Source organism: Heterocephalus glaber, unplaced genomic scaffold (assembly GCF_053883595.1).
Source record: "Heterocephalus glaber isolate CG9 unplaced genomic scaffold, H.glaber_assembly_v1.0 deba00001497, whole genome shotgun sequence".
In the NCBI taxonomy this organism is placed as follows: domain Eukaryota; kingdom Metazoa; phylum Chordata; class Mammalia; order Rodentia; family Bathyergidae; genus Heterocephalus; species Heterocephalus glaber.
Genome location: NW_028258320.1, coordinates 68,267,175 through 69,384,789, shown reverse-complemented (window position 1 = coordinate 69,384,789; position 1,117,615 = coordinate 68,267,175). Strand labels below are relative to the sequence as shown.

Sequence of the window (1,117,615 nt, the reverse complement as noted above, 5' to 3'; positions counted from 1 at the left end):
ATTTCCTCCTCCTTAATAATTACTGCCCTACAGGAAGAAAGGTTTATACAAGTCTTTAGAAGAACTATTCATTCTAAGCATAATTTCTTAATATTTTTTCCATACATGTAAAAACCTCTTTTTTTTTTGCTGACATTTAAAACAGTTAGAATTTAGACTAATTCCATTCACTTGAGTATTTGCCCAAGTCCCTTAATTGGAAACTGGAAAAATTAAAGCAATATAAAGCACAACTGGAAAAAGAAAAATTAATTATTAATCTCAGCTACCCGAAGATTCTTTTCAGCCAGTATTATTCAAAATAGCTTTAGAGGGGCTGGGGGTTTAGCTCAGTGGTTTCTCCGCCTGCTGTGCAAGCACAAGGACCTGAGTTCGATCTCCGGTACCCGCCCCCGCCAAAAAAAGTGAGGCTGAAAATAGCTTTAGAAGGATATGTAGAGATATCTGGGTTGAAAAGATGGAGGAGTCAAGGTTTAGGCACCTGACAGTAGATACTACCCTCCATACCCCGAGCTACTTCAACAGAAAACTGTACTGCAGGAAGACATAATTGGATTCTCTAGTTAAAACTGGGTTCAGACTGCTGGGTTTTTAGTGTTTTGTCTAGGAAACTAGTAATTGCAGGAGAATTTAAAGAGAATTATAAAATATTGAAGATCTGCTAGACTAATTCTAAGATAAAAAGCTATACCCGCCCCCCAAATCAAAACAAGCAAGCAAAAGCACTGCATGCCAGTTTGATAGATACTGAAGGCTCCATAGAAAAAGTGGAATGTGTTTTAATTGGCCTTGGGCCAAAATAAGAAAGTTGTTGCCCATGGGCTACCTTGCGGAGACTGGTTTTTCACTCTCCTTGATATGTGCCCTGCAGCCCACCCAGGGAGACCCATCTAAGCCTGTTTCACACAGACTCCCTGCTATCATGGTTTGAGTGTTTTATACAGAGATTTTTCAGTTGTATTATTTCTACAGATGTACCAGAAGTAAGACACATCATCCAAAGGCAAAACAACAGTTTTGCTTACTCAAGAAATATTTATTGAGAACTTTCTCTGAAACGGGTGTTAAGGTGCTAGGAAAATGTTATTTCAGCCCTCAAAGACTTGGTGGCCACGCAATGTACAGTAGACCCTCAAGTTACAACCAGCCCGACATACCAACAACTTGGGTTAATTAGGTTAATGGAAGATTCATCTTCCTTCTTGTTATCTACAGCATGTACCCAGGTAAACATCCAGATATCAGCTATATTGACTTAAACCAACTTGAGTTACAACCAGCCCTCTGGAGCCAATTGAGTTCGTGAGTCAGGGGTCCACTGTATTTACACAAGGACATTACAATACACATTGTGTGGTCAATACTCTTAGAGAAACAGTGTGCAAGTAGTATGAGCATCAGGGGAGTCAGTCAGCCCAGCAAGAAATGAAACTTCTGCACCCTGCTTGCTTTTGCCACGCTGAACTATTTCACTTTGCTGATATTGGTATAAAGCACCAGCCCAAACAGTTGTGCTTGGGGGCCCTTATTTTCTCAGTTGGTGAACCGTAGTAGTTCACTGTTCTGAGTTAAACCAGCAGACCCCCAGAAACCTGAATGTTTTTGTGGGTTTCTGCTCTCACATCAGGAGGTGAGGGTGAGGGTGAGGGCTAGAAGGAAGACATCGTTTGATTTTTGTGGCTGTTAGTTCGTAATGGCATCCATGTTGTGATGAGCATTCATTTGCATGGTGAGCACACTATTAATTTTTCACAAAATATTTCACTCCGGTGACATGCAAAAGGTATTCAGGTTAGGATTCGAACCAGACAAGTACATATCCTGGGTCTGACACGCTACTCTTTTCAAGACTGCGAACTATAACCAGAATTGGAAGCTTGAAGAGGTAGATGTGGTTCATAAGAGAAGAACAAGCGACACTCCCAGCCCATGAGAGGGGAAGACAAGCAGAACCCCAGGCTGCGAGTGCCGCCAGCCTGTAATTTATGAGAAAGGAATCATAAAATCAATTTTATTGTAATGCAGAAAGATGAGATGACACACACATTCAGTGTACTCTGATAAAGCTCTGTTTCAAAGCCCCAAGGATGAGATTGATTTATGTAATAACATGAGAAATATATGCCTCATTCCATTCACAAGTAGAATGTAAATTGATTAAACTTCCCAAGAGAACAGAGATCTGAAGATTTCTAGAGGGAAACTAGCCATTCCTTAAACATTACTTGTCCTTGTTTAAAATATGCTTTTCTACTTGAATCTCTTTATCCTGTTGCTCTTACCAACAAGGTAGCAAGGCAGAACATTTATGGTTCTGTAGCCTTTGTTGGCTGCTTCAATGAGTGTTCTGTGATCTTTCATTTCATTCTGTTTTAGAAATGGTTAGAAAATGGATCATCTTTTTCTTAAGCTCTGTTGGTGTTTGGTTCCAACAGAAATGGAAGTTGAGATGAGAACACGTACTTTGACAATAGAAATATTACCTCAGTAGTCCACATGCCTTGGCCTCCTTGGCAATAATCAGGCTTCATCTTATAAAGTGTTTGTTTTCTGTAAGATAATGCAATGTAATACAGTTTCAAGTAAACCTTTCTCTGGAAACACTGTTGGCAAAAGCATATGTGACTCATTGGAATTCGGTTTCAAAACCACAGTCTAAAAATAAAAGCTAATAAAAGCAAATGTGTGTAGCATTTTCTGGTTGTTTTTCTTTGGAATTTGACATTGAAATAAAAATAATTCTGCACAAGTTTTAATGTTGGAGTATTTTCATGCACAGCATACTATAAATTGATATTCATTGAATTCTGAGTATTTCAAAGAGAAAGCTGATACACGTCTTAAGCATAGTGCTGCTCATTATTTTATTTCAATGGAAAGAAAAAAACTAGGAAAAAAAAAGACTAAGGAAGTTAATTAATTTGACATAGATAATTCTGGGCTGAGAACTGCAGTATCAACACCATTTTAAGACTGCTGCATTATTAGAAGTTCTTTGTCCTCATTTTACAGCTTGCTGTTGCTATGTTCTCTTGATACAAGACCACTGTATTTTGGCCATTCCTCCAGTGATCTGTTATCAATCACTCAACTACCATTAACTTCTTAGAACAAAACCCCTCACTGTTAGACTTATTTGATTAAAACAGTTAGGATAGGTGCAAATTCTCTTTTGTACTGATTCCTGGGTTATTTTTAGAAAGACCTTGAAAGTTTCTTGGCGCCTATCTTCTTTTATCTGCAAACTCTTCAGAATCTTCACATTGCCATGGAAGCTGATCCCTGCCTCCTAACAATGATTTTTTTAAAAAGACATTTTACAGAAGCAGCTGAGCTGCTCTCAGCACCTCTTTTCGTTAAACCTGTGACACCAAGAGGCCACTCCACTTACACAAAGGTAGGCTCTATTGTCCTGAAAGGACTTTCCTAAGTGAGCCTGCTTGGAGTGGAAGAAACTTTCTAATTAGGGACACAAAACACTGATTGAATGCTGTTGTCATAAACATTTAAGTCAGGTCCAAAATGGATTGTGTTGTCACAAGGATATCATAACATCATCCATGGTGTTCAACAAAGATTTACTGAGTCCTATGTAGCTCTGACAAGGGGAGAGATTCCCATCAAGTCCTTGTCTTGAGGTTTACCTTTCAAGGTAGAAGGGATAAGGCGTGTTTTGTGTGTGTTAAGCTACTGTTCTTCATTTCCAAATCCACTCTTCTCTGTTCTGCTTTGTGTTACTGAGCGAGAAGTCTACAAACAATTTTTGCTTACTAGTTGTCCGGCTACCAGCTTTGGCCAGTAGGGGACTCGGGGAAAAGAGGAATCAGGAGGAGAAAGGAAGAAACTTCCTTCCCTCCAGTTTGTCCCTACTGGGCGCATCTCAGCAGTGTGTTCACAGGGGTTGATTTAGCCTCCATATTCTTTGAGCTCCCCAGGACTCGCTGCCAGCCTCCCAAAGGCCCCTCGAGACCTGACTTCCAGCCTCCCAGGTGCTGCTTTCAAAACTGTGGGTCTGTAACCCTCGCCTCTCTGCCCTCAGCCCTGCTGGTGGCAGCTGCTTCCTGAGCTGTTTCTGAATGACCTCAGTGAATGACCTCTCACCCTCACTGAGCCCTCCAACACTGGTGGAATCAATTCCCAGGTTAAATTCCCTCTACTGAAATCTAACCTGTTGGCTCTTTCTGACGAACCCCTCTCCACGCCAGCGTCTTCCACAGCAGCCTCCAGGTTTGGGAAGAGAGATGCTGTAGTGCTTTTCCCAATTGCTAGCGCTCCCTTCACGGATGTTTTCTTAATATCTCACTGAAGAGATGGTCGCCTGGACCCCAGGCGATGTGGGTGGTATCTCTGCCATGCATAAACACATGTTCTTTATATTCCTAAATCTGCAGATTATTTCTCTACATTACCCCAGGAAATTCCATCTCAACTCATTGGATTTAGTGAAATCACATCTGTAAGTATGTACTTAGGTATATAAATGCATACATAAGAAAACTATTAGAGCTCCTTTCCAACTGGGTGGGCCAACGTTCAATCCATACTTCCTGATAAGTGCATCCAAGTCTATACAATTAAATTTTTGTAATATTTTATCCACCTCTGGTTCCATTCCCACAATAATGCTCAAATTTCTGCCTGTATAAGTTAGCAAGATATTGTCAGTCTTTTGTAGTATAACCTTATTTTTCCCAAGTCAGACTTTAATCCCCTGGAGGAAGCTGAGATCTGATCTTAATTATAGATCTGAAAGCCCAAAGCTCCCAGTGGCAGGGGCCTTATTTGAGTCTACCCAGATGTGACCCTCCAGAACTCCCAGGGTTCCACAGAATGCATTTTTGCATAAGAGTTTGGACTAGTCTAAGTTTGCATTGAGTTTTGTGATCTGTATAATTAAATGCTGGTCATGTTTTTATATGATATTTCCCTTGTGGCTAAAGAAATGAGATCAATTCAGGGTAGCCATAGAATGTCTCTGGTTCTGTTTTGAACTTGAACTTAACAGTTTAAGACCCTGCATTAGGAATTTCCTTTCTGAAAGCTCCTCCTTTGGTTGAGCCACCCCACATCCACTTAAAATTAAGGTAACCAAGGGATAGTGACAGTGCTTTTCTGCTGTTCTTTTCACTCTGTTTGTTTGAAAAACCATAATGGCCCACAGGGATGGTATGTTTCAGTAGACCTTGCACCTCAGTCAACCCCTATGATAATTGAGTCCCTCTGTGTCTGCATGCAGTGGAGTACTAATGCAGCATTTCCCACTGACAAAGGACTCAACCCAGCACATGAGGGCAAGGGTGTATCCAAACCCATCACTGAGGGTCTCTTTTCTGGTACCAAGCATTGTATCAGAGTTCAGTCAGAACAGAAACCATACAAAGTATCTCTGCAGAGGGAACCGGATATTGGAAGTCTGAATGAGAAAGTTAGTGTATCCCAGACCTAAAACTTACAGGAAGCACCACCACTTCTAAACCTGGGGAAATTCCAAGGGAAGAAGTTGACATTGTCAGTGCCTAGAAGGACAGGGAGGGTCCTGCAGAGCTGAAGCTCAGGCCTCGGAGGAGTTGCTGTCAGGACTGCGTCTGTGGCAGTTCTTGAAATTTCCTTATTCTTTTATGATTTTGACAGTTTTGAGGATATGGGTCAAACATTTTGCAGGACGCTGCTCTATTGGAATTTGGTGGTTTCCTCATTATTAGACTGGAATTGCAGATTTGAGGAGGAAGATCACAAAGTACCATTTTCTGGAATACTACTCTACCACAAATAAGGATAAATTTGAGTCATTTGTAGGAAAATGGTTGCACCTCGAGGCCATAATATTAAGTTAAATAAATCAGACACACAGCTTAAATATAACGTGATTTCTCTTATATGAGAAACTCAAAGAATAACTAAAGAGCAAAATAAGAAATAGATAATAGGAAATGGGGAGACAGCTCTTTTGTAAAAGGGAAGAGGACCAATAGATGTGGGGATGGGAGGGAGGTGAAAGAGATGAAAAAAGAAGTGAGATATGCTATGTGCCTGTAACCAGCTCCCCTTGAGGATGCAGTCACCATGCACTGCAAATATGTGCAAATAGATAAAGTGCCATTTTCATCCTATCGCATCACGTCAAAGGCATACTCAACATGGTGTTGACTTTGATCCCCCGGCTGAGGTAGTATCTGTGAGGTTTCTCTGTCATAAAGTTATCTTTTCCTCCTTCTTCCTTCCCATGCTGTCCTCTTGGAAGGCAAATCACTCACTGTCCATTTACTTCAGAAGTAGGTAGTTAATACTCTCCCTTCTTGAAAGCGGAGGACCCACATCCTCCAATTATTTGGGATTCTTTTGAAAGAAAAATTTGTGCCCCCGTTCATTATTTTATCCAATCATTTATATCAATATGGACTCATGGATATTTATTTTATTCTTTGAGTTATACTGCAGTACTGTTTTATTGATTTTATTACTCAAATTTTTCCAACTTTGTGCATGGGGAGCTCTTTTAGTTGGCCTCTGTGACTCTGTGACACACTCTTATAATTGTAGGGGGTGTGTGTGTGTGTGTGTGTTTGAACATTTCATTTCCTTCTTTCTAGAACTATAAGACACTTCAGGATCTTTTGGTATATTTCCTGCCCCAGTCCTACGGCCGTTTTAGAAATGGAATTCCACAGCAATGCATTGACTCAGCACCTGCTTTGGGTGCAGATAACCTAGGAAAGGCTGTTGGACTAAACGTATAGTACTTACAAGGTCTTTCCAGCCTGCACATTCTTCAGACATGCTAGTATGCCAGGATGCTACCACGGTAACAGAACCATGTAGAATGGGTGACAGGGCAGGAAGAGAAGAACATGTTTGGAAGCACGTATATCTGTGTTAGCAGAAGGGAAGCTGCTATAATCGCCAATATTAAAAGCTTGAGGGCTGGGGATTTAGCTCAGTGGTTTCGCTGCCTGCTGCGCAAGCTCAAGGACCTGAGTTTGATCCCTGGTACCCGCCCCCCCAAAAAGCTTGAACATGGCCGCACAAAAACTTTCATTTTATGGTTTCTGTTATCTCCAAAGGAGATGTGTACTGACAGGTTGAAAGAAGTTATTTACACCTGTGCCCTGTTACTTCTGTGTACTGTGAATGATTACTTTTTCTACAAATCCTATAATTAGCTCCAAGCTAGAACAATTATGTTGCATTATCTCTTTCATTTTAGAAATAATAACTTGCTAATGATAAGTACTTAAGATGAACAACAATTTTAATAATCTGTTTTGGCATTTCTTCATCTTGAAATCACTGAGACTCAAAAAGTGGAGGTAATTCAGGCCTCTCTAAGCTTCAGAGGCCCTTGTGTATAGATTTTTCATTTCTCCTGACAGAAATGGTTTGCTTACATCTGTACAGATGAGAACACAATTACTGTAAAAAAGGAGAACCAACGCAGGCTTTGCCCACTTGTCTTTGCTCAGCAAAGGGCAGCACTTGTGTATCTGAGGCTGCATCTTGAAAGCTTTCCCGTCTCAGAAGCTCGTTTGCATTAAACATGAGAAACAGGTAAGTGCTGTTGCCACAAGGAACTGGATGAGCTCAGCTCTGGGGCAGGAAGCACCCCGGGCTGGGAGGGCCTTGGCCAGCCAGGCAGTGCTGTGCTGTACGAAGACCGGTGTGGCTTTTGACTGCCAATGGGTCTGAATTATCAAAATTGCTTGCTTCTACTTAACATTGCCTGAGGAGTGTGGGGCATGGTTTGGCAGTGTGAGGGAAGAGAATCCTCTCCTCTGATAAGGAAAAGAAGAAACAGGAAGCAAGGATGTAGGAGAAGCAAGAAAGGAGAAACATGAAAAGATACAGCTGAATTGAGACAAGAGATCAAGGAGAGAAGACCAAAAGAGACCAGGGGCGACCCAGCCCCGGCCCTCCCAGCTAGCCAGGGCTGCACCCGGGCGATCCCACTTCCTGCTGTGGCTTCTGCAGCCTGTGGCCCGGTCGCTGGCTCCTGCCTCCTCCTCTTCTCTCTACTCACTTTTCCCTCTCTGTGTCCCCACCCCATTCCCAACACTTTCTTCAGGGAGCACAGAGTTCCCGAGGAGCTACGTGGACACAATACACAGTATGTCTTATCTCAGCCCTGATCCAACAATTGGCAGCCAGCCTAGGAATGAAGAATTTGACTTGTTCCTGGGACTTGCTCCTGCGTTCGGCTCCCCCACCCCATCCCCATATAGCATCACAGCCCAGGTTCCATCACAGCCCAGCTATGAAGTTTCGGGTGCCTGACGCCACCGCCCTGAGCCTGTTTCCCCACCTGTAAAATAGAGACGATACCATCCAATTCAGAGGATCGTTGTTAAGGACTCAGTGAAAGAATCCTAGTACCAAGGAGGCACTGCGTGAGGAGCAGGCCCCGGCCTGGGCCCGCCTCTCAGAACCCGCTCAGGCTCCTTCTGAATTGCAGGGATAGGGTTGGACCCTGCCAGCAGCTTTCTGGACAAGCTTCCCTGGTGGTTGTGATGGGCGAACAGATGTTCTTCACAGAGACTGGTCCCACTCCAGGTCCTGTACCATGGCCCATCATCCCCTCCACCCTGCTGCGGTTTCTCCTCACCTGCTCCCTTCCCCCCCGGCGCCCACCCGAGGGAGAGCACCAAGCGGGATCTCTTGCTATGTGTTTATTTACACTCCTTCCTTCCCCTATCCTGCAACTCTTGACATGATTTCTTTTCTACAAAGTTACTGGAAGGATTCTAGCTTAGTTCAGCATTCCCACTGTCAATAAGCAACTCTGCAGGTTTTATCAACAACTCTTATTTCTGACCATTAAGAACAAGCCCGGAAACTGTCCCGGGATTATGGTTCCCAGTCTTTTGCTGACATAGCAGGCAAGGGCAAACGTACAGTGAGCTCAAGGAGGCTTTCCAAGGGCAGGTTCACTCCCACCCAGTCACTGGCAAAAGGGGGACAGACGCCACCGCAGGCTCTGAGAAGCCTTTGTGCTTGTAGGTAGGAAAACAATGGGAAGCAAGGGGGAACCCAGGTTGCCAGTTACCAAGTGTCGCCACTGGGGGGCGATGTCTCCAAACATCTCTGTAGCACCAGCAGAGCCCAGGGTACCTTTCCAACTTGAGTTTCCAAATTCATTCACTTCATAGGGCAAATGGAAGGTATGAAGCACTGTGTGAAAGCCTGTGAACTACGGTTACATTGTGCTCAGACAATGAAATAACTGAACACAGAATTTTGCTTTCCATCAGTTTTACTAAGTCAGTGGTTTGCAATCTTGGCTGAAGATTAGGATTGCTTAAAACATGTCTAAAAACTAGCTGTCCCACAGCTTTTGCCCCACAAAAGGCCAGTTAAATTAGAATGTGGGAGATGGAGCAGGGACATTTAATATTTTTAAAGCTGTGCAGTAATTTTAATGTTCACCTTACAAAATTCTAGTTAATGCACAGGTAGCAGACATCAAGGTAAATTTACGATTTTTTATGATTAATTTTAGGCAGTTCTCTCATGGTTTCTCCCATAGCTTGGGAAATCACTAGTGATAATTTTAGAAGTGGAACTATTTAGCCTAGTTCTGAAAAGGATTGATGGAGAGCTACATGCAGCCATCTTTCCTCTGGAAACCCATATTCAAATAATATCTTTAGGAAACCAACAAATTATTAACATCTGTGTGAGTTTATCAGATATCAAAATAGCTAGAATTCTGAGAAAACTGAGGCTAGAGGAATTAAATTGTTAAGGGGGGAGAAAATATATACTCCCCCGACCTCTACTGTATATAGACTTTTCTTGAAAAGTCATAAAATATTAAAGACAAAATAAAATCATTTACAATTCTTCTACTAAGGTGAGATCTACATAATTTCTACTTATCTTTTTTACCTTAGTATTATAATATGAACATTTTCTTATGCTTTAAAAAATTCTTTAGAAGCATTATGAATGGCTGCCTAGAATGTATCAGTGCATCACAAATGCAACTACAGTAGAACCCGGGTCTTTTGTGCCCACACCTTACTGTATGCCTTGGTTTTATGTTTCTAGTAAAAGATAGCTGCCTACTGTCAGGTTTATACATCCTTTTTTAAGAGTCCTGGAAGACACAAGCTGGAATCTCTGGGACCCAATTACAAATCCCCAGGAACACAAAACAAAAATTTCCACCTCACAGGCCAAGCTTGGGCTGGCTGTCCACCCAGTTGTGGCTGGAAAAGTCACTCATAGAAGCTCCAGAGAGGCCACTTTCATAGCCTCGTGGATAAATGGTGGGGGTCAGGAAAGAGGGGGTTGCAAGAGAGGAGCCCAGTGTTCATGGGTGTCCTCTGTGGCCTGTCCTCCCTTCACTCTACACTTCTGCAGATGAGATTCCACATCACAAGCTGGACTTTCCTCAAAAGAGCTTAGAATGCAAATGAGGAAACATACCATGCACACCATTGGAAGTTAAATCATAGTAATATTTGCTATTTTTTAACTGAGCAGATATCATATACGCTAGGTTCTCTGTATTAATTATTTCAGCTACTCTTTAGAATCATTCTATGAGCAAGGTACCGAGATTCCATATTTACAGAGAAGAAGAGTGAGGCCGAGAGAGGTAAAGTGACAGCCGTCACATGGGCAAATCAGAATTTGAACTCATGAAGCCAGAATCCGTATTATTTCCACAAGGCCAGGCAATCGCCTATGATCCTCTGATCTTGATGGAGGAACAAACTACTGAAAGACTCTCTTAAAACAGGGCATTGTCTTTAAAGTGTCTTGAAAACTCCAGCCAATTCTTTAATCACTATTTCACCTCCTTCCCCGGGACTTGGACTGGGTATGACCCAGCCACATTAGACAAGGAGCTGATCTCAGTTATACCACAGCCAGACTAAAGCACAGGTAGAAAAATCTGCATGAAATGCTCACACACACACACACAATTCCAAGAAAGCTAATGATATAGGAAAAGTTGCCCCTGAATAAAGCATTTGGTAGCAGTTCTGAAATACATATCTGTAACTTCCTAGATCGGAATACAGCTTTCTGAGTCTCACACATACTTATTGAATCTCTGGAAAAGGGAATTTCCCCGCTCTGCAATAACAAGGGATGTTTGTTCGATTGTCTCATAAGGAACAGTGGGTATGGTTAACTACAGGGTTTGGTTTTGCAGAGTGAAAGGTTTATGCTTACCAGTTTAATTATGACACCGTTCGCATACCATATAATTCACCCACTTAAAATGCACAACTCAAGGTTTTAAGTTTATTCACAAGCTCTGTTTCCCTTACAACTAGAGCGTTTTCCTTACCCACCTCCCAAACAACTGGACTTTTAGCTCAGTGATTCTGGCACCTGCCTCATAAGTGCAAGGTCCTAAGTTCGATCTCCAGTACCGAAAAAAAAGGGACTTCAATTAGTCTTTACCCTCAAACCTTCTACCTCAACCCTTAACCTTTGACAGCCACAATTCTACTTCCTGAGTGAAGCTGGCACATTTGGGGGAAGAACTGATTTGCAGCAGGCAACAGAGAAAGACTGAGTACTCCACTCGTCTTCCCCAAGTAGCACTGGGCATCTCTGCTCTGAAAGTGTTGAGTACATCTTTAAGACTATTGGCTTAAAGCAAGCCAAATGTCCTGCCTTCTCAGGACTCGTGGGTCAGGCCCTGAATTATACCAAGCAGTCCTCAAGCACTGACAATCCAAGGGTAAGCTCATATCCAATTTTCTCAGGTCTAGGTAGGCAATTGAATCATCTGAGAAATTTGTTAGCAACACAGACTCCTGAGCCCCTTTCCAGGGAGACACAGAGTCCTGTAAATCCTGTACTCTACACAGGCCCCTCTGTACCAGAGGACTGGTATCTGATTTGTGTGCGTGTACTCTATCACTGAACTATATCCCAGGCTCCCCACCCCGTTTTGAGGGTTTTTTGAGACAAAGTCTGTGTACTCCAGGCTGGCCTTGAACTCACTGTGTAGCACAGGTGGCCTTGAATTCCTTGTAATCCTCCTGCCTGAGCCTCGAGTGTTGGGATTATAAATATGAACGACCACGCGTGGATCCAATTGAGAAAAGATCTCACTAAATTGGCTAGGAGGAACTTGGATTTGTGATTCTCCTGCCTCAGGTTCCCAAAGTGCTGAGATTACAGGCATGTGCCAAGGGAGTACTCCTAGGGTTTGTAGTATATGCAGGGCATTGACAGGCATTTGGGAATAGAAAAGACTGTTTCAGGAACAAGAAAAAAAGTTTGCTCTGCTCTTGCATTTCTAGGTCAATCCATCTTCCTGGCAGTAGCAGCAACAGGGATGTTGCTTCCTTACAGGGCCTTTCAATTACTAAATGGAAATTCCATTCTTACCGAAACCAAGGGAAACTTTCCAATATAAAAATAACAGAAACCTCTGGAAGCAATCGCAAGCAGCTGACCTGCTGGGCCTCACTTATTTGTTGGAGGGCAGCTTGGAGACTTCAAACAATCACTGTGCTTGACTAGTAAGGGGGCTTGATGAGGTAATGAGGTAAACAGGCCTCAAAGGTCTCCTCTGCTTCTCAACAACCCTTCCTGCCTCTAAAATTGATCTTTTCCCAGGGACCAGAAATACTTCCCTCAGTCAAGTCCCCTTTTATGCTTCTGATGTTCAGAAGCTTCTCAAAAAATACGGTTGAATGCTAGATCATGGCTTCCAAAAGCCTTCAAGGGGAAGCAAAATAAACTGGAACAATATTTGAAAAACAATCCCCGTTGTTCCTCACTTCACCAGGGGCCATGACACTGGTTGTGTCCTGGCTCCTCACCATCACCCTGTGAGGTAGACAGTGGTGTACTGGCTACATTTTACAGGTAAAGAGAGGAGATTCTGAGAAGTTAAGTGATTCGCGCCCAGTGACCAAGCTGGCTGATGGTAGACTCTTCCCGGACCTTGGTCGAAGATTTCCAAGCCCCTTGGCTTGCCATGTTGCCTGGCTGCTGTGAATATTTTAGAGAAGCTGGATGGGAGATGGGAAACTTCAGACATTTTTGTCTCAGCCTCTTAGCCACAGATGCTGGGTTTAGGGAGCCCCTAATTCCCTCTGATGGGGCCTCACTGCTGCAGAGCCTCCATGAGAAGGATGAGGGAGATCTCTGTATTTCAAGGATGGCTAGCCCTGCCCATTCTGGGGCCCTGCAGGGCCCTGCTAGAGTCTGACTCAAACACATATACACGCTGTCATACCTCCCCCCTCCCCAATTTCTCTCTCCTGGGAAAACCAAACATGACCTGGTTTCTTTGTAAGCCCAAGAAGCTAACCCACATCCAAGATCTTCCAGACCCCATCATTAAGTCGTCCTCATCAGAATGTGTGTGTGCTTTGCTCATTTGTAATGGCTTTGCTTTCATGAGGCTGCTTTTAGCTCTTTTTGTTTGGTTAGCACATGAGCAGCAAGCTAGGGCTCACTGACCTGAATCGGCCCTGAGAGCTGCTCTGTGCTTCTCTGCTCACCCTTAGGCAGATGCGATGCTCCAGTGCTTTTCCTGAGCTGCCTCAGCTGAACAGCAACTGCTCATCCCCTCCCAGCGCCGGGGAAGCTTCAGCAGCAGCCTCACGAGGCACCTTTGAGCGAGCGTGCGGAGGCCCAGCCCCCAGCCAGTCTGTTCTCACAGGACACGGGGAGTTTGAGTGCTCAGAGAGCCTACCAGGTGCATGCTCTTTGCCTGCAACCCTTCTTCCTATCCTCACAATAAACAGGCTGGGAGAGAGGAGGCAGACACGAAAGAAATTCCCGCTGGTGTAGTAAGGACTACAAAAGGCAAACGGGGTTCTGTAGTAGTTTGAAAGGAAGGTTTGGTCTGAGAATCAGTAAACACTGACTGAGCAAACCACATTGGGTAGGATCTAGAAGGGTGACTAAGGGTTAGTGAAGGTGTGAGGTAGGGAGGGGCAGGAGGAAGTATCAGGGTGGAGTAAGGTGGAGAAAAGACTTGGCACAGGGAGGATCATCCGGCAGCAGATGAAGGACACCAGACCAGCAAGATGTAGTTAGAGGATGAAGGAAGGGGGAGAATCAAGTCACTGGAAAAGAGGGCAGAGGCGAGGCTGGGGAGCCTTTGCAGGTGTGGCACTGGCCTGTAATCCCAGTATTCTGGGAAGCTGAGGCAGAAGGGTCATAGACTCAAGCTCAGCCTGGGCAATTTAACAACTGAGCAAGAGCCTGTCTCAAAAAGTTAAGACATTTTGTGTTATGACACTGTTAAACAATTCGTATAGATGTGACTTGGGATAGCAGACCCATATCACAGTCTTCCTATGTGGAAATATGCCGTGTTTCACACATCCATTTTCCAAGGAACTATGAGAATTGGCCAATTCTTAAAATGTGCAGTGACTCTACCAATTGTCCCAGCTCTCTTTGTATCTCTTGTATGTATCTTATCTTCCTGTCCACACTATAAATCTGTGATTTAAAGACACCACACTTGTAGAATAGCCTCTCTTCTCCCCAACACAAACTCCCTACAGCTCTAGTTATTTACTATTAGAGAAAATAATTTATTTTGAGAAGGGTAGCAAATGATAAGATGTCTGATTGGTTTATAATGGATAAAAATAATGGCAAGATTCCACCCAACTTAATATGATCAACAACAGATTTTCTCATAATGCAGGTCAAAACATGCTTCCTCCAGAAAGCGTACAACCACATAATGAAAAGATTTCCATCTTCTAAACCCAAAGATCTGACTACAGTCACATCACGTAAAGAGTAACATGTCTGTCTCACTGTGTAACATGGAAAAGTGAATTAATGACTTGTCCCATCATCAAAGTTGCCATGGGTTTGCATTGGGAGACTTTAGGTACTCACTTTGAATTAGTTTAAGAAAAAGTTCACTTATGTGATGGATCCTTTCTTGGGAGAAATGAAATATTCTCTGGACAAAATGTTGTTGGCAGGTAAAACTGAATTTGAGCCACTGATCCACCACTTACTAGTGCTAAGACCGGAAAAAAGAACTAAAAACTCTAAACCTTTCCCTCAGCTGAAAAAAAATTACCATTTAAGGATTTAACAAGAGTGTATATGAGGAACATAGCACACTGCCAAAGACTAAGTGCTTAATAAATATTACTCCCATTCATCTCTCCACTTGAATTAATCACTAGTATTAAATGATCCAAAATGGTAACTATGATTATCACCATTTTGATGATTTTTTTTTTTGGTAGTGGGGATCGAACTCAGGACCTTGTGCTTGCCAGACAGATGGTGGAACCACTGAGCTAAATTCCTGGTGCTATTTTTTTGGCGGGGGGATTGGTACTGGGGATTGAACTTGGGACCTTCCATTTGCAAGGCAGGCGGCAGAACCACTGAGCTAAATCCCTGGCCCCCCCTGGCCCTATTTTGATGATTTTTAAAATTTCCCTACAGGAATACCCCTAAGTGGGGCCTAGTGACACATGCCTCCCATCACTCTTAGAGGCTGAGGCAGGAATACTGCAAGTTGGAGTCCAACCTGGCAATTTAGAGAGAACTTGTCTAAAAAATAAAAAATATAAAAAAGTGCTGGAGGCACAGCTCAGTATGAAGACCTTGGATTCAATCCTCAGTATTGTGAGACAAAACAAAATGAAACAAAACACAAAAACAAGGCAAAAAAATAGCCACTGCTGAATGAATCCAATGACTTCTCTTACTAACTACTTTCTTGGGGGAAATAAATATGAAAAATGATGAACTTTTTTCTCTATTGTGTTGTGATTTTAACAACAGGAGTGTTCTTGCTTGTGGTACTCACCAGACTTTGAAAATTAGGAAATAAGAATTAATGAAGCTGGTATTGTTGTGCTGGTTCTGTCATTCTAAAAATCTTTATACCATCAAAGCCACGGTAGAACCAAGTCTCCAATGTGTGGTCCTGTCAGGGATGCAGCCACCATTTGCACCGTTTGTTCCCAATTGCAGTCCTGTGTATTCCACCATCCAGTTGTGCTCCATTAACTGATTGTACAAATGTATTTTTGAATCCCCTTTCAGGAATAATCAGTTTTTCTTCTGTGGCTATGGATATTGGAAAAGCAGTCTTTCCTTCAACCAGGGCCTGAATATACCCTGTGGAGAGTATACTCTCCACATGTAGAGAAATCACCAAGCTTTGCTAAACTGTCAGTGCCTCGGGAATCTCAAGGCTGTGTTCATCTTGAAAGTTTACTTGTCTTTATGGGCTGTTAAAGAAAACCTTCTGGGTAATACAAAAAGACAGCATGGATATCATCTCATTAAAGGGGCTGCACAAGTTGAGGATCACAAACTTCTTCGTGACAATGGCATTGTCTAGAGCACCTTGGCATCTTTTATTGTGTTTCTATTAATGCCTTGATGAATGTAACACCACCACCAAGGGGAGGGAGAGGAGGAGTGAGAAGAGGGGAAGGAGGGGGAGCTAAATGTATTAGATGCCTATAGATGCCAGACCTTACTCTAAGCATTTCAGATAACATAAATTATTTAATTTTCAAAACACTATGAGATGATTACTATTATTACCCCCACTTTACAGAGAGGGAAACTGAAACACTAAGAGGTTAACTGTTATCGCTTGTGTCTAGATGCCCCCCTAAAGCCTCATGCAATCATAGGTGGAGCTTTTCCTGAGGTGGCTGGATCCAGAGTGTGTGACAGTGGAATTGATTCATGGTGCAATGCCAGATTGAGGGCACTGGAAGTAAGGCTGTGAGTGCCACCCACTCTAAGAATCCTGGATAAGATATAAGGGACAGAAAGAGCTGTGGTCATCCCTTGTTGCTTTGCTGCCTTCTGCCCACCATGAACTGTTTCTCCTCTGCAGTGCCACCCTGCCTTGGAGCCAGCCAACTATAGGCTGAAACCTCTACAAACTGTGAGCTAAAAAAACTTTTCCTCCCTTAACTATGGGTATCAGGTATTTTGTCTCAGCAATGAGAAAAGTAACTAAGACATTAGCTAACCGGCAAAAGGTAAGCCCACTAGTTCCCAACCATTAGCAGTGCACTTTAAGTCTGTAACAATAGATGCTCACTTATTGATTAATTCAGATGTTCAGTTATTTTTATTTTGTCTTTATCTGTGAAATGTCCTTTAAAGTTTTCCTTGAAAAGAACATGCATTGAAAAGCAGCACCTTTCCAAGATTGCCCACAGTTGTGGCCATAAATAACACTTTACATTTTTACATTATAATTTCATTAACAATAAGTACCTGACATTTGATGATACTTACTATGGGCCTCATACCGTTCCAAGCACTTCACATATATTAAATCATTTAATTGTCACAAAAGCCCTGTGAAGTACATCTATTATTACTTCCATTTCAGATGGAGAAACTGAGGCACAGAAAGGCAAACAACTTGCCCAAGACTGCCTTGCTAGGATATAGTAGAGCCAGACATGGAATTTAGGCAGTATGGCTGCAAAGTCTGTATTCTCAGACTTTCATTATTTGAGAAAATTTAGCTCCATTTTTCTCTCCACATACTAAGCTATAGGGATTTACATGTAAATTAGTTATGTATTTTGCATCATTTGATGTGTGTATTGAAGGATCTAAATATTTATCAAATATTTACATATATGAGACCTTCAGAATGTAGCATTTATCTCCAAGCTGAAATTAGCAAGTCAACATATACACCACCATTTGATAAAGGGCTACAATAGGAATATGACAGCTACTGTCCATTTGCCATCTGTCCTCAAACTAGGAAACTAACCCAGGCTTTCTTGCCCTTTGACTTCTGGTTAGTGTAGTGTATGGGTGGATACTAGAAGCACAGAACAAGAGAAGAAAGTCAGAAGACTTATTCCCCAGCTCTGGGTATAACTTCTCTTGGATGACTCCTCTTCTGTGGAACCAGCTCTTTAGAGCTTGCCAATCTCCCAGCTGTCTCCCTTTACTCCTTCAGGCTGAGGGATAGGAGTGGGTTCCTTAACCCTTTGTGTGTACCTTCCTGTCTTGCAGGGCCCCTAAGTGACATAAGGAAAGGAACCTAACCTAGACTTCCTGGGAGAGGAGAGGATCCTCAGAAGTGACATCTGGAATGACTCCTAAAGGGTGATCAGGAATTTATCCAGTTTGGGGAAGTAGAGGTAGAAAAAATATTCTAGAAAGAGTAAATAGCAAGTGAAAAGATAAGACGGCTAGAGATACAGTCCCAGGCAGAGAAGCGTGACGAAGGTTAAGTGAGCAGTTTCTAAATCAGGAAGGTGGGATGCTGAGGAAACATTGTTGGGCTGCTTGGCATGTCCTCGCCCCTTCAAAGTCCTTATGAAGCATTTAGCAAACTCTAATGGTCTAGAGTGGAGTTCGGGGGAGCCGAATGAGATGAAGCGTTGGGTCTGATCTCAAGGAGAGCATGGGGTACTTAAGCAATGGGTTTGAGATGGCTCTGTCAGCCTTGATAGTTTATTTAGGCCACCCATCCCACTGCTACTGTGTGCTGGCTGCGCAGGTAGGTAATGGGTAAGGCCAACAAATTTCATTTAGGACAAATACTGAGGAGATGGAGAATCAACAGGGTTCAGAGGAAAAGAAGCCAGCACATTCTCCACAAGAAGGTTTATTCTGTCTCTATTTGCATAATCCTTAGTAAAACATACCTGAGTATAGGCAAATACTGTTTTCAAAATGACACTCAGTTTGGATGAGGAGGCGCGAAACAGGCACTTTCCTGCAATGTTTCTTCATTCTTGCCACCTGCTTGGTTATAGTTGTTAAGCACCACGTGGTTGGCATTCCATTGATTTCTCCCTGAAGACGCCATGCTCATTAGTTATCTGCACAGCTCCTGGTGGGTCAGGGCCCCCGGGCTTCCCCTTCTACACGTCTAGTCATTAAGGTAATTATGGCCACCTGGCTTCTGGTGCTTAAGCCGCTTCGCCACCAGTGCCGCATCATCCGTACAGGTGTTAACAAGCCAAACTCTGAAGCCATTTTCTTATCCTCTGCTCTGGTGTGCAGTGAAGGCACCACCGCAGGTGTTGGCAGTGTGGTGCCCCCACCCACACACTCTGATGGCCTGGAAAAATGTGTGCCCTCTCTGCTCCCCAAGGAAAGAACTCAGTGGACCTTCTAGCCTTGCACTGAATATCCACCTGAGCCCACCCACTTGGTTCGAGCATTCTCTCCTCTGGCACCCATCAGGGGAGCCCAGGCGCTCCCACTTTGTTCAGTGTTGGGCACTGCTTTGCCAGGTTTCCAAAAGCCACTCCCAGCGCAAGTTTACCTCATCTTTTGAGGCTCTCTCTGCTCTTTAGCTTCTTGACAGCCTATACTTCCAAAATTATTTGTGCAGTTTGACACTAGGTAAAGTCTTTGATTTGTATGAGTCTAATTTGACAATATAATTTGTATATATATATGGACTGTGAAAATATATGGAAAATAATACTGCCTAGATATTTAATGATAATGATATTAAGGAATTGCTGTAGGATTTTTTGGGGGGATGTGGTAGTATTATTGTTAGATTTTTAAAATAGATGCATTGCTAGATTTCTGGCTCAGTGGTAGAGCACTTGCCTAGCATGTGAAAGGGGTTCAATGCCCACTACTAAGATTTCTCTCTATGAATTTACTAAAAGTCTATATCTATGCCTACAGAAATATTGACTGATGAAATTATTTGTTATCTATGATTTGCTTTAAAATAATTCACAGTATAAGGAAACTGGGAGGTATAAAAGACAAAATAAGACTGATAATTATTGAAACTGGGTAATGTATTCATGGAGATTCATTATATCATTCTCTTCAATAGTGTATATAGAAGGTAAGACCTTTGAAAATGTTCATATAAAGAGATTTTTAAAACTCTAAAAATCAAATTTAAAACAAATAAGACAATGTAAACTATCACAAGAGTAAACGTGTAGTGGATTAACAGTCAATTTGGAACGCCCAGCTGAACTGACTCAGTGTGGTCTGAGCATGGAAGACACACCTGAGGACTGTTGCCAACGGCATAAAGAGAACTGGAGAGGAAGATTATATGCTGTTGATTTTCTAGGAGAAGCTTGCTGCGCATGGTTTTCCTGTTGCAAACTCAGCTGTTCTTGTCTGAGGAGGAGCTCGGGGCCTCGCTGTTGCTGGGAACGGCTGCTCTTCTCGTCAGGGGAGCTCTGGTCTTCACCGTGAGCGTCACTTCTTGGCTCCAGTGCAGATCCTCAGCCTGGTGGTACAGATTCTTCACCTCACCGGCGCAGGCTTTCTGGTTTCCACCACTGGCCTTTGGGCCTCCAGGTGGAGATCCTTGCTGCGGACTTGCACGAGACATTGCCGTGGGCTCTAGGCCACCGGCTGGATGCGTGGAGGACACTGCCTTGGACTCTAGGCCTTCAGCTGGGCTTGTGTGGGACATCGCTGTGGGATCCAGGCCCTTGGCTGGATTCCTTGGGTCTCTAGTATGGAGCTAATCTCTTGCACTCCTCTGCATTTGACTTTTTGGGTATTATAAAATAATCCTATAAAGTATGTGTCCTATATTAAATATATTCCCTTGCAAAGCCCTATCACAACATGTCTTACATTAAATAGTCTAATAACTACATTTGAAAATATAAGCCTGCCTACAGAAAAAGAGCATAGTTCATGAACAAAAGGTTAATAGAAGTTTAACAGCAACATTAGAAAGGTTTTCAACTTCCAATTTACTGAAATACAAATCAGCATAGTATTTTTATACAATTGGCAGAGTAAAAAAAAAAAGACTGTTTCAGAGGGTACAGAAAAAGCCTAAACAGCCTAAATTTGAGATAATAAACATGGTACATGTGAACATTTAGGTACACATATACATAATCATTGTTTACAATTTTTTTTTTTTGAGACAGGGTCTCACTATGCAGTTCAGGCTTGCCTTAAACTCACTATGTAGCCCAGGCTGGCCTGGAACTTGCAGCAATCCTCTTGCTTCGGCCTCCCAAATCCTGGGATCACAGGTGTGCACCACCATGCCTGGCTACAGTAACAAATTATAAATGATATAATATCATGTAAAAAAGGCAGGAAGATAAGCATGTATGAATAAACAAAAGGAGGAGGAAAAGAGACCTGAATATTCAACAATAAAAAAGTCAATACTTTGTGGCATTAAAAATAAATAAATTGTAGCATTGTAGTCAGATATAAACATGTTATCCAGGTTACTCAGCCATTACATGAGCCTATATGATGACATGGGAAGAGATGCACGGTAATTAATTAGATGAAAAAAGCAAACTGGGAGAGTACCACCAGAATTTTTTCATTTTTTCTTTTTGTACAGAAGTACAAAAACAACTAGAAGGATGAGGACTAAACATTACACAGGGACTGTGTAGGTTACGGATAATTTACTTTTCTCTATTTTATGTATCTGTATTTCCTAAATGTTCTGTAACAAACTTGTATTACTTTCACAAATTAAAAAAAAACATTTGTTGAATCCAGTGTACTAGGAATCTCTCCTAAAAAACAGATGTGCACGAAGATTTGTTAGAATGCTCATTGGAGCATTATTTATAAAAGTGGAAAATCGCAAATAATCAAATTATCTTGTAATGAGCAAATGATTAGGTAAATTGTAATACTGAAAATAAAAATTTTCCCCATATTCCTAGGGAAAGGTTGATTGTTCAGTAACTATGGTAACAAGTACCACTATAGTTGGATTTTAAACTCTGTATTAGTGTTTCTGGCTTCAGTGAACACATTACAGCAAGCCAACCAATCACTGACAGTCTGTCTGAAATTTATCCAATCAAGAACAGCATTAACCCAACAAGTAGTTGTCTAAATACCCACCAATCAGCAAAAGCTTCACTGGAGTAATCATGTTTCTATAGTTGATGTCTATCTATTTATGTCCCTGATATTTCTGCCAATCCCTGAAATCCATACTTCCCCAAACCAAACTCCCACATAAAATCACCAATCTGTTCTGCTCAGCAAGATTGTGCCTGACCAGCATAGCTCTCCCTTACTGTTGTAAGCAATAAATTTAGCTTTTATTTTGTGGTATTGTGTGTGTGTGTGTCCGTGTCCTTTACTACAATAAGTAAATTCAGGTATGTGTGTATGTCTATCTGCCTATCTATGTATACACACTCCAAGGACACATACATGTGTATAAAAGCATATTATGAAATGTTATGCATTTATTAAAATTTATGTTTTCAAACCCCATATAATAAGAAAAAGGGTTCAAAATATATTGTGTGAAAAGGCTAAATGTAAAATTGTATTATATTCTTAGAGAGAAATATACTAAAATGTTAAAACGTCTAGGTGGTGAAACTATAATTTTCATCTTCTGTTTTATTTTTTCTTATATTTTCCAAAGAAATCTGCAATGATCATTTATCATTTTTACAATGAGAGAAAACTGATTCTTTAAAAAAAAATGTAGTTTGGTATTATAGCACTAAACCAATTTATTTCAAATGCCATCTAAATAGTTTAGATCCTTTGAATAAGATTCTTTCATTGGCTCAGGCCATGATCTGAGCGGATCTAAAAAATATTGTGTATCTGTATGCCGGACACCAAATTAGACACGCATGAGACAGGAGATTAGTGCATGGCAAAGCTGGCTGGGGAAGTAGGCATGACCTTAAGTACAAAATTCCAGGACTCATTCACAGAACAGTTCTCAAAGCCTTGAATGTGGACTTCTCATGAGAACTGGAACAGGTGTTTGATAGGATGGCCCAGACCTGATGTCAGCCTAAGGGGTAGGTGATACAAAAAAATGACAGTCCACACTGAGCTTTTGCCACTGTGCTCTCTCTTGTATGGTGGCCCACCCTCATGCTGTAGGGTGCACTTCTTTTCACACCTTAACTTGGTCCAAACTCGCTCTGCAGAGCCTGTTTCTCTTCCTACTTTAATAAAACTTTGCTGCCATCTGTGCTTGTCTTGATCAATTCTCTGTTCAGGACAGAAAGAACTGAGAAACCACCTCCAGAAGGAGACTCCAGCACCCTAGAATCTGGTAACAGATACTAAGAAAGTAGTCCCACTTCAATAATGTAACACTTTCCTGAAAACTATGTGGAAAAGTACATTTTCCTAAATTGTACTGAGCATGGAAAATTATGCTCTTCCCTTCAAACACATTCAACTACTTATTATCAGCAAGAACCTCAATTTAGTAAAGGCAAGGCGTGAAGTATAGTTGTTTGTTAGGCAGGATTGGAAATAATGATCTATGAAACGTGCAACAATCAAAGTCTAGGAACAGCCTGGATTGGGTATTAGAGAGTGAAAAAATAAACTTTAATTTCTTTTGGCGTCTCTATTTTGAAGGGAGGAAGCTTTAGCTCCTTCTTTTAATAAAAATAGTGTCAGTGTCCTAATTGCATTTAATTAAGCCATATTTCTAGGGCTGAGAATGTGGAATGATGTACAGGAACCTGCTGTTCTCCATTTCTTAATTCATGCAAGCAGCTCGTAAATGGGGAAGAAATGGTGATTGACTATTGTGAACAGGCACAATAGTTAATCTTGTGTGAATAGGTAGTGGGAGGGGAATGTGTTTGTCTTGAGTTTGTTAGAAAGGTTTTCATGATCAAACACTGAAAGAGGATTTTCCCCATTTTCTTCCTGCTGACAATGCATCACTGGTAGTTTGACTTAATGCGGTTCTCAGATTTAATAAAATAGAAAAAGGCAGTGAGCCATTTCCCAAAATGACTTGAAAGAATGATTTAGCAAAAATAATTGAGGTTCAGACATTACCAGTATAAGGAACTCTGTATTCCCACCACCCCAGCCATGCCCAGTTGCTCTACATTTCCTGCTGATTTTAGTTTGCTTTGTTCTATTTTGCTTTTTGAGACAGTATCTGGCTGTGTTGCTCAGGATGCCCTTGAACTCAGTATGTAACCCAGAATGGCCTTGAACTTGCAGCAATCTTCCTGCCTCCACTTCCTGAGTGCTGGGATTACAGGCCTGTGCCACCACATCCACACCCAGCTCCTGCTGATTTTAGAATTCACTCCATTTGCTCCCCTGTGGCAGCAACTTATCCTAATAGAGGCCATTTTTCATAAGCCAAAAGGTGCTAAAGAATTAGTCAAAAATTCCCGTGGGTAAGCAGTAAATTGAGTCTGTACACTCCTTAAAAATGATACGTTGGCTTTGTGTAATCTGCTAACATTTACATGATGCTTTCATAAACCTTTAACCCATTCAATTCTTAGTTGAATCCTAACAATGGGAGACTAGTATCCTGGCTTTACAGGTGAGAAAACAGGCTCAGAATCCTTGGACGAGTTGGTACCACAGTGAGCCAATGGTAGAATTCAGACCCAGGTTTTATGTTCCATGTCTGGGCTCTATTCAGTCTACCATCTTTAAAGAAACAGAAAGGAGCATTCAGATCTGAGGTCGGAGGACCTAATTTCAGGATGCTGACTCTTGTTAGCAGGTGATGTGAGATACATCAATTCCCCTCTCCAGTTTTCTCACAGGAGAAACAAAGACAACACACCAGTTATCAATTTGTCATTATCCCTCAGGTCCAAATCCACCCTTCATTGCCCTGCCTGGTTATACTGCAGCTTACTGGAGATGGGACATTTTGGGTGACTGTGCCACTGAGGCAAGGAGGCTTGTTTTCTCCCTGGTTGCTTTGCCACTTTTGGGGTCCTCCATGAATTGATGCCCCTCTGCCACATGCCTCCCTGCCTTGGAGCCAGCCAATTCGGGACTGAAACCTCTACAAACTGTAAGCTAAATAAAACTTTCCTCTTTAACTTTGGGTGTTAGGTATTTCCTCTCAGCAATGAGATAAAAGTAACTAAGATAGTACCTAAGAACTAGAAAGTCATACAGAGCTTTTTCTCTTCCTTTCTCTTCCACCTTCCATAATTACATAGCTTTTAAAAGTTGGTTTTTGTTGATATTTAATTTTTAACTCTTATTTTTTAGGGGAGCACAATTTTGTCAGGGTTAGTGGAGACTCATCTGACTTCCTGTCACAGGGATAGGCACTACTCTCAGCCTAGACAATCAGAATGCGTCATCCCCCAGACTGGTCAAAGTACTCATCTCTCCGGCCACAGTGATGGATCCAGTTTGGCCACATGATCCAAGCTGGTTAAATAGAGTTCTTCTGAGACCTTTCTGTCACAGGTTTTCCGAGTCCTCTTCCCTCAGGAGGTTCCTAATTAGATTAATTAGATGTATATTGGATGTATTTTGGATTTCTGTGACCATCATGCATGAAGTATGGAAGAGAGCCAGTTTGAAAGATAAGGGAAGAAAAATAGCCTAATGACAATTTGAAGCCTTAGATTCAAAGCCTTAGGCCTTTTGCTGTAATTGCTTGATCCCTGGGATAATGCTTCAGGCTTGGGAACCTTCTCAGAATCTCCCTAAATTTGCTCTGCTGCCCCAAGGTCATATTATTTCTCTCTGGAACCAAAATTGCAAAAGGGAAGAGAACTTACGAGGAATGACTAGGGAGGATTTTTTAAAAATGTCCTTTGAAATTGTAAAGAAACTATTCTCATTAAAGAGGACTCTACAGTGAATTAGTTTTCTACTGTTGCTATGAACAACTCACAACAAACTTAGTGACTCGAAACAACACAAATGTATTTTTGGGCACTTCTCAGAGTCAGACTGACAGGAAGGTGAATGGCTGTGTTCTTCCTTGAGGCTCTAGAAGAAGATGTGCTTCCTGGCTATTTCCAGCTGCTAACAACTGGCCCACATTCCTTGGCTCATGGCCCCATTCCAGCAGTGGCACCATCTAACCTCTGCTTTCATATCACCTGTTCTTTTTGGATATTAACCTTTCTTCTTCCTACTTCTACAGTGCCTTGTGACTATATTGGACCCATCCAGTTTATCTAGAATAATCTCCCCGTCTCAAGTTCCTTAATTTAGTCACAAATACTAAAGTTCCTTTGCCACATAAAATGACAAATTCAGCTTCCAGGGATTGGGCTGCGGACATCTCTGTCGGGGTAGGAGTGTACTGTTTAGCCTACTCCATCAGTGTATTAATTTACTTCTTTTTGTTTGTTTTTTGTAGCTCAGGCTGGCCTTGAACTCTCAGCAATCCTCCTGCTTCAGTCTCCCAAGTACAGGGATTATAGCCGTGTGCCACCATGCCTGGCTTATTTACTTTTTTTGAAAAGCTATATTGCTCCCAAAATATTGCAACCACAATAATGAAAAAATTGAACTTATCTATCTAAAGGAAATACTCATTTTCTAAATATAAAGGCCTAATCATTTGTCATTCTCTTTTATATTGGGTGAGGAAAGACTGAAATTTCAAGCATATTTACTTTCTTTGAAGACTGGATAATATTTCAACTCTTCTTACAATATACTTATTTAAATTTGTATTTGCAGAGAAAAGTAAAATACAGACAAGGACAAAAAAAGAAAAACATTTGGGCAAGATCTAGAACATAATGTTGGCAAATTCAGAAGAAACTTCTAGTATTGCTTCAGAAAAGGAGGGGAAAAAAAAGCAGAACCATACCAAAAATATTTGCCCTTCTCATAAAATAGAACTTGAGTGAAAGGAAGGTATAGTCTATGACTGGGAGGATGATGAGGGCCAGAGAAAGTTTCTTCCATTTGGCTACGTTTCAAGCCAATACAAAGAAAGTATCTCTTAGAGCAAATGGCAAAGGGAATTGATTTTTAAATTACTTTTAAATCATGAAATCCCACAACTGCAATAGCATTTTGGGTAGTCATCAGGCAGTATACCAGGAACTTTGTTGAAGAAAAAAATCCAGGAAGACACATAATGAGAAGCACTAATAAATGCATGCCTCTGCTGTATTGAAGCTGACTATTCACCTTAGTAATTGAGTTTTCATCGTATAAAAAGATTATGATGGCAGAGCATTTCTTTAAAAAGTCCTCCCTGGGGGCCGGGGATTTAGCTCAGTGGTTTCACCGCCCGCTGCGCAAGCGCAAGGACCCAAGTTCGATCCTTGACACCAAAAAAAAAAAAAAAAAAAAAATCCTCTCTGGAAATACATTAGAAAATATGACATTTTGTAAATTGATAAGGCTACATCTATAAAGAGATGCCTGGCTGTGAGTAGACTTAAATATTTTCTGCAACTCTGAAGATTGGAAATGTTAAAAAATACCAGTTTAGGTCTGTAAGCGGTTGTGTTTTTCTCAAGGCATAGAGACTTGAATTCAATAAACATTTCTATTTATGTCAGTGTTCTTTCTTCATTAATGGTAACTGAATAATTTCTGGCTCACTTATTTGATAATCAGCCTGTCAAATCCCTACTGACAGAAATTTAATTCACCCAATGACAATTTTCCAAATAAATCTACAAATTTATCAGATTTACTGATTTATCAAAAACTTGTTTAAAAATCATTTTAATAATATTTCTTACTTTTCATAAATTAACTTTAAAATGTATTTCAAATAAGTGTGAAGTGGCTTATACAATCCTGCTCTTTATTAAATGCTAAAATTTTTATTTCTAATCAGGAAAGATTACCTGTATACATTCACTACCCATTTGCAGAAAGAATGTGAAAAGGGGCAATTTTTCAACTTAGTGGAAAGAATAACTGAAAAGGATTAGCCTAATGGACTGTATAATTACACCAGACTTGAATGTCCTCAGCCACAAACATAAAATTTTCAGGGGAAAAAATAAAAAAGGGTTAAAGATCCTAAAAAGTGTAAACCAGAGAAGTAGAAAAATGATCACATCACCTAACTAACTAGATATATGAATAGCAAAAGTAACATATGCTAACTTATTGCTTGAAAAAAATAGAGAAAATACCTTAAAAAGTGCTAAAATAGTAGAAAATTAGAAAATCACAGGTTAAAGCAAAATTTAAAGTAAGAAATCAGTGTAAACATAAAAATCCTCAAGAGGGCCAGGATTTAGCTCAGTGGTTCTGCCACTTGCCCCTCAAGCACAAGGACCCAAGTTCGATCCCCAGTACCAAAAAAAAAAAAAATTCCTCAAGAAACTATTAAGGTATTGGTTTCAGTTGATTTTTGATATTGGCTATGTTAAACAGAAGACTAAACCACTTTATAATCCATAGCCATCAATTAATCCAACCCTTCGTTAAGATGTTGCTATGAAGACATAATCAGAACCCATCAACAAAAACTTCACAGGAATCTTCAAAAGTTTTAAACTCTCACGTCTAGTTTGAGACGCTGCAAAATAAGATGACAAAATCCACTATCTGTTGCTCTAAACTTTATAAATAATTTTTTAAAAAAAGATTTTGGTCGATGTTTACCAAATTATTGGACAGATCATTTTTTGTCAGATCCCTAGACTCCCATGGTTGAATCTCTCAATGACTCCTCATTGCCCTTAGAAAACTTGGATCAGGGCCTGCCAGGTCCCCCACAGGAGGGCTCCTGTCCACTTCTCTCTTCCCCTCTCACTTTCAGTCATACATGCTGGCCCTTTTGATGTTCTGCAGTTCACTTCTGTTTTTTCTGGCTGTGTGATATTTGCTCTTGATAGTCTTTCTGCATGTGAGTCTTCTTTCACTTCTCATGACTTTTTTCTCATGTTTCAGCTCAATGCCATTTTCTCATGGTGCTTCTATGATCACCTGATGTAAAACGTCCTTGCCAGTCATACTGGCATGCACCTGTAGTTGCAGCTACTCAGGAGGCCAACGCAGGAGAAGGAGTGCTTAAACCCAGGAATTGGAGGCCTGCCTGGGAAACATAGAAAGACTCCTACCTTTAAAAAAAAAAAATCCACTACTGGAGTCTATTGGGTTTATTTACCATTTTGTTTTGTTTTGTTTTGAGACAGGGTCTCCCTATATAGTTCAGGCTGGCCTTAAACTCACTATGTGGCTCAGGCTGTCCTCGAACCCATGGCAATCCTCCTGGCTCCCAAGTGCAGGGATTATAGGCATGCACCACTACACCCAGCTGGGTTTGTTTGCCTTTGCTTGCTTTTAATCTATCTTTCTCAGTAGTAGGTCAGCTCTATGCCTTTTCCTGAACCACAACAGATACTATGTAAATATTTATCAAATGAATCAAAGGATAAATTTATCTTTGAGAACAGAATGCTCTTTAATTTTAAAAAGATCACTTGACTGGGTCTTTTAATAGTGAGAAAATGAAGGCAAAAGACTGTATCTACAATAGTCTTTTGAGACACTAAGTCTTCTGTTAGTTGTTCTTATCTATGTCCAAATGGACAGAAGGATCTCTAACAGGCTGTCTATGAAGACGTCATGTAAGAAAGACTCATCTTGCAAGAGTTGACACTGAAGACAAATCTGTGAGAGTGGAGGTGTGGGTCAGCATAAATCAATGAACAACCTTGGGAATTGTGTCTGCTTGTACACATCAATATCGTCTTTGGGAGGCTTGGATCCAAATGACACTTTAAAGACAGCAGCAGTAATCCCTAGAATCACCTCAGAGGAAGAGATGAAAAGTGGACCATTACTTTTGTAACCTGTGCCCCAGCAAACCTTTCCGACTATTTTCACTTTCCTGTGAACTTTTGTCATTGAAGAAAAGCTAATTAGAAGCCAGAAAGAGGTTAAAGTTCTCCCAAAGATAGGATTTCAAACAGAGGAGGGGGAAAAGTTTTACAATCTTGGTGATCAGAAGTGGTTTTGATAGCCATTAAGGCGACCTCAAGTTCACCTTCATGCAAGATTATGAGAAAACTGGTGTAAGCCTCAATCTATTTTTACTCAGTAAACTGAAAGAAAAAGGCAAAAGAATCTGGACACTGTGTTGCCTATCCCTGGGTAAATAAATAAGGAAGCTACTCTTTTTCCAAGGCTTATGTGGGCTTAATGATCCTGAAAACGTGAATTCAGAATTCAAAATACGCTTTTGTATATAATTGTTGCAAATTTTCCTCTGAAGTACTAGCTAGCTTAAATTAAAAGTCAATGAAAATGCATGTGGAGCACTGATTATAAAATATCATACCTATTATCATCATCTATTCAAAGATTTATTTTTTCTGGGGACTCTATGCCCGTGAGGATTGGTAAGGAAATATTGAGTCTTTGCCATTAACATTCTGCCTCAGATTGAGTACAGCTTTAAGGAGGAAAAAAAAATACAATTGTCATCTCAGTTTTTGCTGGCTGCTCTTTGTTAAAAGAAAGGAGGCTGCTTTAAGAACTGGCCTTAGAGAAGGGGGATTCAGAAGAGGAGGGAAGGAGGGAAGAGGGAGGGGGAAGGGAACTAAACAAAGAAACAAGCTGTATTGCATAGATGTACCCACTCCCCAAGGTGACTATAAACTGCATGAACTACAAATATGTACTAAAAAGAAAAGAATTGATTCCCAAAAGTTGAATTTGGCTTTCACTCTTCTGTTTCCCTGTTTGTTACCCCCATGTTCCTGAGAGATTGCAGTATCTTGTCCCAACAAGGTGGGCCCTTTTGCTGGGACCCCTACATTCCCTTTCTCTATTCCACCATAGTACACACTCGGCTCTTTGGAATAGGGAGAAACTTTTCAGTTCTTTAGTGTAGATGTCACTTTTGGCCATCAAGCCTTAGAAATAAGTTGCTCTCTGAGAGTTAAGCTCTACATGAATTCCTAATGGATCAGAGCAGAGATTCAGGAGTACCTTAAAGCTCTCAAATGGTTCCCCAGGCAGTAAGACTGGACATTAACCAGATGGAAGAGATGAATATATATCTTTAGAATGAGGATGGTGGTAGATTTGTTCAGCCAAGGATGGAAAGCACTTGTCAGAGATAGGGCATTGACCAAAGATGGCGGCCCTTCTGACTGCCTTCATTGTGGAGTTCTGTGCAGAAACCACCAAATGTCCAAGCTGTAAAACTGCCTCTTATTCCCACAGCTCCAGTATCTTCTATTCTCTCTAAGTAACCGACTGATAACTTGGCTTCCTATACTGATCAAGGGCAAACATTCTGCATTATGCATCAAATGAACACAAACATTCCAATTATTTTTCACATTAAAAATTTATAAGCAGGTACTGTGATTGTATGACAGTATGAGGTGAGCTACACAGATCCATCATTTCTAGAACCTCATGAAGTTTCAGAGGCTACCAGTTATAGAGGGGACACCCAAATGGGATCAGTCCACTGTGGTTCATTATGGGTGGTGGGTAGAGAAATTGTGGCAATAGATATCACATGATCTATAATTGAAGGAAATACAAACTGTATACTGTTAAGGGCTGAATTTTATCCCCTAAAATTATATGTCAAAGCCCTAGGCACTCTCCTTCCAGGATCTCAAGATGTGATCTTATTTGGAAAGAGGATCATTGTAGAAATAACTAGTTAAGCTAAAATTAGATCATATTGGAATAGTGTGGGCCCTTAATCCATGATTGGTCTCCTTATAAAAAGAGGGAAATTTGGACATAGATACAGACACAGACAGAAGATTGACATGTGAAGATGGAGATAAGATTGAAATGATGCTGCCACAAGTTAAGGAAAACTTGGGACTACTTGAAGCTAGAGGAGGCAGTGAGCAATCCTCCCCTATAGACTCAGAGGGCATGGTCCTTCTAACACCTTGATTTGGTGTTTTTAACCTCAAGAGACAGTTTCTGTTGCAAAATGCCACCCCTTTTTGGTCATTTGTTATTGCAGCCCTAGAAAGCTAATGCACATTCATAAGAAGAGATACATCCTGACTTCATATTCCACAGTGTTCTAGGAGAAAATAGTCCATTGGACTTAGGACTGTTCAAAATGAACAGTTGAGGGCATGAGGATTGGAGATGAGAGGTTGGTGAAGCCCTCTTAGTCTTTTGGGACTGCTATAACAAAATAGCTGAGGCTGGGTAGTGTACTATATAAACAACAGAAATGTATTGTTCACAGCCGTGGAGGATAGGAAGTCCAAGATCAAGATGCCAATAGAGCCAGTAGAGTCAATATTGTGTGTAGTAAGTTTTTTATTTTTATATTTGTGACTTAATAGAATGACAAATGTATTTTTGGTTAACAATAATATTGTACATTAATCCTGATGAAACTTAAAGAGAAGACAGACATTTCATAAACAATGCAAAAGGATTCAGAAGTTTTCACAGGATATCAGCAACCCAAAGGCACTGCAACCACTTTGCAAGAGGGAGGACCTAGTGACTCCTTGCTAAGGTGACCTAAAGCAATGATTCTCAAAGTGTGGTCCCAAGCCTGGAAGAAAGAGCAAATTCTTAGGCCCTGATGCAGAACAACTGCATTGGGCGCTGTGGGGCTGTGGGTCAGTAATCAGAGTTTGAACACTACTCTGAGTCAGTCTGATGAATGCTAAAGTTTGAGAACTACTGCTTAAAGTGGCACTCCAGTGACCAGAGAAGGTAACAGATCTGCCAAAGGAAGAAAGCTCTGTTCCTTCTCTTCTCAAGCAAGGAGGGAATCAGTTTCCCATGGCATCCTTGGTAAGCAGAACAGTGCCCCATCTCTTTTCTACTGCGAGCAAGCCTGAAATCTTGCCAAGAGTCCTAGGACACTGGGCTACATAAACCCTCCTCCTTCAGAGATCTTCCTCTCTCTTCCTCTCTGGGTCTTGGGAGAAGGGGAGCCAGGCATAAAGCTTGTCTGCGTTTCACCCACTTCCCTGTCAATTTGTGACTCTGGGTGAGAGGCCATGTAGTTAGGGGCAGAAGTTGCTTTCAACACCTTCTCTGGAACTAGAAAAATACTCCCTAACCCAGACTAGTACACTCCCCAAATCAGTACTTGGATTAGATTGAATAAAACCAGGTCTAGAGTTTCTTAAAGCTAAAGGAGACACTCAATGCACCCTAATTATACTATTTATCAAAGGAGGGGTCAGAGACCCAGAGAGCTGAGGTCTGAGGTTGTACAGTTTGTAAGGAACAGACAGACCTAATACCAGCCCCTGGGTCTGCCAACTCTACTTTTGAATTTTTGTGGCTCTGTTCAGTTCCATTCTCTTCCTCTTTCTAGGCCTCCCTAATTGCTCATCATTTTTGCTCTCCACATCTATGGAGTAGAACATGGGGAATCTGACTGCTCTGAATACTTTTACAATTTTGTACGAACAAATTAAAAGTATGCCACCCCAAATACAGTGTTTGACAAAATGACTATTTTGAATTACAGACACTTTAAAAAACAGCAGGTGCACAATATCGCTTTGAGCTTAAAAGCAAGAGAGGAAAGATGCTCTCCTTGTACCAAAAAGAACAGTATTCTTGTCACGAAGGACAGGAAGTTGAAGCTTAGGAAAATCTGTACAAATGAAGCTCATTAAAGCAAACCTTATCCTCCTTATTATTTCTCCATCCAATTAACTACCCTAGCCCAAGCCCCTTGGCCTTCTCACATTTCATGACTTGCTATTCCTTGTTAGGGAGGGACTCTAATGGTTTCTTGGGTCTTTATTTCTTTATGAGGGCTCCTAGGCCACATATAACTTTATTAAAATAAATTTATATGTTTGTCTCCTGTCGATCTATCTTATGTCAATATACTTCTCAGGCCCAGTTAGGACCCTAAGAGGATAGGAGTGGAATTTTGCCTCCCCTATAGTGCTGATCATAGAGGGAGGTGGGGGCTGTAGGAGGGGTGCATTGCTTGAGCCAAACCTGCATAGCTGGCCTGGCATTGCATCTGCCAGGAGAGCCCCTTTTACAAATTTGGAGGCCCTGCTGGGGAATCTCCTAGTACAGATGTCTGAGCTACACCTTAGACCAATTAAATCATAACCTCTTAGAAGGGGATTGCCTTTAATATTTATTTTTTTAAAGCTCATCAGATGACTCTAATGTGTAGCCAGAGTTGAGAACCACTGTTTGAAATTACTTCCAAGTTTCCTTTACCATACTTTTATTTAAATGTCTAATTTGAACCTTGTCATCAGAAGCAAGAGACACTGTAGATGTCCTCAATCATTCATGTTAATATAATCTGGCCATCACCAGAAAAAAAGCACTGTTTAATAAATTGCCATATCCACCTCTGTCTGAGATATTAATTCAATAGTGCATTTCAAAGGATCTTAAAAACAACATTTGTTTTAAAGATAAAGACTTTCCATTTCTATACCTAAAGATAACTAAAAGCTGAAAAATTAAGTTCTTTATTTTGCAAAGCACTGAGATGTGTGGTGAGATGGGGATCCTCTTCTCCTCTGCCTTTCTAGCCTTGGCCCGTTAGGAATTTCTAGGGCCGGGGATTTAGCTCAGTGGTTTTGCTGCCTGCTGCGCAAGCGCAAGGACCCGAATTCGATCCCCGGTACCAAAATAAATAAATAAATAAATAAATAAATAAATAAATAAATAAATAAATAAAGGAATTTCCAGGTTCTTAGAATTACTGGCTAAAGCTTCTGCCTCCTTTTGCTGGCTCCTTTTTGTGGAGTTTCCAGGAGAGTACTATTAAGCTGTTGGCACCCATCTTTTCTCAGCGAGCCTGTCCTGTCCACAGGGCACGCACATCCTTCGTGTTCTCGGGTGACAAACACGAGGACACGCCCCGTTCCCACCCCCGCAGAGGGCTCACCTGCAAGGCTGCGACTATCTGCGACAACTCAGGAGAGGAACAGGAAGCCTGACTTTGTGATAGCTTAAGCAGCTTGTTCTAGTCCAGCTTTACTAGCAAAGAATTTAATTTTTTTTTTTGGTACCGGGGATCAAACTCCGGTCCTTGCGCTTGCGCAGCAGGCGGCGAAACCACTGAGCTAAATCCCTGGCCTAAGAAGCTAATGTTTTGATCTCCATTTAACTTTTGGGCCATTTCTCAATGGATTCAGCAAAAGAGTATGGCTAATGAGCTCCTTACTTCCATAACAATTTAATCTGACCCGTCTGACCATCTTGTTTGTTGTGCTTCCATGAAAGCCATGTGGCAAAGCACTCCGTGTAACTCTACCTACCATGCTAGCTTTCGGTCAAATCAATTGGTTTTGGCTGAGAGCAATGAGGGCTGGATTAGCAGGGGCTGATTGTAGTCCTGCAGTGATGAGCTGGGGCTGATTAATTCAAGAGAATGCTTCTTTTGTAATGTTTTGTAGTGATACTAAGCTAAACATGTAAACATAGTTTAAATTGATTTATAGCTCTTTTGAATTGACAGAAATTAGTGTACTGTTTTGGCATGGGTTAGTTTTGGTAGAGTCCAGATTATATAGAAGTCTTTGTAATACTTCATAGTCAGATTTCCACATTATCTTGTTCTCTTGGAAAGAAATGGTTCTTTTCATTCTTGGAATAAGTCTAAGATACAGAAATTTTAGGTTTATTGACTGGATCACTTGATTTAAACTTTATTTTTTTACTGGGCTATTCCTATTAAATAAACTTTTACTGTATGTATAATCCTATAATCATTACTACCATGGAACTGAGATTACTCAATAGCTACAAAATTAGTAGAATATTTATGAAAATTTGTCCCCAAATCCATATGAGAATTTTAAAATAAATAAAATAATAAACTGAGATGACCTAGGTACATAAATATGTTGAATTAAAGATATTACCTTGATTCTAGGAGCTATACATAAGTATTTAAAATAATGACCCATCTTTATTCTTAAGAAACTCATGTAATATAAGGTTTTTCATCAGTAGTCTCAAGTTTGAATCTTATAATGAGGTTCAGTTTCTTAGGTTTTGAATTCTAAGAACTGTACTCTCAAGAAAATTATTTGATGCCCAGTAGCCCCCCTCCCCCCAAAAAAGTTTTTAGCTACAAAGAATTGATCAAAAGAAATTTCTGGGAAGAGACTATATTGACAGAAATTATGTAGTCAAAGATTTAAATTTATGAACAAAAGATTTTTTAATGTCCTCAGCCTACATGATTAATAATTTAGAGCCAAATTTAGGAGCCCTCCACCCAGGAAGAATTACGTTATCCAATTTCTGTTATCCTGAAGTGTAAGCAGCAAGTTCATTAAAAATTAATGAAGTAATCAGACAAATTCTATGACTATGCGCGAGCTTCTCATTAATGTTTCACTAGACAGCATTAAGAAAGACTAAATAGACTGCGCTAGATCTGGAAGTAATAAATGGACTTCAAAAGCAAAGCAACTTAATGACCTTCCAGTAAACACAGCCTTGAAACAGGAAAGAAAGAATTTAGAACCTATACTGTATAAAAGCTATACTATTTGCCTGTGTCTATAGTAGAAAAGCAAAACAGAGTATGATCAATTACCTGCTTAATTTGATGAATCAACAAGACGAGTTTAAATATTACTTGGAGCCTGGGATAATTGATTGGGCTGTCATTAACAGGTTAAAGTGCCCAATTCTCCCTTAACTAAGTATTGTTCAACTAGAGTGCAGTTTCTCAGTAGCAACACAGCTGGCATTTGGCCCTGGGTAAATCTCTGTTGCAGGAAACTGTCGTGAATATTGCAAAATGTTTAGCAGTATCTCTGCCCTCCACCCACTGGATGCCAATAACATAGCCCAGTTGGAACAACCAAAAATGTCTCCATACTCTGCCAAATGTCCCCTGACGTTTACACCCCAAGTTAGTGAAAGGAATCATGCCTGTTACATATAGAGAATTGTAATGCAACAGTCCCTTAGAAGCTGGACATAGCATTAAATGAAAGGATTAACTTGTACTTATTTGGTCAATTTAGACTTCATAGACAATTAAACTAGTTAATTCAGATCAAAATTTCTTCTCTGGGACTTAACTTACCAGGATTGGCATCTAACCTAACTCAACCAGCGGACAAACTAGTGGAGACATTAATTTTAACTTGAGGTTTCAAGCTTAGAAATACCTCAATGCAAAGGTCAGGTCCAAAACAACAGATGACTCAGCCCCATTAGCCTCACTGTACTTATTGAATCTTGTTGTGTATACACACACACACACACACACCTCCAAGGCCTCTTCCCACTGGATTCTGGTCATTTGGCTCTCATTCTGGGATCTACATCCTTCCTCCTCCTTTGCCTAAACAAGTCTGTTCCAGTTTGAGGTACAAATGATTTGATAAAGAAAAGCCATGTGCTTTAGAGCCAGATAAAGCTGTCCTTGACTCCAGGTTCCATGATTTACCAGTCCCTCATCAAGTGATTTTTAAAAAGGATCAATGATAATAGGACTGCCACGATTGCTGTGAGAATTCTATGAACTGGTTAGGAGGCTAATGACTCTGTTAGTAACAGATCCAACTACAATGCTAAGAAAGATGAGGCTTAGTTTCTCAAGTAAAATTCTACTGGAAGGCATTAGAATGAGCTGGCATGACTGCATCAGTAAGTCATCAGGGACCAGGGCCTTTCTAGATTTCTACTTTGCAATTTTGAGTGAGTTGTTCCATCCTGGAGGTTAACAGGTGGCTGCTGGACTTCCAGACATGATTTCTTCACTCTCAGCAAGTCTTAGTTACTTTTCTCTCATTGCTGAGACAAAATACCTGACACCCAAAATTAAAGAGGGAAAGTTTATTTGGCTTACAGCTCGTAGAGGTTTCAGTCCATAGTCAGGTGGCTCCAAGGCAGAGGGGCAAAAGGGCAACAGTTCACAGTGGCAGAAGACAGCAAAAGCAACAAAAGACCTTAACTGCATCTTTCTGCTCTTTTTATCCCATCCAGACTACCGAGATTAGGGCGGTGCCAAGCCAACCACTCACATGTAGTGATTTAGTAATCACATCACACATTCCAGATTCAACCACCTCTGAAAAAGAAAACCCCGCCCCATCCACATGATGAGGGGGTCATCTTTGGGGGGACATTTAAACACAAGCCATAACACAGCATGAAGAAAGCAAAACCCAAAGAGCACAGGAATGTTTTCAAAAGTGCTTCTTGAGGAGTACCACACACGTGAGAAAGGTTAGGCCATGTTGGTTTTAAGGCGGGTTCAGTTGCCTTCAACAACACCACAGTTTTATTAGTAAGAAGGAATGAATATTAGGCAGACACGAGCAGGCTGGTCACTTTGAGACTCTCATCTCCATTTGATCATGAGAATCCAAGAATTTACTTGACAGTATGAAAGTAGAGGGCCCTGATCCTATGATAATGCCATTTTTCTTGATGCTTCTTGAACTATATGTTCTGCTGCTGGTTGGCACCCATGTTTTGGGTGAGCACCAAGGATGCTGCCACAGATGTTTCCACTGGCCCAAGTTTGGTCTACAGGCTATGGGGCTGGAGGTTCAATCCCCATACAGGCATCAATGCGGGCATGTCATCAGACGGGCAGTCACCCCCAGAGTCCTGGGTAGGGATGGACCTCGTGCTTTGTAGAACTTGCCACCATGCCCTACCCCAATCTCCAGTCTCAAGTAATTTAATTCCCCTATTTGGATTCACTCTTCTTTCCCTCAATCTGCAGATACACCCTTTTCCCCAGTACAGGATAATCTAGTTCGGAAGCCCTTACGGCTGTAGGACGTGAAAAATCAGGTCAATTAGTTCTTCTTGGAGCTAAGGAAATTCAAGTCTCCAACATATACTGAGTTGCTTTATTTAGGGAAAGGGAGGGGACACATACAATACAATGCCCAATGTTATTAGGCAAAAAGGGATACCTGAACATTGACCAGTTAAGGTCCTTAGCAGTTTAAATGTAATAGCCAATAAAAATACATTTTCATCTATGTGAGAGAAATACCAATTATTTAATTAAATGTTAAATGTTAATGTTAAAATAACCAAGATTTTTTTTAACCTTTTTTCCCAAAGCCATTGTAAGGCTAAGGTGTTAGCACCAAAACTGCTCTTCAAATGGTAACTCCTTTAATTTTTCTACAACTGTAGAAATAGAAATGTTTCTGTCTGTGGATGTTAATGATTCATGTCTGCTCGAAGGCTTGTGTTTTGCTCTTTTGAAAGGAAATACTGTTTAAATAATGAGTAAGATTCATGGCATTTCCTAAGTATGTACTACTCAGGAGAACAGTGGGAAATCACTGTGTTTTTAAAAACCAAATATATGTAGGAAAAGTGCAGTATTCACTCACCATTTTTCCCTGCTCCCTTGACAACCTTCTTTCTTCCTTGGTAGCTCAGCTCTGATTTTGTTCAAGTATTTAACTCTAAACCAGTGGTTGTAATTTCACGACTCTTTCCAGTGATTGGTTTAAGTGTGGGCAAGTGAAGCCCAGAGTGTCTGCTGGGAGGACTTCAGGGAAGGTTTCTTCCTGGAAGGGACACAATGAAAACTTGTGCCTTCCAGTGTTTGGATGTTGCAATGTGAGAGCACCATGCAACCATGATGGGGTTTCTTTTGACCATAAAGAAAGATATTTTTATGTTGTGACTGGCTTAACAGAAAGAGAGATGGTACCTGAACCTTAATAGTGTCCTTGAGCTACTAAGGTAACCCAGAACCATCCTGATCTAGCTTTCAGGATAAAATATACTATACAAGCCACTTATTGTTGGGTATTCTGTTATTTGCAGCCAAAAGCATCTTTACTGTTAAATGACATAAGATTATTTGTTGTGGAAGAAGAGACTGTTACTCGCCTATACAAATACCTATTGTCCTCTTTTTAAAAAAATTATATTCTTGGTAGCAACTGACCATATTTCCCGGCTTCCTTTGAGACTTTGGCTCAACTAAGACACAAACAGAAATTGATCAGTATGGGTTTTGAGATTGCTCCCTGCAGATCACAAACTCAGCCAAGATGCTCTCTTTCCTCTTTCCTTTTTTCTGCCTGGAATATGGAAGTAAAGTGTGGCACTTCAGCTGTTCTATTTAATTCTAAGTAATTGCAGAGATGGAAGCCATAGACAAGAGAAGGTAGAACAAAGAGAAAGAAGGACCTTGAGTCTTCATTGACCATGGATCATCATACTGGGTTATTTCTGAACTTTTTCTTATTTAAGATACTATTCCTTGAGGGACAACCCGTTTTCTGGTCCCCTTTCTCTCTCCCTTAGACAGAATCTATCTTTCTCTCAAATTTTTCCTACTCTTAACCTCCATTGTTCCTAGAATTCTTTGATTTTAGAGAACATGAACTCAAAGTTTGAATATTTAGCAGGTTTGGGAGTTACATGTATTCCCCCTATATCATTTTGGAGGTTCCAGTGAGATTACTGGTCAGAGGGATTCAACTATTAAAACAACCATGGTTGGTAAGATACTATTCCTTGAGTTTACTGATATATGCAGCCAAGCCTAATCCTTACTGTCACAGCTGTTTAATGGCATTTAAAGTGATCTTATCTGGAAGAAATTAAGGTAGAAGCAGAAGTCTAATTTTTTTAGAAGACAGATTTTTTAAAAAATTCTTTTATTGGTACATTTTAGGTATACAATTCGTTTACATTTATCATTGGGTGTTTGTACCTGTACATGATGTATCTTAGTTCTTATTTTTTTCCCCATTACCTGTGCGGCCTTCACCTCCCTCCACCCTTGCCTATTTACATAGATTTCATTTCCATTTTTTTTTCTTTTCTCATAATTTTTCCTTTCCCTTCTAGAAGACAGATTTTTAAAAATTTAAAATCATCATTTACTTTTGAAAGAGTCGAATCATTTTTAATACTTCAATTTTTCCATAATTGTTCTTAAAGTATCTCTTGAAGCTGACTGAAAAAGCAGAAAATAATGTTAAGATATTTATAACTATGTTTCCTTGAATGCCCAGAAAGAGGCCATAAGAGGATCACTGAATGTATTTTCTCCACATATTTATTGAGCACATAAACATTAGAGGCATTAGGTACCCTGTGTGTGTGTGTTGTATTGTGTGAGTGTGTGAGACAAAGGAAAGGGAGAGGAAGAGGGGGAGAGAGACAGACAGACAGACAGACAGAAGATAAAGAGATGAAGACGCTACATTTATAGAACAAAAGGACTGTTACCTGGCAGAAGCTAGTATGAAAAAGATAAGATCAATTTTGCAAAAAAACAAAACTGAAAAATATTAATAATCTAGAATATAGACTGAAAGAAAATTAGCTAAAATGAGTTCTGAATCTCATATAGCTTTTATTTTCTTCATATGTTTTATATTCCCTATAGAGAACATGCAGATTTGAATCAGGAAAAAGTACTTTATAATTTTCTTTTTATTGTTTAAAAACTAATTATCGTAGGCCAAGAATTTGGAGCCAAAGCCCTCCACCCATTCTGTTTTTGTTTTTTTTATGGTACCGGGGATCTAACTCGTGACCTTGTGCTTCCGAGGCAGGTGTGGCCCCACTGAGCTAAATCTCCAGCTCCTCCTCCCATTCTGTCTTGGGAATTCTCAGCTTTGTGCAGTTCTCTCTCATGGCTCCTAAAATTCTTTGGTTGATCATAGTGGTTTTAGTTTCAGGATTGAACATATTAAAATACGGATTATAATGAAAGGTCAGTAATGCTTAGTCAGGAATGCCCGTGGGCTTTTTAAAAATCAAAATTCTTGGTTCCTGCTCTCAGAGACTCTGATTCATTATATTAGGCACATGACAAGACCACGTGAATTTTTTACTTCCCATGCAATGCTAAAGTGTACACTGGCCAACATCCCTTGATTTTGGCTGTTATCAGTTTTTTGAACCTTAGAATCAATGAAGACCCAAAGAGAAAGTTGGAGGGGAATGAAGAGAAGTAAAAGGACAATACCACCTAAAATTTAAGGGACGCATGAGGCAGTCAGCCTTGGAGAGAAGCACGAAAGTCTTCGATGTCACTCTTCTCCCAGGCCTTGCCTACAGATATTAGGAAGGAACGAACTGCATGACAATATATGCTTCATGTTGATATTCAGCTTACTGGGGAAATGAGCCAGCCAGCTCCAGGTCTCAGAGAGGTAGAAGGCAATGAGGAGAATGTACTTTGGATCTTCTGATGAAGCATGTGAAAACATCTTGAGTTTGTTTTGTCTTTGAATGTTTAAATCAAGACCAAAGGTCACTGGTAACACATCTATTCTAGACAGTCAAGTCGGGTAGACACATTCTAGGCAGGCAGGGATGGACTCTGAAGAAAGTCAGCTCAAAAGACAATTGTGGGGCTGGGGATTTAGCTCAGTGGTTCTGCCACCTGCCTCGAAAGTGCAAGGTCCTGGATACCAAAAAAAAGAAAGACAATCGTGGCCTGAGGCTCATTCACTGAAGGCCAGAATTCAAAAAAGAGGAAGGAACTACTACACTCACACACTTCCCCTAGGGATGAAGAGCAATGATGATCTCCTACATAGGCCCCTCAATCACCTTGGGTGGGGACCAAAACCGCTCTAGCTAGCCCCTTCCTTCCAGGAAAACCCTTGTTCATTCCATGTATGCTTGTTATGAGACTTGCTTTCCCATTTGATCCCACATTTAACCAATATTACTTCAGGGATTATACTTGTTGTAATCTTATTGGTTGACTCTACTTTTGTCCCACCTCATACCCACCTCATGATTTCCCATTGGATCAATAGTACCTAAGTGACTATACTTTTAATCTTATTAGTTGACTATAGTTTTTGTCTCACCTTGGACCTGCCTCACCTTGTGGCTTTGCTCAATAAAACATTCTTGAGAAGTGGAGTCAGCGAGTAACCCACTTTCAGGGCCCCCTTCTGTCTCTCTTAGAAGTTATCTTTCTCTCAGTAAATTCTTCTTTCTCTTAACCTCATTGTTCCTAGAATTCATTCTTCAATTTTTGAGAACATGAACTCGGTGTTTTGAACATCTAGCAGGTGGGAGTTATATTTCCCTTAAATTATTTGGAGGTCCTCATATCATATGCCCTATCTCACACCCAGAGCAGGTGATTTGGGTGTCTCCAGAATCAGTGAAAATTTGAGAGGTGAGTTTCTCCTTCACCACAAACTATCCAGCATTTGTTTTTGTTTTGTTGTTGTTGTTTTTGGTTCTTAATGGTGGCCATTCTTACCGGAGTAAGATGGAATTTGCATTTCTGTAATAGCTGAAGATCATGAACGTTTTATAAATTTGAGTCATTTATAGGAAAATGGATGCATCTTAAGATCATAAGGCTTAGTGAAACAAATCGGGCTCAGAAAGTTAGATATTGCATGGTTTCTCTTGTATGAGAAACCCAAAATATAAATTAAAGAGCAAAATGAAAGAGAGATGGTAGGAAACAGGGAAGTGGACTTCGTGGAGATGGGAAGGGGACCTGGGAAATGGAGGAGAAGCGAGGGTGGGCAAGGAAAGGGAAGTTAAAAATGAAAAAGCAATTAAAAGGTGAGTTGAACATAGGACACTGCTTTCTTAAACAATTTAAGGAACGCATTTGGAGCTCGTGAGAGTTTCAATACAGAGCTAAATTCTGTACCAAGGTTTTCCTAAATGAATGGCTCATTGTGAATGGTGTGAATATATGTGAGGGTAGGTCCTAATCCCTGTCTTTATTTATCATGGACAAAGGGAGGTAACTACAGGAGTTGTTTTTCTCTCTTATATCTTACCACAATAAAAGATCTATCACTGGCCCAAAATAACCAGTTGTTAAATCGACAATTTTTGAAAGCTCTACATTCCATTGTGTCCCAGTAATTTCTTCCTCAATTCTTAATTAGACTATTGCTACTTGACAAATGAGCATATTTTTATTGCAAGGAGAATGATAATAAGTCTTATAAATTTAAACCAGAAATCAAAGCCCTACTGAGTCAGGAGGAAATCAAGACTGTAAAATGTATTGCATTAATTTTCCCCTGGGTGGTCTGATTCTTCTAATGTCAGATTGTGGCTGCTATCTTGTCATAATGGGCTGAACTATGCAGATATGCAAGAAGAAACATTACATTGTACATCACTAAAGATACACATAGAATTGTGATGCTTACAAATGTTTAATGCATTGTATGGAAAAAGCCTTTATTAAATACATTAAGCTTATCAGAGTCTAGGAGTTAACCTCCTCCTAGAATTTGTTTAGAGAGATTTATCCAACTGAAGAATTAATGTTTAAAAACACACTGTTAAAGCACGCTAAAGAACTTCTAAATTCAATATGATGAAAATTAGAATTCCTTGTAGGAGGGAAGACTGATTCTTTAGTGCACTCGTAATCCTACACGTTTTCTTTTATGCATCCCTAGAAATAAAAGAGAATTATTTCAGAGAATAGTGGTCATTATCAATTCTATCCAGAGAAATAATTACCATACTAAGTATGCTTGCAGCATATTGTATTATTGCTGTTAGGTGAATACAACTTTAACCTTAGTAAAAACTGAAATCTTTCTCTTACTGGAAGTACCAAGTTAAGTACATATAACAAATCCTACAGAAAAGCTTTTTCATAAGTGTAAGAAATATTGAAAGTGACCAAATGTGATTCTTTCTTTGGAAGGACACAAAATATAGTTTCTCTGATAATTCTTCCCTCCAAAAGAAGAGCAAAGAAAAGGTTGCAGTCCTAAAATGAATTATTGAACACTAATACCCAATTATGGTTTTTATTGCTATAATAGGAAAAGGTCAAAGACCAATATCATTTCCTATCACCTCTGTGCCCAGTTAATAACTTTTGAGAAAAAAAAACCACACTTCCAAGAACACGTACCAAAATAACTGAAGTCATCTGCAACAAGAAATAGTACTCTTGTCATCTCCAGCAGCGATCCTGAGCAGTGGCAGGAGGGAAATAATCTTGCTTAGTCCATGCCGCCACTTGTGTCTGCAGAGCAAACTGGTCTCTGGCAGATAGACCTTCTGAACAAGGACACCTTACCAAAGTTTCAAATTAGAAATCACTGACAATTTAAATTTATTCTTAAAATACTGCTAAGTGTGCCTCTTTTTCAAGCCATAGGCAGTTTCCAGTTTTCAAGATAATACTTGTTCTACCTGCGCTTAACCAGATGTCCAACAGCGCCTGCCCTGTGCTTTGCCAACCTCACGTGTCACTGGGTATGTTGCTTGGTAACCACCACTGACTGACAGTTTGTCCAGTGGCTGCAGGCTGATATCCAAGGCCGAATGAAACACGATGAACCCAGTCTGATTCCTCACTGACAGTGAGCCAAGGAATTTGCCTCTCATCCATTCCAGTTTCTGCAAGTTGTAGTAAAGCGCTTTCTGAAACTCATTAAAGGGAGAAAGCCTTTGATTTACCACTGCTGCTGTTACCTTCTTTTCTCTTCCTTCCTTTTTTTAATACTCCCCTATCTTTTCTTGCCTTTTCTTCATATTTATACATATTTATGGTTGGGTACTGAACTAGGAGAAGGGGCATATATAAAAAACGATCCCCCTCCAACAACCTGCCTTGAAGGAACTCCTGTGAGTTACTGTGAGCTACTGTTTATAATGGCAGTTCCACCCATTGCACATTTTCTTCACTTGCAGTACACTCTACATGCCATTGCGCTTTCATTCATAACCTTCTTGGGTGGAAATCATTATGACCAATCTCTTTTACAGATTAGCAAAAAGGTTCAGAGTGGTTAAATTACTTGCCAAAGGTCGCACAGCTAGTAAATGACAGATTCCAGCCCAGGTCTGACTCCAAACCCTGTATTTGTTCCACAATAATATTTCATCCCTAGAAAGGAAAAGATTGAGCTCTAGGTTGGGTGATATTTACCGCCACACTAACAAGCCTCATTTTATTTTGTTTTTTGTGTTCTGAAGAAAGATTTCCAAGTTTGTGCCTCAGTTTGATTACTCTATATGCAAGTACACACTTGAAGCACATAAGGATATATAAAGCACAAAAAAGACCATGGTCTAGGTCACTCAGTACTACTTAAAGTGTGATCTACAGACCACTACCCGTCAGCGAACTGTGTGTTATTGCTCAGTGATGAGGTAAACAGAAATTGAGAACAAGCACTTGGGAACATTTATAGCAATTTAACAGAGTATAGCGATAATAAACAGCACAGCATTTGGGGATTTTTAAAATTTAATTTTTCTAGCAGTTCATTTTCATTGTATTTTAAAGAGTCTCAATCAACAATGGATTGGGCATTTAGAAAACATGTCTTTTACCATCAGTAGTTTGAGAAGCACTAGTTTGGGTCATTTGGATTATAAGTATGTGACATTTAAGTCATATTAATGTCACCACCATGAATTTCTAGTCATGCCACTGAGTCCCAGAATGGATCATTTCTCCTTCCTGGGCCTGTTACCACTGAACTTGTGAGCCTGGCCACTTTGGGAGTACACTTGGCCCAGAATACTCTAACAAAGAACTTAAAACAAAGCCCATATTCTCAGGAGTGTTTCATAAATGTTGAATGGACTGATTATTGACCAGTGACCCATGAGGGGGAAAAATGTTTCCTGAGTTTTAATTTACACTTCTCAGGAAAAAAGAAATTAAGTGTGGGCAAATTGGTGAATCTTCCAGTAACTCTGATCATAGGACTTAGAGACAAATGTTGAAGACAATTTATCCACTATATTGATTGAGACGTATGTCCTTTAGCCTATCATGGTGAAGTATTTCAGGGAATAACAAAGAGTGATAAGAGTCTCTCAGAGCTCTTCTCTGCACAGAGCACAAACCTATAATCTGGTACTTGGAAGAGACATCCAGGACAATTTATGTCCCCAGGAATCAGAATTGGCTTATTCACGACTTCTAAGGGAAGTCATGCATTTAAGGAGTCAATTATTGCAACTGGTGATAAAATGCTGCTGCTGGCCCTAAATGTTATTTTATGAAAGCTTTTAAATAATTCTTTCCTCAAACCCTGAGTGATAATGTATTTAAGATTTCAATTGCATGTGTCGTTTCTTTATTTCCAGAGCTGGGTCCTGGCTGTGAAAATATCTTCTGCTTAGAATGACACCTTAGCAGGAGTTGATAGGGATGATTTTCTGCTGATTGGTGACAAGCAGGAATCCTTCATGGAAAAATCTGAGGAAAGGAAGTACATGGCTGGCCCTGCCCCCTGAAAGCGGCCATGAAAGCACAGGACTGCTCTTTTATGTGTGACTAAAGAAGCTAACAGTATGACTCAGAGGCCAGGGGAGAACAAGCTCTGGGGATTTCTTCTTTCAGGCCCTGAAAATGGGAGGAAGATTAATGGCTGGCAAAGTCATACTGTGGCTTAGAATTCTTTTCAGAAAGGTTACAAAGGTGCACTGACAAACTCTGCGCGGTGGGGGAGATGAAGAAAGAGACTTTCAAAGCCATTTATTAGAAAAGAAAGTATCTCTCAGTGTTAGGACAGCTTGTCTACAAGTTCTTGCCTGGCATTCCTATCTGTTACTTGCTGGTGTGTGAACTAAATGTGTCTTCATGGTAATCAGTAAATAGGATTTATGCACAAGAAATATGTAAATATTACATACACAGGTTGAATGAAACAATCTGACTACAAACTCTGAAAAGAATCAAAGCTAAAACTTCAAATGTGAGCCTCTATTTGATGAACTGCACAAATGGCAACTTTGTCAATACCATAGTTAATAAATAAAAGATAAGATAAAGATAAAGTATGTGATATTTATTTCATAAAGTAGAGCAAGGGTCCCCAGTCCCCAGATCTGAGCTGCAGAGCAGGAGGCATGTGGTGGGGGAGGGAGAAGCTTCATCTATATTTACAGCCTCACAGTATCACCTGACTTCGCCCCTTCAGATCAGTGGTGGCATTAGATTCTCACCAGATCATGAACCCTACAGTGAATTGTGCATGCAAGGGTTCTAGGCTGCATGCTCTTATGGGACTCTAGTATAATAATAATAGAAATACAGTGCACAATAAATGTAATGCTCTTGAATCATTTCCAAACCAGCCCCCAGCACCCCCCCCATGCCTTGTAGACTTGCAGAACTGCTTCAAAAAGTGGCAGGAACAATGGAACAAGTGTGTTTGAATTGAGGGTATTTTGTGAGGAGTTAATGGCTATGTGTCTTTTACTGTAGTATTTTTTAAAATTTAAACATTCACTGTATTTTTAGATCCTATCTTGTAGATACAACAAAGAGAAAGAGATTTGTCTCCCTGGAATATTTATTATCAAAGATAAATTTGTCAAGTGGGACATACCCTTTAGCAGAATAAGCAAAAATAAATCAGTTCAGACATTGACTGGGCAGTCACAACTAGTTCACAAACCCAATATGAACTTTAATTTCCCGAGGTACAGATTAAGAAACATCAAAACTCCCAACACTGAGTCTGCATGTGATCTTCAATGAACTAAGAGAGCACTGTATTTTTTCCCACTCGGAACTCTGTGAAGTACAAGAAATTTTATTTCTGGGGAGAAGAATGATCAGGTGTTCAGGGTTAATGAGTACCTGTTCAAAGTAGGAGAGTAGGATAGAGTAAAGGGGAAATAGTAATATTCATTGTGGATGTCAGAAGTGGGTGTAAATCAGAGCTATGCCTACAGTTCCTATTATAAAGTCCTTGAAGTAATATACGTATAACATACTCTATACAATTCTGGTAAACGGTAAAAAGTAATTTTAGGATTCCTGTACAAGCTTTGCTTTTTTTAAAATGTGTTTGCATACTTAAGACTAACCACAAGAATCTAGAAACTTAGGCAGATATGCCTTGGCTCCAAAACTGAGAACATATTTTTATTTTCCAAATTAACTAAAACATTCAGATGTTTTTTCAACTGTGAAATAGATACTAAATCATGGACTAAGAGGAACATATTCAAACATTCTACATTCCCATATATGTATATACAGTGGTGCCTCAGTTCATGAATGCTTTTGTTGGCGAACAATTTGGTTTACAAACAAAAGCGTTTGGCAAAATTTTTTTTTGTTTGTGACCTCTACATTGGGTGACAAACATGATCGCGGCCATCCTTCCTGCTGAAGCACAAACATGGCCATCTTTTCCAGAATTGTGGAACAAATTACATTTGTGAATGCAGGTACCACTGGTACCACTGTGTACAGATATAGATATAGGTTTGGATAGATATAGATATTCCCATGGTACAGATTGTATATCCATATGTCTTCATTTAACAGTAAGTAAAATGTTAAAGTGGAAGATCATACTTTTCTAAATTCAATTAAGTAGTAATAGGGAAAGTTGAAGCCTTCAGGAGTTTTGAGATAATATATGAGAAGGATAAAGCTTTCTCTCTGTTAGCCTGCAGGCATAGTCCATGTTAAGTAAGAGGCTTTTCATTCAACCTTGTAATAGGAAGCATCCATCACCCCTGTCTCAGAGGCCAGCCTTAAACCTTCCTCAAGTGGAGAACATTATCAAACGTTTAAAGAAAACTGAAGTCAGAGAATGACATTTTCCTGGCTTATGATACTATAGATTAATCAATGAAGACAATTTATGCATTATCTTTGGAATGTGAATATAGAATGGTTTTAAATATTCTAACTCATCAGAGCCCACTTAAAAATAGACACTGATAGCACTTTCTCCGAGCTCTTTATAACAGTGACCCCATGTACACAGTGGTCCATACGAAAGTCGCTTTATGTGGCCATTGCCTAGCAAGGCAAAATAAACATTTGTTGTACAAATGAAGGAACAAGTGAATCTTAACATAAAAACAATCAGATGTACTGTGTTACTTTGGCAGTGTTAAAGACAACATTCGACTGGCTCGAGTAGTCTATTTGGTTGCATTTGTAACTTAACATATTTAAAATTTCATTACACCATAAATGTTTATATTATTAATGCAATTTAATACAATGTCAATATTTACAATTGTATATATCTGAGTGTTTACTGTCTTGAATGGTCCTAACATTGTGTACTTTGTGGGCATCAATTATGGCCTCTGAATGTTCTAAGAGAGTTTGCTCAAAAGGAAAAAAATTCAAGCAAGCTTATTTTATAAACTGTAAAATACCTTTACCACCCCAGATCTTTTTGTTTTATGTCCCCTCTTTTTTATCTCTTTGCTTTTTTTTGTTCTTTTTTTTGATACCGGGGATTGAACTCAGGACCCTGTGCTTGCCAGGTAGGTGCAGTGCCACTGAGTTAAATCCCTGGCCCTTTTGCTTTTTTGCTCTTTAACACTTTCACATTTGTTTTACTTGGAACTCTGAAGTCGGGAGAGGGAGGACATATTGCTTCTTTTTGTGTATTGATAGGAAAATATGTTGTATATTTTTTGATAAAAAAGTTGTGTGATCCAGCTAATGTTCTGGCAACTTAACTAGGTTTTACTGCCAATGAATCAGTTGAGATAGGAACATTAATTTAATTGAATGAACATACATTGGCAATACCATAAAGAACTATTAGTGACTCTTTGTGTATGTACGTGTGCACACATGTGTGTGGGGGGGTGGTAGTGGGAATTGAACCCCAGGCCTTTGCACTAAGCTACATTTCCCAAATGTTTTTAATTTTTTTGTTTTGTTTTAATGAAATAAAGTCTGGCTATGTAATTCAGACTGGCCTTGAACTACGTATCCTAGACTGGCCTCAAACTCCCAGTGATTCTCTTGCTTCAGCCTCCTGAGTGGTGGGATTACAGGTGTGCACCACCATGCCCCGCTAAAATGTTTTATTTTTAAAATAAGATCTTACTAAGTTGACCAGGCTGGGCTAGAACTTGTGATCTATCCTCTTGCCTGAGCTTCCCAGAGTGCTGGTATTCAGGTGTGCACCACCACACTTGGCTAATATTGGTGTATATGAATCTTTTTTTTTTTTTTTTTTTGGTACCGGGGATCGAACTCAGGACCTTGCACTTGTGAGGCCGGCCCTGGAACCACTGAGCTAAATCCCCGGCCCAAGGTGTACATGAATCTTAATGGAACAAATTGTCAAGAAAATGTGGATTGTGTGTGGCATATTTGGCAACCAAATCTAACTGCTACTTATCAATCGTTGGGCCTTCAGCAAGTTGCTTAATCTTTCTGGACCTCAACTTGCTCATCTTTACATGGTGATGATATTTCTCAGGGTAGTTATGAAACTGCATATGGTCTGAGGAGCTCTCTCTACAGAGGAGGTGGAGACTCAATGCTGTCTAGGTAGGTTCTTGACATATCATCACAGGAGAACATTGTAAGACAAATCAGTGTGAAGTGAAGCCCAGACAGATTATTAGACAAAGTCAGGAAGAAAGAGAAAATGGAGAAGTAAGAGAAATGAGGAACTGAAGGGGGCACAGCTGTGATGGAGCTCAGACTGGTCTGTTAATAGAGGAGCAAGGACAGTGTTTTTATGTAGTTGCTGAGGTGAGGTAGGGTCTGGTTGATCAATATCTCAGTTCTGGTTTTGCAAGGTGGCTCTGGAGAGGTCCCTTATCATTTGAGAAGGCACCAGGGTGACTGAAGGTTTAGGGCAATGACAGGAGACTTCTGGGTGCCCAGTGGTAGCTGTGATAAGTGTTTGCTGAATTAATAAACCCATTCTGGCTTTTTATGATTACCACTTCCTTTTTATATAACTACCTGAGTAGGAATTTATTCTAGAATCTTGCTGAGGCTTATTATTTGTAGGTCTCTGAATCTGCCTTCAATTCCTTTTGAAAACTGAAGTAATATTGAGACAAATTGCATCTTCTAGAGATTCTCCAGCAGTTATTCTCCATTATTCCTTCAAGATTTTGGCAGTGACTATAGGAGGATTTGGAAGATTTGGAGGGAGGCTCGGGTTCCAGTAACAGCTCATCCACTGTGCGGCAGTGGGTTAACCCAGCAAGCTTGGGTGGCTCAAATCCTGCACACCATAAAGAAGAGACTGGCCTGCTACCCACCTTTGGGAGACAGCTTTGAGCCCTTGGAATATCCTGGCTGATAAGAATGTTATTATCTGTCTCAGGACTTGGGCCACCACTGTATAAGTCTGAACTTTGGGGCTAGAGATGATAATAATACTTTCCTTACTGCAACCCCAGAACTCAAGTGGCTGACGCAGAAGGATTGCCATGCCTTTGCGGCCAGCTGGGCTATATAGTGAGTACAAGGCCAGCCTGAACTACATAGCCAGACTCTGTTCAAAAAAAAACAGGGAGAAGTTAAATGTCAGCACATGGAATATATTCAGCAAAAGTTTGCTCCTTAAATTACCTCTTTTGCAGGTTTTTATATGCCTCCCACCCCAAGGTGTAATTTTCTGGACCAGGAGCTGTAACGTCAATTAGTACAGGGAGAGGTCTTCTGACAGTCTTTTCACCTTGATGGACATGGTTCTCCTTTTAATCAATTTTTTGTCTTTCCCCTTCCACCCTGAGTGATTCTCCTTGATGGAGAAGACAGGCAAAAGAGTTTTGGGGAGTGGAGTGCTGTTGTAGCTCAGTGATACAGAGCCTGCCTAGCACTCATGAGGCCCTGGGGAGAAGAAAAGAGTGTCTGTCCTTTGTTATCCATCACTTTTATCTTACCTACCTTGTGCAGTAAAGCTTTCTTGATCTCGTCTTCAAAGTTTCTTTTTAAATCTCTGGAATTTTTTCCCATTCCCAAATAATCTGGTCTTACTCCTATGTGTTTATGATAATTTCTTGTATCAGTCTTTTTTTATATACCTTTCCTTCTTTTTTTGGTAAAGATGTTCTTTGCTTAATTTTAAGGTTTGTTTTATTGCGACTATTTTTCTTATTTACAAAAGGATTCTAATGGTCAAAATAAAAACCTTATAGATTTTTATAGTTTAAAAAGTAGCCCAAGACCTGAGTTGTATGGAGTATCCCACATCTGGAGCTGGAGGGTGGAAGGTTGATCTTTGACCTCTGCTGGGAGTCACGTGTGCTGACTGGGAGCATAAAGGCTGGAAAATTAATGCAAAACTTCATGATGGAGGTCAGCTTTGTAAAGAAGTTCTTAATGTGGGTAAAATACAGCAAATATAAACCATTATCAAAACCTAAAAAATGCGTAAAATGTTTACGGAAGACTGTGAAGGAGTCTTACCACATAATGTGTAGACCATGTGTCTATGAACTTGAAGTTTGTGCAAAATGTGGAAAGAAGACATTGTTATTCCGTTTAATAAACAACCAGAAAAGACAGGAAATACTGAAGATAATCAAAGATCCAATCATAGAAGAGCTGCAAAAGGAATGAAGCAATGAAGACTTAGATTTTGATGATTTAGATGATACAGGTGATAATCAAGCGGATTAATGTAATGCACATTAAAAGTCAGTCTAGGAATGTGAAATTCTGATCACTTTTTGCCTTTAACAGTGTCACAGAAAAAAAATACTGTTAAATCCCAATGAGGAAGTCAGAAAAAGCTATAGAAAATAGGCAAAAGTCACATGAACAATATGAATAGGCATGATATTTACATAATTATAAAACTTATCTAGAGTTGTCTCAAGAAAATTTTAAGTTGCATATACTGGGATACCTGCCAAAAAAGCAGACAAAATCAGGGTGTCCTGCTGCAGTTCATGGGAATTACTTAGAAGAATGTATTGCCTAATATCAAATTTAATAAGATTCAGAATTCGTGCTTGTATAAGTACCATCTAAGCCAGGTGTGGTGGCACATGCCTGTAATCCCAGAACCCAGGAAGCTGAGGCAGGAGGATTGCTGTGAGTTCAATGCCAGCCTGGGCTACATAGTGAGTTCAAGGCCAGCCTGAACTACACACCAAGATCCTGTCTCAAAAAACCAAAAAAACACACAACCTAATGTAAAACTAAGAGACATGATTCTAATAAGCTTTTAAAAATTAGTCCATGGAAAGTACCTTTTAATGATTGATCCTCAAGTATAAAAAGATCCACTCGGCCAAAGCCCCCTTGCTTAATGTTTACTTGTTACAAAGCAAAAAGGTTATTCTTTAAAAATAATGTTAATCAAACGCATAGCAATTTTTGTCAGTTTTTATGTTTTTCCTTTTGTGAAATATACATCCAAAAGTGCATACTATTTATATGTATAATTTAATAAGTAATTATAAAGGAAATGCCTAACATTTACACGTGGAGGAAGAAACCGCCCGCACCGGAAGCGCCCCGCCAGGCTCCCCGTCATCACCGGTTCATCCTTCTTCCCCAGTCTGCCCGGTGCCGAATTTTGATGATTATTTTCTTTATCATTTAGCACCCAAACTACTCCAAAGCAGTATACATTAGTTTTGGCTGATTTTTAACCCTTTCCTATTCTTTTATTTTGAACAATCTCAAACCTGAAGGAAAGTAGCAAAGTAGAATGAACCTTTTCATGCTCTTCACCTCAATTCCAGTTGTTAGCATTTTGGCATGTTTTCTTTAGAGCCCTATAGATGGGTATTTTATATGCTGAACTGTTTAAAGCATTGGTTTTGAAATTTATATGAACAGACTTATACTATGTATATTATTTTGTCTCTTTTTTCATTTTTATAAAGTTTGGGAGATTGATTCATTTTGCTATAAAAGCTGTATTTATTTTTTAAAAATGTAGGCCAAGGATTTAGATCAATGGCACCGCACCTGCCTCAAAAACACAAGGTCCTGAGTTCGATCCGTGGTACAAAAAAAAAAAGTAAACTTCCTAAAAGCTTATCTTTAAAGATCTCATGGTAATTTTCTTTGGACCTCTACACTCACAGCAGAGTTCCTTGTGCAACTAACCACTGATTTCTTGGATTATCTTACTACTTTCTTCTCCATTTAGAAAATTTTCAATGCCATAGACAAAAGGATTTTTTAGTTTTTAGCTCTCTCAAATTTTATGAAGAAATCATGAACAGATAGAACACATTTGTCTTATCTCTGAACTTTAAAAAAAGCATGCCTTTCTCAAGTTGTGATACAGGTTTGAGCATCCTCAGCTTTCTCTTCTTGGGTACTTGGAGCATCATTTTGTACTTCAGTTTAAAACAAAAGACTTGGATTACATGGTATCAAAGTTCTCTTCATGACATTGGTGTGAGGAAAGATTTTATGAACAAAACCCTCAGTTGCCCATGAACTAGCACAAACAATCAACAAGTGGGATCTCTTCTTATTAAAAAGCTTCTGCACAGCAAGAGAAACCACCAGCCGTGCGAAGAGACAACCCATAATGTGGGAAAAAATCTTCACCTGCTCTTCCTCAGACAAAGGTCTACTATCTCGAATCTATAAAGAACTTAAAAAGATCAGACCTCCCAAATGTAAAGACACAATCCAAAAATGGGCATCTGGAATGAACAGACATTTCTCAGACAAAGAAGTAGAAATAGCAAATAAACATATGAAAAAATATTCAACATCACTGGTCATTTGAGAGATGCAAATGAAAACAACACTGAGATTCCACCTCACTCCAGAAAGAATGGCTGCTATCATGAAATCAACCAATAACAAATGCTGGTGGGGCTGTGGGGAGAGAGGAACACTGCTCCACTGCTGGTGGGAGTGTAGACTGGTGCAAGCACTGCGGAAATCAGTACGGAGATACCTCAAAGAGCTAGGACTGGAAGTCCCATTTGACCCAGCTATTCCCCTGCTGGGTATCTTCCCCAAAGAATTAAAAGAATCATACCACAGTGATATATGTGGACCCATGTTCATAGCACCACAATTTGTAATAGCTAAAACTTGGAGGTAGCCCAATTGCCCATCAACTGGAGACTGGATAAAGAAAATGTTGTTTTTTAATAGAATGGAGTACTACTCAGCCATAAAGAATGAGAAGTTAGAGACATTTACAGCTAAATGGATGCACATTGAAGTGATACTCTTAAGTGAAATAAACAGGACACACATGTGTAAATACCGACTAGTTTCTCTAGTGTGAGAAACTGAAAGTGTAAATAAGGACTAAAAGGTATAATAGATAATGTGAAATAGGAAGAAAAGAGGCAAAGGGGAAGGGGAAGTGGGAGGGGTAGGGGACAGGAAAGAAGGGAATGGAATTAATATGAGAAAATGAAAAAATGGAAACAAAGTCTTTGTAAATAGGGAGGGCAGGGGAAGGGGGAAAATAAGAACCAAGAGAGATTATGTAAAGGTGCAAATTCCCACTGATGAATGTCATTATATTGTACACCTAAAATGTACCAATAAAATAATCTTTTTTAAAAAGTTCTCTTCATGCTCTACTACCTATGATTCTACCATCTCTATGAAGATGCGTGGGTGAACAAACGTTAGAGAAGATTGTAGCGAATAACTTTCCCAGGCTTACATGTCTGGCACATGGGTAGTTGAGGGCAGCAAGGAAGCTGGTCCAGAAAGTTGGAGTCTTGTTATATGACATTAGGTGATTTTATTCTCTTTGCCTCAGTTCCATACAAAATGAGAAAGGAATTTGAGGCCAAATGTGGAAAGTTACACTTAGAATCCACACCTATTATTTCATGTGTTCAACACTTCACTTTTTTGGGACCCAGCACTAACCTTCTGCCTTAGTCACTTTCTGGCCACTGAAACACAGTATCCAACAACTTAAAGGAGGAGAGGTTTATTTCCTCTCACAGTTTGTAGAGGCTTAAGTCCATGGTAGGCTGGCTACAAGACAAAATGGCATGGCAGAGGGGCATGGTGGAGGAGAGCCACTCATGGCATGGTGGACAGGAAGCAGAGTGAAGGTCGGAGTTGGGAAGGAGAATATACCCTCTTAGACCACGAGCCCAGTGTCCCACCTCTTCCAACCAAGCCCTACCTCCTAGCAGCACATTTAGGTATAAACTCATGAGTAGACAAATTCACCCATGAGTATCATGCTCTCGTGTTCTGATCACCTCCAAAAAGCCCTTCCTAAGAGCACATGAGGTTCTTTAGATATAAACCATAACAACTTTATGGAAATTTTTGGTTTCTTTTTTTTTTTTTTTTGTCCTGAGGATCAAACTTGGGTCCTTGCACTTTCGAAGCAGGCGCCGGAACCACTGAGCTAAATCTCTGGCCCTTTCATGGAAATTTTTATGGGATCTGTCATGTTTAGTCCTTCATTCATTCATTCATTCATTCAACAAATAATGACTGTCAAATCTGATACTATTTTAGATGCCATACATACTGCAATGAACAAAGCATCCTTATCCTCATGGAACCTATATTCTATGTATCGTGTCAGATGAGATATGCAATAGAGAAAAATGAAGCAGGCAAGTGAGGTGGTCAAGTGCTGTGTAGAGGGATAGAATGTATGAGGTACTATGTTCTACATGTGGTCAGAAGTGACTTGACTTAGAACACTTTTGGAACTAGATCAAAACAGGATAGTTTAAGCCAAAGAGGTGGAATGAGGATTAAGGGGAAAACCCTATTAGACGTCTTAGGTAAAATGGTGTTGACCCAGTAAATTAACAGAACCAGCCTGAATTTAGAGTTCTGAGCAGGACTTCGAGGAGTAACTCCAAAGGAGAGTGCACCAGGAGTTTATTGAACTGGGTTTTTATAGAGCGTTAGTGGGATGGGCTTAGGTGGGGTGGGGAAAGGAGGAGCATGAGATGGGGAAGCAAGAATAGCTGAATAGCAACAGCTGAGAGGCAACCTCGCAATGGCTGGGGTTTTGTTGTGAAACATCTGTATCCAGGTGCTCTGGGTCCTACCAGAGCGGGGGTGTGGGGAGTGAACAGGATGTGGGAGTCCGGCCGCGATTGTTCCCAGGACTCAGGCAGTTGTGAGCAGCCGCTCTAGGAACTCAGTGGCTGGGGGCAACGGAGAGTCAGACCTATCAAGAAGCAAGAGAGAATGAAAAAGACACGGGAGACCTCCACCCGCAGCGGCCATGAGGTGAGCAGCTTTCCTCTGCCCTGCCCTTCCGCCATGATGTTTCTGCTCTGGAGCCAGCCAAACACTGACTGAAATCTCCGAAACTCTAAGCAAAAACAAAACAAAACAAAATCAAAAATATCCTTTCTCGTACTAAGTTGATTTTCTCCAGTACTTGGTAATAGCAATGAAAATCTAACTAACACAACTGGGAAAGGCCCCTTTATTGGTTGTTGTTTAAGCTGGCAACCTCACATACAAGTCTCTGGCCAAGAGGAGAACACCTGTCCCCTTCATGGAAAGGGGAAAATCTTGAAGCAGGCTCAGATATCCACTAATCACGTGACAGGCTGATCTTTTCACCTGGTCTAGGTTTACAATAGACATGAGAATATGAGGCTTCCTTCTAGGAGTTTCAGCTTTCTACCCTACAAAACCTTCTCCAGAGATATTTTTTTGCTTGCTAAAAATTGTGGTGAAATATATACAACAGAAGACTTTTCCATTTTCACCATTTTAAGTATATATTACTATGGCATTAAGTACATTCCCATTGTTGTATATTCCAGATAAATATTCAATTTAAGTCTGGTATTCTGGTTGAAATACAGAAGGATAAAAAGACAGGGAGAAATAAATTCTATATTTATGATGATTGTTCTAACATGTATTTGTTACATGATTAGGGGCCAATTTAAATGGGATCCCCTAACTGATAATCATTAGGACAGTAAATGTTAATGTCCAAACGGATGAAGAGAAAAAGTAGCTGTAAGGAAAAGTGGGAAACAATGCAGATAAACTTATCTCACAATACAACACTATTTAATGCATCTGGAGTAAAAGTAAATGTAAATGGTGAAGAAGTTTTCACCGTTCTGCCTTTCCAACACTTGGGAGGCTGAGGAGGGGGTATTGCAGGAATTCGAGGCCAGCCCAAACTACAGAGTAAGACCTTGTCTTAAAACAAAACAAAACAAATCAACAACAACAACAATAACAAAACAAAACCCATTCTGCCTTGTGCCAGGATCAAAATAATGTTTTCAAATTTTGTGGAAGATTGTGTAACTTTTAGAATGTCTCAAATTTAAAATAGTATAATTTTATGAATTTTAATGATATTGTTGTGGTGGGGGTTGGTTTGTTTTTGTGTTTTGTTTTGTTTCGTTCCTGGGGATTGAGCCCAGAGGTACTCTACTATTGAGGTACATCTCCAGGTTATTTTAGTTTTTCATTTTGAGACAGGGTCTTGCCAAATTGCTTAGGCTGGTCTCAAACTTGCTCCCCTTCTGTCTGTCTCCTGAGCAACTAGGATTACAGATGTGTGCCCCACGGTGCTCAGCTCTATAATGCTTTTTGATATTCAAGCAATGTATACTAAGGAATGCAACCTACGGAAAAGTTGGTAGTAAAAAATCTTGGAATTGTTAAGAATTTCACGGGGGGCGATGGGGACCTGGAGAGGAAAAGGGGCAGGATGTGAGGCATCAAAATAAGCCCAAGTGATTTACCATCGGCTTAGCCAAGTTTCTTTCAGAAGTCTGAAGGTCTTGTATTCACTTATTCATTCCCAAGTATTTATTTAAGCACCCTTTCATGTATGTCATTTGAGATACAGCAGTAAGATACACAGGTCCCTTGCTTCAAATTTACATTGTAATTCTAACTGAGTTTACACTCAAGGGCGTTGTAATGCTAAGCCATGGTGTATCCAAGAGTAGGATAAATCAGATGAACCAATCTGATCTTCACAAGCTGCAGCAAAAATCAGCAAGGCACGTTAAGTTTTCTATTCTTGAATGTTAGGTCCTCTTAGTTCCAGAGGGCAGTGCGGTGGGATAAGAAAAGAGTCCCCTATCTAAAATATACAGACTTGCTGTTTGGATTCGGCAGTTTGGGACTGCAACTCCAAATTGCTCCTTTGGCACAGAACTACCTCTATGTAAGAAGTGAAGAGGATTACAGGTGAAAACCCAGTTCATCAGAACCCAGATACTGAACAGCAAACCCCGGCCTGTACGAGAATGCTATGGACTACAAATCCCATAAGCCCATGCGGCCGTACCCTTTCTATTCCTACAGGGGAAAAGGGGATGTATGGCGCACTCTTGTTGCGTCATCAGTGTGTGCCACCCCTGTAACAAGTCTAGGCTGCAAAAGCATGGCAGCTGCTGAGGCAACGTTACTGTCGCAGTCTTTGAAAACAGACAGAGCCCCAGGCTCTGAAACTGCAGAAACAGCCGCAACAGTGGCTAGGACATCTGTAGCAACGGCTGCGGCTGCGGCGATCGTGGCCGCTGCGAGAACCGGATCCGAAACCAGGGTCTCCAAGGCTGCTTTGGCTACTAAGCTGCTGTCACTCAGTGGCGTGTTCGCGGTGCACAAGCCCAAAGGGCCCACTTCAACCGAGCTGCTGAATCGGTTGAAGGAGAAGCTGCTGGCAGGTACTGCAGCCCGGGTGGGGACCTTAATTGAGTTCACAGCGTTGCAGTTTCTGCAGGCTTTACTAGTAAAATTATTTAGGTTATCAAAGGATCTCCAGAGTTTGGTCCTATCCTGTCTTGCCATTAACCTAATATAGGAAATATTTTCTTACCTTGTTATGTATCTGCTGGCATACTTTATATTTTTTAAAAATGCAAAACTAAATCATTCTGATGGAAGTCTGGTAACTATAATGGCCATAATACAAAATTAAATGTTTATTGGCAAATATGTACCTTCTTACATTTGTTTAATTCCAGTGTTATACATGCTCATTCTTTCCTAATATTTTGTAAGAATGGATCATACGAGGAATGTTGAAGCAAGGAGTTGCATTAAGGGTAAATTTAAAGACCCACCCCCTTCCCTGCCATAGGCTTGCTGTTTTTATTTAGCCTAATTTGTTAAACTATGGTTTTTTTTTTTTTTTTGATCCTCCAGGTAATTATTACCATTCTTTTCCTCAGACAAGTTTTTGACAGGATCAAAGCCATACCCTGGCCTTCTGGTTAATCTGCTTCCAAGAAGATTTTTTTTTTTGAAACATGGTTAAAGTAGATTGTTTCAAAGCTATTACTAGGCCATTTTCTGGAAATCCCTCATTGTGATGTTGGTATTCTTGTAACCCTACTGATTGACCTGTTCTGTGTTTTTGTTAGCTAGACTAGGGTTCCCCAAATGCCATTCTAACCAGCTGTCAGAATTACCTGGGAAAGTTCTTAAAGATGCCCACGTTCTGATGCTGGTCAGGCTTGATGAGCACTAATTAAAGCCATGGTCAGTGGTGATAGCCTTTAATAACATTCTTTGTCTTTTCTTACATTGTCATACTGTCATACTGTAATCCCCACTCTTCTTTGTTTAAATCCTTCAAGGCCTTAAAATATATTCATCCATAAATAGTTGGTTCAGTAGAGTGAATTTTTGAGGCCTTCATACTCTGAGGAGTACCAAGCTGAAAATACAAAGAATTCCCCAAAAGATTCCAATAAATTCATAAGTGAGACATCCATGAGGTATTATAAGTGAAAGGGGAAAGGTTTGAAACTTAAGCCTAACCTTAGAGGTTTATGTCAAAAGCCATGCTTATAGTTCCAAAGTACTCAATTTTGTCCTTAAGACAGGAATAAGAGAGAAGCCAGGATTGTGTCTTCTTTTTTAATCCAAATGCTTCAGAGGCTAAGAAGTAACTTAACTGTTACCTATTTCTTTTAGCTTCTTTAACGTATTGAGAGTTTTTATTAAGAGAGTAGGACAAGTAAACTTAGTTTGAGAAGCCAGTATACTTAGAAGTAGCCCTGTGTGAGATGTACTCCCAACAGAGGTAGGCTCGAGGTGCCAGGGTAGAACACTAGGAAGATATTTAGAAATAGAAAATTGAGGACTTTTGAAGCTAACTGTCAAAATTAACTTCTTTTCATTATTCTTTAACAGCTCACCACCACTAGGAATTTTCTAGAGTTTTTGTGGGTTAGCTTAGATATTTATTCATGATTACATTTTTCTTTTTTTTTTAGAAAATACATTGTTGCTTCTAGAGCACTAATTTTGAAATAGTATATACACATTTTTTTCTCTTTAGGGGATGTATGTATATTTTTAAATCCATGGTCATAGACTTAATATGTTAAGATTGTACAATAACTTTTGGTTTGAATATGTCCTATTTATGGAGATTCTACTTCATTTGTCTTGGTAATTATCTTTTTTTCATCCTGACTATTCTCATAGAAGCTGGAATGCCTTCTTCAGAATGGACCAAGAGGAAAAAACAGACTTTGAAAATTGGCCACGGAGGGACTCTAGACAGTGCAGCCGGAGGTGTTCTGGGTAAGAGATGTGAAGGAAATTTAACATTATTGCCCCTTAATGTCAGAAAGTCAAATTGGTTGGGTGTGGATTAAATTGAATAAAACCATGTCATTTTCAGTCTACTTTGGAATGTTTTAGTTCTACTGAATTTACAGTGCTATTTAAGCCCTTAAATGGTACAGAGTATACAAGGCCATTAGAAGTAGCAACTGTTATGTGTAGATGGAACTTTAAGAAAAGGTTTGTATATGGGCAGAACACAGTTATTATGGAAGGCCTAAAATTGCTTTCTTTAGAAAGGTCTGCTTACAAGGCTTGTTTTTGGCTGGCATCTGTGAACTTGGATTTTAGGAGTATTCCTGCTCTTTCCTGTCTTATAGAAGAGATTCTCTTCCTTGACTGTTTGCACACCTACTTTCCTTCTAGAAATTTGGAATTTTGCCTCACCGCATAGGCAGAGGGTGCCTATGTGGGTGACCATCCCCCAACTCTTCCTTCATCCCCCAATAGACTTTGGGCACTGCGTTTGCTGATGAGCTTCTTTAAGAGAAGCATTGCACACATTGCTGCTTTATTCATCGTTGCAGAGAGGAATAGGCTTAAGTATTTCACCTCATGGGAGGGACAGAAGCTTGTACATGGATTTCTCCATTGTCTTTTTCTCTGGTGACCCAGTGGTGTGTCTTTACTACATTAATAATAAATCTGAGCTGTTTATGAATACTTGAATGTGGGATGGTCACGGAAACTACTGAGAAGGTCTCTTTTGTCTGCCTATAGCTAATCAAATTTTTGAGATCAGCTCTATTGAGAAGGTGAACCTAATAGTTCTTGAGGAAAAGTTTTCTTTTGGGACCTATTAGGTGACCATTTCATTGCTTATGGAAGAAAAACTGACAAGACTTTATTAAGGGAAGAAAAATTATGTATCTGTTTTTATTCTGAAGTCTTTATGGACTGCTGAGGTTTTTCTGCAGAGGCTAGGGTGTGTTTCTGAAACTTTTTCTGTAACTACATCCATAGTCACAGAAATATATAGATTGGGTTTTTAAAGAGTTGATTGTAAACCATGATTTCATGATGTTCTAATGGGTTATGATTCATAGTTTGTAAAATACTGTGGTATCATCTTGAATCCATATTATTTCAACTAAAATCAGATACAAACAACAACAAACCCTAAGCTAGCCAAAAGAAATAAGTACTTATTTTTTTAAAAGAGAGGAATAAAATCAGTGGAGAACATAATTTCTTTTTTTTTTTTTTGGTACCTGGGATCGAACTCAGGTCCTTCCGCTTGCAAGACAGGCGGTGGAACCACTGAGCTAAATCCCCGGCCCTAAGGAGAACATAATTTCAAGAAAACTAGAAATAATGTATGATTTTACATTTCCTGAAATTACAGGTTTTGTTTAATTCATGTTGGCAAAAATACCTTTATTGCGGTAAAATAGAAAAAGTCACAAGGAAAGCTATTTTCCTACATGAGAGGACTTGGCTAGGCAGATCCTGACAACTGAAAACTAGTCTTTCTTTTACTAATGGTGACATTCATTAGGGCATTCATTAGTTGTATGCTTTAATCCTGAAAAGTATTAAAGCCTGTAAAGTAGGTGTTGTTATCCTCATTGTAAAGAAGAAATAAAGACTCAGAGAGATTAAGTAGCATGCCTGTTGCTGTAGAGTTAAAGAGGTAGCAAAGTCAGGGTTTCAGTGCAGATCTGCTCAGTGCCAAGGCCTCTGCCCTAGTGTGGGATGGTTGATATTTGGCACTCCTGCCTTTGCCCCCTTTGCCCACTACAGGAATTACCCATCAGTCACAGCACTGTTAGCATTGGTTCTGTAAGTGGCTTCATGATTCTCCTCAGCTTAACACTCTAGGTAGCCTCTGCCAGTTGATGGTCCTTGAATTTGTCCTAACCAATTCATTCAACTGCTTTCTAAGACACAACACAAGACAGCATGAGATCTGCTGCTTATTTAGGAACAGCCTAATTATATTAATTTCTGGTGGTTGGTCCTCATTGGTATGCAGCGATGTTCAAGGGATTAAATGGAATAGTTTATTTTCTACCCTCCAACAAGGGATCTCGTTGAAGCTTCTATTTTAGTATTAAGAAGGGGCTGAAATTTTTATATGTGAAAATCATATTGGAAAAAAATTTGCTTTTGGAGGCTTGTTTTGTCACAGGGACCTTTGTTCATATGTCAAATTTATTAATTTTTCTTTTATGTTTGTGGTTTCCAATGAGAAATAAAGTTGAAGTTATTTAGTCATAGAATAAGGAGTAATTTGTTGTCTAAATTAGCAGTTTTGGAAACTTATGAGTTGACTTTATTTTTATTGCATAGTAAAACACTAGACTCTCATCATATCCGTGTTTGTGTACTTGCTACTGACTGGTACACACATACTGACTTAACTATACACATTCTGGAAAAAAATCTCATAACCTCTCTGAATCTCAGTCTTTTCCTCTAAGCAGATAATATCTGCCTTAACTCTCAAAGGGTTATTAGAATCTTACACTTCACTTTGTGAAGTGCTTTCTAAAACTGGTGGTGGTCACCTTCTTGCAAAAATGGACTTGTGTGAAAATATAATTTTCTACATTTTAGGCTGTTTTTTTCTTTGTAATATTAAATGGTACAGATTTAAGAATTTAGCTATTTAGGAATATAATCTGAATTCAGGTTTATTATTCTGTACTATAACAAAATTACAAGAGGGCTTGAAAAATGTTTTAAAACACTGTGGTAGGTAAAATAATGCCCCCCTAAAGATGTCCACGTCCTCATCTCCAGAATCTGAATATGTTAGGTTACATCATAAGGAGGAATTAAGACTAGATAGAATTAATGTTGCTAATCAGCTGACAAAGACTTTTCCTAGAATTTCTAGGTGGGCCCAGTTAATCCCAAGAGTCTAAAGTAGAAGGAGCAGGCAGAACAGAGAGGTGTGGCAGTGGAAGCAGGAATTTCAGTGATGTGATTGCTGGCTTTGAAAAGAGAAGAGGATTGCACGCCAAAGAATGTGAATTAAAATCAAAATGGATCAAAGATCTAAACATTAAAACTAAAACATTAAACCTACTGGAAGATAAAATAGGTAAAACACTTGAAGACATAGGTGTAGGAAAAGATTTTTCTAAACAGAATTTCAACTACACAAGAAATAACACCAAGAATCAACAAATGGGATTATATCAGACTAAAAAGCTTCTTACAGCAAAAGAATCAGATAGAGGACTAATATCTAGGATATGCAAAGAATTCAAAAAAAATCAAATTGCCTAAAATTAAAGACCCAGTCCAGAAATGTGCAAGAGAAATGAAAAGACTTCACAGAGGAAGAAATACAAATAGTTAACAAATATATGAAAAAATGCTCAACATCTCTGGCCATTAGAGAAATGTGAATTAAAACAATGTTGGGATTCCATCTTACTCTGGAAAGAATGGCAATCATTAAGAAATCAAACAATAACAAATGCTGATGTGGCTGTGGTGAAAAGGAACCCTCCTTCATTGTTGTTGGGAATGCAAACTAGTACAACCATTATGGAAATCAATATGGAGATTTCTCAAAGAACCAAAATTAGAAATTCCATATAACCCAGCTATCACCCTGCTGGGTACCTTCCCCAGAGAGTTTAAGAGATCATACTACAGTGGTAACATGCATACCAATGTTTATAGTAGCACAACTCGTAATATCTAAATCCTAATAAAGGATGGATAGGTGTTATGGCTTGTGTCTAGAGGTCTCCCCCAAATTCGCTAATGTGCTCATAGGTGGGAGTTTTGGAAGGTGGCAGGATCTAGGGTGTGTGATTACTGAATTAGTCCACTGATTGGTCTAGTATAGTTTTAGATGTGGATAATGGGAAGCCCCATCCTGGGTGTGGGTGGCACCACCTAAAAGGCCGGTAGCTTGGAGGGAAAAAAGGAAGCAGCTTCTTCTGCTGCTTGCTGCTTGCTGCTTTGCTGTCTCCTGCCTGCTTGCCATGACTCTTTTGCCTCTGCCATGCACCCTGCCTTGGAGCCAGCTGATTATGGACTGAAACCACTACAAACTGAGCCAAAATAAACCATTCTTCCTTTAACTTTGGGTGTGAGGTATTTTGTCACAGCAATGAGACAAATAACTAAGACAGAAGGGGACAAGAGAATGCATCTCTTGCAGGGGAATAAGAGGGGTGAGGAGGAGGAAAGGGGAAATAAGTAGAATAAAGATATGCCATGTACAGGAACCTAATAACTTCAATTTATGGAAACATGCTAGAACATGAGCTAAGAATAATATCACCAAGAATGAAAAATGGGATAGGCAGTATTTTTTTCTTTGGTACCGAGTTTGGTATCGAACTCGAGACCTTGCACTTGCTAGACAGGTGGCAGAAGCACTGAGCTAAATCCCCAGCCCTGAAAAATGGGATAGGGAAATTAAAGGAGAGAGGAGGTAGGGAAGGGGAAGGGGATTAAAAAAAAAAAGCTGTAGTATGTGCATGTAACCGCTCTCCAAGATGATTGTAAACTGCATATACTACAAACATGTACTAACAAAATTACAAAAAAAAGGAAAAGAAAAAAGGAAAGAAAGTGAATTGGTCTCCAGAAATTGGAAAAGGCAAGAAAATTACCCTAAGGAGACTAATGAAGGATTCTCCCAAGGACCTCCAGGAAAGAACACAGCTATACCAACCTCTTAATTTTTTAAGAATTGATACCTAGTAGTTGTGTTAGTCTAGTCAAACCCATTTCAGACTTCAGGCCTCTAGAATTATAAGAAGTTTGTATTGTTTTAGGCCATTAAATCCATAGCTTGTTACTATATCCATAGTAAACCATTTTCCATAAATAACGAGATAGAAACAGAATTTGTACATACCACTTTAAAATATATTGCTTTTTTTCTAACTTCAAAGGTTATAAAGGAGAAAAATTTTGGAAATACAAAAAACAAAGTTGAAAATTTAAAATTAACCATTTTCCTGCCTTCCACCAAATAATCAGTTAACATTTTTGCTATATTTCCTCTTAGTTTTTATCTGTGCAAATTCTAAAAGTTCAGCTCTATTTCATGTATTTTTAAATCCTGTTTTTCTGCTTAACAGTACAACAAATATTTTTCATATCAATTAAAAAACTGTAAACATTATTTTAATGGCTATAGATAATAGTAAAAACACAATTTAACCATTTCCCTATTTGAGGTCACTGAGGTTATTGCTAGAGTTTCATTAATAGAACTGATTTTGTGGGAACATCTTTATTAATAGGACCTTCCCTGTGTTTTGGATTTTTAGGGTAGATGCCTAGAATTGGAAAGATGCAGGTCTTGAAAGATGATTAAGAAGGTGTGACAGAGTTAGAAAAACGACAGTAGAAACTGCTAACTGTAGAAAGCTTTGGAGATATGCGGAGAGTACTTTGGCCTGTCCTAAATTGTCCTAAAATGGCTCTCACAATAAACTGGTTTTATCTTTATGATTTGAGAATAGACTACTAGGGCATTGGATAGGTTTGGAGATAGTGGGTTTTTTGCAGAGAACATCTGAGCACAGAAAATTTGGAAGATAAAGAGAGTAGTCATTGTATGTTTACAAGGGAAGTACTCTTACTCATCCATCCTCTAAACTCTGCACTTTTGCAAACCATGTCTTTGCCCGTGTTTTTATTTTATCTTCACATGAACTGCTTATTTCCATTGTCACTTGTATTGACTTTTTAGGTTTGGCTGAAACACTGTCTTCAAAGTATGAAGGCTGCCTGCTTTCTTTTTTATGTTGCTAATATAAAACTTCATTCTGTTCTTTCAGTGTTTTGTTAAGATTCATCTCCCTGTTAGATTATAAACCACCGAACTGATTTATCCCAGAGCTTATTTATTTCTGTATTTATATAGTAATGCAATTTTGAAGATCAAATGGTAGGCAAAAAGCTAAGGAAAACTTCTGTCCAGGAATGTAAGATTCCTTTAGTTCTCTTTTTGTATTTTTTTAAATTCGAGTTTGTTTGTTTGTTTGTTTTGAGTTAGGGCCTCGCTATGTAGTTCAGGCTGGCTTTGAACTCACTATGTAGCCCAGGGCGGCTTTGAACTTGAGGCAATCCTCCTGTCTCAGCCTCCCAAGTGCTGGGATTTCAAGCATGTGCCAACACACTCAGCTGTTTTGGTTTGTGAGACAAGGTCTTGCCTGTGTAATTTAGACTGGACTTGAACTCATTCTGTAGCCCACCCTGGCCTCGAACTCACAGTGTTCCTCCTCTTGCATCAGCCTCCTGAGTGCTGGAATCACAGGCATGCACCACCGTGCCCATCTGTCCTTCAGTTTTCATTCAGTCTTCACCCTTGCAGGTTGGAGGGGTCGAAATGCCAAATAATTTTTCTGCGTTGGATTGCTGTAGTAGTCTTCCCCAAATTCAACTTTCACTAGTTACTTACCTTCCATGGGCCTTGATTTTCAGGACTACAAAGTGAGATGGTTAAGCTGGGTAACTGTAAGATAACTTCCTTTAAAGTTAATCATTCTGGATCATTTAATTAGCTCAGAAGTTGTCATCAATTCAACATTTCAGCTACGGTAGAGTTAAATACGTCCACCTGCTTTTAAGACACCCTCTTCTCTGGTTGATAAACCCACCGTGCTCATCCTTGTCTCTGACAATTTGTGCAGTTTGTTCCTTCCTTCAAACATGCTGCTCTTCTCTGTGTGTGTTCAAGTCCTGCCTAACTAATGAAGCATTCTCAGGCCTCAGCCCTTTATTCAGAGTGGTCCTCTTTTCGCCTCCTGCAGCAACTGTTCTCTCCATTTTGATGCTTAATCATGTGTCGTTATTTAACATTATTCACTCACTAATTTAGGTAGCACTGTTTGAGCACTATGATTTCCCTATGTTTCTTGACCCCCATGAGATTATAATCCCTTTCAAAGTCAGAAGATGTGTTTTTGCCTTCTTTGTTGTCCCATCGGAAATGTCCCTCTAGGGACCTGTGCATGGTACCTCTTCAGAGAATTTGATTGAGAATTTATTTGAATGAAATCAAATTGCACTGAGTCTTGGATGTTATTCTTACACAAATTTTGCCTCATCAGCAACAGTGTTAACGAGTTCTGTCATTTGAAGAGTATTTTACTCTTTTGAGTATACTGACGGCAGTTTTGGATCTTTGTCCTTAAACTAATATGACTCTGTTTAGGGACCGAGGATCGATGTGAGCGGATATCATAGAAGTCTTCTGGGTTCTGGAATAGACTTTATGAATGAGTTGGAACTTTAGCTGGGCTTTGAAGAGTTGGTACCATAGAGGGCCAGGGATTTAGCTCAGTGGTTCCAGTGCCTGCCTTGAAAGTGCAAGGTCCTGCGTTCTGTCCCCGGTACCAAAAACAAACAAACAAAAAAGAGTTGGTACCATAGAAATGGAAATCTCATTAAGGGTTGCTGGGGGCTTTGTAGTGTGAGAAATGGGGTTTGAGCTATAGTAATGATATGAACTAGAAGAGAAAGGGACAGGATATGGAACAGTGAGATTTACGGTGGGTTAGGGTGGTGGCAGTAGAAAGAAAGCCTTGAGTAAAGTAGCAGGGGAAATATAAAGGTACGACAGAGTTTGATTTGAATTTTAACTCTACCATGTATTAATTGTGAGATACTAGACAAAATTTAGTGTCTCTGTGCCTCAGTTTCCTTGTGTATAAAATAGGGATAATTATGTAACCTCAGGATTGCTATAAGGATTGAATTAGATTATAAATCTATAAATTAGATTGTAAATCTAATTTCACTCTGAAAAGCATTCAGTGAACTTGATACATGGTAAACTCACTGAGTGATATTTGCTATAAGTATTGATTTTGTTTTCAGTTTTACAATAATTTCTCCTTGTTTCCTCCAAATTCTGAATTGTGGGGTCATATTGTGTTCTTATATACAGTTGTATGTATCCATTGATGATCAATACTTCAATTCTTGTAAAAAAAATTGCCTACTATTAATAAATGATTAAATCCTGTCAACCTCATCTGGTAAAATATGATATTGTAAGGATAATGTTTGAAATTGAAGAGAAAGGTAGGCCTTTTTTTTTTTTTACAGTTTTACAGTTAGTTTGTTAAAGTACATTCTGGATATGGGTGTGCATATACACTATAATCCCAGCACTCTGCGAAGCTGAGGCAGAAGGGTCACAAGTTTGAGCCCAAGACCGGGTGACTTAATGGCTTAGGAAGACCCTGTGTCAAAATAAAAAATGTTTAATTTTAATTTTAATTTTTGGTACCAGGGATCAAACTTGGGTCCTTGCGCTTGCATAGCAGGCGGCCAAACCACTGAGTTAAATCCCTGGCCCAAAATAAAAAATGTTTAAAAGGCTGGAGATGCAGCTCAGCAAAGATTATAGATTCAGTCTCCACTGCTGAGGGAAAAGTCTCTAGACCATCATTTTTGCCTGTAATTTTTCTGTGCATTAGGTTGATTTGTTATGTTTCTCTTTTCTTGATTGTGTGCTGCTGGGCACTAATCATCTTTTAAATGGTTCATTAGCTATGATGATGGCTTTTGCTTCGTTTAATAATAAATTCTGTCAAGATTTCATCATACTATTTGAACATTTTTAATTATACCATGTATTTTTCACTGGTGCCCATATAAAACTCTAGTAAATACTTTGAGATTGTTCTAGAAAACTTCATTATCTTATTGGCTAGAGCGAGATTTCTTTCCTGTTTAATACTTTGAGATTGGAGAAAAATGTTCTTTCTCCCATTCCCTCTTTAGAATTTTTTTAGTTCCCTGGCAAGTTCAATTGATTGGAATAATAGGAACCCTTAAATTTTGTTAACTATATACTCTTTTCAACTTCACATTATATTGGCCAGAAAATTATGAACAAAACCTATAGATATTTTTTAAAGCTAGTTTTCAAAATAAAATGTCTTAATATTTTTCTCTTTGATTTGTAGTCATTGGAATTGGAAGGGGAACAAAAATGTTGACCAGTATGTTGTCAGGGTCCAAGGTAAGAATATTGGAATATTTTTATTTTTTCTTTAATGTTTTTCTTAATGACATTCTGATACTTTTTTTTTTTTTTTTTTTTGATACCGGGGATCGAACTTGGGTCCTTGCACCTGCTATGCAGGCGGTGAAACCACTGAGCTAAATCCCCGGCCCTTAATAACATTCTGTACATGTTGAATTTTATCAGTTAAAAAATAAATAATGTAAATTGCATGAACAAGTGTCTTTTCTCAGATCACAATGTCTGCAAACATATCTGAGGTTCAGATGTTGCAACTATAAATTAAAAAACCAATTAGACCTAAAGGAGCAAAAATTCAGCCATGTCCCTTGTTTTAAAAATGTAGACTTTTAAGATAGAATCAGATTTCTTAGATGAAAGTATAGGTTGTAAATTCTATTGGCTGATTTTTTAACTTTGAAATTTGTATAAAAACAGTACCATTTTGTAAACTATGCATTCTTAAGCAAAAAGATGCTTTGTTCCATGTTTATAAAATGTTTATTAAAGGGGCAGGGATTTAGCTCAGTGGTTCCGGTGCCTGCCTCGCAAGTGTAAGGTCCCGAGTTCGATGATCCCCGGTACCAAAAAAAAAAATGTTTATTAAAGAAAAGAGTAGGGGTACAATTCCCAATGAGAAATGTAATTGTGTTGTATACCTACAATGTACCAATAAAAGAACTTAATACAAAAAAAAAGAAAAGAAAAGAGTAGGACTTCTTTAAAATGATAAATTATAGGGCCAGGGAATTAGCTCAGTGTTTCCATCGCCCGGTATCCCCCCAAAAGATAAATTATATGCATCTATGAAAGTGGACTAGATACTAAAACACTTTTTCAGGGACTTGATCGGAGACAGAGGAGGGACTCCGAAGGCCAGAGAGGCCGGGAACCCGTAGACTACTTCCCACATTTGGTGCTGTGGAAGCAACAGGGAGATGGAAATCAGGGTGTCAAAGTGGTTAACCTCTCTGGGAAAATGATCAGTGTCCCTTCCAGCTCTAAAAGGGCTAACAGGATGTGTATTTTAATTAGCAGTTAGGCCCTGGTTATAATAGCCGGGTGAGGGACCAAAATGGCTGTGAAAGGAAGGTTAATATGCTGTAAATAGAGAAGAATTTTAACACGTTCCTAGACTAGTGCTCGCTTCGGCAGCACATATACTAAAAAATAAGTTCTTAGACTAAACTTCTTGTTTTAAAATCCTTGCGCCAAATGTGACATAAATAGTTGGTAAAGAATTTCCAGTTTGGGCCGGGGATTTAGCTCAGTGGTTTCGCCGCCTGCTGCGCAAGCGCCAAGGACCTGAGTTCGATCCCCGGTACCAAAAAAAAAAAGAGAAAAGAATTTACAGTTCGTTGAAGACTGATTGCTGCTTGTAAAATATAATTAAAATGTTAGGCAATGTGCAATTGCTAAGTAAATTCTGGACACCCTCATTTTCTGAGCCTGTCGGATTAATGGTTACTGACCCCAAGGGTCACAGTTTGAGTGGCAGTAGTCTAAGTTTTTCTCAAATTAAAATCCCTAGTTTTAAAATCCCAAAGGGCCTGAAAACCTATGCCTTTCTGTTGGAAGGGAACTTAGTGCCTTAGATAAATGAAGAATTTCACTGTGTCTGGTTTGTTATCTTCAAAATATTAGTGTTGAAAAGAATCACAGAATACAAAAATTGTGTTAGAATGGAAGCATTTGACTGTTTCCCCCAAAATTTATACATTGAGCTGAATGCCAACACACAGAGTTTATAATCTGTTTCTGGTACAAGTTTTGCCAGTTGCTTAATACTTGTTTCTTAACTCCAAAATATAAACTATGGTTATGCAATAGGGGAAAATGGATGGTTTTATTTTCTTGTTCACATTATTTGGTATTTTCTAAAATCTTTACAATAATCAAGTCACTTTTATATTAATAACTAAAGATATGTTTACATTAAGAAATTTGGTTAGTTTTTTTTTTCCCCAACACAAAATCTGTCTAATTCATTGAAATATGTGTTATTCACCACCCCCAATCCAAACCACAAGCATATACAACATACTCTATGTTGTTGAAACAACTTGTGAATTCCAGGCATATTTTCACAAATATGATGACTGAAAATATAAATACATCACTGGCTCTGGTTTAAATATTGTTACAAACCATTTTGCTCTTCTCCTAGGAAAGCTAAATGTCATATGGTGAAATGAGGGATCCTCAGATGGCTGTAACATAAATAGAATAACCCAGGTGTATCTTGTTACAGAAACCAAGTTCTTGGGTTTTTCACAGTTGAAACATATGCATCATTGTCTTGGTAACTGTATTTCTTATACTATTCAGGATAAGCCTGCCAGGTCTTTAAGGGAGAGGCAGTTTCTCTGGGCATAAAATCAGAAAGAAATTGCTTACAATACGGGACATTGAATAACAGGTGATGGTTCGCAAAAATGTTTTCCAGCAGATGTAGATCTACATAAGATGTAATTTAGATAAAATGATTCTGAGAAGTTAGGCTAATGTACCGTTGGCCTAACTTGGCCTAAGTACAGGGTATAGATTATCTAACAGAAGGCAAGTCTTTCTACATCTTCCCTAAATTATACTTTCTTTGAGTCTAATAGTCAGCCAAAGCTGGATAGCAGATGTTGTACTTTGAAGTAACAGTCTTTGATGAGGTGTTGGAGTGCTAGCTTTATTAGTTTTCGTATATTGATGATTAAAGTTGGTTACTTTATAGATGTTTTAGAAATCAGATAAATAGATATAAGAGTTGATGTACTTTTATGAAAACTTGAATCTAATTAGCATTGTCCCCGTATAGGCTACCCCCATATATGGAAGAAAGCCGTAGTGGTACCTGCAGGCAAAGGCAGAATTTCCTTAGAAAGCAGATTTATTATCACCACCAACAGATGAACAAGTATTATTGTTGGGGTATATAAAAATTTCTACCACGAATGTGTTCAAAGAACAGAAAGTTTCCCTAAGAACATTATAGCATTTTTTTAGGTGAACTGGTCCCGAGGCCTCTGAAGTGTGACTCAAATAATGCTCCTGTGAAACTCATGAAAATTTCAGCATTCTAATCAGTCTTCTCCAGACGCTAGTCCAATTTGTACCTTTTCTTTATTCTCTGTTATTGGCCACATATTTCATAAGAGCTATATTGAAAACTTTGCAGGCCTTATACTTAGGAACCATAAAGAGTATTTCTTCTTCTTTTTTTTGGTACCGGGGATCGATCTTAGGACCTTGCATTTGCAGGGCAGGCACAGTGCAACTGAACTAAATCCCCGGCCCAAAAGATATTTCTTCTTAATGAAGACATTCAAGGGGTTTAGTAGGTCTTTAAAAAGTATCCTCATCTAAATAATATGCTTCTTTTTACTTGTGAAAATTTGAGTCACAAAGTTTTAGAATCAAGCATCAGACAAAACAGTTGCTTATTTGAGATAGAAATTACTGCACACACTTCCTGTAATATAAACATTTTCCTTTCTCCTAAAGGTTACAGAAGCTGATTTGGTTGTAGAGATGTCTAGTAATATCTGCTGTGGGACTTAGGGAGTTTGAAGGTGAGTACAGAGTAGAGTAGTATTAGTGAGAAACCATAAGTCCTAAAGAACACACACTCAATGGAATAGTCTGTAGGTCTACAGTTTTATTATAGTGTAATTATGTTGCAATGAATATAGTAATAGAATTCAAAATTCTGAGGTATACATCCTGGAGAATAAACAACTCTAAAATCTCTCTGTAATTTAAGCCAGTGAAAAAAAATACTTTAGGGCCCATGGGATAAAAATGATGTGGCTATATGTGTACAGCTTCATTTCTTTTTTCTTCTATATCATATCTTTTTGATGGTGAAGCTTTGTTTTAGCTGGAGGATAACCTGTCTGGGGCAGGTTTTTCTAAGTAGTTTGTAGATAACTGAATATAATTGATGGTTAATTATTAGATGCCAGGACAGGGTAAAACTAGAAAACAGCTATGATTTAGAGAATCGTTGATTCACAAGGTCTTGAGGCTCTTTGGTGGTGGTGGAGGGATCACTGGAGTCAAAACTAGTATTTCTGTAGTTTTGCCTTTTTTTACTTTAAACTTCACAGATGTATAGTGAAGTTTTTCAGAGGATACCAAATGTGCAGTGACATCATTGCTGTGATGGGTGATGGAATGTGTACATATTAATGTTTTAAATATCTTTCAGTTTTAATTTCTAATATAGTAAATATTGACTGGTACACTGTATTCTTTTAAAAATCCATGCCATGATTTCTCAGTAAGTTTTAAGTGTGTATAGGGGTTCTGAAACCAAAATGCTTGAGAGCTGATGCTTTACATATTAGCTCCCTCCAAAATAATCCAAGATGTAGCCAAATACACAATAGCTGTGGAACCTGGAGTGATTTGAGAGTTGGCAGATACAATCTCGGTGTCCAAAATTAGGGTGAAATGTGAAGACTTTTATGCATAGAAACTGCTCCAGTGTCTTTATAATTCTATCAAGAAACTTTTATTAAACTGCTACCATGTTTCTATCTAGTAAGGAATACAATAGAACAATAATGCAAAATCCTGGTAATTTGAGAATGTAAGAATCAATATATAAGTTATACTTGGAAAACGTAGTCACATATGGGTAGTTATGTGTGAAACAGTATGTTATGAGAATTCGGTAAGATGAACTGCTGGTGACTGCCCTTATGTCTATTATCATCATTCTGCTCATTCCCCTCTGTGGGAGTTGTTTTATTGTTATCTCATCCCCTTACATTGTAACCTCCTGGACGCCTAAATGCACTTCTAGTTTATATCTGTGTGTCTTATGTGTGTCTCCTAAGTACCTAGAAGTACCTAGAAGAATTCTTTGTACATTCATAGTCCTTAAGAAACATAGTGGAATTTGTGGATTTGATACAGCCCTTAATTCTTTCTAGGTATGAAATTTGTCTTGAGCATCTATCTACTCTTGGCAGTGTTTGGGGAATGGGTGATTAGGAGTTGGGGTGGGTTTTACAGGGTGGCTTTTCTGGGGGGCGGGGGTGTTGAGACAGGGTCTCACTATGTAGTCCAGGCTGGTTTTGAACTCACTGTGCAGCCCAGGCTGGCCTCAAACTCATGGTGATCCTCCTTCCTCAGCCTCCTGAGTGCTAGGATTATAGTACAGGGTGGCTTTGAAAGGCGAAGATGGTTTTATTATTGGAATCTCCTGGGTTTTGATTCTCCTGGATGGCTATGCCAAAATGTTATTGGATAGCTCCTTCTAAAAGTGGCTTGCCAGTTAAATGTTACCAGGTTCTGGGTTGCTTGCCTGTCCTTTTGGAGTTAGTTTCCAGGTTCTTCTCTTCTTGAACAAAGAATTGAATGAAATAAGGAAAAAGCAGATGCAAAGTTTATTTGAAAAAGCAGAAGTGAAGAATGAGAGAAAAACTGGCTCTGCGGAGCAAGCTTGGGCCAAGTAAAAGAGGAAAAAGCAAGATAAAAGAACACCCGGGAGAAAGTGTGACAGACTGTCATGAAGAAAGCCGTGACAGCAAGCTCTTGGTGTTGTGTTCTCTTATACTGTCCAGATCTTGAGGAAGCCTGTGAGAACTCCTACATACAGGTCCAGAGAGGCAGTGCTGGGATCCCATGCCTCAGGCCCGTGTCAGGACTAGGCCATCCTATGGAAAAGCTGCAGGAGTTCTCTCGAGAAGTCCACATGCAGGGCTGTGGGAACTGTTCTGTGCCCGTGTTTGGGATCTTTTTTTTTCCCATTAACTTTATTGGTACAATTTCAGTATAAAATACACTTACATTCATCATTGGGATCTTGTACCATTACATGAGTCTCTTGGTTCTTATTTTTTTTTCCCCTTCCCTTGCCCTCCCTTCCCTATTTGCAAAGACCTTGTTTCCATTTTTTTTCCTCTTCTCATATTTTTTCCTTTCCCTTTTTTCCTTTCCCCTACCCCTCCCAATTCCCCTGCTCTTTTAGACCTTTTCTTCCTGTTACACAATATCAGTTATACATTTTTAAAATTACAATATTAAGATCTAGGAGACATTACCACAGATTTTACAGAATTTAAAAGGATATAGAAAGCATATTACAAAAATCTTTTTTGAAATAAATTTGACAACTTCTAAGAAGTACCTTGGAAGACAAATTAATGAAACTAACTCTGGAGGAAATATAAACTTTGAATAGCACCTATTAAAGAAAGTATATTCCTAGCTTGAAAACCTACCTACATGACAAAAGCAGGCTCATAAACATTTTAACTGATAAATTATATCAAACAATTAAAGCAGAAAAAAAAAAGGAACACTTCTCCCCTCATTTTAGGAACTCAACATTGTGCTAATCCTAAAACTGGATAAAGATAATAGAAGAAAAAAGTATGAACATAGATAGAAATTTGTTTAACAAAACAAACTATTGGAAGTCAGATCTGGCAGTATGTAGAAAGTGGTTTTGTTATAGGGATGGCAGTGTTGGTTCAGCATTGGAGGATCCACCCCCAAAAGTCATCATTTAAACAGAGGAAAGGAAAAAGCCATATGATCCTGTCACTAGTTGGAGAAAAAGTACTGGACTAAATTCTACAGCTGTTCATGGTAAAAGCTATCAGGAGACTAGAAGTAGAACAGAAACTTCTCAACAGATTAAATACATGTACTCCATACTTCCAGCAAGAATGCCTTATATAAATGGAGAAGATACAATGCTTTCTCCTCAAGGTGAGGAACAAGGGCAGATATGCTTACTCTTTATCTGTCCATTAAACTTTGAAACCTAGTCCCCACCAAAATAGTCTGGCAATAAAATGACACAACTAGGATAGGATTGGCACGGCAGAAGCAAAATCTTTATATGTAGATGAAATGATCATCTACAGAGAAAATACTAAGAAATCTCTAGGAGCCCCTAGAACTTGTACTTGAATTTAGCAGGATTAGAAAACACAAGGTATATCTAAAAATTCAGGTCTGTGTATACATGCTATAAATGAAGAATTGGATATTGAAATTTAAAAGTTATGTAGGAGTACAAAGGACCTAGAAAAGTTAAAAACAAAACCAAAAACTGTTGGAAGACGTTTAGGACCAAATTTTAAGACTTCTTCTAAAGCTACAGTAATCAAGGCAGTGTTGGTGTAAGGAAAGACATATAGATCATTGGAATAAAACAGAGAATCTAGAAATAGAACCACACATATATGGTCCACTGAGTTTTGAAAGATTATTTAACATTAGCATTTTATAGAATATAAACTCAATTAAAGAGCTGAGGAAGAGATAGTGTTTTCAGCAAATGGCACTAGAACACCTGGTATCCGTATATAAAAAATTAACCTCAACCCTTTTTTCCCATACATGAAAATAACTTGAAGGGATCTATGAACCTAAATAAGAAAGCCTAAAAGTATAAAACTTTAAGAAGAAATTATAAGGGAAAATATTTATGAATTCAGGATAGGCAAGAACTACCTAGGATACAAAAGACATGATGTATAAAAGAAAAAAACTGATAAATGAGATTCCATCAAAATGTAGAACTTTAAATGACATCATTAAAATGAAAAGTAGTCCTTAAACAGACCATATTTACAATGCATATAAACTATGACCAGAATATATAAAGAACTCTTAGAGCTCATTAATAGACAACCCAATTAAAATGTGGGCATAAGAAGATGATAAATAGCCAGTATAGCACAAGGAATGGTGTGCAACTCTAGAATCAGAAAAATATGAATCAGTACAATAACAAGATTGAATTTTACACTCATTAGGGAGATGAAGTTAAAAGTTTTACAAGCCTTGTCATGACTTTTTCTTTTTGTTGGATTCTCCCCCTTTGCATTTAATTTGTCACGCCCAATGGATTCATTCTGCTGGGTTTCCTGGGGTTGTGATCCTCATTGCCTTTTCCCAGGGTATTGTCTAAAATTTTTTGGAGTGCCGGTTTGGTATTCATGAAGTTCCTAAGGTGCTCTTTATCATGAAAGTATCTTATTTCTCCATCAATTTTGAAAGATAATTTTGCAGGGTACATCAATCTGGGTTGAAGGCTGTTTTCCTTGAGGGCTTGAAATACATCACTCCAAGCTCTTCTTGCCTTGAGAGTTTGCATTGAGAAGTGTGCTGTGATTCTGATGGGCTTTCCTTTGTATGTGATTTGTTTCTTTTCTCTAACTGCTTGTAGAATTTTGCTCTTCTGTCGGATTTCTGGAATCCTAACTATTATATGCCTATATGTAGATTTTTTTTGATTAAGGCTAGCTGGAGTCCTATATGCCTCACTTATCTGTATGTCAAGTTCTTTTCCCCTCCTTGGGAAGTTTTCTGCCATCACTTCTGTGAACAGTTTCTTTATGTCATCTGCACTCTCTCCTCTTTCTTCATTGACTCCAATCAGTCTTATGTTATTCTTCTTTGCATCGTGTAGCAGCTGCTGGATTGCTTTCTCATGTTCCCTTACAATTTTAAAGCAATTTTCCTTTTCCTGGTCACTAATTGCAATCTTATCTTCTATATGTGAAAGTCTATCCTCACATTGGTTCATTCTGCTATGCAGACTTTCGATGGAGTTTTAATTTCTTGGAAATCTGTTTGTATCTGTTTTATGGATTTCATTTGTTTCCTATGTTGGGATTCCATCATGTTCCTCAGATCCTCTATTTTTTTAACTGTGTCCTCTCTAGATTTATTAATCATGTCTTGCACCATGAGCAAAATGTTTGCTGTTATGTGAGTAATTATTTCTTATTTCATTTTTCCCAGATCCTCTTTTGTTGCCAGTTCAGAGAGTCCAGGTGGTTGAGTATCAGATTGTTCCATCTCGTTTCCCTTTGGGGTTCCTGTAGGTGATCTGGAAGTCTGTTTTTGAGGCTTGTTTATGTATTTTCTCATTTCCAGGGGGGTGGTGCTTCTGGCGCCCACGCGGCTCACCTTCTCTGCCCTAGGAGCATGGGATGACAGCGGGGGAACTTCCTTCTGGGTGCTGGGACCTGCTGAGCTTCTCTGCCCTAGGAGCCTGGGATGACAGCGGGGGAACTTCCTTCTGGGTGCTGGGACCTGCTGAGCTTCTCTGCCCTAGGAGCCTGGGATGACAGCAGGGGAGCCTCCTTCTGGGTGCTGGGACCAGCTGAGCTTCTCTGCCCTAGGAGCCTGGGATGGAGGTGGGGATCTTCCTTCCTGGTGCTGGGACCGGCTCACCTTCTCTGCCCTAGGAGCCTGGGATGGCAGTGGGGGAGCTCTGTGTTTGGGATCTTGAAATTGACATGTCATGCCTCCTTAGCCAGCCAGCTTTGTCCTGCCCTAATCTCCTGTCTCAGTTTGACTCGTAGAAAAGAAGGGGGCTTATAGCTATGAGAAGTAGCATGTGCCAAGGCACAGACAACCAAAGTCCACTGGGTACTTGGCAGGCTTGTTAAGACGCCTAGTTCAGATTTGTTGTTATGTAGCAGAACAGTGCAGATGCATTCAAGGGACAGTATACAGGATTGCACTTTTTTCTTGTATAGGTAGATAGACTCTTAAGGGGAAGAAAATCATAGAGAGCAATTTTTTGTTTTACTGTTTCTTATGGCAACTCTAACCAGATGAGTGAGTCACTCTAATTACTGTTACTATCAATTATTCTGCTCCTCTTGCTCCTTTTCCTCCTCTTCCTCCTCATCCTTTTCTGCCTTCTGTTCTTCCTCCTCCTCTCTCCACTCCCTTCTTCTTGTTCTTGTCTTCCTCCCCCCTCCCAAACTTCCCCTTATCCTTATCTTCATTTGATATAATAATGATAATGTATCAGTATCCATTGTTTACCAGACCCAGATAGTCTTCTAAACTCTTTGCCTCTTCTCCTGAGTCACTATTAATTTCCTCATTTTAATGCAAGGAACTGATGCTGGAACAGTTAGGATTAACTTAACCACCTCTACCCTTCTAGTGTAGAGCCAGAGTCAGACTCAGCCAGTTTGAGTTTGAGTGGGAACAGGAGTAGGGCATTATAGATGATGAGACAGAATGTTCAGCAACAAGAAACTAATTTTTATTGATCTTGATGAAATTTTTAAAAATTTACTTCTTATACATTGGACATTCCCTCCTATATTGTATCTGGTTTTTTTAAAATAACCTGAGTATGTAAAATAAAGGTGATTTTATCAAAGGCCTCAGGCTACTGTAAATGTCTGCATGTTTATGGGATTTAAAATTTTTAATATTTTTCTGATTATTGTCTCTGGTCCCTTCATTAGCTTAAATATCATTGTCATTAATAAATTTACATTTCTGAAAATTACATTGAGCTTTCTTTTTAAAAACTGCTCATATAAATACAGATTATTTTTAGTGGGAAATAATAGTCCATATGCTTTTATTATTTCTTTATGTGATGCTTCAAATGAAACTAGAATTTGACCAAAAGTGAGTATTTAAAGAATGCCTGTCAGGGCCGGGGATTTAGCTCAGTGGTTCCACCACCTGCCCCACAAGCAAAAGGACCCGAGTTTGATCTCTGGTACCAAAAAAAAAAAAAAAAGAATGCCTATCAGTGTTCCCTCAGGTGAGAAGATAGTCCTCTTACCTAAGAGTGATCTAATTCGTCATTTGTAGATAATAGTCATTTCTGAAAAGTGACTTTCGTTTTGGAAAGCTTTAATGTCACTTTCTCTCTTTTTGAGACAGGGTCTTGCTATGTAGTTCATGCTGGGCTTGACCTCACTATGTAGTCCACACTGGTCTCGATCTCATGACAGTCCTCCTGACTCAGCCTCTGGAGCACTGGGATTGCAGGCTTATGCTACCACGCCTGGCTAATTTCTCTTTATTGAGAAAACATGTGTAATAGTTAAGTGTGCTACTTCTGCTGTATTTGTTTTGCACATTTTCTACACATTTAGCTCTTGCTTAAATGTATGATTAGTTACTAAGACTGATCTTATCTCTCTACTCATAGGCATACAGTTGTCTCTGGTGTATGTGGAGGATTGGTTCCAAAGCCTCCACGGACACCAGAATCCACAAATCCTCAAGTCCCTTATAGAAAATGGCATAGTATTTGGATATAACTTAAATATATCCTCCTATATAGTGTACTTTAAGTCATCTCTAGATTACTTACAATACCAACTACATTGTATGTGCTGTGTAAATAGTTGTTATACTATTTTGTTTAGGAAACAATGACAAGAAAAGAAGCGTGCATGTATTCAGCACAGATGCAATTTTGGGGAACACTTTTAATCTTGTAGCTAGTTGGTTGGATTTATGGGTGCAGAACTTGTGGATACGGATTTAAAATTTTTCTTAAGAAACAAACTTCCCCATACAGAAGTGGTTTTAAAAATTTGTTTGCAATGACAATGTTTATAGGACCAAGGATTTAGCTCAGTAGTGCCACCACCTGCCTCGCAAGCACAAGGTCCTGAGTTCGATCCCCAGTACCAAAACAAAAAAAACCAATGAAACCCAATATGTTTACAAACTACAGTTATCAATAAAATCAGGTTTTTGTTTCTCATGTTGACCAGTGTGGGCAGTATGTGAATTGTTCAATTTACACACATGCTTCCTATTGATCAGAAACAAACAAATCAACACAACAGTTTTACTGTGTAACTTTTGCCTTCCTTTTGTATCAGGTTGGTAGTATTAGTATAATTCTGTTTAAACGTAAGGCATGTGTAACAGTTTTTTGTTAACTCATGGACTATTTTTGTTTGTTTCCTTTCTCTAGAGGTATATTGCCATTGGAGAACTGGGGAAAGCCACCGACACACAAGATTCTACAGGGAAAGTGACAGAAGAGAAACCCTATGGTATGAAATTCATCTAACGCAGTTCTTTCTAACATTTGCCAAAAGTTTCTGTGAAGGCATGACTTAAAAATAAAACTCTTACTTGGTATTTCCAGTGATTTTAGTTTTTAGTATATTTCTTTAGGTTAAGAAAATTGGAAATTATCACATTGTTATTGGTGTAAGTTTATGCATAAACACTTTTTATAATATTTTTCTATAATGAAGTTTTATAGTGTTCAGATTTATTTGTCCTTACCAAAAACATTTGTAGCTAGGTTTTAAAGTATTTTTCCCTAGTAAATGAGAAAGTAGAAATACTATCTTGCTAGATTTTACCTGTCTTGCCTTTTGAAAATAATTACTCTTCAGCTGTTGAAATAAATATACCAAGTTTAGTCCTTGAAAGCTTGTCATGTTCCCGTGCTTTTGGAGTAAAAAGATATGACAGAGGGAAAGCTAATTTTCTGAAGTAGAGCATAACTCACTAAGGCCTACCTTAATTTTTCTGCCATTCCTTCTTTGCTTGCTTTAAGAAAGGATAGATAAATAATTGGTCTCCTAGCAACTCTCACAGTGCTGCTGCTATTTATAATGCAGCCATTATAAATAGTCGGTCAGTTAACCTACATTATTATGTCACCAATTGTGAATTATTTGTTAGGCATTTTCCCCCATGCTTAATGTTATCTGTTCTTCATTTGGCCATAGGGAGTTTAGCATCTGGCTTCCCTATGTTTTTAGGTCAGTTATCCTTATTATATATTACTAATTGCCCCTGTAATGAGTTAGACCTTTTTCTTGTTCATAATAGCTTCACTTATACTGTTAACATTTATGTGTAGCTTAGTATCTTGCCCAATTAGTCAAGCAACATAAGGAAAAGATCACTGTTTCTAAGTCTTTTTTTTTTTTTTGTACTGGGGATCAAACTTGGGACCTTACATTTGCCAGGCAGGCAGCAGAACCACTGAGCTACATCCCCAGGCTGTTTCTAAGTCTTTTTAACAATGGGTGTTGAATTATCCTTGAAATTATTAATAGCACTAGCAAATAATAGCAGACCCTTATTTAATTGAAACCTAACTATAACCTTCAACCAGAAGGCTTTTAAGATTTAAGGGGCATAAGGCACTAAGAAGAGATTTCCAGAGTATACTAACATATAGTGGCAATATGTATGTAATTCAGGCTCGTATATCTTTATCTCCATTTGCCAAGTGTAAATAAGAGGAGAGACTGACATTCAGGGTAATGGTCATAGGATAGTATAGTTTAGGATGGGTTAGAGCTCCATGATGTGTAAAGAGGACTAGTCTAACCTAGGTTTAATCTCTAGCTCTGCCCTTTTCTAGCTTTATAACCTTAAAAATTACTTAATCTCTGTGTTTCAGTTTCTTCCTGTCCAAAATGATGATAATGTTACAGTGTTACTGTGAGGACTGACTGGAATAGAATGGCACTTGGGTTCTCGTAGATAAGTCATGAGGCTCTTGTAGTCTCGGCAGAGGTGGTAGTAACTTGGACCAAGGTGGGGGTGGGTGGAGACAGACATTTTCAGGTTAGAATAGAGGTTAGTAAGTAAAGGTGGTGAGATTTGTTGAGTGTTGATGAATGGATGGGAATAATGAGGAGTTGTCAGCCATAACCTAGGTTTTTTTAGGTTTTAAAACTGATTACACAGTGCTGTAATTCATGGAGTAAGAAATGCAAGAAGAGTATTCAGGCTGACCGAAATACTTAAGCATTAATACTAGCCTTATGCATTTGTGAATTTAAATAACTCCACTCTGTATTGGATAATTTGTAATTTTATTTACTTAAAGAAAGCCCAGTTTATTAAAATAATCTTATTATAATGTTATAATAAATCATAAAGAAACTAAGTAACTTTCTTCAGGCCCTGTACAAGAGAGCTTCATACAGGAATAGTGTTGGTAGTCTCAGAAAAATGAGAGCTCAGGCAGTTCTGCAAATTGGCAGGATTTTTCTCTGTGCTTTCAATAAATCATCATATATTCACTGACTATTGAATCGGCTGTCATAGGAGGCAAGGGGAAGATAAATGAAAGTAAGACCTAGCTTCGTACTCTTTAAGAACTTACTGTCTAGTGGAGAATTCTGGCCTAGGTTCTCAATGCTCAGAGAACTAATTCTGAGACCTGTGACATTTTGTATGCTTTTATTACTATCTTAAAATAAAATTCAGAAATACACTACATTACATACATATATTTTTTAAAGTCAATATAATACAGTAAATAAAATGTAAAGAATAGAGGTAATTTATAATGAATAGGTGTGCTGATAGGTAAATGTACAAGCATTGCTACACTAAAAGTCTTCATGAAGTAATCAGATGTTTACACTTACACATCAATTACTATGCATGCCACAGTGCAAGTCCGGACTGAGATAAGTATATAAATATCTCCGTACTAGGAAATTCAGTATATATGAAACTGGACCAAAAATACTCTGTGTTTAAATGTAAAATAGAATTAAATTCAAGCCTCAGGTAATTGTAAACAGGCTTCTCTTCTACATGACTGTCTGGCAGACTTCCAGAGGTCAGGCAGTAGCCAGGACAGTTCCTCCTTGTGTTTCTGATTGTTGTACAGCAGGATATCGAGCCTGACAGGCCCCCACTCATTAAAGACCACTGGTGCCACCGCCTCGCCCACTCATTGTAACAACACAAATGCAGTTCTTAATTGACCCTTGGAGAACGACTGACATTTAGGTAGAGAAGGAATCAGCAGTCAGTGGCAACTGAATATTCTTAAATTATTGTGTCCCAGCTTGACAAATATTATTTTTAGCAATCGTACCAGGTGACTGAAAGCTAGAGGAATAAGAAAAAGGAGTCGTTGGATTTGTAGGCTCCAAGTTCAAATCTTAGAAACAGAACCCTTCCTTTTATTCCCTGTCACAGCATCCTCAATTATTCATAGCATTTGTTACTATTCACAGATAATCTTTGTGTGTTAATTTATTAAGCTGTGGGGCTGAAACCATGTCTCTTTTGGTCCTTCCAGCATTCCTGGTGTATGTGGCATATAGAATAAAACAGTATGTGGATAAGTAAGGCAGGCCACAGAGGAATTCTCAGAGTAGAAGACTTCTTACTTTCTGCTGTTCTTTTCTTATTCACATCCAGGTGTTAAGTCTCTGGTACTGTCTCAGGTGTCTGAGGACACAGGGCTTCATTGTGCTCCTTTGAGCTCAGGACATGAGAGCCATGGCCCCCCAGGCTACAAGTGGGCCAAGTGTCTGGGAAGGCCTAACTTCTGCTATCGAGATAGTTTTTTCTACCTCTCTTGTGGCTTATTGTGAGGCAAACAACATAAAAGTGAAGCGTATCTCATGCTAATTGTTTATTCTAAACAGAAATGCTGAGATATGATGTTATCAAAGTCTTTTCAAATTGTCCTGGGAGATGGTATATCTAATGGAAATGTCCCCATCAGTCTGTGCGGTTTGGCTCGTGGGGCAGAAAGCTGAAGAGTTGATTGGTTCTCAAATTGTGGTTCAAACAAATAGAGTACATACTGTAAATAGGGCTAGGGTGTAGCTGGCTATCAGTTTTCTTATGGAGCCATTTGTTTGTGCTGAAACTTTTTTGTTATGAAGTATTACACAAGGAAAGTAAATAACAGATAAATTTATGGCTCAATGAATTATCACAAGGTTACTGCCCTAATCAAGAAATAGAAGATTCCTAGAGATTTCTCTTATACCACATCTGAGTCATTTTCCCTTCCTTCTTTTCCAAAGATAACTTCTGTTCTAACTTCTAAAAGTATGGTGAGGGTTCTTAAACAGTTACGTATGCTTTTCCGGTCTGGATTCTTCTGCATGTATTTTTGAGATTTATCCATAGTGTTATATCCCAAGCTTTCTTCTGTTGATAGAAATTTGGGTTGTTCCCAGTTTAAGATTTTATGAATAAAACTGCTATATATATTTTGTACCTATGTAGGCACATGTTCTCATTTCTGTTGGGTTTATACCCATGTGGTGTTTCAGTGCCATAGGATAGATGTATATTTAATTGTACTGGAAATTGTGAAATGATTTTCCAAAGTGGTTGCATAATTTTATTTTTCTGCTAACAGTGTTGGAATGGCTCTACATCCTTAGCAACATATCATATTGATATTGTTTTTAATTTTGGCTATTCTGGTGAGTGTGTACTGGTATTTAATTATGGTTTTAATTTGATTGCTAATGAGATTCAGCACTTTGTCATGTTTTTTTGGCTCATTAGTTATCATCTTTTGTGTGTTGTCTCTTCAGATTGCTTGTCTGCTTTTTTTCTTTCCTTTCTCTGTTAAGTTGCTTTGCTTTTTTACATCCATCCTTCTCTCCTCTGTGGATAGCCAGTTGGCCTTGCAATTTTCCCTACTATTCTGCATGACCTCCTTTGTCGCAGACCAAGCTCCATTCAGGTATATATTTGTTTAGAATCTGTTTTATGTCAGTCAGTTTGACTGTCCTAGCCTTAATACCAAACTGTCTTAACTGCTGTAGTTTTAGACTGAGTCTTGATATCTGGAAGAACAAATCTCCCTATCTTATTTCTTAAAGATTTTTTTGCTATAGATTTTCTTAGCTTCCTTATCTCAAACTACAGAAGTTATCTTCTATTCCTAATCTGCTGAGATTTTGTTTGTTTTTGAATCATAAGCACATGTTGAATTTTATCAAAAATTTTTTTGAATTTATTGATTTTTTTCTACTTATTCAAATCTTAACTAACTTTACATTTCTGGAATAGATCCAGCTTGGTTGTGATGTGCTATCCTTTATGTAAATTATTGGATTGGGTTTGCTAATATTTAGTTTAGAATTTTTCCATATATGTTTATGAGTGAGGTTATCCTGTATTTATTTTTCCTTTCTCTTAATATCATTGACTGGTTTTGATATCAAACTTATACTAACTTCATACAATGGTTGCAGAGTGTCTTAGTTACTTTCTCGTTGCTGGGACAAAATACCTGATACCCACAAGTTAAAGGAAAGGCTTATTTTAGCTCACACTTTGTTGAGGTTTCCGTCCGTAGTCAGCTGACTCCAAAGCAGGGCAGCATGGCAGAGGGGTGTTGCAGAGCAGAAACAGTCCGTGACATGGCAGACAGGAATCAGGAAGCAACAGCAGTGAGCTTCTCTTTCCCTTTTTATTCCATTCAGGCTACATGCCTATTGCCACTCACACCCAAGTTGGGTCTTCTATCTTCAGTAAATTCATCCAGCTACAACGAGAACCATACTAATCCTATGAGTGGACTTCCAGTTATCACACCCATAACCCATATTCACACACCCTAAATCCAGCTACCTCCAAAAAGCTCCACCTATGAGTGCCTGAGGCTTTGGGGGCACATGTAGATATAATCTATAATAGGGAGTGTTATCATTTTTTCCTATTCTTTGAAAAAATTTGTGTCTTATTTCTCTTTCTAATGTTTGATAGAATTTATGGATAGACTTCTCATCTAGAATTTTCTTTATTAAGGAAGTTTTTAAGCTAGCTATCAGATATCTTTTTTATTTTTTGTATTATTCTTGATAATTTTTCCTAGGAGTTTATCTTATTTCATCTAAAATGTCAAATGTAATTGGCTTAAAGTTGTTCATAATATTCCCTTACAATCTTTCTTTTTACTTTGAAATAACAGACTTAGAGAACAGTTACAAGAGTAGATAGAGCAAATAACTTTTCCTAAATCACCCACAAGCAGGGTTGACCATGATGTCCCACTACCATATGCCCCTGTGTTATCTCTTTTGAGTTAATTTTTTAATATGATCTCAGGTATGGATCTGAGTTATTTATTATTTTTTTAATGTATATTTGTATTAGTCAGTGCTTACAAGAGCTTTCAGGGCTGGAGCAAGGCCCCTCAAAAGACTGCATGTGCTCTGAGTACGATTTAATGCATGACACAGAAATTTACAAGATTGGCCTACAGTGGCCACCCACAGAGTCAAATGAAGAAGAGTGCAAAAGGTCTGTCTGTGCGCTAGAGATCTGAAGGATCCAGCCAAGGGCCTGGAGCCCACAGCAATGTCCCCTACGAATCCACATCAGGTGGCCGAAGGGTCTGCACAGGGAGGTCGAAGGGTCGGCGCTAGTTGCTAAAGAATCTGCTGAAAGCCAACAGACTACACCCAAGGTGAAAGGGAAGACCAGAGCTCCTCGGAAGAGAATAGCAGCCATCCTTGGCAAGGGCGAATAATGGAGCTCCTGCAAAGAGAGCAGCTCCTGTGAGGAAAATCAGCGGCACTGAAGCTCTTCCGAGGAAAATCCACTGAAATCCTTGCCTCCCATTCTCCTCTTTGTACCTTTCCAACAACAATCGTCCCTAAAGTGGGTCTTCCATGCCCAGAACCATGCATCTCAAGATTCTGCTCAAGTTGACAATTAATCACTTAACCACCACAGTATTAAATTATTTTATCACTGTTTTTAAAAAGACTATCCTTTTTCTAAATGTCTTGGAATCTCTTGTCAAAACCAGTTGTCCATACATGCACACCTTTATTTCTAGACCCTATTCTATTTGATCTATTTGGCTGTTTTTATGCTAGTATCACACTGTTTTATCACAGCTCTATAATAAGTCTGGAAATCAAAGGAGTGTTAGCTTTCCAACTTGTTATTTTTCATAGTTGTTTGTGCTCTTTGAAGTCCTTTGCATTTTCATATGGATTAACTTTGTCAGTTTGTATACATATACATATATATATGCATTCACATAGTCATCTGGGATTTTTGAAATTTAGTTTATTCTGCAGATCAATTTGGAGAGAACTGAGAATAATATTGAATCTTCCAACCCCATAAAACAAGATATGTCTCTCTATGATTTTAAATTTTTGATTTTTTGCAGCCATATATTTAGTGTTGTGTGTGTAGATTTTTTTTTCCTTTGTTTTTGAGACAGGATCTTGCTATGTAGTCAAGGCTGACTTTGAACCCTTAATCCTGTCTCAGCCTCCCAAGTGCTGGTACTACAGACGTGTGTGCAGATTTATATATGTTTTGTGTGTGTGAAATTGCTGAGTGCTTCATATTTTGATGCTTTTATAAATGGAATTTTCTACAGTTTAATGTCATTTTAATTTCACATTTTAATTTCATTAAATTGTTTATTGTTAGTATATAGAAGTGGAACTGATTTTTATATATTGATCTTGTGTTTATCAACCTTGTTAAACTTATTCTAGTTGCTTTTGTACATGTGGATTGATAGGCTGCATCTAAAATATTTGACTAAAAGTGTCTAAAGTTCTAAAACACTTGTATCAGACCTATCTCTTTTTCAAACATACATATATTTGGTCTAGATAAGGCCTACTGTCAAGGTGTAGCTTTTCTAGGTCTCTGTTGATAATATTGTTCAGCAAAGTTTCTTCATTATGCATCATTGAAATTCAAACATCTCCCACCTTTAGAAGAGCTTTGGTAGAAGGTATTTAATTGTGTACAGACTCACTGTATGTATGTGCAGTTTAGAATTAGACCTCAGGAAACCCCTATAAACATCTCTATCTGTGTAACTTCCTCCAAATCTGTCTGTATCTGCTCCCCAAATTCTGATCTCTGTTCAATCAGATCATTTTGCTTTGTTTAGAATTTCCCTTTTCCCCCGACAGGTAAGAAAACAATTACCTTCTTTGTTTCTCTTTTCTCAGTCCTTGCTTCCTCTTGTCCAGTGTCTAAAATGGGATGTGCAGTGTATTTTGCAGTTTTAACAGCTACTTATGGTGGCTAGACTTCTTCAGTGATAGTTACTGTATTATAGCTGCATATTGTTTCTGATTCCATCATACTGTTTTTATCTCCATAGTTCAGTTGAGTCCCAGGTGATTATGTTGTAATTTCACTGGAAGAATCAATACATTTTAAGCAAATAATGATTTGCAAATATTAATTTTATGAGAATGGCTTTAAAATTAATTTCAAATGAATGCTGTCATACTGACGTCTTATTAATTTACTAAACAAAGCATAATTATCTAGTTTCTACAACATTTGTGTCACACCTATCTTCTTTTACCAAATATACTTCTTTTGGCTAGTTACTGGTTATTCTTGCTGTGGAGATTTTATTCTACATTTCTTTTTAACTCCTTTGGAGGTAGAGACATTATTCTTACAGACAGTTATTATTGGGATTGGACTAATATCACATTGTAGATATAGCCAGTGTGCTTCACTACTTACTCATGTATCACAAGCTCAGCTTTTGTTATAAAATAAGTTGCTATGTAGGCTTTCTTTCTGGCAATTCAAACATCAGATGAATGATGGTGTACGTGACTTTTAAATGCCCTTCAACCTCGAGATTCTATTATTTAGCAAATTAAATTTCAGCAAGAATGTCTTAAGTGCCATCCGAATAGTATGCGTTATCTAAGAAGAAAAACTGCCTTTGCCTTTGAGAAGCTCAGAATTTCACTGGTGAGATAATGCCTTTAAATATTAAGAAAATATTATATATGATTAATTGCAGGATGAACAGCACATACCTTAAATGCTTGAGATGTAAAGTCAGAAAGAGACAGCTTGCAGAAGTATAATGAGAAAGAGCACATCGTCTTATGTGGGGGCTGTCAGTGAAAGAGTCACTAAAGCAGGACAAAGGACTGCACTTTTGCAGGATTGTCAATAAGGAGAGAAGCCTAGTAGAAGAAAGCTGTTTAGTCTTGTTTTAAAAATATTTGGCCAAGTTATGAACAACTGAAATTTTGTCAATGACATTTTTTTTAGAAAGTGCCTGCATGGTGGAAGAATTGGCCATCTAAATTTAAAAATCTCAGATTTACATAACTAAGGGGCTACCTAATATGTTAAGGTTGCAGTAGAGTAAAAACATTTCATGGGAAAATCTTCGCCCATATAATGCTACACATCTGTTTGGGAAACAGTATGAACAGACTGCCACTGAGATCTATGATTTGGGAGATGTTGAAGAAATTCTTTTGAGTTCTGTAGCTTTTCGCTATGTAGGTCTACTAGATTGTAGTCTTTTGTTTGTATTGGGCTTATAAGAATCAAGGTCACATTAAGGTTAAAACTGCCTTGCTGGGTTGATACTGAAATCAGGACACAGTATTTCTTATGTCCTTTCAATTCTTATGGTAGTGTTAGAACAGTAATTCAAAGCACACCGATTAATTTTTGTTTAATATTGTTCAAATAAAAACAAATGTACATATACTAGAAAAAAAATACTGCAAAATTATAAAAGTCATGTTATTTCTTTACTTTGACTGTGGCCTAAACAAGTTATGGGCTGTTTCTAAGATTTAGTTTATTATTGAATATGAAATATGCGTAAAGACTCATCTGTGAGTATGAAAATCCCAAATATTGAATTTATATGTCATAGTTTTGTTTTTAAAATTATGGATACTGTATCATTTTATTTGAAAGAGTACCAAACATTGAAAACATGACTAACATATTAAAAGCTTTATGTATTAGTATTGATTCAAATTTTCTAAAATGATTGCTTTGTTTTGTTTTTTTTGGTACCGAGGATTGAACTCGGGTCCTTGTGCTTGGGCAGCAGGCAGCAAAACCACTGAGCTAAATCTCCAGCCTCTAAAATTATTGTTTAAAAAATGCTTGTGTATATTCTTGCTCCACAATGGCTTATTTTTGAGGCTTACTGAGAATCTTCATTTAAAGAAGTGCAGCAGAGAAGGGATAGGGGAGACAGATAAGTATAACTTGGAGATAAAGTTGATTGTGAGTGCATAAAATTTATGCCATAACAGAATAGTTTTGAAATCTATCCGGTAAAACATAAAATGTGGATAATACTTAATCTTCAGTATCACTATAAATTATTTATAATATTTCATGCCTAGAGAAACTGAGAAAAGAATTTATGGGTATTATTTTTCTGCCTCATTTCTGATCACCCCATTACTATTCACTGCAGGACCATTCCTTTAGCTAATGTGGCATTTTCTTCAGGTCTTCTAAAGGCCATAGAACCCACTAACTGCACATATGATGATTGGATCATTTTTATTAGAGAAAAATTGAAGCAAAGGAAATTTAGTCTTAATAAATGATGATGTAAAATTTTCTTTCTCTTAGATAATTAGTGTAATTTATTCTTCTCAACAAGGTAGAATTTGGCCCGCAGGACATGCACTGCAATACATGCTTTATTGGAAAAAAAATTTTTTTTTAATGAATGTTCAGAGCTGTTGGTACTGTAAAAAATAGCATATGTACTTCTATGGTTGTTTTACTGTGTTTTGTTGTTGTTCACTTTGGCAGATAAAATAACACAAGAAGATATTGAAGGCATTCTACAGAAATTTACTGGGACTATAATGCAAGTACCCCCACTGTAAGTTCAAATATTTATTTGAATAAATGTTTAGTTTTATTTTCTACTGGTTAACATCACCATAATTAAAATAAAATGGACATCCTTTTGCTGTATGTTGAGGCGGGTTTTAAATCTGACAAAGTAAATGATGAAGTAAAAGTGAGCCTGCTTTGGACTGGATGTGAAGCTTCTGAATGTAGTAAGAGGTAATAGAATGCAGTCTCCTCTGTCCCTGGGTATTAGAACAGCTAGCATTTGTGCTACTCAGTTTTTTTCAGCTTTTATGATTCTGTCTACAGATATCGCGGCCGTTTGGGAGCTCAGAGATGGCACTTTTCCCAGAATTGCTGTGCTGGGTCTGTCAGGTGTCAGGCACATTCCCTTGGGACCCAGAATCTTTCTCTATGACAAATGAAACAGCTGAGAGTTATAACTTACTAAAAATATAAGTATATTGATTCTCCACTCATAGGAGTTCATTTGGACTATTGTAAGAAAATACAGTAAACTGGGTAGTTTATAACAGCAGAATTTTACTTCTCACAGTTTTGGGAGCTAAGTCCAAGATAAGGCACTGGCAGATTCAATTTCTGGTCAGGCACTCATAGATGGTGCCTTCTCATTGTGTCCTATCATGTTGGAAGGGGCAGGGGAACAAATAACGTGACCTAATCTCCTTCCAAAAGGCCCTACCTCCTGATAACATCATCTTGGTACTTAAGAGTCCAGTGTGTGAATTCAGAGGGTGACACAAACATTCAGAGCATAGCACTACTTAACCATACATGTATGTGCATTTCCACTAAAGGCAAATCACTTTCTTAAAAATAGTGGAATGGGTATAGGATGTGTCAGGATAAGCTTAGAATTTAGTATTTATTTTGTGTTTTAAAATCTTGGGGTGTGTGTGTGTGTGTGTGTGTGTGTGTGTGTGTGTGTGTTTTCAAGAACTTTGAACTACCTGTGAAGAAGTGTTTCTTCATGATTTTTCTCAAAAGCAAAGCTTTAAATATGTTAGCAAGACTGGCATAAACACTATTTTGGATCACTGTTAATCTAAATTAAACTTATTTACATTAATTTATGAGGACCATTTTTAGAATTTCTTTTTTGTGACTATCCAAGCATGTTGTGATATAATAAAATTTTATCACACAGAGCTAAGATCTATTAAGAATATTATTTGCTTATTAGTGTTTTAGAAACACTTTGATAACTTTTATATAAAAGTAAATTCATTATAATAGAAATGGTTTCAAGGAAATTTAGCTGAGATTATTATGACCAGAGATTACTACTAACTTCCTTGTGCCTCAATTTGGAATGAGGATTAGTGAAGAGCAAATATGAATAGCCATCTCTGGGAAGATGGTTTAAGACTAAAATTGACAACATTGCTTGTGGAGAGCCTGGATGGCTTTTATTACCCTCAAAGATATTTAGAAACTGTATCGCCATCAACACTGTGTGGTAGATTGGGAATGGGGGGGGAACTAGTTTTGGGGTTTTTTTTTTAAGAAGGGCTTTTAATTTAAAGGACTGCTTGTTACCCTTTCTTTTTATGTTGTCATCTGGAATTATTTCTCATTCTCTCTCAGTCTCCCTCAAACCTTCCTCTCTCATTCTCTCCCTCTCTCCTTTTGTTTTGCAAGCTATTCTGCATTAAAGAAAGATGGGCAGAGACTTTCAACTTTAATGAAGAGAGGCAAAGTAGTAGAGGCAAAACCTGCCAGGCCAGTTACGGTGTACAGTATCTCCCTTCAAAAATTCCAGCCGCCATTTTTCACATTAGGTAAGATGGGGAAATTTGAAATCATCTATATTTATGTAGACTTTTATTTTGTATTTGGCTAATGTTATGTAATTTTAATGGGTCCCTACCATATTGGAGATTTTTTCAAAAAGAAAAGGTATGATTTGATAACACATTTAATAAGATACCTATAGCCACATGGAGGTTTAGAAATGCCTTTCTAACTACCCTGAGTTTCTCATATGTTGTACACCACCTTACTATAAAGCTGGAAGTAATAATCTTAGATCTCTATGAAGAAGAATAGGTAAGCAGTATTTTTAAGAAGTATTTTTTAAAAATGTCTACAGATGGACTGATTTTTTTTTAACCCTTCTTTGTTAACTGCAAGTTAGTGTTAAAAATCATGAAAATGAGTAAGGCAGAAATGTATCGTTGGACATACGATCACTTTTCAATTTAGATTACCAATTTGACTATATAATCCAAATTTGAAATAAATTGAAAATCAAAATGCTTGTTTTGATTGTTTAAAAATTTTCTCTTCTTCCTGGCTGTAGAAAGTTGCAGCTAGGACCGGGGATTTAGCTCAGTGGTTCTGCTGCCTGCCTCACAAGTGCAAGGACTAGAGTTCAATCCCCGGTACCAAAAAAAAAAAAAGAAAGTTGCAGATGAAGGCTTGAACATAAGAACTATGAAGAGTGGGAGAGTGGGCCGGGGATTTAGCTCAGTGGTTCTGGCACCTGTCTTGCAAGCGCAAAGTCCTGAGTTCGATCCCCTGTACCAAAAAAAAGAACTATGAAGAATCAAAAGCTGTTGTTCTTAATTGACAGGCTCCATAAAATCCTACCCTTAATTTCAATGCATATCGAATAGGATTTCTTTTAGAAATACTTTCCCAGTACCTTTATTCCTAAGCTTCATTGTTTTTTCCTCTATTGGCATTATATTGTTTAATATGGATTAAATTTCTTCCGAATGTGGTTTTGTATAATTAGAAAAATAAGTCATGCCTCCTTTTCTTAAGTTTGCTGATTCTAAACTGTTGGATAGATAATGAAAAAACACATTGAAAAATGTTTTGCTCCATGAAAGTGTAACAGCTGGTTTGGGAGAATAGATTTTTTCTACAAAAGAAATAAAAACTTAAATTCTCTGACTGCATTTAAGCTATAAATATTTTGTTGACTAGAGAGTACAATAGGCCAAAAGAGCTGTTGAGCAAAGTCAAATATAATGTAAAAACGTTAGCATTCCTATATTTGATCCTAGTGCTCCTCTTTTATCTCAGCAGTGGCCCCCAACTGTGAGATGATGAAAAAAAATTAAAATCCCCAGGTGGCGAGTTTTGATTAATTCACCCAAATGGCTTTACAGGATTTCATAAGACTAGAAACAGCTAGAATATAGCCTTTTGTGTGGAAAGGGTGCTGGCTCTTTTCAGGATGTCTTGTTGATGAAAAAATAAATCAGGGCTGTGTTTTCAACCAATAAACTTCTGTAATGCTGTGTTAAGATGTTTTGATGTTCTGTCAGTTCTAGGATATTGTATAATTTTATTTCATGATTTTTTTCCAGGAATATTTGTAAGAACATTTCAATATGCTGAGCTCTCTCTGTCTCTAGTATAGTATCTCAGACATAATTCCTGTAACTGTGAAAGGGTTTTTTTTTTTGACTGTACAAATCTGTAAATATTTTTAAAACCTATAGCTCATAGTAGCAAAGCTCAGATTTTTAACCATTTAAACCCTAATAAATGAACAGGGTGTACCTATCTGAAAACAGATTTTTAACCTCTATAGCAAAACTGAGATTTCTAATTACTTAAAATCTATTAAATGAACAAGGCTGAGGTATTAAAGTGTATGACTTGCCAGTTAATTTAAAATGTGTTCATGAATTTCTGCTGTTTGCTTTTTCCACCATGACTTTTCAGTCTCACAAACACATATGCTACTGGATGAATAATTTATGTTTTAGCACATAAATATTTTATCACTCAATTGTTTGTATAGTGCATTTTTACATTTGTTTAGGGGCAGCATTTCTATGTAAAGTAGCTTTCATAGGAGGTTAGCGATTTACCATGTCACTGTTAACATTCCAGATATTGAATGTGGAGGAGGTTTTTATATCAGAAGCCTGGTCAGTGACATTGGCAAAGGTAAGCAGAAAAATGAATTATGAATTATCATTTAGAGAGTAATATTCCTTTTTGATGAGAAGAGGGAAATTTCTGTTTTTAATATTTCTGAGTACTGGCCTGAGGAACTGAACTCTTGTTGTTTTCAGCTTTGGAAGCATTGTTGGTTTATAGTGCACAATTATCAGTCTCAGCAGCTGTAGTAAGAGACTTGTAATGGTAAGGAAGAGAAGGAGGAACAGAAAAGGAAAACAAGAATAATGGATGTAAGGGACAACTCTTTCAAGTAAAAAACATTTTAACTTAAAGTCGTGTCAGAAAAAAAAAATCTACCCTTCTAAAAGTTATTTTCATTGATACAAATAAAAAAATTTAAAAACTGGTATTGCAGGGCTGGGGATTTAGCTCAGTGGTTCTGCTGCCTGCCTCGAAAGTGGCAGGTCCCAAGTTCAATTCCTGGTACAAGGGCTGGGGATTTAGCTCGGTAGTTCTGGCGCCTGCCTCACAAGCATAAGGTCCCGAGTTCGATCCCCGGTACCAAAAAAAAAAAAGTCACAATTCCTGGTACACGCCCCCCCCCCCCCAAAAAAAACCTGGTATTGCAAATAGCCAGAAAGTTGTGGTTCTGCTCTGCTCTTTCCTGGCAATCAGGACATGGGAAAGCTGATATTATCTCATCTGCTAAGTAAGGGTACTATTTACTTCATGGCGTTGCTTTTTGAGTTAAATAAGAAAAATGGGTACAAGTTCTTTGTAAACTTTAAAGCAGTTTATAAGTTATTAAATATTTTGCTGCATTTCAACTCAAGGCTCTTGGTTTTTGCATTATTTGCAGTTACTACAATATTGCAATGTGGTGTGGTTTTGAGAGGATTGAGTCTAATTCTGTCATTTCAGAACTTATGACTGAAATACTGAATCACTTGCCTTCTGGGTTTTTACCTCCTGTTGCTGTAGAGCTTGCTTCCTGTGCCAGCGTACTAGAGCTGACCCGAACGAAACAGGGGCCATTCACACTGGAGGAGCACGCCCTTCCAGAAGACAAGTGGACCATTGGTGACATTGCACGGTCTCTTGGACACTGCTCATCGCTTTTCCCAGACCAGCTGGCACTTAAAAAATCAAAACCTGAGGAGTCCAATAGGCAGAATTTGAGCTGTGAATTTAAAACGCTAAATGAGACAAAGGGAGAAGGTGATGTGATTAAGACATTTTGAGATTGGTCAGGAGGATCCTCATTTCCTGGTCGATAGTTGAATGAATCCTATATACAGATACAGAGTGACAAGCTGTGTGCGAGAGACAAATACTTTTTTTTCGGTATGAAGCAAACAAAATCCCTTACAGTTTCTGTAGCATGCAACTTATTTGCTATATACATTATCTGTGGCCTTGCAGTTGTTCAGTTTTTTGCTGTTCTATCAATTGTTCTTTAAAGATGTTTTTATGTTGTTAAAATATAAATTTGATTGATTCAGGAAAATTAGCTTTCTGAATTTGATATTGCTTCAGTCTTTTCCTGTGAAAAGGGTGAACAAGCTTTCTAATGAAAGAAAAATATGAGCTACATGTTTTCTTTAGTTTCACAAAAGCAGTCATAATTTAGTATTACTTTTATTTAGGTTTCTGAGTAGCTCCATTGTTTTGAAATTCTTCGACTATGAAATAACCATTATTGAATTCTTTTTTGTGTTTTAGAGAGTCTATTAGTACTAAAATATTTTGTTGATAAGACTGTACTTATCTAGTAATGGCTGCATTTAGATCTTGAAAATGAATAAAGTTTTATAATCAGTATTTTTAAATGAACCAAATTATCGTGCTACCCACTAGTGGGATATAAATAGAAGGACAAAAGTAATTAATTAATTTTATCTCTACCATTAGAACAGAAGACAGCTCCTTAGTGTTGTATTTTGGCAGCTATGAGGTATTTTCTTGGTGGTAATATTAACAGAGTAAACTACTTTGTACCAAATTCCTAAATAACATAATTTTTAAATTTTAAACTAAGAAATATATCTTAAAATTTTCTTTTCTTCATTCTTTAGCATTTATTTATATTTCTTTATAGGGCATTAGTGTGTGTGACATTGTTTCTTTGTTGTGTGCTCTTTCAAGTGACATTTCTAGACATGGAGATAGCTGCCTGTCATTTCCAGCTCATCTCTTCTGCTCTGAATATTTAACTGCAGAGATTCTCAAGTGTTTTCATTCAAATAGCTTCAGAAAGTTCTCCATCCCTCTTTCCTATAATTTTGAAAATGTAGTCACATTACACAATAGCACATTTCATGTCATGAGTGCTCCATATTTTAGTTAAGAGAATGTAATATATTACGCAGCTAGCCTATAGAAACACTCAAGTCCCTCTTCATTTACTCAAATGTAATTTCACAAGGAGGACTCATTTCAGTTTTTTTTTTGGTACTGGGGATCAAACTTGGGTCCTTGCACTTTCGAGGCAGGCAGGGGAACCACTGAGCTAAATCCCCGGCCCCTCAAATTTGATGAAATACAAGTTTTTAGATTTCTATGAATTGCCATTTTTAAGTGTGATTGCTTACAATCTATCTCAAAAATTTTAAAATATATAAGCCAAAGTGGCTTTATTTATGCTTGATCTAATATGAACTTAAGATAAAAAGTTAGATGTTTTGGTAGAGCGTTTTCAGCATAGTGACAGCATATTATAAATGAAAATATTAAAACTAATTCTTAGTATGAAATAGACAATGAGAAGAGAATTGATATCATGATATATTAACATAACATACCAAACACATAAATTTGTGAGTTGAAAGTTTATACTATTATATATTGTTAGTGCCCTGCATTTTATGTCAACCAAAGGTAACAGTGACTATCTCTGCCTATTGGAATGTTGCAAATTGAGGTATATCTTCTTTCATTACCAATTAAAGTCCAAATAGAGAAGTATTTAGGTTTTAGAACATAACTGAGGAACTTCTGCCCTTTTATCAACTTAAAAATTGATATGTCTAATTTGTAATAAGGAAGTGTAGCAATTATTTGAAAAGGCAAGTAACTGAAAATTTACCTATAGTCTTCACCATGTTAATGCACTAACTGTAGAATTTTAATTTTATAACACTGGTTTTCCCTTTTTTGTCCAAATAATTTGTCTTAAGGCATCTACTTTTTTATATTTGATATTGTCTTAACTATATTTAGTTTTTATAATGATTATTTTCTGCATACTATTTCATACTCATTTAAACCATTATTCTACTACTGAATACTTGAGTGGCTTTCAGTTTGATTGGATAAATTCTTGCAGGGGATAAAGTGAAATCACACTTCATCTTAGCCAAGAGGCCGAGAAGCAATGATGAAGTGAAATTATATGAACAGTTTTATGGTTTATGTTTGCCTTATTGCATTCCCAAAGAGTTGTAACATTTTACAGTGGTGCCATTGTGTGGGGATTTTATATGCTGTTGCTAATTAAGTATAAGACCAAAATCAAAGTTTCTTTAATTCATTTTTGTGTGATTCATCTATGTACTATTTTCATTTATACAAATAAGTGTCATAATAGTTTTTTATAATCTGTATGATCTATTTATGCAGTGAATGCTTGATAGAAGTATTCTTCATGGCTTTTAAAACAATTTTAGTTTTTTCATTTTTGCTATTGGTAGTTGCTTATTTTTTAATTCTTTTTTAGCACTGTCAGATGTGTTAGTATGAGTAGTTAAAACTTACTGAAACTTTAAAATATTCTTAACTCTTATATGAGCCAAAACTCACCGAGATGCTCTGAAAGGTTCAAGATTCATCCATAGAATAGATTAGTTTTCTCACAAGAGTCTGGTATTTAAGTGTCAGCATTTTTTCCCATTTTGTTAAGGAACTATCTGTGCCTTATATATTTTACACTTAAACTTTCATAACATAATAGGATTGTTTTACTTACAAGCTAAAGATAAATTAGAAATTCTTGAAAATGTTTCAACCTACAAATACCAAATCATATCATTTTAATACTTTTAAGTCTTTTATATTTCTGAGAAATATTGTCTTAATCTAAAAGTTGTCAAAAGTGGCCATAAAATTATTTTCGTTATACTCTTACAATCCAAGAGCATTAAAATTGTAGAAATTTGCTCTCCATACATTCAAAATTATAAACTATGAACAGAAGAAGAGCTAACTACATTTCCTTATACTGACTGGGTCTTTTCCTTAATACACACCTCTGAGTCATCATCAGAAATTATTCATAAAAGACTCCTTTCTATCAGATCTTCAGTATATTTTGTGTCCCTCTGACCAGTTTGAAATCTGTTTCAGACTTAGAATAGGCAGCTAGAGGTTCAGTTAGATGTGAATTGTTCTGTTTCAGAGGAAGAAAGTAATTTACCTTATATCATGATATATATAATAGGAAGAAATGTGATTCAGAAGCACTTTAAAATACTGAAACATTTATTAAATAGAGGAGGATAATAGGTACGAAGTCTAGGTACTGAAATGATTACAATGGTCTGGTACTTAAACTTTAAAGAGAAAAATTGTCTTGAAATTATTTCTTTTTTTAAGGTATGTGTGGGCAGCCCTAGTTTGCCCTAATTACTTATTAAATACCATTTGTTAAGCACCTGTTTATGACACTTGAATGAGCTGTGCTTTCATTTGTCAACTCTCAAATTAAATTCCATGAACCTTTACATTATTCTTGTAACCGTGATGCCAAATTCTTGTGCTCTTTTCATCGATTATTCTTAAAATATAGCATATTAACTTTTTTTTGTTTTTTTTTTTGTTTTTTTGATACTGGGGATTGAACTGAGGACCTTGCGCTTGCAAGGCAGGTGCTGTATTAAGATGGTTTTTATTCCTGTCATTAATCAGCTCTTTGATCCTAGATAAATCACTTAATCTTTGGGGGCCTTAGTTTTTTCATCTTCAAAACAAAGGAGACAGATCAGTTTGCCTCAAAGAATCTTTCCAGCAGTCAGGTACTATTCCAAATAGTATTTATTTATTTGTATTTATTCTTTTCAAGAGCTCATTCCTCATGAGCCCAAATTCTTATTTTGTTCATCAGTTCTGGAAAATTCTCATCCTTTGTTTATTTGCATAACATGTCTTTTCCAGCTAGTAGTCCTATTTATATCTTATCTTCACGTTTTATCCTATGTGTCTAACTACTCTTTCATATTTCCATCTTTTTATCCTTTAGTGCTGCATCCTGGGGAGTTTCCTTAAATCTTTTTTCCAAACAAAGAATTCCTTCTACTAATATCATTCACTGTTTAACAATCATATTTTTACTTCAGTGACTGTTGTTTTGTTTTTATTTCGGCTTCTGTATGTGTTATATTATCCTTTCATTAGGGTTTTAGTAAACACATTTTTAAAATTTTTTTTCACATTTAAAAAATTTTTATTGATGATTAATATACACACAGAAGGACCAGGGATTTAGCTTGCAAGCACAAGGTCCTGAGTTCAATGCCCTGGTACTGGGGGGAAAAATATATACACAGAAAATTGCTCATATCATAAATGTATAGCGTGATGAATTTTCACAAACCAAATGTGTATAACCAGCAGCCAAATCAAGAAACAGGATATTCCCAGCCCCTTTGAAGTTTTCTCTTTTCCTGTCACTAGCCACCCCACACCCACCTCATTGCCAAGGGTAATGTAGACTATTAGTTTTGCCTGCTTTTGTGCTTTATAGAAGTATAAAATATATACTTTTTTATGTCTGGCTTCTTTAGCTCAAAGTTATGTTTATGACGTTCTTTCATTTTGTTGATATCTTATAGCTCAGGCTTCTCTAACAATACCAAAGACTGGATGGCTTAATCACCAGACATTTACTTCTCAGAATGGTCAGGTTCTTTGGTGAAGGCTTACAGGTGATTACCTTCTCACTATGTCTTCACTGAAAGGGAAGTTCTGCTATTTGTTCAACTTCTAAACAGGGACACTAATCCCATCATGGGAGCTCTGGCCTCATGATTTCATCTAAACTTAATTTTTTTCATCCCCCTAACTCATCACATATTGGGTGCTGTGCTTCAACATATAAATTTTAGGTGGACACAAAAATTCAGTTCCTAACAGTTGCCTATGGTCAGGCCTTTCATTGTCATTGTTTAATATGCCACTGTGTTTAGTACTACCTCTGTGTATCAGGGTTCTTTAGAGGAACAGAGTCAATAGAAAGTATATGTAAGTATATGTAATTATACAAAGGTATTTATTAGGTAGGTTTACAGGATCAAAGGTGGGAGAATCCACAGTGGCCACCTGCATGCTGGTAAGCTGGAGGATCCACTAGCTGCTCAGCCCAAGGAGATGGAAACCCCAGAAGAGAGATCAAGATGGCAGCACCAGTCTAAACTTGAAGGGCTGCAAGCTCACTGGGAGTCTCTGGTGCAAGTCAGCACTGGAAGGCTGAGGAAACTGGAGACCAATGTGGAAAGTCCATGGCAGCAGAGGACGCACATACTCAAGAAGACTGGAACTCCTCAACAATAGGCACAAATCTTATCCTTTTATATTCTATCCAGGCTATAACAAGCCTCTTGGCTGATGCCACCCACAACCAGTCGTTCCCTTCAGTTTGCTGGCCCACCTGCCAGTCATCTACAGACATACCAGGAACTGCACTTTACTAATCTAGGTGTTTCTTCTCCGGTCAAGTTGATACATCATAGTGAACAGTCACATGCTTATTCATTTTAGTAAATGATGAGTACAGTATTTGACTAGCTTTCAATTTTAGTTCTATGAGCAGTGTAGTACTTGCCTCCTGGTAAAATATATGCACACATTCCTGTTGCATATTTTTAACAGTGGGATTTAGGTCATAGAGTATCCATATGTTAAGCTTTAGTAGATACTGGAGACAATTTTTCAAACTTACTATGCCAGCAGTATACCAGAATTCTAGTTGTTCCACATGCTCCTTAGCACTAAGTAATTTACATTTTCATCTCAGCCATTTAGGTGGATATTTAGTTTATCACAGTGTGGTTATAATAAGCTCTTCTCTGATTTCTTAAAGTTTTGGTTTCTTTTATGTTTATTTCTTGTCTGGCTATTTAATCTTAATCTGTTTAGTTTAATTGTTTTGGTTAATTCAATCTGAAATTTTGGGGGAGGAGGCTCTAATATTGTGGGTTGAATCTCTTAATTCTCTGCCAGAGTGAATCATGCTCTTTGTCTTATAAACTTGGATCATGAGTTAATTCAGTGAGACTTTATGGAGATCTTGTGTGCTTGGGTTAAGAGTGTCTTCCCAGAGGTTTGGGGATTGTTTCACTGTCCCAAGTCTTAAGTGTATTGGGTTTACAAATGTATATGGGATATAGTCCAAGACCACCTCTATTTTATAAGGTAAGTCTTTTTTTTTTTTTTGCTTAAATTCTTTTATTGGTACATTTTAGGTATACAATAATATATTTACATTTATCATTGGGTGCTTGTACCTGTACCTGATGTATCTTGGTTCTTATTTTTTCCCCATTACCTGTGTGCCCTTCACCCCTCCACCCTTCCCTATTTACATAGACTTCGTTTCCATTTTTTTTTCTTTTCTCATAATTTTTCCTTTCCATTCTTTCCTTTCCCCATCTCCTCCCACCACCCCTACCCCTTTGGACCTTTTCCTATTTCAAAGTATCAATTATTAGTTATTAATCTATAAGGTAAGTCTTTTTTTTATCTATAAGGTAAGTCTTAATAAATTTATAAAAATTTAAATCATATTTTGTCATGATTTGTTGGTCGGTTACCACAATGAAATTAAACCCATTAAAGAACTATGTTTGGACAATCCTCAAGTCCTTGAAAATTAATGGCAAACTTTTAAATAACTAATGGAGAGAAAGGGAGATATCACAATGGAAATTATTTTAAATTGAAAGTATTTTAAATTAAGTGTAAGAATTTATGAGCTGGAGCTGAAGCAGTGTTCAAAGAAAAACTGATAGCAGTAAGTGCTTACGTTTGAAAAAAGAAAGTGACCTAGCTTCTACTTAAAAACTTTGAAAAAGAGCAAATTAAACCTGAAACTAGCAGAGGAAAAAATAAATCAGAAAAATAGTAAAAAAAAATCAATGAAGGCAAAAACTGATCACTTGAAAAGATTGGTGAAATAAACATGATACAGATGACTAGTCAGGAATCAAAGAGGAGACATCATTATAGGTCTTCCAGACATTAATGGGATGGGAAATCCTGTGCACAGTGCAGTGTAACCCTTAAACCAAAACCAAACTGAGGTATTACAAGGAAGCCACAGCCAGTGTCTCACAGGTGCACTTGATAACACTCCTCAAAAATCTTAGAAAACCAAACCAAGCAATAATGAAGGGATAATACATGATGACTAGTAATGTTTAGCTTGGGAATGTAAGGTTAGTTCAAGATTCAGTAGTTGGGCCAGGGATTTAGCTCAGTGGTTCTGGCACCTGCCTTGAAAGTGCAAGGTCCCGAGTTCGATCCTCGGTACCAAAAAAAAAAAAAAAAGATTCAATAGTTGATGTAATTCACCATATTAGCAGACTATAAAGAAAAACTACATGATCATCTCAATAGATGTAGAAAAAGCACTTGACAGCAATCCATTCTTGAAAAAAAACTGAGTATTAGGAATTGAGTCATTAATTAGATAAAGAACATCTACAAAATATGCTATAGTTAACAATTTTCAATTTGCTCAGCCTAATAAAGGACTTAAAAAACAACCTATACCTATGAATATATTTGTTTTTAAAAAATATATTACCCTCAAGATCAAAAATAAGGAGATGTCTATTGTTGTCTGTCTTCCATCCAAATCTACTACTTCCATAGTCTACCCGAAGTAACAGTTCATTTCCCCCATCTCTCCTTGGATGGCTGTAATCCCAGCTCGTGGGAGGCTGAGGCAGGATGATAGCAGTGAGTTTAGGGCCAGCTTCGGCTACATAGTGAGACCTTGTCTCACAAAAAAAAAAAAAAAGGAAGCAGAGAGCTCCTTTAGGAATGAATGTGGTACACTAATGCAGAATTGAGGTCATAAAGTGTGAGCTAGAATATCATCACATAACGGATGTTTAAAGGGAAAATGCAAAGGAAAATTGATGGTATTCAGTTATTTACTAGATAATTGAGGGTCATGGAATTGGGAGGGGCATGTGATTAGCAATTATCATTTTTCTTGAATGAATCTGATTTTTATATGAGTAGCATTTTCTTAGGCATTGGGTAGCTGGCACAGTTGCCTGTGATAACGACTACCACCATGCATGTTTGTCTTTTAAGAGACCTGTGACCCCTTTGGAAAAGACCATGGCTAAATGTGTGACATGTAGGGGGTTTGTTGAAGTTAGTGTATAGTTAGAGCTTCCCAGTTACTATTGGAAGTACTAAATCATGCCAGTGGTTGTGAACAGGGGTTCTGATGTTACAGATTTTCTGAACTCTTGCTTATCATCGGCTATTAACATTAAGAAAGTTCACTTTTCTAAGCCCAGTTACCTCACTTGTGAGGTGAGGGTCATTAATTGCTTACTTTACAAAATTATGAAACCTAAATTAGTCATTCAGGTGAAGTACTTAGCATGACTCTTAGAACCTAGTAAACTGTGAGTAAATAATAAATAGAAGCAAATACCACATACCTGATTTATATGCAAGAAGAGAAAGATAAATCTGAAATTCTCATGGTTTATGGATTCAAATTATACATTTCAAAGATGTTTTATAAGATATTGTTTTGGTAAGAAGAGCTGAAGTGAAATAATTTCCCGACAGCAAAGATTAAATGGTGAAATAGGCTATTGATGCAAATAGAAAATGTCTTGAGAGAATGTAAATGTTCACCCTTTTCATAGTAAGGGTTCTACAGTGCATAAATTACCCCTGATACACACAGTTAAAATTAGTACAGCAATTCTCCCCTTATTTGAGGTTTTACATTTCACAGTTTCAGTTACCTGCAATCAACCTTGGTCTAAAAATATTAAATGGAAAAATCCCAGAAATAATTTATGTTTTAAATAACTATTATTACAGCATATTATTAAAATTATTTTATTGTATTATTTTTTTCTTACTGTGCCTGACTAGTGGGAAGGATAAAACACAAGCTTCAATGCCAAAAATAACGGGGAATAAAGCAGAAAACGACATTTCTTTCCTTTGTAATCAACATAATAAGGCTCCTCTGGTCTGGGACTAAGCATTCAGAGGAGTGGGCAGTGATTTAATTTGGGTGAGACTACAGTGGGAACACTGATTTGGTTCTGGACAGAGCAGGACTAGGGTTTAGAAACCATTTAGGTGAGGTTCAAAGAAAATCTGCAAAAATGACTAAGGGGCTGATGGGATTGATTTCTAAGGAAAGAGGAAAAGATGTGTGTAGTTCAGCTAAGCAATGATGAGAGCTCAACTAAATATACAAAAATATATGAAATGTGTAAACATTAGAAAGGGATATTAACTTCTTAACATGATACATGGAGGCACAATAGGCAGTAATAGGATGAAAACTTAAAATGAGCATAGAGAACATTTTCCTGATAATGGATCTATTAAGGCTGTCTGAGGCTTTCCCTAGAGAAGCAATAGAAATTTCAAGTGTTACGATTTTTAAAACTTTCTTGAGAACTAGGTGTAGATGATATTAGAGAAGAATTACTCATTTTGTCAGGTGTGATGATGGTGTGGTTATGTAAGAAAATGTCAGTTTTTTAGAGTTACATACTCAAATATTGACATAGAACAACATGATATAGGATTTTCTTTAAAATACAGTACAGAAAGAGAATGAAAGAAAGGGAAAAGAAGGAGGGCAAAAAGAAGAAAATGGGAAAAAGAGAAGGAAAAGGATTCATAAAGTAAGTGTGGCAAAATCTTGACCAGAGTGAATCTGAAGGAAGGTAATATGTGAGTGCATTTTTCTCTTCTGTCTACTTGTATGTCTGAAAATTTTCATAATAAAAAATTACAATTGTTAATTAGGATGTGTTATGTATGTGCACCAGTTCCACGCAAGAAACGTAACTATATATTATTTTGAAATGTAACTATATTTACCAAAAAAAAAAGAAAGAAAGAAAGGAAAGGGCATTAAAAGGTGGACAGGAGGGAGAGAGGGAAGGGATAGGGGATGAAAGGAGGAATTTTGATGTCTTATGTACATGTACTGACTCCACACAAGGAATGCAAACATTATGTACTATAAACATGTACTATTAAAAAGTCATATGAAATTTATTATTAAAAATATTTTTCCTGGGCCAGGGATTTAGCTCAGTGGTTTCGCTGCCTGCTACACAAGCGCAAAGACCCAAGTTCGATCCCCGGTACCAAAAAAAACCAAAAAAAAATATTTTTCCTGAATAAAACTCAGAGGTGTATTAATCCCTAGGCTGGCTCTATGACTAGAAAAGTCTTGCTGCCACAGAGGCAGACTTATGGTTGATCAGAACCCAGGAAGGTTTTTGTTGTGGCTGGCGTCTAGATGTCGCCCCCGAAGCCTCATGCAGTCTTTTTCGTGGTGACAGAATCTGGAATGTGTGAGTCTGGGATTAAGGGTGTGTGATCACTAAACCATTACAGTGAGTGGTTGGTTTGGCACCACCCTAATCCCGATAGTCTGGATGGGATAAAAGGGGCAGAAAGATGCTGTGAAGATCCCTTGCTGCTTTTGCGGTCTTCCGGTCTTGCGGTCTTCCGGTCTTCCGCCACCATGAACTGTTGCCCCTCCGCCACCCTGCCTTGGAGCCAGCTGATTATGGACTGAAACCTCAATGAACTGTAAGCCAAATGAACCTTTCCCTCTTTAACTTTGAGTGTTGGGTATTTTGTCTTAGCAATGAGAGAAAAGTAACTAACAGTAACTATCTTGCTCTGGAGATGTTGATTGGGCTCCGTTGAAGGGCTCTTTCTAACGCTATGGATAGAAATTCAAGAAAATTCTTAGAATAGTAGGTCTCTCATGGTAACTCCAGGAGGCGGAACTTCCAAGGTGAAAAGGTAAGGGCAAGGTGGTCGAACCATTACCACAGACCTCTCCTGGTCTCAAGTACTGGGTTCAAGGAAAATACCGACGATTGAGCAATGGCCTAAGGGTCTTTAGAATGACAAAAATGACTATTCTTTTGAAAGGAGAAACATTTTTTCATTTGTTGAGTTTGGAAAGCAAGAAAGGGCAATTCTCATCTCTCTCTCTCTCTCTCTCTCTCTCTCTCTCTCTCTCATTTTTTGTTTGGAGACAGGATCTCATTACGTTTTGCCAACTTGCATTCTTCCTTCCTTACCTAAACTAACAAAGTGCCTGGGATTACAGGCATATGGTACTATACTCAACTTCAAGTGAAAGTTTTTTTCTTTTCTTTCTTTTTTTTTCCAGGAAGAATTCAGCTAGAGGTATGGCTCAGTGGTAGAGCATTTGCCTAGCTTGCAGGAGGCCTGGGGTTTGATCTCTAGCACTACAGGGGGGAGAGGGTAAATTTAAAAAGTGAACTTCTCATCTTTAGCCTCTCTAGGAAGACCTCACCATACCTTCTTGCCTTGAATGTTTAGGGTAGGAAATTTAAAGACCTTTCAGAAGATACGGCTTAAATCTGTTGTTTTATTTGTTAGAGGACTATAAATATTTTATCTGAATTTTGCTGGTGGCAATCAAGCCTGAACACAAACTGATATATGAGGAGCTGTCATGTCTGAAATTTTCCAGAGTGCACAAGTAGGTCAGCAAATGGCAGTAGGAGTGAGGAGGAGTGAGGAGGGGTGAACTCTAACCACTGGAGCAGACTGAAAGGGAAAAAGAGTCTGAATGGTGGAAAAACCTGGTTGAACCTTTCCCATCAGAGACATGGTTCCTCTAGCCCTGCTCATTGTCTTGGGCCAGGCTGGCATCATCTCTTATCTGGGCTCTTGCCAAAGGTACCATTAAGCTTTCTAGTGTCTAGGCTCTTCCCTCCATCATTGTCATTCTCTGCCTCACCGCCAGAATGCTTGCTCTGAAACAGAACTGAAGTTTCATTCCCCTTCTTAAGCTCTTAGTACCTGCAGAATAAAGTGTGACATATATCTTGTTCTTGATTATACCCTGTGCTCCATGCCATGCCTGGTATATGGACATTCATTCTTCACTGAAGATCTGACTAGATGCATGTAACCCTGTAACTATCACTCTCCTGGCTGCTTCTCTCTGTGCATTTATGCCTACTTAACCTCTACCCAATGTGGCTTATCTCTCTTACCTACTCCCTTAGTCCATTTTGTGTTGCTATAACAAAATATCTGATGGTGTGTAATATATAAAGAAAAGAGCTCACAATTGAGAAGTCCTATTTGCATGGAAAAGGCATCTAATCAGCTCTGACTACATCACACCATGGTGGATAGCATCATGGTGGGAGCACATGTGAAAGGCAGAGATCAAATGGCAAGTGAGGAGGCAAGAGAGATTTGGGGGTGAGGCTTACTCTTTTTACAACTCACTCTCATGGGAACTTACTGGGGTCATTCTCTTGTGGTGATCCCTCCATTGACCCAATCACCTTCCAGTAGGCCCCAATTGTTAGTGATTTCACCACCTCAGTACCACTGCACAGATGACCAAGCTTCTAGTACATAGACTTTTGCATGGTGCTGTCAAACCATATCCAAACCAAAGCACCCATTCTGTGGTTTTTCAAGACTCAAAGTGTATAGTAATGAAGTGTTTTTTGATGGCCTAGTTAGAATTGATCCATTCTCAGCTGCCATGCTGTTTGAGAGCAAATGCTATGTCTGTGTCTTAGTTACTTTCTTATCACTGAGAGATGATACCCAACATCCACAGCTTAAAGGAGGAAAGGTTTATTTTGGCTCAAAGTTTGTAGAGGTTTCAGTCTATAGTAGGCTGTCTCCAAGCAGGACAGCATGGCAGAAGGGCATGGCAGAAAGAAACAGTCCATAGCATGGCAGACAGGAAGCAGAGGGGATCAAAGAGGAGGGAGGGAGATATACCCTTCCAGGTCACACCTCCATTGACTCACCTCCTCCAACAAGACTTCACCTCCTAAACCATATTTATCTAAAAACTCATCTGTGGATTAATCCTCTGCTGAGTATCACACCCTCACGATCCAATTACCTCCCTAAAGCCCCACCTATGAGCACATGATGCTTTAGGGAGACACCTAGATATAACCCATAACAGTTTGCATCTTTATTTCCCCAAGGCCTGTTCTCAACATTCCACATCATCAAATAAACTTTGGGACATTACAGATACCAGAAGCTATTGGGCCTTTGACAAGTTTGAGTGAGTGAATGAGGTGAGATGGGCTTCATTCAGGACACATATATTGTGTATTTAACTCTCCATGTTTCCTTTGGGTCAAGGTCAGCAGACTTCACTGAACCAGAGCAGCTGCTCTCCACATTAGATTTTAGCCTACCCCTGGTGCTTGAATGGTGAAACATTCCTCCAATTCAGTGTTTTAAGGAGAGGATGATGAATAATGTAGTGATACATGCTAGCAATATTTATTCCACTACCCTAAACTGCCTTTCAATTTTAAGAATCTATGAAAGAAACAAGATGATATATAACTTATTCTAATTTGTGGTAGCTTTGTTTGTTTGTTTCCATTTAAAGGAGGAAGTAGAATTAGACTGTTTGGTTTTCTTTTTCTTCAGTAAGAAGCATCTTAATATAACTAGTCTGGACATCTGTCCCATTTTCAAAAATTACAAGTTTCGATCATTGCTAAATTGTACAGATCCCAATCTGTCTGCTCTGCATACATTTGCATTTAAAAAGCAGAAGCAGGCTAAAAGTCTTTCTAATGCAATTCCCTAAATGCATGAAGTATTAGATTACCTTCCCCCTTTGGTTTATGCATTGCTAAGGGCTTAAAAGGATCATTGATTTGAATTATTTAATGTGTACAGCAGGTTGAGTTTCTTTTCTTTTTTTACAAAAAAAGAAACTTTCAGGGCTTTGCTTTAGTTTTTTATGTTAAATCTTTTTTTTTTTTCTTGGAAAATAAGAAGTTAGAGTAGTATTCACATAAGCGCCCAAGGTGCCAGATTTTCATTATGTTTTTAAAACATCTAGGAAATGTTTGATTGTAATGAAATGTTACTGCTGAAAATTGAGCTAAAATTGCTGGGCTAAAAATGTAGTTATAGCTACACATTACCCTAATGTAATCTTTTTCTTTTTGGGGGCCGATAGAGATGAAGAGACAGGGAGAGATTTAATCTACAATTTTAAAAAATTCTGAATTGTTGTTGCTAGTTTTGAAATTTAAGCTGGCTTTCACTTAAATTTAGTAAACAGCCCTAGACTTTAAAAGTTGAACATTTTCACTGAGTACTTTAAGTTTTAATTCTTATTTTTTGATAGCTTATTCTATTCCCATGGAGAAGCAGCTGTATCATGTCAGCAAAATTTGTGCTCTTAACATCTGGGTAAATGGGCTTATTTTAGTTTGTGTTCTGTTCAGAAAGCATGCCAAAAATGAAGACTTGTTTGTGATGTCTAGTATGACTTCCTATAATAACTCCACGGCTCTCATTTAATTCCTTTGACAGAACACTGTACAGATTTTAAACTATGAAAAGTCCTGTCCACTTAAAGCAGTCTTGGAATGTAAAAAGTTTAGGTGATGGAATTAATAATTTATATAATTTATCATCTACACTGCACTTTTGAGAGAGTCCTAAAATAATTGAGAGTTTAATTAATCTATAGCAGATAGAAACTGGAACCATCCAGGGCAAACCTTTCATTGTTGGCCTAACTCGAAAGCTTGCCACTAATACTGCTACTAATATTACTTTGGTATATTGCAAATTCTTCTGGAAATTCTGAGAAGTCATTGATATAGCTCTGTGCCAAAAAGAAATATGGCAGGAATTCTCTCATACTCAGGCAGTACAACATTTTCTTGGATTTGTAGCAGGTAAAAAGCATTTTACAAGACAAAGCAATTAGTACTAGATAAGGGGCAAAAACATGCTCTAATAATAAATCTGAAGAAGTTGACAAAGTTTTGTTATCGGCTAAACATCTTTCTTTTTTTTTGTTTTTGGTACCAGGGATTGAACTTGGGTCCTTGCGCTTGCGAGGCAGGCAGTAGAACCATCAAGCTAAATCCCCGGCCCAGCAAATACATTTTTGATGTATGCTGTGAGATGCAGCTACTGCCCTATTTTCACTTACACTAATTCCTTCTGAATCAGCACACCTTAAAAATAGCTGCAGCATCTCAAGTCCATGAGAATAACATATGTCACTTGCTATGCTTTTCTTTTTTCCTGAAGGTCTCTCCAGCAACTATTAGGGACCTAATATCCGTAAGGCAATGTACGTATGCGTACAAGGTGCCTCTGAGATACAAAGGAGAGAGAAGCTCTGCCTTTCAGACACTTCTCTATAACACAGGAGGAGACAAAACAAATAATAATTCAACACTACATAGGTAAGTGCCATCAAAAGGTGCATATATTAAAGCAAAATGGTAGATAGATAGTAGATAGTTATGACATTACTCCATAGTTTTCTGAGTGTTTGAAATATCTTACAATTTTTTAAAACTTAAAAAGGGATGTGAGAATTTAGAGACTGGGAAGTGACATCTGGTTGTAAGGGTCTGTGATGGTTTCATCTACCTTTCTCTGCAACATTAACTTTTACTGTGATTTTCCCTAAAAGCTCTCCCATGAAAAGAATCTTCTTCCATACCTATTCAGTGGTAGGCAGCAAAATGAACATTCGGTTGGTCCTCAGAATATTCGTGGTCATTTGCTGTATGGCCTTTGCTATGAAGATTGCTCTCTTTCCTCATCTTGCCTGTCTCATGTACATTGAGTTTTGGTACCTGGTTCCCAGTCCTCCCTTGCCCCTTGCCCAGAGAATCTGGTATGTGAATGCTGTTCATCTTTCTACTGCCACAATTCTAACCCAAGCCACAAATAGCTCTCAACTGAACTCTGCTGGGGGTTCCTTTCTCTCTGTGCAGGAGTTCACTGTCCATACCGCTGGCAGAAGTAAGTGAGACTGGGGGAGGCAAGCTTGGAAGTTCAGAGGGAAAGAAGACTGTCATGCCCACACGGTTTGAGCACTCAGTATGCAAGAGTTGGCTGCTGGTTGAGTCTGAGATTCAGGAGAGTGATGGGGGCTGAGAAGTTGAGATTCATCTGTGTGTTTGAATCCAGGGAGCAGGCTAAGATCATCATTCCAGGGAGAGTGGCTTCTGAGTCCTTGGTCAGTCAAAATTGGGCTTATGAGGTTAGAAAGAAGACTGGGGAGAATTAAGAGTCCTGGGAATCAAGGTTTGAAGTGTTTCCAGCAGAAGAGACTGGTCAAGATTGCTGAGGGAAGTAGGCAGATCAAAACAAAATATAGTTATTGAACCTAACACCTTGAATCTGTTAGAAGATTTAAAAAGAGCAATTTTAGGAGCACTTGAAATTATTTGCAAATTTGGTGTGTGCATTGTTCCAGGCAAAAGGACCAGGATTATGTCATTTAATTTCTAGAGCAACCTTATAGAGTAAGTACCATCATCCCCATCAGACAGATGAGGACCTGGAGACACAGGTATGAAGTAGTTTTCATGAAGTTACATAAGCTACTCAGTGCAGAGCTAGGATTTCAACCCAGGCAGTCTGACCTTGACAGCCCATGTTTTAATTCCTACAGGTGCTCACAGTAGATTGTAACAATGGGGGGCGGGGGGGGGGGGAGAGGAGGAGGAAAGAAAGGGGGAAGAATGAAATAAGGTGGCTTGGGGCTAGAGAATTAGGAGTTGTTACTGGGGAGTGAAAGTAAAGCTGTAATGGTGGGAGAGCTTGGGGAGGAGCGAGTCAGTGTATGGAAGAGACAGACCCATCACCAGCAGAAAAACAGAGAGAGGGGTGGCCAGGAATCAAACCTGTGAAAATCCTACAGATAGGGCCAGGTTTCTCAGACTTCCTCACATTTTCTTTGACAAACTCACATCCCTTTTGATGAACAAATTTCACCCACTTTATTTAATGGTATTGATAATCCAAGTCATATTGAACAATGTGACTGAAATCAAGGCAAGGAAACAAAGTGCTGCTTGGTTTTCAAACTCTATGCTCAGTATCGGATTCTAATATGACACCACACACACACCTCGGACTTGGCAGGTGGGAAGAGAAAGGTGAACAAAAGGAGCCACTAAAGAGAGAACCAATCAGAGACAGAGAAAGAATGGGATGAGACAACATCAGTGGAGTCCAGGAGGTAAAATGTGTCATCCCCGGCAGACAATGGTGGACACTTTTGGGTATGGCAGGGTTTGGGTTTTGGAAGGCTAATACTGTGTTTACCTGAGTAATAACATGCATACACAGTAAGAGTGTTACAAGCAGAAAACCTGGTGGAGGAACACATTATTGATCCTATAATGGAAAACAGAACAACAATCCCTAACCCTTAAATCCATTTCTTGCTTTCCTGAGAGAACTGATCATTAGAATTCAGCTGACCTTGAGGAAGGAAGGAGAAATCTCCACCGAAGCCAGGCTCATTTCCAGCTCTCAGTGGGAAACGCGATGCCATAACAGTTAACACTGAAACTCTTGAGCTTGGGCAGTAGTGGCTTTCCAACTTTTTTTCTGTTGCCTTTGAAATGCAAACATTTTTTCGATGGATCCTTTACTGCTGTGCCAGCACGGATGGAGCTAAGTGAAAGAGTTTGTTCCTCCACTGCACCACAGTTAGTCCCGATATCACTGCGCATGCAGATGGAAACGCACGGGGCTCCCGCAGGGATGGAACAGAGTGCAGTTTTGAAGAGATGCGATAATAGCCAGTTCTGTTTATCTTGTCTTAAACTCATGGGTAAAAAGAGGCAGCTGAACCCTTGTTTGGAAGGCATGACAATATAATCACATTTTTTCCGTGCATGTTTCTTACCTTGCCCTAATTTCATAGGTGAAATCAGATGTGTAGAACCAGCTTTGAAATTTTGCCCTGAAATCCAGAAAGGCTACACAGAGGAGCACTGGCCTTTTTACATACTGACTCCTTGGTGTGTTAAATCATTTAGAAGCTGGACATAAATGCTTCCCCAGCCTGAACAAGTGCAAGGAGGTGTCTTCTGAAGGGCATTCCAGGATTCCAAAGTGGAGAGCAAGTGGAAGGCCTAGGAGTCATAATAATAGTCATTATTATTATATTTTTATTGTTAACCTTGGATGTCGGGAGTTAATTATACCTCTCAGACCATGGCATTTTCGTTGGTATCTATCCCAGCCTCTGACCTTGTTTTGTGTATTTATCCCCCATCCTTGCTCACAATGCCCTGCCCCCACCACACACCCATAAGTAATTGTTGTAATATATTTAGTGTGGATTTATTTATTTGTATGTGTCCTTACAGATTGTATAAGTTTATATTATTAATTTAATCTAATGATACTGTGATATATCTTTCCCTTTCTTTTTTACTCACGTAGGATTTTAAGATCCAGGCTTGTTGCTACATATCTAGTCTGATTCTAGTAGCTGGGGGATACTGCGTGGTTCTTACCTCTTCATTAGGTGCTCACTATATTCCAAGTACTAAGTGCATTAGCTGCTGATTTCATTTGCTCTTATCAACAACCCGGGAATGTTGTTGTGTTTGACAGTGATCTCAAAACGGTGGAATAATTCAGAATTATAGAGAGGAATTTTTTAAAAGTTTCTATTCGCTTTCTGTAGGTGTGGCAAAACACCTGGGAAAAACAACTTAAAGGAGAAAAGATTTATTTTGGCTCATGGTTTCTGAGGTTTCAGTCCATAGTTGCTTGGCTCCATTGTTTCAGGACCTGTGAGGCAGAGCATCCTGGGCGAGAGGGCAATGGTGGAGGAGAGAGAGAGAAAGAGGGAGAAGGAGGAGGGGCTAGGGATAAAATATAGCCCCAAGGGCACACACCCAAGGAACCAGCTCCAGCTAGCCCCCCCCCCACCAGTTTCCCCCACTTCCCAATAGTGCCATCAGGTGGGGTCTAAGCTTTTAACACATGAGCCTTGAGAGACATTTAAGATCAAAAGCATAATAGAGTCGCATGGTAACCAGGAAGTTTCCAGTACACTGGGGCTGCTGCTTTAGTAGCTACTTAAGCTTTATTGCTTGCCTTGGTCTTTAAATAATGTTGTTTCATCTCAACTGCTTTTTGTTCCTCTGGCAGCCATTTTCCTTTAGGTAAAGTAGAAAATGATTCTTTAGAATTACCTAGTACCAAAAATAAAAATGCTAAAACAAGACATCAAGCATTGGTGCCCATTCTTTTGGAAGAATAAAGTTAAGGAAGTAAGGGCAGCCTTAGTGCCTCTGAGCATCAGAGCAAAAGCCACATCTTCAATGGCTCAACCAGTTGGATAAAGGGATAACTGGAAATTATCTCAGTTACTTCTTTACTCAGGTGGGAGAATGGATAGATGCTAGGATGTGTCACTGAGAGAAAAGGCTGAGGCTCTGACTGTGGCATCTATGTAAAAGTTAGTAGATTATGTAGAACAGTGTAAGGACATAGGTTAAAGATTGGCCGTTTATGTTTCTATCTCTACATGAATGTGGTAGAGTAAATCTGCTCTTTTTTAAAAAGAAATTTGTTACTAATTGGACTTAAAGTACTATATACAATAATGCCCAAATTATCCTCCATGAAAATGCCTTACACCTCAATATTTTGGGAGATTTTTAGCCATGTGTAACCAAAAAAAGATCTCACTTCAGTGTTGAAATACTTCAGAGAAGTATTTGATCATGTTTTCTCAGATTTTGTCATTTCTCAAGTCTTCATTTCTTCTTATTCTTTTTGAAAGTAGTATATTTAAGATTTTCAATAATCAATTATCCTTGGAAAATTCTCTGGTTCCTTTATTATTCCTTTCAAATTATGTTTAGTATAGCTTATATTGTTTTTTCAAATTAATTCGGGATTTAAAGCATATGCCTAATTTTTATTGACTAATCTTTGCTTCTTGTCATTGAGCTTCTGGTCTCATTACTTTGTAGGTCTATTGGCTATTCTACTAGAGAGGTTCTAACAGCCTTTTCCCAATAGGTCCTATTTTTTGACTGTGTGTCAGGAACAACAATCAATTGTTTTGATTCTTCACAGAGCAATATTTCACAGAGCAAACTGACTCTCAACTCCATTGATGGGTGAACTCTGGCAGCCACTTCTACCAGGAACCAAATGCCTTCCTCCATTCCTGGCTTCCTGCCTTTAGGGCTCTTGATCTCCAGAGCCTACTCTATGCTATGATGTCTGCCTCTTATTTTCTGTTGAAAAGGGAAAAACATGGAAGCCTCTTGCCTTGTTCTGAATAAAAACTAGTAAGAGGAAAAAAGGCTAAATATTGATAGCAAAAATGTAAGTATAAATTAGGCATTAAATTAGATATATAACTCGCAGTTAAAGGCTGATGGAGAGGAAAAGAAAAAAAAAAAACTAAGAGAAAAAATAATAACCCAAATGACCTATTGTTGGAAAACCAATATGAGAGAAAATAGATATTGTTCATGGTCATTTGTATTCCTATGAAATCAAACGTGTGGAGAAATCTGATCTGGTAATCTCTAAGTAAAGAGAGCAGTGGGTAAAACTGAAGGGAGGTTTAAAGAAATGCAAAACTGTAGCAGGCACTGTCTTCAGGAATGATTGCCCATCTCCTCCAACTGAGTGTTTAAAGCTCAATTTTAATATAACTAAGATTACAAAAGAATTGAGAAGACATAAGGAGAGAATGAAAGCAGGCAGTTCACTGGCAGAACACTCTGGATTTCTTACTACTAACTGCAAAATCACAGCTGTCTTAGAAAAGAAGAAATCTATTCTGTTAAAAGAGAAGCTTGCTACTATTTAAAATCTACTCCTAACCCATCTCCATCATTTTAAATCCTTCTGAGAGTTGTACGGAAAAGCATCCCAATCACAGGAAATGTTAAATCAAATTTCTGCTGTAGACAGAAATACAAAATAATAAAATGTATTATGAAGCTAAAATAATTAAATCAGAGCTAGTACACGAATAGACCAGTGGATCAATGAGACAGACAAGTCCAAGAATGTGGACTTGCAAATGCATAAAATAATTTAATATAAAATAAAATTGACAGTAAACTAGTAGGGGAAAATTGATCGTTAGGTAATTGGTATTGAGATAATCTGCTAGCCACTGAAGAAGAAATAAGCTTATTCCTTTTCTCATTTCTCACACTAAATAAATTAGAGATGGATAAAATATTTCTGTGCATACTAAATATATTTAAAACATTTTTAAAACACTATATGCTGGAACCAACCATGTCACTAATCAAATAAAAATGCAGATCTATAAGTCAAATACAGTTTTTTCAAGGTATTTTTATCTTAAAATAACTTTACTTTTTTACATTTTGCATTGATTTCTTGCAGGAACATTAACAAGGGTCTTGGTTTATCATCTGATGAATTCTGTTTTCCCAGATCAATGTAGGGGTCGCTCATATTTAAAAATAAGTGGCCCATTTCTTTGGCCTTGTTAAAGCTAAACCTTACAACTGAGGCACCAAGCACCTGGCTGTTCTTTAGGGAACTACCGTTAAAGTTGATCTCATTCTGACATTCATTAACACCAAACAGAATCACTAGACTATATCTGCATGGAGACTTTTATGATTAATTTTGCTTTTTGAACCAACATATACAGGAAGGTATGTATAGGTTATATGGAAATACTACACCATTTTATAGAAGTGATGTGAGCATCTGTGGATTTAGGTATCCAGAGTGGGTCCTAGAACCAGTCCCTCCGAGAGACAGCTGCATCAATTCATTTAATCCTCAGAGCAACCTGGTGAGGCAAGCACTGAGATCCTCTCAGCTTTACAGATAATGGGCCCAGAGAGACTGAACAACTGGCCAAACTTCATAGCAGGATTTGAACCTAAGCATTGGATCCAGAGCCCACGAAACATTGCTGCACAAAGTATGTGCACAGTTACTGTTGCCAGAATTGCATCACAAATCTAATTCTGCTTTTTCAGTAGAAAAGGTGAGAGAATGTGCCCAGAAGTCACTTTAACAAGCAAATCCCAAGGCAGAGAAAGACAGCTTCATGATGAACACAACCTACAGTACCTGTGTAGTGCATCTCACTTCATTCCAGGTAGCCTGGATTAGTCTGTTTTTCACCAAAGTGCCTGAGGGAGGCCAACTTTATAAGGAGAGAGGTTTATTTAACTCATTAGTTCTAGAGATTCCAAGGCCTGGCATTGGCTCAGCTCCGGAGAGGACCATCACGGCAGAATGATGTCACAGTGCCAGGAGCACTTGCAGGAGGAAGAGATCATTTCTCTAAATAGGAAGCCAGAGAAGCTGGATGGGACCAGGCTCAGAATTTAATAACAACCCCCACACAAGAACTGATAGAATTCCATGCCAGACACCTTACTCCCTTCTTAGTACACACCCTCAACTCACCTAAGGACCCCCCACTAGGCTCCACCTCTCACTGATCCACTTCCTGCCACCAGCACTCGGGACCAACTTTCCAGCACATAATCCCTGGGGGAACACACTCAAACACATCCAAATCGTGGCATGCCCATGCATTTATTATGCTCTAGTTGCTCACAGAATGAAAATGGCTGGTGTTCAGACTTTATTTTTTAGAACATTTTTAGATTTTGGGACAGATTGAGAATATAGTACAGAGAGTTTTCATCTATCTCACACACAGTTTCTGCAACTATTACAACAGTACACATAATACAAATAATGAGCCAATATTGATCCTATATTTAGATTTCCTTAGTTTTTACCTACTGTTATTTTTCTGTTCCAGGAACCCAGCTGGGATACCACATTAGATTGAGTTTTCATTCTCCACTGGTTCCCCTTGGCTAGCACTGAGTTCTAATCTACTTTATACAGAGCCTGAGGACGTTAGCATAGCTTCTTTGAAATTACAGCTCAATATTTTCAACCACTTGTACATATACCTTAATGTTATCATGGCTCTTAACAGTGCTTCAAGGTTATAAACGTCTCTGTTTTCTGTGTGACTGAAAGAACTGCTTAGCCTCTTGCCAGATGACTAATTTGGTACACATGAACATTCCTCCAAGTAAACCATAGTTCATGGGATTTCTTAAGCTGCAGCATTATATACAAAAATTACCTGATTTCAAGACTTATGTTCACATTTCAGGCACTCTTTTTTCACTATGTATCCAACTTTGAAAAGTAGGCTTTAATCATTCAAAATTTTCAACTTGACTAATTCTTTAAACATCAGTTTCCCTTCTATTGGCTTTTTTCTCTTTTCCTATTTGCCTATAAATATTCTTAGGATCCTCTTAGGCTTTAAAAAATGAAAGAAAAAGTTTATTATAATCTAGTTATCATCTGGTTCCCTTTTCAAAAGCCTGGCCTGCAAAAGTATCATTATTTCCTTAACCATCCTTTTGTATCTTAATCCAAGATAATCAGACCTCCTTCCTCACTATTTGACACTGATCTTTTGAAGGTAACTGATATATACCAAGCATAAGGAGCTGTTCTTGGTTCTTTTCCTTCTTATGCCCTTAAATTGACTGTGTGGGTTGTTCCCCTCCTTTGGAGTGCCTCTCACTTGGTATTTATGACATGAAAAGATGGTGGTTTTCTTTTACTTTTCTAAACATTCTGTTACCTTTTTAGCTTCCCCTCTGCCTCCCTTCCTCTCAGTGTCCTTGTTTCCCAGAATCTGCCTTACCTCATTGACTTTTCTGTCACCTTATATGTCTTTATTACATTATTACATGAGACTTTATTACATTGTTTTATCTGCCAATAACTCTGGTCTTTCTCTTAATTTCTAGTCTCCATTTCTAAGTGTCTCTAGACGTTTACAACTGAATATCTCTGCAATGTATTCAATTTGCTAATAGCACATGATCTTCCCACCCCCCCTCAGTTCCTCTTGATATTTTTTACTTCTGGTTATTTTTCCCACATATCTCCCAGGAACCCAGACTTGAAATCTTGAATTTTTCATCATAACCCTCTCTGTTGATTCACATAATCAATCAGTAGCAAGTGTTATTTATTATTCCTTGACAATACTTCTCTATATTTCTAGCTGTAGTATTACTGTTTAATTGGCAAATATTGACTGAATGTCTAACATTTAGCCAGTGCTTTTTAATTTCTGTTTTCCTGTCTCTGGTCTGTTCCTTGCCAGTTAACTCAACAGTGATGCCAGGTGTATCTCCTGAATATTCTATTCTAATTTTGTCATCTCCATGCTTAGAAACTTTTAATGGCTTCACTTTGCCTACTGCAAAATGTATTTAACAGAGTATGCTTTAGAGTCCTCAGGGTTCCATGGAACTCCTTAAAGGAACTGAAACTTATGAATAACACAGGAAGAAATAATTTTCTATCTCATTTAGCTATAGATGCTCTGCTCCCATTTTATAATTTTTAAAAACAAAGCTAAAAAAAGTTTTGAAAACTAATATTATAAACTTAACCTGGCATTTAATGCCATCTTCAACCAAACCTTAATTGACTTTCCAGCCTAATCTTCTATAAACTAACAACAGACAACTCATTTTTTAACCAACTAGACTACTAGTGTAGCAAAGTGGGAAAGCTCAGTGCTGCAGCCCAAGAGCTACAGCTCAAGTGTTATAGCTCAAGTGCTACAGCTACAGCAATTTGAAGACTTGAGAATCTGAAAGTTACTCAAAGAGATGGAGAAAAACCGTTACTAGCCAGCCGACTCAGAGGAGTTTGGCTACTTTGAATTCTGTGTGCCAAGAAGAAATGGGAGCAGCCTTATACAGAGATGTAGGGCACTGGGCCCACGTGCTGGGTGAGCATGCGCACAGACGGGAGGGTGGAGTTACAGAACACTCCTGAAGCACATACCAAGAGAGCATGGTCACAGAAGCAGAGGGGCAGAGTTAACAGAGCACTCTTGACACATCTGGTAGGAAAATCATGTAGCTCAGTTACAGAACATATCGATACATTGGGCAGGAGGACTGTGCAGCTCAAATGGTTACAGTTCTGGAATAAAACATTTTATGGAAAAATAAAAACATGGTGAGAGGCAAAGGCAAGGGCTTGCCCTATACATTATTGCTCCATCACTAGTTTCCTCCAGTGGAAATCAAGTATGCCACCCTGCTATGTATCTGCTCACCTCATTATCTCTTCCTACAGAGTCCTGCACTCATTTTCCCATGGTGAGTTCTAGCTCCAGCTTTAAAAAGCTACTTCACTGTGAGGCTGGGGCAGAAGGATTGCTGTGAGTTCAAGGCCATCCTGGGCTACATAGTGAGCTTGAAGCCAGACTGAACTTCCTTGTCTCAAAAAAAAAAAAAAGAAAAAAGAAAGAAAGCTACTTCAAATTTCACCACTTTCATTCAGTTTCAAGAAAAGCTTTCCTTTGTATGGAAGTCTATGAACTTGGTTTCATGAATTTTTTGGCACTTGTTGTATACTTACTTGATTTTATTACTTGTATCCGTTCCTCATATATTTGTAGACTCCTTCAAGGCAAAAATGATGCCCTAAAACATCTTTCTACCTTCCACCATACTAACATAATCCCTTATCTATGGAAAGCAGTGGATAGCCGTTTGTTGAGTAGATAACCAAATGTGCTTTCCTCTGATCTTGCCCTGGAGAGGCCACTGTGAGTTCCTGTTGAAAAAGAGAAAAAAAAAAATATATATATATATATATATATATATATATATAGTGTATATTTATGTCAAGGACATAAGAGAAAAGAATGAGGAATCATGAAAAGAAAAAGTGAAAGAACAATACTCACGGGGAAAAAAATCAGACTTTCTTACTTATCTATTCGTATCCAAGAAGGTAGAAAAGGTAAACAATAATTCTTTTCATGTCATCTTTACTTCACTTTTTTGTATCTTTTTTTTAATGGACTCACATAGGAGACATCAACTCATTCAGCCTTCCAGTATCCATGGAGATAATAAGGGCTGCTATGTTTATTATGGAGATAAGAAAACTTGTATCATAAACAATTAAACACGCACATATGGAAACAAATAGATCATAAACTGCCAGGTGCTAATTGTAGGAATTTCATTCCCACTTTTGTTACTCATCACCTTTTGTGACTCTCCCTACAAATAAGATCATTTTTCTGTACATAAAAAATCATATTGACTTCCCATTATCATTATTAGCATAGCCTTCTTTAAACCTTCCGTATACATTTGACAACATCAATGGTAGGTGTTCTTTGAGTACTTGTGAGTGAATATCACATAGCACCCATTTTAACACAGAAAACCACAGATTCCACCAAGGACCTAGCTGAAACAGGAGGCAGGAGTGCTAAGTACTGCAATGCTGATCTTTAGTGCTCGGGGGATGCAAGTGATGCCTTTAATCATAACCTTTGCTGACCTTTCTTTTTTGTGCATAGAGGGGTGCTACTGCACCCACATTGTGTGTATGTAATGTTGGACTATCAAGCATCCCTTGGCTATTTCCCAGCAGAACTTGTAGCTGATGACAAGCTGTTGTTGACAAAATGAATTCAATGAATTTTTCTGAATTCAGTTCTGCATGGAAACAGCTGACAAATTTCCACTCCTGTTGTGTGCCCCTTTTGCTCTTGGTTGATTTTGAGTAATAGCTTCATGTCTGTAAAAAGGAGATTTTATTTGAAGTCTATTCAGAGATTTGGTTCAACAAAGTGTACTATAGGTTGCAGAAAATCTCTTCTGAACCTTCTAATAATAGATTTTTCTCATTTATAATGTCTGAAACACTGTCCTTTACACCTAAGCATGTAAATAATTTTGTTTTTTGCTGTGTTCTGTTTGCCATTTTGACCTGCTTTTTCAACCTGGGATATAAATAGAAAAAAATCTCTCATTTTTCTAATTGCTTGAATTTGGTACTTGTCTTTCAGCAGGAAGTCCAATGTCTTGTTGAGATCTTCCTCTTCCTCTTCTCAGTCCAGTCTTTGTCCATAAGGTGTCAGTCTTGTTTCTAAATATCAGGAAGAGAAAGAACTGGAGTCATGCGATATCACTTATAGAAACTGGTCCTTGGTAAATCTGTGGCTTCTTGTTATTTTAGTCCATTCTGCTGCTATAACAAAATTACATAAACTGATAGTGTATAAACAATAGAAATTTATTTTTCACAGCTCTGGAACCCAGGAAGTTCCAGATTAATTCTCTAGCAGATTTGGCATCTGGTAATGGCTCATCTGCTCATAGATGAATGGCTTTGGGTTGTGTTCTCATATGAAAGAAAGGACAAGAAACCTCTCTGAGTGTCTTTATTAATGGCAATAGTCCCATTCATGAAAGCTCTTCCTTCGTAACCTAAACACCTCCCAAAGACCCCACCTCCTAATACAATCACCTTGGGATTAAGATTTCAACGTATGCATTTTTTAGGGGGAATCTATGTTTATAGAGTTCATTGCACTTGTTCACCCCATTTGATATTCCTGCTGAGCTAGGTCCCTTCTGAAGCTGCAGGTGTGTCTCATGTCTAACTTGCAAGTTATAGAAGGCATGATATTATAATATTTAACTATTGGTATGGCATAGACATTGAATGATCAGACTGAACTGCAGCCGTAAACTGGTAGAGCTGTATAAAGTACCAGCTCACTCTCAGTCTTGCACAATAGTCCTTTTGGTTTCTATGTCCATAGTCTACCCTTTCCCCCCAATACCCACACTGTGCCACAGTGGCTAAAGCTAGAAGAGCTCCATCCAGCCTATTCCACAGGCTACCCAGGATCTGCTCTCCTCAAGGATTGCGGCAGAGTGGGGTTACCACTGTAGACACCTTCTTTCTCCAAGCTATTTTATTTTTACTTTTATTAACTACAGGGTTATCTCAAATCTTAGGGAGTAGAGATGGTGCTTCTTCACTTTGAGAGGGAGATTTTTTTGCTTTGTTTTTGAAACAGGGTCTCACTCACTGTGTAGTTCAGGCTGGCCTTGAACTCACTATGTACCTCAGGCTGGCCTCAAAGTCATGGCGATCCTCCTGCCTCTGCCTCCGAAGTGCTGGGACTATAGGCATGTAACACCATGCCCGGTGAGAAGAAGACATTTAGTAGAATCCTAGGGTTGCTAGATAACAATCACCATGAACTAGGTGGCTTAAGGCAACAGACTTTCTCTCGTAGATTTAGAAGGCAGAAATCCAAATTCAAGGTGTTGGCAGGGCCATGCTCCCTCGGAAACCTGTCAGAGAATCCTTCCTTGCTTCTTAGCTTCTTCTTGTTCACTACCAATCATTGGTATTTCTTGCAATACTTCAGTCTCAGCCTCCATTGTCTCATGATATCCTCCCCTCTTGCGTCTCTCCTCCATTTCTAATAAATAAGCTTATATTGGCCAGTATGACCTCAACTCAATTAATTACATCTGCAATGACCTTATGTGTTAATGATCTTTCTGTCATAAAAAAAATACTGAGAAAACCAATTTAAAGGAGGAAAGATTTGTTTTGACTCACAATTTCAGAGGTTTCAGTCTAAGGTCAGCTGACTTCATTGCTTTGGGCCAGAGTCAAGGCAGAATTATCATGGTATCAGGAGCCTGAAGTGGAGCAGTGGCTGCTTACTTCATGGCAGAAAAGAAGCAAAGAGGAAGAGAGGAGAAAGGGGTTGGGTATGAGATATGTCCTTCCAGACCATGTCTCTACTGACCTACTTACTCCAACTAGGTCTCACCTCCTGTCGTTTCCTCCCCTTCCCAGTAGTTCACTAACTGTGAACTCATCAGTGCATTAATCCATTTGTAAAACCAGAGTCCTCACGATCCAGAAGTCCACTCCTGAACACTGCTGTATTGGAGACCGAGCCTTTAACACGTAAGCCCTTTAGGGAACATTCTAGATCCAAACTTATTTCCACATATGGTCACTATTATTATTTATATTTAGACACCCTGCTCCCAAGCCTCGTGTGCTCATGAGTGGAACTGTTGGCAGGTGATTGGATCGTGGGGGCATGATAACAATCAGTGGATTAGTCTACTGATGAGTTTATAGCTGACTTGCTGTTAGGAGGTGGAGTCTAATCAAAGAGGTGTGTTACTGGGCCTTGGAAGGGTTTATCTCTTCCCTACTCCTCCCTTCACACTCTCTCTGCTTTCCAGATCCCATGCCATGAGATGCTTTCCTCTGTCTTGGAGCCAGCCAACTATGAAAGCTTTGCAAACTGTGAGCCAAAGTAAAGCTCCCCTCCCTTAAATTGTTAGTGTTGGGTATTGTGTCCCAGGGACAAGGAAAGTAACTAAGTCAGTTATATTCTGAGATATTGGGAGGCTAGATTTCAGTTTATCTTTTAGGAAGGGATACAATTCAAACTATAATTGTCTCTGTACTCTTTATTAAGTAAGCCTCCTCTTCTGCCCAAAGCTCCTCTTGGATTGAGGCAGCTCTTATACCAAGATACAGAATATCTTGTCCTGTAACTTTAGCCTGGTATGATAGATTCCTACTTGCCCTGAATTTTCATAAGTCACATAGCCATGAAGGAAAATCATTATTAAGACAAAGATTTTCTCCAAGGAGACTGTCTACTGTTGCCAGTACAGAGGACTTACCTTGGGAGAAAACAGACAAACAAACAAGAAAACCATATCCCCTGTACATTTAGACTTGATTCTCCACGAAATGATTTGCTACACAAAGGCAGGGATTCTGTGCTCCCAGATCAAATGCCTGCTTTCCTGGCTCAATAGAATCTAGGAACGTCAATAGGTCTCTTTAATTTTGAATAAGGAAACTAGATTCAGCGAAATGCAGTGATTATCAGGTGACTCAAACAAATGGCATAATTGTGATTATGAATCTTCATCTGTTTGTAACTCTGACCATTAGACCAAGCTGAATTCCACTGCTCTTTCAAAATCCAACTACTTGTGAAAAACCTTCAACTTTAAAGACAGTGTTCTTTGTCTTCTCCAGACCATTGATCTAAGAAACTGAAGTTAAAATGAAATGATAAAAGGCTCAAATGAGAGCTGAAGGATTTGGATCTTATTAGAAAGGCAGGAAAGTTTTCTCTCTTTTTTTAAAGAGGAATGACCCCTTCGGTATTGGACTTTTGGAAAATTAGTCTGAGTGTGAAGTATATTCAAGTATGATAGAAGAGAATTAGGGGACCCATGAGGACGCCATTATGGAAGTCCAGGAAAGAGAACTACAGAATGAGACAAGGACATCTGCAAAAGTCAAGCATGGTTCCAAAGTTCGTGCTTTTAGAATATAATGCTTCTTGGGCTGGGGATTCAGTGGTTTCACCACCTGCCTCGCAAGCACAAGGTCCTGAGTTCGATCCCTGGTACCAAAAAGAAAACAGGACTCTATTCAGAATATAGTGCTTCTTTAAAAAGAAGAAACATACAGGGGCTGGCCTTGGGAGGGAAGGGGAATTCAATGATGAAGTCAAAGAATGTGATACCCTGGTGAGGTGTTCTGAAGGACAGGATCCCCTGAAAGTACATTCCTTTCAAAATGAAGTAACAGAGATTTTCAACTTTGTCTTTCTTTCTAATGCAAATCCTACACCACGTGCTGTGACAGCACATATAGCTTTCTAGCATGTTGAGATCCCCTCATTGACTAAGTAGCAGTCCACCCACTGCCGTGTGTCATGCTCAGTTTCAGGAGTGGGGGATAAAAAGGTGACAGATATCATCCTAGGTCTCAAAGTCGAAGTGATAATCTCATGACATAAGGGCTATGGCAGAGACAAATAGTGTGCTTGGGAGGTGGGTAGAAGGTGCTACGGTGAGGGTGTCCAGAGAGCCTCCTGGAGGCGACTCTGAGCTGGATTATGAAGGAGACCATGGAGCTGAGTTGAAGTGGGCAAGGGTTTTCCACACTAAGGTCTTAGCCAGAGCAGAGAGGAAGAGGTACAGAGACCTGGGAAAATGCATGTGGTTCAATAAAAGTGCGCAGCACAGGTGAGTGGAAGGTGAAAGGAGCAAATTTGGATCAGTGAACCATGATGAGAATGAAAAACTGCTCCAGTCAGAGGAAGACAGTCAGAGACCAGGAAGGAGGGGAGAGGATCAAAAATAGAAGTTCAATCTTAGACAACATAGTTTTTATGCCTGTTGGAATCATGAAAGAAGTTTCCTGTAGCCACCTCGATTTACAAGGAAGGAAGGAAGGAAGGAAGGAAAAAGAAAGAAAGAAAGAAGGAAAGAAAGAGAGGAGAAAGCAAGCAAGCCAGAAATCTTCAGTGATTTGCTCAAGGTCACATGGATAAGCTGGCATTAAAGGTTAATGTTCTTTCTATTGAGTTTTCCTGTCCCCTTGGGGTGGAAAACAGGCTCAGGAAAGCAAGGTGACTTACTCAAGTCACCGAGTCCACTAGCAGCAATGTCAGAGCTTTGGATTCTTAGGGCAGCACGCTTTCCTCCAGCCTGTAGGTCATGGAGGTGAATAACCTCTGAGAAACTGTGTAAACAGAGTTACAGTCATGGCATAGGTATGTATGCCTGTGATATAACTGACAGGGATCAAGATGAAGGTAAGGAAAAATGAAGAGCTTGAAAAACTCTGAGCCCAGACGGTGAGGAACACTATTAGCAAGGATGTTGGAAGTCCTCAAGAATAGCAACAGAAAAAAACACACCATGAGCCAGGGTCTAAAATCCTCCCAGAAGATGAGAAGGGGTTCCAGAGGTAGAAGAGGACGTTCAAGGAGAATGTGTATTATATGCAGGTGATATGAGAAAATCAGAAGCAGAGTCTGAAAGGGGTAGGAGAATCTGGGTCACCTAAGGTGTCCTGGGCTAAGATTTTAACTCAAGTAATCATAGAAGGCAATTAGAAATCACAGTAGAGGAAAGGTAGAACTCATTTGGACATTGAAAATGAGTGTAGGAGCTTTGCACCAGGGAAGTGTGAAAACTTTGGTTGCCTGGGCTTGTAAGCCCTGTGACATGATTGAGGTCTTCCTGTGTTCAGGCACTCGACTAAGTGCCTGAGAGCCTTTTCTGTTAACCCTCACCTGATTTTCCTGAAGCAGGTATAGTTATTCTCATTCCACAGATGGGGAAATGGCAGGATAGAGAGGTTAATGTAAATTTCTCATCGTGACAGCTCATGAATGGTAGAGCAAGGATTCTCATTTATCTTCGCCCCAGAGACTCAGCTTGTAACTCTTATGAAGAGCTGAGGTGATGGCAGCTACCAGCCACCAAGTAGGGCAGGGGCCAACTTCCTCTAAAGCTACTTCCTTAGCACGAGAAAGAGACCCTGTGGATTTGTGTCCCATCCTTGCATTGGTAGCTTAGGAGGAATAGGTTACATTGCTTAAGCTTACTGAAAAGATCTTTGCTTTTTTAGAGATGCTGTAATAAAAGTAATAGCAAAGGTACCGGTGATATTAGCACATCCAGAGTGTTCCTATGAAAACGTGAACCACATTCCGTCATTGCTGTCATTGTTCAAAACCACCCAGTGGTTTCCCAACTCACTGTAAAAGCTGATCTTCACAGTGGCCTGCCAGACTTTACCTTCTGGCCTTTACCTCATCTGCGATCCCAGCCTCACCCTGCATCAGCCACACTCTGGTCTCCTTGCTGGCTGCTTAACACACAGGTACACTCTCTTCCCTGGGAACAACCCAGCCCACAGCTTAACTCACTAATTCATTGGGCAGACATCCCAAAGAAGTCTTTTCTTTCTCCCATATGTGAAACTACACTCTCTGGTTCCTCTTTGCTACCATTCTAGCTATCTATTGCTAGTTATCTATGTGACCTTGAGCAAATCACTGGAAATTGCTGGCTGGCTGGTTTGCTTGCTTGCTTGCTCTTTCTTTCTTTCTTTCTCTTTCTTTCTTTCTTTCTTTCTTTCTTTCTTTCTTTCTTTCTTTCTTTCTTTCTTTCTTTCTTTCTTTCTTTCTTTCTTTCTTTTCTTTCTTTCCCTTCCTTCCTTCCTTCCTTCCTTCCTTCCTTCCTTGTAAATTGAGGTGGCTACAGGAAACTTCTTTGATGATTCCAACAGGCATAAAAACTACGTTGTCTAAGATTGAAATTCTATTTTTGATTCACAAAATGCAGAGGGTTAAAACACCAGCAATCGTTTTATTTCCATGGTCACTGAGGATCAGAAATTCTCTCAACTGAAAGGTTCTGGCTTTAGGATCTCTTGTGGGGTTACAGTTAAATGGTGGCTAGAAGGAGAACAATGCAGGGTTTTAGCAGCTGTAGCTGGCTGCGTGTGGTCTCTGGTCCTCCATGTGGCCTCTCCTCATGGGCTACTTTGAACTTCCTTGCAGCATGCTGGCCTCAGGACAGTGGGCTCTTTACACAGTGGCTTCACAGATGAGGATTCCCACAAGCAAAGCGGCAGCTGCAGTGTCTCATGTGACCTAGCTTTTGGAGTTCACGTAGCATCACATCTCATACTCTATTTTATTAGATAGTCATACACCCACCTAGTGTTGAGGGGTAAGAATGTTGGTCCCAGCTCTCAATCAGAGAAGGGTCACAGTCACATCGTGACAAGAGCCTGCTGGATGAGAGGTACAGTTGCCAGGTGAAAAGAAAACATTTGCCACCCCTGCTTCATTTCTCTGGAGGTATTTTCTATGTTGTTTGTCTTCTGCACGCAAATGCCGCCTGTTTTGTTCCCCCTTGTATCCCGAGAGCCTCCCATGTAGTGATATTCAATATAACTTGGTTGAATGAATGAGTGAACTTTGTCTTTTAATCCTAGCTATAGGTCTCTAAGTTTGATATTAATGTAATCATTTTACAGATGAGGGAAATAGAGCTGTGGAAGGCTTATAACTTATGCAGGATCCTAGGCTACAAAGTGGAAGAGCCAGGATTAAAACGTATGCCTGCCTTTTCCACTCTTCCAGGCTGCACCACTGAGGAGCCCCCCGCCCCGACTGCCGTCTGCCACCTCCACCCCTACGCGGAGAATCATGTTGGCCCAATCCACTAGCAAGCGAAATTCAATTTTTCCTCAGTTAGTTGCACTCAAGATGAAAGCAAAGCAATTGCATTTTAAATCTCCTTGTAGCAAATATTTCAGAGCACGTTCAGGGGTAACCATCACACTTGGAGTTTAGATCATTTTTCTGGTTTGTTACAAAAAGGCAATTAAATGAAAGGTTAGGCAGCTTTTCAAGTAGCCAACTCAAATTTGTGGCTTATTTTTTTGCCTTGCTGTCTTTATAGGCGTTTCACCAATATTTATCACTATTTCCCATAGGGGACCGATGGGTCTGTGGTATTTGAAATAATAAAGCCTCAGATCTGTGATATTTGAAATAATAAAGCCTCTCTACTGGCTCTTTAAAAGGCCTTGGTAAAATTGTGCCGTTAACATTCACTGTGCTTCATTTATGAGACCTGATTGCACTTATTTCCATATTCTTCACTGTTTTTCCAATGAGGATCTCACTTAATAATGTTTGAAGGCTAAAGACTTCAAAGCAGATTCTTTACCATTTTATCTTGAAAAATATTCAATATTTGTATAATTAAAGTGAAATCTTCTCGGAGAAAATGACACCTCAAATAATCTTAAATGTACCTCCAAGAAAAAAGCTGTCAAAATGACATTTAGTGGTAAAGTCACATTCTCTAAGGTCCTTGCTTTTCTCTCTGATTTCTTGTAATCTTTGAAGGTTATGTCATCGCTGACTTCAAATTGCTTTTTAAATTATTATGGCCTCTATAAATGTGAGTTCTAAGGGTAAGGGGATCTATTTTTTCCTTGCCCCAGATTTTGTCTACTGCAATGTTACTAAGGATTTTAAACAACAAAAGCTGAAAACAAAATCTTCCTTGACCCTGGGTTTCCTGCTAGCTAACATCCTATTTTTTTCTTTTGCACTAAAGGTTTAAAAGCATCCTTTATACCCTCTGTTTCCCTTTTCTCATCTGCTAAATTGTACAGCACAGATTAACAATACCGTTCAACTTAATTGGCAAATCTAAGGGAATTTGTGAAGTTCTCTCCCCACCCCCATTAACTTTATTGGTACATTTTAGGTATAAAATACAGTTACATTCATCATTGGGATCTTGTACCATTACATGAGTCTCTTGGTTCTTATTTTTTTCCTCTTCCCCTGCCCTCCCTTCACCCCCTCCATCCTTCCCTATTTGCAAAGACCTTGTTTCCATTTTTTTTCCTCTTCTCATATTTTTCCCTTCTCCTGCCCCTCCCAATTCCCCTGCTCTTTTAGACCTTTTCTTCCTGTTACACAATATCAGTTATACATTTTTTAAATTACAATATTAGGATCTAGGAGACATTACCACAGATTTTACAGAATTTAAAAGGATATAGAAAGCATATTACAAAAATCTTTTTTGAAATAAATTTGACAACTTCTAAGAAGTACCTTGGAAGACAAATTAATGAAACTCACTCTGGAGGAAATATAAACTTTGAATAGCACCTATTAAAGAAAGTATATTCCTAGCTTGAAAACCTACCTATATGACAAAAGCAGGCTCATAAACATTTTAACTGATAAATTATATCAAACAATTAAAGCAGAAAAAAGAAGGAACACTTCTCCCCTCATTTTAGGAACTCAACATTGTGCTAATCCTAAAACTGGATAAAGATAATAGAAGAAAAAAGTATGAACATACATAGAAATTTGTTTAACAAAACAAACTATTAGAAGGCAGATCTGGCAATATGTAGAAAGTGGTTTTGTTATAGGGATGGCAGTGTTGATTCAGCATTGGAAGATCCACCCCCAAAAGTCATCATTTAAACAGAGGAAAGGAAAAAGCCATATGATCCTGTCACTAGTTGGAGAAAGAGTATTGGACTAAATTCTACAGCTGTTCATGTTAAAAGCTATCAGGAGACTAGAAGTAGAACAGAAACTTCTCAACAGATTAAAGACATGTACTCCATACTTCCAGCGAGAATGCCTTATATAAATGGAGAAGATACAATGCTTTCTCCTTAAGGTGGGGAATAAGGGCAGATGTGCTTACTCTTTATCTGTCCATTAAACTTTGAAACCTAGTCCCCACCAAAATAGTCTGGCAATAAAATGACACAATTAGGATAGGATTGGCAAGGTAGAAGCAAAATCTTTCTATGTAGATGAAATGATCATCTACAGCGAAAATACTAAGAAATCTCTAGGAGCCCCTAGAACTTGTACTTGAATTTAGCAGGATTAGAAAACACAAGGTATATCTAAAAATTCAGGTCTGTGTATACTTGCTATAAATGAAGAATTGGATATTGAAATTTAGAAGTTATGTAGGAGTACAAAGGACCTAGAAAAGTTAAAAACAAAAACAAAAACTGTTGGAAGATGTTTAGTACCTAATTTTAAGACTTCTTCTAAAGCTACGGTAATTAAGGCAGTGTTGGTGTAAGGAAAGACATACAGATCATTTGAATAAAACAGAGAATCTAGAAATAGAACCACACATATATGGTCCACTGAGTTTTGAAAGATTATTTAACATTAGCATTTTATAGAATATAAACTCAATTAAAGAGCTGAGGAAGAGATAATGTTTTCAGCAAATGGCACTAGAACACCTGGTGTCCGTATATAAAAAATTAACCTCAACCCTTTTTTCCCATACGTGAAAATAACTTGAAGGGATCTATGAACCTAAATATGAAAGCCTAAAAGTATAAAACTTTAAGAAGAAATTATAAGGGAAAATATTTATGAATTCAGGGTAGGCAAGAACTACCTAGGATACAAAAGACATGATGTATAAAAGAAAAAAACTGATAAATGAGATTCCATCAAAATGTAGAACTTTAAATGACATCATTAAAATGAAAAGTAGTCCTTAAACAGACCATATTTACAATGCATATAACCTATGACCAGAATATATAAAGAACTCTTAGAGCTCATTAATAGACAACCCAATTAAAATGTGGGCATAAGAAGATGATAAATAGCCAGTATAGCACAAGGAATGGTGTGCAACTCTAGAATCAGAAAAATATGAATCAGTACAATAACAAGATTGAATTTTACACTCATTAGGGAGATGAAGTCAAAAGTTTTAAAAGCCTTGTCATGACTTTTTCTTTTTGCTGGATTCTTCCCCTTTGCGTTTAATTTGTCACTCCCAATGGATTCATTCTGCTGGCTTTCCTGGGGTTGTGATCCTCCTTGTCTTTTCCTAGGGTATTGTCTAAAATGTTTTGGAGTGCCGGCTTGGTATTCATAAAGTTCCTGAAGTGCTCTTTATCATGAAAGTATCTTATTTCTCCATCAATTTTGAAAGATAGTTTTGCAGGGTACATCAATCTGGGTTGAAGGCTGTTTTCCTTGAGGGCTTGAAATACATCACTCCAAGCTCTTCTTGCCTTGAGAGTTTGCATTGAGAAGTGTGCTGTGATTCTGATGGGCTTTCCTTTGTATGTGATTTGTTTCTTTTCTCTCACTGTTTGTAGAATTTTGCTCTTCTGTCGGATTTCTGGAATCCTAACTATTACATGCCTATGTGTAGATTTTTTTTTTTGATTAAAGCTAGCTGGAGTCCTATATGCCTCACTTATCTGTATGTCAAGTTCTTTTCCCCTCCTTGGGAAGTTTTCTGCCATCACTTCTGTGAACAGTTTCTTTATGTCATCTGCACTCTCTCCTCTTTCTTCATTGACTCCAATCAGTCTTATGTTATTCTTCTTTGCATCGTTTAGCAGTTGCTGGATTGATTTCTCGTGTTCCCTTACAATTTTGAAGCAATTTTTCTTTTCCTCCTCACTAATTGCAATCTTATCTTCTATATGTGAAAGTCTATCCTCACATTGGTTCATTCTGCTGCTCAGACTTTCGATGGAGTTTTTAATCTCTTGGAAATCTGTTTGTATCTGTTTTATGGATTTCATTTGTTTCCTATGTTGGGATTCCATCATGTTCCTCAGATCCTCTATTTTTTTCTCTGTGTCCTCTCTAGATTTATTAATCATGTCTTGCACCATGAGCAAAATCTTTGCTGTTATCTGAGTAATTATTTCTGATTTCATTTTTCCCAGATCCTCTTTTGTTGCCAGTTCAGAGAGTCCAGGTGGTTGAGTATCAGATTGTTCCATCTTGTTCCCTTTGGGGTTGCTGTAGGTGATCTGGAAGTCTGTTTTTGAGGCTTGTTTATGTATTTTCTCATTTCCAGGGGCTGGTGCTTCTGGCGCCCACGTGGCTCACCTTCTCTGCCCTAGGAGCTTGGGATGACAGCGGGGGAACTTCCTTCTGGGTGCTGGGACCAGCTGAGCTTCTCTGCCCTAGGAGCCTGGGATGGAGGCAGGGAGCTTCCTTCCTGGTGCTGGGACTGGCTCAGCTTCTCTGCCCACTGGATAGGGCTTTGGCCAAGGTCATTTACCTTTTCTGTGCCTTAGTTTCCCACTTGCCTCCTGCACCCGGGACCCCCCCTGGCCGCCACCACCAGGTACCCATGTCCTCCTACCGGGCTTCTTCCTCCACCGCTGCCACTGCTGCTGAAGTTCTCTTTTTAATTGGCCCCCTCCAGTCTACCTCCCCAGCCTTGGCATCATGCCTCTCACTTTGCACCTTCACCAGTGTTCAAGCATCCCCTTATCTTGGATGTCTTCTGAGTTAGTATCATAATTTACCCATCTTTGTACACAGGGCTTCCTGGGACTTCAATGGAGAGGGAAGCAGCTGGAAGTGTTGGAGGCCAGAACTAAGAGAATTGACCCATCTCCTGGCCTCAGATCTACAAAGCGGGAAGCTCATAGCTTGACACTTAAAATCCATAAAGTCTTGGACAACTTGTGCTGCACTTTGACCCATACCAGTCCATACATACAATCCAGTGTTTAACGAGACTTTCCAGGCAATGGCTATCTTCATTCAACAAAAATTGTCCAGGGGTCAGCTCTGTGTTGAACATTGTGCTAGGCACTGAGGCTACTAATATAATTAAGACATTGCAGTGTTCCTTAAATTGCTCAGTGGATATGTAGACAGATTGGTGACCTATAGGTGAACAGATAAGTGAAAATATAGGTATATAGATTAACAATGGTGTTCATATTGGCCATGGAGACAAATACCATTGACTTTGTTTAATCAGTTGTTCTTCTAAGGGTTTGATATAGGCTTGATTAGGTATTATATTGGAGAAGCGTGGTATTGCTTTCCACAATTAAGCATGTGAATAAATGAATGAAATGCATTAATAAATGCATTTTCCAAATAGCTGTTAAGCACAACTAGAAAACCTGGGAACTCTTAAATCCTTGCCATGCTGTATCCTCTTAAATCTTTTATTTTATGGTAACTTGCACATGTCCTTGCATCCACAAACACTAGTTTGTTTGTTTTTTCTTGGCTTCTTTATACTTCACATCCTTCCATTTCTAATTATTTACCCCCATCCATTAATTCTCCCACCCAGAGTGAAACAAAAATGGCAAAATATGTAATTAGGAAGAGCAGATTTTTGACAGGCAATATCGAGACGTGGAAAGAAATAGCCAAGACATATATGATAAATAACAACAAATCAGTAATTTTATACTATAACAACTTCCAACTGTACATTTTTACAAATATCAATATCAACCAGAAAATCTTATTGGCAATATTTTTGGATGTTTAAAAAAAGATTTTAATTTGAGAAAGGGCCCATTTGGGTCATTTAGATCCTCAGAACAGAAACTGCTCTGTTAATTCTGTTTCTTGACTTCAGGGTGGAGAAGAGACATGAATTCAATTAGCACTTTGGTGTTTTCTTTATCCTTCATTTCAGAAGAGGGCGTGCTTCACATGCACAGAGGTGTCAGGTCCCATCAAGAGAGGGGGAAACCATTTCTTGACTTTTAATTTTCTTCCAAAAACAGAAAGGCACCTATTTTGTTTCACTGTAATTAGTACAAGGGCTAGAGCACAACACAGGGAGCAGGTGGGAGCTTTGAAGACAGAGTGGCATAGCTCTCTATCATCTCTGGGCAGGACTTTCCCTTCCCTCCCCTGTGTCTATGCTGGAGGAAGTGGCTCAGGAAGGCAGCGACTGCCAAAGTCCTAGCCAGCTTATGCCAGATGGTAAGAAAAACAACATTCTCAGACTCTCCCACTTATTTCTACATCACAAATACAAAATTGATTATTTTAGTTGGAACTTAGAACAATTTTTATTTTTATTAGTACATGCTTGAATAATGATTACATTTATTGTGGGGCATTGGTACATATAATAACATCTCTCTCTTTTTTCTTCCCCTCCCCTCCTATCCCTACCTACTTCTTCCATGTCTTGGTCTCCTTCCTATTTGTAGAAGTTCTATTTCCATTTTTTTCTTTCAATTTTTTTCATCCCCTTTCTCTCCCCTCCCTAAAATTATTTTAGCATCAGTAGCAAGCTAAATTATAAAGCCAGCTACTTGAAAGTGCTGGAATAACTCTAGTTTACTAGCTCTTTTGGAGGAAGTGAGAATGGGTTGTGTCACTGCTGAATGCTCCCTCTACCAACAAACTCTTGTTTTCTGGTGAAGAAACTGAGGTGCACGGTGGTAAACTATCTTAACGAGGGTGAAATGACTTTGTGCTATTGGCCGTTTATTAAGCACTGAATTCACCATCCATTAATAAGTGTCTCCAATAAAAGGAGTTTCCCTGATGAACTGGTTCTAACTTGTCCTCTTCAAAGAGCCTGTGTCCCATACAACATCTAGAGACTTCTTTACCACCACGAGACAGCAGAGCCTAAAGTATGACATTCTGCAGTTCATGTCCCAGTAGCAGTAGTGTGTCTGAGCTTCAGAAGACCACTCCGTTTCTACATCTGCCCAGATGTTTAACCCATCTAATTCAGAAAGCACTTCGTCCTGGTAGATGGAATATGTACTTTGCATAAGGCCCTATGGAGAATCAGAAACGAATAAAATAATGAGATTACAGTATACCCCTGTGAAATTGCAGTTCAGAGTTTGCAGTTCAGTCGTTCGTGGATTTTTCCTTAAACCCTAATAATTGTTCCCAGAAACCCCTGCAATTTCATGGAAACTGCAATATCTTTTTCAATTGTTTCTTTTTCTGTTTTTTTTGGTACCAGGGATCGAACTCGTGTCCTTGTGCTTGCGCAGCAGGCAGCGAAACCAAGCTAAATCTCCGGCCCAATTGTTTCTTTTTTTGACAGGAGGTTTCCAAGTAGCCAATCCGAGAGCGTTATGCAGTTCTCCTTGCTGCTGATTGGCTGCTGTCCTGTAACCTATGCACCAGCACTCCTGCATCATAACAGGCTGCGGTACTGTGTGTAACTATCTCAAGTGTCTTCATTTGTGTTCCTCTTAAAGCCCTAAGATTCTTAAGATGCTGCCAAAATGCCCTGCACCTTCTAAGGCTTTATTAATACAGCATTTTATTTTATTAAATTAAATTATATAACTGGAGGAGACCAAGCATATTTAGAGTTTAAACTATTAAAATAGGCTTTTATAGGCATTTTTTCTGACCATATCTGAAATTTGTGGTTTTCACAGCTCACCAGTGCTCTTAGAATGTAACCCCCGCACATTTTGGGGGACCACTGTACACTGATCCCATAAATTATCACTTTGGAAAATAATTTTTTTAAGTGGGTAAGCTTGGGGTTTTTTTTTCAGGATGGAAGTCACACAGGGAAATGACTGCAGAGGCCTAGCTAACAGCATAGAGTGCTTCTGGTTGGAAACAAAACAGTTATGTCTGGGGTGGGGGAAGCTGTTTCCAGCTGGAATGTGCATATATGCCTGTTTTGGAGGGGGCAGCTGCTATTCATTTCCAGCTAATTGTGTCCTGATGAAGAAATGCAGGCCCAGTGTGGCTAATACTAAAGATTTCTCAGGAAAAGCCAGAAACCTCAATTTTTGTATAAAGTCTCTCAAATGTCTAAAAGGATTGCATAGGTCAAATGCTTCCAGCTCAGTTTGCATTCTCTCACTCAGCCAGAGCACAGGGCAGTCAAAGAGAATACTGCAAGGTGCCCTTCATGGTAATTCTTTTTCATTTCATTTCACACCTTCCTACTTCCTGCCTATCTTTAACCTTTCTTCTCCCCCTCCTCCACTCCAGCTTGTGATCAATGGACATTCAGGGCATCAGTTACTGGTTAAGTACAGATGACCTTGAGATACACTCCTTTTGTGGGAAGCACTCCAAAGTAGATTTTTAACATTAAACAAGAGAATATTTATAATTTTCTTTACTCAGGGAAGAACTATATTAGTTTTAGTCAATATTTCAAGGCTGAGATACATTGAGAGAGTTGTGTGCATTGCACAGTAAAGAATTCCATTTTGAAGTGAGTGAAAAAGCCTCAAAAGCACATGAAAATAACTGCCTGGAGGGTTGCATTAGTATTAAAACTGGGTTAGACAGGGCTGGGGATTTAGCTCAGTGGTTCCGCACCTGCCTTGCAAGGGAAAGGCCCCGAGTTCGATCCCTGGCACCAAAAAAAAACAACACAAAAACTGGGTTAGAAAGGGGACCCAATAGATTAGCTATTAAATGTCCTTCATATGACCTTCTCCCTCCTTCTTTAGGAGATAAGGTGAATGTACAATAAATAGTAGCCTGTTGTATTTAAAATATTGCCTCCTATACAAGCATCAGGACGTGCAAATCAAATACCAACCGTGGGAATGAGTGCATTGAGAATCAATGAGAGATGGGTAATAGGAAGAATAAATGAGTAAAAGGTAGGAGGAAGAAGATCTGGGGTTATCCACAAGAAAAAGCCAAAGCAGGGGAGCCAGTAGACCACAGCATGAGGTTGGAGGGCAGTATTACATGCCTGCTATGCTTTGACTGTGTCCACAAACATTCATGTGTTGGAAACTTAATCCCCAGTGCAGCAGTCCTGGATCTTTAAGAGATGATCATTAGGTCACAAGGGTTTATCATCATGGAAGATGGAGTTATGATGGGAATAGATTTTAAATAAAAGGATAATTTCAGCCTACTTTTCTCTTGTGTACACGTACTCTTGCCTTTCTGCCTTTTGCTGTGGAATGTCACAACAAGAAGGTGCCCACCAGATGCAGTTCCATGACCTGGCACTTCCTACTCTCTAAACTGTAATAAATAAACCTCCATTCTTTTTAAATTATCCAGTCTTGGACATTCTTTTTTTAACAGCGGAAAACAGTCTAAGACAATGTATTATTATGAGGGCTCACTTTGGAGTACAAAATAAGAAAGTAAATAAAAGCAATAGAGAACGATGGCTTCTGGGGAGATGGCACAGTGGTAAACAGCAACAAATTGACCCCTCTCAGATTCAGAACCCAAATACTGGAAAATAACAACTTGGGAAGGAAAAGCAGGAGAGAAGTGGATCCCCGGGATCCAGGAAGAATCTGAAGGGAAAATTGGAGCCCAGAGAGAAAGTGAAAAGGCAGACCACAATGCAAAAAAAGGAGATGGCCAACTGTACTTTCTCCCCAGACCCTGGGTCACAGTATGAGAGAGGAGGGGCAAATCTACAGAGACATAGTGAGGGCAGTTGAGTCCAGAGGCCTTCAGGGAGAAATGCACCAGTGGATGGAGTAGTAGATTCTGTGTGCTGCAACAGCTGCTGAGTGACTCCAGTCAAAGTGATTGCTGTCTCCTCTGGAGAGGATGCTTGCCAGAATGCCATTTTAGGGAGGAGCCAACTGAACCTGGGACTCAAAGCAGCCAAGGGTTGGCTTCATCTCAGGGCTCCCAGTGTTGAAACTACACAGTAAATGGGTGAGGGGCAATCATGGGAGACATCTAGGTTCAAGGAGCTATGGTCAGGCAGGTGAGAGACACCCAGAGTCCTGTAGGCTGGACAACTCAGGCTCCAACCCTACAAACACAGCCCAGGATCAGCCTCAACTTCTGTGGAGTTGAGAGCACCAGAATTGGCACCCCCACTCTATTCCTACTTCAGGCTTTCTAAGATTATCCAGCAATCTGCCCTAATCTTGCTGCAGGCTTACTGGAATTATCCAGCATGGATCTGGGCTCTATCTGCCTCCTTTTTCTACCAGTGACGGCAAAGACACCCCCTGAATTGGACACTACCACAAAACTGTAGACCCCAGAAAATAGTCACAGGCTTGAAGTCACAGAAAAATCTTTTTTCTTTGATTTTTTTTCTTGATTGTTTTTGTTTTTTCATGAGTGTGAACATTGTTTTCAGTATTTGTGTTTTGTGTTTTCCTTCTTTCTTTCCCTCTTGTCTTCTTCACCAGTTTCCCAAAGCTTAGTAATATTCCTTTGTCTTTTAAATTTGTCTCTAATCTCTTTCTCTTCTTTTATTTCTCTATTTTTCCCTTTTAAATTTTCTCCCCTAGGATACAGTCACTCTACTGAGAGAATATTTATTGTATATAATTTTCTGATTTGTTTTACATTTTGTTATATATATTTTATATGTATTTATTTATGCTTATATATTTATATATATTTTCATATATTTATATTATATAACTATAAATCTTGTACCTATAATTAAAGGTGACAACAGTTATCACAGTGTGTCATTTTCTGTGCTTGATGCTATTGTTATGATTGATTGTATTATCTTAGCCAAGGTGACACAGTTGTTGTGATCAGTTGTTGTTATGGCTTGTGTTTAGGTGTCCTCCCTAAGCCTCATGGAGTCATAGGTGGAGCTTTTTCAGAGGTGGCTGGATCTAGAGTGTGTGATTGATTCATGGTGCAATGCTAGGATTAAGGACACTAGGATTAAGGGTGGGTGATTACTGAATCAGTCCACTGATTAGTTTGGCACCCTAATCCCAGTAGCCTGGATACAATATAAGGGACAGAAAGAGGCTTGTCTTGTCACTTGCATGCTTTGCTACCTTCTGTCAGCCACAAACTGTTTCTCATCTGCAGTGCTTTTCTGTCACGCCACCCTGCCTTGGAGCCAGCCGACTATGGACTGAAACCTCTACAAACTGTGAGCCAAATAAACCTTTCCTCCTTTTAACTTTGGGTGTTGGGCTTTTTGTCTCAGCAATGAGAAAAGTAACTAACACAGTCGTTCTTTGTCATATGCCAATACCGAGATTCTCTGGGGTGGGGTGGGGGTGTGTGAGTCATAAATACAATAGACCAGTACCAAAGAATTGACTGACTACTAGGCCAAACAGGCAGCAACCTCTCATTCCTAATAAATTGAAAAGGCAGGATCTTGGGACAAAGTCAAAATCCAGGTACACTTAGAAGACATCTCTAAAAAGTCATTTCCTAGTGAGGTCTTAAACTAGCAATAAAACTACCTGCTGGGCCGGGGATTTAGCTCAGTGGTTTCACCACCTGTTGCACAAGCACAAGGACCCGAGTTCAATCCCCGGTACCAAAAAAAAAAAAAAAAAAAAAAAAAAGAGGATTGAAACTACCTGCCATACGCAATTTATAAGTATTAACACAGAAAACAAATAACAAAAATAGAAAATGAGAAAACATGGAAGCCAGATGCAATCCCAGACCTCCCATCCAAGGCAAATTCAGGGGGCATTGACATGGAAGAAATCAAAAGCCACCCAGCTGAACTTTCAGAAATCATAGGAGTGAAAGTAACAAAGCAGATAAATGAGTTTCTAGAAAAAGATGAGTCAGAAATAATGACCATAATGAAAGACGTGGTTAATGAATCTAGAGTAGATACATATAAAAAAAAAGAACAGCTTAAGATAATGATGGAAACCATAAATGCTCAACATAGGAAAGATCTGGATTCCATAGAACAGATTCAAACAGATATCTAGGAGATTATAGGTTAGTGATCATCAAATGAAAGGCTTTTTTTTCTAGTACTAGGGATTGAACTCAGGACCTTGTGCTTGCCAGGCAGACACAGCGCTACTGAGCTACATCCCTGGCCCTCAAATGAAAGACTTTAAAAATAGCAAGGGACTGTGAAAAGTCAATCCAACTGCTGCTAGATGATGCAAAGAAAAATAACATAAGATTGATAGGAATCAGTGAAAAATCAAAAGATACCACAAAGAATTTAAAAACATGTTCGCAGAAGTAATAGCCAAAAACTTTCCAAGCAAGAAAAAGAAATTGACTTACAGACGAATGAGGTATATAGAACTCCAATTAACCATGATCAGAAAAAACCTACACCAAGGCATGTAATAATCAAGATTCTAGAAATGAAACTTATGAAGAGAATATTAAAAGCTGTTAGAGAAAAGAAACAAATCACCTACAAAAGAAAACCCAACAGAATCACAGCAGACTTCTCAACACAAACCCTTGAGTCAAGGAGATCTTGGAATAAAGTATTTCAATCCCTGAAAGAAAACAACCTCCAACCCAGATTGATGTACCCCACAAAATTATTTTTCAAAATTGACGGAGAAATAAGATACTTCCGTAATAAAGAACATCTGAAGAAATTCATGACCAAAAACCCAGCACTCCAAAAAGTTCTGAAGGATATTCTAGAAAAAAGACAATGAAAACTAGAATTCCATGACTCCCAATAGAATGAATCCATCAGGCAAGGCAAGAAATTAAATAGAGGGGAAAGAAGGAAACCAAGAACAAGTAAATAATATGACAAGGATAACTCAATATATGTATCAAGTATAACCTTCAATGTAAATAGTCTCAATTCACCAATCAAAAGAAGTGGATTTGTAGAATGGATCAAGAAACAAGATTAACAATATGCTGCATACAAGAAACATATTTAACACAAAAACTTCATAGACTGAAAGTTAAAGGATGAAAAATCATACTCTATGTGCAGGAACCCAGAAAAAAGCAGGGTAGCTATTTTATTTTCTGACAAAGTACATTTCACACCAAGACTGATCAGAAGAGACAAAGAAGGTCACTACATATTTGTTAAGGGAACAGTTCAAGAGGAAGAGATAATCATAAATATATATGCACCAAATACCAATGCATGCAACTATTAATGGATAAACATTATGGATAAACAAACAACAAACATTAATGGATATGAAAAATCAGATAACCACTACTACAGTTGTAATGAGGGACCTCAATACCCCACTATCACAAATAGACAGATCAACTACAAAAAAGTCAACAAAGAACTATAAGAGCTGAAGCAAACCTTTTAATAAACAGACTTAGTAGATATCTACAGAGTGTTCTACCCAACAATAACAGAATATACATTCTTTTCAGCTGCACATGGGACTTTCTCTAAAGTAGACCACATACTAGCTCACAGAATATGCTCAAATGAATGCAGAGGAACTGAAATTATTCCTTAGATATTATCAGATTATAGTGCAATGAAATTGGAAATCAATGGCAAAAGAAACCACAAAAACTACATAAACAAATGGAAATTAAATAACACATTCCTGAACAATCAAGGAGCCACAGATAAATTAAAGAAGAAATTAGACATTTTGTACAATTCAACAATAATGCCAATACAACATACTGGAATTTATGGGATTAAATGAAAGCAGTCCTACAAGGGAATTCATAGCAGTGAATTCTCAAATCAGAAAAACAGATTGAGCTCAAATACATAACCTAATGTTGAACCTCAATGTTCTAAAAAAAAAGAAGAGCAAGTTAAACCCAAACTGCATATGAGGGAGGAAGTTAAAAAGATCAGAGCAGCAATTAATGCAATTGAGATTAAGAAAACAATACAAAGAATCAGTGAATCTAATAGAAAAGGCAAATAAATATATGAAAAAATGTTCAACATCACTGGTCATTCAAGAGATTCAAGTTAAAATAACACTGAGATTTCATCTCACTCCAGAAAGAATGGTTGTTATCAAGAAAGCAACCGACAACAAATGCTGGGAAGGCTGTGGGGAAAAAGGAACCCTTGTCCATTGTTGGTGGGAGTGTAAATTGATACAACCAATATGGAAATCAGTATGGAGATTCCTCAAAAAACTAAAACTAGCGGTTCCATTTGACCCAGCTATTTTTCTTCTTGGTATTTTCCCAAAAGAGTTGAAAGCATCATACCACAGCAATATATGAACACCCATGTTTACAGCAGCACAATTTGTAATAGCTAAATCTTGGAAACAGCCCAGACGCCCATCAATATATGAATGGATAAAGAAAATGTGGTTTTTGGATGCAATGGAGTACTACATTGTCATAAAGAAAGATAAACTGGAAACATTTTTAGGTAAATAAACGCACCTTGAGAACATAATTTTAAGTGAAATAAATCAGACACACATGTTTAAATATCACATTGCTTCTCTTGTGTGAGAAACTCAAAGAGTAAGGACCAAAATGGAGGATAGATATTGGAAAGTAGGAAGAAAATGTCCAAATGGGAAGTGGAATAAGGGAGGCTGATAAGAAGGGAAGGAATGGGGATAATGAAATAAAAAGGAATGGAAGGAAAACAACTGAAACCAAGTTTTATAAAGGGAGAAGGAAAGAAAGATTGAAGGGAAGGGAGGGGGATGGGAAAAAAGAATTAAGATATATTGTGTACAGGTACAAATACCCTATGATGAATGTGATCATTGTGTATGTCAGAAGTATACCAATAAAATTAATTTTTAAAAATAGGGAATGATGGGGAATCGTTATGTGCAAGAGAGGAGGGGTTATGACATGAATAGATGTAATATATGCAGTGTTGTACTTGACAATGGCTAATTAGTTCTGAGGGTGAGAGAAGCCTGGACCTGTAGCATTTGCTTATTTCCATGATGTAAACTCTCCAGCTGTAACTGGATTCAAGCTGAAAGCAGAGTTGGAAAGAGATGTGCACAAATGTGCCCTGGCTAGGTAGAAGGAAGGTGAAATCAACGAGGTCAAAGAGAATGCAAGGTCTTCAGGCACTTAAAGCCCGAGAGGTGATGAAGTCAAAGGAGTGGCTGTGTTGGGCTGGCTGGGTTAGATTGACCGCAGAAATCATCTGAGATTAGAAACCCATCTTCCCAATCTAGGAAGGTGACCAAAGAGGGAAGGGTGGAAATTAGAACCCATGGAAGCAAGTGTGACTTTGTGAGTGAGGTTAACACATGTTAGAGTGAGATATCACGTGATAGGTGGAAAATCATTCACAGTCAGTCATGGAAGACCTGTGCTGAGTATAAAGATGTATAGGACAACATTCTTATTTATTTAGTAGGGGAGACAAGGCCTGAATATAGATGTACTCTAGAATGCCTTGTGACTGGGACAGAGAATGTGTGTTAGAGATGAAAAGATGAGGCTCTTAATAGTCATTATGGATGCCATGTATCTGAGCCCTACAGTGTACCTAGCATTGTGTTCAGTGCTTTATCTGCATTCTATTTTATCTTTAGAACATCCATTCTACAGATGAGGAAACTGACTCCGAAAATTTACATAACTTATGCAAGGTCATACAACTGGCTGTGACAGAGTCAAACCTGGCACATGGGTCTTTCCAGCACCAAAACCCTGTCCCCTAACTATGGTACTATACTGCTTTCCCTAGAAGATAATACTGTGATGGAGATGAGGGACAGCATAATAAGAGATTTGGAATTTCTTTTTTGAAAAGATTATTCAGCTTGCATATTCCTAAAGAGTAAATTCATGTTTTAACAAATTTCCCTTGTGCTTGCATGTGACATGTATTTTTAGGATCTGTCCTTAGCAAGTGTATTTTTGTGTGCTTGGGTGGGAGAGTGGGAAAAGTTTCACAGAGCTGTTTAAACAGAATGCAGGGGGCATGGCAGAGACTGTAAAATCTCTCCCACCTAAGATCTTGGAAGAACCACAGAGACATATTCCCGATTTATTATTCTATGTACATCCCCGGATAAATGACTAGTTAAAAGTATCATTAAAGCATTTTAAACGACCTACTTCCAGCAGCGAACAAAATCATTTACTGTGTCAAGCCAACTGGCATTCCTGAGATTATAAAACCACAAAGTGAGGAAAACATTAAAACAGCTAAAGCAAAAATGATACACAATACAGAAAAGGAGAAAAATGCAGCTTTATTGTCTGCCTAGGCAGATGGCTGACCACTAGGAGGGCCTCAGTAATGTCCAGGTTAACTGGTTGCTGGGGTTTTCTGGCAAGGATGATTTAGACCTCAAGCTTCATCCACAGGATTCTGGCTTGTTCTGCTCTCTGCCTCCTCCATTAGATCCGGTGGTTGGTCTGAGCAGGCAATTGGAAAGAAAATGTTACCTTTACCTTAAAACGCTTTTCTGGAAATATGGACCTGAAAAGTAATTAAGGACTGGATTTCCTAGCAGCCTTTCTCTCCTGCATGTACAATTATCTGCAGATATAAAATTGCCTGCTTTGATAATTATACCCTCCAAATGAGGGGCAAGTGGCTAATTATGCCCACATGTGGCCGATTGCACTCTCCATTAGCCAATTATGCGCACAATTATTTGTGCACATAAATAATTGCACTCATGGAAAGTAGCAGCCCTCCTTTCAGATCCTCCTGCTTGGAGTGGCTGATGGAGTAATTGTCACACTGGAAATGTATTTGGTGGGGGGTGAAAGAGTATCAGATACCAGGAAATGCATAAGTGAGCAGAACTCACAGATGTGCGCTGCAGCAAATGGCAATAGGAGCCAAAGAGAGCAGGAAGGACCACGGGGCAGAGCCAGTCTGACATTAGGAAGCTGCTTTTCAGGTTGGCTGGGCTGCTCAGGTGCAGTGACCTTGGGCAGGTCATTAACCTTACTTCAGGGTCTCCTGCATACTCAATGAGGATGATGATAATATCCAATTTCCAGCACTATTGTGGGATGGATCAGACAATTCAAAAGGATCCAATCTCCTTCCAGTCACAGCGTTACATAAATATGAGGCATTATCATGTCAGCTGGCACATTTCCAACGGTGAAGGAATGGTAATTACCCTCAATAGCAAAGCAGGGGCACTAGTTTGGAGGGAGAGAGGACAACAAGAGGCTTGTCTTGTTTCCCCTGAGGAGAGACCAGAAAATGACCTATGATCATTCAGATTAATTCATTCAACAAACATCTATCAACTCTTACACTGTCCTGGGCATCTGGAAACATGACAAACAATTCGACCCTACCTTAGGAGACCCCTGGAATATTGGTCCAGGCCCCTGGCCAGGGGGTCAGCCTTGTACTCTGATCTGCTTCAATTAGCAAATGAAAGGAAGTTTCACCTCACATCTAGGAAACCTGGCCTGGATTTTCACAGTTAATTGCATTTTCAATGGTAGTGAATCTTACGGGTTAGGGTTATTTTTAGTAACCTCAGAACTGTGGTTTTAAGCACTACGCTAACCAGTGGTCCATGTCAGCATCAAGGGTGAGTCAGAGGCAAGGCTGAGGTGTCACTGTTCTTACCAGACTAGCAGTTTCCAAGGAGGCACCAGACTTTGATTTCCCTCCTCTAAATCAGCCCCCATGCCAGGCCCTTTCTGTCTCCCTCGCTCCACCACTTGCCTGTGCCTCCACCTCCCCTTTCACATATAGTAGAAGGAGGCTCTCTACTTCAACATGCAAAGAAAGGTGTCACAGAGGCAAGTATGTTAAATTAGTCATGAAAGACAAGGAGATGTTTGTTAGATGAATAGGACATCACGACGAGGGTCACATGACAGGAAGCCAAGGTATGAAATAGCCTGCTGCAGGGTTTAGAGCATGGACAAAACTAGACTTTGCCTGGGTTTAAATCCTGGCTGTGTGATGTTGGGCCAGTTACTTAACCTCTCTGTGCTTTTCCACACTCGTCTATGAAATGGAAATTATAATATACCTGCCTAATGAAGTTACTGTAAAAGTCAAATCAGTAAATATGTAAATGGAAGGATGTGGAATGATGACTAGCATATAGCAAACGTTGATTATTTTATTGCCCTTATTTTTATTACTTGAGAGAAAATACAGAAAAAGTTGCTCTAAGAGAAGCCGTATAAGTGTTTTATACATTTTAGCATTTTTAAAAAGCAAATACTTAGACCTTAGTGATTCTCATGTAGGAAGTTGGGCACTGCCCAGGCATCTTTACCTTCAGGAACGCCCCTTGCCTCCCATCTCAGAGGGTTCTGGTGCAAGCGATCTGAGGACCACACTTTGAGAACTGAATCACACGGACGTGGCTCTGACTGCATCTTACGTCTGCCCGGCATAGCTAACACTGGAAAAGAGGAGTTCACGGTCTTTTTGTCAAAGGTCTCTGCTGGGTTTGCTGCTTAGCATGTTGGCTGTGACAGTCAGTGACTTCCTTGACTCACTGCAGCAGCGTCCTTTGAAGTGTGGCTATTTTCATGGCCCTGGTCAGATGTGTATCTACTGAGCACGCTTAGCAGCTTCCTTCTCTAATTCTTCTGGTTTTTTAAGAGGCTACATTTTAGAAAATTAACATTTTTATTAAGAGATGAATCATACCTCTCTGATTCTGTAAATAAAACATCAGAAGCATTTGCACTTCGAGGACAAATTACCCAAACTAAATGCTCCCAGCTCCAGGAAATTCACAGCAATAGAAATGGAGCTGGATTTTGGCCACAGTGCAAACATATTGATCTGTTGGTGGATGCTCTGCAGTTTCCAAAGGGAACTAGTTGTGCTTGCTGTGCTTCAGTGCTTAAGGGAAGTGAGTCTTCAAAATGCTAGTTTTAAAAGCTGAGCTTCCTTAAATAAGAACATTCTAACTGTATCAAAAATTGAAACTGCCACTGGGTGACAAAGGGACCCAGCACACAAGGGTTATCATATACTTTTCTTCTCAGGTGACAAATGGGTGAGTGGACTTGTGTATCCCATAGCATCTCTCAGGGTCCAAATGCTAAAGCAATTGCTGAAAAGATGGCATGCCTATCAGATACTTTCAGAAGTATTTTTCGGCATTTAAAAAAATATCAATCATTTACAATAAAAATTGTTCCACTTTAATACTACTGAGAAAAGAAACTTGCTTTCTCCACATCTACATCTTGGTCTTCATGAAGACAAATTCCCCTGAATACCCACTAACACCTCATATATGCTGTCCCTTAGTCACACCCCTGAGGATGGCCCCTACCTGCTGCTGGAGGGCAGGTTTGGCTTCCAGCTGGAGAAGCACTGTTCTAGTCAAAATGTACATCCATGACTTTCAGATAAGAACATTGTGAGCTCTTCAGGGTAGGGGGAGGGACTGTACCTAAGAAGCTGGAACGTGGTGAGGATAATCATGAAGCTAAACTCTAGGTCCAGAGCCCAGAGAGCATCACACCTTGGAGGAGAATGGAGATAAGCTTAGGTTATGGGAGCTTCTCTGCCGGCCATAGCAGCCCGTTCCATGTGGTTTGCTCCAACTGTTGGAAAGTTCTCCACAAAGCAGTCACGGACCTTCAACCCATTCCTGCCATGATATGAAGGTTCTAAGATTACATGCCCTTGTTCCTCCTTGCTATAGTTTGGGTCTTAAATATCTCCCAAAGGCCCATATGTTAAAGGCGTGGCCACCAGCCTGTGCTCTGGGAGCGGGGTAGTGGTGTGGGGCCTTTAAGAGGTGGGGCCTACTGGGAGGAAGGTACTGGGTCACTGGGGGTATTGCCCTCCAAGGGAATTGTGGGTCTCTCTCTCTCTCTCTCTCCTTATTTATTTATTTATTTATTTTTAGTACATGTTTGCAGTCCATAATGTTTATATCCCTTGCGTGGAGTTGGTACACGAGCATTCATTTCTTTTTTTAATCCCCTTTCCCTCCCTTACCTCCTTCCATCTCTTGTCCCCTTCACATGTGAGAAAGATCTATCCTGCTTCCTAGTATCTGTTTTTGATTTTGCTTTGTATTTATACCTCTCTCTCTTTTTGCTTCCCAGCTGCCATAAGGTGAGCCCCGTCCTCTGCTGTGCTCCTGGCAAGATGTTCTGCCTCCCCACAGGGCCAAAAGCAGAGGAGCCAAGTGACTACACAATAAAACCTCTGGCAGCATGAGCCAAAATCAACCTTACCTCCCTAAAATCCAGTATCGTAGGGAATTTGTCACCGAGATGGGAAGGGCATTAACATACTTCCTTTTCTGCCACTTTCTGTCTTCCCTCCCTTCCCCTGACTACCAAATTCTAGTTTCACTGGCCTTTTCTCTGCGCCTAACCAACCTTGCCTTTCCTGCCTCCATTTCCTCTTTTTGGTACCAGGGATTGAACTCGGAACCTTGCAATTGCAGGGCAAGTGGTGGCACCACTGAGCCAAATCCCTGGCCGACCGCTGCCTCCCTTTCCTACACCTGCTGTTCCTCTTTCTCTGAGAGGGGCCCCAACCCCCTCACAAGTTGGCTTCTTCTCATCCCTCAGGACTCAGACATCTCTTCAAGTGACCTTTCCTAGTTCTCACTCTTGGCACCCTTTAAATTTGATTCACGACACTTTCCTTGATTTACAAGTATTTTAATTTCTTCACTGTACTGCTATTTGTGTACCAACTTTCTCCATGTCATTCGTCCACCACATGCCTTTGTGTACCAGTGATTTAAACTCAATTACTGTTTACTGGACCTGTTCCTCCAGATGACTATGCATAATTTTTGATTCACCCTGAGTTAGTGAATATATTATAATTGTATTATGGTATAAGAAGAGCAAGAATATTTGCTCACTTATTTTGACCCATTAATGTATATTGTGATTCAAAGTATGTATTTGGGGAATCTAATGTGCTGTGATTAAAAATATCCAACTCTTTTGGCCCACTCTCCTAGCTTGGGTGTGTTTGCCACAGGTGATATTCAGACTATTGGTTTCTAACACTGTGACTCCTCAGGGTTGGCAAGATGGGTTAGGATTCACCTGGTTTAAGATTTACCTATTTAAACTAGGCATGGAGGCACACGCCTATAATCCCAGCACTCTGGAGGCTGAGGCAGGAGGATCACCATGAGTTTGAGGCCATCCTGAACTACAAAGTAAGACCCAATCTCAGAAAACCAAAACCAAAACCACCACCACCACCCCAAAAAAGATTTACCTATTCACCTTTGATGCCCGTGGAACCAAAGTAGCCTGTTCCATCTTGCTTTGATCAGTTGGCCAGAGCTATCAGGAGCCAAGAGAAGTGGGTAGTGCTGCTGTGAACTCCTCGCAGAGAGACTGCCAAATAGCCACCAGACAGTGTTAATGACTTTTGATTTAGGTTTGGAAGGACCAGTCCTTTGGGCCACTTACTGCGCTGCATCATCCTCTTTGGAAAATGCTCTTCAAGTGACTGCTGAGCACACCTGGGAAATGAAGTGGTCACACTGCAATCTCACTACTCACTACTTAGGTGTGAGCTGCATTGTACTCATTACAGGGAGCACTCATTGATCCCATGCCTCCCTCTCCTACCTGCTTGCTTTCATCTTTGTCTCTGTCTCTTTCTCTACACAGACACACACACACACACACACACACACACACACACACACACACACACACACGCCCCTATTCATTGCCAACAGTCATGGAGTTGCCTCTCTATCTCTTGGAAAGAAACCTCACTCTGATGGAAACTGCTGACTAGCTTTGCTCTTAATCATAGAGACAATGCTTTATGCCTTTATCTGTCCTCTAAAAGAAGTCAAATAGAAAGGGTCCTGCCAGGGGCTGGCAAATCTGCAGTCTTTGATGCCCTCTCCCTCCCTCACAGCTTCTGAGGGAGACAGGGAGCCTTCTGGAGGTTGAGCAATGGAAAACCAGGGGCAGAGCCGCTCATAAGGAAAATGGGTGGAGAAACGTGTGTGGAAGCCATGATGGCTGCCCCGACTCTGAGGTGAAAGGTGTACCCCCCCCCCCCGCCCCGGCAACTGTCCTACCCTTAACTGCTCTTAAATGATGGCTTGGGAGAAGTTCAACAGAACATATTGCAGGTAGTGCAGGAAATTCCTAACGCTGAGACATTTCTCCTGCCTAGACACGAATGTACTCTTTTTTGGTGTTTTCTTTTCTTTTGAGACAAGGTTTCAGTATACAGTTAAGGCTGGCCTTGAGCTCACTGGTTGGGCTCAAGTTCACATTAATCCTCCTGCCTCAGCCTCTCACATGCCGGAATTACAGGTGTGTACCCGGTTAAGAATGTACTCTTGGCCCGGGGATTTAGCTCAGTGGTGCTGCTGCCTGCCTCGAAAGCACAAGGTTCTGAGTTCGATCCCTGGTACCAAAAAAAAAGAATGTACTCTTGACAGTGTTGAAAGAAAGGATGGCAGGTCACGCTGTGCTCCCAGAGGTGTCACAGACGGTAACACCTCTTGAGTACTCACCATGCACCAAGGATGCCAAGCACTATACAGTTTTGTGACATCCAGCGCTCACAGTCATCAGAAGGGAGTGTTCACAGAGCAAAGTCAATAGGAGATACGGGACTTGCGACCCCCTTTGGGCCCCTGCAAATGTAGTAACGTGTGTTGTCTCCTCCAAATCTTTATACTGCTACAGATCCTATTCATTCCTGAGGTATTCGTTGCAGAACCAAGTCATATGAGATAATAATGTAACAGGGTGCTAGACAGGACAGCACTCAGATGTGATATTCATTGAAGACTGGACTAAAATCTAGCTTTTCTACCATGGATTTATCCACAGGGCAGTAATGAATTACATTTCACCCAAAATGCTTCAATTGTATTTCTAAAGACAGAGATTGTTTACATCATTACCAATTTTCTACAACTAACAGTTACAGAAAGACGATAAAAAGCAGAGATAACGTAGAAGGGCACAGTGATGCACAAAATTCTCCGGACTTTTTTTCTCATTTCAAAGTCTTACATTTTTTTCCTGATAAGGGAATATCAGTGATTCTGTATGGGAGAAGTGGTACTAGAAAGATGGTTGGGGCCAGTTTTTAGGGTTATTAAATTTCACGCTGAAGTATATGGACACTTTTCTACATATCAATGACTTGCATTAAATTGGTAGTAGAGTGTATAAGAATACCTGTAGATCTTGATATAAATTCAAATTCCAAAGCCCAACTTCTCAAGGGCCTGACATAGTAAGTTTGAGATGAAGCCTGAAAATCTACAGTTGTATAAAAAGAAACCTAGCCGATTCTGATGCCATTTGGAGACACTGGTGGAAGTAAGAAAGACCAAGTGAACGTTTTCTTACTATGCAGCTGGCTCTGTTGGGAAAAAGGAAAGGAAACATGATTGGATATGAGAGAGAGTAAGATGGTCTTAAAAGACTGCAAACCAATAGCGACAAGTGGTAGTATTTCAGAGCTTAATGTGCTGGAGGATGCACTAAGCATTAAACGGGATGGGAGCCTGAACCCATCAGCAGTAGTGGATAATAAGAGGGGCCAGAATTAAAGTAGATTTTTCACTAGGTGCTCCTGTGTATATGCCTCTAGGCTGTTTCTGGGAATTCAGAGTCTGGTCCAGGCTCCTGACAGAGACAGGAGGCTTCCCAGTCCCAAAGCGTGGATGTGGGAACTTCCTGAATGCTACTTGGGCACATTGCAGATCACATCATAGTGCAGAGCTGAACAATGAAAAATACTCCAAGTTCCTCAACTCATAAAGCTGCTCATTATTTGGATGGGGTAGAGCACCCAAAATACAGTGAGCATCACTATTTTTAGTCATTCATGATATGAAAATTCTGGCAAAGTAAAGTTGATGGACCAGCCTTGAAGAAGGCAAAATGAGTACCCACCAGGAATAGTTGGTGTCTAAAAAGGAAGGCTAAGGGGGGAATAGTTAAGGTGGGCAAAGACTTTCGATAGATTTCCTCCAGTCATATTGCAATTAAAGATAATTAAATTACCACTTTAATTGGGGAAGCACTCCTGAGGCCCTGATTATTTGAAAACAAACTGCCTGCTAATTGTTAGTGTGCAAATATGATATACTGAATGTAAGCTATTTTAATAAAGCATCAATTTTCAAAAGCTATACTGTAGTAGGTTTCCAGGTCAGATTTCATAAACCGTAAAGAATAAATGCTGACTCATATTTTTTTGTGGTACCAGGAAATAGAAGAAAATGAGTCATTGAAACCAATAATTCAATTTCAGTTTGACTTTCCTCTATCTCCTAAGCTTTCACCTAAGCTGTTACCAGGTAACCACAGTGGTTGTCTTGCATCTCACTGTTCCTGTTCATTGTTTGCCTGACCCTCAATACAGAGTTCGCTTCTGTCAAATTAGAGTGGTTGCATAAAGCTAGGTGTGGTGGCACACACTTGTAATCCCATCGCTTGGGAGGTTGAGGCAGGAAGATTGCCAGGAGTTCAAGGCCAGAATGGGCTACATAGTGATTTCAAGGTCAGCCTGAAATACGTAATGAGACCCTGACTCAATAAACAAAATGAAGCAGTGTTGTATAATGGGTTCGGGGTGGGGGTGGGGGGGAAGAGTGGCTGTCCTAAGCTAGGATTTCTGAGGTCTAGGTTCTGAGTCTCTTGTTATTGTTAAAGCAGTGAATGACTTTCAGCAAGACACCTAATATCTATGAAGAATTGCAGGTTTGTCATCTCTCAGACGGAGTTGATAATTCCATCTCTATCTGGGGCCCACACTGAGAAAAAGATTATTATGACTGTAGTTATCTGAGAATCTCATGGAAAGATGTTTTATAAATGTTATAATTAATGTTATCATTAAGTATTGGTTTGATGCAGGTCTTATAAATATTAAAATCAGCAGAGTGTGAAGTCAGTTTTCCCTGAAGCCAAATTGAAATTTGAAAATGCAAGTTAGAAGGCCTATTTTGCATTATATGATTCCAGAGGTTTCACAACACAATCATATTTTTTCTACATGGACTATTGACAGCAAAATTTGACTTAAAATGTTTATTTACAGGAATGACTAGAAGCTCAAAAATAAACCTCAATAGGGCTGGGGATTTAGCTCAGTCGCAGTGCACCTGTCTCCCGAGCACACGGTCCTGAGTTTGTTCCCTGGTACCAATAAATAAATACATAAGCCCCAGTGAAAGTTTCTAAAATGTTTTTATCTAATAGTTCCCATAACAATTAAATTTTATATATAATATCAATCCATACAAAAGCTCAGAACTATATCTTATGTCAATCGATTAAAAAGAAGATATGTAAAATAAATAAATAAAAAGAAAATAATGTATACTTGGAAATATATACAACAGTGTTTACTTCTGGTTAGTTTAGAGGGGAGAATAAGCTTCTGCAGTGTGTTATGGGCAGGATAAGAACTAGGAGTCAGGACACCAGGTTTCCCAGGAAGCAATTATAGGCTGTGTGGCGCAGCTTGAGGCTATTCAAAGTGTGGTTCCTGGCCCAGTATCCTGGGTATCCCCAGGGAACTTGTTAGAAATGCAGATTTTTAGGGCCGGGATTTAGCTCAATGGTTTCACCACCTGCTGTGTAAGCTCAAGGACCCAAGTTCGATCCCCTTTACCAAAAAAACAAACAAATAAAATAAGAAATGCAGATTCTTGGGTCTGACCGTAAACCCACCAAATCAGAGTCCATAGGTTGTGGGGCCTTGAAATCTGTATTTTACAGGCTGTGGTTGTGATATGCTTGAGTTTGAGATGCACTGCATAGTTGATTCTGATTTAGACAGGCTTCCAAGGACATGACCTTCAGTAAGTCATGTAATTTCACCGAGTTCAGTTTCCCATTACTTCAAGTAGGCCCAGTAATATCTACTTCATAGGATTGCTTTGAGGATGAAACAAGACATCAGTGTCTCTTGACTACAGATTGACATTCAATAAATTGTACAGTTGCCATGTTTCTTTGTTCTGCCCCATACAAGATGGTTAACCATGACCAAGTAACTTAATTGTTCTATTTTGTTTCTTCATTTATAAAATGAGAATGATATCTATTATATTCAGTTTATGAGGTGGTTGTAAAAATCAGTTGAAAGTACACGCTGAAAGTTCTTCACACTCTATACAAGGACTATACACATGTAAGGGATTAATGAGATGAGGTTGATGGTTTAAGCATGAAGGGAGTAATAAAAGCCATTCTCATCTATGTCCATATGAAAACTGAAGAATATGCACATGGAAACAGGTATCTAAGGTAGGTGATCTACTCACCCAAACCAGTCCATGTCCACAGGCATTGGTCTTTCAGGGATGTATGGAAGCTGGCTGTACCAGCTCAGGATAGCCAATTGCTGAATCAGGAATCTTGTGAGCTGATTGTTAAATGATCATCATTTAAAATAAAATTATATAAACAAGCTTATAATAATAGTAGGTAAAATAAATAAAAGCATAAGTACCAAGCTTGCACACTCTTCCCCTCCTAATTATTTTACATTCTGTGCTTTTGAGATTATTTACATTGGTTGTAACCATTTGGTGGCATTACTGTGTAGCTATGTGCTTCTCTTCTCAACTTCTCATAGCCTAATGTTGAGATGTTAAGTTAGGAGCTTGAAATTGGCCTCAGTGGGTGTGCAAGTATTTGCACCATGAAGATTGGCCAATGTCACAATTCTAGCTCCCCCGCCCCCCAAAACTATCTGTTAATACCAACACACCACTTGTCTTTGTTCATTAACCAGAATCTGATTCTGACTCTAGACTTAGAAATCTGGATATATCAGCATGCTGAGAAAATCAGAATATCAATTTATTAATTTATAATGAAGAGAGTTGCTCCAGTGCAGAGCCAGTTATACATTGGAATGCTTGATGACAGACTACCGTGACAGGGAATATCCATTTCTACAATGGAGACCCCAGCTGCCAGAAGGAAGACATAGGCAAGTCCCTGTGCAAGACCACATTCTCTCTTTACTCTTAGGTGGTCACTGTCCATTTTGCTCAGAGACTCTGCCTTCACAGGATGAGTATAGTTAACTCTGCCCCTGTAATGTACTAATGGTCTTACCCTTCCTCGATGCATGCCAATGCCTGGTAGCCATTCTTTATCTTCAGGGTAGTATTTTTCAATGAGAAGTTTATAGATCCTATGGATCAGGATCATTTGGATGTATTTTAAAAATTCAAATGTTTCAGTCTTCTCCAGATCTATTAAATCAGAATCTCTATTGGTGGGATTCCAGAATCTTCATTTTAAACAAGTTACTAGGTGATTTCTTTACACATTGCAGAATGAGATCCACTGCTTGGAGGCTCTTTCGCACATTTCTTCTCAGTATAAAATACACTGACTTCCAGGTTTAACTACTGAAGCATCTGTATTTTTAAATTCCCAGTGCACTGTATTGTGGTTCCCCTGTATCACTCAAATATTAAATCATAAAGGATATTATGGACTGAATATTTATGTCCCCTCAAAATTCATATGTTGAAATATTAACTCCCAATGTGATAGTATTAAGAGGTGGGGACTTTGGGAAGTAATTAGGTCATGAGGATGGAGGCTTATTGAATGGGATAAGTGACCTTATAAAAGGACCTCAGAGAGGTTTTTTTTTTTTTTTTTTTTGGTACCGGGGATCGAACTCGGGACCTTGCACTTTCGAGGCAGGCACCGGAACCACTGAGCTAAATCTCCAGCCTGATCAGAGAGTTTTTTGACACATTTTCTCCTATGTAAAGTTGCAATGAGAAGTCAGTAGTGTATAGTCTAGAAGAGGCCCCTCCCCAAACCTGATCATGCTGGCACCTGATCTCAGACTTTCAACCTCCAGAACTGTGAAATAATACATTTTTATTGTTTATAAGCCACTCAGGCTCCCGTATCTTGTTATAGCAGCTCAAACCAACCAAGACAATGGACACTGTACCAAACACCGTGGCTACATTGATACACATTTACCCCTATTTAGGAAAACTAAGTTCTAATCCTGATTTCAGGCCAGTAGCCACCTCAAGCCAATAATCATTTTTTAAAATCTCTTTCATGAAGAGATTGCCCAAGTATCATTACTCCCAGTGATGAAACTAGAAGCACAGAAATGGAATTATGTAAATCTCAATGCACATGGATTGAAGTGTACGGGTTTGCAATCATCTCTAGGAAGCAAAAGGAATAAAATTTCGTGAGTAGAGATGGCGTACTTTCAGATTGAAAATCACTCAAGCTCAGTCTTAACATGGAGTCAATTTGATTCCAGGGAATATTTGGACATTTTTATTTGTTACAACTGAAGGGTGGGTAGATATGTAGGGTGGCAGGGATGCTGCTTAACATTGTGCAACAAAGAATTGTCTGGCTGAAAATGTCAATAGCGCCAAAGTTGAAAAACCCATTCTAGCTTTCTTCTGCCTTTCCACTCTAGTCAGTTGTTGCCCTTTCAGTATTAGGATTCATTTAGCAGTCTTTTGCCTCCAGCAGTCAGTGCAGAATTTTTAAAGGGCTGAATCAGTTTAATGTCACAAGAGAAGAATAAATTCATATGAAAGGATGGGTCATTTTGTTTAATGATAGTACATAGCAGGAACTCCATAAAATATATTTTTAATTAAATGGTGAGTAGATTAAAACATTAATTTCACATGTGTCTTAATAAATAACAGGAAGATGGCTCCTCATGTATATAACTTGTTCTTGTATTTTTCTGGAGTGGATCATCAACAGCAACTACATGGTTTTCCCTTTGAATGGATCCAAGAATAACACTCTTAACAAAGAAAGTAGAGTGGGTAGTATTTGCTGAAAATGTAATGCTAATAAAAGCCAGCCCTGAATCCAACCTACCAGATCTATTTAAAGAATTCAAAGAATGTCAGAAGAGCATGTGGCTTCAAGGTTAATGTGTAAGATTTACAGAAACTTGAATAATCACTATGACTAAAAAGAAAGTATGAACTCCCTGCATGGTTTTAAATTAGAATGACAGCCAAACCCAGTGAATTATAAAAACAGCTAATTTAACACATTTTCATATTTGCTTCTTGCTCCAACCAGCATGTAATCAATAATCCTTAAAGGAAAATAACAAAGAAGGGGAAGTTCTGAGCCAAATTTGCTTTGTTGTACACACTCAGGTCAAATGCCGAGTTTTCTGTCTGCAGATTGGGTGCTTGCATGGTTTAATAGCCACAAAAGATGAGAATAGAAAGAGAGGAGAATAATAATAGTTGTGAATGATCAGGGAGATTGGACGAAGCAGTTAAAACAACTACTAGATAAAGGATCCTTATAACTGCCATAAAGTCATTGGCTCTTAGAATTTTACAGCTGATATGATTTGAAATTAAAAACCCAAATTCATTCGTTTTCAACTAGGAAAATAGATGGCCAGAGAAGCTAAATATAAGAGCACAGACCACCCTAGTATGCAGACTCTTTAGCATAACATACAGAGCTTTTGATTTCAAAAGAATAATGAATTTTCCTTGGTATCACTTCTGGCTGTTTAGTGTGTTTGCCGGTCTGTCTAGTTTTGGATTTGTTTAAATATCTGTACCTTCCACTGTGCCATAATCTCCTCATTCATCCCCAGTCTTCAATGTCTTGAACTCTATAAATGTAGGATGAACAAAACTGAGTTGAACTGGTTTTCTGATTGCCGTCTGGTGCACTTTGAAACTGTCAATTTACTGGGAACTAGGATAGCATATGTGTCTTCAAAATTCTTTTTGTTGTTGTTGTTGGTCCTATGCTCTTTCCATAAATGTTATTAAAATCCAATACAATGTTATACTTGGACTGTTGTGATTAGATTTCTTAAAAGTGTCTCAGTGATCTTTATGCATCAAATTAAAAAAATTTTTAACACAACTGGATAAGGCTTGGAGATATGTAAGATCCCATGTGTATTTTGGTTATATGTGATTCAAACCCAAGATGACTTTAGCACTGAGCTATATCCCCCATCCCTTTTTTAGTTTCAGACAGGGTCTGGCTAATTTGCCTAGGCTGGCCTCAAATTTGCAATCCTCCTGCCTCAAGCTCCTGAGTAGCTGATTTTTTATTTTTTAAAATAACATTTTTCTTATTCTAATTCTTATTCATGTTAATTGCAGAAACCTTACAAAATAGTAGATACAGAAACAAAATTAAAATTATTCATAATTGTAACATACTTTTTTTTTTTTAACCCTACAGGAATAACCCTGGGTAAATCCTGGGAATGCCACATAGCAGTGAAGGTTAAAGTTGAGAGAAGCATAGTTGACAGGAATAATTCTGCAGATGACATAAATAGGATAAATGACTTGCCAATCTCACACAGCTAGGAAGGCTCTTGGGAGGATCTTAAAAGCTCCTTTCCAGTTTCCAGTAGAGTCAAGGAGGAAGTGCTAAAAATCTAACAATATCCCTCTAGATGGACATTTATTCCGTTACCACAATAAACCACACAGTAAGTCGCAAGAGGTATTTCATTCTCCTAAATATGTCTCTTCTGTATTTAGAATCTGATAAAGCCTCTATTAGAATTCATCTCTTTAAGAATAAAAGGAACTACAGCACTAAAGAGATTGTTGGAATAATCCATTAATTATATCCGTTAAGCTTCAGTTACAGCTAATAAGGAATATCACATGACCACAGTGTGTGCTTGTTCTGCACAATAAAGAACACGAGGAAAGATAAGATTGAGAACTAAAATGTCCTTCAGCAGCACCCTATAGGCAGTGATGATGAAAGTCATTAAAAGAAAAATTGATTGAGGTATTTTAGTAAACAAAAGAACTCTCCGCTTTCCCATCAGAAAGTGTATTGTTAATATAGTTTCGCTTAGCTTTCTGGAAGAAAATGTTTCTTCATGCTTCTCTCTTTAGCCTTATTCTTATCCTGTCACTTTTCAGACAAAAAAAAGAAAAGATTGAAAACGATGGTCCTATTTTATTTGCTTGAAATGAAACAGGCTGTTGCTTTGTGTTTGGAACAGTTTTACTCTTGGCCTTGATGTGCGTGTGAAAGGAAGACCATGTAATTGATGAGCTAGTCTCTAGGAAGCAGCAGATACAGTGTTAAGAAAACCAACAGGCATGAAAACAATAGTTGTTTGATAAAAGTAAATGATTTCTGCGGCTAATATGTCTTCAACATATTTTCTTTGATACTGACTTGCTTAGTATGACAACAGCAGAGCCATAGTGGTCTGTAGGCATTTCCTTTTGGATATTTTGCTTCTCAATATGGAATTCATCATCACTTGCCTTTGTATTACCTATGGGTTATACTGAGGATCTGTAATTTTTATTAAAATCTGGAGCATCAAATACCTGACATATATCTGAAGTCAGAGGGCTGAGCTAGAACATTGTTATGAACATCAATGTAAGATATTAAAGTGGCAGCTTTGTTTTGAATTGAAAACACTAAAAATGTTGTATTTCAAAATTCACGCCAGGCCACCATACAGGATTTTTAAAAATGTCTGTGTGAGATGAGAGAAAATCAGTATTACAACTCTTAAGTGTTTCACCCTTGATAAGAGTATAGATGGGTAGAAGACGGAAGTCAGGCAGATAATACAGTGTTTTGGGGAGAGGCATTGTTCTACTAGGAATGAGTCCCGCCCACTCTCATGGAGACAAGTAGGAAAGGCCTATCTTTTGCCTTCAGCACAGTTGGTAAGGGACCTCAACAAGACCACTCCAAGAGCTTAATTTGTGAAAACTGCTCATGCTTGCGGGCCATAATGATTCAGTTTCTAATTCCCAGCTAAGAAGGAGAGGCAGATTGAAAGTTTTGAAGGTGGAGTTGAGGAGATGGCCAACATTGAAAGGCATCATTATCTGTTGGCTTTGATTTCATCTAAGTGGGTGGTTACTGAAGGAACAAACACTAAGTAGGGGAGAGCTGCTCCAGGTACCTTCAGCACAGAACAAGGAATAAACAACTAACTAGAACCCGGATTCATGTTCCAGTGACTTCCTCTTTTAGCCTGGAGAACTCAGCTACTAAATAACCACCATGAGCACACCTGGCTAGTAAGATCGTTCATACTCCCTTTACCACTTTTTCAGCTTTACCCTCTCAGCCCAGGGTTGGTCAGAGTGAGAGAAAGAGTGAGAAAATAGATTTTCTTCCTTCCTAGACTTCTGGATTGTCTCTTGCCACAGGCCTGAGGGTAGGGGTAGAGAGACATGTTCCTTCTAAAGTTGAAATTTTAATGTTGTTTAACTCAAAACTTTTAGATTTTGACTATATTGTGTTACAGTATTTTAATTATTAAATCTATACCAGGTTTTGTAGCTTGAAGTGACAACAGAATGCTTTTTATTTTCGAAGAGCATCCTGAAAAGTTGAGGAGTCTGCCTGAGTGTTCATCCTCCAGGGCAGAGAATGAACTCTCAGAACAGAGGTGGGCACAGAGAGAGCCTTCATAAATTGGTATAATGCAGCGGGGTTATCTATGCATGCTCGTGGACCATGGCTTGTATGGAGGAGAGAGGAAGAGGGAAAGATTGTCTTGTATTTTTCCCATTCTTTCTTTGAGAAGAAAGACCACCTAGCATAAAAGTTGAATTCAAAACCCAATGGGTATATTTGCATCTTCAAAGCTAGAACATATCATTTAAGCACTGAATTATTACATAGTGTTCATTATTTTAAATGACAAGCTGGGGTTTTCTCTTTCTAATTTAACAAATTAATTTTCCTTGGAATATTTGGTTTACATTTCAAGACTGTAAGCTTTCATCATGAAAAGATGACAGCATTGAAGATTAAAGTGTGTGGTTCTTCTCAAGATATTCTTAGTCCTGCAAAGGAACTTATGCATATTTGGGCTTCCATCTTTCTTACAACCTGTATTTCTTGATGTTCTCTTTATATTCTGTAAGATTTTCTTAAAAAAAAAAAGATTCTGTGGTTGAAGGACATGTCAGAGCATAGAGGATACAGTTTTATATCAAAAGGAGTTTCATGACTTTTGAAGCTCATTTGATTTACGACACATCTTTTCCTCTTGGAAGTGTTAAATAGTTCTGCACAAAAAGGCTAGCAGTTTTTCTGTAAAATACAGTTTTTTTATCTCTTGCTGTAAAGAAACTGCGTACTGAAAAATGTGAATAACAACAGTCAGGAAACAGGGTTTTTTTTAAACTTCTATTTCAAGGCCCTCAAAGATTTATACCTAATGATGAGTATTTTTTCTCCTGAGATTGTTTCTTTTTTTCTCTTTTCTTTTCATGACACCAGGACCAATGTCTTTTTTAATTACATAAAGAAGAAAGAGGGATGCTATAGTTCCAGCTAGACATATGAAATCCTATAGTCCTTTCTTAAAAACTTTGTTTTGTAAAAGAGGCCCTTGTCTTTGGGCAAGGTAATTTGCTATTCACAGTTTCCTTGTCCTCATATTATTGCAGGGAAAATTGTAGAAATTTTAGAGATGGCTCTAGGCAATGTTTTCATCCCAGAATGTTTGGGGAGTTATAAAAACAAACAGATTACTGAACCTACATAAGAACCAATTGAGAAGTCATTACATTTAAACATAAGCAAAATTTCCTCTTGGATCATTAAGTTATAGAAGAATAGAAAGATTGCATTTGAGAGTCTGAGAAAGCTAGGCCACGTGTAAGTCAAACAAGTAAAATTCTACAATTCAGAAATACTGACAGCAGTTGAAATTAACAGAGGTCTTGCATTTCAAATGTCACAGAGGTAAGACAGCAGTAGCCATTTAAAAGGACAATAAATAGAAGGAATCAACAATTTAAAAGTAGAATGTGTTTTTTTTCATCTTCCTTATTCACATAAATTTTTGTTATTGGCAGTGGTGCTGGGGATTCAATACAGGGCCTCGTGTATGCTAAGCATGTACTCACTAAGCTACACATCCAGCATTACCTAAAAATTTTAAATGAGCAGGAAATGTTTGAAAGAAGGAGGGGCACATCACCCGCTTTCTCTCTTCATCTATTTCCTTCAAATCTATATATTTTCCTAAGATCGAGGCCACTATTTTGTATTGTTTATATCCCACAAAAGGAAGTCTAGGCAACCCAGTTCTACTCAGACCAAAGCCGTTGAGCATTCTGGTTCCTGCCTTCCAACTTGTTCTCAGCCTTTGGTTTTGGGCATTGTTTCTGCGCAAGTCTTCAGACCAATTTCGACTCATCAGGCCAGATTATTACTCTTCTTTCTTTTTTCTAACTGCTCTCAACCCCTGGCTCTCGGTTCCTGTTAAGAATTATCATGCCTCCTTCAGAACTACCTCTGAGCCCCAGACCTCTCTCTGGTTTGAGTTCATGGGGCAAGTGGCCTTATTAGGTGACTCTAAATCAGACAGAAGTACAGTCATTCACAAGGATTTAGGTGAATTTCCTTCTAATCTTTCCTGTATCTTTTTTCTTTCATAGGCACAACCACATATTCATATACTTATTTATTTGACTGTCCTGCCTTTTTACTTATAAGGGCATAATAAACATCTTATATAGTCTCTATAATTGTTATGTTTGAGACAATAAAATTCTAATTGATTTATAATAATTCATTTGGGCATTCTGCCTGTTCAGTACATACTTCTCGTTCCTTTAGGGAAATGCCATTCCTTCTTTAAAAGGGATCTGGATGGTGCTACTGATTACAGTGCCTTCACTCCTTGCTTTGCTTCACCCAGAAGTAAGCAGGGCCCAGGCTAGCTAGATCCAATCTCCAGATACCTGAAGCCTTGAGCACAGTATTACCCCATCCAAGGTTTGGATATTGAACAGAAGATGATAAGCTGGGTCATTCTAATACAGTACCTGCGTTAGAAAGGAAGACTGTCCGTGGAGGCCTTACTACTGAGACTCTTAGAAATAGACCCGGTTTTCATCTTGGCAGATGCCATTCATTCAAGGAACTATTCAATCTTTCCAATATTCTCTTTTGCTGAAGATAGTCAAAGTTGCTTTCTGTTTTTTGCAACCAAGAACAATTCTAAATGATAGGCTAGTTGCTAGGCATTTTGGTTATTTTTATTATTTTGAATGTTCCTGTGATAAATATCAAATACATGCTTGTGGGTATGGAAGTGGCTTTTTATATATTTTACATAATTTCCCCAAAGTGGAATTACTTAGTCAAAAAAGTATGAACATTTCTCTGATTCTTAATATAATTTGCCCAAATGCTTCTTAAGAGGATTATACCAATTTACATTTTATATTATATATTACAGAAAATACTGCTGAAAGTATTACAAAAATTTGCCTCTGTGCAGGAGGACCTTGTTATAGATGATATGTCTCAAGTACTTGAAGGAGGAACATAGAGTTTAACTTTAAAATAATTTTATTGAGTCATTTATGGGATCTTACAGAGTTATGGCCAAACATGCATTTATAGGTTGACACTAAACCTAGGTTAAATAAACAGATTGCTTATTCAACTGATTTAATAAATAGCTGACACTTAGTGAATATTTAATATATACTTGTTAGGACTGTTTCATTATTTAATCACCAACGTCCTCAAAATGATCATACCATTATTCCTATTTTATAGGTAAGGAAATAAGACTTGAAATTGGGGAGAGTTATACAAACAAAAAGACAACTGAACCTACAAGAGAACCAAGTGCGAAGTCATTACATTTAAGCGTAAACAAAATTTCCTCTTGGATCGCTAAGTTATAGAAGAATAGAAAGATTGTATTTGAGAGTCAGAGAAAGCTAAACCATGTCCCAAGGAAAGAAAGGACTATATCGAGGATAGAACCCAAAATGTACTTGGTTCTTAAATGATCTGTTTCTATAGAACTTGGGGCTGGAAAACCAGATTTGATTCTTGATTTCACCACTTGGTAAACATTTCACTCAACATCTTGGAATCTTTTTTCTAATGTATAAAACCATCAATATAATAACATCTGCTCTAGTTACCTCATAGAACTTTTCCAGGCACAAAGAGATAATGTGAGAAAATGCTATACAAATATAAAGCATGGTTATTTAGAGTAGTGACCGTCATTCATAAATATGTCAAACTGCTATTAGAGGTCATAAAGACTGTTGGAGCCTTGCAATGCCTAGTCCTCTTCTTTTGTTCTAAGTTTTGAAGCAATTGACATACATATACAAGTCAAATTCGTGAAAATGAAAATGTAGCAGAATTGAGGAATATGGCTTCCAAATATTTCAGGGGGCTTCTTATTACTTCATGACTGAATGAGGGGACATTTACCAGCCCAGCCACTGGCAGAGCTGGACACATTATCTCTCTCCTTCTGGGCTACCTCTCATTGAATGGTGGTGGAAGACAAAACTGGCTACTTCAAAGTTGGCAGCTAAATCCAAAAACAGGCACCAGAGCCACAGCAAGTTAGTTGCTCTTTTCTAAGAAAATGATTGATCACATAACTCATTCTGGACAAAACCAGTGGGGTGGCATGGATAAAGGGGAATTCTTGGAACTCTTTATGGGAATATGAGAATATGAAAATATGGGAGAATATGAGAATATGGAAGAATAAGGTTTTCTCTCAATAGTGAAAACTTACCATGTCTATTACTAATAAGAAATATCTTACAGTATTGTGGGAAGTCTTCTGCAACTTCCGCCTCCTGCTTGGTGGAGTATATTTATTTATTTATTTTGTACCAGGGATCGAACTCAGGACCTTGTGCTTGCAAGGCAGGCGGAACCACTGAGCCAAATCCCCAGCCCTAAACTGTTCTTTTAGAAAAAAAATTTTTTTCCTTTTCTATGAAATATAGCTCAAGGTCAGAAGCCATGCACACATTATTTGCTCTTTCTCATTATTACCTCTTTCACAATTTTTGGGTTGCTTGCTCTGTCTCTCCGGGATCTGTTCCAGGCCAAAGTACATGTGGGCCTTATTTGTGCCTGCGGAAGGGCATTAGGAGACAAGAGCTAATTGGAACTTTGTGATTAGCTGTCAGGGATGCCTGGGCCTGTCAATGGTGTTCAATAAAGCCGGAAGGCCAAGTGTTTCCTTCTGCATACTGATTACTAAATCAGATTTCTTGGAGCAGAAGGCTTTCTACCAGTCAATTTTAAAATATTACTCTCGATTCTGACATGGTCAAAATCCCTAGCTGGTCTTTAATCTGAGTCTGAAGAATTCTTGGTTATGACTGAGATTCTGCCATGATATTTTTGCCCTCAGTGTACACAGATTTTCCCCTGGTCTCTTAGATCCCTGCATCAGTTGGAGCTGATCAACCCTTTCTTTCCAGTCTTGAAGAGTGACAGGTACATATTCCATCAGGTTTAGAGGACCAGAAAACTTTTAAATTCTTTTCTCCTTACCCCCTGTTTGCTCCCTCATGGCTACCTTATTAAGTGCAGGTCATTAGTCTACAAGCCTATTATTATGATAACTATTGAGATCTTTTGGAGCTTTCCTTGTTCCTGTTCTCATGAAACTGTTGTTCAACTCTTGTGAGCTGCTTTTACATTAAATTCCTATTTTGCCTAAAGCTGGCCAGAGACCTTCTTATATCAAAGAACTAATAAAATACCAGCTTGCAATGACTTGTGCTGCTTTCAAATTTATGCAGGATTTCCTGTCTAATCCACCTACTAGTCTTCAAATTTTCTCCCTTTATTTGGGTAATTATCTGTTTGTGTACACATCTCATCTCCCAAATAGAATGTCATCTTCTGAAGACACGTTGGATCATGTTCTATCCTTCTATAGACACCATAAAGCACCTAGCAGTGAGTATCACAAAGGAAGTACATGGCAAATAGTTACTGATTGATTGTTCCATTTTCTCCTTCTTTATGCCCAGCTACTCCCCAGTCATTTCAAACATCTCTATAGAGGTACCAGAGAAAGCACTTAGCTTTACCCACAGCTATGATTCTATCCCTGTAGAGGCAAAAAGAGGACCCAGAGAGCAAATTTGAATCCTGCCCTGGTACCAGGCCCTTAGCCTTCTGATGCTCGTTGACTTGTGGGGCTACTCTTTGTTCATTTGTACCCCTGTCAGGGTCCCCATGAGGACCAAGTTCCTATAATAAAGGTGTTGGATACAGGAAGAAGTCACTATTTAACCATAGTGGGATAAGAACTGATTACTGGGCTGTGTGTTTATGATAAGCACCATCTTTATTTTTATGAGAAACAAAAAATTAAAAAATGAAAACTAGATTGCCATGTGTATTATTCAGAACTTTTGGATTACCAGCGACAGAGGCGCAATTCAAACCAACCTAAGTCAAAAAGGAAAGTGTACTGGCTCATGTAACCCACTCATGGGAGAGGTCAAGGTGGAAAAAGCTTCTCTGGGATTCTAGTGTGGGTCACCTGTCTGTCCCTGAGGTGGCGATGGTATTAGTGAGGTCTTAACAGAGGAAATGATGTATGTTGGGGTGAGGATAGGATTGAACAGACAAGGAAGCACAGGCGTCATCATACTATGCTAAGCAGTTTTTCTTGATATCTTCCTAAATTTTACAAATGCTTCCAATAAAGTAGAACAGAGGGAAGTGCAAAGAGGAACTGTACTACTCAGTGCTTGTACCTTGAGCTCAGGGCCTTTAACCAGCTCACTGCCTGTGCCTGAGGCAACAGGCGCCCTAAAAAATGTCTACAGGACTGTTGCCAAGCTGGGCCCCTCATACAGTTCTCTCTCTTCTTTGTTGCTTCACAGTAGAGATCATCCTCTTTTCCTGAGCTCCAAAAGTAGGACTGCCAGTTTTGCTCTTTGTCCTGCATGTGCCTTCAGATTATCCTAAACCAAATAAATTATAGTCTCTGAGCCATGCTCCCAGGGTTCTTTACCTTTTTAGTCCAAGTCAAGTACCCTTTGGAAAGGAAAGTCCTAGTTCACAATGACATTTTGTATTTTAGACACCTAACATAGTCTTCAAAAGATTTTCTTAGGGTACAGCATCGAGTTAACACCATTAATCTATCATGTCCCTAGAATTCATCTCACACTGTATCTATGGTTGGATGTGGTTTGTCCTCTCCAAAGCTCATGTTGAAGTTTGCTTGCCAATATAACAGTATTGAAATGTGGTGGAACCTTTCAGAGATGTTTGAATAATGGAAGTAGAGCCCTCATGAATTGTTTAATACTGTTCCCAGGGAATGAGCGAATTATCACAGGAGTACATTGTTATAGAATCTGCTCTTGTGCTTTTCTTACTTTGAGGTATTCATTTGCCCTTCTGCTTTTCTACTATGAAATGAAGCGGCAAAAATTCTCACCAGACACCAGCACCATACAGTTGGATTACCCAGTTCCAGAACTATGAGCTAAAAACTTCTTTCCTTTATAAATTTCACACTTTCTACTATTTTCTTATAGCATCAGAAAACAGCCTTAGATCTATTCAGTACAGCCTCAGAAGAGGAGCTAACCTCTTTTATGTGCCAAGCTTTCCTTCCTTCAGAAGTCAGCTGTATTTTCTGTTGATTCCACATGGGAATGCCATGCCTGAATCCTTGGACCATCAACTGAAGTGGTAAATCCTCCTGGCATACCCAGAAAGCACCTACCACTGGAACTCCAAAGCCTGTGATTATGAAAGAGAAATAAGAAAAGTGAGCTTTTCAGATAAACTTTCCTTTTTGTACAAGCCCCTTAATTTTACTGCATATTTATTTTTTAACCCAATGATAATTTGTGCAACTTTCCTATAAGTCATTTACACACAATTCCCTCTCATGCAACACTTGGTTTTGCTATTTCATTTCTATTCACGAGAGCTGTGCTTTTCAGGTGTAAATGTTTTATATGCTTTAAGGCTCTTGGCTTACATATAAAGGGGTATTAAACATACGATACAGAAGTCTTTTTGTCTACAATTCTCATATGTAATGAACTCACTGGATTGGCTGAAATAGACTGGTCTGTCAATTTCTGTGCTCACTTCTAGTAAGTCATTATTTAAGAAATAACAACAATGCTATCCATACAGTTAAAAGAACAGGCTGGCTTTGCCCAGTATAAAAATAAGACAAAAGGATCTGTGTGAGAGACAAACCATTTCTTCAATCAGGTCATTGAGATTTTATTAAAATGTACTTTTTTCTTTATGATGAGAACTATCTTATACCAGGGATTGAACTCAGGACCTCATGAGGCAGGTGTGGTGCCACTGAGCTAAATCCCCAGCTGATGAGGACTGTCTTGATTCATGTGTGCAGTGTTCACTTCTTTGGCCTTTGCACATACACAGAAAGGTGAGTTTGCCATCAAACCTCACCCAGCACAGGTATTTTGAGCTAAGTGTCCAGATGTGTTCTTAAAAACACCCTGGATTACATTTTAATCTTTTAGTGGACCAAAGGGGATAAACAAATCTCTCTTTGAGAACACCTCTTTCATCCTTGGGGAGGGAAGTGATCTGCTAGGTTTTACCTAGTAGTTACCTTTTCCAGTCCATAAAATGTTGTTCTAGCACCCAATACTGGTTAGCTGGTCTCTCACTTGTGCTCTATTTACTTACAAGGAATTCCACACTCAACTTTTTGCCTTCCAGGATACACTCAGTCTCATCCTAAAACTCTTCCAAGGAAAGAACTTGTATTCTTTGAAGAACTTCCCTGCCTTTACTCAGACTCATTCAATTGTTAATTCTGTCCTCAGACTGCAGAGGCTGCGAGGGCAAATGGGCTTTATCCCGCTCCATTTTCAGAGCAGGAAAAAAGCATTTGTGGCAAGTCTGACCTCACAGAGGCTCATTAATACCCAATGACTGTGAAGATCTTCTGTAGGCCACTTCTTTAAAAAGCATATACACACATGCACACACACTACCACAACACCACTCTCACAGCAGTTTGTGTGTCGCACCAGCTGTTTCCCTAGAAGGGATTATCCAGCATCCTCTCTAGACAGTGAGTGCAAAAGACTTGGGTTGAAAAAGTGCATTAGCTTTTGATTAATGATTGGACGAGGGCCAGTTAAATTTTTAAATCTGAATGAGCTTGCTGACTCAGCCTCCTCAGCAGCATAATGGACAGCCAGTCCTCAAAGCTTTCAATAAAAGGGTTTCTGGTAACTGATGTCTAGAGAAATGAGTTGAAATACAATTCACTGAACTATTCAGCTTTCATCTGAAACAGAATATGTAATTTTAGAATTCAACTGGTCTCTTGAAAATTTCAGGCAAAGTTAAATTTAAAGAAGCTAAGCTTAAATATTTTGAGGAAAGGAAACCTACAGTAGCTTTGTGACTATATCGCTTTACCCCTCTGAAGCCTGTATCTAATTATGTTTATTGCATTTTAAATGTAGCTGGAGTCACTGATCTGCTGATTACAAAGTCTGGACTGGTTTGTGGGAGGTTCTCAGGATATATCAAGATGAATTTGATTTGAATTTTATTTTTAACTGTGGGTCTTCTCTGATCTCCACTTTATCATTTTTGTCCTTTTTTTTCTTTTGCTAATAGGAACAAACTGACTTTGCAGAAATCTTCCCAGGAAGCCTGGCTGCAGAAAGACCCCTGAAGCTACCTTGATCTTAGAGACAGATTTATACCTCAGTATCATTGACTCTCAGCCTTTAGGCTACAGCCTGAGATGTAGCCACTGTCAAGCAATGACTCTAGAGGTGACCAGTACTCTCCTCTATATCTCATGAAAGAACATAAATTATATAGTTTAGCTTCCTTTTCCAGTCCAGTAATATCTTGTTCAGTTAACAGGATTCTAGTGGTACCTCCAAAAAGGAACAGCAAAATACTACTTTGCAAATGGGTGAGTTCCTTGCAGTCAACTCTGAGTTCTTGTATTAGGCTTCCTGATTAGATTATAAGCTCTTTGAAGGCAGCAACTATATCTTTTTCTCTCCCCTATTCTCTTCACCCACTTCTCCATCCCATAATTCCAATATCAGTTCTTTTTTTGAAATGTGTTGAAGACGCATTTGAGAGTGTCTTCCTGGTTCATAAAGCCCTCCATCCTCTTGAAATCAGCCCTACCTGCCACATATTATGTTCTACACATATTAGTATATATATGAGTCTTCCTGAGGCAATAGCTGGTTGGAACAGTGATAGACAACTGCCAAAAGTAGGACCATTCAAATTCATTCTCTCTCTCTCATTACAAATTGAGATTCAGAAATAGCTATTTAGTCTCTGCATGTGGCCAGAGTGTAACATATGAACTCAAAGTTATAGGGATACAATATTCTACCAAGTAGAGAGGGAAGCAAAGGAAGCAGTCTCCCACAGAGAAGCTTGATACCTTCTTGATTAATTCTGGACAGTTTAGAAGCGTGGATGCATTCTGTCCCAAAGCATCATAGTCCTCTTCTATAAACCTACAATAAATCCCTTCCCACTCCTTTGCATGTTAGTTTAAGTTGTCTTTTGTTCTTGAAACCTGAAGAGTTCTAACTGATTTAATATTTCTTTTATACAGAAACCAGAATGATGTTTATCAGGGGTTGAGAGGAGGAGGAAATGGGGAATTGTTTAGTGGTTATAGTTTCAGTCTTGCAAGATGAAAAAGTTTGGAGGGATTAGTTGCACACCAATGCAGATATACTTACCACTACTGAACTGTATGCTTACAAATGGTCAAGATGGTAAATTTTGTTACGTGTATTTTACCACAATTTAAAAAAAAATTTTAAATAGCTGTTATACTCAGCTTCTTTTTCTTCCTTACTCTGATAGCCCTCCTGCAAGCACAGATAATTTTAGTCACCAAACTGGTTTCCACTTCCTTTCCCTTGGAAACTGGTCCCTAGCAATCTATCCTGCATACATGGAACAGTTAATATTCCTAAAACAGCACTAAAACTTTCCGTTCTCCAACATACAAACCATGGGTACCCACTGAATTCAGGATCAAGTTTACACTCCCTAGCTTATCACATGGCATGCATCAGACTTTTCCAACCCTCTGGTCTAGTGATTCCTAGGAGGAAGTGAACCCTAGTCAGGTTGGCCACCCTTATCCTTGAAGTAGTACATACCCATGTTGCTTCCCCACTTTGGATACCTTCCTTCCCCTCATCATATCTTATCCCTCTTTCAAAGCCCAGTAAACATTAGTTCATCTTTCTGAACCATATATCCAACATCATTGATTTCTTTCCTCTGGGGAGTGATTCAACCACATGTTCACTATTTAGATGATGGTTGATAAATTTTCTCTTTCCCTATTCTCTTTTGGCCAGGGTTTTTTGGCTTCCAGCCTACTCTTTGCTTGTTTTGAACAGATAATACATCACCTTCCTTTCTGTCTAGCAAATGCTTTCTTAACCATCAAGTCTCCAGATAAAAAGCAAAATATAGGACTCCCTAACAGCCCTTCCCCTCGAAACTTTGACTGGCTTTGCATGGATAGCTAGACAGTATAGATGGTGACAAAAGTTTAAGGATGGGTGGGCTGATAACTCTTAGCTATAGTTTCTGAAATTATATTTTTGGGGACTATTTTGGTCAAATTTTCTCAATATTATGCCTCAGTTTCCTTATCTATGATATGGAAATACTAGGTTGTTATAGGAACTAAAGAATTTATTATATAATATGCTTAGCATAGTACTGAATAAATAGTAACAATAAATAAAAAATAATAACAATGAGCAGTACTGTTATTGTTGTTAGTAGTGTGAAGGCACTACTTAAACCAGGATCCATTATGAGTTACTTCAAGTTTATGAGCCTTTCCATGCTATATCCCAAAAGGATGGTTGATCAAGACGAAGACTATGTAGAGATGATTTATTACAGAGTTGGGGTCTGGAAATGAGTGCTATGTATCCAAGAGCTATGTGAGGAGACAGGAGGGAACTTAGAGCTCTGATTTAAAAGGGAACTCTGATTCACAAATTCACCCCAATTCAAACCATAAGAGGTTTTATTAGAAGGGTACTGGGTAACTGTAGGGACCATGGAATAAATCCCTGCTTCAGTCTTAAGGCTGGAGGCTTCTAAGTTCTGCAGAATTTTATACTCTCTTTCTGCAAACAGACTCATCTCCACAGTTGTAACGATAACCAACAACATTCATGAAGTTTCACCTTCCCAGTTTAGTGAGCAAAAAATGCCAAGTTTCTTTTTTTCCAGGTTCAAAATAAAAGTCCCAGAGCAGAACAATTATTGGCTGTGTCTGGGTAGCGTGTCCAACCCTGGAGATAGGACTTCAGAACGAGAATGAGAAGCTTCACAAGACACAAAAATGGAGCAAAGTAGGAACTAGTCAAACAAAAAACAAAGATTTTCACTGACCTTACGGAGTGTGGGTCTAGGAAACCATGGACTCAGAGCCAAGATGATCTAACATTTTTCTGTAGGCAGATGAAAACCTACATTCTCCTAGCTAAAAAAAATTTCTGTTCTTTGTGAAGGGTTTCCATGGAGAGGCTAGCTTTGTGGGAGAGTGGGAAGAAAACAACTCATATCACTTCTCACTGGGGCCCATCCTTATGGCTACTTTCATCCAGTTCTGCCCAACCTCAGAGTATTTCTTACTCCTGTGGCTTCTGTGCTTTTTCTTTTTCTGTGCATGCTGCTAATATTCCATCCTAAAAGCTCCTCTGTTAATAGGGAGATGAGTCAAGTGGGCAAGTTTGATTATGTGCTGATTTAACTCATCATAAACATATCCCAAGAAAAGAAAATGTTAGACACACTTAATAGCTCCAAATACAAAACATGAGTACAAACACCTCTTTAGCAAAGTACAGCTTTCTAGTTATCTATCGATGAATGGAACTGATTCTACTGGAACAGGCAAGGAAAGAACCTAGGGAAGAATAATATTTAATATTGTGGCAATGTCATTTTTGTGTGGATGACCATTGCAACAAAGAACGCAAGGGAATGGGATCAAGTTCTTCAGTGTAGTATTTAAACCGGGTATGATAGTTCATGCTTATAAACATAGCTACTCAGGGGCCTGAGGGAGGAGAACTGCAATGCAAGTTCAAGTCCATTCCAGGCAAGTTCAAGTCCAGCTACAACACACACACACAGTGCCTACATGTTTAGGGCTAAGGATTAAATAATGAAAGAAAGAAAGTGCATAGATTAAATATCCCTCACCTGAAATCCTTAGGACCAGAAGTGTTCTTAGATTTCTGATTTTTTTTTTCAGATTTGGAATATTTGCATATATATATATCTTTGGGATGGGAACTGAGTCTAAACAAAAAATTTATTTATGTTTCATATAAAGGTAATTTTGTGCAATATTTTAATGTATCTGCATGTTGACCATGAACTGTCATATGAGGTCAAGTGTGGAATTTCCACTTATAGTCTTGCTAGCATTCAAAAAGTTTTAGATTTTTGAGCATCATAAAGTTCATATATTCAGATTAGGGATGCTCAACCCATTTTGTTTTGTTTTGTTTTGGTACTGGGGATTGAACTCGGGACCTTGCACTTGCAAGGCAGGCGCTGGAACCGCTGAGCTAAATCCCCAGCCCATGTCAACCTGTACTAAAATCTCATTGACTACCTGTCTAGGCCTGTGTCTGCAATGCTGACATTAATTTGGAGACACTGGACATTGTACTTTCCTATTTGGCAAAGGTTTGATTCAGTTGGAGAGAAATAATAAGTCTTTTATAGTTCACAAAGCACTTTCCTATACAATATACTACTTTAATCCTCCTGGCTTTTTGAGGATCTATAATGCTCTTCCAGTTTCATAAAAGGAAAACTTGATCATAAGCCTAGGAACTTGCTGGTGAGTTTGGAAATCTGAGCACCAGTGGTTCGAAATTATAGTGCTCAGAAGCATTTGGCAAACTTCTAATATGCATGTTCCCATTTTCTATTTCCAAAGGATCTGATTGTGTTAGTTTGTGGAAGGAGCCAGGAAACTGAACTTTTATCATGCACTGAAGGGAATTTTTAAGGGTGTTATAGATTGGATTAGAACTGTCTGAGCTCATGTGTCCAAAAGTGGGGCTTTTGGGAGATGGTTGAATCATGAGGTAGCTAACCTCATGTTCATAGCTGTTAGGAGGGGGAACCTACTCAGAGGAAGTAAGTAACTGGGGATGTAGCCTGGAAGGCTGTATCTTGTCTCTGGGTCCTTCCTGCTCTCTGCTTCCTGGCTGCCATGGAGACAAGTGGCTCTCCTCTGCCATACCTCCCAACATGATGTTTCTGCCCTGCCACAGGCCTAAAAGCAATGGAGCCAGCTGACCATTGGCAGAAACCTCTGAAACCATGAAGCAAAATAAATCTTTCCTCCTTTAAGTTGTTTTTCTCAAGTATTTGCTCACAGTGATGAAAAGCTGACTAACACACATGTGGGCCACTGAATAGAGTCATGAAACATTGTTCTAGGCACTTGCTCATCTTTGGTGAGAAACTGAAGCATATAAACTGTGTAACCAAATTATTTAACCTTTCTGAGCCTCAATTTCCTCACCTGAAAAATGGATGATGATAATAATAAAAATAGCTAGGCTCTATGCCAAAAAAATTTGTATATTTTACCTCAATTGGACCACCCTATAACCCTAGGAGGTCAACGCTGTCATTGTCTTTAGGTGATAGAACTCAAACCCACATATTTTCCATTCCATCTCTTGCATAACGGCCAGGAAGATTAGAGGTAATTCATAGAAGTAGCCAGCACAAATTCCTGATTTTGAATGAATGGCAGCAACTCTTATAACTACTTCTAATGTTGACAATACAACCACTGGTAAAATGTAGGCAGCGAGCCAGCTCTCTTTTAAAGTCTCCTCAGCTCCACTGTATCATGATTTCACCACATCAAGGAGATGCTGTTTAAGGGAGTCCTAGAAAAATTGTGGCAGTAACTGAACTCAGCTACACAATTGACCCATCTTCCTTTAATCAGAGATATATTGATTTTTTGAATGATTGAGTCTATAGACAAAAACTAGACAAATGCAGAAAAAAATGAGCAAAACTATTGTATTTTGGCAGTAGGTCTATGAATGATAATTTTTATTTTTAAAGTTTCATTTACATATATTAATATAGTTTCTATAAACAAACATTTGGAAGAAATGCAAGATATTTGATTTGTGTTGTACTGTTCATTTAGAATGAATATATATATATTTTTACAGGGGATCGAACTCGGGACCTTACACTTGCCAGGCAGGCAGCAGAACCACTGAGCTAAATCCCTGGCCCTAGAGTATATTTTTTGAATGCATACTTATCACAGTCAGCAAGTGAAAGTCTACTATAGTAAAGAAAAAAAATCAGCTAGGAGTGTAGTTCAGTGGTAGTGCATTTGCCTTGCATGCACAGGGCTCAAGGTTTAATTCTTAGCATGGCAAAAATAAACAAAAGAAAGGCATCATAGTTATAGAACCTTAGAGTTGATGGACCTGAGCCTATTTATCCCAAAATATTAAAAGTAAAATAATCCAACCTACATCTCTGTATCATCCTTGAAACATTTCATTTGATTCTAGGGCATTAATTTTTTTTTTTTTTCCGGTACTGGGTGTTGAACTCAGGACCTTGTGCTTGCAAGGCAGGCGCCACACCACAGAGCTAAATTCCTGGCCCTTCTTGGGCATTAAATTTAATCTTTTGTTCCTCAAATTGTTCACTTTCAACTTTACTGCAGTCAACTATTGAGACCTAATGCTGTATATTTTACGTGGGAAATGAAGCACATTTATAATTCCATACCTAAGTTTTCTCTGCTTGAGAATGAGAGATATTGATGAAAACCTAGACTCTATAAACCTTACCACAAGTAAAGGAAAATAATCTAGGAGCATTTTATTTATTGCACTCTTCACTGAAATAGTATAGTTGCTTACTACCTTTATTTTAATTTGCTTCCTAATTATTCTTTAATTAACAGAATAAATTTGTAAATTCATATTTTGGGCTCAGAGAGAATGTGGTCACTGGATTCAAGTGTTAGCCCTCTTTCTCTGAGTGACCTTGAGCAAGTTACCTTACTCTTGTGGGCCTCTGATTTCTCATCTTCAAAGTAGGGGTAGCAGTAATGCCTGTCTCATGCAGACATGTGAGGATTAAATGAATTGATGCTTATGGAAGAATATTAAGGAGTTGGCTTTGTTAGGACAATGTCTGGCACATATTAAGTGCTGTTTTAAAATAAATATTACAAAGCAGACTAGCCATTCTGCAAAGACTGAAACAGAAAGATTAAAAGTGATTGAAATGGGGGAGAATGCCTTCTCTTATAGAGAATATATGCAAAACATATTTCTCTAAAGAGAAAATATGCAAAATATATTATACAACATATCTATAAAATAAAAATAAAGCAGGAAGCATGAGATGAGGCAGATACTGCAAGTTATAAATAGGGTAAGTGTTGAAGGTTTTACTGAAAAGGTGACAATTTAGCAGTCTTCAAGGAGGTATGGCAGTGAGTTATGTGGGTATATCGGTGTAGAAGAGGAAAAACATGCCTCTCCCTTCGTAGGCTCAGAGGCTGGGCTGAGAATTAAGCTGTCTAGATTTAGAGGAAAAAAGTATACACATTTATTTCATATTTTTATGTGTACATGGGAGGAGTCTCTTCAAAAGGAGAAAGAAGACCTGAAAAAGTCATTTGGTCTAATGGCTTACATACTTTTCTTATAAAAAGAATGATAATTTGCAAGGATATGGTAAGACAAAGGGACCTGGGCTAAGGGCACTAAATTGTAGGACAATGACTAGGAGATATATATGGGACACTAGTGGAAAATAAGGGTTATTTTATTTTTTTTGTTTTTGAGGCAGTCTTGCTATGCAGTTCAGACTGCCCTTGAACTTGAACTTGAACTTGCAGCAATCCTCCTGCCTCAGCCTCCCAAGTGCTGGGATTACAGATGTGCATGACTATGCCTGGCCAAATAAGGGTTATTTTAATAAGCTTGTTTTTATAGGCTAATTTTGGTGATGACCTCGTTTTTGGTGATAAGAATGTTTTCTTCCACATACAGTGGGTACCTTTATCATGGCAAATTTTTTGACCTGTTTTTAGGTAAAAAGGAGGTGTGACATCCTTCTCTCTCTCTCTGTCTCTCTCTCTGTCTCTCTCTCTGTCTCTGTCTCTCTCTCTCTTTCTCTCTCGGTTTTATCTCAAAATAAATGCCAAAGTGGCATGATTCGAGCCCCTTCACGGGGTAAGACAATCCCAAGCCGAGTGTAACTGGGAGGGCAAAGGCTCTGAGAAAGGTATGCCTGAAGCTAAGGTTTAAATGTATCCCTCAAATTTCATATGTGGAAATTTCACCCCTAGTGCAACAGTGCTGTGAGATGGGACTCACCCTGGGATTAATCCTGTTATCTCTGGAGTGGGCTGGTTATTGTGGGCGTGGCCTCCTGATAAATGCGTGTGTTCAACACCGTTTCCTTCTTCTCTCCCTCTTTCTGCTGCTCACGTTCGGCCTTGGGATGATGCAGCGAGAAGGCTCACATCGGATGCCAGCTCCTTGGTCCTGGACTTCCAAGTCTCCACAACTGTGAGAAAGAAATCTCCTTTCTTTGTAAATTATCTAATCTTTGGTATTTTCTTTTAGCAGCACAAAACAGACTAAGACATTTGCAGTGTTCAAGGACAGCCAGGAAGCTAAGGCCAGACAGAGCAGGAGAGTTAGGGGGATTGGGAGATGAGATGATGCAGGAGGTACAAGCCATACGGTGCATTCTTAGCCCCTGGAAGGCCTTTCACTTTTATTCTGAGGATAGGAAGCGCGATAGGAGACTAAGGCATGGTAAAAGCTGGCCAAGGAAGTAGGAATGACCTAACCACAAGGTCCTGGACACATGCGCAGAACAGTTTCCAAAGCCTTGCAAGAGGACTTCTTGAGGGAAGGGAGGGTTTTCAATAGGATGGCCTAGAACTGACATCAGCCTGAACCGTGGGATCTCAGCATTGCCTCTCAGGACCTGTATGTGGAAGTTCTTGCGAGTTTCCTCGAGATTTGGACAATATAGAAGACAGGCAGCCATGAGGATCTGGTGCTTTCATAGTTTTCCATGATAGCCTATGCTGTGTTTCCCAGATATATATATATATTAAAAATATATATATATTAAAAAAAAAAATATATATATATATATTTTTTTGGTACCAAGGATTGAACCTGGGACGTTGAACTTTCAAGGCAGACGCCAGAACCACTACGCTAAATCCCCAGCCCCAAAGTGTGTATTTTCACCTTTGGTGTTGTCAGGTAAAAGGGCCGAAGACCAAGACCAGACCAGGCCACAGCAAGCCTTTATTAGGGGAATAGATCTGCTGGGCCATCTCTGAACAAAGGAGAGACAAAAGCAATATGGCTGGGGCAGGGAAAGTCTTTTATAGAGACTGGGGTGGGGCTTGTAGGGGCTGAGGTGGGGTTGAGTGAGGTAGTGACTAGGGAATGGAGGAGCCGGTGATGTCACTAGGTGGTAGGAGGTGAGCGAGCATTAGGTTACTTTCTAGGTGGGAACAGGGGCATGCTGGGAAGAAGGGTTTATTCTTTGGTGGGAGCAACCATCTTGGCATGATGTCACACAGGGGAGGGGGCAAGGCACAATAGGAAGAGGGCAGCTACTATACATAATAGCTGCTGAGGTGGTGGGAGACCTGTCAGGTGTTACTCTCTTTTACTATTTACTTGGCCCAAATTTGCTCTGTAAAGCCAGTTTCTCTCCCACTCTTCACTTTTACTTTCATGAATAAACTTTGCCACTGCTTTTTGCTTATTTCATGCAGTTCTTTATTTGAGATGAGAAGAACCTGGAATCTAACTGTGGAAGGAGTGGTGAGTAACCCCAAACCTGGTAAAGTTTAGTTGGCAAGCCACTTTTTTAGAAGCAACCTACCTGCTACCAGAAGGACCATCAGAGGTGTTTGAATAGAGAAGTGACATAGTTACTAAGTAAAAGGAGCAAACAAATATATGAAAAAATGTTCAACATCACTCATCATTCGAGAGAAGCTGAAAACAACACTGAGATTCCACCTCAACCCAGAAAGAATGGCTGCTATCAAGAAATCAACCAATAACAAATGCTGGCGGGGTTGTGGGGAGAAAGGAACCCTTCTCCATTGTTGATGGGAGTGTAGACTGGTGCAACCACTGTGGAAATCAGTATGGAGATACCTCAAAGAGATAGGGCTGGAGGTCCCATTTGACCCAGCTATTCCTCTGCTGGGTATCTTCCCAAAAGAATTAAAAGAATCATACCACAGTGATATATGTGCACCCATGTTTTTAGCGGCACAGTTTGTAATAACTAAAGCTTGGAAGCAGCCCAAATGCCCATCAACTGGAAACTTGATAAAGAAAATGTGTTTTTTTAATAAAATGGAGTACTACTCAGCCGTAAAGAATGAAAAACTAGAGTCATTTATAGCTAAATGGGTGCATATTAAGGCCATACTCTTAAGTGAAATATAGGACACACATGTGTAAATACCGAATAGTTTCTCTAGTGTGAGAAACTGAAAGTGTAAACAAGGATTAAAATGATTAAAATGAATAATTGAGGGCCGGGGATTTAGCTCAGTGGTTTCATCGCCTGCTGCGCAAGCGCAAGTACCCGAGTTCGATCCCTGGTACCAAAAAAAAAAAAAAATGAATAATTGATAATTTGAAATAGGAAAAAAGGTCCAAAGACAAAGGAGTGAAGGGAGGGGAAGGGGAAAGGAAAAGAGGGAAAGGAAAAACTATGAGAAAAGAAAAAAAATGGAAATGAAATCTATGTAAATAGGGAAGGGTGGAGGGGGTGAAGGGCGCACAGGTAATGGGGAAAAAAATAAGAACCAAGATACATCATGTACAGGTACAAACACCCAATGATAAATGTAAATGAACTGTGTACCTAAAATGTACCCATAAAAGAACTAAAAAAAAAAAAAAAAAAAAGAATAGACGGGAAAAGAACAAAGGTGGAAGAGGGAAGAACACTTCCAGGTAAGAGATGGTGAGTGACAGCAGGAAGATCAGAGAAGGATTATGGGTACACCTGGCTGACTCACTCTGATGTTCCCTATGCCTAGGCATTGTACTTGGCACATAGTAGAAACTCAGTAAATATTTGTTGAGTGAGTGAATGAGAGGCGAACTTGGGTAAGTAACTTCTGTAAGGCTCTGTTTACTCACCCCTAAAATGGGGACAAGGTTCTACTAGTCTATTCTAGTAGATTCTACCCCAATGGTGTATCAGTCAGCTTTCTGTTGCTATAACAAGTACTTGAGGTAAACTTATAAAGATAAAAGGTTTTTTTACCTCCAGTTTTGGAAGTTCTAATCTATGATCAATTAGCCCCACTGTTCTGTGGCATGTAGTGAGGCAGCACAACAAGGCAACAGCATATGGTGGAGCAAACTATTTACATTATGGTCAAGAGGCAAAGAAAGAGAAAGAAGAAGGGTCCAGGGTTCTGACAAAGAGATGTGGCCCAGCCACCTGAAGACTGTGTACTAGGCCCCAGCTCCTAGTTAATGCAGTTCCACCACCTACCAGTAGTGCCAAGCTGGGGCACCACGCCTTTAACATGTGGAACTTTGGCTGGCACTTAAGATCCAAACCATAGCAAAAGCTGACTGTGAGATTAGATGACATAATTTGCATAAAGTGCCCAGCACTGTAACTAAAACACAAACGTAAGATGACTATACACATATAAAGATAAAATATTTTTGTAAGTTTACCTTTGGAAAGATAGAAGAAGGTAAACTTTAGCTCTTTCTACACTAAAAATAAGAAAGTATGGAATTATGAGTTACCTTAAACTTCTTTTTTTGTACATTTCATTGCATTTTGAAATTTTTCTATAATGAATATGTGGAATGAAGATACAAATGAAAGAATAAGATCACTTAGAATTTCATAAATCATCAGAAATGTAAGACTCTTTTTCTGCTTCTTGTATGGCCCATTTCTCTGACTCTTTGAATGTGGGAATTGTAGTATCTTTATCTTCATCCTTTTTTCTCTCCTTTTAGTTAAGAGTAAAGTGAGCCATTGAAGCTTCTATAAAACAAGAACAACAAACCAGTTCATCTTCATGGTTTAGAGTTCTTATCCCTTCAAAAGAACAAACATCCCTGTTTAGCCCATGGAGTCTTTGAGTGGAAACCATTCATCACTGTAACTACATTTGATTTGTCTGAGGTATAAGTTATCACTACAGAAATAGGGCTCCTTGTCAGAATTTGCAAACTGAATATCCAAGGAATAGGTCCTGATGTTTCTTAAGTGAGGGAACCTTTTAAGGTAAAGATGTGTGCTTGGAGAGAGAGGAAAGAGCAGAGCTCACTTGGAAAGTTGGTCGTCAAACCTAATCTTAAGGCCTCATTAAGAAATAATTATGCTGGGGCCAGGGATTTAGCTCAGTGGTTCTGCTGCCTTCCTCACAAGCACAAAGTCCCAAGTTCTATGCCCAGTACTGAAACAAAAGAAGTAATTATGCTACCAGCCTGGGCAACTTAATGAGATCCTTTCTCAAAATGAAATTTTACCAAATCAGGGAAGGCTGGGGATGTGGCTCAGTGGTAGAGCACTTTTTAGTACGCACAAGGCTCTAGGATCATTTCCAGCACTGCAATAACAACAACAGCAACAAAAGAGAGAGAGAGAGAGAGAGAGAGAGAGAGAGAGAGAGAGAGAGAGAGAGAGAGAGAGAGAGAGAGAGAGAGGGAGACTTCTGCTAGAAAGCTAGGAGGAACACTAAAATGTAAAAACTTCATGGTCAATATTGAGAGGTTCTCTTGGTCTTTGGCCCTTTTTTCTTTTTTGCCTTCCCTAACATTACTGTGCTTGTTCTTAAGCTTTGCTCCCAGCTGCTATTCAGCTGTCCTTCTAAGATCCCTAGCTGTGTACTAGGAAACTCCTGGGAGCTAAAAACAACAACAAAATACATTTTTTGGCAGGTGGATCTTGGGCCCTACTCAAGACCTGAAAAATTAGAATCTCGTCCTGATGGAAACTGGGCATTGCACCCTCTCCCCTTTAAGTTTTCCGAGTGGTTCTGATATGCAGTCAGAATTATGAACCACAATGAAAGCTCAAGAAGCTACTCTGGCAGAGAGAGTTTGCTTTTAATATCCAAAAAAAAGCAATAAATACATATTGGAATATAATAACAATATTAATAATAATCAACATGATTAATACTAATAGCATCATTAAGTTTCAAATGTATTAGCTAATTTAATTCTCAATGACAACTGTGACTATTACTATGGATATACCCATTTTACAGATAAGAATTATCCTATTGGATCCCTTAAATCTAAAACTAATATATTGAAATTCTAGCCCACATTGTAAACATTCATACTTCTCAGAAAAACTTTTCTTCATTATTTCCTTATTCTGAGCTATATATAGCAGACTTTTTGTCTTTTTATTAAAGTAGAAAAAATTAGACAAATATTACCTCAAATGATTATTGTTGTTATTAAGTTATAAAAAGTAAAGGCAGGACCTTGGAGGACAAATGTATGTAATTTGCCAAACATACACATGCTTAAGGTGGGATTCAGTACTCTTCACTACCACACTGTACTGCCTGCTTGTCTTGTTGAAATCACAGAGGGTGGCAAGGATTCTGCAGACACTGAGTGCAGTGTAGCTCTTCCTCACTGAGCTAAGCATTCATACCCCAGTGGGCTACTCTTTAAAAGCAGGATGTGGCTGGGCCACGGATTTAGCTCAGTGGTTTAGCTGCCTGCTGCACAAGCAGAAAGACCAGAGTTTGATCCCTGGTATCAAAAAAAAAAAAAAGAAAAAAAAAAAGCAGGATATGGGTGATAGAGGCAATTTTGCTGATGTAAACTAACCAACAGACTCCATCCCCTCTTTTAAAGACAATGTAAATTATTAAAAGGCATTCCGTGATTCCTTTTTGAATATAATTTGTAGAATAAATCCATGGCATAAGTTAGTTTCATAAGGTTTTCATCATTGCTCATCAATCAGTTATGTGATGTAAGATAAAGCAGTAAGAGTTTTCCTCCCAAAGAATGGTCTTTCCGTTTGTGACAAATTATTCTTGGCAATGTAATTAGCCAGTTGGGTTATTGAAACAGATGGGAAATGTTTCTTCCAAAATTTCAGAACTAAAATAATTCTTATTCTGTCTGGTGATAAATGTCAATTAAAATAGTTCTCTGTTCACAGGAAAAATTAAGAAAAAATAGTTTAAGAAAATATCAACCCTGACTGCCAAGGAAAATTTGTTTCCGCAGTAAAATAAGCAAAACAAATCAAATCTTTTAAAGCTAGGAAGAGGCTGTCTTCTGAAGTCAAGTACACATCTGGAGATTTGTATAAGCATTATTAGAAAAGTTCCAGTTATCTATACTTTTAGCATAACAAAACGATTCTTCTGGTTGAATTTGATCTAGAATGTTACCTTTAGCCAAGTCCTTACACAGCTTCTATACGGCTGGAAAATGTTTTCTGTGTTGATAAAGAGGCAAAGATCTTAAATATGAACGCTCATCTGGGCACAGATGCTGCTTGTAAGTTATGGGTAATGCCCCTCACCCTGAGATTGACCAACAAGCAAGAGAGCTGACAGTAGATCATTGGTCATTGCAGTGTTTATTAGGCCTCTTCAAAAAATGAAATTAAAGTTATATATAAAGACTGCTACTTATAGTAGACATTTTTGTCAAAGATGTTTTTCTCAAGGACCCGAGTTTGATCCCTGGTACCAAAAAAAAAAAAAAAAGATGTTTTTTAATTATAGTGTCAGAAGACAGAAATACCTAATAGAATGTATTTGAAATGACCTTAAAGTGGCTGAATATTCAACCTATGTAGAAGTCAAAATTCAGATAATTGTGATGTTCTTTCTAAATCCAAGCTATCTTTTGTCATTTAGGAGTTTGCATGCTAAATTTTGATTTATTTATTTATTTATTTTGGTACCAGGGATCGAACTTGAGACCTTGTGCTTGCAAGATAGGTGGTGGAACCACCAAGCTAAATTCCCAGCCCTTTAAATTTTGATTTTTAAAGCCATGAATATGAGTAAAAACTCATTATTTCATAACTATACTGCCTTGTTTAAAAGGAGAAAGTCAACGAAATACTCCATCTAACCCCCTAAGCCTAAGACTAGTATATTAAATTCAAATCCACATTGAAAACATTCAAATTTATTTCAACAAAAGGAAAAACTTGTCTTTATTATTTCTTATTGTGGGCTGTGTATAGCAGACTTTTTGTCTTTTAAAAGAGGAAAAATGAGATACATATTATCTCAAATGATTAGTATTATTACTGTTGTTACTAAGTCATGAATAGTAAAGATGGTGGCATGAATACCTTGGAGAACAAAAACACTGTTATCAGGGATGGTCAGAATAAGCACACAGAGGCACAGGCTGAAGAGACGACTCAAACATGCATTAAATTCTAGGCTGAGGGATGAACGTGTCAGTTCTTTTTTGACAGAAATATTTTTGCCACAGAGCCTAGGTGGTGCATTGGTGGCATCTACCTAAGGTATTGGGATTCCAGAGTGTAAAACAGAGTCTCAGCAGGCTCAGCTATACATGACCTACAAACTGAATTTGAAATAAAAATGTTCTATGAGTTATGGTAACATTTCAGTTATCTGGTTCATCAATTGACCATGTCTTGGGATGAGCTGGTAAGGTCTGGTTAGAACTCATTTCAGCACAACAAGAAGGGTGGTCTTTAGAGCCCATAATGGGAGCTTAGGGACTTTCCCTGGGACACTCTTTCTCTATCAGCTTACTTAACCTCCCTAGGCTGAGAAGCTGAGGCTGCCTACTTCCTATCTGGCATGGAGGACAAGGGTGAGTCTCTGAGTGTGAAGGTGAATGGGAGGACTGAGGTGTGAGGGTATATAGCCCATGAGTATATTGCATCAATGAGAGCCATTAGGATGGCTCTACATACTGGACAGCTTGATGAATCATACTAAAGTATTTTGCTTTCTCTCCTTCTGGTGGCCCACTGAGAACAAAAACAGACTGAGTGGCTACAAAATAATAGAAAATTGAGCCAGGTCTGAAAATGGCCCAGATACTTCCAAACCATGGCTAGGAGCTTCATGTATTCTGCTTGCACAGAATGAAGATAGTTCAGAGTTCTGGTGAGACAACCTCAGAAGGTAGTGAGATATCTGTCCTGGGAGTCAGCATGGTAAGTGCCCTAGGAGTGGCTGGCAGGAACACCTGGAGCCTGCTTTCCCTGTGCTGGTGTTAATGCCCAGTCAGTTATGGCCCTCAGTGGAAGAGTTCCTCGAAGTATGCCTCAGACCCCTTCCTTATATTCTTCTACCATGACTCTTGCACCTCATTTTCTCCATTTAGAAAATAAAAGTAACTGGAAACACATTCTCATACTAGCTAGCAGATGTGAATATATTTATTTACTTTCCTAGTTTGCTTATGATTTCATCACCCCTGCCCCTGTCATTCTCCTGCTTCCCTGTGGACTCTCATACTTGACCTTGAATCCAAGTTGAGAATGATGTTGGTATCACAATAAAGGACTAAAGAAAACTAGTTGGCTTTCTAGTTATTAACAAGCGTTCGGTTTTAAGTCTGGGTCATTGTCTTTTTAATAGGAATTATTGGCATGTTAGGAAGAGGAGCAGATACTTACTGAGTAACCTAATGATTGGGGTTAATACACTGACCTTTCTCCTTGAGGTAACCTAGGTGAGACAGGTATATGTGCAAGGACTAGTGGAGAATAGGAAGTCAAGATGCCACTTTGCTATTATCTAGGCTTTGCTCTAGATGTCATTGTAGAACATAATGGCAAAATGCACCAGATTATAGGGTTCCCAACAAGTGAATAGGAGTGAATAGGGAAATCTCTCTCTTATTTTAAACCCAAACCCAAATCTTACAATCATTCCATGGAAAGTGAGAAAAAAAAATGATTAGGTATCGAAGCACACTTGATCAAAGAGGAAAGAGAGACATTGATTTACAATGGTAATCAATTAAGTAAATAAGAGAACACCTTGGCTTAAATGGGCTAGTGAAAATAATGTGATAGGGCAGGGATTTAGCTCAGAGCTTCTGCCACCTGCCTCGAAAGCCCAAGGTCCTGAGTTCAATCGCCAGTACCAAAAAAAAAAAAAAAAAATTATAAAATTATGTTTGTTTTTGCAAGGTGCGTGTCCTAATTTTTATTTATTTTATTTATTTATTTTGAGACAGGGTCTTGCTATGCAGTTTAGGCTGGCCTTGAACTTACTATGTAGCCCAGGCTGGCCTTGAACTCATGGCGATCCTCCTGTCTCTGCCTCCCAAGCGCTAGGATTACAGGTCTGTGCCACCATACCCCCAGCAGCAGGTCCTAATTTTGAATGGCCTGGTCCATTTCATCTTTGTCTCAAAAATTACTGAGCTGGACAAGAAATAATTTAAAGAAGGTCAGCTAAAACAGTTACAGTTATTGTAACAAGATAAAGCCTAGATGTGAATGACTATGACATTTTAATTGAGAGAAAAAAAAGTAGAAATCTAATAAATGCTACAAAATAATAAATGTTAAGGAGAAGCATGATTGGATGTTTTTATTTATGTTTTTAATAATAAAGGAATAAAGAACACTTAATAAAATGAAAAGGCAGAAAAATTTAAAACTAATAGAAGATTCTTTTTTAAACTTAATTAACTTTGAAAATTTAATCACGGAATAATTGCTACTGATATCTCAGGATGATTCAGAAAGATTAGGCATTCATATGAATGAGGATAGCTTTTGCAGCAAAAAAGGAAAATAATGAGCAGTAGGAAGTCTTGAGGCTTTAGGGCACAAACTGATCATAAGCAGAGAAAATGTTCCCATCTGATATAACACTGTCAACGCTCTGGGGCTGCCGGGCATGTCCGAGCCTTCCAAGTGTGTGCCGGGTTATCACTGGCTTCTTCGGTGATTTCTTTTGGAGCACTGCACCTTCGAAGCCATCATACCAACAGAGTATTGCTGCTTTGCTGTTTGTTCATACATATTTTTGGTGTCTGGCTAGCTCTGATTGCCCATATTTTTTCTTCTTTTAATGAGGCTGATTTTTTTTCATATTTTGAGTGATCATTTCCAGTTTTGCCCCTTCCAATCTTTAAGTATTTCATTTTGACTAGTCTGCATGTTTAAAAAAGAAGATTGGTTGAGCCAAGAATCTGTCGGTAATGATGTTATTATTTATGCAGAAGAGACTTGGGATAATCATAGCAATTGACATTTCCTTAAGCATCCTCCTAGCCATTAAAAATAGTCAGGCTGTTGCTGATGACATCTGCCAGACCTGAGTTTGGGGAGAGTGTTTCCCAGGGAAGACTTAAACTTTCACTTTGATTCTCTCCTTAGATTCATTCATTATATAGTTGGAGATGCCAAAGTTCCACTGTTAGGTCCAATCTCCACTTAGAGGAAGTAAGTAGCTACCTAGTATAATGGACTAGAGGTACATGTCAAATCTTTCACCCAGGAGCCGTTGTGTCTAAAATCCCACCATTAGTATTTAATTCCTTTGTGTTCTTTCCCTCTTTCGGTCTTTTTTTATAAAAAAGAGAAACTTTCCTTCCATGGACATGATAGTGTACTAAAAGCACTAAAGGAAGTTAATTATTTCTCAGATGTCCCCTCTGATAGGTTAGATAATCATTAAAGGATGATCAAGTTATGCCGTGCCATGCTGTGCAGATGTTGTCAAGGGTGGCAGTTTAGAATTGATAACATCTTTGTATGTTCCTTAATTCTTTATCAAAACTTCTCTTCCTGTAATTCCAGCACTCAGGAAACTGAGATAGGAGGATCGTTCTGAGTTCAAGGCCAGCCTGAACTATATAGTGAGACCCTGTCTCAAAAACAAAGCAAAACAAACAAACAACCAACCACTACTCTCAGGAATAGGTACAAAGTCATTCATGCTAAGATGTTTATGACTGGCACAAACAAGATCTTGGCCCTTCAAAAGCATTTGCAGTACAGCAAATGCTCCAAAACTTTTCCACTAGAGGACAGATTCCCTAGTGGCAGTTCCAAGGTTCAGCAAGGATGTGAAGGCCTCCAGGGTGTGTGTCTCCGGGGCCTTCTACTGTGAAGTCTCCACACATACGTACTTTCTTACCTTGCCTTGCCATAAATTAATGGGCTGTGAAGTTGCTGCCATTTGAATGTCAGGCCATGGGGATCTAGATAAAGGAATTACTGAGCTTATTCTATGGCTCTGTAGTATCTCATGGTCCCTCTGGGTTCTCGTGCAGCAGTCTAAGGACAGAATCAAAGCTGACACAATTACAAAGGGCTTTGTAGTTATTAAGATGAATTTGATGATTTATCTCATTTGGATTTCTCTTCTTCTTCTCTTTTCTCTTCCCCTTCCCCTTCTCCTTCTTCTTTTTGGCAGAGCTGGATGTTGGACCCGGAATCTTGCACATGCACGTGCTCTACCACTAAGCTACACCCTAGCCCTTTTGAAAACTTTATTTTGAGATAAGGACTCACTAAGTTGCCTAGGGTGGCCTTGAACTTGCAATCCTCCTGCCTCAATCTCCTGAGTACTTGGGACTACAGGTGTACACCACCACACTTGGCTTTATTTAGAATTTTGAGCCTCCTGACAATGTTCAGGGTCAATATTTTTTGCTGCTTTACAAATGAAGAAACAGAGAGTGGATGGGGCATAAACTATTTGGTTGTAGAGATTGGGCTTCTGCTGGTTTTTGGTCCAATTCTCTTGGCACTGCCTTTTGCTACCTCCATTAACTAAAGCAGCCGTGTCCAGTGATACAGCATGAGGCCATAAAACATGTCCTAAAGTGTCTACTACCAAGTGGGTCAGGTAAATTAATAAATAAAACTTTCTCACATGTTTCCTGTAGATTTAACATTTTCTCTGTATACCCTGGGACCAATTTTCCTAGAAAACTATGTGCCCTGTTCATGTCCAGAAAGACTTTCAGACTACTGTTGCTTAAAATCAGCAACACTCATGTTGTCTTTTTTTTTTCATTTAATTTAAAATTTCACATTATATTTGCAGAAGAATATGGGGGAGGAACTTATAATAAAAAGAATCGTAAGCTTGGTTTTAATTTACTTATGTACATTTTCAAAATTACTGTGCCTGGAGTCTTCCAAGAGTGATGTTTTTAATAAGTAGAATGCCATGTTATCAGGATTTGTGGGGCCTGGCTATCATTTGTCAGATACTTTTCTTTTTTCATGTGTGTGCTCTTTTGTGCTTCGTCTTTGTCTCTGAGCTCTGTTCAAGGAAACTCTGTGCACCCTGACGGCTCAGTGTCTTTTGATGAGAGGGCCCATAATTCTCTTTCATGCTCTTTTCCTTGTAAACATACATTCTTTCCTGTCAGGACCCCAAGCAGTTTTCTAAAAGCTAGTATATTATTGTTCTTATAAATTGCTTATTTTGCATGGGAGTTTTTGTTTTTTAAGTATTTCCTGTTGTTGTTTCTTTTTTTTTTTTCTGTAAGTTTTTCTTTAAATAGAAAACAAAATGAACCTCAACCAGGACATACAGACATTTTTACATGGTTTATTTGTATTTGGGTAATGTTTTAAGTGTTTTACTGTGGCAGTTGTTGGAATTTTCTCACAACTAAAACAATTCTATTTCTCAAAATCACAAATATTACTCACTCCCTGTGTTCAAGAGCACCATTTTTCAGGGTGTGACCCTTCTTAATGTTGGTTTATTTGGATTTGAGATGATGTAAGGCTGCGGTGATTCTTCATAAGAATCGTTTTCAGAAATTAGAATTATCTACTAGAGAAAAATGGATGACTTCTGAAAGTAAAGTAGTGTGATATTTCCTTTTTTGTTTCCTGGCTCAGATCAAATTTGTGTTCATTTTTATTGACTGAGCTGGGTCTTTTGTTTGTTTGGTTTGAGTTTTTGTGGTGCTGGGGAATGAACCCAGGGCCTTGGTGGTACATGTGCTCTACCACTAAGCCACAGTGCAGCTATATTTTAAAAAAGGGTTTTGTTTCCCATTTACCTAAAGGAAAGTGCCAGCAAATGATTTCTTGTGTGCAATGGAGAAAAGGCCCCTCACCTTTTTATGTAACCATTGCCTCATTCCTTGCAATATTGTCCCAAGGAGGAGAGGGTTGGGACGCTTGCTAGATGTCTTACAGTAGCTTGGGCATTTTCAAATTTAAGCAGTCTTTCTTGACATGTTTCGTCAGTCACTGGGTTCTTCCTCTGTTTTTGTTTTTATTTCTCATACCCTCCCACTGTTCAGTAAAGTCAGTCTTACACCTCTATTTTTAAGAGTTCTACTGCTGATTCTGTTTGTTTGGTTTTTTTTGGGGGGGGTACTGGGGATCAAACTCAGGTCCTTCTGCTAGCGAGGCAGGGGTCGGAACCACTGAGCTAAATCCCTGGCCCTGATTCTGTTTGTTTAATGGACCCTCTCCCTTCCTTCTCTTCAGCCCACTCCCCTTCCTTCCTTTACCTACCTTCCTTCCCATTTAAAGAATATATATCTTTTTTTTCACTTTTCTCCACATACTTAGGAACTTGAATCAACTGATATTAATCATCTGCTATGTCACAGATCCTGAGGTCAGCTTTCACTCTTCTGGTGAACTTTCACTGGGTTCTGAGTTTTTGGTTCACGATTTAGTCTTTGGCTATTTGTCTTCTTGTTTGGTTTAGTTTTGCCTTTGTTACGACTTACTTTTTATGTGACCTTAGGTAAATTACTAACCTTTACTGAGCCTTGGAAGGGCTTTGGGGCATTAGGCATGGATGACTAACTAAAATTTCTTTTCCTATTGGCAGGAATTTTATGTTATAGGACCCCCCCCCCCAAAAAATCGATCTGATTTAGAAAGAATTGGGGGTTTAGACCGAGCTACCACTAATTGGCTATGTGGGTTTGGATAAGAACTGCACTTTTCTAGGTCTCAGCATCTCATTTGAAGAATGAAGAGTTTACGCTAGATCCATCTATAAAATTATCTGGTTTTCTTATAGCTGTGCCTTTTGTGTGGTTTTTGTATTGAATGCCTTCCAAATCCCTTGCAAAAATCCTTTTTCCTCACATGTAAATAGAATTAATTCCATTTCTAAACATAAGTTTTGTTGAACATCAGGGTTTCTTTATTACTTTACTATGGGTGTTTTCATATATTAATTCTATTTAGATCCTCATTATTCCTAAAACAGATATCAACAAGTAGTTTGACTGCTTGGATCTTTTTTTTTTTGAGACAGGGTCTCACTATGCAGTCCAAGCTGGCCTCGAACTTCTGGCGATCTTCCTTCCTCTGCCCTCCAAGTGCTGGGATTATAGGCATGCACCACCACATCTGGCTACTCCCATCTTATATATAGGGACACTAAGGCATAGCTGTTCATGAATCACTCAAAAGGAACCAGCACAAGGTGCAGAGTTAGAAATTTAGAAATATTTAAAAAAAGAAATTTAGAAATAAAATTGAGATTTTTGTGACTCTGAAGCTTCACTCCACTCTCTTTATTTTCTTATGAACATACATTTTTATTTAATAAATAAATGTTATTTTGTCTTAGAATTAATTTTTAATTTTAAATCAATCTGAGAGTAGTAAAAGCCTTAAAATAAACTGTTGTATTTCCTACCTCTCTTCCCTATCCCCCAGAGAAAGCAGCTGTTAAATCTTCTCTTCAATGTAGTATGATTACAGTGCTATATCTGAATTTATCAATTTTAGACATGTAACCCCTTCTTATTAAGGAATTTTGGATTTAGCATTACCATTTACCCACTTTCACCTTTAAAAAATAGATGTAATTTGGAGGTTAAATCAATCATCAGGGCTTACGTTATTCTGGCCAAGTTAGTCTGAGTCAATGCTGAGCCATCTTGTACAGGTTTTCATTTATTTTTCTAATCAACAACTGCCTCATTTCATTCATTTGCTTAGGTTTCTATGTGCTTATTCCACTTTTTCCACCAATCTACCAAGATCAGTTACATTTTGTTAATATTTTTTACAAAAGCTCAAAAAATTTCAAGATAATATCCATTATCTTCCTGGACATCTCTCTCCCAAACCGTTGGTTCCTGATTGTATTACTTGCTCTGTCTGTCTGGGCACATCTGTTTGTCTTCATGGAATATTCTGTCATAATTCTCTATGTTTGGTTTCTTCCTCATAACATTTTCCAGTAGTTTTCTAAAAATGTATATATTGAGATAAATATTATGAATACTGGTATGTTTGAACATGTCTTTATCCTCATAATTAATTGATACCATGGGTGGGTATAGAATTTTAGGTTAATAATTTTTCTTTATAGCTCTTCTTTTGACCAGCTTCTAGTTTTATTGTTGAGAATTTCAATGCTATTCTTACTTCCAATTGATTACATTTGTATTTCTCCCCTCAATTTGTGTGTCTTTTTTTTTTTAATCAATATTTTAGGCTAGGTCTTTTATCTGGGGGCTTAGTTCAGTTCTGGGAAATTTCCATATGTTAATACTTTGAGGAACTGATATAAACAAATTTTGTTTATTTCTATGTCTTTCATGCATTAATGCAGTAAAATATCAAAAACATGTACTTATAAATGCTTAATTTAAAATAATATCTATTATACATAATCATCAATGGATCCTCTGGTTTTATTAGATTTTTCCTGCATGATAAGGGGGGGAATTCTTTGATTTTTATTTGAATGTCTACACGATTTCCTAGACTGTATTTTCCAAACTTATTATTGCATATTAAATTTACTCTATTATTTTATGTATTTTTTGTTGTTTAATTATCCCTTTATATTAAAAGAGTATCCAGTCTTTGTTTTATGGCTGTAAAATCTTTCATATCACTTGACTATATTTTCTTTAATTTATTTTTTCTATTTGTTTTGGTTTCTTTTATATCTAGTAAACCCTTATTGTCTGTATTTAAGCAGAATTTTGAAAAATGAACCACGGTAAGACTTAGTGACTAGCTGATTTCCTTGTGGGATGATCCAGAGGCTATCTTGTGTTCTGGTTAGGTGACTACAAATGATAGTATCTTTTGTCTTGGAGCCTTTCAAATTCTGATAAGTAGACTTCAGTTTTCTGCAGGTACGTCCTTCAGTTGGTTGTAGATGTTCTGGGGACAGATAGGAAAAGAGCAGGAAAGTTTACTATTTCATATGTAGATTTCACTTGATCCCACCACTTTCAGTTGAGTACCTCATTCCCTTCTCTTTGCTTGGTGCCCACATCAATTTTCCAAGAACTTAAGCCTCCTGTTGCATTAGATTTAGGGTGGTATTTAGCTGTTTGGGGTGCCCTCAACCATTTCCCTTGCTTTCATCCTGGAGCCCCAATTCTGCCTTCCAAGGTAATTCTAAACTCTGAGTCTTGATCTTTTCCTGGCCTCTTTAGGAGAAACAGGCTTGTTTCTTTTAATCATTTCTGAAGGCATTTATGTTGTAGTTATCACCTCTGTTTGCGCTCATTCACTAACACTTGCAAATGCAGTGTTATCTCTCAGCTGTAAGTTGGATCTTTTCTCACTTTCTTTGTTGCTGTAGATTTATACCTTTAAAAGTTAAAACGAACCCCCCAACTCCTCCCAAACCTTGTCACATTGATAGAGTTTGTAGAGGGAGCAGAGGTAAATATATATACACTCAATCCACTATGTTTAACAAGAGGTTGTAGCCTACACTTTTTTGGAATTAAATTTCACAAAAGACAAATTTTTGCAATTAATTATTAGCAATCAATTTTTTTTGGTAACAAGTCTGGATATTTAGGAAAAAAGTTATAAAGATGTTCATTTTATTTCCCAGTTACAAAATATATTGGCCTGGCATAGTGAATCTAGAATCTTTGGATTTATTTCTTTGGATTTACTTATAACAATATGTTTGAAATGTGTTAAGTAGAAAAATTGGCAGAAGGATGAGTGTATGTGTGTGTTTGCAAGTATGACAGCAAGAGAAACGGATGGAAGAAAAGAATGAATCCAAGAGAAAGCAGAATGTTAAATTTTGGTTGAGAGGAAGATAATATTTTGCATCATAGCCACAGGAACATTTTTCATGCCGTAAATAATTTTTAATGAAGAGCTAAACTCAATATTTGTCTTTGTCTAACCTCACAGACCATTTACTCTCTACTAGTGTCTTAAAAATGCTGCCCTACTTGTATTATGTGTCCCTTGAATGAATGCATTTCTGGCTCATGGGCCAGGTTATATGCATCTCTCATTTACATTGGTGTAGGCTGCTTTCTAACGACTCACATAAGCCAAATGGCAAACAATAACCAGAGTAGAGATTGTTCTTTAATCAAATAACTGAGAAGGGTCTACTTTGGTTCATTAGTTCAGTAAGAATCTTTTACTTTTTGAGTAACAATCAAAGGATCGGTTGATCTATTGCTTCTCTTGAACTGTTTATAAAACCATTTGAATTTCCTTCAAACTGTTGGTAAGGTAATGTCTTAGATTTTTTTCCCATCATATTATGAAGCCATTGTTAAGTGGGGTGAATGGAAATATAACACTTTCCTTCAACTATCTGAAGGTCCTGATATAAGACTAGCTGTGGAGAAAACTAACATATTTTTCTTATGCTTTCCCCTGGAGAAATTTTAATAGATAATTCTTAATAATTTCCTCTTACTTCAGTAAAACTTGTTCTCCATTACCTTTTTGGATTAATTTTTTTTTAACCTTTACACTAAATTTATAACTACTGTTACCAGTACTGTGAATTACTTTAGTGTTGTATAGCACTGCTAGTATGCTGCCTGTACTTCTTTAGGGAATAAAGACAACACTTGGAATTTTTAAATTTTCTAGATCATAGAAGATACTGAAACCTCAGTCAAGATACTAGGCAAGCTTTGTCATCAACTTTTTGTAGGACCATTTAAAATTATTTGAGTTTTCTTTGTCTACATTTGTAAAATTTATGACACTCAGTTGTATAGGAGCTCACAATTTAGTGAGCTTGATAAAGGAAATCTTATCCAGTGGTGCAGATCATGCCTGTTCATCTTTGTTTGCTCTTGTTTGAACTCATAATAGTTACTCAGAAAATGTTGACTGAAACAATTTGAAAGATAAATATGATATAGAGCAAGTGGAAATTCCAGGAGATCCTTATGAGAATAATTTTATATTAATTTAATATTTAGCTAGATTCTAAATGGGATGTAGAGATGGAGTCTGAGGGGCTGCATGTTTTTCAGAGTAAGGTGATGTATTGAGCTAATTGTAGTGGTTAGATGATTAAAAGATATGTATTTTTTGTGGTACTGTGGATCAAACTCAGGACCTTGAGCTTGGCAGGCAGGCTCGGCACCACTGAGCTAAATCCTTAGCCCTAAAGATACGTATTTTTAATGGGCAAACTTTGCTTAAATATAGGATACATTCAGTATATGGCCAAGCTGTGATCTCTTTTGTTAAAGGGATTCCAGTGCACCCTTTGAATGACCTTCAAACTCACTAACAGTTTTAAGAGTGTTGAGAGCTTGGCCACTTTCCACATGTCTGAAAGTGATTCTGCACGTGAGATGTGAGAAAGGCCTGGCTTAAACTTTGGTTGTCAGAAAGAAAAGAACGGAAAAGCAGCCGAGATTGCTTAGATATGGCTCATACTAGAAAGAGTTCTGAATTTCACAGTCTTGGAAATTAAAAGGTGTGATCCAGAACAATAGCCTTCTTTTAATTGTTTTTTTCAGAGTGTTCTCCCGAACTTCTCTCCCCATCTCCAGAAGCCTGCCAGGTGTGGTGGCACTTGCCTGTAATCCCAGGCCAAGGTCAAGTTCCCTGGGCAATTCTGCGATTTAGCAAGACCGTTTCAAAAAAAAAAGTGTGTGAAAGGAGGAAGCGCTATCCAACATTAGGTTTGGTGATGACATTACTGATACGGATATTGGTGCATTACTGACACTGACCTGAGGTGGAAATCTGTTTGTTTGTTGTACCCACTTGAGAATCATGGTTTTCTTTTTCGTATTTTTCTCTTGGGAAGGAGCCACTTCTTTCTGGACCTATGTTTTCCTTCCTAACTCACTGCTGGGCTATTTGCAAATCAAGCCAACACTTAACGTTTTATTCACTAAAGGAGAACAAAGCACCTGCTAATAGAAGCAGCCTCATAAATAGTGGGAAAAGCACGGATTTCAGAGGACTTCCCTGTAAAGCTGTGTTCATTACTTACTCCTAACCTTCCATACACCACTATTTAAATTTTTCGTAGTCTCCTTTTCCTCATCTGCAAAATGGGGTTAATGGAGGATTTCCTCTAGAAAGTTCGGATGATGGAAATTAAAAGAGATGACGAGGGTACATTATTCCCAAAATAAAAATGTGTTGAATGTTAATAATATTATGACTGTGTGGTTACAACCAAAACTTGTCTCCTTTTGCTGTCAGAAATGTCTGATAGATTTCACAATTTTGTTCATACTGTCTGCTCCCTGGTGGGGCTCCAGCAACACTGCTGGGACTCGAGGATGCATAGCTGCAATCTGTGTTCGGTTTCTTTTCTCAAGGGTTCAAATAAAAACCCTGTGTAGAGAAGGCAGAAAAGTATAAAGCAAAAAATCTCAGCATCTGCCATCAAATCTTGGAAAGTCATCTAAAGGAAGAAAGATTGCCGCTGAGAAAGGAAAACAGCTCTTTTCCGGATATTTCTGCTCTCCTGAAAAAAAGCCCCGATGTTGCAATATTTTTCAAGACATAATATTGTCCCAGATGGAGGAGGAAACACTGACAAACAGAAGCATCGGGAAGGGGTGGCACGCTCGGGGCTCAGAAGCCAGCCCTCAGCTCTTTGTTGGGCCCCGGGAGTCGAGTTTCCCAGGCAGAAATGGCTCCCCCTCAGGGAGGGCCCTGGGCGGGAGAGGCTCCGCGACCGTCGAAGTCCCCCGTCCCCCCCCGCCCCCCGTCCTTGCGGACCCCACAACGTGGTCGGACTGCGGTGCCTTTAAGACTTTTGCATGCTGCACATGCTCAGCTCTTTGTGTGTAGTTGGAGTTTTTCTCTTTTAAGAAAAAAGAAAAGAAACGGGCAGGAGGATGGGGAGGTGAAGGGGGGAGCGCTTGGATGAAAGCGCTCCACTTTTGCAGCTGGGGACGGCAGACGCGAAGGGCGAATTTCTGCTGAACCTGCGAAGCCCTTCTCGATCTCTCGTTCATGGGGCTCCGGAGGCGCGCGGTACAGGCGGGGACGGTTCCTCCGCAAGCGGAGGGCAGGGCACCGCGGGCACGCGGGCCACACCTGGGGGACCAGCCTCTCTCTGCTCGCTGGCCGCGCGGGGAGGGCGCGCGGAGGGAGTCCCTGGTCCCGGTCTGAGGGCCGGAAGAGACCACAGCGCCGGGCCTGAGGGGGGTACGCGGGAACACGCGCGAGGATGCGTGGCCGCCCTACTTGCAGCGAGGTCCAGCTGCAGTCCCCAGCGTCGGGTAACTACTCCAGGGAGAAGATGGCTGCTGGGGGGCCGCTGGGTGGCGAGCGGACGGCGCGAGACTGACCGCTCCTCCGCAGACCCCCCTCCCACGTTGGGCGCGCCCACCTCGGGGCTCCCGCTCGGCCCCGCCTTCCCGGGAGCGCGGCGCTCGGAGCCGAGGCAGTTGGCGCGGGCCGTGGGTGAGACGGGGCTTCGTGGGGGCCCCCTCCTGCTCCCGTCAGGTCGGCTCTGGAGCGCCCGGCGCTGCGTGCGCCTCCCGCCGCCCCGCTCCAGTCTTGCCGGGGCGCCGCGGCTGAGGGGTTGGCCCGCCGCCGACAAGGTCAGGAGACTGGGCAGCGATGCCCGCCCGCGTGCCAGTGGAGGCAGGCGCGCGGAGGTGACAGCCGAGGGGATCTGTCCTGCCTGACCCGAGAGCGGGAGCGGGGCAGGCGCCGGTGCGGAGGAGCGGCGGCGGCGAGGCTCTCTCCGGCGGAATTCCTCTCCGAGCATCCCTGTCGGCGCTCGCCTGGGCAGCCCCGCTGGGCAGGGGCGCCGCGCGGGATGGAGCCGGGGGGCCAGGCCCGCACTGGCGCCCCGCAGCCGGCCGCCACGGGGCTGTGGAGGGCTCGGGCGGCTGGCGGCGGCGGCGCCTCCTGCTGGCTGCTGGACGGGAACAGCCGGCTGCTGTGTTATGGCTTCCTCTACCTGGCGCTCTACGCGCAGGTGTCCCAGTCCAAGCCGTGCGAGAGGACTAGCTCCTGCTTCTCGGGCCGCTGTGTCAACTCCACCTGCCTCTGCGACCCGGGCTGGGTGGGGGACCAGTGCCAGCACTGCCAGGGCAGGTTCAAGTAAGTGCCTTCCTCGCCGGACCCCGAGCTTCATCCCTGCCCCGCTCGCGTCGCGGCCTCCCCCGCTGCGGCCTCGGTGCCGCTCGGGTGCCCGGGCCGGAGCGGGGCCGGCGCCGCGCCCCTCCAGCCCCGTGTGCCCGCGCGGAGCCTCTGCTGGCGTGGAGCGAAGCCCTCCCTTGCCGAGCATTCCAGATGGCGCAGCGACTTCTGATCCCTGCTCTGGGAGAACATTTTCGCACTCAGTTATGGTACCAAACACCATTTTATCAGGACAGTATTTTAAAATCAGAAATGATGCAGTGTCTCAAATACATACGGACTGAACAATTCGAACGCAGTAGTGTGAAGGTTCAAAGTTGTGGTTTACCAGTACCTCCCAGTTCCCTCTTCCTACTCCTCCTCTATAGGTGACCATCGCCAGTTTCAGTTTAGCAATCAGTAGCTATGGAAAATAGGGTTTTGATGGGCTTACTATGTGTCAAACACTGTTCTAAGCGCTTTAGGTTGATTATCTCATTTGCCCCTCTCCAGAATTCTATGACTTACTAGAATTCAAATACTGGATCTACCGAGTGAAATCGAGGCAGTTCATTTAAGTAGCTTGTTCAGGGTTACCCAGTAGTAAGCACCGAGTCATGATTGCAGATCTGGCTAGTTTTACTCCAGAATGTTCACTTTTAGCGAATATGCTACGTTGCATTTGCTAAGACAGTCAGAATCTTGAATTGAAATACAAGGATGATTTTTGGATAAGTAAAATAATAAAATACTTGGATTTTTTTTTGTGTTTGTGATGAAGATAATGGGTTTTCTAATTGGTTAATTCATTATCCGCTCTTGTGGGAACATCATTTTGTTTTTCTGAAGATGTGGTAGGTTTGCTTTACAGAGGTAAAGAAACTTTCTCCCTATCGGTTGATGTTTATTAGATTCCTGCCCGTTTTAAAAACAAATGGGTCGGTATGGGGAAGCAACAGATAAGTTAGTTGAGGCCATTAGGGTAGCCTTCTGACTACTTGCAGTTAACAGTCAATAAGAATATCAGGTTCCATGCCTTCTAGACACTTAATATTAAGTTTACTGGCTGGTTTGTGGCTCTGAAATTGTAGATTGCAAATATTAGCAAATTGCTAATATTTGTTCTCATGATGACAGCAAAATTTAGGTGAAATGTTTTGGGCTTTAAGGCAAAGTAAGTATTTTCACCTTATTAATGTACAGTATTCTAGGATAATTTTTTTTGAGTTTTGAAGATAGTGTTAAAAAATACTTTCACTGTTCCTGGTTAAAACAGTGGCCCTTAAGACTGAATGTAGAAATGTATGCTTTAAACTTTTAGGTAGTCTTTCCTATTTAAATTAATTTACAACAGGTTTTGGGATGTGAAATCAGAAAGTGAAGTTTTAGGAAACATAGTTATAGCAGTAGTTTTAAGTGTTTCCAAGTTCATACTTTAACAAGTTAACATACTGTAGTATAAAAAATACATTAAAAAATTTTTTTTGGTGAAATATGGTAGTTAAAAATTTAGAGTTGGGGATTTAGCTCAGTGGTTCCAGCGTCTGCCTCAAAAGCGCGAGGTCCTGAGTTCGATCCCTAGTACCCAAAAAAATTTAAAGTGAAGATGAGAGAAAAGAAATTTACTGGTGCCTTATTTGTAGCTTTATTTACATAAGTATTCTTAGACTTTGGCTATGACAGTAGCAGCCATCTTACTTAACTAATAAGGAGAGTTTTGAACATTTTCTTTTAAGAAATGGGAAGATTGGTTGATTCATATGCAATTGAGGGATATTGGTCTTTGTTTTAGGTGAATTTGCTACATTTTATTAAAAAGGACATAGATTACTGCAGTTCTGAAAGCTTATATAGTATCTCCTTTTTACAGCAGGAGAACTTGTTAATCAGCTGGATCAGCAGCCTGTGACCTCACTAGCAGATGTTGTCCCAGTTAGTAAGAGAGATTGCAGATCAAGTTAAAAGTAGCCTAAATATCATTCAGAGATGGTGTTTATAGATACTGTTAAGTAAAAGGAGAATAGATTTTAATGTAGATATAGTTAAAACAAACCCTGAATGAATACATCATTTCGTTGGAAGCTTTGTTTTCTTTCTATAGTTCATTGTACCCTTTTGGTAATTTTGTTTCTCTGTGGAATGCAAACTTAGAATAAATATAACTGGTACAACTGTGTGGTATATATATTCTTAGAGTAAGGAAATTTGGTATTAATATTAAAGAGAAGAATCACATTTAGAAGAAAAGAATTCTTTTTTTAAAAATTCTTTTATTGGTACATTTTAGGTATACAGTGCATTTACATTTATCATTGGGTGCTTGTACCTCCACATGCTGTATCTTGGTTCTTAATTTTTTCCCCATTCCCTGTGCGCCCTTCACCCTCTCCACCTTTCCCTATTTACATAGATTTTATTTCCATTTTTTTTCTTTTCTCATAATTTTTCCTTTCCCTTCTTTCCTTTCCCTTTCTCCTCCCGCCACCCCTGCACGTTGGGACCTTTTAATATTTCAAATTATCAATTATTCATTTTAATCATTTTAATCCTCATTTACACTTTCAGTTTCTCACACTAGAGAAACTATTCGGTATTTACACATGTGTGTCCTATTTATTTCACTTAAGAGTATGGCCTCAATATGCATCCATTTAGCTATAAATGTCTCTAGTTTCTAGTTCTTTTTTTTTTGTATTAAATTCTTTTATTGGTACATTCCAGGTATACAACACAATTACATTTCGCATTGGGAACTGTACCTTTATATAATGCATCTTGGTTCTTATTTTTTCCCCATTCCTAGCCCTCCCTTCACACCCTCCACCTTTCCCTATTTACAAAGACTTTATTTCCATTGTTTCCATTTCTCATCATTTTTTCCTTTCCCTTCTTTCATTTCCCCTGCCCCTCCCACTACCCCTACCCCTTTGGACCTTTTCTTCCTATTTTACATTATCGATTATTCATTCTAATCATTGGTACATTTTAGGTATACAATATAATGACATTCATCATTGGAAATTTGCACCTTTACATAGTCTCTCTTGGTTCTTATTTTTCACCCTTGCCCAGCCCTCCCTTCAACCCCTCCATTCCTCCCTATTTACAAAGATTTTGTTCCTATTTTTCCATTTTCTCATATTAATCCCATTCCCTTCTGTCCTTTCCCCTAGCCCTCCCACTTCCTTCCCCTTTGCCCCTTTTCTTCCTATTTCACATGACCTATTATACATTTAGTCCTTATTTACACTTTCAGTTTCTCACACCAGAGAAACTATTCAGTATTTACACATGTGTGTCCTATTTATTTCACTTAAGAGTATTGCCTCAATGTGCATCCATTTAGCTATAAATGTCTCTAATTTCTCATTTTTTATCTGAGTAGTACTCCATCTTATAAAAAACCCCACATTTTCTTTATCCAGTCTCCAGTTGATGGGCATTTGGGCTGTTTCCAAGTTTTAGCTATTACAAACTGTGCTGCTATGAACATGGGTGCACATATATCACTGTGGTATGATTCTTTTAATTCTTTGGGGAAGATTCCCAGCAGTGGAATAGCAGGGTCAAATGGGACTTCCAGTCCTAGTTCTTTGAGGTATCTCCATACTGATTTCCACAGTGGTTGCACCAGTCCACACTCCCACCAGCAGTGGAGCAGTGTTCCTCTTTCCCCACAGCCCCACCAGCATTTGTTATTGGTTGATTTCATGATAGCAGCCATTCTTTCTGGAGTGAAGTGGAATCTCAGCGTTGTTTTCATTTGCATCTCTCAAATGACCAGTGATGTTGAACATTTTTTCATGTATTTATTTGCTATTTCTACTTCTTTGTCTGAGAAATGTCTGTTCATTTCAGATGCCCATTTTTGGATTGGGTCCTTAAATTTGGGAGGTCTGATCTTTTTAAGTTCTTTATAGATTCGAGATAGTAGACCTTTGTCTGAGGAAGAGCAGGTGAAGATTTTTTCCTACATTGTGGTTTGTCTCTTCACACTGCTGGTGGTTTCTCTTGCTGTGCAGAAGCCTTTTAATAAGAAGAGATCCCATTTGTTGATTGTTTGTGCTAGTTCACGGGCAACTGAGGTTTTGTTCATAAAATCTTTTCCTACACCAATGTCTTCAAGGGTTCTACCTAACCTCTGTTCCAACTGGTTCAGAGTGTCTATTTTAATATTTAGATCTTTAATCCATTTTGATTTTAGTTTAGTGCATGGTGAGAGATATAGGTCTAGTTTTAATCTTTGTCAAGTTGAAGCCCAATTTTTCCAGCACCATTTATTAAAGAGGCTATCTTTCCTCCAGTGAGGGTGTTTGGCTCCTTTATTGAAGATGAGGTGGCTGAGTGTGTCTGGTGTTTTTTCTGCATCTTCTAATCTGTTCCACTGGTCCTCATGTCTGTTTCTTTGCCAGTACCATGCTGTTTTAATCACAGTAGCTTTGTAGTATAGTTGCAGGTTGGGGATTGTGATACCCCCTGCCATGTCTCTGTTACCTAGAATTGCTTTTGCTATTCTGGGTCTCTTCTTGCTCCAAATGAAGTTTTGGATTGTCTTGAGGTCTATGAAGTATGCTGGTGGGATCTCAATTGGAATTGCATTAAATCTATATAGCAGTTTTGGAAGTATGGCCATTTTCACTATATTAATCCTTCCTACCCAGGAGCAGGGGATGTCTGTCCATTTTCTGATATCATCTTCAATCTCTCTTTTCAGAGTGCCATAGTTTTCAGAGAAGAGGTCTTTGATTTCCTTTGTTAGGATGATTCCTAGGTATTTCGGTTTTTTGGATGCTATTGTGAAAGGAGTTATTTGCCCTGTTTCTCTCTCAGTGAGTCTGTCATTGGTGTAGAGGAATGCTATTGATTTTTGCGTGTTAACCTTGTAACCAGCTACTTGACTGAATTTGGTTATTAAGTCTAGAAGACTTTTGCTGGAGTTCTTGGGGTCTTCTATATAGAGTATCATGTCATCTGCAAATAATGACAATTTGACTTCTTCATTACCTATCTTTATTCCTTTTATTTCTTTCTCTTGTCTGATTGCCGTGGCTATTGTTTCCAGAACTATATTGAACAAGAGTGGTGATAGTGGACATCCTTGTCTTGTTCCTGATTTTAATGTGAAGGATTTCAGTTTGTGACCATTTAGTATGATATTGGCTGTTGGTTTTTCATAGATGGCTTCTATCAGTTTGAGGTAGAGACCATCTATTCCAATTTTTTGTAGGGTTTTTATCCTAAATGCATGTTGGATTTTGTCAAATGCTTTTTCTGCATTATGGAGATAATCATATGTTTTTTGTCCTTGGCTCTATTGATATAGTGTATTACATTGATTGATTTTCATATACTGAACCATCCCTGCATCCCTGGGATGAATCCCACTTGATCAGGGTGTATGATCTTCTTGATGATCTTCTGCATTCTGTTTGCCATTATCTTATTAAGGATTTTTGCATCTATGTTCATTAGTGAGATTGGCCTGTAGTTCTCTTTTTCAGTTGGGTCTTTCTCTGCTTTGGGGATCAAGGTGATGCTTGTTTCCAGGAATGAATTTGAGAGTATTGCTTCCCTTTCAATTTCATTGAAGAGTTTAAACAGTAGTGGCAGCAGTTCCTCTCTAAATGTCTTGTGGAATTCAGCAGTGAAGCCATCAGGGCCTGGGCTTTTCTTAGTTGATAAGTTTTTAATTACATTTTCAATTTCATTGGTTGATATTGGGTTGTTCAGAATTTTTAGGTCTTCTTCGTTCAACTTTGGTAATTCATATGTATCTAGGAATCTGTCCATTTCTTCTGTGTTGTCCATCTTATTGGCGTATAGGTTCTGGAAGTAGGTATTGATGATCCTCTGGATTTCTGCTGGGTCTGTTGTCATTTCACCCTTTTCATTCCTAATTGCATGGATTTGGGCCTTTTCTTTCCTTTTTCTGACAAGGTTGGCTAAAGGTTTGTCAATTTTGTTGATTCTTTCGAAGAACCAACTCTTGGCTTCATTGATTTTTTTGTATCGTTCTCTTAGTCTCCATTGCATTGATTTCTCCTCTGATCTTTATAATTTCCTCCCTTGTATGAGCTTTGGGGTTGTCCTGCTCTTCTCTTTCTAGAATCTTGAGGTTCAGCATCAGGTTGTTTAATTGGGCTCACTCTGTTTTCCTAATATGCATATTGACTGCTCTGAATTTCCCTTGTAAGACTGCTTTCATTGTGTCCCATGGATTCCAATATGTTGTATTGTCATTGTTGTTTAATTGAAGGAACTGTCTGATTTCTTCTTTAATTTCCTCTGTGACCCATTGGTTATTCAGAAGTGTGTTCTTCAATTTCCACATGTTTATGAAATTTTTTGAGTTTCTTTTGCTATGGATCTCCAATTTCATTGCACTATGGTCTGATAATATACAGGGGATAACTTCAATTCCTTTGCACTTACTTAAACATGTTCTATGTGTGAGTATGTGGTCTATTTTGGAGAATGACCCATGTGCAGCTGAGAAGAATGTGTATTCTGATTTTGTGGGGTGGAAGACTCTGGAAACATCTGTTAAGTTCATTTGTTCAAGAGTTCGATTGAGTTGTAGTATTTCATTACTTATTTTTAGTCTAGTTGATCTATCTATTTGTGACAGTGGAGTGTTGAGGTCCCCCACTACAATTGTATTAGTGCATATATGACTTTTCATGTCCATTAGTATTTGTTTTATATAGTTGGGTGCACTAGTGTTTGGTGCATAGATATTTATGATTGTCATCTCTTCCTCTTGGATTCTTCCCTTTACTACTCCTGCTTTTTTTCAGGTTCCTGTCGCATGGAGTATTGTTTTTCACCCTTTAACTTTCTGTCTATGAGTTTCCTTTTGAATTAAGTGTATTTCTTGTATGCAGCATATTGTTGGATTTTGTTTCTTGACTCATTCTGCCAGTCTATTTCTTTTGATTGGTGAATTGAGACCATTAACGTTGATGGTTATAACTGAAACGTATTGACTTGTCATTGCCATGACTTTTTCTTTCTGTTGGATTCTCCCCCTTTACATTTAATTTCTTGTCATGCCAGATGGGTTCATTCTGCTTTGTTTCCTGGGGTTGTGATCCTCATTGTGTTTTCCTAGGATATTGTGTAAAATTCTTTGGAGTGCTGTTTTGGTATTCACGAAGTTCCTAAGGTGCTCTTTGTCATGAAAGTATCTTATTTCTCCATCCATTTTGAAAGATAGTTTTGCAAGGTACATCAATCTGGGTTGGAGGCTGTTTTCTTTTAGGGCTTGGAATATGTCATTCCAAGCTCTTCTTGCCTTGATGGTTTGTGTTGAGAAGTCTGCTGTGATTCTGATGGGCTTTCCTTTGTATGTGATTTGTTTCTTTTCTCTGACTGCTTGGAGAACTTTGTTCTTCTGTTGTGTTTCTGGAATCTTACCAATTATATGCCTATGTGTAGATTTTTTTTGATCAAGGCTATTTGGAGTCCTATATGCCTCACTTATCTGTATGTCAAGCTCTTTTCCCCTCCTTGGGAAGTTTTCTACCATTATTTCTGTGAAGAGATTTTTTTATGTCATCTGCACTCTCTCCTGTTTCTTCATTGAGCCCAATCAGTCTTATGTTATTCTTTTGTGCATCATCTAGCACCTGCTGGATTGATTTCTCATGTTCCCTTATAATTTTGGAGCAATTTTTCTTTTCCTGGTCACTAATTGCAGTCTTATCTTCTATATCTGAAATTCTGTCCTCACATTGGCTCATTCTGCTGTGTAGACTTTCAATGGAGTTTTTCATGTCCTGGAAATCTATTTGCATCTGTTTTATGGATTCCATTTGTTTCTTATGTTGGGATTCCATCATGTTCCTGAGCTCCTCTCTAGATTTATTAATCATGTCTTGCACTAGGGGCACAATTTCTCCTGTTATCTGAGAAATTCTTTCTGATTTCATTTTTTCCAGATCCCCTTTTGTTGCCAGTTCAGTGGGTCCAGGTGGTTGAGTATCAGAGTGTTCCATCTCATTTCCCTTTGGGGTTGCTGTAGGTGATCTGGAAGTCTGGGTTTGAGATTTATTTACGTGTTTTCTCATTTCTACTGGGGTGGGGGGCTCTTAGCGCCTGCACGGATTACCTCCTGTGAGCTGGGTGAGGTGGGACAGGGGCCAGGAGCAGCAGTAGGGATGGTGACCCAAAAGCCCTTTCCTGTGGGCTGGGAGCAGCCAGAGGGATGGTGGCTGGGAAACCCCTTCCTCTGGACCAGGAGCAGTGGGATGGTGGCTCAGAAGCCCCTCCGTCTGGGCTGGGAGCGGTGGGAGGGATGGTGGCCCAGAAGCCCCTTCCTCTGGGCCAGGAGCAGCAGGACAGAAGGTGGCCCAAAAGCCCTTTCCTCTGGGCTGGGAGCAGCGGGAGGAATAGTGACCAGGAAGCCCCTTCCTCTGGACCAGGAGCAGTGGGACGACGGCTCAGAAGCCCCTACCTCTGGGCTGGGAACAGTGGGACTCAGTACCTTGGTCTGGTGGTCTGGTGTCCTCTGTGTCTTTGTAGTGTGGAATCAGGTGGCTGCTTGTCTGCAGCGGGATGATTCGGTGTGTTCTGCGTGACTCAGGACCTTGGTAGGGCATACACAGACCTGCCTGTCTGCAGCGCGCTTATTCGACGTGTTCTGTGCGACTCAGGACCTAGACAGGGCATGGGCAGACCTGCCTGTCTGCAGCGGGGTGATTAGGCGTCTTCAGCGCGACTCAGGACCTCGTTAGGGCGTGCACAGACCTGCCTGTCTGCAGCGGGCTGATTCGGCGTGTTCTCTAGTTTCTAGTTCTTTATGGCTGAGTAGTACTCCATTTTATGAAAAACCACATTGTCTTTATCCATTTTCTAGTTGATGGGCACTTGGGCTGTTTCCCAGCTTTAGCTATTACAAACTGTGCCACTATAAACACGGGTGCACATGTATCCCTGTGGTATGATTCTTTTAATTCTTTTGGGAAGATACCCAGCAGGGGAATCACTGGGTCAAATGGGACTTGCAGTCCTAGTTCTTTGAGGTATCTCCATACTGATTTCCATAGTGGTTTCACCAGTCTACACTCCCACCAACAATGGAGAAGGGTTCCTTTCTCCCCACACCCCTGCCAGCATTTGTTATTGGTTGATTTCTTGATAGCAGCCGTTCTTTCTGGGGTAAGGTGGAATCTCACCGTTGTTTTCATCTGCATCTCTTGAATGACCAGTGGATGTTGAACATTTTTTCATATATTTATTTGCCGCTTTTACTTCTTTGTCTGAGAAATGTCTGTTCATTTCATATGCCCATTTTTGAATTGGGTCTTTGAATTTAAGGGGTCTAACTTTTTTCAATTCCTTATATATTCTAGATAGTAGACCTTTGTCTGAGGTACAGCTGCTAAAAATTTTTTTCCACATTGTAGGTTGGTGGTTTCTCTTGCAGTGCAGAAGCTTTTTAATAAGATAAGATCCCAGTTGTTGATTCTTTGTGCTAGTTCCCGTGCTACTGAGGTTTTGTTCATAAAGTCTTTTCCTATGCCAATGTCTTCAAGAGTTCTACCTGACTTATCTTCCAGCAAGTTTAGTGTTTCTGTTTTAATATTTAGATCTATAATCCACTTTGATCTTAGTTTAGTGGATGGTGATAGGTATGGGTGTAGTTTTAATCTTTGGCAGGTTGAAATCCAGTTTTTCTAACACCATTTATTAAATAGGCTATCTTTTCACCAATGAGGGTGGTTGGCTCCTTTGTTAAAGATGAGGTGGCTGAGTATGTCTGGAGTTGTTTGTGCATCTTCTAAGCTATTCCACTGGTCCTCAGGTCTGTTCCTTTGCCAGTACCATGCTGTTTTTATCACAGTAGCTTTGTAGTATAGTTTCAAGTTGGGGATTGTGATACCCCCAGCTGTGTCTCTGTTACCTAGAATTGCTTTTGCTATTCTAGGTCTCTTCTGGTTCCAAATGAAGTTTTGGATTGTTTTCTCTAGTTCTGTGAAGTATATTGTTGGAATTTCAATTTGGATTGCATTGAATCTATATAGTAGTTTTGGAAGTATGGCCATTTTCACTATATTGGTTCTTCCTACCCAGAAACAAGGGACATCTTTCCATTTTCTTATATCCTCCTTGATCTCCTTTTTCAGAGTGCTGTAGTTTTCAGTGTAGAGATCTTTTGCTTCCTTAGAAGAATTCTTTTTTTTTTTTTTTTTTTGGTACCAGGGATTGAACTTGGGTCCTTATGCTTGTGAGGCATAAGGAGGCTTGCGAACCACTGAGCTAAATCCCTGGCCCAAGAAAAGAATTCTTAAAGTACAAGCTAAGCTATGAAAAGTTTATTTGAAGATGATGATTTGTTTTATCCAGCATTTGAATTAATGACACTGGGAAAGAACTTAGCTAGAATTTTTCACTTCACCAATTGTCTTGAAAATCTTTTTACTAAACTGAAGAATGGCATCATACAAATAGACATCAAAAATGATTGATCAGTCTTGGTAAGCAGGTATCAAAATTAATTTGTTGGTTCTGTGGTAACCTAGCTTTTTTCCCCCTACTGTAGGGGTTTCATCAGGAATAAAGATAGTCTTCCAGGGGTTTCACCAGAGAAGTACTTCTTTAGAATTGAAAATTGGTGGTTGGGGGAAGAAATGCAGAAGCAAATATAATACCAGAAGTGATATTTCAGTTCTTTTAGCATTGATTCAAGTCTTCTATTTCCATTTGAAAAGAAAAAAACATTCAAAATTATAAGGCATTTCTTGTACAGGTAAAATAAAATGAACATTGATCTTGAACTAATGCTAAAGGTTATAAGACCAAAAATCAGAGAGGACAGTGCCAATTTGAAATATAAGGAAGGGTATGGTAGACTCTAATTCAAATAATATTTATTTGAGTAGCTTAGTCTAGAAAACATTACTATACTCTATTTGAATGAGCTGGGCATGGTGGTGGATGCCTGTAATTTCAACACTTGGGAAGCTGAGGCAGGAGGATCATTGCAAATTCAAGGACAGCCTGAACTACATAGCAAGACCTGTCAAGAACCTTGGTGGGTTAAATGTGTTTCTTATATACAGCATACTGTTGGGATTTTACTTCTTGATCCATTCTGCTAGTCTGAGTCTTCTTATTAGGGAATTGAGACCATTCACATTGAAAGTTATTACTAATGGGTATTGACTTATTCCTGTCATTGCCTTATTTTCCTGTTGCTGACTGCCTATCTTTTCCTCCTATTTACTGCTTACCCTACCTGGTTATTCATTCTAGTAGACATTTTGTCATTGTTAATTTCACTGTCTCTTTCTAAGATATCCTTTTGAATTTTTTATGGTGCTCGTTTGGTGGTCATAAATTGCATTTTATGTGAAAATATCTTACATCTCCATCTGTTTTGAAAGATGTGCAGATTATATGAGTCTGGGTTGCAAATTTTCTTTTAAGGCTTGAAACGCTTAACTCCAAACTCTCCTAGCCTTGAAGGTTTGTGTGGAGAAGTCTCCTGTAATTCTAATGTGTTTGCCTTTATAAGTGATTCATTGCTTTTCTCTAACCACTTTTAAGATTCTGTTCCTGTGTTGGACTTTCAGGATGTTGACTGTGATGTGTTGTGGAGAGTTTCTTTTCTTATCATGGGTATTTGGGGTTCAGTATGCCTCACTCATCTGTATGACAGATTCTTTTCCCTTACTTGGAAAGTTTTCTGCTTATTATTTGAGTAAACAGGCTTTTCATAGCATTTGTGCTTTTTAAAAATTTTTACTAATTCCAATTAATCTTAGATTAGACTTCTTTGCATTATCTAGGAGCTGCTTGGATGCATTTTTCATGTTCTTTTTTGGTTTTTTAAGGTTTCTCTTATTAATTGGTCACCAACAACAGCCATGTTCTAGTTTTGATGCTCTGTCTTCAAATTGGTCACTTCTGCTGCCCATAGTTTTGATAGAATTTTTAATTTCTTGAATTTGTATTTGGAGCCTTTTTTTTTGGTATTGGGGATCGAGCTCGAGACCTTGCACTTGCAAGGCAGGTGGCAGAACCACTGAGCTAAATCCCTGGCCCTATTTGGAGCCTTTTTATGGACTTGAATTCTTTTCTATGTTGGTCATGCATGTTTTGCATTGTTTTGTTTAGCTCTGCTAGCTTTTTATTAGTGTCTTCTGTAGAGTCACTGATCATTTTATTTGGCCCAATCTTATTATTTATATCTTCTGTGATATTGATCTGTTTTGTTACCTCCCTCAGTAATTATTTTAAATAATTAGGATGTGTGGCTTTTGCTTTCTTCCCCCTTGAAGCCCCATGGATCAGCTTTGGTAGAGTTGCGGGTGTTAAGAGGCATTTTGTTGGCTTGTCTTCTCATGTTTTTATATTTTAATTTTTTAAAATTTTGGTTTGTTTTTGTACTGAGGCTTGTGGGTATATTGCAGTGGAAAGCTTTGTTTCTAGTATGGAGACCTCTTGAGTTAATGACTGCTTTTCAGTGTTGTCCTCTAGCTGTGGCCTACTATTGGCCTTTGTCTCTGTCCCTGGATCCAATCAGTTTTGTTTACTTGGGATGGGAGGTTTCAGGTGTTTGTCTCAGTACCCAGTTCTCCAGGAATGGGACACAGTATTGTTAATGACCCCAAGTCAATCCACATATTGACATCTCAACAAAACTAATAACAGATCAGTCAGCTTACCTTTAGTAGTAAAATCAGCATCAATTATGGCATCAAATACAAATAATATTGACAAACCCTAAGGACCAATAATGTAGCATCCTTCACTTAGAAAAGACATCTAGAATTATAGTATGAACATTAAGACAAACCAAGTATCTACTGAATAGTGCAACTTTACTTCTAATAATAAAACAGTATTCAATGGGAATAGCATAAAGTTAATTAGCTATCTAGAGATCCATAGAGCTTTATAATTATACTAGTTGAGATAGAGGGTTGGGAAACCACAGAATGAAGAAAGCAGAATTTGAGAATTTAATGGGGTATGAGAACGAAGAGAGAAAAGTGAGATGGGGCTTCTGTTGAGGAGTAAAAGGAAATTAATAATGTTAGAGAACAGTCACAGGAAGGAACAAAGAAGAAAATGAAAAAAACCCCAGCAAAATACAGGAAATGAAATTAAGAAGGAAGAAAAAACAGTTTAAAGGGGGAGAGAGCAAAGAAGAGAAAAGATAATAAAAGAGGAAAAAAGGGAGAGAATACCCCAGATCCCCCCACCGACCCATTAAGGATAAGACAAGAATAATAAAAAAAAGTAAAAAAAAAAAAAAAAAAGATCGTGTCAAGGAAAAATTTCAGACAGAGTCTTGCTATGTAGTTCAGACTGACTCTTTATATATCCCAGGCTGGCTTCAGCCTCCAGTACTGGGATTACAGGCATGTGCCACCTTGCCCAGCTGTTTTGAATGAGTGATGTCTTTCCATGAGTGTTGGCATCTAGCTAGTCACAATTTTCCCTGCCTAGCTTTAGGGCCATGGGTTTTGGAGGTGCCCTCTTTGGACCAGAGGCCCCTCTGTCTGTTCACCCCAGATGGTGGTTACTGTCTGTTCCAAGGCGTGTCCTTGCTCCCATTGGTAGATGGCAAATGCAATCAACCATCTGGTTTCTGCTGGATTTATTTATTGGTGAAGCAGGGGTTCAAGTGGACTTTTGGAGTTAGTATTGATGGCACACAGGGTCTGGTTGCTCCCTTCTCTCCCTGGGCAGTGTCCTAGTCCAGGATTAGTTCAGTTCATTAGTCTTCACCTCTCCTGCCCTATGCCAAGGGGAAGCAAAATGTAGAGCCAGCTTGGGTGCGGGGGTGGGGGTGGGGGTGCATGGTGGTGGATGGAGGGGGAGCACATCCCGAGTGGGCCTGCTCTCAGGGTGGGCAGGCGTGCTATCCAGCAGGGGCCTCTTGCTCACGTGGTGGGGGTGGGGGTGGTGCTGTGTGTCCAGCATAGGCCTGCTCACTTAGATGGGGGGGGCATCATGTGTCTGGTGTGGGCCTGCTTGGTCACCTTGGGGAGGCGTCACCACCTGTCCAGAGAGGGCCTGCTTTCCCATTTAGGGGAGGAGCACTGCTCATCCAGCATTGTCTGTTCCTTATAAAGCTGCTATGAACTTTCATGTAGAAGTCTTTGTATGGATATATACTTTTTTTTTCTCTTGGGGAAATATGTAGGAGTGTGGAATAGCTGAATATGATGGTGAGTATGTTTATCTTTGTAAAAAAAATGACATACTTTCCCAAAATAGTTATATCATTTATGTTCCCACCAGCAGTGGTTATGAATGTTCTGGTTACTTCACATCCTCACCAATACTTGGTGTGGTTAGATTTTATAATTTGAATGATTTTTATAAATGAATGGTATCTCATATGGTTTCAATTTGCATTTCTCTTATGACTAATGCTATTGAGTATTTTGTCATGTACTTACTTGCCATCTGTATATCTTCTTTAGTGTCATGTATTCAGATGTTTTACACATTAAAATTTTTCCTTATTATTGATTTTATGAATCCTTCACATTTTTTATACTAGTTTCTTACCAATTTGGAATATTTTTACCAGGTAGAGGCTCTCTTCATTCTTTTAAGAGTGTTTTTCAAAGAACAGAAGTTTTAAATTTGACTAGTTTTTGTGTCAGAGGAATGCTGGCCTCATAGAATGAGTTGTGATCCTCCTGAACATTTGCTGGAAGTTTGTGTGAATTTATAATTATTTCTTCATCATATGTTTGGTAGATTTTACCAATGAAGCCCTTTTGTGCCTTGGCAAATATTCCTTATAACTGTGAAAAGAAAGTGTTTCCTTTTGATGGGTGGAATCCTATATAGTTTCAGTTAGGCTGATAGTTAATAGTTTTGGTCAAGTGTCCTAAAACCTTTCTGATTTTCTGCCTGTCTTGTCAGTTATCGTGAGAAGAATATTAAAATCTTCAATTATAATTTTGGATTTACCTGTTTTCCCCTGCAGACTTACCTGGTTTTGCTTCATGTTCTTTGAAGCTCTGTTATTAAGTACATAAAATTTTCATTAATGTCCTCTTGGTAAGTTGACTGCTGTAGCATTATGTAATAACCATTTGTTGAAAATATTATTTTTCTTCCATTGATGTCTTTGCAGCTTTGCTGAAAATTAATAGGACATCTTTATATCTGTTTTTGACTATTCTGTTCCACTGATCCATGTTTGTGGTTTTCTGTGAATTCCCCTTTATGACTCTATAGTAGATCTCGGAAATTAAATGAGATTTTTCCAACTTTACTCTTCTTTTGAAAATTCTTTTGTATTTGATTTTCAATATACATTTTAGATTCATTTTGTTAGTTTCTAAAAAATATCTTGCTAGAATTTTTATTGAAAGTCTATTGATACAGTAGATCATTTGGGGAAGAATTGAAACTACTGAGTTCTCTAGCCCATCAGTGCATATATTTCTTCATTTATTTTGGCTTTTATTTTCTATTTATATCAGTGTTTTATAGTTAGCATATACAGATCCTATATATATTTTGTTAAATTTATATAAAAATACTTTGTTTTTTGATGGTAATGTAGTTGGTAGTGCTATATATATATTTTACTTTCAATTCTTTACTGACTTTAATGGAATAATAAGTGAATATTATGAACAACTTTATGCCCATGAATTTGAAAATTTAGATGAAGTGGACCAATTTCCTATATGACACACATAGCCAAAACTCACTCAAAATGAAATAAATAAAATGAATACTCTTATTTCTATTAAAGAAATTTAATTTATAGTTGCAAACTTTCCTATAAGGAAAGTTCCAGGGTTCGATATATCACTGGTGAATTTTGCCAAATATTTAAAAGGGAAGTAATGCCAATTCTTCAAAAATTCTTCCAGAAAACAGAGTAAGAAAGAGTACTCGTAACTCAGTTGATAAGATTCGCATTACCATGATGAGAACTAAAGATGTTACACAAAACGTGCAGTATCTCTTGTGAACACAGAAGCAAACATCTTCAACAAAATATTAGTAAATCAAATCTGACAATACATACAAAGCATACTATAGCATGAACATGTAGGTTTTAGCCCAGGAATGTAAGACTGATTAAACATTAGACAGTTTCTTTTTGGTAGTACTCTTTGTTCCATTTCTGATATAAGAAGTTTTAAAAAAAATTATTGGTACATTTTAGATATACATAACAATAACATTCATCATATGGAATTTATACCTATACATGGTATATCTTGATTCTTCTTTTTTTCCTGTTTTCCTCCCCTTGCTTCAACCTCTCTTCCTCTCCTTATTTACAAAAGCTTTGTTTCCATTTTTTCCTTCTATTCTCTTTTTCTCTTGTCCCTTTTCTCTTATCCCTTTCCTTTCCCTCCTCCCTTGTTCCCTTTCCCATTTGAACATTTCTTCCCATTTACCAATATCTATTACACATTTTGGTCTCTGTTTACCCTTTCAGTTCTCACACCAGAGATAAACACAATATTTGAACATGTGTGTCTGATTTATTTCACTTGAGTACAGTCTCAAGGTGTGTCCATTTAGGTAGAAATGTCTCAAGTTTATCCTTTTTCATGACAGACTAGTACTGTATTGTATAAAAAAAACCCCACATCTTTATCCATTCATCAATTGATGCACATTTGGCTGTTTCTGAGATTTACCTATTACAAACTGTGCCGCTAAAAACATGGATGTTCGTATATCTCTGTAGAATGATGTTTTAGATTCTTTTGGGAAGATAGCAAGAAGGGAAATAGCTGGACCAAAAATGGAATCTCTCCTTTTAGTTTTTTTAGGACTCTCCACACTGATTTCCACAGTGGTGGCACCAGTCTACACTCCCACCAGCAGTAGAGCAGTGCTCCTCTTTCCCCACAGCCCCACCAGCATTTGTTGTTGGTTGATTTCTTGATAGCAGCCATTCTTTCTGGGGTGAGATTGAATCTGTGTTGTTTTAATTTGAATCTCTTGAATGATCAGTGATGTTGAACATTTTTCATATATTTATTTGCCATTTGTACTTCTTCATCTGAGAAGTGTGTATTCATTTCAGATGTCCATTTTTGGACTAGGTCTTTAAATTTGAGGGGGTCTGATAATTTTGAGTTCTTTATATATTCTAGATATTAGTCCTCTGTCTGAGGAACAGCTGGCAAAAATTTTCCCCACACTGTGGGTTGTTTCTTTACTTGTTGGTGGTTTCTTTTGTTGTGTAAAATCTTTTTAATAGGATGAAATTTCAGTTGGTGATTCTCTTTGATATTTCTTGTGCGATTGGGGTTTTGTTCATGAAGTCTTCGCCTACACCAATGTCTTCAAGAGTTGAACCTATTCTTTCTTCCAGCAGATTTAGTGTTTCTGTTTTAATATTTAGATCTTTGATCCATTTCAATTTTAGTTTAGTGCATGGTGAAAGATATGGGTCTAGTTTTAATCTTCAGCATGTGTAAAGCCAATTTTTCCAGCAGTGTATATTAAAGAGGCTATCTTTCTTCCAGTGACTGTGTTTGGCTTCTTTGTCAAAGACAAGGTGACTGAGTGGAGTTGTTTCTGCATCCTCTAGCCTGTTCCATTGATCCTTGGGTCTGGCTTTTTTTTTTTTTTTTTTGCCAGTACCATGCTGTTTTTATCACTGTAGCTTTGTAGTATAATTTTGAGTCAGGGATTGTGATGGCCCCTGCCTTGCCTTTGTTGCCCAGAATTGCTTTTGCTATTCTAGGTCTCTTCTGGCTCCCAGTGAATTTTAGGATTGTTTTCTCTAATTCTGTGAGGTATGCTATTGGTGTTTTGATTGGGATTGCATTAAATCTGTATAAAAATGTGTCTTAATTCTTTTTACTTCCTCTTCCCCTCCCCTCTCCCCTTCTCTTGGTCCCATTCCCTTTTGCAAAAGATGTATCTCCCTGTTTCCTATTATCTGACCTTTATTTTACTCTTTATTTCTACTTTGTTTCTCATATAAGAGAAATCATGTGATATTTAAGCTTTTGTGTCCATTTTATTTCACTTAACATTCTCAAAGTATATCCATTTTCTTACAAATGACTCAAATTTATCCTTCTTTATGGACGAGTAGTACTCCATCGTGTATAAATACCACATTTTCTTTGTGTATACATCTGTTGATGGACATACAGGGCATCTCCAAGATTTAGCTATTATGAATTGTGCTGCTTTAAACATTGACATGCATGTATCACTATAATGTGCTGTCTCTCTTGGGAAGATATCTAGAACAGGAATAATTGGGCTAAATGGAATTTCTAATTTTAGGTTTTTGAGGAGTTTCAATATTGTTTTCCATTGTGATTATATTAGTTTATATTCCTACCAATAGTGTAGAAGGAATCGGTTTTTCCTCAGCCTCCCCAGCACTTGTTATTGTTTGATTTCTTGGTGGTAGCCATTCTTTCTGGGAAGATGGAATCTCAGCATTGTTTTAATTTACATTTCTTTAATGGCAAGAGAGGTTGAACATTTTTTCATGTATTTATTGTCCATTTTACTTCTTTAGAGGATTGTTTTCAATTGGTTGCCCTGTTTTTGATTGGATGTTTCATTTTTTGGGGGGAGTCTCATTTTTTGAGTCTTTTATAAATTCTGGACATTAGTCTTCTTTCTGAGGAGTAGCTGGCAAATTTTTTTCCCATTCTGTAGGTTGTTTCTTCACTCTGTTGGTTGTTTCCTTTGTTATGTAGAAACTTTTAAATTTGATATACAGTGATACCTTGGTAAATGAATGATTTTGTTTCTTAATAATTTGGCTCACAAACAAAAGGGATCAGCAGAATTTTGTTTTTGTTTGCAAAATCTACATTGGATGACAAACGAGACCATGGCCATCTTTCCTGCAAAAACACAAATCTGACCATCTTTTCCAAAATCTTGGAACAAATTAAGTTTGTAAACTGAGGTACCACTGTAATCTCATTTGTTCATTCTTTTTTTGCGGTACCGGAGATCGAACTTAGGACCTTGTGCTTATGAGGCAGAGGCACAGTGCCACTGAGCTAAATCCTTGGCCCTCATTTGTTCATTCTTGATGTTATTTCTTGTGTAAATTGAGTTCTGTTCAGAAAGTCTTTGCCTACGTCTTCCAGAATTTTACCTGTTTTACCTTCTATAAGATTTTTGCTTTAATATTCAGATCTTTGATCCATTTTGATTTTATTTTAGTACATGATAAGAGATATGGATCTAGATTCAATCTTTTGTATGAGTATAGCCAGTTTTCCCAGCACCATCATTAAAGAGGCTGTCTTTCCTCCAGTGTATGTTTTTGGCCCTTTTGTCAAAGATTAAATGGTTGAATGTGTTTGGGGTTGTTTCTGGATCCTGTGTTCTGTTCCATTGATCCTCAAGTCTGTTTTTGTAGCAGTACTGTGCTGTTTTGATCACTGTGGCTTTGTAATATCACTTCCAGCCCAGGATTGTGATGCCTCCTGCATTGCTTATCTCCCCCCACCCAGGATTGCTTTTGCTGTTCTGAGTCTCTTCTGATTTTATATGAATTATAGGATTGTTAACCAGTTCTATGAAGAATGCTGTTGGTATTTTGATTGGGATTGTATTAAATCTGTTTATCAGTTCTGGAAATTGTATTGGCATGTTGTACTGGAATTAATTTGATTCTAAGAATTGTCTAATTTCTTCCATGACCCACTGATTATTCAAAAGTGTATTGTTTAATCTCCATATGTTTACGTAATTTCTGTGGTTTCTTTTGCCATTGATTTTTAGTTTCTTTGTACTGTTAACTGATATGGGGTAGTATGTGGTCTGTTTTGGAGAAAAGTTCTGTGTCCTACTGAAAACAATGTGTATTCTGTTGTTGGGTGAATCTCTAGATATTTATTAAGTCTTATTTGTTCAAAGGTGTGGTTGAACTCTGGTATTTTTGTTGATTTTTTTTGTCTAGTTGATCTATTTGTGATAGTGGAGTATTGAGGTCCCCCACTAAAATAATGTTAATGTTTAACTTTTATGTGTGTCTCTTAGTCTTTGTTTTATGAAGGTGGGTGCACTGGTATTTAGTGCATATATATTTATAATTGCTATTTTTTTGTGTTGGATGTTCTCTTTACCAGTATGTAGTCATCTTCTTTGCCTCTTCTGATGTTTTGGCTTATAGGATAACTATTTTAGTTTGTTGTTAGCTTCCTTTGTAGGGAATGTTTCTTCCATCCTTCAATTTTTTAATCAATGAGTTTCTTTTTGGATGAAATACCTTTCTTGTATACAATCTACTTTTGAATTTTATTGTTTGGTTAAATCTGCTAATTGTAGCCTTTATTTGCTTTTTTTTGTGGTACTGGGGATCGAACTCAGGACCTTGCGCTTGCCAGGCAGGCGCTATACCACTGAGCTACATCCCTGGCCCAATTGTTGTCTTTTGATAGGGGAGCTTAGAGCACACATATTGAGAATTATTACTGAAAGGTATTGACTTATTCTTCTCATTGCATTATTTTCCTGCTACTGATTCCTTTTTTTCCCCTCTTCTGCTTAACTGCTCACCCTACCTGATGTATTCATTTCACTAGACATTTTGGCATTATTGGCTTAATTATTTCTTTCTAGGATATATTGGAGAATGTTTTGTTGTGCAGGTTTTGTAGCCATGCATTTCTTAAGGTGTTATTTGTCACGAAACGTCTTTATTTCTCCAACAATTTTGAAAGATAGTTTTGCAGGTTGTTAGTTTAGGTTGGAGGCTTTTTTTTTTTTTTCCCGTACCTGGGATTGAACTCGGGATGTTGCGCTTGTGAGGCAGGTGCTGGAACCACTGAGCTAAATCCCCGGCCCCTGGAGGTTGTATTTTTAGGAGTTGAGATAGTTCATTCTAAGGTTGTCCGGCCTTTGAAGTTTCTATTGAGAAATCTGCTGTAATTCTAATGTGTTCACCTTCATAAGTGATTGTTGCTTTTCTCTAACAGGTTTTAAGATTTTCTCCTTGTGTTGGACTTATAGAATTTTGACTATAATGTGTCATGAGAAGTTCTTTCCAATCACATCTGTTTGGGATTCTGTATGCCTTACTCATGTTTATGTTAAATTCTTTTCCCATACTTGAAAAAGTTTCAGCTCTAATGTCTGTAAATAGGATTCTAATACCATTCATGCTGTCTTCTGATTTTTCACTAATTCTGATTCTTTTTTTTTTTTTTTGGTACCGGGGATCAAACTCGGGACCTTGTGCTTGCGAGGCAGGTGACAGAACCACTGAGCTAAATCTCCGTCCCATTCCGATTCACTTTTAGCTTAGTCTTTGCATCACCTAGCAGTTAGTGGATCTCTTTTCTGTGATTTCTTGTTTTTAAGCTATCTCTGAATATGTGGTCACCTGGGCAAGCCCTATATTCTAGTTCTAACACTGTCATCATATTGGTTACTTCTTTTTCTCATACTTTCAATAGAATTGTTTTTATCTTCTGGATGTCTGGTAACTTTTCATGGATTCTAATTCTTTGCTATATTTGTCATTCATGTTTTGTATTATTTTTGTTTAACTCAGCTAGCTTTTTATTTGTGTCTCATGTAAGGTTACTGATCATTTTGTTTTTTAAGTTTATTATCTGTTTAGGTATATTACCTTGAGCACTTTTGTGTGTGTGTGTGTGTGTCTCCTGTCTTATCACTTTGTATAATTTAGTTGTTTGGCTTTTGATTTCCTTCCCATCAGTTTCCTATGGATTAGCTTTGGGGAAGTTAGGAGTTGTTGGAGGCATTTTGTTACATTTTCTTATGTTTTCTTCTGTGTGTGTGCGTGTGTGTGTGTGTGTGTGTGTATGTGTGTGAGCTCCTTCAAAGAGAACAGCAGCCATCCTTGGTGATGGTGAGGAATGGAGCTCCTCAAAAGAGAACAGCTAAAACTCTTCTGAAGAAAATCAGCCACAGTGAAGCTCTTTCAAGGAAAATCTGAAGAAATTCTTCCCTCCCATTCTCCTTTTTATACTGTCCAACAACAATCCTCCTTAAAGTGGGTCTTCCATGCCCAGAAAGATGCTGACTTAATTCAGCTGGGTGTTCTCACTCAAGTTAATTAGTCAACTAACCACCATAGTCACACAAAAACCAAACAGATATTGACATAAAGAAAAAAACAATTAACAGCAACAACTATGTCACCACTGGCAATAGCAAAGAAATCAGCAAGAATGATAGGGTCAAGGACAAACTAGATATTGACATATCATAAGAACCAATAAAAGCTACTGCTGTACCTCCTTTGACAGTAGAAAAGAAATTTCAGTAAAAAAACCAAACTGAATATTGACATACCATAAATATCTATTAAATGTAACAACTAAACCACCATTAATAATAGAAAATAATTCAACAATATTAAGAGTCAAACTAATTGTCTAAAGATTTAATATTAATATTAATATAAGGAGTGCAGAAGGGCAAATAAAAGTAGTACAGTTTGAAAAATAAAAGGAAGGTGAGGAGAGAGAATCGAGATAAATGATCCAATTAAAGATGAGAAATTAATAAAAATAATAAAAGATCAAAGCAGAAAAAGAAAAAAGCAAAATATATGGACAAAAAAGGAAATAAAAAATGAAGGACCCTAGTTAGCAAGACAGACTCTATATTGCTGCTTGACCCACCTGCCTGCCATTTAGATGAACTCAGAAGGAGGAAGCTTAAAAACCTCCTCCCCTTAGAAAGTCTCTTTAGAAATAACAATCAACTATTGTTTTACAGATGTTCTAACAGCAGGATGTTCTGCTTCTGTGCCTTTTGCTTGCTTTACTAGTTCTATCCCATAGAGGGGGGCCTAGAAACTGTTGGCCTCAAAGGTATATAAAACATGTTTGTCAACCCCCCAGCCGAGGCTCGAGTCCGATGCTCGGCTCGGGTCCCGGCCGGTAATAAACTCTTGTGTGGATTTAATATCGGTCTCTGGTTGGTTCTCTCTCACTGGGTGTAACAAAAAAGAAAAATAACAAACCCCCTAAAACCAAGGAAAAAAAGAGAAATGAGTTCAAAAATTTCCTCCGTATGTTTGAATGAGTGGTTTCTTTCCAAGGTCTACAGTATTGAAATCCACTAGATATGGGGAAGGAATAGTGAGTCCCTGCTAATAGTGAGTCACATGCTGTGACCTGCCCAACCTTTCCAGGTGGGCGTGGTCAGTCCATGGTGCCTGCCCTAGGTCTGTATTCACTCCACCTGCTCCCAGTTTTCATGTCCCTCTGTGTGCCCCAAGTCACTGCTTTGCCCTCCTAGCTTGATAGCCTTTAGGTTTGTGAGGTGTCCTTCTACCCCCTTCTTAGAGGCACTTCAGTACGGTGGCAACTGTCCAAGCTGAGGCATTGTTCCTAATCATGTTGGCAAATAGGGAAAGCAAACAGTTCATTAAGCTCTGTGCTGAATGTAGGGTGCAGGGCAGAGGGTGTTAGTCACTTTACTGGACTTAGTGCCAGTACTTTCAGAACCAGCCCCCCCCAAAACCACATGCAACTAGTCTGGCTTTTTACTGCAGAGGGCAGGACATCTGTGTCATTCCTAGCTTGAGTTTAAAAGTCTCTGAGAGGGTTAATGTCTGCAGCCTCTCTACACCTGTCTCTCATGGTTGTTTCCTACCTAGATTCTATGATAGGGTGACTGCAGAAACCCTGAAAAACAGTTGTCTCTGGCTTCTGACTCCCAGAATAGCTCAGTCTTCAACAGTTAACTCCTTCCCAAATGGCTCCTGGTTAATCACTCTCAAATATGGTAGGATCTTAAAGAAATTTCTTTTCCAACTCTAGCCTGCCATGGAACTCAGGACCTTGTGCTGGTGAGGCAGGTGTGGTGCCACTGAGCTAACTCCCTGGCTGCCTGTGCTATTTTTGTAGTTTACAGTAACTGTGGGCTTTTGCTGGGGCTAATGCTGCTGGCTTTGTCTGTGGTTTCTCCCCGGGGTTCTTAGCCTTTCTGGGCTTACCTTATTTTTAGCGAGACAGTTCCCCTCCCTGGGAGGTGGGGTTCCTGTTCCAGATTGCTTCCTTCTTTTCTGTGTGTTGTCTTTGGTTTCTCTACAGTTTGTAGTTTTCCCATTGGCTCTTCCTGGATTCCTGGAAACCTGCTTCTTTTTTCTTTACTAAGTGGTTGTGTCTCAATTCTAGGTCCTGGAGAGGCTACATTTTGCTGCTGCTCTTTACTCCACTATTTTAATCCCCAAATCGGTAGCATTTCTATGTACAACAACAAACTTCCTGAAAAAGAGATTAGGAAAAAAATTGTATTTATAATAGCATCAAAAAGCTAAAATACTCGGTAGTAAATTTAACCAAGGAGGTGAGAGACACACTGAAAACTACAAAACACTGATGAAAGAAATTAAAAATGACACAAATAAATGGAAAGGCCTTTTTATATTCATGGATTGGAATAATTAATATTGTTAAAATGTCTACATTACCCAGAGCAATCTAAACATTCAAAATTCCATAGCAAATAAATACATGAAAAAATGTTCAACATCACTGGTCATTCGAGAGATGCAAATGAAAACAACGCTGAGATTCCACTTCACTCCAGAAAGAATGGCTGCTATCATGAAATCAACCAATAACAAATGCTGGCGGGGCTGTGGGGAAAGAGGAACCCTGCTCCACTGCTGGTGGGAGTGTAGACTGGTGCAAGCACTGTGGAAATCAGTATGGAGATACCTCAAAGAACTAGGACTGGAAATCCCATTTGACCCCGCTATTCCACTGCTGGGGATCTTCCCCAAAGAATTAAAAGAATCATATCACAGTGATATATGTGCACCCATGTTCATAGCAGCACAGTTTGTAATAGCTAAAACTTGGAAACAGCCCAAATGCCCATCAACTGGAGAATGGATAAAGAAAATGTGGGGTTTTTTATAAGATGGAGTACTACTCAGATAAAAAATGAGAAATTAGAGACATTTATAGCTAAATGGATGCACATTGAGGCAATACTCTTAAATGAAATAAATAGGACACACGTGTGTAAATACTGAATAGTTTCTCTGGTGTGAGAAACTGAAAGTGTAAATAAGGACTAAATGTATAATAGGTCATGTGAAATAGGAAGAAAAGGGGCAAAGGGGAAGGAAGTGGGAGGGCTAGGGGAAAGGATAGAAGGGAATGGGATTAATATGAGAAAATGGAAAAATAGGAACAAAATCTTTGTAAATAGGGCGGACTGGAGGGGTTGAAGGGAGGGCTGAGCAAGGGTGAAAAATAAGAACCAAGAGAGACTATGTAAAGGTGCAAATTTCCAATGATGAATGTCATTATATTGTATACCTAAAATGTACCAATGATTAGAATGAATAATCGATAATGTAAAATAGGAAGAAAAGGTCCAAAGGGGTAGGGGTAGTGGGAGGGGCAGGGGAAATGAAAGAAGGGAAAGGAAAAAATGATGAGAAATGGAAACAATGGAAATAAAGTCTTTGTAAATAGGGAAAGGTGGAGGGCGTGAAGGGAGGGCTAGGAATGGGGAAAAAATAAGAACCAAGATGCATTATATAAAGGTACAGTTCCCAATGAGAAATGTAATTGTGTTGTATACCTACAATGTACCAATAAAAGAATTTAATACAAAAAAAACCAAACCAAAACAAAATTCCAATGTCATTTTTCATAGACATAGAAAAAAAGTCATAAAATTTGTATAGAGCCACAATAGACCCTGAGTACCGAAAACATTCCTGAGCAAAAAGAAAAAAACTGGAGCCATCCTATTACCTGACATCAAAGTATGTTAGAAAGTTATAGCAATTAAAACAGTCTGATACTAGCATAAAAGCAGACACATTAACTATTAGGATAGGATAGAAAGCCTAGAGATAAATCCATGCATATATGCTCAATTGATTTTTTTTGTACTGAGAATCGAACTTGGGACCTTGCGCTTGCAAAGCAGGCAGTGGAACCACTGAGCTAAATCCCTGGCCCTCAATTGATGTTTGACAGAGAGGCCAAAAACACAATGGGGAGAAAACAGTCTCTTCAATAAATGATGTGGAGAAAACTATCTTATTACACTGAGAAGAATGAAACTGGACCCTCATTTCGCACCTTATACAAGAATCAATGTAAAATAGATTAAAGACTTAATACTACAAAATTGCTAGAAGATTGACATAGAAGAAGAGCTATAACACTGCATTGAGTTCTAAATGACCCCAAAACTATAGGCAACAAAAGCAAAAAATATACAGATGAGATTAAATAAAACTGAAGAGACTCTGTACAGAAATGGTAACAGAATGAAGAGAAAACCCTCAGATTGGGAAAACATATTTGTAAATTATACATCAGATAATGAGCTCATATCCAAAATATTTAAGAAACTCCAACTACCTAATAATAAGAAAACAAATAACCCTATTAAAAATTAAGCAAAACACTTGAGTAGTTCTTTAAAAAGACATGTAAAAGGTCAACAAATATATTTTGAAAATCTTCAATATAACTGTTAGGGAAATGTAAATTAAAATCACTGAGAAAGTACCTCATACCTATTAGAATGATTGTTAAGCATAACACATTTTTTGTCATAAAGTCCCAGAAACATGGTGTGTCAAACCCATGTTAATTCTTTAGACTATTTCTATTGAAATATATATATATATATATATATATATTGTTTTTAGTACCGGGGATTGAACTCGGGTCCTTGTGGTGAAACCACTGAGCTAAATCCCCGACCCAACACTCGATAAATATTAAAAATGCAATACTTTGGGCCGGGGATTTAGCTCAGTGGTTTTGCCGCCTGTTGCGCAAGCACAAGGACCCGAATTCGGTCCCTGGTACCAAAAATAAATAAATAAAATAAAAAGACATTAAAAATTTATCGAGTGTTTATAAAACATCAAAATTTTCAACATCGACTGTTTTTGGTGTACCAACTCTTAAAAAGAACAACAGAAATAAATTCCTGTATGAAAATGAAAATACCAGTATCACTCTACAAAAAAAAAAAAAACCTTTACTTCAAATATCACACGCAAGGCAGTCTTCATACAAGACAACAGCACATTCCATATGCATATCACTTACACTGTTAGGTGTTTTGCTTCCCTGGCCTTTTTGTAGGACATATTTGACATCTTGCTGGTCTTGCTGTTTTTTTTTTTCTTATTCATTAAGTTTATTGGTACATTTTAGGTATTCAGTATGATGATATTCACCATTGGGAATTTGTACCTTTACATGATATATCTTGGTTCTTATTTTTTCCCCATTCTCCTGCCCTCCCATTAACCCCTCCACCCCTTCCTATTTGCAGAGACTTTGTTTCCGTTTTTTCCTTTTCTCATATTAATTCCATTCCCTTCTTTCCTTTCCCCTATGCCTCCCCCTTCCCCTTCCCTTTTTGACCATTTCTTCCTATTTCACATTATCTGTTATACATTTTGATCCTCATTTACACTTTCCGTTTCTCACACTAGAGAAACTATTCATTATTTACACACGTGTGTTCTATTTATTTCACTTAAGAGTATGGTCTCAATGTATATCCATTTAGCTATAAATGTCTCTATTTTCTCATTCTTTATGGCTGAGTAGTACTTCATTTTATAAAAAACTACATCTTCATCCAGTCTCCAGTTGATGGGAAGTTGGGCTGTTTCCAAGCTTTAGGTATTACAAACTGTGCCACTATAAACTTGGGTGTGCATATATTGCTGTGGTATGATTTTTTAAAATTCTTTTGGGAAGGTACCCAGCAGTGGAATAGCTGGGTCAAATGGGACCTCTAATCCTAGTTTTTTGAGATATCGCCATACTGATTTCCACAGTGGTTGCACCAGTCTGCACTCCCACCAGCAGTGGAGCAGGGTTCCTCTTTCCTCACAGCCCCACCAGCGTTTGTTATTGGTTGATTTCATGATAGCAGCCATTCTTTCTGGGGTGAGGTGGAATCTCAGCATTGTCTTTTCACATTGTTGGTTTCTCTTGCTGTGCAGAAGCTTTTTTTTTTTTGGTTCCGGGGATTGGACCTTGCCATTGCAAGGTAGGCAGCGGCACCACTGAGCTAAATACCAATGTCTTTAAGAGTTCTACCTAACCTCTCTTCCAGCTGGTTTAATATTTCTGTTTTAATATTTAGATCTTTGATCCATTTCAATTTTAGTTTAGTGAGTGGTGAGAGATACAGATCTAGTTTTAATCTTTGGCAAGTTGAAACCCAATTTTTCCAGCACCATTTATTAAAGAGGCTATCTTTCCTTCAGTGAGGGTGTTTGGCTCCTTTGTCAAAGATGAGGTGGCTGAGAATGTATGGAGTTGTTTCTGCATCTTCTAATCTGTACCACTGGTCCTAAGGTCTGTTTCTTTGCCAGTACCTTGCTGTTTTTTTTACTCACAGTAGCTTCGTAGTATCGTTTCAGGTTGGGGATTGTGATACTCCCTACCTTATTTTTGTTGCCTAGAATTGCTTTTGCTATTCTAGGTTTCTTCTGGTTCCACATAAATTTTTGGATTGTTTTCTCAAGTTCTGTGAAGTATGCTGTTGGCATTTCAATTGCGACTGCATTGAATCTATATAGCAGTTTTGGAAGGATGGCCATTTTCACTATATTGGTTCTTCCTACCCAGGAGCAAGGGATGTCTTTCCATTTTCTGATATTTTGTTTGATCTCTCTCTCTCTCTTTTTTTTTTTTTTGGTACCGGGGATCAAACTGGCATTCTTGCACTTGCGCAGCAGGTGGTGAAACCACTGAGCTAAATCCCCAGCCCTTGATCTCTTTTTTAAGAGTGGTGTAGTTTTCAGAGTACAGGTCTTTGTTTTCTTTCATTAGGTTGATTCCTAGGTATTTCATTTTTTTGGATGCTATTGTGAAAGGAGTTGTTTCTCCAGCTCCTCTCTCAGTGAGTTTATTGTTTGTGTACAGGAAGGCTGCTGATTTTTCTGTGTTGTCCCATCTAGCTACTCTACTGAATTTGGTTATTAAGTCTAGAAGACTTTTGGTGGATTTCTTCTATACAGAGTATCATGTCATCTGCAAATAATGACAGTTAACTTTTCTGTTTCCTGTCTTTATTCCTTTTTTTCTTTCTCTTGTCTATTTGGTGTGGCTAATGTTTCCAGAACTATATTGAACAGAACTGGTGATAGTGGACATCCTTGTCTTGTTCCTGGTTTTAGCGTGTAGATTTTCAGTTTTTGACCATTTAGTATGATGTTGGCTGTTGGTTTTTCATAGATGGCTTTTATCAGGTTGAGATAAGGACTGTCTATTACAATTTTCTGTAAGGCTTTTATCACGAATGGGTGTTGGATTTTGTCGAACACTTTTTTTTTTCATCTATTGAGCTGATCATATGGATTTTGTCCCTGGCTCTGTTAATTTAGTGTATTACATTTATTGATTCACCTATGTTGAACCATCCCTGCATCCCTGGGATGAATCTCACTTGGTTAGAATGTATGATCTTCTTGATGATATTCTGCATTCTGTTTGCCAGTATGCCAGATATTTGCATCTGTGTTCATTAGGGATATTGGCCTATATACTTCCCTTTTTTGGCTGGGTCATCCTCTACTTTTGGGATTAAGGTGATGCTCGCTTCCAGGAATGAATATGGGAGTATTGCTTCCCTTTCAATGTCATTGAAGAGTTTGAACAGTAGTGGCAGTAGTTCGTCTCTATATGTTCTGTAGAATTCACTAGTGAAGCCATGAGGACCTGGGCTTTTCTTCATTGGTAAGTTTTTAATTACATTTCCAATTTTGTTGATTGATATTGGGTTGTTTAGAATTTTTAGGTCTTCTTCCTTCAACTTTGGTAACTCTTATGTATCTAGAAATCTGTCCATTTCTTCCGTGTTTTCCATGTTATTGGTGTATAGGTTCTCAAAGTAGGTATTGATGATCCTCTGGATTTTTGCTGGGTCCCTTGTAATCTCACCCATTTCATTCCTCTTTGCATTGATTTGGGCCTTTAAAAATTGTTTTTTGATAAGGTTGGCTAAGGGTTTGTTAACTTTGTTTATTCTTTTGAAGAACCAACTATTTGCTTTATTGATTTTTTGATATCATTCTCTTAGTCTTCATTGCATTGATTTCTGTTCTGATCTCTATAATTTCCTCCCTTGTATGAGCTTTGGGTTTGTCCTACTCTTCTTTTTCTAGAAGATTGAGGTTCAGTATTAGATTATTTGAGCTCACTCTTTTTTCCTAATATGAGTATTCACTGCTATGAATTCCCTTGTAAGACTGCTTTCATTTTGCCCCATAAATTCTGATATGTTGTATTGGGATTGTCATTTACGTATAGAAACTGTCTAATTTCTTCTTTAATTTCCTTTGTGACCCATTGGTTGTTCAGGTGTGTGTTATTTAATTTCCATGTGTTTATGAAATTCTTGTGGTTTCTTTTGCTATTGATCTCCAATTCCATTGCACTATGATCTGATAATATACAGGGATAACTTCAGTTCCTTTGCATTTACTTATACATGTTCTATGAGCAAGTATGTGGTCTGTTTTCCAGAACAACCGGTGTGCAGCTGAAAAGAGTGTGTATTCTGATTTTGTGGGGGTCGAACACTTTGAAAACATCTGTTAAGTCCATTTGTTCAAGAGTTTGGTTGAGTTCTAGTATTTCATTGCTTATTTTTTTGTGTAGTTGATCTGTTTGTGACAGTGACATGTTGAGGTCCCCCACTACTATTGTATTAGTGCTTATGATTTTTCATGTCCATTAGTATTTGTTTTATATAGTTAGGTGCACTAGTATTCAGTGCATATATATTTATTATTGTCATCTCTTCCTCTTGGATTTTTCCCTTTACAAGGATGTAGTGGCCTTCTTTGTCTCTCTTAATTATTATTGGTTTGAAGTCCATTTGATTTTCAAATAGGATTGCTATTCCTGCTTTTTTTTGGGTTTTGGTTGCATGGAGTATTGTTTTCCACCCTTTAACTTTCAGTGTATGAGTTTCTTTTTGAATTAAGTGTGTTTCTTGTATGCAGCATATTGTTGAATCTTGGTTCTAACCCATTCTTCTAGTCTATTTTTTTTGACTGTTGAATTGAGAACATTAACATTGATGGTTATAACTGATATGTATTGAGTTATCCTTGTCATGACCTTTTCCTGTTGTTGGATTCTCCCCCTTTGCATTTAATTTCTTGTCTTGCCTGATGGATTCATTCTGCTGGGTTTGTGGGATTGTGACTCTCATTGTCTTTTCCCTGGATATTGTTTAAAAATTTTCAGAGTGCTGGTTTGATATTCATGAAGTTCCTCAGGTGTTTTTCTGTCATGAAAGGATCTTATTTCTCCATTGTTTTTTTTTCTTTTTTTGGTACCGGGGAATCGAACTTGTGTCCTTGTGCTTGCAAGGCAGGCGGCAGAACCACTGAGCTAAATCTCTGGCCCAACTCCATTGATTTTGAAAGATAGTTTTGCAGCATACATCAATCTGGGTTGGAGGTTTTTTTCTTTTAGGCCTTGAAATACTTCACTCCTGGCTCTTCTTGACTTGAGAGTTTGTGTTGAGAAGTCTGCTGTGATTCTGATGGGCTTTCCTTTGTTTGTGATTTGTTTCTTTTCTCTAATCGCTTGTAGCATTTTGTTCTTCTGTTGAGTTTCTGGAATCTTGACAATTATATGCCTATGTGTAAGCATAGGTGGAGTCCTATATGCTTCACTTGTCTGTAGGTCAAATTGTTTTCTCCTGCTTGGGAAGCTTTGTGCTATTATTTCTGTGAAGTTTTTTTTTATGTCATTTGCACTATATCCTGTTTCTTTATTGACTTTGATCAGTCTTATGTTATTCTTGTTTGCATCATTTAGCAGCTGCTGGATTGATTTCTCATGGTCCCTTGCTATTTTTAAGAAATCTTTCTTTTCCTGGTCACTAATCACAATCTTGTCTTCTATATCTGATACTCTGTCCTCAGATTGACTCATTCTGCTGTGTAAACTTTCAATGGAGTTTTTAGTCTCCTAGATATCTGTTTGCGTCTGTTTTTTGGATTCCATTTATTTCCTCTGCTGGGATTCCATCATGTTCCTCAGCTGCTCTATTTTTTTTTTTTATCTGTACCTGCTGTAGAGTTATTAATCATGTCTTTCACTATGGACACAATCTGTGTTGTTATCTGAGAAATTATTTCTAATTTTATTGTTTCCAGATCCTCTTTCATTGCCAGTTTGGGGAGTCCAGGTGGTTTCATTTTCAGATTGATCCTTCTCAGTGCCCCTTGGGGTTGCCTTTGGGGATCTGGAAATCTGGTTTTGAGACTTGATTATGTGTCTTCTCATTTCAGCCAATTTAGTCTGCTTCACCTTTATTGAAGTGACTCTTTACACTCCCAGTGGACTTCAGTTCTCAATAAGCCTCAGAGAGGCCTTCTCTCTGCTGCTCAACACTGTGCCAATACTGATGATATCAAAGCAGGCCTCTGGCTGGGGCCTGTGAGCCTGGCCAGCTCTTTTCCAGACAGGCCTTTGGCTGGGGCCTGCATGCCCAAGCCACTGATGTCTGGGTGGGGCCCTGACTGGGGCCTGCACACCTGTGCTGCTTTTGTCCAGGAGGGCTTCTGGCTGGGGTCTGGTCTGGTCTTGCAGTTTTGTCAGGAGGTTCTTATTATACAATGTGTTGTTAACAGGAACATAGAATATCAATAAAAGTACTAAAGTATTAATATTATTTGTGCATTTACAGTAAACATCAACATTTTTACATCAGCTGTGTACTTGCTTACAAAACCTAAAAGATAACATCAAAAATATATTCCTATAAGAACTACAATGAAAATACCAATAGTACTGTACAAAAAAATAACCTTTACTTCAATTATCTCACCTACATAATAAAATATCAGTAAAATAAAATGTCAAGTAATGATTAGAATAGACATCAACATTTTTATATCAGCTGTGTACTTGCTTACAAAACCTAAAAGATAACATCAGAAATAAAAACGTATGTGAATTACAATGAAAATATCATAGAACTCTACAACAAATATAATCTTTGCTTCAATTTTCACAACCAAGGCAATCTTCACACATGAAAATTGCCTCATATACAAGTACTGCTTACACTGTTTTGTTTTCCTGTCCTTTCTTGTAGGGCTAAGTTGACATATTTTTGGTTTTGTTGTTGTTATAGTAGGTCTTTGGGATGCTGTGCCTACCTATTCACTTCTCAGCTCACCAGTGTGCTCCACAATATTTTTGTGTAAGTTCCCTGGGCAGAAACATTTTGTTTTTCCTCTGCTGTAGATGATCTCTCATGAGTTCCAGTCCCAATGCTCTCAGAAAATTTCTCTGTGGTATTTTGCAATTATTATTTATTTATTTTTTTTGTTTGTTTTTTGAGACAGGGTCACGCTATGTAGTGCAGGCTGGCCTTGAACTCACTAAGTATCCCAGGCTGTGTTCCTCCTCCCTCAGATTCCCGAGTGCTGGGATTACAGGCATTTGTTACCATGCCTGGTTTGTTATTTTCTTTGTAAACTATCAAACTGTTTATTCCACACATGTTTAGGATTGAGTAAAACACAAGCATTGAACAGTTCTTTGTGTTTCAAGTTGCTCAAAACACATCAGTTGCTGCACAACTCATCAACAACATCTACTTTGCCTTTGATTTTCTGTAGAAAGTTTCCATCTCAGGCTTCTCTTTTGTCAAGGTTTCCCTATCAATATTTCCATCATGGTGCATTGTCGGCATCACCAGTATCAGTTTGTTTTTTGCTATATACAAAGCCAATGTACATCTTCCTGAAATCCAAAGATTGTACTATATAATCCTCTGTTTTGAAATTGCAACATTTCATTTGGAATTTCTGATTTGTTCCTGTGTACTGTTCCTGTGCTGGTCAACTTGTGCTGTTAGCAAATGTAACATTGATTGGAAGCTGCTAAACCAGTTGTCAAATATCACATTGTGATTATTTTCGGAGATGGGAGCAGCAAGTCTGTTCACAGCATCATTTGGTTTATTGTTGTACAAATAAGGACTTGATTGCTGAATTCTTGGATAAATTTCTAAATTGAAAGCATAAGTCTTCACTTCTACAATGGCATACATTTTTATGTCATATTTTGACCCATTGCTTTTCAAAAGTCTTTTACATTCCTGTGATTACCATAAGAAATCCCTGCTAAGTACAGTGGACCTATGAATGCTTTTGGTTCAGCTAGTGAGGTGTCATAATAAATTTTTTAATGTGGCTATTGGTGCATGCAGAACATTTTACTTGTATTTCAGCCTTTGTGTATTTTACAACATCTTATAGCATTTCTTTTTTCTTTTCCTTAAATTCTTTTATTGGTACATTTTAGGTAAACAATACATTTGCATTTATCATTGGGTGCTTGTACCTGTACATGATGTATCTTGGTTCTTATTTTTTCCCCATTACCTGTGCACCTTTCCCTATTTACATAGACTTTGTTTCCATTTTTTTCTTTTCTCATAATTTTTCCTTTCCCGCCTTTCCTTTCCCTTCCCCTCCCACCACCCCTACCCCTTTGGACCTTTTCTTCCTATTTCAAATTATCAATTATTCATTTTAATCATTTTGATTCTTATTTACACTTTCAGTTTCTCACACTAGAGAAACTATTTGGTATTTACACATGTGTGTCCTATTTATTTCACTTAAGAGTATGGCCTCAATATGCATCCATTTAGCTATAAATGTCTCCAGTTTTTCATTCTTGATTTTTTTTTTTTTTTGGCACCGGGGATCGAACTCGGGTCCTTGTGCTTGCACAGCAGGCAGCAAAACCACTGAGCTAAATCCCCGGCCTAAGTTTCTCATTCTTTATGGCTGTGTAGTACTCCATTTTATAAAAAAACCCACATCTTTATCCAGTTTCCAGTTGATGGGCACTTGGGCTGTTTCCAAGCTTTAGCTATTAGAAACTGTGCTGCTATAAACATGGGTGCACATATATCACTGTGGTATGATTCTTTTAATTCTTTGGGGAAGATCCCCAGCAGGGGAATAGCTGGGTCAAATGGGACCTCTAGTCCTAGTTCTTTGAGGTATCTCCTGACTGATTTCCACTGTGGTTGCACCAGTCTGCACTCCCACCAACAATGGAGAAGGGTTCCTTTCTCCCCACACCCCTACCAGCATTTGTTATTGGTTGATTTCTTGATAGCAGCCATTCTTTCTGGGGTAAGGTGGAATCTCAGTGTTGTTTTCATCTCCATTTCTCGAATGACCAGTGATTTTGAACATTTTGTCATATATTTATTTGTTGCTTTTAATTCTTTTTCTGAGAAATGTCTGTTCATTTCAGATGCCCATTTTTGAATTGGGTTTTTGAATTTAGGGGTTCTGATTTTTTTCAGTTCTTTATATATTCCAGGTAGTAGTCCTTTGTCTAAGGTACAGCTGCTAATATTTTTTTCCCACATTGTAGGTTGTCTCTTAGCTCTGTTGGTGGTTTCTCTTGCAGTGTAGAAGCTTTTTTTAATAAGATGAGATCCCAGTTGTTGATTCTTTGTGCTAGTTCCCATGCTACTGAGGTTTTGTTCATAAAGTCTTTTCCTAATAGCATTTCATCTGATACAGTTTCCTACATTGAATGGGAGTACTGGCATTCTGTCCAATACATTTCACCCCTCACTATATTTTCAGATCTAGTTCTGACATTAGATCATTCCATTTGCTTGTGTAATCACTTTGCAGCATTTTGACTAGTCAAATATGTACTCACATTGCTATCTTCATCATCTTGATCAAGAAGGTCTGCATTCCCTCTGTCTCCATCAGTCAATTCTCCATGTCCCTGTCATAGGAACTTTGGCTCACTTGGTCAACATCATCCTCCTCCTCCTCATCATTATCATCATCATCATCCCCCTACACCACTCTTCTGTTGTGAAAACATGTATTTTACCATAATGGATCATCTTCATCATCCCTGTGTGAGTAATCTGATGATTCACTTTGACCTACTCCAAAACTTGCAAATCTGGGATGTGAAGGCGATCTGGTTGCTATATCTGTCAGTCTGTTGATTGCCAGGGTTGATTTGACTGATCTGGCTGGCTAGGCAGGTATCCCCTTCCTCACTGCTCCATTTTTGTCCCTCCTGAAGCTGCACGCCTGGTTGAAGAGGAGGACCACCCCAATAGAACTGGACTGTTTTCTTGGTCAAGGGTATATTCTCCCCTAATAGAATCTCAAAACAAACTCTTAAAACTTGCAAATCTGGCTTTTCAAGTGCCATTGTGCTACTTCTACCAGAAAAATCAAAAGAAAACTTAAAAAAAAAAATCTTAGTGTGGTGTGAGTGTATTATATCCTCTATGATTCTCAGGTAAACGTACACAAAACCTGTTAGATACAGCATTATGTGGATGAAAGTCTTGGTCTGACAATTTTGCACAGGTACACACACCTTGCTGTTGTTTTTACCAAGTGAATAAACACAAAGATTGCTTCTTGTATCCCTCAGGGAAAGGTATTGAGGTCACTGCCGGCTACTATTACACTAAAGTAAAAATTTACAGTAGAAAAATGAGGGACGTGTTTTGCAACCCAGTGTTATGCTCATGGGGTAAGAAGATAAAAGATAGCAAGTGTTGGCTAGGATATAGTGAAAAGGAAACCCTCATGCAGTATTAGTGGGTATGTAAATTAGTATAGTCATTCTGGAAAATAGTAATAATATTCTTCAAAAAATTGAAAATAGAATTACCACATGATCCAGTGTGTCACACTTCTGGGATTATGCCCAAGGGAATTGAAATCAGTATGTTGAAGAAATGTCTTTAATCCCATGTTCACTGAGGCATTATTCACAGTAGCCAAGATTTGAAAGAATCTAAGACTGCATTGGCAGATAAATGGATTAGAAAAAGTGAGCTATAAAATGGGATTAGGCAGCTTCAGATAGAATGAAAGAATGGTAAGGCAAATGGGCATATATGGCAGGCATCTAAACACAGGATTGGCAAACTTTCTGGAAAGGACCAGAAAGTAGAAACTTAGTGGTTTGCTGTCACTACCCAACTTTTTTCTTGCAGCGTGTTAGCAATCTCAGGCATTATGTAGGCAAACGTGTGTAGCTGTGTTCCAGCAAAACTTCATTTACACAAACAGTAGACCAGTAGTTTAGGAATACTGATCTACATTAACCTGACAGTGTGGTTCTCAATTTAAGAACAGTACTACAGATTTTTAAAAAATCAATAATTTGAAGTTAGAATATTTTAGAAATCTCATAAGAAGAAGTAGAAATGTAGGTAGATAAACTATATGTTACCTAATTTCTAGAGAGCTCCACAAAGTAGAAATGTAAGGTATTAGGAGTACAGTAAAAGTGAATGTATAAATTGAAGACTAGGTGTTTGTGGTCAGAAAATGGGCTTTGAGCATAAGACTTCTGAATTTTAGAAGAGTTCTAGATTGTGAAGAAGTCTAGAGTATTTAATGGAAATGCTTTGCTCAAGTGGCACGAAGGTGAGGTTCTTGGAATCTAAAGTCAGGAACTTAAGAAGAGAAAGTTATTCTTTACTTACTGTAAAAGTGTGAGGGCCTTTTCCCTCTTATTTTGGTGATGAGAAGAGATTTTCCATTCTTTTGCCTTGGTTGTTGGCAACCTCCCATTGTTACAGTAGACTGAAATTGCTAAAGAGAAGACCTCCTTCACGGTAAGGTAGGCTCTTGGGTAGAGTCTTTAGTGTTAGGGATGTGGGATGTGGATAGGGAAGGAATTCGGAGGCTCTGATGAATAGAATTTCCTTAATTCTATGCAGCTGTGCCATTGAAATTGGATAGAATGGAAGATGGTGTGTAGTTTTCAGTATTCGTGTTGTGTATCCCAGTGGGGAGGCATATCAGCTTCACATCACTTCTTAAAGGGAGAGGTACAGGTTATTGTGGTAGCTCCTAGAGTGCATGTTTCTTTGGAGGAAGGGAAGAATTTTTTAAAACTGAGAGTAAGAAGTTGGAGATTACAGGATGGGGCTGGGCAGTTGGAGGAAGAAGGTAGAAAAATAGACTCTAGGGTCAGAAATGTTGGCCAAAGGATGGGTTAGGGGCATCATGATTGTTTTCACACTGATGCTGGGGGATGTGTTTTTGTGGCAGAAGAGAAAGGAGGTATACAGTTTGGGAGGTATATTCCCAAGTAGGAATATAGTGTATGAAATTATAGGTGATACTCGGATAGCAGGGCTGTTCTCTCGTATTAAATTTTCTATTTTATTTCCTTATAAAAAGAGCCATGTGTTTCTAGACTATGCATTAAGGTGCTGTTTGAATATGTTATACTTCTGTTTTCGCTTTATAGGTGAAATTGAAATGGAAGTAGCTGGGTGGAATCATGGAACATACTTAAAATTAAAATATAAGTCCCTGAGGCACAAAACTCTTATCACATAGTCTGAAGTTTTGTTACTACTTTAAGCCTTAACATTTGTTGTATTAGATTCAGAACTTGATTTTGGAAGTTTTTAACAGTTTAATTACGGCAGTATTTTGATTTTAAAGGTTTATTATAACTGCAAGTTAGAAATAGGCGAGAAGGATTTGTTAGTGAATCCCACTGAGTAAATTTTATACAGAATATTCATTTTATTAACTTGCTTTTTGTAAGAATGAAAATAATGTATTAGTTTGAGGTTGTGATAATGACATTTATAAATCTCTATTAATGTTCCCTATTGGTTGAGACATCACTTTTCTTGTTTCCCTTAACTATGTCTGTGGTTTCCTGTAGTTCTTCAAACATAAAGTTTTTGTTTACCTAAGTCTGTACTTTCTCAGAGATAGTTTTTAATAGTTTCTCCTGTGATTGGGTGATACCTTATTATTTCTTTGCATGCTCTGTAAGTTTTTATTTTTGGTCAGATATTAGACATTTGATTATTATAATGTGATAACTGTAGAAATCATGGTTCTTCCCTTTAGGGTTTGTTTTTATTGCATGTGTGGGTTGTAGTTGTTTATTTGTTTAGTGGCTTTTCTAAACTATTTTGTAATGATTGTATTTTTTATTGTCTATGGTCTCTGAAGTCTCCATTCCTTTAGCTTGTGGTCATCTAGTATTTTGAAAGAGATTTCCCTGATTGCCGGGACCTAAGAAATACAGATACCATCTCAGTCTTGTAGATTGGCTCTGTGTAGTGACAGTCCTTGAAGTGCTTAGCCAGGTCGTTTGCACCTCTGTCTTATCCTTCATTTCCTGCTTGTTCTGAGCACACAGACTACCTTGGGTGTGGAGATTGTTTGCTAGATTTCCCTGTATAAACCCACACAGGACTTTCTATGTTCTGAGGAATCTTTTTCCTCAGGTTTTCCTCCCAGGCTTTTGACTATTGCTTACTTCAGCTGAAATCTTGGGCCTTAGGCAGCAGCAGTGGTCTGTGCATTTGCCTTTCACTGATCTTGTGGAATGACTTCTGCATAACTGCTTTTCCACCCTTGCCTTCCATGGTGGGCAAGGGAGGCCCTTCGCACTGAATCAGCAAGTTAAATATAGAGTACTAGGTGCATTTCACTTATTCAGGGGTTAGTGTAATTAATTTTGTGGGTTCCCTTCTTGAATTTACCTGAATAATTGTTCTATCCATCTCCATTTTCATAAGGACTGTCATTTGGATTGTTCTAGATAGTCCCATCTCTAGATGTTATCCATTGTCCCACAGAATGACTTGCAGTTCCCCAAATATATCAAACATTGGGCTGGGGCTTTAGCTCAGTGGCACTGCCACCTGCCTCGCAAGCGCTAGGTCCTGAGCTTGATCCCCGGCACCCCCCCCAAATATATATATAATATATATATATATTATATATATATGTGCACCAAACATTTCATGAATCTTTAAATTTTTGCATATATTGCTGTCAGGCATTCTATTATGTGTTATTATTTCTATATATTCTTGGATTAAATTTAGTATTTTGTTAAGAAATTTTTGTATGAGGGATATGTCTAATTTTTCATTTCTTGAAATATTCTTGTCAAAATTTGGTTTCTTGAACATACCTTGGTTGCATAGAAAAAGTTGGACTATGTATGTACCTTTTTTCTCTAGTTTCTGAAAGAGATTGTGTAACATTGGCATTATTTCTTATTTAAATATTTAAAAGATTTTACCAGTGAAACCACGTGGGCTTGTAGGTATTTTGTGTGTATTATTTAAAATTATAGAGTCAATTTCTTGAGCAAATATAGATTTTCTATTTTGTTTTATGTGAGTTTTGTCGTTTAGCTTTTCAAAGAATTTTTCCATTTCATTTAAAATGATAAATTCATTGATATGAAATTTTTAATGTCTGTTTTTGTGATACTGAGGATTGAATCCAGACTCTTTGCATTGAGCTACATCCCCAGCCCATTTTATTTTTTGGGACATGGTTTCTCTAAGTTCCTAAGTTGCCCAACCTGGGCCTGAACTTCAGAGTGCTGCGATTACAGGTGTGTGCCACCACGCCTGGCTATCTTACTCTTTTTGTGACATCAGTAGTAATGTCCCCTTTTTCCTTTCTGATAATATTTTTTATTTTTTTCTTAATCAGTTTTTCTAGGAAACTAATAATTTTATACTTCATAAAATCATTTCTTGGTTTTATTGGTTTTTCTTTATTGTATGACATCTTCTGTCTCAGAAATTTCAGATTATTTTTTTCTTTCCTTCCTTATACTGTCCTTTGGTTTAACTTGCTGTTTTTTTTTCTATCTTTTTGAGCTGTAGCCTTAGATAATTGATTTTCAGTTTTCTAATATTAATGTTTAGAGCCACAGTATAAATTTTTCTCTGGTTTAGCTTTGTTAAATATTTTGGTATGTTGTGATTTTAGTATTCAATTAAAATATTTTCTAATTGTCTTTGGATTTAGAAATCTATTGCTTGATTTTTATACACTTGGGGATTTTTATATTTTTCACGTGGTAACTGTACATGAGGCAGCTACTAATTGCATTGCTCTTATAAGTATCATTATTGTAACCAACTATCATTGATTGATTAAATTGGTTTAATTCACTTCTGGTGTTACATTTATTGCTGTGGCTAAAGAACGAGTAGCCATTTAAAGAATGTAGGGATTGCTGTCTGTCTGTCTGTCTGTCTATCCATCTCATCTCATCTCTTGACAGGGTCTCATTCTATAGTTCAGACTGGCATTGAACTTGCTTTGTAGCCCGGGCTGCTGCTGCAGAACTCACAATCCTCCTGTCTCAGCCTCCTGAGTGCTGGGATTACAGGCATGTGCCACCATGCTCAGCTGGGAATTCATTTTTTTGTTGTCAGTGCTGGCTTTTTAAAGACAGTTGTTCAAAAATACAGGGTTTGGATTTGAGGGTGATCTGGCTGTGACATCTGTCACCAATTGATCGCCACAGTTGATTCAGCTGATCTGGCTGGCTAGATGGTTGTCCCCTTCCCTCCTCACTGCTCCATGTGCATCCCTCCCGAAGTGCACTTGGTCAAAGGGGATAACAGACCACCCCTGATAGATCAAGACTGTTTCCTCCATCAGGAGTATAGGAGTAGCAGCACTACCTTGCAAGAATCTCCAAACAAGCTCTCAGAAATACAGGGCTCAAGAAAATGTGGGAATTCGAGGTTCTGAATCACATGTAACCAAAGAGTGTCTTCCTAGGTATCAAGGTTACACTTCCTTTTAGGGGTACTATCTCATAGGGTTTTTGAGGTATTTAATGAAGTAGCAAATTATGTGCTTAAATACCTGACTTGTAGAAAATGTTCAACTTTTTATTACATGAATTTGAGAATTTAGGAATATACCTGTTGCTCTTTGAAAGTTTTTCCATTTACCATTTTAAAATTGGTTGAGTTCTGGTACTAAATGTAAATTGAACAAATGAAGAAAATGATAATAAAAATAGGTAACATAACTGTGAAGTCTGATGGTGGCAGCTACTTAAAAATTCTGATGCATGGAAAACTCATAACTAACAATGTATCTCCTCAAAATAAGATATACACTGTTCCATACATCTGCATCTTTCAAATACATGTGATCTTCCTTTTTTAGCCTTACCTAATTTTTGTGCAGATATGATTTAACTTAATCTACTTGGCTTCAGTCTTGAAGCCTTCAGTACAATGTTCAATTTTTCAGTGGTTTTTTCCACTATGTAAATTGCAATGGCAATATATTAAGTTTTAAACAAATCTAAAGTAAGTTTTTTTCAGATATAGAGAAAAATAGGGCAATTTAAAACTTTTCTTGGGTTGTAAATGTTTCTTCCATTTTGGAAATTACTATTTGTCATTTCTTTGGCTTGGTGATTTAAAAAATTTTCTCATACTCTATATCTTTAAATTACTTTAGGGTAATTACTTTCATGTTTTTCTTTTCTAGGTTAACGGAACCTTCTGGATATTTAACAGATGGTCCAATTAACTATAAGTATAAAACTAAATGTACATGGCTAATTGAAGGCTAGTAAGTATACACTTTGAGTTGAATCAGTTTTATTCCATACTTATAGAGATGATCATTTTAATGCTAAGATATTAATAAATATAATAACTTTATATTTACATAGTGTATTTAATTGATTATTATTGAAAAATATTCATAATATAATTTTGTGGGGTTTCTAACTTCTAGACATCACATTTATATAAATTATAGTAACTCTTTAGCTTGAGGCAATAGCTTAATTTATATATTTTATTTTTGAATTATGTTATTGTGGCATTAAATAGAGTGGGTGGTTTTTTTTTGGGGGGGTACCGGGGATCAACTTCTGGAGCTTGCACTTGTGAGGCAGGCGGTGGCACCACTGAGTTAAATCCCCTGCCCCAGAGTAGGCATATTTTGGCTTTTTGAAAATACCTTGCTGTGGAATTTGAGAACTCTGTAATATTTCATGTCAATTTAAGCCATTGATTTATCTATTCAGCATTTTGCTTCTAAAGGTTAAATAGAACATTTTGTAGAAGAAAGAGTTAATGATCCAGTTAGGGTGTTTTTATAATTAGGATTTGAAATTGAATTTGCCTATTTAAATATATTATGTGTAAATGAATTGATGTGAATACTTTTGGGATCTAACTCGTGACCTTGCACTTTTGAGCCAGGCATGGTACCACTGAGCTTAATGCCCGGCCCAGTATTTTATAATTATTAAGTGTGCATTTGGAAAACTTTTTTGTTGTTATTTAAAAAATGTTTTAAATTTAAAGCTATTAATTCTCTGCTGTGTACCTATAGTCTGTTAATAGTATATCATATTAAGACCTGTTAATTAAATCTGAAGAACTTAGTGCCTCCACTTAAAGGTTCTGTAGAAATGATAATAATTGTTGCTTAAATGTTGTATTTTGAAATCAACTTTATTCAACTACATTTTGCTATGGTAGAATGCACCCATTTTTGTAAATAAGAAAATTTTAAAGAAGGTTTTAAATTATGGGGCCAGGGATTTAGCTCAGTGGTTTCGCTGCCTGCTGTGCAAGTGCAAGGACTCGAGTTCGATCCCCGGTACCAAAAAAAAAAAAAAAAAATTATGCATATAAGCTGTGTAGCCTCTACCTTAATAAAGACATAAGAACATTTTCTGTTAACAAAATTTTTAGAAAATGATGATACATGCATATGGGCTGTTAATAGATTTTGAAAATTGCACTTCATTTTTTTATAAGTTATATGTGATGGTTTATTAATCTAGTCTGGTGATTTAAGGATTTGTAGAAAAATTATATATAAAATAGATTTGTAATAAAACACTAAAATTTCTTCACACTGTGTTTTGTGTGTTATATAGTAATTTAAAATATGTGTTAATTTTTTTCAGTCCAAATGCAGTGTTAAGATTAAGATTCAATCATTTTGCTACAGAATGTAGCTGGGATCATATGTATGTTTATGATGGAGATTCAATATATGCACCTTTAATAGCTGTACTTAGGTGAGTATATTTATTTAATAAACTTATAGTCAGTTGTGAAAAGGTAAGTAACTGCATAATTTGTTAATTTGAATTGATCTATATTCAAATATTGTTTAGACATTAATGACTAAGTTTCAAAGATTATTATAATATGTTTGTTGTGTACTGTCAATTTAAGTATATATTCAATAATGTAGATACTGATTTGCATAGTATTATACTCTATTGGAACTATAAATTTCTTTATAAATATTCTGCATTCTCACTGTGTTGAATTTATTCTTTTAAAGTGGTTTGAATGTATTTTAAGAACTCTATATTTTGGTAGATTAGTGAGTTCTAACTGAGAAACAAAGGCTTTTTTTGTGGAACTGGGAATTAAACCCAGATGCATTCTCAGCGATCACTCTACTATTGAGCTACAGCTCAGTCCTAGAAAAAAATACACAAAAGTATGTCTTTTTATTTTAGTGAAATGATGAAATTTAAAATTCTACAAAATGGTTTAAGTTATGCTTTGTGTATTTCTTTAGTAAAGGAGGTACTTCTCCCAGTTCTCAAAATGTGTGAGTTTTGGTTGCTTTAAGGTATTTTATTGTTAATACTCAAATAGTCTACTAATTTTAAAATTATAGCATTTTAGCTATTTATAAACATTTTATATGTATGTATGTAGAGATTATTATAAAAGTTCTATGAGTAGGAGAAAAATATATTGGACATAGAAAAACATATGAAGACGTAGTATAGGTATCAACTCTAATCTCTTGATTTAAAAGACTGTATTTGTATTTCACTTTGCTAAGAATGCATCTTAACATGATTGTTAACCAGATACTGACTATATATTCTTTTACTTTTCTTATGTATGTAATGTATCTCTCACATCTTCTTATTGTTGAAAATTCACATATAATTAAAAGGGCTGGGGATTTAGCTCAGTGGTTCCACCGCCTGCTTTGCAGGCGCAAGGTCCTGAGTTCAATCCCCAGCACCAAAAAACCCCCAAAACCAAAAACCAAAAACCAAAAACCAAAGCAAAACAAAAAGGTTATTGTTCCCATAAAATTATTTATTTTAAATTTTCTTTTTTACTGTTTATGTGCAAATACTCTTATCAGGAGTGTGAGTTATCATTTTTTGGGGCAAATATGCAAGAATTTCTATTTCCAAATCACTATTTCTAAGTGAACTTGTAGCTTAAATACTTATCCTATGATATTGCTATTGCTGAAAATATTTTCAGAACTTCTTTTTTGAGTTGTTTGCACATTATAAAAAGGATAGTTCCAGGTAGTACTGTGTCTAAGGACAGTAAATACAAAATGGAGTAGAAGCTTGTGAATAATCATGTTGTAAGATAACTCATCATGACAACTAGATAAGATCCTGGATTCACACATTTATTTTTAGGAATTTAAACATAATTTTGTATCATTACTCATTTTATGACTCTATTAACTGACCATCATTTAGATGTGTACCTTTTCACTTATTTTTCTAGTAATCTTACGACTTTGTATTAATTAATACTGATCATTAACATTCTCACCAATTCTTTCCTGTTACTTAAAGAAATCTTTTATGGGGCCGGGGATTTAGTTCGGTGGTTTCCCCGCCTGCTGCGCAAGCACAGGGACCAGAGTTCGATCCCTGGTACCAAAAAAAGGAAATCCTTTATAATTATCAGGATGGGGTTAGTATGTGTCTGTGAAAATAGCAGTAGGAATTTTCATTAGAAAATGTTCCTGTTGTCCTATGAGAGATGGAAAACTCATGTATATTAAATATCCACTGATGCTAGGCATTGTGTTGGGCAATTTAACCCATTCCCGCTCGCTTGAACCACCCGTGGTACATGCGTGACTGTCCCATCAGGCAGTTTGAATCACCTGTGGTACAGGCATAACTGTCTTATCGGGTAGCATAGGATAGTCCCATTGGGTGGTACAAGCTACCTAATGGGACAGTCATGTATATTCAACCCCACCACGAACATATGAAATGTCATCTGATCCTCACAGAGATCTTGTGGGAATACTATCATCCCCATTTTACAATTGAGAAAATTGCAACTCAGAAATTATTTACTTCTAATAGGTGGTAGAGGCAAAATTAGAATTTCAATCTTAATCTCTTGATTTGAAAGCCTATTACTCTTTTAGCTTCATTTTGCTATGAATAAAATTCTAACTATGTTACACCAGTTGTATAAGTATTTATTGGTCAACAAACCTACTTTCTCTTTTTTCTTTCTTTTTTGTTTTTAATGGTATTAAGGATTGAACCCAGGGCATTTTGCATTCTATACAAGCACTCTTGGTGTGAGCTACATCCTCAAATATTTGATAACCTACTCAATTCAGAGACTATATAAGCCTGGAGGATATTGTAAGAAATAAGGCATAGGTCACTGGAATGAGTTCAAACATCAACTACCTGGAGTTGATTCTAACTTCCTAGAGTAAGACCTTCACAGATTGCCATTACTTCAGACACTAGTTACAAGTTTTGGAGATTTCTACCTTCACTTTGATCATCTGGTTACAAATTTGGGGAGGGGTCCCACTCTTCCCTAAACTTTAATAATTTGCTAGAATGACTCATGGCACTCAGTAAAGTGCTATACTTCTGACTATAGTTTTCTTTTTTTCTTTTTTTTTTTTTGGTACCAGGGATTGAACTCGGGTCCTTGTGCTTGCGGGGCAGGCGGCAGAACCACTGAGCTAAATCCCCGGCCCTTCTGACTATAGTTTTATTGTGAAGGTTAGACACTAGCCAATAAAGACAGGCATTTAAAAAAGACCTAGAAGGATTACAAATGCAAAACTTTGTTTCCTCAAGATGTGGTAACCACCCAGAGTATCAGTTTATATCACCAACCAGGAAGCTTACTTTAGTTTTAGTTTTTATTGAGGTTTCATTATATATACTTGATTGGTTAAATTATTGGTCATGAAGCATGAGGTTGAATGCAGATCTTCAGCTCCTCAGCCTTTCTCCTCTCTTCAGAAGTCAGGCTGATACAGTGTGGTCCCGAACTTCTTAATCACATGGTTGGTCTTGCTAGTGTGGCTGTCCCCCATTTGAAAATGCTTTTTTATTAAATCTTAGATTAACTAGGAGCCAATTATCAGTCACCTCATTGGCATAACTTTTCACAGACACCTTATCACTGGGGGAATTCTAAGGATTGAAAGGCTACAGTCCAGGAACTAAGGACAAAGGATTCTTTCATACATAATAGTTATGCACAATAAGTACATGAAAACAGGCTTCTCACACATAGTAAGTATTATAATCAGGTTATGAAACAGGGTTATATCATTTCAGAGGAAGTAACTGATCCTTCATGGTGAATTTTATCATGAGTAGAAGAATGACAGGCAAAGTACAGGGCCAGACAGGATATTCTTGGTAGAGAAAACATGCATACAAAGGTATAGATGCTACCAGCCACTTAGATCTACATGCTCAGGTTCATTTGCTCGCTGCTGACCAAATCAAAGGAGGCCATTTATTTTGGTAACAAGTAAGGATGTATTCAAAGATAGATGTGAGGAGACAGAGGGGCCTCATTACCTGAATCATCACCTTCCTCTATATAGGTATGTTAGGGTATTTTATGGGCAAGGAACAGTGGGGAGGGATTACAGTGAGATGATAGACATGTGCAGACTTTTTCCATCCCTTCCCAGACTCAGACATCTCCTTTCTGTCCATGTGGAAATGAACCTGAACTTTGTCCTTCTAATGTCAGCATCGGCATATTCTGTCCATTCTTCTGAGTTGAGGAGAGGTAGGGGTGGCAGTTTATTATGCTTTAGGCCTGAGAAAATTTGGAGAAGCTGCTTATCTCTGAAGAAAAAAATCTGAAGGAAGACAATTCCATTTTGCCATGGCAGTTATACAGTGAGATTAAAGGCTATTGTATTTTAGGATAATAGTAGCTTTGAGTAACTTGATCATGGGACACGTGAAGGGACACGTGAAGGGACACAGAGAAGCCAGATTATCCAGTAAACAGCAATCAGTAACATCTACTCATTGATCATTTTGTGCTAGTATTGTGCAAGAGTTCTTTTTATTCATCATTTCATTTAATTCTCACAGTGACCTTTAGATAGATAGTATTAGTGCTTTTTTATAAATGGAAGATGAAGGCATACAAAGTTACTCTGAGAGGCCCCAAATTACCTGTCTGGGAAGTGGTAGAATCAGAGTATGATGAGTCCATGTTATATAATTCTAGACCTTTTCAGTCACTGTAATAGTGCTTCCACTACACAAAAGGAATTGAACTTTATCTTGTAGGAGTGTGGAGGATGGTCTGGAATGAAGAAAATTTTTTCTGTGTGCTGGACAATCATGCTTCATATTGCATTTGGAATAGTCATATGGAGCAGTAATTTGAGACCTCAAGAGAGTAGATAGGAACACTAGCAGTTCATTGTCAACTCAGTCCAGATTCTGTTATGATGATTCATGCCTCAGCTGAAGTATAATCCTTCAGAGGCCTTGACTGAAACTAGTTCACTTTCTTCCCCTCCTAGTTTTTGGAGTTCCAATTCAAAATGAGGATCCTGGATTCCCCTTTTTGTTTCCCTAGTTTTGTAAAACTGTTGTATTATCCAGTGTAGTTTTACAACATAGTGGTTTTTTTTTTAGTACTGGGGATCAAACTTGGGACCTTGCACTTGCGAGGCAGGTGGTGGAACCGCTGAGCTAAATCCCTGGCCCGTTGTAAAACTTTTGAAATCTGCTCTCCCAAAGCCCTCAAGTTTCTTAGCTCTTCCAGTCTCATGCAGTTTTGGAATAAGCATATGCTCATAAGAGAAGTTGCCTCATTGCCTATGCTAACCTTAGATATTAGCTCTTTAATAACTTTAAGATGATTGTTTTTTGTTTTTACATACAAACATATTATTTTACTACATGGCTTGTATTGCAATTTGGATTGGTCCAATTGGTATGTTATGTAATAAATGCAAAGCCTTTTTTGTTTATTGCTTCTAAAACATAAACAAATAAATCTGTTCTTTTTTTCTGTCTCAGAGGCTAGCTATATCTATTACAGAAACCTGGGAATATTATTTTTATCAATGTATTCATTTTGATGTAATCTCACTATCATGAAGCATCTATATGTACATGTAACTGAGTGATATTAACCCCACAAAGAATGGCTGCTATCAAGAAATCAACCAATAACAAATGCTGTCAGGGGTGTGGAGAGAAAGGAACCCTTCTCCATTGTTGGTGGGAGTGCAGACTGGTGCAACCACTGTGGAAATCAGTATGGAGATACCTCAAAGAACTAGGACTAGAGGTCCCATTTGACCCAGCTGTTCCCCTGCTGGGTATCTTCCCAAAAGAATTAAAAGAATCATACCACAGCGATATATGTACACCTGTGTTTATAGTGGCACAGTTTGTAGTAGCTAAAGCTTGGAAACAGCCCAAGTGCCCATCAACTGGAAACTGGATAAAGAAAATGTGGTTTTTTAAAATAAAATGGAGTACTACTCAGCCATAAAGAACGAGAAACTAGAGTCATTTATAGCTAAATGGATTCATATCGAGGCCATACTCTTAAGTGAAATAAGTAAGATACACATGTGTAAATACCAAATAGTTTCTCTAGTGTGAGAAACTGAAAGTGTAAATAAGGATTAAAATGATTAAAATGAATAATTGATAATTTGAAATAGGAAAAGGTCCAAAGGGGTAGGGGTGGCGGGAGGGGAAGGGGAAAGGAAAGAAGGGAAAGGAAAAATCATGAGAAAAAAAAAAAGGAAACAGTTTATGTAAACAGGGAAGGGTGCACAGGGAATGGGGAAAAAATAAGAACCAAGATACATCATGTACAGGTACAAGCACCCAATGATAAATGTAAATGTATACCTAAAATGTACCAATAAATATATAAATAAAAAAATCTTTTTCACTTACAATCATAAAATAGTTGGTGTAATAATAATAACTAACACATTGAGTTGATTACTTTTTGTGTTTGAAAATAAATTATTTCACTATAATATATCATTTTTCAAGTATGATTTGAATGAGGGAATTCAATTCCTAGTGGTGCCTAAACATAAACTTGGTGTGAAGGAATTGAATATTTGAATTGTGTAATTTGTTTGTTAGCAGCTTCTTTTCTTTCTCCTATCACGTTTTTACAAATTTAGAGGGAGTAGTATGATATCACTAAGTGAAGATATGTATTTTTTTCTAAGAACAAATAGGTTAAAAAAGGAGAAGTACTAGTTGCCTATAATTTGTGCTTTTGTATATGTATAACTGACCCCCAACCCAAATTAATTTTTATGTGTGTGTGCAAATAGATCTAGGCGAACAATATTTTGTTTTGGAATAGTTATCAGTACAATTTATGTAAATACTCAACATTTTTAAAGAAGTATAAAAAGTATACATTTTAAAATTACCTTGAAGCACTTAGATTTAGTGTATTGGCAATGTACAGTTTTAACTAGAATTTCATTGTAATCATGTAGTTGGTGTGGAGCATTCCTTCTAGCTTCATTGGAATTTGCAATTATTGGGAAAAAGGTAAAGTTATAGATCACTTGTAAAAGTGGCATGGTAGCTGGGAGTGAAGCTTTATATATGATTTAAGTAAAAGACCACCCTGTAGTATTATGGCAAAATGGATAGCAGGATAAAAGGGAAAATTGGACATTGTAGTCCAAATGGTGGTAAAAGGAGGGTAACATCAGAGCAGATGTGTGTTGGCAGTAGTAGTAGATCTAATTGGGTAGAAATGGGTAATTATGGATTAATTTTACATTTAATCTTCTAGTTATCTGTTTTAATGTATATGTTTAATGATTCTGATAATTTTTTTTACTAATTTTATGTGATTAATGCTCATATGTATATAATGGATCTACTCGGTGTTCAATTTTGCTCTCTTTTAGTGGTTTGATAGTCCCTGAAGTAAGGGGAAATGAAACTGTGCCTGAAGTTGTTACAACATCTGGTTATGCACTGTTACACTTTTTTAGTGATGCTGCATACAATCTAACTGGTTTCAACATTTTCTATTCGTAAGTATTTAAAAAAACCTATATTGTAATAGATTTATATACCTAGATGTAAAAGTTTACTGGTGGGTTTTAGAAAAACGTCTTATACAGTAATAGATTTTTGTAACTTGACTTAAAGAGTTTATTGTTTGTTTTTAGGGATATCTTATAAATTCAATATGTGTTAAATTCAAACATGTTAAATTCAAACATGTTAAATTTTGAATTATATAAGATCCCTTCCTAAGTGACCTAAAATCTTCAATACACCACAGAATGCTATCTAAGCCTTTGTTAAGGTAATTTCTAAGTCTTAAAATGTTATTTTAGTAAATTAAGTTTGGTTGGAAAATTTTTACAAAATTTAAAATGGTTTATTGGCAAATTATTAAGTAAACTGACACAAAGTAGTGTAGTTTTACTGATAGCAGTAGGTTTATGGAATTGTAGGTGCTTTTCAATTACCTTTCTTTGCTCTACAGTATTTTATTTGTAATTTGAAGAGGAGCATGGGAACTGAGCTTTGGTAGTCCTCTCTTTCTGGGACTGCCCTGGATGCTATATATACTTTATGTCATTTAATTCCCTTTAAGTCAGTTCTGTGAGTGAATATGTTTTCCATTTTATAATTAAAAGTTTAGAAAATTAAAAGCTTAGGAAGTAAAGAATATGACTATATATTGTCTCCTCTAAATTAAGAAAAAAATTTTCATGTCTGACACTTTCTATAAGAAATTTTTATATGTAGGAGACTAGAGGTGAAGTGAAGTAACCAGGGATACTTCCAGATACTTTCATAGGAATGGCCACAGAAGAACTCTACACATTCCTTTTTTCCTTTCTTCATGAAGTTAGAAATTAATAAGTAGAGAATTTTCAACAGATATAAAATAGTCTGAATATCTCTGAATCAGCAATTTGTTATAGGACTTCTTTATCCTATAATGTATCCAAATATGTATGGGAGGAGGAATAATATATAGGAATATAATCAATTGAAGAGCCTTTAAATAAAATGTGGTAAAGATCCCTTCTCTTTCAGAAGAGTGTATAGATGGTAGGTTCTTCAAAAATTATATAACTAAGTTGTATCTTTGCTTCTCATATGGTTTCAAGTATTCATAAATTTATTTTCTGTACAATATATATTCAAAACCTTTGTACTTATGTCTTTACAAATGTGCTTAGAACTGTACAGATCCTACAGCTGTTACATGTATAATCCTTGGATGTTCAGAGTCTTGGAAGCAAATTAAACTTACTGAACTAAAACTAATTGCAAATAAATACTAACTGAATTGCATAAGAGTAAAAGAGTACAGAGTAAAGGACTGTAGTGACATTGTAGTAATTGTATTAATAAGCACATAAGACAGTACACAAGTTATAGTTTACACTGTGTCAACCAATTTTTTTCCAATTGTCTCGCACTTGAATATATATGAATTATATTTTGCAGAATCAATTCTTGTCCTAATAATTGCTCTGGTCATGGGAAGTGTACAACTAGTATCTCTGTTCCAAGTCAAGTATATTGTGAATGTGATAAATATTGGAAGGGTGAAGCTTGTGATATTCCTTACTGTAAAGCCAATTGTGGCAGTCCGGATCATGGCTACTGTGACTTAACAGGAGAAAAACTGTGTGTCTGCAATGACAGTTGGCAAGGTAAGCAAGTAGTGTGTAATAGATTTTGAAACATTGATTCATGTATCTAATAATACAAATTTTACTTTCATTTGTTTTTACTTTGTACACTCATCACAAATGCTTGTTTTTATTTTTAGAATGTTCTTAATAACCTTCATCCTCACAAATAGGATGGTGATGGTTTTGTCTGCATGCTGTATTGTATTGAAGATTAAATGAAGTTTTATTTGAAAATTTGAAAGTTGTAGTTGTGTGATCATTATGGTGTTCTGTAATTTTTTGGTGGAATGTCCAAAGATTTGATGACCTCCCTGGATTTAACATGTGATGCATTCAAATTTGACTTATAATGAGTAATGTAAATATTGTATTGTAGAAATAAATGCTTTTCTCACAAGGTAGTACATTATATTAAACTTACTCCTTAGGAAAGGCTGACCCCTTGTGGCTATTTTTAAAGGACCAGAGACTATTTCAGAAAGTATTTTGAAGGTAAATATTTATTAGCTGCCTATTGTAAAAGTAAGGTTCTTAGGAAATAATTCTAAACAATTTTTATAAATATCTATTATGAAAATTCACTTTAGATTATACTGAAGCATTCTGGTTTACTTAAGCATCTAGGCATAAAAATAATAAATTTTGTCATTATAGAATTAAGTGATAGGTATGGTTATTGATACACCTGTACAACCAGAGCCTACCTATTGCTATTCATATTTACATATTAAAAGGTTTTCTTTGTTCCAAAGTATTAATCCTGTTGATAGAGGGAACTTTGATTCACTAATTACATTGCCCAAAGGTACCATGAATACGACTTGTTAAAACACAATGTAGAAATACTAGCAATGCTTCCTAAATAAAAACCAAAGGAATGTGCTCTTCATGTAGTGTATTCATCACTCTTGGGATGACATTTAAGTGTTACTAATTCTGAATACTTTTCTTAGAGAAATTATTGTTAGGTTTTATATAAATTATGCTTATTTTAAGTCCAAGTTACATAGTTAAAGAATACTAGATATATCAGCCCCACAAAGTATCAATTATTTCTTTTAAATTGAATTTGATTGCTTATCATGATTATGAGAGACACAAATTTCTAAGTGTTCTTTAATTATGGGGATGTGTTTTATATGGCTGTTTTAATCATTTCTGACTTTTCTTCCCCCAAAATGTATCTTGAGATTTTTCTCTATTTCAGCCTTGAAAGTAAAATAACTTCCTTTTCTATAAGGAAAAGAGTACACCAATATTAATTTGAACTAAGGCCTGAGAAATAGAAATGTGTAGCTCATACATACAGCGTTTTTCAAACTGGTCTTCAACTCCTGTCTCATTTCAGTAGTCTTGGAAGCAAAAGGGTACAGTTGTATATGATTTCCTACAAACGCCTCTGTCCTTCTTCTGTTCTTTAGTCCCTTGGTCCTTTGAAATGCTCGCTTTTTCCAAGAGTCGTGTAATACAGACCCAGTTCAAAATGGGGAAGCCAAGACTTGGTCTGTTTCCTTTCGAAACAAAGCTATGATCTCAGTAGTCAAAATACACATATTTGAAATGGGAATAATGTGACAGTGCTTTATAAATGATAAAAGCATTCTACAGAATTCAGACCAATTTTATACTATTATTGAATCTTAATAACTAGGGAATTGACCTCTAGATAGGACTACTTGGAGGGGAGAAGGCTTGGTGGAATGCTCTTTTCAAGCCAGTGTATAGGCTGTTTACTTTGAACTTCAAACCCAGTACTGCTTCAGACTTAAGGAAGTAAAGGTAAAAGTAGGTAGTATAATCAAAATCATTAAAGGAAAATGATTTTTTATTTCTAATATATAGATTGCAAAAATTCAGTGAGGTAAAAAGGAGACTAGAGGGATTTGCTTCTAGGACAAATGGAAAATGATAAAAGAACTAGACAATGAGGGCTGCATAGACAATCCTTATGTGTCTCAACACCTGGTAGTTTTATATAATGTGTTATTTGGAATGTATACTTTAGGTTAAAATAATTTTAATTCCATTGTATTTTGTCTTTTGATGTTGGTTAACTTACTCTGTTTGGCTCTATGCCTAAATATTTATATTTTAAGACTGAACATCATCCTCTGGGAATTGGGGTTTTATTAACAGTACATGGAGGAAAAGCCTAATTGCATGTTAAATCTTAGATTTCCTTCCTGACATTTCCTTTGTACTTCTCTCACGTGGGTTTTGTGTGCCATGGTTTTCTTTAGTTTTTCTATATAACATCTTGTTTATGACTTCTGCTCAGGGCCGGGGATTGATTGATTGATTTATTTATTTATTTATTTATTTACTTTTTGGTACTGGAGATCGAACTCGGGTCCTTGCGCTTGCGCAGCAGGCGGCGGCTCAGTGGTTCTGGCGCCTGCCTCGCAGCGCAAGGACCCGAGTTCGATCCCTGGTACCGAGAAAAAAAAAAAAAAAGACTTCTGCCCAGCCATCACTGTATTTCCCCCCTAGCTTTCTTATCTAATTCTTTCTTAATAATTATCTGCTTTCATCTTTTTTACTGTTTGTGACACTTTTTCAAGTTATATAGGAGTATATTTTAAGGATAGATGGCACCATTAAAGCCACTCTCCACTCTTTTCCTGTGGAAAGAACTTTTTAAAACAGTGAAATAAGGAATATAAAAATGCTACATGTAACATTTTGAAAAGCACACAGGTTTCTTGTGTAATGTTTAATTTTTTTCATCATTAATACTTGGCAAAGATAGTGAACTACACAAATGAAGTAGATTACTAAAAGGATAGATGCTTGTATAGATTCATCTGCTTCTCTGACTTTTAAAAAAAGTAGACCTTGTTTTTGATAGCTCTTTTAGGTTCAAAGCAAAATTGAGCAGAAGGTGCAGTAACTTTTGCCCCTACACATGCAGAGCCTCCCTCATTATCAACATCTCCTACCAGAGTGGTGCATTTGTCAAAGTTGATGAACTGATATGAGTACATTATTATTATCCTAAGTTGTAGTTTACATTAGAGCTCACTTTTTTTTTATTTTAGAGCTCACTGTTGATGTTGTACATTCAGTGAGTTTGGACAAATACATGATGATATGTATCCATCATTATAGTATCATACAGAATAGTTTCTCTAAGCTAAAAATCTCTTGTGCTCTGTGTTTTTTTTTCTTTCTTGAACCCCTGGTTACCATTGATCTTTTTACTGTCTCCATAGTGTTACCTTTCTCCAAACGTTGTATATAGTCATGTACTGATTAACAATGGGGATATATTCTGAGAAATGTGTTGGTAGCCAGTTTTGTTGTATGAGCATCATAGTGTGTACTTTCATAGATTAAAACAGCTACAATGTTACTAGGTGATATAAAGGTACCATAATTGTATATGTGGTCAGTTGACAGAAAAGTCAATATGTGGTGCATGACCGTAGTTGGAATGGTAGTCTGTAGCTTTTTGTAACTAGGTTCTTTTACTCAGCAGTAAGTGCTTAAATTTCTTCCATGTCATTTTATAGCTTGATAACTAATTTCCTCTTAGAACTGGATAATACTCCATTGTATAGATATGCCACACTTCATTTATTCAGGTACTGAATAACCTCTTGGTTGCTTCTGGTATTTTTCATTTAATAAAATTTATTTGAGTAAGTCACCTGAAAGAAAAGGGCAACTTTAAAAAGCAGTGATCTCTCAAACAAGGACATGAATGAGGACTTTAAAAAGACATCAAAAACAAAATATAAATTGAATTTATATTCATATATAAAGAATACAGTAGAACAGTAGTTTTCAAAGTGAACTCCAAGATATGGTGTTCACCCACCAACTCCCTTAGAGTGGCTCCAGGTTTCTATCTTCCATGTAACTTTCTGAATCACTGGGGTATTTGGTTGCAATCATCAGGAGTAGTTCTGGCTTACTTGAGCAGAAAAGGAAGTTATTAGAAAGTATGGAGGAGACCACTATCACTCAACATTCATTCTTTCTTTCCTTTTGGAAATAGAATTCAGTGAGCTTTAGCACAGCACATGCCTTATGCTATATACCAAATCTGTCTGCCTTGCAGCTAGCCTGGCTGTGATACCAAGTTTAAGTCAGTAGTATATGATGGAAATGCTGTATGCAAATATTAAATCACTCAGATCTTTTCTACTGGCTGGCAAATGGCAACAACTATATAACCAATAGCACTGGCCCCTTCATCTCTAGAATGTTTCATGAGGGAGAAATTCATTTTTACCTTACTGCAGCAATTTATTTTTGGTGCTATTAACCTGTTCCTTAACTAATCCAAAAGGATATTGAGTAGCTTACAAGTGAGCTAGGAGGGCTGGAAAAAGGAAGTTACAAAGGCTAGATCCATAGCAAAGATGAAGCCCTAGAAAAGTTTGATTAAAATATTCCTGTCACTGCCACTTGACCCCAGAATACAAGCAATGGCATCTTTACAGTTGATACTGTGTACTGCAGACATGGATGGTAAGAATTCCAAATGGCTTCCACATTTTTGCATCACTTCTGAAGATTCAAAGTCTTGCTTAGTAGCAGCTGCTTGGCTAAAGCTACATTTCGTCCATACTTTGAGGGATAGAAATGTAGAATTTAACTTGTTTCTGAACAAAATTCACACAATAAGAATTTTTCTTAGGAAAGAAGTTTAAATGATTAGGATCCCTGAACAAGTAAAAAAAATCAAAATAAATTAATTTAACAGTATGGATAGTTGCCATAACTGACAAGGAATGGGCTAGTTTTCTCTTGTTTACTCCAAAAAACATTGCAATGTGGAATAGATACTGGGAATAGACAGATAAATAGGATAACAAGCAGGCTTCAAGGATATGATTTCTATCCTAATTCATTACAACAAAAATTTTTCCTGTTATGTAGAGATGCAATACAGTTTACCATCTTTTATATATAAGACCATTGCTTAACCATTATCAAATTGTCCCTGTTCCTGTTCAGTTCTAGTCTTTAATCTTTGTAATGTTTTTAATCCTCTTAAACAGTTTTTGTGCTTTCATTCTTCCTTTTCATTTCAATTTAGGCATAGTTGTCATATAAGATTGAAATAGGCTTGTTTTTTTTTTTAAAGTTGGTTTTAATGTTGATTAAAAGATAGGCTCTAAATATCTAAGATATCTAATTTTATAGTTTTGTTGTACATTACTTCTGATCTTTATTTAAATTCATATTTTATTTTTACCTTTTGTCCCTATTTCAAGACCTTTGTTGTTTTTGAACTTCTTCCTGCAATATCCTCATCCCATTAATGTTCTAAGATTAGATTCTGCTGCTGTCACAGGACTGACTCTACCTTTTTAATTATAGAACTTGCTACAATTTAAGTTGTGTTGGTGTGATTTTTCCTTGTTTTTTCTCCTTGAATATAAACTTTATGGAGTTAAGAATGATATTTGGATCAACTTTTTGTACCCAGAAATTAATATAGTAGGAAAAAATTAATTTGTCCTCTGATATGTAGTAGGCATTCCCATTTCGGTTTTTTTTGTGTAATTGAATAAATTGGACATGTGTTAATTGGCTAGTCAAATAATAAATGGACATTTAGTTATAGATATTTTGGAAGAGTAATACTGCAATAAATTATGTAATTTATTTGATGCATAAAACCTAATTTTAAATATTGAGATAAATAGTTGAATTTGAGCATTAAATTTTTTTTTTATTCAAGTTTTGGTTCTTAGATTCTTGATCATTTTTTTCAGTCCTTTGGCTTTAGATTTTAACATTTGCCTTTGGGTGGCAGTATTTACTACTAGAAAAAGCACTTAAACTATGTTTATTCAAGTTGTAAAAATTTGATAATTTTTTTCAATTTAAAAAATGCAGAATCCTTTAAACTCATATTTTACACTCAGTATTTTTGGTTTAGTCATATAAAATATCAGGATGTAATTACTTTTTTTAGAATAATATATAGATATACATGTGTTTATAGGACGGTTGGAAGAAATTCACAAAGTAGCTTACATTTCCCTTTAGAAATTTAATAGTAATGAACATGGTTTTAATATTTTATTTAATGTTGTACAGAGATAAGTGACAGGTTATAAATTTGATTAAATTTTTCCAACCTGACAAACATAGCAGATCTGACTTTTTGTAAGAGCCAATAAAATTTTTATTCTTAAGCTACTTGAAAAATTGATCAAACAGAAAGTAGCACTAAGAATGTATATGATGCAACATTTATTCATGAATTCTTTTGGTTTTGTTTACTCATGAATGGAGCAATTTTGTAAACTTCTGTTAAGTTCTAGGCACTGATAAGTCCTGGGGATACTTTATAGAACAAAGAAGATGAAGATCTTAATGGAATTTATATTTAAGCTAGAAGAGACAGACCATAAATAAACATATAATATGTTAGAAGGTGATAAGCACAATAGAAAACTAAAGTAGAACACAAAAAGAGGGATGGATAGATTTGAAGATTAAGTTTTAAATAAAATGGTCAAGTTGGTTCTTATTGAGAAGGCTATACCCTCAACCCTAAGGTTTTCATTTTGAACATGCTAAGTTTGGGATGATTATTACACATCCAGGTGGAAATGTCAAGCTTGAATTCATGAGAGATTGTGGGGCTAGAGACATAAATTTGAGTGGGATCAGAGTATAATTTTACTCTTAAGATTATAGAATAGCCTTTTCTTCTCAAAAATCTGACTCTTGGTAGCCTGTCCCTTAGTGCTTAACATTAGAACATTAGAAATTAATTTATGCTTTTTGAATTATTAAACTTAGTATGTAGAGAAGGTAGCATATTACATCTTTACCATATTAAATCTTCATGAAAATTCATTATTATGTGTATTAGTTTATTGTACCTTTTTGTTAGTTTATTTTAGCTTAGATATGCTAGCTTGAGGCCATTCCCATATTGATTAATAGAATTTGTTCTGGGATGTTGCATGAGGGACCAGATTCTGAAGTGATAGAAAATTTTTCATGTACCTATTTTTATTAAAAGAATCTTGACTGACCATTAATATAGATATCAATATTAGATTTTTAATCAATAGGGAAGTCTTTACATGTACAAAGACTATAGTTATTGAATATTAGTAAAATTATAGTTATTTAACTAGTTAAATTAATACTTAGTTTATTATTTTATATTTTTAATCACTGCTTACAGAATACTAAAAACAAGACATTTAATTTCCTTAAACTTTTAAATTATATTTATAAAACTTATTATACTTTTAAACCTATTAATTTAGAATATGATAAAGACAATCTGGAGAGTTTGTCTATAGACCATTCCTTCTAATACCTCATTGTTGGGAATTACATAACTAGTAACAGGAAGAAATTTTGATTGCTATTTTCTTTTGTGTAGAAAATTAGGTACTTTATATTACAAAGTAGAATTTAAAGTATTTCTAGAATACCATTTTCTGTATTAAATAACAGTACTTTGTTGAAATTAATTAAATTACTAGTATTAGTTTCCTTTAAATGCTGTAACAGATTACCACAAATTTGTTTTCTTTCTTTTTTTTTGGTACTAGGGATCGAACTCGGGACCATGCGCTTGCGAGGCAGGCAGTGGAACCACTGAGCTAAATCCCCAGCCCACAAATTTGTTTTCTTTTAAGAACATACACTTATTAATCTCTTACTATTCTGGAGATTAGAAGTCTGAAAGCAGTTTCATTGGACCAAAATCAAGGTCATGGCGGGGCCTCACTTCCTCTGAAGGCTGAAGGAGAGAATTTATTTCTTTGACTACTCCAGCTCCTAGAGCTGCATTCCCAACATTCTTAGGCCCCTTGTCTGTGACTCCATCTTTCAGTCCAACAATGTAGCATCATTGGTCACATTGCTTTCTTCTTCTGTAGTCAGATATCCCTCTTTTATTGGAACACCTGTAATTACATTTAGAGCCCATTTAAGATAATCTCAATCTCAAAATAAAAAGTTGATACTAATAGATATTGTGCTTAGAAGTAATGCCTAATATAATGCTAATATTTTATAATGTAGTTATATTTGTGATCTAATTTCTCTTCAGTTAGATGCTAGTGAACTGTTTCAGAAAGGACCGGTTAGTAAGTATTTTTGACTTTAAAAGTCATCTGGTCTCTGTTGCAGCTACCTAACTGCTGTTTTAGTGCAAAAGCAGCTATAGACAATACTTACCTGAATGTGAATGGCTGTGTTTTAATGAAACTATTTCCACAGATAAGCAGTGAGGTAGAATTAGAGTTAAATGATTTCTAAATGATTTAGAATTATAGTTAAAATTTCTTTTTTAAAGAAATAGATTCCTTCACCAAGGATTAGTTTCTAGTCTTTACTCAGAAATCATAGTTTTCCATATCTGATTTAAAAAGATTATCTTTTCATTGAAGATTTAATCTAAGATACTTTCTAGTTCTTCCCTGAAAAATACAGACCAATATAATGTAGGCATTGAAAACAATCTTGAAGATGAATGAATAAGTGAAAACTGTATGACCAAATATTTCTCAATTGGAATATGCTTGGAAGTTTAAACATTTTGTGATTCAATGATAATCAAAAAATTTTCAGCTACTTGATTGCAATGCCAGCATCTGTATTAACTATTAGGTTGGGATCAAGAGATCTCTTTTATTATGTAGGCTAAAAAGAATACAACTAAATATCTTAACACTTTTGTAACAAATGAGGGATAAATATATGCTGTATTATATGAATTTAAATGTTTGTAAAAAGTAGAGGAAAAAAATATTGAGAGAATTATGTTGTCAAAATAATATAGGTTTGCTAAACTTTTGTAAAGAAAAGGTATTGTAACAGGATTAGTTTTACTTTTAACTTGGGACCAGTTATTTAGATGGAGCAAAAACCAGACATCATATTAAGTGGGTGTACCTTGAAGTTATTGCAGGTTCGGTCCTAGGCTATACAGTAAAGTGAATATTATAATAAAGTGAGTCACACTAATGTTTTGGTTTTCCAGTGTACTTAAAAGTTATGATTATATTATATGTAGTCTGTTAAATGTGCAATAGCATTATATCTAAAAATGTAGTTACCTTAATTAAAAATACTTTATTGGTGAAAAATGCTACCGATCATGTGAACCTTTAGAGAGTTGTAATCTTTTTTTCTGGTAGAGGGTCTTGCCTTGATGTTGATTTCTGCTGACTGATCAGAGTGGTATTTATTGAAGGTGGAGGTGAGTGTGGCAAATTCTTCATATAAGACATCAATGCATTTGCCGTATTTATTGACTCTTCCTTTCATGAAAGATTGCTCTTTTGTGATACTGTTTAATAGCATTTAGCCACAGAACTTAAATTGGTATCAATTTGCTCAAATTCTGGCATTGCTTTATCAACTAAGTTTATCTAACATTCTAAATAATTTCAACAGTGTTTACAGTATTTTTAGCAAGAGTAGATCCCATATCTAGAAATCATTTTCTGCCTGGGTGTGGTAGTGCATGCCTGTAATCCCAGCACTCAGGGAGGCTGAGTCAAGAGAACTGCAAGGTTGAGCCCAGCTTGGGCAGTTGAGGACTAGCAAGACCCTGTCTCCAAGTAAGAAATGAGAAAAGGGGTGGGGATGTAGTTCAGTGCAAAGCCCCTGCCCCCACAATTTCTTTTTCTTTGCTCATCAATAAGAAGCAGTTCCTCAGAGTTTTGTCATGAGATTGCACCAATTCAGCTTACATCTTCAGGCTGCACTTCTAATTCTAGTTCTCTTTTTATTTCTACCCCATTTGCAGTTATTTACTGTATGAAGTCTTTAACCTCTCAAAATCATCCATGAGGGTTGAAATCAACTTTTTCCGAACTTTAAAAAAATGTTGATAATTTGACCTCTCCATAAATTGCAAATATTCCTAATGTCATTCTGAGTGGGGAATTCTTTCCAGAAAGTTTCCTATTTACTTTGCCCAGATCAGTGAGAGGAATTACTACTGATAGCGGCTATAACCTTATAAAATATATTTCTTTAATAATAATAGTTTAAGTTGAAATTAGTCCTGGAGTCTTGGGCTGCAGAATGACTGTTGTATTAGCGGGCCTGAAAACAATATTGATTTTGTATGTATCCATCAGAGCTCTTGGATGACTAGGTATATTTTCAAAAAGGGCTGATATTTTGAAAGGAACCTTTTTCTTTGAACAGTAGATCTCAACCTTGGGTTTAAAATATTCAGCAAACCATGTTGTAAACTAGTTTGCTGTTATTCCGTCTTCATTTTTTCTTTTATAAAGTGCAGGCAGAGTATTTTAGAGTAATTCTTCAAGGCTCTAGGATTTTTGAAGCAAACACTTCTTCAGGGCCCTAGGATTTTTGAAATGATAAAAGAGCACAAACTTAAAATCAACGGCTGCATTACCCCCTAATGAGAGAATCAACCTATCCTTTGAGGTTTTGAAGCTAGATAATGACTTCTCTCCTTTTTAGCCATGAAAGTCATAGATGACATCTTTCAGTATAAGGGTATTAGATCTATACTGAAAATCCATTGTTTGGTATCATCACCTACATCAATGAATTTACCAGCTTCTGCATTAGTACTTGCTACTTCTTACACTGTTACTAGACATGGGTTCTTTCCTTAAACTTCATCTACTATCCTCAGCTAGCTGCAGTCTTTTCTTCTGCAGCTCCCACACCTCTGTTCTTCATAGAATTGAACAGAGTTAAGGCCTTGCTCTGGATTAATTTTGGTTTAAAGGAAAGTTGAGCATTATTTGATATTCTGTTCAAGCCTCTAAAACTTTATCCATACCAGCAATAAGGCTATTTTACTTTCTTATCATTTGTATATTCACTCAAGCAGCAGTTTTAATTTCCTTCAAGAGCTTTTCCTTTGTATTCACAACTTGACTGTTTCTTTCATAAGTCTAGCTTTCAGCCCACCCTGGCTTTGACATGCCTTTCTCAAGTTAATCAGTTCCAGCTTTTGATTTAAAGTGAGAGACATTCCTTTCACTTAAACATTTAAGAGGCCATTGTAGGGTTACTAATTGGCTTAATTTTGATGTTGTGTGTCTCTGGGAGTAGAGATGCCCAAGGAGGGAGGGAGATGGAGTGATGGTGGTTGGTAGAACCTTTAGAACACACACAACATTTCTCATTTAAGTTTGGTGATCAATATGGGTGTGGTGTATGGGACCCCAAAACAATGACATATAATAGAAATATTAAACATCACTGAATACAGATTACCATAAGAGAAGTAATAATAATAGTGAAAAGTTTGAAATATTGCAATTATTACCAAAAGAGACACAGAGACATGAGAGGAGCACATGGGGTTGAAAATGCTACTGCCACAAACTGGCTTCATTCGTAGTGCTGATCTTCAATTTGTAAAAAAAATACAGTATTTGTGAAGTGCAGTACAATGAAGTGTAGTAAAACAAAGTATACCTGTGTTAATTTTATTAGATTTATGTTTGTTGACAATTTACAAAGTTATGTTAGTTTTGTACTTGTAGGAGAATTTTAAGCATGAAGAGTTTATTTCTACTATTTGAGCATATTTTAGTTTCATCAGAATTGAGATAATTTGTGAGCCCTCACATTTGGCGAAAAAATGTTTGCCTTTAGAAACATTCTTCCTGTGCTTATGTTTGAGAAACACTGATCTAGGCTGATTGACATTTTACAGGTGAGGAAAGCAAGTCTCATGAGTAACATCATGAGTATGGATAAAGCTGTGTTTTGAACTTCATAGTTTTGAAATTATTCTGGACTAATTAACAGTTTTTCATTATATATAAATTCATTTTTAAAAACATGTAAGTCTTCCTATTTTGGTTGTTCTTCATAATGATGCTAACAAAAACAATCTTTACTTTTTTTTTTTGGTACTGGGGATCGAACTTGGGTCCTTGCGCTTGCACAGCAGGCGGCGAAACCACTGACCTAAATCCCTGGCCAATCTTTATTTTTATATTTGTTTAATAGCTTATAATTTGGAAATGCTTTTATTTCCACTGTTTTTGTTTTGTTTGTGGTGCTGGAGATCAAACCTACATCCTCATATGTGCTAGGCAAGTTCTTTACCCTTGAGCCACATTCAGAGCCCTCTATGGTTTAAAAAAAAAATTTATAACAACCCTTAGAAATTGATTATTTCTATTTTCTACATGAAGGCGTGAGGATGGGAGATAGAAACAGATTTACTCAAGGTCACATTTTCTATCAAGTGACAGAACTGGAACTTGAATACATTGTTTTCAATTTTAATGTTCTAGTAGGATACTAAAGTTTTTATCTGAAATTTTACATTATTTAAGTAATTTTTAAAATGGTATTTATTCAAGTCTGATGATTGTCCTGCCCTGGCATTGTATCTACTGTTTTCTTGCAAGTTACATTTAGACTGTTTATTATTTGTGTTACATTTATTAGTAAGATGAACATTAGATTCTTAAATTTTTGATTCCATGCAGTTTGTTTCTGTAATCTAAGGGTTTTGTTTAATCCAGTATGTTGTTTACTTTTTTTAATAGGTCCTGACTGCTCTTTGAATGTTCCATCTACCGAGTCTTACTGGATTCTACCGAATGTTAAGCCCTTCAGTCCTTCAGTAGGTCGAGCTTCACACAAAGCAGTTTTACATGGGAAATTTATGTGGGTGATTGGTGGATATACTTTTAACTACAGTTCTTTTCAAATGGTCCTAAAGTAAGTATTTATTTTCATATCTTCATAGCCTATATTTTTAGAATTCGATTTTCTTGTGTTAAAAAGTTGGGTTTTTTTTGGTATCGGGGATCGAACTTGGAACCTTGTGCTTGCAAGGCAGGCACTGGAACCACTGACCTAAATCCCTGGCCCCAAAAGTTGTTATTTTTATAATAATATCTGTTTGCTAAATGGGATTCATTTGGGAATATCTACTCAATTTATCCATGATCAATTATTTGTCATTGTATGTACATTTGTGTAGAAATTTCCTTACCTCTCCAGGATGCTTTAATAAATAAATTCTAGGTAAGAAAGTATTAACTTTACATAAAGTCCTGTGTTTATATCTATGTTTGGCATAAGAAATCCCGTCACCTTTTACATTTTCAGAATGAGGTGTAATTGTATATGTGCTGCTGAAGCGAGCACGAGGTGTAATTGTATATATAAAATACTTTCGGTTTTTTGTGAAAATTAAGCTTTTGATTTATTGAAAAAGAATATGTATATTAGATAATTAATGACATTAGAAAATATAAATAAAGTGCATATTTATACTTATATTTCTAAGATTATATCATTATAAACTGTGAACCATCAGATTAGAAGTAAATTTATTGTTTTCTCAGGTTAGAGAATTTTTTCATCATTCTGAAAGTAGTTCAGATATAGGTAAGGATATTTAAACAGCATTTAGAAATGATAATATCACTGATCACTTTATTCATCTTCTGGAGTAGAATTTATTTTTAAGGAGCCCATGCATGCTAGCCATGCACTCTGCCACTGAGCTACATCCATAGCCCTAAAGTAGAATTTAGTTGGAGTGTAGATGTTACACTTTAAGATAATCATTCAGTAAATAATACAAAAGTTTTCCGTATTAATGTTGGTTAAATTAGAAAGAGAATTATCTTGCGGAATGTATACACATTAACATTAGTGAAAATTAACATGCAACATAGGCATGACTATTATTTATTTATGGGTTTTTTTGGGTACGGGGATCGAACTCAGGACATTGTACTTGCAAAGCAGGCAGTGGCATCACTGAGCTAAATCCCCAGCCCATTTGTATTTGTTTTTTGAGACAAGGTCTCACTATGTAGTTCAAGCTGGCTTTGAACTCATTATGTAGCCCAGGTGGGCCTTGAACTCACAATGATCCTCCTGCCTCGGTATTGCAAGGGCTGGGATTACAGGTGTGTGCCACCATGCTCGCCTTGAACACTTACTATATCCTTGGTACCTGGGATATATCAGTGAGTGTAACAAATTTCCTTGTTGTAGTTAGTGAAGAAAAACTGGCAATGAAAAAATGAGTATGCTTACCAAAGTAATTTATATATGTACACATTTATACATACATAGGTAAATACATAGGCAGGTAAAGCAGGGATGTGTAAGTAAAAGAGTGAAAGAAGAGGGTCACAGTTAGGAATGCAGTCGACAAAGCAGGGCTATTTATGAGAAAGGTAAAGACTAAGCAGAAACTCGAAGGAGGTCAGGCCATTGGCACTGCTGTAATCTGTAGGTACAGAAAAGAGCCAGACCAGTGAATGCCTCAAGGTAGGAGTGTTTTTAAGGTATACAAGTAGCAACAAGGAGGCCCATCTGTTTGTATAGAACATATAAAAGGGAAGCATGAAATCAGAGGGATAATAGAGGAGGAAGACAGATCATGTAGGATGTTACAGATCTTTTGAGTCAGGGAGGGTTTTGAATATGCTTTGACTAATATTTCAGAAGAGTCACTGTGGCCACTCTGTTGAGAATATATGGGGTTGAGAGGAAGGGTAGAAACAGTGATTGAGTTAGAATGAGTTTTAGCTGGAGAAGACCAAAAACTGAATCTTAGACACTGTATCACTAGGATGTTGGGTAGAAGAGGAGAAAGTAGGAAAGGACTGAAAAGGAGTGACCAGTGAGGTAGGAAAACCAAAAGCATGCAGTGTCTTCACAGGCAAGGGAAGAGAATATATGAGGATTAAAAGGTGGCTAACAACACTAAATGCTGATGATTAACTATGTCAAGGAAATGAAGACCAAAAAGTGGCCATGGATTTAATAAGAGGAAGTTGAACTTAACAAAAACAGGTTTACTGTAGTGGTAGGGTTAAAAGACTGACTAGAGTTAGTTTAAGATAATGGAAAGATTGGTATGGGTGGGGACTATAAAGAAATTGGCAGTGAAGAATAGGGTAGTAGCTTGAAGGTGGAGTGAGGTCAAAAGTTTTTAAAAAATATGTTTGCGTCCTGGTGACAGTTATCTAGTTAGACAGAAAATGGTGATGTAGGATAGAGACAGGAGGACTACTGGAGTGCTGTGGGATCCAGTGCTGAAAGGTTATGTATAGCAGGCATCAGCAAACTAGAGTTGGGGCCCAGGTTCTGAGAACTAAGAATTTTTTTTGTTTGTATTTTTTTAATGAGTTATGAAACAAAGAGGAAGACTGAAACCAATATGGCTGGCAAAGCCTAAAATATTTCCTGTCTGGCCCTTTACAGAAATAGTGTACTGAGTCCTAGTTTATGGTAACTTGGTGGAAAGCATTATGTTGGCTGCAGATACCTGGGAGGTAGGTAGATTTAGTGGTGTGAGTCTGTGGAAGTTATATTCTGACTATATTTTGTCATCTGTATCATACACATCTGTCTTGTAACTCTAAGCTAGGAAATGTTAAGCAATGCTGAAAACCATTTTGGTAACTCACATGTCTTGTGAAGGGGCAGTTTCTTACCTTTCCTAATGAACTGGAGGAAGAAAGAGAAATAGGACAATTGATAGTGAGCTTCTTAAAATAGTACTCTTGTTTTATTAAAAACTTTTTTTATTAGTACATGTTTGCTGTACATAGTGATCACACTCATCATCGGCGATTTGTACGTGTGTATAACGCATCTTAGTTCTTTTGACCTCCTTCCCCTCTCCTCCCTCCAAACCTTCTTTCCCTTCCCATACACAAAAGCTCTATTTCCATTTTTATCTTTCGATTCTTTTTTCTTTAAATCTCTTTTCCTTTCCTTCCCCCTCACTCCCCCGTCTCCTATTTCTTTTCCCATTTAAACAGATTTTTCCTACTACTAAAATCTGTCCTCTGTTTTGCTCCTTATTTATACTCCTGTGTTAGTACTCTATTTCTTGCCTGGTTTTATACTCTCATATGTTTTAGCAAATTAAGATTTGGGGGTATAGTGCTAGTTCAATTGGAATGCTATTAACTAAGCATTTGAGATCCATACTTTAGAACTTCTGTTTTCGTATGTAAGACCAGTCGAAAAAATTAGTTATTTTTGTATCCATAATCCAAGAATAACTTATTTTTATACTATTGGACTTATTTTGCTTAATTTAAAAAATTATCAGTAAATAAGTCATTTTTTTTACAGGAAATAATATATTTCTTGGTTAGTTTATATAATGCTAAACTAATTGTGTGAAGAAGAAACATGAATACTTAAAGCAAATGGTTATTGTAAAAATGGAAAGAATTTTCATTCATTTCCAAGAAAAGCTGTTTTTTTCAAACTTAAAAATACAGAGGAGCTCACTATTTTTTAGGTTAACTAATTGATTGAAGCCAATTAAGCAAATTAATTCTAGTACTAATGTCCTACCCCAGTTCATGTAAATTATCCACTAAGGAATTGAATCCTAATTTATTAGAGTTGGTACTTGACTGAATGCTTAGTAAAACTTTCTAATATTGTGTATGAAATTATTAGTTTATTAGTTATAATTCTTTTCAAATTTAGTGAGAATTTGTATACAAGAAGAAAAGCATATGAAATTAAGAAAATGAATCTTAGCTTATGAAGTTCTTTTCTTGCTTTTAGTTATAATTTAGAAAGCAGTATATGGAATGTAGGAACTCTATCGAGAGGACCTCTCCAAAGATATGGACATTCTCTTGCTTTGTATCAGGTATGACTTCTGCTTTTGTAATTTTCGTCAGTTTTTTTTAAAGAGTTTACCTTAGAGGGAAATTACTAAATCTCAGATTTCTTTCAAACACTTAATGAGAACAATAAATAATTATGAATCACAATAATGAGATATATGAGCTATTTTATCAAGAGTGGGTTTAGTGGGTTGTAGTACAATTGCCCTTTAGACATGTAAATAAAGAGAGTGTGACTTTTTGTCAGTTTAAATCTAGTCATTAGTCACTTTTTAAAAATTATGTTAATTACACATAACATAGAATTTACTTTTTTTTGGTACCAAGGATTGAACTCGGGACCTTGTGGTTGCAAGGCAGGCAGCAGCACCACTGAGCTAAATCCCCAGCCCTTGGAATTTACTGTTTTAACTATTTTTAAGTGTACAGTTCACTGGCAGTCACATTGTGCAACCATCATCGTCATTTCCAGAACTATTTTCATCTTGCAAAACTGAAGCAAAATTTTCATTTTTCCCTTCCTTAATTCTTGGAAACTTATCAATCTGCTTTCTGTCTCTGAATTTGACTACTCTAGGTACATCAAATGAATGGAATCCTGCAGGATTTGTCTTTGTGACTGGCTTGCTTCCCTTAGTATAATGGTTTCAAAATTCATCTTGAAAAAAAAAAAAGATTCATCCTGACTGTAGTATGTGTCAAGAATTCCCAGGGCTGGGGATTTAGCTCAGCGGCACTGTACCTGCCTTGCAAGTGCAAGGTCCTGAGTTCAATCCCGGGTACAAAAAAAAGAGAATTCCCTTCCTTTTTGAGGCTGAATAATATTAAATTATATGTATATACCATTTTTGCAAATCCATCCATTTGTTGATGGACACTTACATTGCATCCCCTTTTGGCCATTGTAAATAATGTTTCTATGAAAAGTGTGTACAGCTACTGGTTTGATTCTTTCAGTTCTTCTGGGTGTATACTCGAGAGTTGAATTGCTGGATCATATGTAAATCTGTTTAATGCTTTGAGGAACTTCCATACTGTTTTTCCACAGTGGCTGCGCTATTTTATATCCCTGCCAGCAGCACACATGGGTTCCAGTTTGTTCACAGCCTTGCCAACACTTAATGTTTTGTGTTTTTGCTTTCCAACAATAGGTCTAATGTGTGTGAAGTATTATCTCTTTGTGATTTTGATTTGAATTTATCTAGTGATTAGTGTTGTATAGTTTTAAGTACTTATTGGCCACTGGTATATCTTCTTTTGAGAAATAGCTGTTCAAGCCTTTTGCCATTTTTGAATTAGCCTATGTTTTTATTAAGCAACAGTTCTTTTTTTAAAAATTAATTTTATTGGTACATTTTAGGTATACAATATAATGACATTCATCCTTGGATATTTACACCTTTACATAATCTCACTTGGTTCTTATTTTTTCATCATTCCCCTGCCCTCCTTTTAACATCTCCATCCCTCCCTATTTACAAAGATTTTGTTTCCATTTTTTCATTTTCTCATATCCTATTTCCTTCTTTCCTTTCCCCTACCCCTCCTACTACCCCTTCCCCTTTGCCCCTTTTCTTCCTATTTCACATTACCTATTATACCTTTTAGTCCTTATTTACACTTTCAGTTTCTCACACTAGAGAAACTAGTCGGTATTTACACATGTGTGTCCTATTTATTTCACTTAAGAGTATCACCTCAATGTGCATCCATTTAGCTATAAATGTCTCTTAATTTCTCTTTTTTATGGCTGAGTAGTACTCCATTTTATAAAAAAACACATTTTCTTTATCCAGTTTCCAGTTGATGGGCATTTGGGCTGTTTCCAAGTTTTGGCTATTACAAGCTGTGTTGCTATGAACATGGGTGCACATATATCACTGTGGTATGATTCTTTTAATTCTTTGGGGAAGATACCCAGCAGGGGAATAAGTGGGTCAAATGGGACTTCCAGTCCTAGTTCTTTGAGGTATCTCCATGCTGATTTCCACAGTGGTTGCACCAGTCTGCACTTCCACCAGCAGTTGAGCAGTGTTCCTCTTTCCCCACAGTCCCACCAGCATTTGTTACTGGTTGATTTCATGATAGCAGCCATTCTTTCTGGAGTGAGGTGGAACCTCAGCCTTGTTTTCATTTGCATTTCTTGAATGACCAGTGATGTGGAACATTTTTTCATGTATTTATTTGCTATTTCTACTTCTTTGTCTGAGAAATGTCTGTTCATTTCAGATGCCCATTTTCGGACTGGGTCTTTAAATTTGGGAGGTCTGATTTTTTTTAAGTTCTTTATAGATTCTAGATAGTAGACCTTTGTCTGAGGAACAGCAGGTGAAGATTTTTTCCCACATTGAGGGTTGTCTCTTCACTCTGTTGGTGGTTTCTCTTGCTGTGCAGAAGCTTTTTAGTAAGAAGAGATCCCACTTGTTGCTTGTTTGTGCTAGTTCATGGGCAACTGAGGTTTTGTTCATAAAATCTTTTCCTACATCAGTGCCTTCAAGAGTTCTAACTAACCTCTGTTCCAGCCAGTTCAGCATTTCTATTTTAATATTTAGATCTTTAATCCATTTTGATTTTAGTTGAGTGCATGATGAGAGATATAGGTCTAGTTTTAGTCTTTGGCAAGTTGAAACCCAGTTTCTCCGGCACCATTTATTAAAGAGGCTGTCTTTCCTCCAGTGAGGGTGTTTGGCTCCTTTGTCAAAGATGAGGTGGCTGAGTGTGTCTGGCATTGTTTCTGCATCTTCTAATCTGTTCCACTGGTACTCAGGTCTGTTTCTTTGCAGGTACTGTGCTGTTTTTATCACAGTAGCTTTGTGGTATAGTTTCAAGTTGTGGGTTGTAATATCCCCTGCCATGTCTCTGTTGCCTAGAATTGCTTTTGCTATTCTGGGTCTCTTCTTGTTCCAAATGAATTTTTGGATTGTTTTCTCAAGGTCCATGAAGTATGCTGCTGGGATTTCAATTGGGATTGCATTGAATCTATGTAGCAGTTTTGAAAGTATGGCCATTTTCACTATGTTGAACCTTCCTACCCAGGAGCAAGGGTTGTCTTTTCATTTTCTGGTATCGTCTTCAATCTCTCTTTTCAGAGTGCTATAGTTTTCAGAGAAGAGGTCTTTTATTTCTTTTGTTAGGTTGATTCCTAGGTATTTCAGTGTTTTGGATGCTATTGTAAAAGGAATTGCTTGGCCTAGTTCTCTCTCAGTGAGTCTGTTTGTGTAGAGGAAAGCTATTGATTTTTGTGTGTTGACCTTGTATCCAGCTACTTGACTGAATTTGGTTACTAAGTCTAGAAGACTTTTGGTGGAGTTCTTGGGGTCTTCTATATAGAGTATCATGTCATCTGCAAATAATGACAGTTTGACTTCTTCATTTCCTATCTTTATTCCTTTTATTTCTTTCCCTTGTCCAATTGCTATGGTTAATGTTTCCAAAACTATATTAAACAAGAGTGGTGATAGTGGACATCCTTGTCTTGTTCCTGATTTTAGCGTGAAGGATTTCAGTTTTTGACCATTTAGCATGATATTCGCTGTTGGTTTTTCATGGATGGCTTTTATCAGATTGAAGTAGAGACTGTTTATTCCAATTTTTTGTAGGATTTTAAAAATCATAAATGTGTGTTGGATTTTATTGAATGCTTTTTCTGCATCTATTGAGATGATCATATGGTTTTTGTCCTTGGCTCTATTGACATAATGTATTCCATTTATTGATTTGCATATGTTGAACCATCCCGGCATCCCTGGGATGAATCACACTTGGTCAAGGTGTATGATCTTCTTGATGATCTTCTGCATTCTATTTGCCGGTATCTTATTAATTATATTTGCATCTGTGTTCATTAGTGAGATTGGCCTATAGTTCTCTTTTTCAGTTGGGTCTTTCTCTGGTTTGGGGATCAAAGTGATGCTGGTTTCCAGGAATGAATACGGGAGTATTGCTTCCCTTTCAATTTTATTGAAGAGTTTAAACAGTAGTGGCTGTAGTTCCTCTCTAAATGTCTTGTAGAATTCAGCAGTGAAGCCATCAGGACCTGGGCTTTTCTTCATTGGTAAGTTTTTAATTACATTTTCAATTTCGCTGATTGATATTGGGTTGTTTATAATTTTTAGGTCTTCTTCCTTTAATTTTGGTAATTCATATGTATCTAGAAATCTGTCCATTTCTTCAGTGTTTTCCACCTTATTGGCATATAGGTTCTCACAGTAGTTATTGATGATTCTCTGGATTTCTGCTGGGTCTGTTGTAATTTCATTCTTTTCATTCCTCAATGCTTGTATTTGGGCCTTTTCTTTCCTTTTTCTGATAAGGTTGGCTAAGGATTTGTCAATTTTGTTTATTTTTTTGAAGAACCGACTCTTGGCTTCATTGACTTTTTGTATCATTCTCTTAGTCTCCATTGCATTGATTTCTGCTTTGGTCTTTATAATTTCCTCCCTTGTATGAGCTTTAGGTTTGTCCTGCTCTTCTTTTTCTAGAAGCTTGAGGTTCAGCATCAGGTTATTTAATTGGGCTTGCTCTATTTTCCTAATATGAGTAGTCACTGCTATGAATTTCCCTCATAAGACTGCTTTCATTGTGTCCATAGATTCTGGTATGTTGTATTGTCATTGTCATTTAATTGAAGGAACTGTCCAATTTCTTCTTTAATTTCCTCTGTGACCCATTGGTTATTTAGAAGTGTGTTGTTCAATTTCCATGCGTGTATGAAATTCTTGTGGTTTCTTTTGCTATTGATCTCCAATTTCATCACACACTATGATCTGATAATTACAGGGGATAGCTTCAGTTCCTTTGCACTTACTTAAACATGTTCTATGAGCGAGTATGTGGTCTGTCTTGGAGAACAACCCATGTGCAGCTGAAAAGAATGTGTATTCTGATTTTGTGTGTTGGAACACTGTAAACATCTGTTAAGTTCATTTGTTCAAGAGTTTGTTTGAGTTCTAGTATTTCGTTGCTCATTTTTTGTCTAGTTGATCTATCTATTTGTGACAGTGGGGTCTTGAGGTCTCACACTACTATTTTATTAGTGCTTATTTGATTTTTCATGTCCATTAGTATGTGTTTTATATAGTTGGACGCAATAGTGTTTGGTGCATATATGTTTATGATTGTCATCTCTTCCTCTTGCATCGTTCCCTTTGTAAGGATGTAGTGTCCTTTGTCTTTCTTAATCAATGTTGGTTTGAAATCCATTTGATCTGCAAAGAGGATAGCTACTCCTGCTTTTTTTCAGGTTCCTGTTGCATGGAGTATTGTTTTTCACCCTTTAACTTTCAGTCTATGAGTTTCTTTTTGAATTAAGTGTGTTTCTTGTATGCAGCATATTTTTGGATCTTGCTTCTTGACCCATTCTGCCAGTGTGTTTCTTTTGATTGGTGAATTGAGACAATTAACATTGATGGTTATAAGTGATACATATTGACTTATCATTGTCATGACTTTTTCTTTTTGTTGGATTCTCCCCCTTTGCATTTAATTTCTTGTCGCATCCAATGGATTAATTCTACAGGGCTTTCTGGGCTTGTGATTCTTGTTGTCTTTTCCTAGGATATTGTCTAAAATTTTTTGGAGTGCTGGTTTGGCATTCATGAAGCTACTCAGTTGCTCTTTGTTGTGAAGGTACCTTATTTCTCCATTAATTTTGCAAGATAGTTTTGCAGGGTACATCAATCTGGGTTAGAGGCTGTTTTCCTTTAGGGCTTGAAATACATCACTCCAAGTTCTTCTTGCCTTGATGGTTTGTGTTGAGAAGTCTGCTGTGATTCTGATGGATTTTCCTTTCTAAGTGATTTGTTTCTTTTCTTTTTTTTTTTTTTTTTGGTACCGGGGATTGAACTCAGGACCTTGAGCTTGCAAAGCAGGCAGAGCAACCACTGAGCTAAATCCCCAGCCCTGTGATTTGTTTCTTTTCTCTAACTGCTTGTAGAATTTTGTTCTTCTGTTGGGCTTCTGGAATCTTAACTATTATTTGCCTATGTGTAGATTTTTTTTTTTGATCAAGCCTAGTTGGAGTCCTGTATGCCTCACTAATCTCTATGTCACGTTCTTTTCCCCTGCTTGGGAAGTTTTCTGCCATCACTTTTGTGAACATTTTTTCATGTCTGCACTGTCTCCTGTTTCTTCATTGACTCTGATCAGTCTTATGTTACTCTTCTTTGAATCGTCTAGCAGTTATTGGATTGATTTCTTGTGGTTCCTTACTATTTTAAAGAAATTTTTCTCTTCCTGGTCACTAATTGCAGTCTTATCTTCTGTATCTGAAATTCTGTCCTCACATTGGTTTTATTCTGCTGTGTAGACTTTCAGTAGAGTTTTTAGTCTCCCAGAAATCTGTTTCCATCTGTTTTATGGATTCTATTTGTTTCCTATGTTGGAATTCCATCATGTTCCTCAGATCCTGTATTTTTTTTTATCTGTCCTGTTTAGATTTATTAATCATGTCTTGCACTATGGGCACAATCTCTGCTGTTATGTGAGAAATTATTTCTGATTTCATTGTTTCCATATCCTCTTTTGTTGCCAGCTCAGGGAGTCCAGGTGGTTGAGTATCACAGTGTTCCATCTCCTTTCTCTTTGGGGTTGCTGTAGGTGATTTGGAAGTCTGGTTTTGAAATTTGTTTATGTGTCTTCTCATTTCAGCCAGGGGGTGGGGGTGGGGCGGTGTTCTGCTGGCACCTGCACGTGGCTCACCTCCTCCGCGCTGGGTTTAGTGGTAAGGTGACCTGGAAGGCTCCTCAGTGCTGGGCCCCCAACTTTTGTTTTGTTTGTTTGTTTTTCCAAGACTATTCTGGCTATTCGAGATCTCTTAACACTTCATGTTTCATATGAGTGATTAGTAAATATACATATGTATATTTCTTTATCTTGTTTTAGTTTTAGTTTTTTGTGTTATTTCTTTTTTGTAGCAGCTTGAGATATAATTGATAGCCATGTAATTCACTTTTTAAAAATTACACAATTCAGTGCTTTTAGTATATTGACAGAGCTGTGTCTCTTGCAGATTTTTGTAAGGTCTCATCATAGTTGTGTAATCAATTTTTGAACATTTTCATCTCTTCAGAAAGCAACTTGTAACATCCTCAGCCCTTTTAAAATTTTTATTTTGTGACAGGGTCTTGCTAAGCAGCTAGCTTACTCAGGCTGGGCTGGAACTTATGATCCTCCTGCCTCAGCATCCCAAAGTAGTGGGATTACAGGCATGTGCAAGCATGTCTAGCTAGCTTGTGTTCTTTTAATTATCTTTCTAAACCTCTTCATGCTCCCTGCCTTAGGCAATTACAAATATATTTTCTGTTTCTATTGATTTATCTATTCTTGGCATTTTATACAAATCAAATCATATATTCAGTGACTGATTGACGTATTTCACTTAGCTTAATATTTTACAGGTCTGTCTGTGTTGTAACATGTATTGGTGTCTCATTTCTTTTTTTTGGCTGATTAATATCCCATTGTATGGATATACCACATTTTTTATCATCAGCTGATGGACATTTGGGTTTCTTTTACCTTTTGGCTATTAAGAATAATGTTCCTGGGGCCGGGGATTTAGCTCGGTGGTTTCACTGCCTGCTGCGCAAGTGCAAGGACCTGAGTTTGATCCCTGGTACCCAAAAAAAGAAAAAAATATAAAATAAAAAAGAGTAATGCTTCTGGCCCAGGGATTTAGCACAGTGGTTCTGCTGCCTGCCTCACAAGTGCAAGGTCCCTAGTTTGATCCCCGGTACCAAAAAAAAAAAGAATAATGCTGCTGTGAACATGTAATGTATGTATAAGTTTTGTGTAGACATCTGGATTATATACATGACATAGGAACGGAATTCCTGGGTCAAATTTTAACTTCATATTTAATATTTTGAAGAATTATCAGACTGTTTTTAGAAGTGGCTGTACCATTTTCCATTCCCAATGGTCATGTATGAAGGTACCGATATCTATACATCCTCGCCAGTGCTTGTTAGTGTCTGTTTTTTTGATTAAATCTCCAGGTAGTGTAAAGTGGTATCTCGTTAAGGTTTGATTTGTATTTCCCTGTTAACTAATGTTACTGAACATCTTTTTATGTAGTTATTTGTATATTGCTTTTGGAGAAATGTCTGTTTAAGTTCTTTTCCCATTATAGTATTAGATTGTCTTTTTATTATTGAACTGCAGCCGGGGATTTAGCTCAGTGGTTCTGGTGCCTGCCTTGCTAGCGCAAGGTCCTGAGTTCAGTCCCTGGTACCAAAACATAAAACAAACAAAGCAAAAGAATATTATTGAATTGTACGCAGTCTTTGTATATTCTAGATTCAAGCGCCTGAACAGATACATGGTTTGCAAATATTTTATCCCATTCTTTGGGTTGTTTTCATTTTCTTGATAGTGTGTTTTGAGATGCAAGGTTTTTTGTTTTGTTTTCTTTTGATGAAGACTAATTTATCTTTTTTTGTTGCTTGTGGTTTTCTTATATCTAATAATCCATTGCCAATTCCCAAATCACAAAGATGAACACCTTTTTTTCTTTGAGAGTTTTGTAGTTTTGACTCTTATATTTAATTCTTTCATGTATTTTGAGTTAAGTTTGTTTATGAAGTGTAATAAGGGTGAGCTTCATTCTTGTGGATGCTGCTATCCACTTTTCTTAGCATCATTTGTTGAAGAGATAATTCTTTGCAGTTTGCATGGTCTTGGCATCCTATCAAAAATAGTCAGCCATAGATGTATTGGTTTATTTCTGGACTGTTATTTTTGTTCCACTGATTTGTGTTTGTACTTCATTATCTGAATTACTTTTGCTTTCTGGTAGTTTTCAAGAAGTGTGTGTCTTCCAGCTTTGTTCTTTTACAGGGTTATCTTGATGTTATTCATCTCTTGATATTCTACATGGATTTTAGAATCAGTTTGTCAGTGTCTACAAAGAATGCAACTGGGACTCTGATAGGGATTGTGTTGAATCTTTAGACAGATTTGGAGAATATTGTCATCTTAATATTAAGTCTTCTGACCCTTAAACATCCATTTATTTTGCACTTTTAAAATTTCATAGAACAATGTTTTATACTTTTAGAGTTTTGAACTTCTTTTGTTAACGTTATTCTATTTTTTCTTTTTGATACTGTTATCAGAATTGTTTTCCTAATTTCATTTTTGGATTTTTCATTGCAAATGTATAGAAATACAATTTATTTTTTACACTGATCCTGTAATATAGCTGAATTTGTTTGCTAGTGCTTTTTTTAATTTCTTAGACTACTGTATATATATTCATGTCATCTGCAAATAGGAATTTTAGTTCTTTCATTCTAGTTTCAGTCTGGATGCCTTTGTTAGTCTTTGCCTATTTGCCCTAGCTAGAACCTCTGGCACAATGTAAAAAGAAGTGGCAAAAATGGGCATCCTTATGTTATTCCTCGTCTCAGGGAAAGGCATTCAGTCCAGTGATTAAAAAAAACCAGGATGGTATTGGCACTAAAACAAACATGTTTCAGTGGAATAGAATAGAAGATACAGAAACAACTCCGGACATATTTAGGCCCCTGATCTTTGCTAGAGGGGTCAAAAACATATATTTAAGGGAAGATAGCCTTTTTAGCAAATGGTATTGGGAAAACTGGCTATCCACATGCAGAAGTTTTAAGCTAGACCTGTATCTCTCATCATGTACTAAACTAAAATCAAACTGGGTCATAGATTTAAATATTGAAACAGAAACACTTAACCTATGGGTAGATAAAATAGGCAGAACTCTTGAAGTCATAGGTATAGGCAAGAATTTCTTAACTGAATTCCAATTGCAAAAGAAATAACAATGAAAGTCAACAGATGGGATTATGTCAAATTAAAAGGCTTCTGCATAGCAAAGGAAACAACCAGCAGAGTGAAAAGACAACTTACAGAATGGGAAAAAAATTTTTGTCAGCTACACCATGGACAGAGGACTGATATCTAGAATATACAAAGGACACAATAAAACTAGACCTCCCAAAATAAAAGACCCAGTCAAGAAATGGGCAACTAAAATGAATAGATGATTTTCAGAAGAACAAATACAAATGGCCAGTAAGTACATGAAAAATGGTTCAACTTTGCCAACCATTAGAAAAATGCAAATTAAAACAACACTGAAATTTCATCTTGTTCCAGAAAGAATGGCCATCATCAAGAACTCAAATAATAACAAATTCTGGCAAGACTATGGTCAGACAGGAGCACTTTTATATTACTGGTAAGAATTTATAACCATTATGGAAATCAGTATGGAGATTTCACAAAAAACTAAAACTAGAAATTCTATTTGACCCAGCTATTCCCTTTCTAGGTGTCTCCCCAAAAGAGTTAAAGACATCATATTATAGTGATACATGCATACCAATAATTATAGCGGCACAATTCATGATACCTAAATCTTGGAAGCAGCCTGTATGTCTGTCAACAGACAAATGGATAAAGAAAATGTGGCATCTATACATCAGGAACAAGACAAAGATGTCCACTATTACCACTTCAAAATAGTTTTGGAAACATTAACCACAGCAATTAGACAAGAGAAAAAATAAAAGGAATGAAGATAGGAAAGGAAAAAGTTAAACTGTCATTTCCTGGTGATATGATACTCTACATAGAAGACCCAAAAAACTCCACCAAAAGACTTCTAGACTAAATTGACAAATTCAGTAGAGTAGCTGGATACAACGTCAACACTCAAAAATCAATAGCCTTCTTGTACACAAATAACAGACTCACTGAGAGAGAAATTAGGGAAACAATTCCTTTCACAGTAGCATCCAAAAAAATGAAATATCTAGGAATCAATCTAACAAAGGAAACAAAAGACCTCTACATCGAAGACTGCAGCACTCTGAAAAAAGAGATCAAAGAAGATATAAGAAAATGGAAAGACATCCCTTGTTTCTGGGTAGGAAGAACCAATATAGTGAAAATGGCCATCCTTCCAAAACTGCTATATAGATTCAATGCAATCCTGATTGAAATCCCAACAGTATATTTCACAGAACTAGAGAAAACAATCCAAAAATTCATTTGGAACCAGGAGAGACCCAGAATAGCAAAAGCAACAGAGACATGGGAACAGAGACATGGCAGGGGGTGTTACAACCCCCAACTTGAAACTATACTACAAAGCCACTATCATAAAAACAGCATGGTACCAGCAAAAAATCAGACCTGAGGATCAGTGGAATAGATTAGAAGATGCAGAAACAACTCCAGACATACTCAGCTGCCTCATCTTTGACAAAGGAGCCAACCATCCTCACTGGAGGAAAGATAGCCTCTTTAATAAATGGTGTTGGATTTCAAACTAGACCTTTATCTTTCACCATGCATTAAACTAAAATCAAAGTGGATTAAAGATCTAAATATTAAAACAGAAACACCAAACTTGCTGGAAGATAAGTTAGGTAGAACTCTTGAAGACATTGGCATAGGAAAAGACGTTATGAACAGAACCTCAGTAGCACGGGAACTGGCACAAAGAATCAACAACTGGGATCTCATCTTATTAAAAGCTTCTGTACTCTTAAGAGAAACCACCAACAGAGCTAAGAGACAAACTACAATGTGAGAAAAAATTTTACCAGCTGTTCGTTCTTCAGACAAAGGACTACTATCTAGAATATATAAAGAACTTAAAAAAATCAGACCCCCCAAATACAAAGACCCAATTCAAAAATGGGCATCTGAAAGGAACAGACATTTCTCAAAGAAGTAAAAGCAGCAAATAAACATACAAAAAGCATTCAGCATCACTTGTCATTTGAGAGACACAGATGAAAACAACACTGAGATTCTACCTCACCCCAGAAAGAATGGCTACTATCAAGAAGTCAATCAGTAACAAATTCTGGCAGGGTTGTGGGAAGAAAGGAACCCTTCTCCAGTGTTGGTGGGAGTGCAGACTGGTTAACCACTGGGGAAATGAATATGGAGATACCTCAAAAAATTAGGATTAGAGGTCCCATTTGACCCAGCTATTCCTCTGCTGAGTATCTTCCCAAAAGAATTAAAAGCATCAGGCCAGGAATTTAGCTCAGTGGTTCTGCCGCCTGCCTTGCAAGTGCAAGGTCTGGAGCATGATCCCCGGTACCAAAAACAAACAACAACAAAAAAGAATTAAAAGCATCATACCACAGCGATATATATGCACTCATGTTTATAGTGGCACAGTTTGTAATAGCTAAAGCTTGAAAACAGCCCAATTGCCCATCTACTGGAGACTGGATAATGAAGATATGGTTTTTTTATAAAATGGAGTACTAAGCCATAACGAACAGGAAACTAGAGTCATTCATAGCTAAATGGATGCACATTGAGGACATACTCTTAAGTGAAATAAATAGGACACACGTGTAAATACTGAATAGTTTCTCTAGTGTGAGAAACTGATAGTGTAAATAAGGATCAAAATGAATAATTGATAATGTGAAATAGGAAGAAAAGGTCTAAATGGGTAGGGGAATTGGGAAGGGTAGGGGAAAGGAAAGAAGAGAAAGGAAAAAATATGAGAAAAGAAAAAAATTGAAACAATGTCTTTGTAAATAGGGAGGGGTAGAGGGGTTAAAGGGAGGGCAGGGGGATGGGGAAAAAATAAGAACTAAGATGGATTATGTAAAGATGCAACTTTCCAATGATGAATGTCATTATATTGTATACCTAAAATGTACCAATAAACTTAATGGATGAAAAAAAAAAGAAAATGTGGTGTGTATACATATAATAGAATACTACTTAGCTATAATGATAAATTTGAGACATTTGTAGGAAAATGGTTGCATCTTGAGAACAGAACATTAAGTGAAATAAATCAGATATACAAACAGATACCATATGATTTCTCTGATGTGAGCAACCCAAAGTACAAGTAAGGAAAATAAAGGATTGATAAAAAGAAAACAGGGATATAGACCTTTTGCAAATGGAAAGGAATCAAGAATCTGAGGGGTAAATGGAGAGAGGGCAAGGGGATATAAAAGTATTTAAGATGAGTCATATAAATGTACCAATTACCCATAATGAATGTAATCATTATATGTTGGAAACATGTACTAAAAAATGTAAAGGGAGGGAGGGAATCTAGAGATGGAGGGAAGAGAATGGTAAGGGGAAGGGAAATAAAAAGAATTAAGATATGTTTAGTACGTGTACATGCTCCTTTAGATGAATGTGAACGTCGTGTACTGCAGGCATGTACTAATAAAAAATGTATTCTACATTATGCACAAATGTGGTCGCTGAATGAGTAATGCTTGATGAATAATTGAGAATAGCACAAGCAGCAAATAGACAATAAACTTCAAATGTAATGACTTGGGGCTCAGATTATTCAAATATTGAAGACTATGAGTAATGTTAATCAGCAACTTAGTGTGTTACTTTCCTGTTTTATGGAAGCAGTAAATTTTGTTACTTGTAGAACTACTGTACCCTTAAGTTTTAAAATTTTAATTAGCATATTGCATTTTTAATTTTAACATTATTTCAGTGGTCTCTTCATATAGAATAATTAAAGTGTATTTAGTTGATATAATTTAATTATTTAAAATATCTTAATGTAACTTTTTGAAAGTATAGATGACCTCCTGTACATAAAACATTAATCATTTTTTGTGTGTTCTCTATTTGAGTTTTCAGATAAGAACTATGTATTGTGAATGTTGTGAGCAGTTATTAAAATCTAATGTTTAAATAAAGCTTTAGGTTTAAATTAATATGTACTGCTGAGAAATGCCTTTTTTACATATATATATGTTTGTGTGTGTGTGTTTAATTTACAGGAAAACATCTTTATGTATGGAGGCAGAATTGAAACAAATTACGGCAATGTTACAGATGAATTATGGGTTTTTAACATACACAGTCAGTCATGGAGTACAAAAACTCCTACTGTTCTTGGACATGGTCAGCAGTGTGCTGTGGAAGGACATTCAGCACATATTATGGAATTGGATAGTAGAGATGTTGTCATGATCATAATATTTGGATATTCTGCAGTATATGGTTATACGAGCAGCATACAGGAATACCATATCTGTGAGTTTCTTAAGAATGTAATTTCTTTATTGGTTGAGAATGTTTTTATTTTTAATAAAATCTTATGAATTTAGTCAAAATGCTGAGTTATTTGAGATTGGAATTATAAGCCAATAATTAATGCTGTTTAATGTAAGGGTTTTTGATTACATTAGATTTTATTCTTTAATAATTAAATTTATTCTCTTGGCCAAATGAGGGGGAATGTTGCATACTAGTCTCATTTTCCAAAATTTGAAAATATTTTTAAGTATGAGAAATTTCAATAGATGGTGCTATTTCCTTAGATTTTACTTATGAACCAAGACCTGAACGTAACATAATCTCTTTAATAAATGTTCCATGATTTCAAGATTTTTCATTTTTCAGCATTCTATTTCTGAGTTATTGCTATATCTTTGCTATTGCTGTATATTTTATTCCTTAAAGTAAGCTTACCAAGAATAGTCTGTTGACCTCTAAAAGCTATTATTACCTGGTGTGTGAAGATGACTAGGATAATCTTCATATGAATTTATGTACTACACTTAATATTTTTTGTTGTTTTTATGGCACTTTATTTTTTGCATTCTTGATGACATTTTCAAGCAGTGAAAATGTTTTTATTGTTTTTGATTTGTCTGAAAATGTGTGCCCTACGATTGCTATTTAAAGTCAAGAACGTATTCCATTTTTGGCTCTTTCAATGTTTTGAACTCAAGCTCTTGGCTCTTGTGTGTTCATCTGTGTGTATCTGTTTAGAGTCCTTGCACAGTCTTGGGGAGAAAGTTCATTTCAGATTATCATTAGTAACAACGGAAGAGTGTATGTGTACTTAGAGAAAGACTCTCCTTCACCGTTCTTCTATAGTCCTTTGAAGGGATGACCGTTTTCATTTCCACATCCTTGATGGAGCTGGGTTGAAAGTGGGATAGATCTCCTGCTTACTCTCTATTGTCTTTCCCCATCTCTTCTTAGCTCCTCCTCCTATGTGAAGTTCCACTTCAATTTGAATCTTATATTGTCAGATCCTACCTCTTATTACCTTACTGTCTTGTGCTTATCTTTTCCTTCTCATTTTACTGTTGTACTTTTTGAATAATTTAGCTCCTGGCTTACTGTCATTCTGTCTAGCATATATCAGTCAACTCTTTTTATGATTTAAATATCCACATAAATGCTTCTTCTAATACTTGGTCTCTTAATTTCTTGATTTCTCTACCAAAGATCTTGTTTTCCATCCTATGTGATCTATTCATTTTCATTACCATATTGTTGATCTTGTCATTCCAGTACCAGCAATGAGTCCTGTAATGTCTGTTTCAAGTACTGAATGTTATTCTCCATTGATATTTTCAGCTTACACTAATACTCACACTATGACAGTTCTTTGACTTTTCCACTGCTGTTAGCCATTGAGCCTCTTATCACTTCCCACTGTCTTTCATTGTCTTTTGTCTGTGCTTCTTTCCCAGCTTTAATTCATAATCACCAATCTCAAATTGACCCTCAATGATGTCTGGAACTCCTGTAAGTCAAGCTTGGTCTGTCTTCCAATGCTTCCTAAATATTTCATACATTTTCCTTTTTTCTCAAATTTCCAGCACTTCCTTCTCTATCATCACTTTCAGCTGATGATTTTATTTACTGAGAAAATAGAAGTAATCTACAAGTAATCAAAAGAGAATTTCTGTTGATGAGAACATGTTGAAGTGCAATGGTTAGTAAACAATCCTTCATTGAATAAGCTTGCTTGCAAACATTATTGCGATCATAAGCTTACATCACAGAAACAAACATGGTTGAGTTATTCTGATTTTTCCCATAGATCTAAGAGTTAAATACAGATTATAAATTTTCTATGTAGAAGTACTTTTTTTTGTTTATTTTGTTATTAAGTTTTGGTTTTATTATAGGGTTCAAGGAATGTTGTAGGTATTTCTGCTTTTAAAAAATTTACTGAAATTTCCTTTGTTGCTTAATTTTCATAAATATTGCATAGGTATTAGAAAAGAAACTACAACCTTTAATATCATGGGATTAAATACATATACCCAATAAAGATTAACATATATACAAATATGTATACACATAATCTAATTTATTATTTGTATTGTTTAGGTCTTGTACTTTTTTGTACTTGATCTCTTTCTCTGAAAGATGAGTTAAAATCATAAAGGGGTGGTCTGTTCCTGCCTATTCTTGTATATTCTGGAATTAATGCTTTATGGACATTGCTGTTGTGGATATTAACTATTTTGTTATTGTGTATTTTATATTTAATGTTGCAAAGTGATTTGCTTGTTTAATGTTTGATAATCTGGATTCTAGCTCATCTGATTATGCCCCTCAATAGTCTTTTCTTGGTATACCTTTCCCATTCTTTTATTATCATTACTATTTAGAGTTTCAGAATTACTTTAAAAAATTTATCTATTGCGAACTGGGAGAGAGTTGGATTTTGCTTTGTGATTTCCACCTATTTTTTTTTTTGTATATTCTGTACATGTTTATGTTTCTTTTAAATCACTGTGTTTTCTTTTGCTTTTTTTTTTCTTTTTTAGTACCAGGGATCGAACTTGGAACCTTGCACTTGTGAGGCAGGTGGCGGAACCATTTAGCTAAATCCCCGGCCTTTACTTTGGTTTTTAATTATAACTCTTTGGATATTTGGCTCCCTCAACCTTTATCATTGGAATGAATTTGGTAATTTTTGAGACCTGCCACTGTTAGTTCCTTATTTCTCATGTCCCTTTCTGCATTGTTATAGTTTTCTTTATCTGGTTTTCTTGGTTTCACTTGCTTTTTACACATTTGCACTTAATCAGGATTTTTTTTTACATGCTCCTAGTTTCTGTGGATATACAATTTTTTTTAATGCACCCACCTCCCCCATGTTTTCCTTTTGCTTTATATGGGTTCCCTAAGGACAATGTGAAGATTCACAATTAAACTTTTTCCATGCTTGTACTTGAAATGTGGGATTTGATTTTGAGGTTTACAAGTGAATCCCCCCCACACCCCCACCCCGGTACTGGGGATCAAACTCAGGCCCTTGAGCTTGCCAGGCAGGTGTGGTACTAAATCCACAGCCCTAAATGTGAATTCTTTTTTTTTTTTGTAACGGGGATCGAACTCGGGACCTTGTGCTTGCAAGGCAGGCAGCGGAACCACTGAGCTAAATCCCCCGCCCTAAAAGTGAATTCTTAACTAAGTCTAAAGCTAATCAATTTTTTAATGCTTTGATTATTCAACCTCCTATTTACAGGCTACTGTTTCTGCTGTTTTAATTAAATTTGTTTTGTTTTAAACACAAATGACATCATATCATTGTCTTATACTAAGGCTACACAAAATTTTTTTACAAAGGGCCTTGTGAGTCATACCATTTCTGTCACAATTAATTAGCTCTGTTATAGTATGAAAATAGTGTGAAAGCAACTACACATAATAAGCAAATGGACTTGACTACATTTCAATAAAACTTTTACAAAAACATGTGGTAGGTCTTGGCCCTTCCTTTGCCTCCCCCTGCTCCTGAGACAAAGTGTGTTTCTTGGGCCCTACCAACTTTGGACATTGTAAAGAAAATTCATGCTTCCCCAAATGCATGATGTTTAGTTCTTGCAAAAAGTTCCCAGAGGGAACAGATTTTTTTCGTTCAAGTGGATGCAAGGCTGAAATAGATCGTTTCTGTTTGCCTCTGCGAAGATTTAAAAAATCTCACCTTTTCATTGAGGACGTGACTGTTTAGAGATTCTGACTTTATCTCTGATCCATTGCCTTCACGGGCTCACCTTCAGTGCTAGTCATTGAAACAGAATCTCTAAGCCAAATGATTAATGGCCTATATTTATTAGTTCACAGAATGTTGTTGTTTCATGCTTTTCATATTTGCCTTTATTGAATGATAATCTTATTTAGCCATGAGATATAGTAGTGGTTATGTTTTCTATGGTGGACGGCTAGGAAAGCAAAAGAGATTTATTCTAATTTCTCATAAATGATAATGCTTGATACACCACTGTTGGCTGATAGATTTTTATTTTCATCTTGAAATAATGTGATTATAGTATAGCAGTTATACTTTTGGTAAATTTAAGAATATTTCTATTTGAGTCCTTAGGATTAATCCATAAACAAAATGCTATTCATTCATTCATTCATTCATTCTTTTTTTGTGTGATTGAACCAGGGACTTTCCACTTTCTCAGCCCTTTTTAAGTTTTTATTTTGAGACAACTTGCTAACTCACTAAGTTACCTAGGCTGGGCTCAAACTTGTGATTCTCCTGTCTCAGCTTCCCAGAGTGCTGGGATTATAGGCATGTGCTACCTTGCCTGGCTACAAAATGCTTTCTCTAAATAAATTTGTCAACATGATATTTTTGCCTTGACTTTTGTTTTACCGATCACATTACTTACCAGGCATTCTTAAGAATGTAATATAAGATAGAAAGGGAAGAATCATGTTCATGAGTTTTATAAGAATAAAATTAACTATGAACAGTTTAAACATTCCATGGATTATTTAAGTAAACTATCAATTTTTCTTTAAATTTATGTTTTAATAGTAAAATTAATTTATTACCTTATTCCTAATGTATTTTGAGTTGCTGCTTAAATGATGAAAGTATTTGGTGTAAAAAAAATAAATATTTTTATTTTGGAAAGTACTTACAAAGACAAGAGTACAAAACAATGAGTAAATATACTTGAAAGATGTTAGAATAATTAAGTTTACTATTCAGTTAAAAAGTACTACTTTAGGAAATGGTAATGTATTAAATAGGGCTGCTTAGATTATAAGTAATGAGATAATTTATCATCTTAGTTATAAAGTAAGTGCTTATTACCTCTACAGAGAGAAGATTTTTCCTTGTTTTTAGTTGGAACCTACTATATTGTGATATTAGTTTAGTCTTTTTTTCCTGATTTTAATGGTATCAACTACCCAAATGTAGATTGAATTTACTTTATGTATTGCTACATATTTCAAGCTTCTAGAAAACTAACCACATGAGTATTATATTATTTTATGAAAAAAATGAAACAAATTTTCATGACCAATAATAAGAGAATGACAATAGCTATAATATTAAATATAATTGTGAGATTTATTGGTTCTGTGTTCAGTAGTATGAGTCTCCTTTGAGATTTTTGTCATAATTATATCTAGAACAAAGCAACCATCCCATTAACTTATTTTTAATTATCATAGTTTGAGCATTAAACATTAACATTAAAATAAGGTACTAGAGAATACTATAATTGTTGAGACTGTAGCTATATAGCTGTCTGTAACTATTGACATCCCTGTTCTATGAAGTTTAGCATATTTCTTGAGCTAAGGAATATCTCCAAACATTGGGTTGACTTTATAGCTTGGAGGAGCATATATTAGGTCCCATCTGTTTTTGGATATATGGAATAATGCATATCAGGGATGACGCATAGACATTTTCCTTACTTTTGCAAGACTTGTTTCTGGAGGAAGAATATAGATAACCAGTAAACATCATTATGTTTTCTATATGATGTGTTAGAAGATAAAACGTTTTTAAAAAATAGAGTAATGTAAGGAAATTAAAAGTACCGAGAGTGGGAGGGAGTTTGTATTAGTCACTTTTCCATCACCAGTACAAAATACCTGATACCCACAACTTAAAGGAGAGGAGATTTATTGTGGTTTATAGTTTTAGAGGGTTCAGTCCATGGTTTTCTGGCTTCAAGTAAGGAGTGAAGAGAGGAGGGGCCAGGGACAAGAATATACCCTTCTGGATCCCAGAACCAATGACCTATCTCCAACCAGGCCCCACCTGCTAACAGCACATTGAGCTATGAACTCATCAGTGGATTAATTCACTGATGATTATAGCACTGCTATAATTCAATCAGCTTCCAAAAGCCCCACTTCTGAACACAAGGCTTTCAGGAGACATTTTAGATCTAACCATAACTTGGTTACATTTTTTGAAAAACAAAGCAGGGTAGCCCTCATTGAGAAAATGAGTCCTGAGCAGAGTTGAACAAAGTGAAGAAGAGAGTAATCACAGTTGTGCCGATGATGCTAATGTGTCATGTAAAATGATTCCTAGGAATTGACTGTTGAATTGAGCAGTATGCAGTTACTGGTATTCTTAACAGGAGCAGTTACTGTGTAGTGGTGTGGAGAAGGACTGACAGGGTGAGGGAATGAGAAGAGTGGAGTTGGAAATGATGGCTAGAGCCCACTCTTCCAAGCAAATTTGTTTGCAAAAGGAAACGAGAAATGGGCAGAAGCTGGAAGGAAATGTAGGATCATTTTCAGTTTGAGTTTTCACAGAAGCACACCATGAGACAAGGATTCAAATGAAAGAATTTCATTTGGCAAATTGTAAAAAGATCTGAAAAATAATGCAGGGAATAAGAGAGGTTCATTAAAGGTTCTTTTACAGCCAACTATTACAGCAGTGACAGAGCTTAATTAGGCTTTAGTCAACACATAACTTGAGATTTTTTTCTTTAATTATTAAAGCTTCTGGTTAGTTGCTAGATCCCATGGACTACATCTCCATCCATTCTTTAGCTGAAGATATGTTTTATCCAATGTGGCTTGATTTACAAGAAAATATGTATAGGTATATAAGAGCAGAATACTTCAGAAAATAATTTATGTGATGTATACATGAATAGACTTGGTAGTGAAATTTTTTATGAGAACACCTATTTTTAAAAAAATAAGAGCACTTCTAAAAGTGTTATATGAGGCCGGGGATTTAGCTCAGTGGTGCCGCCGCCTGCCTCGCAAGCAGAAGGTCCCGAGTTTGATCCCTGGTACCAAAAAAAAAAAAAGTGGTATATGCTCATCAGGTGCTTTGGAGTGATAGTAACACATTTCATGATAAAATTATTGTTTGAAAAATCAAGAAAATACATGATGAAGTCATCAGTTTACAGTGAAGTCTCAAACATGCTTTTAAGTCACCAAGTGAAGGTGGCTGCTATAACTGTGTAAGTATGAAAAGACTGTTGTTAATCCATACCTATATTTATTGCTTTTTTCATTTTCATATAAACTCCCATATCTCGTTGTTTATAAAGGAATGTGACACATGCTCTGATTTGAACATGTCCCCTGAAAAATTCATGTTGAAATGTAATCTCTATGTGATAGAATTGAGAGGTGGGGCCTTTTGGGAAGTCATTAAGACATGATAGCCGCACCTTCATGGAATGGATTAGGGCCTTATGAAAGGAAGGGAGGGAGCTGGTTTAAACTCTTTTTATCTTCTGCCATGTGAGCATTTGCCTCTCTGGGAAGGACACAGAAACAAGGAACTGTCTTGAAGCAGAGAGCATCCTTCACCAGACAGCAGAACTGCTTGCTGATGGTGCCATGTCTTCTGCCTTGCACTTGGGGTCAGCCAGTGGGAGGGATCAATAGCAGGTCTGAGGGTGAGAGATGAGCGAGGTGGAGCATGTTGTCCCTTCAGCTCCCTTCTTCCTGGGTCACCTTGGGGTAGGTGGCTTTCTCATCAAGGGTTCTGGAAACCACTCCTTTTTTTTTTTTTTTAATTGAGAGATGGTTAAAGGCTTTCTCCGGTGACAGTCAATGATATTGTCCTGCCCACACCTTTATAAATAGCCTTTTTATTAGCCTTTTACAGTTACTGATTTTGAGTATATCTTGTTTTCCTCCTAGATGATATAGCTATTGTTGACTCTTTAGAGATTCAAGTGTAACTTTTTACCTAAATGTTTCTTCATATGTACTTATTCTGGAGTTTGGGAAGAAGAGATGTTTTGTGAGAGGACTTCCTACTTTGAGAACAGTCTTAGCAGAAATATAAACCCTTTGGAATAGCACAGAGCTAGGTCCTCCATTAGTCTATTTCTATTAAACTTAAAAAAAATTTTATAACATATGGTCATCTCTAACATTGATTTTATTTTAATGTTAAAGATTGATGTATTTGCTTAACATCAATACTATTAGGTATTCTAATTTATAATTAGTATTCTTATTTGCTTATATATTTTTCAATTTATTAAAAGTAACCATTTATTTGATAGTCTTTGAATTTTCTTTTTGTAATGTTCATTCCAACTCAACTCTATTTGATTATTATGTTGTCAACATAGAAGCAATCATGTCTTACTAGCAAAACACCTTCAAAAGTGTATATACAGCCATTTCTTGTATTCTTGTAAGCTATCCCTTTAAAATTATGTGCACTAAAAATATTTATTGCATTTTAAATATTGAGATTTTAAATCTTGAGATCAGAATCTTTTATATATTTGTTCTTGAAAGTAGTTTAATCATGTATATATACACATATACAAATACCTATATCTATATTATATTGTTTTCCTGTTTTTGACTTTTAAAAAAGGAAATTTTATTTTATACTGTTTCTTGAGCCCTCTTTATTTCCCTTGTCACTATATTACCAAGATTTATCCAGTTCATTATGTATTGCTTCAGTTAACTCCTTACATTACCACATTACCATGTTTTATTGATTGTATGACTTTTCCACAGTTCATTTACATATTTTCTCTTTTATGAGGCTTTGGGCTTGGTACCTGGAAATATTCACCCATAATAGCAATTTTGAGACATATCCTGACAGAATTATTATATTTTTTAAAAAGTAAAGAAAATAATCCATCAGATTTTTAGGCAGAAAGATGAAATATCTTAAGGGCAAAAGATTTAGACTAGTATCAGAGTTCCCAAAAGCAACATATAAATCAGTTGTATATATGCAGCCATACAAAATGCATGTATGGCTGAGTGTTTCTATGTTCAGATGAAATTTGATATACAAAAATAGCTAGATTTGGCCTTTGGAATGTAGTTTGGCAAACCCTCTCCTAGAGAGTGAGTTTAATCCAGTGAAAAGATAAATGGTCGTGCTTTAGGGTAAAAGAATGATAGAGAACATTTTACGTATTTAATTTTGGGGCTAGGACTAAAACCAAAGGGGTAATATGATAGATGGCTAGTAATGAAAAAGTTATGTGTTATTTCCAGGCAGAAAGAATGCAACTAAAATGGAAGCAGAAAGGAAAAGAAAGTGTAAAAAAATAGAAACCATTGCTGCTGTATCAGAAATAGAAGTCAAACGATGCTTTTTAACTTCTTTTGTACTATAAAGATCTACTGGATTCAGATTTAATTTCTTTTCTGAGCAGATGTAATTATTTGTGATGACTTACTTTATAAATTTTATTCTTTTTAAAAAGTCTTTTAAAGAGCAAGAAAACATTTACTTATTTAAAAAATATATCATAAAATATTGTCCGTAATTATCAGATGGGTCTGTTAGACCTTTTAAAAATCTAAGAGACATTGTGGGATATGAATGTTATTATTTTTTCCTGAACTTGGAAGGATTTTTCTATTTCACCATTCATCAGTCATATCAAACTATGCTAGCAAAATTAAAGAGAAAATAGAGATTGCTTAGAAAGATTATGTCATGGTAAAATAAATTGTCATTCATTAATTTTCTTGTGACAGTACCCAAAGTAGTTTATCACTTTTAAAGAAGGCATAAAAGAAAAATGAAGGTATTATTATTGTAGCCTGTTTTTAGCTTTTGTTGAACACAGTAGAAAAGTTAGAAATTTTCATTTTCTATTCAAAATTGTAAGAGGAAGAAATTGAGGACAAACTTTTATCGTTGTTACAAAAATAAGACGAACGCAAAGAGAAATATAACAGCTCTGAATTCTTTTTTTGGGGGGGGTACTGGGGATCGAACTCGGGTCCATGTGCTTGCTCAGTAGGCAGCGAAACCACTGAGCTAAATCCCTGGCCCCAACAGCTCTGAGTTCTAACGATAGTGATATTGATCATTAAGCTAAAAATCAGACCATGACTCTTCAGAAAGTGATACCCTAAATGATTTAAAGAATTGATGAGTAAACAATAGCATTTATGTTTTACTATGTTTATGCCACAACATTTATTTTATATAAAGAAGTTTGCTATATTTAGATTCTTCCTGGAATTTGCACAAAGTAGGTTTTCATTTATGCCTTTTTCTTTTATAAATTATTTATGACACGATAATGTAAGGGAACCTTTGAACTATGGTAAATGGTGATTACTTTTGTTTCAAACTGAAACACCAGATAATAAAGTAAGAATGAAGGGTATTGAGGGTACCATGAAAGTTATAAACACAAACTACTACAATGAAGGCGTAAATTATTTTAAACACCCCCCAAAAAGCCGTCAATTGAAAAAAACCCTCAAAAATACATCATATTGCACACAGTAATGATAAAATAATATGACAAGGTTGGGATCTACAATATGAGTATATGTGAATATGATTAACTTGCTTATTAAAATATTTCAACTCTATGCTGTGTGTAGGAGGTATCTAAAACATGCGGAAGGGATAGAAATGAAGGAACAGAGAAAGAGTGCTTTATTAGAAAATGATTCCAATAAGACAGTGAGGGCTGTGGTCCTGATACCAGAGAAAGTAGAATTCAGGTCACCAGAACATTATATGAGACATGCACACGTTATAATATTTAAAACCACAATTCACCATAAGTATATATAATAGGGAAAAAATGCTATACATTAAATAAGCTAACAACCACTTACATAAAAGAAATTATAAGTGGTCGAAATTGCATCACTGTAAGTATAAAACAATCAAGGATTTCTGTCAATACATGACAGGACAAAAAGATATAACATAGCCAATAAAGTTTATATTAAAAATATATAATGTCTGATGATAATGTTGTTTTCTCAAGTTCATATGGAAAACACAGAAGTTGATAATATATTGATTCAAAGAAAACATTAAAAAAAAGTATGAAAAACAAACACCTGGATTTTAAATAAAACTTTTCTGTTGGATGCAAGGGGAAATACAAGCAAAGATTAGAGAATTTCTGAAAAATAATGACAGTAAACAAACATTTAAGAATATATGGTGATCGAGGCTGGGGATTTAGCTCAGGGGTTCTGGCGCCTGCCTCGCAAGCGCAAGGTCCTGAGTTCGATCCCCGGTACCAAAAAAAAAAAAGTACTGGAAGAATATATGGTGATTGGGGCCAGGGATGTAGCTTAGTGGTTCCGCTGCCTGCCTCACAAGCGCAAGGTCCTGAGTTCGATCCCCAGTAAACCTCACAAAAGAAAGATTATATGGTGATTCATTTCAAGCAGTTAAAACACTAAACAACTATAGTATTAAAAATGAAAGTATTCTCAACCCAGAAAACCTAGAAAAATAATATTAAATTAAACAAAAGTACTGAAAACTGTAATTAGTGATATTGACAGTGGATCAGTTTAATACGTTTTGATTCTGTCTTTGAAAAACAAAATAGACAAACTCATTAAGAAATGAAAGGAAAATATCAAGAAGTGAAAAAGAATAATATTGATAGTCTCTTTTTAAAAAAAGTCCTATTTTGTACACTTGTGCAAATAAATTAAAAAACTTAAAAGAAGTGAATCATTTCTTAAAGTAATTCTTTCAAAATTGAAGCCAACAGGAATAGAAAATTTACTATACAGAGAGATTTCTGTAGAAAAAGTGGAGAAAACACCAGGGCTAGCTGATAGCATAGGGTGTTTTCGGCAAACCTCTGATAACAACTGTCCCAAAGCCATGTAAAATAATTTAGAGAATAAAGTGGAAGGAAAAGCTCTAATTTTTTAATAAAGCAAGTGTAGTATTACCTCTTAAACCCAATACAATTAGCCAAGAGATAGAAAATTTTAGAACTATATGATTAAAAATAGAACCTTTTTCTATTAATATAAAATTCTACATAAAAAACATACCAACACACATATAGGGTACACCATAAGTAAGTGGAATATAGAGCCAAGATTCCAATGATAGCTATGAAATATATTCATAAAATTCACTATAATAGTAGATTGAAAGAGAAAAATCACAAGATCATCTCCATTGGTACCAAACATCCTGTTCCCCAAATAAGAACTCTTGAGAAAATAGGAAAGGGTGACTATTCGACAAAAATCTGTATTTCAACCCCAAAGCTAGCATGTTGTACTTAATAGGGAAACCAGTATTTTTATTAAGACACAGATTTTTAAAAAATGATGCCCACTATCTCCAGTGCAAAATAGCATACATACTTTTTTGTGTAAGGATGATACAAATATACTTATGCCTACTTATTTAAGTAAAAGAAATATAGGAAGGGTAAACCAGAGGATAGTGATGTTGGCTGTTTACAGGGCATAGTGGAAAATGGTGTGGAAGAGATGGGAGATGAAGTAAGTTATCCTGAGTTTACACTTCTTAAAAATATTTTTGACTTTTAGAAATGTATTTTAGAGGCATTTCAATAATTTACACATTAAAAATTGAATTAAAAAGAAAGAAAAAAGACTTTTTTAAAACAATGAACTATGACCAGTGAACCTAAGTGTGTTTCAAATGAATACTGGCATAATGCTGAAAAGGGGAGAAGGGAACTATGGTAATTAAAGTGATTTTTCTTCTGTTTTGTTTTCTTGGTACCGGGGATCAAACTTGGGTCCTTGCGCTTGCAAGGCAGGCGGAGGAACCACTGAGCTAAATGCCTGGCCTTTTTTGGTTTTGTTTTGTTTTGTTTTGTTTTTTTCCAAGTGATTTTTGAATATAGTATTTGAATATATGCCCCTGTTCTAGGTATAGATGTGAGGAAGAACTACAAACAAATCTTTCAGATTTGTCATTTGAAGGTTTTGGTAAAACAAATCTGAAGTTATTTTAGACATACTGTTTGATTGAGAAATGAAGAAAAATGTTGGGAATCAAGGTTTTCAGTGTGGAAGATGAGAGATACACAAATAAAATGGGGAAGGCAAGAAAGAATTCTTCCCTGGATGGATTAGAATTTGGAGTATAAGTTTATTATTACATAAATAGATACATAGGTATAGATGTAGATATAGATTCTTCTGAAAGGATTTAATAGTAAAGCACCCCAGTAACGGTAAGCACATAGAGAAGGCATATTCTCAGATCTGGTTTCTAATATTCTTCTTGAAAAGGAAGCAGGGCTCTTTGGAGAAATTGCCGCCTTTAGAGCGGACTTAGGTTAAAGATGAACCTGGCACATCTTCTAATTAAGGATCCGATGAAGAAAACAGTGGGTCACATCCAAAGGCCAGAGGAGTTAGCTTGAAGGGGGCCCCAGTGATAAAATCTGTGACAACTTGAGTATCAAAATAATTTCCAAAACTATTATAAATGGTTGAAGAAATAGGAATCCACAAGTTTAACACTGATCAGAGGCACAGAGAAGAGAAGCCTCTTTTTTTCCCCATACAAATTATCAAATGGCAAAATCATCATTTTGCAACAATCATAGTAAAAATTGACCTTGGAAAGTGTTATCAATGGATATTGAGTTAGAGAGGGTTGTTTTTTGATAAAATGTGCATAGTAATTTTCTTCCCTATAGATTATTTATAAGGAGCAGGGGAAAAAAATCAGCCAAGTAGTTGAAAACCTTGTTAATACTTTGTTGGGGTGATTAAAATTAATGTCACAAGCTATGGGGAACTGGACAATTTGTGTCTCTGTACATGATACTTACATAAAGAAATGTCACAGCAGGAGTCTGCAAACTATAAAGTTATTTGTAAGTAGTTTAGGCTTTGTGGACTATATAGTCAATGTTTTATTTACTCAGTCTGTCATTATAGTATGAAAGCAAGCCACAGATAATATGTAAAGCAATGTATATGGCTATGTGCAAACAGTGAATAGACTGCTTACAAATGGGGAAGTATTTGGAAGCCATACATATGATAAAATGGTTACCATTCAAAATGTGTAGGAAACTCAATAGAAAAAAAAAACCCCAACTTGATTAAATAGTGAGGAAAGGACCCGAATAGACACTTCTCAAAAGAAGAGATAAAAATGCCCAACAAATATAGAAAAAAATGCCCAGTGCCATCAGGGAAATAACAAAGTCACAATGAGCTATTGTATCATACCTATTAGAATGACTGTTATAAAAAGATAAGAGATAACAAGTGTTGACAAGGATGTGGAGAAAAGGAAACTCACACTGACAGTGAGAGTAAAAATTTCCCCCTCCCTCCCTTATCTTTTCTTTTTAAAAAGCACAGCCAGTACAAGTGGCAGGCTAGATTTAGGTTGCCGACTCATGGCTGATGGTATTCCAACTATGAATGTGTAATTTGAATGTGGTCATGATGCAATATCAGACAAATGTCAAATGGAGAACATTCTGTTTTAAAAAATAGGACAGTTTTATTCTTTAAAAATGTCAATATCTCAGGAAACGAAAGTTGAGAAATTTTTACAGATTAAAGAAGGTTAAATAAATAGGACATGGAATGTTGAAAACTGGTGCACAATGTGGTTGATGATAACTGGTGATTTCTAACTTTACACTGGACAGAAATTCTATGAAGGATATTGTTGGCACATTTCTCAAAATTGACATATGTATTTATATGAAAGCATTTCATTAAATGTTAAATTTCTTGAAATGGATAATGTGATTATGTAGAAAGAAAGTGCTTGTTCTTAAATACACTCCAAAGTATTTAAGAGTAATGGGAATGCTGTATACAACAGAGAGAGAGAGAGAGAAAGAGAGAAAGAAGAGGGGAAATTAATGATAAAACAAATGGAATTAAAAATTGATTTAAAAATTATTAAATTTAAGAATTTTATTTTGATTGACGTAATAATTGCATTTAGTAAAGTGTTTTTTCTTTGTAGAATGTAGTGATGATATGTGACTTCTCAGCTCTTAACATCACATATTTTGTTTTTCAAAATTCTAAGGTGAATTGCAGATGTTAATTGGAAATTGATTTTCAGCAATGTAGTACCTGCAAATACAGATCTATAATACACATGGATATTAGGAGGTGAGAAATAGGAATTTTTAATGTAAAACATTTTCAGTTTAAAAATAAGTCAGTAATAGTTCATAAAGTGGAGGATTTTATTGTTCCTGTAATTAGGCAGTTTTATTTACAACATAATTTTTCAGCACTACTTAGGCAAATTGGAACAGTTTCAGTATAACAGGTGAAATCTCATTCTTTATAAGACAAAAGCTACAGTTAAAATTGTGTACATTTTTTATATTTACTAAATGTTTCAAAAAGTGTCACAAAAAGACTTTAGTTTTGGTAAGTATGGTTACAAAACTATAAGTGACATAAATTTACATGTATTTGAAAATATATATTGATTGTATTAAAAAGTTTCAGTACATTTAGGATTCAGAAAACTGCTCTTTCTGTTGCTGCTTAATATTATTTCATTGATGGAGATATCAGTGCATTAAAGACAGCTATTCTATGACATATATTTTAAAATTTGATACATATTTTGAAGAAATATTGACTTCCTATAAATTGTACGTCTTGGTTTTTCATGAGCATGTAGAACTGTAATTGTGCAGTTTCATCACTGTTTATAGATTGACCCTCTAAGCATTTGGAAATATCTTATTTTCTACTTCTATTATTTAGGCAAGCATCCTTGGTTCTTTCAGCCTGTATATGAGAAAGTTTCCATTTCATATCCTTTTGATGCTTTACATGAACACAAATTAATGGTTTAAAGAGTATTTTCTAATCATAATCATAATATGGCTAATATTTGTCACTTAATCTGTGCTAGATATTGTAAACATTTTATGTATATTACCTCATTTACTCCTCAGAGTGACCATGCAAATATATATATATGCTATTTTTGCACTTTTTTACAGACAGAAACTGAGACACAGATGTTTCATACCACTGGCCAACAATTGCTCACCTGTTAATGACAAATCCGGATTATATAAATATAAGATTGTTGGCCGGGGATTTAGCTCAGTGGTTCTGGCGCCTGCCTCGCAACCGCAAGGTCCCGAGTTCAATCCCCTGTACCAAAAAAAAAAAAAAAAAAAAAAAAAATTGGTGATGGGGTGTCACTCAGTGGTAGAATGCTTGCCTAGTGTTCAGGAGGCCCAGGTTCTCAATTCCCAGAGTTGCAGAAAACAATCTGTTTGTATCTGTATCATATTCACATCTGTATATCTATATCTAATCTAAGATACACATTATTTTAGCTGACCCTTTGTCATCTTCAGTACCTTCTCAGGAAAAACTATACTTTATAATGAACTATTCAAATCTAGCTTAACAGAGCATGCTTTTTAATGTGAGATGGTGACCTTTTTCTAGACCTGTTTTATTAACATTATTAATGCAGTGTAAATTTGTATTTTACAGTAATCTTATTCTGTTGACTAATAACAAAATATCTTATTTAGTTTATTTTTTATAACTACTATGAATCAAGACACATTCCTGTTACTCTTGAAATTAATCTTAGAATCTCAGTGAAAGGCTTGATAACATCATTAAAATAATTTTAGCTTATTTATTTTTGATTCTTTTTTCAGTTTTTATTTTTTGTTAGCACATGCTTTCAGTACACAATGATTACATTCTTCGTGGGGAGTTGGTACATGTGTATAACACGTCTCCTTTCCCTCCCCCTTCCCCTCTTTCCTGTTTTTGATCCTCTTTCCATCTGAAAAAGATCTGTCTCCCTACTTCCCGTTACCTGGCTTTTATTTTGCTCTTTATTTATATTTTGGATTTCTCATATAAGAGAAACCATGTGATATTTAATCTTGTGTCTCTGATTTATTTCAATTTACATCCATTTTTTAAGGTATCTTCCCCCAAAGAGTTAATACATAATATTACAGTGTTACATGCATACCTATGTTTATAGCAATATGATCCATAATAGCTAAATCTTTTTTTTTTTTTTTTGTGAGGGGGTACTGGGGATTGAACTTGGGACCTTGTGCTTGCAAGGCAGGCACTGGAACCACTGAGCTAAATCCCCGACCCTGATACCTAAATCTTGGAAGTGACCTTTATGTCTATCAACAGATGAATGGATAAAAAAATGTGATACTTATATACAGTGGAGTACTACTCTGCCATAATGAAAGATAAACTTGAGTCATTTGTAGGAAAATGGATGCACCTTATATTTTGATTCTTAATTTTGTTATCTAAAGATATAGTTAGGACTGTATTATGTCAGTAGTCATTTATAATCACAGGTTCTTTGCCTTTATTCTGGGAACTGACAAAAAATATTGAATAGTAAAATATTGGCAATAAAAGGGGAAGGAAACAACTGATAGATTATGACATTTGAGAGACTTCCAAACAAAAATAATATGTGGATCTCATTTAGATCCTGATTAGAACAAATGTTTTAAAAAGTTTATGATTTGAAATTTTATACTGACTAGGTACTTCTTTATAGTAAAATTGTTAATTAAAAAAAATCAGTTGCAAGCCTTTCAGTTTTGGGCATAGAACCATGAATTCTTCTAGAAATAGTTTCTGTAGATATTGTAGATTATATAAATATAATTCTTTTTGTTTTGTTTTGTTTCCTGAGGGCTTTCTGTTCACAATGCTTTTCCCAAAAATGTTTAGTAGAAATTGTTTGTGAAGCTCTTTGTCTCTGGAGATTTCTTTAAGACAAGGTTTTAAAAATCATAGCATCAGCTGGGGATTTAGGTCAGTGATTCCTCCGCTTGCCTCATAAGTGAAAGGTCCTGTGTTCGATCCCCAGTACCAAAAAAAAAAAAATAGCTTCAATATATGTGACAATTTAGGGCCACAAAGGGTTCTTCTTATCAAATTTGAGAATCTGATCACTTTCATAATTTGTTTTTGTAAATTTTCAGTATACTAACTAAAATACTTCATAATTTTCTTAGTTAAAAAATATTGTATAGTCATGTCCTCTTTTACATTTCTAATATTGGCTATCTAGGCTTTATTGTTGAAGAGTAAAAATCTTAGTAATTCTCAAAGTATTTTGTTTTTCCTTTTTTTTTTTCTTTTTGGTACCAGGAATCAAACTCAGGGCCTCTTGCCTGTCAGGCAGGAGTTGTTCTGCTGAGCTACATCCCCGGCCCTTGGTATATTTATTTTTTCTTTTTTTTGATACAGGGTCTCACTTTGTAGTTGAGACTGGCCTTGAACCCACTTTGTAGCCCAGGATGGCCTTGAACTCACAGAGATCCTCTTGCATTAACCTCTCTAGTATGCCATCATGCCTGGCATTTTATTAATTAATTCTTATTTTTATTATATCCACCTTTTAACACATTTTGATTTGCTGTGGTATTTTTCATTCTTTATATTGGCACTTCATTATCTTTTAGTTTTTCTGCTTTTTAATGTTTATTAAGTATGTGTATTGAAAGCTATAATAAAAAGAAAACATGGTTAAAGTTGTATTCTATATACTTTGTTATATGTTAATTAGGATTTAGTTCAAAGAATTAAAAAATTAGACAATAATTTATTTTTTGAGTCATATGTCATTCTGAGAAGTGTAGTTTAAAAATTTTAGTCCTAGGATTTCAATTTTTTTGTTTTTTTTTTTTTGAGACAGGGTCTCACTGTGTAGCTCAGGCTGGCCTTGAGCTCATGGCAGTCCTCCTGCCTCAGCCTCCCAAGTGCTGGTATTACAGGTGTGCACCAGCAGACCCTGCTCAGGATTTTTTATTTTTTGGTTGCTTTTGATTTCAGGCTTATTGGTTTTATGTTGTTAATTTCCTTGTTAATTTTTTTTTTTTAGTACCAGGGACTGAACTCGGGACCTTGTGCTTGCGAGGCAGGTGGCGGAACCACTGAGCTAAATCCCCGGCTCTGGCTTATTGGTTTTATGATAAGAGAACATATTCTGTAGTCTTCTGCTAGTCCCAAACTATAATAAATATTTTAAAAAATTCATAAAAGTTAATTATGCAAAAATTCTTATTACTTGTTTTCTGTGATTAACCTTTTTAAAAATGTATATCCATTTCTATTATTCTGTGTTTTTGTGTATTTTATGGAAAGTTGCAAACATCTGTGCATTTGACTTCTAAACATAGTAGTGTACCTATTAATAATTGAGGTTCTATACTCACATTTTAATATAGAAGTTGCATCCAGTGAAATGCATAATGTACCAATAGTGTACCAATGAGTTTTGACAAATAATGTACATCTGTGAAATGCAAATTCCTATGAAGACATAGGACATATACTGCTACCTGAAAAATTTCTCTCATGGCTTTGTCCAAATTCTTGATTTTTTTCTCTTTTCTTTAATTTCTTATAAATAATACATTATGTACCCTATTGTATAAATGTTCTTTCAGCCACCATGATGCTTTTGAGATTTATGCATGGTATGTTTATTAGTAATTTTTTCCTTTTTATTGTTGAGTATTACTACAGTGTATTATTCATTCTAATAAATTATACTTCCTTTTATCTATTCTCTTATTGATGGATGCCTGGGCTGTTTACTATTTTGAGCTAATATGAATAATGCTGGTATGGACATTCCTGTACAAGTGTACTCATGGACATGTTTTTGTTTCTCTTGCTTAATGTTGAGTCAGAAGGAAGAGATATCTTTAACTTTTTAAGAATGTAGACCTTTGTCCAAATGGTATTATATGCTTGATATTAAGTTTAGTTCATTTAAATGTTGTTTAAATCTTTTAGATCCTTACTGATATTTTTACTGCTTGTTCTGTCAGTTAAGAAATTTTCCATGATGATGTTGATTTTGTAAATTTTTCCTTCTAACTCATACACTTTTTGCTTTATGTATTTGGAAAGCTTGTGACTTTTCTGAAATATTTATTCTTTTTTCATTATTTAGTCATTACTGTTAGTTTTTGCCATAAAGGTCATTGTGATCTGATATATTGATATTTTGTAGTCATCTTATAGTGATGGACTTCCTCTTTCCCTAAATGTGATCTGAATGTTGAGTGTGATATTGTCACACATACATCAAGTGAGTCTGAAGGTATCTTACTCACACACTGAGGCTTTCTGGGTAGAGTAGGGCAGGGTCCCAAGTATGGAACTGGCTTGAAAGAACTAGGCAAGGAGACTGCTTTGCTTTTGTAATGATTAGGTGTGGGAGTAAGATGAAGGCTCCTTTGTGCATCCCTTCGGGGTTTTAGATTACTTAAGCATCTCATTAGCATCATGAAGGGAGCAATACAGTGGTGCTTTAAACTTGTAGAGGTAGATATTATACTTGCTCTTAGCCAAAAGGCCAAGAAATGATTAGTTGAGGCTTTATTAGAATTGTTGTTCTTTTTTAAGCAATCTGTATCACAAATCACCAAACTGTTAACTAAAACCTTTTCTTCTCTATTGTGCATTTTCAGTGATAGGTAATTCAGAAAAATAATGATATTGTTTTGGAACATTGTATTAGAAGAAGAGGTGATGAGAAGTGTTTGGATTTTTCTTTTTGTGGTACTGGGGTGCTCTATCACTAATATGTATCTCTAGCCCTTTTTATATTTTATTTTGAGACAAGGTCTCACTAAGTTGCCCAGGCTGGTGTTGAACTTGTGGTTCTCCTGCCTTAGTCTCCTCTGTAGCTGGGATTACAGCTGTGCACCACCACAGCCAGTGAGATGTTTGGATTCTTGACATGTTTTGAAAGTATAGATAACAGAATTGGCAGAGGGATCATACGTGGGCTATAAGAGAGAGAACGCAAAGATCTCTTTAAGGTATGTGATTGAGTAACTGGGAGAATGGATTTGTCATACTAAGGTGAAGAAGATTGAGAGAAGCAGATTTACGGTACTGTCATTAGCAAATACATGTCTATGTGTATACAAATACAAATTTTAACAGTACAAATTGATGAGTGTGACAAATATAAATAGTTGTGTAAGTACCCCCTCAATCAAGATAGCAATTCCAGCAACCTAAAATGTTCACTCATCCCCCTGTGAAGTTTGCTGTGATCCTTCATCCTCAGGTAACCAACCATTTTATGTCATTATACTTGCACCTCATTTTGAATTTCATGGAGATGGAATTATGGAACGTGGTCTTTTATGACTTCTGTTACCTAGCATCATAACTTTGAGATTCATCTTCAGTTGTGCCTGTAGTTTGTGCCTTTATACAGTGGAATATTGCAGTGTATGAGTAAAACACAATTTTTGTGTTCACCAGTTAGTGCACGTTTGAACCAGTTCAGAGGCTTTTGAATAAAGTTATTATGAATATTTGTATACAAATCTTTCTACAAACATTTTTTGTTCTCTTCTATAAGTACTAAAAAGTACAATTGGTGGGTTGCCTTCTAATTACGTATTAAACTAAAACTTCAATACTGTTTGCAAAAGTGGTAGTACCTTTTGTAACCCACCAACAGTATATGGAAATTTCCATTATGTGACACCCTCACCAACATTTGGTATTGGTAGTGTTTTAAAGTATTCTATTGAGATTGTGGTGATACTTTATTATGGTTTTAATTTAGACTCCCCTGATGATTAATGATGTCAGTTATCTTTTTATTTTAGTGTTTGATATTTGAATATCTTCTTTGGTGAAGATGCACACTTTTTGTCCATTTAAAAAATCAAGTTATTTGAATTAATTATTATGGAGCTGTAAGAGTTCTTTAAATATTTTCTATATAAGTCCTTTATTGTATATATGTTTAAAAGCTTTTATACCATTTTGTGAAATACTTTTTCATCTTCTTTAAAAATCAGAAGTTTTTAATTTTGATGAAACATATATATAATTTTTTATGTTTATGTTTTTTGTGTTGTATCTAAAAGACTTTTATCAAGCTTAAAGTGAGAAAGATTTTTGTCATAGTTTTCAGTATATATTTTAAAATTTTGACTCTTATCCACAGATGTAAATACAATTTTCATACACGGTATGAAGTAAGGGATAAGATTTTTAAAAATCCAGTTATTCCAGGGCCGGGGATTTAGCTCAGTGGCACTGCACCTGTCTTGCAAGTTCGATCCCTGGTACCAGAAACAAAACAAAACAAAAAACTAAAGTTTGGCCCCGGGATTTAGCTCAGTGGTTCTGCTGCCTGCCTCGCAAGAACACGGTTCCAAGTTCGATCCCTGGTACCAAAAAAAAAAAAAAATCAATCCAATTATTCCAGCACCACTTGTTTAAAAGATTTTGTTTTCTCCATTCAATTTTTTGTTGTGCCTTGAAAACTCAATTAACAATGTATATGTGAGCCAGTTTTGGGACTGTTCTGGTCCATTAATGTGTATTATGGTTACTCCAAAACCAAACTGTTGATTATTGCAGATTTATAATGTTGGTAGTATAAGTCCTTTCTTTCTCTGTTTTTTTTCCAAAATTGGACTATTCTAGTTCTTTCATATTTCCATATAAAGTTCAGAAGGAGCTTGTTAATTTCTTTTCAGAAAGCCTGCCAAGAATTTAATTAGGGTTGCATTGAATCTGTAGAGGGAAAAACTGAGTCCTTTAGAACACTGAGTCTTCCAATTTGTGCATGTAGTATATCTTTTCATTAATTTAGGACTCCTTTATTTTAGCAGTGCTTTACAGTTTTCAATATACTGATGTTGCAAATAGTTTATTAAATTTACGGCTGAGTATTTTATATTTTATGTTTTTGAAATGGTATTTTAAAATTTCAGTTTCTAATCAATTGCTAACAAAAAAGAAAAAGTTTATTTTTAAAGAGTGCATTGATATCATGTGACATTGCTAGATGCACTTATTAATCTTTACAGCTTTTTTGGTCTCCTTCATGAATACTGTTAAATAACAGTTTTCCCACATCTATTGAGAAGATCATTTATTTTTAATTTTTTTAGTTCCTTAATATGGTGAATGAATTTGTTTGATTTTTTTTACATGTGAAACTGCCATTGTATTCTTGGATAAATCTCACTCATAATGTATAATATTAATTTTTTCATATCTATCTGGATTTACTTTGCTAAAATGTTCTTAGGGATTTTATGACTAAATTCATACAAGATACTGGACTCTGGTTTTTCTTGTAATATCTTTTTTAAAATCTGAGCAAGGGTGAAGTATTTGGAGAGTGTCTCCTATTTTTGGTTATCATTGGTATAGAATTGGGATTATTCCTTTCTTAAATTTTTGATAGAGCTCTTTAGTGAAACTATCTGGTTGAGCAACTTTCTTCCTAAAAGCCTTGAATCCTAGTCACTAGACCACCAGTGATGGGTAACTTTCTTTGTGAGAAATATTTTGACTATGTTTTTATTTTCTGTAATAGAAAGGTAGATATATTAGGTTTATCCCCCTTGTTGCAAGTGACAGGATTATTTTTACTTTTTTAAGGTACACAAATACAGATAATCCCTGATTTATGAGGTTCAACTTGTGATTTTCCTAATTTATGATGGTATGAAAGAGATATGCATTCAGTATTGACTGTTGCAATGGTGGGCAGCAGCAATGAGTGGAACTCCTACTTTGATAGGGTGAACAGTTGCTACTCTACAATGTACTGTGTTATTAATCTACAATGTTTGGCAAATTAGGTTTAATAAATGCATTTTGTTTTTGGTACCGGGGATCGAACTTGGGACCTTGCGCTTGTGAGGCTGGCAGCGGAACCACTGAGCTAAATCCCCGGCCCTAATAAATGCATTTTTGACTTACAGTATTTTCAATTTATGGTGGCTTTATCAGTATATAGTATTATAAATCCAGGAGCATTTTTAATTTAAGCTGTGTAGTTTTTTTAATGAGTGTGCTAATTTACATTCTCACTAATAGGATATCAAGGTTCCTCACCAACATTTATTAATTTTTATCTTTTTGATAATAGCCATCCTAGCAAGTGTGGTGTTTCGTTGTGGTTTTAATTTGTATTTTTCTGATGGTTATTGATATTGAACATCTTTTCATTTAACTCTTGGCCATTTGTATGTCTTCTTTTGAGAAATGTCTCCTCTTTCTCTTTCTTCCCCTACCCCTCATCCCTCATCTCCTTTTCTTTCATCTGATTGAACCCAGGACCTCATGCATACTCTACCCCTGAGCTACACCACTAGCCAGAGAATTTATTACTTCTGTCTAACTGTGGTTTGATACCCATTATGCAGCCTCTGTCTATTCTGTCTTTTCCTCAACCCTTCCCAGCTTCACTATATTCAGATCAACTATTTTTATCATCCACATAGTAGAGAAAACATGCAGTATTTGTCTCTGTCTTACTTCATTTAACAGGCTATTTTCTTGCTTTTGAGTTGAATTCTTTGCATATTTTACCTACTGATCCCCAGATACACGGGTGGCCAGTGTATTCTTTCATTCTGTAGGTTGTCTGTCTTTGTTGATTGTTTCCTTACTGTAAAGCTTTCTAGCTTGATGTAATACCATTTGTTTATTTTTGCTTTTGGGGCCCTATCTGAAAATCATTACCCAACCAGTGTCATGAGGTTTTCCCCCTGTATTTTCTAGTAGTTTTACCATTTCAGGTTTCAGGATTAAGCATTTAATCTATTTTGATTTGATTTTTGTATATGGTGTGATCCAAAGGTCTGTTTTCATTCTGCATGTGAATATTCAGTTTTCCCAGAATTATGTATTGAAAGGATTGTCTTTTCCCCAATGTATACTTGTGATCCTTTGATTGAAAAATCAACTGACCATAAATGCATGGATGCACTCTTGGGCTCTATATTCTGTTCTATTGGTCTGTTTGTTAATAGCATGCCAGTTCCATGCTGTATTGACTACTGTAGCTTTGTAGTCAATTTTGAAATCAAGTATGTGGTACCTTTGGTATTGTTTCTTTTGCTTAAGAATGCTTCAGCTATTTGGGACCTTTTGTGGTTTTAGAGTAATTTTAAAGTTTTTTTTTCATTTCTATTTCTGTGAAAACTTGTCATTGGGGTTTTAATAGGAATTGCATTGAAGTTGTAGATCTCTTTGGGCAAAATGAACACTTAACACTATTATTCCAATCCATGGATGCAAGATATTTTTCCAATTATATGCTCTTTCAGTTTCTTTCATCAGTATTTTGTAGTGTACTTGTCTTTTACCTCTTTGGCTAAATTTATTTCTTTTTTGTTATTGTAAATGAAATTGAAAGTTTTGGGGGTAGGGGGTGGGTACAATCTTTAGGTTCTTGTGGTTTGAATTCTTTTTGTTCTTTATCTTAAAGGAAAAGCTTTTAGCTTTTCATCCTTGAGTATGGTGTTAGCTGTGGTGCTCATCATATATGGCGTTTGTTTTGTTAAGTTACCTTTGTTCTTTTTTTTGCTGCTCTAGTCAGGTGTGGAGGGAAACTTTATTCAGGCCCCGAGGCCACGGTGCTTGGGCAGGTGGTACCCTTCCAGAGGAGGAGGGGCTGACGGAGAGCTTTGCTTGACCTTCTTCTTGGGGCACCAGAAGTTAGTGTGGCCACACTTTTTGTGACAGTTGACAGCATGGGGGTGTAGGTGGGCATGGAACTTATGGCAGATCATCTTGTCGCAGTTGCACTTCTGGGCAAACTGGCACAGTGACGGCTCGATGATCCCACCTTGCAGGCGAAGCACCAGGTGCAGGGTGAACTCTTTTTGGATGCTGTAGTCAGAGGGTGCTGCAGTCCTCCAGCTGTTTGCTGACAAATATCAGATGCTGCTGGTCAGGTGAGATGCCCTTCTTGTCTTGGATTTTGGCTTTGGACATTCTCGATTGAATAGATGTTCAATTTTATTGAATGGTTTTTCTGTATATATTGAGATGATTATTTGTTTTTGTCTTTTATTCTGTTATGGTGTTATGACATTTTTTGATTTCTATGTGGTAAAGTATCATTGAATCTTTGGGATAAATCCCACTTTACTATGAGTGATTCTTTTATATAATATTGAATTTTATTTGCTAGTATTTTGGTGAGGACGTTTGCCTCTATGGTTATGAGGGATATTGATCTTTAATTCCCTCTTCTCTTCTGTTCTTTTTTCTTTTCTTTCTTTCTTTGCAATGAACCAAAGTGACTTTGGTATCAGGTAATCCTGGCCACATAAGTTTAGAAGTGTTCCTTTTCTTCAATTTTTGACAAAGATTGGCATTACTCCTTTTTTTTGTCCATTAAGTTTATTGGTACATTTTAGGTATAAAATATCATTCATCATTGGGATCTTGTACTATTACATGATGTATCTTGGTTCTTATTTTTTTTTCCCCTTCCCCTGCCCTCCCTTCACCCACTCCAGCCTTCCCTATTTGCAAGACTTTGTTTCCATTTTTTTCTTTTCTCATATTTTTCTTTTCCCTCCTTTCCCCTAACCCTCCCACTTCCCCTACTCCTTTAGACCTTTTCTTCCTATCACACAATATCAATTATACATTTTTAAAATTACCATATCAAGATCTAGACTACATTACCACAGATTTTACAGAATTTAAAAGGGTATAGAAAGCATATTACAAAAATCTTTTTTGAAATAAATTTGACAGCTTTTAAGAAGTGCCTTGGAAGACAAATTAATGAAACTGACTCTGGAAGAAATATAAAATTTGAATAGTACCTATTAAAGAAAGTATATTCCTAGCTTGAAAACCTACCTATATGACAACAACAGGCTCATATACATTTTAACTGATGAATTATATCAAACATTTAAAGCAGAAAAAAAAAAAGGAACACTTCTCCCCTCATTTTAGGAATCAGCATTGTGCTAGTACTAAAACCGGATAAAGATAATAGAAGAAAAAAGTATGAACATAGATAAAAATTTGTTTAACAAAAACAATTAGAAGTCAGATCTGGCAGTATGTAGAAAGTGGTTTTATTATAGGGATGGCAGTGTTGGTTCAGCATTGGAAGATCCACCCCCAAAAGTCATCATTTTAACAGAGGAAAGGAAAAAGCCATATGATCCTGTCAGTACTTGCAGAAAAAGTGTTGGACTAAATTCTACAGCTGTTCATGGTAAAAGCTATCAGGAGACTAGCAGTAGACCGGAACCTTTTCAACAGATAAGCCATGTACTCCATACTTCAGCAAAAACGCCTTATATGAATGGAGAAGATACAATGCTTTCTCCCTAAGGTGGGGAACAAGGGCAGATATGCCTACTCTTCATCTGTCCATTAAACTTTGGAACATAGGCCCAAACCAAAATAGTCTGGCAATAAAAAGAAGCAATTAGCATATGATTGGCAAGGTAGAAGTAAAATCTTTATATGTAGATGAAATGATCATCTACAGAGAAAATACTAAGAAATCTCTAGGAGCCCCTAGAACTTGTTTTTGAATTTAGCAGGATTAGAAAACACAAGGTATATATAAAAATTCAGGTTTATGTATACTTGCTGTAAATGAAGCATTGGAAATTTAAAAGTTATGTAGGAGTACAAAGAACCTAGAAAAGTAAAAAGAAAAAAAAACAGTGTTGGAAGACATTTATTACCTAATTTTAAGACTTCCTCTAAAGCTGCAGTAATCATGGCAGTGTTGGCATAAGGAAAGACATATAGATCAATGGACTAAAACAGAGAATCTAGAAATAGAATCACACATATATGGTCCACTGAGTTTTGAAAGATTATTTAACATTAACATTTTGTACAACATAAACTCAATTCAAGAGCAGAGGAAAAGCTAGTGTTTTCAGCAAATGGTACTAGAACACCTGGTATCCATATGTAAAAAATTAACCTCAACCCTTTATTTCCATACATAAAGATAACTTGAAAGGAACTATGAACCTAAATATGAAAGACTAAAACCATAAGAAGAAGTTATAAAGGAAAATGTTTATGAATTTAGGATAGGCAAGAATTTCCTAGGATACAAAAAACATGATGTATAAGAAAAAAATTGATAAATGAGATTCCATCAAAATTTAGAACTTTAAATGATGTTGTTAAGAAAATGAAAAGTAGTCCTTAAACAGACCATATTTATAATACATATAACCTTTGGCCAGAATATATAAAGAACTCTTACAGCTCATTAATAGACAAAGCAATTAAAAAGTAGATACAAGAAGATGATAAATAGCCAGTACAGACATGTATTGACTTATCATTGTCATGACTTTTTCTTTTGTTGGTTTCTCCCGCTTTGCGTTTAATTTCTTGTCGCACCCAATGGATTCATTCTGCTGGCCTTCCTGGGGTTGTGATCCTCATTGCCTTTTCCTAGGATATTGTCTAAAATTTTTTGGAGTGCTGGTTTGGTATTCATGAAGTTCCTAAGGTGCTCTTTGTCATGAAAGTATCTTGTTTCACCATCAATTTTGAAAGATAGTTTTGCAGGGTCTATCAGTCTGGGTTGGAGGCTGTTTTCCTTTAGGGCTTGAAATACATCACTCCCAGCTCTTCTAGCCTTGAGGGTTTACGTTGAGAAGTCTGCTGTGATTCTGATGGGCTTTCCTTTGTATGTGATTTGTTTCTTTTCTCTAACTGCTTATTGAATTTTGTTCTTCTCATGGGTTTCTCGAATCTTAACAATTATATGCCTATGTGTAGATTTTTTTTCATCAAGGCTAGTTGGAGTCCTATATGCCTCCCTTATCTGAATGTCAAGTTCTTTTCCCCTCTTTGGGAAGTTTTCTGCCATCACATCTGTGAACAGTTTTATGTCATCTGCACTCTCTCCTGTTTCTTCATTGACTCCACAATCAGTCTTATGTTATTCTTCTTTGCATTGTTTAGTAGCTGCTGGATTGATTTCTCATGGTCCCTTAGTATTTTAAAGCAATTTTTCTTTTCCTGGTCACTAATTGCAATCTTATCTTCTGTATGTGAAATTCTGTCCTCACATTGGCTCATTCTGCTACATAAGCTTTCAATGTAGTTTTTAATCTCCTGGAAATCTGTTTGCATCTGTTTTATGGATTCCATTTGTTTCCTATGTTGGGATTCCATCATGTTCCTGAGCTCCTCTATTTTTTTTATCTGTGTCCTGTCTAGATTTATTAATCATGTCTTGCACTATGGACACAATCTCTGCTGTTATTTGAGAAATTATTTCTGATTTTATTCTTTCCAGATCCTCTTTTGTTGCCAGTTCAGGGAATCCACCTGGTTGCGTATCAGAGTGTTCCATCTCTTTTCCCTTTGGGGTTGGTTTTGGTGATCTGGAAGTCTGGTTTTGGGACTTGTTTATGTATCTTCTCATTTTGACGGGGGTGGGTGGGTGGGGTGGTGGTGGGGGGATTGCTGGCGCCTGTGCGGCTCACTTCCTTTGTGCTGGGGGAGGGGGTGGTACTTCTGCGGGAAGCCTCCTCTTGAGGGCATTACTTCTTTAAATATTTGGTAGCATTCACCAAGATTGAAGCTTTCTGTTTCTTGTTCTTTTTTTTCTTTTAACAAGTTTGTGGAATAGCTTTCCTTTTTATTTTTCTTTATTAGCATCTGTTTGCCATACATGCATTTTATGATCACTTTGGGGAATGGATACATTTACCCAATACAACTTGCTTCCTTTTTAAAAAATCTCCTTCAGTGTCCCTACCACTTTCCTCCTTCTTCCTCTAATTTCCCTTTCCCCATTTTCATTTTTATTGATATTATTAATCTTAGCTCATGCTTATGGCAAATAGTGTTTATATTAATTGAGGTTATTAGGTTCCTGTACATGGCATATCTTTATTTCCCCTTCCACTCCCCTCAGTCCTCACCCTTGGTCTTTTATACCCCTTTCCATTTTCAAGAGATCCATTCCTTTTTTTCCTTATATCCAATCTCCATTGAACTCTTTGTACTTTGCCTTACTCAATTAAGAGATACCACGTGGCATTTAAGCCTGTGTGTCTGTTTTTTTTCTTTTGACAATATATTTTTCAGGTGCATCCATTTTTCTATAGATGTCTCAAATTTGTCCTTCTTTATAGCTGAGTAGTATTCCATTATTTATAGATAACTCATTTTCTTTATTCATCTGTTGATGAGTATACAGGCTTCTTCCAGGATTTACCTATTATGAACTGTGCTGCTGTAAATATTGGTAGGCATGTATTGCTATAGTATGATATCTTAAGCTCTTTGGGGAAAATATTTAGAAGGAGGATAGCAGGATCATCTGGATTTTCTGATTTTAGTTTTTTGAGAAATCTTCATACTGATTTCCATAATGGTTGTAATAGTTTATATTCCCACCAAGAATATATGATGATTCCTTTTTCATCACAGCCTCTGGAGCATTTGTAATTTTTTGATTTGTTGTTGATTGTCATTCTTTGTGGAGTAAGGTGGAATTTTAGTGTTTTAATTTCATGTCTTTAATGGCTGGAAATGTTAAACACTTTTTCATATATTTGTTTGCCATTTGTACTTCTTCCCCTGTGAAGTGTCCATTTCACTTGCCCTTTCTCGACTGAGTCTTCTGTTTTAGGTGGTCTAATTTTTTTGAGTTTTTTATATATTTTAGATATTAGTCCTTTGTCTGAGGAGTAGCTGGCAAATTTTTTTCCCATTCTGTAGGTTGTCTGTTTACTAATTGAATTCCTTGCTGTACAGAAGCTTTTCAATTTGATGTAATCCCATTTCTTGATTCTTGCTGTTATTTCTTGGGCAATTGCAGTTCTGTTTACAAAATACTTTCCTACATTATGGCTTCAAGTGTTTTATCTATTTTATATGCCAGTGGGTTCAGTGTTTCTGTTTAGATCTTCGACTGATTTTGATTTTAATTTAGTACTTGGTGAGAGGTATGGGTCCAGTTTCAATCTTCTACAAACAGTTATCTAGTTTTCCCAGCACCACTTGTTGAATAGGCTGTCTTTCCTGAACCGTGTAACAGGATACTAGATCAGCGCACAAAAGTCATTACCATTTGGGTACACCAATAATGAACTTAAGAAGGAAATTGTGAAAACAATATCATTCACAGTAACTGCAAGAAAAATGAAATACCCAAGAATTAACCTAATCAAGGAATTGACGGACCTCTACAAACAAAATTAAGTACTTTGAAATGAGATTGAAAGGATATCAGAAATGGAAAGATGTCCACTGCTACTGGATAGACAGAGCAAATATCATCAAAATAGCCATACTCCCAAAACTGTTACACAGATTCAGTGCGGTCCCAATCAAAATACTAAAAACATACTTTACAGATCTAGAGAAAAACAGTCCTAAAATTCATATGGAACTAGAAAAGCAGTTTTGGGCAATAAGAACAAAGCAGGAGGCATTATAATATCTGACTTCAATCTATGTTATAAAGCAGTGGTGATGAAAACAGCCTGGTGCTGGAACAAAAACAGATATGTGGATCAGTCAAACAGAATAGAGGATACAGAAACATCACAGACACATTCAGCTATTTGATCTTTGACAAAGGGGTCAAAAGTATACATTGAAGAAAAGATAGTATTTGTTGGATTTTGATAACTTGTTTAACTTCCTTACTCATTATCAGTCTGTTCAGATTTTCTTTCTTCATGATTTAGTTTTTTGAATTTTTTTTGTTTTTTTGGTTACCGGGGATTGAACTGGGGTCCTTGCGCTTGCGCAGCAGTTCATGATTTAGTTTTAGTAGGTTGTATGTGTCCAGGAATTTATCTGTTTCTTCTAGATTATTGAATTTGTTGGCATATAACTATTCATAATAGACTCATGATCCTTTGCATTTCTGTGGGGTTATTTGTAATATCTCCTATTTCATATCAGATTTTATTTGAGTTGTATTTTTTCCTAGCTTGACTACAGATTTGTCAATTTTATTTATATTTCAAAGAACCAACTCCTAGTTTCATTGATCTTGTCTATTGTTTTTATCACTATTTTATTTATTTTTAATCTGATCTGTATTATTTCTTTCCTTTTACTGACTTTGAGTTTAGTTTGTTCTCCATTTTTCAGTTTCTTAAAGTGTAACTGATGGTGTTTATTGGAGATCCTTTCTTTTTTTCTTTTTTTTGATGGAGCCATTTGTTCCTCCAAACTACCCTCTTAAAACTAGTTTGCTGCATCCTATAAGTTTTGGTATCCTGGCAAGTTATTTTTAGGTTTCTTCTTTGACCTGTTAATTTAAACACATTTTTACACTTTCTGAGTTTCCTCCTTTATTTATAATTTTGTAACATTATGACCATACAGATACTTGATTTGAATTAGTTTTGTTAAATTTGTTAAAACTTGTCTTGTGGCCTAACATGTGCCCGATCCTGCAGAATGTTTCCTATGAGCTTGAAAAGAATGAGTCAACTGCTATTGGATAGAATGATCCATTTACCTATTAAGTCCATTTGGTCTAAAGTGTAGTGTCCTTATTGATTTTTCTGTCTGGATGATCTCTTCATTGTTGAAAGTAGGGTATTAAAGTTTGTTCTCATTGTATTTTAGTTTATCTGTTCCTTCTAATCAACTATCTGGTTTACATATTAAGGTTTTCTAATGTTTGGGACACATCAATTGTTTTAATTTGATCCCTTTATCATTATGAAGTAACTTGGTCTTGTCTTACAGTGTTTGACTTAAAGTCTGTTTTATGTGATATAAGTACCCCTATTCCTGACTGTCTTTTGATTTTTATTTGCATGGAACATCTTTTTACATTTATTTTCCATGTACATGTGTTAAAGGTGAGGTGAATCTCTTGTGAGGAACATATAATTAGGTCTAGTTTTAAATCCATTTAGCCTATCTGTATCTTTGGTGGCACTGTTTAATTCATTTACCTTCAATAATTAACTTGACTATACCCATTTTAAAATTTTACATGTTTTAAAAGATCCTTTGTTCTTTTCTGCCTTCATTTATAATAAATTACTTTCTATAAGTGATGTTTTGATTCCTTTTTTTTGTTTTGTGTATATATCGTAGATTTTTGCTTTCTAGTTACTGTGAAGCTTAATATGATATCTTATAGTTATTAAAAACTATTTTAAACTGATATAAACTGAATTTTGGTTACAAAAATAGTTCTACACTTCACTCTCAATCTCATTTCATGTTTTTGATGTCACAATTTATATCTTTATTCTAAAATACTCGAAACTATAACTTGAAAATGGTCTCAGTGTAACAGATTGTAAAAAATATCCCTAGGTAGTGAGCTGGTGTGAAGGTAACTTTCACTTTTAAATTATATATTGTTTTCAACATTTTTGTTAACAAGCATGTTTATCTTGTTAAAAAGAAAATGAGTAAAAATATGTAAACTCTAGCTTTATCAAGGAGCTAAACAACATTAATGAGATTTTAAAAGTATAGTTGGCTTTAATAACTCCTTTTTGATACTTCTACTTTTATGACCATTTTAGAACCACTTTCTTCAAAACTGTAGAATTTTGTAAATATGAAGAGTTTTGAATCCATTTTCGTTTTCTATTAGTTGATTTGAGTATTTCTGATGAGCTGTATAGGAAGCCGCCAGAGTTTCAGTGACAAGTTAGAGGAGAGACAGATGTGGCCTGGTGCATTTAAAGACTAGTAACAGATTTCTAGAGTTGGTCTTTATAGCCTAAATTTTCTTTTTTTTTTTTTTGTATTAAATTCTTTTATTGGTACATTGTAGGTATACAACACAATTACATTTCTCATTGGGAATTGTACCTTTATATAATGCATCTTGGTTCTTATTTTTTCCCCATTCCTAGCCCTCCCTTCACGCCCTCCACCTTTCCCTATTTACAAAGACTTTATTTCCATTTTTTCCATTTCTCATCATTTTTTCCTTTCCCTTCTTTCGTTTCCCCTGCCCCCCCCCACCCCTTTGGACCTTTTCTTCCTATTTTACATTATCGATTATTCATTCTAATCATTGGTACATTTTAGGTATACAATATAATGACATTCATCATTGGAAATTTGCACCTTTACATAGTCTCTCTTGGTTCTTATTTTTCACCCTTGCCCAGCCCTCCCTTCCACCCCTCCAGTCCTCCCTATTTACAAAGATTTTGTTCCTATTTTTCCATTTTCTCATATTAATCCCATTCCCTTCTGTCCTTTCCCCTAGCCCTCCCACTTCCTTCCCCTTTGCCCCTTTTCTTCCTGTTTCACATGACCTATTATACATTTAGTCCTTATTTACACTTTCAGTTTCTCACACCAGAGAAACTATTCAGTATTTACACGTGTGTCCTATTTATTTCACTTAAGAGTATTGCCCCAGTGTGCATCCACTTAGCTATAAATGTCTCTAATTTCTCATTTTTTATAGCCTAAATTTTCTTAGACCAAGAAACTGCTTGATTTTTATCTACATATTTTAAAAATTATGCATTGGATCTGGTTAGCTCTTTCAGTGAATCTGCAGTAGGAAATAAGAACCTCTTCTAGATATAGCCAGCAGAATGGAATTTAATACAGGGAATTAATTATGAAAATGTTAGAAAATATAGAGAGAAAAGAGAAGGGAGCATCCAATAATTGAGAAGCTATGACTAGCCAGGGTAGTCTATGGTCACATTTGCTCTTGAGCTACTGAAGGTGCCGCTCCTCCCATTGAGCAGGACCTACCCCTGCCCAATGATATAAAGTCACCACTGCCATGACCCATATTAGTTACCTCTCTTTTCCTGCTTGTAGAGATAAAAGTAGAATATATTTCTTCCTGTTGCCTACTAATTTCTTATTCATACTCCCATTGGTAGAATTTAGCAGTAACACCGTTGTCCAGAGAATCTTGGAAATTTAGGTTTCAGGACCAGCATAGTGCTAAAAAAATTGTTTAATTCATTTTAGGTTGTTAAGGGCAATAATCATATAATTTTTATCTTTGTAATATCAGTGAGTAACTCAAAGTCTGTTGCGTGGTGGCTGTCATAGAATTATTTGTTAAATATTTAACTTGGGGTTATTTTTGAATACAGAAATATATATATATGAATAAAGTTTACTTTTTTATCTTGCACACACAAAAAGTTGGATTCTCAGTATTTCAGAGTATAATTTCATTTATGGAAGGACCAGTGTTACTCAGCTTCAACAATAGTACCTGGCACATTTTAAGTAAATATTTGCTGATTAATAACTGTTTGACATATTATATTTACTCTTAAAATATGTCACTGTAAATAACTTATTGGTAGTTTTGGTGATTTATTATATATATATTTTAATTCTACTTGAAGTTCATGATATTCCTTCTCTCTATTACAGCATCAAACACCTGGCTTGTTCCAGAAACTAAAGGAGCTATTGTACAAGGTGGATATGGCCATACAAGTGTGTATGATGAAATAACAAGGTCCATTTATGTTCATGGAGGGTATAAAGCATTACCAGGCAATAAATATGGATTGGTAGATGATCTCTATAAGTATGAAGTTAACACAAAGACTTGGTGAGTAACTTGATTAAAAGTATGATAAGAAGAAAATGTGACATAGTTATATTTTGTATTTGTATCATAATCATATTTACTAAATATATTCATGGAAAAATTCTTGGACTTCTTTCTTTATTTCAACTAATGACATGCTATCATGTAGCAGTGGCACAAAATAAAAAAATTTTCTCTTTAGTCATCATTAATATAAATGACTTACTTTAAAATGGTTACTGGTTCCATAGAAATTCTTACTCTGTGTGCATTACTTTATACTAGTAAGTGCTGATAGAATGTTCATTTTGATGAACATTTTTTTTTACCAGTAAAACTTTCAGCTTTTATATCATCTGTCCTGGGATTTGTTCTCATTTACACTCACATTTAATTGATAAATATAAATTTTTAAAGGATTTTTTTAGTTTCATTATTTTACTGCCTATGAAATACATAGCTTGTGGTATTTGGGCCAATTTTCTTTTTCTGTTGTAAGCAGTGCCCCATTTCGTTGGTCTTCTCATGTATATGTGCAATAATACTCTAGGGTATATACTTAAAAGTGAAATTGCTATTTATGAATTGTTTTTCAGATCACTTTGGTAATGTACATTTTCAACAATAGGGTGTATCTTTGTGTGATGGTATTGTTATTAATACACAGTAACTATGAGGATTTCTACTATTGCCAGTGTGATAGGTGGGAATGATATCTTACTGATATTTTAATATGCATTTCCCAAATTATTGTTGTAGATAAGCATATTTTTATGGGCACATTTACCATTGTTTCTTTTTTAGTGAATTGCCTGTTTGTACTCATTATATTCTTTTTATGTTTTTAAATATTATTCATTAGTGTTTCATTTATTGATTTTCTAGGTATATAATTTTTCAAATAGAATTCTTATTATACTCACCTTTGTAAAATCTGGGAAATGACTATCTTACTCACTTACCTTTGTAAAATCTGGTAAATGACTCTTTTTGCTTTAAGACATACATTCTTTTAAAGTTAGCATAAAGTTGGGCCAGGGATTTAGCTCAATGGTGTGACCACCTGACTCCAAAGTGCAAGGTCCTGAGTTTGGAGTTTGATCCCTGGTACCAAAAAACAATCAAACAAACAAACAACATGAAGTTACTTGATGTATTTAAAGAAGAATAGTATTCAACTACATAGTGGATTTGCTCTATCCCCACTTACTTTCAAACGTATACCTTAATTTTTACATTCTTTGGGGGGAAGGATAGAATTATGACTTGTATTTTGTGAAAGAAATGGATGAGAATTTTTTTCAAACATGACAAATGACATCAAGCCACAGATTGAAGAAGTTCCACGAGCACCACCTGAGATAAGTACAAAAAAGCTCATGCTTAGAGACATTATGGTAAAACTGCTGAAAACACAAAGAGAAAAATTTCAAAGCAACTAGAGGGGAAAAAGGCATCGTTTGTCTTTTAGACTCTCAACTGATTTCTTAACTGAAAAAATTGACTCCAACTTCAAATGGTTGAAATAAAATAAGATAAAATATAGAAAATAAAATAAATGTAAAATAAAAGAAAATAAAAAGTGGCCTAAAATTCTACATCATAAGAAATATCCTTTAAAAAACATGATAAAGACATTTTCAGGCAAACAAGAACTGAGAGAATTTGATCACTGCAGATATGTAATAAAGGAAATACTAAATGAAACAAATACTACTAAGGCAGAAGAAAAATAATTCCTGATACTGAGTGGAATGTACAGATATGAGAGAGAATAAATCCAATCAATTATCACATAAAATGTAATAGAAACAGAGGCTTGATTATACACATAATTTAAAAGCATGACAATAATGGTACATAAATCAGAAAGAGATAAATAGGTGTTAAAATACTGAAGTCCTTGTATTATTTGGGAATTGATAAAATTGATATTACACATTAATTATTAAGGATTTATATTGTAATCATTACATAACAACCAAACATTAACAACATAGATCTAACAACAATAGATGGGAAAATGAAAATAGTAACTGGTACTAATAGATTTGGAAAAAGGAAAGCAAAGCAAAGTAACAAGACAGGTATGACAGGAATACTAAAATGATGCATAGTTCCAAATAGATCAATAATTATACTAAATGTAAGTAAATAGTCCAGTTTTATGAAATGTAAGATAAAAATATTTAAATTAAAAGCCAAGGGTTTTTGGACTGTATGTAAAAAACAAATCTAGTTATATATTTCATAGAAAAGATATACCGTAAATAAAAATATTTATTCAAGTTGAATGTACAAAGATGGAAAGAAGATACATGATGCAATCACTAAACTAAAGAAAGTTATTATAGCTATATTAATATTAGACAAATAAGACTTTAAGCCAAGTGTCTCCCTGAACAATATACGTAGCAGTTCTGAATTTATACAGACCTTATAGCACTGTGTTAAAATTAACAAAGTAAGGGGTTGGGGATGTAGCTCAGTGGCTCCATACCTGCCCGGCAAGCACAAGGTCCTGAGTTCAATCCCCGGCTCTGGAAAAAAAAAATTAACAAAGTCAGAACTGAGAGAATTAAGCAGGACAAATCAGAGTAGGACCTTTAAAATCTAGTTCTCTTGATTATAAATAGTACTAGAAGACCCCAAATCAGCAAGGATATAAAAGATTTGAACAGTTAACAGTTTTTTCTTCTTTGAAATGAGAGCACCAAACCTTGTAATTGTAGCGTAGAACATTATTTTCAAGCACATATGCAACTTGTCCAAAATTTACTATATGCTAGTTTTAATTCAAGTCTTAATAAACTTAAAAGGATTGAAAACCTACAAAGTAATTGATCACACTGAAAAGAAAAAAAGAAACTTTTTAGTGGTTATATAAAAGTAATCAACACAAACCTAATCTTGGAATTAATAAATTTCTTTTAAGTAATTGGTGAAAGAAATTACGCTGAAAATTATAAGATATTTTGTACTGAATGATGACACATCAAAATGTGTATGATTTAGGTAAGAGGGACAATTATACCCTTGAAGGTATTTATTAGAAATATTTTTAGAAGCCTGAAAGTCAATAGTGTAATCTTTTTCTTTGTATTAGCGCATGTTTGCAGTGCGTAATAATTATACTCATCATGGGGAGTTGGTGCATGGACAGGACACATGTTCATTTTTCATCCTCTTTGCCCTCTTCCCTTCTCTTGGCTCCTTCCCTTTTGCAAAAGATTTATTTCCCTGTTTCCTCTTGCTTTGTATTTTGCTCTTTATTTATATTTTGAGATTCTCATATAAGATAAATCATGTGATATTTAAACTGTGGGCTTAATATTGTGTTTGTAAAGTGGATTCATGTTTTTACAAATGACTCAAGTTTATCCTTCTTTGTGCCATAGTACTCCATTGTAATACCATATTTTCTTTCTGTATTCATCAGTTGATGGATATATAGGGTGCTTACAAGATTTAGCTGTTAGGACTTGTGCTCCTTCAAATGTGGGTATGCATACACAGTAGACTCTTGACTTACGAACTCGTTCAGTTCCCGAGGGCTGGTTGTAACTAAGTCAATACAGCTGAAATCTGGATGTTTACCTGGGTAAAAACTATAAATAAGAAGAGGCAGATGAATCTTCCATTAACCTAATTAACCTAAGTTGTTCCTATGTCAGGCCGGTTGTAACTTGAGGGTCCTCTGTATTACTATAATATGATGTGTTTAATTCTTTGGGAAAGATACCTATGAGTAGAATAGCTGGGTCAAATGGAATTTCTAGCTTTAGTTTTTTGAGCAATCTCCGTGCTGATTTCCGTAATGGTTATATCAGTTTACACTCCTTCCAACAATGTAGAAGAGTCCCTCCCTGCAAACAACAATGCAGTTCTAAAGAAAGGGGAAAGCAAATAAATATATGAAGAGAAAGAGATGTGAGATAAGAACACAAATTGACGGAACAGAATGCTAACATATGGTAGAGTTGATCCATAAAGTCATCAAAAATCAACAAAATAATGGTATATAAAGACTACGAAAATAGAGACAAAATCATACTCAACCCATGTCAAGATTGAAAAAGAACATCACTACAGATCATGCAGACATAAGTTAATAAGCACAAATAATAAGCAGGTGTTATGAAAATATATTTCAAAAAATATATGCATCATTGAAAATTTCTAGAAAAAACTTTGTAGAAATGACACGTGGAAAAACAGGAAATTGCAGTGATCTTATGTCAGTGACATAGAATCTGTAATTGAAATCTCTTGCCTCAAAACAAACAAATAAGTAAAAACATATACAAACAAAAATAAAACAAAATGAAAAACTCTTTAGGCCCAGATAACTTCATGGGTAAATTATTCTGGGTAATTAAAACATTAAAAGAAAAAAGTAAAGTTCTTACAATTTCTTTGAATGATTCAGTAAAATGTTTGGAAAAAATTTAACATTTTCATGATAAAAAGTTTTGGTGAATTAGAATTTGCACAAATTACTTCATAGTAAAATATATAAAAGAACAGAAAAACTTTACTGCAGCAATTACAGTGAAATATTGAAAGGTTTCCCTTTAAGTTTGAATCACTAATTCTATTCAACATTGTTTCAGAAATTCCACCCAATGCAAGAAGGCATTTAATAAAATGATATGATGTAATTATATGTGGGTAATAGGTTGCTACATAAAAGGTCAATATAAAATCAATCAAATGTAATTGTATTACCAGGAACCATGTAAAAATAATTTAAAAGCATATAACTTATGTTGCCATCAGAACATCAACAACCTAAAGAGTAGATCTGATGACATATATGAAGGATCTTCACAGAGAAAATTATAAGCTCTTATTGTGAGAAATTGAAGAAGACCTAAGTAAATGGACACATTATGATAACTGCTTGAAAGACTCATTACTGTAGAGATGTCTGTTCTACCCAAATTGATCTAAAATTTTAAAGTAATCCCAAACAAAATTCTAGCAGGTATTTTTCTATTAAACCACAAACAGGCTGGTTTTAAAATTTGTATGAAAATGCAGATTATCAACTATAGTTAAACAAATTCTAAATGAACAAAGCTGGGAGATTTCTCTACCAGATCCTGTGACTTATGAAGCTGCAATATGTAATTAAAGATTGTTTCAAAGATAGGGAAATAGGCGAATCTAGGAAATAGGAATTCCACAGAGAGATCTATACATTTGTGAACACTCCATCTACGATAAAGTAGACACGATTGAACAGCTTTTTCAATAAGTTTTTCTGGGCCAATTGGATGTGTAGTTGGAATATGCACACACTGAGCCCTACCTCACGTGAGACACTAAAATAAGTTTCAGATCAGTATCAATCTTAATGTGGAAGGTAAGGTAGCAAATATTCTAGAATATTACAGATGCAAGTATCTTTGCATTCATGGATAAACAAAGATTTTTAAGAATAGCAGTTAAATAAAAATGATAGACTTAATTATTTAATTCTAAAAATACCAACATCAAAGTGAAAAGGCAGGCTGCAATAAAGGAGATATTTATAATGCTAAAGGCAACAAAGGACTCTCATCTTGAAAATACAGAGAAATACTAAAAATCAATAAGAAAATGTTAGACAACTCAATAAAGAAATGAACAAGAGACTTGAACAAGTATGTCACTAAAAAGATATCCATGTGATCAAAATGTACATTGAAGTGTTCTGAACCTTATAAGTTAGCTAGTTAAAATAGAAGTCTGGGCTTGGTTTGACTTCTCAAGTTTGACATATGCTGTTTATCATAATTTGACACACTAAAAGCTAATCAATTTTTAATGTATAGTTACCAAAATACTTTCTTCTTGTCACTGTTGGGAAAGGATTGAGACATAAAAGTTCAGGATACAACTAAAGTCATTGCTGCTGCCTTACTGCTTTATAGGTAGTTAGGTCTAGTTTCTTCACATTTAAAGAGTAAGAAAGAATAAGCATTTTTGATTACAAGAGTTCTCATTTCTCAAAAATGATTTTTTAATATTTCCATATGTTTTAATGATTGATATTATGTTTTGCCAAGAAATTTCAACTATTGTAAGGGTTTATGTGTGTGGGCCACTGTAGTCTGGGTATCTTAGACTTGTTAAATGAGACATCTCATAGCATATATATATATATAAAATATATATTTTTAGCACTTACAATTAGATCTATATACAGCTTCATTGTTCTTCTACATCAAACTTTTTTTGTGATAGTAGAAACCTCAGATTTTCTTGGCCCATTGTTGAAGTCCTTTCCTCTGTTGTTTTCCCTTAACCTGTGAAAAACCATAAGTTTAAAAAAATAAGGAATATATTAAAAATTATCATTTGTAACTTGTAGCTGTAATTATCAACTTGATTTTTCACCATTTTTTATATAAAAATACTTCAACTGTACTTCTAAAGATATTGTAAAGATAAGTAATGTATCTAATGATGCTTCTGTGGTACTACATTAATTTTGTACTTTAAAAAAGTATTTGAAATCACATACTTAAAAGGTTTTCATAATGAAGCTATACATAGTTATATGAAGTGATCTAACTTCAATTTAATATAATGAGATTATTTTTACATTAAAATATTCAAAGCTAATTGTGTTTTTGTAATATATGTAAGAAATTAAACTCAAGGTTTTTGAAAGTGCAAGGGCAATTTTATGAATAGTGTAATAGTTAAATCACATTTTAGTAAATACTGATGACAAGTTATTCATCCTTGCTTATTTCTGTGAATAGTGATTAAAATCTCTTCAGCAATAATTTTATTGCCTGTTTATCAAGCTGTGTGTTGGGAATAATCCTAGTTAGTTCTCAAAGAGATTGATAATTTCAAATTTTATGGTACATATTTATGTAGGAAAAATAGAAAGACACACATGCATACCCACATATAGTAAGTAAAGAAGTACTACAACACGAAATTTATTAAAATGAACATAAAATGTTTATTTGTTTTTTTTGTTTTGTTTTGTTTTGGGTTTTTTGAGAAAGAGTCTTGACATGCTCAGCCTTGAATTCACTGTGTGGTTCAGGTTGTCCTTGAGCTCACAGAGATTCTCTTGCCTCAGCCTCCCGAGTGCTGGGATTACAGGTGTGCACCATCACAGTTGGCATAAAATGCTTATATAGGCAAGAAAGATTGTTATATTTATAAGTGTATATGTTTTCAGTTTTGGAATTTTGGAATACCTGGTTAAAGTCAAATATTGATAATTTAAAGAAATATATATATATATAGCTTTAATTTTAAAGGTAATTTAAATAATTAGAGTATGCTTTTCTTATTTTTCTTTTATAAACTGAGAAATATTGCATATGGACAGTACAGTATTTGAAAGCATACATATGTAGTTTCAGCACCATAATAAAATGAGCTCTTTGCCCACCTGAACCAAGAGAGAGAGGATACTACAGTACCCTAGAAACCCTCATGTGTCCCACCATGATGGTATCTACTTCATAATCCCCAAGAAAGGTAACCACTATCTTACTAATACGTTAATTATTTTTCATTATAAACATTTTACCCTCCATATATGTATTTGAAAGCAAACATTTAGTTGGTCTGCTTTTGAATTTTGCATGTATTGCTTAACATTGTATGCTTTCTTGAAAGACCTTTAAAAATAATTTCATATTTTGGAGATATATTTCAATAGGGAGAAGCAGATGATAAAAATGGAAATAGTAAAATGTATTTTAAATGTTAGTGCTATAGAAGAAAAAGAAAGTATGGAAAGGGAATAGGAACTTTCAGGTTATTGCATCTAAAAACAGTGTCTGGGGAAGATTTCATTGAGAGGAAATTTCAGTAAGGCCTGAAGTGGGTGAGGGAATGAGCCATGCAAATATCTGGGTGACAAAGAGGGACACCTAATGGTGTGGCCTTGAGATGGGAATGTCCTTGTCATTTGGAACCTTAAGGGGGCCCATATAGCTGGAGTAGAATGTCTTGGAGTGGGTTGAGGACAGTGGTAGGAAATAACCTTAGAGAGATAATTAAGAACCTACCTTGTGTCTTAGAGGTCACTGTAAGGCTTTTTACTTTAATATGGGCAGCCACTGAGGGTTCAGAGCAGAGGGTGACATACTCTGTCTTAGATTTTGTCAGGAGCAATCTGACTGCTGTGTATGATTATGGTGCAAGAACGGAAGTAGGAAGACATTTAGGAGGCAAATATACTAATACAAGAAAGAGATGGTGATGTCTAGGATCAAGTAGGCAACGTGAAATTGTTGAGAATTGTTTTGATTCTTTATATTTCCAAGATAGAACCAACAGGAGATAGATATATGAAGGGGTTGAATGTGGAATAGATGACAAAGGGGAGAAGGAAGAGAGGAAAGAGAAGATAGAAGAGAGGAGTGAGAGGAAGAGGAGGAGGAGAGAGTGATGAATTGATGAATCCCTGAACCAAGCTTTTAGCCTGAAGACCTGAATACATGGCGTTAGCATTAATTGAGACGATGACTTTTGTGGGAGAAGCTAGACTGGGAGAAGCAGGTCTAGCGTAGGGAAAGATTAGAAGCTCAGCTTTTTTTTTTGTACCGGGGATTGAACTCGGGTCCTTGCGCTTGTGCAGCAGGCAGTGAAACCGCTAAGCTAAATCCCCGGGCCTAGAAACTCAGTTTTTATAGACACATTTATCATGCTTCTTTCATACCTTAGTGGATATGTTAGACAGGTAGATATAGGAATTTCAGGATCTGGACACACTAATTTTCTGGTCAGAGGGATGAGAACAACCTGAAAAGGATACCTAAAATGAGCAATTAATGACTTAGCAAGAAAACCAGAACAGTGTTTTTAGGCCAAGAATATATTTCAAAGGAAAGAGAATTTCTTGTAAGCTGAAATACAGATTGAGTCTCTAATCCGAAAGCCCAAAATTTGAGATGGTCCAAAGTTTGAAAGTTTTGGAGCACTAACACGATACCATGATTAGAAAATTCCACTACTAACCTCATGTATCATGTCACAGTCAAAATACAGACACATTAAAAATACTGTAGAAAATGACATTCAGCCTATATGTATAAACCATACAGGAAACATACATGAGTTTTACATTTAGACTTGAGTCTCATTCCCACTGTATCCCATTGTATATTTGCAGATATTCACAAATACGAAAAAATTCTGAAATATTTCTGCTCCTAAGCATTTTGAACGAGAGATACTCCACCTGTATGAGGATTGAGAAATGATCATGAATCTAGCAAACTTATTTTTTCTGACCTTGACAAGAGAAGTTTCAGTGGAGTGGGTGGTGGAGCAAAATTCTGATTGGCATGGGTTCAAGTAAAGATAGGAAAAGAGGAATTAGAAAAGTACTACAATTTTTTATCCTGAGATTAGTTGTAAGGAAAGGATAAAAACGGTAACAAAGTAAGGGAGGTAGTACAAGACAGTTTTTTTTAAAGCTTGGAGAACTTAAATAATGTGTTTGTAAACTAACAGGAAAGATCAAGAAGATGTAAAAAATGATAGAAGAAAGAAAGAATTTGCTAAAGGAATAGACTTTAAAAAAAAGTAGTAATGGGATCTAATAAACATATATAGAGGAGTTACCTAGGAGGATCATAGGCATTTTGTTCATAGGAACAAGAAAGATGGTCAGTTGTATGAATATAAATGTTGATTATGTTTCCTATATGCCTTATACATATAGCCAGAATGTAACTTTCTATAGTATTTTTAATGTGTCTGTATTTTGGCTGTGACATGACACATGAGATTCTACGTAGAGGTCATAGAACCTGTGAAAATTTTGGGCCTTCTTAGTAAAATCATCAGTTGAGAACAAGAATGGTGGATAATAGGACTTTTGAGTTTTTAAGGGAAAAGATGAAGTATGAAATGATTATTTAGGAGGGAGAAGAGTGAATGAGTTAGAGTAATGTGGTAGTATTGTTGGCAGAATTGTCACATGTGAGAAACCCTAATGTGTGAACATAGATCCTTCTTGTAGTTTCTATTCTTCTGTGATTGGATCTTTGAATTGTCAATTTTCTTTTTTTGAGATAGGGTCTCACTAAGTAGTTTAGGCTGGGCTTGAACTCACTATGTAGCCTATGCTGGCCACAAACTCGCAGTGATCCTCCTGCTTCTGCTTCTTGAGTGCTGAGATTACAGGCATGTGCCACCATTCCTGGCTCGAATTGTCAAGTTTTACTATTATGAGTTATTATAGTATAAATGTTCTTATTTTGCCTCTTATTTCATATATAAGTTTCTCTAAGTTACTTAGCAGTATAAATGTTTTCCCTTAGTTTCTTTCGTTTAATTTAAAAATTGCTCTAAGATATTTGCTTAAAAGTGTAAATGCTTGATCATAGGGACTGTCTTTTTCAATTTTACTCAGCTATACTCCAGAGTCATTTTATTAATTTGTACTCCCCCAGTGGTATTTGTGAGTTTCATATCCTCTGCAATCTTCCCAAGATTTGGATTTATTTCACTTAAAAATAGTTTTGCTAATAGGATAATAGGTAATGATGTCCAGTTTTGATTTTAATTTGCATTTCCTTGATTATTAATGAAATAGAGCATCTTTTCATATTTATTTGTCATTTAGCTGTTCTTTAAAATTTTGCTCAAGTATTCTGCCCATTTTATCATATTTAGTTGCATACACTTCTTTGTAATATTCATCTATTTTTAGTTTTATATTTTGAAAACTTTTTTTCTCTGAGATTGTGGAATGTTTTTGTGTGACGTTTGATGAACAGAGCTTTTTAATTTTAAAGTAGTTGAAGTGATTAGGTTTTTCTTTAATGGGTTGCACTTCGTGTTCTCCTTAAATGAGACTTCTCTATGTAAGTGCTTTCTTTATTGCCTTGCATAGTTTTTATAATTTTGTCAATCTAACTGAATGAGGATACATTTTATTTTTATTATTTTTTCTTTTTCATATTTTTTATTAGGACATGTTTGTGGTGCATAATGAGTACACACATTCATCATAGAGGATGTATCCATGTATGTATCACACCTTAATTCATGTTTTTGTCCCCTTCCCCACCCCACCTTCCAACCCTTCTTCCCTTCCACATTTACAAATGGCATATTTCCATTCTTTCAATTCTTTTTTCTTCAAATCCCTTTTCCCTTCCTCCCCTCTCCATATTTCTGTCTCTTATTCCCTGCAATGAATTCTACTTGATCAAGATATATAATCTTTTTGATGATTTGCTACATTCTATTTTTAGTATTTTATTGAGGATTTTCACATTTGTATTCATTAAGAAGATTGGGTGTAGTTCTCTTGTTTGCATCCTTTTTTCGTCTTGGTATCAATGTAATGCTTGCTTCCAGGAATGACTTTGGGAATACTGCTTCCTTTTCTATTTCATTAAAGAATTTGAGGAATATTGCATTAGATCTTCTCTAAAGTTCTTGAAGAATGTTGCAGTGAATCCATCAGGACCTGGGCTTTTCTTAGTTGATAGTTGTATTTCATGGCTTCTTCAATTTATTGACTGATAATGAATCATTCAGAATTTTTATATCTTCTTGATTCAGCTTTAGTAATTCATATGTATTTAGGAATCTATCCATTTCTTCCAAATTTTCCATTTTATTAGCATACAGGTTCTCAAAGTAGTTACCAATGATCTTCTGGATTTCTGCAGTCTTTTGGGACTTTGCCCTTTTCATGTCAAATTGTATGAATATGAGACTTTTCTTTCCTTCTTCCAATAAGGTTGGCTAAGGGTTCATCTATTTTGTTTAATCTTTCAAAGGACCAGCTCTTTGATTCATTGATTCTTTGTAATACTTTTAGTCTCAATTGCAATAATTTCTCCTCTGATCTTTATAATTTTCTTCCTTGTGCTAGCTTTGGGTTTATATTGTTCTTATTTTTCTAGAACCTTGAGTTGCATCATTATATTATATATTTGAGCTCCTTCTGTTTTTCAGATGTGGAAATTTACCACTGTAAACTCTTAGGACTAATCTCATTTTACTCCAAAAGTTCCTGTATGTCATACTGTCATTATCATTTGATTGTCAGAACTAATTTCTTCTTTAATTTTCTTTGTGACCCATTGATGATTTAAGAGAAATAAGGAAAATATTATTTATTTTTCCATGTATTTGCATACTTTGTGTGGTGTTTTTTGCCATTGATTTTGTTTTATTGCACTATGATTTGACAATATGCATGGGACAGTTTCAATTACTTAGCATTTACTTAGGCATCTTTTGTTGGCTAGTATGTGGTCTATTTTGGAGACTGTCCCATGTGCTGCTGGGAAGAATGTATATTCTGTTGTTGTTGGGTGGAACACTCTATAGATACCTGTTAAGGCTGTTTGTTTGAAGGTTTGTTTCAACTCTGATATTTCTTTATTGATTTTTTTGTCTGGCTGATCTGTTTGTGACAGTGGCATATTGAGGTCCCCATTATAGTTATATTGGTGCTTATTGAGTTTTCATGACCATTAGTGTTTTCTTGTGAAGATGGGTGCACTGGTATTTGGCGTGCATATATTTATGATTGTTATCTCTTGTTGAATTGTTCCCTTGATCAGTGTGTAATGACCTTTGTCTCTTCGGATCAGTCTTGGCTTGAAATCCAATTAGAATAGCTACTCCTGCTTTTTCTGGGTTCCTGTTACATGGAGTATTGTTTTCAATCCTTCAACTTTAAATCTATGAATTTCTTTTTGGATTAAATATGTTTCTTGTATGCAGCATTGTTATGGCTTATATCTAAATTTCTCCCTATAGCCTCACATGCTCATAGTTGGGACTTTTGAGATGGGGCTGGATCATGGTGTGTGTTACTGGGATTAGGGGTGTGTGGTTCTGGATTAGTTCACTAATTGACTTAGTATAGTTCTAGGGGTAGGTAATGGGAAGGCCCACCCTGGGTGTGGGTGATACCACCCAACAGGCTTCTAGTCTAGATGGGATAAAAGAGAAAGGGAGGCTTGGTGCTTGCTGCTGATTTGCTGTTTCTTGCTTGGTACACTATAAATTGTTTCTCCTCTGTGATGTTCCTCTTCCATCCCACCCTGCCTTGACTACGGACTAAAACCTCTACAAACTGTGAGCTGAGGTAAACATTTCCTTGTTAAACATGTGGGTGTTGGGTATTGTGTCTCAACAGTGACAACGTAACTAAGACAAACATATTGTTGGATTTTTTTTTTTGCTTAAATTCTTTTATGGGTACATTTTAGGTATATAATGCGTTTACATTTATCATTGGGTGCTTGTACCTGTACATGATGTATCTTGGTTCTTATTTTTTCCCCATTCCCTGTGTGCCCTTCACCCCCTCCACCCTTCCCTATTTACATAGACTTCGTTTCCATTTTTTTCTTTTCCTATTTTTCCTTTCCCTTCTTTCCTTTCCCCTTTCCCTCCCGTTTCCCCTACCCCTTTGGCCCTTTTCTTCCAATTTCAGATTATCAATTATTTACTTTAATTGTTTTAATCCTTATTTACACTTTCAGTTTCTCACACTCGAGAAACTATTCGGTATTTACATGTGTGTCCTGTTTATTTCACTTAAGAGTATGGCCTCAATGTGCATCCATTTAGCTGTAAATGTCTCTAGTTTCTCATTCTTTATGACTGAGTAATACTCCATTTTATTAAAAAACCACATCTTCTTTATCCAGTTTCCAGTTGATGGGCACTTGGGCTGTTTCCAAGCTTTAGCTATAACAAACAGTGCCGCTGTAAACATGGGTGCACATATACTGCTGTAGTATGATTCTTTTAATTCTTTTGGTAAGATACCCAGCAGGGGAATAGCTGGGTCAAATGGGACCTACAGCCATACCACCCTGAACACACCCGATCATGTCTGTTGGATTTTATTTCTTCATCCATTCAACTGATCTGTGTCTTTTGGTTGGTGAGTTTAGACCATTCACATTGATGGAAATAACTGATAGATATTGAATTATTCTTGTCATTATATTATTTTCTTGCCATTGTTTCCCTTTCTATTTAATTGTTCTCTTGGCTTGATGGATTCATTCTATTGGGCTCTTTTACATTGTTACCTTCATTGTCTCTAGGATATCCTTAAGAATTTTTTGGAGTGCTTGTTTTGAGGTCATGAGTTTCTTTACATGCTCTTTATCATGGAAGTATCTTATTCATCATTGTTGAAAGATAATTTTTCAGGATTCATCAATCTGAGTTCAAAGTTGTTTACTTTTAATGCTTGAAACACTTCATTCCAAACTCTCCTTCACTTTAGGGTTTGTGTTGAAAAGTGCTGTGATTCAGATGGGTTTTCCTTTATAAGTGATTTGTTTCTTTTCTTTAAGAGCTTTCAAGATTCTGTTCTCTCGTTGAGTTTCTAGAATCATGACTATTATATGCCTTGGGGTAGTTCTTTTCTGATCAAGACTGATGTGGGTTCTGTTTCACTTATCTGTATGTCAAATTCTTTTTCTATGCTCAGAAAGGTTTCTGCTGTTACTCCTGTAAACAGGTTTTTTTAAATGCTCTTTGTGCCATGTTTTGATTTTTCATTGATTCCAGTTAATCTAAGATTAGTCTTCTTTGCGTTGCCTAACAACGGCTGGATGGAATTTTCATGGTCCCTTGCTATTTAAAAAGCAATCTCTCATCAGCTGATCATCCGCCACAAGCCTGCATTCTAGGACTGTTGTTCTGTCCTCATGTTGGTTGTTCTGCTGTGTATACTTTCAATTGAGTTTTTTTTTTTTTTGGTACCGGGAATCGAACTCGGGTCCTTACGCTTGTGTAGCAGGCAGCGAAACCACTGAGCTAAATCCCCAGCCCTCAATTGAGTTTTTAATCTCCTGGATTTCTATTGGAGATTGTTTTTATAGATTCTAGTTCTTTTGTGTGTTGGGCATTTGTGGTCTGCATGTCTTTCTTTAGTGCCTGTATTTTTTAAAAATCAGTATCTTCATTTGTTTCATTAGGGTCATCATCTGCTTAATTATCTGTGCAGTTACCATTACTTTGAATTTACTAAGTGTCTCATTGATGTGTTTTGTTACTTCTGTTACTACCATTTCAGATATTTGGGTGGTGTGGCTTTTAGTTTCTTCCCCTTTGATACCCTCTGGATTTGGTTTGAGGGAGTTTGGAGCTTTTAGGGGGCATTTTGTTTCCATATTTTCTCATTTTTTGTTCCTTTTGTTTATTTGATTTCTGTGTTAAGGCTTGCAAATTAATTATGATGGGTAGCTTTCTTGCTAGTATTGAGACCGCTTTAGGTAATGACTACTTTTCAGAGTTGTCCTGTAGGTGTAGCTAGCTACTGTCCTTTCGGTCGTCCCAGGAGCCTACCAACTCTGTTTGTTAGGGAGGGAAGGTTGCAGCTTGTTTGACCCCTATCCAATTATTTGGTAACAGAGTGTATTATTGTTTATAAGCCCCTGAAATCTAAATATTGGCATACAAAGAAGACCAATTGATATCAAAAACTATATCACCTTGGCTAAAACAGTAAAATCAGCAACAACAATACTATCAAAGACAGACTAGATAATAACAAACTATAATAACTAACTCTGTACCACCTTTAATCATAGGAAAGAGCTCTATAGTTATAGTATGAACTCTCAGGCAAACCAGATATTTATATACAGTAACTATTTATTCAGTAGACCAATTTTACATCCATTCACAACAGAACAGTATTCAAGCATAGTAAGATATAGTTAACTATCTTTAGATTCATAGAAGTACGTGGTTATACTAGTCCAGATAAGGTGTGACCATGAGAGTGTAAAGAAAAAAACAATAGTTTGAAAAAATTAAGCAATGGAAGATGGGAAGAAGGTAATAAAATAGATATAAATGATCCTGTTAAGGAGTAAAAGAAAATTAATCGTATTAGATAACAGTAACAGAGAAAACCAGCAAGGAAGAGAATAAATCATAAAGAATTTTTTTATCATAAAAAGATAAAATAATAAGGAAACTAATTGAAGGCAAGAAGAGAGAGAGAGAGAGAGAGAGAGAGAGTGCAAAAAGAAGCCCTAATCAAACAAATTAAACAAAGTTCAGTGGTACCTCGGTTCACGAATGCTTTCGTTTGCAAACAAATTGGTTTGCAAACAGAAGCAGATGGCAAAATTTGGTTTCTGTTTGTGCACTCTGGATTGGGTGAAAGACATGACCACTGCTGTCTTTCTCACATAAACACAAACATGGCCATCTTTTCCAAAATTGTAGAATGAATTAAGTTCATAAACTGAAGTACCATTGTATTGTAAAACAAGGGAATAAGAAAATGGGTGATAGAACTCCAAACTCTACTGACAAGAATAAAATGGACATTAAAAAAATAGCAATAGAGGAAAATAAAATAAAATTGGGTAGGAGAGGGGACTAGGTTTGACTCAGAAGAGGCAAAGTAGTAACGCGGGGAGGATAGGCTGCTGAATATAGGAGAAGGTAAGAGTAACTCAGAGCAGAATATGGCAAATTGGAAATGAGAAGAGGAGTAGATGTATGGTTTTCTTTCTGGAAAAGAATTAAGAAATAGAATTGCTGTGGGATTTTGAAGTAAAGAAACTAGATAGGGAGTTGAAAAGAGGGAGAGAACATAGCAATTCCGTCAAAACAAATTGAAGAAAAAATAAAAACAAAAAACAATCAAACAAAAATTTGAAACAAAACTCACAAAAAAAGCAACCAAATAATGCCAAACCAGACAAAATAATACAACGCACAAAATCCAGAACTCAGAAGATATCCAGCGGGAACTCAGTTTAAAACACTCTAAGAAGAGAATGTATATGTGATGTACATGTAACTACTTTGCCAGAAAGCCAGGGAGATGGTGCTGACTAGTGTTTGACCACGTACTCACTCCCTCAAGTCTGCAGTTCCTTCAGGTGGTAGGTATCCCCTTGCTGTAGTCTGCTTAGGCTGTGGGCAGGGCTTCCTATGCCTCAATGAGCACCGTTGGAGATTCTGCAAGGCTGCAGTTTCTTATTACCACCATGCCCGAGTCTGTGTGTCTGCACAATTCTCCTTTGCATTCTGGTTGCAGGTGACCCCACCCCTGTGATATATACCCCACAGATGGGTATATGCTCTTGCTGCTGGGGTGATGTGCTGGACTACACAGCAGAAATACAGCCAACTTGGTCTGTGGCTTAATCTGTGGTTGGGGCTAGTGCCTGTGACTCTGCCGTCTAGTGGATATACAAGACCCTTGCTGGGCTGTTTGAACACACTGCCTACAACTCAGCTGACCTGCAGGCCACAGAGCTGGTCCCAGCCAGTGTGTTTGCACTTGGCTGTGACTCGGCAGCCCCTTTGGTCAAGAGGTCTTGGGCCGGGGATTAAGCTCAGTGGTTCTGCTGCCTGCCTCGCAGGCGCAAGGTCCCCAGTTCGATCCTTGGTACCAAAAAAAAGACTTGGTCAAGAGGTCTATTTAGACTGGTGCAGAGTACCAGACTGTGTGCACGCATTGTAACAAATAGGCTGGGTGCCTGGGCGGGCAGGTTCATGAGCTGCTCCAACTCAGCGAGGATGCCCTTCACTTAAATGTCCTTTCTCTGGCCGGAGTCTGTTGGGGGGTGGGGGCAGTTCCCAGTATGCGCTGGAGTAGGGAACATGGGAATGCTGCCTTACCCAGTGTTTGGAAGTGGGGGATGTAAGTGTGAGGCCAGTGAACACAAAGTCGGTCCAGGCATCTGGTCTCTGCAGCGCTAGATCATCCCTTGGCCTTCTTGCCTCACTATTCAAGATGACTGCTTCCCAGTGGAGCAGAAAGTGGGGCCAGCTGAGTGGCCATAGCAGTGCCTCTTCCCCTTTTCTTTTGTTGTCTCTGACTTGATCTATATATCAGCTTTGCTTATTAATTTTCTATTTCAATGTGAAAGCCCCTCTCCTGCCTTTCAGATACTTCCTTCTCAGTGAATCAGGTGATTGCTATCTTGTAGGCTTTTCGGTGTGAAATTTATGTTAGTTTCCTGTGGCCACTGTACCAAATGACCACAAACTTTTTGGCTTACTTAACTTAAAACAACGTAAATTTTTTCTCTCCCAATTCTGGAGGCTAAAATTCTGAAATCAAGGTATCAGGAGAGCCATGTTCCCTTAAAAGGCTCTAGGGAAGCCTTTTCTGTTGTCTGGCAGTTCTAAGCAGTCTTCAGCTGTCTTTGATAGTAGCTGCATCATTCCAATCTCAACTTCTTTTTTCACATGACTTTCTTATAAGGACATCAGTCACTAGATTTGGTGCCCACACTAATCTAGTATTAGATCAGTGTGACCCCATTTTAACCTAATTAAAATGTGACCTTATTTCAACTCAATTATAATTATCTGTAGAGATTCTGTTTCCAAATAAGGTCACATTCTGAAAGTGTAGGTGGATATGATTTATTAGACCAGTGCCATGTCCCCCTTTTATTTTTTTCTGTTTATGACTTTATAGACACAGATACAATTAACTTTTGTATTACTTTTATGTCTGACTTGCTGTGTTTTATTAATTCATGTGTAAATACTTTTTAGTTTTTTACAATACATGATCAGATTATATGCAAATAATGACAATTTTGTTTCTTTTTAAAATAAGCATCTATTATTATTACTGAGTTTTAAAGTAAGCCTCTGAGTGTTTCCACAGTAAAATGGTGTTCACTGTGGATTTTGTAGGCTTCATTAAGAATGCTTTTTTTTTTGAGGTTTTGCTAAAGGCTGTATTATGAATGAATGTTGGATTTATCGATGTCCTTTTTAGGAATGATTATCAGATTTTTCTACTAAGTAATGTGATTAACATATTAATTAATTTTGTTATTAATCCAACTTGGGTTAAGTCAAACTTAATTATAATATATTATGTAATGCATTATTTATTTTTTGGTTTGCTAATATCTTGATAAGGATTTTTTTTTGCATCTGTATTAATATGTAAGATTTGCCTATGGTTTTCTTGACATATTAATATCAGCTCTTTGGTATTAAGATTACTTTGGGCTCATAAAATTAGTAGAGGAGTATTTCTACTTTTCCATACTCTGCAACATATGTTTTAAATTGGATTTTTTCTAAATACTTTATAATATTTAATTCAATTAAGTATGTCTGTTGCAATACAGCATTACAGGGTTCATTTTAACCTTTTCTTTGGTATTTATAAATCCTTTTTGACACTGAGAACATGTACTCCACTTTACATTTCTTAGGTTTAAAAATATATCTGCTTCCCAGCTAGTAAGGACTGATCTATTTATTCTGATAAAGATGCCATATCTGGAAAAACAGCTGCAATTTTAACAATTACTTTTTTTCTTTGTTTTGCTGTTTTCTAAAGGCAATAATAGACTTCATTTTTTAGCGAAGGTTTTGGTTTATAGAAAGATGACTTCGCCTACTCATCCTTTTGTCCCCTCCCAAACCCCAGCACTCATATTTTCACTTTTCCATACTTTTGCCTTTTATTTAATATCATAAAGTTGATATTGTAAAGTATGTATACTTTTCAGTTTGGATCCTTCCCCTTAGCATTGTACATTTAAGGTTTCTACATGTATTTTCATGGCCTAATATTGCCATGTCTCTTATTGATGAGTTATATTCTGTGGCATGGAGCCACATTTTATTTGTCCATTCACCTAGTCAGGAACATCTTGGTTGTGTTCTAATTTTGACTTTTATACACAAAGCTGTTATAAGCATCTGTGTATAACTTTTATATGGAGAAAAGTTTTGAATTCACTCTGGTAAATATCAAGGAGCACAGTTTCTGGACTGTAAGATAAGGTTATGTTTAGCTTTGTAAGAAATTCCCAAATTATTTTCCAAAGTCGCTGTACCATCTTTCATTCCTACCATTAATGAATGAGAATTTTTGCTGCTCTACATCCTTGCTACCTTTTGGTGTTGTTAACATTTTGGATTGTAGCCATTCTAGTAAGTGTGGTATTTCACTGATATTTTAGGTTAAATTTCCCTGATGATGTATAATGTGGGATGCCTTCATATGCTTATTAGACATTCATAAATTTTCTTTGGAAACATGTTTATGCAAATCTTTTGCCCATTTTAAAATTTGTTCTTTTCTTGTTGAGTTTAGAGGCTCTTTGTATATTTTGGATACCAATTTTTAAAATCAGCTATTTATTGCAAATCTTCTTTCTTAGTCTGTGGCTTGTTGTTTCATTTTCTGAACAGTGTCTTTTAGAGATATAAGTCTTTGATTGTAATTAAGTCAGACTTACCAAGATTTTTCTTTCAGGCGTAATTTATGCTTCTGGTGTTGTCTCTCAAAAGTCACCAACAAATTCGAGGTCATCGAGATTGTCTTCTATGTTATTTTCTAGAAGTTTTATGATTTAAAATTTTACATTTAGGTATGCTATCTATTCTGAGTTAATTTTTATAAAAGGTGTGAGGTATATTTCTAGACTCTATTTTTTCTTTTACATATGATATTCAGTTGTTCCAGCAATTTTTTGACTGGATTATTTTTTGATTGTTGAATTGTTTTTATTTCTTTGTCAAAGATCATTTGAATATAATTGTGTGGATCTGTTTGTGAAATGTATGTCTTGTTCCATTGATTATTTGTCTATTCTCTTGTCAGTGCCAAGTTGTCTTGATTAGTGTCACTTCATAGTAAAGCGTAAGGTCAGGTAATATCAGTCTTTAGGCTTTATTCTTCAGTACTGGGTTACCTCTACTAAGTTTTTTGCATTCCATGTACATTTTAGAATCAGTTGATATACAATACATATTTTGCTGAAATATACATTGAGACTGCATTAAATCTGTAGATCAAGATTGGAAGAACTGATTTTGGTAGTATTAGTCTTCAGTCCATGTATATGTACTATACTCCACTCTAAAAAATACACTTCACTTTTATAGAGATTTTATTTTTTCATGGGAATTTTATAATTGTCTTTGTACATTTCCTGTATATATTTTGTTAGAATTATATGTATTTGTCTTTTTTCTTTGATACTGGTGTAAATGCTGTTATATATATATATATATATATATATATATATATATATTTTTTTTTTTTTTTTTTTTTTTTTTTTTTGGTACTGGGGATAGAACTTGGGTCCTTGCACTTGCGAGGCAGGCAGTGAAACCACTGAGCTAAATCCCCGGCCTCCTGTTACATTTTTAACTGCAAATTGTACTTGTTCGTTACTGGTATATAAGAAATTAATTGAGTTTTGTATATTGACCTTGTATCTTACAACCTTGCTGTAATGGCTTATTAGTTATAGCAGGTTTTATGATGTTGATTCTTTGGCATTTTCTGCATATCTGCCCAGGATCATTTATGAACAATGACAGTTTTGTTTTTTCCCTCATTTGTATATATTTTATTTTTTTTCTTATAGCAGTAACTAAGACTTCTAGTATGTTGTGTAGGGACAAAAGAGAGTACATCATTGCCTTGTATCTTTTCTTAGAAGGAGAGCTTCTAGTTTTTCACTATTGAGTATGAATTTTTGTAAATGTTTATCAAGCTGAGTATTTCCACCTTACTGGCTGTTTGCTGAGAGTTTTTATCATGTCTAAGTGTTAGATTTTACTGGATGCATGGTTTATATCTGTTGATAGGATTATATGATTTTCTTCCATAGACCATTTGATGTGACATTAATTGACCTTCAAATGTTCTACCAGCCTAATAAATCTGAAATAAATTGTAGCTGTGTTCTCATATTTAAATTGTTTTAGCTTAAGTATCTTTTTTATTAATTTTCTTATTAGTGTATGTGATACATAATAATTACATTCATCTTGGGGAAGTGGTATTGGTCTATCTATCTATCTATCATCTATCTATCACATCTTGATCATTTTTACTCTCTCTCCTACAGAACCCTTCCCTTGCTTTCTTTCCCTGGATCCCTTTCCCATCTTCACAGAGTCTACCTCCCTATTTCCTACCATCTCTCCTTTATTTTTCTCTTTAAAGTGTTTATATTTTGGATCTCTCATGTTCAAGAAACCATGTGATATTTAACCTTGTGTGTCTGATTTACTATACTTAGTATGTATTATGGTTACAAGATCCATCCATTTTCCTACAAAAGACTCAAAATTATCCTTTATGGAAGAATAGTGTTCCATTATAAATGTTTACCACATTTTCTTTATCTATTCATCTGTAGATAAGCATATTGGCTGCTTTCATGATTTAGCTATTGCAAATTGTGCTATAAGCATGGATATGCATGTATTCCAGTAATATGATGACTTTAACTCTTTTGGGAGATAACCAGAAGGGGTATAGTGGGGTCAAATGGAGTTTCTAGCCTTAGACTTTTGAGGAATGTCCATACCAATTTTCATGGTGGTTTTATTAGCTTTAAATATCTGTATTAGCTGAACATTTTTCCTGATTCATATTGTCCCTTTACTATTCACTAAGTTGTAATATTTTTATTTTGTAAAGAAAGATTAGAGAATAGTGAATTTTTTTGAATGGGAATAACAGTTTTTTATTTTTATTTTATTTTTTTCCTTAAATTCTTTCATTGGTACATTTTAGGTATACAGCACATTTACATTTCTCATTGGGAACCTGTACCTTTACATGATATATCTTGGTTCTTATTTTTTCCCCATTCCCTGCCTTCCCTTCACCCCTCCCCCTTCCTTATTTACAAAGACTTTGTTTCCATTTTTTCCATTTCTCATAATTTTTCCTTTCCCTTCTTTCCTTTCCCCTACCCCTCCCACTTCCCCTACCCCTTTGGACCTTTTCTTCCTGTTTTGCATTATCAATTATTCATTTTAATCATTAGTACATTTTAGATATACAATATAATGACATTCACCATTGGAAATTTGCAGCTTTACATAATCTCTCTTCGTTCTTATTTTTCCCCCTTCCCCTGCCCTCCCTTCAGCCCCTCCATCCCTCCCTATTTACAAAGAATTTGTTTACATTTTTCCATTTTCTGATATTAATTCCATTCCCTTCTTTCCTTTCCCCTACCCCTCCCACTTTCCCTTCTCCTTTGCCCCTTTTCTTCCCATTTCACACTATGCATTATACCTTTTAGTCCTTATTTACACTTTCAGTTTCTTACACCAGAGAAACTATTCAGTATTTACACATGTTTCCTGTTTAAGTGTATTGCCTCAATGTGCATCCATTTAGCTATAAATGTCTCTAATTTCTTATTCTTTATGGCTGGGTAGTACTCCATCTTATAAAAAACCCACATTTTCTTTATCCAGTCTCCAGTCGATGGTCATCTGGGCTGTTTCCAAGTTTTAGCTATTACAAATTGTGCCGCTATGAACATGGGTGCACATATATCACTGTGGTATGATTCTTTTAATTCTTTGGGGGAAGATCCCCAGCAGGGGAATAGCTGAGTCAAATGGGACTTCCAGTCCTAGTTCTTTGAGGTATCTCCATGCTGATTTTCACAGTATTGCACCAGTCTACACTCCCACCAGCAGTGGAGCAGGGTTCCCCTTTCCCACCAGCCCTGCAAGCATTTGTTATTGGTTGATTTCGTGATAGCGGCCATTCTTTCTGGAGTGAGGTGGACTCTCAGCCTTGTTTTCATTTGCATCTCTCAAATGACCAGTGATGTTGAACATTTTTTCATATGTTTATTTGCTATTTCTACTTCTTTGTGTGAGAAATGTCTGTTTATTTCAGATGCCCATTTTTGGATTGGGTCTTTAAATTTGGGAGGTCTGATCTTTTTAAGTTCTTTATAGATTTGGGATAATAAGCCTTTGTCTGAGGAACAGCAGGTGAAGATTTTTTCCCACATTGTGGATTGTCTCTTCACTCTGTTGGTGGTTTCTCTTGCTGTGCAGAAGCTTTTTAATAAGAAGAGATCCCACTTGTTGCTTGTTTGTGCTAGTTCATGGGCAACTGAGGCTTTGTTCATAAAATCTTTTCCTACACCAATGTCTTCAACAGTTCTACCTAACTTCTGTTCTAGCTGGTTCAGCATTTCTATTTTAATATTTAGATCTTTAATCCATTTCAATTTTAGTTGAATGCATGGTGAGAGATATAGGTCTAGTTTTAATCTTTGGCAAGTTGAAACCCAGTTTTTCCAACATTATTTATTAAAGAAGCTATCTTTCCTCCAGTGAGAGTGTTTGGCTCCTTTATCGAAGATGAGATGGCTGAGTATGTGTGGAGTTGTTTCTGCATCTTCTAATCTGTTCCACTGGTCTTCAGGTCTGTTTCTTTGCCAGTACCATGCTGTTTTTATCACAGTAGCTTTGTAGTATAGTTTCAAGTTGGGGGTTGTAGTACCCCCTGCCATGTCTCTGTTACCTAGAATTGCTTTTGCTATTCTGGGTCTCTTCTTGTTCCAAATGAATTTTTCGATTGTTTTTTCAAGGTCCATGAAGTATGCTGCTGGGATTTCAATTGGGATTGCGTTGAATCTATATAGCAGTTTTGGAAGTATGGCCATTTTCACAATGTTGATCCTTCCTACCCAGGAGCGGGGGATGTCTTTCCATTTTCTGATATCATCTTCAATCTCTCTTTTCAGAGTACTATAGTTTTCAGAGAAGAGGTCTTTTTTTTCTTTTGTTAGGTTGATTCCTAGGTATTTCAGTTTTTTGGATGCTATTGTGAAAGGAATTGTTTGCCCTTTTTCTGTCTCAGTGAGTCTGTTCGTGTAGAGGAAAGCTATTTCTTTTGTGTGTTGACCTTTTATCCAGCTACTCCACTGAATTTGGTTACTAAGTCTAGAAGACTTTTGGTGGCGTTTTGGGGGTCTTCTATATAGAATATCATGTCATCTGCAAATAATGACAGTTTGACTTCTTCATTTCCTATCTTTATTCCTTTTATTTCTTTTGTCTAATTGCTGTGGCTAATATTTCTAAAACTATATTGAACAAGAATGGTGATAATGGACATCCTTGTCTTGTTCCTGATTTTAGTGTGAAGGATTTCAGTTTTTCACTATTTATATGATACTGGCTGTTGGTTTTTCATAGATGGCTTTTGTCAGATTGAGTTAGAGACCATCTATTCCAATTTTTTGTAGGGTTTTTATCAAATGCGTGTTGGATTTTGTCAAATGCTTTTTCTGTAACTATTGAGATAATCATATGGTTTTTGTCCTTGGCTCTATTAATATAGTGTATTACATTGATTGATTTGTGCATGTTGAACCATCCCTGCATCTCTAGGGCGAATCCCACTTGGTCAGGGTGCATGATCTTCTTGATGATCTTCTTCATTCTTTTTGCCAGTATCTTATTAAGGATTTTTGCATCTATGTTCATTAGTGAGACTGGCCTATAGTTCTCTTTTTTGGTTGGTTCTTTCTCTGGTTTTGGGATCAAGGTGATGCTTGCTTCCAGGAATGAATTTGGGAGTATTGCTTCCCTTTCAATTTCATTGAAGAGTTTAAATAGCAGTGGCAGTAGTTCCTCTCTAAATATCTTGTAGAATTCAGCAGTGAAGCCATCAGTACCTGGGCATTTCTTGATTGGTAAGTTTTTAAGAACATTTTCAATTTCATTGATTGATATTGGGTTGTTTAGAATTTTTAGGTCTTCTTCATTCAATTTTGGTAATTCATATGTATCTAGGAATCTGTCCATTTCTTCTGTGTTTTCCATCTTATTGGCATATAGGTTCTTGAAGTAGGTATTGATGATCCTCTGGATTTCTGCTGGGTCTGTTGTCATTTCACCCTTTTCTTTCCTAATTGCATGGATTTGGGCCTTTTCTTTCCTTTTTCTGATAAGATTGGCTAAGGGTTTGCCAATCTTCTTTATTCTTTCAAAGAACCGACTCTTGGCTTCATTAATTTTTTGTATTGTTCACTTAGTCTCCATTGAATTGATTTCTGCTCTGATCTTTACAATTTACTCCCTTGTAAGCACTTTGGGTTTGTCCTGCTGTTTTTTTTTCTAGAAGCTTGAGGTTCAGCATCAGGTTGTTTAATTGGGCTCGCCCTGTTTTCCTAATATGTATATTCACTGCTATGAATTTCCCTCGTAAGACTCCTTTCATTGTGTCACATAGATTCCAATATGTTGTATTGTCATTGTCATTTCATAGAAGGAACTGTCTGATTTCTTCTTTAATTTCCTCTGTGACCCATTGGTTATTCAGAAGTGTGTTGTTCAGTTTCCACATGTTTATGAAATTTTTTGAGTTTCTTTTGGTATGGATCTCTAATTTCATCACACTATTGTCTGATAATATACAGGGGATAGCTTCAATTTCTTTGCACTTTGTTAAACATGTTCTATGAGCATGTGTGTGATCTATTTTGGAGAACAACCCATGTGCAGCTGAAAAGAATGTGTATTCTGATTTTGAACACTGTAAACATCTGTTAAGTTCATTTGTTCAAGAGTTTGATTGAGTTCTAGTATTTCATTACTTCTTTTTTGTCTAGTTGATCTATCTATTTGTGACAGTGGGGTATTGAGGTCCCCCACTACTATTGTATTAGTGCATATATGACTTTTCATGTCTGTTAGTATTTGTTTTATATAGTTGGGTGCACTAGTGGTGCATATTTATGATTGTCATGTCCCTTTATAAGGATATAGTGTCCTTCTTTGTCTCTCTTAATCAGTGTTGGTTTGAAATCTACTTGATCTGCCAAGAGGATAGCTACTCCTGCTTTTTTTTGGGTTCTAATCACATGGAGTATTGTTTTCCACCCTTTAACTTTCAGTCTATAAGTTTCATTTTGAGTTAAGTGTGTTTCCTGTATGCAGCATATTGTTGGATCTTGCTTCTTGACCCATTCTGCCAGCCTATTTCTTTTGATTGGTGAATTGAGACCATTAACTTTGACAGTTATAACTGATACGTATTGACTTATCATTGTCATGACTTTTTCTTTTTGTTGGATTCTCCCCCTTTACATTTAATTTCTTGTCCTGCCTGATAGGTTCATTCTGCTGTGTTTCCTGGGGTTGTGATCCTCATTGTCTGTTCCTAAGATATTGTCTAATATTTTCTGGAGTGCTGATTTGGTATTCATGAAGTTCCTAAGGTGCTCTTTGTCATGAAAATATCTTATTTCTCCATCAAATTTGAAAGATAGTTTTGCAGGGTACATCAATCTGGGTTGGAGGCTGTTTTCTTTTAGGGCTTGGAACACGTCACTCCAACTCTTCTTGCCTTGAATGTTTGTGTTGAGAAGTCTACTCTGATTCTGATGGGTTTTCCTTTGTATGTGATTTGTTTCTTTTCTCTAACTGCTTGTAGAACTTTATCCATCTGTTGGGTTTCTGGAATCTTAACAATTTTATGCCTATGTGCAGATTTTTTTTTGATCAAGGCTATTTGGAGTCCTATATGCCTCACTTATCTGTATGTCAGGTTCTTTTCCCCTGCTTGGGAAGTTTTCTGCCATTACTTCTGTGAAGAGTTTTTTTTTATGTCCTCTGCATTCTCTCCTGTTTCTTCATTGACTCCAATCAGTCTTATGTTATTCTTCTTGGCATCATCTAGCAGCTGCTGGATTGCTTTCTCGTGTTCCCTTACAATTTTGAATCAATTTTTCTTTTCCTGGTCAGTAATTGCAATCTTTTCTTCCATATCTGAAATTCTGGCCTCACATTGGCTCCTTCTGCTGTTTAGACTTTCGATAGAGTTTTTTATCTCCTGGAAATCTGTTTGCATCTGTTTTATGGATTCCATTTGTTTCCTGTGTTGGGATTCCATCATGTTCCTCTGCTCCTGTCTAGATTTATTAATCATGACTTGCACTATTAGCACAATCTCTGCTGTTATCTGAAAAAATGTTTCTGTTTTCATTTTTTCCAGATCCTCTTTTGTTGCTAATTCAGGGAATCCAGGTTGTTGAGTATCAGATTTTTTCCATCTTGTTTCCCTTTGGGGTTGCTGTAGGTGGTATGGAAGTTTGGTTTTGAGTCTTGTTTACCTGTCTTCTCATTTGGCTGTGGGGGGGGGTTGCTGTTGGTGCCCATGTGGCTCATCTCCTCTGAGCTGGAAGCAGTGGAATGGTGGCCTGGAAGCCCCTTCCTCTGGGCTGGGAGGGGTGGAACAGTAGCCCAGAAGCCCCTACCTCTGGGCTGTGAGCACTGGAATGCGAGAATAGTGAATTTTAAAAACATTGTGTTCTCTCTATATTTTTTCTACTTAAATTTAGGTTTACTCCATTTTGAGTTAATTTGTGTATATATTGTGTGGAAGGGGTCCAACTTCTTTCTCAAATTAGGTTCCCAGATCCTTTGAATTTCTGCATGAATTTTAAAATCAGCTTTTTACAGCTTTGGGATGTGCCCAACTAGCCCTGGGATGATTATTTTAGCAGGGGTCTCTTTTTCCCTGAGTTCTGTGTTATACTGTCTGCCTCTGTTGTTTTCACACTCAACTGTTAGCCTTCACTAATTGCTGACTGATTGTTCTATTGTTTTCAAGAGTGCTGTTGGGGCTTAGATTGCTCCACAGTCTTAACAGTTGAAATCAGTTTGAGCTCTGTTATAGAAGTTGTCTTTGAAGCTAGTCTGTGGATTTATTTGGACCCCCAGAGAGTTAATAAAAAAGCTTTTCCTCTGGTTCTCTCTGGTAAATTCATAGCTGATCTGTGATTTAGTTTACTACCCTTGTGACACTTGTTTCTCCCCCATTGTTTTTGAGTGTGATTTTGACTTGAAATTTCTTAACCATTTATTTATTTATTTATTTATTTCAATGAAGTAAGTTGTTTTGGGAGAGCTTTGAAGTTCTGTTTTTTAGCTCGCCTCTTCTACTGGGGAAATCCTCTGTGCCATTGTTTAGAGAGATACCACTACTATGAGCAGGATGCTGAGTAGGGACTTGGTCTTTTACGTTTCCATTTTCTAGCCTAGAACTTTGTCTTATGAGAGAGGTAGCATGAATAAACATTATTTTGTCCCAGTATTCTTAGTCTAGAACCCTGATGAATAGTTACCACCTGTGAGTGGGGGCTAGGTAGAAATCTCTCATATCTTTCCTGGGATAGTTGTTTTACCATTTTGGGGAGGGGAGAAAGTGGGGGATGAAAAGTTCTGGTAGCCTAATAGTGAGGTATCATTGGACTGGAGTGGGAGCTGAATGATGAAGAAGGTTTCTGTACTTTGTGTTCTTGGCTTTAACCACCTAGGGTAGAAGTTCTAAGGGAGTAATGGATCTGATGCCATATACGATTTATATTCTTACCAACCTTAAGTTGATATAAGTATTTCCTTATTTACTATTGTGATTGATGGGGAAACAGTTTTAGACTGCTTAGTAGATTAACTATTAATGTAATTGTAGAAGCAAAATAGGTAGTATATCCCTTTAAAAACTTGCCTTAGCCCGTTGCTTTTGTTGTTTACTGTGAAGGTTATATAGCTCCTTTTATCTGTAGCTCTACTATAGATAACATCTTAACTCTGAAGAACAAAGTTGCAATACTTGAGCAAACTTGTGCTATATGTGCCTTAACTGTTATGTGTTTAGGACTGTAATCAGTAACAGAAACCACCTGTGTCTAACCATTAAACAGGAATTGGAATTTTATTTACTTGACAAAGACCACTAGGAATGAGATAATGACTAACAAAGGTATAAAAGCGGAGACTAACAAAGAGCGCGGGGCGGACACTGACCAGAACAGTTTCTGGTGGTCCTGCCTGCTTCCAAGTAAACTTTTATTATCTTACCCAAATTCTGTGTCTCGGTGTATTTCTTTCCACAATTTCCAGAACATGATTAGTAAAATTTTATGAGACTTTAAGTGTGTGTGTGTGTGTGTGTGTGTGTGTGTGTTTATGTGTGTCTACTATTTCTTACTTACCATAGTTTTCTCCTTGGTGAGAATGTTTGTGGAAGTTTTCATACTGCCTAGAGATCAGTCTCCTGTTCTTTAAGGATTGAAGAATTAGAGATACTACATATATCATATAACTATAGTATACATACTAAGCATGTTTACATTCTTTGTTCCAAGGTTTTGCTCAGCACAGTTACAAAATATTATTTCATACTATCATGCACATACATATTCATTCAGAGTGATTACAGTTGTGAACATATATTTACTGAACTTCCTCTCAGCTATATTTTAAATAAAAGAACATTTATATTATTTTTACTGTTTCTCAAAAATGCATTATTAGTATAATTTTTAATTATACACAAAATATGGATGTATCTAAAAATAGTCTTGAGCAAAAGGACCTACACACAAATGAGTACAATTATATGATTCCATTTATGTAAAGTATGAAACAGCAAAACAAACCCATGTTATTTGAATCAGGATAGTGGTAATGGTTTCTTTTGCTTTTGATCTAGGTTCTGGTTACTTAGTTGTGTTTATCTTGTGAAAATATATTAGATTTTAGATTTATATTACCTGTACTTTTTCATATCATATTATACTTGTATAAAAAGTTAATAAGTTTATTAAAGATTCCATATTAATTTTATAGTTTTAACCAAATATAATTTAGAGTAAATTTATTATATTTAACTTTACTCATTTTGCAACTTTGAAATGATGTTTTGGTCCTCTAGTGTTTTCTACCTTAATAAATGAAAAAATAATTTAAAATATAAATTATTATGGTAATTAACAATTTTGCTTGATATTTGTGTTTCCTCAAAGCACGTTAGGATACTGAGACTCTTCAAATATTTCTTTTTAAAAACTGATGCTTAGCGGGCATTTTTAAGTGTTAAAAAAAAGCCATGTTTTCCCTCACAACTCCAGGGAATATTCTATATGCAAATTCAACCCTTTATATAATATATAAAATCAGGGAGGTCTCTTTATCCTTTGTAATACATTTTTAAATTTTATTCTGTAGGACTATTTTGAAAGAAAGTGGGTTTGCCAGATACCTTCATTCAGCTGTTCTTATCAATGGAGCTATGCTTATTTTTGGAGGAAATACCCATAATGACACTTCCTTGAGTAACGGTGCAAAATGTTTTTCTGCCGATTTCCTGGCATATGACATAGGTATGTATCTGTTAGGAATGTATAACATAGGAAATATCAGAAGTTTTCCATATAAAGATTCTTAAATATATTCATTGCAGCATGTATGTATGTCATTTTAGAAATAAATTTAGTGATAGATATGAATGACGTTCTCTCTAATTCAGCATAGTAGAGTATAGAACCAAGAAAACAGAAATGCTGGAATGAGTTAATGGTGGAGACAGTAGTGTATTAAATGTCCATTTTGAAGCCTTTTTGTGTATCGTGTCACTATGTGAACACTATATCACACTACTGTTTGTGACTATATTAGTTTTGATAATGAACAGATATAGAGTATTGTCAAGCTATGCAAATTATAAGTAGGAATGCAAACATTTGAGATTTAGGAACAATGAAAAAGTTACACTTATATTAAATTATACTTAGCAAGTATAGGAACCTGGTAGAACTAGAGAAAGGGGTATGGAGAAAGTATTGCTAAAAAAATAAGATTATGAGACAAAATAGAAACTCAGAATGTACTTCAGAAAGGAAACAACTAATTCTTTTTCTAGGGTATCAGAAATACAGCACATTTGTATTATCCATTTAGTTTTAATGATGCTATCTAGAGTGCTGTTTATTTCTGAATATTTAAGTGATATATTTATTGAAATACTGTTTAACTTTCCACTAGGGCATGGTAGTAAAGTCATTGTTTCTCTTTGTATCATATTATTGATAAAACCTCATTGATACTGTGATGAACAGTTTAAGACTGAGCTGTTTGTTGGGAATAGCTACAAGTTGGGAATTTATTCTATATTGTTTAAGATTATATTTCAGGTTTGATGTGTCAGAAAAGCTTACTGAGGTAAAAAATTTAGAGATTTTTTTGTTTCAGAAAACTAAAGGAAGATGTTAAATTATCAATATTATTGCTACTTTTAACCTGAAGAAACCATAACAAATTTAATTTTATCCTAAAATGGGAAATACTTTCAAATTATAGCCCCAAATCTTAATCTTACTACTCTTTTTTTTTTTGGTACCGGGAATCAAACTTGGGACCTTGTGCTTGGGATGCAAGCGATGGAACCACTGAGCTAAATTCTCGACCCCTATGTTACTACTCTTTATTAAATCCCTTCTAAATGGTAGGCAGTATGCTAAAGGACTTATATACAAAATCTGATACCTCTCTAACCTTGTGACAAGATGGTATTACCCTCAATTTTAAGATTAAACAGACAGTAATAACAAGAACTTGTTCAAAATCATGTGTGTTGTAAGTGATAAATCTAGTTTTTGCAACTTCTAAAACTTGTAATCTTTTACTTGACCATACCACACTGATTAATTGGGTCCAATGCAGTGGTGGCGAACCTATGGCATGCGTGGCACATTGGGTTGTTTGTTATTATTGAAAGCTCTAAAAAGTTTGCCATTACTGGTCTAGTGTATGTTCTTAAGGCTACATACATTCACAGATACTTTATGTTTATTACTATTTATTTTTCAATGCTATGGATAGAAGTAAATATCAGTTTCACTTTTTCAAACAAATTGTTCAGACTGGAGGAACAAGAAAAGTATATTTTAAACAGTTTATATTTTAAAAGGATTTTTTTGTCTTGTGCTAACACTGACAGTTAAAACATGAAATCAGTCTTATAATTTAACATAGAACAAAGGTATTTTATTTTGTTTGATTATATGTATTTAATTCCTAGGAAATTTCCCCCATATAATATGTATTTATCCTCTTGGGTTAGCAGCATCAAATGTTGGACTATTTTCCTGAGAAGAACATTTTCATCTTATTTTTCATACATCAGAAAATATCTTTCAAAGTAATTATTTTCCTATGGCATATGTTTTATGGAAATAAATGTGAGCATGGCATAATGAACAAACTAGGAATTACGTCTTCCATGAAAAAATACGTTGCTAATTTTTCTCTTTAGTATAGTATACAATAGAACTTTTTGGCATATTAACTAGAATGCACTTGACTACTTAGCTGTTTACCTTATGTTATATGATTTTCAAACAGTTAAGAATATTTGCGCCATTCCTAATATTTCATTGTTGTAAACTGTACAATTTCAACCTTACTGCCAGAGCAACGTTAAAGTAGTGAATATCATTAATCTTTGGAAATATAACCCTGCTTTCACAGGTGTCATATTATGCATGATAGATGTAGATGGTGTATACTGGTGATTTTCAAACAGGGTATCCTGGCATCCCCTGTGAAAGTGGTTAGGAGAAAAATAACAGACCTATATAATCAGATTCTTTGAGATTAGGCACTAGATATCTATATTTTTAAAAAGTGACTAAAGTACAGCTGTTAATAAAGTAAAAATTATTGAGTGAGTCTGGATCGAATGTAACATATAGCATGAGACATTACTTAGTATTGCAGTTTGTAAATCTAGCTTGAAGTGAAATTTTAGAATCTGGAAACTTCATTGTTTTTTGTTATTGTTAGTGGTATTATTGTGCTTTCAAAAAGCTACCATGGTGATACCTTTTTCAAGATTAAAAGATTTTTTTTTGTAAAGACAGTCTTCTAGTCAAAATTCAGATAAAATTGTGAAACAAGATGAAAAACAACTTATTAATAATATTTCCCTTCAAAAAGATAATAGATGATAGAAACATGAAAATGTAATTTCCTGCATTAGATTATTTCAAAAATTGGAAAGGAATAGGATTTGTATGAAAAATCTATCTTGCAAGAAGCAGGACAGCTGAATCTTCAAATCAGATTGAATTAATAATAGAGTTTAAAAAAAATTCCCTGAGCTGACAGTTTTACTTACAACATTAATTTCTTGGTAAGTTAATATTTAAAAACACAATCTTCAAACAGTAAAAGATAGTTCTGTATTTGAAGAACCATATCAGTTGAATTGGTAATGTATAGTAACCATTTTATAGTATGGTGGAATTGTAGTTCATTGTACTCTTCAAATTGTCACTAGTTATGAGGCATGGCGTGCACAATTTCGTACAACCCTGTGGAGTGATACGTATAGATGTATATAGAACGGATGCAGTTTTGTAAGACCCATAATTTCATAGCAAATCATACTGAAATTAAATCCTCTAAGTTTTGGGGACATTCCAACAAAGGTATGAAAATTCAAACTGGCTTGCCCCTCATGTTTATAATTATGTTTATTTTCTGGGAGTTATTAATTTCTCTGTTTCTCTTATCCTATTTATCTGTGACCTTCACTACAGTCTTAAAGCTATTCCTTAATGAAAGCATCACCATCTGCCCAGTCACTTGAAAGAACCATTTCATTTATTTGTAGGTCAGGAAAACCCGTAAAATCATTCACGTATCTTTTTCAATGAATTAGCTAACAGTTGATGTTTTAAGATATATTGTATCTTTTGCTTGAGGCATTCTTCTTACCTGTAGCAGTAGATAGAAGAAAGAGTGATTCTTCTTCACTCTCTTCCTCCTTCTTTTTGTCAGCTAATAAGTTAAAGGAAAAGTGACCTTTTAATTTGCAAAAAGGGAGAACTCACATTTGTCCAGTATTTCCTATAGTGCTTGACTCTACAGATGCTTTATACTGTAATACTTATAACATCTCTATAGCATGTATTATTATATTCAATTTATAGAGGAAGACTCGGTGATTTACCCTAGTTGAACTCAAAGGTACAAGGGTTGTAAGATGGATAGAATTTGAAGTCAAGTCTAAATTCAAAGTCATTTGTTTCTACCACTACACTATTATGTTTATTTTTCCTAATCTAATAAAAAAAATCTCAATCACCTTTTAGTTGGGAAGAGAAGATGCAGTATTTACTACTGTGAATAAGACATTCAAAAATAGACACTTAAAGTAAGACACTTAAAATATATTTTAAAGTGTATTTTACAATTTTATTGTGCCAACTTCTCCCACAAATTGATCAGAGGATAATGATCTCATTGTAGAAAATCCAAGAGAGGTAGCTTCATGTTCCAGCGTCCTGTGGTGGAGACTGGCTGCCCTGGGGTCCTTGGCCATTAGCCAGGACATGCTGGCTATGGGGCAGAAACAGAGGATTGTATGTTTAGGAGGAACCTGGAGTGGGGGTTAGGTTAACTTAATGAGGATCCACAGGTCCAGAAACTATGTGATAGTGTCTTATTACTTTTCTTGTTACTGGAACAAAATACCCTACACCCACAAGTTAAAGGAGGAAAGGTTTATTCTGGCTCACAGTGATAGAGGTTTCAGTCCATAGTCAGCTGGAACCAAGGCAGGTTGGCCTGGCAGAGGGGCATCACAGAGAGGAAACAGTGCATAGCAGAGCAGGCAGGAGGCAGCAGTAGCAAGTGGAGTGAGCCTACCTTCTCTCTATCCCTTTAAATTTCATCCAGACTACAAGCTTTTTGTGTGGTGCCACCTACACTTGGGGGCAGGGCCTTCTGTCTTCAGAAGGCATTCACTCACCCCCAGAACTATGCTAATTCCATTCGGTGGACTTAATGTAGTACCACACACCCTTCATCCCATTATCACACACTCTAGGTCCAGCCAGCTCTGAAAAGCCCCTCCTATGAGCCCCACAGGAGTGGGATGTCTAGATATAAGCCATAACCTCCTGACTTCAAGGAAATTATCCTGAGCCCCATTGTTGGATTATTTTAAGCTAAATTTTGGTATTTTTTCCATATTTTAAAAGTTGAAATAGATGGTGACAAAGAACAGATGGCACTATACCTTCCCACATGCACTGTGCACTAGATGAGAATTATTTCCAAAGATATGAGTGGTGGTTAATGAGGGCAGCTAAGAGGAGGAACCCTGACATTATACTTATGGGGATACCATGGTCATTCCCTGAATGGCTGGGAAAAGGTTTCAATTGGCCTTATGTAAATATTCAGCTGAATGCCTACCATATTGTGTACTAGATTTTGGTTGCTAAGCATTGTATGATTTGGATGTTGATTATATTGGAACTTGGAATGAAAGGATATTTAATATCAGTTTTATAAAGGTATTAAGAAAGGAGCCGGACTGTCAGGGTCTCCAGCGAGAGAAAATGATATTGAATGGTAATCTATGGGAACATGTTTCATCTTCTGTGGTGCGTGATCCAGAGCTCATAAAGGTGGTAGGTGTTATAGGGGCTCATTATCCTGTGACCCATATGCAAAGCTGGCTGAGAAGAAACTTTGGTCTTCTGAAGAGTTCGGTACTTTTAGTAGTGACATGAGTGCAGGCCTTTGGGGACACATTTAGTCGGAGTTATGTGAATGGTAATATGACTTCCACAATTGCTTGCAATTTGGTGACTAGTCACTATGAAGAGTTGCTGTGTGAGCAGTGTGGATTGATGCCTGTCCAGGAGCCATGGAGTGGGCACTAGGTAGTAGAATCTCCTATCTGGATATCAGCTCATACAACTCAGTTTACACAACCAGGTTGCTCTTACCGGAAGACAATTTGCCATTGAGAGAAAGGAGAAAGCTTCATAGCTCTGATTGAGCCTAGGTAACCTCACTGTCATTGTTGAAACTATGAGTCAAAACATTCTATGTATATTTGGCCATTTCATTTCTTTTACAGTATGTCAAAACAATTAGCTATTGTTTCTTAAGGGATCTTCTGCCAAACTACCAGAGCAACAAGTGTGGTATACCAAACTTGGAAAGCCATCTCAGAGAGTTCTTTTCAATCAACTGGATTCCTTAAGGCTCCTTCACAGCAGCAGCACCTTCACACTGAAACTACAAGAAGACAAGCTGTTCACACTCACTCCCATACCAACCGCCTGCCAAATCCTAGCCTTTTCCATGTACCTATAAGAATAATTTCAGTCATTACCCATTTTTTTAGTAACGCTCTGAATTTTGCTGATCAGACTGGTGTAGTTGAGTACTGTATGAATTTTGAAGACCCTAGAGAGCATCACTTCACACTGTGCCAAATTCTCCATTACTTGGGCTGCTGATTTTTCCAACATGATCAGCATTTTAGGATTACCAGTGGACCAGTCTGACTATAAACTGTGATGTTTACACAGAGACCACTGAGAAAAGGAGGTGTATTTATTGCAGGAAGAGTACATAAAAGTCCTGTTTTGATTAGAGCTGCCTGACCTGAGGAGTTTTCTTCTGGAGTTTTGCAAATGGATTGTACAGATTTACAGGTGATCCAGGTGGATCATATACTCTTCAGGATATGTTGAAACAACAGCAAAAAATGGTATACACTAAGGGTAACAATTGAGAATAATTTCTTCTCTGGCAAGTTGAATGGCAAGTTTCTGTGGAAAAACATCCATGTGAATTACTCAAAGAATGCCTGGGCTGTGATTTGAACTCATTCTTTTGAATTTGCAGTTTGACAACTTTCATGTGGAAGCCACGTGCTAAAACAGTGTCATAGAACACACTTGATTTTCTTTATTTCTTTTTGGATTTGATTCTGAGCCAATTCTTGTTTTGATGGGTGATAGATGAGCCTTTGGAGGGTAAAAACAAGGAAAAATCAATGGGGAGAAACATACAGTTTTGCTTGATCCTGCAGATTTTATTAAAAATAATTCCAGAAGGAATGGGTGAATCTTTAACATTACCTGGAATGTCTCCAAAGTCTTCATTGGTCCTATTCTCAGGAATGGTTGTGGTGGTTCAGACCTTGAAGCTTTCTTGCTAATTCTGAGGTAAATCTCTTCCTCTTATTTGTAAGTGATTATGTAGCTGGCCATGACTTGATCTCACTGAGAAGAATTTTAGTGCTCACCATGTGTCCAAGAGAGCGCATAGCCTCATCATGGGATGCTGCTGCTTTAAAAAAGAGGTGAAGAACATGAAGTGCTGCTTTTTGAAAACCATTCCAACATGCTATACTTATATTTTAACAACTGTTTTTTCTTTAGATGATGATTTTGAAAGATGGATAGAAAAGTGGCTCATTAATACATTATCTGTAAAGCTATTTCTGCAACAGTATAATTTAGACTAGATATCTTCAGAGTGTTCTCCCCATCAACAACAGAATATACATTCTTCTCCACAGCACATGGGACTTTCTCCAAAGTAAACCACTTACTAGATACAGCATGCTTAAGTAAATACAAAATAATTGAAATTATACTATGAATATTTTCAGATCATAGTGCAATGAAACTAGAAATCAGTGACAAAAACCCCTCAGCAATATTGCAAATACATAGAAATAAAACAGTGCCTTCTTAAATAATCAGTGGGTCACAGAAGGAATCAAGGAAGAAATTAGAGAGTTCCTAGAATCAAACAATAATGCCAGTAAAACATATTGGAAACTATGGGACACAATGAAAACAGTCTCAGAGGGATGTCTATAGCTGTGAATGCCTACATCAGAAAATCAGAATGAGTCCAAATAACCTAACAGTGTGCCTGAGGGACCTATAAAACTAGAACACTTCATATCCAAACCTAGTACTAGGAAGGAAATTATAAAGATCAGAGCAAAAATTATTACAGAGAGAAAATACAGAGAATCAATGAATTAAAGAACTGGTTCTTTGAAAAAATAAACAAAATAGATAAATGCCTAGCCAGTCTTACCAAAAGGATGGGGGAGAGGGTGAGAAGACCCAAATCAATGCATTTAGAAATGGTGAACTTTTCTGAAATCTACAAGATCATTAGTGACTACTTTGAGAACTGGTACTCTAATAAATTGGAGACTTCAAAAGAAATGGATAGATTCCTAGATAGATATGAATTACCAAAATGGAGCCAAGAAGATATAAAAATCCTGAACAATCTAGTAACAGGCAATGAAATTAAAGAAGTAATAAAAAAAACCCTACCAACTAAGAAAAGCCTAGGTTCCAGTGGATTCTCTGCCAAATTCTACAAGAACTTTAGGGAAGATGGTTTTGAAACACCAATACTCCTCAAACTCTTTAATGAAATTTAAAGGGAAAGAGTACTCCCAAAGTCATTTCTGGAAGCTAGCATTACCCTGATTCCAAAACCAGAAAAAGACCTAACCAAAAAAGAAGTCCAGGCCAATCTCTTCAGTGAACATAGTCACAAAAATCGTCAACAAGATACTGGCAAACTGAATGCAACAGATCATCAATGAGATCATACATCATGACCAAGTAGGATTTATCCCAAGGATGCAGGGATGGCTCAACATACACAAATCAATAAATACATCACATAAACAGAAGCAAGGACAAAAATCACATGACCATCTCAATTGATGCAGAAAAAGGCTTTTGCAAAATGCAACATCCATTCATGAGAAAAACTCTAAAGAAAACAGGTATAAAAGGATCTTATCTCAATCTGATAAACGCCATGTATGACAAACCAACGGGCATCATAATATTAAAAGAGAAAAAGCTGAAAACTTTCCGTCTGAAATCAGGAACAAGATAGGATGTCTTCTATCATCACTCCTGTTCAATATATCTTTTGAAACAGAGCAATCAGACAAGAGGAAGAAATAAAAAGGATAGCTATAGGAAAGGAAGACATCAAATTTCATTATTTGCAGATGACATGATCTTCTACACAGAAGACCCAAAAATTCCACCAAAAGATTCTTAAAATTGATAACCAGATTTCGTAGTGTAGCAGGATACAAAGTCAACACACAAAAATCAATAGCACTCCTATACACTAGTAATAAACTTACTGAGAAAGAAATGAAGAAAACAATACTTTCCAGAATGTCATCAAAAAAATTAGATACTTAGGAATCATCCTAAGGAAGTAAAGGAGCTCAACAAGGAATACTGTAGAACTCTGAAAAAGGAGATCAAAGAAGACATCAGAAAATGGAAAGATAGCCCCTGTTCCTGGACAGACAAAACCAATATAGTCAAAATGGCCTTACTTCCAAAACAGATATATAGAATTAATGCAATCCCCAATCAAAATACTAATAACATTCCTTATAGAAGTAGAAAAAACAATCCTAAAATTCATATGGAAACAGAATAGACCTAGAATAGCAAAAGCAATCTTGGCTAATGATAGCACAGCAGGAGGTATCAAACCCTGGACTTCAAGTTATACAGCAAAGCTACAGTGATAAAAACAGCAATGGTATTGCCCCCCCAATAAAATAAAAACTAAACCGAAAAACAAAATGAAACAAAACAAAACAACCCCCCCTCCAAAAAAAAACCCAACATGTGGAACAATGGAGGAGAATCTAAGATGCAAAAAGAACTCCTAGCACATTTAGCTAAAACCAAAAACTTACCCTGGAGGAGAGATAGCCTCTTTAACAAATGGTGCTGGGAAAACTGGCTAGGCACATGTAGCAGATAGAACCTAGACACTTAATCTCTCACCATGTACTAAACTAAACTAAACTAAACTAAAATGGATTAAAGATCTAAATGTTAAAATGGAAACAAGCTGCTGGAAAATAAAATACGCAAAACTAGACATAAGCATAAGTAAGGACTTTTTGAACAGAACCCCAGTTGCACGAGGGATGACACCAGGAATCAATATATAGAATAATATTAAATTAAAAAGCTGCACAGCAAACGAAACAACCAACAGGGTGAACACAACTTACAGAATGGGAAAATTTTTTTGCCAGTTGTTCCTTAGACAGAGGACTAATATCTAAAATATACACAGAGCTGAATAAAAGTAGACCCCCCAAATAAAAGACCCAATCAAAAAAACGTGCAAGTCAGATGAATAGACACTTTACAGAAGAAGAAATACAAATAGCCATTAAGTACATGAAAAATTGTACATCTCTGGCCGTTAGAGAAATGCAAATTAAAACAACACTGATATTTCATCTTACCTCAGAAAGAATGGCTGTCATGAAGAAATCAAATAATAACAAATGCTGGTGAGGCTGGGGCACGGGAAAAAACCCCCTCCATATTGTTGATGGGAATGTAAACTAGTACAACCACTATGGAAATCAGTATGGAGATTCTTTTAAAAACTTACTTTAGAAATTCCATTCAACCCAGCTATTTTCCTTCGTAGGCATCTGCCTGAATGAGTTAAAGCCATCATTTACAGTATGTGTGTGTGTGTGTGTGTGTGTGTGTGTGTATATATGTATGTATATCAATGTTTACAGCAGCACAATTCACAATAGCTAAATCTCAAAGCAGCCTAATATGTCCATCAATAAATGAATGGATGAAAAAAATGTAGTATTTATACACGATGGATTACTGTTGTCATAAAGGACAAATGAATCATTTGTAAAAAAATGGATGTTCCTTGAAACAATAATGTTTTAAGTGAAATAAATCAGATACACAAACCTAAATATCATGTTTCTCTTATTTGAGAAGCCCAAAATATAAAGAACAAAATAAAAGATAGGTAATAAGAAATAAAGAGATAGACTTTTGCAAATGGGGCAGGGGTCAAGAGATTGAGGGAGGGGAGAGGGAGAGGGGAAAAGGTTTAAAAAAAAGAATTAAGATGTGTTATGTACACGTACCAACTCCCCACAAGGAATGTAATCATTATGTAGAACAAATGTGTACTACTAATAAAGTATTAAAAACTGAAAGACAAGAAGAAAAACATAAATACATAAAAGACCAGCAAAAAAGAAAGAAAATCAAGGAAAAGATACGACAAATAAACAATACATTTCTATCTTTCTTGACAAGTGTCCCAGTGTTTTGATTTTTGAGTAAGAAAATTGCAAAATTAGAATCCAACATTTCTAAATTACAGTAAACTAGACCAAGTAGGATTTATCTTAAGAATTAAACTATGATTCATTACTGAGTGATCTATAAATGTAATTTTTAGACTGTTTATTGACAAATATGCCAAGCAGAATCCACTGTTCTGCATAATATGTGCTAAAGGGAAAAAAAGACTACTTACTGAAGCCAACAGAAAATATCATTGTGTGTTAAAATACTATAAATCATTTCAACTGAGATTGGGAGACAAATAATGATGCCTACTTTGCCTGACAGAGAGTAAGAAAATCAGAGAATACAGTATTTGGATGTCAAGGAACAGAATCCTGAGAAGAAACTATGTATATGAGTAAAATAACCTAGGGACATTGTGCACATTTAGAATACTAAAAGAAATTTTGATCTGGGGGAGGAGTTAAAATGCTAGTGAAGCACCATTATTTTATTTATTTAATTAATTTATTTATTTTTGGTGCCGGGGATCGAACTTGGGACCTTGTGCTTGCGAGGCAGGCACCGGAACCACTGAACTAAATCCTCGGCCCTGCACCATTATTTTCTTTTTATTTTTTTGGTACCGGGGATTGAACTTGAGTCCTTGTGCTTGCACAGCAGGCCGCAAAACCACTGAGCTAAATCCTCGGCCCCCTGCACCATTATTTTAATGAACAGGTGGAAAAAGATTTTTTGGCAGCATCCAGAAAATTAATTTTCTATCACAAAATTACTGAAATGGCTAGTAGATTTTCCTTATATCCATCTTGTTTTGACCATTGTGCATACAACCTGTGTGTTCTTTCTGTTGTATCACCTATACTGTTAAGACTATCTTAGGAACTGACGTTTCAAGTGGAGTACTAACAGAATTTTTAAGGTGTGTCCTTAACATATTATAGATTTATACTTTCATGGAAAAACAGAAGAATTTGTAGAAAAATTACCCAACAAACGTGCATTGTCTATCTGAATTATTTTGTGTATAATTTATTATACATATGTAATATCTGAATTTTAGCTTATCCATATATCTCAATTTCAGCTTTCTGAAATATCTGAATTATAGCTTGTTTGCAATATCCGAATTTCATAATTGTATGGATCCTCAGGAGTAAATTGTTCTGATGGCACAGTTTTGTTTGCTGAAATTTGGGTTTGAAAGGATTGTAACTCTAATTTCTTGATCTTATATTAAAGTTGATCTTAAATACTTTGTAGTAGGGAGTTTAAAAAATTTGTACTCCAGAAAATATGTTTTACTTTGGCCTTATTGCTCTGGTAGTTTTCTGTTCATATGGAATGATATTTCTGTTCATTTTCGTGTTGTTAATAATTATTCTTTGCTTTAACTTGTCTGGCCTTGAACTGATTATAAAGTGATAATGACTTGAGAGCCACAGAAGTATATTTTCTTTTTGGCAAGAAATACAAGTTTAGATTGCTATTAGAGAGGTTAATACCATGAGTCTGGACAGGGATTTAGCTCAGTGGTGCGGTGCCTACTTCGCTAGTGCAAGGTCCTGAGTTCAATCCCCAGTACAAAAAACCAAAAAACAAAATAAACAAAAAAATGTGAGTCTTTATAATGTAAGAATGGGACTAGACTACATGTAAGCCAGTTATATTAACTTAATATTGATCTTTAAAGGATTTGATTTATACCCCAGAATAAGCTGACATAGTGACATTTACCTTTCCTTAGAAGATTCCCCATATGGCCATACCTGTAAGATGAGCTGGTACAACTGGTAGATGACAAAGTATCTGAACTATCTGCTTATGCAGATTGCTTGTGCCCTGTGTTCTTACTCATGCTTGATCTTGGGTACTACTTCCTTCTGATGTTCCTGTAGATGACAGAGCCAACTTGTGATAGAAAACTCAGAACTCACGGCCACTTCATCACCCATGGCCAGACATTCTATCTACCAGAACTCAGAAGCATGGAAATAATAGAGGTATATAAATTTCTATTGCAGATGACATTGCCTTTGATGTGTGTATGTAGTTTGCATTATGATTCTTTCACTGGGGCTTGCCATAAATTCCAGATGCAAGTTTTTCCAACAATGACATCATCAATAGCTAGAATGAATACTAACTCACATCATCCTAGCTGCAGGGCTGGTTTCAATGTAGTCTGGACTTTCAACAGAGCTTTTTTTTTTTTGGTAGCAGGGATTGAACTTGGGTCCTTGCACTTGTGAGGCAGGCAGCAGAACCACTGAGCTAAATCCCTGGCCCTCAGCAGAGCTTTTTGTCTCCCCTGGCATCCAGTCAAAGCTGAGAGCCTTTTCTGTCTTCTAGTGAATAGACTGGAAAAGTATTCCTAAGAGTGGAATATGCTGTCCTCAGAACCCAAAGAGAAGCTTGGTGCAAGGGCGTGTTCCTGTAGTCCCAGCACTTGGGAGGCTGAAGGGGAGAATCATGTGAGTCCAGGAGTCTGAGGGTAGCCGGGGCAGCATAGCAAAACATTGTAAAAAAAATGTTAGGTAGATCACAAGAGGGGCTTTTGCATGATTTGCTTCTCTCTTTGAAACAAAAGTTGAAAGATACAGTGATAGGTTTTTAAATTCAGACATGGCTCAGAGTGTTCTTGACCATGGCACTGCTAAATGTTTTGCCAACATGGAATGCCTCTGAATCTTTGTAGGCTTTGTACCCTTTGAAGCATACATGTGTTAAGAAAAATCTCTGTTGCATTAGTTATTCTTTCTTATCTGGTACATTTACTGTGATGTCATTAATGTATCGAAACAGGTAGTATTTTTGTAAGATATCTAATTGAATGAAATGTATTCTCTATTATGTTATTATTCAGGGGCAAAATTGTGAAGTATATTATTTTTTACTTCATGTGCTTGCAAACTTTTTTGATCTTTTTTTTTTCTGAGAGCATTAGCAAACAACACATTTGCCAATTCAATAGCTATGTTAATCTGTTCTAACAAAACATGTATCTATTGATGCCTGCACTTTGAGCTACTTCTTGGTCATAGGATATTGTTGTATTTCAGGCTTTGTTTAGTTTGCAGGGCCAGACTGATGATTTAACTGGAAAACTGATAGATCCATTATCCTGAATTCTTTAGGATGGTAATTTCTGTTACCCAGTCTCTCTGAAATATAATACTGTTTTAAACTTTATTGTATTGTCCCAAGTGTAACAGTTTCAGAGATTTCCATCATGATAAACATTGGCCATGCCATATGTAGTAAGAACTGTGTGTGATCGCTGGGTGGGTTGGTAACACATTGGACTCATTTTGAGCTGGACTTTGTCCAGGATGCCATTTATTTTCTCATCTCCATATATCCTTACTTTATAGAGAGACAATGGTGACACTTAATATCTTCAGATATCAAAGCTTATTCACACTCTTTGTTCAGTAGTACTTGAAATGTTCACAGGGGCCTTTTCCCTAGGCTGTAGTTTCCCAATAAAATTATTATGCATGACTTTGAGGAGGAACTTGGAGAAATAATGCTACATACACTTGCCAAGTACTGTAGGGTCCTTTTTCTTTGCCCAGGGATTTTATATTTATAAGCTGAAGATTTAAGAAATAGTTCAAGTCAAAAATGGAAAAACACATTGGGATTATTTATTGTAGCATCTACTATCAGTATCCTGAGTATTTATTCTTGGTTTCTTCTGATAATATAAGTTAGGCCATACCCTTGTTGGCTGCCCATTGCTTCCAAGAATACTGTGGTTTGTTAAAACATCTCTATAATTCTGTCAGTTACCTTGACTAATACTTTGGTCTTATAATAGTTCCCTCTCCTTGGGTTGGATTCTGATGGATAAGTGTCAGCAGTTGGCCTTTATTATCCTATCATCTCCATCCCTGAGTTAGTTTTGTTACAGTTTCTCCTACCATAAACTTTAGCCTGTAGAGGAGAGCTGTTAAATTCATAAGGAAGCTAGCTAGTTTATTTTCCACCATCACATGCTTCATGGCTCTGGTAAATGGCATACCCTTGGCTTTCTCAGTGGGATCAGTGACTTGGTGGGTTTTCTGGCATTACGTATACTGTATATCCACTCCAGAATGCCCACATCACTAGATTTTTAAAGCCCTGACTTTACTGTTTGCTATGAAAGTTCTGGCATTTTGACCTCACTTAGCCTAGGCCTTGTTTTTCTGTATTATTAGGAGTTATCGTAACAGCAAGTTTACAACATCTCTTGTCATCCTTGTTAAAGGGGTAAATCCTATACCTTAGGAAGTTCTTTCAAATCAGTAAACCCTAATTCAACAATAACAGTGGCTTAATCAAGCTCCCCTCTGGATCTGATACTTCCTTTATTCCCCCAGCTCCCACAGTTACATGCTGTCTAGGTCTTTTGCTCCCTCGAGATATAGTCTCTTTCTTTTCTTTTTTTTATTTTAAAATTTTATTGGTACATTTTATTTTTTAATTAAGTTTATTGGTACATTTTAGGTATGAAATACAGTCACATTCATCATTGGGATCTTGTACCGTTATGAGTATCTTGGTTCTTATTTTTTTCCCCTTCCCCTGCCCTCCCTTCACCCCCTCCACCCTTCCCTATTTGCAAAGACTTTGTTTCCATTTGTTTTTTCCTTTTCTCATATTTTTTCTTTTCCCTTCTTTCCTTTCCCCTACCCCTCCCAATTCCCCTACTCCTTTAGACCTTTTCTTCCTATTACACAATATCAATTATACATTTTAAAAAATTACAATATCAAAATTTAGAGGACATTACCACGGATTTTAAAGAATTTAAAAGGATATAGAAAGCATATTACAAAAATCCTTTTTGAAATAAATTTGACAACTTCTAAGAAGCACCTTGGAAGACAAATTAATGAAACTGACTGTGGAAGAAATATAAAATTTGAATAGCACCTATTAAAGAAAGTATATTCCTAGCTTGAAAACCTACCTATATGACAACAACAGGCTCATATACATTTTAACTGATGAATTATATCAAAGATTTAAAGGAGAAAAAAGTAGGAACACTTCTCCCCTCATTTTAGGAAATCCACATTGTGCTAATACTAAAACTGAATAAAGATAATAGAAAAAAGTATGAACATAGATAAAAATTTGTTTAACAAAACATACTATTAGAAGTCAGATCTGGCAGTATGTAGAAAGTGATTTTATTATAGGGATGGCAGTGTTGGTTCAGGATTGGAAGATCCACCCCCAAAAGTCATCATTTTAACAGAGGAAAGGAAAAAGCCATATGATCCTGTCAGTACTTGCAGAAAAAGTGTTGGACTAAATTCTACAGCTGTTCGTGGTAAAAGCTATCAGGAGACTAGCAGTAGACTGGAACCTTTTCAACAGATAAGCCATGTACTCCATACTTCAGCAAAAACGCCTTATATGAATGGAGAAGATACAATGCTTTCTTCCTAAGGTGAGGAACAAGGGCAGATATGCCTACTCTTCATCTGTCCATTAAACTTTGAAACCTAGGCCCAAACCAAAATAGTCTGGCAATAAAAAGAAACAATTAGCAGAGGATTGGCAATGTAGAAGTAAAATCTTTATATGTAGATGAAATGATCATCTACAGAGAAAATACTAAGCAATCTCTAGGAGCCCCTAGAACTTGTTTTTGAATTTAGCAAGATTAGAAAACACAAGGTATATATAAAAATTTAGGTGTATGTATACTTGGTATAAATGAAGAATTGGATATTGCAATTTAAAAGTCATGTAGGAGTACAAAGGACCTAGAAAAGTAAAAAGAAAAAAAAAGAAACAAAAAACAGTGTTGGAAGACATTTATTACCTATTTTTTTTGGGGGGGTACTGGGGATCGAACTTGGGTCCTTGTGCTTGTGAGGGAGGTGGCAGTGGAACCACAGAGCTAAGTCCCCTGCCCTTATTACCTAATTTTAAGACTTCCTCTAAAGCTACAGTAATCAAGACAGTGTTGGCGTAAGGAAAGACATATATATCATTGGAATAAAACAGAAAATCTGGAAATAGAACCACACATGTATGATCCACTGAGTTTTGAAAGATTATTTAACATTAACATTTTATAGAACATAAACTCAACTCAAGAGCAGAGGAAAAGATAGTGATTTCAGCAAATGGTATGAGAACACCTGTTATCTGTATGTAAAAAATTAACCTCAACCCTTTATTTCCATACAGAAAGATAACTTGAAAGGATCTAAGAACCTAATTATGAAAGACTTAAAACTATAAAACTTTAAGAAGTAGTTATAAGGGAAAATGTTCATGAATTTAGGCTAGGCAAGAATTTCCTAGGATACAAAAAACATAATATATAAAAGAAAATAATTGATAAATAAGATTCCATCAAAATTTAGAACTTTAAATGACATTGTTAAGAAAATGAAAAGTAGTCCTTAAACAGACCGTATTTATAATACACATAACCTTTGGCCAGAATATATAGAACTCTTACAGCTCATTAATAGACAACTCAAAAAGTAGACACAAGAAGATGAGAAATAGCCAGTACAGTACAAGGAAAGGTGTGCATCATTAGAATCAGAAAAATACTAATCAGTACAATAACAAGATTGTATTATACACTCATTAGGGAGATGAAGTTAAAACTTTTAAAAGAACAGATGTCAGTTTAGGTGTGAACCAGTTAGAACTCTCTAATACTGCTAATGTGAATGTAATACTGCTAATGTGAATGTAAAATGATAAAACCATTTTGGAAAACAACATAGAAATTACTTGTGTTACTGTTAAGAACCAATAGTTCTGTTCTTTTTTACTTAAGAGGAATGAAAACATGTGTTCACAATAAATTTGTACATACAAGTTGACATCCCTTATCTGACATTCTTGGTACCAGAAGTGTTTCAGATTTTGGTTTGAAATCCACTTGATCTGCAAAGAGGATAGCTACTACAGCTTTTTTTTTGGTTCCTGTCACATGGAATATTGTTTTCCACCCTTTAACTTTCAGTCTATGAGTTTCTTTTTGAATTGTGTCTTTCTTGTATGCAGCATATTGTTGGATCTTGCTTCTTGACCCATTCTGCCAGCCTATTTCTTTTGATTGGTGAATTGAGACCATTAATATTGATGGCTATAACTGATATGTATTGATTTATCATTGCCATGACGTTTTCTTTTGTTGGATTCTCCCCCTTTGCATTTAATTTCTTGTCGCGCCCAATGGATTCATTCTGCTGGCCTTCCTGGGGTTGTGATCTTCATTGTCTTTTCCTAGGATATTGCCTAAAATTGTTTGGAGTGCTTGTTTGTATTCATGAAGTTCCTAAGGTGCTCTTTGTCATGAAAGTATCTTATTTCACCATCAATTTTGAAAGATAGTTTTGCAGGATATATCAATCTGGGTTGGAGGCTGTTTTCTTTTAGGGCTTGAAATATATCACTCCAAGCTCTTCTTGCCTTGAGGGTTTGGGTTGAGAAGTCTGCTGTGACTCTGAGGGGCTTTCCTTTGTATGTGATTTATTTCTTTTCTCTAACTGCTTGTAGAATTTTGTTCTTCTGTTGGGTTTCTGGAATCCTAACTATTATATGCCTATGTGTAGATTTTTTTTGATCAGGGCTATTTGGAGGCTTATATGCCTCCCTTATCTGCATGTCAAGTTCTTTTCCCCTGCTTGGGAAATTTTCTGCCATCACTTCTGTGAAAAGTTTTTTTATGTCATCTACACTCTCTCCTGTTTCTTCACTGACTCCAGTCAGTCTTATGTTATTCTTCTCTGCATCATCTAGCAGCTGTTGGATTGATTTGTCGTGGTCCCTTAGAATTTTAAAGAAATTTTTCTTTTCCTGGTCACTAATTGCAATCTTATCTTCTATATCTGAAATTCTGTCCTTATATTGGCTCATTCTGCTATGTAAGCTTTCAGTGGAGTTTTTAATCTTCTGGAAATCTGTTTGTATCTGTTTTATGAATTCCACTTTTTTCCTATGTTGGGATTCCATCATGTTCCTCAGCCCCTCTACTTTTTTATCTGTGTCCTGTCTAGATTTATTAATCATGTCTTGCACTATAGGTGCAATCTCTCTTGTTATCTGAGAAATTATTTCTGATTTCATTTTTCCAGATCCTCTTTTATTGCCAGTTCAGGGAGTCTAGGTGGTTGAGTATCAGATTGTCCCATCTCATTTCCCTTTGGGGTTGCTGTAGGTGATCTGGAAGTCTGGTTTTGAGGCTTCTTTACCTGTCTTCTCATTTCGATGGGTGGGGTGTGTTGCTGCTTATGCCTGCAAGGCTCTCCTCCTCTGCACTGGGAACGGTGCTATGGCAGCCTGGGAGCCTCCTCCTGGGTGCTGGGATTGGCTCACCTCCTCTGTGCTGGGAGCAGTGCTGTGGCGGCCCAGGAGCCTCCTCCTGGGTGCTGGGATTGGCTCACCTCCTCTGCACTGGGAGCAGTGCTATGCTGGCCAAGGAGCCTTCTCCTGGGCCTTTCTTTTCTTAGCAGTCTTAACATGTACCTGGTAAACTCATGCTGATACTTAACCCAAGCTCTAGGGTCAGACAGGGAGATGTGAGCAGATTCAGAGCTGGGGAATTGGTTTTGGTTGAGAGAAGCCTTCACGTAGTATTCTAGCAAAGTCTAAGGCCTATCTTTTATGAGGTTATGGCATACCACTTCTGTGGCTACAGATGATTCAGGTAAATATGGGATTTAGAATTTGAGATTTTTATAGGCATCAGTTCAGATGTTCCTATTCCTTGTGTCAGTGTCCTATGCTTTTCCTTCAGGGCCTTGATATTGAAATAGTAGGGCTTACTTAATTGGCAGACTTGGTAATCTGTTTATATGATTCCAAAGAGACCTTCTGTCTTGCTCACCTTTTCATTATCTTTTTCTAGAGCCCAGTGGGACTAAGCAGTAGATTTACAATTTTAGTGCCCTTATGTTTACTATTTTCCCCCATACTTTTTTTTTTTTTTGGTACCAGGGATTGGACTCAGGACCTTGCACTTGCTAGGTAGGTGCGATGCCACTGAGCTAAATCCCTGGCCCAACCCCCATACTTTTCAAACATCTGATACTTCAGATATGCTAGAGTATTCCTCTTCATTGGCATACATTTCTCATTTGAAACTGGTTTAATTTTAGCAATTGAATGATGGGTATCTTGTCATGGGCTATCTGTTCTACCTACCATCAGTGATGGATATTTCTTTGCTAGCCTGGTGATGAGTAATCCAGATCCTGAATTCCATCTTCTTACATTTCCTTCTCATACCATCCCTGGTACCTTTATAGTTTGAGTTCTCTGGGAAGCAGACATTGAGACAGCGTTTATTATTCATTATATCCATTGACAGTACTCTTAAAATCAATGCCTTTGAAAGAAGTAAGGGAGGAAGCAAAATTGAACACAGGGAAAAGTTGAGTTGTGGTTATGGATTGATAACATTAATCAACACAACGATCTCTGGGGGTAAAAGTGTTGATCAGAATTGTCCCATATTGGACTGAAATGGCCAGGCCTTTATACCCCCATATTGATTAGTGGTGGTGTGTGGCTCATTCTTGGAAGGGTGTAACTAATTGACCTGTGCCTTTCCTGTTGAGACAGCTCCTGAAATAGCTTGCAGGTAATGACTGTTCACTGACAGAAACTCCTGACAACATAGGTAACCAATCCTTCCTTGAAGGATGGTATGAACAACATATATCTGTGTCAAACACACATATCCAAACTTCAGACGTTTGGATAATTTATTTACCATATAATTTGTTTCCCTCTTATGATACATATTTAGAATTGGGTGAAAGGACAGATTTGCTCATTGACATCAGTTAGGTAGCCAGGCTGACAAAACATAGGCTGCCACAGTGTCTTTTCTTGATAAATGGCTTCATCCAGAAATATGGGTGCCTCGTTCTTTTGCATTTCATTGGGACATTGAGCATTCAGGAAGTAAGAGGCTTTAATGATGTGCCTGTGCCTGAAGGAAGAGCATTGGAATATTTATTGAACAGCACAGTATCTGCCCTAAATACTACATGTGATTCTTTCTAGACTTCTAGTGTAATTGAAGGTAATGTCCTAGAGATAATAATGAAGCCTTCATTTCTTATTAGTACAAATATTAAAAGGCAAAGAACTTCTAAAAGTAGATTGTGTCTTATTTTTTGTGTACATTAGTTGCTGTCATGTATAAATACATATTTATTACTGTATTATTTTTTTCTGCAGGGACTCATGCACTTTTTAAAACCATTTTTACTATTTTTATTTTTATGAAGTTCATGTTTGTATAAGAAAATGCTTTCTTGATAGTGTGGTGAGCCAGTGGAGTATAGTAGTTAAGATCAACTGGTTTTGAAGAATTTGCCAGTTTTTGGCTTTTAGAAAGTTACTTCACTTCTCACAGTTTTGTTTCCTTTATCTATAACAAGGTAACAAGAACATTTACTCTTCAGAGTTGTTTTGAAAATTAAATATTACATAGAACTGATACACAATTAACACATTATTTTCATTAGGTTAAAGGATGTAACCATGGAAAAATTACCCATCTAAAAGACTATGTAAGATTTTATAAATTCTTCAGTTAAGAACATTATGATAGTAATTTAAGAATTTTTTTTATCTGTTAGAAGTAGCCAGGTGGTTTTACTTTTTGGGCTACCACAGCACTCTATATATCTCTTTTTTTGGTTGTTGTTAGCAATGAATAAATATCCTTTTAATAGTTTTATATATATATATATATACACACACAAACATACAATGTTAGCTTTAGTTAGTAGCTCTCTTCTTTTTTCTCTTTTTCATTGGCTTTTTACTTCGTGCTTTTTCTTGTTTTGCACTGGTGGTCTGCATTCTTATTTTTTTGGGTTCTTGTCTGGTTCTAAAATGATCATTTCTTCTTCTTCACTATCTGAGAGTACTATTGGGTCATCTTGGCTTCCAATATCAGAAACTTCTGCTCCAGTGTCCATTTTTATATTGTCAAGAATGACAGCTTCATCACTGCCACCTTCGTCTTCATCTTTCTCAGAGTCCTCAAGATCACCCCAGGAGTTTTTGCTCCCTCTCCAATCTGGGCAGTTCCAGAGGCCCAGAGCACAGGTTTAGAAACAACTTCTGAAGGAGGTTCAGCTTCAGCAATGATTTCTCCTGCTTTCTCCTCAACATCAGAAGTATCAGTGGGGGTTTTTTCCATTTTAAATGTTGTGATCCTTTGATTTGCTGTAGATTCTGCAAAGCCAAACTTTCCACCTTCTTTCCTCACTTTCTGGTCGTTCTCCAAAGCTTTCTGAATTAGCTCTGTAATTTCTGCTACTTTCACACCAGCTATTTTACTACATCTCAAAAACCTGATCTTTTAGTAGCATTATTCCACCACTGGACTGGATGGTACAAATCTCTCGATGCTTATTCATGACAATCACCAGCAAACCATCCATTACATGTTCTTCTCGTTCATTGGGATCCACCAATAAGTATGTTCCTTGTTGAAAGACGGCAAAACTGACACAAATGGGCATGTGGTGGATGCTCAATGCTACAGGATCATGCTCTTCAGGTGTATACAGTGTGACTTCTTCTTGGACAGAGACATAAGGTCTTCGGAAGTGACATAAGGCAACATTGCAGCAATGCTGGCAGCATCAATAATATTTCCATCATGATTTAATAAGTGTATGTCCACACGTATTTGCCAAACCTTTTCACCAGCAACAACACAGACAGATTCAGTGTCTATACACTTTGAATTTCTTAGACATCTTTCCAAGAGTCGATTCAATTTCACCAAGAGATCTGACTGCCTGCCAGGTTCAAAAGCTGGAGCAGCCATCTGAGAGTTCAAGGTTAAAGAAAAGAAAACCTTCTGTTGCCCTATTGAGTTTTGGAGCAACAATTTCACAGGAAACCTGTCCAAGAACTCTTGTTTTCCCAAGTTCCACAATGCAGCACCCATAATCAGTTCCAATGAGATCTTGATGTTCCTATAATCATAGGTTTGTCTGCCATCCAGCTGCTTCTTTTCTTCGATGGCATGGAGCAGGAGGCGGCGCTCACAGTTCAAGAGCGGTGTTTCCTTCATTGTGTCGGGTCACAGCTGTACGGGCACAGGAGTCAGTGGGCAAGGGAGCCCTGAACCTCTTCACACTGGCCCACCTTGCTGTGCTATATATTTCTTAATACATATCACATTCTATTGCACTTCCTTAGGGCTAGAACTCAGTCTTATTCAGCTTCCTTCCTATCTATAATATAATTGTTTCTTTGACTCTTAATTTCATCAAAGTTGAATTACTTAAGCAGTGATCATTCTTTTTCCTGCATCTTATCTAAATCCATTAATCTAAATTTTATATATTTTCTCCCATTCTTAGTTAAGAGCAATTGATGAATTTCAGTTTTCTTTAGACCAAACCACTTATGGTAATTCATCTTTTATCCTGGTCCTATTTTTTAGTATATAATATTATGGAAAAAAATATGACTTGTAGAAGATTTAGAAGGTAACTAACTCCCAATATTTGGCATGGTTAGCATAAATGTGCAAGCAAACATGACCCTAATAGGAAGAAACTCACTAAAATGAAGAAGAATTGTTCGAGTTTTGAGCTTTGCTCATTTATTTTAGCTGTGTCATTTGGTGAGTAGACCAATGATCTGTTCTGCTAAATCCCACTGTTTCACAGTCTTGGACAAGCATTTCATTAACGGGTTTATTTCAAGTAGTTTCTCTTTTTTTAACTGAGGTGAAATTTATATAACACAAAAACCCCTTTAAAGCAGATACTTCACCAGCAGGTGGTATATTCACATTGTTACGTACTCACTGTTTCTAGTTCAGAAACATTTTATCACACAAAAAGGAACCTTATATACATAAACTAGCTCTTCCCTCTGGCTCTTCATTCCTTTGTTTAGACCCTGCCAACTATAATTCTGCTTCTTGTCTCTATAGATTTATGAATTTTGAATATTTCTGGAATCATAAAATGTGTGATCTTCTATGTTTGGCTTTTTTCCCTTAGTATGTTTTCGTGGTTCATCTAGGGTATATCTTGTATCAGTACTTCATTCCTTTTTGTAGCTGAAAATATAATTATATAAATGTGCCAGAATTTGTCCATTTGTCTGTTTATGGCCGTTATTTGACTATTGTGAAATATGCATATGTTTGTGTTGAGTTGTTTGAGTATGCACCCAGAAGTGTAATTTCTAGGCCATTTGGTAATTCTGTTTAATTTTGTAAGGAACCACCAAACTTTTCCACAGTGGCTATGCCATTTTACATTCCCACTAGCAATGTAATTTTACCACCATATCTTGTTTAGAGTTCTTTTCCTCAGATTATTCACATCTTATTCTCTTTGCTATAAGGTTAAAAACTTCAACTTTTTCCGTCTATCATACTGATTGGGAATGGTAGATGAAGTAGAAATTAAAATTAAGGAGACACTTTCAGTTAAAAATAACAAGTTGAACATTAATGTTTACTTTCACTCCTAAATTCCATTTGAACCTTGAGTAAAGATACATGTATGAAGGCAAAAAGAGAAAAACTAAAAAAGTTGAAGCTGTAAAGGAAAAGATAAACGAGTGGTAAAGAAAACCTAAGGTAGCTGGACTCATACTCCAGGTCATTCAGAAAGAAGAACTTTTGTATTGTGGAAGCCTACAGACTCTCAGAAACTAGAATTGAGTATTTATAAAGATGGGGTGCATGTGGGCCTAAAAACAGAAATTTTGATTAAAAATCCGTACAATTTTAAATCTGCAGATCCCTTCCTTATCTTGTGCAGCTGAGTATCTGCCCTGCTTCTCCTCTGCTGGTAAATAAAAGTTTACTCTTTGTAGATGCTGACGGAATATTTTATACTTAATATTATAGCGCATGACTGAGCATATAAGTACTATTTTTAAACAGTGAAATTAAATGAAAGTATTCAAATTTAAGAGCGAAACCTCTGGTTCTCTTCATTCACTTAGGTCCTAGATTACTGTTAGCCAGATTTACAGTGTTCATGCAGGAGACTGGAGAATTTACCTTCAGGAGTCAGATGAGCCTAAGAAAGCATGTACGAGTGCTGAAATGGTTCATCTGCCAAGAATCCCAACTTAACTTTCCTAAGCATTTTTTATAGTACTTTTATTTTTGTAGTGCTTCACTCTTAAATTTATCACTTAGATATTTGAAAAAAGCCACTAAATTTGACCAAAATATCATGTAGGGAAAAAGAAATGAGGGAAAAATAGAGATAATGCATGACTAGATTATAATATAAGGCTTCATAGATAGATGTTACATTCACAAGGCAAAAATGTGAGATTTTAATAAAAATAGATCATTCAGAAAAGAAAAAAAATGCTCTTAGAAATAATTAGGATGACAAATAAATGATTTAGAGATAAAGAATGTCCAAGAAAGTATTATTAGCAATAGAGAATTGGACAATAGTATTGAAAATAAGAAGTTTATATGATTATTTCAGAAGACTTGATGTCTTGGTAATAGGAGTTGTAAAATTAATAATGTAGAATTTTAGATTGAGAGTAATTACAAATGATAATTCAAAAAATATTTCCAAGATTGAAGTATATAAGTTGTTTTTTTTTTTTTCTTAAATTCTTTTATTGGAAAGGAAAGAAGGGAAAGGAAAAATTATGTTTGACGAATAAAAGTTACTAAGTCCCAGAAAAATGAATATAGATGACTCATAGCCAAATTCATCATGAAGAGTAGGCATAGAAAGAAGACCTTAGAAGCTTCTAGAAAGAAAAAAGAAATGGTACAGATAAGTCCCAGAACTCAATAGCATAGGGCCTTACAAAATCAATATGAAACGCTAAAAGACAATGATCTGAAATGCATTTCACGTTAGAATTCTAAGTTCAGGCAAACAATACTATGTTATTAAAGTGTTAAAGTCATTTTTAGAGTTGCAGTTCTCAAAAAAATATCTTTACTATATATTTTCTTTGGAAACTATAAGATTGTATCTTTACTAAAATATGAGATTAAATGTATGAAACTAGATTAAAATGGAATATAAAAGATAGAAGGGAGATGTGGAGAGAATTCTTAGGATAAGACAGCAGGTCTAGAAAGGAAGTTCATATTAGAAGAGAAAGATGGAGTTTCAGGATAGGTATCGTGAACACATAAATGAGCCTGCAGTATCAGTTCATATATTAAAATTGAGATGAGATATACACATCTGGTAAAGAATCATGGCTGAAAGGAAAAATAAATTATTTACATGGGAAATAAGTTGTTCAAGAATAAGACTATAATAGTATGCTACTGTATATGGCTTATCTGTAAATAATATATAATACTGATTTAGGCAGTAATATATATTATAATTTTACAGCATAAAAATATAAAGGGAGGATGAGAAAGGGAAATACTCTATGTTTGTATATGTCTTTATAAGAGCTAATTCATCTAAAGATGGACATAAAAGGTATTATCTGACATTAGCAGCTAAGCATGTTTTTAGAATAAGGAGGTAAATACAAAAAGAAACTTTGTTTATTTAGAATTAAAAGTACTTTTCTTTGTGATTCTGGAATAGGTATTGGGATGATACAGAATGAGGGGTCTTTTCAGAGACAAAGCCTTTTGAGATTGCTTTGACTTTTGACTTTGGACATGTATATCTTTAGTTAAAAACAAAAAAAGTAAGAACAAACCACAGTGGTATAAAAATTAAATGATGTACAAAGTAGTGGTTCAAGTCTAAATGTTAAAAAAATTTCTGGGAAAATTGGTATTTGGCAATATACTTGGAAATATCTTGCATATACAGTGTGTGGGAAAAATGTAATTCCTATAATATATACAAAAATAAGGTCGAAAGAAAAAAAGTGAAAATGGAAAAAAGTGGAAACAAAGCTTTTCTACATAGGGACGGGAGGGGACTTGAGAGCAGGGGTCGAATGAGAAAAAAGGGGCAGGATACCATGTACAGCTGCAAATTCTCTGTGATGACTGTTATCATTATGCATGCTTAACATGTACCAATAAATGTTTTCCTATTTTAAAAAAAGAAAATCAAAACAAAAATAAGGTCCAGATGGATTGAAGACCAAAATACTAAAAGCAAACTACAAAAAAATTATTGCATATTATATAACCAGTAAATAATTTATATATAGAATATTTATCTTAGAGTCTTTTAAATTATTAAAAGACAAAAAGCAAATAGGAAATGAGCAAAAAACTTGAACATTGATTTCACCAGAGTTACAAAAACACTATAAATGTGAAAAGCTAGTTGATCTCACCAGTAACTGGGAAAGATGCAAAATAAATTTGTTCATCAGTGCAGAGAATCCTAATACTGATTGTGCCCAAAGCAGGCTGTAGGAGTTAACCCCACAATTGGCTTGTTTTGAGAAGTGAGTCTGGCCGAACCCTACGTGCCAAGGTCAGAGTAACTCGCACCCAAATTCCGTTCCCACAACTAAATCTGATTAGAAGGACAGTGTTCTAATTGCGACCATAGGTTTGTCTATTCTGTTCCTAATTCGATAATGCTTTGTCTTGTCCTTTATGAGCCTTGTTTACATTAGTTTCCATAGAAACTGCACATAGCTTGCCTTTACCCCAGTTGATTGCCAGTAAAAGTCAGTGCCTGCGACTGGCCAGCACCTTTGTTGGTTGCACCTCCATTGGTTGTCCTGGCACCCTGTTTTCCCTCTCTTAGTTCTGTATCTTATTGTATTTATTTCTCAGGCCTGTGTGGCAGACTGGGCAGGTGGGTACTGGAACGTAACTGCAGGGGTCTCCAGTATATCAGATTAGTAAAAATTAAAATGGTCTGCTAGAGCTTAAATGTTGGGTTAACATGTTCCTTCTGAAACACAAATTTTCAACTAATTTGAAGAGCATATTGGCAAAATTTAATGAAATTGCAGTTTTTTTAAAACCTAGTAACTTTCCTCTTAGATATCAATTAGAGAAACTCAAAATGTGCACAAGATTTGTATTAGTGAATATATCAACATTATTCCTATTGTAATAGGAAAAATCTGCAAAAGAATAAATGACCGTTAATAGTTTAGCGAATCAATATTTGATATAGTCATAACATAGAGTACTCTAACTAGTTAAAATGAACATACAGTACCACATATATCATAAATCTAAATAAGTTGTTGAATTGACATTTCTCTGAAGATTGCATTTGCCTAATAAGCACACATTAAGGTACTTCCATCACTAATTATTACAGAAAAAGAAATGAAAACCATAGAGATACCACACACTCTTTGGGTGGCTGTTATCAAATCCAAAATAACAATTGTCAGCAAAATTCTGGAGAAATTGAACCCTTGTTTGCTGCTGGCGGGACTATGAAATGGTACATTCACTGTGGGAAACAGACTGGCAGTTCCTAAAACTATCAAACATAGACTTACCAGCAATGTTGTTTCTCAGTATATTCCCAAATGAATTGAAAGCAGGGGCACAAACTAATATTTGTATACATACACATGGGCACAGAAGTGTTATTCAGAATAGCGTAACATAGAAGTAACCAAGTGTCTATCAACAGATGAATGAAAAAGAAAATGTAATAGTTTGATGTAAAAAGGAATGCTATTATGATCCATGCTACAGATGAATGAGCCTTGTAGACATGCTCAGGGAAATACACCAGTCACAAAAGGACAAATGGTCTATGACCCCACTCATAAAAGATATTTAAGTGTAGTCAAATTCATAGAGACAGAATATAGAGCAGTGGTACCAGGAGCTGGGGGAAGAGAAGAATGGAGAGCTATTACTGAACAGACTCAGAGAAGAGAAAGTTCTGGATTTGGAAGATGGTAAAGTTGCACAATAATGTGAATGTACTTAATGTCATTGAATTGTACATAGTCCATAACCTGTGATCTTTCACCTTATAGCTTTTTGGCTTTATGCTAGCATAAAAATAACATACATTCTGTATGTAGAAATCATACTTTGAATTTTGATATTTTCCTGGGTTAGCAATATGCCAGGCAGTGGCAGTGAGTTGTAGCCCTCAGTCAGCCATGTGAGCATGAGAGTAAATAATCAGTACTCTGCAGGCATGTCTGACCTGGGACATTGTGGGCCATATGTGGCCTTGGATGGCCAGTAATGTGGCCCCATAAGAAACTTTTAACATCATTATGTGATTTATAATGATATTTTTTCATGATTTAATTGCACTGTGTGTCAGTGTTGTCTGTGTAGGCAACTGGGAATACTGCGTAGGAGAGGGCATAGTGCAGTGCTAATTCTGCTTCCTTCACCACCACACACAGTCTAGTGGAAACTCAAAATCTTGGTTAGTAAGATGCAGTGATTACTTACAATAGTATTTCAGCCTACACACAGTATGTGTGTGCCTGCAAAGATAGGGCTTTATTGTTATTAAGCAGACATGTAAACTTTCTTATTAGTAAAGTTAGGCAACCATTTCCATTGAACTAGACATTGATTCATTAGTTGTACAAAAATAAAGTCAAATATCACACTAGTTTTGGGTTTATGTTGCCCCCTCTTTGATATAGTAAAAAGTATAAAAATAAAAGATATTTAGTTACTTATATACATCAGTACATTAACTATATTACATATTTTATATGTGGCCCAAGACAATTTCTCATCACGCAGTGCAGCCCAGGCAAGCCAAAATATTGGACACTCATGCTCTACAGTGTACAGTATTGCTTTATAGTAGCATTAAGTGCATTTTTGAATTATAGTTTCAACTTAGAACAAGTTTGTTGGGATTTGACCCCATATAAGTTAAGGAAAATTTGCACTTAATAATGGTTAAAATGGTAAAAATAAAAAAACCTCAGTTAATTGGTCAAAATAAGGAAATTATAAAAGGATGCATATGATAATACCAATTATATTAAGTTTTGTAACTTACAAAAGAACTATAAACTATATCAATAGAAACTTTCAAAGCAAATATAGGAGTGTTTTCTTCCAAAGAAAAGAAGAAAGAAACTCAAATTGGGGGGTAGTGCACAAGAATTTCAATCATATCTGCAAAGTTTTGTGTCTTTACAAAATCTGTGGCAAATATGGTAAAATATTGGGCTTGATAATTGTGCCTGGTAGGTATTTGTAATTCCATTCTTTGGATTACTCTATGTGCTGAAATTTTCAAATAGCCCACTTTAATTATTGTTTTTATTCTCTCAGTTCCTTTTCCTACCTCACTTCTTAGATTTTTTAAAACCATATTTATAGTTTTCATTTTGAAAATCGCATTTCTTTCTCCTTAACTGGCAGTTCACTTATTCGTCCTTTAGATCTAGGTAGACTCAAGTTGTTGGGTCACCGTTTTTGCTGGATTCTAGATGTCTTAAATTGACCTTGAAGATCCTTCCTCTTTGAAAACATTTATAATAAAATGGTTTCTGTAGTCCTACTCTTTCATCTGAGTTTCTGTTTTATTTAATTCCCTTTTCTGTAACTGTTATGGAAATAATGCAATAAATACACAATTTATAAATTATTGACCATGTAGTGTGTGTGTGTGTGTGTGTGTTGAGGTTGGATGGAATGACTGAAATTGATCTTAAGTCATTAGCTGCCTGTAACATTTTTCTTTTTCCTTTTCAATACCTATACCCTTTATGGATCACCCCTTTTCAAAAAAGGAATGATTTTATTATGTCAAGTACACATGAACTTAAGATATGGAAAAATAAAGGTAGTCAAATTGCTTAACTTCCAATAGGTCTTATTCTTCATTTCTAACGTAGGATAATACCTGCTCAATCAACTACACTGGATTCTTATAAAGTGCATGTTGAGTACTGTACACGAAAGCACTTTGAAAGTTTTGTAGTACTACATACATATAATGTACATTTCTTAAATTCACTCTAACATATATAATAGGCGGACTATTTTCATGCATAGACCTTTGTTATAGTATTTCTTGAAATGTGATTCTTCAGAGCACTAACTGTTGGGAATGTTAACAGGTGATATGTGAACAATGCTTCTATGAACAAAGCATTGAGAAAACACTGGTTTAAATATAGATAAATTAGGTTTCTGTACCCTTATACTTTTTCTTTTCTGGTACTGGGGATCAAACTCAGGACCTTGTGCTTGTGAGGCAGGTGCCGGAACCACTGAGGTAAATCCCTGGCCCCTATGCTTTTTGTTTTGAAAGTAATAGGCCAGTACACTTTGTGATCTGGAGAGAGAAAGAGAGAGAGAGAACACTAAGTAATATTCTTTTTGGAGGGATACATGTACCTTGGAATACACTGTGGGAAATACAATTCAAGATGTTTTATTGTTCTCAGTCTTACACTTTCATTTTTTAAACTATGATTTTTTTGTATAATTTGATTTATCTTCATTAGTAAGAGTTTTGAATTAAAACCATTTTACTGCTTGTGTTATAGACATTATATAGGTAGGAAAACAAGTTATTTTCATAGCTAATTCTGTTTTAGATTGTATTCTTGTTCCATAAGTGGTTCTATACTTTCTATAAAATTGTTTTGGAAAGCTTGTTGTACCTATATGTTTTTAGTAGATAGCAAAGCCTACCTTTAAATATGACATGTCTAAGAAGATGAAATCGTTTTAGATATCCTGAGAATGTTCCTAATCATTGGATACTAATTTTTTGAAGTTCCAAAACCTATTAGTATATATGCCAATTTTGAGGTTCTACTGAATTAGCAACTATCTTTTTCACCCATTTCCATTGTTTTTATATAGCAGATGAATTGTTTTTTATTTTTTCTAGTTTTTTGCTATTGAAGTGATTCTTGTTTATATAAAATAAAAACTATTGTTTTGAAACATCAAATATTAAAGTGATTTAAATACTTTATTCTGACTATTTTCAGGCATTGTTTTAGTGAATAGCAAGTAGATTAGTTTTGTATGCATGTATGCAATATTTGATGTAATATTTAACTTTCTAGTAAGTGTGCCTCATATTGACATTCTTGAACTTTATTGTATGAACTTCAGCATGTTTAACAATGATATGCCATGGAAAGATGTTTCAACATAAAATACACAATTTCATTCCTTTCATTTCTTTATTGTCATATACTTCAAATTATTTGTGAGAATTTTAGGCAAGTTACTTTTATTTAAGGAATAATGAGGGCTGGGGTTTTAGCTCAGTGGTGCCGCTACCTGCCTCGCTAGTGCAAGGTCCTGAGTTCGATCCCCAGTACCAAGTTAAAAAAAAAAAAAGAAATAATGCTAGTTACATAATGATTGTAAATTGTAGGTAATAGAAAATCAATAAAGGCATTTCTTTTTGTTTTCTTCCTGATTTTAAGTATTATATAATTTGGCCAATAATTATTTTATATTATTGTTTTAATATATTCTTTTATGTCATTTTTTTGTTTCTCTGTTTTCTTTTTTCTAGCTTGTGATGAATGGAAAACATTACCGAAACCAAATCTTCATAGAGATGTTAACAGATTTGGACACTCTGCAGTAGTCATTAATGGGTAAAAGAAGCACATTTGAAATTTTTAAAGGGTTAAGAATATCAATCCTTCATATATTCATTGATTTTGATATACTTTTGATAATCATCATTGATACTAAATGACACTGGATTTTATATGTCCCTACTGTGTCATAGAATACATTTTAGTTTGTTAGTTATATCTTTGCTTCTTTTTTGTTTTAAATATATTATGAGATGGGGAGTAGTTAGGAAACTTTTTCTTTAAATTCATTGTGACTTCTTTTTTTCAGAGATCAGAAAAAATAATGACTCTACCTATAAAAAGGTCGACCTGAAGTGCTAGAGTGGTTAGCTCCTATTCTTTCAAAAAGATAAAGAGAAAAGAATTACATTTTCATTTTAATTCTGTCATAAAAATATGCATGATTTTATGACAAGTCTCTATCTCCTTATACTTTATGTCTTTATGCCCATTGGCAAATGGACCAGATGATGATTAAATTGCCTTTGCTCTTTATATTAATACAATTTTTGTTTCAATAACAAACATTTCATAATTTGGACTAAAGAGATAATAAACAGTTTGCAGCTTTATTCCTTAATTTAAAAGGTGGAATTCAGAATGATGTTTATGTAAGTTTAATTTCTTATTACCTTATCCTATTGATATAAAAATTATCCACTATTGCCACACAGTGACTTGATAGCTGTAATGAAACTGTGTAATTGGTAGCAGTTGACTTTCAAAGTAATTGATGAAATGAAATGTCAAACATAAAACCTGTCGGCTTCTCTGTTTAAAATTGTTTGGTTGATTTATATTTCATCTGTTTGTTAATTAAAGTCTTGAAACATTTTTCCTATTTCCATTTATTATGCTAATATTTTTAGAAGTAAAAATTATGCTGTTTATGGGCATGTCAAACTTAATTTGGCACTGGTTAGTATCAATTACTTTAGAATTGAAATTTAAAATTTTTTTGATTATTTTACTTAGTCTTTTTATTTAAGAGAAAAAAGACTATGAGAAGAACTCTATATCTAACTTCTAAATCCTATATATTAATAATGACAATTCTAGGGCCGGGGATTTAGCTCAGTGGTTCCACCGCCTGCCTTGTAAGTGTGAGGTCCCGAGCTCAATCCCTAGTACCAAAAATAAAGATGACAATTCTAGACAGGAATTCATATGTGAGTCTTATTATTCATCTGTACTTACCTATTTCTTAATTGTTTCCTACTCTATTAGAAGTTATTTCTTTGGTAAGAAGAATGTTATAATTCTTATTCCTTCTCTTTTTTTTGAATTATTAATAGAAAACTGTTTTGAAAACTTGATTTTTCTTAGTACATTAAGTTTTATAGAATATGTTAGATTTCTTTTAGAAAGGCTTTGGAAATCTCTTAATAGTTCCTCTATGATTTTCATGTCCTATTTTATGTTAGAAATATGATTTTAAAGAGCAGTTCTGATATAAATTATTTAAAAAGAATGTAGAACATATATTTAAGTTGCTTTTTTTTGGGTTTTTTTTTTTTTTTTTTTTTTTTTTTTTTTTGTACCAGGGATCGAACTTGGGACCTTGTGCTTACAAGACAGGCCGCGGAACCACTGAGCTAAATCCCCAGCCCTAAGTTGTTTTATTTTTAAAGTAAATTTGTTAGAAATTTTTAATGTTCTTTCTTGAAAATTTTTATTTTGTTTTTAATAGGTCCATGTATATATTTGGGGGATTTTCTAGTGTACTCCTTAATGATATCCTTGTATACAAGCCTCCAAATTGCAAGGCTTTCAGAGATGAGGAACTTTGTAAAAATGCTGGTCCAGGGATAAAATGTGTTTGGAATAAAAATCACTGTGAATCTTGGGAATCTGGAAATACAAATAATATTCTTAGAGCAAAGTGCCATCCCAAAACAGGTAAGGCCTTTACTCCCTTCCTTTCTGTCATCAAAGTTTCTCTATTTGACTAGAAGTAGAAATACACTTTGCTCTTAGAAATTACCTTAGTGGCTTACAGAAATGAAAAATTCATAATTCTCTAATTCGAAATCTAGTGTTTTAATTTAACAGTGATTTAATAATTATTTAATAATTTAATACCATTGTTGGCTATTTATAATTTTATTTTTGCAATATATGTAACTTCCTATACATGAATTATTTTGTCATATAAGTTAAAATACTTTCAAATATATCATTCTTAAGAAATATTGTGTACTTCAAAGAAATAACATGAAGTTATTTATTCCTCTTCCTGAATTATTGTCAAACCATACCATAAAGTTAAGAAATTTTCTAGAATTCTATGATCATTGTTTTAATATACTTCTTATAAAATGTTGAATAGATCAGACTTATGAAAAATCAATACCATTTATTTTTATTTATGATTTGGATAAAACTGCTCAGTTTGCTTTAACTGAGTAAGGGCTTTTATACGTTTTTGATACTACAACTAAAAATATACTTTCAAGTTTCACTTATCTATATTCACTCAGATTTCTCTAAATAGTTTTATAAAGAATAATAAAACAGTAAGTATTTGTAATGTTTTGCTTTGGATGTGTAATACATTTTATTAAGTGAAATAGTTGTAAATTTTGTTCTCTTCCAAAATGTGTAAGTTTAAAATGGCTGTAGGATCCTGATAGATTGAACAATTTAAATGAGTGTGAGAGTTTAAAAACCTATAAACACAAACTAAAAAATTATCTTTAGATTGGAGAACTTATTTTGATATTAAAGGCCATTTTTTCTTAAAAATATCTTAGTAATCTTTAGATATTATAAATGTGTATATTAAAAAGTGTAACAGTTTCTCTTATGTTCTAATATGTTTTATCTCCCCAATTTGTATTACAGCTATTTCTGATGACAGATGTTACAGATATGCGGATTGTGCTAGCTGTACAGCCAATACAAATGGGTGCCAATGGTGTGATGACAAGAAGTGCATTTCTGCAAATAGTAACTGCAGCATGGTTAGTATTTATGAGTAGATGGTGATAATAAACATTGCGGTTTATATCATTATGTTACCATTAAATAACACTGTCCACAAAAAGCAAGCAATTTATACATTAAGACATTTAGAAAATATGTAGAAAATGATTCAGTGATTTGATAATACACATGAAATTATTTAGATTCTTTCTTATTTATTTGAATATGTTTTATGTCTTAACATGTGGTCATGTTGGAGAAAATTTTATGTGCTGCTGTAAAAAATGCATATTCTTTTGTTGTTGGGTAGAATACTCTTTAGATTTCTTTTAAGTCCATTAATTCAAAGATGTAGTTGAACTGTGATATTTCTTTGTTGATTTGTTTTTGACTAGTTAACCTGTTTATGTTATTGCAGTATTGAAGTTCCTCACTATAATTGTATTGTTGTTTATCTGATTTTTATGTACAATAGTATTATTTTATGAAATTGAGTGTGCTGGTGTTCAGTGCATATATATTTACAATTGTTATTTCTTTCTCTTGAATCATTCGCCTTACAGTATGTAGTGATCATTTGTATCTCTTCTGATCAGATTTGGCTTGAAGTCCACTTTGTCCGAAAATAAGATAGGTACTCCTGCTTGCTTTGGGGCTCCTGTTGCATGGAATATCATTTTCCATTCTTGACTTTTAGTCTATGTGTTTATGGATAGAGTGTGATTCTTGTTTGCAAAATATAGTTGTTTGTTTGTTTGTTTGTTTTGGTACCGGGGATTGAACTTGGGACCTTCTGCTTGCGAGGCAGGTGCTGGAACCACTGAGCTAAATCCCTGGCCCCAGTTGGGTTTTGTTTTTTGATTCAATCCACCACTCTGTTTCTTTTGGTTGGGGAGTTAAGACCATTTAAATTGAGAGTTATTACTGAGAGGCACTGACTGATTCCCTTTTGATTAACTGCTCACTGTGCTTGATATATTCTTCCCTTTGGGCTTTTTGGTGGTGCTGTCCTCATTGTCTTTGTCTAGGATTTCTTTGAGTACTTTTTACAGTGCTTGTTTTGTGGTCATGAATTTCTCAAGGTGCTTGTTACCATAGACAGTATTTCTCCTTCAATTTTGAAAAATGTTTTGTAAAATCTATTATTTTATGTATTCTGTATTCTATTATTGATGTGTGGTGGAGAAGTTCTTTTTGATCAAGGCTGTTTGAGGTTCAATATACCTCCTTCCTCTGGTAAATTCTTTTTCTTGAACGTTTTCTGCTATGATTTTGGTAAATAACTTTTTTATATCTTTTATGTTGACTTCTCATTGTTCTTTAACTCCTGTAATTCTTAGGTTATTGTTTTTACATTTTTTGAGTCACCTAGCAGCTGTTGTGTTCAGTTTCCGTGATTTCTTGTTTCTAACGTATTTCTGAGTACATGGTCTGCATCAACCTAATCTTGTAGTTCTGACACTCTCACCTCACATTGGTCATTTCTGCTGTTCAAGTTTGCTAGTCAGTCTCTTCCTAGCAAGATAGTAGGATGCTGTGGGACAATCAGAAACTCCTGGTGAAACATTTGGCCTTCAAAGTGATGCATCAGAGCAGGAGTAGAGTTTCTGACTAGGGGTCCCCTCCACCCCATTATGACTTTAGATCTAGAGGAGAGTTTTCCCAAAAAGGAAGTCAAAACTGAATGAGATGCTACTGTATCAATAAATATTTTGCTCACCCATGGCATCTAACATTATACAGGGAATGTTTGTATCCTTGGAGAGGGGCATTGTAGGTACCTTTGGGCCTCCTCAACCTTCAGAGCAGGAAATGAAGTTTTTGACTGGGCTAGCCCCTCTCTTGGAGTGGTGACAGTCAACCCTCCAGTAGCATAAGTCAGACTCATTGCTAGCTTCACACTCAGAACAGGACCCAGGCAGAGGCTTGGTGCAGTTGCATGCCCAGTGTCTAGACTTCTTATACTTGAAACACTTTCCTTGGTTATCTTTGGGTTTCCCCCAGGTGATTTGGGTGAGCTTAAAGCATTGCTAATTGTGACAGCTTTAATTGTAGCTTTTCTCTTTTAAGCTTTCCTTGGGTCCTGATTGTTGAACACAGAAAAGGCCAGGTTTAGCAATTGGGTCATAGGTGTCTGTGGTCTTATGTCAAGTTTTTGTAATTTGTGGTGAATTTCTGGGGTTGATTAACAAATGAAATGCCATGCTACCAGTGCCTCTCCCTCCCTGGAAGATAGGTCTATGTTTGTAGTTCAAGTTTGTTTCTGTTGAAGGCAGAATAGCCTGTCTGGGGTGTTTTTTGTTTTTTTCCCTCTTCTTAAAGCATACTCTTCATTTGCATAGTTCTTAGCTTCTTGTAGAATTCTTTATCTTTCATCTAGGGTACAAACAAGTGGCTAAGATGAATTGGAGATCTCACCATGATAAGTCAAAAATGAGGGTCAAAGTTTGAAACCAATCTGCAAACTTACTAGGATCCTCTAACAGCCTAGCTGTTCTTTGCATTGCTGGATATCTGGAAATGAAAAGGACACCTGAACTCTTGAGCAGTGCCCTCTGCTTCTGGGACCCCTCTCAGAGGCAGGACAGGTTGTGATTTAGAGGAGCAAGGAACACCACTTTGGGTACACCCAGTGGAACTTAAGGCTCTCTGAGAAGCATGTTGAGGGGCCTGAAGAATGTTGGCTTCCTCTGGGATACTAGGCTCTAGCAGAGTTCCTGAGTCACTTGAAGGGATTGAGACTGATTTACTGGCCTGAGGATTATAAGGAGATTGAGGAGACCCTTCAGATTGGTTGTCTTCATTAAACAGATGGGAGAGACCCACATCACCTTGAGAGACAGGTGAGGTTCTGAGGACAGGATCATCAAAGATATCTCTCTTTTCTTGGGGGCTACTCTAAATAATACCATAGTGTCTGGGCTTTTCCTTAGTTAAAGTGTCACAAAAACCTGAACATAAAGGATTTCACTCCACCAGCTATGTTTTAACCAGAAACAGTTTAACTGAAAAATAGTATCACAGTTTAAACTGCCATCCTGTATTCATCTCTTGCCATTTCCTAGTTCATATTGAACCCAAACTATATTGGAATAATAGATAAGTAGTTCCTTTCTCAAATTGCTAGGGTCAAACCTTTCCTACTGATAAAGGATGTGATCAAGTGGTGAGGTTGGTGAAATCTGCACGGCATGAATCATGCGGTTTCTCATGGCTCATATTGGGGAGTATATAGAGAGAGGCAACTAGGTCTTAGGTCCTTAAGATGGTATCCCATATACAAGGAGATCCAATGTGAGCCCACATAGCATCCCTTGTGATACTTACATATTTACTAGACAGACATCTCTGTCTGAAGCTGGGATAATGCTGTCTTTCATAGAACCATAGAAGTAAACCCTATTGTAGGCTTTTTGTTTCCATATTGGGGCCCACCGACTCCTTAGGAGAGGAATATTGAGCTGCTTGATGGATCTACTAGCCCTTCACAGATCCCATGAGATCCTGGTGTAGTCTCTCCACCAGGGACTCCCTTAGCCACTTGATGGCCCTGCTTAAGTAGGGTGGAGCTACTTGGGAAACATTAACCCATACATATACCCCAATAGTAAAAACTTTGGTACTTATTAAAAAAAAACTTTAAAAAGTTTTAAGAACAAGGATTGTTCTACTTTTGTATACTTACAGTCACTTGAGTTAAGCTTTACTGGCTGTTCTTTTGTTCTGCTCAGGCTGTCAGGCATGTGTCTATATTACCTGAGTTTTACTAGAAGAGACAAGGAAGGGATCTAGGACAATTCAAAAGAAAAGAGGGAGGAAGCCCACACTTTTCTTGTAATCAGAGGCTTATCTCCTATCTACAAAGGTGAGAATTTCCAGTGACCATGAAGCCAGGTGAAAAAAAAAAATTGGTAAACACACATGATGGTGGCTGACCCAAATCAATGACCAGTCACATGACAAGACAAGATGGTAGCCAGTCAAGTGATGAGATAAGATGGCATCCTTGATTAAGATAGCACCCTGAGAAGGAAAACAGAAACACATGCACAGCAGGGCATAATAACAGGCTTCCTGGTTGTTTAACTCATACTTGTGGATTGATCACAGATGGGAAAGTGAAAGAAAAGGGGTGATAAACTTGAAGTACTCATTTAGGAAGAAAAATACTGGGGCCATGCATTTCCCTACCCACTCCCACATGGTGGAAAAAGCAAGAAACATTTCCTGGCTCCATGAGAAAAGTTTCCTGAGTTCCGCAACCTAAGGGAGAGAGACAAGGAAAGAAAAAAAAAAACCTTTCTGACTATAGATTTTAGATAGAGAAATGAAAAGTATGCCCAGAGGAACCTACTTGCTGCTCTCCTATCTGGCTTGCCAGATATGTTAGTGGGTTCTAGGGTGCTGGAGTCTCCTTCTGGAGATGGTTTGTAGGTTCTTTCTGTCCTGAGAAAAGCATTGATAAAGGCAAGCACAAATGGTAGCAAACTTTTATTAAAGGTAGAAAAAGAAACAGGCTCTGCAGAGCAAGTTTGGGCCAGGTAAAAGTAGAAGTAGTGAGGGTGGGCCACCATGAGGGTGGGCCACAATGAAAGAGCGAACAGTGGCAAAAACTCAATGTGGACCGCCCTTTTTGTCCACCCCCCCATTAAGTTTATTGGTACATTTTAGGTATAAAATACATTTACATACATCATTGGAATCTTGTACCATTACATAAGTATCTTGGTTCTTACTCTTTTTCCCCTTCCCCTGCCCTCCCTTCACCCCCTCCACCCTTCCCTATTTGCAAAGATTTTGTTTCCATTTTTTTTCCTTTTCTCATATTTTTTCTTTTCCCTTCTTTCCTTTCCCCTACCTCTCCCACTTCCCCTACTCCTTTATACCTTTGCTTCCTATTATACAATATCAATTGTACATTTTAAAAATTGCAATATCAAGATCTAGGAGACATTACCACAGATTTTACAGAATTTAAAAGGATATAGAAAGCATATTTTAAAAATCTGTTTTGAAATAAATTTGACAACTTCTAAGAAGCACCTTGGAAGACAAATTAATGAAACTGACTGTGGAAGAAATATAACATTTGAATAGAACCTATTAAAAAAGTATATTCCTAGCTTGAAAACCTACCTATATGACAACAACAGGCTTGTATACATTTTAACTGATAAATTATATCAAACATTTAAAGCAGAAAAAAAAGAAACATTCCTCCCTCATTTTAGGAAATCAACATTGTGCTAGTCCTAAAACTGGATAAAGATAATAGAAGTAAAAAGTATGAACATATATAGAAATTTGTTTAACAAAATGAACTATTATAGGTCAGATCTGGCAGTATGTAGAAAGTGCTTTTATTATAGGGATGGCAGTGTTGGTTCAGGATTGGAAGATCCACCCCTAAAAGTCATCATTTTAACAGAGGAAAGGAAAAAGCCATATGATCCTGTCACTAGTTAGAGAAAAAGTATTGGACTAAATTCCACAGCTGTTCATGGTAAAAGCTATCAGGAGACTAGAAGTAGAACAGAACCTTCTCAACAGATTAAAGACATGTACTCCATACTTCCAGCGAGAATGCCTTATATGAATTGAGAAGATACAATGCTTTCTCCTTCAGGTGGGGAACAAGGGCAGATATGCTTACTCTTTATCTGTCCATTAAACTTTGAAACCTAGCCCCCACCAAAATAGTCTGGCAATAAAATGACACAATTAGGATAGGATTGGCAAGGTAGAAGCAAAATCTTTCTATGTAGATGAAATGATCATCTACAGAGAAAATACTAAGAAATCTCTAGGAGCCCCTAGAACTTGTTTTTGAATTTAGCAGGATTAGAAAACACAAGGTATATATAAAAGTTTAGGTGTATGTAAACTTGCTATAAATGAAGAATTGGATATTGAAATTTAGAAGTTATGTAGGAGTACAAAGGACTTACAAAAGTAAAACAACAACAACAACAAAAAAAACCAAACAGTGTTGGAAGACATTTAGTACCTAATTTTAAGACTTCTTCTAAAGCTACAGTAATCAAGGCAATGCTGGTGTAAGGAAAGACATATAGATCATTGGAATAAAACAGAGAATTTAGAAATAGAACCACATATATATGGTCCACTGAGTTTTAAAAGATTATTTAACATTACCATTTTATAGAATATATACTCAATTCAAGAGCCAAGGAAAAGATAGTGTTTTCAGCAAATGGCAGTAGAACACCTGGTATCCGTATATTAAAAATTAACCTCAACCCTTTATTTCCATACATGAAAATAACTTGAAGGGATCTATGAACCTAAATATGAAAGCCTAAAAGTATAAAACTTTTAAGAAATTATAAGGGAAAATGTTTATGAATTTAGGGTAGGCAAGAACTACCTAAGATACAAAAAACATAATGTATAAAAGAAAAAAATTGATAAATGAGATTCCATCAAAATTTAGAACTTTAAATGACATCATTAAAATGAAAAGTAGTCCTTAAACAGACCATATTTACAATGCATTTAACCTATGACCAGAATATATAAAGAACTCTTACAGCTCATTAATAGACAATCCAATTAAAAAGTAGACACAAGAATATGATAAATAGCCAGTACAGTACAAGGAAAGGTGTGCAACACTAGAGTCAGAAAAAACACTAATCAGTACAATAATGAGATTGAATTATACACTCATTAGGGAGATGAAGTTAAAAGTTTTAAAAGCCTTGTCATGATTTTTTCTTTTTGTTGGATTCTCCCCCTTTGCATTTAATTTGTCACGCATGGATTCATTCTGCTGGGCTTCCTGGCGTTGTGATCCTCGTTGTCTTTCCCTAGGATATTGTCTAAAATTTTTTGGAGTGCTGGTTTGGTATTCATGAAGTTCCTGAGATGCTCTTTATCATGAAAGTATCTTATTTCTCCATCAATTTTGAAAGGTAGTTTTGCAGGGTACATCAATCTGGGTTGGAGGCTGTTTTCCTTTAAGGCTTGAAATACATCACTCCAAGTTCCTCTTGCGTTGAGAAGTCTGCTGATTCTGATGGGCTTTCCTTTGTATGTGATTTATTTCTTTTCTCTCACTGCTTTTAGAATTTTGTTCTTCTGTTGGGTTTCTGGCATCCTAACTTTTCTATGCCTATGTGTAGACTTTTTTGATCAAGGCTAGCTGGAGTCCTATATGTCTCACTTATCTGTATGTCAAGTTCTTTTCCCCTGCTTGGGAATTTTTCTGCCATCACTTGTGTGAAAAGTTTTTTTATGTCATCTGCACTCTCTCCTCTTTCTTCATTGACTCCAATCAGTCTTATGTTATTCTTCTTTGCATCGTGTAGCAGCTGCTGGATTGCTTTCTCATGGTCCCTTATAATTTTAGAGCAATTTTTCTTTTCCTGGTCACTAATTGCAATCTTATCTTCTATATCTGAAATTCTGTTCTCACATTGGTTCATTCTTCTGCGTAGACTTTCAGTGGAGTTTTTAATCTCCTGGAAACATGTTTGCATCTCTTTTATGGCTTCCATTTGTTTCCTATGTTGGGATTCCATCATGTTCCTCAGCTCCTCTACTTTTTTATCTGTGTCCTCTCTAGATTTATTAATCACAATCTTTGCTGTTATCTGAGAAATTATTTCTGATTTCATTTTTTCCAGATCCTCTTTTGTTGCCAGTTCAGTGAGTCCAGGTAGTTGAGTATCAGATTGTTCCATCTCATTTCCCTTTGGGGTTGCTGTAGGTGATCTGGAAGTCTGTTTTTGAGGCTTTTTTATGTGTCTTCTCATTTCCACGGGGTCAAGGCAGTGATTCTGGCACCCGCACGGCTCACCTTCTCTGCCCTAGGAGTGTGGAATGGTGGCGGGGGAGCCTCTTCCTGGGCACTGGGATTGGCTCACCTTCTGTCACGGACCATCCTTTTTGTATAACCCACTCCTCAGGCTGACAACAGGTCTAGTCTGTCCTTTTGAAAATGTGCCAGAGTTCTCATGAAAAGTCTACCTGTAGGGTTTTGGACCTGTTCTGTGTATGTGTCCTGGGATTTTGTAATTAATAGGTCACATCTACTTTCTAGCCATCTTTGCCACAGCCTAATCTCCTGTATCATTCCTACCACCTGCAAACTGAACACCCAAGAAAGCTGGTGGTGTAAATTCCAGTACAAGTACAAAGGTCTGTGAAGCAGTAATACCAATGGTATAAGTTCTAGCCAAGTGTGGGAAAGCCTAATGTTTCAGCTCTGCAATCAGGAGAGAGAAATTCTTTTTTCTTTGTATTTGTATTCCATTTAGGTCCTCAGTGTATTGGCCCACATTGGTGAGGACATTCTGTTTTACTTACTCATCTCATCTGGACACAAGGTCACAGACATAAATGAGGAATAATATTTAGGCAAATATCTGGTTACTTGTGCTGGTCAAATTGATACATAAAATTAACCATCACGTAATTAAAATGGAGAATATTATTAGTTAAAATTTCTATAAGATTTTTATATCAGACTTTTTTATTTGGATAGCCCTAAGTTAATTTGTGTTTAAACACTGTCTTCATCTATTCTGGCTGCTAGAACAAAACACCACTAATGAGGTGGTTTATAAAGAATATAAATTTATTTCTTATAGTTCTAGAGGCTGAGAAATCCAAGATCTGGGCACTAACATTCAGTGTTTGCTGAGAATCTTACTTATGGTTCATAAAATGTAACTTCTTATTGACTGTTCCCTAGGCAGAAAGGATCTCTTCAGCTCCTCATAGGCCACCAATCCTATATATGAGGATTGTACTCTTAAGACCAGGTCACTTCCCCAAAGACCTACCTGCTAATACGGTCGCATTGGGGTTAGGCTTCAATGTGTAAATTTTGGTAAAATAAGCATTCAGTCCATAGTAGATATTTATACATATGAAATATACATATCTAAGTGAAAATACACATATCTAAAAGTCTTATGTAGTTGATATAATTCATTTCATAATGTGTCCTTTTGCTTTATATTTTATTCTTGATGATGTGTTAAGGAATGAATTAGATGACATAGTTTAAACAAGCAGATGGTACTCACTTGTAATTTAGAATTTGGTATAATGTATCTTTTACACAGTTTTATTAGGAAGTCTGGTGATTAAACCAAATGCTAATAGATACAGAAAAGTCTACAGGATTTTAGTCCAAACTATATGCATTGACATCTTATTTCATTATTTACCAACATTTACTACAAGTTGCATAATTTGTGTTGTAATAGGTCAAATAATTTGTTTGCTTTTCATGGATTTACATTTTAAATTTACATATAAATGTATGAGCGACAATTAGTAGAATAATGATTATCTTTCATAATCTATTTACCAATATACATCTGGTTTATGAGTCCAAAATTAGCTATGCTTCTGAATAACAGTCAGCTTTCTTCCATCACTGATTAACTTGGCTCTGTGTGTGACAATTTCATCTATTGTACTTGTTCAATATCAATAAATGAGTGTACTGTTCTTTTTTTTTGATACTGGAGATCGAACTCGGGACCTTGTGCTTGCAAGGCAGGCGCCAGAACCACTGAGCTAAATCCCCAGCCGAGTGTACTGTTCTTGATGAAAAGCAGTAGATTTATTTGGATGATGATTCTAATATTACCATTGTTATTCTGTAGACTATTATTAAACTGTTATTCTTTCTCTTATTCCAGTATGCTTAGTCATTTTTTGTCATTTTTATGGGTTATTTTATTTATCCAATAAGTAAGTTTATTTCTTTTCAGTTAGCAAATATTTTATTCTATATGATCATATAGTTAATGAAGATTTGTATGCTACATGGAAACAAAAAGTTATAAAAGAGAAAAAAATAAAAATACAAAAGTTTATATGTTTCCAATGAAAATATGGTGGATGAATATGAGTCACAAAATAATTTTAAATTTATTAAAATGCATCACCTTGATTTTTATGATGAGTAAAGATGAACATTATCTTTGGTTTCTTTTTGTCTGCTATCTTATATGCAATTTGCTCTAAAAATTAATACTTTTGGAATGGAGATGGCTATAATATATTTTATACAGGAAACTCTTAGTGCTTCATAAATAAATATTTCCTGGGTGACTTTTAAAGTACCTAAAAGGATAACATTTTTATAATTATTTGTATATGTTGGATAGCTATAATTTAAATTTGTAGCCTTCTTGACTGAAAAATAAATGTTTATCTCTCTTATATAAGAGCTCCTGAGGTAAGAATTTATATCTAGTCTAGCCACACAAAAAAGATCAGAGGATCAGGGTGCAGCATTAAAAGTTTTATATTATTTTCTCACAAATAAGTTCACAGGAGAAGCTGAGCCCAAGATTTTACTATCTGATTTTCACAAGGCAGGCACTTCACATGATAATATGAAAATATGAACTCAATATATGTAACTAGCATCAAACTTCTTGTATTATGTGTTTTCTTTTGGTTTATTTCTTGACCTTTGACTTTTCAGGATTAGTAGAAACATCTTTACATTATATAGTAAGATTTTTAAAAAGGTAACTTTTGCAGATTATTTTGTTAGACTTCAAAAGGAAATGTGATAAATAGATATGAGAAATACCAGTTAACTAAAACCATTATTTAGGGTCTGTGGAAGTGAAATTAGTTTGAGTTATTATGAAAATGACTTATCTTTTCAGATTGTATTATATTTTTCTAAAGCATTTCTTTCAATTTTGTCTTAGCTATTTCTGCTTCATTTCCAAACGCTTGAATAATGTTTTTTATTGAGATTAGAATCATCTCATCTTACCAGTAAGGGAAATGACTTCATGCATTGACTGTTGAATTGAAAGCTTGTTTTTCAGATGTTCTAAAAAAGTTTTCATTAGATGATTTTTGCTTCAAATATTGTAATTTGCACAGTTTTTCAGTAAGCACTGATTTTAAGAAAATTTATTTTGTTCAAAGAAAAAATTAGACAAATGAAATTTAGGAGAATTCATCTGAGCAAGCAACAACTCATAAAGTGGACAACACCCTAAATTATTAGGGATTTAGAGTTCCTCCCAACAAGGTGGCCAAGAAGTATTTATAGACAGGAGAAAAACCCGCACAACTGATGTACATAAGTAGCACAGTTGGTCATAGTTGGGAATAGTGGCCTTTTGGGGCATGGTGTGATGAAGCACATCATGGATGTAGACGAATCAGTTGGCGGCCTGTGTTTGGCTAAAGGTTGGCTCCTGTGATTGGCTGAGACTCTTATCTATTACAAGAATACAATCTTAAGTGAGCAGCAATTTATTTCCATCTTAACATTACAGTACACTATGTACAAAGGCAGCTCTAAGATAAATTCAACAAACAAATGAAATAAGTATGATAAATTTCCATTCAGTAGAATTGGATTTGGAGTTAGAAATTTGTATACAGTTCATCAGGTGATGTAAAAATACACTAATGTTAAAAGACCGTGGCTTGTACAATGATGACATGCTTTATCATTTAACTTTCTAGTCTGTCAGAAACTACACAAAATGTCATGTGAGAAGTGAGCAGATTTGCAATAAACTTACCAGCTGTAAAAGCTGTTCATTAAACTTGAATTGCCAGTGGGATCAACGACAACAAGAATGCCAAGCTTTACCGGGTAAAGATTTCAAAACTTGATAAGTGAGTTTTATATGCTGAAGAAGAATGGTATCATACTATTATTTCTGAAAAAAGTTTCATAATTGTATATTGTTTTAAATTCTTTTAAGGAAATAAATATATTTTTAAAATTCAGTTTTAATTTTAATATGATCAAAATTTGCAGATAGAACATATATCAAGGAAGATCTGTGAAGCCCCTCAATAATTCTTAAGAATTAAAGACCAAAAAAAATGAAAAAAGGAAAAAATGGAAACAAAGTCTTTGTAATTAGGGAGGGGTGGAGGGGTTGAAGGGAGGGTAGAGGAATGGGGAAAAAATAACCAAGATACATCATGTAAAAGTACAAGTTCCCAATGATGAATGTAACTGTGATATATAACCCAAAATGTACCAATAAACATAATGAAAAAAAAAATTAAAGACCAAAATGTTTGAGAGCTGCTGCTACAGACTAGTTTCATAAGGGTTTCACTAATCCATCTAAAGGCTTTTATATTTAGCAAGAGGCACTGATAGGTTTAATGTGATAGACTAATATACAGTTTAGCTCTGTAGATCAGTATTTTCATGAATCATTGTGTTGTAAGGTAGTGCACACTAGGGCATAACTTTATATTTAAACTTCTGTTTTAGAGAATAGTGTGTACTGTTCAATTTGGATTCAGTGGATAAACTACTAAGACTACATAAATGAGATGCTCTTTTCATAATTAAAGAATCAAAGAACCCATCTTAAATCACAACATTACACCTGGGTTACAGAAATTAGATTTGGAGGTCATTTGGCCTCACATATAAGGATAACTTTGAAATTGCTTTTATTATGCACTCGTTGTTTTTGTCTTAAAGTGATCTTGGCTTTTGTAAATTGGATTCTGAGATGTAAGCATGAGTATGCCAATAAAGTAGACTTATACAGAAAACCTAGGAAATAGTCAATAAATTTTAACAGATGTTGTAGAGCTATAGTTTATCTTTAATAGTTCAAGGAAAATTTAGGATTTTCCGTTTTCATTCTCTACCAAAATATTAGGCAACTTTTGTTTGGGATATTGATATATTTAAAATGTTTTATTTAAAAATAGCTTAAATTAATATAGAAGCTATATTTTTCATTCTGAAATAATTGATAGATATATATTTTCTATAATCTAAAAATAATACACTTTCTTTTCTTTGTTTAGCTCATCTTTGTGGAGAAGGATGGAGTCATATTGGGGATGCCTGTCTTAGAATCAATTCTAGTAGAGAAAGCTATGACAATGCAAAACTTTATTGCTATAATCTTAGTGGAAATCTTGCTTCATTAACAACTTCAAAAGAAGTAGAATTTGTTCTGGATGAAATACAGAAGTATACACAGCAGGTAACATCTATACTTGTTTATTTTATGGAAATAGGGTTTGATAATCCCAAAATTCTCAGAAGTGAATCATTCCTTTTTGTTTTTAAAATATATTGTTACTAAGTCTTGGAAATAAAAGTGGAACTGATTTCAAGAGTGAACTGGGAGAGGACTCATTCTGTAGCTATATTTAGTAATATGTTATTTATCTCATGTTTTGCATAGTAAACCATTATGAATTTATTTTTTTGTTTTTGTTTTTGGTACTGGGGATAGAACTCAGGTCCTTGCGCTTGTGAGGCAGGTGGCGGAACCACTGAGCTAAATCCTCGGCCCTATGAAGTTATTTTAAAGGAATAAATATGCTTAAAAGTATGTGTATATAATTTCATTATTATAACTCTACACTGTATAAAATAGCAGAGATTTTGACTTGAAATTTTTGAGAATATTACCAGTTACTCACTGCAGAAATACTTGAGTAATGCTTTTTGGTATAGCTGATTTTTTAGGGAGTATTGCTTTTTGGTATAGCTGATTTTTAGGGAGTATTGTGGATCTGTGATTATATGGAAAGCATATAATCAGGGGATGCCACTTATTTCTACAAGTTAGTAGCAGATTAACCTTTCAGTCCTATGTTACTAATTTGCAAACTGGGATTGTAGGCAATAAATGAGATATTAAATGTAAATAGTATGAACACCTTTTATTTTTTGTATTTACTGTGATTATCATTATTTCTACTTACAAATTATTTCTTATAATAGCACTGCTGTTATTGTTTCTGGGAGTCATTTTTATGAATTACGAGGTAGCTAAATGAATGTTTTGATGAATAGCTAATATTTTTATTGATTGTAGAAAACTGTTATCCCCATCTAGTGTTCTAATTTTTCTATGATGAATAATTAAATTTTATATGGGCATTCAATTTACTGCAGACCTTAATTTTTATGGTGATATTAGCATGCACAGTTCTCATGAATATCAGTAATGGATAATCTAATTTCTTATGGTGGTTTCTTTCTGTAGACCCAAAGCTGTGTCCCCCATTAATAACATTAATAATTATATTGCTTGTCTTTTTAAAATATTCAGGTATTTTGAACTTGTTCTCACAATATGATATGTGTTGGATTTATACCAGATCTATGCCTGGGATTGATAGGATAAGGAAAAAATAAATGTATGAACAATTAATCTATGAAACAATTTTGTATGTATGAAGTCTTACTATTTTTCTCTCAAATAATGGACTAGCATTATTTAGGACACATTTACTGAATACCTTTAGTATACTTGGCAATTTACTGCTTGCTGAGAATACAGAAATCAGAAGACAACCATTGTTCTCATATAGTTTATTGGAAAAGGATACAAATACAATAATACTAAATTGTGATATTTGCAATGATATATATATATATATAACCAGGGTGATATATGAAGATGGGTGGAATGAGAACATGTAATCAGCAATATGTACTTAAGGAAGCCTTCCTAAAGAAATGTCTTAGCCGGGATCTGTGTGCCACTGCTCCTAGAGCAGAGGAGGAGGCTTCCAGGTCACCACAGCACTGCTCCTAGCACAGAGGAGGTGAGGGCTCCCCCTCCCCTGGTCGAAATGAGAAGGCACATAAAAAAGCCTCAAAACCAGACTTTCAGATCAACTACAGCAACTCCAAAGGGAAACGAGATGGAACACTCTGATATTTAACCAACTAGACTCCCTGAACTGGCAACAAAAGAGGATCTGGAAAAAATGAAATCAGAAATAATTTCTCCGACAACAGAGATTGTGCCCATAGTGCAAGACATGATTAATAAATCTAGACAGGACCCAGATAAAAAAATAGAGGAGCTGAGGAACATGATGAAATCCCATCAAGGAAACAAATGGAATCCATAAAACAGATTTCGAGGAGATTAAAAACTCCATTGAAAGTCTACCAACAGAATGAGCCAATGTGAGGACAAAATTTCAGATACAGAAGATAAGATTGCAATTAGTGACCAGGAAAAGAAAAATTTCTTTAAACTTTTAAGGGACCACAAGAAATCAATCCAGCAGCTGCTACACGATGCAAAGAAGAATAACATAAGGCTGATTGGAGTCAATGAAGAAAGAGGAGAGAGTGCAGATGACATAAAAAAAACTTTTCACACAAGTGATGGCAGAAAACTTCCCAAGCAGGGGAAAAGAACTTGACATACAGATAAGTGAGGCATATAGGACTCCAGCTAGCCTTGATAAAAAAAATCTACTCATAGGCATATAATAGGATTCCAGAAACCCAACAGAAGAACAAAATTCTAAAAGCAGTGAGAGAAAAGAAATAAATCACATACAAAGGAAAGCCCATCAGAATCACAGCAGACTTCTCAATACAAACTGTCAAAGCAAGAAGAGCTTGGAGTGATGTATTTCAAGCCCTAAAGGAAAACAGCCTCCAACCCAGATTGATGTACCCTGCAAAACTACCTTTTAAAATTGATGGAGAAATAAGGTACTTTCATGACAGAGAGCACCTGAGGAATTTCATGAATACCAAATCAGCACTCCAAAAAATTTTAGACAATATTCTAGGAAAAGACAATTAGGATCACAACCCCAGAAGCCCAGCAGAATGAACCCATCTGGCATGACAAGAAATTAAATGCAAAGGGGGAGAATCCAACAAAAAGAAAAAATCATGACAATGATGCCAATATGTATCAGTTATAACTATAAGTGTTAATGGTCTCAATTCACTAATCAAAAGAAATAGACTGGCAGAATGGGTCAAGAAGCAAGATCCAACAATATGGTGCATATAAGAAACACACTTAATTCAAAAAGAAATTCATAGACTGAAAGTTAAAGGATGCAAAACAATACTCCATGCAACAGGAAGCCCTCCAAAAGCAGGAGTGGCTATCCTCTTTGCAGATCAAGTGGATTTCAAACCAACACTGAATAAGAGAGACAAAGTAGGACACTACATCCTTGTAAAGATAACAATCCAAGAGGAAGAGATGACAATCATAAATATTTATGCTCCAAAGACTAGTGCACCCAACTATTTAAAACAAATACTAATGGACATGAAAAATCGTAAGCACTAATACAATAGTAGTGGGGGACCTCAATACCCCACAGTCACAAATAGATAGATCAACTAGACAAAAAATAAAGAACAAAATGCAGAACTCAATCATACTCTTGAACAAATGAACTTAACAGATGTTTACAGAGTGTTCCATCCCACAAAATCAGAATACGCATTCTTTTCATCTGCACAGAGGTTGTTCTCCAAAATAGACCACATACTCACTCATAGAACATAAGTGCAAAGAAATTAAAGTTATCACCTGTATATTATCAGACCACAGTGTGATGAATTGGAGATCAATAGCAAAAGAAACCACAAGAATTTCATACACACATGGAAATTGTACAACACACTTCTAAATAACCAATGGGTCACAGAGGAAATTAAAAAAGAAATCAGACAGTTCCTTCAATGAAATGAAAATGACAATACAACATTTTGGAATCTATGGGTCACAATGAAAACAGTCTTTCGAGGGAAATTCATAGCAGTGAATACTCATATTAGGAAAACAGAGCGAGCCCAATTAAATAACCTGATGCTGAACCTCAAGCTTCTAGAAAAAGAAGAGCAGGACAAACCCAAAGCTCATACAAGGGAGGAAATGATAAGGATCAAAGCAAAAATCAATGCAATGGAGACTAAGTGAACAATACAAAAAAATCAATGAAGGCAAGAGTTGGTTCTTCGAAAGAATCAATGAAATTGACAAACCCTTAGCCAACCTTATCAGAAAAAGGAAAGAAAAGGCCCAAATCCATGCAATTAGGAATGAAAAGAATGAAATTACAACAGACCCAGGAGAAATTCAGAGGATCATCAACACCTACTTCAAGAACCTATATGCCAGTAAGATGGAAAGCACCGAAGAAATGGACAGATTCCTAGATACATATGAATTACCAAAGTTGAACAAAGAAGAACTAAAAATTCTAAACAACCCAGTATCAACCAATGAAATTGAAAACGTAATTAAAAACCAACTAAGAAAAGCCTGGGCCCTGATGGCTTCACTGCTGAATTCTACAAGACATTTAGAGAGGAACTACTGCCACTACTGTTTAAACTCTTCAATAAAATTGAAAGGAAAACAGTACTCCCAAATTCATTTCTGGAAGCAAGCATCACCTTGATCCCCAAAGCAGAGAAAGACCCAACCGAAGAAGAGAACTATAGGCCAATCTCACTAATGAACATAGGATGCAAAAATCCTTAATAAGATACTGGCAGATAGAATGCAGAAGATCATCAAGAAGATCATACACCCTGACCAAGTGGGATTCAGCCCATGCAGGGATGGTTCAACATACACAAATCAATCAATGTAGTACTCTATATCAATAGAGCCAAGGACAAAAACCATATTATCATCTCAATAGATGCACAAAAAGCATTTGACAAAATCCAGCACACATTTATGATAAAAACCCTTCAAAAATTGGAATAGATGGTCTCTACCTCAATCTGATAAAAGCTATTTATGAAAAACCAACAGCCAATATCATGCTAAATGATCAGAAACTGAAATCCTTCACACTAAAATCAGGAACAAGACAAGGATGTCCACTATCACCACTCCTGTTCAATATAGTTTTGGAAACATTAGCCATGGCAATTAGACAAGAGAAAGAAATAAAAGGAATAAAGATAGGTAATGAAGAAGTCAAATTGTTATTATTTGCAGATGACATAATGCTCTATATAGAAGACCCTAAGAACCTAAAGTCTTCTCGACTTAATAATCAAATTCAGTAAAGTAGCTGGATAAAAGATCAAAACACAAAAATCAATAGCTTTCCTCTACACAAACAACAGATTCACTTAGAGAGAAATAGGCCAAACAATTCCTTTTACAATAGCATCCAAAACACTGAAATACCTAGGAATCAACCTAACGAAAGAAATCAAAACTTCCTCTCTGAAAACTGTGGCACCCTGAAAAGAGAGATTGCAGATGATATCAGAAAATGGAAAGACAACCTTTGGTCCTGGGTAGGAAAGATCAACATAGTGAAAATGGCCATACTTCCAAAACTGCTATATAGATTCAATCCAATCCCAATTGAAATCCCAGCAGCATACTTCACAGACCTTGAGAAAACAATCCAAAAACTCATTTGGAACAAGAAGAGATCCAGAATAACAAAAACAATTCTAGGGGAATTGTTACCTAGGGGGTATCACAACCCCCAACTTGAAACTATACTGCAAAGCTACAGTTATAAAAACAGCACGGTACTGGCAAAGAAACAGACCTGAGGACCAGTGGAACAGATTAGAAAATGCAGCAACAACTCCAGACACACTCAGCCACCTCAGCTTCGACAAAGGAGCCAAACACTCTCACTGGAGGGAAGATATCCTCTTTAATAAATGGTGTTGGAAAAATTTTGTTTCAACTTGCCAAAGATTAAAACTAGACCTATATCTCTCACCATGCACTAAACTAAAATCAAAATGGATTAAAGATCTAAATATTAAAACAGGAATGCTGTACTGGCTGGAACAGAGGTTAGGTAGAACTGTTGAAGACATTGGTGTAGGAAAAGATTTTATGAACAAAACCTCAGTTGCCTGTAAACTACCACAAACAATCAACAAGTGGAATCTCTTCATACTAAAAAGCTTCTGCACATCAAGAGAAACCACCAACAGAGTGAAGAGACAACCCTCAATGTGGGAAAAAATCTTCACCTGCTGTTCCTCAGACAAAGGTCTACTATCTGGAATCTACAAGGAACTTAAAATGATCAGACCCCCGAAATATAAAGACCCAATTCAAAAATGGGCATCTGAAATGAACAGACATTTCTCAGACAAAGAAAGAGAAATAGCAAATAAACATATGAAAAAATGTTCAACATCACTGCTCCTTCAAGAGATGGAGATGAAAACAACACTGAGATTCCACCTCACTCCAGAAAGAATGGCTGCTATCATGAAATCAACCAGTAACAAATGCTGGCAGGGCTGTAGGGAAAGAGGAACACTCCTCCACTGCTGGTGGGAGTGTAGACTGGTGCAACCACTATGGAAATCAGTATGGAGATACCTCAAAGAACTAGGACTGGAAGTCCCATTTGACCCAGCTATTCCCCTGCTGGGTATCTTTCCCAAAGAGTTAAAAGAATCGTACCACAGTGATATATGTGCACCCATGTTTATAGCAGCACAGTTTGTAATAGCTAAAACTTGGAAACAGCCCAAATGCCCATCAACTGGAGACTGGATAGAGAAAATGTGTTTTTTAAAAATAAAGTGGAATACTACTCAGCCATAAAGAATGAGAAATTACAGACATTTATAGCTAAATGGATGCACATTGAGGCCATACTCTCTCTCTTTTTTTTTTTTTTTTTGTACCGGGTATCGAACTTGGGTCCTCAGCTTGCGAGACAGGCAACAGAACCACTGAGCTAAATCACCAGCCCGTGGCCATACTCTTAAGTGAAATAAACAGGACACGTGTAAATACTGAATAGTTTCTCTAGTGTGAGAAACTGAAAGTGTAAATAAGGACTAAAAGCAATAATAATGTGAAATAGGAAGAAAAGGGGCAAAGGGGAAGGGGAAGTGGAAGTGGTGGGGGAAAGGAAAGAAGGGAATGGAATTAATATGAGAAAATGAAAGAATGGAAACAAAGTCTTTATAAATAGGGAGGAATGGAGGGGTTGAAGGGAGGGCAGGGGAAGGGGGAAAAATAAGAACCAAGAGAGATTATGTAAAGGTGCAAATTTCAAGAGATGAATGTCATTATAATCTAAAATGTACCAATAAAATAAAAAAAACAAAAGAAATGTCTTCACCAAGTTTTTCAGGATTTAGGGTTGACCAGCACTTAAAAGATATTTTTAAGGAGGCCAGAAATATTTCCTACCTTTTTTTTAGTCTTGTTTGAGAGATAACCAGTTTATGGCTAGAAGAGAGGATGTATGTGGTCGCATATAAGGGAAGCCTATGCATTTTTATATTTTAGGAAGATGAGACAAGAGTATTTTTCTCGTTTTATTTTTTAGCATATGGAACATACAACATAAATTAAAATGTGTTTATATTCTTCTTATATCAGGAGTGTTATTTCATTTCAAAATGAGTAATGAATTCTTATTAACATGTGAAAATTAATTGTACTATATATCTATCACTTGTAAAGAATGTGTTTGGATATCCACACTTTCTAAGTCTTAGAAAGGACAAGTAAAACTCTGTTTTTTGTTTAAAATATATTAATTTTAGTCATTGCAGCTTGACCTTGAAGTGTGCTATTTTAGAAATTTTTGTGTTGCTAATTTTTTCTTGACTGTTATAAATGATAAAGATTAGACTAACACTTATTTTGGATGTATGATGAACTTAGACTAGATAGTTTGCTCTCTATCATGCTGTATAAAGTGAAGGATGTTTTGTTTCACCAGAATGCTGAGCTTTTAGCAGGATTTCAAAGTGCAAACTTCTGCAAAGTGACATTCCATTAAGCATATCTTTATATAAAATGAATTATATCCTGAGTCATTGCAGTTGTATAAACTTAAGATAACCCTTCTTTGGCAAATAAAGATCGATAAATTCATGTACTTTTAAGTGATAATCTTGGGCCAAATGATCATTTACTTATCGGAAATGACTAATGAAATGTTACAATGATTTATGGTATGCTGCAGTAAATTTTCATAATACAGAAATTTGTCTTTCATTTTCCACTGCCTGTCTGGTTCATTTACTGAGTGATAGTTACTTTAAATGTTTTATCAGCTGCTTTATTCTTTTCCTCTTTTCTTTCTCTCAGATTCTTATCATGATGAGTTAGGGAGTAATATTTCATTTTAAATGACTTGTCTTTGCTATGGTTGGGAGATAGAATTGCTATAATGTGAAACACAGTTGTTAATCCAAAATATCTTTGATCAAAACTTTAAAAATGTTACAACTTTTTATTATCAGAATATCTTTAACAACAATGTATAAATGTATATGGGAATTATATATGAGATGCCAAGTGTGTATTTTTATAATTAGAAATACTATTAAATATCATCTCTGTATTAAGCATTGTGCCAGATAGTGGTAAAATAATCATTTTTATTCTAATGAACTTAGCAAAATTTATCAATTAATTATTATATATATTGCACTGTATTGGCAATATGAAATCTACTGTCTTAATGAATTCATACTTTATGTATGAAATATCTGTTGAATATTTACTGTGTGAAATTCATTGTGTTTATACATATTGCAAATTTTTAGGTTGATGGCTAAGGTTTCTAGGACCAGTTGCAGAACATTAGAATAAATATTGAATATAAATCTTATTTCTGTGTTATTAAAGATTAAGAATAGCATGTTTTAAAATTGAGTGATGATTAAAATATATAAATTTAGAATAGATTTTGATTTCAAGCTAATTTTGAAATATTAGAGCATTAAGTATAGTTATGTAGCTTTTGTCAACCTGTTAAATTTTCAGCACATAAGGAAGATTTTATCAGTTTCCTTGATCTTTTTACTAATGAAAATATATGACATTAATTTATCCAAAATTGCATACAAGCCTCAATATAATAGCAGAGGGCTGATCTAGGGGATACTAGTTATTCTTTTCCCGATTGTTTTGCGAAGGTCTGTTATTGTCTTCACTTTAATTCCATGTATTGTTTGTTGATTTTGTTCTGTATTTTTACCCAGCGCAGATAATGACAATTTATCTTTAGACTCTTAACCCTTTAACTTGATAGTAGTAGTAACAGAAGTAGGAGTAGCAATATTTAAGTTTTTAATGAAGTAGATATTTAAATTAGGTATTTATATCTCCATTTTATAGGAGAAAAAATAGAGTTACACAGTATAAATGACCTTATCCATGTAGCTAAACACAAAACATATGCTTTAAAAAGTGTTCTGTGTCATTCTTCAAAATAGGATAGAATTATTAAATTATCCTTTGTACTAAAACGCAGGTTGTTCCATGTATTTGAAATGTAATTTGTAATGATAATGAGTTGTTTGCTTGCGAATATTATGTATTCATTTTGTATCAATTTTTAATGGCTTTTTTATTGTGCTTTTACAAATTTTACTTTTATTGTACATGTTTGCAGTAATAATGGTTATGTTCCTCATGGGGAGCTGACACATGTACATAACGCCTCTTGATTATTTTTTTCATCTTTTCCCCTTGCTGTCCCTCCATTTCTTGGTCTCCTTCCCTTTTGCAAAAGATCTATATCGCTTTTTCCTATTATCTATCTTTCTTACTTTGCTTTTTATTTACATTTTGGATTTCTCTTATATGAGAAAACATATGATATTTAAGCTCATATGTGTAATTTATTTAACTGATCTTAAGGTACATCTTTTTTTCCTACAAATGTCTCAGGATTATCCTTCCTTATGGCAGAATAGTACTCCATTGTGTATAAATGCCACATCATATTTACCCATACATATGTTGATGGATATATTCACTAGTTCCAAGATTTAGCTATTTTCCTTGTATAAACATGAATTGTGCTTCAAAGATTTACCTAATATGATTTATGCTACTATAAATTGTGAATGCATGTATCACTGTGACATGATATATTTAACTCTTTCAAGAAGATACCTAGAATGGAAATAATTAGGTTGGATTTAATTCCTAGTTGTATTTTTTAAATCTCCATATTGATTTCTCTAATGGTCAAACTACTTTACATCCCCACCAACAATGAGTGAGTGGTTTCTTTTCAAGATCTTTATTCTTGGAATCCAGTGAGTCATGTTTTTCTCTGCCTAGCTTTATGGCCTCTGGTTTGGTGAGGTACTCCTCTGTTCCTGAGGCGCCTCTATCTGCACAACTTGGACTGTGGCAATCATACAAGCAAGGAATGTCCTTGCTCACATTCATAAATGGATAAAGTAATCAGACCACTAGTCTCTGCTGGATGTAGGCAGTGGGACAGAAGTTAAAGTAGACCACCGGATTTAGTGCCAGAACTTTCAGATCTAGCTGCTTCTGAAAGCCGCATTTTCCAGGTGTCACTCCTCACCATGGAGGCTGAGCTTGGTGTCCTTTGCAGCATGAGCCTGAACTTCTCAGGAGGTCTGTGTCTAGCCTGTATCCTTTCTGCAGCCATCTCTTGTGGCTGTCTCTCACTTAGTCATTGTGTTAGAGGTACACTAGAGAACCTGGAATGAAGTTTTTCTACAGTTGTTTGGTGCTCATTCCCAAAATGGCTCCTGATTAAACCCTCTCCAATATGGCAGGCACTGCAGTGGATTTTTTTCCAACTCTAGCCTTCCTTGAAGAAGTCACTTTCCCAGTAAAGTCCACCTTGTTTTTGTATTTTACAATAGCTGTGGGACTTTTTTGGGGCTAACACTGCTGGCCCAGTCTTATTTCTCTATGGTGCTGCTGACTCTCTGGAAGTCTCGTCCTGAGTCTTCTCTTTCTGGGTATTAATCTCATCCACAATCAGGTCAGTCAGTTGGTTGATGATGCCTCTGCTGCCCTGTCTTGAGGGGAAAGAAAATGCAGAACAGCCTTGAAGTTGGCAAGGATGCCATGGCCAGACAGCTGAATCCACAGGTGCAAAGTTGGATGGGGGTGAATGTGTGGCTTCCATCTGTCCTTAATTCATTTTTTCTCCCTCTCTCTTCCCCTCCTGTTTTCTATTGTTTATAGAAAGTATCACCTTGGGTAGGCTTACGCAAGATCAATATATCCTACTGGGGATGGGAGGACATGTCTCCTTTCACAAATACAACATTACAGTGGCTTCCTGGTGAGCCAAATGATTCTGGATTCTGTGCATATCTAGAGAGGGCTGCAGTGGCAGGCTTAAAAGCAAATCCTTGTACATCTATGGCAGATGGCCTTGTCTGCGAAAAACCTGTTGGTAAGTAGTCCAGTAAATTAGCATTTCTTTAAAAATGTGTTTTCAACCCTTCTTCCTACCACCTCCTTCCAAGGTATAGCCTGAAGTAACTCACACCAGCCCCCTAATAATCAGTTTTTAATCTCCATTTCCCACTTATCAATTGATCCTAAGCATAACTTATGAAAATGAAAATTTATAGTTTTGTACAACACATTTTTAATTAAAATACTGTGTTTATGAACATATGGTTTACTATAGCAATAATCTGTTTTAAATTTGTTAATTTTGACATAATAGAGTGTGAAAAGATTTGTCCTTACTATTAATGGCTGAGACATGATGTAATATTATAGATTTATTATTAAATTTGTCAAGTCAAAAAGATGTATTTCTATAATAACTTTTAAAGTGGACTTCTGTTACTTGAGAAAGGAATGTTGAATTATTTTCTTTTATAATATAGTATTTTATTGTGGTATAAATATATAACATAGAACTTACTGTTTTAACCATTTTGAAGAGTAGTGTTTTAGTGGCATTAAGTATATTCACACCACTGTGTAATCATTACCACCATTGATCTCCACAACTTTCTTCATTTTGCAAAACTAAAATTCTGCAATTCAACAATGTCTTCCACCATCACTTAGAAACCACTATTTTATTCTGTCTCAATTTCACTGCTTTATATACTTCCTATTGTAGACTCATATGATTTTTATTCTTTTGTGACTGGCTTATTCCTTTAGCATAATGTCTTCAAAGTTCATCCAAGTTGTAGCATGTGTAAGAATTTTCTTACTATTTAAAGCTGAATTATATATAAAGTTTTATATATATGGGTATATATATGTCTGTATAATTTTATATATAAATGTGTACAGTAAGTCCCCAACTTTGAATGAGTTCCATTCCAGGAGAATGTTCATAAGTCAGATTCATTCATAAGTCTGACAAAATGAGTCTTATACATCACTGACACAGATATACAATGTTTATTGCTTTGTGTTTCCTAGCAGTCCCCTCCACATCACTGCTGCTTTTCCTCTTGCTTCCAGACATCCTGAGCTTTGATTGAGCAGTGTACTACTGTCCACTGTTGCACTGTACAGTAAGCACACAGCGACACAACTATGACAATGTCTGACAGATGTGTGAACTATTTCCATGATTTGTTTGCATCTACAAATTTTTGTAATGAGAGGCCTGTTCCTATCTGGGAATGTTTGCGACTTGAATTTTCTTAAGTCAGGGACCTACTGTATATGCAATTTTATATATAATTTTATATATATATGTACACATATACACACATATATTTCCACATTTTGCTTTTTCATTCATCCATGAGAAGACATTTGAGTTACTTCCACTTTTGGCTATTGTTGATACTGCTATGAATGTGAATGTACAGATATCTATTTGAATTTCTGATTTCATTTCTTTTAGGTACATAGCCAGAAGTGGAATTGCTAAATAATATTATAATTCTCTGTGTAAGGTTTTGAGGAGTGTCATACTATTTTCCACAGAGGCTGTATCATTTTACATTCATACCAGCAATGCATAGTTTCCAATTTCTCCACATATTTGCCAACATTTGTTATTTTTATTTTTTGTAGATACTTTTTAAAGTAATAGTTATCCTAATGGATGTGATAAATATTGTATTTTATACAAAGATTTTATAGTAAGTTGTATTTTTATTGTTTATTTATATCAGAGACATGTTTATTGATAGGAGACATGGTTTGATAAGGTGTGGAATGTTTATGGAAAAATTATGGCCAGGAAAGGAAGTAATGGTGGTATACATAATATTCAGCTAAAAAAACCCTATAGAACATATTATATTACTATTTATAATTTTCAAAACTGTACAACTTATAAAGCGTTCAAAATTTTACAGAAATTTTTCAAGTCTAATAATAAATTTAAGCACTATTGATCTGTTAGTTTTGTTTTCATTTACCTAATTATATTTTGTTGGCACACTTGGCTTCATTGAAACATTCCCTAAATAGCAAAATAAACAAAATTCATGCATTTGTGTTCAAATATAGTTTAACAAATGAAATATGCATATTTGTTGATTTATTCCAGTTAGTCCAAATCAAAATGCAAGGCCTTGCAAAAAGCCATGCTCTCTAAGGACTTCGTGTTCCAACTGTACAAGCAATGGCATGGAGTGTATGTGGTGCAGTAGTACAAAGCGATGTGTTGACTCTAATGCTTACATAATATCGTTTCCATATGGACAGTGTCTAGAGTGGCAAACTGCCACCTGCTCTCGTAAGTATTTGTTTGGAGTGACTTTTCACTTAACAGCAGCATAAATTACTTTTCTTTTTTGGTACTGGGGATCGAACTTGGGACCTTGCGCTTGTGAAGCAGGCGCCGGAACCACTGAGCTAAATCCCCGGCCCTATAAATTACTTTTCTGTGATGGAAGGAAGAATTAAACATTTGAGAAGTTTCAAGCAATGTGAGAAAATATTCTTACAGATAGGTTTAAGACCTATTAGTGCTATTAGCTTCTGATTTGTAGTATATCATCAGCTTGAATTCCACTAAGCATATTTCCCTGAATGTTAATATTTTACTACATTTGTGCTCCCTTCTCTTTAAAGTCTCAGTATAGGTTGAGGATAGATAGCATATCACTTCATGATGGTGCTCACCTCAAGGATCTCACACTGCTTTGTTGTTCCCTTTAATCTATATCTTTTTTTATATGACTTTGCTATGTTAAAGAATCTGCACTAGTTGTTTCGAACATTTCTTAATTTGTATTTGTCTGTTTGCTTCCTGTGTTTAGATTCAGGTAAGATTTTTTGGCAAAAATATATTATTGACGTTGACTGCTGCAAATGCACTACACACAGTGTTGTCATTACCTTGAGGGTCATGGCAGCAGGGTGATGCTGGACTTGCTGTGAGTTAGTCCTCAAGAGAAAGTTCCTTCCCCTTCTTGGTCTCATATTTTGTAAGGACTATAGGATGAGGATACAGCTGAATGAAGTTTTGGTACTAGACACTGGTTATAAAAGTGGCCCTACTTGCCAAGACAAATTACATCAGAATGCAGCTGCCAATGGAATTACATATTACTACTGGTTTTATTATATAGGTAGTTCAGACTGTGTGCAGCCCCTTCTGCTGGGAGAAAGAAAGTAGTGATTTGAGCTAGTTTCTTAGCAGAGAATATAGTTTATGTTTCCATAACCCAGTTTCTGACATCGAGGCTCATCACATGGTTTCCATGAAGGACTTGAATTAATTCGTCTATTCAAATTTGAATTGAGAAAGTAGAAAAGGTTATTTACTTCTGGTGCTTTTACCACTCAGTTCTCAGGGTTGTATGTATTCTTTCATATTCTACTCATTGGGCTTCCTTCCTCTGGTGATTGATCCAGACTTCATATTTTTAGTTTTTTTTTTGGTACCAGGGATCGAACTCGGGACCTTGTGCTTGTGAGGCAGGCGGTGGAACCACTGAGCTCCTGAGTTTTTTTTTTTTTTTAAATTTAAACTCTTTTCAGGACCCTAAGAGTTATTCCACCACCACAGTTAACAATATAATCACCTAAGATAGAATTGATGTCCATGTTTGTGTTCATCCATCCTTTATTTGAACAAAGCAAACATACATTTACTTGCTGAAATCTCAACAGACACAGATAAAATGAAAATTATTTTTACTCTTCTTCAATTCCTCATTTATAAGCACCTTAGTGTCCAGTCAGAGGGACCAGGAGTGCTTAGCTTTGGTCTGTCTGTCAACATGGTCAAATAATTACTAAAAATTTGTATTGGAAATAATCTGTTTTATATTGCTTTAAGAAGTTGTTGTAATGATCATTTGAGTTTTTTTTCATGAAAGGAATTTAAGAGAAACATGTCTTTGCAAATAACAAAGATGAATTTTCCAGTATTCTCCAGTCTTCATACTGAGATACCAATGTGTAAAATTCACAAACTGAAGAGAGGTATATTTTAAAACAAAATTTTCATAATTATTTCTGAAAAAGCTTTGTTAATAGTTAGCATTATTAAATGCGTATATTTAAATAAATATTCTAACAACTTAGTTAATATACTACATTAGTTAGATATTCCAAGGACATTAATTAAGTACTGTAGTAATAGATTTAGTTCTTTTTAAAATTAAGTTTATTGGTACATTTTAGGTATAAAATATAGTTACATTCATCATTGGGATCTTGTACCTTTACATGATTTATCTTAGTTTTTATTTTTTCCCCATTCCTCTGCCCTCCCTTCACCCCCTCTATCCCTCCCAATTTACAAAGACTTTGTTGCCATTTATTTCATTTTCTCGTATTTTTTCTTTTCCCTTCTTGTCTTTCCCCTACCCCTCCCACTTCCTCTACCCCTTTAGACCTTTTCTTCCTATTTCACAATATGAATTATACATTTTGATCTTTATTTACTTTTATTTTTTTACACCAGAGAAACAATTCGGTATTTACACGTGTGTCCTGTTTATTTTGCTTAAGAGTATGGCCTCAATGTGCATCCACTTAGCTATAAATGTCTCTAGTTTCTCATTCTTTATGGCTGAGTAGTACTCCATTTTAATAAAAAAATCACATTGTCTTTATCGTTTCCAGTTGATGGGCAATTGGGCTGTTTCCGAGTTTTAGGTGTTACAAACTGTGCCGCTATAAACATGGGTGAGCATATATCAATGTGGTATGATTCTTTTAATTCTTTTGGGAAGATACCCAGCTGGGTCAAATGGGACCTCTAATCCTAGTTTTTTGAGGTATCTCCATATTGATTTCCACAGTGGTTGCATCCGACTGCACTCCCACCAACAATGGAGAAGGGTTCCTTTCTCCCCACAACCCCGCCAGCATTTGTTACTGGTTGATTTCTTGATAGCAGCCATTCTTAATGGGGTGAGGTGGAATCTCAGCATTGTTTTCATCTGCATCTCTTAAATAACCAGTGATATTGAACATTTTTTCATATGTGTATTTGCTGCTTTTACTTCTTTGTCTGAGAAATGTCTGTTCATTTCTGATGCCCATTTTTCAATTGGGTCTTTATATTTGGGGGGTCTGATTTTTTTAAGTTCTTTATATATTCTAGATAGTAGACCTTTGTCTGAGGAACAGCTGGTAAAAACTTTTTCCCACTTTGTAGGTTGTCTTTTAGCTCTGTTTGTGGTTTCTCTTGCAGTACAGAAGCTTTTTAATAAGATGAGATCCCAATTGTTGATTCTTTGTGCTAGTTCCCATGCTACTGAAGATTTGTTCATAAAGTTTTTTCCTATGCCAATGTCTTCAAGAGTTCTACCTAACTTACCTTCCAGCAAGTTTAGTATTTCTGTTTTAATATTTAGATCTTTTTTTTGGTACCAGGGAATGAACTCGGGACCTTGTGCTTGCGAGGCAGGCGGCAGAACCCCTGAGCTAAATCCCCGACCCTAATATTTAGATCTTTAATCCACTTCAATTTTAGTTTATTGCTTGGTGAAAGATAGGGGTCTAGTTTTAATCTTTAGCAAGTTGAAATCCAGTTTTTTCAACACCATTTATTAAAGAGGCTATCTTTCCTCCAGTGAGGATGGTTGGCTCCTTTGTCAAAAATGAGGTGGCTGAGTATGTCTGGAGTTGTTTCTGTATCGTCTAGTCTATTCCACTGGTCCTCAGGTCTGTTTCTTTGCCAGTACCATGCTGTTTTTATCACAGTAGCTATAGTTTCAAGTTGGGGATTGTGATACCCCCAACCACGTCTCTGTTTCCTAGAAGTGCTTTTGCTATTCTAGGTCTCTTCTTATTCCAAATGAATTTTTGGATTTTCTCTATTTCTCTGAAATGTACTGTTGGGATTTCAATCGGGATTGCATTGAATCTATGTAGTAGTTTTGGAAGTATGACCATTTTCACAATATTGGTTCTTCCTACCAAGGAACAAGGGTCCTTCCATTTTCTTATATCCTCTTCAATCTCTTTTTTCAAAGTGTTTGTAGTTCTTGATGTAGAGGTCTTTTGCTTCCTTCATTAGATTGATTCCTAGATATTTCATTTTTTTGGATGTTATTGTGAAAGGGATTGTTTCCCTAATTTCTCTCTCAGTGAGTCTGTTATTTGTGTATAAGAAGGCTATTGATTTTTGAGTGTTGACCTTGTTTCCAGCTACTCTACTGAATTTTTCAATTTAGTCTAGAAGTCTTTTGGTGGAGTCTTTTGGGTTTTCAATGTAGAGTATCATATCATTAGCAAGTAATGACAGTTTAACTTCTTCCTTTCCTGTCTTCCTTTTATTTCTTTTTCTTGTCTAATTGCTGTGGCTAATGTTTCCAAAACTATATTGGACAGGAGTGGTGATAGTGGACATCCTTGTCTTGTTCCTGATTTTAGCATGAAGGTTTTCAGTATTTGACCATTTAGTATGATGTTGGCTGTTGATTTTTTATAGGTAGCCTTTATCAAGTTGAGATGAAGACCCTGTATTCTAATTTTCTGCAGGGTTTTTATCTTGAATGGGTGTTGAATTTTATTGAATGCTTTTCTGCATCTATTGAGATGATCATATGGTTTTTGTCCTTGACTCTGTTAATATAGTGTATTACATTTATTGATTTACGTATGTTGAACTGTCCTTGCATCCCTGGGATAAATCCAATTTGGTCAGGATATATGATCTTCTTGATGACCCTCTGTATTCTATTTGCCAGTATCTTATTGAGGATTTTTGCATCTATGTTCATTAGGGAGATTGACCTGTAGTTCTCTTTTTTGGATGGGTCTTTCCCTGGTTTTGGAATCAAAGTAATACTTGCTTCCAGGAATGAATTTGAAAGTATTGCTTCCCTTTCAATTTCATTGAAAAGTTGAAAGAGTAGTGGCAATAGTTCTTCTCTAAATGTTTTGTAGAATTCAGCAGTGTAGCCAGCAGGACCTGGGCTTTTCTTTGTTGGTAAATTTTTAATTACGTTTTCAATTTCACTGATTGTAATTGGGGTGTTTAGGACTTTTATATCTCCTTTGTTCAACTTTGGTAATTCATATGTATCTAGAAATCTGTCCATTTCTTCTGTGTTTTCCATTTTTTAGAGTACAGGTTCTCGAAGTAGGTATTGATGATCTTCTGGACTTTTGCTGGATCTCTTGTGACTTCACCTTTTTCATTCCTAATTGCATCGATTTAAGCCTTTTCTTTCCTTTTTTTTGATAAGGTTGGCTAAGGGTTTATCAAATTTATTTATTTATTTAATTTTATTTTTTTTGGTACTGGGGATCAAACTCGGGTCCTTGTGCTTGTGATTTTTATTTATTCTTTTAAAAAACCAACTCTTTGATTCGTTGATTTTTTTTGTTTTGTTCTCTTGGTCTCCATTGCATTGATTTCTGCTCTGATCTTTATAATTTCCTCCCTTTTTCAAGCTTTGGGTTTGTTTTGGTCTTCTCTTTATAGGAGCTTAAGATTCACCATTAGGTTGTTTATTTGAGCTCACTCTACTTTCCTAGTGTGGGCATTCACTTCTATGAATTTCCTTCATAGAACTGCTTTCATTGTGTCTCATAGATTCCTGTATGTTGTACTGGCATCATCATGTAATTGCAAAAACCATCTAATTTCTTCTTTAATTTCCTCTGTGACCCATTGGTTGTTCAGGAGAGTAGTATTCAATTTACATGTGTTTGTGAAGTTCTTGCAGTTTCTTATGCTATTGATCTCCAGTTTAGCAGCACTATGGTCTGATAATATACATGGGATAACTTCAGTTCCTTTGCATTTACTTAAACATGTGCTATGAACTAGCATGTGGTCTATTTTGGAGAATGACCTCTGTGCAGCTGAAAAGAATATATATTCTGATTTTGTGGGGCAAAACACTCTGTAGACGTCTATTAAGTCCATTCATTCAAAACCTTGGTTCAATTCTATATTTTGTTGTTGATTTTTTTTTGTCCAGATGATCTGTCTATTTGTGACAGTAGGGTATTGAGGTCCCCCTCTACAATTGTATTAGTGCTTATTTGGTTTTTCATGTCCCTTAATATTTGTTTTATATAGTTGGGGGGATTAGATTTAATTCTTAATATGTAGAATGAAATTAATATATTAAAATTGAATAACAAACTTAATGATATTGCACGTATTTTATGAAACTATATTTCTTTTAATATTTTCTTGATTTTATATACACACCTAATTTAAAAGATCATCTTTTCTTGGTAATTGAGAAAGGTAATTATTTTTTAATTTGCTGATACTTGCTTCTGGATTGATTTTTCAAATTCTTATTATATATTTAAAAATTGACTATTTTACAATTTGACTTTCAAAAACCCCGAAGTATATAAAAATAAATAAAAAAGATTGTTACTAACATTTACCAATATTGTTAGTTCATTTACAGTCTCTATACCATCCATAACTTTAGGAACCATATACAGCCTACATAAGCTTTCCTGTAACATTGTTTTCTGTAATAAAATGAAGAAAAAAACCTTAGAATTTTAGCTTTTGAATCACTTTTAAATAATAAAGAATTAGTATTCTTTTTATTTTTATTAGTGCACATTGCTTTCCACTTTTGAGCAAAAACAATGTTGCCTTATTTAATAGTTTTTATATCTAAAATGAAAACCAAAAAACTAGAATGTTATACTGAACATAAAATTTTATAACTTGTTATAAAATCCTAAAATCTAGCACATAGAACTAGAAGATTTATAATTTGTCATTAAGTCAGTTCAAGAAACCCAGAATTCTTTTTATCATATGTGTTTCCAATACATGATGGTTACATTTATCGTGGGAAATTGGTACATGTACCTAACACATCTTAATTGTTTTTACTTTCCCATCCCCACCTCTCTAACCCCCCTCCTTGCATCTCTTGGTCTCCTGTACATTTGCAAAAGGTCTATCTCCTTGTTTTCTATTATCTATCTTTTATTTTGCTCTTTATTTATACTTTGGGTTTCTCATATAAGAGAAACCATGCAATATTTAAGCTTCTTTCTGATTTATTTCACTTAACATTACGATCTCAAGATGCATATGACTCAAATTTATCTTTATGTCTAAGTATTACTCCATTGTGTATATATACCATGGTTTTTGTCTATTCATCTGTTGATGGATATTATGGCTTGTGTTTAGCTGTTCCCTGAAAGCCTCATGTGGATGAGGTGGGCTTTCTTTTTCATGAGTGGCTGAATCTAGAGTTTGTGAGCTGGGATAAGGGCATGTGATTATGAAACTATTAAACATGAATGATTGGTTTGGCACTTCCCTAAGCCCAGTAGTCTGAATAACATAAAAGGGGCAGAAAGACACTGTTAAGGTCTCTTGTTGCTTTTTGCTGTCTTCTGCCACCTTGAACTGTTGCCCCTCTGCCACCCTGCCTTGGAGCCAACCAATTCTGGACTAAAACCTCTAAGAACTGTAAGCCAAATAAACCTTTACTCCTTTAACTTTAGGTGTTGGTATTTTGTCTTAGCAATGAGAGAAAAGTAACTAAGACAATGTATATATAGGTCACTTTAAATATTTAGCTATTATGAGTTGAGATGCATGGGTATGTATACATCACTGTAATTTGATGTCTTTAACTCTTTTGGAAAGTTACCTTGAAGAGGAATAGCTGGGTCAAATGGAATTTCTAGTTTTAGTCTTTTGAGGAATTTCCATAGTAATTTCCATAGTGCTTGTGGGGTTTCTTTTTTCCCCACAGCCTTGCCATCTTTTTGTTATTATTGGATTTCTTAAAGATAACCATTCTTTCTAGAGTAAGATGGAATCTCAGTGTTGTTTTAATCTGTATTTCTCTGATGACAAAAGGTGTTGAACATTTTTTCATGTACTTATTGGCTCTTCGTATTTCTTCTTCTGAGAAGTGTATATTCATTTCACTTGCCCAGTTTTTGATTGGGTCTTTTATTTTGGGGGTGTTAGATTTTTTTAGTTCATTATATATTCTTAATAATAGTTCTCTGTCTAAGGAATAGCTGGTAACTATTTTTCCCATCTATAGGTTGTCTCTTCAATCTGTTGGTCGTTTCCTTTGCTATGCAGAAGGCTTTTGATATTATATAACTCCATCTATTGATCCGTGATGTTATTTCTTGTGCAATTGGGGTTCTGTTCAGAAAGTCTTTTTATATGCCTATATCTTCAAGAGTTTTACCTATTTTATCTTTCAACAGACTGTTTCTGTTTCAATATTTAGATGTTTGATCCATTTTGATTTTAGTTTAGTACATGGTGAGAGCTGTGGGTCTAGATTCAATTTTCTACATGCATATAGCTAATTTTTCCAGCATCATTTGTTAAAGAGGCTATTTGTCCTCAAGCATATGTTTTTTGGCCTTGTTATTAAAGATCAAATGGCTGAATGTGCCTGGGGTTGTTTCTGTAATTCTCTGTTCCATTGATCTGCAGGATTCTTTAACCTAAGATTTCCCCAGCTGTTTAGAAAGCATTAACAGGAATATTGTTTTAAGAGTAGTTTAGTTTTAAGTTCATAATGCGTTTTAAAGACATTTTAATGATTATCTTTCCTTAAAAAGAGAGTGCTAAGATAAAATTTATTTTCCCAAGAAATAACCATAGACTCTAAACATATGAGAAAACAAGATTTATTAAGGAGCCATTGTGTGATAGTAAATAATTCCAATGTCAAGATAATATAACTAATTTGATATTTTCCACTACTTACTATTAATTGCATAACAACTCTGTATAGTTTTGTAAATAATTAGAATAACACAGTCAATTATACTGTGGACTTAACTACAATCATAGAAGTAGGAAAAATATTTCAAATCAAAGAAACTAAGGAGGACTATGGAATTGTAGGAGTTAATTGTTAATTGGATATTGGATTATTGTCCAGTTATCTAAGTATCTTTTAAATGAAGTATTGTTTACCATTGTATACTATTGGGAAAAATTTAAATTTCCAAAGGAAGACTCTTCATGTCAATGAATTAATTGTGTGTGCAAGGTTAGCACTACCTATTAGTGTCTGATGACTCACAGTATATAATTCCTTTTCTGTTATTCAAGAAATAGATGGCACTAGAATACCTTCCTATATCCAGTCACTCAGCTACTCAGCATTCAAAGAATTCACAACAAATAATATTATCATTGACAAATTCTTTAATATTGTTATCTTGCACAGCCTAGTATAATGAGTTCCTGACGTTCACTAAGAAACTCATGCCATTTTTATTTGCAGTAATGGGAGGAACATTATTGCTTCCAGTAATATTAAATATGGAGTGGCAGCTGAATTATTAACACTACGACAATGGAATTGAATTTACCAGAAAGCTACCATTTTTCCCCCTCTGGGGATTTTCTACTTTGTGACTAGAAGACGTCATTCACAGTTCTTTATATATCTGTCACTATTTTCTGTGAATAGACAGTTACCTAAACAAAATTTGCTGTATGTAGCAAAGTAAAAGTATTATGGAAAATCTCAGCCCAATATAGGGTGGTCTGATTAAAAATTAAAAGCATTACTTAGTAATGACTATGAATATGATGTCAGACTGTTATTTTTTTTATCCTTGGATGATATCATAACATTCATAGGCTATGGTGAGTCTCTTATGTTGTGTCTCAATCCAAAAAAATAAAAGTTAAGCTTCAGTGAATTAGTCTTACAATGATATTCGTTAGCCTTTAAAGTTAGCAAGAGTGGAATCGTCAGGTTGTCTAAAGGAAAGTAGCAGGCTCCCATATTCTTACTCTGTATTCTTGAGGTAAAATTGAGTTTACCTCTTACATGATAGCCAGATACTAGTATCTTGGCCCCTTGAGAAGAGCATTACCCACATGAAACAGTCCAAGTTGGGGTCAGGAATCTCAGGGAACAGGCAGCCATAACTTACATTGGCTATCCACAGGGAGAGAATAGAGGTTTATTGAGGACCTGTAATATATACAAGAATGGTAAACAGCTCAGCACCACAGCCAATGGCATAAGTGTTCTGTAGGCTCCTGGGTCACCTCCCCAAAAGTGCTAGCACTGGAAAGGTTCTTGGGAGTCTTTAGGCCCTGACTTCATTTTTCTCCATATCATGGCTATCGCCCCCGCCTCCTTTTTTAAAAAACAACCAAGTCAATTTATTTATCTCTTCTTTTATGTACTTTAAATAATTCCTATATCTTAGGTATTAATACAGAAATATTTACACAAACTACAGTTAGTAACATTTTACTGATCTTTTCAGAATTATATTAATTTTTTCTGTAGTCATATTTATGTTTAGCCTACAATTCTATTTGATATAAAGTCATGTAACATTTTTAATGTTCATATCATGCAGCTCAGAATTGTTCTGGATTGAGAACATGTGGACAATGTTTGGAGCAGCCTGGATGTGGCTGGTGCAATGATCCTAGTAATACAGGAAGAGGATACTGCGTTGAAGGCTCTTCACGGGGACCAGTGAAACTTGTTGGAATACACAATAATGAGATGGTTCTTGACACTAGTCTCTGCCCTAAGGAAAAGAACTATGAATGGTCCTTTATCCAGTGTCCAGGTAATAAAAATCTGATGAAAACAATTTCAGTTTCTGCTTGAGTGAACCAAGTTATTATAATATTTTATTGCTCATATCATTGTAGTATCTTAGCATTCTCATGCAATTTAGTGTATCCAGTGAAACTTCATGGTAAGTATAAGAATACTGTCTCAAAGCATCTATGATAGAGTCAGCTGACCTTATTTTGAAAGCTGCCATTGATGTTCACTAACCATGTTGAATGCTCCTCAGAGTTAGGTACTGGGAAACTGAGGCATTTATTTACTTCCTCTTCTTTCCCATTGGTTGAATAAACCCTTGGGGATATTAACTCCATTGTACTTCTGAGCTGTACTAGCATGTCTGATCAATAGCTTTCCTGGCATCAGTGAAAACCCTAAGGTAGAAAAGTAGAGATATTGCAGAATTTTACATGAGACACTGACAATGTGAAGCATTGAAACCAGATGAACGAAGAGAATGTGGCACACAGTGCAATAATATCTGCTCCAGAAACTACGAAATAGGTAAAAAGCAATAAATTAGATCAAACTATTGATTTACAGAGTAACATGGATGAGTTTTAAAGGTGTTTTGGATAATGGAAGAAGCTTGACTCAAAGGCTATAGGTTGTATTATTTCATTCATAACACAATCTGAAAACATGAAACTATAGAGATAGAAAACAGGTCAGTTATTTGCCAGAAGTAGGGAAAGGAATTGATTTTAAGGGGCATCACAATGAAAATTAATGATGTGGAATTCTTCTGTATGGTACTGAGATAAGTCAATATAACACTCTATACATTTGTCAAAATCTATGTTGTATAGTGGGAATATAACTCATTGAGAAAACACTTGGCTAGAATGTGGCAGGCCCTACGTTTGATTCCCAACATCAGAAGTACAAAACAAGTCCATACTGTTTACCACAGAGAATCAACTTTACTGTAGATAAATTTTACGACAAGTCAATCAGGATGTTGGGGAAATCTAAGGATGGAATACATATTGTGACAAATGAATCTAACTGTATTACAAATATTATAACCTCACCCAAAAAATATTTTAGCTTTGGAACTACTGTTTTCATTGCAGAAAGGTTAAAGAAAGGGAAAAACCTGTACATAAATACGCTGTATTTTGTGGTAAATTTGATTTTCCTAGTTACAGGTTAATGAATCTAACAATATATGTGTAGTGGACTTGAACAAATAAGTAAGTGAAGTATATTTAGTAGGAGGCAAATTTCTCATCAGAGAAGGAAGTTAAAAATTAGCAAGGGATCAAAGATTCAATGAATGCTTTGGTGCTGGATTAGAGGTGAAACACATGAGTTCATGTTTATTTTAATACATGGATGTAAATATAAATATGTGTGTATTAATGAGTCATGTGCATACATATACAGGATTGCTAGATTTGTTTGTTGAGAGGGCCTAGGAGCCATGATACCCTGATAGAAATAAAATGGATCAAATTGTTGATTTGGTGGCTATAACTAATACACAAATCTTGATTTCTAAATGCTCTTTTCCAATGAGTGTAACAAGGGCTTTCTGGTTAAATGGCTAACTCTAGGGGTGGGGCAGGGAGAATACAAGGTAAACCTAGATCATTTTGCATGCCCAGAAGTACGAAAGTGAGAAGGGGTGGGGGTGGGGGTGGGGGTGGGCAGAGGGAGGGAGAGAAGGCTGCAAGGGGTGGGAGGGGAGAGGAGCCAAGGCGTAGCTAACCTGAAAGTGATCAAATCGGCAACAAAACAGTGATTGTATTGGTTACAATCCAAGGAAGAAAATACATACTTATGATTCTGTATTGATATAAAGCTTCCTTATAGAAAATTTCAAATCAGACCTATAGAAAGAATGGGGGAAATTAAAAACTTTACCATTAGAAGACCACAGTAATAACTGCTGTAGAAATAATCCTTTTAAGAATATTAAAAAATATGAGGATGAATTTTTTTAGGGGGATGAATATTTTTAGGGATTGAATCCAGGGCACTGTAAGACTGAGCAACATTCCTAGACCTTTTTATTTTTTATTTTGCGACAAGGTCTCATCAGGTTGCCCAGATTAAACTGAACTTTTGCTCCTCCTAGCTCAGTCTCCCTCAGTGCTGGGATTACAGGCAAGCACCACTTCACCTAGTTGAGTGGGTGAATCTTTAAGGAACAAAGATATTTGCAGAGCTCCAAAGTATAATTTTCAAAAGTATTTCCTAATTACTGTGGTGATTTTAACATGTCCATAATTTCTTTTATAGTCTTTTCCCTAGAAGATGGAGCTTAATTTCTCTACTTTGTACTCAGTGACTTGTATCTAGTGAATACAGTGCAGAAGGGGAAAATTGTAACTTTACAGTGAAAATGATGGTAAACATCATGTTAACCAAGTGACCAATTTTAATAAACTAGTAATAAACCATGTTAGTATCCCTTACCCCCTGATATAACATGGTAAGGGCACTTCATGTCTCTGGTAGTATTCTTACCCAAAACCACAAACCTTACTGTAACCCTGAGAAAACATCAGACAAACCCAAGTTTTGAGACATTCCGCAAAATACTTGACTCTAAAAAGTAGTCATAGTTATAAAAGAAAAGGAAAAACGGAGAAACTCGTTGATTGTAGGTGGTTGAGGGCACATGGTAATGAAAAGCAATGTAATAATCCTGAATTGGATAATGGAACGAAAAAAAGGACATTTGTGACAAAACTGGTGAAATTGAATTAGTCTATAAGGTTAGCTAATAGTACTGTACCAGTATTAATTTCTTAATTTTGAGATATATATATGTATATACACACACACACACACACACATGTGCGCGTGCACACACACACACAAACACCTTGGTGAGGTAAGATACTAACATTGAGTGTGCAAGAACGCTTTGTGCTATTTTTGCAATTTTGTAAATCTAAAATTATTTCAAAGTACAATTAAAAAAAGACAGCAGTTTAGAGAAAGGGTCAATGGAAATTTCTATAAATGAAAAATGTAGTCACTGAAATTAGGAATTCATTGCTTGCATTGAATAGCAGATTAACTGTAGACAAGGAGGTCATTAACAAAGTAGAATATGCATATGAAGATAAAATTCAGAGCTCAAGAGAAATAACTAGAAAGACATAAAAGTGTGAAAAGAAGTTACAGATAGGATAGAATGAAAAGTTCCAAATATATCCAGTAGAAATTTCAGGAGAAAATTGAAAAAGGGAGAAAAAATATTTAAAAACATCATCATGCAATGGGGTTTAGACACCACATACACAATAGTACCATCGGTTCAAATGTAAAATAGTGTTTTCTGGGATAATTTTATAATCTCAGAGGAAGAAGAATTTACATGCACCCGCATTTCAGAAGAGAAAAAAATATGCATCCCTTAATATTCTCCATTGTTCTTTTAGGGAGCCAGCAGGGAACATTATGTAAACAGTGGAATAAATGCTTTCTAGTCAAGAAATTTGAAGGGCTAGGGATGTAACTCAGTGGTAGAGCTCTTGCCTAGCATGCACAAGGCCCTGAGTTCAGTCCTCAGCCCCCCATCCACAAAAAAAGAAATTTTAATTTGAAATGATCTTTTTAATTAGGAATGATCTCTAGAGCTCTGTGGCTGAATCTGTAATTTTTTATATTGAGTATTCAGTAAACAATAAAAAAGAAGGATAAATAATACTTTTGTGATTATTCCTCATGAACATTAGGATAGATTTATGATAATTAGAGCAGCATGGAATTTAGTGCAAGAATGCACAGATAAACCAATAAAGCAAGATGTTGTAGAAACATCCATATTAACGAATAGTCCCTGGCTATTTCATGGCTACTTAGAATTTTTTTCACTTTACAGTAGTATGAAAGTAATATTGATTTGGTAGACACTGTACTTTGAATTTTGATCCTTTCCAGGTTAGGGATGTGTAGCACAGTACTCTCTTGTGATGCTGGAGAGCAGAAGAGAGCTGTACCTTCCACTCAGCAATGCTATCACAAGGATAAACAATCTATACGATATACCATGTTGGTAAGTTCTGATGTTCAATAGGTTAAATAAATTTTTGACTTACAACATTTTCAAATTAAAATGAGTTTATTGGGTTGTAACTCCATTGTATAATTGAGAACCATCTGAATATAGTGTCTAAGTCTGTTTTGTGTTCTTTATAGAGCTAGGTGTTTCATAAAGAAAAAAAATTAATTCACAATTTTAGAGGCTGAAAATTCACAGTCTAGTAGCCCCATCTGTTCAGCCTCTGGTGAAGGCCCTCCTGTCTAAATCACAACATGGCAGAGAAATAAAAAAGGAAATAGTTGCTTGCAGAAGGGTCCAAACACATGGGGTGGCCTTGTTTTATGATACCTTTTCTTGCAAGTACTTTTATCTTGAGAGAACTATTTGAATCCTTTTTAAGGGTGAAGGTTCCATGACCTAATTACTTTCCCCTAAGCCCTGCCTTTTAAGGCTCTATCACCTCAATACCACTTTACCTAGGACCTATGTCATAGTATGGAAAAAATTAATCCCATACAGATTGTGAATCTAAATGTGAAAGCTAAAACAGTATAGCTTTTGGTAGAAAACATAGTATGACATTTTCAGAAATATTGAAATTGACAGTGTTTTGTTAAACAGGACACAAAAGGTTAACCATTTGGAAAAATATGACAAATTATACAGAAACATTAATAGTTCTATTTATGAAAAAAGCACTGTTCAGAGAACAAAGTAAGCTATAAGATGGTAGAAGATAAGTTTAGTATGTACACCTAACAAAAACCTATAAAGCATTAAGATTTACTATAAATCAATAATTAAAAATACAGTATAATAGAAAAATGGATGAGACTTGAATAGGTATATCACAGAAGATAATATTCAAAAGGCCAGTAAACATCTGAAAAGGTTCTTAACTAATTTAGTAATGAGGGGTTTGCAAATTAAAAGCACAAAAGAATAGCCCTACTTACTCACCGAATGTTGAAAAGGATAATTTTAAGTGTTGGCATTAATGTGGAGTAATTAGAAATCTTATATTCTGCTTTTAGAAGGTCTAAATACAATAACTTTACTGGAAAACAGTTTGGAACTATTTGCGTAGAGTATGCATAGCTGAACACATGCATACCTTGTAATTCAAGGATTCTATGTCTAGGTCATCAGTTGATTTTATATTACCTTTACACATGGAAAGTTTTTGAAGTTTTGAAAGAAGGAGGAAGAAGGTAAGTAAAGAAAGGAAAGGTAAAATTTAAGAAAGAAGGAAAGGAGGGAAAGAGGGAAGAAAAGAAGGGACAGAAGGGAAGAATTTTTGGTCATGTATTTCACACTGTCTAAAATATTTACTATCTGATCCTTTACAGAAAATATTTGGCAACTCCTTTTTTAGGTTAATATCCAAGAGAGAACATACTTGGGCTCTCCAGGAGATATGTATGAGAACATTCAAAGCAGCATTATTTTAATAGCTCCAACCTGGAAATCATCCAGATGACTATCAACACATGAATAAAGAAATTGATATTCCACACAGTGCAATGAGTATGGTTCTATAATGTTGAGACAAAGAAGGCAGAAACAAACAAGGCAGTACTCTGCAATTAAATTCATCTAGAGTTTAAAAACAGGCCAAACTGTTAAATGATATGAAAGGTCAGGATAGTAATTAAGCAAACGTGGAAGATCTGCTAATAACTGCAAGGGAGCATAGTTGAATTGTTTCATTTTTGAGAATTTTTCTGGGCTATACTTCTGCATATTAATTCTTTTTCACTTCTGTCCCTCTTTCTTTAGCACCTCTTCACTTGGTAGTTTTTCGATTTTTTTAATGCCTCATTAAATTTTCAAGGGAATCTCTTCTCCCTTGGATATCTTATAATTTAGTGTTTATCTGAAAATTTTCCATTTATTTTTTAAAGTAATAGGTCTGTACATATATATTAATTTTTTTTTCATTTTTGTATCATAGCTGGGAGATGGCTATCCAAAACAGTGGTGGCAGGGGAAAGCATCTGACATGGACTTGCTCAGAGTAGTGGCAAGTTACTTAGTTTCTGTGCCTTTCTTCCCCAGCACAGAAATTGGTAGTAGAGGTAAGAATTGGTATTTGAGCTTTTTTCAGTCTGGCAAGAATTTAATTTTTTTTACTTCATTTGTATATACCTCAACCATCTGGTTGCCAAAAGGCACCTTTCTTTTTCACTTTGTACTTCCCCCCCAAAAAACTATACCAAATCATGCCAACTTCAAATTATGCCATCTTTTAAGTTTCTTATAGATGACGGTTGAATCTACAAGGTTAATATTTTAGCATTTTCATGCCTAAGATAGACATGGAGATGGAGGTTTTATTTCAAATTTAAACTTGAAGGTAGAGCCCTTCTTCTCTTTCTCCTTGATTTACCTTGGTGAGGCCTTGTTTACCATGAATTCTTACAATGAAATGGGAGCGAAAGGGATTCTTTCTTCCTTGAATTGGTTTTTCTTTTAAAAATCTATAGTTGTTTTAAGGTTTGGGGATTTTTTATTGTCAGGTTATAACGAAGCAATAACATATGGATCATTTTCTTTTTAAAATTCTTACTCTTTTTTTTTTGGAGGACATATTGAGAAACACCCAAAGCAGCCTTTTTTAAAAGTTTTTAGTTACCAGAAAGTTTTAACATATTTCTTTATGCTACTAAAAGTGGTATTTAAAAGAAATTAATTTTTCAATTATTATTTTGTAGGAATTCAATTTATTTTTCTGTATCAGTTATGTATGTTGTAATTTGATTCTCATCTTTTAAAAAATACCTAATAGTTTTTTTACAGACTTTTTAGTATTTTTCTTTAAATTCCTTAGCAATAAATAGGTTTTTCCCTTTTGAAATCATGTGATTTACATGTGCTGCATTCACTAGACACTACAATATAACATAGAATAGAATTATTGAGCATGGTCAGTTTTAGTTGGAAAGCATTTAGTCTTTACCTTTGTGTATGATATTAGCTGTTGTTTTTTTCATTAGATGTCTTTATTAGCTTGAGGAAGTTCCCTTCTATTTCTAGGTAGTTGACAGTTTTTAAAAAAATCACAAACAGATGTGTAATTTTTTCAAGTACTTTTCTGTGTATATATATATATATATAAACATGATTATATAATTATTGTTTGTTTTAGTTTAACATGGTTGATTATATAGATTGATTTTCAAGTGGCAAACCACACTTGCAATTCTTGAGTAAACCCTACTTGCTCATGAAATATTATTCTTTTGATGTATTTTTGGATTCAATGTGCTCAAATTTTTTCAAGTATTTTTGTACTTACTCAGTAGGACTACTGATCTGCAGTTTTCTTAACAATTTTAATAGCTGAAATATTTCCTTCTCTTTTTTGGAAATGTTTGTATAGAATATATGTTGTTTATTATTTTAATGTTTGATGGAGTTTATAAAAGAAGACATCTTGCATGGGTTTTTTTTGGGGGGGGGGTACCGGGGATCGAACTCGGGACCTTGCGCTTGCGAGGCAGGTGGCAGAACCACTGAGCTAAATCCCCGGCCCGCATGGGTTTCTCTTTAGGAGAGAGATTTCAACTAAAAATTCATTTTTTAAAAGTAGATAAAGGATTATTTGAATTGACTAGTTTTTCTTCAGTAAGTGTGGTAGTTTGTGTTTTTCAAGAAATTTATCTAGTTTAGCCAGGATGTTAAGGTGATCTTTATGATCTTTAGTGATACCTACTCTTTTATTTTAAATATTCATAATGTGTATTTTCTATTTTAGTCTTGCTAGAGACTTCTCAATTTTTATTGACTCTGTGAGCAGCTTTTTGTTTCATTGATTTTTTTGATTGTTGGGAATTTTATATATCAATATTTTTCTTATTTTAATTTTTTTTTCTTCTTTCTGTTTTCTTAGCACTCCCTCTCTAGTTGTAAGGGTAAAGTTAGATAATTGATATGACAACTTTTTTCTCATATAAGAACTTAATGATTGAAATTTTCTCTAAAACTTTTTTTTGATTAGTATTTTTATTATAGATGAATTTCTGTGTTCTTTAAAATATGTCACATTTACAGTGTGTTTCTTAGAAATGATACATTCTTAGGTCTTTCTGTTTAATACAATCTGAGACTTATCTGTTTGAGCCTTTTATATTAAATCTGATTTTCAATAAGGCTTAGCTTAAATTGACCCTCCAGTTTTTTCCATCTTTTTTTTTTTCCTATTTACCTCTTTTCCTGTCTTTCTTTAAATGAACTGAGTATGTTCTATGGCTTCATTTTATGTAGTTCTTGATTATATCTTTTTTTGGTGGTTGCTGTAGGTTTTAAAGTATTCATCTTAACTTGTCACTATCTACATTTAAGTGATACTATACTTCACTTATATATTACTTACTGAATATGTTTACTTTTAAATACATTATAAACCCCATAGCACACTTCTGTTTATTATTGTATATAGTAGATTATCTTTTGAATATGTTTTAAAAATAAAAAAGAACTTCATTATCAAGCAAAAATATAGTCACAGTGACTAGGGTCTCTAACAGTCCTGGTGTGCCAAGGACTGAGTAATTTCCTTTGATGTGAGACTTTCCATACTAAACCCAGTAGAGTTCTGGACAAACTAGGATTTTTGCTTGTTCAAAAACTAACTCAACTCAATGACCCCCAGCTGGAGCAATTAAGAAATGAGACAAAAGATATGAAACACAGTTTGTAAGACTTTGGATATTAGGCAGAAAAAGCCAGCGATCCCATGGAGACAGAAAACAAATTAGATGAGCCCTATACCTGCCTCAGTTTAATGCCTAAAGAAAGTTTTCAGGAAGCAGTGAGGCCAGGTGGATGAAGCCAGAATTAAGGAGATGGAGCTCTGAGTCTGAGAAGGCCAAGAAGACTACATTGCTCAGAAAGGAAACCAAAGAAGAGAGACCTGTTCAGAGAGAAAATTCTGAAGAACTGTGCAAAGGTATCCTTTGAATACTTAACTAAAAAAGAAAAGTTCATAATTAGAAAATGACATGATTTTAACCACAAAAAAGGAATAAAGAAATACTTCCCAAAGATCATATAAGGCTGGGAATTGACTTTTCTGAAAAGCTAAAGTGGAAAACCTCTTTATTCATTGGAGAGTATCCAGAGGTGATTTTTCTTCCCCTGTGTGGAAAAATTAGCCCTAAACTATGTACATGCTACACCAATCTGAGTTACTGAGCACTCACATATGACCAGAAGAATCAGTCAACCGATTTCCAGAAAAAAGATAATCTTTATAAAAATATAAAAAAAATCTAGTGCCAAAAAATCATTTTTTAAAATTTATGATGTCTTTAATCAAAACTTAATATGCATGCAAAGAAGCAGGAAAATATGATCCATCTTAAGAAAGGAAAAATCTATCAATTAAACCCAAACTAGAAATGAAATATATTATTAGACAAGGATATTGAAATGATTATTATAAGTATATAGTATTCCACATTTTAAGTAGCGATGAACTGTTAAACATGTGAAGTACAATTATAACAAACACTAAATGAAGACCAGTAGAACTTACAGAAATACATCTGAGGTGAGAAATGCATTGGATGTGATTAATAGAGATAAGATAGTCAGAAATAAAGATTGCTGTCCCCAAAGACAACAGAAGTATCCAACATGAAGCATAAATAGAATAATTGGAATAAAATGAATAGAACATCAATGAAACCCACGTGAAGCTCATGTGGCCTAGTATTTTTGCAGTTAATTACTCTGAAGAAAGGAGATAGAAGCATGTTTGAATAATTAGAAGAAATAATAGCCAAAATTTTCCAAATTAGATGAAAAGTATAAATGCACAGTGGTAGAATATCAGTGAACCTCAAGACCAAGAAACGTGAAGAAATATAGTACAGTATATCAACACATACAATCAAATTGCTTAAACAAGTAATGAAAAGATAGAAGTAGCTGGTGGAAAACATTCCAGTTACAGGAGCAGAGATAAGTCTGATATCAGATTTCTCATCAGAAAACAGAGGAAGTGTCTGGGAGAGAAGTCTCCCAGGGAGTGGCAGCAAGGGTCAGTGTCTCTGAATTGTGCTGGAGAAAAGCAGACACCCCGAGGGGGCAAAAGATAAAGTCTGATATGGGAGGCTAAATGAAAAGGAAATCTAGTTTTCTAGGAGTGCGGGTGTGGAAACCAAATCACTCCTCCATCGCAGCATCTCACCATCCACCCCAGACCTGGTGTACATGGCATCTTGGGAGAGGATTGGACTGAAGGGGGAAACTAGCCATTCAGTGATGAGCTGACTGACTGTATAGACTCACAGACACTCTAACCTTACTACTAAGCACAATGAGCAAGACATGTGCAACCTGGGGATTCCACCAGCCCCAAAGCAAGAGAATGATCAAATAGTTCTAGTGCCTGTAAGCAGCGGGACTGGGATAGAGAAAAGGCTTGCCTGACATGAAAAAAAATATCACTCATTCCTCCCATATACAGCGAGTGTGCTGTTCATGGGACATTCAGTGTGCTAGCCACATTTGCCAGTGGGTTCACACTGGGATCCCCCAGCACCTCCTACCTGAGGACTGTGGAGGGCAGGAAAAACCCAATCTGCAATAAATATTGCAGAGCAGAGTGGAGCAGGGGAGATCTGTGAGAGGACAGACACTGCTGCCCAGGGCAGAGGGCTACCCCACAGAACCAGAACACAGTGGGCACTCTCCTGTTGTTTCTCCAAAACCAGAAAGGCCTGAGGTTTGCCTACTGCCCCGCAGCAGCAAAGTGGGTATCCAACCAAGCTTAGGGGTGGCAGTAGGTTCTGCAGGTGGAGCAGGCAGAGCTGAGACAGAGATCTGCAGACAGTGAATAGCATCTCGGCCCGTGGCTTTTGGCCATATATTAGGTAAGGGAAGCCTGGAAGGAAGTCATGGAGATGTCTGTGACATTTACCATCCCTCCCCCAAATTAATTAAGGCATTTAGATCCATGGAGGCCTGCAAGGGATCACACCTGGAGTACAGCTTGCAACCAGGAAACATTCAGAGGAGGCAGCAGCCCTTATGGGTTTGGGCAGGCAGTTGACTGTTCCATAGGGGGACGTTGCTTGGCTACTTGCAGTCAGACTGACTCCAGTGTACAGGGAGCTATGGCTTCACTTGGTTAATGTTATAACAACTGTGTGAAGGTTTTTATTTTGGTTGTTGTAGTTATTATTTCTTTGCTTCTTTGTTTCATTTGGCGCACCTTGATTACTTTTCATTTTTTTTCTGTCTCTGGTTCTTGCTTCTTCACTGTTATTGTGCATTATACTTTATTCTTCAAGATTTTCCCATGTCACTTGCTCCTTTTTTTGGTGTTTTTATTCTTCCATTTTTTGACTCTGTTCCCTCCCTACTCTTTTTTTTCCCCTCTTATCATCTCACCTTCTTGTCTTCCCTTCCTTCTCCCCATTTATCTAGTGGCATAAATATAACACATGAATACACTAGAGAATAAGAATTAACAGTGCTTAAATACAAAAGAACCATTCAAGGACATGTCAGGGTAATCTTTAATAAAATTGGGGCTGGAGAAACCAAACAAAACTGCTTACAGGTATTTTAACAGGTTCAGACAATCTCACGGCTTTCTTCAATCTCTTAAGTACACTTCCATCCATCTGCATACCTCCTGCTACCTACACAAATACTCTCTCAAATCTCTTTAACATTAACTTTTCTCTAACTATACAAATAATTCTAAGAGTCTAAACTTTTATCTTTTACTTAACAATTTTCTTACCTCCTTCTCTTCCCTCTGACATACTGGCTTCATTTTCCCCATTCTCTCTCCTTCCCACATCCTAGATAAACCACAAAGAGTACCACAATAGACTGTATAACAGGTATTGACGAAAAGGTGAAATTATCAAAAGAAGTTTTAATGTTTATGACTGAAGTGTGATTGAATCTGTTGATGTTAAAACCAGTAGAAATTTTTTCCTTGCAACATAATGACTGGGTCCATCTTAATTAAATTGAATATGTTGAAGAGGTAAATAATACCTCTTGAAAAACAAAGCCAACAATACATTACTGGAAAACATAACCTAATTGGGCCAGGGATATAGTTCAGTGGTGTCGTGCCTGCCTGGCAAGCACAAAGTCCTGAGTTCAATCCCTGGTACCGAAAAAAAAAAAAAAAAAAAAAAAAAAAAAAAAAAAAGAAAAGGAAACCTAACTAAAGAAATTGTCATACCAACAACAAACTTTCTTCACTCTATCCAACCTACCTCAACCCTCAGCACCTGTGCACACACATAATAGGAACGTGGAAACAAAGCTACAAAATGCCTCCAAAGCATCCCAGCTTTCCCAAAGCAGACCCAAGTAGCACTGATGGAGAGAAAAGCAAATAGTAGATAGCAGTGATGTACAAAATGATTAAAGAAGAAGCAAAGAAACTTAGCAAGTTCAAAGAGAACATAACCCCAAAGACAGTGGAAGTATCAAACAAATTAACCAATATGGTTATGGGATAAACAACTAAAATAATTGGAAAAGCTGACTAAAATGGTTCAAAACATAAATGATAAATTTACCAAAAGAATAGATTTCATTAAGAGGTGCCAAATGTACCAGAGATAGGGAGGTACCAGAGATACAGATATACCAGAGATAAAGAATTTTATTAAATTCATACATAGCAGAAATGACTAATGTAAAGATTTTCAGAAATCAAGGAAAAAATGGAATCACATGATGATATAATCAGGGTAACTGTAAAAATGACAAGAGAAGAAAATTTTATCCACCAGCTTCTAAATGACACTGAAAAGACAAAGTAATTGGAGTCAGAAAGAAATTAGAGGACAGTACATATACAATAAAAAAATCTGTTTCCAGAAATTGGAGCTGCCAGGCCCATGTTGGATGTGTGACAACCCTCCCCCAAGGTGAGCAAGCAGGCCCATATTGGATGTGTGATAGCCCCTGATGTGAGAAAAGAGGGCTGAGCCAGAGGTGTGGCACACACTTCCCCCACAAAAACAATCAGGCATAAGCCACATGTGCAGTGGCCCTTCCCTGACTTGAGCACGCAGACAGGCATCAAATGTGCAGGCAACTCCCTGCCATGAGCAAGTAGGCCCATGTGGCACCCAGCAGGCAGGACATGTAGCACCCTTCAATGTAAGAAAACAGGTTTTTGGTTTTAAGATATCTCTGATTAACTGATCACTAACAGCAACCCTGTCTTACAGTGTTTATACTCTGTCCTCACATTGGTCACTTCTGCTGCCCATGCTTTTGATAGAATTTTTAATTTCCTGAATTTCTATTCCAAGTCTTTTTATGGGCTCTAATTCTTTTCTGTGCTGATCATTCATGCTTTGCATAAATTTACTTAGCTCTGCTAGCTTTTATTAGTGCCTTCTGTTGACTTGCCCATCATTTTGTCTAGTTGGGTCAATAATTAGTTTACTCATATCTCTTGTGACCTTGCCAAATGGCTTTTTAATCTGTTTTATTATCTCTGTTGATATCACTTTGCATAATTCTGGTGTATGGCCATTGGTTTCATTCCCTTCGATGCCCTATGGATCACCTTTGATAAACTCTTTCTTTGGGGGGGGGGGTTGGAGTTTCTGGAGGCATGTTTTTGGCATATATTCTCACATTTCTATTCTATTTGTTTTTCTTTTGTGTTCTGGAAAGCTTTGCTTCTATTATGGGGACCTCTTTAGTCAATGTCTACTTTTCAGAGGTGTCCCCTGGCCATTACTATTGGCCTTTGCCTTTGTCCTTCATCAAACCACCGCCATTTACCTGGGATGAGAGTTTACAGCTATTTATCTCAGGACCCAGGAAAGGGCCACAGTGTTAATGACGCCAAGGCAATCCAGATACATTCATCACAAGAAAACCAGTTAATAGCAAGAGATATGTTACCTTGGCTATAACAATAAAATCAGCATTAATTATAATATCAAATACAAACTGAGTAATGACAAACCCTAAGGACCAATATTGTACCACCTTTAATCATAGAAAAGACATCTATGATTATAGTATGAATAGAAACACAAACTGAATATTAGCCTACTACTAATCTACAGAAAAAAATCTACTAAATGGAATAACTTTACCTCTGCTAACAATTGATCAGTATTCCACAGCAGATGCATAAATTTAACTAGCTATCTACAAATTCATAAAACTTAGTAGTTACACTAGTAAAGTAGTTGTGGTGAGCCAGGGAATGAAAAATGTAAAATTTGAAAAATTAATCAGTGAGATATGAGAAAGAGAAGAGAAAAGTGAGATAGATTGTCCTATTGAGGAACAAAAAAATTAACAAGGGCCGAGGATTAGCCCAGTGGTTCTGCCGCCTGCCCACAAGCACAAGGACCCACATTTGATCCCCTGTACCAAAAAAAAAAAAAAAAAAAAAAAAAAAAAAAAAAAGGAGAAGGGGAAGGAGAAGGAGAAGGAGAAGGAGAAGGAGTTAACAGTGTTAGAGAACAGTTGCAGGGAAGAAGGAATAAGAAAAAGAAGAGAAAGAAACAGGAAATAAAAAATTGAAGAGGAAAAATGTTGAAAGTGCAAAAGAGAAGAGAGAGAAAACTAAAAGGACTTAATAGATATCTACAGAATGTTCCACGCAGCAACAGAATATACATTCTTCTCAGTAGCACATTGAACTTTCTTCAAAATGACATACTTGCTAGTAAAGCAAGATTAAGTAAATGTAAAAGAATTGACATTATGGCATGCATATTATCAGGCCATAGCACAATAAAACTTGAAATAATGACAAGACAAAACACAGAAATCAAATGCTTAGAAAGTAAACAATACTGTACACTCTTAAATGAACAGTGGATTACAGAAGAAATCAAGGAAGAAATAATAAGAATTTCTAAAACTAAATGACAATGCCAGTAAAAACATTTCATAACCTACCAAACACAGTGAAAAGAATCTTAAGTGAAGCCTTGAATCTTCTGAAAAACAGTGAGATCCAATATGTAGCCTAATGATGCAAGCCAGGGTCTTAGAATACGGGAACAATCCAAAACCCAAGCTAGTTATGAAGAAGGCAGTTATAAAGATCAGAGGAAATATCAGTAAAATTGAGATCAACAAAACAAAACTAAGAATTAATGAATTAAAAAGTTGGTCTTTCAAAAGAATAAACAAAATAGAGAAAACCTTAGCCAATCTAACAAGGAGGAAAAAAAAAAGATCAAAATCAATGCAATTAGAAATGAAAGAGGTGAAATCACAATGAAAAATGCCCAAATAAAAAACACTATTAACAGGGGCTGGGGATTTAGCTCAGTGGTTCTGCTGCCTGCTTTGCAAGTGCAAGGTTCTGAGTTCAATCTCTGGTACAAAAAAAAAAAGACTATTAACATCTACTTTGCAAACCTGTACAACAGTAAATTGGAGAATTAAGAAATGGATATATTCTTAGATATAGATGAATTACCAAAACTGAACCAAGATTTAAATACCTTGAATAATCAAATAATAGGCAATGAAATTGAAGTAGTAGTATAAAACCTATGAATTAAGAAAAACCTCGGTCTTAATGGATTCACTACTGAATTCTAGAAAACTTCAAGGAAGATCTAACACTCTCCTCAAGCTCTTTCATGAAATTGAAAGGGAAGTAGTGCTCCAAAAGTCATTTCTGAAAGCTACTGTTAGCCTGATTCCAAAAACAAACAAGGATCCAACCAAAAAGGATCCAGCCAAAAAGGAGAGCATCACAATTCCAGACTTGATGTTATATTACAAACCTAAAGTTTGTAAAAACAGGATGGCACCTGCACACTGAATCTTTTTAATACAGAATGCAACAAATCATCAGAAAGATCACATATGACCAAGTAGGCTTCATTCCATTGATGCAAGGATGGTTCAACATACACAAATCAATAAGTGTATTACATCACATAACCATATGCAAAGACAAAAATCAAATGATCATCTTAATAAATGCATAAAAAGCCTTTGTCAAAATCCACCATCCATTTGTGATATAAATTGTGAAGAAAAAAGATATAAAAGGACCTTATCTCAATCAGATAGAATATGTTCGTGTCAAACCTATTACCGACGGAATATCAAATGATGAAAAACTGAAAGCTTTTCCTCTAAAATCTGGAATAAGACAAGGATGTCCATTGTCATCACTGCTGTTAAACATAGTACTTGAAACACTAGCTAGAGCAATTAAGCAAGAAAAAGCAGTAAAAGGGATATTCTAGGTAATGAAGAAGTGAAATTATCATTATTTGGAGATGACATGGGCTTCTAAATAGACTTGAAAAAATTCCACCAGAAGACTCTTAGAATTAATAACTATATAGAGTAATGTGGAAGGATGTAAAGTCAACATGGAAAAATCAGCTGCATTCCTGTACACAAATAACCCGTTGAGAAAGAAATTAGAAAAAAAATACCAGTTAGAAGAGTACCAAGGTATATTAAATACTTAGTAATTAACCTAAGGAAATGAAAGACCTCTTCACCAAAAACAGCAGCTGAAAAAGAAAATAGAAGAAGATGTCATAAAATGGAAAGATATCCCCTGTTCCTGGATATAGTCAAAATGGCCATACCTTCAAAATTGATATACAAATGGACCAGGGATTTAGCTCAGTGGTGCTGTGCCTGCCTCGCAAGTGCAAGGTCCTGAATTCAATCCCTGGTACCGCAAAAAAAAAAAAAAAAAGATATACAGATTTAATGCATTTCCAATGAAAATGCCAACAGGATTCACCACAGAACAACAGAAAAGAATCCTAAATTCATATGGAACCCAGAAGAGCAAGAGCAACTCTGAGTAACAAGAGCAAAGTGGGTAGCATCACAGTCCAGACCTCCATTATAAAACTAAAGTGATAAAAATACCATAGTACTTGCACACAAAGAATCATGAGGATCCACAGAACAGAATAGAATAGTAAAAATAACTCCAGGCACATTGAACTACCTGCTCTTTGACAAAGATGCCAAAAACATACAGTGGAGGTGGAGGAAACAGGCTGTTTAATAAATGATACTTGGATAACTGGCAATCCATATGTGGAAGATTGAGCCTAGACTCATATCTTTCATTGCCTACTAGGCTAAAATCAAACTGAATCAAATAACAAAATGTTAAAATAGAAATAGTCAACCTGCTAAAATATAAAGTAGGCAAAACTCCTGAAATTCATAGGTATAGGCATGGACTTTCTGAACAGAATCTTGATTGTACAGGAAATAGTACTGAGAATCAACAAATGGGACCATATCTAATTAGAAAGCTTCAGCACAACAAAGGAAACATTCCACATAGACAACAGAGACAACTTAGAGAATTAGAAAAAAAATTAGCAGTTATTTCTCAGACAACTAATTTATATCTAGAGTATATAAAGAACTCAAAAAATTAGCCCTCCATAATAAAAGACCCAATGAAAAAATTGGCAAGTCAAGTGAATAGACACTTCATAAAAGATGTACAAATGCCCAATAAATATGTGAAGAAATGCTCAATATTTCTGGCCATTTGGGAAATGCAAAGTAAAATAACACTGAAATTCTTACTCCACAAAGAATTGCCATCATTAAGAAATCAAATAAGAAATGCTGGCAATGCAGTGAGGAAAAATTTCTTCTATATTATTGATTAGAATGTAAACTAGTACAAACACTATTGAAATACAAAAGAATAGTCTTGAAAAACTAAAATTAGTAATTCCATTCAACTATGGTATTCCCCATCTAGATATTTTCTCATTATATTAAAAGATATATTACAGTGATACAAGCATACCTGTGTTTATAACAGAACAATTTATAATTGCTAAATTTTGGAAGTGGCCTGTATGTCTATCAGCAAATGAATAAAGAAAATATAGCATTTACACACAATAGAGGACTATTCTTCCATAAATGAAAGTGAACTTGAATTATTTGTAGGAAAATTGATTTCCCCTGAAACCATAACATTAAGATAAATGAATCAGAAATGCAAACTTAAATATCACATGATTTCTCTTATATGAGATACTTTATAAATTGAGAACTAAAAGATGGATAATAGGAACTAGGGAGATAGAACTTTTTCAAATAGAAGAGAGATCAAGAGATATAGAGAGGAGGGGAAGAAAAGGGATAAAAAAGAAGATATATTAATATATATTAAGATATATTAATCTATGATAGTTATATATTTCTGGTACATAAACCCAATATATTACATTTGTAATGTTCCACTTTATCTCTAGTAAACAACATTGCCTGGAAGTATACTTTCTCTAAAATTACTAAAAAAAAAAAAGAAGATATGTTATACATTTGTACAACTCCACACAAGGAATGTAAACACTATGTAATGCCAACATGTACTAATGAAAATATGGAAAAAGGAAAAACAAAACATTTCTAGTAGAATACTTTCCAATATATGAATATGGCAGCTTACAGAAAGCCAGATAACTATGTTGAAAAATAGAGGCTCTCCATGACCCATCATAGTCAAAATGCCAGAAGTCTAGCACAAAGACTGACTCTTCACAGCTTTTGGAGAAAAGCAAAAACTGACTTAGAAAGTTAGAACTCATTAATATTACAGCCGACTTTTCACCACAAACTTTAAAGGCCAGGAGAGAATGGTGTGAAGTATTTCAAGTCCTAAAAGAAAACACCTACCAACCCAGAGTAATATATCCTGCAAAACTGTCTTTAAAATTTATGGAGAAATAAGAACATTCCATAACAAAGAACACTTTAAGAAACTCATGATCCTCAAACCAGCACTCCAGAAAATACTCAAGAATATCATAGAGACAATGAAGCCAACAAAGGCAAAGTGTTGGGTGGAGTGAATATGTGAAGCAAGGTGAGTTGTTGAATGAAAAGAGAAAAAGGAATCAACAACTGAAAAGTACACAATGATATGAATAAGTCAGTAAGTTACAATAATAATGTTCAATGTAAATGGTTTCAACTCACCAATTAGAAGACACTGATTGGCAGGTTGGATCAAAAAACAAAACACAGGTTGCTATTTTAATGACACTTGTCTAACCCAATAAGAAATTCATAGTATAAAAACCAAAGAAAGGAAAATTATATTACAGCAAGCAGAGCTGGCAGTTTTATTCTCAAAGTAAAGTTCAAGCTAAAACTGATTAGAAGATTGTAAAAAGCTCTACTACATATTAGTTAAGGGAACTTTTTTTTTTTTTTTTTTTTTTTTGCAGAACCAGGGAACGAACTCAGGACCTTGCGCTTGCCAGGCAGGTGAGGCGCCACTGAACTACATCCCTGGCTCTAAGGGAACATTTTAACAGGAAGAGACAATTAGAAATATGTAGCACTGAATATTGGTGTACCTAATTTCACAAAATAAAACTGGACATAAAAGATCAAATAAACACCAATGCAAACATAGTGAGTGACCTTAATGTCCATGATAAAAAATAAACAAACCAAGTAAACAAAAGAATTAAGAAATATCAGAGATGAACCACATATTCAGAGTGTTTTATCGTACAGGAACAAGATGCACATTCTTTTCATCAGTACATGGAAATTTCTCCAAAGTAGACCACATTCTATTTATAAAACCTGCTGGCATAAATATAAAAAAATTGAAATAATTTCATGTATAATATCAGTTCATAGTATACTGCAACTAGAAATAAAGCACAAAATAAAGCTCAGAAATTTTACACACACTTGGACATTGACAAATGTATTCCTGAGCACTCAATGGGCCACAAGAAATCAAGGAAGAAATGAAACAATTTCAGTAATCAAATGATAATGCCAGTACAAAATACCAAAATCTAAGGGACACAATGTAAGTAGTCCTAAGGGGGTAGTTTATTGCTGTTAGTGCTCATCATATAAAAACAGAGCAAGCTCAAAAAAATAACCTAACAATGCACTTAAAGATACTAGAAAAACAAGAATAACCCGATCCCAACCTAGTAAAAGAAAGAAAATCAGAAAGATCCAAGCAGAAATCAATGAAATTGAGATTAGAAAAACAATACAAACAATCAATTAATTGCAGAGCTGTTTCTTTGAAAGAGTAAATAAAATAGACAAATTTTTCCAAACCTAAGAAAAGAAACCACCCACATCCATGCATTTATATTTGAAAAAGGTAAAATCACAGTGGATACCACTGAAATTAGAAGCTCAGTAGAAACTACTGTGAAAAATTGTATTCAGATATATTGGGGAATCTTGAAGAAATAGACAGATTTCTAGACATATATAAAGTATAAAAACTTAACCAAAATAAATAGAAGCTCTGAATAATACAGCAATAGGCAAATTGAGGAAGTATTGCAAAACCTACCAACTAAGAAAAGTTCCCAACATGACTGATTCACCACTGAATTCTACAAACCTTTCAAGGAAAGATGTAATGCCAATACTCCTGAAACTGTTCAATGAAATTGAAATGGAAGGAGTAATTTCAAACCCATTCCTGGAAACCAGCATTATTCTGATTCCAAACCATACAAGAAACCGACCAAAAAAGAAAAATACAGGCCAATCTCTTTAATTAACGTAGGTAGAAATATTCTCAACATTATACCTGGCAAAGAGAATGCAACAAATAATCAAAAAGATCATACATAATGAGCGAGTAGATTTATTCCCAGGGATGTAGGATGGTTGAAAATGTGGAAATCAATACATTTAATATACCACATAAATTTAAGCAAGACAAAAATCACAGCGTCATATCAATGATAGAAAGCTTTTGATAGAAACTAACTTCTATTCCTTATAAAAACCCTGGAAAAAACAGATGTAGAAGGACCTCATCTCAATCTTATAAAAGCCATTCAAGGGCCGGGGATTTAGCTCAGTGGTTTTTCCCCCTGCTGTGTAAGCGCAAGGACCCGAGTTCAATCCCTGGTACAAAAAAAAAAAAAAAAAAAAAAAAGCCATTCAAGACAAACCGATGGCCAAAATCATCATAAATGGGGAAAGGCTGAAAAATTTCCTTCTGTAAATCAGGAATGAGTCATAGATGTCTTTTATCACTACTTTTGTTTTATATAGCACTTAATATATTAGCCAGAGTAATATACTAGGAGAAAGAAACAAAAGACTTTCTTATAGAGAAGAAAGAATTTAAATGAAGTTTATTTTCAGATGACATGATACTCTACTCTAGAAGACCCCAACATTCCATGAAAAAGTTGCTACAGTTAATTAAATTGAGCAATGTAACAGGACAATAAATCAACATACAGGACAAAAATCAATAGGATTCCTCGGTTTTCACCAATAGTGAACCCATCTGAAAGAAATTAGGAAAACAATACTATTCACAGCATCATCAAGAAAAATTAAATATTTAGAAATTAACCTAACCAAGGAAGTGAAATACTTCTACAACAAAAATTATAGTACTCTGAAAAAGGAGATCAGGGAATACAAAAAAATGAAAAGGCATCTCATGTTTCTGAATAGGCTAATATTTTGATCTAAAGATTTAGTCATCCTAATCAAAATACCAGTGTATTCTTCATAGAACTAGGAAAACAATCCTAAATGTTTTATGAAATCAGAGAAGATTAAAGGCAAAAGCAAACCTTGGCAACAGAGCAAAGCAGTCTTCAGAACCCCAGATCTCAAGCTATATTACAAAGCTATAGTTATAAAAGCAGTAGGTTACGGCACAAAACAGACATGAGGATCAGTGGAACAGAATAGAGGATGCAGAAACAAACCAAAACACTTTTAGCCCCCTGATCCTTGACAAAGGGGTCAAAAACATGCTGGGCAAAGGTAGTCTCTTCAGCAAATGGTGTAGGAAATGTTGTTATACACATGCAAAAGTTTGGATCTGACTCATATCTCTTACTATGTACTAAATTAAAATAAAAATGGATCAAAGATCTAGATATAAACAAACAGTCTGCTGGAAGATATAATACATAAAACTCTTTAAGACATAGGCATAGACAAAAGTTTTCTGAAGAGAACTCCAATTGCACAAGAAATAACATCAAGAATCAACAAATGGGATTATAGCAGAAGAAACAACCAAAGAGTCAAGAGACAAACTACAGAATGAGAAATAATTTTTCTCTATATGTCAGGTAAAAGGGCTAATAGCTAGAATATATAAAGTACTCAAAAAAATCAGACCCCCCAAATAAAAGCCCTAGTCAAAAAATGGTCAAGTGAAATGAATAGATACTTCTCAGAAGGAGTGTGCAAATGGCCAAAAAAATACATGAAAAATGTTTGTCATTACTGGCCATTAAAGAAATGCAAATTAAAAGAATACTGAGATTTCTCCTTATTCCAGAAAGAGTAGCTGACATAAATCAAACAATAACATGCTGGTGAGGATGTAAGAAAAAAGGAGCCCTCCTGCATTGTTGTGGGAATGTAAACTAGAACAACCATTATGGGAATCAGTATGAAGATTCCTCAAAAACCTAAAAAAAAAAAAAAAGAACACCTAAAAAATTAGAAATTCCATTTGACCCAAGTGTTCTCCTATTAGAGTTAAAGACACATCATATTACAGTGATACATGTATATCCATTTTTATACAAAGGCAATTAAGTCTTGGAAGTGGCCTATATTTAAATTAACTAATGAATAAAGAAAATTATTTATACACAAAGGAGTACTATTCTGCTATAAAGATGGATAACTTTTAAGTCATTTGTAGGAAAATGGATATACCTTTAGACCATAATATTAAGTGAAATATATCAGAAATAAGTTTACATTTGATCTTAGCCAAAAGGCCAAGAAGTGATCAGAAATAAGTAATGTCTATTACATGAGAAACCCAAAGGTATAAATAAAAAAGAAAGGAAAAGATACAGAATAGGAAACAGAGGGATAGGTCTTTTGCAAAAGGGAAGGCGACCAAGAGATAGAGGGAGAGGAACGGGGAGGGAAAGGGGAAGTAAAGAAATTAAGATGTGTCATGTAACTGTACCAAGTCCTGCAATGAATGTAATTGTTTATTGCAAACGTGTACTAATAAAAAAAGAAAATAGTGAAAGTTAGTAAACAAATGAAGAGTTTAAAAGAAGAAACAATACTGTGTTCTTAAAGATAGTTTATTTAAAAATAAAGGTGAAATAAACATTCACTGAGATTTAAAAAGTGTAAGAAGTCATCACCAGTGGACCTGATCTATAAGAAATATTGAAGGAAGAACTTCAAGCAGAAGGAAAACTATTCAAAATAAATCTGATCAACACAAAGGAATGAAGAGCAAATGAAATGGTAACATTATAGGTGAAGACATTTTTGTTAATACGTACATATCTTCGAAGTCAATAAAGTACTTAAAGCAAAAAAAGGAACATTTCATTGTGGAGATAAACCACATTTAGAAATAAACCTTGACAGTAGCTGAATGGGCAAGAGAAATAAAAGGAACATAATTTGTTGTCAGAATCTTACAGGTGAAGTATTATAATCTCTTGAAGGTATAGTATGATAATTTGTAGATATATATTCTATAACTCTGAAATATCTACTAAGGTGACAGAGTTACAGCTAATAAACCCAGAAAGGAGATGGAATGAAATAATGATCAGTAGTTTATCCAAAATATGCATTACAAGAGAAAAGAAAGGTTTAGAACAGATGAGACAGTTAACTAATATGGCAGTATTAAAGATATAAGCACAATATATCAATAAACATGCTATATATAAGTGATTTACTTACCTCAGTAGAAAAGGCTGAGTTGTTCATATTGGCTAAAAAAGAAAGAACCCACCCTAGGTTACCTATAAGTAACTCATTTAAAATTCAAAAACACATATTTTAAAAGTAAAAGGAGGAAAACAAATTGTTCTATACACTAATGAAGAGAAGCCTGAATTCACTCCATTAATAGCAGACCAGTAGATTTTAGAGCAAAAAAAATATTACCTGTATCATCTAAGGTTCTAAATGATCAGTAAACAAATCCATAGAGAGACAAAGTGAACAGTGACTGCTTAGGCTTGGCAAAAATGAGTGGAGTATTAACAGGGAATGTTATTTCCTGTGTATAAGAATTCTTTTGGGAAGGATAAAAATGTTTTAAAACTCATTGTGGTAATGATTGTATACCTGTGCCTATATAGCAAACAAGTTACTACAAACTTAGTTGTGGGTTATAGATGTTAACCATATTTACAGAATAACTTCATAGCAATGCTGAGATTATTGTTTAAGTAAACTGAGTCCAGCCTCCATTCACACATAAAACTTGAGTGATACACCATACAGTTTGCCCACTTAGTGGGCAAAACTCGATGTTTTTAGTATATTCACTGAGTTGTACAGCTATCACAATGAGTTTTAAAACATTTTATCCTGCTCAAAAGAAATCCTGTATTCATTAGCAATCACTCTCTGTTGGTGCTCCAGTCACCCTTGCCAGCTTTAGGCATTACTGCTTTATTTCATCTTTCTGTGGATTTGCTTATTCTAGATATTTCATATCAATGGAATAACACAGATGTAGTCTTTGGCTTATTTTACTTTATATATTTTCAGGGTTTATTCTTGTTGTAGCATGTAGCAATACTTCATTTCTTTTTGTTGTCAAGTAAGATCTTATTATGTTTATATATCATGTTTTATTCATTTATCACTAATGAATACTTCAGTGTTTCTCCGTATTTGGCTATTTGAAGAATGGACTTAATGAACATTGTGTGGAAGTTTATTTATGGATATGTTTTCATTTCTTTTTGAGTAGAATATCAGTGTCATATGGTTGCTATATATTTAACCTTTTGAGGGACTGCCAGACTTTTTCAAAGCTGTTGTATTATTGTATTAGCAGTGTTTGAGGGTTCCAGTTACTCTATATCCTCACCAACACTGGTTGTCACTTGTCATTTTGATCATCATCCTGTGAAGTGGTAGCTCATCATGATTTTGATTTTCTTGATGCTTGATGACATTAATCATCATGTGCCTTTTTGGCATCTTTGGAGAAATGTCTATTCAAACCCTTTGTGCATTGTTTAATGTGAATATTTCTTTTTTATTGTTAAACTTTAAGATTTCTTCATGTAGTTTGAATACAAGTCAAGGAATACATTACAGATATGATTTGCAAACATTTCCTCCCCTTCTGTAGGTTGTCTTTTCACTTTCTTGATGGTAGTTTTTAAAGCCCAGACATTTTAAATTTTGATAAAAACCTTATCATTTTCCCTAATGTTTCTTAGGCTATTGATTACTCAAGGATCAATTTCCTCATCTATCATCTCAAATATTTATGCCTATATTTTCTCTAAATAACAGACTTAGCTTTTGTATTTAGGAATTTGATTCATTTTGAGTTAATTTTTTTGTGTATGGTGTAATGTAGGGCTCTTAATTCTTAATTCTCTTAAAACTTAATTCTTTTGTGTGTATATCCAGTTGTCACAGTACCATTTGTTGAGAACTGTCTTCTCTATTGAATTCATTCTTCATTTTGTATATTTTATCTTTAATACTTAGAAATTTTATTCTGATCATTTTTATACTTTTCATATCTCTTATGCTCATGGCTTATACTGTATTTTTGAGGATAAGGAACATCTTAATAGTTTTAAAAATACTTCTCTGATAGTTGCAACTTGTGTACCATTTTTAATTGTTATATTTTGTAACTGATTATAGATAAGATTTTGAGCATGATTATTTTTGGTGGTATCCCTGGACATTGTGAATTTTGTACTTTAGCATGTGAATTTTTCTCCTGTTCCAGAATGTCGGACTTTGTTCTGGCATTCAGTTAAAATTGTTTTTAAGGTGTGTATATAGCAGTTCTAAATCCAGTGCTTATTTATTTCCATTACTAAGTGAGTATTTTTCTGTGGCCTTTTTTTTCTTTCCAATGCCCTTTGTTGTGAGTTTCCCTGCAAATCTGGCGAGTAGGAATTCGAACTATTTCCAATTTGATATGAGGTCTAGCATTGCATGGTTTACTGTTTCTGGGTGATTTTTTTCCCCAACATTATGGTATCTTACACTATTTTGGTCAATTGATTATTCAGTCAAAGATTCAAAATCCCTGTGTGCAACTGTCTCTTCTCTAGCATTTTGCCCTGTAAATTCTAGCTATCATAGCCTTCCTGAAATTTGCTCTTTGTTTTCTCAACTTAAATGAGGTATCTGGCCTCTGATATGGATCTTTCCCTGTTGCGGCTTCCATTCTGCCTCCATGTAGCAAACCAGGATGGTCATAGGGCTCAGTTTGTTTGCATCCTTGTTCTTAGGGAACTGCACTCTTATATTTGAAAGTCGTTGTTATTTCATGCACAATATTTTGTTTAGTTTTCATGTTATGACTGCAGGTCAGTTCTCACTATGGCTAATCCTTCAAGGGAAGATGTAAAACTCTTCTGTTTTTATTATTTACAGTGAATGTCTTGTAAACAGTGCATAGGTCTTGGTTTAGTTGCGTTTTAAATCTCTTGGGACAATTTTTTAAATTAAAGCATTTAGTCATTTTTCATTTAGTATAATGTTGCCATTATTAAGTTTAAGCTACAATCATAATGTTTATTTTTGAAATTTTCTTAATTTTTTTCTTTGTTCATCTTTTTACCTTTTTTGGGTTAATTGACCATTTTTATATCAAATTTTATCACCTTTATTGAATTTTTAAGCTACATTTATTTTGTGTTTTTTAAACCTGCCGTGGTGATTGTAATAGCTATCTTCACTTTGTCACAGTCTACCTTGAATCAATAGTATACTACTGCATGTGTAAGCTAAGGATATTATAAAAGTGTAATTTCATTTGTTTCTTTCCTGTCCTGTGTAATTAGTGCTATATATTTTACTTGTGTATATGTTATAAACCCTTCAATACATTTTAATTTTTGCTTTAAATGTATATTTTTTATAAGGAATTGAGTAAAAAAAATCCTTCAGTATACCTACAGATTATTTCCTGTGGTTGACGTTTTCCATTGATATGAATTACTGAGTCTATGTATAATTTTTCATAAGTCTGATGTTTTAAAACCTTTTTTTTTAGGGCTGGAGATTTAGCTCAGTGGTTCTGGTGACTGCCTCGCAAGCACAAGGTCCAGAGTTCGATCCCCGGTACCAAAAAAAAAACAAAACAAAAAAAAACATTTTTTTTGGTCTTCAGGTCCTCAGCTAGAATGGTTCTACTTGGTCTATCATTTCTCAATCCTATAGACTAGGGTTCTATACCTGATATTTTAAAAATAAAATTCCAAGAAGGAGAGAAACCTAGACTTAGAATTTTTATACCATCATTTTGGATGGATTTGAATGGTCTGAGAAAATTACAATACCAACCTGGTTTTAAAGGTTGGAAATATCCACTTTTTAAATGATAATAAGTGTAAACTAACACATAATAAATGAAACATACTGAAAAGAAAATAATTTCTGTATATTATTTTGCAGCTCATCTAATTCTTATTTTCATTTATTTGTTTTTTAACATACAAATCATGTGCCATAAAATTCACCATTTTGAGATGTATAATTCAGTGGTTTTGGTATACTAAATCAGCAGCCATCACCATCATATAGTTACAGAATGTGTGAATTGTCCCCCAATAAAACCTTATACCCTTTAAGAGATATTTGCTATTTTTCCTTTCCCCAGCACCTCATAATCATTTATTTAGTTTCTTTTTTTGTGTGGGTTTGCCAGATTGTTTTCTAGAGCACCTGTACCATTTTGCATTATTGGCTGCATTTGTATTACAATTTCAGTTTACTTCCTTGCCAGTACTATTTATTGTTTATCATTTTGATTATCACTATTCTAATAGTGTAAATTAGATATTATTTTGATTTTGAATTGTAGTTTTCATAGAAGTAATGATGGTATTTTCATGTATTTATTGAAGACTGTTATGTCTTCTTTGGAAAATGTTTACTCAAATCTTTTGCCCAGTTTTAAATTGGGTTATTTTCTGTTCATTGTAGAGTTATGAGTTATTAATATATTCTGGGCATGAGGCCCTTATCAGAGATATAATTGACAAATATTTTCTCCAATTTTATGGGTTGTCCTTTTGATATAGGGCAGCAAGTAATCCAAATAACCAAAAATAATACAAACAGGGAAATATTATAAGTCCCAACCTGCTAGATAAACAAAACTCGAGTTTGTGTTCTCTAAAATCAAAGAATGAATTCTAGGAACAACAGAGGTTAACACTAGGAAAAATGTATTGAGAGAAAGATAGCTTCTACCTAAGAAAGAAAGAAGAGGAAATGGAAAGTGGCCCTGTTTCCCAGGGGTTTTTTATGGAGCAAAGCCATTAGATGGGGAGGGTACAAAGTGGGACAAAACTATAGCTAAGTAATAAGATCCAGTGGAAATTCTCAAAATGGGCGTGAGGTGGGACAAAACCATAATCAACCAATAAGATTACAAGTACAGTCACCCAGGTAATGTTGATTAAATGGGGATCAAATGGGAAAACAAGTCACATAGAATGAACAAGAAATGTCTGGAAAGGAAATGGGCTAGGGAGATTGATGTCTATTTAGAACATCAGTCTTTGCTATTCATCTCTAGGGGAAGTAGGAAAGGATAGTACTTTTTCCTTTTTTATAATGCTGACCTTAGGTGAATGTGTTTCCATTGTCATTCGGATTGAATCCCAGAGGGCAGGCCCAGTCTGACTGCCTACAAGATACCTAATTAATTTACCTATCTAATACTTTTACTTTTTTGGTGGTATTTGTGAAATACAAAAGTTTTTTTAAAATTTTATTTATGTTTTAATATATTTTTTCTTGTTTATGTTTTAGATATCATATCTAAGAAACTATTGCCTGACCCAAAGCCATGAAAACTTGTACCTATATTTTCTGCAAAGATGTTTAATAATTTTGGCTATTATGTTTATATTTTAATTCCACTTTGAGTTAATTTTTGTATGGTTCTACAAAATGGACCCTTCTACATTCATTCTTTTTGCATGTGTATATGCACCATTTGTTACTAAGACTGTATCCAGTTAATGGTGACATTCTGTTGAAAGCCAATTGATGATAGACATATAGGTTTGTTTTTGGACTCCTTTTTTAGTCCATTGATATATAATTCTATTCTTATGCCATTACTGCACTCTGTTGATTATTATATCTTTTAATAGGTTTTAAAATTCAAAAGTGTTAGTCTTCCAACTTTGTTTTACTTTCTTAAGTCTCCTTTGGCTCTTTGGGTCCTTTGTAACTTATTTGCATTCTAGGATCTGATTTTCTGTTCTTATAAAAACAGGAATTGGATATTGCATTGCATTTGTAGACCAATTTGGGATAAGTTGCTATTAATAGTACTGTCTTGGTGATATAGGGGGGAAAAGATGTAACTCCTAAACCTACTGGATACCTGAAACAGGAGTTTGTGATCTCTGAAATCAAAGAATGAATTCTAGGAACGATGGACATTAAGAGTAGGAAAAATTTATTGCCTAAGAGAGACAGAGGGGGGACCAGAAAGTGGGTTGCCAGCTTACCTCACTGGTCAAAGATATTTTATACAGCAAAGCCACGTGGTGACGTGGGTACAAAGTGGGACAAAACTGTGAGACCCAATGGAAATTTACAAGATGGGCATGCGGTGGGACAAAACCAGTCACCCAAGTAATATTCATTAAATGGGGATCCAGTGAGGGAGCAAGTCACATAGCAAGTGTAAAAGGAACTGAGCAAGGATTTTCAGTGGAAAGGGGTGGGTCAAGGATCTTTCTTGGAAGATCTTTGTCCCCCACCCAGGTAATTGATACCTATTTAGAATATCAATCAGTGCTATTCATCCTACATGGATGTGGTAGTTTCTCTCCTTTTACAATACTGGCCTTCAATCAATGTGTCTTCACTGTCCTCCATGTTGGCTCCTTGACTGTTCTCCATATTAACTCCTTGTGGGTTGGCCCTGCCTTACTACCTACAAGATATCTAATTAACTTACCTATTTGTAATATTGGCATCCATGACATAGGATAAATTTTCTTTAATTTCCTTCAAGAATGTTTTTATAGTTTTCAGTGTACATGTCTTGCATTTTGTTAGTTAAATGCATTATTTTTTTGATGCTATTGTTAATTAAATATTTTTACTAAATTCACTTTTTGATTGTTCATTGCAAGTATATTAAAACATGATACAAGTAATTTTTCTATAGTCTTCTTTGCTACAGCTTTGCTGAACCCAGTTCATCTATGGACTTCTTTAAATAATACATGTGTTTCTTGTATGTAGCCTAGTTGACTTTTGTTTTTTGATCCAATCTGGCAATCTATGTCTCTTGATTGAGTAGTTGAAACCATTTTAGTGTACACAATTGATCTATGGTTGAATCTGTTGAAAGTAATATTCCATAACCGATAGGGATTCATTTTGTGCAACACAGTGAGAAGGTCTGATCTGATTAAATTGAGTGGGTTGAGCAGGTAGATAAATACCAAAAAGGAGCCAAAGCCAAGATCACATCACTAGAAAGCATATATTAATTAAAGAAATCTTCATCCTAGCAAAGTCATTCAACTCTAATTGATCTTCAGTCCTTCACACAAAATCCCAACAGAAACATGAGAGATGCTGCAAACACTCCTGAGCACCACAGAGATGATCCACAGGGCATCAATGGGAATGAAATCAGAAAGCAAATGGCTGAATTATACAAAGTGGAAAGAGAACAAACAAACAGATGAATGAAATGTTTTGGTGAGCTCAAAGATTATATAACTGAAAAGATAATGTACTTAAGTGTATTCTGTTGTTGGGCTGAACTATCTGTAGCTGTGTTTTAAATCCAGTAATTAAAAAATGTGATTCAACTCTGAATGTTGGTAAATTTGTCAAAGCTACAAATAAAATCTTGTTGAGCTAACCAAAATGACATAAAACAGTAATGACTAGGTTAGGAAAGAATTAGAGTCCATAAAGAAGTACTAAACATAAATCCAGCTGATGAAAATTCTATTGAAAATATGAGCAACCTAAGTGGCCAAAGTGAGTAGAGTGTCAAATAGAAGGCAGGGCTAATGCAGGTGATCATGTACATAGAGACAACTTAAGAACAACAAGAGATCATAGGAAACGATTCCAATAGCTATGGGCAGATGACACAAAGTGTATCTTAATTAGAATTAGGGAAAATTTAGAAGACAACACAAATAGCATAAATAACCTGTTTACACAAATTATAGCAGACAACTTTCTAAGTATGGTAAAAGGCTTCAACACACAAGTAAATGAGCCACATAGAAACTGAGATACCCACAAACAATGAAGAACTTTTTGACATGATAGTCAAAATCCCAGAATAAGGACAGAATTTTAAAAGCTTATAGAGAAAAACAAAAAAATCACCTATAAAGGTAAAACTATTAGAATTAATGCAGAGTTCTCAACACAAATCTCAAAGACAAGGAGAGCTTGGAGGGAAGTTCTTTAAGGCCTAAAAGAAAACAAGTATAAACCCAGATTAATATATCCTGCAAAGTTATCTTTCAAAATTGATAGAAAAAGTAGTCCTTAGATGAAAAAGAGCACCTTAAGAAATTCATGACTACCAAACCAGCATTACAAGACATACTCAAGGATATCCAAGGAAGAAACATTGACAGCAGCAATGCCAAAGGGTCTACTGGAATGGATAGAGTAAGCGGGGTGAGCAATTAAGCAAATTGGAAAATAAAGGAAATAACAACAGGAAACCAATACAATCACAGAAATAAATCAGTACCTTTCATTAATAACTTAATGATGGTGGTCATGGTGGGGGAGATAAAGGAAGGGGAAAACGAGTAAGAGAAGGAGAGAAGAGAATTATTAAAGCATGTAAAACAGAAGATCAGACTATTGAAATTACTTTTAGACTTGGACTAAAAGGCTAGTGTTGAGGGAGTTTGAGAGAACTTTTTGTGGGAGTGGGAGAAGGGCTGCAGAGGGAAGGAAGTGTAATTGTAGATTAAGAGAAGCTGTAAGAATGTTGGAACCTGTTAATATGGTATAGTTAGCTTATGTTTGGATCCTCTGTGCACAGTTTCAGTAAGGGTCACTGTGACTTGGCCACGGAAAGTTCTGTGGAGATTAAAGCACTGCTTTATTCTTATTCTCCTTTGCACATAGATAGACACTTCCTATATACATGCCTCATGTAAGGAGGAAAAGAAGAGAAGGAAAGTAAAGTAAAGGAATAAGAAGAAGACAGAAAAAGGAGGAAGAGGACAAGAAAAACTGAGAAATATCCCTGCCAAAGTGCATGTGGTTGTGAAAACAATATTAAAGCATCATTACAGTCCTATTCATGTTGTATTCTGAGTTCAACTAGTGAGTCTGGGAAGCTTTGACTCATAGGGGGAACTTGGATGGACTTTGGAGGCTGCCATTGTTCCTCTTCACCTGCCCTCATCAGACCATTACTATATCTACAAGTTAATTCTCCACAGTTCTTTCCAGTCCACAGTGCACTGCCTGCTATTACAGTCCTCTGAGTTGGTATCCTCTGTGATCCGCCCAGCTCCTGCCGATGAATGAGGAGGCTTATTGATCTGGATATACCTCTAAGCCCACCTCCCCACATCAAGTGCTATGTGTGGCTACATGTAGGTCTTTGCCACTGTCTTAATGTACAATTTACACAGGTAATTCAAGGAGGGCTGATGCAGTGTGATTGGCTTAGTACCCAGTTTTTGCCAATTTCCACCAGGACCCTCTTGTTCCCCTCTTTCTTTGCTTCAAAAGGCTAACCCTGTAGCTTTCTCTGTAGTCTCTTTCTGTAAGCCTTTTGCCAAGTGTGACACTGAACTTCCTCTGGCTAGGGCATCTCTCTCTAGCTCCCTAACCACTTCAGGTCCTGCTACATTCAGCAGCCCCTGGGCAGTGGGATGTAGGGGCTTCCATGAGGCCACCTGAAGGTGGAACATGAGCAGTGAACAGTATGTCCCTTGGGCAGAAACAGTCCTTGTGTTTCTGAGGAATAGTGGGTAAGTGCCTATTCCAGGGCCTGTTTGGTTTCCTCTCTCTCAGGGTCTCACCGTTCTCAGTCTGTCTGCTCACACAGCACCGGATCCACAGTCTTCTCGGCACTCAGATCTGGGTCCCTAATCCCCAGTCATCATGCTCCTGTTTTCAACTTCCTCTCCATCCTGCCAGTGTCCTTTCAAACACCTCACTAGCTTTCAGTTTTTCAGATACCCTGACCTACAGATAGGTCATTCTTTCTTTAGTATTTCTTGAGAAGTGGACATTAGCAATGAATTCTGTCCATTTTTGTGTACTTGAGAATGCCATTATTTCATTTCAGTTTCTCTCTTGCTCTTTGTCCCTATCCCTCTCTTGCTCTATCTTTATCTCTCCATCTCTTCCTCTCTATCACTACTTCTCGCTCTCTCCATTGGGTTTCATTATGTTGCATAGATTGGCTTTCAATTCATGGGCTTAAGTGATGGACTTCAGTGTCCTAAGCAGCTGGGGTTATAGCTGGGATGGCAGATGCAGATGCCTATCTGCCACCACAACTGACTTCAATGTATTTATTTTTATTTATGTATTTTTTTGGTACTGGGGATTGAACTCGGAATCTTGCACTTGCGAGACAGGCGGTGGAACCACTGAGCTAAATCCCCAGCCCTTCAGTTTGTTTTTAAATCATAACTTTGCTGAACAGAGGACTCTCAGTTGAGTTTTTGAGAACTCTGAAAATATCATCACCCCGTGCATTTTATTTTTGAAAATAATAGTAGTTTTATTTTCTGGCTGAATTCAAAATTTTCTCCTTGTCTTTGGCCTTCATTATTTTTATCACAGTGTATCTGTTTATGAATATCTGTGTTTATCACATTTAAAATATTTTGTCAAATTTGGGGAGTTAAAAGAAATTGTTTCTTTAAATATTTAGCCTCTTTATCTCTTTTCAGCATTTCCTTTACACATATGTTAATTCCACATTTTTCCAAAGCTCTGTTTACTTCTTTCCAATCTTTTTCCTTCTGTACTTTAGATTACATAATCTCTATTTATGTATCTTTAAGCTTGGTAATTTTTCCTCTGCCAGTTCAAATCTATTGTTGAATCTGTCTATTGTATTTACTATTTTTGTATTTTAACTTTTCTTTTATTCTTAATTATTTTTATATCTGTTGATATGCTTTATTTGATATCACTATACCTTCCTTTACTTCTTTAAATTTCTTTAAAGTATTTTCTATCTTTAATTATTTGAGCATTTTTATCTTCTATTTTTTCTTTAAGTGGTTGTGTGTCATTTCTTATTTTTATTATTTCTCTCATTTTTTCTGATTCTTCTTTGTGGTTTGTTGTAATTTTTCATTGTGAGATTTAATTTAATGTTTTGTTTTTTTTTTATCATGTCACGTTGGCAAACCAATGCCTGGAGGCCAAATCTGGTCTATTTCCCAATTGTTTAAAGAAAGTTTTATTTTTGTATATAGCTGTGCTCAGATGTATATTGTATACAAGTGGCAGAAAGGAGTAGCTATGGCAGAGACTATATGGCTTGCAGAGTCTAAATATTTACTATCTAGTCCTTTACAGGAAAAACAAATCCCCAGTCCCTATTTTGCAGAATATTTATGTGCCTAAATTGTGCCACTATATCAGGGGCCATGTGCATCTGTTTTTTTAAGTGTGTAATACTTTTCTTCCTGAAGGGTGGACAAAATACTATATTAATGCTTGATTTTGGAGTTTCTATATGGACAATGTAAATTTCAGTCCAACACATAATATCTGGCTGAGGCTTTAAGTTCTTGTATGTGCCTTTTTCATGTCATACACATATACCAGTGTATTTTGGTTGTTTTCTTCTTGGGCTTATGACCTGTTTTAGTACCTTTTTCAGAGCTAGTTATTGCAGTTGATGAATTCACTTTATGAACATGGTTTAATTTAGCTCCCTTTCTTAAGGATGCCAGCAATTTTATCTCATACCCTTGCTAGATTGTGAAATCTATATTTGCTAGTGGTTGCTTACTTATTTATCCCATAAATAGTATAATTTTAATGCTTATTCAAACCTTTCTTTACCATTCTTGTTTTGAATCTCTGCTTCATGTTAGCACCTGATAATTCTTTTTCTTTAAGATAGGCTATGTATTGAAAATATTTTGGGTAGTTTTTCATTGAATTTCTATATATGTATTTTTGAAGTTTATTGAGGTTGTCAAGAAGATATTTTAAAATGTTGCACATCTGCTTTAGAATGGACAAATTTAAAAACTATGTTTCTTTTTTGCGTATCAAATGCTAGATTTGTCATTTTATTTTTTTTAAGTATGTCATTATGTTTCATTTTTTTCTGTTTGTGTATCCATAAATGAGAAGTTATCTGGGCTGGTTTTAAAATTTAAACAAAATAGAATAGATAGCTTTTCTTTATTTTTTAAATGTTCTTTAGCTAGATTGCAGTAACAGTGTAACCTGGAAAATTATTAGATGTAAGCTAATTATAATAATAATTGACTATTGGTAAACATTCTTATGGCAAAGAATAAAACAGTCATAGTCTATTTTGTCCTTATCTATGTTTCATATTGTTGTTATGTGTGGGTATAGCTTTTTATAACATTCTTTCTCCTTTGCCGTTGATACCATACTAGTTGTAGGGTATGACAATGATCAATCTTTTTCTTTTGCTATAAATTTTTCCTGCAGTTAAATCTAAATTATACCAGCTTTCTGCTTGATATATCCACTTTATTGAATACCCTTGGGTCACACTTTCCAGTACCTGTATGGATGTATAACCCAGTGATGTGCCTTTTGGCTAACCTGTGGCTATCCTTATCTTTTTTTTTTTTTTGGTACCGGAGATTGAACTTGGGACCTTGTGCTTGTGAGGCAGGCGGCAGAAACATTGAGCTAAATCCTGGCCTGGCAATCCTTGTCTTCAAAATCTCTCTCAGGAAGGAAAGTTTGAGTGGTATTATACCAGGGGTCTTCTTTTAATTTTAAGAGATAATATAGATTACTACTGTCTAGTTTTTTTTGTGTAGCTGTACCATGACTATATTTTTGTTGCTACTGGCAAATTTCCTTATTTCAGTGTTAATCTACGAGAAGGATTTTAGTTGTGAGAGCTGAATTCAACCCTCTTATTCAAAATTTAATGCACCTCCCACCAGTGAATCCTTCATTTGCCAGAAATTTCATGAAGTACTATACATAGAGAAACCCAGTTCTTGGTTTATATCTTCAAGTAATGCCTTATATGTACTTGGCACTCAATAAAATTTTTCATTTTTCCTGAGTAAATTAATTACTGGTACCACATAATAAATTTGCTGTGAAACAATATCTTAACCTATTAAGCATAATACTTAAAGATTAAAAATTTTAATAACAGCATTATTGCATATAAAGATGATATGAATCTGCTGTTTAAATGTGATCTTAGTAAACTGATACTATCGTTAACTTTTTGAAAGTTGATAAGCATTTAAATATTTATATTTCAAAACAAAATTTTCATTATTCAAAATATAATGGTTTCTATCCCTGTTTAATTTATCATGAACACTTCCCTTTTAATCAAATTTTCTTCTAGGTGTATCATAATATAATGCAGTTTTTAAAACTACATTATAATTTTTCTCAATTTCATAAAAAAGATGATGATTAACACATTTCTATGATGAGTTCATGTCATTTCTGTACTGTTTAGATAAAATTATATTTCTGAATACCTCTGTAAAATACAGTTATTTGATTTTAATCTTTTTGCGTGTGTGTTTCTTTGAAGTTAATTTATGTTGATAACCCTATGATGCTGTCTTGCCAAATCCATCTCATTTTCAAATGTACTCCGTACAAGTGTGGCAGTTGCATATGGTATTTAATGTTTTATTTTCTGGCTTAGAATTCCCAAATACATATTTGTTTCTTTATCTGATTAGCTGTGGACTTTGGGCAATTACTTAACCTAGGCTTCTTCATCTTAGAAATGGTACTTAAAATAGTAGCTTCCCCACAGCATTGTTCTTGGTGTCAAATAATTCATGTGTACTGCTTGCTACTCTCTCTGGGCATGTATTTACAGTCTTTAAAAAATTGATGCAAAATGTACTCTGACCAATGAGAATAGACACCAATCACAAACTGACACTGGCTAAATATTGGCTTTCCCATATTGCATAGAGTGAGAGAGAGCTCAATGAGATGCTGGCTGCTATCTTCATTGTAATAATAATAATGATGCTTATAAGGGTGATAAGGATGATGATATCTATCTAGGCAAGCAGTTACTGAACTAGTCAGTGCTTCACACAGGCATTTAAAGCATGTGTCTTCATATATGAACTTTATAGATGGTCTGAAATTTTTTGATACTTCTGTAATATTAATATGAAAACATATTAAAGTCTGAAGACACAAAAAAGAGCTTATACAAGTGGATCCTGAAGTTGTGGCCCATCTAACATACAAACAACTTGGGTTATGACTGGAATTTTAGTTTTAACTTAAAACCAAAGTATTGAGCTATGAGCTGAATGCTGGTCGCTTGTGCTTCCAGATGCTCTGATGCAGATTTAATCCTTAAAGAAGGAAGAAACATTATAACATCCTTTCCTGTGTGGGGTTAATTGAGAAATCCTGGGCTGATGTCTCTCTAAGGACACTGAGATCTGCCTGGATACAGGAGAGAGACTTTGAAGGCTGTGTAGACGAGCCTGAGCCTTCAACTGACCAACTTGAGTTACAACCAGCCCTCCCAATCTAATTTGAGTTCACAAGTTAAGGCTCCACTCTACTTTAAATCTGATTCCGTTTACTTCAAGTTAGAATAGAATTTCAGTTAAACTTCAAAATGTTCTTGTCCAAAGAAGATACTGTATACATTTATACAAATTAATTTAAAAGTTCTATTTTTATTCATTTTACTGTTTATGTATGTATGTGTGTATTCATTTATAGTGGTGATAGGGATCGAACCCAGGACCTTTACACTGAGCCACATCCCAGCTCTGTTTTCTTTTGTACTTTGAGATGGGGCCTCACTAAGTCTTTAAACTGTCCAGGTGGATACTGGACTTGCAGCGCCCCTTTCTCAGCTTCTCAGTGCTCTGGGTTACAGGCATGCTCCACTACATCTAGCTAATTTAGTTTTGTGAAGTTAATATTTATTGCCACAGAATTTTCTACATTTATTGATCCTTTGTTATTAAGCACAAATATATTTTGCCACATTTGACATTCTTTATCAAAGCTATATTCAGTTTTTTATGTAACTTAATAGCCATGCCATTCATATGAATCTTTAAAAAATATTTCCCTGATTAGCTATAATTTTTTACATTTCATATTATTTCTGTCTTCTGCTTTTATAAAGTTTATAGAGGTTAAGATAAAATTTTACCACACAATTTATTGTATATATTGTCTTGCATTAGTAGTTTGATATATATATGTTATGCATTAAAAAAAAACTTGTGAAGTGTTCTTTGGACTTTGCTAGGATCTAGATTTTTATAATAAATTCTTTCTTGATAGCTATTATTGCTTCTGTTGCTATGTAGATATTTATAATGGTTTTTACTGTTTTCTTTAGATTGCCAATGTAATGGACATAGCACTTGCATCAATAATAATGTATGTGAACAGTGTAAAAACCTCACCACGGGTAAACAGTGTCAAGACTGCATGCCAGGTTATTATGGAGATCCAACCAATGGAGGACAATGTACAGGTAAATATTTCTCTTTTGCGTCAATATATTTTTCCTAAATATATTGAAAGAAAATATATTAAATATATTGAAAATATATTGAAAGAAAATTCACAAAGAGGTGCCTTTTGTGGAGATTATGTATTATTAAAGAAAAATGTTTCTTTTCAGTTTCAACATTTTTAGAAAGTAATATAAATTTGTTAGAGACTATATAAAGTATAAAAAATCTGTGATATGTCTGATTTTAAAATATTACTTTTAAAATTAAAAATGAACACATATGTATTATAGGAAACTCATCAAATGCATACAAATAAAATTACTTATAATCTCACTGTTCAGAGATAATCACTGCTGGTAGTTCGTTTTGTAACAATAGGTAATTGTATTGACTTTTGAAATGGGAAATAATTAAGGATTATAGGTATATGTCTCACATAATGAAATGTATATTTTTGTACAGAGTGACTATATCACAATGTTTAAGAAAATGGGTTTGGAATCCCAGCACTCATGAGGCTGAGGCAGGAGGATTGCCATGAGTTTGAGGCCATCCTGGGCTACATAGTGAGTTCAAGGCCAGCCCGAATTGCATAGCAAGACCATGTCTAAAAAAGTTGGGAGGGAGGGCTTGGGATCAATCTTGGGCTAAAATTTCAAATCTTCACTGTTTCAATGTATGACCTTTAGTAATTAACACCTTAGTGCTTCATTTTCCGCATATGTAACAGACACAATGATAGTACTTCATTGGATTGTTGTAGCGATCAAATGAAATCATCTGTAATATTGCCTAAGGAGTTGGAGCACATGCAAAGAGCACTGTGCTAGTATAATTGTCACATTTTCATTCACTAAACTTCACTTTCCTGTCTTCTCCATCCTACTGATTCTTTCTTCTACTTTTAAAGAATATTTGACCTTTTAAATTTCCATTTAAAGTGGAATTTTATCTTTATCCTTTTTTATCTCTAGGATGGACCTTGCCATTTCAATTTGTTTTGTCTTCTTTCTTTAAATGGAGATTGCCTGTATAGAATCCTCAGGAAAAACTACAGCTGTTAGCTATAAAAAGAAATTGTAAAGAGGGAGTAGACTGGGCCTGATCTTGATACATTTTTATTACTAACTTTAAAAAATAATAGATGTATGGGTCACTCCCTAAAACAATTAAATCAGTATCTGAGTTAAGATTATAGGCTGAATCTTGAGCATCTGTTCTTTTTGGGTTTCTGGGTAACTGTAATATGCACTCAGGTGTGACACAGAGGGTAACAACAAACTGATTCAGTCTTTGAGTTAAATTTGCAAAGGCAATAGTAGGTTTCGTGCTAGCTGAGGACAGGTGAAAGGAAGTCTGTGACATGGAATGCTCTGACTCACTTGAAGCTCCAATATAGATAAATTGGCTGATATTTATCATTTTCTATGTTTTAGGCACTGTACTTTATATTCATTACTTCATATTAACTTACAACTCTATGGCAAATGTTACTTTTTTCTCTGTTATGCTTATGGAAACAAGTGCACAAGCAATTAAGTGAAATATCTAAGATCATACAGCTAGTAAGGAAGAATTAAGTCAGATTCACTCACTGAATGCTCTTCACTCACTGCAGGCATTCCATTAATATGGACAGGGATGGTTCAGTAGATCCTAGCTAAAAGTCACAGCTTAGGGCCGTGTCCAGTGAATATTCAAAGCATAGTTGGTATGGGTGCAGTAGAATTCACGAAATTTATAGCCCACCTAGTAGAGGAATTGTATTTTATTATTTTATGTTTATTTAGTAAAATGACCAAAGATTTTGTAACCATTTTTTTTAACCACTGAGCCAAGAATTTAACTGGAGGAAAAGTGTATTTTATTTTATTGATGTACTTTTTAATCAATTAAGTTTATTGGTTACATTTTAGGTATACATAATGATCACATTCATCATTGGGAACTTGTACCTGTACATGATGTATCCTGGTTCTTCTTTTTTCCCCATTCCACTGCCCTCTCTTCCACCCCTCCACCCCTCCCTATTTACAAAGACTTTGTTTCTGTTTTCTCCTCTTCTCATATTTTTTTCTTTCCTTTCTTCCCCCCTGCCACTTTCCCTTTCCCTTTGGACCCTTTGTTCCTATTTCACATTATCTGTTATACACTTTGGTCCTCATTTACACTTTCAATTTCTCACATCAGAGAAACAATTCAGTATTTACATGAATAGGTGTATCCTACTTATTTCACTTAAGAGTATGGCCTCAATGTGCATCCATTTAGCTGGGTATTTTATATAAATGGAATCATAGAATATACATATCCTCTTGTGCCTGACTTCTCTCAGTATAACATTTTTAATGTTTGTTCTCCTTATAGCATGTATCAGCATACTTATTTTTATGACTGAATAATATCCTTTGTATTTGTATACCACTATTATTTACTCATTCATGAATGTTTAGATTTTTTTAACCTTTTGGTTATTGTGAATAGTGCTGCTGTAAATATTATTGTGCTAGTCTTTGAATGCGTCTGATCAATTCTTTTGTGAATATACCTATGAGTGGAATTTCTGGGTCATGTGTAATTCTGTCTTTTTAAGGAATTGCTGAATTGTTTTCCTTAGCAGCCAGGGCTTGCACCATTTTATATTCCTAAAAGGAATGCAGATGTTTCCAATTTCTCCAGATCTTCACTCTGGAGAAAAATTTTTAGCTATCCTAGTGGGTATGAAGTGATATTTTGTTGTTGTTTTGATTTATATTTCCCTAATAATTAAATGATATTGAATCTCTTTTATGTGTTTATTGACATATATTTCCATGAGGAAATATCTATTCAAGTCCTTTGCTTGTAAAAAACAATTTTTTAAAAAATTGTGGTAAAGTATATATCACATGAAATTTATTATTTTAACCTCTTTGGAGATGGGGGGAGTTTGAACCCATGTACTAAGCTACATCACCAGCCCTTTTTATTTTTCGCTATAGTCAGGGTCTCACTAAGTTGCTCAGGTCAGCCTTGAACTTGTGATCTTTCTGTTTTAGGCTCCCAAGTAGCTGGGATTACAGGCTTGTGCCACCACACCTGGTTTACCCATTGTTTAAGTGTATAGTTTAATGACATTAAGTGCCTTTACAGTGTTTGCAGCCATCATCACTATCCGGCTCAAAAACTTTTCTCATCTTGCAAAACTAAAACTTTGTGCTCATTATTCAATTGCCCCACCCCAACCTCTGGCTACCACCATTCTACTTAATGTCTTTGTGATTCTGACTACTCTAAGTACCTCCTGTAGGTGGAATCATACAGTTTTGGTCTTGGTTTACTTCTCTTAGTATAATATCTTTAGAATATTTATAATGTGCTTCCTTTTTAAGGCTGTAATATCTATCTATCTATCTATCTATCTAGATATAATCACATTCTTTTCTTTTTTTGGGGGGGTTAACTATGCTTTTTTTTTTGCTTAAATTCTTTTATTGGTATATTGTAGGTATACAATACGTTTACATTTATCATTGGGTGCTTGTACGTGTACATGATATATCTTGGTTCTTTTTTTTTAATTAAATTCTTTTATTGGTACATTGTAGGTAAACAACACAATTACATTTCTCACTGGGAATTGTATCTTTACATAATGCATCTTGGTTCTTATTTTCTCCCCATTCCTAGACCTTCCCTTCACCCCCTCCACCCTTCCCTGTTTACAAAGACTTTATTTCCATTTTTTCCACTTCTCATCATTTTTCCTTTCCCTTCTTTCCTTTCCCCTGCCCCTCCCACTACCCCTACCCTTTTGGACCTTTTCTTCCTATTTTGCATTATCGATTATTCATTCTAATCATTGGTACATTTTAGGTATACAATATAATGACATTCATCATTGGAAATTTGCACCTTTACATAGTCTCTCTTGGTTCTTATTTTTCACCCTTGCCCATCCCTCCCTTCAACTCCTCCATTCCTCCCTATTTACACAGATTTTGTTCCTATTTTTCCATTTTCTCATATTAACCCCATTCCCTTCTATCCTTTCCTCTAGCCCTCCCACTTCCTTCCCCTTTGCCCCTTTTCTTCCGATTTCACATTACCTATTATACATTTTAGTCCTTATTTACACTTTCAGTTTCTCACACCAGAGAAACTATTTGGTATTTATACATGTGTGTCCTATTTATTTCACTTAAGAGTATCACCTCAATGTGCATCCACTTAGCTATAAATGTCTCTAATTTCTCATTTTTTATGGCTGAGTAGTACTCCATTTTATAAAAAAACCCCACATTTTCTTTATCCAGTCTCCAGTTGATGGGCCTTTGGGCTGTTTCCAAGTTTTAGCTATCACAAACTGTGCTGCTATGAACATGGGCACACATATATCACTGTGGTATGATTCTTTTAATTCTTTGGGGAAGATCCCCAGCAGTGGAATAGTGGGGTCAAATGGGACTTCCAGTCCTAGTTCTTTGAGGTGTCTCCATACTGATTTCCACAGTGGTTACACCAGTCTACACTCCCACCAGCAGTGGAGTAGGGTTCCTCCTTCCCCACAGCCCCGCCAGCATTTGTTATTGGTTGACTTCATGATAGGAGCCATTCTTTCTGGAGTGAAGTAGAATCTCAGCGTTGTTTTCATTTACATCTCTCAAATGACCAGTGGTGTTGAACATTTTTTCATGTATTTATTTGCTATTTCTACTTCTTTGTCTGAGAAATGTCTGTTCATTTCAGATGCCCATTTTTGGATTGGGTCTTTAAATTTGGGAGGTCTGATCTTTTTAAGTTCTTTTTAGATTCGAGATAGTAGACCTTCGTCTGAGGAAGAGCAGGTGAAGATTTTTTCCCACATTGTGGGTTGTCTCTTCACACTGCTGGTGGTTTCTCTTGCTGTGCAGAAGCCTTTTAATAAGAAGAGATCCCACTTGTTGATTGTTTATGCTAGTTCACGGGCAACTGAGGTTTTGTTCATAAAATCTTTTCCTACACCAATGTCTTCAAGGGTTCTACCTAACCTCTGTTCCAACTGGTTCAGAGTTTCTATTTTAATATTTAGATCCTTAATCCATTTTGATTTTAGTTTAGTGCATGGTGAGAGATATAGGTCTAGTTTTAATCTTTGGCAAGTTGAAGCCCAATTTTTCCAGCACCATTTATTAAAGAGGCTATCTTTCCTTCAGTGAGGGTGTTTGGCTCCTTTGTCGAAGATGAGATGGCTGAGTGTGACTGGTGTTGTTTGTGCATCTTCTAATCTGTTCCACTGGTCCTCAGGTCTGTTTCTTTGCCAGGACCATGCTGTTTTTATCACAGTAGCTTTGTAATAGAGTTGCAGGTTGGGGATTGTGATACCCCCTGCCATGTCTCTGTTACCTAGAATTGCTTTTGCTATTTTGGGTCTCTTCTAGTTCCAAATGAATTTTTGGATTGTTTTCTCAAGGTCCATGAAGTATGCTGCTGGGATCTCAATTGGAATTGCATTAAATCTATATAGCAGTTTTGGAAGTATGGCCATTTCTATATTAATCCTTCCTACCCAGGAGCAGGGGATGTCCATCCATTTTCTGATATCATCTTCAATCTCTCTTTTCAGAGTGCCATAGTTTTCAGAGAAGAGGTCTTTGATTTCTTTCATTAGGTTGATTCCTAGGTATTTCAGTTTTTTGGATGCTATTGTAATCACATTTTTTTCTATCTATTGCAACACTTTATTTCTACCTTTTGGCAGTTGTGAATATTGCTGCTGTGAATATGGGTGAAAAACACTATTGAGTCCTTGTGTCTTTTCTTGTACTCATTGATGTTTGTGGAACATCTTTGAAGAAATGTCAGTTTTGCTTATTTTAAAAATGGATTTTGTTCTGCTTTTGATTTTGGATTGTAAGAGTACTTTATAAATTCTGAAAGTTAGGCCTTTATCAGATACATGGTTTTCAAAAATTTTTTTTTCTGTAGCTTCTACTTTTACTTTCTTGATAGTGACTTTTAAAACATAAAGGTTTTCAATTTTTTTCCCCCCCTTGGTACTAGGGATTGAAATCAGGACCTTGCACTTGCCAGGCCAGTGCAGTGCCACTGAGCTACATGCCTAGCAGGTTTTCAGTTTTGATGAAACCCAGTTCATCTTATTTTTCTTTTGCTGCTTTTATTTTTGATATTGTATCTAAGAATCCATTGTCATATGAAACCTCATGATTTTAGGTTTTTTGCCCACATTGGAAAAAGGAACATTTGGATGCCTTTATCTATAAAATGCTTTAGTTAGTATAGTAGGTTTTATCATTCTGCTAGGCAGAAGCTTTTAGAAATATATTTCCCTTTGGGGATGATCCTTTTCTTGTAGTTTAAGAGTAGTTCTGTTACTCCACATTAATTTTTGTTACTGACATTCCACATCTGGCAAGCTGAGGGTCAATGCAGTGGAAAATTAAATGGAATGAAAGGTAAATGCCTATCTTACTGTTGCATATTCTCTGGTAGTTTTATGAAACTTTAAATAATTCCCATTAGTTTCCATATTTCCTAAAGTTAGCAAGATAATATTTTGCTGTCTCTGACTTTTTTGTCGAGCTATGATATGTAAAAGTCATTTTTATTTTTTAGGGCCTCATTAATTACTTACCTAAACAATTTATAAAAACAGAAGGTATAAATTTATTACCTTTCTTGTCATTTAAGTTCACCTTATTGAGAAAAGCTCATTTTTTACTAGAAAATAGATTTGTTAAAATCAGAGTCCTTGGAAATATTAAGGAAAAGAAGGAAATAGATTGATATTTGAATAATAAGGCTTTAAATATGTTACAGTTCTACATACTTTAAAAATTCAACCCAATAAAGCCAATTTAACATTGTGGTCAATATTATATAACTATATTTGTGGGTTTTCTTTGGAATGTTTTTAGACATGGCCTGTATGGTTAGTCTATAATAATTAACTGTTAGAAGTGCTTTATTATATATATGTATGATTACCTATATATGTATGATTCTCTATACACACACACACACACACACACACACACATATGGAAGAATACAGTATTGGTATTGGCTTTGGAATCATGCTGTTTGATTCCATATCCTGATAATGCTGTCACATTGGTTAAATTATTTAACGTTTTAGTATCTTTGTTTCCTCAACTACAATATGTAAGTAATCTAATTTATAGTGTTATAATGAATCTTAAGATATTTTATATATGAAGTAATGTGTGCTTCTGGGAAATGTTAACATCCCAGTGATAGCTATTATTGTGATGTTATTATTACCATTCATAACATAAACAAGTTGGGCATATTAATAAAAATGTGTGACTCAGATGTTTTAATAGTATTATTTTTGTTGTATTATCTCTAATATGACATAAATTGTAGGGAAAGACTAATGAAATTTTCTGTAAATAGCTTTAAATAGAACAGCTTAATATGTTAAAAATTATGGTATTTTGCATTGAAAGATTATCCTTGAAATACACAGTGGTTGAATGCTTACAAAGTGCAATATACCGTGCTAAGAACAAGGGATACTACATTTATGTTACCAAGAAAATGAAAGAATTAGGGGCAGAGGTTAATTCTGATGGAGAAAGTCTCATAGAGGAGTGCATTCAGTAGGTCTGTGAGAGTTGAGGGCAATTTACAAGCTTCAATTTTACCTGATTATTATTAGTTTCATGTTTTTCAGTATAATTTGCTCTTAATATTAAACAACTAAGCTGTACTATTATTAGTCATAAAAATATTGTGGTATCAGCATGTGTTTAATTATTTGCTTTCAAATGTACTATAAGAAAAATATTTCTCCAAATAATGAAATATATAAATTACAGTCTTACATGGCTAATAGTTTTCTTCGTCTAGGTCTTGGTCTTTTTGGCTAAGTTTATTATAAAAAGTTTGATGGATTTTATTTGTATTATGAATAAGTTCCTTCCTTTAACGTTGGATTTGTAATTGGTCTTAATAAACTTCTTTTATATATTAATTTATTTCTTTTTATTTCATTCTATTATTCTTTAGGATCTAGAATAGAATTTTTATTTGATTTAATTTCTCTGTATTTTCCTTTTACAACTGATTTGATATTTTTATTTTTGCTTCAGGTAAAAAAAGTGTTCTTTCAACATAGTGAGTTCTATTTATATCTTTGTTCTTATTAGCAAAACTTATTACCAAAACTTTCTTTTTGGCACACTATAAATCTCTCCCCATAGCTAGCTTCTATAAAAGTATTCAATATGTTAATAAACAATGTATAGTATGACACAATATTCTTTTAGACTCCAAAGTAGTAAAAATAGGGATAAATTAACATTTTTAATATTGGGATGAGGATTTTTTTTTTCATTTTAAACTCTTCTCATGTGTTTATAGAAGCAAAGTTTAAAACCAAATGAACATGAGCATTTCTTAAAATAAATGACATTTAATTCTCTCAAACTGGGAGCATTGACCTTAATAATCTAAATCTGCAGATAAATGAAAATCGTTCGACATGGCAGTCTTAGTTCTATTTATTGTGTTGACACAACAACATTAAAAATTTGTATTCTCTGACTATGCATCTATATGGCAGAGAAAAGCCAACCTGACATTTTAAATATTCCAAAGAGAGGCTACTAAATAAACAAGTATAAGTGAATTGAGGGAAAAAATGGAAATAGAGCTCTTGCAGATGTGATGGAGACCAAGAATTGGAAAGAGCAGGGAGGGGTTAGAGGCATGGCAGATGACAAGAGGAATAAGGTGTGTTATATACCTGTACCAATTCCCCATGATAAATGTAATCATTTTGTACTACAAACATTTGCTAATAAAAATATAATAGGACAAACAATTATATAAATGTATGTAAATATTTAGGAGCGCCGTGAAGTTATGCTGTGCTCAAAGAACCTCTTAGAGATGTTATAAAAGAATAACATCTTTTATACAAGGTAAACCATGTTAAGTAAAGCAAAATCTTTTTAAGTCATGCAAATGTATGTTTCTTCAACTGAATAATAAAAAAAATCCCCATTGCATAGCTTCTATAGTATTTTTAGTCTTCTTGCTATACTAATTTTTGAAATCCTTTGTTTTCCTTGGTAGAAGTGTTCCTCTAACTTCAGATGCACAGTATACTAAGCTATTTTTCTTAAAATCTACTTCATGTTTTCCAATTCTCTTTATCCCCTTTGTTTTCATAAAATGAATTTCAAACAAAAAGAGAATTGAGAACATGAAAATTTTGGCTTGGCATTAAGTATTTTAGAATGGCTTGATTGTGGAATATTAGGAATTACAACTTAGTCCTTTTTTCTGATAGATGCTTTTTATTTTGTCATTTTGGCTATCAAACTCAGGATCTTCTTCATACTAGACAAGCAGTATACCACTGAACTGCGCTTCCAGCTCCACACTAGATGCCCTTTAAAAAGAAAAAAATTTTAAGTACTGATTGTCCTGAAACTGCTAACAACAAACTCACTGAACTTTTGAGCAGTGGGGAAATTTGCCACAGTTTACTTAAGTACTGTGTTAGTTACTTTTCTCTCATTGCTAAAACAAAATACCTGATATCCAAAGTTGAAGGGGAAGGGGTTTATTTGGCTTACAGTTCATAGAGGTTTCAGTCCATAGTCTGCTGGCTCCTAGGCCAGGATGACAAACAAGCATCGCAGAGGAGAAACAACATGGCGCATACAAGGTAGCAAAGGCAACAAGCAACATTAACAGTGTCCTTCTGCCTCTTTTATCCCATTCAGACTACTGGGGTTAGGGTGGTGCTAAAGCACCCACTCACATGTAGTGGTTTAGTAATCACACACTCTCAATCCCAGCATCACACATTCCAGATTCAGCCACCTCTGACCAAATGAGGCTTTGGGGGGACATCCAGACCCAAACCATAACAAGTACCTTTTACCAAATGTATGCCCTTTTAAAAGCTCTCTTTCCTACTTTTTATTTTCACAAAATTTTTTCACATTTGGATATGATTTTTAGGCCCTTTAGAGCTGATGTTATATAATACACCCATAAAATAGAAACTCTGGTTTACAGTGTTTTGACATTGAAGTGTGTCACTTTGCGTACCCCTTTTCATGAACAAGTTCAATAATATACCTCTTACGGAATTTTGAAAACAGTGATTTAGACCTACAAGTAGAATACTTACAGAAACAATTATGTTCTCTAAGAAATCAATATTTTTAATTTCATGTGTTGTGATGCTTAACTACCTTATATATTATATAAAGTTTTATATTATGAGAACTTGGAACTGTTCGGCTCTTTAAAAAGTGGTTTAAAACTTTATAATTCAATTTAACAATAAAAATAGCTCATCCTAATCTAAAATGGCTATGGAATTCTAGTGGTTTGAAATTACAGGCCTATGATGAAAACTAAAAGATAAATTTACAGTGGCACATACTTCTCGTATTCTAAAACATGAAATATTTATTTAGTATAGTACAGAAGATTGAAGGTTAACCTACAAAATTCTAATCATGCATTTGATTTTACTTTGATATTTTTCTTTTCTAAATGCCAATTTGGATACACAGTTTTCCATTGCCTAAATAATGAGAACACTAATTAGTGATGATTGAGAAGTTAATTATATATTAGAAATGCCTAGAGCAGGTGTAGGAAAGCATCAATGTAAATAATTTCTGTAAATATTTCATAAGCATATTAAAATCCTCTTTATTATATTATTTAAGAAGAAATGCCTGTTCTCTCAAAGGTCCATTTTTTCTGTACCAATGACATAGTTGCAGATATTTGCTTTTCTGTTAGTCACATGAAAGTTTATCTGTACTTTTTATCTTTCTTTTCTTTATCTTGTCAAATTTATTGATTTTATAATAATCAAATTGTATTTTAGCTATAAAGGAATTATATAGCATTTAATTATATACTTAGTAAACAGCATGTCTATTTTACTAGACAATTTATAACTTATATTTCAATTTCCTGTTGAAGGTTTCCATATAAGGTCCACTGCTACTCCAATTAACTAGTTGAAAAAGTGAATTCAGAAGCCAGGGATGTAACTCAGTGGAGCAGCGCCTGCCTGGCAAGTGTGAGGCCCTGAGTTTGATTCCTGGTACAAAAAAAGAAAAAAGAAAATAGACCCCCCCAAAATCCCCTTTAAACAAACTAATTCAGAAACATATTATTTAAAAATACTTAGATTCTGGCAACAGATTTACACTGTCCAATCAAAGGCTCACTTGCTTTTGCATGAGATATAAATGATTACTTAAGAATGGCACATTTCTGATTGGTCCCATGTACAGTGTTCAGGAACTGTAGTCATCTTTGATCCCATGTGCATGTGGCCTGGGTTTCCATAACTGATGTACTTTTCCTACTTGTTTACCTGGTTTGCCCAGCCCTAACCTCCTACCTAACAGGCAGCTCTTTGAATGTCCCTGGAGTCCCAATCATGAGTTCAGCTACCTATGAGATATACAGGTAGATTTTTCTGAAGTGCCTGCTGCCTCTCCAACAGGAATCCTGAAGACATATTCCTCTCAGGAGGCTAGCTACATCAAAACTGTTACGGGCTACTTAGGTCCATACGGTCAGGTTCCTTTGCTCACTGCTGATCAAATCAAAAGGTTATTGGATAGAGGAATGCCTTCTCAGAAGACAATGAGAAAACAAGTAGTACCTACGTGCCAGCAGTTGTTGAGTTGCCTGTTCAATGAGAGAAAGCTTGGTGACTTTGTCTGGAAAGTCATGGCCTGTAATCTGGATCATCATCTTGTAACTAATACTGCAAAACAGAATTTTAAAGGTTAGATTTTTGTCTTTTAGAGATAAGCAACTTCTCCAAACTTCCTCTTGCTGAACACATAGCCAACACTCCCTTCTCTCCTCATTCCAAAAGAAGAGACAGAATATGCAGATGCCACTAGCCCCAGGAGCTAGAGCCTGATTTCTATTTCACTAGAAAAAAGAGGATGAGCTAAAGATGTCTGAAAGTGAGCAAGCAGTGTGGAGATCTGCATTATCTCTGTGTTCCCCCTCCCCTCTGTTCCTTATTACAAAAGACCCTTGCCCATCTGTACAGTGAGATGGTGATTAGAGTCAAATAGGCCCCTCCATGTCCTTGGAATTAGCTTTGAATAAATACTTTTTTTTCTTTATAGCAAAATATATCACCTCTATTAATTTGTTCAGCACCTGGCAAATGAACCTAACCTTATAAACCTGAGTGGCTTATAACAATCTGAAGGTGGATCTTTTGAAACCTTGAATGGACAGATTTTACTATTAGGCTGAGAAGGCAGGGATCAAATATGAGAAGGAGCAAGATGACCATGAGTGGTCCCAAGAGAGACAGGAACCCAGTGATTTAAGAAGGGAAGGTTAAAGAACATTGAGGCATCTTGAAGAATAGGTCAAAATATTTTCTGATCAATCTTAAAAGGTGGACTATGACTGATTCAGTAATTAGAAAGATTTTTCTCCATGCTATTATGTGGGGGAAGTTTACTAATGAGTTTTATTCTCATGCTCTCTGTGGATAGGAGAGCATGGTGAAAAGAATATTAGATAAACTACCAAAAGCCTAACAACTCTAGCAGAATTACCCAAATTATGGATCCTACCAAAAATAGGACTCCCAAAACAGGTGCCCATTTAAATTGTAGTGGATCAGAGGTCATTAATGACTCTACTTATCTGCATCTGAAGCAGTACCAGTCTTGCTTTTTGAAGAGGAGCCTCAGATATTCCAGAGTTTCACAGGAGTAGCTTTCTTCTTTTAGGTGGTCTTTTGCCTCAGGTGGTTCAGGTAGGGCTGAATTTCTTCCAGATAGGTGAATCCAGCTATCTGTTTTTACCACTTTTATTGCAGTGGGAATGGCAAGGATCACTGAAAAGGAACCTTCCATGTTGGTTTTAATTGGTCTTCAGGAATTCCTTCTTTCCAAGTTTTAATGAGCCCTTTGTCTCCAGGACAGACACTAGGTGGTCAGTCTGGGCCAAGAGCTAGCAGGACTTTGTTCCAATTTACTGGATCGATTGTTGTACTTGGCTCATATTAATAAGATAATATAAGAGCATTGTGGTCCCTGGGCTACCATATTAGAAGACAGAAAACATCTCCCATGTAGCATCTCAAATGGACTCATAGTTAGCCCAAATGGGGGGATTTTGAATTCTTGTGAGAGATACTGGCAAGGTTTTGCCAGAATTCACTTTAGGATTTGGTTGGTCCTTTTGACCTTTACGAAGGATTGTAGTCTCCATGCAAAATGGAGATGATACTGTATTCTTAAAGCCTTTGCTGGAATTGGAAAATAATCCCCAAATTTAATAGTAAATCTCTTCTTGGGCCAGGGATTTAGCTCAGTGGTTCCACCGCCTGCCTCATAAGTGCAAGGTCCCTAGTTCGATCCTCAGTACCAAAAAAAAAAGTAAAAAAAAAATGTAAATCTCTTCTTAGTAAGGGATGGGATACCATGGCACAATTAAAAAGCCATGGTTGAACATTTAATCTTTAAATTGATGCATCAAAGCAGGAGTAAAGAAACTCTGACTTGGACTCTCCTCAACCTCAGTTAGGGTTATAGATCTAGAAGAGGTTTTCCAGAGAAGGGAGCTGACACAGAGTATTCCATGTTGGTATCTGTAAGGAACTGAATTTACTTACCCATGATGTCCAGGGTCACCTGGGGCACCTTTCAGGAGTTGGAGATGTCCCTGGATAGGAGCATTGCAGTTTGCCCCAGGCCTATGAGACCTCTTTGGCAGGGCAGGAGTGAGGGTTTGGCTGGTCTAGACCCTCTCTGGGAGTAGGGACAGACAATCCTCCTTTTCCACTGATCAGTCACACTAGCCACCTGACACATGGAGCACGCCTTGGTGGTGGCCTAGATAGTGGTGTGCCCATTGTCCAGTTTCCTTGCATTTAAAACTGAATGACAGAGTCTGTGGGGATTCTTTTTTGGCTCGGCCGAGTTTTTCCTTGGATGACTTGGGTATTCTTAAAGCACACCAATTGTGATAGCCATAATTTTGGCCTACCTTTGTTCTTGATTCCTCTCCTTTTTGCCCTTTCCATATCCTGATTGTTTAACACAGGAAAGACTGTGTCTAGCACTGGGTGAAAGGGGCTGGGGGACTCATCTGCAGCTCTTTTAATTTGTGCCTAATATGTGGGGCTGCCTGACTAGTGAAAAGCTGTTTCATTAGTGCCTGTCCCTGCTTGAAAGATGGATCTAAGCTTTTATATTTACAGAAAGGTTCTAATCAGCTATGAAAGACAGCTGGATTTTCCTCTTTGCTCTGTGTACTTTGCTCCTCTCTCACCTTTACATAATTAATGGGTTTCCTAATGTCTCTTTTTATTCTTATGATAAGAGGAGGCATAATTTTATATCTCATGTTTAATCCCAAGTATTATAGTTCCAATTTGGTTCTGTCAGAGGAACAGTAACCTCACTGGGGCAATTCCTTTCTCTTTATAGAGCATATTGTTAATCCACATATCCCCTAGCCTGTACTAGGATTCTTTTTGGTTTGTTTGTTTGAGATAGTGACTCACTGTATAGCCCTGGCTGGCCTTGAATTCACAGTGATCCACCTGCCTCCACTTCCTCAGTTCTGAGATTATAGCCCTGCACTGCAAAGCCTGGTGGATTTTTTTTTTTTTTTAATCTTGGGTGCAGCAAGTGGCCAAGTCCAACTGGACATCTGACTGCTGCCAGGTTTTGGGGTGCTGGAGTCTCCTTCTGGAAGTAGTTTCTAGGTTCTTTCTGTCCTGAGCAAAGAATGGGTCAGGATGTGCACAATCAGTAGCAGTTTTATTAAAGGTAGGAAAAGAAACGGGTTCTATTGGGCGGAGGATTTAGCTCAGTGGTACCGTGCCTGCCTGGGAAGCAGAAGGTCCTGAGTTCAATTCCTGATACCTGAAAAATAAAACAGAAACAAACAAACAAAAAAACAGGCTCTGTAGACCCAATTTGGGCCAGGTAAAAGTAGGAAAAGAAGTGCACCCTACAGCATGATGGTGAGGGAACACAGTAGCAAAAATCCAGTGTGGACTGTCTTTGTATCATCCATTCCTCAGGCTGATACCAGGTCTAGGCCATGCTATCAAAAACCTGCTGGAGTTCTCATGAGAGGTCCATGTGCACGGCTTTGGGAATTGTTCTGCCTATGTATCCTGGGATTTTGTAATTAACGGGTCATGCCTACTTCCCCAGCCAGCTTTGCCACACCCTAATCTTTCTTATTACCATAGGAGTTCAAAAGCAAGAGTTGAAAATTGAAATCTATCTGCAAACCTACCAGGACCTTCTGAAAATCAGCCTGAATTCTTTGCATCATTGAATATTTGCCACTTAAAATAAAACCTGGACTGAAGTAGTCTCCTCCTGGGTCCTCTACTAGGGGTAGGATGAGATATGAGTTAGAAGTGTAGGGAACTCTGCTCCAGATATGTCCCGTGAGGCTTAAAGCTGTGTGAGGAGCATGAGGAAGGGCCTGGGGAGTGCTGGGTCTCTCTGGGGGGCTGGCTGCTGATGGAGCTTCTGAGTCACTTGAAGATGGTAGGACGGATTTACTGGCCTGAGCAGTGTAAGTAGGACACTTATGAGAGCTCTCAGTATGATTTCCTTCATTAAACAGGTTGGGGAGACCCATATCCCCCTGAGAGACAGTTTGGAATCTAAGGAGGGGATCATCCATGATATCGATCTTCTGTTTGGGGGATGCTTCTAAAGGACCGTATCTGTTGGGCCTTTGAAGATGGATGGTTTCTGATAAAGAGCCATAAAGCCTGAACAGAATGGATTTCAGACCAATTTTCTAGTCTTTTGCAGAAAAGATCTAGCTGAAGAATAGTATTGTAATTTAGGCTTCTACTCAGTACCCAGGTGTCATCATGTCGTAGGTCATACTGGTGCCAAACAATATTGCAGTAGAAGATAAGTTGCCTTTTTTTTTTTTTTCAGATTTTCAGAGTGAAATCATTTGCTGTTCTTAAAGATACAGCCTAATGGTGAGGTTGCTGCAATGGCCCGGGTGCTTCCTTGTGCTTCCTGGGGTGTATGGGGAGGAGAGAGAAGAGTAGGTCTGGGGTCCATCTAAGGTCATCCCTGCAGAAGGATGGAGACTCACTGAGCTCAGGGGTGTCCCTTTAGAAGCTCACGTTACCTCCCAAATGTCTCTTGTGCAGTGAGTGACACCAGTGCTTCCCTTTTTTCTTTAGACCTTCCCATAGTCTGTGGCTCACTATGACTTATTAACGACCAGCTTGGGGTCCCTACTTGTTCCATCTAACTACTTGAGAAGCAATATCCCTCCTATTTGTCCCCATAATCAAATACTTTGACAATTTTTTTAAGTTAGTAGAGACAGAAGCCTATTCCTCAGCATTTAAGAAAAAGCCTTGGAAATGTCCAAGTGCAAAGGTTGAGTCATTCTCTGTTGATGAAAATATTCCAGCTCTACTTCCACACACTCCAAGTATGTTGAGTTTACCTTTATTATCTGTTGTCTTTGTTGCACTCAGGCCTTCAGGCACATGTTCCTAAATATCCTGAATATTTTGTTAGAAGGAACAGGGAGGGATTTGCTCAATTTTAGAAGGAATAAGGGAGGAGGCCTACGTGTTCCCTAAAAGTGGAGACCATAACTTATAGATAAGGGTGAGATTTCCTGGTGTCCATGAGGACAGTTGGGAATTGTGGCAGACAGGTGAATTTGGATGGCTCCAGAGGGTTTTAGGAAATGAGATGACCCCCTGAGATTTTAGAAACTTAAGCAAGTGGCTCACTAAGGACAGCTGAAGATAAAAGACTATTGAGGGGGAAAAGCCCAGATGAGACTTTGACTATGGTGAGCATTATGAAAGCAGGAGACCAAGTTGCTGAAAGCTGTTCTCCCCAAAAGAATGAGAAAGCTGAATAAAGTATTTGGAAGAACAAAAGTGTGAGAACAAAAAGAGACATACTAAACTTTAAGTCATACACACATTAAATCTACTCAAGGCATGGAAGTTTTCTTGCACTTGGCAGAGCCTAAAATGGTCTGTTCCACGACCAGGTTATCCCGTCATGGGAAGCTTTAAGTGGTAGATGGCCTAGTAGCTCTCATTGTCTGTCTTGTGCCCGCAATAAGCAAGCAAAAACACAAAATGGGAAGAGTAGAGAAGAAGAAAATATTTCTTCTGCAGTTGGTCTTAACTTCCTGTCTGGTCTGAAAAATATTACTGGTCTCAAGGTGTATCCATTTTCCTACAAGTGACTGAAGCCTATCCTTCTTTATAGCAGAGTAGGACTCCATGGTGTGTAAATACCACATTTTCTTTATCCATTTATCTGTCGATGGACATATAAATGAGAAACCCAGGGTAAAAATAAAGAACAAAATAAAAGATAGATAATCAGAAGTAGGGAGTGATTGTTCTTAGCAAAGAAGGGATTTAAATTGCTTGATTTTTCACAAAATGTAAATGAAGAAGTAAAATTAGCACTTTTCTGATTGGTCATGCAAACAGTACTAGATTCAAATGAGGGCTAGAAAATATTGCTTTCTGATTAGGTTCATACACAGTGCACAGGAGCCATGGGGTCATTTTGAATCTTGTGTTTTGTGCATGTGCTCTGGCTTTTATAACCTTTGATATACTTCACTCAGTTTGTCTGTTTTGCCCCAGCTGTAATCTCCTTCCTCAAATAAGGCCATTCATTTTGGTGCAAAGGAAAAAGGCTTTATTCAAAGCTAGTTATGAGGAGATGCAGGGGGCTATTTTCTTCAGATCACCACAGATATGTTAGAGCCTCTTATAGGAAGCAACAGAAATGGGCAGGGGGAATACAAGGGAACAATTACATCCACAGGCTTGCTTTGTCCTTCCAGCCCTCTCCTCCTCTCTCCTTTTCCTATAGAAAGGAAACTGGTTTTGACACCCTGGGGCCAGCATCTACATAGTCTGTCACTTCATCCAGGCTGAGAAGAAGAGGAGTCAGTGCACTGAACAGGAGGAAGTTTGGAGAAGCTGCTTATCTCTAAAAGGAGAAGCCACTTTTCCCTAATAGAAAAAACATCTAACTTAAAAGTTCATTTTGGGCCGGGGATTTAGCTCAGTGGTTCTGCTGCCTGCCTCACAAGCGCAAGGACCCGAGTTCGATCTCCGGTATCAAAAAAAAAACCCCCAGGAATAAAAGTTTATTTTGCCTTGCCAGTTACATGTCTAAGGAGGACCAGTCATTTAATTTAGTCTGAAGGGTGAACTCTACCCCACTGAAGTTTTAGATGAGTATGTAGGGGTTCTGCCAGGAGCAGGGCTGGTCCATACTCACCAACTTAATCTCTCCATTCCTGCAAATGAGGGCACTGAAGAAACCCCAGCTGTCTGCCAAATCTCTCACTCAAGTAGTCCATGTACGGGTCTGGATCATGGACCAGAACTCCATAAATAACCTGACATCCTCTTGCGGGGAAGACTGACCGGTTTGTGCCCTGCTGTATTTACTCTCACTGCCTCCGAGCAGAGAAGAGGGGTCAGGTGTGCAGGGACTGTGTTGGGTTTAGAAGCCACAGGCACCTAGTCTTCAGCGGGTTCCTACAGCTATACCTCTGTTACTGGGTGGTCTCCTTTAAAAGTGGCTTGCAAAATACACCAGAAAACACTATGTGGCTGAACTCTTTTCCTGGAACAATATTCAAACCACCACAGTTTCCCACTTTCTATCCTTTTCAGAAAGAACTCTTTTTTTTTTTTGTACCAGGGATCGAACTCAGGACCTCACACTTGTGAGGCAGGCGGCAGAACCACTGAGCTAAATCCCAGCCCTCTATCCTTTTCATTTTTGGCCTTTTCCTTGGCCTAGCTGATTGTGCTTGTTGCTGTATGAGTTTTGCACCCTCTGTTAGCTCTGAGACTTTTCCAGCCTAGAGTTAGGTTTTCCATTGTAACCAGTTCCCTCCCTCTGGGTTCTTGTCCTGAGAATGAAGAGGACTGATGCTGACAGGACACAGCAAGCAGGAGGGAGGGGCTGCAAAACAAGGACGTTGTAGATGTTCAAGTCCAGAGACTTTTATGCAGGCTTCGGCGTGAGAAAAGTCCTGGGGAATGTGGGAGAATTCAGATAACCAGTTGTCACTGTTGCTGTTGCCAGAGTTTTGATGTCCAGAAAGCAAGCTGTATTACATGTTTATTCTTTGCATTCCAGCTCTTTGAAGCTTTTTCTGATTCACTCAGGGACTTGTCCTTTGTTCTTTGTGCTTTAATTTTCCGAGGTTTCTCTCCAGCTCATCTAGGTCCTAGGCTTTAGTTTACTCAGTTTATTTAATTTACTGTTACTCAGGCCTTTGCCTAACTTGCGTATCTTCTATCTCCTGTTCTCACCATGAGCCAAATATTGGGGATGTTTCACCCAATCTTGTGATTTTAGTTTTTTCATGTCAGTCACCATTCTCCAGGGCCTAAGCTCACTTGTAGGGCGGGTGCTCATTGTCTCCTTGGCCTAATGTTGTAGTTCTTTCTGGAAATATAAGATAAATGGTAGGTTTTCTGTTCTCTCTTGCTACCTATGGAGGCTGACTGATTTAGTTAAGAAGGCTTCCCACCTCAGTTCTGCCCAATCCATCTTCTGCATGTTCTTCTAAGGCAGGGAGCAGGGGAGCTATTTTAGATGACTCCATGACCGAATCCTGTCTAACTCTGGAGGGAAAATCTGGGAATTATTACTTCTGTCCCCTTCAGTTGACTGAGTTCAGAACATCTGTCTGCTTACGCTGTATCTCTGGGCAGTATTAGCAAGGTCAGCATTCCTAAGAGTAGGCTGAGGTTTCTCTTTCATGTTCTCTTCCCCCACTGGGCTCTCATTATTGTTAGGGCCAGAACACACTGCTTCTGTTACTTATCTTCCTCAATACAAACATTTAGGGTTTCACCAGTTGCCAGCTCACTGAAGTTGCCATTCAGTGATTTCCTACAGTTTCTCAATCTCCTCACACAATTGCCACTTTGTTTGGGTGAATATCTTGGAGTGACTTATGAGTTCTGGCTGCTTGTAGTCTGTCCTCTTTCACTGCCTACCTAATTTAAAAAAAATTAATTCATTTTAATTTGAGTTACATTTTAATATATAGTAATTGTACAAATTAATGGAGTTAATTGTGATATTTCTATACACGTACACATTATACATCTGTCATGTCCATTCATCCTCCTTCTTCCAGGATCATGCCCCCTCCTTCCTCTCCTTTCCTAGCATCCTTCCCAATCCCTAAAAGTCTCTTAATTTCTTTCTATTTTTCCCCCTCCATACCTTTCCCTGTCTACAGTGTACACAATTCCATTTCATACTGCTACAAGTCTGACTTATTTATTTCCCTCTATGAGTGAGCACATTTGGTATTTGTCTTTGGCTTGTTTCATTCAACATGATGTTTATCAGTTCCATCCATGTTGTTACAAATGACAGAATTTTATTCTTTCTTTTGTTGAGTAGTATTCCATTGTATAAATATGCCACTTTTTAAATCCATTAATGTGGTATCTGGGTTTATTTATCTGTGTTGATTCCATATTTTGGCTAATGTGAATTGTCCTGCAATAATCTTAAGGCCTAAGGTGTTTTTTTGGTGTGAAAATTTAATCTAATTTGGGAATATACCCAGGAATATAATTGCTGGATCACATGGTAGTTCTAACTTTAGTCTTTTGAGGAATCTCCATACTATTTTCAATAATTTATATTCCCATTAACAGTGTATAAAACTCCTTATCTCTCCACATCCTCACAAGCATTTGCAATTTCTTGTCTTTTCCTTGATAGCCATTCTAAATGGCATGATATGATATGTAATTTTTAAAAATTATTTAATTCAATTTTGTTTAACAGAAGTAAAATTAAGTATACATATTAATGGGCTTCAGTGTGATGTATTAATATATGCATACAATGCATACTGTTCAAAATTTCCCATTGTTTATCCCCTGAAGTGCTCACTTACAAGTTGATGCTTTAGCTCCCATGTATGAGAGAACATGCAGTACTTGTCTTTTGGTGTCTAGTGTTTTCCACATAACACAATGTCTTATGAGCTATTGTGAATAGTAGCAGAATTAATACAGGCGTGCAGATATCTCTTTAGTATGTTGATTTCATTTCTTTTATATATATAAGTAGAAGTGGGATAGCTAAATTATATGGCAGTTCTATTTTTACTTTTTTTTTTTGGTACTGGTAATCGAACTCAGGACCTTGTGCTTGCAAGACAGGTGGCAGCACCACTGAGCTAAATCCCTGGTCCTTCTGTTTTTACTTTTTAATGAACCTCTATAGGTTTTCCAAAATGGCTGTACTAACATTTTCACTGAAAGTTCCCCACATAATTTGAGAGAATTTTTGTCATGGAAAGAATGTTGTACTTTGTCTATTTCTGTGAATCAGTCTTGGGTTGTATGTATGGAGGATTTTATCAGTTTCTTGTAGATTATTCAATATGTAGGTATCTAAATATTCATCTAATATCTTTTGATCCATTGTATCAGATGTAATGTCTTTCTTTTTCAGTTTTTATTTGATTCTTCTCATTTTTTCGTTAGTCTAGCTAAAGTTTTCCAAATTTTTATTTTTTAAAGGACCAACTCTTAACTTTCATTGTTCTTTTTTTTGCTGTCTTTCTCATATTACTTTTTTCTTTCTGCTTTATTGTTTATCATTTCTTTCTTTCTGGTAACTTTGGACTGTACTTGCTTCTTTTTTTCATTTTCCTTGAGGTATAAAGCTCTATTATTCACTTGATTTTTTTTTTTTTTTTTGGTACTGGGGATTGAACTCGGGTCCTTGTGCTTGTGCAGCAGGCGGCGAAACCACTGAGCTAAATCCCCAGCCCTTGATTTCTTTTTTTAAAGCAAGTGTTTATTGCTGTAATTTTCCTTCCTTAAATTGTCTTGCTGCATCCTATAATTATTGTTCATGTGTTTCTAATTTTAGTTGTCTTAATGTATGTTTAAACTTCTCTTTGAATTATTATTGTAGTTTAATGGCATTTTTACATATTTGTGGATGTTTCAATTTTTAAATATTTGTGGATGTTTCAATTTTCCTTTAGTTATTGATTTCTACTTTCCTAACACTGTGGTCAGAAAAGATGCTTAATTTGAATTAAATTTTCTTAAGTTTATTAGAATTTGTTTGTGGCCTAACACATATCCTGGAGAATATTCTGCATGTGTTTCAGAATAACCTCTATTCTGTTGCTGTCGGATGGAATGTTCTGTAGTTGCCTGTTAGGTTTGTTTGATATAAAGTGTAGTTACAGTTCAGTGTGTCTTTACTGATTTTCTGTTGGAATGATCACTCTGTGATTGAAAGTGAGAAACTGAAGTTTTCTACTATTACTGTTTTTAAGTTTATCTGTTTTTCACATCTATTCATATTTACTATTATATGTAGATGCTCTAATGTTGGTTTGTATATAGTTACAATTATTATATCCATTTAATTAATTGCCCTCTGTCATTATATAATGACTATCTTTGTGTTATTGGTAGTGTTTGTCTTAAAATCTATTTTGTTTAATATTAGTATAGCCATCCATGATATCATTTGGTAACTGTTTGCATGGAATATCTTTTTCTATCCTTTTTCCTTCTCTGTGTGTCCTGAACATTAAAATGAGTCTCTTATAAGCAGTATATTGTGGAACCTTGCTGTCTTTCTTTATTCTGCCGCTCTATGTGTTTTGGTTAAAGAATGTGATTCATCTAAATATATAATACAGTAATTACTTACAGGTAAGGATGTACTAATGCCATTTTGTTGTTTAATATTTTCTAGTTCTTTTGTTGCTTTTCTCCAGTCTTGCTGTTTTTCTTAATAAAGTCTTGTATTTTTGTGGTTGTATGCTTTTTTCGTTCATATTTGCCAGTGAGTTCACATAAAACATTTGATAATTAATATTTTAACTTAAGCTAATAGCAACTTGAGTTCAATAATGTGGAAGAACTACATTTTCTTTCCTAACTCTATACTACATAATATTAATATCATAGTTACAGCTTTTTATATTGTGCATCTTTTAACAAATTATTATGGCTCTATCAGTACAAATTTAAACTTTTGTATTAGAGTTAAAATGATTTGTACACCACTATTCCTGTAATTGAATATTCTGAAGTAGATTATATATTTACCATTTTCAATGAATATTTTCTTATTTTTTCATGTTGTTATTTATCATCCTTTCATTTGAACCCTAATAACTATCTTCATCATTTCTTATAAATCAGATTTTATAATAATGAACCCCCTTACCTTTCATTTTAGAATGTCTTTATCTCATTTATGAAAGACAGCTTCACTGGGTATAATATATTTTGTTGGCAGTTTTTTCTTTCAGTAATTTAAAGGCATAAATCTCACTGCTTCGTGTCTTGCAAGATTTCTGTTAGGAAACCCACTGATGGGCTCATGGAGGTTCCCTTACATATGATGATTTTCTTATCTCTTGTTGCCTTGTAGATTCTCCGTTTTTAAAAATTTTTTAATTTTTTCTCCATTTGTTTTTGACAATTTGCTTTTAACAGTTTGGAGCATAGCAATTTGTCTTTATAGTAGGGTTTGGTGGGTCTCATAGGATGTGGTGTCTAACAGGGTTAGACTAGCAGGGGTAGATACTCTGTTTCCTGGAAAGACTTGCTTCTTTCTGGCACCTTGGTTTTTAAGGCTGATGCTGGTATGAGGATCCATTTTGAGTTCTGCAGTGGGCTTATTGCCATACATGAGGACTAATGTGGCTTCTTCTAGGTTCCTGAGGGACTCTTGCTAGATCTCAGGAAGTCTAGTAGGTGTAGGTTCTTTGAATAAACAGTGTTAGGTCTTTGGGTAAGCAGTATTTTCTCAGTTTATATCTAAGACAGACTGGAACCAAGTCACAAGGCTGCTTCAGTGCCTGCATTTGTGACCACATTCTTCAGACCTGTGTCTCAGGTAATAAATGTGTTTTTGTCCTGGAAGACTCACAGGGAGGTAGATGAGCTCTCAGACTACAGTTGAGTGGTATTGGAGCTTAATCATAGGGCTATTGCAAGATTTACAGTGGGGCTAACATCAGTGGGTTAGTGATAAGTATTTATCCTGTCAGGTACCCAGGAGGGCTTTGTTCCCAGACTGAACAAAGAGGGGCTAGAGCCTAGATCCAGGGCCATTTTAGGATCTGTGGGACTGGCAAGCTTCTCCTAGGAGGTGAGATAGACTTGTCTTCCAGTGGGTCACTGGTTGGGCAGAGATATTTCCCAACTGTAGCTGAAGGGGTCTGAGCCCAAGATCCATGGCTGTCTCAGGATCTCCTGTGGAACTAAGTCTAGAAAGACTGACAATGGTAAGTATCAATGACTCTTGCTTTATCACTTTCCTCAACAGTTAGAATTACTCCCAGACCACAGCAGAGAGGAGATGAAGCTCAGGTTTAGTGCCTTCTCAAGATTCGCCTGCGACAAGTCCAGCAAGACTGATACAAGATAAACAAGTACTAGCAATTTGGAAGAGTAGAATTTTAAACTATGTGATCTTTATATTAGGAATTCTTATTGTATTTGAAATATAATCTATAATATATCTCTATTATTTGATCAAGTATAATTATGCTTGCATAATACAAAGGATATTAAATTGACATGATCACCTAACCTCCAGAAACTATATATATATGTGTGTGTGTATATATATATATATATATATATATATATATATGACAGTAATGATGTAGCAATAAAAGCATTTAAAAACATAAAGTGATTTTAAACAAGTACTGCCAATGACTGCTTTTTGGTTCCATGTGTCTAAAGTATATTCTTTATATATAACTTGTTTGAATTATGTTTAATATCTTTTTATCCTTATTTTTTAGTTTCTTTCTAAGTTGATATTGCAACTTTATATTATTGGAGACAGTAATAGCATGTGACCACATTGTGTTTCTCTAGTGTATATCTAGGCTATAAAATCATCACCATATAAAATTTCCCAAACAAAAGGCCACTGCAAAAGATTTCATATGTGCTTATTCAGCATAAAGATAGCTTCAAATGCTGACAACAACAGAATAATTTAAAAACTGTCATGAAGTATAAATTTTAAACAATTGAATTTAAAGTGCATTTCTGCTATTTTACTCTGAAATATAATACCATGAGGAAATTCCCTCAAAATGAGCTCACATAAAAGGTGTTTTAATGCATTTTTCTCAGAAATTATTCAAGTTAGAATACACTGATAATTCTTTTAAGAAACATTGCAAGCATAACTATTATCAAGTTCTGCCATAGAGAATAAATGAAATGTTTATCCAAGTTTTAAAATATTAATATGCATCTTTTTAAAGTGAACTTCTGAATGCAAGACAGTATTAATTTGAAACTGCAGTTTAATATTAAAGGATGCCATGACATATTCATTCATTATTTAATAAGTTATATATTCCCAGGGTATCCTAGTGTCCCTTTTACTACTTGATAATAGTTTCCTGTATTCTTTGCAATTCTCCACATTATCTTTCATTTTTGCAATTCTCACATCTTGTGTTTCACAGTTAATGGTACAAACTGAAAGGAAAATTATGGAGGATTATTTAATAATTTTATGAAGAACAAATAATTTTTCATAGGAACATTTATGTTTAAATTTCTTCTAGTAAAAGAAATGATTAGAAATCTCCTTGTTAAAATCTTATTGTATGTGTTATGTGAGGTGTGTATTTACTTTATTAGTCATCTATTTTTCAAAGGTAATAAATACAAGCAATGAACAAGATGCTTAGTGTTATATAGTATTTTGTATTATAAACACCAATTATTTAAAAATATTTATTTAAATATAATTTATATGCTATAAAAATCACCATTTCAAAGTATACCATTCAATCATTTTTGGTGTTTCCCAAAGTTATGCAATGATAAGTACAGTTTTACGTTAGAATGTGTTTCCCCCAGTAAAAACCCATATCCATTAGCAGTCACTCTCCTTATTCCTTTGCCTCCCAATCTTGCTCTTTCAGTCCTAGAAATTTGTGTTCTACTGTCCATCTCTATAGTTTGCATTATTTTGGAAATTTCGTACAAGTGAAATCATGGAATGTGTGATTTTTTTTGTCATTGCATTTTCCATGTAGTAAAATGTTTTAAAAATTGATCTGGGTTCTAGCATGTACTAGATCATATTTTCATTGCCTAGTAATATTCAGTTGTGTAGATATATCATATTGTATCTATCCATTTATCAGTTAATGGGTATCTGGGCTGTTGCTACTTTGTGGTAATTACATATAATGCTGCTATGAACACTGATATATACATTTTACTGTGAAAATACATTTTATTTTCTCTTGAGTATGTATGTAGAAGTAGATATCCTGGATTATGGATTAAATTTAATATTTTGATTGACTACCAAACCTATTTTAAAAGCAGCTTTACAAGTTTATGTCTCAACTAGCAGTTCACAAGGCTTCCAGTTTCTCTGTATTCTCATAAGCACTTATTATTGTCTACATTTTTATTATAATCATCCTAGTAGGTAACAAGTGGTATCTAATTAAAGTTTATATTTACATCTCCCCAATGAGCAATATGTTGACTGTCATTTTTCTGTGCTTATTGGTCCTTCATATTTTTTCAAATAGTGACTATTCAGGTCCTCTGTTGGTGCTTTTAGTTGTGCAGTTTTCCCTTCAATTCCCTTCCCTTCCTTCCCCTCCCATCACCTCTCCCATCTCCTTCCCCATCCTCTCCCTCTCTTCCCTTTCCTTTCTCTTTCTCTTTCCCTTCCTTTTCCTTCTCTTATTTTTTTGGTGTTCCTTCTTGGTGTCAAAACAACTGTGTAAATCACTGTTCTAAAGACTTATTCCTATTTTCTGCTGAAGGCATTATAATTTTAGTTCTTACATTAGGTCTCTTAGCCCTTTTGATTGAATTTTTGTGTATTCTATGAAGTAGGTGTCCAACTTTATTCTTTTGCGTGTGCATATTTACCTGTCCTAGTTCCATAAGGGGTTTATTACTGAACTCAATTCTATTCCATCGATATGCATTCTGTATTTATGCCAGTTTTATATGTATTTATTATTGTGTTTGTAGTAATGTTTGAAGTAGAGATGCCTACATTCTCCAAATTTATTCTTTTTTAAGATTGTTTAGGCAATGTGACTTTTCTTGTAATTTTGTAGGTGTTTTAGAATCAGGTCATCAGGTCTACAGAGAAGCCAAGTAGGTTTCTGGTGGTGATTATATTAATCTGTTAATCAAATTTATTGATCATCTTACCAATATTAATTCTTCTTATCCATGAACACGGAGTCTTTCAATTTATTTATGTTGTGTATAATTTTCTTTCAATAAATGTTTTATGATTTCAGCATAAATGTTTTGTATTTCTTTTCTTATTTTGTAAGGCTTTTGTTACTTTTGGTACTACTGTAAATGGAATTTTTAGTTTCCTTTTCCTATTGTTTATTGTTAGCATATAAAGTATGGTAGACTTGTATATTGATCTTATATCCTGTAACCTTGCTTAACTAATTTATTCTGATGGTTTTTAGTGGGTTTGTTTGTACAATATTGTGTCACTTGTGAATAGTAATAACTACTTCTTTCTTGATAATTTGGCTAGGTTTTGTTTTGGTTAGAATATCCAGTACATTGATGAAAATAAGTAGCAAGAACAGACATTCATGTGTTGTTGATTGTAGGGTGAGAAATGATTCAGTATTTCACTATTATGCTATATTAGCTGTGGTTTTTATTTAAAAGTTTCTTTATTGGGTATCAAAAATTCCTTTGATTTATAGTTTTTTGAGTATTTTTAATTGTGAAAGACTGGTGGATTTTATAAAATGAATTTCTGCATTTAGATATTCTTATTTTTATAATTGGCCTCTTTTTTCTCAGTATCATTATATAATAGTCATTGATTTTTGAATGTTCAACCAAGTTTATATTCCTGGGATGAACTCCATTTGGTCATGGTGACTCCATGGATGAAGTCCATTTGGTCATCTCTTTATATGTTGCTAGATCTACTTTGATTATTTGTTGAGGATTTCTGTGTATATATTCATAAAGCTTATTGGTCTATAGTTTTCCTTCCTTGTGATTTTTGGCTTTGATGTCTGCGTAATACAGTGCTACCTGCAGAAAATTTATTGTGACAATTTTTTGGGGGGGGGTCGGTTTGTGAACAATTGTTATTATCTGTCTTTGAATATTTGATAATATTTACCAGTGAGGCCATCTGGGCCTGAGTATTTCTTGGTGGGCAGTTTAAAATTACTAATTCAATCTCCAGTTTTTATTGATCTTTTCAAGTTTTCTATTTTTTTCCTGAGTCTGCTTTGGTAGTTTACATCTTTCTAGGAATTTACCCATTTTATCTGTCATCTACTTGTTGGTGTACAGTTGTTCATAATGTTCCATTATAATCGATTTTTAAAATTTCTTTTTCAATTTATTTATTTATTTTTGCTTAATTTCTTTTATTGGTACATTTTAGGTATACAATATGTTTGCATTTATCATTGGGTACTTGCACCTGTACATATTGTATCTTGGTTCTTATTTTTTCCCCATTCCCTGTCCTCCCTTCACCCTGTCTCATTTCTGTAAAGTTACTATTGATGTCACTTCCTTCATTCCTGATTAAAATTGATGTTTTGAAAAATTGAATAATCTTTTAAAATAGTAATCAAGAGAATAGTAATTAAAAAGTCTTTGCTGTTGTATGTCATAATCATGACACTGACAATCGACTGACAAAATCCTGTTATCTTTTATGTTTTTTGATTCCAGAAAAGAAATAACGCTTGCAACACTAAATATTTTGTTGTTACCATTTGTAGAAATGAGATTATTTCAGTATGAAAGGTCCTTTAAAATTAAAAATAGAGCCACTATGGTGGCTGTGGTGGGGCACAACTGTAATCTCAGCACTCTGGGAGGGTGAGGTAGGAGGATTGCAAGTTTGAGCCTAACCTGGATACTTTACTGATGTAGCAAAGGTGCTGTCTCAAAATTTTAAAAAAAGTTTTCTTTAAACAAAGAGGCAGAGGATATAGCTTAGTGCAGAGGCCCTGAGTTCAATCCCTTCTTTTGCAAAAACAAAACAATACAAAAAACACAACTTCCATTTTGATCCAATAGTACGTTATTGGGTATATATCCAACAGAATACTCAAGGAAGTGAAATCACATGTGGAAGAGATATCTTCACTCCCATGTTTATTTCAACAGTAATCACAATAGCCAAGAAATGGAATCAGCCTATCTGTCCATCAGCTGATAAGTGTATTAAAAATGTCAAATATACTTGGCCATAAAATATGGAAATCTTGTCATTTATGACAACATGGATGGAGCTGTGGACTTATGTTAAGTGAAATGAGTCAGGTACAGAAAAACAAGTACCACATTATCTCACTCATATACAGAATATTAAAAAGGTGATCTTACAGAAGGCAACAGTAGAATAGTGTTTAACAGAGGCTAGGGAAAGTAGGGGGTTGGAGGGATGCGGAAATGTTTGTCAACAGGTACTAAGTTACAGCGAAATAGGGAAGTAAATTCTAGTGTTTGATTGCAGAGTAGGACATTGATATAACTATAGATAATAATATATTTTTAAAAGTCTAGAAGAGACAATTTTGAATGTTACCACAAAGAAATTATTGAATGTTTGAAGCATATATACTTATTCTGACTTGAATATTATACAGTATACATGCATCAAAATTTTACATGATACCACATAAATATGTGCAATTATTATATGTCAATTTAAAAATTAAAATATTTTTTTCAAACTGGGTTGATGCTTATAAATTGGTTATGGTGAGTAAATTTATTTGGAACCCTTAGGAAATAACTAGTTCTCAGATATGTCTTGTAGATGTAGCTAGCCTTTGGGTTTTGAGTCTGTTGCAAGATGTACCTCCTCAATTTATTGGGGATGAGAAGTTGTTACCTACTTGGCCCAGCCCCTGGTTCTTTGACACTAGTATTGTTTATGACCATTAGGCAATCTCAGTTTTCTTATACAAGGAAAAGCAACTGATCAGAACAATTGTGTCACCTGGCTAAGGTAGTACAATCAGCAATAACAATAGCATCAAACACAGCCTAGAAAATGACAGACTGTGGAAACTATTAATTTTGTCACCTTTAACCATATGAACTAGATTTGTAGCTATATAAAAAAATCCAAAGCAAACCAGAAAATTGTATACAGTAAACAAGCCCTCAGTGTGGCGATTTTACTCTCAGGGGAGAACATTCAAAAGTGTCCAGGAGCAAAAACAGAGAAATAGAAGACAAAGAAATTAGAAGCAAGGCTGGAGGACACAGGAAGATTCAAAGAGCTTTGGGAAACTGGTGAAGAAGACAAGAGGGAAAAAGAGAAGGAAGACATGAAAAGAAGAACAGAACAGAAGGGAATGGAATTAATATGAGAAAATGAAAAAATGGACACAAAGTCTTTGTAAATAGGGAGGGATGGAGGGGTTGAAGAGAGGGCAAGGGAAGGGGGGAAAATAAGAACCAAGAGAGATTATGTAAAGGTGCAAATTTACAATGATGAATGTCATTATATTGTATACCTAAAATGTACCAATAAAATTAATTTAAAAATAAAAAATAAAAAAGAATAGAACACCAACAACAAAATCAGAAACAATGCTCACACCCATACAAAAACAAGAATGATGAAGAAAAAAATGAAGCAAAACAACAAAAACAAGGAAACGAAAAAAAAGGCAAAAAAGAGGAAGGAAACAAAAATAAAAGTTCACTTCAATGCATGTCTCTGCTGTCACTAATAGACAAAGTTGGCAGGCAATCCAGATCCATGTTGATCAATTCCAGCAATCTAGCTGTAGACCCACAATGGAGAAGTGGATCAACCCAGCAAGTTTGTACCTTCAGTTCCACCAAAATTCAGATTGGTCTCTGGCTGTTAGGCTGGGACTCAATTTGTTCCAGACACTCTGTGTGCCTCCTGCTAGCAGGAACCTGGCTTCCTGCCCGCTGGAACTCAGCTCTTTGATTTCCCACCGATTTAACTCAGCATCCTCTCCCTGACACTGGAGCCACTATATGGAGCCTGCAGCTGCTCTGAATTCCACGCTCCGTTAGCCCCTCTCCAAAATGGTTACCTGCCAATTGCCTTCTCCTGGGGGTACCTGCACCCAAATATCTCACCAGCCTTTGCGGTCCGCAGCGCACCCTGCTCTGTCCCATTGGCATGTTTCTCCATGAGGGCCTCGGGGTCACCAGTAGTTACCATGTTATAGATAAGCGAGTTAGAACAATGGAGATGCACCACACTGTCAGATTTGAGCCTGTTTATTAAGCCGGCAACTGAGGGGGGCTAGTGCCCAGAAAGTTCACTTGGAAATGGGAAGCAGTTTGATTTCTCCTTTTAAATCATGCTTTCAGTTGGAGAGGGCTCAGGGGAGAGCAAGTGGAATCTTACAGAAGCAGAACTATGCCTGGTTAGTGGGGAGGTGTGGCACAAGGAAGTTTCACACACTAGGTTAGCTACAAAACATCCTGCAACTGCAGCAAGTTTACTGCCAAACAGGATGCGGGAGTTTTGGGTGCTTTGTCCAAGCACAAGCACTTTGTCCAAGCTTGGGTACAAGCTGATGTTGATGCTCAAGATGGAGTCTGGTTGGCTATCACAAGCAAGCCTCAGCAGGTTTGATCTGCCCGTGCCACGCAGTGACTCAGGGCTCAGGAGGAAACACCACTTGACACTTCCTTCTTCTTTGTTGAAATCTCTTTGCTCTCCCTGTGGGCCTCAAGTCTCACTTTAGGTCCTTCCTGGGTCCTGGGGACTCACTTCCCTCCTTCTTCTCTTCCTCCCTTTGCTGTATTACAGTTTCTGGACACCAAATCTGGGAGAGGCTCTTTCTCTGCTGTTCACCACTCTGCCATCTTTCTGCGAGTCTCAGTCCTTTTATTTTTACTTGTTTTGAATTATTGGGCCTTAGATATGTCTCTAAGTGCTTGTAGTTGGTTCTGCTTTGTAAGATAGAGCAAGTAATGAAGCCTATTGGTGATTTTTTATTATGGATATATTATTTTTCTCACTTCTGTTATTTTTTAATATATATATCAACTTATACTTTTGGTGCTTCTTAGATTTATTTTCTCTTCTCTTTAATGTTTAAAAATATTCATGAAGATATACAGTTCTGTCCTAGTGACAAAATACTTTTTAAAATTTCATTTTATTGATATTGATAAATAATAGTTGTATATATTAGGTATTTATGAGGTACAATGTGATATATATATATATTAAATCCAGCTAATTAACAAATCATGTTACATTTTTTTTGTGGTGAAAACATTTAAATCTACTCAGTAAATTTGACATATACATTATATAGTCACAATTCTATACAATAGATCATTAAAGATCATTATTCCTGTATATCTAGAAAATTTTATTCTTTGCTTAAGTGTCTTTTTTCTCCATTATCCTCACCCCCTAGTCTCTGGTAACCACCATTCTACTCTGCTTATATTTGTTTGATCTTTTAAAGATTTGACATGTAAGTGTGTCATGTAGTACATTTCTTTCTGTATTTGGCCTATTTTACCTAGCATGATGTCATCATGTTTAGCCAAATGACAGAATCATTTTTTTTAAAGGCTGAATAATATCCTACTACATATACCTGTACCACATTTCCTTTATCTCTTCACCTGATGATGGACATCTAGGTTGCTTGCAAATGTAGCTACTGTGAATAACACTATGAATTTGAGAGTAAAAATATTTTTTTTTTTTGCATAGTGATTTCAGTTCCTTTGGGTGTTTTCCCAGTAGTGGAGTTATTGGATCACATGCCAATTCAATTTTCAAATTTCTGAGAAACCTTCATACAGTTTTCTATAATAGTTGTATTAATTTACATTCCCACCAATAGTATACCTGGGTCTCCTTTTCTCCATACCTTGCCAACATTGATCATACATTGTTTTTATCAAAACTTGACAGCTATTCTAACAAGCATGATGCAGTATTTTCTCTTGTTTTAATTTGCATTTCTCTAATTAATAATGTTAACCATTTTTTCATATACTCATTGACATTTGTATGTCTTCTTTTGTGAGATTTATAAGTTCTTTATCCATTTTTAAGTTTACTTCTTTGTTTTCATCCTATTGAGAGGAGTTCCTCATATGTTTTGGATATTAGCCTCTTATTAAATGTATAGTTTACACATATTTTCTCCCAGTTTGTGGGTTTTATCTTTATTGCTTCCTTTCTGTACAGAAGCCTTTTAGTTTGAATCTGTTCCATTTCCTTATTTTTGCTTTTGTTGTACTTTAAGGATCATATCTAAGAAATCTTTGCCCAGTCCAATGTTGTAGAGCTTTTCTTCCTATATTTTCTTCTGATAGTGTTACCACTTCAAGTCTTGTGTTTCAGTATTTAATGTATTGGACTTTATTTTTTTTATGGTATGAAATGAGTGTTCACCTTTTCCTGTGGATGTCCAGTTTTTCGAGTATGATTTATTAGAGACCCCCCGCATATACTTTCTTGGAACTTGTTTTGAAAATTAAATGTAAATACATGAGTTTATTTCTGGACACTATATCTTGTTCCAGTAGTCTCCATGGCCATTTTTGTCGAATTACCATGGTGTGTTGATTACTATAGCTTTGTAGTATATTCTGAGATCAGGTTGTCTGATGCCTCCAGTTTTGTTTTTTTTTTTCTTCTCAAGATTGTGTTGGCTATTCAGGATCTTTTATGTTTCCATATGAATTTAGCATTTTTTTCTATTTTGGTGAAAAATGAAATTGACAGGGATTGCAGTGAATCTGTAGATCGCATTGAGTAGTATGGAATTCTAATAATATCTTTTTCCAACATATATTCTTCTATTTATTTGTTGTCTACTGTTTTTTCATTAATGTTTAGACTTTTCAGTTTATAGATCATTTGCTAGAAAATCTGATTCTACCATCTACCAACATACTCCCCTGAAGTTTTTGTTTCTTTTTTTAAATTCAGACATATGCATTTATGGTGCAATTTTATTTATTAGCTTTTGATTTAATTGTATCATGGTCAGGGATTCTTGTATGATTTTTTTCTTTTTTAAAGGTGCATTAAGTTTCAATATATTAGTTTTCTTTGGTTTTATCTATGATCAGTTGTGTCCATGCTGCTGATAGTAGGTAAGGTGAGGCTTGGGTAGCAGCCACTAGATCAAAGGCACAAGACTACGAGCATCTTTTGCAAGAGAAATTTCTGAACAGGGAAAAGAAAGGGAAAGCCCATCTGAAGGAGCTGAGTATGAAGAGGAAGGAGGGTAGAGGGTACACAGGAGGAAAAACCCAAGAATTTTGGATGTGAAAAAAACTAGAGGACAAAGTGAAGTTGAGGAAAGATTATTATCACATTGGAGAAGGTTGCATATAATTAATTACTAATGGCAAGACACTTCTAGACAAAGTGATTGAAAAAAAGCACGGGAGGGATATTCCATATGACAGTTTCTGAAAGGATATCATTAGATTTGAGGTTTATAATCTGGTGGGAAACATAAGGCCATCTGAATTTGGATTTCTGTGCTGGGGCCATTGTAGGGGTCCTGTTGCAGAAACAACATGGAGGCTGCAGAAGGTGGAGGAGGCACGAGGGAGAAACAGATCCAGGAATTGAGCCTCCCTCAGGGTGAGTCCTAAATATCTCATGCCAGCTCCTGACTTGTGGTCAGGATCTAGACTGTCTTCCTTAGCCTTGTGCGTAGCGCTCTGGAAGCCAGATCTGCCTTTTGTCACCTGAGAGCCTTTCTATGGTATAGGGAGGTACTTTCTTGCTCAGCTTCTGGATTACATTGCAGCAGTGGAAATCTGCACAGTGGTAGAGGTGGCATGCTAGTCAGTGAACAGCTTTACTAACTCTCTGGTACCCTTAACCTGGAGGTCTGTGGTGCCAGGCTCCAGTCACTCTAAGCTGTTCAGATTTGAGTCTGAGTCAGTAAGTGGTCTTTTAGCAGCTTGTGTCTGTTTTTGTTGTCATTCTCATTTGGGTCCCAGGACCCATCTTCATAGAATCTATTGGATATGGTCGACAGACAGCTCAAAATGTTCTCTGAGCAGCAAATGGAGGTGGAATATTGCAGAGGGCTGCCCAGGTCCCTGATGCTCTCAGCTACACCTATGCTCTCCTAGGTCTTTATATCCCCAGTGCTCAATGCAGTCCCTGGCTCAGGGGTATCATAGATACGATGTTAGATGAGGGATGTGAGGACAGCCTTGATACTGATGAGTCTGTCTGTCTGTCTTATCCATAAGCCCCAACATCTCTAGGGAGTCAAGGCTGCTACATTGGTAATTCTGCAGCATCTCTGTCTCCAGAATCTTCTCAATGTGGTTTGAGAAGCTGAAGCCATCCCAGACATTTGGGTCCCCAGGGTCACTGAGCCTCAACTGAGGATCCTGAGTAGAGGCACCTGGAGGTACTGTCTTTCACTGCCAGCCCACCAGTCCTTCAGAATCTGGAATTTTGAATTTTCCACAACGTTCATATCTGGCCCCAGGACTTGGCCATTGGTGAGGATGAGGCCATGTTCTAGTCCTTGGTGGTATCTTCAGTGTATCGCAGGTTGCCCCATTTCTCATAAACTCTTCAGCCCAGCCTGTTGCACAGGCCTTCACTGGCCACCACTCCATTCTTGTCCCCAGGCTCATACTCAGGTTCTAGGCTGGTGTCCCAGGTGCCACCATCTTTCTCAGGCAAATGAAGATCAAAGCTCATTCTCATTCATCACATACACTGGTTTAAACCTGTTCTGGATACTTCTAGGATTCCAGTAGAAAGCTCGTGTCTCTGTTGTGTCCTCTAGAATTCAGTGTCTCCTTAGGAACGTCTAGGTGAGAAGCCAGGAGTAAGTGAATCTTTGTGGCTAAGGGTTGGAACTGGGTTGTAGGCTGCCATCAAGGAGGACTTCAGAGAAGAGACAAGGCAGTCAACAGAAAAGTACAAGTTTATGAGAGCAGGAACTATCCTAGGGAAGTTAAAGCAAGTCCCTTGGACCATAAACCACTGGAAAGACCAAGGTGCTATCCAAGGTGCTAGATATGTGTAATGCTGTCCAGGGGCCTCATGGAATGCTGAAGCTGTTTTTGTGGTGCCAATGCCAAGCACCCTGGGTATGCCAGGAGAAAGGAGGAATGGGACTCAGGTTCCCCTCCATACCTGAACCTCAGTCATTTCTTAGGAAGGACTCACGAAGATGCTGCTGAGGTTACTCTGAGTGGTGCACTGTAAGGGGAATCAGGCCCTCCTCTGCTCAAGTCATGGTATGACCTTGTGTGTGTCCAGGTCCAGCCTTCTCATTGCCCTAACTAGGCTGGCCCTTCTCCTTTTTGCCTTGTGCTGGTCTTTTGTTTCTAAAATGAGGAATCCTCCTTTGTCCTTGTATGACATTATTTTAAAGTATTTGTTACAGATATCTTCGGTTGCTAATGAAACATTAAATGTAAATGATTTATGCATGCTTATTTTAAAAAAAGAATTTGTGAACATAAATTTATGCTAGTATTTACTTCTGGTAGTCAGAGGTAATGAGATGGGTTAAGGAAACACTACACACAGACTGATACAAGTGGTATCACATTGGAATAAATCTTATCTTTAGATCATTTCATTTGTATTCATCATTGTTTGAGTTACAGCTTTATAAGCATAAAATGTATACACAATTTAAAATCACAACTGTAACTTTTTGCCTTCATGAAATAATGAATGATATTTCCTCAAAAAATTTTTGCTAACAAATATGTAATTGATAGGAGGCACAAGCAAGATTAACGGGATGTAATGAAAACACAATATTTTTCTCTGTCATTTTCAGAGTGTGCTCAGCAGAATAAATTTTTCCCTGACTTTGTATGAAATCCCAGACTCATTCTTATTTAGTATAAGGAATCCTGAAGAATTTAAATTGCAAACACGTTTAAATAAATAAGTAAAATTATCTAGATCAGGTGAAAATCAAAGCTCTGACCTACGTTGAAGCTACATTTCCTCTCTTTGTCTATTCCAAATGTTCTCTCTTTCTATTTGAACTCAGGACCTTTCTCCTTTACTAGACTGGTAACTATTAATTGTTGTTGTTTGAGGAGATTGAACTCAGGGCCTTGTACCTGCTAACACATGCTCTACCACTGAGCCACATCCTAGTTGCTAACTGTTTCTCATCTTTCTAGTGGGGAGGAAAAAATTGCATAGTCTTTTGTGGGAAGTACAGCTGTCATCTGTGGTTAAAATGCTGTATGTGAGAGAAGCGGTACTGCTGATCCTTTCTCACATAGCTGAGAACATATGTAAGAAGGGCTCACATAGCCCTTCTAAGACTTGGCTGGCAGGCAGTTCTCTTGATGAGAATGTCTTATCCTTTATTCTTCCTTCCCAATCCTGCTTCCCATTCAACTCCTTCAGTTGGAGCTCCCTAATGCTTGTTGGTGGTGCTCTTGGTCAGAATTTTACATAACTCCAGGTTGCAAAAGTATCCCTTTCTATCTTCTGTCCTTCCAACTCTTTTCAGTAGCCACAGCTACTCACACCTGAATAATTCAGAAGTCCTCTATTAAACGCCACCAAGATTCCAAGGAACTCACATCAAACCCTCTAAAGAGCTTAGGTGATGTCCCTCTCAGGCTTAGGTAAGAGGATAAGAAACCATTCCCTTGGACACAGAAGACTTTGTTGATAATACTAATTTTTCCCCTGAGAATTCTCACCAAATCTTCTTCCTCTTCCTCTTTCTGATTTCTTTGTGTACTCTATCTGGTCCAATAAAATGAAGATGAGCATCTGCAACTACAGATTTAATCTGTTCCTTAGAAAATGTTCAGATTGGTCTTGTACTGTATTTCATTCTGGTATACAGGGTCCATTTTTTTCTTGGACACTCAGTCAAAATATCAGTATGATTATCTGGTCATTTTTTACATTTGTTCATTAAATAGAAACATGTTAGCACACTGATATTTTAAGAAAAAACAAAATTTGAACATTTGGAAAATTTGACTCATCATTTTAATATGTTTATATATTTAGAATTGTTTAGTTAGATGGTGGTGTTCAAGAACACAGTAGTTCTCCCTAAAGATTTTTGAAAGAGCTACTGACATAATCAGGCTTGTCTCTTTAGAATATGTCATTTGTTTGGAGAATAAATTGTAACCTAGAAATAATGAAGGTAGAGAGAGCTCATAGATGATTGTATTGGTGTCAGTAAGAGAAAGTGGATGACATTTGAATGGTGATTATCAAAATGAAAAAGACAGTTCTAATGGAAGAGATATTGTGCACATAGAAATTAGAATCTGCTAATTGAATGGATATTGGACATAATAAAGTGTGTCCTAAATAACTGGAACATGATTCTTAGAGAAAATAATATAAAGTAAAAATTGAGACTTGAGTTCATATGGATAAAACTGATCATGTGTTGCGATTACCCAGTGGAATGTTTCATTTAGTATTTTGAAGTAATAAAAGTGAGAATAATCTCAGAAGCTCAATCATCTCAAAAGATGATTTTAGGGCAAAACACACATGCTTTTAAAAACCGTAATATACAACAATATTTGTTATCATTACCAGTAGTAATAATACTAAATATAACAGCTGAATCTATTTAGTGCTTGATATATGAGAAGTACTATTATTTCTTTTCTGCAGGTAAAGAAACTAAGCCTGAATAGGTTAAGTAAATTGTCTAAAGTAAAACATAGAGATTATAGATGTACATTTTTTTTTTTTTTTTTTTGGTACCGGGGATCAAACTCGGGTCCTTGCACTTGCGCAGCAGGTGGTGAAACCACTGAGCTAAATCCCTGGCCCTGTAGATGTACATTTTGAAACTAAGCTGTTGTATTCTTCCTTTAAACCCATTTTAAAAAGTGGCAAGAATGATGACATAAATGTTTGAAGTGAGGGGAAATATTTTGAGAGCAATTAATGGCAATGTGTCTTTTACTATAATACATTTTAAAATATTAACTGCATATTTTGATCACATTTTATATGTTTGTGATGTAGAATACTCAATATTATTTTGATTTTGAACTTACAGCTTGTACATGCAGTGGCCATGCAAATATTTGTCATTTGCACACAGGAAAATGTTTCTGCACAACGAAAGGAATAAAAGGTGATCAATGCCAATTGTAAGTACCAATGATTTTTAAAATTGTCTTTTTTATGTACATTATATTATCCATACTTGATGAAGTTAAAAGGGAGGTCAACTCATATATGATTTTAGGGCACTTCCTATTGAGAAAGGTCTTTTGGTATTAAAAATCAATGGAACTAAATTAGAATCCTGTGTATTAAAACAGAAGATTGCCTCTGATATTTTATAAGACTAAAGCTTAGTTGTAGTAAGTAGAGCCAACTTTATGGCCTGTGAATTTGCACAGGGCCCCGTGCTTAGAAGCACATCACACTTAATGTTTTTCTGTTACTGTTTTGAAATTCCAATTAATTTTTAACAAAACCCCTACATTTGTATTTTGTACCATCCTTCCCCACTCTCTCAAATTATCTACTAGATCCTGGTCATAAACAGTGTGATTTGTCTTGATTAAACCCTTTGTTGATTGGATAACAATATGAAGCAATGAAAAAAGTTTCTGTAGACTATAGTTACAGTATTATAGACAAAAATGAAATATGAGTTTCTGCCATGATCTTAAACAGAGAAATTTTTACTGTAGTTTTGCATAAATGATGTTCCCATATAACCATCTATAGTCATTACTCAGTACCATATTTTTTGTTTCTAGAAAAGAGACAATAGTATTTTAATTCATTGAAATCTTGAGCTTATTAGCTTATATAATTTAGAATTAATATGTAAGAAATCTAGAAAGTGCATAGTTCTAAGTGTCAAATATACATTTTGCACATGTTTTATTTATGTATTTTTATAAGGGAGGAAATGAAATGCCAAGTTGTAAGGAATATTTTATAGATAGTAGATGATTTTCACTCAATACCTTTTTGTTTGTTCATTTAACTTTTAGTATTGGGTAATAGAGAATAGGGCCAGCATTCTTAAAGTGATTATTTGCTATGGTATATTTATATTAGAAAAAATGTTCCTGTTAGGGAGTAGAGATAATCATTTATATCAATAAACATTTATAAAGTTAGTGCTTAATTCTATTAAGGAAAATAAGTAACACACTTTTTTTGGCCTGAAGTATTTTTCTGACTTACAGTGAAGTACTAGACAAAGTACAACATATTAGTTTATTTTATTAGTTATTTGGTATGTCTATGAACCCTTCCCTCTTCTCAGGGTAACTCTTTGGCTTTATGTATGTAGTCAAGATGTCCATCTTGATGTTATTTTACATAACCTTCCCTACCTGATACTGCTTCTTCTTCTATCTCCTAATTCCTTCTTTGTATTACCAATGTGCTTGTCTACATCCTTTGCTACAGTGAATTTCTTTAGGGACCATTATATCAGTAGCACAATATGATTATTCAATGAATTTATTTATGGAATGGAATGAAGTAATTATTAGTGGGATACTAAATAGGGAATGATTAATTCCTTCTGGAAGGATAAGGAAAGTTTGAGCAAGGACTATTTAGCTGGATCTTGAACAATGGGTAAAATTTCCAAGTATAGAAGATAATACAAAGAAGGGGAAACTGCATCAGTAAAAACAAGAACATGATAGTAGCATTTGCAGAATTCCTCAAGGATGTAGAGAGCTGACAAGAACCTTGTTCCCACCCTTGCACTTAGAAAGACTGAAATTCCTGAGTTTTTTTCTGAAGCCATTAGAGAATTGAGATCACAGGGTAACCAGTGGCTAAAAGTTAAAAAAAGACACGAGCCTGCAGAGAACCATGAGACATGAATATTTGCTTACCTGGACTGGAACCATCTGAAAACTGGTAAGAATTAATGAGGGTGATTGATAAATTGCCAGAGGTTGACTTCGCACTGTCTGTAATGTGAAGCTTGTGTGAGCCATTGAATCGGTGAGGTCTGTATCTGTTTTAGTCTTTCCTTTCACATATTCAACCAGTTTTTCATGGGTATAATTAGAGAAGATTTTGAGAAAACATTCTTGTTTGTGTAAGCTCATGGAAGGGAATGCCAGCCACACTGGGCAGAGCATGAGCAGCTGATTAGACTATCCATTTAAAAGGGGCAAATTATTCATATTGCCATGAAGATGATAGCGCTCAGTCTAGTCTTGCCCTTATACACAGTTGGTAATAAAAATAGCAATTTTAAAAAATAAGGAAACATAAACTATAATATAAATAAATAATTGGCAGTGTAGTATTTTAAAAAATATTTAGTTTTGAGGAATGACATACGTAGATCTTAAAAAATCATATCTTTTTGTAAAATTTCTTCAATTTTACAATGTGAAGCAACATATATTTGGAGTCTGTGATGTATCATATCTCTCAATTAGACTCATTTTCAATGTAATAGTATAAGGAAGTTTAGTTTTTCTTCAGCCTTCTGATAACAATCATTGTGATAGAAACTAGTGTTCCCCAATGAGAATCAAGTGGGAGATATGATAAAAATAGGTGAAAGTTTGGATGAGATGTTGTAGCCAGTACTTATAACGCATCTTGGCAATTCCCTTAGCTCACATGATTTCACCACAGTTATAGAGGACAGTTCTGTACATTTGACACTATCCTGCATCAGTCATGAGTCTCTTTAATCCCTTGCTGGTTGCAGAGTGCCTTATTTCTCCCCAAGTGGAACCAGGAAGTGTTAGACAGTTAAAGCCAGTATGAGTAATCTTCAGGCAGAATGGACTAGTAGTTTTCATACATTTTCCACTTTTCACCAAGGTTGCCTGAGATCACTGACTATAGAAAATATGCATAACCAAGTCCTTATCTCAGTACTTGATGAGGTATCTCTACTGAGTCGGTTGCTACTGAATGTGGCTCTAGATGACAGATCCTCATCATGAGATTTTTATAAATGATGACTTATCAGATAGCACTCAGTACAATGATGCTGATTGTAAGTGGGCTAGGGGTTATCCTGATGTATATAGTAATTATTCAGAATCTTACCTGTGGTCAATTGGGATAGTGTACAGCTTTAAGGAGAAGCATTAGTGTTTATGTAATATCAGCACATGAAAAGTATGACAGATAATAATTATAAAAGTTAAAAACTTGGCAAGTTTTTTCCTGTATAAAACCTTGAAAGGGTAATTCATCACCTCAGCCCATGGTATGAACATCAGCAGACCTTCAATGATAGCATTTAAAGATGTTTATCTCATGTCACCATAGGGAAGGTAATGTTGAAAATCATTCCCAGAATTTAATCATAAAGCTTGTTGAGGGCAAGTGAAATGGAAACCTCAGCTGTGACAGTTCTTTTATGCCAAAGTCACTGCCTAATGGGAAGGAGTGGGACTTCAAGACCTTGAATGGCGATTCTTATGAATATCACCTCAGAACTTGAAACCCCCAGATTACCCTCAGTACTTCTAGTTGAGAGAAAAGTCCTGTATCTTTGGCTAGAGCAGAATAGCCTCACTTTCCTTGAAACAATGCAACAATTTCACCTGAGGGTTATGCTTCATAAAAAGAAGTTTATCCTCTTACAGAGCATATTCTCCGTTTTCTGGGAAACTTTGAAGTTTTTCATTTTATAGTTCTGGATCGTAGGCAGTCCAAGGTTGAGAAGCCACAGTGGTTTGAGGCCTTTTTTTTGCTGATGGGGACTCTCTGCAGTGTCTCAGTTGCACAGAGAATCACAGTGAAGGCACATACAAAAGATAGAGTCAAATGTGCTTTTGTAACTGATTTGGTCTTGAGATAACACCTTAGTCTATTAATCCACAAATGGGTTAATCCATGCATGAGGGCAGAGCCTTTATGACCTAATAATCTCTTAAAGGCCCTATCTGGTCCCACCTCTTAGTGTTTCACAGTGAGGATTAAATTTCATCTTGAGTTTTGGTGGGAACATTGAATAAATAGTGTCTATTAACTGGCTGTATTTTCTTGGGTGTCTTCCAGGTGTTTCCTTAATAAGATAGTAAGGAGTACAACAGTAAGGGGAGCTCTGGAGTTTTTGTGAAATTCACCAGGTGGCTATTTTCTGTAAGCCACAGTATATTTTAGAAAATGTTGCCAGGAATCTTTGTTTTCTAGTGTCAAAGGATGTTTCAAAATTCCAGAATAAAAGAGGCCAGGTGGTAACATTTAGCTCTTAAACATAGATAGAAGTAATAGTCCAGAAGCCCAGATGGTCACCAGAGAATATTAGCTGGCAAGGATTTGCAGTAATGACTAAGAGTGATGAGAAACGCAACTAGATTATTGCTTAACATATATCCCCAGGAACAAATAGAAACCATCAGCCAGTAAGCAGACTGTTATCAGCTGGACAAATAGAAAATTAAGACTCTATAAATCTGATCCGGATCTTGATTTTCAGAGCCTATCTGTAAGAGATTGGGTTCCTTTAAGAAAGTACTTCTACCAACTCATCAAGACATGCAGTAAATATTAACCCACTCTATCTCCAATGGGATTTGAAGCCATTTAATAGGAAAAGTGGTGAGGAAAAGCAGAACACACATTACTTTTCAAAATTTGCTGGGTGAAGTACTTGAACTCATATGGATCCCCAAAATAACATTAATTTACTTAAAATTATGTTTAAATCAGGTCAGTGGTGCACCCCTGTAGTCCCAGCAGGAGGATTGCTTGAACCCAAGAGTTCAGGGATAGGCTGGACAACAACACAGCAAGACCCTATCTCTTTAAAAAATCTATTTATCATTGTTAATATGTACCTTAAGGAATTACACTAATAATAGTTCAGAAGACATTATTGATAAATTTTACCTTAACATTTACTCCATGTGAAAAACAAAACCATGTTTCCAATTTGGCCTATGAAGTAGACATTGTGTATTATACCCTTTTAAAAATTATATTTATTTTAACTGATACAAAAAATTACACATAATGAAATACCATGTGATGTTTTAGTACATGTATACATAGTATAATCAAGTTAAATATATCTGTCTGCTCAATCATTTATCAGTTCTTTATGGTGAAAACAGTCAAAGTCCGTTTTCTTGCTTTTTCAGAGATACAATGCTGATCACTATTTATAGTCCTCTGGGGTTCAGTAGTACACTAGAACTTCTTACTCCTATCTACGTGCAACTGAACCCCATCGATCGTATTTTCCCCATCTCTTTTACTCACTCCCCCACCCTCCAGTCTCCGATAACCATTGTGAATTTCTGTATTAACATCTTATATTCTACATGTAAGTTCGCGTGATACTTATCTTTCTGTGCTTGATGTATTTCACTTAACATAATTATCTCTAGTTGCCTCCATGTTTTTGTTCATTATTTTTTATGACTGAATATCATTCCATTATATATATATGTGTATATATATGTATATATATATGTATATATATCCTTTTATCAGTTGATGGACTCATATTTCCTTTCTCGGCTGTTACGAAGAGTGTTACAGTGAAATTGGGCATGCAGATGTCTCGACACACTGATTTTATTCCTTTTAAATATAAACTTAGGTGTGCAATTTTGGGATCATATGTTACTTTAATTTTTAGCGTTTTGTGGAAGCTCCATACTCTTTTCACAATGACTATGTTAATTTACATTCCATTCCACAGTGTGCAAAGCTTCCCTTTACTCCATATCCTTGCCAGCACTTGTTATATTTAGTGTTTTTCATCATAGTCACAGTGGGGTGAAATGGTATTTTATTTTAGTTTTGATTGTTATTCCCCTGGTGATTAGTGATGCTAAGGACTGGAACAGAGGGTCTTAAAGACTACATGGTGCAAGGCCTTCTCCCAACTCCCTGTACACCAGTTGTACTTTCAACTTGGATCAAACTTTTATTGTGTATAACCTTTAAGGCACAGAGAGCTTGCAGTGAAGTTATTTTAAGTTCTGAAAGAAAGCAACCTCCAATCCAGATTGATGTACCCTGCAAAACTATCTTTCAGAAATAATGGAGAAATAAGATACTTTCATGACAAACAACTGAAGAAATTCATGACCACCAAACCAGCTCTACAAAATGTTCTGAAGGATATTTTAGGAAGAGATAATGAATACCACAATTCCAAGAACACCACTAGAAAGAACCCATCAGGCAAGGCAAGCAATGAAATAGAGGGGGAAAACAAGGAACCAACAACAGAAAAACAATATGATGAGGACAAGCCAATATATATCAGTTATAAACATCAATGTAAATGGTCTCAATTCACCAATGAAAAGAAACAGAATGGATCAAGAAGCAAAATTCAAGAAATTGCTGCATATAGGAATACATTTAAATTAAAAAGAAATTCATAGACTGAAAATCATAGGATGAAAAACAATATTTTATGCAACAGGAACCCAGAAAAAAGCAAGGGTAGCTATCCTATTTGCAGACAAAATGAAGTTTGAGCCAAGACTGATCAAAGGTAGCAAAGAAGTTCACTACATACTTAATAAGGGGAAACTCTAAGAAAAAAAGATAACAATCATAAATACATATGCACCAAATACTGACACATCTAACTATATAAAAGAAATATTAATGAACATGAAAAATCAAGCACTAACAACTATAATTGGGGATCTCAATACCCCATTGTGACAAACAGATAGATCAACTAGACAAAAAATCAACAAAGAAATATGAGAACTGATTCAAACATACGAACAAGTGGACTTAGTGGATTTCTGCAGAGTGTTTCACCCCACAGTATTAGAATACACATTCTTCTCAGCTGCTCGTGGGATGTTCTCCAAAATAAACCACATGCTAGTCCATAGAATATGCTTAAGTAAATATAAAGGAATTGGAATTATTCCATGCATATTATCAGACTATAGTGCAATGAAACTGGAGCTCAATAGCAAAAGAAACAACAAGAACTACATAAACACATGGAAATTAAATAACATCTCATTTAACTTTTAATGGGTCACAGATTAAATTAATGAACAAATTAGACAGTTTCTACAATTAAATGATCATGCCCAAACATACCAGAACTGATAGGACAAAATGAAAGCAGTCCAATGAGGGAAATTTATAGCAGTGAACTCTTACATCAGGAAAACAAAGCAAACTCAAACAATCTAATGTTGAACCTCAGACTTCTAGAATAAGAAGAAGTCAAGCTCAAAACTCTTACGAGGAAGGAAATTATAAAGATCAGAGCAGAAATTAATGCAGTGGAGACTAAGAAAACAATACAAAGAATTAATGAATGGAAGAGTTTGTTCTTTAAAAGATTAAATAAAATTGATAAATCCTTAGCCAACCTTATTTTAAAAAAGGAAAGAGTCAAATCCATGCAATTAGGAATAAAAAGGGTGAAATCACAACAGATCCTGCAGAAATCCAGATGGCCATCTATACCTACTTTGAAAACTTTTCTTCTATTAAGATTGAAAACACAGAAGAAATGGACAGATTCCTAGATACATATGAGTTACCAAAGCTGAATCAAGAAGGTATAAAAAATCTAAATAAACCAATATTAGTCAACAAAATTGAAGATTTAATTAAAAACCTACCAACAAAGAAATATCCAGGCCCTGATGGATTCACAGCTGAATTCTACAAGAAAATTAGAGAACATCTAATGCCACTACTCCGAAAAATCTTTAATGAAATTGAAAGGGAAGGGATACTCCCAAACTCATTCTGGGAAGCAAGTATTACCCTGATACCAAAACCAGGGAAGGATCCAACCAAAGAAGAGAACTACAGGCCAATCTCTCTAGTGAACATAAAGGCAAAAATGCTCAACAAGATACTGGCAAACAGAGTGCAGCAAATCATCAAGAAGTTTATAGATTATGACCAAGTAGGATTTATTCCAGTGATGCAGGGATGGTTCAACATATGCAAATCAGTGAATGTAATACACCATATAACAGAGTCAAGGACAAAGCCATATCATCATCTCAGTAGATGTAGAAAAAGCATTTTTCAAAGTTCAACACCCATTCATGATAAAACCCTACAGAAATTTGTAAGAAATGGTCTTTATCTCAATCTGCTAGAAGCCATCTATGAAAAACCAACAGCCAATGTCATACTAAATGGTCAAAACCAGAAAGCTTTCACTCTAAAATCAGGAATAAGACAAGGATATCCAGTATCTCCACTCCTATTTAATATAGTTGTGGAAACATTAGCCAGAGAAATTAGACAAGAGAAAGAAGTTAAAATAGGAAAAGAAGAATTTAAATTATCATTACTTGAAGTTGCCATAATGGTGTACAGAGAAGACTCCAAAAACTCCACCAATACACCTCTAGATTTAATAACCAAATTCAGTAGCATAGCTGGATGCAAAGTCAACACTCAAAAATCAATGGAATTCCTGTACACAAATAAACTTACTGAGAGAAATTCAAGAAACCACAGCTTTCGCAATAGCATCAGATAAAATGAAATATTTAGGAATCAATCTAACAAAGGAAGTAAAAGATACTTACATTGAAAACTACAATACTCTGGAAAAGAAAATCAAAGAGAATACCTGAAAATAGAAAGCTATCCCTTGCTTGTGGGTAGGAAGAGCCAACAGAGTAAAAATGGCCATACTTCCAAAATTGTTATGCAGATTTAATGCAATCCTGGTCAAAATACCAGTAACATATCTCTCAGAACTAGTTGGAGACCAGAAGAACTATTTGGAACCAGAAGAAACCTAGAATAGCAAAAGCAATTCTGGGGAACAAAGGCAAGGCAAGAGACATTACAATCCCTGACTTGAAATTATACTACAGAGGTACTGTGATAAAAACAACACAGTACTGGCAACCCCCCCCCGCCCCGCCCCAAACGAGAACAAAACCAAAACCTCCCAAAAACCAGATCTGAGGATCAGTGGAACAGATTAGAAGATGTAGAAACAACTCCAAACACACTCAGGTACCTTATCTTTGACAAAGGAACCCAAAACCTTCAATGGAAGAAAGATAGCTCTTTAACAGTGGTGTTGGAAAAGCTGGCTTTCCAAATGCCAAAGATTAAAACTAGACCCTTATCTTTCACCAGGCACTAAACTAAAATTGAAATGGATCAAAGATTTAAATATTAAAACAGAAACACTAGATCTACTGGAAGAGAGAATAGGTTCAACTCTTGAAGACACTAGTGTAGGCAAGGACTACATCAACAAAACCACAGCTACACAAGAAATATCAAAAAGAATCAATAACCAGGATCTCATCTTACTAAAAAGCTTTTGCACAGCAAAAGAAAGCATCAACAAAGTGAAGAGACAACCCACGATATGGGGAAAAATTTTTGCCAGCTGTTCTTCAGACAAAAGACTAATATCTAAAATATATGAAGAATTTTTAAAAAATCAGACCTTTCCAAATTAAAAGACCTGATCCAAAATAGGCATCTGAAATGTATAGACATTTTTCAGATCAGGAAGTAGAAATGGCAAATAAATATATGAAAATATGTTCAACATTATTGGTCATTCAAGAGATGCAAATTAAAACAACACTGAGATTCCATCTCACTCCAGAAAGAATGGCTTATATCAAGAAATCAACCAATAATAAATGATGGTGGGGCTGAGGGGAAAAAAGGATAGTCATGGATAATTTCTATTTCCTTGTTTGGTGTTTTTAGTTACTGTGTTGTCATTTGAATAATCTTAAATACCTTGTTCATTAAGTGGGACTACTGGCTAAATAAGTGAACCATTAATCTGGTGTTTTGGGTTAATTTGCTGTGTGACCCCTATTTATGTTTAAAAACCTTTGTAAACCTCCCAGGTCTTGTACAATAACTACTTTCACTGAAGACTGTTTTTGGGAGTCTAGCATAGTCCCTGATCTCCAAGTGAATCATTACATTGACTGCAAGCATAATAAAGTTATGTGGTCCTAACTCTGTGTGATCTGAACAGGCCCTAATACGTATAGAATTGTGGGAGTGTTAGTAAAAATAAAAACAGAAAAAAAAGAAAAAAGGAGAAGGAGGAGGAGGAGCATAACAATTACACAACAAAGAATGGAATATCAATTTAAAATTGAAAATATACTAATTAAAAGACAGAAACAATTATAAAAGGAACAGACATTATGCCAAAGAAGGACAATGCATGTTAAGCTTTTATTTTTGTTAATAGTTGTAACTAAAAGTTATCTTCAAATATCAGGAGATGAAATACATAGCTTTCTAGTATGTTCCAGCTTTACCTCAGTGAAGAAATAAAGTAAGCTTCAAGATTTTAATGTAGAAAGTTTGTCTGGTATAAGTGTAGAAATTTTATCAAGTTGTTTCAAATGCTTACCTGGTATAAAATAATTACTGCTATACACTACTTTGTCAGTTTGATTCATTCTGGTGGCTGCAGGCAGTGACTGCTATGTAGATCAGCACTGTTATATTTTGGAACAGTGATAAATTATTGACAATATTTCAGTGTAATATTTTTCTAAATTATTATTTTTTGTCTTATTTTGATATTTGGCAGATGCGAATAGGATATCCTCTCTTTAGTTTATTATTGTTTTTCCTCTTCTACCATAATCATCATTAGCATCATCATAGCAAACCAATATTGAGATTTAGTAAATGTCTGCCTTTTAACTGAGCACTTTTATTTAGCTCTTCTTGTATCTGTGATGTGAATAATGTCACTATACCCATTTTACTGAGAAGAAAATTGGGACTTGAAAAAGTTAATTTTTCCAGTGTCACATTCTGGATAATATAGGAATGGACCTCTGTGTAATTTTTTTGATTTAAAAGCCATAGTTTTTACTTATTGTATACTTATCATTTCTTTATTAAAAATAATTAACAAACATTGAGGTACTCTTTCCACATATTATGTTTTTGTAGTTAGTATAGAAAAAATTCACTTATTTTTTGTAGAAATACAAAAACTAGCAAGCACATAGTTAAATGCATTGAAAATGTATTATGATTATTTAGCTTATTATTTTCCACTATTTGATTCTTCATTAATTAAAATCTATGTTTTATAATATTTTTTGTTTTAATGAACTCTACTAAAGCCAAGCATTTTATGTTATCTTTTACCTCTTTAAATTTTAGAAGTTATCTTTTTAGAAGTTAACCTTTTATCTATATTAGAAGTTATCTTTTACCTCTTTATCTATTTTAGAAGTTATCTATCTCTTAGAAGTTATCTTTTACCTCTTTAAACTTAATTTAATTTGAATAATAAGTCACTGAATTGGTATCCATGTACATATATTGTATAAAATATACATATATACTATATATAGTATAAAATTTGCTTTGGAAACTGTCCAAGAAATAGCATTATATAAAACCAATCTATATCTCTGTTACCAGCAATCGTTATTTTAGTTTTATTCTGAAAATAGTTAATGAAAAGTATAATTTTAAAAATTTTCAAAAAACTCATGTTTTTCTTTCACTGCTATACTTAACCATATTTTTGATGTATTTAACATAGAACTTGTGAATATGAAGGGTCTTTTTATTTTTAATAATCTGCTTATATGAATTAAAAGTTAGAGCTCCTGAATTTAGTTCATATTGTCTATTTTGTCTGGGTTGGCTGACTTAGAGAAAAATTGTTTTAGCACAACTAAGGAGATGTTTTAAAAATACAGATTCATTGTTGTAGAAATTAATGAAAAATAGATTAATTTCAAAGAATACCATAAGTAAGAAAATGTGGATTTATGAATTCCTTCAATATTTTCTTCTACCTAGTAATATCATTATACCTTTATCCATATTTACCTTCTCATATTATTAAGAATTGATATATATCCCAAAGTTCATAATCTTATCCAGTCTTTCGATATCTTTTATATTCTTCTCAGATATGTTTATCTTTGTATTTTTCTCTCATTTGTGCTTCTTTATAGGCTTTCTAGAATTGATTCTTTTGAAGACTTATTTGTGAAATTTCAATTACTGATAAAATTTATACTAGATATTTATTGTAGAGTTTAAATTTTTTGCATGAAATGAAGCTTTGAATTACATTGTTTGATAGTAAATAAGTTTTTGTGTTTTCATAGATGTGACTCTGAAAATCGCTATGTTGGTAATCCACTTAGAGGAACATGTTATTGTAAGTATTTGTATATTTTAATATTAAATAGTTTATATTATTAGTTTCAGATACTAATAATCATCTTGAATAACTATAGTTTTATATTCTATTAAATGTATTTGGTGCATTTTTTCCTAATAGTAAAATAGCAAAATATATTACTCTAAACATGGAACATGTTTAGTAGACTCAGGTAATTTCAATGTAATTTTTAAACAAATAGATTTTTTGCAGGGGCAGTTTTGGTCATTACCAAAAATCAGCTCTAATTTTGTGCAAGTAGATAGTTTTTATTTGGTAACTTATTGTATGGTAGGTATATGTTTAGCTCTCACTGCAACCAAATTGTTTCTTAATGGTTGTTCTGATTTACATTCCTGCTAGTAGTGTATGAGAGTTTAAATTCTTCAGCATTTCCAAACACCATCTTTCTTAGTTACTTTTCTTGTTGCTAAGACAAAATACCCAACACCCAAAATTAAAGGAGGAAAGGTTTATTTAGTTCACAGTTGTAGTGGTCACAGTCTCTAATCAGCTGGCACCAAGGCAGGGTAGCATGGAAGAGGAGAAACAGTGTATAGCAGACAGAAGATAGCAAAGCACACAAGGGAGGACCACAACTCTTCCTATCCCTTATGTCTTATCCAAGCTATCTGGGGGTGATGTGTGTGTGTGTAGCATTCACACCTTTAATCCTAGTGCCCTTGAACCCAGCATCATACAATCTCTATCCAACCACCTCTGAAAAAGCCCCACCTATGATTACATGAGGCTTTGGGGAGACATCTAGACACAACCCATGACACCATCTATAGTTTTTTTGCAGGGTTAAAAAAAAATTTTAATTTATATTAGTACATATTGCAGCATATAATGATTATATTTCTCATGGAGAGTTGGTACATGTACATTATGCATCTTAATTATTTTTTCATCCTTTCCCTCTTCACTTCCTCCCACTTCTGTTTGTCTCTGTATTTTAAAAATTATTTTACTGTATTAGTACATGTGTGTAGTATGTAATATTTATATTCCTTGTGGGAATTTGATATATGTACATCAAACATTTTAATTTCCTTTTTATCCCCTATCTCTTCCTTCCCTCCTCCCTCCACCCATCCTTTGATCCTGTTCATTGTGTGTGTGTTTTAAGTACCTGTTTGTGGAACATAAATTGTTTTCATTGTTTGTGGGGATTTGATACATGTACATAAAATATCTTAATTTCTTTTCTTATCCTCTTTCCCTTCCCTCCCTCCTCCCTCTATCCTCTATCTTGGTCCTCTTCCTTTTTGGGAGCAATGTTTGCAATGTATGATGTTTACATTCCTTGTGTGGAGTTGGTATGTGTAAATAACACATCTTAATTCCTTTTTTTATCCTTTTTTGATCTGCTTTTCCCCCTCTGCCTCCATTTCTCGATCCTCTTCCCTTTTGAGAAAGATTTATGTCCCTACTTCCTGTTATCTGTCTTTTATTTTGGTCTTTATACATTGGGATTCTCATGTAAGAGAAATCATGTGATATTTAAGCTCTTATGTCTGATTTTTAAAATTTAAAATTATGATCTCAAGGTGCATCCATTTTCCTACAAATGACTCAAGTTTATCTTTCTTTATGACAGAGTAGTACTCCATTGGTATATAGCACATTTTATTTATCCATTTATCTGTTGATGAACATATAGGCCACTTCCAAGACTTAACTATTATGAGTTGTGCTGCTATAAACATGGGTATATATGTATCACATGTAAACATGGATATATATGATGTATTTAATGGTTTGGGGCAGATACATAGAAGGGGAATTCCTGGACCAAAAAAAATTTCTAATTTTAGTTTGCTTGTGGATTTTTGAAAAATAGTATTAATTTATCTGCGTATTTTTATGCCAATAACTCTTTTATAATTAATGTAGTTTTGAATAAGTCTTGCAGTCAGGTAGCATATATCCCACAAATTTCTTCTTAATTTTCAAATTTATTTTGACTATTAAATTTTTTTCTATAATGTAGGAAGACTCTAAAGAGTATGATTGTGAATTTACACAAAAGCACATGCTAGAATTTAGAATGAAATTGTGCTGAATTCATAGATGAATTTGAGGAGTTGACATTTTAACTACATGTCTTTTGAGCCATAGACATGGTATCTCCCTTTAGCTTTTCTTAATCTTTCATTTATCTGAACAATATTTCCTAGTTTTTATTGTACATGTCTTTCACAGTGTTTTCTGTCAACTTCTCCCCTATATATTTTGCATTTTGACGCGTTGCTAATGGAAGAGTAATAATATTTCATTTTGTTTGCTTCTGGCATTTCTATTTACAATTGATTTTTACATTGCATTTACATCTTATGGTATTGATAAAGCCACCTTTTTTTTCTAGTACCTTTTTAGTTGATTCTATCAGAATTTCAATATGGATAATATCTTCTAGAAATAAAGCAGTTTGACTTTTTCTTTCATATCTGAATGGCTTTTATATCTTTTTCTTGCCTTATTGCAATGGCTAGCACCTCTAATACATGTTAGTATGCAAACATTTATTCTTATCTCCTTCAGTTCTTCTCCATCTTGGAAAACAGTTACTCTTTCAACATTAAATATAGTATACATTTTTCCTACTCAGTGTTATTAGTTTGAGGAAATTTTCCTTTATACACAGTGGTGGGCATTATTATGAGCAATGGGTGTTTATTTATTTATATTTTTTCAGCATCAATATAAATGACCATAAATAACCTCTATTTTACTTGGTTAAACAGTGATTTTAATTTTTTTCCCCATTAAGTTTATTGGTACATTTTCAGTATAAAATACAGTTACATTCATCATTGGGATATTGTACCATTTCATGAGTATCTTTATTCTCATTTTTTTCCCCTTCCCCTGGCCTCCCTTCACCCCCTCCACCCTTCCTTATTTGCAAAAACTTTGTTTCCATTTTTTTCCTTTTCTCATATTTTTTCTTTTCCCTTTTTTCCCTTCCCCTACCCCTTCCACTTCCCCTGCACCCTTAGACCTTTTCTTCCTGTTACACAATATCAATTGTACATTTTTTAAATTAAAATATCAAGATCTAGGAGACATTACCACAGATTTTACAGAATTTAAAAGGATATAGAAAGCATATTACAAAAATCTGTTTTGAAATAAATTTGACAACTTCTAAGAAGTACCTTGGAAGACAAATTAATGAAACTAACTCTGGAGGAAATATAAAATTTGAATAGCACTTATTAAAGAAAGTATATTCCTAGCTTGAAAACCTACCTATATGACAAGAGCAGGCTCATAAACATTTTAACTGATAAATTATATCAAACAATTAAAGCAGAAAAAAGAAGGAACACTTCTCCCCTCATTTTAGGAACTCAACATTGTGCTAATCCTAAAACTGGATAAAGATAATAGAAGAAAAAAGTATGAACATTGATAGAAATTTGTTTAACAAAACAAACTATTGGAAGTCAGATCTGGCAGGATGTAGAAAGTGGTTTTGTTATAGGGATGGCAGTGTTGGTTCAGCATTGGAAGATCCACCCCCAAAAGTCATCATTTAAACAGAGGAAAGGAAAAAGCCATATGATCCTGTCAGTAGTTGGAGAAAAAGTATTGGACCAAATTCTACAGCTGTTCATGTTAAAAGCTATCAGGAGACTAGAAGTAGAACAGAAACTTCTCAACAGATTAAAGACATGTACTCCATACTTCCAGCGAGAATGCCTTATATGAATGGAGAAGATACAATGCTTTCTCCTTTAGGTGGGGAACAAGGGCAGATATGCTTACTCTTTATCTGTCCATTAAACTTTGAAACCTAGCCCCCACCAAAATAGTCTGGCAATAAAATGACACAATTAGGATCGGATTGGCAAGGTAGAAGCAAAATCTTTCTATGTAGATGAAATGATCATCTACAGAGAAAATACTAAGAAATCTCTAGGAGCCCCTAGAACTTGTATTTGAATTTAGCAGGATTAGAAAACACAAGGTATATCTAAAAATTCAGGTCTGTGTATACTTGCTATAAATGAAGAATTGGATATTGAAATTTTAAACTTATGTAGGAGTACAAAGGACCTAGAAAAGTTAAAAAGAAAAAACAAAAAACCATTGTTGGAAGATGTTTAGTACCTAATTTTAAGACTTCTTCTAAAGCTACAGTAATTAAGGCAGTGTTGTTGTAAGGAAAGACATATAGATCATTTAAATAAAACAGAGAATCTAGAAATAGAATCACACATATATGGTCCACTGAGTTTTGAAAGATTATTTAACATTAGCATTTTATAGAATATAAACTCAATTCAGGAGCTGAGGAAGAGATAGTGTTTTCAGCAAATGGCACTAGAACACCTGGTATCTGTGTATAAAAAATTAACCTTAACCCTTTATTTCCATACATAAAAATAACTTGAAGGGATCTATGAACCTAAATATGAAAGCCTAAAAGTATAAAACTTTAAGAAGAAATTATAAGGGAAAATGTTTATGAATTCAGGATAGGCAAGAACTACCTAGGATACAAAAGACATGATGTATAAAAGAAAAATTTGATAAATGAGATTCCATCAAAATGTAGAACTTTAAATGACATCATTAAAATGAAAAGCAGTCCTTAAATAGACCATATTTACAATGCATGTAACCTATGACCAGAATATATAAAGAATTCTTAGAGCTTATTAATAGACAACCCAATTAAAATGTGGACATAAGAAGATGATAAATAGCCAGTACAGCACAAGGAAAGGTGTGCAACACTAGAATCAGAAAAATACTAATCAGTACAATAACAAGATTGAGTTATACACTCATTAGGGAGACTAAGTTAAAAGTTTTGAAAGCCTTGTCATGACTTTTTCTTTTTGTTGGATTCTCCCCCTTTGCGCTTAATTTTTCATGCCCAAAGGATTCATTCTGCTGGGTTTCCTGGGGTTGTGATCCTCCTTGCCTTTTCCTAGGGTATTGTCTAAAATTTTTTGGAGTGCCGGTTTGATATTCATGAAATTCCTGAGATGCTCTTTATCATGAAAGTACCTTATTTCTCCATCAATTTTGAAAGACAGTTTTGCAGGGTACATCAATCTGCGTTGCAGGCTGTTTTCCTTTAGGGCTTGAAATACATCACTCCAAGCTCTTCTTGCCTTGAGGGTTTGCATTGAGAAGTCTGCTGTGATTCTGATGGGCTTTCCTTTGGATGTGATTTATTTCTTTTCTCTCACTACTTGTAGAATTTTGTGCTTCTGTTGGATTTCTTTAATCCTTACTATTATATGCCTATGTGTAGATTTGTTTTGATCAAGGCTATTTGGAGTCCTATATGCCTCACTTATCTGTATGTCAAGTTCTTTTCCCCTGCTTGGGAAGTTTTCTGCCATCACTTCTGTGAAGAGTTTTTTTTTATGTCATCTGCACTCTCTCCTCTTTCTTCATTGACTCGTCAGTCTTATGTTATTCTTCTTTGCATCATCTAGCCGCTGCTGGACTGATTTCTTGTGTTCTTTTACAATTTTAAAGCAGTTTTTCTTTTCCTCCTCACTAATTGCAGTCTTTTCTTCTATATCTGAAATTCTATCCTCACATTGGTTCATTCTGCTGCACAGACTTTGGATAGAGTGTTTAATCTCCTGGAAATCTGTTTGTATGTGTTTTATGGATTCCATTTTTTTCCTATGTTGGGATTCCATCATGTTCCTCAGATCCTCTTTTTTTTTAATCTGTGTCCTCTCTAGATTTATTAATCATGTCTTGCACCATGAGCAAAATCTTTGCTGTTATCTGAGTAATTATTTCTGATTTCATTTTTCCCAGATCCTCTTTTGTTGCCAGTTCAGAGAGTCCAGGTTGTTGAGTATCAGATTGTTCCATCTCATTTCCCATTGGGGTAGCTGTAGGAGATCGAGAAGTCTGTTTTTGAGGCTTGTTTACATGTCTTCTCATTTCCAGGGTGGGGAGGGTGCTTCTGGCACCTGCACAGCTCACCTTCTCTGCCCTAGGAGCTTGGGATGGCGGTGGGGGAGCTTCCTTCTGGGTTCTCGTGATTTTAATTTTTTAAGTTAATAAGAGGTATAACATTATATGGTTATATTTTTTGGTCCATTATCGAATTGGTGATAATTGGGATTATTTCTAGGCTTTTGCAGTTAAGAAAAAAAATGAAGCTATGAGCATTTATAGTTTCTTTGTGTGTATACACATTTTCATTTTCCTCAGGTAGGGTCTTGGGAGTATAATTGCTTTTTTTTAAACTTTGTAAGAAGCTGCACATCAGTTTTTAGCATGTATGTACCATTTTAATTCACACTAGCAATTTATGAGTTTCAATTTCTCTACATCTTATAGCATTGTTTAGTAATGTCTGTCTTCTTATAATAGATGTAGCGTGTATGTGGTTTTATCTTTTTTAAAATTTCTTTTTCTTTAAAAAATTTTTATTTTTTTATTAGTACTTGTTTGCAGTATTTAATGACTAATTTCTTTTCTGGGAGCTGGTATATCATCATAACAGATCTTCATTCTTTTTTCATCCCTTCTCCTACCGCTCCCTTACTTCTCACTCCATCTCTTGGTCCCTTTTCCTTTTGCAGAAGATCTCTCTCTTTTCCAATTTTCTATCTTTCATTTTGTTCTTTTTCAATTTGAGGGTTCTCATATAAAAGAAACCATGCCATATTTAAGTTTGTGAGTTTGATGTATTTTACTTAAAATTATGGTCTCAAGATACATCCATTTTCCTACAACTAACTCAAGCTTATACTTCTTTATGGCAAAATATTACTTCATTGTGTGTAAATATTCCTTTTTTCTTATCCATTGATCTATTGGTGGACATAATAGGCCACTTCTAAGATTAGGCTTTATGAATTTTGCTGCTATCATGGATATACTTGTATTACTGTAATATTTTATCTTACTGTTTTGGGAAGATACTGCTGCTGAATGTCCTATAACACAGAGGACACCCTGCTCAGAATAGAAAATTTCTGGCCTAAAATATCAAGCTAGATATGCTAAACCTATGATAAAAGACTTTATCTGATTTAGATTTGATTTATATTAAATAACATTTAACAGGTGTTTTTTTCATGCAGAAGAGTGACAAAGTGTGTGTTAGTATTTGTTTTTATGTTTTAGGAGATACTGATGCTCAGAGTTTACCTTATAATTTATCAGAGTTGCAAAAATAGGATAATTTAATTTCTTGTTTGGAATACTTTTATAAAAACAAATGCCATCTCATCACTGATTTGGTTACACATTGGTAAACTTCATATAGGAAAGTCATGGTAAATTGTATAATCCTTCCTTTTATTTCTATTATTTTATGTATTCTTTTACTTTTCATTTATTTATTCCTTTATTTAAAATAAATAAAGAATTGTTTGCTGAATTTATTTTGAGGTGATACAGTTTTCTATATTTGTATCATTATGAACTTACAGATTCATATGTGTATAACATGTTTCAACCCACATGCAATTATTATCTTTACTGATGGCTCATATTGTTCGATTTCTTTGTCATTTAAATTAACTTTATTGTCTAGCTTTTTTTTTTTTTACATCTTTTAGTTTTCTTTTTTCAAATATCCTAATTTTATGTGGCCATATGTCTGTATGATTTTTTAAAAATTACTAATTCCTTTTTGATTTGAGTCTTCAGCCTTTATTATGCCTCAAGTAGTAACTAGTTATAATTATGAACACATTATGTAACTTACATTTCATGTATTATAAATATGCAATATATTAATGTTTAAGCCTATTTATTTTTAAGACCAGTATAACTCTTCTTGTTGATAACTACTGTCCACAATAAATATGTGAGCCATCATCTGTAATTTTAAATTTTTTATTGACTGCATTAAAAAAGTACAAAGAAATATGACATGTCTTATTTAACTCAACATACTTAAAATATTTTCATTATAACATGTAATCGTATTTTAAAAAGCATTGAGATATTTACATTACTTTTCTTATCACTGTTATTATTTTTGTATTGTTTGAAGTACAGTTTATATTCTGTACTTAAAGCACAACTTAATGTAAATTTGTCACCTTTCAACTAAGACACATATGACATGTGGCTACCTTATTGGACAATTTATCTTCAGGTTGTATAGGTCCACCTCACCTCTTTGGAAATGGCAAGGAGTAGTTATAAAGCACTAGATGGCACTATTACCATTTTTTATGAGACCATTAAAGCTTAACTTTTGAAAAGTGGTTCTTGTATGAGACCATTAAATTTAAGTACTTTTGAAAGGAACAGTGGTTCTTAAAATAATGTTAATGGAAACTATTCCAATGTTAAAGATTAGGTCAAAATTTGAGATCCAGGAGTACAGTGTAATTTAAAGCAATTGAGAACAGTGTGGTATTAACTTACTTAAAAAAATTCATCTGCAGTTTTGTTTTATATACAGTCTTAGTTGCTTTGCAAAATTTAAAACCCCAAGACAAATATGAAATGTGATAAAAAATATAGTATATGTTTAGATTTTAAAAAATTTATTACGGTAAAAGACACATTGCTATTATTCCACCTCAAAATACTTCCCCTTTGTATCAACACACTTACCCTATCATTTTTGCCACTTTCTGAAGCAATTCTAAAGTCCTTTTTCTTGTGTGTTTTTAGTTGAGCTGTTGTGTCCTAGATGTTCTAAATTAATTAAACACATTTACCTATTATTGTCCTTTTGACTTTGGGTAATAACCAGAAGTTGCATGTTGCCAGATCCAGTAAGATAAGGTGGATGAGGACTCACTATAATGTTTCTATGAGCCTTCTTTTCTGTTGCATGGCATTTGGCAGCAGCATTCCCTGTATTTTTGCTATACCTCATGAAGACACAAAATCCATTCATCTTACTGTAAACTCTAGTTGTTTTTGATTTATCTAATTAATGTTTGTTGTAAGCTGACAGACATTGTTTATAAGCCTATTATTTATTGAATTTGATACTTTTTTGTTTGAAAAATGAGATATTTCTAAGAAAAATCATTGTAGCTGTGAATTAAAAGCTGATACCAATATCAGTTAATTACTTCAAAGGCTATGAATACAAAACAAATGAAAGCAATTAAAACTTGAAATAATCCTCATATTTAGTGAAATTATTCTGTTTTTATTCTAAGTCTGAGTAACAGCATTTCTTTTTTAAAACTAATATTTTATTTTTAGTCAATTTGTGTTTTGGGAATTTTTCACATATATCACATATATATATGTATACTTAAATAGGATCTGGCTGGTCTACTTACAAGTGGCCAAGATGTGACTTTAATATATACATAAATTCTAAAGTCTTATATTCAGCATATTAAAGGCATGATGTACTAAATATTATCTGACATAAGTAGGTATTTCTACTTACTGCCATGAAGTGCTGTAGCAAGAAAACCCTTTCTGAATGCTGGATCCTTGATCTTTAATTTTTTGTAGCCTCCAGAACTGTGAGCCCCAGAATTTTTGTTCACTATAAATTATCCAGTCGGTGTTGTGTTATAGAAGCACAGCATGGCCTAAGATATATGGGAAGTCATTCTGTTTTTATGAATATTTAATGACTTTATCTGCTTGTTCTTAAATATACCAAACTTTCCTTTAAATTGTGACTTTTGCATTTACTGTTTTTCTCTCTCAATTACTCTATCCCAGCTCATATTCCTAAGCTACACATAAAGAACACCTAAAGACATCATAAATCTTTTATTTGCTTAACACTTATAAGATTTGAACTTATCTCACTTGTTTGTTTACTTAAATGTAGGTTTTAAAGTAAAATAAAATTTTACTAGAATAAAATCCTATGAGCACAGGACCTGATCTTTTGAGCCTCCATATTTAGAAATGTATGTGGCTCATAGCAGGCCTTTAGTAAGTATGTGATGGTAGTACACTCATATGAGTGTTATTCATAAATGAATAAACATGTTTTATCATTGTATATGGGTTCATTTTTATTGATAGGTTACTTCACCAAAAATTTTGGGAGATCATAGAACATCAAAGATAATAGTATTGATATTTTGTAATGGATATAGGTAATAGTATTTTATCATTGGAAAAAACCTTAAGTAGCAGCCGTTCATGTAAAGAAAACTAAGTTTCAAGCTTTTGTTGCTTTCTTTTGTTTTTTGCTTAACCTGTGGAACATTTATTTCAGATAAGATCTAAGTGGATTCCTATGTATCACTGAAAAATTATTGGAAGTTTAATTATTTTGACATACTATGAAGCAAAGGAAAATGGCTTCTGAAGAGGCCATAACATATTACTTGAAAACCTTTTCTTAGAATCATTCAAGTATAAGCATTGGTGATCATCATCTATTTTCTTTTATTCATTGATGAAAATAGTAAGTTCCAATCAGCCTAAGTGCATATCCTAGGTCACATAATCTTTCATGTTTAGAGTTAGGATAAAAACTTGATGCTTTTCTATGATACTCTAACAAATGTATTTTCAAATTTTCTGCAACAGATGTTACCTTTGAATAATTGCTGTAAATATTTTAAGCTCATAGTTATAACTGCAAATATGGATCACACTGGTAAGCAAATAAGAGTAAATGATTAATGAGTATTTATTGAATATTTATTATGTGCAAAATAAATGTATACTAATTGTTTCATTTAATAATCAAAAGAATGGTATATTCTTAGACAGTAAAGAGAGTTAATTATTGGGATTTACTCACTTGTCTTTATTCTTTTATATATTTATTTACCACTTTGTTAGCCTCAGGGTATCACAGTGAACCAAACAGGTTCTGCTCATTGATGCTTATACAAGGTATGATTAAACTATACTATGAATGTTTAAATTGAAAATGTTTATTACAATAAAAGATTCATTGCCATTAATCCCTCTCGATACTCCCATTCACTTTTAACAATTATCCCATTGTTCTCAACACATTCTGAAGTAGTTCTGAAAGTACTCATTTATGAGTCTTTGCAAGGTATGATTGAAAATATGGTGAATTCTGCCACCAAGTGCTATGTAATGGTAAGGCATGCTTGTAAAAACATGGTTTTCCTTTATCTACATTAGTCACCATATCTGGTATGATGCAATTTCTAGCTTTTTCATGAAAGGCAAATGTTTTCAATTAATTTAGGACATCAAGGTAGACACAACAATGAAACCAAAGACACTTTTACTGTAATAAAATTTTTTAATGTAAACATTCACCATATTTTAGAATCCTACCTTATAGACTACTAGTGAAAATATATATTAAAATAGTTATATAATTATCTGAGTATGCTCTTCATAATAAGTGTAAATGAGGCTTATAGATGCTTTGGAAATATATTACGAGAATCCCCAACCAAACTTGTGTGACAGAAAGTGGTTGAGGTAAGAGAATGATTGAACTTTGATATAAAGAATGACTTGTTAAGTGGAAGCTGTATGAGCATAGTAGAATGAAAATAGGCAGCATGTGCAAATATTTGTGGCTAGAAAGGACATGCAATATTTTAGTTATTAAAGAAAGCCAAGAAATATCCTTTATATGACTTTGTGAGTGAGAAAAATTAGAGTTAGAAAGGAGAAAATGTAGTCTGAGAACAGAAAGAGAGGAATAGCTTTGGAAATCAAGAAAGAAGAGAATGCTAAAAACATAGAAAAGCAGAAAAACAAGTTAGAAAAATTACAAAGTAGGCTGCAGTGCCACCCTAAATGCAGTGCCATCCCTAAGAGAGGGTAACCTGACTCTGAAAGCACAAGGTAGTCCAGGAGAGGACCGACTGTCCCTATAATAAACAATGGCACAGCAGACCTAGATGAAGTCAATCCTATGACTATTTCAAGCTGGAAATTAGGTGTAGAGGAGACTTATTATGGAAGCAACTCCTATTGTATGGCAGGCTAGATCTGCTGAAGAAACTCACTGTAGTGCTCTTCATATCTCAGAGTTGTATATGCAGGAGTCATCTTGTGAGGAGTTTTATTGGTTGAGAGGGAGCTACTGAGTGGATCAGAAATCACAGAAAACAACTACATTTTGGGGTTTCTAGGGACACACTGTCACAGTAAGTGGAAACATCCACTAGAGACAGTTATGAAGAAGGGGAGGGTCAGTTGCATATTGGCTGAGAAATTTAAGCATTAAAAAGTTTCATATCTGGGGGACATGGTGGTCAGCAGTACTGCCCTTTGTGATGAAGAGCAATGCTATGTTTGTAGTTTTTTGAAAACACCAGGGTCTATATCATCAGATTGCTTTGTTCAATCACTTACTTACCTCTATCATAGATTTTAGTGGTCTCTTTTATTTGCTCACTCAGCAGTACTTGGCTGCTTGTCACATCATTGGGTATATTGATGGGGCTCCTCTAAAGAACTTTGGCCTCTAACCAGTACACATGAAGTGAAGTTAGTTGGGGATAGCAGTGACTTCTAATCAACAAAGAAAACAAACTAGAAAGTCTCTGGAGTGAATAAATCCCTGAGAAAAACAACATATCATTGACTAGTGCTGATTTGTGGGAAAGGTAGGTCATGACTCAGCATTCCTAGACCACTAATCTGTTAGGAAAGAGGGAACAAGAATATAACAGGGTTCTGTCAAAACTCACTATCCTTCTTCCAGACATGATGGATTCCAGTACTAGAGGTTCCGGACAGAAACTTCCAAACCAAACACTTCAGTGTGGAAGAATATTTTGGACCATTTTCTTTTGCTTCCTCTTTCTTCTTTTTGATTTTTCCTTTTTATTTATTTTAAAAATCTTTTATTATTTTTAATTCAATTTGGATTTATTGATCCTTTCTACTCTTTTTCACCATCCTGTTTATTAAAATGTTATTTCTGTTTATCATATTTTGTATTTCCCCAACCCTTCCATTTAAAACTATTATTATCATTATTATTTTTACCTTTTTTTTTTTTTTGGTACCGGAGATTGAACTCAGGATCTTGTGCTTGTGAGGCAGGCGGCGGAACCACTGAGCTAAATTCCCGGACCTATTATTTTTACTTTTATTAATTTTTAGGCTTTTAGCTCAATTGATATTATTTTACTTTCTTGCCTTCTATTGTTCTTGGTATTATAAGTTTTGATTGCTTTGTACTGTATTTCATTTTCCAGTTTATCTTTGTGTTGTAATTATTATTTCAGTTTGTTTTCTCCTCTCAGAGTGGTACTGGGATTGAGTCCTCAAAATAGGGCCACTCATGAAGAAGACCCTCACATAAAAGTGGAATTCATATCCATCTTAAAAGATGCCCAAATCTCCACAGCAAAACATAAGAAATATGAAAAAACAAGGCAACATGACTCCTTCGAAGGTTCATGACTATTCAATAACTCAATTCAAAATACTGAGATAGATGAAAAGTGTACAAAGAATTGAAAATGTTGATCTTTAAAATGACTCTAGAGAGGGCACAACTAATTGAATTAAGGAACACAATGCAGGATATAAAGAGCAACTCTGTAGAGAGATAAAGCCTAAAAAATAACCAAACAGAAACTGTGAAAATGAGAAGCTCAATAAGTAAAAAACAAACGAGCAAACAAACAAAACCAAACAAACCTCAGTGGAATACCTTACAAGTTGACTACATCAAAATAAGGAAATCTCAGGGCTTTAAGACAAAGTTGGTGTATTATCACATTGAGACAGTAATTAAGAAAAAGATACACATTATAAGCAAAACATCTCGGGAATCTAGGATATGATTAAAAGACCAAACATATGAATTTTTAGGGTAAAATATGGTGTAGAGGTACAGACAAAGGACATAGAAAATCTAATGATATAATATCAGAAAATTTCCTAAATCTTGGAAAGATACGGAGATCCAGGTACAGGAGGCAACTACAAAAACAAACAGGCATGTACAGAAAAGAGGCTGCCTGCATATTGTTATAGTTAAAATGCTAAGAGTACCAAAACTTTAAAGCTACAAGAGAGAATCTCTAAGTGACTTGTAAAGGTAAACTCATCCAATTAATTTCAGATTTCTCAACAGAATCTCTGAAGGCCAGGAGGGAATAGATCGATGTATTTCATGGTCTAAAAGAAAAACTAACAACAACATCAAGAAATGCCAACGCAGATTATTAGACCCACAAAAGCTATCTTTCATAATTGAAGGCAACATAAAGACCTCCCATAAACTAAAGATATTCATGACCACATTGCAGAAGATAATTAAAGGAATCCTACACACACAGAAGAGGAATATAAATACAACCAATAAACACAGGAAACAATAAATCTCACTGGAAGACTGCATAAGCAAATGAGAACAGGAAAGTTTTGAAGAGCAAACCAGGAGGGTTGCCCCCATACACATGAGAGGACAGAGCAGACCCACACCCAGGAGAGCACAGCATTGTGAAGCAGAAGAAGAGATAACCAACTGGAGGAAGACAACATTCAGGGAGAGAAGGGAGCAGCTAGATCCCACAATTGTTGCCATCAAGTCCAACAACACACTTGAAGATCAGATATATACAAAAAAATTATAGTAAGGGGCCTCACTATACCACTATCGTAAATAGATCAACTAGACAGAAAAAATCAACAAAGAAATATCAGACTTAAAACCTTTAACATATGGACTTATTAGGTATCTACAGAGCGTTCCACCCAACAACAGGCTACAGATTCTTGTGAGCGGCACAAAGAACTTTCTCCATAATAGACCATATATGAGCCTCTAAATCAGCCTTAGGTGTAAAAGAATAGAAACTACACCATGCATATTATTAGGACATAGCACAACTAAGACTTAAGAAAACACAGAAATTATACAAATGCAATGGTAACTAAACAGTACACTCTTAAGTAAACAATGGGCCAAAGAAGAAATCAAGGAAGAAAGAAGACAGTTTCTTGAATGAAATGATAATATTAGTACAACATATCAGAACTTATGAAACATAATGAAAGCAATTGTAAGAGGCAAGTTTATAGCAGTGGGTGCCCATATCATAAAAACAGAGCAAGCCCAAATAAATAACCTAATGATGCACCTCAAAGTCCTAGAAAAACAAGAACAATCCAAACACAACCCTAGCACAAGGAAGAACATAAAGATAAGAGAAGAACTTAATGAGACTGATACCCACAAAACACAAAGAATTAATGAATCTAAGAATAGGTTCTTCAAAAAAAATGAACAAAATAGACAAACTCATTGCCATCCTAACCAAGAAAGGAAAGACCCAAATCAATGCATTTAGAAATTAAAAGGTCACAATGGGCATTGCTGAAATTAAAAAAAAATATTAACAACTACTTCTCAAACCTGTATGCCAATGAATTGAACAATTAAAAAGAAATGGATATATATATATATATATATATACATATATATGAAGTACCAAACTTGAGGGAAGAAGACATAAAAATTCTGAGTATTCCAATAACAGGCAGTGAAGTCGGTGAAATCAAATAAGTAATAGATAACTTATTAACTAAGAAAAGCCCAGTTCTGGTCAGATTCACTGCTGAGTTCTGCAAAACCTTCAGGGAAGTTCTCACACCACTACTCCTTGAGCTTTTTAATGAAATTGAAAGGGAAGGGGTACTCCCAAAACCATTCCTGAAAGCTGCCTTTACCCTGATTCCCAAACCAAACAAGGATTCAACCAAAAAAGTGAAGTGTAGACCAATCTCATTAATAGATACAGATACAAAAATCCTCATCAAGACACTGGCAAACAGAATGCAATGAATCATCAAAAAATCATGCATCATGACCTAGTAGGCTTCATGCCAGGGATAAAAGGATGGTTCAACACACACAAATCAAAATATATAATACATTAACATAAAAGCAAGGAAAAAATTGCATGATCATCTCAATAGAAGCAGAAAAGAAGCCTCTTACAAAATCCAACATCCTTTCATGATAAAAACACTGAAGAAAATAGGTAGAGAATGACTTTTAACTCAATCTGATAAAAGCCATTTATGACAAACCTACTGCCAATATCATGTTAAATGAAAAAAACTGAAAAACTTTGCTCTAAAATCAGGAACATAACAAGGATGTCCACTATCACTGCTACTCATCATACTACTCAAATGTTTGCAAGAGCAATTAGGCAAGAAAAATGAGAGGGATATATAGAAATAGATATATGAAAAAAGGAAGTCAAAGTATCATTATTTGCAGGTGACATGATCCTCTACATAGAAGGTACCAGAAAATCCACCAAAAGACTCTTAGAATTAATGATCAGATTCAATAATGTAGCAGGATACAAAACCGAAACACACAATTGATAGTGTTCCTGTACACTACTAATGAACCCATTGAGAAAAAGTCAAAATTACCATTCACAGTGGCATTAATAGTTACTTAGAAACTAACCTGAGAAAATGAAAGACCTCTAAAAATGATATTGCAGTACTCTAAAAAGGAAATTGAAGAGAACATCAGAAAATAAAAATACATCCCCTGTTCCTGGATAGGCATAACCAATATAGTGACATTGGCCATATTTCCAAAATTGATATACAGATTTAATAATTAAAGTTCCAATAGCCATCTTCACAGAAGTGGAAAAAACAATTGTAAAATTCGTATGGAAGTAGAAGAGACCTGGAATAGCAAAAACAATACTGGGTAAAAAGAGCGAAGTGGGAAGTATCACAATCCCAGACTTGAAGTTGTATTTCAAAGCTCCATTGATAAAAACAGCATGGATCTAGCACAAAAACAGACATGAAGATCAATGGAACAGAATAGAGGTTGTAGAAACAACTCCAAGGGGATTTAAATATTTGATCACAATGGATAATAAAAGCTGAAGATCAATATTCTTTGTTTTTGGGATTTTTTTTTGGTACCAGGGATCGAACTCAGGACCTTATGCTTGCGAGGCAGGCGACAGCACCACTGAGCCAAATCCCTGGCCCAAAGATCAATATTTTTGATTAACATAGACACAAAATCTCAATAAATATTTGCAAATAATTTCAATAACACATTAAAAAGATCATACAATATGATCAAGTCGGTTTCATTCCACTGATGTAAGAATGTTTCAACTTGTTGAAATCAGTAAACGTATTACAACACATAAATAGAATTGAGGATAAAAGTATATGATCATCTTAGTAGATGTTGTGAAAGCCTTGTACAAAATTTAATGTCCCTTATTGCTAAAAGGCTTGAAAAATCTAATTATAGTAGTATCAAGTATCATACATCAACATAATATTGGGTATATATGATAAAGACATAGCTTACATCATACTGAATGAGTAAAAACTGAATGCATTTCTTCTTATATCCAGAATAAGACAAGGCTGTTCACTGTCACCATTTTTATTCAATATTATATATTTGAACTTTTAACCAGAGGGGTGAGGCAAAATGAAAAATAAAATGGATACAGATAGGATAGGATGAGTTTAAATTTTCCATTTGCAGGTGGTATGATTCTTTATTCACATGTCCCAAATAAGACTTTACCAAAAAGCTTGTAGAATTAATAAATTTGTCAAATTAGAATTAAAAAAAATCAATGTACAAAAAAATCAGTATTTTTGTATAATCCAAAGAAGTCTGGTAAGAATTCAGATAAATAATTCCATTCGCAATAGCTTCTGAAAGTAAAATGTCTTGGAATAAGCATAATTAAGAAGGTAAAATAACTTTACAGGGAAAATTTTAAAACACTTAAAGACTTAAACTATTGAGATGGAAAGACTTTTCATGTTCATAGATAAATATGTTAATATGGCCAAAAGAGATCTCAATATTCAATGCATTTTCCATCAAAATAGCAGTGACATTCTCCACAGAACAAAAAAAAAAAGCTAAAAATTTTTGTGAAGCAAAAAGGCCTAGAATAGCACCCCCCCGCCAAGAAAAGTACCCCAAACAAACAAACAAACAACTGGAAAAAAAAGAGTAATGCTGGAGGTATCATTATACCTGATTTCAAAATATAATGGAGAGCCATAATAACAAAACACAGCCTGATGGTAGCATTAAAATAGACACGCAGACCAAGAGAATAGAAGACCCAGAAATAAATCCACACAGCTACAGTCATGTGAGTCTCAAAAAAAGTCCCCAAAACATATGTTGCTAAAAACGACAGCTTCTTCCACGTATGGTGGTGGGAAAACTATACACATGTAGTAGACTATAACTAGATCCCTGTCTCACACTGTATATGTCCATATATCCACATTTACAAGATTGAAACTAGATCCCTCTCTGTCACTACATACAATTCAATTCAAAGTGTATCAAAGACCTGTGTATAAGACCTGAAACTTTGAAACTCCCTGAAGAAAACATGGAAACACTGCAAGATATATTAACCAGTAATCACTTCCATTGTAGGACTCCACTGGCGTAGGAAATGCTACTGAGAATTGACAAATGTGACCACATCAATTTGTAAAGTTTCTGTACAGAAAAGGAAACAGTCAATAGAGTAGAAAGACAGTGTATGGAATGGCACAGAAAACTTTGCCAGTTACTCTTCTCACAAAGGAACAAAATCCAGAATATGTAAATATATTAGTCACATTCTTGCTGCTGAGACACAATATCAGACACCTGCAACTTAACACAGGTTTATTTTGGCTCAAGTTTTAAAATTGTTTATGTCATATGAGCCAGGAAGCAGAGAGGTGAGGAATTTGGAAAGAAGATAGTCCCTTCCAGGTAATTTCCCAGTGGGATGACTCCTCTAACCAGACCCCATTTCTTAACAGCAAGTCAGTTACATTTCTCCCCATGAATCACTTTTCTTCTAAAACCTCTCGCTATGAGGGCATGAGGCCTATGAGTACATTCTTGATCTAAATCATTCTTGATCTAAACCGTGACCCCTAGAAAGCTCATGCAAATCTCTTATACAAAATGCATTGATTCCATCTCTAAGAATTGCTAGAGTCTTAACAGTTCTAGAATTGCTAAAAAGTCTGTCTGAAGTATTCTCTGAGAATCAAGGCAAACTTTTAAGCATTAGTCCATGTAAAAATAAAGAAGAAGAATGTTTATAGCTGCTGAAATACAATGGCTCAGGGTAAACATTCTCTTTCCAAAATGGAGGAATAGGGGGACAGAAAGAAATAGGATTAAGATTGAAATTTATCATGGCAGACATCAACGCCTGTAGTTCCATGTCCTGCCCCTGGGGCAAGGATGTGAACATTTTAAATTCACCCTCACCCCTACAACACTATTGCTTACAACCCTCAATACTTCTTTTCTTTTGCTTTCCTCTTTGAATGTTCTATGTTCCTCCAAATTCCTGGAGTCTCCACACTGGATGGAGTCTTGTAGATTCCTTAGATGGCCTTAAAGCATCTTTCGTGTTGCTCTGATGCAAATTTGCTTCTTTTTAATACTAATCTCTTTAGCAACCAAGCTGTCCTCAGCTCCAAATTTGCAGACCTTTTCTTTCTGGGGAACTGAAAACATCAGTTGTGTTTTTTGCTCCTGGTTTTCAATATAAATCTGACTAAAAGCCTCTACTCTAACTATATCCATGCCACAGTCTGAATATTGCATTCTCTTGAAATTTTCTCTGCCAGAATAACTGGTCCACTGCCATTAATTTCAGTGCCCTGTAAAGCCTCAGTACATGAACAAAATGTAGACGCTCTCTACCAGAGGAAAACACACACGGTCTGGAGTCCAGCTGCCAGTGACATGCTTGTTCCCAACCGGTCTCCTGAACCTACCCTTCTGCCTTTTTATCACCACTCTGGTCTTTTGACTTCTGATCAAGAACTCCTTTGAAGCACTGCTTAAAGCATAATAGGACTTCTCTAACTAGCATTTCCAGACCCTTCCAAACTCCTGCAAACTAATTCCAAAGATTTCTAAACCACAGAGTAAGGTAGTGACAGCAATGACCTTACTTCTCTGGTACCAAAATCTGCCTTAGCTTTTTGTCACTGAGACACAATACCTGACACAGGCAAAATAAAGGAAGAGAAGTTTATTTTGGCTCACATCTTAAAGCTGTTCATGTCCTGGTGGTCAGGAAGCATAGGGGGAACCAAGGAATCAAGAAAGAAAATAGATGATTATAGGTCATGTCCCCAGTGATCCTCCTCTTCCAACCCCATATTCTAAAAGCAAGTCAACTATATCTCCCTCTGTGATTCAGTTACTTTCTAAAAACCCACCTATAAGCACACTGAAGTCTTTGGAGGACACTGTTCATCTAAACCATAACAATAAAGAACGAACAAACTTAACACTGAAGTAATAAATAATAGAGACAATAAATGGGCAAATGAAATGAACAGACACTTCTCAAAGTACAAATGGCCAAGACTTGTATGAAAAAATGTTCAACATCTTTAGCCATTAGTGTAATGTAAATCAAAACTACACTAAGATTCTGTCTCACTCCAGTCAGCATGGCTATCATCATAAAAATGAAAAAAATAATAAATGCTGATGTTGATGCAGGGTAAAAGGAACCCTTCTACATTCCTGGTAAGAATGTACATTAATACAGCCACTATTAGAAATCAAATAGGTTCCTCAAAAAATAAAAATAGAAATACCATGTGATCCAGCTATACCAGTTCTCAGAAAACATTTGAGGGAATTTAATCAGCATACTGTAGAGATACTTCCAAGCTCATGTTTATTACAGAACAATTCATAATAGATAAGTTACAGAATCAACCTAGGTGACCTTTAATGGATGAATGGATAAAGAAAATGGAGTATTACTCTGCTAGAAAGAATAAAATTATGTCATTTGGAAGAAAATTTATGGAACTGTGGATCATCATGTTAAGTGAAATAAGTGAGACTCAAAAAGAAATATATTTGTCATGTCTCAAAGCTGCTCATATATTTTATCTAGATCAAAAAAGATGGCATGAAAGTAAAAGTGAGAATATTAGATAGGAGGAAGGGGCTCAAGGATGCAGGAAAGGGAGAGAAATGAAAGGTAATTGGTAACTGAGCAAAGTGTGTTATATGCATTCTAAAAATGCCACAATGAAACTCAGTATTCTAAACACTTAATACACACTGATAAATATATACATATATATGGAAAAAAAGCCAGTAATATGGAAGCACTGAACAAAGCAGAAAATCAAAACAGGAAGCTTATGAAATCTGAATGAATCCCATAATACAGTTTTCTACAGGACATTTAAAATTTAGTCTTCATCATAAGAAAGTGGAAAGCTGCTATAGGGTATTAAGTGGAGCGTAAAATGGTAAATTAAAAAAATAATGTCTGTTTGCAGCAAGTAAAACAGCTTGGTAGGGGTAATAGAACAAGAAAGACCATTTTTTGTTCATTTTCTGTGGCATATTTTGTAGGTAAAATGTAGGTAAATGTTGCTAAATCACTTTAAAATTGTGAATATAATTGTACTTATATTCACATACATTTTGTCACTTACTAAAAAATTGTCTAAGTCAGCATACACTCATATTTATAAACATACCGTTATTTAAAATGAATTTTGATCTTGATATTATGGTCAACATATCTACTTATGCTTTCTGACTCCTCATCATGGTTAACCATATGATCATAAATTTATATATTTATGAACAATAGATAATAAATATTCATATGAGTATCTGATATTTGAAATCTTTGAAAATTTATTCTTAACTAAATATTTGAATAAAGAAATAAAATAACATTTATTAGAGGCCTTTATTTTATGAAGCAATCTTCTCTAAACCAAATACCCACAAACTTACGTTTAATCCACAGACTTATGAGATCAGCAGTTTTATCTTCATTGTACCATTGAGTCTCACTGAAGCTAATTAAATTGCATCAGTAACCCAGTTGATATATGGTGATTACAACCAAGATCTCCTTATGTTTTGTGGATAATGGTACATTAAAAGTGAAATACTGTATTCATCAAAACACAAACATGGTAAAAAAAAAAACCCCCAAATTATTAGGGCACAGTTTCTGAAAACATTCAATGTAGAATTTCTTAAACAATGCAAAATTTATATATAAGAATTCTTGTGGGAAACAGGGAAAGGGGTCATTACCAGAACACTTGCAGTGAGTCCTGGTCTCCTGTGAGTCATGACAGCACAAGGTTAATTAAAGAATAAAGACAGGAAATGAGACTTAAAGAAGAAGCTGGGTTCTTGTCCTGATCAATACTGCTCTGGGAAGCAAAGACAAAGGCACCCTGAGCTTGCCACTATTGGGTTCATAGGGAATATCAGATGTCTTGGAGGATGGTGGTAATCCTAAAACCATAAGGATCTTACGCTGACGAGGGTCTTACGTTGATTAGGATGGCAAGATGACCAAAGATGTTCTTACAACAGTAGGTGGGATGAGTTAAGCTGTTAAGGAATTTATCCCTCCCCAGGTAAGATCTTTGTACTCTGTTCTCAAAGAACCCGGATGTCTTCAGCTGATGTAATCTTGCCCTTGAGTATCACAGATGGGACCATTGAGGTCTAAGCTGTGACCAGAGAGAAAAATGAAATTTTGTTTTGTCATGCCATAACTGGCCTGTAGAGAAGAAGACTAGGCTTGATCATAATTTAATTGTGAAATGATTTTTTCCCCCAAATTATGTAGAATTGCTCCTAACAAATTGTGGTTCCTAAATGAGCTAAAATTAGCAGTGCCATTGATGGGCTAACAACACAAGTCAAGATTATCTTCATTTGTGATCTTGGTATGCCTGACTTTTTGGATCACAGATATATAGGTATTTCCAATATATTTATTATTGGGTGCTGTTTTCTTAAAATATTTTTTCAGATAGCTTTTTTTAAAGACAAAAGAAATTTCAAATATTCAGTACTTGCTATTCATCATCCCCAAATATAATGTACCCAGAAAAATTTCTTCATACTTCAAATTCTCTTTCAGATATCTCTTCTATGTATATTTGTCATCATCACATTCCAATTAATCATAAATTTCATAGACTATTTACTGTGATATTTCAACATTTTGTGTGGTTTCAAAAACTTTTTACTTGTTACTTTATTTGCTTAAACTTCTTTTTTCATCCAATATGTTTTATTCAGCTCTTAATTATGTATACAGGTTTTTCTTCTTTGTAGTGAACAGCAGCCTCTTTCTTCATCATCTGCTAGTCCAGTACTGACTTAAGAACTATTAAAAAAATCTGCTGAATTTTGAAATTTAACCCTTGATGTACTCTAGTCATGAAAGACTAGGATGAGAAACTGATTGCGTTCTATATTGTTATATTTTTATTAGTCTACACCTTACAAAGTATGTGAATTAGAAAGAAAATATGCTTTTTTTTGAAAACGTAACTTACCTATGATAATTTAATTGTTTAAAATATAAGTAGACATTATGTAAAAAGCATGTTAAATATCAAGGATCAAAAGGAAGATTTCTGAACATTTCTTTTTAAAATTTCTCCTTTATATCCAATTATGGAAATTCCCTATTTTCATTCTAGAAAAAAATTGATGAAAAGTAGAATCACTCATAATTTCTCTATTTAAAGAAAAATTTTACTTACTTTTTATTACATATTTTTCTAGGCTTTTATTTATTCATTGACATTCAGTGGTAGGCTGAAAATTCACCCCTAAAGATGTCCACATGCTAATCCTCCTGAACCTATAATGCATATTTATCTTGAATGGTAAAGATGAAGTTACATATAGGATTAAGTATTTTGACATGGGAATACTATCCTGGATTATCCTCTCAGCCCTTATAGTCACCATTATTCTTATGTAAAGGGGCTGAAGGAGAATTGACTATAGTAGTGAGAGATTTTATGATGAAAATATAGGTGTAGAGAGGTGATGAGGGACATGAACCAATAAATAAAAGCAGCCTCTAAAAACTGGAAAAGGCAACCATTATCATACATTGATTATTCTTACCTGAAAGAACTGTTATGCATGCATTACTACAATGTGATTTTTCTATTCTATTATTTGTTCCAAATTTTTTAACTATTAAGGAGAGTGGTGTCTGCCCCTCATTAATCTGTTTATTCATTATTTTATTTATATCAGTATGAATTTATGAATATTTTATTTTATAGTTTATAGTAAATTGTTAACTTTTTTGTCATTCACTGTTTCAGATTTGGCTGTTGAAATTTCTCAAATTCACTCTCTTGTCCTTTTGACATGATTCTATCATTTACTGAGTATATCCTTTTTTTAAACCAACATTTCTTCTTAGTATATATTTGTGATATATAATAAATGTATTCATCGTGGGGAATTGTACATATACATATCACATATTGATCCTCTTTACATCCTCTTCCCCACTCACCCTTCAGTCTCTCCCTCCTCCAGATTTCCTTTCCATTTCAACAGACTATCTATCTCCCATTATGCTTATTTTCTTGTAATGCAGTGTTTTAGACTCAATTTATACTTTTCCAGTCCCAGCCCTTCAATTGGCCCATTTACCCAGGAAGCCATGGTTTCTCATATTGGAGAATGGTATTTAGAAACCAAGACCTGAAAGTTAAGTATTCTGATTGGTTCTGGAATATTATTTTTTTAATTATTTTTAAGTAGTATTTTAAAATGCAATCACAAATTCATTCTTAATTTCTTTTTTTCAGTTTCTTACTATCATGCTTTAGCTGAAAGTACTCAGAATCTTGTATGTTATCTAATGGCAGTGTTTATTGCTTTTTATTTCACAATGTTGATAGTTTATGGAGTTTAACTTGAGATAAGTCTCCACCTCATTCCTTTTGACATTGACAAATAATTGCCTTCTCATTTAAAATTTCATTTCCTTTGAGACAGCGTTCCATCTTTCCTTGTTGCTCCCTTCCACCTAACTCCTGGACACTACATTTAATACTTTATTACCTAACTCCTGTTTTTCTCTTATAATCTCCCTTGGTATCATTCTTGATAATTTCAATTTCCATGTGTACTTTAATTATGCATTAATTATATAAGTGATCACCTGTCAAAAAACGATTTAACTTCCCATACTAATAGTGACAGGACAGCTTTATTACAGCAAAAGATATGCATTGAAAAATGTTGAAATATCCCGGTTGCCGGCTTTTTGTCTCCCAATTCCTGAGATGCATAAGATGTGCTTTTTCTATGTGTTAAGTCACCAGCATGAGTGCAAAACATCTTAGGACTATAAAATATAAAGGCAGCCCTTGGTGGAAGTCTCTTGTAGTCAGCTGGTCACATAGGTGCACTCAAGTTACATGATCAACTTTAATCATTGTAAGCCCATAGAATCTACACAATCAGGTATAAATAATCTAAGTATTACTACATAGTGCTATTTTGTGGCACTAAATAATACCAGGATAGTATTCCTGTGTCTGAAACAACTCTCAGCCCCATGGTTACAAAACATCATTCATCTCTAATATATCTTACAGTGTTGACCACAAGTTCCCATAGTGCTGCAGATATCCCTGGAGTTAAGCATGTGCTCAGTTAGAACTGGCTGAAGATAACTATATATATATATATTTTTTTCTCATTGTTTTTACTTCCAAATTTTTCTACCTAAGCAAATTTTTTCCAAAAAGGGAAGGTACTAAATATATAGCTATGTGTACACATTCATGTAAACACACACACACACACACAGAGATAAATGAATTTTTAATAAAGATTAGACAAGATGCCTAATGCTCTTAAGTAACAGTAAATATCAAATGATAAGACATGGAGGAATATTAATGGAAAATGTGTACTCAGCGTCAGTGTTCACAGTCCAGAGCATAATGATAAGATGTGCTAAAAGTATATGATGTATATTCATCCTGAAAAAAGTTATTTATACATATATAACAACTAAATGCCAAATGCTAACATGGAAATGGCACAGAGAAAAAGATGTAGCAGTGAATAAATGATAGATTGTAACTTTTAAAAAAGGTAATTATGTAAAAATAAGATAAATATTTAAAAAGAAACAAGGTTCATCTTTTTATGCTAGAGTCAGATTGTTTACTAAGAAACTAATACAAAGCACCCAAAAAGCTACAAATAATAAACAATTTCAGGAATGTAGCCACAAATAACATAATATATAAATACTTAAAGCTTTTATGTGGGAACTATTTTATTTCACTCGTGTTTGTACCTATTCTTGCACCAAATAATGACAATAACAACAACAAAACACAATATTTTAATTATAAGTAGAGAAATGTTTGTGGAAATGTACTTGACTTTTGAAAATTAATCTTGTACTCAGGATCATGGTAAACACTCTTATTATTTCTGATGATATGTCTGAGTATACTAGGATTTTCTATGGAAAAAATATCAGCCAAAAAATGAATACAAATTTATATTTTCTTTTTAATCTGTATTGCTATAATTCCTATTTCTATTAAACATAGTTTTCAGGGCTTCAGTATTCCTTCTGAATGTTGTATACTTGATCAATTAATAACCTAAAGATGTATGTTGAATATTATATTATAGTTTAATCATTTTTTGCTCTGCTAGTATACTTATTGGGCATACTTTCAGTATAAAGAAGTAGAAAGTCCTAAAACATACAGACTTCTGGTAGTTTGTCATGTAAAGAATCATGTTAAAATAGTTTTAGATTGGAGAATTTAAAGCAAAAATGAATTCAGAATGTTCTTCTGTTGTTCTCAAGGTATTTCTGAGTAATTGCTCACTGAGATCAGCTCTGTCTTCTAGTTCTGACACCCTATTTTCACATTTGTTACTTATGCTGCCTATGAGTTTATAACCTTCTGAAGTTATGTTTGGTACCTTTTCATTGGCTCAAATTGTATGCTAACCTGGTCATTTATGTTTTGTATCTTTTAAAAAAATTAGTCTAGTTTTTATTAGTATCTTCTGTAAACTTGCTGTTCATTTAGCTTATTGAGCCCATTTATTTAAAAAATATCTCCTTTGAGTTTGATGAGCACATGATTGATCTGCTTTTAATCTTTTTGTCATTTTGAATAATTCCGCTGTGCACCTTTTGATTTCCTTCCCTTTATGTCCCACTTATCAGCTTTGGGAGAGTTTGGAGGTTTTCAGAGGCATTTTGTTGCATTGACTTCTCATGTTTCTATTGTTGTTGTGGCGATGTGTGTGTGTGTGTGTGTGTGTGTGTGTGTGTGTGTGTGTGTGCGTGCTGAGGTTTCTGGGTATATATAGTGGAAAGACTATGTTGCTAGTATGGAGATCTCTTTAGTGTCTTCTTTTTCAGTGATACACTCTAGTCATGGGTAGTTATAGCCCTTTGCTTTGTTCCCCAAAATCCAACCACCTCCATTAATTCAGGTGAGGAAGATTCAGTGTAATTGGCCAGGACCAAATTCTCTGGGAATGGACTACAGAATTGTTAGTGAAATACAGGCAGTCCAGATATTGACATACAGAGAGAACCTATTAAGAAAAACAACTATGCCACCCTTGCAATAGCAACTAAATCAGCAACAATAATGGTGACAAAGGCAAAATGAGTCTGGGCATATCATAAGTACTAATAATGTATTACCTTTATCCTTAGAAAAGATGTCTATAATTATAACATGAACACTAAGACAATTCAAATACTAACATACAGGTAATAGCTACTAAATATAATAACAATATCTCCACTAACAATAGAAAATATTCAACACTAATAGCATAAAGTTAACTATTTAAAAATTAAAAAGGCTTAAAAGTTATTCTAGCAAACACAGAGGGTGGGATGGGAGAATGCAAGAAGAAAAATTTGAAAAATATGCAATGGAAGATGAGAAGGAAGAAAGAAAAGCGAAATAAAGGATGAAAGTATGGATTAAAAGTAAATTAATAGAATTAAAGGTAACAAAAGAATAAACAAGAAAAATGAAAAAAGAGAAAAAAATAAGAATTAAAAAATTAAAAAAAAAAAGGAAAATACCCTAAGCCCCCAAAGGCAATGAAGAGGAAGAGGAAAAAATGAGTTAAAAATATTTTTTCTGTATTATTTTTCTTTGTAATATTTTTGAATGGATCCAGTTTTGAAATCCAGCAATTTATAGTTTTCTCCACCTAGCTCTATGGTCAGTGGGTTTATGATGTGCCCCACCGTCTTTCAGAGTCATCTCTGTCCATTTGCTCCAGGCTGTGGTAAACATCCAAGCTAAGGCATGTCCTTGCCCACACTGATAGATGGGGAAAGCGATCAGTGCTGGATGTAAGCAGTAGGATAAGATTTCAAGCAGATCTCTGTACTTAATGCCAACATTTGAAGTTCCAGCTGCCTCTGAATGTCATACATGCCAGGCCTGGCTTCTCACCATGGAACATGGAGCTCCATATCCTTCCTGGCCTGAGTTTATACTTCTCAGGGTATCTATATCTAACCCACATCCTCTTCATGATGGTCTCCTATAGCTGTCTCTTACCTAGTCACTGTGAGAGGGTGGCACTGGGAATCCTAAAGTGAAGTTATTTTGTAGTTTTTCTCTAGCTCAGTCTTAAATATTCAACCTCTTCCCAAAATGGTGTTTGATTAAACAATCTCTGGAAATATGGCAAACACTTCACTGGATTCTTTTCCACCTCTAGTGAAAGAAATCATTTTCATAGTAGAACCCCATGTTGGTTTTGCAGTTTAAATTATTGTGGGCTTTCCTTGAGTCTAGAGCTGCTGGCCTGGTTCACTCTTTGTCCCTGGAGCTCCAGGCCCTGGGGGCTTGCCTTATGTTATGGAGACAGGTTCCCCTCCCTGGGGGCCAGGGTGTGCTTCCACACTGCTTTGTTCTTTTCTCTATATTATGCTCTTTTTCTCTAGCTTCTCTATAGTTTCCAATTTTCTTGTCAGTTCCCTTCTAATTCCCAGTGATTTGTCTTCTTTTTTCTCTTTATCAAGTTGTTATTTTCTAAAGTGTCTGCATTGTGGGTCCTGGAGAGGCTGTATTTTTTCCTGTTTCAAAGTTAAAGTATTAAAAATTAAAAAAAATAAATAAATAAAAGGGCTGGGGATATAGTTCAGTGCAAAGGCCCTGTGTCCAATTTCCAGCACCATAAAAATTATTGGTCCTAATCAGTAATATATTTGTAACTACAAATGCAGTTTCTTTTTTTAATTGTGAAATTTTAAATGTGCCAAAAACTATACTATACATACTTGCCTACACAGTGTATATATTTTTATATTATGTATAATATGATGAAAAATCATGAGGAATGGAAGTGTAGCTCAGTGGCAGAGCACTTAACCTATCACTCAAAAGGTGCTGGGTTGCATCCCTAGCATTACACACACACACACACACACACACACACACACACACACACACACACACAACTTTAATAAAGTTTAACATTTTGCAACATTTGCTTTAAAATTTTTCAAAAGATAAAAGACATTGGAAATGAAGTTTGAATTTCTCATACATTTAGAGGTAGATAACAGACTATCTTATTTTTATTATGCTAGTGCTTGTTTTGTTTTCTTGCAATATGTCTTAGTCTGTATTGTACAGATATAACAAAATATCACAGGCTATAGAAATTATAGACAATAGAAATATATTTGACTACTTTTTCTTGGGGCTTGGAAATCCAGGATCAAGGGCTTTCATCATGTGAGGGACTTCTTGCTGTGTCATAACATGGCAGAATGTACAGTATTTCACAGTAACAGATTGCTCTGTGCATGTATTATAGAGAGGCAGACAAAGAGAAGAAAAGGAATATGTGTTGAACCGCCTTTTATAACTAACCTGCTTCCACAGTGAGAGCCTTAAATCATTCATGAGAGCAGTACCCTCATGACCTACTCACTTTTTAAAGTCTCACCTCTTAATACGCCCTCAATGACAATTAATTTTCAACATGAGATTTGGAGCAGATAGTCAAACCATAGCATAGCATATTTATATCAAAATACTAAGAAACAATATTTATTGTTCCTTTTTAGTTTATGACAAGCACTATACAGTCTTTTATTTATAGTTCATTTAAGCATTCATAAAATAATTCTGTTCTTATGCTTTAAACTAATGCATAAATTGTATCCTTTTCTGTGTTCCCTAAAAATTGCTTTTATATGGAGCCATTTTGAGATTTATCAGTGCTGATACGTGGAGCTCTACAGTGCATTCGTTTTAATTATAATGGCATTATATAGGGCATTTACTTAGATAGAAAAAACAAAATTTACTTACTCGTTCCCTTCTTGCTGGACATTTAGGCTGTGTGCAATTTGTTACAATTACAAATATAATTATATATTTTTCCTTTTGCTAGAACTTTGCAGTAGAATTATAGGTTACTTTGATTTTTTCAAATTGCACTGTAAAATATTTATACAAATTTATGCTCTCTTCACCTTTTTTCTGCTCTCACACTCACACTTTGTTTTTTTGTTTTTTGGCTCCGGGGATTGAACTCGGGTCCTTGCACTTGTGCAACAGGTGGTGAAACCACTGAGCTAAATCCCTGGCCCCACACTTTATAGTATTAGCCTTTTTAATGTTGGCCAAACTAATGGTTTAAAAATACTATCCTCTTGTTTTTACTTGCTTTTCCTTATGTCTAATGAAAGTATCATTTCATGCACTTATTTTCTTTTTGGGTTTCTTTGAATTGTTTGTGCTCTGCATTTTTCTTATTTTGTAACTTGCCTTTTTCATATGATACTATTTTTCTTAATAGGACTTTTTATTTAACCAATTCTGAATCCTAATCCTTCGTTGGTTATTCATATTGCAAATTTTCTTTCAAGTTTTGTGGCTTGGCTCTTAACAAAATTACTATTGTTATTAATTTTTTCATTTGTGACTTGTGTCTTAAGAACTTTCTCCAGGCCCTAAAAGATGTTGTCTTGTATTTGTCCTATAAATTGGAAAGTTTTACTTCTAATATTTAAGTCTTTAACTGGAATTGATTTTTATGTTTGATGTAGCATATAAATGCATATTTTAGTTTTCCTTTAGATTTACTGTGTGTATCTATACCCTTTATTGGATAATCTATGTTTTCCCCATAGATTTTTAAACCACTTTATTGACATATTTCTGAGATAAAAAGACAGTACATAATGAATGTTAAAAAGTTGACAGATTTATAAAGATATACCTATGAAATCATCACTATAATCAAAATAATACATATATGTATGTGTCTCCAAAAGTTTCCTCCTGCATTTATTTATTTATCTTAACACTTAACATAAGGTCTACTTTCTTAGCAAATTTTAGGTATACAATACAGTATTATTAACAATAAGCTCTGTGCTATATAGTAGATCTCCAGAATTTAATCATCTTGCATGACTTAATAATTTGATTAACATTTTCCTATTCATCACTTTAGTCCCTGGAACCACCATTCTACTTTCTGAATCTATGAATTTGATTATTTTGGATTCAAAATAAATGCAGTATTTGTCTTTATGTGTCTGAGTTATTTCATTTAGCATAATGGCCTCCAGGTTCCTCCAAGTTATTTCTTCTTTCTCCTGTTTCATCAATTTTTCCTTTCCTAATTATTTTTTCAATAACCATGAAACATACTATTTTTTCCAATCTGAATCTGAAATTCTTTCGTTTGTCTTGATTACATTTACTCTTACTGGTACTTTGTCATTTCTCTGCATTTACTGATAGTTCAATAAATTTCTTGAATTGTCAATAATAACTTTTCTTCATACCATTAGTTATTCATTATTGCAATAGTAGAACTTATTTTCAGATTGTGTATGTTTGCATAGACTTGAGATGCATTTTTAATTTTAGTGTCTTATATCATGTACCCTAATATTCGAAAATTTTGGACCATATTTCAGCATTGTTATACGTTTTGAGTTCCAGTTAATTATTCATTCATAATTTCTCTAAAAATATACTCACGTGTTTTCTGACATTCCAGGCAGAAATATATCATCTGGATGAGTAAAAAATTGTACAGTGGGCTTCTGGAAGACTTACATTCTTAACAGTTTTAAGAGGAATCATTTTGTGTAGACATCTGAACTTTATTAAATTTGTTGGAAATCACATTCTCTGAAGAGTACCATTACTAATCACTTCAAATGAATAATACTTCTATTTTTTTTCACTAGGATTGATCATTACCATATGCAAGATACATTGTACTGGTGGTACTTTCAATTCTGATAAATAAGAAAAAATAAATCATAACTGAATGCTTGGCTGAGTTCGATGGGACATATTTATGTCACTGGCTTTAGTTCTTAGAAAAATATTCTTGGGCTTGAGACAGTGCAACTTCTGCTCAAGAGTGCTCAAGTTCATTAGTCACCTATATTCTGTCTCCTACAGGCCATCTACTCATGACTTCTTAATAGTTAGTTCCAATATTGAAAAAATAAAGGTAGTTTTACAAATTCTTAAAAACTTTTTTTAAATGTTTGCTTTTCATTGATGATATTTTCCCTTCATTCTGAGTAAATTTTACATTTGGTCAAGATTGTAGCCCTATTTATATCAGCCAATATGATCAATATTTTCTCTTTCAAAGACTACATTTACTTGGCTTGCATAATATTAATATTTTGTATCTTCTAAGTTGTCCCTTTTAAGTGTCTTTTGCTGGTGTCTCCTTAGGATCTAATTTTTTCTTTCAGTGCTGGAGATGAGTTACATCCACAATCCTTTTTTATTTTATTTTGAGAAAGGATCTTCCTAAATTGACTGGTTTTCCTGGAACTTGTGATCCTTCAACTTGTCTCCACAGTAGCTAAGATTGGGCCACTGAGCCCAGCAGAATTTTAATATTTAACATAGGTAGATCTCAGATCTTCTCTTTATCCCCTATCTATATACAAAGTGAGTTTTTGCATTCATAGCTCTAAATCCCATTTAAATGCTGATGATTTAAAAATTACCTAGATTATGTAAAGGTGCAAATCTCCAATGATGAATGTCATTATATTGTATACCTAAAATGTACCAATGATTAGAATGAATAATCGATAATGCAAAATAGGAAGAAAAGGTCCAAAGGGGTAGAGGTAGTGGGAGGGGCAGGGGAAAGGAAAGAAGGGAAAGGAAAAATGATGAGAAATGGAAAAAATGGAAATAAAGTCTTTTTAAAAAGGGAAGGGTGGAGAGGGTGAAGGGAGGGCTAGGAATGGGGGAAAAATAAGAACCAAGATGCATCATGTAAAGTTACAATTCCCAATGAGAAATGTAAATGTGTTGTATACCTACAATGTACCAATAAAAGAATTTAATAAAAAAAATAAAAATTACCTATTAGGCCTACTCCTGAACTTGACTCAAGATGTCATCTGGATATTCAGTAAATATCACAAACTTAATCTTTTCAACACTAAGTGCCTTACTGTCTTCCCAGTTCACACGTATTCTTTCCCTTCTCAGTTCATGGTGATGGGGGAGGGCTTAAGTAAAACATAAAAATAAAAATACCTTTCTTTCAAAATCAACATCTATTTATTGAGCTAAACTGTTTCTTTGTAACGTCCCAAATCTTAATACTTAATACAATTTATGTCTTAATATTTCTCGTGACAGAGAGGAAAGAGAGTGCAGGTGCGGGGGAGAGAGACTATCGTCTGTGGTTAGGGATGTGTATGTGGTCTTGGAGGCATCCGTTAAGATTGATGGTCTAAGATATTTTGCCTAAAAACATTCATTGAATCCCTTGAATCTGACTCTTCTTAAGTTCAGGTTGCTTGCTGCTCATTACTAAATCAACTAGGTACTGAATTTTAACAAATTTGTATGCGACGAGCCTAGAAGAAAACAAGCTAGCCAGGTGTGGTGGCACATGCTTATAATACGAGCCTGAGGCTGGACAGGTAGATCTGAACTCTGTTTGAAATTCTCTGGCTTCAATCTTCAGCACCAAAGGGGAAAAGCATTTTTGAATATTTGGCCCTAATCAGTTATATTTTTAAGCCTAAAACTAAAGTTTGTTTTTTAAGTTATGAAATTTTAAATGTGCCAAATACTATAGTATACATATTTGTAGATGAAAATTAGAAATATGTTATATTGAATAATTTTCATTGTCAGATGTAAGGATGTCTATAAATTCTTAAAAAGATAAAATGTTGCCTTACACTAAATTATACTAGAAAAATATGTATTGAATTTTATAAAGTGTACAAGTAAACAGCATGGAGAATGATGCTTCAATAAATATAATAAATCTTTTTATAGCAATTCTATCTTTACTTTTTGCATTTATAGCTTTAATAGCTGAGGACATAAAAGTTATGTGTATAAAAGACTGAAGTTATCTTTATTTAAAATAATTTGAAATTTTATAGTGGTGATAATTTAACATTATGAGGAATACTTCATCCTTGTGTAACATATAAAACTGCCAATGACATATAACATTTAAATTTTTTACTTTGGTTTTAGCTTTTTGTATGGACATAATTAAAATTCCTTTCTTGTGAAATCCTTTTACCAAGATGCTGAGAGTCCCATATATAAAATAATTTTTTTCACGGAATTGTTTTTAAATTGATGAGTAGAAATGATCATAGTAAATGAACAAGTGCAGTACAGTATATAATCAAATATTATTTGGATATTTAAGTTTATATTTTCAAGTAATTTTGATTTTATAAAATAGGATATCAAAAGGTCTACCTTGAAAGCAATAGAATTTTAACTGGAATAAAATGCACCAAAATGTTAAATCCATTTTTCTCTAGAGGTTATAGATGACTTTTATTTATTTTCTTACTTTTGTATAGTTTCCAGGTGTCTGTAGTATTAAGGTAGTACTCAAAAAATAATAAACATAATTTTAAGGAATTAAATTTTCTATATCTGTGTATTCCTTTTTGTTATTTGAGACAAAGATTTATATTTTTATTTTCTTGACTAGAGTACTAGTATTTAATGACCATTTCAATACCAGTATAGAATATTATTTTCACCTAACTTGTCTTTCAGGCCATTTTTATTGTAATGTACATATCAGAATTCTACTTTTTCTTTCCCCTACAGACAGCCTTTTGATTGATTATCAGTTTACCTTTAGCTTACTACAGGAAGATGATCGCCACCATACTGCCATAAATTTCATAGCAAATCCAGAACAGGTAAAGAAATATCCTTTATAATGTGAATATAGTAATTTCAAAGGAACCAAACTTTCTGTCATCTTTCATTGTTTTTGCTCCTCAGAATTATTACACTTTAGGGCTTCATAGAAAAAGTTAATCCTGTTCTTTCTTTTCATAAAACTTAAATATCCTCGTGATTCAGGGAGATTGTGAGTTTGATATTTTAGTTTTGCTAACAGTTTCTATAATTGACATGTTAGATTACTTGAATACATATTTTAATAATATAATGCTTGTTCATAAATATAACTCAGACTGTTAGTCTGGTTTGAAAATAAAACTGGCCTTCCCCCCAGTAGAACAGTTTATTCTGTGTTACTTCCTATTCTGTAGATATGAAGGAGTGCCCATATTCTTGGGAATACGTTTAAAATTTTAATTTTTAAATGAGAATTTTAGTCATATTTGCTTTTAAATATAATCCTCTATTCACTGATTCTGTTTTTATAATAATGATGTCAGCAACTATATCAGTGAGACAGTATTTAGAAATACTCTACAGGTATTTTAACATTGTAATTCATTTTTCCTTGAAATAAAATTCATCCTTTTACGTATTTTTAGTTGTACAGTTCAATAGCATTAGGTACTTATTTATAATGTTGTATAATCATAACCTTGATCCATCTTCAAACCTTTTTCATCATCTCTGATAGAATAACTTCATTCTCTCCTTTTTCATAGCTCCTGGTACCTTATTCAACTGTCTTTATGAATGTTTTTTTATTCTTGGTACTTCATATAAACATAGTCGTACAATATTTGAATTTTGGTACTTGGCTTGCTTTTTACTTAGATTAATGTTTCTAAGGTTCAACCATGTTGTAGCATCTAATGAAATTTATTCTTTTCCATTGACTTCTTGGTTGTTAATACTAATTCCAAACCATGGGGTTTTCTGAGGCTTGAAGAAATTTAATGTAAGTGGGATATCTCACTCAAATTTTCAGAATAAATTATGTTCCTCCCAAATATTATCAATAGTGTCTTGCACGTTTGTCCAGATTAGCTACAATTCTAGTTTGCTTCTACCATCACTGCCTCCTTTGATGTCCAGAAATCCCTAGTGTTTTCAAATATTTCCACTTCAATTTTTATTTTTCACTGTTTTGACCAGTTGAATTCAAGGGCCTAGACATGTTTTGATGATGAACTGCAGTGAGAAGTGTCACAAAGAATGCTTATGATATTATTTATTATAATTTTCTTTGATTATACACATGTTCACTTGGGAACAATCTCTCAAATTGTTATGAATCATTGATCAATGCTTCCCACTTATCCTATAAGGAAATAATAAATTGTAGATATCTTGATATTTATGCATTTCCTACATATTGAAAATAGGTTTAATTCTAACCCACTATAGATCAATTTTAGTCAGTGCTTTTATGTGAAATATTTCTGGAGTAAGTTTCTAACATGATTTTGTTGAACTCATCCACATCTACCAACAATGTTCTAAATGATTGATTTAATAATTTCTGAGATCATAATGATACTTTGATGATGATAATGAGCTTTTTAGTAATGCTAAATGGTTTTTATAGGTCTTTAGTTATGGTACAGTATATTTTAATAATATCTAAAATTAGAATAGATAGAGGGTGAACAAAAATATTAGTGCTCCCAGGAACTTCTTGAGGTAACTCCTTATATACCCATTTTAGATAAAAGGCCAAATTACAGCACAGAAGATAAATGGGGAAGTTCAAAATCTACCTTGGAGTTTATCACACAGTTTTTTTTTTATTAGAAAACATAGATGACATCTATAACATAAATGACCACTATACCTGTTTAGTTGAAAATTTGCATAATATATAGAGCTTGGGAAATTTAGGACAGGCACAATTAAACCAGTAGACTAAATCATATGTATCCAGTATATTTTCACTTTCTTAACTTTAACATTTTCTTTCTTGGTAGTCAAACAAAAATTTGGATATTTCAATTAATGCATCAAACAACTTTAATCTCAACATTACATGGTCGGTTGGCTCAACAGGTAAAAAATTTTAGTGTCATATCTCCTTCACATGTGTTCCTATATGGAAAATTTTCTAACATGTTTTATTGTTGATCTAAATAAAAGTTTAAAAGTTACATGCCATAATCATTGTTATTGATAAAAATAAGTAATAGTATGAATAAAGTACATTACTTTGTCAACTTTCTTCCTTGCCCAATTAAAATTAGGTAGCTAACAAATGTTATACACCACTTATTTTTAAATAGCTATATTATGAAATGCAGAGATTCTAATTTAGACAGATTACTTCTTTAAAAATTTTTTAAAAATTTATTTATTTATTTATTTTTTACAGATTACTTTTTTAGCGCATGAGAGTGCAATTTCAATTCACCATTAGAGCTATACATTTATTAACACTCCTTTTTACTTAAAAAAGAAATTCTTCTGTCCCAAATTGATAAAAGCAACAACTTGATCTATTATTTTCAAGCTTAGAACTATTTCCCTGCTTGTCAGCTTCAGAGCTGAGGGGAGTATTAGAAACCTACATAAATATATCTTCCACAATAAGGTTTATAAATTGAAATTATTAATTTTTAAAAGTACAATTACGAAGAAATTCAGATCTTTATGTTGAATTATTAATTTGTATGTTTACCTTTCAATACTTTTATTTGGAGGTAGAGTTCTAGAATGTACATGTTAAGAAAGCATAAAAGCTAATTTTAGAATAGATCAATTTGAAATTAATTCAATTACTCAGTATATTAATTTTAATTATTTTTACAGTTCATTAACATGCAAGTTTTGCTAAAATTGTTGGAAATGCTTTGTTCCATTTGATTAACTTCAGTAAATATTTACTGAGTGCCCAATCTGTGTTTAACTTATTGAGCATTTAGCTCATGTTTTAAATTATGGCCTCCCAATTTATTTAAAGTAGTGATGGTTCAATTTGTGGTAAGACAAATAAATTGATTTCTTTTCCAGTTTTAATTGGATTAAGACATGTGAAAATATGGCCTGATTTGTAAAGAAGGAGCTTAGTTTCTGGGCCATATAGGCCTGAATTCCAAAGAGCTTACTGCTATTAGCTATAAATTTTGTACAAATGCTTTAATCTTTCTCAGGATTAGCTTTCAGTTTGAAAAACAGGGATCATAATATATCTAGAGTAGAATTTTTATTAGAAAAGAATATCAAGTCTCAAAGCCAATGCCTATTACATAGCATTTAATCAGTGGCACCATTTTTAAAAGTAATTTTTATATACTGAGTCTGTTTCTATTAAAGTTGTGGGAACCTTATTTTTTTGTCATTCAAAATTGTAAGCATGGATATACTTTGATAATTGTATTTCATAAGACCAATTATAAAAAAATAAGTATATTGTGTTTTTAAATTAATAAAGATCCCTATTTTGTAGTATGAATTATTTATTTTGTTATTATTTACACTTTAGCTGGAACAATATCTGGAGAAGAGACTCCTATAATTTCCAGGACTAACATAAAGGAATACAGGGATAGTTTTTCCTATGAGAAATTTAACTTCAGAAACAATCCTAACATTACATTTTATGTGTATGTCAGCAACTTTTCCTGGCCTATTAAAATACAGGTAAGTGTTAAGAATATTTATTTCTAATGACCATTGAATATTTTCATTATAAATGAATTATGTGTTTCTCCAAAGTGAAACTTGACTTGAACAATACTAAAACATGTACAGACCTTTAATAAAGAAATTATGACTCTCTGTGACAATGAGTGTCTCCATAAACACACTAATACAAATACTATTGAACCAACCAAAAAATGTATTAAAGCTTTCAATGGAGGTTAGATCCTAAAATATGCAGCAAAATTTGAAGCAACTGGGATTTTTGAGTTTTCTGATTAATTTTATTAATTTATTATGATGCACATACTCCCTTATTATTACTCCATTTGAAATTATGTGCCCTATTTTAATAGCCTTATTTTTGCTGTAGTATATAGTGAACATAATGTCTGATACTAAATTCTTAGAATTAGCAATACCTAGACATTTACTTTTTTAAGACCATTGCCTCTTATTATTGGTTTCTTAATAATTGCTCTCTTTGTGTCATGTTTCATTTTTATTTTGGCTAGTGATAGACTACTGAAGACTTCAGATTTATTTCTAAGAAATATTTGGAATATTCTTTCTGTCTGGAAATAGTCTTTCATAAAATGTTGTTAATTGGAATTGGTTCATTTATTTATTTCTTTATGACTGATTAAATTCACATTAATTTATGAAATAGCTCATATATGCCAACCACTATACTAGGCTATTATTTAAAAAAATCTTATAAAGATTTACAGATCATTCCTTGCCTTTTTATATTAATAAATGACAGATCATGTTCTATGACCAGAAATGTTTGCATGTTTTATTTATGACAATTTCTATGTGATCATTTAAGGGAGGAATCAGTGATTTTTAAATCGTATTTTATTTAAAAATTAACATTTAAATAATGGTGACTACTTAGCTGTTCAAAAATATAGTACAAATTTTCATTTAGTAAACTTAGTTATGGGGATTAATTTGTGATTTTTTTTTCATTGAACAGTGTTTGCACAGTTAAAACACTTTTCATGCTATTGTAAATTGTTTCTTTAATTGCTAGAGCAATCTTCTACAATATGGTTGATTTTTAAATATTGAGCTTTCCTCCTCTTGTGGTAAACTCATTTTTTATTTGTAGAAACCCTTACATAGTTTTAGTAGAATTTTCTACATAGAAAATAATACCATTAATAATACATAATTACAGGGTCAGTCTTTCCCAGTCTGTGTGCCTAATTATTGTACTGAGTAAAACTCTCAATATAATTTTGAACAGGAGTGGTAAAAGTTGACATCTTTGTGATGTTCTTGTACTAAGTGGGAAAATATTCAGTCATTTTCCTTTAAATATGATGTTAGCTGTGAGAAGTAGCTCTAGCAGATTGAGGAGATTCTTTATTCTTGGTTTTTTGAGAAGTTTATTTTTTTTTAAACATGAATGTGTGATGAAAATGTCAAATGATTTTTTTCATGTATTGAAATGATCTTATGTGATTGTTTCATTAAGTTTGCTAATAGAATTGAATTACATGGATTCTTCCTATGTTGACAACATGTTCTTTATTTATAATGGTTTTTAATTGAAAAGTAATAATTGCATATATTTTGGGGATAAAGTGTGATGGGGCAAAACATCGAGTTTTGAATATTTAAGCCAACATTGCTATTTAGGGAGAACTCCGCTTGTTCGTGATATATTATTCCTTTCATATATTGGATCCGATATGTAAAATTTTGTTTTCTATCTTTGTAGGGCATATAGTGAGTAGTTTTTTTCTGTTCTTTTAATCTTGCTTGTCTTTGTATCATTGTTCTAATGGCTTTGTAGAATGCACTGGGAAGTATTCCATCCTCTGTAATTCTCCTGTGAATAAATATTTTTTTGCTTAATACTGTATTAGTGGGCCAGGCATTCAGCTCAGTGGCATTGTGCCTGCCTTGCAAACACAAGGTCCTGAGTTTGATCCCTGGTACCGAAAAAAAAAAAAAGAAAAGAAAAGAAAACTATATTAGTTCACTCATTGCTGAACACAACACTCACAACTTAGAGGAGGAATGGTTTAATTTAGCTCATGATTTGAGGGGGATGCACTCAGTTCACTATCAGATGGATCCAAGACAGGAACATTATGGCAGAAGGGTATGATGGAGCAAAGCTGCTAAATTCATGGTTAGGACAGAACAGAGCAGGGGAACACAGAGAGGAACTGCTAAGTAGACATACATAATATTCAAAGCCATGTCTCTAAGACCTACCCAGAAACACTCATGGACATTCTCTACTTATCTACTAGGTGTTTCTCAATCCCATGACATTGACATCAGTATTAACCAATGATGACAAATACAAAATTGAATTCATTTGAACATGCAGTTTTCTTTGTTGGAAGGTTTAACTACAAATTTAATCTCTTTAATAGAGTTAGAGATTTTTCTGGTTACCTATTTCTTCTTGAGTGAACTCTATTATTAGTTTTTGTCTCTCAGTTGTGTCCCACCTGTTTTAATCTAATTTGTAGAATGTCTTGGCAACAGTTGTTAATAATAATGTATTTTCCGTAGTAATATCATCTTACCAATTCATCGTCATTTGTTTCTTCTCTTCTTTTTATTCTATTCTAGATTGTCTAGAGATTTATCAATTTCGTTGATTCTTCTTAAAGAAACAGTTTTATTGACATTGTCATTGTTTTCAAATGTCTGTTTCATTCTTTCTTTTGCTTCTTTCCATTATTATTATTTTTCTACTTTGATACTAATATGCTCTTCTTTTCGTACTTCTTATAGTGATATTTGAAGTAATTCATTTCAGATATTCTTTTCTAGTTAAGGGGATTTAGTGCCACTCACTTCATTCTGAATACTACTTTGTAGTACTTCTTTGAACATAATTTTTATAGATTGTTTGGTTCAATTTTTTTTTGTAATTTCCCTTTTGGTTTCCTCCTTAAATGGGTTATTCCAGTAGTAGTTTAATTTCCAAGTATTTGAACAATTTTAATAATTTTATATGTTGTTTGTCTGTAATTTAATCCCAGTAAGGTCACAGAACATGTTTTGTATGATTTGAAACTTTTGTAAACACATCAAGATTCATGAGGCATTGTGTTTGTTAGAGTGACAGTTTTCTAAAGATGCTAATGTCTTAATCCCTAGAGCCTCTGTTTATATTATCTCTAAAGAAAAAGGAGGACTTTTAAAATGTTACTGAAATTAGGACTGTGAGATAGGGAAATTATCCTGGATTACCTGGGTGAGCCCAAGATGATAACGTGCATCCTTAAGAGAATTTGTTTTTTTCTGGCTAGGTTCATTGTTAGAGTAAGATGTAATTACAGAAGAATAGTCAGAGAGAAGTAGCATTTCTGGCTTTGGACATGGAGGCATGGTGCTATTAGCTCAGGAATGTAGTTTGTAGAAGTTGTAAAAGTCAGTGAAGCAGATTGCTCCCTAGTACCCGTAAGAAGAAGAACACAACTCTGTTGAGGCTGGGTTTTAATCCAGTGAGATCCATGTCAGATTTCTAACCAACAGAACTGTAAGGTTAACTGTATAGTATTTTAAATCACTAAGATTGAGGTAATTGGCTATCACAGCAATAGAATATGAGTACCTAGTATATAATCTACTTTGGTAAATGTTCCTTGGATGAAAATTTAAACCTAGATGCATTTTGCTAATGGCTAGAGTGTTTTATATCAACTGTGTTAAATTGGTTCAAATTTGTTCAAATCATCTATGTCCTGATTAATATTCTATTTTTATGTCAGTTGTTAAGAGATTGATATTAGAATCTTTGTAATTGTGGAGTAGTTTATTTTTTCCTTTTTATTAGTCACTCTTTTATTACTGGGACAAGCTACCTAATTTCCCACAACATGAAGGAAGAGGGGATTATTTGGTTCATGCTTTCCAAGGATTCAGTCCGTGATTGGCTGGCTCCAAGGCAGAAACAACATGGTGGAAGGATTTAGCAGGGGAAAGCTGTTCAAGCTATGGCAGCCAGCAAGCTAAGAGAAAGCATGAGCCAGAGTGAAGACACCAACCGAAGGCCGGCCTCCTGTGAGCCACTTCCTCTAACTAGGCCCCGTCTCCTAACAGCACATTTGACTGTCATTCACCATAGATTAATCCACTGGTGAGTATAGCACCACCATGAACAAATCACCTGCTGAAAGCCCCACGTCTGAACACATGAGACTTTGAGGGAACATTTTAAATTATGATCATCACATCATGTAGCTCTAAGAGATTTTACTTCGTCTGTTTTGAACATCTGTTATGTAGATGTATATGTATTTAACATTTTTTCTTCTTGATAAATTAATTTCTTAAAGTCTTTATCTTTGGGAAATGATCTTCTGTGTTCATAGTAATTTTTTTCACTAAATTTTATTCTGCCAGATTAGTATATGCAGTTCTACTTTCTTTTGATTATTGTTACAATGATACATCATTTTCCATCCTTTAAATCTATTTGTAGTTTTATACTTAAAGTCATTTTGGGCAGGATATAGTTGTGTCCTTTGTCCAGTCTTAAATTGTGTATGTTTGATGGGCATACATTTATCTCTCTGTATTTAAAACTAACAACTTGCTATTTGTTTTCTACTTTTATTTCTTGTTCCTTGTTCCTTTTTTCTTTTTCTGCCTCAATTTAAAATATTTTTATGACTTTATTCTTCTCTTGTGGTAGAGTTAATTTCCTTTGAAATAATTTGATCATTTCAAGGTATGTTTTTGTGCTTTGTTAGAGAAGAAAAAAACGACATTTGGTCTTTTCCCTCTGAGGCTTTCCCTTTCTGGGTATTCTTTTTTTTTGTACCAGGGATTGAGCTCTGGACCTTGCGCTTGTGAGGCAGGCAGCAGAACCACTGAGCTAAATCTCTGGTCTTCTGGGTATTCTATTACCTGTGAATTATAGTGTTTCTATTCTATTAGGTAGGACACAGGTCATTCCCAATCCTATAGGAGTTTTAAGGATTTTTCTCTCTGCCCATTTTAGATTTCCTTTTCTTTCCCTTGGAGTGTTCAACAGAACACTCAAGAGGACCCACAGAAAATCTCTGGAGCTCTCTAGGCAGCTCTTTCTTGTCTAGTTTCTCTTCTGCAAAATCTGACTACTTAGTCTTCTCTGTTGACCTACCTTCACTTTCTCAACTCAGGAAAGTTTCTTGAGTACATCTTTGTTTCTCATCCCATGATGTGGCCTCAAAACCATAATAAATATTGGCATTTAAGCACTCACCTCATTTTCTTTCTACCTAGAGATCAGTGTCCTATATATGCCTGATCATTGTCCTGATATCTATTGTATGAAACCTGTTTTCTCACATATTTTGTCTGTTTTATTAGTTGTTTTTGTCAGAAGGATAAATTCACTCCTCTTCCTGAATTTTTTTTGCAGGACATAGAAATCCTATATACTATTTTGAGCCTAAGTAGTACATATAATAAATGTAATAGCCATAAATTTGTTTACTGGATTAGACAAATATTATTGTATATGTGGCTTTGCTTTTCTATTTGTAAATTTGTTTTATGTTCTTGCTTGGATCTAACCTTTAAATATATTTGGAATAAATGGCAGTCAATTTAACATATATCTATATATTTTACATTTCATGTGCATGTACTAGTATAGATTTCAAGAAGCTGAAAGTTATGAAAAAGTTTACAATCCATATATGAAACTGTTGAAAAATATTTATTAACTGCATGATACAAAAGCAGTTATTTTACAACTACAGATTTTAAAGGTTTAAATAATCAAATCTCTGTATTATTATTGATTTGAAAAATCTAGGAGATCATGAGGCAACATGAATCCTCTGTCCAAAAGTAAATGTTTTTGTTTTAAAAAACTCGTAACAGCTATATTATAAGGTAAAGTATTATTTCTAATAGAAGTTAACAGTTTATACTTATATGCACTTTCGTACAGTTGCTATACAGGCATGTAAATTTGTGGGCATGCCTGAAAGAAATGCTCTAGGTTATTTCAGCCTTTCTACTTATAGTGTTCCTTTTGTATTTTTGCTCTAGCAAAAGAATATATAAGGAATTTAAGGGGTTTTTTTTGGTGCCAGCAATCGAATTCGGGACCTTGTGCTTGCGAGGCAGGCAGCAGCACAACTGAGCTAAATCCCCAGCCTGGAATTTAATTTTTACTTATTATTGTTATTTGGGTAATAAGCTATTTTTTTATCATCTTTTTATTAAGCCAAATATGGTTCCGAGATTCTGCTTCATTTAATGTCAATAGTATTTTCATACTTTTATGAGGTAATTACTTAATTTTTTACAGCACAGTTGTTTTGAGCACTTTCAGTTATAATGGTTCTTTGTACATTTGAATAGACAAACTTATAAACTATTAAACCATTAAGTATAAGCTTTCCCTGATATGTAAGAAAGTAGGAAAATATTTCATTTGATTTGTTCCAACTTGGGTCTAATTTTATTAATGGGATGAAATTTACTAGCTTAATATTAGAACTTTGTAAATTTATAGAAATAATGAGAAAAATGCAAAAGCATAATAATGTTTGTTATTACCTAGTATCCTTTTCTGTTTCATCAAAGACTAATATAAAGTAGTGCTTCTTAGAGAAATGACAAAGTAGATAATTATATAAAATTTTTCACTATATTTTAAAAGAATATTTATTGTTTCTATCATAATCAGGAAACTTACCTAAGGAATAAAATAATATACAAGATAGTGTATGTCCTCCTTTAGCTCATAAAATATACTAGTCAGAATTCTTTCCATTGCAGATGAAGAAATTAGACTCTAAACTAGTTTTAGAGTAAAAGGGTATGTTACAGGTTTAGAAAACAGTACATCTTAAGGAAATCCATGTACTTATACCAACCCTACACAAGGAGTGTAAACATTACATTCTGCAAATATGTAGTGATAAAAATAAATAATAATAAAAAGATTTTTACAATAAAAATAACTCAATATCCTAACCACTGACAATTTTAATGAAACTACATGCTTTGATATTCTACAATATTTAATAAATAATTGTTGGCTCAATGATTGTAATCTTTTTTATGTTTGGATTCTATTTATATATATATTCACTTTAATATATATGTATATATTTTCACTTTATTTAATTTTATATGGGTTTGTAGCGTCCTACTTTTATCATCCTAGAGAGAAAAGTAAAAAGACTCTTACAAGTTTTTGTGTAAGGATATATTTTGGTTTTATGTCTAATTGAAATTTGTTTCTTTTACTCTCTCTTCCTAAATCGTATGTATTTTAATTGTCCAGTTCTCATGGAACCATAAGTCTTATGTTTGTTAATGGACTTCTGAATATCAAGAAAATGAGTTTATTTTATGGCATATATATAACATTCCTACTTGAGTAGACAATTTTAGATAGATGACTGTACACAGTCATGTTAATTTAGTCATTGATATCCTCTGCCAGTTTAGTATATTATCAATTCATGTACTTTTTAAAGCTTTTTTTATAAAATGTAAATCATTCTACTTTTAAACAAATTTTCTTCATTATTCTCTATAAAGTGGCTCTTGTTGCCAAACAATGTAGAATTCAAATATCCTTAACAAATCCTAGTTGTGACCCTAAGACACAGAAAAGTGCGAGTAATCTGATAACTAAATTGAAAAAAAAAATCTCACTTTTTCTGGATTTCTGGAAATCATACTATTGAGTTGATTATTATGAGTTTCTAAAATTAGATTTTATTTTGTTAACACTCTTTATGACTTATAATGCCATGCAAGTGAATCTTGACAATAAAAAAAAATTGCTATAGCTGCAATGCTAATAACTTTGAAAGCAGAAAGAATGCATTAAATTTAAATACTTCCGTATTCTCTAACAATAGTGTTGCTCATCAACATTTATACATCACAATTTAAATTAAATTAAATGAGATTGGATCTAAAGTACTGTTTCTCAGTAAATGGGATCTGCTAATCACTATTAAGCCAATCTGCAAACTGATGTCATAATTTAGGCTTGATTTTTATGAGAATGATACTAAGAATCTCTCTTCAAGTTGACATTCTAATTTCCATTCTAGACTAGTGATACCTCTTAGTAATAATTGTTGCAGAATAATTGTTTAACAGAATAAAATAGAAAAATAGCTGAATCCTAATGCTCGTATTTCTACATTTTTTATCACAAATGTATTAATATTTTGAACACAGATGTTAAGTCATTTGAGCACAAAATAAGTTGGCAAGTTACTGGTTAAATAGGTATTGAAACAAAGGGGAAATTTTATCATATTCATATATATATATATATATATATAAAATCTAACAGCAAGAATTAATATTAAATGTGCTAACAAAATGACCTTATATATTTTTCAAATTGCTCCGTAGAACACTTACACTAATTACATTGTTTTTGTCATTTTTTTCTGCTGTCTTTCAAATTATTATAACCTAGAGGAATTTGCCATATATCTTTCAAAATATATATTCTTTTCTATTAAGCTTCACTTTTTTTGGTCACAATCCAGGTTGGCATTAGTTCTAAAAGTGTTCATGGAAATTGCTAATCAATTTTATCAATTAGCTAAAATTAAAACACATATGCTATTTAGGAAACATAAACACAAGTAATATAAAATAATCAAGAAACACATAGAAAGAATAAAAGACTTCATGATAGCCACAAGGTATCATTTGTTGTATTAACTAAAAATGGTCTTGAGATTCAGAGAAAGAAGACATATCAAGAATAAATTATAATTGAGTTGAATAGTTCAAATACTATATTGCTCACAAACCAAAAAAAATATTTACTGGTTCTTTTTTTAAAATAACTTTATTATCAAACACACACACATACAAAAATTAAGACCATTCAAAGAAGAACAGTGCAAGGGGAAAAAACCTACAATAATATTCAAATATAGTAGAACTCAATCAAAACAAAACTGAAAAGCACTTAAACATTTTTCCATATAACTTAAAAAAGCATCTCAAGCACTAACAAGACACCAGAGGATGTGATTTGTTTCAGAAAGATCTCCAAAACCAACATTGAACAAATAGTGGTCTGGAAAAAAACTCCAATTAGTTAGCAGACTCCACATAAGCCAAACTTCTCCCTAATTTACATTTCGATACAGTCATATGACATGCGATAGAAACACAATCCGAGAAATACGTTGTTAGGCCATTTCATCCCTGTGTATCCTTATTTACACTTTCAGTTTCTCACACTAGAGAAACTATTTGATATTTACACATATGTATCCTGTTTATTTCACTTAAGAGGATGGGCTCAATATGCATCCATTTAGCTATAAATGTCTCTAGTTTCTTGTTCTTTATGACTGTATAGTACTCCATTTTATAAAAAAACCCCACATTTTCTTTATCCAGTTTCCAGTTGATGGGCACTTGAGCTGTTTCCAAGCTTTGAGTATTACGAACTGTGCTGCTATAAACATGGGTGCACATATATCACTGTGGTATGATTCTTTTAATTCTTTTGTGAAGATACCCAGCAGAGGGATAGCTGGGTCGAATGGGAACTCTAAGCCTAGTTCTTTGAGGTATCTCCATACTGATTTCCACAGTGGTTGCACCAGCCTGCACTCCCACCACTCCTTTTTCCCCACACCCCTGCCAGCATTTGTTATTGGATGATTTCTTAATAGCAGGCATTCTTTCTGGGGTGAGACAGAATCTCAGTGTTGATTTCATCTGCATCTCTCAAATAACCAGTGATGTTGAACTTTTTTTTCATACATTTATTTGCTGCTTTTACTTCTTTGTCTGAGAAATGTCTGTTCATTTCAGATGCCCGTTTTTGAATTGGGTCTTTGAATTTGTGGCACCTGATTTTTTTGAGTTCTTTATATATTCTAGATAGTAGTCCTTTGTCTAAGGTACAGGTGCTGAAAATTTTGTCCCACATTGTAGGTTGTCTGTTAGCTCTGTGGGTGGTTTCTCTTGCAGTGCAGAAGCTTTTTAATAAGATTAGATCCCAGTTGTTGATTCTTTTTGCAAGTTCCCGTGCCACTGAGGTTTTGTTCATAAAATCTTTTCCTATACCAATGTCTTCAAGAGTTCTACCTAATTTATCTTCCAGCAAATTTAGTGTTTCTGTCTTAATATTTAAATCTTTAATCCACTTTGATCTTAGTTTAGTGCATGGTGATAAGTATGGGTCTAGTTAGAATCTTTGGCAGGTTGAATTCCAGTTTTTCCAACACCATTTATTAAATAGGCTATCTTTCCTCCAGTGAGGATGGTTGGCTCCTTTGTCAAAGATGAGGTGGCTGAGTATGTCTGGAGTTGTTTTTGCATCTTCTAATCTATTCCACTGATCCTCAGGTCTGTTTCTTTGCTAGTACCATGCTGTTTTTATCACAGTAGCTTTGTAGTATAGTTTCAAGTTGGGGATTGTAATACCCCCAGCCATATCTCTGTTGCCTGGAATTGCTTTTGCTATTCTAGGTCTCTTCTGGTTCCAAATGAATTTCTGGATTGTTTTCTCTCGTTCTGTGAAATATATTGTTGGAATTTCAATTGGCATTGCATTAAACCTATATAATAGTTTTGGAGGTATGGCCACTTTCACTTTATTGGTTCTTCCTATCCAGGAACAAAGGATATCTTTCCATTTTCTTATATCCTCCTTGATCTCCTTTTTCAAAGTGTTATAGTTTTCTGTGTAGAAGGCTTTCGCTTCCTTTGTTAGGTTGACTCCTAGGTATTTCATTTTTTTTGATGCTATTGTAAAAGGAATTGTTTCCCTAATTTCTCTCTCAGTGAGTCTGTTATTTGTATATAAAAAAACTATTGTTTTTTGAATGTTGACCTTATATCCAGCTCCTCTACTGAATCTGTCAATTAAGTCTAGAAGTCTTTTGGCAGAGTATTTTGGATCTTCTATGTAAAGTATCATATCATCAGCAAATAATGACAGTTTAACTTCTTCCTTTCCTATTTTTATTCCTTTTATTTCTTTCTGTTATCTAATTGCTGTAGCTAATGTTTTGAGAACAGTATTAAACAGATCAGAGCAGAAATCAATGCAATGGAGACTAAGAGAACAATACAAACAATAATGAATCGAAGAGTTGGTTTTTTGAAAGAATAAATAAAATCTATAAACCTTTTGTCAACATTATCAAAAAAGGAAAGAAAAGGCTCAAATCCATGCAGTCAAGAACAAAAAAGGTGAAGTCACAACAGATCCAGCAGAAATCCAAAGCATCATCAATACCTACTTCGAGAACCTGTACTCTAATAAAATGGAAAACACAGAAGAAATGGACAGATTCCTAGATACATATGAATTAGCAAAGTTAAATGAAGAAGATATAGAAATTCTAAACACCAAAATTACAATGAGTGAAATTGAAAATGTAATAAAAAATTTACCAACAAAGAAAAGCCCAGGTATTGATGGTTTCACTGCTGAATTCTACAAGACATTTAAAGAAGAACTATCACCATTACTCTTTAAACTCATCAAGGACATTGAAAGGGTAGTGAAGCTTCCAAACTCATTCCTGGAAGCAAGTGTTACTTTGATTCCAAAACCAGGGAAAGACCCAACCCAAAAAGAGAACTACAGGCCAGTCTCCCTAATGAATACTGATGCAAAAATCTTCAACAAGATACTGGTAAACAGAATACAATGGGTCATCAAGAAGATCATACACCCTGACCAAGTTGGATTTATCCCAGGGATGCAAGGATGGTTCAACATTCATAAATCAATAAATGTAATACACTATATTAACAGAGTCAAGGACAAAATACATATGATCATCTCAATAGATGCAGAAAAGGCATTCGAAAAAATCCAACACCCATTTATGATAAAAACCCCATAGAAAATTGGAATAGAAGGTCTATATCTCAACTTGATTAAGGCTATCTATGAAAAACCAACAGCCAACATCATACTAAATGGTCAAAAACTGAAAACTTTCACGCTAAAATCAGGAACAAGACAAGGATGCCCACCATCACCACTCCTGTTTAATACTAACTGATTCTTTACTGAAAAGTTTTCTGACCCTATCTAAAATGCTATTATCTAATGGTTTATCTAATGCATGCTTTATAAGTGATGAAATTGTTTCAATTAGAGAAAAGGGCATAGGTGTAAAATCTGGTTTCCTAAGAAAATGTCTTATGAAGAATATTTTAAATTTTCAATTTGTACAGTGAAGTGGAGTTTAAAGTGAAGAGTTCTCCATTTCTTTTCTTTTTTTTTTTTGGTACTTGGGATTGATCTCAGGTCCTTGCGCTTGCACAGCAGGTGGTGAAACCACTGAGCTAAATCCCTGGCCCAAGAATTCTCCATTTCTTGAGAGTAGTGATTTAAAAAAAATGAATTGTCCTTTGTAGTTTAAACTAAAAACTGTTAATGTATTCTTAACTATTTGTACAGTTCCTATACTTAAGATAGTTTTCCTGATAACCTTATTTTCTAAGCTACCATATTTTTATATAATGTATAATAACTGGTTTAGTTTCCATATAATTATCATTAATATTTTCATACTAAAAATACTACATTAGACTTCTAATGTCTATTTTTGAAAATTTGGAGTTAGTTTCTTTAAAAATCGTATAGTAATATATATCTTTGTGTTAACTCATCGTTTTTGTCCTTTCAATCATGTAACGAAACAGAAATATATTGCACCAATATTAACTCAGAGCACTTTTTTCTCTTTTTTCTTTCATAGTCTTTTATTTTGCCATTTATTTAGATATTGGGTTTTTCATAAAAGAGAAACTATATGACATTTAAGCTTGTGTTTCTGATACATTGCATTTAACTTTGAGGCCTTGAGTACACCCATTTGTGTACAAATGCCTCAAGTTTATCCTTTATGGCAGAGTAGTACCACCTTTTCTTTATCCATTTATCTGTTTATGGACATAGTGGCTGTTTCCAAGATTTAGCTATTATGAATTGTGGTACTATAAACATGGGTGGTAGTAGCTGTGATATGATGTCTTTCTTTTGGGAAGATACCTAAAAGAAGACTATCTGGGTTAAATGGAATTTCTATTTTCTGTTTTTCGTGGGATCTCTGTACTGATTTCTATAGTGGCTTTACCAGTTTATACTCCGTCCATAATGAAGAAGAGTTCCTTTTTACCCGCAGCCTCTCAAGAATTTGTTATTGCTTGAATTCTGCTTTTTTTTTTTTTTGGCTTAAATTCTTTTATTGGTACATTTTAGTTGTACAGTACATTTCCATTTATCAATGGGTGCTTGTACCTGTACATGATGTGTCTTGGTTCTTATTTTTCCCCCATTACCTGTGCACCCTTCACCCCTCCACCCTTCTTTATTTACATAGACTTTGTTTCCATTTTTTTTTCTTTTCTCATAATTTTTCCTTTCCATTCTTTCCTTTCCCCATCTTCTCCCACCACCCCTACCCCTTTGGACCTTTTCCTATTTCAAAGTATCAATTATCAGTTATTATCCTTTTAATCCTTATTTACACTCTCAGTTTCTCACACTAGAGAAACTATTCGGTATTTACACATGTATCCTATTTATTTCAGTTAAGTGTATGACCTCAATATGCGTCCATTTAGCTGTAAATGACTCAACTTTCTCATTCTTTATGGCTGAGTAGTACTCCATTTTATAAAAAAACCACATCTTCTTTATCCAGTCTCCAGTTGATGGGCACTTGGGCTGTTTCCAATCTTAAGCTATTGTGAACTGTGCCACTATAAACATGGGTGCACATATATCTCTGTGGTATGATTATTTTAATTCTTTTGGGAAAATACTCAGCAGGAGAATAACTGGGTCAAATGATACCTCCAGCCCTAGTTCTTTGAGGTATCTCCACACTGATTTCCATAGTGGTCGCAGCAGTCTGCATTCCCATTGACGAGGGAGAAGGGTCCCTTTCTCTCCACACCCCTGCCAGCATTTGTTATTGGTTGATTTCTTGATAGCAGCCATTCTTTCTGGGGTGAGGTGGAATCTCAGTGTTGTTTTCATCTGCATCTCTCTAATGACCAGTGATGTTGAACATGTTTTCATATGTTTATTTGTGCTTTTACTTCTTTGAGAAATGTCTGTTCATTTCAGATGTCCGTTTTTGAATTGGGTCTTTGAATTTAGGGGGCCTGATATTTTTCAGTTCTTTATATATTCTAGATAGTAGCCCTTTGTCTGAGTTACAGCTGCTAAAATTTTTTTCCCACATTGTAGGTTGTCTCTTAGCTCTGTCGGTGGTTTCTCTTGCAGTGCAGAAGCTTTCTAATAAGATTAGATCCCAGTTGTTGATTCCTTCTGCTAGTTCCTGTGCTATTGAGGTTTTGTTGATAATGTCTTTTCCTGTGCCAGTATCTTCAAGAGTTCTGCCTACCTTATCTTCCAGCAAGTTTAGTGTCTCTATCTTAATATTTAGATCTTTAATCCACTTTGATCTTAGTTTAGTGCATGGTGATAGGTACGGGTCTAGTTCTAATCTTTGGCAAGTTGAAATCCAGTTTTTCCAACACCATTTGTTAAATAGGCTATCTTTCCTCCAGTGAGGATGGTTGGCTCCTTTGTCCAAGATGAGGTGGCTGAGTATGTCTGGAGTTGTTTCTGCATCTTCTAATGTATTTCACTGATCCTTGGGTCTATTTGTTTGGCAGTACCATGCTGCTTTTATCACAGTAGCTTTGTAGCATAGCTTCAAGTTGGGTATTGTGATACCACCAGCCATGTCTCTGCTGCCTAGAATTGCTTTTGCTATTCTAGGTCTCTTCGGGTTCCAAATGAATTTTTGGATTGTTTTCCCTACTTCTGTAAAGTGTATTGTTGGAATTTCAATCGGCATTGCATTAAACCTATATAATAGTTTTGGAAGTATGGCCATTTTCACTATATTGGTTCTTCCTACCCAGGATCAAGGGATGTCTTTCCATTTTCTTATATCCTCCTCAATCTCCTTTTTCAGGGTGCTGTAGTTTTCAGTGTAGATGTCTTTTGCTTCCTTTGTTAGTTTGATTCCTAGATATTTCATTCTTTTGGATGCTATTGTAAAAGGAATTGTTTCCCTAATTTCTCTTTCAGTGAGTCTGCTATTTGTGTATAAGAAGGCTATTGTTTTTTGAGTGTTGACCTTATATCCAGCTAATCTACTAATTCTGTCAATTAAGTCTAGAAGTCTTTTGGTAGAGATTTTGGGACTTCTATGTAAAGTATCATATCATCAGCAAATAATTCCAGTTTAACTTCTTCCTTTCCTATCTTTATTCCTTTTATTTCTTTCTCTTTTCTAATTGCTGTGGCAAATATTTCCAGAACTATATTGAACAGGAGTGGAGATAGTGGCATCCTAGTCGTGTTCCTGATTTTAGCCTGAAAGTTTTCAATTTTTGACTATTTAGTATGATATTGGCTGTTGGTTTTTCATAGATAGCCTTAATCAGGTTAAGATAAAGACCTTCTATTCCAATTTTCTTTTTCATTTTTACAGAATGGAGTACTGCTCTGCCATAAAGAAGGATAAATTTGAGACGTTTTTAGGCTAATGGCTTGACATTGAGACCATACTCAAGTGAAACAAATCAGACACACATGTTTAAATATTGCATGGTTTCTCTGGTATGAAAAACCTGTAGTGTAATTAAGGGCATAATTTATAGTAGATATTAGGAAATAGGAAGAAAATGTTCAAATGAGAAAGGAACTAGAGAGGAGGTGGGGGGAAGGAAAGAAGAGAAAAGGAAAAAGGGAATAGAAGGAAAAAATTGAAAGAAAGCTTTTGGAAGTATTGCTTCCTTTTCAATTTCATTGAAAAGTTTAAAGAGTAGTGGCATTACTTCTTCTCTAAATGTTTTGTAGAATTCAGCAGTGAAGCCATCAAGCCCTGGGCTTTTCTTTGTTGTTAAATTTTTAATTGTGTTTTCAATTTCACTGATTGTAATTGGGTATTTAGAATTTTTTTTATCTTCTTTGTTTGACTTTGGTAATTCATATGTATCTAGAAATCTGTCCATTTCTTCTATTTTTTCCACTTTTTTAGCATACAGATTCTTGAAATAGGTATTGATGATCCTCTGGATTTCTGCTGGTTCTGTTGTGACTTAATCTTTCTCCTTCTTAATTGCATAGATTTGAGCCTTTTCTTTCCTTTTTTTGATAAGGTTGGCTAAGGGTTTATCTATTTTATTTATTCTATTGAAAAACCAACTCTTTGATTCATTGATTTTTTTTTTGTATTGTTCCCTTAGTCTCCATTGCATTGATTTCTGCTCTGATCTTTAAAATTTCTTCCCTTGTATGAGCTTTGGATTTGTTTTGCTCTTCTTTTTCTAGGAGCTTAAGATGAAGCATTCAGTTATTTGAGCTCATTCTGCTTTCCTAGTGTGGGCATGCAGTGCTATGAATTTCCCATGTAGAACTGCTTTGTGTCCCATAGATTCCTGTATGTTGTACTGGCATTATCATTTAATTGCAAAAACTGTCTAATTTCTTCTTTAATTTCCTCTCTGACCCATTGGTTGTTTAGGAGAGTATTATTCAATTTCCATGTGTTTGTGAAGTTCTTGTGGTTTCTTATGCTATTGATCTCCAGTTTAATTGCACTATGATCTGATAATATATATGGAAAAACTTCAATTCCTTTGCGTTTACTTAAACATATTCTATGAACTAGTGTGTGTTCTATTTTAGAGAATGACCTGTGTGCAACTGAAAAGAATATATTCTGATTTTGTGGGTTGGAACACTCTGTAGATGTCTATTAAGTCCATTTGTTCAAAAGTTTGGTTCAGTTCTAGTATTTCATTGTTGATTTTTTTTGTCTAGATGATCTATTTGTGACCATGGGATATTGAGGTCCCCCACTACAATTGTATTAGTGCGCATTTGGTTTTTCATGTCTCTTAATATTTGTTTTGTATAGTTGGGGACATTAGTATTTGGTGCATGTATATTTATGATTGTCATCTCTTCTTCTTGTATTTTTCCCTTTACAAGGATGCATTAACTGTTTTGTCTCTCTTAATTAGTTTTGGTTTGAAATTCACTTTGTCTATAAATAAGATAGCTACCCCTACTTTTTTTTGGGTTCCTGTTGCATGGAAAACTGTTTTCCATCCTTTAACTTTCAGTCTGTGAGTTTCTTTTTGAACTAGGTGTGTTTCTTGTATATAGCATATTGTTGGATTTTGCTTCTTAATCCATTCTGCCAATCTGTTTCTTTTGATTGGTGAGTTGAGGCCCTTAACATTGATGGTTACACCATTGTCTTGTTCTTTTCCTGTTTTTGCCTCTTTTTTATTTTTTCTCTCTCTCCTTTTAATTTCTTGCCTTGCCTGATGGATTTGCTCTGTTGGGCCTCATGGAGTTGTGACCTTCATTGTCTTTTTCTAGGATAATTTTTAGAATTGTTTGGAGTGTTGGTTTTGGTATTCATGAAGTTTCTCAGGTGTTCTTTGTCATGGAAATGTCTTATTTCTCCATTGATTTTGAAAGATAGTTTTGCAAGATAAATCAGTCCAGGTTGGAGGTTGTTTTCTTTTAGGGATTGAAATACCTCACTTTAGGCTGTCCTTGACTGGAGGGTTTGTGTTGAGAAGTCTGCCGTGATTCTGATGGGCTTTCCTTTGCATGTGATTTGTTTCTTTTCTCTACTGGCTTGTAGTATTTTGTTGTTCTCTTGGTTTTCTGGGATCTTGATTATTATATGTCTAGGTGTAGATTTTTTTGATCATGGCTAGTTTGAGTTCTATATGCCTCACTTATGTGTATGTCAAATTCTTTTGCTCTGTTTGGGAAGTTTTCTGTCATTAATTCTGTGAACAGTTTTTTTTTATGTCATTTGGACTTTCTCCTGCTTTTTCGTGGACTCCTATCAGTCTTATATTGTTCTTCTTTGGATTGTCTAGGGGCTGTTTCCTTACTAGTTTTCTAGTCCTTACTAGTTTTAAGGGATCTCTCTTTCCATGGTCACTGACCACCATCCTGTCTTCTACATCTGATATTCTGTCTTCAGATTGGCTCAGTCTGCTGTGTATACTTTCAATAGAGTTTTTTAATCTCTTGTATATCTGTTTGAATATATTTCATGGATTCCATTTCTTTCCTATGTTGGGTGTTCATGATTTCCATTTCTTTCCTGTGCTGGGCATTCATGGCTTCCATCATGGTCCTGAAGTCATCTATTTTTTTATGTTTCTGTTCTAGAGTATCTAATCATGCCTTTCATTCTGCTCTTCATCTCTGTAGTTATCTGGGAAATTATTTCTGCTTTGAATTTTTCTAGAGCCTCATTCATCTGTTTATTCACCTGTGCTATCAGTTCAGGGTGTCCAGTTGGTTGATTATCAGACTTTTCTACCTTGTTTCCCCCAGAGTTTGCCTTTGGTGCGCTGGAAGTCTGGGAGTATGCCTTACTTAAATGTCTTCTCATTTCTGTGTTTGTTGTTGGTACTGTCCTTGGTTTAATTCCTAGGTTGATACTTCGATATTGGTTATTGTAGGTATCTTTGTTACTTGTTTTTAGAACCCTTGTGGAATGATTGATTTTCAGAGTTGTCTTCCAGATATAGCTGGTCTTAAGATTTTGAGTCTCTAATGACTCTGTGGAAATCTCATTTTCATTATACCAGAAGGATAACTGATTAGATCAATCACAACACCTTAACCTAAGTGATACAGTCAGCAATAACAGTAGTATAAAGTGCAGCTTAGAAAATGACAACTTGGGTTAGTTTTTTATATATCACCTTTAACCATGTGAATTAAATCAAAATCGAGGACCAGCCCAAAACATATTTATAGTGAATAAACTCTTCAATATAGCAACTTAACCTTTCGGGATGGGGACTTAGAAGAAGTTGGGGAGGGAGAGATAGATAGGTAGAAGGATAGGGAAAGGTTAGAAGTGAGGCCAGAAGACACAGAAAGATCACACAAACTCTAAGGAACTGTTCAAGACAATAGGAAAAGACAGAATGAAAGAACAAAGACAAGAACAGAACAACCTATCAGCAATAGGGAAGCTAGAAACTGTGTTCATTTTCCTTTGAAACTAATGACAATCAGGACAAGGAAAAAGAGAGAAGAAAAGAAAAAGAAAGAAGAAATCAAATAGTTCAGGAACAGGAACAAAAAGGAAGATGAAAGACAATGTGGGAGAGCAAGAGAGTGAGAGAAAGAGAGAAAAAAAAGGAAGAAAGAAAATTTTTTTGAAAAGTATAGAAAAAAATAACAAAATTAAAAATAAGAGAAATAATAATTTTGAAAATAAAAAATAAAAATTAAGGGCCTCCTTTAGAGTATGTCTCTGCTGTCACAGTAGACAATGTGGGCAGCAGTGTGTAGATCTAAGTGAATGAGTCTCAGCAAGCCAGCAGCATACCCCTGAGATTCAGGCTAATTTCTGGCTGCAAGGCCCTAGCTGAGCTCCCTGACCTCCTGCAGGGTTGAAATCTGCAAGGTTCTACTGCAGGTTCCAGCTACCCTTCCCCTGAAGAGAGTCCAGGTTCTGAAGGCAGGTGATGATCCCTGCAACTTACCAAGTACGGTGTGGTCTGGTGTGCTTTTATTGCAGAGATTCTCTTCACTTTTCTAATGGGCTTCAATTTTCATCAAGGAGCCTGAGAGAGGCCCTCTTTCTGTTGTTCACTTCTGCTCTATTTTCTGGAGCTCAGGACAATGGCCTTTATAACCCCCTGTGCCTCTAGGGTGTGGATCCAGGTACAGGCAACCAGGAGGCCGGGGGTGGGGTTGTGTGTGCTGGGGTGTTGCTGCTGGTGCCTGCGTGGCTCTGCTCCGCACCCATGCACCCCTGGCTGGGAGGCCTGCAAGGGGGTGGCATAGTGGGGACACTCCAGGTGTCTTTGTTCCAGTTGGTGTAAGGTGGTCTACTTTTAGTTCTTTACAAAGTCTCTGAACTGATTTCCATAATAGATTTACTAATTTACATTCCCACCAACATTGTAAAATGTTCCTTTTTCCCCGCTGCCTCTCCAGCATTTGTGATGATATTATTTGATTTATTGATCATAGCTATTCTTTCTGGAGTAAGGTGGAATCTCAGTGTTGTTTTAATGTGCATTTCACTAATGGCCAGAGATGTTGAACATTTTTTCACGTATTTATTGTTCATCTAACTTCTTCTGAGAAGAAGTCTATTCATTTTGCATGCCCATTTTTTAAATTGGGTCTGTTTTTAGTATAAATTTTCAGTTCTTTATATATATATTCTAAATGTTATTCCTCTGTCTCAGGAATAGTTGGCAGAAATATATTTTCTGTTCTGTAGGTTGTCTCTTTTTTTTTTTTTTGGTACCAGGGATTGAACTGGGACCTTGTGCTTACGCAGCAGGCAGCTAAACCACTGAGCTAAATCCCTGGCCCATGTAGGTTGTGTCTTCACTCTGCTGATTATTTCTTTTACCATGCAAAAGCTCTATACTTTGCTGCAATCCCATTTGCTGATTCTGCTGTTATTTTTTGTGCAATTGGATTTCTGTTCAGAAAATCCTTGCCTACCCTTATAAGTTCAAGGATTTTACCTACTTTATCTTCCAATAGATTAATTTTTTCTGTTTTACCATTTAGATCTTGGATCCATTTTAATTTCACTTTAGTACATGCTGGGTGGTATGGATTCAGGTTCCATCTTCTGCACACCACTATCCAATTTTACAGCACCCTTTGCTAAAGAGGCTGTCTTCCCTCCAACATAGGTTTTTGGCCCCTTTGTAGAAGATCAAATAGCTGAATATGGCCCTTTGTGGAAGATCAAATGGCTGAATGTTTCTGCCTCCTTTGTTCTCTTTCATTTACTAAAGGTGTGTTTTTGTGCCAATACCGTGCCATTTTAAAAAAATCACTGTAGCTTTGTAGTGTAAGTTGTAGTCAGGAATTGTGATTCAACCTTTGTTCATCTTGCACAGAGTTCTTTCTTTAATCTGTATTACTTCTGGCTCCATATGAATTTTAAGATTGTTTTCACTAGTTATGTGAGAAATGCTATTGCTATTTTGATTGGGATTGCGTTAAATTTATATATCATTTTTGACAGTATAAGCATTATGAAGATATCAGTTCTGCCTATCCAAGAACATAGAACATCTTTCCATTTTCTGATGTCCTTTTCAATCTCGCCATAGTTTTCTTTGTAGAGGTCTTTCACTTCCTTGGAAAATTTAATTCCTAGGTATTGTGACTAGGAAAGAGTCCAAGAAATAGAGGTGAGGTGAAGGGAAGAGGGGAAGGGACCTAAAAAGATTTCAGATGTATCATGTACATGCACCAAATACCTACAATGAACATAAACATTATATTGCAAACATGCAGTAAAAAAAGAGTAATAGTAACCATAGTAATGAAATGGGGTAAAGGTATCTAGAAACAGATGGAGGAAAATGGAGAGGAAGGGTTATAAAAAGAATGAAGATATGTTATGTACATGTACCTACTCCTTAAGATGAATGTAAAATTTATGTGCTGCAAACATGTATTAGTGAGATTTAAAAATGGTATTTATCATTATAAATGAAAATGTTGAGTATTATGTATTTAGAGCATAAGGGAAAATTTATACTATAAGTTAATACTCTCAATAACTGAGGCAATTTCAAATAGTTATATGATTTAATTTTCTTTGAATCATTGCCCAGGATATTAAATACAAGAACATAGGGCTGGGGATTTGGCTCAGTGGTTTCGCTGCCTGCTGTGCAAGTACAAGGACCCAAGTTCGATCCCTGGTACCAAAAAAAAAAAAAAAAAAAAAAATTTAAATGCAAGAACATAGTAAATAATATAAATAATTATTAAATCAATAGTGGCATATATTTATGAAAATCCTAAAGCATAAGCCATTGAAATGAAAATAAAATTAAAGCATCTGTGACCTATTTATATGGAGTCAAGCTAAATAATAAACATAATACAAAACTTTAGATTTTGAATATATATGAATTATATGTAGAACATAATTGGAGATAGATCAGTATGTGTTTGCTTAAGTTGATATTTAAGTCCAATTTTCTCCTTCTTTAAATTAGATCTATTAAAAAAGTCATTTGGAATAATGACTTTCCTTTTGGGTTTTCCAAGTTTCCAATGCATCTTCTTTTCTTTTTAGCTTTGGGTGAAACTCTCTGATGTATGTTAGGTATGTGCTCTACTAGTGTGCCATACCCCCTGAACCCAATTCATCCTCTTAAACCAAATTTTAACTCTTCCCTAAGCAGTAGTTAAAATGAGAGGACCCTAGTCTAAGAGAGGAGTTATGCTGTATATGGTGTTAATGTTAGGCTTCCATTTCACTTCTAATTTATCATTTATACTCTTTTCAGCATGATTTCATGCTCCATTGAAAGGTGAAAACTTCTTGGTGTACTGTTTTGAATTATAAAGTCTATCCAGGACTTTTTATAATGATCTGAACTCTTCATATATAATTGTAGGTATGCTAGGACTAATTTTGAATACGTATATTATAAAGTGATGGAGGACAAGAGGAGTTAGCTGTTGTTTCTAGCCAATCAAAGGGCAATGTTTTCATCTCTGAAAATTTTTTCAAGAAAGAAACTAACATTGAGAGAGAGGCAGCCTGTGAGCTCAGGTTTCTCTTTCTTGTCTTATAAAGCTATTAATCCTGTCATTTGAGCTGTACCCTCATTACCTCTTTTCACCCTTATTACTTCCCAAAGACATCAACTCCAAATACCATCAACATAGGAATTTGAGGTTTTTTATTCCCAACCATGAGCACTGGGGTAATATTCAAACCACAGCAAAAGGGACTTTGATTGAGTCAGTGTCAACTTGGCCTTGCTTATCAATTCTACCAAATCTTCCTAATATCTGCCTTTTGTTTCCAGAATCAGTCCAGTATTATTTTTTAGATCTTATGTCTCATGATGTACTCAGGCAGGGTTTTCTGTAGATTGTCTCTTACGGAATTTTCTACAGAAAGTCTCAAGAAGCATTTTGAAAGATTTACAGGATATATAACACTGACTCTCCTGTTGAAAAGCCAACATGAAAAGCTATTTTACCTGAGGTCATAGCACCCGGGTGGTATGTTTGTGCTGAGTCTATATTTATTGTTTAACTTCATTTGGTAAAAGAGTATTTACATTAAGGTGTCCCTTGATTTAGTTTTCAAAGTGGTCTATATTTCAGATGTCACTTTTACAAAGCCCTCTCCTATCATGTTTATCCTATTACACTCCTAATTTTGAAAAGTAGGATAGTATTATCTGTGCCAAAAGTTGGTAAACATCTCCAATTGGTATTTTAATATTCAAGAGTTATGTTGGAACTTAAATTGTGAGGAACTGCACAGTATGACAATTTAGAAAATTATGTTAATTATGCGAGGTTTAAGTGCTATCACCTCTGTAATAACAGTGTCCTAGTTCATCCTCAGAATACATGCTGAAAGCAAAATAGTATTTATATCCCTTGGGAAAACTTTTAATTTTTTTACTTTGTTATTAATAGGTACAGATAAATCATATAAATAATTCGAGTTTTATAATATTTTTAGTGTTTTACTTAATAACTATAGTTTGTAGGGCCTTCTCTACTTTATATAATCAAATATTTTTTGAAAAAATGTGCAAAATTGTGGATAATTTTGTGTATGTTTTTAGTTTGCGTATGTCGCTTAAACTATGATTTTTTTCCTAAGGATAAATAATATGGACCCACAAAGGGCAAGCAAACCATAAGAAAATTCTGTTGTACTAGCTTCCAATATACGTTTTGCCCATCTAAATTTGTTGTAGTGCTGTTGGGTATTCCTACTACTTATGCATCAATTAAACCTTAGAAATATCAAATCCTTTATATGTTAAAGAATGGTAGATATTTGAGAGTGATAATAATGAATTAAATTGACAGTGCACAAAGAAATTAACATCAAGATCAGTACTTGAAAAAAAGTGGGGTTTTTTCCCTTCATGAAGTTATCCTGACTGTGTTACTCTTTCCACTTTGCTTGGAATATCTTTCCTTTGTAGTCAACCTTCACTGCTTAATTTTGATTTTCACATCTAACAGTTTCTTTTTACTTTGGGACCTGTCCTGAAATGGAGATTTGATTGGTTGCTTTTGAAAATTCATGTGTTACAAATTGTTTTAGCCCCTTTTAGAACTTTTCAAGAACTGCTTGCATTATTTCCTCTTGGACTGAGTAAAATCATTTGTGCTTTCATGCCTACCTTCAAATAGGCTTGTGAAGTTCTAGTGAATACCACTTGGAACTTTTGGATTTTCTTGTTAATTCCTTCTTTTGCCATGTAGACACTGGTTCCTGTATGTCATGGCTTCTATCTAGATGTTCCCCTATACCCTCATGTGGTCACAGTTGGGGCTTTACCCCTGTGGCTGGATCTGGGGTGTGTGATGATGGGATTAAAGATGTGATGCTGAGATTAATGGTGTAATGCTAGGATTAAAGGTGTCCCACCCTGGATAGAATATAAGGGACAGAAAGAGGGCTGTCATTGCTTGCTGCTTACTACTTGCTACTTCACTGCTTTGCTGCTTTCTGGCAGCCAGGCACTGCTTCTCCTCTGCAATGCCCCTCTGCCATGCCACTCTGCCTTGGAGTCAACAAACTATGGACTGAAGCATCTATGAACTGTGAGCTGAGATAAACCTTTCCTCATTTAAATTTGGGTGTTGGGTATTTTGTCTCAGCAAGGAGAAAGTAAGACAATGTATGTGTTTATGGTTTGTATCTTTTCATGTTTTGTAATTTAAAGGGATAATTTTTCCATTTTGCTGAAATTGCTATTTATTTATTTATTTTTGCAATCTTGTTTTTTTTTTTTTTTTTTTTTTTAGGGGGGAAATCAAGGATATAAAAAATTAGCTGGCACTGTTGCTGCTCACCTAAAACTCTGCCATTGGGATTGCATTTTAACATTTTCTAATAGTTAAGCATGTTTTTGTTATATTTGTAATATAGTTTTAATTTAATTTAATTTAGATTTTATAGTATAATCCCAAGTAAGGCTATTTTAAATAAATTCAGAATACACCATCTAGTTTTCCAAACATTCTAAGGGTTAAAAACATTCTTAAAATCTTCTGTGTTCCTTATTATTCTCTTATTTATAATGGACCTTATCAAAAATGTTCAGGCTGAGTTTGTCATTACTTCATTGTGTACGTTCTCTTTATGTTAAACTTTAAGATTAATATCCTCATCACTTCACTGTAAGTGCATTTGTTTAATTGTGCAATTCATGTTGTCAAGTCTAATAGTTATATTTCCAGTTTTATCTTATTCAACCTACAGAAACTGACCACTGCTTTCTTCTTGTAACATTTCTTTTCCTCTACAGTTTTACAGTGTTGACACATCATTCTCTTGTTTTTCTCCTGCTTCATTTTCTGTCTTCTCCCCTTTTATAAATTCTAATATATAATGGGATTGTCCTGCACTTATAGATTATATAATTTTCTAAAAATTCCATGGCTAGTACATGAACTATCTTTCAAGTCAGTTATTCTTTATTCAGATGCTTCACTATGCCTAATACACTGCATAATACTTCAAGTTGCTGCAGTATAATCTCTCTAATGTTAGTTGAAATGGAGAACAACTTTAGCTTTCTACTAGTTTCACCTTTCACAATTCATTTTTATTAATTGAAAATTTAAAATATTGTTACAATTTTATTCTTTGATAATATATAACCAAATATTTCTATGCGTGCATATCTCTTCTAGACAAGGAAGTAGAGAGAAAAATCCCCTCAAAATTCTATAAGTGTGTTGAATTTTTATTTTGTTTTGTTTTTACAAGGAGTTATCAGTTGCATTTCTTGAAAATATGATTAGTAAATGAAGAAACTCATTTTCATGTTTTAGTTAGGCATGTTTAATCTGTCATAACATTTTACATGGGACTGTTAGCTCACATTCTTGAAATTATAATAGTTTTTACCCATGTAATGTCATAGCCTATGCCAAGATCATTGTTAGTAGCTGAAAATATTAAGTATTTAAGATAAAATTTTAATCCTAGCATATATTTGATATATAATGTGCTGATTCCAGATCTATGGGTTATTTCAAAATGCTGCATTTACACATACAATGTAACATCATCACAGGTGTTGTAGAACTTAGATTCAATATGTTCTAAGCTTGCTTTTTTTAATTTTTCAGATTGCATTCTCACAACACAATACAATCATGGATCTTGTGCAGTTTTTTGTCACCTTCTTCAGGTAATTTGTTTTTACTGACTTTGAATTTATTATACCTGTCAATATGCTACAAAGTTTATAATTATTTGACTTTAAAATATATACCATGTATTAAATATGTATATTAATGTCATTAAATACGTACCATAGCAGAAGGAACATAATTCAAATATACTTGTAAAAGATTATTTTACCATTCTACTACTAAACAGCTAAATGGATTCTGTGGAAAGAACATAACTTTCTCTGTACTGTAACTAAAGTCTGCTTCAATTAAGAAAACTAACAGTATGTGCAAAACATGGATTAGTTATGTCTACTACAATGAAATGAATTCAGTTTTTTTTCTGTATTGTATGTATGGTGAAAGAGAAATAGTTGTTTTCTTTCCTGAAGGAATTAGTAACGTAAAAATACTATAAATGCCTTTGAATAGAGCATAATTCTCCAGAACATTAATTGTGTGAGATATTAACGGTAGAGTTATAAAAGAAAAGTTCCACAATTAAAAAACTTCAGGAAATGCTATATATACTAGCGTTAAATAGGGCTCTTTTGGTTTGTTTTTAAAAGACATTAGTTTTCAGAATTTTTAATATGCTAATTTTAATATGTTAATATGGTAATTTGTAAAAGAGATGATCAGGTAGTGTTTGTAGGAATTTTTCATGGTATATAAAAACTTTTCAGGGAACCCTTTTCAGGGAACACTTATTTTCATTTTCATGAGATGTAAATAAAGACACTGGGTAATGTGGAAAAGGTGATTTTTAGCCAGAGAATATTTGTATTGTGAGATCTTGAAGATGTTATTTTTGTCAACATTGTTATGAATATGTGCCACTTACTTATGTCTTTGTACACATAAGACAAATGTGACTCCTCCTCTGGCACATATACCCCCACATCATAGCATGCAACTCTGAAGGTAGAATGTGATATGAACTTTGAGTTCTATTCACCAACTCAGCTGTCCTGGCATATACCATAAAGGATCCATACAATTCAATTTTTGAAACATGATGTTTTAGGTACTTCCTAAACATCTAATAATCATTCTCCAATTGATTGTCTTGTTCAAATTCCCATACAGTACTTGAATTCCTGTTGCCTTAAAATATTTTCTATCAAGAACCAGATAATAAATATTTTGACATTTGTGGGTTATACAGTCTCTGTTCCACTTATGCAACATTTTTGATATAGTACTAAAGCTGCTAGAACTAAAATGGAAAAAAAATTCAGGTGGTAGTGATGCAATGAAACTTTATAATAAAACATCTGGTGGGCTGAATTTGGCCTGTGGTCATAATTTTTTCAACCCTTCATCCAGTTTATGACTAACTTCCTTTAATGGCTGGAGACTAGCCATAATCTGAGATAGCACTTTTTAGCATTACAATTGTTCTTTATAATTGAGCTGAAATCTGTTTCGCTTTAATATCTCTTCTAATTCATCGATGGGGCTCGTGTATAACATGTTTAATCTCTCATTGCCTCCTATAGCCCTTAAGATTTTTAAATACTTTCCTTCACTTTGCACACTCCCTGTTCTTTTTTTTTTTGGTACTGGGGATCGAATGCGGGACCTTCCGCTTGCGAGGTAAGCGGCGGAACCACTGAGCTAAATCCCTGGCCCTCCCTGTTCATTTTTTTACTTCTTTTGTTAAAAACTTTACCATATTGGTCACTTTACTCTGAAAATAATTATATGTGCTTATGGTAATTTAAAAGTTATTAATTTTCAGACTTTAATATTATTAAGAAAATCACTAATATATGTGGAAATTGCATTCATACTTGAAAGTTATCCCTTAAAATCTGAGGAAACATAGTAAATGTGTTATGTTTCATGATTTTTGTACTTCAGAATATAAATGAATTTTAAGACTATTAACAAAGTTGCAATATATTTTTAGAAACCAAGAGAATTTACTATAAGCATTATTTAATGCAGTAAAATAAAACTACTTTGTGATGTAGAATAATGTGGATGAGAATTTACTTAAAAGTCAGTCATGTATAAAAATTCACAGTTGAATATATAAAAATTATTTAAATATTTATGTTTTTATTTTAAACTTTTAAATTTCTGTGCATATTTAAGTTCAAAAGTTCTTTTATTTAGCAAAAGAAAGCTGGTATTAATATGTACCCTGTCTTAAAGATGATCCTATTTATTATGTTGTCATCATGGACAAAGTGAAATAAAATAGTCTTATTATTAAGTGAAATCAAATATATTTGAAGGGCTTTTTGTCATTTAAATTTCTTCCAGTAGTGAAATGTAAATTAGATAATTTAAAATCATTTCATTGTTAAGAAAAACAGCCAGAATATTTTGAAGTTTATTAATTATTTATGTTTTCAAAGGCCACAACTACATTTAGAAAATGTTTTTAACAAGTTAACATTTATGAACATACTTCAGTCAGGCCCTCATTCCTGCTATTGCTATTTCTAACCCAGGTCGGGAGACAGCAGAGATAAGTGCATGTGTCAGCTTTCAGTTTAGTCATAGCTTTTAGGGGCTACTTCTCAAATTCTGTATCAGTTTTTACCTCTATATCATGTAAGCTGTTGTGCTAGACATAATTAATTGATCATTAGAGGTGATTTATAGACATAGCTTGGATCTAGTCTTGGCTTTTTGTGCCATCTTAAGTAGGTCACCTAGCTTTTCTAAATTTTATTCCTTTCCTATATAGAATTAAAGGGCTTTTGTTGTTGCTGTTATGATGTGTGATATAATAGAGTAAATGACTAGAAAACCAAAAAGAATTATTTTTAAAATACTTTTTCTGTTGTGAAAAAATGAAAAATTAAGTGTGAATCTAAAATGTTTGAATTTTTTATTTTAAAGAAGTAAATTAAATGGAGATATGATAGGTTTTTAATGGTGTCAATAATTTTTGCTATACCACTAGTTGTAGTCACTATCTTGTAGTAACTGTACTGCAGTTTAGAAGATGTTGGTTTTTGAGGTCTATCTCGCTTTGATTGATCTTACTCTAAAGGCCAGAGATATGGTGTGGTACTTACTCCAACTATCTTTTATTTTTTTTTCACTTTATTAAATTCTTTTATTGGTACATTGTAGGTATACAACACAATTACATTTCTCATTGGGAACTGCACCTTTACATAATGCATCTTGGTTCTTATGTTTTCTCCATTCCTAGCCCTCCCTTCAGCCCCTCCACCCTTCCCTATTTACAAAGACTTTATTTCCATTTTTTCCATTTCTCATCATTTTTCCTTTCCCTTCTTTCCTTTCCCCTGCCCCTCCCACTACCCCTACCCCTTTGGACCTTTTCTTCCTATTTTGCAATATCGATTATTCATTCTAATCATTGGTACATTTTAGGTATACAATATAATGACATTCATCATTGGAAATTTGCACCTTTACATAGTCTCTCTTGGTTCTTATTTTTCACCCTTGCCCAGCCCTCCCTTCAACCCCTCCATTCCTCCCTATTTACAAAGATTTTGTTCCTATTTTTCCATTTTCTCATATTAATCCCATTCCCTTCTATCCTTTCCCCTAGCCCTCCCACTTCCTTCCCCTTTGCCCCTTTTCTTCCGATTTCATATTACCTATTATACATTTTAGTCCTTATTTACACTTTCAGTTTCTCACACCAGAGAAACTATTCAGTATTTACACATGTGTGTCCTATTTATTTTACTTAAGAGTATCACCTCAATGTGCATCCACTTAGCTATAAATGTCTCTAATTTCTCATTTTTTATGGCTGAGTAGTACTCCATTTTATAAAAAAACTACATTTTCTTTATCCAGTCTCCAGTTGATGAGCATTTGGGCTGTTTCCAAGTTTTAGGTATTACAAACTGTGCTTCTATGAACATGGGCCCACATATATCACTGTGGTATGATTCTTTTAATTCTTTGGGGAAGATCCCCAGCACTGGAATAGTGGGGTCAAATGGGACTTCCAGTCCTAGTTCTTTGAGGTATCTCCATACTGATTTCCACAGTGGTTGCACCAGTCTACATTCCCACCAGCAGTGGAGCAGGCTTCCTCTTTCCCCACAGCCCCACCAGCATTTGTTATTGGTTGATTTCATGATAGCAGCCATTCTTTCTGGAGTGAAGTGGAATCTCAGCATTGTTTTCATTTGCATCTCTCGAATGACCAGTGATGTTGAACATTTTTTCATGTGTTTATTTGCTATTTCTACTTCTTTGTCTGAGAAATGTCTGTTCATTTCAGATGCCCATTTTTGGACTGGGTCTTTAAATTTGGGAGGTCTGATCTTTTTAAGTTCTTTATAGATTCGAGATAGTAGACCTTTGTCTGAGGAAGAGCAGGTGAAGATTTTTTCCCACATTGTGGGTTGTCTCTTCATACTGCTGGTGGTTTCTCTTGCTGTGCAGAAGTCTTTTAATAAGAAGAGATCTCATTTGTTGATTGTTTGTGCTAGTTCACGGGCAACTGAGGTTTTGTTCATAAAATCTTTTCCTACACCGATGTCTTCAAGGGTTCTACCTAACCTCTTTTCCAACTGGTTCAGAGTTTCTATTTTAATATTTAGATCTTTCATCCATTTTGATTTTAGTTTAGTGCATGGTGAGAGATATAGGTCTAGTTTTACTCTTTGGCAAGTTGAAGCCCAATTTTTCCAGCACCATTTATTAAAGAGGCTAACTTTCCTCTAGTGAGGGTGTTTGGCTCCTTTTTTGAAGATGAGATGGCTGAGTGTGTCTGGCGTTGTTTCAGCATCTTCTAATCTGTTCCACTGGTCCTCAGGTCTGTTTCTTTGCCAGTACCATGCTGTTTTTATCACAGTAGCTTTGTAGTAGAGTTGCAGGTTGGGGATTGTGATACCCCCTGCCATGTCTCTATTACCTAGAATTGCTTTTGCTCTTCTGGGTCTCTTCTTGTTCCAAATGAATGTTTGGATTGTTTTCTCAAGGTCCATGAAGTATGCTGCTGGGATCTCAATTGGAATTGCATTAAATTTATATAGCAGTTTTGGAAGTATGGCCATTTTCACTATATTAATCCTTCCTACTCAGGAGCAGGGGATGTCTGTCCATTTTCTGATATCATCTTCAATCTCTCTTTTCAGAATGCCATAGTTTTCAGAGAAGAGGTCTTTGATTTCTTCCATTAGGTTGATTCCTAGGTATTTCAGTTTTTTGGATGCTATTGTGAAAGGAGTTATTTGCCCTATTTCTCTCCCAGTGAGTCTGTCATTGGTGTAGAGGAATGATATTGATTTTTGTGTGTTAACCTTGTAACCAGCTACTTGACTGAATTTGGTTATTAAGTCTAGAAGACTTTTGGTGGAGTTCTTGGGGTCTTCTATATAGAGTATCATGTCATCTGCAAATAATGACAGTTTGACTTCTTCATTTCCTATCTTTATTCCTTTTATTTCTTTCTCTTGTCTAATTGCTGTGGCTAATGTTTCCAGAACTATATTGAACAAGAGTAGTGATAGTGGACATCCTTGTCTTGTTCCTGATTTTAGTGTGAAGCATTTCAGTTTTCGACCATTTAGTATGATATTGGCTGTTGGTTTTTCATAGATGGCTTTTGTCAGTTTGAGGTAGAGACCATCTATTCCAATTTTTTGTAGGGTTTTTATCCTAAATGCATGTTGGATTTTGTCAAATGCATTTTCTTCGTCTATGGAGATAATCATATGGTTTTTGTCCTTGTCTCTATTGATATAGTGTATTACATTGATTGATTTTCGTATATTGAACCATCCCTGCATCCCTGGGATGAATCCCACTGGATCAGGGTGTATGATCTTCTTGATGATCTTCTGCATTCTGTTTGCCATTATCTTATTAAGGATTTTTGCATCTATGTTCATTAGTGAGATTGGCCTATAGTTCTCCTTTTCAGTTGGGTCTTTCTTTGTTTTGGGGATGAAGGTGATGCTTGCTTCCAGGAATGAATTTGGGAGTATTGCTTCCCTTTCCATTTCATTGAAGAGTTTAAACAGTAGTGGCAGCAGTTCCTGTCTAAATGTCTTGTAGAATTCAGCAGTGAAGCCATCAGGGCCCGGGCTTTTCTTAGTTGATAAATTTTTGATTACATTTTCAATTTCATTGGTTGATATTGTGTTGTTCAGAATTTTTAGGTCTTCTTCGTTCAACCTTGGTAATTCATATGTATCTAGGAATCTGCCCATTTCTTCTGTGTTTTCCATCTTATTGGCGTATAGGTTCTGGAAGTAGGTATTGATGATCCTCTGGATTTCTGCTGGGTCTGTTGTCATTTCACCCTTTTCATTCCTAACTGCATGGATTTGGGCCTTTTTTTCCTTTTTCTGACAAGGTTCACTAAAGGTTTGTCAATTTTGTTGATTCTTTCAAAGAACCAACTTTGGCTTCATTGATTTTTTTGTGTTGTTCTCTTAGTCTCCATTGCATTGATTTCTCCTCTGATCTTTATAATTTCCTCCCTTGTATGAGCTTTGGGGTTGTCATGTTCTTCTTTTTCTAGAAGCTTGAGGTTCAGCATCAGGTTGTTTAATTGGGCTCACTCTGTTTTCCTAATATGCATATTGACTGCTATGAATTTCCCTTGTAAGACAGCTTTCATTGTGTCGCATAGATTCTGATATGTTGTATTGTCATTGTCATTTAATTGAAGGAACTGTCTGATTTCTTCTTTAATTTCCTGTGTGACCCATTGGTTATTCAGAAGTGTGTTGTTCAATTTCCACGTGTTTATGAAATTTTTTGAGTTTCTTTTGCTATGAATCTCCAATTTCATTGCACTATAGATTGATAATATACAGGGGATAACTTCAATTCCTTTGCACTTACTTAAACATGTTCTATGTGTGACGAGTATGTGGTCTATTGTGGAGAATGACCCATGTGCAGCTGAGAAGAATGTGTATTCTGATTTTGTGGGGTGGAACACTCTGTGAACATCTGTTAAGTTCATTTGTTCAAGAGTTCGATTGAGTTCTAGTATTTCATTACTAATTTTTTTCTAGTTGATCTATCTATTTGTGACAGTGGGGTGTTGAGTTCCCCCACTACAATTGTATTAGTGCATATATGAGTTTTCATGTCCATTAGTATTTGTTTTATATAATAGGGTGCACTAGTGTTTGGTGCATAGATATTTATGATTGTCATCTCTTCCTCTTGGATTCTTACCTTTACAAGATGTAATGCCCTTGTTCGTCTCTCTTAATCAGTGTTGATTTGAAATCTACTTGATCTGCAAAGAGGATAGCTACTCCTGCTTTTTTTCAGGTTCCTGTCACATGGAGTATTGTTTTCCACCCTTTAACTTTCAGTCTATGAGTTTCCTTTTGAATTAAGTGTGTTTCTCGTATGTAGCATATTGTTGGATTTTGCTTCTTGACCCATTCTACCAGTCTATTTCTTTTGATTGGTGAATTGAGACCATTAACGTTGATGGTTATAACTGAAACATATTGACTTGTCATTGCCATAACTTTTTCTTTTTGTTAAGTTCTCCCCCTTTACATTTAACTTTTTGTCATGCCAGATGGGTTCATTCTGCTTTGCTTCCTGGGGTTGTGATCCTCAATGTCTGTTCCTAGGAGATTGTATAAAATTCTTTGGAGTGCTGGTTTGGTATTCACGAAGTTCCTAAGGTGCTCTTTGTCATGAAAGTATCTTATTTCTCCATGAATTTTGAAAGATAGTTTTGCAGGGTACATCAATCTGGGTTGGAGGCTGTTTTCTTTTAGGGCTTGGAATATGTCACTCCCAGCTCTTCTTGCCTTGATGGTTTGTGTTGAGAATCTGCTGTGATTCTGATGGGCTTTCCTTTGTATGTGATTTGTTTCTTTTCTCTGACTGTTTGTAGAACTTTGTTCTTCTGTTGTGTTTCTGGAATCTTAACAATTATATGCCTATGTGTAGATTTTTTTTGATCAAGGCTATTTGGAGTCCTATATGCCTCACTTATCTGTATGTGAAGCTCTTATCCCCTGCTTGAGAAGTTTTCTGCCACTATTTATGTGAAGGGTTTTTTTATGTCATCTGCACTCTCTCCTGTTTCTTCATTGACTCCAGTCAGTCTTATGTTATTCTTCTTTACATCATCTAGCAGCTGCTGGATTGATTTCTCATGTTCCCTTATAATTTTGAAGCATTTTTTCTTTTCCTGGTCACTAATTGCAATCTTATCTTCTATATCTGAAATTCTGTCCTCACATTGGCTCATTCTGCTGTGTAAACATTCAATGGAATTTTTCATGTTCTGGAAATCTATTTGCATCTGTTTTATGGATTCCATTTGTTTGTTATGTTGGGATTCCATCATGTTCCTGAGCTCCTCTCTAGATTTATTAATCATGTCTTGCACTAGGGGCACAATTTCTCCTGTTATCTGAGAAATTCTTTCTGATTTCATTTTTTCCAGATCCCCTTTTGTTGCCAGTTCACTGGGTCCAGGTGGTTGAGTATCAGGGTGTTCCATCTCATTTCCCTTTGGGGTTGCTGTAGGTGATCTGGAAGTCTGGTTTTGAGACTTATTTACATGTTTTCTCATTCCAACCAGGGGGGCGCTGTTGGCACCTGCATGGATTACCTCCTCTGAGCTGGGAGAGGTGGAACAGGGGCCGGGAGCAGAGGTAGGGATGGTTTCCCAAAAGCCCTTTCCTGTGGGCTAGGAGCAGCCGGAGGGATGTTGGCCGGGAAGCCCCTTCCTCTGGACCAGGAGCAGTGGGATGGTGGCTCAGAAGCCCCTACCTCTGGGCTGGGAGCAGTGGGACTCAGTACCATGGTCTGGTGGTCCAGTGTCCTCTGCATCTTTGTAGTGTGGAACCAGGTGGCTGTACAGAGGAGCGGGGCGGGGGGGCTGTCCAGTGGATTGTTGTGGGCTGATTCGGTGTGTTCCACGCGACTCGTGACCTCGGTAGGGCGTGCCTACTCCAACTATCTTGTTTATGGATTCTAATTAAACATTTAATGACTAGAGAAATTTCTACTTGATGGATTCATAGACACTGTTGCCTCAACATGAGTTTGAATTTAGCTAGAATTTGTTACTTGTACCCTACTGCCATTCCCTGACACCCCAACTCTAATCATGGCGTATGATGACATTTCGAGTCCTTGGTTATTTGTGTTACTTCTGTTCTCACATCCTACAGTGCTCACAAAGATTGCTTATTTCCCTTGCACTGTGAATAGATCCATGCATATAACTCTGTATATGATATTAAGTCCCTTTTGGGATCATTTTATATACTTTTAAAGATGTCTTATTGCTTTTTTTTTTAATGGACCCAGCTACCTGTTTATTCATTGGATTCTGGATTTGAAAATTATCTCAGCTCAAGGAATGAGCAGAGAACTTTAACTTTCTGTTGGAGCAACTACCCTGAGCCTCCTGTTTCTTCAAAAGCTGTCTTCTTTTTTCTTTTACCTTCTGTCTACCAGAGCAACTTAGGCATTTAAATTTCATTTTATTTTGGTCACTATACCAACCTTTTTCCGGGCTTCTAAGAGTCACTCTAGTAACAAGTTTGTATCATTGCCTGGAATCCTCAGTAGGGCATGACATCTGTGGGCATGAAAATACATACCAACTCAATGGATTTTTGCTTAGCAAGGCTTACACTGTATCTCCCTTGACTAAACACAGTGCCACTGAAACTCAAAGCTGATGACATTCCGTAAGCTTCTGGTCGGACATGCTAGCTAATCCTTGCTGCTCTTTCAAGTGTATATTGTATTTTTCTTTTATTAAACTCTGATGGTTTATTCTGAGCTTTTACCCTCCTTGCTGGTCTGGTGGCCAGGAAAGGATGTGGTGGCATCTTATGAAGGGAGCACTTGTCGTTTCAAAGAGAAGCCTTCAGTGTTTTCCATCATAGCAAAGTGCTGTTCATTACTGAGGAGCTAGATCCAGTTCCTCAGAAGCACCCACCAGATTGTGTTTCAGGGCCCTGAGTCTGCCCAACTATGGCCTTTACTCTGGCATGACAGAACTGCTTTGACTGAGCATTCTATTATCTCTTGAGCTCCATAATTTTTAACAGTTAGATCATGCGCCTCTGCTCGTCGACATTAGCTCTTCTACTATTAGACATACAAATGTCATTTAAAGGCAAGATACCACTTGCTCCTATATTTAGGTAGTAATGTTTGTTAATGGCCTTCAGTATCCCTCTGAAAGTATCAATATAACATAACAGTAATCAGCCAACTCCTCCCTCATTTAAACGTGTTGTTCTAATTTTTCAAATGCCTAAATCATGTACCTTTAACAGGGTATTCTCTATCAAGATATTTTCTCAAGTCATTACTCTTGAAATCTTTTAGCAGTTTAAGCTTTCTGCCAGGGGCTGTCTGTGCTCAACCTATTAACATGGTTGTTGACCTCATAGCCTGTCTTGCAGAGAGTCAATTTTAAATCCTCACCTTATCTCAACTCCAGTGAGAGAAAATTGGGAGTGGGTAATGGAGGTAATAGGAGAGCTTTCAGACTACAGTGCTGATCCTTCTTTGTGAAGGAGCAGAGGAAGAAAGGGAGGTTGTGAGAAAGAGCCTAAGAGTACCTGGGCAGATGACAGAATGTTTAGTAAGACCAATGGTATGTCTTCCAGCAAAAGTTACTCATAAGGAAAGTCTTGCATTTCTCAGGAATGGTCCCCTAAACAACAGCCCTAGGCAAGAATAGCCTCACTATGTTTAGTGATGTGTTTCACAGTTTAGAAGGTAAAGCCACAGGTTAACAGAATTCTCTGCAGTCATAGATCAAAGAAGTACATTTTATGGTTGGTACAATTCAACAATTTGTTGTTTAAAAGTTGAAAGAACTACTCTATAAAACAATGAATAAGGTAAGATTTTAATTTTTTTTGTTTTTTGTGCATAGATTTTAAAATTTAATAAATGGCATTAATATTTATTAATCTATTTACATCTTTTTTTCTTGGCATACTTGGTAATTAATTTCTTTTAAAGCATTGTTTAATTTTTAAAAAATATTTATTGGCATAGTTTTTCAATATTAACATTCTAAAATATCTCCTGTATTAGAGTTGTATCTTCCCTTTCATTGTAATATTTTTTTCCCCATTTCATTTTTTAATTAATAAGCCATAAAAGGACTTTGGCAATATTGGAAGTCATTTCCAAAACAAATTGACATGAGTCCTCACCATTGTTTCATTGTTTTCAAACTCATCACTTTTTCCATTTATTTTTTCTACTTTTCTTCTAATTCTTCATTGGTTTCTAGCTCTATGAGTTTAACATATGCATTATGGCTATCTCTTTTTGATGTCAGTATGCTTTTAAAAAAATAATGCTGTGTTTTTATTTCCTTCTCATTTCTTTTTGTGTATAGTCTATAGATGTTCTGTGATATCACTGCATTTACATAAAACATCTTAAATTGATGACAATCTATTTAGAATTGATAATAATTTCAGTCCAATAAGAGTTCTCTACTTTTAAAAATTTCTGTCTTTCCACCTTTTGTTATTGATGACAGAGTTATCTCTTTTATTACCTATCCATTAATATAGATTGAGAATTATCTTTCATGATTTTGATTTTTAAAATTTTATACTAGCTTTGAAAACGTTGTATAAACCTGCATTACTTTACTATGGTATTCTATATTTGTATATTTACAGTTAACAAAGAGTGTTTGCATTTTTGTATGGTGTTTTGTTGCTGTTTATCATCCTTCCACTTCAAGTTGAAGGACTCTAGCAATAAGTAATAACTCAGTGACACTGAACTCACTAAGCTATTGTTTATGTAGAATAATCTTATTTATTTATTTATTTATTTATTTTGCATGGAATATTCTTAATTTCTCTTTTACTTTTGAATGGCATCCTTGCCAGGCACAGTATTCTTGGTTGATATTCTTTTCATATTTTGAATATACCGTCCTCCTCCCTTCTAGCCTGAAAGGTATCTGCTGAGTAATCTGCATATAATCTAATAAAAACTCCCTTGTGGGCTGGGGATTTAGCTCAGTGGTACCACCACCTGCCTCGCAAGCGCAAGGTCCTGAGTTCTATCCCTGGTAACAACAACAACAAAAACAAAACAAAACAAAATGAAATTCCCTTGTATGTGATGTCCCCCTTTTTTCTTTTTCTTTTCTTTTTTTTTTGGTACCGAGGATCGAACTAGGGTCCTTGTGCTTGGACAGCAGGCGGCAAAACCGCTCAGCTAAATCCCCGGCCCTCCCCCTTTTTTCTTGCTGCTTCCAATTTTTTTTTTTCTTGGTCTGTGACTTTTGACAGCTTGACTGTCATGTTTCTTGATATAGGTCTTTTTATCATTTTAAATATTTAATACTTAATAAATATTTAAAATGCTTCAGGTGCATTCAGAAACTTTAATATGTACTATGCTGTGCTCATAGGGTGATTTAAGAATTGTTCATTCCTCTTCAGTTTTGGGGGAAGGTTTGACAAGGATTTCATTTTCCTATATCAATTACCTATGTTTTAATCTAATATTTATTATTTCTTTCCTCTCACTGGTTACTTCGGATTTAGTTTCTGTTTTTAGTTCATTAGACTGTGAAGCTAGATTGTTGATTTAAATTGTTTTTATGTGAGCTTTTATCACTCAGTTTCCCTCTTAGCACTGATTTCACTGTGTGCCTTATGATTTGGTACATTTTCATTTTCATTTTTCTATAAGTATTTGTAATTTCCCTTGTTAAATCTTCTTTGATCCATTGGTTGAAAGTGTGTCATTTAATTTTCACTTTTCTGAATTTCCTAGTTTTCCTTCTGTTGTTGATTTTCAACTTTATCCTGTTGCAGAGAAGATATTTTGTATGATATCTATCTTTTTAAATTTTTTGAGATTTGGTTTGTGACCTAACATCTGGTCTATTCTGCAAATGCCCAAAATGCCCTTTAGGAGAATGTGCATTGTGTTATTCTTACATATAGTGCTCTGTATTTCCTTATTAGATCTTGTTTTTTGTGTTACATTCTCTATTTCCTTGATTATCCTATCTGCTTGTTTTCTTAATTACTGAGAGTGGTGTTGAATTGTTTTAATGATTTGGAATTTTCTTAGTCCCTATTAATACTTTTTGTTTAAAGCATATTTTGTTCAAAACATATATATATATGATTATATATATATGATTATATATGTGATTATATATATATATAAAATCTCTTCGTTAGAATTTTCCAGATATATATTTTTCATTTCCTGAGACAGTTTTGTTATGTTTTGTATTTTGTTTATACTACAAATATCCAAATATTGTTTGTTTTGTCTTAATAATCAGAGGACCTCTGAATTTTAAGGGATGGGGAAGTAAATGGAAATTGTAAATGGAGTTAATTTATGTTTATTGTTGACCTGTAATTTGTTTCTCAATCATCTGTTTTAAAAATGTTTGTCATCCTTTTACTGATTCTGTGCTTTCTATCACATCAAATAAGCTGCTAGTGTTAAGATTCTTTTCCTTCTATCAGATTAGAAATTATACACTTAATGATTTTTGTTTAATGATTTCCCTATCAAATTAACAACCATAACTACACTAATGTCATCTAGTATGTTTTTCCTCCTTGAATTAAGGAGAAGCAAGACAAAACTTCAAAGCTTTAAGTTTTATACATCACTTCATTTAAGAACTTTCTTTCTAATTTTAGCCTGTTTTTAAATAGCTTTTTGAAGATATAATTCCTATACATTTCTCCCTTCAAAAGTTTATTGTTAATTGGTTCTGCAACCATTATCAAAATCAACTTTAGAATATTTTCATCACTCTAAAAAGATACCAAATACCCATTAGTAGTTTCTCCCTACTCCTCCCACATACCTCCAGTTCTGGACAACCACTAATCTAATTTCTGCCCAAAGATTTGCCTGGACATTTCATATAAATGGAGTCATATAACATGTGTTCTTTTGTGACTGGATATGTTTTTCATTTAGCATAATGTTTTCAATGCTTATCCATGATAAAGTATGTATCCTTATTTCACTTCTTTAATATTGTTAAATAATATTTCATTTCATGATATAAGACATTTTATTTTTTTATCATTTAATGGATATTTGGATTGTTTCCTTTGTTTATTACAAATAATTCCACTGTGAACATTTAAGTGTACTTTTTACATGGAGATGTCTTTATATTTCTCTTGTGTTTATAATTAGCAGTAGAATTTCTCATCATAGGTCACCCTAGATTTTAACATTGTGAGAAACTGCCAAACTGTTTTTAAAGCAGATACAGTATTTTCCCATTTTACCAACATGGATGAGACATCCAGTTTCTCCACATCCCCATTAACACTTGTTACTGTCTTCTAAAAATTGTGTCTATTTTAGTGGGCACAAAGTGGCAAGAGAGATGGTCATAATTTAGTGGAATTAAAAAGGAAAGGTTTAGGTCAAGAAATCTAAAGAATTCAAAAGCAATATAAAGAGTAAGTGTTAAGCAGTGGAAAATTAAAAAATCAATGAAAGATGACTGTATAGAGTGATGTAGTAAGAATATTGTGAAGTTAACTGTGATCCAGATTTTGGGGAAATAAGACATTTAATCATATCAAACATAAGGATATTTTTAAGAGGAAAAAGAAGAAATATAAACTTCTATAGAATAAGAAGTAAAGTTAAGTCATTAACAAGAATCTCTATATCAAAGTGGCATAATTCAGGAGTATTTGGCATAATAATATACATTTTATCTATCTATTTATCTATCTATAAATAGAGCAAAGACAAAGAATACTGAAGGATGAAAAGAAAGAGGAGTCCTATTTTCAAAAAGGAAATTATCAAGATGGATACATTAATAGAAATGAGACTTCAAGATTTAACTAAGTAGAAATAATAAATAACTTCTTACTGTATTGAGGTGTACTAAAACTTTCCCTATGCCTTTGTTGTGAAAGAAAATTGATATTTAAGTCCAAGCTGCTCTTATAAATCAAAGGATTTAATGTGGTAGGAATCAACTAGTGATAATGCAAAGTATGTTGAAATTTAGTTAACCAATATTTCATATCTAATTTACAATGCTGAGTTTTGGAGTGCTAGGGACAGAAACAGTCTTCTCAAAGGATCATGTCTTCACACTTTGACCTAAATATTGCATAACACCTCAAGTTAATGTGTCATAACTTTAATTTAACTTACTTAGTTTTAGGTATCACAATTTACCTTACTTCAGTACTTGGGAAGAGACTAAATAGTCTTCTCTCCTTTCTCCTACAAACTTCAATTGCACTTCTTTATATCAATGTATTACAGTCAAAAATTGCCAACGTTATTTTTAAATCATAGATCAAATTATGTGACCTCACTGTTTAAAACTTCTTTCCACATTTATAATTCAAACTGTGGCTTCAAGTTTTTATATAACCTGGAATAATTATCTTCCTTATGTCATATTATTATCCTCATATTAGTAACTTTCCAAGTACTTTTTCTTTGTGTGTGTTTTGGGAGGTATTAATAGTTGACTGGATTTTGTTTATCCTTATTTTCTTTGTTTTGGCTCTTTTTACGAAGCCTTTTAAAAATTTATGTGTGGTAAAATTCAATTTTTAGGAATGCAGTCATATGATTTCTTGTATTCACCAGCACCCGTAGAATACAGAACAATTCCAAAAATCTTCCAAAATATCTTCATAGGTCCTCATTTGTAGACAGATTTTCTTCATACCTATAAACCCTGGCACCTACTGACCTGTTCCCTGTACCTTGTCTTTTCCTGAATATAAGTTAAATAGCTTCTTTCTCTTACATGCTTCATTTCAGATTTATCCAAGTTGATTTGTTTTACCAATAGTAAATATTGTTTTATTGCTAAGTGTGTTCCATTTTATGTATATATACCAGTTTATTTTTCCATTCACCAATTGAAATATATGGATTGTTATACTTTTTTATAATTATGAATAATACTGTCATGAAAAACATTTTTATAGGTTTGGGATAAAAAATTTCACTTCTCTAGGAAAATACCTACTTACTGAATCATAGAGTAATGTATGTTCATCTTTATAATATCTTCTGTGATTTTTTAGAATGACTATTATTTTACGCTGACATCAGCAAAGCATGAAGATTTCAGTTGTTCTAAATTTTCACCAGGGTTTGGTCCTGGTAGTATTTTTTTTTTTTAGCTATTCTGATATGTGGTATGTGATATATATAGATATGTGATGGTATCTTGGTGTGTTTTTACTTGCATTTTCCCCACAGCTAATGATGTTGAATATTTTTCCATGTAATTATTAGCTATACTTTTATATTCTTTGAACTAATGTTTTCAAATCTTTGCCTCTTTGCTTTATTTTTATATTCTTACTGTTGAATTTTTAACATTCTTTGTGTATTCTAAATATAAATCTTTTACCAGATAAGCCATTTGCAAAAATTTTGTTTTTGAAGTATCTTTTCATTCATTTTAATTTTAATAAAAATCTTATGTACTTTTTATAATTATGATTTTACAGTTAGATCTAAGTATTCTGCCTAATTCAAAGTTACATAGATTTCCTTAAACATGTGTGTGTGTGTGTGTGTGTGTGTGTGTGTGTGTTTGTGTGTTGGCCAACCTTCTGATTATTGGGACAGAATACCTGTCACCTTCCACTTAAAGGAGAAAAGGCTTCTTTTAGTTCATCATTTGAAAGATTTCAGTCTATGGTTGTCAGAAACTTCATGACAGCAAGGTGTGTTGGAGAAAAGTTGCTCTCTGATGGCAGCCACAAAGCAAGGCACAGAGGAAGAGAGCTAGCTAGAGGTATATACCCTGTAAAGTGACACACCTCCTCCCACTCTGCCCCACCTCCTGACAGCACATGAGGCTGAGAGCTGCAGTAGATTGACACATACAGCACTCCCATGATCCATCTCTCTAGGAGTTTTGTAATCCAGTCAAGTTGAAAATTAAGACTGACATCCACAATATAAATTTATATATCTTTATTTTCATTTTCTTTGTTTTTTTCTTCCTTGTGCTGGGGATCAAACCCTGGGCCTTGTGCATACTAGGTAAGCTCTATCACTAACTTACATCCTCTGCTCAAGTTTTATATTTTTTATGTTGTACATTTAAGTGTATGATCCATTTCAGTTAGTTTTTGTTTATGATTTAGGCATAGCTCAAGATTCATTGTTTTGCAAGTAGATAATCAATTGTTATAGCGTGATTTGTTAAAAATACTGATCTTTCTCCTTTGAAATGCCTTTGCTCTACTATCAAATTCAATTAACTAACTATATGGAGGGTTCCAGTTTCAGGAAATAACTGTTTGAATACAAATTTTTTGTGTACCACTGAAATTGATTTTAAACATATACAAAATATATAGTTATTTGCTGTTTGATATCTTCTTCCACATGGCTGTGCAGCAACCTTTCAGTTTGAGTGGAATTACACTTTCACCAGCTTTGTGGATGGGCTAAAGCCATTTAGTGCATCTTCAGTGATTGATGACGAGTGGTCATGTGTAATAGTGTGTGATATAAAGCCTGAGACTGCAGCACTCATTTACATTTCTATGAGGAACAAGTGTGAAACTAAAGCTGATGCACCGTAGAGTGTGTAGTCCAGAGAATTAGAGAGAAATGTAGCTAGGGCCCTGATAAAATCAAATCTTATTCTTTCTTGCAACTTTGGAGAGTGTCTTAGTTTGCCATAAAAAATATTACAGATAGCATGGGTTAGACAACAGAAATTTATTTTGCCATTTTGGAGGCTGACAAAATTATTGAGCTTTGGAGAAAAAAACATCTCTTCTTGGCTTGAAAATAGCTACTTCCTTACTGTGTGCTCACATGGTATTTTCTCTAGGGATGTGGAAGGCAAAGGAGAGTATGAAAGCTCTCCAGTGTCTCTTTATATAAGGACCCCGATCCTATCACATTAAGGCCCTACCTGTATTGATTTCATTTAAACTTAATTACTTCCTGAAGGCAATTATCTTCAAATATAGTCACATTAAGGATTACTTCAATATATGAATTTGAAAGGAGGAACTATTCAGTCTATGCCAATATATATTTAGAGCCAATATAATTTATCCCAGTTTCAGTTAGGTTTCCTGTTACTTGGATTTGAAATCATCTTGATGTCTTGTATTCTAAGGTATTCAAGATGAGTAATCTTTATCCATAATGTTTGGTACCTGAAGTATTTCAAATTTTACATTTATGTTTGACTTTAGATTATATATAATATATCTATATCATCTATATCTATATCTATATCTCCATCTCCATTTATATCTATATCTATCTTTGGAATGGAACCCAAGCCTGTGTTTCATACACAGGTTATCACAGAATGTGAAGCTAATTTTACATCATATGTTTAGTGAACCTGCATTTTGCGTGCAACCCATTAACTGAAATTTTCTACTTGTAGCAGAATGTCAACACTGAAAAAGTTTTAGATTTTGGAATATTGCAGATTTCCAATTAGATATCTAAATCTCTGGTAACTATTGTTTATTGTTTATTTTTTATTTTTTTGGTACCAGGGATTGAACTCGGGTCCTTGCGCTTGCAAGGCAAGCGACGGAACCACTGAGCTAAATTCCCGGCCCTCTGGTAACTATTGTTTAACAACTTAAAATTCTGTACTGATTTAGCTAGGAACATATTATATTTCCATGGTCCTGTACTGGGCTTTGTTATTTTCATCTTTGTCAATCAGATAAATTAAGCATAAACAATATTTTTCTCATATAAATGACTTTTATTATATTCTAAAATAGGAGTTTATTTTGTTAACATTTGAGTTGGTATGAAAAAAATTCTTTAAGTAGTATGAAAGTATAAAACCACTGAAAGCTATTTTCTGTGATATCAGTTAAGTGCAAATTAAACAAATAATGTATTTTTGTATTTCAGCACAATACTCTAGTTTCTAATGTGTTTTATAGTAAACTAAAAGAATAATATACCCAACACATTTAAAAAGTATGTATTTAATACTTGATGCTTATGATCAATTAATCTTAACTTGCTATAGAATAGTAACAATATTATCTCTAAATTTGTCAAACTATATTATTACCAGAAGGTTTTTCTTTGTCATTAGAAACTAGTTTTACATTATAACCTTATATCACAGTATCTTATTTCTATTGAGTTCTTTTTAATTTTCACTAAGTGATATTACCTAATAAGTTACATTTTAAATATTTTGAATCCTTCCCCAAATGATTGTTTTTGAAGGTTAAAATCAAATTATTAAAATATATCTATCAAAGTTTATGGGCTTCCCTTTTCATTCCTGTAACTCATGTACTTGCTTTTTTCAGCTTCTTTTTTATTTCTTCTATTTTCTTTCTTTTTTTTTACTCTCATATCATCTTTTTTTTTCCCCCATTAACTTTATTGGTACATTTTAGGTATTCATCATTGGGATCTTGTACCTTTACATGAGTCTCTTGGTTCTTATTTATTTCCCCTTCCCTTGCCCTCCCTTCACCCCCTCCACCCTTCCCTATTTGCAAAGACCTTGTTTCCATTTTTTTCCTCTTATATTTTTTCCTTTCCCTTTTTTCCCTTCCCCTATCCTTCCCAATTCCCCTGCTCTTTTAGACCTTTTCTTCCTGTTACACAATATCAGTTATACATTTTAAAAATTACAATACCAAGATCTAGGAGACATTACCACAGATTTTACAGAATTTAAAAGGATATAGAAAGCATATTACAAAAATCCGTTTTGAAATAAATTTGACAACTTCTAAGAATACCTTTTAAGACAAGTTAATGAAACTAACTCTGGAGGAAATATAAAATTTGAATAGCACCTATTAAAGAAAGTATATTCCTAGCTTGAAAACATACCTATATGACAACAGCAGGCTTATAAACATTTTAACTGATAAATTATATCAAACAATTAAAGCAGAAAAAAGAAGGAACACTTCTCCCCTCATTTTAGGAACTCAACATTGTGCTAATCCTAAAATTGGATAAAGATAATAGAAGAAAAAAAATATGAACATAGATAGAAATTTGTTTAACAAAACAACCTCTTAGAAGTCAGATCTGGCAGGATGTAGAAAGTGGTTTTGTTATAGGGATGGCAGTGTTGGTTCAGCATTGGAGGATCCACCCCTAAAAGTCATCATTTTAACAGAGGAAAGGAAAAAGCCATGTGATCCTGTCACTAGTTGGAGAAAGAGTATTGGACTAAACTCTACAGCTGTTCATGGTAAAAGCTATCAGGAGACTAGAAGTAGAACAGAAACTTCTCAACAGATTAAAGACATGTGCTCCATACTTCCAGCAAGAATGCCTTGTATGAATTGAGAAGATACAATGCTTTCGCCTTCAGGTGGGGAACAAGGGCAGATATGCTTACTCTTTATCTGTCCATTAAACTTTGAAACCTAGCCCCCACCAAAATAGTCTGGCAATAAAATGACACAATTAGGATCGGATTGGCAAGGTAGAAGCAAAATCTTTCTATGTAGATGAAATGATCATCTACAGAGAAAATACTAAGAAATCTCTAGGAGCCCCTAGAACTCGTACTGGAATTTAGCAGGATTAGAAAACACAAGGTATATCTAAAAATTCAGGTCTGTGTATACTTGCTATAAATGAAGAACTGGATATTGAAATTTAAAAGTTATGTAGGAGTACAAAGGACCCAGAAAAGCCAAAAACAAAAACAGTGTTGGAAGACGTTTAGCACCCAATTTTAAGACTTCTTCTAAACCTACAGTAATCAAGGCAGTGTTGGTGTAAGAAAAGACATATAGATCATTGGAATAAAACAGAGAATCTAGAAATAGAACCATACATATATGGTCCACTGAGTTTTGAAAGATTATTTAACATTAGCATTTTATAGAATATAAACTAGATTCAAGAGCCGAGGAAGAGACAGTGTCTTCAGCAAATGGCACTAGAACACCTGGTATCCGTATAAAAAAAATTAACCTCAACCCTTTTTTTCCATGAAAATAACTTGAAGGGATCTATGAACCTAAATAAGAAAGCCTAAAAGTATAAAACTTTAAAAAGAAATTATAAGGGAAAATATTTATGAATTCAGGGTAGGCAAGAACTACCTAGGATACAAAAAACATGATGTATAAAAGAAAAAATTTGATAAATGAGATTCCATCTAAATTTAGAACTTTAAATGACATCATTAAAATGAAAAGTAGTCCTTAAACAGACCATATTTCCAATACATATAACCTATGATCAGAATATATAAATAATTCTTAGAGTTCATTAATAGACAACCCAATTAAAATGTAGACATAAGAAGATGATAAATAGCCAGTATAGCACATGGAATGGTGTGCAACTCTAGAATCAGAAAAATACTAATCAGTACAATAATAAGATTGAATTATACACTCATTAGGGAGATGAAGTCAAAAGTTTTAAAAGCCTTGTCATGACTTTTTCTTTTTGTTGGATTCTCCCCCTTTGCATTTAATTTGTCACGCCCAAAGGATTCATTCTGCTGAGTTTCCTGGGGTTGTGATCCTCATTGTCTTTTCCTAGGGTATTGTCTAAAATTTTTTGGAGTGCCGATTTGGTATTCATGAAGTTCCTGAGGTGCTCTTTATCATGAAAGAATCTTATTTCTCCATCAATTTTGAAAGATAGTTTTGCAGGGTACATCAATCTGGGTTGGAGGCTGTTTTCCTTTAGGGCTTGAAATCCATCACTCCAAGCTCTTCTTGCCTTGAGGGTTTGCATTGAGAAGTGTGCTGTGATTCTGATGGGCTTTCCTTTGTATGTGATTTGTTTCTTTTCTCTCACTGCTTGTAGAATTTTATTCTTCTGTTGAATTTCTGGTATCCTAACTATTATATGCCTATGTGTAGATATTTTTTGATTAAGGCTAGCTGGAGTCCTATATATCTCACTTATCTGTATGTCAAGTTCTTTGCCCCTGCTTGGGAAGTTTTCTGCCATCACTTCTGTGAAGAGTTTTTTTTATGTCATCTGCACTCTCTCCTCTTTCTGCATTAACTCCAGTCAGTCTTATGCTATTCTTCTTTGCATCGTGTAGCAGCTGCTGGATTGCTTTCTCATGTTCCCTTACAATTTTAAAGCAATTTTTCTTTTCCTCCTCTCTAATTGCAATCTTATCTTCTCTATGTGAAATTCTATCCTCACATTGGTTCATTCTGCTGCGTAGACTTTCGATGGAGTTTTTAATCTCTTGGAAATCTGTTTGTATGTGTTTTATGGGTTCCATTTGTTTCCTATGTTGGGATTCCATCATATTCCTCAGATCCTCTATTTTTTTATCTGTGTCCTCTCTAGATTTATTAATCATGTCTTGCACCCTGAGCAAAATGTTTGCTGTTATGTGAGTAATTATTTCTGATTCCATTTTTCCCAGATCCTCTTTTGTTGCCAGCTCAGAGAGTCCAGGTGGTTGAGTATCAGATTGTTCCATCTGGTTTCCCTTTGGGGTTGCTGCAGGTAATCCAGAAGTCTGTTTTTGAGGCTTGTTTATGTGTCTTCTCATTTCCACGGGTGTGGGGGAGTGCTTCTGGTGCCCACATGGCTCATCTTCTCTGCCCTAGGAGCTTGGGATGGCAGCAGGGGAGCTTCCTTCCGGGTGCTGGGACCGGCTCAGCTTCTCTGCCCTAGGAGCTTGGGATGGCGGTGGGGGAGCTTCCTTCCAGGTGCTGGGACTGGCTCACCTTCTCTGCCCTTGGAGCCTGGGATGGAGGCGGGGAGCTTCTTTCCGGGTGCTGGGACCGGCGGAGCTTCACTGCCCTAGGAGCCTGGGATGGCGGTGGTGGGAGCACTTCCTTCCAGGTGCTGGGACCAGATCAATTTCTTCTATTTTCATTGGGTAGATTATACTGAGGCATACTGAAAATTCCAGATCTCTGGCACTTGTCCCCTACAGCATATTTTTAAAGAATATCCAAATATTCCCTCTTCTCAGTAGCTACACCAAAGAGCAATAGGCAATAAAAGCTTTTGTACAATGGAAAAAGAAGACCTGAAACAAAGCAGTGAAAATTCATTTTTCTCTGACAAACTTGTCACAAAACCAAACTAAAAGATACTACTGTAATATTTGATGTTACCCAGGAAAACGTTTGGTTTATGAGATACAGAAGAGAAAAGCTAATTGGATGAGATAACCCCAGAAATCTCAGTCTTGTAAAGACCAGCAGGCAGAAGGGAGGCCATAGAAGTGAAAGAGTGGTATGTAGAGCAATGCTACACATGGTTATTTCAGAAATTCAGATGGTGGAAATTCTATTACTCTTTAAAGTCTCTAGTATGCTAATTAAGCCTAGGATCTTCAAATTGCTAACAAAAAAATGAATGTAACTTTTTAACTGTGCTGGATAAATTTACCAAGCTGTTTTTGTTTGGTTTGCTTTTTAATGAAGTAAATGTTCTTAACTTACTGATTTTTGCTTTTATTTGTTTGTTTGTTTATTTATTTATTTATTTTGTTTTGTTTTTTGAGTCAGGGTCTCACTATGTAGTTGAGGCTGGCTTTGAACTCACATTGTAGCCCAGGCTGGCCTCGAACTCACAGCAATCCTCCTGTCTCAGCCTCCCAAGTTTTGGGATTACAGGTGTCCACCACCACACCCAGTTGCTTTTATTCTGATTTTTCAAAAGGCCCTTTAACTTTTGCTCACAGTGTAATTTCTCAGAAAACAAGAATATATGGAGAGAGTATTATTTTGATAGAAGTATAATTCCACATATCACATTTTATATCAAAAAAGATGCTCAACCAATTCCTTTCATTTAGCAAAAGTTTATTGACAACAACTATGGGCTAGATACTGAGATATATTTTATTGAATTTTAAATATTTATTAGAGATTATTATAATATTATTTAGGAAAAATAATTTTTAAAATAAATAATAAATAATTTTTAAAATAAATAAATAATAAATATTTTAAAAAATAATAAATAAATAATAAATAATTTTTAGAATAATAAATAAATAATAATTTAAAAACTTATATATCAGCCTATATGTTTACATTATGGTATCTCTATTACTTTTATTGGTAATCTAATAGGAATAAGCATAGAAAGCATTTGATTCAAACCTAAAAAGAATATATCTCCTGTTTTTAAGAAAGTAAAGTTATGAAGACTGCATATTTTTAATGCTGTCCTGAATTATTATAGAAGTGATACTTTTCATTTGAGTCACAAAATTTAGATGAGAAAAAATTTAACCTTGTCATGGAGAAATTCATTGTCTTTATAATTTCAACTTAATATTTATCATTAAATATTTTGAAGAAAATATTGTGTCATCAAATTATGTATTGGTACTTAGACTCTATTTTATTATGAAATATAAATGAATTTTGTACACATGCTATTGTCTACTGCAGACATTCTTAAACCATTGACAGGATTTGATTAAGTCTGATTGAGTGGAAGGAATGATAGAATTGAATGTCTGTTTCATTTTAGCTTTTAAAGAACTGGTGAAAAAATGTGAAAAGAAATAAGACAGCTTGTAACTTAAACTGTTAAAATGTAGGACATATACTTAAACTCTGCAAAGCTCAACTTTCTTGTTTTTTCAGTGAGTACATGACAGTGTAGATGGTATATCTATGTGCAATTTTGGTAATTAAAGAGATAATTCATATAAAACATTCAGGATAGTGCTTGGTACATACTAAATAGATGTCAGTTGCTTTTATTATATAAATGTTATTGATGATTTGGTTTGGATATGCTAAGTTTATATCTCCTATGTTAAAATTTTTAAGGATATTATGTTTTTATTGAAATACAGATAAATGAATGGATCCTCTGTCTATATTTAAAGTGTCAGTTCTTAGTAGCATATTTTTAACACATATTGTTTATCTGGGCATAACAAGAAAAATGTAACCACTATCAAGTCAGACTACAACAGAATTTCTCAAATTAAGCCTTATTTGCAGTTGGGGGTAGCAAAGTCTTTGTAATGGGGAGTTGACCTGTATACTGTAGGATATTTAGTAAACATGGCACTAGCTGCCCCTTGAATGGTAGCATCAGAAATATCTCCAGACACTACCAAATGTCTCCTGTAGGACAAAAGATGTGAAGGAGAAGGAATCCTGTAGGCTTCTCTATGTGTTCTATAAATATATAAAGAAGTTTTAGTGGGTAGCAGACTGATTCAGTTTTTACCCAGGAAACACAGTGACATCAATTGATAATAGAAAATGTTTATCTTTTGAAATAATTAAAACTAACCTGTGAGTCAGGAATTTCTCAGCTAACAGTATTATTATTAAGTGTCTAATCATTGTGAAAATTGCGTGTCAGGAATTTCTTTCCTGGGAGGGTGTTTGAATTAAATGATAAGATGCTGCCAGTATGCAGGTCTAAAGATACAGTTTTACAAATCATTCCAATGAGATCATAATTGAAGTCATGAGTATTGCTGAGCTATCTTTCCTAGAACAAGAAAAGAGCATAGTTTTCTGTGAACTGAGGTTTGTAAAATGCCCGTAATTTTACAAAGGGAGTCTGGAATGTAACCTACCTTTATTGATCCTATATTGGGTCAGAAAGCATGAAGGAAAACCAAAAACAGTATTCAGAAAGTAGTTTTAAAAAATGGATGGTATTGTCAAATGAAAAATAAGTTTGTTGATAGAAAAAAATTGGATTTTGGGGAAAGTTCTGGTAAATTCAGTTGAAAAGATTTCTAAGCAAAGTGTTCTCTAAAGTGTTGAATATTGTATAAATATTAATCATTATTAGTATTAATATTTTATTAGTATATAAGGAGATGCCACATTAAAAGGAATTAAGAATATATTGAGTAAATTTTATGTTTGAAATATTTACCAAGACAAAGTGATTACTTCTGTTTATTTTAATCTTCTGTATATTTATTTCATTACAAATTTCAAATGTGTTTTGAGCAAAAATTATTTCTGCTTTACTTTCCAGCTGTTTCTTGTCTTTATTATTGGTGGCTGCTGTGGTATGGAAGATCAAACAAACCTGTTGGGCCTCCCGCCGGAGAGAGGTAGTGTCAGTAATACTATTTAATCTTTTGTTTAAAGGTTTCAGGAAATAGGCAACTCTTGTTTAACTAATATGCTCCTTTCAAGTACAATTGAAGTCATTATTTCTTCTTAATACTGAACAATCTAGTATTTTTAAGACATCAGATTATACTATCACTTGCATTTTAAGTCAGTAACTGTAGAACTGTGGTTTTAAAAAATAGTATAAAAATCAGTAGCGAGTGCTAATATTAATTCTGTTACTCAATCTGTAATATCTTTTATGTACTTAGTTGTGCTATATTAATTTATTTTTCATAAGTATCTGCAATTTAAAAGAAAATTCTAAGTGATAAAAATTTTCTTTTAACTTTAGATAACACATTTTCTGTAAACTTACTATAGCATTCTTTTTTGGGGATTAATGAAATATTTTCTATTTTTTGATTATCTGATAATCCAATTATGTTTAAACAGCATAATAATTTTGTATATGTCTAAATGAGCATTAATCATAATATTATAATCTTCAAATTAATAAAAACAGTAATACTCTAGTAATTCTGAAATAACAATTGATACTTTAATTATATTACGTAAATATAGTTTCTTAATTTTTAATGTATTAGTGAACTGAAAGCAACAAGGAAACTTTGTCATCTGAGGAGAAAAATATACAGTACATTTATTATTTTATACTTTATATAATAAACAAGTTCCTGTTTTTATTAGAATTCAATTATTATGTTCTAGTAGTATTCTAATAACAGTATCATAGTATTACTTTGCTATTACATTTCCCAATATATTTTTGTATGGTTTTCTTCATATAAAAATATAATATTTAAAAATATTTAAAAATAAGTTATTTTAAGGTGTCATATTAGTGGCATGAATTCTCCTGTCAAAAAGGAGCTTACTGAATATGAATATATACATATTTGGTAAGTAGTGAAATTCTGTATGGATGTTAATCTTCCAGACAAGTTAGATGATCTGTTGTATTCAAATTATAACCCTTTTTTACACTTTCAGTTTCTCACACCAGAGAAACTGTTCGGCATTTATGTACCAATAAACTTAATAAAAATATAGATTAAAGAAGGAAAGAAACATAACTGTAGGCAGGCAGTTGGAAGACCTTCCATAGTAGACTAGGACTGGTGACAATGTAATGCCCATCTGGTGGAGAAGAAGCCAAGATCAATGGGCAGCCTCTGGTCCCTCTGCATATGACAAGCACTGTTTGCTAAGCACTGTCTTCTCTCTAAAATGTATAAAATACAACTCTGTAAATATTCATTTTGAAAACAAAAATGTATTACTTTGCCATTAACTAGTATCTGAATATGAGAAAGTGGTCTATTTGAATTTGTGCTATATTACTAATTTCTTAGTTTAGGTCTTAGATCCCTAGAAATGTTTATGCATAGTAGCTGAGTTTATAAACAATGCAAACATTTAAAATTTGAAAAACTACTATGCATAGTCCATTTCTCTATCAAATGTTCACACTTCTAACAGTGACAAGTTGATTTTGGTAATGATCACATCACCTAGTGTAGCAGAATGCTATTTATTGCATATTAATCAGATACTCTGTCAAACTGATATTACTGTAAAGTAGGAAAATAAATTTATCATTGAACTGGAAGTCAAAATCTTTTAATATTTGGTATACATGGATAGTAAATTAAGAAATAGTAAGGAAAATTAGATTAGGGGCCACTGACAGAGCAGTACTCTGTTCTTGTAAATATTACCATGTCCTCTGGATATTCTCTCAGTATGATGCTCCTTTATACAAAGTTCATTTAGGTAGTGCTTCTTTTTTGCTATAGAAAATAGGAATGCTTGCATTTAATTTGCTAACCTCTACCAAATCACAAAATCTATGTAGTCAGAGTTCATGTTATGCTAGAATATATGCTGAATAGATTTTGAGGAATTTTTGTAATATAATGTCACTAATTACTTTAGATAAAATCCCTAAATATCTTAGAAACCTTTTATATATTAAGGTCAAAAGTGAAGACAGCATTGTCTTTTTCTTCTATCAGAGATCTGTTATTGAATAATTTCCATATTATAAAATATTATTTCTAATTTTATGAGCTTCAGAGATTTTTCAGTCTCACTGGTTGACTGGAGATGTTTTCAAGTAATACTTTTTTTTAGTATTACAAGAATTTCTCATTTTGTTCTTTTGAGCCCCAAAGAGTTTGAAACACAGTAGTTTTAGTTATGATAATTTTACAGATTTTAAGTGAAGGTCAAAATGTATTTTTGTCTAAGCTTATATTTAACAAATTTTAACTAATTAACTGGAATATTCCGCAAATCAAAAGAGGCTAGTATTTTTTCTATTTCTATATTACTTGTTTGCTAAAAGTAAGTGAGATGATTCATTTAAAGCTCAGAAAACATATATGATTAGTAGTGCAAGGACTGTTTAAGATGAAAAAAAGGTTGGAAATTTTATAAATATTTTACATTAATTCTACCAAGTGTATTGCTTTTTAACTTTTAGTATTCATCAGTAGATGTCCCCCCAAAGCCTCATGTGCTCATAAGTGGGGCTTTGGAAAAGTAATTAAATCATGGAGCTGCTATAGATAAATGTGATGTTAGTAGGTGGGGTCAGGTCAGAGGGACAGGCCAGTGAGAGTGTGACAAGGGTGTGTGTTCCCTCCCCTGCTCCTCCCTTCCCTCTCTGCTTGCTCAGTGTGACATGAGCAACTGTCCTCCCGCCAGGCCCTTCCACCATGCATGGACCGTGCAAGCACTGAAACTTCTGAAATATTTGGAGCAAGCATATATTAAAAGAAATCTTTTGAAATATTTTCATGTTTAATGGTCTTCATTTTAAAACTGAAATTACATTTTTAATAGATATTATAAAAAAGAAACATATCAAGAGGTAAATGAAGATATTTTAAAATGCTGAGGATAAGAAAATACCTAAGAGACAGAACTTGTGTTCAAGATGTTCTACTTTGGTACATATTTCATAATAATGCAGTGTAAAACCTATATTTAGATTCATCATTATCAACTTGAAGTTTGAGTTAAAAATAACATACTACAACCTGTAAGTTGGGTTCTAGTATTTTTGAGTAACTTTTCCTTTGGCAAGCATCATAATTCTTTTCTCTATACCTGTTTCATTAGCACAAAATAGGTATGAAGTAATACTATTATTTCCCTTTCCTTAATTGGTACTTATTGATTACTCAGAATAATAGGCTTCATTTTGGCAATTTGTACAACATGTACATATTTTAATCGTGCAATAATCCCCCTTTCCCACTCTCCCTCTTAGTTCCACATTTTTGGGAGGGTTTTGATATTTTGATCATATTCATTCCACCTATTACATATCCTTATGCTTTATTAATGAAATTTCATGTGGAAACAATAGTAAAACATCCTGAGAAATGCTAAATTTGCTGTTAAAAAGTTTGCATCTAAATATTATTAATGAAATACAGCAGTGCTTTACAAATTAAGCTATTCTGCCTTCTCAAAACTTATTTACAGAGAGGATTTGGCATAGAGTACATAGGAGAAATTAAAAGTAATTGACTAGGTACTGCCTGCAGCTTTTGTTAGACTATCTTAATAGTTAAAATCTGTATTTTATATTTAAACATTGTAATACACAAAGTATCCCATAAAAGATTTGGTTTTTTTAACCTTTAGCAAATACTGCATTCAAATAAATGTCTCTTCAGTTAATGGCCTCAATTTCAACTTCTGCTTATCATTGGCTTTTTATTGAAATGAAATTGAAACATTTTTACTTTATTCTGTGATAGTAGAAATTGCAGATGCTCAACATATTTATATTATAGTTTTAAAATATCATAAATACACTTAAAATAAGTTATATTGAGAGTCAATTATGCACAAGCGACATAGGAGTTGAAAGTTAACAAATTTTTCCCATATAAATCTATTCTCTTATAGCACTTCCATTTTGCTTAATTCAAAAAAGGGCTATTTATCCCTTACTATAATCTAGTCAATTTTATAATCATCAAAAACATGAAGAAAAAAACATAGGCTCAATTTTTAGGGAATTTATAGCTTTACAATAGTTTCAGTAGAACAAAAACTCACATGCACAGGCTGTGACACCATGGTTGTTGTATTGTGGTCATCCAAAAAGGGTATAGGTATATAAAAAAACTTCTGGACATGATATTAGTCATAGAAGGCAAGATTAGTAGTTCAAGTAAATGGGAAATTTTACATAATTATCCAAAACATTATTTCTAAAAATACAAACAAAAACTTGTAAAACTGTTTTTACTATGTATATAAAATATGAAAATTTTGCCTAACATATCTTAAAATCTTTGATCATTACCTTTACATTTAGATCCTATTATTTATATATATTAAAGAATGGCCAATGATGTTGATTTTCTCTCAATCCATTTTATTCTGATTAACCATAAAATAATAACATTTATGTATGTAAATGTACCTGTCTAAATATGTATATTATATTATATATGGATGAATGTATGCTTTTGATGTACATGTGTATTTATGTTTACACCCAAAATTTTATGTTCATATAAAATTCAAATTTCAATGAATATCCTATATTTTTATTAGCTCATTCTGGTAGCCTTGTTTCTAATACAAATGCTCAACCTGGAGTGAAGGAGGGATGAGCTTTACCCCCTAAGTAGACTCATCCCCCCACAAGGATTGAAAGAGAGAGATAAATAAACAATTCTCCAAGTAAAATCTTGATTCATGTTTCAAATTATTCTGGATAAGCAAGAATAAAAGGTGTGTACTCTTACATTTTCCATCAAAAATAAAAGAAAAAGTCTGACCCAATAATTTAATTTCTAAGAATGTAGTCTGTAGATATAAAACTGTTACCTTTTCAAAGTGTATTCATATAAAGAAATTTACTGATGGACTTCTGTATGTCAAAACAATTCTATGTCATTCACAAATATTCTTGAAGTAAATTTTATTTTCTTATAGGGACATATTACATAACTGAAAAGAATGAGGTAGGAGATGTGTGTTAATATTAAACAATTTCTTCCTTCATTCAACACATTATGAATACTCTATTATTGTCCCAAGTATATTCTTTGCAAAATACAGCAGTGAAAAAGCCAAACAAAAGTCTCAGCCCTCAAAAAGCTGCTGATTTATTTTATTTTATTTTTAACTTTTTATTTTGTTGGTACACTTTAGGTGTACAATATAATTACATTCATCATGGGAAATTTGCACCTTTACGTACTCTCTTGGTTCTTATTTTCCCCCTTCCCCTGCCCTCCCTTCAACCATTCCATCCCTCCCTATTTACAAAGACTTTGTTTCCATTTTCTCATATTAATTCCATTCCCTCCTTTCCTTTCCCCTACCCATCCCACTTCCCCTTTGCCCCTTTTCTTCCTATTTTACATTATTATACCTTTTAGTCCTTATTTATACTTTCAGTTTCTCACACTAGAGAAACTATTCGGTATTTACACATGTGTGTCCTGTTTATTTCACTTAAGAGTATGGCCTCAATGTGCATCCATTTAGCTATAAATTTCTCCAATTTATCATTTTTTATGGCTGAGTAGTACTCCATTTTATATTTTAAAAACCTCACATTTTCTTTATCCAGTCTCCAGTTGATGAGCATTTGGGCTGCTTCCAAGTTTTGGCTATTACAAACTGTGCTGCTATGAACATATATATGCACATATATCACTGTGGTATGATTCTTTTAATTCTTTGGGGAAGGTACCAAGTAGGGGAATAGCTGGGTCAAATCGGACTTCCAGTTCTAGTTCTTTGAGGTATCTCCATACTGATTTCCACAGTAGTTGCACCAGTCCACACTCCCACCAGCAATGGAGCAGTGTTCCTCTTTCCCCACAGCCCCACCAGCATTTGTTATTGGTTGATTTCATGAAAGCAGCCATTCTTTCTCGGGTGAGATGGAATCTCAGCGTTGTTTTCATTTGCATCTCTCGAATGACCAGTGATGTTGAACATTTTTTCATATGTTTATTTGCCATTTCTACTTCTTTGTGTGAGAAATGTCTGTTCATTTCAGATGCCCATTTTTGGATTGGGTCTTTAAATTTGGGAGGTCTGACCTTTTTAAGTTCTTTATAGATTCGAGATAGTAGATCTTTGTCTGAGGAACAGCAGGTAAAAATTTTTTCCCATATTGTGGGTTGTCTCTTCACACTGCTGGTGGTTTCTCTTGCTGTGCAGAAGCTTTTTAATAAGAAGAGATCCCACTTGTTGATTGTGCTAGTTCATGGGCAACTGAGGTTTTTTTCATAAAATCTTTTCCTACAGCAATGTCTTCAAGAGTTCTACCTAACCCCTGTTCCAGCCGGTTCAGTGTTTCTATTTTAATATTTAGATCTTTAATCTATTTCGATTTTAGTTTAGTGCATGCTGAGAGATATAGGTCTAGTTTTCATCTTTGGCAAGCTGAAACCCACTTTTTCCAGCATCATTTATTAAAGAGGCTATCTTTTCTCCAGTGAGGTTGTTTGGCTCCTTTATCGAAGATGAGATGGCTGAGTGTGTCTGGAGTTGTTTCTGCATCTTCTAATCTGTTCCACTGCTTCTCAGGTCTCTTTCTTTGCCAGTACTATGCTGTTTTTATCACAGTAGCTTTGTAGTATAGTCTCAAGTTGGGGGTTGTGATACCCCCTAGGTAACAATTCTCCTAGAATTGTTTTTGCTATTCTGGGTCTCTTCTTGTTCCAAATGAGTTTTTGGATTGTTTTCTCAAGGTCCATGAGTATGGTTCTGGGATTTCAATTGGGATTGCATTGAATCTATATAGCAGTTTTGGAAGTATGGTCATTTTCACTGTGTTGATCCTTTCTACCCAGGAGCGGGGGATGTCTTTCCATTTTCTGATATCATCTTCAATCTCTTTTTTCAGAGTGCTATAGTTTTCAGAGAAGAGGTCTTTGATTTCTTTTGTTAGGTTGATTCCTAGGTATTTCACTTTCTGGATGCTATTGTGAAAGGAATTGTTTGCCCTATTTCTATCTCAGGGAGTCTATTCTTCATGTAGAGAAAACCTATTGATTTTTGTTTATTGACCTTGTATCCAGCTACGCTACTGAATTTGGTTATTAAGTCTAGAAGACTTTGGTTGAGTTCTTGGTTTCTTCTATATAGAGTATCATGTGATCTCTAAATAATGACAATTTGACTTCTTCATTTTCTATCTTTATTCCTTTTATTTCCTTCTCGTCTAATTGCTATGACTAATGTTTCCCAAACTATATGGAACAGGAGTGGTGATAGTGGACATCCATGTCTTGTTCCTGATTTTATTGGGAAGGATTTCAGTTTGTGACCATTTACTATGATATTGGCTGTTGGTTTTTCATAAATAATTTTTATCAGATTGAGGTAGAGACCTTCTAGTCCAATTTTTGTAGGGTTTTTATCATAAATGCATGTTGCATTTTGTCAAATGCTTTGTCAGCATCTATTAAGATGATCATATGGTTTTTGTCCTTGGTTGTATTGATATAGTGTATTATGTTGACTGATTTGCATATGTTGCACCATCCCGCCATCCCTGGGATGAATCCCACTTGGTCAGGGTGTATGATTTTCTTGATGATCTTCTGCATTCTATTTGCCAGTATCTCACTAAAGATTTTTGCATCTATGTTCATTAGTGAGATTGGCTTATAGTTCTCTTTTTTGGTTAGGTCTTTCTCTGCTTTGGAATCAAGGTGATGCTTACTTCCAGGAATGAATTTGGGAGTATTGCTTCCCTTTCAGTTTCATTGAAGAGTTTAAACAGTAGTGGCAGTAGTTCATCTCAAAATGTCTTGTATAATTCAGTAGTGAAGCGATCAGGACCTGGACTTTTATTAGCTGGTAAATTTTTAATTACATTTTCAATTTCATTGATTGATATTGGTTTATTTAGAATTTTTAGGTCTTCTTCATTCAACTTTGGTAATTCATACATACCTAGGAATCTTTCCATTTCTTCTGTGTTTTCCATCTTTTTGGTGTATAGGTTCTGGAAGTAGGTATTGATGATCCTCTGGATTTCTTCCGGGTCTGTTGTAATTTCACCCTTTTTATTCTTTTTTTTTGTATTAAATTCTTTTATTGGTACATTGTACGTATACAACACAATTACATTTCTCATTGGGAATTGTACCTTTACATAATGCATCTTGGTTCTTATTTTTTCCCCATTCCTAGCCCTCCCTTCACGCCCTCCACCCTTCCCTATTTACAAAGACTTTATTTCCATTTTTTCCATTTCTCATCATTTTTCCTTTCCCTTCTTTCCTTTCCCTTGCCCCTCCCACTACCCCATCCCTTTGGACCTTTTCTTCCTATTTTGCATTATCGATTATTCATTCTAATCATTGGTACATTTTAGGTATACAATATAATGACATTCATCATTGGAAATTTGCACCTTTACATATTCTCTCTTGGTTCTTATTTTTTCACCCTTGCCCAGCCCTCCCTTCAACCCCTCCATTCCTCCCTATTTACAAAGATTTTGTTCCTATTTTTCCATTTTCTCATATTAATCCCATTCCCTTCTATCCTTTCCCCTAGCCCTCCCACTTCTTTCCCCTTTGCCCCTTTTCTTCCGATTTCACATTCCCTATTATACATTTAGTCCTTATTTACACTTTCAGTTTCTCACACCAGAGAAACTATTCAGTATTTACACATGTGTGTCCTATTTATTTTACTTAAGAGTATCATCTCAATGTGCATCCACTTAGCTATAAATGTCTCTAATTTCTCATTTTTTATGGCTGAGTAGTACTCCATTTTATTAAAAAACCACATTTTCTTTATCCAGTCTCCAGTTGATGGGCATTTGGGCTGTTTCCAAGTTTTAGCTATTACAAACTGTGCTGCTATGAACATGGGTGCACATATATCACTGTGGTATAATTCTTTTAATTCTTTGGGGAAGATCCCCAGCACTGGAATAGCGGGATCAAATGGGACTTCCAGTCCTAGTTCTTTGAGTTATCTCCATACTGATTTCCACAGTGGTTGCACCAGTCTACACTCCCACCAGTAGTGGAGCAGGGTTCCTCTTTCCCCACAGCCCCACCACCATTGGTTATTGGTTGATTTCATGAAAGCAGCCATTCTTTCTGGAGTGAAGTGGAATCTCAGTGTTGTTTACATTTGCATCTCTCGAATGACCAGTGATGTTGAACATTTTTTCATGTATTTATTTGCTATTTCTACTTCTTTGTGTGAGAAATGTCTGTTCATTTCAGATGCCCATTTTTGGATTGGGTCTTTAAATTTGGGAGGCCTGACCTTTTTAAGTTCTTTTTAGATTCGAGATAGTAGACCTTTGTCTGAGGAAGAGCAGGTGAAGATTTTTTCCCACATTTTGGGTTGTCTCTTCACACTGCTGGTGGTTTCTCTTGCTGTGTAGAAGCCTTTTAATAAGAAGAGATCTCATTTGTTGATTGTTTGTGCTAGTTCACGGGCAACTGAGGTTTTGTTCATAAAATCTTTTCCTACACCGATGTCTTCAAGGGTTCTACCTAACCTCTTTTCCAACTGGTTCAGAGTTTCTATTTTAATATTTAGATCTTTCATCCATTTTGATTTTAGTTTAGTGTATGGTGAGAGATATAGGTCTAGTTTTAATCTTTGGCAAGTTGAAGCCCAATTTTTCCAGCACCATTTATTAAAGAGGCTAACTTTCCTCCAGTGAGTGTGTTTGGCTCCTTTGTTGAAGATGAGATGGCTGAGTGTGTCTGGTGTTTTTTCTGCATCTTCTAATCTGTTCCACTGGTCCTCAAGTCTGTTTCTTTGCCAGTACCATGCTGTTTTTATCACAGTAGCTTTGTAGTAGAGTTGCAGGTTGGAGATTGTGATACCCCCTGCCATGTCTCTGTTACCTAGATTTGCTTTTGCTATTCTGGGTCTCTTCTTGCTCCAAATGAATTTTTGGATTGTTTTCTCGAGGTCTATGAAGTATGCTGCTGGGATTTCAATTGGAATTGCATTAAATCTATATAGCAGTTTTGGAAGTATGGCCATTTTCACTATATTAATCCTTCCTACTCAGGAGCAGGGGATGTCTGTCCATTTTCTGATATCTTCTTCAATCTCTCTTTTCAGAATGCCATAGTTTTCAGAGAAGAGGTCTTTGGTTTCTTTCGTTGGGATGATTCCTAGGTATTTCAGTTTTTTGGATGCTATTGTGAAAGGAGTTATTTGCCCTATTTCTCTCTCAGTGAGTCTGTCATTGATGTAGAGGAATGGTATTGATTTTTGTGTGTTAACCTTGTAACCAGCTACTTGACTGAATTTGATTATTAAGTCTAGAAGACTTTTGGTGGAGTTCTTGGGGTCTTCTATATAGAGTATCATGTCATCTGCAAATAATGACAGTTTGACTTCTTCATTTCCTATCTTTATTCCTTTTATTTCTTTCTCTTGTCTAATTGCTGTGGCTAATGTTTCCAGAACTATATTGAACAAGAGTGGTGACAGTGGACATCCTTGTCTTGTTCCTGATTTTAGTGTGAAGCATTTCAGTTTTTGACCATTTAGTATGATATTGGCTGTTGGTTTTTCATAGATGGCTTCTATCAGTTGGAGGTAGAGACCACCTATTCCAATTTTTTGTAGGGTTTTTATCATAAATGCATATTGGATTTTGTCAAATGCTTTTTCTGCATTATGGAGATAATCATATGTTTTTTGTCCTTGGCTCTATTGATATAGTGTATTACATTAATTGATTTTCATATATTGAACCATCCCTGCATCCCTGGGATGAATCCCACTTGATCAGGGTGTATGATCTTCTTGATGATCTTCTGCATTCTGTTTGCCATTATCTTATTAAGGATTTTTGCATCTATGTTCATTAGTGAGATTGGCCTATAGTTCTCCTTTTCAGTTGGGTCTTTCTTTGCTTTGGGGATGAAGGTGATGCTTGCTTCCAGGAATGAATTTGGGAGTATTGCTTCCCTTTCCATTTCATTGAAGAGTTTAAACAGTAGTGGCAGCAGTTCCTGTCTAAATGTCTTGTAGAATTCAGCAGTGAAGCCATCAGGGCCCGGGCTTTTCTTAGTTGATAAATTTTTGATTACATTTTCAATTTCATTGGTTGATATTGTGTTGTTCAGAATTTTTAGGTCTTCTTCGTTCAACTTTGGTAATTCATATGTATCTAGGAATCTGTCCATTTCTTCTGTGTTGTCCATCTTATTGCCGTATAGGTTCTGGAAGTAGGTATTGATGATCCTCTGGATTTCTGCTGGGTCTGTTGTCATTTCACCTTTTTCATTCCTAATTGCATGGATTTGGGCCTTTTTTTCCTTTTTCTGACAAGGTTCACTAAAGGTTTGTCAATTTTGTTGATTCTTTCAAAGAACCAACTTTTCGCTTCATTGATTTTTTTTGTGTTGTTCTCTTAGTCTCCATTGCATTGATTTCTCCTCTGATCTTTATAATTTCCTCCCTTGTATGAGCTTTGGGGTTGTCCTGCTCTTCTTTTTCTAGAAGCTTGAAGTTCAGCATCAGGTTGTTTAATTGGGCTCGTTCTGTTTTCCTAATATGCGTATTCACTGCTATGAATTTCCCTCATAAGACAGCTTTCATTGTGTCCCATAGATTCCGATATGTTGTATTGTCATTGTCATTTAATTGAAGGAACTGTCTGATTTCTTCTTTAATTTCCTGTGTGACTCATTGGTTATTCAGAAGTGTGTTGTTCAATTTCCACATGTTTATGAAATTTTTTGAGCTGCTTTTGCTATGGATCTCCAATTTCATTGCACTATGGTCTGATAATGTACAGGGGATAACTTCAATTCCTTTGCACTTACTTAAAAATGTTCTGTGTGTGAGTATGTGGTCTCTTTTGGAGAGTGACCCATGTGCAGCTGAGAAGACTGTGTATTCTGATTTTGTGGGGTGGAACACTCTGTAAATATCTGTTAAGTTCATTTGTTCAAGAGTTCGATTGAGTTCTAGTATTTCATTACTAATTTTTAGTCTAGTTGATCTATCTGTTTGTGACAGTGGGGTGTTGAGGTCCCCCACTACAATTGTATTATTACATATATGACTTTTCATGTCCGTTAGTATTTGTTTTATATAGTTGGGTGCACTAGTGTTTGGTGCATAGATATTTACGATTATCATCTCTTCCTCTTGGATTGTTCCCTTTACAAGGATGTAGTGTCCTTCTTTGTCTCTCTTAATCAGTGTTGGTTTGAAACCTACTTGATCTGCAAAGAGGATAGCTACTCCTGCTTTTTTTCGGGTTCCTGTCCCATGGAGTACTGTTTTCCACCCTTTATCTTTCAGTCTATGAGTTTCCTTTTGAATTAAGTGTATTTCTTGTATGCAGCATATTGTTGGATTTTGCTTCTTGACCCATTCTACCAGTCTATTTCTTTTGACTGGTGAATTGAGACCATTAACATTGATGGTTATAACTGAAACATATTGACTTGTCATTGCCATGACTTTTTCTTTTTGTTGGGTTCTCCCCCTTTACATTTAATTTCTTGTTATGCCAGATGGGTACATTCTGCTTTGCTTCCTAGGGTTGTGATCCTCAATGTCTGTTCCTAGGCTATTGTGTAAAATTATTTGGAGTGCTGGTTTGGTATTCACGAAGTTCCTAAGGTGCTCTTTGTCATGAAAGTATCTTATTTCTCCATGAATTTTGAAAGATAGTTTTGCAGGGTACATCAATCTGGGTTGGAGGCTGTTTTCTTTTAGGACTTGTAATATGTCACTCCAAGCTCTTCTTGCCTTGATGGTTTGTGTTGAGAAGTCTGCTGTGATTTTGATGGGCTTTCCTTTGTATGTGATTTGTTTCTTTTCTCTGACTGCTTGTAGAACTTTGTTCTTCTGTTGTGTTTCTGGAATCTTAACAATTATATGCCTATGTGTAGATTTGTTTTGATCAAGGCTATTTGGAGTCCTATATGCCTCACTTATCTGTATGTCAAGTTCTTTCCCCCTTCTTGGGAAGTATTCTGCCTTCACTTCTCTGAACGGTTTTTTTTTTTTTTTTTTATGTCATCTGAACTCTCTCCTGTTTCTTTATTGACTCCAGTCAGTCTTATGTTATTCTTCTTTGCATCATCTAGCAGCTGCTGGATTGATTTCTCATGGTCCCTTACAACTTTGAAGCAATTTATCTTTTCCTGGTCACTATTTGCAATCTTATCTTTTTTTTTTTTCTAATTTTATTTTTTTTTATTTTTTATTTTTTTATTTTTTAATTTTTTCCCCATTAACTTTATTGGTACATTTTAGGTATACAATACAGTTACATTCATCATTGGGATCTTGTACCATTACATGAGTCTCTTGGTTCTTATTTTTTTTCCCCTTCCCTTGCCCTCCTTTCCCTATTTGCAAAGACCTTGTTTCCATTTTTTTCCTCTTCTCATATTTTTTCCTTTCCCTTTTTTCCCTTCCCCTACCTTTCCCAGTTCCCTTGCTCTTTTAGACCTTTTCTTCCTGTTACACAGTATCAGTTACACATTTTTAGAATTACAATATCAAGATCTAGGAGACATTACCACAGATTTTACAGAATTTTAAAGGATATAGAAAGCATATTACAAAAATCTGTTTTGAAATAAATTTGACAACTTCTAAGAATACCTTTTAAGACAAGTTAATGAAACTAACTCTGGAGGAAATATAAAATTTGAATAGCACATATTGAAGGAAGTATATTCCTAGCTTGAAAACATACCTATATGACAACAGCAGGCTTATAAACATTTTAACTAATAAATTATATCAAACATTTAAAGCAGAAAAAAGAAGGAACACTTCTCCCCTCATTTTAGGAACTCAACATTGTGCTAATCCTAAAACTGGATAAAGATAATAGAAGAAAAAAGTATGAACATAGATAGAAATTTGTTTAACAAAACAACCTCTTAGAAGTCAGATCTGGCAGTATTTAGAAAGTGGTTTTATTATAGGGATGGCAGTGTTGATTCAGCATTGGAAGATCCACCCCCAAAAGTCATCATTTTAACAGAGGAAAGGAGAAAACCATATGATCCTGTCACTAGTTGGAGAAAGAGTATTGGACTAAATTTTACAGCTGTTCATGGTAAAAGCTATCAGGAGACTAGAAGTAGAACAGAAACTTCTCAACAGATCAAAGACATGTACTCCATACTTCCAAAAAAAACCTCCTTCTATGAATGGAGACGAGATAATGCTTTCTCCCTAAAGTGGGGAACAGGGGCATATATGCCTACTCTTCATCTGTCCATTAGACTTTGAAACATAGGTCTAAACCAAAATAGTCTGGCAATAAAATGACACAATTAGGATCGGATTGGCAAGGTAGAAGCAAAATCTTTCTATGTAGATGAAATGATCATCTACAGAGAAAATACTAAGAAATCTCTAGGAGCCCCTAGAACTTGTACTTGAATTTAGCAGGATTAGAAAACACAAGGTATATAAGAATTCAAGTCTGTGTATACTTGCTATAAATGAAGAACTGGATATTGAAATTTAACAGTTATGTAGGAGTACAAAGGACCCAGAAAAGCCCAAAACTAAAAGAAAAACAAAAATAGTGTTGGAATATGTTTAGCACCCAATTTTAAGACTTTTTCTAAAGCTACAGTAATCAAGGCAGTGTTGGTGTAAGGAAAGACATATAAATCATTTGAATAAAACAGAGAATCTAGAAATAGAACCACACATATATGGTCCACTGAGTTTTGAAAGATTATTTAACATTAGCATTTTATAGAATATAAACTTGATTCAAGAGCTGAGGGAGATAGTGTCTTCAGCAAATGGCACTAGAACACCTGGTATCCATATATAAAAAATTAACCTCAACCCTTTTTTTCCATACATGCAAATAACTTGAAGGGATCTATGAACCTAAATAAGAAAGCCTAAAAGTATAAAACTTTAAGAAGAAATTATAAGGGAAAATATTTATGAATTCAGGGTAGGCAAGAACTACCTAGGGTACAAAAAACATGATGTATAAAAGAAAAAATTTGATAAATGAGATTCCATCTAAATTTAGAACTTTAAATGACATCATTAAAATGAAAAGTAGTCCTTAAACAGACCATATTTCCAATACATATAACCTATGATCAGAATATATAAATAATTCTTAGAGTTCATTAATAGACAACCCAATTAAAATGTAGACATAAGAAGATGATAAATAGCCAGTATAGCACATGGAATGGTGTGCAACTCTAGAATCAGAAAAATACTAATCAGTACAATAATAAGATTGAATTATACACTCATTAGGGAGATGAAGTCAAAAGTTTTAAAAGCCTTGTCATGACTTTTTCTTTTTGTTGGATTCTCCCCCTTTGCATTTAATTTGTCACACCCAATGGATTCATTCTGCTGGGTTTCCTGGGGTTGTGATCCTCATTGTCTTTTCCTAGGGTATTGTCTAAAATTTTTTGGAGTGCCGATTTGGTATTCATGAAGTTCCTGAGGTGCTCTTTATCATGAAAGAATCTTATTTCTCCATCAATTTTGAAAGATAGTTTTGCAGGGTACATCAATCTGGGTTGGAGGCTGTTTTCCTTTAGGGCTTGAAATCCATCACTCCAAGCTCTTCTTGCCTTGAGGGTTTGCATTGAGAAGTGTGCTGTGATTCTGATGGGCTTTCCTTTGTATGTGATTTGTTTCTTTTCTCTCACTGCTTGTAGAATTTTATCCTTCTGTTGGATTTCTGGAATCCTAACTATTATATGCCTATGTGTAGATATTTTTTGATTAAGGCTAGCTGGAGTGCTATATGTCTCACTTATCTGTATGTCAAGTTCTTTTCCCCTGCTTGGGAAGTTTTCTGCCATCACTTCTGTGAAGAGTTTTTTTTATGTCATCTGCACTCTCTCCTCTTTCTTCATTGACTCCAGTCAGTCTTATGTTATTCTTCTTTGCATTGTCTAGCAGCTGCAATCTTATCTTCTATATCTGAAATTCTGTCTCACATTGGCTCATTCTGCTGTGTAGACTTTCAGTGGAATTTTTAATCTCCTGCAAATCTGTTTGTATGTGTTTTATGGATTCCATTTGTTTCCTATATTGGGATTCCATCATGTTCCTCAGATCCTCTATTTTTTTATCGTGTCCTCTGTAGATTTATCAATCATGTATTGCACTATGAGCACAATCTCTGCTGTTATCTGAGAAATTATTTCTGATTTCATTTTTTCCAGATCCTCTTTTGTTTCCAGTTCAGGGAGTCCAGGTGGTTGAGTATCAGAGTGTTCCATTTCATTTCTCTTTGGGGTTGTTGTAGGTGATCTGGTCTGGTTTTGGAACTTACTTACATGTCTTCTCATTTCGACGGGGTGGGGGGGGTGCTGTTGGTGCCCCCAACAGGTTTCCTCCTCTGCACTGGGAGGGGTGGATTGGTGGCTGAGAAGCCCCTTCCTCTGGGCTGGGAGTGGTGGAATGGCGGCTGCCAGGCCCCATGCTCTGTGCTGGGAGCACTGAAAAGGTGACTGGGCATCTCCTATGTCTGTGCTGTGAGTGGTGGAACCATTGCCAAAAAGCTGCTGATTTAAAGCTCAATTTTTAACTGGGAGACACACAATACAGTCTCTCTGGTGAATTTCTGTTTGTGTAAATCATGTATGGAATTTTTTTTAAGGTTTTTTTGGGGGGGTACCGGGGATTAGACTAGGGTCCTTGCACTTGCAAGGCAGGCGGTGGAACCACTGAGCTAAATCCCTGGCCCTCATATGTGAAAATTTTAAAAGACTCATCAAAAGCAGACCTACGATGAATATTTTGTAAAGATGTAAAGAATTATATTATAATTATATCACAAAGAAATAATTATAGACAAAGAAGCCTAACATATCATTTTAGACTTAGTCATTTTAACAAAAATAATATTTAATTCTTACACTACAAGATATATTTTTCCTTTTTTTCATATAAGAGTTTTGAGAAGAATTGAGTCCAATTCTCAAAGCTTGCATAAAATAATTGTAGAAGCTGGAATTCAAAACTTAACACTGCCAGATTCCAAAATCCAGGCTCTTTAAACTGTACAAAGAACTTTAAAAATAGCCTTGAACAGCTTTTATTTTCTAATTACTCATTTAAAATGTACCCCATGTATCTGTTTGTTAGAGGAAGAGTATATTGTTTTTCACCCAATATCAAGACATAATCACTCTTTATTTTATGTACCATTTAGAAAGAAACTTGCCTGCTCAGCTGTATCACAATGTTCCCTTATTGCCAAGAATATTTATTTTATATGTAGCAAAATGGCTCTTATAGAATTATTTAGCCATAGATTTTATCATATATCATGCATACTTATACATAGAGAGAAAAATAGAAGCAACATAAATTGGTTAAAGTATTAGTAAAACTTGTTCACTTTCATAATCCAGATTTTCATAAATCATATTTTAATCAAGTAAAAATGTTATTTATTTCACATTGTATCATTGACTAGGATAATCAAGTTTGTATACATACACTCAATGACAGCTACATCATAATTGTCACCTGGCCAGTAGTGGTTAATTACACAGTCATTGATCATAAAACAACGTCAGATTACAGGTATATTAAAATAAAGTCTCTTAGAATCAATAGAATGTGATAGGGCCAACTTTATAAGGTTTTTAGTACTAAGTGAATTAATGCGTTTTAAGTGTTCACCCCTCTCACTGTCTTTTGTTTACCATACTTGAATAAGTATTAGTTGCTATTATTGTTTTGGTAACAAATGATAAGCATTATATTATACATTAACATTACTAATAATAATTCCTATTCTTGAGATCCTTGTTTACTGCATATCTACTCTATAATAAATATTTTCAAAATAGTAGACCTTTCAGAAGTCTCTAAAATGATTTACATGCAATATATATTATATAATATATATAATATGTATATCTACATTACATCTTATTTAATAATGTAATAATGTATGTAATATTTCAATGATATAGTAATATACTATGGAATTATGTTATGTAATATGTATTATGAATAACACCTATTACCATATTGTATATACATATAATATATATTATGTAAATAGTGTGCAGATAGTGTGTATACACCTATATACGATATATATCCCCATGTGCCACTGTACTGTGTAAACCCCTCTCCACCTATAGAATCAGAATTTCTAGAAGTGAGGGTAAATCTATGATGTTTACTTTCAAAGCCCACAAATGATTCTAATATGCACTATTGACTTTGAAACACTGCTTTGGCTTCTTCTCCGAGAAAGTAAGAAGTTCTTCAAGAGTTTCCAACTAAATTAAGTTATTTGTGTTGAAAGGATTTAATTTTAAATCGACAATTCAGGTACTATGCTGAGAATAGAATATAGATAGGCAATTGTAGACATAGGGAGACTAGTTAAGAGGTTATATTATTACTTGTGAGGAAGGATGATATCTGAAATGAAGGAGTGGTTGTGAATGTGGAAAAAAGGAGGTGTGAGAAAAATTCAATTAAACATAACTTCAAGGTTTTCACCTGAATAACTATAAGGATAAAATTATCATCAGCTAAAGTACACTTGACTGAAAGTAAAACTGGTTTAGGGATAGGAGTTCAGTGTGTGTGTGTGTGTGTGTGTGTGTGTGTGTGTTAGGAGTACTGGGAATTGAACCTAGGGCCTTGACATTGAGCTGTGTCCTCAGCCCTTTTATTTTTAATTTGAGACAGGTTCTTGCTTAATGACTAAATTTCCCAGGCTAGGCTCAAATTGGCAATCCTTCTGCTTCAGGCTCCCAAAGTACTGGGATTACAGGCATGCATGACCACACCTGGCTAGGAGTTCAATTTCTAAGTTTTAATTTGAGGTATTTAGATATCGTATTGGACATATAAAGTAAGCTGAAGTTGAGTCTGGAATGAAGAAATAGGTATGATTAAGAAGGAGAAGTGTGGGAATCTCAGCAATATAGGTGGCATTTAGAGTTATGGAACTAGACAAGATTACCAAAAGAAGAGGCTTAAATGCTGAGAGGGAGTCAAAAAGTAGACAAACAACCATCACAGAATACTGGTAAGCAGCTAGGAGCATGGAGAAAAGTGAAGTGAGTGTAAGCTCTTGAAAGCTTAGGAAACAAAAAGGAATAGAGATTTCCCAAAGGCTGCTGATGGATCAAATGAAGTCACAACCAAAAATTTGGCCATTGGATTTACCCACTTTAAAATAATTGGTAAAAAAATTAAGGAAGACCTAAATAAATTGAAAAAAGTTTCAATGCTGACAGATTCAAAGTATTTATATTGTTAAGATGAGAATACTCCCCAAATGATCTACAGATTCAGTGTGATCCCTTTACAAATACCAGCTGGCTTCTTTGTAGAAATTGACAAGTAGATTTTCAAACTTATATGGAAATTCAAAAGACCCAGAGAGGCCAAAACATTTTATAGAAAGAGCAAAGCTTATGTTTTCTAAATTCAAAGCTTACCTCAAAACTATAGTAATCAAGATAGTATGATAATTACATAAGAATGGATATATGAATCCGTAGAATAGAAGTGAGAGTCTAGAAATAAACTTACATTTATAACCAGGTTATTTTCCATAAGAGTAGCAAGCTCAATAAATGCATGAAAAATTAGTTTTTTCAGGAAATGATGCTGGACAACTGGATAACCACATGCAAAAGAATGAAGTTGGGCTCATATCTCATATCATAAACAAAAATTAAATCTTATAATAGGGATCAATCTGCCTACATGTAAGAGCTAAACTACAAAGCCCTTACAAAAGAAGGCAGGAATGAATCTTCCCAACCTTGCCAAATCTGTTTATATATTACACCAAAAGCACAAGTGACAAATGAGGAACATTAGACAAATTGCAATCCATCAAAAAAAACCTGATGTGCTTTAAAAGATGCCATGGAGAAAATGAAAAGACAAACTCTAAATTCGAGAAAACTTTTGCAAACCATGTATCTGATATGAGACTTGTATCTAAATGAACACAAAACCTACAGTCAAAAAGCAGGTGACTAAAATGATTATCTGTTTGTCTGTCTAGCTATCTATCTCTCTTTCTCCAGTAAACTCATGCAAAGATACTAATATATTGACCAAGAGGGAAATAGATATCAAAACCAGGGTACCATTAAGTACCATAAGAGGGGTTAATCAATAATAATGTGTGTTATTATTCACCAATAATTATCATTATTATTAAATTAAACCACAAACATCATATTTTAGTGACATTATGAATAAAGTGGACCCCTCATGCATTATTTTTCAGTGATTAAAGTGGTGCACCTCATTTTTCTAAGGTTGAAGTTTCCGTATGACTTACCAACTCTACTGTTAGGTGTGTAATGAAGAAAAATGAAGAGCCTTCTAAAGATCTTGGCACATAAATGTTCAAACAATGGTCTACCAAAACTTGTATATGTTCATAGAAGCATTATTCATAATAGTAAAAAAAGTGGAAAGATTTCAAAGTCATCAATTGATGAGTTGATAAATAAAATTTTATATACTTTTTAAGCCCAACGCCTAAATCACTCTGCCATCCTGGTAAATTTTATGTACTTCTGAATGGAATATTACTCAGCATTATTGATAACAATGGAAGAACTTTAAAAAGCTACAGACACAGAAAGTAAATTCATAGTTTACTTTGTTTTGTGTGATTTTTTTTTTTTTTGGTACTGGGGATCGAACTCAGGACCTTGTGCTTGCAAGGCAGGCAGGGTGACACTGAGCTAAATCCCTGGCCCATCCAGGAATATTTTTTGAGAAAATTCATGGATGGCAGTGGGAGGAGTGTGGGGCTGAGTGGGAAGTGATTGCTGATGGGTACATATTCTAAATATATACCTAAATATTCTGAAATATTGTAGAATTAGACTAGTGATTGTTACAAAGATTTGTGAACAACCTGAATATCACTGAGTTGTACACTAAATGGGCAAATTGTATAGTATATGAATTATATCTCAATAAACTTGTTTAAAAGGAGAGAAGGAAAGAGTAGTGAGGGAAAGAACACAAGAGAGGGGCAAGAAAACTTGAAATAAGTGTAGATAACTCGTTAAAAGATATTTACATGTTGGGCCTTCATACCTGTAGAGTTTGTAGAATCCATATCATCTATATTCATAACCTTTCTTGTGGAAGAACTATTTTCATGCTTCAATCTGTGATCTTTTCACTTCCAAACAATCAACTGCATCATCAAGATCAGGCAACCATACAGTTAACTGAATTTAAACAAAATACAAAGTCAGAGATTTTAACAAGTTGGCTTGTTGCTGTATAATGTAAATAGTCTAATTAATATAGTACAGGAAAACAAGTAAATAAGATCCTAGCTTTGAGGGTTGGCACAACAGATTTTCACACAGTCATTTATGTGAGACAACATAAAAAATAAAATGAAAGTTTAAAACAAAAATCCCCTTTCGTTTTATTTAAATCTGTTGGATGACTACTGACTAGTGTGTTGCAGAATTTACATCTAAATATTTTCTTAGGAAAGGAAGAATTTTTATCTCACTTTTCATTGCTTTCAATCAATGTATATTGCTGTAGAAACAATGCTATATGACTGTATTGCATAAAATATTGTGGAATGATAATTATAGATTTTCTTTGAATTTTATTGACATCAGATTGAACACTTTAAAGTTGAGTATGTAAGTGATAATATTACCAGCAATTCTATGTTAACCTCATTCCTATTCTATAAGTTATTGCTTAAAATAAAGATTTAGGCCATAATTTTAAAATTAGATGAATGAAAACATAATTTTCTCATCTGTGTTGAGTGTTCCTCCTCCTGCCATTACCCCCTTCCTTTTCAGCAAAATGTTTGCCAGCTTTATACTATTAACATTTAGTCATTTAAATATACATCCTAAAGCAGAATTGCACAGGATATATTGGCTTATGACCTAAAATTCCTGTTTACTGTGAGTTTTTAAAGCATTTACTACTAGTTAGAAGAACAATATTTCCAACAAAATTATTCTATTATGATTTAAAAATAGTTTTTGTAATGCTCTAGTAGAACTAGTAGTTCAAAAATATATTTAGTTACCTAATAATATATAGTTATCTTGGTCACTTATTTTGTATTTTTATTGCAGAATAAAAGTGCTTTTACAATAATATCATCATCTTAAAAATTGCTTTTTATAATACTTCAAGCATATTGTCAGTAATATGAAATAGATTACATATAGAATGGTCCAGATATTGTGTACAAAATGCATCACTAATAGTGGTTACCTGTAACAGCAATTCTAAACCAAAGAGAACATTTCAAAATAGTATAATTTGATTCCTCAAAAAAACTGCGATTAGAGGTCCCATTGACCCAGCCATTCCCTTTCTGGGTATCTTCCCAAAAGAATTAAAAGAACCATACCACAGTGATTTATGTGCACACATGTTTGTAGTGGCACAGTTTATAATAGCTAAATCTTGGAAATAACCTAAATGCCCATCAACTGATAATGGATAAAAAGATGTGGTTTTTTATATAGTGGAGTACTATTCAGCCATAAAGAAGGATAAACTTCAGACATTTCTAGGTAAATGGATGCCTCTTGAAACCATACTCTTAAGTGAAATAAATTGAACACATATGTGTAAATATCACATTGTCTCTCTAGTGTGAGAAATTGAGAGTGACAATAAGGAACAAAATGTATAATAGATATTGTGAAATAGGAAGAAATTGTTCAAAATTATACAGAATGAGATACTTTGTCAATACTTAAAATTTTTTATGCAAACAAAGGTATAGGAAATGAGCTGAGAGGTATATTAGCAAATGAAAATATGTTCTTTTAAGACCATGATACACAGTGTATTTACCATTGTTATTCTCTAATAATTTGTTATGAAAAATTTTTTTTTCATAGAACGGCTCTTATATTTTCTTTTTTCTTTTTCTTTTTTTTTTTTTTGGTACCCGGGATTGAACTCGTGTCTTTGCGCTTGTGAGGCGGGGGGGGGGGGGGGGGGGACTACTGAGCTAAATCCCCGGCCCTCTTATATTTTCTTTATTAATATCTACTTGTGTTACATTAAAATAAAAAATTTAAAAATATTTCTAAGGATAATAGAGCAGAAAAATAAATAAAACACACTCAAATATACTTTGAAGACAGAGCTGCAGGGATTTATTATTCTAAAGTCACCCAGTAACCTAATTGCTTATAATATTATTGGTATTACTATTTTGAAACAATTATATGAATATATAAAAGAAACATATAGGATATAGTGGGGTAATGAAAATATTTAATGTTTTATGAACTAAGATTTTCAATATAAGAAAATAGGATAAAAGTGTGAAATCTAAGAAATTAACTTAAAATCCTGTAATGTTAAATTGAAGTGGAAATAATAGTATAAATGTGTGACACTTAAAAAAAAAAAGTATAATTTGAAAAAAACCCTCCAGTCCTATCCTCTTTAGAGGACTAATGCATCTTTCCTCCTCCTCTCCAAGTCACAAGGGGAAATCATCTAGAAGTATTGCTGGGTAGTGTACTTTATTGATTTATTTTAAAATTATTTGATGCTTCTATAATTACAGTTTAGTTAATTGTCACAAATGATTTATGCACTTTAGTTGTGATATTTAGGCAAAGTATTATTAGAATAAATTGATTCAAGTTGATATTAGAGTCATTTATTACACTAATATTGAAAATGTTGGCTATTATAGTATATTAATTATTTTAAGTTTGAAATCTACTGTTTTTATATTATAACCAGTAGTGTGAACAAGAGTTGAAATCAAAGCTTGATTCTTTATTTCCACAGCTATTCAAACTCATTTTGTGTGGCCAGTTTGTTCTTGTTTCTTGAGTAGCTAGGCATAAGAATGATTTTTTTTTCTTATGTCTCTTTCTTTAGCTATATTGTCCATTTCCTTGTGATTTGATATCATTGAATTTTTATTATACTAATAGGACAGACTTTTAGAAATTATTATTCTTTTTTAGAAAAACTGAGTTGTTTGCTATGAAATCGAGTGTTGTTTTTCATAAGTTTTACTTGCATTCATGTCTATTTTAATAGGCAATATATCTATGTGTTTCAAAGTTCAAAATTTACACCCCTGTTGCTCAACTATTCAATTTTCCTTTTGGCTAACCAATGTTATCCAGTTATTGTATATTCTTCTAAGGTTATTACATGTGTACACAAACAATATGAATATCCATACATTCTTTCCTTCCATTATATATACTAAGGTAGCATATTCTCTAGCCTTGCTTTAAAGATTTTAGCACTTAATATATTCTAATTATTATAATTCTAAGTATTTATGATCCCTGGTACCAAAAATAAATAAATAAAATGGGAATGGGATCAGGAGTTAGTGGGAAGTAGAACAAAAGTGAGGAGAAGGGAAAATAAGTATCAAGGTGTCATATTTATATGTACCAATATCCCATGATGACTGCATTTTATTATGTATCACAAAAATATACTAATGAAAAGAAAGGAAAATAATATTTTCATCTATTGATGAACGTTCAAAATATACAAACTAGAATCTTCATGATACATTACATTTTAAACATTCTATATTTTTAATTTTCTTACTGTTTATTTCTGTAGTGAGGTAATCACTTAGCATATTTTGGAGAGTTTTGTATTCCAAGACACCAAACAACTGTGTTATTCTGAGAAATAATTTTTAGAAGCACACTTCAATGGAGTGCCTCTCAAAGACTATATGGTTCTTACCCATATATAGTAGTAATATAAGGAGATTTAGAATTTCAGCAAGAATTTTAACACATGTATATGAATATAATCATAAAGAATTAAATTGCACTGTTGCCAAACTGCTTTAAACCATATTTTAAATTCTTTGAAATATAAAATGAAAAATAATATAATTGATACTTTGAAATAGGAAAAGGTCCAAAGGGGTAGGGGTGGTGGGAGGGGAAGGGGAAAGGAAAGAATGGAAAGGCAAATTTATGAGAAAAGAAAAAAAAATGGAAACAAGGTATGTAAATAGGGAAGAGTGGAGGGGGTGAAGGGAGCACAGGTAATGGGGAAAAAATAAGAGCCAAGATACATCATGTATAGGTACAAGCACCCAAAGATAAATGTAAATGTATTGTATGCCTAAAATGTACCAATAAAAGAATTTAAGAAAAAAAATATAATTTAGCTTCTGCTCTTTTCCATTCCTTTAAATGAAATTTAAAAATATATATATTATGTTGATATAAAAAGTCTATGCATTTATATTGTAATTATATTATGCATGTATAAATTTTTACCATGTCATTGAGTTTAAAAAGTGCTACTAACTTAAGGCACTCAAGTACCAGTCCTGTAAGTATTTACTACATTGGCCTTAATTCCTGGCTCTGGACATTAACTTACAATAATTTTGAAGCAAAATATTTCCAACTACTTATAGTTTAAAGTACAATACTATCCAAATTTAAAGTTCATGCATATTTTCAAGCAAAATTTGTAAGATTACAATTTAAGACCTAAAACATTGTATATTTTGGAAACCTCATTTTTTAAATTATTGTTCCCTATCAAATTTTTTTCTACTGGTGTAAAAGCATATTTCTTCTTAAAATTCCAAATTAGCTTTGTAAGATAGCTTTAAATTTCATAAACATACAGGTTAGCAAAGTCGTGATTGGTCTATTTTCTTTGAAATTGTCCGAGTAAAAATATTAACTTTTCATTTCTCCCCAAATTTATCCTGAAGTCCCGACACTGTGGACTCCAGTAAAGTCTGTAATTGGAACATCGTCTTTGACTTTCAAAAACCATACATAATGGTTCAAACAATTCTGTGTAAGGCCAGTAGTTTTCTAATCAAAGTGGAAGGAATTTGCTATTCTTAGAAGCAGATTTTGTATTATGTCATTTAATATGAAACATTTATCTCCAATAGATGTGGACAATTTATTATTATTTTCAGAACAGTTATTTGCCTACCAGATGAGCTAACATGAATTAAGCAGTAAATCAGTATTGCTTCCTTTAGATAATTAGTAATTTACATATAACCTTTGGCTATTCTTTTATCATACGTATTGATATAAGTTGCGTAAAATTGTTTTCTATATAGAAAGTGCTTTGAAATGCAAAATCTAATTATAATGAATCATTATTTTTGGAAAGTTGTGTTACTAAATGATAATATTGAGAATATTATGAATATTTGATGAGTCTAAATGGAATATCTAAGGAAGTTAAATTATAACCTCTATGGACTACTTTAGTTTATTTCATCAATATCTTGAAACAAATAAATCTGCGAAAGTATTTGGAGCACTGAATTTTTTAATGTAAAATGTATTTAGACAAAATGTTATTTTTACTGTATTATGCTACCTAGCCTAATTGGGTAACCTCACCTTTTGTGTTAAGGAAAACATTAAAATAATAAGTTTATTCGATACACTTACATTAGTAAGTGAGGGCAATATTTTTTCCCAGGGCTTTTGACACAGATTCTAGTAGGCTGCCCAGAACTCTGTACTTCAACATATTTTTAACAAGTTAATGTCACAATTATTGGTGAATTATACTCCAATTACTGGCAATTGAAATCCATTTTTGAAGAAGCCATGGGTAACCTTGTACTTATCTGGCCAACTAAGCCATACAAATAAATGTATTTATCAAGAACCTCCTATTTGTTTTTTCTCACAGCTACCCAATACTGGGTAAATACTGGGTTATATTTAAAGTTGACAATTTTATAATTTTTTTGAGCCGGTTTTCTTCTCTTTTTTATTATTACATATTTGCAGTACATAATGTTACATTCCTTGTGGGGAGTTGATACATGCATGTAACGCATCTCACTCCCTTTTTCTTCCTCTCTCACCTCTCTACCCACTCCTCCCATCCCCTTATCCTCTTCCTATGTGGGAAGCATCAATAAAGAAGATTGAGTGTAGATTCTTGTGACACACAGAAACTTCTGATGGATATTATTGAGAATATTAGTATTTTTGGGTCATTGCTTAGTAATCTTATGGTTTTATAAATCAAAACAGTTTTTATACTGCTATCTTGGCCTTTATTTTTTAAAATATGTGTAGTAAAATTCACTACTGTGTTTTAATTATTCTTTGAAGTATATTGAAGTAATTTGTTCCAGTTGAAAATATTTTATTCTATTCTGGATATTGAGAGTTAAGGCTTGCCTCATAAAATTTATTTTCCATCCAATTTTGTCAAATCTGTGTTATCAAAAAATTTTATTGACAGTGTTATATTAATTAAAAGTACATATCTGATAATATGGTCAGAGATAACATGCATTTCAATAGCCTATTAAAAGATTAAGAATTGTTATAGTTCATTTTAGTTTTTCTGTCTATTGATAATTTTAGTTCATTTTTAATAAAAAATTTAATTATATAGCAATAGAAATTCTATATTAATGTATTATTTTACTTTAATCCAGGAGCGTATGTTTTTACTTTGTTAAAACATTAATTTTTTATGTCTGCTAATTTCCAAATTACCTGCTCATTAGTGAACAAAAAAGAGGCATTTTAATAATGTAATTATGATGACAAAAACCAAATATATTCTCCACAAAATGCTAGCAAGGAGAATAATGCATAGCAAGTAACAATCACAATGTCTGTGATCTCTTTTTGTTTCACCTTTATAAAACCTTTATAGTCTTGCTACTTGATGAGTGAAATATTTAGTGGCAGCTTGAGTACTATCATCCTTTATCTAGTTGTTACTCTACTTAATATGCCTCATTATTGTGCTTAGATTTACTTTTTATTTTTCTTAAGATAAATGTTTGTTGGATTTCAAATGAAGGTGACTTTGATACTGAAAGCTGGCAGTTGATGATAACTTTTTATGAATGTGGGTACATAGAATCACGTCTGGTGGAGGTTATTGTCATACATAGTAAGTGGCCAGCACACTTTGCAGACTATTAAGTTGTGGTGATATGTGTTTCTCAGCTAGAGGATAAAGAGGATATTATAAATCCTTTTTTAATATTGAAGTTCACAGAAACAGAATAAGTTCTAATTAGCTTCATATTTTTAATGCCAAAAATTTAATATTGAAAGCAAACATAATACACAAGTTCTAAAAAATAAAGCCTATCCATTAAAAATAGAACAACCAATTACTAAAGCCATGTTCTAGTTTTTTGTTTGGTTAAAGATTTTGAATGCTAGTAGCATCACTTTGGTAACAAAGTTAATTTTAGTTAATATTGATTATAAACATATAAATTCTTATCTGCAAGGTCTGTATGTTACCCCTAAATTTCTTTGCTAGAATTTATATTGTAAATTTAATTTTCTTCATCAAGTTTTCTGTGCTTAGACAAAGCTCTAATTTGGCTCATCAAGAATATGAAGGCAAGTGAAAAATCAATCACACATTTTCTGAACAAGATTGTTATAAAAACAAATTTTGATTGGGTGTTTCAGGCTTTATTTTTTTTAAAGTAACTTTATTGTCAAATGCACACACATACAAAAATTAAAACCATTCAAAGAAGAACAATGCAAGGGGAAAAAAACCCCTACAATAATATTCAAATATAGTAGAACTCAACCAAAACAAAACTGAAAAGCACTTAAGCATTTTTCCATATAACTTAAAAAAGCATCTCAAGCACCAACAAGACACCTGAGGATGTGATTTGTTTCAGAAAGATCTCCAAAACCAACACTGAACAAATAGTGGTCTGGAAAAAAACTCCAGTTAGTTAGCAGACTCCACATAAGCCAAGCTTCTCCCTAATTTACATTTCGATACAGTCATATGACATGCGATGAAAACACAATCCGAGAGATATGTTATTAGACCATTTCATCCGTGTGTATCCTTAATTACACTTTCAGTCTCTCACACTAGAGAAACTATTCAGTATTTACACATGTATGTACTGTTTATTTCACTTAAGAGGATGGGCTCAATATGCATCCATTTAGCTATAAATGTCTGTAGTTTCTTGTTCTTTATGGCTGTGTAGTACTCCATTTTATAAAAAAACCACATCTTCTTTATCCAATTTCCAGTTAATGGGCACTTGGGCTGTTTCCAAGCTTTAGCTATTACAAACTGTGAAGCTATGAACATGGATGCACATATATTTCTGTGGTATGATTCTATTAATCTTTTGTGAAGATACCCAGCAGGGAGATAGCTGGGTCGAATGGGACCTCTAGTCCTAGTTCTTTGAGGTATCTCCATACTGATTTCCACAGTGGTTGCACCAGCCTGCACTCCCACCAACAATGGAAAAGGGTTCCTTTCTCCCCGCACCCCAGCCAACATTTGTTATTGGATGATTTCTTTTTTTTTTTTTTTGATGATTTCTTAATAGCAGGCATTCTTTCTGGGGTGAGGCAGAATCTCAGTGTTGTTTTCATCTGTATCTCTCGAATAACCAGTGATGTTGAACATTTTTTCATATATTTATTTGCTGGTTTTACTTCTTTGTCTGAGAAATGTCTGTTCATTTCAGATGCCCATGTTTGAATTGGGTCTTTGAATTTGGAGGGTCTGATTTTTTTGAGTTCTTTATATATTCTAGATAGTAGTCCTTTGTCTGAGGTATGGTTCCTGAAAATTTTTTCCCACATTGTAGGTTGTCTTTTAGCTCTGTTGGTGGTTTCTCTTGCAGTGCAGAAGCTTTTTAATAAGATTAGATCCCAGTTGTTGATTCTTTGTGCAAGTTCCCATGCCACTGAGGTTTTGTTCATAAAATCTTTTCCTATACCAATGTCTTCAGGAGTTCTACCTAACTTATCTGGTAGCAAATTTAGTGTTTCTGTCCTAATATTTAAATCTTTAATCCACTTTGATCTTAGTTTAGTGCATGGTGACAGGTATGGTTCTAGTTTGAATCTTTGGCAGGTTGAAATCCAGTTTTTTCAACACCGTTTATTAAATAGGCTATCTTTCCTCCAATGAGGGTGATTGGCTCCTTTGTCAAAGATGAGGTGGCTGAGTATGTCTGTAGTAGTTTCTGCATCTTCTAATCTATTCCACTGATCCTCAGGTCTGTTTCTTTGCCAGTACCATGCTATTTTTTTAGGCTTTTAAAATATTTATTTATTTATTTATTTCCCATTAAGTTTATTGGTACATTTTAGGTATAAAATACAGTTACATTCATCATTGGGATCTTGTACCATTACATGAGTATCTTGGTTCTTATTTTTTCTCCTTCCCCTGCCCTCCCTTCACCCCCTCCACCCTTCCCTATTTGCAGAGACTTTGTTTCCATTTTTTTCCTTTTCTCAGATTTTTTCTTTTCCCTTTTTTCCTTTCCATTTTTATCACAGTAGCTCTGTAGTATAATTTCAAGTTGAGGATTGTAATACCCCCAGCCATATCTCTGTTGCCTAAAATTTCTTTTGCTATTCTAGGTCTCTTCTGGTTCCAAATGAATTTTTGGATTGTTTTCTGTAGTCCTGTGAAAAATATTATTGAAATTTCAATTGGCATTGCATTAAACCTATATAATAGTTTTGGAAGTATGCCCATTTTCACTACATTGGTTCTTCCTATCCAGGAACAAGGGATGTCTTTCCATTTTCTTATATCGTCCTCAATCCCCTTTTTCAGAGTGCTGTAGTTTTCAGTGTAGAGGTCTTTTGCTTCCTTTGTTAGATTGATTCCTAGATATTTCATTTTTTTGGATGCTATTGTAAAAGGAATTTTTTCCCTAATTTTTCTCTCAGTGAGTCTGTTTGTGTACAAGAAGGCTATTGTTTTTTGAGTGTTGACCTTATATCCAGCTACTCTACTGAATCTGTCAATTAAGTCTAGAAGTCTCTTGGCAGAGTATTTTGGGTCTTCTATGTAAAGTATCATATCATCAGCAAATAATGACAGTTTCAACTTCTTCCTTTCCTATTGTTATTCCTTTTATTTCTTTCTCTTGTGTAATTGCTGTGGCTAATGTTTCGAGAACAATATTAAACAGGAGTGGTGATAGTGGGCATCCTTGTCTTGTTCCCGATTTTAGCATGAAAGTTTTCAGTTTTTGACCATTTAGTATGATGTTGACTGTTGGTTTTTCATAGATAGCCTTAATCAAGTTGAGATAAAGACCTTCTGTTCCAATTTTCTGTAAGGTTTTTTCATGAATGGGTGTTGGATTTTGTCAAATGCCTTTTCTGCATCTATTGAGATGATCATATGGTTTTTATCCTTGACTCATTTGTGTATTACATTTATTGATTTACGAATGTTGAACCATCCTTGCATCCCTGGGATAAATCTGACTTGGTCAGGATGTATGATCTTCTTGATGAATGCTTTATTTTAATTAAATAATTTTAAAATAAAAATGCCCTGAAATAATACAAAACAAAACTAAGTAAAATGTTTAGATTGAAACGTTTCACATCATCCTATGACTTCCTTCACGCCATAACATCCAACTCCTACAGATAAATGTTTTTTTCTTATCTATCCTTCCAAATTTTGTTTATACAAATATCAGCAATTGCAAATATGTACTCTAATGTCAATCATTTCTTACCCAAGGATGTTTCCATATTTCATCAAACTTGAGACTTCATACAATATAATGCACAACATTTTTATGTATCACTAAGAAAGAAAAGATATTGGCAATTAAATGTTGATGTGATATTCATTATAAAGTGCATGGCAATATCAGAAATATTAAAATGTGAAAAAAAATCTTGGAGTTGAATAAATATTGTGTGTACCTCTGCTATACATTAGTCTTTTCACTTAAAATACAATCTGGATGTCTTTCCTTTGCAGACCTTTATCCATTTTTTTTTACAAGTATATAGTCTTCCATAGTATGATTGTAGCCTAAATTACTTAAACCAAGTAAAAACAATTGCTTCTTTTCTTTTTAAGTTTCTGTGTGCTTATACACATTCCACTTAGTAAGTATACTGATAATAATTATGGGAAAAATTCCAAATAGCTCTTTTGAGTTAATGGTAATATATGTATAATTTTAATAACTATTACCAAATTTTCTTTCAGAGGGTTTTAGCACTGTATTTTCTACCAGCTAGTTGAAAATATATTGTCAAATTTTGCATTTGCCAGTCAATAAGTGAGAAATGATATTTCAAGTAATTCTATTTGCACATTTTGAATAAAACCAACGCCAAGAATATTTTCCATTGTTCAAGAACCATTTTTCTTTTGTCTGTAAATTACTTATTTGCTTTTCTACTAAGTCATTAATCTTTATTTCCAGAATTTTTTCTACTTAGGGAAATTGGCCTCTTGTCTCTGGTATGAGTTCTACATAATATTCCCAGCTTGTCACTTGATTCTTCATCCTTTAAAAAAATCTTAGTTTGTTCAGGTTGCTAAAACAAAATAACGTGAATGAGTAATAGTCTGTTTCCACTTATAACTAATATCTTCTAGCTGTATCCTCTCATGGTGGCGGGGAGTAGCTAACTTTCTGCCATCTTTCTTTTTAGGGACACTAATCCCAGTCATGATTTAATTACCTCCCAAAGGCTCTACCTTCCAATGCTATCACTGGAGGATTAAGATTAAGATTTTAACATGTAATACTTTTTGATTGGGGGACATACTCAGACCAAGGCATACATTAAAATATGAATTGTTGAATGTGGTCAAATTTATTAAATTTTTCTTGAATGGCTTCAAGAATTTGAGTTATAATTGCAAGGACATATCCTAGGAGTGTAAGTCTCCCTACTTTAGGATTACCAAGGAATTTACCCATATTTCCAAGTAGAAATGTTTTGGCTTCATTTTTATATTTTGTGTAGAATCTTACTTTGATAATCTTCAATGACTAGTAAATCTAGATATGCTGTTGTATACTTCCTATATTGACTCTATCCCAGGTCTATGACTGGTGTGAGCAATCAAATGTGGTTAGAGAGATGTGTTACCACTCTGGGGCTTAGAACTTAATTATGGAGAAAGTTGTTTTATTTTTGTTGTTGTTGTTGTTTTTTCCTCTTGGAAGCTTATTAATTAGATGTTCTTTCTTGGATCCTCAACACCTTTTATTAAGGCAGTCCTAGTAGAGAGGCCTATATGAGGGAGAATCAACACTGCTAGACAGTGACCTTAATAGAGCTTCCAGATAGTCTCCAGATGACACAGAGCATCCTCATGAGTTGAACTTTCCAGCCCAATTGAGCTGTCACCTGAGCCTTAGTTTGACTGCAGCCATCCTAGTACTCAAGATGAACTCAAGCGGAGCACTCACAGTTCATGCAGAATTTTGAGAACAAATACATTCTGACTTTAAATTACTAAATTGTTTCACACAATCCCACAACTTAGTGGCTTAAAGTAACAGAAATCATGTTTGCTCACAATTTGGGCATAGCCTTATAGAAATAGTTCATCTTTCCCACAGCATCAGCTAAGGTAGTTTCACAAGGGTTGAGGAATCTTCTACAAAGAAAACACCTCTTTGGGCTGGACACTGGCTACGAGCTCAGCTAGGACTGATGCTAGGGGCTTCAGTTTTCCTCCATCTGGACCTATCCATGTGACTGCTAGTTTTCCTTGTAGCATAGCAGGACAGAAGAGGCAGCTGCTATTTAAAGCTAGACCTATAATTTTCACAGTATTTCTTCCACTGTATTATATGTCACAAGCAATATAGGACCAGTTCAGATTTAAAGATATAGATTGTTTGTTTTTCATGGAAGAAGTGGTGGAGAATTATTTTCACTTTTAATCCATCACACATTTAAATATTTGATTCAATTTTGTTTTTTAGATGGATATTAGTTTATTCCAATATCATTTATTAATACATTCTTTAGCATTTTGAGATGCTCTTATTCCCACATACTAGATTCTTATAGATTTCTAGGTTTTTTTGATAGTTTCCATTGTTCTGTCTGTCCATGTGTCACTACCCCATTGTTGTAGATATTGAGACCTTCACATTTTTCTAGCTACTTTTATTATGTATTATTACATGATTATTTTTTCTAAATAGATTTTATAATCATTTTGAAAAAAATAAGTTATTGATGCATTTACTGGTATGATTAAGATTATAAATTAATTTTGATGAAACTGTTGTCTTTATGGTTTATGCCTTCCTCCTAATATTTGCATACTTATTTATATTCATCATATAAAATAATATTCATATTCACATAAGACATTTCTATCTTACTACCTGTTCTACTTTTTGTCTTTAAAAATTTTTTTAAAGTTTCACACAAATGGTTTTTGCACATTCTGTTTTAAAGTTATATACACACATCTACACACATCCCAATAAAGATTATTGATTTATATATATTCATTAACATGTTGTATACTAAGTGTATATTCTACTCTTGTACTGAATTTTCTTTGTGTTTTAACTAGTTTTCCAGTTTATTGTTTCAGATTTTTTGTCATATGATCATACTATAGCTTTAACTCATTAATTGTCATATTTATTTTGTCTAATTGTGCCAATTAACATCTATGAAATATTAAATAGCAGGGTGATTGACTCATCTATTTATCCATGAAACATATTAAATTATATTGTTATTTTACTGAGTATTTTACCAAGAGTTTATATTGAATTGGATCAAAGGTTTTAATGTCTGGAAAAATATCATCTTTCATCTTAAATCAAGCAATGTTTTATATTGTAGTAACAATTAAAAATTTTTAGTCATCTCTATAATTTTGTGATAAATTACTAATATCCTATTGTTAGTTTTCCAATGTGTTACTGGATTATTTTTGCTTTTTAAGCTTGAAGTTTTGCATCAATATCCTTAAGAGATACTGCCCCATAGTCTTCTTTCCATGTGTATTTTTTTCAGCATTAGTATTATGCTTTATTTACCCCATAAATTAGAATTTAAAGTGATCTGTGTTGTTCTCTACTTTACAACATTCTAAATACCACTGCGATTTCTGTCAAAGGTTTGATAGAATTCCGTTGTGAAAATGAGGTTCTAACACTCCTGGTTTTCTGGAGGTTCTCTGGAGATGCTAACTCTGATGGTTTTTTCTACTCCTGTGGAAACTGTTGATTTGAATTTTCTTTCTGTGACAATGTATCTTGTATTCATACTATAAGATTATTTGTATAATGTATTAAATAGATACAAATTCATTAAGAATTTGTTCTTTTACAAAGTAAAATTAAGCTAGAGCTAAATAGCAAGCGTAGAAACAAATTTCTATATATTTGGAAATTAAGGGATTCTAAATCCGCTCTGGTTCTAAAATAACATTACAATAGAAATTAAACTAATTAAAGAACAGAGATGAAGGATAGGTAAAATGCAGCATTAAATTTTGTAGTATGCAAATAAAACAATGTTTATTAAGAAATTAAACATTTTAAAGCCTTACATCAGAAAACAAAGGCTAAAGTCAGTGACATTAATATCTATATCCAAAATTAGAGGAAGGACAAAATTAATGTCAAATAAAATGGGTGGGATGAAATAAATGAGTAAAAGTTAATAAAATAGGAAATAAAACACGAAAAAGATCAATGAGTCCACAGTTCTTTGTTTGACAAAACTGATGCACTCCCCAGAAACTCAGTTTGCCTCAGAATCCTCAGGGTGCTGTCCTTTCCACCCGTGTGCGACTCTTACTTGGCTTTCTTCACCTTTCTTCTGTTAACACCATTTATCCTTCATACCTCAGTTCAGGAGTCACTTCCTTAACGTTGACTAAACTCATCCTCCCAAATGAAATAAAAGCCCTCTGCTGAATTCACGTATTGAGGAAATTTTTAGTTCTTTAAAGTAGAATAGGGAGATGTTAGGTTTTATGCAGAATCATTCCATGATACATTTTTTAAACATTGTTCTGCACTCCTTAAACTGATGCATAACCTCAACTCCAATGATAACACAATCCCAGCTGACTGAAAAAACTAGCAAGCTAAAACTGAAACCCACATGAAAATGCAAGGTATGCAAAATAGCCAAAACAATCTTGGGTAAAGCAAATTCAAGGACATCCACTTTTGATTTCAAAACTCACTACAATACTACAGTAATTAAAATAGCAGTAGATAAGCATATAATTAGACATCAGTCAATGGAAAAGAATCGAGAGTTGATAAGTATACCATTACATTCATAATCAACTAATTTTAACAAAAGTTACAAGACAATTTGCTGTAAAAGCTGGACATTCAGATGCAAAAGGATGGATTTGCACTCCTGTCTCCCAGTATGTACAAAATTTAGTTCAAGAATGGATCATAGATATTAAGAGTTAAAACTCTAACCCCCCAAACCTTAAGAATAAATCATCATAATTTTGGGTAAGCAATGCTTTTCTTACATATGTCTGCAGAAACACAAGTGATAAAACAAAAAGAATGATAATTAACTTTTGTATTTAATAAAATACTTTCAAGAAAAATGAAAAGATAAGACAGAATAAGAAGCAGTATTTGCAAGTCTGAAAAGGAATTAGTGTCCAAAATATATAAAGAATCTTTACAACTAAATAACCCAATTTAAATATTGGCAAATAATTAGACATTTCTTCAAAGAATACATATATGAATTGTTAATCAACACATGAAAAGATGCTCTACATTAAAGTATTAGGAAGTTAAAAATCAAAAAGACACTTGGGATAGGAACTTATTTTCTATTTAAGTTATAAAAATATTAAACATAATGATGGTTATATAACATGATGAAAATTCTTTTGATTATATGGCTAAAATGGTAAATTTATTAAGTATATAATATATAATATATTAAAAATATAGTGAAAATTTTAAAAATGAATATAGTAAACAAATATAATAAAAATGAAAACAAACATAATGAGATATCACTTTATACCTAGTATGAAGGTTGCTATTAAAGTGCAAGTGCAGACAATAATAAGTATTGGCAGGATATTGAAAAATTGAAGCTTCGTATGTTGTTGATGGGACGTAAAATGTTACAGCCATTTGGAAAAGTTTCCACTCCTGTGGAAGTGCTGGGACAGAATGTTACATCTCTCTTTTTTCTTGTTTATTTTAGATAAAGCCTATTTTCTTTGTAAATGATTAAAAACAACAAATGAAATTGCTAATAAGCAAATATAAGTAATTTTCAAATTACTAAAATTTGTAGAAATTTGTTGAGACAATATTTCAAAACAATATATAGCTGTTTTGCTCTGATGTAGTGTTAGTGAGAACGATACAGCAGAAATTATATGTATCATTTAAAATAGAATTGTAATAAATGTTTCTACCTTCTTGCTTGAAGCTGTTAAGCTCATTATTTTAACAGAAAGTGGTTAAGTGCTCTTCATTGCAAGAATTTGCAAAAGACATTTTTAAAAACATGATATTTGAAAAGTGATTTGGGTAGAGCATATTATTCATATTCATTTAATACCCACTTAATGTTTAGTTTCAGAAAATATGTGTTGTTAATGGACCGTCTACTTTCACGTCATTTTGTTTATTAAGCTGGAGCTGAGATTCAAGCAATTACTCATGTAGTAAAACCTTTAAAACAGAATGCATTTTATTAAAAGATGTTCATGGCACCAAAAAAAAAAAAAATAAATAAAATAAAAGATGTTCATGTTCATTTGCAGTGAAGCAGGGAATCATGTCAGAATTTTGCCCTAACTAAATTAAGTTGAGAAACAAACTCTGTGTCCATTGTAGCATTTATTATTATTCGAGTGTTTGAAGTTTTAAAGTTGTTGACATCTGAAGTGTTTTTTAACATGTTTTATTATGTTTTACATTCTTCTCATTGTTGATCACATAGCTATTCACCATTCCTGTTAGTGTTTTCCATGTGTTAGAAATCTTTTTCTTTCTGCATGCTAATGACACCTATTTGCCACTACTCTGTATTTGCATTGTATACGTCATTTTTATTTTTATTGTATATATTTAAGTTATACAACACAATGTTTTGATTGCGTAGACTTATTGAAATATTTATTACAGGTAAATAAATGAACATATTTATCACATTCCATAGTTATTTTGTGATAATAGCTCCTAATGTCCACTCTCAGAAAATTTTCAATATGCAACACAGTATTATTCATTGTGGTCCCTCTGCAGTACACTAGATCTCTATATTTATTCATCTTAGGAAACTGCAAGTTTGTATATGCTTTGACCTATGTCTCTGCATTTCCTCCTTTTCCCTGTCTTGGTAACCACCACTGTGCTCCCTGCTTCTACCTATTTTTAAATTTTGCATATATATGAGATTATGCGGTATTTTTCTTTCTATAGCCTGCTTATTTCATTAGGCCCAATGTTCTTCTATATCTTCCATGTTTCTGCAATAGCAATGTCTTGCATTTGATTGATTAATGTGTGTGTGTGTGACTATTTCTTTAACCATTTATTCATCAGTGGACGTGGATTGTTTCAATATTTTGGCAGTTATGATAATGCTGCAATGAGCACAGGAACACAGATATCTTTGTGAGGTGCTGATTTCATCTCCACTGAGTATAGACCCAGTGGAGAGACCCTTATGATGTGGTAGTTACATCATCAGTCTGAGTAACCTCCGCACTGTTTTCCGTAATAGCTGTGCATACCAATATACCTTTCACCAAGACTGGAAAGTGTCCCATTGTTTGCTTGTCATTGCCAGTAGTTGTTATCTCTTGTCTTCTTGAAAATAGCAGTCCTACCAGGTATGACGTGATATCTCAAGTGATTTTGATTTACATTTTCCTAATGATTAGAGATGGTGAGCACATTTTTAATATACATATTAGCTATTTGTATGTCTTCTTTGAAAAAAATGATTCTTTGCCCATTTTTAAATTGGGTTGTTATTTTATTATTGATTCATATGGGTCCCTCATATATTTTGTATATTAATTCCTTAAAGATGCATGGTTTGCAAATATTTTCTTTGAGTATCTTTATCTGACTTTGATGTCAGGGTGATATAGGCATAAAAATGAGTTTGGAAGTATTCCTTCTCCCATTTTTTGAATTAATTTACAAAAATTGGTATCAATTTTCCTTTAAAAATTTGACACTATTCAGCCATGAAGTCATATGAGCTTATCTTTCTTTACTAACAGGTTTTAAATTTCTTTTTCAATCTTTTTGTTATTGGTATATTCAGGCTTTCTGTTTTTAATTCAATCTTGATAGTTCCCCCCCCCCCCAGGATTTTACTTATTCTAAGTTATCTAGTCTCCTAAAATTAATTGTTCAAAATGTCTCTATGATTTTTTTTAAAAATTGGGGACATGTATTGTAAAGCCTCCTCTTTCATTTCTTTTTTATTTATGAATCTTCACTCTTTTTCTTTGTCTGTCTAAGGGTTTTTCAGTTTTGTTTATATTTGCAAAAGTCCAACATTTTTTCCTTTTTTTAGGCTTTTGTGAGACAAGGTCTGATATTGTAGTTCAGGTTAGCCTTGAACTCACTATGAAGCTGAGGCTTGCCTCCTTTTTATCCTGTAATACTTGTTTAATGAAATTGAATGTCCTGTTGTTCAGTGTGTATGTGCTAATAATTGTTATTCCTTCCACTTGCACTGTTCACATAACTAATATATTATGACCTTCTTTGCCTCTTTTGATCAGTTTTGGCTTGAAGTCCACTTTGTCTGAAAACAGAATAGCTACTCCTGCTTATTGTCAGGTTCCTGTTGCATGAAATACTGTTTTCTATCCTTTGATTATTAGTCTGTGGATTTCTTTTTGGATCAAATGTGTTTCTTGTATATACCATGCTTGTGGATTTTGTTTATTGAATCATTTTGCCAGTTTGTGTCTTATGGTTGAGGACTTGAGACCATTCATATTGAGATTTATTCATGATAGATATTAATTTATTCCTGTCATTACCTTATTTTCCTGTTGCCATTTCTCTATCTTTCTACCTCAGTGCTCAGCCTACCTGATATATTCATTCTATTTGACCTTTTGTAATTAGCAACCCATTATCTGACATTGACTTAACTTTCCATGCATGTAATAATTATTTCTTTTCTCTGTTCTCTGCACACATTGTATGTTATTGATGTTACACCTTATGATTGTCTTTATTATGTATCCATTCACATACTTTTTCATATTTTTAACACTTTGTCTTTTAACTTTTATAATAGGATTATTATAGATATATCTTCTACTATCATAGTAATATAATATTCTTTTTATTCCTATTATTCACTAACAAGTTCTTACTTTCTTTTTTTTTTTTGGTACTGGGGATTGAACTTGGGTCCTTGTGCTCATGCAGCAGGCAGCAAAACCACTGAGCTAAATCCCTGGCCCTATGTCCTTACTTTCTTATGCTCTCATATTGCTGCTTAGCATCCTTTCATCTCAACTTGAAGAATTCCTTTTAAGAGTTTTCATAAAGCATAAAGTAATGCTACACTCCTTGAGCGTTTGTGTATCTGTGAAATATTTTTCTCTCCTTCATTTTTTTTTTAATTTTATTTTTTTTTCCTTCATTTTTAAGATATGATTTGTTGGGTATACAATTCTTGGTTAAAAGCAATTTGAATATATCATCCTATACCCTTCTGGCGTTCAAGGTTTTTCTTGAAGAAGCAATTGATAATCTTATGGCAATTTCCTTGCAAACAACAAGTCATTTCGTTCTCATTGCTATAAAAAATTTTTCATTTTTGATTATTTAATTAAAATATGTGTCTCTTTGAATTTATTTTATTTGATGTATCTTAGGTTTCTTGGATCTGTGTTTCTGTTTCCTTCTTCAGGCTTAAAATTTTTTTTGCCCTTAATTCTTTAAATATATTTTTATTCCTTTTTCTTTCTAGTCTCCTTCTGGTCCTACAATTAATACATATATTGTCCCATTTGATTATGTGCCATAAGTCTATAAGCTATCTTTGGTCTTTTTCGTTCTTTGATTTGCTTGTCAGATTGGATAATTTCCAAGAACTTGTTTTTCTGCTTGCAGATCCTTCTTCCATTTGATTTAGTTGAACCTCTGAATTAATTTTTTAGGTCAGCTATTGTAATCTTCAGTTCTATATTTTATGGTTGGTACATTTTTGTATTTACTATCTCTGTCGAGATTCTGTTTATACCTTACTCTCTTGACCTTGCTGAGCATCTTTATGACTGTTCTTTGGTTAGGCAAAACACATATCTCCAGTCCATTAAAAGAAGTTTCTGGAGATTTATTCTGTTCTTTCATGGGAACAAATTTGCCTGTTTCTTCATATTTGTTGACTCTCTAGTTGGTTTCTGTCCATTAGAAAGGATAAATATCTCTCAGTTATCATAGTGAACTTTTTAGGAAATGAACCTCACTAGTTAGCTCAGCCAGAGATTCTACTTGCTTCTTAATCCTTTGCCTGTGTTTTAGAGGCCCACAAGAGACTGGTGTGTTTCAAGGCCCTAAGAGGAAGATAGAACGCAGTCCTTTGAAATTTACCTGGGAAAGTTTGTATATTACGCGCATGCTCCACTAACTTCAGTTTTAAGGAAGAAACTGAGAGCTGGAGTTTATTTTCAATTGGTTTGAACTAAATCAGGGAGAAGATCTGTTGGGAATGCCACTCTCATTCAGACCACAAACTCTGTAGTCCTAGGAAACTCACAAATGCAAAGTTCTTCCTGTTCCTAGAGCTAAGTGATTTAAGAGCCAAGCCCTCTCACAGAAATGCTGAAGCTTTAGGTGTTAACATTTATGGTCTCAATCCTTCATTCCTCAGGGAGAAAGTAGGCACTGGGGATCCCTTTCCAAATGTGAGGTAATACTGTCCGCAGGTGGGACTTGTGAATGTGTCTCAGCTCAGTTTTCATGTGGATATTTTCTCATTTCCCTACTAGTTTCTGGTTTTCTTTCATACAGAGTTGGTCCATTTGTAGATGTTTATTGTATGAATCTATTGCAGGAGTGAAAGTCAGGAGCTTCCTCTTCTATCACCTTGCAGATGTCATTCCTGCAAACATCCTTGATAGACAATTCAGATAGACTTAAAACAAATATAAATAGTTGCCTTACATTTGTGCATTTTCCCTGTAAAGCATTTTTCAAATGATTAGATTGTTCATATTGAGTGCTAGTGAAATTATGATTACTATTCTAGCTGATTGTAAATCAGTCACTAGTGTTTTTGTGAATGACAAGCAAGATAAAAAATACAAAGAAAACTATTTCAGTGAATTGTAATAGTGGGTGTAGGGATAAATGAATAATTTAGGATAAAATTAAACAATGTCTACAATATATTAAAGTACTTGTGAAGATTATGATCTGTAAAACATAAACTACTGCCAATAATATCATAAAATTATGTACAATATTTACTACTTAGATGAAGCTCAATGTATATTTAAATGATCTATTAAAATAAATAACACGAGCAATAATCTTGGTCAATCAGCTGTTATCATCTTTTAAAATAGCCTCCTTGATCGGAAAGGGGAATGTAATATTTATTCATAGTCTTTTATAATTGTAGGCATTGTCAATGGATTCTCATTTCTTTAATGAAGAAAACACACTGAATTGTCATAGGATTGTACTTCACTATCTAGTCCTTGGATAGTAATTGTGTAAGAGTGCCAGATCTCACACAGCTGGTCTTAAATTTGCATTGTACAAAAACTGTTTTCAAATGCTCTCAAAAAGACAAATGAGCTTTCCCTCCCTGCTTGAATATTTGAGTATTAGGATGAGATATTTACAAAGCCTATTCCATGGATCCACATTTGTAATTATCTTGTTGGCAATAATTTTGAACAAAGATTTAGTAACTGTCATCAATTTTTACTTAACTTTGCATGAAATTATTTTGAATTAAAATTATTAATGTAATATATAATTTTCCCCCAAAATATTTTCAATCAAAATTATCAAATTGCTTGTTGAAATAAGATGAAGTGTTAGCCTTCTAATGAAAAGGTCAAGAGACCAAGGTCAGTAACAGCCTATTCCAACAACTCCATTGGTAATAGCCCATCTTCAGTGCGATTGTTTGTCATGTTCTATTTGAAATAGAATTATATCTGCCCTAGCTTTCTGTTAGTTCTTTGCTAGATTTAATATAGCAACTTACTCTAGCATTGTGAAATTCACAGTATGCAATATACTGTGGCAAAATAAATAACTACTGTGTTCCATTATTTAAATAAAAAATGTGGCTCTACGAATCTCAAGTATATTATCTGAATTGTGAAGAGTTTGATTGTTAAATGATAATAATCATTTACTGCTACAGGCCACATAAATTGAAAGGTCTAAGTGCTTTCTTTAGACAGAGATGCAGAGATTGATTTTACAAGAATATATGTCCTAATAAGATTAGTAAGCTCATTAAATCACATGAATTATAGTTTTGTTCGTCATTTTAAACAATAGGCTTGTATGGTCAGTTTCACCCTGTTTTTATCTTACAATTAAAAGTGCTTTAGCAGTTTACTATCTTTGTGTGTATTAACCTTTGATTGTCTAATCACTGTTGTCTTTAGTATGTATTTAATCTATTTTCTGCTTGTGATTTCCATTATTTGTGTTTTAAATCCATTGTTTGTTCATTAAGTAAGTAAAATGAAGAAGAAAATATTCTACTTTCAAGGAGTGATAGAGGAAGAATATATGTGAATAATAATAAAATCTACCGTGATCAGTTTTGTCACAAATATGTCTCTTCCTTTTACATATAAAACCCACTCTCTGTTTTTTGTTTTTTTGGTTTGTTTGTTTTTATTTACAAATAAAGGTATGTTATTATCTCTGACGTTTACTTAAATTTTCTGCTGTGGGCTCCCCCACTGCCATTCCACGCTCCTAGGACAGAGAAGGTGAGCCAGTCTCTTTCTCAAGAAAGAAGCTCAAATTCTTTTTTTTTTTTGGTACCGGGGATCGAACTTGGGTCCTTGTGCTTGCGGGGCAGGCGGCGGAACCACTGAACTAAATCCCTGGCCCCAGAAGCTCAAATTCTTATCCAACGGTGTAATAGCCTTGAAATAAAAATATGCAGATTATCTAGTACCCCACTTCCCACATCCCACAGTGTGAAATGGCACAGGATAACCATAATAAACACTTCCATTGGAAAGGGGAGAATTGAAGGCATATACAGCAGTCTCTGAACATTAGTATTCCTGAAAGCCTATTAGGAAATCCTTTGCTTAGTTTTCCTTGGAGGAACTCCCAATTTCTGTGGCTCTTGGCTCTCACCTCTGGGAAAACCTTCTCTTCCGTTATCATGCTTGGTCATATCTGAAGAGGGCAGTGGAGAATCTACCTTCTTTTGAGTACATTAATTATGAAGTGATCTAGATGCTACTGAACTTGCCCAAATATATGTATATACATACATTTATACATACATATTAACAAAGTCTTGAGATCTCTATTTCAGAGATGCTTTACTCACATAGCAACTTGAATCACCCACAAGATAACACAGTGAAGGGCTGAGGATTTAGCTCAGTGGTTCCAGTACCTGCCTTGCAATCACAAGGTCCCGAGTTCGATCCCCAGTACCAAAAAATAGAGATAACACAGTGAAAATCAGATGTATCTTACATACACAGTTGGATCTTTAACATAGGGAAAGAACTCTGAAAGTATGAATCTTAGAGCCTGTATATGGCAGCTGGCACGTTTCCCCTCTCCTCCAAATCAAGGAATCCTTGATCTGTGATATTTTCTTTGGGGAAGAGAGTGACTGTACTTCACCTCCCTGGAATGTAAACAAATAACTGAGAGATATTCCTAAATTTTCTTGAAGATATTTATCCTAAACTTCCAGTGCTTGTTTGCTATTCAGTCATCTTTTATCATAGATTGCCAGTAAATTTTTTTGTTAGAAAGTCCTGACCATGCAGAAATGTGGAAATATTCATGAAATATTCATGTTGTGTCCTGACACTGAGAAGCTTTCTCATCTTGTCTCCTGCCTGTAAAGTTATTTTGAAACGACTATCTTTGGATCCTTTACAGGTCCTTTTAAAATAACTGCTTTCTTGAAATATAATTTATACTCCGTACACTTTACTCTCTCCAAACTGTACAAGTCAGTGGTTGTAGTATATTCACAAAATTCTACAACTTTATAGTTGTCACCATAATTTTTGAATATTTTCACTATGAAAAGAAACCCTGTTATCATTAATAAACCCACCTACCTCCATTCCACTTCAGCAGACACCTAAGCCATAGGGAACCATCTGTATTTTCAGTCTATGTGGATTTGCCTATCTTGCTATTTTATTTAAGGGAAATTCTATAATATACAGTCCTTTTTGTTTGGCATGTCTTTCACTTGGCATAAGTGTTCAGCATTCATCCATGTTACAGCATGTAACAGTACTTCAATCCTTTTATTACTAAATAATAGTAAATATTTTTTATTTCTCCAGCTGTCAGTCTATTTTCATATAGATTCCTGGCATTTTTGAAAGAACAACTTCTTCCAACCTAGTCGTTTTTGTTGTTCTTATTTACTTGATTGTAGTCAGGTATATGCAGTTATAGTTTGGTTTAGGAAATGCCAATATGACTGTCTCTCTGTTTCTGTCTTTCTCCTCCATTCCCTCTGCCATACTCCTGTCTATCTATCTGTCTATCTATCTATCTATCTATCTAGTTACAAGTATACTCCGTTAATCAGGCTTTTATGATATCGTACCTTGATCTGTCTTTCCTAAGACATTTTGTTCAAGTGGATGGTTTTACTGAAGGCCAAATTGATCCAATGACAGACTTTAACAAAAGGCATGCCAAATCATGGGAATTCTGACTTCTGTATTTTCTCTGTCATATCTTCCTGAAAAGAAAGACAGTTCTTTTCTTAGCTTACCTCTTTATGTGAGCTTCTTAGCAATAATAACCAGTTCATATTAGTAATCTTGTCTTGAGGCCTTGTTCTCTACAACATGTTCATTATATAATACAGGTTATAGATTAAGCATTACAGATTTGCCATCTGTTTTCATACTGGATAACAAAGGTTATTTTTTCCATACTCTAATCATACTGGTGTCTTATCATCGTCCTAGCCCTGAAGCTAATTCTAGATATTTTGCTCACTGTGGCAGCACTCACCTTATAGGTACAAAATTTTTGTTTTATCAGCTTTTGTAATCATAATAGGTAACAAATTCAACTTATACTGTAAAATAGCTGGGGTAATATGTTGTGGCCTCTTTCCAAGCAGCAGATTGACTGTGAATCTATTCTATGTGTCTTTTCATGGAAAATTTTGATTGCAGGAACAACCCCTATTTAAGAAGATATGTAGTTCTTAAGGTAGAGGGGAGTATCAGGTGTCAAGCCTAACCATATCATTGTATTTAAAACTTCTGACAGGACATGGCATATGGCATGTCACCACACATATCATTGACCAAGCAAGTAACCTGATCAAGCCCAAAATTAATAGAAGGAAGTAAACTGCTAGGGCATATGGAAGTGTGTAATATCAAGAAGAGTATTTGTAGTCAATAATTATATCTTCCATGGCTGGGAGGTTAAGGTCAGTGGCACTGCACCTATCTTGCATGCACAAGGTCATGAGTTTGATCCCTGGTACAAATATATATATATATCTTCCATAAAAAGAAAAAACTTCCTTTTCCTTTATGTCAGTCAACAATTCATTTTTAAGAAAATGAGTGTGGTATTAGTATTAAAAAAACATTATCTATTTCAGGATATTCTGTGTGGCTTACTGCTACATTTGATAAACTTATAGGAAAAAGAAGTCCCTTTATATAATGAAATTAAAGATTCACTTAAAATGTGAACTGATACATTGATGAAACTCAAAAAATGACTAGATTATTAGGAATATGAGAAATCAATATACTTAAAATTTGTTTACCTTCTGAATCAAACACATTGTGATTTTACTTACTAAAGTAGTTTGATACCCACTAAGAAACGTTAGTTTATCAGCCATTTTACAGTATTCTGTCTTTAAATTTGTGCCAGTCTGTAAATTTTGTTGAGCAAAAAGTTTGGTTTGGGAATTTTTTTTTAGTTTTGCATATTTTTACTTATCTCTTTTTTTCATTCATTAATTTTATTGGTATATTTTAGGTATACAGTATGATGACATTCATCATTGGGAATTTGTACCTTTACATGATATATCTTGGTTCTTATTTTTTTCCCCATTCCCCTGCCCTCCCTTCAACCCCTGCACCCCTCCCTATTTACAAAGTCTTTGTTTCCATGGGAATATTTAATTTCATTGTATTTGAAGGAGGTTCTCACAAAATCAAATGACTCTAAATTTTGATTATAGCAGTTTGCCAATACATTTATTTTAGTGTTACAGTGGCATGTACTAAAACAATGAGCTAATTTATTTAAAAATTTGTATCATATATATGTATGGGTACAATCTTATGTTTATTTTAAATTGACAAGTAAAAATAGTGTATATATAACTGTATAATATAATGTTTTATATTATGTAAGACATTATGGTATATTTCATTCTGTCTCATTAACATAGCACTTGCTACCATTCTTTCATGGTAAGATCATTTAAAATCTATAATAAATTTTCAAAATATAATATTTTGTTAACTATAATCAGCATGTTGTATAATAGATCTCCTGAATTTTTTTCTCCTTTTGTACCTTTTGACCAACATTTTCCATGACTCTAACTGATGGTTCCTGTTAATCATCATTCTGCACTTTAGCCCCTGGTAACTAAAATTCTATACTCTAGTTCTATGAGTGCAACACTTAGATTTCATATGTAAGTAAGATAATGCAATGTTTGTCTTTCTGTGTATGGCTTATTTCACTTCATATAATGTCCTCCAGATTCATCCATGTTGTCTCAATGACAGGATTTCCTTTTTAAAAAAAATAATAAATAGTATTCCTTTGTGTGTGTGTGTGTGTGTTTTCTTTATCCATCCATCCATTTATGTACAGTTGAGTTGACTCCACATTTTGGTTGTTAATAATGAGGCATCAAATGTGATAGCACAAATGTCTCTTTGGCACAGTGATTTCCTTTCCTTCGTATATGCATGCAGAAATCGAATTGCTGATTCATATGGTGGTTCCACCTTTAATTTTTTGAGATACGTCTATATTGTTTTCCTCACCAGTGCTTGTTATTGTTTTGGATAAAAGTCATTTATGGATTTGAAGAAACAGTATTGTTAAAATGTCCACACTATGTTGTGACCTACAAATTTAATGCAATCTCTATCAAAATTCTAATGACATTTTCCACCAAAATTGAATGAATAGTCTTCAGAATCATACACCCTTGAGCAATCAGAACAAAGCTAGAGACATTTACTTGATCTCAAAATCTACAAAGCTATACTAATCAAAACAGCATGACACTGGCACAGAAACAGACACACAGACCAACCAAACTGAATAGAAAGTCCAGAAATAAGTGCATACATCCGTGGTCAACTGCTCATTAGCAAGTTTGTAATGGGGAAATAGTCTCATTGGTGTGTGATGTTGGGGAAACTAGTTATCTACATGCAGAAGAATGACATTGCATTCTTCTCTCACAGCATCTAAAAAAAATTTTGTTCCAATTTTAAGTGTTTTCCTTTTCTACATGAAAATAATATATCATTAAATCAAAATTTGAAAAGAACTCAATATTATATATTATTTAGTGAAATGGCTATTAACAAGTACTGTGCTGCTTTTCATTTAGTAATTTATTAATTTTCAGATTTAAATTACAATTCTATCAATATGTTAAGAAAATCATTAAGGAAATAGTTAAAAGCTCAATTTTTATGCCAAAAGAAAAAAATAAACAGATTATTTCAATAGCTTTGTATTACACGTCCACTTATTTTTTCAACTGAGTATAGATAATATTATTTCTCCTTTAAAATTTGATAGTCAAAATAAGAGTTTATTCATGTCAATTTTTGTAGCCTTGAAAATAGCATATGGCAGTTTTTCCATTTTTATATTTATGATGCAGCATTTTATGTACTGATTTATTCAGTTGAAATTATAATTTTCTCTCAATTTGAAAGGTTAGAATTAATAATGAGGAATCAGTAATGACTGATAATTAGACTTAAAGTCAAAATGTCAGTATACTTATTCTGAAGTTTCTTGAATGGGCTGAGAACTTCAATAATATATCAGACAAGTATCAATCATAATCATAACCAATTCCAATGATAATGCTGTCTTTAAGTTATGCTTCATTTTTTTCCTCTTTGTAGTCCTGTAACTAGAAGATATGAGTTAAATAAGTGATACAAACTGTGGTAATATTTTGTATTTGTATTGTTTTTGTATTTGGAAATATCACATTTGAATTACATTGTTCTCATTTGAGTGTTGACATAATGTTGTCACTTAAGTATATCTCTGCATACTATTTTCAACTCATGGCAAATGCAGTAACACATTGATGGATTATCATGAATGAGTAAAAGGAGTAACAAATTACAAGGAGCCATTTTCTTTTTTAGTACTTTTATTTTGTAATTGAGAAAATGGACTAATATAAATGGCAATGAATGGACAAATTTGCTTGGTTTTAATTGAGGGTCTTATTTCAGACTGATTTGGTTAGAAAGGAGTAAAAGGTGGAGCTAGGACAGTATTTGAGGCCTGTGAATGTCAGAGGAATTGACAGTTACATGATAGGTAAGGGGAACGTCATATGTGAAAAGTTCTTTGTCAAGTTTTAAGTACAGTACTATGCATTTATTTGCTATTACTAAAATCCATTTATTTTAAAGATAATTTAAGAATATGTAATATTAGAAATAAATCTGAGCATTAATCTTTCTTTGGAGTACATTATTGGTTTTAGGAAATCAAGTACATTATTGGTTTTAGGAGTACATTATTGGCTTTAGGAAATCAAGTTAAGTTTATTGTTACATACAATAATTTATTCATTCAGAAGGCTGAACTGGGGAAATTGCTTGAATTCAGGAGTTGCAGACTAGCCTGGGCAACACAGTGAGTCATTTTCTCAAAAATAAAACATTAAAAATAATTTATTCATGAGATTATATTTATTTAAGCTGGTCAGCATTTTTTCTTGGCCTAAAGAGGGTTTTAAAAAATTAGGAAACTTTGCATAAGATTCCAGATATATAGCTTCTATTTCAAAATTATAAGATGTAATCTAAAAGATCAAATCTAAAATGAAAAATTAACTAGAGGTGAGTCATGCCTAGTCTCCTTAATTAGTCATACAATATTTTAGTTTGTTCCTTGTTTCATTTCACCACTTCATAAGGCTGTACATTACTCAGATGTGTTACCTGATTACACATTTGGCACAGCTGTCTGATGTTTATCAATCTTAGCACTGATATTTACTGGCTATGTCACTCCTCATTTATCATGTCAAATGACATTTTCTTTCATTTTTATTCTATCTCGTACCAAGACAGAATGCCCTATTAGGGACTGAACTTTAAATGTTCAAGTGCTAAAAGCAAAAATTGACCTACTGGTTGAATTTGTCAAGGACTAATGGTAAAGATAAGCATACCTAACTGTTGCATGGGACAAAAAGAAAGCAATGAGGGTGGTGGAAAGCAGGCTGAGAACAACCTCAAGCAAGCAATAGTAGCAACACATTTACTTCAATACTCCTCCATTCAATACAACACCTCTCAAACTTTGATCTCACCACAGTTTCTCTTGCATAAATAGTATTCACAGTCCCAGAGAGGTATTTTTTATAATGTGGTATATAGCTATAGTTACTTATTATTTGAGAAATTAAAATTGAGAAAAATGTAATTCATTACAAAATAAAATTCACAATGATTACAATAAGTATAGTATTCTTTATAAAAATAGCTATTTTTTTTTTGGTACTGGGAATTGAACTCTGGTCCTTGCACTTGCAAGGCAAGCGGCAGAACCACTGAGCTAAATCCCCAGCCCAGAGTAGCTATCTTTTAAACAAACCAGGCAGAAGAGTGTCTTTGTTTTTACCTTTTACAAATCTCTTCAATATCTGGCTCAATAGAAGACATCTGAATTCTTATACATGCTTCTCACATTTAATCTGTTATGATATATTGGTTGAGTTGAGGTATATAAAAGAAATCTGTTCTCATAAATACACTGTTGGATAACAGAATAGTATTTTAAAGTCTTTTCAGACATTGTGGATATTTTTTCCTTGAAATGTAGCAATTGGCGATTTCTAGAATGCGTGATTTTGTAGCATCCTGCATTGGTTCTTTGGAAAATGTTGATCCATTGAGTTATGCAGGTGTTCTAAATATTGTTCTAAATATTTTACAACACTAATCTAGTAAAAATAGCCTTTAAGTATTGGAAAGCTGTTCAGATCATTGTGCACAATAGAACTTTAAGTATGATTTTTGCTTGAAGTATTGAGTATGATTTTTTCCTTTTTATTAAATGCCAAGAAATATAGTCAGTTATTGTCCTTCGTGTGATAGGCAGACTCCATTCATAATTGTAAAACTGTCTGAAGAGTCGGACACTCGTTTTTTCAAGTAGTTTGGTGCCACTGCTTATGTGAAGGTTCAAGCAGCTTTACCCCCCTCATTGGTTTTACACCGTTATTCAAATAAAAACAGAGCAAAAGGCAAATGACATCTTAGAATTACTACTGAAGAGGATTAACTTAGGAGACTCTTTAAAAGAGTTCCATTTGAGGAACTGCCATAGTGACAATCATTTACCAAATAGGATATGTACACTTAATGTCTTTTTTACAAAATTTTATCACCATAAATCAATTTTAATGTTTACTTGTTGTAATGCTTTGGCTCTCAAAGTATTTCTAGGTCCAATACCTCTACAGTGCTTTGTTTACCTGGAACAATCAGCTCTAATCTTTGGAAACTGATTTCTCTCGCTATTTGATGGTAGTAATTTATCTTACTTAACTAACAAGCAATATACCATATCACTGTATCTTGCCAATGGATTAGGCTTATTTATGAAGAATGTAAAAATATGACAACTAGGAAAATTACCATAGCTATATTTAGCATTACATGCACATACACACTTTTACATTGAATACGTAATTTTTCCTGTTTCTATTTCAAACGTATTTTATTGAAGAATTGGAAATAATTAAATATACAGTTTTATATATGTAATATGTGTATTATATATAAATACATATCACAGGCAATACATCAATGGATTTTATTCATCAAAATACTTAATCTTTTTATCTTATGCTAAGTATTTCTAACTTCCTTTTGCTGAGTTACTATATAACTTAGTTTTGTAAATAAAAGTTTCTGTGTGCTGATTTGTAATACACGAACAATAGATTTGCAAATAAAGTGAAAAGCAAAAAAAGTCAGAGGAAAAAGAAGAAAACAATGTTTGTATCTATGTTTATTATATCTTTGTCTGTTGAAGGTCCAAATTCTCTGACATTGAGTTTGATTATTGGACTCTAGATTAGACCTTGCATATTTGACTCTAGTAATGTACCTTTTCAGTATGAGACTTATAGAATAAAAGACAGAGCTTCCACTAAAATGTTAATGGTAACTGCATGCTTTATTTATTGCTACACTGAAAATATATCCCTTAATCCTCAATATTGTCAATCAAAAATATTCATTGAGAAGTGTTCTTACCTGCTTTTCATTTTCAATATGCAAGAGAGTATTATATTCCATTATAAGTGAAATTTAAGTAACAAATTTCAGAAATAAAGTATTGAAGTTTAGAACTGTTTTTTGGGAAAATTTAATTTATAAAAAAGAAAACTCTTGGAATATGGTCATAACATTTATTCTGTGCTTGTAATTATTATGCAAATAGTATTGCTATTGCAAAAGACCTTTTTCATAAATTGCTTGGTAATGGAGAAAGGTTATTGAACATTACTTTTTAAATAGATATTTCTAGGACAGTACTATACATAAGACCTAAAGATAAATTGTTGGTGGTAAAAGACTAAAAAATCACACCCAGCATTTTTGTTTCTACAATGTCAGAATTAAAGTTGTTTACCTAGATGCTGTAAATCAATTTGTTTTTGAATTTTCTAGCCGTGGCTACTCTAGTAAATAAGAAACAATGATTGTACTCAGTTTTCTTCCTTAGCTGTCACTGAGATGGTGACATAATGTTTGGAGGTGTGCTCTCTAACTGTCAGCATTTGTCATGGTTCAGTGGTGCGCGATAAAATGTGAGGGACATTGTCTTCCTGCACTGCTAAATGTATTAATACAGAGATAATATTTCCCAATGACTTCTTACTCAAGGTCAGCATAATGAGAGTCATCTGTATTTTCGAACAATTTATTAATCAATCCTGTTTCCTCATCTTTACTAAGTAGTTTCTAAATTTTGAGGCAAACATGTATTAAAGTTAAAAGACAATTGTGTATTTAATCTTTAATTGTATTTTGAAAAAACAATTGATTTTTCAATTAATCCTTTAAAACAGCATTTAGTTATCAGTTTTGTTGTTACCTATGAAAATATAACTTGAGGTAGAACTCTAGACTTCTCTGATCTATTTAAATTTTTATGTTTATGATCTAGTAATATGAAAAATATTTTAAAAATAATTACCTTGTCACCTATCATTCATGCTACTTATTCAGTAATAATCTCTTATTCATATAATGTTCTAAAGTTTACAGCTTGCTTTCACAGTAAAGTTCATTTTCATATTTATAACAACTTTATGTGGCAGAGACTTTAGGAAATATCATGCCTACTTTATAGATGAAAAAATTAAACTCAGTGATAATAGTATCCTACCCTCACACAGTTTAAACTTAAATATAAACATTTGCTTCACTCCAGTGTATTTTACAATATTACATTTTACTTTTTTCATACTTATTGAGAGTCAAAATGTTATATATAACTGGTGTAGATATTATAATGGATTGTTATAGAATAATAACTCACTGCTTCTGGATTAGTCTTATTAAATCACCACTATAATGATGTCACTTCATTGTTTATAAAATGGCATTGTTTGTTACTAACTATATTGCTCCATATATGGAAATAATCACCTTCTCTCATTAGAAATATTTAGTCAGATATGAGAGATGCCTTTGCTTATAGCTTTTCATTATGTAGTTGATCCCATTTTACTGAAGTAGAGCATATATTGAATAAAAATATCTGCGTGAGATAATTTTCTTTTATTGAAGTAATTGGAATTAATATATACTATTGGTTTAATACTAACTGACTTTCCAACTACAAACCACCTCTATATGTCATAAATGGTATTGAATCTTTTTTTCATTGTACTTTTAAACTTTTTAAGGACTTGGTATTTTTGCATTGAATTCTATACTGCCAATGGTATTTTTCAAGCAGACTCTTCAAATCTGTGAAATTATGTGTTACTAGCAAAGTTACACACATCAATTAATTTCTAATACTTATAGCTACCCTCCTGTAATGAAGAATCTCAAAAAGTAAAATGTCTAAATTCAGAAATTTGAACTCTGGTATTATAAAGCTCTCAACATCAGTAGAAGCAGAATGAAGAGGTAATTTGAAAAATATATCTGTATTATGAAGTTCTGTGTCAGAATTTTGATTCTGAAAAATCTTTATATGTCCAGTAGGATTCACAAACCTACACACTTAGAAAGTTTTGGGCAAAAGTTTATTATAACCCTACAACCATATACTGCTTATTTCTAAAATCATTCATTCATCTTTTCAGTCATTTTAATTATAAAAGATGGACAATAACTGTATTTCTATTACCAAACAAGGAGATATAAAGTAAAAAATGCACCCTGTATGAAGAATATCTTACTGTCACTAAATAGAAGATTTTCCACTGTTACAAATTCTAACTTATTTTGCTATTGTGAAATCTTAAGTTCCTACAAGGATTAGATTGAAGAAGAGTACCCATAGGTGAAAGCTACATCACTTTGGTTTTTCTCAGCTTTCACTTTCAAAAAATATAAATTGATCTTTTATTTGGAATTAAGGACTTATCCAATGGTTTACAATCCCAGTAGACAAATTGGAAGAAAGGTTGCTTCAAGGTTTTGTTTGACTTACTATGTTTAAATGGAATAGTTACTAGGAATTATTCTAAATGTTCATTGTTTAGATAGCATGAACTTATATATTAGCCAATAAATATTGTATATAAAATATAGGAGTTTAATTGAAATGTCTATTTTAGTGTTAATAAAGTGGTATAACACTATTTGTATGAATTATAGTTGGTAAAAATACTGAATTTTTAGAAAGGCATCTGATTTTAAAAAGGCTTAAGAGGACTTTTTCTTCCAAAATCACATAGCTTCTGCATAAGCATCACTATTACTTTAGTGTCACTGCACCCTGCTGACTTGATGTGGAGTGCATGAGTCTGGCCATGGAATGGGCAGGATAGTAGAGGGCTTTGCTGGAGACCTCAGTGTCATCCAGGGAGAGATACTTTGCTCTCATCTGCCAGAAGTTGCATCCACAGGGTACTTTAACTTCTGAGTCAAAGTAACATCTGCTACAATTGGAAGAGTGATTAGAGTTTTTAAAATAATAACTGATTGAACCTTTATTTTATGAATCACTCTTTTACAATAATCACTAAAATTATGTCAAATTTACATTTCAAAATAGAAAAAATCATTTTTCTGTATTAAGAAATATATAAAAGTGTATTTTATTGTACCTACTCAGCACAAGTGCCATTGTTCTGCTTTCTTTCTTTTGTTCATTTTTGGGCACAGTGCCTGGAAAGAGGGAAATGAGCAGTGTGGGATAGGAGAAAGCAAAGGATGAAATCTCAAATTTTGTACCATACATACAACACAAAAGGGATAAGTCTGATAGTCAAACGTTTGGTTAGACTGAATGTAAGTAGAAGGTGAAAAGTCTGGAGTATATAGTCTCTTTGGTAGACATGTAAGAAGGGTAGACTTTTCTTCACATATCTGTGGCTTACTCTAACAAGAGGGCATTTGTACTCTGCTCTTGTGAGATGTTAGAAATCTAATCAAGTGGACAGAAGATGATGACAAATAAAATCTCTTATGCCGGATTCTATGCTAAGTGCTTTTTAAAATGAACTATTAAATATTTTTTCTTTACAAGCTATTAGATGGATATAAGCTTATAGAGATTATGTAATTACCCAAGACAACAAAGCTGGAAAAGAAAACATCAGAATGTAAACTCAGAATGTAAATTACAGAAAGTGAGCTCTGAACTGGTACTTTCTGGTACAGTGTATCCTTTCCAAACTCACAATAAAACCAAATTTGAGTACCAAATAGGGTAGGTTTAATTTTAAAATGGAAGAAAATTTTTTATGAAAATAATTTCATATTATAGAATTTATATGACTATGTCATTTTCTCCTAGTATCTATTTCTGTAGAAATGATGAGCTAAAGCCTCATCAAGATGGTTTCACATTTCACATTTTGTTCCTTTGAGCACTTCCCAAATATTTGAGGTTATTTATAATTTTATTTTCACAAGTAACAATTCTTTTCTGATTAACCTTTGATAGAGGAGAATTAGTTTAACGTGGTGCTGAGATCTAGTGTTTCTGAGTTCAAATTTCGGTCATGATATTAAACTTTTTGTGCCCCAGTCTCTTCATCTGTGATTTATGTGACATAGGATACATAAATCATAATGTTGTGTGAACAATTATTTTCTACAGGTAAAGGTCTTAGAACAGTGCTTACTTTGTCTAAGCGTACAATAGATGTGATCTAATTAGTACTTATTGTTAAAGAGGGTTGCACATCAAAATTTTGGTACCTAAGTTTTATTTTTAACAAAATTTAATTAAACATCATCAATTTGAGTTATATACTTAAGTAGCCTTTAAGTAAAAGATGACATCATTTTGTTGCAACATTTTGAATCATTACTATGGAAATTTTGAGTATTACTAAGAAATAATATGACAAATATAAATATTAGCTTGCTTTAAAATTTCAAATATGTAGATGATACATTATGGAAATTTAGAATGTCAGAATATAAATTCTCTACAACCAACACAGTTATTTTTCAGAGTTATTTTAAAACCATATACCTCTTGATAGAAAGAAACAGTGAAAGAACAGCTTAATAAAGTGGAACTAATTGGATTGGAAATAAAACCTGTGCATATGTTTTATTGTCTATGGGATTGAATTGTTAAATAAGTAGATTAATATAGTTAACATAAGGAGAGAAATAATAAGATGATTATACAATAATTTTATTTCTTATGTGCAACTTTAATTGTAGTTACTATTTGGAGGCTTATGAAATATATATACTTAATTTGGAGAAATTTTATTTTATTCATGTTAGGTAATTTGTTATGTTTCATATATCATTTGTTAGATGTTTTCAAAATACAACATATAAAGTTAAATACAGGTAGACATATTGGCAAGTATAAATTGATACATTGGCTATTATATATCCCTTTATGATTATATGATTCACTACGTTTAAGACATATCTTAATCAAGTTAAGTGTGCTCATGGAGGATTTATTTACTGTCTCTCAGGTGTTTATAATTCAATTATAAAAATTTATGTAATAAAGCAAGAAGCATCATTAATAAAATCCATTTTTAATTGATTCAAAAAATTGAAATTTAAATAGCTAAATGGTGTGATATATTTCATTAAATTTTCATCTAAGAAGTATAAGCATAAAGAATTTATTAAGTTTGTGAATATTCTGTGAAACATCATTTACAATTGAGGGTAATATTTTATCCCAAAATGTCATGGCTGATAATTTAGGAACTTTTGTTCATAACATAGGTTAATTATATCAACTTTTCAACTAGATTTAAAAATCTTATATATTTTTTTAAAAATCTCTTAATAGCATTAAAGAGCTCAGTTGACAAATTACATAGTAATCACTAGTCCAAAAACATGGGGAAAGGAGAATTGAAAAGTAAAATCTTTCAGTTAGTTTTCCATCACTAATGAAATCCTGAAGGCAATTAACTTATAAAGATTTATTTTGGCTCATAGTTCTGAAGGTTCCAGTCCAAAACCAAGTAGCTGTATGGGCTTCAGGCCTCTGACATGGACAGCACTTTGTTGGGGGAGTGCCTTATGAGCTAGGAGGCAAAGAAAGAGAGGAAGAGCTTGGGATCCGCTCTGCACTACCTTTGAGAGCACTCTCCCAGTGACTTAAGGACCTCCTGTAAGACGCCATTTCTCACAAGTTCCACCACCTCCCAGTTGTGCAACCCAGGGACCACGCTTTTCACACATGGGCCTTTAGGGACCTCTCATCCAAACCATAGCAACCATTGACAACCTTTAGCCATGTTGGCATTTGTCCATAAAGCCAAATTTGATATATACAATAGTTTCTTGATCTCAGAATATACGAAGGAATGAGTAAAGGCACAAGCCCTACCTAGCTCTGGGAGTCTGATAGAAAATGATCACCACATTAAGGTGCAACTTCAAGGTATGCATAGTCAGAATAAAGATAAATTGGAAGTCAATCTGCACCATCACCATCATTTAGAAGTCACAAACTATCCTTTATTTATTAAAAAAAAAAAACCATGACAGAAGAGAAAAGAAGTCTGTGAAGAAATACAGCTTTATCTAGGCTTCACAAAATCTCCCAAAATATTTTTTCAAGGAAAATAAGAAGCATACAATCAAAAATGTGACTAGCATATAGTAAATAAAAGTATCATGAAGAAGACCCAAAAGAAATAAGAGATAAAGAAAACAGACCCAAAGATTTAAATTATTGGGATATTAGGATATATATAGTATCAGTAAAATCCTGGAACTTATAACATTGTCCTATCATATTTTATGGTTTTAATGGATTTTGCATTTGTGTTTCTTCAGTAACCACACATGATACTGTTAAAAAGAATTTTGCATGATCTGATGTTGAATCAGATGAAAATGTAATCTTTCTATAATAAATACTGGTAATATAGATATCTAGTGCTTGTTCAAAGTTTTGCCTATTATATTGATATCCTAACTCACTTCTTACTTTGCTATTTACAAAATTTCCTTTACACTATTTACTCAAACTATTTTACTATTTGTGGGAGCAAAATTTAGGTTAGAAAAGTAATCACAATGTCCCTGATGACTCCATTCTAGCTTCAGAGCAATTTAATCAAGAAGAATCTAGGATTAATTCAAAGGGGTATAGGAATGATCCTATATGCTCATGTTTTCTACCTTAGTTAACAACCTTTCTCTTTTCAGAGGAAACTTCAAAGCCTCCAGTCAGATCCCTTCAAGTAGCAACATTTGCCCTTCTGTTAGATGTAAAATTATCCTTGGTTGTGAACCATTACTTTAATGATTGTCACTCTCACTTCCTGAATTTTCTCTTAAAAAGCAAATATCCTTTGGGAGGGTGAGGCAAGAGGATTGTCATAAGTTTGAGACCAGCCTGGGCTACATAGTAAGTTCAAGGTCAGTCTGAATTACATGGTGAGACCCTTGTCTCAAAAAAAAAAAAAAAAACAAATATGTTAGTAATAAGTACTCCTATATGGCATATCTCCATCCACCAGAGACTGGCACTAAACTGCGATACCCAATTATATCAAACCTTTCTTATATAGTTTGTATATATTCCATTTGTTATTTTCATAACATACAACATCACCGTACACACACATACACTAGTTTTGTTAAGTATATATTGATAATAAAGATAATTTAAAATGATGGCATATGTAACCTCCAAATTGTGAGATGAATCATTTGTTTTCCTATGTCAATTGTTTTTGCAGGGAGGAAGAGAACTAGGGATGACTATACTTTCTAAATTGCTCAGGAATGAAAGCAGCATAGGTTCATTTGAAACATCAGCTGCCCTGTAAATTACCATACTCAGAGTTAACAGTAATTTGGCTCAAATAACTTATCTTTGGACTCTGAATTGCTTAAGCATCTGTCCATGATTTAGCTTTTGTAATGTTTCAATATGTTCTGGTTCGTGTATGGCATATTTGGTTCTTTTACAATAAAGGGGTAAAACCATAGATTTTTCTAAGTAGTCTTTGGGTAATATTTAATATGTTCCCTTAGACTGATGGCAAATTAAATTATTTTATGTTGTTTTTAATAAGTCTGCTTTTCATTTTATTCATATTTTAGTACTAGCAATGAATGTGCAGCAGAGCACACAAATTAAATTCATTCCATTTTATGCCAAAAATATGTGAATTGTAACAAGAAAAGAAAATATTTTATTATATATATGTTATAAAAATGTATTTTCCCTTAAGTCATTTTATGATACTACTTTGGAATTACATATGAATATGACAAAACTGAGCACCTGTCACATATGCAAGAATCACTTTTTCATATGGAAATCATAAATATATATTCTACACTTTTGATTAGCTATTCTTGAGTATCAATTCATTTATCTTTCAATCTCCTGATATTTAACATGTTTCCTGCTGCCATATAACCACCATATTTCATGCTTTGATATAGAGATATTATTGGGTACATATATGAGTATTAAAAATTATTTTTACTGAGGTAAAATTCACAAACTTAAAATTAACCATTTTAATGTGTATTGTATGATTCAGAGACATTTATTACTCTCCCAGAGATTTGCAACCACCACTTCTGTCTAGTTCCAAAAAATATTTCATCATCGCAAAATAAAAATCCTGTATCCACAAAGCAGTTGCTCCCCACTTCTTTCTCCCTGCCTTCTTCTAGAAATGACCAGTTGTCTGTATAGATTTATCTACCATAAATATTTTATAAAAATAGAATCACATAATATGTGACTTTTTGTGTTTGGTTTCTTCCACTTAATATAATATTACTAGGTTCATCTGTATAGTAGAATGTATCAGTATATATATATATATATATATATATATATATATATATATATACCACTATTGTTTGCTGATGTAAATAGTGCTGAAATGAATATGTGTATTTGTTTCAGAGCTATTTTTCAATTCTTTTGGAGAATTCTTCCTAGGAGAATGAAAATGCTGGCTAATATATTTCTTTTCTAGAGCATATTGACCAGTTGTTTTCTTTGGGTAAATATCTATTGAATTCCTTGGCCCATTTCTTAGGTTGTTTTTTTTTTTATTGTTGTATTGTGAGAATTGCTTATATATTCAGGATACTAGATTCTTATCACATATATATTTTGCAATGATTTTCTCCCATTTCATAAGTTGTCTTTTTGCTTTCTTAAATATATATTTCAATGCAGACAATTTTTAATTTTAATGTGCTCCAATTTATATATTGTTGTTACTTGTTCTTTCAAGCAGAATTCTTTATTTTTATATTTCATGATTTTCATTTTTATTAATACATATTTGCAGTACATAATGATTACGTTCCTCACGGGGAGTTGGTGCATGTGCTTAACAGGAATCCATTATTTTTTCGTCTGCTTCCCCTCCCCTAGCCCCCATCTCTTGTTCCCCTACCCTTTTGCAAAAGATCTGTCTCCCTATTTCCTATTATCTATCTTTTATTTTGCTCTTGTTTTGTACTTTGGGTTTCTCATATGAAAGAAACCACACGATGTTTAAGCTTGTGTGTCTGATTTATTACAGTCTCAGGTACATCCATTTTCCTACAAATAACTCAACTTTATCCTTTGTGGCAGTGGAGTACTCCATTGTGCATAAATAGCACATTTTCTTTATCCATCTGTTGGTGGGCATATGGGGTGCTCCCAAGATTTAGCTGTTATCAATTGTGCTACTATAAATATTGATATGAATGTATCATTGCAATATAATTTGTTTAACACTTTCGGGAAGATACTTAGAAGTGAAATGGCTGGATCAAATGAAATTTCTAGTTTTACGTTTTTGAGGAATCTCCATGCTAATTTCCATAATGATTGTACTAGTTTACATTCCCACCATCAATGTAGAAGGGTTCCTTTTTCCCTGCTGGCTCACCAGCATTTATTGATTTCTCACAATTTTTTTTTGCCAGTTATTCCTTGAGGAGAGGACTAATATCTAGCATACAGAAAGAACTAAAAAAATAAGATGCAATCAAAAAAGGAGCAAATGGGGCCAGGGATTTAGGTCAATGGTTTTGCCACCTGCTGTGCAAGCGCAAGGACCTGAGTTTGATCCCTGGTACCAAAAAAAAAAAGCAACTAAAATGAATAGACACTTCTAGGCAGATTCAAGCGAGAAGCCCTTGTGGACCAGAGTGGCATGGATACCCAGGTCCCAACCAGGGCCTTGCCCAGACACCAGCAGCTTGGGCCCAGGTCCCAGCTCAAGGCCTGCCTGGAAAATAGCTATGTAAACACCCAGGCAACAACCGGAGGCTTGTCCAGATACCATCGGTAAGTGTGTGCAGACACCAGCCAGAAGCCCACTCAGACACCAGCCACTTGTGTGCACAGCCCCCAGCCAAAGGCTGTACCAGACAATAGCTATGAAGCCAGAGGCAAGCCTAGATACCATCCTAACTGTGTGGGACACAGTCAGAACCTCGCCAGACAACAGCACAGCACAGGGATCCAGAAGGCCACCCATTCTGAACCCAGGAACTGGCACAGTGGTGAGCAGCAGAGAGACGGCCTCTCTGAGGCTGGTTGAGAATCAAAGCCCACTAGGCAAGCAAAAAGTCACCTCAACAAAAGTGCAACAGGCTGCATCTTTTGAAATGAGAATACACATAAACAAGACTCAAAACTAAACTTCCAGATCACCTAAGGCAACCCCAAAGGGCAACCAGGTGGAATAATTTGCTACTCAACCAGCTGGACTCCCTGAACTGGCAATGAAAGAGGATCTGTACAAAATGAAATAAGAAATAATTTCTCAGATAACAACAGAGATTGTGTCCATAGTGAAACACATGATCAATAACTTTATAGCAGACATAGATTAAAAAAAAATAGAAGAGCTAAGAAACAAATAGAATCCATAAAACAGATTCACACACATATCTGGGAGATTAAAAACTCTATTAAAAGTTTATGTAGCAGAATGAGCCAATGTGAGGGCAGAATATCAGATATAGAAGACAGGATTGCAATTAGTAACAAGGAGAAGAAAAATTTTTAAAAAATAGTAAGGGACCATGAGAAATTAAGCCAGCAGCTTCTAGATGATACAAAGAAGAATAACATAAGACTGATTGTAGTCAATAAAGAAACGGGAGAGTGTGCAAATGATATAAAAAAACTGTTCACAGAAGAAGTAATGGCAGAAAACTTCCCAAGCAGGGGAAAAGAATTTGACATACAGATAAGTGAGGCATATAGGCCTCCAACTAGCTGTGATAAAAAAAAATCTACACCTAGGCATATAATAGTTAAGATTTCAGAAACCCAACAGAAGAACAACATACTATAAGCAGTTAGAAAAAAGGAAACAAATCATATACACAGGAAATCCCATCAGAATCACAGCAGACTTCTCAACACAAACCCTCAAGGTAAGAAGAGCCTGGAGTGAAGTATTTCAAGCCCTAAAGGAAAACAACCTCCAACCCAGACTGATGTATCCTGCAAAGCTATCTTTCAAAATTGATGGAGAAATAAGATACTTTCATGACAAAGAGCATCTGAGGAACTTCATGAATACCAAACCAGCACTCCAAAATATTTTAAACAATATCTTAGGAAAAGACAATGAGGATCACAACTCCAGGAAGTCCAGCAGAATGAATCTATCAGGCAAGACAAGAAATTAAATGCAAAAGAGGAAATTACAACAAAAAGAAAAAGTGACAAGGGTAAGTCAATACATATCAGTTATAACCATCAATGTTAATGGTCTCAGTTCAACAATCCAAAGAAATAGACTGGCAGAAGGGGTCAAGAAGCAAGATCCAACAATATGCTGCCTACATGAAACACACTTAATTCAAAAAGAAACTCATAGACTGAACGTTAAAGGGTGAAAAACAATACTCCATGTGACAAGAACCCCCCAAAAAGCAGGAGTAGCTATCCTATTTGCTGGTCAAGTGGATTTCAAACTGACAATAACTAAGAGAGACAAAGAAGGCCACTATATCCTGGTAAAGGGAAAAATTCAAGAGGAAGAGATTACAATCAAAGACATATATGCACCAAACACTAGTGTGCCCAACTACATAAAACAAATACTAACGGACATGAAAAATCAAATAATCAGAAATACAGTAGTAGTGGGAGACCTCAATAACCCACTGTCATGAACAGATAGATCAATTAGAAGAAAAATAAACAACAAAATACTAAAACTCAATCAAACTCTTCAACAAATGGACTTAATAGATGTTTACAGAGTGTTCCACCCTACAAAATCAGAATACACATCTTTTCAGCTGCACACAGGTCATTCTCCAAAATAGACCATATACTCACTCATAGAACATGTTTAAGTAAGTGAAAAGGAGTTGAAGTTATCCCCTGTGTATTATCAGACCATAGTGTGATGAAATTGGAGATCAGTAGCAAAAGAAACCGGAAGAATTTCATAAACACATGGAAACTGCACAACACACTTCTGAATAACCAATGGGTCACAGTGGAAATTAAAGAAGAAATCAGAGAGTTTCTACAATTAAATGAAAATGTCAATGCAATATATCAGAATCTATGGGACACAATGAAAGCAGTCTTATGAGGGAAATTCATAGCAGTGAATACTCATATTAGGAAAACAGAGCAAGCTCAATTCCACAACCTGATGCTGAACCTCAAGCTTCTAGAGAAAGAAGATCAGGACAAACCCAAAGCTCACACAAGGGAGGAAATGATAAAGATCAGAGCAGAAATCAATGCAATGGAGACTAAGAGAACGATACAAAAAAATCAATGAAGCAAAGAGTTGGTTCTTCGAAAGAATAAATCAAATTGACAAACCCTTAGCCAACCTTATCAAAGAAATACAAGAAAAGGCCCAAATCCATGTAATTAGGAATGAAAAGGGTGAAATTACAAGGGACCCGGCAGAAATCCAGAGGATCATCAATACCTACTGTGAGAACCGGTATGCCAATAAGGTGGAAAACACAAAAGAAATGGACAGATGTCTAGATACATATGAATTACCAAAATTAAATGAAGAAGACCTAAAAATTGTGAACAACCCAATATCAATCAGCAAAATTGAAAATGTAATTAAAAACTTACCAGTGAAAAGCACAGGTCCTGATGACTTCATTGCTGAATTCTTCAAGACATTTAGAGGACTGTTGCCACTACTGTTTAAACTCTTCAGTGAAATTGAAAGGGAGACAATACTCCCAAATTCATTCATGGAAGCAAGTGTTACTTTGATCCCAAAAGCCGAGAAAGACCCAACTGAGAAAGGGAACTATAGGCCAATCTCCCTTATGAACATAGATGCAAAAATCGTCAATAATGTACTGGCAAACAGAATACAGAAGATCATCAAGAAGATCATACACCCTGACCAAGTGGGATTTATCCCAGAGACGCAGGGATGGTTCAACATATGCAAATCAATAAATGTAATACACTATATTAATAGAGCCAAGGACAAAAACCATATGATCATCTCAATGGATGCAGAAAAAGTGTTTGACAAAATCTAACACCCATTCATGATTTAAAAAAACCCTACAGAAAACATAAAACTCATCTATGAAAAAGGAACAGCCAGTATTGTACTAAATGGTCAAAACCAGAAAACCTTTATGCTAAAATCAGGAACAAGACAAGGATATCCACTATCACCACTCCTGTTCAATACAGTTTTGGAAACATTACCCACAGCAATTAGACAGGAGAAAGAAATAAAATGAATAAAGATAGAAAATGAAGAAGTTAAATTATCATCATTTGCAGATGACATGATACTCCATATAGAAGACTCCAAGAACTCCACCAAACTTCTAGACTTAACAACCAAATTCAGTAGCGTAGTTGGATACAAGGTCAACATGCAAAAATCAATAGCCTTCCTATAAATGAACAAGAAACTCACTGAGAGAGAAACTGGAAAAACAACTCCTTTCACAATAGCATCCAAAAAAAAAAAAGTAATACCTAGGTATCAACCTAACAAAAAAATTCAGACCTATACTCTGAAAACTATAGCATTCTGAAGAAAGAGACTGAAAAGTGTATCAGAAAGTGGAAAGACATCCCTTTCTCCTGGGTAGGAAGAACCAATATAGTGAAAATGGCCATACTTCTAAAACTGCTATATAGAGTCAATGCAATCCCAATTGAAATCCCAGCAGCATACTTCACAGACCTGGAGAAAACAATCCAAAAACTCATTTGGAACAAGAAGAGACCTAGAATAGCAAAAGCAATACTAGGCAATAAAGACAATGCAGGGGGTATCACAATCCCCAACTTGAAACTATACTACAAAGCTCCTGTGATAAAAAATAGCATGCCACTGGCAAAGAAACAGACTGAGGATCAGCAGAACAAATTAGAGGATGCAGAAACAACTCCAGACACACTCAGCCACCTCATCTTTGACAAGGGAGCCAAGCACCCTCACTAGAGGAAAGATAGCCTCTTTAATAAATGGTGCTGGAAAAATTGAGTTTCAACTTGCCAAGACTAAAAACTAGACCTATATCTCTCACCATTGCACTAAACTAAAATCGAAATGGATTAAAGATCTAAATATTAAAACAGAAACACTAAACCAACTGGAACAGAAGTTAGGTAGAACTCTTGAAAGACATTGGTGTAGGAAAAGATTTTATGAACAAAACCTCAGTCGCATGTGGACTAGCACAAAGACTCAAGTGGGATCTCTTCTTACTAAAAAGCTTCTGCACAGTAAGAGAAACCACCAGCACAGTGAAGAGACAACCCACAATGTGGGAAAAAATTTTCACTTGCTGTTCCTCAGACAAAAGTGTACTATCTAGAATATATAAAGAACTTTAAAAAATCAGACCTCCCAACTTTAAAGACCCAATCCAGATATTTCACAGCGAAAGGAGTAGCAATAGCAAGTAAACATATGAAAAAATGTTCAACATCACTGGTCTTTCGAGATATGCAAAGGAAAACAATGCTGAGATTCCATCTCACCCCAGAAAGAATGGCTGCTATCATGAAATCAACCAACAACAAATTCTGGAAGCGCTGAGGGGAAAAAGGAACCCTGCTCCACTGTTGGTGGGAATGTAGACTGGTGCAATCACTATGGAAATCAGTATGGAGATACCTCAAAGAAGTAGAATTAGAGGTCCCATTTGACCCAGCGATTCCCCTACTGGATATCTTCCCAAAAGAATTAAAAGAATCATACCACAGTGATATATGTGCACCCACATTCATAGTGGCACAGTTTGTAATAGCTAAAACTTGGAAACAGTCCAATTGTCCATCAACTGGAGACTGGATAAAGAAAACGTGTGTTTTTAAAAAAATAAAATGGAGTACCAATCAGCCATAAAGAATGAGAAACTAGAGTGTAAGTAGTTATTAAACTAATGAAGAAATGTTCGACATCTTTGGCCATTACAAAAATGAAATTAAAACAACTCTGAGTTTCCATGTTACTTTGGAATTCTATTTCTTAAGGCCCCCCTAAAAAATCCTGATTATAGCCATAGTGCCAGAAGTTGCACATCAAAAGGTGACTAAAGATCAAATAAGGCTTTCCAGAGAATATTTCAGTTGAATGATACAAAACAAGTAGTAGTTAGTTAAGCAAAGAAGTAGAAACATGGTATTGCAAGAAGGAAGCACAGGGCTAGCAATAAATAAAAAAATTGTGTTATTCTAGTGTCTATTGTATTGGTATTCAGTTATTCTGTACCCCCATCCTTCTCAACCATTGATTAAAAATAAACTGTCTGGTTTGAAAAGACTGTGGGCCAGAAGTGTGTTGTGTGTGTGTGTGTGTTTCCACACATATTTTAAGATTATTTTATGTAGTTCTATGAAAAATATCAGTGAGATTTTAATGGAGATTGCATTGAAACTATGGATAGCAGGACAGTTTAACAATATTGAGTATTCCAATTTGTGAACACAAAATGTCTTTCCATATATTATTTTTCTTTTCAATTCTCTTCATCCATGTTTTACAGTTGTCATTATTGAGATCTTTTAGCCCTTTTGTTAAATTTGTTTGTGTTTTATTATTTTTATAGCTATTTTAAATGTGATTGCTTTCAAATAATTCACTATTGGTGTGTAAAAAAATCTACTGATTTGTATGTGTGTTGGTTTTGCATTTTACACACTTACTAAATTCATATATTAGACTATTCAGTTTTGATGGGGTGTTTGGGGTGTTTTGTATGTAAGATCATGTCATCTGCAATGACAAACTGACTTCCACTTTTCCAGTGTGGTTACCTTATAATTGTTTTTCTTGCCTGATTGCTCTGGGTAGGACTTCCAGCACAATGTTGAATAAAAGTGGTAAAAGTGGGCATCATTGTCTTGTTCCAGGTTTTAGACAGAAAGCTTTCAGCTTTACCTCACTCATTAGTTTATTAGTTGTTGGCTCATTATAAATGCCTTTTATTATATTGAGATTTGTTCTTTCTATACCTAATTTTCAGTCCTTTTATCATGTTAAGGGATGTTGAATTTTGTGAAATACATTTTTTATATCTGTTGAGATGTTTCCATGTCTTTTTCCTCTGTTGATACGTTGTATTACAATTATCAATTTGCATAAGTTGAATCATCGTTTTATCCTTGGCATGAATCCCACTTGATCATGATAATCTTTTAAGTATTCTATTGAATTCACCTTACTAATAATTTGTGGAGGATTTTTGCATGTATATTCATCAAGGATATTGAGTTGTAGCTTTCCTTTGTTGTGTGTTTGTCTGGTATTGGTATCAGAATAATACTGGATTTATAGAACAAATTTGGAAGAATTCCCTCCTATTCAACTTTTTGGAATAATGTAAAAAGTATTGGTGTTATTTATTCCTGAAATGTTTTGTAGATCTCAGCTGTAAAGTCATCTGATTCTGAACTTTTCTTTGATGAGGGATTTTTTATTGATTCCATCTTGTTACTCACTATTGGTTTGTTCAGATTTTCTATTTCTTCATGATTCAACCTTAAGATATTTGTGTCCAAGAATTGGTTGATTTATCCTAGGTTAACAAATTTGTTGGTATATAGTTGTTCATACTGCTATTGATCCTTTTATATTTCTGTGTTTTCAGTTGTACTATCTCCCTTTTCATCTCTGATTTCATTTATTTGAAACTTCTCTCTCTTTTGCTTTTTTAGTCTAGTTTAGAGTTCATTAATTTTGTCAGTCTTTCAAGGAATCAGCTGTGTATTTTATTGTTCTTTGTATTTTTAAGTCTCTTTCATTTATTTCTGCTCTGATCTTTATTATTTCTTGCCTTCTACTAATTTTGTGTATAGTATATTCTTTTTTTTCCCCTTATTGTTTGAGATCCAAGAACAGGTTGTTTATTTGAAGGTTTTCTGCTTTTTTGATGTAGATTTTTTTTTTTTTTTTTTTTTTTTTTGGGTACCGAGGATAGAACTCAGGACCTTGCGCTTGTGAGGCAGGCAGCAGAACCACTGAGCTAAATCCTCGGCCCCTCAAGAATAAACTGAATATTAATATTTTCCCAGTTGTCATTGTTTTCTTTCTTTCTTTTTTTTTTTTTGGTACCAGGGATCGAACTCAGGACCTCATGCTTGTGAGCTAGACGCCTGAACCACTGAGCTAAATCCTTGGCCCTTGATGTAGGTTTTTATTGTTGTAAATCTCCTGCTTTTACTGTATTACATGTTCTGTTTTGCTGTTTCCATTTCCATTTGCTTTAAGAAATGTCCTAATTTCCTCCTTGATTTTATACTTTATCCATGGGTTGTTCAAAAGCAAGTTGTTTATTTTTTCTGTATTTAGTATATAATTTTCAAAGATTTTATTGTTATTAATTTCTCATTTTATTACACTGTGCTCACTATGATTTCAATTTTTAAAAATCTGTTGACTTGTTTTGTGACCTGTCATATAACCCATTCTGGAGAATCCCTTGTGTGCTGCTGAAAGATTGTGTGTTATGCATTTGATGAACGGAATGTTCTGTAAATATGGGTTAGGCCCATTTAATCTAGGGTACAATTGCACTCTGTTTTCTGTTGATGTGTGAAGATCATCTGTCTGTTGATGAAAGTGCAATGTGAAATTTTTCAACTATTCTTGTTTTAGAGTCTATGTCTCCCTTTAGGTTTATTAATACTTGCTTTATATATTCTGGTGTTCTAATTAACAGGATATATATATATTTATATATATATATACACACATACTTAGTATTGTTATTTTCTCTAGCCTCTTTTTTTTTTTTGGTACAGGGGATCGAACTCAGGACCTTGTGCTTGTGAGGCAGGCAGCGGCACCACTGAGCTAAATCCCCGGCCCTCCTCTTGCCTTTTGTATTATTATATAATAATCGTCACTATCTCTTTTACAACTACTGATTTAATGTCTGTTTTGTCTTATGTTAGTAGAGCCATTCCTAATTTCTTTTGGAGTCTATTTTCATAGATTTTCTTTTTTTATTATTAGCATATGTTTGTAGTACATAATAGTTGCTATGGTTGGTACATGTATATGGTACATCTTAATATATTTTTTCAACACCTTTTCCTTGCCTCCCTCCTTTCATAGATTATTTTATTCCACCCATTTGCTTTCAGTCTATGTGTTTTCTTAGCAGCTAAGTGAGTTTCTTGTAAGCAACATATAGTTGATCACTTTTTAAATCCATTAATTCATTTATGTTTATTGTAATTATGGCTAGTTAAGATGTTTTTACAGACTCTAAAAAACTTATTTTCTAGTTTTAAATTCTTTCCATTCTCGCTCTCTTACACTATTTATTCATGATTAAATTATTTACTTTAGTAGTGTTTTTTTATTCTTTGATTATTATTTTTGGTTTATCTTTTATAAATTTTTGCTAAGTGTTTACCATGAGGCTTACAAAAATATTTTGATTCTAACAAGCTATTTTGCAATGATAGCAACATAATCTGGTCAAAGAAAAGAGAGAAGTTACTAATAATAACTCTATACTTGCAATTCATTTTTGCAAACCTTCTTCATTCTTCTCCTTGCTCTTTTTTATTTTTATTTTCTGATGGTGTATTTTCAAATAGCCTGTCTTTAAATTCACTAATTCTTTCTTGTGTCTGATATATTTTGCTATTGATGCCTTCTGTCATGTTTTAAATTTTGCTTAGTGTATTTTTCAGCTCCAGGATTCCTGTTTGATTATTCTTAGTTGCTTGCCTCTCTTGGTTAAGTTTCTTTGTTCGGGTGCTAAATCATTTCTCTGTGTTCTCATGGAATTCACTGAGAGTTCTTAAAACAGCTATTTAAATTCTCCATTCAAGAGTTCACCCATAATCAATACTGTGTAGTTGCTTTCTGGTGCCTTACTTTGACTTTATGGTGAGGCCATGGTTCTCTGGAAGTTCTTTTTTTCCGGTGGTGGGAGAAGGGGAGGAGGTGGGGCTGGGGACTGAAACCAGGTCTTCACTGTACCCCAGAGCTACATACCCAGCTGTCCTTGAAATTTCTCATGCTTGATGTGTGATGTTATCCATACATTGAAAGATTAGGTATTTCTTCCAGTCTTCGTAATCTGGTTTTCTTTGTCTATTTTTCCTGAAATTCCAAGCAGGCTGCTTATTTTCTCTGACTCTGTAGTCGTTTCTGCTATTTTACACTAGATGGCGTCCTAGATCCAAGAGTGCTGCAATTCAAATATCAGTATTTTGATTTTTTCAGCACGGGAGGGAGATCTAAACCTAAATTTGTCTCAGATCTGCACTTTGTGTGTTGTTCAGCATGATATAGAGGAGTATCTAAAAGATTTATACCAGCACAGGCCTGGAGGAAGACCAAGGCCCACACTACTATGGGCTGCTTAATGTACAGGTGCACTCATGATTGAAAACTACTATAACATGCTCAAGGAGAAAAAACTACAGGCATTAATATCCGAAAGGGAGGTATTTCCAACATTCTGGAGGAAATCGTTGTCCAGCCTTTGTTGGTTTCAGTCAGTGCTCTGACCCTAGCAACTGAAATTGTCCGGAGTATTTTGAAAATTGATGATGTGGTAAACACTTGATAATCTGAATATACTGGTTGACTGGCAGCATTATACTACCAGTACTACAACTCAAATGGAAGAAGATCCTGATATTCCTTGTTGTTTGGGAGATTGTTTCCTTTATGAATTCCTGGACTTGGTCTTCCAGTTGGTATTTGCTTGGAATTGTATTAGAACAACTAAATATTAAATATCTGACTTCAAAAAAAAAAAAAGAAAGAAAAGAAAACTACTGCAACAAACTGCAGGTGATGCTGACTAAATAGAACTGCTTTAGACCGCTCTTGGGAGTGTCTTCCTGGTACTGGGGCTGTTTGAAGGATCCTGTCCCTGAGTACTGGCCTGAGATGGGAGCCGTAAGGATTTACCCAGTGTTCAGTTTTACTAGTCCAGCATTGAATTCATTCTAAGCTATAATCTTGTGCTTCCTCCCAGTCTTACCTGCAGTGAGTATAGTCTTGCTTCACACTGTGCTGCTCATGGTTGGAACAGTGTTGGTGAAGGCGGTCCCATGGCCAACAGGGCTTAGTTTCTCTTGCATCTCACTTAGTTTTTCTGTGGGGAAACAATTGCTGGAGGTTCTTAGTTGCCTTCTTCTTCCTTTCCTGAATTATAGTTGCCAAAGAGTGCTTTTGGTATAGAATATAAACTACCTTGTTTTTTCTTCTTGTATTCAAATATGTAACTGTTTAGCAAGATACCTAATTTTTCACGTGGTAATATTCTTGATATTCTTTGAGAGTTCACAAGACATAAAAATATAAAAAATATGCATCTGATGATGGAATGCCTCAATTAATGTGTTATTTTAACACTAGACAATCCTGTGTAGACAATAGTAACCACATCTCTCACACATACATGCACACATATTTTTTTATCAAACAGTTCACACAGTATATAAACAAATTTTGAAATCATGAGTCAATACTTTACAAAATGTGGGTTCTGAAGGTGAGATGTCAACAGGCACCCTTCTTTTCCATTCTTCACTGCAAAAGTGCACTATCTATAATGGGAAAATAGCATCTGTTGTGAAATCAAGATTTGTTGATTGGTTCTGTCTATACTATATAACTATTTTTGCCACTGTAAACTTGTAGATTTAGTTGGTTTGAAACTCATTTTGGATAGTTTTTAAAAATTGTATATTTGAATGTGATCTAGAAAGCTAGAAACAGGTGCTTTTTCTCTTCTTCTATAGGAAATTACAGTCATTTCAAAGTCATGAATTGAAATACTTTAATAACAAACTATATAAACATAGACTGTGATTCAAGGATATTACAGATATGTCAAGTAATAGTAACACATATATTTGGATATTGACAGTTTAGTTTCTGATGAAACATAGCACATTTTATGACTGATAAAATTTAATACTGGAACAATGACTTTAATTGACCACCAAACAGTAGCAAATAAAATGTCAAAAATCCCTATACTATAGAAGTCTATTAAGCCTACTATAGTTATATCATATATAAGCTGAAGGATTTGAGTAAAACTATTTTAGATAATCACCATCCTTTACTATTTGAATGAAATGTAGAGATTACTTGCTCTAAATATTTTAAACTATTCCTTTATTTATTAACATTGACTCCCAAGCCATCCTATGTCAGTGTAACATGCATTTTAAAAATTACACATACTGATAGCAAGAATTATATGAAATATTTTTCCTCCTTAACACTTTTACTTATCTAACAAGATAGATTATTTCTAGATATAGTAAAAATAGAGATCCTGCAGTATTTTCACAAAAAATGATTCTCTTTTATTTTAATGTAATGCAAGTAGATATTGATAAAGAAAATATAAAAACAGTTTTATAAAAAATAATTTTTCATAACAAAAATAATTAGAGACTAACATTGGTAAATACACTGTGTACCGTGATCTTAAAAGAATGTATTTTCATTGCTAATCTATCTCTCAACTAATTTCCTACTAGTGCTATAACTTATTTGCATAAAACATTTTAATTCTTAACACAGTATCTCATACTCGATATAATTTTGAACAGTTTCCTCCTATTTCACAATATCTGTTATACACTTTGGTCCTCATTTACACTTTCAGTTTCTTACACCAGAGAAAGTGGGGTATTTACACATGTGCGTTCAATTTATTTCACTTAAGAGTATGATTTCAAGGTGCATCCATTTACTTAGAAATGTCTCAAGTTTATCCTTCTTTATGACTGAATCTACTCCATTATATTAAAAAACCACATCTTTTTATCTATTCATCAGTTGACATACATTTAGGCTGTTTCCAAGATTTAGCTGTTACAAACTGTGCTCCTATAAACATGGGTGTGCATAAATCTCTGTGGAATGATGCTTTTAATTCTTTTGGGAAGACAGATACCCAGAAGGGGAATAGCTGGGTCAAATAGGACCTCTAGTCCAATTTTTTGGAGGAATTTCTATACCGATTTCCACAACGGTTGCACCAGTCTACATGCCCCATCCCAAATTTAAAGACCCAATCCAAAAATGGACATCAGGGATGAATACACACTTTTCAGATAAAGTAGAAACAGCAAATAAATACATGAAAAAAATGTTCAACATCACTGGTCATTCAAGAGATGCAAATTAAAGTAATGCTGAGATTCCATCTCACTCCTATGGCTGTTATCAAGAAATCAACCAATAACAAAATCTGGCAGGGCTGTGGGGAAAGAGGACCCCTGCTCCACAAAAATGATTCCTTAAAAAGTGAGCTGTTTCATATTTCTTTTGGTAGACAGGTAATATTAGGTAGTACCTGAGTGTTAAATTTTTATTGTACAATAAATTTATCTTTATCATGTTTATCTTTATCATGTTTTTGGTGTCATCAAATCTACTATCAGAAGTATAATAAGGAAAAGGAATTGTCTTAAGCGTGACAATTTTGGCATTCCATTTCCCCATAGAAGGAAAAAGAGATTATATAACTTATTAATTATAAATTATTAATGTTACCAAGATCTTGAAACTAATATCTCCAAAAAAATCTGACAAATTAATTTTATACAATAAAACACCCCAAATCAACTTTTGGTATATACAATATACCGTGGTTATTATATACTTCTATTGTCTTTGCCAAATTATCTTTACCATTTTTTAAGTTAGTATAATGAAAGAGATTCTGCATCTCATGGTACTCAATAGCATTTCATTAGGGTCTGAAATAGGATTTGAATTCAATCAACTATATTAAATACAGAACTATTTCGAAGAGGTTTTAGGCAATAGAGATACTTATAGTTGGATCTTGATAGTTTAGATTTTGATAAAACATAGCATATTTATGACTGATAAAATTAAATACTGGAACAATGACTTTAATTGTCCACCAGACAGCAAGCAAATAAGATGTAATTTATTAGTCCATTAAGCCTAATGGAGCTGTACCCTACATAGTCTGAATGAACGGATTAAAAATGTATTTTGGATAATCATCAGCTTTTACTATTTGAATAAATTTTAGAAAGTGCTTAGTCTAAAATATTTTAAACCATTTGTTTTTTTACTCTTAAAAAGTAACTATTATGTTCATGATTTTATAAAAATAGATGCATTTGATCATTTCTAAAGAGATTATAAATCTAAAAGTAAGAACAAAATATTTATTATTTAGTAGAGCATCTTTTCATGACCTGGGATTATGCAAGGCTTTCTTGAACAAGACATATGAATCATTAACCATAAAATTAAAAAGCAAAAAATTGGACTATATTAAGAGTGTTTTTCATTGAAATACCAGATAAAGATAGAAAAAAACTATAGTGTGAGAAAAGATAATTTGTAATATATAAATCTGGACAATTACATATTCAGAATATATGAAGAACATTTTGCAAATCAACTTCAAAAAGATAGTCAACCCATTAAGTAAAAAGTGTAAGAAATTGAAGTTACTTCACAATAAATGATATCCAAATACCCAATAAGCATATGCAAAGTTCCTCCACTTCATTAGTCATTAAAGAAATCCAAAATTCAACTATAATGAGATACCACTAAGTATCTACCAAATTGATTAAATGAAAACGATAGTAATAGCAAGTGTTCACGAGGATGAATAGCAACGGAAACTCTCACTTGATTATGATTGTTACACAATGATATACATTTATCAAAATTCATAAAACTATTTTTAAAGAGTAAATTTTAGCTTAAAAAACTCTAACCTCAAAATTAAAAAAATAACAAAACTGAAGCTTGACTCAATGCCTCCAGTTTAGTTAAAAATAAAATGAAATAAATAAATAAAATGCTTTCTTCTATTTCAACTACATATTTATACATTGGGTACAATGTGACATTTTGATGTATGTATGTATTGTAGAATGACTATTTATGGCAATGACCCATATATTAAAAAAAAACAACCTTCTTGGGATATTCTGTATATTTGCTTCTGAGACCAAAATGAGAAGCTGAGAACAGTCGCTAAAAGGAATGAAAGGACAGGAACTTGGAGGGAAACTGAGGTGCTTAATGACTGTATGTTGCATTCATACCCTAAAATCTGCAGCAATCACAGTGAGATTGTTTTGGGCCACAGAAAAAAACAAACAAAAACCTTCTGTTCTTTATCAATCTGTTCTTGGATCCTTCAGTTACAATGGCCATGCTTAATAAGGCAACCATCAGCTCCGCACTTATACCAAACACTGCCACACTCCCATTTCATTCCCATGACAGTATTCTGTATAGGCACTTTAAATTCATTTTTACAGATAAGAATGAGTCTCAGACATATAACTTGTTCAGGGTCACACAGCTAAAAAATTCTCTATTCAGACTTCGTCCAGAGCCTCCTTCTTTTCATACAGGCTTGTGAGTCAGAAAGTCCTATAATCGTATTCTTGCACAGCCATTTACTATTTTTAAGATTTGATAGTTATATAGAAATTTGGATAGTATCTACCCAACAGTGCTGTGAAAATTAAAGAAATGAATGGATATAAAATTTGTTACAAAGTAAACACTAAACAAATGTTAACTCCTAGTATGCCTCAATGTCTCTTTATACCTACTATCTGTTTGGTGATCATTAGAAAATTGTGGATAACTGTCTGGCACGTTGTTAGTAGACAATAAGTAGTAGCTGTAATTATTATTTTGTCATCTGTGGTTCATGATTATTTGAGGAAACTTCCTTAATTCTAGTAGGCTTGTTCTTAAAATGTGCTCTAGGTTCATCTAAAATTTCTATTAAAACAGTCACTGCTCTGAAGTACCTGTAGTTACAAAACAGAATCAGATTTTACTTCTGATATTATTTCTGACATTATATTTAGAGAATATAGGGTCAAGGATGTAATCTGTGATATCAAGATTTTACTTCTACACTCAAAACTAGTGGACAGACTAAAATAGTTTATTCATCTAAGAGCCTGAAGCACATTTAATAATATTGATTTTCATTATTTACTATATTTTTCCATATTCAACAACTGGAGAGTATATATATCAACCTTGTCCAATCCATTTACACATACTTATGATATAAACTATATAGGATATGTCTATTAAAGCCCATATCTTACTCATTGTTCTAAAAATATATTATCTTAATTTAAATACACTTTTCCTCTTTAAAACAGTTATGCTGTGAAACATTTCCCTTTTCTCTTGTACTTCATCTACACAGTTCCCATACCATCCCCAATAGATTTCCACTATTCTTAGTTCCCCATATATTCTTCCAGAAATCTCTCCCTTTTAAATACATATATAAGCACTGTAGGATTTGCTGAAATTTTGGTGTTTATCCAAAATGGGTTCTTGGCACCCAGAACTTTAATATTAAAAAAATCTGTGTCAAACCCTGTGGATTCCTAGTATACCTTATGGGAGAGCTGACAGTAGCAGACATAGACTTTGTGGAGACTTCAGACTTTCTGGGGATGGTAAGAAAATGGTGAACCAGGATAGGAAAGGGGAAGTAAAAGTGATTAAGGTGATATATATATCACATTAAGATAAACATATACATATGTTTCCCAAGATGCATGTAATTATTATGTATCACATATATTTATCAATAAATAAAAAGAAACATAATCTGAACGCACATCTAGTGGTTTTATTTCCTCTGATTGTCCAGTGATTTAGAGTGGAGTGAGTCTGGAGTTGCTTTTGAAATGTTCTTGAAGTCTGATTCATTTCCTCCCAACCCAACCCACTTGTGTTTTAAGCAGAAAGCTGAAGAGGGAAGATGGTAAAGATGACACACACGTGTTTTGGTTCTTGGCATCTCAAGGCAAAATGGGTACTTAAAAACCAGTACTCTTCCTTCAGATTCCATGTTTTTTTCATTTATACTATGCTGTCTTCCATTTCATCTTCTTTTTTGTGCTTTTTTTCAAGCTTATCCATAATGTATTGTTTATCTTAAAATAGCTAGGAGAGAGAGTTTTGAAGGTACTCACCATAAAAAAATAATAAAAGTTGAAAAGTAGCAGTTATGCTGATTATCCTAATTTGCTCTTTACTCAATGTATCCATGAGTCAAAACATCACATTGTACCTCATAAATTACATATCAATTACAAATAAAAAAATTTACCAGCAATTTAAGAAAAAAACCCCTTGTGTTATATATGCACTTAAACCAAGAGAATATCAGAAATTGTGGATGATCCATATAAAGATTATCTTTATTCAAACAGAGCCTAAAAAGGTGCAGCTTCATTGTAACGTTCCTTTAAAATTATATATTGATATCATTGATAAGACTGGAGGCTGTCTTATATTAATTGTATTAATGAAAATTAATGACCATCAAGTCTGCTTTGAACTCTTCATTAGATAATATAATAGTACTATTTTAATAACTAGAGGAATTTATTTCTTTCTATGGACTAGGTTAATACGGAAATTCCTGCTAGTAAGCTCTTTTCTTTCTTACAATGAGTTGGAGACCCTATTTCCTTCTACCTGTGACTCCCTCATTCCCTAAGCATTACAGCTAACAGAAGGGTAAAGAGACAGGACAAGGAATCTGCTTCTTAGAAACCATCCATATTTGCTGCATTTTGTTACCAAGAAATAGTAATCCTGTGGTCACACCTCGTTTCAAGGGGTCTGAGCTACACAGTGGTATTCTGGGGAGCTGCTTTCTAACATTAGCTTCTCCCTGAAGAAAGGTGGCCATCAGTGTGTAGCTAGAAATCTCTGGTGCAAACCCTCTTTAAGATAGTTTGTTACTTTTCTTACTGTCTCATTATGTGGCCTTGCAATTGAGTATATTAGCATGTTTTGTGCAGTTTTATTTTAATAACTGCCACACTTTGTGATATGTCATTTATCTGCTATTTTGTGCTAGAACATTTATGTGTGAATTTTCATTGTTAATGCAAAAAGTATTTCTAAAATGAGAATCAGATCTGTGTTGGCCTCTAGTCTTTCCTGAAATACTCTCTAGGTGTGTGACCTTGGGAAAATCATTTAATCTCTTCTACTCTATGTTTCTTCATCCATAAATTGAGGAGGTTGAATAAGGTGTTATGATCTCCAAAGGTGCTTTCAATGTTAAAATCATATAGTATATGTGTTAATTAAATTTTAAATCTTCATAGTGACATTTTGTTTCAATTATTTATTGCTATGATTTAGTTATCATATTCAAGAAATACCTTTCAGTTAAAAATCCTCATTGAAAGAGTAAAAATTTTGTATTTGTATTTATTCATGCCTAGTTAATTTAACAGCAACATGAAATAAATGATTACCTGTTTTGGATACAATTTCATAATAAGACCTCTGAAGGTCGTTTGAAATACTACACTAATTAATGTTTTATTTCCAGCCTTCCTTAATTATTCTAGCCAGATGGTCCTTTATTTATGTTATTGCTGGAGGTTTCCAGCTGAGGTTGTTTGATTGTTGAAGAAAAATATGTGATGGCATTGTACGATAACTGTAATTGAATTGTTATGTATGTTAGAGCTTTGGAGACGTCTGTCCCCGTTCTACCCACAGCTGGAAAATCAGTTTGTTAACATAGCACTTTGACACCTCATCTGATACTTGAGTGAGATTCTGCACTGTGTAGTTGAAACTCAAATGGGAAAATCACTCTGCTTTTTATTGTAAAAGGAAGCACTTTGCAAAGATCTTTGCAAAATACATTTTCTGAATGAAATAAAAACTCTCAAATAGGTTGATTTCATGATAGCAGCCATTCTTTCTGGAGTGAAGTGGAATCTCAGCGTTGTTTTCATTTGCATCTCTCGAATGACCAGTGATGTTGAGCATTTTTTCATGTATTTATTTGCTATTTCTACTTTTTTGTGTGAGAAATGTCTGTTCATTTCAGATGCCCATTTTTGGATTGGGTCTTTAAATTTGGGAGGTCTGATTTTTTTAAGTTCTTTATAGATTCGAGATAGTAGACCTTTGTCTGAGGAACAGCAGGTGAAGATTTTTTCCCACATTGTGGGTTGTCTGTTCACACTGCTGGTGGTTTCTCTTGCTGTGCAGAAGCTTTTTAATAAGAAGAGGTCCCATTTGTTGATTGTTTGTGCTAGTTCACAGGCAACTGAGGTTTTGTTCATAAAGTCTTTTCCTACACCAATGTCTTCAAGGGTTCTACCTAACCTCTGTTCCAACTGGTTCAGAGTTTCTATTTTAATATTTAGATCTTTAATCCATTTTGATTTTAGTTTAGTGCATGGTGAGAGATATAGGTCTAGTTTTAATCTTTGGCATGTTGAAGCCCAATTTTTCCAGCCAATAACCAATGCTGGCGGGGCTGTGGGGAAAGAGAAACCCTGCTCCACTGCTGGTGGGAGTGCAGACTGGTGCAACCACTGTGGAAATCAGTATGGAGATACCTCAAAGAACTAGGACTGGAAGTCCCATTTGACCCCGCTATTCCACTGCTGGGGATCTTCCCCAAAGAGTTAAAAGAATCATACCACAGTGATATATGTGCACCCATGTTCATAGCAGCACAGTTTGTGATAGCTAAAACTTGGAAACAGCCCAAATGCCCATCAACTGGAGACTGGATAAAGAAAATGTGGTTTTTTTATAAAATGGAGTACTACTCAGCCATAAAAAAGAGAAATTAGAGACATTTATAGCTAAGTGGATGCACATTGAGATGATACTCTTAAGTGAAATAAATAGGACACACATGTGTAAATAAAGAATAGTTTCTCTGGTGTGAGAAACTGAAAGTGTAAATAAGGACTAAATGTATAATAGGTCATGTGAAATAGGAAGAAAAGGGGCAAAGGGGAAGGAAGTGGGAGGGATAGGGGAAAAGATAGAAGGGAATGGGATTAATATGAGAAAATGGAAAAATAGGAACAAAATCTGTGTAAATAGGGAGGACTGGAGGAGTTGAAGGGAAGGCTGGGCAAGGGTGAAAAAATAAGAACCAAGAGAGACTATGTAAAGGTGCAAATTTCCAATGATGAATGTCATTATATTGTATACCTAAAATATACCAATGATTAGAATGAATAATCGATAATGTAAAATAGGAAGAAAAGGTCCAAAGGGGTAGGGGTAGTGGGAGGGGCAGGGGAAAGGAAAGAAGGGAAAGGAAAAATGATGAGAAATGGAAAAAATGGAAATAAAGTCTTTGTAAATAGGGAAGGGTGGAGGGGGTGAAGGGAGGGCTAGGAATGGGGAAAAAATAAGAACCAAGATGCATTATGTAAAGGTACAATTCCCAATGAGAAATGTAATTGTGTTGTATACCTACAATGTACTAATAAAAGAATTTAATACAAAAAACCCCCCCAAAACAAAAAAACAAAACAACAACAACAAAAAAACCTCTAAAATAAGTACACCTTTAAAGCCATGGTTTGTTTCCCCAGTGTCCTAATAACTTCAGGAATAAACTGTTCCATTAAGGTCAAATTTAAAATTTGTGCAGATTAACTACTATTTAGGAAGCAGTTAAATGGAGTTTTTATGTCAGGGAACTTCAAAAGTCTAAATGAATTTTCAGCTGAATATAGTCCAAAAAAAAGTAACAGACTTAAAGTGGAAGATAAAAATGATAAAGTGACAGTTAAGTAGAGAATAGAACTAAAAGCTCTATTGTTATGAAGAGCAACAATAGACTTCCTGAATTATCTGTGTTTCTTCACTGTGAGTTTTAGAATTACTAAATAAATTAGTAGTATTTTATGCGAAAGCTTCTATTGGCCACATTAGGTGGAAAGCCTTATTAAAATGGCCATTGGCAACTTAACACTGGACAATTTTCTTCCAACAGAATGTGATTTCATTATTGTAGTACTTAAACTGTGCGCATGTAGAATAAATCAGTTCGATGACCTTCCCTGCAATATATTCAAAGACTTTGAAGCCTAAGTGTTTGCAGAGCTGATGCAATTGGACATGACTGTTTAAACATTTGTAATTTAGTCTACATGTTATTTGCTCATGTCACAGTGGTTTTGTTTGTCTTATCTTTATCATATGTATTTATGTATGTGTATATATATATTTTTAACACACACATATATATGTTTTATTGGTCAGAAATCTTTTTAAGTTAGTGGTTGAATATAATGCATTTAAAGATATTTATTATTAATGATTAACAAACATCAATTTTGAATGATAATTTGATGCATAAGGAAATGAATAAAGCAAAATGAGTAATTCCCAATGGAATGTACATGTGTGCATACATATGCATATCTAGGAAAATTGACTAAATGTATTTTTTTAATTTAAAGAAACTAGAGTGGAAGTTTAGATTTATTTTTTATCATTTTTAAAAATTTCTGCTATCATTTTACTTTCTGTTCCCAATAAAAATTAAATGGCATACTCCAGTTAACCAGGCTGTAAACACTGAAAGCTGCTTCAAAAGAAAAAAAAAACTTAATGGAATATTGTTTTTCTTCATTGACTTCTCCTTATATGTACCTCTGTGGTTAATTTTTGTAACATGAATAATTTCTCTCTGCAGTAGACTTTTTTTGGACTAATCACTGAAATAAGTATTTTAATGTACAACTCTTCCTAGTATATATTTTTAATCTGACTCTTAGGGGACATGTGCTAAGAATATCTACATGTGCTTAAGAATTTATACTTAGTTCCAGACAGAACAAGAATCTGCCTAGACTCTTGAATGTTCCCTTGGCTTGCTATGGAAAGATTGTTCACCACAATCCTTTACTTCAGCTATTGGTTACCACATAGTTTTTAAGTGAAGACCAGTGTTCACAGAGTTAACCTGAATTTGCTTTAAAAGGTTATGTTTAAAAATATACATAAGGCACTCATGAAATTAATACAGATTATAAGAAATTCAAGAAGGGGAGCTTTTATATAAGCATCTTTTTTTCTTTTTTTTTTTTTTTTCGGTACTGGGACTCAAACTTGGGTCCTTGGCTTGTGAGGCAGGTGGCAGAACCACTGAGCTAAATCCCCGGCCCCTTATATAAGCATCTTGCTAGGAATTATTATTTTTCCATAATGATTCATTAGATAATGAAATGGTACCTTTGGCCAATTTGTTTTATTAATCACTACCTATATGGCAACATATATAAAAAGAATATCATATAGAATATGCAATTGGCTGACCAAATAATACCATAGGAAATACATGCAAAAATGAACTATTTAGTTAACTACAATTATAATCATAAAATAATTATGGTTTCATTATTTAAACAATTTACTAAATTATGTTATAAGAATTTATTTGTATATGCTAAGAGATTATCTTGTACATGAATATGATATGGATTTCCATAAATTTAGGAAACAAAATAAAATTCTAAATAATTTTAAGTGAAAATTAACATTTTGCAGTTTTAGATTTTACATAGTTTTATATATTTTCATTGCTTTAAAAATTATTAATATATCTGTGTCTGAATGTACTTGCCAGAGACTATTATTTATTTTTTATCTTTAGACTAATATAGCCAAAGAAAAGTTAGAGCTTTTCCTACTTTGTATTTTCTTAATTGTATATTTTGAGATAGTGAAATCATTAATCATTCTCAATTACTAGAAAGTTACTCACTGCCTGCAATGTAAACTCAAAGCTAAAGCCTAGGAAATTCCAACACAGACCTATAATAATAGATACTGATGCATATCTATCCCTAGTATATAAATAATGTACTGATTTTTCATTTAACTATTCATGATATATATATGGCTACTTTCACTGAACATGGACAGATGGCTCACAGATTGCAAAGCATATTTAGGAGAATCAGAAAAATGGAAATACACATATAAACATTTCTGTTAATAAAAAGTCCTTAATTTTTTAAGTGGAAAACTTTAAAGTAGCAATATATATTTGAAGTCTAATGAAATCATCAGAATGGGAGTCTACCATCCTGGACACATTTTATGTTTATGATACTATTATGTATTTAGCATAAAATCCATTAGATAAGAAAGATTTATTATTTATTTAAATTTTACATTGGTAAAGTAAAATGGGCCTTTTCCTGAGGTTATCTTGTTTTCTGTTGTCATTTATTGTAGATGAATTATTAATTTGTGGTCTCTGTAGACTTTCATCCAATTTAGTGAAAAAAAGTCTGTTATAAATTTAAATATTTGTTATGTAGTTTCTAGTTAAAAACTAGAGCAAATACTTTTCATTTAGTCAATTTAAAGTAAGATATTTTACCTGCCATTGTATAAAATAACTCCAAAACTGTAAACTAAATCAATAAATAATCTAATAAATGCAAGAAGCTGAACAAAACACATTTGGCTAATAAGTGAAACTCTTCAGATTTATGACATTGAATTTAAAAGATTTCACAGTTTGTTTTTTCCAGTCCTGATTGTATGACTTTAGAATACAATAATGGCTGTTTACAAATATGTTTATAAACATCTATACAGAAAGACATATATTATAAAAATGCACATATGCATCTGTACATGCATTAATACTCATCTGAAATTGTCACATGCGTTTATTTTGCCATCAGTGCCTTCTTGTGGTTTTCAGTATAAAAGCTGTCCTTATCATTGTGTACTGCAAACATTTATTAATAAAAATAAAAATTAAAAATCTATACTCATCTGCATCAAATAGAGCACTAATGATGTGATCATAGTTACCACCCTCATTCCTTTCTCTCTCAGTCTTTCTGCCTGCCTCGTATTTTCCCTTCATTCCACACTGCTTTTGTCTTGAAACTGCCTTGATTTCTCTTTTCTAGACTGTTCATAGTTTTGTTTTGTTTCCTCTGGGTATGGAATGTTTGCTAACTCTTCTGTTACATAAAACACTTCCATCCTCAAACTATAACAATATCTTTAATGGATATTGAAAACTTTAGATCTCAGGTTATTGTCCTCTGGACAATCTTCCCAGATAATCAGTCCTCAGTCTGGGCCAAGAATTTCACCTGTGTCCTTCTAGGATCCTGTGCCTACGTTAATGAGGGGGTAGTTCATACGTTACAATATTTGCTATTTAGTCGTCTTTCTTCTCAACATTCTAAGCTCATTTTTTTGGCACATGTTGTGTCTTAATTATCTTTACATTTCCAAAGCAATGTAGCATAATGCCCTGGCACATAGTAGACAATAAATATTTGCTGTTATATTTATCAAATAAAATCACTCAAAGGTCCATTTCAAGCATAACATTCAATGTGTTTATTATCACATCTTTTTATATACATAATTTCTGGTTTTAGAGAAATATGAATATTAGTCATCTCTGATTTCTCTTTTTGAAATAAGGTACCATATTTTTGTCTGATATGTTTCAACTTCAGAACCAAATAACGTATTTGTAGTCTGAGACAGATGACAGAATATGAATCAGAAGTGAAGTACCTATCTAAAATTCTAGAATTCCAGAATCAGTTTTGTATTGGTGTACTTTGTTTTCAACAATAGATAACCAGAACAGAGATGATCATTTCATGAGACATGGAAGATTAATGTAGTTAAATAATTCATGAACAGTGAATATAAAATATTATCTTTAAGGCTATTTTAACTTCTTACAATATATTAAAGAATGTTGGAAATGTTTTCATGCTACAGCTTAGACTAGATCATGAATCATATCTTTTAGCATCATTGGCAACAGACACATGTTGCCCAGTTTCCTTCCGTAATTCTTTAATAGGTAAAGTGGAATGTAAGATAACTATCTTTTCTGAAATTTGTCAACACTATCTTTGATTTGTATTTTCTTTAGGTTTACTTTCACAACTTTTAGGTAGGCCTAGATTTTTAGATGGCACCAAAAAGGGGAGAGGAATTAAGGCAACAAGCTGCTCGTAATCTGAATAAACTTGAGTTCTTTTCATATACTAATGATTAAAACTTGAAATGATGAAGCAGTGTGAATTAATGAAAACTCAGTTTATTTACTCCGACAATAATGATGTCAGTAGAAAAAACAACACTTTGAGCTGTTAGGCTTAATACATTTTATTATATTTATAACTTATGTATTTTGCCTTGTGATTTTATCCTTTGTCTACTACAAAAATGCCTCCCCAAAATTCTTCCTTAGACTATGCACTATGTGGAAAAATAAGCCTGACTATATGTATTTCTGCCCCTAAGTATTCTTCATGTACACATGGGTTTTCTTATTATGATTATTAGTAAAAGTCAAAGACTCCATGACCAGGACAATTCCCTTTCTGTATGAGGTTTTCCAAGCCATCTGCTATGCTATGCTTAGTTTATCTCTAACAGTATTGTTGACTCATATCACTTGTGCTGTCAAGAATTTAACTCTGGGCTACTTGGAGAGATATTTTGTAGTATCTCCTTTATTGGCATGAAATAAAATTTATGACCAATATAACATATATATATATGTGCATATATATACATTTTTAAAACAGCAATAAAATGGCCTATTGTTAAGAAACATAAAATGAATGTGAATTATAGAAAATCAATATATATATTTTAATAGTTCAATGGTTATATGATCATGCTGTAAGCATAATGATGTAGTATGATTCTTGCATCTGTTCTTAGAATTAGCACAAATGTGATAGCTCTATGGATGCTGACTGATAGAGGTTTGTTGTATTGGTGACTCATCTACCAAGAGTAGCATTGCAGTACAGTGATGATTTTCTGACAGGGTAACTTACTCATAACCTTAGAAATAAAGCAAAAGGCAGTCTTGTCTTAAAATGTATAGCAGTTGCATTCCTGAATAACCACTGTCTAAAACATACCTGGTGTGTCTATAAACATGTATTTGTGTATTGGATTTAAATCATTATAAACAGGTGAATTCTTGACCGGATACTTGAAGGTCAAGCAGGAATCAGAAAGTTTCATGATACGAGAAGTGGATTAAGCACAATAGGACCTTTTAAATTCCTGGATGGTGTACATGAAATATCAGGCCAGCAGTTTTCTCATTCATAATGATAAACTTCACACGCACCCACACATCCATAACACATTTTCATAATATTCTAGTGTGAGGGATGGCACTTCAACCAATTAAAAACTTCTGCTTTAAACATTCCTTTTCATTTTTCATCTTTTACTTTTTCAGCCCCAGTATTTTGCTGACGAGACATTTTTCTTTAATTCCCTGGGTTTACACATATAATTTATCATACTAAACACAGCACAAAATGCTACTAAATTTAAGTTAGAATTATAAATTAATATTAAATTAAATTAATTATAAATTTCCCTCTGTGAAATTTCTTAGCAAATATAATCTGTATATATAAATATTGATATGCAAATGTCATGCTGTACCTTTTACTTAATATTACCCATCATATTTTACCCTTCCCAATTTATATTCCTAGCAGTGTTTTTTCATTTTGTCTGTATATAAGATTCTACTTATATGTAATTATACAAAGCACCACAGGGAGAGCAATTTTTTTCTGTTTAGGGGTCTTTTACCAAGAATAGATAAGGGTATGCAGTATTTGTTCTTTGTTGAAGAAATGCATGAAAAATAGACTCATCTATTAATGTACTTCTTTTGTGGTAATTATGACTCTAGAATATTTCAGAACATTTTAAATGACAGAAAAATTTTGATAAAGCTTTAATCAATTTGTTTCAAATTTGGATCACTGTCCACTGCAGGAGAAAGAATATCAGTGTGTATAATGTCTTAGGACTCAGGGCACTTGCTTGGAGTATAAAACACACTTGCTCATGTGGTAAAGGTATTAATTCTCTTAAGGTAGCCCTCTTCTCCAGCTTTCTCCTCTAGCTTCCAATAACCCTCCTCTCATTGGGCCTTGGAGGATGCAATTCAACTTCATGTAGTTTTCCTACACTCTGTTCACAGCTTCATAATGAGACTTTTATAATTCTTCTTCAAATTACCCTAATTTGAGTGTGTAATTTGTTTACTCTTAGGAAACGCTTCTGACACAGTTAATTTTCTCCTTGGTGTTCCCGCGACATTGTGAACACAGCTCTTTATTACCTAATTCAATATATATTTATTATGCATCCTAAGTACCAGACAGTCCTCTGGGTCTACATTAAACACACATCTATGTAAGTCATGCCAGCATTAGTTAGGTAGTTATAAGCTATCTGATAGACAGTTATTATTTAATGTAATGAGTTCTATAAATATAGAAAAGTTCATAGTCTTATGGAAGCTCATAAAAAAGGCTCCAAACTTATATGAGCTTTGGAGAAGTTATCTCAAAGAATATGAAATTGAAGCTGAGACCAGAAATGGGTAAGAATTAGTCATGCATAGGGAGGAGAAGACTAGAGTTTTCCAAGCCAATGAAAAATGAAGACATGAGTATCTTAGAAATAAAAAATAACAGAGTATTTTGGAAGAGTGAGGCTGTGTCAAGAGACCAGTCTGGTGAATGACAATGAGTCATATTATGGAAGACGCTATAGACTGTGGGTCTTAGTTACTTTTCTCATTGCTGAGACAAAATACTTGATACCCAAAGTTACAGGAAGAAAGGTTTATTTAGCTCACAGTTTGTAGAGGTTCCAGTCCATAATCAGCTTGTTGCAAGGCAGGGGGGCACAGCAGACAGGCATGCAGAGTAAAAACAGTTCATGATGACATGAAGTTAGCAAAAGCAACAAAGAACCCGAACAACATCTCTTTGCCCCTTTTGTCTTATCCAGGCTACCTAGAGCAGGTAGCCTTCACTCCCTTAATCCTAGTGCTCTTGAGCCTAGGATTGCACCATGAATCAATTCCAGTGTCATGCACTCTAGATCCAACTACCCCTGAAAAAGTCCCACCTATGAACTCATGAGGCTTTGAGGTGACATCTAAACACAAGCCATAACACCATGCTAATAAGTTTACTTTTATTGAGGATCCATCAAAGCAAAAAATAAAATTGAATAAAAGTTTTAACTTTAGAAATATGTGTCTGATTTGATGGTAGAGAATGAATAAGAGGAGAACAGGAATGAAGGGAGGAAAACGGGTTGTGTGGCCCTAATAGTGGACTCAACCAACTCATGTACATGCAGTGAGAAGAAGGGAAGCAATCACAGTTCAGAGAGATTTTATAGGCAGCATCTGGAAACCTTGATAATTTATTGGATTATATCTCTAATTCCACAGAATGTCAGAGACTTCTAGGATGAACTTCTAAGTTCATTACCAGGTAACCAGTTGGCTGGCAGTAGGCTATGAGGAGATTTGGGAAGAAAAATCATGAATGCCACATTAGGTGTGCTGAATCTAATTGAATATATCTAACAAATATTTATAGATTTGGATTTCACAAGTTAGATGAGGATCGTAGTATAGTTTCAAAAGTTCTCAGGGTAAAATTACCAGTGAACCAAAGGAGATTAAGATAGGAAAGCTAAGGAGGTAAATCTGAGGAACACGATTGTATCACATGCCAGGAAGGACTTTTAAGAGTGCTTTGAGTTGACATAGAAGGACAAAGCATAGTTCAGAGAAAGAAATGAACAGTTAACTAGAAAGTTTGGCTCAGAGAGTTTCTATGGTCAGAAACCCTACAACAGAGAAGTAAGGAGAAAGCCGAGAGTATAGATGACGCTTTCAAGTATTTTTTCTCAGAAAAAGAGGAGACAGAGTTGTGGTTTTGGTGGATATAGTGATGGTCAAGGATGTGGATTGAATATACACATGTATTTACATCTATGTGTGTTAATGGAGATATTTTTAAGGAGGTGTAAATGCTAATATACAGAGAGATTAAAAGTACAGGAAAAGTAAAAGGAGAATAAGCAATAGATTTAGATTCATAAGATGGGAGAGGAGCAACATCATTATTATCAACTTATTTTGTCCTTTCCTGTAACTTCAGCCCTGAAGAGTCAGAGACTAAAAATTTCTTCAATTTCAGCACTTAAGTCATTACCTAGGGAAAACTAGCATTTTCTATATTTTACTTGAAGGAAAAAATACAATAGGCTGCTAAAAGAGTTAATTTATCTCAGAACTCTTCAAAGATATTTGGCCAATATTCTCTTCTATCTTCAAAAACTGTTGAGTATAGTTTTTGATTCATTTTATCCATAATGCTTTAAATTATCCACTTTGAGCATTAAATAACAGTCTTAATGATTTTGAATTAGTGTTATGTAGGCCGTTTTAATGCTCTTCCAATATATAGTAAATGAAAAAAAGTGATAAATGTGAGAAATGAGTTAGATCACTATGGTTAAATTTAATAAAATACAAATTGAAGAATCTATATTATTTCTATGACCATATCAATATAGGTGACAGAGTCCCTCAATATATAGTTTTCAGTAGTAAAAGTGGGATGATTATGTGCAGATATCTTTTGTTTTCATGGTCCTGTATCTCACCTGTTCTTTTTTTATTGATTGATCCTATTTCAAAAGACTCAAGTCAGTTTTCATTAGATTAGACTGTATACCAGCCACATGGTATTCTGTCATACTAAAGTTTCAAATTTAATGAGTTATCAGAAGTAATCTAGATCTGTAATAAAATGTCATGAAATATGCCACGGAGCTTGGCTATAATGACTTGATTAAAGTTAAATTTTATCAGTTGTGTTGGTGGAAATGGGATGTGAATTCTTCGACCAGCCACACGCAGCCTACTTGTCATTCTTTCTTTATAAAGTTATTCAGTCATCATACTTTCTCAAAAATACTTTACCTTTTGTGAACTTTTAGTAAAATACTTATTAATATTAGCCTCTTATTTACAAATTTAGATGCTGATTCTCATAATGGAATTTCAAAATACAATAAAAATAGTTATTTTTAAATGTTAGAAGACAAATTCCAACTAATTGATCATTATAAAGGCAGAAACAACTTGATGGCAAATTGATTTTCATGTGTTGTAAAAATGATAGTCCAAATATGAAAAAAATTACTTATGTTTTCATTAATCTTATATAAACTTTGAAATTCTACTGTTTAGAATACATGAGGGAAAAGGGAAACAGTTGACATATCCTTGACAATCCTGATCAAAATCAGATGAGTTTGTGTCAGCACTTAAAATACACTACATAATTTTACACTTGATCTTAGTCAAAAGGCCGAGAAGTGATGCACACTACATAATTTTAAATATAGAAACTTTAAACTGATATATATATATATATATATATTTGAAGAGTGGTTCAAGTTTTAATTGTAATATAAATTAAAATGTAGTACTATTTTTTAGTGATTGTCTCTTTGTTTAACATTATTTATATATACTATGACCTATTCTAAGTGCTTTATTTACAGTATTTAATTTAATCTACCCTACATCATAAATTACTATTTCCATTTCACCAATGTATGAGCTGAGATTCAGACAGTTTAGATAACTCAGTATAGTTCCAACCTACTAACTAGACATACCAAGGATTCAAACCTGAATTTGTCTTATTTAAACTGCCATGCTCTTTACTCTTATATATATATCATAGGATAGCAATTTGTAATATTTTGACTTATACTTTAAGTGCAACACTTATGTATATATAATATTATTGTCTATATTTTTGTATCTTTTAAATGCATTAAAATTAGGTAATACTTATTTCTACAATAGCATTAGATGTTACGAGTTATAAAAATACATACCTTGCTATCTGCTGTCAAGGAATATCATTCTTGCTGGAAAAGGATGACATTCATGAATAAAATACTTGGTGAATGGTATAGTACAAATTTCTTTTTTTTTTTCAAATTTCTATCTATTGTGATGTATAGTAAATATGTAAAAACAATAAATCTTTAATAGCTTAAAAAGAATTTAAGATAGGCATGTTTCATTAAACTAAGCTTCTTGTAAGGAGGTGAACTCTAAGTATTAACAAATGCCAAATATTTAAATTGATTTGTATGTACAAAATGCACTTGCTGATATCTGTATGCTTTAGGTTAAGGTCCCTCAAAAACTGAGCAGGGCTACAAATTTTCTGGGACTTATGAATTTTAATGGTACTTTTAGCGCAATAGCCTTATGAATCTGTATGCTCTGTGACTGCTTTATATTACTCTGTTATAGACAAAGTACAATATTTGGAATCCTGGCACCCACCTTGGCAATGACAAATCTCTTTGCTTAGTCCATACCATTTCTTCATATCCCTACCTTAACTGGATCTTACCTGGATGTCATCCTGGTGGGTGTGGCCTATCACATTCTCATCTAAAGGCAGCCTTCCTAAAATAATAGCTTTCCCTAGTTACTATTCTCAATAAGCCACTTTCCTGGTTGCTTTACCAATGTTACTCACTAAAGAGATTATTCTTGCCAGCTTCTGTCTCTGGCTCCCCTAGAACTTGCTGACTCCCTGAAGTAACCTTCAGGAATCCTCTCTATCTGCATTATGCTCTGAACTTCATAGCAATCAGGCTTTCTGGAATTGAGTTTTAATAATCAGGAACTATTTCACCATGGCAAAGTCATGCAAAGCAAGGTAGCAAATCTTGATATCATTGTAAGCTCCAAATGTCATTATTTTCCAGCTGTGCTATTAGAAATGAACAATGAATGATACTTTATGAGAATAATATGTAGGTTTTTGATCATTTCTATGTCTACTTTTCTATGACTAATATATAATGGAAAGAAAATATTTTTGTCCAAGAAGTGAGTCATCATTTTATTAATTTTACCATATGTTATAAACATACTGCTTTGAAATAATTTAATGTTTTCAGTAATTTAATGTTTAGCAGTAAAATAAAATTCAGACATAAAATAGCTGTATATTTTTCAAGTTAATTTACTTTTATCATCAAGGCTTCTAATCATTTCCAGTATATGACAATTATCAAAATTGTCATATAAATAATTTGATATAAAATTCTCCTTTCCGAACACTTCAAGATTTATTATTTGGATATAGAAAAAATTAATTCCCCCTTTTTTCTACGCCTGCAAGTAGAATATCAAACACTTAAGTATTTTTTTCTTAATGGTTACTTTTTAATTAACCTAACTGTAATTTTATTCAGTGGTGAAGTTTACAAGATCAAGATCACCTTGTCCTGTGCCAGTTTATTCCCCTTAAGTGTTTCTGTATTTAAAAATCTAAGTCATCAGATATTAAACAATGAGTTTTCATTTATTTAATTTTAAAGCCACAGATAAATTGATTCAGCATGTGAACGTTATACCAGAAATATTACTACTGCTTGGTCATTTGGCCACTGAAACTAAAGACCAGATGGGAAAACATCCAATAGTTTCTCATTAATCCAGAGAATGCAACTATGGAAGAGGCATTATGTTTGTTGTTGTGGCTGGCATTAAAATAAAAGTTATCAAGAACCTGAAGAGTGCTGAAATAGAGTGAGGGACAGAAGTTGGGAAGAGGTAATGAGGCATTTTTTTATATAGAAATATAGAATCATTGGCTACTAGAACTGCAAAGAAAGATCTCTGATACAAACATCTCATTTTCTTAGAAAGAACTGAGATACAATGCAAATAAATGAGTTACCCACTATAACCCAGCCACTTAGTAATTAACCAAGAGTATAACTCTGTCTTGGGACTTTCAGCTTTAAAAATACACACATTGCTTTCCATATATGCCAAGATTTAGGGAAAATATATGTAAGCTGTGAACATTGTTTGATACCTTTGGAGGAAAAACCAAGTTCATCTCTACCTTATTTTCTAAACTTCAAATAAATAAAAATAATATGTTTGTACTTTTAAGTGAATAAATTAAACTTTTAAAAAACTTTTATTTTATTGGTACATTGTAGGTGTACAATATAATGACATTCATCATTGGGAATTTGCACCTTTACATAATCTCTCTTGGTTCTTATTTTTTCCCCTTCCCCCACCCTCCTTCAACCCCTCCATCCCTCCCTATTTCCAAAGACTTTGTTTCCATTTTTTCATTTTCATATATTAATTCCATTCCCTTCTTTCTTTTCCCCTACCCCTCCCACTTCTCCTTCCCCTTTGCCCCTTTTCTTCCTATTTCATATTATGTATTATACCTTTTAGTCCTTATTTACACAGTGAGTTTCTCAAACTAGAGAAACTATTCGGTATTTACACGTGTGTCCTGTTTATTTCACTTAAAAGTATCGCTTCAATGTGCACCCATTTAGCTATAAATGTCTCTGATTTCTCATTTTTATGGCTGAGTAGTACTCCATTTTATTAAAACAAACCCCACATTTTCTTTATCCAGTCTCCAGTTGATGGGCATTTGGGCTATCTCCAAGTTTTAACTATTACAAACTGTGCTGCTATGAACATGGGTGCACATATATCACTGTGGTATGATTCTTTTAATTCTTTGGGAAAGATACCCAGCAGGGGAATAGCTGGGTCAAATGGGACTTCCAGTCCTAGTTCTTTGAGGTATCTCCATACTGATTTCCACAGTGGCTGCACCAATCTACACTCCCACCAGCAGTGGAGCAGGGTTCCTCTTTCCCCACAGCCCCACCAGCATTTGTTACTGGTTGATTTCATGATAGCAGCCATTCTTTCTGGGGTGAGGTGGAATCTCAGCATTGTTTTCTTTTGTATCACTTGAATGACCAGTGATGTTGAACATTTTTTCATATGTTTATTTGCTATTTCTACTTCTTTGTCTGAGAAATGTCTGTTCATTTCAGATGCCCATTTTTGGACTAGGTCTTTAAATTTTGGAGGTCTGATTTTTTTAAGTTCTTCATAGATTCTAGACAGTAGACCTTTGTCTGAGAACTTTAATACACAAAATTAGGATATATATTTTTAACATTTTAATTTCCTACTTTAAAATTTGAAGTGAGTATAATGAATTAAATTCTTTTGCTCTATGTGGCTAGTCTCTGAATGTTATATATTTTTTGAGCGACTCATAAGGTAACAGTATTCTATACAACAGTAATTTACCTTGTGGTAAGTTACCAAAGTGATATCAGAAAAGTTTTAGAGAAAAATAATTATCTGTGGTTTGGGTATTATATATGGGCAAAATATAATATCATGCCTTAGTTAAATAGTTCTCAGTGAGGGAAGACCTTCAGTTGACTCCTAGATGATGTTTGGTAATGTCAGGTTATAGTTTTGTTTGTCTAGATTTAATGCTACTGGCATCTAGTAAGTGGATATCACAGTTGTTGCTAAACATTCTGTAGGATACAAGATAGTCAACCCATCCAATAAAAAACAAGCAAAAACAAATTACCGTAAAGTATCCTCTGTCAGTGCCAAAGTACAGAGACCTAACTAAGAGTTTAGAAACTATAAAGTAAGGCTACTTGACTGTGCACCGGTAAAGTAAGGACTGCCAACTACCGAATGCCTCTTTTTGCAAGTTTAAGAGTTTTAGACTGACAAAATAATACTTGCATTCATCTTAAAAGTAAAAAGTGAAAGTTTAAATAATGAGCGTGTCAAATTGATGCCACAAAACAATAATATTAATTGAAATAAACTTTCAACTTTTGATTGTTTTTAGATTTACAGAGAAATTGTGAGAATTTTTATAGAACCATCACCCTATTCTCTTTGTTAGCACCTTATGTTACCATGTTACATTTGTCAAAATTAACAAACTGACATTGGTACATTACTGTTATATAAACTCCAGATGTTATTTGGATGTCAGCACGTTTTCCATTAATGCCTTCTCAGACAGGGGCATTATTAGTTCAAGAGATCTATTTTACAACATGGTGACTTTAGATAATAGCAATGTCTTGTATAATTGAAAATGTCTAAGAATAGATTGTAAATGTTTTCACAACAAGTAAATGATAAGTGTGTGAGATGATACCTATGTTATTACCTTGATTTAAATATATATATTTCAAAACATTACGTTGTATACCCTAAATAATTTCATATTTTATATATCATAAATATTTTGACATTTTCATTTGTCAATTAAAAGTAATTTTTAAAAGTCAAGGAATAGAAACAATTGAAATGTCTATCAACTGAAGAATGAATAAACAAAATGTACAAACTGTATTATTAATTAGCCATAAAAAAGAATGAAGGCTTTTTTTAGTGTGGCATTTCCGCAACATTGATGAAGCTAAAAGCATTTGCTTAGTAGAAAGACCCAGTCATTCAATTTATTATATTATTCGATTTACATGAAATTTCCAGAATAGGTGAATCGACAGGTACAGAAAGTAGATTAGTGGTTGCCTAGGATGGGTTCATATGAAGAGGTGAAATTGGGAGTGACTTCCAGTGAGCACAGGATTTGGTTTTGGAGACAACAATATTGTAAACTGAGACTGTGGTGGTGGTTGCATACATCTGTGAATACATTACAGATTATTGAAGTGTACATTTCAACGGGTATGGTATATATTGTGTATCTCAAACTATTTAAATAAGGAGAAGAGTTTTTCATATATTCTGAATCAGATTTTGCTAGGTATATGAATTGCAAGTATTTTCTTGATTTGTCCTTTTATTCTTTTACTAGTCACTTTTCCAGAGCAAAAATTTTTGGCTTTAATAAAGTAAAAATAACAGTTTTTTCCATAATAGATCATTCTTTCTAAAAACACATCATCAAACATTGAACATTACACAAATTTTATGCTAGAAATTTTATATTTTCAAGGGTTTAGTCTTAGGTCTATCATTGATTTGAGTTAACTTCTGTATAACACGTGAGATATGTTTTTACAACTCATTATTGTTTTACAACTCATTATTTTGCAAAGAGATGTACTAATATTCCAGCCCCATTGTGGAAGGATGATCACTTTTTCAGTTGAATTTCCTTTTCTCAGAAACCAGTTGACTACCTAATAGCTATCCTCTATTTTGCTCATTATTTATACTTTGGGCTTCTCACACAGAAGAAACAATGTGATATTTAAACTTGTTGCGTTTGATTTATTTCACTTAGGATTATGGTCTCAAAGTGCATCCATTTACTTAAAAATGTCTCAAGTTTAATCTTTTTTATCTCTGAATAGTATTCTATTGCATATAAATTCCATATTTTCTTATCCACTCACCTGTTGTTGATGGGCATATGGGCTGTTTCCAAGTTTAAGCTATTATACTACATTTGTGAGGATCAGTTTGTGGCTATTTATTATTGTATTCCAATTTAAGATTTACTTAAGCACTTTTGGAGTACATAGTCAAAAAGATGCTCTCCTTTTAAAAATACATTCATGTCTCAGTTTTTCCTAGACTTTTGTTTTACATAGACTCACATATGAGAAGCAGAGAAAGAAGAAAAAGATGAGTAGGACAAGAGGGGAAGAGACAGAGGAGGAATAGAATGGGGAAGGAAGAGATTATACATCATCAGGGAAAAATATTACTGAGAATCAGTGAAAAATTTTAGTAACAAATGAACATCCATTTAGATCTACAAACTGGGCATATTCTTTTCTCATCATACATTTTTAAGGATTACTAAGTAAATGTTACTTATCAAGCAAAAACAAATCATGTTAGTACCCTTGAATCATAGTTTGACCACTGTGGCTTATCCAAGAGAAAGCTATAAGTTAAGTCATACCACAAAAGATTCATCCAAATAAAGTGAATTTGATTAAAGCAGTCTCACTCTGTGACTTAAGGGATCCGTTCCAGTAAATTTGTTTCTTCTGGTTTTTGTTGCTGTTCTTCTTTTGTTTTGTTTTGTTTAGAAAGGTGGTATATATTCCTCATTGGTCTGTGGAACTTATCAAGAATTAAAAATTCTTGAATGGAATGTAACTTTGAGGAATCTTGTGTTTTGCCTTTTTCATTTGTTTGCTTGTTTGCTTACTTGGATTATTCATGGCTTATTGAGAGTTGGTTGGTTGCTTTCAGAAGCAAAATTTCTATAACTATAGTTATATAATTAAAATACAGCTCAAACTTATGAATTGGAACTACTTTCAGAGCTCATTGACAAAAGAAAATTTAAAAATGACATTTCACACTATGTTCCTATGAATTATATTTTTTTTCCTGAAGAGATACCTAGGATGAACCTTCCAATACAGTAGATACAAGTCACATGGCTATTTTAAAAGCATTTTTTTAAAAAAATTCTTTTACTGGTACATTTTAGGTATACAACACAATTACATTTCTCATTGGGAACTTGTACCTTTACATGATGCATCTTGGTTCTTATTTTTTCCCCATTCCTAGCCTCCTTCCACCCCCTCCACCCTTCCCTATTTACAAAGACTTTATTTCCATTTTTTCCATTTCTCCTCATTTTTCCTTTCCCTTCTTTAAAAGCATTCTTTTGTCACATAAACCTCATGTTAAGTGTTCACCTTCCATATGTGCCTGTAGTTACTCTATTGACATACATAAATATGAGGCATTTCCATAATCACAGAAAGTTCTGAGGTATAGCACTCATCCGGATTGGTTATCTACCTTACTCAAGGTTTGTCTCTAGAGCTTTTAACTATTAGTATATTCACATCCAATTTCAAAGAGTAAAAGAATTTACCAACACTAAAAGGTCAATATTCAAAAGCATTTTGAGCAGTATGTCAGACACATGCAGTTTACAGACTGTAAATGAATGTCCAACATTTATTGAATATGTACATTTTCATAGATCTGCTGGGAATATTATGTCCTCCTCAACTCCACTCTTCAACACTCTCTACCCTGCTGTAAATGTATTAGATATAGACATAGTAGAGTTCTATGACTGAGATCACAAAACTATGATATTTCATTGTGCCTTGATAAATTTCAATGGTTTGTCATAAGGTAAAAAGCTAACTTTGCAACATATATTACCTTTTGTAACATATTTTATGTTCAGATTGATTGAGTTACTCACATATTTCCATAATTTCCTTTCATTTCCTGCCCTAGGAGCTAACCTGTAGTTACTGTGCCATGGACTCCCGTGTTCACTTTCTTCTTTTTTTTTTTTGGTACTGGGGATCGAACTCAGGTCCTTGCGCTTGCAAGGCAGGTGACAGAACCACTGAGCTAAATCCCTGGCCCCCTTGCTCACTTTCTTGAGGTGGTCTTGGTGTGGAACATGAGCCCAGAGTATTTATGTCTCTACTTATTTTTCCACAGGGTCCTTAAGGATGACTGTGTCCCGCAATCCAAGGTGTATCAATTATCAGTTTTATAACAAACCATCATAAAATTTAGCAGTTTAAAACAAAAAGAATTTATTTCTCACAATTCACAGGTTCTCTCTGGGAAGTTCCTCCTTCCATATTGTTTGCCTGTGACATATATGATTATATTCAGCTGGGAGGCTGCTGCCACCAGAAGATGTCTGGTACTTCAGCTAGAATGGTTACAACTGCTAGAAGTGGCTGCGCTTTTCCCTAGCTTAATATACCTGAACATGTTTGCATGACAGCTCAGGAATTCAAAAGGGTAGAAGCAGAATTTTCTGGATCTCTTAACTGGTACATCATTACTTCCACAGTATCTTATTAACTGAAGCAAGCCATGAACTTGACTTGCATATAACTAAATATGCATATACCAAAATAGTAAAAATTTCTGGGAAGCATATCTACCATACAAAGTAACAGACACTGTCGAGAGACCCTTTACATGTAGCTCCCTTTGTTTCCACTTTCCTTGTTCCCTCTACTCACTGAAGCCTAGGGAAGATACGATTCCTCAGTTCTTACTGATCCCAAAGTACTGAAATTATCCTTTGTGAATATTTTATTATCTATCACCCTTTTTGTCAATAGCTCTTCCAGCATACTTCAAATTCCTTGAATAGTTATATCTTTCTCCTCATTGATTCTGTATCAGAATATTTATTAAAATGTGTTGTCCTGTTTTTGGTAATGTCTTACATCTGAATATGCCTTAATATTTTATTAATAATTTTATTTTTTGACAATCATAGGTATTTAGGAATTTAGCTTTATGTTTAGGAATTAGCTTTGTGTTTAATTTCTTATGATTTCTTCTATCAAAGCTTAATCCTTTTGGAAATAAATACTGAGTTCAAACAATATATTTATGAGCCTTTTTTCAGACTTCTTGCATCTCATGATTTTGGTAACATCTGCAACCTTCATTGAAAATGCTGACAGTATCTAATTGTGTGACTAGTTCTATATTCAGTTTCAAAGTCAGTACGTTAAAATTTTCCCTAGAATTACATAAATCTTATATATTTTAAACTTTTAATTTAGACTGATTTATTTAAAATGTTTTTCTAAATTTTTTGATTTTTATTAGTACATGTTTGTGGTACATACATTTTATTATTATCTTGGGGAGTTGGTACATACACATAACACAGCTCATTTCTTTTTAATTGCTTTCCTTCCCTTGCTCCCTCTCTTCCTCCTCTAGTTTTCTTTTCCCCCTTTTCATTCTTGTTGATATTATTAATGTTAGCTCATGTTTTGGCATATATGGCATAACACATTTTTGTGTTTTAAGCAATGCATCAAGCATTTCACTTTAATCATTCTATATTGCTTTTGTTCAACAGAGTTCACTGCCTTCACTATTCTCATTAATAATTCTCACTTCTAAAGTTCTTTATTGGTTTCTACTTGAACAATTCCTGTTTAAACCAGGAGGTCAGATCTCTCAGTCCTTTAAGGATTCAGGAGTTTCAAAATTAAATTTAAGTGTTTTCCATTAAATATCCTGATTTTTAATACTATGTTTTAGGGTTCATAGAACTAGATTTAGGTAAAACAAAAAAAATCAAACAACAAATCTTTCTATTTTAAAAGGAGGAGTGCTTTCTTCCTTTGTTTTTACACAGACATGGATTTACAAATGATTATTTATGAGATTCTGATGACATATTTTATTCCTTTAAAATTTATTTTTAATCTAATTGAAGAAAAAATAAAATATTTTAGCCTAGAGTACACTGAAGAGAACATTTCTGTTAAGCAATTGAAAAATGTTTGTGGCATCATTGAAATCCTGCATTTTCTTTCTTACTTATCTTCCTTATAAAATGTTATAGTACCCTGAAGAATATATAAGTTATAAAGAACTTATCAGATATAGTCCATTAATATGATAAACACTAGAATTTGAGTGTATCTAAAAATAGAAGTACTAAATATCTAAAATTGAGGTCACATCATTATGATATTTCCTTGTAGCTATAATAAATTTGTAGGACTTATCATAAGGTAAAAAGCTAACTTGGCAACATGTATCACTTTTTGTAACTGACATTTTATGTTCAGGTTCATTGTGCTTCTGACATATGCCTATGATTTCCTTTCATTAGAGATTCTCGTCTCTGTGAACTGAGGTGACTTTTTATTGACATAATACAAGTGCAGAAGCTTTCCAACAAAGTGTTACTTTATAACAGTAGGCCAGGGATATTCTTCCTACCAAAAAATTTCCTATATATTTAGTGGAGCATAAAAATACTTTGGTGATATACCAGGCAAAATTTATATTCTTGATAGAAATTTTTATTGAATGCCCTTTCTTCTCAAACTTCCATAAAATTTTATGTATATAATTCCCATATATAAAGATGTTTCTTAATTTCATATACACACTGTTTTCTCATTTGAATCCCAAGCTTAAAATAATAATTAAAACAATGAGAGATGTTATTACTTAGAGTTGTTTTTAACATTTTTACGGTTTCATAACTTGTCATTTCCCTTTTATTTGATTTAGAAATGCACTCCTAGAAGTTTCTACATTTGTTATATGCAAAAAATAGAATAATTTGGGAGGAAATATATTCACATAGTAGTTCAGATTTTGGATTCAAATAGTCCGGGTTTCTAATATCAGCCCTCTCCCTTACTTGCTTTTAACTTTGTGCAAATTACTTATTTTCTCTTTAGCTCAGTTTATTCATCTGTAAGATGGGAATAATGTCCACATATTTGGAGGTAATAATCTACATCTCAGGATTGTTGTGATGATTTAAGAGTTAATACATTTTAAGTGATTAAAATACTGACTATCATATAGTAAATTCAATCAGTTTACTATCATTCTTAAATTGAAAGAAAATGAAAGCATATTTATTCATGTGATTATTCCAATTATTGTTATTATTTTATCAATTTTGTTGCAGTGAAAAAGAATGTAATGGTTCCTTTGCATTATTTGATATTTTAAGTTGTATTGACATGTTTATATAGGAAGTCAGTCACATTATACTAGATAATGCAAATTTAATAAGAATTTATATAAATAGTATCTCCATTCACAGATTCTCAGGAAAAAAATGCAGATTTCCAGCGAAGCATTTGTAACAATAGGCCATGCACATTCCTAACTACTAAGCAAGTAATCTCTAAAACTAGCTCATTTTGTGGATGCCATATGCATGTTACTCTTTAAGCATGTAATAATTGATATTTTTCTGTTTCTCATCTTATATAGAGACAAAGATATTGTTTGGACAATAAAAGTTATATTTCTTTAAGAGGGAGAGTGAGACAGTGTCCTTGTGTTTCAATGAGCTATGATAAAATGAGCAGTAGAGTAGAAGATAGAATATCTGAATTCTGGACCTGACTCTATGATTTATTTGCTATGCTCTTGTTATAAATTTGTGACTCAAATTTTCTTCATGGGTTTAATGCAATAGTTATAAAAATCAAATATAAGAATTAATTCCCAAACACTTTGGATATTGAAAATATCATGCAAATAAAAAGCAGTATTTTACTCATTTTAATTAGAATCAATTACCTTTACTCTCCTGAAGAGGATAAGGATTAAATTGGCTTTTAGTGTACATCATGTAGAAGTGGGGTCAGGGTCCTGCAGAACATCTGGTGCTCATGCTTTGGGAAAAGGACACTGATTTCCAGCTGTTTCTTAAAGTGGTCTAGGGTCTCTCAGGAGGACTGTGTGGGGATAAAGCACAGGCAGCATTTTGCAGAAGTTATCTAAGCTAGATATACCCAAAAGATGACTTAGAAGTCTTATTTTTATCTGAAGGCTTTTGACAGATCTTCTATTTGAATTTTTTTCTAAGAGTTATTATAAATGCAAAAATACTAACATTTGAAATGTATCTGTTTTCATCTTTACAGTCCATAGTATATATATCCTCATAGCTCTAACATGTAGCCTAAAGAAAAGAAAAAATAATGGAAATAGTAGATGCTTATGATATGAAAAAATATCAATTAGCTGAGTACTATACACTTGATCTTAGCCAAAAGGCTGAGAAACAATAGCTGAGTACTATACAAGAAAAAGAAAATGTCGTTATTTTAACAAACTTTTGTTGTGCTCTACATTTTGATAATGTTGCTAAGATAATCAGTTATACCTTGTCTATGAGATCCTTTTGGTCTAGTCGAGGAAATATGTGACAAGCAAAATATCTACATTTTTCTTTCCTAATCTGTCTAAAAAGGAACATGGTTAACAATTAAGAGGAGAGGATAGGACAGCCACACCATGGATTCAACAGGAAGTAAGGGAGCTATGGGGACGCTTTGAAAGGAAGTACAACTTTTTCACAAGATTTAATGATTGTTTATGAAATTTCCTGTAAGTAATATAATCTTTTCTCAAAGAAAACATCACTGAATTTTCATATTTCACCTTAATGTGTTTGAGATGGATTTGTGGATATTTGGAATTTTCGGGTGTGAAACTATGTTAATGGCCATAAGATGAGAGAACAAGATAGCCCAATAAATTTTGCATATAAATTTATAAAGAAAAAACAAATATAGAAAAAAATCCTACTAGATTTTTGCATAATATCTACTTTAAATGAAATTTTAACTATAAATATTACTGGTCACAACCTCAAAACTAATAAATAATTGGGAAATATAAATATGGTTTTAATGATAAAACAACAGTCACTCTCAAAATTTATTTGTGCACAGGCTCAAATTATTGTAGATGCTTTTATGTCATCTTTTTCTAACAAGAATTTGAAACATGGTAGTGTTGATATCTTCATTTTTTTTAAAGATAAAAAGGAAATTAAACAGTGGGTTCCAGATCATACAGGCTAAGAAATGGCAGAGCTGGAGTCTCAGTTGAGGATAACTGCAGAGCATATTTATTTCAACATACATTCCTTTGGAAAGAAAACAACTTATGGAATTACTCAGAGAATTACTCTATATTAATTCTATATTTATAGTCCATTAAATTGGATTTTAAATTATAGCATTGTAGAATAGAGTAAATAGGAAAATGAAACATATTTAGACTGGTGCAAATTAAATGATTAAGAAGATAAAATAACCCAAGGCAATAATTTTACTTTAGACAGATTTAAGATGAATATTAAGTTAACAATATAAGTAAGCTTCTTAGAATTTCCAAGTAATAACTTTCCTACTGCAGAAAATATTTATTTTATGTAAGATGTTTATCATTGAAAATAGACTAGTCATCTGTTTTTAATTTCTCTTAACTCACTGATTAGGTTCATTGACCAATTATCTATTTCTAAAATTAATTTTTATCCAGTGTTCTTATCTCATTTGAGAGAAAAAAGAGAAGGAAAGTAATCATTTTTACTCTTCATATGTAATGAATATCTATGTTCAAAGTCATCTTTTTGTTCAATTTATGATGTTTTAGAATATTTTCTTCCAGCCTCACCACAGCTTTTTTAGGAGTTCAGTTCTTTTCCAATTCTTTCCACTTCTTTCACTTAATTCTCTCTCTGTCTTTTTTTTTTTTGGTATGGGGGATCAAACTTGGAACCTTGCCCTTGCAAGGCAGGCAGCAGAACCACTGAGCTAAATCCCCAGCCCTTAATTTTCATTTCTAATCCAGTTACTTTTTTATTTTGCTGATTTTAGGAATGAACATGGTCTCCTTATGTACTAAAAGGTATACTAAAAGATAATATGTATTCTTTCCCATTGTTCCATAAATCTGTGAATGTTGAAGTATATAGAACTTTGTGATATAGATTCCTCGCATGTGTTTGGGCTGATTCTAGTGAAGTCAGAACTCAGAATATCTACTTAAGACAGTGGTTTCAAATGAGTGAAACAATAGTCCTCTTGTAAGGGAAATTAAAGATAACTCTCACCAATAAATCATTGATTTGGATAAATTTTATTATTTTCTGTATATAGACACCAAAGTAGATAAAATAAATTCCTGCTTTAAAATTTTAAACAAAATTAAACTCCCAAATTCAAAAGTCCTGATGAAGAATTTGAAGACATTTTGTTCTCTGATGTTCCTCTATCACAATCTAATCATCACCTACAATTTTAATAAAATTTTATGTCTTCCAAGAAGTCTTTCTTAATCATATCAAATATATTGTAATTAGTGATCCTTGCCTCTAAACTCCTGTGAACACCACACATCCTTCTTTTATGGTCCCAATATCATATAAAATTTTTAATATATTAGTACACTATTCAATCAAATGTCCCTTGAGAACAAAAACCATGTCATTAATCTATGTTCACTATAATGCCCTGAACAGTATTTTTCCCACTTAGTTACATATTCCCTATTATAGTAATAATATATTTTCACTTTTCAAAATATAGAAAACAAAAACTTTAGAAATGAAGTCTTAATTGGTGCTAACTCCACAGACAGCCACAACCAATATTGTAGAACATATCTTTCCTCCTTTTATTCAAATCATTACAATAATGATTTCATAACATAAGTTATTTGTAAGGGCAAATATATAAAGATATATAGTATATGTGTTTTATTTTATGCTCTATGTAATTTGTTTTATTTATTCAACCAATGCTTTTGGTAATCCTATCCCATTTTTAAAAAGAAAATTAGATTATGCTATCTATATGATTTAGCATCTTGCTATTTTTACTTTTAATTTCCACGTACAATTAAATGTACATCAGAATATATATTTATATATGTCTAAATTATATTAGAGTTAAGGCCTCATAACACTTCAAATATATATGTATGAATATTTTATTATATATACAATTATCAATTAATTTTAAATTCTCTGTTTTAATAGCTATGAAATTATGGATGTATGTAACATTCCATTTTATATACATGTTTTCTAGATCAGTATCTTTTAAATAAATGTGAGTCAATAACTTGATTTCTATTTGAAAGACTATACCTGTGTATGGACATTTATAAGTGGAAGTAAAAGGTACAATAAAGGTACTCTAAAGGGGCTTAGGTCTTTTAGAAAGAAAAACAACATAATAAACAATTACAATGCTATTAACAATGAGCCCAGGTGCAATCTAATTTACTGATCAAAACAGAGAATGTGAAGGTTTCTAGAATCCTCCCTAACTTGTATGAGCCTAATTAAGTTAAATAGTCAACATCAGGTAATTAAAGCTGAGACATTTAAAAATAACAGATTCAAGAAGCAGAAAAAGAAAGATAATATTTTTCATTCCCTTCTGTTGCTCTCTCTGGAACTTGCATCTCAACCCTTGGTTATAGGGATAGGAACTTTTTTTTTTTATTGAGCCTCTTAGTTTATGGAATAAACTGCTGTTAAACTAGCCTAAAACACCTTATCTGTTACTGAATCTTTAATTCTTAGTCTCCTCTTCCTTCTGTTCTGACCTCTGTCACTCCTATTTTTACTTTCACTTTCATCTGCAGTTCAAATGACTTTGAATTTCACTTCTCTCAGAGCCATCTAGTGATGAATTTTTGATCTTTCCTTATGCATATTTATCATCTGAGATACTTTGTATTTTAATAAAAAAATAAACATACAACTGTGACAAAGATTAAGTCTTTCTAAGAAACTGAAAGTTTCCCTAATTTATTAAAACATATTGCAAATATAGAATGTTGCATACAATAAGTTCATTCATTCATTTAGTTTACACATTTATTTTTTTTTTTTGGTACTGGGAATTGAACTCGGGATCTTGTGCTTTTGAGACAGGCGGCATAACCACTGAGCTAAATCCCTGGCCCTCTTACACATATTTTTTGAATCCTATCATATACCAGGTTTTGAGCTAGGTCTTAGGAATATACCAATGGACAACAGACAAATTTTATTATCTTATAGAAGTTAATGTTCTAATGGGAAACAGAAGTATACAGAAATGCCAAGTGTTTATTAATAAATCATTTTTAAACTTTGAAATACATTTTCCTTAGAAAATATTTTAGAATGGGGTTTTATTTACCAGATATCTTTAAATCATTTGCATTTAAGTAAAAACTATATTCCTAATGACTCAGTAGAGTATCTATTTTGAGAAAAAAATGCATATCAAAATTCAAATCGGAACATGTATAAAATTTTTATCCTTACCTGGGAATGAATAATGAGAGCTGTAACATTCTTGCCCCTATGAACATCTTGCAAACCCCTAAAACACCTCCAGTAAGGTAGCTGGCATACTACCATTTCTGGATTGCAATACCAGGTATGCATGGGAGTCTGTGTGGCCATAATCTTATCTAACAATCAGTGTTTACTCTAGTGGTAGAGGTGACTGGAAGGTGGAAGAGGCCATTCGTATATGTCAATGATGTCAGTGATTTTAAAGTATACTTATGTAAAGATCAAGAGCTCCATACAATCAAATGCGAGCTAAGCTAAAAGCAAATCAAATTAAAATGACTAATATCAACACCTGTGACAGATTGCGTTTTCTGGTGATGAGCACAATATCTCCTATGCCACATTCTCTTCTGCAGTGTGACCTTTCTACTCCCTTATGTTGATTAGATTTCTTGTTGCTGGACAAAATACCTGACAACCACAATTTAAAAGATGAGAAAGTTATTTGGCTCACAGTTTCAGAGGTTTCAGTTCAGGATTGTCTGGCTCCAAAGCAGAGAGGTCATGGAGAAGGGGTTTGGCCGAAGAAAAAGGCCAGAAGCATGAGCCAGAAGCAGAGCAGGGGAACAACAGCAGAAAGGAAAGAGCCAGAGACAAGACATAGTATCCAAGGGCACCCCACCCTGACATACTCAGACACATTCAGACTTGTGCTTTACTAATTCCCTAAGTGCCTCACAAGCCAATAAAGTTGACAATCCAACTTGACTGTCACGTTCCACCCTTTGTCAGCTTGGTACCTAAACACATCTCCTTAAGCCATACTTAATCTCCAAATAAACACAAGGACATAACTTCACCTAACAGAATATAAGTATTTCACATACAACCAGAAAAAGTCTAATGTCCTTCCTTAAAGTCTCAACAGTTCCAGCATTTCTCAAAAGTTCAAATCAAAGTCTCCTCTGCGTTTTAAACTTTTAGCTCTGAACCTCTGTATAATTCAAAAAATGAAGTTACTTAATCCCAAAATACAATGGCATGAGGTAAACATTCCCATTTCAAAAGAAAGGAATAGAGGGAGAGAGAAGAATTAGTCTAAAGTAAGAGAGAGCAAAAAAAAAAAAAACACCACAAAAACTAGCAGAGCAAGTGTTAAATTTTGTAGCTCCATGTCTTGCATCTCGGGCATGTGATGGTGACATGAGAGCTCCAAAGAACTTGGACAACATCAACTCTATTTCCTTGCCAGTTGCGTCCCACATGACCTTTCTTTTGACTCAACATCCTGTCTTTGGTCTTTCTCGGTGGACATTCCACATTCCTAGTATCTCTAACTTCCTAGATTCTCCATTGTATATCTTTGGTTTTGTACCCACAATTTCACACATTCCTACTCTCAGGGTCACATTACCTGGTCTCCTAGGACTTCCTTTGAAATCTGGGTGGAAGCTTCCTAAATGCCACAGTTCTTGCATTCTACCTGCTGGTAAAGCCAGTATTATATGGAGAGCCAGGGTTTGCCACCAACATGAGCAGTAGGTGGTTACCATCAGACCATGGCGGCAGCAAACTCTGAATACCTGAGCATGGTGAAATGAGTCATAGGGAACTAATTCTCTAAGAAAACCTTGGAAAACCCTTACACACTTGTACCTTTGAGCTTATAATAGCTGGGATGTTGCTAACTTTTGAGATGCCCTGAAGGCATCATGCTCTTTTACCTCTACAGAGTACTTGGTTTACTTTTAATGGCACTAATCTCTTCAGCAATCACACTTGCTTTGGCCCCAACTTTTCATGTTATTCCTTTCAGGCCAAATTTTTAGTTTTTTATATGTATTTCTTTCCTGGTTTTTACTCCTGATTCTGAATATAAATCTGGCTAGAAGCAGCAAGCAATACTGATGCCACAGCTTGAACATTGAGCTGCCTTGAAATTCCTTGGCCAAATCAATTAGTCCATGACCCTTAAACTCAGCCTCCCTCAAAGTCACAAGAAATGAACAAATTCTAGACAATTTACTTTTTGCCAGAGTACACCATGCCCGGCCTCTAGTCCAATTTCTGATAAAGTCTTCATTCCCTACTGAAACCTCATGCATATGGCCTTCACTATCCACTTTCATACCAGCATCTGGTCTTTGGAGCTCTGAATAGAATCACCCATCAAGTTCTGCTTAAAACCTTCTATGTTTTCTGTATCCAAATTCTCCACACATTTCCAAACTCCTCTCACAAACCAGTTCCAAATTCTCCTGAATCACATGGTCAGGTACAATTACAACAATGATACTACTTCTCTTGTACCAATTTTCTGTATTGGTCAGTCTTCCCATTGCTAGAAAAAATACCTGATACACACAGCTTAAAGGAGGAGAGGTTTACCTGGTGAACAGTTTTAAAGGATTCAGTCTAAAGTTGCTGGCTCCAAGACAGAGACATCATGAGAGAGGAGGTTGGCTGTGTTCCCTGCTCTCCTTATTGTGGCTAGAAGCAGAGCAGGGGAACAGCACCAGAGAGAAAGGCCCAGGGTTCAGATATAATAGTCAAGGTCATGCCTCCATGACATACCCAAACATCCCCAGAAGTGTGCTTTACTAACTCCCTGACACTCCAGCTTAACATACCTTATAAAGAAGTCTTACTGTCTTCCCCTTGAATGTGTCCTGGACTTAATCATCTCACTTAAAAGCATGAGAATACAACAGAATTAATATGTGTTCCTTCTGAGGCTAGGTTAGAAGACTATGCAGCTTCTTCCTTGGTGCCTTGGCCTCTTGAACCTCTCTGGACATTTCTTTTGGGAGCTATTATGATTTCAGAAGTCCAGGCCATGTAACAATCCCACATTTAGGCACTATGGCTGATGCATCCAACTAGCTCCAACTGGCAAGTCATCCCAGACCAAACTCTGGGCCTATAAGAAAAGTATTTTCTGTGTAAAGAAGAAATAAAAGGGAACTTTGATGGCCAAAATGATTTATTGTGGCAGAGACACTAATGCTCACCCAATATTCTATTTGCTCTCCCACATTTCTCAGGCTCTTTACAGTTAACTGGGGCCAAGTAATTAATCCTGAAGTATAGGCTGTGAGCAACATAGTAAATGTCTTTTTCAACCATAAAAGAAGATATTAGGAATAAATAAACAGTAATATTTCAGATGTCAGAGATATGGGTAGCCTGGGTCCTGAAGTCACTGTATGGAATAGAAAACCTTACCAACCTGTTATACATGTGGTGTAAGTGAATAAACATTATGGCAAGCCACCACAACTTTGGAATTATTTTTCTGACTAGCTTATTCTTGAGAAATACACTATCCTTGCTTTTTCGTTATTCCATTTTACTTATTCATTCATATGTTATACTTTTGGAACTCTGTATTCGTCACTGTCATGTCACTAGAACACAATTTCCACAACTAAAAGAAGGGGAAGTTTATTTAGGCTCATATTTTTAGTCCATAGTTGGCTGACTCCAAGGCACAAAGGCATGGTAGAAGGGACTGTCAAAAGAGAGCTGCTCACTCCGTGGCATACAGGAGGCAGAGAACAAAGTGAGAAGCCGGGGAGGGAAATAGGCCCTTCCTAGTCACACCCCTAGTCACCTACCACTGCAAGGCCTGCCTCCCAACAGTAAATTAACTGTAGGGCTTCTGTAGTTCAGTCATCTTCCAAAAGCTCTGCCTATGAACACATGAGGCTCTTGGGAGTCATCTAGATACAGTATAACACGTAAAAAGCTCCTACCATTTACCAAGTAGGTCTTCTGAATGATGAATACATGAAGTCCCAGCTTTCAAAGGGTTCAGAGTCTTATGGTGATTTTTTTCTAAACAATTATTTATTTGCACACTTGCAGATTTTCTCCAGAACAGATCTTCTCTAATAATGCAACTATGTAACCGAGAATACTACACCTTTCAAATTTGATGTTATTCATTCTACATGTACTATTTTCTAGAACACGTCAACCACACCAGAAACTATATTTTCTTAAGAAATGGCCAGTCTTTATAGACTTTTGTGAGTTTTTTTCATATGCTGGTAACTGCCTAAAATGACCTAAATTATTTCTATTCATTAAAATTCTACCCACCCTCTAGAAACTAGTTTAAATATTACCTCTTCATGCAAATGTTTCCTAATGGTCTCATCAAACATGATAATTTTCTGTTATGAAATTTCAGTGGGTTGTGTCCAGGTCTTTGTATTCCATCCCCACTAGACCATTGGTTCCTTGAGAACAGGGCTATTTATTTATTTTGGAATTCTTCATACCACCTAGAATGAAATTTGTTACACAGTAAACATTCAGTAAGTATTTATTGAACCAATCTGAGTTGAACAGTACATATAGAACTACACTTGCATCATATGTTCAAGGATGTATCATGGATTTCAACAGTATAAGAGAAAAATTGATAAAATATGAATAGCTAAAAATGGGCTTCCAGTTACTGTCCTTTGACTTTACTATTGTAAAAAGAAGGCTGCTTTTTCAAATGAGTAGAAAAAAAAGGCCTGACACATGATCATGGTTTAATATCATAAATATACTGTAAAGTATAGGATTCATGAATCTAAGCTTGCTGTATAAAGTTGATTGATTGTTTATTGATTTAATCCTAATAATGCTTTTAAATAAATAAATTTAATTTCTATGTATAGATTATTATATATTGAAAATTAAGATGAATTTAGTTACATAAATGACCTAGTCTGACTTTTAAAGTCCAATAAAAGTTGGAAATTAAAATATAAACATTTAGTGTAAAACAAATGTAATGGAAAGTTCATCAGTTTTTGATTGACAATCTTATTTTCTGTCATGCACCTTATTATTTATCTTCTTAAACTAGGTAGATTTTGGGGGAGCTTTTTTATGTTTGTGTTTCTTATTTTTATGTTTGTGTTTCTCTAGAAATACAAGGTAATGAAGCTTCTCTTAACAGATATTCCTTGAAGCATATTAACTTCCAAGGTTCATTTTTTATTTTTTTCTCCACAGCTTTTTTATTACAGCAAATAGAAATGGAAAAATGCAAAAGGCCATAGGAGTTCTATGGTTCCCACTGTGGTAACATATCTGGGTGGATATCATTAATAATGTTATAATGGCTAACATTTATGAGTGTTAACTATGTGTCCAGTGGTCATGCACTTTCTTTACATATATTATTCAATTTAATTTTCATAACATCCTTATGACATAGGTTATTATTATACTTATAAGGGAAGAATGTTTGACTCAGAGTTAAATAATTTGGATAATGTAGAATCTTAGTAAGCTAGTATCAGTGAATCAAAGTCCCACTAAGATCCACTGGTGAGCTGCCTCAGGGCCAATTCTTGTGACAATACTTTAAGCACAGAAGAAAGTTAAAAAGCTAATTAGTTGTTCCTACTAACTTGAGACTAAAATTTTGCACATCAATCATTCTGAAAAGAAAATCTATTCAGTGACTCTTCCTCAATAACAAAAAGTTAACTGTGCATTGAATTATAATTTCCTACACATAATTTTTAATGTTAAATAAAATTTATGCTAGCATGTGAAACCGTGCATAGTAACAATAAGGAAAGAATTTCATAATGCACAAAACAGTTACTAAAACAAAAGAATCATTGTTATACCTGGGAAAAATCTTTTTCAAAAACATTGTACATAGTTTGACCCATTAAAGGAAATAGTTAACATATTTACGAAGGTACGTATGTATTCAGCAATAACTTGGCTTCACAGTTTGTAGTATCTCTTACACATAACATCCCGTAGAATTATTTATTTGGTTATCTTAATAATTCTAAGCCTCATGCAGTCTCATTTTACAAATGAGCAAAAGGCAGGGAGGTTCACTACATATGACCTGAAGTGTACTCCAGGTCAGCCATATATGCACTCCAGGTCATATATAATGAACATACACACACTACACACATTTTGTGTGTTTCAATAAACATGAAGATCACAATTTTGAAATTTTTATATACTGATTTATGTCACTACAAATATTTTTATAAAGAAAAGTCTATAGAAAGCAAAAACATGGCAGCCCTCTGTTATCCATTGTTTTGTTTTCCAGTATTTCAATTACCTAAAGTCAACTTCTGTCTGAAAATATTGAATAAAAAATCCCAGAAATAAGCAATTCATAAGCTTTACATTGTATAATATTCTGAGTAGTGTGATGAGTCTTACTCTTTGTCTAGTGTATTTATGCTGTATACAGTCCCCATGCACTAGTCACTTAATAGCTGTCTGGGTTAACAGACTTAGTGTTAAGGTTTTATAGGGCTTGTGTCCAAAGAACCCTTATTTTATTTAATAATGGCTCCAAAGTACAAGAGTAGTGATGCTGACAATTCAAGTATGACAGAGAGAAGCCATAAAGTGCTCCTTTTAAGAGAAAACTTGAAAATCCTTAAGGGAAGCAAAAATCTTATATCAAAACATACAATAGGAAACCACATTTTCTGTCCACAAAATTTTGAAGACTGGAAAAGAAATTTGTTATAGGTTTGTTGTCACACCTTAAACTGCAAAAATGATGTCATGGTGCATGATATATGCTTAATTAAAATGGCAAAGGTATTAAATTAAAGGGTTTGGTGCTCTCCAAAGTTTCAGGCATTCATTAGGGGTCTTGGAATGTAAATCACGAGAAAAGTAGCATATAGAGGATAGGGGAAATTAAGATAAAGTATAGTAATGAAGATAAGAAAGAGGGTAAGTGAAGCAAATGTCAGGTTACTTATTCCACCTGCTGGGTGGAGGAGCTCACAGAGATTATCATGTCAGATATGTATAAATATTGAATTTATTTATGGGTTTCCTATTTTTCTCTATCATACCCATGACAAATATCTTAGTTAAAGCAAGTAGAAACTCTTACAGATATTGGTTCATACTTTTTATAGTACTTATCCCATTGCTGTAATTCTTTATTTTTGTTTCTGACTGTCTTACTAGCATATATAGTGGTCTTATTTTACACGTAGGGAATATTTCCCAAGACCCACATGGTTGTCTGAAATCTTGGGTAGTCCCAAACCCTGTCTACCATGTTTTTATACTTTTATATACATCGATATGATAAATTTCAGTTTGTAGGATAAGTATAGTAAGATATTAAAAATTAGTACTAAAATAAAATAATCAAAACAATGTACTGTAATAAAATTACCTCTACCACCTCTCTTGCATGTTGGAGCCATTGTTAGGTAAAATAAAGTTTACTTAAGCACAAGCACTGTGATGACAGTTGCTCTATTAATCAAGATGGCGGCTATGTGACTAACAGGCCAATAGAATATACAGTGTAGATACTTTGGACATAGAAATGACTCACATTCCAGGTGAGATGGAACAGGATGACAGATTTTGTCACAGTACTCAGAATGGCACGCAATTTAAAACTGATGAATTCTTTATTTCTGGAATTTTCCAGTTAGTGTTTTTGGATGATAGTTGACTTCTGACAATTGAGATCACAGGAAACTAAAACCACGGAAAACTGAAACCTCAGAAACCGCAGGTGATGTGACACTACAGGAGACAGATGTTGCTCTACTTCTCTTCATTTTCTCAGCACCCAGCTCTGTCATACATATGGTTGGCACTTGGCTAATATATGTTGAATAAATACATGCATGAATGGGTGAAAAAAGGAAAGTAAGTTAACAAAGTATCATTGATATGTGTATGTAGTCTCCTGGGATAAATGCTGTAAATATGAGAGGTTCTACAAATTTGTGATCTAGACGAAGGAAAAGATATGACCACAAGGTGGCAGTCACACACATAAGCTTTAGTTTGGAACCAGTTTGACAGTTTTGCATGCCTACGTCCCTCATTTCATGGATTTACCAAACACTCCCATGTGGGAGCCACCATTCAAAAGAGGAAAATGGCAAGGACACTCTCCAGGAAAGAGGTAGAAAAAATGAGGCTTAGTTCTCTAGTTGATGTTCCTTGGAAGAAACACAGTGAGTCTCTGAGAAAACTCCTAAGGGTTTCAGTGGCTGAGGATATTTATAGCACAGTGCTTATTTATACCCTGGGATCAATAGATGGATCAGGCACTGATTTGTGGGGTATGCGAAGCAGGCCAGCTCTAAGTGGCTAAAGATCTGTTTACTTTGGACCATGTTTAAAACAATGGGTGTGTAAAACTTTGAGGTTGGTAGTGGTATACATTGAAGCTACTACCCTTTCTTTTCTTTTTTTTTTTTTTTTTGGTACCGGGGATGAAACTCAGGTCCTTGTGCTTGTGCAGCAGGCTTGAGCAAAACCACTGAGCTAAGTCCCCAGCCCACTACTACCATTTCTTAGCCTGCTGTAAAGAAATAAGCAACCTAGTGACCAAAGTACAAGAACTACCATTCGCTCATTTATATAACAGTAAATGAATGTGATATAAAAGATAATTTAAGTACGTTTATTGGCTTTTACTAAGTATTATTTTATGTGAATTTCTTCAAGTATATCAAGCTAAAATATTGTATCATACTAAGAACAAATTTATACCACTATACACTCACACCAATTAAGGAGCTTTTTATTATTTGAGTTTCAATAAAATCACAATTGAATAATAAATACCAATCTCTATAGATTAAGAAATAAACTGTGAACTTTTTTAATAAAATTGATTATGAAATAAACTCTCCCATTTTTTGTTAATATAAAGAAAAAGAATATTAAATGGTGAAGTTAAAATGAATTAAGCCCTCTAAAGAAAAATAAATTGTAATTACATTTTCTTTTATTACCATTCTGTTCATTAGGGAAACTCATTCTGGCTTCTCTGATAACAGATAGTTTATAATTCTTTTCAATATCATTTGAGTACATATAATTATCCTTACAAAGATCGTATAACATTGAAGACAAGAGTTTACAGTTGAATTATCTATCTTCTCACAAAAGGAAATTATATTTTATGTTACATGTGAATACATATATGTTATGTATGTCATAGCTATCATTAAGGATGTCAGATGTCACAGATGCTAGCAAGGTTAAACAACTCAGTTTCTAAGCACTGTAGCTCAGGTATAGGTAATTGTTGATCTGATGTAATCTCTGCAATAGGTTTCTATTTGGCTTTCTTAATCATGAGACTGATGAACTAATAAAAGAATGGAATGTATATGCTCACTCCATACCTTATGGACAGTGCTAGAAGAGTGACAGGATAGACAAAATGCATACTCTTCCCAAGTGGAAGGGATGGCACAGACACAGTAGGTACTGCTCTGTGAGCTTTTTTAAAATACCTTGCTCAGTGGTCATGAGGATGAGGAGTCCTGACTGTGGAAAAGGCCCTCCATGCTATTTCTCATGTCCCTAGAAGCCCTCTCAGGCATTGCATTCCTTTTGTCACCCTTGGCCACACAAATACTATGAAACATGCCTTACTTTGGCACTGCGAGTCTTCTCATTTCCTGTGTAAGGAAAGTCAGTAAACAAAGTGTGATTTTAAGTCTTGAATAGTAACAGTAGTTTTTATTACAGGTTTGTGATTCCTTTGGCTGAAAAGCTCCTCAAAAAACCCTAGGTATTCCTATTTATTTTATTACAGTGAATCTCACATGCCAATAACCCTGTTCACATTTCTTTTAGTGACATAATTCTCCCATCTGCTGTATTGCTTTGCTTTCTTTTTCCATATCACACTCTCTAGACTTAAAATGTTGGTTTCACTGAGAACATTTGACTCTTGTGGAAACTAAATCTACAATCTAATCTTTACCTTGAATTATTTTATCCAGTTGAAATATTTTTAGGATGCTTCTTCCTTAATTTAATATTTTCCCTGAGACATCATAATAAACTCACCAATTTTTATATACATGAAGCCTACACCTGCAATGTTATCTTTGACACAGGTTAAATTTTAATGGACTTTTGTCACTCAAAGTCTTCCTTAGCTTTATTTCCTGTTTATAGAGTCCACATAAGTTAGCTTTTCCAGTTTGTAGGGCCTCAAATTTTTAGATTCTCTTTATTCTGTTTCATGTCTCATTGCAAATTATATCTTAGTGAAAGGACCCTCCTGAATACCCTGCAAAAATATTGTTAACAAACTCTAATAATAGTTTTAGAATATCTTCCATTAAAGAATCAGCTCATAAGTGCATGATCTGCCCATGTTCTGTCTCCAACTTATGAACAATAACCTTTACACAGTTGTTTTGCCTGGTATGGCGTGGATGGCTTTGTATCCAGCTTCCTAAATCAACAATCTGACTGTAGCCAGTGCCACATAGTTTAGAAGGTTTTTGTTACAGCAGCACTGTGTTCCTGGCACCATTTTCTGGATCAATCAAAATAATCCTAGTTATGTTGTGATAACAAGTTAACCTTAAATTTCTTTGGCTTATGTGAGAAAGGTTTATTTCTCACCCTTATCTAATGTTTAAAGCATATCAGCAAAGGGCCTATTTTCCACACAACCATTGAGAGACCTATGCTAACAAAAGATTCACATCTAGATTCTCACTGGTCACCAAAGTAGATGAAGAGACTGCGTGAAGAGTTTACGTCTGCCTGGAAGTAATAGATGTCATTCCCACTCACAGCTTATTACATAGAATTAGTCATCCAGCCCTACCTAATTGTAAGGCGCCAAGTAAATATAGCAGAACATATAAAATAGGTGATGAGCACTGTAGACTCTCCCACAGAGAAAACTATTAAAGTATATAAAGTTATGAAAAGTATACATAAATAAAAGGCTACATTATATGTATTTGCCAAACCTGTAGTTCCAGAGCTACTAAGAATTTGTCTCTGTATTCTTGAAAGACTAATATTAGATAAAATTAATTCTGTTTTCAGTGGGTTAGTAATATTCTTACTAAACTGGTTAAAGAATGATATAGAAAAAATTATAAAGTAATCTTAAGAAAGCTATATTTAAGCAGTAGCTCTGTGTATAGGATATAGATTGTCAGTAAGAAGTGGTGTTCAAAATGTATCCTGGAGCTTTGCAGAGATAGTCATATAAATTTCTTATTCTCTAGCTGGCAAATGCTTGGAGCACGTACAGGCTGACTGCTGGACTCTTGTCTGTCCCTATATTGCACTTTTTGTGTTTTTCAGGAGAAATGATTGATACCTGTAGTATATACAGATTTGAAGCCACATGTGCTTTTGGTTTAATTGGCAGTCTCTGAATGATGTGCCTTTGCAAATCACTAAAGTTTACATTGCATACCTCTTTCCAGACATTTGTAATGAGTTTCTAAAGAACTAAGGATAGGATTATGATGACTATACCGTTCTTAAATACAAAGTTGAAGAACTGAAAATATAGCATTGAATTTTAATTAATAGGATCATAAAGAAATTGGATTTTTTGGTCTTCTATGTCATTTGTTAATTATAGGCTAAGATCTTGAAAAGTTAATAGATTAATAGAATAATAATAATTTTATTCATTGCAGTATCATCTAAATATTTTACATGGATTATTTCATTCATTTCCCTTAATAATCCTGTGCGGTAATAAAATTATTGTCCCCATTTTACAAATGGTAAAACTGGTGGTATCAGGTTTGACAACTGACCTAAGTCCACCCAACTAAAACAGGACTATTATTCAAACCCAAACCATCTGGCTCTAAGAGCCATATTTCTAACTACTACTGTATACTGGTCTTTCTCTGTGTGATAAAAGGGTTGTGTTTATCCTGGATCAGGGGACTGAGCTCTCTTGAGAGGGCATTCATGCTGGTTGACTGTTACTCAGTAGCCCTTGTGCCATAATAGACTGAGGAGAGTCTGTTAAGTTACACAGATATCTCTCCTACTGGCTTCCTCATGGCCGCTCACTCCCACGTGTTTACTTAGGTGGATACACATGTGTAGAAGAGTTTCTGTGATCTTTAATGCACTCCTCACTTCCATCTCTTGGGCACCACTACTCCAGCTTGTATTGATAATTATAGTTTTTGCTGTGTAAAGGACAAAGTGACATATAAAAGATATGTGAAATCTTTTCTTCATAAGATTTACTATACATTGGTTCTGAAATGTAATGCAAGGATTTGATTAATGATCAAAGAAATTATGCAGCCTTTCACTGTTATGATGATATTTAAAAAGATTTTCTATGACGTGTTGTCTAACAGCAGTTCTTACTCTAACAGTGAGAACAATAAGTCCATTCTAGCAGTGTGTTTTCCTTTCTATTCTCTACGATTAGATAGTTAGGTAAACTAAATAAAGGGCTCACCTCCTAGTTCCATAACTTAATCATTGTGTGAATTGAGAGAAGTACCTTTATGATTCTTTGTTTCCCAATCTGTTAAAGTAGTGAAAAAAGAATATGTATTTCATACATTGTTGTGAGAATGTGACTCAGTTGCTTAGAAAGGTACCTATTATATAGTAAGCACACAGAATACAATAACAAATGTGATGCTGAAGATGATTATGATGTGAGAGGATCTAGTTAACCTACATAGCATAGTCTCCTTCTGCCAGAACAGCACAGTTGGAGCTGGGAGCTGCTAGGAGCCCTTAGACCTCTAATTCTCAGTTTCTTCAAGAGATCTTTAAAGGAATTACATTTTAAAACTGGGGGCATCATGCCAAATTTTGTTTAAAGGAGCAATATGGGGGTTTACTTTTTAGAAGCATTTCTATTGATGAATTATTAATTTTAATTTTATGAGTGTTATATCAAACAATGTGTGCTTCACAGGGAAATAAAATATCAAAATAAAATGTTAAAATTTTAATATGTAGTGATGTGTACAATAAACATCAACATTTTCCACCTCAACTGTTTACCTGCTTACAAGATCTAAAAAATAACAGCAGATATAATTTCCTATGTGAACTACAATAAAAATATAAGCAAAACTCTATCACAGAAGTAATCTTGGCTTCAATTTTCACACATAACACAGTCTTCACACATGACAACAGCACGATCCATACACAAGCCTCACTTATTCTGACAGTATGTGTGCATAGCTTTCTTTTCCTGTTTGGCAGGCCATATTTGTCACTTCTCTTGTCTTCCTCTATTGTGAGGAACTTCCCATTATATTATACAATGTGCACTTAGCAGGAAAATGAAATATCAGTAAAATAAAATATCAAATACTATACTGAGCATTTAGAATAAATATCAACATTTTCTACATCAATTGTTTGTTTGCTTATTAAATCTAAAAAATAACAACATATAAATTCCTATGTGAACTACGATCAGAATACAAATCAAGCTCTACCACCAAAGTAATCTTTATTTCAACTATCACACCTAAGCCAGTTTTCACACATGAGAATAGCATGTTCCCTACACAAATATTGTTTAAAATGATAGCACATGTGTTTTGTTTTCCTGTGTTCTTTGGTAGGATATACTTGACATCTTGCTAATCTTCATGTTTTCTTAGGAAGGTCTTATCATGTTTCACCTGTCTGTTCATTAATCTGCTCCAGAATTCTTTGGCAGAGTTCTTTGGGCAGATATATATTGTTCTTCCTCTGTTGTCAATTCTAGTCCCAATCTCTAAGACAATTTCTCTGTGGTATTTTGTGCTTTTACTTTCTTTGTAAACTATGAAACTACTTATTCCTGACATGTTTAGAATTCAGTAAAACAACCATTGGCCAACGTTTTATGTTTCAAGTGACGTCATAGTTGCTGCATAACATGTCAAAAAATCTACTCTGCCTTTAACTATGTTGTGAAATGTGACCATTTCTGGCTTCATTTGTGTTGAGGATGCACTATGAATCTTTTTGTTTGCTTGTTTGTTTGGTTGGTTTTTTGAGACAGGGTCTCCATACATAATACAGGCTAGCCTTGAGCTTACTATGTTGCACTGACTAACCCTGAACTCAGAATCCTCCTGTCTCAGCCCCCTAAATGCTAGGATTGCAGGCATTCACCACCGTGCCTGGCTTCACTATCAATCTTATCATGGTGTAATGTTGATCGTATCATATTACTTTTTTTTCTTCACCATTATGTAGTCCTGTCTAGCCTGGAACTCACCATGCAGCACCGACTGACTTTGAACTCACAGGATCCTCCTGCCTCAGCCTCCCTAGTGCTGGGATTATAGGCAAGCACCACCATGTCCAGCTTCACTATCAATCTTATCATCATGGTGTAATGTTGACAGTATCAATACTACTTCGTTTTCACTGTACAGGAGACCAATGTTATGTCTTTCTGAAATCCAAAGAATGTATTATACATTTCTCTATTGTGAACTTGCAAGTTTTTTCAGGAATCTCAACTTTTTTCTTGTGAATAGCTCCTATGCTGGTGAACTGGTGTTGTTTTTGTTTGTTTTGTTTTTAGCAAATGTAACATTAATAAGTAACTTGTGAATCAATTGTCAAATGTGACATTTGAGTTACTATTTGAAATAGGTACAACAAGTCTGTTCACAGTGTCATACAGTTTATTACTACATGAATAAAGAGCTGGTGGCAGAGTTCCAGGGTAAATTTCTAAATCCAAGGTGTAAAATGTCTTCACAGCTACCAGGGCATGTATTTTTATACCTTATTTGGAAGATTTATTTGGCATATATTTCCAAAACCTTCAACTACCATGAAATGATGCAAGTTGTTTGTGAATTGTCATGTATTCAGACAATGTATAAGTTGCTTGACAGTTCAAAACAAAGCTTTCAAAAATGAGTGAATTGTTGGGTTTTTTTCCTTTTTTGCTTCTTGGTGAGTCCTTTTCTCCTCAAAATGTAGGCAATTTTGGAAGACACCAAATCTCCTCTTGTGAAATTAGTGAAAGAAATCTTAAACATACTCTACCAACATATAAATTATTCCATATTTAAATATCTTTTCTATTATTTCATGGAATTCTGGACCAACAAACATGCAACTGTTAAATTTTAGATATGGCTCTGAGCTTCCTAAAAGAAAGATCAAAAAGAAAGATACTGTCACTTACATAATTACTATTATGATTTTTAAAAACTACCTTAGTAATGAATTTATTACCAGTAAATTTGATATTAATTTCATTATCCATAAGGAAATTATAATTTCTACCCTCAGTACCTATAGGCTATTTGTGAAAATCTCTAGATTATTAATATAAATACTCATTTCATATTGAAACAAACTGTGCAAGAAAGCAAGATGTATGGGAAGAAGAACAGAGCTAACATTTTTACATGAAAAGTGTATTAAACATCTTTTGATGTGTTCACTCATTTAACCTCAATTAGATTTTGAGATGATCATCTGGAATTTTTTCTAATTTAATCTTCCTAGATTTGGGCAATGCAGTGTTTCATTAGTATATTTTATATATTTACTTCATAAGCTATTTAGAGAAAATAATGTATCACAGGCCTTTTGATATCAATTCATTTGAGGATATGTTCCAACTTGAACATGTAGCATGGCAATGAACACCTGCGAGGACTTTGAGGTGTCTATGTGTGTATAATGTTACTGAAAAATGTTCCTATTATAATAATGTTTAATTCATAAGAAATGGACAGCTATAAACTAGCTACATTGGAGTATATCAGCAATTTTTAACCTGAATCCATGGGGAAGTACTGGTTTATGACTACATTTTCAGTCTAAAATTAGAAAAATAAGGATAAACTTTTTCATTAAGCAAAATAAACTTCATTTAATTCTTGTAATTTTTCCAATTGTGTTGTGATTCAGAAGTCTTCTATGAAATAATTATAAAATTGTGATTTTTGAAAAATACACTTTTGATAACATAATAAAAGCTTTAGAATTTCTTTCAGTTTCCCATATTTAAATTTACTTTAAACATCAACTCTGCTGTTTACTACCTCTGATTTAGGGCAAATTATTTAACCTTTTTATGGAAAAATTTTCTCTTCCTACTGTACAGTAGGAATACCAATAGCAACTATCTCATGTATCATTATTAAGATAAAGTTACATAGTACATCTAAGACAAGTAGAATAATTCTAGCATACAATAAGCATTTAGTTTTTTAAAAGCAAAATTATTCTCATCTTCAACAGTCTATGAAATCCAAACTATGAGAATTATCCTTTTAGGTAATTCATCTTATGCCAAAATAACTTTAAATAAGCCTCTATTTATAGATGATATTTTACCTCAGAGATAGTCTTTATATACATGAAATTGTTAATGAATGTGAAGATATTTTTACAAAATATCATATTTGCTGCAATAGATTGAATATTTTCTTTGAATATTATCCATGTTTAATTTTCTGATTTTAAAACTCCTGTCTTTATTTTTATATGAGACTAGGCTTTTAATAAATCTAGTGATATGGTACCTATATACATTTAACATTTAATTTAATTATACAATGTTTCCTTATGTAGTTATTTAATATTTCTTTCTTTTTTGTAATAAATTCTTTTATTGGTACATTGTAGGTATACAACACAATTACATTTCTCATTGGGAATTGTACCTTTACATAATGCATCTTGGTTCTTATTTTTTCCCCATTCCTAGCCCTCCCTTCACGCCCTCCACCCTTCCCTATTTACAAAGACTTTATTTCCATTTTTTCCATTTCTCATCATTTTTCCTTTCCCTTCTTTCCTTTCCCCTGCCCCTCCCACTACCCCTACCCCTTTGGACCTTTTCTTCCTATTTTACATTATCGATTATTCATTCTAATCATTGGTACATTTTAGGTATACAATATAATGACATTCATCATTGGAAATTTGCACCTTTACATATTCTCTCTTGGTTCTTATTTTTCACCCTTGCCCAGCCCTCCCTTCAACCCCTCCATTCCTCTCTATTTACAAAGATTTTGTTCCTATTTTTTCATTTTCTCATATTAATCCTAGTCCCTTCTATCCTTTCCCCTAACCCTCCCATTTCCTTCCCCTTTGCCCCTTTTCTTCCTATTTCACATTACCTATTATACATTTAGTCCTTATTTACACTTTCAGTTTCTCACACCAGAGAAACTATTCGGTATTTACACATGTGTGTCCTATTTATTTCACTTAAGAGTATCACCTCAATGTGCATCCACATAGCTATAAATGTCTCTAATTTCTCATTTTTTATGGCTGAGTAGTACTCCCATTTTATTAAAAAAACCACATTTTCTTTATCCATTCTCCAGTTGATGGGGATTTGGGCTGTTTCCAAGTTTTAGCTATTACAAACTGTGCTGCTATGAACATGGGTGCACATATATCACTGTGGTATGATTCTTTTAATTCTTTGGGGAAGATCCCCAGCAGTGCAACAGCGGGGTCAAATGGGACTTCCAGTCCTAGTTCTTTGAGGTATCTCCATACTGATTTCCACAGTGGTTGCACCAGTCTACACTCCCACCAGCAGTGGAGCAGGCTTCCTCTTTCTCCACAGCCCCGCCAGCATTGGTTATTGGTTGATTTCATGAAAGCAGCCATTCTTTCTGGAGTGAGGTGGAATGTCAGCGTTGTTTTCATTTCCATCTCTCGAATGACCAGTGATGTAGAACATTTTTTCATGTATTTATTTGCTATTTCTACTTCTTTGTCTGAGAAATGTCTGTTCATTTTAAATGCCCATTTTTGGATTGGGTCTTTAAATTTGGGAGGTCTGATCTTTTTAAGTTCTTTATAGATTCGAGATAGTAGACCTTTATCTGAGGAAGAGCAGGTGAAGATTTTTTTCCACATTGTGGGTTGTCTCTTCACACTGCTGGTGGTTTCTCTTGCTGTGCAGAAGCCTTTTAATAAGAAGAGATCCCACTTGTTGATTGTTTGTGCTAGGTCACGGGCAACTGAGGTTTTGTTCATAAAATCTTTTCCTACACCAATGTCTTCAGAGTTCTACCTAACCTCTGGTCCAGCCGGTTCATCATTTCTATTTTAATATTTAGATCTTTCATCCATTTTGATTTTAGTTTCGTGCATGGTGAGAGATATAGGTCTAGTTTTAATCTTTGTCAAGTTGAAGCCCAGTTTTTCCAGCACCATTTATTAAAGAGGCTATCTTTCCTCCAGTGAGGGTGTTTGGCTCCTTTGTCAAAGATGAGATGGCTGAGTGTGTCTGGCGTTGTTTCTGCATCTTCTAATCTGTTCCACTGGTCCTCAAGTCTGTTTCTTTGCCAGTACCATGCTGTTTTTATCACAGTAGCTTTGTAGTATAGTTGCAGGTTGGGGATTGTGATACCCCCTGCCATGTCTCTGTTGCCTAGAATTGCTTTTGCTATTCTGGGTCTCTTCTTGCTCCAAATGAATTTTTGGATTGTTTTCTCGAGGTCTATGAAGTATGCTGCTGGGATCTCAATTGGAATTGCATTAAATCTATATAGCAGTTTTGGAAGTATGGCCATTTTCACTATATTAATCCTTCCTACTCAGGAACAGGGGATGTCTGTCCATTTTCTGATATCATCTTCAATCTCTCTTTTCAGAGTGCCATAGGTTTCAGAGAAGAGGTCTTTGATTTATTTCGTTAGGTTGATTCCTAGGTATTTCAGTTTTTTGGATGCTATTGTGAAAGGAGTTATTTGCCCTATTTCTCTCCCAGTGAGTCTGTCATTGGTGTAGAGGAATGATATTGATTTTTGTGTGTTGACCTTGTAACCAGCTACTTGACTGAATTTGGTTATTAAGTCTGGAAGACTTTTGGTGGAGTTCTTGTGGTCTTCTATATAGAGTATCATGTCATCTGCAAATAATGACAATTTGACTTCTTCATTACCTATCTTTATTCCTTTTATTTCTTTGTCTTGTCTAATTGCTGTGGCTAATGTTTCCAGAACTATATTGAACAAGAGTGGTGACAGTGGACAACCTTGTCTTGTTCCTGATTTTAGTGTGAAGCATTTCAGTTTTTGACCATTTAGTATGATATTGGCTGTTGGTTTTTCATAGATGGCTTCTATCAGTTTGAGGTAGAGACCATCTATTCCAATTTTATGTAGGGTTTTTATCATAAAGGCATGTTGGATTTTGTCAAATGCATTTTCTTCATCTATGGAGATAATCATATGGTTTTTGTCCTTGGCTCTATTGATATAGTGTATTACATTAATTGATTTTCGTATATTGAACCATCCCTGCATCCCTGGGATGAATCCCACTTGATCAGGGTGTATGATCTTCTTGATAAACTTCTGCATTCTGTTCATTAGTGAGATTGGCCTGTAGTTCTCTTTTTCAGTTGGGTCTTTCTCTGCTTTGGGGATCAAGGTGATGCTTGCTTCCAGGAATGAAGTTGGGAGTATTGCTTCCCTTTCAATTTCATTGAAGAGTTCAAACAGCAGTGGCAGCAGTTCCTGTCTAAATGTCTTGTAGAATTCAGCAGTGAAGCCATCAGGGCCCAGGCTTTTCTTAGTTGATAGGTTTTTAATTACATTTTCAATTTCATTGCTTGATATTGGGTTCTTCAGGATTTTTAGGTCTTCTTTGTTCAATTTGATAATTCATATGTATCTAGGAATCTGTCCATTTCTTCTGTGTTGTCCATCTTATTGGCGTATAGGTTCTGAAAGTAGGTATTGATGATCCTCTGGATTTCTACTGGGTCTGTTGTAATTTCACCCTTTTCATTCCTAATTGCATGGATTTGGGCCTTTTCTTTCCTTTCTCTGACAAGGTTGGCTAAAGGTTTGTCAATTTTGTTGATTCTTTTGAAGAACCAACTCTTGGCTTCATTGATATTTTTGTATCGTTCTCTTAGTCTCCATTGCATTGATTTCTCCTCTGATCTTTATAATTTCCTCCCTTGTATGAGCTTTGGGGTTGTCCTTCTCTTCTTTTTCTAGAAGCTTGAGGTTCAGCATCAGGTTGTTTAATTGGGCTCATTCTGTTTTCCTAATATGCATATTCACTGCTATGAATTTCCCTCATAAGACAGCTTTCATTGTGTCCCATAGATTCTGATATGTTGTATTGTCATTGTCATTTAATTGAAGGAACTGTCTGATTTGTTCTCTAATTTCCTCTGTGACCCATTGGTTATTCAGAAGTGTGTTGTTCAATTTCCACGTGTTTATGAAATTTTTTGAGTTTCTTTTGCTATGGATCTCCAATTTCATCGCACTATAGTCTGATAATGTACAGGGGATAACTTCAATTCCTTTGCACTTACTTAAACATGTTCTATGTGTGAGTATGTGGTCTATTTTGGAGAATGACCCGTGTGCAGCTGAGAAGAATGTGTATTCTGATTTTGTGGGGTGGAAGACTCTGTAAACATCTGTTAAGTTCATTTGTTCAAGAGTTCGATTGAGTTGTAGTATTTCATTACTTATTTTTAGTCTAGTTGATCTATGTATTTGTGACAGTGGGGTGTTGAGTTCCCCCACTACAATTGTATTAGTGCATATATGACTTTTCATGTCCATTAGTATTTGTTTTATATAGTTGGGTGCACTAGTGTTTGGTGCGTAGATATTTATGATTGTCGTCTCTTGCTCTTGGATTCTTCCCTTTACAAAGATGTAGTGTCCTTCTTCATCTCTCTTAATCAGTGTTGGTTTGAAATCTACTTGATCTGCTAAGAGGATAGCTACTCCTGCTTTTTTCGGGTTCCTGTCACATGGAGTATTGTTTTTCACCCTTTAACTTTCAGTCTATGAGTTTCCTTTTGAATTAAGTGTTTTTCTTGTATGCAGCATATTGTTGGATTTTGCTTCTTGACCCATTCTACCAGTCTATTTCTTTTGATTGGTGAATTGAGACCATTAACATTGATGGTTATAACTGAAATGTATTGACTTGTCATTGCCATGACATTTTCTTTTTGTTGCGTTCTCCCCCATTACATTTAATTTCTTGTCATGCCAGATGGGTTCATTCTGCTTTGCTTCCTGGGGTTGTGATCCTCAATGTCTGTTCCTAGTATATTGTGTAAAATTCTTTGGAGTGCTGGTTTGGTATTCATGAAGTTTCTAAGGTGCTCTTTGTCATGAAAGTATCTTATTTCTCCATGAATTTTGAAAGATAGTTTTGCAGGGTACATCAATCTGGGTTGGAGGCTGTTTTCTTTTAGGGCTTGGAATATGTCACTCCAAGCTCTTCTTGCCTTGATGGTTTGTGTTGAGAAGTCTGCTGTGATTCTGGTGGGCTTTCCTTTGTATGTGATTTGTTTCTTTTCTCTGACTGCTTGGAGAACTTTGTTCTTCTGTTGTGTTTCTGGAATCTTACCAATTATATGCCTATGTGTAGATTTTTTTTGATTAAGGCTAGATGGAGTCCTATATGCCTCACTTATCTGTATGTCAAGCTCTTTTCCCCTGCTTGGGAAGTTTTCTGCCATTATTTCTGTGAAGAGATTTTTTATGTCATCTCCACTCTCTCCTGCTTCTTCATTGACTCCAATCAGTCTTATGTTATTCTTCTTTGCATCATCTAGCACCTGCTGGATTGATTTCTCGTGTTCCCTTATAATTTTGAAGTATTTTTTCTTTTCCTGGTCACTAATTCCAATCTTATCTTCTATATCTGAAATTCTGTCCTGTGTAGACTTTCAATGGAGTTTTTCGTGTCCTGGAAATCTATTTGCATCTGTTTTATGGATTCCATTTGTTTCTTATTTGGGGATTCCATCATGTTCCTGAGCTCCTCTCTAGATTTATTAATCATGTCTTGCACTAGGGGCACAATTTCTCCTGTTATCTGAGAAATTCTTTCTGATTTCATTTTTTCCAGATCCCCTTTTGTTGCCAGTTGAGTGGGTCCAGGTGGTTGAGTATCAGAGTGTTCCATCTCATTTACCTTTGGGGTTGCTGCAGGTGATCTGGAAGTCTGGTTTTGAGACTTATTTATGTGTTTTCTCATTTTGGCTGGGCCAGGGGGCTGTTAGTGCCTGCACAGATTACCTCCTCTGAGCTGGGTGAGGTGGGCCAGGGGCTGCGAGCAGCAGTAGGGATGATGACCCAAAAGCCCTTTCATGTGTGGGCTGGGAGCAGCAGGAGGGATGGTGGCTGGGAAACCCCTTCCCCTGGACCAGGAGCAGTGGGATGGCGGCTCAGAAGCCCCTTCCGCTGGGCCGGGAGCGGTGGGAGGGATGGTGGCCCGGAAGCCCCTTCCTCTTGGCCAGGAGCAGTGGGACAGAAGGTGGCCCAAAAGCCCTTTCCTCTGGGCTGGGAGCAGCGGGAGGGATGTTGACTGGGGAAGCCCCATCCTCTGGACCAGGAGCAGTGGGATGGCCCCTACCTCTGGGCCGGGAAGAGTGGGACTCAGTACCTTGGTCTGGTGGTCTGGTGTCCTCTGCGTCTTTGTAGTGTGGAACCAGGTGGCTGCCTGTCTGCAGCGGGGTGACTTGCTCCACACGACTGCACGACCCAGGACCTCAGTAGGGTGTGCACAGACCTGCCTATCTGCAGTGGGCTGATTCAGCATGTTCTGTGCGACTCAGGACCTCCATAGAGCATGGGCAGACCTGCCTGTTTGCAGCGGGGTGATTTGGCGTCTCCTGCGTGACTCAGGACCTCGGTAGGGCATGCACAGACCTGCCTGTCTGCAGCGGGCTCATTTAATATTTCTTGAAGTAAAGCTTTTTATATACAAACTGTATAATGATGAATGTCTGTATTATTTCAATTAAAAATAAAAAATTGCCAGCAATAAGGTATAACTTTTCATTATTTTCATATTGACTTGTCATAGAGTTTATTTCTAAAAGCTTAGGAAATTTAAAACAGTATTTATAATTACAATTTACACTTTCTGCTGTTGTAAGATATCACCAGGAGAAAGCAATAATTAGATAATTTTAAAAATAGCTTCGCATTTCTTTTTATTTGAACAGTCTCTATTCCACTTTCTCAGGAGAAAGAGCTCTTCTTGTGTTAATTTTGAATTATTAATACCACACTGTGGGCAAAAACCCACCTATATCCCTGTGTTTGGATAGTTAAAGAAAATCCATTGTGTTTTGAGGAAGAAAACAATACAGTACTACAAATGATTCTTTTTAGCAAAAGGCACTGCTTCCTTGTAGACTTAGTTCTAGAGAATTCGAGTCTGACCATTTCTTCAGCTGTGTTTATTTACAAACCTCAGTCTGTTTTTTCTTGAGTATGAAAGCATTGCCTTTTATCCTCATAGAAGAATGGGAAGGTTTGGCAGGAGCTGCCATTAACCCTCATTAATTTGCCCTTTTGCAACCATAACAAAATTCTATTCATAAGTGGCAGAGCTATGAATTGAATGTGTCCTCCAAAGTTTGTGTTGGAAACTTAATCCCCAATATAACAGTGTTGAGAGGTGGGGCCTGATGGGGGATATTTAACTAATGAAGTCTCTACCCTCCTGAATGGTTTAATACCAAGTATAGAAAGATTTAAGGTGGTGAGTTGTATCACTTGCTCCTTCATCTGGCACCTTCTTGCCTTTCTATCTCCCACCTTAGGATGACTCAGAAAGAAAGAAAACCCTTGCCAGATGTAGGTCTTTCAACCTTGGACTTCTGGCCTCCAGAACTGCAACAATAAATCTTTGTCCTTTATAAGTTATCCAGGCTCAGGTGATCTGTATTGACAGTAAAAAAGAGTAAGATAGGCAAAATCTCTATTTTATTGATCTTTTTACTCTAGTTACTACTATGATGCTTATCACAATAGTTGGTACTCAGTGAGCATTTATAAAATAAGTAGATTTAAAGTCAACTGACAAAACAGCATATATCAAACGTGAATAATTTCAAATAGTCATTTTCAATTGAACCATTTAGTTTAGTTTTCAGACTCATAGACTCAATATCCAAATTATCTTGCATTTTTCATGATACCTATAATAGAGTTCATAAAAACCCTGACCATTTGGAGCAAAAGTTAAACAACCACTTTGTTGAGTAATGAAAATAGTTTTTTTAAGCCACTACATCGAGTTATGATTGATACTCAAAAAGCTATGCATATTTCATGTATACACTTGATGAATTTGGAGATAAGTTTATATCTATGAAATACTGTCATCATTATCATGTATACCAGAGATTTATCTATCACATCCATAAGTTTCCTTTTGCTACATTTATTTGATAAATATTAACATAAGATCTACAAATTTTAAGTATATAATGCATTGATAATAGGCATTATATATAGTACTATAGTTATCTAGGATTTGTTTGTCTTGTACAGTAGAAACTGTACTCTTTGACTACTACTTCACTGCTCTGCCCTTCCTCCAGCCCCTAGCAATCACCATTATATTCTCTGCTTCCATGAGTTTGATCCTTTTAGATTACTTGTGTAAGTAGTATCATGAAACATTTGCCTTCCGTGTCTGGTTTATTTGGCTTAGCATAATATCTTCCAGGTATGTCTATATAGTTTCAAATGGCAAGATTTATTTCTTTTATAAGGCTGAATGATAGTCCATTGTATGTATATAGCACATTTTCTTTATCCATTCATTGATTAATGGACATCTAGGTTGTTTCCTGGTCATTATTGTTATAAACTGTGCTGAAATGAATGTAGAAATGCAGGCATCTCTTTGAAATACTCTTTTCAATTCCTTTACGTGTATACTGAGAAGTAGAATTGCTGGATTGAGTTATAGTTCCATTTTTATTTTTTGAGAAATCTGTAGTTTTTCATAGTGTCTGTACCAATTTACATTTCTGCAAACAGTATACAAAGGTTCTTTTTTCTCTACATCCTTGATTCTTATTGTCTTTTGATTTTATAATAGTAATCCTAACAGGTATGAGATGATATCTCTTTGTGGTTTCAATTTATAGTCCTCTGACGAGTGGTAATGTTGAACATTTTCCATTTATCTTCTGGCCATTTGTGTTTTCTTTGAAGAAATGTCTATTCAGTTCCTGTGCCTAATTTTAATAATCTTATTTGTTTGTTTTTTCTTGATATTGAGCTGTAGGATATCTTAATACATTTTTATATGAATCCTTATCAGATATATGGCTTGCAAGTATTCTATTGGTTGCCTTTTAATTTTGTTATTTCCTTTTCTGTGCAGGACATTTTTAGTTTGATAAAATATCATGTCTTTTTTTGCTTTTGTTGCCTGTGCTATTAGTGTTATATTCAAAGGAATCTTTCCCAAAGCAAAATATAAAATTTTGAACTTCACCCATGATGCATTTTTCACTCAGTAGTATGCTAGGACTTTTTAAAGAACAGAATAAAATTATACAATTTAAGTTTCTAATTCCTGAACAGTTACCACACTATTTCTCTCAGCTATAGTAAAGCAATTCAGCTATTAACAGTTGAGCACGAGTTAAAATGTGAGAGGCTGACTGGTGCCTTAAAGTCTTACTGCTTTAAGTATTTTGTTGCAACCAGAACACTTCTTACATTATTAACAGAAGTTCAAGTACAATGGTCAGCAAGCAAGACATTGCAAAAACTTGCAGAAAAATTGCCCTATAGTGTTGGCAGTGCACAAATTTTTGGTCAGGAGCCATGAACCCCTAGGCACATCTTGTACTGGATATGTTTACAGGTGAAGGCCACTCTGTAACATTTATGAGCTAGTGGGCCCGGGATTGTTTAACTTGACAACAGATATTAAACTCTTAAAGCACCATTTTAAAAATAGATCCATTAGGGGGCAGGTCTGCAGACACCCTACCGAGGTGGCTAGTCACGCGGAACACACCGAATCGGCCTGGGCCTGTGCCCCGGCAACAATCCACTGAAACCCCCCCCCCCCCCCCCCGCTCCTCTGGCCTCTTCTCTGTACAGCCACCTGGTTCCACACTACAAAGACACAGAAGACACTGGAACACCAGACCACGGTACTGGGTAAGTTGGAGTCATCTTCACCTCCCATCAGGACTGGGTCTATCTTCAGGGGAAGGGCAGCTGGAACCTGCAATACAACTCTGCAGAGTTCAACCCTACAGGAAGACAGGGAGCTCAACTTGGGACTTGCAGCCAGAAATCTGCCTGAATCTCATGGGTCTGTGACTAGCTTGCTGAGACTCATTGACTTATATCTGCACACTGCTACCCACGTTGTCTGTTGTGATAGTAGAGACATACCCTGAAAGAGGCCCTACATCTCCATTTGTTTTTATTCCCAAAATTAGTATTAATAGTTTGTTTTTTTCTCTTTTCTTTTCTTTTGCTCCTCTTATCTTTAATTTTTTTCCTACTCTTTGCACATATTTGTTTTTCTGTCCTTTTTTTTTCTTTTCTATTTTCTTTTCTCTTTCCTTTCTCTCTTACACTCACTCTGTTGCTCTCCCACATTGTTCATCTTCCCTTTTTGTCCCTATTTTGGTCCTCATTCGGAGTTCTTCTTTATTTTACTATTATTCTCTTTTTCCTTCTCACCTGTGTCCTCTGGCCACACTGCTAACCTTCCCCTGTCCTTCTTCCCATCTGTCCCTCCCTCCCCAACCCCTTCTGACTCCCCATCCCAAAAGGTAAAGTTGTTATATTGAAGAGTTTATTCACTGTATGTTGGGTTGGTCCTTGATCTGGATTTAATTCACACAGCTAAAGGTGATAGATTAATAACTACCACAAAATGTCATTTTCAAAGATATACTTGATGCAATGGTGTTGCTGATTGTATCACTTGGGCTAAGGTGTTGTTATTGATTTAGTCAGTGAACCTTCCTAGTATAAGGAAAATGAGATAGCCTTAGAGTCATTAGAGACTCAAAACTTAAAGACCAGCTATATCTGGAAGACACCTCTGAGAAGCAATCATTCCATAAAGGTTCTAATTACAAGCAACAAAGATACCTACAATAAGCAATTTCAAACTATCAACCCAGGAGTTAAACCAAGGACAGTACCAAAAACAAAAATGAGAAGACATTTAAGCAAGGCACAGACTCAGACTTCCACCCCACCAAGGGTAAATCCTGGGGGAAATGAGATGGCAAAGTCCCATAACCAACCACCTGGATACCCTGAACTGATAGCACAGGAAGTAACAAAGCAGATGAATGAGGCTCTAGAAAAATTCAAAGCAGAAATAATCTCCCACATATCTACAGAGATGGTGAGCAGAGTGAAAGACATGATTAGAGGATCTAGAACAGAAACAGATAAAAAAAATAGATGAGCTCAGAAACATGCTGGAAGCCATGAATACCCAGCATAAGAAAGAAATGGAAACTATGATCATTCAACATAAGAAAGAAATGGAATCCATGAAACAGATTCAAACAGATATTCAGGAGATCAAAAACTCCATTAAAAGTATCCACAGCAGATTAAGGGAATCGGAAGATAGACTATCAGATATAGAAGACAGAATTGGGGTTAGAGACCATGAAAATAGAGATTTCTTAAAAATAGTAAGGGACCACGAGAAATCAATCCAACAACTGCTAGATGATGCAAAGAAGAATAACATAAGACTGATAAGAGTCCATGAAAAAACAGGAGAAAGCACAATTGACATAAAAAAACTGTTCACAGAAGTAATAGTGGAAAACTGCCCAGACAGAGGTACATAATTGGACATACAGATAAATGAGACATATAGAACTCCAACTAGCCATGATAAAAAAAATCTACATCTAGACATATAATAGTCAAGATCCCAGAAACCCAACAGAAAAACAAAATCCTACAAGCAGTTAAAGAAACAAATCACCTACAAAGGAAAGCCCATCAGAATCACAGCAGACTTCTCAACACAAACCCTCAAATCAAGGAGAGCCTGGAGTGAATTATTTCAAGCCCTAAAAGAAAATAACTTCCAACCTAGACTGTTGTATCCTGCAAAATTATCTTTCAAAATCGATGGGGGAAATTAGATACTTCCACGACAAAGAACACCTGAGAAATTTCATGAACACCAAACCAGCACTATAAGCAATTCAAAACAATATCCTAGAAAAAAGCAATGAAGGCCACAACTCCATGAAGCCCAACAGAGGGAAACCACCAGGCAAGGTAAGACACTAAAGGGAAATGGGGAATAAAAAGAAATAAAAGAGCCAACAAAAGTAAAACAACATGACAAGGATAAATCAATATCTATCAATTATAATCCTCAATGTTAATGGCCTCAATTCACCAATCAAAAGAAATAGACTGGCAGAATGGATTAAAAAGGAAAAGGCAACAATATGCTGTATACAAGAAACACACCTAACTCAAAAAGAAACTCATAGAGTGAAAGTAAAAGGATGGAAAACAGTTCTCCACACCACAGGAACCCAGAAGAAAGCAGGGGTAGCAATCTTATTTGCAGACAAAGTAGATTTCAAACCAAAACTAATTAAGAGAGACAAAGATGGTCACTACATCCTTGTGAAGCGAACAATCCAAGAGGAAGAGATGACAATCCTAAATATATATGCACCAAATACAAATGCCCCCAACTATACAAAACAAATATTAATAGACATGAAAAACCAAATAAACACTAACACAATTGTAGTGGGGGACCTCAATACCCCACTATCACAAATAGATCATCTAGACAAAAAGTTAACAAGGAAATTCTAGAACTGAACCAAGCTATTGAACAAATGGACTTAATAAATGTTTACAGAGTGTTCCATCTCACAAAATTGGAATATACATTCTTTTCGGCTGCACACAGGTCATTCTCCAGAATAGACCACATGCTAGCCCATAGGACATGTTTAAGTAAATGTAAAAGAATTGAAGTTACCCCCTGTATCTTATCAGACCATAGTGCAATAAAATTGGAGATCAATAACATAAGAAACCGCAAAACCCCAACAAACACGTGGAAACTAAATAACACCCTCTTGAACAACCAATGGGTCACAGAAGTAATTAAAGAAGAAATTAGACAGTTTCTACAATTAAATGAAAATCCCAGTACAACATATAGGAATCTGTGGGACACAATGAAAGCAGTTCTACATGGGAAATTCATAGCAGTGAATGCCCACATTAGGAAAACAGAGAAAACTCAGATAAATAACCTAATGCAGAACCTCAAGCTCCTAGAAAAAGAAAAGCATAATGGATCCAAAGCTCATATAAGAGAGGAAATTTTAAAGATCAGGGCAGAAATCAATGCAATAGAGACTAAGAGAACAATACAAAAAAATCAATGAATTAAAGAGTTGGTTTTTTGAAAGAATAAATAAAATCGATAAACCTTTAGCCAACCTTTTCAAAAAAAGGAATGCAATTAAGAATGAAAAAGGTGAAGTCACAACAGATCCAACAGAAATCCAGAGAATCATCAATACCTACTTCGAGAACCTCTACTCTAATAAAATGGAAAACATAGAAGAAATGAGCAGATTCCTAGATACATACAAATTGCCAAAGTTGAATGAAGAAGACATAGAAATTCAAATCACCCCAATTACAATAAGTGAAATTGAAAATGTAATAAAATATTTACCAACAAAGAAAAGCCCAGGTCCTGATGGCTTCACTGCTGAATTTTACAAGACATTTAAAGAAGAACTAATGCCATTACTCTTTAAACTCATCAAGGATATTGAAAGGGAAGCAATACTTCCAAATTCATTCCTGGAAGCAAGTGTTACTTTTATTCCAAAACCAGGGAAAGACCCAACCCAAAAGGAGAAATACAGGCCAATCTCCCTAATGAATATTGATGCAAAAATCCTCAATAAGATACTGGCAAACAGAATACAGAGTGTCATCATGAAGATCATACACCCTGACCAAGTCGGATTTATCCCAGGGATGCAAGGATGGTTCAACATTCGTAAATCAATAAATGTAATACACCATATTAACAGAGTCAAGGACAAAAACCATATAATCATCTCCATAGATGCAGAAAAAGCATTTGACAAAATCTGGCACCCATTCATGATAAAAACCCTACAGAAAATTGGAATAGAAGGTCTTTATCTTAACCTGATTAAGGCTATCTATGAAAACCCAATAGCCAACATCATGCTAAATGGTGAAAAACTGAAAACTTTCTTGCTAAAATCAGGAAAAAGACAAGGATGCCCACTATCACCACTCCTGTTCAATATAGTTCTGGAAACATTCACCACAGCAATTAGAAAAGAGAAAGAAATAAAAGGAATAAAGATAGGAAAAGAAGAAGCTAAACTGTCATTTTTTGCTGACAATATGATACTTTACCTAGAAGACCCAAAAAACTCTGCCAGAAAACTTCTAGACTTAATTGACAGCTTCAGTAGAGTAGCTGGATACAAGGTCAACACTCAAAAAACAATAGCCTTCTTGTACACGAATAACAGACTCACTGAGCGAGAAGTTAGGGAAACAATTCTGTTTACAATAGCATCCAAAAAAATGAAATATCTAGGAAACAATCTAACAAAGGAAGCAAAAGACCTCTGCACAGAAAACCACAGCACTCTGGAAAAAGAGATCGAAGAGGATACAAGAAAATGGAAAGACATCCCTTGCTCCTGGGTAGGAAGAACCAATATAGTGAAAATGGCCATACTTCCAAAACTACTATATAGATTCAATGCAATGCCAATTGAAATTCCAACAATATACTTCACAGAACTGGAGAAAACAATCCAAAAATTCATTTGGAACCATAAGAGACCTAAAATAGCTAACGCAATTCTAAGCAACAGAGACATGGCTGGGGGTATCACAATCCCCAACTTCAAACTATACTACAAAGCTACTGTGATAAAATCAGCATGGTACTGGCAAAGGAAGAGACCTGAAGATCAGTGGAATAGATTAGAAGATCCAGAAACAACTCCAGACATGCTCAGCCACCTCATCTTTGACAAAGGAGCCAATCACCATCATTGCAGGAAAGATAGCCTCTTTAATAAATGGTGTTGGAAAAATTGGGTCTCAACCTGCCAAAGATTAAAACTAGATCCATACCTATCACCATGCACTAAACGACGATCGAAGTGGATTAAAGATATAAATATTAAGACAGAAACACTAAACTTTCTGGAAGATAAGTTAGGTAGAACTCTTGAAGACATTGGCATAGGAAAAGATTTTATGAACAAAACCTCAGTAGCACGGGAACTAGCAGAAAGAATCAGCAACTGGGATCTCATCTTATTAAAAAGCTTGTGCACTGCAAAAGAAACCACCAACAGAGCTAACAGACAACCTACAAGGTGGGTAAAAATTTTTACCAGCTGTACCTCAGACAAAGGACTGTTCTCTAGAATATATAAAGAATTGAAAAAAATCAGACCCCCCAAATTCAAAAACCCAATTCAAAAATGGGCATCTGAAATGAACAGACATTTCTCAGACAAAGAAGTAAAAGCAGCAAACAAATATATGAAAAAATGTTCAACATCACTTGTCATTTGAGAGATGTAGATGAAAACAACACTGAGATTCCACCTCACCCCAGAAAGAATGGCTGCTATCAAGAAATCAACCAATAACAAATGCTGTCAGGGTTGTGGGGAGAAAGGAACCCTTCTCCATTGTTGGTGGGAGTGTAGACTGGTGCAACCACTGTGGAAATCAGTATGGAGATACCTCAAAGAACTAGGACTAGAGGTCTCATATGACCCAGCTATTCCCCTGCTGGGTATCTTCCCAAAAGAATTAAAAGAATCATACCACAGTGATATATGTCCACCCATGTTCATAGCGGCACTGTTTGTAATTGCTAAAGCTTGGAAGCAGCCCAAGTGCCCATCAACTGGAAACTGGATAAAGAAAATGTGGTTTTTTAAAATAAAATGGAGTACTACTCAGCCATAAAGAACAAAAAACTAGAGTCATTTATAGCTAAATGGATACATATTGAGGCCTTAAGTGAAATAAATAGGACCCACATGTGTAAATACCGAATAGTTTCACTAGTGTGAGAAACTGATAGTGTAAACAAGGGTTAAAATTATTAAAATGAATAATCGATAATTTGAAATAAGAAAAAAGGTCCAAAGACGAAGGAGTGAAGGGAGGGGAAGGGGAAAGGAAAAGAGGGAAAGAAAAACTATGAGAAAAGGAAAAAAATGGAAATGAAGTCTATGTAAATAGGTAAGGGCGGAGGGGATGAAGGGCGCACAGGTAATGGGGAAAAAAATAAGAACCAAGATATATCATGTACAGGTACAAACACCCAATGATAAATTTAAATGAATTGTATACCTAAAATGTACCAATAAAATATACCAATAAAATTAATTTTTAAAAAAAGAGAAAAATACAGATCCATTAGGACCTCATGGGATATATTTCTTAAAATTTATTTATTCACAATATATTTTAATTTACCAAGATATAATACAATATGTAGAAAATAGTAATCAATCAAAATAGTAGCTGTAAAAAAGGTAGATATTTTAGAACGAGGTATTTTGTGCTTATTGTTCATTGTATGGCATCACCACTGGCCATAGATATAATCTATGAGCAAGATAGAGTCCTTGTTGCCCATAGCCTCTCTTAAATGTAATGTCTCTCTATATAGGCATTATTGCTTCCAAGTTGCCATATTCTTAAAAAGGCACTTAGCAAAACCATTGAAATTCGATACATTTATGTACCTAGGAGCAATAGCTGTAGAAAATTCTTCCTTAAATTAGTTGTATTTTTTTATATGTAGTAGAATAGGAAAGGAAGATTTTATTTAAATAAGAGCATTTTGCCAACATTTTTATGATGTACAATAATAGTTTTGTGGCTGTTTAAATGGCTGTAAGGTAACTACTTATTTTAAAATATTTTTACATATATTTCTCTTTAAATATCCTATTGCAAGTAGAAGTGAGAATTTACATTCAGGTTGTTACCAGTACTCTAATAGCTCCTAATGGATCACTATTTCAGGTAAGCAAATATTGGCTAAGATTTAGCAAAGCTATTGAACCAGACAAATCTATCATCCAATAGCTGTTTTACATTTTTTCTACAGAAAATTGTTTTTCACACTTTTTAAAATTAACTTCAATATACCTAGTCCAAATCAAATTACAAGCCCAATTGTAAAACAAATACTAAACAAGAAGCTGTAGTTGAAAGGGTGAGATAGGCTTGGGAAACCAGAGCCCTGCCAACTTTTCTCCTTCAATTTCCTCTTCCCTATATCTCTACCACTAAAGAACATGTCAAAAAAAAAAAAAGATACTGAATTGAAAATATAGCATGTAAATCAAATGACTATCTGTTAATATATAGTCATAGTACCAAATGACTGTCCATATGGTACCCTAAGTATAATCCCTAAATCAGTCATAGTTCTGGTTTCTTATCTATGCCTCCTTCCTTTTGACATTTCTCTTTCCTAGATATCACTTTACTATCTCTCAGTTCTATTCCTGCTGCCACTCCCACCCTCACAGGCAACACACACACACACATACACACACGCGCACACGCATGCATGCAGTGACAATTTTAAACATATCCTATAGTGGCCAAGATCAGATCAAAAGTAAATTTTAGAGTAAGAAATGCTGAATTGATCACTGTACTTTCCTCTCTCAGCAATTCCCTTTTGCCATATGAACTTGGACATTACTTCTTTTCTGGATAGCGCTTACATTCTCAACTTTCTCACCTTCTTACTCTCTGTCCATGTCAGTCCACCCTCGGCTAGACCTCCTTTATTCAAAGCCCTGATTAAAGACATGTATCTATTATACAGACAGTTAATGTGTTAATGGTATGTAATGATTTAGATTCCTTTCCCTCATAATATATATATCCCAGTAAATTTTATGTACATAATACAAAGAATTAAGTTCTTTTGAACTCTAGTAATATGAGTGGTTCAATAAATATTTTTATAAATGCTATACAATTGAGTAACCACTTACTAATGAATAACTTAAATTTGTATAGTATCTTATTATTTAACTTCTCATATCTCAAGTTCAATATTTTCCAAAATGTGGTAACCAGACTACCATTGATACAGGATATTATGTTAGGTGATGAATAAGGTGGTTTTGTGTGATACAGAAATACTTAACATTTAATGACACTAAACTATATGCTCATTGGTAAGGTTTCATTTGATTCTTTTGAAATACCAAGAAAAATGCCTCACTAAACTTATTCATGTAAAAATGAGTAGATACAATATGTACTGCAAAATTCACAAAGGCAGTTCTGTAAGTACTTAATTTTGGGAAGCTGCATTAGCCCATATTCTCTGCATTAAAATTTTGGGTGAGTAGTGTTAGCTATTCTACCTTTCAGCTAATGAAGCTAGTGCTTAAAATTTAGTGATTGAATGTATCTAAACAGCAGGAAACATAAACCCTCTCTTCTGACAGAGTCAAATGCTGTGTCTTCTACACCTGGATATAAAGTCAGACTTGTCTCATGACTGGTTGAGGCTATAAATATGTCCATAGTTAAAGTAATAAATTAATGACAGATACATCCATACATGATTTGAGAAAAGAAAATATATAAAAATATGTACTAAATAGATAATAATTATAGGTAGAGTTTAAGTATTGAGCATTGTTTAGCTAATGAAGATTAGCTCTTAGGAAGTAAATACAGACAGCTATCTTGCTTAAAGTAAAATTCAAGTAGCACTGTTGATATGTAGTAATATAAACAGCTATGCAGAGAAATCTGAGTTTTGAATATATATATTGCATTTCCAAAGAAATTGATACTATTATAATTTTATATGTGCTAAACATCATTATGACATTATTTTAAATTATTGATGATAAATAATATTTTGGTGTGTACTGAAGTTTACTTAAATATGTTTTGATTTCAACACAACTATCAAAGTTAAAAGTGAAACACAAAGATGCTATATCAAAGAGACTGCATTCAGTAAAGATTTTCCTAGATGGGAATAACACATTTGCCATAAATGGTCCAAGTAATAGATCATTTTTCCTTGTTTTATTTTGGAAAGGTAGAATAGGCTTGTATAAATGCAGTTTCAAGTGATTGCGTTTTACTTTTCAATTCATTTTACATGTTATTAAATTATTAATTAAAGTAACACTTTTATTTCATGAAAGTATCTTTTTGATATTTAGGAAATATTAAGAAAATCCAAACCATGTTTCAAAACTCTTTTATATCTAGGAAGTGTTGAAAGTGGAAGAATATTTACAGGGTATCTGTGTGTGTGGTTATTATTTGTATTTCCCTTGCTTCCTTTTAACCAAACTAGAAATATTGTAGCGTTTTTGTTCAGTGTCATGAGTAGACTTGATACGTCTTGTAATGTCATTTGTAAAATATTGCTGATATAATATGAGAATTTATATCTGGAAGAATACAATGGTGAATAAGTCCTTTTTTTCCCCATTAACTTTATTGGTACATTTTAGGTATAAAATACAGTTACATTCATCATTGGCATCTTGTACCATTTCATGAGTATCTTGGTTCTTATATTTTTCCCCTTCCCTTGCCCTCCCTTCATGCCCTCCACCCTTCTCTATTTGCAAAGACCTTGTTTCCATTTTTTTTCCTCTTCTCATATTTTTCCCTTTCCCTTTTTCCCCTTCCCCTACTCCTCCCAATTCCCCTGCTCTTTTAGACCTTTTCTTTCTGTTACACAATATCAGTTATACATTTTTTAAATTACAATATTAAGATCTAGGAGACATTACCACAGATTTTACAGAATTTTAAAGGATATAGAAAGCATATTACAAAAATCTTTTTTGAAATAAATTTGACAACTTCTAAGAAGTAACTTGGAAGACAAATTAATGAAACTCACTCTGGAGGAAATATAAACTTTGAATAGCACCCATTAAAGAAAGTATATTCCTAGCTTGAAAACCTACCTATATGACAAGAACAAGCTCATATACATTTTAACTGATAAATTATATCAAACAATTAAAGCAGAAAAAGCAACGAACACTTCTCCCCTCATTTTAGGAACTCAACATTGTGCTAATCCTAAAACTGGATAAAGATAATAGAAGAAAAAAGTATGAACATAGATAGAAATTTGTTTAACAAAACAACCTCTTAGAAGTCAGATCTGGCAGTATTTAGAAAGTGGTTTTATTATAGGGATGGCAGTGTTGATTCAGCATTGGAAGATCCACCCCCAAAAATCATCATTTTAACAGAGGAAAGGAGAAAACCATATGATCCTGTCACTAGTTGGAGAAAGAGTATTGGACTAAATTTTACAGCTGTTCATGGTAAAAGCTATCAGGAGACTAGAAGTAGAACAGAAACTTCTCAACAGATCAAAGACATGTACTCCATACTTCCAAAAAAAACCTCCTTCTATGAATGGAGAAGATACAATGCTTTCTCCTTCAAGTGGGGAACAAGGGCAGATATGCTTACTCTTTATCTGTCCATTAAACTTTGAAACCTAGTCCCCACCAAAATAGTCTGGCAATAAAATGACACAACTAGGATAGGATTGGCACGGCAGAAGCAAAATCTTTTTATGTAGATGAAATGATCATCTACAGAGAAAATACTAAGAAATCTCTAGGAGCCCCTAGAACTTTTATTTGAATTTAGCAGGATTAGAAAACACAAGGTATATCTAAAAATTCAGATCTGTGTATACTTGCTATAAATGAAGAATTGGATATTGAAATTTAAAAGTTATGTAGGAGTACAAAGGACCTAGAAAAGTTAAAAACAAAAACAAAAACAGTGTTGGAAGATGTTTAGTACCTAATTTTAAGACTTCTTCTAAAGCTACAGTAATCAAGGCAGTGTTGGTGTAAGGAAAGACATAGATCATTTGAATAAAACAGAGAATCTAGAAATAGAACCACACATATATGGTCCACTGAGTTTTGAAAGATTATTTAACATTAGCATTTTATAGAATATAAACTTGATTCAAGAGCTGAGGGAGATAGTGTCTTCAGCAAATGGCACTAGAACACCTGGTGTCCGTATATAAAAAATTAACTTCAACCCTTTTTTTCCATACATGAAAATAACTTGAAGGGATTCATGAACGTAAATAAGAAAGTCCAGAAGTATAAAACTTTAAGAAGAAATTATAAGGGAAAATATTTATGAATTCAGGGTAGGCAAGAACCACTTAGGATACAAAAGACATGATGTATAAAAGAAAAAAATTGATAAATGAGAGTCCATCAAAATTTAGAACTTTAAATGACATCATTAAAATGAAAAGTAGTCCTTAAACAGACCATATTTCCAATGCATATAACCTATGACCAGAATATATAAAGAACTCTTAGAGCTCATTAATAGACAACCCAATTAAAATGTAGACATAAGAAGATGATAAATAGCCAGTATAGCACAAGGAAAGGTGTGCAACTCTAGAATCAGAAAAATATGAATCAGTACAATAATAAGATTGAATTATACACTCATTAGGGAGATGAAGTTCAAAGTTTTAAAAGCCTTGTCATGACTTTTTCTTTTTGTTGGATTCTCCCCCTTTGCATTTAATTTATCACGCCCAATGGATTCATTCTGCTGGGTTTCCTGGGGTTGTGATCCTCATTGTCTTTTCCTAGGGTATTGTCTAAAATTTTTTGGAGTGCCGGCTTGGTATTCATGAACTTCCTGAGGTGCTCTTTATCATGAAAGTATCTTATTTCTCCATCAATTTTGAAAGATAGTTTTGCAGGGTACATCAATCTGGGCTGGAGGCTGTTTTCCTTTAGGGCTTAAAATACATCACTCCAAGCTGTTCTTGCCTTGAGGGTTTGCATTGAGAAGTGCTGTGATTCTGATGGGCTTTCCTTTGTATGTGATTTGTTTCTTTTCTCTCACTGCTTATAGAATTTTGTTCTTCTGTTGGATTTCTGGAATCCTAACTATTATATGCCTATGTGTAGATTTTTGTTGATTAAGGCTAGCTGGAGTCCTATATGCCTCACTTATCTGTATGTCAAGTTCTTTTCCCCTCCTTGGGAAGTTTTCTGCCCTCACTTCTGTGAAGAGTTTTTTTATGTCATCTGCACTCTCTCCTCTTTCTTCATTGACTCCAATCAGGCTTATGTTATTCTTCTTTGCATCGCCTAGCAGCTGCTGGATTGCTTTCTCATGTTCCCTTACAATTTTAAAGCAATTTTCCTTTTCCTGGTCACTAATTGCAATCTTATCTTCTATATGTGAAATTCTATCCTCACATTGGTTCATTCTGCTGTGCAGACTTTCGATGGAGTTTTTGATCTCTTGGAAATCTGTTTGTATGTGTTTTATGGATTCCATTTGTTTCCTGTGTTGGGATTCCATCATGTTCCTCAGATCCTCTATATTTTTATCTGTGTCCTCTCTAGATTTATTAATCATGTCTTGCACCATGAGCAAAATCTTTGCTGTTATCTGAGTAATTATTTCTGATTTCATTTTTCCCAGATCCTCTTTTGTTGCCAGTTCAGAGAGTCCAGGTGGTTGAGTATCAGATTATTCCATCTCGTTTCCCTTTGGGGTTGCTGTAGGTGATCTGGAAGTCTGTTTTTGAGGCTTGTTTATGTGTTTTCTCATTTCCACGGGGGGGGGGTTGCTTCTGGTGCCCACGTGGCTCACTTTCTCTGCCCTAGGAGCTTGGGATGGCAGCAGGGGAGCTTCCTTCCGGGTTCTGGGACTGGCTCAGCTTCTCTGCCCTAGGAGCCTGGGATGGCAGCAGGGCAGCTTCCTTCCTGGTGCTGGGACCGGCTCACCTTCTCTGCCCTAGGAGCCTGGGATGGAGGCCAATAAGTCTTTATCTTAATGCCATCTTAATTCTACAAAAGCAAAGCATGTTTTATAATTATGAAGGCAAACCCTCCTTTCAACTGTCATTGGTACTATCCCATACTTGTCTGTCCTTTTTGTCATAAATTAAAATAAATGAAGACTGTTGAGCCAAGTCAATGATGGAGGCTAATTTAATGTGGTATAATTGATGAACTACAAATTTTCCCACTTTTCCTTTTGAACCACCCTGAGTAGATTTTAAAGTGCTGCCACCAAGTATTTTGTCTTACATTCTTTATCACATTGATATTAGAAAAAAATCATTGTAGTTGATAGAGAAAGAGGAATTAATTCCTTATGGAGAATTTCATAGTTTCTGTATATTTGGCCTTATAACAATCAGAGAAGTGGATCCAGCTTATATATACTACCAGAGCAACCATTAAAAACAAAAGACAGATGTGGATGTGGAGCGGTTAAGGAGTTGTTTCCAATTTGATACTAATGTAATTGCTAAATTTTATGAATACAAACAACTCTAAATAGGGAAATCAAATAAAAAATCTAAGTATTACTGGACTTGGGTCACCATAATTTTTATGAATATTGGTGAATGTATATGTCCTTGAAATAAGAACACAAACAAGACTCTACAAGTAAGGAGAGAATAAATCATATAGGCATCTCAACATGATGAGTGTTCTTAACATATGGCATACTGATAGAGTTCAGTCAAACTTGAACGATTTTACAGTTGTTACTAGTATCAAGAAAAGTGTCAAGGCAAAAATTGAAAAAAGCCAACTATTGAAAAATTTCCATTACTAGAAGTATTCTTTTCAGTGTTTTTCCATTAGGTTATGTCAAAAATATCAACAGTGCTCATTCACAGAATTGTGATTTCTGCTCACATATTCTTTCCAGAATAGCTAGCTAACAGAAAGAAACAAGAAAAAAAATTAACTTTTTAAACCATTCTCTCATACCTTTTACTATATGGCAGAAATGTTAGAAACTATACTAACACTGCAAATCATTAAATTTGGCAGTTATAGAAATTGGAATTGAGATACTGGAGCTCTTACCATATGAACAACAGCAGCAATTCTATGATACCAATGAGGTATATTTAATAAGTGGTAAGCTATAAAAATAAAATTTTAAACAAAACACTAAAGCATTAAACAGCTAAACAATGTGAATATAACTCCAAATATACCATAGGCTCATTTGTTCAGTGATGATTTTTTGTCATCATTTTATTGTTTGGATCTTTGTGTTCTATTTTTGGTAAGACAATATAATGGCACTAAGTCACATGGACAACAAGAATGCTAAAGAGCCAATGAGTACCAGTGAAGGGCTGAAAAGTGTATTTGTGATTAGTAGGCAGCTACCACCTACTGAAATTTTTATTTTCTTATTTGCGAAAAATTATCAGGAGAAAAAAAATCAAAGCCTTCCTATTAAACAGGAGCATAAGAACAGTTCTGGGCCAAGAAAAGTAAAGCAAATTATGAAGTCATCTTTAAGAAAAGGAAACCTGTTTGTCTAAGTAAGTTGAAAAGCACTGGTGCATGATCTTAACAAAGCACATACATTTAAAAAACAAAACGTAAAAACAGTTTTGCCAATTCCAAAAAGGACAATATCAAGAGATGTAAGAAGATCTACGATTGAATGGTAAGCAGTTAAAGGTCAGAAACAAAATCAAGAGGCAGTTATATCTACCACACTTGAACACTATTAGTATTTGAAGATCTTTCTTCTTTATCTTCTATAAATTCATGGTATTTTGCTTCTTTAACCACTTCTATGTTTGTTCCTTCTTATTATTCCACTGGCCAACTTCTGAATCTTAGTGTTTGATTATATTTAAAGAAAAAAATTCTTATAATAATCTCAATAGATATTTAAGGTTCAACATTAACAATTTTAAGAAATAATTTCAGCAAAGGAGAAGTATGCTTTTCACTGATAAACAGATGTTCAAGATAAAAAAGATACTCATAATAAAAAGATATTCCAGGTTTTTATGTAGAAAGTTATAAATTTATTAAATTATAACATTTTATAAAGCTTTATTGAGATACATTAATGATGCTTAATGGGCTACCAACTAAATGGAGAGAAATTTCATCTTTGTGGGCATAAAGATTTGATGTAACAAAGTTATTAGTTCTACTTGAATGGACCTATAGACTTAACAAATTCCTGCTGAACAGGTTTTTGTAGGACATAGAAAGTTAATATAAATTTTAAACCTAAAAGTATCAGGGCAGTAGACAAAGAAGTATATGTTTAGGTGACTTACCTTTCAAGATATCAAAGCTTATTTTAAAAACTAGGGTAATTATGAAATTGTCATGTGTTATCTATAGGGATAAATAATTATATCAAGACAGTAGAATAAAAATAGTCAACAACAAACCCATGCAGAATTAGAAACTTTATATATAAGATGATAGAAATATATGGTGAATGTTTATATTTTAAAAATATTTATGATACTAAAGACATATTGCCACTAATCTCACTCCAAATACTCTCTCTTACTTCAAAGACATTTACCCAAGGTTCTTGTCATTTTCTAAAATAATTCTGGAAGTCCATTTTTTTTTGCTTAAATTCATTTATTGGTATATATAATGTTTATTAGGTATATATGTATGTATATATATATTGTTTATTAGGTATATAATACGTTCATATTTATCATTGGGTACCTGTACATGATGTATCTTGGTTCTTATTTTTTCCCCATTCTCTGTTCTTCCTTCACCCCCTCTAGCCTTCCCTATTTACAAAGACTTTGTTTCCATTTTTTCCTTTTCTCATAATTATTCCTTTCCTTTCATTCCTTTCCCCTTCCCCTCCCAATTCCCCTATCTCTTTGGACCTATTCTTCCTATTTCAAATTATCAATTTTTCATTTTAAAAATTTTAATCCTTATTTGCACTTTCTCACACCAGAGAAACTATTCAGTATTTCACATGTGTGTCCTATTTATTTCACTTAAGAGTATGGCCTCGATATGCATCCATTTGGCTATAAATGACTCTAGTTTTTCATTCTTTATGGCTGAGTAATACTCCATTTTATAAAAAAAAACCCACACCTTCTTTATCCAGTTTCCAGTTGATGGGCACTTAGGCTGTTTTCAAGCTTTAGCTATTACAAACTGTGCCACTATGAACATGGGTGGACATATATCGCTGTGGTATGATTCTTTTAATTCTTTTGGAAGGATACCCAGCAGGGGAATAGCTGGGTCAAATGGGACTTCTAGTCCTAGTTCTTTGAGGTATCTCCATACTGATTTCCACAGTGATTGCACCAGTCTACATTCCCACCAACAATGGAGAAGGGTTCCTTTCTCCCCACACCCCCGCCAGCATTTGTAATTCTACATTTTGGTTGATTTCTTGATAGCAGCCATTCTTTCTGGGGTGAGGTGGAATCTCAGTGTTGTTGTCATCAGCATCTCTCCAATAACTACTGATGTTGAACATTTCTTCATATGTTTATTTGCTACTTTTACTTCTTTGTCTGAGAAATGTCTGTTCATTTCAGATGCCCATTTTTGGACTGGGAGTTTAAATTTGGGGGATCTGATTTTTTTCAGTTCTTTATATATTCTAGATAGCAGTCCTTTGTCTGAGGTACAGCTGCTAAAAATTTTTACCCACGTTGTAGGTTGTCTGTTAGCTCTGTTGGTGGTTTCTCTTGCAGTGCAGAAGCTTTTTAATAAGATGAGATCCCAGTTGTTGATTCTTTGTTCTAGTTCCTATGCTATGGAAGTTCTGTTCATAAAGTCTTTTCCCATGCCAATGTCTTCAAGTGTTCTACCTAACTTATCTTCCAGCAAGTTTAGTGTTTCTCTTTTAATATTTAGATCTTTCATCCACTTCAATCTTAGTTTAGTGCATGGTGATAGGTATGGGTCTAGTTTTAATCTTTGGCAGGTTGAAATCCAGGTTTTCAAACACTATTAAATAGGCTATCTTGCCTCCAGTGAGGATTATTGGCACCTTTGTCAAAGATGAAGTGGCTGAGTATGTCTGGAGTTGTTTCTGCATCTTCTAATCTATTCCACTGATCCTTGGGTCTGTTTCATTGCCAGTACCATGCTGTTTTTATCACAGTAGCTTTGTGTTATAGTTTCAAGTTGGGGATGGTAATACCCCCAGCCATGCCTCTGTTGCCTAGAATTGCTTTTGCTCTTCTATGTCTCTTCCTGTTCCAAATGAATTTTTGATTGTTTTCACTAGTTCTGTGAAATATATTGTTGGAATTTTTTGGCTTGCATTAAATCTATATAGCAAGTATGGAAGTATGGCCATTTTCACTATATTGGTTCTTCCTACCCAGGAACAAGGGATGTCTTTCCATTTTCTTATATCCTCTTCAATCTCTTTTTTCAGAATGCTGTAGTTTTCTGTGTAGAGGTCTTTTGCTTCCTTTGTTAGATTGTTTCCTAGATATTTCATTTTTTGGATGCTATTGTAAAAGGAATTGTTTCCCTAATTTCTCTCTCAGTGAGTCTGTTATTTGTGTACAAGAAGGCTATTGATTTTTGAGTGTTGACCTTGTATCCAGCTACTCTACTGAATTTGTCATTTAAGTCTAGAAGTCTTTTGGCGGAGTTTTTTGGCTCCTCTATGTAAAGTAACATATCATCAACAAATAATGCCAGTTTAACTTCTTCCTTCCCTATCCTTCTTCTTTTTATTTCTTTCTCTTTTCTAATTGTTGTGGCTAATGTTCTAGAGCTATATTGCACCAGAATGGTGATAGTGGGCATCCTTGTCTTTTTCCTGATTTTATCATAAAAGTTTTCAGTTTTTGACCATTTAATATGATGTTTGCTGTTGGTTTTCCATAGATAGCCTTAATGAGGTTGAGATAAAGACCTTCTATTCCAATTTTCTATAGGGTTTTTATCATGAATGGGTATTAGATTTTGTGTAATGCTTTTTCTGCGTCTATTGAGATGATCCTATTTTTTTTGCCCTTGGCTCTGTTAATATAGTATATTACATTTTTTGTTTTATGTATTTTGAACCATCCTTTCATCCCTGTGATAAATCTGACTTAGTCAGGATGTATGATCTTGATGACCCTGTATATTCTGTTTGCCAGCATCTTGTTAAGGATTTTTGCATCTATATTCATTAGGGAGACTGGCATGCAGTTCTCTTTTTATGTTGGGTCTTTCCCTGGCTGTGGAATCAAAGTAACACTTGCTTCCAGGAAAGAACTGGAAAGTATTGCTTCCCTTTCAATTTCCTTGATGAATTTAAAGAGTAATGACGATAGTTCTTCTTTAAATGTCTCGTAGAATTCAGGAGTGAAGCCATCAGGACCTGGGCTTTTCTTTGTTGGTAAATTTTTAATTACATTTTCAAGTTCACTCATTGTAATTGGGGTGTTTAGAATTTCTATATCTTTTTCATTTAACTTTGGCAATTCATATATATCTAGGAATCTGTCCATTTCTTCTGTGTTTTCCATTTTCCTAGAGTACAGCTTCTCAAAGTAGGTATTGATGATCCTCTGGATTTCTGCTGCATCTGTTGTGACTTCGCCTTATTTGTTCTTAATTGCATGGATTTGATACTTTTCTTTCTGTTTTTTGATAAGGTTGGCAAAAGGTTTATTGATTTTCTTTATTCTTTCAAAAAACCAATGCTTTGATTCATTGACTTTTTGTATTGTTCTCTTAGTCTCCATTCCATTGATTTCTGCTCTGAGCTTTATGATTTCCTTTCTTGTATGAGCTTTATGTTTTTCATGCTCTTCTTGTTCTAGGAGCTTGAGGTTTAGCATTAGGTTGTTTATTTGAGCTGACTCCATTTTCCTAATATGAGCATTCACTGCTATGAATTTCCCTCATAGAACTGCTTTCATTGTGTCCCATAGATTCCTGTATGTTGTACTGGCATTATCATTTACTTGTAGAAACTGTCTAATTTCTTCTTTAATTTCCTCTGTGACCCATTGGTTGTTCAGGAGGGTGTTATTCAATTTCCATGTGTTTGTGTGGGTTTTGTGGTTTCTTATGCTATTGGTCTCCAATTTTATTCCACTATGGTCTGATAATATACAGGGGTTAACTTTAGTTCTTTTACATTTACTTAAGCATGTCCTATGAGCTAGCATGTGATCTATTTTGGAGAATGACCCAGGTGCAGCCCGTAAGAATGTGTATTCTAATTTTGTGAGGTGGAACACTCTGTAAACATCTATTAAGGCCATTTGTTCAATAGCTTGGTTCAGTTCTAGAATTTTGTTGTTGATTTTTTGTCTAGATGATCTGTCTATTTGTGATAGTGGGGTATTGAGGAGCTTATTTGGTTTTTCATGTCCCTTAATATTTATTTTGTATATTTGGGGGCATTTGTATTTGCTACATATACATTTAGGATTGTCATCTCTTCCTCTTGGATTGTTCTCTTCACAAGGATGTAGTGACCATCTTTGTCTCTCTTAATTAGTTTTGGTTTGAAATCTAATTTGTCTGCAAATAAGATTGCTACCTCTGCTTTTTTCTGGGTTTCTGTGGCATGGAGAACGGTTTTCCCTCCTTTTACTTTCAGTCTATGAATTTGCTTTTGAGCTAGGTGTGTTTCTTGTATATAGCATATTGTTGGATTTTGCTTCTTAATCCATTCTGTCAGTCTATTTCTTTTGATTGGTGAATTGAGGCCGTTAACATTGATGGTTATAATTGATAGATATTGACTCATCCTGTCATGCTGTTTTACTGTTGTTAGCTCTTTTATTTTTTTATTTTTCCCCCTTTCACTTTAGTTTCTTGCCTTGCCTGTTGGCTTCCCTCTGTTGGACCTAATGAAGTTGTGACCTTCATTGTCTTTTTCTAGAATATTACTTAGAATTGTTTGGAGTGCTGGTTTGGTGTTCATGAAATTTCTCAGGTGTTCTCTGTCATGGAAGTATCTAATTTCCCCATCAATTTTGAAAGATAATTTTGCAGGATACAGCAGTCTAGGTTCGAAGTTATTTTCTTTTAGGGCTTGAAATACTTCACTCCAGACTCTCCTTGCCTTGAGAGTTTGTGTTGAGAAGTCTGCCATGATTCTGATTGGCTTTCCTTTGAAGGTGATTTGTTTCTTTTCTCTAACTGCTTGTAAGATTCTGTTCTTCTGTTGGGTTTCTGGGATCTTGACTATTATATGTTTGGGTGTAGATTTTTTTTTTTTTTGATCATGGCTAGTTGGAGTTCCATATACCTCAATTATCTGTATGTCTAATTCTCTACCTCTGTCTGGGACGTTTTCACTATACTTCTGTGAACAATTTTTTTTATGTCAATTGTAGTTTCTCCTGCTTTTTCATGGATTCCTATCAGTCTTATGTTATTCTTCTTTGCATCATGTAGTAGCTGCTAGATTGATTGCTCATGGTTCTTTACTATTTTTAAGAAATCTGTTTTTTCATGGTCCTTAACCACAATCTTGTCTTCTATATCTGATATTCTATCATCAGATTCCCTTAATCTGCTGTGAATACTTTCAATGGAGTTTTCAATCTCCTGGATATCTGTTTGAAACTGTTTCATGGATTCCATTTCTTTCTTATGCTGGGGATTCATGGCTTCCATCATGGTTCTGAGGTCATCCTTTTTATCTGCTTTTCTGTTCTAGAGCCTCTAATCATGTCTTTCACTCTGCTCACCATCTCTGTAGTTATCTTGGAAATTATTTCTGTTTTGAATTTTTCTAGAGCCTCATTCATCTGTTTTGTTACTTCCTGTGCTATTAGTTCAGGGTGTCCATGTGCTTGATTATCAGACTTTTCCACCTTGTTTACCCCAGAATTTGCCTTTGATGGGGTGGAAGTCTGAGTTTGTGACTTGCTTAAATGTCTTCTCATTTTTGTTCTTGGTACTTTCCTTGGTTTAACTCCTGGGTTGATACTTTGAAATTGCTTATTGTATGTATTTTTGTTGCTTGTATTTAGAACCCTTATGGAATGACTGCTTTTCAGAGGTGTCTTCCCGATATAGCTGGTCTTTAGGTTTTCAGTCTCCAATGACTCTGAAGTGATCTTGTTTTCATTATGCCTGGAAGGCACTCACAACACCTTAGCCCAAATCATACAATCAGCAACACCATAGTATCAAGCACAGCTTAGAAAATGCAATTTGTGGTAGTTATTAATCTATCACCATTAACTGTATGAATTAAATCAAAATCGAGGGCCAGCCCAACATATATTTATAGTGAATAAACTCTTCAATATAGTAACTTTACCCTTTGGGATGGGGAGTTAGAAGAAGTTGGGGGGGAGGGATAGATAGGTAGAAGAATAGGGGAAGGTTAGCAGTGAGGCCTGAGGATACAAGTCAGAGAAGGAAAGAGAAGAAAAGAAAAATAAAGAAGAAATCCAAATTAGGGCTAGAACAGGAACACAAAGGGAGATGAAGAACAATGTTGGACAGCACGGGCGTGAGGGAGAGAGAGAGAGAAAGAAAAGATAAAAGAAAGAAAAAAGAGAAAACTCAAAATTTTAAAAGAGTAGAAAAAGAAAAAATTAAAAATAAGAGCAAAAAATATAGTAGTAATTTTGAAAATAACAAATAAAAGATAAAAGTGAAGGGATTCCTTCAGGGTATGTCTCTGCTGTCACAATAGACAACGTGGGCAGCAGTGTGCAGTTAGAAGTCAATGAGTCTCAGTAAGCCAGTCACAGAACCGTGAGATTCAGGCAGATTTCTGGCTACAAGTCACAAGTTGAGCTCCCTGCCCTCCTGCAGGGTTGAACTCTGTAAGGTTCTACTGCAGGTTCCAGCTGCCTTCCCCTGAAGATAGTCTAGGTACTGATGGGAGTTGATGATCCCACCAACTTACCAAGTATGGTGGTCTGGTTTGCCTTTATTGCAGAGATTCTCTTCACTTTTCCAGTGGACTTTGGTTTTCATCAAGGAGCCTGAGAGAGGCCCTCTTTCTGTTGTTCACTTCTGCTCTATCTTCTGGAGCTCAGGACAATGGCCTTTTATGACCCCCTGTACCTCTGTAATGTGGAATCAGGTAGCAGCACAGCCAGGAGGCCAGAAGCAGGGGGTGGGGGTGTGGGGGGGGGGCTACAGGTGCCCACGTGGCTAAGCTGGTCATTGGGGGGTGGGGCATGGGGACGAGGTCCTCACCATTTGAGGGCTGGTCTGGAAGTCCTCTTTCATGACTATCTTTAATTGTACTAGCATGGCTGCCTTAATGTCCTGAATCAATTCAAAAGCTTTCCCTGTCATGATCATGTTAACTTTGGGGAAAAGCCAGAAGTTACATGCTACCATCTTCAGCGAATAAAGTGGATAAGGACACACCATAACGTTTTTATGCCTTTTGATTAGGTGACAGTTGGCAGCAGCATTCACCATATTTTTGCATACCCCTTATTAAGATAATCCCAAAAGAAGTCTTCAGAAAGTGACAAGCATGATAGAGTAAGTGTGTTTGAAGTAAGGGTGAGTATTTTAAGGGGAATTAATTGCAGTGTGTCTTTTAGTGTCATAAAGATTTTTAATTTAAACATCTGCTGTATATTTTGGTCACCCTTTGTATGTTGGTAAAAGTATTGAAGATAAAATTAGTAAGTTATAACATCATACAATAACAGATGAATGTTGGATACATAAGCTTAAGTGAAAATATAAATTATAAAAACAGCTCATAGCCAGAGAACATTTTTATAAATATTGAAAATAGCCAAAAGTGTTTACCTTTAGAGTGGGGAAGACAGAAGATGAAATAGAAAAGGAACACATAGGTCAACAGAAGTTTCAGTAACATTCTAATTTTGAGCTTGAATGGTACGTTCTTGGATATTCATTATATTATGCTTTTAAATTAATGGATATATGTAACATGTATTAACATACATATCCATGTATATCTATATAGAATATATATAAACCTGTAATCTCTTGTGTGAGTTACAACATATTTTTAAAAACCTGATATTAAAGAAAAAATGAAAGAAAACTGGAATACTCTAGAAATAGATTAAATGGTTTAGGGAAATTTCTTTTTCAGATTGCAAGAGTTACTACGGCTGTTGCTTCAGAATAAATCGTTCATGGAATTAAATAGAATTTACAGAAACAGATCCTATATCAACTATACGGAAATTTTACTTGCTGATAAGTGGGGAAAGGATGAAATATTTAATTAACAATGATAGGAGAATTGATTATCTGTATGGAAAAAATGAAATAATATCCGAACTTGGACATACATACATACATAAAAGCTAAATCTAAATGAAGAATTTTAATTTAAAATGAAGACAAAATTTTTAAATTTGAAAAAATCATAGGACAATATCTTAGAGCACTTTGCCAAGGAAGAATTCCTTGGGACTCAAAAATAAATAATGTGAAAGAACTGATGAAAACATTCAACTACATCAAAACTCAAAACTTCTATTACTTAAATGAAACACTGAAAGGAGCATTATTAGAGACCCCTATATCCCTAGCTCCTTCTTGGTGCTACAATGCAAGGTGAGAAGAAAGACTCAGAGACAAAATTAAAATGAGAAAAAGAAACTGGGATTGTCAATGCTTGAGCAATCAAAGACCCTGAACAATCAGATCTGCTGATATTTATTGGTGACACAATCATTTGTCAAGTTGGGTTGAGGAGGCTACGTGTGGTTGCTGAAGATATGTTGCTGACATAGGCAAGGCTTGCAAAAGAAGAGGCTAGGTATTCTTGTGTTAGGAACAGAACAGACCAGATATAGGTTGTGGTTAACAATTAACTTTATCTTTTCAGCTAAGAGAGTTTTAACTCTGGGAATAGAATTTAGGTGCAAGTCACCCTGACCTCAGCTGCCATGTTATCTCATATTAACCCCCCCTCCCCCGCCCCAGCTTCATGGGCTATTTCTCTGGCCTCTGCTGTGGCCATTGGCAGACATGTGCTGACTTGCACACCATCCGCAGTGCTCTCATGAGTCACCTCGGCTTCAGCCAGTCTCATTTCTTTAAACAAGCCAATTGTGGGATTAACTCTTCACAGCCTGCACTGCTTACAGCCTACTTTGGGCATAATCAATGTGGTAGGCTCCCACAGAGCATGGAAAGATTAGCAACATGTTGGATGAATATATTTACAAGACATGTTATTAACAAAGGATCTGAAGTATTTAAATAACTGTTATGAATCAGTAATAAAATGGCAACTCAAAAGAGAAATAGTCAAAAGATATCAATAGCCATATGTCACCATAGCGGAAACATAAACTATAAACCTTATAAACAAGAGATGGTTATCATAATTACTAAAGCATATCAAAACCACGTTAAGAAACCATTTTACACACCATACTAGGAAAAAGTTTTAAATCTGATAATGCAAAGTATTATTGTCCTTATAGAGCAGAGTGTAACTTGGTATGACTTTTGAAAATAAACTGCCAATATCTAGAAAAATTGAAAATATACATAACATGCTCCTGGTTCACTCTAAAGAAACTTACACATATGTAGTACTAGAAATACATACAAAAGCTTTCTTGTCAATACTCATAAATAAATTGTGCTGTACTCATATGGAGGAACATTTTTACATTTAAAAATAGAATTAACTATACAGATAGGCCTCAGCATAAACTGCAAAAGAATAGTGTCCCAGAAGAGCAAATGGTAAGATATATACAATATGTAAAGAAAAATTCCAAGCCAAGTGTTTGTAATTCCAGCACTCTAGGCAGCTGAGAAAAACAATCATAGCTAAGTCATATGCCATTTAGCAATACACATGTATATGGTCAAAGTATTTAAAATAAAGTGAAAATTACTGTAATACTCAGATATAGGTTTCATGCAGATGGAGAGAAATATAATCTAGGAAGGGAATGTAGGGTCTTCAAAGATACTGATCATTCTCTTTCTGAAGCAATAAATACATAGATAATTATTATATTATTGTATAAGTTTCCCAGGGTTGTTATAAGAAAATATTAGAAACTATGTGGCTTAACAAAAATTTATTTTCATAGTTCTGGAGCTATAAATCCAAAATCAAGGTATCAGCAGGGTTGGTTCTTTCTCAGATCTGTGTATTTCTCTCCCTTAGCTTATTGTGGATGGCAGAGACTTAATTTTCTATGTCTTTTATCACCCCAGTGTCAGGCCCTCTTCCAATTAACTGTTGTATTGGCTTCCTTTGACTACTATAACAATTACCATAAACTCAGTGGTTTAAAACAGTTGTGGAAGTCAGTTTAACTTTAGTTTCATTGTGCTGAAATCAAGGTGTCTGTGGGACACACCTTCTCCAGAACCTGTAGGAAAGAATCAATTTCCTTCCCTTTTTCTAGCTTCTAAAGCTACATTGCTTGTATTCCTTAGCTCACAGCAGTTTTCTTCATGGTCAGGGTACTGTATCTTGCTCCAATAGTCAAATCTCCATTTGTCATAACTTATAAAGACACAGTTATTACATGCAGGACCTACCCAGATGATCCATTAAAATCTCCCTATCACAAGACCCCTAATTTAATCACATTTAAGAATCCCTTTTGTCATCTGAATTACCTTTCACAGATTTCAGAAATTGAGACCTGGATATCTTTGTTCAGCCTGCTATAGTTGCTGTCTTACCAACTACACAATACCCCTTGCTCTGCAATAGTTGCATACCCCTAGCTTCAGTTTTATCCATAGATTTATCTAGGACCTATTTTATCTGTACATTTTCAGAATTTTTTCTTTACATATCTACCTATTTTTTCATTTTCAGAATTTTTTCTTTACATATTTCTTTACATATTTACCTATTTTTTCTTTACATATTTCAAAAATCGGACATAGAATCATATATGTGAAGGCATTCTTATACCACACGGACCACCAGATGGTAAATTTTATCACTATATTCATACTCATAATCTAAATTAATCTGACAGCCTGAGTAGCTAAATATGCCAATTTTAAAGACAGTTATAGTGCCATGTAGTTTGAAATCAACTAAACTCTTATCATTCTAGATCATTTCTGATGAGAACAGCTACACACAATAAGATTTTAAGAATTATCCTGTGATTACTATAATGGCCTCCAGATAACTACTTTATCTAGCTCTAAGATTAACAATTAAGCATATTTTTTGGAAGATTTTTCTAGTGTGGCATTCTCTTATTTTTTGGTAACTTTTTGTATGCTTTCCACATTTTGTAGAGTATGGTCAATTATATACCTCAATTATAATTATTTATATAAGAAGATTTCTCCTAGAACTTGTTTCATTTATGTTTTTATCTCAGGCAGCTAATCCTTGCTATTTTTATTTCATACTATCATATAATATGGAACATAAAAGGCATAAATGTGACAGCTTTCTGAAATAACAAAAATTATTAGTTCATTGCTATATTGTTTTTGCTTTCACAAATAATACATTCTTTTTTTTTTTTTTGGTACCAGGGATCGAACTTGGGTCCTTGCACTTGCGCAGCAGGAGGTGAAACCACTGAGCTAAATCCCTGGCCCCATAAATAATACATTCTTATGGGAACAGTATAATTAATTCATTGGCATTAAATAATGACTAATATTCTCCTTTACCTCTTACAGAAAAGTTGGGAAAACATCAATTTAAATAAATTAAAATTCATGTTCTACAGATAAAACTCACATATTTTCCAGTCCTAAAGATATAGGTATAGATCTAGATATAGATGATACATATTATAATTGAAATTATTCTTTACAGTGATAATTTTTCTTTTGAGCCTCAGGAAAAATATCATATTTATTATATTCACCTTATACCCATTTCATCCTTCTGTATCCCCCAACCCAAAGTAAGCATCATTCCAAATTTTATTTTTATCATATATGTATGACTTTATATATTGTATATGAATGTATATATTTATAAACATTAATTTGTTTCTTATCTCACTTTTTGTGTAAAGTTTATTATCTCACATTTCCTGTCATAAATTCTTTGAGAATATTTTAATGGTCATATAATGTTTTAACTTTGGAATATGTTAATTATTTAACTAAATGAGTTCTAATTTTTTAGTACAATAAACTACACTTTGGTAGAAATTAATAAATTTTACTGTGTCTCTCATTTCAGTATTATAAAGTCTGAACAGTGGAATTAATAGGTTGAGAATGTGTGTACTTCTGATGTTCATGTTATCTATTTGCAACTAGCTATCCAAGAGGGCAAAATCAGTTGCATTATCTCAACACTCTTACTAAAATGCATTGATTTAATTTTGTCAAGTGGGTAAAAAATGTATATAACTTAATACATTTTTTTTACAAATTTATCTTATTAATCTATTTCAAGTTATTTAAATTGTATATTTAAGGAAATGTTTATAAAATCATATTATCCAGCCAACTATGCTAATATTGGGTAAGAAAGCAAACATTTGAGAGGATAAATATAATTTCTAAATGTAACAGGCATTATCAAATGGAATTCAGAGTATTCTTTACCTATCAGTCCAGGGTTCTCTAACTACCTGTTTTGAGAAATCAGTTACTGATGCTGCAATACAAAGGCAAAAAGAATAAAAATGACCGTGTAAACTAGGCTTGTTTTACGCCCTTTAGCAAGTTTTATATTTGTATTGTGACTCACTTTTCCTTGCAAAAATTAGAGCCTGAACTCATGAGGTTCTTGTGAAGATATAGTCACGTTTAAAAGCAGGGCAAGGTAGCACATGCCTGTAATCTCAGCCTTCTGGGAGGCCGAAGCTCCTGTATATACTGGTAAAGTTAGCGACTTAACAAGACTGTTTCAAAATGAAAAATAATTTTTTAGAAGGTCTAGGGTTATAGTTCATTACAAAGGCCCTGGATTTAACCCCAAGTACCACAAAAGTGTAATTTTCTTTAAAAAATAACTTGACCAAAAAGATATCCAATAGATAAAAGAAAATCCATTTCATAAACTCTTGCTTTTAATGCTATTCCTTTGAAAGAGCTAGGATCTTTTTAAGGAAGAGGGTATTATTTTCAATGACATTGTACTTGATGTTCCTCTTCTTTTGTTTGCACTAAAGAAAGTCTTGCAAGATCTGTTACATTATTCTCTGAAGGTATGTTTACATCATTTCCAATTAAATGTTTTAAGTCAGCAGGATACAGTAAATTATAAATGTTACTGTAAGTTCAAGCTGAAATGTTAGCAAGAGAATTGCTAAAGGATAGCATTTAAACCTGTATTGGCTCTGTGTATTTGATAATGTGTGATATATATTACTTGAACTGATGAGCTTATAGTAGCTTCTAACTTGAATTAAAAAGTGGATTTGGTCAATTTTTTGAGGTCAAGACATTTAAATTAGAGTAAGTTTGCTTAGTTAATCATCTCACTTTTTTAAGCAAGTAAACAATGAATTCAGAAAGTAAATTATAATCATTTACTTAGTAATCTCAGAAAGGAATACATTAATTACTTTGTTGACAACTATGGCAGTTAGTGGACTAATACTTCATTTTTACTTTTTTTCACTGATACAGAGATGAGCTTGTTGAAAAGTAGCAAAGACCAGTTAAAGTTACAGGGATATTTAATAGTATTTATAAAAATTCATTTACTTTAGTTTATATATTTCTTTGAATTTTTGTTTATATGATCTTCAAATTATGAATGAGCATAGGTAGTTTCTTAATTAAGAAAGCCTAAAACATCCACTATAGCAAAATTTAATTGTTATCTGTTGGTACTTCACACATTCAGATATGTTGCATGTCTGACTAGTACATCTTGCAATGTTTTATGAGCAAACTTTATGTTAAATGAATGATGCATGAAAATATAGTGAGATTTTTCATAAACATTTTCCAATATGTGTGAAGAGTACAAACCTATACTCAGTTGTTACTGTAACTAAAAGGGAAGAGAAAAGGCAGGATGAACAAAGATTTGTGGTGAGTAGCACCTATGCTAAATTGTGACTCACTAGCAAGCATTTTAGTCTCATTATGACTTTACTTCCCAAGAAAAATTTGTCTGTCTCATGCAATTATCCACTTCAGAGGCAACCTGGGACCATATGACAGAGAGACCTTGAGGCTGTGTTCAAAGAGCATGATTCTAAAGTTCAATTATAGGGTATGCATTGGTCCTAAAAGAATTCCTTATTTAACAAATATCTATTGATTACCTGGTCCTAAAAGAATTCCTTATTTAACAAATATCTATTGATTACCTGCCACATACCAGATACTTTTTAGATGGCGAAATTTTTTTTTTTTTTTTTGGTACTGGGGATCGAACTCGGGACTTTGCGCTTGCAAGGCAGGTGATGGAACCACTGAGTTAAATCCCTGGCCCTAGATGGTGAAATTTTAATATAAATAAAATTATTATACTATCAATAGGGAGACAGATTTTTAAAAAATAATAAACAAAATATATAACATGTTAGATGATATAGAATAAAAAGTTGCAGTTGAGGGAGAAAAAAGGACAAGAGATATTTAGAGAGAGGAGAGAAAGGGAGAGAGAAAGATTGAAATTTTTAACAGAAGGTTCAGGAAAAAGGAAACAAATTGAAATTTTAAGCAAGGAAAAAGTGTTGGCTACCTAGGCTTAATACAAACCATATAAACCTGATTCAGGTTCTATGGTATATGTATAGAACTTGACATTTTGTAGTTTAATAATAGAAAAGATTGTTCTGCTCAAGGATTTCTGGACTTTCTTTTATGTGTAATTAAATCATTGTCTCAGCTGTACCAGTTTAGGCATAGTTGCACCTGCATAATAAGTTGCTTCTTAGGATTTGACCTTACTTGACACCCACTGAGCATTATCTTTGTTAGGTACCCCCCCATTATTTATTCTATTCCCAAGGGAGTGACTTAATATTATGTCCTTTATCTACCCTTTTTATTTTTCAACTTTTTCAGGATCTTGGACAGATTAGAAAGACCTACTTAATGGAAGCTTTATCAGAGGCCTCAGCAGTTCAATAGATTCATTGTTGATTGCTAGATAGCTGTCCATTTCTAGAGAAAGGGCTCTAATAAGGTTGTAAAGGATTCATTTCTTTTCCCTAGTCCATTTAAATTTTTCATCAACCAAGAAATAAATGTCTTGACTATAAAATTTAGAGATTTATGGGCAAATTGGTAGAACAGAAATATATAAGAATAAAGGAAAATTATAGGTTAATTATACAGAGCATATTTGGTGAAAAATAGAATCCATTTGGTAAAGGGAAAATAACTATGGTCAGATATGTTTTTGCATTATGAATATATCATGAATTAATATATTCAGGTAAAACATCTACCAGTTGAATGGTAAAGCAGTGAAGGCAGACAGAGAGGCTGCAAGGTTCTTCAGAGCGTTCTTGGTCTGTGACATTGAATAAGCCAAGAAAGCTACTGAACTATCAGCTGTTGAGGGATTGATTAAAAGTGAAATATATGCACTTCTCTCATTTACCTCATGTTTGGAAATCATATCATAGTATCTATGCAAAGCACAAAAATTAGAATTCAGCAACATATGATCCTAAAAGTTCACATCTAAGCAAAGTCTAAGAAGAATGAGTTTTGAATAAATTTAGCAGCAGGCAAAGGATGACTTCACAAGGTTTGAAAATAAAGGAATGTGTACCTAGTCAGCTTGCTAGGAAACTTCTTAGGTACCATAGACCTCTTGTCTCCTAGAGTGAACACACTTGCTGAAAATAAGCTCAAAATTTTAAAATCCAAATACCTTGTCTCTTCTGATATCACTATGGAGGGAACCGTGTAATACTAAAGTCATTTTTTTAGCAGCTTTTAAGCAAGTATGAAAATTCACTGTTTTAATTGTTCCCTGCCAGCAAAAGGTATTGACCTGATCATGGGAATGGAATAGGGGTAAACCCAAAAGACAGTATGAATAGAGATCATAAAAAAATTGGAAGTTCAAGGGTTTCAAGAGAATTCTTGAGTTCAGGAAAAATAGGTTAACAATAGCAATAATAAAATTGAAAAATTAGTAAATACCAATGTGAGGTTCTGAATTTAGAAAAAAAATTCATTCACAGAAGTACTAAGTAGGGAAGACTTTGTTGATGAAAGTTAATGTCAGAAACACCTTGAACTGTTGATGTGGTCCAACAACATAGAGTAGTTCTAAAAATAAACTATTTTGAAAATGGAATAAAAGCACATTAATTAAAAGAAACAGTTATACTGTATAGTAGTCCAATCACATCATATTATTTATTTTACATTTTATGAGGAACATTAAAAAACTAAACATGTCACATGAGAAACAGTTCTGCCCTACCCATGAGATGATGAGTAAGCTCCCTGAGGACAAGACTGTGTGCTTTGTATTTCTAAATGCCGGTGCCCACCCTCTTCCCAGGCCTTGTATGTTCCAGAGCATTCCACAAGTGTTTGTTGTATAAATAATGAATGGCAATGTTAAGATATTGGAACTGTTTAATTTGAAGATGTGAGAACTTTTCAAATATTTTATATATGTTGGCAGGAATATTAATAAATGAGTTTAGAAGTACTTATCTAACTTTAAAGATTCAGAGACCACTGATATAAATTTTGTTCAGTATAATTAAATAATAGTTTGTACTAACTTGCTAAAAAGTAGTTCTTTTGCTAGGTGTATTTGTGAGTGGTAGATGACCATTTGTCAAAAATGTCATAGGACTTTTAACCTTGCTTTGTTGGGAACACTAGACCAGAATAACCCACAGGATTCCTTCCAACTCTAAGAATGAGTTGTTCCAATGAGTTTGTTGTTATCTTTGACTTCTTACATTCTGATTTTTGTAGTTTAGCACACTGTTCTGTTTATGAGTCAATTTATATTAGTCTTGAATAATCTATTCTGCATTATGTATCTTTCACTTTTAAGTTTTTCAAACAAAACCTTACTTAAAATACTTATATCATCTTCTTTTGCAAAATAATGAAAACAAGACTTCATATTCATGTAGCACACCAATTAGTTAATGTACATCATAAGTATATTTCAGTAGAGACTTTCAGAAATTGTAATTAGCAGATATCATACTCACAAAGAAACATTTACAAAATAACGATTTTTAAAATTTCTCAATATTGAACTGAAAGTGACTCCATTAGCTAATAGCAAAATGATTGCACTTTCCTTAAAATATTTTCAGAATATTGACTAGGAAGAAACTGCCAGCATTTGGCTGAGGAGATATAAATATGTCTTGAAATTCAAAATTATAGTCACGAACTACTAAAATGTTCAACACAAGCTCCTTATATACTTAATGAAAAAGCTAACTGGATTATATTGCATTTAGAATTTCTTAAGCTAGAAGCTAGCAAGATGTGCTTCAAAATTGAATCTTGAGCTCTGTATCGATTCCCAGAATCAAGGGCGGGGGGGGGGGATCTTTGTTTCTAAAATTAATTCTTAAGTGGGGGAGGGGGACTACTTGAGAATTGATCCAAGCTTTATTGCAACTAAAGCCTCCAGTCAAAATAACTGTCCAACAGGCAGGAGTCGATGTGTTATTTCTATTGTAATCAGCTGCTTTTATATTACTACTAGTGAAGGTTGACTTGATCATATTGTGCACCTCCTGGATGTCAAAGACACAGCATTCACTTGCTCCTCTTCTTGAGAGCAGAACAAGCATTTCTTTTACAACGTAGACCTCTAAGTTGGGGACATAATACATCTTCCAATAGGACTGTGAGGGTATGCTAGATGTGAAATTGTTTTTCAGGTGCAGATTTCAAAATGTGAAATTATCCATTTTCCCATTTTTGCTCTTTGAGAAGTTATATGTATTAAACATCCATTCTGGGGATCTAGCTTTCAAATGACCTTTTCAGTACTCATCCTTTTGCTCATTTTGATTTGCTCAGATAAATTACAACCACCTGGCCTTTTGTATTAAAAAAGGTTACGTACAAAATTGACCTTTTGATACTTATTGAGAGAGCTAGGTTCATTGTATTTGAGATTAAATGCTGTTGCTGTTTTCTTGGTAATGTATTAAATTACTTTATTTGAGGATGATAAAGCCTCTTTTTGTGCCTTTTTGTTCCTAACTATTCCCAACACTCTAGGAATGGATATGCTGAGCAATATAAACAGAAAATAAATTTTAAAATAGTGAATATGATTTATTCAAATCCTATATGGTTGATGATTTACAGATGTTATTTTTATTTCTCTTAACCTTGATAAAGCAAATGTTATTCTTTGAACAGTCTGCCCCTCACGGTTTGTCTTATTAAGGTTCAAACGTTTTTCTTTTTCTTATAAACTTTAAGCTTATGTTTGACTGAGAAACTTTGTACTTGCTGATCATTGTGCCTGAGATTTGCCTCTCTGGCTTCCTTGGTTCCATTCACTTAGCATCCCATTTGCTCTCCCATGTCTTCAGTGTAATAGGAGGGTTATTTAACTATTTCTGGAAAGGGATGTGTGTGTTTCCTGGATTGGGGCTTTGAAAAGTTTCTGTATGATTCACTGGTCTCTTTTCTGCACTGGGAAGTTTTTGCCTGAGATGCAGTGCACAAAATTGAAGGAGCCCGTGTTGCTAAATTACCAATGAGAAGTTACCTAAATCTGCAGATGTTGTGAAAGTAAGAAATGAACTTTTCTTTGTTAAGTTACTGTGCCTGTTTTGACTGACTATTCAGGGTGTCAGGGCTAATGTCATTTATTACTATCCTGTCTGAGGCACTTCCCCTCTCCAGTGCCTCTTTCCTGATCATCATATATTTTCCATAGCAGCTTTTTCCGTAATATTAGCAATTATTTATAAGTCAGTGTTGAACAAACCAAATTACATGTGCCACTAAATGTGACCTTTAAGTGTCAGACTAATCTTTAAAATTGATGATAAGCATTTTACTTATTGACTTTTTGTTTTAATCTCAAAATATCCAAAACCAAGACAAAAATATTGTGTTGGAGAGGCCTATTACATTTTTCTATTGCTCACCAGTCTGTATCAGCCAATAGCAGAATTTTTCAAGACTCTTCTGGATGAATCCATTTTGTGTGATTTCTTTTATTCTGAAGTGAGATCATCTTTGGCAAAATCTTTGTCAATGATGACTTCTCTGTCAACCAGGAAAGGATTAAGAACCCACATCTCAATTTTAAAATTGCTTGAAGTAACCTTCAAAATATTCTGCAATATTTTTACATACAGTCAGGTTTTTACCCCCTGAGGGAGAGAGAAGGCTTTGTTGCTTTTAACTCCAAGCTATATAAATACTTCCTCCAATATCAAAATATATTGTCTGCAGGTCTACACCCAGTCTCCCACAGATGTCTCAGAATGGTGTATGGTATTTTTGTTTGATAGCATGAAAATGTTACTGGATACAATCAAAAGTCTTTCCTCAGACATCAGTTCCTAGACTCAAGGTACATGTCTGGTACATCTTACGAGCTCATTTAAAATGTATTGAATTAATGAATTGTTGCAATTTTAAAATTTATTCACCAAGTAAGTCTAGAGATGGGTGCACTCTGTATCAAATTATTCTAAGAGTAGACATTTTTTTAAAAAGAAAGAAAAAGAAAAAAATTCTGCTCAGACTTTTAGCCTAAACTCTTTAAGATCAACCTTTGGAACGCCAAGTAAAGAAATTTATAATCTGCTTCCAATCCTTAGTGCAATTTGTTGACACGGCAGCAATATTTTCTGAAAATTGTTTTCTCATTCTAATCCATTCTGTAACATGATGTATAGTGCCTCTTTTCCCATTGGTTGACAAAATAAGGTATGTTGTGAAGTATAAGGTAAATATAAGTACACATCTGCATAATGGAAGCTTTGGATAGAATAGTAACTCTTCACTCTTATGTAGCTAAAAATTATTTTATTTTGAAAAAGTGTTCATAAGTTAGAATTCTTTGTAAATGAAGTCATTAGTCACAAAGTCGATGATAACCGGGAATTGGCTGTACAAAGATACTACTATTTCATTTAGAGTAAACGGAAATGGTGAAGCTCCCAATTTTTTCTGAATGACTTCAAAATATTAAAATATATTTTTTGCAAATATTTGCACTTTCTGGAGTGGATGTGGTAATATGATATGGATATTGGTCTATTTTTCTTTGTTTTTATCCACACCACAAACTAGCTTGATCTTTCCAAAAAAATGATTTTCCTGAGGTCTATTGAATAATTTGAAGCTTAACCCACTTGATAAACAACATTATAGGAACATTAGAGCAACATTATTTTTTCTTCAAAATAGAGCTTTTGTACTGAGAAAAAGTCAAATTTTCACAAAGTTTTCCCTTTTAAACTTTTTCTCCATGAAGATATATGGTGATTGATATCTCAGTGGAGAGTTATCAGCTATCTCCATTTCCTTGGCTTCAAACTTCTATTAGTAAGATAAGACTGATTTTGCCTTCCATGACATTTAAGAATGTATGAGCGTGAATATGTAAATAGAAAGAAGAACTGTTATAGTTTATTTTCTTTGAATATCTTAAATTAGCCTAAACAAAATCAGCCTATATTTAAAATCTCTACTTTCATAAAAGTGAGGTATATCTTCTTTCATTCTTGTCAGTGGGAAGTTTTTCAAGACCTTATTAGCTGGAAGTAAGATCTGGCCATATAGTTTGTGCCACTGTGTTCTTTTATGTTGACAATTTCTAGAGATCCATGGGAATATTTTGTGTGGAAATTGTAATCTAAAAGAAATATATCATGCTGATAGCTTGCAGAGACAAAATCAGTATAGAGTATAGATGGCATAGCATACACACCATTTCCGTCCTTCCTTTTTCTTCATCTCTCTGTTGAGAAGCTTGATGACAGCAAAAGACAGGTTTGAGTTTTGACACAGTACTGCTCAAATGACATCCCTGTATCCCTGAATAACATACCAACAAGATCTGCTGTGGTCATTTGACAACCAAGAACAGCATTTAGCTTTCAAATAGTGAAAGAAATTTGAATAATGTTTTAGACTTGAGTGAAATCTTCTGAACAAACTGTGCCATTCTGGATAGTCACTGAGGTTTATTTTTCAAGTTAGAACAAATATTTTTAAAATACCAGTTGGCAAAGAAATTTAAAAAGTGATTCTTTTCAGTAAACTTGATTAAAACTTGTCAGCAAGCTGCTAGAAATTTTTCATTTTTTTTTCTTGAGACAAGTTCTCACTATGTGGCCCATTCTGGCCTTCACTCATGGTGATGCTCCTGCCTCAGGCTTGCAAGTGCTGATACAGGTATGGGCTACCAGGCCCAGTCAAATTTTTCTTTTTCTCTTTTTTGTACCGGGGATCAAACTCGGGACCTTGCACTTGCAAGGCAGGCAACAGAACCACTGGGCTAAATCCCCGGCCCGAAAGTTTTCATTTTAAGGCAATCAACTCTATTTTAAGACTAAGAATACCACTTATAGTAGTTCAAAGATTGTAGAAATCTAGAGAGAAGTATTTAAAGTAACCTTTAAAAGAAGATGGTTTGCTAAACCACTTCCATAGACACTAGCATCATATTTAGGATAATTAACTTTAGACTGAAAGATGAGAAACAAAGTTTCCTGATACTCTGAACAAAAGTTTGAGCATTATGCCTTGTGGACATTAAATGAAAGGGTAAAATATTTTTCTAATTCGATCATACTAAAAGATATCTATATTTCTCTTTATTTTCTTCATATCCTATCACCAAAAAACCAAAATCATTTGTTTACTTGTATTACTCTATGTTTAAAAATATTTGTGCTTATAACAGGAATACTCTATGTCATGAATTGTTGTTTAATCTCTAATTCATAAACTTTATTTATTTTAGTGTGCAAATGCAAGATCAGTGACATAATATTTGAATTACTTCTTTTATATATTTCCCAAACCTTAGGAATATGATTTCTATCAGAAATGTTAATGCATTTTTGTGATTTCATAGGAATATTTTCCATAACTTTTGTAGAATTGAAATAAGGTAGATGAGGAGCAATATGAAACTTGATGTTCATTTGCAATACAGGTCCAAAAAATAGACCTACTTTAAATAGTAATTATCTAGGGCTGGGGATTTAGCTCAGTAGTTTTTCTGCCTGCTGCGCAAGCACAAGGACCTGAGTTCGATCCCCGGTACCAAAAAAACAAAACAAACAAAAAGTGATTATCTACCTATTTGGAGGATAAGATGTAAGTTCTGTAATATCAAGGGATATATCATAGTTTTTAAAGTTTAATCAGAATTAAAATAAATTTTCGGATAACATGCCTTTACTTATATTCGTATGAAGCAAATTTTAATGCTTTAATTTATTCATGGATCATTCATTGCTAACTCATTAAATACTATACAGTATCAACTAATGTGTAGGAGGAGTAGAAAACAGCTAAAATAGATTTTTGCCATATAGAGGTATTCAGAAAAGCATGGTGATGTAAGGAAATAGTGCCATATTAATATAATACATACTTCAGAGGAGAGGTTTATCATTTCAAACGTGGTGAAGTAGGACTTTGGAGGTGAAGGAGAGGGGCATAGAAAGAAGCTAAACATAACAGAATGATATAGGAGATATAGGCCGATGTGGGCAAAGTTAGCTACTGTTTTGTTCTGTATGTATATGGGGTTTTTAGGAATTTTTGTCCTAAAACTTAGAGAGTTGTATTCTACACTGTATTTGGAAAGGTAGCTAATATAAACTTTGGGAATGATTTACTATTTGAATTAATAATATTAAATGGAATTAATTACCTGCATATACATATATATATATAAAATCAATGACTCTAATTGTTAAATTTAAGTGTGAATTTTCATACCATGTTTAATTTCATGGTATATTTTATAAGAGATTTTGATTAGTAAAACAGTTGTCTTGGGCAACAAATATGATACTTAGAACATCTCTAATTTTTAAAATTACTTCACAATAACACTTAACGCCTGAATGATTATAATCTATTGCATTATGATCAGTGTGTTCTCTTGGTTTTATTGTTTTGATGAACAGAACAGTAGCACATTAGATATAAAATAGTACATCTGTTAGTGGATTCTCATAGGATGTGCAAATGTTAAACCTTATATAAAGAACACAATCACAGAAAATAAATCAACTTTCAGAATTTCTTGGGAAAGTGCTAAATATTTTCTTTTAATTTTCAGGTTGATGTTTAATCATTCTGGGTCATAAATGGCAGAAAGTATTTTACATCTAAGTCTGTTCTACTACAATAGTGACATTTTCCAACTGTCTAGTAAGTTTGCAACATTTGGCAAAATGGAAACTAGTAAAAAAAAATGTGTTACTGGTGGTGAAAACATGGGCCTATGACAATTACTGTGCAATCTTCAAAGACAAAAATTAGTACTTGAAAATTCAACAGAATAATGTATCAATGAATAGTCCTTGGATGCTCACTGTGTGTCACAGCCTGTGTAGAATGGTCCAAGCACGTCATTTCTTTAGTCCTAACCTTTCAACCTGAAGATATTATTGCTGTTCTCATTTTACTTTTTTTTTAAATAGCAGTTTTATTGAGCTAAAATTTACATACCACAGAATTTACAAAATTAAAGTGTATGATTCAGTAGATTTTAGCATACTGAAAAAATTGTAGAACTAGGACCATAATCAAATTTAGATTATTTTTGTTATCCCAAATCAGAACACTCTACCCTCTATCTGTAATCTCCCAATCCCTTTCCCCTAAATCTAGGCAACCACTGAACTACTGTCCATCTCCATAGGTTTTCCTATTCTGGAAATTAATTAATTAATTTAAAAATTCAAAATAGACCATACTCAAACCAACAGTAAAGACCTTAACATATCCAAAAAATGTAAATCCTGCAAAGTAAGCTCTCACAACATATTAGAGTAAAATTAGAAGCTGAAACCAGAAACATACTTAAAATACAATACCTTTTCCCCCCACTTTATAGAGAAAAAAATGTGCACAGGAAAGGCTTGAGTGATTTGATTGTGGTCCAAAAACTAGTAAGTAGAGAAGCTAAGATTTAAAACAGTTCATCAGAGGTATAGGTATACAGGGGTGGAGAGGGAGTTGGGAAGGGTACTTTCATTATCCTCACTTTACAGATAAGAAAATTAAGACTTAGAGTTCTAAGTCATTGGGTTAAACTCAAATATATATATTATCCTTCTCATTATGTTACATGTCAGTAACTGGCTTCTAATTATGCTGCATGTCCATTCTAAATTTTGACAGAATTTAAGTCTTAAGCATATTGTTGGCATTGCCTTTTCTTCTGGAAAAAAATTTGAAGTAATATATTCAGATATAAATTGGCAAGAAAGGGAGCAGTTGATAGATACAGTGGAGAGCTGGAAATTAGTAGCCATCACACCAAAGCGAAAGGATTTCAGGAAAGTGCTTCACCCTTCCTAAGAGTCACAGTAAGAACATTTCCTTACTTCCCAAATCAGAAAGTCAGTTGTACCAGCAAGAGTGGCCCAATAAATGTATTTGTCTAGTCCCTTAATTGCACCCATTACCAATAACCTATCTTATTCCCTAATTGTTTTTGTTACATGTCATGTTTTACAAACTATAGTATTAAAGTGTGAGTAAAAACAATGTTTTTCTTCTCTGTAGAAAGTCCAATAGGTAGCATTTAGTTTTTAAAATGTGATAGAAACTCAGAGCTCAACAGAAAAACTGGAACCTTTAACTATACTTTTCCATTTTACAAACAAAATGTCTGAATCCTTACTATAATTATTGAGGGTCACAATATACATTATATTCCAGGGAACTAAATCTTTGCCAAAATAGTAAATTTTGGTGTATTTATCAATTTGCATCCAAATTTGCTGTAATGAGAACTTATTAATTATATATTGCAGATGGTTTCTTTTGAGGGAAACGGAGAAGACAAGATGAAGAAACAGAAGTTATTTGTCTTTAAATATTATTTATATGAAATACCATTTGCAATATGAGAACTAATGTTATTGGAGAAAATTGTCAGGACAAATCTTTAAAACATTATGTTTGAGCACAAACTAGAATTTATATTTTTCTCAAACCTACTTGTATTACGTGGGAATGGCATATTGCATATTTGGGGGAGGTAGGGATACATGTGCATGTGGGTGGGTGTGATTTTCTACCAAAGAAAAAGAGCACGGTGTTTTCTACCCTTAGTGTCACCTGCCATTTGAACGAACATCATTTTGTATTTTGCATGAACATTCTGCTCAGATCTACTGGGAGAGGGACAGTCCAGATTCTGTTTGATAACAGCTGTATTTTCAATAATATAACTTTGAATTTATATTAAAGTGAATAATTTGGTAACTTAGACCACAGTTACTTTTGACTTTGAATGTGTATTTTTAATATGAATTCACTAATTCTGGAAACATATAATTTATGAATTGGAACTATCATTCATTAACAATTGCATTACTTCTCTTCTACATTGTTGTATGGATTTTCACTTTTAATAATGGTAGAGCCTTAAATTATATTTTAGATCTTTTCTTCATGAACACTGTTACCACTGTGTCACAAATGCTAAAAATGTTAAATAATAACTCCCATTAGGTGTTGACTTCTTTTCCTTCATCATCTACAAGGGAATTATATGAATCATGCATCACAGTGTTTCATCCATTCACATTCAAAGACCAATTGTAAATGTTTTAAGTTCACGCTACTGAATCTTTCAAAATCTCTATAAATAATGAAGCCATTCATTGCGTTCAAGGATTCTGCCTTCTTCAATGTTATGATTTTCTTCTCATTTGCCAGAGTATTTAATTGGATTGCTCATGATCTTTTAATATTTAATAATAATTTTATTAGCTATATAGAATGAAAGGGATAAGATTTGCAATATCTAGTACTGCTCATCAATTTTTTCTTATCATGACTTAATGAATATTATAATTACAAAGAAAGACAGAAATATAAATTAGCTTGGTAGTTGGTTGTTACTTGTTAGTTTATTGGTTTTAGCTTGGGCAAATCCCAGATTAGGCACAAGGAGAAAGCACAAATACCTAGGGGTGCTTTAGAAATATGGGGAAAAAAATTTCTGCAACTCATTAGTCATTTCCCATTTTAAATAATGAACACAGAGGCTTTGAATGCAGATATAAACACTGCAAATTGCATAGGGGATTCCAACAAGTTACAAAACCTAGCCTTGGCATGTGTATGTTCCTTTAATCTCTATTAATACATTCGACAACTTTTTATTATCACTTCTTAACCATTTTCATTTAGCTAAGACAAAAGCATGGATTATTTTAAGTGGCAAAGTTAGCATAGCCCTCATCAAAATCACACTTTTTATTTAAGTAGTCCCTCTCACCTGAGGTTTACAAAGTGCCTTTCAGTGCAATGATTGGGCCTGTGGGATGGAGGTCAGGGTAAGTTATTTGCAGGCCCTATACATTTAATGCCTCTGTGGAAAGATAATGCAGGCCATAGGAAGAAGGTAATTTTTATCTTTACCTCTTTGGATATGTGTATGTGTATGAAATGATTCCTAAATGTTCAGGTCTGTTTGTTCGAAAATGAAACCAGATATTGTTGAGTTTAATGTGCTTTTAAGCCAATTTTAACACAAATCATTTTTAACCCCCTCCAGCAACTGCTTCGAGAAAGACAGCAGATGGCCAGTCGTCCCTTTGCTTCTGTTGATGTAGCACTGGAAGTAGGAGCTGAACAAACAGACTTCCTGCGAGGGCCATTAGAGGTAGGAACAGTGGTGCTGAAAGGGGACCACTATGATTTGCATATTTATATTGCTTCTCTAATCTGCATCTGCTTGTGAAACCACACAGAGTCTGATTATCTAGGGTTGACAAGATTCAGCTACATATGTTATGCCATTTTTGAGGCACATAGTTTTAATGGTATGACATGAGCTACAGCAAAAGCCACTGGAGAGTCTATTAGCCTATGCAAGAGTGACAGACTCCTCACCTGGGAGCCTTTCCCTGACAGATAGGAACTGAAGGAATTTAAGATATATGTATAATGGGAGAAATAAAGCACCTATATTTAGTTCTTGGAGTAGCCAAGGTCCTTAGTTAACAGTTCAGATCTATCATTGTTAACAAAGTTTACCATAAAAGGTGGGTGGAGGTGAGTTGCCTTTTAATTGCACAGTTGTGTTTTTAAATGTAGAGAAGTGTAAAATATAGTGAATATTTTCATTTGTGGAGAGTGGCTCTATTATTAAATTTCTTTGTCACAAGCTCAGAAAAAGTACAATGAAACAAATCATATGTACCCATGTATGTGGTATTACAATCCTAAAATGATAAAAATAATAACCTAATTATTTCTAAAAATAATAACCCTAAAGAGGAAAAATTCACAGATTATGATTAATTTAAATGTATATTTGTTATTTTATGTATAGTGCGATGTTTAAGTAAAAAAATAAAAAATTCTAGAAATGAAATATTTCATTTCCTTTTTTAAAAATGCTAATTTTTGGATAATTATATGTTGCTATTTTCAGAATTTGCTTTTCTTTAAGTAAAGCAGGAAATATAAAAATAGACTCTCCTCAGAATATAGGTAGAAATATACTTGACTCTTTCTATAGCATTTTTGGTTATTTTGAAAATATGAAACTAAATTATATCTCATGTATTCTATACAAAGTGCTGGTTTTTAGAGGGAATAAAATATTTTTGTGTGTGTTTAGCTTTTGTGTATTTGACTTTTTGCTATCCTAGATGACAGTTTGCAGTGGAAGCTTAGAACAATTAGGAAATGTATGTCTCTGTCTTCCATTACTTGAAGAGGCATTCAAAAAAAGACAGGATGAGTAAATAAAAGCTACATCAAATTCTGTGATTTCTTTTGGCTCCTTGTTTCAAATAATGTTAGTATAAAACTTTTATCAAACAAAACACCTGGACTATTTGAATCCAAGTTCTCTTTTCTCTCCATTTGTTTAAAATAGTTTCAAACAGGGCTAAAAGTCAAATAACAATAGGAAGATGAATATAAGTAATTCATGCATAGGCAAAGAGGAAAAGGCATAATCAAAGAACTTGGAAACAAACACATGGAATTAAATACATACATATTTCAACTCAGTTTTTCACTTTCTCCCTGATAGTGTTCAAGGATATATTGTTAGGCTTACATGTGTTCACAATCATTGTATCTTCTTCTTGTATTTTTTTCCAAATTTTTGTTTCCTTCTATGTGATTTTTAAAATGTTTACATTTTATTTTGTAGAGTTTAGAAATATCTACTCCTACTTTATGTTAACTTGTATTAGCCTGGTAGTAAGTACTTTCACTACTCTATTTGCAGTTTCTCTGTATCCTGCATTATGTCTGTTCCTTATGGAGAAGACTGTTACCTCTTTATTTTTCCATTCACCCTGTAAGTCTGTCATTTGATTGGTGTTTGCACTGACAAAAATTACTCTTCTTTTCACAGCTTCTGGAACATAAATTGATTTTTGTCTACTAAATTTGGCACTTCATATTCTGTTTCTATGTTTCACAACAGTACCCTTCACGTATTGCCTTAGTCACTTTCTCATTGATGAGACACAATAGCCAAGACCAGTAATTCAAAGGAGAGCCTCATTTGGGCTCATGATTTGTAGAAGTTTCAGTCCATAGTCTGCTGGCTCCAAGGCAGAAACTGAGTGATGTGTGGAGGAAAGCTACTCACATCAGGACAGTCAGGAAGCAGAGGAGAGGAAGAGCTGGAGAAGGAGATATACCCTCCAGATGACACCCTCAAAGACCCACCCCTTCTGAGCAGGGCCACTTCCCAGCATTGCATTCAGCCTTTGAACTCACCACTGGGTGAATCTCCTGATGAGTACAGCACCCAGTGATCCAACCACCTTCTGAACACAGGAGGCTTTGGGGGCTATTCTACATATAAACCGTAACACTTACCATGATCATAGTAATGGTTATTTTTCTCTAGCAGTGTTTAGACCTTATTGATATATATTCGAAATTGATACTTGTAATTTTTGATACAGATACCATTTCTTTACTATGGCATACATGAATAACTATGGATATCTTTTCCTTTTCATTTCTGGTTGTTTGTGCATGCATTTCTTTCTTTTCTCACTAGTACAAACCATCCAGGAAAATTCTTTAACCAGAAATTTTATGTGGCTTTCTCTTTGAGCGATTTAATGTCTACCAATATATTTATTTGCTTTTTACATGTAAATAACTCAGTTATATGTAAAATGTTAGCTTCAAAGTTTTCTTCTTCAAAACTTTCAAAATAATACTTTCTTGTCCTATGTCTGATATCCATTTGATTCTTTGCCCGTTGTAAATGATCTCAATTATCTTTTTTGAATCTCAGAAATTTCTCATGTTTCTCAGTGTTCATAAATTTTGCTTCAGTGGCTCAAAATATGCATATTCTACTTTCTTGCCAAGTTAGAAGCTATGCACATAAACTGATCTAATTGCCAAGTCAGCAGTTGGGGTGGGCAGAACTGAATGCTTAGCGGGAGTTGTGCAGCTGTCTGCATGTATGGCTGTTAGATTCCTCACCCAAACTGAGGTCTAGGATAATGCTGTCATTAGTCTGCAGCCTTGGGCTGGTACTGGGCAGGTTCTGCTGCTTTTCTGCCCCACAGAAGCTAGGGTAAATATTAATCAATTCAGAAAACACGACTCTGTCCCTCTCCTAATACAGGGTATCTTGCCTAATCACTTCCTGTCTTTATAAGTTTTTTCTTAAAGATTTTGCATGAATTATAAATACTGACTCTATCTCTGAATTCATCAACATCCCTGTTTCTTGTATGTCATCTCCAGGTTTAAATTTAGGGAAGGGAACAGATGACTTTTGTTTTCTATTTTGTTGGCTGCAAGACCTTTTATGCATGTGTTTTCTGTCCCTCAAAGCATTGTTTTAACATTGAGATTTTTGTCATTTTTCTTCTATTATTAGTCAGTTCTCTGAATGATTGGCATTTTTGTATTTCTTTCTCACCACCACTTTTCAGAAACTCAAGATCAAGATTTTAAAGAAAAAAAAATTTCATGCAATCTGTCATTGAGCAAAGCTCTTTTTATCTGGGAGTCAAGTGTGGGTTATTAATGTATAACATTTAATAAAAAAGATTTACTGAAATATAATTCATTCAACATAGTTCATTCATTTAAAATATATAATTTAATAACATGCAGTTCACTTGCTTAAAGTATATAATTCGATAACATATACTTAACCCACTTAGAATACACATTTTAGTGATGTCTTTAGTGTATACACAGCATTGTACAGTCATCACCAAAATCCCTTTTAGAACATTCCATCATCTCTCAAAGAAACCCACGGCAGTTAGCACTTACTGCCATTCTCCCGCACACCTCCCCTCCCTTGCCCCTGTCCCTCAGCAAGCACAACCTACTTTCTGTCCTTATAACTTTTACTATTTTAGCATTCATGTAAATAGAATCATAATGTGTAGTCTTTTGTGATCAGCTTCTTTCACTTAGCATGTCTGCAGACTTCATCCATGTTGTAGCATGTCTTAGTACTTTATTATTTTACTGCAAAATGAAGCTCCATTGCATACACACACCATGTTTTTTTCACACAATCATCAGTTGATGGGCATTTGGGTTGTTCTCACTTTTTAGGTAGAAATTCTTGTCTGGTGATTTCTTTTGCTTATATACTTAAGTGTTGGATTATTGTAACATTTAAAAACTATTCACTATTTGTTGAAAAGACTATTTTTGCTCTACCAAATGGTCTATTATCCCTGAAAATTGACCATAAATGTGGACAATTCCTATATTTAGGACAAATCCAATATTTAAACTAGTAAGTTTTAGAATATGTAGTAAGTCTTGTAGTAAATTATGTAGTAAATTTTGGAGTAGGGAAATGCATAATGTCCAACTTTATTTTTTAAAGATTGTTTCGGCTCTTCTGATACTTTACATTTTTATATGAATTTTAGGGTAAGTTTCTGAATTTCTCTCAGTGTTTTGATAAAGATTTCATTGATTCTGTACATTAATCTGGGTGACTATATGTATTGTTTAAAATTTCCTTTATTAAGGTAGTAATTTTGTCAATTGAGTATCTTTGTGCTCCATGCTCAAGATTCTAAATTCAACATCAGATTTCCTTCATCTTGGTAAATAACCCTACGTCTATACATGTCCAGTGATGTCAAGTTAATGGAAATTTAGAATGTTTAAAATAAATCAGTTCAGTAGATATTTTTGGAGCTTAAACTGGTTGTTTACTTCTTCCTGTTAAAATTAAACATCAAAGTAAACTCAGTAGCTAATGGATTATTTCTTCTTTTGACATCGTTTAAAAAATAATAGAGGTAGAACTATAATGTTTAAAATTATATTTTGTTTTTCCCTTTGCTATGCATTCTGCAATATTTACTACTAATTGAAAGTTATCTAACTGTTATATATGCATACACACATATATAAATACATGTGTATGCACACACATGAGATTTATTTTCCATTGTTACAGATCATTGAAACCTGCCCCTAATCTTTTTATATACAAGGTATGATGTGGTTTATTGTTTTGATTACATGGCAAATTTTGAAGCCAAGACTTACATTAAAGGTTTATTTGAATCTAAAAGTCAATGTAATTTAAAAGCTTTTTTGGTAGGTTTTCCTTCAAATTCAGTGTTTTACTTTAAGACAAAGCTATGGGTTAGCTAGTTATTGCTGTTATGTAAGAGAGAGAGAGATAGATAGATAGATAGATAGATAGATAGATAGATAGATAGATAGAGATATTCATATGCTATAGTTATATGGTAACTATCTGTGGATTATTTTTTGGTAGTTGTGTGATCCATAGTATATATTTGTCATTTTTCTTCCAAGAATTGATAGTAGCTGTTCCACAGAGTTTCATGGAATGCTTCATATGTGTCAGGTACTGTCTGAGAATTTCAAGAACATCAGAGAACACCACAAAAACCCTGTCCACTTGGAGTTTACATTCTAGCATGAGAAAATAAGTTATTTACTATGTTAGGCAGTGGTAATATCAGTGGAAAAAGAAAGAACAGGTCAAAACTATTGGTCTTAGGGGTTGAAGGGAGGACAGGGGAATGGGGAAAAAATAAGAACCAAGATACATCATGTACAGGTACAAGTTCCCAGTGATGATGTAAATGTATTGTATACCTAAAATGTACCAATAAAAGAATTTAAGATAAAAAGAAAGAAAAAAAATTATTGGTCTTCTTTTAAAGGAGTGGAGAGAGGGCACTGTATTACATAGGGTGGCAGTCAGGGTGATTACACCAAGAAAATGAGACATGAGTAAGTCTTGAAAGAGGTGAAGCAGTTAATAAGGCAACAGATTTCAATGTAAACAGTATTGCAGAAAAGAGAGTTAGTTAGAACAGAGGCCCTAAGCTGAGTGTGCTTGGAAAGTCCACAGAAAAATAATAGTGTGTGGAAGGGCAGGTATAGACAGATGATGCTGGGCCCCATAGAACATTGTAAAGGTATGGATACTCATCTCTGAGTGAAAATGAAAGCCAAATTCAGGGTTTGAGAGAAGAATGAGGTAATCTAACTTTGCTTTTAAAAAGATCACTATTCCTGTTGGGTTGAGGATTGTTTGATGAGGGATATCTTCATATGATTCCTTGAAAGCAGACAGTGAGACAAAGGAAAATTTGCTTATTTGGTACTGAATATGCTGGTAGGTAAGGGCAGGAAGATAAAGGAAGTGGAAGGAGGCCAGTACCAGGGTAGACAACTTGAATTTAACCTCAGTGGGGAAACACTGGGTTCCAAGCTAAAGCATGTATCAGATTCTTTGACACAAGGGCAGATAGACGTGGGTATTTATAATTCAGCTCTCTTCCATCGCTAGTGGAAAGGTACTTCTTAGTAGCCCAGGAAAGCTGTCAAGTGAAGAGATGTAAGCGTTAGTGTGTAGAAGTCAGATGTGGAAATCAGCTTACCATTTCTGCTGCTAAGGACAAGGATAGAAGCACCAAAACTCATTAGGAGGTTGCTGCAAGAAACCAGGCTGGCGATAATGGTGACAAGGCCAGGATGATAGTAATGGAACCCATGAGAAATGGTCAGATTCTGGGCCAAATTTTAAGGTTATTATAGGTATGATGATTTTGAAAGTCTTTTGTTTGTAAAGCCCAGATAGAAATATGGGAATATTTTTGTCTTTTTCTGGCACTACAATAGGCTTAGAGTTTCTCATGCTATTTTAGTTATATGTGAGTCATTGTAGTAGAAAATAGGCCCATTCTATCTTAGTACATCCTCTCAAAAAGCACAGTATATGTTTTGCTTAAATAACTGCTGGAAGCCATGAGAAACTGAGGCAAAAATCACCTGGTACCCTTCAGTGACTTAAATTGTCTGAGCTTTTTATATCTAGTATCAGAGTAAAAGTGCAGCATACTATTTGGTCACAAGTTATTCACAGCTATTTAAGTTGAAATGATGAAGATAAAAATATATATTTTCTATTCATTTTTGAGGGGAGCAGAAATGGGTGGTAAAGAATAGAGGAAGAAGTTGGCAGCTTTATAATTGTATTAGTCAGCTTTACTGTTGCTGGACACAATACCAGACACCCAAAACTTAAAGGAGGAGAGCTTTAGTTGGGCTCACATTTTAAGGAGATTCAGTCCATGGTCCTCTAGTTCCAAAGCAGAAACATCATGGAAGAAGGGTGTGGCAGAGCAAATACTTAGTTCAAGGCAGTGGTGAAGCAGAGCAGGGGAGGAGTCAGGAACCAGAGATACACCTCAAAGACATGCCTCCATGACCCAACCAGATACACCCAGAAGTGTACTCCACCAATCCCTTGGATAGATCGCAAAGCCAATCAAGTTGACACCCCACTCCAATTGCTACAGTATTCCTTCGTGACCCCCTTCATGTCGCTGATAATTTTTTCTGGGATATTATTCTTAGTTTCAATTTTTATTTATAATTATTATTCTTTATTTAAAATTTTGATATTTTATTCATCATATATTTTTTCACTCATGGGAGAAAAGCAGGGTTGCTACAGTGACAGAACATTAAAGCTGAGTATGGTGGCACATGCAGGAGATTAGGACACAGCAAAGCAGCTGGGCAAGTGGGCGTCACCTGTCAATCACATAAATCCAGGACATGTGCCCAGGTCCTGTACCTTGGACCAATCAAAGGGCTATCTTCAATTCTTCTCCCTAGAACATAAGCAGGTTTCTGATGGGATGTTCCAGACCTGACCTCTGACTGAGGGGTGGGAGATACAAAAGAAGGTCACCATTCAACTCTTGGCCATTGTGTTCTCTTCCACAGTGGTCTGCTGTCACCCTGAAGAGTGTGTGAGTTTGATCCCCAGCGCTTTTTAATTGGCCCACACTCACTACACAAAGCATGTTTCTTTTCCTACCTTTAATAAATGTAAAACCTGGTTGGGCATGGTGACCTAATCCTGTAATCCCAGCACTAAATAGGCTGAAGCAGAAGGATTGCTGAAAATTCGATGCCAGCCTGGGCTGTATAGTGAGACACTGTCTCACACCACCCCCCCTGCAGTGTAAAACCTCACTACCTTTCATGCTTCTTTTGTCCCATTCTTTACTCAGGACAAGAAGAACTTAGAAAGAATCTCTAGAAGGAGTCCCCAGCATCTCACAACCTGGTAATGGAGCTACTTGGAAGGCTGAGGTGGGAGGATCACAAATTCAAGGCCAGTCTTGGAGTTTAGAGAGACCTTGTTGCAAAATAAAATAAAAAGGGCTGAGGACATAGCTGAATGGTAGACTGCTTGCCTAGTGTGTACAAAGCATTTGAGCCCAAATATTAAAAAAAGAGACAGAGACAGAGTGAGATGATAAACAACACCAATAAAAAATCATCCACATCATATGCCATTAAGGGAATGAAAATTAGAACCACCAGCAGCTGGATGTGGTGGGACATGCCTGTAGTCCTGGCATTCTGGGAGGCTGAGGCAGGAGACTCACAAGCTCTAGCCTAGCCTGGACAATTTAGTAACTAAAGGAGACCCTGTCTCAAAAAAGGGAGTGGGGGCTAGGGATGTAACCATATGTTCAGGCCTCAGTACTATGATCACTCAGTCAGTCAACCACAAGATACTATCACACACCTATTTAAATGGCCAAAATCCAAAGCCCAGCACCAAATACTCATGAGAATGTACAGCAACAGAAACTCTCATTCATTTATGATGGAAATACAAAACAATACAGCCATTTGGAAGACAGTTTGGGAATTTCCTACCCAACTAAACATACATTTACCATACATGCCCTTTTGTATTTACCCAAATGAGGTGAAAACATATTCATACAAAAGCCTGATCATAATGTTTATAGCAGCTTTAGTCAGAATTGCCAAAACTAGAAGGCAAACAAGATATTCTTTAATAGGTGAATGGATAAATAAAATTTTGTATATTAGACTATGGAGTATCATTTAATGATGAAAATGAATGCACTCTCAAGCCATGAAAGGACATGGACAAAGGTTAAATGCATATTGCTAAGTGAAAGAAACCTATCTTTAAAGGCCATGTGTTGTATGAGTCCAATTGTATGACATTCTGAGAGAGGCGAAACTACAGGGACAGTGAGATCAGTGATTGGCAAGTGCTGACGGGCGGGAGGGAATGAGTGGGTATAGCATAGCAGATTTTGAGGGCAGTGAAACTCTATGATACTATAATGGTGGACACATGTCACCATATATTTGTCTAAATCCTTAGGATGTACAACCTTGTATCAGTCAGTATTTACAACAATTTACAAGATTGGCTTGCAATGGCCAGCCACAGAGTTAGATATAGAACAGTGCAGAGGGTCTGTCTGCACTGTGGAGAACTGAAAGATTTAGTCAAAGGTCTGGAGCTCACTGCTATGTTCCATTGGAGTCCATATCAGGAGACTGATGGGTCTGTGGTGGAAGGCTGAAGAGTCTACATCAGAAGACTGAAGGTTCTGCACCGGAAGCTGAAGAGTCTGTTCTAGAAGGCAGGAGATGACATCCAAGGTGAAGGAAAGCAAAGACCTGAGCTCCTCCAGAGGAACAGAAACAGCTGAATGCTTCCTCATTTCCCCCTTTTAACATCTGGAGGTTGAGCTCCCCTAGGGTGGGTGTGGAAGAGCCCCCACGGCATGAAATTGCTGAGCCGATTTAGCTAAGCTTCTCTTAACCAAACTCGTCAAATTGACACAGTCAACCATCACAACCTCAAGAACAAATCCTAGTCAGGCTTGAGGATGCACACCTGTGATCCCAGCACTCGGGAGGCTCACCACGAGTTGGAGGCCAGCCTGGGCTACATAGTAAATTCAAGGCTCACCTGGAATCCATAGCAAGACTTTGTCTCAGAAATAAATAAATAAACAAACAAATAAATAAATACATAAATTAAATAAATAAACAAATAAATAAATACATAAATTAAATAAATGCACAAATACATAAATAAATAAATAAAGCCTGATGTAAACTGTGGAGTTTGGATGATGATGGTGTGTCATTGTAAGTTCATCCACTGTAAAGATACAGGTGGAATAGATGAAACTCCCAAACCTGCTTGATATCTGAAGTGCAAGTTTGTGTTCTTTAAAATCGAAGAATGAATTCCAGGAACAACAGAGGTTAAGAGTAGGCAAAATTTATTAAGAGAAAGACAGCTTCTAAGAGAGAAGAAGGGGGACCAGAAAGTGGATTGCCCCTTTATTTATATTAAGACAATTATCTTCCTCTGATACTTGTAATACTGAAAAACTAGAAAGCACTTGAATGAACAATAATAAAGGATTTTTTGTTCATTTAAATTATAAAATGGTATGTACATTGTGGTTTCACTTTTGATAAAATAGAGAAAAACATATGTTCTACTAAGTGCTTAATAGTTATATTGATGTACATTGTATATATGGTCTACTCTTTTTTATTTTTCTGTATTATCCTTTCTATAATTATATTGTAGCACTAGTTCACAAGGAAAAAATAAAATAGACAATAAAATGAAAGTATAAAATGTCAATTTTTGTCTCCAATTTTTAGTCTCTTAAATTGACTTGGCATATATTGAATATTTGAAATCTTTTGCCTCTTATTCAAAATGAATGTTTCTAATCACTATTTTGACATTAGAACACAAAAAGTCTTATGTATATTGTACTGGATACTCTGTTAATTTGTAACCCACTATAATTAATTTATTAGAAAATATAGATGACTTTGAGGTGTATTCTAGAAGATTAGTGATTAGGTGTATATCAAGAATCCACTCTGTGGGCTGAGGATTTAGCTCAGTGGCTCTGCCGCTTGCCTCACAAGCTCAAGGAACTGAGTTCTATCCCTGGTACCAAAAAAAACAATGCACTCTAAAGGGAGCAGTCTAGGTGATGTAAATGAAGATATATATGCCAAGGTAAAGGGCTTGAATTTGATCTTCCTAGTACATGTGAACAATTGAAATGTTTAAGTAGGTTTTAAAATGCAAGATTTTCAAAATTTATTTGCATATACTATCTCAATGTCATTTGAACCTTGGGTCAGTCTTACAAAATAATTGAAGCAGATTTCCTTTTTTTCTCCTTTTGAGGAAACCAAGCCTTTATGACCTCAAGGCTCTTGTTCAAGGTACAATTTTAGTCACTAATAGAGCAAGAACCAGAATTTGGAATTTCAGACTGTCCCAAGGGTTTCTTGCCTTTCATCATTCTTTATATATGTTGATTTTAGTTCAAACTGAGAACTCAACTGTACCCCTCATGTGGCTATATAATTTTTTCTGTTATTGTAATGCTGTTTATAAGCAAAGAGTTATAGTATTTTTTGGTTCCAAGTACTCAAATAATCATAGGTAATTATTGATCTTATAGATCCTTTCATTGGGAAGGTTATAGGCTTAGTATATCAAAGAATTTCAGCAGTTGTCAATTATCATCTAAATTATTATTATAAAGAAATTAATGATTTACTAAACTGCAATAAACTTAGCACATGAGCTTTCTATTATTTTTAATTAGATGTTTCTGATAAAACAACTTTTATAGTTATTTCTATCCTAATAAACTATCAGAGCTCTGTAACTTGCTTTAGAAACAAAGTAATTTAAGATGGATTTATTGATCATTATAATAAGTAGGCTAAAAATTTTAAAGATCATATACACATTGTGATTAATTTTGACTAAATTAATAATTTTATTAGTATTCTATATATATTTTAACCACTTTATACTAGAATTTTCATATTACGTATTTGTAATTTCTTGATTTTTTTACATATAAAGAAAATCATAAATTTGGAGTGTCTTTTTTGTTCATAATGACATTGGAATATATGAGAAGAATTCATGAATTCAATTCCCTTTAGACCTAAATAATCTAATTTGGAATATGCTTTTCATGTAGTAGCCCTAACAGTGCTAATTTTTACATTATATTGAAATCAGTTCTGTGGTTATTGAGATAGTTCAGCCTGGCACATTATGTAAGAAACCTCTTTCACAAGGTAGCAAACACATTGTTCAATTCTAAGTGAGACACAAAAAACCAGGTCTCATGTTAAGAGCATTACTGACTCTCCTCCAGAACAGCATGACCCCAGTTCTTTGAGCTTGGGCATAGCCATTTGTTACCAGATGTTGAGTCCCACAAGGCTGCTTCTCAGATTCTTGGTGTCCCCAATGCAGAATTGGACAAAACACTCAAAAAAGGCATTGAAGGTGGAAAAGAAGTACACTCCAGGGTAGAGTGGGTGGGTGAAAAGGCTCACAGCAGCCCCAAAGATAAGGGAGAGGAGTCTATTTTATCTAACTTTGGGGTTTTTTCCCCCTTCTCTTACAAATAAGGCATTAGGACAGTCATCCTATCAAACGTTCACTTGACATTGTACTGTGTGTAAACTGCCCTATCAAAAAATCTGTAAATGCAGATCAGGACAGTGTCATATGATTGATTGTGCCCTCATGCAAATGAAGGATTAAAGAAAGAATCCTCGAATGATCTCCGTGGACAGCACCAAATTCAAATGAAGGACTGAAAATAGCACCTTTCTGATTGGTTCTGTGTGCAGCAATGATGGACTCACCATACTGGGAGTGTCTCTTTTCCTAGAGGTTCCCCTCATCCTGTTGCCATGCCTTACACTGGGCCTGTGCCTCCTCATTCCTGCCTTGCTGCCTTCACATACAGTAGTTCCAGTGATGGACCTCTTTTCTTTACTTTTCTTTTCTTTTTCAGTGATGTAGCTGTTTTTTGACATTTGATTTTTTTTAAAAAAATGATTGCATTACTGCTGGTGTGGCTGCAGTGAAAAAGGAACTTGCCTACATTGTTGATGTGAATATAAACTAGTACAACCATTGTGGAAATCAGTGTGGAAGTTCCTCAAAGAACTAAAATTAGAAATTCCATATGACCCAACTATCCCCCTTTAATATATCTTCCCCAAAGAGCTAAAGACATTGTACTACAGCAATAGATGCAAACTAATATTTATAACAGCACAATTCATAGTAACTAAATCCTGTAAGTAGTCTGTATATTCATCAACAGATGACTGAATAAAGAAAATGTATTATCTACACATAATGGAATACTACTTGGTTATAAAGAAGGACAAATTTGAGACATTTGTCAGAAAATGGATGCACCTGGAAAATATAATTTTGAGTGAAATAAATCAGACACACAGGCTAAAATACTGTATACCATCTCTCATTTGAGTAAGGAAAAATGCAAAGAGCACAATAAAGGATAGCTAGGAAGAGACAAAGGGACAGATCTCTTGCAAACAGGAAGGAGTCCAAGAAAATGTGGGCGAGAAGAGAGGGGGAAGGGAAGAGGAAGGAAGTAGACTGAGGGCATGCCACACACAGGAGCCTCATGACCTTCATGAAGGTAAACAGTGTATGTGGTAAGTGTGAGATTAATGATATCAACAACAAAAGTGGAGAAAGGGGATTTAGAGAGGAGGAGGGAGGGAAGCAGGAGGAAATGAGAAGAGTATTAAAAGAAGAATGAACATGTTGTACCCCTTCCCAATATGATTGTAAACTGCATGTCCTGCAAACATGTACTCATAAAAAATAAATATAAAAATTATTGCATTAATATTTACCATTATTATTTCATTACTGTTTACCAGTAATACTATATTATGATTATGTAAATGATATGTCCTCATATAGAAAAAAGTTAATGCAGAAATAAAATTTAAAATTTACCATAATTCCACAATCCATAAATATTCACTATCAGAAGTGTTATTTCCTTTCAATAACATTTTTATTTTGCATATGTGTATTTTGAAAAAACGGAAAGCATATGTACATAATATTTTGTATTTTATTTCTCTCAGTGTTAAGAACATTTTCCACTTCTAAGTTTGATGTAAAAATTCTTTTTTAATTATTTTGTAGTACACCACCATTTATTCATTTATTTTATTTTCAATTAACTTGAATCTAATTTCATACTATTATACATAAGACTATAATTAATTTTTTTATTTAACTCTTGGTCCTAACTTATAAAAGAAAAACAGCTATACCAAAAATTATGACCTATGAATCTTGAAATACTATGCTTTTAGCCTTCAATAAAGGATCCTATTCATGTTATCTTTAGCAAAGTATAAGAATTTATACTGTTTTCTTGCATCCTCATCAAAAAGTGTTATCATTTTAAAAACAACTGTTAATTTGATACACAAAATGTTATCTTTCAAAATCAGATTTCTTATTGTTAGAGAAACTGAATAATTTATATTATTTTTAACTACTGATATTTGTCCTAGACTTTAATATTGTTGCCCATTATTCTCGTGTCCTCTTTCTTTTTAAAAGCATTTTATAGATAGTAATTTCATTGCATAGGAAATACTGTATTATTTAAAGAAAACTTGGAAATGGTGGAAAGAATCATTTAATATCCTTCATCTTTATTTTGGAACATTCATTGTCTTATTTATAAGTCAAATATATTAAACATTTGTAAATAATCTTCCATAAATATTTTCCCTTCTGAATATTGATTTTATAATTTTGTATTGTCTCTACTTTTGTTAACCAGATTATTTTTATATTTTGGTAATATTTTCAGACCAACTTTCCTGTTTAGTCTGAATTTTCAATTTTCCCTTTTTCTTTTTTTAAAAATTAACATTTCCTTTTATTTTCAATTGACATGCATGTTATTATTCTTTCTCTTTGAGTGAATGCTGTCATCATTTTTATTTAGTTCTCTGAGTTTTGTCATCTCTTGAAGTAAACATTATTGTTTTCATGAGTAATATATATTTAAATTTACTTACATATTTACTTACTATTTTTTGCTATTTTACTTTTTTCTAAAATGTTTCCATATTCTGTTATTTATCTTTAAGAACTTCTTTTAGCACATATATTTTAACAACAAAGTCTCTTCTACCTACAATTCTGTCTGCCTCTGCAATTTCAGCTCAATCGCTTGGAGAATCTCCTTATATTTACAATGCAGGAAATGTATTTAAAATATACTTTATTAAGCATCTGATTATTTCGCAGTACAAGGGCCATACTCAAAACATTTTGCTTCTCTGAAAATTGTTCTGACCTCTTGGGGTTGCATTCTTGCTCCTGAGAAATATTTTACCTGTATATTGTTATGTTTTTGTAGCTACCAGCTTTTCTCTCCAATGGCTTTCAAAATCTCTTTGTTTTGATCTGCAGATTTCTCATGATTTGCTTAAGGATAAATTTATTTGTATTTAAATGACTTGGCATAGTTTATGATTCCTATGCTTGAGGACTCAGGTCTTTGTTTACTTCTAAAAACTTCAGTCATTATCTTTTTAAATTTTCCTCTCAACTTTCTTTATCTTCCAAGGAGGATTACTTCTGCCAGAAACCAATAGCCTGCCGTTAGTTTTTAACCACTTCTTCCAATGTCCCTGGCATAGTACATGAATATCAAGCTTGGGTTTCTTGCCTTGTGGGTTTCTTATATTCTGCTTTTGTGTTTGCTTGCTATTCATTGCTCCCCTTTTCATTCTTAGCTGGTTGGCTTAGAATGTTCCATATGCCTGAAATCTCAATAATGTATTAATAAGTATACAGTACTTTGTTAAGCATTTGATTATTTTGAGGTTGGGGAATTCTATCTAAACTATCTATAGTTTATCTTCCACAGTAATTCAATATTTTTTGGAATAGGGTCTCTTTGAGTTGCTGTTCCTCTCCCTGGCCTTCACTTGTTATTTTCATTGTCACCATTTGCAAACTTGGGTTTTGTCATCCTCTCAAGGAGTGACAAATTATCTGGCTGAGGAAGATATTCTTTTTTTAAGCAATGGGCTATTGGAATAGAAATAGTCAAACCAAAAATTCCCTGCTGATCTCTTGATACTCCACAGGACTCGAACAGGGAGGACTCAGGCTACCAATTCTGCTTTTTCTTTAGCCTCTTTGGGGCTACAGTTCAGGCATACTCTTTTAGGGACTATATTGACTTCCCTTTTGGTGTTTACACCTCTTTGCGAACAAACCTCTTTAAATCCTTACCATCCTGTTGTTTTTGTCTGTACAATTGCCAAAAGGTGAAGCATTTAGCTTGAATTACCTCAGCCAGAAGAACATGTACAAGATGCAAGCCCTGTTTGCAGTCAGTCATCCATCAGCTCCAGGAAAGATCTGCCTCAGAAGCAGGAGATTTTTCAGCTGATAGTAGAGAGAAAGAAACTCGTTTCCACATTTCATCCTAATAAATACTTTAGAAGATAAAGATTTCTTATTTTAAGAAAATTATTTAGAATAAATAGGTGACTTTTTTATAGGTACATTCTTCATACACACTTGAAGTCATGCATTCTTGAATTAGGAAAGAATTAAAAGTGGAACATAGAAGCATTGGTAGAATAGGATGTATGAAAGGAAAGAAAGGTTAAAATGACAGAATGAGAAAGAGCAGAGATAGATGCTCATGGAGGTGCTTGTGGACCATTAGAATTAAGAAAAAGAGGACATGCCAAGAAGATGAGGTAAAAGATGTCATCTATTTTACAGCTGTCAATGAAGATGAGCACAAAGAAGTCATAGTATCTCCTAACTGTTGATGACATTTTTCCTTTTTTTTTTTTTTGTAAGTCCTGGGGATTGAACCCAGGGTCACTCCTTGAGCTATAGCCCTAGTCCATTTAATTTTATTTTTAAATTTTGAAATAGGATATGACTATGTTTTCCAGATCTCTCCTCAAATTTGCAGTCCTCCTGCCTCAGCTACTGGAGTAGCTGGAATTGCAGATATGAACTGGCCACTGATGACTTTTGAGGAAGTTGTTTTTATGGAATGACAGAAGTATGACAAGGAGGGATGAATTAAAGATAAAAATGTGGAAGCAACAAGATAAAAGAGTCATTTTGAAATTGATAATGTGGAAGGAAGGAAGGAAGGCAGGCAAGAAGGGAGGGAGGGAGGGACAAAGGGAAGAAAGAAAGGGAGGAAAGAAATAAGACAGTGATTTAAGAAACTGGCAGGTTCAAGAGGAAGATTCTGGGGAGGAGAAGAAATACTAAAGGAGAAAAAAATGTATGTTATGATACAGGGGAGGTGAAAGCAGCAAAAGGACCAAGAAAACAAGTGTATGGATCAATTCTGAAAGACGAGAAAGGAGAATAAAATGATGGGTAAATATTAAAGAAAATTTTGAGTAGTTTCATGTGATAAGAGTTTAACCTTGACACCATGATTTTTTTAAATCATTTTATAGTAATATTAGAAGTAAGATACCCTGAAAAAAGTGCACTGAGTATTTAAGGTTAAGGCATAAGAACAGTAGAAAAGATAAAGAACACTTATTTTAAATTCCATGATAGTTAAGATCAAACACTTGCCCTTATCCAAGATATATCCTGTTCTATTTTCCATTTTTCTGTCAGTCATTCAGTCCTGTCTGTTCTGTACCTAACTGTATTTTAAATCCATCACTTCATTCCAACTAGTCCTCTATTCCAAGCCTTTATCTTTTTCTTCTTCACTGATTTCCCTGCCTTTACTTTCTTCCTGGTCATTTTCCACATTGCTACCAAGGTGATCTTTCTAATATAAAGATCTACTCATATCACCCTCTTCAAAATTTTTCAGTGACTCTCCATCTTTTATAGTAAAAATAAAAAAGTCAAACTCCTCTGTATAATAATATACCCTACAGGGGCTGGTACATTTCTTCCCATCTCACTACTGAGGCAGGAGATTAGAGTATGGCAAACTAGCTGGGGAAGTGGACCTGACCTGGTAATTACAAAGTTCTAGGACACCTGCACAGAGCAGAGCCAGTCAGAGAGTGCTATCTCGTCTTCTCAGGAAAGCTCCATAACGTTTTTCATAGGATAGCCTAGCCATGGAGTGGGAAATACAAAAGGACATTGAGCTTGGTGCCACTGTGTTCTCTTTCACAACAGTCCACTCTCATATTGTTGAGAGTACTTTTTTCCTATTATATTTCCCGTAAATTCACTCTGCAGAGCATGGTTCTTTTCATACCTTTAATAAATGTAAAATGGCATAGGAAAAGACTTTATGAACAAATCCTCAGTAGCATGGGAACTAGCACAAAGAATCAACAACTGGGATCTCATCTTATTAAAAAGCTTCTGCACTGCAAGAGAAACCACCAACAGAGCTAAGAGACAACCTACAATGTTGGAAAAAATTTTTTCCAGCTGTTCCTGAGACAAAGGTCTACTATCTAAAATATATAAAGAACTTTTAAAAATCAGGCTTTCCAAATTTAAACTCCCAATCCAAAAATGGGCATCTGAAATGAACAGACATTTCTGAGACAAAGAAGTAAAAGCAGCAAATAAACATATGAAAAACTGTTCAACATCACTGGTCATTCCAGAGATGCAGATGAAAACAATACTGAGATTCCGCCTCAGCCTAGGAAGAATGGCTGCTATCAAGAAATCAACTAACCACAGGGATTTAGCTCAGTGGTTCTGCCGCCTGCCTCACAAGCTCAAGGTCCCAAGTTCGATCCCCAATACCAAAAAAAAGAAAGAAAGAAATCAACCAACAACAAATGCTAGCGGGGTTGTGGGGAGAAAGGAACCCTTCTCCACTGTTGGTGGGAGTGCAGACTGGTGCAGCCACTGTGGAAATCAATATGGAGATATCTCAAAAAACTAGGATTAGAGGTCCCATTTGACCCAGCTATTCCTCTGCTGGGTATCTTCCCAAAAGAATTAAAAGCATCATACCACAGCAATATATGTGCCCCCATGTTTATAGCAGCACAATTTGTAATAGCTAAAACTTTGAAACAGCCCAAGTGCCCATCAACTGGAGACTGGATAAAGAAGATGTGCTTTTTTTTTTTTTTTTTTTTTTAATAAAATGGAGTAAAGCCATAAAGAATGAGAAACTAGAGACATTTATAGCTAAATGGATGCACATTGAGATGATACTCTTAAGTGAAATAAATAGGACAAATGTGTAAATACCGAATAATTTCTCTGGTGTGAAAAACTAAAAGTGTAAATAAGGACTGAAATATATAATTGGCAATTGAAATAGGAAGAAAATGTCTAAAGGAGTAGGGAAGTGGGAGGGGTAGGGGAAAGGAAAGAAGGGAAAAGAAAAAAACATGAGAAAAGGGAAAAATGGAAACAAAATCTTTGTAAATAGGGAAGGGTGGAGGGGGTGAAGGGAGAGCAGATGAATGGGGAAAATATAAGAGCCAAGATACATCATGTAAAGGTAGAAGATCCCAATGATGAATGTAACTGTATTGTATACCTAAAGTGTACCGATAAACAATTTAAAAAATATAAATCTCACCACTTTTTGCCCTGGTTTTGTCCAATTCTTTGTTCTCACCTCTAGAAGAAACCCTAAGCACCCCCAACACTACTTCTTTGCATTTTGTCCTAATAACTCCACCCTATCAAATAAACATCCCTGCCCTTGACTCTTTGTTCCCTGCACTTGATTCTGTCTTTGTCCTCTTATTCTCATGACTGTCAAGAACGTGCCTATGTGGTAGAATTCAACTAACTTTTCAAGTTTGGGGAAAAAAGGATGCATGAATAAGGGGAAAATGAATGAGAAGCATTCACGTAAGGTGACAAAAATGATTGCTGTGCAACTGAGAAAACATAAAGGGATTTAGAGACCATGAACTTTAGGGGGGACAATTATTTTGTAACCTCTTTCAAAGTAAAACCAGGAGTAAGGATAGCAAATAGCAGGGTTCACAGAAAGTTAGATACTGGTAAGATAAGGATAGAGAATGAAGCTAATGAGAGGGCCTAGGATATCTCTATGAGAACCTCATTTAAATTCCTGGAGATAGGATCCAGTGGGTGGGTGGTGAGGACGATTGTGGCTGGTAGTATGGACAGCTCACAAAGTAAAGAGGTATGATAGGGCTGGGGATTTAGCTCAGTGGTTCTGCCACCTGCCTCTCAAGCACAAGGTCCTGAATTGGATCGCCGGTACCAAAAAAAAAAGTGTGATAAATTCATTAGTTAATTTGTTATCTGTTTAGTAACCTAACATTTACCATGTACTTCTGTACACTAAGCATTAAGGATACAGAGATTAACACAGGAGCGTAGTCTCTACTCTTATAACAACTCATTTAAGAATGAGGAGAAAATTCAGTGTGTAAGATCTTCAGTAGATTTGAGTTATAAATTAGTTAATACTGCCTGATTTGCCTAACTTATTGATTATTCTCAATTAGATAGACCTGTGTTTTACTCACTCAGTTTTGCAAATTTATTTAACTTTAATTCATCAGACTATACACATGATGTCTCTGACTTAGTAATAAAACAGCAATAAAAAACTTTGGAGAAGATACTGATTTTAGGTGAAGAAAGAAATCTTTTTGAAAATGTTCAAACTGTACAATGTACATGAACACACATGAAGATGTATTCCAGAGGAAAAGTAATGTGAGTTTTTACTCAATATGAGGCAAATATGGATAAATACTGAGTATCATTGAAACTACAGAACTTTTTGGCTTACAGTTTCTTGTCAGGAGAGTCAGTTTGAATGTTCTATATTACTTGTAGCCTCTTCAATTTTTGTTGTTGTTGTTGTTGTTGTTGTTTGTTTGTTTTGGTACCAGGGATCGAACTCCGGACCTTGGGCTTGCGAGGCAGTGCCACTGAGCTAAATCCCCAGCCTCTTCAATCTTTCTTTGAAGTGATACAGTCTGACATCTGTATGTTTGGGGGAATTCTTGGCATTTTTAGAAAGTACATTTGCAAAACAGTATAATTTTGCCTGTATAGACTGAATTTTGTGTAGTTCCAGATAACATTTTACTAAAACCACATTAAATTTTGATGACCCTATTTATTTAACAACAGTAAGTTACCAAAAGAATGCACAATGCACTATGCTAAGCATTCCAGACATCACAAGATGTTTAAGACAAAATTGACATTCCAGAATATCTTAGAATCTGCTGCCCAGTATGACATTAATTACCTTTACCCTTAAATTATTCGCCTTTCCTGCTTCTATGGTTTCTTTTGTATCTCAGTCTAGTTAGTAACTGATGCACATGATGGTAAATCTGAAGTATCATGCGATCCCAGAATACCTTGATTAATCGAAGGAATTTTAATTTTGGTATAATTAGTAATAAAGTTATTTTTACAGTTGAATCAATGTTTGAACCCTATTTCCACCTTAATGTTCAATTAAAAATATTTTACTTGGTGTCTTCTACATTGAATAAGGTGTGAGTATACACACGGGTAACTGCATCAGTTGTTTTCAGTCAAACATGGACAAAAATGTGACTCAAACATTGTTTATTATTTTCCTATGTATTTGTGAAATGTTAAGGCAATATAATTGTTATAATATCAGTTTTAGTTTTGAAATTATATTAAATGCTTCTAATCAGAACATTAATATATTCTGATTATAAACACTTTGAAAAATCTGATTATCTAAGTAAAAATCCTTTCATATTCCATCAGTTTTACAAATGTGTGCATTCATAGTGACCACCTCAATCTAGATATAAATGTAATCATCGCCCTTGGAAGTTTCCTTGTGGTTTTCGGCATATATCAGTAGTTTATTTGATCACTGAGTTTATTTTATTGCATAGATGCACCACAATTTACCTTATCACCAGTTAAGGGAGATTTGTATTATTTTCAATTTGGCGCTACTGTAACTAAAGCTGCTATTAATGTTTGCATACTAGTCTCTTTAAAGAAATATGTTTTTATTTCTCTCAGGTAAAAAATTCAGCGAGATTTTAGGGTCAAATAGTAAAAGTATGCTTAACAATTTTTCAAAGTGGATTTACCACCCAGGGATTTAGCTCAGTGGTTCCAGTGCCTGCCTCACAGGCACAAGGTCCCGAGTTCGATCCCCAGTACCCGCCCTCCCCCCCCCAAAAAAAGGAAACAAAGTGGATTTACCATTTGAGTGTATTCCCCTCAGCATTATAAGAGCTCCAATTACTTCACATTCTCAGCAGCACTAAGTGTTGCTTTTTTATTTTTGTTTTTTGTCAATTTAATGATGTATGGTAGTGTCTCACTCTTGTATTTAGTTTTGAGGATAACTTTGTTGCTTTCCAACATAGATGGGGCCTAGTTATTCATTTATAGGTATATACATCTTCAAATAATAAATTTGTCTAGGCATGTATTCATAGACATTAACTGAAGGGTGCTGTAAAATAAAAGGAAGATACATTATTTAGCTTTGTATTACCACAACAAAATGTCTGAGACAGCTAACTTATAATAGGAAAAGATTTACTTAGCTCACAGTTTGGGAGATTTGAAGTCCACAACTGGGCAGGCCCCACTGGTTTTGCCTTTGATGAAGACAGTGGATGGCTGCGTGTGATGGTAGTGGTGTGTGTGGGTGTGAGCAGTCACTACTCCAACAGGAGCAGAGAGAAGGAGTAGGCGAGGCCAGCCTGCTCCTTTTATGAGTAGTCTTGTGAGAACTCAAGAGATCACACAAGAACTACCAAGAGGGCCTTAGCAAATTACCTTTTAAGAGCCTGCTCCAGTGACCTAAGGTCTTTGCAGTAGGCCCCACCTCCCAAAGATTCCTCCACTTAGAAGTAACACCACCTTGGAGACAAAGCCTTTGACACATGAACCTTTAGGGGATAGTGAACATCCAAACCATAGCGTCAGGGGTTAGGAGACATCTTATATGTGCTTATAAAGGAATATTCTAAAATATAACTTTGAAAAATATCTTTATAAAATAAATAGATGTGTTTTTCTAACTTCCCTCTTTAGTGAAATAACTCCATTAAATAAGAAATAAAATATTAATATTGAAGATTAATTTTAACTTCTATAATAAAAAATTTTAAGCAATGAATCATATCTCTCAGCCTCCACAATTGTCAACTTATAACCAATATTGTTTCATATGTATCCTTTCTTTCCTCAACCCTACCAGTGATTATTTTGAAGCAAATCTCAGGCATCAAGTGATTAAATTTTAATTGAATCTCAGAGTTCTGGATTTATTGTATTAGTGTTGACAGTAATTATTTTTAAATATTGAAATTTTAAAAATTAAATTCTAACATTAGTCTCCAATGTTTTAGTAATTTCTTGATTTGACCTATTCATATGTGAAGTATTTTCTAGGTGCATTATTCCAGGCATTTATTCAGGATGCAATGGGAACCATAACACCTGAATGAGAATAAAAGCACATTAAATGGATTGTTTTTACTTTATTAGTATATTGTGTGTATGGTTTGTTTTAAATAGCCCTGTGTAGACATTAAATTATTTTTCATTTTTTATTAATTATATTAATACATTTATTGGTATACAATATAATGAAATTGATCATTGGAAAATTGCACCTTTACATAATCCATCTTGGTTCTTATTTTTTCCCCCTTCCCCTACCCTCCCTTCAACCCCTCCATCCCTCCCTATCTGCAAAGACTTTCTATTTTTCTTTTTCTCATATTAATTCCATTCCCTTCTTTTTTTCCCCCCACCCCTACCATTTTCCCTCACCCTTTGCCCCTTTTCTTCCTATTTCACATTATCTATTATAACTTTTAGTCCTTATTTACACTTTCAGTCTCTCACACTTGAGAAACTATTTGGTATTTACACATGTGTGTACTATTTATTTCATTTAAGAGTATGGCCTCGATGTGCATCCATTTAGCTATAAATATCTCTAGTTTCTTCTTCTTTATGGCTGAGTAATACTCCATTTTATTAAAAAAAAACACATTTTCTTATCCAGTCTCCAGTTGATGGGCAATTGGGCTGCTTCCAAGCATTAGCTATCACGAATTTTGCTGCTATGAACATGGGTGCACATATATCACTGTGGTATGATTCTTTTAATTCTTTGGGGAAGATACCTAAGGGGAATAGCTGGGTCAAATGGGACTTCCAATCCTAGTTCTTTGAGGTATCTCCATACTGATTTCCACAGTGGTTGCACCAGTCTACACTCCCACCAACAGTGGAGCAGTGTTCCTCTTTTCCCACAGCCCTGCCACAATTTGTTATTGGTTGATTTCTTGATAGCAGCCGTTCTTTCTGGAGTGAGGTGGAATCTCAGTGTTGTTTTCATTTGCATCTCTCGAAGTCTACGTATTCCAACTTTTTGTAAGGTTTTTATCATAAATGTGTGTTGGATTTTGTCAAATGCTTTTTCTGCATCTATTGAGATGATCACATGGTTTTTGTCCTTGGCTCTATTGATATAGTGTATTACATTGATTGATATGCATATGTTGAAACATCCCTGAATCATTGGGATGACTCCCATTTGGTCAGGGTGTATGATATTCTTGATGATCTTCTGCATTCTATTTGCCAGTATCTTATTAAGGATTTTTGCATCTGTGTTCATTAGTGAGATTGGACTATAGTTCTCTTTTTTGGTTGGGTCTTTCTCTGCTTTGGGGATCAAGGTGATGCTTGCTTCCAGGAATGAATTCAGGAGTATGCTTCCCTTTCAATTTCATTGAAGACTTTAAACATTAGTGGCAGTAGTTCCTCTCTAAATGTCTTGTAGAATTCAGCAGTGAAGCCATCAGGATCCGGGCTTTTCTTGGTAAGTTTTTAATTACATGTTGTCTGGGCGGACTTCTCGCTGGTGCCCTTGCACACTTGGCATGGTATCTAGGTGTGCCTCTCGCTGGGGCCCCTGTGTAGCTATTGTCTGGGAGGGCCTTTGGTTGGGGGCTGTGCACCCCAGTTTCTGTTGTCTGCGTAGGCTTTGGCTAGGGTTTCCTTGCACTTATCAGTAGTATTGGGGTGATCCTCTGGATATTGCTTGTGTGCCTGTACAGCTCTTCTTTAGGCCAATCCCTGGCTGTGGCTGATGGTATGGAGGGCCTCTGGTTGAAGCCCGTGTGCCCATGCAGTCCCTTTCTGGGTAGGCCTTTGGCTTGGGCGACTGTGCCTGAGCCTCTGGGGTGGGGTGGAGCCTTGGCTGAGATCCCCCCACAGCCTCGTTGGTCTGGGGCACACAGCTGCTCTCTGGGATCTGCCTGCAATTATGGATGGAATGGTGGGCCTCTGGCAGAGCCTACGTGGACATTAAATTATAGTAACTGCAGTCTTTGCTTAATGGAAGTTGCCACTTAAAGTAACAAAATAGGCCATTTGATTTTTTATTTACTATATTTTTAGAAATTATACATTGGCTATAATCTTAGGCATACTTTTAAATTCTCACTATAATACTGATCTAATTTTTCTCATTTTGGAAGCTCAACTGAAGTGTATAACCAGTTTTAATTAAGAATAAAAAAAGAAAAAGAAATTTTACATCATTAGGAATTCTAATTTTTGCCACTCTAACAAAAAAGACCATAAGCAAGTTGAGATTACTCAGATGTGAGAAATGATAACCATGTTAGGGTTGCCTGTAACAAACTACAGTAATTAGAGAAGTAACCTTGACACATTTCAGTACAAGTGTGAGTATCTGTAGTTTATTGTATGCCAGACACTATCCATTAACAAAGATGTAGGGCCAAATTAACTTTAATGTTGTGCTCTTCACAAGACATTCCATAGCTAGCAATAACATTAAGATGATGCTGTTAAAATAAGAATTTCAATTTTAAGGCAGATGAGACTGTGAAAAACATGACAGCCTTGATGAGCAGTAGGAGTTGGTATTCACTTTGATAAGGAACAGAGTTATCAGAGATAGAAAGGAATCAAAATACAGCCTGTAGCCTTTTCCTGTTGTGTCATATCACCCTCTATTGATAACAGGTTTGGGTTCAAATTCATTTCTGTTCATTCTCCTAGACTGGTACTAGGTTAATGATTCCATTATCTTTCATTTCCACCAAGAACACCTTCAATTTCTATAGTGCTTCTTCTGAATATCTGAAATCATGTTTCCTTATTTCTTTTCATTACATCTTTGTTAAGAAAAAAGGAAATCAAAATGTCAGCTCCATCTTGCAGGCAAGAAAACTGGATCAGAAACTGAGGATGGATTCAAATTATTTTAAGGATCACCACATGCTTATTCTGAGGACTGATTTTAACTAAGGCAAAAGTATAATGAGTATGACCCAAATATCATATTATTCTTTGTGGTTGTGTTAGACATGCCCTTTTTTCTGACTTTAGAGTGAAGAGGAGAAAAGAACCAGTGAAGATCCCTAGTGGGGATCATAAAATCAGAGGAAACAAAGGCTATCATTTAGAGCTGTCATAGTACATTCCAGCTGCTATGACAAAAACAGCATAAACAAAGTTTCTTATAAACAACAGAAATTCATTTCTCACAGCTCTGGAGGATGAGAAGTTTAAGATCAGGGCACCAGCAGAATCAGTGTCGAGCGAGGGCACCACTTTCTGGTTCATACATGGAGCCTTCTACTCTGTGCTCACATGGTAGGAGGACAGCTCCTCTGGCCTCTTTTATACAGACACTCTCAGTTACTTTCTTATTGCTGGGACAAAATACCTGACATCCATAATTTGAAGGATGAAATATTTATTTCAGCTCACAGTTTATAGAGATTTCAATCCATAGTTGACTGGCTGCAAAGCAGGGCAGCATGGCAGAGGAACACTACTTAGGAGAAATGGTTTGTGGTGTAGAAGGCAGGAAGCAGCAAGACTTTCTTCTTTCCCCTTTCATTCTATCCAGGCTGCAAGACTTGATTAGTGCTACCCACTCCCAGGATGGGTCTTCCCTCTTCAGTCATTCCATCATTAACACCCAGAACTATGCTAAACCAATCAGTGGACTAATCCAGTATCACACACCTGCGATCCATTGTCACACACGCATGATCCAGTCACCTCCCAAAAGCCCTACCTATGAAGGTAGGAAGCTTTGGGGGACTTCTAAATAGAAGCCACCAAAGACATTGATATCATTTATGAAGACTCTTGCCCCATAGGTAATCATCTCTCAAGGTCTTCACCTTCTTAATACCAACATGTGGAAAATTAGGTTTCAGCATATGAAATTTTGAAATTCTCTGTCCTTTGTAGTCCCTGAGCATAGATCCACTCTTTAAAAGCCTTATAAGTAATGCATAGTGCTGTGTTACTGTTTTCCTGAAATAGTTTAACAAAGAAACACATCCTTACAGCAGCCAGCAATATTGAACACACTCTTACCTATCCCGAGTGTTAAAGCTATTTTACAGAATTAAGAAAGGCTAAAGCCACCGTGTTTATCTCATTTATAATTCACTTGATTAATGTTAGTGATCAGCTACATCTTTTTACCAATCTGTTGTAGAATGTTTTGGATTGTAGTTTCTTTCTGTTCACTTTAGATTTTTTTCTTTACACATTTAAATGAATATTTTTCTTATTTGAGCCATTTTCAAAGGCCTGGAAATCTTTCAGCCTCTGCAAAACCCTGAAGACAATTTTGGTTTTAATTCACTTTATATATCACAATTTATTCACCACTTACATAATTAATGTAAACATTTTCCTCAATTTCTTTGTAAATACATTTCTCATTAAGCACTTCCATCCATATTACTTGCTCTAGAGTGTAACCAATTTTCAGAGTCTTAACTACAATATGCTATATAATACCCATAATGTTTGTTCTGTCTGCTCTCATATTTACTTAATCTATCATCAGTGGGATCATGCCGATGACTTTAAGTGAAACAATCGATTATATACCATTATGTTAGCTACCACAAGCAGCAAATATTTTTTTAACCCTCAGGAACCTTAATTCTGAAACTGAGCATTCTATCTAGATACAGACTGTTCATTTATAAAATATAAATGTATTTTAGCTTGTATAATATATAGTTAAATGATAGATCCATAAAGTAGCAATAAAATGTGTAAGGAATTTTGTTAGGGTCTATATAGGGTAATTTTAAGTACAATCACAAGAAAATCGGTTTAAATTACAATATTACAGTACATCTTTCAAGTTGAATGACAGAGCTCAAGTGCAAAATTGATGTTTTAAAATTAGTTACTTAATTTATTGTTGAACAAACTAAAATACTATGCTTCCAGAGCAACTTGGTTAAATATATCTTCAACTTTTAAATGCAAAAACATAAGGAATTTCAATCATCTTGTTACAGTTATTTCATATCTGTTTTTGATTGTTCCTATTTTGTTTTGTCTCTTTCCTTTATCACTAGAAGCAATAATCCTAGAATTATAATAAGGAAACTCATTAGGTACTAATTATCTTTCTTTTTGTTCATTTCTTCTTTTTTTCTTTTGAGACAGAGTTTCACTGCGTAGTTTAGACTGGCCTTAAACTCATTATATAACCCTGCTGAGACTTGCAGCAATCCTCCTGCCTCAGCCTACTAAATGCTGAGATTACAGGCATGCACCACCATGTCTTTCCCTGTTCATTCCTTTTTGTCTTAGTAATTGTACTTAGAAATAGGATTGCTGTTTTCTGGGCTTTTGTGGAGAGCTTTGTGTAAGCATTTGAACATACAATTTAATACATAGTCTTCATTAGTCTTTGAGATATGATCCATTTATACAATGAATACTAAAACTTTAAAAATTATTAAAAGACTCATTGCTACTAATTCCACTCATATTTTTCCCCTCACTTTGAACACACTTATTCCATTGTTCTTCCCACATACTGAAGAAGATTTGGAAGTCCCTTTTTAAGAGTGTTTCTATGAGATGTGTTAGAAAATACAGTAAAGGGCCAGGGATTTAGCTCAGTGGTTCCAGCACTTGCCTCACAAGCACAAGGTCCCAAGTTTGATCCTTGGTACAAAAAAAAAAAAATACAGTGAATGGTGTTGCTGAGTGTCATCCAATGGAAAGGTAGACTGGCTAAAACATTATGGTCTATCTTCATCCACTTTGCGCACTGGATCTCTCACTGTGGAGCTCTTGCCTCTTTCTCAAAGTCAAAATGGCCATAAAAGGTAAACCTTCACATCTATTTGGGACATTGACACAGCCATGACAATATGTGCTAGTTACTCTTCTCTCATTGCTGAGACAAAATACCCAACACTCGAAGTGAAAGGGGAAAAGGTTTACTTGGCTTACAGTTCATAGAGGTTTCAGTCCATAATCAGCTGGCTCCAAGGCAGGGTGGCGGAGGGGCAACAGTTCACGGTGGCAGAAGACCGCAAAAGCAACAAGAGAGTTCAGCAGCATCTTCCGTTCCTTTTATCTTATCCAGACTACCGGGATTAGGGTGGTGCCAAACCAGTCAGTGTACTGGTTTAGTAATCACACACCCTTAATCACAGCATCACACACTCTAGATTCAGCCACCACATGAGGCTTAGGGGGACCTCTAGACCTAAATAATAACACAGTGTAGTTAAAGATACTCATGAAAGAGACTTTCAGAACTAGTTCAGAAAGGAGCAAGAATGACAGGATAAGTGAGTTTAAAACAAGTGGGGGTTTTGAGGGTAATGTGTCTTCTGTTGTCATTTTTTAAAAATGTAAACTTTCACTATATTTTAATCATACCTGATGTTAGTAAGGTAATAAGTACAGAAAACGGCTTAAAATATGTACATAGAAAAAAACTTCACTATTTGTTTTTTATTATCATATATATCACCTTCAGACATATAACTAATATCATTACCCTCAGAATAATGTTGAAAAGTGATGTTTTATAAATGTTTCTTCAGTCCTAATGCCTACATTTGGTGGAGGATTGATATATCTCCTTATAAGTCAAGTTCAGAACAGTAGCATGTACATCTCTAGGATAGGAGTTATTTGAGAATTGAAGGAGGGGTGTATAAAGAGAAATGAAATCAAAGCCAAACTTATAGTCATCTTACCTCTAACATAAATAGCATTACATTTGAAGTGGAAAAACTGTTCCAGTTCTACTTTTTTACTTATGTGACCTTGAGAAAATTAAGGAAGCACTTCTGAGCTTCATGGTCCTCATTTTTGAGGTGGAGATAAGAAATCCCTTCTATAGCTAACACTCAGAGTTCTTGTTGGATCTTGTTGCTATAATTGCATGTTAAATTCAAACATGAAGTTATTCTAGCAGAGGTTTACTGTCAGCTATTTACATTTATATATTTTTAGTATTGACATAGATTTTCTTCAATGTGTAAGGGACACTGCTATACTACAGAAATGAAAAGAAGCAAAATAGTCCCCTACACCACAAATTTTAGTAAAGAACCCACAAAAGATAATAAAATATTTCAATTTTAGTCATTGATTTTAATTGAGAAGTTGTATTTGAATTTTTGTCAAATCTAAGTAGTTGTTATACATATATTCTATTGTGTATATATTTATATTATAATTATATATTATATATTATAATTATAGTATATAATATATTATATCATATATAATTAGATATTATAATTATAACAATATTTTATAATGTATTATGTATATTATAATATATCATATTATATATAATAGTTTAAGAAAAAGTTGTATTAAATATCTAATATATAACATATTATAATATATATGTATATTATAATAGTTTAAGAAAAAGATCTAAAATGAAGCAGAATTAAAAATCTAGATATAGATCAAATTTTATGTGGAAATTTAATATATGAAAAAATGGCATATCAGTCAGTAGGAAAAAGGGCTCCTTGTTGTGTGGTTTTAGGATGGCTGAAGAACTATATGGAAAAAAGAAACTTCCAAATACAAGAAAATCAAGTTATAAAAAGATCCAAACTTTAAATGTAGAAAATATATACTAATAATATAATAATAATAATAATAACAACAAGAGTAGCCACATTTCCTTACTCCTTGATTCAAAATCCAGATGCAATAAGGGAAGTATTAATAAAGTTGATTTATTTTGTTGACAAAAAACTTTCTGTAATCAAAAAAGTGAAAAAGCAAATGGAAAATATTTTAATTTGTGTCAAAAATTGACATCCCTAAAATATAGACAGGTTTTTATGTTTAAAAAAAAGACTAAAAACCCTATAAAAGGGGGCAAGAAATAAACAGTTTACAGAAGAAATACAAAAATTCTTAAATATATTCAAATCCATGGATAATAAAGATACTAGTTAAAATTAACCAATATTACAATTGTAATTGTAGACTGACAGCATTACTTTGGTTTTTTTTTTTTTTTGGTACCGGGGATAGAACTCAGGATCGTTCACTTGCCCTGCAGGTGAAACGCTACTGAGCTACATCACCAGCCAAAAGCTACTTCTGATGTGCAGTAATCTGGCCCTAGAGATGTCCATATCCTAGTCTCAGATTTCATGGCCAAAGGGACTTGCAGACACCATTAAAATAAGGATTATGAGATTTGGAAATGATCCTGGATTACTTAGCTGGACCCACTGTAGTTTCAAAGGTTCTTATCCATGGTAGAGGAACCAGAAGAGTCAGAGAAGAGGATGAAATACTGGAAACAGAGCTCAGGTGGTGTGTTCTGGCTCTAAGGATACAAGGGGCCAAGAGGCAAAAATCATGGGCAGCTCCAAGAAGCTGAAAAAGACAAAAAGATAAATTTTGTTCTTAGAGCCTCTGGAAGGAATTCAGCCCTGCCAACACTTTAATTTTAAATCAGTGAGAGGCATTTTGGACTTCTGATTTTCAGAACTGAAATTTAATAAATTTGTGTTGTTTTAATCTACTAAATTTTTGGCAATTTGTCACTATACCAATAGACAACTAATACAATACTCTTAAGAGTTGTGAGAAAACAGAAACTTTCATATCTTATTGGGAATGCAAATTGTATCTTCCTTTTGGAGGAGAATTTTACTCTATTTACATAGACACTTATCCTTAGATCCCACAAATTCATTCCTGCCACTGGTCAAAAATACAAAACTACATGCACAGGGATATTGCAGTACTATTTGTAACAGCAAAATGTCTAGGAACAACCCAGGTATCTACCAATATATATTGGTTGAATGAAGTGTAATATAATATTGTGCAGCTTTAAGAATGTTTATATATTTTTCTGCAGAATTGATCTCAAGCATGAAGTGAAAGTAGCAAAGTGGAAAAAAGTATATATAGAATACTGTATATATAGAAAAAGTATATATAGTATAAAAAGTATATAAAATATATAAAAATATATAATATATATAAAAAATATATAAATATATATATAAAATATATATAGAATACTGAACTAAGAAGGAAGAGCATATAAATATGCACATTTGTACACACATTATTTTTTTTTTAGTTTTTTGAGACAAGGTCTCCCTTGTATTCCATTATAGCTTTGGACTCACTTTGTAGCTCAGGCTGGCCTCTAACTCACAGTGATCCTCCTGCCTCAGCCTACCGAATGCTGAGATTATAGATATGTGCTACCACATCTGCCACACATATTGCCATTTAAATATCTGAAAGGATAAACTAAAAAAGTTTTGCTTGTTTGTTTTTAGGTAGTTATTCAAAGATGAAATTAGAATATCGTGATGGGAGCAGGCATTGATGATGGACTTCTCTAAGTATACTTTATTTTTTAGATGTGGGCCTGGAACCACTTAAATGTATTGCAGCTATAAAGTTTGCCTGATTCAAGAAAACTAAAACTAAATCAATAATCTAAAGTTAAGATTAATGTGTGAAAGGATATAAATATGGATGAATATACATTATGAGATTTTTCTAATTTATAGAAAATAGTTCTCAAAGTTGATAAAGGATGGAGTTCTTTGAGAAATATTTATTCAGAATCCATTAAGGCATCATAATCAAGTAAGGGGATTGGGTGATATATAAGTGTATTGCAAAGTAAATAATGAAACATCCAAAAGAGGGCTGAGATGAGATTGCAGAGAAGAGAGAGCACTGCTAGTTGGAGACTAAGAGACTAAGATCATTCATTTAGTCACTCATATATTAAAAAAGTTACAGACCACCATTATAGGCCCAATTCTGTTCTAAGCACTGGAGTTCAACAATTTTTAAAACAACTGAAAACTCCTTCCATCCATTAAACTTACATTCTGATGGGAATGAGTTTAACAGTAAATAAAAGATGAAGACTAGGAATTGAGCGTTAAATTTAGTGTTATGAAGGTCAATGTTGACTATAGCAAGAGCAGGCACATTTGTATCACCAAAGCATTGAAAGTTCTTGTAGATGGAGAGACATTTATGTAACCAAGTGCTATGAAGTATATTATATATCACCTATTTTCTAAGGTGCTCCATAGAACTTGTATTATATTGTGCACCAAATAGACAATACTCAATGAGCATTTATTTTTTTCCATAAGTAGACAAGAAAATGAAATCTTTATACAAATTAATATTAGCAATTATTTTGTATTTAGTTATACTGTCCAGCCTCTGAAATGTTTATGTCTGGTATTGGTATTATAAGCAGCACTTCCTATAGTTAGAAAAGCAAATATTATTTGACATATACAATGATAAGGGAACATTTACAAAGATGATTTATAAATTTCAACTTCTCTAGTTATCAAAGAACACATCTATATCTTATAACCTTAAAAATTCTTTCAGCCACTGTTATGGATTATATCTTGATGGTCCCCCAAAACCTCATGTGCTCATAGGTGGGGTTTGGAGGAGGTGATTAGATTGTGGGTTTTGATATTCATAAGTTGATTAGTTGATGAGTTTGTAGGAAAATGTGATTTGGGATGAGGTGGGTCTCTGGAGACATGGCCTGGAAGAGTATATTTCCCTCCCTCCCTCCTTTCTTGATCATGCTCTGCTTCCTGATGCCATGCCATGAGAAAGGCTTCTCTGCCATGACCCTCTGCTAAGCCACCGTACCTTGGATCCAGCTGATTGTGGACTGAAACCTCTACAAACTGTGAGCCAAAAATAAACCTTTCCTCCTTAGAGTTGTGGGTATTGGGTATTGTGTCTTAGCAACAAGAAAGTAATTAAGAGTGGAGTTGTTGCTGTGATGCCACCTGACTGTGTGGTTCAGAAGCCTTTGGAACTGGCTTGCAGGAGGAGTTTGGAAAGGTTTGGAGATGCTGGCTGGAGAAGTAGTCCTAGAATGTAGTAAACCAGATGTGGTAGGAGATTCTGGTCAGAGCTCAAGAGACCAGAATGCAGACAGAAATGCAGCTGGTAAAGACTAAGCCCAAGAGGTTTCAGATAGGAAGAAGAATTCTATTGGCAGCTGGACCTCAGATCATGTGTGTTATCCTCTGGGCAGAAAATTTGACTACATTTTGCAGGGGGTTGAGATTAAGAACAGCAGACTAATTAATCTAGTTGAGGAACTTTCAAGGCTGTCAAACATTGAAGCTCTGGTTTGGGTACTATTGGGGGCTTCTAGCCTGCTTTACCTTGAGAATCAAGAGCAAAGGGCTCTTTTAAAGTTTTGAGTTTGGCTCAAAAGGAAACTCTAGTAAAGTTGGAGCCTATGAAGATGGAACAGAGGAAAGCTTGATTGCTAAAACGATTAGCATGAAAAAGAAATCAAGTATTTTGGATGTGGAAAAACAAAGAATGCCTGGAGGACATGGGGGGAATCCATAGACCCCACCCTTCATTGATTGAAGTGGAAAAGTGAGTTTGCTTTGAAAAGACGGGCCCAGGGCACTGTACTCCAGAAAGGTGACAGCCTAAGAAAAGGTAATCAGCTCTCCAGGATTCAGTTGACTGTGCTCAGCCATCCTGACATTCAGAGGAATCTGTAAGATTGCATCTACCAGCAAGATGCAAAAGGGCTTGGCTACTGCTCAAGTTAGTGGCAGATCATGGCATCATCCATGCAGTGCTGGTTTTAGGTGCATACAGAATGCAAGAGTTATTGGGTCATAAAGTATTCCACCCAGATTTTAGAAGGCCTGGGAGGCCAAACAGCGTGCTCTTGAAAGTGCAGCGCAGGAAGCTGTGAGAGTGAAGCCAAAAGTGCAGTGGAGCCTCTGGGATGCTGGAAAATCGAAGAAGGTGGGACACCTGAGGAAACCCACAAGGAGTGAGCAAATCCAGTCCAAGAGAGAAGGCCTGAGGACCACAAGCACCATCAATGCTGCAGGGTCAGTGCTCCCAAGCCCTTTGGAGTTCTCATCTCACCACAGCTTCCCCATAATGCTGGACATGTGACTATAGGGCTTAATGTTTGCCATGATGGGTTTTACTCTTGCTTTGGTCCCATTCCTCTCTATCCTTCTATTTCTCCCTTTTGGAATAGGGGTGTTTTACCCCGTGTCTTTGTATGTCAGCAGTGTTTAATTTTCTTTTTGATTTTTATAGGGGCTCACAGCTAAGAGTTTGACTTAAATCTTAGAGGAACCTTTGGAGTTGGACTTTTCAGTAATGTTGGACTCTTAGGACTTTGGCAGCTCTTAGAGATGGGCTAAATGCATTTTGCATAAAGAGATGTATATGAGTCTTGAGGGCCAGAGGTAGAATGTTATGGTTTATATCTAGATGTTCCATAGGATCATGGGGTCATGATACTCATTGGTGGATTATTCTACTGATGTTTTTATAGCTAAATGTGATTTGTGAAGAAGTGGGTCACTGAGGGCATGGCCTGGAAGGCTATATCTCCCTCCCTCTTCCCTTGATTGCTTCTTGACTGCCGTAGTATGAGAAAGCCTCATCTGCAATGATACTCTGCCCTGGCGTCAGCTCACTATGAACTGAAACCTTTACAAACTGTGAGCCAAAATAAACCTTTCCTCCTTAAAACTGTGGGGGTTGGATATATTGAATCAGCAATGAGAAAGTAACTAAGACAACAATCCAGGACCCCAGCCTAGAATCTTGATCTCCTGCAAGGCAGTATGACACAAGGCAAAGGGAAGACATGGAAACAAGACTTAAACAGAAAGCAGGGAACTGGGATAGACCATGCCAAGCATGTGGCAAGGACCCCAAGCAACCAGCACTGCTGGTATTTATAGATTACACAAGCAGGAGTAAAATAGGGTACAGGGATATGTGTGCCATCCGGCGATATTAGCTGACACAGGCAAGTCTTATAAAAGGGGGATGAGGTATTTTTGCAAGAAGAGCAGAACAGATCAAAGGTAGGTCATGGTTAACTTGTAAGCTACTAAAACAATTAAGGGAGGGGTAGCTCTAGGAATGGAATGTGGTTTGGAGCCACATGGTCCTCTGCCACAATGTTACAAGCGTGTTGGCACGGTGGGGAGGGATACGCACCCATGTGCCCTCGGACATGCTCCTGTGAGTCATGTAGGCTTCAATCCAACTGCCAATACATTGTGCCAATTATAGGGGGAAATGCCTGCTCCATATTACAGCCTACTCTGATTTTGGTCAGGGGGGGGTCTGCCACAGACAACCATAGATCTTATAACATTAAGTAATTTAATCATACTTCTAAATATATTAATAACGTTTAATTATGTAAGTGATACGTGTGAATAATTATTCAGTCATGTGTGATATTCAGGATTTTACTGTTCAGTAACAACAACAACAAATTCAATTTATTTTTTCCTCCAGAGATTCTTTAACTATGTAAGTAGTATTATTTCATTAATAATAGTAAAAGGGAAAAGTAAAGATATTCAGCTAAAAAACAGTTGTTGAGGGCTGGAATAAAATTAGCAATGCTTTAAAAATTAATTTGTCTATTAATTATCCTAATATAAGTACATGCATTTTAAAACCAATGAAGCTTATATAAGCAGGCAGCATTGCTTAATCTATGGATAATGCTTGATACAAAAAGAATTCCCAGTCGTTTCTTCATAACCCCCACCTCATGGGTAGTTGGCCTATAGATTAGGAGTCTTCACTAGGAACAAAGTTATCTTTTCAGGAAAGTGTACTGAGGTCATTCATTTAATTTGATTTGCTTTAACAATGAAATTCCATAAAAACAAGATATTCCCTACCCTTTAATGAACTAAACTGTTCTGTTCTGCTTGGGGACTGTTTGGAAAGATATTGGTCAAGGATTAAGGACAAATCTGGGAGATTATCTCTGCCACTTAACAGTACTGTGATATTAGGTGAATACCTGCAGCTCAGTTTCTCAATCTAGAGGATAGAAATAATAACACTTGCCCTCAGTAATGTGAACATGAAATGAGATGTACAGATTGTAATTGATGTTGTTCATGACATATTATCAGTAATAAAATTTTCTCTTGAACTATAAACATTTATATTTTAATCTGATTTTGCATAAATGTTAAAAATACATTAGCTTATTTTTGTACCTTACTAAAGAGAGTTCGTGCAACAATAAATTCTGCTTTTTATAAGATTTTTTTCACTTATAATATCAATAGCAAATTTATATTGTATTACAGTTTTAACATGTTACATTTAATTATTATAATGGATCAGTAATATAGGATTTACAGTATATTTATCTCATAGATAAGGATTTCCATTCTGAAAACTGGGGCTTATTATATTCTATTGTTTATGCAGACCCAGAAGGTCTGGATAGATAGACTGAATGTGTTGTCTTGAGAAAATTGGGGTTGTAAAATAAATTTCTGCTTTGACTTACCTTTATCTATAAACCAGGGTTCTTTAAATTAGCACAACTGACACTGTGGGCTAGTGATGCTTTGTTGTGAAGGGATGTTATGTAGGGCGTTTTGTACCATTTCTAGCCACACCTACCAGATGCTCCTACCAGCCCTGCTCCAGCTGTGACATCCAAAAATGTCTCCCTCGGGCATTGTAAGATGTCTCAAATAAGAATGGGTAAGAACTAATGTTTTAAGATATAGCACAGAAAAAAACTACTTAGGTTCTTATTAATGTTTTCTTTGAAAGAGTAAAAATGATCATTTTTATCTAATTAGTTATTAAATATTTGAATAAATATGATTTTCTCATTTTGAATACATGAAGTTGATCTGATAGAATTTATAGAAATAAACATGAATTTTGTTTAAAATAAAGAAAACTATATATATGTAATCATATAGTTCATTACAATAATTAATTCAATGAATGCCTTCCATAATACACTGTTCATTATGCTTCTCACCAATAAATGAATAATAAATAAAGATTAAGCTAGTGCTGAGTATATTTGTGTTTTAGATTTGTATTGTTTTTGGTTCTTACAAGTACTGATTACATTTTAGGAAGAAAAAATTTAGTTTTATTTTTTGCTGTAATATCATCTTGTAAAATATTTCCTCCTGTAATGACATGACCTTTTTTTCCTTCAAAAAAAGAGTATATGAATGAAAAACATTTACATTTTTGTATTTTTTATTGCTACTGAATTTTCAATAAAAATAACTTGTACCTAATTTAAAGCCCCTTAAATAGTATGTGTAGGCCATTTTTAAACAGTGAATAGAACAATTTTATTTAATTAATTAATTAATTTATTTATTTAGGTACCAGGGATCGAACTCGGGACCTTGTGCTTGCAAGGCAGACACTGGAACCACTGAGCTAAATCCCTGGCCTAAATAGAACAATTTAGACTTATACTACATCATTTATTAGGGTATATCTTAATTTTTATGCTAGATTGAAAGAAAACATAAAGATGTTGGTTATCATTAGTATAATTAAGACTGAATTTTAAAAACCTTTCTTTTGAAACAAAGCATATACTTTTTATCAGAATAGTTTATTAGCTATAATTATAGGAAATATTTGTACATATACATATATAATAAACATATAAAGTAATTATATATATATGTATACTAGAATACAGATAAAATATAAAGACGATGGTAGCTAATATTTTTGTCCCACTTGTCTGAAAGATTGTCAGGTAGTAAATACTGTCAGAAGAGCATGAAAATGACCAGTAATTCAAGAGTAAATCAGGCAAGGTATAGTTTGTTGTATTTTTAACGACAGAAGACTGATCAATAGCTGCACTCAATTTCCCCATGGAAAGCTCAGTTTGTTAGCTTTAGGATAGGCTTAGTCAGTGGATTCTTTTTTTACTAAAAGAAATGATCCATGGGAGGTCCCCTGAGGAGGAAAGTCCTGAGAAAACCCAGGCAGCCTTTCATGCTGTACAACACAACTGGGGAAGTAAGACTCTGACCTATTTGAGGTAGAGTTTCAAAGACTGAGCTGTTGGAGCTCTTTAAAAAAAAATCAATTCACATTACCAAAAGAAAGCTGAAAATGATAGCAAAAAGCTGGCTTTATTAGACAAACTTTTCTTCTATTATAATAATACATTATATGAAATGCTTGCTTAAAATTGTCTCAAATAATGTTAAAACACATATTAAAGAAGACAGTAATTACACTTTATAAGTTTGGCTTGTTTGTCGCCATCCTTTGAATCTCCTAGTGGAACAATTTGAGAGGTGGAAGACACACAGACTTTGAGTAAGGCAGGTCACACATTAGGACACACATTCATATCTGATTGCACTACTTGCTCCTCCACATGCATGTCTTGATGTGATCAAAAAATCATGAATAATTTTCCCCTGCTAGTATTCCAAACAATTTAATTTTCCATTCGGGCAGATGGGATTGAAAAGCAATGTCCTTTTTGAATGCATTAGGATTTCTTTCATCATTATTATATTCTCAGCTACTCCCAAATAGTATCTGAAGCAACTTAAACACAACAAACAAAATAAAAACATACTTGGTGGTGGTGGTATTGGTGGTGTGTGGGGGCAGTATTTTTTTTTCTTTATTTGAAAGTGCCACATTAGAATATACTTTGGCATCATATAGGCTTGTATAGAAATTCTAGCTTTTTCTCTCATATAGTGCTGAAATTGAATAGGTTAATTCAGCTCTTGCAAACTTTGTTACCTTGAATTAAAGCAGATTCAATAATGACTAGCTCAAGTTTGTCACGAGGATTAAATCCACTAAAATATGTGAAATCCCTAGCATAAACCTGGACTGAGCTAAAGACCCAATGGTGAACATTCCCGAGGAGACTTTTCAAGGAAGTTTGTCGGGAGGGCACCTTTGTCCTTCTTCCAGCAAAGATTCATCTTTTAAGTATCTAAGACCGTAATAATGAGAGAGTATCCAAATTACGTATCGAAGCAATGGCCCATTGGCAGCGTTCTTTATTCATCACAGCTTTTGAGTGCTCACTCCACACAGGACCCACCATGCACAAACTTTAGGGAGTATGGAAAGTAATTGGCATGTCCACCCCTCAGAGAAGGACCTGTGTTGCCCAGAAAATGGAATTTTGAAAAATCTCTTTTCCTTCTTCCTTCCTGCTTTGAACACTGTTAGTAGGTATGTCACTATTTCTAGTTTTATTACTTCTGGCTGCAGTGATGATTTCTTTAAAAATCCTGCCTATTCTTTAGGCAGATTTGCTAGAATTACCATAACCTCATCCATGATGGTTCAAAACGTGGAAGAGACCAATTAATTGGATGCAGAGAATTTGCATTTCCTAGATAATAAAGTTTAGGAGTAAGGATAAATTTATAAAATAGTCATTTTATTGTGAGAAGAAACAATACAGTGATCTGAAATTCAACATCTTTAAAAAATCAGGACTTAGGGCTAGAGATTTAGCTCAGTGGCTCTGCCGCCTGCCTCGCAAGCGCAAGGACCCGAGTTCGATCCCCGGTACCAAAAAAAAAAACAAAAACAAAAATCAGGACTTAAATCATTAAGGACTTCAATCATTAAAGTAATTATTCTATAACATCGTTACTTTAAAATTTCTTCAGTAGGTTGAAAATGAATGCTTACAGTATTTCTTACTCTACTGAAATATATTTACTCATTTTTTACCTTACTGAAATGTTCTTTCTCAAATTTAAATAAAAATTAGGCCTTTAAAACTGCTAATATATAACATATAAAAGCATTACATTAATTTTTTCTCTTCTTTTTTATGGCATTTTTCTAATATTAAATAAAATTTCATATGAAAAGTTAAATAATTCATACAGATTTTCATAAAAATTATCAAGCAGTGAGTAAAATATACTGAAATATTTATCATTGAGGTTTAGTTTTTCATTCTGCATATACATTTTAATCCTATAATTTTATGCAGTTTATCCCAAAGGTTAGGGTTCATCCATACATTATCTATCCAGTCATATATTCATCATTAAAAATATTTTAGCAACTATCTTTGACCGAATTATGCTAAGTCTTGAAATGTAGGTCTTGCTCCTGAAATATGTAGTCTGTAAGACAGAGACAGACACTTGTGCACATGACATAATGAAGAAATGTATATATTTTATGTGAACAGAAAGAAAAATGAACTAATTATGATCAGAGAATTGGAGTAATTATTTCAATGAGAGGGCAATATTTGGAAAGGATCTTTGAAAAAGAGAAGATTCTAAGGTACAATTAATTTGTGTTTTGGGTAAGACCTTCTGGTGTGTAATATCATGAGATATTATACACCAGATATTATATCACCAGATATAGGGAATAAATTAGAAGAAAAAGAACAAAGGCAGAGAAAAGATATTAGGAGGCTATGGCTTCAGTCAAAGAAGACATACAAGTAAGCAGACTGTTTATTAACTCTTAATAATGAATTCTTGTTCATTAACTCTTTAATTCAAAAAAGATGATTTCCATTTTATATTAAAAAAACCCACACATCTTCTTTATCCATTCTCCAGTTGATGGGCAATTGGGCTGTTTCCAAACTTTAGCTATTGCAAACTGTGCCGCTATAAATATGTGTGGGCATATATCACTATGGTATGATTCTTTTAATTCTTTTGGGAAGATACCCAGCAGAGAAATAGCTGGGTCAAATGGGACCTGTAATCCTAGTTTTTTGAGGTATCTCCATATTTATTTCCACAGTGGTTGCACCAGTCTGCACTCCCACCAACAATGAAGAAGGGTTCCTTTCTCCCCATAACCCTGTCAGCATTTGTTATTCATTGATTTCAGCCATAAAGAATGAGAAACTAGAGACATTTATAGCTAAATGGATGCACACTGAGGCCATACTCTTAAATGAAATAAATAGAACACACATATGTAAATACCAAATAGTTTCTCTGGTTTGAGAAACTAAAAGTGTAAATAAGGATCAAAATATATAACTGATAATGTGAAATAGGAAGAAAAAGTCTAAAGGGGTAGAGGAAGTGGAAGGGTAAGGGGAAGAAGGGAAAGGAAAAAATATGAGAAAAGGAAAAATGGAGACAAAGTCTTTGTAAATAGGGAGGGGCAGATGCGTTGAAGGAAGGGCAAGGAAATGGGGAAAAAATAAGAACCAAGATATATCATGTAAAGGTACAAGTTCCCAATGATGAATGTAACTATATTGTATACCTAAAATGTACCAATAAACTTAATGAAAAAAAAAGATGACTTCCAACAGTACATCAGGTACTGTCCTAGACACTGGAGGTTCAGCACTGAAAAAGTAAATGAAATTTCTGTGCTTATGGATTTTATATCTACAGCATGATGGGATTCAGTGACTTTTTTACCACATCACTTCAGAAGTTTATTCTGAACAGATATTTCTAAGTAAACTTTTGTGTCATGTTTCATTTTTAATAAGTTAACAAATTGTGCCTTTTATATGTATATAGATAGATAGATTTTTAAACTTCTATAACATGAAGATACTTTTAGGAAAGTTTTTAAAATATTTTATTAAATATTAAATTCCTATTACATGGCATTCAAGTTCTGAGTACAAAAATATGGAAAAGTTGCAGGGAAAATGAAAATTAAGCATTATCCTAACTTCACCTTCCAGCCACCTACTTGCCTATCTAGAGGTAACCACATTTTGAGGATTTTTATGTTTCTCTACAGAGATATTATATACAGATTCTGCTAAAGGAACAAAATGAAGTTATAGAGTCCATAATCAATGAGGAAAGTACATTTTGCTCTTATTTTCCTTTGTTAGAATATCTAAGTTTTATAATCAGTTTTTCATCTTCAAACTATTATATATTCATGGGCCCACTCTTCTTTAGAATTATATAAATTGGCCTTGATTAATGAACAAAATTGGGAGTCATAGACTTGGATTCAGTGCCACTTCTCCTAATTACTAGTTGTGTTACCTTGGGGAAGTCACATAAACCCTGAACTGCAATTTACTCAACTGAAAATTGTGGATAATAACATTTGCACTCTCTACATCACTGAGTTACTGAAAGAATTAGTTTTTAGACTGAAAAGCCTCTCACAATTGTGAGTATGTACAATAATTATTATGAAGCTTTTATGACCCAGTGTTTAATCTTAAGAGTGTTCTGAGTTTCCCTTCTCAGTGATTTTGCAATCAACTCAAACTGTTCTCACTCATTTATTAAACACAGGCATTTTGTATCCTTTCCATATCCTCAACCCTATACCCTTAAATCATTACAGTAAAATTTCCCTCATAAATGTGCATTTTCCAGGTAGACTTATCATTCATTCATTCATTCAGTGTACATTAAATAAGCAACCTTATCTTCCCTCCCAAAGCCCCATTTTTGTCAATACCATCATTAATCTAGTCATGAGGGTAGGAACATCACAATTGTCTCCCTGGTTTGTGCTCCCTGACCCACGGATCCTGCACACCATAACCAGACTCACTGTAGGCAGTGCCATCTTTGTCAGTCCCCTCCCTCATTATAAGCCAACAAGAGTGGCCTGGTGGCTGCCATATCAAATCCAATTATTTTCACCAGCACTCTGTAGTACCCTCATCAATGCTTTATCCCAACAACTTTTCTTTTTTATACACAAGGCTCATTCTTCCCTCTCTACTTTTGTTCATGATGTTCTCTTAGTATTTTCATCATTTGTTCCTTTACTTATCAACCAGCACCATCTTTCAAGTTCTGTATCAGCCCCGTTACTGCATGTTCTTCTTTGCTCTATACTTTAGCCCGACCTGATTTCTTTCTCACTTAACTTGTACTGTTCTAATTCACTTAATATATCATAGTGGATCTGAATCCTGACCACACATCAGAATCACCTGAGGAGAGTACTGTTTATTATGTGACTCTAATCCTAGGACAGGGCCATCATTAAAGATTGTAATTCTGGATGGAATTTGGTCATTAAAATTTTGATGCTGAGTGGTTTGAACATTTTTATGGATATTTCAAATAATTCATTTCTATAACCAAGGGTTTATTTTTCTTGCTATTTTATTGTCTTGATATTTTTTAGTTTTTCTTGGTGTTAAGATGTTTAAGACGTATTGTATATTCAATAATTGGTTGAATGATAGCTTGAATATCAAAATGTTTCTTCCTTGATTTCTGCAAAGCCTGGCGTTTTTCCTACATTTTCCAGTTTTTTGACTTTATAAAATACCTAATGTCATTATACCTAACATATCTCCACATTTAAACCAGGGATATTAACTTGTTTTTTGTTAAATGTTATGAGAACTAGAACATGTATAAAATCTATCATAGTTATACAGTGGTCATTTTTACTACTATTAATATTATAATCTTTCCACTTTTGGAGATACTGGGCACCTCTTTTTCTTGCTTGCTGTAGAATTTGCTGTTTTATGCTTCATAGATTTACTTATTTATATTACTTTGAAATTAAGAAGGCATGATACCAAGACCCTATCAATTTACAGTGCAACTTTATGATTTTTTTAATCTAATTATATTTTCTTGTTTCAAGGAACAAATTAGTATTCCATGGACCATTCTTCCACTGACTGTTCCCTTCGTTAAAAGACAGTAGGCATCAATGCAGTGTTTTTCTTGTCAGCAGCAATTCTAAAACATGAATATCCTAAATGTGTTTATCTTATTCACTACATTTGACATTATCAAATGTATATTTATCCCTCCTAACTGCACTTTAAAGGAAGATTTTTATTTTTAAAACTTAACTTATTTTATCTTATAATTTATAATTATTTCATTTAATTTTGAAATTAAGGTAATTATAACATTATTCTATTAAGTTTAGATTCTTAATATTTATTATAGGCCTGTGAGAATTAGCAAGAGAACACAAATTATTTTTCCACAGAAGACAGCTGCATTACCTTATGATTAAGTTCTGTATCTTTAAATCAGTCATTTCTTACCTTTTTTTCTTTTCTTACTAATTAAAAATGAAATTGGATCTTAAGTAAAAAATATAGATAATGAAAACAAGTATTAGTTGTCACCATTAAATTAAATGAAGTTAAAAACAAAGGAATTATCCAATTCCTGTCGCATGACCAATCATGAGGCAGGAGAAAATTTACAAAACCATTAAATGAAAGAAATTATTTGCTTAACCATAGACTTTTATACTGTTTTTATTCTAAAGTTGTAAAAGTAATATATAAAGACCATCCCCTCATGCATTAGAACTAGAATGTGTACGGGTTTCTTTGGAATTCCTATTAATCCCTAAAGATAGTCTCATGAATTAGTCAAACCTATACAAACAGTGTTGGTAAATAGTGGACATTTTCAGTTCTCAAAATAATTGTAGCTGAAATGTATATAGATGTTGATATTTCTGTGAAATCAGAGTTAAAATGAAAGTACTTAAAATTTTTCATGAATTATCCTTGAAATATGGACAAAGAGATATGTTTAATTCTCATCTCATCTGTAATGTAAATAGCTATATATTGATTGACACTGCACCAAACTGTTGAAAGGATTAAGTATAATTAGCAAGGGGCCCAGCATGCAGTGCTCTGTACATTGTAGTAATGGGCCATTCTGCTTTGAGAAACCTGTTGGGGAGAGAATGTCACTGACTTGGAGTTATTCATACATGGCTTCATATTCCAGATCTATCACCTGATAGTTGGCTAATTTGGGCCACATTATTCCTTTGAATTCAGTTTTCGTGTCAGTAATCTAACAATAAATAATAGAAGCCTCAGAAAGCAATTAAAGAAATTATACATATAAAGGACTTTCCAATTCCTAGCACATAACACAAGCACACAGTGCTCAGTAGCTATCATTGTTCTTATTCTCACTGCCAAACATAGTGTCTTAGCTCTAAATTTCCTTGTAGGTGTGTCTGTGAGCATTATGGCAGAACCCAGCACCTACTGCCTCTTTAGAGAAAAGTTAGTAAAGAAAACTCTTGTGGAAATGGATTTACTTGGAACCTAATGAAGTCTAAAGGCCCTTCAATTGCATAGGCCTCTTCCAAATTTGTACTTAATACTGTATTCTTAATTATATATATATATATATATATATTTTTTTTTTTTTAAGAGACTCCAAAATTTCAGAAATTTTCAGGTTCCACAAAACCTGGATTGAGGTTATATTGTGTTGATTTTGTTTTGTATTGTTCTGTTCTGTTTTAGCTGAAAAATTCTAGAGAAAGTCTTTAAGGAAATACAAAAATTTATGCCATCTAATAAACACATTGATAGCAACATTCATATTAAATTTCTATTTTAAGGCTAAATCTCATAAAATCCGTAGTGCACACTCAAAATGATGGTACAAGCAAAAATGGCAAATGAAGCAAAGAAAAGTAGAGATAACTTAATATGACCATACAACTCAAAGATATGTAATCAGAAATTTAAAAATAATTGTCTAATTTTGTATACAAAATATTTTCTGAGCTGATTTTTAAAAGGAAGAAAATAATTTTAATGGATCAGTGAGAAAGTTAACTGATTAAACTTACTCAAAATAAATATCAGTCCCAGGGCCGGGGATGTAGCTCAGTGGCACAGTGCCTGCCAGGCAAGTGCGAGGTCCTGAGTTTGATCCTCAGAACCACCCCCTCCAAAAACAACAACAACAACAACAACAACAATAAATATCAGTCCTTTTCAAATCAGAATGTGTCAAAGCATATTGAGGCATAAATCTTCTAACAAATTATGTTAAAAATTTATTATTCATGCATACAAAAATTGAAGCCAAGAAAATTATATATTTGAAATAAATAAAAAACTCTATTATTTTAAAAATAAGAATTATATTCAAATTTAAAATGGTTAGCTTCAAAATCTTGAGAAAAAATATTATGAGATAATATTTTCTGGTAACATCAATTGGTGAGTTCACATAAAAGCTTAATAAAACCATTTGAAATACATTATAATTTACATTGTTCATCTTGGTCTTTAAAAATTATTAATGGATTTTTTCATTATACATGTACAAGTAGGTATAACACATGAAAAAGTACTTTACAAAACAGTCTGGGCGCTGGGGATTTAGCTCAGTGGTGCCTGCACCTGGCTCACAAGCTCAAGGTCCTGAGCTCGATCCCCAGTACCAAACAAAACAAAACAAAAAACAACAAAAACCCCCACAAAAATCAGTCTAGAAAAGTATCCTTGATGTACAGGGTAGATGCTTTTAGAATGTCTGTCTTACCCTTTGAAGTTTATACCTATTTCAAAATGAATAATATGTATTAAAATGATTTGTTTAAAATACAAAATTTCAATTATCAATATAAGATATTAGCTTTTTAGGAAGGCAGATCTTATAGAAATTAAAGCATACAGTTAGTAACAAAAATTTATTATTCATATTACCCTACCATTGTGATAAAAAATATCATTTACATTTTATAGACAAAAAATATTGGAGCAAGCAAGTTTAAATAACTTTCACAAGGTTATGGATACAACTAGCATCCATAGGATTCTTCTTTCTTATTTGCTCCTTGCTTATTTGCTTCTTAATCTTGTTAGGTTATATTGTCTCACCATTTTTAGAAAACACTCTTTTTATTATGTTTTAAGCAAATTATGAATCTAATATACCAGCTTCACTGTTTTCTGTGCTTTTCTTCTTTAAGAATACTTCCAGGAGAGAAATCACTTAGAATTTTCAGTCTTTTCCAAATAGTTAAAAACATAAAAGATCATAGATGCAGTAAATCAGCTTAGAAGCTCCATGACTTGATTGGGATGCTCAATTTTACATAATCACCTGATCTGAAATGTTATCTGAAATGCTTACTCCTTCACAATTCTTTTCTACACCACAAAAATTGTTCATAACAAGAACAATCTGGGGTAAAAAAAAAAAGTATAATGAGATATTTCAGACAGCTTAATGGGGCTGCCGCTGTACTGGATAACCATTGTTTAGAGGAGTCTTGGATTAGCTGAAAGTAGTGTGGACTGCACATATTGAACAGTGTCTTAAGCCGCACTTTGTAAGTCAGGATAGACAGTCTTCATAAGAAATGAAAGCTCCTTTGACCATTACAGGTGTTCAATGGCTAGAGAGGAAATGCTATACTAATAGAATAAAGCTTGTAATTTGTAGAATTTTGATTCCAAGGTGAAAAAGAGGCTTAGCAATTTTTTGTGAAATCCTTCTTTCTTGAGAACAGAAATTTCAAAGTTATTGGTTACAATATTCACAATGTCTTTTTTATACTGTCCTTGGTGCTTAAGTAGGATTACAGAAAATATGTTGTTCAATATTTTGGCAACTAATTACCCAATTCTTCCTAACTGTGTCTTACTGAGTTGCCCCCCTCCTTGCAAATAATTGAATCTTATTAAGTATCTATCACGTTGACATGTCCACTTGAAGAAGCAATTTATTAGTCTACTGGTTAACACCTGTTTGATGAAGCTCAGAAAAGATATGATTTTAATTGAAAGCGAGTGCAGTAAATGCTGGCTCATTTTTCTAATTGCATAAAAGATTGAATATTTCCTTTGCCCTGGACAACGTTAGTACATTTTCTCTATGAGCTAAAGCCATAAGCATCTCCACAGATTTTTTTTCAAGTAAAATTGCTTTTCATTTGGCAAAAACTAAACTTGTGATTCATAGCAGCTCAGACCACTCAAGGCCAAAGAGTACATCTTGCTTGCTTTGACTGACGTTTTTGCAGGCTAAATCAGACCTGCATGATTCAGATGCATTGAGATTCATAATGCTAAAGAGAGGACAGATTTGAGAGAAGTCTAAAAGAGCATAAAGGAAAATTGTCTTGGAAATTGTGGCTAGTGACTGAGATAAAAATCAACCACAGCTATCAGGCAGTTTCAATTGGTATTTGATTGGGGAGACAACATTTTCTTGTCATCCCTTTATAAAAAAAGCTAGAAAGAATATTAGAAAAAAGTAAAGAAAACTCTTGTGGGGAAGCTGGAAAAGAAGGACTTTCCTTTGCTATGGAAAATGAAATCAAAGCAGGATACAGGACCAGGATGCGTGGCTGTTTTCAATAAGTCAGATCTGCATTGTATATATAGGAAAGGTGGAGAAGAACCCATTACTAAAAAACCCACTTCCCCTAAATGTCCACCATTAGCAATTTATTCCTTTTAGATTCCTTTATCGTGTGTGTTCCTCAGTTACCTTTGAAATTCACATGCCCAAAGGAATTAAAATTTTCCTATAACACATACTTTCCTATCCCTATCCAGTACAAAGGGAACACAAGAAAATTGTTTTGGAAAGATCAAGCATCAGAAAAGTGAGGTGCTGGTACTGGGGATGTGGCACAGCGGTAGAACACTTGCCTAGTATGGTCAAAGCCCTGGGTTCAGTACCCAGTACAACAAAAAAAGTGAGGTGTTTAAAAAAGATCACTATATTGCTTAACTTTGCCAACTCTCCATTTTTGCTAATATTTACTTTATTATCTATCAAATCAATGGATAGGATATAGACAAGTTATAATTAATTCCACTGATGACTAGCTACATTATCATAGTATAAAATATAAACATTGGGTTCTCTATTAAAAGTTATTAAGAATTTCAACAAGGAGAACTTCCGCAGTGCATTCAGCATGGCTAGGGTCTCTTCTAAGATGAGAGCCCTGTGTATCCGCACAGGTCACATGCCCATGGAGCGAGCCCTCATTGTACTCATTACAGCGTTGGAAGCTGGAGATTCTAAACTCAGTTAACTAAGGTGTTTCCTTAAAGATTGTCTCACTGGTTTGACTCTGTACCCTCAATTCTAATACCACAATTTGAACTGCAATTCTTTCATTTGGGGCTTTCAGAATCACCAAATTTCACCTTTTTTTTCTGTTTTCTTATTGAACTAATCTTCTGTGGAAATATATATATGATTCATGAGTTCCTGCCTTGTCTTTTTAGGTTTGGACTGAACCCCTCATCCTTAAACCTGAGATTCAAGGGTCTACTCCTCATTTACCGTTCCTAACTCAGGAGCCATCCAGCTATATGTAGCCAAGTACTTCTCTATTGCCTTACAAACCACCCTACACCAGCCATGTCTCCCGCCTGGGTTCAGATGGTATGTGGCTATGCCAAACCCTTAAGGCAGAATAGTGAAGCCTGGGCTAGTTTCGGGAAAGGCGCTCTAGGGTCTCAGGAAACAAGGAAATGAAGCCTAAAATCTTGGTCATCAAACCTATAAAAATCACCTCTGGATAGAAAAGGTTCCATATTCCAGTTCAAGTTTTAGGTTTTTTTTTCTTTGTGAGGTAATATTAATTTCCTTTCTAACGTGTTTTGACCTTAGTCTGGTTAAACAGTAAAATACCTTTTAGTTCTTCGGTTAAATTTCCTTTCTCTGTCTTTTGTTGACACATCACTATAATTAGTATAGTGTTAATCTCACCACTTATAGAAGGCTCTGGGATTCATATTCTCTCTCTCTCTCTCTCTCTCCCCCCACCATAACTCTTCATTTTTATATTTTACTCAGTAGCGTCTGAAGCAAATGAAGTCCTTCTTTTTATATAAGACTGTCTTTTCTTCCCCTCAACCCTATCCCACAGTCGTCAACAGAATTGAAATGAAAGAAGGGCATTTTTATTCTGTTAACTAATACTCATCAGACATCAGCTGAGAACTGAATGGCATTAAGGTTTTGAATGTTCAGCTGTTAACTTTTAACATTACACTTTAGAAATAAAGATTTTGCTTTTGATCAGAGTTGACCAATAAAAACTCCTTTTAAAAAGTCATACATAGAGATAAATTATATTATGTCTTGTGCAATTCTAAGTGTATATTTCTGAAATATTTACATCTAAATATTTCCTTCTAAAACATGCAGCCTTAGTTTTTCATTTTACTGGCATGTGAATTTGAATAGTTTAGTTTCTTAAAGTATTAAATCAGTTTTTCAATACTTACCTGTATTTTTAAAATAGTATTATACATTATTTTATCTTTTTAAAGAAAAACATAAGTAAAACAGTATTCATTTTTAAAAACTCAATTTATTGTATACAAAATCTTTCCATATAAATAGATTACTTTGACTTTTGGAAACAATATTTTTTTCCTTCAATCAGAAAAGTTTTACCTAATAACTGCCTTTTAATGGTGTTCGATTATTCTATGTTTTGTTCATTGGTTTGTTTGGTTTTTTGTTTGTTTGTTTGGACAGGGACTGTTTATGTACTTCAGGCAGGCCTTGAACTCACTATGTAGCCCAGGATGGCCTCGAACTCATGGTGATCCTCTTGTTTCAGCCTCCTAAATTCTGGGATTAAAGGTGTGGACCACTAGGCATAGCTGGATTATTCTGCTGAGCTGGATTTTTAAAGACTTTATGACTTTTCAGTTATAGTCCATTATTTTTAAAAAACTAAGCATGAAAACAAAGCCATATAAAAAAATATGAAAAATTATAATATTTGAACTTAAAAAGACCAGTATACTCTCTAGACTTCAAACTATGTACAAAATCTAAAGGAGTCAGCACAATAATTTGTTTAAGACAAAGCATTTAAGAAGATGGAGCACATGAACCTACAGAAAAGTCAAATACCTTTTTATTGAATGAAGTGTAGTAACCAGAGGTAACATTTAAGCAGTGTTATAGACTGTCTGCTTTTCTGGTGGCACAATGCATTTATGATCTAGTTAGTTACCAAGCTTCATCATAAATGCAAGATAATACTAAAATAAATGAGAGTTCAAGTATAAGTAGTATATTACATCACAGGAATATTCAGCATCAAAATCAGTTTCTACCTCATAGTAGACCTTTGCCTCCAGTTATATAAAGCATATGTTGATCCTGATGTGGAGTATCTGTAGCTAGAAATGATAGGTCACTACAGAAGTGTCTTTTTGCCTTCCTGGAAAAATCTGACTTGGTAAAAACTGAAGAAGCATTCATAGCCATGCGAAATTGTTGGTTAATCTTACCCTTTCGGTAGATTTAAAATAGCTGCAAAGACTTGGATACCCTTTCTGCTAAGAGGTGGCACCTAGGTTCCTTCTTCTTGGATCTAAGTAGACTATGACTCTTTGATTGATAGAAAGCAGCAGAAGCATGGCAGCTTTAGGGTGCAGACAGCAGCTTCCCCTCCTAAGCCTTGGAAGATTTACCCTTAAAACCAAGTTGTCATGCTGTAAGTAAGCCCACGTGAAGTGACCCATGTGTAAAGCAACAAAGCCCCTACTGACAACTCTGGCTGACAGCAGGCACGACCTTACTAGGTATCTGAGTAAGTCATCTTGGAAGAGATCCTCAGAGGTGAGACACCCCCTTCAAGCTCTGCCAAAACTACAGATTCCAAGCATTGGAGAATTACATTTGTAGCAGTGATTAAATAAGAATTAATGGGAGGTAAGGAGCCATGATATCAAAGAATAGAGACTTTTAGAAGACAGAAGACATCCTTAGCCTTTATCTTTTGTTTAGACATTTCCCCATATTGTTTTAGTGGGAAACAGAACAGTAGGCCTTTGTACAAAGGTGGAATGAATATGACATCCTTGGCTCTTAGAACAGTCACAGTAAACTCGTACATGTGCCTATGCACTAAATATTCCAACCAGGCTTTAGCCCACAACATAGACAATGTTGAAACTATCATTGGTGGATAATAAATACATGCCGGATTTTAGTGAGTGTACCAGTGGATAGTTAGGATAATCAGGATACTGATAGGTTGTTTCAGATAAAGCACTTTCTCTGAATTAAGGTTTATTTCATCTAGTTACATCTTCCTGGAGATATAAAATGTCATTTGATCATGCTGTTCCATCACTCTCTTAATCCATACCTTTTAAAGGGCTCACTAGAACCTACTAAAGTTCAAAGTCCTTAACCTGGCATGTAAATGCCTTCGAAGTCAAACACCACTTACACTTTTCAACCTTATCTCTCTCTGCAACTTCAGGACAAATTCCTGTTCTTTACCATATGAGTTCTTGAACATGCCTTTATGCCTGCTCTTGCTAATCTCCAAGCCCTAAATTTTTTCTTTTTCTCCTAAAAATTCTATTAATATCAAACACTGAGTTCAAATTTTTGTGGGTCCATTCCTAACCATTGCAACTATAATTCTTTCTTTGTTTCCCATACTTCTTTGTACCACTTACAAAACACACAGGCATCTTTATTTTATATTTCTTTCCATCTACATCTTCTCTAAAAGACAATAATATTCTGAAAGGCTGGTTAAAAAGTCTTAAACATTTCTCTGCCGTTGTCTATGGAGTCTAGTAGTATGTTGAACAAAGTAGATGCTTAATAACTTTGTCATTGATTGAATATTCACTATTAATGAATATGCTAGAGTGGATTCTGTTTACAGTATAGGTGAAAAATATTCCTCCTTCATATTACTTTAGTCCTTTTCATTTCATAAACATTTATACCAGATAGGTTTATTCAAAGTTCTCAGCCATCTCCCAAATACTTGAAAATTAATATAACACAAAGAACTGTCCAGAAATTTATAGAAATTAAATGGGTTTGAAAGTATGGTGTGTTTCTTCAATGGATAATAATTCAAATCATTTTAGAGTATGAAAAGAAAATTTACTCTTGCTTGTTAAAATAAGAATTCTCAGGCCCAATCTCCTCTGAGATTTTGTAACTTAGCTGATCCTCAGTAAGGACCTGAATTTTCCTCTTCAGTAAACATCCCTGTTGAATTTGATGGAGGCCTTCTAGCCACTAAGAACAAATACTCCAAGAGAACTTTTTCTTGTATGATTTTTGCTGAAATCACAAGAATATAGAGAAAAGGCATGTGGATGTAGTGGATAAGACCCAGGTTGCACCAGTCTGAGCTATGTGGCTACTCTTGACTCTCTGTGGCCCATTTCATAGCAAAAGTAATGAAGGATTTACCCACTGGAACCCTTAGTGAGCATAATAAGGGGAAGTGCCCCGTCCCAGCAGGCACTGGGGCTGGGGCAGAAACTGTCTGGGAATCCTGATAAGTAAAATCAATAGCAACGTTAAAAAAAAAAAATACATCTCTCACAACTACCTCCACAACTGTCTTTGCAGTTATGACAGGCACTACCAAAATCCCAGTTTCTGATAGGAATCAGCACTGCAGAGGGATGTGGATCACTCAACACTATGGAAATTTTACCACAACCCTCTGGAGAATTTAGGGGGCCAATATCAGCTTAAATATGACATTGCTTACAAATACAAGGGAGCAAATAATTAGCATGGAGTGGGTAGAAGGGGTAATGTGCATATGTGTGTAATTATATGAGAGATTAGAAAAATTTAAAACATATATTTTTTATTTGAATTCTTAACACTTAACTATCACAAAAGACATCATGACGTCATTGATTTTTTTTTGCCTCTATGTGTGTGTGTGTGTGTGTGTGTGTGTGTCAAAGAAACCAGACAAAAACAATATAAAAAGCAATGTTTGTCAGACTTGGACCTACCTATTTAAATTTAACATAGATAGCAGAATGATTGCCTCAGTTAAAGAAATATGAGAACCAGACAGTTTCATCACATTTTATATCAAATGGGTATAGAATATAATCTATACCTAGCTATATGCACACATATGTGTATGTTGAAATATACTATAGAAAAAGTTTGAATATTTGAATTGCCATACTGAGAAATTAATCGATGAAAGTATCTACTTGAGAAAATTACCATCTGATCAAATTCTCAAGACAAATAAGCATTAACATTGATCAGTAATATATACTGGAAGTTTTGTGATGAAATACTCAACTTATTTTAAAATAACTCAAAAGAAGATAGATTGACAAGTGGACAAATGGACAGATCTATGATAAAGTTGTGATAAAGCAAATATAACAGAACATTAAAAATTGTAGAATTAAAGTGATAGGTAGATAATTGTTATAATACAATTCTTCCAACTCTTCTTCATGCTTGAACATTTTTATAATGAAATTTTGCTGGAAAAACACACGTGGAAAAGGGGAGCAATCTATTCTCCAGATAAAAAGGGGGTTGACATGCAGACTTTCATATAGTATTTATGGTCAGACAGACCAAAATGGAATCATTTTTCTCCCAGTATTTATGTTTTTGTCTTGAGAAAGTTAATTTAAATCACTAAGCTATCATTTTATTATGTACAAAAGGAATATAATAATACCTGCTATACTGTATAGTGTAGGCATAAGGATTAAATAATGTATGTGAGGTGTTTGATAACAAGTAAACATTCAAAAAGTGCAAGTGATTTTTAAATTGAAACTAGTTTTGTTTCTTAGTAACTGAATAAAATAAAATTATATATCTTCATTTTCTTTAAAATCCCTTCTACATTAAAACTATTAATTTCAGTATATAAATTGTGACTTTGTTGTATCAAGAAATGTAAAGTTCTTGTTCAGCAAATGCGGTGGTACCTTAGTTCACAAATGCTTTTGTTTGTGAACAATTTGGTTCATAAACAAAAATCTTTGGCAAAATTTTGATTTTGTTTGCAAATTCTACATCAGGTGACAAACATGACACAACCATCTTTCCTGCACAAACACAAACATGGCCATCTTCTTCAAAATCATGGAGCAAATTAAGTTCTTGAACAGAGGTACCACTGTAATGTATTTCCTATACTATATCTACAATTTCAGTAATAATTCTGTAGCACTACAAAAATTAATTGATGTAAATTCCATGATATTTGATGTATTTTGAAATAGATTTTACAAAATTTAAATTTTACTTTACTGTACTACAATGAAGGAGTTATCTAGTATAAGATGCTCATTGAGGGCTGGGGATTTAGCTCAATGGTTCCACTGCAGCCTTGCAAGTGCAAGGACCTGAATTCGATCCCTGGTACCAAAAATTTAAAAAAAGATGCTAGTTGAACATGCTGTTTTCAGCAAAATAGTTCATTCAACAAAAGTGGTCCTGTGCTAGTTGCTGTGGGAGAGAAAATGGAGCTTAACACAAGGCCTTTACCCACAAAAGACTTCCGGCGTGATTAGGAACAGATATCCAGCCTTTGGGAAAAAATAACAATGCATGAGTTAAAAATATAAAATATTGCAACAAAGAAGTAAATGATTAAGAATCAAATGAATGATACAGACAATATGGAGCTGAAAGTTCAAAAGAGGAAAACATTCATTACAGCCTTGAAATGAACATTTTTGGGAGTTCTATGCCTATTTAAGTTTTTTGAAACATGAAAGAATCCTATTGAGAATGTGGTTTTTATGGAAGGCAAACCACAATTGAATAGAGAGAATGTACAGGGTGAGGGTTTTCTTTGAGAATTTGGACAGGAAAAAGAATGAAAACAGAATATTTAGCAATAATTACCTGAGAACTGTAGATGAATGTTATAACCTTCCTCATTTCAAGAAATATTCATTTAGTACTGTTAGGTGCTAAAGGCTAAGTGAAAGGAATTTATCCCTAACTTCAAGGAGCCTATAAGTAACAATAACAAGGACTCTCTGTTTGATGTCAAAAGTATACCAGCCTGTGGAAGTTTACACTCAGAAAAGCTAAGGTTTTCCCTATAATAGACAAATTATAAAATGGCTAATGTCATAGAAAAAAACTAGGTAAAATGCTATGTGATTCAGCAGAGCGTTTTCTTGCAGTTGACATATAAAGTAGGATAAGTATTCAGGCAGGAGGTAATAGTGAGTTGTTCTGTAAAGGAAAATGAATAAAACGTAGACAGCGATGCAATATAAAAGTAAGGAAACTAAGTTATGAAAGTTATGAACCAAGTTTTGAAAGTAAAGTATATGCATGGAATAGAGCATGTGGTTCTTTCCAGCCATACTGCAGTCTAGATGGAGAAAAGAGTAGCTGAGAGGGAGACTGGGCCAGACCACTAAAGCCTTCAGTACTTAACTAAGTGTCTTGAACTTTATTCTCTTGGTGACAGGAAGCCATTAAAGGGTTATGAGCTGAGGAATGAAATGTTCAGAACTGTTTTGTTGCTCATTTTTAATCTGGTAGCTTGTTTAGAATGAATTGGAGGAATAAAAGTCTAGAAGCAAAATGACTAGAAGCCAAAGAGGACCTCAACAGACCTATTTCAAAGGATAGAAGGCTATACAAACCTTGTAACTAATTTAATGTTGAGAGGCAGAGAAAAACGAAGTGTACCAAAGTGTGGTACAGTAGGAGGTTAGCACTGTGTAGAATTACAAGCACAAGAATTATAAAAAGCAGACCAATTTTTAGCTCCTTTTATTATTGTTCTTAAATTTATTACCTTTTCTTGCCTGCATTCAGGGTCATTTGTTCCCCCATCCCAATTTGGTAGGCCATTGCATGGAAGTAAAAGCAATGAAAGAAGTCTCTCAGATTCAAACTCAGTACCTGGAAGTCTGAGGGTGCTTTTATCCGAAATAGAAATCAGGACGATAAAAGAGAAAATTTAAGCATAAGTTCAGTTTTGTACATGTTAAATGCTAGTTACTAGTGGGTAGGCAAAATGGTAATATCCAACCCAGTATTGGAAATGTGAGAGTGAATGTAATTCTGCTGAGAAATTAGGATAGAGATCTATGTTGAGAAGTCTTCTGCTTAGACGTAGTAACTAAGGCTAGCAGAATTATTTCAGTTTGAGGGCGTTGTTATTTATAATTATTTACAAATCTTAGCATATGTACAAGCAGGGGCACCTGCCGGAACTCCATATTGAATTGCCTTCCTTGCAGCTCCTGCCAAAAGTACAGTTGGAAAGTTGCTTCTTGAAAGCTAATTTTAATATTGTGAATGGATTCTTTTTATTTTTTCCCTAAATTCTATACTGCAATTTAATTAAGTAATAATTTATACATGAATAAATGTAAATATCTGAAAATAGTTTACATTAGAATTTAACTTCCTAAGGAAATACTTTTGATGATTTACATGGTAATGTTCTGCCTTAGCATCCCTCCAGTGTTGGTATAAAATATGTAGAAAATGTCAGCCCACATAATATGTTATGGAAAAAGGTGATCTTTTCTGAAGAAATATTATGCTTGCTTTTTTTTGTAGTAAATATCCCGTTTGATCTCAGAAGCTAAGAATTTCAGAACTACATTTAATGCTCAAGTGCATTAACCACCTTATCATAAACTCTTGGTAAAATGATCTTACTTTGCCCACATGAGTATAGACTTCTTTTTCAGGCCTTATTTTTAATCCCTTTGGATTTAGGGAAATAGTCAAAGTACAAATTATACATAAAAATAATAAACATTGAGATTGTGATGTTTTTTAAAAATACATAGCTGAGAATGTATCCAAAAAGGAAGAATCAAAATAAATAGCACAGTATATTAAAAAAGCATTACCCAATGAATCTTAATAGTAATAGTAATGCAATAACTGACATTTATTACACACCAATAGGAACTGTACTTTACATAATTATATCTAGTACAATAATACTATAACCACATATTTCTCATATTATAGGTGAGAAAATTAAGGTGCAGAGAATAAGTAATTTATAGTGGGAAATCTTGGAACTAAACAGAATTTTCAATAACTTCCAGAGTAAGAAAGTTATATTCTGCCATCCGATCCTCTGTCCTCAGGACATATATCCAAACTATGTTTCTACCACTTGTTTAATATTTTCTTTGGGCCTCTAAGGGACCTTTCAAGTCAGATGTGCTTTGAAATGAAACAGATGAAAGACAACCAACATAATATGTAATTTAAAATTTTTACCATTTATAATAACATAAAAAATTGTATAATGCAAAAAGTATATGAGATCTCTACACTGAAAAGTAAAACATTATTAAGAAAACTAAAGTGTACTAGTAAATGGAATGATACATGCCATGCTCAAGAATTAGAGGAGACTCTGTATTATAATAATGATGTCAATTTTCCTGAGTTTAATATAGATTCAATCTAAACAAAAATCCTGCATGTATTTTATGAAAAAAATTGACAAAATGATTCTAAAATATTTGTAGAAATGTGAAGGCCAAGAATATCCAAAAAAGAAAACTATATACCACTGAATGTTAATACTTATTGTGAATTATATTACTTAAAATATTGAAAGGGTGTAAGGATGAAAACATTTAAGAAAGCACTTCACAAGAAAATACTCAATTGGCCAATAAAGACCTGTAAAGGTGCTCAATTCCCTTCGTCATCAGGAAAAAAACATCAAAACCTCAGCGGCCCGTCTGGAGGTCCCGCGGCCCTGTCTCTTGCTTCAACAGTGTTTGGATGGAACAGACCCGGGGACTCCCCTTTTTTCATCCTCCATCCACCTTCCAGTTACAGATTTCGGAGCCATCATCTCGCCCATCTCCTGCTTCCAGGACCGGCCAACACCGTTCTGTTGTGGGCAGCTCCTTATTGCTGACTAGCCATGACTTCTCAGATTCGTCAGAATTATTCCGCCAGGGTGGAGGCTGCCGTCAACCGCCTGGTGAATCTGCACCTGCAGGCCTCCTACACCTACCTCTCTCTGGGCTACTACTTCGACCGTGACGATGTGGCTCTGGCAGACGTGGGCCATTTCTTCTGCAAGCTGGCCAAGGAGAAACGTGAGGGTGCCGAGCATCTCCTGAAAATCCAAAACCAACGCGGAGGCCGAGTGCTCTTCCAAGACGTGCAGAAACCTTCTGAAGATGAGTGGGGTAAAACCCTGGACGCCATGGAAGCTGCCCTGGCCCTGGAGAAGAACCTGAACCAAGCTCTTTTGGATCTTCATGCCTTGGGCTCTGCCAAGACAGACCCCCATCTCTGTGATGTCCTGGAGAACCACTTCCTGGATGAGGAGGTGAAGCTCATCAAGAAGATAGGCGACCACCTCACTAATGTCCGCAGGCTGGCCGGCCCCCAGGCTGGGCTGGGCGAGTACCTCTCCGAAAGGCTCACCTTCAGACATGACGAGGAGGCCCCGGAGCCCGGCGGCCTTTGAGGGGCTCCCGCTCACTTGGCATCAGGGCTTTGGCCTAACCCTCTCCCTCCAGCCTATAGGCAGCTTTTTCACCTCTCTGGAGCCCTCTCCCAAGTCTTGGACCAAAAGAAAATAAAGGCTTTTGCAGCCAAAAAAAACACACAAAAAAACCTCAGTACAACTTGATCACATATCTATAAGAACATCTGAAATTAAAAATAGGTATCATCAAATCTCAGCAATGATGTGGAACGACTGTGCTTCTCATACATTGCTTTGGTAGTGTAAATGAGTACAACCATTTTGAGGAACTGAGCATTTGTTTATTCTGACGCTAAACAGATGCATATCCTATGACTAATACATTCAAGATTCGGCAACAGACAAAACTAACCTATGATACAAATCCGTATATACTTGCTCTTAGGGACTGAGGGAAATGCCTGGAAGAGGGAATAAGGCAGGTTGGGGAGATGATGGAACTTACTTAGTTTTACTTTTTCTCCCTTAATATGTGTGATTGTTACTTAGGTCTGTTTACTTCTTAAAAATTCATCAAACTATAAATATTCAAACTTTTGGTAATTTTCTGAATATATGTTGTCTTTCAATAACAACACCCTACCAGCACCCCCTCCCCAAAGTAATGAACTTTCACTACTGGCTCAAATCTAGGTGGGGTAGTTATGGTTTTCATTCTGTAGCTTTTATACCCTAGACTATAATTCCTATAGATTCATGAATATATGAAGATAATTTAAGACATTTCACCAAATAACAATTTATTACTCCTGAAAAGGTTAGAGTTAATATCACTTTGCTTTTGAAAATGATAGGTCTAAAAGTCTGTGGGTTTAAGATCTTTTTTAATGAATTTTATTGATACATTTTAGGAAAAGAATTACATTCATGTAATTGTAAGCTAATTGTTAGGTAAACAGTTACTTTCATCATTGGAAATTTGCATCTTTACATAATCTCTCTTGGTTCTTATTTTTTTCCCCCTTCCCCTGCCCTCCCTTCAACCCCTCCACCCCTCTCTATTTACAAAGACTTTGTTTCCATTTTTTAAATTTTCTCTTATTGATTCCATTCCATTCTTTCATTTCTCCTACCCTTTCCCCTTCCCCTTTGCCCCTTTTCTTCCTATTTCACATTATCTATTATAACTTTTAGTCCTTATTTATACTTTGTTTCTCATGCTAGAGAAATTATTTGGTATTTACACGTGTGTCCTATTTATTTCACTTGAAGGTATCACCTCAATGTCCATCCATTTAGCTATAAATGTCTCTAATTTCTCATTTTTAATAGCTGAGTAGTACTCCATTTTATAAAAAAAAAAACCCCAAAACCCCACATTTTCTTTATCCAGTCTCCAGTTAATGGGCAATCAGGCTGTTTCCAAGTTTTGGCTATTACAAATTGAGCTGCTATGATCATGGGTGCACATATATCACTGTGGTATGATTCTTTTAATTCTTTTGGGAAGATACCCAGCAGGGGAATAGCTGTGTCAAATGGGACTTCCAGTCCTAGTTCTTTGAGGTATCTCCATACTGATTTCCACAGTGGTTGCACCATTCTAAACTCCCACCAGCAGTGGAGCAGGGTTCCTCTTTCCCCACAGCCCCAACAGCATTTGTTATTGGTTGATTTCATGATAGCAGCCATTCTTTCTGGAGTGAGGTGGAATGTCAGCGTTGTTTTCATTTCCATCTCTCGAATGACCAGTGATGTAGAACATTTTTTCATGTATTTATTTGCTATTTCTACTTCTTTGTCTGAGAAATGTCTGTTCATTTTAGATGCTCATTTTTGGATTGGGTCTTTAAATTTGGGAGGTCTGATCTTTTTAAGTTCTTTATAGATTCGAGATAGTAGACCTTTATCTGAGGAAGAGCAGGTGAAGATTTTTTCCCACATTGTGGGTTGTCTCTTCACACTGCTGGTGGTTTCTCTTGCTGTGCAGAAGCCTTTTAATAAGAAGAGATCCCACTTGTTGATTGTTTGTGCTAGTTCACGGGCAACTGAGGTTTTGTTCATAAAATCTTTTCCTACACCATTGTCTTCAGAGTTCTACCTAACCTCCGTTCCAGCCGGTTCATCATTTCTATTTTAATATTTAGATCTTTCATCCATTTTGATTTTAGTTTAGTGCATGGTGAAAAATATAGGTCTAGTTTTAATCTTTGGCAAGTTGAAACCCAATTTTTCCAGCACCATTTATTAAAGAGGCTATCTTTCCTCCAGTGAGGATGTTTGGCTCCTTTGTCAAAGATGAGGTGGCTGAGTGTATCTGGAGTTGTTTCTGAATCTTCTAATCTGTTCCACTGATCCTCAGGTATCTTTCTTTGTTAGTACCATGCTGTTTTTATCACAGTAGCTTTGTACTATAGTTTCAAGTTGGGAGTTGTGATATCCCCTGCCATGTCTCTGTTACCTAGAATTGCTTTTGCTATTCTAGGTCTCTTCTTATTCCAAATGAATTTTTGGATTGTTTTCTCCAGGTCTGTGAAGTAAGCTGCTGAGATTTCAATTTGGATTTCATTGAATCTATATAGCAGTTTTGGAAGTATAGCCATTTTCGCTATGTTGATTCTTCCTACCCAGGTGCAAGGGATGTCTGTCCATTTTCTGATATCATCTTCAATCTCTCTTTTCAGAGTGCCATAGTTTTCAGAGAAGAGGTCTTTGATTTCTTTTGTTAGGTTGTTTCCTATGTATTTCAGTTTTTTGGATGCTATTGTGAAAGAAATTGATTGCCCTAATTCTCTCTCAGTGAGTCTGTTGTTCATGTACAGGAAAGCTATTAATTTTTGTGTGTTGACCTTTTATCCAGCTACTTGACTGAATTTGGTTATGAAGTCTAGAAGACTTTTGGTGGAGTTCTTGGGGTCTTCTATGTAGAGTATCGTGTCATCTGCAACTAATGACAATTTGACTTCTTCATTTCCTATCTTTATTCCTTTTATTTCTTTCTCTTGTCTTATTGATACAGCTAATCTTTCCAAAACTATATTGAGCAGGAGCAGTAATAGTGAATATCCTTGTCTTGTTCCTGATTTTAGTTGTTAAGGATTTCAGTTTTTGAATATTTAGTGTGGTACTGGCTGTTGGTTTTTCATAGATGGCTTTTATCACATTGAGGTAGAGACCATCTATTCCAAGTTTTTGTAGGGTTGTTATCATAAATGCATGTTGGATTTTGTCAAATGCTTTTTCTGCGTCTATTGAGATGATTGTATAGTTGTTGTTCTTGGCTCTATTGATATAGTGTATTACATTGATTGATTTGCATATGTTGAACCATCCCTGCCTCCCTGGGATAAATCCCACTTGGTCAGGGTGTATGACCTTCTTGATGATCTTCTGCATTCTATTTGCCAGTATCTTATTAATGACTTTTGCATCTATGTTCATTAGTGAGATTGGCCTATAGTTCTCTTTTTAAGTTGGAACTTTGTCTGCTTTGGGGATCAAGGTGATGCTAGCTTCCAGGAATGAATTCAGGAGTATTGCTTCCCTTTTAACTTCACTGAAGAGTTTAAACATTAGTGGCAGTAATTCCTCTTGAAATGTCTTGTAGAATTCAGCATTGAAGCCATTAGGATCTGGGCTTTTCTTAGTTGGTAAGTTTTTAAGAACATTTTCAATTTCATTGATTGATATTGGGTTGTTTAGAATTTTTAGGTCTTCTTCGTTCAACTTTGGTAATTCACACATATCTAGGAACCTGTCCATTTCTTCTGTGCTTTCCATCTTATTGGTGTATAAGTTCTTGAAGCAGGTGTTGATGATCCTCTGGATTTCTGCTGTGTCCATTGTAATATTATCCTTTTCATTCCTAATTGCATGGATTTGGGCCTTTTCTTTCCTTTTTCTGATAATTTTGGCTAAGTGTTTGTCAATTTTGTTTATTCTTTCAAAGAACAAACTCTGCTTTATTGATTTTTTGTGTTGTTCTCTTAGTCTCCATTGCATTGATTTCCATTCTGATCTTTGTAATTTCCTCCCTTGTCTGAGCTTTGAGTTTGTCCTGCTTTTCTTCTTTTTCTAGAATGTTGAGGTTCCACATCAGGTTGTGTAATTGAGCTCACTCTGTTTTCCTAATGTGAGTATTCACTGCTTTGAATTTCCCTCATAAGACTGCTTTCTTTGTGTCCCATAGATTCCAATATGTTGTATTTTCATTGTCATTTAATTGAAGGAACTGTCTGATTTCTTCTTTAATTTCCTCTGTGACCCATTAGTTATTCAGAAGTGTGTTGTTCAGTTTCCATGTGTTTATGAATTTTTTGCAGTTTCTTTTGCTATTAATATCTAATTTCATTGCACTATGTTCTGATAATATACAGGGGATAACTTCAATTCCTTTGCACTTACTTAAACATATTCTATGAGTGAGTATGTGTTCTACTTTAGAGAATGACCCATGTGCAGCTGAGAAGAATGTGTATTCTAATTTTGTGGGATTGAACACTCTGTAAACATCTGGTAACTTCATTTGTTCAAGAGTTCGATTGAGTTCTAGTATTTCATTGTTTTCTTTTTGTCTAGTTCATCTATCTGTGACAGTGGAGTATTGAGGTTCCCCACTACTATTGCATTAGTGCTTATTTGATTTTTCATGTCCATTAGTATTTGTTTTATATAGCTAGGCACAGTAGTGTTTGGTGCATATGTGTTTATGATTGTCATCTCTTCCTCTTGGATTATTCCCTTTACAAAGATGTAGTGTCCTTCTTCGTCTCTCCTAATCAGTGTTGGTTTGTAATTCACTTGATCTGCAAAGAGGATAGCTACTCTTGCTTTTTTCGGGTTCCTATTCCATAGAGTATTATTTTCCACCCTTTAACTTTCTGTCTATGAGTTTCTTTTTGAATTAAGTGTGTTTCTTCTATGTAGCATATTGTTGGATCTTGCTTCTTGACCCATTCTGTGAGTCTATTTCTTTTGATTGGTGAATTGAGACCATTAACATTGATGGTTATAACTGATATGTGTTGAATTATCATTGTCATGACTTTTTCTTTTTGTTGGATTACCCCCTTCGTGTTTAATTACTTGTCATGCTGGATGGATTCGTTCTGCTGGGCTTCCTAGGGTTGTGATCCTCATTGTCTTTTCCTAGGATATTGTCTAAAATTTTTGGAGTGCTGGTTTGGTATTCATAAAGTTCCTCAGGTGATGTTTGTCCTGAAAATATCTTACTTCTCCATCAATTTTGAAAGATAGTTTTGCAGGGTACATCAATCTGGGTTGGAGGCTGTTTTCCTTTAGGGCTTGCAATATGTCACTCCAATCCCTTCTTGCCTTGATGGTTTGTGTTGAGAAGTCTACTGTGATTCTGATGGGCTTTCCTTTGTATGTGATTTGTTTATTTTCTCTAACTGCTTTCAGAATTTTGTTCTTCTTATGGGTTTCTGGAATCTTAACTATTATATGCCTATGTGTAGTATTTTTTTTTCATCAAGGCTAGTTGGAGTCCTATATGCCTCACATATCTGTATGTCAAGTTCTTTCCCCCTATTTGGAAAGTTTTCTGCCATTACTTCTCTGAACAGTTTTTATTAATGCCATGTGCACTCTCTCCTGTTTCTTCCTTGATTCCAGTCACTCTGATGTTATTCTTCTTTGCTTCATCTAGCAGATGCTGGATTGATTTCTCGTGGTCCCTTACTATTTTCAAGAAATTTTTTTTTCCTGGTCACTAATTGTAATTTTATCTTCTATATCTGAAATTCTGTCCTCACATTGGCTCATTCTGCTGTGTAAACTTTCAGTGGAGTTTTTAATCTCCTGGAAATCTGTTTGCATCTGTTTTATGGATTCCATTTGTTTCCTATGTTGGGATTCCATCATATTCCTCATGTCCTCTACTTTTGTATTTGTTTCCTCTCTAGATTTATTAATCACGTCTTGTACTATGGGCACAATCTCTGCTGTTATCTAAGAAATTATTTCTGATTTCATTTTTTCCAGATCCTCTTTTGTTGCCAGTTCAGGTAGTCCAGGTGGTTGTGTATCAGATTGTTCTATCTCCTTTCCCTTTGGGGTTGCTTTAGGTGATCTGAAAGTCTGGTTTTGAGGCTTGTGTACCTGTTTTCTCATGTCAGTGGGGCATGGTGAGTTGCTAGTGCCCCTGCATGGCTCTCCACCTCCACTCTGGGGGCGGCTCTGCTCCTCGGTGCTGGGGTCAGTGGTAAGGCAGCCCAGAAGGCTCAGCTACTCAGCGCTGGTGGCCTCTGCTCCTCTGTACTCAGGAAAGTGGTATAGCATCCCAAAAGCTTATGATCTTAATACTAATTCAACACATACAAAGGTTAATACAAATAGACAATATGTCACACAGGGTGAATCTTCTTGAACCAGTAAATGCACATTAGTGAAATCTTTAGCTAATCTTACCTGCTTCTGACCTCAACTACCTCATCGTTTATTTAACCAAGCTCCTTAGAGACTTATAGAGGCACATCAAAATATATTTTTAGGATCTAATTTACATTCTGGATCAAAGAAATAGACAAGGAAAAATGTTTACTTCTTTAGGTTCAATTAACATTATTTTATCCCTAATGTTGGCTGTTGCTCTAGTTAAAATAATTATAGGGAAAAATGTTGATGTAATCACAATTTACTATTTTGTTCATTGTTGAGGTCATCTCCCCAAGTCATCTGAATCTATTCTCATGGTCATGGTAGGCAACTCCAAAATGATTGTGCTCATTCTATAATATAACTCTCAGTGGTTGGGAAAGAGAAAGGGCTGCAATGTTGAAATTGTGAGATTTTCATAGTCCTGACTCTACTATTCACCCTATTGAGACTTATAGGAAAATTATTTCACCTCTCTGGCCTTCAGATTTTCAATCTGTAAATTAATGATAATCCAAAAAAAATCCTTGGCAGTAAAGTTTCTTGAATGATGACTTTTAACATTGGAGTATTCATAAAAATTTAAGATTAAAACTAATAAAAGGATTTAATATTACAACTGATAAGAGGGTTTCTAGAAGCTTACCTTCAGAACAAAACTTTTGCTACACACTATTTTTAAAATAGGATTATAATGAAAGATTCTGGAGAACATTGGGATGTTAATTGATCAAGTGTATTGTTAGAGCCATTTTTACTAATCAGCACACATAGTCTAACCTCTTATAACTAAAGTTTCCAAATTTTAGCCACTCCATTAAAAAACATGAAAAGCATTTTGTGATCTGGCTGATACAACTCAGCATGGTGTTGTTTTCTCCTAAGCACTGGTAATAAATATAGTTAATTGTGTACATATACAATTTAATGCCTCTGTAGAGGTGGTGGCAAATTGTTATCCCTTCTTGGTAGTTTATGAAAAGAATAAAAAAGTAGAAACTATGGATTTCCCTTGCCTGTGTAATACTAAACACACACACACACACACACACACACACACATACACACACACAAATTTAAGTGTATATGAAGGGAATGTAATAAAGAGGAAAATGCTCTCCAAGTTTTAAATTAGACTGATAAAGATCCAAAGAGTTATAGAGCTCAGTTGTGATCTAATAAAAAGTTCATATTTGGAGTCAGAGGAATAGGTTCAAGTTCCTTAGAATTACTAGCTAAATAACCATGAACATGTCATTTAACCTCCATTTGCCTCAGCAGGCTCATTTTGAAAAACACAACAATAATTCCTAGGAGTTTGTTATGAATATTAAGTATGGTAATAAATGTTAAAATATGTGTAAATTAAAAAGTACCTACAAATGTAAGATATTATTGAGATAACCTTTGGGTTTTAACCTTCAATATAGTTTTATTTAGGCTTGTAACACAGCTCCTCTTTATGTGATTCTTGTAAGTGAATTACTTATAGGTGATAAGCAGGATTCTTTAGCTCAGATTTGGTTTTTCTGGTCTAGGAATCAAATCTAGGGACTCATGCATGGTAGGGAAACACTCCACCAATGAGCTACTTCTCCAGCCCAGCCTTAGCTCAGATATTAATGAAAAAGAGATATGAAGTTGTTTAGAATCAAAACTGTATTTAAAGTGTTGCTTTGTCACTTCTTTAGTAAACTAAAAAAAGAGATTAACTTCTCTAATGTTAATTTCCTTTTCCAAACTATTAGAATAATATGCCTTATGCAATGTTGTAACACTTAAAGGAGACTATACAATCACAACACGTGGGACCTATTACCGTTCAGATTTTTAAGATTTTTCTTTGTTCTAGGCATAATCCTAGATGCTGTGGATACAAATAGGAAAATATCTGGGCTCTGCCTTTAAATTCAGACTATTGTAGGGGAAATATCATATAAAAAGGTCATGTCAATGCAAAATATGTCTCATGAAAAAGGATGCTCAAAGTGCACAAAGTTATGCTATAAAAAAGACATAATGTCAGACAGTCTTAACTGAATGATGACATTTAAAATGTGACAATTGCAAGATAGGTCTGCATTATTTTCCAATGAGTGCTGCTATCAGTTACCACAAACTTAGTGACATAAAACAATAGTAATTTATTTTCTCCCAGTTCTGGGGACCAAGTCTCCAAAATTAAAATCTAATCAGAGTTGGTTTCTTCTGGAGACTGTGAGGGAGAAACCACTCCATTCCTCTCTACTTGCTTTTGGTGGTTGCTGGAAGTCATTGGTATTCCTTACCTTATAGTTACATCACTTCAGTCTCTGCCTTGGCCTTCACATGGCCTTGCTCCTTGTGTGTTTTCACATAGCTTTTCTTTTTTTTATAGAGACACAAGTCATTGAATTTTATAAGACCCACACTAATCCAGTCTGACCTCATTTAACTATGTCTCAAAAGGACTTCTTTCAAAGTAAGGCCACATTTTGAGGCATTGAGTAGACATGAGATGTGGGGGAGTACTAGTCAACTAAGTTTAGTCTGCCTTAGGTCCCCCAGAATTAATGTCTATCCTACATGTGAAATATATTTGCCTCGTTTCAACAATCACCAACATCTTAACCAATTCCATTATTAATTCTGAATTCAAATTCTCACTTAGGTTCCAACTTTGGAACAAAAAGATCCAAATATAATTATCTAAAGCAGAGATGGATGTGATGGGTATGATGTATACTAGAACAAAGTTTTCCTCCATCTGTGGGTCTATCACACTAAGAAACTATTAGCTGCTTCCAAAACACATTGGTAGGACAGGCATGGCATAGATAGTCTCATTATAAAATGGAGAAAAAGTAAGGAATAAAGGGATCACTGGACAAACACAAGCAAGCCCTATTATATTTCTTGGTCTTGATGTTTTGTCTTGTGGGCCCTTTGTCATGTCTTAGTTACTTTTCTTGTTGTTGAAATGAAATACTCAACACCCACAAGTTAAAGGTGGAAAGGTTCATTTAGCTCACAGTTTGTAGAGGTTTCATTCCATAGTTGGCTGACTCAAAGGCAGGGCAGCATGGCACAGGGGCATGGCAGAGGAGAAATAGTCCATAGTAGGGTAGGCAGAAATCAGCAAATCATCAGCAGCAAGCAGCAAGTGGTGTGCCTGCATTCTTTCTTTCCATTTGTATTCTATCAGAGAAACCAGCCTTTTGGGTGGTACCACCCACACCCAGGTTGGGCTTCTCATCATCCATACCCAGAACTATGCTAAACCAATCAGTGGACTAATTTTAGTACCATGCACCCTTAATCTCAGTATTACCTTAGATCAGTGGTGGTGAAACTATGGCATGCATGCTGCAACTGGCTGTTTGTTACCATTGAAAGCTCTAAAAGGTTTGCCATCACTGCCCTAGATCCAGCCAGCTCCAAAAAGCCCCACATATGAGCACATGAAGCTTTGCGGGGTGCATCTAGAAGGCGTACATCATAAGCCGCATCCTTTCCCTCTTTGGCCTTTTCTTCCATGGCTCCACACTTGAGTTCTTCCTTCATTCTCTCCCATCTTTGTTCCTTTCAATCTAGTTGGCAGTGTTTCTGTTGATATAAAATTCTCAAAAATCTTGTAGATGTCTCATGTAATTCACAGAGTACATGTCATCATACAAGAAAGTTCTCCAAAGCTCTTTTCTAGATAACTCCATGTCTGTTGGTTGTGTTCTGTTGAGATTCATTGCTTGGATCCATACCTAATTTGTTCAATCAAATGTTGTTTATCCCTAAACAATATGTTCTCTCCAGAGCACAACTTCTAATCTTTGGTTATTCAAAATGGCTGATAATTTCCTAGATCATCAAGTACTTATACCTTTTTAGAAGTTTGTCTCACTTTATCTGTTTCCTCTTGCATTTTTTTAATAAACAGCAAAAAAACAGAGCAAAACAAAACAAAACAGACCACAGCTTCTATACTTCCCTTGGAAATCTCCTCAGCTAATTATCCAAGCTCATTCCTTGCATATTCTGCCTTCCATCTAACACAATTTAGTTTAATATGATTCAGTTGTATTTCTGCCACTTTTTTTAACAAGTATTACCTTTCTTCTAGTTTCCAATAACAATGTCCCTAATTTTCATCTGAGTCTTCATCAGAAGCAATTCTAATGTTCATATTTCTAGCAATAGTCTGTTCACTCAAGCATATGTATTCCCTAAAATGACAAGGGCTTTTTCTATACCTCTTGTCAGTTCTTTCTGAACCCTCTCACACCTATATTTCCATCAATAGGTTTTTTCAAGGCACCGAGGCTTTTGCAATCATGTTCTTCAAAATTCTTTCCATTAGGTGATTCAAACCCTGTTTGTGTATTTTTAGTTAATTGTTAAAGCAGCACTCCTCTTGGTTCTAAAACCTGTATCAGTTTCCTAAGGCTGCTATAACAAATGACCACAGATTAGGTGGCTTAAAATAATAAATACATACAGTTCTGGAGATCAGAAATCTGAAATCAAAGTGTCAGCCATGTTTTCTTTAATGGCTCTGGAAAGAATTCTTCCCTCTTCTCACCTTCTCCTGGCAATTCTCAGTATTCCTTGGCTTGTAGCCATACCCTATCTCTGCCTTCATCAACACATGCTCTTCTCCCTTGTGTGTCTTCATTGGATTTAAGCCCATTCTGATCCAATAGAACTCAATCTTAACTAATAATATCTGCAAAGTTCCTATTTCAAGTAAGGTCACAGTTGAGTTCTGGTGATCTGATTCTGGGGAAGAGGACACTTTTCAACCCAATATGACTCCTTATGGACCTCTGCTTCTCCCTCTTTCTCTTTCTGGTTCATAACACTAATATTATGTTACTATGGTGATAGTTTATTCACTTAACCCACTATCTTCATTCTAATTCCCTATTTCTTTTCAAATGATGTTTCTTAAATGTTAAACCTTTAAAAAGACAGTTAGATTAATGAGACCATCTTGAGAAATCTGGGGATATGTTTACCTGTAGATGGGAATTTTGGCAAGTTGTGGTTAGAAACAGAAAAACATTGTTTTTATCCATTGAATTAATATGTATACCTGCTACTGACTATGGTTAAATAATAATATTTTTGTTCCTAGTTAATTACTTGCTCAAGTTGAAAATATTGTTTCTTTTACTGATTCTCTGAATTGATATTTAATACAAGGTCTGCCACGGTTACCCAGCCTGAGATTTATTACTTTAACATACCAATCAATGGCAAAGTCAATGTGTAAGCTGCAAATGATTTTGGAAGCATCTTTGTATTCAATAGTCCTAAACCTTGCTTGTAATTGAAGGTCATTCTTTAAGAAAAGAATGATATCTAAGACTGTAAATTCATTGTACTTTCTAGGCTCTTGAGAATGGAAAGCTGCAACACCAATATGTAGCTGAGTTTAACCCATCCAGCCTACCAAGACTGATGCTCATAGCTTTCATTATTTTCACTTGGTGCCATGAATTCTAGGAATATTACTTGGTTTGCTCTTACTAAATATCTGTCATCATTTAAGGCCTATGAAACAATATCCTTTTTGATTTAATGCAGCTCCCCTCATCAATAGACTTGCAAGAGTTTACTTGTCTTATCTTCATAGCAATTAATGTGTTAGGGATATTATATTTAGAAACTCCATCTCATTAGGTTATAAAAGCTCAATTGGAATGTTGTTGCTTGAGATTATGATGAAAACATGCTCCAAGCTCCTATTTCATTTAGGTTTTCTTGTTGGCTAAAACTTTTCTTCACATCCCTCATCCTCCAAAAAAAGAGATCAGATCCTAATTCTTGGGACCTGTGAATATTACTTTATTTGGAAAATAGGCCTTTGCACATGTGATTAGGTTAAGGGTCTTGAGAGGGGACATTATTCTGTTATCTGTATAGTCCCTCAATGTAACCACCAGTGTCCTTTTAAGATAGCCAGGCTGATTTGATACAGAAAGAAGAAAAGGCAGTGTGACCACAGAGGCAGATATTGGAGCCATACAGACAAGCCAAGGAATGCCAGAAGCAAGGAATAGATTCTCCTCAAGAATCTCTAGAGTGTACCCTTGCCAGCCTCTCCACTTCAGCCTAATGAAACTGATTTCAAATCCTAGCCTCCAGAATTGTAAGGGAAATAAAGTTTTATTGTTTTAAGCCACCAAGTTGGGTTAATTTGTTATAGCAGCCTCAGAAAATGAATATAGATATGTAACACTTGTCTCTTGGAAGATGTGAAATATTCCATACTCTTAACAAAAAATATAGTAACTTGCTAGATTTCTATATGATAGCTGTGTTTCTCAGTAGCTCTGTGTATTAAGCAATCCTCTGATTTGACACTGAATATTTTTTTATTAAGTTTATTGGTACATTTTAGGCATACAATATAGTTACATTCATCACTGGGATCTTGTACCTGTACATGATGTATCTTTGTTCTTATTTTTTCCCCATTCCCCTGCCCTCCCTTCCCTATTTACAAAGACTTTATTTCCATTTTTTTCCTTTTCTCATGTTTTTTTCCTTTTCCCTTCTTTCCTTTCTCCTACCCCTCCCACTTCCCCTACTCCTTTAGACATTTTCTTCCTATTTCAATTACCAATTATACCTTTCAATCCTTATTTACACTTTTAGTTTTTCACACCAGAGAAACTATTCGGTATTTACACACGTTTGTCCTATTTATTTCACTTAAGACGATGGCCTCAATGTGCATCCATTTAGCTATAAATGTCTCTAGTTTCTCATTCTTTATGGCTGAGTAGTACTCCATTTTATAAAAAACCCACATCTTCTTTATCCAGTCTCCAGTTGATGGGCACTTGGGCTACTTCCAAGCTTTAGTTATTACAAACTGTGCCACTACAAACATGGGTGCACATATATCTCTGTGGTATGATTCTTTTAATTCTTTTGGGAAGATACCCAGCAGGGGAATAGCTGGGTCAAATGGGACCTCTAGCCCTAGTTCTTTGAGGTATCTCCATACTGATTTCCACAGTGGTTGCACCAGTCTGCACTCCCACCAACAATGGAGAAGGGTTCCTTTCTCCCCACAACCCTGACAGCATTTGTGATTTCTTGATAGCAGCCATTCTTTCTGGGGTGAGGTGGAATCTCACTGTTGTTTTCATCTGCATCTCTTGAATGACCAGTGATTTTGAACATTTTTTCATATGTTTGTTTGCTGCTGTTAACTCTTTGTCTGAGAAATTTCTGTTCATTTCAGATGCCCATTTTTGAATTAGGTTTTTGAATTTGAGGGTTCTGATTTTTTTCAGTTCTTTATAGATTCTAGATAGTAGTCCTTTGTCTAAGGTACAGCAGCTAAAATTTTTTTCCCATATTGTAGGTTGTCTCTTAGCTCTGTTAGTGGTTTCTCTTGCAGTGCAGAAGCTTTTTAATAAGATGAGATCCCAGTTGTTGATTCTTTGTGTTAGTTCCCATGCTACTGAGGTTTTGTTCATAAAGTCTTTTCCTACGCCAATTTGATACTGAATATTTAGTCAAACCCTTTCCCTTTGACTTTAGGTGTATAGCTATTCTTACTATAAAAATTGACTCTGAACTTCCATACAGAACTGATTTTTAAAACAGTAGACTAGTTCAGTACTGTCTTTTAAAACAAGGCATTTCTTCTTTCCCTACCTGAATAGTATATTCCAGATTTTCTCCCTCTACAAACATTCATCTTCCTTTTGAAAGCCTCAAGGTGTGTTCACTTTCCATTTCACATTATAAATTAAACCAGATTCAATCAAAGCTTCCTTTCTTTATGGGTGCAAAATTGGTGGAACAATTAATTGTTCTTTCAAATGGCTAATTATGTTTCTTGTTGCCTACCTGAGGTCTAATTAGCCAATTGCATATGCTTTTTGGGGGGCAAGGAGATAATTGGCATTCTCAAGTGGGTAATTAGAAAAGCAATTAATAGTGCCCATACCTAATTGCAAGAGTAACAATTATACCTACCAAAATGGTAGTAGTGTCTACTGGGCAGAAAACGAGTCTCTGGAAAGTGACAGGGGACTTAATACGTCTAACAATATTAGGAGGGCAGGCATTACAGCAAATCACACGCTAGACCTACCTGATTTACAAGGAACCGTCTGAGAGGGACTTAAGCCTTTCTTAAGTATGGCAAAGGGCTGCAGTTAGGGAAGCTTCCCTATTGCCAATAACAACCTGCGAGAAACTTTGCATGTAAACTCATATCCAAACCAGGAGCACTATGATCTCCAAAGTTCTTTCATTCTTGAACATAACATATTATGAAGTCCATTTTAGTCTGGTGTTTTTGATGATATACTGTTATCAGGATCCATTTTTCATATGTTGAAAAGCAAAAGGTTCTACGGAGAACATTACTTGCTTTGGGTTGCTTTTCAACTGCGCCTGACCAGCTCTTCAAGTATCAGAACCCCAGTTAAATGTTTCAGTAAATCCAGCTGTCACAGAAAGCTTCCTGTGGTTAGCAGGTTTTGTTGAAATCCCTGCAGGTTTTATGCCCAATGATGCTTCTGATTGGGTTCTCTGTTCTTTGTTACTCAACTCACAATTCCATGTAAATGAGAGGAGGTAGAAATAGGAAAATTTGTTTTATCTGACAGCAAGTCAACCAATTTAGCTCTCAAGTAATAAGAAAATAAAATTTGTTGAGAAAGTTGGTACTCTAAATACCTGAAAATATTAAATCGGCTGTCAAGCAAAATGAAAAAAGCTTGAATGACTGCATCTCCTGAAACAATTCAAAATGGGTGTACACAACACAAATTATAGTGTACCTGATGGCATTGGGGTAATAGCACCCAGCACTCCTCCCAGAGCTCAAGTATTACTGCTAAAAGGGTTCAACTGTATGGGATGTGTACAGAGATATTTGCAAAAGCTAAGGAGCATAGGGTCAAGTTTTCCAAAAATGGAGCAAGTATACCAGAACAATTAATGATTTAACCAAGACTTAAAAGGAGAAAATGCCTGTCATTTTTTGCCTATTTTTAAACTTCTTTGCTCTACCCTGTATTTTCCCATCATTCCTCTTGCCCAATTTAGTCATTCACTTTAATCAGGACATCCTGCCTTATAAGCCAGGGCTAAATGTTTAGAACTAGGGGGAAAATGTCCCTTGAAGTGAGTGTCAAAACATATGCAAATCTGCTATTATGGTCAAGCCATTTAAATGCTGCAACACAACTGAGGATTAAAATCTGGAAAAGGATATCCAACATAAATACACCAACTAAGAGGCTATTCTTGAAATTAGCAATGATTGAAAGATAATATAGAAGGATTAAGGCATTAATTGCACAACAGATAAAGAAAAGCAGAACTTTCTTCAAATGAGTATAACATTCTTATTAGTCAGAAAATGAAGATATTTTTATTCCATTAATATTTCCATCTAACATTTTCTCTGTGCTTTCATTTTTTTCAAATGCATTTCACTGACTATTTGTATTTATATATTTTCCAAATCCATTTAGGGCTGACACTATATATGATCTGAGATGTTAGTTACCCTATCTTATCTATCTCTTAAGAGAAGACAATCTGATAAGTGACCACCAGCCTTTACCTCATGGTGAGCCCAGTATCCTCCAAAGGAGCCTTGCAAGTTAAAAAACAAAATCTCTTATTGTTGTAAGGAGCCTCCTACTTGCACTGACTTGCTCATTGTTGTTCCTCAAGGTTGCTAACACTATGGCATCCCCTCAAACCCAAAATATTCATGTGCTAAATCTTCTCTCCACTTCCTCAAGGCCTCTGTAGGCTTTCCTCTTGTGGCTGAATTTTGGCCAATTTAATATTTGTTCTTAAATGGTGGCCAAACAATAGTTTTATTAAGCAAATACACAACCAAAAGTACATTATTCAAATTGAGGAGAGATAGAAACAAGGAAAATGAAATATTCTTCCTAATTTAGCTGTAGAACTTGCCAACTTGACTTTTTAACTGAGTATTTTGGTGTCACAGAGACCTAGCCTGCATATGTTCTTAGGAATCCCATGTTTAAGATAATATTTCATTTACTTTTCTAATTTTAGTCTCTTCTCTCTACCCTCTATTCTTTAATAAGCTTAAAGCTGGAGAAATCAAAAGGCACATATTTTCTTTACTCTCAGTTTCTCACCTCACATAGACTTCATGCTTCATGTAGCACTTTCATTAGTATTACAGAAAAAAATGTTAGGGGGTTTGAACATTTCCTCCTACTCTGCTGTCTACCAAATGAGTGCAGTATCTGTATGATTTACATGAAGCAACCCAGAGCAGTCAAAGGCATCAAGGAAATCCAGGAATCTGTCAGGTTGTGACTAGCAACAATGGTAATGTTAAGAAAAATATATTATGACATGTTCCTGTCTCAAAGCCTTGTAACATCCTGTTTCCTTTTGCTAGAAACCTTTGCTCCCAGAAATTCTCATATCTTACTACCTCACCTGCTTAAAATCTTTGCTCAAATGTCTCCTTGTTGTGAGGCATTGCTGAGTAAGACTTGGACATTATGATTTCCCCTACCCCATATCCATACAATCCTATCTACCAACCTCCCCTGCCTTACTTTTCTCTGTAACACCTTCGTCTAATTTGTGCTTTTTTGCATTCTTACTTGTGAAATATACCACACATAAGGAGTATATAAAATATGTGAGTGCTGTTTAACAAAGACTCCTGAGCAAAGAGATGCCCAGGTAACCACATTCAGGTGAACCAAGAAGATGCTCTTTATCCCTTCTTCTCAAAGTGACCAGTATTTTGATTTTCTGATAATTCCATTCTATTCCTTTTTAATTTATGTATGCATATACTAATAATGATACATAATTTGTTCATTTATTATGCTAAAATTCAGACCATGGTATCTAGTCTTCTCTGTACAAATTAATTTCTAGACCTGTTCAGGAATACCCCCAAACTCATTCTTTACCCAACTAACATTCCTTCTTCTCCAGTCATCATACCTCTGTCAATTTCACCTCTAAACTCCCCTCCACTCCCAATTTTTTCTTTCCTAGGTTGGCATTTATTTCAACCTCTGGTATTTGCCCTTATAAGATTTTATGCATTCTTCTCCAATTCTCTTAACAGGGGAGTTTTCACTTTTGACTTAGATCAGGATCCACTGACTAAGGTATTCCAATTTTACTGAAAATAATTCACCCCTCAGGATCCAAAGCACTGGACAAATAGCAGGTAGTTTCATTCCTGAAACAAACATAAGTGGTTATACAGTTTCTCATATTTGTCACCCGTTTTAACAACAGGAAAACTCAGGCTTGTCCTGACAAACAGTCTTTCTTCTCTGGTCCAATCCTCAGAATGACTTTGCTTTCCTCAGGGTTATCACATGTACCAGCCATCATTTCCATTTAGATTTATTCTGAAAATTCCAGCAAGCATACAGCTTCACAGATGATCTCATTTTGTTCTGCTAATGTGCCCAATCATTTCATATACAATCAAAATGAGTAATCAGAGGTTATGCAAATGAAGCTATATCATCATTGAGACCTCTGCCTATTTGTAAGTGTCCTTCATTCTCATCTGGTTGAAGTTAGCTATTATCCTCCTTTATGGAGTTTTCAGTGGAACAATATCCACCTTTCTTTGGTACACTATAAAATCCAGAGAAGCACACTCATTTTCTTTTTATATTGTTAGAATTAGATGTATCATTAAGCTATAATCTGAGTTCTACAATAGCAGCAATCACTGTGTCACTGGCCCCTGAAATGAATTCATAGATTTGGCAATCACTACACTATCAATATATATTAGATGTAGCATCTAAATGTGTTGCGAATATTGCCATTTTATCTATATAAAACAGTGTGCAGTAAGTGTAACAGTATATGTCTAAATAAACTTCCCTTACAGCATTTTATCCGAGTTCTGCCTTCTATATATTGGCTGCATTTTACTAGAAACAAAAGTCACAGAGCAATAGATAATCCATACATAGTCTAAGAGCTCTCTCAATAATAGCAGAAAATTTAAAGTTTCATAATAACATGGTAACTTTTTTGTTTTGTTTTCTTGTTTTTACCTTCAGTTTTTTGCACTTCTTTTTGAGTTTAAAGAACCGATTTTTAAATAACTCAGGTTATGATATTTTCTATTTAATAGGTTTAAGTTTAAATAGGCTAAAACAACCAAAAAAACTTCTCCAACAAGTATAACTGAAGTATCTCTTTTCAATTCAAGAAAAAATTCTTTCTAGAAATAGTACTTATTTTTAGTGGCAAATTAATACAATTTTTTGAAAGATTTATTATCACACATTCAGAATAAAAGTGCTTAGAAGAATACAATTATGTAAATGATTTTATCTAGATAACTTGTAAAATTTTAGGGAGATACTTTAAAGAGGCTTAAACATTTCTTATCATTTGCACAAAAAATACTTTTATCATTTTCAAGATTTCACTACTCAAATGGACATGAAAAGCAAGTCTTGATGCTAATATTCCATGAAAATACAATACTCCTTATAGAAAAAGTAATTATATGGCTATTCATTATCTATGCCCCTACTGCTTATTTGTCACAAGATTATGTTTGAAAAATATTTTCCTGTATATATTTGTTTTCAGCTCAATTCTATAATAATGTTATCCTGTATTTGAAGAGTTTCATTTAGTCTAACATCATAAAAATTGATGGTAGTTTGCCAGTTTGGCAAAGATTGTAAGTGCAGATATGTTGATTATTATTATCTGTGTTCAAATGACCTCAACATGTTCCAAGACATATTGATATGATAGTAGCCCATTATCTACATGCTATTAATACACAATAAAGATAATATTACTACCACAGATTTTATAAAATGTCTTTCAAGAACTGAAAGCTTAATTTAGTTTAGTAACATGATGCTTGAGGACCATTTTGTTTTCAATGAAAATATAGAAAGTGGAAGATGGAAGACAAACATGAAGATGCCAGTCATACATACTGTAACACTAGTCAGTTGGCAACTTACTCATTCATCAAACATTTATTGACTCTGCACTGTAACTGTAAGCTACTACATCTATACCTGTAGAAAATGAAATAAGTTCTAAAATAAAATTAGTAAAGGTTGAAATGAGTGATGCTCATGAGTGTGACATTTGGGGGAGGAGTGATGAAAACACTATAATTAGATTGTAATAAAGATTGCACAACTGTGTATGTGCTAAAAACCAATGAACTATGCATATGCACTTGAGACAGGCAGACTTTATGGCATGTGAATTAAATCTCAGTATAGCTATCTAGATAAGCAAACCTTTATTTAGGGAAGCAGTAACATCACAATGATATTCATAATCAGCTTTCAGCCAGTGCTGACCATTAGGCAAATATACATCAAATGAAGAAACAGTCCTGAAGAAGTTGGGTTACTTGGACTTAGAATTACCAATTACTCTACTCTGGATGAGCAAGAAGGCTCCAGTCTTATGACACATTATGCTTTTTCTTTGAAAAAGTCACAAATTTCCACAAAATGTATAAGTAAAAGAAAAGCACTTTTTGTGCAATACTCTGTGAGAGTAATTTGCCACCTGAGACCCATTTGTGTCCCCACTAGTTTAGTGTATATTTCCTAAACACAAGAACTTTTCCCATGTAACTACAATCAATGTAGCCATCAAAGATGGAGAAATTAACATTAGCGTATTTAGTACCTTCTAAATCCTTGGACCCCATCCATGTTTCCCTATCTGTCCCAATCATTTATAGAAAAATTCTAGCCAAGGAATTGGGTTTAGAGCAGGCACTGCATTTTGCTTTCCTCAGTCTGGAATAGTTTCTTAGTCTTTCCTTGACTTTCATGCATTTGACACTTTTGAAGAATTACTCTATAATGGATTTTAGAATGCCTCTCACCATGGATTTGTCCAATGTATACTAATGATTACATTCATGTAGTGCAATATTTATCAGCAATATTCACTTAGCAGAAGTGAGCTGTGTTCTTCACGTTGCACCTAATCAGGATGTAAAGGACTTCAGCTTTTTCACCATGGGTGATGTTCATTTTGATTATTTGCACAAGGCAGTATCTGCCACACTTCTCTGATGTAAAGCTACTCTCTTTCTTTTTACAGTTAGTAGATATTTCATGGAAAGCACTTTGAAACTAGGTAAATTTCCTATTCCTCATCAAACATATTATTTACTTATTTATTTGACACAATTTCCTATTTTAATCTTTGAATAATAGTATGACACTATTATTATTTTGTTGCTCATATTATCCCAGATATGTCATCTTTTTGAAATAGCTTTGGACAAGTATCCATATTTCATTGAGCATTTTCTTGTTTTCTGGAACAACAAGATGTTCCAGTCTCATCTGTGCTTTCTCTGTGCCAGTCATTTCTCCAAATTGTCCCAATTTCTTTCAGTAGAGACTGGTATTGCAAAGCCACATCTGACCTTAGGCATGCTCATTGCTATTGAGGTGTTGCTGCTCCCAGGCCTCTCAGTGGACAGAGCTAGAAAATATATGAAAAAACTGTATATTTACATGTATACTTATTCTTCTACCTCTACATTAAATAAAAACCATGAGTTTACACTAATGACTACAATTCCAATCTAGTATCCACTGTTTATTCTCTTTGGCCATAATTATAACTCCTTTTATTTTTTATCAGATTATGAACCTGCTTCCTATTACCTTGATAATCTTATAATCTTTTCTTTTTTTCTTTTTCTCTTCTGTTCTTCTTCTCCTCCTTCCTGTTCTTCCCCCCTCCTTCCTCCCTCCCCTTCTTTATCCTCCTCCTCCTGCTCTTCCTCTTTTGCTTGCTCTCCTTCTTCCCCCTTCTCCCTGTCCTCCCTCTCCCTTTCCTTCTTCCTCTCCTTCTTTCCCTCCTTCTTCTACTTCTCTTTTGTCCTCCTGCCCCTCCCTCACTCCCTCCCCCTCTGTCCCCCTTTCCTCCTTCTCCTCTTTCTTCTTCCCCCTTCCTCTGGGAAACATCCCCTTTTACATAACCATTCTCCCATCTCATCTGTCCTCCCATCCTAATTCAGATTCTATTCTCCTCCAACTTGGACTTCAGAACCCCAGACTGGGGCCACGAATTTAGCTCAGCAGCACTGCACCTGTCTTGCAAGCACAAGGTCCTCAGTTTGATCCCCAGTACAAAAAACAAACAAACAAACAAAAACACCAGACTGGCCTTGCCCCTGCCCCACATGGATCCCTCTCACTCCACTAATAAGCTTGTGCTATGTGCCAGGCCACTGTCACCCCTGGGCTCCTCCTCATTCTGCCTGGCTCTGAACCTTGTGCAGAGTTGCCCCCCAACATGCACGTGCTTCTTCCTCCACTGAAGCTCAGGGTCCCTACACAGGCCACACACTTCCTCCACCCCCGACAGGGCTCTCCTATCCAGGCCAGCCACCTCCCTGGAGATGCCTACTCTACCATGCTCGGGCAGCTTCCTGCCAGCCCCCCCCCAGGAGGCACTCTCACACACCCTCAGCCCCCAACCCATACGGATCCTCCTCAGCCCTCCCTGGGGCTCTGATACCATGCCTGGGCACACTGTGGCTTCCTTCTCCCCCCTGGCATGGATGCCTACGTTGCTTTGGGGCACCTAATGGCTTTAGTATTAAATTGTTGAGTAAGGGAAGGGAAGTGAAATTAAAGGGGAAGGGAAGGAGGAAAGCTCATATTATGTATTAATTTAACATGTCTTTCTCACCTGCTAGCCTGGAATTGGTGAGAGAAGGGCCACATTTTTACATTTTTTCTTCTCATTTCTTAGCATAATAGCTGACACAAAGAGGTAAGAACTCATAAATTCTTGTTAAAAGCTGAAAGCTGAGAACTTACATAATGTCAGGCTTTATCACTTATCAGTGATCTCAGTAAAATCTTTTGAGCTTTGTTAACAGAGAGGGAAGTGAATTATAAGCAGTCGGTCAGTTGCCTTCCAAAAAGGACATATTTCTGAAGGAGTACAACAAAGTGAATTTACATTTTTCACAAGGGCTGAACCTTCTTTACATAATGTGTGATCATTTGGCCCGAATCAATAGATGTGTTTTGAAATCATAAATTTAAGAATAGCAATGCTAATTTGCTAGTTAGATGCACTGTTTTTATTCTTACTTAATATCAAAAACCATACGTGATCATAATTCTACCTTATTTCCTCTATTTTTAAAAATATAGACAACTAGATTAGCTGCTACATGTGCTCAATCTTATAGCCAATCCAATATATATAAAACAAATTGAAAGGGAATTAAAATAAGAAATGTTTGGAATGAAGTATTACATCAGAATAACAAAATGGAGGGTTTATTCTGAAATATAGTATAGGACCTTTACTTTTAATTCTTATTCTTGGCAGGAACAAGCTTTTATTTGTATCCTTCCTGGGAAATGTGTTCATTCATTTAAAATGTAATTATTAAACAACTCTAGGCCAGCCACATAATTTGTGGGGCTTGATCTAAAAAGGAAATACGAAACCTCTTGTTCAGTAAGTGGGAAAAGGTACCTCTGCAAGTATAAAATATGATCCCTTTTCCTTTGCCCCAGTCTCTCTCTGTCTTGACCTGTATGGCATTTTTAATTTGCTATGGAATTTTACACTTCCTCAGGCACTGGGATACACACCATGCAAGTTATGAACTTTTACAGACACTGAGGGAGGCTCGGCCAGGACGGGAGTAGGGCACGGAGGTGCACAGTCACATGGCCTGCCACATGCAGGGGTTCTGCTCCTGCCTGATGCTGTACCAGTGCAGGGTGTCACAGTGAACAAGAGGAGAAAAGTCCATGTATCAAGGAATGTATATTATAGTGGAAGACTCGGTAAAAAGTGTGTGTGTGTGTGTGTGTGTATGTGTGTGAGTGTGTGTGATGTCTGTTAAATAATGATAAGCCCTATGAAATAAAACAATACAAAAGCGGGAAAGCAGGGTTTAGTTTACTTAGTATAGTGAACAGAAATGGGATGCATTTAAAAATAGGGGGCTAAAAAGGTGACATTCAAGCAAGGACCCAAGAGAAGTGAGAGAGCCAGCCATGATAATACCTGGTGCAAGAATGTTGCAGGCAGTGGGAAGACCACATTGAAACTCTCTTCAGAGATGCTACAGATATTTAGTTATAAGGCCCAATTGTCTCAGAATCATCTTTGTTTCCCCCCCTTTCTCTACCTTTTCCCATACCACTAATCTTGTTTCTCAAGTCTGTTCCATCTTCCCTTTTCCCAATTTAGTTATCCCAGGTGAGATTTGCCATCTCTCATCTCTTGCAACAAGATTCTAACTCCCTGCTCCAAATCTGTCTGCCCCTGGTGTTGAGTACTGTTGTATGCTACACTTACTGCTCCTATAGCAATCGTGTATAGCAGGTTGTGTCTTCTCAGGAAACTGGTTGTTATCTTCACACTTTTCTCCGCTATATGGAAGTGTAGGATCACATGTTATCCCCAAAATGACCTAAGAAGATGTGCCCTGCATGTTAGCCGAACTGGCTGGGTCCACTTATAGAACCCTGCCTGCCTACCTCTACCTCCATGCCTTTACTCATCTGGAACTATGACGATTTAATAAAATGTTCCCCAAAGCCTCAAATGCTTAAAGGAGGGGCTTTTCAGGGGGGATTGAATCATGAGGACATGACACTCATCAGTGGATTAACCCACTGATGAGTTTATAAGTAAATGTGATGTTAGGAAGTGAGCCCGGTTGGAGGATGTGGGCCCCTGTGGGTGTAGCCTGGAGGGGTGTATCTCCCCTCTTCCCAGCCTTATCCCTCTCTGCTTGTGAACAACCCTCTTCTGCCATGCCACAATGCCCTGCCTTATAAGCCTTTCCTCCTTTAACTTGGAGGTGTTGAGTATTTTGTCCAGCAACGAAGAAAACAATTAATAGAAAGATTTTTAGTCTCACATTATTGTAAACTTACTCTTAAATCAAACTTCAGTTCTAATAACATCTTTTCCCGGAAATGTTTCTTGAGCTCTCCAATTAGAATGAACTACTTACCTGACTTCAGTTTTATCTAAAGATCCCTCTCTTCACTGGATACTAAGCCTTCTGAAGTCAGAGATCATATCTGTCTGTTTGCTTTGCATATAGGAGTCCATCCTTGCATGTTTGTTGAATTTAATATTATTACCACAATTAACATTATTAATTTTAATGGTAGTAAATCTTGAAATAATGCACCTTGCAGTGATCCAAATTAGAAAAGCTTGAAATGAAATATAGAATGATTAGCAATCCTGTCCTCTACTTGATCCTTTTTTCTCAACATTTCTCAGGAAGGAGAGGACAACCTGGAGTTTAGGTGATGCTAAACAGGGACAATTCAGGAAAGTCTATTTCAACAGATATCAGTAGTTTCCCATTGTTCTGCCAGCCACTTCCCTCTGGATCGGGCCATAAAAATATACATCAACTGTCTAAGAGTTTCCTGAAATCACTGGGGCTGTCCAGAAGTCCCACCATTTGCAGGTCTCAGAATTGTCTCCATCAATTTTTAAACCGAAGCAGTCACCACTGGGTGGCACCAAACCTCAGCCCAGGGTGGGTCGAGCCAGACCACAAAGCCACACTCAGAACTCCTAGATGGCTGTTGGCACATCTACTTGGTCATTTGCTTAACCTCATTATAACACAACTCTACATTTTTCACAGCTGAAGTTTTCACTTTTGGATACTATTTATTGCATTATGGCACAGTTTTTTAAGCCCATGTTTAAAGTTCCTACTACAGATCAATATGGTGCCAATTTATGTGCTTTACCTCCAGTGCTCACAGTAACCTGTAAAGCAATAGATACTTGATATTTTCTTCCACTGCTAGAGAATCTAAGAGAAGAAATGTCACTTGCCAAAGATTGAATGGCTGAGTATGTGGCAGACCTAAAAACTGAGTTCAGTGCTGTCTGACTCTATGCCCATATTTTGTTCATACTTCTACTCTATTTTCAATTCAATGATCAAATTACAGAAAGAAAGAGAACAAAGAAAAAGAGTGGAGAAAAGAAACAGAAAGAAAACGGGGGGGGGGGGGGAAGAAATGAGTTTGTTGCCATCCCTGTTTTCTCAAGCCTAGAAGTCGGCTTCACCCAGCACACAGATACTTCTAGGTTGTTCCTTCATCCTTGTTTCTTCTCCGCTTATCTCTCACATCAGAGGCTATTTGCGCACCCTAAAATTCGTATGTTGAATTACCCACCTTAGCATGATGGTATTCAGAGGTGAGGCTGTTGGAAGGTTAGGTCCTGATAGCAGAGTCTCCCTTACCATATGAGGCTACAGCATAAAGCAGTGATCTGCAAGCCAAGAAAAGAACCCTCACCAGGACCTGATCATACTGGCTCTCTCACCTCATCTGACCTCATACTTCCAGCCTCTAGAACTGCAAGAATTTGCTACAGCAGCCCAAGCATGCTGAGGCAGTTGCTTTTATTCTCTGTAGAGCAAGTGAAAGGTCCCTTGTCCAACAGATCTATCTTCAGAGGCAGAGTCACATCCCCATTTTGTAGTGAGCCATCATCCTTATACACACACACACACACACACACACAGAGTTCCCTGCTTTGTCTGCACCTCATCCCAAGACTTGTGCATCTATAGTTTTGTGCTGATATTTAACTCTAGTAAGTGTAAACCTTCCTCTCTCACCTTAACACCTGAGTTTTCCCCTAGTTAATGCTTCAGACCTCTGATAAAGTTAAACTTATTTAACACCCTGTCTTATCTAACTTCAATGATCACCTGCTTTGACCTTGAGAAAACAGAAGTCTTCTAGGACCTACAGTCTTTCTGGATACTTGAGAAACCTTAATGTGAAGTAGAATAATTCTCCACAGAGGAAAAAAAATAAGGAGAGAAAGAGTAAAGAACAGTAAGAGGGAGAAAGAAATAAACTCTAGTACAAAAGGTTCTGAAATTTCAGTGAATTATTCTTCCAATTGCATTTAATACACCATTCTGCCCTTCAGTTTTTAAGAACAATATTAGAGTATTATTATCTTTGAAATGCAAATTAAGTAGTTAACCATTGTTCACTTTGCAAAACTCTTTAATTATTTAATTTGTAGCTGGGGAATATTGTTCTCAGAGTATATTGCTTAAGCACCAAATGATCTACACCCACACAGCCTAGTGTCGACATATTTGACTTTGCTTCTGAGCTGTCTTTGCTAACGTGACTTTACTGTTCTATTGTCTTTGTCTTCATTGACATGATTGTACTATTCCAAGAAACTTTTGCCCAGGAAGATAAAAATTACAAATAATTTTCTTCCTCCTTTGAGGAAGTTTTTGACAATCTATTTTGGAGGACTATTAAACAATTCAACTTTCAATAGACAGCATCAAAGAAACGTTTACTTTCCAAGGTTCAATTTGAAACCATCACCTGTGTGTCTAGCAAAGCTAAATTGATTGTGTAATGAACCCCAGTCAGACACTCCCCTATTGACAGACCTGCTCTAAAGGAGAAAACCCCACCACCCTCACAAATCCTCTTAAGTACCCCACCATTGCTCTCGTTGCTTCCACAGATTACTAAAACTGGAGCAAGGAAGCTGTTCCCTGCTGCCAAATAATGAACTTACTTTATTTTATCAATAGGCTATAAAAAGCTGATTTTATTGTCATTGGGGACAACCACCACTCCATATTGAAGTAATTGAAACCATTTTATCTGATGCTTATGAAATTAAACTAAAGGTCTGATTCTGCCAAGGAAACAGAAGCTTCTCAACTATACATTATAGCACCTGTAAGTTTATCATATTTTTTTTCCTTAACTTCTTTTATTGGTACATTTTAGGTATACAATATGTTTACATTTATCATTGGATGCTTGTACCTGTACATGATGTATCTTGGTTCTTATTTTTTTTCCATTACCTGTGCACCCTTTACCCCCTCCACCCTTCCCTATTTACATGGACTTTGTTTCCATTTTTTTCTTTCTTCAACAATTTTTCCTTTCCCTTCTTTCCTTTCCCCTTCCCCTCCCATCACCCCTACCCCTTTGGACCTTTTCTTCCTATTTCAAATTATCAATTATTCATTTTAATCATTCTAATTCTTATTTACACTTTCAGTTTCTCACACTACAGAAACTATTCAGTATTTACACATGTGTGTCCTATTTATTTCACTTAAGAGTATGGCCTCAATATCCATCCAATTAGCTATAAATGTCTCTAGTTTCTCCTTCTTTACGGCTGAGTAGTACTCCATTTTATAAAAGAACCATATCTTCTTTATCCAGTTTTCAGTTGATGGGCACTTGGGCTACTTCCAAGCTTTAGCTGTTACAAACTGTGCTGCCACAAGCATGGGTGCACATATATCACTGTGGCATGATTCTTTTCATTCTTTTGGGAAGATACCCAGCAAGGGAATAGCTGGGTCAAGTGGGACCTCTAGCCCTAGTTCTTTGAGGTATCTCCATACTGATTTCCACAGTGGTTGCACCAGTCTGCACTCCCACCAACAATGGAGAAGGGTTCCTTTCTCCCCACAACCCTCCCAGCATTTGTTATTGGTTGATTTCTTGATAGCAGCCATTCTTTCTGGGGTGAGGTGGAATCTCACTGTTGTTTTCATTTGCATCTCTCGAATGACCAGTGATTTTGAACATTTTTTCATATGTTTATTTGCTGCTGTTAACTCTTTGTCTGAGAAATGTCTGTTCATTTCAGATCACCATTGTTGAATTGGGTCTTTGAATTTGAGGGTCTGATTTTTTTCAGTTCTTTATAGATTCTAGATAGCAGTCCTTTGTCTGAGGTACAGCTGCTAAAATTTTTTTCCCACATTGTAGGTTGTCTCTTAGCTCTGCTGGTGGTTTCTCTTGCAGTGCAGAAGCTTTTTGATAAGATGGCATCCCAGTTGATTCTTTGTGCTGGATCCTGTGCTACTGAGGTTTTGTTCATAAAGTCTTTTCCTATGCCAATGTCTTCAAGAGTTCTACCTAACTTATCTTCCAGCAAGTTTAGTGTTTCTATCTTAATATTTAGATCTTTAATCCACTTTGATCTTAGTTTAGTGCATGGTGAGAGGTATGGGTCTAGTTTTAATCTTTGGCAGGTTGAAATCCAGTTTTTCCAACACCGTTTATTAAATAGGCTATCTTTCCTCCAATGATGGTGATTGGCTCTTTTGTCAAAGATGAGGTGGCTGAGTATGTCTGGAGTTGTTTCTGCATCTTCTAATCTAGTCCATTTATCCTGGGGTCTGATCCTTTGCCAGTACCATGCTGTTTTTATCACAGTAGCTTTGTAGTATAGTTTCAAGTTGGGGATTGTGATACCCCCAGCCATGTCTCTGTTACCTAGAATTGCTTTTGCTATTCTAGGTCTCTTCTTGTTCCAAATGAATTTTTCGATTGTTTTCTCTAGTTCTGTGAAATATATTGTTGGAATTTCTATTGGCACTGCATTAAATCTATATAGCAGTTCTAGAAGTATGGCCATTTTCACTATATTGGTTCTTCCTCCCCAGGAACATGGGCTATCTTTCCATTTTCTTATATCCTCTTCAATCTCTTTTTTCAGAGTGCTGTAGTTTTCAGTGTAGAGGTCTTTTGCTTCCTCTGTTAGATTGATTCCTAGATATTTCGTTTTTTTGGATGCTATTGTAAAAGGAATTGTTTCCCGAATTTGGCTCTCGGTGAGTCTGTTATTTGTGTATAAGAAGGCTATTGTTTTTTGAGTGTTGACCTTATATCCAGCTACTCTACTGAATCTGTCAATTAAATCTAAAAGTTTTTTGGGTGAGTTTTTTGGGCCTTCTGTGTAAAGTATATCATCAGCAAATAATTCCAGTTTAACTTCTTCCTTTCCTATCTTTATTCCTTTTATTTCTTTCTCTTTTCTAATTGCTGTGGCTAATATTTCCAGAAATATATTGAACAGGAGTGGTGATAGTGGGCATCCTTGTCTTGTTCCTGATTTTAGCATGAAAGTTTTCAGTTTTTGTCCATTTAGTATGATATTGGCTGTTGGTTTTTCATAGGTGGCTTTAACCAGGTTGAGATAAAGACCTTCTATTCTAATTTTCTGTAAGGTTTTTATCATGAATGGGTATTGGATGTTCTCGAATGCCTTTTCAGCATCTATTGAGATGATCATATGGTTTTTGTCCTTGACTCTGTTAATATAGTGTATTGCATTTATTGATTTATGTATTTTGAACCATCCTTGCATCTCTGGGATAAATCCGACTTGGTCAGGGTGAATGATCTTCTTGATGACCCTCTGTATTCTGTTTGCCAGTATCTTGTTGAGGAACAATGTGGGACAGCAAGTAAGTGAGAGAGAGAGAGAAAGAAAAGAGAAAAGAAAGAAAAAAGAGAAAAGTAAAAATTTTAAAAGAATAGAAAAAGAAGAAAAAAAATTAAAAATAAGAGCAAAATATAGTGGTAATTTTGAAAATAACAAATAAAAGATAAAAGTGAAGGGCCTGCTTCAGGGTATGTCTCTGCTGTCACAATAGACAACGTGGGCAGCAGTGTGCAGTTATAAGTCAATGAGTCTCAGTAAGCCAGTCACAGACTCATGAGATTCAGGCAGATTTCTGGCTGCAAGTACCACGTTGAGCTCCCTGTCCTCCTGGAGGGTTGAACTCTGCAAGGTTCTACTGCAGGTTCCGCTGCCTTTCCCCTGAAGATAGTCCATGTTCCAATAGGAAGTGATGATCCCTCCAACTTACCAAGTACAGTGGTCTGGTTTGCCTTTATTGCAGCGATTCTCTTCACTTTTCCTGTGGGCTTCAGTTTTCATCAGGGAACCTGAGAGAGGCCCTCTCTCCGTTGTTTACTTCTGGAGCTCAGGACAATGGCCATTATGTCCCCCTGTGCCTCTGCAGTGTGGAACTAGGTAGCTGCACAGCTAAGAGGCCAGAGGCAGGGGGTGGGTGGGGTAGGGAAGCCTCTGTTGTTGCAGGCGCCTGTGCAGCTCCGCCGGGGGTCTGGTTGGCGTGCCTAGGGTCCTCACAGGGGGCTCCTGGTCACAATTGGGCATGGCCGGCTCCTGGTCACAAGTGTTCGTGGCCTGCCGGACAGCTGGGCTCAGTCAGCCCGGGCCACTCTGGCCAGGTGGCTCTGGTCGAGTGGCTCCGCGGGTGGCTGGTGGCCGTGCCCGGGGGATCCTCATCCTCGTATTTTTCTTTTAAAAGAAAGTATACTGTCAAAAGTTTATGCTAGTAATCATAGAAATGGATAAAAGAATCAATCATTTTTGACACAGGAAAGTTAGTGGGAAAAAATTACAAAGTCATTATAAGTACAATTCATTTGAGGTTATATTTTGAGATTACATTATTTTCACTCTGGCATTCAGACACCTGAAATTTACTTTAAAATATGTTGGTGAACAATTCTCATTCTTCAGAAGTACATTTTAAAAACAGTAATATTTCATAATAATAGCGTAAAATAAAAATAATTGATCGTCTCCTGCCTTGTGGGACTTGGCTTTTAATCTAAATAGATATGAAACGTAATGACATTCATCTATATAAGACATTTGTGGACTTAAGAGAAATTAAGTCACAAGAGTGTAGGGCTAGTCCATAAATCAGCAAATCAGATAAATTGGTGAAACTTTTCCAGAGCACTATCCAGGGACTCGTTACTTTGCAACTTGTTAGCAGTTTTATATGTCATTTTAGGAAGGATTGGTGTGCTATTGAATGTTTGGCAAAAATAATATATAAAATAACAATTTATGAGAGCTTACAACATTCATGTCAGTTTTGATTTAACAATTTTGGAAGACTTCTTAAAAAATTACTCCTGATTTTCATTTTCCTTATAGTTTTCTAAAATGCTGCTACTATCAAGACATTATAAAAGCCATACAGTCAGTAGCAGAGATGCTGTCATGTAACCATTAAGACTATACTAAAAGCCAAAATGTTGCAGCTACAAGTATTTTTAATGACTTGAAATAGCTTGGAGTGCTTTTAGAAGTAAAAGGGTGCTGATTTATTTATCTAGTATACTTTACCTAAATTAATTTAACACGATTATGTTGGTCTTAATCCTCATATAATAAAATTTATACGTTAATATTTTCAAATGATGCCTCTTTTTTTTCCTGAAGGAAATAATACATTGAAATGGCAAAACTCTACCAGCAGTCATTAAAGAAAGAGATGAATTAACCCGTCATTGAAATATGAATAAGGGCTATAGTTTTACATAAAGTATATTTATGATTTTATGTAACCTTGCAGTTAAAACATCACTATGTTAAATGAACAAATAGAATCACATTCTATTCTTAGTATTTCCTGACAAATAGTTTCCACTAGAACAAAGACCAAGCTTCATTCTAGCAAAATTTTAGTCTTAGTGGTTTTTGTATTTTAAACAAATGAGCTTTTTGTATATCTTTCTTTTTTATATATCTTTCTGATTTAAACAGTCTTTACTACAAATTGGATTCTGATGAAATTCTCAGTAAAGACCATTTTCCCTTTTTCTTTTAGTAAATATTAGCTACAGTATAATCATAAACATATAAGTAGATTCTTCCAACTGCAAAGTCTGGACAGGCATACTTTGTTATGTGTATATTCAGTTATTCCAATTACGTGCTTGTTTTTCTGTAGTTTTGAAGATCTCCTTGGTACTTAGGGTCATGGACTTACCAATAAGGAGAAAGATCAAGAGAGATGTCTGTGAACTACAAAATACTTTGTTGGGGGAGAGGTAACTAATTATTGATGTGCATTTAAATGAATGCATTAGACTCTTGTAGATGACATTTAATTAGTTTTTATTATGGACCAGGTACTGTGATAAGCATGTCACACAAGTTTTACAGGTACTGCTGTTATAATGATAATTTTATAAAGGATCACTACTAAAATTAAAGAAGTTAAATACTCCAAAACACACCGTGAGTAAAAGGTGTTCAAAATTTATATCCAAGTTTGTCTATCACTTCCTAACTTAGGTTCTACTTACTTTGTTGAACTTTTAAACTTATTTGTTTTGATTGTCTATTTGACTAATACCTCCCCAGGACAAAATATTTGACCCATGCTACTAAAGTTTGAGTATTTGTGTTCCTTTAAAGTTTGTATGTTTAAAATCTGATACTCAATATCATGGTAGTAGCATTGGGGATGCTGAGAGGTGATTATGTCATTAGAGTGGACCCTTCATGGAAACAACTAATGCCCTTATTAAAAGAGACACAGAGCCACCATGTGAGGATATAATGAGCAGAAGTTCATCTGCAGCCCAAGAAGAGTACCCTCACAAGACGACAAATCGGCCAGTGCCCCATGCTTTAATTTTGGACTTTTTAGCCTCTCCAACTGTGAGAAATAAGTGTTTGTTGCGTAAGTCTCCCAATCTTCGGTAATTTGTTATAGCAATCCAAAGGGGCCAAAACACCTGCACACCATAAAACACAAAGGCACAAGGATCCTTAAAATAAAAGCCAAGACTTTTGAGTAGGTTGGGATATTATGTAGTAGGGATAGATTCTCTCTCCCATACCTCTCACAAGTGGGAACTGTATTAAAATTATGAGGATGTCAATGTGCAAATATTATTTAATATGCAAATAAGTTTTTACAGTTTGAGGGAGACATGTTGCCATTTGTTATAAAGAAATTTTAAATGTAGGCAGATTAATTTATAGACTAGCCCATAAGATATACAGGTTAATTCTAGAGAATAATTTGAAAATTTTATTTATGTGAGACTTCAATGCACTGTTTGTTGGAAAATACATAAAATTCCAGAAGTAATTTTCAAGGAGTATACATTCCATGTCCCAAAGTTCCCCATCTTCCTACTAATGATAAAATAAAATGTTCCTTTGTTATTTAACCCAATGACCCAGTGTGGTTTTATCTATAATCTTATTAGCCAGTCTTGTTCTCTTGATGGTAGGAAAATTTGCAAATTTCAAAAAAGCACACTGAGATTATTTTTGGATATTTCACTTCCCAATGAAAACAAATTGTGTTGGCTTTTAGATGAAATATGTTTTCAACCAATGCCATGGCTGTCTCTTGTTTATATCTTGAAGTTGTCTACTTCCACAGGTCCATTCTCTCTCTTTGTTCACTGTTTATAATTCTGGAAAGGAAAATTTCATAAATACATAAAAGAATGGTAGAAAGTCCTACCACTGATGTTTTAATGGGATCAGGTCACACATTTACCACTCATTTTTTTTCCCACTTGTTTCACACCATTAAAACATCACCTGCTTGACACCACTATGCTGAGAGTTTGGTCAGGGAATTTGTGATATGATGGACCCACAATGTAATTTTATCTTGACAAAGTTCTGGGTTAGGGAGAGTAAAACAAGTACACACAGGCAGCCTGTGTACCTTGAAGGCATGCATAGCTGGCAGGATTGTCAGGGACTTGCTGGAACTAGAGTCTAAAAACATCCCAATAATAAACTTATATCACATAAGAAAACTCTACAATGAAATGGATTTTCACATTCCAAAATTATGTGCATTTTCCCAGCATGGCCTCCACTTACCTAACACATTATGGCACATAAAATGATAAATTATCCAATGTGATCTAAAGCCATCAAGAATATTTAAAAGTTTTATAGTACAGTATTTTAAAGTTTACTAACCATTATATAAAATTAGTAAGATAGCTTATACAGTTTCGTGCTGTATTGATTGTGAGTAATAACCTGTAGATGAGAATATAGTAGAATGATGTGACTGTTTTTAAAAGAAACTTATTTAAACTTCAGTAATTTATTTCAGTTTTTTTATTCCTTTTACTTCTGAAATCTTAATGAGGAACAGTCAGATACTGAATTTCTTCATTTACTAAATATTTTGTGGAGAATTTCTTTAAGGGAAGATGTAGATTTTAATGCATAAATTTTTTGGACGGACTATTGAAGTTGAAATTTCATTTCAAGAGGCAGTCAGCTTTGTTTAACTCTATATTTTTAGTATCCCAAGTTACTGAACCAGACTTTGCTTTAATTAATAACTATAGGATGTGAGGCAGTTCCGGTGCTGCTTTTTCTATTAACTTGCAATTTCCTGTAGGAAATTAATAAAATGAAAGAGGGGGTGGCCGGCAAGAATAAATACATGCTACAGTTGCAAGTCACTAAAATTCATCAGAATAAATTAAGCTGCACAGCTTTTGTTTTAAAAAATTCTGTGGAGTTTCTGAATTCTCAAGGCAAATTTGACAGAGAAACAGGAATATCTAGAAGTGGTCAATTTAATGTAACATGTAAGATACTATTTAATTAATTGATTAGAATATAACGGTCTAGGCATTGTACTTTAATGATTAAGAAAGTAGATTCTAAAAATAGACAGCCTGAATGAATTCTGGCATTGCATTTCTAGCAATGGAACTTTGGGCAATTTACTTAACCTCCAGTATCGTTTTATGTTCAAGACATGAATAACATCTATCTCATTGGGTTTGTGTGAGGATTAAATGAGTTAATATGTATAATTCATGCTGCATAGAAAATACTACACAAGTACTGACTAATTCACATCTGTTCTTTCTTCAGTATTAAGATTTAAGACCAATCAAATGGGGATTGAACACAGTGTTAGAATGCTTACCTGGCATTTACAGGGCCTTGGGGTCCAACTCCAGCACCACAGAAAGACAAAAGAGAGATCATCTTTTAATTGAGCTCTTTCTACAACCACTGAAGTCACATATTCAAAAGAAAAATTTAATATTTAAAAATACTGCCAAATTGTGGCATGTTTTTCTGAGTTTCAGTTCCATTTGGCCTACGTGGTAAATTGATTTACTTGGACTGCAAATGGTGCACGGGTGTTCACATACAGTTATTTCAATATTACAGGTACCAAATTTCATGTGTCTGATAACTTTCTTAAGTGCGTAAAAGGATTTCTACTGCTGATATTCGAGACATACTTAAGAAAATACTCAGAGGTACTGTTAGCAATTGACTAAGATAGGCAAAGAAGCACAAAAATGTCTGGTATTTGTATCTGCAACTCAGAGACAATGGTAAGGCCAACAGGCTTCTAAGATTGCGTTTGCCTTTTCATGGTTATTTTCATCTTCATACTACAATAAATATGTATTAAAATTTAAATAAAGACATAATAAAACATAGAATTAAGGCCTATACTGCTCTGACTGTGTTGTTTATCTAGTTGATAGCATGAACAAATTTTAGTTCTGGCTTCATTTGAGCCTCATGTACATGCTGCCTATTCAGTGACATACCTGAAATAGCTTTTTTTTATTATTATTATGTGCTTTTGTGCTCTTCTAAGCATATCTTGTTCTGAGGATTGCCTTATAAAAGTCATTTTTAATTCTGAAGTTAATTAAAGGTTTCTCTTACATTTACAGGCTCCCTAGTTTTGGGAGGTTTTTGTTTTTGTTTTTTATGGAACAATGACAAAAAGCAGTTGGGAGAGGAGTGTCTTTCAATCAATCTATCTTATATGATTTATCTTTACTATATTCAGCTATTACTTTTCACTGTTAAGAAATAATGAGTGGCATTGATAAACAAATATTAATAAAAGTATTAAAATATATCTGCTACAAAATTTATGTATTTTTCCCTTCCTAGTACTGCTGTTAGCAAACCACACGGAGAAGGACATTATTTGGAAAATGTTTCTAATTTTTTCATATTTTCATATTGAAAATTACATTAACATTTTCCAAGTGATGTCCTTTTCATTATAGAAACTAGTGCTAGAAAGGAAAAAATATTTTTAAGTAGATTCCTTTTTACATGGACATTCCATAAGTTATTCATTCATCAATTTGTGGACCCAACCTTTGTTTCCAGAGTGGAATTATTATAGATAAAACTGCTTTGAACCTTTATATAGAGAGAGTTTTGTGAACACATGTATCCATTTCTCTTGGGTAAATATCTAGGAGCAGTACTACTAGGCCATATAATATGTATATGTTTAACTTTAGAAAAATTACCAAACTATTCTCAAAAGGGTGCAGCATTATGCATTTCCACTGGAAATATATGAAAATTTCAATTGTTCTACATCCCATCAACACTTGAAAGAGACTTTAATTTTACCCCTTCTATTGGGTATCTTGTTGTGGTTTTTATTTTGTATTCCCTGGACTACTGATGTTGAGCATTTTTTTTCATTTGCTTATTAGCCACTGATATAATTTTGATGTGTGTTAATTTTGATAATGTTCAATTTATTGATTTTTCCCTTTTATGCATCATGCTTTGATATCAAATTTTTTAAATGTTTATCTAACTCAAGGACATAATAATTTCAATGATTCCTTGTAGAAGTTTTATTGCTATTGCTATTATATTTATATCCATATTGTATTTTGAGGGTTTTCAGCTGTTTGTTTTTCTTAATATAGTGTGAGAAAGGTATGAAATTCTGTTTTTCAGTTGAATTCCTAATTGTTACAGCACTTTTCTTGCCACCTTTGGATTACCTTTATCATTTTTTTGCAGATTAATTGAATATATGTATGCATATCCATTTGCTGACTCCATTCTATTCCATTGATACATATGTCTGTCTTAATGCCAGTCTCACAATGAGTTGATTATTTTGGCTTTATATTCAGGCTTTATATTAAAGACTTTGTATGAAGCCTTTAATTTGTACTTTTTTCCAAAATATTTTTGACTACTCTAAAACTTACATTTCCATATAAAGTTTAGAATCAAATTTCTCAAAAATAAAACAAAACCTGATGAGTTTGTGATTAGCATTGGGTTGAATCAATGTACTGACATATTAAGAACTGCATATTTTCTAATCAATAGTGCAGTAATACCACTTTAATTACTTAGGTTTTCTTTAATTTATCTCAGGATTTTTATAGTGAAATTTTGTTAAATTTGTATCGATGTTATTTTTGGTGCTACTGTTTTCCATTTTATTTTCCTATTACTTGTTGCCACTGGATATTGAAAATTAATTTTTGTACAGTGACCTTTTATATATGACCTTGATAAACTCATTATTAATGTTATTAACTTTTTTTGTAGCTTTCTTTGGATTTTCTATGTATAGAATCACACCACCTACAAATAAAGTTTTATATTTTCCTTTTCTTTACCTACCTTGTTGCACTGTTCAGCTGAAGTGGTTCCAGCCAAAGTCTTTGCCCTGTTTCAGAACTTTGGGGAAAACATTGTCTTATTGAAATACTTAGTGTCAGTGAGTGACCCTTTAAGTTTTTCTAACATGTTTTGCATCATATTTAGGAAATTCCCTGTTCTAAATTTGCTGAGAATTTTTGTCATTACTGGCTATTGACTTTAATAATATTTTTATACATTTCTGAGAGAATCTTACTATTTTACTTTTTTAGTTTGTTGATATGGTAAGTTAAATTGATTGATTTTTCCAATATCAAAGTGATACTGCTTTTTTAGCATTAACTCCATTTAATCATGGCATCATTTTTTTATATGTAGTTAAATTCAGTTTTCTAATTTTAAAAGGATTTTGCCACTATGTTCATTAAGTATGTTAGTCTACAATTTTTATTTCTTGCCTTTGTGTAACTTTAGCATTAAAGTAATGTTAGCTTTGCAGAACGAGTGGGAACAACTTCCTTCATTGTTTTCTGGAGATTTTGTGTAGAATTAATATTACATAATCTTTAAATGCTAAAAATTGCCCAATAGAGTTATCCAATTCTTGGTTTGTTAATTGGTGATGGTAATGGCAGCTGTGTGTGTGTGTGTGTGTGTGTGTGTGTATGTTTCAGTTTTAACCAAATCTTTTGTTTTTCTAGAAAAGAATTTGGTTATTCTTATATTATGTACTTATCTTTACCCAGGGTAATTTCAGCAATGTCTATAAGACAATAAAATGGCAATTAGAACAGTAAATTTTTCTGATTAAAAATTTTTTTAGCATGGTCAGAATCATGAATACTTGTTCATTCTTGGGGGCAAATCAATAGATTTCTCTCCTCTCTCTCTCTCTCTCCATATATATATATATATATATATATACACACACACACACACACACACACACACATATATATATTTAGAGTTATAGAGAAATTTAAATTTTTAAATAAATTATAGTTCTTTAATAAATATATGCCACTTGTCTGGGTTATGACTCAGTTATTCCTGAGTGAGTTTGAGTAGTTTCTGTTTTTCCAAGAATTCACCATTTTATTTAAGTTGTCATGTTTATTTCCATTCTCTTATTATCTTTTTAATATTGCCTTATTACTTTTTAACATGTGTTGGGTCTATAGTGATATCTTTTCTTTCATTCCTGATATGCATCTTCTCTTTTTCTTGATCAGTACAGTTAGGAGTTTATCAAGTTTATTGGTATTTTCCAAGAAACTGATTTGGTTCTGCAGATATATATCATTTTTTACAATTTTATACATTATGGATGTTTATTTATTTATTATTTCCCCTTTTCTATTTGAGTTTAATTTACTCTTTATTTGGTAATGTGTTAAGAGGGAAACTTGATCATTGATTTCAGACCTTTCATCTTTCTTGGTTACTAGCATTTGATGCTATAAATTTCCTTCTTAGCATCTTTCATTGTATTAGAAGAATTTTAATTTGATGAATTTTCATTTTTATTCAATTCAAAACATTTTCTAATTTTTCATGACTTTTTCTTGGGTCTTAGGTTATTAAGAAATATGTTGTTTAATTTCCAAATATTTGGTAATTTTTCAAAATTCTTTTGGTTGTTTATTTCTAGTTTCTGTTGTCAGAAAATATTCTTTTATGATTTCCACTCTTTTCAAATTGTTGGGATTAATTTTATGGTTTAGAATATGACCTTTATTTGTGAATGAGCCATGTATACTTGAATGAATATTCTACTTTTATATTGACATTCTAGAATTTTCCATTAAATCAACTTTGTTAATGTTACTTAAGTATCTTATATCTGTGGTTCCCTATTCCTATTCATTCTTACTGCAAGAAAAATATTAGAATCTTGTACTAGAAAGATATCATCTGTGTGCCTATGTAAACCTTTCTAGTGTTCTATTTCCCAACTGTGCTTAACTAACTATAGCTTATTCTTCAGATCTCATAAAAATCGTATTCACAATCAGATCCTTTCCTCGTATTTCAAGTCCGTGGTGGGGGTGTGGCTTCCCTCCCTTGGCTTCATTACCCCTGAGTTTGTCATTTAGTAGTAATTGGTTAATTTGATCTCCTATAGCAGAGAATAAAGAGAATACCCTAGCTAGACTGCCCTGGAGAGTGGATATTCTCTCAAGTTGTTGGCATTTATTTTTTAGAAATATCTCTGGAGGGTCCTTTTGGCCATTTGCCTGGGACTGTCTCAATTAAACTTATTACATTTTATACAGAGTATATTCAATTACAATGTTGTAACTTTGTCTCATTGTTTTTTACAGTGTGAGGCCCAAAGGAAGGTTATTTTTTCAGATAATTTCTGTATTTATCAAGCTCAAAACGCATATGCATATGTTTAGAAAACTGGAGCTTGTTTTTCTCTAATAGTGGCCTGAATTATATCACTCACCAAAACTGATTTTATGCTATTGCAATAAGACAGCTACTGATTGTAAAACTATCTGCCAGATCTTATGAAAATCAAACTATAGAGTCTAATTTTTAAGTTAACTTTACATTTTGAAAATGAATTCTTGAATGTGCAGCATCACCTCAGGTATGTGTGTGTGTGTGTGTGTGTGTGTGTGTGTGTGTGTGTGTGTGTGTGTGTATATATATATATATATATAATGGGGAGCTATCAGACACATGAGCTACAAGAAGTAGCCTTAAACCTTAAAACTCAGGGAGGGCTTTGGCCAAGATAATAAGACAGGAGCACAATAATGAGGAGGAGGTGGGGAGGAGGAGGTGCTATGTGTATAGCAGTGGTCACAAACCTATGGCACACATACTACAGTGGGTCATTTGTATCACGGAAAGCTCTAAAAGTTTCACCGTCACTAATGTGTAAGATATATGTGAAACATAAATGACTTTTGTGTTTGGACTTGGGTACCATTCCCAAGATGTCTCAGTATATATATGCAAACACTCCAAAATCTGAAAAAAAAATCCCCAATCCCAAATACTTCCTGTCCCAAGTATTTCAGATAAAGGATACCATCATGTACCACATAATGTTATTTGAGTCAACAATAGCCCACATATAGAAGAGTAGCCCTTTGTGATATCACCTAAGTATGCCAGGGTGGCTTAGTCCAAGTACACAATGTGATGTTTGCACAACAGTAAAATTGTGTAAAATGCATTTCTCAGAATGTATCCTTATTGTTAAGTGACACATAATTGTGGATGTATATATGTGTATGCATGTACATATTATATTGTATTCTAATGTAGAATATGCTGAAGTCATGATTTTTATTGTGTCATCTTAAAGGACAAATTATGTGAAATTATGTGGATTTCCAAAATTTACTGCTAGTTATGGTGGTGCACGCCTGTTATCCCAGTACTTGGGAAGCTAAGGCAGGAAGATTCCCACAAGTTTGAGGCCAGCCTGGGCCACATAGTGAGTTCAAGTCCAGCCTGAACTACATAGTGAGAATCTGTCTCAAAAAACCAAAAAAGCAAACAAGCAAAAAAAAAAAAAAAAAAAAAAAAAACCTTACTAACCTAGCTGCAAAATCACCTGCCGTTATTAGTTCAGTGTTAGTAAACTGTGTTCAAATGCAGGTTCACATAAGAACAGAGATATTTTTATTCAATTTGTCGTATCTCTTTGGCACTCTAGGCAAAAAGAATGTAGCAAAACAAAAATGTACTGTATGTTCACATAAATAGAAGTGTGTGACTAGAATAATTGCAGTGCTAGGATATGCCTCTGGATCTGCTTGCATTGCAGAAAGGCTGGCACATGTGTGAGTAGTAGAACCCTTAATAGTGCTTATACTTTGTCTTCTCAGTGATTGTTTTGCCTTATACTTCTTTTAAAAACCGTGTTTCAGTGTCAAATTGCTGGGTAAGAGGAGAATAAATAAGCAGCCACACTGATTCCACAGACCTTGAGTACTGTCCCAAGTAAGCGGGCAATGTGGGACTAATTATGTTTTCTGTGAACACTGTCCAAAAACAGGTTCACTGAATTAGACTCTTGGGGATAACCAAGACCATTTTAAGTAAAAAGAAACTTCCCTCTCTCCAGAGTGACAATACAAAATAAGATGCATCATGTTACTACTAAAATTTGGCAAACACAAACTTTAATCACTTCACATCTAGTTCTACCTGCTAAATTGCTCCACTTCTTTGTTTCAGTGGTCATGCATGGTCTGCCAGCTGCAGTTTCTCACAATCTGCTACTTTATTCTGTAAGGGAAGCCTGACTACATTGTATACTAAGCTCTTTTGGCTGTTGCTCAATAAAAGTGATACAAGACAATGGGAAATGGAGTCAAATGTTGCATTGCCTTAGGAATCGGATGTATTGTGTCATTCATTCATTAGTTCAACAACTATTTAGTGAGTGCTTGCTCTTTGCCAGACACTGTGATACATAGTGTAAGAGTCTGTGAAGATTTAACCTACATGCACACTTAACAGGGAAGGCTGTGTGTGGCGGGGGGGTTACTCTGTAGGGGGGTTACATATGTGCATTAGTCATCTTTTCATTTCTGGGACAAAATTCCTGCTTTACACAACTGAAAGGGGGAAAAGCTTATTTTGGCTCATAGTGTCAGAGGTTTAAGTCCGCAGATGTCTGATTCAAAGGCAGAAACATCGTGGCAGAAGGCCATAGTGGAGGAAAGCTGCTCTTCTCATGGCAACCAAAAAGCAGAATAAAAGGGAAAGAGCCAGAGGAGAAGGGCCCAGGGCCCTCATCACAACCACATCCCCACGACCAACTCCTTTCGAGTAGGCCTCACCTCCTACATTTCCATTATTTACCAATAATGCCAGAAAGGTATGATCTCATCGACGGATTCAGCCATTAATAAAATTAGAGGCCGTACGAGCCATTCACCTTCCAAAAGCCCCTTGAGGCTTTGGGAGACATTTTAGATCTAGGGTGTGTGTGCATGTGTGTAAGAAAAAGGAACAAATTTACCTGCTAAAGTTCTAGTCCTGACTAAGCATTTTAAATATTCTCCTATTTAAGGAGCACAGCTACCTTGTAAAAAATCAAGTAACTTTCTCAGGTTGCTGAGCTAACCCATAGAAGAGTACAATTTCAAACCCAGCTTTTTCTGGCTATAATGCCAGTTCTCTTTCATCTATATCATATGCCCTCCACACTGTAGAGAGAGAAGGAAGAAAATTAGTACTGTTCATCCATAGTATGTCTCTCAACCATTTTATCAACATTTAGAGTAGAATCGTGTCAAGATATGCATGTAACTTAGAGCACTTAGCAAACCTTGTTTTCAAGTTACAAAAATAGAAATTTTTCTCAGTAACTTTTCCTTTTCCTATTGAATTGCTGGATAATTTGCAAGAAAATTGATTCTCTACATACAAATCCCAAATCAGATTGGAATTACAGAGGTCATGAACCACTTTTAGGTGCTGTGTAACAGCTTGCTACCCCTTTAGAATCTCCTTACCTCCATCTGCATGTTTGCTTTTACACATTTGACTCTAAAGCCAGTGGAATGAAGGGACACAAAGACATCTGCAAAGCCAAGAATCAAACCTCCACCTCCTAGTCTCATTTAAATAACCAAGAGGATAAGATTTTTGTTTGAGTCAATGGAATGAGGAGCAATAGAATTTTCCTGAGCTACTATTATTTTAAATTTTTTCCAGGAAAAAAATCACAAAATCATTTATGATGTCATAATAAACATGATTTAGGTTTCATGAGTTCAAGTTATATGAAGGCTTCAAGCACGTGAAAGATCATAATTTCTCTAGGTAACCAATATTTATTGACCACTAAGTATAACGTATGGTAGTAGTGCTCAGGCAAAAAGGAATGAAACACAGCTTTTGACCTGCAAGTTATTTACAATCTGATAAATACAGACATGCACATAAATGATAGAAGGGTATGAAAGAAGACTGAACTGTATGTGTAGACCCACTGACAAAACACTTTAGGGTGATTGTGTCAAGATCAGTGGTATTCATGTCAGTGTTCCTGTTTCTTTTGTGTTTGTCTAGGAAAAGAAAACCTAGACCTCTTATACAATTTTGAACAAAAACCTGACAAGATGTGTCATAGGCTAAATTAACACTTAGCACTAAATGTCTAAGTTAGCTGGCTTTAAAAAATTGTCTGTTGTGTTGTCTGGGAGATGTTTATACTTGTGACATACACTACTTCCCTAAATACAACATTTTAGTATATGGTTTTGATTAATGTACCGTCACACATATCTGAAGTTATCATGGCTTCAAAAGAAAAGTCTAGACATTATTAGCCAGCATTTTATCATCAGGAAGAGACTGTTTTATAATAAAATTCTAAGACAAAACTTTTCCTCCATTACATAGTGCCTGTTATCCACTCCCTCCCCTTTGAGCCGCTCCATTAGTCTGTGCAAATTGCCTTTCATGTTATTGCTTTCCAGGGCTTCTAAGTGATTGTTTAGAAACAAATTTTCTTAAGCCCAGGCTAAAGTCCAGGATTTATTTGATTCAATTTTGGGATTGGAGAGACCATCAGCCAATTCTTTACTTATTAGTTTCAGTTTCTGTGAATACATATCAAAGACCATGGAGCTATTGACCTGTATGGAGTAGATTTCTATTTGACTTGTGAAGCCACACTGCAATCAAGTTTTGCCAGTTATGTTCCTAAACTATTTGCAGATCAGGCAACAGTTGGAGCTATTCTCTTAACTGTGTCCTTCAAGATTTAAGTATGAATTGAGTTTGTTGATGGCTGAATGATGTCTTAAAAGTAGTATTTTTTAAAGTAATATTTTTGTTATAACTATTTTATTCTGTATTCTACCTTCTTATCAGTCTTGCAGTTTACAATTGCAGTTAACAGTTAATTAATGTAACATGGCTCCATTCTAGTAAAATAAACTATTATCAGCAAAAAATATTATTTTCTAGAAATTATGTTTGCTATGCCCTCCCTAACAGTTCTTTATGCTTCTAGTATTTTAAAAGCCAATGATATTTATTCTGTTTCTGTCTTTCTAGTCATTTAAATTACTCTTTCCTTACACTGTCCCAAATCTCCTAATTGGCAAGACCGATAAATGTTTTTCAGTCCTTATCTTGGTTGTCTTGGCAGTAGCATTTTATACTGCAGGTCATTCCTTCACTAAGTGACTGAAAAATATACACTGAGTACAACTCTTCTACTAGAGGCCATTTTAAGCCACTGGGAAGACAGTAAACAAGATAGCCATAGTCACTGCCCTCACAGAGTTTACTGACCAGAGGCAGAATCAGAGAAAGCAGTGAATCACTAACAACTCTCTTCCCTTCATTTATTGGTTTTATTCCATTCAGATTTTCTCTCCTTTATCAGACCTCTCCATCACATCATCTTCTGCATGCTCTTCTCTGATGCACAACGTAACTGTTTTTGAGATTTCCTTCCTAGGTCAACCCTGACTCGGCTGTGGCCCTGTAGTTGGGTTCATCTGCTTATTAGCTTTCAACCACATCCATTCTCATGATCTGCAAACCCATCAGTCACCATCTCGCTAGCCATCTCCACTTCAGGGTCCTCTTTGCACCCATGCATGCTCAAACTTGTGCTGTTTAGCTTGAGCATTTACTCTTCAGATCTATTTTCCTCCTTCACTTACAGTCCTTGTCTTGGGTGATAGCATCATGATCTACTGAGAATATCTTCACTAATGAGTTTTATGAGAACAGAGAACTTGTCTCACCAGTTTGGAATAAATTTAGGCATTTAAAATATCTGTTGAGTCAATAAAAAGGTTTTCCTAACTCTTCTGTCTCCCTCACCTCTAATATAATTTGTTCAGTTGATCTCTAGTCCTGCAAGCTACACCACCAAAACCTCTCAAAAATTCATTTGTTTGTCATTAACACCACAACATTCTGAATGTCAGCCCTTTATTTTATAATTTTAATGTATTACTTTTTCGTCTGTTATCTCTGCCTCTCTCTTTCTCTCAGTACCACCCCACACCAATGGCCTTTGTTTGCCAAATGAGATTTTGCTTTGTAAAATAACAAGTGCAGATGTGATTGCTTGACATCTGCAAATTCTATCATGCAGTCCACCCCAAGTCAGTGCCCCGGCCACAGATAGCAACCTAAACAGGAATCATTTGCCTCATCATATAAGCAGCTATTTTCCTCCTCATTCTTATTGTTCATTTGCAAAGTAGAATTCTATTTCCAGGAAATAAGTTTTTAAAAATTGTAATATCTATCTGTGATCGAAGAGTAGCTGGGGGAGGAGACAGTAAGGTTGTCTGCTGGGAAACGGAAGCAGAAAGTACTCTAGCACATAAGGAAACAGCCTCCGGAGTGCAGCCCAATATGAAGTTCTCCCTTTTACCATTATGTGAGTCCTCTTTCAGTTCATAAGGAGAATACATCTCTTTCTCTGAGCTCCCTCTGAAAGTCACATTTTTTATTTGTTGTTACTTGTTATGGTATGGGAATCGAACCCAGGGCCTTTGCACTGAGCTGCTATCAAGCCCTTCTTCGTTTTTTTAATTAAATTTTGAGGGTCGGGGATGTAGCTCAGTGGTGCCAAGCCTGCCTGGCAAGCGCAAGGCCCTGAGTTCAATCCCCGTTACAGGAGTGGAGGATCAGGGATTTATAGCCTAAGTTGCTAAATTGCCCAGGTTGGGCTATATAACTTGCAATCCTCTTGCCTCAGCCTCCCGGAGTGCTGGGATTACAACCCTGTACCATGACACCTAGCGAATCAATATTGTTTTAACAATGATAGAATTTAATAGATTATCAAAACATGATATTCATTTTCTTCTTCATTTTATTGTCACACTTAAATGTCATATTCATACCCATCAAACTGACTGTAGTATGATTAGTAATTTTTTATTACAAAATATAAATTGAGGTAAACTTTTTTAGCTGTCATATATGATTGAGAACATGCAATACTTGGTTTTCTGTGTCTGGCTTATTTTACTTAAAATAATATCCTCCAGTTCTATCCATTTTCTTACAAATGACAGAGTTTCATTATTTTTATGACTAAATAACATTCCGTTGTTAATATATTCTGGATAACAGATTGAAAAAATATATTTAGATGGGAAAAATAAATTCCAGTGTTCTACAGCACAGTAGGGTGGCTATAGTTTAAAACGATCTATTGTGTCTCCTGGGAAGAACCAGGAGAGAGGGGTTCAAAGGTTACAAACACAATGAAATGATAAGGCAACAAATGCTAATTATACATTATATACATGTATAGAATTATTACCCTGTACCCCATAAAGAGGTACAATTATTATTGTCAATTAAAAAGAAATAATTAAGGGCCGGGGATTTAGCTCAGTGGTTCCCCTACCTGCTTCGCAAGCTCAAGGTCCTGAGTTCAATCCCCAGTATCAAAAAAAACCCAATATAGAATACATGCTCCAGGTGTGAGTGTCTCCCGCTCACCACATTCTTGGTTGTAGGGAGCCCCATCACCTCTGTGCCCTAGAATTGCAGGACTTCGAGTCAGTCTTTCATTGGGATCCACAAAGGAAGGAGATGGAGCCACCTTTTTAGAGAAAGCACTGCATGCTTTCTACAATTCATGTCAAGACTTTGGATTTTTGTGAGTTAACAACTGACCTCTGATAGATTGTTGTTTCCTAATGAAAACAGATGGACCTGAACTATATCACATCCAGTTACTACAATATGTCAGAAGCAAAGGGCTCTGCTTCCAGTGTTTTCTCTATCCAGTTTGTTCTAGAGCTCCCCACCAGATTCTCATCTGACAGGTTACCATTGTGGTAAAGAGTATGCTTTGCAGACGGTCCTGGATCTATCAGAACTAACTTTGTCACCAGATTCTTACCTCTTTGTATCTCAATTTCTTTATTTTCTAAAGATGAACAAAACATATAGTTCATAGGTAGCTGTAAAGACAAAATATACTTATTTGTACAGTGTGCTTAGAAAAGTACCAACGATTTCTAAACATTTAGACATTATTAATATGGCACATTCATGTTTAAAATCATCCTTATCCTCCCTTTAAGTCACCATGGCTTCCCATTACCTGAAAGATATTTAAAGTTACAGATTCTTCACTAACCACACATAAGTCCCTTTGAGACCTGTCCACACTGTCTTTTTACCTATGTATCTCTTGCCTCTTTTCCTATTTATCACCCATGAAATTAAACCAGATCAGAATGCATGTTAAGCTCTTACTGGACCATCCACACACTGACAAATACTAGGTTTTGACCCAGCTCTCAGGCCAAATTATATCTTCTCTGGGAAAATCTGCTCTAAGCAGTTAACCAACCTGTACGATCAGTCAAACTGCGCAAGCTTGCATATCCTCCATTTTGTTGCTCTTTGTTTCTTTAGGTGTCTTTTCCACTGGCACTACTCTACCTGCTAGGCTCCATGCCTAGCACAATGTCTACACACACACACACACACACACACACACACACACACAATGCATTGCTGAATGAATAAGTGCTATAAACACAAATCAGCGTATACAGAAATGAGATTTAACTTTTATTGATTTAACCCTTAGTCATTTATTATTATACATCTTAAAGCCTTTTTCCATGTTAAACTAACCCTAAATATACACGTTTGATAGAAACTATCTCTTGGAGAGCTTTCTCCTGGGGAATCTCCAGCTGGTCATAGCAGCTATACTGTATGCCCAATGCATTTTCAGAAATACATCAAATATACTATCTCATTTTTATCAGACCTGTTTGCTTCCGAATTTTTTTAAAATTGCTGGATACTCACTCTCTCTGTTCAAGAATCGCACAAATAGCAAGCTGTACATTTGAACAGTGACTTCCTCACTGACAGATTCCTTTGCAAATGGGTGAGAATAAGCACCATGACTGCCCTCCAGTGCTGTGATAAGACATTAACATGCCCAAAATCAAGACTCTGGCAGACAGCTTCCCAGTCATAGGAGGAACTCCGAAGTCTGAAAATCTGGTAGCATGACTCAAATTCATTGCTTCATGAAAAGTGTAAATTAAACCCATGGGGCAAAAGCCAAAGTGTTATAGCCCAGGCTTCCAAATATACAGGCCACACCCCATGGAAACTGTCTTTGGATAGAAAAATCATAATATTGGCCTGTGCTCTGGGATTCACGGTTTAAAATATGATTAGTGCCTATAATTAATGTGCTAGTTCAACAGAGAATGCTGGCAGGCCTGAGCTGCCCCACAGATTGTATTTCCCATGTTTTGGTACACCAATCCAAACCCTCTTGAGGTCAGAAGCAGGCTATTGGTCAATGTTCATGTTGATGCTTATCCAAAGGAATGATCACATCATGAACATATTGCACAATGTGGTGCGGATTTCACTTTTCTAATGGACGGAAGAATTCTAACAACATCCTAACAGCTGTACCAACCTGCTGCCCGGAATCACTATGTAATCAGAGAAGGGATGAGAGCTCCCTTGTCAACTTATGACTTCCATGTGCCACATGTTGGCGTAGGTAATAGATGACATAAGAACAAAAACAGTTGCCAAATTCTGACACAAGGGAACCACTCTGGATTCAGTGAGCATGCAAGTGGTCAAACATGAAACTCAGACCAGCCTTAAGCAGTGGTAAAAATGAAATTATGGCTAAAGAATCTTCCCAGGATGTTGCCTCTGAAGGCCATACCCCAGAGTTACTTCTTGCTCAGTATCCACAAGAAGCAAGCCAGGGAGAACTGTAACAGCCGGATTGGAGTGGAGGGCAAGGCCCCAATTTACACAGCATGGAATGAATGCTATAAGACACACTACGCTTGGTTGGAGACTTGGAACGGCAGACTCCATGCAGCTGCTGAGGCTGCGTGGAAATGTACTGTGAAAAATGGAAATCAAGGAAATAAAGCAGAGATTCTTCATGGCTTGTCAATTATTTTACTCTAAAGGACATTTCAATTGCAATGAAAGGTTTGAATAGATGAGTAGCTACACTTACAATGTTTGCTTCTCACTCTGGTGCATATCATGGTGGCAGCTGTCTACCTTTTTTGTTGTTGTTGTTGTCATCTAATTTCTCAGGGTTTTATTAATGTTTTACACTTCTATATTCTTCAGAGAAGCTCAAATTATAGTCATTATGTTTACCTCTCTAAATTTCATTACTATTTCAGCAGTCTAGGGGGAGTTACCTGTGGATCTAACTTTTACAATAGTCTATTGAAAGGCAGCCAAATTTCTCCTCAATCCCATCTGAACAAGTAGTGAAATATATGCATTTATCAGCCTATGCAGGACATATCTAAGAGTTTATAATAAATTTGAAAGAGCATTACTCAATTCATTTTGCAAACAATGTAATGTCTTATTATTAGCCTTCTCCAAATTCCTAGTGTTATAAGAAACCTCAAGAGGTATGTACACTGACAATTCTTTTAGGAGAGAAGGGCTAGCCCTACTGCAGCTTATGAACATCATTTATAGTTATCTTTTTCTTTAATTTTCTTATCTGTAGAATTTTCCTTCCTAAATATCACATATACATCAGAAGTCACAGGTGATGATGTCTAAAATATTCTGAGGATGACAGTGCTGGGCCACATGGCATTTAAGCGAAGAAAATGCAAGGAATGATCAGATAAACAGGATACTTGATCACTGCAAATTTTTCCCTTGTCTTGGAAAAAAAAATTTTTTTTTAACGTGGCAGATAGAAGTTGAAGGCAGGAGGGTTCAGGAGGAGGATAGTGGAGCAGAGCATGAGAGGAGACCAGCCCCACCTTGGATCAAGTTTTAATAGAGAAGAGAGCAAAGAGAAATTTAACAGGCAAGACACATAGGTAGGTAGAAGGACTTTTATGATGGTTGATTTTGTATTATATGGTCAAGTTTATGTTGATTTCTACTCCACAGTCTCTTCCTCAGAAAATTTCAGCAGGCTTTCTTTTTAAAAGTTTTTGAAAATTTAGAAAGCAAAATACTGCTTGTTTGCAACAAGAGTTAAGCAGCACAGATCTCCCTGGTACATATAACTCCTTTATCCTCCCAAGCTAGGATGCTCTTTAAGCTGAAGCTGGGATACTCTTCCTAGACTCCCTCTATCTTACATCACCAAGAAATTGCCCTTCAGCAGTTGCCAAGTGTCTTAGTTGCTTTCTCATCGCTGCAACAAAATACCCAACACCCAAAGTTAAAGAAGTAAAGGTTTATTTTAGCTCATAGTGTTTAGAGGATTCAATTCATAGTTGACTGGCTCCAAGCATGGCATGGCAGAGGGACATCACCAAGAAGAAATATTTCATGGCAGGCAGAAGGAGCAAAGCAGGAAAGTAGAGAAGCAGCAGCAGCAGCCTACCTCTCCCTTTTATCTCTTCCGGGCTACCCACTCTTTGGATGCTACCACTCACACCCAGGGTTGGCCTTGCCATTTCCACCCCTAGAGCTATGCCAAACCAATCAGTGGACTAAGTTAGTAATCACACACCTTAATTCCAGCATCACACACCCTAGATCCAGCCACCTCTGAAAAGCCACACTGATGACTGTGAGGCTTTGCGGGGGACATCTAGACACAAGCTAAAACACCAAACCATCCAACATTTTATTTTCCCTATGGTTTCTGGGGACTCCCCAAGGGCGAAAGAAGAAAAATGTCCACACAAGGTGGCCCCGGATGGTATACTTTTAATGGCTCGGCCTCGTGTCTACTTGCCTTGAGAACAGTACCTTAGTTGAACCCACCTTAACCTTGCTTTCTCTGGGTCTTATGGTAATTTTATTTACTTTATGGAAACTCATCTCCATCATGGTCTATGTGGTGCAAAACACTTAATACCTGCGCAGTGCCTGCTCCTATTCTGTATTAAGTGCAGTAAGGATTAGTTACTATTACTTAATCATCAGACCTGCAACAAATAAAAAGACTTTGTTACTGCAAAATTCTTCTGCCCTCACATTGCTTAAAACCTGCAGTCTACCTGCTATGCGCAGTGCTTGCTACATTGTTCGATCCCAATAAGTATTGAACGTAGAAATGTACAAACTAAACTTTTTTGCAAAAATTAATTTGTCTGGAAAAATGACTTAATAATATGTAGAGATAGAACTATAACCTAAATAAATTCTTGTTTGCTCCTTACATCATTGGCAGCCCTTGAAGTATTGTTCGAGGCATGCCTTATTAGGAATTCAGCAAGACCAACTTTCTCATTATATGGAGCAGCACACTGAGTAATAAGAAATCTGGCATAGCCACAGTATCTTGCACATAGGCCATGGTCAATAAACATTTATTGAATGACTGTCTTGTTACCAAGACTTTGCAGCAATAAGCTTTAGGGGTTTTAGTCTGACCATCTGCTTGAGGGGGATGAATTGTGACAGTAATAGTTCACACTGGATGTGTGTTTATCTATTCCTGAAATTCAAGTGAGACAGATGCAGTCTCTCTGTCAGGAAAAGCAGCAGCATCTATAAACCTGCCACTTGTGAAAGAAAAGGTGCAGAGGTGTGACACTACCGTATGTTTGCCATGATGGTTTTAGGTAGAAACAGGAGCACTTGTGAACAGTCTGAAAAAACTGTCACAATTGAGCTTTTTTCTCTTGGGAAACCTTAGCCAAAGCTACATGGTCATTTCCTAGGGAACACCAGGTGCCTTTGGCCAGCTGTGCTAGGATAGCTTCTTACCAGCCCTTCTGATATCAGCTAATTTTTTTTTTGTACCGAGGATCAAACTCAGGACCTTGCACTTGTGAGGCAGGCACCGGAACCATTGAGCTAAATTCCCAGCCCCAGTATCAGCTAATTTCTGTCCATCACTCCTCACTGTCTGAGTGACTTTTCTCCAGTTCATATTGAAAACGTGCAGAGGCGAAGCTGTGAAACACAAGTCAGGAGTTGTCTTTTTACTCCACAGCCTGGAGCTCCCTCACACAGCCACAGATGTTCTCCAGTGACTGCTCCTGTCCTCACAGATTTCCCACACATGTACTTGGTGGGGAAAAACATGAATAGAGATGAGGTGGCATGGGGTGAGGAAAACACACCAGCGGGGTGGGGTGTACCTGTGTATGAGAAGCCCTGGAGTCGGGCCTACATGTTCACTAGCTCTGTGTCCTCAGATGAGTCTCTTAACTCCCAAAGTCCCAGTATTGTCATCTGTGAAGTTGGGAGCATAAACACTGCTCTAACCACCTCACATAGTAGCTGTAAGAATCAAATGAGATTTTTAAAGGAAGATTTTTTTTTTAGGTTTTATCAACCCTTAGGTATTAAAAAATGTCAGTAGAGATTGTTATTACTGAAAGAGACACCTTAAGATCACTGTAGCTACCCGTAAATTAACCGAAGGTATTAAGAAACTTCACAACCAACACTAAGAAAAATAATATGATTGAACTTTCTGACAAATAGTAATTTTATCTTATTCAAATAGTCTTCTTCTGAGGTGATCTCAGAAAATATAGAGCTATTTAGAGAGATTAATAGGTCCTAACTTCCCTTTTATGAGGTAAATAAAGGGAAGAAAGATAAGGTCATGGAAAATTTGAGGCCTTGTGTCTGCGGCAATCGGAGAAATTAGTCGACATTACTGTTTCAAAACCTGGTTGTATTCTGTGGGAAGAGGGCATGGTCCTTTTGAAATTAAAACTGAAGCCCGTGTCAAGAGCTGTGGGAGGCTGGGAAGCCGGGGGGAATTCAGGATTTTGTCATCATTCGCTGGTACGGGTGGCTTCTTTCTGGCAGACTTCATCTTGGTCAGGGGCTGCCGGTCACCTCTTCCTGCCTGCAGAGCCTCCCGCCCTCAGGGGGAAGACTGGCTACTGTCACGGAATCAGAGGAAGGCGCTGAAGGACAGCTAGAAACCCCTTTCTGTTTCAAGGTCCTTTGCAGACTCCCTCATAATTCGACATTCTTGTTCTTGCTTCACTCCTTCAAGTCTTGTGTAGTGTCTGGAGTCCGAGCTCGACCCCTTGAGCTATCGGGGTCTGGCTGTCTCCTGTTCCCTTTCATTTCTGCCACATGAGCGCATGGAGAGGGAAGGAGACAGGCCTTAGAATCATGACTGAATTCAGGTCCTGACTTGCCCACTTTCCTTGAATAGGCAAAAGAAACAGTAAGGATTCCAACATGACCATTTTTCTTGCGTTTGTCGCTCCTCAAGGCACAGCTGGCTCTCTCCACCCGTTAACTCTCCTCACCCACACTGCCTGGGCTTGCTTTCCAGCCAGGCCTTCTTGACACTGCGTCTGCCTCAGCCTCAACTCACACAGAGCCAGCTCTGACCAGAGCAAGAGTCACAGGGTTCACCGTGTAGAGATCTGTGACGGAGTGAGGCAGTAAAGCAGCAAGGTAATTCCTTATGAATGGAAAATGAATATCATCAGTATTTTCCTGCCCCCAAATTTCCTTTTAGTGAGTTTTTAAAACAATTCTTTCAGGACATGGAAGGAAGAAAAGGATATTGAAATAGCAAACTAAGAATGTATGGTATTCAGTTGTAATAAGCAGGCGAATTAAAAGTATCTGTGATTAAGGAGAGAAAGGGGCTAATTTAGAACACTGTTGCCATTTACTTAATGCTCACTCTATGCCACACACTATACCAGGTGCTTTACATAAGTTGTCCAGTTTACTCATTGGAAAATCTCATGAGTTACTGGCCTCATAGTTTTTTTCTTTTTAAAACTGAAAATACTTAGGCTTAAAAAAATTAGACTAGTTGCCTTAGTCACACAGTGGGGTCTTTCTGTGACTATACCTGACTATGTGGTTCGGGAGCCTTTGGGAATGACTTGTGGGAAGAGTTTGGAAAGGTTTGGAGATGCTGGCTGAAAAAGTGAAGCCGGAACACCTTAGGCTGTACTTGATGGGAGACCCTAGTCAGAGCTCAGAAGACCAGAAGGCTGATAGAAATCCTGCTGGTAAAGACCAGGCTCAGGAGGTTTCTGCTGGAAAGAAGAACTACACTGGCTGTTGGAATCCAGAAGAAGTGTGTTATACCTTGGCAGAAAGTTTGTCTGCATCTTGCTCTTATCCAGAGACTTTTCCTGAGACTGAGATTAAGGGTGGCAGACTAATTAATCTGAAGAAGAAATATCAAGAGGGTCTAATGTTGAGGCAGTGGCATGGCTACTGTTGGGGGCTTTTAGCCAGAGTTATGTTGAAAATCAAGAGCAGAGAGCCCAGTAAAATGATTTAATACATTTTGAGTTTGACCAGAAAGGAAGCTCCAGTAAAGCTGTGGACTGCAAAGATTGGGCAGAGGAGATCTTGATTGCTGAAAAGGAACAGGAAAATGGAAAAGATGGCCTGAGGGCATCAGAAGCAACAGCAGGACTCCACCCTTTGCAGCCTCAAAATTGCAAAAGTGAGACTGCTTTGAGAAGAGAGTCCAGAGCACCATGTTCCAGCATGACAGTGACCTAGGGAAGTTGTTCCTCTGGATTTGGTTCATGGACATTGGACCCCAACAGCCAAGAGAAGAGGAAGCCTGGCTACTGTTCTAGCTGGCAGCAGACTTTGGCATTACCTATGTGGTGCAGGTTTTAGGTGGATGCAGAATGAAAGAGTTGAGGGGTCAGGAAGGCTTCCACCCAGATTTCAGAAGAAGGCCTGGGAGGCCAGGCAGGGAGCCCCTGAGAGGGCAGGGTGTGAAGCTGTGAGTGTGAAGCTGAAGGTGCAGTGGAGACCCCAGAAGTTTGGAGAAGCCAGGAACATGGATCATCTGAGGAGAAACGGAGCAGAGCCAGCCCTAGAGGGAAGTTATGGGAGCTACAACCACTGGCAATGCTGAAGGGGTGGAGCCACCCAAGTCCTTTGGAGTTCACAATTTGCCACAGATTCCCAGGAATGCTAAAAGTGGAACTGTGGAATTTAATGTTTGCCTTGATGGATTTTGGGCTTTCTTTGTTCTCATTCCTTGCTACCCCCCTGTTTGTAACTTTTGGAATAGAAATATCTATCTTGTGCTATTAAATTTTGGAAGTATTTAACTTTCTTTTCATTTGTACAGAGGCTTGCAGCTAAGAGTTTGGCTTAAATCTCAGAGGAGACTTTGGAGTTGGACTTTTCAGCAATGCTGAATCTGTTAGGACTTTGGCAACTTTTGGAGATGAACTAAATGTTTTTTTGCATAAAGGGATGTGCATGTGTCTTTGAGGGGTCAGGGGTAGAATGTTATAGCTGTGTCTAGATGTCACCCCAAAGCCTCATGCAGTCAGAGGTGGGGCTTTTTCAAAGGTGGCTGGATCTAGAGTGTGTGATGCTGGAATTGATTCATGGTGCAGTGCCATGCTCAAGAGCATTAGGATTAAGGGTGTGAGTTCTATGGGCTCCAAGTAGCCTGGATAAGATAAAGGGGGCAGAAACAAGCTGTTAAGGTCCTTTATTGATTTTGCTACCACCTGCTGCCACCATGAACTCTTTCTCCTGCCTCACCACCCTACCTTGGAGCCAGCTGATTATGGACTGAAACCTCTACAAACTGTGAGCTAAATAAACCTTTCCTCCCTTAAATTTGGGTGTCAGGCATTTTTGTCTCAGCAATGAGAAAAGTAACTAACACAGCACAAAATATACCAGGTGCTTTCTATAAGTTGTCCCATTTACTCATTGGAAAACCCTATGAGTTATTGACCTCATTATTGTTTTCTTTTAAGAACTGAAAAGACTTACAGTTAGAAAAATTAGACCAATTGCCTTAGTCACACAATCTGTAAGTAGTAGAGTCAGGATTCAAACTCCATTTTGCTATTTATAGTGTGTTAAATTTAGAACCTGCTTCATGAGCTTCCTTAAGTCTGTGTCACACCATAACCACATATATGCCCCTCGGGTTTCCCAATATAAATCAGAAGATTTATGCTAAATGTATTATTCTCATAGTGAAAATGGGCAGTAAGTTAAACAACTTGTTAACAATGACAAAGCAAAATAACAATGGCTAACACTTATTAAACACTTATCCCATGCCATGGAGCATCCTCATTGTTTTGCATCAATTTATTTAATGTTCAGAATGAACCAACGAAGTAGATGGCAACAATTATTTTCATTTGACAGATGAGGACACTGGGCACAGAAAGTTAAGAAATGTGTCCATGTTCAAACAGTAAGTGGGGAATTAGGATTGAATCTAAGTGGAATTGTAGTAGAGCCCATTCTTTTAACCATTCTTTCATTCCGTACCAACTGCCTACCTCAGTACTTCCAGAGCACTGCACTTCTGGACCATAATATACTGCCTATGCCTGACCATCTTCTGAAGCATGGTTGGACCTGGTGCTGTCCCTATACTCTCGGAGAGAGCTGCCTTTCACATGCCAGCACTTCCGACATCCTCGGTCCACTCTGAGAACTTGCACCCCTCCACACCCCCTGTAGGACTGTGGAGACTGAGGGTGTGCACTCTAGCTTTTCTCATTGCCCTCACATTAGGAACTACTTTCTGCAGCTACACCATTCCTTCTTTTTCATTTTTGTTCTATTTTGATAGCATATTTTAAATCTTCCTATTCCTTGCACCATGTTTTAGATTTTCTAGTGACGAAATTATAACTGGGATTTTTTCCCTAGACTTTTTGAAGCCCAGTTTCCTAAGTTCTCGTATACTTGTCTGAATATATAAGGCTCAGTCCCTCTCCTCCTCTGACCTGATTGCCTACTTCCTGCTTTTCCCCTGAGTTACTGCCACTTTACTTTCAGAACTTATGGTCTGTCATTAGGCAAAGACCTAGATTTTCATTCTCTTCAACCAACAGAAATGTCATCTGTATTATTTTGCTTTAATGGAAGCCTACCTGTTCCCTGAAGCAAAACTTCCCCTGCAATTCTCTTGAGTGGTGGTCCTATGGCCCTTCGACTTGGAAGCAGGATGTGGGCTCTACTAGGTTCTGTGATGCTCACGCCATCCTCTACCTCTAGATACTGGATTTTATCTCTCTTGTACTATGCTCTACCCTCAGTATTTCCAGCTTACTTACTCTAATAACTTCTGCTTCAAAGACACTGTAATCTCCACTGGGACCTCTACTCCATAGACCTTACCACTTTTTAGTGGTGACCACTTTCATATTCTTATTCTTATTTTGAACCTATTTATATTTCCTTGGTTATATCTGGAACAGTCTTGTCTCTATCTTGTGTTCCTTTCACATTTCATTATTATGAAAATGGTTAGAGCCATTCTTGCTCCGTTCTTTCTCTACTCCAATCCTGTATCTAAGGAAAACAGTCACAACAGCAAATGCACTCACACATGCATCTATGTTTCAACTTCAAGACAATAGGTTTTGACACATTCTACATTTCCCAAGTCAATTTACTAATCTTCTTACTGGTACCTAAATGGGCAGGTCCCAATCCTCCCTTGGGGACTTTGCCTTTATCACTACTTCTCCTTGGTTTCTGGATCTTTACCTGGCTTCACTCCCCCTGTTTATTCAAGTCATACTCAAACTCAAATTCCACTTCTGGGAGGCCTTATTTGATTGCCCACTCCAACACAGTACCACTATTACTCATGATTCCTCTTAACCTGCTCCAGGATACTGTTTATCACTTCTTCTTCTTTGATATCATGCTATGTGTGTTCATTATCATTTTCACTTCTACGAAGGAAAAGATCCTGTCTGCCATGTTCACTATTTTATGCCTAATTCCTAGAACACTCGTCCCAACACTTGTACTTAAGAATCTGTAGGATGAATGAATTATTTTTGTCCAGTGTTATAAATTCTAAAAGAGCACGATCACTATTCTGAGGATTCTTATCACTTTCCCATTCAGCGCTCTGCTGGTGAAAACCAAATTAAAATGTTTGCTGTTTTATTCCTTTCCCCTGTCAACCAGTTGAGTTAAGTAACATGATTAGTTCTTGCGTTGAACAAAGAAAGATTCCCAGGAGACAGGTCACTAGTGCCAAATTGGAACTCTATATTAGGAAAGCCTCTTTATTTTTTTTCTGATGTGCTGTTCACGCTGTAGGACTACAGTGTTGTCACCTTGTACCTTACCTGCTACCCCCTACCATAGACAAACTCTCAAGGTTATGAATTCTACCCCAGTGTATCTTTTTTGCCTTGCTGTGATAGAAACCAATCTTTATCACAAATTGAAAATGGAAGTCTTCTCCTTAAAGAGTTTCATTTGCTTTGTGGCAGTATTTTTTTTTTACAACCAATATGATCTAATCATATTTGGGATTAGAAAAATTTTGTAATCTTGCTACTACTCGGAGAAGCTAACACTGTCCAGAAACTGTCCAGTTCAACTACTCCCTTTGCCCAACAAGAAATAAATGTCAATAAATATTAGTTGCATCCTCATCGTTATTATTATTGTTGTTATAGAAAAATTATAAAATGTTGCAGTTTCCTAAAAGAATATGACTTAGCAGGCAAATGGAATAAATTAGTATATCCTGTGCTATTCCTTTTGAAACTGATAGAACCTGGATAAGATTAATTAATGATCTCATCCATCTAGCTGCATGAAAATAAGGATGACCTCTTTCTCTGGAAGCGTCATGACTTAACAAAAAGTAAGATACATTGAATGATTTGAATACCAAGCGTGAAAAATAAAATAGTGAATACTGCTTACTCAGTTCTTTACACTATTGACTTAACCAGGGTGTTGGTATTAAAAAAATAATTTTACCTTTTTTTTTGAGAAAAATCCACCATCAGAGTTGCTAGTAAAGTTAAGAAAATTAAAGAGGAAGATTATGGTCCTGAAGTATAAGCACTTTTCTGGAAAGATTAGTAATGGCAGTAATACAGCAGTTCCACAAAACCCTGTGAAAAATAAATGTGTAAATGTTTCACAAGTATATAGCACAGCATGTATTATTGGGACCGGCCAAAGTCACTTTCTTAGCTAAGGAGGACATTTTTATTTTAAAATAATTATTTTATTTAGTTTACCATAATAATGCCATAGCGGGGCTGGGTTGTGCTGCCCAGATCCTACCTTTAGGAAGGAACCTCTCATCTTCATAGCTCAGCATCTTTCTCTAGAAAAGCTGCTTCTCCTGGTGTTGCACCGTCCCTGGGAACAGCCTTCATCCTTGGAGAGCCTCAGGCATCTTCAGAAGAAAGACTCTACCAAGGCACAGGCTTCCACATGACAGGCGAGCTTCTCCCTTCACCAGCTCGGCTTCTGTCTTCCTACACAGATATTGTTCCTAAAGATACTTCCCAACAAGTGTACAAACCTTGGCACTTCAGACTGTTTGCTAGGGAAGCTGACATAGAACATAGACTATGTGTATATCCTAAGAAACAATTATGACTATTTCCCATTTTATGAATATCATTAATTATATAATGACCACAAAGCTCTCATACCTATGGTGGCTTTATTGACTGATCTTTGCTATTCTATGTGACATGTACTTACTTTTGAAATGAAAGTGACTTGAATTACCTGAAAATATGCTGAGGTATTAGGATTAGTCATAGTTTCACTATTACACTGTGTGACCATTTCCAACACAATAGAAAATGCTAGTAAGTAATCTGTATTCCCTAGCCATTCTGTTAGGGTTTGGTTTGTGACTAGGGAAACTGTTAGTTCTCAGGGGCTGCCATAACAAATACCACAAACTTGATGATTTGAAACGGTAGTTCTGGAGGGTAGAAGTCTGAAACAGAAGTGTTGGCAGAGTGGCTTCCTTCTGGCGAGCTGAGGGAAGATTTCTACCTTGCCTCTCATCTAGCTACTGGTGGTGTCTGGAAAACCTTCGTGTTTCTTGCCTTGTGAGCACCTCTCTCCAATCCCTGCCTGTTTTTATGTGATGTTCTCTTCCAATAGCATTCCTATGTGGCCTCTCCTCTTAAATAGACACGAGGCCTACCCTAATCCAGTGTGTATGACGTCTTAACTAATTTAAGCTATTTCCAAACAAAGTCACATTCTGAGGTGGTGAAAAGATGTGAAATCTGGGGGGAAATTATTTAACCCACTACAAAGACCAAGGGGGAAAACAAGCAAGATTTGCATTCCTATTTCTATCTGTTTGTACTGTGGGTATTTTAATTTCCTGCCATCCTCTTTAAAGAAAACCCAGTGAGCCAGATGTGTGCAGTGGGCCACACCCAATGACAGAAGGCTCCTCCAGGCTTAATCAATTAGAAAATTACTAGCACCAAGTGGGATTTGGTAAAGCAGCATCAGTAAAACCAGGGGAAGGATCATTACACAGACTCTGACCATTAATTTTTAGTCAGACTGAAAAGGAGTTTTGGGAAAAAAACAAATTTGGAGAGATATTTTATTCACTCTCCCATACTTCACTTTCTAAAGCAACCTCTGACGAAGTAATTGGGTTTACACAAATCATTTGAGAAAAAGACCAAAAGATACTATGCAAATATATTTGGCCATAGGAGGACTCCACACATTTCAGGTCATGGACAGAGGTCACAAGTTCTGTCTTGTGAGTTCAAGAGACCCTGGGAATGACCTGAATTTCTGCAAAAGGTTCCCACAATCCTGCTAAAAGTGTAAAAGCATCCTTTGCCTTCTATTGTCTTTCTGGTAATCCCCCCCCCCCCGCCCCAGCCCACTTGCTTACAAAATGAAGGACATTTTAATTTAGCAACCAGTGGGAAAGAGGACCAGCAGGCCAAGAGGCTTCCTGGGTCATACAGAGGCACTAAAGAACACACTAAAAGCCATGCTAAGCATAGCCATCCAGAAAATATTTTTCTCTTTCCTGTGCAAGCAGAAAGGTTTGAGTAGAATGTGTATCTTTTTGCATAACTTTTACCTCTCAACCTTCTACATTTGCCTTGATCAATAATCATCTTCTTTACAAAACCCTAATATATGAACATGGTACTTGGTTCCAATTTCGGTGCACAGACACTAGGATACATGCACCATACTTTGGGACCAAGTGTGAAAGAATGAAATCACATTTGAAATAGTTTGACCTAATATAAAATTTAAACATCTACTTTTTGCCAGGTACTGTACCAAGTATTTTATTCACATATATGCCTTTATAATCCTTAGTATAACCTTGCAAAATTGGTATTGTAATCTCTATTTTCCACATGGTGTGCTGAAGTACAGAAAAGTTAAATAATATGCCCAAGATCTCTTAAGATTTGAACCCAAGTCTCCTTCACATGCAATAAAGTGATTTGGGTCTAATGAAGTATTTCTTTTACAATAAGATTATTTCCAAACTTTGTTGTCAAAATCTTGAAATTAGAAATGCTAATCTGCCCACAAACTTCAAGGAACATGGGAGGATTGTTACAAACTGTCAAGATGATGTCTGGGGTCTACTAATTTAGTAGCACTGAAATTAGGCAGCAGTTTGAGTGATGCTAAGAGATCACAGCACACCCACAGCAACAAGGAAGAAAATATTGTGAAAAATAATAAAGTCCCTAGGAAGCACATTTCAATCTTTGCTCCATTCATGTGCGTTGTGGAAAAGCAGTTAAGGTATCCAATGGCAGCTGCACAATCCAGGTTGCTTTATATAAAGAAACAAATGAATAGCAAGCAATATGACATTGGTGGCCTATAGGGCAGGACAAAGGGGAGAGAAGGAAAGAAATCCCTAGATATCCAACTATAAGCACGTTTATTCCTATGATATTAGCAGTTTTATATATCTTTAGCATACTGTAAAAACTAATATCTATAATGTTGATTATGGAGTATCAAGACTATTAAATTACGCTAAATATATTATAGTCTAGTTGAGAAGCAGAAATTGGGATATTTATTTTAAGTGGTTACACACTAATTTTTTTTTTTTTTTTTTTTTTTTGGTACCAGGGGTCGAACTTGGGTCCTTGCGCTTGCGCAGCAGGCAGCGAAACCACTGAGCTAAATCCCTGGCCCCAACACACTAATTTTTAAAAATACCAAAACCATACTTGTAGGGCTGATGTTCACCATTCTGGGAAAACTGTGCCATCCGTAATGGCTCATTCTCTGAGGGAGCCAGGTAGGGGCTGTGTGTTACACACATTTCTGTAAGAAGTCAGATAAGATCTTTAATTCAGAGTTTTGTCGATGCTTTGTTTCTTATAAGACTGTGATTGGTATAATTATAATAGAAAGTCATTTAATATGCTGTGGATCTGTTAATTAATTAAGAATATTGCCAATATTAAGAATATTGCCAAATCTGCATTTTTATTCTTTCTGCGGACAGGTTTCACAGTGCTTCCTGATTTACTTCTATGATTGAAATTTCTGGAACAAATGTTTTAATTCAATGTGTACTCAGTCTAACAAATTTGACCAGTAGTCTAATATAAGAGCACTGTGTATTCCGGACAGAGACAGGATTGCAGTGTCAGCTTGGTATAATCTGCATCATGTCTCAACGAAGGTTGCACAAAGAACCACTGAGTGCGGTTCTTAACAGGTTCCATCCCAGCATCTCTGCAGGACATTTTAAGCAGGTAGTGGTAATCTTAGTCATGTCTAGAAAGAGTGAAAGGAGGCTGATGAAGGACCTGAACATCCCAGAAGCCTCAATCTTCCTCTCTGGCTTTTTATTCCTTTCTACAGAACAATTCCTGGTCTCTGTCCCCAGTGAGCTTCTAACAATTTGCCCACCAAACCATCTGCCTTTGTACCTCTTTGTTCAGGCTCTTCCTTCTTCCAAAAATTTCATCCTGCTGCATTCTCCCAATGAACTCTTGGGCATTCTCTAAGAATAAATTTCTTCTCCCAAACCCCTCATACCTTCTCTGGCTCCCTCCACCCCTGTCCCCAGGGCTCAGTGCACACAGAGCATTCAGCTGGAATTCACGTAAGTAGAGGTCAGCTTGGAAGGATGCTCCAAAAGAGTGGGAGCTATGCCTAGGTGGCACTCTATTCTAGGAGGTAGTGCATTTAACTTTTAAATAGAATTTATCTGTCAGCTATGTTCCTAAAGTGACATTTTGTTCTAAGGCATAATAGATTTTCGAGTAGAACAGCCTAGAGATTAATATCAATATCTTAATTTTCTAACTTTCCTACTGGTTTACAGGTATCTGCTCTAGATTAAGGCTCTATTCATAACTTTCTGCCACAAAGTTTAAAGGCATACTTTATGCACAATTTGAAAGGAAGAGACTAATCCCTACTCATTCAAGAAAAACATATTGAACACTTTGATGTTAGGTACCAGGAAAAGTCTGTTCTGTGAAGCACATAGAGCTCACAGATCAAACAGGAGTAAAAGTGGGAAATGTAGGCAGATACTCAGTGGTCGCATTGCTTGAAGGTTGGCAGTAGGATCAGCTCCTTTCCACTCTGTAAGCCATCAACAGGATTCTCTCCTTGAAGATGAATTTCTTCATTTAAAGCCACTAAGAGAAATTTTTAAAATATGGCCTCTGTCCTCAAACAGCTGAGTTTTGAGTTTAGCATCTTCAGATGGAACAGAGAACAATTCTAAAGCAGTGTGAGAGCTGGGTGGGATGACATAATAATAGGTGATTTTTACTAAATACTTACTGTATATTTGTAGTGTTGGTGTGTGTACGTGTTCCTGTGTATGTAGGTAAACTCCCTTATTTCTCATAATAATATTACGAGTACTATGAGTACTATGAGTAAGTAATTTTTGGTTCCAATTTGCAGTTGAGATACTTGAGGCACAGAGAAATTAAGTGATTTGATCAAGTTTACACTTGAATAAAAGACCAGCTTTGAGCACAGTTAGCTGGATGCTAAGAAGTGTTCTCTTCACCACTACATTATACATTCTCTTAATTGGTACAAAAGGAAAAGTAATTTATTTCTAAAATTATTGACATAAAGTAGAGTAACCAAATGCAAGAGGGGCCCAGCGTGACCTGGGATGGCTTCTTCCAAGAATGGCAGGTGATCTGGTTGGCTGGAATGGCCTGAAAAGAAGCACAATCAAGTATGAATAAGATGGGAGGTTGACTGATTTGGTAGGTATGTTTTTCTCTCGCACTTAGCAATATTTTCTTTTTATTTTTCTTAAATTCTTCTATTGGTACATTTTAGGTATACAACACAATTAAATTTCTCAATGGGAACTTGTACCTTTGCATGATGCATCTTGGTTCTTATTTTTTCCCCATTCCTAGCCCTCCCTTCACCCCCTCCACCCTTCCCTATTTACAAAGACTTTATTTCCATTTTTTCCATTTCTCATCATTTTTCCTTTCCCTTCTTTCCTTTCCACTGCCCCTCCCACTACCCCTACCCCTTTGGAACTTTTCTTCCTATTTTGCATTATCGATTATTCATTCTAATCATTGGTACATTTTAGGTATACAATATAATGACATTCATCATTGGAAATTTGCAACTTTACATAGTCTGTCTTGGTTCTTATTTTTCACCCTTGCCCAGCCCTCCCTTCAACCCCTCCATTCCTCTCTATTTACAAAGATTATGTTCCCATTTTTCCATTTTCTCATATTAATCCCATTCCCTTCTATCCTTTCCCCTACCCCTCCCATTTCCTTCCCCTTTGCCTCTTTTCTTCCTATTTCACATTACCTTTCATGCATCTTAGTCCCCATTTACACTTTCAGTTTCTCACACCAGAGAAACTATTCGGTATTTATACATGTGTGTCCTATTTATTTCACTTAAGAGTATCACCTCAATGTGCATCCATTTAGCTATAAATGTCTCCAATTTCTCATTTTTTATGGCTGAGTAGTACCCCATTTTATTAAAAAACCACATTTTCTTTATCCAGTCTCCAGTTGATGGGCATTTGGGCTGTTTCCAAGTTTTAGCTATCACAAACTGTGCTGCTATAAACATGGGTGCACATATATCACTGTGTTATGATCCTTTAATTCTTTGGGGAAGATCCCCAGCAGTGGAATAGTGGGGTCAAATGGGACTTCCAGTCCTGGTACTTTGAGGTATCTCCGTACTGATTTCCACAGTGGTTGCACCAGTCTACTCTCCCACCAGGAGTGGACCAGGGTTCCTCTTTCCCCACAGCCCCGCCAGCATTTGTTATTGGTTGATTTCATGATAGCAGCCATTCTTTCTGGAGTGAAGTGGAATCTCAGGGTTGTTTTCATTTGCATCTCTCGAATGACCAGTGATGTAGAACATTTTTTCATGTATTTATTTGCTATTTCTACTTCTTTATCTGAGAAATGTCTGTTCATTTCAGATGCCCATTTTTTGATTGGGTCTTTAAATTTGGGAGGTCTGATCTTTTTAAGTTCTTTGTAGATTCAAGATAGTAGACCATTGTCTGAGGAAGAGCAGGTGAAGATTTTTTTCCCACATTGTGGGTTGTCTCTTCACACTGCTGGTGGCTTCTCTTGCTGTGCAGAAGCTATTTAATAAGAAGAGATCCCACTTGTTGATTGTTTCTGCTAGTTCACGGGCAACTGAGGTTTTGTTCATAAAATCTTTTCCTCCACTGATGTCTTCAAGAGTTCTACCTAACCTCTGTTCCAACTGGTTCAGCGTTTCTACTTTAGTATTTAGATCTTTAACCCATTTCAATTTTAGTTTAGTGCATGGCAAGAGATATAGGTCTAGTTTTAATCTTTGGCAAGTTGAAGCCCAATTTTTCCAGCACCATTTATTAAAGAGGCTATCTTTCCTCCAGTGAGGGTATTTGGCTCCTTTGTCAAAGATGAGATGGGTGAGTGTGTCTGGCATTGTTTCTGCATCTTCTGATCTGTTCCACTGGTCCTCAGTTCTATTTCTTTGCCAGTACCATGCTGTTTTTATCACAGTAGCTTTGTAGTATAGTTGCAGGTTGGGGATTGTGATACCCCCTGCCATGTCTCTGTTACCTAGAATTGCTTTTGCTATTCTGGGTCTCTTCTTGTTCCAAATAAATTTTTGGATTGTTTTCTCAAGGTCCATGAAGTATGCTGCTGGGATCTCAATTGGAATTGCATTGAATTTATATAGCAGTTTTGAAAGTATGGCCATTTTCACTATATTAATCCTTCCTACCCAGGAGCAGGGGATATCTTTCCATTTTCTGATATCATCTTCAATCTCTCTTTTCAAAGTGCTATTGTTTTCAGAGAAGAGGTCTTTGATTTCTTTCGTTAGGATGATTCCTAGGCATTTCAGTTTTTTGGATGCTATTGTGAAAGGAATTGTTTGCTCTATTTCTCTCTCAGTGAGTCTGTCATTGGTGTAGAGGAAAGCAATTGATTTTTATGTGTTGACCTTGTAACCAGCTACTTGACTGAATTTGGTTATTAAGTCTAGAAGACTTTTGGTGGAGTTCTTGGGGTCTTCTATATACAGTATCATGTCATCTGCAAATAATGACAATTTGACTTCTTCATTTCCTATCTTTATTCCTTTTATTTCTTTCTCTTGTCTAATTGCCATGGCTAATGTTTCCAGAATTATATTGAACAAGAGTGATGATAGTGAACATCCTTGTTTTGTTCCTGATTTTAGTGTGCAGTTTTTGACCATCTAGTATGATATTGGCTGTTGGTTTTTCATAGATGGCTTTTATCAGTTTGAGGTAGAGACCATCTCTTCCAATTTTTTGAAGGATTTTTATCATAAATGCATGTTGGATTTTGTCAAATGCTTTTTCTGCATCTATGAAGATAATCATATGGTTTTTGTCCTTGGCTCTATTGATGTAGTGTATTACATTGATTGATTTGCATATGTTGAACCATCCCTGCATCCCTGGGATGAATCCCACTGGATCAGGGTGTATGATCTTTTTGATGATCTTCTGCATTCTATTTGCCATTATCTTATTAAGGATTTTTGCATCTATGTTCATTAGTGAGATTGGCCTATAGTTCTCCTTTTCGGTTGGGTCTTTCTCTGCTTTGGGGATCAACATGATGCTTGCTTCCAGGAATGAATTTGGGAGTATTGCTTCCCTTTCAATTTCATTGAAGAGCTTAAACAGTAGTGGCAGTAGTTCCTTTCTAAATGTCTTGTAGAATTCAGCAGTGAAGCCATCAGGGCCCGGGATTTTCTTAGTTGATAAGTTTTTAATTACATTTTCAATTTCATTGGTTGATATTGGGTTGTTTAGAATTTTTAGGTCTTCTTCATTCAACTTTGGTAATTCATATGTATCTAGGAATCTGTCCATTTCTTCTGTGTTGTCCATCTTATTGGCGTATAGGTTCTGGAAGTAGGTATTGATGATCCTCTGGATTTCTGCTGGGTCTGTTGTAATTTTACCCTTTTCATTCCTAATTGCATGGATTTGAGCCTTTTCTTTCCTTTTTCTGATAAGGTTGGCTAATGGTTTGTCAATTTTGTTGATTCTTTCGAAGAACCAACTCTTGGCTTCATTGACTTTTTGTGTCATTCTCTTAGTCTCCATTGCATTGACTTCTCTTATCTTTATAATTTCCTCCCTTGTATGAGCTTTGGGGTTGTCCTGCTCTTCTTTTTCTAGAAACTTGAGGTTCAGCATCAGGTTGTTTAATTGGGCTCGTTCTGTTTTCCTAATATGCGTATTCACTGCTATGAATTTCCCTCATAAGACTGCTTTCATTGTGTCCCATAGATTCCGATATGTTGTATTGTCATTGTCATTTAATTGAAGGAACTGTCTGATTTCTTCTTTAATTTCCTCTGTGACCCATTGTCTATTCAGAAGTGTGTTGTTCAATTTCCATGTGTTTATGAAATTTTTCGAGTTTCTTTTGCTATGGATCTCCAATTTCATCTCACTATAGTCTGATAATGTACAGGGGATAACTTCAATTCCTTTGCACTCACTTAAACATGTTCTATGTGTGAGTATGTGGTCTGTTTTGGAGAATGACCCATGTGCAGCTGAGAAGAATGTGTATTCTGATTTTGTGGGGGTGGAAGACTCTGTAAACATCTGTTAAATTCATTTGTTCAAGAGTCCGATTGAGTTGTAGTATTTCATTACTTATTTTTAGTCTAGTTGATCTATCTATTTGTGACAGTGGGGTGTTGAGGTCCCCCCACTACAACTGTATTAGTGTATATATGACTTTTCATTTCTGTTAGTATTTGTTTTATATAGTTGGGTGCACTAGTGTTTGGTGCATAGATATTTATGATTGTCATCTCTTCCTCTTGGATTTTTTCCTTTACAAGGATGTAGTGTCCTTCTTCATCTCTCTTAATCAGTGTTGGTTTGAAATCTACTTGATCTGCAAAGAGGATAGCTACTCCTGCTTTTTTTCGGGTTCCTGTCGCATGGAGTATTGTTTTCCACCCTTTAAGTTTCAGTCTGTGAGTTTCCTTTTGAATTAAGTGTGTTTCTTGTATGCAGCATATTCTTGGGTTTTGCTTCTTGCCCCATTCTGCCAGTCTATTTCTTTTGATTGGTAAATTGAGACCATTAACATTGATGGTTATAACTGAAACGTATTGACTTGTCATTGCCATGACTTTTTCTTTTTGTTGGGTTTTCCCCCTTTACATTTAATTTCTTGTCATGCCAGATGGGTTCATTCTGCTTTGCTTTCTAGGGTTGTGATCCTCAATGTCTGTTCCTAGGCTATTGTGTAAAATTATTTGGAGTGCTGGTTTGGTATTCACAAAGTTCCTAAGGTGCTCTTTGTCATGAAAGTATCTTATTTCTCCATCCATTTTGAAAGATGGTTTTGCAGGGTACATCAATCTGGGTTGGAGGCTGTTTTCTTTTAGGGCTTGGAATATGTCACTCCAAGCTCTTCTTGCCTTGATGGTTTGTGCTGAGAAGTCTGCTGTGATTCTGATGGGCTTTCCTTTGTATGTGATTTGTTTCTTTTCTCTGACTGCTTGTAGAACTCTGTTCTTCTGTTGAGTTTCTGGAATCTTACCAATTATATGCCTATGTGTAGACTTTTTTTGATTAAGGCTAGATGGAGTCCTATATGCCTCACTTATCTGTATGTCAAGTTCTTTTCCCCTGCTTGGGAAGTTTTCTGCCATTACTTCTGCGAGGAGTTTTTTTTATGTTGTCTGCACTCTCTCCTGTTTCTTCATTGACTCCAATCAGTCTTATGTTATTCTTCTTTGCATCGTCTAGCAGCTGCTGGATTGATTTCTCATGTTCCCTTATAATTTTGAAGCAATTTTTCTTTTCCTGGTCACTAATTGCAATCTTATCTTCTGTATCTGAAATTCTGTCCTCACATTGGCTCATTCTGCTGTGTAGACTTTCAATGGAGTTTTTCATCTCCTGGAAATCTATTTGCATCTGTTTTATGGATTCCATTGGTTTCCTATGTTGGGATTCCATCATGTTCCTGAGCTCCTCTCTAGATTTATTAATCATGCCTTGCACTAGGAGCACAACTTCTCCTGTTATCTGAGAAATTCTTTCTGATTTCATTTTTTCCAGATCCCCTTTTGTTGCCAGTTCAGTGGGTCCAGGTGGTTGAGTATCGGAGTGTTCCATCTCATTTCCCTTTGGGGTTGCTGTAGGTGATCTGGAAGTCTGGTTTTGAGACTTATTTATGTGTTTTCTCATTTCAACTGGGGGAGGGCAGGTGGGTGCTGTTGGCGTCCACACAGCTCACATCCTCTGAGCTGGGAGAGGTGTGCCAGGGGCTGGGAGTGGCAGTAGGGATGGTGGCCCAGAAGCCCCTTCCTCTGAACCAGGAGCAGTGGGACGGGGGCTCAGAAGCCCCTACGTCTGGCCCGGGAGCAGCAGGATGGCCAGCAGGCCAAAAGCCCTTTCCTCTGGGCTGGGAGCAGCAGGAGGGATGGTGGCCAAGCAGCCCCTTCCTCTGGACCAGGAGCAGTGGGACAGAGTCTCAGAAGCCCCTACCTCTGGGCAGGAATTCTTTAAATGCTGAGAACTTGATTAGCTGAAGTACAGTGGTCTGGTGGTCCAGTGTCTTCTGCGTCTTTGTAGTGTGGAACCAGGTAGCTGTACAGAGAACAGGCCAAAGGAGCAGGGCGTGGAGGGGGGGCGGTCCAGTGGATTGCTCCTGGGGCATGGGCTGATTCGTTGTTTTCAGCGTGACTAGTGACCCCGGGACTGCGTCTCCAGACCTGCCTGTCTGCAGCGGGCTGATTCATTGTTTTCAGCACAACCGGAGACCTTGGGACCACATCCGCAGACCTGCCTGTCTACAGTGGGTTGAGCAATATTTTCAAGAACAGAAGATAGACTCTCAGTTGTGAAATTCACACACAAAACACAGTGGCTAAGTTACTTTTTTCCATTGAACTGTGAAGAAATGTATAAAACCTAATTATGGCAATTACTTCATACAGAATCTATTTCAAATTTTAAAAATGCTATTAGGAATCAACTTTAAAAGAAAATCTTTGCAAAGTTACCTCCTATTCATAGTTATTGACAAATTCACGCTATATGAAATTTCAAATGTAGATAGTAACACCTCATTTTACTTTCTGGGACTTCAGTACCTTTGCTGAAAAGGTAGTAAAACTGTTGCTCCTTATCACAATCCATCCTCTTCATTCTCCAAGTCACTACCATACAGTTAAAATAACAGCAAGAGTTAGTTAAGCCAGGTATTATAAAACACTATAGACCTTCAATATGTGTTTATGTTTTGTGCATATGCATGTGTGTAGTAAGAACAGAGACTGAATATGGAGGCATTTTAGCAATGGAAAAATATGCAGTATGATATGAAAATAGTTTACATTTGTAATACCTTCAGAACCTCAGGAGCAGCATATCAATTCTATGAATATTATTTTATTGCTTTACCCATTCCCACATGTATTGCTTTATTCTCTTTGAATTGGCTTCTAATGTAGTTTAACCCTGTTTTGAGAGTGTCCATTAGCTTAATTTCTTTTATTAATATGAATTCTTCTATTGAGTAAAACCAGCTAATGTAGTTTCCCTTTTATCTTTCATGTAAACAAAAAAGTAAATAAGGAAAGAATAAGACTTTCACTTTTATTTCTTCCTAAGTCTAAACAATAAAATCAAGAGAATTTGTTGCTTGAAATCTGGAATCTTGGTATTTGTTGATCAGGTAAAATCAACACACTTGATTAACTGTGATCCAAGCCACAGGAGTGACTTAATTTGATGCTGAGTAAATTAATTCAGTTAATTTAAATTTTAGTTAAACGAAATTTCATGTCAATATAAACACTCATTATCCTGGAAATACCAAGTCATGCAAATGTTAAAAAAAGATTATTTATAGATGGGTTTGGTAAGAATAGCATTAAATGTGTTTCAGAAGGGAAATGTAAGAGTGATTAATGTGCAGTTGTTTGCATTTTTAATATTCCACTCATATATTAGATTAGTATTTGTGCTTACTGTCAGACTTTATTCTGTTCCTGTCAAAACACTTATTACTGCTGACAGGTATGACGTATCCACATTAATCCTTAATTCCTTGATTCAATTTTCTAATTGCTTTTTTGGCATGCGATGGTGGCCATTTAGTCTTCTATGATATATTCATTATATGGTATGTTCTTTAAAAATTTGATGTGCCATTTAAAAGTATCTGATCAAGGGAAAAACTTACAAAGTATTAGAAAATTTAAATTTCACTATAACTTTTTAAAAATTCACTATAACTTGGCATTGTATTGTGATTTAGTGTATCACAGATTCTGTGGGATATCAGTGAATTATAATCACAGAATATTAAAGAAGAAAAAGGCCCTAAATATCATCCAACCTGCCTATTTTTTCTTCCTTTGAAGCAATCGATTTAATAACATTCCCAGGACCACACAGCTAAATAGTGATAAACCTGGGCCTAGGACTCAATAATGTTTGAAATAGAGGTCAGAAATAGGACAGGTTTATGTATATAATTTTTATAACTGGAATTCTAAGTTGATTTCTTCTGTTAACAAGCAAGCTGAGAGAATGAGGGACAATTTGGTTTCTTAAATTATATTTTCTAGTAACATTTTATAATTAGGTATCTAAATCAGATCTGAGCTCCAATTTCTGTGTTACCTAAGAATGTCGTTTGACCTCTCTGAATTTCAATTTTTTCATTTGTATATAATGGAAAATAACTATCATTAATATAACTGCTGTGTAGTAACCTACAATAATGCATGCACAAGGCTTGGCATGGCACTTGGCACCAAATAATCACTCAACATGTTAACTGTCATTATTTTCCAGTGTCATATTATTCCTTTAAATATCCATAATTTAGATAGAAATGGACATGTCTTACATTTATCTCATTGAGCAACATCTTTGACAAGCTTATTTATTCGTTCATTCATCCTGTCACTTACCCTGTGCAATGGGCTCTAGAAGAAGCTATAGGTAAGACAAGGAAGCAGCTATCAAAATGCCTGCCTTCGAGGATAAAGAAACTACACAGGGAAACATAAGTTCCAAAACATTTGCAAGCCCTACTTTGGAACTACTGAAGGTTTAGAAAATTCTTGAGAAAGGACATAACATCTTTTTAAAATTTTGAATTCTTACTTAATTATAATGGCTAACCTGAGAACATCAGATAGTTCTGTAAAATCCTCAGCTGCTGAGTGCATTGTTTCCTGTAACAGGCCTTAGTGTGACGTCTAGAAGCACAAAACTTGCTTGCCCTTGGAGAGGTCAATGAAGAAGAAACATGGAGCCAGCCTTGCACATTTGTGTTTTCCAAACCTGCAGTGATTCATGTCCCAGCAATTTCCTGGAACAGGTCTTGGGTTTAATGGCAGTCTCGCTTTCAGAACACATTATTATGAGTTTTAAGAACTATCATCTTGAAAATCTTTATGATTCCAGAAGCTTCTTGGGTAACCTGTTTGTCTTTTAACAGCTTAAAAAATGGAAATATTTTAACATAAAATTTTTTTCCTCTCAAAAATAAGAGTACAATAACTTCAAACACACTAAAGTAAACCAAACAAGTCTTTTGTAAAAGTGCTGTGTACTTTTAATAAACAAAAACTGCTAATTACATAACTGTCAGTGATGTTTTCTGGCACAGTGTAAGCCCAGGTTTTTGCAGTACAACAAATATAAAAATGTCTAAAAGTAAATCGCAGTTTCCGAGTGCTAGGGGCAAACAAACCCATGCTTTATCTCTTTTAAAGGCAGCCATGGAAAATGCATGATAAATTGCAGTTCAGTGTACATGTTACGTTATTGTGAAAAGATTTTGATTCATGGTTTTGTATTTATTGCAAAACAACTGCCAAACATCAAGGTATTGGAAATATTATTATTTGTAGGATTTTGCTATTTTCTGTTGTAAAATTCAGGTGCTATCAACCATCCTTTTTATTTAAATCCTGTATGGGAAATTATATTTGCCACAACTTCTTAGGAACTAATTTTTTTAAATTATGTGAATCCTTCCAGAAGCGTCAAAGAACTGTGCTAGTAACTAATATTTTGAACATAATGAATAATTCATATTTTTGCTAATATCGCTTTATGAAAACTCTTATATAGCTAAAAAGAGACCAAGTTTTAAGCCAAATTGATTTTAAAAATAGAATTATACTCTCCTTTTACATGGTTTATCATATAAAGAGGCTTTTGAATATTTTCTAAACAATAGCAGTAAGGTAAAAGTGAGAGAATTAGTAAAGGGAAGATTTTATAGAATTAACATTCATGCAGGCATAATCCCTTTTCCACAACCCAGATGTTCTACTGCACTGTCCCTCTCTGTTGCTGAGATTCTGAAGTTTAAAGTGTCACATAATTAAGCCATGTTTCACCAGAAATTTAGTTACATTTTACTCATTTTTCTTTCCAATGATGTTTTGATATTTAGACATGAGCATTTGATATCTAAAACCTTTCCCGCTGTGTTAAAAAGAGTAGAATAGTAGCCTAGCAACATGATCAACTAATGTACTTCCAAATCTTTATTGTTTTTCTAAATCCTCTAAACTAAGAAATACTGTTTCTCAACATTTTTAATTCATCAATCTTAAAATTTACTGTTGTAATTTTGGTACTCAAGTTTTTACAACATAACTTTGGATATTCTAGCATCGGTTATTTCATTCAGAGCTGAAAACAATACAAAGAAACCTCTGTCTGCTAGTAGATATCATCATCTCTTTCTTAGATATAGTAGAAAAGATTTTGATATTTCTAATATATTACTATCATCTAAAATTTTAATTCATTTTGTATTCTCTTAGTATATTTTAAACAGTTGAATTTTTCATATATTTTGCATTTATTAAATTAAAATAAATTTTAGTTTAGACTAGAAATATGATTACAAACATACATAGCATTTTTCTTTTAGCCTTGAAATATGACAAGCCTATTTTCTAAATATTTACATCATTGGAGAATATCTATGTACTTATGCTGATTTTGACTTAACATTTTCAAAAATAAATATGGTAAATTAAGAGTATGGTTTAAAGTATAAAAACCACAGAACATGCAACTTGATACAAGTGGTACAACATGGCCCATAGCATTTTCTTGAAACATTTTAATGCCCTTTGCTTCCACCACCATGACCACTTTCACCTCTATATTGAAAACTCCCAAAATGTATCTATATGAGGACAATTTTAAAACATGAGATTTATGTTGCTATAAAAGAGAAATGCTTTATAACCACATAAAACCATTGTCACCAGAAATTTCCGTCTAAGTTTTACATGAAAGGGGACATATTTTATCTTTAATGCCTCATTAAACTTTCTGGCAATGGCTATATTCTAGAATATTCTAGGTGAATGACTACATATGTCTATATTTCTTTTGAAAAGTTTGAATATCATTGCTAGGAAAAGAAACCTGAACAAATAATTTGCTCTAACAATTAAAGCTGTAGCATGTTTCTTTTATTAAATTTTGGCTTTATGCAGAGATGTTTCTTTCATTTATCTATCATTTCTCACCTGTAGTTCTTTGAATATTGTAGCCAAAACCACCATTCCTAGGTTAAAATGATACCCTCACTGTTTCAAAAGTCATTTTGTTTTTAAACCCAAATTCTATGTATATGTTTGCATGCAAGAGGGTGGTTTGTGTATGTGTGTGTTTGTGTGAGTATATGTATGCATAAGTGTATACTTATGTATATGTTTATATGTCCATGTGTGGAGTGTGGCTTTGTACATTCACACATATCACGAGCTGCATTGTGTACTTAAGAACACAGACTCAGGAGGTAGCCTACCCTAGCTTAAATGCCAGGCCCACTAGTTCTTCCTAGATACATGAATTGAGCAAGTTTTTATAACCTCTGCTTCAGGGTTCTTATCTTGCTCCATTGTTGTAAGATTTACACATACATTAATATATAAAAGGCATTTTGCAAACACAATCCATTGTAATTACTTAATAAAATATTATTCTTATCTTGTATTAATGTACTTTATTTCTGTTATTTATACAAATACATTGGTCAGTTATTATTAAATATGTATTTCAATAAATAATTACTAAAGACTTGCTAATGTTAACTCAGTTATGTATGAGTTCTTTTTTTTGTATGAGTTTTTTAAAATAACCAAATTATATAGATGCAGAAAGTGGAATTGTGGTCATCAAGGGAAGGGAGGGAGAGAGAATGGAGAGAAGTCAGTCAAGCAAACAAACTTGCAGTTTTATAGGATGAATAAGTCTGGATAGCTGACTATAGAAAAGGGCTAAAGTTGACAATATTGCCCTGTGTGCTGAAATTTTACTAAGAGTATAGATTGTAAGTATTGTACCACAAAGGAAAAAATGTAACTATATGGAATGATGAATATGTTAATTTGCTTAACTGTAGTAATGATTTTACTATGTACATCATGTTCTACACTTGAAATATAGATAGTAAAAAGTAAGTTAAAAAAGAAAAAGACATACCAACAGAATATTTGGAATTATAGTCACTTAATTAGCTAAAAGGAAGTATGTGGCACATCATTAATGAGATGAAGTAATTTGGAAGAAGCAACAAAAGCTGCATAAACTTTATGGCCCACTAGTTGCACATCAAACACAATGAAATGCCTTCGTTTACTCAAATGAAGGCCGATTCCACATCAAGACTGTGCCAGGAGTTAGTGTTCAACTGACAGCATGGTGTATCCCCAGCAACTAGGAATGTACATTTCAGCAGAGTGAAGGATAGCAAAAACGGGAAGTGAAACAGCAATGTCATGTCAACAATGCAAACTTACAATGAGTTTTCTTTTTCAGGGGGCACCCAAGCCCATAGCCATCGAACCGTGTGCTGGGAACAGAGCTGCTGTTCTGACTGTGTTTCTCTGTCTACCGAGAGGAACATCGGGTGCCCCGCCCCCTGGGCAGTCAGGTATGAGAAGTGAGGAGCCAACAGAGTTTGGCAAAACTTGTAAACTAAAAAGGAGAAATAAGCAATGCCGCCAGATAGCATAGTAAGGACCTTTGTGGAATTCTAGAGCAATGTAAAATTGGATTAGATACAAACTTTCACCCAAATACCAAGATATCTGCATGGCTATAAATTCAAATTTAGCAGTGTTTCTTTTATAAGCACACATTGAATATATGTATATTTGTGTATTACATATACATGTACATGTGTCAACACAGATTATAATTTATTGTTATTACAGTGAGAAAACTCAATAGGACACACAAGTTCTTGACCCTTCTGGACCAGTTTTTTTTTTTTTTTCAGTATGTGTGTTATATAGAAGGCCAAAGAGTAAATATGATCAGAACTTTGCAGCAAGAATATAGAACCAACCTAGGGGACTTGTATATACTTGGTGTTTAGTGGCATCTGAGGATAACTTGATACAGCCGTCTCATGTTTAAGACATGTTCCAGCTTCCAGCACCACTCTGGCAGAGTTCATGGGCCAAGAAGACTCTTCCTCATATAAGTACCACCAGTCTGTTCTGATTCTCCTTTTCCTGAGTGAAGAGCATGTTTGGATGTTGGAAGTAATCATTTATATCCATCTGGAGGGTTTTTTTTCATTGCTGTGCTTTTATGTACCTTGTAAAGAGACTCAATGCGCATGTTGAGTACAACTTGTGGTCAAATTGTATACTACACTTCTTTTTCTCTTTTGACACAACCTATTCCGTCCATTTACAATTTATAAATGTTTTACCTCCTGATTGTTTTCTCTACTTGACTTTCAGTAGAATGGATGCTTTTTGAGGGCTAGGTGATTTCAAATCTTTCTCTTCAATTCCATTTAAGCATAAAATAAAGTGCCAGAGATCTGACAGGTTCTCAATAATAATAATTAATGATAAACTTGCCTCTTTTCTTATTTTATCTTTCCTTGCTACTCCAGTTAGTTCTGATCTTGCTCCTTACTTTCTTAATTTGTTTGTCCAAGCACAAAAATGGGAAATATACCACTTTAAACACAAACCTTAGATATTCATGTGGCAGAATTTTCCCCATATTTAGGAAATTTTCCATCATTTAAAGGACTTGATAGTATTTTGCTTCAGAAATTTTTATTGAAAGCTGATTACTAGATGTTTATTCAAAGAAATAAACTTTCTCCACACTTTTTTATGTCCTGAGTGAATGACTTGCTCTTCTCCTTTCAGCATCACCAAGGTAAATGGCATGCAGTAAGTAGTATCATTTGGGACTGGTCAGATAAGATGGATAATTACAGGTGCTGTGCCCAGCTAATGGAAGCACTGTTTTAAAGCTGTGATGAATTCCAAAACAAATGCCTCACTAATGAAAACAAGTCCATGTGATATACACCGAAGTTCTTCTAGCTCCTTGGCAAGATGACTGACTGATGGGCAGAGTGAAAGGCAACTGCCAGTACTCTGTCCCTTTAACCTTTGGATCCTTTCTGAATGATTTAAAAAGTCATGTAGCTGTGTGAACCATTACCTCAGCTGTGTTTTCTTTCAGATGCATTGTGCTTACTGATGATAATGCTATCACAGATGTGCAAAGTGCTATACTTTTACACAGTATTGTCTTATTCTTAACATTTGATCTTCATAGAATCACTGTGAGATAAGAAGTAAAAAAAAACCCTCACTTTATAAATAAGCAGAGTGAGGTGTAGAAAGCACTGTATTTCTATGCTGAAAGAACAGTTGAGAGGGGGATATTAGAGTGTAAAGCAAAGAACAAAAAATACTTATAGCATTCCAACTAATTTTTCCTAATGATCTATAGCAGAGAGCTTATTTCTCTACCGTTGGCAGCCATGTCTTCAGAGAACCAAGCATTTGGATGAGTACTGAAAATGTCTATAGGGTTGATACAGATAAACAAAATGTTGAAATAACGTGCATACTTTTTCCAGAACCTAAAGAGTGAATGATGATTAGTATCTGTGTGCATAATTCCAGGCAAGCTTGTTCTTTGTTTTCTTTTCTGTTTGTTTTAGTTTTTTTCTACATCTAATAAAATTTTCCAGCTAATCTTATAGGAGTAAGACTGTATTTTAATTCTATTTCTTCAAAATACTGTATCCTCTGTTATCTGCCCCTACTTTGAAATACATCCAAAACATATGATATAATAATGGGTGGATAGTAAGATGGGAAGATGGACTTATAAGTTATAAAGCAAGTAAAGTAAAATGTTAATGGTCAAAGCTAGATGGTGGGAATATTGGTGTTCATTATAATATTCTTTCAACTTTGCTATATCATGGACTTTAGCAATAAAATATTGAGAAACAATAAAATAATTCTTGTATTCCCTGCAAAAAAAACCATCCATAGAGAGAAATTTTCTAATGTTATCCGGGTTTTTCCTGCACAAGGCAAATACCGACATCAATATACATATTAGTCACTCACTGTCTCCATTCTTCATCAACATATTTGTTATGTGCATTTCTAATTAAAATGTAACATAGTTTCATCCAGTATTTAATAGGAAATACATTCCAGTGATATTGGAAGCCATATTGGTTCTTGGAAGAGAAATATTGATATTAGTTATCTCATTGCTAGAGTTTGGCTTAACATATTTTTACAAGAAGTTCATATACATTTCTGTATTATTACAGTTTCCTACACAAGAAAGGATGTTCGTAAATACTTCTGATGGAGATGATGTTCATAAGATACCTAGGAAACATGACCTTGTGCAAGCACTTTTATCTGTGAGCCTCAGTTCACTTCAACAAAATGATTAGATTAGAATGTGTTCATTGTTTCCTAGATTCATCTCCCAGGAGGCCTATATTCTGGAGAACCTTCTCCTGTACTGGTGTGGGGTAGGAAGTCAAAGACATTGAAGAAGAATGGAGGACAGTCTTCATGAGTTTGAGGATACAGAGAAAGCAGAAACACCTATGCACTTGGTGGTTGTACTGTGCTAATCTGGGTGCTCCAGAGAGACTGAACCAATAGCATAGCTATAGATAGATAGATGGATAGATAGATACATAGATATATTAGAGATGATTCATTAGTGGAATATACTCATATGATTATGAAGGTGTGGCTCAGAAGCCTCACAACAGGCTATCTGAAAGCTGGAGAACCCTGAGATGCTGACAACATGGCCAAGTCCAAATCCAGAGGTCCCAACCGGGAAAGCTAATGATGTAAATCTCTGTCTAAGGCTAAAGGACTGAGAATTTAGGAGCCACTAGTGTAAGTCTGAGATCTCAAAGCTTGGAGAGCTGGACTTCTGGTTTCCATGGGGATGAGAAGAGTAGTATGTCTCATTTCCAGGAGATGGCCACATTTCCCCTTCTTCTTTGTTGACTCTGAGTCCCTGCCCAATTGGGTGGTATACGCCCACAACGATGGTGTATCTTCCCCAGCCAGGCCACTCAGAATCACACACTGACCTCTCAGAAAACAGCCTCACAGACACACCCCAAAATAAAGCTTTACCAGGTTTCTAGATGTTCCTTGATCCAGTGAAGTTCATAACTAATATCAACCACCACATTATTTTTCTCTCAGAAATTGAATTTCAGCACTAAAAAATATGCAGGTGCTAGTTTAGCCATTTCTATTCAGGAACACCTAGTGTTTTTTTGAAATTAAAAAATAGTGTTGTCTTTAGACTTTATTCTTTTTCCACCAACAACTATTTTAGTAGTATTTAACAAGTAACAATTAGATTTGGCCCTTTTTGTCTGTGTCTAAAATGAATGCATTGCCTTCCTTATGTCTCTCCTCAGACATAAAAAACCAAACAAAAAAAAAACTATGTAGATCCAGCTCTTAGATTGCCCATGTACTAATCTTTTTATTTTGTCTTTTTTTTTCCTTTTTAATATAGTAAGAGTAGGTGATTGAGGGTAATTCTTTCCCTAGGTGGCTTACAATAGTAAACCAAAAATGTTAAATAGGTTTTTTGGCATTCTAAAGCTGGACTAATCAAGTTCCCTGCTCCTCAACCCAGTAGTCCTGCTGCTTCTTTTCTGTTTTTCTGTAGCAAGCCCTGCAACCTTGCCAGACTCTTGAATTAATGTGGAATCTATGCTCTTGGTATGTGTTCACCATGCATTCTTTTTCTCTTCTGATCTCAAGGTCCTTACAGAACTGACATTCTATGAAAAGAAGGAACATTTAGTGACTCTGCTACATGACATTAAACAACCAAAAATATCTCCATTCATTTTAGATAGCACTGTCCCCAAGCATTTTAGTCACATTATGTTGAAATGTTGTCTTAATGACTTTTCTTGTTGCTGAGACAAAATACCTGACAGCCAAAATTAAAGGAGGAAAGGTTTGTTTATCACATAGTTTTTAAAGTTTTCAGTCCGTAATCAGCTGGCTCCAAGGCAGGGTAGCACATAGCATATGGGCAACAGTTCATGGTGTTAGAAGAGAGCAAATGCAACAAGGGGACCTTAACAGCATCTTTCTGCTCCTTTTATCTTATCCAGACTATAGGGATAAGGGTGATGCCAAACCTGTTGGTGTACTGGTTTAGTAATCACATGCCCTTAATCCCAGCATCACACACTCTAGATTCAGCCACCTCTGAAAAAGCCACCTATGACCACATGAGGGTTTGGGGGAACATCTAGACTCAAGCCATAATAAATGGAGACAGAGTAAATAGAGGTCTTCAAAAGCGTAAATTTAAAATGATAATGATTTGTGTCACTTTGTGATGGAGGCTTCTGGATATCACAGTTTATAAATTCTTTCTATTGAGAAGCAAATTAAATTTTTTCATTGGATTAAAAGTACCAGGACATCAAATGTCTACTGCTGAAAAGAAGCTGTGGGTTTCAACTAAAAGTAAAATTGTTCTATGGTCCTGCCTCATGTGTGACCAGAGAGAATATTGCTGGAAAGTCTATGGTTTTGAAATGTTCTACTTTAGACTTAAAAGTTTTGGCAGAATGATTAAGTTTTTTAGGATAGTCTAGAAATATTATATACTGTTTAAAATGATAATCTACCCAACAATGTCATGAATGAATTTTCTATTTATAATAATGACACAAAGAACATTGGCTTAATTAAATGAAAGGAGGAAGGTAAAAGAGAACTAATAATTCTGAGCATTATAATACTTTATATATAATATATTCAGGATAATGAATGACTTAATGACTCTGTGACGCAGCTGTGATTATCCAAACTTTAATAATTACAAATGGGATTTCAACTGGGCATAGAGGCACTCTGGGAGACTGAGGCAGAAGGATTGCAAGTTTTATCCCAGTCTGGATAACTCAGTGACTTTGTGAGTCCTTGTCTCAAAATAAAATATAAAAAATGCTGGGGATATAACTCAATATGAAGGCCAAATTCAATCCACAGTACTGCCATAAATAAATAGCCTGAATCTCTTCAGAAACTAAATGACTTTTCCAAGGGCAATACAGTTAGCAAGTGAGGAAACCAGAATTCAAGTCCACGGTCATTGAATTCTCAGCCTGTATGACCCTTCTCTGGACTAAGGCACAGGGGTATCCTAGAAAGCCCTTATTCCTGAAAAAGCATTAAATGTAGAATCAAAGAGGAAATAATTGGAGGTTCTGTGCTAAGCGTTGGGCTTAATGGAGTAAAGAAGACAGATTTATCTTTCCTGGTTATGTAACTACAGAAATTTGGAAAAACAAAAATATGTGCATGCCGTGGCACATTTATTGAAACAGTGACTCTGTATGTAATAGCAACAAAGAGCATGCAGTTATAGAAAAAGAAATGAATCTTGTGTATAAAGTATAGACTTGGAGTCACATGTCCTCAGCTAGAGATGCAGGTCTGCCACTAACTAGCTGTGTGATCATGGGCAAGTCCTGCACTATCTGGTTTCTATTTCTTCACAGATGAAAGGATGGGATTGGGTTAGATTCCTAGAATGTGTCTCACTGTAACCTCATCGTATAGTTCTACTACAAAGTATGTTAACTCATACCAGTTTGGAATGGGGAGAGCAAATGATTTACTTCCAAATGGTATCTTAACTTATCTTTCCAAATACTCAAGAGAAGTTGAGGAACTTTTTCTATAATTGCTTGTTAGTGACAAAAAATAATGGATATTGCTCCTTGAATTTAAAAGATTCTTCATATTTTTAATGAAGTTGAGTTCCCAACCTTCTTAGTATGTTTAAAAGACATAGCTAACTCATGATGCCCATATTTTAAAAGTGAGTAAAAGGAATCTCAAATGCCACACTGAGCTAGAATGTTCTCCATGATCTCAGAAACTCACTTCAAATCGTCTAGTTTCCAGTGGAATATCTCACTTCTCAATCCAGTTTACTAAGGCAGATTTCAGTTTCTGGAAGCCTCCAGAGTATCTTTCCCTTCAGACATCTTTCCTCTGCATCTTCACACTGGTAGAAACACATCTGTCAATCTAACCCTAGCATTTCTTTCCTTAGTAAGGGCTGGAATAAGAAATAGAACTATTGGCCATCCAGCCCACACCAAGCACACTGGCAGGGACCAGCCAGAAGGTGAGGACCCCTCGCTACTGGCCAAGCCCATGGCTGTGATCCACTTAGCCATGCGGGTGCCTGCAGGACGCCGCCCCACCTGTAGCCTCTTGGCTATACCGCTACCTGGTTCCACACTGCAAAGACACAGGGGACACCAGACCACTGTACTGGGTAAGTTGGATGGATCATCACCTATCATTGGAACCTGGACTATCTTCAGGGGAAGGGCAACTAGAACCTGCAGTACAAACTTGCAGAGTTCAACCCTACAGGAGGACAGGGAGCTCAACTTGGAACTTGCCACCAGAAATCTGCCTGAATCCCATGGGTCTGTGACTGGCTTTCTGAGACTCACTGACTTATATCTGCACACTGCTGTCCACATTGTCCATTGTGACAGCAGAGGCATACCCTGAAGGAGTCCCTTCATTTTCATTTTTATTTTTTATTTCCAAAATTATTATTATTGGGGTTTTTTGCTCTTATTTTTAATTTTTTTCCTATCTTTTCAAATTTTTATTTTTCTCTTCTGTTTTATTTCTTTTCTCTTTCCTTTCTCTCTCTCATACTCACTCTCTTGCTATCTCACATTGTTCTTCATCTCCCTTTTTGTTTCTGTTCTGCCCCTAATTTGGATTTCTTCTTTATTTTTCTTTTATTCTCTTTTTCCTTCTCTGGCCTGTGTCCTCTGGCCTCACTGCTAACCTTCCTCTATTCTTCTACCTATCTATTCCCTCCCTCCCCAACTCCTTCTAACTCCCCCTCCTGAAGGGTAAAATTGCTACATTGAAGAGTTTATTCACTATAAACATATGTTGGGTTGGTCCTCCATTTTGATTTAATTCACACAGTTAATGGTGATAGATTAATAAATTTCATAAATTGTCATTTTCTAAGAAGTACTTGATGCTGTGTTGTTGCTGATTGTATTACTTGGGCTAAGGTGTTGTGATTGATCTAGTCAGTGGTCTTTCCTGGTATAATGAAAATGAGATAGCCCCAGAGTCATTAGAGACTCAAAACCTAAGGATGAGCTATATCTGGAAGACACCTCTGAGAAGCAATCATTCCATAAGGGTTCTAATTACAAGCAACAAAGATATTTACAATAAGCAATTTCAAATATCAACCCAGGAATTAAACCAAGGACAGTACCAAAAACAAAAATGAGAAGACATTTAAGCAAGGCACAAACTCAGACTTCCACCCCACAAAAGGCAAATTCTGGGGGAAACAAAGTGGAAAAGCCTGATAATCAACCACCTGGACACCCTGAAATGATAGCACAGGAAGTAACAAAACAGGTGAATGAGGCTCTAGAAAAATTCAAAACAGAAATAATCTCCCAGATAACTACAGAGATGGTGAGCAGAGTGAAAGACATGATTAGAGGCTCTAGAACAGAAACAAATAAAAAAAAAATAGATAAGCTCAGAAATATTCTGGAAGCCATGAATGTCCAGCACAAGAAAGAAATGGAATCCATGAAACAGATTCAAACAGATATTCAGGAGATTAAAAACTCCATTGAAAGTATGCACAGCAGATTAAGAGAATCTGATGATAGAATATCAGATATAGAAGACAGGATTGCGGTGAAGGACCATGAAAAAAGAGATTTCTTAAAAATAGTAAGGGATGACAAGAAATCAATCCAGCAGCTACTAGATGATGCAAAGAAGAATAACATAAGACTGATAGGAGTCCATGAAAAAACAGGAGAAAGTACAATTGACATAAAAAAACTGTTCACAGAAGTAATAATAGAAAACTTTCCAGACAGAGGTAGAGAATTGGACATACAGATAAATGAGGCATATAGAACTCCAACTAGCCATGATCAAGAAAAAAATCTACACCTAGACATAGTCAAGATCCCAGAAACCTAACAGAAGAACAAAATCCTACAAGCAGTTAGAGAAAAGAAACAAATCACCTACAAAGGAAAGCCCATCAGAATGACAGCAGACTTTTCAACACAAACTCTCAAGTCAAGGAGAGTCTGGAGTGAAGTATTTCAAGCCCTAAAAGAAAATAACTTCCAACCTTGACTGTTGTATCCTGGAAAATTATCTTTCAAAATTGATGGGGAAATTAGATACTTCCACAACAAAGAACACCTGAGAAATTTCATGAACACCAAACCAGCACTCCAAGCAATTCTAAACAATGTCCTGGAAAAAAACAATGAAGGTCACAACTCCATGAGGCCCAACAGAGGGAAGCCACCAGTAAGAAACTAAAGGGAAAGGGGAAAAAAATAAGAAATAGAATAGCCAACAACAGTAAAACATCATGACAAGGATGAGTCAGTATCTATCAATTATAACCATCAATGTTAATGGCCTCAATTCACCAATCAAAATAAATAGACTGGCTGAATGGATTAAGAAGCAAAATCCAACAATATGCTGTATACAAGAAATACACCTAACTCAAAAGGAAATTCATAGACTTAAAGCAAAAGGATCTAAAACAGTTCTGCATGCCACAGGAACCCAGGAAAAAGCAGGGGTAGCAATCTTATTGGCAGACAAAGTAAATTTCAAATCAAAACTAATTAAGAGAGACAAAGATGGTCACTACATACTTGTAAAGGGAATAATCCAAGATGAAGAGATGACAATCATAAATATATATGCACCAAATATGAATGCCCCCAACTATACAAAACAAATATTAATGGACATGAAAAACCAAATAAGCACTAATACAATTGTAGTGGGGGACCTCAATACCCCACTATCACAAATAGACAGATCATCTAGACAAAAAATTAAGAATGAAGTTCTAGAACTAAACCAAGCTATTGAACAAATAGACTTAATAGATGTTTACAGAGTGTTTCACCCAACAAAATCAGAATACACATTCTTTTCGGCTGCACATGGGTCATTCTCCAAAATAGACCACATGCGCCGAGGATTTAGCTCAGTGGTTTTGCTGCCTGCTGCATAAGCGCAAGGACTGGAGTTCGATCCCCGGTACCAAAAACAAAACAAAACAAACAAAATAGACCACATGCTAGCTCACAGGACATGTGTAAGTAAATGTAAAATAATTGAAGTTACCCCCTGCATATTATCAGACCATAGTGCAATAAAATTGGAGATCAATAACATAAGAAACCTCAAAACCTCCACAGACACATGGAAACTGAATAACACCCTGCTGAACAATGAATGGGTCACAGAAGAAATTTAAGAAGAAATTAGACAGTTTCTACAAGTAAATAATAATGCCAGTATAACATACAGGAATCTATGGGAGACAATGAAAGCAGTTCTATGAGGGAAATTCACAGCAGTGAATGCCCATGTTAGGAAAACAGAGAGAAGTCAAAGAAATAACGTAATGCAGAACCTCAAACTCCTAGAAAAAGAAGAGCATAGCAAACCCAAAGCTCGTACAAGAGAGGAAATTATAAAGATCACCACAGATATTAATGCAATGGAGACTAAGAGAATGATACAAAAAAATCAATGAATCAAAGAGTTGGTTTTTTGAAAGAATAAATAAAATCTTTAGATCTTTAGCCAACCTTATCAAAGAAAGGAAAGAAAAGGCTCAAATCCATGCAGTTAAGAACAAATAAAGTAAGGTCACAACAGACCCAGCAGAAATCCAGAGGATCATCAATACCTACTTTGAGAACCTGTACTCTAATAAAATGGAAAACACAGAAGAAATGGACAGATTCCTAGATACATACGAATTGCCAAAGTTAAATGAAGAAGATATAGAAATTCCAAACACCCCAATTACATTGAGTGAAATTGAAAACATAATTAAAAATTTATCAACAAAGAAAAGCCCAGGTCCTGATGGCTTCACTGCTGAATTCTACAAGACATTTAAAGAAGAACTATTGCCATTACTCTTTAAACTCATGAATGAAATTGAAAGGCAAGCAATACTTCCCAATTCATTTCTGGAAGCAAGTGTTACTTTGATTCTCAAACCAGGGAAAGACCCAACCCAAAAAGAGAACTACAGACCAATCTCCCTAATGAACATAGATACAAAAATCCTCAACAAAATACTGGCAAACAGAATACAGAGAGTCGTCAAGAAGATCATTCACCCTGACCAAGTCGGATTTATCCCAGGGATGCAAGGATGTTTCAAAATACGTAAATCAATAAATGTAATACACTACGTTAACAGAGTGAAGGACAAAAACCATATGATCATCTCAATAGATGCAGAAAAAGCATTTGACAAAATCCAGCACCCATTCATGATAAAAACTCTACAGAAAATTGGAATATAAGGTCTTTATCTCAACTTGATTAAGGCTATCTATGAAAAACCAACAGCCAACATCATACTAAATATTCAGAAACTAAAAAATTTCATGCTAAAATCAGGAACAAGACAGGGATGCCCACTATCACCACTCCTGTCCAATATAGTTCTGGAAACATTCACCACAGCAATTAGAAAAGAGAAAGAAATAAAAGAAATAAAGATAGGAAATGAAGAAGTTAAACTGTCATTATTTGCTTATGATATGATACTTTACATAGAAGACCCAAAAAACTTTGCCAAAAGATGTCTACACTTAATAGATTCAGTAGAGTAGCTGAATACAAGGTCAACACTCAAAAAACAATAGCCTTCTTATACACAAATAACAGACTCACTGAGAGAGAAATTAGGGAAACAATTCCTTTTACAATAGCATCCAAAAAATTGAAATTCTAGGAATCAATCTAACAAAGAAAGCAAAAGACCTCTACACAGAAAACTACAGCACTCTGAAAAAAGAGATCGAAGAGGATATAAGAAAATGGAAAGACATCCCTTGCTCCTAGGTAGTAAAAACCAATATAGTGAAAATGGCCATACTTCCAAAACTACTATATAGATTTAATAGAATGCCAGTAGAAATTCCAACAATATACTGCACAGAAGTAGAGAAAACAATCCAAAAATTCATTTGGAACCAGAAGAGACCTAGAAGAGCAAAAGCAATTCTAAGCAACAGAGACATGGCAGACAGTATCACAATTCCCAACTTGAAACTATACTACAAAGCTATTGTGATAAAAACAGCATGGTACTGGCAAAAGAACAGACCTGAGGTTCAGTGGACTACATTAGAAGATGCAGAAACAACTCCAGACATACTCAGCCACCTCATCTTTAACAAAGGAGCCAACCACCCTCATTAGAGGAAAGATAGCCTATTTAATAAATGGTGTTGGAAAAACTGGATTTCAACCTGCCAAAGATTAAAACTAGACCCATGTCTATCACCGTGCACTAAACTAAGATCAAAGTGGATTAAAGATCTAAATATTAAGATAGAAACACTAAACTTGCTGGAAGATAAGTTAGGTAGAACTCTTGAAGACATTGGCATAGGAAATGACTTTATGAACAAAACCTCAGTAGCACAGGATCCAGCACAAAGAATCAACTGGGATGTCATCTTATCAAAAAGCTTCTGCACTGCAAGAGAAACCACCAGCAGAGCTAAGAGACAACCTACAATGTGGGAAAAAAATTTTAGCAGCTATACCTCAGACAAAGGACTGCTATCTAGAATCTATAACGAACTGAAAAAAATCAGACCCTCAAATTCAAAGACCCAATTCAAAAATGGGCATCTGAAATGAACAGACATTTGTCAGACAAAGAAGTAAAAGCAGCAAATAAATATATGAAAAAATGTTCAGCATCCCTGGTCATTCAAGAGATGCAGATGAAAACAACAGTGAGATTCCACCTCACCCCAGAAAGAATGGCTGCTATCAAGAAATCACAAATGCTGTCAGGGTTGTGGGGAGAAAGGAACCCTTCTCCATTGTTGGTGGGAGTGCAGGCTGGTGCAACCACTGTGGAAATCAGTATGAAGATACCTCAAAGAACTAGGACTGGAGGTCCCATTTGACCCAGCTATCTCCCTGCTGGGTATCTTCCCCAAAGAATTAAAAGAATCATACCACAGAGATATATGTGCACCCATGTTTATAGTGCACAGTTTGTAATAGCTAAAGCTTGGAAACAGCCCAGGTGTCCATGAACTGGAAACTGAATAAAGAAGATGTGGGTTTTTTTATAAAATGAAGTACTACTCAGCCATAAAGAACAAGAAACTAGAGACATTTATAGCTAAATGGATGCATATTGAGGCCAAACTCATAAATGAAATAAATAGGACACACGTGTAAATATTGAATAGTTTCTGTACTGTGAGAAACTGAAAGTTTAAATAAGAATTAAAATGATTAAAAGGAGCAATTGATAATTTGAAATAGGAAGAAAAGGTCCAAAGGGGTAGGGGGGGTGGGAGGGGAAAGGGGAAAGGAAAGGAGGGAAAGGAGAAATTATGAGAAAAGAAAAAAATGGAAACAAAGTCTATGTAAATAGGGAAGGGAGGAGGGGGTGAAGGCCACACAGGTAATGGGAAAAAATAAGAACCAAGATACATCATTTACAGGTTCAAGCACCCAATGATAAATGTAAATGTATTGTATACCTAAAATGTACCAATAAAAGAATTTAAGGAAAAAAAAGAAATAGAACTATTGAGTTGCATCAAAACTTGATTATAACAATCTGGCATGTTCATTACCTTTTACCCTTAAACCCAAATATTGCTACAGCCAGGGTGTTTGTCTTCAAAAACAAGGAAGAATAACTGTAGTAAACTATAAAACTAGGCAGAGAGCCCAGGAAACAAGAGATACAAATAAATGTCTGGGGTTATTGTTAAGAAATATTATTCTGTCTCCAAAAAATCTGTTATTCAAAAGACTCTAAAATCAATAGGGCATAATTTTATCTTCTGTCCAAAATGTCATTACTGGGAATCCTCATTTGCTACTATAATTTATTAAGGAAATATTTCAAAGCAACTGCTACATGTCTGCACTGGATATACCTTAGTGAACCAAGCAGTTTCTGCCCTCTTACAGGTTATAGCTTATGTGGATATAAACATGAAACAAATAATCATGCAAATAAATTCATAATTGCAAATTTTTGTTAAGTGCTATAAACAGTGAGTAAAGTGGTAAAATTAAATGAGTGTACAAATGCTAAGCTTAATATTTTTCTACAGTAGTAACAGAGTGATAGTCATTCAAATGCCCTTTCCTTACTTCTCACTTGTCATCATGTCTCTGCTGCGTTCAGCTATTGAATATTTCCCACTTTGCCCACTCATCTTGTGGAGACACTTCCCCCTCGTGGTGTTCTGCACCTTGATCCTTCTCAGTACCTACTTAGAGTGGACTCAGAGCCAGGGCTGCAGAGCGCCCTGGTCTGTGTGTGATCACTTTCATCTGCCCCCTACGCACAGGGAGGCTTTTCCCCAGCTCCACCCTTCACCAGCTCCCTGGGCCCTCAGTTCACTTAGAACAAACACTCTGAACCGGATCCCTAACCTATGAAGCCTCATCCAACACTTCTCACATGAATAGCAGTACTTCATCTACAGCTTGGATATAAAGTCACCCTCCCTTCGCAGTACCCCCATCAACTGTCCTTATTCCACAGATCAGCTCTTCTCCTGCAACCTATTTTTCTAGTCTGTTTCAGAATGGCTCAAGTTTGAAACCTTTGAGTTACCCTTCCTGCTTTTCTTGTACCCAACTAGTCACAGAGTCCATAGATCTGACCCCTACAGCAGATATAGCAGCCATTTTCCATTCTCCATTCTCACTCCTCTATGCTTTGTTCAAGCACTGGTTTCTTCTCACCTGGACTGCCACCAAAGTTGGCGTCACTCTAATTGCATCACTCCTTTCCTTGTAAACCCCTGTGGACTCTCTAGGACCTGCTAAAATTCTAGACATTTAGTCTGGTGCACAAGGCCTTCCTGGACCTGGAGTCAACCTGCCTTACAGACTTAGCATCCATAGAGTCCTTGCATATGCCAGCCTGTATGTTAGCTAGCTGGGGTCCTTGGGTATTCATTTTAACTTCTCAGACCCTCAGGTTCCACATCTATGCAATAAAGAAGATGAATAGAAAAGATTGTCCTTTTGATTGCTGCTAAAATTTCGTGTTATTTTTCTGTATATGATTCTCTCAGTATGTGTGTCTGGTCTGTCACACTTACTATTGTCCCTCATACATGTCCCTTTTGGAGGAAGTTCAAATGCCACTTCCTCTTTCATGAAGCCTCTTCAGCTTCCCAATATTGAAATCTCATAGAATTTTCTGGTTCTCTTCTTTCTGGCTTTTTAACATAGGTCAAAGACACTGTACTTTTCTTAATTTTCTTCCCAAGTACTAAGTTCTCTGAGAGGAGTGGCTAATGTTGACTACATCTTATTTTATCTTTAAATGCCTGGCTGCCCAGAAATTCCTGGGACTTAGTAGCTTCTTGATAAATATTTAATTGATGGATAAAATTAATTTCTCATAAATTATGTATATATATACATATCTCAAATGTAAACATTACTAAGTAAAATTGCATTTCAAGTCCATAATCTTGGTAGACTGGATTTATCTTGGGACTGAAATCAAGCCCATAAATATACCTTTGATAGAATATAATTATTGAAACTTAATTGATTAGATTTAAAATTTAATAAAATCAGAATTTTAGTGAAAATGACAAAAAAAAAATAAATCAATTTATATTTCCACTGTAACATGCTTTAAATCTATCATAAACTCATCCTTTTCCTGTCATTTGAACTTTGATTTCTTCCTTTCATGATAATTTTTTAAAAAATGATTAGGTTTAAGTTTAGAAGAGGATAATCCAGTTCCATCCACCCTTTATGACCAGAAAAGTAAATTACTTTGAATCTTATGGAATAGAGTTCTACGTATTAGTCCCTATAACTAATATACATATGACAACTAACCTCACAAAATACATCTGGCAGATCAAAAATATCAGTTGTCACTGCAATCATTAATATTAACACATACAATTTATTGCTGATGTCTTCTATGATCCAACTATTCTCTGGATTACCTTACACTTATAAAGTATATATTGCCACTTTTCCTTCACAGATGAGGAAAATGAACTAATGGAAATTAGGAAACCTGCCTACAGCCAAGTATTATATAATAATTGTGGAACCATAAAAATCTCACGCTAATGTGCTCACCCGAAATTATTTTGGTTTTGTTTGCTTGGATTTTAACTCTGAGTAAAAATAATAACCATTTGCTTTTGGGTATAGCACAAGCTTTTCTCTTACTGACCAGTGTCGCTGTAAAGTCCTCTCGTTTGCGGTTTCAAATTTCTCTTTGTGCCATGGTTAGATGAGAAAAATTGGTTGATATGTAAAGGAAATGCAGAAGAAAGTAAAGATGATAAACTCAAAGGCTAGTGAACATGACTAAACATTCTGGAGAATGAAATTAGCCCCAAAAGTTGACTCAAATACTTTCAAGATAAACAATTAGAAAGAAATTCACATGAAAAGAATTTAGGTCTTGAAAAACAAAACCAATAGCACTGAAACATGGCTAACACACTTTTCCTTTCCTTCTTTCCCATGTGCCATCCCTTTCTGGTTTTTCTTGAATTGAGTGGTAAGTAATTATTGTGGTCAAAGAGAAGAACAGGGAAAAAGTGAAGCTCAACATATCAACTTACAAAACAAAAAAAAATCAAAATTTGTTTAAAGTGAAAAGCTGCCTTTGAAGAAAAAAAAAAGAATTTTGTGGGTATAAATAAAATGTAAAGGATAAGTTAGACTCCCCCAACCCAGTATTTCTTATGATAGTTGACAGCATGGTCTATATAAAGCTGAAAAATTAATAAGAATTTTTATTTTTAATTGGTCATGACTTAAATTACACATATTACATTACATACATTTGGAGAAATTTGACAGAAGCCTGGCTTAGTCATTTGGGGTACTATATTAAATACTTTATTCTGGGTGACTTAAACCACAAACACATGATTCTCATAGTTCTGGAGGTTGTAGATCGGCATCTGATAAGGACTATCTTCCTGGTTCGCTGATGGTTACCTTCTTGCTGTTTCTTCACATGGTAGAGACAGAAAGGACTCTAGTCCCTTCTTCTAAGAGCAGTAATACCATCATGCGGCTGACCCTCACGACTTTATTTAACCCTATGTGGTCTTCCCCAAAGCCACAACCTCTGAGTACAGTAACATTAGGCATTAAAGCTTCAACATATGAATTTGGTGGAGAGTGAGGAGGACACAAACATTCAGTACAGAGCAGTCACTTTTTACATTTCACAAGGATAGATGAGTAACCCTGTATGTCAGAGAATGTTAGAAGTTTTGGAGCTTGGGAAGTGCCCTTAAAAGCCATCTATTTGTACCTTAAATTTTGAAGAGAGGGAGGGAGAGGGAGAGGGAGAGGAGAGAAAAGAAAAAAAGAAAGAAAGAAAGAAAGAAAGAAAGAAAGAAAGAAAGAAAGAGAAGAAAGAAAGAAAAGAAAGAAAGGGAGGGAAGGAAGGTAGAAAGAAAGAAAGAAAAAGAAAGAAAGAAAGAAAGAGAAAGAAAGAAAGAGAAAGAAAGAAAGGGAGGGAAGGAAGGAAGGTAGGAAGAAAGAAAAGAAAGAAAGAAAGAAAGAGAGAAAGAGAAACAAAGAAACAGAAAGAAGGAAAGAGAAGAGAAACCTATGGAGCTCAAGACAGGGAGAGATATATTAGGGTCAATGAATTTGTAGCTGAGCGGAGGCTAAAACCAGCGTCTCTGGGTTCTTTATGCAAAGAAACACTTTACCCCTCCACATTGTGCCATGCTGCAGAATCTAACCAGAAACAGAACACAACAGTGATAATAACCAACCTCAGCAGGCAGTATTGCATAATGTCTGCCACACGAAGCCCCAAAACGACAGACAAGAAACTTCCTACAAAAAAGGAAAACTAAGTGGCTTGAAAAAATATGTCTTCTTACCAACAAACTTGTGAAATGTTAATGAAATGTGGATCAGGGTCCTGTGAGTCCCTTCTTCCCACATAAACATTTTTTCAGGACCATCTCATTGGCCAGTGGTTCCCAGCACATCCAATGGGAATATGTTCAAGTTTTGGCAGAAATTCCTGGTTAAATCTCGTGTCCTGCCATACAGTGCTGCCATAGTATCTGGCAAAGGCATTTCTAGTGTGAATATCCCTTCATTCTTTTTCTTTGTTTGGTACCGGGGATCGATCTCGGGACCTTGCGCTTGTGAGGCAGGCAGTGGAACCACTGAGCTAAATCCCCGGCCCCTCCCTTCATTCTTAAAGTCTCAGTATAGGAGCAAGCAGCAGCAACAGAAATGTAATTCTAACAGAAGGTAAACGTTGACTATTATGGCATTAACTCCTTAAAGCCACAATAATCTTTCTCAATGGGCTTTTAGGGGAAAAGTTAATAGCCCTCTGAAAAGTGAGTAATTTATCTCCATTTATCCACATTACAATTTGCAAATGAGCATAGCCCATGCAAATTGAGCAGACTTCTCTAATTGATGGACAGCATGTACAAGACTGTTGTGCAGGAAAGCACTGGCAAAACTTGAGAGAGAGAGAGAGAGAGCGAGCGCACATGCATGCTGGTCCTCTTACTTAAGAGCAGGAACTTAAATTGGTACCCAGGGCTCCAGAGAGAGGTGGTTTGAGGAGCCCTGTGTGATCCCCAGGATCATCATTCAGAAGGCTTCAGGGAATAAATGAATTCTTATCCCCTGAACTTGCTGCCTGATATAATTAGAATTAACCCTGAAGTCTCTAAAAGTCTGGATGCAGTGACCATACATTCAGTTCCATTTATCCAACAAGCCAGACAAGGATCATCAAATCAATAACGTGGCTATGCCATCTGCCTTCCCCTTGCTCACCATCATAATGAAAAATGACTCCTTAAGTGTTCTGCAAGGCAATTAGCTCTGAAGGCAGAGCTGTAATGGGGAGAGGGCAAGTTACATTTGTATTCCAAACTTTACTGGTAAATGGAAAGAAAGCTGTTGTCCATATTAATAGATATGTAAAATGTATAAATGGGGCAATTTGGTATTACTCTATTTATGCATAATATTATACAACTGCAGAAACAAAGTGCTAGCAAGGGCAATGAAATGACATCTTGCTCCTCCAACAGCCTGCAGCCACAGCTGGTGACCTTGTCCAGAATCATCTTGGACAGACATTTTCTAAAGACTTCCCCAAAAGGCATGCTTATTACTTCCGGAACTAAATCATTATGTTATTTAACAGTCTTCATTGCAATTTGATTCCATTTTCTTTTGTTCTCTTTCTTCTTGTTCTCATCTCTCCAGAAATGGGGAACAGCTGATTGTGCTCCTTAAATAATCCATCATGTGTTCCGAGACAATTTTGAATCACCTTCCACCTTCAGTTCAGGTTCATTGCAGGTCTCTTGTCCTTCCATCTGTGCCCTGAATGGCCTGTCTTTCAACCTCCTCATCACTGACTACCAGAGTTCTTCAGCCTTCCCAAATGGCATGGAGTCTAAAGGGCCTCTCGAGGTAGTTCTGTCCCTTTACTTGACAAATGAAGAAAGCGAGGCCCACCTGCACAGGTATTCTCATAGTCCACCTTCTTTGTAGCACAGCTGGTGCAGGAGCCCCCTTGAGCTTTACTCTCAGCACTTGTTTCTCCGTTTCCTCTTTTAAAACCAGCTACCCTGCCATGCTGGCCACCTTCCCATTTGTGGTTCAGTAAGACTCCTCTGTCTCTTCCTGACCTTCTCTGCCTTTCTGTCTTTTGCATTTGTGCCTGCCATTTTTCGTGCACAAGAAAAGGGAGCAGCCAGTTTCAGCTACAGTGGTTCTTTCATGGTCCAAGGTCATTTTTGAAATTTATCTTATCCTTCACCATGTTGTTCTAACAGCCAGAAAACTGGTGTTGATACATATCATCTGCAGATATGATGACTTTAGGGAAATGTTAAATACCTCACAGAGCTGGGTTCCAAAGTGACTTTAAAACACCAGTTGTTATGAAAGCAATGGACCTCTGTCCCCTGCATGTATAGGTCCTCCTGGCTGGACTTTCCTCCCCAACAGCCTCCTGCACACATCCCTCTTCTTTTCTGCCAATAAAATGTCCAATGAGAGTCCTTCTCTGTGAAACTTGTCCCCATCTCCACCTATCCTTAGTCCACTACTTTGATTTTTCATCTACTACTATAAAATTTTCATTACACATCTCTATCCACCCAGAGGATCGAAAGGGAGTACTTTTCTCCTTTTTATTCTATCCCTAGGGATAAATGGTGTTCCAAAGCATAATAGAAGGTCAGTACATTTGTTTAATTATTTTCCTCTTGCGTCAGTTGGCACTAACTTCTCAGACTCCAACTCTTATGCTGTCACTTCATACTTTCTACTGAAGTTTGTCATGTACTTGCTACTTTGCTATAAATTAATTCTAAATGCTTCTCAGGTTTTTTTTTTTTAAAAGAAAAACCTCCTTAACCTCTGATTTTGCATTTGGTTTATGAAATAGAATTGAAAATTTCATCGAAGTTAAACTGATTTCTCACAATGAACTAGAGTTGTTTTAGCCTCATCTTATTTTTCACCAGTCTTGTTGATCATTTTGCAATAGGTGGTTTTTTTCTATGCTTCATTTCTTGGGGTCTTTTCTTCATATATAAAAATATCACTTTGATAGTTTGATCATTCACAAGATCTTTGTCTGATCATTCCTACACTCCTTTCTCTTTTTCTGACAAATGAGTGGTTCATGGGCTCTGCTTTCTTCTCGGGGCTCCAAGAAGGATTAGAGTCCGTAGGCCCAGGTATGGGCCACTAGCCACTCTTCCTGGAGCTTGGAGGATCCATTTACAGCTTCTGATTCTTGTTTGGCTACATGGGTTGTATATCTTTTGAGGGTTTTTAGATCACAGTTATTCCTTAAGACAATTTGCAAACACTTTGAAAGTCTCTTTTAAGCATTGTCTATTAGTTTTTTGTATGGAAAAATAAATCAATCTTCTTAAGCCTATCTTATGCTTAGTGCATTAAAGATTTTGTTCTGTTGCCATTATACCCCCAGTATGATCACTTCAGTCCTTGAATTATTGCTTTTCACTTTCCTCAGTGTTTTGGAATCATGATCTTGTGCTAGGCTTCTTAGATAACTTGGCGTCCTGTTACAGCACATCTGAGGTCCCTTTCAGCTCTTTATACAGTTCTTGCCTATCTGTCTGAACTGCCTCCAAATGCTTTTTTCCATCTACATTAAAAGTATTTATCAGAAAGCAAATTAAGACACTACTGAGATATAATTTCTCACCTATCATGTTGGTGAAATTTAAAATGTATGACAACATATTGCTGGTGAGAATGCAAACTGGCACAGCATGCTGGAGGGGAATTTGGCAATACCTAAACAAACTACATAGCACTCTTGACCTAGCAGTCCTATTTCCAGGAATTTACCCTAAAATACACCTCCAGCAATATGAAAGTACATATGTACTGGTTATTTGTTTCAACACTTTTCATGAGCAAAAATATTGAAAACAATCTAAATAATAATCCATATCAAAGCAGTAAGGCGAAACAACTGGAGTGCAAAGCACTCAGAAGGAAAGAGAAGATCTGTATAAATTAATATGAAATTATTTTCATGATATATTATTAAATTAGAAAACTGAGATGCTCAAAAATGTGTAAAGTATGTTGTCCTTAATATATGAAGTGGTGAATACAAGAAATTCTACATTTTTAAAGAAATATATAGAAGAATGATAAAACGGGAACTAAGACTGTTTACCTAGAGGAAGTTGACTGAAAATGGAGTGTGTGGGTGGGACAGTGCAAAACAAAGTAGGAGGGAGGAGTACAGAACAACAATTTGTGAGTATGCCTTTGTATATATCTCTAACTCTCAGAAACATTGTGACATTTCCTGTAATCAGTAAATAGATAAAATCATGATGAGGGGGAGAGGCAAATGAAATACAAACTGTAAAAATTGGACCTAAATATATTACAGATCAATAAATAACTATACTATGGAGATGGAGAGAAAAGAGTAACCTGTGTAACTCCAGGAAGTGATTATTTTGATTCTACTATAAAGCTAAAGGCAACGAAGAACTATATACCAAAATACTATAGCTATTACATGTATTTCTTCTACAAACAGGGGCATGGGTTAGAAATTCCCACTTTACCTTCTGTTTATGTAGGAAGAACAACAGAAATAAACATATTGTGGATAATGAGAGCTAGGTTTCTCACTGTCAGAGGGAAAAGATACATACCAGGACAGTGAGAAGGCTAGAATGAGTCCTGCAGTGTTGTATTAGGGTTAGAGGGATCGATATGAACTCATCACATAAGATAGAAATATAAATGTGTGCACGTGTGTTAGTATGTGTAATGTTTCTTAGCTCTGCCCACTGATAGGGTCTCGAAGCAATGATACCTCAGTAGTTAGAAATGTACTTAATACCTATATCTTGATTTCTTAAAACTATTCTCCAATAAAAGGAGCTAGGCATTTTGGGCAAATTGTTGATTTCAGAGCTAAGAAGGGAAAATACAAGTTGAGTGTGGAACATCTACAGTTCCAGAAAGTAATTAAGTGCCCAACTTGAAGACATGTTGAAAAGACACAGAAGCCAAACTGAAGGAGCAGCTAATGACCAAAGCTGAGATAATGTAAACAAAATATAGTATTTGATCATAGCTCAAAGAGTAAATTAAATATCAATGAATCCACACTAACAAATACATTGTTGAATGAAAGAGTGGGAAAAGAGAGGAAGCACTTCCTTATAGTTGAATTATATAAAGGAATGTAAAAAATTATATAAAGGAATGTAAAAGGATATGAGAAATAGAAAACTCACCATGAGAGAAATACCACAGTAGTAATTTTTAAGGGGAAGAACCATTGATGGGATATAAAATAAAGGGACAAAATATGATTGAAAACAACACATCTGCATATTCTCAAATTATCTTCCTACAAAATATTTACACAAAGAGTAAAAAGTAAATTTCTAGTGGAGAAACCTAGCAGACTTGGCCTTATCTAAATGATCAAGGGTTTATATGACCAATAATAAAATACACAGAAGCATATATCCCTCAGTGCTACAGTGAAAGGCAAAATAGCCCCTCTGTGGTATTCTTGTGAAATACATAACACCAGTGCTATCAAGACAAAAAAAAACCCGCACAAATCCAAACTGAAAGTCTACCAAAAAAAATGATCAAAGCTTTTTTTAGTGCCAGTCATGAAAGAAATAAGATTGAGGAAATAACACAGATAAGACACTAATAATACATACATGGAAGAAGATCCTGAACTAAATTCTAGACTAGAGATAAAACATTAGTAAGAAAACTGGTGAAATTCAAATAGAATCTGTAGATTACTCAAAAATATAATATCAGTGCCCATTTCCTGTTTGTGATCATGGTACTCTGATCATAAAATGTCTTCATTAGAGGAAGCTGGCTGAAGGGTAAATGAGAACTCTTTATTCTTTTGCAACTTTCCTGTGTCTAAAATTATCTCAAAGTAAGACATTAATTAAACATATTTTCTCAAACTTCTTTTGCAAGTAGGTCATATTCCAAAGGTTTATCTATAGATTATAGACTATATTTATTTTCTCATGGAAATCATATTTGTTTGATTTTAGATGGTTCCTGAGTCAGCCTTAAATAGCTTATTTAACCTAGAATCTTAGATATATGTCTCTATTGACTACAACCACTGAATTCTAGAACATAAACAATATTCTATGCCCGTGTTCCCATGGGGAGAATATTATCCCTATTTTAAACTAAAGAAATGAAGTTTCAAAGAGTAGATTTCACTTGCCTCAAACTTTTTATTTGTAAGATTTCATAGCAAGTAAGTTGAAGAGTTGATTTTAGAGGGAGATCTACAGTACCCCATCTGCTGAGCTGCCCTGTTGAAGTACCTGAGGCCTCATCTGGTGGAGTCCTCACTAATTAGGGCAACTGAAAATGAGCTTATCTTCCAGATATCTCTGTGGCATCTTGTTGAGTCTTTCTTTGCCTTGATTCTGGAACTATACATTTACCTTTATTTTGTTCATTAGAATACCTTGTTCTTAAAATACTGAATCTTAAAGAGTTGAGGGTTTTTTTTCACTAATTCTGTCTTTCAGCTTTCAATCATATTTGACAAATAAATCAAAAAGTGTAGAACTCCTAATGCAACATTAGGAGCAAGGTTCATAAAAGCTTAAAACAAGATGAAATACATTTACTGAATCACAATGTGCTTACAATGTGTTGCCATAATTTTCATCAAGATTTTTGAAAATGTTTTAAATAATTAAGTGAGTCAAGACCATGATATGAGACTAAGAAGCAATTTCCTATTAAAAATTCATAATTTATGTTGACATGGACATGGTGTACTAAGTAATCATAAGGGGTTGAGCTTCTAATGCAAATGTTATTTCTATTATGCTTTTTTCTCAATTTAGAAAACATGCTGAAGTAGTCTAAGTGTTTAAATGAACAAAGATACCTACTACAGAATAAAACCAAAACAAACATAACAGCAATAACAAAACACCATTTACCACTTGTTTACTTTGAGTCAGTCTCTGTAGCAAATGTTTTCTTATATTTTCTCATTTAATTTTACAATAATAACCCTGTATGGCAGACATTAGTATCACTGTTTTACAACTTGGAAAAATAGAAGCTCAAAAACTTACCAATAATTACAGACTTCGTAGCAAAAAGAACCATAATTTTAACCATTTTTTATCTTTCCCTAAAGTCTTTGTCTCTAATCTCCATATTCTAATGTTTTCCTGACCAGGAAATATTAAATACAGCATAGAGAACTAAGAGGGTCTAAAAAGTACATGAAATGTGTTAAGTTCACATTTAATTTGCTCTATTTTGTGGTTTTTTCAGAGGAGCAAAGGGAAAGCTACAGAGGATTTTAAAGAGTGATTCAGAGATCAAACATGATTTTCTCTTTTGCCTCAGAGCACTTCAGATACAAACCCAAGGCTTCACTGCTGCTGGTGCGCAACCACCACTATCTCCTAATTGGTAAATTTGCATCATGTGTGTCTCCACCAGCTTAAGAAGGCACAGATGTCAGTTTTAGGAAATCCTGGGAGTTTCAGCTTTGCTCAGACTAATTGGTTCAATTGATAAAGTGCTAATGAGAAAATAAATCCAACTCTTTACCTTAATAACTCTGAATTCTGATCACAAAGATTAATGTAACTGTCCTTATGAAATTCCTATATTTTCACAGGTTTTAAAACATGTTTTCCCTTTAAAAAGTGAAGCCATATCTTCCCTTCAAAATTATTACTATTTAACTGTTAATTTAAAAATTACTAGATATTTTAATTGAAAAATCTTAGCTGCTTCATAAAATTTAATTCAGTTGGTACAGATCGGTAAAACAACAGAACTCTATATTGTCACTCACTGGCTTTAATGTCACTTGAAACACATCTAGAAATAGCAAGCCACTAACAGCTTATATGAACATCTCTTGGATGCTGTATAATCTGAGGCAGTTCCCATTTATTTACATCATTTTAGTAATAAAAGAATGGTGGGAGACAAGGTTAAAGCCTCCTTACTGGAAGCAGCATCTTTTAAGGTGGGTTAGGGTTCCAAGGACGCTTTTTCCTCAGTGAACTTTTCTGCTTTCCTCTCTTCCAACCTCAGTTTCATTAGGCTAACAGGATTAGACAACTAGAGTCCATCCTGCTCAGTTCCCTATCCTGTGCAACTTTTAGCTCGTATTTTTACCATCTCCACAGATTGAGGCTACACAGGATCTCACAGCAATAATTTCCAGACCAGATCTTAATTTCCTTTTAGTATTTGGAATGTGGCCACTGTGTGATTGATTTTTGTACAAACATACTAGAGCTTTTACATTAAATTAGTTGCCACCCCCTCCAAGGGAAGGTTATATATACTTGTATACATGTATCTAGAAGGTTAAATATGCTTCTTCCAGTGATATGAATCTTAGTGTTTTAAAAATGGTGAGGACCATGTGACTTACAAAGTATTCTATCTCCTGCCCCTTCTCTTTCAACCTCCTGCCAGCCAAACTTCTTGTATTAGTTAGCGTCTGTCATCACCATCTTCAACTACTCCCCAGCTTAGTATCCTCTAACTTCAGCATGCACTTCCCTATGAAAACTCTCCTACTGAGGTCACCAATGACCTCAGACTCTTAATAGGGACAATTTGGTGAACTCACCTGTAGTTGCCGGGGCTTCCCACCTTTTCTGGGAAAGAGCTGAGAGTCAAACATTTGTACATTTGAGAGGCGAGGGAGGGCTCAGGGCAATTGGGAAACTCCTACTGGGAAAGGAGGGCTCATTTCTTTCTTGCTGCCTGCGTCTACCCACCTCCCACCACCACAGACGTCTATCAGTTCTTCTTGTGGCTCAAGAGTATGTATTGGTTGGTTTCCTGATAATAATATTGATGTCTTTTTATTTTAAAAAATTTGGAAAAGAAAAGCAAAAAGTCTCACAACACCGAGATGACCAATAAAGGCCTATTTCATTTCCGGATGTTAGATATATTTAGATTTCTTTTTACATAAGTGGCATCATTTTTAAATGGAGTCCTGTGTTCTGCTTTTCCACTGAATGTTGTATAATGAACATCCCTCAGTGTCATTAAAATTCTTCAAAAGCATAATTTTAATGACTGCATAATATTGTATTTTATGAATGTATCATAAACTTCTTAATTATTCTTATCTTCTTAGATATTTATGTTGTTCCCAGGACTTTTTTATGTTGGAAATAGTGCTGTGGCAAAGATCCCCGTACAAAACTTTTGTCCACATATGATTATTTCCTTAGAATATATTACTAGTTCTGAAGTAGATATAAACCATTTTAAATCTTCAATACATATTGCTAAATTGCTTTTCAGGAAAATTTTACCAATTTACTCAGCCAAGCAAGGCATTTTGAATGTCTTGAAAGCCGCTCTAGTGAATTATGACCATCCTCTTCTTAATGAGAATGCCCATGGAATGTAGGGAGACCGGTTCTGCAATCACAGGGCTGATCACAATTGACTAGCTATAGGCCCCTGCATTTAGCAAACCAGAAGCCACACTGAGGCTTGTGGAAGAAGATTACAGTAGGAGTGATCTGGAATTAACACAAGGCCACCTTAAATATATGAAGGACCTGTCAGTGAAGTTTGCCAATATTTACCTAGTGCTTTTGCTATATGTGATTTATTGGTTATTTGACACACACTTGTATCCTAAAAGTATTAAAAATGAGCACTGATTATCTGGGACCTGACTTCCTGGTGAACAGTTCATCTGAACTGCCCAGCTTGTGTAACTGAGTAAATTGATTCCAAAGCAGAGATTATTACCCCCATGTTCAGTGTGACCTAACCAGTCCATCTTGACTTGATTACTGATAATATCATGAATATCTTCATACATCAGTCAAGCTTTTATGAAAGGCAGTAAAATATTAAAATGGTTAAAAGCATAGACTCTGGAGCCAGACTGTCTGAAGTTAAATTCCTATCTCTGCCATGTAATAGCTGTGTGATCTTAGGCAGGTTACTTAATCTGTCTGTGCCTTCATATTCTAACCTATAAACTAAGAATAATAATAACCTTTTTCTTTAGAGTTGTTATGAACAGTGAATAAGTCAATGCATATAAGGCAGTGGTGGTGAACCTATGGCACGCTTGCCATAGCCAGCTGTTTGTTAGCGCTGAAAGCTCTGAAAGATTTGCCATCGCTGGTATAGGCCCATAGTGTGTAAGTACTGTGGGAGAGTCTCCATATATTATTATTTGAAGTTGCTAAAAATTAACTTAGAGTAACTAACATCAGATAATAAAAATATCTTAAATAATCATTGAGCTTTTATTCAGCTAGGTTCCCAAGAATATTTTAGTTGTATCCTGGAAAAGTTTTTGTATATTTAGTGTTTTTTAATTTCTCAGCAATATTTGAAAGCAGTATCATACTGAAGTCCAGGAGCATGAGCACTACCATCTCTTCCATGCTAAGAGAAATGTTATTGTTTATCATGAGGCATCCAAATAATCTACCCCTATGTTCTGTCCAAATAAAGGAATTTCCTAAATGAACATTTACAAAGGATAGAACTTTCACACAATTTCACAACCCACATATGGCAATGCCGGTGACAACAAAAGTCATCCTTTCTTTGATAACTTTTTGGAGCCATATTCTTTCTCCTGGATTCACCTGGACAAACCCCACTGATGGTCTTATTCATCAGTGTGTCTAGAGTTTGACAGCACCAGCCCCGAAAAGGCTTGGTCAGATTCTTCACATGTATATTGGCCTTCTTACAATGAACCATTTGAAATGTAATTCCACTGAATGATCTTAATGAACAAATAAACAAAATGAATAGCATCCAAGTAAAGGAAGCTGTGCAAAGAATCAGACATGCTTGTCCAGGGAATTCACCATGGACAAGAGAGTCTATAAACTCTGGGTCACCATTGAAAGTCATAATCTTCCAAAGGGCTTTAATTGAATATTTAGAAATCTGTATGAAAATAAACTGAGTCAACTAAATCAAAATAAACACAGCTAAACTAAACAGTATAAATCTTCAAAAGAAGAACCCTAATTAAAAAGATATATTGTACTTCCCGGACTTTGCTGTTCTGGTAGTTTTCAATATTATGCCACTGGGGAAATACAACTGTTTCTAATCAAATAATTTAAACTCCCCTGCTGAGGCCTAAGTGAGGGTTCTCCCATTTTTCTCTTGCTACTTTTTTGGGGAATGAAGCGGTGCAAACTCTTCAGACACCAATCAGATTTATCATCCTGTGCTTTTTGATGACATCCATCTGTTTATCTAAGAAGCCATTAAAGACTTATTGAGTTACAGAGCTATGGAGAAAATTGGGTTATCATCTATGGTTAAATCCAATTCTTGCATCTGCCATCTTTTCAGCTTATGTGGTGTATTCTGAAATTACCCTGACTTCCAGACCTGCAGTACAAGAATATATTTGCTTCACAGACTTTTTATGTAATTTCTAGAGAATTTCTAATGCACAAGCAATTTGGTTCAGGAAAATGTTGACAGAAAGATGTCAGTGCCTTATTGTTAAAAGTTCAAAAGCCTAATCAGGACTATGCCAGCTTTAAAGTCTTATTCGAAAGTAGATACTGTTCGATTCTGAGGTTTGTATTTAGAGGAGCTTATTCAATGAAAAATTTTACCCTAGGTCACAAAGGTGGACTTGTGTTAATCTGAAGATAAAGATAAATTAATATCAAGTCAAAATTCAAAGGGACAAAAAAAGAGGAGACCTCATCACAAGCTGTGTTAAATAAATATCAGAATGTAAACTGATAAGACACAAAGGATCCAATCTTGCTAGGGAATGGCTAGGTAGGAGTTCAGTGCTTATCTCAGAAGTCAAGCAGCTTAGCAATGCTAAAAGTCATGTTTTCTGAGTTGGCTGAAGAGGCAGTGGACTGTGTGGAGAGAACTAATTGAAATAAAGTGACTATTTGCAGTTTCCTGGAGATGTTGTCATATCCTAACTGCAGAAGCCCCAGAAAAAGAGCAACTGTAAATCAGGCAGCTACTTCAGTGTGCTATTTTTCCTGGCTTTTGTCAAAGAAATAATGGAGAACCCATAAGTAAAATATTTCCATGATTTGTTTATGTAAATCAGGGCAGAATTCTTGGAAGCCTAGATTTTCTGAGAATCTTCCAGTATTACAGCATAACTGCTTTTCCTTAAAAGCTAGCCATACACACTATTTATTGGCCATTTAAGAAGATTCTTCCATCATATTTCACAATGTCCTTGCATTGTTTTCTTCCTCCTAAGTGAAAGACAAAAGCCATGCAACTGCTTAGCTTAATCAGTTGAGACCTGCAGGCTGGCTAAGGCTACTTCACAAAGGTATTCTTTTATCTGTCCACCTGTTTGCAGGCCTGTGACCTTCATACAGCTTCTGTCTGCCCTGTCAGCAGAGATGCTGATTTTGTAAGACTGCTGGTGTCACAATGAGAGAGCGCTGTTGCCAAGACAAGGATGATCAGGAACCAGGACCTAGACACAGAAGTAGCAAATATGGAGTGAAAGAGTCTCGCGAGCATATTTGATATTCTACTACACTCACCTTTATGATGAATTTGAGTAGTATTGAGAAACACCCAAGCTCTCCTTCAGCATAACAGGTTGTATACTTTATAATTTTAAGAGCTGTAGCCTTTTTCATTTCGCTCAAATCAACACATAAAACACTTCCCCTAACTTGCTCAGAGCTGAAATTTTATGAGTGACAACAATTTTGTCTTAAGCTTTGTTAACCTTTTAACATATAGGTCTAATGTTTATTAGGTTAATAAATATTGTTTATTAGACTCTTGTGGAAAGGGAAGACTGAAGATCTTTTAAGCCAAAAGAAGACATTTTGTTGTTCCAAAGCTGTGCATTGTGATCTACTCTACTACTCTATTAATAGGTTGTCTGTTAGGTAGGCATTTTTGATTTTTAATTAAAATGTCAGAGGAAAATATATTGGCAACTCTTCAGTTATTTATTCAAAGGCCAAGTACAGAACACCTACAGACTATTTCCCAACATTTTATTTGATGACTTTATTAAGTTTAGTGTTCAGGTAGGAGAAATGATATTGAGAATTCGATAAGAAGGTTTTCAAAAATTCCAGTTAAGGACATTAACCCAAATGCAAATAGCTGCTAGGATGGCTAATGACAAATTTCTGAAAGCCTAGTGGGAATTATTAGAGGCAACAGTCTGGGAGGATCAAAAGGAGACAGCATAATGGCACCCAGAGGTGGTACCATCAATCTTCTTTTTAGCTTTCCTACCCCAGATTACCTGACACCCAAGGCAGAGGCAGCTACTGTCTCTCTGATACCTGGCTAGAGAGGGCCGCTTGCATTTTTTATAAGTGACACCCTCCCCAACATCTTGGCTCTTCCCAAAGGCTTCTTTAGAAAACTGAGTCTGAGGCCAGAAGAGTCTTGTGTTTGTAGGGTTGAGTACTACCTTGACCCTGGCCCCGCCCCATTGCCCTACCTCTTGATTGCAGTTTCTGTTCTCACACTAATGAGGACTAGAAGTGGGAGATAACATTACCTACTGGCAATCATGTAGATTGCCATTTGGTATTGACGTGGGAAATGGTAAAAATATTATCATTTCAGACGTTTCTTGCAAGTCCATTTCTCAAGTAATAGGCACTATTGAAGAAAAAAATTAATCTTAATTATGTACAAATTTTAGCAATGCAAAAGAAAATTTAGATAATAATTTCTCTGAAGAAAACTATAATCTCCCGGGGCAGATAAATAAGTGAAACTTCCATTTCTACAAAAGATAAACATGTTGGTGAGAGAAAAAGAACACTTAGTAAAAGTAGCATGAAGTAGCAGAACTTGAGGTTTTCTAGGGATAGGGATGACTTGGGGAGGCCACATAGGGAGAGAAGGATAATCCAAGCAGAATTACTGGATAAAGGTGCACTAAGAATCAGAGCTCTTCGGAAGTAGGAGGACACTAAGGCAAACATAGTAGGAAAGACAGTAGGAACCCCCTGCCCCCCAAGATGAGTTTGAATTTGATCTGATGGGAACTAGGAAACCATTAAATTAAATTTGCTGCAGTACATAAGCTTAGTTGTAAAAGAGTAAGACCAGAAACTAAGATCAGGAAAAAGTTATAGTAATCCAACCAAGTCTCCTGAAAGTTGTAGAAAATAATAGGATTCGATGAATTTGAAAGTTATTGCAAAGAAGGGATTGATAAGATTTAGAGACAAATTGAATTAAATCAACTTAATAAATGATGTATTCTTTCATGCACTCAGCATTATACATATCTATTCATTAAGGAGATTCATATATTAATAGCAAAGTTCCTAATTTAACTTGATTAGAGAATTTTTTTCCAGTTGAATAAAGTTAGTGAGCTATTAGAATAATCCTAATAATAGTAAACAGGGCAGCACTGTGATCATTATCTGTCATCATTAAAAAGTCAGATAATTTGGCCAGGGGATTTAGCTCAGTGGCGCCACACCTGTCTCACAATCGAAAGGTCCTGAGTTCAATCCCCAGGACAGGGGGGGAAAAATCAGATAATCTACAAAAATAAAATATTCAGACCACTTGCTGTCATTACCCTGTTTGGGGATACAGAGGAACTGGCCAAATCGGGTAGCACTTTGGGGCTCAGTTATCCTAAGGACAAATGAGAAACAGGTTCAGGGTCATTTTTTCTAAGAACAGTTAGGAAAGGAATTCCAAAGAAGTTCCCCCTAAACCAAGATATCAGTTCCTGAGACAAATTAGAAAGAACAATGAAAGTAAAGATTCGGGGATCTAAACAGATTTCATTCACTGATAAAATACTAATAACACTAATATGCATTGAGCATTTATTTTTGGTGCTGGAGACTTTGTACAGATCATTTGGTTCATGTGTATGTGCACAAACTAGAGCAGGGAAAGCAGCAGGAATGAATGGTCCCTACCCCTGTGGAGTTTGTTTCTCTGAGAAAGAGAACTCAAACAATCACACAAATACATCCCCAATTACATCTTGTGATCATTGCAGTGCAGGATATTGGAATGGAGTGAGGGAGTACAGAAGGGCTCCCCATTTAGACTTGTCAGTCAGAGAAGCCTCTTTGAGTAAATGACAATCCAGCAGAAGTATGAACAGCAATCACAGGCAAAACCTGGAAGGAAGATTTGGGGCAGAAATGAGGCCAGGAATTTGCAAGTGGCCCAAAGGCTAGCTGTTGACATCCCAGAAATGTGGCAAGATGGGTTGGAATCTAGTCATCAAGAGACACAGTTCTTCGGTAGAGAGCTGAGTCCTTTAGTTCAGAGCCTGCACAAAGCCAATCATGAAAGCCTGGGCTTGGCTCTGGCAAGATTTATGATAAGGGCAGTGAAAGGTGAGTGTAAACCAAACAGTGAGAAACTTGGAGTAGGAATTGGGAATTTGGCTTAAGCTTTAAGACAAGGTGAAACTGGAGAGAAAGCAAGTATAAATTGTCCTTTTATTACCCTACAGGCATGAGCTAAATGGAAAAGGCAGTGTGTAATGGCCAGAATGTCAGGATTCAGATTTGCAGTCAGATGAATGAAGACCACTTTCTGGGCATTTTACTCCGGGAAGATACAGCATTTCTCACCTTTAATTTTTTCAGCCTGTAGAATGGGAATAATATCACCTGTCTCCTGGGAATTGTGAAAGGCTCAAGCAAGACAATGTCTATAATGTGCTTAAATCACTACCAGACAGACTGTATGCCCTCTAATATCTCACAGTTCTTTTGCTATTCTACTTAGTTCATATTTATTTGGGCAATAACATGACGATACCATCATACCTAGTAAAATGTATGATCTTAATAACTGGCATTTTCACTGCCGCTCGGAAACTCATCTGAGTCTTCTACTTATTGCTTACTATATAATTAGGTTTTATAGTTTTGAGGCACTCTAAAGTGAAATCTCCAGGTTGGGGGGGGTGAGGAGATTAGTATGTAAACTTGCTCACACACACAGAATTCAGGGTGTGCTCAATTAAGATTTGAGCAATGAATGATTAATTATTATATGATTTTAGATATTTGAACATCATCATCATAGTTAATTAATCACTAAAATAATGAGCATTAAAATAATTTTAAAACTTTTTTGGTAATCTGTGTTTTTTCAGAGGTTAGTAAACCAAATTCTAATCATTTGCTCTTTGAATATTCTCTTAGCTATAAGTCTACATGTTTTAATTAGAAAACGGTTCTGACAGTACCAGGAAAGGAAACATTTTTTCTGTTTAAAGCATTTCTACCATTTCAGCTGAACAATTTATCTAGAATGATTTTTCCCTTTAAAAGGAATAGTAGACAATTAGAAGCATTGTACAGTAAATTTTCTGCCTTATGGATCCAAGCCAAGAACCATACAACTTTTGTGCTTTATAAGCAATTGCAAACTAAAATGAGTAACTGGTAAATCATAAAAGACTCTGCTCTGAGCTGCTCTGAGCTTCTATTACCATAGAGTACATTTCCGGCTTTCTTAGAACCGGGAGAACAAAATTGAGAAGGAGGCATCCATCTGATTGAAGCTGGGGTGCTACTTGCATTGTGCTTCACTTTGGGTAGAATGGGAGTCATTTTATTTGCCATAAATGTAATGAAGATATCACTCCTTTTAAAAATATAGCCTGAAAGAAAAACTGTAGCCAGCTAGAAATGAACATATCCACATAATCTTAGATGTCTCTAAGTCTGCCTAGATCCTAAGAGACTGTTCTGGAAATCACAGTGGGAAGACTATAGACTTTCTCAGACCAAGGAGGTATATGAGAAATACTGAAAACTCATCTTCGCTTGTCCTCCAGAATATAGGAGCATGGGTAGGCCCAATCCAGATAGTCCTTATGAATAACTATGTATATATGATATATATGCATGAGCAATTTGACCAGGAATAAGTTAGTGACAATAAGTTAGCAAAGTACTCTGTTGTTCAGACATTTCCCTTGAAAAAATCTGGGTACGATTATTTGGACTTTGGAAGTAAAAACATTGTTTGACCATATTTACCACTTAGTAAATATAAAAAGCATCCAAAATTTACACAATTAACTTGAGATATTTCCGCCAACTATATAGCTATATAAATGTTATGTGGGTTTAGCTTCTGCCTAGGACCTTGGCAAAAATTTTCCCTTGACAGGAGTATTTCATATATTTTTTATTTGCGTATTCAGAATTATTCACTGAGGACAAGCATAGGCCTAAGCACTGTGCTAGGCACTAAGCATATATCACTCAACAAACAAACACCTCTAGCCTTGGATGGGAGCCAGACAGGAATGGACGAGTGGCACAGTAGCCTGTCGCAGTGCCCGGCCCTCCTCAGAGGAGCCCAGAAGATCACAGCGGAGGAGCTGCGATGGGTGTGGTGTAGAGCCAGGAGCCTGTCTTCTTCTCACGCAGTTCACTACACACCTCTGATGGCTCTGCAGGTCAAGTTTGAAGAGCACTTTACATGAATTTCCATTGTGCAGAAGAAACTGAAGATCCTTTGCTTTGCAGGATGCCATCCTGAATAAATCTATTTCAGATCTCACCAGCCAGTCTCACCACCCTGGCCACCTACCAAAAGCACAGAACTTCATTTTGACCAATTTAAATCCACACACCTTGCTCATCATAATAAAAGACACGATGTATTTATTGCCATGGCTTGGGCAGGAAAGCATGCCAGCAGGAAGACTCTTATAGGAAATAGAAAAGTATAAGAAACTGGAAGAAAGAAGTACATACAAATAAGACATTTCAATACACCTATTGTGCATGCATCCATGCACGCACGCGCGCGCGCACACACACACACACACACACAGAGTCCTGTCAGCCAAGTACTCTGAACATGCCAAAGAGTTCTAAACTTGCAGTGTGTCAGATAATTAGATCAGTGTATCTTTAGTCTGGATAGATTAATGGAGCAGAGGCATATTTTTTCTGTTTTCTATGGCTCTAGCAGTTTCTAGTGCTTTTTCTCTGTCCAAGAGGTCCACGCATTTCAATGACCCAAGGATCTGCTTCTTATAATTAAAATAAGAAAGCCTACATGACAGCATCTCAAAGCTATATAATTTTAAGAGTCTCTGTGAACAACTTATGCATTTTATTAAGGCCACTTTTAAAACTAGTGCCCCTGAATCTGTACATAAATGAAGCTTACAAATAACTTCTCAGGCAGGAACATAACCTGTACTTGTAGAAAAATTTACTTTGTAACGTCTCAGTTATTAATTATTCTATTGGAGAATTGGGAGATTCCAGTGACAGGAATGAGAAAATTTAAAAATGTAGGCTTGGGATCATAAAAATATATGAGGAAGAAAAAATCATACTGGCTATTACGTATTATGTTATATATTGTAGGCCAAGTACTTTTAAAAATGTACATCTGCGTTCATTCACACTCATTTAAAAATGACAGCTGCCCCTTGGGATAAACAAGTCATAAACTTATGACTGAAATTTTACAGATGGAAAGCACCTTGCTCACTTATCACGGGATTTGAACTCAGGCAGTCGGGTGTCAAGTCAGTACTAGTAGCATGATGTTGGCAAAGCCACATCTGTAGGTGGAGGGAGAGGTAGGTGTAGACTCAGAGAGATAAAAGGCATTGTGGGGAAAGAAAGTAGGAACTTTGCAAGCAATGGAGGGAAAGGTTGACTGAGGAAAGCCCTGACTAGAATGATTAAAACTGAAAATAAAAATAATAGCCACTTAGCTGCTTTAAATCTATTTTTAGACATAAATGCTGGATAAATTACAAATGAATTATAAACACTATGAATTTTTTCAAACAACATTAGAGATTCTGGCCAAATTTTGGCTCAAGTGGCTGCCAAGAAAGCATGTTCACCCTGAAACTGGGCTGTGCTTGTTTGTGGGCACCAAGAAACCAGGAGGACCAGAAGAGGCTGTGGATGGCAAATGAGAAGAAGGTGGAAGAACAATCTGTAGAATCCTGGGATCAAGTTGGAGAGCACAAGCACCGAAGCTTTTACCCAGAGCCTTTGCACTAAGCTACATCCCTAGCCCTTATTTTATTTTTTATTTTGAGATATGTTCTCACTATGCTGCCCAGGTCGAACTCAGACTTGCAATCCCCTTGCCTCAGCCCTCCAAGAATGCGGAGATGTCAGGCATGCATCACCACACCTGGCTGAGCCAGGAAATTATTTAGAAGGCAGAAGTCAAATTCACCAGATGGTGAAAGCCAATACAGCAGAGATAATGCCAAAAGTATCTGGAAATGAGGTGAAGACTGCCTCAGACAGCACGTGTAGGGGACAGGGAAAGGGGACGTTACTAGGACCTCTGCAGTAAGTCCCAGTCTCCTGCAAGCCACAGCGGCTCAAGGCAAATTACGGGAAAGGTAGGAAAACGAGACTGAGAAGAGGCTGAGCTTTGGGTCTGATCAGAGCTGCTCTGGGTGGCAAAGACGAAACCCCCCAGCTTACTGCACCTTTTATTCAGTACATCGGGAGAAACAAAGTGTAACAAATGACTTGCAGAGAGTTCAGCACATCCTGTGTAAATAAGATGTAACAGTCCAAGAACAAGGAGGAACTGAGTAGATGTTTGTTCCTCCCAGGATGTTTTCAGCTCCCAGGATGTTTCTTGTCCTGGAGAATCACAGACAGCATCACTGGATCATTGAGGTCTCAGTTGTGACCGGAGGCCAAAATGCAGTTATGTCTCGGAATTCCATAGCTGGGCTGTAGGCAGGAGAACTAGGCTAACCAAATGATTTTTCCCTAAAATTATGTAGCATTGCTCCCGACAAGCAAGTATCTTATATGCTGGACCAAGAGCCCAAGTCATTTCCCAGGACAGTCGTTTTGCTGAAGCTTTTGAGTAGCATGCTTGCCTAGACTGGCAGGTGCTCTCAGTCAAAGAGGGAACTGTGTAGCTCAGACTGAAAACCCTGCTTTTACAAGCACCCACAATTGGCAATAATGGGGCCAACGTGAAGCTGACCAGAGGAGGCTGGATTCAGGAGAAAGGTGAACTCTGGCTCTGGCCACAAAGACTTTTATAAAACTAAAAGTTGAAGAAAGGAAGACTCTGCAGAAAGGGATGAAGGTTGTAAAACACCTAGGGTAACTTTGCCCCTGTAATTTGTCTCAGTGGTATTGGAATTTTGTCTTGAGGCTTTTGTACATACAGGTAGTTAAACCCCTGTATTCTCAAGCACTTACCTTGCCACATTGTACAGGAGACTGTGAGGTTGAAAGAACTATCAAAGAAGAGAGAGGGGCAACAGTGAATCACAAGATAAATGTTGTTTTGGGAAACCGAAAAGAACAAGCTTAGCTTGGGTAGGTGGGAGGCCCCTTCCCAAAGGCATATTCTCTGAGTCTCCGAATTTCCTAATCCGCCTGGGACAGTAATGACCCGGGGAGACAGGGGCTGCCTATTCATGTGCTTATGGAGCTGTACTAGGGCAAGTGTCCACAATGCCAGATTTGTATTCCCAGGGACATCTGGCTCCTCTGACTGCCAAAGGCCTTCTTAATTTTGTTTTCAGGGTGCCTGGTGGATAGGCATGGTCTTCCCTGTCCTTGAGCCCTCCCCTGGGGTTGTCTGCCTGCCCGCTCACTTCCTTCCTATCCAAGGGCACCACTAGCTGTTCATCACCTCTGTGAAATGAAGTCCTATTCCTGGGCTTGGCCCAGAGTTTTAATGGCCTCCACACCTTAGCCAGGAGTCCTCACACAGCAATGAGCTCACTATAGCCACCTGTAGCACACTGCAGATTACCTCCATTTGTACAGGCGCTCAGAGACATCAACTCTGTGACTTAACGCCATAGCTTTCCCCCTCGATTCTTTAATTCTTGTGTTCCCTCTGATTTGCCTAACCAAAATATTGAATCATCTTTGACTCCTACTGTAGCCTTTATGTTCAAACACTAGTGTTGATACCATCTCTGATTTTCTAGAGACTATTCCTATGGCTAAAAAGGTGAGAGAATTAACATCAACAGAACCCTGCTGTGTGCCAGGTACTTTAGATCTATTTAGCTATGTCATTTATAAAACATAGAATCCTGAAAACTTAGTGTATCTTGGCCCTAAAACTATCAAATGCCATCTACCTAGGTCTGTCTGACTCTTAACTCCCAGGCTTCTTTCTTTCATGTGCATTGCACTATGCCCGTCAGTTTGCTCCAGGATCTACCTCTATTTTTTTTTTTTTTTTTTGAGACAAGGTTTCACTGTGTAGTTCAAGCTGTTCTTGAACTCACTGTGTAGCCCAGGCTGGTCTCGAACTCACAGTGACCCTCCTGCCTCAGCCTCAGGATCTACCTTTAGATGGCTTTCCTACCCCCAGCCCTTACCTCCATTCACTCAACTTCCACAATGGTGCTGGAGGTAACTTCCCCAGTGCATGCAGCATGCGCTGTCACTTACAGATCTTTGAGGGCTCGAAAGGTAAAGTTTGTACTCCTCAGCAGGCCATATGCAGCCCCTGCTTATTTTCCCAGCTTCATTTCCTACAACTCAGGGCCCCTTCTGCAATACCACCAGATAGACCAGCATACTAAGATCCTAGGCACACATAATAACTAGTCCATGTTATGTTATCAGCACTTACCATTCACAAACAGGTATTATCTCTGGGGTGGGAAATTGGGGATGGAGAAGCGGAGCAGAGAAAGCCTTGAATACGTAGTGAGCACATGAACCCTAATGCCTGCAGGGAGCACAGACAAGTTGGGTGTGTGGTGGGCACAAGGAGGAACCCCAGTGGTCAGGCCTACCTTTCCCAGGACTGCTACGGTGATTTTCACTGAACTACACAAATGAGTGGCCTTAAGAGCCCCACTCAGGCTCTGATACATCTAACTCTTTAGATTAAACTAGTTCTGCCTTTCTGCAGGGGCACCGTAGATCCCTATTTTCACCCTTTCACCCATGCTATATCTTTAGCTTCTAAGCCTCTTTGTCACCTGGAAAAATCCTACAATTCTCCAGGGTCACATATTATTGTCACCTCCTCTGTGAATCCTTTCAGACTCCTCCTAAGCAGTGTTAAAATTGTCTTCTTTAGTTTTATAACATAAAGGAGGGAGACGGAAATCTGAGTCAGATGGTGAGTAGCAAGGCAGGGAGTGGAATGGCATGTGTTCCCTGTAAGGCTCTTGGACATTTGCTCATTCTGCTGCTATAGCGTGAACAACTGTGCATGACAGCTAGCTTCAGAAGACAGATGTATATAGGTCCCTTAACCCCTGCCAGACAGCAAGACTTTTGGACTCTCTGCCTGTTGAAGGGCCACTCGTTATTTCATCAACTCTCAAAGGAATAAACCAAGTTACCACTTAACTTCAGCTCTGGTTAAACTCTCTGGCTCCAGCAGTCCCTTGTTCATGTCCTTTCCCTATCCATAAAGGCTTTATAGATGTCTCACCACTGCAGTGCCCTATCAGAGGAGCAGAATCCAGCAGCTACAGAAGGCTGCAGCCTCTTGATAATCCCAAACTCCTCTTCTCTAAGGGACCAGAGCTGGGCTAAGCGTTGTGCAGTTGGTTGGAAAGCACCCTTTGGATTATGGATGCTCTTCCTACCCATCCAACAACCATGCCCAAGTAAGTGAGAACATCTTTGCCCTCCAACCCCGTGCATTCACATCCACTCTGCAAGCCCCAGTGAGGAACAGAAGCCATTTCTTTCCCCGCTATTCTTTTAATTCCATCTCAGACCCATCCGTAATTAATCTCTCTTCTATTACAGAGATAAAGCTCTTATGTATATGAGTGAGTCACAGCTGTTAGGAGTTAATAGGGCAATTCTATCTTTAGGTATCTACTATAACAGAAATGAAAACATATGTTTATCAAAGGACTCCTACTAAAATATTCGTGACAGCATAATTTATAATAGCTAATAATTAGAAGTGACTCAAACAAATATAAGTAATAGAATGTATAAATATAGTATATTCATACACCAGAATATTATACAGCAATGGAATAAATAAATAGTATACGGCAATGGAATGCTGCTATATACAACAATCCAAATAAGCCTGACATATATAAGGCTGAGTAAAAGAACCTAGTCATAAAAAATTATGGTTCTATTGATGTAGTTCTTCAAAAGGACAATTGTTTGATAGTGCTGAGAGTCAGTTTAGTAGTTAAACTTGGGGAAGGAGAGAACTGAAAAGACCGTCTAGAATTTTGGTGTAGGAAGAATGAGACTTTTAAGGGTGAATGTTGTGACGAAGGCTCTGGGCATCTGCTTGGGTAAGGATCTCTGATCCTTTCCAGAAATGTCCTGATGAGTATTAGATGCGGAGCGAGCTTTTCTGAGCTATCTGCTAAAGTCTGGGGAAAAAAGTATTGAAATGGGACTTGGAGAATGACATTTTCAGGAGCTTGGTATCTACTCCACTCAGAAGAAAACTAGTGATTGATTCTGTAAATCAAGTCTGAGAAGAAAATGGTGTGTGTTTATATACTGAGCGTGGTGGCAATAATGCTAGGACAGGTGAAAAAACAAACCAGGGGTCATAAACAGGCAAAAGAAATAGTTTCCACCTGGACATTACCTTTACGTGGCTATTTTAGCCATCAGCATTCCAAAATGAATGTGAAATTGTATTTTACCTCATTTCTCTTTATATCTGGCTCAATATTTCATTTGGTAATCCATGCTTATGAAACACTCATAAACAAATCCTGGCCAATTTTCAAGAATGGGAGCTATGACACACCAATTAACTAGAAAGGTTTGAATTTAAGGTGGTTTTATTTCACCAGGCAGAGTGTTTAAGCTGTATCTTAACACAGTCAGCTACTGCACATTCCAATACCAAAATCACATTGCTTTCTTAGTGGATCCGCTGGCTGTCAGGAGATTCTTCGCAAACAACAACAGCAACAAAAAGCATTAAGCCGCTTCTTCCTAATTATATCTTTCTCTAAATATCTAATTATCATTGAGAACAAATTGCATGTTACAGAGATAATATGATGGGGAATCGTTAATCTGTCGGGTTTCTGCTTTTGAATTCCTGAGTTGGTGCTGCAGCTGCTGGAGCAAAAAATTTTGCCACCTGGACACTTCATTATGATTTCATTTTTAAATGCAAAAGCTGCTGAAGACAGGTTCTATTTGATGGGCTTGGCTTCTTCAGGCATTTTGTACTTAGATATGCATCACATATATTAGTATTCCACATTTCCCAGGTCTCCAGAAATAGTGAATAATTAAGCATTTAAAGGGACAGAATTGCATGCTAACAGTGGGAATAGAGTAATAACAATAAGGTGATAGTGGAATTGACTTTTCTCATTATCCATGCACAAAGGTCTGCTGCATTTTTTATCTTATTCCTCAGTAACTACATGGGATTTCCTTAATAAATCCTGATCCAAAAAGTACATATTTCTGAAGATTACCTGATAATTGCACCTACTATAATATGCTTAAAGCTAATTAATATTCAATCTTCCCTTTAGAAAACAAAACTTACCAGGTACTTACCCTATAATTACATCTTTGTGTATTCTCTATTGTAATCCTTGGCGTTGGCTGCATAATTAAATGGTGAACAGTGACTGTATAAATGATGAGTACTTATGTAAAATTCGTGTCTTATCCCAATAATAAACAAATAAACAGACTCAAAGTATCACATCTTGTTTGAAATTTGAAATTCCACAGTACTCCAGGAGATTGTATAGCATGTCAGGAATTGATAAAAATTTTTAGTTCCTTGGAGATGGGAAGATAATGCTGCCCTACTTTTTGGATGGTGCCTATTGCGGTTCATCTTACAAGCAGGGTAAATTGTACCAAGCAGTTCTTGCTGTTTTTTTTTTTTTCCTATGTGCACATCAAAAAACAAGTACCTACAAATCATCTTACTAAGGGTGATATGTTTTTAAGTCCAGTAATTTTGTGTCAGATGCTTTGTGTAAGAATTCTTTTTCTTAAACTAATGTTTATATCTGACCACAACTTTCATGTAAATTTATTGAAGAAATGTTGTGAAATATTGAAAACATACAGAATTAAATAGAAATCATTTATAATCCCCTATCAGTGTTAACTTTTTGTTATACATGCTTTCGGTCTCTTTTCTACATGAATTTATCATAAACACACACACACGCACACACACACGCACACACACACGCACACGCACACACACACACTGCAACTTGCTTTTCAAGGAACATTCTAATGAAGTATTGTACCATATTTTTCATGATCCCTTTGCGTACTGTAGTATCAATAGTACCTAAATTATTTAACCATTTTAATGGTCATTTGAGTTATTACCAGTTTTTCACATACATATATATATTGCAACCTGATTTTAAAAAGCAGTATATTATGAACATCCTAAGAAGGTATTTTAATCATATTTCCCATGATTCCTTTATATACCATAAGAATAATAATCCCTAAATTATTTAACCATTTTAATAGTCATTTGGTTTATTCCCAATCTTTTACCACTGATCACTATTATTTTTCCATTCTCTGTGTGAGGGTTCCCTAAAAATATATTGAAAAGTTGTGTTTTCATGAAAGCATATTAAAGATAATCCATTCCAAATAACTGCTTTATGATAATTTCAGTGCTTAAGTTTGCTTCTGTATTCATAATGTGCTGGGGCCCTTTTGTGTCACTCTCATTGTTGCAGAGGTCTATTTACTAAGTAAATGATATATATGTGGTTCCACCAAGTGAAACCAAAGACATCACGTTGTGCAAGACAAATGGATATTCAAAGAAAACTGGTGGCAGGACTAGGTTGTCGTATGGCAGTAGCAGAGATACATCAAACTCAACAAAAAAAAAAGAAAAGAAACCCAAGACGTTGATGTTACATTTACAGCAATCATTGTTCACGTAAATATTATCAATCACCCTAAATCAATATTGTTGATTGGAATTTTGTAAATATTGTATTTAATTTGTAGATGTTTTTCATTTTCAGGGTTATAAAGATACATTAGAACCATAAATATAAAGAGTTACTATGTAACTTCATATTTCTACACATTTAAGTAACAGTAAAATAACTTAACTCAGCATAGGATACATTTTAAAATGTATCCATACATTTCTTTCAATTTAGGTTGTACTGTTCTCATAGCTACTTATTATGCATATCTTTAGAATAAATTATTTTCTCAGAGAAATTACTTAGACATAAATTACTATCAAATATTGTAAGCAGCATTCTAAGGCTTTTGATATTTCTGTCAAAGTTGAGTGTAAATTCATTGAGTTACTTTTTCTCCCTTTAGTTTGCCCTTCATTCTTAACACTTTCAGTAATAGTCCATTGATTTTGCTCTGGCAATTATTTATTCTTCCCAAGCATCATACATTGTGATTGGCTGTGAATATATTAGAAATTCAAAATCATGGACCCCATATCTGACTTACTAAAGGAGAATCTGCATTTGAACAGGATCACTAGGTAATCTGAGCACTTATCCCAGTTTGCAACATATTGTTCTAAGAACCGGACCTTGAACTAAAGTGCCTCCAAGCTGCATCTTTGAGGTTATCTTAAATTAACCTTAAACTCAACATCTTTGTCTTAGACCATTCAAGCTGCTGTAACAAAGCACAATAAATAGAGAGCCTGATAAACAAAAAGACAAGGGGAATATATTTCTCATTAGTTCTACAGGCTTAGAAATTCCAGATCAAAGCACCATCTGATTCAGTTTCAGGTGAGGGCCAGCATCTTTATTTCACAGAAGGATATCTGCTTACTAGGTCCTCGAATGGTAGAAAAGGAAAGATAAGCCTCTAGGGGATGGATGGATGGATGGATGGATGGATGGATTGGTTTGGAAACAGTCCCACTGTGTAGTCAGGGCTGGTCTTGAACTCACAATCATTCTACCCTAACCTCCCAAGTTCTGGGATTCCACACATGTACCACCATGCCCAGTTTCTGGGGCTCCTTTTATAAAGCTAAAGCTCTACCTACTAACACCATCATCTTGGAATTCACATACGAATTTTGGTGGCATGCAAACATTCAGACCATAATGGTATTTGGAATAGTACTCAATTTTTTTCACCCTATAACTAGCTTTTGACTTTATGTATATTGAAAACATTAAATCATGAAGGCGCCCATCCCAGGAAAGCCAGAGAAGTCCCCAGAAGCCTTTATATCATTGCACTCCCAGACCACTGTGGGTTAAGGACCATCAAAGTGCACAGGGCAGAGTGGCAGTCTGGGTTATGTTGAGAATGTGGATCTTATTAAGTATGAAATGAGAAGTTAAAGGATCCCATTTTCCACCAGCTTCAATACGGTTAATTTTTAAAGCTATTTATTGAACACAAAGACATTTGATTGAGCACTTGGTAGTATGAATCTTTCTCTTTCACTCTTGTTCATTACCTATATTCATTGTATCTTTATGAAAATTTGTAGTAATGGTACTATATAAAGCCCTTTATGTGACTCTCATTGCCTATAAAATAAGATCTTTTTCTCAGGTGATCTTTTGAAAATTGCTGCTGCTTGTTATTTCACATTACTTTTTTCCAAGTTCACTAAGTTTACCTGCTACAGGAAAAGATTATTTAAAGAAATGTATACTTTCTATTTCCTTTATAGTTTGTGTTATGATATGTTTGATAGTTCATGAAGGACATTGTCAGCTTTGAAGAATGAGCCAATAAACATTAGGTACTAAGAAATATAGCCCCATAATGATTCCTACTCATATGCAGAGATATTTTATCAGTTTAATGGTACCTTTTAGTTTCTGACACCTTTGGTTTACAGGTTTGCTCAACGGTCTGCTTGCCTCTGCCAAATTAGTGTTGAGGGAGGTTTCTGATGAGAAGAATATTCAGTGCTGATATTAAAGTTATGGCCATCAAGTTGGAGGTGGTCACCCTGGTTTTCTCACATAATGTGTTTTACTGCTAATATTATCTGGGGACTCATGAAATACCCAAGAAATTCTTGTTTGGATTAAAAGGTGCAAATTAATGTATGTGGGCAGATGAGGGCACCTTCTGCATACAGCATTGATAGGCATTTTCTTTTGTAAAATATGTTCTATGATCCCTAGGTAAAAATTCTTTTTAAAAATCATAAGCTCAGACATATTATTTTACTGGCAAATAAAGTCTTCCAATCTGTTAAAAAAAAGCATCCATCATTATATTCAAAACCTGGGTAGCTAAGGAAGAACATTAAGAGTAAGGACACTTAGAGAAGAAGAATATCAAGTTAGAAAGCAGCAAATGTGAGGGAAAATGTTCCGGAAAAAGTCAAGTTGCTGCCTCTAAACTGCTTAATCCTGTGAACTTCATCCAAGAATAGACTTGGGACTAGGCTTTCTGGCTTTTTTTCTTTGGAAATGCAATTTGGAAAATAAATAAGGGCAAATTTATTTTCATATAAAAGTGTCATGTTGGACAAGATAGCATATAAATGGTGAATAGAATGACACCTTGCTTGGTGCAGGCAACTTGCAAGGTGAGTTACCATGGATCTCCTCTTAGTCACTTCTCTGTCCTGAATCCCTCATTAGACATTTATTCTTCAAATTCTTTTATTTTAAAATGCATCTTCTCTAAAAACTAGAAGAGCACTCAGCTCGCTTTGTCCTAAAAGAGGACAGGACTTTCAAATATCACAAAAAGGGGTAGTTTTCAGGCTCTTTGGTTTTCACAACTTGATTATCTGTCTAAAGTTCATGTAACTCAGGTAATCTAGTAAAAGATTGTTTTTCCTTAATAAGACTGATAATTGTTCTCTTGTACTGATCAGCTAACCTTGCATACTTTGAATATTCTATAGGGTAAGTAGGACATTATTAATTCAACTTGTCATTTGATTACAAATGAGTGGTGCAGAAGCTTACACACTTACTTACCAAGTAACAGATGCAGAGTAAGAAATGCAAATTCAACACTATACTACTCATTTATTAAGATTATATTAATGTGAATGGATATGAGTCCACCAAGTCTGCTGAAGCCCAGATAGTTTTTCCTGCTATATTGATCCTGCTCTAGATCCAGGCGCAAGACTTTTTCCTCTTGTAGGGGTATTCCTAAAAATTCCTGACCTTGAAAAGATGATTTTAATTAAAGCAAACTTTGATGGGTTTTGTTTAAGAGATTTACTTGAAGGACAGTGCAAGTCTAACTAGCTTGCACTCAGTTACTATTTCCTTTGAAGGAGTATGGTGCATTTTTGGGTCAAAGACTTTACCCGATAAGGGAGGATTTACAGTTTCTACAAGTATAATATTTAAAAAATTATTGAATTTCTCTTTGTTATTTATATATCTAGTAATACACTTTCTGTCCTCTATAGCTACCAGTAATTTCAAAATGTATAGTAACTCTTACAAAATTTTATTTGATACTCATTTTCTCATTGCCTTGTAATATGAATAGTGGCTTCAGGGCTAGAAATTTTCATGCCAGTAATACATATTTTCTCAGAATAAGGACTCTTTGAAGGCAGGCATAACAGGCACACTTAATTATGCTGTGTATATATTTGGGGAGGAAATTACAGACCTAAGCCTTTCAAGCCACCTATACTAATGAGTCATAGCACTATAGACTACATAATGGATTTAAACTCTGAAACCATTCATGATCAGGGAATATTTACTTTAGATAGAGAAAATTCAGGTGACTGGGAAAAAAGATGATTGGGTCATTTCACAAGCCTGTTTATGTCCCTGTGCCTGTAATTTTAATCTCTAATTATATTTATACTGTACTATAATGAAATGATCTAATTAAATATTCAGTAAGCTGATAAAATGTTAGTTCATTAGATGTTTCTATGAAAATTATATTAATATTTTTGAAATAATGAAGATAACTTGCTTTTAAAAATTCAACTTGCTGTTGAAATCCATCTGGACACATATGTCATGGAAAGCCAGAGAAAAGAGGGCTTCATGAGGAGAATTCTATGGGGAGTCCTTGTCTCAAGAACAGGAAGATAGAGAATATGAACATACCATGGGCTTGGCAATCAGAAGCCACTGCTGATCACATGGGTTACAGCTTCATTATGTGAATTAGAGCAAAGGATGGATTTTAAGATAAAAGCATCAGATGTAAAAAAAAAAAAGTATGAAATGGAGGAGGAAGACAGATATAGAATTTGGGAACCATTATTATGTGGATCATTCAGCAGTCAGGTGAAATGCAGAGGAAGAAGTTACAGCAGAGTTGAAGTTGATAGTCTATAGCTGGGAAGAGTATGAGGAGACTTGAAAGAGTGATACATAGGAAAGAGCAAGGATTCAAAAGATTGTTGGGTGGATAAAATTAAATGTAGATTAGGTGACAGAATGATGAGTTCAGTCCAGTTGGAAGTCTGTGTCCTTCTGAGCACTTTGCTGAATTAGCACAAATGCTTAAGGGAGCAGTCCTGGGGAAAGCTGAGTTGCCCTGAATTTATTTTTTGTTTTCAGTTTTTTCTTTTATTGGTGTATATCTGAAATACAGAGTAGTGAGTTAGTTTGTTTTGGGAAAATGGTACATGCATATAACATATCTTGATCATTTTTTATTCCTCCTACCTTACTCCCCTCTTCGCCGACCCCCTTCCCCATTTCCAAAGGTCTGCCTTTTTTTTTTTTTTGGTACTGGGGATTGAACTCAGGACCTTGCGCTTGCAAGGCAGGCGCTGGAACCACTGAGCTAAATCCCTGGCCTGGTCTGCCTTTTTCTTTCCTTCTCTCTCTTCATTGTTTTATTTATTTATTTATTTATTTATTTATTTATTTATTTATATTTTAGGTTTTTCATACAAGAGAAAGTATCCATTATTTTACTTTCTGTGTCTGAATTACTTTGCATCATGGTCTCAAGTTCTATCCATTTTCTTGCATATGACACATGGAATTCTCTTTATTTCTTCTTAATCCATTCATGTATTGACAGACATCTAGGCTGTTTCCAGAGCTTAGCTGTTATGAGTTGTACTACTATAAACAAGAGTGTGTATGTATTACTATGGTATGATGTTTTCAGTTCATTCAAAAATGTACCCAGGACAAGTATAAATGGCTCAAATGCAATTTCTATTTTTAGTTTTATGAGGAATCTCTATACTAATTTCCATAGTGGATATACTGGTTGGCATTCACACTAACAATGCAGGAAGATTCCTTCTGTTCCCCCACATCCTCAACAACATTTATTACTTTTTCTGTTCTTAATGAAAGCTATTCTGACTAGAATACGAGTTGTTTTGATTTGCATTTTCTTAATGGCTAAATATGGACATTTTTTCATATACTTATTAGTGACTTGTACTTCTTTTGAGAGTATCTGTTGTGTTCATTTGCTCATATTTTTATTGGATTGTTTGCTTTGGGATTAATTTTTTGAGTTCTTTATACATTCAAGATATCAATCTTCTACTGGAAGATTAGCTGAAAAAAATTTTCCCGTTCAGTAGGTTGTCTTTTCAGTCTGTGGATTGTTTTCTTTGCTGTACAGAAGCTTTACAATTTGTTGTAATTCCATTTGTTGATTCTTGATTTTATTTCTTGTGCTATTAGAATTTTTCTCAGCAAATCTTTCCCTATGCTTACAGATTCAATTATTTCCCTTATATTATCTTCCAGAAGTTTCAAAGTTTTTTTTATATGTAGTTCTTTGGAGCATTTTGATTTGATTTGAGTACAGGGTGAGAGATAGGAACCTAGTTTCAATCTTTTGTACTTGAATATCCAGTTTTCTTAGCACTGTTTGTTAAAGAGGCTATCTTTTCTCCAATATAAATTTGGCCCCTTTGTTAAAAGTCAGATGTCAGTCGGTCCATGGGGTTGTTTCTGTGTCTTCTCTTCTATTCCATTGGTCTATGTGTCTGTATTTGTGCTGGTTCGTGTGTTGTTTTTGTGATTGCAGCTTTGTAGTATAATTTGAAATCTGGTATTGTGATGTCTCCCTTCAGTCCCACATACAGAAGAGTTTAAATCAATTGGTAGGATTTAATTCAGCCACTGGCCTACCTACCCAAGTTCTCATCCACAACCACAGAGGGGTGGAGCTCAGCCTCCCACATGCTCCATAATGCCTTTCCTGTTTGGACTAAGGCAGAGGAGAACTCTGAACCATATGGATACCAATATATTTATAGCACAGAGACCTAGAGATGGTTCAGGAAGCAGAGTTGAGCAGCAGGAGGCAAGCCTAAGCAGCAGAATCAACAATGAGTGGCAGGCCAGCAAATGTTCCAATGGCTTCCACGGTATGAAATGTGATTCTTTCTTTAGGAACTCCTTCCAAAAACACACTGTGTAGTGCTATTAAACTCACAAATGCTCAGTGTGGATATAGCACGAAACAAATAAAGACCTGTGTTACATGCCAGGATCAATATGGCAAAGAAAAGTTTCACAAGGAAGGAAAATTCAGGAAAATTCAGGAGACCACTATCACCTGATCTTCAAAAATGGACAAATATCTTTGGGAGGAATCTGTATTCAGTACTATAGTTTTATTCTGAATGTCCCTTGAATGTCCATGTATTGAAAGCATAGACCCCAGTTCATGGTGCCATTGAAAGATGGTGTAAGCTTTAAAATGTGGGGCCTAGTGTAAGGAAGTTACATAATTGGCACATGCCTTTTAAAGGTATAATGGTACCCTGGCCCCTCTACTTCCTTCTCCTTGCTTTCTGGCTGCCCTGAAGTAAGCAGCTTCCTCTGCCACATTCTTCCACTATGTGGCCCTTGCCACAGGCCACAAAGCAACACAGCCAACTGATCATGAACTAAAACTTAAAACTATGAGCCAAAATGAACCTTTCTCCTTATAAGTTGTTTTTCTCAGGTATTCTGTCACAGTGACAGAAAGCTAACATATGTAGAGTATGGAAAGAGGCAAGGGGAATCTAGGGGCTTAGTATCAAGGCCTCAGAAAGAAAGGAAGCCCTGAGCTAATTCCTAGGCTAGTTATAATGCCTAGAGCTTTGAACATAATTGACATGGAATCAGTGATATTACTTAGTATAACCTTTAACTGAAGATGCACATAGAGGAATTGCCGATTGTCCACTGTGCACAAAATGGCTGGAGGAAAGGAATAGAAATGATGGTTATGTGTTTTGCTTTTGGCCTTATAAGCCAGGCAATTAATAACAGGAGCAAAATTTCATCATTGTATTGCTTTTCCTTAATTCTGCTGTTCTTTGGTGAGTCACGTTGAGATTTGCTCAGGAACTTTCTGGCCTTGTCCCTATTTATCCAGTAAGCAATGCTTTATTCTCACTTCTACAAAAATGTACAAGCTTTAAAACTGATTGTAGACAGGTGCAATATACCTAAGGTGGTTAGTACTCCAGAGAATTTTTACTCCTTTCCTAAAATTACAAAGACCTTTGAAAAATTCTGGAATTGTAATATAAATGTGCTGGTAATCTCCAAAAAAATTCTCCAGAAAATTTCATTTTTGTACCTACCATGATACTGATAATTTTTGCATTGTTATGATGGTTGGTATATATTCTTTTAAGGCAATTTTTTATCCTGTTTGTTTAAATTAGCAGCAAAATCCTGTGGTATCTGTGGTGTTCCCACATTAACACTCCTGTACAGCAAGGCTGGCAATGTTAGTTCTTTAAAAATCCACCACACATATCTACCTCCTGTTTATACAAAGGCAACCATGGTGCCTCTTGCTTCTGGCAGGCTGAAATAACAAGTGGGATCTGTGTAGAAACTCTTGGAGTCTACAAAATAAGCTTTTAGTTTATCCCCTGGTAGTTAATTACTGTACCTCTAGGTCAATTAGACAGCTCCTAATTGCTCTGTTGTAACTGTGGTTTCACTCACAAGCTGTGTGTGGTAATTCTAGTTTACTTGTTTTCTTAAGTAAAACTCAAATTGCTGTGTGCATGAGATCTAGAATAATGATCAAAAACTAAAGTATGCCAAAGTGAGCTATGTAATTAACACAATTTCATCAAAAGCTTCTTATTTTAAATTGCTCTTATGCTGTTAATGTTCTCTTGGCTCCTCCAAAGACCATTTCTAAAAAAATAAAATAAAATAAAAAGAGCCCTTTTTCCTTCATAACTTCATCACAAGCAATCAGAAATTTGTGTAGTCTGAAATTAAGCAGGAGGTACGTGGTCCAAAGTGGCTTTATGTCCTGAAAGAACAACTTTACCCTGGCCCACTGGGGATACTACTGAGTAACCTGGAGGTTCAGGTATTTGCTGCAATTCAGTGTTTTCTAGCAATGCATTCCCAGCTGCCAAGAGGTGAATAACTCCACAGTGCATTACCTATGGTCTGTGCTCACCCCACCTTCTGATGTGTATACATTGTTTCCAGCTCTGTAGAAGCTCAGGCAAGAGTTTCAAATCACCTACTTCTCCCTGTCTGACTCCTCCATTTGATAAAGCCCAGGGAAATGTCTTCTGCCTGCCTCTTTCCCAATTCTCCACCCCAGGAAAGCCACAACCCTGCTTCCTGCACTCAACAAATACTAACTGAACATCCGATGCTTACCAGAAAAGATTCCAAGGAGATATAGGGGAGTAAGACCCAGACCCTGTATTGAAAGATGTGAAAATACTATGGAGACATTTAGACGAGTAATAATGATAAAGTATAACAACTCTCCATTGAAGAGGGAACACCTAAATGTATGCAATGGTGTGCAGAACAGGAATGAGAGAGGCCTTCACAAAGAAGCTGAACCTAGAGCTGGTTTGGAGAGATGTGAGCATTTTGTTAGGTCAGTGAGACGGGGAGTGACAATGACTGTGTTTGCTAACTGGATCTACCAGGTGTATAAGGACAACAAATCCAAGACAGGAATTACACAAAGAGAAAAGGGAGTGCATGTAAGATACCCCATTAGCTTTCTCCCCCTTATTGTCACCATCATGTTCATCATCAGCATCAACCAGTATTTCTAAATTTCCCCTCATATCCTCAGCAAATTGGTAGAGAAACAAAACATTTATTTCTCACTTTATGTGGATTCAGTGGTACATTATCTTCCTAATATGAAATATATACTCTTTGATTATGGTTCTGCTCATACTATACTACTTTTAAATTATAAAGTAATTCATGATGCACAAATTGGAAAGCTTAAATTAACCAATAATTATGAAATAACTTTAAAAAGCTATTTTAACAATACCACCTAAAAAGTGCCAGGTCAGCATGGTTTTACAGGGAAATTTTTTTGAATCCCCAGAAATAAAAATCTCAATGATAATTAAACTGTTTCAGAGCATAGATGAAGAAGTCAGCTTTTCCTGAACCAAGTGCTACCATAAGGTAAAACCAAAGATAGCACAGTAAGAGAATACATTGAAAAAATGGTTATATAGTTTATTTAAAACAATGAAGGTAGGAATCACCCCGCTGCAGACAGGCAGGTCTGCCCACCCCCTACCAAGGACCCGAGTTGCACGGAAGACCCCGAATCACCCTGCTGCAGACAGGCAGCCACCTGGTTCAACACTATAAAGACGCAGAGGACACCAGACCACCAGACCAAGGTACTGAGTCCTGCTGTTCCTGGCCCAGAGGTAGGGGCTTCTGAGCCGCCGTCCCACTGCTCCTGGTCCAGAGGAAGGGGCTTCCCGGTCACCATCCCTCCCACTGCGGCTGCTCCCAGCCCAGAGGAAAGGGCTTTTGGGCCACCTTCTGTCCCGCTGCTCCTGGCCCAGAGGAAGGGGCTTCTGGGCCACCATCCCTCCCACTACTCCTGACCCAGAGGTAGGGGTTTCTGAGCCGCCATCACACTGCTCCTGGTCCAGAGGAAGGGGCTTCCTGGCCACCATCCCTCCCACTGATCCCAGCTCACAGGAAAGGGCTTTTGGGTCACCATTCCTACCGCTGCTCCTGGCCCCTGTCTCACCTCTCCCAGCTCAGAGGGGGTAATCCGTGCAGGTGCTAAGAGGCCCCCGCCCCAGTCAAAATGAGAAAATACGTAAATAAGTCTCAAAACCAGACTTCCAGATCACCTACAGCAACCCCAAAGGGAAATGAGATGGAACACTCTGATACTCAACCACCTGGACCCACTGAACTGGCAACAAAAGGGGATCTGGAAAAAATAAAATCAGAAATAATTTCTCAGATAACAGGAGAAATTGTGCCCCTAGTGCAAGACATGATTAATAAATCTAGAGAGGAGCTCAGGAACATGATGGAATGCCAACATAAGAAACAAATGGAATCCGTAAAACAGATGGAAATAGATTTCCAGGACATGAAAAACTGCATTGAAAGTCTACACAGCAGAATAAGCCAATGTGAGGACAGAATTTCAGATATAGAAGATACGATTGCAATTAGTGACCAGGAAAAGAAAAATTGCTTCAAAATTATAAGGGAACATGAGAAATCAATCCAGCAGCTGCTAGATGATGCAAAGAAGAATAACATAAGACTGATTGGGCTCAATGAAGAAACAGGAGAGAGTGGAGATGACATAAAAAATCTCTTCACAGAAATAATGGCAGAAAACTTCCCAAGCAGGGGGAAAGAGCTTGACATACAGATAAGTGAGGCATATAGGACTCCAAATAGCTTTGATCACAAACAAAATCTACACATAGACATATAATTGTTAAGATTCCAGAAACACAACAGAAGAACAAAGTTCTCCGAGCAGTCAGAGAAAAGAAACAAATCACATACAAAGGAAAGCCCATCAGAATCACAGCAGACTTCTCAACACAAACCATCAAGGCAAGAAGAGCTTGGAGTGACATATTCCAAGCCCTAAAAGAAAACAGCCTCCAACCCAGATTGATGTACCCTGCAAAACTATCTTTCAAAATTCATGGAGAAATAAGATACTTTCATGACAAAGAGCACCTTAGGAACTTCGTGAATACCAAACCAGCACTCCAAAGAATTTTACACAATAGCCTAGGAACAGACATTGAGGATCACAACCCTAGAAAGCAAAGCAGAATGAACCCATCTGGCATGACAAGAAATTAAATGTAAAGGGGGAAAACCCAACAAAAAGAAAAAGTCATGGCAATGACAAGTCAATACGTTTCAGTTATAACCATCAATGTTAATGGTCTCAATTTACCAATCAAAAGAAATAGACTGGCAGAATGGGGCAAGAAGCAAAACCCAAGAATATGCTGCATACAAGAAACACACTTAATTCAAAAGGAAACTCACAGACTGAAACTTAAAGGGTGGAAAACAATACTCCATGCGACAGGAACCCGAAAAAAAGCAGGAGTAGCTATCCTCTTTGCAGATCAAGTAGATTTCAAACCAACACTGATTAAGAGAGATGAAGAAGGACACTACATCCTTGTAAAGGGAAAAATCCAAGAGGAAGAGATGACAATCATAAATATCTATGCACCAAACACTAGTGCACCCAACTATATAAAACAAATACTAACAGAAATGAAAAGTCATATATACACTAATACAGTTGTAGTGGGGGGACCTCAACACCCCACTGTCACAAATAGATAGATCAACTAGACTAAAAATAAGTAATGAAATACTACAACTCAATCGAACTCTTGAACAAATGAATTTAACAGATGTTTACAGAGTCTTCCACCCCCACAAAATCAGAATACACATTCTTCTCAGCTGCACATGGGTCATTCTCCAAAACAGACCACATACTCACACATAGAACATGTTTAAGTGAGTGCAAAGGAATTGAAGTTATCCCCTGTACATTATCAGACTATAGTGAGATGAAATTGGAGATCCATAGCAAAAGAAACTCAAAAAATTTCATAAACACATGGAAATTGAACAACACACTTCTGAATAGACAATGGGTCACAGAGGAAATTAAAGAAGAAATCAGACAGTTCCTTCAATTAAATGACAATGACAATACAACATATCGGAATCTATGGGACACAATGAAAGCAGTCTTATGAGGGAAATTCATAGCAGTGAATACGCATATTAGGAAAATAGAATGAGCCCAATTAAACAACCTGATGCTGAACCTCAAGCTTCTAGAAAAAGAAGAGCAGGACAACCCCAAAGCTCATACAAGGGAGGAAATTATAAAGATAAGAGAAGTCAATGCAATGGAGACTAAGAGAATGACACAAAAAGTCAGTGAAGCCAAGAGTTGGTTCTTCGAAAGAATCAACAAAATTGACAAACCCTTAGCCAAGCTTATCAGAAAAAGGAAAGAAAAGGCCCAAATCCATGCAATTAGGAATGAAAAGGGTGAAATGACGACAGACCCAGCAGAAATCCAGAGGATCATCAATATGTACTTCCAGAACCTATACGCCAATAAGATGGACAACACAGAAGAAATGAACAAATTCCTAGACACATATGAATTACCAAAGTTGAATGAAGAAAACCTAAAAATTCTGAACAACCCAATATCAACCAATGAAATTGAAAATGTAATTAAAAACTTATCAACTAAGAAAATCCCGGGCCCTGATGGCTTCACTGCTGAATTCTACAAGACATTTAGACAGGAACTGCTGCCACTACTGTTTAAACTCTTCAATGAAATGGAAAGGGAAGCAATACTCCCAAATTCATTCCTGGAAGCAAGGAATGAATCTTGATCCCCAAATCAGAAAAAGACCCAATTGAAAAAGAGAACTATAGGCCAATCTCACTAAAGAACATAGATGCAAAAATCCTTAATAAGATAATGGCAAATAGAATGCAGAAGATCATCAAAAAGATCATACACCCTGATCAAGTGGGATTCATCCCAGGGATGCAGGGATGGTTCAATATACACAAATCAATCAATGTAATACACTATGTCAATAGAGACAAGGACAAAAACCATAAAAGACGCAGAAAAAGCATTTGACAAAATCCAACATGCATTTATGTTAAAAACCCTACAAAAAATAGGAATAGATCGTCACTACCTCAAATTGATAAAAGCCATCTATGAAAAACCAACAACCAATATCATACTAAATGGTCAAAAACTGAAATCCTTCACACTAAAATCAGGAACAAGACAAGGATGTCCACTATCACCACTCTTGTTCAATATAGTTCTGGAAACATTAGCCACGGCAATTAGACAAGAGAAAGAAATAAAAGGAATAAAGATAGGAAATGAAGAAGTCAAATTGTCATTATTTGCAGATGACATGATACTCTATATAGAAGACCCCAAGAACTCCACCAAAAGTCTTCTAGACTTCATAACCAAATTCAGTCAAGTAGCTGGTTACAAGGTCAACACACAAAAATCAATTGCTTTCCTCTACACAAATGACAGACTCACTGAGAGAGAACTAGGGCAAATAATTCCTTTCACAATAGCATCCAAAAAACTGAAATACCTAGGAATCAACCTAACGAAAGAAATCAAAGACCTCTTCTCTGAAAACTATAGCACTCTGAAAAGAGAGATTGAAGATGATATCAGAAAATGGACAGACATCCCCTGCTCCCGGGTAGGAAGGATTAATAGAGTGAAAATGGCCATACTTCCAAAACTACTGTATAGATTTAATGCAATTCCAATTGAGATCCCAGCAGCATACTTCATGGACCTTGAGAAAACAATCCAAAAATTCATTTGGAACAAGAAGAGACTCAGAATAGCAAAAGCAATTCTAGGTAACAGAGACATGGCAGGGGGTATCACAATCCCCAACCTGCAACTATACTACAAAGCTACTGTGATAAAAACAGCATGGTACTGGCAAAGAAACAGACATGAGGACCAGTGGAACAGATTAGAAGATGCAGAAACAACGCCAGACACACTCAGCCACTCATCTTTGATAAAGGTGCCAAACACCCTCACTGGAGGAAAGATAGCCTCTTTAATAATCGTGCTGGAAAAATTGGGTTTCAGCTTGCCAAAGATTAAAACTAGACCTATATCTCTCACCATGCACTAAACTAAAATCAAAATGGATTAAAGATCTAAATATTAAAATAGGAACTCTGAACCAGTTGGAACAGAGGTTAGGTAGAACCCTTGAAGACATCGGTGTAGGAAAAGATTTTATGAACAAAACCTCAGCTGCCCGTGACCTAGCACAAACAATCAACAAGTGGGATCTCTTCTTATTAAAAGGCTTCTGCACAGCAAGAGAAACCACCAGCAGTGTGAAGAGACAACCCACAGTGTGGGAAAAAATCTTCACCTGCTCTTCCTCAGACAAAGGTCTACTATCTCGAATCTATAAAGAACTTAAAAAGATCAGACCTCCCAAATTTAAAGACCCAGTCCAAAAATGGGCATCTGAAATGAACAGACATTTCTCAGATAAAGAAGTAGAAATAGCAAATACATACATGAAAAAATGTTCTACATCACTGGTCATTTGAGAGATGCAAATGAAAACAACACTGAGATTCCACTTCACTCCAGAAAGAATGGCTGCTATCATGAAATCAACGAATAACAAATGCTGGTGGGGCTGTGGGGAAAGAGGAACCCTACTCCACTGCTAGTGGGAGTGTGGACTGGTGCAACCTCTGTGGAAATCTGTATGGAGATACTTCAAAGATCTAGGACTGGAAGTCCCATTTGACCCCACTATTCCACTGCTGGGGATCTTCGCCAAAGAATTAAAAGAATCATACCACAGTGATATATGTGTGCCCATGTTCATAGCAGCACAGTTTGTAACAGCTAAAATGTGGAAACAGCCCAAATGTGCGTCAACTGGAGACTGGATAAAGAAAATGTGGTTTTTTAATAAAATGGAGTACTACTCAGCCATTAAAAATAAGAAAGTAGAGACATTTATAGCTAAGTGGATGCACATTGAGGTGATACTCTTAAGTGAAATAAATAGAACACACATGAATAAATTCCAAATAGTTTCTCTGATGTGAGAAACTGAAAGTGTAAATAAGGACTAAATGTATAATAGGTAATGTGAAATAGGAAGAAAAGGGGCAAAGGGGAAGGAAGTGGGAGGGCTAGGGGAAAGGATAGAAGAGAATGGGATTAATATGAGAAAATGGAATAATAGGAACAAAATCTTTGTAAATAGGGAGGAATGGAGGGGTTGAAGGGAGGGCTGGGCAAGGGTAAAAAATAAGAACCAAGAGAGACTATGTAAAGGTGCAAATTTCCAATGATGAATGTCATTATATTGTATACCTAAAATGTACCAATGATTAGAATGATCAATAATGTAAAATAGGAAGAAAAGGTCCAAAGGGGTAGGGGTAGTGGGAGGGGCAGGGGAAAGGAAAGAAGGGAAAGGAAAAATGATGAGAAATGGAATAAATGGAAATAAAGTCTTTGTAAATAGGGAAGGGTGGAGGGTGTGAAGGGAGGGCTAGGAATGGGGAAAAAATAAGAACCAAGATGTATTATGTAAAGGTACAATTCCCAATGAGAAATGTAATTGTGTTGTATGCCTACAATGTACCAATAAAAGAATTTAATTTTAAAAAATAGGGAAGGGTGGAGGGGGTGAAGGGAGGACAGGGAATGGGGAAAAAATAAGAACCAAGATACATCATGTCCAGGTACAAGCACCCAATGATAAATGTAAACATACTGTATACCTAAAATGTACCAATAAAAGAATTTAAGCAAAAAAAAAAAACAATGAAGGTAACAATATTAGTAATTGGGTAGAAAATAATAATGAAAAGAATGTGGAAAATAATAATTTTATAGATATTAAAACATAAAACTATAGAGATTAAAACAATGTGGAGTGTGGACTAACTCTACAAATGAGTAAAATAAAGAATATGGAAATAAGTACAAATATACATGGTTGTTTAGTATAATAGTAAGTAAAGAATATAAAATAGGGCTGGAGATGTATCTCTGTGGTAGAATGCTTGTCTAACATGTTAGAGGCCCTGGGTTCAATCCCCAACACTGGAAAAATATATATCTATTTTAGTCAAGCATAATTCCCTATGTTAATATGGGTCAGATAGAGTATTATAAAAGGTCATACATAAGTATTTTAGACTAAAATATAAGTAAATATTTTTGCCAACAAACTATTTACATTTATAACCTATTACATTTATCCTTAACATAAAGAGTCCTGGTTAATTAATGTTTCAAACAAACCCAATAGGAAAGTAAGCAAAGGAACTGACTAACCAGTTGAAATACATACATAGATATTAGAAGGAAGAAATAGGAATGTCCTATATCAATCAGAAAATATAGTTAGCACTGCTAGTAATTAGAGAAATGCACTTTATTACTAGACTGACACACTGTTCCATAGGATAGAAGTGTGCCCTGCAGCGCTTCTGTGGGACCAATGCACTACCCACCCCATGAATGTCAGGCAAAGCCATTTGTTTCCCTCTGGGAAAACAAATATGAATATATGTGATACGGAGTGTCCAAGAAGCTTTAAGAGCCATTCTGTATGTCCACTCCACTTTTTCTCCTGCCTCTGTTTTAAATAAAGACTGCCCACATCCTGGTATGAAACAACATGTGAAACAAAACCAAAATAGATAACCCTGACCCCCAGAATGCCCATGCAAATAGATACCTGTTTGTAGTTATGTCAATGAATTGTTGAATTTGTTAAAATCAATTTTAAAATATGGCAATTTTAATAGACATGAAAATATTATCTGTACAGTAATGTTGATAAGTAGGGGTAAAGTAAGCAGCACAGTAGAAGGCATAGTATAAAAGTCTTTATGTAAAGATGTGTATATTTATACACCCTCAGCAAGTATATGTGTTTTTAAAAGTCTGGAAGATATGCAAAAATTTTTGATAGTGATTATCGTGAGATATGGTATTTGGGACAAATTTTACCTACTTTTCTACTTTCTTGTATTTTTCATTTCCCATAACAAATCATGTTTGTAAAAAGAAAATAATATTTTTATGATTAGTGGTTGAAAGATACTCAAGAGCCACTTAGGAAATTAACAAATAATTTAATTAGAAGACTTTTCCTCTCTCAAAAAAGTAAATATCTTTCTACTCTTAAAAACTTCATTGCAGAGCCAAGACTAACCAAGGCACTCCTAAAAAGTAGACTACATTGCCAAGTTTTGTTTATTGGGATTTCAAGATTTATCATAAAGATATACTAACCAAGACAATGTAGCATTGGCACGATACAGGTATATAATCCAGTTTTTAAGAGTGAGGAGTCTATACATAGCTAGAAATGATTTGGGACAAATATGACACAATAGATAGGTGGGAAAGAAGAGTGCTTTCCAATAAATGGAGCTGAAAATTTGCTTGTCCATATGTTTTTTAAAAATCAAAATTGAGCCCCTACCTCTCATTCTAACTCAAAATTAATGCCACATGGCTTAAAAATATAAATGTGAAAGGTAATGTCATAAAACATTTAGAAGACAGTCTACAAAAGATCTTAATGACTTTGGAGGAAGGGAAAGATTTCTTTAATATAAATCTCAAACCATGTACAAAAACTGATTAATTCAATTAAAGCTGATATAATCTGTTCATCAAAACACTTCATTAAAAAGAAAGATAAACTATAAAACAAGAGATAATATTTTTAAAAATTATAGTGCCTACTATGTACCAGATAATGTACTAAGCACTGTACATATATTGGTGCATTTAATTTTACAACAACCTTGTAGGACAAGAAGTGCATAATTCCCATTTCACAGACAGCACTAGGACACAAAGAGGTCAGGAAAGTGCTCACTTAGAATATTAGTAGTAGAACTGGGATCTGAATCCAGGCAGGCTGGCTAATCACTTAAAAACCACTTTATATATATTCAGCTATATTAAACAAAGGATGATAATACAAAATATATAAAGAATACCTATAAATTAGTAATAAAAATCCTAACAATGCAATGTAAAAAATGATAAAAGATTTAATAGACATTTCACAGGAGAGGAAATATCATTGGTCAGTATATGTACTTCACTAGTAGTCAGTTTTACTAATGAAAGCCAAATTATGGCTAAAAGTAACTCCATTGCACAATCCATCTGATTGACAACCAGGTAGTTTCTCAGTGTAAAATAATAACAAAGATATGGACTCCTCAAACTGTTGCAGGGAGTATAGATTGACAAATACATTAATATTGTCATCCTCCTAACAGTTAATTAATTGATAGTCTGGTCTTATGTAATATCTAAACTTTTGGTGGAAAAAATCCTCTCTTTGGGTCCCATATTTTTAAATTTAACAAGACATTTTATCTCACATGAACACATAAAATACTTCCATTAAAAATAGAAGCAAATACGTTTCAAGTCATAAAATATGCATATGGAGTTTATTAAATGGCTTGTAAAATCTAAAATTAGTCTTTAAAAATTGAAGAAAAAACCGAGCCTCATTCAAGTACATTTTTATTAAAAATATAGTGTATATTTGAGTGAAAATTATCTAATTTACTAAGAGGCTACTTAGGAAGGATTTTTATACCAAATTGAAGGCACTGATAGAACAAAATGGTAATGGTTATATGGTGGCAGATTTTAAGGCTATATTTTTTTTATCATTTAGTTTGGTTTACTTTATTTCCTTTATTTCTTGCTGTTTCTTGTACTATATTTACCTTAAAAATTAAATTAATAAGAGAAGTGTCCGATTACAGCTCAGCAAACCACAGCACATCTTTACTAAGATAAGACTACAATGCAAAGCAGTTTTAATGATATTATTAAAAGATTGCCAGCCAAGAAACAAATGAAAAAAGCAAAACTTGCTTTTCCGGAAAGGTTCCTAACATTAGTGACTGCGAACTATCATGCTTTAAACTATATCGGTTTTTGATCCAGTAGTAATGAAAGACTAATGAAAGACAGCCAGTGACCTTTGATCTCCTCAGTGCAGTCCAGTTATGGAGACAAGTGCCCATCCAGTTTGGTGGAGAGATCAATCTTTGAAAGACCTCAATGCTCTCAGCACTCTGTGGAGCCCAATGTATAATAATAGAGTAAATTATGTTTTTCCCCCACATCTGCATGCTGAGATTGTTTTGGAGATCTTTCAACTTAACTCATTCTAATCAAGTTGTACCAGCCTTTTGTTTTAATAAGATTCTAATCTTGAGGTCTATCCCTTGCATCAATGACTTTATACCGTTAATTGCTTTCTTGTCCTCCATTAAATTGCAGTCACAATTGCTTCATCTTAACAGGCTGTTTGCGCTTTGTATTCTGCCCCATGCTCTGCACACACTTAGTAGCATCATCTTCCTAAAGAACCAAATTACCTATTATCCCTTTAATCTTGATGTACTTTTTTATGGGTTTGGTTCCTAGCTAGTGTCCAAATAGGAAGCTACACATTAACTTTTTTTACATTTTTCTAAAAGCAACATAGTATGGATGGCCAAAATTTATTTCTAGATAGAACTCACATAATGTATTCATTTATTGTTTTATAAGACCAATTAAAAAGACAAAGGGGTATATTCTCCCCTTGATACACCAGAGTGACTTCCATTAACATTAACAGAAGGGAAACACACTTGCATAGAGATGAATGGTGCCATAATATTAGAAAGTGAAACAGCACAGGCTGGAATGAAAGTCTTCATGTTTTTAGGGAGAGAAAATACCCAGGAAGGAAACTGTTCAATTCACAACTATGTTTCCCCCCTACACTTTTGGCTTGCTTTTATATTTTAAAAAATCTGAATAATTTGGAGGTAGCTCACTCCTTCAGAAATCAATTGAATGTGAATTTTTTTTTAACCTGAATGACACAATTTGCAGAAGAAATTCAGTAATGAAAAGCAACCCGGGAATTTGACAGGTCTTTGCTGAAGTGTGGTCCTGGGAGACCTTCTGGAGGCAGAGGTGAGAGTAGAAATTGGTTACCTGGAGAACTGTACACAAAAGCAGAATTTTCAAGAGAGACTGGCTAACATCATCAAGCTCCTTTTTTGACACATCTTCCCTGCAGTCTATCAAATCGTGCAACTGCTTCTGACTTCAGCAGAGCCTATGCACCTGTGGTCCCCTCGGCTCTCTGTGGACCTCATGAAAGTTTAAAATTTTAGACTAACATAATCTGACCTAGATTGAGGAAGACTCTCATTTATCATTTTACACTTGGGTTAATTACTTGGGAGTTAATCAGTTATGGTATGACTAGCTCATGCTGCTATCATAATCTGTATTTTCTTTTTTCATTAAGTTTACTGGTACATTTTAGGTACACAGTACAGTTACATTCATCACTGGGAACTTGTACCTTTATATAATGCATCTTGGTTCTTATTTTTCCCCCTTCCCCTGCCCTCCTTTCAACTCCTCCACCCTTCCCTCTTTACAAAGACTTCATTTCCATTTTTTTCCTTTTCTCATATTTTTTCCTTTCCCTTCTTTCCTTTCCTCACCCCTCCCACTTCCCCTACCCCTTTAGACCTTTTCTTCCTATTTCACATTATCAATTATACATTTTGATCTTTATTTACACTTTTAGTTTCTCACACCAGAGAAACTATTCCTTTTTAAACATGGGCACATTCACTCTACATCTGGTAGACATTGAGTCGAAATTGCTTTTTAACCTTTGAAAACGCACTTCAAAAATAAAAGCAGTCTTCTGAGTATGGGCTTCTCCATCCTCAATTTTCTTGTCCTGGACTTTCATTTAGCAGCAAAAACCAGGCTCCAAAGCATTATTTTCTGCCTCCACAGCTCTCCCTTCCCATGACTCCTTAGCACTATCTCTGGAAACTTGTTACTATTCATACTGACCTGAAAAAGGCTTCTGAGATATTTCTGAGATATTTAAGTGCTTCCTTTCTTAACTATGACAAATTCCGCACTTCGGAGCATTACCTGAAACTCTCTTTGGAGCCAAAAAAGACTCAAATCCTCTAGCTGGAGTTTTAGCTTAAAATGTGTCTCTACCCCTGTCATCTCTATCACCGTTAATATCCTCCCTTTTGTCTTGGGATCCAGTTCACCTTGATCTGCTTTTTTTCAGAATTCCCTAAAAAGCCATCTTCATTTTTCTTCTCACAGCAAAAGTACTGTTTGTTTGTTGTTTGTGTTCTATATTTGGTATTGCAGAGTAGTTTGCAAGCTATATCCAAAAGATCAAGGAAATGATGAGGAAGTCCCAGTAAATATTTCATTTTAACTTTGCATTTTAAAAATGCTTTCATCCCCCTAACCTTTCTCAGTGTGTTAGTCCAGGTCCTCTGAGAAGCTGACACCAAGATGAGATCAGATGTGTAAGAATTTTCCTGGGGCAAATACCTGTGAAGGATACAGGGTAAGTTAGGAGCACTCAGGCCAGGAGATGTCTAGTACCTGCAGGGAGAGGAGAGGCAGAGTAATTAGGCAGGCATAGCACCCTTCTAAGAAAGTTTTGGACAGGCCAGTGAGCAGTCCTCAAGGCAGCCACTGCTGGCAAGAAGCTGCATCAGCTGGAAGGACTTAACATATGTGACCCTGCCCTGCTTGACTGGGACTGGAGCCATCCTGGCAGAACCTGGCAGATGTGAACATCTTGCTAAATTGAGAACAGTCTCAGGTGGTGTCATCAGGAGATCAGACTGGCACCTTTTGAAGCCATCACCCCCAGCTATTTCTCTTCCCACCTGCAGTGCAGCTACTGCCCCCAGAGGAAAGGATCCACAAGCAATCAGGGTAGTTCTGCTCATACTGGCTATTCTCCTAGTGCAAACTATTGCTCCTTTGGAAATCACTGTGACATCACTAATGGGCAGCGTCATTTTATTTACCTCCCAAAACTCTGAAGTTGGTAAAAACTGTACATCAGTAAATTAGCTCCAAGGCTGAAAATTACTTCCTGTTCCCTGGTCTAAATTATGTACAATCATGTTTCCAGGACAGCACATAACAGGTTGTACAGATCAAACACCAGAGAGACACTTTAATAATAAACTGCCCACTTGAAGACACCCCAAGTTTGAATTCAAGCTTCTTACTATTTCAAATTCCTGGAGAGAGATTTAAGCCTAAATATTTAATCACTTTATAAATGAAAGCTCAAACAAAATGAAGTATGCAGTCAAACTCTCTTGTCCTAGTGAGCTAAATTTAAAAAATTAAAAACCAAAGTCCCTTCCCTCAAGTTTCTTATATTGCTCAGTGCCCAGTAGTGGGGTTCTTGTTGCATGGGGGAAGTTACCCTTCTTCGGCAGCTGCAGCACAGTGGGTCCATCACTGAGATGGACTGAGTTCCTTCATTGTTCCGTTCAATTATAGTCTAAGTTTAAAAGGGTCCAAAAGTCCATAAGAGTCTAAAATGATTACAGGCTTGGCCTTGCACTTATGCCCCATCTAGTCCCCAGCTTCTAAAGTAATTATCCTAGTACCTAGTGTTACCAAAACCTCAGCAGCCATCCCATGGTCAGTGAGTAAGGAAACCAGTAGAGAACATCTTGGGTTTAGTCTTGCAAGGATGCCAGTCACTCTACATTGGATGCTTAGAATCTGTGACCCATGAATAGAAATTCAACTGAGAAAATCTTTTCACAGAGGTTAATTAGTCCCTGCACATCTGTATATATGGGGAGAATCCAGACATGTAAGTGTTCAATTCCAGAACATGCTCTTGACCCAGTACTTCCACTTACTTTGAGGCCAGGAGCCATGGCTGGCATGTATACCCTGGAAACCCTGGCATTCAGCACAATACCTATCATATAGGGGATCTTGATAAAGAATTGTTGCAATAGAATGGAATTTAATGGATTTTAATTTCCACTCATGTCATTCAAGCCTCTGTATCACCTTACTTGAAAAATAGCATGGACCTGTTAAAAATCTGTTTCAATGAGCAACTGTATGTTGCAGGGTTTACTTTGTTTTATGCAACAAAAAGAAAAACAGGAATAAATCAGAATCCAAGGCCAGTATAACTTTATCATCGGTAACCTCTGATTTCAAATTTTTATGTTCATCATGAAAGTCACATTATTTTCATCATTAACTTTACAATAAATAAATGTTTACTGTTATAACTGTAACTAGTTTAAAAACATAACTTCATATTGCTTCAATTTATACTAATAAAATAATGCATCTCACAGCACACAATTTTCTTTTAAAGCTACTTTACTGTTGTTAACATATGAAAACCACTGGTTCAGTAAAAGTTTTATATGGATTCAGATTCCTCCCTGCCATAACATATTTGAGACTCAGCTAGCTCTTACAAGGTGGGGATGATCGTACATACCTCAAAGTTTGAATGATCATTGAGCAAGTTAAATAAGAAAAATTTAAAAGCCATTGACCCAGAGCAGGTTTTCTGTATTGTTTTTATCTCTTTTAATAAATGACCTTGTAAGAAGTAACTATAACTGTGAAGCAAAATAAGCCCTTAACAAATGTGTTGATTTGTTTTATGTTTCAGTATTTGTAGCCACATTAAAAACTTTTAACTATAATTAAGTAAAACAGTTTTTATTATTAGAATTAACCAATCTCTTCTAAGTTTATACCTTGAATCCAGCACATGCCTCCCACTAGAATTTCAGTGCCTTGAGAAAAGGGATTATTTCTAAGGCTTCAAGCCACAGTGAGGGCCAGTCTGTAAATTCTGAATGAGCACATTTTTAAGATTCAAGAAACAGGTCTATACCTGCATCTTATGTCCCAGACTTTGTTGTGTGCCTTGTAAATATTGACACTCTTAATCCTCATAATCCTCTGAGTGTTATTACTATTCTCATTTTATAGGGAAGAAATTTGAAGCATCGACAATTGAAGTGACCCAGCCAAAATCACACAGCTTATATAAGTGGTAGAGCTGACCCAGAGTTCCACACTTGAACAGTGAATCCAGGGATCCTAACACAGTGTTGCTACCCATTAATGAAAATGGTTATCAGGGACTTGAAGTTGCAAGCTGAATGAATAAGTAGTAATTCAGTGCTAGAATTTTTGTGCTGTAGTTTCTACAGTAACCTTAAATCTTCCCTCTTGATACGTATACATCATAAGAAAAGCATTTGTATAGTTGAACTCAGGTAGTTGTATGTGTCATTTTGACATTTTATCCATTAAGACCATTTTATCCATCAGGAATTATCTTAGTTACTTTTCTTGTGGAGACAAAATACCAGATACCCAAAGTTAAAGGAAGGTTTATTTAGCTCACAGTTTGTAGAGGTTTCAGTCCTTAATTGGCTGGCTCTAAGGAAGGGAGGAATCACAGAGAAGAAACAGTTCATGGTGGGCAGAAAGTAGCAAAGCAACAACAGGGTGACTACAGCTCTTTCTATCCCTTATATCTTATCCAGACTACCAGACTACGTAGGGTGGGTAGTATTCACACCCTTAATCCCAGTACCCTTCATCCTACATTGCACCATGAGTCAATTCCAGCATCACACACTCTCGATTCAACCACCTCTGAAAAAGCCCCACCTCTGACTGTATGAGGCTTTGGGAGGACATCTGGACACAAGCCATAACAGGAATCATGTGAAAATGTTTGAGAACTGAATAAAAAATTGTAATCTAAAAGAAGAAAACTTAAAATAAAATAAGAAAACTTAAAGTAAAAAAAAGTTTAAAATTAAGTTATAAATGAAAATTAAGAAATAGCTATATAATAAATTGCAAATTTATTATTAAGTTTTGTTTTCATAAATATTTCAATACATTTGCAAACAATTTGTAAGTTTAATTTGCTTATTTCATTAGAATTCCCAAGTAAGCAGGATCATTGCTGAATAATCATAACCAGTCCCAGTAAATATTTTTGTGCTAGGAATTATTTTTAAGTGTTCAAATGTTTGATGATAGAATCAGATTTATGTGAGTATATTCTACTTTGTGTGCTATGACATGTGGAGGGAGACTATAAAATTCTTAAAGGGGCCCTGTCAGGACTCACTTCATTTTAATTCTTGACAAAATAGCCAGCAAGCCGCCCACTTCTCTGGCCACAGCATGAGGCAAAGTAGGAAGTATATGCTGTCTTACTTTTGGGCTTTATAAGTAACCAATTTTTAACAGGATAATAGCTATTTTCCCATACATTCCCAAACCAATGCCTGGATTATTCTTCCATCTCCATTTTCCAATTTGGTAATTCTGTGAAATATTTCTTATAAGATGTAGCAGGTCACAGAAAACAAAGATTCTGTGAATAGCTACTATGACCAGATCCCTCAGCTCAGCTCATGCTTTATCTGGAATGGACACACTCCTCAGTATCTAGCACAGTTCTAAGTAGAGTTCTGTCAGTTTCCTGAGCTGCTTAGGGAATTATCACAACCTAACAGCCTCAGAGAACAAAAATGTCTTATCATTTTGGAGGTCAGAAGGCCACACTGGGTCTGCAAAGCTTCATACCTTGTGGGGGCTATAGGGAAGATCTCTTCCCCATCCTTTTCCAGCCTCTAGAGGCCACCTGTGTTCTGTGGAACAGAGCCCCTTTCCTAGTCTGCACAGCTAACAATGTCTGGTGGATTTTTCTCACTCTGGATCTCTCCAACCCCCTCTTCTGCTTCTCTCTTCCACTTTTAAGGACTCTTGTGATTATATGGAGCCCACCCACATAATCCAGGATTATCTCACCAGCTCAAGATTTTTAATTTAATCACATCTCTAAAGTTCCTTTTGCCATGTAAGATAAATTCTAGGGATTAGTATGTGGGCATCCTTGGGGGGGGGCATTATTCTGCCTACCACAGACACTCTTGGCAAACTCTAAGTGAACAGATTCCTCAAGGCACCTGAGCAACTGCCAAGTGTGGGCTGTGAGTGATTCTCAGAGGCACATCTGTTCATCTTGCTATTCTGCTATGGCTACCCTGATGCACCACATTCTGCCTCCAAAGTGGTGGCTGCCTCTCTTCTACCAACTACTGTGCTCTTGCACCTAATGGTAGGGAAGTTGTATGATTCACTGTTTTCCTTTTCTTTTCTTGGTAATAATAGCCTGTGAGATAGACTGTTGCACTAGGGATAATAGTGTCTGTAGGTGCAGGTGTGTGTGCCTCTGTGTGTGTGTGTGTGTGTGTGTGTCCACACATGCTCCATACACATTGATATTTTTCTTTCCCAGTTTAACTCTGGGATTTCACTACTTTTTATCCAGATTTCTTTTCAGAAAATACTCACATGCAAGGAAAGCTTTCAAGACTGTGTGAAGTGGCCAGGGATTTAGCTCAGTGGTTCCACTGCCTGCCTCGAAAGCACAAGGTCCGGAGTTTGATTTTTTTGGTACCAAAAAAAAAGACTGCGTGAAAGTGAACATGTTCTCCCTCCCTCTCTCTCTCCCTCTCTCTCTCCCACTCCTCATTTTCCTTATTGCTGTCAGTTAATTGTGTCAAAAGCAGCAGTAGAATAAAACTGCCTCTCAGAAATGTCACTCAGTACCTGTGATATTCTCTGCAAATTCCTATATCTTTTTTCTTCTTTCTTTCTTTCTTCCTTTCTTTCTTTCTTTCTTTCTTTCTTTCTTTCTTTCTTTCTTTCTTTCTTCCTTTCTTTCTTTCGGTTTTACGTCTTTTCTATCAGTATAGATTGTTATACAGATTAAGGGGTTTCATTTTGGAAGACTTGTACATGAACATAACATGCTTGGTCATTTTTATACCTCCGTAACTCCCTTTCCCTAGTGTCTTTCTCATTCCTGAGACATAATACCCAACCAACACCCCAACTTACAAGGGGAGAGGGCTATTTTCACTCAGTTACAGTCCCTGCCTGGCAAGCTTTAGGCAGGTGGCATGAAGAAAACTGCTTATGTCATGGCAGCAGGAAGCAGAGAAATAAAGAGGAAAATGGGAAGGAGATAGACCCTTCCTGGTCACCCTTTCCATGATGTGCCTCCCTTAACCCAGCCCTACCTCCTGTTAGCAAGTCAGCCCCAGTGCCTTCATGGCCCAATCCCCTCAAAATTTGCACCCATGAGCACATGAGACTCTTTGAGGACATTCTTGACCTGAACTATCACGCTGGCCTCTGCTCAGTTTCACATTTTGGTGAGGGGGTTGATGTCTATACTATATGTTGATTATTTATAAATAAAATGCAAATAGGGATGCCTTTCCCATTTTGTATTGTACTCGGGGACCAGTATTTTGTTTTCTTACTCAAACATATTTGATTTCTAGAACAGTAATCAAGGCTACCTGAGGCAAAGCTATGACAAAGGCCAAATGTCTCAGCCCAGACACAGGCTGGAATGGAGTCCTGCCCTACCTTCTTAGCGTCCTCTGCACCCCATGCAGTCCTCCTAACAGAGTGTTTCTGCTTTCCAGCCTCCTGTACTGCTGAAAAAGGGGATGACTAAACACTCTCTCTGTTTTTTTTCCACTTTGATAAATGGGGGGGGGGGGGCAGTGGGAAGAGCAACTGTCAAACAGCATTAGAGAGATTTTGTAGAATTCCCAAGGAAAATTATCTTGCCTTGGCAAAGGGGAAGAAATGTACTGAATGTGTTTAAATTCAGATAAAATGTTCTTTTCAGTTTAAAATGTATAACTAATCAGAGATTATTGTGTGGTGATCGGAGATGGCAGGCCCAAAAAGATATTTTAAGCATTAATAAACATCATCTTTCCTAAATAAAGGAGATGACAGAGCCAGGAATAACTGAGTCCCTGCATCACCTAGTGGGCATTGAGAGTAAGAGAATGAATGGAAAGTCATCTCCTATTTGGGGTTTGGGGTGCTGCTGTAAGCTCACGTGGAGAGTGAAGAACATGAGATGTCTTATCTCTGGTCAGAGCTGGCCATTCTTGCAGGTTTCCTCTTCTTACTCAATGATGCCCTAGCACCAACACCAGGGGAAAAAGCAATCAGAAGCAACCCAAACAAGGGCATTCCTGTTACATCCCCCCAAGTCACTTCTAAATGGAAGAAAAATGCCTAAGCTACAACATTGTTCTGGTGAGGGATTAGGGCTGTGGGAAGAGAAGGAAAAAGTTCTTAATATGGTCTTAGCTTCATTCTTTGTCCTTATATCTTTACATGGATATTTTTTACTTTTTTAAGAGCTGTGTCAAGAGTGCTCGATTTGATTGTTCTGGGATGAATTTTTGATAGGTGGTTTTCACCAAGATCCACCTCTTCCTCTCAAAGAAGCCTTCTAGGACCCAGGCCATGTCCCTTCACACTGCCATGCCTCTGTGCATGCTGTTCCAGTAATGGAACCATTTCCACTCACACCAGGCAATTCCTGCCCATTGTCAGTACTCAGCATCACATCTGTGAAGCTTTTCCTAATGACCACCACACCCCAATACACACAACAAGGAAAGGTCATTAATTAATATTGCATGCTAACCTTTAATGTACTATACAACAGGGTACACATATAGGACAGAATTTTCCTGCAGACTTTTCATCGAAATATTTTGTTCAGTGGGCTGTGCTTGCCACCATAGAAGTCAAATTAAATGAGTACAGTATTTGCCTTTTAGGGGCATTTGAATGTAAATCATGGGGCAAGGAGTAGGGGTGAGGGGAGTGAAAAGAACCCAGAATGACCATTTGAGAAAAATCACAACTTCTTACTCTGCCTGCTAATAAAATTTTCCTTTAAAACATGAAATAACTACAGCAAAACTTATACTAAAATGCATCACTTACATCTCCTTTTTAACTTTATAGTTCATAGTTGTTTTTATATTTATTGTCTCACTGAATCATGATTGTACAGCTTTTCAGAGCTAGTAACTGTGATAGACTCAGCAAAATCTTGTCTTTTTGTGTCTCAACTTCTTTATATATAAAATACAAACGGGCTAGCTTTTTGTTTTGTAATGCTAATGTAACACACATTTTATAGATGATGCAACTAGGATCCAATTTCATCAAGTGAGTCAACTGACTTGTCTAAACCTACAGAGCTAGTGAGTGTGGGACTGGAGAGGAGAATGTGGTCATCCATCTGCTCATCCACCAGACCTCAGCAGACAGCTTCCCCATGCTGGACCCTAATAACAGCACAGGAAGATGCAAGTAACTAAGTGCTAGTCTTTTCCCTTAGGGAGGTGCTGCCTTGTTTTTCCTTTTTTTTTCTTCCCTTTTCTTCCTTGTTTGAGCTGCCTGTTATTTCAGTAACTCAGTGTATGTTCAGTTGGAAAGTTTGAAGTCTGGAAAGTCATCATTTGTGATTCATTTCCTGGGTCTGCATACCTTAATAGAGCCCCGTATGGCGTGCTTCCTTTATGTACTATTTTTCTCATCATCACACCATGTGCTAACATAAGACTATTAAGTGATTTAATCTCATGCTTCTGACTTAAGCAGCTTTCTTTCCACCCATTAGGGTGACAGGAAGCATTTGGCTGAAAGAACTACAGGAGATGATGCAGCCCGGTTCTAGAAGTCATCACTTGGCAATGAAGAGCGAGTGCTAAAGGCAGTTCTAGCAGATAGGGAATCAGGGACATATTACAGATATGATAAAATGTTGATTGGTTTATTATAGGAAAAGCTCACACAAATCACTAAGGAAAATCTAACATATCAATACCAAAAGGACAAAATGCACAAAGAAGCAACTGATGAGCAGACTACCAACTAATAAAGTATATACAATGTCTATAGTCGAGAAGTCGATAAGACAGATTTTAAAATAATAATCTTCACCTCTCAAATTAGTGAAGAATTAATTATACATTATATAGAGAGGAGATATGTAATGAAACAAGCATGTTTTAAATACTACTGGTAGAGGTGTGGATAATCAGTCTTTCTGTAAAATAAATTGGAACTGTGTACCAATAGCTTCAAAATAGCCTCTACTCTTGGGCTCACTAATTTGTTTTTAGAAATCTACTTTCTTAAACAATCATAAATTTGGTCAGATAATCAAAAGTAGAGATGGTCAGCTCAATCTACTATTATTGGAAACTTAAATAAACACCAGTAAAAAAAAAATTACATGGATGATCACATATCTATATGGCATATTATAATAATGTGAAGAATATTTAAGGACATGAAAACATGTCAAGCCACAAATTCATTTAACCCATAACTTAGGAGTTCTCCAAATGGTACTAATAGAGAAATGGCAGGGACCTTCTCCATCCCTACAAGGCAGGGAAAGAATGCAAGGCTGCTGCCACTCACTAGTTGTGGGGCTGTGGTAAAATTACTAGAGTTCCCAGAAGTCCCAATTTACCCAGCATCCCCTGTACCTACCTCAGCAGAAGAACTGTAAGATAATTCAAAGAAGCTGAGGCAGTCTCTGCTGTTGGCACAGAATCCAGGCACTAGAGAGTGGAAAGTTTTAGTGAGATGGATAATAAACTGAGAAAGTACTTTTCAAACTAAATTGCAGTACATGCATGAGATAAGATTTTAACAGATTCTCAATTTTAATTCCTTTCCACACACAGAACATTTGTATCCCCAGCTGTTATAATTATTTTTAAACATAATTCCAATTATCTAATTAGGCAGATGCCCTCCACCAACACAGTCCTGAGTCCTTCCACTTCCACTTCCAAAGATAGTTCCAGAATCATTGAGAGCCTTCCCTACAAGATAGCACTGTGGTTAAGAGCACCAGCACTGGGGTCAGAATTGCTAGTTTCAAAGCCCAGTTCTGTCATATACCAATTGCAAGCCTTGACCCAAGGTGATTAACTGCTGTAAAGCCACCTTCCACTAACAAATGGGGAGAGTAACCTCTGTCTTGCAAGGGCCATGGCAGGTACAGGGCTCAGCTAGTGCAACAGTTAGCCCAGAGTAAACAGTATGTGGTAGGCTTTGTTATTACCCTGCCTCTAGCTCACAGATGGCTTTCCCTACCAGTTACATGACAATGCCTGTGCCCTCCCCAGCACCCCCAGCACAGTCTAGCCAGGGTGGGTAGAAGCAGCCCAGAGCCTAGAGCAACACTGGCCAGTGGAGAAAGCACAGATTAAGTTGCTACAGCACTGAAACACTTTGTAAGGAGACTGGGATTTTTGTTCTCAGGGAAACAACACAGTGGAGAATGATATGGGTGGAGAGACAGGCATTTGGTATGATCCACGAAATGTGTGGAAATGAGGGAATTCTGAGGCCATGTTGACCCAAAAGCAGGGATGAGGGTGGGGGTCTGGAATAGGCCATCCGTGTCACAGTGACAGAAATACATTTATGCCACGTACACACCCAGCTTGAGAGTTCCTGCTGTCAGCAGCCAGTGAGAGATGTACAAGGCCTTGGAGGTGCCTCTTGGACGTCTGCTGGAGACTCAGTCCTAGGTCCTTTTCCTCGAGTCACGTTATTCCCTTTCAGTCACCTGACACTGTGTTCTCCCCTGTTCTGATGACCATGGTATCATCATCATTTTTAATTTCTGCTGATGGTTTTAGACTTTCCATTTTCTAAGCATGTTCCCTTTCCCTATTTTTCAACTCTCAAGCAGTAAGAAAAGGGGAAATGGAGTCAGGATTTAAAGCTCAGCTCTGCTGCTTCCCATTTCTGTGTCCTTGGCAACATTATTTAATTTCTCTAAGGCTCCATTTCTGTATTTGTAACAAAAATATGACATCTCACTCAACAGTTGAGAGAATTCCATAAAAATTGTTTTGAAGAGAAACTGGCATGCAGAAGGTAGTCTCCTTCCTTCCCTTTGGGGGAGAAATATAATGCTTCAAAGCAAATGTTGAAATGTTGTTCTTGTGGCTCTGTCAAGTATATCAAATATATAGTCAAAATAAGCTTGTAAATATTTTGATGATTAAAAGTATTTGACAATTAAAACAGGGTGATAAGGATGTAATGATAAACGACAAAATTCTTGCCCGTTGGAATTTTCAGCAGACCATGTTTTATATACATACACATATATATTATATTGTTACATATATATAAATGTTTTATGGAAAAATTAGAAAATTACTTGTGCATGACTTTCAGTAGACTGGCCTCTTAAGTGATTAATGATCCGAGTTGATGGTTGGGGCATTTGAATGAAATAACAGACTCCAAAGTATCAAGTTCTAAAGAGATTTGAGTGAGGGGGTAAATTTTGAGCTGAGAAGGATCATGTGTTAATGTCTAAGAAAATGCATTCTATAAATTGTGACACCTCTGAAAGTGAAGTCAGCTGGCTTTCCTAGGCCAGAAAATTGCTGGTGACCCTAGAGAATTGTGTGAGGCCACAATTTAATTGCACAAGCTTTAAGAGATCTGCAGTCCTTTATCCCATTAATTCAACCTGTAACTTTGTTCTCCTGTCCCTTTTGAATATGCAGTTCTCATTGATTTCAATGGGAGTTACAGATACAGAGAAAGAGAAAAATTGGGCCAATTATCTGTTCAAAGCAGAGCATCGTTTAAGTACAGTGTTAAAGTGTTTGCAGGCACATTAGTGAGTCAGCGCCTTCTCCTGTTTTGTCCAAAAGGCTTTACAGTTTGAATGGACCATTTTAAAGGGCAACCTCCTTCCCTAAAATCTCAGTGTCATTCCCATGCGCCAGTAATTTGATTGTGACTGCTGAGAGGCAATGACCCCACATTTAATCTCAACTTTACTGCTGAATTGCTTCAGATTTAAGCGATAGTCTAATCGTAATTACCAACCCTAAATAACATTATAAATTCCTACAGCGCCTGTTGGGCTCTGGCTGCTGTTCCACAGAGCAAATCAAGTTGACACAGACTCAGCCCTCACAGACCTTTTGTTTGAAATAGTCGGGGTCTATGGTCATGCACCAGCAGAGAGCCAAGAGGGAAAATGGTTGTAAATGGTCTTGCCCAGAGACTGAGCATGGTGCTGTGATTTCAGCTGTCCCTCACGTATGTACTATTTGTGTAGGAGTTTTGTACTGATTTCCATTCTGTAGTCGTATGTACATTAGAGATTGTGAAAGTCTTATTTGAAAACTTTTCCGGGGAAAGATTCTGACAGTGTAGAAACCAGACACCTCAGATGCCCAACTGCTCTATCAGCCAGACTCTCCGGGTGCTTTTGTTAACAAGTTTTAGGCCTGAAGTTCAGGGTCTTCTTTTTCCTTTTCACTGGGGCTATTTCTCTGACCCAGAGAAAGTTATTTCTCTCACACTGTGAGATATTCTAACTTCTTGCTTCTAAAAGCCCCCCTTTTCCTTCTATCTGCGTATTTTTAATGCTTAGTAGGACTAGGCCCGGGACTGGCTTCCACCAGTAATTGTCTCTAGATGTGGCGCAAGAATTCAGTTTCAAGTTTTCACTTTTGTAAAACAAATGAAGAGACCCGCCATAAATTGCCAATATGGGTTACACAGTCCACCCATATGTGGCAATACTGCACATGCTATAAACTTGTGGCATGGCAAAGGGAACATTGTCACAACTTTGAAGTAGTTTCTAATTCTAGCTTCAAGTTTAGTAGTTTAAAAGACCTGAGCACTCTTGGCAATTCTGTTTCCTTCTCTAAGTAGCATCATAATATGCACCTTTTAGAGTGATTTTAGACTAGATTTGAAGAAGTATGCAAAAATGTCTGCTCAAGATGCATTGGAGTTTTTGTTTCTTTTTATTTTCTGATCTTTTTTTTGAATTTTTGATTCATTTTCTGTAAGGGAGGTTATTTAAATGTATTACAGACTTTCCATGGATTAAAAAGTCCACGTGTGATTAATATTTTAAAGGAAAAAAACTCTTGTTTATTTTTCTCAAATGCCATTTCTTAAGAAGCAAAGACCCTGTGAAATAGGGTTATAACCATATTGTGAAATATGTTATAACCATATGTAAAATATGATCATAACCAGATAGTTATAACTAAATTTTGTTCCTATTAATGCTTGAAGGGAAGTTTTCTCCTGGCCTTGATTCTTACTGTTTCAGATAAGCTAAGTGCTTATTCACCAGATATTCTGTATGTAAACAAGTAACAAAATAAGTGGAAACAACAAAAATCACTGCTATTATAATTATTAACCTGAATTTTTTGATGAATTATTTTTCCTAATACAGTATATAAAATCTCATTTCTAATAATTATTAAAATAATAAATAGGTCTCAGAAATTATTAATATCATGTTTAAACTCCTTTTCAGAACTTTTCTTGCCTTATTATAAAAGAGTCTGAATTTGAGTGAAAGATATCCAGGCTTACAGCAATGTATTTTCTACTGTCTTCTCTGCCTTCTAAATACTGTACCTAAATACATGAATATAAATATTGCTAACTATGTTCCTTGTGGAACATAAGGTTAAGAAATTTTATGGAAAAGCTTAAACAATTTCAAGGCAATTATTTCTGTAACTTTTAAGGAATAATTAGATATTTTTAAAATTAATGAATGAGCATTTGCATAGCAGAGGTATAGTGGGATTCAAATTTGAAGAGGCCAAGCGAGGAGAAAATACATAGCCAGATCCTCATTGGACTTTGCTGATAAAACAACAAGCACAATACAATTGAGGGCAAGTTTGAATCCATGGTTTTAATAATAAAACATCATCAATTTTAAAAACCCACGAGGGGTTTTATAGGCTTCAAGGTGCTAAAGAAGGGCAGAAGGCGAGAGATTTCAGTGAAGTCAATAGTAAGAGGAACGTGCTAGCAAAAGCAGGTCTTGGGTTGGGGCTGGAATGATGAACAGACTTTGGCTAGTATGCCAGTCAGATTTCTATAACTGTAACAAAATATCTGAAATACTCAATTTATAAACCACAGGTTTATTTTGGCTGATGGGTTCATTCAGTGGTTGGTTGGCTTACTGCTTTTGAACCTGTGGAAAGGTAACACGTCATGGTGGGAAGGTGTGATAGATAAAGCTGCTTACCTCAAGGTGGCAGGGAAGCAAAGACAGAGACAGGAAAGAGCCGAAATCCCAATATTACACATCAAGGACATTTACACAATGATCTAACCTCCTTCCATTAGGCCCTACATCCTAGTGGTTCCACCACTTCCCAGTATCACTGCAGGCTAGGGACAAGTCTTCATCACATGCGCCTTTCGGAGACATTCAGAATCCAAAATATAGCACCTCGGCAGAGGAAACACATTTCTGAAATTTTATACTTCTAATTTCCAGTGGGAATCTTTAAATTCTTTCACAGTATGTGTGTACAAAATAGTTCCAGATAATTAGCAAATCAAAGAACTTGAGTACAAATGGCTAAAATGACTGGCTCTTAGGCAGCAGTGAAACTTCACAAAAGATGAGCCCAGAGCAGGGCTGGGGATTTAGATCAGTGGTTCCACCACCTCCTTCACAAAGGCAAGATGAGCCCACAGAAAGAAGTCCTTTTACTGAGGATCACTTTTCCAGTTGGTGTTCAGCATTGTCCTGAGTTTGTGCATCCAGATCTTCAAAGGATAAGGGGTCAACAGATTGTGATTATGCAAATAAGCTACTCCAATTCTACTAGGGAGTACAAGTAAACAAGTTAACAAGAGAACCCGAGAGTTAGCTAAATTGGAAAGCTGGCTGAAATGCAAAATAGAACATCCTTGGTAAGAAATGATGGGTACACTCAGCCTGCAGGAAGTGCAGCAGAATGGAGAATGGTTTGTAATACAGCTCTGCTCATTATGATCTCAGCTCGGAGTTCTCCAGTGATCAGTACAGAAGGCATATTGGAAACTTGCCACCTGTCTAATTATTTTCAGCACTGTCATGAAAAGTGTAAACATTTAAGAACACCCTGAATGTTATCTCTTTTTCTTCAGATAAAATGATGATAAAAGTATTGGAGTTCTGTGCACTAGATGCCGTACTGAATGTGTATATTGTTATTACTATTATTATTATTATATGAACATGTATCTATCTATATACATAAAATATATGCACAAAAATGTTGCTGAATGGCTTCAATAGCAGACATTTATTTCTCACTCTTTTGGAGGCTGAGGCGTCCAAGTCAAGTCACTGGCAGATTTGCTGTCTGGTGAGGACCTGCTGTCTGGCTTATAACCCTCACCTACTTAGCCTATCATATTATAGGGAAAGATTTCAACATACGAGTTTTGACAAGACACAAACATTCTGTCTGTAACATCTGTGAAATGAAATTCACACTTCTTAATGAGTCTTCTCTTTTCCACTAAATGCCTCTCATCTTGCTCCAAGCCCACCCTTCCTAACTCACTCATTGACAGCCATTCTTCTCACACTAGTGCCCATCAGGCCAGTAATTCTAGTAATTCTCTAGGTCTTTCTTACTCCTAACAGAGATGGCTTCTCTTTGATTTTTACAACTGTAATGTTGTTAAAATACAGTAATGCCTCAATTCACGAACACTTCTGTTCTTGAACAGTTCAGTTCATGAACAGAAGCATTCATCAAAATTTTCCTTCAGTTCATGAACTCTTCATTGGGTGACAAACACAACTGTGACCATCTTTCAAGCTCTTACGCATGGTCGTGGCTTCCTCTGTTTGAGATTGCAGTCATAGACAGACTCGTGCACACTTGCTGTGAAGTTTTTTTGTGTGTTTTTAGCACATACAGTACTGTACAGTATGCTTCAATCCAGCATGGCTCCAAAGGTGCAGAGCAAGCATGCTGGTAAAAAGAAGATGAAGAGCAATAATGAAGGTGACTAGAATATTAGAACTGTATGAGATGACAAGACTCTGCAGAGAAATAAAGAAGGTAACAAGAAAGTACAGAAAAAGAATGGTTAGAAGAAGGTTTTGAAGAAAATAACCGTTGAATTGAAAAAGGAAATTGAAAAAGAAAAGCACGAGCACGGTGTGAATGACTGATCTGATCTTGGAGTACAAGATGGCAAAGTCAACAACCTCAACTATTGTGAGGAATAAAGATGCCATCAAAGGATCTGATGTGGCAAAAGGAGTAACAATTTTAACCAAGCAAAGGACACAAGTGCTGGAAGAGGTGGAAAAACTTTTGTTAGTGTGGTTGAATGAGAAACAGCTGACAGGTGATAGTGAAGCTATGATCTGTGAAAAAGCCAGGAAATTTCATGGTGATTTACTGCAAGAAAACCCCTCTACAAATGCAACATGTGATGAATTTAGAGCCAGTAGAGGGTGATTTGATAAATTCTACAAGAGAAGGGGCATCCACAGTGTCATAAGACATGGTGAGGCTTCCATTTCCAACAAGGGCACTGCAGAAGCCTACATGAAAAAATTCATGGAATTCATAAAGGCAACAAGTGTTCCACTGTGATGAAACAGGGCTCTTTTGGAAGAAGGTGCTGAACAGAATCTATATTATGCAGGAGGAAAGGCTCTGCCAAGGCCCAGGCCCATGAAGGACAGATTGACCCTTTTGCTGTATGCAAAATCAAGTGCCTATCTGAAGATTGACCCACTACTGGTGTCCCATTCCCAGACGCCTTGTACACTGAAGGAACAGAATGTGAACAAGGTCGGACTGCCTGTCATGTGGAGGGGCAATGTGAAAGCTTGGGTCACAAGGCAATTGTTCATGGAATATCTTCATGAGGTGTTTGCACCCACTGTTATGAAATATCTTTCTGACAACCAACTGGCTGAAGGTACCTTCTAATGGACAATGTCCCAGCACACCCTCCAGCCTTGGTGGGTGATATGGACGCTGAGTATGACTTCATAAAGGTCAAGTTCCCCTGCCCAACAGGACACCTCTTCTACAGCCCATAGACCAGCAAGTGATCTGCAACTTCAAGGAGCTGTACACAAAGGTGCTCTTCACCAAAGAAGAAATGTCCTTGACTCTGAAAGAGCTCTGGAAGAAATATTTCAATGTCCTCCACTACATCAACCTCACTGACAAATCCTGGGAAGATGTTACGTATGGGACCTTAAACTCAGCCTGGAGGAAACGGTGGCCAGCATGTGTCACTGAACGTGACTTTGAAGGGTCCGACACACAGGCAGCGGAGGAGATTGTGTCCCTGGGCAGGAGTATGGGTCTGGATGTTGATGGTGCAGACATAGAGGAACTTGCTGAGGACCATAAGGAGGAGCTGAGGACATGAACCTGCTGAACTCCGGAGTGAGCAGCAGAAGGCGCTTGCTGAGGAGCATTGCACTGAGGAAGAGGAAGACAGGGAGGAGGTTAGCACTGATGTGGTAAAATCCATTATGGAAAAATGGAATGAGTGTCAGGATTTCTTTGAGAAACACCACTGCAACATAACTGTAATGAACGGAGGGTTGAATCTGATGAGCAATAACATGGTCTCTCATTCCTGAAGGGTTATGGCTGCGCAGGAAAAAACAAGTGACATTAGACAGATTTTTCATCAAAATTGACCTTGCAGCTAAGAGACAAAGAAGAGAGGAAAGCCCCTGCAGGAGATCTCCCCAAAGTACTTATAGAGGCAGACTTTCCCTCCAAACAATAATCTCCCCACCCTCCTTCCTGTCCTCCATGCCAGAAGTTGCCTCAAGCAAGGTGAATGTCCTCTCTCTTCATACTGTACTTTTGTTTCATATTTCTGTGGTCAAAAATATAAATGGTTCAGAATGGATTAACCTTATTTACACTAAACTTTATGGGGAAATTTGATTTAGTTCGCAACCAATTTGGTTCATGACCAGAATTGTGGAATGAATTAAATTTGTGAACTGAGGTACCACTGTATACCCACAAATTCTTCAATACTCCTCATTTCAAAATAGGGGTCTGTTTCTACTTAGTGGGTCTATTTAATGACTTGGCTTCTAATCAGTATAAGAAACTAGAACTTATAGTATATAACTTTGGATGCTATATTATAAAAGACCCTATACCTCCTCCTCTTTTTCTTTTTCTGGAAAAATCCAGATGCCATGTCACAAGGGCACTCACCTGGGATGAGGTGCCTGTGGTAACAGGTGGAGGGGGGCCTCCTGCCCATAGTCACATGAGTGAGCCCCAAAGTGGATCCTCAAGTTCCAGGAAAGCCTTCAGGTGACAGTAGCCACAGTCCATATTTTAGAGTCAACTTCCTGAGAGGCCTTGAGCCAGAACCACTCAGCTAAACATTTCCTAAATTTTGACCCTCAGAAACTGTGAGACTAATAAATGTTTGATATTTTGGGCATCTGAGGTTAGAAGTGGTTTGGTATGTAGCAACAGATACCTAACACAATGAACTTACAGAATAATTTGCTATCCTAAAGTAACAGGCATATGAAGAATTAGGTGAGTGTGTGTGTGTGTGTGTGTGTGTGTGCAGGACCTTTGTCCTGAGCTACATCCCCAGCCTTTTTTTATTTGGGGACAGAGAACATGTTCTAAAGGAAAACATTTAGTACAATGATTCATTCATTTTTTTAGAAATTTGCAGGACATTTTAGCTTTTCATCATGGGCAAGGGCACTGTTAGGGCATTTAGTGGGCAGGGGCAGAGATCCTGTATGGCAGGGATCCTGTATGACCGTTCCACACTATAAAGAACCATCCTATCTCCCTTCCCAGTTTAGGGGGAAACAAAAGCTATTCAATGTTGTCTCAACTTAGAACCACATTTTACACTAAACTCAATGTTTTATTGTTTTAATATATAATGCATTTTCCAGAAATAGAACCATTGTGTAAGTCATTTTAGAAGTTTATACTTTTGGTTTGTTTAGAATTTTTCTGAAGATATTCAAAACCCCATCAGTGTCAACAATGTTATTTATCTGAATTGCCAGAAAGGAAACTTGTATTATCTGCACTTATACCTGAAGGATTTTTGGTAATTCTGTAAATAGCAGAAAATATCTATTTCAAATATGGCTGTATGTAAGCACTGCCTAGTGAAATACACATTCATTTATTTAAGCTGCTTTCCATTTATACCTCCTCCATAGTACAGTAGGACACTTTGCTTCAATGAAAATTGTTTATGGAGATAGACTTTATGTTCAGTGACTTCATTTCAGACAGTAGGAAGGCACTACAAAACATGTTTATGGAGGTTATTGTGTTTCATCACATGGAGAACCATTGCACTGGATCCTTGCAGATGTGTTGAGAAGCAGTGTGGTAGAGTGCATGACAGACCCAGATTTAATCCTGAGTTGGCCATCTTTTGCCTCTTCCAGGATTGAGTTTAATCATCTGTAAGATAAGGTAGTAGCAACTACTTTACAGAGTTTTGGGAGAATCAAAGGTAATATGTTAAAGTGATCACTGTAGTCCTCAATCCTTTGTGCTGGTGATGATACTTGCCAAATAATAGTTCATGTTATGATCCATGGTGTGACAGGCAAATCAGTGTGTTTCTGCCCTATCGGGGCAAATCAATGTATTTATTCCTCCCACCTTGATTCTGAAAATTAACAATAGTCATGCTTAAAAATAATGACAGAGAATTCCAATGAGATAGAAGTTATGTTTTTAGGCTAAGAGGTAAAGAGACAGAGCCTCACTCAACTGGGTTTGGATCTGGAGTGTTCCTGGAGGCTCGTGTTCAGAGCAGTGTTCAGAGGTGGGACTTTTGGAAGGTGATAGGATCCTGGGGGCCCTGAGTTCATCAGGGATGAACCCATTGATGGGTTTGTATTTGATGGCATTACTGGGGGGAGATGGAGCCACAGGCAGTGGGGCATAGTTGAAGGAGTAAGAGATAAGGACTATAGCTTGTCTCTGGCCCCTCCTCTCTGCCTCTCTCTTCTGTGCTTCCTGGCTGCCCTGAGGTGAGCAGCTCTCCTCCACTATGCTCTTTCTCCATGTTTCTGACTTGCTACATACCCAGAAACAATAAAACCAGCTGGCCATGGACTGAAACTGTGAACCAAACTAAATCTTTCCTCCTTTAGATTGATTTTCTCAGGTATTTTGTCATAGCAAAGGAAAACTGACTGACACAGTTTGGTGTACGCCAGTGCTGGCAAAACCTTTAGAGCTTTCAGTGATATAAACAGCCCACTGAGGCACACACGCCACAGGTTCACCACCACTGGTATCTCTTCTGCCCTCTCCTCTGTGCTGACTTGTGGGCAGAACCTCATTCTGATCCTGCCATACATGTGGAGCTGTGCTAAATGCACTGTGTTCCCCTCTCAGTCAGAATAAGTGTCCGCCTGGTTTACAGACCCCCAGAATCAGAGAGAGGCCTCGGAACCATCAAGCCACGCCAGGCATCTCATCACTCTGCTAGGCTGAGGCAGGAGAATCAGGATCACAAGCCCAGGGGAACCTAATGACTTAGGGAGACCCTAATTTAAAATAAAAAGTTAAAAAAAGGACTGGGGATATAGCTCAGTGTGAAAGGCTTAGATTCAATCCCGGTACCACAAAAGAAAGAAAAAAACTCTGGCCAAATCTAACATGAGACTATTTGCTAGAGACCCCTAAGGCAAGCTCTTAGAAGAGGAAGAGTGGCCCCCAAAATGCATGCAATGCATGTAAGCTGTAGTTTAAACTGGCCTTGCCCAGATAACCAAAATCTGGGTTGATTTCCACTGTGCTTTTTAAAACAATCACCTTCATAGACTTATGGAAAAATTAATAAAACAGGGAGCTCTTCTACTCAGTATGCATAAAAGGAGTCATATAAATCCAATATTCTAGCGCTATTAGTACTAAAATTGCAAAAAAAAGTTTTAAGAGAAAAATGAAGATGCTAAATATATCAAAATCTCAGTACTTCTACAACTGGTGTATATATAGAAGATATTTAAATGTAAATTATCTGTGGACTAAAATGAGAAGTTAGGAATTGGATAATAACATAAGTCGTTATTGAAATCATCTGACATTTCCTTCAATTAACAGTATCAAATAATGATATAACAATCTAAGTTGCTCACAGAAGATGACATTAGAGAGATTTTAGTAGATATTTTTATAGTTTCACAAAAGGAAGTTCCTGGAGTATAGAAGAGGGTTTAGATAATGCTATTAGTTAATCAAAAATGTCAAATACCAGTCATCACACTCCCTGCTTTTTAAACCAAAGGAAACCGGAAACTAAGGAGTAGGGAGTGGCTTAAAAAGAGATGGAGGGAAAATAGCTGACAAAAAAGAAGGAAAAAATAATCACAGACAGTCTAAAGATGATGAGTGTAAGTTGTAGTTATGCAATATATTTGTCTCAAAAATTATGTATGAACTAAAATGTATTAAAGGATAAAAATGAAATATTTATATAGCTTTCTGTATGTTGATTATGCCTCATTAGAGCAGTTTTTAGACAGGCATGGTAGCAAAATGCCTATAATCCCAGCCAGCATTCAGGAGACTGAGGCAGTAAGATCTTGGGTTTGATAACAACCTGAATTATATGCTACTAGAAGAAAATAAAAATACAAGTTATTATTATTTTTAGAAATAAAGTAGTTTTTAAAAGAAAAGATTTCCAAAAATATAGAAATTAGCAAGTTTAAAGAATGAGGAAAGAGGTTCAAGATGTAATGAGTTTTAAGGTTCTTACAGTCTTTCACACCTCCTCCCTCCGTGCTTCCAGTTTTGACTGTGTGGAAGCACCCTCATTTTACCGTCTAGCTGCAGCTGTTCTTTGTAGAGTTTTATTCTCAAGGTGATTTCTCAAGTATTGAGACTAAGTATGAGATATGCCACTTAACTATACCCAGTATTAATCCCAGAAGAAATGGGTCCTCTCATTTTTGAATGGAATTACCCCAAATTTAATAACCTTTTTTTTATAACTCCACATCTTCAAATATTGTAAAATAAAAACATTAACTAAATATCGTGGATAATGCAAGGTTAACCAAAAATTCCTGTTTCAAACCTAGTAGTAAAATTGTTCCTTAAACACACATGTGCTTCCCTGCCTTGAGATCACTGACTTGCCTAGAGAAGAGGCAAGGTTTTCCCTAGAGGTTCACCCTGCCCACTGAGACTGCTGCCCACCCATTACCCGGGGCTCCAAGTGAACAGGGCACTGGACCAGAGCCGGAACCTCTCTAAACCCAGCCTCACATGCTCACCAAGTTTTTAGCACTAGTATTTGCTTGAAGTGATGACCTGGATGTCATAGACAATTTGATATTGTCTTGAGTTTGGGGAAGTATTTTTATTTTAATTCTTATCTTTTAGCAAAACACTGCAATTCACTAACTGGTAGTTGTATGTTCCCATAAGAACACAGAATGAAGGATCTTTTGTACATAATCATTTAGCTGAAATGAAATATTGTTAGAATTTTCTAAAGAAAGCCCATCAAAATCAAATAGGCCTTAAAATAATGCAATTCTTTGAGATATATATATATATATATATATATATATATATATATATATATGGGCAAGCAGATCAGTTTTCTTACTCAAAAATCAGTTGGTATTATCTTTAGAAAAAGTACTCCATCAATATTGACATTTTCAAACTGACATGATAATACAGGAACAGACTTTAAAATTTAAAAACTAAAGACAATTTTTTTCTTATAAAATAATGTATGGAGAAAAGAGACACAGGTTAAAAGAAAAACAAATGAATTTCTACGAAACAAAGATCCAATGGAGTGCAGAAAATTTCCAGTTTTAACACAAGGAAAATACATGCATGGTGAGGGGTACCGGGGTCGCTCTGCCCCTGGCCTTTAGGGTGTTAGTGTTTGCCTCGTCGCTCCATAGTAAAGAGAGAATACAAATCATTCCCAGGAACTCAACATAATGTATGATTTTCAGAACACTTTTCTCTTTTTTAAGATCATTTGTAGTGACTTAAAGTTTGAAGTATATCAAATAATAATAAAGTGGCTGTAATGAAGTGGCCCCAAAATCTGTTATTATATTAACATCTTCATAAATCCCAGGAATATACATGTGTGCACACACGTAATATGTATGTTGAAGGTCAAAATTTTAAATTACATTTCATTCCAAAATGATTAGTAAAGTTTGAACATTTGCTAAGAATATTGTGATTAGCATTGCTTTCAGTAACTTTCTTTATGTTTTTTAATACCAAAAATTTTAAATGAAAAGCAGTAGACAGTACCATACGAGGAACTTGCTATGTTCTAACAACAGGGAACAGCTATACAAGCAACAGATATGCATAGGAATTATATAGATGATCTGTTACTTGTGCCATATATAAAGATGAAAGTTTGAAGCTTAAAAATGATAAGACAAATAGCAAATAACAAAAATATTTGCAATATAAAACATTTCTGTTGACTGTTTCTTTATCCAAACCTTTTTCCAGATACAAACTTGTAGATGTATTTGACAATACTGCATTGATTTGTCAAATAAATCAGTGCACAGTGTAGGTGTTAGGGACAATTTTAGTTCTGTTTTCATGCTATTTTTTAAATATCCTAATTCTGCCATTTTTCACATTATGCTACGGTATCATCTCTGGGCTCTCACTATGCCCTCAAAATCTAAGGCCAAGAAGTAGTGTGGTTCAGGAGGAACCAAAATAATTAAAAAGCCACCTTAGTACTTAAATAATTCTAATTTGATAGTGATTTCCAAAGGAGAAAATGAAAATAATCCCTCTTCACTTTTTGTCTCTGTGGAGTATTTGGAAACTTACTTTTGCCCCTTCTCCTTATGCTAGAGAATTTCCAAGGATCCTTCCAGCTCTAAAATTCTCTGGTTTTGGGCTGGGGATTTAGCTCAGTGGCTCTGCCGCCTGCCTCACAAGCAGAAGGACCCAATTTCAATCCCCGGTACCAGAAAAAAAAAAAAAAAGAAATAAAATTCTCTGGTTCTACTAATACAGGGCCGGGGATGTAGCTCAGTGGCACCACGCTGGCCTGGCAAGCGCAAGGTCCTGAGTTCAATCCCCCATAACGCAAAAAAATTAAATAAATAAATAAATAAAATTGTCTGGTTCTATGAATATTCCCATTATTATCACTACATCTCATATTACTTAAAGAATGTTAAATCAGTAGTCTCTTATCTACATCTATCTTTGTGAGAAAGAGTAAACTGAATTCAGTTTTTTTATGATTAATGCATTTGTCAAGTTCTTTCTAAGAAAAGAAAATTACTTTATTGTGTTTTTCCATGGATGGAAATTAAAGCTATACAAACTATTGTGTAAAACTTAGCAGTCTTTTTTTCATAAATTAAAGCTAACGGATTTAATGTTAGTGAAAGGAACTATACTTACACTTCATAAGATTTTCCTTACATAACATTCATGTAATTTCAACAGAAAGTCATTAAAATGTAATTCGCTATAGTGCAGCCTGTATTAATTACCTCGTATGAAAGTTTGCAATGTTTCTTAATAAATGTCTGGTTCTGTTTGTCCTGGGAAGGAGAATTGTCTATTGCTTAGATAATTATCTCAAATTAAGGGTTCTGAGTTCAGTTCTGGATGATTACTGGCTCATCATTTTTCTTCTTTAAATATTCTGATGGAAACCAGAAAAAACAGATTTTTTAAAAACAGGGAAATATTTTGCTTCTGTTCATATTGTCAATAAAATGTGCTAATATAGTTTTAATGTAATATTTTACAAGTTGCTGATTACAGGAAAATATGCATCATCTTCATTAGTAGAATAAGATTTTGAGAATGATTTTATAAGCATGTCCTGTAAACTTGATTCTCTTGTACTTTTAAAATTATTTATATTCGCTTCAATTGTATTATAAGAAACAAAAACAACTCATTGAATCCTTGTGGTTTCTTTGATTAAATATTCACAAACTGCATTTTCAATAGTTATCCAGAAGAACATAAAAGATGGAAAACCAGTATCTTTTTTGCTTTTTGTATCACAATTACAACAAGGCTTTCACTCATTCCAAGGAAAATTGTAACTTTGTATACTGACTATACATAAACTGTAGGGGCTGATTTACACTCAGATTTTCAAAAAGGAAAATGTATAGGTGTTACATTTGATTACACTTATTTCTTACTGGGATTTAGGAATTATTATTTAATATTAAATATTCCTCTTTAATATTAAAGTTTCCCATGTTTGCTAAACTTTCAAAGTTGGATTTAATGTTCTTTTAATTCTAGGGCTCATCATTTAAATTGAGAAAGGGAAATCTAAACTATAAATCTTTTGAGGCATTCTATCTTATTTTTATGTCATATACAAAGGAATAACAATAAAACAATGACATTAAAACTGAAGCATATTCAAAATCTTTTTTGCTTATGTACCTGGCATGAACCAGAGAACTGTGACATGTGGAGGAGCCCCTGGGCTAAGCAGTTCAGGCCGTCCATTTAGTTTCTTCTGCCTCCAATTGTGGTCATTGTCAGGTTTGTTTTTTTTTTATTAATTTCATTGGTACATTTTAGGTATACAATATAATGACATTCATCATTGGAAATTTGCAGCTTTACATGATCCATCTTGGTTCTTATTTTTTCCCCCTTCCCTTGCCCTCCCTACAATCCCTCCACACCTCCCTATCTACAAAGACTTTCTTTCGATTTTTTCTTTTTCTCATATTAATTCCATTCCCTTCTTTCTTTTCCCCTACACCTACCATTTCCCCTTCACCTTTGCACCTTTTCTTCCTATTTCACATTATCTATTATACCTTTTAGTCCTTATCTACACTTTCAGTTTCTCACAGTAGCGAAACTATTCAGTATTTACACATGTGTGTCCTATTTATTTCACTTAAGAGTATGGCCTCAATGTGCATCCATTTAGCTATAAATGTCTCTAGTTTCTTGTTCTTTATGGCTGAGTAGTACTACATTTTATTTTTTTAAAAAACACATTTTCTTTATCCAGTTTCAACTTGATGGGCCTTTGGGCTGCTTCCAAGTTTTAGCTGCTACAAATTGTGCTGCTATGAACATGGGTGCACATATATCACTGTGGTATGATTCTTTTAATTTTTTCGGGAAGATACCCACCAGGGGAATAGCTGGGTCAAATGGAATTTCCAGTCCTAGTTCTTTGAGGTATCTCTATACTGATTTCCACAGTGGTTGCACCAGTCTACACTCCCACCAGCAGTGGAGCAGGGTTCCTCTTTCCCCACAGCCCACTAGCATTTGTTATTGGTTGATTTCTTGATAGCAGCCAATCTTTCTGAGGTGAGGTGGAATCTCAGCGTTGTTTTCATTTGCATCTCTTGAATGACCAGTGATGCTGAACATTTTTTCATATATTTATTTGCTATTTCTACTTCTTTGTCTGAGACATGTCTGTTCATTTCAGATGCCCATTTTTGGGTTGGTGCTTTAAATTGGGAGGTCTGATTTTTCTAAGTTCTTTATATATTCTAGATAGTAGACCTTTATCTGAGAGACAGCACGTTAAAATTTTTTCCCACATTGTGGGTTGTTTCTTCACACTGTTGGTTTGTTTCTCTTGCTGTGCAGAAGCTTTTTATTAAGAAGAGATCCCGCTTGATGATCGTTTGTGCTAGTTCATGGGCAACTGACGTTTTGTTCATAAAATCTTTTCCTACACCAATGTCATCAAGAGTTCTACCTAACTTCTGTTCCAGCTGGTTCAGCATTTCTCTTTTAATATTTAGATCTTTAATCCATTTCAATTTTAGTTTAGTGCATGGTGAGAGATATAGGTCTAGTTTTAATCTTTGGCAAGTTGGGCTTGCTCCGGCTTGCCCCACCAGCCACCAGGACAGGGTGAGGAGGACCCCACCCTGGGCAGGCAGACCAGCTGACGGCTTGGCTGCGCGGGCACCTCCAACAATACACCCCACTCCCCGGCCTCTGGCCTTTTGGCTGTGCAGCTACTTGGTTACACACTGCAGAAGCACAGGGGGACAAAAGCCATCGTCCTGAGCTCCAGAAGTGAACAACAGAGAGAGGACCTGTCTCAGGCTCCCTAATGAAAACAAGCTTACTGGAAAAGTGAAGGGAATCTCTCCAATAAAGGCATACCAGACCACCGTGATTGGTAAGTTGGAGGGATTATCAGCTCCCATCAGAAACTGGACTTTCTTCAGGGGAAAAGCAGCTGAAACCTGCAGTAGAAACTTGCAGAGTGCAACCCTGCAGGAGGACAGGGAGCTCAACTTAGGACTTTCAACAAGAAATCTGCCTGAATCTCATGGGTCTGGGACTACCTTACTGAGACTCATTGACCTATAACTGCACACTGCTGCCCATGTTGCCTATCGTGACAACAGAGACACACCTTGAAGGAGGCCCTTTATTTTTTAAAGGTGATAGATTAATAACTACCACAAATTGTCATTCTTTAAGAGGTATTTGATGCTATTGTGTTGCTGATTGTATGACTTGGGCTAAGGTGTCGTGATTGATCTAAACAGTTTTCCTTCCTGGTGTAATGAAAATGATATAGCCTCAGAGTTATTAGAGACTCAAAACCTAAAGACCAGCTATATCTGGTAGACACCTCTGAGAAGCAATCATTCCATAAGGGTTTTAAACAGATCAAAAAAGATACTTAAAATAAACAACTTCATAATATCAACCCAGGAACAAAACCAGGGACAGTACCAAAAAACAAAAATGAGAAGACATTTAAGCAAGTCACAAACCCAGACTTCCACCCCACAAAAGGCAATTTCTGGGGGAAATGAGGTGCAAAAGTCTGATAATCAACCACTTGGACAACCTGAACTGATAGCACAGGAAGTAACAAAACAGATGAATGAGGCTCTAGAAAAATTCAAAGCAGAAATAATCTCCCAGATAACTACAAAGATGGTGAGCAGAGTGAAAGACATGATTAGAGGCTCTAGAACAGAAACTGATAAAAAAAAATAGATGAGCTCAGAAACATACTGGAAGCCAGGAATGCCTAGCATAAGAAAGAAATGGAAACCATGATCACCCAACAAAAGAAAGAAATGGAATCCATGAAACAGATTCAAACAGATATTCAGGAGATTAAAAACTCCATTGAAAGCATGCAGAGCAGATTAAGAGAATCTGAAGATAGAATATCAGATATAGAAGACAGGATTGCGGTGAAGGACCATGAAAACAGAGATTTCTTAAAAATAGTAAGGGACCATGAGAAATCAATTCAACGGCTGCTAGATGATGCAAAGAAGAATAGCATAAGACTGATAGGAGTCCATGAAAAAACAGGAGAAAGTACAATTGACATAAAAAAACTGTTCACAGAAGTAATAGTAGAAAACTTCCCAGACATAGGAAGAGAATTGGACATACAGAAAAGTGAAGCATATAGAACTCCACCTAGCCATGATCAAAAAAAATCTTCACCAGACATATAATAGTCAAGATCTCAAAAACCCAACAGAAGAACAAAATCCTACAAGCAGTTAGAGAAAAGAAACAAATCACCTACAAAGGAAAGCCCATCAGAATCATGGCAGACTTCTCAACACAAACCCTCAACTCAAGGAGAGCCTCGAGTGAAGTATTTCAAGCCCTAAAAGAAAATAACTTCCAACTTAGACTGTTGTATCCTGCAAAATTATCTTTCAAAATTGATGGGGAAATTAGATACTTCCACGAGAAAGAACACCTGAGAAATTTCATGAACACCAAACCAGCACTCCAAACAATTCTAAGCAATATCCTAGAAAAAGGCAACGAAGGTCACAAATCCATGAGGCTAAACAGAGGGAAGCCACCAGACAAGGTAAGAAACTAAAAGGAAAGGGGGAAAAAGAAATAAGAGCCAACAACAGTAAAACATCATGACAAGGATCAGTCAATATCTATCAATTATAAACATCAATGTTAATGGCCTCAATTCACCAATCAAAAGAAGTAGACTGACAGAATGGATTAAGAAGCAAAATCCAGCAATATGCTGTATACAAGAAACACACCTAACTCAAAAAGAAATTCATAGACTGAAAGTAAAAGGATGGAAAATGACTCTCCATGCGACAGGAACCCAGAAAAAAGGGGTAGCAATCTTATATGCAGACAAAGTAGATTTCAAACCAAAACTAATTAAGAGAGACAAAGATGGTCATTACATCCTTGTGAAGGGAACAATCCGACAGGAAGAGATGACAGTCCTAAATATATATGCACCAAATACGAATGCCCCCAACTATACAAACAAATATTAATGGACATGAAAAACCAAATAAGGACTAATACAGTTGTAGTGGGGGACCTCAATACCCCACTATCACAAATAGACAGGTCATCTAGACAAAAAATTAACAACCAAATTCTAGAACTGAACCAAGCTATTCAACAAATGGACTTAATAGATATTTACAGAGTGTTCCACCCCACAAAATCAGAATACACATTCTTTTCAGCTGCACATGGGTCATTCACCAAAATAGACCACATGCTAGCTCACAGGACATGTCTAAGTCAATGTAAAAGAATTGAAATTACCCCTTGTATATTATCAGACCATAGTGTAATAAAATTGGAGATCAATAACATGAGAAACTGCAAAACTACCACAAACACCTCAAAATTGAACAACACCCTCCTGAACAACCAATGGGCCACAGTAGAAATTAAAGAAGAAACTAGACAGTTTCTACAAGTAAATGATGATGCCAGTACAACATTTAGGAATTTGTGGGACACAATGAAAGCAGTTCTATGTGGGAAATTCATAACAGTGAATGCCCATATTAGGAAAACAGAGAAAACTCAGATAAATAATCTAATGCAGAACCTCAAACTCCTAGAAAAAGAAGAGAATAACAAACCCAAAGCCCACACAAGAGAGGAAATTATAAAGATCAGAGCAGAAATCAATGCAATGGAGACTAAGAGAACAATACAAAAAAATTAATGAATCAAAGAGTTGTTTTTTGAAAGAATAAATAAAATTGATAAAGCTTTAGCCAACCTTATCAAAAAAAGGAAAGAAAAGACTCAAATCCATGCAATTCAGAACGAAAAAGGGGAAGTCACAACAGAACCAGCAGAAATCCAGAAGATCATCAATACCTACTTCGAGAACCTATACTCTAATAAAATGGAAAACACAGAAGAAATGGGCAGATTTATGAATTGCCAAAGTTAAAAGAAGATATAGAAATTCTAAACACCCTGATTTCAATGAGTGAAATTGAAAATGTAATAAAAAATTTACCAACAAAGAAAAGCCCAGGTCCTGATGCTTTCACTGCTGAATTCTACAAGACATTTAAAGAAGAACTAATGCCATTACTCTTTAAATTCATCAAGGAAATTGAAAGGGAAGTAAGGCTTCCAAACTCATTCCTGGAAGCAAGTGTGACTTTGATTCCAAAACCAGGGAAAGACCCAACCCAAAAAGAGAACTACAGGCCAATCTCCCCAATGAACACAGATGCAAAAATCCTCAACAAGATACTGGCAAACAGAATACAGAGGGTCATCAAGAAGATCATACACCCTGACCAAGTTGGATTTATCCCAGGGATGCAAAGATGGTTCAACATACATAAATCAATAAATGTAATATACTATATTAACAGAGTGAAGGACAAAAACCATATGATCATCTCAATAGATGCAGAAAAGGCATTCGAAAATCCAACACCCATTCATGATGAAAACCCTACAGAAAATTGGAATAGAAGGTCTTTATCTCAACCTGATTAAGGCTATCTATGAACAACCGACAGCCAACATCATACTAAATGGTCAAAAACTGAAACCTTTCACGCTAAAATCAGGAACAAGACAAGGATGCTCACTATCACCACTCCTATATTCAATATAGTTCTGGAAACATTCACCACAGCAATTAGAAAAGAGAAAGAAATAAAAGGGATAAAGATAGGAAAGGAAGAAGTTAAACTCTCATTATTTGGTGATGATATGATACTTTACATAGAAGACCCAAAAAAACTCTACCAAAAGACTTCTGGACTTAATTGACAGCTTCAGTAGAGTAGCTGGATATAAGGTCAACACTCAAAAAACAATAGCCTTCATATACACAAATAGCAGACTCATTGAGAGAGAAATTAGGGAAACAATTCCTTTTACAATAGCATCCCAAAAATGAAATATCTAGGAATCAGTCTAACAAAGGAAGCAAAACACCTCTATGCTGAAAACTACAGCACCCTGAAAAAGGAGATTGAGGAGGATATAAGAAAATGGAAAGACATCCCTTGGTCCTGGGTAGGAAGAATCAATATAGTGAAAATGGCCATACTTTCAAAACTGCTATATAGATTTAATGCAATGCCAATTGAAATTCCAACAATATACTTCACAGAGCTAGAGAAAACAATCCAAAAATTCATTTGGTACCAGAAGAGACCTGGAATAGCTAAAGCAATTCTGGGCAACAGAGACATTGCTGGGGGCATCACAAATACCCAACTTGAAGCTATACTACAAAGCTACTGTGATAAAAACAGTATGGTACTGGCAAAGAAACAGACCCGAGGATCAGTGGAACAGATTCGAAGATGCAAAAACAACTTCAGACATACTCTGCCACCTCATCTTTGACAAAAGAGCCAACCACCCTCATTGGAGGAAAGATAGCCTATTTAATAAATGGTGTTGGAAAAACTGGATTACAACCTGTCAGAGATTGAAACTAGACCCATATCTATCACCCTGCACTAAACTAAGATCTAAGTGGATTAAAGATCTAAATATTAAGACAGAAACACTAACCTTGCTGGAAGATAGTTAGGTAGAACTCTTGAAGATATTGGCATAGGAAAAGACTTTATGAACAAAACCTCAGTAGCACGGGAACTAGCAGAAAGAATCAACAACTGGGATTTCATCTTATTGAAAAGCTTGTGCACTGCAAGAGAAACCATCATCAGAGCTAACAGACAACCTACAATATGGGAAAAAATTTTTAGCAGCTGTAACTCAGACAAAGGGCTACTATCTAGAATATATAAAGAACTTAAAAAAATCAGACCTCCCAAATTCAAAGACCCAATTCAAAAATGGGCATCTGAAATGAACAGACATTTCTCAGACAAAGAAGTCAAAGCAGCAAATATGAAAAAATGTTCAACATCACTGGTCATTCGAGAGATGCAAATGAAAACAACACTGAGATTCCACCTCACCCCAGAAAGAATGGCTGCTATCACGAAATCAACCAATAACAAATGCTGCCGGGGGTGTGGAAAGAAAGAACCCTTCTCCATTGTTGATGGGAGTGTAGACTGGTGCAACCACTATGGAAATCAGTGTGGAGATACCTCAAAGAACTAGGGCTGGAGGTCCCATTTGACCCAGCTATTTCCCTGCTGGGTATTTTCCCAAGAGAATTAAAAGAATCATACCACAGAGATATATGTGTACTCATGTATATTGCGGCACAGTTTGTAATAGCTAAAGCTTGGAAACAGCCCAAGTGCCCATCAACTGGAAACTGGATAAAGACGATGTGGTTTTTTATAAAATGGAGTACTACTCAGCCATAAAGAACGAGAAACTAGAGTCATTTATAGCTAAATGGATGCATATTGAGGTCATACTCTTAAGTGAAATAAATAAGACACACGTGTAAATGCCGAATAGTTTCTCTAGTATGAGAAACTGAGAGTGTAAATAAGGACTAAAAGGATTAATAACTAATAATTGATACTTTGAAATAGGAAAAGGTCCAAAGGGGTAGGGGTGATGGGAGGGGAAGGGGAAAGGAAAGAATGGAAAGGAAAAATTATGAGAAAAGAAAAAAAAAATGGAAACAAACCATGTAAATAGGGAAGGGTTTAGGGGTGAAGGGCGCACAGGTAATGGGGAAAAAATAAGAACCAAGATACATCATGAACAAGTACAAGCACCCAAAGATAAATCTAAATGTATTGTATACCTAAAATGTGCCAATAAAAGAATTTAAGAAAAAAAATCTTTGGAAAGTTGAAACCCAGTTTTTCCAGCACCATTTATTAAAGAGGCTATCTTTCCTCCAGTGAGGATGTTTGGCTCCTTTGTCAAAGATGAGGTGGCTGAGTGTGTCTGGAGTTGTTCCTGCATCTTCTGATCTGTTCCACTGGTCCTCGGGTCTGTTTCTTTGCCAGTACCATGCTCTTTTTATCACAGTAGCTTTGTAGTATAGTTTCAAGTTGGGGATTGTGATAGCCCCTACATTGTCTTTATTGCCTAGTATTGCTTTTGCTATTCTGGGTCTCTTCTTGTTCCAAATGAATTTTTGGATTGTTTTCTCCAGGACTGTGAAGTATGCTACTGGAATTTCTATTGGGATTCCATTGAATCTATATAGCAGTTTTGGAAGTATGGCCATTTTCACTTTGTTCATTCTTCCTACCCAGGAGCAAGGGATGTCTTTCCATTTTCTGATATTCTCTTCAATCTCTCTTTTCAGAGTACTATACTTTTCAGAGTAGAGGTCTTTGATTTCTTTTGTTAGGTTGATTCCTAGATATTTCAGTTTTTTGGATGCTATTGTGAAAGAAACTGATTGCCACATTTCTCTCTCAGTGAGTCTGTTTTTCGTGTACAAACAAGCTATTGATTTTTCTGTGGTGACCTTGTAACCAGCTACTTTACTGAATTTTGTTATTAAGTCTAGAAGACTTGGTGGAGTTCTTAGGGTATTCTATATAGAGTATCATGTTATCTGCAAATAATGACAATTTGATTTCTTCATTTCCTATCTTTATTCCATTTATTTCTTTCTCTTGTCTAATTGGTGTGGCTAATGTTTCTAAAACTATATTGAACCAGGAGTGGTGATAGTGGACTTCTTGATCTTCTTCCTGGTTTTAGTGTGAAGGATTTCAGTTTTTGACTATTTAGTATGATATAAGCTGTTGTCTTTTCATAGATGGCTTTCATCAGATTGAGGTAGAGACCTTCTAGTCCAATTTTTTGGAGAGTTTTTATCATAAATGCATGTTGGATTTTTGTCAAATGCTTTTTCTGAATCTATTGAGATGATCATATGGTTTTTGTCCTTGGATTTATTAATATAGTGTATTACATTTATTGGTTTGTGTATGTTGAACCATCCCTGCATCCCTGGGATGAATCCCACTTGGTCAGGGTGTATGATCTTCTTGATCATCTTCTGCCTTCTATTTCCCAGTAACTCATTAAGGATTTTTGCATCAACGTTCATTAGTGAGACTGGCCTATAGTTCTCTTTTTCGGTTGGGTCTTCCTCTGCTTTGGGGATCAAGGTGATGCTTGCCTCCACGAATGAATTTGTGAGTATTGCTTCCCTTTCAATTTCACTGAAGAGTTTAAACAGTAGTGGCAGTACTTCCTCTCTAAATGTCTTGTAGAATTCAGCAGTGAAGACATAAGGACCCGGGCTTTTCTTTGTTGGTAAGTTTTTAATTACATTTTAAATTTCATTGATTGATATTGGGTTGTTTAGAATTTTCAGGTCATGTTTGCTCAACTTTGGTAATTCACACCTATCTAGGAATGTCTCCATTTCCTCTGTGTTTTCCATCTTATTGGCATATAGGTTCTCGAAGTAGGTATTGACAATCCCCTGGATTTCTGCTGGGTTCATTGCAATTTCACCCTTTTCAGTCCTAATTGGATGAATTTGGGCCCTTTCTTTCCTTGTTTGATAAGGCTGGCTAAGAGTTTGTCAATTTTGTTTATTCTTTCAAAGAACCAACTCTTGGCTTCATTGATTTTTTGTGTTGTTCTCTTAGTCTCCATTGCATTGATTTCTGCCCTGATCTTTATAATTTCTTCCCTTATATGAATTTTGGGTTTGTCCTGCTTTTCTTCTTTTTCTAGAAACTTGAGGTTCAGCATCAAGTTGTATAATTGAGCTCATTCGTTTTCCTCACATGAATATTCACTGCTATGAATTTCCTTCATAAGACTGCTTTCATTGTGTCCCATAGATTCCAATATGTTGTATTGTCATTGTCATTTAATTGAAGGAACTGTCTGATTTCTTCTTTAATTTCCTCTGTGACCCATTGGTTATTCAGGTGTGTGTTGATCAGTTTCTATGTGTTTATGAAATTTTTGCAGTTTCTTTTGCTATTGATATCCAATTTCATTGCACTATGATCTGATAATATACAGGGGGTAACTTCAATTCCTTTGCACTTACTTAAATATGTTCTATGCATGAATATGTGGTCTATTTTAGAGAATGATCCATGTGCAGCTGAAAAGAATGAGTACTCTGATTTTGTGGGGTGGAATGCTCTGTAAACATCTGTTAGGTTCATTTGTTCTAGAGTTTGATTGAGCTCTAGTATTTTGTTGTTTATTTTTTGTCTAGTTTCTCTATCTATTTGTGGCAGTGGAGTATTCAAGTTCCCCACTTCTATTGTATTAGTGCTTATTTGATTTTTCATGTCCATTAGTATTTGTTTTATATAGTTGGGTGCACTAGTATTTGGTGCTTAGATATTAATGATTGTCATCTCTTCCTCTTGGATTGTTCCCTTTACAAGGATGTAGTGTCCTTCTTTGTCTCTCTTAATCAGTGTTGGTTTGAAATCCACTTGATCTGCAAACAAGATAGCTATTCTTGCTTTTTGGGGGGGTTCCTGTCACATGGAGTATTGTTTTCCACCCTTTAACTTTCAATCTATCAGTTTCTTTTTGAATGAAGTGTGTTTCTTGTATGCAGCATATTGTTGGATGTTGCTTCTTGACCCATTCTACTTCCTCTGCCAGTCTATTTCTTTGGATTAGTGAATTGAGACCATTAACATTGATGGTTATAACTGATACGTATAGGCTTATCATTGTCATTACTTTTTCTTTTTGTTGGATTCTCCCCATTTGTGTTTAATTTCTTGTCATGCCAGATGGATTCATTCTGCTGGGCTTCCTGGGGTTGTGATCCTTGTTATCTTTTCCTAGGATATTGTCTAAAATTTTTTGGAGTGCTGGTTTGGTATTCATGAAGCTCCTAAGGTGCTCTTTGTCATGAAAGTATCTTATTTCTCCATCATTTTTGAAAGATAGTCTTGAAGGGTACATCAGTCTGGGTTGGAGGTTGTTTTCCTTTAGGGCTTGAAATGCATCACTCCAACTTCTTCTTGCCTTGAGGGTTTGTGTTGAGAAGTCTGCTGTGATTCTGATGGGCTTTCCTTTGTATGTGATTTGTTTCTTTGTCTAACTGCTTGTAGAATTTTGTTCTTCTCTTGGGTTTCTGGAATCTTAACTATAATATGCCTATGTGTATTTTTTTTTATCAAGGCTAATTGGAGTCCCATATCCCTCACTTATCTCTATGTCAAATTCTTTTCCCCTATTTTGGAAATTTTCTGCCATTACTTCTGTGAACACTTTTTTTTATGTCATCTGCACTCTCTCCTGTTTCTTCATTGACTCCAGTCAGTCTGATGTTATTCTTCTTTGCATCATGTAGCAGCTGCTGGATTAATTTCTGGTGGTCCCTTACTATTTTAAAGAAATTTTTCTTTTCCTGGCCCAGATTGCAATCCTATCTTCTATATCTGAAATTCTTTCCTCACATTGACTCATTCTGCTGTGTAAACTTTCAATCGAGTTTTTAATCTCCTAGAAATCTGTTTGCATCTGTTTTATGGATTTCATTTGTTTCCTACGTTGAGATTCCATCATGTTCCTCAGCTCTTCTATTTTTTTTATGTGTCCACTCTAGATTAATCATGTCTTGTACTATGGGCACAATCTCTGCTGTTATCTGAGAAATTATTTCTGATTTTGTTTTTTCCAGATCCTCTTTCATTGCCAGTTCAGGGAGTCCAAGTGGTTGAGCATCAGACTGTTCCATTTTGTTGCCCTTTGGGGTTGCCTAAGGTGATCTAGAAGTCTGGTTTTGAGACTTATTTACATGTCTTCTCATTTTAACAGATGCAGCCTTCTATGCCTTTGTTGAGGCAACTTTTTGATCACCCAATGGTCTTGAATTCTCAGCAAGTCACCAAGAAGCCTTTACTCTCTTGCTCACCAGTACACCAATTCCTGGGTTCAGAGTGGTGGGCTTCTGGATCCCTGAGCTGACCTGTTGTCTGACCTGAGCTGGGGTCTGTGCACACTTGGGATGGTATCTATGAGTGCCTCTCACTGGGGCCCCTATGTAGCTGTTGTCTGGGAGGGTTTGGCTGGGGCCTGTGCACTCCAGTTCCTGTTGTCTGCCCAGGCTTTGGCTAGGGTCTCCATGCACTTATCAATGGTATTGGGGTGAACCTCTGGGTCTTGCTTGTGTGCCTGGGTAGCTCTTTTCCAGGCAGGTCCTTGGCTGCAGCTGATGGAATGGCCTCTGGCTGAAGCTTGTGCACCTGTGCATTTCTTTTCTGGGTGGGCCTTTGGCTTGGGCATGTGTGCCAGAGCTGCTGCTGTTGGGGCAGACCCCTGGCTGGGATCTGCCTGTAGCCGCACAGGTCTGGGCCACACAGCTGCTCCCCATGATCTGCCCATTGTGAGATTTTTAAGGGAAAATGATCTCATGGAGGAAGATTACAAGATATGATGAACATGTGTAATAATTTTGCACCTACTTTTTTGCTTTTGTCTTGGCTTTCTAGCATCTTCTTTCAAAATGTCAGCAGTGATTAGGCTACATTATGGGATAATTAATATGAACTTTCATCTCAAAGCTAATTTTGAGCAATACTGGAAGAAAACATATGTCAATACATTAATGATGGAAAGTCGAACAGATTGCTTTTATATATCAAAATTTCTTTCTCTTTTCAGTTTCCCTTACTTTTCAAATGCCAATCTGATATAAATGTTGAGAAAGGTTAAATACCCCACAAAAGAAGTACCACTTGAAGTTTGATGAAGTATTTCCTAAAAACTTTTTATAAAATGTGGTATAGATTGTTGTGTATTGAAACTGATCATTTTAGAAAGCTTAAGAAGTCTTTCCTCTGCACCTGAACTCTAAGGATATAGGTATGCTTGATTAGCTATATAGAATACACATTTGAATACTGGTGCTCCATATTTTAGAACAGAATTATTTTCTCATGACATCATGAGTCTTGTTTCTTTCCTCTAAGCAAGAATTTCCCCCAATGAGTTAAAATTACTGAACAACCTATTGTATCCTATGGTAATCCTGGAGATTTTTTACACTTTCCTTTTCCCCAGAAGTTGTCCCTTCATGTTTAATTGCACATTTAAAAGAAGGCCATGCTCAGAATTGGAGTGCAGCAAGCCTCCTGGTTGGATCATAAACCTCTGCGTAAATGCCATCAAGAACACCACAACCTGAGCAGTTCAGTCAAACATCCAGGCAGTTCAGCTATCTGAAATTCAATCTCTGGCTTGATTTGAATTAAAATTAAATTAAGGTATGATTGGTTTGGCTAAAATATTCAGCTGGGCCATCTCTGGTCATACAAATAGTTCTGTACAAAGGTGCAGCCACCTTTCTTTTCAGGCATCTCACTTAGCAGATTTTTACAGGTAATGTTATTTACAACCCTATAGTCAACATTCTCTAAATACACAACTTAGAGTAATATGGATGGACACTGGGCATGTAGTCTTGAGTATGAGCATCTGCCTTTTATACATTGATTGTCCATCTTTGCAAGTTCTTCCATTTCTCATAAAATGACAGGTGGTACCTTGGTAGTGTTGTGGGTCCTTGGCTCCTCCATCCTCTTCTCTCAATTAATACTTGGCCAAAAAAATAAAAACAACTAATTTGCTATTTCTAAGTCTAGGAACTTATGGAGGAACAAAATATAATTGATTACAGTGTGCACTTATTCACAGGGGCTTGCTTTTCTTCTGATTATGATACCAGTTTTTCCAGTGCTTTAAAAACATAGACTTTTATATAAAAAAAACAAGGAGACTTAAAACATACCAGTTGATTAAAAATAAATATTTTATATGTCCTTTCATGATCCCCATTTACATTGTTTTTGGGCAAGTCATACGAATCTTTGCAATAAAAATTATAATCTTCATTTCTCCTACTTTAATAAGAGAGAATTTGGTATAGAAGAATATGAAACCAAATCTAATGAAAGTATAATTTTTACAACCAAATAGTACCATACTTATGCTATACTTTACTCAGATTTAATGCCTCTAAAATGTAATCATATTGTAATTTTCTTTTCTTCATCTAAAAAAGTCTTTTCTCTAATTGTGGGACCTCATCGACCATTGGACAGAAAGAGGTGGCTGGGTGGTGCCCTGGCCCCTTGCCCAGACCTCAGAGCAAGACTAATATGAGAGTCCTTTATAGAAGGCAGCTCAGAGCTACTGCTCAGAAGACCTCTCTGTAATCAACAAATGATCATAAGAGATTTCCTTTATTGACCTGAAAGCAAATTTTTGCATCTTCATGCCAGCAAAGGCACTTACAGAAAGTAGGTAAATGGCATCCAAAGTGAATGTGCCTAATAAAGAGGGCAAAGTCTCCTATCTCTCTCATAAATGACATTTTGGTTGTCTTCCCATTAGGCATTTTGTAATGACACATACTAATAAGAATTTCTACCTCTATCCATGTTTTAACTCACTCTACTGCTACCCATGAGAAAACTGTGGTTAGCAAGGTTCCCTTTACACAGATATACTTGTCAAATCACTGAGCAGGCAGTAGGTACAGATTGCAGCCACCATGCCTGAGAATTCCCTTCATGTCTAGAAACACCTAGGCGTGAACACAAGGAAGTGTTTATCCCCCTGGGTACATCAGGAAGTTCCAGTTCCCTCTGATGTCAGTTCCTTCTATGATTTATCTGCCTGCAGAGTTTGAAAGGTCCCCACAAGTGCTGACCCTGTGACAGTTCTCAATTTATAGTAACTCAGAGGCCACTTTGATTGCTCCCAACGGCAAAGTGGGACAAAATGATGCTTTCTTTTCACTCAGAAGAGTCAGCATTCATGAGACATACTCACATTCTCAAAATTGCTTCAGAGAATGAAGCATTCTTTTATACCATGCTTTGTTAGATTAAAGGAGATCAGTTAAACAAACTACTTTCAAGAAGTCCCTGTTTTGAATTACTGGAGAGAAAGTGTACTATCATGGTTCTGGATCTCTTAGCAAACATCAGAGGAAAGGTTTCAAGTCTGTTTTGGGAAATGTACTGTCCAATTATATTTCCTTTTCCTTCAGCAAAAGAGATTTATCAAGGATCAATTTGGTGGCGGACACCTCTTTTTGTTAAAATGCCTTTGGCCTTTAAGTTATCTGCAATAACTTTTGGTAAGGTCTAAGCAATGTATAATAATATTAATGGAAAAATCGTAATTCTCTATAGCATTTTCCCTTATATTTTATCTAAATGGCTAGAAGTGAGGATTTGCATAATTCAACATAGGGTGGTATTTTTCTCCCAATTTTGAAATGATCTGAGCCACACAGTAGCCATAACTTTGCTTTACTAATGAAGTTTATTAAAATAATATTTTGACTCTGCAGAGATAGTCATATATTTTCTATTTATGTTAGTGTGGAACTTTTGAAAAATGCTGAGTACTCTGAGCTTAGGAGCATCACCTTAGAAAATACTAACATTCATTGTTAGCTAACAGCTGGTCTTCTACTGTGCATTGTGGTCTGTCTGTGCTGTGTGACGCTGTGTCTGTCCCCCACCCGCTCCCACGCTCTCACACAAATGCTATGGAAAACAATGACGCACACCACCTCCCAAAGCTATTTAATCTTGATTCAAAGTTGTCATATAATTTCCTGTAAATGGGTATCTGACTAAAAAGAAAAGAGAACAAACAGAAACAATGTGTATTGGCTGTAAGTTTTCACAAATACTCTGAGAGAGGGTAGATTGTGACAGGGGAACTGAGGTGAATCCTTCAGGAGTTAAGGAGAGCTTGCCATGGACTCCCAAAGTTGGTCTGAAATACCAAAAGCCTCTTGGAGGGCATCTGGGGAGAGCTGAGTTGCATGGGCTTTGACACCATGCCAGTGTGGCAGCTGTTTGCAGTTTTCATCAATCTGTACACAAAGCCGCAGATACTGACACCTGTTCAGAGGAGATGTGGACCAAGATACTGAGTCAGAGGATTGCACTTTCATGTGGCTCTCACTTTCTGAGTTAAGCCTGTCCTGTCCTGTCCTTAGACAAAGATGATAACATGCTGGGAGGACAGTGAGCAGCACCTGCAGGACCATCTCCCTTGGTCACCGGGATGGCCAGCATGAACTATAGCCACAGTGAGGCCTGGACATTGTGCCCCTGGCCTGACTGACTCCCACTCTGCTCTGGGTAACTTCTCTGCAACTAGGTGCAGGATGAGAGAAACACAGGGGGCAGCCTGGTATGGCCAAATACTTTGAGGGGTGCAGACCTGAAGTTTCTAATTAGATTTCACATAAGTAGCACACAGCTCCATGATACCTTGTTTTATTCTCATGCAGCTATTTATTAAACATCTGTCTTAGTTTAGATACACATTGCAACATAAAAATGAATAGTTTCTACTTTCAAGGTGTTCCCAATCAAAAAAGGATACAGAGTTATAGAGATGAAACTGTACTAAGATGTAAAAAATTATAAAATTAGATTTTAAAAAATATTACCAGGCTGCTCAGAAATTACCAGACCAAAATCAAGTACCAGCCTGAGTTCTGGCACCATCCATCCTCTTCACTTCCCAGTCAGTTTCTTGAGCACTGTCACTGGCATCATAGAAACCACACCGAACAAGTACAAACCACGTCCAAGACTGTATTACCAGTGTGGTCCTCACTCTGGCAGAATATTCAGTCTTCCCCCAGTCCTTTGCTACTAAGACTAAATGCAATTTCCAGCAGGCAAGCCCTTGAATCCATCCAGCCCCCTGATTTCACAGTGACGCTGTGACAGCCCTTTCTGGGTCACACAGGAGCACACATGAGCAGAGGCAGCAGCAAGGTCTGGGGCCTTGCCGATGGCCTGCAGAAGAAAGGCAGCTGTGGTCATAAATTTGTAGAGCCAGAAGTGACCTCAGCTTCCTTCCAAGAGAAATCTCTCAAAGGATTTATGAAATTCTGTGAATTTCAAGTCAAGAAAAATTGGAAACCACAAATTCAGCTGGCTTGGAGTTGCCATGGAATTTTGGGGCTATTTTCTGCAAACAGAAACAGGATCCACGCGTCATAACTAGGAAGCAATTAGTCTTCCTTACAGCATCTCTGATCAGTCTCCATTCTGGTTTCCTCTACCTCCCCAGGTGTTCCTCTTCTTTCCACTATCAGCCCCCTTCTTTATTCCCTCTTCTCACTCTACGAGGTGTGATGTAAAAATATGGTGAATGTTTGAATTTCAAAAATTATTTCAGTGAAAGACACATGGCCATTGATCCCCCTTGAAAGACTCCCCCCTCAGCTGAAACACTTATCCCATTATTCTTGCCACTTTCTGAAGCAGTTCTGGAAGGCTTCTTTCATAAGTATCTTTAGTTGCATTGCCATGGCTGCCTTGATACTCTGAATCATTTCAAAACATTTGCCTTTCATGGTCATTTTGACTTTGAGGAAGACCCAAAGTCACACAGAGCTAGATCTGGTGCATAAGATGAATGAGGACACACTGAAGTTTTCACAAATCTGCCTTTCCATTGGATGTCATATCTTTTATCACACCCCATAAAGATGATTACAAAAGAAGACTTCCAGAAGTGCTTCAGAAAGTGGCAAAAGCCATAGGATAAGTGTGTTCAAAGGGAGAGGAAGTATTCCTAGCAGGACTAATGGCAATGTGTCTTTTCCTGTGATACATTTTTTTAAATGTAAATATTCTCCATATATTTTGATCACACCTCATATTCTTTCTGCTTTGGTGGCCTCATCCACTCTAATGCAGAGAATACTAGCTCCCCACTGTATCTGCATATACATACCAATCCCAACCCAGTAGTAGACAGCTGTCACCAGAAAATAGCACTTGCTAATGGAATTGAAAGATTGTCATGAGCTTATCTACCCAAAGTGGTGTAAGAAAGAGCGTGCCTTTTCCACCCTCTCATTTCCCACCTGCCACCTACATATCAGTGATAAAGGCAACTGTGGGAGCCCTGGGTTGAAGAAGGTAGAAGTGACAGAAGTGCCTTCAGTCAGTCCCTGAATAACACATAGACCAGAGGTGTTTCCTTCCCTGTCCCCTGCCACACAATCTTGACACCAATCTGTGTGAGAGCTTAATTTACATTATGAGAAATTGATTTCTATTTTGTTAAGCCAGTGAGGTTTTACATTTTTAACTACTGCAACAGCTACATTACCCAACAATACAAAGTCTTCTGATTCCATCCATGCAAATAACTCCCAACTGTAGAATTGTCTCTGAGATAGACTTCATTTCAGAGCTTCACATCTGTATGTTCAACTAGATGCCCCCAAAAGTGTCCTAAAGTTCAGTGAACTCCCTGTGTCTAGAACTAAAATATTGAGCCACTGGCTCCCCACACACCCTTTCCCCTTGTATGCTGGTGAATAATATGTGTGTGCATTACATACCCAAGCCAGAAAATGGAGTTCTGAGAATGGAGTTGTTTCAGATTCCACCCTGTTTTCATCTCCTATAGTAATTTCTCCTAAATACCTATCCTGTGCATACCCTTTCTCTCTCCTTATTACTGCCTTCTTTTGTTTGTTTGTTTGTTTTGGTACCGGGGATCAAGCTCAGGACCTTGCACTTGTGAAGCAGGCGCTGTGCCACTGAACTAAATCCCCAGCCCATTACTGCCTTCTTATCTGATTTAATGATAGTAACCTCACCCCCTACTCCTCCCTGTCTTCTATGCTACCACTAGAGTTTTCTCTTTGAAATAAAAATCTAACCATGCCCCTCTAAAGTCATTTCATGATTCTTTCTTGGCTTGCAGATTGAAAATCAATGTCCTAGTTTGGCACGTAAGGCTGTTCTATAAGGCTGTTCTATATGTTCTTTTCTGTCTGCTTCTCTATCTTCTCCCCATCAGTCTATCATGTTCCACTCACAGCATAGTCCTGAAGTTTCTCAAATAATTTTCTCTCCTTGCTGTTGAATTTGTGTTTTATTTTATCCAGAATACATCAGGCCCTCATGCCAGTATCCGTTGACTAGTTCTTCTCATCATTCAATCCTCAGCTCAAACTGGGAATGGAAATCCACACTTCTAATCCCGTCTATGTGGGTGGCTGAGGCAGGAGGATCACAAGTTCAAACCCTGCTTAGTCAACCTAGTAAAACCCTGTCTCACAGTAAAAAGGCCTGGAGATGTAGCTCATTGAGTCCCTGGATTCAATCCCTAGCATCATAAACAAAATAAAACAAAATAAAATCTTCAGATCAGAGATGATCTCTTTTGGGAATGTTCAACTTCAGCACCCACCTTAGAGACTTCCCCCCTTCTTTTCCCTGGTGCTCTGTCCCTACATCACAGGATTTGTTGTACAATCATTAGCAAATTAGGGAGCTTTTCTTCCTTTGCTTTAGCTTAACATTTTTTTAAAACAACTAAGTACCACAATACTGCCCATGATCATGTTAATCAGTTTGACCCATACTGTCACCCACTTCTATTTTCATGCGGTGATAGGACAATGCATGTGAAGTCCTGAGAGCAATGCCTGGCTTAGAGGAGGCTTTCAATCAGTGCTAGCAGAATGGTTGTTTTTGTAATATTATTGCTGTTCGTATACCCATCAAATTAATTCATGCCTATGACCATACTGATTTCATATCTCTACTTGTTTTTTATTTGTTTGTTTTGACTCAAAATCCTTCAGAAGACATTTGTGCCCAACTCTCAGTTTCCTTCCTATGGCTGCAGCCAGAAAGCAAGCAGAGTATGAGCCAGGGGATCTGGAGCTTGTGGTTCAGGTCTCTGCACTCCCTCCAGCTGTGTGAGCTGAACTAGGCATTTACCGCTTTGTGCCTCGTTGTGGTCATCTGTGAAAACCACCACAAAAATAGCTTCCTGACCCAGGAAAACAGAGTGGTTTTGAGGGACAACCTAGTGAATGAATGAAAGAGTATTTTTTTTTTTTTTACACTGGAAAGTGTACAGAAGTTAATCATTGTATAACACAAATAATACTAATGTAAACAATGCTTTCTCTGTGGGATGCATAGTCCTTGTGTTTTGTCATCACTTTCTATTACTTTTACATTTCCTAATGAGTGGCCAACACGGGTAAGTCGTGTATGCCTTCATGAACGCATTCTGTCTGCCTAGAGAACCGAGCCCATCGTTACCTCCCTGACCGTGTTGCCTGGATCATTGCTGTCTGTGAGTCTTGGAGTCTATCTTTTAATCCATTTTCCCCCTTATTTGGCATTCCAACCCACAATAGCCATACTAGGTTTTGGAATGAGTATGTGAGTCAATGCTACTACAGAAAGTAGGAAATCTTCCAGTGCTAGAGTTTTGTCTATTGCTTCCTATTTGGCTTCAGGCTTTTCAATAACAATGAGGAGGAGGAGGAGAAAAAGAAGGAGGAGAATGACAACTAGGACAACAATGATATTTTTGAGCTCTTATGTACCAGGCGCTTTTCTAAGCCTTATACATTTAATCTTAACTCTGTGAAAACAATGCATTTGGTTCATACACTTTGATGCAAGCTCTGAGAGGAGAAGGAGCTTTTATGTCTTGTGTGTGTCATTCATTGTTAAATCCTTAGGGACTAGAGCAATGCCTGGTATACAGTAGGCACTCAAGAAGATATGTGTTGAATTAAGTGATTTACTTTTCAAACAACTGTTTGATCTTTAGAATTTTGGGATTTTCTGGGCATTTATACTTTACTAATTAATTTGGTATAATACTTTATAGTTTATAAAATACTTTTGCATATATAACTTCATTTAATTTAAAACAACCAATGACATTTAACTACTGAAATACTAAAATATGATTGCATCACCAAATGAAAAATAAAATGTGGCCATTGTTACTTTCAGGCCTGGCCTAAACCAACAGGACAGAGCAAACAGGCTGCTTTCAGCAAACAACAGCAGCCTGTCATTAAATAGGGCAAATGGACTCAAAACAAAATATACAATCCCCCTGGTGCTGAGAAGTCCAGTAACTGTCTACATACCTGAGCAGACCATCCTTGGGCATCCAAGTCATAAAAATTCTTTATGATTGTAGCCCCTTCCCCCAAATCTATATAGGTATAGTCTTCCTTCCCTACTAGTTAGTATCTCTCTCCCAGTGTTAGCCCATCCATTCATGGATGAAATCTTTCTCTGCTAGCAGTTAGAATCTCCTGATTTTAGTCTCTCTTTACTGGAATAAAGTTTTCTTTCAAAGCCTGTTTTGACAAGTGGATTCTTTATAACAGTTACAATACTATCATACTTCAGTTTCTTCAGTGAGTGGTAAGCATTTAAATAAAACTAAGGTAGGATGACTGGTCCCTAAAATAAAGGGTGATCATATATTGAAATTGTTGTTTGTAATTGAAAAAAGAAAATACTAGAATATATTTCCCCAGCTGATTTAGAAAAAGTAAATTCTCAATTGAGTTCTAGATTTTCTTGCCAACATGGAAAGGTAGCTGCAAGGCTGAATCCTGTATATGTATGTGGCTCTTTAAGGACCCGAGTTTGATCCCTGGTACCAAAAAAGAAAAAAAAAAAGGCGGCAAGTATTTTAAATGAACCAAGTGAAATTTCCTGGTATGTGATTAAAATTAGAACTGATGAGGTCTGAAAGAAGCCTTATTTGCTAAGACCCATGAGGATCTGCATTAAACAATGATTTGAGACAGAAATGGCCATGATTTACTCAGCACAACCTAACCAGTGAGGAATGGTCTACATAAAATCTAGGGAGTGCTAGCAATCTCAGAAAGTGTTGTACAAGGCATATGTGGTGCTACAGTAGGATTACATTTTCTACAACTTGAACAATGTGTCTTTAAATGAATTATAAATATTATGATGTGTTAAAGGACAAACAAAATTTTATAACCAGAATCCAATGATCATTGGCACTTAAACTCTGGCAACTGTAGTTATCATTGGTTTTTAGTAGGTAAGGGGGAACATGCTTTAAACTCTCAGACAAATATGACTAGTCCATTTGTCATTCCAACGTCTTGTCTTCAGCACTTGAAGTATTTCAATTTTTATTCAACAGTGTAACCTTTGGAATTTTGCCTAATAATGACTTCAGTTGTGCTGGCCTTCCAACAGATAAATTGAAATGGAAATGCATATTTCCTAATTATGCATCCACCCCTAGTTGCATATTGGCAAGAGTGTCCACACTGAATGTTAAATTAAATCTGCACAATAGTGAGAGTCTGTGTAACGTCAAAGTTTTCCAAAGTCACTTTCTTAATCATGTGAAGGATAGCCGAGACTCTGATCAGTAGTATGTAGCTATATACAATCAGAGGGAAAACATTTAAACATCCCAGCGTGGTATTTCCATTTAAATCTGATTACAGTGAAATAAAACTGTAGCCATTAAAGGTTTAGAAGAACTACAAATACAAGCAGTAAAAGAAGACAGATAGTAAATGAGGTAGTAAAACATTTCAGCAGGGCAAACAGTTTATAGCACTCATTCAGTCTTCCCGAAGCGGACCGTGCAATTCACTACAGACCCCACACCCATTCCCTGAACTCCACTTCAACCTGCAATTAACCTTTCACGCCTAATGAAGCTGTTTTCCTGGAAATTTAAAATATATAGTTGTGCCTGCTTTCACACAGACTTGGGAGGAGAGCATTGCAAAATGAATGAGTTTTCTAAGGCTTTCGTTCAGAAGCAAAATGGAAGTGCTATGTGTGTATACAAAGCGGGAATGCTCTTTCCAGGGCAATTTCATTTGATGTGCGGTATTTTATTACTGTACTTATTAATTGTTCTGCATAATTGTAAAAAAAACACATCAGTAATTTTATGATTAAATTGTTACTACTGGAGTCTAATATTACCATATTACTTCCATTAGGGAAAACTAGAATTTTACTAACAATAACTATGTTCCTGATATTTCTCCTTAGTGGTTTTTGTTGCAAATTTAGTGATTTACAAAAAGATATATTTACTATTTAAATATTTAGCTTTTCATCATTTATGTTGCTTTCTCTTTAGGGCATGTTTGCACATGTTTAAAGAGAAATGAAACACTTAAATTTTAGAAAACAAATATTGTCTTTCTCTATGGTTGTGGGTAAAGGTCTGATTTTAGGGTATGTTCTACTTACAAAATGGTTGGGGTAACTTGATATCCATCCCTATGACTATTGAATCATGCCCGTTTGCTGAAGGAAATTCTGATGGTCCTAAAAGTCTGCTTCTTTCCAAGCTGCCCTGCCTGAGTGACCCAGAGCATCCATGTCAGGTTCCACATTAGCAAGCATCAGTTTGAAACACCAAGAGACCATGAGAAATGGAAAAGGAAACAGAAGATGGACATTCTTTCTTATGTACTTCATATTTCAATGATCTAAATGTCGTAGTGTCTAGTATTTAAGAATTAAAAGTGCAAAGAGGTAAAACATAATAAATATTTAAGCCCCAGCATTTTTATTGAATCTACTAGTATATTTTGATGTAAATTTTGCTAGCCTGCAGCATCTGTGCATCATCTTGACATGGTAAATGAAATTCCTTTAGACCGCCAGTCTAAAATAATGAATTGTTCCCCTAGTTAATTGTATTGCTTTGATAACAAAGAACTATGCTAGGGCCTAGAGAACGCAATAAGTGGATTTCATCAGATGATTTGTGTGACAGTTTGAAAAATGATCGGCTGGAGTGACCTGATTTTAATGGAACTCAGCATGCACCACCACACAGGATCTGACTGGGACCGAGCACTTCGTCCTAGGACACAAGACACGCAGTTCATTTCTGGAAAACTTCCCATCCAGGAAAACTCCCAAGAAAGTCTAGGCCAGGAGAAAGTGTGTGCTGCAAGGGCTCACACAATGGACCTGTTTCTAGGTTGCTCTTATTTTATTAATACATATCTTTTTTTAATCCAGAAAAGATCTCATTACCTTTCTCCTGTCATTGCCTGTGTGTGAATAAACCAAGACCAACAAAATGGGAACAAAATGGGAGCAAGCAAATGGAGTCATTTAGTGCTTTCCATAACAAATGAGTCCATCACTGAGCTTGGTGCTCTGGCAAGAATGAGAAGGCAGGTAGAGGAGAGGGAAAGCTTTCAGAAGCGAGCATGGGCACTTCAGGTGTGCCAACTGGAGGATGTTAGTTTAGGGAGCAGGATAGGCAGGCTAAGTAGAAGTGGCACCTTCTGCAATTGGTTAGAGCTACATATTTGCTTTTCTCTAATTGTCCTAAATTGGAAGTGTGAACACCAGTTAAGGAAGCTGTCAGTTATCCTGACCATCAGAGGACAATGGTTCTAAGGATTATTGTTTAACTTCATGGATTATTACTTGAGATAGCAGGTTGAAGTCCTATTAGTCTGACTTAATGCAGCTTGGCTTTCTATGGGGCTCATTGTACATAAGGAGTTGGTTTTCTGAGTATGTTACTATAGGTTATGGATCAGACTTCTGTTTTCATATGTGGACTGGCCGTTATACATATCTTCATTCTCTCACCAGCATATAAATGGTATGATTAGGGGATGAGGAAGTAATATTGTCTTCTTTAAAGTATGCTAATTTGACTTTTCTTCTAATCAGTTAAGAAAATTAGTTCCCTTACCTTAACAAAGAGTGCTGAAGCAAAATGATAGAGATTACTTACTCTCTGTACCCCGTCTCTTTAATGAGTCCTCCCCACACAATGCAACTCAGAAGGACAGGGACCTCGTTCCCTTGTTGGGTCTTTTATCCAGGTCCTGTCTCAGGATGAAAGAGAACCTAGAAACTTCTGGGTTGTTCCAGTTCGTTCTTTATTTGGGGAAATTCACCCTATAGCAAACATAAATAAATACAAAAATAATAACAAAAAACTTATATTTAACTTGGCATTCAAGGTATCCGCACACACATAAATGCAGTTACTATGTCGATATACACACAAATGCAGTAATTATGCTTCTGTATTGTTCATAATTAAATTACAAGATTTATAAAGCTGAATAATCCATATTGGGCTACAAACTGTGTGATCTAGTAAAGGACTCAAGCTTAACTCTGTATGAAAATGTCATTGCCCCATCTATAAGACCTTGGGCAAGTGACCTTGAGTGATCTCTGAGCACACAGGGTAGAAACTGAAATATCACTGCCTGGAGAAATGCAAGATTTCCCACCCAGTTACCACCTTTCAAGGAGAAAACATGGTTGATTGTTACATTTTCATAGGAAAAATAAAAAGCTGTCAAATTAAAAATAAGCATGATTGGTTATTTTATTTGTAAATTAAATGTAGTTTTAAGAGCTGGCATATGTTTATGTTTTGGTTTTTGATTTTTTAACTGAATGTGTTTCCAAGCCTCAAAATCACTAGTGAACCCGGGACCTGTTGAAAGAGACACTAGTTTAATTAGATATTGGACTTCATACATCCTAAAATACAAAGAAATTGTGGCAGTTTTAAGTTAGTATAGAATTTTCTGTTTTGGCAACCCAATTTGTTTGCTTCTCTTCTGGCTCTATATCTTCTGTAAGGAAAATGTTTGTAGCCACAAGTGAAAGGAAAAGTATTATTTTTCAGAGCTTCTTTGAACTAGGTCATGCAGTAGTTTAATGAACAACATGATTTCATATTTGGATGGTGTGATCATTGAAATTAGTCTAAGTGGTCTCTGTCCACATTAAAGGAGACATATATTATTTGTCATATTTGGCTGTATCTGGATAAAATGGTGCCAGGAATGAAATAGCAGGAAGTTGTAGATTATGACAGAAATGTTCCAAGAGATTTGTGGAAATTTAAGATCGAACTGAACTGAATTTTCAGTTAGCATAATCACTGTCTGCGATTTTTTTTTAATGAATGCCATTCCCCTCCATTTAGACAAGAAATAAGAAAATAATTATTTGCTACAGCAGATAAGAGATGAAAACTTCTGTACTGGACAGTTTCGATGTTCACATGAGCTTTTCAAAGATCAAGAATGTAATTTTTATTTAAACTTTACACTTGCAATGTCTCTAAGAAATTCAGGATAATATTTAATACACTGAAAGAGAAAGATACTTGATAGCAAGCCTTAAAAGGTAAATGTGTATTATTAGCCTAGGTAGTAGTGATTATTGCAATTTTGTAATCCCTTCCCTCTCTAACACCTTAAATTCCTCCGTCTCCACAGACACATTTTCTTGTCTTCAATCATTCCCTCATATAATCATAGACATCCAGGTACCATATATTTAATCTGACTCTGTTGCTTCCCCTTATCATTTTCATCACCAAAATGTCTTAAATGTGGGACTTGTGCCTGTTAGCCACATTTCCTCTCATCTGTTTCCCTACTTAACTTTTAAGCTTCCATCATCAGTTAGGTTCAGAAATCGCTCACAGATCACCAGAATCTTCTTTGAGGGAATCTAACAACTTGTGCCATTGCCAGGCCTGACCCTGATGACCTGTGTGGTACTTTTTCAAACTTCTCAAGCCACCCCCTCCCCTGACTTCCGCAACACTGCACCAGCCTAGGTAACCTTCCTCGTGCCTGGCCGTGTCTGCATGGGCATTTCTTTATATTCATAAATCTCTGGAGTTCTGTTCTGGACTGATCATTTTTGAAGCTTACCTAGAATAAATTGATTCACAAGAATAAAATAATTCAATGACTTCTTAGGTGGGATAAGACCCAAAAGAGAGGCCTCCCTCCAAGAGCAGTACGTGGAGGAGACAGCTATGACAACTCAGGGATTGGGTCAGCTTGCTTCAAAGCCAAGTCTCTAAGACTCCAGAGAGAAGGGAATGAATTCTAAGTTCTTCAGTGACCTCTGTCTAAATAAGGCTAAGTGCTCTGGGCCTGGTTGTACCTATAGTGATTTGAGACATTTTGTCTAACTCAAGAACTATGAGATGCAAAAGAAACTAAGTTGACTCAGGGTATATAAATAAATAAAGCAGGGTATATAGTTGAACCATTGATTGTATAAATTTAATAAATTTTCAAACACCTCCAAAAAGCACCACCCTGGGGACGAAGCTTTTATTACATGGGCTTTTGAGAATATTCACCATCCAAATTGGAGCAAATATATATTTCTCAGTGAAAGAAACCAGTCTGAAAGGCTGCTTTTTGATTCCAACTATACGGTGTTCTGGAAAAGGAAAAACTATAGAGACTTTAAGAAAAAGATGCATTTGCTAGAGGCTTTGGGGAGAGTAATAAATCAAGGATTTTTAGGGTAGTGAACAATTCTATGTGATGATGTAATGGTGGCTACATGACATTATGTGTCTGTCAAAATCCATAGAACTGCACAACACAAACAGTAAACTATAACGTGAACTATGGACTGTAGTTGATAACCATCTATCAGTATTGGCTCAATTTTTCTGTAAGCCTGAAAATGTTCTAACTGTTAAAAAATGATATTGATATGATGAGTTTCATTCCTAAAAAATAAAAACCAAAATAATAACTTTCAAAATTCCTAGTACATCTAGAGCAAACAGTATTCAGACATAGAAATTAAGGGGTGGAGTCCTATCCACAATTGAATGTGATGTTGTTCAAACACTGGACTTGCTCAAAGTTAAAGTTACATTAACTTTGTTCACCTTGTTCTTCTTCAAGTATGAAGCGCTCTGTTTGATAACATCTGATGAGCAGCTGAACATTCATGACTAATTGTGAAGGAATAGGAAGCAGGACCCTAAGCCACCATCGCCCTGCCTCCCGGAAATGTCTAAATAAGCATTTAAATGCCTCTTGCTTTCTCTTTCAGGCCTTGCAATTGCCAGTGCCCTGATAGACATTTCACAACAGAAGCCTTCAGATAATAAAGACAAAACTTCGGGAGTCCGAAATCGAAAACACCTCTCCACACGTCAAGGAACTTGTGTCTGAGAAATGGAAATCTCTCCCGTAGATTCTGTACCGACTGACTTTGTAAATGGCTTCCGTTTTAGCTCTTCTATAACCTCACATTTTATAGAGGCCAATCTCTGTATAATCCTGGGCCAGAGTACAATTCCCTCTACATGGGCAATTTCCCAAGTGGCCAAAGAATGTTCACGAGTTTTATAAAAGCAACAGTGTTGATGGTCACAGGTGATAAAGTCAGTTTCTACAACTACTGGACCTTAGGCTTATCATAGCTAACATTAAATTACTCTGGAAAAAGATGTATATTATTTCTTAACGCAGCTGGAAATACGTAATTCATATAAATCAACTGTTTATATCCCAAGACTTTAAAGAAAGACATTTTATAATGCCTGAATGATAAAAATTGTACAGTTTTTGCCTCATAAACAAACTTAGGTCACCTATATATGAACAGAAGAACACATCCCAAGGCTTTAAATAGTATTTTTTCTCACTGTAAATGTGAAAGCAAGATTTTGATTTAGTGGGATGCAGATAATGTATTTAAATATTTCATATGACCATATCACGTCCAAACTCGAGTTGAGAATGTAATAATTTTCTACCTAACCAGAATGTAGACCAGAATAAGTCTGTTTAGAATGTGTACCACTTCACAAGAGGTTTATTAGAATGCTGAGTGTAGGGGACATTCCTGTCATCCATGCCAACTGCCTAACTCATTATCAGAGCTGATAGAGCATGGAAAAGCCTGTCCAGCAGTCAATTTTTCTCCTTCTTCCAAAAACAGCCTCCAATACCACAACCTGAAGAGAGCTGAAATAGTTATTTTATAGTATGCAAGCTTCTGCTCCAAAATGGTAATTTTTAATTGCCTAGGAATGTTTGGGTCAGTCCTAAATGATCTATCTGCATTTTTATAGCAACGTGCCATTTTATTTTGGCCTTCCTTTTCTAGCTGCTAGATTTTATTTACCTTTTACAAATGTTATGCAGTGTATGTTAGAGATAACAGCTCCCAAGTTATTATATGACCCAAGTTCTTTCCTGCCAACTATTTCACATGGAATATAAGCAGAAAAGAGTATCGTCTGGTATCGGCAGGATCCCTGTTTCCAACATGAACACATTGGTGCCATGAGAGAAATTCTCCAGTTCAAAAAAGTAAGTTCATTGTTGGCTACATTCAGCACATTCCTAATGACTTAATACTCTGAATTATGGCAGAAAGAAAAATAAAATGAAGCAGCTTTCACACTGGAACACAGAAACATTTGTGCCCTAATACTGACAACAACTCACTAAAGCTCAGACCCATTTGGAATTGCAGGATATAGAACAATGACAGATATCCAAAGCTGCTGTATACAGTGTAGTTTTATTTAATCTGACAGTCATTAAAATCTAATTGATCTTTAGTACTATATATGTACTTTTCATGTTCTTTGGATTTCTGGAAGGTAATGACATTTTACAGTTAATGCCTCGTTACTTGCATGCCATGGTTGTACAGTAGCAGAATATGACCCTATTGTGATATTAAACGTTTATTTCAAATGCCATTTATACATAGTCAGCTTAATTTAATGAGGATTGACTGTAATATATAATAGGAATGATCATACAATATGTAGTTGCATCTTATAAAAGATTGCTAGGTTGCATCTAATCATGACTATGTCATTATTTTGATAATTAGGCATTTATAAATTATAGTATATATTTCCTATGTTGGCATGTTAATTTTGCTATTTTCCATGCATTAAAAATAAGACAATTCTTAAAGTAATTTTAGTAATTTTATCTATAGCTTGTGAGTTTTAGGGGGCAAGAGAGGCCTGATTGTTTTTACTTCCCTATGATATTTTTATCTCCAAAAAATCAGTGAGCTAAGTTTGCAAATGTAGTTATCGCCAAAACAACGATCAAGTAATTTTATCAGCTTCTTTTTGGATCCTTTAAATCTTGATTTTTCTCATGGAAAAATAAATTGACAAAACTTGTCAGTACAAAGATACAATCATTTTAAAATAGAGCAGTTGCCCAATTTGTTTAATTCTCTAACAGTTTTCTCTAGAGAAAGCTTATATAACAGGAACACATAGACTTTTATGTAAAAATCTCAGTTATATCTTTAGAAAGGCTAAGCAAATAGTAGCAATACTATGAAAGAATTGTCATGTTTCATTCACCTTGAATTTTATTGGGTTTTAAAACAATTTTTATTAGTACATGTTTTCAGTACATAATGATTACATTCATTATAGGGAACTGGTACATGTACATAACACATCTCAGTTCTTGTTTTACTCCTTTTCTCCACTCCCTTTTATTTTGCCACCATCAGGCTCATTTATGTATAAATCATTATAAAGTTGAATATAATTTATACAGCTTAACAACCAGACCAAAAAACATATAAACATATAAACCAGGCCAAAAAACATAAAACATAAGACAATTATTTGAATTTTAATAAATTATGGAACATAATACAATGTTAAGTTAAAGTTGTATTATACCTTTCTAAGCCATATATTGCTAACCCCATGGCTAATTATGCATTATATTCTTTATTTATCAAAGCATTTTACTGATAATAAAATTCTTTTCCTTCACGTGAAGTTGGCTAAAAACCCATCAAGGATGAAGAATAATCATTTTGAATTTGTGTCTTGTCTTCTCCCCACACCACAAACACTTTAAAATTGGATGCTCTTATTTAAAAAAAAAAATCAAAGCACAAATATATGCAGATGCTTTCGGAGAAGTTAGCAGTTAATTGGCTAATTCTCTTGAAAACTTACCTAAGTGGAATTCTGAACATTTCAGTATAGAGTAACTGAAAAAATCTTCAGATTTTAGGATTTCTTGTTCCGCTAAGCATATAAAAATCTTGGTTAAATGCAACGTAGTTTTTAAAAATTAACCTGAGAACACTATTTGGACAGCTAAAGAATTCTTGTTAGAAAAGAATCTGTTTATGCTTACAGATCAGTTTAATAAATTTCTAAAGAGTTCAGATTCTCACTGAATGAAGAGCTATTTTAGTGATATACAGAGAAAAAATAGCAGCCATATTCTATAGTGTTCTGTTTAATAGCAAAACTGCAAGTTGAGCATATTTAAATATGTAATCGATCTTACTGTATTTCCCAGTGTCTCATTTTCTTTCAGTGTCAGTAAGACACAGGTGACTATGTCACTTAGTGTGCAGGCTGGTGCACAGGCTGGAGGACAGACCCCAGAACCAGCTTTGAGGTGAGTGCCTGGTGCTGGGGAAGCTTTGAAGGCAGGCCCAGCTTTCGCACCTGTAAAGGGAGGCAGTGAGGTAGCAGACATGAAGTTACCACAGCAGCCCTCGATGCAGCATGGCTGGTGTTAATCATGGGGTCACCAGGGCGCTCTCTTCCTACCAACTGATTTATGAGCCTGTTGTTTAATTTTCATTCACCTTCTCACCATTGTTAAAAGTCAAGCAGGTTGATGCAAAAAAGACTTCCTGAATATCTTAAGTTCCTGTATTTCTGTGATATGGAGAATTTTTTAAAAGTTACTTTTGTATTTAGGTCAATAGAGCTTTGACTCTAAATCTATATAAAGTTTCAGTTGAGCATTTTTAATGGCTATTTGATGACATTTAGACAGGAATATCAATTGTCACCTTATCACATACAAACTAGGCAAGAAGGGGCCAGTGCCTAAAATGTATTGTCATATATGGTACATCTTTTTCAGTAAGCATAAAACTATCGTTTGAAAAGTGTTTTGTATTTTTTTTAAAGATTATAGAACTGATCAAATAAACTAATTCTATTCATCTACACTTTTCACAAAATCCATTTCCAAAACCCATTTGTTATTTCATAGAGTTGGGAACTTACCCCTTCATGATAATTTGCCAGGTTAGTGTGATTCCTACCTTCAGGAGCAGAAGGATTAGGGTGGTCCTGGAGGGTAGTACAGTGATTCTTACTAAGGGGCAAATTAGGGGAACCCTGTTCTGGGCCAAAGAGCAGCCTTTATCTACAATTACAGGGAGTTCTTTAAATAATGAAGTTATCACCCTAATTCAAAATGCTTTACATAATTTTCCAAGGAATACAAGCCATCTGGTTGATACTCGGCAGTGTTTTCATTATAGTGTGCATTTAATATTTCTGTTTTATCAAATTTTCTAAATTAAGTAGTAGAACCATAGCTACTATCAGTATATATGTAAAGAGGTGTGCATGCCAGTGTTAAAAACAGATCGTGTAAAAGTTCAAATCTGCTTTAAAAAGCCAACATTTCAGAATATAATGTGCTATTAATCAGGACTTTAATTATTGAAATAAAACATTGCCTCTTCCAACCCCTACTGCCATATGCAGTTTTATTTCTTTTAACCCTTTGAAGATCGTACAGGAAAAATCACTGCAAGAACCTGAAAAAGCACGTCTCCACATAAAACTTGGTTGTAAAATGTGTGTTGCTGGATTTCCACATGGTTCTCTCCTGCTTTTCACCCAGTTCTCCTTGAGCTTTCTTCCACGCGCACTTTTGATGGCATGCTGAGCACTTGGAAGGCTCCTGAGGATGCAAGGCAAAACTCACAAGAGACTGAGCAGCTAGGCTCCGGCTATGGCTGGAGTCTGTCCCTGGCCCTGTGTTTTATGTTTACAGAAACTGTTCTTAGCAAAAACGTCAGCCTGTGAGCCCAGAGCAGCTATGGCTAATTGAGTTTTCTGAGAAAAGCCTTTACATTTTGGGGTAAACTTTGGGCTTAGTGACTGTGTAGCCATCTGAGTGGAAACCTTATGTAAGTGGCATTTCTCTGCCAGGTCTCTGGGGCATTTCTGGGAAAGAGCAAAGCAAGAAGGACCCAGTCCCACAGAAAGATCAAGAGCCTGTGACCCTCCTGAGCTGAGGGCCTCATGCACACCAGATACCAGGATCTTGACCTGAGGCCACACTGGGGCTAGCTCTGCCTCTGCTTTCGGGGATGTAACTGGGATTCCTCTTCCAAAGGAAGCCTTCTATCACAGTTTCCAGGGGCCAGGCCAGGGAAAGAATCCGAGAACAAGAGGCCCCATTTAACTCTGAGCAACATGCCCAGTCTGGTTAGCATCTCCCAACAGCAATAAAAAACAGAATCTTTGGGAGAATCCTGGGCAAAAGTGTGCCAGAGCTGACTGCATCTTGGAGCCTCTTTCTTTTGCAACAATAGGCAGCAGCTGTTCTGTGATCCTCCAAGCCACACACTGCTCTGCAGCTTTCTGTTGGTGGATCAGAGCCTATGCAGGGATTTGGAGGTTTTAGCTCAAATTGACTTTTCTCTGGCAGAAAGGGTCATTTGCCTAGAAATCTGAGTGGCTGCAGTGAATGATAGGCATTCTTTCAGCTCCAACTCACAACCCTGTGATAAACACACAATTCCCTCTCTCAGTTCTTACTTCCTCACTCGCTTAGAGTCAGGGCACCTGATATAACCACGGCAGCCAAGGTATTGTGGAGCTTTAATTTTGAAGCCCTGCTATGACAACAGATAGTACTATTTGGTTTTCCAATACGAAGCTACATTATAACTTTGAATAAGGTTCTATAAATTACCCCCCTTCCATTCTAATCTGCCTGCTTCCTAGCACTTACCCTCTTCATTGAGGAAATAATTCTCATTCAAAGATTGGATTGGAGCAGTTCTAACTGAACAAGAAACCAAACCCCTCAAACAGCATTACAGAAACACTATATTCAACTCATGAGAAAAAGGTTTAGCCAGTATTATTTTTGGCAGAAGTGATATTTTCACCCAGGCAAGGTAGTTGTCTAAACAGCTTCTCTAAACCAGCTGTGTGTGTGGTCAGATAAAGAATCTTGCTCTAGAAAATCCTCCTGGGAATATAGCATTAGCCTCCAAATTCTTGTAAGAGTTCTTTGGGCTTCTATAGCCTCTGTTTCCTGAAGATGTTTTAAATTTTGTGTTTTAGGGTGATGTGTAAGCTATCTTAAAACAGATCCATCGTGGGGAGGCGCTCAAATTGTAATGTAGATTCAAATGTCAGCTTTTTTGTAATGACTTGGCTCAGTCATCTAAGCCATTTATAAGTAAACTGGCCTAAAAATGCTCACCTATGTCATGTGCATTTTGTGATAGACTTTGTTATTGGTGTTGCTGTTGTTGTCTAAATGGGAAGCAGACCATAGTTAACTATTTTATTTTACTATCAGAAGGTCCAAAGTTAAATTCAGTGAATCATGAGCATTGATCTTTCTCCTGAATTTTTTTTTTTGGGGGGGGCTATGGGGATCGAACTCAGGACCTTGCACTTTCGAGGCACGCAGCATCACCACTGAGCTAAATACCCGGCTGAATTTTTTTTTTTTTTTGGAAGGGGTAATACTAAAGTGCATAGATTTGCCAAATTTCTTAAATAATTGAACTGTCATTGAAACCAGTGGTTTGTGCTGCCTGGTGAGTCAGAGGCGTGCTTTCCAGATTTTTATAGTATCTATAACATTTTACGTATTACCTTCTTCAACTTTAAATGGTAATTTTATACCAAATACCAACAGATTGTGTTAGATTTTTCTTTCCCATCATCACATATCTCTCCTGACCCCTCATCAACTACTCAGCTCATTTTCCCTATCTGCAGACAAGCACACCCATACTTCTTTCTATCCTTCCCTTAAAAATAAATAAATAAATAACATAACATAACATAAAATAGGTCTTGCACATCGTTCCACTGTGACAATGAACGGAGGCAGCAGTAATCTTTTCCTTTAGATCAGCTTGTTTGAAATACGATGGCACTTAAAACGGAAGGCCAGCTGGAAGGACAGCAGTAAAAACACCAGCTCAGCTTGAAACAATTTGATTTCAACATGAAATGAATTACCTTGCCACACAAACAGATAAAGCAAACCGGATATGCTACTTATCAAGTTCTTCTGAAAGTCAGAACTCTGGGTTCAGTTGATGCTTATTGCCTGGTGAGGATAGAAGGAAGAAGGAGTATATCCAGATGAACAACAGACATCTGTATGAAGATTGACTGGGAAGAAGGAACAAACCCTGAGTCTGCAGCGTCCAGTCCTTGCTGGTTTCTGAAGTGGCAGCTCCAACTTGACCTTCATGATCAACACCATCAGGGTGGGCTGTCAAGGAAGCAGCCTGTCCATGACAGAGAGCTACCAAGTAGCACCATTCTGTCTTTCAGAAGCAAAGTCTATGATAAGCTGGTCAAACCAGAAGTTTGTAATGGCATATAAAGATGCCTTGGGTTTTATACACAAAGTGCAATATTTTGGTGACATGATTTTTTATTTTCACAACAATGTCCAGAAGATGGATATGTGGCAACCTTTTTATTAATAATTCTTATAAGGGACCATATATCACTGAACAATTTTGGTTTTGCATATTAGTGAACTGAGAATTATTGAGTCCTAAAGCGGAAGACACAGAAAGGCATAAGATACCTTCATGGGAACCCTTTTGGGGAAAAACAGTTTTTCTTAGTTTTTCAAAGCATTATAATAATGCCTATAGTCTGCCATACTTCATACTGCCTTAATACAATTCATAGAAGCATTCTATTTTTAGTAAAAATTACATATTATTGATGGAGTCTTGATAATCATCCTTATGTATTCTAGGCTCTAAAGCACTATTAGCAATATTTACAAAGATTAATCAAGTTTATCATCTTGTAACTTGACAAGGATGATTAATAAATTCTAAAAGGTTTATAATCTAAGTTCTTGGTGTAAACTTTAGTTCAATTTGTCAGATGTGTCACTTTGCACCACAAGTTTCAGAAGCTGAGTCTTAAATACTTTAAAACTCAGAGTGGGTGGGAAATAGTAGCACCGTTAGACAGGTTATTTTATCGGAAGGAGTATATAAACTATGTAGTGAACCAAAAATAGCCAATGAAATAGAAGAAACTGAAGGATTCTATTGATTTTTTTTAAGGACTGTTGAGGAAGCATGATTTGATTGTTAAATGGAAATCGGGAAAACTAGAAAGAAACAAAGATTCTACCATCAGCTGAATGACTAAAATTTGCCATGCTTACCACCAGCATAGAAAGATGAGAATCTGCTCCTACTTCCTCCAGGAAGCTTGTGATGAACAAGCTTCCAGATCCTCAGAAGCTCAGCTCCAGCCTCACAGCACTCATATCAGAGGGCTCCGAGGGCTTTGTGTACAAACAGACTGTAACACTCTTTGGGTCATTATACTCTCATAAAAATTGGTTTTCTAGTGACATTCCCATAGTTATGATTAAATGTTGTCCAGCTTTTTAAGGTAGAGGGACATATTGTATCTCACTAAGGTATAAGAGTGGCCCTGACTACTGTGTTGGTGCATACAGAATAGAAGAACTACAGTACCTTGTCACACTCTGAATTCTCATCTGTAGCTATTTTAGGACCTTTAACATTTTGACCCACTCTTAAATGATAAAGTCACTCATCTATACATGAACATCTGAAATCTCATCAGATGATAACATAAATGAGATATTGTATGCAAAACACTGAAATATGTATCCAAAATAATAACTCACATGGTTTCTCTATCAATATAGGCAAGCATTGAAATCTGTATCCGAAATAATAGCTCACATGCTTTCTCAATCAATATAGGCATAGATAACACGCTTTTAAAGCTTTCAACAAAATACTAAACTAAAACATATTCCTCTCTTCCTGTTAGTCATTATCTAGATATTTTTCTCATAGATAAACAATCTACAGTGTGTTTACTGAAGCTTGCACTGGCATTCCCCAGTAGTGCTTGCAACTTGAGTTTTATTCCAGCAGCTACACGAAATGAGTCCACAGCGCAGAGCAGGCAGCCCCTCTGGAACCTGAGATTATTTGTTCCCTCACTATTCTAAAGGTAATTAAGGAGCATTGCATGTTTCTCAATTAATGATTTCTCATTCAACAGGGGATCTTTGATGCTAATTTGTTTTAATCAGGGCAGAGGCTGCTCAAAAACTCTAAACAATTCAGTGAAGAGGAACTAGGAATTTTTAATCAAGTGGAAGAGATTTAAATGCTATAAGGAACACATCTATCATGTGCTTTCGATTCCTGTTCATTTAACTATGTTCTGCTGGTTTCATAAACCAGTGTGAAATTATTAAATAGAGCATATTATACTACACAGTACAATTTTTCCTCCTCTATTTGTGGGCATATATAAAATGGACTTTAACTTCTCCCATGTAAAGCATATTTACATTTGACCTTCATTTCTTTCCATATATAGAATATATTGATACATGCATTACCCTTTATTATATACTACAGTAAAAGTAGAAAATGTTTATGCAAGAGTATGTTTGCATGTATGTAGTAAAAGAACGATGCAAAAAACATTATGAATTTCCCTTAAATTTAAAATATTCTTTTCATCCCTTTGACAGCTATCACTGAATGGTTGTTCCCAGTCTGAGCAGCTGAAATCAAGTTGCATTATGTACACAGAAACAGGCTAAAGGGCAGTGCACTACAGCACAGTTAGACCTAGTTTTATAAAAATGACTTTAGTGGAGACTTTGACTTATGAAAGTAAAGACTCAGAGTAGTGAAGTTAAAGTGGCTGCCTTTCTTCTCTAATTATCAGGTTTAGTCTCATCTGAATGTTTCCCAATCAAAGCTACTTTACAGAATGTCAATCACATAAAAATAAAGTTTAGGGTGTTTTTTTTTTCTTCCTCTGCTTGAATATAGAAAAATCTCAGCAAGAACTTGAGAGCCCTAACTAGATAGAATCTTACTATTTCACCATATTGAAATAAGTGACAGAATCCACTTCTTGTTTTAAACCAGTGGTTTTTGGTTTGAACCAGTTGAGAGTCCATCAGAATCAGCTAGGGGGAGGCTAAAACAGATTACTGGGGCCCATTCACAGAGCTTCAATAAAGCAGTGCTGGGATCCAAAGATTTTCATGACTCACAAGTTCTTAAATGATGCTGGGCTCAGGAACTCAAAATTGAGGACCAGAGAACAATGAATGGACACTCTTCCTGTATTCCGATATATCTTCCACAGGTTCTCTGCAAAAGTAGGCAGGCCTCCTTATGTCTTTGAAGAGACTCCAGGGTACCTTTCTGGATACAGATGGGCAGGGGCTAAGAGGTGGACCTGGGTAATAGAGATGACATTGGTGTCTGTATTTTAATTCATGGAGATCCATTGAAGGGCTTTGCAAGAATGACAAACATTTGAAGATGAACTTTCAAATGGCAGTGATGACTTGCTACACTTGGGCTAATCAACAATGCCAAAAGCCAAACTGGCTTGTGAAAAACTGCACCAGAATAACATTTCCAGCCCTAAGAGTGATCTGGGGATCTGATGGGCACTCACGTTTTTAATAGAGGCCCCAATTAATTCCTTTTTTAAGGCAACAAAAGTCTTTCACTCTGCAAAGTGTGTGTCCAACACAGTGCAAGGATTCATTCTTAACAGAAAACTGGGAAAACTCTACTTAAGAACCAAATCTTTTTCCTTAGAACTATTCTTTGTAGAGGTGTTAAATTTGGCCATCTAGAGCTTCTGGGGGCAGGGCCTTCCTAAAGCTCGCTTGGGCAGGTGCCCCTCACCCAGTCTGATCCCCTTTGCCCAGGCATCACTGACAGATGGCTCAGTTGCCTCGGTGGATATGAACTGGCACCATGTGTCTCTCAGCCTGGTGTGATAAGTTCAATTATGAGTTGCTTTGGTTTTGTCAATGCTGTTGTTCCTTTCCTACTGTCACATTGTAAGGCAGCTGGGGGAGGTGTGGGGAAACCAGGTCCTTATGTATACATTTTAATGGTTACTTAATTGCATTTACTTTACCCTTAAAATTAGTTTTTGAAAATGAAGCTAATTAGTAGACAAGCAATCAAATCAAAAGAATGCCCTCTCGTAAAATGTATCTAGCTTCTGAAAGTTCAAATATTCGATGGCACCCACTATGGGTCAGGCTGTATGCTGTTTTGTTTAATCCTCCTACAACCTACAACCTCCTTAACCAGGAATATTAAGAGTCTCAGTTTTACTGAGCTTACAATATTGGCCTGCCTAAGCTCACATGGCTAACAAGTGATAGATATGGGAAAGACTCTACACAGTGAGCTGCTTCCTCCAAACCTGCTGTACTTATTTCCACAAAACCTTCATACAGTGGCAAGAAAAATGATGCCAGAAATTCTGGTCATCATTGTCTTACCATAGATTACATTGACAGATACACTTCTCATTGAAGGGATATCTTCCCTTTTCTACAGAGCAGTCTTATCTTTCAGAGGTGTCTTGTCCCTCCCATGGACAGGAAATGAGCTTTGTTTTCCTTTAACTCATCATAGTGGCAGGCAGTCTCAGACTCTGAGATACCCATGAACCGTAGTGCCAATGAGTCGGCCTAGTTAATCACACAATCGTCATCGTGCGTGTTTGTGGGCTGGCTTTCCACCCGATCGATCATGTCATATTATTGGGTCACAAAAGTACAAGTGATCTAATCGAGGTGACTTTTGCTTTAACAAGTTACATACAGATATGATTCAATCATATTGTTGGTACTGCACTTTGCTAGGATTCACAAATCTCTAGACTGTAGTTGCAATGTTTGGCTCAGCCCAGTGCAAAAATGTGTCAGCATGGTCGGTGGCCAGAGCTGTTGTTGAGACTCACAGTCTGTTTTTACTGCTTAACTTTGATGTTAAGCACAGTACCCTTCTGTACTCCACAGACCTTGACTGAGCTGTTGGCTCTGTCTTGCACCATCACTTACCTCCCTCCCTGTATCCCCAAACTATGGAGAAATGAAGCACAGATTATCATGGGTGTGATAGGTCGTATTGGTATCAAACCACAAGTTGCTGTGAGAGGCATTAAAACCTTTCCTGGAGCTCTAGTTTTGCCACCCTAAACAGTGTGTAAGTGTGGAGTCTTCGCTATACAAATTCCCCAACGACAGAAAATGACACAGAGCCCTTCTCTGTTAGTGTTCATGGGAGCAAGCAGCTTACTCCATTCTTTAAATCCTAGCCTCAGTTTCCTCACCTGTTTACTGCAGGCTCTTTTCATGACATAGTGGTTGATCCTCTCTGAGTTCTTATCTGGGATCAAACTATTGTGCTCACCTGGTTTGATTTGCCTTACACTTCCACAATAGTGGCTCTCAGAAGACTGTGCTAGAAGCTGTCAGGACAGTTCAGCCTTGTAAGACCTACAAGTCCTTAAGATGGCACACGCATCTTCCTACTGGGACTGCCTTGGTGATCCCTGATTGGAATCAGAGCATACTGAAAGAAATGGGTATTGCAGAGTTCTCACATACTTTCTTCCTCTTTTTTAACAGAGAACCCTTGCATGGTACATACTTCAAATATTCCTCATTCACCACTGCCAAAATAATAAATTCTTATTGTATTTCTCAGTGAAACTTAATTTCTACCCAAAGGACAGCATATCATAATTTCATTGTTTCAGCTGTGTGTTGAAACTTCATTACCTCTAAAGGGATTTTCTAAAATACATTCTTTCTACTCAGAGGATAAAACGAGATGTAGAGAATTCATAAATTATTTGGGCATCAAAATATTTGGTATAAAGAACTGCTAGCTAACAGAGACAGGAATGTCAATGCCCTTTAAGAACAATTTTCTGAAAAGACTGCTGGAAATATTTTTTGTATTGGTCAACTTTCAAAAGAAATGCCACCATTACTTTATGGTTATTTTTAAGGAGAATAACCATTTTTCCTTTTGTGGCCAAAATACAGGATAATTCTCCAGCAAACCTAGCCCTCACCGCCTAGAAACACACAAACATGAGATAACTAGCTAGTGTGTTTGCATGCAACATGCAGATTGATGTTGACCTAGATACCTCTCTAAAATTAATTTACCAGCACTGCACTGGGCCTAGCTAATACTCTAACAAGTGTTTCTTTCTTTAATGATGAGCACGAGCCCTGAGGGGCTTGAGTTTGATAGAAGTGACAGCTCCACCTAATGAGGCAGGCTCTTCCAAGTGCTGGTGTGCTGACTCAGAGAACAGGACAGCGCCGGGTGGTGGGAGAGTTGTCAGACAAATCAGGAGCCTTCTAGATTAAAAGTTACATAGCTAATCAGTGCTGCAGGCACCATTTCACCATGTCCCAAAGGTGGTGGGGACTCCTTTTCAGATTTATTTCTTAAAAGAAACATCAGCATGGCGCCTAAAATTCACAATATGAAATAAGCTAATGCCCTACCCCTTAGATTATCTGACATGATTTGAATTCCATATCATTTGAATAAAGGCATTTATTTACTTCTTTCTTACTTTCCCCCCTTCAGCCTCATGAAGATCCATCATGTTCCAGAAACCACACAGGGCATTGAAATCTTTGTCTTTCAAATGTGCTCAGAAATAAAATGGCAGATGTTGGTGTATTTCTAAGATCTTGCACAATTAAGTCTGATATCAATGAGGGAATTCAAACAAACAATCCAGGAAGAAAAATAGGTATTTTATGTCTGTTTGCCTGAGATATTCTTTAAAGTACTTTAAGCTACCCTCAGGATTAATTAATCATGTGGCTCATTGCTGTGCTGCACGGAGCCAAGGGAGCAACCCTTTTATTGGGAAGTGGCTGCCAGACCGAGGTGTAACCAACCTGAAAGAAGCACAAGGAGAGAGGCACACGTGACCATCTCTAAGAATAGGGGTAGTGAGGAGACAGTTTAGCAGTTCACTGTGAACACCAGAATCCTAATTACTGCGGGTAGCGTTTACCCAAGTCAAGCATCATCAGATGTGCAGGGACTGGTAGGTCTGTGACTTACAAAGATGATTAAAGAATTCTCTGGCTCTGTTAGAAACTCCAGAATGAGAATCAAAGGCCCCTTACTATACAGTCACACTGCACAAATACACACGATGGGGTGCCATGTTGTGAGGTTCAGATGGCCAGTTAAAGTTGCTCCTTGCTGTGAAGAATTGGTGGGTCCCTAGGACCCTTGTAGTGGGATAGCTGGACTCAGGTTTTCTGTACCTTGACCCTGTCCTGTTGGTTTCCTCTGAGAATCCTGTTTATTTTGTCACCTAGAGTGTATTGCACTACAATAACAGACAACCTGAGTAACAGAGGGATAAACCATAAGGAACTTGCAGTTCACTTAACAAGAAAATGACCAGGGGTCATTTCATGTTTTCAAGATGCTTCTCTGTTCCTCATCCTGAGAGGATCAGCCTTTACCCTCAAGTGTGTTCATCTTGGTCACAAGATGGCTGCCATGGCTCCAGGCCTCACATGACTTTATAAAAAGCAGGCAGACATGAAAAGGGAAAAATCTGGCTTTCTTTTTAGAATTCTCCTGTCTTTCATTAGGAAGGTAAATTCCTCAGAAGCTAACATGACCCTTTATCATATCTTCTTAACTTTCCATGGCTAAGACAGTCACATGATATTCCCAGACCAATCCCTCGTGAGGAGAATGTGATTGGTTCAATTAATTTAGACCCTTTCTATCGAAGTCTGACACCCAAGGCAGGACATGGCAACACCAGAAGCATGTTAGAACAGCACGATCTCCGACTCCTCCCAGACCTACTGCTCCCAAGCTGCATTAAACAAGAGCCCCCTCTGGCCATGTGGACAGGGGAAACTCCAGGAAAATTAAAATTATGTTATCAAGAAAAGGTGGAAATGCTTTGGGGGTAGGCAGCCATCATCTTCGCCACAATCTTCACATCCCTTGTCACATATACTTACATTGTCATTTGTCCTACTGACTACTACTTTCTCTCCAAAATGCGCTACAGTATTCTCACTGCTCATGTTGCCTGCTGGCCAGAGAACAGGTCTTCTTGAATGGGCCTGCGGCACTTCCCTTTGTCTGCAGGTACTTTGACTGGATTAATAATCTCCCTGAGTGCTGAGACAAAGGACATGTATGTCACCTGTTCCCTTTAACGGGAAGTCACTTTCTAAGTGGAGTCCAAACTGTAACTGGCCCTCCGTGGCATTATGCTAAAAAACAGCCTTCAAATAGTCATGGCCTTATTCCTGCAGGCTGCACATGGTTCCCAACATGGCAAAAGAGACTTTGCGGATGTGTGGCTGATGTCAGGATTTGGATGTGGAAAGATTGCCCTGGATTATCCAACTGGACCCTAAATGTGATCTCCAAGAGTCCTATGAATGAAGCAGAGGGAGATTTATGCAGAAGAGAAGATGGCAATATGATAATCGAAGCAAAGACCAATGATGCCACCATGAGCCCAGTAATGGCACTGACCGCCAGAACAGGGACGGGGCGAGGAATGCACTGTCCCTAACCCCTCCTTGACTTCACCCTAGAGGCCTCACTGTGAATTCCTGTCCTCTGGAGTTGTGAAGGAACACACTTCTGCTGCTTTAAGCCACTAGGTCTGTGGTCATTGGTCAGCAAGCACAAGAAATGAGGCCCTCATCTTGCAGCCCCTGACCTTCCCTGATCTACAGCTTTAAAGGTGGCAATGTTACCTTTTCTTTATTTTAATGTAATTTACAGGTGGAATTATCAATGGGGTTATTCAAGGCCCACAGATATTTTTATTGGGTTAGGATAAGAATTAGACTCCAGGAAGCTGAGACAGACTTGCCTTGCCCACCATGGCTGCAGGTCTGTGGTCGCATCATCATCTCGCCCCAGAGGAGCAGGTGGCAATGGCAGGAAGGGCCTGATGGTAGCAACCCCTGCACACACGCAACTTGCTTGACTTCAGAGGCTCCTAGCGTAGAAAGAGACACTATTGGAAAGCCAACTGTTCGTGTTTCCATGTTCCATTCTGTAGTGAGCTGAGTAAATTGTACTTTTCTCCTTCAAAACTATTTGATGGACCCATAAAGACTAAGAAAGTTCAAAGCAGCAGCTGTGGGGAGACAAAAGTTGCCCTGGGTGGTCATAAGCAATGTCAAAGAGGCACCAGACAGCTCTGGCAAAGACAGAGAGGGACTGGGAAAGACGCACACAAAGTGGGGACTGCGGCCAGAGTGGGCAGAGGCCACGGCTCAGGCCAGTCAGAGGAGAGGGAACTTCTTCAGACGGGAAGGCCTGACCCCAGTTAGGAGGAGGAGCCACCCCTGCGCTGGCACGCTTGTGCTGATGGAGGCTTTTAAAGAGGCTCTTTGGACAGTGTTCATCTCAGGCCATTGGGACAGAGATGCATGAGGGTCTGGACTGAGGGAGACTAATGTGAAGAATAATTGTTTTCACTGCTGGGAAAGAGGGGAGAAGCTGTCACAATCTTGCAAGCACAGCTTCTTCTCAGAAACGTGCTCTCAGACCTGAAGTCTGCTCCTGTGCTCCATGTTCCTCTAAATGGCAGTAATGCTGGGCACCCAGCCACGCTCTTCCACTGCTAGTGAGTCCAAAGGTTCCTGAACCATCTCTTTCACCTCCAGTCTGCAGGTGCAGAATTAGATCTCCTGCTCCTTGGCTCCTTTGGGAAAAGAGCCAGTTTACCTTTTTCTGCTCAGCTCCCTCATGGACACATCTGCACCTCGCAGCTCCACCTCTGGTGGTACAGAGGGCAAGTCTGTGGGGTGGTCAGATAAGCTTCGATGCTATGGAAGTAGTGTGCACTTCAGAGCATTGTGAAGATGAGCAAGTGAATATCTGGTCGAAGGTATTTAGGACAGAGCCTGGCCCAGGGTAGTGTTGTGCTATTATTATTATCCATGGACAGTGCTCTCTGTTCACAAGTTGGGAAAGTTTCTCCAAAGATCCATGTTTATATGATCTTGCTCATGCACTGCTACAAATCAAATACATCCTCAAGAGCCCATGGCTTGGCTCTTTTTCACCAGGGAGAGAAGGCCCAAATTAAAATACAAGAAATGGAATAGAGTGATATCCAATTGTTATGGCTGTGTCTAAATGTTCCCCCAAAGCCTCATGCAGTCATCGGTAGAGTTTTTCAGAGGTGGCTGGATCTAGAGTGTGTGATGCTGGGGTCAAGGGTGTGTGATTATTAAATCAGTCCACTGATTGGTTTAGCATAGATCTGGGTAGGATTAAGGGTACCCCACCCTGGGTGTGAGCACTACCTGTCCTAAGGGCAGGTACCCTGGATAAAATATAAGGCACAGAAAGAAGGCTGCTGTGATGGTCACTTGTCCCTTCCTGCTTGCTTCCTCACTACTTTGTTGCTGTGCTGCCTTCTGCCTGCCATGAACTATTTCTCCTCTGCCATGACACCTGGCCTTGGAGCCAGCTGACTGTGGACTGAAAGCTCTACAAACTGAGCCAAAATAAACCCTTCCTCTTTTAAATCTGACTGTCAGGTATTTTGTCTGAGCAATGAGAAAAGTAACTATGACACCAATTCTGAAGTTTGAGAATACTTAGGCCCAGCACAAGCAATAGATGTGATGGAATATTTACCCAACAGTCCCCTGCACTCAGCCAGGGAAAGAATTGATGATAGATGGTTAGGTGGGTACAAGAGAAATCTGTAGAAGCAAGAAAGACTTCAGCAAGGAGTCGAAGCCCTGCCACACTCTCCTCTCTCATTGGACTAAGACCAAAGTTGTTTGTGTGTGTGTGTGTGTGTGTGTGTGATATGCATGCAGGCATGTTGGCAGGTCCTAAGGTGTTGGTACTGGAAGCAGCTTATAGGCCATGCAAGCCCAAAGCCAGTTAAAAGCCCAGGTGCTTCAGGAGATACCCATGGGATAGATGCTAATGATCAGAGAAAAACAGGCTAGTAGGTCAGAGACAAAAGGGTACATGGAGCATCTGCCCCACTGACATGGAGACATAAGTACAGATGTGGCTTCAGGAAAAACAGTGGCTGAAATGACAAAAAATCCTAAGAGAAATCTTCAAGTGACTGGGTCAGGTTTCTTGACTTGCGTTCATTTTTTGCCACAGTTGTAATGGACACGTGAGAAAAAAATAGGACCAACTGGAGGAGCTATTTTTCACACCTGAGCACATAGTTTGTAAATTGTACAGCCAATATGCCAAGTTTATTCAACCTGCCATGAACTAAAACTAGACATCTGCCTCTGGACTTGATGTATGCAGGGATTTTTATTCTTACTTTCTTCTCTCTTTTTAGCAGAGATAATCTGAGGAGATTGTCTTCTATGAATCATCTCATTCATCCTGAAAACTCATTCAGTGTGGTTAGCACATCAAAAATATGCACAATACAATAAGTAGCCATCCAAAGAGGATTAGCACTTATGCTCTTATTATAGTGTCATTGTCCTAGGAATGTGATGTGTAGTGGGTGTCTTACTCCATTCAGTCCACACCAGTCACCTGTACCACTCACTCTGTGTGCATAAGGGAAAGATTTGAAGACCCACCCAATGATGCCCTCCTGGCCCTGAAACTTCTTGTCAAATGAACAAAGAAATGCACTGAAAACGTTATTCACAGACAACTAAACTGAAAGGTAAGAAATGCTGTTTTTGAATATATTTCACTTTTGGCCACTGTTTTTCTCTTCCTCTGTTTCCTCTTCTGAAAACACAGCCACAATACTGCTGTGGCAAGGGTGGGTAGCTTATGATGGACATGCTTATGGATAACAGACCCTGGAGGGTTCGAGGACCATAGTCCTGGACCACTGTTCTCTCTAGCTTGTTTCCTGCCACTGACATCCTCAGCTGTCATCTGGTAGCATAGAAGCCAGGAGAAAACTTTGCTAACCCTGTCAGTGTGCCCAGTCTGGGTCCCTTAAACTGTGTGTAGCACAGTGGCTGCTTGTGTGGCCCCTGGAGCCAGGTAGCCTGTGTTTGCATCCTAGATCAGTGATGATGAACCTTTTAGAGACCAAGCACCCAAACTGCAACCTTAAACCCACGTATTTATTGCAAAATGCTGACATTGCCATTAAACCTAAATAGCCAGTGCTCAGCTGCTGGAGCAGTTTGGCTCGAAGTCCTACAGAGAGGGCTCTGAGTGCCATAGTTCACCACCACTGTCCTAGATTGACCTTGGATAGTCATTTGTGCCTCCTACATATTAAAGACAAAAATAACAATGAAGTTTACTTCAAGGCATCATCAAGATGAGCAAGTGAGCAATATACACAAGGAATTTAGGACAGGCCTTGGCACTGGTTAGTGCTGTAAAAACAATGGCTTTCACCCAGTGACAATAAGCTCACAAGCTAAGAAAGTTCCTCCAAGGATCGAGTTCAGAGTCCAACTCACAAACTAGTTTCCATACTGTGCCTAGTGGTGTAAAATGATCGCTTAAATAAAATGACACCTCTCCTGCATCCTTGCTTTACATCTTTGGAAATAGCGGATGGCAAGACCTCATTTGCTGTGAGTCAAGGAGGTCATTTTTCAGGAGGTGTCAAAGAACAGGGACATCTCCTGGGCCATCAGCCTGACCTCTGAGCTGACTTGAGTCAAGGCTGGTGAGCAGCCTCACCCACATTAGCAAGTGAGACGGGCAGCCGTGCAGGGTGCTCCCTGCCAGGCACTGCTCTATTCATGATATTGTCTGACTTCCTTGGAGGAACAAGGACATGGAAGCCCCAGAGAGGTTAAGTTACCCCCAAACCCTGTGCAAGCACGTGGAGCTAGATTCACACCCAGGACTGCCTGAGGGCAAAGCCTTGATCTGCTCCCCACACTGCCAGTCTTTGTCCTCTCTGTGTCGGGGATCCTATGCCTCATCCCTCTGCCCCTCACTGCCTGCCTCTCACGTTGACCCTTTCCCTCCTCCATTGCCCAGGACGGTCCCTTGGTTCTGTTGGTTGGTTTTTGACCCACCATGGACCAGCTTCTTACCTTCTCACTCCTCAAAGAGCTACTTCAGAGGAGGCTAAGAGTCCCTCACCGCAGTGTCTGCAAGTGGGTGGACTGAAGGCTCCCCAGGGCCACTGATGCGCCTCAACCCAAGCCACCTTTCCAGGGGCCGGATTCAGCCTGGGGCAAGGGTGGTCAGGAAAAACATTCTAGGTGAGGCATAGTCAGTAAACAGCAGGCTCCAGGATACTGACCAGTCTGATCAAATGAACATCACATGGAGAATCCTAAGTCCAAGGATGGTGAAAGACGAGGATGCATGGTAGAATCTAGCATAACCACAGCTTCCTTCTTAAAACCTAGAAATTCAGAAGATTTGCAGATAAATGAGTGAGGCATAGCCCAACTGTCCCTGACCACTGACCTTCTCTAACCTCAGCCATAAAGGGATGAGGAAAGCTCCAGAGACTTGTTCTGGTGTGGGACAGCTTTTTGGGGTTTCCTGAAATGTCCTTCTCATCATTTTGCATATACACAAGCTGGCCCCGAGGTGGTCCTCAGAGCACCAGCAGCTAGCTGTGTGATCAGGGATCAGTTACTTCTTCTGAGCAAATAGTTTTGTGATTAGGGATAAGTAGCTGTAACTGATCAGGGATCAGTGACCTCTCCTCTGAAAAATGTGTCTTGAGGATGGCAACACACTGCTTGTCCCAATAGGAAAGGGGTTTTAACTCCAACAAGGAAAAGATTATGATGTCGCCCTTGAGTAAATGCATCAGCCTAATGTGTTCACGAGAGCCAGGGCTGCTTAGGAGAAATGGCACGCTCTACTTCTATGAACTTTGTACTCATTCCCCCTACCCATGGGCACCCTAAGAAGAAGCGCTACCATTTATTGAAAACCTGACACATGCCAGACCCTTTATATCTATTGTCATAGTCTCAGAAGTAGAGCTGCATCATGTTATCTACACCATAGGGATGACTTTAGAAAAAACTCTTGAGTTGCTTTACCTTGGGGTTGTCCCACTGTGTCCCATTTGCATAGATTCTCTCCTTGTCAAAATGTTGCTATTTTTTCCAAGTCCATGGACTGCCATGCTCTTCCCCACTTAGCCCTGGCTGAAGCCCCTTCCCTCCTGGAGAAAGCAGAGAAGTGAGGCTCTGTGCAGTCCCGAGCCCAGCAGGTGGGATTAAACTCTTGTTAGGCCCCTTCTGGGCCCTGGGGTATTAGACAAGTCACTTAACCTCATAAAACCTCTTTGTCGAATTAAGATATAAAACTAGGAGCCAGTAGTCTCTTCCAGTGATATTTGGCCTCGTGTTAGGAATGATGCCAGTAGTACATACGCCGTGAAACCCATTCTCATCCTTCAGCATCTTTCAGGGCCCACTGTGCCTGGGACTCAGTGCCTGGCACGGTCAGCACATGACAGGCACTCTGAGATGTTTCATGTGAGTGACAGAGTGTCTGAGAGTACGTAAGCGCAAATTCTGAAACCAAGTCCAGGGGTGCTCAGGGAATACACCGTTCCTTTGTCATTAGTCTGCTCTGTCTCTAAACTTGGCCTGAGGAATTCTTATGATTTGCTGGACTCGATGTTGACTATGTCATTCATTTGCTTCATGCCATATTGGATTCAAAGTCTCTCCATTCGCATTCATCCAGTTGTCTACATTCACTAAGCCCTTCATCATTCATACATAGAATACTAAGTGTCTACGACGTGCCAAGTCCTTTTCTAGGCTGTAAGGTCAAAGAGGCAAAGGATATAAGCAGTGAACAAAACTGACAAAAATGCCTTCACTGAAGGAGTTTATATTCTAGTGGAAGATAGATCATAGATCTAAGTAGCAAAATAATAGAGAATAATAATAGATGATAAGTTCTGTAGAGAGAAAAGGCAGAGGAGAGCGGGGAGAGCTGATGGTCAGGCAAGAACTTCCTGAGACAGCCACACTGAAACAAAAATCAAAGCATGTAAAGAAGCGAGATGCTTTAATCTGGAAGAAAAATGTTCCGGGGGGAGGAGCGGCTGGGGCAAAGACTCTGTGTCTGAGGGTCAGTAAATAATAGGAAAATTGGGGGCCAGGGATTTAGCTCAGTGGTGTCGCCGCCTGCTGCGCAAGCACAAGGACCTGAGTTCGATCCCTGGTACCAAAAAAAAAAGGAAAATAAGAAGGCCTATCCCAGGCAGAGCTTTGGGGCCCATGGTGATACTTGGCACTTAGACTTTGACTCTGAGATGGGACTGTTGGAAGCTTTTGAACATAGCATTGATTCCATCTGACTTGTTCTCTTCTATGTTCATATTTGGATAAAGATATGAAGGAAATGGTCTTATACTCTCCATCAAATCTTATAGAGCAATATTAGCTTCAAAACCTTTCATTACAATTATTATGTAGAATACAAATATCAGAAACCTTCAATGGACAAGCCTTGTGTGGAGATTGTAATACTGATACCAATTTCTTTTTACAGCCCTGAACTGGTCTAATTTTAAAATATTTATCTCAGAGCACAGACACGAGATACTCAAAATCTGTACCAAATAGTCAATGCCCATAGCATATAAAACAGAAAGTTTCATGATCTTCATTACCATCCATTTTCATCTTTCTTTGGGCAATTATCTAAAAGGTTACATACTTTACTGAATTATAGCATATATATATATATATATATATATATATATATATATATATATACACACATACACATAAGAGCATGCAAATCATAAGAGCACCGCTCAGTGAAATTTCAAAGTCAGCATGAAATTTCCCAAAGTGAGCATGCTCTCTAATTCTGACCAAATCAAGAACGCCAGCACTCCAGCATCCCCAGGGAACCCCTTGTGGCTTCTTCGGGCTGCTGATCTGCCACCGCCCCCCGGCCCCCACCCAAGGGTAATGACTCTCTTGACTTCTATCTCCATAGATTATTTGGCCTATTTTAAAACTGTGTATAAATGGATGACAAGATACATTCTCTTTTGTGTCTGGTTTCTTTTGCTCAGTACTGTTCTGTGAGATTCCACTGTGTTGTGGTCTGCAGTTATAGCCCGTTTATTCTCTCTGCTGAGTCATGGGGTGGAAGGACCAGCAATACTTACCCATTCTGTTTTTAATGGGGTTTGGGGGTCTCTTCTCAATAGTGCTGCTGTGAGCACACCTAGGTGGGATTTGGGGGGACACGTGTGCACCCTTCAAAGTGACATTGTGAGGTATGTTATTCAGCTTCAAGTCTGTTGTATTTTTGAGGAGAACTACTCTGGCTAGCTGTGTTAAAAACACACTCAAAGGTGGCAAGAGTGGACACAAAGACATGAGTGAGCTGGCTTAGGGGACAGTCCGGGGGAGAGGGTGGGTTGGATGAGGACAGACATGCGCTGGGTGCAACATTTTTGGGTTTAGAGTCATGTTGAAAGTGCTCTCTTGAGAGAGCTGTGGTTGTGCTGGCATTTGGCTTGTACTTCAGGACAGGTGGCTGCAATGAGGAAGGAGCAAAGGGTGCCATCGGAGGGCATAGGAAAGCATCACAGCATGACCTTCCTTGTGCTCTGGGGTTCATGGGGTTTGCAAGCCCTGCTCCTCAACATGGCAGCAACAATAACTAGTACCGTCTGGACCAAACAAGAGAAAGCCCTGGCACGTTCTGGAAGGCCATGGGCAGGAGACAAAGCAAAGCTGGAGAGTAGTTTTTAAATAGTTTTCTTCCCAGAGAGCCTGCCACTCCCTGTGATATGATCGCCATTTTGTGTCACAAAGATTTGTTCGTAGGAGTGTTTGCTCGTGTCTGAAGGACCCTGACTTATGACTTTGTCCATGTGGAGTTCTATGTGTCCTAAGGTTTTTCTTAAGATACCAACAATTCACTGGTTTCTGCAGCGGCTGGCTTTTTTTCTGAAGCATGCTCCCTCCTCCTTACAGACATTTCCCATTGCCTGAGTGTAAAAAGCCTTCTTTATGGTTGAGTATGCAACTGCCTCTCCGTGTTCCTGACAAGAATTCAGGTCTGCAGGCACCAAACATGAAAAACGTCAACCGTTCTCTCTCCAGCTCCCTATACCCCTCACTTGCAGCCACTTGGGCTCATTTTTCTCCCTTTCTGAATTTTACGATACTACTCCCCCACTTTGCAAGCCATCATTTCAACATGGCTTTGTGGGTTCTTCTGAACATACGGAGACCTCAGATACCACTTGATTTTGTTATTCTGCCCCAACAAGTTTCCTTCTTTTTTATGTTAACAGAACTCTTTTCAATCCATGCAAAGTTTCTCTTTTACTGAATACAAGACCTCTTTTACCTCTAAGTAAACAAGGTTACATACACCTGCTTAACTAAATCAATAAACAAATGGATTATCAAGTATTCTTCAGATAAATAGCCTCTACCACTTGACTGCCAAAGCAAGTGATATCCTTGAACGAAATCTAATAGAGAAGGATTGGAATAACCAATTCCTGTTGGAGTTTTCTTTTTCCTCTGAAAGAAAATGAAACTTGAATCTTGACACAACTCTGTCATTGATTTTTAGTCTTTTATCCTCCATGAAAGAAGTCTCTTTGTTCCAACGTTAGCAAAATAGCAAACAACTTTTGCTGCTATTTAGAGCCCTGTGTGCTCTTTCTCTCCGTTTTTGTGGACTAGGGGTTTTTCATGCTCTGCGGAGATTCGAGACAGGAAAGACTCTGCCCTCTGAATGAGCCTAATCCACTGAGCACTTCGCACCCTGTTAGGACGTGATGGGTTTGGGGGGGCAGAAGCTGGTAGGAAATGTTGATGAGTTCTACCGAGAACAAACTTAATAGAAGAGGCTGCTGAAAAGCAGCGAAGTGTGGCATTCAGAGGATTTAACACATATACAAGAAGTGCCAAAAGATGAGGAAATGTTCAATTATTAAAGAAAGTGACACAAGTATCTTACTAATGAGCTCACACCCGCCTGTAACAGCTGGAAGAAGAGCCAGAGGGATCATGCAAATGGGCTCTCTACCCAGGTGTGTGTCTGTGAGAGGCGCTTTCTCTCCAGACTTTCCTACCATGCTAGCGCCTCCCTGGGACTCCTTGCAAAGGAGCTGCTAATGATTCTCTAGCTTCTCAAGAGCCTTGGGATTGGTCAACAGGGCAGCTTGCCTTCTCGGTCCCATTCCTCCAAGGTTGTCCACTATTCAGGTGTCTGTTGGGTATCTTCTAAAAAGTCAGGACTATAACCAAAGTAGTAGAGAAGAGGCAGAAACCACCAATGTAAGCTTTATTTAATGCAGGAAACCACTGTCTACAGTGCAGTATGATAAAACAAAGAAAGTGCTGTGCAAAAACCATCAGAGTGAATGCCGAGAGGTTCTACCTACCAGACATGGAACGGAGTGTTTTACATGCATTGTTGCACTTGCTGCTCACAACAACATGGATGGCAAAGCTACTGTTAATACATTCACTTTATAGATCTGGAAATTGCACTGAAGGAAATACTCAAGGTTACATCTTCGTCCAGGGCTGTAGGATTGCAGGGCTGGAGCTCTCACCAGTGAGGAGCCAATGGAAGCATGATGGCTTTGAGAGTATTCTCATAGGTTTCCAGACTTCTTCAGGCAAGTGTGGATAGAGCCAAGTCTGAAGGAAAAGCAGAGTTAAATTAATCAGAGGAAGAGGAAAGCCATTTCTAACGAAAGGACCAACATGGTCCATAGACACAAGCGTTGGTCTGGGATTTGGCTGATCTGATCCTGGTGACCACATGAGGATCGTGATGTGGCTACCGGTGGGGGACAGGGCCATAAGTGAGGCTGGAGAAAGGTATCCACACTTATGAATGTGTTCCTGCTGTCACAGTGTGATTTCTAATAGTGCCCTCCACTCTCAGAAATGTCCTGGCTTGGATAATGAATTCCATGGTCATCTTGGGTCAGAAAGGGACGTTGGAAGGGGGGTTAGGACTTCTTGGAAAGGAACAAGGCTGTCAACCTGTAAGTGGTGGTGAAGAGCCAGGCTTTGTAAGGAGGGCGCTGGTGATCAGCTTCAGTTTTGTACAGGTTATCCTGGTGGCAGTGGGGAGGGGGCTGGAGAAGAAAAGAGTAGGGGCAGAGGGACCACTGAATCGGAACTGAGTCCAGTCAATGACCAGAAGGAGACAGACTCTTGACCAGAGATGCCCTGGAGCCAAACTGACCAGAGCCTGGGGTTGTTGAGTGGAAGCAGAGGGGGAGGCAATGTGGACTGGACGGGTAAACAAGTCCTTCACAAGGAAGGGGAGCACACAGGAAAGACCTCCGGGCTGTTTGGCAAACTCTTGAACTTGAGGAAGCTCCCTAAAGAACTGGGGCACTCACAGGCGGAAGGAAGTGTAGGGCCACTGATAGGAAGGGGCAGGGCTTGGAAGAGAAAGTTGGAGTGGCCCACAGAGAGACAGACATTTGAAGTGAAAGGAAGGTCTACAGTGCCCGAGGGAGACGGGAGTGGGAGCTTAGGTGGGCTGCACGCTAGAGGACGCTGTCAGAGAGATGGGGCGCAGCCTGGGCAGGGCAGGAGCTGAGGCAGCCTTGCGGGAGGGCGTGGCCAAGGTGGAGTCCGGAAGGCAGAGCGCCCCCAGGGCAAGCTGCCTTTAGGGACCCGGGGAGCAGTGGTGTTGGCAAGCTCGAAGGCTGAGAATCCCAGGGGTGGGTCTCTGGCCTGAGTTCGGCCTCCTGGCCTGGGCTCTGGCTGTTTCTGAGGCACAGTCTGCCCTCCACCCACAAAGAGTCATCTCCTGTTTTCTCACAACCTACGGACAGCCAATCACCAGAGCTGGTCGGCACCACCCAGTGTCCCAAGTAGGATCCTTCCGCCTGCCCTGCACTGTCACCTGCCTCATCAAGCCACGCCCCCATCGCGGACCCCAGCCTCTTCCATTCACTCTCCCCACCATCCTTCCAGGTTCCCTCACCACCATCCCGTCCAGGGCCGGTCTCTGTCAGTGCCCTTCCGGCTGGGCTGCACAGGCCGGCAATCGCAGCCATCTGACATCTGACGTGCAAGCTGCACTTTAAGCCCAGTTGTGATCTGCTTGCGGCTCTGCTGTCACCTCTGGTTCTCCTTGTAGCGCGAGCCAGCTGCCCCTGAACCCTTCTCGTGACATGGGCCCCAGGCTCTGCCCTGTGACCTTCAGCCTGTAATAGTGTCCCCGCGGAGAGTCACATACTCTACTCCACTGGGCCTCTGCCCACATGTCACTTCCCAGCTCCCTCAACCTCCCATCTCAAGTGAACTCTCTCGAATGCATCTCCCCCCCTCCCCCGTCTCTCTCCTTATCCTGCTTTATCTTTCTTTATAACAATTACAACTTCCTATGATGATATTTTTCCAACTTTTGATAATACCTCAGTTCACAAAGGCTTCTGTTTGTGAACAATTCGGCTTGCAAATAGAAATGGTTGGTAAAATTTTGCTTCTGCTTGTGAACTCTGCACCAAGTGACAAACATGACCATGGCCATCTTCCCCAGAATCATGGGATGAATTAAGTTCGTTAACTGAGGTACCACCCTATACTGTAAAATTTCTAGTTTTTAATGTACAGTTCTCTGGGTGTTAACCAAAATATATGATCCTATAACTACTAACGCAATCAAACTACTGTCACTTTCAGAGTTCACTTGTGTTTCTTTGGAATCAATCTCTCTCTACCCCTTTCCTTAGCATCTCTGTTCTCTTTTCTGTTTTTATAATTTTGCCTTTTCTAGAGGCACATGTAAATGGAAGCACATAGCATGCAGTGTTTTGAACCTGTCTTTTTTCACTTAGGATGGAGTTTGGGAGTCATTCCTGGTGTTGAGTACTTTTTATTGCTGCATACTATTCCATGGTGTGGGTATACTACTGTGTGACCCATTCTTTCTATTGAGGACACTTGTGTTGGTTCTAGCTTTGGGTAAATATAAATAAAGCTGTGGGCACCACTAGCAATCAAGTTTTGTGCACACTAAGTTCTCATTCCTCTAGGGTAAGTGAGTGCCTAGCCACAGGGTCACTGGGTTCTGGCATACTCTTTTTTCCAGCATGACTATACTGTTTTACACTTTAACCAGCCATAGAGCAGAGTTGCAGTTGTTCTGTACTCTTGCCAGCACTTGATATAGTCAGTTGTTTGGTTTGGATTTTTGTCAGCCCTTCTAACTGACTTGTAGTGGTATCTCATCATGGTCCCATTGCTATGTGCTGATCCATGAGAGACTGAATATACAATGGCCAGAGACAGGCCATAATGACCTAGGACTCTGACACTCTGCAGCTGCCTCTCCAGTTTGGTAAGGACTTGGTCTGTAAATGCCAGCTTCTAAGCTAGAACCAACCAGAGACAACCTAACATGGATCCCTAAACAATCAGATGGGATGCTTCAAGCCAACAGCCTCTGATCAGAGGGAACCTGATTTCTCCTTTTTCTACTATGAAGCTTTCCCACTTTTCTGCCTGCCTTTGAGTGTATTCTATGCTGAGCGCAAAAAGAGTGGTTGACTCTCTTGCTGTAGTAAGTGCTGCATGAACGGTCCAGTTTGTTCTCCTTCTGGTGGTCTTTGCATTCCACATGTCCATGTTCACAGTCTTCTTCCATCAAGTTGGGGTCTCTGTGCCTTCTTATTCCCTGAGTCTGGGACGCTCGCAGGTGCTCCAGAAATGGCTTGTAGACCGAGTGCAGGAGACTCCAGTCCTCTGTTTGTTCTCATCCTTGGTTAATTTCTTTTTAGCCAGGCAGTCACCCAGGCAGAGGGAGCCCAAGGGCCTGGCAGATCCCTGGGCTCCCCGCTTCTGCTTCCTGTCCACACTGACCCTCACCACCTCCTGGTTCTCTGGCTCCCTATCCATCTGGGCAGCCTCCCTCTGCTCCCCCCGGGAAAGGCTCCATGTCTTTGGGCTCATGGGTGTGAAAGGCTCAGGCCTTCCTTTTCTTTCTAAGGATCTTCTCTACTGTGGAAGAACATGAAACACAGGGCGAGAACGTCTACAGGAAGCTGTTTGTAGTCAGCCAGAATCTTCCCTAGTTTGGGAAAGTACCTTGTGAGAAAGGAGGCCAGTTAGACTAAAAAGGGTATTGTCCCAAATTGCACCAATCTTGGAAATGTTCCTCTAGCTATACCTCTCCCTGGGGAAAGGGATTTACAACCCCTTAGTCTAAAGCAGCTATGAGTGCATCTCACTCAGTGCAAGGGCTTTCAAGAGGGCCTCTGGAAGCCAGCTTTCAGAAACTGGGCCGCCGAAACAACAGAACACAGGGACCAGATTTGGGTGGGCTGGAGGTTCAGCCCTGGCTTTTGTGGGGCTCTGAGCTCAGGAGGCTGGTGGGGGAACAGGGGGGAGAGGTACAGGGAGACCCCAAAACCAAACTACATGTCATGTTGACTCTCTAGTGAAAAAAACCCTAAAAATATACAGGTGGCAAATAATTGTCTGCAGCTCTTTGTGTGAGGGTTTGCTGTTGTTGCAATGCTTATGGTGTCAAGCTTATTTTCTTACCAATATCCGATTGTTGCCCGATCAGCGGTCATTTAGGACATCTCTACCTAGTTCTCCCCAGATTAAGTATTTAATGATCTCTGAAGATGTGAAGATCCTTTTGTATTCAGTGCTACTGTTAGAATGTGTTCAGTCAGTGCTGCTGGGAGACAAGGAGGAGTCACCGCACCCTGAGCCCTGGCCCTGGGAGAGGATTCTGCCCCGGAGACCTGGGCATTTGTGGGGCATCGTCGGGCAGGCTGTGGGTGGGGTGGCCACTCGCCAGCAATGGAGGAGGCAGCACCTTGTCCCATCCTGTTTCGCCATCTGTAACTGCAAGGCAGCTCTCAGGTTTGGGAGCTCAGAGCTCAGGCAGCACATGACAAACAAGAGCATTTATTTTTCTTATAGCACACTAACATTTTTATTCCAGGCACAAAAACTAAGACAGGTTGAGGTCGAGAGGGAATTGGGCAGAATTGTGATGTTTGAAACAACTGCACTTATTATTGTCTAAACTTTTTGGTTGTGTCTTGGGAAAATGAGTTTTGGATAAGGGGTTTTTCTTTTTCTATTCAATGAAAATTTATTCGGTAATGTGTAGGACACACTTCATGGTTCTATGGGGGAAAATAAAAGCGATCAAGTGATTGACAATGAACGAATGAATACATGAATAAGTGAATAAATAAATACATGACTCAATGAATAAATAATGAATACATGAATGAGCGAATGAATGAATGAATGAGTGGACAGGGCTCTGATAGTTTCTCCTTTCACCTTTCCAGCATAATTCTCATAAGGAATTGGAACAGATGAGGAAGCAGAGGCTTATAGAGCTAAGGCCCTTGGGGTTGCAGAGAGAGGCTGTGCTGGAGTCTGCCTCCACCTGTGAGGGTCCAAGGAAACAGCAGCAGGGATGTCATCCTCCTTTCCTGATGCCCACGGAGTGGGAGGGAGGATGAAGCCTTCATTCTGTGGGGCTGCCAAGCTACACCCTCATCCAGTGCTGCAGGAACAAGGGAGCAAGCGGGGCACACGCAGATGAAGGGATGGTGCTTGTTTTTCCCTCTGAACCCCCCACCCCACCGGCCTCCCCAATGACATTCTGATCTTTGCCACCTTCCGTCTCCTGCATCAGTAATGCCCAAGCCTCTAGCCCCATAGTGGTTTCTGTTTCCCTGATCCAGCACTTTTTCCTCAGTGCATTATTTTCCCTCTGATTTTCAAATTCCCCATAGACAATAATCAGACGCCGAGCTCCGCACACTTGGCACATTTTGAGTGTCAAAAATAAATAAATAAATAAATAAAACACATCACGTTTATTCCTGCAAAGCCTGGTTTGTTTGTTTTTTCCTTCCTCCGTGAATTCTCCTAACAAATGCAGTTTTCACATGACTCCAGGCTTTTTCTTGAATTTAGTTTCTTGAACCTGACTCTGTATCTTCAGGATCTTTCTGCTCTCACGGGTCTCCAGCTGGACTGCCTGTCCAGGCTTGATAGTCCATTATCCTAGGGAAGCCTTGGGTCGATTGCCACCTTCTAGCTTTCAGTTCTAATAGTCCTAATGTTTCCTCAATCATTTAGAACATCAACAGGAAATGGACAAAGAAGAAATGACTCCTGTTCTCTCTTACATTCAGCTCCAGTGAATACCTGTGTCCTTTGCTTTCTGACCCCACCAGAGCTCTGGTTCAGGGAGCTACACACAAAGTCCCTTTGGGCCTGGGGGCAGCTGTCCAGTTCTCACCTCCCAGCATTGTGACCATCAGTGAAGTGGCTTGGAAAAAAAGGGATGATTAAAAGAGGTGTCAAGAAGGGGGTAAAGACCTGGAATTGACAACCTGTGGGCTAAGGAGTCACTAGATATGGGGACATGACATAGGCGGAGGGCTTGGATGCCACTTAGAGAAAGATTGAAAGCCGCATCATCTTTATAATGAGCTGGAGCATAGAAACACAAACCAGAAACACTTGGGATGGGGGGCCCCGGGTTGAGCTGGTTGGGGGGGGATTGCTTTCAAGACAGAATTTGACAGGTGTCCCCGGTTCCAAAGAGACATTATGTGCAGTGCTCTGGGCAGAAAGCACAGGACACAGGTATTCAGTGCGATTAAATGTACGAGAGAATTTTTAAAACTTAATCTTTTGAAGAAGTTAATACATTCACATAGACCAAAAATCAAAGGGAAGTGGGAAGGGTGGGGGAAAGGAAAGAAGGGAAAAGAAAAAATATGAGAAAGGGAAAAATGGAAACAAAGTCTTTGTAAATAGGGAAGGGAGGAGGGGGTAAAGGGAGGGCAGGGGAAGGGGAAAAAATAAGAACTAAGATGCATCATGTAAAGGTACAAGACCCCAACGATGAACGTAACTGTATTGTATACTTAAAACGTACTAATAAACTTAATTAAAAAATCAAAAGGAAATAAAGAAGGATACACACAAACTTTTCTCACACCCATTCTTGTCTATCACACCTTGCCTGCCGCATTCACATGAACTTTCATTAATTTATGGAGAATTCTTGTTGCAGTGTTTGCTCATGTAAACACAAGCCAATACAAACATGAATTATTTTCCTCCTTTTTTGTGCAAAATCTAGCATACTTCACGCACTATTTCACACATTATGTGGTTTAATTTTTTTCTTCTTAAAGCACATCCTGGAGATTTGTCCATGTCAGCATGGATTCTTGGTTCTTTGTTAGCCATGTGGTAGATTTGATGTGTGAATATGCTATTTTTATTTTCTATTGATGGATTCTTTACCTCTTTTCAGTCTTTTATAACTACAATATTTTATTGACCAAATACTTGACGGTATTTATGTGATTTTATATAAGGGGAATCCAAAGGATATAAACCCAGATGTGGAATTGCTGAAACATAAGTTAAACAAATTAGACATTTGATGTAGATCTTGTCGGGTCGCCTGCACATGGATCAAGCTATTTTTCACTCCCATGATATATTAGTTTTTAGTGAGCTTTCCCATAGCTATACACAATACCTGCCAACTGCGTCTTAAAGGAGGAGAGGTTTCATTTGGCTTACATTTTAAGGACATTCAGTCCATGGTCAGCCGGCTCAAAGGCAGTGACATCACAGGAGAAGGGTGTTGTGGAACACAGCTGCTTAGTTTATGGCAGCCAGGAAGCAGAGCAGGGAAAGAATACCAGACAGGCAGAGGCAAGGAACCAGATATAATACCCAAGGTGACCCTCTGTGACCCACCCAGACACATCCAGTATTGTGTGTACTTCACCAATCCCCTGGGCAGCTACCAAGCTAATCAGATTGAGACAACCAAGCTTTACCATCATACATTAAAAATACCCTTGAATGTTCATTTTGCAGCCAGCTCCCCAAGGACAGAAGCTGACCCATCAAGTAAGAAGGGATATCCCTGGCATGATTTCAATTTTTGTTTTATGCATGAAGCTGAGCATGTTCACACAGGTGTACAAGCCATTTTAACTTTTCTGTCATCTCTTGGGTGATGTGTTTTGCCTTTGTTCTGGTTGAATGGTTGTTCTTTTTCTACTTGATTTCTAGAAAGTATTTTTATAGTAAGAAGATTATCTCTCTCTCATCAGAGCAGGAGGGAGCAAAGAATTGCTTGTCAGCAGAGGTACTGGCAGGGATCCTGTGGAGGATTCAGGCAGGGGCTGGGGGCTGGATGGCAGGTGTTGTTAGTAATGAGAACCTTGTTATTATACTGCCTATGCGTTAGGCCCAGATCTTACCTATGCCATGCAATGTTCCCAAATCTGCCTAGTTGGAATTATCACTGTCTATGGCCAGGGCTCACTTCTGTGGGCATCATAATCAGCTTTGTGATGGCAAGTGGCCAGAATGTATAGGAGAGAGAGACTGTTGATGGGCGTTCTGGGAACTCAGACCCCCTCAGAACCCACACCCCAGGAGGGCTGCAGCAGCTCACTTAGTCACGGCCCTTCCCCAGCCTGGACCTCAGTTCTCTCATCTGGACAGTGGAAGAATTAGACTGGACTGCCATCCAATAGGATCACCTGGGGAAGTTTGCCACACCATGCATGCCTGGCGCCAGCCTCAGGCTTGGTAGGATGTGTGTCAATGTGTGTCCCTCAGTGGAGACCTAATGGTGACAGTGATGGCTGTGGAGGCCCCTCCAGATCCAGACATTTACCAGTGTGTGTCTCCTGCCCAGAAGGTGCCTTTCAGGAGCTCGTGCTTCCCAGGGCTAGACATACTCCTCGTCAACACAACCCAGGCACTCAGGACACACTGGTGGATTCCAACAGGTGAGGTTACCCCCCACTGGAGCCTCACTTTCTAATTTCTGCTGCTGATGGAAATAAGCTAGGGGTAACAAGCAATTTTGTAGCCTTGAAACTGTGTGGATTTTGTCCACTTAGTGTACAACTTTAGTCCATATTAATTGCCCCAAAGCTATTAGCCATTTGGAATCTCTCCCCAATGGAATGAGAGGTCATATACTTTCAATATGTGGACTTTATGAATAATTGTTTCCTCTTTGATGCTGAGTTTGTGCTTTCTTGATGAAAAATCCATGATTTTTTTCCCACCTGATTTGAGGCTGCTGTTCACACTGGGCGAATTTTCAGCTCTTGTTTTAATAACCCTGACTTCTTTGACCTTTCATTTCTGCTGCCTTACTTATGCCATCTAGATTAGGTAGAAAGATCCAGAGCGCATGTCCAGCAAACGGTTTCCAGAAGGGAGGCAGGCTTTTGGGCTCACTGCCTGCATTTTCACTTCTAAATGCCGTGGACAAATAGTTGGCACTGCTGGTGATTAGGAAAGCCATGCCCGGGGAGCCAGTGCATCAGCCCAATTACTGGGGTGCGTCCAGCAGGCTTTACACTGTGTCACAGGGCCCCCAGCACTGCAACCGGTGCCTGGCAGCCTAAGAATTTGTTTCAGGCTTAATTGGTCCTAGGCTGGTATATGGTCTTCAGCTTTGCCCCCTGAAGTGATTCATGTGGCTTTTCAGCCGGAGAGCAGATGAGCTGCTTCCATGAGGCCCCTTTCCACTAGGAATAAAGGCTGGATTTTTGCCACATCAAAGACGTTCAACAGAGACCTCCCGCCTGCCAAGCACCTAGAGCTTGCTGGGTGATGTGGCATGCTGAGTACCTGAGTACCTTTCTTCTTAATTCTCAGCTTCAACCAAATGCTTTCCTGTGATGCTTTTTTCCTCATAAATCGCCCTCAAGAATACAGTACGTATACACAAACACTTCCTACCAGTTAGCCTTTCATTTACTAGTGTGGAGTTAAATAAATGACAGTGCTACCCCACCCCACTGCCTCATTAGTGAATACAAGGGCACTGAACAGAGAATCCTAGGACAGCCCATGACCCCGGTGCAGGACAAACAAACTTTTTCTCCGATCTCATACCATAGCATCAACACAAAGGACTTCTGTGATCTCAAAAGGAGTGGAGTTCATTCCTCACCTGCAAGAAACAAGAGCTTCTGCAGCAGCAAACGTCATGTGGGTGTCCCTGTAGTCAGTTCTCCTGGACACTGCCTGGAGATTGCATCAGATCCCAGGCATTGACGGTTCCGACTGGGACTGCCTCCCCAGCCCCCTTCAGAAGCCGGGGACAGGAGTCAGGCTGCTTCAACTGTGCTCCTGACCCAGCTGCTGGAAATCGGTTCCCACAAGGCCCTCCTCCGGTGTAATCAGTTTGCTCACACAGCTCATAGAACTCAGGGAGACACATTTATCAGTATCTTATAAAGGATGTGACCAGTGGTACAAGGGAGATGAGGTGGCATAATAGGGCGAGGTGTGGGGATGGGTGTGGAGCTTCCGTGCCCTTCAGAAGCATCCGCCTCCAGCACCATCTGTGTGTTCAACTGCCCAGCAGCTCCCTGGGTCCTGTCCTTTTGGGCTTTCTCAGATGTTTCATTACACGAACATGACCCAATCAGTCATTGGCCATTGTGACCAACTCAATCTTCAGCACCTCCGTGCTGAAAATCCCAACAACCCTCTGATCCTGCCCAGGTCTTCCCAGTAGCCCACACATGACCTAGGAGTGCTCAGCCTTCACTCAACTCATTAGCAAGGAGTATGAAATGACCTCATCACTTCGCAGAATCCAAGGGTTTTAGAACTGTATGCCTGGACACAGAGGAAGACGATATATATATTTAAATATATATATCAGTGCACCACAGCCTGGCTCTGTGCCCAGAGAACCATAAGAACTTGGGGGTGACATTTAACCTCTTCTAACCTCCATGCATGCATGAGAAAAATGAGAACAATACTGCCCATCCAATCTATTTCACTGGGTAATTATAAAAATCAAGTGAAAGCATCTCCAAGAAGAACAAAAATATCCAGTTCCATAGTGGTCATCATTTCACTTGAGCTGAGTGTTTTTCTCCCTTTGGGTCTTGTGTGGAAACTATTTTTCATGTGCTGATGAAAGTTTCGTCAGAGCTGGTGTGCCTGGTGGCAGAAGTAGAGCTCACCTTCTTCATCTGTCACCACCTGTGACATTTTCTAAAGAAGATCTCTGTAGATCATGCGCCAGTTTGTTGGGGGCAGCTCTCCATCGAGGTGGAACCCTGAGCATTCATCTTGAGACCTGGCAGTTGCTGCCGACACCAAGCAGATGCTGCCCTCGAGAGCTAGGAAATGACAGCAACAGCTCCTCTGAGAGGAGCCACAGCACCTAGCGACATGTGATGTTTGCATTCACCAGAAACTCCAAAGAGAGGGAAAGGCCTGTGTGAGATTCTTGCAAACCTCAACCCCTTCTGTGGATATCTTGTCCAATCTTACATCCTAGAAAGAAGAAATGGTCTCCGGAGACTCTGGTCCCATTTGCCAATATGTTAAATGTTGCCATTATGATTAATATTCAATTCAGAGAATTTAGAGGAAGCTCAGGAGAGACTTGTGCAACCACTTAAACTTTGAGGAATTGTGCATTGTTTCTGCAATGTTTGTATGAACTTATACTCATGTCTGAGAGTCCATAGCAAACAAGGCAGGCAGAGTCTTTCTTCCATGGATTGGCGGTCCAGAGCAGGGGAAGAGGAAATGACAGGTAATGTACAATTACCACCTAATATGACAAGGAGGATGTACACAGGCTTTGGGAGCACCTAGAGGAAGCAACTAGCCTGGATGGAAAGATGAAGGAAGCTGATTAAATGTTTGCCAGGGCTGGAATGTGTAGGGGTAGAGAATATTTAAAGCAAACGGACAGCAGGTGTAAGACCCAAGGGCAAGGAAGACTTGCTGCTCTAGAAGAATGCTTCTCAAAGGCTGCTTCCCAGGCCTGCTGGGAACATGAGCATCATGAGCATCCCTGGAAACTTGTTAAAACTGCAAATCCTTGGACCCCACCATGGGCTGACTGATTCCTACACTCTAAGGATGGGGTCAGTGCTCTGCTCTGTATTTTAACAAGCTCTCTCCAGTGGTCAAGACACACACTCTGTTTGAGAACCACTGTGATAAGGGAACTGGAAGGCATTTGGCCCTGAGTCTAGCCCAGCTGAGCATCAGTCCTTAGGGAGACACATTCCCTCCAACCTGGCAACTGTGAGAGCCCTTCCTCATACCTCATAGTCTGTATTTTCTCAAGTTGCTCCCTTTCCTGCATGCCAATCATGGTGTCCTTTCTCAACTCCTGGTTGGGAGACAGAACTCAGCCTCTAACTTCCATACACCCTCACTCCAAAGCCCTGCAAAGAGAAGCAGGCACATCTGAATTTAAAGCCAAGCAATTCATCACTTCTCTCTCAATAATTGTAGAAGACTAAAAAATATCAGAAAACCAGCAAGGATATAAAAGGTGTGAGGAGCAATGACACCCCGCTTGACCTAGTAGCTTTTGAAGAACATTCAAACCCAAGGACAATGTATATCCTTTTCAAGCCTGCGTGGAACATTAACCAAGACAGACTATATTCTGGATTACAAAACAACTCTCAATAAATGTGAAAGGATTCAAATCACAAGTGTCTCTCTGATTGTAATGGAATTAAATTAGAAAGATAATTGAAAAATATTCAATGCTATATTTTGGAAAGTAAATAATACACAATATACTGCATCATGGAGGAAGGGGGTGGTAGAGTAACACTGCTCGCATAATGGTGGCTGGGAAGCAGAGCACAGGGGAAGCTGCCAGAGAGGAAGGGGGAGGCCCTATACATGGTCCCCAAGGCCACACCTCCATGACCCACCCAGACATACCGAAAAGTGTGCTTTGCTAACCCCGTGGGCAGGTGTCAAGCCATGCAAGTTGACACCCATTAAGATTAACTGGCACACAACTTAAGCCTGAAGTTATTACTGTTGTCTTCCGCATGTGTGAAGAGGTGCACTCCGTGGGCAGGGCAGAAACACAGCTGAATTATGAGGAAGGGCACTGGTGGGATAACTGGCGAGGTGTGAGGTAGAATAAAGAAAAGGTAGCACTGAAAGTGAACCTGTGTCTGGGTGACAGGAGGAATAGTGATACTAACAGAGTTGGCAAGTGATGTACCATATTGCTTTAGGGGCTGAGGGCTCAGAAAGTGGGAGTCAAATTTGGTTGTAAAAATTGAATCTTACCTAGCATGCTTCATATGGAACAACTCAAATAAATAGGCCATTTCATTGAAGTTTGTGGTCAGTATTTCTCCTGAACACCACCCCAGGCCTTCCCTATGGCACTGTCCTGGTATTCCTATGGGCAGTGGGATATAGGGAGCTAGAGCTCCAGAGATAAACCAAGACTGAAAGTGGAGGTGTGGGAAATTGCTCCATAATGGGTATATCTTGGCTTGTTAGGGTTGGGACTTGGATACTCCTCTCTAAGGCCAACTTTTGTTGTCTCTGGGCTGTAAACCTGTACTTGAACAAGTCCATAGCAGTGGTAATGCAATACACAATTGCTTTGGGCCAATTGTCTGCAGGGAAGATAGAGGGCAGATCAATGTCCTGAGCAAGTGTCTGCTAGTGGGGCGTGTGAGTCACCAAGAGGAGGCACAGTGCTCACTCTATTGAAACACAGGGCAATTTTCGTAGATTCAGTTTGAGGCAGTGTCTCAGTCCATTTGAGATGAGATAACAAAATGCCTCAGACTGGATAATTTATAAGCAATAGAAGTTTAGTGTACACTGTCTCGGAGGATGCAAAGTCCAATCTCAAAGTGTCAACAGATTTGGTGTCTGGTGCGGACTGGCTCTCTTTGCTTCAAAGGTGGTCCTTCTAGCTGCATCCTCCCTTGGTAGAAGAAGCAAGGTTTCTCCTTTCAACCTCTTTTATGGGGCACTAATCCCATTCATGGTGGTGTAGCCTCAGGATTAATCACTTTCCTAGAGGTCCTACCCCTTTATAGTGCCACAAAGGAGATTAGGTTTTGACATGAGCTGTGGAGTGACACATTCAGACCATAGCAGGCAAGTAATCCTTCTGAGGCCGTAATAAGAGTCTCCAGGAAAAGATTAAGGAGCAGGCTAAAGGGAAGAACAGGTACCTATAGCACTGAGCATGTCAGGCCCAGAGGAGTTGTAAGGATGTGAACACATTCCCTAGAGACTTGGCTTTGACCTTCACAAAAAAAGTAGTTTGCACGTGTTAGGCTTCAGTCATGAACACCTCCATTTCGAGAAGCCCCCTTTTCTCCCCTCTTCCCACGTGTGCCTCATCTGTTTTTCTTTGAACAAATTCCAGGAGTCAAAAGATTACACTCAGTGCATCTTCCAGAAGGAGGATGGCAGCATGCACAGAGCAGGGCAGCAAATATCCATGCCGCCAGAGGAGGACTGTGTGTGCCTGTGCACCCCACCACAGATGTAATTCTCTTGCGCAACAGGAGAGAACAGAAACTGCCAACAAAAAAAGTTAATGACCAACCTCAGTGCTATTTCCACCCCCCACAGTGGGTGCCAGAGCTCCGCACAGTTCACAGATGGAGCTCACTTAAGGGAAACAGCACCTCCTAAAAACCAGTATGGCAGCCATGTTAATTGCCAGTCAAGCGGAAAACAGAGAGGCCATTACACTCAGAAGGGAGCCGTGGCCCCTGTCTCTGAGTGAAGGCTGCTCCCATCCTGCTCCACTCAGCTGAGCATACATGCTGAGGAGAAATGTCCCCCCTGAAGTGGGCATTCAGCAGAATGTCCCGTAGCCCCATGCACCTCATGCACTGCTCTCTGACCCTGTGTCCTCCCCCACACCCCAGGCCATAGCTAGTGGCCCAGCTGCAGTTCACAGGCTCCTTTGTTCTCCCAATTGTCGGGCTTTAAAACCTGAGGGAGTTAATGATGGGAAATGAACTTGGTCCATGCACTTCTGGTAGGTGTGGTGTCTGCTACCTGCAAATACACAAACTGCATTGTTGCACTCTGGGTTTTTCTCCCAATGAGACAGAGATTAATTACAGGAGGTAAGCAAAGCAGCCAATTCAGGAATTTGGGTCCATGTGTTGGTGAAGGCAAAGACAAATTAGGCGTGTCTGTACCACGATGCTTGTCAGAGGAGAACTCCAACAGATGGACTTTAAATGCATGTACTCAGAGCATTGCTTCTTTCCTCCATGGCAGGGAAAGAGAATCCAAAGGGCTTTCTGAGGAGAGCATCTGGATGCAGAACAACTGTGTCTGCCATTTGCATTTCAAAGTCACTGTGGACGTGGCTCAGGGATCGAAAGAGAAGTTGGAATAAATATCTCATAGAAGCCCCTTTTATTCATTGCTCTTGGAGGTTGGCTCATCAGTCAAAGCAACAACTGTTACTGACATGCAGCATTCATAAATCCGGCACTAAAGTGTAGCCGAGAGAGCCCTACTCCTTTGAACTCACTTCAGACCATTAAGCTACTCCCAGTGAGTAAGCACTGGTGACCTTGAGAAGGGAAAATGATGAGGCCAATAAAAAGCTGCAGTGACCTCATAAAAGGTGTGACATTGGGGCACTGGGGTGGTAGAGTCTGGGAGAGCACTTCTTATTGATAGATGGACATGCTCGGAAGAAGTGCTGCTCGTTCCCAAGGGATGTACCTCTGAAAAATGCTGGAATTTGGAGTTGGAGCTTCTCGTTTTTCCCCAACTCCCACAGCAAGACAATGGGCTGAGCGTCCTCTGCTCTCACTCCTGGACAGGGTCTCTGCTCCATGGGTCACGTAAGCTAAGGTCAGCCCTCTGGTGCCTGGGAAGGCAAATCCAACTGTGAGCCAAGGAGGAAGGATCTTACAATGAGTAGATGGCCTGAGGGTATGGTAAGGATTTTGCTTCTTTTTTTTTTTTTTAGCAGTACTGAGAACTGAACCCAGGGCTTTTGCGTTGAGCTACATCCTCTGTCCTTTTTATGTTTCATTTAAACATAAAATGTTGGCTTTTTGTCTTGTTAAGTTGCCAAGGCTGGGCTCGAACCTGTGACCCTCCTACCTCAGCCTTCTAGAGCGTTGGGATTACAGATGTGCACCACCATTCCCATCCACAGGTAGGTTTTAATATACCTTCTCCTCTTTAAATTTTAAATTCTGCATCTGTCTTGTTTGTTATTGTTTCCCCAGCACCCAGAACAGAGACTGGCCAGTTGTAGATTGTTGCTTGAACATCCTCATATCTCTTGCCAAAATCCTTCTGTAGAGTAGCAGTTATTAAATTCTCGTTCTCATCCACGGGCCTTACCATAGATCTATAGTAGACTGCAATCTGAGATGGGGCAGTGATGGGACTAAAATCTGTGTTTTCCCAGTTCCATGGGCCAATCTGTACATTCCACTTCCAGAAGCATTGCTGTTTCTTATAACGAGCTCTAGAGTGCAAATGTAATGAGACACTTGAGAGCCGGGACCTTCAGAGTCCTGCAAAGCACAGCATCTTGTTCTCCGTTTTGATCTGTCTCATCTGTAAGCCAGTCAGTCATTATTTACTCATCAAAACAGACAGTTAGAAGGAAGGGAGGCATTAGGCTGTCTCTCTGTCTTGTACTATGAATAAGCCCTTGTATATTCTATTTTTTGACAGTGCAATTGAAATTAATCAAAGACCAAGTGTCCTATTTGATTATAGGAGCTTTCCTTGACTGAGAGCCTTCCTTGCACGGAACGTTAACTCCAAGAGTGCTATGCTTTAGCCAGCTACATAGGCCAATTGTGTGAATCTCTTCACAGCCCCCTGTTCAGTGAAGTGACCTTGGTAGTTTGAAATTCACTATGGTGGGATATTTACACCACAGAAATTGGCAAGCGCTACAGATAAAGGCTTTTGTTAATCGCTTACCAGAATAACACTGGCTCTGGGCTGACCGGTCACATCTGTTCTGAAGTTTAGAATCTAAGGGCATACAAGAGAAGGAAGGAGGTGGAACAACACCATACCATAAAAGATCAGGGATAAAAGCACAACCAGATAGTCCCTATGGTATGCCATGCAGGGGAGATTAATGGGACCTTCTGTGCATACTGCAGAGCCTTCTGGGCTCACCTGGGCACCTTCCTTCCTACAATGGCCCCCTCCTCTCACACCACCTACACCTACCTTTTCTCTTATCCTATTGATCAGAAACATTAGCCAACAAGAATTACCTGAATACATGCATGCCTATCATCGTCTGGCACTGAGGGACATGCAAAAGTGTTTGAGCTTCTACCACTAAATAAATTGGGAAGGGGTGGTGGAAAGAGAGCTAAGGATTTGGATCAAGTCTATGAACAGCAAAGTGTAAAAGTGGTAGCAACTTAAGCTCAGAGCCTGCAGAAAGCATGGTGTACTGGAGGCCTTGGAGTTGGGGCCTTGCTGATCTGCCAGCACCCTCCTGTATCCTAACGCCTGTCCACAGCCACAGGATGGGACTGTGGCCTGACTGTTTTTGTAGCTACTCACTTTGTAGCTTCGGTTTCCAGCAGGTATCTGACAGCCAGCAAGCAGTGGCAGGTAGAAAATGGATGGAGGACTTGAGCCTGAAAAATGGGCAGCCCTCAAGTCAGGGAAGAGGTGGGACTCCAGGCCAGGGAGCAGCAGAAACAAAAACCTGAAAACACCTTGGCACTGAACTTGATCTGACAAGGCAGGCCCTTGAAGCTGGAAGCGTGTGTTGAGGGCACTGAGGGGAATGTGGTTGAAAGGAGAGAGAAATGCAGATGAGCCTGGTCCTGGCTGAGTAGGCCAGACATTTCCTAATTATGCTCTTCCAAAGATCCGCAGGGCACCACGGAGCGCCCCAGGAGTTCTGTAAATAATTTAAATTTAATTTTCTAAATTACATATTTTAAACAGTAATACAATTACACCAGCACACACAAATTTGGTTTACACTAAATTTTAACACATTTTCGACCTCCAGTGGGTTAACTTGTGCTATCAGATCAATTATCTGAATGAAACTCTGGTTGTAGCTGCTGAATAGAAAACAATTCTGAGACTGCAATACGAACTACGAAGCTGTATCAGTTTTACTTGTATGAATTAAGATTGTCTCCATTTTTGTACAACTTAAATCAAGTACAGAAATTACATGCTGAAGCTGATTAAGATTGCCATTTTCGCCTGTAAACCCAGATTTGAGATTTTTTTCATTAAAAAAATGGCCCTTTATTTTCATTGATAGACTTCATTATATTCAAAAATATAAATCATTGGAACTTAACAAAATGAATTTTTATTACTGTTATAGAGTACCCAAGCAGAAGCATAGGCCTTAAAAGTTTAAAAACCTTATGGGACTAAAAGCAAAAAGCAACCCAAAAACTCAATTTGCCAAAAGTCCAAAATGACCATTTTCTAAAAAGTGGTAGAATCAAAACTTCTAGGGGATAAATGGTTTCTTTGTTTGGGGAAATCACTCATGGGGTGCCCTTTATAGAAATATAAAGACAGAGGAGACCTTCTTCTGCAATGGAGATGCTTGGGATATAAGGTTCGCTTTAAGAAGCTGAAAGTTCCTTTGGAAGAGGAGAGGAAGGTGAGCTGCCCTCCTTCCACCCCACTCCTCTGCCAGGATGCTTCTGGGTAGATGTTATGGGTTGAATTGTGTCCCCTAAAGGGGATGTGTTGTATTCCTAAGCCCCAGCACCTCAGATTCGATCTAATTTGGAGACAGGGTCTTCATACGAGTGATCCGGGTGAGTTGAGGTCATTAAGGTGGGCCATGGGATCCAATGCAAATGGTGTCCTATGGAAAGGAAATGTGAACTCAGTAACCAACACAAACACCAGGGACAATGCCAAGTGAAGACTGGAGTTGCCACAGGCCCAGGAACCACCAGAAATTAGGAGAACTAAAACAGATCCTTCCCCGGAGACTTCAGAGGGAGCAGGGCCTGAATTTCAGGCCTTTGTCCCCAGAATTGTGCAGAACACATTTCTATTGTTTTTGGCTACTCAGTTTGCGGTACTTGCTACAGCAGCCCCAGGACACAAGGCAGTGGGACAAAGCTTCTTTTATAGAGGACAATGGAGGTGTCATGGCATCTGTTGCCCACTAGTCCTCTGGTTAGGATTTGAGTCTCTGTGGCTGGTAGGAGAGACTCAGCCCCTGAGGAAGATTCCCAAAGGATTCTGAGCACAAAGCTGGCAACTCAGCACCCAAGGTCATCATATATTGTTATTCTACAGGAAGCACTTTGAAAATGGGTTGCTGATATTTAAAAGAACTCCGTGGTAGAAAGTAGGACAACTTTGAATGTCAGGATGACAAAATAACAGCAGTGTTTTAGAAAATCGATTTGTTGGCATTGTGCAATGTGATTTGGCCCAAGAGGAGACAGAGGCAGAGGTCTGCTCAGAGCTGGAGGGCACAGTCCTGAGCCCCCATGGCAAATGCCCAATGAATACTTCAGGGTTAAACAACCAATGCATGGAAGAGGGTGGAGCGTGAGAGGGCCTGGGTTTCACAGTTGCTTAGGAACTCCAGGACACCTTAGAACAAGGTGGGACATGCTAGGCAGCTCATGTCATCCTACCTAGGCAGGGGTGGCCATGCATCCAGTCATTCACTCGGACACCTTGCCTCAAAGTACAATATTGCCTAGAAAAGTCCCTTGGGTTTTGAGCAAGGACCCTAGGGACCCCGGGGTCACCATCTAGGGTCCAGCCTGCACCTTTCGGCCACTCCATACTCTCCAGGGAGGAGAAGGAGGGGGACTGGGCAGAGCTTTTGCTCTAATCAGGTTTTTCTATTGAGCTGTTAACCTTGAGAAATGGAGGCCTCCCTGTGTGCCATCTCAAAATATGCCAAATTCGGAAGTTGATTATTTTAAGCCACAATCACTTGAGAAACTATAAGTTCAGAAAGGGCCATTTGGCCTGTCTTTCCCTAAAAGACACAAAGGTTCTTTTTGGGGGTGGGGGGGAGTGTCCATCTCATATTTAGGAAGGAAAATAGCTTTGATCACCACAGACTTGTAGTAAGGCTGAAATGAACCCAAATAAACACTCTGAAGCACCGCTTTCTTCCACTAACTTCGGCACCCCTACCCCCATATCTCTTAGTAAAATCCTTAGATTTCATGACCCTAGTCCAGAGCTCCATTTCTCCTGTCATTCCTTCACAAATTTATTGTTCTTTGTCTAAAAAATATAAAAATATCACACTTCGGTCATTTTTTTGGACTTCATTCTCTTTTAAAGATCTCCATATATATGTAAATTTAATAAAATTTGTAGAGTTTCTCTTGTTTATCAGCTTTTATATTGTAAAATGACTTCCTAGATCCAGCCAAATAAGAAGGGAACAGATCTCTCTCTCTCCTTCTCTCTCTCTCTCTTTCTCTCTTTCCTTTCTTTTTCAGTACTTGGCATTAAACCCAGGGCCTTGCACATGCTAGGCAAGTGCTTTCTCTGTAAACTACATCCTTGGGCCATTTTTATTTTGAGACACAGTCTAGCCAAGTTGCCCAGGTCAGCCTTGAACCTGCGATCTTCCTGTCTCAGCCACTCCAGTACTTGGAATTATAGCTGTGTGCCACCACACTGGGCCATTCTTCCTCTTTTCAATAAAGCTTATTACATGTATAATTCAATGTGAATTCGTGTTTATACTTTGTAGGGTTTTGCACGAAAATTCACATGCGAACATTCTTTGTCAGATCTGGTACCTCAAATCTAGTTCTAAACAATTACCAAAAAGAAAAAAGAAAAAATATATCTTGTCTGTGTTAGACTCATGGCCAGAGGCCTGAGTCAGAAAGGTCTCTGCGATGTCTCCTCCACTGTAAAGCAGGGTGATTGTGGGGATCAAATAGCCCCTTTGTGATTTACAGAGTACCCTACTGATTCATGGTTCAGCAGAACATATCTTTACCAGGCAGCAGGGTACAATAAATGGTCTGCACACCTTTTAATGAGCTGGGTTTCCATTGGTTGCTTGGTTTGGTGTCAGCACCATCCCTCCCTTCACAGTTGCCTGGTCTTTCTAGTTGGTTGCTGATAAGGGATTATTATCTCTTTAGAACTTACATAAAACCAAGGAAACATTGCCCCCAAATAAGAAAAGTGATGCTTAAGCTGCTGGATATAGAGCAAGGTGCCTGCCTGGTGGTCTACTAGGCCTGCTCAGAGCAGTAGAATATGGGGGCTCCTTGATCCCAAACATCTCACCCATAGACATGGCCACACTGTCCACTAACATGGCAAGGATTTGAGCTAAAGAATACATGGTCACATTGTGGAGAAAACTCGCCCTACTGAAGGGAATTTGATGCAGTGACATGTGAGATACCCAACACTATCAAGGACACTTCCCAGCACAGGGCTGGGACTGGGAATTTTGATGAACGAGGAAGGGCTCCAACACAAGTGGCTTTTCCTAGGAGTCTCATCCTCTCTCCTCAAGTCTCAGGACTAGAGCTTCGGCCCTACATGCCCCTACCCTTCCTGCTTACACCCCTCAGTCCTTAAAACAGCACTGAATTAACCAATTATGTCAAACAAATATCACTGGCCCTGGGCTTGTTTTGCTCCCTTGAATTAGTCACTTCCACTCTCTAGCTAATTTATTTTTCTTTTTGTTTTTGAGACAGGCTCTCACTAGGTAGCTCAACCTGGTCTCAAACTTGTAGTCCTTCAGCCTCAGCCTCCCACGTGTGTGGATTACAGGCATGCACCACCAAGCCTAGATAACGTCTTTCACTTTTAATATAAGTTTCTGTGAAACTTTAGTCCCTTTCATCAGCTAATCTGGAAATTTCTTGGAGTCAGGGATGCTGGAGTTACTTATTATGGGTTTATTTCATCCTGTAAGACCTGGCTAGGTACAAAGTACACTAGGGGGGCCTGTGGGTGGGCTTTAACTTGTCTCACTCACCCCAGAACTGCGAGGAAAGAAAGTCCCGACTCCTTTTGTCACATTTTCCTCAGAAGACTTCTTAAGAAGAATCACAGTGAGGAGCATTTATTGAATTTCTGTGCCTGGGCTTGTGTTGATTTATCTCATTGAACCGCAGAGCTGTGCTCCAAGGATAACATTGACATCGGATTTCAGAACGCTGAAAGCCTTGAATGACTATTTTTAATCTATTGTGTTAGGTAAAATATAATTTAATTTTACCTATTTTTCTTTTTACTTTTTAAGGTATTGTTACTAGAAATTTTTTTAAATTCTTATTGAGTTTATTGGTACATTAAGGTATACTTATGATCACATTCATCATTGAGAATTTGTGCCTGTACATGATATATCTTGATTCTTATTTTTTCCCATTCCCCTGCCCTCCCTTCAACCCCTCCACCCCCCATGTACATAAGCTTTGTTTCCATTTTTTCCTTCTTATTTGTTACTAGAAAATTTAATATGACATGCATGGTTTACCTTGTGGCTTTTAGTGTATTTCTGGTGGGCAGCATTGCTCTGAGAAACAAGAACAGGTGCTATTATTTTCCATTTACAGGTGAGGACTATCAGGCTCAGAGAAGGTAATAAATGACTCATGGTCTCATGGCTAGTAACTGGAGGAGCTGACATTTGACCCCACTTCTGTCTGCCTCTAGACACTGCACACATGACCACTACATTTTACTGTCTCTCAAATTTATGACCTGCTAAGTGTACTTTGATTCTAAACAAGAAATTAGAGTCCACCCATGCGCTAATGGAGGATGCATTTCACACACCAGCATCATGGATCATAAAAGTCCCATCAGCCCTTGGGTCAGCCCAAGCTGAGGTCTTTGGTGTTCAAGTTCAAGCCTGGGCCCCAGCCTTCACACTTGCCCCAGCCCACCCTGCTGCAGGAGCAATGAGGCTGGCTCATTCAGCATCTCCTAGGAGCACAGAGTAGTCATCACTCCATCTGAGTCTGCTGACTGATGAAGGAATGAGTGGAGTGAATTTTGCTCTGAAATATTCCTGAGGTTGGACAGAAGTCAGAATGACAACCACCCTGGGCAAACTGAATGACTAGAACCAGGGACACACTCAGACTTGTGAATTCATCAAGACCTTCAAACCTTTAGCCTTTGATAAAAGGCGCGGCTCATTCCCTCATGGCTGGTGGCCCAATATCATATATCTGTGGTTTGGGATCTGATGGTAAATTAGTAATTTACCCAGGGGGGCTGGGCAGAGGGAGGGCAAAGAGAACAGAATCATCATGTGGAATTTGTGAGTTTTATCCAGACATGTTTTCGAGAGTGCCTGTATTCCCACAAACAGCAGGAACAAGCCAGTCTTTGAAGACAGAGCTTTTATGCTCCTCTCAAAAATATTCAAACACAGTGGAGTTGTACCAGTGTCACAAAAGAAATTAAGTTTCTTTTTTTCCCCTGCAAGAACAAATGTTTATAAGTGTATCATTGGCTAGGTCTCAGGGTAAGGAACATAAATAAAGGATTTTGCTTTGTTCTCTACCCAGAGGAAAAAAACGAGTGAAAACTGAATGTATGTTTTGGGGGTTGGGAGCTAGAAGTAGCTCTCAGGAGTTGTTTTTGTTTTTGTTTTTTAAAGCAACCCCTTTCCCTTTTTGTCTGCCTGACTAAAAACCCAATTAAAACTTTCCTGTCCATTTGTGGGGCTGCTGACAACAGGTTCCATGTCACTGAACTTTGGCTGCAGTCCTGCTCCAAGAATAACAATGTGAGACTTCTAAACTGCCCTTGGTGTTAATCAGGGCCCTCGGGGACAGAGCTGTACAGATTGCTAGGGGCTCTGATCCAGTGTGTTCATTCATTTATCTTGCTTTTCCCCGACATGCTTGCTGTCAGCTGCAGAGCTAAATACTGAGGCATTCTGAGGTGGTTAACTTCTGCTGAAGCTGAGAAAATAGCTTTTGGAGCCCCTTATCACCAAATCAATCTATCCGGTAAACCCCTGAAAGGGGTTTGTTTTCACAAATTCTCTTCTGGTGTTTGACGGCCCTTAGAAGTTATTTTTTTCAATTTAGTTTAATTTGTCTCTCTCTTTTTTTATTTTTGCAAATTGAGTTTTTATTTCCCTTGTTCATTATTTAAAACTCCTTTGGAGGCAAAGTTTCTAAGAGCCTCCTGCAGACGTTTTTGGCTTTTAACCCGATGCTGCCCTGTGCCTGTCTTTCCTCTGACCCTGCCTGTAAGGCTGGAGGTGCTGGTGGGGTAGCTGAGCCAGGAATGCCTAGAGCCTGTCCTTGACGGGGCTGTGGGCTGACTCCCTGGCCCCAGAGTCTTGTCCCGGACAGTCTGAGCCCCTGAGATCTAGGGAGGAGCTGGACACACAGCTGAGCCAGGCTTTGCAGCATTCGCCCGGTAGGCGCCGGGTGGACGCCCAGAGGGAGAAGGGAGAGGCTGGGCCAAAGTTGGAGCTGTCTTGTTGAAATTAATGTGAACTACATATGAAATTATAGTTTTTTATGGATACATGAAAAAATAAGAAGAAATAAGTGAAAATATTTTAGTAATGTATTTGATATGAGGCAAAATTTTTAACATTATTATTTCAACATGGAATACATACGAACCAATTATTAATGAGATATTTTACCTGTAGTGTATCTCAATTCAACCTAGCCACACTGAAAGAGCCCAAGAGCTACAAATGTTTAGTGGCTGCCTGCCGTATGGAGCAGCATAGGTCTCAGGGGACAGACCCCACCCTCTCAGTGCCTCCTGGCTGGGCATGAAGAGGCGAGCAATGGTTTAAGGAAGACTGTGCTGAGTCAGCATGGGATGTAGACAGTGCGTCCTTGCATTGAATTATTAGGGAAAATGAATAGGGTAATGGGGGTTGGAGGCTAGAGTTGCCAAGAAACGTTCCCTGAGGAGGCAGGACTCAGAAGATAGATAAAGGACAGAGGAAATTATAAACTTCATCCAGTGGCAGAGAAATTGAGGCAGGATTACTTCAGATACACACATCCAACCAGGATCAACCTTCCAGCAGCCCAGGGAGGGCCTGAGGCACAGGGCATGGTAGGGACAATCTCTCCACTCAAGGTGATGCCAAGGCTTAGGCCAGAGTACCCAGAGCCCTCAGAGGCATTCCCTGAACATCACACAGCACAGGGTGTCAAGCAGGGGCCTTAACTCCAGCTGCCTTGGGTTTGAGTCCTGGCTTTGGCATTTAGCAGCTGTGGACTTGAGCAAATGGCAGAACTTCCCTGAGTAGGTTTGGCTCATCTGGAGGATGAGGACACAATAGTATCATCTTCCGAGGTAGCTGACAGGATTCTGTGGAGTCCTGGCACCCCACATCCTAGCTCTTCTGTCTTCTCCTGTGTTGGTTCCTGTTATGAGCAGCACTGGCAGGCACAGCCTGGGCCTCGGGTCAGATCAGGCACTTTGGGTCCTGAATGACACGAGAGGAGGGGACCAGGTGCCTGGTGGCTGCATTGATTGCTTTCTGTTTGCTCTCTGGATGGACTAGCCCACCTGCTCTTCTCCACTGAAGTGTAGCTTTCTTCTCCATGGACTGGTCCATCTTCTAGCTCTTCCGCATTCTGATCACTCCAATTCTGATCAGTGCAACCTCCCCCTGCCCAGTCACTGTGCCCTTTTCAGAAATCAATAACTGAGCTAGAGCTAGAGAAATATATTCGTTGTATTATTTGCTTATGTGAGGAGAAAGGAGTATTAGAAATGGTCATTCCAGGTGTGTGTGTGTGTAAAAAAGGAGCCAAGCCCGAGGGCTTATGTTATTTTTCACAATACCTGTTCCTTCAGTATCTCCTTAAATTTCATTTTCCACTTGCATGTGTGGGCTATAATTGCAATGTAAACTTGATCCAGCCTGCATGTCTCCCTCTACAGCTCCTGCATAGGAAGAGGACTGGGGTGAAGCCTTCCTGTCTCTAGTTGCTCTTTTGTGGAGTGTGACCCCTGCTCCCAGGACATGAGGCAGGCCTACAAAAAACCACTCAAAGCTGAGGAAGCTGATCCAAGTCTCCAGGGTCACAACCCACAGAGGCCCTCACCACTCCTTTGCCAACTCCCTCTAATCTTCACTGTCAATGTAAGCTTTTGCCAAGCAGTTGCGTGAGTTTTCTTTCATCTTCATAAAGGTGAGGATTGTTATGCCCACAACATAGGTCTAATCACAGGAATGTTTCTGTATCTCCTGGAGCCACTGGCGTCTAAAGCTTGGAGTTACACTTATCCAGAGAGAATGAGCTTTGTTAAGACACAATTCTGCAGGGGAATTAACTGTGTTTATCTGTGTTTATCTGCTCTGGGCACTATAATTTTGACTGCAAAGTCAGGCAGGGTCTGCAAATTTCAGATACTTATCTGTAACCGCAAGTAGAAATGTTCTTCCCTTGGAAGTTTTAGAAAAGCAACCCCCAAAATTAATTGAGAACAACTGAAACCACAGAGAGGTGAAAAACTATACATTTATCATAGTCAGTTATGATATTTAGCACAGCTACTATTCTTAATATTCATTCCCCTCTCCCTCTTCCTTCTCCTCTTCCTTCTTTCTCTTCTTTGTCTCCTTTACCTTATCCCTCTCCTTATTAATATAATAATTTTTCCTAGTAGTAGTATTTAGTGAGGGTCTGATTAACTCCTAGTTCTTTTCACTGACTTTTTGGATAGCTAGTACACCTTTGAACAAAAAATGGCTAAAATGAGAAGAGACACCATGATCAAAGACTGATACACCTTTCCAAGTTCTCAGGTTCTCTGTATGCATTAATTTATTATGTTTTCCTACCTGGCACTCAGAGATTGCTTTAAGCTACCAAGTATCAGCCTCTACTTTTGAAAGTCCTCAAATTTAAATGCAGATTTATTAATCCCTTTGCACAAGACACTTCATTATCCTCTACCCCACCCCACCCCGACCCGACAACAAATGCCACTCCCTGGCTGTCCCAGTGCCCCAGGCTTCACACTCTCTTGGCTCTAAGCACAGCTCTACCCGAGGCCTCTTGGATTGCATTTGCATTCTCCACACTGCCCAATGCATCATTAGTGGGACACACTAAATAACTGAAAAGGAAAAACTGAAAAGGAAATCTCTCATTAGACAAAAATAAAAGCACCATGTCCAACACTATTAAACATTTTTCTCCTAGATATAGAAGCTCAGGGGAGTCTTTTCATATAAACATACATGCTCATTTGCACATCACAGTGGTCAGCATGAACAGAGAGGGGAGCATAGGGTCTCATGGGTGTTATCTGTCCACTCTGCTGCTGTACTGCAGCCATGCTCTGAACAGTGGGCCCAGGAGGGATGAGCTACGGGTGGAGGAAAGGGAGTGGTACAGCACTCTTGATCAAGGGCTCCATCTACAGAAGGGGTCCTAGAAGACATGGCTTCTTCAAGCGCAGAGTCTCACTGAGCACTAGAGTGAGCAGAGATGAAGTCTTCTGAGAATTGGGCAAGGGTGAAATTACTGATGGTCAGTAAAGCTTCTTGGAAAAGGTGAGAGAAGGACTGGACAGAAGTGATGGGCAGGCTGTGGTAGATAGGGTAGAGCAGGAAAGGTCATCAGAGGAAAGGAATCTGCAAATAATGAAAATCTTGAGTGCTAGAAGCCAGAGAAGAAACATGCCTGGCTAGAGAAGTTTACTGTTTAATTTTTATTTTGACATGTTTGCAATATATAATGATTACATTTATCATGGGGAGTTAGTACATGTGTATAACACATCTTAATTCTTTTTAAGTCTCCTTTCCCTCCCCACCTCCCCTTCCCATTTGCAAAAGATTTACCACTCTGCTTCCTATTATATATGTTTATTTTGCTTTGTAATTTATTTACAGTTTGGATTTGGCTTGGGAAGTGGTTGGAAAGAAAGTTTAGTGTCTATCAGATTGTGCCGTCCAATATGAGAGTTAGTAGCCTAACTACTAACTATTAAGCCTAATTAATTAATATTTAAAAATTCAATTCCTTGGTTGAGCTTGTCACACTGCAAGCTCTCGGTACCCATATCTGCTCTCCGTGGCCACCCCAGTGAACAGTGACTGATGCTGTAGATGATTTCCATCACCACAGACTATTCCAATTGACATCCTGGGAGGTTGGATGCTGAGCTGACTTTTTCATGAATGTCTTGGGGGAATCATTTATGATATTTATGCAAGTTACTCAAGGGTAAGGTAACTTAATATTTTTAATGAACACATGTTCAATATTTTATTTAACTCATTAATCAATCAGTGAGGAGACCAACAAGATGTTACAGCCTATTTACTAATTGACTTTTAAAAATTGAAGGGGAATTCACAGAACACAAAGTTAACTAGTTTGAAGTGAGTTGCTTAATTTTTAGTTGTAACTGAGAATTTTACAGGAAGCCCTCTTGGAGTTCTGGTCTAAGCAAGTAGGTTAGAGAGACAGAAGCTGGTACCGGGGAGGCAGCAGTGGGCAAGGAGGGGGAAGAAGGGGCAGAGACTTTGTTGTGAAAGGCACCTCAGACGTCTGGTTGCATAGAGCAATGGCCTGAGGTAGCAATCACACGTTCCTGGAGAGTGGAGAGGCCACTGCTTGGGAGGAGTAGATAAGTAGAGACAAGCTCTTGACTCTGAATAGTGGTAAGCCACCCAAGGAATGGCTGCTATGGAACACTGGAGATAGGAACTAGAGCAGAAACATTTGAAACCAACATATCAATGGCTATATGAGGAAAGGCACACAGAGAAGGAAAGGGGGGCAAAGCATGAGCACTGAAGGATACACAGTCAGATGCAAAGAGAAAAATCTGCAGAAGAAAAGGAGTAGGTGAGCAAGCGCAGGCAGGAGGCGGGCTTGGTTCATCCAGAAAATGTTTACTGAGACCGTGCTATATGCTAGGTGTTGTGCGGTACAGAGAATGTGGTGGTGATGCTGGAACCCCAACCAGTTCTTAGACCTCTGGTACTTATGGTCCACGAAAGGAAGAAGATAGAATTCAGGGGTGGAGAGATGACAAATGCTGCCAGGAAGTCAGGGAGGAAAAGCAGCACCAAGTAAAGCTTTGGAGTTTGGCACAAAGACAGCAATTTCCAGGGCTGGGTGACAGCAGTCTGGGAGGTCAAGAGAGCAGAAGCCAGGCTGCGGAAGACTGAGGAGGGTGGAACCGGAACCGGGAGGAAGCAGCGACAGCAAGCATCGCCACCTTCCCAGGAGGAGGAGGCGGATGAGTAAGAAGAGGAGAAGAGCAAAGGAATCTCTGGTGGTCAGAGGCCTGAGAGGCTTCTGAGGAGGACTGTGTGCTCTGAGGAGCAGGGTGAGGGAGGGAGGTACTAAGGCAAGGGCATCTGAGGGGGGGAGTGAAGTTTCCCCCAAGCTATGAAAGGAGGAAGTCCTCTAGTGTGCAGGTGACCAAGGGTTTTTTAATTAACTTTTTTAAATTAAAAAGCTCTGCATGCTTATGGTAAAAATTCAGAGAAGAAAAAGATGTTTCTCTCACCCTTCCCAGAGGCAACTATTGGTGTCAATTCTTTATGTACCTTTCCAGAAATGTTCTCTGCATCTGAAACTATATGTATGTGCATGTATGTGCGTGTGTGCACGCGCGTGTGTGCGTGTGTGCGTGTGTGTGTGTCTTGTGTATAAATATAATCCCAGGCCCTCTCCCCTTCTTATTTACACAGTTGGGAGCACACACTGTTATTCCTCTTGCTCTTTTCCATGTTATAAATACACTTTGGAACTTATTTCCTATCAGTTTCTAGACAACTATCCGATTTTTTTAATGGCTACGATTTTTAAATATGTTGTAATTTTCATAACAGCCTCATTTCACAGGTACTTGGGTTGTTTCTGTTTTTTCTCCTATTATATATGACATTGCAGAGAACAGCTTACTAGGAATACTTTTTTCCTTTTGTAGTTAGGGTAAAATATGCATAGGATAAAAATGACCATTTTAACCATGTTTAACATGGAGTTCAATGACATTCACATTGTTGTGCAGTCATGAACTTCCATTTCCAGAGCTTTCCCACTTTGCAAAATACCTGTTAAAGAATAACTCCTTATTTCTTCTCTCTTTCCAGTTCTGGGAACCAGCATCTACTTCCTGTCTCTATGAATCTGACTACCATGGGTTCCTCACACTTAGTAAAGCATACAGTGTTTTTCATTTTATGACTGGGTTCTCTAATTTAACATGATGTTCTCTTAGTTTCTCCATGTTTAACATATGCCAGAACCTTTTAAAGACTAGATAATAGTCCATTTTATATGTATATCGCATTTTGTTTATTTGTTCACCTGTCAGCAAACATTTGGGTTTCTTCCACCTTTTTGCCATTTTGAATAATGCTGCTATAAACAGGGTGCGCAGATATCTGCTTGAATTTCACCTTCAATTCTTTTGATATATAACCAGAATGGAATTGTTGGATCATATGATAATTCTATATTTAATGTTTTAAGGAATTGATATCTTGTTTTCCACAGCAAATACACCATTTTTCATTTCCAACAACCATGCACGAGAGTTCACATTATTCCACATTCTTTACCAACACTTATTACTTTGTGTTGTTTTGTTGTTGTTTTTACAATTGCCATCCTAACTGGAGTAAAATGATATCTTACTGTGATTTTGGTTTGTATTTTCCTAGTTATGAGTGACGTTGAACATCTTTTCATGTGCTTGTTTGACCATCTGTATATTTTCTTTGAATAAATACTCAGTCTTTTGTCCATTTTTAATTAGATTGTTTATATACTAATACTTTACATGTTTAGAAGATAAATTCCCTTCTGTATAGTTGTCATTCTGAAGGCTAGTGCACTTAAATTCTTTTATACATATTGCCAAGTTGCCTTCCAGAGAGCTGATCCAATTTGTATCAATTTGCACATTCTCTAGAATTTTCTATGAATCATACAGTATGTACTCTTGTCTGTCTTTTTTTGCTGGATGAAACTATTTTGAGATCCATCAATGTTATTGTGTGCATTGACACACAAGTTCATTCGTTTTTATTATTGATAGGATTCCATTGTATACCTATACCATGATTTGACGGACATTGGATTTCTTTGTTTGTGGGTTCTTTGTTTGATTTTGAGATAGGGCTCTCACTATGTTGCCCAGGCTGATCTCAAACTCCTGGGCACAAGAAATTCTTCTGCCTCAGTATTCCAAGTAGCTGGGACTATCTATCTGTATATACTGCCATGCCTGGCTTTGACATTTGATTTTGTTTTTTCAGGGGGTTTTTTGGCTACTACAAATAAAGCTGTAACAGAATTTATTTGTTAGTCTTTATGGAAACACACACTTAATTTCTCTTGGGAAGATACCTAGGAGTGGAACGGCTGGTTATATCATAACTATATGTATGCATTTCAAAGAAACTGCCAAATGTTCTTCAGAGTGGCTGTACTCTTTTTGCATGCCCATGAATAGCATATGAGAGTTCTAGGTGCTCCACATCCTGACCAGCACTTGCAATAGGCAGAACTTTAATCATTCCTGCTGATGTACAGCAGTAGTCAGTATAGCTTTACATTATATTTCCCAAATGACTAGTGATGTTGAATACCTTTTCAGGGGTTTATTTGCCACCCTAGTCTCTCTTCTGATCAAGTAGCTTGTTTGTCTTATTATTGAGTTAGAAATATTTTTATATGATCAATATACAATTCCTCTGTAGGGTGTATATTTTACTAATATTTTCTTCCATTCTGTCTTTTTCATTTTCTTAATGTCTTTTAAAGGCATTCTAGATTTGATAAAGCTCAATTTATTGACCTTGTTTCTTTTTTAGTTTGTGATTTTGTATTTTGTTTAAGAAATCTTTGTAAAAGTCAGTGTCACTTAGATTTTTTTCTACTATCTTTTCTCCTAAAAGTTTTATAGTTTTAACGTTCACTCTTAGGTCCATGATCCATTCTCAATGAATTTTTGTATAGAGTGTGAGGTAAAGACTTGAAGTTGTTTTCCTTTTCCCATGAGTATCCAGTCATCCCAACACCATTTGTTGAAAAGATCGCACTTTCGCTACTGAATTGCTTAACATGTGTTAACAAATGGACAAAAGCAGACCTATCTCTGGACTCTAGCCAGTTGCATGGATCCATATGTCTGTCTCCCACCAACACCACACAGTTATAATTATTGGAACTTTAAAATAAGTTTTGAAACAATGTACCTTTGAGTGGTCCAGTTTTGTTCTTCTTACTCAAAGTTGTCTGGATGTTCTAGGTCCTTTGCATCTCTTTGTCAGTTTTGACCACAAAAAACAATTATGAAGCCAGAAAATGTGGGATGAGATGGAAAGCTGACTTGGCTTTTCCTCTTCATTTCTGAATGGCGTTTTGTTGGCCATAAAACTGTAGATTGAAAGGCTCACCACTGCCCCCCAGGACTTTAAAGGTGTCAATCCATTGTCTTTTAGCTTGCTTTATTTCTGAATGTCTATGTATGTCTGTTTCTCTATACACAATGTGTTTTTCCCTCTGTGCTTTCCCATGTATTTCAGCATATTTTTATGACTCATTTTAAACAATCTGATTGTGTATTTCAGAAGGACTTCTCTCCTTTAGATTTAACTACATCTTCAGTGGGAAGGCCAGGAGGGGCTCTGGTCTCAAGTCTCACTCTTAACTGTTGGAGGAACAACTGCTGAAAAGACTTTATATCTGGACAGAGAGTTCCCGCTCAGCATTCCAAACCAGTAGATCACTCAGTACTCTTAATGGAGTGCTGGTTCGCTGCAAAACCCTTCCCTTCCTCTGTCCTTCCCTTCCCTTTCCCTTCCCCTTTTTCTTCCCTTCCCTATCCTTCCTTCTGTTCTCTCCCCTCCCACCTTCCCTCCTCTCTCTAGTCCTCTTTCTCTTTTTTTCTTTCTTTCTCTCTCACCTACATCAGGCTCATGAATTTGCCTTAATTTAGAATGGTTCTCTCTCTCTCTGTCTCTCTTTTTGCAGTGAATGTCCTTTTTTCTCTTAACTAGTACTTGTTTGCTTCCTAAACACTAACAGAACCTGGATAGTTGGCCAGCCAATTAAAGTGGTAATTATAGGCTTTCGAGAATCAGAAGAGTCTTAGAAAAAGTTCACCCCTATTTCTTTTCCAAATGGTAATTCAGAGAAAAAACAAAATGGTAAGTTTATCTCTAACTTCATAACCACCAGGAGGGCAAGGATAAAAGCTGTGATGTTCTGTTTTCACAGCACCCACTGCCACAGGCATTTAAGAACTTGAGACCTGCTTGTCAGACCTGATGCTAAACAGGGGCTTGATGGCCTCCAGGAGTTCTTATTCTTTGGTTTCATTTCCTCATTGCTGTCCCTGAAGATCATGGCTTCCTTAGACCTGGATGTTTTGATGATCTCTACCCACTGCCTTTCTCTCTGAGGTCACCAGAAGTTCAGCTGAACTGTTTAGAAAATCACACGTTTTCAAGTTTTAGATTTCACAGAAGATATTCTTTGGAAAACTTAGGCTTTTCCAGTTGTATTTCTTTACCTGAAATGTCTGACTTTATAGGCCATTAATAGAAATGCCTATGTATTTTCCCTCAGAAAGAAAAAGAAAGCTACATATGCTCATGTACGGATTTAAATACCATCAGTCAAGCCCTCTCCCCTAGAGATTATATAGTGAATAAATGAGCTTTCTATAAATATATGTTGTAAGCACTCTGGTACCATTCAGAAACATTAGTATAATTCATCAGAGCCAGCATGTAAATGGGACAACTGCATCAAGAAGAAAATAATTAGGAACAAAGATTTACCCACATGGGTTATTTGATAGCCTCAGTACTTGGATTTTACCTGTGTCCTTGCCAAACACAACAACACCATTTCTGGCCACCTTCCCACTTTCTTGAACTTTTTTTTTTTTTACCTGGGATACAACACATTGCATATGATGTCTGATAGTTTCTGCTAGATAATGCTTTGGGCTATTTTTTAAAGCAAGCACTTAAGCTGATAAGAGTCATATTTTTCCCATCTGTATTTCTAGCATATAGCCAGAGGTTCTGGGCAATAGATATGTTTTTGAGTAAATAGAATACTAAATCGAGGCAATGGATCATAAGTTTAAGGCAACGAGGCTCTTTCTTCACCATCCAATAAAAAAGGGCACTAGACTAAGAGAGAAATGGAATGGTGGGAGATAGAAAGTTTCAATAATGCCACCATCAGAAAGATCAGTCAAGCTTTTCTTCCTCCTCCTGGACCTAAGGAGATAAAGTCTTCATCAGAGCACAGGAAATATGCACATTTTCATGCCAAATGATGCGTTGTTCTGGGGGATTGATCACAGCAGCCCTTGCTCTAATTGAAAATCTATCAAACTTGTCTCTCCCAGGCCTGGGCCTTGAGTTTCCCCTGAGGAGGAACAAGGAGGCACCCATTTATTGGCCTTTTATGTGCTTTTTAAAAAGTAGAAGCTGCTTAATCTTTCTCAGCAAGCCAAGAGTTTTGTCGGCCATGGAACCATTACCTCCAGGTGTCCTCTTGCTGTTGGTACAGGCAGTGAGTGGGAAAGAACAGGGTTAAGAAGTGCCCACACAGTGACTGGCTGCTCACAGAGGAATATGTTTCATAAATAAAGATGTGGGAACAACTTCTTGCCTCACTTCCATCTGACCTTACCCCAAAGCTTTGGGAATGGCAAGCATTTATACCCCCACCATCCAATAGAAATGCCTTGAAAAAAAAAAAAAAACTCTTAGGCAGGAGAGGCCAGTGGCTTTGATGGAACATGAAAGCTTGTCTTCTATTGTCCCTGCCTTTTTCTCTTTAGGTAGCTTCTATAGTTTTGATCCAGAATGTCTCCAAAGCTGACGTGTGTTATAGACTTTGTCCTCAGCTTGTTGCTATTGGAAGGTGATAGGAACCTTCAGGAGGTGGGGCCTGGTGGGAAGCTTTAGGTCACTAAGGCCATGCCCTTTAAGGTTATAGGACACCTTTAGGGTTATAGGACACCTGTCTCTTCTTCCTTCTCTTTCTCCTCCTCCTCCTCATATCTCACATACTCCTGCCATGATGTGCTATGTCAACACAAGCCCAAGCAAACTGTGAGCCATAGACAACAACATTTTCCTCTTTATAAGTTGATTATCTCTGGTATCTACTTACAGTAATGGAAAGCAGACTAATGTGGTTGTTACTGTCATCTGTCCTCAAAAGTTTGAAATTCTGAACCCTAAGCTTTTTCTTACAAGAACTTGATAAAGGTAGTTGATTTTCAAGAAAAATTCAGCCATTGTACCAAGTCATTTTGATTGTGATTTACTTTTTACAGCACAGATGCTGTTGTTAGAGAGGTCTGATGATCAAATAAACAAATCATTTTTTCTTATAATAGTTCCTAGCCCTCTGGTGGCTTAATTTCACTTGCTTATGCATGCATTTTTAGAAGCAATAGGCCATAATACAATGTCTTGGGAAGTTAGCTTCTGTCTTGTGTTTAACTGACATCTGTGACTCTGCTAAATTTTCTCAGACATTTTCCTCCTCTATCTAAGCATAATGTGATGTTTTATTTAATATGGCATGCAAGATGCTGGTCTGCAGTCCAAATTGCAATTTCACCTCAAAACTGATTCTCCTGACAGTTGAACGGATGTGGATGGTCCTTTTCTGAAGATTATATGCTACCCTGGTTCTTGAGGGTAAATGGGACAGTTTATATATCTTAGTACTTTTTCCGCAACAACCAAAACAAAATCTCACCATCCAGTGTCAGGTAATTTACTAGTCTCATTCAAATACTTTGGTGCAATAGGGTTGTGTTAAACTACAGTAGACATTTGCTTTAAAAAAGTAAAAGCAAATCTATCAACACTTTAAATTTAGGCTGGCCTACATCCCTAACATTAACAAGGACCTGGGCTTACTGAAGTAATTATCTGTGAATTTTGGATTTTCTCCATTATAACATCTGGGTGGCCCTACCTGGCCTCCTGATTCTTTGAAAAATGCAACTTGATCACAAGCTTTTAGAGCCTGGTCTTATTAATGACAGGTGGACCAAAGCCAATAAAGAAAAATTTAAATGCCTGTACTTCGATATCATTTTAGGTTTAAGAGTCTACACAATGTATTTGAAAAGGGTTCATTTTGAAAAGTAAGGTTGCAATTTACATAGTGTATTAATAATTGGTGAGGTCAAAATGAACGAAAATGTCCTAATTCTCTACCAAATGTTATAAGGAAGTATTTGACTCTCTAAAATAAGACCGCAATGAACTTTTCAGGTTTTCCTCCCACAATTTTCCATTCAACAGTTCATTTGTTGTCTGTGTAGCCAGTGTTCACCGAGTATTGTGGGTGTGCTGTGTGCTAAACAAGACTTCTCCCTTTCTCTACTTATTTGAGTCCTGCTGTCCTTGAAGTCAGAGGAGCCCCTGCCCCTCTTAGCATCTCAGATGCTGCCAGGCCGTGGGAATCTCTTCTAATCCCTCTATGTTCTCCTTGCAGCTCATTTTGCACTCGTTCTCTCTTTTTCCGCCAGCATTTTTTCAAGGTTTTTGTATCCTGAGTCACTAATGGGATTATTACCTCCTTGAAGGCAGGAATTGCTTGGTTTGTGTTTCCCCATGCCCCGCATTTCAGAGCAGGTGATCCGCATGTGCTCCAGTGAGCGAAGGGTCATTAGAATCCCAGTGTCCCATCTGCCCTACCCCCAAACACCTTTCCCTGACATTTATCCAAGCATACTCCTGCTCAGAGACTTTATGCTCACTCTCCCACTGTCTGGGACATTCTGATCTAGGCTTACTGCATGACACCCTTCCCAACTTCCTTCAGGTCTCTCTCTCTGCTGGGTCCCCTTAAGAAGGAGGAGTTCCTAAGCCGTTTTGTTTGAATGAATTCTCTGCCCTACAACTGTACTTCATTCTCTTTTAACATTAGCTGCCAAATGTGGGCTAATGCTAAGCAAGGTGACCTCCCTCAGCCTCAGTTTCCTAACCTGGATAAGGAGAACTTTTGCTGTTTCGAAGAAATAAGACAGTGAAGCAAAGTTGTAAGCACAGTGGCTGGCTGACAAGTATGTGCTCAGGAAATGCTCAGTCAGTAGCTATTACTGAAGTGGACAGGATGGTGCTCAAACGCTCTCACTGTGTGTCAGCCACTAAAAAGGCTGTGTAGACCTCGAGGTTAATGCTAGCTCTTCAAATGTTCTTAGTACATAAATTTGAGGATGTGGATGTCAAGGGCTGTTATTGCTCTGAAACTCCAACCTGAATTGGATAGAGCATTTAATGATAGTCCAAATGGCATCAGTCAGCCTCCCTAATAACCCTCAGAGCCATGAACCCACGTGGCTCTGCCCTTCACTCGGGCCCCACCATCTGGTTGATTCCCCAAGTCCCAGTTCCAGGGTAGGAGATAGTCAGATGGCTCTGGTTTTGCAATTTGTTGGTACTGGTCTGATACAGAGACAATAGAAGAGGAAGAGGAAAATTGGAGGAAGTATCAATGCCAAAAGCTGCTTTGTTAGATTTTGGAGCTGCTTGGTTTTGGGAAGTCTCTGCTAGGCTGTTTTAACTACACAGTCTGATAATTTCAAGTGTTCTTTTCAAGCTTTTTCTCAGACCAAGGGAAGGAGATTTCATTTCCTTTGTGACAGATTTCTGTTTTGTTCCCATGGTTAGCCAAGTAGGTTTCCTGCAACCTATCCTAACAGAATTCCTCTAATCTGAACACACAAAAGGCTTTGGCTGAGCAGCTTCCCCATGTGCACATCAGAAATTTGGCACTAACCAGTCTCAGCACCAAAACAGAACTAACAGGAGGCCTGCACAGCCACCCATCTCAAATAGAGTGTGTCTCTCTTTGCATAGTGCATATTTTCTCATTATCTAAGTTTAGCATTTGATTAATTTTCATAATAACTCTACAAAGGAACTCTTTTGCTATTGCCTATCATTAGAACGACTACAAGTAATTTTCCTTCAGTGATACCAAATATTCTTCAAAGACTAATTTGACCTTGAGGAGAGGAGTCATTCTCGTAGGCAATTTGACAGTAGATTTGAAAAATCACCGCTGTGCATCCTAACAGGCACTCTCTTTTGGGAAAAGCCAAGGAAAGCTGAGAAATGATGTGTAGACTCTCTTCAATCATGTTTTCTCATAAGACATATCCACTCCTCGAGTGATGAAGCCTGGGAGAGAAGATCAAGTTTGAAAGAAAGCCTAAAAGATGCTTCATTTCCCTGATCAAGTGGAGACATGATGGTCAGACTGTTTTCTCCTATGATCTCACCTGACATTAAATTTCTTTCTTACTAGATATTTAAATTTAAAAAGAATGAAAAGGATTATCTCTCACTAGCCTACAAGTATCTCACTTTTGATAGATAGCACTTTCACTCCTTTCATAACCTTGAGGAGAGAGGCAAGCACCTGAGAGAATAGATGATGCTTAACATCCTCCTGGTCCTGGCCCAGGGCATCTGAGCTTGGGTTCCACTGTGAATTTCCATGGTTCTGAGCATTTAATGATGGATGAGCACCAGAGCATGGAGGCTAGGCAGTATAATATCCGCAATGGGTAAGAGGTCACCCCCTGCACCTGGCTTCAAGTCCATGTTCTTCCTGTGCCAGCTGTTAGTTCTCCATGCCTCAGTTTCTTTATCTATAAAATAGATGAACTCCAGGAGGATTGGAGGCCCCAGTAAGATAATTTGGGTCTAGGACTTAGAACAGGGCCTGCAGATGCCACTATCAATTGTACCTCTGCATTTGAGACAGCAGGATTCTTGGAAGCCCAGCTTGGGAGAATTTTAAGGCAAAGAATTCAAAGATACACACATTGTTTAGCTTCTGTTTTTCCTATTTCTTTGCCAAAATTAAAATCTGGATTGTAATTTTGAAAACCACATGTTGACAACCCTGGGAATGCTGACTGGTGTTGTTTTTAAGCCCACTAGAGACCATTACTGTATCTGAATTCAGTTTGAGAGTTGGACAGATGAAATCCAAACCTTCTCCCTTTCTCTCGTCTCGGCCCTGTTCCCCAGTAAAAGGGGTCAGGACTTTTTATCTGTGTCTAGAAAGAGACAAATTTCAGTGCCTGGTTTCCAAACCTCATTCATTTTCAAATCGTCTTTCTGGCTCCTGCCAGGTCTGAACAATCCCTTTACCATGATGTACTTACTGTTTCTCTTTACGAATACTTTCATAGGCTGGACTTCTGTTTCACTGCTTCATTCTAGGTAATCCTACCTCTGAAATTACATGTGAATGTGCTAATTGTATTTTTAATAATACACAAGGAAGTTACTTCATAGTGATTAAAATAAAATCCACATCTGTATCCCCTCAAATGATAGTGTCTGCCACTTTTTGGACACAAAACACCCTTTGGGGGGATATAGCCCTAGAAGTCTGGTTGGGAGAGTGATTTGTAAGGGAGGAATATTCTCTCTGTGGAGAACCATGACCCAAGACCCTTGCAAAACCACAGCCCTGGGCTCTTTGGTTTTGCAATCCTGCCTGCTCAGGCTGAGGGCTTCAGAAGGACAGACTCACAGGGGCCATCTTCCATCAGTGACAAGAGTGTGTCTCAGGCAGCTGTCACTGAACAATTAATCTTCCAAATGAGAGCTCAATTACCAAACATGTGTTCTCATGAGCAAGGCCCTACTCTCATCATCTCAAGCTGCTATTAGACACAAATAATATATATTTTTCCATTCATAATTATCTCCTCTTAATGCAGTCTCGATGATTATGATGTATGCTGTAACTGTTGACTCTTCACAGTTGGAATTGTTAACATATTGTGAAAATATGCACAAAAATCATTCTTTCCAAGCTGACTTTTGCTGTTAAAATTAGAAAGACCAATATGAGTTTGAACAGCGTGAATAGGAAGAGGGGATGATCAATTCTTATGCTTGGAAATGCAATTGCCTCTCTGGAGCCAGGATTTCTTCCTTTCCCATCTTATATCTTCTTGTGCATATTATAATAAAGACAGTAAAGCAGAATGAAAGGGGGTTGAGGCTGAGAGGAAATAATGCACATTTTAGTATAAAATGATTCTGATTTTCATATTTTTCTACTTGTTTTAACAGATAGATTTGGTTATTAGAAACTTAACAACAACTAAAGTGTGTCCTGTTTTTCAAGGAGATTTGAAGTGAATTTTTGAATCTCAGATTTGTTGATCTGTGATTCACCCAGAAGAAGGAGAGGGGGTTTAAAATTAAAAGGGAAATCCAGACTGAAAACATATTTTTCAAAAATTCTCAGCAAAATCAAGCAGATATCTATTAAACCAAAGATCAAATCCATTCATTCAGTTCTGAAAATTGGCCACAGTGCCTCTCCAAAGACCAATGATTCCTTTGATTTTTAATAACAATTAGGATTTCTGTTTTAACAGTCACAGAGGGATGAAAAATACTTTCTTGCCCCATTAGGGAAATATCCAATTTCCGCCCTTTCTTCCATTCCCTTTGAGAATCTCAGTGGTTTCCTGCCCAGGATTGGAGTTCTTTCTGCCACAGTTCCATGGTTGTTTTGTTCCCAAGGGACCATTAAGGGAATGGGTTGGTCACTCAGAAAAGTCACCGTTAAGTGTGTCTCTGATTCTTCCTTTAGAGAATTCTGTAACCCACAAGTTACAGAACTGAGGTACAAAAGCCTCTTTTCCCAGCTCCTCTGCTACCATGAGGACTCTGTGACCCCAGGAAGCACTTCCTTTACTCTGGGATGAGCAATGAGCCCATCTCCAGCAGTGAGTCCCCTGCCAGTAGAGAGCATCTTGTCCCAAGAGAGTGCTAGGTCAAACATCTGCAGATCAGAAGCCTGCCTTGGCGAGCTCCAGAACTTGTTTTGAAATGTCAACACTTTCCTAGTTTTGAATTGTAAGCAGAGATTTGTTACAGATCAGCAAAGAGCTGTCTGTCCTGCATGCCTCAAAGGAGCATTTTAAAACTTGAGCATTTTACTCAGGCCTTGCACTAATGAGAACTGGAAGATCACAGGAATAGAGGCCATTCTCATATGCATGCATAGAATATGAAAAATTAATACCATCTCAAATCAGACCACCCAGACAGAAAGCATCTCTGTTGTACCAAGAGAGGGTTGAAGGAGACACTTCTAATTAAACCATTCAATCCTCCATCTTGTTTTAAAGCATCGGTCATTTTTTTGGAAATGCTTGGCTTCACTCTGGGTATTTTGCAAAGATGACATGAGGTTTTGCTTAACACCCACATATCCACTGATATTTATTTCTGGAGTCTGGCTTCAGGGCCTAGAGCTCATTGTGGCGGAGAAGTCACCAAAATCCAAGCAAGGATGGTTCTCTTGGGATGACTTTTTAGAGTATACATAAGAGGGTGTTATTCTAAATGCACACAGTGTCATAAGGAAACATACTTTCTCAGCTAGGATAACCTGGCTATAAACATTAGTTTCTGCATTTCTTCAACAGTCTCTGGAGTCAGGATTTCAGGGATTTAGAGAAGTGAAGGTCTGGAAAATCCTCAAGTGAGCCCTGCTCAGGTTTGCTCTGAGGTGAGAGCATAAGTCATTCTGGCTTAAGTGCCCCTTTGGTGGGGTATTGATCAGAAGCTGCATATATAGTTTTACTTGATGTCCTGACTATTTCAATGGATAAATGTATTTCAAACAGATAAGCTAGAAGATGGGTTTTTAAATATGCAGCACAACCAAGCAGGAAGTCCATATGGCATGGAATAAAGATACATTCACTTCTGAAAACTTAAAAGGCTGTCATCCACGAAGCCTGCCTGTAATAGCCACTCTCAAAGATAATTGGCACCCATGTGTCCTTGATGAAAAGTGCATCATGCTGCCCAGGAAACTGGCTTAAACTGCAACAAGAAAGATTTAGATTAGCTGAGGCAGAACTTCCTGCCTGAGCAGCTCTGGTCAAGAAGGTGGGAGGCTGGTGGCACATGCTGAGTGGGGCCTGTTTACCTTCCAGCTTCCATTCTTTCTTCTCTTTGGGCCCAGAAGTTCTTCCTTGAGCTTAGAGTAGATGAGATGGTGCTGTCTCCAATATCACTGAACATGTGGAAAAATGAATTTCAAGGAGATTGGCTTCTTTCCTCTGTTCCCATTTGGGCCTTTCTGCAGCAGTGATGGATTTTGATGGAATCAACCCACAAACAGTGACTGAGACCTCCTCTGTGATTCTGGGGACCGTTCTGGGTGCTGGGTGCCCCAAGGAGACAAGGCTTGGGTAGCACAGCAGCCTCAGACCACAGGCAGAGGGGCTGACATATTCAGAGATAAGCAGCAGGCAGCAGGACCCACCCAGGAAAGGACTCCGCAGAGAGAGTAGGACACTGGCGAGTGTGGGTAAGCAAGGACTGAGGAGAGGCAGGACAATGGGGGTGGGTGGGTGAAAGGCTAGATCTAATTCAGGGGTTCCCACCTCCTCTTTGCAGGGGCAGGGCCCAGGCAACAGACAGAGTCTAGGAGAACTGCCCATGTGGGAAGGCTCACATCTGACCATGATGGGGTACACAGCTAGTGTTCAGGGACGTTCAGCCCCCTCATGACTTGGTGACCTAGAGTGCCAGAGAAACCAACAGTTTGCTTTGGGAGGTAAGCACTTTGGACTCTCCAGTGTGTTCCAGAATCTCTTGATTGCATATAGGTCAAGAACATCCTGGCTTCCATGGATAGCTCTGTACACAGTCTGCCATTAAACCTGTCATGGGGTCCCTTAAACATATGAGCAGATGGACCAAGTACTCATGACTAGGGTGGCTTCTGACCCAAAAGCACTCTCATCTGACCCTGGGGGCACGACCGTCTGCTCCCACAGCTCACAGAGGACAGGAGAAGGTAGGGTGCCCGAGATAGGAGGGAGAGTCTATCCCCTGTCCTCAGAGGTCTGAAGCCATCATTGAGTCCCATTCTTCCCCATGAGCCACACAGTCTTCTTTGGGGCCGCTGGGCTCTTCCAGGATGAGGGGAGCTGGAGCAGCCACAGGTCTACCCTGACACCAGCCCCTGCGGAGAATGTACATGGGACTGAGCAGCTTCCTGTCAGCCCACCACAAAGGCTCTTCCTGGGTCTGCGTGCAGGAACCTGGTGCCATTTGGGGAGCCCTGGAAAATGCCCTTGAGCTACTTAATATGCACTCCTGCTTCAGAAACCACAGTCTCAGGGAGATTTATAAGCACTCCTTTCTGTGGATTCTGGGTTATTTTGCCTATTTGGGGTAATAATTTTCATTATGTTTTGTGGTCCTTTTTAATAAAAATGACATTCCCCTTATCTTTAAAGGTTGGATTCTCAGTCTAATGTATGACCCACACTCTCCTTGGAGAGTTATAAAAATTAGATTATATAACCTCACATTTCCTGCTAATGAACATGGCGATGCTTCGGCCCAATGAGAGGGAGACAAGCGATGGGGATTTATGCTTTAATAATCCTGCTTAGATTGGTGTGTGTGGCTTCGGGCAGCGGGCCTCTGATGGGTACAGCAGGCACTGTGGCTTTCCTGGCCAGCAGGGCAATATTTTTTATGGCAGTAAATCTCTCTCTGGTGAGAGCTTCTTACAGCGTACCAGGGGATGGCTATGGTAGTGGCTTAGTGTATGAAATTGCTCTGAAAATAAAGACTATTCTCGTCATCTAGAAAAAATGCTACCTGGTACTGACGTGCCCTTTGGGTCTTAATGTGTGGATGCAGAGGTAGGCATCTACCAACACCTGGGATACTGGCGGCTGCCAAAAGTCTTTTTCTTCCCTACTTATTCCTTATAATTTCCCTGTGAGGTAGGCACTGTGAGTTTCCTCATTTTACTTTTGTGACTTTCTGGAGGATGGGGCTCATGTCTTCATTTCAATATCCCCATTGCCTGGTACAGTTCATAGTCGGTGGTAAATTGTTGCTGGGATAGCTAATTTTATGTGTCAAACTGTCAAGGCCACAGTATCCAAACATGCGGTCAAACATTATTCTAGATGTTCTTGTGAGGAGTTTTCTGTATGAGATTAACATTTAAATTGGCGGGCTTTGAGTAGAGTGGATTACCCTCCACAGTGTGGGGGAACAACATCCAGTCAATTGAAGGCCTTAGTAGAAAGACTGACTTCCCTAGGTAAGAAGGAAACCTGCCAGCAGGCGGTCTTCAGGCTGCATCTGCAGTTCTTCCTCACTTCACAAGTAGGAACCATGTCTGATACACTCCCAGCCTGAGACCCTCAGTCTCCAGCCAATGCTCAGTGAGAGTTTGCAGAAAATGACAGTGGCACTTACCAAGGGTGCCACTGGGCCCAGTGCTGAGCATCTCCCCTCAGTCGTGCCACTGATTCTTCACCATATCTCCTTCTTTAATGAGTAAGGAACACAGAAGTAACTTGCCCGGTGGCCTTCAGCTGATATCTGGGGCCAGCAGTCCAATCCAGAGTGTCTTGACTCCATGAGTGCATAAATACCAGGTTCATTTGGTTGGTTTGGGTTTCTTGGTATCTGGGAGTGGGCAGAGCTATGAAAAAGTAAAGCCCTATGAGGCCAGCTAGCAGCAGGAGGATTTAGGAGAGCTAGGAGGATGAGTCTAGTATCCCTGAAGGCTGGCTAACCCCACCCTCCAGTCTCCCATTCCCAGCATCCATTGGCTGGAGATACTGGGCAGGCTGGGTAATTTTTCTACCTGCTTCAAAGAGTTACCGCTGTTTGCCACCAGTTCCATAACTCCCAACACATCCCACCCACTGCCTGCACTGCGTTGTAAGCATGTTGCAAGTTCAATTCTCTTCCAACTGGCTCTTCTTTGTAGTTCTTGTCATTGGAAAGGCGCGTCCCTGAGAGGAGAGGCCAGTGGCAACAGATGGTACTTCACAGGAGCACCTGCAAAGTGCAAGCCTCTCTCTTTGATCCTGCTGATTGTAAGCAGCACATTTCCATCCCACTAATTGCAGGGGAAATGTCCTGAATGTTTGACTGTTGGTGTCCCTCGGTCTTTTTGTAGCCTCCGCTTAGCACATTAGGCAGGTCATCTGCCTGGAGTTTGATCTGATAGATTCTACTGACTCCATTCTGGAGAGCCCACCAATAATCTACCCTCCTTCCCTGGCTTCCAGATTTCAGACCAGCACCAGAGCTGGGTATATTTTTCACCTTGAAGAGGCTTTCAGGTCCTGAAGTCCATCCACATGGAAGAAAAGTTATGCACAGACCCCAGACTCTTTCTGCAGCACCTCCATCGGCCAGGCAACTCAGCAGTACTGACATCAGCAGGGGCTGGGCTTGCAGCTCCCCTGGGGCCTCAGCCTGGGCCTCTTCAGCTGGCCTCACTCACAACCTGCTCCTCCATTCACCCACTTCTCACATTTGTTCCCCACCGGCTGGATCAAAGAGCTGTTACTATATTACAAGCTTCACTGCCCCATACTTGTGAGTTGGCAACCATCCCTGTTTCTGAGTTAAGATTCTTAGAGTTGGTAATTTTCACTGGTCGGAACTGGATGCTCCTTCCCCTCTTGGCTGGGCTCACTTCTGCAGGCAGCTGGTAGTCCAGCTGGGGCCTGTTGCTCTGGGGCAGCCTCAGCTGGGACAACTGAGCTCTGATCTATACCATCTTCCTCATCAGTCCAGCTGAGCTCCTCCACGTGGCAGTGGCTGGGTTCTGGGGGAGTGCAGTGGTGCTCGAGGTCCCTCGGGGGCTCAGAACTGTCCCCCCCCCTTCTGGCGGGTCACTCCTCTAGTGCCCTAATTGAAACACAGGACAAGCCTGCCCTGAATCATAGATTCACAGATGGAGAAGTAGGTGCCATTTCTGGATGAGGGTGCTGCAAAGTGACTTTACAAAAGACACGTGTGCAGGAGGGTATGAAAGATTCAGACCAGTTTTGGGGCAATCAATTTAGCCCGGCAAACCCCATTCCTCTGTCAGGCTTGCCCTTAGCCTTCAAAGTTCAGAATGATACAGCCTTTGTGACCTTTGTCTGCCCCCACCCAAAGACGGAATGTCATGCTTACCCTCTGGCTCAGGCCACCTCAAGATGCTGCTGACTCTGCCAGGGCTCCCTTGCCCACACTCACCTGTCCCTCCTGAGAGACATGCCCCTTGTGACAAAAAAACAAGCAAACAGAATGTGTACTAATTTAATCGGCTACCCTTTAGGAACATCTGGAGAAGAGTCTAGAAACACTATCTTGAAAATAAACCATCAGGCTGAGTAGAGAAGCTAAAAGAGGTCCTTGGAGCTGGTGTGTCTGAGCTTAGATCCTGCATTCACCACCTCTTAGCTGTAGGTATGTGATGTCACCCCTCTGTGCCTCAATTTCCCTACATGTAGATAGGATTAAAAATACCACCTAGTCCTAGGGTTGTTTGGAGGGCTGCATGAGTGAACATTTATAAGTCCCCAAGGACGTGGGTACCTGGCGTGTGCTCACAGAAGAGCCATGTTTGAGGCATCCCGGAGAGGACTTATTAAGCCAGATCTGCGAAGAGGGAAGAAATTTCCTCAGGAATCTTCACATCTAGTCCTGCACTGCATTTGTTTGATATTTATTTCAATGGCCCAGGCCCACACTAGGGGATGCACGGATGGGGACAGTGCCCAAATGGGGCCTCTTCATCAGGGGTGTCAGGTCACCCCATATGGCCTGCCCCTCCAGCCACCCTCAGGACAGCGCGCTGAGATGAGAGGAAGGAGCCATATGGCTCTCCAGCTGGTCACCCGCTGGGGGGTCATCCTTGGGGACTGTGTGGATCTGCTCTGTCCCAGCAGCCACCTCTCTCTTGTGGCCCAGGCCAGTTACATATGGTTCCCAGATGGACACTAAGCACTAGGACAACTGGTGAGGGACAGCCACTCCCCCTTTGCTCTCTACACTTCCTTAAGTCCCTGAAAGCGCTGTAGATGTTATTTCAGGGGTTGGGCCACACTGGGCCTCCTGGCTACTCTGCCCCAGCTGTGCTGGAGATCCTTCTATTTCTTCAGTGCACCAAAAGCCATTGCTGGGCCTTGGAATAAGATGCTGTCCCTGCCTGGGATGCTTGCCCTCACAATCTTCTTGTAAACAGCTTGAACTCATCGTAGCTCCAGTCCTTTCTAAGGTCTGTGGCCAACCTCACAGGAATGCTCTTCCCCGATTGGCTCCTTTTTAAAAAGAAAGGCAATTTTTCTTTCTTTTTTCACAGTGAAATACGTCACTCTTTGAGAAGAGAATGTAAACAGGTACTGTCTTAGATACTTTTTTTTGCTGAGACAAAATACCCAACACCCAAAGTTAAAGGAGGAAAAGTTTATTTAGCTCACAGTTTGTAGAGGTTTCAGTCCATAGTCAGCTGGCTCCAAGGCAGGATGACATGGCAGAAGGGGAACACGTAGGGGAAACGGTTCATGGCAGGCAGACGGTAGCAAAGCAAGCAAGGGATGACCACAACTCTTTCTGTTCCTTATATCTTACCCAGGCTACTTAGGGTCAGTAGCACTAACACATTTAATCCTAGTGTCCTTGATCTAGCATTGCACCATGAATCAATCCCAACATCACACACTTTAGCTCCAGCCACCTCTGAAAAAGCCCCTCATGACTGCATGAGGCTTTGGGGACATCTAAACACAAACCACAGCATGTATTTTCAGCATAAAGTATAATACTGAGAGCCACCTGGGTGCTGCTACCCAGACTGAGAACCTTACCTGGGCCTTACTTACTGTGTTTCTGAAATTAATCTCTTCTCTACCCGAGGTAACCACTATTTTGATGTTTGTATTAATCATTCTCTTTCTTTTCTCACCTATGTTTATTTTGAATCTTTATATCTATAGGATCAATGGAATCATGGTGTATATATTATTTGGGGACTTGCTTCATTCAATTGGAATGATTATTAAGATTCATATATGTGGATGCATGTCTGTGGCTCTTTTATTTCTACCAGTGTGCAGCCATCCGTTTTTTTAATGCATTACAATTTACTTATTCTGTTGCTGAGTGGTATTTGGGTTATTCTTAGTTTTCTTGGTGCTGTTTTGTTTCATTTTGCTACTGCAAACAGTGCTGCTATGTATACTCCTTTGAATGTGTCTTGATACACTTGTGTGAGAATTTCTCTAGGGCAGCATTGTCCACTAGAAGTATAAGGTGAGTCACAATGAAAGCCACGTAAGTAATTTTTAATTTCCTAGTAGCCACATTAAAAAAGTATAAAGATGAAATTAATTTTAATTTTAACCCAAGATATTAAAAAATTTATGATTTAAACAGGTAGCTAAAATAAACATGATTAACGAGATATTTTACATTATCTTTTTCCTGTCGTGTATCTTTTAACTCCAGTGAGTAATTTATGCTGAGCAGTCACATTTCTGTAGCTGAGCTATCACACTAATTGCTCGTGTCTTCTGAATTGGGTTGTGGTCTTTAGAGTATATGCATAAAATTCAAATTACTGGATCATAGGATGTGTACATGTTGATTTTACTAGACAATGCCAAACTATTTTCCAAAAACAGTTACATTCCTTCCACTGGTTGCGAGTTCACAATGGATGAAGTCACTCTTACAGCTTGGTGTTTGCTGGAATTTCACATGTTTACATGTCTGCAGTGGTATATCAATGATGGGGTTTTTTTTACTATATATATATATATATATTTTAGTACATGTGTGCAGTACATAATTGTTACATTTATTGTCAGGAGTTAGTACATGTACATAACACACCTTAATTCTTTTTGTATCCCCTTCCCCTCCCCTCCCTCCATCTCCCTCCATTTCTTGATCCCCTTCACATTTGCAGAAGTTCTATCCCTTTTCCTATTATTTATGTTTTATTTGACTCTTAAATTTATTTATACTTTCAATTTTTCATATAAGGTACACCATGTAGTAGTTAAGCTTATGTATCAGCTTTATTTCATTTAATATTATGGTCTCAAGGTGCAGCCATTTTTCTACATTGACTCAAGTTTGTCCTTCTTTATGACAGAGTAGTACTCCATTGTGTATAAATACCACATTTTCTTTATGGATTCATCTGTTGATGGACAAATAGGTCATTTCCAAAATTTAGCTATTGAATTATCCTGCCATGAACACAGAAATGCATGTATCACTGTAATATGATGTTTTAATGTACATTTCCCTAATTATTAATGAAGTTAATCATCTCATATGTTCATGGGCTACCACTGTGGTCATTTTTTCACATATTTTTATGTTGGAATTGTTATTACCTGTTTGTTGAAGGTCTTTTTCTATTCTTTTACTTTGAACAATTATTTTGTCAATAATAATCAATGTAAATAATGTCTATTCTGTGACTTATCTTTTTACTCTAATTATTTTTTAAATTTACTTTTATTTTTAACAATTTCATAGGTATGCTCCACATACTATAAGATTCACCTACTTGGAGTGTACAATTCAATAATTTTTACGTGTTCATGAAGGTGTGTGACTATCATTTCAATCACTTTTAGAACATTTTATCACACCCAAAAGCAATGTGATATCCACCAGCAATCACCTCTCATTTCTTCAGAGATCATTCTTAACCACCTCTTAAAATGCACATCATCTGAAAATCTGCGCATCATTTACTCAAGATGGCTGCTCCTGGGGATTGGAATGTGTCATTTTCTTATTCCAATGCAGCTTTCTGCCCACTCACCTTTTTGAGTTGTTTTCATCCAGTAATTCATATTTCTACATTGTTGCACTAAAAATAAAACTATATACATGGAGTTTTATAAGACTGCATTTTAAATTAGCCAGGAAAATTGAGAAAATATATACAATTATACTGACTCTTAGAGTTAAAATTATCCCTCAATATCCACAGCAGATTTATTCTCAGACCTTCTGTGGATATCAAAATCCATGACTGTTCAAGTCCCTTATAGAAATGATGTAGTATTTGCATGGAACCTATACTCTCTCATATACTTTAAATCATCTCTAAATTATTTATAATACCTAATATAATTTTAAAATTTTACTATATTTTTAGGGAATAATGACACAAATATCTTTATATGTTCAGTGTGGATGTAATGTTTAATATATTTTAAATTTTTTCACTTTATGTTTGTGATACATAATAATTACATTGATTTGGGGGAATTATTATATGTATATAATAAGATATTGAAATATACCATATTTCAGTCATTTTCAATCCTTTTATTTACCTTCTCTAAGCTTCCCCCTTTTCCTCCTTTCCCTATCTCCAAAATATCTGCTTTCTTATTTCCTACCACCTCTTATTTTACTTTTTAATTTATTGATGTATTTGGTTTCTTATATAAGGGAAGCTACGCAACTTCTGTGTCTAACTTATTTCACCTAACATTATGGTCTCAGGATCCATTCATTTTTTTACAAATGGCTTACTTTTCCTTTTGGTGAATAATATTTCACTGTGTGTATACACCACATTTTCTTTATCTATTCATCTGTTAATAAAAACCTAAGCTATTTCTAGAACTTAACTATTGTGAATAGGGCTGCTGTGAATGTGGGTCTATATGATGTCTTTTTGGTGAAAAATACCCAGGAGAGGTACAGTTGGGTCAAAAGGAATTTCTACTTTTAGTTTTTTGAGAGTTCTTCATCTGTTTTCTATAGTGTTTGTACCCATTTTTTGATTGCATGATTTGTTTTGGAGGGTTAAAAATGTTGAATTCTTTATATATTCTAGATATTAGTCCTTTATCAGAAGAGTAGCTAGAAAAAAATGTTCTTATTCTGTGAATTCTCTTCACTTTGTTGATTGTTTCTTTTTCAAGGAAGAAGCTTTAACTTGTTATAATCCAATCTGTTGATTCTTCATATTATCCTCTGAACTATTGAAGTCTTGTTCAGGAAGTCCTTACCTGTGTCTATGGCTTCAAGTGTTTCTTCTATGTTGCATTTCAGCCATTTCAAAATTTGTTTTTATATCTAGGTCTTTGGTCCATTTTGGTTTTATTTTAGCACAGGGTGAGAAATATGGGTTACTTTCATTCTTCTGGATGTGGATAACCAGTTTTCTCAGCACCATTTTTTAAAGAGGTGGTTTAGCATATGTTTTGGCCTTATTGTCAAAAATCAGATGGCTGAAGATACATGCAGTTGTTTCCCTGTCTTCTGTTGCATTGGTCTCTGTGTCTATTTTTGTGCCAGTACCATGCTGTTTTTGTCACTGTTGCTTTGTAATATAACTTAAAATTGAGAATTGCAATGCTTCTCACTTTGTTCTTTTTGCTCACCATTTCTTTGGCTATTCTGGATCAATTTTGGGTTCCATATAAATTTTAGGATTTTTTTCTGGTCCTATGAAGAATGCTGTTGATATTTCAATAGGGATTGTTTTAAAACTATATATCATATGGTGATATGGCCATTTTAACAATATTAATGCTACCTATCCAGGAACAGGGAATATCATTCCATTTTCTAACCTCCTCTTCAATGTCTTTCTTCAGAGTCTGTAGTTTTCATTATAGATGTCTTTCACCAATGTGGTTAGGTTGATTCCTAGGTATTTAATTTTTTGAAGCTATCATGAATTGAATTGTTTTTCTGAGTTTTTTCTTGGTGAATTTATTATTGGTATATAGGAATGCTATTGGTTTTTATGTGTTGATTTTGTATTCTGCCACTTTTCAGAATTTGTCTAATAACCTCTAAGAGTCTTCTGGTGGAATTTTTGGGGGTATTGTATGTAAAGGATCATATCATCTTCAAATAGAGATAATTTTACTTCTTCCTTTCCTATTTGTATCCTTTTTATTTCTTTCTCTTGCTTAATTGCTCTGGCTAATGTTTTGAATACTACATAAGAGTGAACACCCTCCTCTCATTCCTGACTTTAGAGGAAATGATTTTAGGTTTCACCATTCTGTATAATTCTGGCTGTGGTTTTGTCAAAAATTGCTTTTATCAGTTTGAGGTAAGGTCCTTTTATACCTATTTTCAGCAGAGTTTTTGTAATGAAGGGATGTTGCAGATTTTCAGAGGCTTTTTCTGCACCTTTTGAGAAGATTATTTGATTTTTATACTTGATTTTATGTGATGTATTACTTACATGTCTTCTATCATTTTTCATCTTCCCATCCCTAAGATGAAGCTGACTTGGTGATTATGTATGATCTTTTTAATGATTTCTTGAATTCTGTTTGTACATACCTTATCAAGGTGTTTTGCATGTATGTTCATCAAAGATATTGGCTTGTAGTTTTCTTTTTTTTTTTTTTTTGTGGAGTCCTTGTCTGGTTTTGGTATCAAGATAATACTGATTTCATGGACTGTGTTTGGAAGTGTTCCTTTCCTTTTAATTACATGGGAAAAAATTGAGGAATATTATCATTAGTTCTAAAAAACTTCTAGTAAAATTCAAGGGTGAATCTGCTGAGTCTTGGGCTTTTCTTAATTGGTAGAGTTTTTATTACTGCATAAATTTCATCGCCTGTTATTGCTCTGATCAAGGTGTTTATATCTTCTTGGTTCAGTTTTGTGAAGTCATATATGTGGGGAATTTATCCACGTTCTCCATATTCTCTAATTTATTGGAGCATAAGTTTTCAAAAATAGTTTCTTATATTACTCTGGATTTCAATGATGTCTGTTGTAATTTAATCTTTTTTATTTCTAATTATATTAGTGTGGATCTTCTCTTTTGATAAGTTTGGTTAAGGGCTTATCAATCTTACTTATTCTTTCAGTGAACTAACTCTGATTCATTGATCTTTTACATTTTTTTAGCCTCAATTTCATTGATTTCCATTCTTATCTTTATAATCTTCCTTCTACTAGTTTTGCGTTTCAGTTATTCTTGTTTTTCTAGAATCTTGACATGTCATTAGGTTACTTATTTGGGATCACTCAGTTTTACTAATGTGTGCACACACAGACATAAACTTTCTGTCCCACAGATTCTGATATATTTTCATTGTCATTTGATTCTAGGAGTGTTTAAATTTCTGCCTGACTTATATACTTTTTCTATGATCCATTTTAATCAATCTCCATGTGTTTGTGTAATTTTTGTAATTTCCTTTGCTGTTGATTTCTAGTTTGATTCCATTGTGATCTGAAATATATGAGATTATTTCAATTATTTTGTATGCATTGAGACATGGTTTATGGCCTAAAATGTGTTCTATTTTGAAGAACATTCCATGGGAGTTGAGAAGAATGTGTTTTCTGCTGTTGTTGAATGAAACACTATGCAGATATCTGTTAAATCTATTTGTTCTATTGTGTTTTAACTTTGATATTTATTTGTTGGTTTATTTGTGAGAGTAGGGTGCTAAAGTCCCCTCATGATTGTTTTTGTGTCTATCTGTTCTTTTATGTCAAGTAGTTTATGCTTTATGAAATTCTGTGGTGGACCAACATTTGCTGCATATATTACAGTTATTTCTTCTTGGTGAATTGTTGTGACCTTCTTCCTCTCATCCAAACAGTTTTTGTTGGAGTCCATTCTGTCAGAAATTAGAATTGCTATTCCTTCTTGGTTTTAGGATTCTGATGGATGTAGTGTCATTTCCCATCCAGGCATTTTCCATCTGTGTGTGTCTTGGTAGATGACGTGTGTCCCTGCTGGCAATATATAGTTTTCTAATCCAGTCGGCCAGTCTGTGTCTCTTGATCAGAGAATTAAGACCACTTACATTGAGTGTTATTAAAAGGTATTTACTGATTCGTCTCATTTTATTATTTTTCCAGTGCTTGATTCGTTTTTTATTTTTCTTTTGTTTAGTCTCCCAGTGAGATTTATTCTTTCCTTTGGTTTTTGGGGTACTTTGACCTCTTTATCTCTGTTCAGGATTCCCCTGAGTGTTTCCTATAGTGATGGTGTGGTAGTCACAAATTTCTTTCATTTATCTTTATTGTGGAAGGTCTTTATTTCTTCATTTATTTTGAAGGATAATTTTATAAGATATAGTAATCTGGTTTGGCAATTATTTTCTTTTAGAGCTTGAAAAAACGCCATTCCAAAATCTCCTGGCCTATGACTTGTGTTGCAAAATCTGCTTTTATTTTGATTGGTTTAACTTTATAGGATATTTGGTGTTTTTCTCCAACAGGTTTTATACTCTCTCTTTTTTTCTGAATTTCTGGGATTTTGACTATGATGTGTTGTGGAGAGGTTTTTTTCTGGTTGTGTGTATTTGAGTTTCTAAATGTTTCATTTATCTGTATGTTTATCTCATCCCTTCAGCCTGTAAAATTGCAAATGTTATGGTGAATACATTTTTAATTCCATTAGTTTCTGACTCTATCCCTTCCTCAACAATGATGATCCTTAAGTTTGTCTTTTTAGAGTCACCTAGGAGCTCTTGGATAATATTTTTATCCTCTTATTTTTTTTTCAGTGTTATTGAATAAAAGTTCCACTGTAGCAACCTTGTCCTCAAGTCCTAATATTTGGTATTCTGACTGATTTTGCCTCTTACGAAAATTTTTGATTGAAGTTGTCATTTCCAGGACTTCTGGTCAATCCCTTTTTATAACTTCTAATTTTTTACTGAAATTGTGGTTCATATCCTGCATTGTTTTCCTTAATTCATTCAGCTGCTTATTTACGTCTTCTTTAAATTTATTGATTACCTTAGTATTTGATTCATTCAGCTGCTTCTTTGTCTCTTCTTTGATCTCTTCAATCATTTGTATTATTTGTTTTTTGAGTTCTTTGTCTGAACATTCATCTACTTCAGTGTCTGTTAGATCCATTTTGGGGGAGTTATGAATTTTTGGAGGCATCTTGCTGCCTGTTTTCTCATGATTCTTGGGTTTTTGTGTTGAATACTGTAGATAAGTTAGGATAATAAGCTCTGTCACAATAGTAGAGATCTCTTTAATGTGGATTTCTGCCTATGATGTCCTTTGCTTTCTGTAAGATCCAGTATACAGGCACCTATTCAACCTATTCAAAGTACTGTGTTAGGATCAGTCTCACTTTTTTTTTTCAGTCTCTATCACTTTTGAGCACAGTATGACTTCTAGTACATCAAAGTACCAATTATCTATCAACATATAATCTAAAACTTATTGTAAAAGTGTTTGTAAACTCAGTAACCCAGGATAACAAAAGAATAGTAGTGATGAAGAATAAGATGGGAAACCGAAGGAAAAAAATGTGAAAAATAAAATAAAATTAAGTACAATAAAATAATATAAAAAACAAAATAGGTTTTGGTGCTATTACTTTTATGCCAGGATAGGAAAGAGGGAAAAAAAAAGAGGTTTGAGAAGTTATCCATGGGGGAAGAGATCAACATAAAAGAGAAAGGAATATAAGTGGAAAATACAAGAGGCTTTATGGGATTGGAATCTATTAATGAACTAGCAGTAACCCAGTTTGCAAGGCTTGAAAAAGTGACCATGTGTGAGAGAGGTCCCAACAAGTCAGTATAAATCACTGTGGAAACTAAAATACTAATCAACACCTGTACATAGTTGCAAACCCTACCTCCTCCACTTCACTAATTAGTGCACCTGAGGATGCAAACAGCTTACTGAGATGGCCTCACACACACAGGCTTTAGGCAAGTTTGGAGGGAAAGCAGCACTCTACCAAATTCCAGTCATGCTGTCTTTAGCTTGCCATATTTGGAGGCTTCTATTGTTCTCAGGAAGGCAAGGCATTTACTCTGCTCCCTCTAGTGAGTTTCAGCCCAGGACCTGCTGTCAACCACAGTCTTACAGAATGTTTCCCCTTCCTTCTTGTTACTTCACAGGAACTCCTGGCTCCCTTGTCTCAGCTCACTTGGACCTCCATGATTTTAGTAGAATCCAGAATTAGAGAAGAGCTTTTCTCAGTTAATGAAGGATGTTTCTCTCCATAGCCATCCCATGGGTCCCATTTTCCCCAGACTTCTGAATTTATCTTTAGTACTTGTTTCCTTCTGTGTCCAGTGCCAGAGAGGCTAGGATCAGGTCATATACCTCTGCCTGTGTTGAGGTGTCTTGGTTACTTTTCTAGTTGCTGAGACAAAATACCAGACACCCATAGATAAAGGAGGAAAGGTTTATTGTAGCTCACAGTTTGTAGAGGTTTCAGTTTACAGTCAGCTGGCTTCAGGGCAGGGTGGCATGGCAGAGGGGCATCTCAGAGGAGAAACCATCCATGGCAAAGCAGGGCAGGCAGAAGACAGAAATCGACAAGGGACAGATTCTTTCTGACCCTTTATATTGTATCCAAGCTACCTACCCTAGAACAGGTACCACTCACACCCAGTGTGGGCCTTCCCATTATCCACACCCAGGACTATACCAAACCAATCATCAGACTAATTTAGTTTTTAGTTTTAGTTTTTGTTTTTTGGTACCAGGGATCGAACTCAGGTCCTTGCGCTTGCGAGGCAGGTGGCAGAACCACTGAGTTAAATCCCCAGCCCTTTGCCTTCATTTTTTGCAAGGTAATTTTGCTAGATATAAAATCCTTGACTGACAGTTTTTAATTTTTTCAGGCTTTTGAATATATTGTACCACAGATTTCTGACCTCTGTTGTAGAAATCAGCTGTTAATCTTCTGGAGGTTCCTTTCTATATAATGAGTCGTATTCCTCTTTCTACTTTCAGGATTTTTCTGTGTGTTGTACTGTAGCATTTTACCTGCTAAGTCTGTGAGTCTCTTTGAATTCATCATGTTTGGAATCAATAAGCTTCCTGGATGTGTACATTACATTAATGTTTTTCATCAAATTTGGAAATTTTTCTGCTTCTTTTATAGTTCCTTCTGGTGCCCACTACATGTATGTTGATACTCCACATTTCTCTGAGGCTCTATTTATTTTACTTCATTTTTACTTCTCTTTGTTCCTCAGATTTGTATAATCTTGAGTATCAGATCAACTATCATGGTATCTCAATTCTTGTGTTCAAGTAGCCCTTCTTTTACCTGCTACTGGTCCCAAAGCACAAAAGTACAGATGCTAGCAATCTGAGAATGTTAAAGTGTATGGGTATAGGAAAAAGGCTTCCTTCCATACTATCTGAAGTTTTAGGTATCCACTGAGGGTCTGGGAATGAGGAGAGATGACTGATTATTAGTTTAGTGACTGGGTAGACTACTTTAATAACTCTATTCCTTCTTTCCTTCCTTCCTACCTCAGTAAGAATCTCCAATGTTAGTCAGGAGCTCAGTCTTGCATGTGCCCACAATCACTCTGGGTTGACAATGGTATTGTCTAGGCTCCCTTTGACTGACTCTCTGTAACTTTACACAGCAGATTAGACTCCACTAAATGCCAGATAATGCATCTATTGTTTTCAACACTGCTCAGGGGGCATTAATTTATGCACAGGCAAATCCATGTTCCTTCCAGGAGAAAAGGTAGTTCCTAAGGTGAGCATTATAGGTTTTTTCTAATCCCAGGCAGGGTCTCCCAGATGTCTCTTTCCCTGATTTTCTCAGTTTAGCCTGCATTTTCCAATAAACCTACTCATCTCCACCCAATTGTCTTTCACCATAACCTCCACTTGTGTTTAAAATTTGCTTTAGACTCAAAATTCTCCAAGCTTCCTTGCAAAATAAAGCCAGTTCATTGGAAAGAGATAGATATCTATTTTATAACCTGCTTCAACTCCCAGACAAAAATCTCTGAACTATGACTATGGGTGGGAAGAGTGGTGCAATTTTCACTGCCCGACAGCGCCATCTAGGAGCTGAGTCATACACACAGGAGGGGGTCAGTAGACACAGATCCTCTCAGCTTGGCCCTCCTGGCCTGGAATCATCATCCTATGAACAAGGATGATCAAGCTCTGGGATTCACAGTGGCATCTTGTCTAACCAGAGATTCCACTGCTTGAGTTAGGTCTGGTAGAAGAAGGAAGTAGTACCTTAGCTGTATTAATTTTTGATTTGGGGTTAACAATATTAGGGAAACGACATACTTTTTATGATCATAGTTACTGAAATTTGTTGGGACTTGTCTTATGTCTAGAATGATCATATAATTCAATGTGATAACAAGAAAATCTTGTCTGGAACACATGCTAAACTGTATAGATATTAAGACAAGGAGTAAACTGGTACTGTCCTGGAAACTGGGATGTCATTTATGCTATTTACAGCTGCATATCTGATAAAATTTTTAAATGCTTCATGTGTATTTGAAAAGAATAAGTATTATTCATTTGTCTGGCACAGATATATATAGACCAGTTTTCTTCAATTCAGGGCATCATCATCATCATCATCATCATCATCATCAACATCATTTTCGTTAGATTTAAACACATTCCTTCCTCTACTCCTCGCATCTCAGATCTTCCATATGGAATCCTTTTACTTCTGCTTTAAGTATATTTACTTCACTTCAGAGTTTCTTTTAATGAGATCCTATAGTTGAAAAACTCAACTTTTGTTTGTCTGAAAATGCCTTCACCTTGTTCTTGAAATATCTTTTCACTTGGTATAAAATTCACGCTGACAGTATTTTTTTCCCTTGGCATCTGAAAATAACATTCACTTGTCTTTCAGTTTCCACTCTTGCTTCTGAGAAGTTAGCTATCAGTTTTTTGAGAGTGGTCTGTCTTTCCTCGGGGGGGGGTCCTTTTTAAAATTTTCAACTTTTAATTTGGAAAATTTCAAAGGACACAGGATAGTATACTGAACCCTAAACTAACCCAAAATATTTTTAAAGCTCTAGCTAGAGCTTTAAAAATATTTACTCTTTACCTTTAGTTTATTATAGTTTCATGTGTGTATTTCATTTTATATATACTTGGAGAGAATTCATTGTGATTGGTTTCTTTCACCTCTTCAAATGCTACTTTTGTCCCATTCCTTCTAAACTTCAATTCCTGAACTCCATGTAGACCATGATTTCTTTGCTTCAGGACTTTTGACAAAATTGTTGGTTGTGAAGGGCTGTCCTATGCATTAAAGAATGTTTGGCATCAACCCCTGAGCTCTCTTCAATAGATGCCAGCAAAACATACCCACCACCACCGCAGCTGTGGCATCCAAAAATATCTCTAGACTGCTAAATGTCTCCTGGAGGGCAAAATTGGCCCTTCCAGAGAACCACTGAGTTAGACCTGTGTTAATCCCTTCTATCCACCTTTCTTGTTTCTTAATGTTCCATCATATATGGTACTGCAGATTTTTGTTATCTCTGGACTAAAAATTGAATAATTTCTTCACAACTTCTCTCTTTAACTTACCTAGCAGGTTATTTTTAATAGTTTTCTTGTTTTTGTTCATATTCAAACTTATCTTTTATTTCTAGAAACATAATTATTTTATGTTCTGTCTCTAATAATTTCAGGATCTAAAGTCATATTTGCTGATTTTTCTTTTTGTTCATTTTTTACTTACAATCTCTTCCTTGTGTCCTCAGCAAGAAGCACTCATTTCTCTGGAATTTGTGCAGCATGTGGCATCTGTGGGATGAAGGTGGGCTTTTCATTTATCCTCTTCTGGATACCTGGGATCAATGCTAACTAGGACCACTTAGATTGTTGGTTGGAGGATTTTCAGAGTTTTAGGTCATAATAACTCTTGCTGCACTTAAGAGGATGATCTCAAGGTGCATCCATTTACCTTGAAATGTCTCCAGTTTCTCTTTCTTTATGGCTGAGTAATACTCTATTGTATTAAAAAAACACCAGATCTTCTTCATCCATTCATTAGTTGATGGGCATCTCGGCTGTTTTCAAGAGTTAGCCATTACAAATTATGCCACTATAAACATGGGTGGGCATATATCACTATGGTATGATGCTTCTAATTCTTTTGGGGAGATACAAAGAAGGGTCATAGCTGGGTCAAATGGGACCTCTAGCCCTAGTTCTTTGAGGAATCTCCACACTGATTTCCACAGTGGTTGCACCAGTCTACACTCCCACCAACAGTGGAGAAGGGTTCCTTTTCCCCCACATCCCTATCAGCATTTGCTATTGGTTGATGTCTTGATGATAGCCATTCTTTGTGGAGTGAGACAGAACCTTGGCATTGTTTTCATTTGCATCTCGTGAACAACCAATGATGTTGAACATTTTTCATTTATTTATTTGTCATTTGTACTTCTTCATCTGAGAAGTGTGTATTTATCTCAAATGCCCATTTTTGGATTGGGTCTTTAAATGTGGGGATTTGATTTTTTTTCAGTTCTTTATATATTCTATATTTTCCAAATTTGTGGGCAAATTCAATGCAATCTGTATAAAAATCTCAGTTGACTTTTTTCTTTTTGCATAATTGTCAATCTTATCATTTAATTAAAATGGAAATAGAAGAAACAGAAAATAACCAAGACAATCTACCAAAAGAAAACTAAAGCTAGAGTAATATATTATGCAACTTCAAAGTTTTTAAAGATATTTTCATTTTTCTCTGATAATGTGGATTAAATCCAAGGCAGCCTTGCACATAATAGGCAAGGGCTCTACTACTGGACTAGCCTTGATTTTAAATCTGAAATACAAAACTTCTGTAATCAAGATCGTTTGGTAGTGGTATAATTGTGAGCATGTTTATTGATTGATTAGAATTGAGATTTCTAAGCCAAAATTCTTACATTTATAGTTAGCTGCTCTTTAGCAGTGTTAGCAAGAGACTAAAATAAAGAGTAGACTTAAAAATTCGATCTTGGAAAACTATATATCTGCATTGAAGTTAGGCCTCTGCCACACAATATGTACAAAACCTAACAAAAACATCACAAATATATATGTGTAAGAGCTAAAATAATAAAATTCTGAGATTAAAAACAAAAGAATTCTGTCTACAAATCATGTCAGTATTGATTCTCAGGCACTCTCTTCTTCTGATTCTCTTTTCTAAAGTTCAAGAGCAGCGCCATTTTTTATAGTCTCATTGGTGATGAGGAAGCAGTGGAATTATTTCTAATTCACCCTGAACTAAAAATTTAGCTCATGGGATTCTGGTTTTATTAGTTAAGGTCTCTTATTCAATTCTTTCCTCACCGTTGGACCTGATACTTTGTCTCTGGTGCTGCTTGAGATTATGAACATCTAAGCTCAATATACTTGGTTCTGTAAATACCCCTAGGGTAAAAGCTGTTTAATTTTCTGCCTACTTCTTGGGTTTACATCTTCATTTTTTTTTTTTACCTTACTGTTCCTTCTTTGCTTGGCAGCTCATCAATCAATGCACTTCAGAGAGTGTTTACAATGTATCGCTAGCATTTTTAGTGGGAAAACTGGTCAAGGTAAATAGTTTGTATTTTTTTGGCAGTAGATGTTGAGTTACCTTTTTGTTCCCTAGTTACAAACCAGTTAGTTTATTGGGCATGCCATTTAAAACTCTACCTGTTTTATCCTGAAAATACAGCTGGGCTGAGTAACTTAGGTCAGTGTTTTATAGGAGTTACAGATGGAGAAATAAACCAGAAACACTTTTAGATTGCTATTTTCACAGACCTTTCCTTTGCTTATCACTCTCTGGTTGGAACCAATTATAGGCCAACATGTGTGAATTTAATATAGTCTCCTGGTTATCTTACATTGGGAGATTCCTAAATAAATCACCATCAGCACAAATAGTTGCTGGGATTATCAGTTAATAATTTCTAGCAATGAGGAAATCATTTCTGGCACATGCACATCATTCTATTGTGATTTTGCTTGGTGATTGCATGCCACTTTTGAGTGAGCTTAGATTGTGCCCACTTACAATGAAGAGAAAAATATGCCAGGGAGATAGTTTGCCGTTACAACAATAATAATGATCATAACGAGCATGATGATGATGACAGTGGTGTTTACTCTGGACCATTTGCCATGCTTAGAACTTACCCGGATTAATCAATTCAGATGATCTCATCTAATTAATTTCCTGAACAACTGGCCCTGCTGTTTAATTATTGGCACAATCAAAACTCATTAATAACTTCTTTATAGCTAATAATCCACTTCAACAACTCACCTCATTGAGTCCTCTTGGCATTAATTTTGGCAGCCAGCTCATGTAGGTGGGGCCATCAGCATTCACTACCTTGGCCTTTCGATGGCATGTTTTTATGGGTGAGCTAAGTGCATACTTTGCTTCCTGTAAAAATGTCCTAAGATAATATTATTATAGTTATGTGAAATTTTTAGGCATGGATCTCTAGTTGTCTACAACTGATATTTTTTAAAAATTTAATTTTATTGGTACATTTTAGGTATCAATATAATGACATTCATCATTGGAAATTTGCATGTTTATATAATCTCTCTTGGTTCTTATTTTCCCCCCTTCCTCTGCCCTCCCTTCAACCCCTCCATCCCTCCCTATTTACAAAGACTTTGTTTCCATTTTTTCATTTTCTCATATTAATTCCATTCCCTTCTTTTCTTTCCCCTACCCCTCCCACTTCCCCTTTGCCCCTTTTCCTCCTATTTCACAGTATCTATTATACCTTTTAGTCCTTATTTACACTTTCAGTTTCTCACACTAGAGAACTATTCAGTATTTACAAGTGTTTCCTATTTATTTCACTTAGGAGTATCTCCTCAATGTGCATCCATTTAGCTATAATTATTTCTAATTTCTCATTTTTATGGCTGAGTAGTACAAAGGAGATGTTTTGGGGCATGCAAAAAGGAAATCTTGAGTCTGCAACAGCCTTAGGGTCACCTCTACGTAGAGATGGAATAGACCACTCTTTTTTCAGGACCTTGATATGCATCCATTCGGCTACCTCAGTGATTTCAGTCATTTGTGAAACATTCTGAAACCTATCAAAAAGTTTGACAAATACACATTTTTTTGGTTCTGAAGACAAGAATAAGTTCTTGGCATGAGGCTGGGCATCATGGTGCATGCCTATAATTCCAGGACTCAGGAGGCTGAGGCAGGAGGATCACTGTAAGTTTGAGGCCAGCCTGGGCTACATAGTGAATTCAAGGCTAGCCTGAACTATATAGTGAGACCCTGTCTCAATCAAAACAAAACAAAAGCAAAGCAAAGCAAAAACAAAACAAGTTCTTGGCATGAGTATCTCCCTATTTC

General features: G+C 36.1%; 2 protein-coding genes, 2 long non-coding RNA genes and 3 pseudogenes across 16 annotated transcripts; 5 read left to right on the top strand and 2 right to left on the bottom strand.

The window, feature by feature from the left end:
* The first annotated feature begins 59,553 nt into the window (after nt 1–59,553).
* Trub1 (TruB pseudouridine synthase family member 1) lies at nt 59,554–101,484 on the top strand. Its single transcript, XM_004838868.4, has 8 exons — nt 59,554–59,871; nt 61,643–61,741; nt 70,687–70,742; nt 82,462–82,543; nt 92,832–92,904; nt 94,539–94,678; nt 96,750–96,806; nt 97,743–101,484. The coding sequence occupies exons 1-8, from the start codon at nt 59,589–59,591 to the stop codon at nt 98,000–98,002; spliced, it is 1,050 nt and encodes a 349-aa protein (XP_004838925.1). The 5' UTR covers nt 59,554–59,588; the 3' UTR covers nt 98,003–101,484.
* A 99,477-nt stretch (nt 101,485–200,961) lies between these two features.
* On the top strand, nt 200,962–1,034,529 carry Atrnl1 (attractin like 1). 12 transcript variants are annotated; one of them, XM_087185259.1, is made up of 30 exons: nt 200,962–201,603; nt 243,902–243,985; nt 245,343–245,456; nt 252,380–252,508; nt 253,947–254,155; nt 266,632–266,806; nt 270,647–270,734; nt 284,496–284,751; nt 319,663–319,846; nt 350,597–350,751; nt 382,749–382,833; nt 384,509–384,717; nt 385,663–385,781; nt 397,228–397,360; nt 398,551–398,732; nt 409,470–409,683; nt 411,769–411,957; nt 421,995–422,213; nt 460,759–460,896; nt 499,999–500,092; nt 512,012–512,064; nt 546,946–547,040; nt 548,994–549,072; nt 550,502–550,659; nt 576,803–576,864; nt 602,744–602,822; nt 777,394–777,501; nt 913,631–913,745; nt 920,234–920,461; nt 1,030,072–1,034,529. In XM_087185259.1, the coding sequence occupies exons 1-30, from the start codon at nt 201,317–201,319 to the stop codon at nt 1,030,191–1,030,193; spliced, it is 4,362 nt and encodes a 1,453-aa protein (XP_087041385.1). In that variant the 5' UTR covers nt 200,962–201,316; the 3' UTR covers nt 1,030,194–1,034,529. The 12 variants fall into 12 exon arrangements, 11 of the variants coding, with proteins under 11 accessions (XP_087041385.1, XP_004838924.1, XP_087041387.1 ...); XM_004838867.4 differs by lacking the exon at nt 920,234–920,461; XM_087185261.1 differs by lacking the exons at nt 920,234–920,461; nt 1,030,072–1,034,529 and adding an exon at nt 943,187–943,329.
* Nucleotides 353,763–362,343, top strand: LOC147825742 (galactocerebrosidase-like; annotated as a pseudogene).
* Nucleotides 372,086–373,427, bottom strand: LOC106008847 (exosome complex component RRP45 pseudogene; annotated as a pseudogene).
* LOC106008846 (ferritin light chain pseudogene) lies at nt 836,435–838,468 on the top strand (annotated as a pseudogene). The gene has a single exon (XR_015440461.1). The product of XR_015440461.1 is annotated as a ferritin light chain pseudogene (transcript).
* Nucleotides 1,034,530–1,055,163: 20,634 nt separating the features above from the next.
* LOC147825741 (uncharacterized) lies at nt 1,055,164–1,057,187 on the bottom strand. The gene is made up of 2 exons (XR_015440217.1): nt 1,056,850–1,057,187; nt 1,055,164–1,055,540 (listed from the first exon to the last, which is right to left on the bottom strand). It is a non-coding gene; the product is annotated as an uncharacterized LOC147825741 (long non-coding RNA).
* A 6,121-nt stretch (nt 1,057,188–1,063,308) lies between these two features.
* On the top strand, nt 1,063,309–1,081,002 carry LOC147825740 (uncharacterized). The gene is made up of 3 exons (XR_015440216.1): nt 1,063,309–1,063,681; nt 1,070,775–1,070,865; nt 1,080,585–1,081,002. It is a non-coding gene; the product is annotated as an uncharacterized LOC147825740 (long non-coding RNA).
* The last annotated feature ends 36,613 nt before the right edge of the window (nt 1,081,003–1,117,615 follow it).

What these genes read in the sequence shown, in the direction of transcription:
- Trub1 (XM_004838868.4), top strand. Translation starts at nt 59,589, where the DNA reads ATGGCAGCTGCTGAGGCAACGTTACTGTCGCAGTCTTTGAAAACAGAC. An exon ending in TGCAGCCGGAGGTGTTCTGG is followed by an intron (nt 61,742 to 70,686) that starts GTAAGAGATGTG and finishes TTTGATTTGTAG; the next exon opens with TCATTGGAATTGGAAGGGGA. An exon ending in GCCGCCATTTTTCACATTAG is followed by an intron (nt 94,679 to 96,749) that starts GTAAGATGGGGA and finishes TTAACATTCCAG; the next exon opens with ATATTGAATGTGGAGGAGGT.
- Atrnl1 (XM_087185257.1), top strand. Translation starts at nt 201,317, where the DNA reads ATGGAGCCGGGGGGCCAGGCCCGCACTGGCGCCCCGCAGCCGGCCGCC. An exon ending in ACATGGCTAATTGAAGGCTA is followed by an intron (nt 243,986 to 245,342) that starts GTAAGTATACAC and finishes AATTTTTTTCAG; the next exon opens with TCCAAATGCAGTGTTAAGAT. An exon ending in TTTCCTGGCATATGACATAG is followed by an intron (nt 350,752 to 382,748) that starts GTATGTATCTGT and finishes TCTTTTTTCTAG; the next exon opens with CTTGTGATGAATGGAAAACA.